The 1,153,433-nt window shown below is 40.3% G+C and overlaps 5 protein-coding genes, 2 non-coding genes and 1 pseudogene across 36 annotated transcripts; 3 read left to right on the plus strand and 5 right to left on the minus strand.

The window, feature by feature from the left end:
* Positions 1 to 50,500: 50,500 nt before the first annotated feature.
* Positions 50,501 to 462,772, minus strand: FTO (FTO alpha-ketoglutarate dependent dioxygenase). Of its 9 annotated transcripts, none has more exons than XM_023555597.2 (10): positions 462,500 to 462,762; positions 359,184 to 359,261; positions 340,610 to 341,237; positions 323,364 to 323,507; positions 293,392 to 293,471; positions 286,298 to 286,441; positions 277,115 to 277,234; positions 225,428 to 225,552; positions 113,541 to 113,590; positions 53,024 to 53,128 (listed from the first exon to the last, which is right to left on the minus strand). In XM_023555597.2, exons 1-9 carry the CDS (start codon positions 462,542 to 462,544, stop codon positions 113,587 to 113,589), a joined length of 1,368 nt encoding a protein of 455 aa, XP_023411365.2. In that variant the 5' UTR covers positions 462,545 to 462,762; the 3' UTR covers positions 53,024 to 53,128; positions 113,541 to 113,586. The 9 variants fall into 9 exon arrangements, 8 of the variants coding, with proteins under 8 accessions (XP_010594384.2, XP_023411365.2, XP_023411364.2 ...); XM_023555594.2 differs by lacking the exons at positions 53,024 to 53,128; positions 113,541 to 113,590 and adding exons at positions 176,102 to 214,315; positions 222,745 to 222,790 and having other exon boundaries at positions 462,500 to 462,763; XM_010596082.3 differs by lacking the exon at positions 113,541 to 113,590 and having other exon boundaries at positions 50,501 to 53,128; positions 462,500 to 462,765.
* Positions 400,168 to 400,240, plus strand: TRNAT-UGU (transfer RNA threonine (anticodon UGU)). Its single transcript has one exon. It is a non-coding gene; the product is annotated as a tRNA-Thr (tRNA).
* On the minus strand, positions 416,284 to 416,386 carry LOC111752353 (U6 spliceosomal RNA). The gene has a single exon (XR_002787321.1). It is a non-coding gene; the product is annotated as a U6 spliceosomal RNA (small nuclear RNA).
* On the plus strand, positions 462,561 to 587,926 carry RPGRIP1L (RPGRIP1 like). 6 transcript variants are annotated; one of them, XM_003416369.4, is made up of 26 exons: positions 462,565 to 462,920; positions 467,863 to 467,954; positions 477,573 to 477,717; positions 481,070 to 481,368; positions 485,128 to 485,230; positions 486,818 to 486,961; positions 496,831 to 496,936; positions 498,935 to 499,081; positions 500,406 to 500,479; positions 509,121 to 509,260; positions 514,772 to 514,878; positions 515,079 to 515,129; positions 515,857 to 516,036; positions 519,345 to 519,462; positions 524,004 to 524,456; positions 527,843 to 527,994; positions 530,577 to 530,955; positions 533,440 to 533,630; positions 533,759 to 533,842; positions 545,810 to 545,911; positions 546,364 to 546,526; positions 547,568 to 547,641; positions 570,759 to 570,942; positions 578,258 to 578,342; positions 584,959 to 585,092; positions 587,150 to 587,926. In XM_003416369.4, exons 2-26 carry the CDS (start codon positions 467,870 to 467,872, stop codon positions 587,260 to 587,262), a joined length of 3,813 nt encoding a protein of 1,270 aa, XP_003416417.2. In that variant the 5' UTR covers positions 462,565 to 462,920; positions 467,863 to 467,869; the 3' UTR covers positions 587,263 to 587,926. The 6 variants fall into 6 exon arrangements, with proteins under 6 accessions (XP_023411358.2, XP_064130098.1, XP_010594386.2 ...); XM_010596083.3 differs by having other exon boundaries at positions 533,440 to 533,612; XM_064274027.1 differs by lacking the exon at positions 462,565 to 462,920 and adding an exon at positions 462,928 to 465,518.
* On the minus strand, positions 518,050 to 518,615 carry LOC111752345 (large ribosomal subunit protein uL23-like; annotated as a pseudogene).
* Positions 587,927 to 667,312: 79,386 nt separating the features above from the next.
* RBL2 (RB transcriptional corepressor like 2) lies at positions 667,313 to 738,477 on the minus strand. 3 transcript variants are annotated; one of them, XM_064274041.1, is made up of 23 exons: positions 738,170 to 738,477; positions 733,463 to 733,593; positions 730,927 to 731,127; positions 727,980 to 728,044; positions 722,205 to 722,333; positions 720,573 to 720,733; positions 720,416 to 720,480; positions 719,675 to 719,861; positions 711,550 to 711,716; positions 709,775 to 709,884; positions 708,955 to 709,058; positions 707,104 to 707,241; positions 706,252 to 706,416; positions 705,624 to 705,735; positions 703,208 to 703,477; positions 702,720 to 703,000; positions 702,453 to 702,629; positions 694,837 to 694,908; positions 694,066 to 694,168; positions 693,288 to 693,493; positions 692,567 to 692,731; positions 684,544 to 684,715; positions 667,313 to 668,216 (listed from the first exon to the last, which is right to left on the minus strand). In XM_064274041.1, exons 1-22 carry the CDS (start codon positions 738,416 to 738,418, stop codon positions 684,545 to 684,547), a joined length of 3,429 nt encoding a protein of 1,142 aa, XP_064130111.1. In that variant the 5' UTR covers positions 738,419 to 738,477; the 3' UTR covers positions 667,313 to 668,216; position 684,544. The 3 variants fall into 3 exon arrangements, with proteins under 3 accessions (XP_064130111.1, XP_003416362.2, XP_064130112.1); XM_003416314.3 differs by lacking the exon at positions 667,313 to 668,216 and having other exon boundaries at positions 683,180 to 684,715; XM_064274042.1 differs by lacking the exons at positions 667,313 to 668,216; positions 733,463 to 733,593 and having other exon boundaries at positions 683,180 to 684,715; positions 738,170 to 738,270.
* On the plus strand, positions 673,118 to 689,361 carry AKTIP (AKT interacting protein). Of its 3 annotated transcripts, none has more exons than XM_064274044.1 (10): positions 673,118 to 673,225; positions 676,395 to 676,506; positions 677,684 to 677,889; positions 680,129 to 680,193; positions 680,279 to 680,379; positions 680,829 to 680,917; positions 680,993 to 681,091; positions 681,187 to 681,294; positions 682,107 to 682,167; positions 682,333 to 689,361. In XM_064274044.1, the coding sequence occupies exons 2-10, from the start codon at positions 676,465 to 676,467 to the stop codon at positions 682,441 to 682,443; spliced, it is 882 nt and encodes a 293-aa protein (XP_064130114.1). In that variant the 5' UTR covers positions 673,118 to 673,225; positions 676,395 to 676,464; the 3' UTR covers positions 682,444 to 689,361. The 3 variants fall into 3 exon arrangements, with proteins under 3 accessions (XP_064130114.1, XP_064130116.1, XP_064130115.1); XM_064274046.1 differs by having other exon boundaries at positions 682,336 to 689,361; XM_064274045.1 differs by lacking the exon at positions 673,118 to 673,225 and adding an exon at positions 673,563 to 673,671.
* Positions 738,478 to 748,274: 9,797 nt separating the features above from the next.
* CHD9 (chromodomain helicase DNA binding protein 9) lies at positions 748,275 to 978,309 on the minus strand. Of its 13 annotated transcripts, none has more exons than XM_064274032.1 (39): positions 915,909 to 916,039; positions 895,236 to 896,857; positions 861,991 to 862,322; positions 845,927 to 846,038; positions 841,581 to 841,727; positions 840,605 to 840,673; positions 840,467 to 840,522; positions 839,301 to 839,418; positions 836,331 to 836,417; positions 835,966 to 836,103; positions 824,017 to 824,138; positions 820,242 to 820,485; positions 815,955 to 816,131; positions 814,488 to 814,631; positions 814,136 to 814,391; positions 812,795 to 813,005; positions 810,709 to 810,904; positions 806,733 to 806,900; positions 805,858 to 806,037; positions 802,126 to 802,236; positions 798,944 to 799,140; positions 798,048 to 798,247; positions 796,863 to 797,022; positions 796,403 to 796,492; positions 795,409 to 795,512; positions 794,764 to 794,881; positions 794,068 to 794,125; positions 790,396 to 790,438; positions 784,453 to 784,672; positions 783,154 to 783,356; positions 779,372 to 780,280; positions 778,192 to 778,355; positions 776,302 to 776,526; positions 775,333 to 775,501; positions 771,187 to 771,326; positions 770,675 to 770,896; positions 766,582 to 766,710; positions 757,531 to 757,635; positions 748,780 to 754,755 (listed from the first exon to the last, which is right to left on the minus strand). In XM_064274032.1, the coding sequence occupies exons 2-39, from the start codon at positions 896,694 to 896,696 to the stop codon at positions 753,874 to 753,876; spliced, it is 8,667 nt and encodes a 2,888-aa protein (XP_064130102.1). In that variant the 5' UTR covers positions 896,697 to 896,857; positions 915,909 to 916,039; the 3' UTR covers positions 748,780 to 753,873. The 13 variants fall into 13 exon arrangements, with proteins under 13 accessions (XP_064130110.1, XP_064130108.1, XP_064130107.1 ...); XM_064274030.1 differs by lacking the exon at positions 915,909 to 916,039 and adding an exon at positions 978,229 to 978,309 and having other exon boundaries at positions 748,782 to 754,755; positions 776,254 to 776,526; XM_064274029.1 differs by having other exon boundaries at positions 748,782 to 754,755; positions 776,254 to 776,526.
* Positions 978,310 to 1,153,433: the final 175,124 nt, after the last annotated feature.

The raw sequence follows: 1,153,433 nt of genomic DNA on the forward strand, positions 1-1,153,433 counted from the left end.
TGTAGGCAAGCCTACCCCAAGATGATAAATTAAGTCAGGTATGTGAAAAGAAAGGAAGAAAAAGTAACCACGACTAGTTGAGCACCTACTAGTGGCAAACTTATTACCTTCTCACTTGATCACCATCACAGACTCATTTTCCAGATGAAGAACTGAGGCTTCTTGTCCAAGAAGACACAGCTGGTAATTGGCATTTTGCGCTTTGCCAACTTAGCCACACTGCCTGCCTCACGTGCAATTCTGTGTTCTAGGTGCTTGAAATTTGGGATGTCCTTAGCGATCACTTGGAGAAGAAGAATGAGAATTGAAAAGATCTCAGTTAAAAAGACACAACCATGTAATCATTCCTGATCATTGAATTCATGGCCTCCTAACCGGGGCTGCTCTCTCTTGCTTGGTCTCATTTACCTCTTTCTCTTCTGCATTTTCTCCTACGATCACTCCTTTCTCGTTGACTTCTTGTTGTCATGTACCATCAGGCGATTCCGACGCAAAGTCGAACTGCCCCATAGGGTTTCCTAGGCTGTGATTTCTACAGGAGCAGATCGCCAGGTCTTTTCTCCTGCGAATCTGCTAGTGGATTTGATGTGCTGACTTTTGGATTAGCAGCTGAACTCTTAGCCATTGCACTGCTGGTGCTCCTTCCTTATGGACTTGCTCTACATTGAATGTCAGAGCTTCTCAGGGCTCCATCCTAGACTCTTCTCATTCTGCGTTCTCTGTAGATCAGGATTGCCTCAACTTGGGCACCGCTGACATTTTGGGCCAGAAGATCCTCTGTTGTGAAGGGCTTTCCTGTACATAGCAGGATGTATCCCTGGCCTCTGCTCACCAGTAGCAATGCCCCTGCCTCTGGTCTTGACAACCAAAAAGGCCTCCAGATGTTGTCAAATGTCCCCTGGGTGAGGGACAAAATCGTTCCCCAGTTGAGAACCACTTCTCTAGATGATTTTATCAATTTCTATTTATTTAATTACCAACCACACATCTGACCATCTTCTAAATCTGCTTGTCTGACCAACCCTCTCTCCCAAGTTCAAACTTATTTACTGTCACTTAAAATTGGACCTTGGCGATCTTACAAACCCCTCAAATTCAGCACATTTCAAACTGAACACATCATCACCCCTGACCCCCAGACCTGCTCCTCTTCCAGATTCCCTATCCCAGAAAACAGCACCAGAAACCTAGGAGATGCCCATCATTGCTCCATTTCTTCCATCCTCTCCCCCCTCCATAAGCACACATTTCTAATCCATTACTAAGTCCTATTGGTTCTGTCTTCTCACTTTCTCCTGCATCCATGCATCCAATTGCTTCTCCCCATTTCCACTGCTGCCATCCTGTTCAAACCACCAGCCTCTCATGCTAGAACAACTGTACTGGACAAACCGGCTGACCTGCTGTGTCCTGCTCCTCTCCAATCCATTTGTGCACAACATCCATCGTGATACATGTGCAGTCATCGGATCAGAGTTACTTCCCCACTTACAACGTTCTGGTGGTTTCTCATTGCTCTTGGGATGAAGTCCAAATGTCCATCATGGCTAGTGATCTGTGTGATCTCAAGCCAGTCTCCCCAGGCTATGCCATTTGATCAAATGTGGCCAGCAGCCCCTCACGCATGCAGTTCTGCCTGCTACGAATGCTCGGTCACTTCACTCAACTGACCTTCTTTCATCCTTAAGTACCCAACTTAATTTTACCCTAAATTAGGTCCCTCTGCCATGCTGGGTGTCACCACCATGTTAATGCTCAGTGTGTTATTTTGTCCCCTTGTGCAGTTGTTGGTCTTCTTTGCTAGGCTCTAAGCCCTGGGAGGGCAGGGACAATGATCATCTTGTTCATTATACTCTGGCCCTGTGCTGTTCAATATGGTAGCCGCTAGCCACAGGTGACTCTTGAGCACTTGAAATGAGGCAAATGTGAATTAGAAACCCTATAGAGCAGTTCTACCCTATCCTATACGTTTGCTAGGAGTCGGATTCGACTCGACAGCAATGGGTTTGGTTTGGTTTTGGTAAGCACAGAATACTCACTGGATTTCAAAGACTTAGAACAATAAAAGGAAAGTAAAATGCATCACGCAATTTCGGACTTACTGGGTTAAATAAAATATACTAAGTATTTTATTTTTATTTTTTTAATGTGGCCACTAGAAAAGCTGGAGTCCCTGAGTGGTGCAAACAGTTAATGTGCTCAGCTGCTAACTGAAAGGTTGTTGGTTTGAGTCTACCCAGAAGTACCTTGGAAGAAAGGCCTGCTGATCTACTTCTGAAAAATCGGCCATTGAAAACCCTGTGGAGCACAGTTCTACTCTGTCACACACGACTGGTAGGGAGGTACGCTGCTAAACCAAACCTGTTGCTGTTGAGTTGATTCTGACTCATAGCAACCTTATAGGACAGAGTAAAGCTTCCCCATATGGTTTCCAAGGAGGGGCTGGTGGATTCGAATTGCCAACCTTTTGGTTAGCAGCCAAGTTCTTAACCACTGTGCTGCCAGGGCTCCAGGTAGGCTACTAGCGAATTTAAAATTGCATAGGCGGCTTGCATTATGTTTCTATTGGACAGACCACCCTGGACTCAGCGCAACACCTGGCCTATAAAACAAAAACCAAACCTGTTGCCATCAAGTCAATTCTGACTCATAGCACCCTATAGGACAGAGTAGAACTGCCCCATAGTGTTTCCAAGGAGTGACTGGTGGATTCAAACTGCCAACTTTTTGGTTAACAGCCGACCACTTAACCTCTGCACCACCAGCGAATGAGTTCATCCTCCATGCAGGTGACCTAAAATGCAAATCATATCTTGTTGGTTTACTGCTTAAAATCCTTCAGGAGCTTCGAGAAGATATCCAAGCTCCTCATTATGGTCTGCAAGGTCCTCCCTGACCTAGTACCTGGCGGCCACTCCAGCCTCAGGCCTTGCACAGTGGGGCACAAGCTCTACACACCAGGCACACAGGAGCACTGGCAGTTCCCAGCTATGCCATGGCCCCTGTACCTTAGCATCTTTGCACAAGCTGTTCCTTCTGGCTGGGCCTGCCATTCCACCACCTCTCTGCCCAACTTTCTCTGACTTCCCTTCAAGACCATCTCCAGGAAGCTATCCTTGAGTCTCATGGGATGGAATAAAGGGTCTCACTGTTTTACAATTCTTTCATTCATTCACTGTGTTCTCTGCTGGGGATCCAGTAGTGAGCAAAATCGGAGGTGCTTCCTGCCCTCCAGGAGCTGACAGGCTTCCCCATTGGACTCTGGGCTCCTGGTAGGGCCCACGTCTTTCACCTCAAAGCCCCATCCCTAGCATGGAGCCTGGTATATGGTACATGCTCGAAACGTGTTTTTATGGATAAAAAGTATTGGACAACAGGTCTCACAAGGAAGTGTTCACCAGCAGGTGTGCTCTTTCCTGGGGCTGAGACCTCCTAGTTCCTGTTCGAGCTTCAGCCTGGAGTGCTGGGCTCACCTGGCCCCTTCCTGACTCAGCCCCTGGGGAAAGGGGCTGGCTCAGCCATAGAGTTACCAGTTAGGCCAGGCATTTGCTCAGGGATTACTGGACCCCTTCCAGGAGAGGATTGCCTTGTGTCCAAAACCCACCAGGCACGGAAACAGCCCTCCAAATATTTGCTGAGGGTTCCTGACCTTTACCTTCTGTCCCACAGCCCCACGGGGCCCTCGCTAAGAAGGGCCTCTGCAGCTGAGTGACAACTCAGGGCTCCTCCCTCCTCCCAGCCCAGCTCCTGCCGGTGTCTCTTTGGTATTCAGACCAGGCCTGGCTGGAAGGGCAGTGCTGCTGCTTAGTCACTCTTAATATTAAACAGGGAATGCACGATGCCGTCCATGTTGACTCTGCTAAGACCATTAATGCTCTTGGTGGCATCACTTTAATTTGTGCTCTTGAAGGCAAACTGCTGTCGTCGGAGCCCCGGCTGGAAGGATATTGCTTATATTAAAGATCAGGATGAAGAGGAAAACCAGCCCTGACCTGCAGCAATGCAGCTGGAGACGATCGTCTGGAGCCCGGTGCTCCAGAAAAGACAGGCCCATTATTGAACATCTGGAAGGAGATCCAGGATGTGGAGGGAGGACCTGTGGCTTCTGGAAGCTCAGAGTTCCCCTCTGGTCCCCCACACCAAGATGAGCCATTCGACTAGTCCCAAAGAGTTGTCAGCAATGTTGGGGTTCTCCCTGGAGGCAAAGCCCAGGGGACTGGGCAGCACAAAGAGTCTCAGGCAGTCTCTCCACACTATCCAGGCTGCAGGCTGGACTTAGCGACATGGAGGTCATTGGGTTGTTGATGTGAGAAGCTTCAACGGATTGGCCTAGTGTGGAGTGGATTTAGGAGGAATGGGAGGAGAGAAACTGTACGGACAACAATCTATCCAATTCTGAATGGTGAGTTACACACTCTCCTAATTTACCATCTTATGATCATGCGTGTCTTGTCTCCCTTGGAGAGGGTGAGCTGCTCGGGGGCAGGAATTCTCTCTTACTTCTTTTTCCTCCCCCACAGCACACAGAAGGAACCCAGTTAGTACTTGTCAATATCATGGACTCTATAACCATCATGAGAGAGCCACACATAGTGTGCAGCTGTTGTCCAGTTTTCTGGAGGTGACATTATGGTGGGAGCCAGGCCTCCCTCACACCCTGCATGTTGCAGCCCTGTCTTACTCCATGGTCACCTCATTTCAGCTGCTAGGAAGTGCCATGCTCCTTCCTGCTGCAGACCTTCATACATTCTAGTGGATGGATGCTGTGATGCGCCACCCCGATCCCTCTCAGAACTGAGGACTTACTCCCCAGCTGCTGGCTGTGCTGGTGGCAGACCACTCTTGGCTGTCAACCCTCTTCAAGAATTGCCTCAGTAAAGAGAGCTGCCTTGCTCAAGGGCCCCCTCCATCCCTGAAGTAGCCTGCATCCAGTGTTTAGTCACTGCTGGGGTAAAAATGCCAGCACCCTCGTCCCAACTCAGGACAAGTCCGAAGGCCATTCCAGCTTCACAGCTCCCTGTGGGGATGGCTGAAGCCTTCATTGAAACTGCGTTGCAGCCCATCTTCTCCCTCTGCCTTGTGCTGCTTCCTGCCCTCCCCTTCCCTCCCCTTCCTTCCTCTTCCCTTCCTCTCCCCTCCACAGGCTGTGATCTCAAGTGCACCGCTGTACTGACAACTGTCTGAGTCTGCTCCTGGGGACTCCAACCTGCCACACAAATGCTGATCCCTCCACCTGGAATGCTCTCCTCCACCCCTCCCATCACCTGTTAACTCCCATTCATGTCCCAATTCACTCAGTGCTTCCTCAAGGGAGCCCCCCACCCCGAGGCAGGGTCCTGCCATTATTGGCTTCCCTAGGACTCCAGTCCTCCCCGTGGAACGGATCTCAGCTTGCGATTGCACATCCATGACCTGGTTAGTGCCGGTATCTTGCGTTAGGCACGGGCACAGGGACACTACCCAGTTTTGTTCACCCCATTTATCTCCAAGGCCATCGTGTGCCTGGCACGCAGTAGGTGATCAGAAGACATGTGTTTCATAAACAAGACCCCAGTAGTGACAGGGGTCCAGGCTCTGGCCTGGGTTGTGTTTCCTGCCCGGTGAAGGCCTAGCCTAGACTATTGCACTGAGGCTGAATTCTCCCCTGCGGTGAAGACCACTCTTCGAAGATGAGCTTTTCTTTCTCGCTGAAGAGCAGCAGGCTGTTTTTCTGATTTTCCTCCCCACCGCAGCCAGGTGCCATCATGTCAGCCACGACTCGTGGAGACCTCACGTGTGTCAGACAGAGTAGAACTGTGCTCCATAGGCTTTTCAATGGCTGATTTTTCAGAAGTAGATCACCAGGCCTTTCTTCCTAGGTGCCTCTGGGTGGACTTGAACTTCCAACCTCTCAGTTAGCAGCCGAGCATGTTAACCTTTTACCATCACAGGGACTCCATCTATCTCCCCACCCTCTACAAACAACCGGCCAGGAGTCCTGAGTCCAGGTACACCGACGCCTCCTTGTCTGGCCACCCCCCCCCATTACACCCTGCCCTGGGCTCTGGTCCTGACTTAGTGCCAAGTTTTTCCTCCTTTATACACAGGTTACTGGGAGGGCTGGAAGCTGGTGGCCCCACCAGGGCCGAGGGCTCAGCGCCTCTCATAATGGGAGGTCAAACGAAATAAAAATCCACCTCCCTTGCCCCATCATCTGAATTCCTACATTGGCTATGACATGGCTAAGGGGGAAATATTGGATTTATCTTTATGAGTTAGTCATAACCCTAAGGCCTCGAAGAGGAGGCGTACGAAGTGAATCCATTCAGAAGGTCAGGAAGGTCACAGCTAACTTGTAAAAATAAATCCAATATTTTTCACTCTGTCTTATTAGATTTATATGATGCAGACATTCGAGGGAGGTTTGTTTAAAAAAAAAGTCATTTTCCAGCGTTATTTAAAGTATTTGTTCCTAGCCTCAACCAGACACCCGTCCTACCTCCAGTTCCCTCGTGATCATCTGGCCCTGTGCCATTTTTGTGATTTTATTTTATTTTTTTGGAATTTTAAAGAGGGACCTGGGAATCTTCATGTGCCCCTTCCATCAGTTCATCTCCCCTGGAATCAACACCTGTGTTTTTGCACTCCAACCTGGAGGTTGGAAATTAAAAACAAAACAAAACAAAACATTTGATGGAGGTGCTACTGGCAAGTTCAAAAATTCACTTTTCATCTAAAAAAAAAATATGTCAGTAGTTTAGGATCAGATGAGGCCATTGTCATCACTCAAGAAAGGAGCCCTTCTGTCTTGAGTTCTCTGGGCTGGCTCTTTCTCAGTCAGCGTCTCTCAAAGAGGACTAGTCCATTGGTCGCATGAGGAATTGTGGAGGAAAGTTGCTAAGCAGGTGAAAATCTATGCCCAGGTCAGGTCTTCCCTCCCCTCGCCCATTTGCCACTCCCTCTAGAAACACTTCAACACGGTGACCCTTGTTTTCTGCACCTGGATCCATTCTCTCCTCCCAGGCTGGACACTAACCTTTCCAATGAAAAGGAGTCTGTCTTCAAGTGGCCTTCATGCTCCTCAAAGCCCTGCATGCTGCCAAGTGCAGAACGAAGTACAGAACCAGTCAACTCCAGCTCATGGTGATCCCACGTGTGTCAGAGCAGAACTGTGCACCATAGGGTTTTCAATGGCTGATTTTTCCAAACTAGATCACCAGGACTGTCGTCCAAGGCATCACTGGGTGAACATGAACCTTCATCCTTTCAGTTAGAGCCAAGTGTGATAACCGTTTGCATCACCCAGAGACTCCACAAAGGGCAGAAGGGGCTCCAAAAGACTTGTAGGGTTAAGTCTTCACAAGAAGAGGGCAATGCTATTTGAATTATCTTCAAGACAGGATCATAACTAGCCATCACTCTTGTTATTTAGTAGTGCATGACATATTTTATTTGTGTGCACACACCCACATATGTTACCTTCTCCCAGATCACCTCGCTTTAACTACAAAGCCACTTTGACAAAAAAAGAAGTAACAGGGTAGGCTGATTTCAATCTGCCAATTATGAACAGTGGGAATATTGATAGTCCCCATGGTTCATGGTGTTCTGACCTTTCTTGAAGCTGAGATTTCAAATTATTACACGTTCTCAGGAGAAAAGCTACTGGTCTCTGCTCTGAATTTCCAAGGCCACTGTCCAGCCTGTAATACCCAAAGCTAGCCAGATGGATCCCAGCTATTCTCTCCAGGTGGGTGTGCCTCAGCTCACCTGGAAAGAACAGGAGCAGCAATGTCATCACATACCTGCCTTGCCTGCCAATCTGGTCTGCTCAGTCCCTTCTGGTGGGTTCAATGGAGAGAACAAAGCCCACTGGTTAGGCTAGGTGGCTTGGAAGGAAGTAGGTTTTGGTAGTCCTACAACATACATCATCTGATGTTTTAAATTCTATTATATATAACATCTATTACAACATCACAAACTTCATCTTTCTAAGGGCCGGGACTGTATGTAACCAAGGAAGAGACTGTCTGAATGGGCACTGAAAGGCCCTCTTGCCCCCAGAGTATCAACTTTATGAGATATTCCTGTGCCTCCAAATTCCACCACTAAAGCCATTCCTTTGATTTAATGAAGCTTTTCTCCAAGTGTGTCCCATGGAGCACTACCAACCAACCAACCTGTTGCCAAGTCAATTCCAACTAATGGCTATGCCAGTGTAGAACTGTGCTCCATAGGGTTTTCTTTCTTTTCTTTTTTTTTTTAATTGTGCTTTAGGAATTTACAGAGCAAATTGGTTTCTCATTCAAAAGTTTATACACAAACTGCTTGGTGACATTGGTCACAATTCCCACAATGTGTCAATACTCTCCCCCTTTCTACCCCAGGTTCCCCATGTCCATTCATCCAATTTTCCTGTTCCTTCCTGCCTTCTTATCTCTGCTTTGGGGCAAGCGTTGCCTGTTTGATTGCTCTAAGAAGCACGTTCCTCACGTGTGTTACTGTTTGTTTTACAGGTCTGTCTAATCTTTAGCTGAAAGGTGAACTTCGGGAGTGGCTTCGGTTCTGAGTTGGAAGGTTGTCTGGGGGCCATAGTCTCAGGGGTTCTTCCAGTCTCTGTCAGACCAGTGAGTTTGCTCTTTTTTGTGAATCTAAGTTTTGTTCTACATTTTTCTCCCGCTTTGCCCGGGACCCTCTATTATGATGCCTGTCAGAGAGGTTGGTGGTGGTAGCCGGGCACTATCTAGTTCTTCTGGGTTCAGGCTGGTGGAGGCTGTGGTTCATGTGGTCAGTTAGTCCTTTAAACTAATATTTTCCTTGTACCTTTGGTTTTCTTCATTCTCTTTTGCTCCGGATGGGATGGGACCAATAGATGTATCTCAGATGGCTTTTTGAAAGCTTTTAAGATGCCAGACACTACTCACCAAAGTAGGATGTAGAACATTTTCTTTATAAACTATGTTATGCCATCTGACCTAGATGTCCTCCAAAACCATGGTCCCCAGCTCTCAGACCCAATAACTCAGTCCCTAGAGGTGTTTGCATGTGTCTAGGAAGACCCTCAACAAGGTGGATTGACACAGTGGCTGTAACAACAGGCTCAAACGTAGCAATGATTGTGAGGATGGTGCAGGGCCAGGCAGTGTTTCTTTCTGTTGTACAAAGGTTGGCTATGAGTCAGAACCAACTTGGTGGCACCCAATAACAACAGGAAGCTTCTACAACTGTGCCCCCTTTCCACTCTATTATATATATCAATATACATGTTGTACATACAAATATGTATGTAAAAATATTCACAGCCTAACCTATATATGTACATGGGTATACTCTTTCCTATACACCCTCCTTCCGCTATCCAGCTTCTGTATCTTCATGTGTAGTTGCCTGTAAGTTATTATTTGTTTTTACTGTTGTATGGTTGTATATGGTATAGTATTTACTGTGGCTGCTGCTTTTTTTTTTCCTTGTGGTCCTCTAAATATCTTCCTTTGCCTTGGTCAAGTTGTGCTGACTCCCCTGTATTTGTGTTGTCTTTTCCTTTACCAAAGTTAACAAGTGCCTACTATCTCGTTAATGGTTTCTACTCTCTACCCTTCCCCTTCCTTGTGACCATCAAAGATTGTTTCTTTCTGTGTGGGAATCTTTTCCTGAATTTTGATAATATTGTAATTTATAACAGTTTGTCCTTTTGTGATTGACGTATTTGACTCAGAAGAGTGCCCTGCAGATTCACCCATGTTGTAAGATGTATCCCAGATTCATCATTGTTCTTTATTGCTGTGTACCATAATTTGTTCATCCATTCATCTGTTGATAAGCACGTAGGTTTTTTCCAGCTTTTTCTATTGTGAATAATGCTGTAATTAACATGGGTGTGCATATTCTATTCATGTGACGGCTCTTATTTCTCTAGGATATATTCCTAGGAGTGGAATTGCTGGATCATACGGTATTTCTACTTCTCGCTTTTTAAGGAAGGGTGGTTGCACCATTTTACATTCTCACCAGCAGTGTTCCAATCTCCCTACAACCTTGCTGGCAGTTATTGTTTTCTGAATTTTTGATCAGTGCCATTCTTGCACGGGAGAGATGGTATCTTATTATGGTTTTGATTTGCATCTCTCTAATGGCGTAGCGGTTAAGTGCTACGGCTGCTAACCAAAAGGTCGGCAGTTCAAATCCGCCAGGCGCTCCTTGGAAACTCTATGGTGCAGTTCTACTCTGTCCTGTAGGGTCGCTATGAGTTGGAATCGACTTGATGGCAATGGGTTGTGGGCTTAATGGCTAATGATTGTGAGCATCTTTTCACGTATTTGTTGGCCATCTTTGTGTCCACATGTCCTCTTTGGTGAAGTGTCTGCTCATGTCCTTTGCCCATTTTGTGATTGGGTTGCTTGTCTTTTTATTATTGAGTTGAAGTTTTCTGTATATTTTAGAGATTAAATTTTATCAGATATGTTGTTGCCAAAGATTTCTTTTTCCAGTCTGTAGTTTCTCTTTTTACTCTTGGGAAAGTCTTTTGATAAGCAGAAATATTTAATTTTTAGGAGGTCCCAGTTATCTGGTTTATCTTCTGGAGTTTGTGCATTTTTAGTTAAGCTTTATATTCTATTTATGCCACAAATTAGTGCCCCTAGCATTGTCCCTGTGTTTTCTTTCATGAACTTTATAGCTTTAGGTTTTACATTTAAGTCTTTGATCCATTTTGAGTTAGTTTTTGTGTATGGGGTGAGGTATCAGTCCTGCTTCATTTTTCTGCATAGTGCCCTCCACATTCATTCATGTTGTGAGATGGATAACCAGATTTTCCAGCACCGTTTTTTGAAGAGACTATCTCTTGCCCATTTATCGGACTTTGATCAGGCATCCATAGGTGGATGGATTTATTTCTGGGTTCTCAATTCTGTTCCATTGGTCTATGTGTGTGTTGTCATACAAGTACCAGGCTGTTTTGACTACTGTAGCTGTATAGTAAGTTCTGAAACCAGGTAAAGTGAGGCCTCCTAATTTGTCCTTCTCTTTCAATAATGTTTTACTTATCCAAGGGCTCTTTCCTTTCTATATAAAAGTTGGTGATCAGTTTTTCCATCTCATTGGAGAATGTTGTTGCAATTTGAATCAGGATTACATTGTATCTATAGATCGCTTTGGGTAGTATTGACGTTATCACAATGTTAAGTCTTCCTATCCATTAGCATGGCATGTTTTTCCATTGTGAAGGTCTGTTTTTGTTTCTCGCAGCAGTGTTTTGTAGTTTTCTTTGTGTAAGTTTTTCCACGTCCCTAGTTAGGTTTATTCCTAAGTATCTTATCTTTTGGGGAGCTATTATAAATAGTATTGTTTTCCTGATTTCCTTTCCAGGTTTCTCTTTGTTAGCATAGAGGAATCCATCTGCTTTTTGTCTTTGATCTTGTACCTTGCCACTTTGCTGAACCTTTCTATGAGTTCCAGTAGCTTTCTTGGGGGTTCTCTGGGATTTTCTATGTATTGAATCCTATCTTTGAATAGGGATAGTTTTACTTCTTCCTTACTAATCTGGGTGCTCTTTATTTCCTTTTCTTGTCTTATTGCTCTAGGTAGTCTCTTTCCATTTGAGAATAATATTGGCTGTTGGTTTTGTGTATATGACCTTAATTATGTTGAGGAATTTCCCTTCTATTCCTATTTTGGTAAGAGTTTTTTTTTTTTTTTAAATCAGGACTAGGTGTTGGACTTATCAAATGCCTTTTCTGCATCAGTCAAGATGATTGTGTGATTCTTTTCCTTTATTTATGTAGTGGATTACGCTGATTAATTATCTAATGTTGAACCATCCCACTTGGTTATGATACTTTTTTTTTGATATGTTGTTGGATTCTATTGGCTAGAACTTTGTTGAGAATTTTTGTGTCAATGTTCATGAGGGATATTGGTCTGTAATTTTCTTTTTTGGTGGTGTCTTTGTCTGGCTTTGGTATCACGGTTATGCAAGCTTCATAGAATGAATTAGGGAGTATTCCTTCCTTTTCCGTGTTCTGAAATAGTTTGAGCAGTATTGATGTCAACTCTTCTCTCAATGTTTGGAAGAATTCTCCAGTGAAACTCTCTGGGCCAGGGTTTTTTTTTTGTTGTTGTTGTTGGTAGGTTTTTTTTTTTTTAATGACTTCTTCAATTTCTTATTTTGTTATGGGTCTGTTCAGATTTTCTACCTCAGTTTGTGTTAGTTTAGGTAGGTAGTATGTTTCTAGGAATTTTTCAGTTTTCTTTAGGTTTTCAAATTTGTTGAAGTATAATTTTTCATAGTAATCTGTTATGATTCTTACTATATCAGTTGGTTCTGTTGTGGTGTCACCCATCTCATGTCTTATTTGAGCTATTTGCATCTTCTCCTTTTTTTCTTTTGTCATTTGGGCCAGTGGTTTGTCAATTTTATCGATCCTTTCAAAGAACCAGCCTCTAGCCTTGTTGACTGTTTCGATTGTTTTGTTGTTGGTTTCTGTTTCATTTATTTCTGCTCTAATCTTTATTATGTCTTTTCTTCTGGTGTCTGTGGGCTTCTTTTGCTGCTTTTTTTTTTTTCTATTTGCTCGAGTTGTAGGGTTAAGGTATTGAATTTGGCCCTTCCTTCTTTTTCTATAGGATTTCCTATGGCTGTGATCTTTTGGAAGTAAATCACCAGGCCTTTCTTCTGAGGTGCCTCTGGGTGGAATCAAACCACCAACTTTTCAGCTAGTACCTGAGTGATTAACATTTTGCGCCAGGGAACATTAAACCAAAACCAGAACCAAACCTGTTGCCACCAAGTTGATTCCAACTCATAGTGACCTTATAGGACAGAGTAGAACTGTCCCATACAGTTTCCAAGGCTGTAGAGCCATGCAAATCAGTATCATGAGAAGAGAGTTCTATAAGGGAAAGGATAGACCACATCTTTCTTTTACACATTGTTTTTTAGAACCTAGCATGAGGCTGCCACATGGCATATTCAATAAATCTATGTAGAATGCTTCATTAAATGATAAAATAAGTTTGTGAAACACCAAGTGAAAGACAAAATTCAATGTGTTTCCTTGCTTTGGGCCTTCTCAGACCTTTCGTAAATGGATGTACCTTAGGAAATGCCAAGAGAGGGAGCTGCTCTGCAAACATATTTATTTGGATCTAATATCCCAAAATGCATTTAACCACCAGACTGAGCTATTCTTGTCCTATGGTAGAGCGGTTTTACAGATTTAAGAACTAAGTCTTCGTAGCTGTGCTGAAAAAGTGCACTGAAGGGGAAGTGAAAGGGTATAAACCTGGTAAAGGGCCTTTGGGGTGGCTTGAGAAGCAATCACCTGGACCTGGAGGTTTTTGAAACTTGGAGGCCTCCAAAGCACATTTCGGGGAAATGCTGATTTAAGACACTATCTCTAGAAGGTACCTGATTCAATATGCTTTGGTTGCGTTGGGAGTGAGGAGAGTACAGAGACAGAGGCCCCTCAGACTTTGGATGCATTTGTCACCAGGTCACCAGCAGGGTGGCAAATGTCTGTTGTTGTTGTTGTGCGCCGTCAAGTTGATTCCAACTCATAGTGACTCCATAGGACAGAGTAGAACTCCCTCACAGGATTTCCAAGGCTGTAGTCTTTACAGACGCAGATTGCCACACCTTTCTCTCCCAGGGCAGCTGACTGCTCACCTTTCCCTTAGCAACCGAGCACTTAACTGTTGTGCCTCCAGGGCTCCTTGGCAAATGTCTAGGGTAGGTAAATCTTTATGGGGATGGGATGTCTCCAGGGATGGAGAAGGGCAAGGAAGGTAGGGAGCCAGTAAAACAGAGCCTTGCAGCCTGGCAGAGCCACAGAAATGGGCAGGAAATGAAGAGCTGAAACCCTAAAGAACACTGAAGATAGGAGGTGTTGCCTATTTCACAGTTAAGGAGGCTTGGTGACGCAGTGGTTAAGCATTTGGCTGCTAACCAAAAGGTAAGTGGTTTGTGCCCACCCAGTGGCTCCGCGGGGAAAAAAAAAAAAACCTAGCAATCTGCTCCCTTAAAGATTACAGCCTAGGAAACCCTACGGGACAGTTCTATCCTAGGTTGCTAGGAGTTGGAATCCACTCAACGGACACACAACAACAACAACAACAACAACAACATTCCACAGTTATGCCCAAGCCAGACCCTGCTCCCCATCACCACCAAATAAACACCATCACATTATCAAGGAGCTAAGACCATTCTTCTCATTCTGGATAAAGGGAGCGAGACAGAAAGACAGACAGAACGGCTCTTATTTCTCAGGGCTTCAATCTAGCTTTCCCTTTGATGAGCTGCTGCCACGAAGCACACAAAATGAGTGCAATTTAAAAATCAGGAACTCTGCTTTCAATAATTCCCTGCTAGGTTTCCGTCTGTGGAGGAGTAAATAACCCAACTGCTACAAACGCTGGGAGCAAAGTCTCCAATCACGGCTGCGTGCTTAGGATAACTTTCCCAATTTTCTGCAGTCTCCAGCGCTTCTCTCTTGACTTGGGTCTCTATCAGATTTTTTTTTTTTCTTTATTGAACATCTGCCTGGGGAGCCACTGTCACAAAAAGTAATAAACACATCAATCCAAAAGAAACAGAGAGAACCGTGCGGTCCAGACTACTTAACCAATCAAATCGGCAGCTGGTGGGATGAAACGGAGGCGTGAGAGCTGAGAGACCCACTTTCCAGAGAACGTTTCTGACCATGGTAAGCACCCGCGGCAAAAGATGTACCCAAACTGCACACCGCTTCCTAATAAGTTAATTACAGTTTCTAACACTAATTACAAATTTCCACCTTGGTTGAGATTTCAAGCCCTGGGATTAATTTGTCAGTCTTTCACTCAGCCAAAACTTGACAGCTATTTCTTTGCCTTTGTCTCCCCCAAAATAGAAGGGAACAGACAAGAAGATCTGTCTTGGACTAAGCAACTCCTTTCCTTTAAAAAAAATCCAAACAATAAAAATGCCTTCTCAACTTATTACCCGTGGACTCAGCAATCGTGTACTGGAGCTGGCAATTATGATGTTCACTGTCCCTGAAGGTTGCCACCCCCCTCCCCAATAACAACAACAAAAAATTATGCCTGAAAGGAAAACAAAAGCAATTTATGTTTTCCAGTTATCGTCCCAGAAATAGCCAGAGATTACTTGCATACCGAGCAGAGGAAATCAAATCTTTCACTACTGCTTAAAAAAAAAAAAAATCCTATTACAAATTACATTTAACTCAGATGTGTATAGTTTGCCCGTTCTTATCCAATTGTAAATTAGACCAGGGCTGCCTGTTGGGAGGGAAAAGTGGCTTTTGAAACATGTCTTATTGACTGGGTATAAATTACCTGCAGCAGATTTGTGAAGCAAATTTGAAGCAGGAGATGCCTCTAGGCAACATTGTATTGATTGTAGGTTGATATTTGGCTGATTTTTAAGGTGAAAAATAAATACTGTTTTAGCAGCAATTTAATTACCAAATCATTGCACAAATGGTGAGAATATTGTGTTGTCTAATACAGGTATATAAGTTGTTTGTGACTATTTTTTGTTTCGTTTTGTTTACAATTATCTGATAAATGCTTACTTTCACATGTAGACTAATTGTCTTATCACTCTAAGCTTCTCTGGGTAGCCGCATAAAGCCAACTAACGGTTATGGACACCCTGCTCATTTTTCTCTATGCTCTTGTAGTGAGGTTTTCCCTCTGCCTAAATGAGATAAACTTCTATCTACAACTGCTAACCAAAAGTTCGGCAGTTCGAATCCACCAGGCGTTCCTTGGAAACTCTATGGGGCAGCTCTACTCTGTCCTATAGGGTTGCTAGGAGTCCGAATTGAGGAACAGGTTTTCAGCACTGGCAAGAATTGAGTTGTGCTGTTTTTAGCACAGTCCTGGTGGGACAATTGGAAGCCAGAGTGAGCCGGAGGCCTGGTTGTCAAACCAGAGCCATCACAAGCTGCTGTGTGACCTTGGGTGGGTGACTTCACTTCTCCCAGCCCCAGTCTTTGTGGATTAGATCACCCCTAAAACAGTGGCGTGCTGTGGAGGGGGGAGCTGTGATTTCCAGCATTTGCCAATTTCCATGGTGTAAATATTCCCACCTTAGCTGATTTCAAGCTACCAATTTGACGTTACTGAACACATAGTTGAGTGGTGCGCTCCAGCTCACCACTGCCCCTACCTAATGTCCCTTCCGGTTCACGAATTCCATGGGTTTACAAATGTAAGGTATATAAATGGCTCACAAGTTTTTAGAGCATTAAATTCAACAAAATTTAAATGCACATACACAGGAAATAATTACACTTTTTTTTTTTTTTTTGGATGGTTCAGCAGATATTTCTGAATTGTTCAGTGTAGCAGGATTATAATGATGAATATCAACATGATTTCTGGTTACTAGCATGTCCAGGAACCCTAGTTTTTTGTTTTTTTCATTCTTCTTATTTTGTTCTTTTAGAGGGAGGGAAAAAAGGCAAAATAGTAGCAAAAACCATCTAATAAGGAGATAATGTCTATAAGTGTTTTCTGAAATCCTCCAAGGAACTGATCTTTTTTTTTATCCTTTTTTCCCTTAACATAAAGGTACTAAAAAAGTGTACGTTAAAGAGAACGAAGACGAATTCAGGAAAGTGAAAGGAATAAAACATTTCCTTAGCTTTATAATTATCTCTTCCAGAGATTAACACATTGGTGTGTTGTTATCCAGTTATCTCTCTCTCTGTCTCTTTCTCTTTCATATTCCTGCACTATTTGTAATCAAGATTTAATCAATCGATCCTTTATTGTTGGACCTCTGGGTGGTTTCCAGTTAATGTGAGACAACTGTGTATTCACCATCATGGGGGTGACTCCTTCTACACAGCTGTAATTATTACTAATGAATCAATCCCAAGAACAGGTGTTGCTGCATCTACTAAAATACTTTTTTAAAAAAGATAAAGTTTGTCACCAAAAGAAACCAGTTATTGTTATCTCTATATAAGATCAAAGAATACCTATGGCCCAACATTGATTGACATTATATGGTTTAATTTTGTTTCTCCCAAAAGGCAACAAAAAGCCAGAAAGAGTTGGTCACTGTCAGCCTATCAATCAAAGAACCACTGGCCTTCACCAGGATGACCCTTAGACATGGGGGAAGAGACAAAGGAGACCAGCTCTCGATCCTTCTTCCGATTTCAGGGCAGCATACTCAGGAAGTAAGTGGAGGAGGTTTGACAACCCCACAGAGCTGACCTTCCTTGGAGGGGAGACAGCAGGAGTAGCCAGACCTCCCGCTAGGTGGACAGAGTGGGCTTCACACACATAGGGACTTCTGTGGGTCTAAGGAAAGCAGGCTGCCCAAAGGCAACAGAAAACACTCTGCTGCCTGATACACTTACTGCAAGAAAGAGATGGCTTTAGGGCATTTCGGATTTGCCTTTTCGCGTTATTCAAGAGGACATGGAATCCAGAAACCAGAGCCAGCAGTTGTGAGAGGAACAATCTGAGGTAAGGAGAAAGTGAACGAGGGGAAAACACAGTCGGTTAATTAACAACTATCGCGTGAACAGCGGGTTGGATACTGCAGAAAATCAATGTAATGAACGGAAAGACAAATTCAAGGCATTTTCCATTGTACACATGGGAAAGTTTGATAGACACCAACGTGTAGTGATAGAGAAAAATATCAGATCCATTTGAAAACCTAAAAGTTTGCCACTACAGAAAAATGGGGTATGTCCTTCTAAAGGAGCCCTGGTGGCACAGTGGTTAAAGGCTCAGCTGCTAACCAAAAGGTCAGCAGTTCAAATCCACCAAACACTCCTTGGAAACCATATGGGGTAGTTCTACTCTCTCCTATAGGGTCGCTATGAGTCAGAATCAACTTGAAGGCAACGGGTTTTTTTTTTGTTGTTGTTGTTCTACATGATTTTTTTAAAGGATGAAAGTAAACATAATTTGAATAGAAAAAAAAAAAAGGAGGGAAGGGAAATCAAAGGAGCCTACAAAATAAAACGAAATAATAGATCAAGTATTACTGTTATATATGGGTTAACTCTATTAAATATAAACCCATATAAAGGAGTCGATCCTATTATATTCAGATTCTTAGAATAAAAGAAACACTGCTATTTAAGTAGACCCCCCTAAAACAAAAGGACTCAGGAGTATTAATGACAGTAATTAGTAATATTTTAGTAACAAAGATACAGAGCATTTGAATAAGATAATTAATAAGAGTGCTTTAATATATACATATAAAATTGTATTCCCTACAAAGGAAGACTATATTCTTTTAAAATTTCCATAGAACATTTACAAAAATGTTATCTTCTAGGTTCCAAGGATGACTTTAATAAATTCAAAAAGAAATCACACAGCTCTGGAGAGGTGGTTTTAAGATGGAGAATTGGGCCCAACATTTATCTCTTCCCATTTTCAAAATTCCGTAGAAATTATTGAAGACATCTAAGAATCACAATCTGTAGCTCTTAGAAAACTGGGAAGAATGCAACCAATGGACCCCAAATCATAAAATACTTCTGGAATCTAAAAAAACAGAAGCGAAAAATAATCCAAGGAGTTAGAAAGAGCCCATGTTCAACATCAGCCATGGAGGAACCCTGAGAAGGTGCCGGATATGACTCAAGGGCGTAGGAGAATCCTCAACACAAGAAGGTAGGCTAAGGTAGGCAGGCTGTGGGGCAGCCAGCTGGGTTGCTTAGGAAGAGCCCTATTTGGCTTTTAGCCTGGGATCTTCCTGACAATAGATCAGCCACTACCAACGGATGGAAATGTCAGCTGGGTGAAACCATGTCCCCTTTGCAGTCCACAGTGCTCCCTGTGGCCCCTGGGCACTGGACCCTTGCCCTCTGGATGGTGCATTATTGAGCATCAGAAAGCGTTGGCCTAGTCTCAGCCCAGTACTATAAAAATTATTGTACAGTGAAGACCCACAGAAAAGTTATCATTGTAGAAGGATATTTTTCCAAAGTATGAATTTGCTACAGTCTCTGTTTGAAAACGCAACATATTCTCAGATTCCAAAATGCTGAGTTTTAGAGATTAAAAAAAAAAGGTTGAGGTGTTAAACAGGAAACCAAGCCATATCTCCATTTGGAAAGCCAGCCCAGTATTCTCATTTCCTTCCCCCCTCCCCCCACCATGAAAAAATAATATCTAGGAATATTTTTTTAGCTGTTTTCCCAAATAGTATCTGGGAATACTTTTAAGCTGTTTCTTAAATTCAAAATGAAAGTAAAATACATGGTAATATTCTACAAAGTGCTTTGAGACATAACAATTTCATTTGATCCTCACATGAGGCCTTTTAATTAGCTAGCACAGGCATTATTACACCCATTCAACAGATGACAGATGAGAAAATGAGGCCAGTGAAATCAAATGGCTTGCCCAGAATCACAGAGTGGTAAAGCTGACTCTTGAGTCCAGAACCTCTGACTCTCAGTGCAGTGATCTTTGCCCTTCCCCAAGGACCATAAAACCTTGACCTGATTAATGAACTGTTTGAAGGAAGAGCCTTGGCCACATACATGAGAGCTGAGATGGTTCTCAAAGCCTGAACATAACTAATAGGAGCAGCTATTACACATGAACTTTTCTGTTGAGAGCTCACCCTGATCTTTGACTCATTCTTCTCTTTAATTAAATCAGAGCTTCGAGAACCCCTGTCTAGTCCCTTCCCCAGTGAACCTGCCCCCCTAGCCACTCATGTGAGCCGATGGGGGATACGACACAGCAGTCTATCACTCAAAAAGAGGCAGCCTCGGTGACTTCACTACCGCAGGGCAGAGTGGGCAGGGGCCACAGGGAGGGGAGGGTGTCTGCCCTCCTAATGCAGATTAGGCTCAAAACCTTTTCCATACGACTTGCCTATGGCTGAGGACAAGGCTCTCTGAACTATGGAGTTAGTTAGCTTTTTAGTCCAAGGCTTGGCACCAAGATTTATGTTCCTAGTGTGACCATACTCACCATCCATCACGATTAGTTACAATAAAATCTCTCTTCGTGTTTTTAAAAGCCCTTCGAGTTACATTCCATTATGCAGTTAACATATCGCAGATGGTTGGGCCATTGTTCAACCAGGGAACCATTTTTTGATCTCTGAAAAGGAAGGCAGGGAACCAGCAACTGACCTTCCCAGAGGCCCTTGAGACCCTGTGCCTGGAGGAGAGAAGAAAGAACAAAGACGGGGGGCCCTGGTTCGCCCCTAAGAACTCGGTGGTCAGACTGAAATGAGCTGGAGGAACAAAGCAGAAAGGCTTGGGTTACCGGCCATTTTCTTAGGGAAAGTTAACCTGGATGCCCTACGGTCTCTCTAATACCCAGCCTGTCTTCTCTGAAACATTTGAACCACACAGGACTACTGTCTCAGAGGCACACTCCCAGGCTGGTCTGTGTCCAACGTGTTCAATTAACATTTGATCGAAGCACCTGCTGGGAACTCAGGTGGCAAGAGGTGAAGGAACAATTACTGATGTTGTCCCCCCCAAAAACTGCTGCTCTATTCTTCCTCCCCCCACTCTCCATCCCATTCTTTACCATCTCAATAAATGGCACTACCATTCACCTAGGTCCCTGGGTGGTGCAAATGCTTTGCCCTGGGCTGCTAACTGAAAGATTAGCAGTTTGAATCCATCCAGCAGCACCGCAGAAGAAAGGCCTGGTAATTTACTTCTGTAAAGATTACAGCCGTGAGAAACCCTATGGAGCAGTTTTACTCTGAAACATATGGGGTCACCATGCACTGAAGTCCACTTGATGGCAATGTTTTGTTTTGTTTTTACTGTTTACCTGAAAGCCCAGAGCCTGTGGTAGATTTTGTCACTGGTCTCAAATATTCACCCCCCTTCTTGTGGAAAGGAGCCCTGGTGGTGCAGTGGTTAAGTGCTCGGCTGCTCACGGAAAAGTAGGTTGTTCGAACCCGCTCCTCGGGAGAAAGATGTGGCAGTCTGCTTCCTTCAAGATTACAGCCTTGGAAACCCTATGGCGCAGTTCTACTCTGTCCTATAGGGTCGCTCTGAGTCAGAATTGACTTTACCTCAACGGGTTTGGGTTTTTTGTTTTGGGGGGTGGGTTTCTTGTGGAAGATTCTACATCCCTGCTCACGCTCTCTGACTTGCAGTGCTGCCTGTGGGAGGCATATACCACCCTGCTCCTGAAGTTGGGCTTGCTTGAACCAATGGCGTGTGAGTGGACATGATGTGGGCAGACTTTAAGGGCTGTTGCATGTTTCTGTTAATTCTTTTTTTTCCTCAGTCCATCCAAAATAGGGGTTGTTCCTTCAAGCTGGCTCCTGGAATGAGAAAGGCCCGTGAAGCAGACCCCACAAGCAACCCACAGTGACCCACAGCTGACGTGTGACTTAAGTGAGGAATAAACTTTGCTTTGTCAGCTCCTGAGAGTCTGGGGTTATTTGTTATGTGGCATAACCTAGTAAAAGATGAAGAATTCAGGCCCCAAACTGAGGTGTCAACCTTGACAACTCTCTTTCCCGAAGCTTCCACATCAACCTATGCCAAGGCCTGTCATCTCTACTATCAAACTCTGTCTTGAGCCCATCTACTTTTCTCCATCTTGGCAGCCCACTATAACCCACAGCTGATATGTGACATAAGTGAGCAATCAGCTTTGCTTTGTTGATCCACTCGTCTCTGGTCACTCTAGTCTTCTTCTCCCAGTTTGTATTTTGCTTCTCTCCAATCCATTCTGCCCTCAGCAGCTAGACTGTCTATCAAACAGGGAAAATGAGATGATGCCATTCTCATGCTTACACCCCTTTCTAAGACTTCCTGTCTTAGTACCCACAAGTTGAATGGCTTAGAAGGACAGAAATTTATTGTCTCAAAGTTCTGGAGGCTGGGAGTCTGGAATCAGGGTGTCAGCCATGTTGATTTCTTCTGAGGCTTTGAGGGAGAATCTGTTCAATGACTCTCTCCTAGATTCTGGTGACAGCCAGTGGTCCATGGCGTTTCTTGGCTTGCAGCTCCAATGTCTGCCTTCATCATTACGTAGTCGTCTTTCCTCTGTATGTATCTCTGTGTCATTGTTCCTTTTTTATGGGGACATCGGTCATATGGGATTGGGAAACACCCTAGTCCAATATGACCTCATGTTAACTAATAACATCTTCAAAGACCCTATTTATTTTGTCATGTTCACAGGTACCAGGGGTTAGGAATTTAACATATTTTTTTGGGAGGGGGCACAATTCAATTCATAACACTCCCCATAGTTTTCACAAGAAAATCTAAACTCCTTGTCCCCCTGACAAGACTCCCCAGGACCAAGCTCTTTATACCTCTCTACTCCAGCTCAAACTATTGTCTACCATGTTCACTAGCATCTGCCACCCTGACTACCTTTCTCTTCTGCAAACATACTACGTCCTTTGCCACCCCCAGATCTCTTCCTGGGATGTTCTTCTCTAGATCTGACCACTTTTCCAGGAATTGGTGCAAATGTCATGTCCTTGGAGATGCCTTCCCTGACCACCTGCCCCCAACTCTCATTTTCAGCACAGAGGTAGTCCTTATCCTCATTTGTAATTGCCTTGTTGGTTGGCCGGTTTGCTTTCTGTCTGCCACCTACACCCCAGACCAGAAGGTAAAGCCCATGGAGAAGGGACCTGGCCCACGGGTACTTGATAAATATTTGCTGATAAATGTCTAAATAAATGGATAGACCCTAGTCAACCCTCTCATCTTATGGATGAAAAAACCTATTAGTTAGCTAGTGGCAGAGCCTAGAGGAGAAACCAGATCTCCCAACCCCATTCAACACTCTCCTCTACTACATCACACCCCCTCTCATCCCTCTAAAGACCTTTAGTCTCCTTTCTTTATGTATTCCTGTTTTTAACATGCAGCGATATCAGAAAATTCTTCCCTATGTGTAATATAGAGCCACCAAGCATCCGCTTATATCCCCATGAACTAAACCACCAACCTATTAGGAATCTGCCTAAGGAAATGACCATGACTCCACTCCTCGCCCTGAAAAAGGATCACACTAATAACTAACATTCATTCAGTGTTTGCATGTATTAGCTCATTTAGTCTTCACAGCAGCCTATGAGGTAGGTAGGTACAATCATGGTCTCCATTTTATAAATGAGGAACTGGAGGCACGGAAGGATTATCTAACTCACCCAAGGTCTCACAGCTGGGGAGTGGTGGACATGGGATTTGAACCCAGGCAGCTGGGCTCTAGAGCCTGAGCACTTAACCACTGTGTATCCTGACCAGATCAATGGGCTAGTTGATGGAGCTCTCATGAGTCACACTCAACCAGAGAAAACAGCATTAGTCAGTGCAACTTCCAAGAAAATATACACATTTTTCAAAGTCCAACCACACTTCTTCCTTTCTGTCTCAAGGTCCCTATGATATTATGAAAAGAACTAGGACTCTGGACAGACCTGGGTCTACACCTTAGCTGTCATTTATTGAGTAGAGACTATGTGTCAGACATGGGGCCAAGGACTTAGCAAGTGTTATATCATTTAATCCTTGACATAAGTAGCCTCGTTTAAGAGATGGGGAAACTGAGTCTTAGGCAGGTAGAGTAGGATGTATAAGCTCACAAGCAAAGGGAGTATTCCAGTTCGGGCAGCTTGACTCTATGACTGCCGTCCAGATACTTAATCCCTCTCAATCTCAGCTGCCTCACCTACAAAAGGATAAAAATGAATAATACAAACTCAGAAAACATCAGCACATACTAGGTCCTAAAGCGGTAGCTACAATTAGCAAGGTGGCTTCCCCATTGTTGCACACAATTGCTCATTAGAAATAACTGCCCGTCTTTCAAGGGGCCATCTAAGATACATCTGTTGGTCCCATCCTGTCCAGAGCAAAAGAGAATGAAGGAAACAAAAGACACAAGGAAAATATTAGTCCAAAGGACTAATGGGCCACATGAACCACAGCCTCCACCAGCCTGAGCCCAGAAGAACTAGATGGTGCCCGGCTACCACCACCCACTGTTCTGACTGGGATCATAATAGAGGGTCCCAGGTAGAGTGGGAGAAAAATGTAGAACAAAACCAAATTCACAAAAAGAAGACCAGATTTACTAGTCTGACAGAGACTGGAGGAACCCCTGAGACTATGGCCTCCAGATACCCTTCTAACTCATAACCGAAGCCACTCCTGAAGTTCACCTTTCGGGCAAAGATTAGACAGGTCTATAAAACAAACAATAACACGCGGGAGGAATGTGCTTCTTAGAGCAATCAAATGGGCAACACCTGCCCAGAAGCAAAGATGAGAAGGCAGGAAGGGACAGGAAAACTGGATGAATGGACATGAGGAACCTGGGGAGGAAAGGGTGAGTGCTGACACATTGTGGGGATTACAATCAATGTCATGAAACAACGTGTGTGTAAATTTTTGAATGAGAAACTAATTTGCTCTAGAAGCTTTCACCTAAAGCACAATAAAAAGAGAAGAAGAAGAAAGAAAAAGAAATAACTACCCAGGCTCAACTATCAAGCAGCCAGGGATTTCAGGGACTCCTAAGAAAAGTATTGATCCACCAACGACCCGCCTAAATCACTAGAAAGCCATCTGCAAACAAAACACCCTTGAGAAATCATCAGTTGTCATTAGCTCCTTAACCTTCACAGCCTATCCAGTCAGACGGCAAACTTCATTTCCTAGTGTTCTGGTGCCCTCGCCTTCCTGGGCCTCCGAGTTTGCTGGTTAACTGCTTTGGGGACAGGATACTAACGTTTCCAGACCCTCCACCTTGCAAATAAAAGGAAATCAAGCCCAAAGCCGACTCCATAGAGCTTCCAATCAGATCCATTTTCTCTAAGTCCTAATAAGCGAGAAGGAGGCAGGGGGGTTTCATCTCCCTCTTATCAACTGCATGACCCATTAATATGGCCACGATGCTGGGAGCATGGCAAACCCATCTCATTGGGTGGTGAATGCATTGTATCTCCCATCTCCATTCTAGGTGCCTTCTCATCCAGCCCCCACCCTGCTTCCCTCTAACTAATACCTACTCAATAGCACAGCTATTGGCCAAGCCACAAAGTCTTGAAAAACACTAGGGCTTTCTTCTTTGAAGACCTTACTTCATTTATTTCCATATAAATCTAGAACTCAGACTGTGCCTAGAATGCTGGTAGGAAGCTAGTGGAGAAAAAAAAAAAGAGAGGTAGGTGAAATGGGGAGAGAAAGCAAGATGGAGGAGAGCAAAACTCTGACTTTAAACCTCACACCTTAGTTTTCTGGAATCTTAGTAAAATGGACCATAACACATTATAGATAACATTCTGAAGAATGGGAATTTCAAGACACTTAATTGTGCTCATGTGGAACCTGTACATAAACCAAGAGGCAGTCATTGGAACAGAACAAGGGAATACTGCCTGGCTTAAAGTCAGGAAGGCTGTGTGTCAGGGCAGTATCCTTTCATCAATCTTATTCAATCTGTATGAAGGGAAATAATCTGAGAAGATGGACTAGATGAAGAAGAAAGTGGCATCAGGATTGGAGGAAGACTCATTAATATCCTGCATTATGCAGACGACACAACTTTGCTTGCTGAAAGCGAAGAGGGCTTGAAGCACTTACTGATGAAGATCAAAGATTACAGCCTTCAGTATGGATTACACCTCAACATAAAGAAAACAAAAATCCTCACAACTGGACCAATGAGCAACATCATGATAAACGAAGAAAAGATCGAAGTTGTCAGGGATTTCATTTTACTTGGATCCACAATCAACACCCATGGAAACAGCAATCAGGAAATCAAAGGACACATTGCACTGAGCAGATCTGCTGCAAAAGACCTCTTTAAAGTGTTATAAAGCAAAGATGTCACTGTAGGGACTAAGGTGCACTTGACCCAAGCCATGGTGTTTTCAATCGCCTCGTATGCATACGAAAGCTGGACAATGAATAAAGAAGACCGAAGAAGAATTGATGCCTTTGAATTATAGTATTGGCAAAGAATATTGACTATACCATGGACTGCCAGAAGAACAAATAAATGTGTTTTGGAAGAAGGATAGCCAGAAGACTCCTTAGAAACAAGGATGGCAAGACTTCTCATGTATTTTGGACATATTGACAAGAGAGCCCAGTCCCTGCAGAAGGACATCATGCTTGGTAAAGTAGAGGGCTAGCGAAAAAGGAGAAGACCCTCTATAAGATGGGTTGACACAGTGGCTGCAACAATGGGCTCAAGTATAACAATTGTGATGGTGCAGGACCGAGCAGTATTTCATTCTGTTGTACATCGGGTCACTATGAGTTGGAACCGACTCGACTGCACCAACTACTCTCAGATCAAGAGAAGAAGACGATCTCCCTGAACAGACTAGACAAATTCTTCAAATTCCAGAGCCAAGATCTACCTAGGACTCCTGTTGGGTCCTTCCTGTCCTTAGATTTCCCTAAGAAGCCCTGGTGGCACAATGGTTAAGCACTCAGCTGCTAAGTGAAATGTTGCTTCTGTAAAGATTATAGCCAAAAAACCCCATGGGGCAGTTCTACTGTGTCATATGGGTCGATAGGAGTTGGAATCAATGCAAGGGTACCCAACAACAACAAGGATCCTAGGAGAACTCCAGTTGTCCTGTGAGTGAGTTCTACGCAGGGCCCAGAATCAGGCTTTGTCAGAATCATGAACTTTTGGAGAGCAAAAGCTATAACTGGTCACACAAAGAGACAAGTGCTGCTGTGTCAGAGTGTCTGCCCTGCAGAAAACAGGACAGACGGGACACCCCTGAGCTGCCAAGATCAGCTGAGTCCACCACAGAACTGGATTTAAGTGCCAAATAAGGAGGGCTTTTTGCTACCCAAAACCTGCTGTCCATGAAGGAGAAAACGGTCACTTGGTCAAACCTTGACTGAAAGCCAAGAGAAGAGCAAAAGATTGGGAAAAGCTCACATAAGAGAGCTCAATACAGGACTCTATCTTCCCCCCTCCCTCCTTTCCTTTCATTTATCTATTTGTCTACCTGTCTGTCTGCCTGTCCACCCAGTCAGCCAGCCAACCATCTACCTATCTACATATCTTTTACATTTAAAAGAAAATATGAACTACTTGCTTCTCCTATAAGAGGTAAAAGAGATGTTATTGGATAGGGCTCTGGCCCATAGTTTCTTCCTTTAAGAGTTAATAAAGGAGTCAGAATACCTTCCCACTATAAGCCTTGGAAGCAGTTGCCCAGCTTTGCCTACAGAGCAAAACCCTCCATGTCCTACCTTAAGACCATTTTGGGAATTCTGGCCAACTCAAATAGAACAAGATCTCTCCTTAAGGCAGAGATTTTCATTACCATCTCAGAGTTGCTCAATATCGTCTTGGACAGGAAATAAAAGGGTCATTAGAAAGCTTTGAGAGATATAACACCGAAAGCACAAGCAACAACAAAAAATATGAATTGTTTCAAAGGACACCATCAAGAAAGTGAAGAGACTACCCACAGAATGGGAGAAAATATTTGCAAATTATATATTTGATAAAGGACTGGCGTCCACAATATATAAAGAACTTTTACAACTTAACAATAAAAAGACAAATAACTGAATTAAAACACAGATAAAGGGTTTGAATAGAAATTGCTCCAAAGAAGACATACAAATGGCCAATAAGCGCATGAAAGGATGCTTAACATCATTAGTCATTACCAGGACCTTAGTCATTAGGGAAATGCAAATCAAAACCACAATGAGATACAGCTTTACACTCATTAAAAAAAAAGAAAAAAATTTTTTTTTTTTGGATAGCTATAATTTTTTTTTTATAATAGAGAAAAGAAGGACAATAATGAGCACTGGTGAGGAAGTGGTGAAATTGCAATTCTCATAAACTTCTGGTGGGAATGTAAGATGGCGCAGTTACTTTGCAAAATAGTTTGGCAGTTCCTCAAAAAGTTAAACATAGAGTTACTACAGGACTCAGTAATTCCACTCCTAAGTATAGACCTAAGAGAACTGAAAACATGTCCACATAAAACTTGTATATGAATGTTGATAACATTATTTGTAATAGCCAAAAATCAAAACAACAAAACATCCATTAGTTGAAGAGCAGATAAAATGCAGTGTATCCATATAATGGAATATTATCCAGTCATTAAAAGGGATGAAGCACTGATACATGCTATACCATGAATGAACCTTGAAAACACTATGCTGAGTGAAAGAAGCCAGACAAAAAAGGCCACATATTGTATGATCCCATTTATATGAAAAGTCCAAAATAGGCAAATCCATAGAGAGAAAGTAGATTAGGGGGGCTGAGAGAAGTGAGGAATGCGTAGTGACTTCTAATGAGTATGAAGTTTCTTTTTGGGATGATAAGAATGTTCTTAAGTTAGATAATGGTGATACTTGTACAACTTTATAAACGTACTAAACATCATTGAATTGTACACATCAAAAGAGTGAATTTTATAGTACTAAATTATACTTCAATTGAAAACAAATTCCTTGACAGTGATTAAGGGGATCAATGTCAGTTAACACTGAACCTAGAGAAGGGTGCATCCACTAATTTTAGCAGATCCCAAGAACGTAGTGGGAGCCACTGTTAGAACTTGAAAGTGGGTGGGTATTGACCAGCCAGGGAGCGTGGAAGATGGCTGGTGGATTGAAGGGGAGAAATGGAGGGTGGCAGACAGGCCAGGCTGCTGACTCATTGGGTAGGTAGTCCAGTCATAAATGAGCTGGACCTGGGTAAGTTCCTTCTGCTTCAAGCTGACTTAAGCCCTCATGACCTCAAGGAAGATGGATCCTTCTGTGTCCTTTAAAGGCTCAGGCACTGATGAGTCCCCTGAGAGTATCCATTTTGCCCATGCCACACGCTAAGGACTGGAAGTCAGGAAACCTGGTGATAGGCCCAGTTTTGACTTAACTACCTGCATGGCCTTGGCCAAGTCACGTAACTGTTTTGGAGCTCAGCCTCCTTCTCCAAAATAAAGAATTTGGAACAGTTGAGCTCCAAGATCCTCTCAGCTATAGAGTTCCAGGATTCTGCTACAAATTCCCAGAACAAATACACTCTAAGACGTTGCTCAATGATGCTTTTCCTGTTAACTGGAGTCTCACTTTCTGAATCAGTCTTTAGTTATGAATCATATTGTCTTATTTCTGCAGTATTAACATTTTCCCCCTCAAGCTGGGCTGAAGGCTCATTCAGGCCAAACCAAAACTCAGTCTGTTGCTGTGAAGTCTCAGTTCCAAATTACGGTGACTCTATGTGTCGCAGAGCATAACTGCTCCATAAGGTTTTCTTAGCTGTAATCTTGATGGCAGAAGCAGATGACCAGGCCTTTCTTCCGTGGCACTGCTAGGTGGGCTCAAACTGCCAACCTTTAGGTAGTAGATGAGTGCAAACTATTTGCACCACCCGGGGATCTCTAGACCAGAGTCTTGAATTCCTCACAGGACTTAGCAGGCAGTGAAGCTCGGTAGGTGTTCCATGAATGCCTATTGGCAGTAGATTAAAATATTCTCCAGGGTCCAGCCCAGTGATCTGGCCTGAGCTTCCGCACAGCTGTGGAGGAGAACAGCTACTGCGTAGGTTGAAAAATAGGAGGGATAGCAGGGTTGTCTGAGATTGGACCTAAATATGTCTGAACTCCTACCAGCAACAAGGGTTGGTCTTAGGGGTAACTCCCACTTTGGAAAGGGCCATTTGGTGGGTATGTCATTCATGCTGAGGTTAGTTTAAGACATTCCCCGCTGTTGGAACCCTGGTGGCACAACAGGTAACCGCTCGGCGGCTAACAAAAAGGTTGGCAGTTCAAACCCACCCAGTTACTCCAAGGGAAGGGAGAAAGGCCTGGAGATCTACTTCTGTAAAGACTGCAACCAAAAAAACCCATGGGGCAGTTCTGTTCTGTCACATGCAGTCACTAAGAGTTGGAAATGACTTGAGCACACCTAATAATAACTCCCACTGTGCTCACTGTGCTGGGAAGTGAAGTCACCCTGAGACACTTGCTTCCAAAGAAACGCTAAGACTTTTGCTTCATCATGTCAAAGGTGGGCCTCATGGAGGACAGGGCATATCTCTGCAGAAACTATGATTTAAAAAAAAAAAAAAAACATTGCCGTCGAGTCGATTCTGACTTATAGTGATCCTACAGGACAGAATAGAACTTCCCCATAGGGTTTCCAAGGAGTACCTGGTGGGTTTGAACTGCCGACCTTTTGGTTAGCAGCTGAACTCTTAACCACTATGCCACCAGGGTTTCCAAAACTATGATAGGAATTGAATTTTAAAAAACTTTCTCTTAAAAGAGGTCAACAATGAGCCATTTGGACTGAGGACAAGGGAAGAGAGGACAAGAGAACTTCTTCTCTGGGGAGAAAAGCTAGCTCTTGCAATATGGTCATAAGCTCAAGCTAAAGAGAGGGGTGGTAGGCTTAGCTTCCCTTGTGAAGGGAAAGGAATGCTGGTTTCTAGGTAGGGACAATCCGGTGTTCAGAGCTAGGTTCCTCTTTTGAGTGTTGTAGGTTCCTGTAGTTACTATCAACCCTTCTTTCAACATTTGATAAGCATTGCAGCTCCGGTCTTGACTTTCCTATGGGGTACTATGGGATGGGCCCTTGTCTTTCTTTTTTGGGCAGGGACCTAAAGGAGGGTGTGTTTCTCTGTGATGGCTCTTCTTCATGACAAGAGAAAAGGGAGCCCTGGAGCCTCAGGAAGTGCCCAGGAGCAAAGTGAGAGGCATCCGAAGCAGAGTGGAGAGATGGGGGCCAGGCAACAGCAGGTTCCAGACAGCATGGCTCTTGCCTGCAAATATTCTAGAGGAAAAGGAGGAAGTGGCTATCCCGGGAGCTGAAAGCCGCTACAGATGTCAAGTCCATGCCATCCCCACTCCTTCGGCAGAGTTACCTTCTGTAACTGGCTTTCAAACAGGATGCAACCAGCAATCAGAGCTACTTATGATCAGAGAAATGACCAGAGCTGGAAAGTCTAACCTTTCTGGAGCCCATGTTACTGGCTGTGGGTGCATGCCCTGGACCTCCGGGTGGTGGCAGGAAGCAGCAGCCCCCAAGTGTCCATGTTCAAAGGCTCAGGAGCCATGATGCCACTTTGGTTGTCACTCTGGAGCGCTTCCAAAGCAAATGGATGTCACATTTGAAAACGGAATCTGACAAGGCCTGGCTGACCAGATACCCTCAACTAGGCCTCCATCATGACGCCTTATGCTCGTGGTGCCCAGATGGGTCCTCAGAGATCCTACCCAGAATGTTAGGACTCACTGTCAGGCCCTATTAAAGGTTTAGTCCCAATGAAGATGCTGAGCTTTAGAGTTGGGTGTCATGTGTTCTCAGGGAAACTTCTGGGCAAAGTCATGTCATTGTGCTGTCATGAAGCATATCCAAGAGGACCTGAACCCAAAGACAGTAGACAAGGTAGCAGCACAGTGAATTGATATAGCCCTAATTCAGGAGCTGCCTTATGGGAATGGGGCCTTCTTTACATGAGGCATTATTGTCCGTGGGATTTAACTTCAGGGGTACCCCACCCCCAGAACATTTTCCTCACTGAGTTTGGACTACTGTTATCAGCAATGCATTTCCTTGTGTGAAATCCTTCCTGTGTAAACAGCAAATACTCCCAGAGGTCTCACTGTCTTGTCAGTGGAAACGAGTGCTTTAGTGTGGAAGAGGAATGGTAAGAAGGGGCATTTGGAAAGCGGGTAAGACACAGGAAGAACAGGTATTGAAGACTGAATTCATCCATGTCATAATTTTGCCAAGGGCTGCTTTTATATTCAGAGCCAATCTGAATGCATTTCTCTGGGACAGTGACAATTATGGCTCTATTCCCTCTTAGAACAAAGAATGAACTGGTAGCTGAAATGTGGGCCCCTCTTTCTTCTAGGAATACACTTATAATCAGGTTGAGATTAGAACAGAAGATGTATAGGTTGGGATAGGTTAGGTTATGCTGGGTAACAAGTACCACTAGATATTCTGGCTCATGGTACATGTCCATCGTGGGTCTTTAGGGAGAAGTCTACTCAAAACAAACAAACAAAACCCATTGCCATCAAGTCTATTCTGACTCATAGCGACCCTAGAGGACAGAGTAGAACTACTTCCACAGGGTTTCCAAGGAGCAACTGGTAGATTCGAACTGCCGACATTTTGGTTAGCATCTGAACTCTTAACCACTATGCCACCAAGAATCCTACTCATTAAGGGACTCAGCTGGCAGAGCAGCACATGCCAGAGGGAAAAAGATGTCTGAGGGGTCATGTACCAGCAAGTAAATGCTTTGGCTCGGACATGATATGCGACACTTCTGCTCAAAACTCTTTAGCCAGAATTCATCCCATGGTCTCACTCAAGGCTGGGAAGTGCAATCTTACAATGTCCTCAGAAGAGGGAGGGCCAGAAATCTTTGGCAATATGCACTAATGATTACTGTACATGTAAGAATAGTCAAGGGGAAGTGATGTTCTCATTTCCTTTGAAATTAAAATGTCCTGCTCCTATCCAACCATTCATCCAAGCATCCAGGCATCTAATCACTCATTCATCCCACGCACCTTTTTTGAGGGCCTGTGATCTGGACAGGGCTTTCTTTGTGGGCCTGGTCACAGCTTGGCATCACGGATGGTTTCTGGTTCCACCGAGGAAAAGCTCAGTTTGTAAGTCACCAAGGCCTAATTCCAGGGAGGGGGTGTGTGGTCTTTGGTGGTAGCCAATTCTCTCCCCTCAACCACCCAGGCAAGGGCTTCTTCAGGGCTCTAATCACTTCTTGCCACCTAAGATACTCTCTGGCTGTTTCATGTGATGGCTGAGCAGGCCAAGCTCTGAGGATCCACTGGTAACCAGGGAAGGATGAGAGTTCTCAGAGCCAGCAAGTCCCCCACCTCCACACTGGAAGAGGTATTAGAACTCTCCCTAGAAGCATTTTACTTGGAATCTTGAGTAAAGGCTGAGTTGGGGCAACATGTTTCTAGCTCCCCAGGCTGCTGATTGCATCCGATCTTGTACATCCATCACACTTGAACATTGAGGCCATCCATGCCTCTCATCCTCTATTTCCTAGTCAATCTTCTCATCTCCACACTCCTTGTACTTCCTTCTCTCACCCTCTCTACTCTGACCTCTCTCTTAACTTGCTCTACTGTGTCATCTGGAAACTTCATTCATTTGGAAACAAGCTCCCCAACATTCATTCATTCTTCCAATTAGTACTTACTGAATACCTCCAATGTGCCAGGCACTTTATAGGTGCCAGAGATAAAGCAGTGAACAAAAAAGACAAAACCGCCTGCCTACATGGACCTATTTCAATAACCCACACAAGAAGATAGGGGCTTGAACTAGATTGGTGGCAACGGAGATGATAAGTGCTTGGATTATACATACATTGGACAAACTCCACCATTCTTCTGGACACCTTGTCTTAATCAAAACCTTCTCCATGATGAATTAGTTTCTACAGATGCCCTATTCTGTTGCTTCTCTCAGCAAAAAAAAAAAAAAATAGGTGCCTACTTCTTTACACAGAAACAGAGGCTTTCAGATGTAAAGTCTCCCAACTTCCTGCTGTCTCTCCGACATATGACATATTACTCATATGAATACCTGTCCTCACATTCTTCCCTCCAGCACCCCCCACCCCCGCCATTCAAGAAAACTATTATTCTCTGACCCAATTCCCTGCCATTGTTCAGAATCAAGATGTCTTCCAGCATTCCTTGAACCCTCCTGAATTCTTCAATCTCTTCCTATAGACTGGATCCTTCCTCCATATCTCTAAACATGCTCAAGATGATTCCCTTTTAAAAAATTTAAATTTAGAATATAAGAAAAGTGGATTTTAAAATCAATTTCAGAAGCATTGGCAACTGGTGCTAAGGCAATTGGTACATTTGGGGGAGTGGGGAAGAGCCAGAACCTTATCTCACTTCTTTGACCAAGTAAATGTGAAATGAATTAGAGATCTGAAGATAAAACTAAAAAGAGTAACAAGAAAAGAAGATAAAGCACAGAAATAAGAGGCAATAATGGAAAATATTAACAGATTAGACTGTATTAAAAATTCAAATGTGTATATATGATGAATGGTACCATTATATAAGACACCATAAACAACATTGAAGTACAAATGATATGCTAGAAGACAATATTTGTGATAAATACAACAGAGTGATAATATCCGAAATATATAAAGAGCTCCCACAATTTACAAAAAAGAATTTACTGTTGTTTTGAATGTCAAAGGATATGAACAGGCAATTCTCAAAAGAAGAAATTCAAATGCTAATATGCATATAAAATATGCTCAAAAATACCTTTCTTTAACCCTGCAGGCCCACATCCAAATTCCCACACCCTATCTTTTCTTACTCTCTAATACAGATTATTTGAACTAGTAAGGTCTGCTCACTGTGTTCGCTTTGTCTTCATTGCAATGAAGTCTCTACCCCAATACCGCCACTGAAACTGCTATAGACAAAGCACCAATGGAAGCTGTTTAGGGCCCTGAAAGGACCAGGTGTATTTGGAAAACGAGAAGTGCTTTGTGATTGGAACCAGGAGGGTTTGGTAGGGCTGGGGTTTGGGGAAGGCTGCAGAGATAAAGACATGAGATTAGAGGGATGGTTTGGGACCCTATGGGAGGTGTGGCAATCTGTTTACTTTATTTTTTAAGAATCTAATTCTGGCCTGGTGGCACTACGGTTAAGCACTTGGCTGCTAACTGAAAGGCTGGCAGTTCGAACCCATCCAGCAGCTCTATGGAGGAAAATCCTGGCGATCTGCTTCTGTAAAGATGACAGCCTAAGAAATGCTATGGGAAAGTTCTACTCTGTCACATTGGGGCACTATGAATTGGAGTCGTCTCAACGGCATCTAACAACAACAGCAATTCTGGCTACCACTATGGATAACAGACAAGCAGCGCCAAGGGTGGAGGCAGAAAGACCAGCTAGGAGGCTGTTGCCTTTGTTCCAGTGAAGATAATGAGGACTAGAAACAAGGAGTTGGTTAGTGGAGGAAGACTGGGATCCTGAGGCAGTAATGAGGAGGCTGACTCATTGAATGGTGGGATGGGCAGTGGGGGGAAGACCAAGAAGGAGCTGAGGTGAAGCCCCAAGCTGCTCTTCAGAGCAGTGTGGCTAAACCACAGTGAGAAAATTGCCCCAGGTCCGAACACACCTTCCAAAACCAAAACCACACCTGTTGCCATCAAGTTGATTTCGACTCATGGCAACCCCATGTGTTAGAGAGCGGAACTGCCCCATAGGATTTTCTTAGCTATAATCCTTACCGAAGCAGATGGCCAGTCTTTCCTCCTACAGCGCTGTTGGGTGGGTTTGAACTGCCAACCTTTCGGTTAATAGATGATCCCAAACCACTTGTGCCACCCAGGGACCTTTAAGAGATGCTTATTCCTTCACAAGGCCTTTGCACGAACACCCAGATTGTTTGTCTGTTTTTGAAATGCAACCAACATAAGAAAGAGTTATCACTAAGTAGTATGGTGTTTTCAAGGATATGCCTACTAATGTACTATGATTAATAGAAATTCAGATGCATAGAAAGTGTTATTTGGGGAGCTATCTACCTACAAAAACATCCAAATTCACCTTCTGATGTCCTGTAAAATCAGTCACTGAATATTTTATAGGATCCCTTTTCCCCCCAGTGCAATCTTTATACGCCAGGAGACAATCTTCTCTACGTCCTCGCCCTCTGTAGGAAGTGATTGACCCGATAACACGAAGTGTCTTCTCCGCAGCCTGAGTCCAGTTAATTGTGGATCTGATTCCAACGATATGGTGCCGGCAGAATGAGCCCGTCTTCCCAGCATTGATTCCTTCCCCCACCCCCTTACCAAGCTGGGAGCCCTCCAGAAAGAACAATAGATTTATAATATGAGCAAAACAAAGGAGTCGGGAATGAACAGCTCTTGGAAATAAGTAGGTCAAGACACAATCAATTTCCAAATTTAAAATTATGTTTGAAAAATAGATCTTTAATACAGGAGCCAGCCTCTTCCCTATGGGGGAAAGCATGTAAAGTTTCAAGTTCCTGAATGGCTGCTTTATCAAGTAGCCCGCAGTTTACCCTGGAGGTTAAACAATAAAATGGAAACAAAAATAATTGAACGGTTTTGCAGTTAGTTTAACCCAGCAACAGCTCCTTCAATGGCTTTCACCTTTCTGGAGTTTGCTGTGCTGGCAAAGCTACAAGATGCATTTCAAAGCTATGAATTTGCTAAATAGAACTTCATTTCCTCTTCTTATTAGAGGTAATTAAATTTATTAGACGTCAGTAAAAGCCTTGTAAACAGAAAATATGAAGGCTTATAAAAGTCTGCCCTCTCTTTTCAGCCTAATAATTAAGATGCAACGAGAAAGAAGCTCATAACAGCTCATAATTTATGAGGTGCCATTCAACCCCGAATCTGAGACGTATTGTGGTGGAATTAAACACTGAAATGAAAATAATACCCACTGAAACACATTATTTATTAAGTACAGAAGCACTCCGAGAAATAAACACATCACACAAAGAACGTGATATTTCTGATGGAAACAGTATATATATCATCTCCTGCTTCGGATATATTACCTAGCCAGTCAAATGCTTAAATCAAAGTCACAACTTGTTTAAATGCAAACTGCCTGTGGCGGCCCAGCAAGCCCCAAATTTCCAGGAGACCTTCACCTTGATATCAGTTTTCAAAGACTGAGTTACCGTGAAGGTGGTTTTTTTTCTTTTCTTTTCATTATTTTTGTTTTTACCATTCTGAAAAGAAACCCCCCAGCAAGCCTAAGAGAAGGAGAAATACAAGAGAAGAGAGGGAAAGAGTCTAAAAAGAATGGCAAAATGGCAATGAGAAATTAGGAAAAAATTTCTCACCCTCTAACACCCATGAAAGGAGCCCTGGTGGCACAGTGTTTAAGTGCTCTACTGCTGACCGACGGAAAGGTCAGCGGTTTGAACCTACCAGCCGCTCTGTGGGAGACTGATGTGGCAGCCTGCTTCTGTAAAGATTTCAGCCTTGGAAACAATATAGGGCAATTCAACTCTGTCCTATAGGGTCGCTATGAGTTGGAAATCTACTCGAAGGCAATGGGTTTGAATACCCATGAACTCTGAAGCAACTGTAGACCCAAATGTTTTCCCCCGTGACGTTATCTAACCCCAGGTGGAATTTCTTTTTAATGCAGTTTAAGGGTGAACTTTACCTCTGTATCAACAGTCCAGCTGAAACCTGTACTTTGAGCTCTTTCGAAGAAAATGACTATGAAAACCTTAGCTATATTTCATCAATTCAAAGATGTCTTTGATTATAGGTGTGCCATTATTTTATGTATCAGCAAGAAAACGCTACCAATTCAACTATGACATGCTATCATTGTAAGGTGTATCTCAATGTCAGAGAGGTTAAAACTGAAAGAAACATGCATTTTAGAATCCACGAAATATGGCCCATAAAATTAAATGAGGTAAAGAGAATAAGATCAATCTTAAAATTGTTATCTTGGTTATGGTATCTGAATTACATTTCAATAAAGCTGTTATTTAAAAATGTTATGTTGGACTTAATGTTGAAAATCTTAATGCTTGATTTTGTAGAGGGTGGTCAAGAAATGGTTCATTTTGAAAGTGACAGTGAGGGAGCAAGCTGTCTGGGTACCTGGGAGAAGAGAGCTCCTGGTAGAGCCAAGAGCAAGTGCAAAGGCCCTGAGGTGGACAGGTGCAGGGTGCAAGGGGGTGGCTGGTGCAGAGAGAGACAATGGGGGTAGAAGGTGGTGGAGAGGACCATAGGACAGAAAAAAATAAAAGTTTCCTCTAGTTTCCTGTGAAACTGAACAAAACATTCTAAACTATTCTTTTTAAAATTTGAGAATAGGGTGGGACTGTCAATTTCACTCCAAAACTCTACCCTGGCAGCATCGAGAATAGTTGAAGAATCCATTTGTCTTAGCACCTCTGCCATCCTTGCAGGTGACCCTCCCCAAGGTCTCGTTTCACACATAGACTTGATGCCTGAAAGCCATCCCCTTGTCTGTTTCCATCGCCCCCTTTGTTTCAGAGAGGACATGTTAACTAGACTGGCTGCAAGCTACAGAGGGCACAGATGACTTTCAAACAGCTGGACTCTTGAGAAGTTGCCTTGTTTTTCTTAGGGACCAAAAATTGCTCTCTTTTATACCATCCTGCTCATGCAGAAGCTGCCCCCGCCCCGCAAGTTACCACTCAACACCAAAAAAAAAAACGTAAAAGCCAGGTTTCTCACTCAACAATAGTAGTTAACATTTTTCAGCAATTACTATGAATCTTGCACTGTGCTAAGAGCTTTGTATGCTTTCTCCCTTTTAGCCCTCAAACAACTCTAGGTCACAGATGTTGTCTGTGACCACATTTTACAGAAGGGAAACTGGGGCACAGAGAGGTTAAACAATTTGCCTGTGGTCACACTGTTGCTGCTACTACTGCTGCTGTGGTATGTGTGTGTGTGCATGTGTGCGTAGCGGGAGCCTGCTGGGACTGGAATCTGGGTACCATTCACCCCAAAGCCCAGGTATCTAACCACTCTGCTACAGTGCATTGCTCTCAAGTGGCAGCAGCTGAAACTGTCTCTTGCCTCTATCAGATGTGGCATCTTCTATGTTTGGTGGAAACAATAATTGGATGGAATTAAAAATGTTGCCAAGGGCAAGCTGGGAGAGACAGAGGTTAAATGTTTAAGCTCTGAAGCCAGACTGCCTGGGTTTGAATTATAGCTCTGCCGGCTACTAGCTGACAAGTTATTTAGCCTTTCTGTGCTTAAGTTTCCTCACCTGGAAAATGGTGATAAAAATAGTATTTTTACCACTCAGGGTTGTTGTGAAAATTATGTGAGATAGTCTATGTGAAGCACTCAGAGCATTGCCTGGCGCAGAGAGTGCTCTAGGCATATAGTAGCTTATTGTTTCTACTTCTGGGTTTCAAGGGAGACTTACCTTTCAAAGCAAGGAGCATGGTCTAGGGCAGTCCCAGATATATTTGGTTAAAAGTCATTTCAGATGGCCAAAGGTCCCCGTGACCAACCACTCTACCTTGTCAGAAAGAGACTCACCCCAGTGAATGGGGAGATGGTCTCCTTCTGGCAGGATACACGATGATATGGCAGTAACGTCCAAGGCAAGCCAATTCACTCAGCTGGCACTGCCCTAAAGTACAAGCATGAGCAAGCAAGAGTCCCATTTATAAGGGGTCCATGCAAGAGATGGAAATCATGGACTGTGAAAATTACTCTTGTGAATCTCCTAGGGGGTTTCCATGCTGGAAGCCAACACATTGTCTTTTATTTTGTCCAGCCTAGACAGCTTTTCTTTTTTAACTTTTATATTGGAATAATTACAGATTCACAGGAAGTTGGAAAAAAAAAATACAGGGAGGTCTCGAATACTCTTCACCGAGGTCCCCCAGTGGTAACATCTTGCATAACTATAATACAATATTAAAACCAGGAAACTGATATTGGTACAATTCATGGAAGTTACACAGATTTCACCAGCTTTACATGTACTGGTGTGTGTGTGTAGTTCTACACAATTTTATTACATGTGTAGATTCGTGTAACCACCACCACAATCGAAATACAGAATTGTTCCATCATCACGAGGTTCCCTTATGTTATCTCTTTATAGCCACTCTCACCCCTCCTTCTCATCCCTAGCTCTAAACAACCACTAATCTGTTCTCTAGCTCTATAGTTTTATTTCAAGGATGTTAGATAAATGGAATCATACAGTATGGAACCGTTTGAGATTAATTTTCTTCACTCAGCATAATTCCCTCGAGATTCATCCAAGTTGTTGCGTGTATCAAGTTTTGTTCCCATTTCATTGCTGAGCAGAATTCCATGGTATGGATGAACCACTGTTTAACCATTCCCCATTGAAAGACATTTGGGTTATTTCCAGTTTGGGGTTATTATGGATAAAGTTGCTGTAAGTGTTGTATACATAGGTTTTCATTTCTCAGGGATAAATGCCCAAGATTTCAATTGCTGGGTCATATGGTAAGTGTATGTTTAGTTTTTTAAGAAACTGCCAAATTATTTTCCAGAGCAGTTGTACAATGTTATATTCCCACTAGCAATATATGAGCAATCCAGTGTCTCTACGTCCTCGCCAAAATTTGGTGCTATCGCTATTTTTTTAGCCATTCTGATAGATGTGTAGTGATATCTCATTGTGATTTTAATTTGCAATCCCCAGTGGTTAATGATGTTGAACATCTTTTCATCTGCTCATTTGCCATCTGTACCTACTCTTCGGTGAAAAGTGTGGCCAGTCTTTCCTTTAGAGCTGGAATGGATTGTTGTTTCTTCTAGTAGCACCAGGTGAAGTATTTGGCTTATGTTTAGAAGCCATGTGGGAACTTCCCAAACGAGAAAACAGAGATTCTTGTCTCCCACCTCACCACACTCCATGGTCTGAAAAGGAAGGCTTGGGAGGTGCAACTCTAGAGAGAAGCTGGGAATAGACTGCAAACACCCTCTTAAGCTACGGCCAGACAACCCAAGAGGAAGGAGGGACTACAGGAAGTTTTAAAGCAGGGTATGGTGATGATCACAGCAACACGTAAGCCACCACAGTATGAGAAATTGACAGACAAGTGGTGGCGTCAGGGTTGAAGGAAGACTAACGACCTGTGTTACACAGATGACACAACCTTGCTTGCTTAAAGTGAAGAGGACTTGAAGCACTTACTGATGAAGATCGAAGACTACAGACTTCAGTATGGATTACACATAAAGAAAACAAAAATCCTCACAACTGGACCAATAAGAAACATCATGATAAATGGAGAAAATATTGAAGTTGTCAAAGATTTCATTTCACTGGGATTCATAATCAATGCCCATGGAAGTAGCAGTCAAGAAATCAAACAATGCATTGCATTGGGCAAATCTGCTGCAAAAGACCTCTTTAAGGTGATAAAAAGCAAAGATGTCACTTTGAGGACTAAGGTGCACCTGACCAAAGCATAGTATTTTCAATCTCCTCATATGCATGTGAAAGCTGGACAATGAATAAGGAAGAATGAAGAAGAACTGATGCCTTTGAATTACGGTGTTGGCGAAGAATATTGAATATACCAGGGACTGCCAGAAGAACAAACAAATCTGTCTTAGAAGTACAAACAGAATGCTCCTTAGAAGCGAGGATGGTGAGACTGCATCTCAGGTACTTTGGGCATGTTATCAGGAGGGACCAGTCCCCGGAGAAGGACATCTTGCTAAAGGAGAGGGTCAGAGAAAAAGAGGAAGACCCTCAATGAGATGAATCTACACAGTGGCTGCAGCAATGGGCTCAGACATAGCAATGATTGTGAGAATGGCACAGGACTGGACAGTATTTTGTTCCGTTGTATACAGGGTCGATTGAATTGGAGCTGAGTGGACAGCATGTAATAATAGCATGGTCATGATAGGAGCCCTAGTGGCGCAGTGGTTAAGTACTTGGCTGCTAACTGGAAGGTCAGTGGTTTGAACCCACGAGCTGCTCTGTGAGAAAAAGATGTGGCAGTCTGTTTCTGCAAAGATTTACAGCCTTGGAAATCCTATGTGGCAGTTCTACTCTGTCCTGTAGGGTTGCTACGAGTTGGAATCGACTTGACAGATGGGGTTTGATGTTTGGTTTATGGTGATGAGCAGATTAATTTTGCTCTGGCAGTCAGCCAACAAATTCTTATTGAGCACCTATTATGTGTCAGATAAAAGTTAGCTGGATTGATAGCTAATAAATATTAAACAATTTGGGGATATTAAGTGCGATTCTGAGAACTGTGGAATGTAATAAAATGGAAATAAAGATTTGATCCTGTGAGTCCTGACCTCTAATAATTTATAATCCAATATGGAAACCAAATCTGACAAGTAAAATTGTATTCATAAATACTCTGGTAACAGAACAAATGGAAGTGATCAACATGGCACGACTCGCACATGGCCAGAAAGGCAGTTTGGAAGCAAAGGTCCAAGGCACTCCTGGAGAGCTTGGACAACAGAAGCAAACTGCAGAGGCTTTAAAGGGCCTCCAAGAACTGAGCCAGGTGTGCTGGTGGCACAGTGGTTAAATGCTTGGCTGCTAACTGAAAGGTCAGCGGTTTGAACCCATCAACCATTCTGCGGGAGAAAGATGTGGTAGTGTGCTTCCATAAAGATCTCTAGCCTTGGAACCCCTATGGCGCAGTTCTACTCTGTGCTACAGGGTCACTTTGAGCGGGCATCAACTCGATGGCAATGGGTTTGGTTTTGGTTTTAAGAACTGAGCAGCGTCCCACAGGATGGACAAGTGAGCTAGGCTCACTCCGCAACCATCTCCCTCTGGGATTCATAGTTACATTATAATGTCTGAACGAAAGTGAGCGATTTGGATCCCATTAATAGAATAACTAAGAGCCAGTGGCTGCTGGGTAATAAGTCAACCACAGAGTAAGACACAGCTACTTTTTACTGACCCTTTCTAATGGTGTATTAGTCAGCCCTGTGAGGTAGAAATCATAGACACCCACCCCTTAAAAAAAAAAAAAGAAGATGACGATCACAGACCAGATCACCACCTCTCCCAATGAGGCATTAGAGTAAACGTTAACACTGTTACCAAGACCAGACAGGCTCCTGAGCACTCCATTTAGTTCTACAGGGAAGATGGGTCTTCAGCCGGCTTCTCTCTAACCTGTTGTCCATTGGGAGTGGTATACAAGATGGCTATACCTGAAAACCTGTGGGCAGCTCTCCACCCTCTTGGGTTGGCTTCTTTTGGTCCCCTCACAAAGTAACTGAGGCTTAATTCAGAAAAGCCTTATTTAGGTTCTGCTCCTGATTCTATTTTGCTCCTTAATACTGTTGATCTTGAATGCTTTTTTTTCCCATGTTTCTCTATGGAGTGGTTTTGGCAGGAGTATTTAGGTTGAGATATCACTGATGATATTTATTATCATAATGATGTGTATATATTAAGTGACTACGTACTAGATATGATGTTAATCACTTAACACACATAAGCTCAGGTGATACAGCAATCCTCTGATCTAGGCTAGGGGTTGGTAAACCATTTCTGTAAAGGTCCAGTTAGAAAAGTTGTTAGGCTTTGCAGGCCTTAAGATCTCTGTCTCAGCTATTCAACTTGGCCATTGTAGTGCAAAAGCCATTGTACATAATATGTAAACAAATTAGTGTGGCTGTGTTCCAATAAAACTTTATTTTACTAAAGCAGGTGGTGGGCTGGATTTGGCCATGGGGCCCTATTTTGCTGACCCCCGCTCCAGATTTTACTACTGTGACATTTGCTTGACCTGTCACTGTTAGGAATGATGGATCTTGGCCTCATCAATTTGAATATTCCACACCATAAATTTCAATGGCTTGTTTGGGGAGTTAAAATCACCCAACTTTTGTAGACCTTTGTGGCCAAAGGAAAAAGAATTAATGACACACACACACTTTCCCAGGCTAATCAAATTTCTCTTTTCTGGACTGGAATTGGAGCGTAGGCTGTTGCCCTACTTGTAAGCAACCTGGAACCATCTTCCTCTTCAACAAGTTGTTGTCGTTAGGTGTCATCAACTCGATTTCAACTCACAGAGGCCTAACGTGACAGAGTAGAACTGCCTCGAGTATTTTCTAGGCTGTAATCTTTACAGATGCAGATCTCCAGGTCTTTCTCCCACAGAGCCCCTGGGTGGGTTTGAACTGCCAGCTTTCAGTTAGGAGCTGCGCACTTAACCACTGGGCCACTAGGGCTCCTCCTTTTTCAACATACTTTACGTTTATTTGGGAAAGGGAAATCAAGAATGTTTATATTTTCCCCAAATCTTAATGTATACCAGAAACTTGCAATCCAATTTCTAAACCTCACCTTAAATAACAACTTTTCCTAAATAGGCTTCAGTTGCCCCATCTATAAAACCAGTATGACATATGAAAACTTCTCTTTGAGGCATATGCCTTTTAAAATGTGGTAACTATCGCTGAGTCGGAATTGACTCGATGGCAGTGGGTTTTGGGTTTATTGCTTCTTTGGGCAAATTGTTTTCCTAATCTCAGGCTCTGTATTAAAATGAGCAAGGGGCTGAAACCAGAAATGCCAGTTACACACAGGACTTTGAGGATAAGATCCTTTTATCTCTAGTAGCACAGAGTCTGGTATTTAGGATGATTTTGGCTGAGGCTGAGGAGAAATGCAATACTACCAAGAGTTGGCAATATGGCAGCCAAAGGAGACTGGCCTATGGCCTTGGCTAACTTCCCCACCTGGCTCTTCCCAAGTAGCTTCTGCTCCGTAAGCTAGGCCCCAGTGAGGACACCCCTGATGTGGTCACACTCTTCTCCTGCTTTGTCCCGGGCAAAGAGTTCTGCTGGCCCAAGGCCGTCAAACTCACTTTGATTTGGGCTGTGGCTGGGCTTCATGCTTTCAGAAAAATTTCCCCCACTGTCTTTCACTTGAGGTCCTTGGCAGGGATGCCTCTCCCATTCTGCACGCACGGCTTACCTCATGGGCACCAAGAAATGGGAGAAAGCGCAGGAAAAAAAAAATAACAACCCGGCCCAGTCTAAACCTTGGGAAATCTAACAGGGTCTGCATGTCTTTAAAAACTATACACAGACATTTCTGGGTGAAGTGAAACCATGCTTCTCACAGAGGACTGGAGACAGCGAATGGAGGCTTAGTCATACACAGTTAGTTTCAAACTTATATTGCTGCTCGCAGGGAGAAATCAATGTACTGTATATTAAAAACAATCACTGCGGCCCTTAAATGATCCAATAGTTTAGCTTTGAATGCATTCAAGCCAATGGGGGCTTTAATGGCTTCTGACAGATCATTCCATTGATCAAGAGGCATGTATGCAATGCGCTGCCTACTAAACTCTGTTTTGATTTGGAGAAAAGAAAACTAAACGTCCATGGTAAACAGGGCTTGATTGTTCACATGCTCACCGAGATCTCGCTCTGCCTGACCCTGGCCAGCAGCAGAGGAGCGGAGGACAACTGGAATTCTATATACCTGGTTTGCTTCTTTCCCGGCTCTAATCAAGGCGTAATCAGCTAGAAATGTCTGTCTGAAGAGTTGAGGGCGGGGGGTGGGGACCAAGAAGGTCCAGCTTTCTGTGCTGGATGGATTACGAGTGGTAGCTCTAGCTGCGCTGTGAAATTGATTCATCCCTTGCGGGGTTCAGGGTTGGTAGGTTAGCTCTGCTTCCTCCAAAGTGAAAACCTGAACTCACTCTTTACAAGGATAAGCAGGATTTTCACTTGGGGATGGCAGTTTTGCAAAGGAACAAATGAAAGCGTGCTTCCTCCATCCACATGTCCTGTGGCTCCAAGGTTATTTTACAAAGTGCTGAACATACCTCTAACTCAGGTGTGGGACTTTTCCCAGGGTGCATGGAGTCTGAAAGATTTAAAAAGGGGGCTTCAGTATTAGTCTTCGAGACTATTGTGCAAGAGACGTGTATGTTCTGTCATTCTCTGGCTGCTTGTTGTGCCTTCAGATGTGTGCCCCATGGTGATCCTGTGTCAGATTGACCTTGCCTGATCAGAAGGGATAAACACGTGTGAAAATTCTCCCATCACTCCCCAAAGTTGAACTGGTTTCATGAAACAAACAGTAAATGTTAATCCCCCTCCCTTGGGTGTGCAAAGGGCTTTAGTGTTTATAAGGTCCCTGGGTATGCAAATGGCTTGTCCACTAACCTAAAGGTTGGTGGTTTGAACCTACCCAGTGGTGCTGCGGAAGAAAGCCCTGGCAATCTGCTTCCTTAAAGATTACAGCCAAGAAAACCCTACGGGGCACAGTTCTACTTTGTAACGCATGGGGTCACCACGAGTCAGAGTCGGCTTGACAACAACAGGCTTGGTTTTACTTTTTAGTGTTTACAAAGCCCTTCTAAATGTTATCTCCATCAGTAAAGGTGCTGGCTTTGCAGTGTGGGCGGGTTTCACCTATGGGGTGTGAGCCGGCTTGCAGACCCTCTCCTCTTAGAAGCTGGAGAGCCTTTGAAATTGACCCTGCTAAGGGAGGATCACCTGTGGTCTCTACTTGTCTTTAACACCAAGGGAGACTGTAAAGGAGCTGGATGGCACCCGTTACTAACCAAAACCAAAATGAAACCAAACAAAGAAAACACATTGCCGTCGAGTCAACTGCTACTCCTAGTGACCCTGTAGGACAGAGTGGAACCGCCCCATAAGATTTCCAAGGCTGTAAATGTTTACAGAAGCAGATTGCCACATCTTTCTCCTGCAGAGCAGCTGGTGGGTTCCAACCACCAACCTTTTGGTTAGTAATTAAGCATTTTAACCACTGTGCCACCAGGGTTCCTGTTACTAACTAAGCAGTCACAGGTTTCTGTTACTAACCAGAATTGCTCTGAGCACACAGGGCCCAGAACCACCGTGCTTTCCCTAAACTTCCTGAAGAATGGCCTTGACCTTTCTGTCCCCATCTGTGGGGCAGAGTGCTGTCCTAGGCCAGCACTTCCCACCTCTGAGCAGGAAGCCGCCTCACTTACCAGCTTAAAAACAATGGGAAACCCCGCATGCTAGAAGCACTTCATTTGTATGGGGGCCATGTGTAGTCAGTAGCTTCTGTAAAATTGATGAATTTTGTCTAAAGGCAAGTGCAGACAGGCAAACAGATCTGTATCTCCTGTTATCCATTTGCCTTGACGCATGTGTGTGGATGGACTATTTTACCTCCATTCTTTCAGGACTGATGAAAAGTAAATGCAGGCAGAGTCATGAACTGTATCATTGGAAAAGAATCACTGACCCGACTGCTGGAACTTAATTAATGCCTCCCTCCCCTGGAAACAGACTGACCCCAGTACCGAGACATTGGGCGTCAATAAACAATGGTTGTACACAGAACATCCATTAGAAGGTGACGACGGCAAGACTGTTTTTAAAGCAAATCTAAAATTGCAGTGAGTGACCTAATCCTGTTGGAATAATGGAGTACTAAAGCATCATTTTTCATAGTATCTCATTTATAAAGAGTACTGTGCCATCTCCCTAGGAAAATTGGATGCAATGAGGGGCAAATAGGATAATACGGGATGGCAATGTACAATTCTTCTTAGAACAGACCAGAGCTGTTTAGCCTCTTTCTTTGGTGATTCTTGAATGTTCTGGTTAAGATACTGCTGGTAATATTTCTCAGCCTAATAATTTACAAGCACTAAGTAACTGCTAAGTTCCAGGTCTGATGCTAATCACATCATAATAGGCATGATGGCAGGTGATACAGCAATCCAATGAGCTAGGCATTACTACCCTCCTCGTTACATAAATGAAGACTTTCCAGCACTGAGGCTGTGATGTCCCAAGTTACATACCTACAACCGTTATCACAGGAAACTGGGATGATGATGATGATGATACTAAGAACAATAATAGCAGCCAGCACCTTGCTGAGTACCTGGACGTGCCAGGCACCGCTGGAAGGACTTTATATGCACATTATCTTATTTAATCTCTACAACAACGGTAGGTAGTAGATAAATTACTGTCATTCCTATTTTGTATGAAGAAAACAAGTTTGAAAGGGTGTGTAGTCTTAGGGTCACACACAGTGACAGGACTCAAACCCAAGAGGGCTACAGCCAGAGGCCTCTATGGCTTCTAGGAATCAGAAGATTCTGAAAAGGCGGTGGCTGTTAACAGCATGGAAGGGGCCCTCATGGCACAGCAGTTAAGAGCTCGGCTGCTAACCAAAAGGTAGACAGTTCGAATCCACCAGCCACTCCTTGGAAACACTATGGGGCAGTTCTACTCTGTCCTATAGGGTCGCTACGAGTCAGAATGGACTCAACCGCAATAGGTTATGGAACAGCATAGATAAAACAATGGGTGCAGAGGCTACTAGTTTTCAATCCTAGGAGGAGGGTTTAGCAAGACATCAGGAAGAACTTCTTGCCTCTAAAAGGTTCTGAGTGGGAACTGGAACCCTCCCATGAGAATGGGGAATCCTGGTGGCGCAGTGGTTAAGAACTCGGCTGCTAACCAAAAGGTTGGCAGTTTGAATCCATCAGCTACTCCTTGGAAACCCTATGGGGCAGTTCTACCCTGCCCTATAGGGTTGCTGTGAGTCGGAATCGACTTGACAGTAACGGGTTTGGTTTTTTGGTTTGTGAAAATGGGGCCAATAGCATGAAGAATTATGGGGACAGCATTCCTTGGGAGCCCTGGTGACGCAAATGGTGAAGGCTTTTGGCTACTAACCAAAGGGTTGGCAGTTTGAACCCATCCAGTGTCTCTGCAGGAGAAAGGCCTGTCGATCTGCTGCCATAAAGATTATACCCTAGAAAACCCTAGGAGGCAGTTCTACTCTGTCACGTGGGGCTGCTGTGAGTTGGAATTGACTGGACAGCACACAACAGCTACAGTAACATGGGGAACACAGCAGGAGAGAAAGCTGGCCCTTCCAGGCTGCCATTCAAGGAGGGGCTCTTAGGCTTTCCCTGTTAATAAGGGAGAAATGAGAAGCCTATCCTTCAGATGCTCTTCCTGGAGTTCCTAGCCAGCTCTGGAATATATGAGGGTCTCTCTGGTGAGCTAGAGAACCAGGTGTGTTCCTTTTCCTGCTCCCAAGCAGCAGCCGCCATGGGTGCCCTTGCTGTCTTGCCGGAAGTCATTATTTGCCAGCTCTCCCCCCCTCCCCTTCCCCACCATGTCCTCTTCAAGATGCCCAGCTTTCCCGACAGCCCCAATGGTTACAACACTGCTGCGCCTTCTCTCTCCCTTTATGGTTGTCAAATTGATTTAGCCACTGCGATACCTATGGCTCCCAATGAAACTTAATTAAAAATACCATTTAATCACAAAGGAACAAAGGCGAACTGGATAAACAGCATTACCACTTCAGCGTGTTTTAATCCACCGCTGCTTCTCTCCATCTGAATCGGCTTGGATGAGAATTGCCTTTTCAAATCAGAATCCCTTGTCTTCCATGGGCTTGCCTCTGACAGATCTCCAGAATAAACAGTATTTAGCATGGCATGGATCCAAATGTATGCAATTTGCCCAGTGGTAAAATCAGCCTGAACCAGAGCACGGGGGGAAAAAAAGGCCCATTCAAGAACACCTTCCTTGGAAACACCCCAAAAATCTTCTACTGAATGTGTGGTACCCATTAGATAAAAAACCAAAACCAAACCCGTTGCTGTCAAGTCGATTCTGACTCATAGCGACCTTACAGGACAGAGTTGGACTGCCCCATAGGGTTTCCAAGGAGCAGCTGGGGGATTCAAATTGCGGACCTTTGGTTAGCAGCCAAGCTCTTAACCACTTGCAGGGCCTATGGAATCTCATTTCTAGCATCCCTCCACTCAGTTACTGATGGATTTAGAAGCTTGTTACTAAAATTGTGTCACTAACTATGCCACGACCCTGCTCTTTTCCTTTATGTCTAGAAAACTCTCCCGGGCTGGAGGCGGCCAGCGAAAGCAGGAGAAACTGATGCTGTTGTAAGTCTAGAGGGTGGCTGGTGGGGAAGCTGCAAACAGGACCAGGTGGCTGCTCAGTGCAATAGGAGGGTTTGTCCAGCCTCTCCCCAATTTGAACCCATCAGACACAGCATGGGAGAAAGAGTGGCAGTCTGCTTCCACGGATATTATAGCCTAGGAAGCCCTGTGGGGCAGTTCTACTCTGTCCTATAGGGTCACTATGAGTTGGAATCAACTCAATGGCACACGAAAACATCACCCTCCTTCCCCGACCTGCTGATCTAAACGGCCCTTCATCAGTTGCCAGTTAGGCTCTGTCCCCTTACTCAGTTGGCCCCTTTCCAGCACTTAGCCAATCTGGATTACCGTCTGTCTCCCCACCACATGGAAGCCCCTATTTTGGTCAGCCATATCCCCAGCACCCAGCACAGGGGCCGGCACAGGAGGGGCCCTCAGGCAGAGAACTGCCCTGGGATCCCCAGGGCTCACCACCCTCCTGGCTGTGACAGGCATTTAAGAAAGGTCTGTGGGAGGGAGGGAGAGTCAGCAGTATCTTAGGGCAGAGAGATCTCTTAAGACGACTTTTCTCAAGATGGCTGGGGCCAGATACTAGGAAAGCCCAGCAGGAAGGCAGGTGGAATTGCTGCCTGCAGCTGGTCCCAGGGGCAAACCTGTCCTGCTCCCTCAGTCACACGAATGGGTGTGGGGGTTTGGGAAGCTCTGGGTCTGTTTTCCCAGGAAAGCCCTTCGCTAGTTCACAGGGAGAAACAGGTCTCCCTTGGGCCTGCAGGAAATGACTTGGTTGTCAGTGCTCCCACTGGTTCCTTTCTGATGGTCTCTTGCCGCCCCTCCTTCCACTCACCTGAAATGTCCCTAGAAAGCACGTGCAATCCTCAGACACACCAAGCTCATGCTCACTGAAAGCCATCAGGTCTTCGGAGAACGTTTCCTCTCACCTTTCAGATTCACTGAAGGCAGTGGTTCCCCCAAGCCTGGCTGTACATCACCTAGTATGCACCAGGCCAATGTTGACGGCCAACCCACTGGCGTGCAAGAAGAAAATGGTAGAACCTCTTTATTTTGTATCTCATCCTTTTAATATTTTTATTGTTTATGAATGTTTTACGGTGTACATGACGTATTAGCACAAGCAGTCCATGAATAAAATTCAATAGGGTATATATATATATTGGGGCCAGCACTACACATTAGTATTTTTTTACTATAAGGGTGCAAGCAAACAGGTATGGAGAGGACTGACATAAAGGGGTACAACAGGTCAAGTTTACAATAAATGATAATGGGGACCAGTAGGGACGAGGGCAAACCATAGCGGGGTCATGCCTCACCTACTAGAGGTAGACACTACTTAGCTTGTTACCATGCCAGAATGGAGGCCCAGGGCTGCCAGGTGTTCTGAATTTTAAAGAGAATGCAGCCACCTGTATTTATGTGAAATCTCCCAATTTTAAAATATTGGCACCTAATGAAATACATGTATATCTATAAAAACAGCATTGTGAGAGCAAAATCAAACAGTGGGCTACATGGCCCTGAAGGTACTCAATCTGTGACTTCCATGTGCCTCACACCTTGCACGCATTATTCCATTTAATCTCTACAACAATCCATTGAGGTAGCGTCTGCATGTCCCTTTTACTGATGAGGAAACCGACACTCAGAGACATCTGGAAATTAATCCAAGATCTGAAGACTCAAGTCTCAAGATGATGCAAACCTGGCTGCTTTGTGCAACATGACTGTCCTGTGGTTATTAGCTTGGTGGGAATGAACGCATACCTTGAACCAATGTGATCCTGACGGCAAGGAGAGGTTTGGTTCTTGCTGTGCCTCTCAACAGGGCAAAGCTCTTTAGCTTCCAAACTACTATGAACAACTTCAAGAGAAGGCAAATGGGTTTGGGAGAGGGGCGAACTATTCTCCCAGTTTCTGGGGACACCAAAGGGCAGGAGCCAGACCAGAAAGGGAGAGATGAGTTGATGGCATCATGAAACAAAACTGGCACAGGGATCGAGGACGGAGAGAGAAACGTCTGCATCTGCTTACTGACCATATACTGATGCTAATATTTATTGGTTATTTAATGATGCTAACACTTACTGGGTAATTAACGATATGCCAGGAAGTGTTCTAAGTCTGCAGTTGAATTATTTCACTTAAGCCTCACCATGTGCCTTCAGTGGATTCACTGTAGATATGAGGAAACTGAGGCACAGTACTGTGGCAAAGGTCACAGAGCTACTGGGGGTTGTAATGCATACTCTGAAACCACAGCCTAGTTTTGAACCTCTGCTTTCCACTGTCTCTGGATATGTCACTGTCATCAGGATGGGGCAGTGGGGGTCCTCAAGCCCCAGTTCCACCTGTCATTACACAGGAATAGGGGAGTTATAGAAAAAACTGTACTGTGCTGGCTAAGTCCACCAAGCAACCTAAATAGGGCTGCTTCTCTCTCTTTCATTAGATGAGGGAAATGTCCTAAGGACTGGATGTCAACTTTATTTTTTAATACTTCCTCATCTCTGTGCAGAGTATAGGACTCGAGACTTTTACTTAGGTTGTCTTAGAGAAGAGAATGAGGCTGCTTTTCAGTGAGTCGTTTCTCCCTTACTCTCTTTCTCCTATGGGCACAGCTGCTAAAGAGAACTAGAGAAGAGACTCTCCTGCTATCACACTCTTTAAAGCGCATTGTCTGACAGGACTGTTTACAATGATAAAAAACGTTCTGTATCTGTGCTGTCCAATATAGTAGCCACTAGTCACATGTGGTTATTAAACCCGTACCAAACCAAACCCACTGCTGTTGACTCGATTCCAACTCACAGTGACCCTATAGGACAGAGTAGAGCTGCCCCATAGGGTTTCCAGGGGTAGCTGGTAGATTCAAACTGCTGACTTTTGGTTAGCAGCCTGAGCTCTCAACCACTGTGCCACCAATGCGCCATGTGGATATTCAGCACTTGAAACAGAGCTAGTGCAACTGAGGAACTAAATTTTTGATTAAAATTAATGTAGCCACATCTAGTTAGTGACTGCCATATTGGACAGCACAGCTTTTATAGGGTGTGGTGAGAAAATTGGGATGAACGTATCTGAATTTTGTTGTCCTCCAGATGACTGGGTCCACTCTAGTGTCTCTGAAAAGGCTTGGGGAGGATGAAGTAGGTTAGGCTTTGTCACAGGCTGGGCTCACTGCTATAGATCCCTTGGCCCTTGCTTGGGGGCTGAATGGCTCATATCAAAAGTCCAGTTGGAAAGTTTTTGCATTTTGTGGGGGGGGATGGGGGGAGTAGGTTCTTGTTTAACACAAAATCAGACTATAACACTGTCTCATTTTAAAACTTTTTCATAGTCGTGAACTCCATTTCCTGGCTGTTTCCATCTAGGACCCAGGTTCTACAATCTAATGGCCAAGAGAAGTCTACCCACACTGCCCTTGCCCATGCCCATGCGAGAGTCGGAGGAGAAGTGCCAAAAGTATCTTCTCCTCCCCCACCTAAGGCTTGTGCTCTTTCTAGGGTTTTGCTTCCAGAAGTTGACCTCTGAGCTCTGAAACGATGTCTGTGAGATCGAATGGTAGAGGCATTGAAGGGTCATCCTTTTCCCAATATGGATAACATTCTGGTTTCTGATCCACTGATAAAGTTCGGGCAATTCGGGACTGGCACCTAGAAGAATAAGAATAGGCAATTAATTCATGGGAGGAAATTCCTAGAAGACCCAAACCCACAAGAGGCTTAGAGTAGCACTGGAAAATGCTCCACAAACAATCTTCCATGATATTGGTGGTGGTGGTGGCGATAAGGAGGAGGAGGAAGAATGAGTTTGTGAGGCAGAACACAGGGGTTTATAAGAAGGAGGAACTGTTCTTTATGGTGTTCTGGAACTTCTTTTATTTCAATTCCCAGATTTGTGTTATCTCCAGTGGCTTCCTAGAAGCCAACCATCAGGGAAATTCAGTTGCTCTGCCTTTAAAACGGTGAATTATTTTTTCATTATCTCAACTGTTATTTAAAGTGTGTGATTAAGCCATTATCAGATTTAAATGTTTGTGGGATTTCAATGTATTACTAGATTACTGGGAAAGATTAAATTGAATTTACTGCATTAAAACGTCCAAGAATAGATTAAACAATATTACAGACCAGGATTGACTTTGGAGATCCTGGGGATTTACAAGTGTCCCAGCTTGCCGTGTGCAGAAAAAGGCACTCCAAGGAGAGACCGATTCATAAGGATATATGCAAATAGGGGTTAATAATCATTTCCACTGATGAATAGGTGGAGAAAACTTCCACAAAATTAAATTAAGAGGCTAGCAAGAGTTAGTCCCTAAGGAAAACACTTAAATCACAGTTTTTATTAAATGGATTATTCATCAATAGTAGAGAAATTAATTATCATATGCAACTGAATTAGAGCCTTGTAGGAAGAAAGTTGGGACGACAACATCACACTTTGGCGGGCATCTGTTTCTCCGAGAGACCAGCTTATTTAAAATGAGCCTGGGAAAAGCTTAGTGGCTTTAGCTTTATTTATCTGAAAAAACGGCGATCAGAGAGAAGGCAACACAAACTGCAATAAAGAATCTCTCCATCCTCTTGAAGCTTGCGGAAATGAAAGTGTGAGGACTGAAAAGGCAAACGATGAGTACGTCTGGGAGAGTCCCTGCCTCCCGCCCCCCGCTTTCTCTCCATCCTTCTCTAAATCAATGTAAGAAGTGGTCATACCCAGTATTTGTCATCTGACTGCATCGGACTATGAAGAGATGGCAGAATGGAAGATCCTGTCCATTTCCCAGCCAGATGGTGGAGAAGGTTCCTAACTAAAGGATGTCTCCTTCTCTGGGGAGTTATTAATGGTGAGGGTATCCCCACGGGAAAACATACTTCAACTTTACACCTATTTTCGCGTGTGGTTAATTGCTCTACCGGCATCCTGCGCACTCAATCCGTCGTCCATTACCCGTAACGTTCCCATCTATCTTCAGCTCTCTGCGTCAGGCCCTGATAATAGCGTCTGTTAACATGCACCAAGCACTATTATGTAGCACATCACTTCATAAATAATAAGATTAGCTGACCTCGGGGCCCCAAGAAGAGTAATGTGTTTAAATGTTCTCATTATTTATTTAAAACAAGAATTAAAGCCACAGAAGCTGCTTTTGACAATCCTCTTAGCATAAATATTAAACTGTTTGCACTGATAAGCCCCGCACCGCACTGAAGAACAGAGGGTGTGTTCTGCCACTACTCCGTAATAGGTGCAGTGGTTCTGAGGGTGTGTCTCTCTGTCCTAGAGACAGCCGCTAAATCACATGAAAGGGCTGAGGGGAAAATTAATATTCAAGGGAAGCTGCAGCTAATTACAAAGGCCCTCGGCAAAGCTTTTTAAACGGTGCTTTCTCGGTGCCTCGGAATCAGAGAGTAATGGTGAATTTAGTGCGTAAGGAAAGTTATTCCAGATTGAGCATTTCAGCCGCACAGTGGATAAATCATCTATGCACATGTTATCCTGGCTGGCAGATTAAAGGGCTATGATAAGTGTCGCTCCACCTCAATAGATATGCCTTTTCACCTGTCACATGGGTTTTGCCCCCTCACTTTGGGAAAGTATTGGAAATATTAAAACCTGCTGCAGAGCCTTCCTTATGCCACGTTGTAAAAGCTTCCCAAGGCCACTCACTGGCTTTTCCTCTGTGCAGGAAAAGTTGCTACACAGCTTTGTGCCATTGTTCTCATCACAGGCCCGGCTGGTGTGGGAGCCACCTCCTCTCCACGCAGGCCCTGATAGGCCAGGAGTGGTACCTAGCTACTGACGGCATCTAGGCAAGGACTAGAACCCTGCTGGGCTTCTTCAGGACCTCAATTCAGAACTTTCTATATCCCTTTAAAACTCTGAATGCCCAGCACTCCTTGCCAATTTCCAGATGACAGGGATTAGGCCCAGCAGAGGGCCTGTTGTTAGAGGTGATGTGTTTACCTATGAGAGAGAATACAGGTATCCCAACTTAAATAATATTGTCTCATTCAGCATCATGCCAGACTGTGGAACTGAAAAAGAAAGGGTTGAGACTTGAAGCCATGTTCTCCTGTGGGCTTTAATTCCTTTTGCCCACTTCACTCATTCTCTCTCCTGTGCTATTTTCATACGATGGGGCTATAAAACTATTGCGGCACCAAGGGTGTGCCCTCAGTACTGCCACTGCACTTCCCGGAGGCATGACACCTTGGGCAGGGTCCTTAACTTTGCTGAGTCTCAGCTTCTTGCCTGTCAAATGGGGATGATGATCATCACAATAATATCTTTCTTATGGGGCTGCTGTGAAGATTAAATGAACTAATACATGCCAAGTGCTTAGTAATTGCCTGGCACATACTAAGTGCTGAATAAGTACTAAACATTATCATCACTATCAGTACTTGGGGGCCCTGGTGGTGCAGTGGTCAAAAGCTTGCCTGTTAACCAAAAGGTCAGTAGTCCGAATCCAGCAGCCACTCCTTGAAAATCCTGTGGGGCAGTTCTACTCTGTCCTGTAGAGTAGCTATGAGTCGGAATTGACTCGACGGCAGTGGGTGACGGGTATGGTTACTTGTACTGCTACTACTAACTATTGTGACAGGTGAGAGATGCCAATGACAGTGCTGCTGGGTGTACCTGTGGCAATTCCCCCACATTAACTGGGTGGGCAGCCTCTGGATTGGCATTTTCTAGGGGAAGCTCTGGCGATACAGGAGCAGCTCTTTCTGGCTTGAATCAGATTGAGTCCGTGGCTGAATCCCAGCAAAATGTGACATTCTGAAACACTGAGGCTTATATGTTCATGCTGCTACAACCTTCTGGTGACAGGCTAAGACATTCAGATTCAGAAAGACTCAGCAGTTGGTCCTGAAGACCTAGAATTCATAAAAGGCACCAACGTCAGACTTTTTAAGTAGTGGTTATATAAGACTGATTTGGCACTTACAGGAAGCAAAGCTGGATTGTCTCTTAGCATACATACTCTATGGATTTGAACTGCCAACCTTTTGGTTAACAGCTGAGCTCTTAACCACTGCGCCACCAGAGCTCCACATACTCTACAATCCCTTGCAAAATAAAGGGGCCCCAAGTTGTCTTAAGAAATGTTTTAGGAACACTGACTGTGGTGGACATTTGTTGTCTAGTATCCATTCCCACCTTCCCCACCAACAGGATTCTAATTTTCCTGTGGGGACACCAACCCTTCCCTGTGCTTAGTCATGGAGTTTGTGTGGGATTGACTCCACCTCTATGGTCAGGGGATCCAATCTGGGGCAATAGAGAGAGAGAGAGAAAATCAGAGGACAGGTATGAGAGCTGAAGAAAGAGACTTTCTCCTCTCCTGGACTGTGAACTGTAAGGATGTGCTACCTGGAACTGCCATAGTCATTTGCTACCATGCAGAATACTGAATATACCATGGATAGCCAGAAACCGAACAAATCTGTCTTGGAAGAAGTACAGCCAGAATGCTCCTGACAAGCAAGGATAGCGAAACTTTGTCTCATGTACTTTGGACATGTTATTGGGAGGGACCAATCCCTGGAGAAGGACATCATGCTTGGTAAAGTAGAGGGTCAGCGAAAAAGAGGAAGATCCTCAATGAGATGGATTGACACAGTGGCTGCAACAATGAGCTTAAACATACCTACTTTATCATGAGGATGGTGGAGGCCAGGGCAACGTTTCCTTCTGTTATACGTGAGGTCGATATGTGTGGAGCTGACTCAATGGTACCTAACAGCAACAGCAAGGGGCTGGGTCCTGGGTGATACTGTGTGAGTAGCTGGATCAAGCCTCATTTGAAGATAGTTGCACTTAGACTTTTTAGTTTCATGAGTTAGGTTTTCTGTCACTTGCAACCCGAAGAGTGCTGGCTGATGTGCTGGCCATACTCTTACCTCTCAGTCACTTCTGCCTTTTACCACAACCACCACCACGGCCCTGCCTACCAAGTGGCTGCTGACAGTCCTCTCTGCGAGCTGAGAGTTGCTGCTGATGCAGTGGAGTGTGTGTGGAGACTGCCTGGGTACAAAAGCATGAAACGCCGGCCTTTGTTTTTCGTTCAAATAATATTTCTATTTGGGATAAATTTCTACCTGGAAGGCCAGGGAGTGCTAGATGTAATCCAAACTAGCTTTTGCATGAAAGTAAACCCGTTTTCCTAACTATAGCGCCATGATCTTTCTGAAGAAAGTTTCAAAAATTTTCTGTAAAGTCAATGTTCCCAAGAACAGCGGGCCATTCTCAATTCCTACTGAACCCAGCTACACAGTAAAGAGGTTACAGTTTTCCCTTTCGACCTTGTTGTCTCTACTCCTCTCCTAAAGAAAAGCCCTACCTTTAAATGCTTCTTGGGTTGTAAAATAAAAGTAGATCTACTTGTATTTTTTTTCCTACTAAGGAAATATTGCCCCTTCCATGAGGCATTTCAAAGGGAGCAAAAGAATGTAATATACGCTCCATCTCTCTCCTCTCCTAAATTCATGTTATTTAGAATATAAGGACTCGATTAGATTCCAAAGGACTGATTCTCTCCAAGTGACTAGTCACATACAGGAAGCAGCTGAAAGGTGTCTCGCTGGCCGGCCCCTTCTTAGCTGACCCCCCGCAGGTGTAACTCACACAGGCCCCATCGCCCACTGACTTCCCCCAGGGCGGCACTTATATTTGGAGGATCGGGGTGGCAGCTACATTAGTGAACGCTGGTCACCATGCTAAAATTAACCACTTTAGCTAAAGTGTGTGTTAATTATGGGTATGCAAGCAGTCAATAAAAGGTTAATGCAAAAGTCAAAGGATAAATTTCCTCCCTTATTGCATCACTTCACAGACTAAATGACTAACATTACACTTTGTGTTTTTAATCAATAGGTTTTACAGTAATGTGTTGGCCATTGATTTTTAAGAAAACATACACGGTCCTCTTCCTTGTCCCTAAACTTTGCAACAAATAAGGAAAGACAGGTAACATTTCCATTACTCTTGATGAAATGATAAAAGAAATGGAGAAATGCTTTCTGCTAAAAGACTGAGAATCAGGATAAACAAATTAAAAAGCAAAACCAAACCAAAACAACAAAAACTAGAACTTCATGGAGAAATACTACAAGCATGGCGTTGGTAATTAAGAGAGACAAGAAAAAACAAACTCCTCAAAGAGAGAATTCTTTAATGGGAAAGAAGAGAGTAACTCCTGTTTAAAATAACAATTATATTTTGTACATTATTCAAAGGTCCCAAAGAATTTCAATACACAGCATTGTTTCACTCAATTTTCACAATAGCCTGAGAGAGATGAGGAGAGAGTGATATGGATCCCCCTTGGTAAGTGAGGCTGCCTTACTCAAGGTAATCCCATGGTAAGTGGAAAGCAGGGCTGGGCCACACTCCAGACATCTAGCTGGCTGCCCTTTCCACTACATCCCTCCTTTTTCTGTTTGGACTGAGGTGGACCCCGTCCCCTTACTACTTAGCTCTTCTTTCCAAATTTAGACATTCAAGGGATCCCAAGGTATTTGAGGGGAAATAAAGGAGCAAAATGCTTTTCTAGTTTCCAGAAGGACTATTATTATGGCAAAGGACTGATGTAACTTTTTTCTTCTTTTCATTCTATGACTTTGAGGTTCTTATAGCACAAGTACCTATATTCTATGGAAATAAAAGATACATGTTCACCTTTTGAAGGCATAAACTATCTCTGATCATTTTCCTATATGACCTTGGAAAGGTCCCTAGGTGTTGCTTTGTGCTCGCCTGCTAACCTAAACGGTTGGCAGTTCAAACCCACCCAGCGGTACCAAGGAAGAAAAAGCCTGGTGATCTGCCTCCATTAAGATTACAGCCAAGAAAACCCTTTGGAGCAGTTCTACTCCGTAACACATGGGTTTGCCCCGGGTTGGAATCAACTTGATGGCAACTAAGAAAAACAAAATGACGTCGAGAAAAATTTCTCTCTCAAACTCTTAGTTTCCTCAACCGTTACATGAAGTAAATGCTTCCCTGCTTCACAGGGTTACCCAAAAACCAGTGCCGTCGAGTCGATTCCGACTCATAGTGACCCTACAGGACAGCGTAGAACTGCCCCATAGAGTTTCCGAGGAGCACCTGGCGGATTCGAACTGCTGACCCTTTGGTTAGCAGCTGTAGCACTTAACCACTACGCCACCAGGGTTTCCTTCACAGGGTTAGGTGAAGATAAAATCAAATCATATATATAAAAATCTTTTAAAATATGTAAAGTACCATGTGTGTATAAATGTATAATTACACCTCAATTCCCCTCTTCCTATATACAGGTTCTATTTTTAAAAACACAGCTAATTATGCAATGTTGACCAGAGAGGTTTGTAATGCTCATAAAAAAATATGAAAGAAATCATACTGTAAAGATTAGAGCAGTTTAAACTATCAACTTCATCAGAAAAATATTCAATGACTAAGAAAGTACACTCTTCTTCAAGTCAGAGTTTTTCTCTGGAACTTTAATTTACAATGAGGAGTTGACAGTCATCGTGGTTCATGTTAAAGAAGAGTCTGTTTTAGGACATTAGCCACATCAGAATGTTTTCCCTCAAACAATAAAAGCCAGACTTCAAGGCTTAAAAGGCTTCACGCAGAGCCCCTAGTGTTGTCCATGTTTTTTCTTCCATGATCTTTACAGTTTTAGGTTTTCCATTCAGGCCTTTGATCCGTTTTGGGTTGGTTTCGTGTATGGTGTGAGGTATGGATCTTGTTTCATATTCATACAGATGGATACCCAGTTTTGCCAGCACCATTTGTTAAAGAGACTTTCATTTCCCCGTTTAATGGACTTCAACCCTCTGTCGAAGATCATCTGTCCATAAAAAAACAAACCAAATCTGTGGTCGCTGAGTCAATTCTGTCTGACTCATAGCAACCCTATAGAACAGAGAAGAACTGCTCTGCAGAGTTTCCAAGGAGTGGCTGGTGGAGTCAAACTGCCAACTTTTTTTTTTTTCCAACTGCCAACTTTGTGATAAGCAACTGAACTCTTAATCACTGCGCCACAAAGGCTCCCATCTGTCCAGAGGTGGATGGATTTACTTCTGGGTTCTGAATCTGGTTCCATTGGTCTATATGCCTATTGTTGTACTAGTACCAGGCTGGGTCCTGATAGACAATATAAATAGTGTACCAAACACAACTAAAAATGTACAAACACCAGAAGATAAACTAGATAACTGGGACCTCCTAAAAAATTAAACACTTATGTTCATCAAAAGAACCTACAGACCGGGAAAAAAATTTTGGCTATGACATATTTGACAAGTGGCTAACCTCTAAAATTTATAGAAAACTTCAACACTTCAACAACAACAAGACAAACAATCCAATTAAAAAATGGGCAAAGGACATGAACAGACACTTCACCAAAGAAGACGGTCAGGCAGCTAACAAACACATGAAGAGATGCTCACGATCATTAGCCATTAGAAAGATGCATATCAAAACTACAATGAAATATCACCTTTACCCCAGCAATAATGGCGCTGATCAAAAAAACAGAAAGCAAATGCTAGTGAGGTTGTGGGGTGACTGGAACTCTTATACACTGTTGGTAGGAATGTAAAATGGTATAACTACTATGGAAAAGACTATGGAACCTTCTTAAAAAGCTAGAAATGGAAATGCCGCATGATCAGGCAAGGCCACTACTAGGTATATACCCAGGAGGAATAAGAGCTGTAACATGAATAGATGTCTGCACACCCATGTTCACTGCAGCCCTATTTACAAAAGCAAAATGACAGAAACAACCTAAATGCCCACAACAGATGAACAGATACACAAAACATAATGAAATATTACACAACACTAAAGAATAATGATGAATTCACAAAACACCTCACACAACATGGATGAATCTGGAAGGCGTTATAATGAATGAAATAAATCAGTCACAGAAGGACAAATATTGTATGAGATCACTATTATAAAACATCAAGAAGAGGTTTACACAGAAACATTCTTTGATGATTCCTCTCCTTTCGGCTCACTCCTCTTTTTCATATCTCAAAAGAGATTGACTCTTTTGGCACAACATAATCCTGTAGATTGTGTCCTCCTTCATTAACATAACTGCCTCTAATCCTGCCTCATTAACATCACAGAGGTTAGGATTTACAACACATAGGGTAATTACATCAGATCACAAAATGGTAGACAACTGCACAATACTGGGAACCACAGCCTAGCCAAGTTGACACACATTTTTGGGTAACACAATTCAATCCCTAACAACAATCAATAATTTGGAAGTAGATGCATGGGCTAATATGTATGCTAAAGAGGTGAGGGGGGTCATACAGGAGTACATCTGTGTATACATACAGGTATGGTTGTGGATATTTCTATATACATATTTGTAAATGCTACATGTATAGTCATATATATATAATAGAGTATATTAGGGGGCGCAGTTATAGAAAGTACTTAGACATCGGGACTGAACTACTGGACACGAAGGCTAAAGACCATAGTCTTGGGGGACACCTAGGTCAACTGGCACAACACAGTTCACAAAGACAATGTTCAACATCCTAGCCTGGTGACTAGCATCTGGGAACTTAAAAGCTTATGAGTGCCCTTCTAAGAAGCAACTATTGGTCTCTTCCCACCAGAGGCAAAGGAGAACAAAGAAAACCAAAGACCCATTGAAGCAATTAATCCAGAGGACTAATGGCCCACATGAACCAGAGCCTCCTCTAACCTGAGACCAGAAGAGCTAGATGGTGCCTGGCTACCACTACTGACCACTTTGTCCAGGATTACAATAGAAGGCCTGAGTATAAGGGGTAAAAAAATGTAGAACAAAATTCAACTTCAAAATAAATAAAAAGACCAGACTTAACTGGTCTGAAAGAGGCTGGAGGAATCCCCAGGCTATTGCCCTAAGACAACCCTCTAACTTGAAACTATAGACGTTCCCAGAGGCCACTTTTCAGCCACATAATAGATGGGGCTATAAAATCAACAATAACATGCGTGAAGAATGTGCTCCTTAGAACAATGGACTATACAAGACCAAAAGGGCAACATTTGCCCAAAACCAAAGATGAGAGAGGGAGGGACAGGGAAAGCTGACTAATGGACACAGGGAACCCAGGGAGGGAATGGGGACAGTGCTGACACATTGCAGGGATTGCAACCAAGATCATGAAACAATTTGTGTAAGAATCACTGATGGAAAAATTAATTTGCTATGTAAACTTCCACCAAAAACACAACAAAATGTTTAAAAAAAAAAAAAAGGTTTCATGTAGAAAACACTGAAACATGAAATCTATATTCAACTTGCAAAACACAACTGCCAGGGACAGCAGGAAATAACAATGTAAAGAGGGACAAAATTTCCCTCAATGGCCTTATACTCTAGAGCAAACATGAGGCCAATATGGGACCAGAGTTCTCTGAGTCTCAGTCTCCATGAGCCCGTCAGAGTTGGAGGATCTTGCCACACAGAGTGCGACTGTAGTGTTTAAAGGTAAGTAAATATGGAAAATAAAAAAATTTTTATTTTCCATATTACATGGATCTAAATCCCTGATCATACTTTATGCACAATTTGAGGGATTTTCATATATAATTTTGAATTTATAGGATTCTTACGTTAAATACTACATTGAGTCAGAGGCTACTCTATTGTATGTTGCTTTTCATGGTCTCGCTATGCTTCTCCACCAAATAACCTGTGTCAATCTGTGAGGAGAAGAGTCTGCAGTCCAGTTTATAATAACCTTAAACCCTTGACATTCTAAATCCTCTGAAAAGATAAGTATGAGTTCATGAATTTACAACTTGTCTTCTTGGACTTTTTATTCTTGTTATCACGGAACTGTGGACCACTCTGCAAATAAATAGTCGATTTTACATCTGTCATAATGATCTACTTGGTCAAAGTACAAAGCAGCTTGCTAAACATGCATAACTCAGTTTACCTATTTTGAAACCACTAAGCAAAACCAATTTCTAAACCTTGAGTTTCAACAAAGGACACATTCACTTTCTCTCTGAAAGGCTTTTAGCCTTCTTTCCTCTGAGCCACACATTAATGTTTCTAGATCAGTAAAGTCAACATACATCAGAGTGAGGAAAAGCCAAAGTTTTGCCCATGGGTCTGCTTTGTTTTCAGTCAATATACCTTTTTAGCAAGTAGCATTTTTCAACCACGGCCACTTGAGAAGCTGGGCTTGACTTGTAGTTGTATACAAACCTACTTCTGGGCGTCATACTTCAGGGAAGAAGTGAGAAACCCAATACAAGATGGCCTGTTTAGGTGCTTCAAAAATGCTCTGAGCATCAAATGTAACCAAAGTGCTTCTGAATACCAAGCTGATACCCTTGAGCCACATGTACGATATCCAGCCATTTTTCAAAATGTTGTTAAGCTATTCATCACGGATACTGCTGCTGCCTGGATCACAGCCAAACAAGCCGCATATTTGTGAAGTGCCTACTGTGTGTCCATATTGTCCTTCTACTCATTGAGAGAAGAACAGAATAGTACAGGCAATGCCCAGCTGCTACAAATGGTTCGTGTTCATGTTTGTTCAGAACTCAAAAGGCATTTTCCTTATAAACAAAGGTTTTCATGGTTCTCAATTCTTCTCCTCAACACTTGGCTATAATGTCTCTCAAATATAACATTAATAATACTATCTAGGCTAATAAAGGAAACCCTGGTGGTATAGCGATTAAGTGCTACGGCTGCTAACCAAAGGGTTGGCAGTTTGAATCCGCCAGGCGCTCCTTGGCAACTCTATGGGGCAGTTCTACTCCGTCCTATAGGGTCGCTATGAGTCGGAATCGACTCTACGGTACTGGGTTTTGGGTTTAGGCTAATAAATGTAAATATCATATATTTTTTTTTTTAAATGAAAAAAACATTTGGAGTTCCATCTTAAGATTCTGAGAAGAAATTTCCCTTGATGAGGGTTTTCCTCCTCTTGGACCTCTTCCCATTCCAAGTTACTGCTGAGTTCCCCTGGCCTGTGGCAAAGGTTCCCCTTAAGAAGAGAGGACCCTGGGGTGTGGAATGAAGGTACTCAGATGGTTTCTGCAGGAGGCCAGGAGACGAAGAGGCAAAAGACACAAGAGCTTTTGTTGGTATAAAAGTCAGGGACACACCTTGTCACCGAAGAGCTGAAAGGCATCTCGATTCTTTCTTTTGAGGTCCAGTGGAATCCTGTGCCCTCTTCCCTTCTACTACTGGCACCTGCTGTTTCCACCATGGCCTCTTCCCAACCCACATGATTTCCATACTCTGGTCCCTCTGAAACTGCCCCTGTAAGTTTTTCAGGCATTTGTTGATATGGGAGATACTACACAGAAATTGTATCTCATGCCAATTCTCCTCCAATGACATCTCTCAGACCAAAGAGATGGTAACATTGCTAATGAAAACATTCATAATAACCTATAATAAATAGTGAGGGCCTGGTACTGTAAACTTCTTCTATTTAAATGCTTATCCTCAAAACAATCCTATGAGAAAGGCACTATTCTCATTCTCATTTTACAGATGAGAGAAACCGAGGCCCAGGTTAATTAACCTGTCCAAGATTTCACAGCCAAAAAAGGGAGAGGGTCAGGCTCTTTGCACTATTCTAAAACACAGACACCAAAAGCATCACTTTGGGCACTTGTTAAAAATAGAGATTCCCCAAAGCACCTCGCCCCAAGTCAGACTCTCCAGAGGCGGGCCTTGGGAATCTTAATTTACACACGTACCCCTGGTGGCTCTTAGGATTAGGCCAGTTTGTGAAAACACTGTACCACGTTAAACTGCCACAAGGACCACAAAGATGCTGAAGGTAGAATGGGGTGGGGTAGGGTGGGGGGCATGTGAGGTCCGTAAAGAGTTCACATTAGATTCATCTCCATTTCCGAGGAAACCATACTCAGGGTTGGCTCTTGTAGGCCTGCCACTTGAACACCCCCATCCCAACCCCAAGCAGGCAACGGTGATTTCCCAGGGCCCATCACACAGTACAGGTCTCCTGGAGTCTTTCCTCCTACTTAGGGGATTCTGGTAGGCACTTGGAACCACTTAACACGTGAGACTGCTTGGCCCACCACTGGGGTGTAGGCCCAGGCAGTAGAGGGTTGAGAATAATTTTATCCTCAGGTTCATTTGTCAGCTTGTGAGTTACATAATGATAGTGATGAATGGGCTACCTTGACAGCGGAACATTTAGGAGCTGCTGACCTTTGATCTCTGGTCACATGATAGGGTCACCTGAAACTTGCATGACTTCTGCTTGCCCAAGGTTAACAATATAAAGGTCAAATGGGCTGGACAATTATATGTATCAAGTCTGAGGCAGCTTGGTTAGAAGCTTTAAGAGAGGCCGGGTTGGGTTCCCCAGCACACAAAGCTATGGAAGCGCTGCAGAAATGTGCTAAACAAAAGATATACAATTTCAAAGCAGTCTAGAGTAACTTTCCTTGCAAGGGAATAGAATGAACTCATTATTTTTAAAGGGCAACAATGAAAACAAACACTTTGGAAGAAAATGTATTCTGCCAGTGACTCTGCCATTGGGGGGGAAAGCATACACGCGTACAACTTAATGAGTGACATTAATGCTATACCTTCAACATGGCAGAAGGTCCAATTTGATGCAATTACTGGAACAGAATCCCCACTGGGTAGTATCAAGCCCTCCTTTCAGCCACAGAATACGGTCTCTGCTATCTTCTGTCAGCACAGTACCCCATGAAGGAGCATGATTGACAAAAGATAACCTTTCCAAATTTCATGGCTTCCCAAATTGCTTGAAATTTAAATAAAGTTTGCATGGTACAGTTTCAAACTTCAGAAAGATTCCAGAATAACTCATAGTCAGAAATTCAAGGCCACTGTTGATTTTTAGATACACTATAACTTTTTTTTTTTTAATTTCTTTTTCCATATCTGAAGATTTTGCTTTCTTAAATTTGGTTAAATTCTATTTACTGAGAATCAGATAATGGCATCTCATAGAGGTTATGAAAAAAAAGCTAAAAGGCCAATGACATTGACTTCCAGCATGTAGAAACGTCATAACCCACGGAAGCAGCAGACATTACAGAGAAATCTGATTTATACAAAGAGTCTGTTTTCTACAAAGGATTTTCCCTGAAAAGACAAAGACTGACAGACAGACCGCCAGTGGAGCATAATCCACTCACACTCCTGAGAGAGAAGCAAAGCAAAGGACAGTGGCCTACAGAATAAAAGGCCAGCTGTTCTGACTTTGGAATGCTCATTTGAGTTGTAAGCTGTAAGATAAATTTGAGTTGATGGTCCCTCCATCTGCTCACCTGTCAGTCTATTTCCACAGTATTGCTGTTTTTAGAAATACTTCCATGTAACCTGCTTAATTGGTTTCTGGATGCCAAGAAACATCTCTCGAGTTTATTTTAACCTTTTTTCAGAACATGAGGCAACTGGGCCCTTGTTTCTCTTCTCTTCGTTAAGAACATTCACTAACAGGTCAAGAGCAATTAAGGTGGAAAACTCAATGGTGTCCAACACCACCAAGGTGAGGTAGTTCAAACTCCTCACTATTAGAGCTAAAATGGCAGGCAAAAGTAAAAATGCTAAGTTTCTCAAGAACTTACCAGTATTCTGATGAATTTATGCTTTGCATTGATTCAAAAGTCAAGTAAAGGTCACAATTCTTACAATGGTCTCTCTGCAAGGTCCTACATGATCTACCCCTTGCCACCCGATTCTTTGATCCTCCTCTCCGTTCACTTGTTCCATTGCTCACACTTTGCTGCAGTCATACTGGCTTATCTGCTCTTCCTTAACAGGCCAAGCGCACTCCAGGTATTAGTGCCTGCTCTTCCTTCTACCTTGAAATGCTTCGTAGATATCAATGCGACTTGCTGCTCTATTCCTTTAGGTCATTGGTTTAACATAATCCAATTAGTGAGGCCTTCCCTGACCACCCTATTTAAAATAGAAACATCTCTATCTCCAACATCTGTCCCCGTTCCCACCAACCCCAATGCTCCCCATCCTCCTTTCCTGCCCTATTTTTTTCCACAATGCCTGACACCATCTGACGTGCGTGTGCGTGTGTATGTGTGTGTGAGAGAGAGAGAGAGTGTGGGTGTGGGGGGGGCACCCCAAAGTAAGCTCCCTGAGGGCAGAGATCTCTGTCTGTTTACTCATCGTTACATCCTCAACGCCTAGAGCAGAGGCTGGCACATAGCAGCCACAAGAAATAGTGCAGAACGCACAAATGACTGAAAGCACTTCATATAGGAACTGTACCACCTTAAAATGGAACTAATTTCTCTGCTACAAAGCAATTTATTAATAATGATAAGTAAAAATATAAGGCACAAAAGAGGTCTAATAATATCATCATCAGTCAGAATTAGGTAATAGCGATAGCATGATATAACAGAAAAAACATTGGTCTGGGAATTTAAGACTCAGCTCTGCCACTATCTTATCCTGTGACCTTGGGCAAGACCTTGACTTTATGAGCATCAATACTCAGATCTGTCATATGAGGAGCTGGGTGAGACAATTCCTAAAGTTATTCTCATTTCTAAAAAATTGGGATTTTACATATAATATTGGTTTATCTCCACATACGTTATCTTATTAATGTATCTCCACATACATTACTTATATTATCAACACCTTACTACTAAGGCAGGAACGAGAGGTGCTATCCCAGTTTGGGAGATGAAGCTGAGACTCATACAGGTTACGCAACTTGCTTGAGGTCACACAGCTAGGAAGTCACATAGGGCTGGAACTCAGGTCATTTGCTAGTCTAGCACTTTTCTACTAAACTATACTTTCTCTTTTGGTAAAATTGGAAGTTCCACCAGCCACTGTTACTCTGATTCAAAAGCTACTTTTGCAGGTAAATTCTAATCCCCTCAGAGGTAACACATGTATATCATGAACGCCACTTCCTGGGCACTATTCTACTCTAGCCAAAGAATCCCTGGATTTTTATCTGCCATTTTACTCAAAGGCAAGAGGTAATAAACTGCTCCATTTCTCTACAGACGTACAAGATGGGGAAAGAGTGACATTTCGGTAGCTCTTCTGCAAAAGTGGAGGAAGTCTAAGAAACTGTAGAATCAAGGCCATTGTGCTAACTAGCAAGCCCACTTGATCAGGTCCTTCAAAGATGTCAGAAACATCCTAGTCTTAACCCCAAAGCATATCTGTATTTTATACTCCTAGGAATGGAATGACACTGTTTCTGCAGCTACCATTTGGAAGTTAAAATTGTTTTTGTCCCCATGAATATCTATGCTACTGAGTTTAGTGATCAAGAAGGACGACAGCTCAATGCAGCTTACTAAGTGCTTGCCTACTGGTGAAGCCAGGGCTTAGGCCAGAGGGGTCTGTATTTAATATTAATTAACTCACTATTTAACAAATATTTACTAGGTACTGGGATCTAGAGATACCGTAGTGAACTAGATAAAACCCCAGGCTTCACGCAGCTTACATTCTGCTGGGGGAAGACAGACAATAAACATGTGTGTCAGTTATAAACTGCATTCAGCTGCTAGTAACTATGACTAGAAACAACAATGGTTGAAGATGGAAATTTATTTTTTGCTCAAATTAAAGAAGATGTGAAAGTAGTCCAAGGCTATAGGGACCCAGGCTGCTCTATCTACCTTTTTGCTCTGCCAATCTTAGCAGGTGGCTTCCATCCCTGGGGTCACCTAATAGTTCAGGATGGTCCAGCTACTATATTTAAGTCCCAGGCAGGGAGAAGGAGACAGGGCATATGATAGTTAACTTTATGTCAACTTGACTAGGCTAGGGCACCTAGCTGCTTGGTCAAACACTAGTCCAGAGGCTGTCATGAAGTAGTTACACGTGATTAAATCAGTCGGCTTTAAGTAAAGCAAATCACCCTCCACAATGTGTGTGGGGCTCATCAATCAGTTGTAAGGCCTTGAGAACAAAAATGGAGTTTTCCCTAGGGTACAGTCTGCCTCCAGACTAAATGGACATCTTGCCAGAACTCCTACTACACTCTTTTCTTTCTGTCGACTGACCTACTGATTTTGGCACCCAAGACTGCAGGAATCTCTTCCCTGTCACTTGACCTATGGATTTGGGAAATAAAACTGACAGAATATAACCTACAGATTTTAGACTTAACAGCCCTCACAACTGCACAAGCCAATTCCTTAAAACTTCTCTCTCTCCAAAAAAACCCATTGCCATCTAGTTGATTCTGACTCACAGCAACCCTATAGGACAGAGCAGAACTGCCCCATAGGGTTTCCAAGGAGTGGCTGGTAGACTAGGCTAGCAGTTGAGCTCTTAACCACTGCACCACTAGGGATCCTATATATATGTATATCTATACACACACACACACACACACACATACATATATCTAGTTACGTTTTTCTAGAGAAAGTTAAGACAGGCGAGATGGGTAAAATATGCCCTTTCTACCTACCTGTCCTTTTTTTAAGGGGGTATCCAACCAACCTCCACCCATATCTCACTTAATTTAGTCACTGGGCTGCAAAGGAGACGGGAAGTCTAGGTTTTTAGCTGGACATACTGTCCCTTTCTTTCTCCCATCAAAACTTAGATTCTATATTGCAAAAGGAGAAAAAAAAAGGGGACTGGATGAAAAACCAGAATTCTCTGCCACAAGACATAAGCCAAAAAAAAAAAAAAAAATTAAGATAAGTCCTGCTGGAAATAAATACTCTGGAGCAAATCAAACGGGGAAATGAAGGAGAGAGAGAATGGAAAGGCTGGGAAAAGGACTTTGGCCAGGGTGGTCGCAGAAGGAGTCTGTCTGGGGTGAAACGAGTTAGGCGTGTTCAAGGGACAGCAAGGAGGCCACTGTGGCTGGAGGAGGGTGATGAGGGGAGGAGATGGGATCAGAGATGGAACCAGGTCCCTGGAAGCCACTGTGAAGACTGAATTTTATTCTCAGATGGAAAACTATGGGAGAGTTTTAAGGAGGTGAGTGCTATGCTCTGTGTCACAGTACCCTGCAGAGAGCCTCCAGATTCCTTTAGGAATTGGGTGATTTTGTGAGTAAATGTCTATGCTCAACCTACACACAGCATTTGGTTGAGGAAGCAGAATAGATAGCTTCCTTAAGACTCTTCCCTGGTTTGAGAGGTCACCCCCTACTCTGGGGCTGGAGGGGAGGGAGGGCTGTGAGCTTTATCGTTCAGTGGCTTTGATGCATTGTTCCCCTTTGCATGGGAATAGAAAAGAAACAAGGCCAAAGCCTCCTTGTATTCCCAAGTCTACTTGATGTCTATCTTCCAAACTCAACTCACATCCAGTCTACGCTGTTCTTTTTCTTCTTGGGGCAGTGGATTCAGGCTGAGGAAGAAGGGTAATTCTATATGCTGAGAGCCATGGAAGACTGAACAGGCTTTCTGAGTCAGCGCTGGGTTTGCTTCTAAAATGACTTGGTTTGAAAGGAGTTGTTTTGTTTTAAATCGTGCTTCAATAGACAACAGTCCAAATTCTGAAATCCTACGACTGAAGTTTCTGCTGTGCGGCTAGCGATGCCACCATCGGACAAAGCCCCTCGGAGCTCAGGAAGGAAGGATGAGGACTTGCCAAAGAGACTGCCTTAGGGTGGCAGCACAGCCTCCAATCTCCAGGTTAACTGGGCAGATTCATTAATTAATCATCAAGTCCACAACATTCCCATTTGGGGCACTGGCATCTTTGAGGAGGAAGACTGCAGAAAAACAAGCCATTATCTATTTATTTCTTACCGTCTCATGCTCCCTGATCTTCAATGGGCTGATGCAAAGCCTCACTTCAGATCTCTGAAAGCGTGGGTCTGTGGTTTCTACCCTGGTTAGGGGTGATCTCATTCTCCCACCACCAGTGTTTGCATGCGGGGTGACCTTAGGAAGGGCATTTAAGCATTATTTTCTCATCTGTCAAGTTGAGACAACCGCAGGGACCTGGAGTCCTGTCTGGTAAATACCAAGTGTAGAACGGTACTGGCCACTTCATCTCAAAGCCCCTGGCCCCGGGAAGAAGGCTATTTTCCAACAGGGAAAATGAACAAGGCCACGTCCCTGCCACATGCTTGGTGTGGGTGGAGGGTGGAGGGTGGAGGATGAGAGTGGCTCTTTGTGGGAAAGACACCCTTAGGCCCTCACTGAAGATCCCAGGCACTTTCTCATTTGCCAAAACTCAGAAGGTCATAAGGAATCAAAGAACGACATCTGCTTGTGCAGAATGTCATTATAGAGGAGTCTGGGAACAAGAGGCCTATTACAAGTCACCTTTCCAGCTCCTGAAAACAGGCGATTAACGGAGCAGCCTGGCTCCTCACAGAGCCTTACAGGAGAGGGGTCAGCTGGGAGCTGGCCAGGGCTCGGCGGTGAGGCAGGACAGCACAGCACGGACCTGATTAGCTGCTATAACCTCCTGCCCCACGTCTGGCCTGCGAGGGAGCCAGGCTTCACTGCTGACTGCTAAGTTAGAATTTGCACTTTTTGGAAGAACAGTTCCGCAGTGAAGACCACCTGGGAGATGGCCCAGAATACCTTACCAAGGAGCCATCATGCTTTCTCTGCAGTGCTAGCTGATAGGTTAGCATGGGCAGGACTGCAAGACCTCAGAAAACTTGCTGTTCCTAATTTAAATAGCTCTTTCTAACCGGAGACTGGCTTACAAAGGTCCCGGTACCCAAAGGCCCCAGTAAGTTATAAAGCCAGGCTCGCTGTCTAAGTGCCATGAGCAGTTGCCTAGGCGGTGTCTTGCAGAGAGAGGTACCAGGACAGCATTCTGGCCTTCAACCAATGGCAGAAAGCCTACCATTAATTCATCTTTTCAAGTATATGGGGAAAAAAGAGGGAGCAGCCTTTGCTAATGCAACTACTCGAAAAGGAGGGTAACCTTTGAAGTCATCTCGCCGCTAGGTTGTGTGGCTATCTGGTGTGCTGGAGGACCCTGTGAACTCTGCAGTCCTCAGGGGGAGGGGAAGAGGCGAGGGTCTCCAAAGCCCAATTTTACCTTCTTTCCAGTTTCACCGAGGCCTGGCTACGTGGACAGTCTTCTGGGAGAGATTCGTTCAGGAGGCCAGCAAATACAGACTCGAAGCAATTTAACTGGTTCCAAGTTAATGTCCTTTTCCAGTCGGTCTCATGTAAGCACCTGGGAGTTATGGTCACTAACTTAAAATGATTTATCAAGTTCTTTTCCAGGAGATGGGTCTTTGGGCAGGCAGCGAGTCTGTGAATTATGTCTCCGTCGTGGGTACAGTGTGGGGATGAAGGGACAGGTTAAACTGTAAAGAATCTGAAGCGCTCTCCTCAAAGGGAGAGAAGTCTCATTTTTCAGCATGGCAATTTTTGACAGCCTCAGCTGGCTCTTCTACACTTCAAACTTGACAGAATTTCGGCTCTTAGGAGCGGAACTTATCCACCCTCTGTTTAAAGGTGAGGTCAACATGCTTGCCCAGCACATTCGTGGCAGAGCCAAGACTAGAATCTGTGTCTTGGGATCCTTAGTTCACTGTTTGATTGCTTGTTTCATTTTTAATGTCGTAATTGTTAACAGCTAACATTTTTTGAGGAATGACCATGTGCCAGATGGCATTCCAGGTGCTTTACATATTTAACTCATGTGATTCTAATAATTTGATGAGTTTAGAACGATTACTAGCCCCATTTTACAGATGGCAACGCGGATGCCCTGAGCAGTTATGCACCTTGCCAAGGTCACACAGTTTGTGAGTGATGTGGTCAGATATGAACCAAAATAGTCTGGCCCCAGAGCCCAAACTCAAAAACCTAGTATCTCAAAATGTTACTGAAACAATGCACATAAAAAAAAAAGAAAGAAAAAGTGCTATCAAGTCGTTTCCGACTCATAGCGACCCTATTAAACACCCCATAGGGTTTCCGAGGAGCACCTGGCGGACTTCAACTACAGTGTTAAATCTAATGGCACAGAAGGGTTTATAATCAAAACCAAGAGTTTCCCAGCCTTGTCCGTGCCATCCCCAGATTTGTTTCTTAAGGTGGTTACTTTCTGTGTTTCTAACAATTTTAGGTATCATCCGTTGGCTTCCTGTAATACTACATGAGAATTTAGCTCCCCCCTTATTCCATATAGAAGCCCTGGTGGCGCAGTGGTTAAGAGCTACGGCTGCTAACCAAAAGGTCAACAGTTTGAATTCACCTTGGAAACCCTATGGGGTGGTTCTACTCTGCTCTATAGGGTCACTTTGAGTCAGAATCGACTCAACGGAAATGGATTTTTTACTTCTTTTTTTTTAATTCTGTATAAGGAGTACCTGGTATGCAGTGGTTAAAGCACTCGGATGCTATCCAAAAGGTTGGAGGTTTGAACCCACCTGCGTTAGTGGGAGAAGGATGTGGCAGTCTGCTTCCATAGAGATTTAAAAAGAGCCTTGGAAATCCTGTGGGGTCACTATGAGTTGGAATCAACCCAATGGCAGTGTGTTTAAGTAGGGAGTTATTCTGTATATGTGGGAATGGTGTTTGTGGTAATAAACCTCCAAACATGGCCCTGATAAACCATGCCTCCTACACTGAGTCCTGGCTGGTCCTCCCTGTGACTTGCCTTAAACGATAACTTTCACAAATGCCTAAGATCTGACTGTGTATGTGTCTTATTTATTCCATTAGCCCAGAGGGAACTGGTGAGTATCTCCATACCTATCCAATTCTAGTCCAGAGGAATGACAGCATCTTAGATCCCTAGAGAAAAACTTCTCAAGGGATTCACCTTTCAAACCTTCTGGCAAAATATTCTGGTTCTTTAGAAGAATTTCCTGCCATCTCCTACTGGATTTGTAAGAGACTCTGAGCAATGCTTATTAAGGCCATGTGTGCATATCCTGACTGGAAAACTCTCCTTTACATGGTGAATAATACCCCTTTACAGCAGGGGTGTAGAAAACAAGGCAAATGGTGATCCCAATACCACGTAGAATGGTATCACAAGGATTATCCCAATATGAAGTTGTAGCATGGGGGACATAGTTTGTTTTTCTGTATAACCGAAGCTGTGTAACAAGAAACTTGTAATAATGATGTTTTCCTTGCATAACAAGCTTTACTTGGGCATTTCTGACAGCAGATTATCATTTTTTCCCTATCCAAAACATCTAATTCACTGCCGTGTTTGGAAAGTCTATTTATTTGTAGGGCACTTAGGATACTAAATGTCTCATAATTGTTTTTGTCCTTACCATCAGAAAGGAAGTGTGGCTTGAAAGAAAACAGAAAAAAAAAAATTTTTTTTTATAACTATCAAATCAGTATACACATTCTTGAAACTGTATTTGCAAAACCTAGCACACTCTTAAGACAATTCTAGGAACTATCTCAGTTCCAAATAGATAATGATACTTTGCAGAATTGCTTAAAACCTGAAAAACTGAAAGCAACCTAACGTCTATTATTGCAGGAACGATACTAAACTATGATATGGGCATACTATGAACCTCTCTGTGGTAAATAAATAGAATAAAATAGATTTGTATATTCTAACATGGAAAGATTTCCAGCCACAAGACATCGAGTAAAAAAAAAAATCAAGTTGTGTATTGATTTGTTTAGCATAATTACCATTTATGTAAAACAAAAACCAAAACATGTATTTTTCTATGGGTACATCTATATGTACATAAATGCGTGGAAACATATTGGAAAGGGCAAGAAGGTCTGAGACTGGGAGTAGTGGTCAAAGAGGACTTTAGCCTTATCTATGAAGTCTTCATTATTTATAAGTGAGTATATTTGTGTATTACTTGTGTAATTAAAAATAGACAACAATGCTAACAGTGGTGGCAAATAAAACTAAATACCTCAGCTAGGGATATGACTCAGTTATTACAGAATATTAAAGAATTAGAACCATCTTCACTTCTAATTTCAGCTCTACCAGTCAAAATTCTGGGAATTCAGCAAGAATCAGTAAATTCTTGGCTTGGTCAATACAGAGGTTTGAAGTCAAGGAGGCAAAACAATTCTTTTGCATCTTGAGGGAGAATTTGCCTACAGCATTCTCTGATGTTTTACTAAAGGCACGGTCATTGAGGACTGGAGTAGAAGAAGGGAGTTCTTTTGATTGTCTCTCTCACCTTTTTCAAACTTCTGCCATCCAACTGAAACTGAAGCTTTGGAAGGGAAGGAATAAAAATAAAGGACCCATTACTCTCCTTATTTTAAACACCTAAGCTTTCTAAGAGTTCTTTCATCTACATGTCTGTTAAGAAAACTGTCAGAGCAACAAAGATGCAAAGTGAAAACAGATGTTTTTCCACCCAAAGTGCTCTTGGGGATGGTTTTGGATATTCGTGTTTGTTTTCTCAGTAATGGTACCAACCTACGTTTCCTGCCTACCACTCTAGCCTCCGGCATGTTTCTTGGGCCAACCCTCCGGGCATACACACTCAGACAGAGCTTGGCCAGGCTGCCTAGGTTTCCTGCAAGCCCTGAAGATGCTGGATAAGGCCTGGGGCTCTTGGTCTCAACTCTGCGTCAGAGCCCCCGGAACAACAGGCCTGAGAGCACATGCTTAGCACAGCCGGGAGAGTGCAAAGGCACTTTATTCTCTAGATGATTTTGTTTTTCCCTTTTCGGGAAGGGCAGCCTACCCCGACTCCTTTGTGATGTGGAGGGAGACTTGGGAACACAAGCTGTCTCCTCAGTTCACGACCTCCCGCCCCAAGACTTTGCTTTTAGGCACCTTAGTTGCTAACGGCATTTAACTTTAATTCCATGTGACTTCAATTGTGTCCAAATTACTGTAAAAAGGAAGAAGACAACAAGCTGTAAATATGAAGAGAGACAGAAAATCATTGCGAATCTTGCCTTTATGAATATTTGATGAAGAAAGGTTAGATCCATAGCTGGTAAATTATAAGAAATTATGTCCATCATGTGACTCTGTCAGCAAAGGTTAATACAAATGGGTTGGGACTTAGTTGGGATGACAACGCAGATTAAAAAAGATTTGTCCTGTTCTCATTGCAATTAGTTTTTGCCCTATTATTAGTGTAATAGAGTTGATCATTAGGATTATGGCAACAGGATGACTGCTCAGCGAAATTATTTTGTTTTCCGGACCGTCATCGCCATTTTCACAATAAATTTTTCATCTCTACTAATCTTGCCCTTAATTGTGTGGTTACTGTGGGCAGGATCCAATTATTAACTCTTTTGATGCTATAATGCCTTTGCCATCGAGTCGCTGATTATACGCAGACTGAAGGGGCAATCCTATGCTCTTCTACAGCTGGATACATGGATCTTGTGGTTCATTTAATGCAAGCAGAAAAGTGGTTACTTTTGCTCAAATAACAGCTCCAGTCAAGTGTGAAATTGTATGTAATTGTGTTATAGGATTCTGCCCAGGTTAAAGGGTTTTTCGGGGCTTCCATTATGAACCTCATTTCTCAGGTATTTATGATTGGTTTTCCACTTAAAAAAAAAAATCTGAATCAGGTGCTTAACGTGCTTGGCCTGGAGGCATTGTTGTTACCATTATTATCATTACTTTGCAAAGGGGATTAAAGTATTCATCCTGCACACTTTGTACCAAGGAGGAGAATGTAATTGATGTCAAGCAGAGTAAGCTGTGATGTTGAACAAATGGCACCATGGACCCCAACAGCTGAAGGCATCATTTGTCCAAGGGGCAGTTTGGATTTCCAAGGGTACCTTTACGCCCTTTCAACACGTCCTCCCTTCCACCAGAAAAGCTGAAGAGCTTGGAGACTGAAGCCAGAGAGAGGGTGAGGTGAATAACCAGTGACTGAAGAAAGTGGCAGTCAGAGGGTATTTCTGTTTCCAGCTCTTCCATACCAGGTCCTAAGTAAACAACTTGCAAACAAACTTCAATGACATGGCACTCACTAGCTTATTACCATCACTATGTGCCTGTGGAAAACTCCATTGCCCTGGCCTGGGGTCACCCTTTTTGCTGATAACTACATCACGAATTATATGCCTTTCACCATCCACTTTTTAAATGAGGAGCATGGCTGGTGGAATGTTTAGAGACGGGTCTAGGATGAGGAGAAAGGCAAATGTAATTTCTGCCATGGAGGGCACGTGAAGGAGGAAGAGATAAAGAGAACGGAGTATGCTCACAACAGAACCAAAACCCATTGCCATTAATTCTGGCTCCTAGTGACCCTAGAGGATGGAGTAGAGCTGCCCCATAGAGTTTCCAAAGAGAGCCTCGTGGATTCAAACTGCTGACCTTTTGGTTAGCAGCCATAGCACTTAACCACCACGCCACCAGGGTTTCCTCATAACAGAAAGGCAAAGAAAAAATGAAAATCTAAGCACACAAATATAATATCTGCTAATAAATAAAGAGAGCCTAGAAGCTCAATGCAGAAGACATTGTTTTTCCTAATCTCAAGGAAGGCTAGAGAAAGAGGCAACTTGGGGGAAAATGTCCTAGGAAGGGTTAAATGTGACAGCCAAAAGAATAATTGGAACTGTCATGCCTGCAGCATCTCAGCAAGGTCCACTGAGAGCTCCCCCAACAGAAGCACACACCCTGCCCACACTTACAGTCATCCAAAGGTAGGAAATTTAACACATCAGGGAGCCTGCTGGATTATCAGATCAACTAATCAATAGCATTGACAATATTTCTGGCTAAAAGCATAAGGGAGCAGTAAGTAAAGCACCAAAGCAGACAGGATCTTTGCCAATACATTACCTTGGACCTTTGACTTCTGCCAAGGGCCCAAGAGGCACAGTGACTTTGCTTCCCAAGACGTGGGATTTTCTGCCTAAGTGACTTTGACCTGCTTGAGTTGAGTCAATTGCATCCTTCATCAGGAATTGGTACAGGGTACGTATGCAAATGGCACAGGCCTGGTCTCCCCGGCATCTGAAGCAGCATGTTGGGTCATGCCATTACCCTCTTCCGGGTAGTACCTCCCTCCCGACACCGTAAATCTCAGTCGTGTGTGTGCAACATCACTGGGCTCAGTGGGATACAAATGGCTTCTCTGTGTATCTGGATGACTCCTGAGATTTCAGCAACCTGAAGAGTTCTGTCCCCTCTGTGTGACCTACACCTGGCAGCTCTGAAAAGGCATTTTGGCCACTCTTAACTCACTGAATTTAATGCTCCAGAAAGCAACCGGATTTCATCACTGAGGTTGAAGCTAACTCAGAGCGACAAAGAGAATACACTGTTTACGTCCCCAAGACTATAAAAGAGCATTTGGGCCAATACAGAACTCAACTCATCAAATCTACCACCAAATATGCTCTGTGGAGGTGACCACCTCCCCAAACTGCACAGTAGCCCACCCCCCAAATATCAGGATGAATCCCATCTCTAGAAACACATGCGTGGTAGGCAAAAACTAGAATGTGACTATCAAGAGGGCTAACATTTGTTAAGCACCTGCTATGGACTATGGTCTATAAGGTTGCTATGAGTCAGAATCAACTGGACAGCAAAGAGTTTGGTTGGGTTTTTGGTTTATGGACTAGTCGCAGCTCTAGTGGTGTAGTGGTTAAGAGCTACGGCCGCTAACCAAAAGGTCGGTGGTTCAAACCCACCAGCCGCTTCATGGGAGAAAGATGTGGCAGTCTGCTTCCGTAGAGATTTCATCCCTGGAAAACCTATGGGATAGTCCTACTCCGCCTCATAAGGTTGCTATGAGTCAGAATCAACTTGATGGCAATGCGTTTGGTTTTTTGGTATGGACTAGTTGCTTTATTTCTTTTACCTCATTTCATTCTCTTAACCCTATGATAATTCATAATTTACTGCTCAGGAAACTGATGTTCAGAAAGGCTAGACAACTTGGCCAAGGCCACAGAGCCAGTCCAAGGAAAGACTGGGATTCAGGTCCAGGCCTGCCAGCCTCCAAAACCACTACCCTAAACTCTACGTACCACCCAATGTTGCCTCACTTCTCTCAGGAGAATTAAAGATGGTTTACCAAATGGAATAAAGGCAGACAGAAAAAATGCCAAACCCTCCAAAGCTTCCAGAATCTCAGAGAATAAGATGGCTAGGGAGTGGCAACCTTTGGAAGGAGCCTTGGTGTTGGCGCTTTTCCTGCTCTCTGACAGGATATAATGGGGGTGTCATAATGGAACCTGAAGAGGTAAAATGCAGGACTTATTTAGAAACGGATTTCTTGTGGTCCACATCTGTGCCAGTCCTTGGCTCTCTAACCATGAAAAAGGTAAGGTTTTCTAAAACTGGCATATCATTGTAGTCTGCCTGGCTGTAGTGTAACTATTTCAAGGACTATTAAATTAAACCCTAGAGACGGTTTCCCTTAAGATAAAGAGCATGCTTTTTATTGTGCCATCAAAGGAGACCAGAAAACCTGAATCTCTCAGCTTTAAAGACAACATAATGAGATCAGAGATTTTGCTTGCAAAGAAATTAACTCTCAGTTAATTAACGAAAGTAACCTTAAACAGCGGGCGTGTTGCCAACAAGCAGGACACTATAATAAACGGGGGTAGGGAGCAGGGTAGGGGGATAATGGACTGCTTTCAAGGGGCCAGGGCTCAGCAGCCCAGAAAAGAAATTTGATGAGGATGCTGCTTGTAAATTTGATCTCAAATTCTTAAGATGAACAAATAATGGTCTTATCTGTAATAAAGTCGGCTACAAATGCTTTCTTTTCCCTCATAATTTTCTGTTCAATTTAGATAGAAGATTTAATTAGATGTCGGTGAAACACCAGTTATTTAATAAAACCCTTAATAAAAATCTAATCTATGGTACATAGAAGCCACTGCAATATAATCACAATTAAAAAAAATACATTTTAGAGTATTTATTTTTTACAATTAAGAAGATACATGTATGTGATGTATTCTGCTTTCCACTCAAGAGAAGGGCCAAGAAGGCAAACCCAGTTTAAAAAAGCGCCCCAACTGCAACCCTTTCCCCCTTCTCATAAAGTTTTCTTTTAAAGGTTTTGTCAGCTGCAAACCAAAGGGGTCCTTGAACCTGAATGAAAGGATTGAAAAATGATCCCTCCCATTTCATAGTTTCTACACTAAAATTGCCATCATAAGGGACTGACTTTGAAAGATTTCTAAAGTTATATGAGAAACAATATGGGCCCCTACATTTGATAAATCTAACCACAATTTCACCATTACAGACTATCAGCAAATCCTGAGGTAGAGATAAGGGCTCCCCCCCGACGAGATATCCTCAGTCTATGGCAGTATGTAAATTCCAAAAGGGCATGATAAATTTATGGAGCTTGAGTGACCAACAGTACATATTAAGGAGATATTAGGGATGTTTTGAGTATACCCCTAATCTTCTAATACCTTATCCAAAGGCATAACTCTGGGCTGCACATCCTGAGTCCCAAGTTTCACTCAACATGGTAATTCTTAGGGGCCCTACATAAACTTTCAGTATTGGTAGAGATGTTGGTTTCTATGTGAGGTTGCTCCTGAGTTTTCAGCCTTGGGAGCAAGATTCAAGTAGAATTGGGATTCGAACTCTTAAAAACATCTGGTGGTCTGTTTTTTACAGGCTGATTGGAAGGAGCTGAACAGCTTGGAGTAAGGCAGTCCTTGATTCAATAGCTCAAGTTGTGTTTCCTAAAAGTCATGTCCCTTTATGTCACATCATATAGTTCTCATGCTCTTTCAATATTTAGGCAGAAAAATCTGATTGAAGTAAATTCTCAGATAAACAGGGGGCAGGAAAGTGGAATCTAAAGTAGGAAAGCAAAACTCTCCTGGTCTGAAGGGATATGTAGACATTGGTGGAAATCAGTCTATTTTTCTGCAGTACCTCCACTGACCTAGCACCCGGTATAAAATGCCTATAAACTAACTCTGTGTGTCCTTGGCAGGGCCACGTGGCATCTCTGCCCATGTCTGATTCGAGAAGGTCACTGCTTAATGCATCTGGATGTTGTGATCATCCAGATTTAATCATCAGGATGGAGTTCCACAGGCTTCCACTGTATATAAATTTAAATAATGGCCCCTCCTCTCAAGAAGGAAGGGAAGTCCACAGACTTTGCCCATCTGTTCCGAGAGGCTGTTCATTTTGAGTTTCTGATTAGATGCCTCCTGCTATTCCTATGCATGCCATAACCTAAAAACAATGCCAAGGTGTTTGGGGGGCATTTAATGATGCATAGTGCTGGTTATTTTCTGTTCAAATCTGATTCCTCCTTGGCTACTGACACAAGGACTTGGCATGGATTGAACATGGCCAGGGTTTATTTACATGCACCGTGCCCCAGAGGCAGCCAGCGAAGGCCCATCAGGCACTCAGGCCACACAACTGCTCAAGAATGCGCCCTGATTGGGTGTCAGATTGGATTTCACTTCTGTGAAGTGCCATGTCACTACCTGCATGGCTGGCTCAGCCACTTACACAAGCCTAACCCCAGACTGGGCTAGAGGACAAGAGAAATTGAGGATCTGCCACAGAGCTCCTGGAAAATGGAACAAGGACACACTAAGAAAAACTATCTAAAACAATATTTAACTGCCTCCTCTGGGGAGGGGATGGGACCGCACCACAAACCCCGGTCTTGTATCTCTTTCCCATGGGTACTGACTTCAGTCAGTCACCTCCCCTCCCTTCCTCTACAAGTCAGCTTCACCTTCTTTGCAGCCTTACCATACTCAGGGACAAGAAACACATTCTTTTGTTCGGGAGGAAAAAAAATGTTGATGCACTTTCAGGTCCAAAAAGCAAAAGAGAGAGAGAGAAAAAAAAAATCCCACCCTTTTTTGGTATAAAGCATAGAGGCAGCTTCTGAAGCTTTCTTAAATATTAACGTTATAATTACGAGACATGTGGTTTTGCTCCGCTTGTGGTTTTCGCACAACATCCTGCCTTAACAGGATCCTTTGGAGCTTGTGACGCCTCCAAGCACGAGCTGTCCTTCCAGAGGGATGTTGACTTCCGTGGTCTACTAAGCAAGCAACGCGTAAGTCAAAGTGTACCCTTCCAGGAGCAGAACGCTGACGCAAGGGCTTCAGGTCAAAGTGCACGTTAAGTCAATGCCTTCTCTCATGGGCTTTGTTAAAGACAATTTTCCATAACAGGACAACGTTAACGACAAACTTTGGTGTTTAAACAGCTTTACCGACCAGGTGACAAAAACCACCTAACGAGTCTGTTCATCTTTGTGTTGCCGGGCAAGCCGCCAAGGCTGTTGGGGGATAGGTCAAAACCTAAGAGAAAACCTGATGAACTGCTTCAGAGGAGTATTCAAGGCAACCAGCTTCTTCGTGTAGCTAACAGAGTCCCCCTAACTCTGAGCAGCTAAACATTGGTGGTTGAGAACCTGAGTTTTGAAGTCCAAGAGAGGTTTGGGTTTGAGTTCTGATTTTGTAACTCCAAAACCTTGCTATATTTCTTTATCTGAAAATGGGGATAAATATACCCATTTCATAGAGTTCCTGTGAGGATTCAGTGAGATCATGAATGTTAAGTGCATATCACAATGCCTGGAATATGGTAATTAGCTCAATCAACGGTAACTATTAGTATAACATCTTCCCTGGTAGTTGGTGACTGTAGCCTGTGACTGTTTTGTGACAGCCATGCTATCACTGTCTTTAACATACAGGAATGTGTCCACTCTTCTATGAAGTATGATTATTAGCCCTCTTCAGCATTCTAAAGCGTGAATACCATCTATGGTTAGTACTAAGGGCCGGCCACCTGGAACTGTTTAAGGCTCTGGCTCCTTGCTGTTGTTAGGTGTGTGGAGTCGCTTCTGACTCGTGGCAACCCTGTGTACAACAGAACAAAACACTGCCCGGTCCTGGGCCATCCTCATAATCCTTGCTATGCTTGAGCCCACAGCTGCTGCCGTTATGTAAATCCATCTCATTGAGGGTCTTCCTCTCTTTCACTGGCCCTCTACTTTACCAAGCATCTGTCCTTCTCTAGGGACTGAACCCTCCAAATAACATGTCCAAAGTATGTGAGAAGAAGTTTCGCCATCCTTGCTTCTAAGGAGCATTCTGGCTGTACTTCTTCCAAAACAGATTTGTTCATTCTTTTGACAGTCTATGGTATATTCAATATTTTTCACCAACACCATAATTCAAAAGCATCAACTCTTCTTCAGTGTTCCTTATTCATTGTCCAGCTTTCCCGTGCATATGAGGTGACTGAAAATACCATGCTTGGGTCAGGTGCGCCTTAGTCCTCAAAGTGACATCTTTGTTTTCTAACCCTTTAAAGAGGTCTTTTGCAGCAGATTTGCCCAATGCAATATGTCGTTTGATTTCTTGACTGCTACTTCCATGGGTGTTAATTGTGGATCCAAGTAAATGAAATCCTTGAAAACTTCAATCTTTTCTCCGTTTATCATGATATTGCTTATTGGTCCCGTTGTAAGGGTTTTTGTTTTCTTTATGTTGAGGTGTAATACACACCGAAGGCTGTAATCTTTGATCTCCATTAGTAAGTGCTTCAAGTCCTCTCTGCTTTCAGTAAGCAAGGCTGTGTCATCTACGTATCACAGGTTCTTAAAGAGTCTTCCTCTAATCCTGATGCCATATTCTTCCTTATGCAGTCCAGCCTCTCCGATTACATGCACAGCATACAGTCTAAGTAAGTATGGTGAAAGGATACAATCCCAACACAAACCTTTCCTGATTTTAAACCATGAAGTATCCCCTTGTTCTGTTCAAACAACTGCCTCTTGGTCCACATACAGGTTCCACATGAGCACAATTAAGTGTTCTGGAATTCCCATTCTTCACAACGTTATCCATAATTTGTTATGATCCACACAGTCGAATGCCTTTGTATAGTCAACAAAACATAGGTCAACATCCTTCTGGTATTCTCTGCTTTCAGCGAGGATCCATCTGACATCAGCAATGGTATCCCCGGTTCCATGTCCTCTTCTGAATCCGGCTTGAATTTCTGACAGTTCCCTGTCCATGAGCTGCTGAAACAACTTCTGAAACTTGCTTTTGAACATAAAGCAGCTAAAGCTAATGGAAGAAATGATGAAGCAAAAGAGCTGAACAGAAGATTTCAAAGGGCAGCTCGAGAACACAAAGTAGAGTATTTTATGTAATATGTGCAAAGACCTGGAGTTAGAAAACCAAAAGGGAAGGACATGCTCAGTATTTCTCAAGTTGAAAGAACTGAAGAAAAAATTCAAGCCTCAAGCTGCAATATTGAAGGATTTTAAGGGCAAAATATTGAATGATGCAGGAAGCATCAAAAGAAGATAGGATGGATTCACAGAGTCACTGTACTGAAAAGAATTGGTTGATGTTCAACCATTTCAGAAGGCAGCATATGAACAAGAACCAATGGTACTGAAGGAAGAAGTCCAAGCTGCACTGAAGGCACTGGTGAAAAACAAGACTAAGAATTAACAGAATACCAATTGAAATGTTTCAACAACCAGGTGCAGCACTGAAGGTGCTCACTTGTCTATGCCAAGAAATCTGGAAGACAGCTTCCTGGCCAACCGACTGGAGGAGATCCATATTTGTGCCCATTTCAAAGAAAGGTGATCCAACAGAGTGTGGGAATTATGAAGCAATATTATTAACATCGGGGAAACCCTGGTGGCGTAGTGGTTAAGTGCTACGGCTGTTAACCAAAGAGTCAGCAGTTCGAATCTGCCAGGAGCTCCTTGGAAACTCTGGGGCAGTTCTACTCTGTCCTATAGGGTCACTATGAGTCAGAATCAAATCGATGGCACTGGGTTTGGGTTTTATCAATACCACATGAAAGTAAAATTTTGCTGAAGATCATTCAAAAAGTTCTGGCTCAAAGATGCCAAAATGGTGACTCAGGGACCATATTAAGCCAACAGACATTTACTATAGTCCAAATAGTATGGTTCCTGCAAGCTTAATTAGTTAAAGTACAAAGAAAAGAAAAAGAAATCCCAGGATTTCACTCATAAAGTCAGATTTAGGCATTACTTGAAAACTTGGAAGGCCTGGTTATCTGGGCCAATATTCCCTCATGGCTATCACTGGACAGAGCTGTAGATAAGACACACACTCTTCAGTTTAAAATAAATCCCACCTTTCTGTATTTGGCCTGCTTCATTCATCTGTTACCAGGTTCTGCTCCAAGTCATTGGGCTATAAAAGAGCCAGGTCATTTAGTGTTGCCATTAGCCATCCATTATTCACAGCTCCACCATTTTTCTTCCTAGATTTGTAGCTTAGGATGGCCTTGGAGTTGCTTTAGCATGGTCTGATACGTTGCCTCATCCCATAGCAATTACTTGGGTGGCATCTACATGCTTTTCCCAGAGTGGCCATCAACAATTAGTCTATCCACCATTTGCTTTGTTCTCTAATTCTAGTGAAATTTATTTACATATTTCCTTCAGTTGTTCAGTCCTGCCTTCACTTTGAGGCCAGTTCAGACACAGAAATCTGCAGGGAGATACCAGTTCATATAACTCAGAATCAATGTTCATTCTTGGCCTTTGCCATCCTATGCTTATATTACCTTATTTCTACTGATTAGCTCATGAGGCGCTGTATTCATTAGGCACTCCATAAACACTATCCCATCTCCAGGGACGTATCTAGCATATTTGACACCTGAAGCTGATCAGTTTTTACAGCCCTCTCCTCTACCCAACAGAACTATTTCCAATAATAATCATATAATAATCCGTAAAAATAATTATTTTCTCCGTTTATTCTTTAGTTTAAAAATAATTAAGAATTGAAGAAATTTCCATTTAAAAATTTTGTTCAAATTCAGTCAAATATTTCATGTAGAAAATTAAGTGAAAAACATTACACCAAGTAGTTAATATACTGTTTCATGGTTTTAAATATTAAGCAAAAATTAAAACTTCAAGTGGTCACATGGTATGATGGAGTTGAGGTACCTTGCTGTTGCTTCTTCCTCTTAACAATCACTGTTGATCACTGTTTATTTTGAATCTACTGTTTAAACGCTGACCCATGTGGTGCCCTAGGGTTAGGAGACACAAACTACGCCTGAAGTGAGCTCAAAACAATTTCAAATGGTACTGAACTTACACTCTTGAAATGATTAAGTACAGAGTCTGCATGTGTAAGCGGATGACTACATAACTGAGAATTCTCTGAATTTAAGTCCATGCAGAATACAATGTTTATTAAGGAATATGCTAAACAAATGTGCTAATTTGAAGCCTAAAGAAGTATTAGTAAAATTTAGGAGTAACTTCAGAAATTGTTTAGAACTTAGACCAACAAAAGAATTTTTTAGGAAGGGGTATTTTATCACTGAAGGAGCCCTGGTGGTGGAGTGGTTAAACACTCAGCTGCTAAATGAAAGGCCAGCAGTTCAAATCCATCAGCTGCTCCTTGGGACAAAGATGTGGTAGTCTGCTTCCATAAAGATTACAGCTTTGGAAATCCTATAGAGCAGTTCTACTCTGCTCTGTATGGTTTCTATGAGTTAGAATTGTCTTGATGGCAGTGGGTTTGAGTTTGGTTTTATTTTATCACTGCCATTGTTTAAAATTGCTGGTGAATGGTGATAATACAAAGTGTACCGACTCTTATTTTTGTTTTGAAATTTTTTATAAACAATGCACCCCCCCTTATTGCCAGCATGGGGTGGGAAAGGAAACTTATTGTTGGTTGCAGACCACTCCCACTGCCTCATCCTTGGTACCCCACTGCCCATCTCTTAACTAGTTTTCTGCTTTTTACTGTTAAGACCTTCTGGCCTGGGTTCTTGATCCCTCTTGGCCCAGAACTTTGGTCTGAGTCTTTGATCTTCTCTTCCCAAATCCACTAATCTGGATTCTTGATCCAACTGCCTGCCATTCTGGCCTCCAGTCTTACTTGCCTCTTCCTTCTGATTCAGTTTCCTGCACCCATCTGTGCCCTTGAAATCTGCTTTTTTCGGCTCACCATTCTTTCCTCTCTGCCTTTGATGGTTTCTCTGAACATCTGCCTGCCTGAGAAGATGCAACCAGCTTTCTTTCCTGTCTAGCTGAACTTTTAACACAAATTCCACATTGTCCGAATGCTGCCTAAATCTGTGACAATCATATGATAAGCATATATTGATGTTGGTAGCTTGGTGGGGAAGTTGGCTAGGAATTGGAGATCCTGGCTGAATACCTTATGTGTGACTCACATAAGGAGCCCTGGTGGAGCAAAGGTTCAAGCACTCAGCTGCTAATTGAGAGGTTGGTGTTTTGAACTCGTTTAGCAGGTCCACAGGAGAGAGACCTGGAGATCTTCTGTGAAGATTACAGCCTAGAAAACCTTATGGGGTAGCTCTACTCCATCACATGGTATCACTATGAGTTGAAATTGACCGGACAGCACCTAATAACAACAACAAATGTGACTTGCAGGTGATGCTAATCAGATGTTCAAGGGGAATGGATGTGTTACAAATGGCAGCCAAGGCTTACCAAAACTTAGAAGAGTACAAGAGAGGGAAACTCTGTAGGTACTGGGCTTGGTCTGGGGTTTAATGCTTCATCTGACTTCTCATTGCATTTACTGGGTTTCCACAGACAGCTTTGGCATTCACTATGTCCATTCCTTACCACAATATACTGCCATTTCTTAGGACAGTCCATATTGCCCAATAGCAGAATTTATGGTCTTAATTCTGAGCTGTCAATAAAATCACAGGCCACGTGAGGGCTTTCTCTAGTACAATCCAATATAGAACGCTTATCTTGTTCAGGCACAACATCGGCTTTTAATATCCCACTGACTCTGCAAACCAATCTGAGATTTTTAGGATTTCCGTGAGAATAGTCTTAGGCAGCCTGGAGCTCCTTTATATATGGAGATGATGATGATGCTCATTAACTTTGTCAGTTAATCACATATGTCAATAATCACACGTATCAGTTAACCTAAATTGTTTTCCTCTGGCTTTGCTTAAAAATTTGACCTATTATTAGAAGAAACAAGAGCCTTCATAAAAGGGTGGTGGCTGTGCCTCATTATTCTGGAAAACCAAAACAGAGGTTCAATATTTAATTCTAAATCCTAAGCATCCATACTAACACATCTGCCGTCACTCATTTGCAGTAAGGAGTAACAACTCTGGCTTTCCTTTCCCTTTTAAATGAAATAATACCAGGGAAGCATTTGATAGGCTGGGATAACGATTCCATCCCCTGTATTTAGCCCCTAAAATCTAATAAAATATCAGTATCCAATCACACATGCTGCTTAACTCCATATAATAATTTATATACACATACATACATATATATACACGCATATGCATAAACACACACACGTGTATATAAAATGCATAGGACTATCTGACAAGGTTTCCTGTCATAGACAGTTTCAATGTGGAGTATATCAGTGTGTCTGAAGAACAGTATTCAAATGATTTTCTGATATTATTTTCCATACACACTTACTTTGTGGAATTCAAATGTTGCCTGATTCTGTATAGCTATTATTGTTTCTAGGACGCTGCTTTGAAAAATATGGGCTACTTTGAGAAATTTTATAAAGTGAACTCCTTTCTCCTCACGAAAAGCAGAAAGGCAGGCTAACTGTCTATTGACTCCTCCGTCTTATTACTGGTATAAAGCTCTGGCTTTGCCAAACTTCCTCTTTTGTAGTTACCTAACAAACATACATCACCAGGAGGTGCAGATAAAGATCGAAAGATTAAGCTTTGTCACTCAAATGATAATTAAAAAGAGTATTTTAAACACACTGTAAATAGACACAAGACATCATAAAATCATCAAACCTCTGCCAGAGCTCACCGCCCTCCAGAGTACATAGATTATCAGGGAGAGGGATATTGACGTTAAGTCCTGCTTGTCTTGGAAGACTGTCATTAGCTGTCCCAACCCTGCACTCTGCCAGCCACCTGAGCTGGGGGAAGAAAGGGACTCTAGCTTCACACATTCTAGTGGCAGATTAGTGGGGCTTGAGGTGAGCACTTCAGCATGCACTTAATAGTGTTCCTTTTCCATTCAACTCTCAGGTTCCTTAAAAAATATTATTCTAAGTACTGTAAATAGAAACAACAGAAATAAAGATTCCGTTGTCCTGCTTTTACGAAAAAACTCAAGGACGGGCAAGATTTAGGGAAGCAGGTTGATTATACAAAGATTCCATTTATAACATGTCATAAAAAGACACATGAGCCCACATATATTAGAAGCATGCAGCAACATTACCTTTCATAAAACAGAAAAGCTTGTCATCACAATCTTATTAGGATGTCATGCACTGTTAAACGAGTAAAACATTTCTGTATATTCCAATTAGTACAACCATTTACTGGCACAGACATTACAGTCAAAACTATCTTCTTTAAAAAAAAAAAAAAAAAAGTCCTTTCCACAGGGAACTAATCTTTTGTTTGACAATTCAGAGAACGTTATTTAGAGAATTTTAATTGCTCCGTTGATCTGTGGCTGGATCTCAATAATCAAAACAATAAAATTGTTGGGTTTTTTTTTTTAAACAACTGTAATAAAATGTTGGTAGTGTCCTGGGATAGTCAGCTTGAGCTGGATTGACACTGTCAGATGGTTTTTCATATATCTTTCTTATCAAAGGGAAACCAACCATTTTTAAAAAGTTAAAAGGGTATTAATAACATCGCCATTATCAACAGATATTCCAAATGTAACTTAATCTCTACTTGACAAATCCAATCTGATTACCTGTAACAATCTAATCTGTGAAAGGCCACAATTCTTAATTGAAAAAAAAATTCTTTAAATCAATTAGAAAAAGCCAAACATGCCAATAAATATGAGCAAAATGTATGGACAAATATTTCACCAAAGAAGAATTATATATAGTCATTAAATATAAGAAAATACTTCCACCTTATTAGTAATCAAAATAAATCAAATCAACAAGACATCATTTTTCTAATCTATCAGACTGAAACAGCTTACACATGTGCGCACACACATGCAATCACTGAAAAGAGATTTCAGCACAAACACTATAATATTCTCAGTGGTTACCTCAGGTGGAGGGATTACAGACTTCCCTGCTTTGCATTTTCAAAAAGTGTTTTTAATTAGCACAGATTACATGTTAATGTAAAACATGTTAATTTAAAAAGCAAACCCCGAAACATGTAGCTTTAAAAGATGTTTTCCTACCATATTTTCTAAATAAATTGGCTAATGGAAAGTAGACTTAGATCTAAATAGGATTCTTCCTTTTTTAGAGAAGAGTATGTGGTGTCTTCACAATGACAAATCTCACAAAAATATGGAGACAGGCATTTTTGAAAGTATTTAGGGTGGAGCTGACAGAACATTATATAAGAACTGTTCCTTATGGAATGTTAATCCACTGGACAGAGTAGGACACCCCAAAATGGACATTTTGGTGCCAAGAGCATTTGGTATGGTGCAAACAATTGGCTATTAACAGCAGCCCACAGGCCAAACGGAAGTCAGATCCAACTTTGTACTCTATTTTGATTCTAAAACTCTATAAATGACAAAATTCTTATTTTAACCACTCATGTTAAAAAGGAGAACTCCTCTCAGCAACCACTAGCCTTCCCACTTCCAGCTTCTCAACCCCAAAACACACATGGAGGGATTTTCTGCAACTTCCTTTCTCAGGGACTATGAAAAAGCCACTGGGCATGGACTCAGGGACCACACACGTTGTTTGCGGCCTACTGAAAACCCAGGCCGAAGCCTGACCGTCAGGAGGAAGGCCGTTAAGACCTTGCTTCTGTGAGATGTTTCAAAGTCTTGGGATTTTTCACTCTGAGAATTAAACTTAACTAACGCCCTTACTGAAGAGTAAGGTCAGAGAGATATCATATTCTCCAACTTCACACGCCTCTTGCCCAGTATCCCTGCTTCTAAATTTTCTCTTTTCTATTGAATTCCTGCTGGGAAGAGAGTGTCCCAAACCTTGAGAAGGCTATATACTCTGGTCTATTTCGAGGATGAGAAGGCAGAGAATGCATGGGGGATGCAACAGGACATGTATGTGAGGAAGAAAAATGATGGGGCGGGGGGTCAACACTTACTGGTTAATTGGTTGAGTACCCACTATGTGCATTATCTCATTTGATTTCATATTATCCCAGAATACCAAACCCCAGCTTTATAAAGTCCTTTCTTCCTCAAATTCCCACCAGAATAATTCCTGGTAGCTGTCAATATTAAGGAATGACTCAAAACACAAAGCATAAGAACTTATCTAGCCATAGGCTCATTCGTTTTTAAGAACAGGGGATTAGCTCCATGTCCAGTGGCAGACGTTATAAAGGTGGCCAGCTCTTCTTTCTGAAGTAGTCAGAGGGAAGCTCCTCTAAAACAGGAAGCCCACTGTGGCACTTCCTGTAGCCAGTCTAGTGAGGAGGCCGATAGGATTGGGGCAGCACAAAGCTACAGCTGAGGAAAAGGAAGATGAACAGTCTGCCTCTGAACCATGCCTCGTGAACCTGGATATGTGATTTAGCTTTTGTTTGAAAACTCAAGATTTCCAAATTCAAATGCAGAGTAGAATCCTTCTTCTTCCCCCACTTAAGACTGCCAAGACCCCTATACTGCTCCCTAAGCACTGCTGTATAAATAATAGGAAGGAATGCTTTAGGCTTGGCCACCCCTCCAGCAAGAGACAACTGGCTTTCTCGGTGGTGTTCAGCGAGCCACCGTGGACGCCTCATTAGAACGCAAGACACTCCTGCCAGCCCTGGGCGCTGGCTGTCGGCTGCCTGTGGTCTGCATCTGCAGTCGTGACAGATGGCTGAGACTGCTGCCTTCCACTGAAGACCAAGTACATGATCCACTGCAGTTAATCAATAGGATAATGGAATGAATCAATAGGAAAGATTTTTAGAAGGTCTTAATTAAAGAAACACTTGCAGATACAAATGATGTCTTCAATCTATTGATAGTGCCAAGGTGAAGGGTTAAACACAAACAAAACCATCAACTTTATTTTGCCGGCATGCCTTCCACAAGAGAACAACCCAGCAGCCTCCTGGCCCCAGGGTCGGCCCATTAATCAGTCCCTTGTCAATTCCGCAGCCACACTGTATGGGAAAATTAGTCTATGATCAAAAATTTTAATTACTAAACAGCAGCTCAAAACAACGATGAAAAATAGATGTGAGCACCCTGTCTGGCCTTCTTTGCCCTGAAAGTAGGGGTAGCAACCCCCATGAAAACCAGTTCTGCAGACAAACCCCCCTTCGAATGTGATACACAGAATTAGAATAATTAAAGAAAGCCTAAATTGATGGATCCCATTTAGGAAGGGGAATTCTCCAGTGGGCCTTCTGCTCAAACACGTTACATCAATATTTTTGATTCCCTGGACGGTCCTGCACTAGGTACTGGTTTAAAGAGACATCAATCTGTGATGTCAGCATTTATCTAATGAACCTTCAAAAATCAATGTCCAGGACGGCCGTTACATGCAGGCACCCAATTGGCCACTCTCCTAGCCTTGCTGGCTAAACCTAAGGCCATAATGACAGTAAACATTGGACTCAACTGGTCAGGCCGATGCTTAGACCAGAAGAAGCTGAGATAATATAAGCAATTTCAATACAACCCATTGCCGATGAGTTGACTCCAACTCATAGCGACCTTACAGAACAGAGCGGTACTGCCCCACAGGGTTTCCATGGCTTTAATCTTTAGGGAAGCGGATTGCCACATCTCTCTCCCATGGAGTGGCTAGTGGGTTCAAACTGCTGACCTTCTGGTAAGTCGCTGAGTGCTTAACCACTGTGACACCAGGGCCCCCTAATTTCAACCCATAAAACTCAAATGGCACAGGAAAAAAATCAGGAAGCCAAGGTGCCCTTCTAAACTTTCCATGTGCTCCCTGACATGCATATCCTGAAACAACTGCTTCTGAACATCATTCCCCCTCAAAAGTCACCTTTCCCCCACCTTGCTCCCATTCCCATTATTGTGACCTGACAGAGTTTTGGTCCCATTCCTGACAGCTGTGGTAATTCCCTGCTTTTTGGGTTTCTTGGCTGGGATTCCCATTTAGCTCCACTCAACAGGAGGCCCGTGCTTAGCTCTCTCTCGTTAGTGTTTATGCTTAACTCATCCCTGCGCTTCTGTGAAGAGGACCCCTTGACACTGATATCCTGACACCCTAACAGGCAGAGGAGAAGGGCTAAGTTTGTTTCACTTCTTTTTGCCTTTTTAAAATAAATTGGCCTGTACTGGCTGCCATGAGACTGAGCTATTTATTTCAAGTGCATAACATGGGGTGACAGGTATGCCATTCACAGTGCCTGTATTTGGTCTGCCTTATCATCTCTTCTTTTATTTGCTGCAGTGCTCTCTCTCTTGACCGAAAGAGTCAGCCTTCGGAGCAGTGTGGAGCTTGGACAGTTCGTTGTAAGATGTGTTGTGTGGGCTGAATTAGTTGTTGTAGGATTCCTGTCTGTCTTCCCTGGAATACAGCTTTCGCGGCCCCTCGTGCCAAGTTTGAGTCCAATTAAACTACAATGAAAGGTACCATGATTTCATTTGCTTGGATTGTCACATTTCAGAAGTTCAGTAGCCTGCAAAATGTTCACTGTCTCTCATTAAGCCGGTTTCAGCAACTGTGTAAAGTCTCTAATTTAGCTGCTTTTTATACTCTGCTTTCAGCCCTGAAGATGGCTGCCTGCGGGGAAGGATCCCATGTCATCCATGGTATTAGAAAGTGTTTCTGACCCTACAAGTGGAAAATGCTTGAGAATAGCAAACGGACTCTATGACAAAAAGAGGTGATATTCTAAGGATTCCTGTTTGTTTTATACCGTTTCTCTGGAATAATTCTTATTTTGGGGAGGAGGGTCTGTGTGGGTGTGTGTTTGTGTATCTGGGAGAGGGGCACATTCTGTGCTAAAGAACTATCCGTAAAGTGACCATACTTTCAGAACCATAAATAGAGACCTGTAAGTTTTTTCTCCTGATACATACATACATTTAAAAATTCCTATAAAAATATAAACATAAAATTCTAGTTTAGATACATATTTAGGAATGAATTGCCTTTAATCAAAGTGGGCTATGTGAAATCAGGTTTGTCCCAGAATATCTGATATGTATGAGACACTGGCTAGAACCCAACTGATTCTCACTTGGGCTGAAGGAGAAAATAACAGTCCCTTCTGTGGGTTGTGTGTATGCTCATTCCGATTATGGTTCTGGCTTGATTAGGAAATTGCTATACAAACGTCAATAATGACAACTGGCATTTATTGATTGCTGCCTGGATGACAGGCACTTTTTAAGAGTTTAGATATAATGATCTTATTTACTCCTCTCTCTAACCATTTTCCTGATGAGGAGATCAGGCACAGAGAAATTAAGTGACTCTCTCAAAGTCACAGCTGGCAGGAGAAAGAACCAAGAATCAAATCCAGCCTGCCTGCCTGATTCTGAAGCCCTTCCTCCTAACCACTTTACCCTTCTGTCTCAGTGGCAAAGGCTAGTGCAATCCACAATGGAGTCTGTATTAATTTCCCAGGGCTACTGTAACAAAGTACCATAAGCTGAGTGGCTTAAAACAACCGAAATATATTCTCTCACAGTTCAGAAGGCCAGAAGTGCAAAATCAAGGTGCCAGCTGGACCATACTCCCTCTGAAGGCTCTAGAGAAGAATCCTTTCTGGTCTCTTTCAGCTTCTGGTGGCCCCAATTGATCCCTGGCTCTGAAAGTGCATCACTCCAATCTCTGCCTCTCTTGTCACATGGCCTTCTCCCTGCATCTCCTCTGTGTCTCTGTGTGCAAACTTCTCTCTTCTTATAAGGGCACCAGAGCCCTGGTGGAGCAGTGGTTAAGAACTCAGCTGCTAACTAAAAGGTTGGCAGTTTGAATCCACCAGGCACTCCTTGAAAACCTTATAGGGCAGTTCTACTCTCTCCTATAGGGTCACTATGAGTCGGAATCAACTCAGCATCAACAGATTTTATATGGACACCAGTCACTGGACTGACCTCATCTTAAACTTGACTCTATCTGCAAGACTCTATTTCTAAATCAGATCTCATTCACAGGTACTTGGGGCTAGAACTTCAACACATCTTTTTGGGAGGACAAATTCAACCCACAACAGGTTCACAAAATAAAATCTGGCAGGTGCTGGGTGATAGGAGTGCTGTCTGCCCCCTTCCCCAGAGCCAGAGATCAGCATGGCCTGTGAGACAATTTCCACCCCGGCTAACGCATTCACTTTGGTAGGCAGGGATCTTCTGGAGTGCCCATCCTTCTACCAACCTTCTTACTTTTCAAAGCACTTTTGAGTAGGAGTCTGTCTTCTAGTTACAAAAAAAAAAAAAAAAGAAACTGTAGAAATGCCCAAAGAACAAATAACCTGCAATTCCACCATGCAGAGATAACCATTCTTGGTACAGATTCTCTTCTGCCTTTTTTTTTTTTTTGCCTATAAGACACCTGATATCCAGTACTCTTTGCACAATATTTGGTGTTTTTCTCAATAAACATACAAATCCCCCCAAACTATGTGTCCTCACCATGGGCAGATGTGGTTATACTCACTGTGTTAGGTAGGACACTCAGAAAGCACTCCCTAAAGGTTGAAGCCCTGGTTCTTTTCAACACCCTGCTGTCTCAACTGACTCCAACGAGGCAAAAGATGGAACTTTTTTAAGCCCAGGTGGTGAGAATACCCCAGCTGGCTGAGAACCCAAGGTCAAAGAGACCCACGGTCTGGCTAAGCGTGCCAAACCCTGAATCCCAGAAGCTTAAAATGTAATCAGAGTTCCTCCTGCCAGTTCAGGGATGCACAGGTCTTCTAGCATTCCTTAAAAAAAAATTACAGGGCAAGCCCGACATAAAACTGAGGAGATCAGTTTAATCGTGTATGCGTAAAAAAATAATCAAGATCAAAAAAACGTGTTCATTACCTTGGGTTTTTTTTTTGAAACATATATGGTTGATAGTCTGGCTTGGAAGCTGGAAATGATACCTCAGTTTGCAGCAGTCAAGGGTTTACAGAACTGGGGCTCTGCTCTTTGCCTGGCCCCGGGAAGGGCGTGATGAACACAATCTGAAATCAATACCAGGGAACAGTTACTGCATCTCAATATTATTTGCCGAGACGGGCTGCTGGAAGAGGAGTGGGGGAAGAGAGATATATGTCAATAGCTTTAACGAAGCACTCCACAGCCATGCACAAAGGGAGGTCAAATAACTATCGGCCGACCAATCCCCATTGTAAGTAGTAAAAATGATAAAATCAATATTATTAAATAAAAAGTTAGCACTGCTATTGAACTCTCTCATGATCTTAGCAGTACCTGGCTGAGAATGAAGGAGGCTATTTTCCAATCTATTTGGGGGCAAATGTTGAAGATCATAAACGTTTGCAAAATGTCGGGGCAGAGAGGTATTTTTCACACATAACCTCAGCAGTGGGGAGAAGCTGAACAATAGAGCCAGGTAACTGTCACCTTGCTAGAAAACAACAATCCTTCCCACCCCTGGGTGAGCATATATTCTGAGGGCCACTGAAGGCTACAGCTTTGAGAGCTGAGCTTTAGCCCTCTGTCCTTCAGGGTGACAGGGGCTGGGCAGGCTCAGGGCTTGCAAGGAAAAGGAAAAGGTCCTTTCAAACCTAAAGATTTGGAAATAAACCAAAAATAATCATGGTGGAGGAAAGAAAAGAAGAAGAAAAGGAAGAAAACGACAACAAGGGCATTTCAACAGCAGAGGGTTGACCTGTTCTTGTTGTCAGCCCAGAGGACTGTGGGGAAACTGCTGCAAGCCAAAGATGTGTTCTTTGCTGCTGGCGTCAGGTGGTTAATTGTGCAAGCTGAAGGTAGCGTGCAGCCAGGTACTGGAAAGGATAAATTTAGAATAAAGATAGTCCAGCCAAAATTTCCTGTGAAAGCGGCAAGCTCCAGTTACATCCAGAAGAAGAAGGGGGGAAAAAAGGAGAAGACAGAGAGAAAGAGAGAAATACGTAAAACTGAGCGACAGCCCACCGGCAAAATCGCATTTGCTGCTCTGACCTGCATTTAAACACTGAGCTGCTTAGCCTTTAGAACACCTAAAGTTCGCTCCCTTGTTTGCATTTCATAGAAACTACTATGGAAAGTAAACAAGAACGTTTGGTGAATTATTTAGCATACAAATAAGCCAGCAAAGAAGGCTAAGTAGGCCTATATGAACTAACTGGATTGAAATATTCATCTGTAAATAACCCTCCAATCTGGTGCTTTCACGCACAAATACTACATGGAACATTAGACACAACTAGCTTCTAGGGATATTTAGGCTCACTAGAGAGCAATTTTTATGTCTACTGGCATCTGTGGATAGTGATATGGACTGACTGTTAATATAACTAACATAAAATTTATGTGAACGCTCACTGAAATAGCAACACACTGTCAGACAGCTGGTGGCTGATGCAGAGCACATGCGGATTTTATATGCACTGCGTAAACTAACCTTTGCAATAAAGATTTAGCAGGTTTATTAGTTTAGGAAATCGCTATAATTAAGGATAATTCATAATGGCCGCTTATCCACTCTCCGGCAATAGCTAGCTTAATTTAGGCTCCATTTCTTTGAGCCATAAATAAGTGAGCTGCTATCTTCTGCACAGATGTGGCATTCAACCTGTTCATGTTGGCTGGTTTTTGCTTGTGCTTTAATCAAAAGCATTAGTAGATAAGACTATAAAAAGCACAGGGTTTGAAATAAATTAGCGAGAAATGCATAGGCAAAGTTTTTTTTTTTCCTTAACTTCTCGAAAACAAAAAAGTAACCTCTTCCCCTCCAAAGGTAAAACAATTAAAAAAAAAAGTTTCAAATGTACAAAAGGAATTTTCATTTAGAAACCCAAGGAGAGAGAAAGTGACAGAGCAATAACATTAATGAAGGCCAAAGAAATACGAGTGTGACCTCTCTACAGTGTTTCCATTTAACTGCGCATATAATTAAAGCGTGACCTTTGCAAACGCAGCACGCTCTGACGTACGGTAATCTTCCCTGGGATCTAAGCAGGGGCTGCCGAGACGGGAGGTTTCCATGGCGCAGCCTCTGGCCTTCCATGTCTGCGGGGAGGAGGGACTGCTGCTTTTGCTGTCTGTCCCCACTGACGGGGATGCCTTTCCTGCTGGTCCTCAGCTACACCTGATACTCTTCTTCCATACAGCCATCTCTGTGTTACTGCCCACGCACTGCAAATGCTCAGGTAGGAGTCAGCAAGAGACAAGCAGTGCAGGAATCCATGCCAAGCCCCGGGAAGCATGCACGAGGTGCGGGGCGCTCCGCTAAGCCTTCCCTGGCCTGGTCTGAACATCAGCCAAAGGTGACTTTCCCCTTGCTACATCTCCCTTGGGAGTTTCGACTTGATTGACATGGGAATTTGGGATCATATTAAGAGTAAAGCTATACAGAGACTTAAGGGTAGCTTTGTTCTTGAGATTTTCCTGATTGTGGAGTTAATCCCGGTGTAATGGAAAGGGCGTTGGTCTGAGAGCAGGAAGGTCTGGGATGCGTTCCCAGCTGTGTCACCTGTCAGCTGCCATGTCCCCGAGGCAGTCAGTCAGCCTTCCTCGGCTTCAGGCTCCCCATGTGCAAACTGGGACACCACCACCTACTGCACCGACCACTGCGAGGGCCCAGGGAAACAATACCCACAAAGGTCTCCTAGGACAGCCTGATCACTTAGTAGTGGGAACTCTCCTAGTCTCCCCATTGTAAATCAGGGCCAAGAGTATCTGCCTTACTCATCTTACCGTGTTATGAGAATCAAGAGAAATAATGCGTGCAAAAGTGATCAGTAAACCTTAACGAGCTTTACTGTGTGAGATATTTTAAGCAGGTATTAGCCCATGGGTTCCAAACACACTAAACTTCCTCAAAGTCACTAAGACCAGAGAAGGGTGGTGAAGAGAACCTGGAAGAGTCTAAAGTAACCCGAAGTGCTGATGGAAACGAGGCATTGACCCCTAAGAATGGGCTGGGCATATCCATTTTTTTTTTTAATCTACTATAATTATATATCTAATTAGATTTTATTACCAAAATAATTTTTCCATTCCTGGAAAACCACACAGGTGTCTCAGTGTTGTCTGTGAACAGCTCTACCTGGGGAAGACAGGGGGAGCTGGCGAGTGGGTGAATTAAACTCTCCAGAATAAATCTCTCTCCCAAAGAACTCTCATCGAGAGGCTGGATTCAGAGCTAGAATGGAAGATATTAGCATCATTTGAGGCTTTTTATTGACAAATTCTGGTAGTCAGTGTCCTGACTCCAAAGTTGGCATATATACAGAAGAACAGCAGACAAACAGGCAATACAAAGAGCAGTTGTGGGAACTGTTAGTCCAACTTGGCTGTCCTGGCTTCAGTGCCCCTTGCTGTGGTCCCCCACTGACAGTGGCCACCGTGGTCAGGAAACCCTGGTGGCGTAGTGGTTAAGTGCTACAGCTGCTAACCAAAAGGTTGGCAGTTCAAATCCACTAAGTGCTCCCTGGAAACCCTACAGGGCAGTTCTACTCTGTCCTAATGGGTAGCTATGAGTTGGAATCGACTCGAAGGCAACGGGTTCATGAGACAAGGTGGGTAGGAACCAGACAACTTCAAGAGAATCCTTGCAAATCAAAGTGAGGAGATCCCCAGCCAGAGAAAGGCCAGTGGCTTCCATTTTATTGCCAAGATCTTAGCTCTGGAGTTACTGAAAACAGCCACAAAGTTCCCTTCAGTCTACCGTGCTCTGGTTACTTGGCCTGATTACCTGTAACCTCGCCATGGCAAGTGGCTCACCTTTTTTTTTTTTTTTTTTTAATTCACATGCAGCCCTATTTAATCAGGTATACACTGGGAGATTTATATCCCATTACAGGAGTGATCCTGGCAAAATAAAAATCTAATGCTGCAGGTTGTAAAATAGTACTGGATCACAGAATAAAGGAGCAAGTGGGGTCAAGCAGTGGCCTGGCCTTGCCCCATTCAAGCACTCAAACTGAAAATATTAGCCCCAAATGAGGAACATATTTATCAGGAAAATCTTTTATTTATTTTTTTTAAATAGAGTTTCCTTTAGGAGTCAAAGTTCACAGGAACGTTTACCATTCTGGTGCACAAATTGACATCGTTAATAAAGCTTCTGGAAATTCAGGATTTAAATCATGGTTAGAATGCTAGAGTCCAAACAGTCAAACTAAGAACCTAGGGTCAAAAAAAAAAAAAAAGTTTTCATTACAGCCTGATTTCTTTAAAATATTCTTAGGCTCTAAAAATTATTAACAAAAATAAAGAATCATAAAAATAACAAATAGGATCCAGGGTTTTCTAAAAAAAATACCTGGTTACCAGGATGTGCCTAGGCAGGAGAATAAATGTTTTAAGTAATAACAGTAACAGCAGAAGAAGTAGCAGTTAAGCTACACATAACCATTTTTGAGAAACCAGTAAGGAGCCTGTGTTAAGCTCCTAGAAATAAAATTAGCAGGGTGAGAATCACTGAGATCAAAGGCATTTCCCCTGATGATAAAGGTAGGTGGCAAAAATGATAGCAAAGGAACAGGGAAAGAGGACTTATTTTTAAAAATAGCTTATTACTGTGATTTTTTTTTTAATTACTACATTAAAAACTGTAAGAACAAGGATTTGGTAAGTGGCTCAGTACCTTCCACATCTTATTAACACTGGCAATCCTGATCACTGCTATAGAAAATAGATGCTTAAATACTGGTTTGCTTCCATTCCTGCCTCCTGCTAAACTGAACAGGACATAGGACCCATCCCACTCGAAACCTCTGGGTCCCTAACATAGTAATGCTTATCTCTGGGGTCGAACTATTCTTCCCACGTAAAAGAAAGAAAAGAGCCCTCATTGGCTACACAAACCCTCCAGGCTTCTGTCCAAATCCCTGACAGTGACCCAACGAGGTTTTTCTCCTATCACTTATGTTTATTTTTCACCTCAAATCGATTGCATAATTGTCCAGGAAGATTATAGGGCACGGCTCGGCATCCATGGCCTCAAGAATAATTAAAACGAAGACGGTTATAGTCTGCCTAGTAACAATGGATTTCAAAACTGTAAACCTCAAGCCAAGTGGGAAAGAGCTGTTCCAGCAGACAGCCTGTTTTTTCAAACTATTTCCTCAGAATTTCTTTCACTGAAGAAAAGCAGATCCTCAACCAGAAATAACAAACTTTTTCCAGCACAAAAGATAAATATGAGGCCCCCTGCTTCCGCCTGCCCTTTGCCTGGTGCCACCGACACCAGCCGCTTAGCAGTAATATTTTGCTAACTATCATAACTTGGATTAGTTTGATTTGCAGATGGGGACCCCTATTGGTATGAAAAAAATCCCAGGGAAAACAGAAAGTAAACATAACCTTCTGAACCAAATCTCTCTGAACTTACCATTAAAAAGACACAACGTCCAGGGTTTCATCTCACAAAGCAAAACAGTGTTGAAATCCTCTCCTCCCGCCCCCACAACACACCCCTCTCTCCAGAAAGCCTCACCCCTCCCAGGCAAGGCTCTGAAATGAACCTTCCGGCGCGCCCCTGCAGGCCGTGTGCGCGTGCACACTCACTTTACTCCAGCTGCCTGTGTCACCAGGTTGCAGTCCATCTCTTTGCTGACAGATCTCCGTGTTGGGCAGGATTTCCAATCCTTCATGACTATCTATTTGTCACTGCAGTGAGTGGTGGCACTCAGCCTGATCCCCAGCCACTTTCACAGTTACTTATCTGTCTTTATGGATTCATCCTGTGTGTCAAGCCAGCGCATAACAGCATTACTGTCAGGGTGACAAAACTGTCCCCAGAGTGCCACAAATGATTCTCTGTCCTTATGGCTGCTAGCAGGGGGAAGCACAGCGACACACCGCCTTGCTTCCCTCATCTTTCCAGCCCCAGCCTGCTGCAGCACCTCCTCCTGCAGGTACAGCTAGCTAATGGTGGGCTCCAAAAAAAGCAGCTTCCGGAGGGTTCTCAAAATCATAAGGAGCAAAGAGGCAATGCTGGTGCTGACTGCAGGGAGCTAACTTCACTGCCGCCCACACTCTTGTCACCTGCTCTTAGGTGAGACACTCAAGTGTTTAGATATCTATCACTGAGGAAGCCAGAGTGTGGGCTCCCCCTGCTCTTCAGCCCCTCAGGCCTGTCAGTTTCCCACCCACTCAGCACACATACAATAAACAGTGAAGGGGGCTTACTCCGAGAGGCTGTTCACCGCTAAGCCCCCATGTCTGAACTGCTCTGGCAAGCCGAGGTGTGAACGTTGTCATTGGTAGAGCAGAAATATTAACTGGAACTAATAATAAATGAGAATTGCAAGGGCGCTCTCTACTTGCCAAATGATTTGTAATCATTTCCAGGAGTTGACTGTTTCAGAAATAACATCTCATTTCTCTTCTGTTTTCAAATGAAGCCCCAGTTCCATTTCCTTCCACCGGCTTTCTTTACAATGTAATTTTGACAGCGACGTGCTGCCTGTGGCCATGCTACTTGGAAGGAAGGTTTCTGCTACCCCTTTATTTTAATCCACAACAGCATGCCAAAATTAACGCATCAAGTGAAATACTGAATTTTATTGCTGCCAGAAACTTGCTGGAGGACCCCACATTAAGACATGCTCGTCCTGAATCAAGTCCACAATCATTTCACTGGCCTGCCTAGAGTGGCTTTCTAATGGCACTCAATAGTTTCACAGATCCCTCCAAAATCAGTGTCAGAGGAGCATCACTTTGCTCGCCGGGGCAGTCACACTGTATCTGGGGGCTTCAGTAAGAGTTAGAAAAAGAGATAGTCAAGAAGGCACTCTACTCACCAGGTGGGGTCGGGGATGAAGTCTGGTTGGAAGGCTTTGCTTTCCCTTAGAAAGGTCAACTGAAATACAAGTGCTCTTGCGTGCGCACACACGCATGCACGCACACACACCAGTTCAGGCGTGCCTGTGCCTCAAACTCGGCTTTGTTCTTATCCTGATGAGCACTCACTGTCTGAGTTTTTCTAAATAGGTTCAATCTGATTTCTGACACTGGAAAAACAAACCTAAAAGCAATTTAGAAAACACCTGCCCGTGAAGTCAGATGGCAAAATATCTAAAGCTTCTCTCGAAATCTGTGACCTCAGAGGCTGACATGGTTTGATGGGAAATTTAATGTAATAGGCTGGGAAAGCCAAGAGGCCTGTTGTCAGCAATGAAGTCTGAAAGTTAGCAGAATTAATAACACTGTACAATGGAAGAGCCCTCAAGGGACAAGGCTGCAGAACCAGGGCAGTGGGGAAAAATGACTTTTGAAGTCATTTCACTCTGACATTTTGTCATCACTGCTAAACGGAAATAAAAAATCATCCGAATCACCACATGTTTCTTTGTGTGTCCTTCCCTTATCTAATATAAAGTAATAACACCCCACCCAGGCTGGGAACCATCCGAATCACCACATGTTTCTTTGTGTGTCCTTCCCTTATCTAATATAAAGTAATAACACCCCACCCAGGCTGGGAACGGACCCTCGAGGGATTCCAAGGGCTCCATTTTGAATCACTAAATGCAATAAGAATAAATGCAAGTGGGAGTCTGTTTAGCAGAGAGTGATGCCTGGTCTGTTGCCCATCGAAAGCCAATAAATCTCAATGCTTCAACAAGAGATGAAAATGGTTATCTCATCATTGCAGTGCCAGGGCGAAATTTTCTCCGAGCCAGAGTATTTTTATAGATGATTTATGTCTGGGAAGGATAGTTATTTAGCAAAATGGCAGATAATGATGAATAGAAAGTAAATATGAATAGCGGCAAGGGAGTGGTGCTTTGCTGCCGCAACAGACCCAACAAAATACCTCCATAAAATACATGCCACAGATAATTGCCATTACATTGAAACTACCATCCCTGTATAACTGGGAGTGAAATACAAATGAGCCAATCTGACTTAGTAAGTGATTGCTTTTTGTTCCTCTAGAATACATGCCCCAGGAGTCTGCTAATTTTCCTTGAAAGCATACTTTGTGGCTATAGAGTACCAGTGAAGAGTGCAGGCTCTGAGCTACAGCGACTGGATTCAAATCTCGGGACAACTTCCTAGTTGTTACACCTTGGAGAAGTTACTTAGCCTTTCTAATCCTTAGTTTCCCCATCTGTAAAATGGAGAGGTAGATGGTATCTATCTCTTAGGTATGTTGGGAAGATTAAATGAGGTGATCTGTATAAAGAGTTTACCATGATTCTGGGCCCAAAGTTGATGACACATAAATATTAGCTATTTACTATTATCTAGGGATCAGCCACCTGGGGAACTATTTATTACTCTGAATTTTACCCAGTGTTCTTCACTGACTGAATCTTCCACTGAACAGGAGCAATATTTGAAAAGAGGAGAATCACACGTGGAGAATGAATAGGCAGAGGTCAGCACTCCACCATCACTACCCTTAATTCTCAAGGCACATGAAATGGCCACATTGTCATGGTTGGAAGAAAAGGCAGGAACAAAAGAAATTATTCAGGGATTTACATGAAATCTATTTTAAAAATAAACAGAACTGAGTTTTTGGAGCCTTTGAATAAAAGATAAATTGTACATAGAATGTCACAATGGAAGGAAGGAAAGCATCTTTTCTTAAATCCTTTTTTGGGGGGAGGGGGGAGCTGAAGTACTGTGTAGGGGAAGAAAAACAAAAAACAAAAAAACTAATTATAGTTTTAAATGTCCAAAACACCATGTCCACCAAAAGCCCGATGCTCATTAGTACTAGTAATTAACTTTACAACTGTCAACACAAACAGCACACAGGCTGACAGATAGAGAGGAGCTCTGAGGCTGCTAATAAATCCGGAAATAACAACTTGACACACAGATGCACAAAAGGATGCAGGTGATAAAGAAATGTTGACATCAAATCTAATTATCTTCGCAACGGCCAACTACAGCACGAGCCACAGTAATGCAGTGTTATTGCTAGTGATGAGCCCCACTGGAACGGTGCTTAACCACTGCCTACAATCCAGCTTTTACAGCCCCTTGTCAGAGCTGCTGAGGACAACATCAACCAGGAAATTACGAGTGCCATGACCCCTCCCGGTCGAAACTCCAGCCAGGAATATGGGCTCAGCAAGGCATAGCAGATTACCCCCTCACGAGTTCTAAAGCTGGGATGATATATGACATTTTTATCAGGCACTTTCTCAAGAATGTCACCAAGAGGGAAAATAAAGGCCCTGCAAAGAGACGACTAGGTGAATTATGCAACTGTAATTGCCGATCATAACCTGATATGAGTTGAAATTGCTCTGTTTTCATATTGAGATAGCATAAAATTGTCGGCAAATGCAATGGCTCCTTAATGTGGGCTAGATGAGTCTAATATTCTGATCATTTTTCACTCGGCTGCAAGGTAAATCGAGCTTCTTTAACACAGCCACTGTGGCCCAGGGCAATCGAGGGGCCCAATTTTACACTTGAATTGAGCAAATATGTGTAAACTACGATTTTTCATATTTTCTGCATGCATAAGAAGATGAAACATCTTTATCATCTGTATTGTCTGGCTGAGCTTATACAAAATATTAGTTTATCTCTCCTACTTTGGTTCATTCCATAAGCGAGACACATAGATCTGAAGGACAGGCAATATTCCATATATAAAACAAGTCCATCTTTTATGCAGTCTCATTTCACAAGTTCTCCTATTTAAAACAACACTACCACAACAAAAAATAGACACAGCAGCAGCATAACAAAGGAAGATTTTTTTTTTTTTTTTAAGGGAAGAGAGAGAGAAAAAAGCAAATAAAAATCCTAACTACCACCAATTACTCCATCCTTCTCCTGTTCACGCACAGGAGGTGGGGAAAAGCCCAATGGTCTGTGGTCTTTCCCAGACTGTCCCCTTTCCCCACTGAAACCAGCTACACTGCAGGAGGATGGTATCAGCATTTTATTGCTTTCCCACCACTGCCTGAGGCAAAAGGAAAAACAATGTGTAGGCTTTCTTCCTCCTTGGAGTCATCGCCAAACTTGGGAGCAGATTGACAGTATTGTTGGGGTTCTCTGGTGCCTGTTCCTGATCTTTCTTGTTCCTGAGCCTCACCCCTTCGAGGATGGAGGGCTCAGGCCCAGCAGAGCTGTTTCTTTACTGCAAGGCGAGTTTTCCCTCTACAACTCGTCATTCATCCTCTGCGTCTAGGTCAGCCACATAACACCATCAGTGTACAGGGTATACTCTGTTTAGCCCAGAGGCCAAGGTCCTGGCCATGGGACTACTGGGGAATCAGCCCAATAAGGGCCACCATGGAAGGGTCTCTAAAGAGATATGTTCCTATCATTATGATTTATTACTGACCATCAATATATTAGGGGTTTATTGGCTGATGTCTTTATTGTCATGACATTCTTTAGAAGTATCCTATTGGTGGATGGAGCTGGATCCAGGGCAGGACTCATATTCTTCTGCCATGTTCAGCCTCAAGCCACAGGGAAACTTATATTTCCACACCCAGCAAACACACAAAGCATTGAAATAATCTCATGTGTTTTTCGTCCTTTTGAAAATAACCAAACCATTTGGCTCTAATCAAAAGACCCTGAGATAATAGGGTGTTAATGACAGAGAGACCAGGGAGTAGTAAAGAAAACTGACAGACTAGCAAGAGCTGCTCAAACTGAGTCAAGTTCAACATGAGATGCTCATACCCAAGGAATAAGAATATGTAAATATAGTGGAAGATCTATGTCGAAGTTCAGTAACATGACTGTTGGCTCATGGCCTCCGTTTCTTGCCATGAGGGATTCTCCAAGGGCTGCTCACAACATGGCAGCTGGCTGCCCCGAGAGTGAGTGAGTGGTTCAAGAGAGAAGAGAACACAAGTGCAAAGCCACACTGCCTTTTATGACCCAGTTTCCCCCACTTATTCTATTGTTAGAAGTGAGTCACTAAGTCTAGCCCACATTGAAAGGGAGGGAATTACACAAGGCTGTGTGAACACCAGGAGATGGAGATCATTAGGGACCATCCTGGAGGCTGGCTAACACTGCCAGATTCTCAGATAACAATTCAATTCAGCCAATATTTCTTTAGGGTCCTCTATGTGCCAGACCCCATGCTGGGTACTGGGAATCAGGAGTGGATTAACCAGTAAGCACAGTATGCACCCACCTGCATTGAGCAAGGTGCTCAAGGCTTAATTGTATTTACTTGCTAATCTGTGGTGGGCAATTTCACGTGGGTTTCAGCACATCTTTGAGGTGATGGGGGACAGTGGAATTGTGCACAATAGATTGGTGGGAAGGCACAACTGGAGCCATGTGGACCTTGCTTATTGGGTAATCATCCGTATGTATGAGTGTTACCTAAAGGAGAGGGATGGGCATGGGGGTGGGAACGTAGGAGCACAGAGCACCTATACAGCTTAGGATACTGAAACTAGAACCGTAAGCCATTAGACAGCTTGTGTTATTATGCATGTTATTATTATGCACTAGCCATTATTTTGTCTTCTTCCCAAATAATTATACACTGTCCTGAAAATACAGCACTCTCCGGTAAGTGAAGGAAACCCTGGTGGCGTAGTGGTTAAGAGCAGGGGCTGCTAACCAAAAGGTCGGGAGTTTGAATTCACTAGGCGCTCCTTGGAAACCATATGGGGCAGTTTTACTCCGTCCTATGAGTCAGAACCGACTTGATGGCAGTGGGTTTGGATTTATTGTAAGAGTGAAGGTGAGCCCTTTATAGGTACTAGGCAACACTCAGAGATGGTTATCAGCTTTCTCTTTCCAGTCAGGAGCCTCCAGGCCAGAAGGGCAAAGATTTTCTCAGTTGCACAGTAAGAATTTTATATCAAAACACCTTCATTCTTTGGATAGAAAACAAGTCATAGGTGGAGATAAAGTCTGCTTTCTGAGCTCTAAAGGAAACTTTCTAATCACCAGATAATGGGAGACTGAACTGTGCCCAAAATCACCTGTACCAAGCAAAACTTTCCTGTGTAATTTACTTTCTAATTTGTATTTCCTTCATCTATTTTTAAGGTAGTAGAAAGAAGTGAGCATCAATTCTTTTCTTTTCGGTTTTGTTTTTTTAATCCGAGAATCGACTTCTTCCTTCCCAGGGAATCTTTATTGAGTTGCAACACACTCGATATTATTAAGAATTCCGATCAGAGGTAAACATGCAAAACACTCAGCCAAAGGGATTAAGACTCTTTGTTAGTGTTTACGTTATCTGTTTTTAATTCCTATATATCCTTTCTTTATCTCAGTGTTTCAACACTAATTGCAAAACAGCCCTCACTAACAGTAATGAGCCCCTGGACCTTTGCAGACCTCCAGACATAGCTCGTTGAGTAGATAAGGCGGCCCCTTAACAAAGCTCAGTATCTGGATCAAGGTCTTTTACCGCTTTTCCACTTTCCTCTGCTCATCTGGCCTTCCAGAGGCTAAACCAGCTCACTAAATCATGTAGTTCAGGGTGATATCTTAGTCTGCTCAGAGTCTCCAAACTTCGCTAAGTCTAATGAAACGAATATGCTGTTCCTTGGCTTCTTCAAGACACTCCCCTATTTTAAATGGAGCGAGACTAAACACCAGTGTACTAGAGCACCAATTCCACCTGGTACCACAGCAGGGCTGAATCAAAACCCTGCCCCTCAATTAATCCTAGGTCACTGGTATAAACTGACTGATGCTAAGGGTTTCAAGAGAGCGTAATTTGATTCTCCATCTCTTCCTTCCGTGAATTTTCATGCTGCACTTTGGGTAAATGACGCTTCCTGAGTTCTGCTGGCATCAGAGTCACAGTAAAGTGTCAGAAAAGAGGATGAGCGCTTACATCACCGTGCGTGTTCAGCTGCCATTTATTTACTTAGCAAGAGAGGAACTGCGTTCTGCCTTCCCTTAGCCCCAAATTTCCACTCAGTCATCTCTATGATTATGGATAGCTTTTTCTCTTTTTTCATAACCGACTCACCTATACACTGAAATGGTCCCTATTTCATTTTCCTGTCTTGTCTCTTCCTGTATGCCCCTTCCAGAGACTTAATTCAGGGAACGTTGCTAAGCAACTCTACATCGTAGCAGCCAGTCACCAATTACTAATTGTCCTCAGCACTTTAGCCTCACAAATCTGGACTGCCTGCGACAATGGCAAGTAGTTCCGATGGCCAAAAACACACCCATAGGTTTCTTAGCTCGAGGAAAACAGAGGCGCTGATGACAAGGTACGACCATCACGGCAGTAACAAAGACTTTCAGTCCCATACCTACCGAATCGCACAGCGATAAACCCATCAGCTTGGCACAGTCCTCTCCTTTCTGCTCAGGAAATAAACTGAAGGTAGGGCTGGGGTATCTGAACACATGCTGGATGTGGATGCCGACATTTCCCAAGCATTCACCTTCCTCCCCACTGGTACTCCCCGATTTCTACAGTTGCGAGGTGGACTAAGGATCTATTAGTAATCAAATTTCAGCCTCAATTTTATGGTTAGTGTAATGGAGTTAATTTTTCTAATGCTAGCAGTTCATGGAAGGGGTCTCTGGTGGCAGCGCAGACCTGGGATTCGCGGCAGCTGTCAGAGATGCCGCTAAGGAATTCCTTATTAGCTAAGATGCAACCAGGCAGAAAACTCATTACACAGTGCTAAATATACTTAATCACATCTATTAGAGAAAAATGAACTTGATAATTACAACAAATAACTAAACTGCAGAAAGTGTTCAAGGAAAAAAAAAAGCCTACACCAGAATCTAAGAATACCACGAATCTGAGATGCACAGAGGAACAGGAGGCTAGGAATGCAGCTTTGTGCTGAGGGAGACACCAGTCTCAAGGTAGGTGGAGCTGATTTAAGTTGCCAACGAAAACGACAAATTTACATTTCAAAAGTGCCCTTGCTTATTCGGTATACGTAAAATTTTAATTAGGAGGAAATCCTCAGAGGATAGACGCTTTGTAGCCAGGTTCTTGGCGTGGGCAGTGGGGCGGGGTGTCGGGGTGGATCTAAGGGGGCCCACAGTAAACACTCACTTTGACAAATAGAGATTTGAAATAGCTCAGTGGCACACACAGCTCCTCTGGAACCTAACTCATGTTGAGAGTCAATTTTGTCTTTATCTCTGGCACAAAAATTGATGTTCCCCGGGGACCTTTACCACCTCTGATTGGGGGATGCTCACGGGGAGCCCCTGAGTGAATGCTGCCTATCAATTCTTCTAGTGCCTGGCCTCGGTCAGAAAAGGAGTCCCCACCACCAGAGGTGTCCGACCAGTGTAGCTTCCAGCAACTCGGCCACAGAATCCAGTTAACTTTGGCCGAGACCTGGCAGGAGATGATCTTTGGGAAGTGGTCACAGTTAATTGTGAAAGAGTTATGGGACTTCTGGGAGACAGAAAATTAGGGCGGATGGAGATAAGGACCAGAATAAAAGCTGAAAGCAGGTGCTGTCTCATCTTAGCATTAAGGAGAGCTGCAAGGACACAAAGGAACCAGGCCGAAGCTGGCCCGATCCTAGAGGAGTGTGACTCTGGCAACTTCTCTCTTCAGAAAGGGGAGATGCACGTGGTGTTTGAGCACAGAAGCACAGGCTGGTTTCATTTCCCTTAAGTCTATGGAACAGTTCTTACCCTTGGCCACTGATGACAGCAAGAGAAGAGGCCCATCCACTCCAAACACTGGGGAAATCAAAAGTCAAGCCCATAAATCTGTGCTGCATAAAAATTTCAAAGCTTCTTAAGGAGAATGAAAATGGAAGCGATGAATGTGCTTCACCTAAAACCTGGGCACTCAATTTGCTGATCAAAGAGTTCCACTTCCCAGCCCCCCTGTTTTGGTGGAATGACCTTTGGCATAGATAAAGGATATTCCTTCTTTTTGTCACCCTGTAAACATCTAACATGTCCTAGTTTCCCTCCAAAAAACCTTCCCCAGCTCTTAGTCCAAGGGTTTCTAGTGTAGTTGACTCTACCCTTGGCATTTTCCCTTTCCCCTGGCTAGGATAAAGGCAAATGGGCACCTCTGTTGGGAATGCAAGGACAGACCTCTCATTCCTTCCCCCACTGAATGTGAACATGGAAGACGTAGCCATGAGAGAGGCTGGCAACCACCTTGTGACCAAGAGAGGAGAGTCTGACTGAAGGAAGACGCAACACCAAGAAAGTAGAATGTTGTTGTTAGGTGCTGTTGAGTTGGTTCTGGCTCATAGCAACTCTATGTACAAGAGAAGGAAACACTGCTTGGTCCTGCACCACCCTCATAATTGTTATGCTTCAGCCCATTTTTGCAGCCACTGTGTCAGTCCATCTTATTGAGGGTCTTCCTCTTTTTCATTGACCCTCTACTTTACCAAGCATGATGTCCTATAGAGCTAAATAACACAGGTCATAGACACCTCATTTAAGCCTGAGATCACACTGTACTAAAGTCAGTTACTTTTGACCTTTTCAGACAAAGGAGTCAATAAATCATCTCCCTCACCCCCCAAGTAGATTTTTCCCTCCTATTTTCAACTGAAAGAATCCTAACTGATTGAGCATCACATGCCCACTATCAACCATAATGCTTCACAGGGACTCAGCTTGCCCTTGAGCAGGAATGGTTAAGAGCACAACGTGACTCAAGAGGAAAGACCTAAGCCAGGCGACCACTGACTTTGTGCTTGGCACCTGCATTCTGCAGTCCAGATGCCCGGGGAATGGGCATTTCAGAACCTGGGCGACAGTATGGCAGATCACCCTGCACTGGCCCTGAGAGCTGGGTGGGGAGAACAGAGGACATGGGAGTAACAGCCCAAACCAACCACCCAGCTGTACTGTGTTTCATCACTTATCAATTTTTACTGAAAAGAAAACCATACAAATTTAATCAGCTCTTCATATGGAAATATTTAACTTTGTTCCTCTGGAGTTGTTTGATATTATTTTAAGAGTCAGGATTAAAAAATCAAGATGTGTGATAGTGGTGGACACAGAAAAGCATCCATTTCTGGCAAGAATGAAAGTCCTATTTCCAGTAGACTCAAGTCTTAACTGCCTTGGCGTCTCTGTCAATCGCCTGGCTCAAAGAAGAGCATATTACATGCCCATAGCCATGAAGTACAAGACAAGAATGACTCATCTTGCACACCCTCATCCACGTTCAAGGCAGGAGGCTATTATCAGTGAGAATAATATGATCTCAGAAAAGCTCCTGATGCTCTCAAGTTTAGGGAGTGTTCTGCTCTGACATCCAAAGCTCTGATGCTCTGAAGTTTCCATTTTCTCCTTCACCCTTCAGAGATGTTATCAGACAACCCTGTTTCAGAACTTTTAATCTCTAAAAATTTATAATGTGTAACTTTCTTACATATATACCTATTAAAGAACTATGTTCTCTCTCAGTAGTCATAAAATGTAAAACACCTCTTAAAAGAGACTTCCTTTGTTTTCCAGCCAAGGGCACATAAGACAATAGACTCTGCCTTTTAAATAAAATGTAAAAAAAACTATATGAGTACTGATGTACAGGGTGATTTAAAAATGAGGAATGCTTTTGAGATCATGGGCTTTTTAAGTGCAAAAGGAAGCTGTAGGCCAAAGCCCAGAATTTTCCATCCCAGATATGGGTCATTAGACACTTAAGCCAACTGGTTATAGTTGGGTGGATTCCAACTCACGGAGACCCTACAGGACAGAGAACTGCCCCATAGGGTTTCCAAGGCTGTAAACCTTTATGGAAGCAGACTGCCGCATCTTTCCCCCGTGGAGCGGCTGGTGGGTTTGAACCACCAATCGTTCAGTTGGCAGCCGCATGCTTTACCCACTGCGCCACTAGGGCTCCTTATTAGAAACTTAGGGATGGGGAGAATATAGTGCATTGTCACCAACTACATTGGGAGGACACAGAAATTCGAAGACCACATCCCCTATGCTAGTTGCAAGGAGGGCAGGTCAACAGCAACGTCTGGCTCAGGGCCAGACAGGACAACTGTCCTTAACCACCCCCAAGCATGGTCTCCAATCCTTAGAAGCCCTGAGATACTTGCAAAGCAATAACGTGCGTTGGCTATGCAGCTATTAGCACTATTTTGTTTTATGGTGAGGGACTTGTTTACTAAATGCCACAGTATGTGCCAGGTAGACGGAGTTAATCTTCCCGCACCTGAAGATTTCTCCTGGCCTTCCTCATGTCAGCAACATTGACCTTGTCAACTGCAAGAGAAGAAATGGTAGAAACTGTTAGCAACTGAAAAGATATCGGTCCATCCTTGAGGCAAGGCCTTTTTGGAACCAGAGCACAGAAAGCTTTATGTCAATGTTCTGGATAATGTGTTTTTAAAGGAAAAAGAAATCCCATTTCTATTATGCAATCCGGAAACTGAAGATGTCTATCTCCACATAACCAGCTGCTCGTGGTGCCATTTCAGTTGGGAAACTTTCATGTAGAATGTTTTCAGACTGTCTGTTCTGCTGTTTCTGTCACTTCACATTGACTTTTGCTCTGTGTAGCAAATAAATCAGAAAGCTAATAGTTCTGTTGATTTGTTGGAGTTTTTCTTTTTTTCCCCCTCTTTAAAAAAAGAAAAGAATAGCTTTAAAGGGGGAAAAACTGATTCCGGTGTGTTAACAACTCCATTGCGGTTTCAGGCTGCAGTCATGCCAACTGTCTAGTAAAAGGAGAAATTCCACTGTAGCAGGAGTAATAAAATCTTCTTTTAAAGCCCAAATGCCATGCAGGGAGGAACTGTAAACCCAGTATTAGGACAAGGGAGATGGGGGGGTGAGGTAAAATATGGACTGGAGTACTGGGGATTCCTGGGTACCACACTGCTTTGAATAATCTTTCACCAAAAGCAGCTGTTTCCATGACCCAGAACCTTCTCTTCCTCTTAATCCATCACCCAGAGGATTTTAGAAAGATGCAAGTTATTATCTGAAGCTATCTTCATTGTTATTCACATGACGAACTATTTATCACCCACTATTCTTTCAAAGAAGCTGATCTCTGAGATGGATGGATAGAAGATTCTCGTCAGCATGGCAGCATGCTTATGGCACGCCAGGGTCAGCTGCTCGGGGAGAGAAGGGTAGATATGGAGAGGACACTTCCATATCTTCAAGTTCACTAACACTACCCATCCCTAAACCAGAGACCCAGGCACTAGCATCTGTGGGTCTCATATCTGGATTTCTAGGACTCATAATTGACAAATAATGGACTTTCCTTAAATCAGGGTCAAAGCTCCCCAAATTACCACCCCTGGTGATGAACACACTGGGCCGACTGTTCCCCAGGCAGCCAGGAGGAATCCTGTCTGTCCCACAGGCCCCACTCAGTTACTCCAACAAAAGGTAGCAGTTGAATGCAGAGAAAAGTCAAGTGAAAAGAGCTGGGATCCTGTGACACCATGCATTCAACAGCCAGATTGTTTTCACACAATCACTCAATATCTCTGAAGATGGCCAGACTGGGAAGGGGGATCCATTTGCCAGGTAATGCTTTGACACTGAGAGCTGGCGAGCTGGAAGCAGAATGGAAAGTCAAATTCCTGTTGCTTAACTCAGGCTCTTCATAAAACATCCACTACCCTGACCCACAGCAGAATTTTGGGAAAAGAGCCCCTGAAGCAACAGGGCAGGGCCCCTCTGGATGGATGTCTTTGAGTTTCCACCTCCTGATTTGCTCTCTTTCTCCTCTTTTCTTCCAATGGGGGCGGGGGGGGGGTGGAGCCCAGCTGCTGGGGAGGCAAACTGCAGTAGCAGCAGCAGCCTGGGCCACCACCTTAACACTTGAATGAGTTAAATGCAAAGATACAAAGACCTGTATTTCATTTCACCTGGTATTTCCTCAAGCCCTCCCACCACATTAGCTGTATGTAAACATTACAATTTCCCCCCCTCACCACATTGGATTTAATTGTATTCCTAATTGAAAATGAAAATTAATTTGCTTTTGATCAATTCCAGGTGGCAGATCGGCCTGAAATGAGAGCAGAGCGTTCTTCTCAGGGAGTGACCACACGCACGCACGTGCCCGTGAACAGCGGCATGTGCTACTGGCTTAAGCAGGCAGCTGCCTCTTTTTGCACGTGGTCTTCTAATGTCTCTATCTCTTCCCCTGGCTGATTGGCACCGTTCAATTTTTAATAAAAGATTTACAAAAGTGACGATACTTGTGGAAGTAAACTGCTGACAGGCTTGCTGAGTTAAGTGAGCAATTAAGACTGTGCACGTACAGATGTTGAACAATGGTGGCTTACACCAAGATGTATGCGGTGGTACCACAAATAACCCAGCATCTGGTTTCTTTATCTAAGTACCTTTCTTACGGTTTGGATCTTAATTTTTTACAGTTGACAGCAGTGTTATTTGAGCCAGTCAGTGGCATCTGGCTGCTGGGGGAAAAAAAAGAGGAAAAAAAAAAAAAAAACTCTATGCACTTTAATTAATTGTGGAGAAATTACATGGTCCTTCAACCGTGTAGTTTGTCATCAGTGCATATTACAGATTTATATTAGATGTTTCTCCACAGTGTCAGGAATAATTAAAAGGGGGTAGGAAATGAAGCCAACCAGCAATGCTTTGCATCAGTGGTGAAAGTTTTATGTTTATTACAGCCAAACAATTTTAGAAGAAGATGTCAACTCAGAGGCTTGACTGTGCATGGAATACGTATCAGGCTGGCAAGAAAGCCAATGTTCTATGGCTGCCGAAGTAATGAGAGTGGGCTCATGTTTAATCTATCAGGCTGACCAGAATTGGTGTGGCGTGCCAGAGTTATTAACGACGCGGCACCCCCTTTTCTCATAAAAAACATGCAGCCAACACAATAAGTAACATATGCTTTTTTCTTTTCCTGAATTGATCTCCATCCAGTTGCTCTTTCTGATCCTAATAAGACCAGAAGTGCCAAATGTATGCGAATCACTTTTTTTTTGGCTCAATTAATTTGTGCCACACTTATGGCTCGGGCAGCACTGGCGGGATTATTTAGTAAGAAGAAATCAAAATGACTTTTGCCTGCAATGAACACATGATTATGGCCTCCCCGCTAGGGCCTTCCAGGGAAGGAGTCACACGCAGACAGCAGCCAACGTGAATGGTAAACGCCAACCCCATCCTGCAACCCACGCCAGGTGAAACACTCAAATCTTAACGTCTTTATTCCTAATCCAGCCGTGGGACAAACCTGGAACATGTACCTTTGTCTTTTCCAGAGATCAGAGTCGGGGACTACATTTAGACACGAAAGGTTGCAAAAAAATTTCTTCGGAACATCCCAGTGATCCATGTCAAAGGCAACAGTCATCCACAGGACATCGATCTTCTCATCTGCTCTTCGAATAGAGCAGATTTCCTTTCGTATCATCGGCCCATCAGGCAGCACATTTCAGGGGGATTATTAGATGCCCTCAACCTTCAGTGTGTGTCTTGCGGGAGAGGCAGTGCCCACAATAATCCACTAATATGCGATGCCTGTCACTTCTTGTTTATTAGCTTCTTGCCCTGGATATTTTCATAATTTCCATTTAGCTAGTGTGGCCCCAGAAGTGGAGACATCCTGGGAATCACCACCTCAGGAGAGCCTCACCTTTGCCCTCATGGACTCATATGACAGCAGGGCAGTCAACAGGGATTCTCTCCTCAGGGGCTGCGGGTCTAAACGGTGGGATCTTCCTTCCTTAGGCTTTCACAAGATACAGGAAATGGCATTAGAATCCACACAGCGATGTACTGCTCAGGAAACTCCCGGTGGATCTAATAGGGAGAGTTTACTTATGCTTAAGGCTGATTCTTCTAGAATAAAATACTAATACCCTCAATTATGTTAAAAACTTTAATAAAAATATTCATGAATTTAGAGTGCTTTAAAATTTTCAAAGCACTTTTATAAATAATATTTCCTTTCACTAATACTTGTGAAACTCAAGGTGGTTTCTGTTAGTTGCCATTGAGTCAGTTCCCCACGTCTGCAGAGTTGAACTGCTCCATAGGGTTTTCAAGGCTGTGATCTTTCAGAAGCAGATCACCAGATCTGTCTCCTGAGGGGCCTCTGGGCAGGTTTGAACCACCAACCTTTTGGTTAGTGCTCCTATTTCCTGGCTCTGAAATTATTTATGTATTTGTTTAAATATAGGTCTCTCCCACTGGAATTTGAGGTGTAAGAGAACTTGGGAATAGTACAACTGTAGGGTGGATTTCTCTATGTGCTTAAAAGTAACCTGTTTACAATTAGTTTCAAATATTTGATGTGTCAAATTTGTCTTTAATTCAGCAAAAGTCTTTCCCTAGTTAGTGTAACTGATGTTTTACCATATGAATGATTTTTCTTCCTCTCATCTGGATTTCAAAGCCACTGATGAACCTCTCTTTTGGAGTGATCTTAATGGAACTAACCAAATTTAAAGAGATGTTGACTTAAAATTATTATTATTGGAAAGAAAAGGCCAAACCACTGTATCTTGTGTCCCTAAAAGGATTATTTTAAAGTCATTTTCTCCACTGCTAGTATTAAAACAGTTGACTCCACCAGTAGCTATGTCTGGACTCTGAATTGACCTTTGCAGTAGTGCAAACAAATTCCTGCTAAATCCAGCTTCAGAGGGGAGCAGCTAAGAATCCTTAGCTTGCAACACTCCAGCCTGGGACAGCAGGTACCAATAGGAATCCCGCACACTGAAGGTTGGCCAGGGCCAGATGGAAGGATGTCTAATTTAGAAGAGGCAGATTTGAAACCAATATGAGCAATAAAGTCCTACAGGAAGTGAGAGACCTGACAGGTGACTAGAGAAATGGTCTGGAGAGACTGAGAGCAAGATAAATCCTCTCTGATACTTGTCTTTCTTGAAGATTGTGTAGGGTACACTTACGTAGCTCCTCCTAGTACCTAACACATACTAAGCACTCCAGACACATGTGGTGGACAGAGCTTGAGCTGGTGTGGAGGACAGGCCTAACTTGTAGGCTCCCTGAGGGCAGGGCATGTCCTTCTGGTTCTCCGCTGTAGGCTCCATACTTGGCACAATGGGACATGTTGAGTAAACATTTGTTGAATGAAAAAAACAAATGAATAAATCAGTCATTGAATGAGTGAGGCACATTAGCTCTGTAGGCCTAAGATCTCTGATAAGCCTAAAGAGGTGAAAATCCTACCTCCACCCCCGTGTTTCTCCCTTGAGCCCTATAGTGTCTTTCTAGAAAGCAGAGTGTCTTCCTGTCTCCTCCTCCTTCCTCTGTTCCTCTGTATCAACCCTGAAACAAAGACTCCTACTTTTGGAGAATCAGAAGTGCCTCTGAGGTCGCTCTGACAACCCTCTCCTCCTCATCAGAATTCATTAAACATTACCTTCATTAAGCCACTACCACATAGCGCTCTGCTATGTGCTGTATAAAGAGCTACAAAGAGCAGGTTCCCGGGGTCTGGAAGCTAAGAGTTTAAAGGCACCTGACAGGCGGGGCACGTGTAATGTCAGCTCTGCTCCGGTCCCTTCCCTCCAATTCTCCTCCTTCTCGAAAATCCTGTTTGCCCTTTTCAAGGAGAGGCAAAGCAGCAGTGTAACCAGAAAGCCCCCCTTTCCAAGGTAAAAGCCTCCTGCCCTCACAAGCCCTGCTGGCTGCTCTTATCGCCCCTGGCTGCTCTACAGGAGGGCTGTGGGGGTCGGGGGGCAGATTAGAAATCAGACGGTATCTAAGAGACTGGATTTTCTACCCCAGTTTTGCAATCAGGAGTAGACAGTGGGGCTTCTGGGGGAGCACGTGGGGACAGAGGCCTAATTGGGGGGTTTGGGTGGGGTGGGATGGGGTGCATGTAGGGTGGGGCAAGTAGGGTGCGTGCCCTGGGCACCGCTTGAGTCAATGCGCCAATTAGTTTCTACTGGCCATCACTGCTAACCGAAAGGAGCCCTGGTGGCTCAGTGTTTAGGAGCTCAGGCTACTAAACAAAGGTCAGCAGTTCAAATCCAGCAGCCACTCCTTGGAAACCCTATGAAGCACTTCTACTCTGTCCTATAGGGTTGCTATGAGTCCAAATCGAGTTGATGGCAACGTGGTGTTTTTTTTGTTTTTAAATAAATACCTTATAATTAAAAAGCTTCTAAATACTAGGAAAAAATAACATCTGAAATAGATGCAGCTGTGACATGGCAGAAGAAAAGTGAATAAAGGATATATTAGACGATGCTCTTAACTAACAAGATGATCATTGAGCACTATTAATTAGCTTTAGGACCTCTAGAAAGTTAATCGCTTTACTTTTGCCTTAGTTTGTTCAATGTGACATGAAGAACAGGATTTAGTGAACTTTAAAATACCTTTTTACTCTGAAATTTTATGCTCATTCTTTAAAGCAACTTTCTTCTAAGGAGTAAAAACAGCTCTGAGTACTTTTACTCCTTAAAGGAACAGCAAAGTAAAAATCTATTGGGTTGTATCCCTTGTTCCCCCTTTTCAGGAACCAACCCCCCCAACATGCCTAGGGTTCAGCAGCAGGTTTCTGGCAGCCATGTGTGTTCCGTGTGGCCTCACCCGCTAGCCAGAGTTTGTTGGTCTGGCAGTGGGCACCTAACCCAGGCCGAAATAATCAGAATTCCTTTTCTAGGGACCTGAAATTGAGATCCTTAGGAGATTCTGTCTCTACCCAGGTTGCTGGACCCGAGACATGAAAACTGGCAGCCATCTTTTCAGCCATGTGGACCAGAGATACAGCAGAAGCTGGTGTAGAGAAAGACGGGAGAAAGCGGACATGCAGTGGAGGTATAGAAATGAAAACGGACAACTTCCCAATCTGAAGTCAGGTTTAATGATGAATCCTGTATCCATATAGAATTCTATCAAAACAATCACGTCCCTCATTTCGTTGGTATAGCTCACCTAACAAGAAAGACTCATAGTTAACAAGTCTTCCTGAAGTGTCCTCTATGTTACTACACATCTATACCCCTTGGTAAGAGAGAGATGAAGCCGTATTGTTACCTCCATCTGTGGAGGAGGAACTGAGGCGATGAGCTTGTAAAAACTCAACTAACAGAGATGCACTGGCTGAGCTAGAACTCAAACCATGGGCTCTTGTTCAGCACAAAGGTTGTCTTTATTTGTTAACTATTTCTGACCCTACAGCTTAACTTCTATTTTATGATGTGAGAAACCAGGAGAAGGAGCTAGAGCTCCCTAGACTTCAGCGTTTTCAGAAATGAACTAATTTCTGAATGACAATGGAGCTCTGGGCCCTAAGACAAAAAAAGGCTCAATTTTTTTTAGTTTTGACCCTTCCATCTATCTTAATGACTCAGAGGGATCCTCTCAATTCATTCTGCTGGGGCCTGGGATTTCTAGCCACAAGAAATACCGCCTGGCCTTTTGGTGGTTTTCCCTCAACCCAGCCCTAATGGATACCCCCTTCTGCATGCAGAGATGTTAACAGAGACAGGCAACATGGAAGCTGGGAACTGAGTCCAGCCAAAACGTTTTAAACATAAAAGAACTAAATATTAGATTAGGACTAACTTGGTAAATTCAGAATACTGAGGGGCAATAAAAAACAAAATAGGAACATTAAAATAGGACAGCTGAAAACATGAGCTTTGTGTGTGTGTGTGTGTGCATATGTGTGTGCGTGCGCACGCTTTGCCTTGATCCACCAACCTATCTGAAGGTTTAGTCTATCAGGTATTTCACCATATACCAGAGATATTTCCTTCACTCCCTGGGGGAAGAAGGCAAGGAGGGATTGTTTCCATATGAAACAATGTGATCTCTATTACATTTCTAAATTAAAGCTTTGCAGGCCCTGGATGTGGTAATTGTGTTTGTTCATCACACCATTTCTACCACTACCACTATCACCAACAAAAAAAAATCCCCAACCCCAAAACAAAGAAATTAGAAAGGGGAAAAAAAAAACGTATTCAACGTATATCTAGCAGCCAGGCGTCTGTGTACAACTGAGGTTTGATTTAAAGATGAAGGGGGTGAGAAGATACAAAAACCTCTGAAAATTCCAGTTATTTAAAAAGAACAAACCTAAAGAATGTTCTTGGGCCTGTCTGCATCAAAATTTTCCCAAAGTTTCCCGTAAGTGGCAGGAAGCTGCTTTGTCAAAGACCCTGAAAAGGTCTTGCAACATGTGGGGACAATGCTCTACAATGACGTGTTCTCCAGCGCGTCTCAGCAGGACAAACATAATGGCCCCAAAGGCGCCCTTAACCTATCATGTCAATGAGCCTCAGAAAGCACAGGAATTTAGAGTTATGGATAAGACCTTTCAACCCTTCTCCGCCCTTCAAAATACCTCAAAGACCCTTCCCTCCCAGGGGAGGAGTGTTCTAATCAGTGTCTGGCTAAGAGATCTTTGTGAAGTCACATTCAGCCATGGTTACAAGGCAACAAATGAAGACTCTGCATTCAGTTGAGATACTTCTCAGGCTGCCATAAGCCCGACTGAGGGGCCAAAGCCACAGTGACCTCAAAAATGAGACCTCTGAGGGGGTCTCATTTCATTTCTGAATGTGAATAGCTATGTGGCCTTCAAAATGATATATATATTTTTTTATGCTTTAATTTTTGTATCTGTAAAGTGCCAATGTGGCCTCTTACCTTGCAAGTTTGTATTAAGAACTACCCTAAAAGTAGAGTAGTTAACTAAAGAGAATATCTGCTTTAAACCAAAAATAACAAACCAGATCCTGTTCAGTCAATAAGACATTTCCTTGCTGAACATCAAAGAGCTCAGGTGGCACAGTGGTTAAGCACTCAATTGCTAACCGCGATGTTGGAGGTTCGAACCCATCAGTCGCTCCATGGGAGAAAGATGTGAAAGTCTGCTTCTGTAAAGACTTACAGCCTTGGGAACCCTATGGGGCGGTTCTACTCTGTCCTATAGGGTTGCCATGAGTTGGAATCAACTTGACAGCAATGGGTTTTGCTGAACATCAGTTACTTTGAGAGATAAATGAATTCCTTCCAATCACAAGGAAAGGGTTGGAACCAACTCTCCATTTCCTGAGTGGAACGGTTACAGTAACACAAAGATGATATCAAAATGGATAATCCCAAAGCAGACCATATACTATTATCTTGGAAGGGATTCGCTTTTCCAACTCTGTTTTGCATGTGACTCAATGTGCTTATTCCCTAAGCACATATTGCCAGTGGGGGTCGATAATCTAACAAACACCAGCTTAATATTTAAAATTCATTCAAGCTAATTTACGTGCAAATGTGAAACACGACTGTAGGAAACTATAGCTGCTAAACATCAAAGATACTTCAGTGGCTTGAAAACATTAATGATCCTTTTCAAGACCCTAAAACTAGTAGGAGAACAGCACAGTTACCTGGTCTTAAGTTTGCTCCATCCGACTGGTATTAAAAGCTCAGTTCATTCCCTACCCGTGGATGAACAAGTTCCAGGGCACAGTATAGCACACAGCATTTGGGGAACTCTTTGGCTAATGACTGCAACAGAACAGGCAATCATTAGTTCCTAATAAAAGCTTCCTCCTTCCAACGAACTCATGCCAATAAGCTATGGTGAGGAGCCAAAGCAAGGCACATTCTTCTTGCGAAAATATTCTATCACTCTTCCTTTTCCTTGTATAGCAAGGGATTTCTTTTCATTTTAAAATCATAAAACTCTTAAACTCAGGTTTTGAGATGGAAAAGTAACTTGGTCTTTTATGAGAAAAGTGCAGCTGAGAGCAGCTTTGTTTCCTAGTTACACAAACATCTGCCTTCTCCAAGAGAGGAAAGTCAGTGTTTATTGTAGAGTCTATTAAAAAAGGTGAAAGCAAGACTTCACATATACTATTCAGTAATGGGGAAAATAACCACCTTTAATTGTTACTTTCAGATTTTTAAGTGGTTTTAAACTTGGCGAGCACTGCTATGCCCTTACAAAGTGGCAGTGGGCCCTCGCAGCAGACCACTCAGAAGTGATTTTGGGATTGCTGAAATGCAGGCAAGGCCATACAATGTCAGACACACTGTACATTAGAGACCTGAAAAGGTGGGGCAAGGACATTAAAGGTGGGGTGCCCATAAAAATGTTTGGACTCAGCTCTTTCTGACCAAAGTAGAACTTTTTCGATTCCCTGGAAAGGGAGGAGTCTGAGTTTTAAACAGTTTTATACTGGACAACTATATACCCTCAACTCCTTCTTAAAGCTGGGCAAAGGGCTTGGCAAAAGGTACAGGGTTTTTCTGTTCTATTTCTCTTCAGACTTGTAGGCGTTGCCCCAGAGATTTCCCAGTTCCACAGCCTCAAGGACACTGTTCCCTGTCAGCTGGATTGCCTTGCCACGACTTCATTTCTCCGGTAGAGAAAAAGTGGCCAGTTCTTCAAGTGTTATATAGGCTTAGTCGCATCAATGAAGAAAATCACTAGTTCCTAAGGGACAACAGTATCTCTTTAAGTAGGTGAAAAGTCAGTCCAGATTGCCCTGGTGGCACAATGGGTAAGCCCCGGCTGCTAACCTAAAGGTCGGCAGTTCAAACCCACCAGGTGTTCGCTCTTCGGGAGAAAGATGTGGCAGTCTGCTTCCATAAAGATTACAGCCATGGAAACCCTACGGGGCCGTTCTACCCTGTCCTATAGGGTCACCATGAGTTGGAATCAACTTGACGGTAATGGGTTTGGTTTTTGGCAATTTACCAGTTTCTGAAAACCAAGGTGATGTGAAAACTTTTTAATCTAAATAGGGATGAAGAGGGAATTGGGCCAGCAAATGATAACTGAACTACAAAGCCTGCAAGAAAACAGTCAAGACAATTATTAGCTTGCAACGAAATACCAAATTCAACATTTGGGAATTTTCATTTTTCTTTTCATTACTAGCTTAGTACTTTATCAGTACACATCAGGTTACTCAGTTAATACGAAGGTTAAAGTAGTACTTTGAGGCATAATCTCCTAATTTTGGAAAGAGAACGTCAAGGCTGTACTTTGTTCCTTGTACCTTAGGTCTTGCCAATAGCTACTTATATGGCTGTAGCCATAAAACTCCCCATACTCAAACGAGGGCTGGAACACACAACCCCTTTTCCATATGTCCGCTTATTTCCAAGTCTGAAATCAGAGAATCACCCTTGACCCTTTCCTCTTCTTCATCCCCACAAGCAATTGGTTATGAAATTCTCTCACATCAGAAATTCCTCTGAAGTTCAGACTTCACTTATCGCTGCTTCTACCTAGCACATGCCCACTTTACCTCATTTGAAGGCTTCTCAGAACTTCGCCATCTTTTAGAGCCTCCCACATATTTGGTCTAAGTTTCCTGATCTTTCTGTCTCAGCCAATTAGCCTAACACATGAACCTGGTTTATACTATCCTATTCTCACACTCATACCATTCTACCTGGCTTGGATGACCTCTCTCCATCCAAATGTTTACATCTTAAAACAAAATCTGTTACTATACAGTCCATTCTGACTCCTAGAGACCCTATAAACAAACAACCCCAAACACATTGCTATTGAGTTGATTATGACTCATAGCGACCTTACAGGACAGAGTAGAAACGCCCCGTAGGTTTTCAAAGGCTGTAATCTTTACAGAAGCAGAATGTGTAGCAGCTGGTGGGTGCAAACCGCCGACCTTTCAGTTAGCAGACAAACATTTTAACCATGGCACCACCAGGGCTCCTGAGTGACCCTACACCCATCACCCATTGCCGTTTTTCATGATGTTGCTAATGGTCCAGTTGTGAGGATTTTTGTTTTCTTAAGGTGTAATCCATTTTGGCGACAATCTAAAATAATGAGTTTATCAGTTACATAGACCAGATTTCTCATTTGCATTGAAATTTCTAAAATGAAAGGCATTTTTATAGAATACTTCAGTTTCTTAATGCTTGAAGGATTCAGAATTAGTGTCTATAAGCCCCTACTACTGGAACGGTTCAAAAGCATTTTTTTCTTCTAAAAGAATTTCTTAAATACACATACCAATCACATATTGTCTTATGACATATCTCCCCTAGTGTTGTCTTGAACTGTTTTTTTAATATTCCTTATTAGCATTTACTTTCCATGTTTTTATGTCTTATTTCCCAAATAGATGGTAAACTCTCTGTCTTAGACTTCTTTGGATTCGTGATGCACCAATCATAATCTTGCAAAAAAAAAGCAACTGCTTGGTCAAAATTGGTTGCTCTGGCTTTGACTATGAAGGCCTGATCTGGTCTTCATTGGATGCTAGGGAAAAAAAAACAATGATGGCAGAGTTGCACTAGATATTAAAGTGAAAACTATGGAAAGGGAGCTCAAACCGTCGTCCAATGACCCTCCTCTGTCCAAATGTCCCTCATCTTTCAGAGTCCTTCCCTCCACAGTCCCAAGTGGTCCCGGATAATGCTTTTTATACAATAGGTCTTTATTATTCCTTCCTTCCCATAAGACAAGAAAAATCAAGACTGTTTATTAGCACTATGCAATAAAACTGAAGCATGTCTTTCTCATGCTGGTTGAGAGGTTCCAGAAAAAAATGGTTGGTGACTCCAAACTGCTAAGTCTGACTATTCTTCATGTTTCTGAGAAGTCCTTGATCTGTGTTAATCTCATGCTATTGTACAGAAAGTCTAGAACTATGATTCATCTCCCGTATGAACAAGGTGATCCTGTGTGTCACTCTAACTTTATTAGGCAAAATGAAGTCACAGGGAGATGACAGGAGAGATGATTAGCAGGAGAACCTCAAAATGGAATTCTCCCACTTGAGCTGGGAGAGGGCAGGAAAATTAATTGGCCACTATCCATACACAGTGCTCCACTGGTTACCTGAAATCTTTTCTCATGCAAATGTGTAGAGTTGACTTACATGGATTTACAAAGCTTACTTTATTTGGGTGGCAAGGGAGAGCAGAGGCCAGCACAGATAAAGCCATGGACTAATTTACTAAAAGGGAGAATATTCTTTAACTAGTGTCTTTCTCATTGTTGTTACCTACAGACAGGAATGGGATCGACCGGGGAGCATGGAACAAGACTGTTGAAGGGATATTAGTGAACACCTTTCTCTTCTTCACCACAGAAAGAACCCTGTGGAGTTTCATGTAGAGCAAAAAATCAGGGATGGGAATTGCTTGAATTTTACCAACCAGCAACAGATAAATAAACACACATTTTATTTTGTAAAGACAGTTCCAAAGAATATGCTAGGATTATGGAAAGTAGGAAGAGAATGATAGGAACGAATGATGAACTTCTTGCAAAACAGCTTGCTCTTAGGCCTCCTGCCTCAACCAAAAGAAAAGGGGTGGGTGGGTGGTACCTTTAGAAAGATAATAACTAATGCTAACGCTACAGGCAAAGTGAGAACGGTTTTCTTCCACCATGAACCATCTTTGTTCTGGTGCTACTGCGTGTTCAGCATGAAAGCTAATTAACACACTGCACGCTGTTGCCTGGAACGCCTTGCATAATTACACCTGGAGTCTAATTAGGTAACTCTCCACTATCTCTTGTCTAAATCATCCAAGCTGCAAATCTCTCAAACTGCGGCTGGCATTCATTTAGTGAGGCTTGCGACATGCCTGTGAAACTGAAAAGATGTCACTTCCAACATACGGCATGCGCTAAACAGCTTAAATGAATTTTCTCATATGTGTTTTATGCAGAGAGTGAAACCCTGAGAGAAGTAGGATCTTTGTGTGTTCTTTGGGATTCTCTTCTGGTGTTCTACAGACTCCAGAAGGGCATGGCACATCGAATCAGACTTTATTGATTACACTGTCAAGTAATCACTCACTGAGGTATTTGTGTTTTTACTTATTTATTTTTAATAGGATGACATAATGTTACTATTGATTAACTCAGAGTTGATGGGATTATGTGAAATTTAAATTTTTTTCTTCAGACATTTCTAGAATTTTCTAAGCTTTCTATAATAAGGAAATATCTTTATACTAAGATTAATAAATGTAGAAAGATAAAGAAAAATTGGTAAAAGACTCCACCATAAAGTGATTTCCCACAGTAATGTACTGATGACTATCACACGGTATAAACAGTATAACTTATTATTTCAGGATTTTATATCAGAACTTTAAACACTGTTTACAAGAAAATATCAATCTACAACAAAAACATTCATTTATCTGATCAAACTGAACAAATATGCAAACTATGCTATAAATCACCCACAAGAATGTATTGTTAAGTGCCATTGAGCTGGTTCTGACTCATACTTACCCTACGTACAACAGAATGAAACACTACTCAGCTCTGCACCATCCTCACAGTTCTTGCTATGTTTGAGCCCACTGTTGCAGCCGCTGTGTCAAGCCATCTCATTGAGGTCTTCCTCTTTTTCACTGACCCTCTGCTTTACCAAGCATGAGGTCCTACTCCAGGGACTGGTCCCCCCAATAACACGTCCAAAGTACCTGAGACGAAGTCTCGCCATCCTTGCTTCTAAAGAGCATATGGCTGTACTTCTTCCAAGACAGATTTGTTTGTTCTTTTGGCCCTCCACAGTATATTCAGTATTCTTCATCAACATCATAATTCAAAGGCATGAGTTCTTCTTCGGTCTTCCTTATTCATTGTCCAGCTTTTGCATACATATGAGGTGAGTGAAAATACCATGACTTCAGTCAGATGCACCTTAGTCCTTAAAGTGAGATCTTTGCTTTTTAACACTTTAAAGAGGTCTTTTGCAGATTTACCCAATGCAATACATCATTTGATTTCTTGACTGCTGCTTCTATGGGCGTTGATTGTGGATCCAAGTAAAATGAAATCCTTGTCAACTTCAATCTTTTCTCCATTTATCGTGATGTTGCTTATTGGTCCAGTTGTGAGGATTTTTGTTTTATTTATACTGAGGTGTAATCCATACTGAAGGCTGTAGCCTTTGATCTTCATCAGTAAGTACTTCAAGTCCTCTTCATTTTCAGCAAGCAAGGTTGTGTCCTCTGTATATTACAAGCTGTTAACAAGTCTTCCTCCAATCCTGATGCCCCGTTCTTATTCATATAGTCCAGCTTCTGTGATTATTTGCTGAGCATACAGATTGAGTAAGTATTATGAAAGGATACAACCCTGATACACACCTTCCCTGATGTTAAACCACGCAGTATCTCCTTGTTCTGTTCAAACAAATGCCTCGCGGTCTATGTACAGGTTCCTCGTCAGCATATACGTGTTCTGGAATTCCCATTCTTCTCAGTGTTATCCATAATTTCTTATGATTCACACAGTCAAATGCCTTAGCACAGTCAATAAACAGGTAAACATCTTTCTGGTATTCTCTGCTTTCAGCCAAGATCCATCTGACATCAGTTATGATATCCTCTTCTGAATTCAGTTTGAATTCCTGGAATTCTCCTGTCAATGTACTATTGAAGCCACTTTTGAGTGATCTTCAGCAAAATTTTATTTGTGTGTGATATTAACATTGCTCGATGATTTCTGCATTCACCTTTCTTTGGAATAGGCATAAATATGGGTCTCTTTTAGTCAGTTGATCTTCCAAATTTCTTGGCATAGATGAGTGAGCACTTCTAGCACTGCATCCATTTGTTAAAACATCTCAATTGATAGTCCGTCAACTCCTGGATCCTTGCTTTTCGCCAGTGCCTTCAGTGTAGCTTGGACCTCTTCCTTCAGTATCTTCAGCTCCTGATCATATGCTACCTCCTGAAATGGTTGAACATCAACCAATTCTTTGTGGTAAAGTGACTCTGTGTATTCCTTCCACCTTCTTTTGATGCTTCCTGTGTCATTTAATATTTTGTGCACAGAATCCTTCAATATTGCAACTCGAGGCCTGAATTTTTTCTTCAGTTCTTTCAGCTTCAGAAATGCGGAGCGTGTTCTTCCCTTCTAGTTTTCTAACTTCAGGTCTTTGCATATTTCATTATAATAATTTACTTTGTCTTCTCCAGCTACCCTTTGAAATATTCTGTCCAGCTCTTTTTACTTCATCATTTCTTCCATTCACTTTAGTCATTCCACATTCAAGAGCAAGTTCTAGAGTCTCTCTGACATCTTTTTTTTTTTTCCTGTCTTTTTAATGACCTTTTTCTTTACTTATGTATGATGTCCTTGATGTCATTCTACAACTCATCTGGTTTTTGGTTGTTAGTGTTCAATGTGTCAAATCTATTCTTGAGATGGTCTCTAAATACAGGTGAGATATACTCAAGGTCGTATTTTGGCTCTCACGGATTTGTTCTATTTTTCTTCAGCTTCAATTTGAACTTGCATAGGAGCAACTGATGGTCTGTTCCACAGTCAGCTCCTGGTCTTGCTCTGACTGATGATATTGAGCTTCTCCATCATCTCCATCCACAGATGTAGTTGATTTGATTCCTGTGTATTCCATCTGGCTAGGTCCACATGTATACTCTCCGCTTATGCTGTTGAAAAACGGTATTTCCAATGGATAAGTCAAGAAGACTGCAGAAGACGGTAAAAATCTTCAGTCTCTTCATCCTTGGCATTAGTGGTTGGTGCGTAAATTTGAGTAACAGTGATATTAACTGGTCTTCCTTAAAGGCGTATGGATATTATCCTATCACTGACAGCGTTGTACTTCAGAATAGGTCTTGAAATGTTCTTTTTGATGATGAATACGACACCATTCCTCTTCAATTTGTCATTCCTGGCATAACGGACCACAGGATTGCCCGAACCAAAATGGCTGATACCAGTCCATTTCAGATCACTAATGCCTAGGATATCGATCTTCAAGCATTCCATTTCATTTCTGACAATTTTCAATTTTCCTTGATTCATACTTCCTACATTCCACATGCCGGTTATTAACAGATGTCTGCCACTGTTTCTTCTCATTTTGAGTCCTGAAAGCTTGACTCCATCCACATTATTAAAGTCAACTCTACTTTGAGGAGGCAGCTCTTTCCCATTCTATTTTGAATGCCTTCCATCCACCTGAGGGGCTCACTTCCCAGCAGTATATCAGACAATGCTCCACTGCTATCCATAAGGCTTTCTTTCATTGGCCAGTTTTTTCAGAAGTAGATCGCCTGGTCCTTCTTCCCAGTCTGTCTTAGTCTGGAAGCTCCACTGAAACCTGCCCACCACGGGTGACCCTGCTGGTATTTGAAATCCTGGTGGCATAGTTTCCAACATCAGAGCAACACACAAGCCACCACAGTACAGCAAACTCAGACGAGTGGTAGTACAAATTTTAGTGCCATGTGATGTGACAAAGAGTAACATTTAACAATATACTAAGTTTTTTTCTCTAACCACTATTTCTAAGTGATACCATAAATCATACTTGAGATTTGTCACTTGCCTTGGCACACCATTGTTATCAGGTGAAAATGACAAGGGGAGCACCCCATGTTCCCACACCTATTGCTCACTTGGGTAGGTTCATAAGAGCTGAACTTCACCGAACCTATTCTGAGAATTGGTGGAAGGGGGAGAGAGGGCTAGGGAGGGTGAGAAATAGAACTTAATTAGTCACAAGCCTGGTCCACTGCTACAATCAGTGATGCTACCCAACTGGTAGACCAAGCCAAAGGGATCAGAAACAAGTCTACCATTGCCAAGTTCGTACTTTGCCCACAGCCACTGTCAACTAATGATAGATTAGACAAATCTGATTGCTCTATCAAAACATGCATCTCAAATCTTGATTAGTAAACCTATTGAATTATGATTAATTCACAAGGGTGCTGCTGACAGATAAGACACTTTATCTGACAATGTGTACTAGTTGCTTTGCCTGAAGCTAAAAAAAAGCAAAAAACCTCCTGAAGTTGCTAGTAAAATAAACAGTACCAAGTATAGCACATTGAGAAGGCTAATGAAGATACATGTAACTTTTCATTTAATAAAGAGGTTGTTTGTAAGAACTCAGCCTTAATACAAAAAACCAGAGGTACTTAGGGAGAGAAATATACTGAAAACAAACAAAAAAACCAAAACAAGCCTGCTGCCATCGACTCAATTCTGACTCACAGCTACCCTATACTGAGAACAATACACTGTAAACAAAGAGAAAATCAGGGCGCCCTCTTGTCTTCTTCAGTAAGGAGCGTCCAAGAGACATTAATTTGGGATTGCCTTAAGAAGCGTCATCCTTCGTTTGACACAGTAGGCTCACACAGTGGCTGCAACAATGGGCTCAAGTGTAACAATGACTGTGAGGGTGGCACAGGACCACATATTGTTTTATTCTGTTGTACACCAGGTTGCTATGAGTTAGAATCGACTCAAAGGCACCTAACAACCACAACAGCATCATCCTCAGTTTTGGTGACATTCCAGTTACTCAGGCCAGAGGCAGAGCAGAACTTGCATGCTTTTTTCAACGTTACCATCCAGTTACTCTTCTTGTCTGTTGTATGAAGACATCTATCTGTGCATAGAAACATCCAGCAGACCTAAACTCTTGGGATTTTCAGAGGGCAGATTTTTTTCTCTTTAGGGAGTGAAGTGATGGGGAGGAGAGAAGGGAGTAGTTCTTTTATGTTCTGTTTTCTTCAGGAAAGGCATAAAAATGAGGGTTTTTAATATCTTTCTTTCTTTTATCTTTGTCTGAAACATTTAATAGAATATATGCTAAAGTTGTAGTTTAAGGAGCCCTGGTGGTGCAGTGATTAAGGCATTCGGCTGCTAACCAAAAAGGTCTGTGGTCTGAACCCACCAGCCGCTCTGCGGTAGAAAGATGTGGCATTCTGCTTCTGTAAAGATTCCAGCCTTGGAGGCCCTATGGGGCAGCTCCATTCTGTCCTATAGGTACTCAATGTGCTGGAATCGACTCGATGGCAGTCGGTTTTGGTTTACAGTTGTAGTTTAGTATGCCTCTAATACTAAAAAAAAATACTAAAATATGACCCTACATTCCTTTAACAAGCCAGTTTATCAGTCCTGGGCCTAACTGAACACATTAGGCCATGTCCATTCCCAGCTTTGCCAATCCCTCAAATTTAGGTATGGCTGTTAGGAAGCAGGAGGTTGGGGAAGGCACAGTCATGGAATGCCAAGTAGTACTCAAAATCCTGCGTACGTTTTCATGGTATCGTTTTCTTATCCCAATCTTACAATTTTACAAAAAGCCTAATGTCCCATAATCATGTTTCTCTTTAGCTAGTATTAACCTTTCGGTGACTTCTCTCTCTCTCTCTGCTCTCACTTCTCTCTCTCATAACTATTCTCTGTTAATCAATTGTGCACTGCAGATGAGGTCAAGGAAACCTACTTCCTCCTTTGATAGCCTCCAATGTTTCTACTCTTGGGGATAAAAGTGCTTTAAATGGAGTTATATTCCAGAAAAATCAATATATGATTACTGCAAAGATTTGTATTGATTGTCCTGTTGCATTGCAAAAAGGCTAAAGAAAAATGGCATGGCACATTTTCCTTCAATTCCTACTCCACAGAGTTTGCTGTGAATGTTTTGGGCAAGAAGAAAATGTTGGAACTTTATTTAATGGCCTGGTTTTCATCATTCAATCCACTTCACTCTCTACTCTAGAAAGCGCTTCGTTATTAGTTTCCTGGCTTCTGGTCTATAATATGATGGACATAGTGGGCCGCAGGGAGGGTTCACTGAGCTGGAGACTGTCTACTTCAAACAAGGAGGCTGTGCCAGAAACTGCTGGTTGCCTTCCTAATATCCCTTCTCCCTTCCCTACAGAATCCTGATTTTGTTGGAAGCAGCAATGTGCTCATCTAAAAAACATTTCTTAGTTTTCCCTTGATAGGTGTGACTAAGTGACTAAGTTTCAGCCAGTTGAATCTAGACAGAGATTGTTGGGTAGGGCTTCTGGGAAAGTTCCTTAAAAAGGAGTAGAGGGTTGACCCAACTGGCAGGCACAGTTTGCTCTTTCCTACCTTTCTTCCTTCTTCCTGCCTGTAATGTAGATGAGATATTAGGGGCTATGGCAGTTCCCTTGTGACCATGAGGGGAACCTGAAGATAAAAGCCATGTCAAAGCATGGCAGGAGCAGAAAGACCGAAGGAGCTGTGAACATTGGTGATGTTGTGGGGTCACATGAAAGAAAAACAAACCTCCTTGTGGCTTAAGCCACTGCCTCTCAGGTCTCTGATATTTGCAGCCAAATATGAGATACTCGTCTTGCCAAGTGCCGATTATGTGGGTCATCAATGTCATACAGACTAATTAAAAAAAGATAACATTTATGTCTAAGGCTAACGTCATGGGCAATGACCACCGGGTGGTCCAAATACTTCATAGTGTCTGTGACTATTTTTTTATATTCCTAATCAATAGTGTCGAGGAAGTTACTGTAGTAATACAGTCTCTAAAAAGTTCAGCCTACCTTTGTTATTTTTAGCTGTCCAGCCTCCATTTTCCCTTCTTATAGTAACAGGACCCCAATTTTCTTTGGGGTAACTTCTTCCCCCCATAGAGTGCAGTTTTAGTGGAATTGTCATCAAAGTGCTCTGGCCTCCCCTCACTGAGCAGCAGGCAGAAGATCCAAGGTCGGCCCCATTTGACTTTGATTCGTGAGTGGAGTGTCTCAAGGATGGAAGAAGGTTTGGAGCCCATTCCTTTCAACAGCAGTACCCTGATGAGCGCCTACTCATTCCTGATGCCTGGGTCCTTGGTGCTGCACTGCTTCCTGTCCTGTCTATTTTTATGGGTACCCTTTCAAAAAAGAACCTCTGTGTTTGCTTAAGTTAACCAGCATTTGTTTCTGTTGCTTGCAACCAAAGAACTCTAACTCGGGGAACTGTAAGGCATCTACATTCCTTTTGTCTAAAAAAAGGTGTCAAGAAAGTAATTTCCAGACTGTGCCTTGGGTAACTAATGCCCAGCTGAGGGCAGAGTTTGACCAGGGCCTCTGTGATCACCCAGGGAAAACTGCTTTAGAAAGTGCTATTATCAAGTTTCAGTAAGATACAGCAGATGTATCTCATCAGAGTCATCCCATGGAATAATAAAATTAATTATGGTTTTTCTTTGAGAAACAACATATTTGAAAAAAATTTTCCAAAATTAAAGGACTCAGAAAATCAGTGCTTTGTCTTACTTAAATATCAGCAGCTACCTGATACTGCTATTCAACGCTGAGCAACCCAAGACCCAAAAGGAGGGAACCTGGGTTCTCACTGAATATGAGAATCACAGAATCATCGCATCACAGCCCTAACACTTCAAGGCCCATCGAGATCATTCTAGGATCAGTTATTTTGCTGTTATAAATTAAGAGAAAGTGCTTCCAAAAGTCTTTACCTTACAGGCAGAATACTCATTACTGTGAAGTTCTTCCTAGTGGGTGAATCTACCCCCTGCCTAAGTGATTTAAATTTTTTACTGAATAGCAAGTTGCTGACTATGAATTCTACTGACTACCTAGATTCAGTGGCTTACTACAGCATTTGATCTAAAAGCTGAAGCTTAAATGGAAGGTGATATTAATTAGTAGAAAAGTTAAATTTTGGTATAATAGCAACATTGAGTGCTTCCTTTGTGCTAGGCACTATTCCAAAAACTTTACATATATATATATATATTAATATAACACTCATGACAACCTATGAAGTAAGCATTCTTATTATTCCATTTATACAGATGAGAAAACTGAGGCAGAGAGGTTAGTGACTTAGCTTGCCTAATATTTAGTTTGTAAGTGGAAGAGCAGGATAAATCCCAAAGCTACTGTGATAAACATATACTCATACATTGCTGATGGCAATATAAACTACTATAAATAGTTCATACATTTGGTAATGTGAGGCAAGAATCACACAGATGTTTACACCATTAACTTAATAACACTATTTCTAATAACATATTCCAGAGAAACAATCTAAATAAAGAAAACACCTACAGAGATTTTTATTACAGCATTATTCATAGCAGTGAAACTATGTGGAAGTAACCTAACTTTTCAATAATTGAGAATAATTAGATAAAACATAGTATAGGAACTTAATGGAATATTATCCAGTTATTAAAATGCATAATTAATGAATAATTAAAAGCATAAAAGTGGTTTCAAGAAAGGAAGAAAAAAGGCACAAAGTTTCTACTGCCCCAGGATGTTTCTGGGTCTTGAATGGGAGAGCCTATTGTCCCCCCGCCCCCCGCCCCCTTCACTGCAGATTAACCAGACTACTACAGGGAAGGGCAGTTTAGCAATGGGAAGCTCTTTATCCAGTCAAGGTAAATGAAGTTCGGCTGGTCAGGGGAGTAAATAAGATTAGTTATGGGCTTCAGGTCATCCACTCATGGAGGTCAGCAAGTATGAGATTATTATCCTTGGTAGAAGAGCAGCAAAATAGCATTAAGGAATAAATTAATGAAAAAGGTAGGAGATCATTTGAACTAAAGCCTTAATCAGTTTAGAGATTTCACTCAACTGCTCTACTGGCCATCAGTCAAGCTCACAAAACAAATACGCTTGTTTTCTTAAGTAATAACAGGAGATCTCCCTTTCTGGCTTCAAAGACATCCAATCTAAGGAAAGTCATGAATAAAGTTACCCCAGTTTGCTGTTACACTCCATACAAAACCCGCTGAAGCTTTAAGGTGCATGCAACTAAAACAGTAGGCCCTTAGAAAGCAGACTCTTTACACTAGAGGCATAATTGCTGCTCCGGTTTGGCCTTTGATTCCAAATAGAACATCATTCCATATCCATTCAGAAACAACGAATTCACCAACGTGCAAACTGCATATTTTATTAAATAAACACAAACCAGGAGATAATGACATACATTTGTTTTCATTACAAGTAGTAATGCAATATTTCTCCGAGGCTTACTGCATTAGCATTTCTCTCCACGATTCAAGTGCCTTTGAACTTTCTGAAAAGCTACATCTGTTCCCTCCCATGTATACAGCAGAAAGTTACCAAGTGAATTAAGTTTTAATATAAATTGCTTTGTTCACTATTAAGATTGATGTCGGACACACTGTACTGTAAGTTGCAAACTGCAATTACAATTCGTTGCAATTATCTTTGGTTGTTAATAGCACAAGATAGCATGTCACTTTCTACCAAGTATATAATTTATCATTTGTGTTTTTTTTTTTCCTGTGAACTCTTGTGGTATTCCAAACGTATAATCTTGTTGTATTTATTTCCCAGTGGTCCAACAAAATGCACAGCAAGTGCTGACTGGAACAAACCTAAAAAGCACTGCTATTGACAAGCCGTCACTCGAGCAGTAATGAACATTCTGCCTCCACTTTCACCTCAACAAACCAGCAGCTTTAATTTATGATAAAGCAAAGGAGAGGCAACCTCCAGGTTTATTATACCCTCAGTGCTGTTTCAAATAAAGTAATTAGAAGGTCAAGAGACAGGTCTGGAAAGCCAAATATAAATGCAACCCTTCTGTACCGACATTAAAAAAAAAAAAAGACTCGTGTGTTCAAAGAGCATTTTATCCATCTTTCTTCTCCAAAGCAGGGCAAGTTGGTTTTTTTTTTTTGTAAATACCACCGTAACCAATCAGAAACAGTGGCATTTCCATTCTTTCACTCTCTAATTTGCTCCATATGGACTATGTGCAGCTCACCTAAGAGATACCAGCCTTAGGAGAACCTGACTGACTAGTCAAAAAGCCCACTCTGAACTGCAAATTTAGGGCAGGTGACTAGGATTTTTCTTCTTTAAATAAAGAAAAAAAAAAATAAGTGAGATGATGCAAAGGCTCTGGTGAAATACAGTAACCCACAAATAACTCAGAAACTCATTGCTGTCGAGTCGATTCCGACTCATAGCAACCCTACAGGACAGAGGAGAGCTGCCCCATAGAATTTCCAAGGAGCGCCTGGTGGATTCAAACTGCCGACCTTTTGGTTAGCAGCCATAACACTCAACCACTATGTCACCAGGGTTTCCAACCCACAAATAAACATCTTAAAACATCTATTTAAAAACATGTTGGTTTAGAAATGTTCTAGAGAAAAAACCCAAGGAAAGGGGATTGACTAGGAGATACATTACTCTTTCAATGTATCTCGTTTTCTGTGGCAGGAAGAAACAATTATAATAAATTAGCATGTTGTTTCTAAGGAAATACCTGTAGTATCACACTTTGTTTTAAGGGCTCCTAATTTTGTATAAGGAAACCCTGGTGGCACAGTGGTTAAGAGCTATTGCCTGCTAACCAAAAAAAAGGCAGGCAGCTTGAACCCACCAGGCACTCCTTGGAAACCGTACGGGGCAGCTCTACTCTGTCCTATAGGGTTGCTAAGGTTGGAATCTACTCGACGGCAACGGGTTTTTTGTTTTTTTGTAATTTTGTCTAGGGGCCCTGCTGGCACAGTGGTTAGGTGCTCAGCTGCTAACTGAAAGGTCGGTGGTCCGAACCCACTAGCTGCTCTGCCAGAGAAAGATCTAACAGTCTGCTTCCTTAAAGATTTCAGCCTCGGAAACCCTATGTGGCAGTTACACTCTCTCTATAGGGTCGCTACGAGTCGGAATCAACTTGACAGCAATGGGAAATTCTGTGTACATTCCAGTCTGGCGTTGATTTTCCTCTTCAGTCTTTTGTCTCCCATATAACAGTGATACCACACTGAAGATTCTCCTAAAGGTCACAAAACCCAATAGACCTTCACTTGCTACCCAGACTACCCTCTGAGGAGTAAGCTAGACAATTTTAAAGACCATGGTAACTCTTCTAAGCCAGCCACCCTCAAACATTTTGATCCATGGATCACTTTAGTGGGAAATACTGTCCCATGAATCTGCTCCATTCCTCCCCACTAGTCTGCAGTTTCAAACCCTTCTCCCAGCCCCTAATAGGATAGAAGGGGTAGCAAGGAGAAAGGACAGTTGGAAAAAGAAGTGAGGATGGAAGCGCAAAGGGAATGAGATGGGAAGGTGAGGGGAAGGAGACAAAGTCAGGACAATTTTTGTGCACAGGTAGCTAGGTTGTATAGCATTAGTTGAAAAGCATTTTTAAAAGGATGAATCTTCCAACACGACACCAGTCATTCTTGGTGCCATAACCCACGAAAACTCTCATAGTCACTTAAAGGATATTATATCCATTCTGATCCACCTCTTTTGGGGGTCTGTGGAGCATATACTTCAAATGTTTTCTGAAATAGCATTCAGTTGTGCAATTTTTGCTTCAAGTAATTTTTACTATTGTCTGTTCAAGTAGTCACTGTAATTACACCTGATTATATAAGTGGTGGAAATATATGTAATCTCATAATTGGAACATGTAATTATGTTGTAAAAATCCTTATGAAACTATAAAATGAAAAATGCAGGAGTACAGTAGGTGAGGTTGGTTTTTTTTTTTTTTTTCCCTAGCTCCACCCAGGAAAGTAACTGAAGCAATGACTCCATCACGGTATGGGAAGAAATGGGAATATCTTGGGCCCTCAGCTGCCTGGGTGAAGGAATGAGCAGCTTTGTTCCAAGATTGTCTTGCTATCCCTGGTGCCAAATAATACTTGCCACTTAGGCATTAGTAAAGAGACAATATCCCTATCCTATAACCCAGCTGTGTATGTAAAACCCATAACAGTCCTGAATTTCTCAGGCATACAGTATCCAGGCTGGTGTCCTTGATTCAGGAACATGTTTTCTGCTGCCACTGCCATTTTTGTTTTACTTATTAATTTTACTCTAAAATCTAATACTGCTAATAATTTGTCAAGGAGTCCTGGTGGTACAATGGTGAAATGCTTGGCTGCTAACCTAAACGTTGGTGGTTCGAATCCACCAGCCCCTCTGTGGCAGAGAAGACATGCTGATCAGCTCCCATAAAGATTATGGCCTAGGAAACCCTATGGTCCAGTTCAACTGTCATATAGGGTCACTATGAGTCGGGATCAACTCCATGGCACACAACAGCACAGTAATTTAATTAGTGGGAAAATAAGTGTAGAAATAAACTAGATAGTTTTCTAAATACCTTTTGAGGCAATAATTTCAGCCATTTCTCCCAATTAGAGAAAACAAGATATATTTGACTGATCTAAGTTCCTCAATTCTGCCTTCTTTTCCGGTCTTTCCCTGGAGGTGCTGGTGAGCAGTGAAATGCCCAAAATGCTGGGCTGGCAGTGGAAGAAGAGGCACAGAGCTGAGTCATCCAGAGGCTGCAAAGCCAGACCTGTTCCATCTCTGCAGAAGCCCTGCCAGTGGTGCCACTAGGTGTTAAGTCTCTACCAAACAGGAAGTCCTCCAAGAGGAGAAACAGTTCTCCAATTTCTTTCCTGCAGCAGGTCTGCATATGCCAGGCACGATGGAATAGAGCAGTTTCCGGTTTCTATCTCAGGGGCCCAGCACCGAATAGGCTTTTAGGAAAATGAAAGAGATATAAGGAGCATGGTCCCTGTGCACAAGGACCTCATAAGCTGGGCAAGGCCCAGTACACAGAGGATCTGCCAGCAACTGGTATATATCCACCATTACTGAAGAATATGAACTGGCTATAAGACTGTGCCAGAGGCTGAAGAAAGAAAATCATGGTGCCTGAAGGAGACACTGTTGTTTGCCTCCCAACAACTACTGCTTCCATCTTCCTTGCTAACCCCACATACCCACTGCTGTCGACTCAGAATTTTATTCAGGTATTCAACACTCATAGGACGTTGACCCCACTGCCAGCTCAGGAGTAAATCTTATCTGATAAGCCAGCCGTTGTGTTTCCATGTCCCTTGACAGTACTTGGTTTAGGGGTGGATATGTGACCCAGAGCTGAGCAATGAGACTGAAGAGGAGGTCACCTGGGAACTTCTAGGAAGAATTTCCTCACTTTTTTTTATGAAGGAGACACTAGAAAAGTTGATCTCTTTTCACCTCTGTTGTTTCTACACCTGCATGTGATGCCTGGAGCTGCTTGAAGCATGAAGGAAGACAGCATAAGAGTAAAGATAATGATAGCAGAGCTTGAAAGAGAAGACTCCTGGTCTTCAATGACATCCTTGAGCCTAGGATCATATCACACCTACAGCTGTCCTATTTCTGTCTGAACTTCTTGTAATGTGAGATGGTAACTGTCCTTGTTTAAGCCAATTTGAGTCAGGACCCAGTTTGATACTGTGCCCGTTTGTCCATTGTGGAGGGGTGACACTGATATTTTTAGCTTAGCTATGAGCATGCCAATCCATCTGAATTGAGATCTCCCTCACTAAAACGAAACTGGTATTTGCATATGTTACTGTTTTTTTTAAGTTGGTACAATTCTTTCGGAAAGTGGTTTGGCAATACGTATCAAGAGTTATAAACAGGCTTATAAATTTTGACTTAGTGTACCATGGACTGCCAGAAGAACGAACAAATCTGTCTTAGAAGAAGGACAGCCAGAATGCTCCTTAAAAGTGAGGATGGTCCACTTTGAAATGTGGCATCTGGGGTCTTAAATGCTAACAAGCGGTCATCTAAGATGCATCAATTGGTCTCAAACCACCTGGATCAAAGGAGAATGAAGAACACCAAGATCACACGACAACTATGAGCCCAAGAGACAGAAAGGGCCACATGAACCAGAGACTTACATCATCCTGAGACCAGAAGAACTAGATGGTGCCCGGCCACAACCCATGACTGCCCTGACAGGGAGCACAACAGAGAACCCCTGAAGGAGCAGGAGATCAGTGGGACGCAGACCCCAAATTCTCATAAAAAGAGCAGACTTAATGGTCTGACTGAGACTAGAAGAATCTCGGCAGTCATGGTCCCCAAACCTTCTGTTGGCCCAGGACAGGAACCATTCCCGAAGACAACTCATCAGACATGGAAGGGACTGGACAATGGGTTGGAGAGAGATGCTGACGAAGACTGAGCTACTTGTATCAGGTGGACACTTGAGACTGTGTTGGCATCTCCTGTCTGGAGGGGAGATAGGAGGGCAGAGAGGGTTAGAAACTGGCAAAATTGTCATGAAAGGAGAGACTGGAAGAAGGGAGCGGGCTGACTCATTAGGGGGAGAATAAGTGGGAGTATGGAATAAGGTGTATATAAGCTTATATGTGACAGACTGACTTGATTTGTAAACTTTCACTTAAAGCACAATAAAAATTATTAAAAAAAAAAAAGTGAGGATGGTGAGATTTCATCTCACATACTTTAGACATGTTATCAGCAGGGACCAGTCCCTGGAGAAGGATACCATGCTTGGTAAAGTAGAGGGTCAGCAAAAAAGAGGAAGACCCTCAACAAGATGGACTGACACAGTGGCTGCAACAATGGGCTCAAGCATAACAATGACTGTGAGCATGGTGCAGGACAGGCAGTATTTTGTTCTGTTGTACATGGGGTCGCTATGAGTCAGAACTGACTTGACAGCAGCTAACGATACTTTACTTTGGGCAATCTATCCCAGGGAAACAATCCAAAACAAGTGGAAAAGATATGGGCATAGAGATGTTCACAGCAGTGTTTTATTGTGGGGGCTGAAAAAGAGGTAAGCAACCTAAATGCCCCCAAATGGGGGAATTACTAAATGAATTACATTCTCTGTATTTGATAGAGTATTATGCATCCATTAAAAATGATCAAAACTGTTAGTAAAGTGAAGAAATTATTATTATTACGTGAAAAAAGAATACCTGGATAATAATGACCACAACAACACAACAACAAAACTCACTATGTTTAAACTCTTAGAAACAGTGTATGTGAGAGCTCAGAAGAAAATCTACCAAAACGCTTACACAGGTGGTGTCATATATAAACATATATAAATACATATATATATGTATACACACAGACACACACACACACACATTTGAAATTTCCACCTTGCATTATTCAGCTGCTTAGTACAATTTGTAGACAAGGCTGATTGAAAATGTCTAGAGAGGAAGACTGGGCTAGCCTGGGGAAAAGACCTGAGGCAGATGCAGAAAGCTCATTAGCACCAGGATTTCTTTACAGTTAGTTGGATTTTTCTTTTAAATTCTGACTTTTCTTTTGAGAAAAGAGAGAGAGAAAGAGACGATTATTCCATGACTTGGGAGGGTGAGCAGAAATAGTTAACAAGTATAAAATGGAGAGCTAACACACCATCACTGAGAGAAGCCCACTGAGGAAAATTCCTATTTCTAAATAAGAAAAAGAAAATGCCTTCTGCTTTGATTTGAGGGTTCTGCATGAGAATAAATTTGTGCATAAGGGTGCAAGGTGGGGGCTGGGAGGCATTAGTAGTGCATCCTTTTAAATAAGAGTTGGGGGCATAGATGTTTCTCCCAAGTAAGCCAACAAGGGCACCATTGACAGAGTCCTGAAGACGCTTCCGATATTCCACATAATTAAGAGGGATTGTTGGCATCAAAAGGACCAGATATGTTCTGCAGATTAACTGCTTGCTTCATTGCTAATGACTGCCCGATTTCTTTAGACTAATTGGTGCAATCTACATTTCTGCAGCAAAGATGAAGTATCAACTTGATTTGGTGTCGATAAAAAATTGATGGATGCTTCTGACGGCTACTTCTCAACAATACACTGATTATTACTACTATAATTATCATAAATGACAAAACATGAGCAAGTGGTGATTACAAGTCTAATTCTATCTTGAGGTTTTAATGGCATAAACCACTCAGACTTTACACTCATGATTTACTGCATCATCAAAATCCCTGAAAGGATTACTCTTGGGTGAATGCCACTCATTATCTTACCAGTAATGCATTGGTTTGGCCGAACATGGAACAAATAATCAAGACTGGGTTCTTAGAAAAGCCCTTTTTAAATATAAAAATCTCTAGTTTGAGGAGGCGGCACGTATGTGCTGATTATCTCTTTCTTCATTTCTGGATGTTAGAGTTGTATTTTGCTCTGACGGGTACAGAGGCTGGGTATCTGAATGCCACAGGATAGTCCACCAAGCTGGAGGCCAAAGCCTGAGATACTGGTCCAACCAAGCACTACCAGACTGCCATCAGCCAGCAACAGGGATAAAGGTTAGAAACCTCATCTGTTCCCACCTGCTTAGATGGAGATCCTCCACCTGCAGAGTTGCCCTTCTTTGAGGGGCGCCAAGTCAAGGGGAAAAGGTCCAGTTATTTTCTGGGAAAGCTTTTAGAGAGCATAAAACAGCTTGAGCTACGATGAAACACACAAAACAGACAGACACTGAGGCTGCAGCAGAGGCAGCTCCAGGACTAGGGAGACCCCAGACTAGGAAATAAAATGCCTCCAAAATCCAGGTGGGCAACCAAAAAGTAAAGCAGCCCAAGTGGGGGTAAGTGGACAGGGGGTGCATCCTTTACAATGAGCAGCTCCCCATAGCTGCCAAAGGATTGTTGGCAGGTGGAAGAATGGGACAAGTGTTGTCTGATCTTGTTTTTTAAGAGAAGCCAGACATCTTCATTCTGTGAAATACCTAGGTTTTAAAACGCTAGTAAACAATTCCATTTTTAGTGATTATTAAAAGAGTGGCCTCTGGGGCCAGGCTACCTGGATTTGACTGTTAGCTCTGCACCTATTGATTGTCTGATCTGGGACAAGTTATTTAACCTCTCTGAGTCTCAGTTTGCTCATAACCCAAAAACCACCAAATCCACTGCCGTCGAGTCGATTCTGATTCATCGCGACCCTGTGGGACAGAGTAGAACTGCCCCATAGAGTTTCCAAGCAGCGCCTGGCAGGTTTGAACCCACCCACCAAATCTGTGGGAGAAAAGACCTGGCGTTCTGCTTCTGTGACGATTACAGCCTAGAAAACCCTATGAGGATGTTCTGCTCTGTCATATGAAGCCACGGTAAGTCGGAATCCACTCGATGGCACCTAAAAACAACAGATTTGGACTGCTGACTCTTAGTTTGTGACCCCTGCTGTAGACAGAAACGATATGTAATGGCAGGATAGCAAAATGGCTACGTGCAACAGCTCTGAGGCCAACTGTGGGGTCGAATCCGTCTCTCCTACTTGTTGGAGACTGTCTGACCTTGGGTAAGTCACTTTCCACTTCTAAAGCCTCAGTTTCCTTATCTGTCAGTAAAGATAACAAAGTATCTGCTCCAGGGAGTATTGTGAGGAGGAAATGGGACATTCTATGTAAAGCATGCAACACACTGTTTGGCACGTGGTACACACTCAGCAAGCACTAGTAGTCGTTATTCAGGGTACTAAGTTGCATTTTCCCAGTCTGTGGGTCTTAAATCTTTTTTAAAAAAGCTGGTCCAAGTTTTCTGCCCTAGCTCCATTCCCTCCTGGCATGGACATTTTTTGCCATGGGCTCAGCTTTATAACTGTATTATTAGTTATTAACCACAGGGAATTCACTTTTGAAAACCAATCCATGCTGCTTCTTAACGTGCTACTTCAGCTACTACAACTGTCACCAAGTGCCAGAAGTTGTTGAAAACAAACAACTCTTGTGTGCAAACCCTGCAGGTGACACATATTCTTCCTGCGAAGGTCGCTAGGATCACCTTGGAGGTGATGTCACGTAGACATTTAATACTTCACATAAATCGTAACTGATTTTATAATATGCAAATATCTGATAACATTCAGTTCACAGGTATCTTCAGCTGAAATGTCCAGGACTTGTCTCTCCATTAAAAAGTGACTGAATATCCATACCTGTTTTATTGCACCAACTCCAGAAAAGCTAGACTGGTACGAATGACGTGAGGGCACCATTCTCCGGTTGGGCTGAGAGGGCGATTACTTGGTACAGTTGACCAAAATTTGCGCACATGTGAGACTTCAGTAGGTGTCTCCATGTGCCTCACAGTGCAGCTCACACAGGGGGGTGAGGTGGAGGGGAGGAGGTCTCCAAGTTTCTTCTCGAAAACAGATGGAGAGAGCTTTCACCGATGCACTACAGCCTCCTGAGAACCAAAGCTCATATATCGCTGGCAAAGGAAAACGCATTTCCCTTAAAAATCCTTGTGAGAATGGATGCAGATTATACTACAAGTATCAACAGGGACACCCTGCTGCAAGTGGACATGCTTCAAGTCACCAGAGGTCCTCTATCACTTACTTTTCAATGTGACTTTCAAATACCCTTCTTAGCGCATGGAGAATCTTATATGTTACAGCTATTTGGGAAAATAAATTACGGATATGATCTGGTATTCTGAGAACCACCAGACTGTCCGGTATAGGCTCCTGCTTCCTAATATCCAGTTTTGCCCTGTGACTCACCAGGCAAATCTCTGGGCCTCTGCAGGTCTCACATCATAAAAGTACAAAAGAACTGGCCTTGCAACTGAAAGTTATCAGAAATTTTCCAAAAGAACTCTCTCCTATGGACAAGACTCTGCATAGCACAGCTTCTTGTTTTATATTCCTAGTCATGCATATTACAAGTGGATGTAAATTAACTTTATTTTCATTGAGATTAACTGTGTATCATTTAGATATTAAAAAGAGTAATACTCATAATGGCACCCTCAATTACTTCAGCGGTGTCACCTTATGAATGCAGAGATCATCTGAAACACAAGAGTCAGAGGTGGGTGAGATTAAAGTGTGATGATCCCTCTGGAAATATTCTAATGTAATCCTCCCCACCCCTTCCTCTCCCCTCAACTCACAATTGTAAAATACCCAAATCCAATAAGAGACATCTTTTACTGTCGGGGATGTACATACCAGAGGAAGTTCTGGGGATAAAGGAAATCTGGGAATCAGAGAAAGATGTTGGTATGCAAGATTGAAGATAGACCAGCTGGCCCCCTGCTTCAGCTGGTTTCCAGAGGCCAGGAAGAAATTAGTCTCACAGTTCAGTTGAAAGAACACCTGGCCATTCACCCAGGGGCACAAATTCACTGTAGAACAGGGTTATCTTTGTTTCCATACCAAACACACCTAGGAATTAAGCTATTTAAAATCCTGTGACTCGCACTGTCCAAAATCCCCTGCCTTCATAAAAATCAGGAGGTGGGGGAGAGTCGTGAAGGATTGGTTGCAAAAAATATAGGTGACAACAGGACCAGTTTTAAATGCTACGATGGTCGGCCCCTGACTATTAACAACTGGGTCAGAGCATGTCATACTCATTTCCCACGTATATTCTACTGAAGATTGACAAGTGTGAATAGCTAGGAAGGAAGGAATTACGCATTGTATTAAAGCTAAAGAGTTAGCATTATACCCACAACCAAAAAGTCCTATTAGAGCTACTGAAAAACCCACCTTAGTAAAATGGCTACATTGGCTCAATGGCCCCTATCTTTGTCTGCACAAAGCTCATAGTGACAATCAAAAATGGACTTGCGTTCCTCGTTGCCATGCAAGTTTAAGAGTGTGGGAAATGTCATTTTCCAGATGAACCTTCAACTCTGACAGTAATTCCTCTCTATCCAAAGAAGAATCAAGTTGAGTCTTGCCAGGAGGCACTGAGGAGTGTGGTGGGGTGGGGTGAGTCATATAGGAAGCTGCATGATCGTGGAGATTACTGCGCTGGATTCAAAGCAGAAAGGCCAGATGTGAGTCTTTGAGGCAGGTGGGACAGGGTGGTGGTAGAGAAGCCAGCAACTTGTAAAGGCAGAATGTGCTGGCAAATATCACTGGCACAAGGCTTGGTGGGAGGCCTGGGCAGACCCAGTCTGGAATGCTACCTGGTAGCTGGGCTCTTGCGAGACACCATTTTGGAACCAGTATTAGGCACTGATCTTTGGGAAAATCCCAACATGCTGATTCTGTTGCTCATTTGTTCTTCCTGCCAGTAAACTCTCATTCCCTTTTTTGGACCTAACTGTTTATGAACATTTCTCCATTTTTCTTTTTTGTGCCTACCTCTTAGGCTTGCCAACCCTTGCAATATGTTTTTTAATGACTTTCCTGAGGTATTGGGGCCCTGGTGGTACAGTGGTTAAGATCTCAGGCTGCTAACTAAAAGGTTGGCAGTTTGAATCCACCCGGTTACTCCTTGGAAACCCTATGAGGGCAGTTTTGCTCAGTCCTATAAGGTCACTATGAGTCAGAATTAATTTGACGGCAACAGGTTTGGTTTGGTTGGTTTTACTGAGGTACAGTTTTCACATTTTAAGAGTTTGAGGAATTTTTTTTTTTTTTTAATTTGGAAATAATTTTAAACTTGCAGAAAAGTTACAGGAACACTCTTAAAAACTGCTCATACACACTTTATCCAGATTCATCTACTGGTAACATCTCCTGCAATATTTTTTGCTGGGGCCATGTGCTGCTCAGCTAAACCAGAGCTCATAGCATTTGATGTGCATTTACTGAACACCCACTGAATAAGGACCCTGTGCTGGGTGCCAAGCAGAATACAAGGATGATAGGGCCTTTCCTCACAGAATTTATAATTCATTTGTTAGGTACCAGCAACACTGCCGGTGCCACACTCAAGTTGCTAGACCCCTTGAAAATAAAGTCTGAGCCTCGGAGATACCTTCATCTGTGGATGCAGGGTGGGGAAGACACTGAAATAAACTATCACTCTTAGTGGCACATGGTTAACCACGCAACTGCTAACGAATGGTTGGTGGTTCAAACTCACCCAGCGGCTCCATGGAAGAATGACCTGGCAATCTACTCCCATGAAGATTAGAGCCAAGAAAACTCTGTCACATGGGGTTGCTTTGAGTTGGAATTGACCTGATGCCACCTAACAACAACAATAGTCCTCAGCACTAAGGAATCTGACCATCCAGTATTTTCCCTAATGGGTTAAACAATACCAGTAATTCAGCATATTAAGATGCATTAAGTAAGAAAAAAAGGGGAGGGCAGTGCTTGGTCAAATATATTTGAGAAACATTTGTTTAGACAATGTTTATCAAGTACTTTTTTAAACTGCAGTTTTTTCCTCAGAGCCTTTAACAGGTTCTGCTAGCAAATCTCCAAGAAAGGGGGGAAGGTATATATCATACAGCCTATTTCCCAAACAACGCTTGATCAGCTCATGGAATTAGTGTTCCACTGAATACCCTTTGGAAGTGTAAAGGAATTTCATCTTTTCACAGAAAAAAAACAGAAAAATTTATGAAGGACCATGCAAACAATTGCAAAACATTGCAGTCCAGGTTCATAAGTACTGAAAAAAGAGGTGATATCAAATAAAGAGTTAGGATGACTAATCAGAGGAAAAGCAGGAAACTCACATGTAAGGGGAATGGAACCTTAGTAGAGTATTTCTGTGACATTGTTGGCTGGTTCATTAGTTTTTAATTACATCACTATTACCACTCAAGAAGAAGGGCCTGAGTGATGCGAACAGTTAAGTGCTCGGCTAATAACTGAAAGATTGACAGTTCAAATCCACCCAGAGGCACCGCAGAAGAGAGGTCTGGAGATCAACTTCTGAAAGATCAGTCATTGAAGACCCTGTGGAATGGAGTTCTATTCTGAAACACGTGGGGTTGCCAGGAGTCAGAATGGACATGACGGCAACTGCTTTGGTTTTTTGACTTATGACTCAGAAATCTAAATTAGCTCCCAAATACTCACTGAGTCAGGTCTAGGCTCATTAAAGGTAATTGGAGGAGCTGGGAACTTACATGCATTAAGTGTCATTAAGCGCCAGCTATTACTGTCCAAAAATCCTGTGAACTAAGTATTTGGGTTCCTCAGTTCGTCTTGCTCTCTACCATACCCTTAAAAAGAAAAAAAAAAAAAATTTTTTTTTTTTAGCACAGTAGAAACTCAACAAGTATTTCTTGAATCAAAACGAATCCCTGTTTGACAATATGACAAGAAATTAATTGGATAGATTCCCAATAGCTACATTCAACTGAGTTTCATTATTAGACCAAAGAGATCATTCATTCATGGCCCTTACCCTGCAGATAGTGTTTTTCATTTGGCTTGTAGAGTATTTTTTAAAATAAAGTAACAACATTTAAAAGTGAGAGATTTTCAACACAATCCAGATGTCCAGCTCCTTCTGAAACATCAGAAGATCTGGCAATACTGGACCAGCATTTCCATAAGGCAACAATCAGTACAGAGTGAAGTCGTGGCTGCAGCTGAAGGACTATCTTTCACTGTCCCTCCCACTCTCTATTGTCTCCCCACTACTGGGGCCATGTCTCTGTTGCTAGTGATCACTGCGCTGGTACTCCTGGACTCTGTAGGCATTTGAGCTTGTGACTTCTGACCTACAAGAAGAATAACTAACTTATATGGTGATTACTATGTGGCAGCTACTGTCCTAAGCATGTTTATATCTATTAACTCACAGTTAATAGAAGCAGGTACTATTATTATCTCCGTTTTACAGATGAAGATTCAAGCAAAGAAGGGGTAAATAGCTTGCTCCAGGTCTCACAGCCAGTAAGTGGCAGGGCAAGTTTTGAACTCAGGCCATCTTCACAACCATGCTCTGCTGCCTCTGTTACCCAGCTATATTTTATACTCTAATTGTTCACGTACGTACAAATTGTATCCCCCAAAACCATCTTGGACTCGATGGCAGGAAATGCATCGTATTTCTTTTGTACTTTACTTCAGCAGATTTTATTTTCAAATGCCTTTTGATTTCACCTGATCAGACAGTCTGTATAAGTAAACACGTTTCATAATTCCCCTAACCTCCATCAGGAAGCCAGCCAAAATCTGGCTCCCCCAAAGCAAGCTCAATATTGACGCAAGCTGCCACAGGCTGGCAGCCCCACACAGTGGAGAATGGAAGCCTGCTTTGACACTTCTCACAATGACAAACATCACTGGCTGGCGTTACACATACTTTAGGGCGGATGACTGGAATACACACATATTAAGTTTCATCAGTCTCCCATTTGGTTCAGTGTGGGTTTACCAAACAGCTGGCTTGGAGCCTATCCTTTCACTTAAATTAGTTCTAGTTCTCTACAGTTTTGATTTACTGACAAAACACTCTTTATCTACTAGTGGCATAAGCTTTTGTCTGGGCAGAAGCTGTGGTGGGTATAACTGGCCCAGTTGGGTCACTGAACGTTTCCATGTGGGGCAATGACTACAGAGAAAGGTATTTTAATTCCCAATTAGTCCATACCAGCAAATGAAATGCATTTTCCATTATTTCTTTACTGTGGATTCTGCTTCACAAAATCTCTTAAGGAAAACATATTTTACATTACCGAGCCTTTGATTTCTCGGGGAAATTAATAAATAATCAACAAAAATATGATTAAAGACTGCTTGAACTATCATCCAGAAAGGAACTCTAGCTGTCAAAGAATCTTTCTGATGCCAATCTTTTTATTCCTAAAAACAGAATTCTTACTTAGCCTTTCAAAAGCCTGACGAAGGCTGCAGATAAGTTTTGACATAAGATTTTCGGATTCAAAATATCTGTTGAAATAAAGGGAGAAGGGATGTGGATCTGGAAACTGCATGAGTTTGAAATAGAGCTTAGTAAGCTAGAAAGGGAAATCACTTCTCTGTAATTGGAATTCTCTTCTAAAAAATCCCTTTGAAATCCTGCTCAGCGACTTTCCCATTACGTGTCCCAGAGAAGCTAGCTTTAACCCTTTCTGAAACTATCCATCACAAAGATTATTACCTATTTTATAAATTATACAAATGGTCTTATTTTTGCAATAAAAAATTAGGGCCATGAGAGGACAGAGGCTATTGTTCCCTGTTTCAGAATACTACTGCTTAACGCTACGTGTCCCAGAGAAGCTAGCTTTAACCCTTTCTGGAACTATCCATCACAAAGATTATTACGTATTTTATAAATTATACAAATGGTCTTATTTTTGCAATAAAAAATTAGGGCCATGAGAGGACAGAGGCTATTGTTCCCTGTTTCAGAATACTACTGCTTAACGCTACCACAGAGATTGTATTTATTGTTAGAAAGGAACAACATTAAACATGGCACCCACTAAAGAGATGCCTCACCATCTTTTCGAAGAATGAATATAAATTGTAAAATGACTTAAGATAATTTTTAATAGCAATGCTATCAACTATATGTCATATATGTGTGGGGAAAACATATAATCCTCCTTTTTAAAACCTGAACTATTTCTATAATATTTTCTCCTTTCCTCGGACAGTGTCTTCACAGAAAATTCAACATGGCGATGTAGGCCAAAGGACTATAACACCAGGAAAGCCAACATAAATTTCATTTCTCTATTACATACTTAGTGGTAAATGGGTGACATGTAATGTCAATAAATTAACTTGTCTGTTTAAATATATTAAGAGATGTTGGCTGGAGTCTCTGTTCTTCCCACAAATCCAAATCTAGGACCTCGAGATCCCACTTGGGGCTCATACCAACAAGCCTTTGAGGAGGCCTTCTCTCACAAATGTCTACTCCCTGGCATCAGAAGTCTGTCAGCAACTCCTGAGGGCAGCCAGTCCCAAGGCCCCAGAGTCTCCCCTGCCATCCAGATTTGGTAAAAGGCAGCAAAGAGTACTGTTATCTCTTTAGTTCTTCTCAGAATTCCATAAGGGGTCACCACTAGGAAGCTTGATCCAGCAGTTCTGAGAAAGGAGAAACATCTATCTCATAGTACTTCCATTTTCTCCTAGGCCCCAGCACAAGGCTGCATGAAGAATGGAGGGACAGCTGGCTTTCTATACCAGAGCCACCACCTAAGGGAGGGCTCGCCAAAGCGAGCCCACCTGCTTCCTGTGTAAAGTCAACACAAGCCCCGCCCCCCGGCTTTTCTCACAGGTTTCTCCACTTCCCTAGCAGGCCAGGTGGTATACAGGTAACCTCCAAACACACCATAACACCACTGAGATTAACAGAAAGGGCAACTACTCTGTAGAGTAAAATAAGCATGAAGGTCCCCAGAATGAGACTCTCTAAAATCTAACTTAGCACCTTGGTATCAGAGTCATCTGAGTTTTTACAAATGAGATTCAAGAGTGTATGCTCATGAGACATATGACACTGTACATGTTTTGAGGACACTGGGCAAGCAATAATCACCTTTACTATCTTCAAGGAGCTTTCATGAGAATGTTATACAGAAAGAGCAAATGAAGTCACCAAACTACAACGTGTAATTTCAAAAGTGTAAGAGGGGGAAGAGTTTCTGAGACTAAATGGATGGAAAAGAGGAAATTGAATCATGAACAGTATTTTGCAAACTCCCAACTGAATCGTAATTTCAAGGTCCATTAGTTTTTTTTCCACGCCTCTGGGTCCCCTCTGGCAAATACGAACGCTACACCTCAGCCTTCCCTAAATCTTAGAGTATTACAAAGAAAGGAAATAAAGGTGCCCAGGTGAAAGGCTTTGAGCAATTCCCAATGCAAAGTACCACTGTACCAAAACCGGGATATCCACTCCCAGCTGACGAGCAGAGCACACTGTAAAGCTCATTCGTTCATCTAACACACAGGTAGCGAATCCACATGCGTCAGGCACTGAGCCAAGCCCTGGAGCTACAACTGTTGATAAGACAGACATAGTCCCTGCTCCCATGAAGCTTCGTTTTAGTGGGGGAGACACAGGATAAACCAGTAAACAAGCCAAGACAAATTTCAGATGGAGTTCAGTGCTCTGAAGGAAAAGGGACAGGATGGTGTGATTGACTGTGTAGGGGATGGGGAGGCAACTTTACCAGGGCTGTCAGGGAAGCCCTCTCTAAGGACGTGACATTTGACTGACAAAAATATGAAGATCAGAGGGGCAGAGCATTTTAGGCCGAGAGAACAGCAAGTGCAAAAGCCCGGAGACAGAAACACACTTGATGTGTTGAAGGAAGACAAAGGAGACCTGTGTGGCACGATGAATGACAGGTGCACAGGCAGAGTGGCAGGCTGGGCCAGATCCTGGTAAGGAGACTGACTTCTCTTTTAGGTGTGACAGATGGAAACGACATGGCCTGACATAATTTTTTTTTAATTAAAAAAATTTTTTTTTGGTAACAGCTTCATTGAGGTATCTGCCGTACAAGCCGTACAATTCACCCATGTAAAGAATACACTTCAGTGGTTTTCAGTATACTCCTCCCTTCCCAAATTCTAGCCCCTGACAACTACTAATCTACTTCCTGCTGCTACAGATTTGCCTATTCTGGGTATTTCATATAAATGAAATCATACAATAGGTGGTGTTATGTGACTTGCTTCTTTCATTTGGCGTAATGTTTTCAAAGTTCACTCATGTTGTAGCCTATATCATTACTTCAATCATTTTTTATTGCTGAATAATATTCCATAGTCTGGAAGGGCCACATTTTTATTTTCTATTTATCATTTGATGGACATTTGAGTGGTTTTTCTACTTTTTGGCTATTATGAACAATGCTGTAATGAATATTCATGTACAAGTTTTTGTTTGGACATAAATTTTCATTCCTTTTGGTTATAGACCTAGGAGTAGAACCGCTGGATTACATGGTAACTCTGTGTTTAACCTTTCAAGAATTTTCTAGGCTGTTTTCCAAAGTGGCTGCACCATTTTACATTATCACCAACAACGTATGAGAGTTCTAATTTTTCCCCATCCTTGCCAACACTTGTTATTGTCTGCCTTTCTGATGACATAGTTTTTAAATTATCACTTAATTTTTATAAAATATCACTGCTTTAAACAAAAAACTGTAAAACATCACTGTTTATTAACAGCTTTGAAAATCTGAAGTGTTTCTGAAATTCGAAAGGATAATGTGTTACCAAGAAAAGTAGGAATCTTTTTTCATGAAACTGCCACCAAGTGAAAAATAAGAACAAAGAGGTTAAGTGGAATATATATCGTTGCTTAGAATTTGATAAAAATGCATTTAGCTTTATAACCAGATAAAGAGACTCTAGGACATCTGTTGGCCTCTTCTCCTAGTCTCCTTCCATAGTTTGTTTCAGGTGATAAAAACTATGGAAAATTGTCTCTTTCCTGAAGTGTCTGAAACACAATGTCACCAATCATCTGCCCCAAAGGAGGCCTTTTCTGAGGTCTCCCAGAGTTTGGAGGCTCAGCACAAAGCTAGTGGCTTGCATGTTTTCTAGAACTACAAGCTGGTGATGACATGCTGGGAAAGAATGAGTCTTAGGAAGACCAGTTCCACAGCCTTAAAGCCATGAAGGACCAACAGAGCTAGGTGTTCTTCTTCCATTGGAATATATTTGTTCAGTTAAGAACCAAATGAAGTAGTTGCCCTATATTTAGGGGACATGTTGTTTGGGGTCGGGGGGGGACCTTTCAACTGTAAAATCACACTCAGAACAGATAGATATTTACCCACTGAGATGCATGCATAAATTCCTGATTCCCATCTCATACTTACCCTAGGGCAAATGGTCATGGAATGGAATGGCGGGGGAAAAAAACAAAAAACTACCGAAATCACTCTTGCTATTTCTCTTTCTCTCTTGAGTGTAATATCAGCTTGTTAAAAATATGTATGATACAACTTACTGAAATCAGTCTCAGACACCCAACGTTTAGTCAACAGTCATCTTTGCCACAGATTATAAAGGAAGAGAGAGACTCAACTGCTAGAAACTTAAGATCACAGAATTCAGTAACAAAACTGAAGAGACTAGAAAAGGCCTTGGAGCAGTCAAACTTAGAAGTGCAAGGCCCTTTAGATATTATCTAGTTTAAATCCTTTGTTTTATAGTTGAGGAAAATGGGATCCAAAGAAATTAAGTGACTTATTCAGTCACAGGGCTGATGAGTGGCAGAGCCCAGCTCCAAGTACAGACTTCCCAACTCCTATTTTATGTTGTTGGAAATTCTGATGAATCAAAGCTCAAAGGTAAAAGTATACCTAGTGGTTCCAATTTTACTATTCATCACACATTACACCAATTAAAATGCAATATATGGGTGACTATTGCTGTACTTTAATCATATTGTTTTCTAAGACATGCTGATGGACATGTGTTTTGGAAAATCAAATAAAACCACAGGGGTGGTTGTCACTGGCTCTATTTCTTTAATTTACATAGTCTCAGCTTGCCTTTGGGGAATTTCTAGACCAAAGCAAACCTGTCGTCTAGAGACCCCAAGGAAACAGCTCTTCAAGCCGAGTCACTCTCTTTGTTATAGTCACTTATGATCAGAGAAAGCAGAATGTTAGCATGATTCCATAGAAGTACATGGCAACTTGAGCTGGACCAGAATCTCTCCCCCATAGCAGCCCCAGGAATCATCAGTAGCTGAGAAAAATAGCCACAAATCCAGGTTCTGACTTAGGTCCAGGAACCAAGAGGGCTTTTCCCCTCACAAAATATCTGTTCTCCATTCTCCACCCTAGCTCCCTCCTTATCTTTGAAACTTGAGTACAACTTCTACGCCTGGTGACCTGTTGGAATATACTGCCTTGTTTGCTCTCTCCTATGTTTTTCTCAATGCAATAACTTGAAATGTCAACATGAGGTGACAAGCAAATCCTCAGTCAAGATAAGTTTGCAACCAAACAGAAGGAGGAAAAGAAAATCCATGCAACGAGCCGGCTGTGGAAGCTGTTGAATGGCAGCCAAATCCATCGCCAAAGCACTAATAGAGCACAAGCGTGTATCACCATATAAGATCATCCCGGTTCTCTTATTCAGCAGGCTGCACGCTGGGTCCCTTCCTTTGGGAGTCACCATATGCCCTGACTTTATTGCAACAAGTAGGTAGAGAGATCGTGTCACACTGTTTGGATTCTGATTCTACTGACATTTCTCAAAGTCAGAGGCACCTATACGAGAATGTTAGTCAATCCAGAGAAAAAAACAAGGGTGTTGGTTTTTAAAATTTCCCTGTGTCGAGAAAACTTAGCAAATTAATGATGTTCTCTGTGGTGTGGGAATGGAGAGACTCCAGACCTTCCCATTCTGACCTACCACATACTTTGGGAGAATCCAGCTGATTTAATGACACAGTCTGTACTAGAGGAGAAATGAAGGTCAATGAGGTTGTAAAGGAAACCCTGGTGGCATAGTGGTTAAGTGCTATAGCTGCTAACCAAAAGGTTGGCTGTTCGAATCCACCAGGCGCTCCTTGGAAACTCTAACAGGGCAGTTCTACTCCATCCTATAGGGTTACTATGAGTCGGAATTGACTTGATGGCAACAGGTTTGGCTTTTTTTTTTTTGGTTTTGAGGTTGTAAATGGCAGAGGGGGGGCAAGGCCTACCAGCCAGTGACTAGCTGCTTTCATGGGGTCTTTAACAACTCAGGGACTATTAACGGTCCTCAAAGCAAAAATGTGCACGTCACACATTACCAAACGTCACCATTTTAAGCGGTTTCCATACTTTCGCCATAAATTCTACCCCTTTCTTCCTCAGTTTGGTTGTGTTGACTCCATGGCAGCTTGTCTCCACAGGACCTAAGCTGAGAAGGATGAGTTACAAACCCAAATCCTGGTGTTTGTTAAGGGGATTTATGCATTAGGTTCTCTGAAACTTTACCCAGAAAGTCTTCCCCATTCCTCTGCTGGGTTTCCGGAAAAGAGAAATCTCCTTTGCAGATCTGCATTTGACACGATGTTGGATGCAAGCACGTATAAATCCTGCTAATGACTTCTGCCTGTGGCTGACAGGTTCTGGTCTTGGGTGGAAGCTGGGTTCCCCAAAATTGCTTTTTGTTTATTTCCAAAGAGGATTTATTGCATGACTTCCTCGGTTTGCATCAGTGTTCCCCATGACGGCTGTCAACGCCCTTCACTTACTTGGGTGCTTCCGAATGGAGGGATCTAATTCATGCTGTCGGATCTGGGACCTTACATTTCCCGACATTTAGGGTAAAATCTGAGGGTTATGTTATGGGAATTTCCTCGTTTGGTGGGGGATGGGTACTTAACATTCCTTACTCTTGAGATACAACACTCAGTTTTCCTTGGAGGATTCCTAAAACTTGGGTGTGGATTTAGAAGTAGGAGGTGGGAGTGGGTGGGTCCTGATCAATAGAAGCAAATCAGCACATGCTATATCTCCTGTTCATAGGAATTGGTTCAAGGATAAGGCACATAACTGAATCGGACTAAAAAAGCTCGGTAAGAAGCCGAATCTTCTGAGAAGTATTTCTTCTTTTACGGGATTTGTGGTTTGATGGTAGATGTGAAGTCTGGAGCTGCAACCATCTTGCAACTATAAGAAAAGACCTTAAAGTTGCCAGGAACCATGAGGAACCTGAGAATGGAACCAACCAAGAAGAAACAGAACAGTGAAATGGGTCCTGGTGATATGATTAATCCCTGAATGTGGTGATGGCCCTTCTAGCCGTAGTCTTTGTGACTCACACACAATGATTTGAGTGGGACTATGCAAAAAAGGGATATGGAACCTGTGATGGTTGCGGTTGTATGTTGGCTTGGCTGGGCCATCATTCCCAGTATTGTGTGGCTGTTCTCCATTTTACGATCTGAAGTAATTATCCTCCACTTTATGTTTTATAAATCCTAACTTTTATATGTTAATGAGGCAGGATTAACGTGGGGTGTATCTTGAGTCACAGCCTTGCAGGAAGGTATGACTTGAATCCCACTCTTACTCAAGTCATGCCCTTCCCTGGGGTATGGCCTGTATCCAACATCTATGTGTAGATGCTCTGGCAGGGCTCTTTCTCTCCGCATCTGGATCCTGCGTTGTTTTGTCACTAGCTGCCCTCCATTTCTTGGGACTTGAGCCAGCACCCTGCAGTCTGACCTGCCGATTCGAGGGTTTGCCAGCTTCTGCCACCCCATGGGCCTACCGTCTGACCTGATTCACCAGCTTATGCAGCCTTGTGAGCCAGCAACCTGTCTTCTGGCTTGCTGATGTGGGTTCGTCAGCCTCTGCAGCCACGTGAGTCAGGAGAAGCCTACGCCTGATTCATGGATTTGGGACTTGCCAGCCTCCACAACAGCATCAGCCATTTCCTTGATACGGTTTGTGAATTCTGTGAGATGTTGCAATGAATTACGGAACCTGAAGATAGGAGGGGGAGTGCTGAAGCAAGGAGGAGTAATGGATGTTAGAGATGATGGAGTGGTACAGCAATTTGGAAAAGCTGGACATTTGGGATATCTTTAACTTCTGCCTCATAGGGACCACTTTGTGCTGATCCTTATAAAAGAAATTATTTCATTCACTGGATCAAGCTAGGCCTGAAGCTAGCTAACCATGTACCTCTCAGTTATATGAGCCAATAAACTCTTTTCACTTACATCCATTTGAATAGGGTTTTCTGATTTTTGCTTCAGGAAGAATACTGACAGACATAAATTCAGTCAGTAAACTCTGGTAAATTCAATAAGTCTCTGACCTTGGGTCCTACCTTCTCCTGCAACACTGAAATGCAATGTAACAGTGATCCTGACATCTTCAACAGAGATTCTAGCAGAAGTCCTAAAGGGATATTTCATCCCTCTTGTAACCTCAAGCACCTTGCTTGCCCTATCAATTATCCTCCCCTGCTCCTGTGTCTTCAACCTACTTCTTGCCCTTGACATATAAACATGTCCTCGATTCTCTCATCTTATGAAATAGCTCCCTTTACACATAACCCATTCTAGTTGCCACACTGTAACTATACTTTCCTTCTCCATCAAGCTTTCAGAAGTAGTCTATACCAACCCTTCCCAATGCCTCAGTTTTGCAGTTAGTTACGTAAAAAAGGGTGTACGTCAAATATATTTTAGGAACTGCTCCAGGTAGTAGCCTCCTCTTGGAGAGTAACAGTGAACATGAGAATATCAAAGATTCTGGGAACTCTTGCAGTAAAAAAACTATCAAATTTTATTTAACCCAATGCTCACAAAACTTATATGACCATGGAAGCCCCCTCTTTTATTCTGTTTAACTAATTCAGCATCCTATGGACTTAGTGTTCTGAGGAAAGAACATTGGAAAATGATCTTTAATACACCTACTGCTCACTTATCAACTATCGTGTTAGCCAACATTCTGCACTTATGACAACAGTAAAAAATCTACTATCTGACTATTTTGTGCATTAAAAACGTACGTCTGGCAGTAATCCTCTCCTGACCAGTGGGGCATAGAGCCCACCTACATTTTCCACCTCTTAGGTGTCCCACATAATATTTTGTCATCTGATGTGGTCATCCTCTGTTTTCACTAACACTAATTTTCGCAAAATGACCTGGTCTTTGGAACCCAGCCATGTTGATAAGTGAGGAGTGGGTGTACTCATTGCCTTCATCTCTCACCTTCTATTTATTCACTTACTGAAAGGATATAATGAACACATTTGTACCTACTATCAACTTTTGCCAAATCTTGATAAAAAAGAAAAATATCTGAATGAAATATGGCAAGATATTAAGATTTACAATTTTCAAATGTTCTGTTTCTTTCATGCCTCTTTCTTAGCACATGCTCTCTCTGCCTTGAATACCTTCTCTCTTTCCCCATCTTTTTTTTGCCTGGTGAAACCCTATTCCTTCTTCAAGACTCAGCTCAGCTATTACTTTCTTCAAAAAACCTTCCCTGCTTTCTCCTATCCCCCAAACTGTCAGGGTTCCATGGTCCTCCTCTGAATTCCCATAGTACCCTGAATATACTATGAAAAGAACAATTATCATAGTTTTGGTAATTGTCTGCTTACTCAGAGTTTTCCTTGCTAAACTCTAAGTTGCTTAAGGATAGAAACTGTGTTTCATTTCTGTATACTAAGCATACTATAAAAAAAAAAAATTTTTTTTAGCATACTATACAGTGCCAGAAATACCAGAGATAATAATTTAATGTTTCTTGCATGATGAATGTTCTAGACCTATTCAGTAGGACTTCCTTACACCTAAAAGGAGAATACAGGTCAGCCACAAATTTCTTAAATGCTATGTTGTAATAAAATCAAAAAACAAACCCACTGCTGTCGAGTCAATTCCAACTCAGAGTAGAGCTGCCCCATAGTGTTTCCAAGGTTGTAATCTTTATGGAGGCAGACTGCCACATCTTTCTCCTGCAGAGCGCCTGGTAGGTTAGCAGCCAAGCACTTAACCACTGTACCACCAGGGCTCCTTATGTTGTCATGACTTCAGTGTATTTAACCCTGTCACCATCTTTCTTCTCAGGACGCTGCCTCCATTTTTACCTTTGCCTCTAAAAGCAACTGAATCAGTTAGGATATGTTCTGCTTCAAGTAGCAGAAAACCAACTATTAAAACTTTAAACCGTCAGGACATTTATAATTTATTTAACAAGAAGTCTGAAGGAGGGAGGTTTCAAGGTTGGTCATCACGGTTCCAGGCTCTTTCCATCTTTCTGTTCTATCAACATTAGTAATAAATAGCTAATTTGTTGCTATTTATATGAACTAGGCAGGGTAGGAATGGAGAACTGACTGTTGGATGGGCCATAAAGTATGCCTGCTAGAATAACACTGGTACGGTTGCCAGGGTACCTGGCTGTGAAACCAAAATATCAAGTTTCTAGGCCCAGGTTTCTCACTAACCAAACGTAGGTTCTTAGCCAGCTCCTGATGGTCTCTGGGTTAAATGTTCACTAGCTCCAACATGAGGTTTCCTCAACAGTGGCTGACTAATGACTTTTAAAACAGCAAAATGGCTTCTATTCACTCAATTTCTTATGTTAACCATCTCTTAACATTTCTTAAGGCAAGAATACATGTGTTCATGCATTCATCTGACAGCTTCTGTGGATCTCCCATGTGGCAGTTTGGGGTACAGAAACAGGTAAGACAACCTCTGCCCTCAAGAGGCTCACCTGTCCAGTGAACAGAAAAAACACGCACAAGTAACTAAGCTTAACATCATAAGTGCAATAATAAAGGTATGTAGAAAATATGGACCAGAGGGGCAGGCCAATTTGCTGGGCAGAGGAGGGGTCCTGCCAGGGCCACTGCATAGGGTTCTACAGGCTGCCTTTTGCACGTCTTGTATAGGTGTCCACAGAAGCCCTGGATACTGAGTCCAAAAGGCCTCTTACAGAAGATCTGCACTGAATGCAAAGGAAGAGTGTCATTTCTGAGGGTAGGAAAAAGTAAAGAAAACAACATGAGCAGAAGGAAAGGGGCCTAAAAGCATGCCATTTGGAAAATTTGGGAAACTGTAAATACTTTGGAGACCTACCATTCAGGGAAGCGGGGCGAGGTGGGAGGGTGTAGGCAGGTTAGCTGAGAAAATAGGAGAGGAGGCTGGAAAAACATGTAAGGCTTTTTAAAAGTTGGACTTTATCCTGTAATAGGCAATTGAGATGCAATGAAAGTTTTAAGGCATTAAAAATAACTCTTTTCTTCAAAGGTTAGGGAGGCCGATCTCATTTGCAAATCAAATAATGCCTAAATTGCTGCACTCCTAAATTATTACAAACCAACTTTATAAACACAAAGAAGTGGTTGTAATGTTAGAGAAATAATTGTCAACTGCATTTACAGGTTTTTAAGGAACCATGATAAATCACATACCTGTATTCTGTCCCCCCATAAAACTGAAGAGGTTAGGGATCTATCCTGTAATTAAAGCATAAGGCGTAGCTTTACTGTGTTATCACTTTTAAATAACACCTCACCAGATTCTGCTTCCTAAAACCACTTTGGGGAAAAATGCTTTCCTAAGTGACATCACACCATTTTCCATATAAAATGGAAAAAAAAAAAAGGCTCATATTCAGAAGTGGCAGACTACAAAAGGAGTCTGCTATGGAACCCTCTACTACCCTGAAAGAAACAAAGAAATAAATTAAAAATCTAAAAACCCCCAAATACACATAGTTGGGCTTAAAAGAGGTGGGGTGGTTTTCCCCAAATCCATTAATAAAATAAATCACTGTATTTCATATTCACAGTCATCTCTGAATGTTCTCCTAATTGCTCCGTGGCATCACGTTTTATTTTAGTAAAGTTCAGCTTTTATTGCCAGGGACTAATGGGTATAGAGTCCCTGAAGAACTTGTTTTAAAACATTGACCAGTCAACCATAAAAGGGATATTAAAACAGCTACAGAGGCTAAATAAGAATTAAAAAGTAGAGCCCCTTGTTTTTAAAGTAGAATCCTCTTTCATATTTAGGAATATAATAAAACGTGTCATAAACTTTCTACTTTCATGCCAAAGTATTGTTGTAAGAATCGACAGTAATGCAGAAACAATCCTTCAAGGTTTAAGCAGTACCCATTAAAATCAAGTGCTGTTTTTAAGCATTATTAGAGGCATTTTAATAAATGATCACAATGTCATAAAAACCCTCTGAGAAGCAGAAAAAGTGAAATAGGGGAAAATCTAACGAATAAGGCTGTTAATAAACATATACCATCAACGGATCAAAATTCACAAGCTAAGTGGGGTTAAGTCCTAGTACAGATATAGACAAAACTTTAAGTTCAACCAAACAAACAAACAAAAAAACAAACCCGTTGCCTTCGAGTCAATTTCAACTCATAGCGATCCTACAGGACAGAGTAGAACTGCCCCATAGGGTTTCCAAGGAGTGGCTGGTGGATCGGAACTGCTGACCTTTTGGCTAGCAGCCCAGCTCTTACCCATTGTGCAACAGGAGTCTATAAAACGTGTTCAGATGACATCTGTGTGGATCACTTTTGAATTATTTTGTGTCTTCCCTTACGGGGGAGATTGTAGTCTTAAACCTTTTTCATGAACATATATTACTTACTTTACCAGTATATCATGTTCTTTATAAGAGTTTGGTATGATTAGTGAAGTAGCCTCATTCATAAGAGGGAAACTTTGTTGTAGTTGTTGGTACTGTCAAGTCAATTTCTGACTCATAGGGACTCCACATAAGAGAGCAGAACTACCCCCATAGGACTGTAATCTTTACAGGAACTTATCTTTCTCCTGTGGAGCCGCTGGGTGGGTTTGAACCATCAATCTTTCAGTTAGCAGCCAAGCGCTTAACCACTGCACCACCAATACTCCTAAGTGGGAAACTGTTGTTGTGTGCCATTGAGTTGGTTCCGACTCATAGGGGCCCTATACGACAGGGACGAACAGCCCCACAGGATTTCCTAGGTTGTAATCTTTATGGGAATAGATTGCCGTTTTTTTTTCTCCCTCAGAAAAGCTGATGGGTTCGAACTGCCAACCTTTCAGTTAGCAACTGAGTGCTTAACCATTGGGTGATCAGGGCTCCTTCTCCAAGGAGGCTACCCTCACTGAATCCGAGGAGACTGTCCACCCCTGAACCTTCATCAGCCTCCTAATGAAGAAAAGGGAGAAAACACAAGTGGGAAACTAAAACCTGTTGCCATCAAGGTGATTATAACTCAGCGACCCTATGGAGTAGAACTGCCCCATGGGGTTTCCAAGGAGTGGCTGGTGGATTCCAACTGCTGACCTTTTGGTTAGCAGCCAAACTTTTAACCTCTGTGCCACCAGGGCTCCAGTAGGAAACTAGCCCAGGTGGAAATAAATCTCCTCACCTTGCCTCAAAGGCAACCCAGGAGGGCCCTCAGATCCCCAAAACTCTATAAATAATGGGTCACAGTCCCTCTGTTTATCTGGTGGCCAAGAGCAGGGTAGGATTTGTTCACCCAAGAGGGAACACCCACTCTGATAAGCTGTGCTGGGCCCAATCACACACAGAATGTGGAAATGACTTTCAGGCTTCCTTCTGAAATAGGACACCAGGCACAGAGAGAAAGAAGATGGCTTTTCCTGACAGAAGCATTATCTAAGCCAAATAGGACAGACACAGGATGTTCAGCAGAAAAGCACCATCTTTCAGTAAACATGATCTCTGAAAAGACCCGAAACAGAGATCTCAGCAGAAATCAGGTTGGTGACAGAAACAAAAAGGCCGCAAGCTTGGGAGCAGGATGGAGAGGCCCACATGCCACCTGATTTCTAATTCTGCAGCATCTTCCGTTCCCCGAAACAGTTTTAAATAAAAGCATCTTGAACTGGTTTAGATCAGTCCCCACCAGGCACATTTGTAAATTTAAAAAGAACATGGCTGTTTCCCTTCCTCCTGAAGGGGGCTGGGAGAAGAGAACAGGAATGTTCAGTCTGCTCTTAGGGAGGAGAGAAAAGAAGAGTCACGCACGTTCTTATGTCCACATTTAAAAACAACCAGGCCAGGTCACTCTGAAACGCCTAACTCTCCAAGTTGTCCTTCTTTTAATCCTTCCTGGTCAGAAGCAAGGTGGGTAGGTGGAGGTGGGGAGAAGTATGTTGTTTTTCCCCGTCCTGTACTTCCTGGCAGCAAATAACCTGTGTAAACATTCAGTAGCCCATCTGAACCCTATTTTAGAACAAAACAATTTCAGTTTTAAAGTGTTTGAATCGCTTTCACTAAATCTGAGGATTTGCCTATTGAATCTGGAGCTGTTCCCTTTCAACTCTGAATGAAGGAAGAATTATGAGACTGGACTTATTCAATGAGAGCTATCCATCCTGGCACTCAATCAAAGGGATTAGGATTTGGAAAGAAAAGCCTACAGGTGATCCTCCAGGAAGCATACCAAGCAGTTATCAAAAACATACAAGTTCAAAGCAGCTCAATTTTCATATGTTAAATGTACTTGGATGCAGCCCCAGGCTCCTTTCTAGGTAAAAAATTGTGTTAAAGCTGTTTGTACTTGCATACTTAGCAGACAAGGGAATAAAAAAGCTTGTGGCCCAGTGGTGCTAGATCTACCTCACCCTGGTACAGCACAATAAATCCATCCTGTTCTCTTAGTTAAACATGATCTGATCCTGTGTCCGGGCTTCCAAGACTCATCCTGACTCCTGCCATCACAGCAGACGCTCATTTACCTCGTCAATGCAAAAGAGTTGTCACCACACAAATGCCAAGAGGTCAGACACCCAGCACCAGCAGCTTAATGACGAACAGAATGAGTACTCGTTGCAGTCTTGGGTGTTGTTTTCTCAAGCACCATGATTGGGATTTAACAGCGTATTACCTACTTAATAGCTTAACTTGGGCACGTTGAAAAAGGAGGAAGAAAAGGACATGCTGAGATTTACGTTACAGAAGAGGGGACATTTTGGGTGGCCTTCCTGTAGTGGCAAGTCATCAAGAAATACAATTTATATTGCCATGATGATGCTGGCCAGGCACACACAAAAGGATACAACTGCCTCTGGAGTGCCCGAAAGGACTCTGGAAAAATAAGTGTCTAATTTATAGAAAGTAAGTAAAGGGAGCAAAATAAAACCTCCATTTAGTCATTAGAAGTGTATACAAAGCATGTGATAGTATGCCAACAAACATGTGCTCAATACACGACCACAGAGGGTAAGAGACGGTACCTGCCTCTGCTACGTCCAGGCACTACAGAGGGAAGGTCAAAGCAACAGCACCACAGACTCTGAGCCCAACCCCTTCACTAGGTGATGTGCAAGTACCACGAGCACTATGCCTTACTTTTCTTACTGCTGCACTCAGAGCTTCTAAAAGTGGTTTTTTGAACTGGAAAGGAAAGAGGACAAGTGAGGGGGAATATCTGAAGATTCTTTCCAGGTCAAAGATACTTGATTCAGATGACAAAACAAAAACCTTACTATTTTATGAGGTATAGAGAAGTACTGTTGGTAAAATTCTAGGTTTTAGAGCCAGATTGTCAAGGTTAAAATCTTAACCGGACCATTTAATAATTACACAACATTGGGAATGATTCTTAACCTATCTGGGTTTCATTTTCACCACCCGTAGAATAGAAAATAACAACAGTACCTGCCTAACGTGTTTGCTGTAAAGGACTAAATAAGATCATACGTGAAGCGTTCAGAATAGCACTTAGCACATAGTAAGTGCTCACTGAACAGTAGATGCATCATTACATGGTAGAATATGTCTTTGTCTTGCCACTTACAATACTAATTTCTTTAAACGGGTATGAAAGAGAAGAAAGCACTACAGTCCATGCTCCTTCTTTCAGAATCAGAAATGAAAAACCCCTAGAAAGTTGGGTATTGCAAACCCTGTTAGATTTTTTTTTCCACAGCTCAGCTTGAGGCCCCAGTGGAAAAAGAGCAATGCCATAAAGCCGGCTCCTCCTGGCTTCTTATCGTCCTGGCACTGAAAAATCAATTTGAAAGTACATTAAGTTATTTAACAGGTCACCAAGTAGCAGAAAGCTAAAAGTTTAACCATATTTACAAGAAGAATTATATGAAAATATTTTTATTGATGTTATAAAAAACCACCATTAAAAATGACTGCATTGAAAAGCTGAACATGTATGGAACAAATGGGCAACTCTTAAAATGTTACCTGGTTCCAGACAGTCCAAATTTTGTGTCTCGTTAGCAAGTAAGATAAATGACTTTGTCTGAAATGATGTTTTATAAATCCTATTAGCAGGCTATATAACGGAGGCAATAGCTCCCAAAGCGGGAGAATTAATTCCTGAGTTCAACTGCCATTTATGCACAAAAATGTGGGCGGAACAAGGGGGCTTACTGGTCATGCTGTTTGGAGACCAGTAAGTAATAACACTCTTTAACAATTACATTTTATGCTTTTCAAAGTACCTGTACATCCATTATCACAAAAAGCCAATGAGACAGGTTGGACAAATATGATTACTCCTTGCTTTTTGTTGGTTTTGCTTTCAATAAGAGAAGGGTCAAGTGGCTCCAGCGCAGTTGGTTTAAAGCTGAGCTAGGCTCAAGTCCCGGCTGTTCCTTGACTCCACTGCACACGGAGTCATACAACGAAGTGTTTATGACGTGGAGACAGATGCATCTCGGCCTGCTCGAACCCACATAACGGGGTAAGGTTCACTGTCATTTTAAACACAGAATCCAGATAAATTATAAGGCAGTCATTTGGGTTTTTTTTTGGATTTTTTTTTTTTTTACTTTTTCCCCCACTTCTCAAAAAATAGAAGTGCTGTACTCTCACCATCACATAAATAATGGCACAGTGCTTTATATATACTATTTTTTTGTATTTTAAGAAGGAGACATACTGCAATGATTGGTGCAATTTTGTTTTTTTCCTTTTCTTGCCAAAAAGAAAATATGGCTTCAATAGAAGTTTACATCTGCGTGGTATTACATGCATGTAAAACAGATGTAACCTAATTACATTTTCATTTAAATTGCTAAATAGCTACTTAAGTAAAAAAGCTAAAATAACATACAAACAACAGTTACTATAATAACAAGTGTACTTAGAATTAAATGAAAAGGATCAAAGCTGCAGCATACAGAATTCGAGTTGGTCTTTCAAAAAGACATAGTGACATAACAACGCTGCCTTCATTTACTCAGTAATTTAATGTCTCTACAGCTCAGCCTGAAGACACAGCTCCGCTCAGCCTAGACACATGGAAGAAAATCCATAGAGTTTATATAAAGACTCTGGGTTTCATGAAGATTAGACACACTCTACTAGAGATTATATAGCAAAACCCTAAATTGGAAATTAGAATTCCAGGGCAATACAATCAGCTTGATTATAGTTTTAAGCAGATCCGTCTAGGCTGGAATCAGAAATCGGCTCCCGACTCTGAGATCAGAGCACCCCTTCTGTATTTTTAGCAGAAGGCAACGTTACTTGTCAGTGATTGCATATTCATGGCCCATCCCTTCCTGTGTGCTACACACAGACTCCTCAGAAGGCTCCAGAGCACTTGGGATGATATCTAGCTTTGGTGCCCGGTAAAAGGAACACATGGTTACTCTCCACAAAGAAGCAGGGGAGACACCATGTTGCCGGTCTGACACGGCTGAATGGGAAGCTGAAATCCTACACAGGGTGTTCTGGAAAAAATCAAAAGTTTAACCTAGATTTGCTGGGTAACGTCCACTCCTAGCTTTTCCTCTTCCATTTCAATCTTTTTTTTTTTTTTTTTTAAACTAAAGTGGACTTCAGGTGTTTGGTGGTAGTGGTTGTTATTTTAAACAGAATGAGAAGAAAACTGAACTTTCAGACAGTTAGAACAGCATATATTTATTTCAAAATTAGCACTACGGAAAGTAAAGGGATGGAGAGCACCTAGGTATGCCTGAGGAAAACACTTCTACGTTAGCTTTATTCTCTAAACTAGACCAGCCAACTTTTTTTCTGAATTTTGCTCAGGAGTGCAGAAAATAAAGGACTTAGATCCAGTCAGCCGCTTTTGATCATGGGTCTGAAATGTTTGAGAAGGATTTTAAAAATCAGAACTAAACAAACATCTCTGCTAAAACCGAGAGTTACACTCCTCAAGCTAGGAACTTCCTTATCAAAGACATGGACGCATTCTTTCAAAAATTAATTTCTAATAATACCTCAACATACCTGACCTAAAAAAAATAAATTAGCTTCTGCCTCCCCTTTCCATTTTATTCAGCGAATGGCCTCTCACTAGAGGTGGAAAAGGATGGAAAGACCAACGGTTAGAGGTGAGAAACTGAAAGGGGATTGGGAACAGAAAGACCATCTAGGGCCCACATTTGGTGTGAACCTTGGCGTTTATGTCCTCAGTGCCACCACACATGGTATATTAACGGGAGAGGGGGCGGCTGCCGAGTACCACTGCCTCCCAGTTACTGTTCTTTCATTAACAGTACTGTGCCTGAACCTTAGCAGGACCAAAGGGCCTCTCATGCATTTAAAATTTAGTGGAGTAGGGTTTCTTTGTTTCTTTTTTTTTTTTTGTATCTAGGTGTCCTACAATAAAAATTGTGGTGACTCCCTGTCCAAGACTGCCTCTGGATCCAAAACAACAGTGAGGTTTATTTGTGAAGAGAATGGAAGACAGACTTTAAGAATCTTCTATCCCATCACTATTCCCAAGTGCTTTGGTTTGGTCTCTTCAACCTGGCTGCTCCTCACTTTCCGCAAAGGGTGCTCATAAAGTTTCACAATGTGTTGAAAACAAGTTTGTAAAATACAAGTGAAGGCTTGTCATGATTTTGTAACCAATTAGTTCATTCGTACTTTATAAAAAAATTGGTCATAAATGCCATTGACTAATTGCTACTCTTCCCAATAGCCTTCTCCCCCTCCCCCGCCCCCTCAACACTGGGACAAACAGGCACTCTTGTACCACTCTTGCCAGAGGCCAGGAATTAATAGCAGGTCTTAAACTAAACTTCACCTATGTGGAAGGACATCAATGACAGCCTAGGACATACTGCAATTGTTCTACTTCCCGCTACTCCTCTCAACCCTGAAAAGCAAACACACTTCCATCAGTACACTCTCTGCCCAGGAAACTCAGATGCCAGGAGAAAAGGGACAGCTAGACAACCAAAAAGAAACCAAAAGAAACAACATTCAAATAGCCATATTATGATATCACAGACTTAGTCAAGGTCTCCTCTTGTCTAACTGATCATTACTAAACCAGCCATTACGCAGTCAAAATCACATATTAGCTGGTGATTTATCTGCGGTGCGGACACTATCTTCTGTTGATGCGTAGTAGCTCTGGGAAAGGAAATGTAAATAACGTCTGGCCTCAGAATGCACTATAAGGGATAACCACTGCAAAGGCTGATGGGGGAAGAGAAGGAGACGCAGTAATTACTTTGGGGTAAAAGTCAGTAGGAAAAAAGAGCTGAGGGTAGTTCTGCCCTATCAACTTTTCTGGAACTCTACTCCTGTAAGTCTGCTCTGACGAAGGATCTATGTCACTAAAAAGAAATGACATAAACGTGGACAGGCTGCCCTCAATTCCACAGTAATTCTGCATTCTTCACAAGAGGGTTTTAAGCCACAGAACTGTATCTGTTCAGAATGCACCAGACTATAAACACCCGACCCTGGGAGAGTGAGAAGGTTCTACCGTTTGCAATTTTTGAAGGGTGAAGTCACAAACTCGTGGCTGGGAAGATGAATGTAGCCCTCAACTATGTTTTCACACAGTTTTTTTTAAATTAGTTGCCAAGATACTCATATTGGGACAATTTGTATAAAATTTGAAATTTCTGGCTTCTTTTTTTTTTTTTAGGGGGAATAACCTGAAGGGCCCATAGTATTGGGCCCACACTCCATCAAAGCAATAATTGGCCAGAGCAAACCACTGGCTGTCCCCTCTCTAGACTGTAGGGCATGCTTCCTAGGTCTGCCTTGTCCTCACAACTTCCTATTGTACCACACCTAGCCTGCCTCATTCCTGTACATTACCTGCCAGCTGCTGTAGGCGCTGAGCCATTTCTGGTATCTTTTGGTAACTAACTAAATGATTGGCCAGAAAATAATTACCATCCCTACTTAAAGGAAGAGAGAAAAGGATTTCAGTAGCTTTAAGTTCCGTCTTGTAATTCTAACCAAACCAAAAAACCAAACTTGTTGCGGTCGCATTGGTTCCAATTCATAGCAACCCTGCAGGACAGAGCAGAACTGCCCCATAGGGTTTCCAAGGAGCGGCTGGTGGCAATTCCGACAGTGATCAAAATTCTCCTCCACTGAGACAGTTCGTGTTTGATTTTGAGAACAATGTATGCCACACATCCTTAAGCTTGCCTGAAGACATCCGGGGCCCCAATTCACTCGGACTGGCTGACCAACAGGTCGGCATTCCCTCTAAAAATTAGCCAATACCCTAGGGGTCTGTTGCAGGTTTTAAAAGCAAAATATGAAAATGAACTAACTCTAAAGGAAAATACATCCTCTAAAGGAAAAATACACCCTATCCTGATTTATTACTGCAAAATTAAGCTTGTTAAAAGATGAACTATCAGATATGCATCTTTGGCTTGACTCCTTTCACAGTTACTATGGAGAAAAACATCATTCCTCATGACATATATATATATTTTTTTAATAATGAGAACCACAAAAAACATAGAAATCTCAGGATCTTTGCAAATAAAAATGAATACATATTTTGCACTAGCTAGCAGTAATTATCTTACCATGTGAGGCTCAGGGTAGGTAGTAACGTATAATACCTTTGAACTTGGAGCTATCCCAAAAAACAAACAAAAAACCTGACCTCTCACCCTGTTTTGAAGCATCACTACCTGCTCCGGTAGTGTTTGCATGCTGAAATATTTATTTCATTCATGAAAAAATCTATCTGAATATCCAATCTCTCAGCAGTAAAGAGCCTTCTTTCCATGTTAGCAGAAGCCCTTAAGTAATTTGGGGCTATGATCTAAACACTCTAAGCTTTACCCACTTACAACTTTGCCAGCTTTGAGCTGCATATTTTTCTCACCAGCTCCTCATTTGCAAAACATGGTAGAGATTTGGGTGAAAGGTGATGAAGTTTCAACAGCTGCGGAGCCCAGTTAGAAGACGGCATTGTTTGGGCATAGGTTCCAAGAGAGCAGTGTTTCTCAGCATTCTGTCACTTGAAGACATGAATTTGTACAGGCGAGGATGAACAAGTCTTCCCGAGCAGGTATAATGGTAACTTCTGGATCTGATGTGGGAGAGGAGGACGTCTTGCTTAACCTCAAAGGCAATCTATTTCCCAGAAACACCTCTGATTAGAGCACAAGATATCAAGTTTCTCTTCATTTGTTCATTGGTGGCGGTATTTAAACAAGATGCCTAATAAAATTACTTAATATTTAATTTACAGCAAGGAAAAGAAAAATCTAAACCTCACAAAAACCATTCTCCTACATCATATTCAAGAACGTGGGCAGACAAAAGAAAGGAGGTGGCCCTGAGGTGTGCAGGCCCTTTCAGAAGTGCATGGCCCTCCGCCTTCACCCGCAATGAGGCTGCAATGAACCCCGACACCATCTCCATACTGCTTTCTCCTAAGAGAGAGTGGTGGGGTGAGCTGTGGCTGAATTTTTCTCTGAGGTCCAGGACCAGAATATTAAAATTAAGCTTGGAATGGCTCTTAAAAAGCAGAAATTCTTCATATATCTATTTTCATTATTTAGAAGGGAAATGGGTTTGCTGTTTTGGTGCAATGATCAGGGGTTGCAAAGGAACATGCGCATTGTCAGATGCCATTAGAATATCACCCTCAAATTTATGGACAACTTGCGAGGCCAGAAACGATCTGAAGAACTTGTGCTGCTTCTCCTGTGAGGAGCACCGGCTACCCTCAGACTAGACTTGTGTTCAACTTGAATCTGTGAGAATTCAGATTTTATAATTCCAAGATGTATCAGTAAGTGCTGTTTTTACATCTAATCCTGTATTCATTATGGATGCTTCAGGGAAAAAAACAATGTTGCAATAAAAAAATAAACCAGTTGTACATTGAGCCATTTAAATACAGCAGCTTCCCCACATAGGAAGTTTCAGTTTAGGCTTACTGATTAAGAACAAACCTAAATACTAAAGTAAAAGTGTGTCCCCAACAGATTGTCTTGCCAGTGGCTGCTCAGTGCCACTTTGGGTTTACAAACAAACAGCTTTTTGGATCCCAAACTGATGGTATGGATCCAGGAGCTTCTGTAAATTGTACATGCTGTTGATCAGGGTCTCAGCTAGCCTTTTAAGGGTCTTTAGGCAAATTAGAAAAAGGTGGCACAGTGGTTGAAGTGATCAACTGCCAATCGAAAGGTCGGTGGTTCGAAACCACCAGCAGCTCTGCAGGAGAAAGATGTGGCAGTTTGCTTCCACAGAGATTCACGGCCTTGGGAGCCCTATGGGGGAGTTGGAATTGACAGCAGTGGGTTTGGTTTTGGTTAAAGAGCTGACAAAGTCTTCCCAGTTTGGAGAGGGAAGTGTTCGCAGGATTTTAGTCCCTCTCTCCTCCCATGAAGGAGCCCTGGTGGCTCAGTAGTTAAGCGCTTGGCTGCTAACCTAAAGGTCAGCAGTTCGAGACCACCAGACAGTTCTTGGGAAAAAGATGTGGCAGTCTGCTTCCATAAAGATTTACAGCCTTGGAAACCCTGTGGCGCAGTTCTACTCTATCCTACACGGTCGCTGTGAGTCAGAATTGACTTGATGGTAATTAGTCTTTTTTTTTTCCTCCTCCCACGCCAGATTCCCCTAACTAGGAACTCAGTACAGGGTCTAACCTGTTTGCCTAGTAATGAACATTGAAAATGTATAAAACAGTTCTTTTTCAGGCACTTTGGTTTCCAAGGGGTATCAGTCTATCAAACAATTTTACCAGAAAGCAGAGGTCAATGACTGACTTCACAGTGGTTTGGTTAAAAAATTCCAATAGCATCAAGTTAGAAAAAAAGAATGAAGAATAAATCAAGAACTCCAGTCAGGAAAATAAATAAATAAATAAAATTAGGAGACCCAGTAGGAAGGGGCAAAGTCACAGGGGTTTCATTTCATGGCTGACCATTGCTTCTCGACTTAAGGGTAGGACTGTGTCTATCTTCTTCATTTTTCAACTCATAAAGGATACAGAGAGCTGAGATCCGCAGGTTTTGTTCTTGTGGATGAAAATCCATGGGCAGAGTTCTACTGGTGAGCATCATAAATTAGGAAGCCAGGTTTTAAGGTCCAGAGATCAGATTTAATGAGCCAACATGCTTTGGCTAATGGCTTCCTGTAGAAGCAAATAAGCTCCTGGGGAAAAGGCAAACTGACAGCCTCCATGGAAGGTCCCAAGTACAGAAGGAGCTTCAAAAACAGCCATGAGTTGGCTAGAAGACTAGTACTTCATACACAATGTAATTCAGGAAAGCGGTTAGTGAAAATAAAGTCAGGTCAGATGTACAGAGACCTTTTAGTTCTCTTCTTGGGCTCCAAGTTGGGATTTTTCTATCAGTTGCAAAAATTGTAAATTAATAATGAAGAGTACAAAGCCATTGCCAGTATTAACAATTACCATGCTTACCTCAAACAGAAGGAGAAAATCGGCAGAAAACTCAGAAAATTCACACATACACACCCCAAAAAACACACACACACTTTGGCCAGTAAACATGAAAAATGTTTAGGCATATTAATAACAAAGAAATGAAATGAGATATTACTTTTTCCCATAAGATTGGCAAAGTTTTTTTTCTTTTTTAATGGTAACATTCCATGCTACTAAACATGAGAAGGGAGAGGCATTCTCAAACACTGTTAATGAAATCGTAAACTGTTACATCTTTCTAAAAATCAGATTGACAATGTATTATTCAAAATTCCTTGCACACATACTTACCAAGTACCTGTTATTTGTAAGGGTCTTAAAATGTATATTTCCTTTTACCTATTAATTCTCTACCTAGGAATCTGTTGAGAAAGGGTCAAAGATTCTTACAAAAGGATGTTTACTGTAATATTTAAAATAGTGAAAAACAAAAGAGATATAGCTAAATAAATTATATTCTGAGTGAAATTGTTTTTGAAGAAAATGTAATGAATGTGAAAATGATAACATAATATTCTGTGAAAAGATGGGATACAAAAATTTTACAGAAATATTTCTACTCATATGCCAAACCTTAGCAGTTCTGCATGCTATGGGTAATTTTTATTTTCTTCCTGTGCCTTTCTATGTTTCACAAATTTTCTATAAGTGTTTATTAATTTAAAAATTATAAAAAAGTGGTTAAGAATTCTGGGAAGATAATGGCTTAAACAAGCCACTGTTCTGACCCTCCCCATATAAATACAACAAGAAATACAACAAGGGAACAGTGTTTGGCTTTGAGGGATTCTGAATTCGGGAGCAGAGGAAAGCAGTGGAGAACCGCAGACAGGCAAGAATCAACAAATCGACAAGTCGTACGCAGTAGGAAAATTGCTTTTCCCACCATCCCTGCCCCTCCTCCAGCCATGCAGGCCACCAGCTGCTGTGAACTGAGGTAGTAGCCCCAGAAAGAGCCTGCTTCCTCAACCACCATAGCTTCTGCCTGGACAAACGGACAAGACCCTAAACTTCTGCCCTAAAATCAACGAAGCAGACCTCCCTGGAGGCCCATTCAGAGTGTGTCAGCACCTCCCCTACCCAGACACTGTCAGATGCAAGCCAAGAAGGCTCATGTAGCGGCGTCTGCTCCCACAGTCAACACTCTACCTGCCTTCTTGCACACCCCACAGCTAAGGTCTCTGAAACCAACAAGACAGACATCCCAGGGAGTCAGTTCTGGTCTGTCTACACCCCTGTCAGATAGTGCTGAAGACTGCTGACCGAGGCTGCTGTGTGCTAAAAATCAGGCATCTTTAGTGGAAGCTACACCCATAGCCAACATACTCCAGGCAAGCCCTGAGAGCAAAAGGCCGAGCTCTCTGGGGGTCCGCTTTGAGTGTACAAGCACTTCCCCTACCCGGACACTGTAGAATGCAAGCCGACTGTGAATTGCAACAGAAGGCCTGTGCAGTGGAGTCTGCCCCCATAGTCAACACTCCACTGGCTTCCCTGTGTACCTCATAGCTCACAACTCTGAAACCAACAGGACAGATCTTCCAGGGACTCGGTTCAGGTCTGTCTGCTACTCCTGTCAGTGCTGAGGACTTCTAACTGAGGTTGCTGTGTGCTAAGAAGCAGGAATCTTTAGTGGAAGCTACACCCACAGTCAACATACTAGAAGGCATGACCAAGTGGAATTTATTCCAGGAATTCAGGGAAGGCTCAGCATTAGAAAATCAATCAATATAACACACCACATCAACAGAACAAAGGAAAAGAACCACATGATCCTCTCTATGGATGAAGAAAAACATTTGATCAAATCCAACACCCTTTCTCTTGGGCTAATATTTTCCTTGCGTTTTTGGTGTTCTTCATAACTGATTCTTTTTGGTACGGTGGCTCTGTGTATTTCTTTCATCTTCTTTTGATGTTTCCTGTGTCATTCAACATTTTGTCCATACAATCTTTAACTATTGCAACTCAAGGCTTGGGTTTTCTTCAGTTCTTTCAGCTTGAGAAATGCCTATCGTGTTCTTCCCTTCTGGTTTTCTAGTGCCAGGTTTTTGCACATGGCATTGTAATACTTTACTTTGAACATTTTGATCAAAGTTTCCATAAAGATTCCTGGTCAAAAAGGGGAAAATGCAGGATGGAATTTCAAATTCTCATGTACTCTAGGCTTTCTGGAGCCATGGAGGGTATATGAACCCATGAAACTATTACCCTGAGATAATCTCTAAACCTTAAACCAAAAACATCCACTGAAGTCATCTTAAAACGGAACAACAGTTTAGCTTAACTAATAAAAAAGGTCTGCCTTGAGCATTAAGCTCTTTTAAGAACTATCTATACAGAATCAAGGACACAATGGTGGCACAGTGGTTAAGAGCTACGGCTGCTAACCAAAAGGTCAGCAGTTTAAATCCACCAGGAGCTCCTTGGAAACTCTGTGGGGCAGTTCCACTCTGTCCTATATGGTTGCTATGAGTTGGAATCGACTAAATAGTTTTTTTTTTTTTTTTTTTTTTTAACGGGGTCAAACTGACAACAGCAACTCCAAAGATTAAACGGGAACCTTACAGGGCAGTGAGTTTATGTATGATGGAGGAACAACTCAGAAAAGGAAGGGGAGAATGGTTGCACAACTCAAAGAATGTAATCAGTGTCACTGAATTGTACATGTTGAAATTGTTGAATTGGTATATTTTTTTGTGTGTATATTCTCAGCAACAACAAAATAATAAAATTCAGAAAAATTTTAGAAAAAGTATTGTACAAATTAGAATATCAAAAATATGTAATTGAACAAGAAAATAGTAAAATGGTGATATGAAAATAACAAATGCACAGTGTAAGGGAGATTTACAAAACCAGAAAATATATAAATCTTGGTGCCTGAAACAACATTGTGGGAGCATGTGTAAAGAGAAAACATTCACGACAGAAGATCCACGAGCAATCACCTAGTTTAATCTCCTCCTTGTATAACTGTGAAAACTAAGATTGGGTACTGAAATGACTTCATCTCACAGTGCAAGCTGGGAGTTGAAAGCCTAGGACTCCTGGCTCCCAAGCTATACTGGTACAAACAGGAACCCTTGTAGCCCAATCATTAAGCGCTCGGCTGCTAACCAAAAGGTTGGAAGTTAGAACCCACCCAGCAGCTCCACAGAGAAGAGACCTGGCCATTTGCTCTGGTAAAGATTATAGCCTAGGAAATGTTATGGAGCAGTTCTACTCTGCTTTACGGTGTCGCCACGAGTGGGAATCAACTCGATGCCATACAACAACAAAAGGACCTGCAAAATAGATTCAGTCTAAGTTGCAAGTTCCAATCCACCGGTAGAAGCTGTCTGAAATGCTGTGTTGAGAAGGGGGAATACAAACTCAGGATGAAAACCTGCGTTAAGATAACACCTGCCAGCGGCACGAGAAGGGGAGTGGTGCTATGCATGCCATGTATCTGACATTCCTGCTTAACTCTACATAAGACTGTCTTCTCCAAACCAGGTGTTTCTCACTGTAAAATAGTAAATAACTATTTCTAGGGAAACATTTGATACAAATTATGACTAAATAAGGCTATAATTTCAATGAGCAAAGAACTAATAAAAAGAAAAATTGCTCCTTTCCAGCTGAAAGGGGCAGTTACAGGTTTTATAATGGTGCAGCATCACGTTTCAATGAAATATTTACCCTAACTGCTTTTCATTTCTTTCCATAAAGAAGCTGGGAGGCAAGATCAAAAAAGTTGAAAATGCAAACTCTTGCCTTTTCTCTGGAAAGCTATAAATAGAAATAAAGTTCAAAGATTTGAAGGAAGTTACATGCAAAAGCCCTGATGCTAAAATGGCCAAAAGCCAATCAAGCCGTGGACAAACTTCAAAAGGGTCAACCTCACAGGAAAGTTAGGAATGAATGAGTCCTACTGAGATTTGCTGAGAAGGAGCAGAGCACCAGAGAAGATCTTTTTAGGGAAATCTCACCTATGTATTTGGATATAAAAATTGTAAATAAAATACTAGCAAATCAAATCCATCATTACATCAGGATCAAGAAAGGTTTATCCCAGGAATGCAAGGATGGTTCAACAGTATAAAATCTAATAACACCATAAACCACATTAACAGATTAAAGGAGAAAATCCATCTGATCATCTCAGTAGACACCCACTGCTGTCTTCCCCCACTCCCCTCCAAAACAGAATCTCATTAAATTCAATACTCATTACTGGATGGAAACTAAAAATTCCTTTATTTAATAAAGGGTATTTACTAGAAATCTCAGCAAACCTTAAATTTAATTGTAAAACATTAGTACTATTCCAATTAACATCAGGAAAAATATATACATTACCCCTATGACTATGCAACATTATTCTGGAAATCACAGCTAAGAGAGTAAGAAAGAGAAATTTTAAAAGTACATATATTACATAGAAAAAAGCAACATCACTGTTATTTTAGATTATGTAATTCCTTACCTAGAAATTCTAAGGGAATCAACCGAAAAACTACTAGAACTAATAAAAGCTTTAGTAAGTTAACTAGATAAACATGAAACATCAGCAGCTCTTCTATATACCTACAATTCCATTTCAGTAGCAAGAAACACTACAGAATGTCTAGAAATGAACTTAGTAAGATGTGATGAAAAATTCTAAACTCTACTTAAGGACACAAAAGATGATATAAATAAAGAAAGAGATAATCATGTTAAAGAACGGGGAAACTTAATTTTTTTTAAAGCTCTCCAACACATAAATCTATAAATTCAATATATTCATAATAAAAATGTCAACAAGATACTTATAATGAAATCTGACTATCTGATTCTAAAATTAAACTGGAAGAAAAAGGTGTAAGAATAGTTAACAGTTTTTAAAAAGAAAATGGGAGGGGGTGGGCCCTATTACGAGGAGCCTGGACGGCACAATTGGTATTTATGACTGGCTGCTAATCTAAAGGTTGGTGGTTCAAACCCCCCCGGTGGTTCCACTGAAGAAAAGCCTGGTGAACTGTTCCTGAAAAGCCAAGAAAACCCTATGGAGCAGTTCTATTCTGTAACACAAGGGGTCGCCATGAGATAAGGACCAACTCAATGGCAGCTAACAACAACTGGCCTTATATCAAAACATAAAATATGGGTAATTAGATAAAAAATATAAATCAAATAGAATTGGTAGTATAGAAACTGACGCATCAATTTATGGGAATTTAGTATATGGTAAATCTGTCCTTTCAAATCAATGGAAGTGAGGACACTTTACTCGATAAATGTTGTTCTGCCAACTGGCTATCCACTTAGAAAAAAAAAAAATAAAGTTAATCTCTACCTAGTGACCCATCTCAAAGGTGAAGTTCAGGTGGATTAAAGTAGACATTAAAAATAAAACTACAAAAGCATCAGAATACAAGTGTATTTATTTTCACATGGCATAAGAAAAGTGGCCTTAAAAAAGATACAATATGGAAACACTATAAAGGAAAAAAACATAATTGACTACATAAATATTAACACATTTGTAAGATAAAAGAAATCAAAATGAAATTTAAATAACAACTGACAGACTGAGAGCATATCTGTATAATAATAGTACAGATTAATAACAAAAACATAAAAACCAAAAAACCAAACCCACTGCTGTCGAGTCAATTCCCACTCATAACGACCCTACAGGACAGAGTAGAACTGTCCCACAGGGTTTCTAAGGACCGCCTGGTGAATTCGAACTGCAGATCTTTTTGTTAGCAGCTGTAGCTCTTAACCACTATGCCACCAGCGTTTCCTTATAAATCGATAGGAGAAAGATAAACAATCTAACAGAAAAACACGTATAAGATATGAACAGACAATTCAAGATGAATTTAAAATGTCCAGTAATAATGTGAAAAGATGGTCGACCTCACTGGTGATCTGGGAAATGCATATTAAAACAAGATAGACTTTGTCACCTATCAAAATGGCAAAAATAAAATAAACAAGAATGATAAATTGACATCAACATTTCACACAAAGTTGATAGGAATAGAAATTGGCACAGCTTTTTTAGAGAGCTACCTGACAGTTACCAAGATTTTAAGCGTGCCCACACTTTAACTATTAATGCCATTTCTTGAGATCTATGATCAAGAGGTATGAAAAAGAGTGATCACTGCAATATGGTTTGTAATGGTAAAAAAAAAAAAAAGAGAGGGAAGACAAAAAAATTAAATGTCATCAACAGCAAAATAGTTAAATAAAGTTTTTATACCATCCATATTTGGAGCCCTGGTGGCAGAGTGGTTAAGAGCTTGGCTGCTAACCAAAAGGTCAGCAGTTCGAATCAACCGGCTGCTCTTTGGAAACCCTATGGGGCAGTTCACTTCTGTCCTATATGATGGCTTTGAGTCAGAATCAACTTGACAGCAATGGTTTATAGGGTTACTATGAGCTGGAATCAACTGGATGGCAACTGGTTTGGTTTTGGATTTTATCATCCATGTTATAGAATATGAAACAGCAGTAAAAATAACGAATTAGATTTTTACATATTAAGATGAATAGTTTTCTAAGTCGGATTACAATAAGGAAAAAAAAAAAAGCAAGTTGTGGAACTATATAGACCATACCAATTTCATAAAAAAGAAAGAGGGAAAGAAGTAATGAATGAACAAGGGAAAAAAATGAAGATAGGACATTGTATGGGAAAGAATGAAAAGAATAAAATAATACTGTACATTTTCTATTGGTATGTATATAAACGTATGTATTATGCACATAAGTGGAAGATGTGAAAGGATATACACCAAACTGATTACATTAACTTTTGCAACAGAGAGCAATACGCATGGTGGGGGGAGCCAAAGGAAGTTTGCTTTTTTCAGAGAGGCAGCACAGAGCAGTAATTACAGGCACAGGCTCTGGAACTAGGCTGACTGGCTCTGACAGTTACTTAGTCAACCTGTGCCTCAGTTTTTCATCTGGAAGTTGGGGGTAATAATGGTACCAATGTCAAAGGGTGGGGGTCCCTGGGTAGCGCAAACAGTTTATGAGTTTATGTGCTCACCTGTTAACCAGAAGTTTGGCAGTTCAAGTCCACCCAGAGGAGCCTTGAAAGAAAGGACTGGTGATCTACTTAGGAAAAATCAATGGCTGAAAACCCTTTGAAGCACAGTTCTCCTCTGACACACATGAGGTCGCCTTGAGGTGGTTGGTTATGTCATAGGACTGGTGTAGTCAGTAAGTGAATTAATGCATGTCAAGCACAATGTAAGTGTTACTGGTAGGGTGAGCCATATGAAGTTGCTGACGTGTAACTGTTTTTGATGTACAAAAATGGCAGTTTTGTATGGCTCGACCTAATATGATCATTTATATTGTTTTTATTTATTTTTTAGCCCATATCACGTGCCCCTTTTTTAATAGAATGTAGAGTAGGGAGGATGGGGTAGGATAAAGGGGTTTGAAGGAGCCACTCTGGTATAGACATAGTGAATATTTTCAATTTCAGGGTGTCTAGAAAGATCTTATCTTTAGGGAAGGCCAATATTTAGAATAGAGTTGCCAAATAAAACATAAGACATGCTTGGAAGCATGTCTAGTTTATGCATATTTCCGTACAAATCCACAGAAGCAAATCTTGATGCAAATGACTAAATTCTGTGTTAATAGTAATACTTCTATTAAGCCTGGCATTACAAAGAATTAACAAAGATGAAAAATGTAGCTTAGCATAAAATAAACAATGAAATTTCTTTTGGCAGAGTATTAAATACTACTTCATACTATATAAACAGCATGTCTTAAATCTGTTATAACACCCACTGACTATTTAACACAAACCTGTAACACCAAAAAAAAAAGAATATTATAATATTTGAAGCCAAATTAAGTGAATCTTTATATTTTAAAAAATGTCAGACTGGCCTTAGTTTTAGTTTTTAAATGCTAACATTATCAACTTTTAAATGTGCTCTATCTAAAAACTAAAGTAAAACATCCTCAGCTGAAGTCAATTTAGAAAAGAGAAAAATGTACAAATATAAAAACAAATCTCTAGTATTAGACACACGAAAACTCAAGGAGAGTCGAGATTCCCAGGAAATGTTTCTATAAATAGTGTGACATTATTGCAGTCTTCTCTGCGTATCTCGTAATGGAAACATTGCTATGGGTGATTTACAAAATAAGCAGCTCTGACATTTCTAGATGTAAGTTGAGGAGATTATTTCATCATAAAGGATTGGGAGAGAATATACTAACCAACAACTCAATATCAAAACTCTCCTTGCAACTCTAAAACAGTGCCGAATGACATTTAAGATAATCCAGTTATCACCCTCCAATACTGGCTGCTTGCTCACAAAATGTCAGTGACAAGGCTGGGAGACCCCGATGCCTAGGCAGTGAGTGCATGTGACAAGGTATCTTTAATATAGCACCCACTTCATTTCCCTGCATTCCAGCTCCCAGAACTCCTGTATTTCTATACAAAGGAAACGCCTTCCCTTCTTGCCACACACAACAGAAGCACTCTCCTCCAAGGATAATGAAAAGTCGGCATGGTCACTCACAGGCAAGCAATTTACTCATGGTGAACAGCTAAGGTTTTTTACTGGCCATCTTTTAAAAGCTTGGTGATTTAATTCTGAACAACAGCAACTCACACTCTAAATAACTCTTTATAAGAATAACAATGATAAAAAATAATAAAAGTAATAGTAACTTGCACTTACGTTACTATTTATACAATATACATACACCATATACACAATAACATACACAAATGTTATTTATTTGTGTCCCAAAGTGCTTTTGCACAAGGTAATTCATGTGCTCTTCACCAGGTCTCTGTAAGATATTGAGAGCACAGAACCTCCTAAGTTGTGGCTCTTGTTACTTGCTACGAGGCGGATTTTGACTCGTGTGCAGACTCCGTAGGTTTAGAGTAGATCTGCGCTCTAACGTTTTCAAGGCTGTGACCTTTCAGAAGCAGACTGCCAGGCCTGTTCTTCTGAGGCACCTCTGGGTTGCTTTGAACCATCAACCTTTTGGCCAACAGCTGAGCACTTAACCCTTTGTGCCACGCAGGGACCTTACATCCCTGTAAGAGGAGTCATGCATTATCAACATTTTAGAGATAAGGAAGATTGAAGAGTAGACAAGTTTAATTTTTTCGTTCAAGGTCTCATAGTAAACCAGAATCATTCAATGCTGGAGCTGAAATGACTCCCAGGGTAAAATTAAGAAGCCCCTCGTCCAGAAATCACAAACGGGTATTCTGTTTGACTAAAAAGAACCCACAAAACTACATATCCCAAGATTTCATATAAATATATCTCGATTTCAGGTTTTTCTTGGAAATGTAGCAACACTGGGCCACATTCTGAACTGGCTAGAGCTCATTGCTGTACTTTACACTTGTTTTAGAGACAGTAAAACGTAAAGGTCTGAAGTATGAGTTCAGTGAGTTTTGAAAAATGTCTATGCCCCTGTCACCATCACCCAAATCAAGATACACACTTCCACCCCTGTCCAAAAGTTCCCTCGTGCTCCTTCCCAGTTAACTACCAGCCCCTCCTCATTTTTGTTATCTGCCCAGTAGCATCTGAATTGAAATCCTTGACCCAGTCTAAATCCCTTCACTTTACAGAAAACCCTAGGGAGAGGCAGAGCCAGAAGGAGAATCCACGTTTCCAAACCTCTGTGTCTAATCCCGTCCTAGAAACTGTGCCTTTTCAACCTGTGGCCTGGGGGTTGACCTCAAAGAAAATACCAAGATACCATCATTGCAGGCTTCAGAGAGACACCCAGGATGGGTGACAACTACAGTTGTTACTTCTCTCTGAATGAATCTAACTGGGAAGCAACAATTAAGTAGCAAACAGGAGTAAGTTTAGATACTTTTCTGTGAGTGTGGCTGTGACCTACGTTTGATCAAGCTGACAGCCAGCCGAGGAGGTGGGACTGTGCCATCCCTACCAAGGGGAGAGCTTCTGGGGTCAGCCTCCTGCGGTGCAGCCTTGCCACTGCTAAACTCTGAGATGGTGGGAGCCCAGCAGCAAAAATAACCTCTGCTCTCTGTGCCAGGACACCTGCACCTCGTCTATGGCTGATGATCTTTAGGTAGGAGGCTAAGTGCCATATGGGGTCCTGAATCCCTACTTTTAAAAAAACAAAACACAAGAACCAATACGTATGAAATTAAGCCTGAACGCATTTTCTGTGCGGAGCTGACTTGGTGCCTTGCTTTCTCCGTCAGCCACTTTGGTTAATTAAGTTCCCACCTGAGGATGAGGTAACAGAAATAAAGAACATTCCCCTTTCTATATGTAAGAGGTGACAATATCCTCAGAGCCAAAGTAAGCAGTTCCAGATGGTGCTAAAGTGGCCAGTGGACGCTGGTATCTTAACCGCCCATTCATGTGAGTTTCCCTGTGCCTTTCTGCACACAGGAGAGTGAAATCCCTCCTTCCTAAAAGTTTCCACTTCTTCCCAAGAAGCATGGCTCAGAGGGACAGTTGTACCTGGAAGGCTGTGACTGTGTGTGCGGTACGCACAGCCCCTGGGAACCACACAGGCTTTGTTCACCAAGATTTGAGCCTGTGAAAATGAGGAAATGTTATAGTTGAAAGTAACCAATCAATATAACCTGATTCAATACCTACATTTTATGGATGAAGAAGCTGAAGGTCAGAGAGGCAAACTAGTTAGCAACAATCTATTGTATGTGCTGAACTTCAATACTCAACGCAACTTAATATACACATGACATCATTTTAGTTCCAGGCCATTGCTATGAGATAAAGAGAAGCAATTCCATTTTGCAGACGGGGAAACTGAGATCCAGAGAGGTGAAAACTCCATTTTAGCTCAGACAGACCAAGTGTGATATAGGACAAGCATTTCATCTTTCTGAGCCTGAGTTTCCTCACCTATATGGGGATAATAATAGTGCCTGCCTCATAGGATTGTTGGGAAGATTCAACGACATATGAAAAATGCTAAAAAGCATTTCAGAACTCGATAATTATTTGTTACTGTTGTTAAGCCATTATTGAACAAAGGGCAGAGCCAAAAATGGAAGCCCAGTCTTTATACTACTGGCTCAGTGCCCCTTCCATTAGACTACGCTACAAAAAACTCAGATAATATATCACTTGTCATTAGAATATGCACCGAAGCGGGCTGGTGAAGGAGGGAACAGGCAGGGTGATGGACAACAACTGTCTAAGACATGGAGATTAGCTGTTACCAAAAAATGGCATCAGGTAACTATCATCCAATTTTGTGACTATGTTTCACAGAACAGGGCAAAACGGGATTTTATCAGATATCTCTGCCAAAAACATATTGGCAGATACAGCCCTGAGCTTGTGGTTCGCCAGACACACGAGAGCCCCATTTCAGGAGGGGATCCTGCTTGGGCCCTGGCCCACCTCCAAGTTAACGCACAGTTAAAAGTAGCAGCTGCACCAATGCTGCAATAGAGGGTCCCCCAGAGAAGGGGCTTGCCAAGGAGCTCTTCCCACATTACTTATCAACTGTTAACAGAGAACTTATTTGGGGAAAAAAAAAACAATTCAACAAAAATTCACTTCAGAAAATACAGATGTTATATGGGAAAACCTCAAACAAGTAGGCACTCAAACTATAATGAAGTCCCATGTTCATTTACCTACAAATTTAGCGGAAAGCTCTCTAAAATATAATAATGCTGGCAAGGATATAGCAGAAACTCATATACTCATATTTTGCTGATTGCAGTGTAAAATGGTACAACATTTTCGGAAACCAATTTGGCAATACGTACCAAAGCCCATAAAAAATTGCTACCTTTTGATTTTGTAATCCTCCTTTCAGAGTCTAAGGAAATAATCCAAAATAAGGAAAAAACAATATGAGCAAACGTGTAATTACAACATTACTTATAATGTTAAATCAAAAGCAATTTAAATGTCCAACAGAGGAATGACTTTGCATATTGAGCTACACTCTCCTGATGGAATGCCCTGCAGCCATTATAAAGTATCTATGGAAACCGCCTATAACATGCATTTTGTAAGTGAAAAAACACAAGCTCCTATGATTACAGCTACTTCAAAACGTGTATATAAAATGCCTATGCAGTAAACAAAATACTCAAAGGGAAATATACCAGAACACTAACAGTTGTTTAGGGCTGAGTTTCCCTCTATTCTTTGAAATGCTTCCACACTGCCAGCTTATTATTTGGTATATCCCCACTTGGGTAATGTTACTGCATTTTGTGCACCAGTGTGTGCAAACCAGCAGGCCATAAAGTACATCCTACTTGAGAGGAGTCTTATCTGGCCTGCACTGCTGTAAAACAGTGAATTATCTGCTAACACCCAAAATGCAAAGATTTCACATTCACAGCTTCTACTGAAAAATCTAAGGATTTGCAGCCTTGGGCCCACAGCCCCCCACCCCCCAACAAGGTAAACACTGGCTGGAGTTAAGATGCAACTGTCCTCTGTAGACAGTGTAAGTGCTCACCTCTTCACCGCAGTCCCACCACTCCTGAGTCTTTCCATCCAACCCTACACCACTCTTCTATGTTGCCTACCAGGTTTCTAGTCTGTATGACAACGAAAAGTCCCTGGGTGGTGCAAACGGTTAATATGCAAGAGGTGGGAGGTTCGAGTCCACCCAGAGGTGCCTCAGAAGAAAAACCTGGACACCTACACCCAAAAAAGCAACCACTAAAAACCCTAGGAAGCGCAGTCCTACTCTGACACATATGGAGTTACCATGAGTTGAAATCGCCTCGCTGGCGGCTTTTTTTTTTTTTTTTTATGATTAAGAAGAAGAAGAAGAAAGATGATGGAGGATTAGATCTAATTTGAATTCCCTTTAAAAGTGAATCACATACGACACTTGAGCCTTAGTTTAGACTGTTACGTTGCCAGAAAATCAGTCCGCTCTTTTATTCTCCTCACTAGGGCACGGGCAGCTCGACAGCTAGACCCACCTCTTCTCCTCCGCCTGGACATGGTCCTCAGCCAATAGGATCTGGGGGTACCACCTTCTCACTTGCTCCTCAGAGCTAGTCTCTCACCACCTTCCTTCTCAGGACTACAGAGGCTAACATGCTTTTCGATCACAGTTCACAGCCACACGGCCCCAGCTGCTTTCCTGTATCACGAATCCAAATTATGTTCTGAGCTTCAAGAGACAGAGATCCAGCAGGTTAAGGGAGACCGTTTCTTTCTCCCTGTCCATACGCTAGCTGTGATTTGGCACAACTCTGGCTCTGCACGTGGCAGGCGGTAGGGGCAGTTTTTTCTTTTCCCAGGGGCATGGGGTATAGAAATAAAGACTGCATAGTAGCAAAGTGGAGGGGTGGCATTGGGGGATATAGGTGCTGTTGGGTCTATTGCACAAAGATGCATGGTGATGGGAATGCCTGGCAACTTGCTATTTTTGAATCTGCCCACACACACAAACACACAAGTCACAAAATACCATTAACAATATATGTTCTACTCATTTCTATAAGTCTTTACAAAAGGCCATAATCCTGGTAGGTAAATGAACTAGACAACAAGCAATGACAACAAAAAGACTACTTCCTTACTCCACATGCCTAATCAAATGAAAGCTGAAGGATAGATTCTGGTCTGAGAACCTTTAGTAAACATCAGGACTCTGGGAAGAATGTCCTTAACTGTTTCCTAAGGCTCAGGAAACTGTTCTCCAGGCAAGAGAGAAGATTTATTTCAGATAAAGGACAAATGCTGTCCTTTAATTAACAGCATCTATCTCTGGGACAAGCACATCAGGTATACGATGCAGAAGATTCCTTTAATATAAGGGACAGATGGCAACTTCACTCCTGGGGTTTTCAAGGCTGCCCCAGAAAAACACACAATTTTAAAACGCTTTGAGAATCCTCGAAGGAGGGCCAGTCAGGGGACAAGAAGGCTTCATGGCCCCATTTACAAAGTAAACCAGAAAGGTGCTCAGAACCATTCCAAGACACTTGCAGAAGTGTCAGACAAACCTGAGAGAGAGGAGACTAATGTTTGCCTCGCTGTCTAGTTGTGAGTATTGTGACAGTTTCCTTTGCCCTAAGCATGAATGGCACTCGATGAAAAGGAGTGTTAACGTGAAGTACTGACTAACACGTTGGGCTCCACGCTCAGGGAACAAGAGAGCACAACAAAACGTTCAAACATCCTCTTTATGCTAATACTGGAATCTTCCAAACCAGGACATTTCCACCCAGCCGAGCACTAGGTTTGCTTGGTTAAAGGAGGACTGAATTGAGGCCCCAGCTTGAGTGGAATGTCTCTCCTTTTATGGTTCTCATTAATCTGTCTCAACACACACACACGTGTTGGTACAAGATTCCTACAGCATGTGTTATACCTGCCTAACTGGGTGCTAACATTATAAACCACACATCAACACTTCTTGCAGGAGTGTTAATGTCTATTAATGTCCTGCTGGGGAACAGTCTCTTAGAGCCAGCTTGGAGCCACAATTCAAGGCTGCCTGTGACAAGTTCTCATCTTGGCGAGATGATTTTAGATGGAGGATTTCATTACCAGATTTGTGGAGAAGGAAGGTATTACAGAGTATTACTTGGTTTCTCGTCACTGAGATTATCTTCACGTAAGAGGCTAAAAAAGCCACATAAATCTAAAGAAATTTAGGGCTGGAGAATTAACCCTATGGAGTTTGGCTACTGATACCAGATACCAAAGTCACTTTTTTCTGCTACATTTTGATGTTCTATAATACAGTGATATGGGAAGGAAACGGGCTTACCAAGGTCATGGTAAGTCTCCTTGTCTGTACATCTACTATACAGCCTTTGAAGTGGTACACATTATCCTCAAATTGTACTTACCAACTTCCCAGGTGTACATACAATGTGCTGGTATATGTAGTGTGTATCTATGTGTGCCCCAGGGAGTGGAATAAAGAATATATTATAGATGTATTTTATACAACAGATGAAGAATGTATAATACTACATGAATACATACACAAACACATTAAAACAAAATACTAAAATGATAATTTCACAAATTTTGTGGCATTTCCTCAAGCTCTGCTTGGCACCACACAAAGTGCATATTTAAACCACACAACTCCATTCCCACACACACACACACACAAAAAGACATATACACAAGCACAACCGTCAAAACCGGATTTGCCCTTCTCTAAATTAATCCAATTATTCAAATGTCAGTTATATCTGTCACAGCCTGGCTCTTTGGGCCAAACCAAACTGTTAAAAATTAAAACTGTTTTACTTCGTTTAGTCTTTCTGCCTTTTTACTGCAAAATCCAGGGTCTCGACAAAAAGTTGTGGGATTTGACACCCAGTGCAACACAACCCTATTGCTGTCATCCATGCATAATTCACTTTGGAAATATGCACTTGCTTTAAAATATTACTAAAATATACATGTAACATATGCTAATTTCACTGCGTTGTCTTGTAGGCTCTAGCCACTAGGTTACATATAAACTTCGCCAAGTGCACACACTGTACATAAAGGGATTATAAATGAAAGGAAATATCTCTGTCCCTAGCTCTCTGTCTCCAGTCTTGGCCAAACTGACAGCCCCAAATCCCAGCAACATCTAACATGCCCTTCCCGTGGAGAAGACAGCCTGTTCTCAGAGTCTTAATTACATCCCAGCTGACTGCCCAGTGTTGCCAAAATGAGGCAACAAACGCTGGCCCTTCACTCACAATATGGTCTGTTAAACAGACTCCCGGTCACACACAAAGAAACTTTCACAATGTGGAGAAATAAAAGGACAAGCAGGAGATCAAGAGAGAGCACAAATAGTAACCTAGGGGACGTAAGAGAGGAACAATTCACCCCCACCATTCAAAAGGAGGAAAAAAAAAGGGGGACAGGGAGAAAAAACTTCTCCACCCAGAATCCTTGTGGAAACCCGGTGGCATAGTGGTTAAGTGCTACGGCTGCTAACCAAAGGGTCGGCAGTTCGAATACACCAGGCGCCCCTTGGAAACCCTATGGGGCAGTTCTACTCTGTCCTATAGGGTCGCTATGAGTCGGAATCGACTTGACGGCACTGGCTTTGGTTTTTTTTTTTTTTTTTTTTTGGTTTTACCCAGAACCTTAGGCACCACTGAGCAGCAGTGTTTAATAAAGCTATCCTTATTACGATGAAATCAAAGCCCTACTCATCCAGCCAGATACTGCTGCTCCTCAAGATGGGCCGTTGAAACTAAGACTCAATAGATTAATGATTGTTAAGCAAAACTCACCTGCCCCACATGGATCCGACCATTATAACTACAGAAGAACAGCATGCAACATTCTATCATTGCAAATGGTATCATATGTTTTCCCGGCTGGCTTTTTGGGAAGGGTTTAGCTCATTTGACATGGGCAGAAGGTACTAGAGCCTTACATTCACAGCCACCTGTCCCTCGAATTCACATACTGTACATAAAATTAAGTTTCTTTCTGTTTGTGACTGTATCACATGTAAACGACTGCAAGGACGGTCATCACATTTGGATGCTATGCTTGGCTTGGTCCAGTTCTAAATACGAGCTAACGGCAAATACATAATATACTTTAGGGAGCTTTGGAAGGCAGCTGTCCTCCAGAGTAACTAACACCAAGACTCAACAAAAGGTTAGAAAGAGTACTGGTAGAGACAGACCTGTCCAATGTATTAAAATGCTGTAGACTGAGAAAACAAACACTAGTTTCAAATATGAGCCCTAAAATTGAAAGTTACAAAGGCAGCTACTTGGAACTTTACTGGGTTTTAGTACTGATTTTGGGTTTTCGGGGGTGCCATTCACTCAACACAATGTGGATGGTTCCCCCCGGCATTCTGCCGTACGGTGACCCTGGCTGCTTTGCAATGAAGCTGCTTCTCACATGGGCAACTCCACGTGACATGCTCCAGGGTGCACAGCAGCATGGATTTAGTTATCGTAATGATGGTAAAGGGTTCTTCTGAACAAGACAGGGCCAGACGGCTAGTTGAACAGTAAAAATAACTCGAACATGAGAATACAATTTACAAAGCACTCAAACATACATCCTCGTTAAGTCTCAAAATTATTGTATAATATAAAGTTTGCCTGATTCTTCTGATTTCACAGGAGAGGAAAACAGAAGGTCAAGGAAGTTAAACGGCTCATCCAAATAATGTAGGTTTGGATTGTGAAACACATGCTCTTTCCATGGCCCCGTCTCATTGTTCTAGATGACACAGAGGAAAGGCAGAATGAGGGTGAATATCTCACACACCCTGAAAAGCCACCAAACCTGTTGCCCTCGAGTCAATTGCAACTCACAGTGACCTGACAGGACAGAGGAGAACTGCCTCACAGGGTTTCCAGGGCTGTAGCCTTTATGGATGTAGACTGTCACATCCTTCTCCAGTACAGCAGCTGGTAGGTTCGAACCACCGACCTTTTGGTTAGCAGCCAAGCGCTTAACTACCCCACCACCTTTCACACGTACACTGTTGTATAAACCAAGAGAACCCAGGTACCCTTCTTTACAGTAGGTCTAGGGGTCGGGTCACTAAGGCATTCACTTCAGGCAGGTCACAGGGAGGCTGAGATGTTGAAAATGCCAGGCCTGCTGACGCCACTCCTCCTTCCCCAACACAGCTGCCCTTGGGTGCGGAAGGTGCGAACACCACTGATGCCTTTATCAGAGGGTTTAAAGGGAAAGGCTGGCTGCCCAAACATGCCACCCAGTCAAACAATACTTCTGCTACCACCAGCACCGTTACTAACGCTGTTTTTCTGAAAGATGCTGATGCTACTACTAATCCTTATTATTAGGTGACAACATGATGGGATTTTTATAAAAATAGGCCATTACCACAGGAATAAAATAGCAAGGAAACTATTTAAATTGTTAGAGCAAATGATTCCTGGACTCCGAATCCTACGAGAAAATGCTTACTAGTGGAAAAAACTGCTGCGTTATAATCTGAGTTTACCATGGCTTAGCTACAAAATCATAATCTAATGCCTCATATAGAGCTCTAAAATAAAGACCTTCATGCTATTTCATCCTTGGAGCTGATACAGAGCTACAGGAAAACAAAGGATTCCGTATATCTTAACAGTGCTGAGTAACAGGCATTTCAACGATCCATTATTTTCTATAGAACTTAAATAATGAAGATTTGGGATCCTGTTTCAATTATAGAAGCAGACTACATTCAAATTGCATCTTGAGAGTTGATACCAAACATCCTTTGGGGATAAATTCACTGCAATTTGAAGTCTGGGAAAGCAACCAAGACATTTAATGGAATGAACATGAACACATTTTAACATGTGCTTAAATAAAAGATTTTTATTTAAAAAGAAAGAAACAACAACAACAAAAATCTCATAACTTTAAAATCTCAAACCAAAGAAAAAACCAAGCACACTGTTGTCGAGTCGATTGCGACTCAAAGCGACCCTGTAGCAACCCTACAGGGCAGAGTAGAGCTGCCCCATAGAGTTTTCAAGTCTGTAAGTCTTTACAGAAGCAGACTGCCACACCTTTCTCCGGCAAGCAGTTTGTGGGTTCGAACCTCTGACCTTTCAGTTAGCAGCCGAGTGGTTTAACCACTGAGCCACCAGGGCTTCTGCTAAAGAAAAGGGCTTCAAATTATGCTAAGAGAACATCTTTCTCACCAGCAATCTATACAAACTAATAAATTAAAGAAGAATAAAACATTTGTTGTGTTCTGATTCCCTTAAACGTAGCCCTTCCTCATGGTCTAGGCCAGGGGCTGGCATACTGAGGCCTGAAGGCCAAGTCCTGCTACCTGTTTTAGTAAATAAAGTTTTATTGGAATACAGCCATACTCATTTCTTTGTGTACCGTTTACGGCTGTTTTTGCATCACAATAGCAGAGTAGAGCAGCTGTAACAGGCTGTATGATTCACAAAGCCTAAAATATTTCCTACCTGGCCCCTTTACGTACTACTCTTGCTTCTTCAGAACATTTGCCATCTTAAGGGTCTTTTTACCTTAGTGATCCCTCTATACGGGTTTGAATTCTTGGTACCAAGAGAAGGGTCTGTGTTTTCCTTTAATTTTGCCTCTTGAGAGCCTAAAATTCTGTCATCTTCTCTGCTGTCTCCATTTCAGGAATCTTCAAAATTCTCTTATTTTAAATACACTGTTGTAATAACCAGCTCCCAAACAACCTCTCATACAGGCTTATTTGCTAAGTCTCCACCATGTCCATGCAATCCACACAAAACCGAGGTCAAATAATCTGTGCCCTAACAGTAACTCAAAACACACAGAACTCTAAATCCAGGTAACATCTGAAGGCAGGAGCTTACTGCTCATCCTGGAGAGATACAGAGAGAGAAGAATGGAGAAGAATCAGTTCTGGGTCTGCATTTCACAGACATTTATTACAGAGCAACTTTTAGTTGTGTGATTATGGTATCATTTAGAATCCTCAAATACCAAAGACAAGAATGAAGGCACATCTGAAAGACCCCTGGGAGCAAGTCAATGTTTGCCCATGAATATATTGTTTTAAAATACCTAAAACTGTTGTACATTTGATAATTTAAGAAAACACAACAAAAGATTATCCTTAGTTTGCTTTTGATCAAAATGTCAGTTTTTCCTATTGGACTTGAGGGTGAGAAAATAAATTTCCTAGTATTCTGAAAACATATTCTATAAGACTAATACTTCTTTCATTTTCTCAGTGGGGAAGGAAAATACATTTTTCTCATGTTGAGCTTCCCTGTAAATTACAGTAACCCAATTTCAGCACATTTGAGCTTTCAAAACAGCTTCTTTAAACAAAGCTTAGCATATGTGAAATAATGCAGACTACCACACATGCAGTATGTTTAAGGGCCCACAGACTGTATGGACTACAGCCAGCAATACGAATCCTCCACTGTAGACAGTCCCACACGAGCCAGCAGCATTCAAAGGGCAGACGTCCATGCCAGGTGAGGAAGCACCTGAACAGGGCTTTCTGGTGACTTCTTATGAGCTTCCCAGGTATCCTTTTATCAGGGGACCCATGAACTAGTATGCAGACTGCCCATAGGTATCGGAGTAGAATGATGCTGCAGACATAAGAGAGGCACAGGGCGCACAGCCCTATGTCTATCTTGCATCACTCTGATGTCTGAGCTTCTCATGCTTCCCTCTAATCAAACTATGGAGTGGAGCCTGCCTACAGCTTCCCAGTGGGGAGAGTGATACAGTCTTGAGATTCTAAAAATGTAAATATATCCCTGTAGTTGACGGGGGCCCTGCTATGTCTGTCAGATGCAGCCTTCAGGTAGAACTGGGTTCACTTGCTTAAAAGAAGAAAAATTAAAGTAACATTATGATACTTAGGAAACCCTGGTGGTGTAGCGGTTAAGTGCTACGGCTGCTAACCAAAGGGTCGGCAGTTCGAATCCTCCAGGCACTCCTTGGAAACTCTATGGGATAGTTCTACTCTGTCCTATAGGGTAGCTATGAGTCGGAATTGACTTGACGCCACTGGGTTGGGTTTTTTTTAATGACACTTAGGGTCACCGCCCCCCCCCCCAAAAAATCAGTAACAAACATTAACTTAAGGGCAAACATAATACTTGTACCACTAACCAGACTGATCAGCCCAAAGGAAAAGGATCTGAAGTCTCCTCTGGGTCCTACCTAGAGCTTTTACCGCCAGCTCTGACCACACACTACACATACGAGTAAATGGTACAGAAGGAATGGTTTCCCATGCTATCTCCTGCAGAAAGGGAGGCCTTTCAGACTGCCCTGAACTCTAAACATGGTCTACATGCTGATATTATGGAACGTCTACAAACGATTTCCTCTAATTCTAGGAAGAGACCTGATGAACGAGGTTAATGGAAATTAGGAGACAGTGAACATTCATAGGCCGTGAGGAGCAGTGTCAGATGCTTTGGGAGACTGAGAGACATTATAAAGCATCGTACAGGCACCATACTTGTTCCAATGAGTTGTCATTGTGGTGGTACTACCTGAGGTGCTCATGGACTCCCAGCTAGAGCTATGGATTCCAGTGGTGCCCAGTGGGAAGCCTTATTTCACATTGCCCATTTACCTAAGCATATACAATGCAAGAGACTTACAGATAACCACCATGTACGTGTCATGGATCGACCAGACTAGTGCAAATCCCTGTCGATGTTGGTTATCCTAACTGGATTCCCTAGGGCAGGTTCCGACATATGCTGACTGAATTAGTAGCAAAGTGGACTTTAAAACAGATTTCAGGTAAAGCTGATAAATGCCTGACCAGACCTCAAACTGAAATGTCTCTGATAATAATGAAACACAAGCCGGTGCATTTGCCTGGCAAATTCCGGCTTCCCCAGCCTTCAGCAAAAGTCAGGATCTACCTTGGAAGAATGCACAATAGAACTCCCGTGAATCAGCTCAAAGAACTTAATACCTGTTGCAATTTTCTCCAATTTAGTGTATGAAATAATAACACGGAGAGCAATTACCATAAAGAAAAACTTCAGGTGCAACAGCATTAGTTCAACAGCTAGGATCAAATGTCAGCCCAGAATAACAAATTTCATTCATTTTATCTCCAGCACTGGAGACATGCTGCTACTAGCTTTAATAGTCAGGAATGTCTGTGGGCTAAATGACTCTGCAGAGCTAGTCAAGTGAGGGCAGCCTGCGACAGTTTAATTGGCTGCTCACTATAACTCTATCTGGGGGCTATAAGCAGTGGACTATAAACAAGTGGAAAGCTGCAGTCAGTGCTGAGCCCAGCAGCCTGCAGGAGGTGGGGGAGGGAGAAGGAGAGCTTCTGATGGCAGGAGCTCGCATTTACACTGGCGTCAGGTTGGCTACAGGTGAACCGGAGCAATGTAGCCGCTGCAGCAGAAGAAACGTGGGGTTAAGAGAGCAATCATTTATCTTGTATTGATTTCTGGACACTGTGTCCTAGATCCACTCCAAGATAGCATGGCAGTTTTTGGATTTGTGCTTGCAAGAGACAAAAATGGCTTGCACCAGTCCCACTGTTTTCTGATCATATTTCCTTTAGAAACACACCACCCATAGATTTTTTTTTTTTCAGACAGGGAAATCCAAACAAGTTTATCACTGAAAAAGAAGGTTAGGGGCTGGCTAATCAGCCATTTGTCTTTGCTGCTCTGGATCTGGGAGTCAAGGGGTCAGAACCAAGCACAATTGGGCCTTTTGGTTTTATCGCAGGTAACCCCCACCTCTGGTAATTGAACCCATTCCTTGTGGTCAGAGTTCCCGTCACTCATATTCAACGTCTGTCATTACTGGGAAACGCTTCATGTCATATTACACTGACAGAACCGCTACAGCAAGGCTAGCAAGATCCCCCCAGCACCAGAGGTAAGACAATGGGAGGCTCTTCCAGACCAGTGATGTTTAACATTTCATGTGCTGACACTGTGTCTGTAAGCAGGATATAATGAAAGTCTAGTAAATGGGAGATAAAAATTCATACTTTCCCTCCTTCAGGGGCTGCCAGGCGATATCAGAAATAAAACAAGTTGGCAGCTCTGACGGTACCATTGCACCAGTGTCATGGCAGGCATTTTCTAAGTGCGGTCCATGGGTTTAGACACGGCCACACTCACAGACATGTGGCTTGAGTAGGAAACTCACTTTTCCCCTGGCAGGGCATGGGTCACTGTCGCAGGGCTGCTGACTGTGGAAATCAAACTCTTCTCTGAACATACTCCCTGATAAAGAATGACTCTGTCACTCTGCTCGGAAGGGGAAGAAGCTGTCCCAACCAGGTGCTCAAAAGCTCAAAATCCAGTCTTGAGCATCATCAATGGCTCCTCATTTTCAAGGTCTTCAGCCTACTCTTCCAACTTAACCTTCTGTCATTTCTTTCCACGCGGTTTACAAAGAAGTCTCCATGTCATTCATTCCCTATCACATCTTACACTTTCATGCCCCTGGGCCTTTGCACACATACATTCCACTCGGATGCTTTCCCTCCTTCAGGGCAATCCTCCACAGACCGGACTCAGGTGCCCCTCAGCTGTTCACTGTTCTCTTAGTGGCTAAGAGCTCAGACTCGAATTGGATGGGGAGAGTCAATCCTTGTTCTGTCACTTAGGCAAGTTTCTAAATTGTTTGTGTCTCAGTTTCCTCAACAGTAAAACGGGGTTAATAACAGTGTCTACGTCACATGGTGGTTGTGAGGATTAAATGAGATAGCCCGTAGTAACAGTTTTAATGGTTACACGGTTACCGTTATACAGGTGATGGTTACATGGTTACAAAACAGTGTTCTGAACAAAGCAAACAATAAATGCCAGCTTTAACGACGATAAGTGATATTACTGCTATTGGTGTTCTCAAAGCACTCTGTTTATATTAGTAATATGATATTTCACTTTTCCTTGCTTTCTAGTAGCTGTTTTCCACTGCTCCCTTCCACTTAGCACAGAGCCGTGAGCATCAGCATCACTTGGGAATTTGTGATATAAACGCTCAGGCCCCACACAGGAAAGGCCAGCAATCTGTATTAACAAGCCCTCCAAGAGATTCTGCTGCTAAAGTTTGAGAACCACTGGCATAGGCTTGGGAACCAGATTTCCTGCTTTGGAATCCCAGGTCCTTTGCTCCCTAGCCCTGTGCCCTTGGGAATGTTACTTGACTTCTTTTTGCCTCCGTTTTCTCTACTTAAAAATAAGGATAATAAAATACCTACCACTGTAATAGCTGATTTAACTTACATAAAGCACTTAAAAAGTGACAGGCACAGAGAACCAATCAATAGGGGCGACTGTTGTTGCTGAGAGCCATCAAGTCAATTCTGACTCACAGCGACCCCATGTGACAGAGCACAACCGCCCCATAGGGTTTTCTAGGCTGTAATCTTTATGGAAGCAGATCGCCAGGTCTTTTCTCCTGCAGAGCTGCTGAGTGTGTTCAAATCTTTTAGTTAGCAGCTGAGCACTTAACCGCTGCGCCTTCAGACTAAGGGTTAACCAATAAAATTATTTAGAGTTAATAATGCACGTAAAACACTTGGACACTTTAGTAAGTGTTCAATAAGACTTATTATTATTGTTACTCAACTGATTTCAAACCTCCTGAGGGCAAAGATCTCTCAACTCATCTCTAACCCCTTGGAGTTTAGCCCTGGCTTTGCTTTTTTTTTTTTTGCATTAAGCAAGCACTTTGAACAAGGTTTGCTGCCTGGACCTTGCAGCGAACCTGGAGGCCTAGGGGCCAGGCTGCGTATTTATTTGGGGTTAGGGCTCTGTTGGCTGGAAGACAGAAACAAAACAATTCACTTTGGCTTTGGCAGCTTTCCCGAGGTCACCAGCCAGTGCGCCAAACGTCTTTTGCACAGATCTCTCCACCCCGGTTCCGAGGCTGCTTTCACGAAAGCCTAGTAACTTTGGATTTAAAAATCATCTTGACTTGATATTTTACAGGGAACACGGCAGGCTTAGTGAGTTTAATCTCTCTCTCTTTTATACACTGGGGGTGGGACACCTTTTAACCTATCTGACAAAGCTTTAAAACAAGCCTCTGCTCAGAAACTGACTGAGCCTGAAAAAAAAGCAGAACGTAAAAGTAGGCAGCTAGTTTCCACGCTGGAGGGGGTGATCCTACAAAGAGTCACAGTTGCTCGGCACTCAGCTAGCATAAACCAAACTGTATTCACAAGTCCGTCTCCCTTTATACTCCTCACGGACAAAATCCAAATCTGGGAGGAAAAGAAAGGGCCATCTAGGCAGTGGCTGGGCCTCTCTGAACAATCGCCAGGTGTATACAATACCACGGGCATGGAAAGCTTGATCCTGCAGCCAAGGAACAAACTAACCTACTTGGGAACTGTTCCCGTTTTAGACAAGTGCCAGGACCATCACAGTCAATAAATGGTACATGTTATTTTATTAGATGAAAGAAAACACGCTGCTACACTTAATATAAATAAGACTCACATAGCTCGTCACCAGTCAAAACTATAAATAGTAAGTCCACAAGTGTCTACTATTTATCCAATTAAAGACAAGATTCTCCCAAACACAGAATCCTAAGTTACCAACCACCAGCAGTTAGCAGGAGGTGGGCTCTATGTCTAAACAGGCAACCCTAAGCACCCTGACAGCAAAGGGGATGCATGCACTACCTATTTCCTAAAATAGCATTCAAATCTAATAAATAAATTAACAAACCCTAATAGCATAAGGAAGGCACTGTTTGTTTTTTTTACTACTACATTGAAATCTAATGAATAAACAAACAAATTCCATGTTTTGGTGACCATTTCTGCTGTCATTCCCCGTAACAGCAGGTTACTATTGATTTTAGTTTTTTCCTAACTTTTGGTAGCAGAAATTTAGGTGACAACAAAACTGAGAATAAGCTATGTTTTGCACCATGGGCGCAACATCAGGTAAAGCCAGGTAACAGGGAGTGAGGCTGAAATTACAGTGATATAACAATAATTCAAGTTTTTCTCCAAATGCATTATCACCATCAAATTGGACAAATCATATGTCAAATGCAGGACCAGCATTTGGGCCAGAAACTATTCCCACTAGTACTCTCGAGCAGTCCTTAGCTGGAGCCTCAGATATCGCCCAGATCCCCACACAGTCCAGTGGTAACCATTTTCTGGGGCCCCACGATGAACCAAGAGGGAATTCAGACAGGACAGTTCCAGGTCTCAAAGCTCTGCACTCTGAAGAGCAAAAATGAATGATACTCACAAAGCCAAGTGGGGAAACAGCATTGCAAAGATATTTCTAACGCTGAAATACTACATTGCCAAATGCTCCTGTCAAACCATGGTTTAATTGCCTGGGCCCCCATGCCTCGTATAATCACCTGTCATTAGCGACAATGCTCACATCTGTTTACACGTCTGTCAGAAGTGCCAGCCCAGCTGAAGCCAGAGGATAAGACAAATTTTACTGGGATATGGCCTTGGGGGAAAAACAGGTCACCTTAAAGTTGACCTATCTACACCCAGGGCCATCCTTCAAAAGACAATCTAAGGAAAGGATCTCTGAAGCAAATATCTAAATATTACAGAAACAAATTTTGAAAAGAGTTATTTAGGGACCAAAAGACCAAAGAGGACAATGTTGGTATTTCCTGGCTGTATGATGCCTCCTCTTATGGCGTTTCTGCTTGTCTCCATGCAACACACGTGTAATGATGTGAAATGCATTCCAGTGTCTTCAGGGTCTTGTCACCCAGATACCCTCCTCAAATGTGCAAGGTCACACCTGGCACCTACTTCTTTGATGAATTCTCCTTTCTACCTTGCAGCTGACTCCAGAGACTAGTCTGCCTTTCCTGCCATACAGGAGCTGCCAATACCTACTCCATTCGAGGGAATTTTCTCCCAAAGACTCGTTTCATAATAGACCACTATCTCCCTAGAGTCCCCTTTCTTCCCCATATCCCTAAAAACAAACACACAGATCTCTTTTGTTTTGACCCTTTAGCACATTGACAGCAAGATATAGAATATATCATAGGAATATTCAAAAACCTAAAACATTTTTAGCTAGTGGTCAGTGATTTTTACGTTTTGATTCCCATCCAAGATGTTAGATGGGTCTGAGCTGATGTGTTGCCAATAACTATCTTTACTTAACTTCCTGTGAATTCAGTTTTATCATCTGTAAAATGGGGTCACTCACACTAACCTTCCTATAATTACTGTAAGGAATAAACAGGAAATTACATATGAAGCGTCAACATATAGCAGATGCTCAATCTATTCTGAGCTCCATTTTGATTCCCTCTTTCCTTCCATAAAAACTTTCCCAACTCATAATGACTACTTATTTTAAAAAGCTTATAAATTACTAATGGCATTTATCTCACCATCAATTATGTCCATTTTCCAATAACAAAAATATAACCTTGATTAAAAGGACTGTATTTTCCACAGCACCTAACACAGCACTGGTCACACAGTAGAAACTTTTGAAATATTCTGTAAACAGAATTTGGATTCAGTTTTTATACTGAGTCAGCAAATACCATGATGAATAAAATCTTGACCCCACCCCTAAGATCTATCCCCCCTTGCCCCTCTTACTCCATCTCACTCCACTTTCCCCTCGGTCACTAAGCAATGGCTGGTTCCTTTTCCTCTTCTCCCTTTAGCTCAAATGGCGCTTCCCTGGAAATCCCTTCAGTGGCTTGCCTAAAAAACTCCATGCCCCTCCCCAGTTACCAACCTGTTTGCTTTTCTCAGTTGTGCTTACTCATTACAGGAATCCAGGTGTTGCAAAGGTTAAGTGTTCGGCTGCTAACCACAAGGGTGGCAGTTTGAATCCACCCAGAAGCTCTACGGGAGAAAGACCCGGTGATCTCCTCTTGTAAAGATGACCACCTAGAAAACTCTATGGGGCAGTTTTACTCTGTCACATAGGGTCACTATGAGTTGAAATCAACTCAACAGCACCTAGCAACAACAACTTAACCATTATCTGACATTATCTTATTTCTTTATTTGTTCTTATTCTGTCTCTCGACACTAGGCTATATATAAGCTCCCAGAGCACAAGAAATAGGCCATGTTTTTTGTTCACCTTTGTATCCCCAGTGCCAGGCACACTAAGTGTTCAATAAATATTTGCTGAGTGAATACCACTTTGCTTTCTTCTTAACTATCCATCTTCACTGTTATTGGATAGTTAGACAAAAACTAAGGGCCCAAATGACTAATGCCTGACTCTGTTTCCAACTGCACTAATGTTTAAAGAGATACTTCATAGCACAAAACGACCAAGAGTTAGTCAAATACTAACAGAAACATGAGACACTTTTTGACTAGTCCTATTTTTTTTATTAGAGAAGTAACAACTTGGGTGAAGTTTTTTTGCCCTAAAAAAGAGGCCTACCAAAGACTCAGAATGAATCAGGTCTTCACAAAGCATTTCTTCTTTCACCAAGCCTATCTCTGTTACCCTAAATCAGGCTCTCACTCTCGTTTCTGCTGATCAAGTTTTCTCAGCTCTACTTATTGTTTTGTTGTCATCAGGTGCCATCGAGTGAGTTCCGACTCAAAGCGACCCTATGTACCACAGAATGGAACACTGCAGATGTAGAGACAGAACAGCTGTGTGCCATGCTCACAATCATTGTTATGCCTGAGCCCATAGTTCCAGCCACTGTGTCAATCCATCCGTTGAGGGTCTTCCTCTTTTCCAGTGACCCTGTACTCTGCCAAGCATGAAGTCCTTCTCCAGGGGCTGATCCCTCCTGACAACATGTCCAAAGTATGTAAGATACAGTCTTGCCATCCTTGCTCCTAAGGAGCATTCTGGTTGTACTTCTCCCAAGACAGATTTGTTCGTTTTTTTGGCAGTCCGTGGTATATTCAATATTCTTCGCCAACACCACAATTCGAAGGCATCAATTCTTCAATCTTCCTTATTCATTGTCCAACTTTCACATGCACATGATGCCACTGAAAAGACCATAGCTTGGGTCAGGTGCACCTTAGTCTTCAAGGTGACATCTTTGCAACACTTTAAAGAGGTCCTTTGCAGCAGATTTACCCAATGCAATGTGTCTCTTGATTTCTTGACTGCTGCTTCCGTGGGTGCTGACTGTGGATCCAAGTAAAATGAAATCCTTGACAACTTCAATCTTTTGTCCATTTATCATGATGTTGCTTATTGGTCCAGTTGTGAGGATTTCTGTTTTCTTTATGTTGAGGTGTAATCCATACTGAAGGATGTGGTCTTTGATCTTCATTAGTAAGTGCTTCAAGTCTTCACTTTCAGCAAGCCAAGCTGTGTCATCTGCATATTGCAGATGGTTAATGAGTCTTCCACCAATCCCGATGCCCCGTTCTTCTTCATATAGTCTAGCTTCTCAGATTAATTGCTCAACATACAGATTGAATAGGTATAATGAAAGGATACAACCCTGATGCACACCCTTCCTGACTTTAAACCGCTCAGTATACCCTTGTTCTGTCCAAACAACTGCCTCTTGATCTACGTACAGGTTCCTCATGAGGACAATTAAGTGTTCTGGAATTCCCATTATTCATAAAGTTGTCCATAATTTGTTATGATCCACACAGCCAAACACCTTTGCATAGTCAATAAAACACAGCCCTACTTGGGCTCCTTAAATATTGTTGTTGTTAGGTGCCGTGTAGTTGGTTCTGACTCATAGCGACCTTATGTATAACACAACTAAACACTGCGTGGTCCTGGGCCATCCTCACAATTGTTGCTATGTTTGAGCCTGTTGTTGCAGCCACTGTGTCAATCCATCTCATTGAGGGTCTTCCTGTTCTTAGCTGACCCTCTAATTTACCAGGAAACCCTGGTGGCGTAGTGGCTAAGTGCTACAGCTGCTAACCAAAAGGCCGGCAGTTCAAGTCCGCCAGGTGCTCCTTGGAAACTCTATGGGGCAGTTCTACTCTGTCTTATAGGGTCGCTATGAGTCAGAATTGACTCGACGGCAACGGGTTTAGTTTTTTGTTTTTGGTTTTCTACTTTACCAAGCACTTTAAACATTAACCTCCATCTTCTCCCTGGGTCCCCTAACACTGTGAAGCTTGCTTAACTGACACCCCTGGTGCCATCTTTCCTGGCTCTATAATGAAGGCTGAAGAGAGGCCAAGGTAAGAACCAAACCCAGCTAAAACACTTCATTTTACTCCAAGCTCATAAATGTTGAGGATTTTACCCATGTCTACCCTGATCCAAAGCAGGCCCTTCGTGAATGCACACCCTCTCTAGAACTCTGCGCTTATTTTTTAGGTCAGCCTATTTCCCTGACCTAAGCATTCAGCTGCTAACCAAAAAGTCAGCAGTAGGAATCCACCAGTCACTCCTTGGAAACCCTGTGGGGCAGCTCTACTCTGTCCTGTAGGGTTGCTATGAGTCAGAATCGACTCAACGGCAATGGGTTTGGTTTGAGCTTTACTTCCCTTTCACTTTTTTTTTTTTTCCTTTGACTTTAACCTTTATCAGTGATAGTTATCTCATTAACCCAAGTTTCAGGGCTGGTCAAGGTATATCACCTTACCTGAACCAACAAGGTAATACTGGTGTTTCTGTTCTAGGAAAATGATTCAGAGCCCTCTGAGGTAGGTAGGTTTAGGTGAAAACATCACATCTCCTTTCAAATGAAAGAGCCGTCCACAGGGTGGCATGTTTCTAATATGTCCTTTAAAATAAGATTTTTTTTTTTTGTCCCACCAGAGAAATCAGAGAGAACACTGAATCTCCCTTGGTGGTGATTTTAACAATTCTACTTGCTAACTCCTCATTCTTAAAACATGGTTAAGTAGGTCCATTTTCCCCGTATCTACTTTTGTCTCTTTTACATTTCAAAATGAGTAGGAGAGAAAACCGTGACCTTTCTTCACGTGTGCCAACAATCTATGGACATCCATTCCTTGCCAAGCACAAGAGCCAGTTCCTGGGCACTGCACTTCCAGGTGCACCTGGCCTTTGTTATTAAGTTGGAAGATGTGGCTGAAGAAAAAAAAAAATGCAGTTGTTTTACAAATGCCCGTTGGGGGCAGCTACTAAATGGCATTTTACTAGTTCGATACGGTAAAAGAAATCAGCCATAGCTGGCACCACCACACATTGTTTCAGAAAAATGCACTGTGGAGAGCTGACACTGTACCCATAATTTTAAAAGATTTGCTCATTGAAACCAACTGGCAGCATTTTATGCCACATAATGGAGAAAGTCACAGGATGCTGGGCCCCCTCATGGCTTCTGTGGCTATAAAAGCCCCTTTATGTTGGATTTTTTATATTTGGTAAATTAATAGTTTACTATTCCAAGATTCCTATGTGTTTATATTATTGCTTTTGTGACATAAAAGTTTGCAGTTGTTATGGAAACATATGGTAACATTTGCTGCTAAATTTTAAATGCATTTTCTACCCCCGTTACACACCTGAAATGAAGCCAAAAACTCTCTTTGCTTTACATTAGAGTGAAATTCAAACTGGTCTGGGTGACTATAAACAGTTACTGTTTGTCTTGGCTCCTACCTGTATCAGATTTAGACTGAGGAATCTTAGGGAAGAAATTACATGGGATAAAATGGATATTTCTAAATTACAAGGCCTGCAATCCTAGTGGCTCCAAATATCAGCTTTCTGTTTCATCTCGGCTTGCCAGAAAGAAAATGGTGGGGCTGGACAATAAAAGATCGACACACTTTATTCTCCAGAGCCAACTGCTTCTTGTTTTGATTATACTGGAGGAGGCTGCAGATCCTGATCAGTTAAGTCTTGTTAGCAAATTAAATGCTTGTAGATTACAGTGGTGCAAGACATGAGTTTTAGCCCCTGGCTTCAAATCGAAATGATAAAAGTATAAATTCTATCAACCCCTCTCGTTCTGCAATTTCCCTCTTAGAGCACCTCATGATTCTCAAGTAACTGTTCATGATGACCCGGGACCCATGGGGAGGTTGGCCTGGAAGCCTTCACTGGAAGGGTTTTCTAAGTGCCCAAATTACCCATGTCTCCATACTTTAATACCTCACCCAAGTCAAGTTTCCTTATGCAACGTAACTTGTCATAAGTAATACTTAAGAAAGCTAGGCACTTTGCGTCAGAAAAACATCAGATAAGAAAGACAGTATGAGAATCTTCGCTTGTTCGAGCATTTTCTTGGGGCTTTAAATCCAGATAAACCAAGTCACAGAAGAATTTCAAATGTGTGCATTTGGTTCTTGTTCTGGGATCTGGAGCCCTGGTGGCACAGTGGTTAAGACCTTGGCTGCTAGCCAAAAGGTCAGCGGTTCGAATCCACCAGTTGCTCCTTGGAAACCCTATGGGGTAGCTCTACTCCGTCCCTATAGGGTCAAGGAGATCTAATTCCCCCCTACATTTCAGTCCCATGGGTTGTGTTCTTCCATTCATTTCAGCAAATTTGTTAAGAGTCAAGATTAATTTCCATAGGTTAGCTCTCTGTCTTTTCTCCCTGAAAATATAACCACACTATTTGCTAGAGGTTTACTTCAAATTTTCTTAAGTGACTGTTGTTGTCGTGAGGTTTACTTCAAATTTTCTTAAGAAGTGAGTGTTGTTTTGTTGTTGTTAGCTGCCATTGAGTTAGCCCCTGACTCATGGTGACCCCATGTACAAGGGGATCGGATTGTTGTGATCCACAGGGTTTTCAGTGGCTGATTTTTGGAAGGAGATCACCAGGCCTTTCTTCCTAGTCTATCCTAGTCTGGAAGCTCCAATGAAATCTGTTCAGCATTACAACATTCAAACCTTCACTGACAGACGAGCAGTAGCTTCACTTGAGGTGCTCTGGCTGGGAATTGAACCCATCTCCTACATGGAAGGCAAGAATTCTACCACTGAACCACGACTGCCTCTAGAAGTAGAAGGGTTACTTATTCCCTAATAGACAGTGCTATGGCAGTCACTGAAAAAATAAAGTAACCCTCTCCCTCTGCTCCCCCTCCCCCTTTTTTCCCATTAATTCAAATAAAGAACTTCAAGTTGTAAGGCATCTGTTCAAGTGTATATCCAGGATGTTATCTAAAGAAGCCAAGGGCTCAGAATACAGTCACGGCAGGGCCCAATCAGCAGCCTAGGTTAGAGACTTCACAAAACAGGATGATCACTACATTATTTTATGCAGTGTTCCATGTTTCCGTGTTTCTCCACCATTGCTCTTCTTCAGACAGAGGGTAATATTTCTGAATCTATCAAGACGCAGATAATGCAGTGATTAAAAAGAAGATACCAGAACCTTGCTGCCTGGGCTTAAATCCTGGTTTAGATACTTATAACCTATGTTATCTTGAGTAAATTCCCTAATCTTTCTGGGACTCAGTTACCTTAACCATAAAATGAAGATAAAAGCAGTACTTCTTTCATTGGGTTGGTGTAAGGATTAAATAAGGAAATACTGGAAACTTAGAACAGCGACTGGCATGATGACTCAGTAGAAGTTAGCTGCTATTATTAATTATGATGATCATCATCATCTTCAAAATCAGCAGCACGATTATTATTGAGATGTGTGTTCCTGGCCCTTTCAGTTTATAAGGCCAGTGTTGCCTCAATTTTGGTGACGTGGGCCACCATCCTGATTTTAGCCATATCCATGAACCACCTACATTATATTTCTAGCATTTGGTTTTGAATCAACTTAAAAATAATATTAAAGGCTGACTGTAGCCTTGCCCTCAACAATATTATTTCAGAAATGCTGATGATGTTTTCCTTATGCACACACTAAAGTATACGTAACTTTTAAAATAAAAAGACTCATCAGTGCTTTACAGAATCCTCTGCTGTGACACCAGCAGTAAGTGTATTATGCTTGAGAAGCCTCTGAGCTAAGCCTTGGCACATTTCAGAGGGCTGACCTGTAGACGTGCAAACGCTGGTGGTGTAGTGGCTCAGTGCTACGGCTGCTAACCAAAACTTCAGCAGTTCGAATCCACCAGGCATTCCTGGAAATTCCACGGGGCAGTTCTACTCTGTCCTGTAGGGTCGCTATGAGTCAGAATCAACTCCATGGCGACGCGTTTACTTACACATGAAGGAGCCCTGGTGGCGCAGTAGTTAAAGCAATCAGCTGCTAACGGAAAGATCAGTGGTTTGAAATCGCCAGCCACTCCATGGGAGAAAGATGTGGCAGTCCGCTTCCATAGAGATTTATAGCCTTGGGAACCCTATGGGGTCACTACGAGTCGGAACTGACTTGATGGCAGTAGGTTTTGGTTACCTATATATGAACTGGGAGCCATTTTAGATTCGGCAGAAATCTACCACCACAATTACCCACGTGGGCAATACACAACCTCGCCAAGGGCCTGAACATGGATGACTGTCACTAAGCTGACTTCACTTAGCACATACTGAGGTCTGAATTCTGTCTCATTGCTAAAGGACTGAAAACAGTTTCCTTTCATTAGCCTAAATTCCTAGTAATCTGAGCACCGTGCTGGTGGGTAGGCTGCAGGCAGAGTGAGGCCCTTTAGAATGAAAAAAACAATACTATAATCGGAGGTCTCATCCAATCTCTGCAGGCTGGATTAAATGCAGTTTGACCCTTGTGCTAACCTATTTCCATGTGATACATCTGGTACAAGAAGAGATTAACTAGTTAAGAAAAACAAGCTAACATCTCTACAGCAAATATATTATCGCTATGTAGAGCCAGACATAAAGGTTTGCACTTGCGTCATTAGCTCAGCTATAATAAATGAGATGCTCTATGTGATGTATAATATGGAAAAGAAAACACAGCTGTTTGCTTCTGTAGGCAAGTGCATAGGTGCACTGCACCTGAGTCTGCAACCACTTAATAAGCCCGCAACAACAAAGCAGCATCACTCAGAATGGCGATGGCTGAAAACCATTATCCATGGATAATTAACTATGTCAGGACACTGAGGTCCTAACATGAGGTCCTCATAATTCCCCACTAAGGGAAAGACAGTAAAACATTATTATAATGTATTACTAAAATTGAATAAGAAGACTGTTCTATTTGTGTGTTATTAATGCAAGCTGTAAGTTACAGCAGCACTTGAATTATCATTAGTTCTGCGGGCACTCTATCACTTGAAGGGCAAAGCAACCCTCTGAGCTTAAGAACCATGAAGAAATGTTTCCGTTTGGGATTAAAATTTTCAAAATGTATTTGCAATTTGTTCTGTTCATTTTCCCCCCACATGCACGAACGTATACATGGCAGACATTGATCACTGGAAAAGTCATTGCTAAGACTGCCATTATTAAGGAAGTCCAAAGCTATGAGCCTGTAAAACATTTCTACTGTACTCATTCGCTCTTTAGAGGAGCCCAGCATTTTGCTTTCTCCAAGAGTCTTGGTCATTTTGAGACTCTCCCCTATAATGCCAAGTATTTAAATTTCTCAATAACAAGGCTTTTTGACTTGAAGACAAAAAGCTCCACTCCATTTAATAAGACGACTTCCTACTGTGTGGGGCTGTTCTTTACCTCATAATTAAAATAGCACCTGAACAGGACCATCTGTGAGTGCGGATTAAGTTTTTTACAAAATGTGAATATCCTTTCATTTTTTTTCCCTACCCTCTAAACATTCATATTTTCTGTGACACGCACACAAGCTTAATTAAATAAACTTTTGCTAAAAAAAGAAAAAAAAAAAAACAGAAGCATAAAGTAGTTGGGTAAATGTTTCGCTCTTCGCTGCAGTCTTCAATGCATCAATAAATAAATGTGCAGCTCTGTAATTTGCTCAACAAATAAATGAACTGTCAGTCTTGACTTTCTGTTTCTAGGGTTTTGTCAGTTTATGGCAACCCAGAGACACCGTTTGCCACTTAATTTTCCTCTTCCTTTTTCAAATACACTCATTTTGGAAAAGACATTATTTATCCAAAAGGCTGCCAAGACATTGGGTTAGGATGGGTTTGGATATACAGTGTACAGACTATTTCACAAGCTAGTCTTATTTAACCAAGATACGGTCTCTTTGGGAGTTTTTTGCACAAACTGCAAATCCATAAATGTAGAGATTATAAACATTGATACAGACATTTCTTCCAGAGGGTTTTCTGACCTTATGTTAACTTTACCATGGAAATTCATGTTACTCTGCCAATGCTGGCTTATTTACTGAAACGGTCCCTTTGGTGCAGTTGGGGCTGTGATGTCAACGTGGCTCCATTCTAATAACCCTTATGAAATATTTACAATGAAATTTAACCACACATGTGTAACAGCTGACTTTAGCGGCAGCCAAGGTTTAGGCTTACCCTTTTCTTTTTATTAAAGAAAAAAACAACACAAAACCAGTTTTTATATTTTCCTCTACTCCAGACGATCAAACCCACATGAATTTAACAACTTCCCAAACGACATCTCTGTGGAACAGTGAGACTCAAGATTATACTCACCAAACGGTGTCTTTGTGCTAGCTTTGCTTAGGCCCTGAAATGACAGTTGGCTTCCTCCATGGAGGAGCTGAGGGGTAAGGCAGAAACTTTAGGGTGTAACAGGAAAAACAGGATTTTGCAAGAACAAAGTCCTGCTCTTCTTTTCTGAGAATCAAACTCTTCATCAGATTCAAGACTGCCGATAATTCTGTGGACTCCCTTTTTATGGTGACAATGAGCACCATTTACATCTCGCTCCCTTTTGAGAACTCATATACTTTCTCTGCAAAAGGAAAGAAACTGCCAAGTTTAAGCAAAAAAATGCACACAAATGTTTTTGCCAAGCGAGAACCCATATAGAATAGAACAATGTCACAAGGTGACAGAAGACCATACCAAGACTGCAGGGTCACTGCCTCTGTCCTTGAGAAGACTGAGGAGATTTCTGATTCAAATCAGTCAAGACTTAACATTTTATATCTGAATCCTATCCACAGCCTCTTGTCTACAGACATGTTTCAATTAGCTTGAATAACAGTTACAAACAACAGAATTAGTTGCTAACGTTTAAATAGTGGGGAGCCTCCATAAACAAACACACACACACACACACAAGTGTGCACACATGTGATCTGAATTTTCTACTTGTCTTGAAAAATGGAAGACCTAGTAACAGGGATCCAGCTGCAAGCACCTGCCCTCTTCACACAGGGTGTGAACTCCCCTCCTCAATGGCTTCATTCATCTCCGTTATCTGCCAGGCCCTGTAAGTATTTGAGTTTGCAACCCCTAATCTGAATTCACTAGAATCGATTCTGACTCACTGCGACCCTACAGAACAGAGGAGAACTACCCCATAGAGTTTCCAAGGAGCGCGTGGCGGATTTGAACTGCCAGCCTTTTGGCAAGCAGTCTGAGTTCTTAACCACTGTGTCACCAGAGTTCCCTCAAAAATTCACAAATATCCAAATATTATGCCCCTACTGGAAACCCTGGTAGCATAGTGGTTAAGAGCTCTCACCAAAAGGCTGCTAACCAACAGGTCGGCAGTTCGAATCCACCAGGTACTCCTTGGAAACTCTATGGGGCAGTTCTACTCTGTCCTATAGGGTCGCGATGAGCCGGAATCAACTCGAGGACAATGGGTTTTGTTGTTGTTATCAAGTGCCCAGAACACTTAAGAAAGCCCAGTGCCTCTTTCGACGTGATTTTACCAATTCCACGGGCCCTCCTAAGCCCTCCAAACCAGTTCTGGTTCCCTAGTTACATAGCCCAGCTGTAGTGATCTTAGGTACTCTGGGTACAAAAGCTAACACATACGTGAATACAATAAAAATGCCCAGAAAGACAGAGGGAGAAATCACCAGCTCTGAGAATGGGCTAGGTTACTCAACAATACAGTCGTGCTCAAGCTGCCACCCAGGCCGGCACTGTTTGTGTATGCTTCACTCAAGCTCGCACTTGGATTTATACATGCAGGCGTCCTTTCTCAACACACTCTCTCTGACTTTCCTGCCACATCCTGTTTCCAGTGCTCTAGAAGATGCTAGCTCCCAATTCTCCCAGGCCCTCACAAAGCTTTTAAAGCTAGCATAACATGCAGAATTTCAAATGAAGACCCAACAGCAGAAAGATCATTTACAGTAACTATACAAACAAGCTAAATGAAAGACTTGTGTTCAGTCATTAAAAATAATAATGCTAAAGCCCTGAGGGCTGAAATGTAAAGCTTAGACTCGGTGTGAGGAAGCAGAAAAGGAGTGTGTTTATTTTCCCAATAAGAGGGCCTGCTAATTTATTTAGTAGACAATTTTAGAGTACATTTGTTCACAGTGATATCTCACTTTTTCAGAGTATATGAAAAATAGTCACCACAGATAAAATGCTCATTCAAGCCAAAGACTTCTGCAAGATAGAAATCCCCAGGTGGGAGATGAGCAAGGGGGCTGCTGGCAAGTACTGCCACTAATAACTTCCACCCCTCTGCCTTCCAACTCCCCTGGACCAAGCCCAGAGTTAGTTATAGAGTTCTCTCTCTCACACTTTGCAGATGATGCCTAACATCATGACAACAGAGTAGAGAAAAGGTCTCTGGACTGCCTACCTACAACAAGTTTCTGTAAAGTAATGAATACGGACAGCTCGGGGACCATCCATCCACCTGCGCCGCCTGCCTCTTCCTGCCTGCAAAGTGAAGCCACCAGGGATCGGCAGAAGGTACCTGTCTGACAGGGCCAGGCCAGCCTTTCTCCTCAGTGACAGCCCGGGTCTACCCTCTTCAACCTGACCCACCATAACTCCTTCACCATGCAGCAGCAAGGCAGCTGACAGTAGCAGCTGCAGCTCCTAAGCGAGATGGATGGAATTTTCATAACTAGTTCCCCAAGTTACATTTTACCTTCAAGATAATTTATGAGCTGTTCTGGAGCCTTGAAGAGACAATATGCTTGCCATAAAATTAACTGTAACAGTCTTGTAGGTTATAATTAACACTGGGAGGGTAGCACCAACTGGATGAAACACATGGCATAATTGATGGTGAAACTGGAAATGAAGCGAGCTAACAATATCATTACTGTGCACGCTGCCTTAGCAAAACCTCTGCTTTCCAAGGGTTAATTACAATTGCCTTCCAGGGCCCATATTCTAGTAGGGAAGAGGCCAGCGCTGGGCAAAGAGGTGGAGGTTTTTCTGGCAAGGCCATGGAGCACCTGGACGGATACAAAGGCTGTCAACGGTCTGAAAAGAGAGGCATGCTGAACCAAGGGCCATGGCAGAGCATCTGGCAACGTGCTTCCTGTAGTACAGGCCAATCCCTCCATAAGCCTTCCTTGTAGACGTGACTTCATTTTCTCATGAAAAAGCATCTTTTCGAGGGAAGAAAATAAAGAGAAAAGAACGCAAACTCCCAAAATGCCCTTCAAAGATCTGGTATTTAGAATACAGCAGAACTGATGCATTTCAATTTAACATGTGCATATCTTAGCAAAAAATTAAGATGGTTGATTAAGCTTAAAAATAACCCTCCTGAACACCCTGTCCAGGGGAGACTATGGAAAGAAAGTTATAAGCTGGTGAATTAGACATGTCATGTCAACCACTACCATCTTGAAAAGAAACACTAAACTCTTTTCTTTCGTGCATGGGTACTAAGCAGTCTGAACAATACTCAAGAAATATCAAATCTTCTAAACACAATGGAACCATTCAAATAATTTCACTGAGGTATGGTAAGGTGACTGACCTATTTTTTGTTTTGTTTTGTTGTCTTGGGACAATACACTGGAAATCACTGATAAATGATACAACAGTGTCCCCTACAGGCCAACAGAGCTGCTCCTTAACCCTCCCCCCCACAACTGAAAGCCAGAGTTACACTTTTATCTCTAACCTGGAATGCACATTGCAGAGTAAATTTGTAAAATACACTGGGGAAACCCCTGAGACAGAATAAAATTACTATTCTTAACGCGCAGTAAATTGTTTCATAGATACAAACATACTGTACAGCTGGTGATTAACCCATTATGGAGTAGATAAATTGCTACCCTTTCACCTTAAGGGCACCAACTCAAATCAACCTTGACTAACCCAGCCCCCAAATTACTTGACTTAGAGGATTTACAGATTCTTGGAGGCTAAACTTTGATGTTCTCATCTTTGCCCCTACTCTCCCACCTTCTAAAAGATTGTAACTAATATAAAAGAAATGACATAGCTATAAAGGTAATAACTTTCCTTTAAAAGATTTATGGTGGGGGAGGGATTTATAAAGCATAAGCTGGAAACAACTTCCTTATTATACAAAGAGATGCACCCACAACAACAAAAAAAGTGTAAAATATGCTTAGGTACTAGAAAAAATAAATATTTACAGATATACACCGTGGCCCTCTCCATACTGGGAAGGATCCTGGAAGATCTCTAAGCCTATATTGTGTGACCCAAGTCAACGTACTCCATGAAGCTGTGAGTGCTCCACCAAGAGTAAAACTGTTATTACTCTGGTAGCACCCATATAGCATGGTGGTCTCAGCTGGGCTGTCTGGGCTTAAATTCTATCTCCACTACTCACTAGCTGAAGCCCTGGTGGCAGTGTGATTAAGAGCATGGCTGCTAACCAAAAGGTCAGTAGTTCAAATCCACCAGCCGCTCCCTGGAAATGCTACTCTGTTCTACACTGTTCTACAGGGTCTGTACAACAGCAATGGGTTTTGTTTCACTCACTAGCTAAGTTGCCTAGGGCAAGTTTCTCACCATATAAAGCATTTAAAACTCTGTTTGGCACTTCGTAGGTTCTCAATAAACGTTACCTGCTGTTATTGTTAAAAATCATACAACTAAAGGCTTCAAGGAAGGTGGAGGTAGCAAGGGTAAAAGCAACCAGGAATCTCGCCTACCTTTGGCTGTTCCCTGGAATCTAACTTACAGAGTCATCCTGGTCAGAGCTGGATTACGCCACTTCCTTTTTAGATGAAGTTGCTAAGGTCCAGAGAGCCTGTGACATGCCCAGAGTTCTACAGCCGGCTGGAGACAGGATTCCAGCTGGAGTCTAGCCTCTCTCCATCAGTTCTCTGTGAGAGTGCATACTTAGCGCACGGCCTGGCATAGAATGATCTCCAGTGCAGTGTTCCTCCCTACACCGATTCAGCAACACCAGCACCTACCTTGAGGTTAGGGTTGTCACGTAGGAGACTCTCTCAAAGGAGAAGCCAGAGTGGATGAGTGTTGCTGGGTTTGTTCTTGACTTTCTTGCTTTGGTCTGAAGAAGATGATGATCATTAAGTTTTACTGAATACCTTAGTATGTTACAGGTACTTGCTTTAGGTGTTTTACTTGGAATTGCCCCATCAACCTTCTGAAATAGGTTATATTATTATCCCGAGGCAAGATACAAATGAGAAAATTGAGGCTCAGAGGGGTTAAGTAACTTGCCTAGTTACAATCTATAACTGTAACTCAGTCAGTGTTTTTGAAGTGGGCCCAAGATTCAAACCCAGGTAATCTACACTCCAAACCATTATGCTATATTAATAAAATTTTACTCCTGAGGAAAACAAAATTTTTTTTTTCGCATTCAACATTGAGAACTAGGTCCTTCTAGAGAAAGAGTCACACAAATGCTGTCCAAAGACCCATAATCACATATAGATTTCTCCCCTATCTCCCATGCATATTTGGAGACAAAATGCTGCCATCATAGTCAACACAATTTGGCAATGGTGCATATTCAATGGTATTCCCCACAGTGCCTGGACATGCAGTGAGGGTCACACAAGAACACTTAGACTTAATGGAGAACCTGACTCTGTCTGCCCTGAAACAAGGGTTCCCATGACATTGACTCATCCTCTTTCAGAGCATTTATTATACTACATTGTTTGACACATTTCCTCGAATCGAGTGTTACTCATCTCTATAACCTCAGGGCCTAGGATAGTGTCTTGTACCGGATAGGCACTAGATAAATATTTGTGGAATCAATGCATAACTGACGGATCACTCGCACAAAAATCACTACCATTTCTTGAGAGCTTGAGTGCACGATCGCATGTGAAGCCCTACTGTGAGATAGGTGCAGCATCTCCCTTAAGAGATCTTTGTGAATATAACATGGCCTGATTTTGAGCCTTCCTTTAAAGTGAAGACCATTAAAGTGACACATTTCTTGGAAAAAGAAGTAGGTACCAGGGTGCAGATAATCTAAGGAGACAGTCAGGCTGTGGAGGCCCAAGAAAGGCGAGGTTTTTTTTTTTTTTCAGTTTCTCTAAATTATTTTTAAATTCCTTTAAAATAAAATAAAATCCTATCATCTTGCCTATATTTCGATCTTACAGAAAGCAGATTATTTTTGGAGATTTTTTCCCTTGATATTTTATTTTTTTTAATTGTACTTTAGATGAAGGTTTACAGAACAAACTAGCTTCTCATTCAACAATTAGTACACATTGTTTCGTGACACTGGTTGCCAACCCCACAACATGTCAACACTCTCCCCTTCTCAACTGTGGGTTCTTTGACCAACTTTCCTGTCCCCTCCTGCCTTCTAGTCCTTGCCCTTGGGCTGGTGTGCCCATTTAGTCTTGTTTTGTTTTCTGGGCCTGTCTAATCTTTGGTTGAGGGGTGACCCTCAGGAGTGATTTCATTACTGAGCTAAAAGGGTGTCTGAGGGGCCATACTCTTGGGGTTTCTCCAGTCTCTGTCAGATCAGTAAGTCTGTTTTGTGTGTGCATGTGAGCTGGAATTTTGTTCTACATTTTTCTCCAGCTCTGTCTGGGACCCTCTACTGTGATCCCTGTCAGAGCAGTCAGTGGTGGTAGCTGGGCACCATCTAGTTGTGCTGGACTCAGTCTGGTGGAGGCTGTAGTACTTGTAGCCCATTAGTCCTTCAAACTAGTCTTTCCTTTGTGTCTTTGGTTTTTCTCCATTCTCCCTTGTTGCAGATGAGGTAAGACCAGTAGAGTATCTTAGATGGCTACTCACAAGCCTTTAAGATCCTAGATGCTACTCACCAACATAGAATATAGAACATTTTCTTTATAAACTAAGTTATGCCAGTTTAGCTAGATATTCCCCGAGACCATGGTCCCCACAGCCCTCAGCCCAGCAATTTGGTCCCTCAGGGAGTTTGGATGTGTCTACGGAGAGAAAGGCACTTCTTAACCAAGTTCCTCAGAACATCCGTATTCCCTGAATCTCTCACAAAGAGAAGCCACGAGAACTAGAAATGCGAGTTTTATAACAAGTGACCATTTTACAACGGTGATCAGGAAGGAAAAGCTAATATTTTTAACTCAGCTGAATGACTTTATTTTGATTCTGTTGAGTGTTACTGACTATGCAGATGTGGCAACTATACACTAACAGGAATGTGCAGAGTCCCACACAGGGAACCAGTTCTTGTCTGTCATTCCACTAGAATATAAGCTCCATGAGAGAAGAATTCTTGTCAGTTTTATTCACTGCTGTATTCCTAGCACCTGAACCAGTGCTTGGCAAATAGTATGCACTCATTAAATATTTATTGAATAAATAAATGCATGAATCAATGTTTTCTCAAAAAGTTTAAGAAGCCCTACCCCGTAAGAAGCAGCCGGCAACTAACCACAGTCACAAACCTGCCACTTGTTCCACTGGAGCAAAGCTCATACTGAAGCCTGTGTGTTGATTTTATAAATAAGATGCGCAGAAGTCAATTGGCTTTTGTCCCTCATAAAACTGTTCAAATAATGACAGTAACAAGGCTAATAACATTAACAACACTTGCCTCCTTAAGATAAGTTGCTGTATCTTGGAAAGAAAGGTAGCCCTATCTCTAGACACATTTAATCCTTGCTCTGAATTTATACAATGTTTCAATTCCTACACCTTTATGAGGGGGTTTTATGGAGTTATTGGGTTTTATGGAGTAATCTGGTTCAGAGACACAAAGGACATTCTTCTGCTAAGGGCAACAGAAAGCAGAGACTACAATCACAAAAGGAGAAGGGACAGATGCATTAAAAAAAAGAAAGACAGTTAATGACGACGAGCCGACCAGGGCTTCCCTCTGTCTCTCTCTAATCTGCTTCATTTATTCCTCCTCCCTACCCACAACATCACAAAAATTCAGCTAGTTGCAATGAAAAGCTGCTGAACTGTAGACCCTGCAACTTCTCACTCCTAACTCTGCCAGAATAAACAGCCACTGTCTCTTAGCGGCAGATGCAGTCAAATGGCCCAGTCACATGTTGTCTCAGCAGATAACTGCATCACCTTACCATCCTGAGCCCATCCTCAAGTCTAGTAGTTCCACTTTTTGTGACCACAACTCCCTAGGGCAGAAAATAAATTCTGACCCAAACATCAGGGGACTAGGGCCCATGCATATCACTGTACCAATATCATGGCACATCATGACATTAGCAGGTAACCAAGAAAGAGCAGCAGATGAAATACAGACCTGAAGCCACACTTCACCTCAGTGTTGCCCCCTACTGAACTGAAACCCATCTCTTTATTCAGAAGCATGCTTCCAGAGATGCCTTTACAGATTTCTTCTTAAACCATCCCTCCCCCCTGAATTCTTCCTTTCCTCACCCAGCTCCATTTCACTTTCAGGAATGGCAGGGAATCAGGAATGGCTGGCTCAGGGCTGTAAATTATTTCAAAGTTGAGACAGTTTCATGCTCATCTTGATACTTCCCACCGCATCTAGCACAGTCACTTGTATACAGTAAGCACTAAATAAATAATAGCTGACTGTTAAATTGGATGGGGCAGTACAATTCAGGCTGGCCAGGAGGCAAAAGGAGAGACCAGATAGCCACAGAGGAAGCCTCACGCACTGGTCTCAGCACCACAGCTGATCCAGTGCAAGTAACTTACACAAATCGTTCTTCTGTTGCACTCGATCAGAGGCCAAGATGATTAGCTTAGCAAAGGAAATCCAACTTATTACAAGTTCTAGGTTATCAGAACTAGATTTTTGAACCCTAACAATGCTGTCCAGAATGGATCCATCCTGGGGGTAGGTGCTGATGATGGTTGGGTTCCTGGGGTTCAGGGAGATAGTCAAATAACCAGATGGTTGTTCTACTTGTCCAGGAAAAAAAAAAAGCTAACTTGGCAGTTTTTTGAGCTGCCAAAGCCCGAGGAGGCTGGAGGTAAGAAGTTCTAAAAGCCTTTCTAAGAAACTGCCATAACATTTGTTTAGGTTCTCAGCACCATTTTAAGGCTCCTTGGCCTCAAATGAAGCTATCACCTGTACTTTGGGGGCACACTTAAATCCTATTTGACCTATATAAGTGGACCAAGTTTCCATTTAATCAGACTACGTTCCTATCCAGTGTGCAATGCTCAGAGATGCTGTAATAAAAGAAACTAAGAGAATGACAGAAGAAATACGGAGGGACTCTCCGAAAGGAAATAAGTTGGGCCACATGCAAATAAATGATGCGCCAGGCTAACCCAGGACAATGTAAAAATGAGCGCAGCCGTGATCTCACGATGGCTTGGTTGGAGTCCCATCCCTTCAAGAAGCCAAATGTCCTTAACAAGCTTGTAGCCTCTTTACCACTGACAAGAGGGATGAGTCCTTAAGTCTGCCATGTCTTAAAATCTCCTATTAAAAAAACTAATGGCCTTCAATAAGCACATGAAAAGATGCTCAACATAGTCACTAGGGAAATACAAATCAAAACCACAATGAAACATCACTAAAAACCCATAAAAAACCCATAGCCATTCAAATGATTCCAACTCATAGCTATGACATATCACTAGGACGGTTTTAATTTAAAAAAAAAAAAAAAAAGGTGGAAAATAACAAGTGTTGGTGAGGATGTGAAGAAATCCTTGCTGGTGGGTATATAAAATGGTGCACCCACTGTGGAAAACAGTCTGGTAGTTCCTCAAACAGTCAGACATTGATTTAACACACGATCCGCATTCCATTTCTAGGTATATACTCAAGAGAACTGAAAACATGTGTTCACTCAAAAACACACAAATGTTCATATCAGCATTATTCATAATAGCCAAAAGTGAAGCAACCTAAATGTCCATCAACTGATGAATGGATAAGCAAAATGTGGTATAAAAATGGTGCAGGGGTGTGTGACCTCCTCTAACTTCAAAAGAGGGAAGGAGAATCAAGGTCAACAGTCCAAGGCTGATTCCTATGAGGCAGAGGTGAGACATACCTCCTCTCTCCAACCTTTTTACCAATTCTGACCCCAGCCTTCCTTCCCATGGCACTCTCTACTTCTTTGCTGGGTTTGATAATTCACTACAACAGCCACACACAACTCACAGATAAGACTCACGATTATGGGGTTTATAAGGGAAGTAACACCTTGGAAACTCTATGGGGCAGTTCTACTCTGTCCTATAGGGTCGCTACAAGTCGGAATTGACTCGACGGCACTGGGGCTTAAGGAAAGTAACAGGCTACAGTTCAGGATCAGAAATGACTGAGGATATAATTCTTCTATCAGGGAAGCTTTCTCACAGCCATGTCTGCAGGCAGGCCTCTCTCTAGCCCTAGGTCTCTGGGCCCCCGCACCGCTTGGGAAAGAGTTACAAAACTCTATAACTCCATCAGTAAGTGCCCAGGGGTACCCCACTCCACTGGTAAGCTTCAGGCCGAAGGCACTCAGTTTTCTTGCTCCATGGGCCCGTAAGCCTAGCTCCGCCAAGTACCCAGAGGCATGCCGCTCCACCAGTGAACCTCCTGCCCAAAGGTGCTCAGTTCTCTCCCTCCGTGGATTGGCACACCCACTACAGGCGCCTCACCCTGTAGGCTGGCAAGCCCAACGGTAGTCTCACACTGGTCTCTGGGTTCTGCTGCTGCTGTTTCTCTGCTGTTACTTCTCACTGCCTCTTGCCATCTCCCATGTTACAGCTCTGTCTCCTGAGTCTAGGGGCTTCTCAGCGCAAGGACCTCGGGTTCAAAAGATACGCTCCGCTCCTGGTTCTTCTTCTTGGTGGTAGAGAGGTCCCCTCTTTTTGCCTCTGGGATGGCTCATTTTAAGCCTGGCAAGATGGCAAAACTGACCAATTTCCTTGTTAGGGTTCCATATACCTTATTTGCATAACCCCACCCCTACAAGGGTGCCATGAACCTTATTCGCATTATCAGCAAGCTATCTAATCCTGCTGGTGGGCCACAAGCACCTTATTTGCATAGTCCCACCCAGTCATTTGGTGGGAGTTACAAGACCATGGCAAGAAGGACCATATAAAAGTGATCCATCACACCACATGTGCTATATCCACCCAAAGGAATATTATTCAGTGATAAAAAATGAATGAAGTACTGATACATGCTATAACATAGATGAACCTTGACAGCATTATGCTAAGTGAAAGAGGCCAGCCACAAGAGGCTCCATGTATATGATTCCATGTATATGATATGTCCAGAATAGGCAAATTCATAGAGACAAAAAGTAAACTAGCAGTTACGGAGATTGTGGGGGAATTGAGAGTGACTGCTAATAGGGTAGAGGGTTTCTTTTTGGGATGATGAAAATATTCTAGAATTGGATGGTGTGATGGTTGTCCAAGCTTGTGAATATACTAAAAATCACCTAGGTGTACACATCGAAATGGCGAATTTTATGTTATGTGAGTTATATCTCAATTTTTTTTTAAGTCTAATGGCCTTGCTTTTGTTTTCTTTTTTGTATTTGAAATTAACTTAGCAGAAATTTAAAGGCACAGCTTTAAAGTGAAAAAGTACAGTTAATTCTCAAAGCATTTCTCATCTCCCCGAATTATCCTTTACCTAGCTCTCTGCTCACTCTAAATCCCCACGGACAGACATACAAAGTCAAGTCAAAACCTAAGATGAAAAACATGTTAATTTGGGATAATGTTTAAAAGCTTTTTATTTCTATTTTCTAATATAATTATTGACTGGGTGAGACTTACATAATGTAGATAATGTGGTTCAATATAAGGGGTTCTCTGTATTACAACAATTCTAATCTTTGAAGGGAGCCCTGGTTGGCAGTTCGAATTCACCAGCTCATCCTTGGAAACCCTATGGGGGGGGGGGCTTTACTCATTTCTGAAGGGTCGCTATGAGTCAGAATTGACTTGATGGCAATGGGTTAGTCTTTTAAGACACCTACTTACTTCCCTTAAAGAGTAAGAGCAACTTCCCACTCTGCTGTGGTAGCAATGACCACACTGCCTTGGTCACTGCTTCCACAGCCTCTTTCTAGGCACCTCCTGAATTCTCACTGCCAGATATCCTTAAGCCAGCTGCCTACCATGCTATATTATGCACAGCACCTTATGCAATATTTTGTACAGAGCAGGTATACAAAATATACACAAACATTATGTTTATTGAATAAAATCACTCTTGTTTCAGCAAGGACAATCATGGGACATGCCAGCCATCTCTGCAGAAAAACACAGTGCTTCATGGTCTCCAGTGTCACTGCTCTGAAACCAGGATTCTTCATCTCTACAGGAAACTGGGGGGAGGGCTTTAAATAGATTTTCCTTATCAATCAGCAGTAAGTGAATATACAGCTTGGAACCTATTCACTGTTGGCACTGATTAGCATGCTGGCATTTTTTTTTTTTTAAAGGAATAAAGAAGGGAGCAGATATATACGCAGTTAACAAATATTATGTACTTTCTTACTTGTACAGAAAAACTGCCAAGTTATAGTAGAAATAAAATAAGTGTTCGGGGGGGGCAGGGTGGTGATTCACCAGCTGGCTTCATCTGATGCCCCCTTGGATTTGTACCTGGGGGCAAATGCTCCCTCCTAACCCTCCCCTCTTTATGCCTCAGTTCAGGAGTCACACACATATTCAGTATCAAAAACCGCATAATGGTCAGTGGTCAGATGCTGAAATGGGCACCAAGTTCTTTGCGAAGTGTTTTCTCTAACACTTGATTTCCCTGAGCTACGCAAACTGAGCAAAGACGCAGAAACAAAATGTCTGATTCTCATTCTGACATGTTCAAAGAAAAAGGAGACCCTTTCCTTTCCTTAAGCTGACTACAAATAATTATCCCATAATAAACAAAGACTGCAAAGTTTTCAGCAATCTAGGGAAGATGCTGAGGCTCTGTATAAAATAAACAGGCACTGATTTTTATTGTATTTTATTTAGAAAAACAAGTCAGGCATGGACACTGAACTGTACCTTCTCTTGGGTGTACTTTTCAAATGATAATTTCTTCCACTGTCACCATTAAATCTTAATCCATTCCAGCTCCTCGCATGGGTCATTGAGTCTATATGTATCGCTGTTATTTTAAAATGTATCCCCTTGGTAGGGAAAGGGGGAGAGAAGATGTTGAGAGCCAGATGGGCCTCTTCACAGTTCATTTATCAAACCTAATACGTTGGGCTCCACCCTCCTCTCACTCACTACTGCAGTTAAACTTCCATATAATTTGGTAATCATTTTCATTATCAGAGAGTGACCCTAAAGCAGCCTATCCTGGGACGCCCAGCCCTTGCAGCTGCTCCTTTCCTGCCTTTTCCTACAGTAGACCCTAAGAACCTCAGAGTTTATTAGCTGCAGACTGACCTTTGGGCCGCAGAGGTCAAGAAGGGGTCAGATCAGAGGGCTTGCCCGGTTCTTTAAAAGCTATAACAAGCTGTCCATCAGGCAGAGTGGACTGTATAAACAAAGCCAAATCTTCAGAAATTCTGTACCACTTCTGTTAACACTTACCCTGCATTCACACAGCTTCTCCTCACGTACTTTGGATCATTCAACTCTGGGGAAGTGAATAGACAGCCCTAATGAGCCTATTTGGAGAGGGTTGTTTATGGGATTACCGGGCTTGGGGAAGGAAACCCACAGCACTCAGATGTGCCTCTACAATTGCAGAATTGTGTGACACTGTGACAAACTCGGTTACTCCATCTCATGCAGAATTGACACTTTCCTCCCAAAGCTAAATTACAGGGCACATGTGCTTTCAGTTTAAGAAACTTCAGTGAACCCCAAACAACGGCTCAGCTCCTGGCCTAAGAGAGAGATACAAATACTTTATAACCAAGAGACAAGTTTCACTGTAAAAAATTCTAACATCATTATCGCAAATGAACCTGCCGAGAAGGGGAAAAAGCCCTGTATTCCAGTAGACTTATCCTAAAGTTACTGCCAGCTGTGGAATCTCAGCTGACCTAAATTTCTTGAAGCTGTACTATCCATAACGCATTCTCTAATGTGCAATATAAGGTAATTAGAGTCATCTGTATTTAACTTTCAGAGGAAAAAAATTTCTATTATCTAATCTAACTGATCCCCTGATAGCTTTGATGAAAGTAAAATACTGTAACCTACTGCTTGGCCTTTGGTGAGTGCTAATTATTTTCTGTCAAAGCACATTTTTCCTTGTGTAATTCCAAAGTACACAACAGGCCAATCTCGCCAACACAGGCAGCTCAGGAAGCATGGCGGCGGATGCTTTATAACTTTCACCACCACGCGCTTGATGGCTACTCAAGGCCATGCCCGATTGCAGACGGCCGATGAAGCTTTGATGAAGAGAAGGAGGGGGTATGGTAACAGTCTGTTTATACAGATCATATGGATGAGTCTTTTAGATTGGTCACCAGGATGGGAAACATCAAATGGGGGGAGGGAAGGGGTGGGGGAAGGATTATGGTTATTTAAGACTCTAAGGACACTTTTCCCTCTGAGCTCTCAGGACATCACCCTCTTGAAATTTTCTTTCAGGTGTTTAGTTTTAAGGAGGTCTGCATAGTGTCAGCTGCTGAGCTCTTTCTTTTCTCCTCCCCTACCACAAAAGACTTGAGAATTTTTGCTTCAGATGCTAGACTACATCAACTTCAACACTGGCTCCAGCTCCTGATTAAATTGTTAGCAGTAAGGGCCAGAAATGCCGAAACAAGACTCCTTTTAAACGGGCCATTTTGGCCATGCCTGTCTGATGATTTGGTGTATTAGGAAATTATTGTTAACAAACCAAACACACTATACAAAAGACATCATTCTCAACACTTGGTCTCTCTCTGTGCTGTGCTGTCGATGGGGGGTGGGGGGCGGGGGAGGGCTGACAGGGGAATTGTCCCTTTCTCCTTTTCCTATTTAATAAGAATCACCAGGAGGAAAAATATAAAAGGTCAAACAGAGAGAGAGAAGAGAGAGAACCCTCTTAGATGTCCCCACACTGATATTCCATTAGTTGATAAAATATGCCTACTTTTATGACTATACATACGTAGACTGTAATACGAAGAAAATTTAAAAATTAATTATTAGAAGTTAAATTGGAAATCATTTAATTACTCTAGGTGAAACCGCCTCTCATCTACCCCGACCACACGACTAAAAAGGGGCAGGGGGTGTCACTGGGCATTTTTCAAGTATTATTTGAATGTGAATCTGAACTTAGAGCTAATATACATATTTGAAAAAGCAGCTTCCTAATACCCAATCAAAATCAATAGTGCATACACTTTACTGACTTCTTTCTTGGAACGGCTCATCTTCAGCCTTGTTCGGAGGAATCTATTTTTATGATAATTGTACTAGTGAAGCTATCAATTCTTGTAGATTCTGTTGCATGAACTCATTTGGAGAATATTACAGCTATCAATAAATGCCCTTGACTCCCAGACACATAGAATTTTTAAGCATCAAATAAGATTCCGGGACAAAATATAGCATAATCTTCCTGATTCCTCTCCCTCTTGCTTTGAGACCCATCATAATTCAACATGTTTTACAAACTACAGACCTAAAGGATAGCCCTAACATTTTGAGGAGCTGGTTTCCAGCCTTCCACAGATCAGATCAGCTGTTTTTCAAATAAGAGCAGGATAACGTGATATTTACTATGCAAGCACCATTTCTGGAAAAACCGACTATCTGTAGAAGCTTTCCACCAGTAATAGCCTCCCAACCACAGATAAGTCCATGTGCAAAGAAACTAGGTTGAAGCAAAAATAATCCCTACTTGGTCAATTCTAAGAACAGGGTTGATAAATGGACCACTTCAGGCAATCCACCCCTCATCTAGTGACATAAGGGCACTATGCGGATTTTCCAACCTCTGTCCTAACTAAACGCTGGTCCTTTAGACTGCTGATTAAAAGGGTTCTTCAGCACCAGGTACTTATATTACGCTCAAGATGCAAACATGTGCGCTCAACGTTACACTCAGGGATAAAACATATACAACAGATGACGTCATGGAGTCGTACCATTAAGTGTTGGTACTGGGTGCAGGAAAGCTAACTCTGGCTGAAGGCATCTTAAACTTGCTTATTTCTCACAGGCTCACAAGTGAGAGGGATGAGACCAAGCAAACTGAAAGGTTTAGCTAAATACAGCTCTTGTTTTGAGGGGGGGACAACAAATCCCGTTCCACGGCAGTACTAACCTGGCCTGCCATTCCCGCCTCAGGTTCTGCCGGGTGGTGAGCGAGGCCAGGATGGCAGTCAAGATTTCCTTCCTTTGTTTCACAGGGAGCCCTTCTTTTCTAACTTCACGAAGCATAGCATTTGTCTAGAAGAAATGATCCAAAAAAGAGAAAGAAAAAGGGAAAAATTAATAATAAAAAAAAAGCCCATAAGCAAATAAGGACAGTAAATCAATGCCTTTTTTATTACAGTTCCACTGCTAACAAATCAATACAGTAAATGATGGCCCAAAATGGCCGGCATATATTTTGTATTTAATCAATGTACATGGCACATAAGGTAAACTCAAAAGCTCCATTGCCTTAAGTAACACATCAAGATACTATGCGTTCTCACTCTAATTTTCTCAGTGCACCAACGATTTTTTCCCTGTGAACTGCTTACCATGAGCTATTATTAGAAATGATTTTCACGTACACTTCACTGTGAGTTGTTTTGCCTTTTTAAAAAAGAGCAGTCTCTGGCTTTCCCTCTCTCCGCTTCCTGACGCCCAGCTGAGGCTTTCTGCTCTGCCTCTCTCATTTGAATCATTAATTTCTATTTCCAGCCATGCCGGCAAGTCTTTTTTGTGGGGGAGGTGGGGGGAGGCTCACTCCTTTTGCTTGCTTGTGGAAAATCAAGATCTTGCAAAGAAAGAAACAACAAGACCACAAAAATTTTACAAAGCATGACATATCAACGAACATTTTCCCAGCTCTGAAAATCCACTGCACACAATTATATTTCAGATGAGTTTCAGGGACTCTTACATGTAGGAGACTAGCCATTTGGGGAAGAACCATTTATTCTATGGCCATGAGAAGAGTTCTTAAAAGAAACTAGGCTCACAAAAAAAAAAAAAATCAGCTGTGGTGGCGTCAATTCCAACTCACAGGGACCCTACAGGACAGGACAGAACAGAACTGTCCCATTGGGTTTCCAGAGATCTCCTAGTGGATTTGAACTACCTACCTTTTGGTTAGCAGCTGTAGTTCTTAACCACTATGGCATCAGGGTTTCCAGGCTTACAGGTTAAGTATGAAAACACTCAAGTCTCTACGTAGCCTTGGGAAATGTCAGATACTGCTTTTAAAAGCAGCTGAGGCTCAAGGACATCACATTTTGTTTAATGAAGAGAATTAAGTAAAAACTCAGCTTTGAAATCGTAGTTTCAATTTTTACCTCCAACACACCCCTTTACGCTCTTTTTGTATACAGGTATTTTAAACACTTAAATTTACGTAACATTATAAAAATAATTAAAGACACAACGAAAAGTATTAAATTGGTACTTGAAATTTGAGCAACCTCTTTCCAAGGTTTAACCATAGAACTTTTCATCCCATGTTGTATCTTCATAGAACTGGAGTAGAAACCTGCAGGATTCATAAATGTTTTTAATTTAAATTTAGTGCAGCTTCCTTGGAGATTTTATAACCATGGCTATTCCTAGAAGAAGTGAAATGGTCACTCTTTGTGTTCTAGTCACTCAATATATTCCTTATCTAAGAGATGCCAATACATTTGCTTACTTAAAGGGCACCTACATACTTTGGTTCTCACGTAACTTGAAAGACTACGTCCTTATTCTGTATTACATTTTCTGTTTTGTTGTTGTTGTTAGGTGCCATCAAGTTACTTCTGACTCATGTGACCCTATGCACAACAGAATGAAATACTGCCCAGTCCTGTGCCATCCTCAATTGTTGCTAGGCTTGAGCCCATTGTTGCACCCACTGTGTCAATCCATCTCATTGAGGGTCTTCCTCTTCTCTGACCCTCTACTTTACAAAGCATGATGTTCTTCTCCAGGGACTGATCCCTCCTGATAACATGTCCAAAGTATGTGAGACATAGTTTCACCATTCTTGCTTCTAAGGAGCACTCTGGTTGTACTTCTTCCAAGACAGATTTGTTAGTTCTTTTGGCACTCCATGGTATATTCAATACTCTTCTCCGACACCTAAATTCAAAGGCATCAATTCTTCGGTCTTCCTTATTCATTGTCCAGCTTTTGCATGCATACGAGGCAAATGAAAACACCATGGCTTGGGTCAGGTGCACCTTAGTCCTCAAGGTGTTATCTTTGCTTTTTAACACTTTAAAGAGGTCTCTTGCAGCCAATTTGCCCAGTGCTATGCATCTGTTGATTTCTTGATTGCTGTTTCTATGGGTATTGATTGTGGACCCAAGTAAAATGAAATCCTTGACAACCTCAAACTTTTCTCCATTTACCATGATGTTGCTTATTGGTCCAGTTGTGAGGATTTTTGTTTTATGTTGAGGTGTAATCCATAGTGAAGGCTGTAGTCGTTGATCTTCATCAGTAAGTGCTTCAAGTTCTCTTCACTTTCACCAAGCAAGGTTGTGTCATCTGATAATGCAGGTTGTTAATGAGTCTTCCTCCAATCCTGATGCCCTGTTCTTCATATAGTCCAATTTCTGGGGGTATCTGCTCAGCATACAGACCGAATACGTATGGTGAAAGGATACAACCCTGACACACACCTTTCCTGACTTTAAACCATCCAGTATCCCCTTGTTCTGTTGAAATGACTGCCTCTTGATCCATGTACAGATTTCTCATGAGCAACATTATCCATAACTTATTATGATCCACACAGTCAAATACCTTTGCACAGTTAATAAAACACAGGTAAACAATTTTCTGGTATTCTCTGCTTTCAGCCAGGATCCGTCTGACATCAGCAATGATATCCTGGTTCCAAACCCTCTTCTAAATCTCGCTTGAATTTCTGGCAGTTTCCTGTCAATATACTGCTGCAGCCACTTTTGAATGATCTTCAGCAAAAATTTGCTTGCAAGCGATATTAATGATATTGTTCAATAATTTCTGCATTCAGTTGAATTGCCTTTCTTGGGAATAGGCATAAATACTGATCTCTTCCAGTTGACTGGCCAGGTAGCTGTCTTCCAAATTTCTTGGCATAGACGAGTGAACACTTCCAGAGCTGCATCCCTTTGTTGAAATATCTCAATTGGAATGCTGTCAATTCCTGCAGCCTTGTTTTGGCCAGTGCCTTCTGCACAGCTTGGACTTCTTCCTTCAGTACCATCGGTTCCTGATCATATGTTACCTCTTTAAATGGTTGAATGTCGACCAATGCTTTTCGGTATAGTGACTCCGTGTATTCCTTCCATCTTCTTTTGACGCTTCCTGCATTGTTTAACATTTTCCCCGTAGAATTCTTCAGTATTGCAACTCAAGGCTTGAATTTTTTCTTCAGTTCTTTCAGCTTGAGAAACGCTGAACATGTTCTTCCCATGCTCAGCATTACATTTCCTACTACTGCACACTGAATATCCTCATGGCAACTCTGAGAAGAGTAGTGAACAAGAATTTCTTGTTTTTGTTGCTCACCATCCCTACCTGTCCCCTCTTCCTTTGGTAACAGCACTTAGATCTCCTCTTAGGGAATTCCTTTCTTCTGTTTCAAACAAAGAGATTCCTGGGTGCCTAAAACAGTTTGCACTTGGCTGTTAATCAAAAGGTTGGCTGTTTGAGCCCACCAAGAGACTTTGCAGGAGAAAGTCCTGGCAATATGTTCACTAAGGATTCTACTCAAGAAAACTCTATGGATCTCAGTTCTCTGAAACACATGGGGTTGCCATGAGTCGGAATCTACTCAACAGCAACAGGTTTGGTTTTTGGTTTACTGTGTGCAGTACTGGAGGGATTGTCAATCAAGGTGCTCAGCCCACCTTTATCAAGGATGTGGGCCAGGCCAACTTGAATCTCTTTTCTAGGACTTTAGACTCTTCAAAGGAGTAACAAAAAAAGGGAAAATATTTGGAAGCAATTTATCAATTTTCTTAGTTTCTACCACCCATAGTCCTCAGAGTATTCCTGGTTTCCTGAACTTTCTGAGTCTAAATCACTCTTTTCCTTTGATACTATGAATTATCCAAAACTCTTTCAATGAAGTTCCACTTTGCCTAAATTCACCAGAATTCATTTCTGTTGCTTACAATCAAGAACCCTAACTGATATAAGCAGCTAAGACAGGAAATACTGTCTCTAATGTGAAAGATCTAAGATGACCTGAGTAGCGCTAGCCAAGAAAAGGACCCTGACTCTGCCTCCTAGGTCGAGTATTACATCTACTGTACTGAGATATATACCCAATTGGACTCTCCTCAGTTTCCACGGCAACGTTTTCAGTCCACCAGCACAGGGAGGAATGCTAAGCCTCTCTAGGCAATTTCCCTGCATGAAGCCCAGGGGGGTGCAAATTTAAATACTCACTGGGGCCAGGCAGGTAACAGGAATGAGTTAAGCAGAGGTTACCCCTAAAAAGCCATTCAGAAAGGCTGGCTCAATGATGCCAGATTCTCTGAATTTCCAAAGTAAATAGGAAAGAAAAATTAATGCGAACACTTAGGTTTTAAATGTTGGAAACTAATTTTTTAATATAATTAAAATATCAGGTGTGCCAAGCTGAACAGAACCCCGGTGACTGCCAATTTGTGACCTCTGGTAGCAGAGTGGTTAAGAGCTCAGCTGCTAACTAAAAGGTCCACCAGCCACTCCTTGGAAACCCTGTGGGGCAGTTCTACTCTGTCCTATAGGGTCAGTATGAGAATCGATGTGACGGCAGTGGGTTAACTTAAAAGACGTCTAATTTCAGAGAGGCCCTGGCATCAATGAGCATTCTAACAAAATACTGCTCCTTGGCTGTGAAACCCTACTGCATGTACTTAAAGTTGGAAGGGATCTCAAAAAGTCATGTAGTCTATCACGATGTCTGCAGGTACATGATATTTTACCCAAATGCAAAAATGTGTCAAATAGAAAAGTGCACACCTAGATGGCGCCAAGGTGGTGTCACACAAAATCATTTCTCCCCTTAAATCTATTACAATATTAAAAAAGAAAAGAAGTCATTGCGCTCTTCCTTGCCTTTCATATTATTTAAATTTTATCAGGGGTCCCATTTTTCCGTGGAAGGATTTAAGACAGTAATTTAGAGAGGGCATGCATTTTGTCTTTTTAGTTCACCACTGTATCCCCAGTGTCCCGCCTAATGACTTTTAGTAAATATATGTCAAATCAGTGAATAAAGACAGGATCTGAAAAACAAGTACTGTAGAAACAAAGAACAATGGGACACTGTCTTCTTTTAAGAAATTACTCATAAATTGATAACTTCATCAAAGAGATTAATTAAGAAACAATGTGTGCTTTACCAAGGAGCACTTCACTTCACAAAAGAATTCGCTTCAAGGTCTCTTTAACCAGATCCTTTAGTTTACAATTTCCAAAACTTCAGTCATTTGAGTATTCATAATTCTTGCCATATTTGTGTACAAGCTATGCAATATCTAATATTTCTTGAAATTGATACATTTTTTGAAATATCTTCAATTTAAAAGAAAAAATGGAAAACCAGTATGCTTGTCATAAATAAGATAACCATAAAAATAAATGCGTATATTTTTAAAAGTTGTATGTTATTTAATTCTAGATCGATATTACTGCTTGCTGAAAGTCCTGAGACTGAAGTCTCAGAAGCTCTTTATACAAGGCCATTTAACAAGACTTAGAGAATGTTAAAGACTTCAGATCTAAGTGAAGCCTTCCTTGACATAATCACATGACTGAGAGCTCCTGGGGCTCCACATCCTTACCAGCATATGGCATTGTCAGGGTTTTGTATTTTAGGTGTGTAGTACTATCTCCCACCAGCCACTCCTTGGAAACCGTACGGGGCAGTTCTACTCTGTCCTATAGGGTTGCTATGAATCGGAACCAACTTGACGGCAACAGGTGTTTTGGTTTAGTGCTATCTTGGAGCCCTGGTAGCGCAGTGGTTAAGAGCTCAGCTGCTAACCAAAACCAGCTGCTCCTTGGAAACCCAATGGCGCAGTCCTACTCTGTCCTACAGGGTTGCTATGAGTCAGAATCAACTCAAGGGCAACAGGTTAGTGCTATCTCATTGCTGTTTTAATGTGCAATTTCCTACTGACATATGATGTTGAATATCTTTTCATATGTTTATTTGCCATCTATACATCTCCTTTGATGAGGTATCTTATTCAGATATTTTGCGTATATTTTAATTGGCTTGTTAGTTTTTCTCACTGTTGAGTTTTAAGAGTTCTTTGTATATTTTTATATATTTTGGATACAAGTCCTTTATCAGATACGTGTTTTGCAAATATTTTCTTCTAGTCTGTGGCTTGTCTTTTCATTCTCTTAACAGTCTCTTTTTCAGAGTAGAAGTTCTTAATTTTAATGAAGTCCAATTTGTCATGTTTTTCTTTCATGGACAGTGCTTTCTGTGTTCTGCTAAAAACTCACTGCCAAACCCAAGGTCGCCTAGATTTTTCCCTATGTTGTCTTCTAGAAGTTATACAGTTTTGCATTTTACATTTAGATCTATGATCCATTTTGTGTTAATTTCCTTGCATTTTCAGGGCAAGAAAGAATATAAAAAACAAGTCTATCAGTGATCAAACACAACCAATGATAAGTAGTTAGTAAAAATATAGAGAAATACATCTGGATGATGAAAACAATTCTGTTACAGCAAAAATAAGTAAATAAAATTAAATTTAAAAATAACTTAAAAAAAGAAAGGTGAACTTCAGCATTCAGACCCTAAAATATAGTATTTCGTAAAATTTAGGGTGAAAAGAAGCTGCTGTACAAAAGGAAATTTCAGAGTTCAAATGAGTATTCCTTTTTTTTTTACAGGACAATTAATAATCTTTTTCCCAGAGTGCTGGCTGTAAACTGTAAACGCTTTCCACAGCTGCAAAATGGAGATGAAAATAGAACCTACTTCACAGGTTCTTATGAGGAATAAATGAGTTAATTAATCTATATAAAGCTCTTAGACCAGTTGCATAGTACGTGACTACGATTATTATTAAAAAAAAAAAACGATTATTATTATTTATTGATTATTATCTTAAACTTGGCTAATACACCTTACGCTAGGTTGTGCAGGAAACCCTGGTGGTGTAGTGGTTAGTAGCTACAGTTGCTAGCCAAAAGGTTGTCAGTTCGAATCCACCAGGTGCTCCGTGGAAACCCTATGGGGCAGTTCTACCCTGTCCTATAGAGCTACCATGAGTCAGAATTGACTCAATGACAACGGGTTTTGGTTTTTGGTAGGTTGTAGTGTTTTAACGAAACGATTCCTGCAAGTGTCTATTACTTAAAATAAAAAAATTCGAAAGTAAATCAGGCAAGCACTAAAGGATTGCAACCATAAAACTTCCATATATGCTGGGAGCCAGAGGCATAGTCTTTTGCATATCCCCAGGGGTAGAAAATCTTTACCCTTTGAAGAAAGAGAAAAAAAACTTTTTTTTTTAAGGTGGGTTTTATTGTAGAATCAGTCCTGATTTCGCCTGATCTCTCCCCTAGGTCCTGCCCCACACTTCAGCCTATCTTTCTTAGTCTCCCCTGTAGGTTCCTCATCCTGAGACCCTCAATTGTTGTTATCCCAGAGTTATGTGTTCCCTTGGTTCTTTTCTCATCTCTTCCACCTACTCGCTGTGTGGTTGATCTCCCGCTCCAATGGCTTTGTGTCCCCTGTAGACAAATGACATCTATACTTCTACCTTCAAGCAGACCTTCCCTCTGAGCTCTTGCCCCTTATAGCCAATTACTAGCTATTTCTCCTTAAACATGCCACCTCAAACATGGCATCTCAACCTCACCTTGTCCAAATTTGAACTGATCATCTCTGCTTACCAATCTCTTTCTCCTGCATTTCCCTAGCGTGGTGACCAGCTCCACTATCAAAGCAATCACCCAAACCAGAAGCCTAGGAAGCATCTCAACCTCCTCCTTGTCCCATCCCCACACTCCCAACAGCTCAACACTAAATCCTGCCAATTCTTTCAATATGACTCAACCGTATCCCTTCCCCACTGCCATAGGCCTAGTTCTGGCCTATCTGTCATCTGGTCCCGCAACAATATCCAAACTAGTCTGTGTCAATCTCACCCCTTTCCTGCATTTTCCTGCTGCAAGCGTGATTTTTCAAAACTGTCAGAACACATTACTTCCTTGCAATATAATTCAGCATTATCCACAGCAGTGGTTTTTAAGCTTTCTTCATGAAGCCCTGGAATTTCTAGGAAGTATCTCGGGGTCACCAAGGAGACAAGGACCTTCAACCTCCAAAAACCCACCGAAACCAGAGCAGTTCTGATATGCTTCAGTTATTGGCATTTGGGGATACCAAAACTTAAAACAAAGAGCCCAAATTCCTTAACATGGCAAAAAAGTCCTTCCTGATACAGGTCCTACTTAGTTTTCAAACTTTGTCTTCTGCCATCTTCTACGCCATACCAAACTAAATGCAGTCCCAGAAACCGCACAGTTGTCCTATGCCATACATTCATCTGTACTTCTGTTTTATAGGAAACCCTGGTGGCGTAGTAGTTAAGAGCTACAGCTGCTAACCAAAAGGTCATTAGTTCAAATCCACCAGGTGCTCCTTGGAAGCCCTACTGGGCTTTTCTACCCTGTCCTGTAGGGTTGCTATGAATTGGAATTGACTCAACGGCAACAGGTTTGGTTTTTTTGTTTTGTTTTGTTTTATAGCTGGCCAGTAACTACTCATTCTTCAAGAAACATCTCAAATAATACTTCTTCTGTGAAGTCTTCCTTGAACCACTCCCTTATATAAACCAAACGAAGTAGAGTTGATCACTGCTCTTTTTGTACCACCTCTGAGCATCTCAGGAACCACAATGACACTCTGCCATACTTATTTATTCATTAGACGTCTCCTCCTCCAGAACATGAGCTCTGTTAGAACAGACAGAGTCTACACACATTTCTTAATATCCTCCCAGGCACCTAGTATGGCCCCTTATTGTGAAAGTAGACTCCTGATAGCTGCTTTTTGAATAAATGAAGCTAAGTGACATGCAGGAGCATGTCTAGTGAATAAGGCAAAGCATCAAGCTAAAGAGTACTATTCAAGGTCAAAAAAAGTATGTGAAACAAGCTTTGCTTTGAATCAAACTATTTCTGAAGTTGTAAAAACTATTTTTAAGCAGCAGCATCAAGAAAAATAGTATATGCCCTCCCTAGGCGACTACTCAGACGGATGGATGTGTCTAAAAATACCTAGTTTCACTACACTATGATCATACTTCATCTATGTATACCCTCCTAACACACCAAAGAAAGAAGTCTCACTTTTTCCATTTCAGGAAAGAAAAGCTACTTTAAACTCTGGCAACCCATACCGTCTTCAGGACCCCGAGAATTCCCTAGTGCCTTTCATTTCTCCTGGTTCAAAACTCTGAACATAAAACTAAAGTGAGAGAGTGCGTAAGCAAGAGAGATTTAAAAAAAGAAAAGTAAAGAAAAATCAAAACTTGAAGAAGCCACAACTTTAGGCTTTCTTGGAAAAAGCCTCCAAAGTCTGGATTTGCTGCATCTGATGCATCAATTACAACTGAGCAATTCATCTAATTCTTGTTGGGTACATGGTCCCGTTCGGTAACGGGCTGTGTGTCCTGATGCTGGTGTACGGTAAGGAAAGTGCGTGTGGGCGTACATGCAACAAAAATTTTGTTCCAGGTAAGGTTTTCAGAGAGGAATCACTGAGATTTCAAAAGAGAATCACAGCACTCACTGCTTACTAATAATTCTAGATAAATCTTTACTTCTTTTGGTCTCTCTCTGATATTGAGTAAAAGTTTCCTGTAACTCCAAATCTCAGATTTAATCCACCCTTCTTACAAATCAGAGAACTTTGTCTAAGGAAATGCATGAAAACAGGATGGTATTCTGCAAATACGGCCGGTAATCCCACCGCTTAGTACATAAACAACAAAAACTTCTGCCACCATTCTTCCAATTTCAAAAGACATAAATGCCAGGATCCCAGAATTGCATACTTTTCCCATCTTCCCATCCCCCTACTCTCACCACCACCAAAAAAAAACCTAATACTGTCATTATGGGGAAAACGCTGTTCTTAACACTTTTTATATACATAGCTGTCTCATGTTAGGGCTCTATTTCCCTTTTCCCTTCTGCTCACACAAATTACAAAGCTATGCTCTGACTGATAATGAGGGCTAAAGGTTCAACTTGTGAAGAAACTTGGTTTAAGATGTTATCAGCTGGGAAAGCTATTTCCTCACATCAACATTGCCAGGGGCTGTCAAAAACCCAACCAGGGCATCTCTTCAAAAGTCCAGAAACACTTTTTTTTTTTCTTTCTTTCTTTCCTTTTTTTTTTTTTTTTGAAAAGAAGAAAGGCCCAGAACCCACTGAGATAGCCTTAGTCCCATCAAAGAAAGGTCGATCTCAGGTCTTCCTTCATTTACTGACTGTCAGTTTAAGGTGGCTGTTTTGTGAGGCCTGTGTAGCTCAATGCTGAGTGATGCCTTCACATTTTCTAAACTGGACTGGGCACCACCAAAGATTTCCAGCATGCTTGGATCCACAGCCCAGCAGAACAAATAAACATTCCTCCCAGCTCTTCTGCCTACCTTATCTCCCTCTCCGGGAGCAGGAGGTTTTGGGGGTGCTAATGTTTACACAATGTTAAAACTTTCTTTCCCCTGTTTCCTGAATTTGAGAAAACACATCCTGGATGACCTCGGCCAAAAGATAACACAAGTCACCACTGGATGCCTCGTCTACGGGATCACTTAAGGCTGCTGTCTTCATCCCTCCCCTCCCCAGCCACCACCCACCCCCATAGTCTACTCATCCAGGAAAGCACAAGATAAGCAAGACTGTCTTGAAAGGAAGGTACAAAGGCAGAAGTCTTCAAGATGCCGCCAACAAAGCAGGCTTTTATTTCCACGTAAAGGTACACTTGGTTCAGTTCATTTCAAAGACCCACTTTATTTGAATGAACATCTCGGCAGAGTTTACCAAATGAGTCCCCAAAACTGTCCCAGTAAGACATATTTTACCGTTTTTCCATTATGTTCTACTGGGTTAAGAGAGCGAACTGAGAATAATTAAGAACATTTGTGGCAAAAGAATTCAGGGAAAATGTTTCTTTGATCAGTTTCCTCATCTGTAAAGGGGCGCAGGTAATAGCACCTAATTTGTAAAGCTGTTATGAAGGTTAAATGATACAATTCAAATAAAACACTTAGCACTATGCTCGGCACATATAAAATGCTCAATAAACGTCATAAATTATTATTCTTATTATAAAATATTTGGGGGGAAAAGATCCCAGAAGAAATGATATGTCTACTGATTAGAAAACACAAAATCCTAACATGCCGCAGCCATAAAATCAAATCACTTAATCTGTTTTTTCCAAAGCACTTTCATAGTATCTCCTATTTTTCTCCTTCTACCGGGACAAAAGTCATTCTACTTCATCTGTTTTACTAAAAGCCACTGAGCCACCCACGGCAGCCCGCTCAGGCACAGTCGTGTGGCTAACCACTGGTGCACCCAAGCTGCTGGAGGGAAAGATGGCCTGCCCTGTGTGTGTAACCCGGCCTCCGGACGGAGAAGCGAACGCGGATGCAGGCCTCAGAGCTTCAGCTGGCAACTTTGGTGTTTCAGATGACGGTGAAAAACAGCCCACATGCTTGTCAAGGAAAGCAGAAAAAAGAAAGAAAGAAAGGTGAAGAGGAAAAAAAAGTGTTGTTTATAGAAGCCAGCTGCTTGGGCCTTGGCGCCAGCAGCCCCTCATCCTGCTATTTTACGCCTGCAACCCCGCTGCCCCCACTGGCACAGGTACAACCAAATGTTGACTTCAATGCTTCGGAGAGCACTCGACTGATTTTGTACATGATTAATTGCCAAAGACATGGCTGGCCATATGGAACAGAGAAAGCATCAAGTAATTCATACTTCTGTATGTGATCACTTGGCCCCTGTTGTTTTAATGTACAGGAAAGAGCTAGTAGAGCACAGCCCTGGTGTCTTGCCCCTGACAGCCCATTAAGAAATCTCAAAGCACCTAGTCGAAGTTATGCTGTGGGCTTTTCAATAGCAGCCTAATAAAACAGAAGCAAAGGTTTCCAACTAGTCTTAAATCTTTCACATACAGTACATTAACTACTGCAGCTAAAACAACGGGCTTCTTATGATAGGAAATGGGATTTGATTTCTAGTCTCTGCTTACTTACTGAAAGCCTGTTTTTGACCTTTATGGAGTTTACAGAGTCATTGTTCTTTTCTCCCTCTGTTATCCAAGTAGCCTAATAGATTCATTTGTTTCAGTAGCGTCAACTCTTAGTTACCGTTCCATGCAGCCTGCAGAATAATGACTGATTCACAGAGAGGTGAAGGAAACAGCGTAATTATTCTTACCAAGAGAGCCCAGGAATCATTCTAGCTTCTGAAGCGTTCACTTCCTTTAATAAGAAGGAAAAACAGAACGCATACACTGGGGGGAAGCCTCACAAACACACTCTTATTACTCCCACCTCCTTCCCATCACTCTTGGAAATGAATCCAGCTGGGTGGGAAAGAATATCAATTAATTTTCCAGCTGTTCTACTGTTGGTTCTGGGTCCCATTCTACTCCATGCTGAAGAGGAAGGTGCCACCTCAGGTGCAGTTCTATCCCAAGGTGCTTTACCCACTCCTGAAATCTTTGCAGATTGTTACTTTCTGCGGGGAATATATACATTGCTACAATGTTTTCAAGGACTGTCAAATGACAGCACTAAAAACTGTAATACCTTCACAGTGGTTTCCTTCATCAGTTCTGACACGGTGTTGGTGGGGATGACTTCGTTGGTACTTTTCGTTAGAAAATATTTATATAGTATTTTCCTGCCTGTAGATTTTTAGGTGTGGAAATTATCCTCACATGAGAAGATACCACAGAAGGGAAATACCACCTGACTGCCCACTTATTAGCAATGTTGTAATTGTCTCTACTCCGAAATAAGCTAACAACTCATTGAGAGCTCTCAGCCAGTGGGAAATTCCCTGCCTCCCTGCTGCCTCTCCCTCCTAGGAATACGCTGGTGCTTGCCAGGATGAGCAATCAACTATAAGCAATATCATGAAACACGGAACACAAGCAAGACTTTTAGAAGAAAAAAAGAAACATGAGTGTTGAAACTGAATTACGTGGAAATCAGGACACTAACTAAGATTTCTATAAAGACAAGGGAGGTGTTTTCACCGGCCATTACATATAAAACAGTTACTTGATTTTAACATGGTAAACACTGTAAGGTATGATGATAATATATTTCCCACTTTGCAGATGGGAAAACTGAGATTGGGAGGGTGAAATGGACAGAAGCAATGCAAATCAGTGGCAGAAGCATTAGTGTGCTAAATCCTTTAATCTCTAACTCACTGTTCAGGGCAATTGCAGCTCTGGCCGATTATACATAAAAGCAAGCCTCTTTAGAGAGCCTCATCCACAGAAATAAACACAACCACGCCTACGGAACCTTCAACAAAGAAAACAAAAATTTTAAACTGTAGCCATGGCACACAGCAATACTGTCTGGATCTAGAATTAAGTATGGACATACATACATATTCCGCAAAACAAATATTAGAACGGCAGCTGACTTCTCTCCAATTATTTCAGCAGTGCCTTATCTTTGTGTATTCATCGAGAACTATTCGCTCTACAAATAAAATCAAGAACTCCCCCAGCCCCACCCCAACACACACATGTTCCCGATTCCCAGCCGCCACTTCTAAGAATCTTACTGCACTAATCCATTTGTTGGCCTGTGAACTGAAGGTGAAGAATGGCTAGCTACACCAAGCACTAAATCACTGAGCCACTGCTGACGCTTGGCCTAAAAGTGGCTTCGCATCGTCTGATCCTCAGGCAAGTGAAAAGTTACCCCAGCTCTCCATCTGATCGGCTCCCTCCTTCCACAAAGGCTGAAGTGGTCTGTCATGCACACTGGATTATATGAAGTGTAAAACATTGGGGGAGAGCGGAAAGGGGGAAGGCCTTTGAAAGAGAACGGGAAAAAGAAATCACACTTGCCCGAGGATCCAGCTGACAGCTCAGTCCCTAACAAGTGAGACAAGTGAATATGTTGGGAAACATTGTGAATGCAGGAAGAGCGCGGGCCTTTTGTCTGCGGCCCTACAGTGTGTCTTTAACCCAACTGCTGCCTGCATCACTGAACATATGTTTTCTGCGCAAGAACTGAAGCAGAAAAGGCTCTTTGTTATAATTCACCCTTTTGTATACCGCCCCCCGCCCCCCGCCACCCTTTCTTTCAGGAGCATCCAAACCAAAGCCCTAGCAGAAATTTCAACTGCTTGGTATCAGGATAGGGAAGCCAGAATGCCCAGCTGAGACCCCACTACTGCCCCCAGGCCTAGAGAACTGCCCCTCAAAGTGGCAACAATAGCAAGACCTACATTTATTTAGCACTTTTTTTACTGGATGCCAGGCACTGCCACAAACATTTTATCGATATTATCTCATTTATTCCAGCAATAACTGGATATGAAGCATCTTGAGTTTAAAGATCAGGACGCTGAGGCAGAGAGAGAGTGAATAATTCCCCAAAGGCGGGCGGGAAGGAAGGGTGCCCTCAGTTTTAGATATGTGATTTGAGGTGCTTGTGGGGCATTTAGCAGATAGAGGTTTGGAGCACAGAGAAAGGTTTATCAGGAAATTAATAATTTGGGAAAATGACACCCACACACACACACATCAACCTGCATGTAAGTATCACTGCATCTGAGCTGGGATCCAGACGGTACAGAACTCAGATTTAAGCAAAGTTGGCGGAGCGGGTTTCTCAGCTCTTGGCTGTACTGGAGAGAAAATTATGGCTGGCAAATCACAATGTTTCACTTTTCCTTGCAGACTTGAGCGTGGTGATGAGTAACAGGAAAACTCAGGCTCTGGAGTCTGAGTGCAGTTAGTGGATGAACTGGCCAGGGGCAAGTTAGTTATCCTCTCTGTGCTTCAGTTTCCTCCTCTGTAAAATGAGGATTTTCATAGCACCTACTTCACAGGATTGACAGGATTCAATTTTTACACATAAAACTCTAAGACAAGCAGTTAATAAATGTCAGCTATTTTTTCCCCTAGAATTTTACTACTGAGATTCAGGATAAATTTAGAGTCCTGGCCATTTGCAGCCACGTGTTGCTGTTGTTAGTGGCCGTCAAGTCAATTCCAATACATGCCGATCCCATGTGTACAGTGCAGAACTCTGCTCCATAGGGTTTTCAAGGCTGTGACGTTTGGGGAGCTGATAGCCAGGCCTGTCTTATAAGGCACCTCTAAGTGGGCTTGAAGTGCCAGCCTTTTGGCTAACAGTTGAGCACTTAACCATTTGTGCCATCCAGAGCCGCATATAGCTACTAAAACCAGTAATCATTTTTTATACTACCTGTAGCCTTCATCTCCCGCCCCTCTTCCCCTGGTTTAGGGTTGATGGTGTATCTGTACCAGGGAAGCCAATATCTCTTAGCCTGGATGCCTTCTGATGAATGATAACGATAACAGTAATTGATGACAACGATGATGATACAGCAGCGAACGCTACTGAGTGCTTTCCACATGCCAGGCACTATAAAGCTGCTTGCATGCATCATATTGCACAATCCTAACAATAACTCTGTGAGATAGGTATTATCTCTATTTTTCAGATGAAAAAACGGAGACAGAAAAGGTTAGGTAATTTACCAAACTTTACACCATTAGTAAGCAATAAGAGAGGAACCTAACCCAGGCATCAGACTCCAGTGTCCAAAGCCAAAATATGTGTAAACTAATTTATACTTTACAAAGTGTGTTCATGAACATTATCTCATTTGATCCTCATAAAAACCACATGAGTTAGGCAGCATTTGGATTAAGACACACTGTGGAGATGCCTTGGTGGCCCAGTGGATAAGCACTCGGCTGCTAACTAAAAGGCTGGCAGTTGGAACTCACCTCCACTTCATCGGAGAAAGATGTAGCAGTCTGCTTCCATAAAGATTATGGAAACCCCATGGGGGCAGTTCTACTTTGCCCTGTAGGGTCGCTATGAGTCAGAATCAACTCAATGGCAATGGGTTTTTTTTTTGGTTTAAAGAGCTTCAGACAGAAGTATTATTGGCTATATTTGAACAGATAAGGAAACTGAGGTTCAGTTAAATTAAATAATTTGTTCAATTTCAAAATTAGTAAATAAACAGAGCTAAGATTAGGAATCCGGTGTTCTAACTCGAGGCCCAGTGTGTTTTACACTGAACACACACAGTACTGAGCACACAAAATAGGGGAAGCCTTGGTGGTACAGTGGTTAAGCGCCTGGCTGTTAAACAAAAGGTTGGCAGTTGGGACCACCCAGCCACTCTGTGGCAGGAAGATGTGGCAGTCTACTTCTGTAAAGATCTACGGCATTGGGAACACCATGGGACAGTTCTGCTCTGTCCTACAGAGTTGCTATGAGTCAGAATTGACTTGAAGGCAGTGGGTTTTGTTTTGTTTTGGTACACAGAATAAAAATGTATCAAATGCAAATTCCCATGTGATAAATCAATCGATGATCTATTCAACAGATATCCTCAAGGGTACAGTTATCTGGCCACTAGGAGCTTACAATCTAGGTAGTGAAATTAAAGACATACATGGGGTGAAGAGTAACTATGGCGGATACATGAATTTACTGTCCAATTTAATTAAGCTCTTGGAATTGATTCTGATTTATGAAATGGTTAATTACTATCCTCTACTACAATGTCCTGTTTGTTGCCTATCATACTCTTAATGTTTAACACCTACACCTGCTAAGTACTTTCATCCTGTTCATTATGAGGCAATGAAAACTAAAATGTAGACTATAAGAACAAAGAAATAACTAAGAAATTTTACCACATATACTCAGCCCATGCTTAAAAATCTTATTTTTCTTAAGATTCGTGAGATCAGAGCTACTTCTGACTGTAATAAAGTAGCTTATACTACTGACAATGTGACCATTAAAACTCTAAATGAAATAAGAACCTGCTAGGAAAGATAATTCAGTGAAAATCACATGGGCAGAGTTGCTGCGCTTGTCCTTAGATAGCATCTACCCAAGACAACTGCTGTCCCTGCCTAGGCCGCTCTCTGTTAGCACCACTATCTAAAGAGTCCTCAGTGTCAGCATTATCTGCTACTTGGCAAATATTTATCCAGAGGAGACAGACAGACACTAACACACACACACAAAAATGCCCATTACTGTTGATTTGATTCTGACTCATTGTGACCCCATGTGTTACAGAGTGGAACTGCTCCATAGAGTTTTCTTGGCTATGATCTTTATGGAAGCTGATCACCAGGCCTTTCTTTCACAGTGCCACTGGATGGGTTCAGCTCACCAACTTACAGGTTAGTATACAATCACAAATTATACTTGTGCCACCCACATGTATAATTTTGGGTATAATTCTCAAACAGGTATTCAGGACCTTTTAACCAGTAATTTAAGCATTAATATTAGCTATGGGAAGAAAAACATATCATAGTGGTCTTATAAAACACATAATTGGACATGTCTTAACAACAAAAACAACAGCAGTAATAATTATCACTGATTGAACATTTACCATGTGCCAAGCCCTATTCTAGTCACTTCTGATGTATTCCTCATTAAATCCTCATAACAATTCAGTATAATCGGTTATTATTATCCTAGTTCATAGATAAAAAAATCAAGGCACAGAGATATTAAGTAACTTGCCTCAGATCACACAGCTCGTAATCTGGGGCAGGATTCAAACTCAGGCAGTCTGGTAGCAGCATTCACTCCGTTAACCACCAGCTATGTAATGACTTAGTGTAAAGTGGCCTACCCTCTGTGAGGTAGGGATGCAGCATTTTGTTTAATCCTTCCAACAATCCAACAACGCTGGGTGCTATCGTGATCAAACTCATTTCACAGGTGAAGGAACCACGCAGTGTTTAGTAGTTGGCCAGAGTCTTACTGCTAGTGACAGGAAGAGTAAAGGATGCTTAGCAGAGCTGGGGTAAGAAATGATAAGCTCTTGACAATGGCTGCAGTAAAGACCAGGGTTTCCGTGAAGGGTCTCTACTTAGAGAAGAAACAGTGGTTCACTCCCTAATTGTCTGGAGTCCTGCTTGGACCCACGGACAAAAGACCTGAGGTCACAGTAAATAACATCTTTTAATATAGAAGACAAAACCGTTGTTGAGGCTCAGGTTTAACAAACTATCTTTCTGTCTAGCTCTACTCCAAATATCTCAGAGCCTGCCTAGCTATCATGTTCCCAAGTCCAGGACAAAAATGATAATATCTTTGAGAATTTTTTTTACTCTCTCCCCACATTTATGAATATTACATATGAAAGGAACATGAGTGTCAGATGGAAACACTACCTTCTGAAGGCCAGGATGATACAGAGGCTTTAAAAGTTCTCGTTTGGCAGATGTCTGTCTACACATTTACTGCCACTGAAAGCAGCCATCACTGGATCTCAAGTGTGGCTTAAGCAGGAGAAATGCAGCCGCGCTTCTTTCTGGTTAGGAATACAGCCAATATTTACATGAGCAATTAGTGTAAAAACATAACCCAGAATCTGAAAATGATTGATAGGACAAATTTTATGTTGTGTATATCTTACCACAGTAAAAAAAAAAAAAAAAGAAATGTTCCATAAAACATGGCTGAAGGAGTATCCATAAAATTTATCAGAATCTATATCTGAAGTTTATGGGAACAAGATTTTCAACTCCAGACTGCTCACGAATTTGTAAGAGAGAACTTAATGCTACAAGTCATTCTTTTTTAAAAATAATTCCAACAGTGGTTTGGAACAAAAATACGACCATGGATGGCTCTGCGTGATCAAGAGGCACCTGATGCATGAATGGGATAAAGGTACCTGTCATAGTGAGGAGGAGTTGAGACTTGGCCAGTATTCTGCCTTTGCCTTTTAAGTCATTGTAATGCCTACCAGCTAGGGTACCCAGAGGTTTAGCGTTTTAAGCTACATTTCCTTCATTTTTAGGGAAAGAAAACAATTACTCGAATCTCTATTATTAATCCCTTTTAAAAGCTGTACCATCAATGAAACACCTTGAGATACACAGGTAAGGCCTGTGAGGAGTTTAACCTTGGCTTTTGAAAGTGAAAGTGGTCATTACAAAATTGTTTTGAGAGCCCCATGGACATCAAAAGCCATACTTCTGTCTTGATTAATACGATCTAAAACCTGCAACATGCTATTGCTGTTGGCATGGATCCCTACTTAACTCTAACTTGCCACGTTCAGAACAGTTTTATGCTTTGATAAGCAGTGATCGGCTCATCTTATAGAGATAATTGCGTCTTCTGCCTGGTTTAGTGGTTATAAATTCCATACCCACAGATTAAGCCGTTGTAGAAAACCAGGGTTGCTAACAGTTCTTTCATGCTGAAACTGTGTCCATGAGAACGAGCAGGAACACTTTAACTTTGGGGTTTAGACAATGGGTATTCTGAAAGGATTAGAAAAACGGACAACAAGTGGACCTCCTCCTTCCTCCTGGGTTTGAGTCTACCACCTGCTGTGGTATTTTTGTTTCAGTAACAAAGAAGCCTTCACGTTTGAAGCTCATATTTAATGTTTGCTGAACTGGTCCCTTTAGTTTTGGTTAACTCTGAAGAAGCAAAGAAAGAAACATTTCTTGCCTGGCCAACAAGTTAACTACACCAGCATACTTTACAAACTGGCCCCCACAGATAGATACGTGTATCTATGAACATCCGTGTTCTCTGCCTGCTTACCTTTATACACCACCCGGGAGTCCAGGGGGTACTCTATGTTTACTGAAGTACTACGGTCAGTAAGAGCTGCTTAACATCTGTGACGTCACGGCTCGCTACAGTCACAGGCACTGTGGTAAACAGGGAATGTCAAGGGTTAAAAGGAAAGGGGGGCATCACTTCAGAGACATTAAACAGCTTTAAACACTGACAGCAGAAAGGGAAAATTTTTAAGCAATTTGGTCGGGTCAGTAAAAAGCAACACAGGTCAAAGGAACAAAATGGAAGCGAAAACTTGTGCCTGTTGATAAATGAGCACTGTCTTGTGGTTGGGTGCACAAGGCAAAGGCGAAACAACTGCTGTATGGAAACAAAAATATGCTCTCTTTGTGGCACTTTTACAATAAGTTACTTCAGCTTGGTGAACGCTTGAGGCCCCCATTCTCCCCATAGATGCAGCTTGCGTGCACATTAATAAAAACAAAAGGGTCCATTTTCATTGTAACCATGCAGAGGGGTTAAGCATTTGACCTTCAAGTATGGTGTGCTTGTGCTCAGTGGAAAAGTTCTTGACAATATAAACAAGAATTACTGCTGTTAGAGAAAGGGGACACAATTAAAAACAATCTCAGATGCTTGTTGTACAGCTGTTCAAGTTTCAGCTCTGTCTGACCTCTAAGGGTGCTACATGCTTAAAGGAGACAATTTAAGATATTTTAGTGAGCCCCTTGGCCATTCACCAGGCTTCCACTTGGGAATACCTATCCATAAACGCACAGCACTTTTCCAGTAACGAGATCTGACACTGCGAGGTTCACCCTTAAAGCCGTATGCCTTCCCAATATGTCCCCGGCTTGCTGTCTGGCCACCCTGAGAAGCAGCCAATGGCCAGGCCTTATAGGGACCTGGCAGGAGGAAAGAATCTTTGACTTTGGAGAGCACAGTTCCTTTAAAATAGTTTTAGCTGAAAAGCAAAATCTTATCATACCTCACTTTCCAAAAAGGATGTTGTTGAAGGAAACCTTTTTCTCTGTTAAACATAATTTATCTGAAAAGTATTTTTTTCTTTATTTGAACAAAAATACAGTTGCTTATTTTTGATCTGCAGAAGAGAAATCACTGAGACATCCTGAACGCAGTTAGAAACAAGCAAAAAACCCAAACCAAACCAGCAGCAACAAAAAGGCATTTCTTCTGAGCAAGCACAGAGGGTGGTTTTAAATGAAACAGAAGCTCCAAGGAAAAAGACTAAATCCGAGGGGAAACAACTCTCTTCCTCTTGTTTGATCTTCTTACTGTCAGCAAAAGGCTCTGAAACTCTTCTACCTTAAGAGGGTCCTTGGGGATGGGACCGTGAGAAGGCGTTGTCCTCCACTGGGGAAGGACAATGGTGGAAAGATGAGGGACTGCTGACTAGGCCTACAAGCAGCTTAAAAGGAACAAATTATCACAGCTTCCTCTAGGTTTGAGGAGGTGATACTTCCCATTTCTCGGAAAGGAAGGAAGTCACGGAGCCCTGGTGGTGCAGTGGTTAAGTGTTTGGCTGCTAACTGCAAGGTCAGCAGTTTGAATCCATCAGCCCCTCCTTGGAAACTATGTGGCAGTTCTACTCTATGGTATAGTTTCCCTATGAATCGGAATCGACTCAATAGCAACAGGTTTGAAGGAAGTCATACCGAAGGGAAACGGAGAGGCCAAATTTCACGAAAAGCAGGGAACAGAGGAAGTTGTGCTTGTCAAATACACTTTAATCTCTGAAGTCACTGGGCTTTGATGTTGCCCCAAACAGAAAGCCTACATGGTTTGCAAGAGCTACAGCATTTCTAGCAGGAACGGTTTCACGCTCCAGGGTTTTTCCTTCGGAGATTAAGGTTATTTTATTCCTGATGTTCAACATGTCTGACTTTAAGAGCCTCATCAGAGACAAGGACTTTTCTCTGCCCTCTCTGACTCACCAAATACACCAAACTTGTACTCATCAAATCAAGTTCGTTTTTTCAGGGAACAAAGCTGCTAGAGATGTTCCAAACTGTGGGGTAATCACTATAATTCACTGACGAGACAGAAGGGTTTCTTTACAAAGAGTCAGATCCAAAGGGAGATCACAAGAAGCAACGTCAGGGTGGCTGTACTAATTTCTCTCCTATAAAGGACCACATGATTCATTCAAGTGGAAATGAGGAGAAGCAAAATAAATGGGTGAAGAAAGAAACAAACTGCCACCTCTGTGCACACATCAAGGACTAACCACCACAAACTCAGGTAGTCAAATAACTATAAGTCACATAGAACAGAAGCAGTATAAAAGGGTCACATAGAGGCCCAACTTACTGGGATAAGCTCTTAGCATTTCCATGAACCCTCCTTTCTCTTAGCTAGATCTTATTCTTCTGACCTCAAAGTAAGACTTGATCTGTAAGGAAGCTCTGGGTGGTGGAAAGAGTTAACGTGCTCGGCAGGGAACCAACAAGCTCAAGGGCTGTGCTGCCCAGAGGTTCCTTGGAAGAAACACCTGGGGATCTGTTTCTGAAAAAATCAGCCACTGAAAACCCTATGGAGCACAGTTCTACTCTGACACACATGGGCTTGTCAAGGGTGTTGGGACTGATCCAATGGCAATTGGTTTAACGCGGTCTGTTGTAGATGATTTGTTTGCCATGGCAAGCAGGAATCATTCCAGCCTTTGCGAAAACAAAAGGCAAAAATAAACAAATGAAAATAAAAACAAGAAAACACTTCCTCACACTCTCCTCTAAAAGTGTGGGTTTAACGGCACAGAAGTGTATTTCTACTTCTAGAATGAAAAACGCAAACTAGACTCTTGGGTGTCTTACTCATAATGATGCTAATGGAAGACACTCCTTTTTCACTCACTTATGTCAAGGGATCTCTGAAGTACTAACACAGAAAACCACCAATACAGCAGGGGTGATCAGCAGAGGCTACAGTGTAACCCTGTATAGGGGCTTCTGACTGCATATCCCTGCAGAGATTACTCCTTGAGGCTGCCTTAGGACACACAACCCTTGGTGAGGTTTTACTCTAAATTGCAACCATTTGATCCTTCTCCTAGTACCCCCAGCTACACTATATTTATACCCACCCGTTTTCCTCTGCTTTGCCACAAAAGACACACACTGGTGAAATAATGGAGGTGTGTTTCTCCCTTTGGGGGTCAGTTTTCTTCCGTGCAATTTGCAACAAAACGCACCTTGGATTTTAAGAGCGCTATCCAGCAGGTTATGATATTGATTTTTCATCTTGATCCACAAATGTCACCACAACTTTATAATTGGTATGCAGCATTAACAGTTTCCTTGGCCTTAGTGACCAAATTAATCACCAAATCAACAACCTGTTTTTGTGCTACAGAGTTCAATTTTACTTTTCAACACGAACTGCAAAGCCACAGCTAGCGCCCAATGCAATTTTGGAGATGCACTGCGAAACTGCCTTCCATTTGTGATTTCATACAACAACGGTCTTGCAAATTAAAATGTTTATGGCCCTAGGTCAGCCTTTATTTGGCCAGCTACCAGGCAACTGAATGTCTACAGGCTGATTTCTTCAAGGACTCAGAATAATGCTAGCTGGAATACCCCATCAGGCTAAAATGATGTGTTTCTTTCTCAGGCACCTCAGGTTGACTGTAAACATTAAAGGCAGGCAAAACTGCTCAGAGAAACGTCCCTCAGATCTCTTCATTTACAAAAATGTATATGAAGATTCACCCGTCTTCTCCTACCCTGGCCTTCTGCCCTCCCCATTCTGGTGAAACTCTTCCCATGCTGAATCCAACAGTCAGAACAGTCTTGACCAGGCTGAATTTTCTGTAGGGGTTGACACTATTTATTCCCCTGCCTATTTTGAAAGTCTCTCCTCCTCTCAATTCTACCATCCACTCCTGGTTTTCTTCCAACCTGTCTGCCTCTTCAGGTTGTGTGGCTCTCTTGCACATGTCCTTTATACTTCCTCCCAGACTCTGCCTGTGAGGCCCTTTATCCTTTCATCTTCGCTCTCTATCAGTCACTCTAGTTACTTCAGCTTTGCCTCTATGTAGATGAATAGCATGCATGAGGTGCTTTCAAACACAGGTTAACCCATGAGAAGACGTTGCCTGGGACCTGATAAGTACATCAGGAATACCTGCTACAGACATGAATCAAACACCCAGATCTACACTTGGCTCTGTCTGCCCTCACTACTAAGCTCCAAACCAGTGTTCCCAGCTCTTCTTAGATGCTCTACTGGCTTCTCAAACTCAGTATGCTCCTAAACTTACCACTCCTCTATGCTTCTTAGCTTAGTAAATCATATCATTCATCTAACAACTGAGACTAGAAAGCTGGTAAAACTCCCTATGACTCTTCCTCTCTCTCATCCCTAACATCCAAATGACTGTGAATTCTATGTACTTCTTCATAAAACAAAAAAAGAAAAAATCCTCTGTAATTCATCCCTCCTTTTAATTCCCTCCACTGCCACCCTGGTTCAGAACCTCGTTATTTCTCCCAGAATTTTTATAACAGGTCTCTGTGCCTCCAGCCTCTCCACAAACTATCCACTATGATGCCTCTGGTTATAATTTTGAAAGATGGATCTGACTATACCATTCTGCTATTCAAATATCTTTGACTCAAGCTCCCACCACTGTCTCTGGAATAAAGTCCAACTAGGCATGTCATTCAAGGCTCTTCAGAAGTGGGCCCCATTCTCCCCTTTCCACAAGTTCTCTAGTTACTAGGTAATGTCCCTTCTTCTTCCCCTCCACCCCAACCAGATCCCTTAAACACTGGTTACAAGGCACCAATTGTATTTCTGCAAATACGTCCTATTAGTCTTAAATGCCATGACCTTGGGCCTAGCGTCTACACTGCATAACGTGAGCCCTATCTCTCTTTCTGGCTCACCAAATCTCTGCCTGTTAAAATTCAGTTCGTCCTTCAAGGTTGAACTGAAATTCACAGCACCTCCTCTTCCACGAAGTCTCCCCCAGTTTCCTCAACCTAACCTTTATTCTCCAGGCACTCTAATAACATTTTGTTTCTCCCTCTCATTTGCCATGCCGCATCTTGCCTTACGTAGGTGGGTGTCTGTTTCCTCAACACCCAGAGATCCTCCGCAGGAGCAGCAACTCTGGGTTTTCTCCAACGCTTGACACATTAAACCTTAAAAAAAAAAAAAAATTCAATAACTGCTGGATTGAACTGAGGCCCTACCTAGACTTTGTGACCCTCTAGAAGATGCCAGCGGAAAATAAACTGTACTTTGTCAAAAAGACAAGTATCAAATCTCTGCTGTATAGTCTCCAGCAGAAGAGGATGGAACAATTAAGAAATGGCAATCTGGGCACTGTCCCAGGCACGCTGGTAAAAGCAAGTGGGACGTGGGACTCTCAGAGAAGGATGCTAAGTTATCTTAATTTCAGTCCATAGAGAAAACAAATGGACATTCTCTGGGGGATCCAAAGGTTATCACATTTCTCCCTCGTGCACAAGACATGTTTATAAACAAAGAAGGCTATAATAAAACTCATGTGGGAGACAAAACTCAACTTCAGCAAGTGTTTACATTGTAATCAGGACAACAAATCACTTCTCACCAGGAAGTTCCAACTCAGTCAACATAAAGATTCTTGTTCATTTGCCAAGGGCACCCTGGGCCAGAAAACTGCCTGGTCCCTTCAAGCTGGATGGAGATTTGGAGCACAAGTACAAGAAGAGTAAGAAAAGAATGGCATCTAAATGACACTTCTGAAACCACTGTCCGGATTCTTCATGGCTCCTAAGTACCAAAATATACAGGCCTTTAATATTTCCTGATTTGCCACATGACTCTCAATCTAGACAAGCATAGGGAAGCATCAGGAATGATGCCTCCAGACCTTCCTGACAGGAAAAGGCCGTCAAAGCTCCCGGGGCTGCCTACATTTGATGAGGAAGAAAAATGCGACTGTTCCCAGGAACTCTGGCCTTTCTTTAAGTCTGAGGTGAATGACATTTGGAAGACACTAAAATTAGGGATGGAGCATTACAAGGCATAACTGAGGGTCCACCAGAGGCATCTTATTTCCAAAGCGCAATTCTGGTCAATTCACTCATGTGCTCATGATTTGCTAAGGACTGGACAACGGCTTCACCATAATGCTTGAGTAGAATGGTTGCATATTTTAGACTTGTCCCTTACAAACAAAATCTGATGGCATCTGCCTCATTGCAGATTGTTGTTATTGTTGTTAGGTGCTGTCGAGTTGGTTTCGACTCATAGCGAACCCACGTACAACAGAATGAAACACTGCCTGGTCCTGCACCATTCTTGAGCCCATTGTTCCAGCCACTGTGTCAATCCATCTCCTTGAGGGTCTTCCTTCTTTTGTTAACCCTCTACTTTACCAGACATGATGTCCTTCTCCAGGGACTGATTCCTCCTGATAACATGTCCAAAGTATGTGAGATGTAGTCTTGCCATCCCTGCTTCTAAGGAGCATTCTACCTGAACTTCTTCCAAGACAAGTTTGTTCATTCTTTTGGCAGTCCACAGTATATTCAATATTGTTCGCCAACACCACAATTCAACGGCGTCAATTCTTCAGTCTTCCTTATTCATTGTCCAGCTTTCGCACGCATACGACGCGACTGCAGATTAACAGTATCCAAATGAATACTGTGGTACTGGCTTGTATTCTAAGGATTGAGAGAAATTTGTACAAAGAAACTGCATGGCCATCTACATTCTACTACAGTATGATCAATAATCCTCAGTTCTTCGTCAAGGGACAGTTCATGAATTCACAAATTAACTACCTAAATTTACCTCAGCTATTTTAATGTCGCCAAAAGCACTGGATCTTCATGAGACAGATATGTGCTTGCAAATTCTAGCTGCCATAGATACTCAATGCCTTCAGAATAAAGCTTAATCTCCTGGGTATGCTTTCATAAGGGAAATGGGAAAAGTATAGCACAGCAATCTGACCTAGTCTGATAAGTCAAGGAGTATTTTCTACGGATGTGACAATTGAGCCAAGATCTGAAAAATTAGTAGAAATGATTAAAGTATATGTGTGTTTGGTGATAGGCAGACACCCTAGGAAGAGAAAACAACATATACAAAGGGCTTGAAGAGCAAGGGGACACAAGCATTGGATTCACTGAGAATAGGCCAGTGTGGCCAAAGGATAGGAATGAAGAGGTTAGGGTGAAGGCAAGGGTGGAGAGGTGGGCTCAGGATAAAATATAGTATTCTTTATCCTAAAAGCAACTGTAACCCATTAATGAGTTTCACAGAGAGGGGTATGACTAAATCTGCATTTGTTAGCATTATTCTGGCTGCTATGTGAATACACCTGGTGGCGTAGTGGCTAAGTGCTATGGCTAGGGTCGCTATGAGTCGGAATCGACTCGTCGGCAATGGGTTTTTTGTTTTATTATGTGAAAACAGGCTGCTATGCGAGTAGCAGACAGTAAGCTACTGCAATAGCTCAGGGGACTGATGGTGATGCCTTGGATTAGGCTAGTAGCAGCAGAGATGAAAAGAAATAGACTCAAGAGGTATTTCAGAGGTAAAAATTCTCAGATTGGACATGTAGAGTGGGGGAAGGAAGTTTCAAGGATGATTCCTCAGCTTCTAGTATGAAGAACTGGGCAGGTAGTGGTATCATTGCTTAAGCTAGAAACTCTACAAGGGGACTAGTTTTGGGGAACTATCAGCCACTGGGCCACTTTAGGACTCCTGAATATAGCCTGCATTTCCCTGACTCTACCACTACACGTGCTACTCCCTCTACAGGAAATGTCTAGTCTCTTTCTACCCTCATCTTCACCTGTCAAAATTCTACCCATTCTATAAGACTCAACTCAAAAGTACCCACGACCCATTTTTGTTGTGCTCTCACCCCTCCAGTTGTCTCTTTCCATCCTTGCCTTTATTAGAAAATAGAATTCTAAACACTCCCCAATCATCTCAATTGCCCCCAAAGTCTTCTTGAAATAAAGTCTTTTCTAGGAACAATGTGTACCGGGTAAAGGCTTCAACCCCAAGGTCTGTGGCCAAGGAGGAAAAGGTTCAGTACAGAGAATGAGTCAGTAGTTAAATGAACCTAATGAAGACTGACAGGTGGAGGAGGAATGAAGGCGAGCAGGAAAGGCCAAGGAGGCTCATCACAGAAACGTGACAACTGAAACTCAAGACCTGAACAGAATCCAACAGGAGCGTAACTTTAAACAGAAAATCAGGCAAAATGCCATGTTTCCAGAGGCAAGGAGCCCTCCCTACACCTTCCATCAACAAAAACAGCTACAGCACAGAGTCCTAGGTCTCGGCAGAGTAAAAGACCACCAAGATCCGGTATGGAACTCAGTTCCACCATATAATAACATCACAGGATGCCAGGGTAACCCCAGTAGACTGACTCAGCTGATCCGGCACACAGCTCCATGGTGAAGGAGGACAAGTTTCCCACATTTACCACCCAAGGATATGTGAGTGTTCCTTGCTACAACCTCCATTATCTATCAGGATTATTTGGCTGCAAGTAACAGAACAAAGCTTTGGCTAAGACTTATCATAGTGGTAAGACTTCCCGTTTCCAGTCCAGCATGTAAGGAGCTTGGAAGTCATTCCTCCCATCCCCACAACAAGAAAAAATCTGAAAGTTAACAATTCTTCTTAGATATATCAGAGTATTGAGGTCACAGAGCAAACCACTGCTCTGCAAGCTGGAGAGACAAACAGACACTTAGAGAATCACCACTTATCAAGAGCAGGGACTCCACTGCAGCTGCCAGCACAGTACCCAGCATCAGGTGGGAATCCTTACAGAAAAATCGACAAATTGCTAGAGTCTGAGTATGGAGGAGTTTGAGAGACAAAAACTCTCCTGAGTTTCAGCTCCAGAAGCTCCACCAGGTTTTCACTGTGAAGCTCAGAAAAATTCCCTTCAGTGAGCTTCTGGCAAGGGAAGGAGAAAAATAATTATTTTGAAAAAGCACTCTGCTCCCCTTGACAATGGTCTGCTCTCAAAAGAAACTGCTTTACCAGAGTCTGGTCAAGGCAGATTTTATTAGAGCCTAACCAGTTTGGAGGAGGGGAAATATCCAGCTCCAGCATCATCAACGCATTCCACATGGGCAAGGAGGTTGCCATGAGTCCTAATCAACTCTATGACAGCTAACAACAGCATGACTAGTAAGCATAGGGCTCTAATAGAAAAAAGTAGACAACATGCAAGAATTAGATGGGTAATATAAACAAAAAGAATGAAACTCTAAAAAATACTCAAGAGGAAATGCAAGAAATAAAAAACACTGTAACAAAAATGAAGAATGCCATTGAAGGGCTCCTTAACAGATTGGATACAACCAAAGAAACAGTCAATGAGCTTGAAGACATGTCAGTAGAAACTTCCTAAACTGAAAAGTAAAAAGACTGAAGAAGAAGAAAAAAAAAAATCCAAGAACTGTGGGACAATTACAAAAGGTGCAACACATGCATAATGGGAACACTAGAAGAAAAAGAAAGACAGACGGGATTAGAAAAAATATTTGAAGAAATGATGGCTGAGAATTTTGAAAAAATTGTTGACAGACACATCACAGACCCAAGAAGCCCAGAGAACCCCAAGCAGGATAAATGCAAAGAAATCTGTACCTAAGCATATCATATTCAAACCGCAAAAAATCAAAGGCAGAGAAAATCTTGAAAGAAGACAGAGGAAAAAGACACCTTATCTATAAAGGAACAAGGATAAGAACAAGGACTTCTCTTCAGAAGCCATGCAAGCAAGAAGAGAGTAGAATGAAATATATAAAGTGTTGAAAAAATTCTGGAATTCTGTACCCAGCTAAATTATCCTTCAAAAATGAATGAGAAATAAAGTATTTTTCAGACAAAAAAAATTGAAGGAATTTCTCACCATTAAATACATTTTGTAAGCAATGTTAAAATATTATTATAGCAGTGAAGAAAGTGAACTCTGGAGCCAGACTGCCTCTGCCTAACTGCAAAACCCAGCTCTGCCACTCACTACTTTTGCGACATTAGTTAAGTCACTTAGCTTCTCTGTGCCTCAGTTTCTTCATTTGCAGAAACTGAGAGAATACGGAATGAGAGAATACAAATGAAAACTCTGAAATGCCATTTTTCACCTATCATATTTATAAATGGTGAGAATATGGGGAAACAGGCACCTTGTCACATCACTGAAGGGAGACTATTACAAACTCCATCTATGGAAGACAATTTGACCATCTCTCTTAAAATTAAAAACACACCTACCCTTTGAACTGCCAATTCTACTCCAAGGTAGCACCACAGATCTCACATGGGAAAACGTTATGTGTTAGGATATCCACCACAGCATTATCTGTACAAGCAGAAGACTGAAGACAGTAGGAGGCTGGTTAAACAAATTCCGAAACCATATAATGAAAAGCTATGCAGTCATTAAAGAGAAAGTACAAATATGGAGAGAAATCTAAGAGTTTTAAATTTTAAAAAAAAGCAAGATGTATGAAAATATGTGTAATATGCTACTGTTCATGTGAAAGACAATATATAAATGTTGTGAAGTATATAGAATATCTCTGGAAACTGTAGAAGAAACATCTAATAGAAATAGGTGGCAGGAGACTGAGTGGGGAGAAAGACTTACTTCCACTGTACATGCTTTTAAACCTTTTAAATTCTGTACCATGTGGGTGTGCAGGCAGAGAGTCCTGGGAGAGCTCATCTGAAAGCCTTAGCTCAGGTCACATGCTCCTGGAGTGGCCAAACTAAGGCCATGCAGCTCACACTGTAGCCAATGAAGGCAGAGTTCCACCACAAGGCAACATCAGGATGCTGTTACAGAAGAAGGGGGAATGAATGCTGAATGAACAAAAACAACTGTCCACCTCAACATCGAACAGGCTAATTTTGGTATGTCAGGCCCAAAGGGCAGAAAAAAGTTTCAGAGAAACATTTAGTTTATCATATTTCTTTACTAGCATCCAACGGAAAGTTGGTAGAAACACCAGAGAGGACAGAGCCACTGAGTGATTTTTGGGAATAGTGGAAAACACTGAACAGGGAATTGAAAATTCTGGAGTCTATGTCCATCATTATCTGGCTCTACACCCTTGGACAAGCCTCTATACCCTTCTGAGCTCTTCCTTTTTAAAAAAGAAGGGAATAAGATGATCATTTCTACGGCCCCTCCCAGCTCTGACATTCCAGGACTCCATGGCAGTGGGACCTCAGCTTGTCTTGAGTCTAGCAGTTTGGGTATCACCAGCGTAGTCAATAAATAAGGCACAGAAGACACATGCTCCAGGCACTGGAAGAAACTAAGCAACACCAAATATGACTACATCTCTGCTACCTGTTCCTCTGGCATTGTGAGGAATAAAGAGATATCAAAAGCAAAGACATTCAAAAAACATAAAATATTGTTTAAAAATGTTTCACAAAAGCCCACTTGTTCACTAGTGAACCGCAAGTCAGGTGTGACCCCTGTAAGGTTCCCTGGTAAAATGAAACAGCAGCCCCCTAATATCTCCTTCTATCTCACTAACATGAAAAAAGAAAGGTGGCCTCTACATTAACCCACAGACCTTGGATCCTGAAACAACCATAGTAAAGGCAATCCTGCAGAAGCCCAAGTCTGAAGAATAAACTAACAAGAGTTATTAATCACTCAAGGGTTAACACTCTGTGCCTTATGTAATAAAACCGGCCACTGGGAAAGTTTAGCATTTTTTTCAAGAGCATCTAGCACAAATCTACCTATAAAGGTGGGAGAGACCAGAATGAACAACCACCATTTACATTCTGAACATTCACTCAGCCTTTCTGGTGGAGAGACTGACACGCCCAAGTGCAATGGCATACACAGGACAGCCTGGAGGGCACAATCACTAACGGGGAGCTATCAGCCAAAGGACAGGGAGAGATGCGCGGGAAAGGAACCACTCTTCCTCAGCGGTGGAAACGACGAACTGCTACCACATCTGCTACCCTGAACCAAGTCAAATAAAACGTGAGTGACACTTTGGTTGCGTTTCAAAATACTTTTCTGTAAGTATTTAAGTCCTCAAGGCCGTCTCCTGGACAAGACGTGGTGGAGATGTCATTTCCTCCAAACCACAATTCCGGTATCCAAAAGATGAAATGAAATAGGTCTAAGGTTCCGAAAGAAGGAAGAGAATCGTGAGTGATTCACACTGGGAATCCTGCCTTCTGATCAAAGGTCAAAATGATTAGCCTGACATTAAATTCAGAGGAAGAAAACATAAAAAGATCACACTAAGAAAAATACTTAGCTTATTTATAATTCCCATTCTGAAAACATGCTGTGTAGCTTGTTTGCTACATTCAGAATGCAGACAGGTCTTGATATTAGTGCAGATAATTTGACTTTTCTCCCAAGTAAAACCTTTACAAATACAAGAAAACACTTCTCATTTTATTTTAGCTGTACATTTTTACTACCTTGCTTTATATGACTTGGATCTGAAGGCAGTTATTAAGGGGTGAAAGCAGGGTACCTTGCAAAGAAATGCATTCGAAAAAGAAGGTCTTTGCTAATCTTCCTAATCTCATCTCTCACTACTCCACACAAACCAAACTCCATCCAGTCTCATCAAGTTTGTGAGCCAACCTTGTGTGTTCCCATTTGAGTGTCTTCACTTCTGCCATCTTTGAATATCCTCCACCCATCCACATCCATCAAAAACCTACGTATTCCCAAAGGCCTAGGTCAGAGTCTGCTCTTCTTTGATTGTTCTTCCTCTGAATTACTTACTGCCTTGTGACTTACCGGCCTGGGAGACATAAGTCCCAGCTCTTTGTGTGACTTCATGCATATCGGCACAAAGTGGAGCACATGAATGATTAAATGGCTAAAACGAAGCAAGAACATTTGCTGCTGCTGCTGTATGAAAATAAGTTTCAAATATAATCATTGCCAAATTTTTAAGTTACCTTTCATAACAATATCTCAGTAGCATGGAATCATAAAAACTTTATATGCAAAAGGAAGAGGATTCTGAATTTTCAGATTTAAAGGACAGAAGTCAAGGGTCATACACATTGCATTTTTTATGAGAATATTCTATTTCTAGGTTTTTCAGGCTGCTCAATATTTTTTCAATAAAAAAAGTCAAGTTATTCCGAGCTTTATCTACCCCCTAAAATGTAATCAAGGCCAAGGCGGAGCCAAGATGGCGGAATACACAGACGCTTCCATCGAGCCCTCTTTACAGCAAAGACCCGAAAAAACAAGTGAAACGAGTATATTTCTGACAAGCTGGGAGCTCTGAGCATCAAACGCAAGCTTAGACAATGAACTGAGGGGCAGGGGAAGGAAGAGACCATTCAGAAGTGGAGAGGAGTTACTGGACCTGAATCGCGGGGAGCCCTCAGGCACCATTCCCGGAGCTGCGGCAGTGGCGGCAGTGGGCTTGTACTAGCGTTGGGCCGCAGTTTCCTCAGGGAGAAGCAGCCAGCCACCCAGCCCACTCACACCTCTGGGACCTGAGGAGAAGGCCGCTCTTGACAAAAGCTAAGTACTTGCGTATATTTTACTGCACCCCCCCCACCCCCAACCCAGCTTCAGCAGCTCAATCCCTAGGCCTGAGATAGACCCTGGTGAGCACCTGAAGCCATCCTCCCAGTCTTGGGGAAGGAAAATATTTGCAACTGGGGGGAAAAGATAATTTGCTAGCTCCATTAACTGGGGAAGCTCAGGACAGAAGTGGCTCCTGTTCAGGCATAAACCGTCCGTGGACCTTCAGCACATTTCCCTTCTGCATGGACCTGTATGGGCCTATATCACGGGAATAGGCCCTTGTTGGCAAACTCCAGCCATTTCAGTGGTGCGATGGAGAGGTGGGTGTTTGACGATTGACATTGCTTTGCCTATTAAACAAGGTCCTCACCTACCCACAACAGGGCCGTAAGAACTGTTGGCTCCACTTGGGTCGCCCAGCCACCCGTGACAGGGGTCCAAGGATAACTGGTACCTCCCAGTCCTTACAACAAAAACTTTGGGTGCCCATGGTCCCTCTGCAGAGCCCACCCATGAGTATGCTCTAGGGAACAGAGAAGTGTTTTCCTCAGAGACACTTGGGGGTCAGTTCTCAGCTCCCTGTCTTATTCAGGGCATGACCCCCTGCTGCAATTAGATACCGGTATATACGCCAATCACCCCTGCCCCTCTAAGACTGTAGGTCAGAGCCTGTACCACACACTTGGTATCAGGTACCTGGAAACCTGAGCTGAATTCATACAAGAAAACCGAACGGACTCCTAGACTGATATACCTGATAACAGCTCTAGCCTGCTGGGGACAGGACATCAGAGCTCCAAAGGTGAAAATAATCCAGCTCGCTCACTCAAGCAACCCATAGGGGCATACCAAAACAAAACAAAGCAAGCAGCTACGACACAGTAAGCGAGCATAAACTAATACAGTAACTTATAAATGGCCTGGAGACAACAGTCAATATCAAGTCACATAAAGAAACAGGCCATGATCACCTCAACAGGCTCTCAAAACAAAGAATCCAGGGATCTTTTAGATGAAAGTGCATTCCTGGAATTACCAGATGCAGAATACAAAAGTTTAATATACAGAACCCTTGAAGACATCAGGAAGGAAATGAGGCAATACACAGAACAAGCCAAGGAACACACAGATAAAGCAACTGAAGAAATCAGAAAGATTATTCAGGAACATAATGAAAAGTTTAATAAGCCGGAAAAATCCATAGACAGACAGCAATCAGAAATTCAGAAGATTAACAACAAAATTACCAAATTAGATAACTCAATAGGAAGTCAGAGGAGCAGAATTGAGCAAGTCGAAGCTAGAATTTCTGAACTCAAAGATAAATCACTTGGTACTAATATATTTGAAGAAAAATCAGATAAAAGAATTTAAAAAAATGAAGAAAACTTAAGAATCATGTGAGACTATATCAAGAGAAATAACCTACGAGTGATTGGAGTACCAGAACAGGGAGGAATAATAAAAAATACAGAGAAAATTGTTGAACATTTGTTGGCAGAAAACTTCCCTGATATCGTGAAAGATGAGAAGATATCTATCCAAGATGCTCATCGAACTCCACGTAAGGTAGATGTTAAAAGAAAGTCACCAAGACATATTATAATCAAGCTTGCCAAAACCAAAGATAAAGAGAGAACTATAAGAGCAGCGAGGGATAAAAGAAAAGTCACCTACAAAGGGGAGCCAATAAGAATAACCTCGGACTACTCGGCAGAAACCATGCAGGCAAGAAGGCAATGGGATGACATATTTAAAAAATTGAAGGAAAAAAATTGCCTGCCAAGAATCATATATCCAGCAAAACCGTCTCTTAAATATGAAGGCAAAGTTAAGACATTTCCAGATAAACACAAGTTTAGGGAATTCATAAAAACCAAACCAAAACTACAAGAAATACTAAAGGGAGTTCTTTGGTTAGAAAATCAATAATATCACGTATCAACCCAAGATTAGAACACTGGGCAGAGCAACCAGAAGTCAACCCAGACAGGGAAATCCAAAAAAAAAAAAAAAAAAAGGCCCAACACAGGGTAATGGCGATGTTATTATATAAAAGAAGACAACATTAAAATAATAAACAGAAACTAAGAAATGTAATCATATACCTTCCATATGGACAGGAAGATACGGCGATACAAAGCAATAAAAGTTAGTCCCAAATTTAGAAAAATAGGGGTAAATAATAAGGTAACCACAAAGGAGACAAACTATCCTACTTATCAGAATAAAATACAAGGGAAAAATACAGACTCAGCAGAAACAAAATCAACAACAACAAATATGAGGAAAGGACAATATACAAAGAAAATCTACTCCGCACATAAAATCAAGTGGGAAAAAGAAGCTGTCAACACACAAAAAAAGACATCAAAATGATACCACTAAATTCATACCTATCCATAATTACCATGAATGTAAATGAACTAAATGCACCAATTCAGAGACAGAGAGTGGCAGAATGGATTAAAAAACAAGATCCATCTATATGCTGCCTACAAGAGACACACCTTAGACTTAGAGACACAAACAAACTAAAACTCAAAGGATGGAAAAAAAATATATCAAGCAAACACCAATCAAAAAAGAGCAGGAGTGGCAATATAAATTTCTGACAAAATAGACTTTAAAGTTAAATCCATCAGAAAGGATAAGGAAGGACGCTATATAATGATTAAAGGAACAATACACCAAGAAGATATAACCATATTAAATATTTATGCACCCAATGACAGGGCTGCAAGATACATAAAACAAACTCTATCAGCATTGAAAAGTGAGATAGACGGCTCCACGATAATAGTAGGAGACTTCAACATACCACTTTCGGTGAAGGACAGGACATCCAGAAAGAAGCTCAATAAAGACACACAAGATCTAAATGCCACAATCAACCAACTTGACCTCGTAGACATATACAGAACACTCCACCCAACAGCAACCAACTATACTTTCTTTTCTAGTGCACATGGAACATTCTCTAGAATAGACCACATATTAGGTCAGAAAGCAAGCCTTAGCAGAATCCAAAACATTGAAATATTACAAAGCATCTTCTCTGACCATAAGGCCACAAAGGTGGAAATCAATAACAAGAACAGCAGGAAAAGAAATCAAACACCTGGAAACTGAACAATACCCTTCTCAAAAAAGACTGGATTATAGAAAACACTAATGATGGAATAAAGAAATTCATAGAATCCAATGAGAAGGAAAACACTTCCTATCAGAACCTTTGGGACACAGCAAAAGCAGTGCTCAGAGGCCAATTTATATCAATAAATGCACACATCCAAAAAGAAGAAAGGGCCAAAATCAAAGAATTATCCCTTCAACTGGAACAAACAGAAAGAGCGCAACAAAAGAAACCCACAGGCACCAGAAGAAAACAAATAATAAAAATTAAAGCTGAACTAAATGAAAAAAAAAAATGAAATAGAAAACAGAAAAACAATTGAAAGAATTAACAAGACCAAAAGCTGGTTTGTTGAAAAACAAAAAAATTGATAAACCACTTGCCAAACTGACAAAAGAAAAACAGGAGAGGAAGCAAATAACCCGAATAAGAAATGAGATGGGTGATATTACAACAGACCAAACTGAAATTAAAAGAATCGTATCAGATTACTATGAAAAACTTTACTCAAACAAATTTGCAAACATAGAAGAAATGGATGAATTCCTAGAAACACACTACCTACCTAAACTAACAGAAACAGAGGTAGAATAACTAAACAGACCCATAACAAAAGAAGAGATTGAAAAGGTAATCAAAAAACTCCCAACAAAAAAAAAGCCCTAGTCCAGACAGCTTCACTGCAGAGTTCTACTAAACTTTCAGAGAAAAGTTCACACCACTACTACTAAAGGTATTTCAGAGCATAGAAAAGGATGGAATACTACCAAACTCATTCTATGAAGCCAGCATATCCCTGATACCAAAATCAGGTAAAGACACCACAAGAAAATTATAGACCTATATCCCTCATGAATGTAGATGCGAAAATCTTCAACAAAATTCTAGCCAATAGAATTCAGCAACATATCAAAAAAATAATTCACCATGACGAAGTGGGAGGGATGGTTCAACATTAGAAAAACAATTAATGTAATCCACCACATAAATAAAACAAAACACAAGAATCACACGATTTTATCAATTGATGCAGAAAAGGCATTTGACAAAGTTCAACACTCATTCACGATAAAAACTCTCAGCAAAATAGGAATAGAAGAAAAATTTCTCAACATAATAAAGGGCATTTATACAAAGCCAACAGCCAACATCACCCTGAATGGAGAGAGCCTGAAAACATTCCCACTGAGATTGGGAACCAGACAAGGATGCCCTTTATCACCACTCTTATTCAACATTGTGCTAGAAGTCCTAGCCAGAGCAATTCGGCTAGATAAAGAAATAAAGGGCATCCAGATTGGCAAGGAAGAAGTCAAAGTATCTCTGTTTGCAGATGACATGATCTTATACACAGAAAACCCTAAGGAATCCTCCAGAAAACTACTGAAACTAATAGAAGAGTTCAGCAGAGTATCAGGATACAAGATAAACATACAAAAATCAGTTAGATTCCTCTACACCAACAAAAAGAACATCGAAGAGGAGATCACCAAATCAATGCCATTTACAGTAGCCCCCAAGAAGATAAAATACTTAGGAATAAATCTTACCAGAGATGTAAAAGACTTATACAAACGAAACTACAGTACACTTCTGCAAGAAACCAAAAGAGACTTATGTAAGTGGAAGAACATACCTTGCTCATGGATAAGAAGACTTAACATTATAAAAATGTCTATTCTACCAAAAGCGATCTATACATTTAATGCAATTCGGATCCAAATCCCAAGGACACTCTTTAATGAGATGGAGAAACAAATCACCAATTTTATACGGAAGGGAAAGAGGCCCCAGATAAATAAGGCATTACTGAAAAAGAAGAACAAAGTGGGAGGTCTTACTTTACCTGATTTTAGAAACTATTATACCGCCACAGTAGTCAAAACAGCCTGGTGCTGGTACAACAACAGATACATGGACCAATGGAACAGAATTGAGAATCCAGACATAAATCCATCCACATATGAGCAGTTGATATTTGATAAAGGCCCCCAAAACAGTTAAATGGAGAAAAGACAGCCTTTTTAACAAATGGTGCTGGCATAACTGGATATCCATCTGCAAAAAAATGAAGCAAGACCCATACCTCACTCCATGCACAAAAACTAACTCAAAATGGATCAAGGACCTAAATATAAAATCTAAAACGACAAAGATCATGGAAGAAAAAACAGGGACAACTTTAGGAGCCCTAATACCTGGCATAAACAGTATAGGAAACATTATAAAGAACGTAGAAGAAAAACTAGATAACTGGCAGCTCCTAAAAATCAAACACTTATGCTCATGGAAAGACTTCACCAAAAGAGTAAAAAGACTACCTACAGACTGGGAAAAAGTTTTTAGTTATGACATTTCTGATCAGCGCCCCAACCCAGTGCCCGATCTCTAAAATCTACACGATACGGCAAAAACTCAACTGCAAAAAGACAAATAACCCAATCAAAAAATGGGCAAAAGATATGAATAGACACTTCACTAAAGAAGACATTCAGGTAGCTAACAGATATATGAGGAAATGTTCACGATCACTAGCCATTAGAGAAATGCAGATTAAAACTACAATGAGATTGCATCTCACTCCAACAAGGCTGGCATTAATCCAAAAAACACAAAATAATAAATGTTGGAGAGGCTGTGGAGAGACTGGAACACTTATACACTGCTGGTGGGAATGTCAAATGGTACAACCACTTTGGAAATTGATTTGGCGCTTCCTTAAAAAGTTAGAAGTAGAACTACCATATGATCTAGCAATCCCACTCCTCGGGATATGTCCTAGAGAAATAAGAGCCTTTACACGAACGGATATATGCACACTCATGTTTACTGCAGCACTGTTTACAATAGCAAAAACATGGAAGCAACCAAGGTGCCCCTCAACGGATGAATGGATAAATTATGGTATATTCACACAATGGAATACTACTCATCGATAAAGAACAGTGAAGAATCTGTGAAACATTTCATAACATGGAGGAACCTGGAAGGCATTATGCTGAGTGAAATTAAAAAAGTCAGAGGCAAAAGGACAAATACTGTATAAGACCACTATTATAAGAACTTGAGAAATAGTTTAAACCAAGAAGAAAACATTTTTTTGTGGTTACGAGAGGGGGAAGGGAGGGAGGGTGAGAGAGGGGTATTCACTAATTAGATAGTAGATAAGAACTAGTTTAGGTGAAGGGAAAGACAGCACACAATACAGGGGAGGTCAGCACAATTGGACTAAACCAGAAGCAAAGAAGTTTCCTGAATAAACTGAATGCTTCAAAGGCCAACGTAGCAGGGGCAGGGGTCTGGGGACCATGGTTTCAAGGGACATCGAACTCAATTGGCATAATAAAATATATTAAGGAAACATTTTCTGCATCCCACTTTGAAGAGTGGTGTCTGGGGTCTTAAACGCTAGCAAGGAGCCATCTAAGATGCATCAGTTGGTCTCAACCCATCTGGATCAAAGGAGAATGAAGAACACCAAGGACACAAGGTGGTTATGAGCCCAAGAGACAGAAAGGGCCACATGAACCAGCGACTATATCATCCTGAGACCAGAAGAACTAGATGGTGCCCAGCTACAACTGATGACTGCCCTGACAGGGAACACAACAAAGAACCCCTGAGGGAGCAGGAGAGCAGTGGGATGAGACACCAAATTCTCATAACACCAGACTTCATGGTCTGACTGAGACTGGAAGGACCCCGGTGGTCATGGCCCCCAGACCTTCTGTTGGCCCAGAACAGGAACCATTCCCGAAGCCAACTCTTCAGACATGGATTGGGCTGGGCAATGGGTTGGAGAGGGATGCTCGTGAGGAGTGAGCTTCTTGGATAAGGTGGACACTTGAGACTATGTTGGCATCTCCTGCCTGGAGGGAAGATGAGAGAGTGGACGGGGTTAGAAGCTGGCAAAATGGACACGAAAAAAGAGAAGGGAGGGAGAGAGCAGGCTGTCTCATTACGGGGAGAGTAATTGGGAGTGTGTAGCAAGGTGTATATGGGTTTTTGTGTAAGAGACTGACTTGATTAGTAAACTTTCACTTGAAGCACAATAAAAATTATTTTAAAAAATATATAATCAAGGCCATTTCAATCTAATACAAAACAACACTGCTTAATTGACTAAACTAAGCAAGATTCTTTCTCCATTAAAGGGAAAAAAAAAATATTTAAAAGACAAGTCCCAAGACCTGGTGTTACTCATGCCTCGCTATGCGGATACTATATACATACACTTTGTCTCTGGGGAAGAGAGAGATGGAGTTCCCTGGAACCAGACAGAAGACCCAGACATCAGCTGGAAACGTTATGATTTCTCCCCTTCTTCCTTAACAAGGATCTTCAGCCTCCAGTGGTGCTCACACCATTCGACTGCCTGACTCTACTCAAGGAGTCATGTCTGCTTCATGTACTCAGGCAACAACAACAGTTCAGCTACTTATAAAATTACATCCAAACTTTTCCCTTTGTCCTAGCAAAACACTTCCTGTGAGAAAGCAATAATCCTTTAAAGCTTTCTAGTCTGGAAGGTCTCTCCTAGTTCGTATTCCCTTCATTCCAGCCCCCAAAGGGAAACCTCAACCACATCCTAACACATTTCTTGGTTCTAAGCATTATTGGGTCTCCGGGACTCATGGCGAGAAAAGAAACTGGTCATTTGTACACCCTTTCCTGGGATCTGTCTGAAGTGTAGACAAGCAGCAAAGATGAATATTAACATGCCCTCTATCATCAAAGGGTACTGCATACCCAAACGATGAGAAACATTTAAATCCTCAGGGATTTCCCTACTTCCATGCCCACAATTTGTCCAGTAAATGCTGCATTCCACATGCAACTTTGGAAATTAGTAACCAAAAGTCGAAGCTTCCTTGGAGAACTAACCCAATTTTGTGACTCAATTTCACTCTACTCAAGTTTATCACAAATAGAGAAATCTAAAGTGTGAAGGATGGCAACAAATGAGAAAAAACACCAGGATTCTAAGTTTCAGCAGTACTGCTACTGAGGGAAACAACTGACTTGCTCCTCTCACTTAAAGAAATGTTTTTCCACATTTGCATAAATTGTTCAACAGCGATTGCTCAATCTTCTCAGCTGTAAATGCCAAAGGCATAAAACAGGACACCCTCATGCATCCTCTGTTCCCTAAATATGACTCAAAATAAATCAATAAATCAAGTCAAGACGCTTTGGAGCATTGTCATTAAAAATAAAACTAACCCCAAAATACACCTGCTAACCAAAAAAAACAAACCAAACCCACTGCCTTTGAGTTGATTCTGACACGTGGTAACCCTACAGGACAGAGTAAAACTGCCCCACTGGGTATCGAAGGATCGGCTAGTGGATCTGAACTGCCCACCTTTTGGTTAGCAGCCGAGCTCTCAACCACTGTACCACCAGGGCTCCATTCCTGTTAAGCAATCACTGATATTTTAGGAAAATGTGCAGAGTTTAACAGAACTTATTAAAGATGATGCTGATTAACACTGTTACTTTAACAAATGTGTGGAGCGCTCATTATGCATCAGACATTATTCTAGGAGCTGGGGAAACAACTGTGGATGAAACAAAGGCCCTGTCCTCAACAGATTATATTAGGTAAAGGTAGACAATAAACAAATATATCATGTAATGGCAGGTGGACAGCGATATGAAGTCAAGTGGGGCAGGGGAAGAGGCTCTCTAGAATGAGAATTGGGTCTGGGAAACTCTCCAAGGAAGTGACATGAGCAGAGAGACCAGAATGAAGTGAGGAAGTAAGCTATGGAAGTAACAGGGAAGAATATTCCAGACAGAAGCAACAGCCAATACAAAGGCTCCCATGCAGAGGTGAGCTGGGCATTCTAGGCATAGTAAGGAGGCTGGTGGGGAGGGAGGAGGAAGAGGTGGTATGTGGCCAGATTTTGAAGGACACTAGGCCATTGTAAGGAAGTTGGATTTCTGAATGTGATGGTAGGCCACTGGAAGGTTTGAACCAGGGCAGTGAAATGGCCTGATCTGTATCTTAAAGGGGCGCTCTGGCTGGGGTGGAGGTGGGTGGTAAAAGCACAGAGGCTGGTTAGGAGGCTATTTCTACAAAAGGTGGTGGTTCTCACCAAGGTGGTTAACAGAGGAGGTAGTCAAGGATGGTCAGATTATGGATTTATTTGAAAAGCGGAACTAAATGAATTTGCTGATGCTTTGGATGTGAGGTGTGAGAAAGAGCGAAGTCAACAGGACCCCAAGGTTTTAGGCTGGGCAACTGGATAGTGACAATTACTGAACTCTGAAACACTGGGTAAAAGGGTTGGTGAATCATGGGAATCAAGAATTTGGTTTTGGACATGTTAAGTTTGAGATATCTATTACTGGATGGCTGAATATTAGCCACCTGTCCCAACTACTGTTCAGGTGGCCCAGGATACGAGATGCCAGTACCAAAAAAATACTAATTCATTTTAGGCACAAGTGTATTCCACCGTGTCCATTCTTTAAAAAATTCACTGTTTGACTACCTGAAAAGTTTGTAACATTTAAAAAAGTGCAAAACTTCTTAACCTCCCTACATCGGTGAAAGAACATCTGAGGCAAAATCCTGGGTACTTTCTAATTGTTAGTTTAAATTAATAACATTCAAGTAAGAAAACCATGTATTATCAAGTGACCACCTACTCCAATTCTTTATAACCAAAACACACGTCTAAAATTGGAGCTTAACTTTGAACAGCGCCCCATTGCGGTTGAGTCAATTCTGACTTACAGTGACCCTACAGGACAGAATAGAACTGCCCCATAAGGTTTCCAAGGAGCAGCTGGTGAATTCGAACCACCAAGCTTTTGGTTAGCAGCTGAGCTGTTAATCACTGGGCCACCAGGGCTCCTAATTTATATTATCCCAATACTCCAGATTTTTATATGAAGGCTAAGTTTATCAATCAAAAACAAGCAGGAGATTATCTGCCTGAGATTGTTTATATACATCAAGAAAGAATTTACAATTCAGATTGTCACAGGTGGTTCCATATAGGCCGAGGCCATACAGAGAAAATTCAAAAAAGTCAATCGTAATTTACTTGTTTGGAAAAAGATGGTATTAAAAATATCATCTACAAATTATAAAGATACTTTTAGGAATACTGAAAAGGCAACATATCACACACAGTTTCCTTTGGTTTAAAAAAGGGGTCATTATTTTGCAGATATCAACAAGGAGGGAGCAGGATGACGGCTATGTTATCCTTAATGCATGAAAGAGCTGACTTAATGTGTTCCCAGACCTCTTTGGTAAGTCCACTTTGGGCACTTAAAGCACATTTCTCCATAGAGATATTTTTGCAAAATATGGAAAGATTCCCAGCCCAGCCTCCAGAATTATTTAACCCACAGTGGAGTAGAAACATTACACGAGTAACACCGAGCTCCAAATCTTTCTGAGTCCCTTTAGCTCCAGGATTGAATCCCAATTCTAGAGGAAGAGAGTTCCAAAACGGGAGGGACACTGTCACTACAGCAGGCTGTGTCAGACGACCTGTAAGCAAGGGTTCCAAAGTTGAGGCCTATTCACACTTCCTTCTAAAATCACTTCTAGTGATGCCTTGCTTGTGTATAGTATTTTATATGTTATAAACTTTGTCATTTGGTCATCACACCCATTTTCATCAGAATAGTTTTAGGGAACATTCTTTATTCATCTTGGGAAAAAAGATCCTAAAATCTTGATAATACGTATTTCCGGTAACTGTAGGCCTTTTTTTTTTTTTTAACACTACTGAATTCTTCAAGAATAAGAGTCTTCTAGAATATTCCAAAGGTATTCATAATAAGGTAAATGATAGATTACAGCTGAATTTAATCACCCCTGCCCCTCCAAAAAAAAAGAAAACAAGGTATACATTTGTTTTATACTGTATCTTTACCCAGGAAAAATGGACATTTCTAACACCTCCTTCTGGCACCAGGATGTCTGGGCTTGTATCTAAAATGCTATGATGGTCTGCTAGTCAAAACCCACTGCCGTCGAGTTGATCCCAACTCATAGCAACCCTACAGGACAGAGCAGAACTGCCCCATAGAGTTTCCAAGGAGCACCTGGTGGATTCGAACTGCAGACCTCTTGGTTAGCAGCCATAGCACTCAAACACTGCTGTTCAAAGCAATGCCAAATAAATTCCAGCAGCCAAGGCTACAACGGCACCCACTTTTACATCAATGTGAATTTCAGTACAGTTAAAATTATTTAAACAATGGAATTCATCATACATACACACCTACATAAATATACACATACATAGATATAATGTACGAAATACTTATATCTAGGTACATAACACAAAGCAAAGGCTGACAAATTTTAGCCAAAGCCTGTGAAACTATGGCTCAAACAGGAACCGCTTTCCATTCTGGTTTTGCTCTCCACATACTAACAAGAGTTAAGAGAGATGGCAAGGCTTTCACCTGGCATTTCCTAGCTGCTGTCACTTTGTCTCACCATCTCCAGCTTTTTTTAGCCTCGTTCCTACGTGCAGAGCAGAGGCCATGGGGGAAAGGGTCCTCTTAGCATTCCTAGCACGCAACAGGCACATCCTAGTACCCGGTACCACTAAAGCTGCTGTAAGGGTTAAAAACCGCAAGTCCTACCCACTGGCTTGCTCTGATGTTCCTGGAGATACTGTCACTGGATGTACCCTCAGGAGACTTCTATTCAACACCTCTGTCTTTAAGTACAAAGCTGTAGGCTGTAGCAGCTTTAAGAAACATAAGTACCCCTTTTTTCTGCGGCACAGTATCTGTGCAGGAAATTCTCTAAAGGGGTTTAAGTATTTACCCTGAACACTATCAGACAGTTTCTAAAATTTTCCTTATCCAGTTGCAAAAACGCTTCAAACAGAATCATAAACACAGGCCTTTGTGCTTTCGATGCACATTCTGTTTTTGAGGCTCATGCCTGAATTCTCTTGGAATTGTAAATTTTTTTTCCCAAAAAGATAAGATACACACTTTTCTAAAAAATTCATTACTAAGTATACAGCAACTAAGAAGAAAAAAAAAATGAAAAATTTGAGTTGGAGAAGTTCAGAAGACAGGACATGAAACAGCAATCAAACCTCTTAGAAATTCATTGCTAAATCGCGTGCACAGTTTCCCCAGATATTTTATTCTTAATAGAACTTCGCAGCTGTGGGGCCCCAAAGAGCAGGGCCTAAGTACCTGTGCCAGCACTCAGGGTACTGGGTCCTCATGACTGTTTACCTGCCTCTGATCTGTGCTCATCCTGAACTAGTCAGCATCGTTCCAATCAAAAGAGGGAGAGGGGAACTGAAACTTTAAAGTCACTAGCCAAATCACACCAAATTCTAAGTTACTGTAATATATTCTGCTCCTAAGTCAGAAATGCAAACCCTGGAAAATGGGAGAAATGGTTATGTTAGCAGATGTAACTTAGTCTGCGCACTGACACAAACGGGGCAGGGGACATACATACACGTACATACATCACATATACACACACTCACATACATATACATATACATACATGTGCGTGGGCATGTATGTCTATATATACGAAAGAAACTGGTGGCTTAACCACTAATATGAACCAGAAATTAGTATTTATATCACTTTCCTCCTCCCATCCCCCAAAATCTCTAAATTTCTAATCCTGGAAGAAAGTTTAAAATGAATTTAGCGAACTGAACTGTGATATATAATAGCAAACACCAGTGGGCTGAGTAAATATTTCAGTGTATGAAAAAGCAGCCTTGCTCCTCTATTCAGTTAAAAGGAACGTAATCTAAAGCACTGTGATAAGAGCTTCATTAATCTCTCCAAAAACAAACAAACTGCTAATCAGTACCATCTACACGGCTTCCTACAACTGTGTAACCTCTACTAAGGAGGACTCAGCTCTGCACCAGTGGACAGACTCCCGATTGAGGCAGGCCAAAATGACAGGGAAAGTAAACTATTCCAACTGGCTTGTAAAGGACAACCTTTTCATCCTTAAGTACATTTCTCTATTAAACCATTAACAAGAAGAAAATGGGACTGGTATTAAATAAAGCACCTACTCGTTTTCCACATTTCTCTGCTCTCCCGTGCCAAATTTTAACATAAATGGGTGAAATTAAATGTAGCCTATAGCTTACCTAACATAATTATATGTTATGTTTTACACTTTTTCAAAACGGATACATTAAAATAATCCAGACTTGGCTCCTACCCACTAAAGTCAATAAAGGTTATTAAGGCCAACTGCCATATGAACACACAGCTACCCCAGCACAACCAACTGTCAAGACAGGAACTGCAATTCAAAATGTTCACAATGATCAGGATCTACTCTTTCTCTTCTAAAAGGAAAAAACCAACAAAAGAAGCATGGAGAAATTTCTCTCCAGTATACAAGTCATCAGTATTTTTAAAAATGTTTACTCTGTAAATGATTCTAGAATATTTCCATTGGATTATACCAAATTGACTTTTCTTTAAGGTCAAAAGGAAATGAATAAATGTCATCAATTTAGAGGATATCACGCCTTCCAGTCTTTTCTGTATCACTGTGAATTTGATAGTGTTAAAACATTTTTATAGGTAAAATAAATGTCAGTTTTGTGAAGCGCGATACCAGACCCTGAGAGACAAATGGCCTATCCGCTGAATCTCTGGCTACAGCAAGACTTCCTCACCTCACGGGAGATTTCGGCTTTTCATATTTCTCTTTACCCAGAAAGCAAAGCTTGTACAGTTTCTTTCAAATGGTAACTCTCTCTTACCCTGAAGAGTCTCTTCATAATATGCTAATCTTGGATGAGGGATAGTGGGTTGGCTTAAAAAAAAAAAAATACAACACAACGTTTTAATGGTGTTCTAGTGTTTTTTTTTTTTTTTTTTTAGTGTTTTAGGACTTTCCTGAATAAGGAGCAAAGAGGGGAGGAAGGGCTAGGCTAAATTCCTGGGTTATAAGAAAGGGTTATGTTGCTTTGGGCTTAATGCCTCATAAATTCATGAGGTAATATTCAGGGAAAATGTGATATTTTATCAGAATGTCATTCAAATATAAGGTTTAACATTTACATCACAAGAGCATGCACAGAGTAAAACTATCCTCCGGGAGAAAAATGGCAAAAATAAACAGCGTGATAAAAACGGTGCCTGCTAGAACAGAGGATGTGAAGTAGAGGCTGGGGGAGTCATACAGACAGCTGACTAAACTTTTTGAAATATGTGACTGGTGATGACATGTGAAGCAATTACCATTAATGGAAGAAAAGTGATTTCAAAGCTCTTTTTCCATTTTTCTCCTAGCTCCTACCTGAGACTACCCCTTCCAACCACAAAGTGAAAAAAAAAACACAAAGACTGAGAGAAATTACAACCCAAGTCTCTTCTCTAGCACTAGGGCTGCTGCCAAAGGTTGCTTTCCTCATAAGCAAAAGGTGAAAAGTAATGCACGTATTGCCTGAGGTTTTTTGTCTTATTTTCTCACCAAAACAGATCGATGCCGTGTTGCAGAAAAGACAAAATGCATGTATTAGAGCAGTCTTTGCACAACACACATGTGATTTTACAATTCAAGCAAAGCAGAAAGATAAGGAAAAATCATTTGTCTAAAATGATAATAATTTGGGTAACACAGTACCTGGAAGCCAAGTGAGTACATTCAGAAATGTCTTTTAGATTAGCCTAAATCCAAATGTGCACCAAACACTGTACTTTTTATGTTAAATTGCTGTTGAATTTGTTAACCCACAACTGATTTCCTGTGCTGTGGAATCTTGGCGATTACAGCTAACTTGAAGCAACAGGGATAATTCTTGACAGTTAATGGTACATTTGTATGCATTTTCTTGAAAGCCTAGAATCTTGCAGCCTCAAACTGGTAGCTCAACATTGCCCCCTACCGCTAGCAACTGAAAAAATATGAGACGGGCTGCTAAAAACACATCGCCCTCAAGTCGATTGCAACTCACAGTAACCCTATAAAAATAAAAAATAAAAAAAACCCTAAAGGACACAGCAAAAGTGCTTCAGAGGGTTTCCAAGGCTGTAATCTTTAAGGAAGCAAACCGCCACATTTTTCTCCCATGGAGCGGACGGTGGGTTCGAACCATCGAGCTTTTGGTTAAGTAGCTGAGTGCTTAAACACTGTGCGACCAGGGCTCCTTGGCAGGCTGCTACGGAGTACAAATCTTATAGTCAGGACACAAATAACCAGGTGGAACTGTGCCAAAAGAGCCACGAAGTCTAGGCCTTTCCAGTGCTTGTTCTCTTCTGTCTCTTCCAATAAAAAAAAAAAAACTAAATTATTATGAATTTGTCATTTAAAAAGGCTTGAAGCAATTCTGTAATTTAGAAGTACCATTCCTTTTATCTTGGCCCAAACCCTCACTCTGTTGATAATGATCATCCTGAGGCTTGCTGAGGAGAGACACTGAGACCATTGATTTCACTCAGAGCACGCGGTGATGCCACACCAACTGCAAGAAAACCAACTTCGGAAAATTCCCGAGATCGCAGCTCTTTTCAGTATTTTTCACACAAGAAAAAATAAACAGAAGACATTCCCTCTAACTAACGTGCCACTGCCACCAAATAAAAACATACCTCACTCTATTCCATTAATTCATAATGAACATCACTGGTAAGCTCACAATACCAAAAATTTCACTGACAAAACAAAATAACCCTTGAACAAAAGCAATTTTATTTCATTTTTTTACAAAACCAGTAAGAGTTCCCTTCTTGACTTGCTTGTCAATCCTAATCCACAGCATTGTCAAATTACCATCCCAAAGTCAAGCTGACCTCCTAGAGTTAAGAAATGGACAAAGCCAGAATTACACACATGGCAAAATAAATAAATGAATTAAAAGTTTCTCTGAAACTGAAGTTGCCTTTATACATGTATCCCAAGAAAATGGAGTACACTCTGCCCAGGCTGAGTTTAGAAACAGAACTAACTAAGGAGATTTAGGCACGGACTTACACTAGATCCAACTGAGTTTTACAATGCTCAGTTTTGCATTGATTCAGGACTTAAGAGAAATTCACTTTAGTGATACTATGAATACACTAAAAGAAAGATTATAACATATGTCCATGAAAAGGCATGGTTTGAGGAGATGCCTGGAAAGCATGGACTTCTGAATTCAGACCCAGACTTTCAACCTGAAGCCTTCAAGGATTTTCACTGGATATTCCCATTATTATAAAATAGGCATTAGCAATAGCTGCCCATTTTTGCAGATGAGTTCATTGTTTCCAGGGCATTCCAAATCCTGTCACTGGTGTTATTTCCAGGGTATAGCAGGTTTTTCTCACTTTCCCACAACATTCCAAATTCAACTGTTTGGAGACAGAACGGCGAGGTGGTAAAAGGTAAGGACCTGAGAGCTAACCTTCCTGAGTTCAGATCCCAGCTCCCTCACCTACTAGCCGTATGACCTTGAGAAAGTTACATAAACATTTTGTGCTTCAATTTCCTCGTTTGTAAAATGAGGAAAAAATAATATCTGCTTTATAGGGTTGTCATAAAAGTCAAACAAGTTATATAAAAAACACTTAGAATAATGCTTTAGAATAGCTACTTAATAAGTATCATGAAAGTGTTTGCTGTGACTAATATTATTTAAATTAAAACTTAATCAAGACCTCCAAGTGGCCTTAACTTGCCTTCTATCTACATCCCTACTATATGGCTTCCCCTACTCACACTGCAAGGAGCGCTGGGTGGTGCAATGGTTAAGCACTTAGCTGCTAACAGAAAGGTTGGCAGTTTGAAACCACCAGCTGCTCCATGGGAGATGAGACCTGGAAATCTGCTCCTGTAAAAATTAACCCATTGCCATCGAGTCAATGAGGACGCACAGTGACCCTACAGGACAGAGCAGAATTGCACCACAGGTTTCCAAGGCTGTAAATCTTTATGGACGCAAACTGTCACATCTTTCTTCCGCAGAGTGGCTGGTGGGTTCTAACCACCAATCTTTTGGTTAGCAGCTAAGCACTTAACCACTGCACTACCAGGGCTCCCTGTAAAAATTACAGACTCAGAAACCATATGGGGCAGTTCTACCCTGTCCTATAGGGCCACTGTGCATTGGAATTTACTCCACGGCACACAAGAAGAAGTCACGCTGGACTTCCACACTTCTGAGCTTGTATTTTACAGTTTCTGGAGCCCAATGTTCCTTTCGAATGTCCTGTTCCACCTGACCCCTCCCTATCCAAAGTCCCTAAAAGCCACCTGTAACATTTCACAACAGTCCCAGTTCCAGTGGTCTGAATTTCATACTCCCTCTTCTTAATACCTTTAATTCAAGATTTCCTTTCAGCTAATGTATTACCCAGCTATATTCATGTCTCTCTCCTTGGTTTTTTTTATTACCCAGCTATATTCATGTCTCTCTCCTTGGTAAGCTGTTTGAAAGTAGTGGTTAGGAGTATAAGCTCAGAAGTTAGACTGCCTGGGTTTAAATCTTGCTCTGTCAGTTACCATGGCACCATGGAGAGGCACTTAAAATTTCTCGGTGCCTCAGTTGTCATATCTATAAATTAGGGCTCATGACAGCTCTACAGCTCATAGGAATATTGTAAGGATTTTAAAAGTTAATACAGGGAAGACCCTTAGAATAGCACCTATTGCACGTTGTTATTAGATACCATCGAGTAGTTTCTGACTCATGGTGGCCCCGAGTGTGCGGAGTAGAAAGGCTTCATAGGGCTTCCAAAGCTGTGAGCTTTTGAAAGCAGATCGCCAGGGCTGTCTTCCGAGGCACTTCTGCCAAACTGCCAGTCTTTCAGTTAATAGCCCAGTCTACTACCAAGGAATTCGTGCCTACTGCACCTATAGAAATGCAAATGGATTTTAGATATTATCATTGTATTCTCCCCTCATCACCACTTTTCAGTGTATGTCTAGCACAGTGCCTTATACATAGGCAATATTCAATAAATGTTCACTGACTTGAACTGAGGTTGTGCTGACAAAATCTTGGCCCTTCACATTGCTTACCAAGAATAACCTCATTTAACAATACAGAATAAATAATTTTGCATTTACCTATGCAAAATAAGCAGTACAGAATTTGTATAGCACACCAAAAAAAAAAAAAAAAAAAAAAAAAACCTGTTGCCATCAAGTCTATTCCAACTTATAGCAACTCTATAGGACAGAGTAGAACTGCCCCATACGGTTTCCAAGCAGCAGCTGGTGGATTTGAACTGTCGACCGTTTGCTTAGCAGTCAAGCTCTTAGCCACTGTGCTACCAGTGCTCAAGCACATAGTGTAGCATACCAGAAAATACGGTTCCCAGACCCCATGTACTCACCACACCTTCCATCTTCTTCCACAGTCCTTCCAGTTGAGTCATGGGTTGACACCACCAATCGGTGCACTTTTTATATCGACTGCCTTGAAACCAAAACTGTCTCAGCCACTCAAACTCTACCTGTGGACCGTAAAGAGAAGGCAGTGGTTATAACGTCCTTGTGATAGACAAGCAAGGACAATGACTTCGTCACTCAATTTTCCTCCAAGAACTTAGTAGTCAGAGGGTGAGGAAAGGTGAGAAAAACACAGCCTAATGGGCTCCCAATATAACTTTGAGTCTCCAGAGCATTTCTGCAAAGCCAAGCAAAGAGGAGCCTTAAAGCTGCAGTCCTTAGTAAGACAACCCAGCTCAGCTTGATAGGGGTTTTCAACTACCTTCATTAGTCAGATATGAGGAAACTATAAGTAATAAACAACAAATACTGAGATACTAGAGTAGACACAGCCTGCACCATGTATGCTGGGAAGGATAAAATCAAACAGCAGATTTTCTTTATGAAATGTGTTATTAAAGACTGGTATTAAAAGCAAAATACAGATACATATAATAGGAAATACCAATTTTAAATTTCTTAGATCTAAATTAAATAATTTACCCATGGGCCACAAAGACTTGGTGATGATTTCAGGTCATATAACTAAATAATATAAAATTCATTATATTGGCACACATTAAACCTACAGAGTCATCCAAATTGTCACTTTGCAGCCCAGACAGGGTAAACAACAATAGCCATAAAGAGTAGCAAAGATGTTAATAATTTATTTCCCTTCCTATGAACCTACTGTAGTAAACTTTGATTGTCCGCCTTCTTAGCATTCTTTTTTCTGCTAGCAATAATACCCCAGCTATTCATTTGGTAACTGTCTCACATTATCTAGGGCTGCTATAACAGAAATACCACAAGTGAATGGCTTTAACAAAGAGAAATTTATTCTCTCGGAGTCTAGGGGGCTAGAAGTCCCGTTTCAGGGTGCCAGTCCAGGGGAAGTCTTTCTCTCTCTGTCAGCTCTGGGAGAAAGTCCTTGTCATCAATCTTCCCAGGTCTAGGAGTTTCTCAGCACAGAGACCCCAGTTCAAAGGATGTGCTCTGCTCCTGGCACTTCTTTCTTAATGGTCTGAGGTCCCTCTCCTCTCTGTTCAATTCTCTTTTTTGTATCTCAAAAGAGATTTACTCAAGATACAACCTAATCCTATAGATTGAGTCCTGCCTTATTAACATAACTGCCTCAGATCCTACCTTATTAACACCACAAAACCAAAAACCAAACCCTATGCTGTCCAGTTGATTCAGCCTATAGGACCCCATAAGACAGAGTGGAACTGCCCCATAGGGTTTCCAAGGAGCGGTTGGTGAATTCGAACTGCCGGCGTTTTGGTTCACAGCTGTGGCTCTTAACCACTGTGCCATCAGGGTTCCATTAGCATCATAGAGGTTAGGATTTACAACACATAGGATAATCACATCAGATCACAATATGGTGGACAACCACACAATACTGGGAATCATGGCCTAGCCAAGTTGACACATATTTTTGGAGGACACAATTTAACCCATGACAGTAACCAATCCCTTCCCCCGTCTCAGTCCACTTGGATAAGCCAAGAAGTGGAATGTGTGACCCAGCTCTAAGCCAATCTAGGCCACCACATTTTTCTGGTCACAGAACTAGGTAAGGGGAGAGTAGGCATATGTTCAATCACAAAATATCTCAAAACTTTATCAGGGGTACAGGAAGAAGATTCTGCAGCCATTTTGCCAACAAAAAGGGAAGACAGTCAACACAGTAGGAATTAGCTAAAAGATGAAAAAATAAAAACCAGATCCTGGTGACATCAACTGACCCTTCATCAAGCTTAAGCCAATTCAAGTTGAGTTTTCTGTCCCTTGCAACTGAAAATAACCCCAACATATTTAGATGAGTGGCTGAGTAAAGCTTTAGAAAGACGTGGCTTCCTGTCTATTTTCCAAGTCTTCTATCACTCATCTTCAACTTGAAAATTAGATTTTACCATCAAAGTACAACTCCAGCTCAAAAACTCTTTCACGTCTACCCTCTAGAGAAATGTAGAGCTCCCACAGATTAATGCTGGGTCATCTGGCTTTACTAAGGTAATCACGTTCCATGTACAGAATCAGGGCTATTATAATCATCACCTGTTACCACAAAGAATTTTTTTGTTTGTTTATCCATATTGAACTTTCATGAGGCAAACAAAAGCAACTTGTGAAGATTTAACAATGGTGAAAATGCCTCATATAAGTAACCTGAGAACACCAAGTCATATGAAAGGGTTTTAGTTCACATTAACTAAATGTTTGTTGGAAATGTAGGATTTCAGTTAAAGCTGTTTAAACAAAAAAAAAAAAAAAAAGGAATATAGACAATATTAAGACAACAGTTGCTAAACCTTATCTGTGGTATTAAAAGACAGTGGTTAACAGAAGTAAACGAGTGCTTTGAAATGAGAATGAATACAACTGTGGATCAACTTTTGTGAAAATACAGGTTTGACAACATCTTTATCACCAAGAAAAGAAAAAAAAGAGTCACTTTTAATGGACTTCACATGAAATTTGTTCACACTATAGGTAAAGACTGTCAACACAGCATCAAGCGCTATGTTAGGAAAAGCTGAAAAGATTTTAAAAGGTTTTCCTATATTTAGGCTGATTATTTCCATTGAAGAAGACAAAATACATAAGCCATGACAAGGATATCTCAGGAAATAAAACAGATTACCATATGTAATCACAGGTAGTCCCCGACTCATGACAGATTTCCATTCCAATGACTTCGTCATAAGTTGTTCTGACGTAAGTCGAATATATCATTTTTTTTTTAAGTTTTCATTATCATTGCCTTTTATTATCAGTATCTTTTTAAATCCAAACTTTGTCTTTGAGGGTTGGAAATATTACATATAAACATCTGCAAGTGAACATTTGAGGGTGATAACATCAGCAAATTATACATGGCAACACTGTATATAGTAAAAAATGGACAGTCGTAAGTGCAGTTTGTCATAACTCAAATACGTCCCAAGTCAGTCAGGTACTACCTCTAATTCATTCAACCTTTCAGGGTACACTTCAGTCTGGATTTCAGTAAATGAAACTCAGGAGCAAGGAGAGGAGCATACTGGGAACTTTGCTGTAGACAAGAGACCAAAGAAACAGTCCTGGCCATTTTAATAAATAATGACTTCATTTTATTCTCAGATAGTCAACTATCTTCTGAGGCATGGTTAAGAATAAGGGCCCTGGAATCAGTTAAAAAGTGGGCTCCACCACTGAATAACTGAGTCACCTATAAAATGAGGACAACCACATAGGTTAGTGGTAATGATTAAATTGGTTAATACAGAGAAGCACTTGGAACAGTGCCTGATAAACAGCAGTCAATAATATTAGTAATTAATTATTATTTTTATTACAGGGTTCTTACTTTCTCAATTGAAACATTTTTAACTTAAAGTATATGTGTGTGTATAAGCTTAGTACATAGTAGTTGTGTATGTGTGTCTATATATATATTTACACACACATACATACAAACACAAACCCTGCTATACGCTAAATTAAATGTTGGAGATACAAACTGAACAAGGCCTAGAATTTACTGTCCATAAGGACATCACAATCTTCAGAAATCTTCTGAGGGAGAAAAGTTTTAACATTCATGTCAATTCATGCCCATCCCCCTTCCATTAAAGCCAGTCAGAAAGCACAACACCGAGGACCTACTCCCAACAGAGCCTTATTCACGAGTTGATTGTTGTCCATGAGACAATCTTTGTGGGAATCAAATTCATTGACCTGCATTTTATTCAACTCCATTGCCTGGCTTTTTCATTTCAATGTTGTGGGTAAAAAATATTACAGAATTTTAATTAAATGCCACCCTCACCAGTTCCCCCATTGCCAAGAAAAGAAGTAGACACCTTTCTTAAAAGTAATCAAAGAAACAAAACGTATTTCCAACTTCTTGATTCAAAGTATGAATTTTTAAAAAATTCTTGTTGTTTTTCCTAAATTCTGGGGATTAGGAGGGAAAGCTGCAGGGTGAACACTGCACAAAAACCAAAGAACCAGGACTCACAATAGAACGGAAGCCATATTACTTCAGGCCTAAAAAAAAAAATCAAAGCCTAACCATACTGCCTGATTGATGAAGTTCTAACCATGACAGGGGTAGGGTCTTCATCCCTGCTCCAGAGCATAGTCCCTTGAAGGAGGCTCACAGCTAACAGAGCAGAAATAAGAGACAAGCCACCAGGAGGGCGGTAGCCGACTTGAGGCCAAGGAATACTCTACGGGTGATGCGGATTTCCTGAAGACCTGAGCAGCAGGGAGACAACATATGGTAGCTCGTCCTAGGTTCCCTCAGAGTTTTAGTTATGCTTATAAACCAAACTCCCTGATTTTAGACATGCACTTAATGAAAATTCACTATTACCCAATCATTTAAGCAGTTACAATATAAGGGTAATTTATGCCCATGGGCCTCAGAAGGCATAATAACGGCCTAAAGGATCTGTAGGATCTTCTGCTTCAAACGGGCCTTCTGAATCATCAGAGAAGATAAAAACATGCTCATGATGGTTTTAGTTTCATAGCTGTGATCCAGAAAGCCATCTCTATCGCCCTCTTAACTGCACCTTCCTTCTCCACAGACTACTGAAAAATGAGATCAATCAATAAAAGCATTTTGGAAGATGGCAGCATAAATAAACCATTGTTCTGACCCTCCCCCACAAATGCAACAGGAAATACAAGGAAACAGTGCTCATCTTTGAAGGATTCTGAATCAAGGAAAAAAGAAAAGCAGCGGGAACCTACAGACTGGTAAGAATCAACAAATCAACAATGAGTCACAAGGAAAATCACTTCTCCCACCATCTCTGCCCATCCGCCAGCTATGCGGGCAGCCAGCTGCTGTGAAGTTGGGTAGTGGCCCCAGAAAAAAGAGCCCATTTCCCTAACCACCACAGCCTCTGCCTGTACAGAGACAGGACCCAAAGCTTCGGCTCTAAAATCAATAAGGAAAACTTCCCCAGGGGTCAGTTTGGAATGTGCCAGCACCTCCCCCACCCAGACACTATCAGCTACAATCCTAGTGTGAATTGCCACGGAAGGCCCATGTGGTGAAGTCTGCTTCCTTAGTCAACATTCTACCTGTGCACCCCATAGCTCAGGTCTCTGGAACCAACAGGGCAGGCCTCCAGGGGAGTCAGTTCCAGTCTTTCTGCTCCCCTTTCAGTCAGTGCTAAGGACTACTAAGGTTTCTGTGTGCTAAGAAGCAGGTATCTTTTGTGGAGGCTATTAAAAAAAAAAAAAATTTTTTTTTTTTTATACCCACAGCCAACATACTCCAGGCAGGGCTTCTGACAGCAACAAGGCAGGCCTCCCTGAGGGTCTATTTGGAGTGTGCCAGCACTTCCCCCACCCCACCTGGACACTGTCGGCTCCAAGCCTACTGCTATGCTATAGAAGGCCTGTGCAGTGGAGTCTGCCTGAAAAACACATGCTCACAGAAAGAAAAAGACTCAACATTGTGAAAACGTCAATCCTATCCAAAGCGATCTACAGATACAATGCAATTCCAATCCAAATACCAACAGCATTCTTTAACAACATGGAAAAACGACTCGCTAACTTTATATGAAGAGGAAAGCGGTCCCAGATAAGAAAAGCATTAAAAAAAAAAAAAAAAAAACTGAAGAAAAAGAACAAAGTAGGAAGCCTCATATTTACCTACTCTTAGAACCTACTATACAGTCACAGTAGTCAAAATAGCCTGGTACTAGTACAATGATGGGCACATATACCAATGGAACAGAATCAGGAACCCAGATGTAAATCCATCCACCTATGGTCACATGATCTTTAACAAAGGATCAAAGTCCATTAAATGGGGAAAAGACAGTCTTTTTCAACAAATGGTGCTGGCAAAACTGGATGTCCATCTATAAAAAAAAAAAAAACAGGACTCATACTTCACACCATACACAAAAATTAACTCAAAATGGATCAAATTTTAATATAAAACCTAAAACAATAAACACCATGGAAGTAAAAACAGGGACAACACTAGGGGCCCTAATATACTGCATAAAGAGAATACAAACCATAACAACGCCCAAACACCAGAAGATAAACTAGGTAACCGGGAGCTCCTAAAAATTAGACACTTGATGCTCATCCAAAGACTTCGCCAAAACAGGAAAAAGAGTACCTACAGACTGGGAAAATTTTTTTGACTAAGACATCCGATAAGGGCCGAATCTCTAAAATCTATAGAATATTTCAATTCTTCAATAAAAAATGACAAATAATCCAATTTAAAGAATGGGCAAAGTACACGAACAGACACTTCACCAAAGAAGACACTCAGGCGGCTAAGAGACACAAGAGGAAATGCTCGCAGCCATTAGTTATTAGAGAAATACGAATCAAAACTACAATGAGATACCATCTCACCCCAACATCACAAATCAAAAAACAGAAAATGACAAATGTTGGAGAGTTTGTGGGGAGATTGGAACTCCTATGCACTGCTGGTGGGAATGTAAAATGGTATAACCACTATGCAAAACAATATGGCACCTCCTTAAAAAGTTAGAAATACTGTAAGTCCAGCAATCCCACTCCTAGGACTATATCCTAGAGCAACAAGAGCCGTCACACAAATAGACATATGCACATCCATGTTCACTGCAGCACTATTCACAATAGCAAAAAGGTGGAGGCAAGCTAAGTGCCCATCAACAGGTGAATGGATAAACAAATTATGGTATATGCACACAACAGAATACATCACAACAATAAAGAATGATGAACCGTGAAACATCTCACAACATCGATGAATCTGGAGGGCGTCATGCTAAGTGAAATGAGTCGATCACAAAAGGACAAATATTGTATGAAACCACTATTATAAACCCCAAGAAAAGGTTTACACACAGAAAAAAACAATCTTTGATGGTTACAAGGGGAGGGTGGGGTGGAAATCACTAACTAGATAGTAGACAAGTGTTAACTTTGGTGAAGAGAAAGGGAACACACGATATAGGTGAAGTCAGCATAACCTGATGAAGGCAAAGCCACAGAAGTTTCCTGGACTCATCCAAGCACCCTGAAGTACTGACTTCACTGGTGCCGAGGGCTGGGGACCATGGTCTCAGGGGACATCTAGGTCAACTGGCATAACACAGTTCATAAAGAAAATGTTCTACATCCTACTTTGGTCAGTCTTAAAAGCTTGCAAGTGTCCATCTGAGATACATCTGTTGGTCTCATCACGTTCAGAGCAAAACAAAGGAGAATGAAAAAAACCAAAGGCACAAGGAAAATATTAGTTCAAAGGACTAATAATTCACGGCTTCCACCAGCCTGAGTCCAGAAGAACTAGATGGTGCCCAGCTACTACCATCTACCGCTCAGACAGGGATCACAATAGAGGGCCCCTGACAGGGTGGGAGAAAAATGTAGAACAAAATTCAAATTCACACACACACACACACAAAAAGACCTATTTCTCTCAGAATAAAAAGGGAAGTCTCTGACTTTACAGACACCTCCAGGGACTACATAATCTGCTCCTCCCTAGCCCCCAGCACCATCTTTGAGAGCTCATCTTCTACAGTTTTTAGGCCTTGCTCCCTCCACTCCAACCACACTGGCTATCCCATGAACCCCAGGCATTCTCCCACCTCACGGCCTTCAAAGTGGCTCTGCCTGAAACACTCTTCCCCAGACATCCACATGACCCACTCCCTGACCTCCTTCAAGGCTCTGTTTATAAGACATTTTCTCAATGGGGGTGCTCTCTAACTATTGCAATCTCCATTACCTTGCTCTGTTTATTTTCGGGAGTACTCAATTTCTAACACACCATATGATTTACTGATGTATTACATTTATTATTTATTGTCACCTTCCTCCACTAGAATGTCTATTTTATTTACTGTCATATCCTAAGAACCTAGAACAGTGCCTAGCACATGCTTGGTAATAATTTATTGAAAGAATGAATGAGAACATTTTTCTATTTCAAATTCTTCATGAATCCTTCTGGTTATAGGAAAAAGAAAGTCTCAGGTTGTTGATGACCTTCAATGATTCTTTACCACTTGCTAGTCTCTTATTTTTTCTTTTAGCCATTTTTTTGAGGTATAATTTAACACCCATAAAAATTCACCTATTATTAAGTGCAGAATTCAATAATTTTTTAGTAAATTCATGAAGTAATGCAACCATCACACTAACCTCCCTTTTAAACATGAAGAAAGCAGAATTTAGGTTTAGAGCTTTCTGCAGGCAAGGGTATCTGCTTGAATGTAATAATATTCCTATTTTCAGTGTATATGTTTTTGTGGTTTCTTTCTCTTTTGCCTAGTAACACTGGCTTTCCACTTATAGTGATGACGTAAATTTTTCTTTTTCAAAAAAATTATCTAAGTAAAAAATGAGTTGATTTGAAGAAAAACGTTAAGTGCATAATAGATACAGCCAAAAGATAGATAAAAAATTGAGAGTATTAATGAGAATAGTAAAGTATGAGAAACATTGACTCATAGGACCCAGAGACTGCGGAATGGCAAATAATTTCATAAGTGAAAAGCAAGGCACCGACTCACACACCCAGGACCCACCCTGAATTCCCATCAGTCCTTTTTGGGAGACTATTTTTCATGGGTCTCTCATATTTCTGCCTGTCTGGCAAGCAAGGCACTGAGTGTCCTTTGTTCCAAACTATCTTTGCAATATTTGTATAGTGAACAGCCATGGAAAATTGAGACAGTGCCTCCCTCCAGAAGAAAGCGCAGGTTTGCTTACAGTCTTAGAAGACAAAGATAGTGTTTTGATATGGAGCAAAGAGCAGGCATGGTTACTGCCCATTATAAAAGACTCAGATTCCCTAAGGTCAAGGTTTCTCTCGTATGCTGCAACCCCTCCATGTGCATGGGTTATCTGGCCCACTTAGGGTTGCCCTGTGGAAACAGAAGATTGGGAAACTGGCACAAAAATGCAGATACTCTGGCTACTGCTACTGTGCCTCACTTCTGACCTAGGAGTCTTACATCTTATACCAGCATGAAACTGTGGCAGCTTAATTTGTTAGCTTTCAAGAAGGACAGAATCTCATTTCCTTTCCAGTTCTTGAAAGTCCTTACCTCATTGTGGATTTCTTCTCCTTGTTTCAAAACTGTAGGCTCCAGGGATTTCAAGGAGACGTCACCATCATCCACCGCATCACGCAAATTCTGCAGAGCCAACTGGCACCGCTGAAAGATATAATCCAAGGTGCCTGTGGAGCACTGCAAAGACAGAAGCAGCAATCAGAACTGGAGCAAAATCCACATTTATCGCACCACTCTTCCCAGGACTGCTCACAGTTGCCCCTTCCTCTGCATTACCCTGCTGTGCCCATAGCTCAGTCTATACTCCCCAAATCGAGAACTGCTGCTGTGGCCTGCTCACTGGGTTCCAGGCTGCCAGCTTGGCCTTATCCGGGCCACTCATCTTGCACGTGTCCTTTTTTTTATGTGGGGCTCACATCTCTAACTAAACACTAGGCAATCTGAAGGCCAACATCCTATTTTTATATCATTTTTCCAGATATACCACAGCACCTAGAATTGAGTCCTATATGTAAAAGATGGAATAAATAATTATTGGATGACTGACTGATTAACCAAGATGTCAGGGACCCTGACTTTATCTCAAGTGCTCTGGCCCTAACAGTGGGAAAGGACGGTAACCAGACTGTAGAACCAGTTCACAAGTACACCCAACAGAACAATAATGGGGGGGGGGGGGCGGTGGTTATAAACACAAGGCAGAGAACTCATTTCCCTTTTCTACAAAGGTATTCACTAGGCAGATGCAGTCCCTGGCAGAACATTCTTCAAATAATGGAGATGTGGCTCATGCCCTCAAGCACTTGCAATGGCATAACTCAGCACCTAGGTATTAGCGAGGGCACAGAAAACTACTTCACCTCCCTCTGAATCTGCGGAAGCAAAACAGGGGTCAAATGGACAAAGCCCTTCTTTGCATGACTGTGTATCAGAAAAGAAGAGGATGCAGATGGAGTAGGCACTCGTTTGTTTTGATAATGACATGATTTCCTAGAATGATAAAAAGCAAGCTATAAATATTCTTTTGACCCAAACAGGGAAATGCATCCCTATAATATTTTTATTTTAATATTTGTCATTTAAACTGAACCCTTGGAAATAACCTCGAAGGCTAACCCTCTGGTACAAATATTCTTTGCACGGTTTTTGCCATTTTATACAACGTGACATTGACAAGCCTCGGAAAAACAAAGTTTCTGTGCCAAAAACAGAGCCTTAACTAATATGACTTTTAATATGAAGATCCCAGAGTGCTGGGAGCACAGAAGCAGACAGCTGCAGACAAAAAACAAAGGGTGGAGGTGAACAGCCACTCACTTTTGTTCCCACGGTTACTCCCTAAAACTTCTTAAATGACCTTCTGTCTAGGAATTTCATTTACTAGCACCTTCACTTTCCCCAGTACAGAATGACTACATAAGAGGTTGTTAGATGTAACACCACTTATTATTGCAAAAGGCTGGAAACAACTTAAATTTCCCATTATTTAAGGAACTTGTTAAATGAACTATGGTGGAGCCATACTGTATAGCTGGCCCAACAAAGGGAACTTTTTTTTTTTTTTTACAGCTATAGAGTTTTATTTGATGTAAAGAACTTATGATCAGGCCTAATATATAAATGACAAAAAATACATACATATATATATATAGTAACAGCTTTGCTGAGATATTACTGACCATAAAATTCACCCATTTAAAGTGTACAATTCCATGGTTTTTAGTATATATCACAGAGTAGTACAACGGCCACCACAATCAATTTTAGAACATTTTCATCATCCCAAAAGGAAATCTTTAGAGTCACTCTGTAGCAGGCAGCCCCCACTCACTACCCCCAACCTCCCCTGCACTGTTAGGTTGCTGTTAGGTGTCACTGAATCAATTCCAACTCATAGCGACCCCATGTGACAGAGTAGAACGGCCCTATAGGGTTTTCTAGGATGTAATCTTTACAGAGCAGATCAGCAGGTGTTTCTACTGTGCAGCCGCTGGGTGAGTTCGAACCACCAACCTTTTGGTTAGCAGTTGAGTGCTTAACCGTTTGCATCACCGGGGCTCCTTCCCCTGCACTAGGCAACCATTAATCCACTTGATGTGTCTATAGATTTGCCTGTTCTGGCCATTTCATATAAGTGAAATCAAACAACACGTTATCTTTAATGACTGGCTTCTTTTATTTGGCATGATGTTTTCAAGATTCATCCATGTTGTAACATGTATCGGTATTACATTCCCTTTTATTGCCAAATAATATTTCACTGAACAAATATGCTACATTTTGTTTATCCATTCATCAGTAGATGGATATATACATATGTGTGTGTGTATGTATGTATGAATGTATTGTTTCCACTTTTGGGCTATTATGAAATCAAGCTGCTGTGAAAATTCATGTACAAGTTTTATTTCTCTTAAACATATACCTAGGTGTAAATTTGCTGAGTAACTTTGCTAACACTATGTTTAACCTTTTAACCAAATGCCAGACTATTTTCCAAAGTGGCTGAGCCGTCTGATACTCCCACTAGTAGTATGTGAACATCCCAATTTCTCTACATTCTCCCCAACGCTTGTTATTACCTGTCTTTCTGATTACAGCCACCCCAGTGGGTATGAAGTGGTGACTCACTGTGGTTTTGATTTGCTTCATTTACCTGGTGACTAAGGATGTTCAGCATCCTTGCATGAGCTTACAGGTTATTTATATATCTTCTTTGGAAACATGTTTATTCAGATCCTTTGCCGTTTTTAAAAATTATAATATTTATCTTTTTCATTATTGAGTTGTAAGAGTTCTTACACTTTCCAGATACAAATCCCTTATGAGATATGTGATTTGCAATTATTTTCTACCATTCTGTAACTGTCTTTTCACTTTCCTGAAGGTGCCCTTGAAACACAAAAGCTTTTCATTTTGATGACGTCAAAGTTACCTCTTCTTCCCTTGGCTGCTTGTGCTTTTGGCGTCACAGCTAAGAAACCACTGCCTACGCCAAGCTAAGAATTATATGTTGATATGTAATTCTCTCCAAAATTTACTGTAAAAATATTATGTACAAATGTTTTATGAAAGATACACAGGTATTCACATATATATATATATAAAATATCTCTGAAAGAGTTATAAGAATCTGATAACCTTGGTGGCCTCTGGGGAAAGACGGCTGGTTGGCTTGTGGAGAAAGACTTTGTCTACTTATACATTCCCTTTGGTACTTTTTGAATTTTGACCTATTTGAATAATCACCTATTTAAAAAATTATATAAAACTTAAAAAATGGACATTCTGAGTTGAATTTCAAGAATGTTCTGTCACAATCAGAAAAACCTAGTATCAAAAAAAGGTCGAGAGCCTTCAGACTTAATCTAGTCATATGAAACAAAACAAAAAGGAATAGATCTCTCCGCTGATTAACTAAAATGAATTTCAGAACATCATTTCCTTAAGACAATCTGTTTCCTACATATTATGAAAAGGCAAAAAATAGCAAATCATTTTGTGTGGCACAGATAAGACATGTAATATTAATTGAATATGAAGGAGAGGACATTTGTAGAATAAGTGAAGGCTATAAAGTTGTATAAATTTTTTTCCCTCTTCTATTGAGGGAAACAATAATGTAACTTTATCACTGGGGAAAAAATGTTTTCCCTCTTCTACCATTGAAAGCAATAATATAAGACGAATTAAAAGTTTTCAAATACAATAAAAACATAATCCCACCACCTTAATCTATTTTCCTTTTTTTAACTGTACATGAGTATTTGTTCACTAATCAATGTATATGTATCAATATGTGTATGAACCGGAATTGTCCCGACAGCAGCGGGTTTCGGTTTATGCTGTTTTTTTACATGTTTGTACACTGTATTCACAACTACCGTTTTCAATGTTTGCTCTAAAACTCCACTGATGTTAAAAAATTTATTAACTGGTCATATAATACAAAGGCATTGAGGTTCTGTTTAACCTTTCACTACTATTGATCATCCTGGATAAACGCTGTTTTATATATATATATTATATAATATATATAATTATTTCCTAAGTTTGAGTTCCAAATATGTCATGATATCAAAGACCTAAGTATTCTCATATAGCTTTCCATGAAGTTTACCGATTAGAGAAACTACCAGATGCATAATAACGTCCCAGTTTCACTGTAACTTTACCAGCACTGAATATTATCGTTTTTTAATTCTGGTAAAAATAAAAACTTACCTTAAAACTCATTTTTCTAAAAATTACTTTAACTCTAAGGTGATTTTTAAAACCTTGTTCATACAGTATCACATATAACAGAGACCAGCAAACTTTTTCCTAAAAGGGCCAGACAATAAATATTTTAGGCTTAAAGTATTAATAAGATCTATGTCACAACCTGTCGGCTCAGGCACTGTAGCACCAAAGCAGCTATAAACAATATGAAAGTGAAGTAAAGGGAAAATAAAAAACACAGATTTGGGATTATGTTTTTCTCCCAAGAGAGTTACTATACATTTCCCTCTTTTTTAAAAGTGAATTAACGCTCAAAATTTGAACTAAAAATTAAAAGATACAACTATGATCATCTGAGCAGAAAAAGCTAAGCCTCAGGAGAGTTTGCAAGCACTGCTACTCTAATGATAGTACGAAACTGGTCCACTGGAAAAATGGAAACAAAACCAGAGGGCTGCTTTTCAAGCGATACTCCAAAGGGCTCCTTTTGGCGGGTGTGTGTGTGTGTGTGCGCGCGTGCGTGCATGCACGTGTGTGTGTGTGTATGTCACTGCAGGGAGTGGAGGAGGAGACGTCTCCTGATCTCACAAGTTCTAGTCCTACATTCTCATTTGTCTGTTAGACATGGCAGCCCCAGCTCAGCATGTTCAACATTGAACTCACTACTGTTTTACTCTAATGAACCCTCTGTTACTACTGATGGTAATGCCATTCCCTGAATCATCCAAAATCATCCTAGAGCCTGACAGATGGAAAGCATTCAACAAACAATTAATTCATTTATCACTGCATTCCTTCTTCCTCTTCAGTCAGTCAGTGGCCATGTCGGACACTATGCCGCCTATTCATGGTATTTTTTTTTTTTTTCCTGCTGCTACTACCTTGGTTTAGATCCTGCTAGGGTTAAGTAATGTTCCTATCAGTTTCACTTTCCTAAAGGTACCTCCAATATGCCACTACCAATACAAAGTATAACCAATAGCCCATACCAGCCAACCAACTTTAGTTCAAACACCTTATCTGATATCCAAAATTCTTCATAATGTGCCCCCATGCAGGAATCTTATCTGTCAGCACTCCCTTTCTGAAACCCTGGGATCAAGTCAAAATATAGCCACTCAATATTCCTGTACAAACTGTATCCCTCCCTAATCCAATCCCAAGATTTCCACCTGGGTCCTAGCTCCCAAGTCTGCGCATTTAACCACTATTGTATATTTTTCCAAGCACTTTATTCATCATTTTGTACCAGTCCTCTGAACACAGCACTAACGAGTTCATCTACTCTTCCAGAGCACACCAGCAAAGACACAAGAAGAACACACTTAAGTTGTCACACACTCATATAATCCACAAGAAAAGGGCTCTTTCCACGTTCCTCACTGGCCTTTGTACTGTTTGACAGAAAAATCTTCAGCAACAGCTTCAGGTAGAGCCAATGTCAAATACAATCTACAGCACTGAACATTACAGATCACGGCCCTTATAAAGGGAATTGTTCCTGGGGCTATGTCCAAGGCTAAAGGGTTAAAGCTAGAAAGACAGATACCTATAGCACAAGAAACAAAGTATTTTTATATAACACTAGGAACGTGTTGGATGCTTTATAAATGCTTGCTTGCTTTTTCCTTTCCTCTCTCTTCCGTCTTTCCTCCCTTTCTCCCTTCCTTCCTTCCTTCCTTAACTCTTTCCATCCTCCCTCCCTCTTTCCCTTTCTCACTCCCCTCCCTGCCTTCCCTCCCTTCTTCCCTAGAAGACTTACTGTTAGGTCTCTAAGATAATTATTTGGTGTTTATTTGTTTAATGTTTACCTCCCCAAGTGAGATCTAAGTTCCACAAAGGAAGGGGCCACAGTTGCCCTGGCAATGGCTCTATCTCCTGGGCCTGCAGTGCTGGACACACATCAGGCACTCAGGTATCTGAATGAGTGAAAGGAAGAAAGGGGGAGAGATGGAGAATGAGAGGAAGGAATGCTTACGGGCTTCCTGGCCACTAGTCTTAAGTAGTGACTCAGGACCTCTCTGCCACATACCGACACGGCCAGGCCACCAGTGAAACTACTTAATTTCCGACAGATATGACACCTGACTCACAGAATCACATAGTCTCGGGATGGAAAAGGCCTTGTTCTTGTGCCTTCCTGCCATTTTGCTGTGTCACGTCTGCCACCTTTCTTATATTTGTCACCTTGTGATACCATGGAGAGTTAAACTATAAAGCAGAGCTAAGTAGCCAGACAAAGCTCTGATAACAAGCTTGGGCAGGGGGAAAAGTTGTGATCCATTCTGAATCCCTTCTTAGTGAGCACACAGCACCTCTGAGTGACTACCACGGGTTTTTCTCACCGGAACTAGTCTGATCAGCTGAACTTCAGCCTCTGCAAGTCGTGGCACAGTTAATCAATACAGTCTGGGCTACAAACATAACTGTGGAGCTCAGAAATCCTTGGCACCACTCTTTCTCCTTCATTTACACTCCCATGCCCAGAAACCTGACCAAAAAGTTAAGGGAAATGTAAATTCTCAGCCATCTGAGCCCAGACACAACTGAAACATGCACAAGCACATGACTCAATCCATTTCCTTTTGGCCATCTCCTGTCCTTGACCTTGACAGATACAACCCCCCCTTAGAAAACCTCTAATTAGCCACACCTGCCAATGGTATTTACCCACCCAAAAACCAAATAAGCAGAATATTCTTAATCCAAATGCTATACATATTTTTTAACTGTAGCCAACACAACCCAATGATTTTTTAAAAAAGCAAGTAAATAAAGGCTAAAGTCAAGTTAGATGGAAGCAATTTTCCTATCAAATACCCTTCTAAAGCTCCATGATAAATTGCTCATTCAACCACTTCTGTCACATCCAATTAGATCTGCATCACATTTTTATTTACACTTACCTCTGCCACTCGGTGGGTCGAACTGAACCGAGGCTGTGAACCAGCCAAAACACAATGCTGGTGGGTGGCATTGAGATCATCTGTAGGAAAAATGGCAAACTTTAAAAACAAAGAAAAACACATTTACTAGTCACTATAACTGTTTAACTAAAACACATATCCATCAAGAGGAACAACAACAACCAAAGAATTAACATTTACCTGGTGGTCTTTAAAATATTCCTTACAAGTAAGATCACTATATATATCATTACACAAACTAAAACACTTTTTGTTTCCTTTTTTATTGTGGTAAAAAATATATATACAACAAAACACTTACCAATTCAACAATTTTTACATGTATAATTCCACGATATTATGTTCGTCATATTGTGCAACTATTACCACTATCCATTTTTCAAATGATCCCACCACCATGAACAGAAACTGAATGTCCTCTAAGCAGTGACTCCCCCTCTTCCCTCCCTGTCACCCCTGGTAGCCACTAATAAGCTTTGGTCTCTACACATTTCACTACTTCGTATAAGCAGCAACATACAGTATTTGTCCTTTTGTTACTGATTTACCTCACTCAGCATAATGTTTTCAAGGCTTATTCACGTGTAGCACCCACCCAGACTTCATTTCTCTTTATGACTGAGTAATATTCCATTGTGTGTATACATTACATTTTGTTTATTCACTCATCTGTTGATGGACATTTTGGTTGTTCCCACCTTGGCCTATTATGAAAAGTGCTCCAATAAATATTGGAGTACAGGCTTCTGTTTGTGTTCCTGCTTTCAATTCACCTGGGTATATACCTAGGATTGGGATTGCAGGGCCATATGGTAGTTCTATGTTTAACTTTTTGAGGAACTCCCAAACTGTTTTCCACAGTGGCTGTACCATTTTGCACTTCCACCAGCAATAGATGAGGGTTCCAGTTTCTCTACATCCTTGCCAATGCCTGTTCTTTTTCTTTTCTTTTTTTAATCATAGCCATTCTAGCGGGGGTGAGGTGGTATCTCACTGTAGTTTTGATTTGCATCTCCCTAATGATTACAGAGGATCCCTGGTGGCACAATGGTTAGGAGCTTGGCTACTAACCAAAAGGTCAGCAGTTCGAAACCACTAGCTGCTCCTTGGAAACCCTATGGGACAGTTCTGTTTTGCCCTATAGGGTCACTATGAGTTGGAATCAACTAGACAGCAAAGGGTAATGATTAAAGATATTGAGCCCTTTCTTGTATGTTTGTTGACTGTTTGAATATCCTCTTTGGTGAAATTTCTATTCAAGTCCCTTGTCTATTTTTCAATTGGATTTTATCTTTTTGTTGTTGTCAGAGCTCTTTACATATTCTGGATATTAAACCCTTATCAGATATATGGTTCCCAAAAATTTTTGCCTCAATCTGTAGGTTGTCTCTCCACTTTGTTGATAAAGTCCTTCGGTGAACAAAAGTAAAGCTAGTACACTTTCAAAAGTGAACGGGGATGCTATTAATCATTATTCCAAGACAACAGGAATAAACTAGGACTGCCTTTTGGCAAGCTGGATATATGCTTACTCTACTAAAGTGGTCTTTCGATAGTCACCCAACACAAAGTTTACTATTTGTAGACTGACCGTCTTTCTCTTTCTCATGGTATATCTACTCCTATCTATGTCTTTAGAATAATCCAGGATTCTTTATATTATTTGAAGGTGAAAACTTTCATTTGAGAGCCTGTTTTTCTCTTCCCAATCCAAATATTGGTTTTGCCCTACAATTTTCCAGGCAACAAACCAACCAGCTCAGCACGTCACAAGGCTTTGGGTCTCAGAACAGAATCCAAACCTGCAGTGCGATGGATCGTTTTTGTGTGGCCTTTCTCGTCATGGTTTTATAACTTCCACCAAATGACTGGGTGAGACCATGCTAAAAAGGTATATGGAACACTAAAGAGGGGACTGGTCATTTTCGCCATCCTATTAGGCTTTTTTTTTTTTTTTTTAGGCTTAAAATGAGCCATCCCAGAGATGGAAAGGAGAGGATCTCACCACCACCAAGGAAGAATGGCCAAGAGGGGAACATGTCCTTTGGACCCAGGACCCCTGCGTTGAGAAGCTCCTGGAACCAGGGGACAGAGAGAGAGAGAGCTGTAATAGTGAAGATGACAAGAAGCAGTGGCACAGAAACAACAGGTGGAGAAACCAGCAGGAGCCAGTACAGTGGGCTTCCCGGCTCACAGTGTGAAAAAGCAGAGCACCTTTGGACAGGAGCCTTGCTGGAGAAACAGGGTGCCTCTGGGCACTTGGTGAAGCTGCATGTGCTTCCCCATGGAGCCAGAGCTGACAGCCTTCAGGCCAAGGCATACTGGCAGAGTAGGGTGCCTTTGGTCACTTATCAGCAGAGTTGAAAGAGTTTTCTAATGCTTGCCCAAGCAGCCAGAGGCCAAGGGGTCAGCTGAAAAGAGGCTGTCCTGAATGGAAGAACTGTATCCTGAGTATTCCTGAATCTTAATTGTAACCTGTTACTTCCCTAAGGAACCCCATAATTATGAATATTGTCTGTGATTTCTGTGGGGGGGGGGGTCACTACAATGAATTATCAAACCCGGCAGAGAAGTACAGAATGCCATGGGAGCGACAGATGGTGTCAGAATTGGTAAAGATGGTGGAGAAAGGAGGCATGTCTGACCTCTGCCTCACAGGAATCAGCCTTGAGTTGTTGATCTTAATTCTCCTTCACCCTTGTGAAGTTAGAGGAGGTGGGATGCCACCCCCATGCCATTTTATAAAAACCTATGGATTCACGACCCAAGAATGGAGGAAATGGTAACCTTATCAGCTGAAGTATACTCCAAAAGCCACACACACCATGAGAATAAATCAATAGCCAAGTTGTAGTGTATTCTAAGAAATGATGCCACATGTCAGGAAAAATCTGTATTATCTCTCCTTAGGACATCATTTCCCCTATAATAAAGAAGAGAGTTGAACAGTACTGTTTCCCAGCAACGCATGATTTCCTATGTTAGTTACAGGCTTCTTAACAAGATACCAAGAAACAAGGACTTAAACTATGAGGCCAAGAACACCACACTCCTCATGTGTCAGCAAACCAACATACAATACCACCACTAAATGTAGAAGAGGAAATGCAAAATGAAGGACTTTCACTTCTGGACATTATGAGTAACAGTGACCAGATTTACCCTCCTGCCTTAAACACTATAAAAACAGACAAAAAATATGAAACGAAGGTTTCTGACACTGGAGAATGGAGGAAGAAATGATCCCATAGATGAGAGAAACACAACAGGAGAGCCCTGCACCTAGCATACTGCCTGGAAACAGATTCAAAGCCACAGAGTAGCGAGGGGAAAGTCAAACAGAATCCAGAGTTCTCCATTTTCATTCTTGCTGAGTTGGGAAGACAGAGTGATCAGATTTCAGGGAGGCCAAGGCAACTAGGGAAGCCCTGGTGGTGTAGTGGTTAATTGCTATAGCTGCTAACCAAAAGGTGCACAATTTGAATCCACTAGGTGTTCCTTGGAAAACCGTATGGGGCAGTTCTACCTTGTCCTATAGGGCCGCTATGAATCAGAATCAACTCAGTTTGGTTTGTGTTTTTAAGGTAACTAGGATTTGCAAGGCAGAATACTGATATAGAGAATCTACATAGAGAGAAGCAAGCAGAGATTGGCAAAAGGTTCCTTCAAGTCTGTAACTGATTACTGATCTGTGCATAAGTGAAAGAAAACTACCCAAGGCCAGGAAAAAAAAACAACAGAAAACAGTAGACTGAACTAATTTCAGACCTCACACAGGGCCAGGAATACTTTGTGTCCCCAGAAAAAAGAATGAAAAGACTTAAGCTATTGGGTAGAGACCTCAGAAAAGAATCACCTTAGGAGTAGGCCATTGGTCCTAGACTAAAGGTGTTCTAGACCCACCTAACAAAGTGTAGAAGTAACAAAGCAAGCCTCAAAAGTTTACAAACTATTCCAAATAGTGACTCTTTAGAGCAAAGGTCAACATTATTTAAAAGAATACAACATCATCAGGAGCCCCAGTAGAATTTTCAATGCCCAGCATCCAATCAAAAAGTAAGAGAGGAGAGAAAATCATGTATGATTTTATATACAGCCACTCCTCACATACTGACACGGTTAGGTTCCAAAGACCAGATCTTTACGCAAAAATTAGCATAAGGTGAAAACAGAGATGACCACATTCTATGAGTAGGAATCGACTTGATTGTAACCGTCTTAAAGCAAAATAACAAAATACTGAAAGGTTTATAATGCACATAGAAGTAAATGTATGAAAACAGAACAAAGGAGGGAAGGAAACAAATAAATGTATGCTATGATTCTTAACACTATATGAAAGGTGGGATAAAAATATTTGGAGTTATGCTTTGGTAAATTAAAGATGTATTTTGCAAACCCAGAGCAATAATTCTCAATCTGGGGTAATTTTGTTCCCTCCCTCCAGGGGCTATCTGGCAATGTCTGGACACATTTCTGGTTGTGACAACAGGGGAGAGGGGATGCTATTGGCATGTAGTGGGTACACGTTAGAGATCTAAACATCCTATACTGCACAGGACAGCCTCCACGACAAAGAACTATCCATCCCAAATGTCAACGGTGCCAAGGTTGAGAAACCACACCCTAAGAAAAACACAACAAAAAAATTAAAGAGGTATAGTAATAAACCAAAAGTGGAAATAAAGTGGAACAAAAAAAATTTTAATTAACCCAAAAGAATCAAAAGGGAAAATAAGGATATGTGACAACAAAAAAAAATAAACAGCAAGATGATCTAGCCTTCTAGTTTAAAAAACTAGAAACAAAAGGATAAATCTAACCTGAAGGAAATAAATAATTAAGAGCAGAAACAAAAAGCAAACAAAAACTAAATAACATGTTGTCGTTAGGTATCTTCGAGTCGGTTACAACTCACAGCAACCCCACGCACAACAAAAGGAAACACTGCCTGGTCCTGTGCCATGCTCACAATTGTTCCAATGACTGAGTCCACTGTTGCAGCCACTGTGTCAGTCCATCTCATTGAGGGTCTTCCTCTGCTGCCACTCTACTTTACCAAGTATGATGTCCTTGTCGAGGAGGACACGTCCAAAGTACGTGAAACAAAATTTCACTTTCCTCACGTTGAAGGAGCCTTCTGGCTGTACTTCTTCCAAGACAAACTTGTTCATTCTTCCGGCAGTTCATGGTACATTCAGTATGCCTTGCCAACACCATAATTCAAAGGTATCAATTCTTCTTTAGTCTTCCTTATTCACTGTCCACCTTTCATATGAATATGAGGAAACTGAAAATACTATGGCTGGCAACAGGCACACCTTAGTCCTCAAGGTGACATCTATGCTTTTGAACATTTTAAAGAGGTCTTTTGCAGCAGATTTGACTAACACAATGCATCCTTTGATTTCTTGACTGTTGCTTCCATGGGTGTTGATTGTGGATGCAAGTAAAATGAAATCCACGACAACTTCACACTTTTCTCCATTTATCGTGATGTTGCTTATTGGTCCAGCTGTGCGGATTTTTGTTTCCTTTATGTTGAGGTGTAATCCATACTGAAGGCTGTAGTCTTTGATCTTCACCAGTGTAATGGTTAAGTTTGTGTGCCAACTTGGCTAGGCCATGATTCTCAGTGTTTATATGTGACCACTCCCATGATGCAATCTGCTGTGAATAGCCAATCAGCTGAAGGGGAATTTCCTTGGGGGTGTGGCCTGCACCTGAATATAAGCAGATGTTCAGGCTTTTTGCTCGCTCTGTATCTTGCGGCTAGCGGCTGCCTCCTGTTCATCTGACCTCCAGGTTTGGGGACTTGAGCTATCAGCTTATCTGCTGATCTTGGGATTTGTCGATCTTCACAGCCTGTAAGCGGGAGCCCTGGCCTCCACCCTGCCAATCTTGGATTCGCCATTCCCTGCAGCTAAGTGAATCAGGAGAAGCCTTGTGATCTTCCTGCCAATCTTGGGATTCATCGGTCTTCGCAGCCCATGAGCAAGAGCCCTGCTTTTCGGCCTGCTGATCTTAGGTTCGCCAGCCCCTACGGCTACGTGAATCGAGAGAAGCCTCTATCCTGATCCAAGGACTTGGGACGGTCCAGCCTCTACAATCATGTGTGCCATTTCCTTGACATAAATCTCTCTCTGTGTATATATTTATATGCTTTACTGATTTTGCTTCTCTAGAGAACCCAGTTTAAGACATTTGGTACACAGAGTGGGGTGCTGCTCTAACAGATACCTAAAATATGGAAGTGGTTTTGACACTTTGAATGGATCACAGACTCAGAAGGAAGCGAGGAGAATAATTAACATCTGAGAGGGCACAGATGGTGAGAAACAGCAGCAGGGGGCCAGCAGCAGCAGAGAATCGGCAGCAGTAGAACCAGGAGTCTAGCATGGCATTGCACTGGCCCATGAAGCAAGAGATCTGAGTGCCTGTGCACAGGAGGCTTCCTGGCGAAGTGGGGTGCCTCTGGGCACTGATCAGTAGAGCTAGGCTTGCTGACCCACGGAGCAAGAGAACTAAGTGCCTTTCAGCCAAGGTTTACTGGTAGAGTGGGGTGCCTTCAGGCACTTATCGGTGGAGCTACAGAGCTTTCAAACACTTGCCCCAGCAAGGCAGATGCAGGCATGAGGAACCAAGAAGCAGAATCTGAAGGGACAAAAGACACGGGAAGCCAAGGTGCCTCAGTCTCAAAAGGTATGGCCTTGACCTCTGCAGTTTCAAAGGGTGCAGCCATGGCCTATGGTGTTTCTAAGGGTGGAGTTGCCTTCAGATGGACTGAGACAATGGTGCGCCTAAAACCAAGGGAGCAGAGTTACTGTCCCAGTGAGCCTGCAAGGTGGAGCTGAAGCCCAGGGCCAAGGGGCCTCCACTCAGAATCCAGAGAGTGTGGCCAATACCTAAAGCCTGGAGGGCAGGGCTATTTTATAAATGGTCTCTGAGAACAGAGGATTATTTTCAAACCTTAAAGGCTAATGTAATGTGTTCTGCCAACTTGCTTGGTACCTGTTATGCCTTCTTTCCCTTCAATTTCTCCTATTTGTAACGGGAATATTTAACTTGTGGCTGCTGCACCATTGTACCTTGGAAGAAGATAACCTGTACTCTAGATTTCATAGATGAAGAGGAATTTTTGGATTTTGGACTTGGAGTTGATTTAAGACTTTTGCTTTGATATGATGGGGTGAATATGTTTTACACGCGGCAAGGACACGAATTTTTGGGGGCCAAAAGTTGGAATGTCATGGATTGAATTGTGTCCCCCAAGGGTGTCTGTTGGCTTGGCTGGATCATGACTCCCAGTGTTGTGTGATGGTCTACCATTCTGTCACCTGATGTGATTTCGCTATGTGTTGTAAGTCCTGCCACTATGATGTAATGGAATGGACTGGCAGCAGTTATATTGACGAGATCTTTAGGGCTGGATAGTGTCTTGGGCCAATCTCTTTTGAGATATGGGAGAGAGTGGTGAGCAAAGAGACAGAGGGACCTCATACCACCAAGAAAGCAGTGCTAAGAGCAGAGTGCATCCTTTCGACCAGAGGTTCCTGTGCTAAGATGCTCCCAGGCCAAGGGAAGACTGATGACAAGGACCTTTCCCCAGAGCCGACAGATGAAGAAGGCCTTCCCCTGGAGCTGATGCCCTGAATTTGGACTTGTGGCCTACTAGATTGAGAAAGAATAAATTTCTCTTTGTTGAAGCCATCCACTTGTGGTACTTATGTTATAGCAGCACTAGGTGACCAAGACAACCAGTAACGCTTCAAGTCCTATTTCCTTTCAGCAAGCAAGGTTGTGACATCTGCATATCACAGGTTGTTAACAAGTCTTCCTCCAATCCTGATGTTGCGTTCTTCTTCACATAGTCTAGGCTCTGAGATTATTTGTTAGGCATACATATTGAACAAGTATGGTCCAACCCAAAACCCAGTGCCGTCAAGTCAATTCCGACTGATAGCGACCCTATAGGACAGAGTAGAACTGCCCTGTGGAATTTCCAAGGAGCGCCTGGCGGATCTGAACTGCCAGCCTTTTGGTTAGCAGACACAGCACTTAACCACTATACCACCAGGGTTTCCGAATAAATACGGTAAGAGCATACAATTCTGATGCACACCTTTCCTGATTTAAACCACGCAGTATCCTCTTGTTCTTTTCGAATGACTGCCTCTTGGTCTAAATACGGGTTCTGCATAAGCACAATTATGAGTTCTGTAATTCCCATTCTTCACAATTTTATCCATAATTTGTTATGATCCACACAGTTCAGTGTTGTTTTTATCACTACGGCCATATTTTCCAACTATTGATCCTTCTTCTTTGTTTCCAACATTTGCATTCCAATCACCATTAATTATCAATGCATCTTGATCACGTTTGATCAATTTCAGACTGTAGAAGTTGGTAAAATCTTCAATATCTTCATCTTTGTTATTAGTGGTTAGTAAGTAAATTTGAATAAAAGTCATATTAACTGGTCTTCCTTGTAGGTATATGGATATTTTCCTATCAGTGACAACACTGTACTTCATGACAGATCCTGAAGTGTTCTTTTTGACGATGAATGTGACGCTGTTCCTCTTCAATTTGTCATTCCCAGCATAGTAGAGCACATGACTGTCTGACTCAAAATGATCAATACCAGTCCATTTCAGCTCACGAACACCTAAGACACAGATCCTCAAGCATTCCATTTCCTTTTTCACAACTTCCAATTTTCCTATTTTCTTACTTCGTATATTCCACATTTCACTTATTAATGGATGTTTGCAGCTATTTCTTCTCATTTTGGGTCATGACACATCAGCAAATGAAGGTTCTGAAAGCTTGACTCCATCCACATCATCAAGGCCAACTCTACTTTGAAGAGGCAACTCTTCCCCAGTCGTATTTTAAGTACCTTCCAACCTGAGGGGCTCATCTTTCAGCACTATTATCAGACAATGTCCTGTTGCTGTTTATAAGGTTTTCGCTGACCAATTTTTTTAGAAATAGATCGCCAGGTCTTTCTTCCTAGCATGTCTTAGGCTGGAAGCTTCACTGAAACCTATCCACCATGGGTGACCCTGCTGGCATTTGAAATACCACTGTCATAGCTTCCAGTATCACAGCACTATGCAATGCACCACAGTACGACAAACTGACAAATGAGTGGTGGAAGAAAAAAAAACAGAGAAAATCAATTAAATCAAAGCTAGTTTTTGGAGAAGATCATTAAAACTGATAAACTTCTAGCTTGATGGATCAGGGAAAAGGAGAGAAGACCTAAATTACCAATTTCAGGAATGAAGAAAAAATCATTGCTATAGTTCCTACAGACATTAAAAAGGACAATAAGGGAATAGTATGAACAATTTTATGATAATAAATTCAACAACTTAAATGAAATAGACAAATGCCTTGAAAGACACAATCTACCAAATTTCACTTAAAATAAATAAATAATCTGAAGAGCTCTATATCCTATCCTATAAACCAAATTTGTAGTTAAAAATCTTCCCACACTGTTGATCAAAAGACTTTATCAAAAGGTGAAAAGACAACCTACAGATCAGAAGGAAATTTTTGGTTGAAACCTTAATCCAAAATACATAATAAAATTAAAAAAATAACTCCTTCAACTTAACAAAAAGAAGACAACCCCATAAAAAAATGGGCAAAGGATCTGAACTGAGAATTCATCAAAAAGGATATTCAAAGCACACGAAAAGACGCTCAACATCTCTGATCATTAGGGAGATGCAAATCAAAACCCCAATGAGATACCACCTCAACCCATGAGAACAGCAATGATCAAAAAAAAAAAAAAAAAAACCCAGAAAACAACAAGTATTGGCAAAACGTGGGGAAACTAGAACCCTCATCCACTGCAGTGGGAATGCAAAATGGCAAAATAGTTCGGGAGTTCCTTAAAAAAATGAACATAGAACTACCATATGATCCAGCAACCCCAATCCTAGGTATATACCCAGAAGTGAAGGCGGAAATGAAAACAGAAACTCCTACACCAATGTTCATTGCAGCACTTTTTACAATAACCAAAATGTGGAAACAAACGAAATGTCCACCAACAGATGAATGGATAAACAAAATGTAGCATATACATACGGTGTAATATTGCTGTTGTTGTTGCTGTCGTTAGGTGCCGTTCAATCTGTTCCTACTCATAGCAACCCTACGTAAAAAAGAACGAAACACTGCCCAGTCCTGTGCCATCCTCACAAACCTTGTTATGCTTGAGTCCATTGTTGCAGCCACTGTGTAAATCCATCTCATTGAGGGTCTTCCTCTTTATTACTGACCCTCTACCAAGATGATGTCCTTCTCCAGGGACTGATCCCTCCTGAGAACATGTCCAAATTATGAGATGAAGTCTCACCATTCTCGCTTCTAATGAGCATTCTGGCTGTACTTCTTCCCAGAGAGGTTTGTTCGTTCTTCTGGTATATTCAGTATTCTTCACCAACACCATAATTCGAAGGCATCAATTCTTCTTCAGTCTTCCTTATTCATTGTCCGGCTTTCTCATGCATATGAGGCAATTGAAAACACCAAGGCTTGGGTCAGGTGCACCTTAGTCCTTAAAATGATATCTTTGCTTTTTAACACTTTAAAGAGATCTTTTGCAGCAAATTTGCCCAATGCAATGTGTCCTTTGATTTCCTGACTGCTGCTTCTATGAGCATTGACTGTGGATCCAAGTAAAATGAAACTTTTTAATATTTTCTCTGTCTATCATGATTTGCTTATTGGTCCAACTGTGAGAATTTTTGTGTTCTTTAAGTTGAGGTGTAATCCATACTGAAGGCTATGGTCTTTGATCTTCATCAGTAAGTGCTTCAAGTCCTCTTTACTTTCAGCAAGCAAGGTTGTGTCATCTGCACGTTGCAGGTTGTTCATGAGCCTTCCTCCAATCCTGATGCCCCATTCTTCTTCATATAATCCAGTTTCTTGGATGCTTTACTCAGCATACAGATTGAATAAGTATGGTGACAGGATACAATGCTGACACACATATTTTCTGACTTTAAAACATGCAGGATCCCCTTGTTCAAACGACTGCCTCTTGATCTAAATACAGGTTCCTCATGAGCACAATTAAGTGTTCTAGAATATTACTGAATCATAAAAATGAAGTCTTGATGCATGCCACAATATGGATAAACTTTGAGAACATGCTGAATGAAATCAGTCAGTCTCAAAAGGACAAATATTATTTGATCTTACTTTGTTCCAAAAGGGATGGGATGAAGAATTTTTGAAATAGGGTTGATGGTTGCACAACACTGTGAATGTAACTAATGCATTTGTACACTTTAGATGGTTAAAATGGCAAAATTTATTTTTTACATGTATTGAAATAAGCAAAGATATAGAAACCAAAGATTATTAGTGGTTATCAGGGGTGTCAAGGAGGGAAAAAGAGTGAGTTTTTGCTTAGGGGACACTGAGTTTTTGTCAATGGTGGGATAATTTGGAAAAGGATAGCAAGAATGGTTGCGTAACTTGGACAGTCTAATCGATGTCACTGAATTACAAACACAGAAATTGGTGAACTGGCGTATGTTTTGTTGTGTATCTTTTCATCACAACAAAAAATAGTTTTTATTTTAAAAAAATTTTTCCCACAAAAAAATCTTAAGTCCCAGATGGCTTCACTGGTGAATTTTACCAAGCACTCAAGGAAGAAATAATACCAATTCTAACCTAACCCTTCTATTTTATAAGGCCAGAATTGTCTTGTTAACTCAAAATTGATCAAAGATTTAATTATAAGAGCCAAAATCATGAAACTTCTAGAAGAAAATATGTTGTGACTACGTATTAAAAGATTCCGTTGAAATGATATTCTAGAAAAGGCAATACTATTGTGGCAGAAGGCAGATCAGTGATAGCAGGGGCTGAGGGTCAGGGGAAGGGATTGACTACAAAGGGGCACAAGGGAATTTTCTGGGGGTGACAGACATTTTCCACGTCATTACTGGAGTGGTGGTTACATGGCTGTATATCTCTTTCAAAACTAATCAAGTTATACAGTTTAAATAAATGTGAATTATACCATTTAAATATGTGAATTATCACATTATACCTCAAAAAAGCCAATTAAAAAATTATCAACTGAAAATTCTCTGGAAAAACTTTTAACAGCATCTTGAGACCGATAATACGTAGTTATATAACCAAATAAAGTTATTTTCTCAGAAGTGTTCTCATAGCAAAGTGAAACGGTCAGTGCATGCCTTGATCCAATGTACATTTACTGATCGGATACTAGATGCCAGGCATCTTAAGGCAGAGAGAACAAGACAAAGCCCCTGCTCTCACGTAACCTCCGTGAGAGAAGAGATACAATAAACAAATAAATGAGAAATTCAGATGAGAAGTGCTATGGAGAAAATAAAGTAGGATAATTTCACTGCTTACAAATTAGTGGGGGTATAAGAGAAGAGGGCACTACTTTATATAGAACCGTCACTTGAGGCAAATAAGCTGAGATCTGAACAAAGAGAAGAAGCCAGCTATGCCTAGATCCGGGATGTCAGGAATGCGGGCAGAGGAAATAGCCTGTGGCAAGGCACTGAGGCGGAAGAAGCTTCCTGGATCTGAGAAGGAAGGCAGTGTGACTACGGCATGGTGAGCCCAGTGGAGAGAGTGCTACAAGGGGAAGCTGGGCAGATTATGGAGGTCTCATTGGTGACGGTAAGAAGTTTGGGCTTTATCCTAGATACAACAGGAGGCCTTTAGAAAATTTTAAGCAGAAAAATAATGTGATCTGATTTTGAACAGACCACTCTGGCAGCTGTAGAGAAAAGAGGAAGGTGCCAAGGGGAACAAACGTTCAAGCAGGAAAGAAGTCAGGAAGCAGCTGCAGTAGTCCAGGCAAGGGTGGACAGTGACCGGGGACTACAGTGACAGCAGGGGAGACAGCAGGACCTGCGACTGGACTGAATAAGTGAAGTGAATGAAAGAGAGGAACCAAGAACAACACTTAGGGTTTTCATATGAGCAAATGATGGGCAGGTGAATAAAATCAGAACATATTAAGACATTCTGTAAACAATATTATAAAATGCAATGAATGGTGAGGACAAAAACATCCCTGACATGTGCAGAGTTTTAAATGCAAATATAAACACAACAAGGTAGCTAATATAGAGAAGATCAAAGCAGGTCCAGCCCCTGCAGACTGGGGCTCAAAAGTGTGGCTTTAAGGCCTGACAGTAGCTGAATGACCATTCTTTCTTCCAGTTCGCCCTCTCAGGGCACCTGAGTTAAGGACACACCTAAAGCATTTCTGGCTGATCCTGACTATCTTGCCTATCAGAGTCAAGTAGAAAAAATGGGAGCGAGGGCTGTCCTTTCACAGGCCAGTTTTCCATAAAGGATTAAAACAATTCCTAGGAAATACATAAATGCCAGTCTCATTTACCCCGATTATTCCTTATTCCTATGCTATCAATACTAAGATCCACTGACATCATTAGGGGAAACCATCTTAATGAACAGATCTGTTAAGTGCTTGTGCTCCACTGAGGGGCAATTAATCTGATGCAGGCCAAGTGGCAAACACAACATACGAAGCAATACTTTGGGACCTGTGCCTTTACGTAAATCCTTGGCAACTCTGTAATTAAGCAACTCTTTTTTGAAATTGCTTCCAACTGTCTCTAATCCTTTATGACTTTTTAGAAAGAACCCTGTAATTTTCATTTAAGAGCTTCTAATTTATCCAAACTCTATAAAAGAGGCTGAAGCTTCCTGGATTATGAGACATTTCCAGCTTTAAAAGATTATTCCTAATGACTTTTAGGAAGACAGCAGAGATACCTCAGAATAGAGCTGGAATCAGCATTTGCAGAATTTATTCAACAAACAGAAAAGGGGTCACAGTCCTCGCTGGCTAATTACTGTGCACCCCAGAAGTAGGTGAGAGAGCTCTGGACATTCACTGTGGTATGAGATGTCATCTCACATGAAAGGCCACAAATGAAAAGGCCTAGGTTACACTCAGGTGATGAATTCACGCCCAGGACTTCCCTGGTTTTACCACTGGGAATCATCCCGGGTCCTGGACAAACCGAGATAAATTTATTCAGCACTTATATCCTTGGTTTTGTTGTACAGTGTGTCACCAGAGCTACTGGATCCCAAATTTGTTAAAGTAACAATCAGGAGCTTTGCTAAAGGTTCTTTTGAGCTTAAATAAGCCCAATAGTGAAATCCAATCTCCCTAGCTTCACACAATCACTGAAGCTTTTCGTTCTTACTCACCTGTCCATTCTCATTCCTCAATCTTAATACTTATGACCTTATTTTTCCTAGATGTGGGGACACCCATGACTAAGAACACTTTCAGAATTTAATAGCCAACGAAGGGGTAGGGGAAGCTCCCTGGCAAGACATTGGCATAAACTCAGGTCTCTATCTACCCCATTTCTAGATTTCCAATGAGATGATCGATGGAATATAAAAACAGATGAAAGCCTCTTCCAGCATTAGACATCTGGGAAAGGTGCACAACATGCCAGAAGCTACGAGAAATTGTGCTGGATATAGTGTAGGTGGGATTAGATTAAAAAAGGGCAAAGAAGGCAGACATATGATCGCCTACTCTAAAAGAGCAGCACGCCAAATGGCTGCATTGAGGACATCCCGAGAGAAGTGTTCATCCTCCTAGCTCAGAAGGTGGAGGGCAGGAGAGCAAGGAGGCTACGGGACACCCAGTGGCAGCCCTCTTGCCTCTGCAGGGCAGCACTATATGCACACCACCTGTGGTATACTCAGGCCCCAGCATGTGTTGCTAGTACAAGCTGCCACTCTGACCAGAGAACCGGGCATTGCTGAGGAACTGGAGCAAGTGGCAGTACCAGGGGTGGTCCTAAAGCTTAAAAACAAGTTATTCAGCACACATCCATGTATCAAATCTCTAATCTGGCTGTGTAAAGCTACATTTTCTTCCATCCATTTTCAATTAAAGAATTTCACCAGGGTTCCATACTAATCTCTTACAAGACCAACCTGAACACCTACTTGCCTATGAGCCAGTAGTAGTTCTCTTTCTTTAAGGGTAAACAGGGAGAAATCACCAGACCTACGCAAAGCTATTACGGTCCAAAGGAAACAAATAACTTTTAGAAAAGATCAAAACTATCTCTTCTAAAAAAGTTTATTCAAACTGATGGGAAAACATTTGAAAATTCCCAATTTTTCAAAAAGACCCTTGGTTCAAGAAGGCACTGTGTCTGTGAGAATGGGGCATGCAGACAGGAAGATGGAACAGTAGGAAGTATTGCTTGGAACAGTTTTTTGTTTTTTTTTTTAAATATTATTGCTTTGTTTAAAATGACAGACAAAAATGAAGAGCATAATGCATCCTACAGAAAGTCCAGTTGTTGAAGTGGGTGATTAAACTCAAGAAATTCTCCCAGAACTCAGATGGAAAATGAAAAATTGTGACAGAAAAAATAAGACATGAGAGACAGATTCTGTAGGCCAACATATGTATAACAGGAATCCCAGAAAAACAAAGCAGAAAACAGAGAGAGAAAAGAAAAACAAAGAAATAATGGAGTAGTTTCCAAAGTTGCAAAAAGGCCTGAGTCTGTACTACAAAGTGGCTGACCAAGTACCTAAACATACTCTGGTCAAATTTTAAATTCCAAAAAATAAATGTAAAATATTACAAATGTCCAAAAAGAAAACATAGGCCACCACAACACAACCAAAATAAGGATGACCTCAGACACCTCCCTAACATCAAATGTCAGAAGTCATGGGAATAGTATCTATAAAGTTTTAAGGGAAAAGTACTGTATGTTACCCCAGAATCCTATAGCCATTTAAGGTGACCCTGACATGCAAAGATGTTAAAAGTATATGCGACTATAAAAAATAACACTTGAAAGTAAACATGCTTCACCTAAAAAATAATACACTAAAAATCTAAGTCAAAAATCCAAGATAACATATTTAAAAATACCTGGGAAGTGGGCAGAATGTTAAAGAAAACACTAACATCTTAACAGAAAAAATGGGCAAAAGCTGATTCACCAATGAATAATAGAAAAAAGTACAGTTTTCCACCATTACCCAAAAGTCAAGTGTCCCTATGAAACCTTCCATAAGCAAAAATGGCATAAAGCGAAGAAGTAATTACATTAATTTATATGGGAAAAATTATTAAGCGTTCCCAAACCCAAAAACTAACCTACCACATGATACCTAAAATAACACTAATATATAGTAAATGCAGGAACACTGAGTGTAGTTCCCAGGGAAGAAGTTTGGCAATGACATTCTGGATGCTCGGGGTATGCCATTACTTTTTAATAGCTTGCTGCAAAACAAATACTGAACGCTATTTCTGCTTTTCACCTTTTTGCATAAAAGCAAAAATCCTCTTCTGATTTAGTTAGCAAAAAAAGTACTAAAGCAGGTCTTTCATAAAAGCAAAGTGGCATAAAATGAACTTTCGAAAAGCAGGAGATACCTGTACACAAATGGCCGCCAAACAAGGGAAAAGCTCAACCTCGTCAATAAATCAAAAAATGAAACTTAAAACAACAGAATGCTATTTTCACCTATCAAATAGGACAAATATTTTTAAATTGTAATACCTAGCATTGTCTAGGGTGAGGTGAGGTAGGCAGAAGTATAAATCAATAACCACAATTGTAGTAGCAATGTAAATTAAAAACAACCCTTCTGAATGATTCTGACAACATAATATGTAATATGTACCATCAAAAAAAAAAAAAAAAAACCCACTGCCATTAAGTCGATTCCGAGTCATAGCGATGCTACAGGACAGAGTAGAACTGCCCCATAGAGTTTCCAAGGAGCGCCTGGTAGATTCGAACTGTTGACCTTTTGGTTAGCAGCTGTGGCTCTTAACCACTATGCTACCAGGTTTTCCAATATGTACCACGAGTTTTAAAATATTCACACTCTCTGACACAGGCATTCTACTTCTAGTAATTTTTCCTAAAGAAATAATCAGAGACGTAGACAAAGATATATGTACAAGGATGTTCACTGTAGCAACAGTTATGAAATAAAATTTAAAAAGACATGAATTAAGTGTGTGAAAATAGGGGATTTGTTTTTAAACCAGTTTTTTAAAAACACATTTTCAAGGAATATTTAATAAGGAAAAATGCTGAAGATAGAAAAGTATTAAAAAGAAAAAATAACACATGAGATCTAATGTACTAATTTTCTAAAAACAAAAAAAAAATGAACCATATATTCTGAAATACAGAAGCAACACTAAAGGAATTAGACAAAAAACGCTATAAATGTTATTTCTGTGTGGTGATATTATGATGGATTTTTATTCTCTTCTTTACACTCTCCTCTAGTTTGTAAGGACCCCTGGTGGTACTGTGATTAAGAGTGTGGTTACTAACCAAAGGGTCAGCAGTTCAAATCCATCAGCTGCTCCTTGGAAACCCTATGGGGGCAGTTCTACTCTGTCCTACAGTGTTACAATGAGTTGGAATCAACGTGATGGCAATGGGTTTGGTTTGGTTTTATAATTTGTAAATTCTCTACCATGAGCATGTACCATATTTTATCAATTCTAAGGTACACAATTTTACATATTTAACATCTCTGAAATTGGAATGCATCTTAAAATTTATGATATTTGGATAGTATATATTATCGCTTTTGTACTTATTAATAAAAAATAAAACAATTTAGGTATGATTATTTTTTAAGGTCCAAAGGGAAACATTCAATGAAGAGACCCTTAGAAAAAAGGTATTCACCAAATAAAAAGGAAAAGATCTAATGCAGGGTGTCTTTTACAGCACACAGTCAACAGTGAAGGCAGTAATAGCTTTGGGTAGTTTTGTAAATCATCCCCGAGATATAACTTTCCATGGGAGTGAAAACTCTTTTATAAAAATAACTGCCCAGGTGAAGATGACCTCGAGGTACACAGCTTTCCTTTCCTGCTTTTTTAAATTAACTTTTATGGAATGCTTAGTTTGTTTGGGGGTTTTGAAGAGAACTAGATTCTTGAGGTTAATAATTCATTTTTGCTTTCTAAATATGCAAAAACAACTTTAATCCCACTTTGGCAAGGGCTGCCTTCCCCTTTTACTTTTCCAGGCTGAAACTGTAAATAATCTTCCCAAGAAACCTGAGGGCAAAAGGGGGTGGGGGAAAAGGAAGGATGAGAAGAGATGGGTTAGGCTGACAGGAGAGTTGTAAGCAGCAGTTTTCTTCTTTACTCCCTCTGTATACGCACGGCCATCACTTCTACCCACTGCTCCAGTGAACTGTGGGGACCAGGACTTCCGAAATAAAGTTAGTGAACAAAACCGATGCAACCGCTTAAGACCTCTAATTTCTCTTCTTTCATATACCTCCTGACCTCCCTCTTCATTCACTCCTATCTCACGTCCAATTTTCCACTGGCAACTGAGGAAGAAGGAAGGTGCATATTGTCTCTACATACAGACATGTGCCACATAATGTCCATTTGGGCAACGTCCAACTGCATACACATCCGTGGTCCCATAAGGCTATATATATCAGACTTCAGAAATCCCAAATGGAAGTGGTGAACACAACAGCTTCCCATACGCAACACGTGTATTTCATGTCTCTTGTATACAAAGCGACTGCACTGTCATGTGTATTGCAGTACAGTCCATATATAACCTATAATACATATGTCTTGATAGTCATCGTAAATGCCTATGTTACTGGCTTTTGTATGTACTGTACTTTCTATCATTATTTTAATGTGAACTTTCCCTACCTAAAAATAAAAGTTTACTGTATAACAGTGTTTGCTTCTACTTAGAGACAGCTGCATCTAATCTTTAGTATCGCACATCTCTTGACCGCTATAGCATTATCTGTTTAATTTTCTTTTGAAAATATTACTGTGAAGTGCATCAGGGCTCCCAAATGCAGGCAAACCAGTGCCAGTGATGGCAACAGCAAGAAGCAAAGGAGAAGTGTCAATTTGGAAGTGAAACAAAAGGTTATTAAGCAACACAAAGGTGGAAAATCTGTGAATGCTATTGCTCACAATTTAGGGATGTCGCACTGGACCATCAACGATCCCCCAAAACAAAGAAAGAGCTCTCCAAGCAGTTAAAGGATCGGCTCCACCAAAAGCTCCGAGGCCAACGAACATGCAAGAGGAGCCTATACCAGATATGAAGAAATCGCTAATGACATGAATTGAGGGCCACACACAAAAGCAAATCCCTCTGAGCAGAGGTGACGATCACTGTTAAGGCATGAAGCTTGTTCTAGATGCTTAAAGAAAAAGGAGGACCAGACTACAATACCAAGTTAGCGCTAGCTCTGGGTGATTCAAGCAACTCAAACATTTTTCGCTGCATAACGTGAAAGTGATTGGTGAGTCTGCGAGCACTGACGCGGAGGCAGCAGAATACTTTGTTGAAACCTTAGATGAACTAATCGGAGTGGGAAATTATGTGTCCCAGCAAATATAAATACAAACAAAACCTCCTTACTAAGGAAGTGAATGCCTGAAAGGACCTTCATCCATAAGGAGGCCAAGTCAATACCAGGCTTTAAGGCTTTTCAAGACAGAGTGACAGTGTTGTTAGGAGGCAATGTTGTACATAATGCAATGTTCACACAAGGTCCAAATCACATAACGTCCTGTTTCGAAGAACGTATCATGGACGTTAAGCAACATATGACTGTATGTGGTGGTTTCTACTCAGTGTGATGCACCAAGTGCTGTGTGTAGTACAAAAATATATATAATATAGTACTGGCTCTCAAAAAGCTCAGCAGCAGTAGGTGAGATAAGACATCCATACCAATAACTACAGAGCAGAAAGAAAAAGTGCCGGCATGCACGCTGATTGGTTAGTACCCCTGCCATTCTAGGCATTAAGTACTTTTTAATATCATCCCTGAATAGGTGAGTTATGCATATGTCTAGATGAGGGGAAAACATGCCAAGGTGGAGGGAACAGTATGAACAAAGTTAAGGAAATAGGTTTGTGCCAGGACTAACATTAGAACAGACTACAAAGCCACTAAAGTCAATTAATCAAAGCCTAACATTAATATTTTGAAATAAAAGTTAAGATGTTTGTTGGGCCTAGAAGAATTACCTACCACAGGACGACATAATGAATCTTCCATCATGGGATATATAGTCTGATCCTGAAATCTGCTGTAGGTACTGAGTGAATTAGGAAAGTCAAGTTCATTCCTGGTCTAGCCCTAAGTCCAAAACCTCGGCAAGAATCAATAAAAAGAAAATGGTTTTGTTCATAGTCATTCTTCCACTGCCTATAGAAGGGCAAAAAGAATACACAGAGGATATGCAACCTAATTAAAAGCCCAAAAATTGCTTTGCCATAGCTCATGCTTTTAGGAGTTATGCTACATAAACAGAGAGCAAAGGAGGGCATATGAAGACTGTCAGCCAATGGAAAAAATCCCCACCACCCAACCCAGATGTAGAATTACCCCAATATGGCATGACTCTGACTGAATGAAACATGAGAGAACAAGAAGATGTCACAATTCACAGTAACACATCTGTCCCCAGATTCAAAGAAACCAACACAAGATTTTTACCTTTGGTAGTTTTCTCATAAAAAGCTTTGGAATAAAAGGCACAGGTTGATTCTGACACTGTGTCCATTTTGAAAATTCTGTGATGTCACATGGTTATGTCGACCACATATAGGGAAGTAAAGCACAGGTCACTGCATAAAGGAATAGGCTGCCATGGAAGATTCTAAAAAGCTGTCTCTGGAGATTCCCAAGCATTATGTGGACGACCATCTGTTTGGGGAGGGACTTCAAGGCCTTTTCCAGCCAGGAACTTTCATGGACAAGCTGTATGGCCTGTTATGTTTGTATCGCTAAGCCATAAAACAGAAGAAAAGCCAATCCTTGGTTCATTCACTTACTCATTAATTCAATAATTATTTATTAAGCACCTCCTGTGTTCAAAGTACTGTGTTAGGTGCTATAGAGGATACGAACCTAAAACGGTCCTTGCCTTTAGGAATAGAGAATAGTAGAGAGAAAGCATTTTTAGAAAATTTCCAAGAAAGAAAAAGACATGGAATTGAAGAAAAATGGATTTAACAAAGGAGTATAATGAGAAGAAATCCCAGTATGGTAACTGTGCTAGATGGGGCTTGAAGAAGCCAGAATTTACTAAAGCATTAGGCAAGTAAGAGCTCTGCTGCCAACTCAAGGTCAGCAGTTTGAATCCACCAGTTGCTTCTTGGAAACCCTATAAGGTCAGTTCTACCCTGTCCTATAGGGTCACTATGAGATGGAATCAACTTGACGGCAAAGAGGTTTATAACAAAACAGCTAGTGACAAAGAGCTACCACTATAACATGATTCTTCTATCAATAAGAATAAAGAAAGGCAATTATAAATTCCCAGGGAGAGGGAGAACTACCTGAGAAAGTCATGGTTCAAATACAAAGCAAACAAAAACGTGCCACAATTCTGAGTCTTGGGTGAAGGATAAAACCTTGACCTGACATTTGTAACATTACCCTTCAACTGACACAGGTTCAGTGACTACTACAGAGGATTACATATTCTATTTATGGATCCAGTCACTCTTATTTGTTTCTTCAGTAAATAATATATACAGAGCTTCATTATGTACTGGCTTTCAAACTTTAGAATCAACCTACAGAGAAAGCATGCTAGTCTTAGCAAAACTACAAACCAGAATGTGAATTGTTATAAACCTTGATAATGTGAAAATAACAATATAGCTAAAAGAGAAGAACTTTAAGTCCCTATCTTACATACTAAGATATCGAGAGCATCTATAAATTGGTTATAAAGGTAACCAATTAAGAAAAAAAGCTTCCATTAAATGTTAACTAACAAACTTAACAGGAATAAGACACTACAGAGTGTTAAAAGAGCTAATTCCTCATTTTTCTTAATGGAGAAATGACTGATGGCACTTAAAGCTGTTAGATGAAGAAAGAGAAGTATAAGCATACGTTTAAGAGTTATAAGAATGGGTGCATGTTTCATTGTGTATTTTTCACCAAAATAAAAGACAAAAATAAAAAAAGGTTATGCAGGTAAGCAGTTAAAGAATAAAAACCAAATGCAGTTATAAAATAGTTACCTCTAAGAAATGGGTCATGAGGATAGGTGGTAAGGAGTTTTTCACTTTCCACTTCAGGTCTTCCCCAGCTGTTTAAATTTTCATTTCATAATATATGTATGGAGCCCTGGTGGTGCAGTAGTTAAGAGTTTGGCTGCTAAGCACAACTGGACTAAACCAAAAGCAAAGAGGTTCCCTGAATAAACTGACTGCTTCGAAGGCCAGTGTAGTAGGGGCAGGGTTTTGGGGACCATCTAGGTCAACTGGCATAATAAAATCTATTAAAACATTCTGCAACCCATTTTGGAAAGCAGCATCTGGGGTCTTAAACACTAGCAAGCGGCCATCTAAGATGCAACAATTGGTCTCAACCCACCTGGATCAAAGGAGAATGAAGAATACCAAAGACACAAGGTAAGTATGAGCCCAAGAGTCAGAATGGGCCACATAAATGAGAGACTACAACAGCCTGAGACCAGAAGAACTAGATTGTGCCCTGCTACAACTGATGACTGCCATGACAGGGAACATGACAGAGAATCCCTGAAGGAGCAGGAGAACAGTGAGATGCAGACCTCAAATTCTCCTTACCACCTATCCTCATGACCCATTTCTTAGAGGTAACTATTTTATAACTGCATTTGGTTTTCGTTCTTTAACTGCTCACCTGCATAACCTTTTTTTATTTTTGTCTTTTATTTTGGTGAAAAATACACAATGAAACATGTACCCGTCCTTATAACTCTTAAACGTATGCTTATACTTCTCTTTCTTCAACAATTGGTCTCAACCCACCTGAATCAAAGGAGAATGAAGAATACCAAAGACACAAGGTAAGTATGAGCCCAAGAGTCAGAATGGGCCACATAAATGAGAGACTACAACAGCCTGAGACCAGAAGAACTAGATGGTGCCCTGCTACAACTGATGACTGCCATGACAGGGAACACGACAGAGAATCCCTGAAGGAGCAGGAGAGCACTGAGATGCAGACCTCAAATTCTCATAAAAAGACCAGACTTAATGGTTTGACTGAGACTGGAGGGACCCCAGAGGTCATGGTCCCCAGACCTTCTGTTAGCCCAAGACCGGAACCATTCCCGAAGCCAACTCTTCAGACAGGGATTGGACTGGACTATAAGACAGAAAATGAGAGTAGTGAGGAGCGGACTTCTTGGATCAAGCAGACACATGAGACTATGTGTGCAGCTCCCATCTGGAGGGAAGATGTGAAGGCCGAGGGGGTTAGAAGCTGGCTGAATGGACACGGAAATACAGGGTGGAGAGGAGTGTGCTGCCTCATTAGGGGGAGAGCAACTCTAGGAGTATATATCAAGGTGTATATAAGGTTTTGTACGTGAGACTGACTTGATTTGTAAACTTTCACTTAAAGCACAATAAAAATATTTTTTAAAAAAGAGTTTGGCTTGATTTGCAATACTGAAAGATGCTACGGGGAAAATATTAAACAACGCAGGAAGCATCAAAAGAAGATGAAGGAATATACAGAAAAAGAACTGGTCAACATTCAACCATGATCAGGAAGGAAGAAGTCCAGGCTTTATTGCTCCATTGAAGGCACTGACAAAAAAAAAAGTTCCAGGAATTGATGGAACACCAATTGAGATGTTTCAACAAACAGATGCAGTGTTGGAAGTGCCCGCTCATCTATGCCAAGAAATCTGAAAGGCAGCTACCTGGCCAACTGACTAGAAGAGATCCATATTTACAATCTAGATCTATATCTATTCCTAAGAAAGATGATCCAACTGAATGCAGATATGATGAGCAAGTTTAAGAGATGGAACAGATTCTCTCAAGATAGTACCCCGGAACACACTCAGGTCTGTCTCCTCAGAGCATATTCCACAAGCCACGACCCTCTTCCTATAGCTACTGAAAGCAAAAAACAAAATCAGGTATCAAATCAAATAGCACAAGTTTGAAAAGGTCAGCATTTGGGGCCATATTTTAGGGTAAAAGTTTTGGAAGGAGCGATACATCCTTGGCCCTGTAAAAAGGGACTAGCAAGACGTAAACCCTGCAGTTACCAAGAAGGTAGGAAGAACACCATAAGCTCATATTGGACAAGCAGTTGAAACTGTACTGTCATGTTTCTACTTTTCAAAGTGAAAATAAACATGACAGGTGCTCATTTGGCTGTTCAAGCACTTTCCACTTAAATGGCAATTCCTCAAGCTTACCGACTGCGGCCTGAAGTTATAATTTATGACTGTTTCTGTATTATTCCCTTGCCTCGGCAGAAAGCAGAATGTAGCACCTACATTTCAAGACACAGGAGAGGTAATAAAGCATAATTATTTTGAATTTATGATTAAGCCATAAATTATATGTACTTTTTACTTCAGTTGGTCAGTCAGAGGTTGGGGGAGGAAGGAAATGGGGTCAGAGAAAGAAATAACAAAAGCCTTTTGCTTTGAGTAAAATGTCTAAATTGGGGCAGGATTGAGGGCCACCTGGAGGATTTATGAAGATACCACAGTCTCCAAGTTAAGTCCCAGGGGAGCCCTAGTTAAAAGCCTTTAAACTCCTGGAGGCCTCTGATCTTCCCACTCCTGGGGCCACAGACTCCAAGTACAGTGTCCACATTGATGCCAAAAATTGAAGCATGGCATATTTTCAGGTTATACCACATCAAGCATTCACAGTGCTCTGGGTCCTCCTGCCTGCCTGTCAGCCACAGCTATGTCAAGGAAGGTGAACCTAATCTGTAAGAAACTACTGGCCAGGCTCCGTAAGTAAACTGAGCTTTAACCGGGGGAAGACCGTGATTACCACAGAACTCTGATTCAACGATGGCTAGATGTTAACGCTCCTCACCCTCAAGGATCAGTTGGTGAGATTTCCCTTTCTTGTAGCTCCTTTATGTGGCTACAGAAAATACAAATGGAGCAATTAGGCGCAAAGCTTGCAAAACTCAGGGCATAAAGCAGATGAGAACACAGCATCCAGCACTCTTCTACCATGTACTCGTCTTGTTGGGTCTCCAATATACCATAGCCCAGATCCCAGTCTTCCTAATAATTCCCTACATTTGAACTATAGCTTGCAAAGCACTTCCCCATACATTTTCCAACTGGGACCTCACAAGAACTCTGGGAATCAGGTACCACTAAGTACCCGTCTTACAGTAGAGGCAGAGACAAAGGGAAGTACTAAGAAGTACAGCCAACAGATAATGCAGTAAACCTGGATCCTGGTCACATGATAGTAAATCCAATGGCCTTTCATTATTCTACACTAAACCCTTGATAAGGTAAAGAAAATTTAAATTAAAAAAAAAAAATTGTGCGTTTAAATTTACATTATTTTTTTTCTTTTCTTTTCTTTCCCCTTTTTTGCAGTGGAATTTTTACTAAGCAATTGAAGTTTTGAAATTATTGATTAGTATCGTTGGAACTGATCATTCAAAATGAGATTTAATTGGGTTTAAAGAAACAAAAAAAAACTACACAGAATAGAGTTATGAATGTTGTTATTGTCATTAAGTGCCTTCGAATCAGTTCTGACTCATAGCGGCCCTATGTATAACAGACCAAAACACTGCCTGGTCCTGCGTTGTTATGTTTTAGTCCATTGTTGGAACCACTGTGTCAGTCCATCTGCTTGATGGTCCTTCTCTTTTTCACTGATGCTCTACTTTACCAAGCATAATGCCCTTCTCTAGCGACTGATCTCTCCTGATAACATATCCAAAGTACATGAGAAGAAGTCTCGCCATCCTTGCTTCCAAGGAGCATCCTGGCTGTACTTCTGAGACAGATTTATTCATTTTTCTGGCAGTCCATGGTATGTATACACATTCTTCTTTGCCAACATCATGATTCAAAGGCATCAATTCTTCTTTGGTCTTCCTTATTCACTGTCCAGCTTTCGCATGCATATGAGGTGACGGAAAGTACCAACAAACGCACCTTATTTCTCAAGTTGACATCTTTGCTTCTTAACACTTTAAAGAGGACTTTTGCAGCTGATTTGCCCAATGCAATGCATGGCATGTAAAAATAATTAATTAATTGGAGGGAGGGGAAGTGGTTTGCTCCAAATGTTTACCTAGCCCTTACCTTTGTCCTGAAACAGCCTACCCCCACATTCAGCTTCTGGTTAATGAACACAATTGCAGTTGATGTCCCTTGAACTGTATAATCTGTTCCACAGAAAACAAACCCAGTTTGTCTCCTAGCCACTGTTAAGTCCTTAACTCCTCAGTTACATTCAGTCTATAGAAAACATCTGTGGCAAAGTAAATCATCCTAGTCTGAAAAAGACCAGAGCCTGTTTGTTTTGTTTTGTTTTTTGTTTTGTTTTCTAAGTATGTTTTAAAGTCCTAGTTGGAAAATCAGTGAAAACTGTAAATCTGTTTGCAAATCCGGTCATGTCTAACTCTGAGATTAGGGTAAAGATTCCAATTTAAAAGAAAAACCATGACAACCCCAGTTAAGCGTGTCCTCAGGCACTGCCAGCAGGGCCTTCACTCACTTCCACGGGCAGTGGATTTATTACAGGCACCCGCCACATTCTCCATCAGACGCCCCTGGAGGATTTACTTGAGACAGCAGGGTTCAGTCTGCACTTCCTCTGCAGACCAATATATTATTATAAATTGAGCTAAACTGTTTCCTTTTCAAAAGTGCTATGAAGTTCAGATTTCAGATATCAGCTCAGTACTGAGGTCCCTCCATGGGGCTCCTTGTGCTGTGTGGACTTAAAAAATAACCAGAAAAGGCAGCACTGCAACAATGGGCTCAAGCATGGCAACGACTGTGAGGATGGCGCAACACTAGGGGTGTTTCATTCTGTTGCATGTAGGGTCGCTATGAGTCGGAACCATCTCGACAGCACCTAACAACAGGTTACCTTTAGTTTTGTTCTGTTTAAAAGGAGATGGACGAAGAGTTATTCTAGAAATCGAATGTGAAATCTTAACAAGAAAATATATTCTAAATGCAGGCTTTGGGTCCACTGTGCTGGGCTTGGCACAGTTCAGCAGGACACCAGCTATTTCCCTGTATCTGAAGGCAGTAATACTCATTTCCTCTGTTTACTACCTGCAATAGCTAAACAAACTGAATGCGTATTTTTAAATGAATGCTTATTATAGGTTAAAAGGAGAGTGTAATTTTTAAATATTTTCATTATTAATCTGTCTGAGGCAAGAAAAACATAATTTCGGAAAGAAATGAAAACAAATGGAGTCTCTTCATCTTCCTTTCTTTTCTTCCTGAACAACTTAGTCCTGAAACCATTAGGTGAAGCAGAGAGAGGCAATTACGCAGGGTACTGTGTGTGGAAGGGCAAAAGGCTGAGTGGGGTGAGGAGGGCACCCATAGGCGTGTAAGGGTAGACAGGCAATGGGGTGTCAGAGCCTGAGTGGGGTAAAGTAACAAGTGCTAATTCAGGCTTCTTACTAGTTGTGTAACCATGACTAAGTAACTTCAACTAACCTTGATTTCTTCTTTTGCAATATAGCTAACATCAGTTTTTCCAGATTACTGAGAAGATTAAAGAAATGTTTGACTGGTCATCAGTCTCCAACAAATGTGGTAGTTATTTATATTACTACTACTATTACATTCATATATATTTATACAAAAAAAGACTAGAAAGGAATACACTAAATCAAGCATGAATACTGATTTTTATGTTCTTTCATTTTATTCTTTTCAAAATTTTTTTTCTCTACAATGAGCATGTATTGCTTTAATTGAAAAAGAACAATAAGATACTGTTAAATGTAATTTGCTCTGTAAACTTTCACCTAAATCACAATAAAAAAGGATACTGTTGAATAAGTGGCAGGTAGCAGAACGTTTACATTGAGTACTTATTACTATTATATCCAGAAAAAAATAATAAAGCTATTAAAAATGGCACCATTCTGACCCTCATTTCTTTTAAAGATACAAGTTGCTAATAGAGACTCCTGAACAAAGTAACCAAAGGAAAATTTTGATCTTCCTTATTGGGAAATTAATACCCATTTAGTCTTAAGCCAAATCATAATATTTGAAAGTAACTCCCTATATAATGATCTTCCAATCCTCCCGCTAACATTAAAAAAAAGTCTCAGATTGGTGCCATAATATGGTTAACAACTCTCTAACAGTTCCTGGGAAACCCTGGCGGCATAGTGGTTAAGAGCTACTGCTGCTAACCAAAAGGTTGGCAGTTCAAACCCCCCAGGTGCTCACTGGAAGCCCTATGGGGCAGTTCTGTTCTACAGGGTCGCTACGAGTTGGAATCGACTCGACAGCAATGGGCTAGGCTTTTTTTTTGGAACAGTTCCTAATCTCCTTTTTAACAAAGACAGAACAGGACTCAGACTCAGGATCTTCATCAAACAAAAGTAAGAGACACTCAATAATATTGTTTTAGTTTCTCTATATTTATAAAACCCATCTAATTTTTTTTTTAATTATGCCATGTGTATGTAACTAGAAAGTGGCTACTTCTTAGTTTTCCTTTAAAGTAGTCATAGAAAATCTCCTTTTAAAATAAATTCATTTCAGTAAAAGAAAAAAAGTGAGATCAGGTAGAGAGAAATAGTATGTTAACAGTAGTATAGAGAGCACATGGATATGGCAGCCACCACGAGGCTGATCTGCGAATGACTAAAATTTGGAAAACACCTAAACGGCACTGAAGTCCCAGGATGCAAGGACCATATTGATTCATCTCCATGTTTCCCCCAGAATCTTTTTTTTTTTTTTTCCGAGACCAGTGACTGGGTGTACCTGAATGTTGTTAAAGTGAGTAGCGGTGGGCAGCTAATGGAGGCCCAGGTGGGGTAACTCCTGGGACAGAGGAGAGCTTGTCCTTGCGTCTACCCCCATGTCTGGGCCTGCATAAAATATGGGCAAGTTGCTGCTATTGCTTTCAATGGGCTTGTGCTGGAGGAAGAGGGGCCTTCATGTGTGTGGGAGTCATTGCCTAGAAAACAAACCCTGTCCCCAGCTAACAGGTACGCAGTCCTTGGGGAGCCTCCACTGGGGACAGGGCCAGGTTTCACATTGACCCTGAGGACACTATGAATTTTTCCTGCAGGAGAAGGCATTGAACTTTTTCAACTGTATCAGTAGCACAGTAATTTTGTATGAAAAGTGGGAGACTTCTGAACAGTAAATTCATTTAAGTGTTAACATTTTAAAATAAAAGAGTAAACAAAAACAGTACCAGGGACAACTGCCCAATTAATTAGAACTTAATTCTTATCATAAATACTATACTTGAGCCCTGGTGCTTTCTGGTTCCAAAACCAACACATGAGTAGATCCCCCAGGCAGGTAGGAATGAGATAAATGCTGAAAAATCAGGAGCTAGAAACCAGGAGAGAATAAGCCCTAAGAAGATTTGTGAGTAAAAACAGGTGCTGCCTGCACACTGTGCACCAGAAAACTAGTAGGAAGTCTAAAACAAAACAAAGTACCTAAGAGCAAAGAAATAAAAATAAAGCCTGTAAAACTCCACAGCTTCATAATGCCTAACTGCAGCTGAAATACAGCTTTCCCAGAGAACTAATGACAAGTGGAGAGAAAGGCCGTGTTGTTAGGTCAGCTGTTCCCGAGAAGAAATTACATTCAAAACTAGAAAAAAAAAAAAAAACTCTCTTACTACTAGGAACTTGTATACACAGTAAAATACTTAAGAAACTTCACACTGGTAAATTAGTATATATCTCAATAAAACTAGTTACACGTTCTTATAAAGAAGCGTCATTATTACTAAAAAATGCTTGAAAAGACATATTCAAAATATGCACCCAATAATCGAAACTTGGACACTAGAACATCAATATAATTTTGATCCTAAGATTACCAAGCATAAAGTAGCAGTCTCCTTGGTGAAGGGGTATTGCCAAGCCAGGTGTTTCTATGTCCCAAGAGATCTTAAAGCCAACATGCCAAGTATCAGGATCTCTGCCTTCAAGGTCAGGATCATCCTCACTTTCCTCTTCAGAGCCTGTCAAAAGAGAAAAAAGTGATCAGAAAGGAAATGTCTTATCTAAACTTCTAGGTTGTACAACAGTTATTTTAGAAATAATTGAAATTTTAATTAAATATTGATGATAAGTATATCCTGCTTTTGTGTCATATTTTTTTAAAAACATACTTTAGAATATTTTTAACATGTCATGTATTTTTTCATGTACATTTCATAAAATACAATGGTATAAATAAAGAAAATAGAGAAGAAATAACCACTGATACCTTGGAAGATAAAAGATTATTTTGCTCATTTCCAAGCAAATAAGTTAGAAAATATGAATTAAATGGATAATATTTAAGGAATATGTTAACTACCAAAGTTTACCCCAGAAGAGGTAGAAAACCTAAACAAACCATAGAAGGAATAGAGGAAGTTGTCAAAGAACTATCTCCCAGCAAAATATAGGCCCAGAGAATTTCAAAAATGGAATTCTACCAAAAATTAAGGAATAGTCATTTCAACACTTTAAACTGTTTAAGAGCATTGAAATTTTAAAATTTCCAAAATATTTTTCATGAAGACAGAATAAAATGTATCATAAAAAAAATGAAAGAACACACATATAATGACCAATCTCTCATGTGAAAATCAATGCAAAATTCCTAAACATAGGGAAACAGAATCCAAATTAGGCAACATATTAAAAGAATACTGTTCCATGAACAAGTAGAATTTATTCCAGGAATACAAGGATAGTTTAATAGGCAAAAATCCTATACAGGTAGTCCCTGACTTACAATGTATTCAAGTTACGAAGAACGGCACTTAAGACCACCTGCTTTTTGGTTGGTGTTTTTTTGTTTTTGTTTTTGTTTTGTACATCTTATTATTAGTAATATGTACTACATACAATGCTGCAGTGTGTAATTTGCTGATGTTATAATTCTCAGATGTTCACCTGCAAATATTTATAAAGATACTGATAACAAAAAGCAGTAATAATGAAAACTAAAAAAAAAAAGAGGTACTAGACTTACGTCAGAACCAACTTACAACAGAGTCTCTGGAATGGAGCTCTGTCATAAGTCAGGGGCCACCTGCACTTAAAATTCATGATAATAGATCAAAATAAAAAAATCATATGAATCACCAGAGATACAAAGAAGTACATGATAAAACACAACATAATAAAAATACATCATTATATAAACCTACATAAAATAAAAATAGGTGGCTACCTCCTTCACAGGAGAAAGTATAGAACTGTCTCAACACCAAAGTCAGCATCATACTTTATAGGGAAACATCCCCAAAGTTAAGAATTAGAAAATGATGTCCTTCATTACCATAATGACTTCTCATCATTCTGGATGATATGGCCAAAGAAATGGTACCCTCTGGAGTTGGGTTATCAAAGCAGTTCTAATCAGACAAATAAAATATGAGGTGTAAAATTTTCAAAATACAAAAAACAATTTTTTGCAGATGATATGATTATTTATATGCAAATAAACCATGAAAAATACATCCCAAGCAATAGGCAAATTAAGAAAATGCTAGCTACAAAATCACAAAAATTAATATCTTACAAACACAGAAACAAACAAAAATCCAATTTATTAAAATATCTAGGAAGATTCTTATATATGTGTTGTCTATGCGAAGAGAAAGAAGCCCTGGTAACGAAACAGTGGCTCTGCGGAAGGAAAATCTGGCAATGTGCTTCCATAAAGATAACAGCCAAGAAAACCCCATTGGGCAGTTCTCCTGTGTCAGCTGGGGTCACTGTGAGTCGGAACTGACTCAAGGAAATGCAATAACAACACCACCATATGAAGAGAACTTTAAAATGTTATTACATGACACAAAAGAAAATTTAAACATGTAAAAGACCTATTATGTTCACGGAAAATGAGACTTAACATCATGGAAATGTCAGTTCTTCCTAAATTGATTTATAAATTAGATTCAATCAAAATAAAAACACCAACAAGGTTGTTCTTTAGGTAAGTAGGATGGGTAACTAGACAAGCTGGCTCTATAATTCACCTGGAAATAATAAACAAACAAGATTAGTCAGGGAATGGTTTTCCTGACATAGGAAGAGCTCCTATATAGCAATAAGATAAAGATCAATAACCAATTAGAAAAAAAGGACAAAAGTTATGAAGACAAAACATACAACAGAAATAAAAGATGTTCTAACGTATTCATATGAGAGGAATTCAAATTAAAGTCATAATAAACCAAGAAAACAAAACCTATTGCTGTTGAGTTGATTATGACTCATAGTGACCCTGTAAGACAGAGTAGAACTCTGTAGGACAGAGCAGAACCCTTTAAGACAGAGCAGAACACCCCATAGGGTTTCCAAGGAGCAGCCAGTGGACTTGAACTAGCAACCGTTTGGTTAGTAGCCTGAGCTCTTAACCACTGCGCTACCAGGGCTCCAAAGCCCTAACATCATTTTTTATCTATTAGATCAGACAAGGTCAAAAACTTTGGTAAAATACAGTGTGTTAGTAAGGGTGCAACAAAATGGCACACTCATACTCTCTATAGAGACCAATTTGACAATAAAAATACTTATCAAAATTACAAATGCATAAGCCCTTTGACCCTTACAGGAATTCCACAGTTCCACTTCTAGGAAACCCTGGTGGCGTAGTGGTTAAGTGCTATGGCTGCCAACCAAAGGGTCGGCAGTTTGAATCCGCCAGGCGCTCTTTGAAAACTCTATGGGGCAGTTCTACTCTGTCCTATAGGGTCGCTATGAGTTGGAATCGACTCAACGGCACTGGGTTTTTGGTTTTTACTTATAGGAATGTATACTAAAATTCCTGCTTCTTGCTGTTGTTAGCTGCTGTGAAGTTAGCCCATAAGTCATAGTGACCCCAACGAAACACTACCTTCCCCATGACTGGTTAGGGATCAGACTGTTGTGGCTTTCATTGGCTGGTTTTCAGAAGTAGACTGGAAGTCCTTTCTTCCCAGTCCATCTTAGTCTGGAAGGTTTGCTGAACTTTATTCAGCACCATAGCAACGCGCAACGCACCACTGGCAGATGGGTGGTGGCTGTGCATGAGAGTCACTGGCTGGGAATAGAACCCAGGTCTCCCACGTAGAAACCAAGAATTCTACCACTGAACCACCAATGTCTCATTTCCTACTTCATACACTACAAAGTGACTGCTGAACAAGCATATTTATTATGGTATTATATATAAGAGCAAAAGGTCAGAAACAATCTATACATGCATCAATAGGTTACTACTGGTTAAATAAATTACAATATATCCAAATAATAAAATACTATGTAGCCACTAAAAATAATATGACTATGTACCAATATGGAATTACTGGATATATTTTTTAGAGAAAAAAAAACTGTATATGTGGGTATAATGCTTGGAAGGATATCCAAGACTGGTTTTCCTTTGAGAGGACTTGGTGGCTAGGGTGCAGGGGTGGAAGACACATCAAAGAACCGGAAGGTACACACTAAGTAAGAGTTAGTGTTAGTGTTAGTGTCCTACACTTACAATACTAAAGGAATGGACCTATATAAAAGCTTTTGAAAGTTCTTTTAACCCTTACTGTATACTCAGCACCATCCCAGGCACTTGGGATGTGTCAGTAAATAAAACAAAGAGCTTTGGCCCAGTGGAGGTCTCCTTCTGTGGAGCTGTAAATACCCGTCACTGATTACTATTACGGGGGGACTCCAGAGCAACTAGTTTGTTTTTTTTTCTGGCAGGGTAGGGGAGGGGGTTTACATTCCATCAGACTTTAAACTACCCTCCGAGACCCTGGTCTTCAAGGGCAGGGTCTGTGTGTTCATTTCATTCACACTTAGACCTCTGCTGTCAGGCACAGAGAAGGTACTCCATGAACATCTGTTGCACTCAACTGTTTGCTTAAAAGCAAAATGTTCTTTCAGTTCCTACCATTCAAATCCTCACTGTGCAAGATGGCAAAGAAAGATAATGTTAATTTGGAAGGTAAGACAAAAGCACCTCAAATTAAATTTAAGAACATAACAAAGCAGGACATTACTACTAAATTCATGCGGTCCTTAACACTAAAGAAGTTCCGAGAAGAGAGGGCCAATTAGGGTTGAAATGCTTAGAGCAGACTTCTTAGGGTAGGTCAAACTCAAAAGCCAAGTTAGCATTCAGACTGGCAGAGGGCACAGCAGGAAGTTAGCAGGGAAGTCAAAAGAGACAAAGTTTTATGTGATCAAAATCGACAATAGAAGATGATTTACTTGGGCTGCATCATGTATAGATCACACGCACAATCCCAAAGTACATCCATCCCAGGTGACGCATACCCATAAACCGAATTCCTAAATTCTGAACTCTGTGATAACTGGGCACGAGGGGCAAAGGCAGTAAAAGAAAGTGAGAAAAAGGAACTCCCTTTTATAACTAATCATTCACTTTACTATGTACGACATATGGTAAAAAAGAAGAGACCATAAATCTAATAGAATTCATGGTCTCTGCAAGGTAGAAATACTTACTAAATGAACTTTAAGGACATATCCAACTTCCAACCCCAGATACTTTTCAATTCCCTAAGCTTAAATCTAAAATCTGATACTATCATATGAACAGAATTGACTAAAGAGTATTTCAGAAAACACATCAGAAAGAACAAATATTTTTTAGAAAGTAGGAGCATATATTTAATTAGACTTCTCTAAGAATAAAGTCATATAATTAAAAATCCAAAGCTATTTTCTAAAAACATTTTCAAGAGAATTCCCTGGGACAGAGATGACAAATACTTTGGACATCAGGGGGTACAACTGACTTGGTGATTGCAATTTTTTGAGCCCTGGTGGAGAAGGGCTCTCTGAAGCCTTCTCCGGGCTGAGTGGGAAAGAGTGGTTTGACCAATTACCGATGTCTGTCACAGGCACTGTAAGGGTTGGTGGCAGCACCTGCACCAGATACTTGCTATCCATGTCTAATTACATTTGGCAGGCAGTTCTTATTTATACATAATACACACACAAAAAAAAAACCAAACCCAGTGCACCTGAAAATACCAAAACTTGCAAAACTAGAGGACCATGAAGCAAAAAAGAACCCACAAAAGTACTGACCTGTACTATATTTCCTTAGCAAATCTAAATTACTTGCCAAATGAAAACAAGTCAGATGACTTTGCATGAAAATTCAAATTTCCAGCTACTCCTGAATTTCAAGATCTAGTATCACTGAGCCAGTCACAGGTGGCTGTGGGTGAGAAGTAACTGCCCGTTTTAGACAAGGCATGTGCTCTCTGCTAGAGACAGTCCCCAGACAGCCACTTCACTCATTTTGTGGTACCTGCTTGGCCCCTACAGGCACTTGAGTCTGTGAACCTTGATCTAGAGCAGAACACAGACCATCATTTGGCTTTGTAAACTAAGTTTAAATGGAACACAGCCACCCCCATTCACTGACACACTGTCCAGGGCTGCTTTCGGACATGACAGCAAGACTGAGTAGTGCCATACAGGCTACAAGGTCCCCAAAACATTTACTATATGGCTCTGTTAAGGACTGAATTGTGTCCAACAAAAATGTGTGTCAGCTTCCTAGGCCATGATTCCCAGTACTGTGTGACTGCCCACCATTTTGTGATCTGATGTGATTATCCTATGTCCTGTAAATCCTAACCTCTACGATGTTAATGAGACAGGATTAGAGGCAGTTATGTTAATTAGGCAGGACTCAATCTACAGGACGAGGTTGTATGTTGAGTCAATTCTCTTTTGAGATGTAAAAGAGAAAATCCAGCAGAGAAGGACCTCATGCCACCAAGAAAGAAGCACTGGAAGCAGAGCACGCCCTTGGGACCCGGGGTTCCTGTGCTGAGAAGATCCTAGACGAGGGGAAGATTGACGATAGGGACCTTCTTCCACAGTCGAGAGAGAGAGAAAGCCTTCCCTTGGAGCTGGCACCCTGAATTCAGGCTTCTAACCTCCTAGACTATGAGAGAATAAATTGCTGTTTGTTATAGCCATCCACTTACGGTATTTCTGTTACAGCAGCACTGGGTAACTAAGACAGCTTCTTTATAGAAATCATTTGCCAGCCCCTGCTCAAGAGTCTTGTGATATGATAGAGATGTCCACTGCACATATTAGTGAGGAAGCTGAGACTGAACAAAATAATAATGATGTAATGCAATTAATACCTAATGACATAAAATGACTAAAATTAATGCGAGATGATTTGATATCCAGATACATTTAGAAACACAATACTGATATGAGAAATTGTGTGCTTATATTTGTGATGCCCCAAGGCTTCAGCCTGTTTTCGTTTCAGGGGCCCTACTGATAACAGATGTAGTAAATGGTACAAGAAAAAAGAATGGAAATATTTTTAAAAGATTTTTCATATGTCTTTTTTTGGTCAAATCAATTATAACTTAAGTTCTAGTAAAATAATGATTTTGAAACTGCAAACACAATGGTTTTTAGGCAGTTTTAAAACCTCTGATTCTGGGTGTTCTCACCAGTGGTCATCTTTATAGGCTAAAAGGTTGGCTGACTACTTTCCCCTCCAACTTTCATCCCGGCACTCTTCTCAATATGGCACCAATAAAGTCCTGGAGGACGCAACAATTTCAATCAGTGTTTCTTGATGTCTCCCATATATCCAGCACCTCTGAAATGTGCTCATTAAAATAATGTTTGGTTGAGGGTTTCCTCCCCCTTGGGCTGGAAAGGGAGAGGGGACATTGTATGTCTGATAAATTTTTTATTGCTGAAGTATAGTGTGGCTCCCAAACTCACTATGCCAATGAAATCAACTTATCATTATCTACAGCAACTGCAACTGGGTGTTCTTGCTTGTGTTATTTTGGAAGAACAGAGGCAATGGGCTCCTTCTTGCCTTTAAGCCTCAGTGTGTTTGGTACATTCCCAGCTCCCATTAACCAAACTGCTGAAGAAGTAAAAAAAAATGTTCATCTCTCTAATACCTGATTATGTATTTATCATTTTCACACATTAGAAAATAGCCCTATTTCCTATTGTTTATTCCATTAGCCAAGGGCTAAGATTTTCAGAACTCCCACCCTTGCAATTATTTTCTCTGTTCCCTTGACCTCACATCTAGAGGAGCTTTGCAGGCCCCTTCTACCCACGTCATAGGCAAGAAAAAGCCAGAAGTTGCAGATGGGCAGTGATACATGGAGCCTAACAATGCCTTATTTGTCCAGTGCTGATACACCACATTCTAGCGTCTAGGACCAGAAATCCATTTTTAAAAACGGAGGGAGACAAAAAGTGAAAGTAGAAGGCATGAGGTTGAGACGACACACTTGAGAGAAGTAGCATGTGTGTGCAAGAACACAAGCAAGAGCATCACAGGAATGACGTTAATTTGCAAGCGAACGGACTGGAGAGGTGGGCAGAGGCCAGGTCACAGAGGGCTTTGTTAACCACGGGAAGGACGGAGCCACTGAAGACTTTTTCATAGGTAAGATTTGTATTTCAGAATGATCCTTCTGGAAGGTACAATGTTTCTGGACAGGTTGTCAAAGTAATGGCAAATAGGTACTGCTTAACCCAGAGAACATTTGGGAAACACTATGGAAGGATTCTCCCTGTGAAAGGAAGGTTAGCCAAGGAGAAGCCTCTGTGCCAGAATCTACAATTTAGAAATGCTTTCCTTGGTTTGTTGTGAAAAACAAGGAGTCAAATCTGCTGCTGACACAGAGCACACGCCTCCTCTGCCACTGAGGAATGAATGGTCTAACGAAATGGAGAATCCAGAAAAGTCTGAAGGGTGGGAAAAAAAAGACTAATCCATCCCATTTCAGAATCTGTAACAAGAAGCTGCTCTCAGGTGCCTCAAGACAAGTTATTCAGGACAAGCATAGTCCCTTGCCACAGATAAGCTGTAAAATTAATTATGTGTTCTAGGATTTCAGGAGAAATACTGAAAATTCTTTACAGAAAAATCTAAAACCCTTCAACATGACATCTGGCTCTGCAAGCTTTCAGATTAAACTTTTGGAAAAAAAATTTAAGGTATAAATATTCACATATATAGGAGAACCTCATTACATCATGCTTCATGGACTTGGAGGAAAAAAAGGAAAATGGGGAAAGGAGAGGAAAACTGCTTTTGGGGTCCTCGGCTAAAGCTTCAAAACCACTACCTTATCTAAGGAAAATATGAAATGAGGACAGGAAACAAGATACTTCTCAAACAATACATTCTCCAAACCAGAGCTTCCGACAATATAGGCTGCAATTCCTAGGGCAACTTACAACATTGCAAAGAGAGTGATGAAGTCTTACAGGAAATCTTTATGTTGTAAATAACACAGAAGACCAGAACCAAACTGTGTTAATCCAAAGAAGATAATTATTTGTTCATCTAGCTTCAGGCAAAGCTTTATCCAGTGTTCAAAGTACACATCCAAGACCCAGTTTCCCTTTTTCCCAATGTTCATGAAAAAGAAAGAGGGTGGCCACGAAAACTGGGGGCAGCCATTTGGGAGCCACAAGAAGTTCGCCTGTCTCAATAGAGGAAAGCAGACCCAATCGAAAAGAAGCCAGAAGACAGAGGAGAAGGAACTGGAAACTGATCACACCATTACTGTTGAAACAAGGTTCCCTTGAAGCCAGTCAGACTTCTGGTCTTTGTATTAAGTGAGACCACTGCCTCCCTTTTTAACTGAGCCTGTTTAGGTCAGGTATCTGCTACTTGTAATTGAAAGAATCCTAATACCAGAGATTGCAGTCGCAGAGATCAAAAAGTTATTGGACAGTGGCCACGAAGCACTGCAGTAGCACAAACTCCCCAAGAATAACAAACTGACTGATTTTTCATTATATGCAGATGCAAAGGAGGATCAAGACACAAATCATGCCCACAGAACTTACAATTCTAACTGAAATATGTGCAAAACTAATCTACGGACTCAGGAGTGAGGACAGTGGTTACTGTTGGAAGTAGACACCAGAAGGGAGCATTTCTGGGACGCTGGTAACGTGCTATTTCTTGATCCGGTTAATGGTTACACAAATGTGTTTACTTTGTGACAATTCAATAAGCTGTATGTTTATAATGTATGCTGTATTTCAATTAAAAAAAAAAAAAGATTAGAAAATGAAGCAAAGGAAATCTCCCAGAGAGTAGATTAAAAAACACAAAAAGATCAAAAAATATGAGAATAAACAAGAAAACTACAGAAACAGTCCATAAGGTTCAACAACCAAATGATACGGATTCCAGAGAGAAGAGAAAATTGAAGAGGAGAAAATAATTAACAAAGTAATTTATAAAAATTTTCTGCAATTGAAGTTCATGAGCTTTCAGATTGAAAGGACCCATCGAATGCCAATATAATGGATAAAAAATCTCACTGTGACATTACAAAACATACACAAAGGACAAAGTCACATGCAAAGGACAAAGAAAAAAATCAGAATCCTCAGCATAAACACTGGAAGATAAGACAGTGGTGTAATGCTCTCAAAATTCTGAAGAAAAATTATTTCCTACCAAGATTTCCATACTTAAATATCAATACTTGTCAAGGTAGAACAAAGACAATTTAAGACATTTGAGATCTCAAAATTTCACTTCCCAAATACTCTTTCTTAATGACCTTTTGGAGGATATGCTCCATCAAAATGAAGAAGTAAATTAGTAAAAACAGAGACACGGGATCCAAGAATACTGACATCCAAAGGAAAGAAATGAAGGAGGGAATCTACTGGATTATGATGAAGAGGTATCACAAAATGGGACAGGTATGCATTAGGCATAGAATGCAACCAGCCCAGACTGGAGTAGATCAGAACATCTGGGAGATATTTCTCTAAGAAAATGAAACTGACAGAATCTGTGATGGTTCTGAAAGTCTTGATAAGAGATTTAGACTACCAGAAGACAGTATGGGGTTCAATTAGTAATAACTACATACTCTGTAAACAAACGGAAACCCTGGTGCATAGTGGTTAAGTGCTATGGCTGCTAACCAAAGGGTCGGCAGCTTGAAACCGCCAGTCGCTTCTCGGCAACTCCACGGGGCAGCTCTACTCTATCCTGTAGGGTCGTTATGAGTCAGAATCAACTCGACTGGACGGGGTTTGGTTTTGGTTTTTTATGTAAACAAACAAAACAAGAACAACACTACTAACACAGGAAAAAATCAAAGTTGTAAAGTTTTCCTTAAACTGATCACAGTTTATGACAAGGCTCTGAAGATAATGATAACTGTGTGGCTAGTAACTATACTGGCTGAATATTGACATAACCAAAATTACAATATATCTATGATGAGAGAATCAGAAAAGAGTGCATGTGGAGGCTGACAGGGAGAGAAAAGAGTAAGTAAATTCAAGTAAATCTTCATCTTCCATACCAGGAAGCCAATAGATGATGCCCAAACACAATATAAGGATGCTATTTCCTACCAAAAGAATTAACTAAAAGAATAGAAATTATTGCCTCTGGGGAAGTGAAAAGGGGGCAGATAAGCTGTTTGCTTTCTTAACAAACCTTACAGAAATATTTGACTTTTTAAAATTAGATGAATGCCTAATTTTAATAAAAACTAAAAATAAAAACATATTGAATATATATATGTGTTAAACACTGTTCTTAGCACTTCACCTGTATCCAATCTTCCCAGTCCTGAAGTGGGTACTGTTCCTATCACCATTTAATAGATTAGAAAACTGAGCCACAAAGAATTTAATGAACATAAGATCTCACAATTAATATCAATAGGAATGATGTCATTTAATAACACAGGATTAAAGTACCAATTAATTTTATAGACAGTGAAGTCTGCTCCACTCTAATTTGTCCTCTTATCCCCTGCTCATCATATTAATACATCATTAAAAATTCAGTCATTCTGAGATTAGAAGGACCCCAGAGGTCATGGTCCCCAGACCTTCTGTTAGCACAAGACTGGAACCATTCCCAAAGCCAACTCTTCAGACAGCGATTGGGCTGGGCTATAGGACAGAAAATGGTACTGGTGAGGAGTGAGCTTCTTGGATCAAATAGATACATGGGACGATGTGGGCAGCTCCTGTCTGGAGGGGAGATGAGAAGGCAGAGGGGGACAGAAGCTGACAGAATGGACGCGAAACTAGAGGGTGGAGAGGAGTGTGCTGTCTCATTAGGGGAGAGCAACTACAAGTACATAGCAAGGTGTATATAAATTTTGGTATGACAGACTGATTTCATCTGTAAACTTTCACTTAAAGCACAATAAAAATTAAAAGAGAAAAAAATTCAGTCATTCTCTCCTTCAGCACTGTGCTCTTTTAAAGAACTGTCTATCTGGGATCAAACTGACAACAGCAACTCAAAAGAATAGGAAGCTTTAGGGGCAGTGAGTTTATGTGAACGGTGGAGGAATAATTCAGAAGAGGATGAGAATGGTTGCACAACTTGAAGAATGTAACCAATGTCACTGAATTGTACCTGTAGAAATTATTGAATTGGTGTTTGTGTTTTGCTACGTATATTTTTAACAACAAAAATATACAAAATTATTTTTTAAAAAATCCAGTCATTCTTGTTGGCCTAGCCTTCTCTTGACAAATGGGAGATGGCACTGGGGTCTTCCTTCCTCACAGGCACTGAAACATTGCCACTCTCTTTTTGGTAAAAATATATGGGACTATATACTTTTCTCAGCACCTCGGCCTCTTTGAAGCTGCTCCATCACCTCTAGTCCGCATCACTGCAATTGCCCCTTTCAGGCTGCCTGCTTACAGTGTTACCCCCTTCTTCTACTCAAAACCCTGTAATGGCACCCCATCTCATTCAAAGAAAAAGCCTGTAGTCACTTATAAGACCCTATCTTCTGGACATCCCCTTTTCTTCCCCATTGCTTCTGTTGTCTTCACTTCTGTTACTTTTCCTCTTCTCTCACTCTGTTCCATCCATACTGTTGCTTCTAAAACACCCGAATCATGTTCCATCTCTGGACCTTTGCACTTGATATTCCCTCGACCTAAACTGTTCTCCCCTTCAAATTTCTGAGTGACTCACTCTCTCCTTCAAATGTTTGCTAAAATGTTACCTTCTAAATGAGGCCTTCCTTCACCTTCCTATTTAAAATTGTAAGCCTGTCCCTAGCCTTTATGACACAATCCACTCATTTATTAATTTTCTGTCTCCTCTTGCCAGAATGGAAGCTACACAAGGGCAGGGATTTTTTGTCAGTTTTGTTCACTGTTGTATCCCAACATCTAGAAGAGTACCTGGGCAAATAGCCAATGCTCATAAACTGTTTGTTAAGTAGATAAATAACTGCATGGGGCAAAAAAAAAGTGACTTATGAGACCAAACAAGTTTTACTGAGCACCAAAAGTGACTTCAAAAATAACTGTCAGGACATGGCATGACACAATGAAAAAAGGCAGAAAGCAAACGAGATGAGGATATTGGGAGGCTAAGAAAAACATTAAATGCCATGGCTTTTTTAAAAATTATGAATGCTGCAAAACTCCAAGCTGAAATTACAACCTAGCTTTTCATGCTCTCAAAAATGAGCTAAGAAATATAGAGCCACTCATTTCAAAATAGAGATTCAAGAACTATGGGAGAAAATTTCCATCCTTAAGTGGATTCAAATTTTCCCCAAAGACATGAATGGCTATTCTAAAGTTCTAAGAAAATTACCGTGAAATCCATACTTTGTAACCTATCACATATTCAACAAGAAACACGGATTGGCCTCTCTTCCTTTTCTGAGTATACTTGGCCCTCCACGGGTGATCTGGAAACTAACACCCCAGAATCTACAATACATGGAAGTAGTTAAAAATCTTAAGAATTGTTCTTTTTTCTCTAAAGGCAATGTCCTAGAAAACAAAAACTGTAACCAAGAGTTATCTTAAATGATCTTTTCACAGGTATTCCAGCCAAAGAACAAGGTGTTGGACCATATTAACAATGGGTTTTTAATGTGTTCCCTGCTAAAATTCATTTTTTATACATAGAGGTAACAAGCAATTGCCAGTAAATCTAGAATAGGAAAATCAAATACTCTGCCTATTTACATATGGTCCCCTGAAGCCATTCCTTATTAAAAATTATACCATTTCAGCCTTCCTACTGAAGGTATCTATTAAATAGAACTGCATGTGAAAGTCAATAAAGTTAGTATAAAAGAGCACATATCCTATACAAATTACTACTCGGTGACCTCTACCCATGGAAATAAACCAAAGTAGATTGATCGGCTCATCATAAATCTATGTGAAGATTTCATCGGGAGAAGGTATTGAGGGAAAAGACCTGAAGAGATGCTAAGCTTCAATTTATTTTCAAAAGGAAGTAATCACTTCTGTATCTTAACTCCCAATGCATTTTACCTGAACCTCTCCTGTGGCACTAAACACTCTCCAACTCACATCCCTTTCTTGTCACAAACTATGTAACCTTCAGCAGGTCACCTCCGTTCTCTCCAGATCAGTGTTTTGATCTGTAAAATGAAAAGGCTGTACTAGGTAATTTCAAATGCTGCTTCCAAATCTAACATTTCATCATTTAAAATTATAGCCACAAGTGCACACCTTACCTCACCTACTCTCTCTAGGCAAAGAGGGCATTTGATTTACCTTTGGAGTTCCCATACTGTCTAGAACCAGCTCAGTGACCTTTCCTTAGCAATTGCACAACGAATACATTCAGGGACACAAAAACAGTACAGTCATCTGAAATTTCCATTCTCTCTGTCCCCCTTTTAAGCCCTTCCCAACCAACAATCATTTTAACCCAAATGGCTCTCTTCAAGTCCACTCCTACCATAGCTCAGGCAGGACTATGAGAAGGCCAGAGAACTAAACATATCACTTACCACTTGGAAGAAACACACCCACCAGAAGTTCCAAGGTGTATGTTTTGCAAAACATCTGACTCAAAATCACACACATAGCCAGAGACCTAGAAGAAGGTTCCATTTCAAAGAATAAGCTAGGCTGATACATTCCAGTCATCTGAAAGTGTGTGCTAGAAAGCTCCAGCAGATGTTGTGGGGGAAGAGAAGTGGACTGTGTGTGTATGCAAGTGAGGAGTTGGGGGGTGTCAGGACATGCAAGGAAGAGTAAATAGGGCATTCCTTTGACCTTTCCAGTAGGTGGATACCCTTAAAAAAAAAAATCCCAGAGGCAGCTATACTGCTGATATAGAAAATACCTGTTCCTAAGGTGCACAGCCTAGGTGTTAAGGACTTGAGAGCCAAAATGACTGGATTCAAACCCTAGCTCTGTTAACTACTAGACACATACAACCTTGTGGAAGTTAATCATGCTTCCGTGGCCTCAGTTTCCTCATCTATAAAATGAGGGTGACCACAGCACCCTGCTCATAGGTCTGCAGTGAAGATAAAAGATGTCCATCAGGTAAGATCCTCTAACATTGCCTGGCACACAGCAAGTGCTCAGGAAGTGAGAGGGCACAGTATTGCCATTACTGCTAGAAAGAGTTCTGGGGGAAAGAGAACAAGGACATCACACTGCTTACACAGATTTAAGTTCTATTGCCTCTTCCTGGTGATCATTTAAAGGATTCCATCAGCAGTTTGGAAGCCCTGGCGGTGCAGTGCTTAAGAGCTCCGCTGCTAACCAAAAGGTTGGCAGTAGGATTCCACTACCCACTCCTTGGAAGCCCTACGGGGCAGTTCTACTCTCTCCTATAGGGCTGCTATAAGTTGGAAACAACTCGAGGGCAACAGGTTTTTGTTTTATCAGCAACCTGAGAAAGCCCTGGTGGCACAGTGGTTAAGGCAGTCAGCTGCTAACTGGAAAGTCAGAGGTTCAAACCCAAAAGCTGCTCCGAGAGAGAAAGAAGTAGCAGTCTGCTTCCTTAAAGATTTACAGCCTTGGAAACTCTATGGGGCAGTTCTGCTCTGTCCTACGGGGTTGCTATGAGTCAGAATCCACTCACTCGTTGGCAATGGGTTTCGGATCAGCAATTTAAGGAACCCTGGTGGTGCAAAGGTTAAGTGCTCAGCTGATAACCCAAAGGTCAGTGGTTCGAACCCAAAAGCCATTCCAAGGGAGAAAGATGTGGCAACCTGCTTCCATAAAGATTTACAGCCTTAGAAACCCTAAGGGGCAGTTCTACTCTGTCCTACCGAGTCACTACAAGTCAGAGGGGCTCGACAGCAACGGGTTTGGGATTTTTTGTTTCGTTTTGTCAGCAATTTATACTTCTGTATTTTATCAGTCTTAACTCCTCCCAGCCATAGAAACTATTCATCAAAAATTTCAATTCCTTTCTGAAAGATATTCTAGGTTTCAAAAACTACTTGATCACCCATGCTCTGGAAGTACAATAGGACCATTAAACTGGAGGGCAGAGAGTAAGAAGGAGCACAAAGACACCTTTGTAGCAGTTTGCGCTATCGCATACCACCACTTGGGTTTCTGAGTGTTGCCTCCTTAAGAAGGAAACTAACAAACTCCATTGTTCGTTCACATCAGAGTTCTTGGACGTGATAGTTCTTAAGTCCCTGGCAAGGCCTTATTAAAGATCAGAGGATCTCAGTTCTTTCCATTAAGACAGCATCGAATCCCTTCAAGTGATTTTCTTAGGTCAGTATCATTATTTGAGATGCCAGAGAGGCTGGTGAAATTTCCAACCACTAAGCCTGATCTTTGTTTGGGGCTGAAGACGTAAGGTAAAGTTAGAAAAGACATTAGTTATATCCTGTGGAAATTTCTGAAACTAGATGATGGTAAGACATTTAAAGAGAACCATGAGGTTTGGTTTTAAGTCCTTTTTCCAAAATAGCCATTTTAGTAAGTAAACAAAAAACGAATGGAAAAAAGAACGACAACGAAAAAACTCCAATTAAATAACTAGAGTTATCAGAAAACCCACCCACTGCCGTCAACTAGATTCCAACTCATAGCAAGCTTAGAGGGCAGAGTAGAACTGCCCTACAGGGTTTCCAAGGCTGCAAATCTTTAAGGAAGCAAACTGCCACATCTTTCTCCCTCAGAGTGGCTGCTGGGTTTGAACCACTGACCTTTCCAGTTAGCAGGCGAGCACTTAAGCACTGCGCCACCAGGGCTCCTTATTAGAAAACGATGACCCCTAAAAGTTTCAGTTCAGTCCCAGATGGGGCATCTAGAATTCTGGTTTTCCAAATATTTTTCCATAAACAAGTAGAATTGCTGAAAAGGCAAAAGAACTAATACTATGTAAATCTTGAACTCCTTTGTCAAATAATCAGGCAAAAAAGAGTAAGCAATGGTCAGGCTGTCCTCAATATGTTCATCTAAATACCTGTTTGTAGTCCTGTTCTGAAAAACAATGGGAACCCTGTTGTTGTTGTTGTTGTTGTTGTTGTTGTTGTGAGCCATTTCCAAATCACAGAGACCCTATAGGTCAGAGTAGACCCTAAACACCCAGAAACTGAACAATAAAAGAAGGAAAATGTGGGTAGGCCACTAAAAGGTAGACTTAGCACCTGTGCCCCTGATCTTGGTTCCAAGGGAACCAGATTTCAGAAAATGCAAGAACACGTTAATTCGCCACAACAACCCTAACAGGTCCAAAACTGCCAAACTGGGTAAGGGGCTAGAGTTTCACGAAAATAGAGGACTGCCTGTTTACAAAACCCACCACAAATGCTTCTGGCAAGAAACAGCAGTAGTAAAAACTGCATGAAGACAAGAACAAGTCCGTATTTGACAAACCACTCCCATAAAGACAGTGATGTCAACTGTAATAAAATATTTTGGCAAGACTGGAAATGTGCACCTGTGGGAACCGGAGAGATTTGACAGATTTTTGTTTTCCAGGCCCTTTATCAGCAAGTTAATTATAGCAACTGTACAGTCTACTCTGAGCTTAGAGAAAGGTAGTTAGCTGTATGAAACCAAGATGCTGCTCTCCCAGGCACGGGAAAGACAGGGTGACAGTAGTGCTTACGCACAAAAATATTCCATGTCTATGTACAGTGTAACGATGAGCCAGACAGCACAGCTAAGTGAGAAACAGGTATGTTCTGCAGATGTAGGAGTGTACCAAGACTAGGAAGGACACAGGACACATACACACACACACACACACACACAGGTACATATATCTCCAGGCAATCAACAACTCTGGTCATCTTCCCAGAGCAGACTGTACCTTCACAGCTATAATTGTATACTGCCACCGCTGACCTTTCCACCAGATTCTCATCATGATGCCAGCTCACCGCCATTTTTCCCATCCCAAAATAGGGCTCCTCTTTCAGGTATGACATTTTCTGGGGATCCATGAAATTCAATAAAGTTACGTTGTATGCTGCTCTGCTCTTAACATCCACTTCATCCTGTCGATCAAAGGATGACCCGATACCAATTCTGGGGAAATCTGGAGCTATATACACTGGTAGAGCCTCATCACTAGATTTCTCTTTGGAAGCCAGTTCTTCCAAAGCCTGGATAGTCTCAGTCTGCAGATAGTCATTCAGCTTGAGGAAGGTTTGACAAGCAGCACCAATTTCATCCTCAGTATATTTTATGGTGGAACCTTTCGTTGGCCAGGGTACCGTAAAGAGCCTGGTGTTCAGGTACTTGTAGGTGCAGCCTGGATTACCAATGAGGATGCGAGATACTGGAGTAAGCAAATCTTTGCCTTGGATCCTAACCAGGTCCTGAAATAAGCAGCCATGCTTGTGCAATGTGAGAAAAGCTTCTTGAACCTCTTTATGGAGCTCCTCAGGTACACGGTCAGCTTCTCGAAGAATGAGTTTAGGATATTTCAGATGCCACTAAAATAAAACCAAAACAAAAATACATATTTATGGAGAGCTAAAACTTTACTATTATTCCCTAAGGTATATTTCTTTATAAGCATTAGAAATAAAAAATAAAAAAACTGTAAGGTGGCATTTCTAAACAGGAAAAAACAGAATGAAACCAATGTCACCGAATTCTCCAGCCAAGCTGTTCAAACCCCAGCACACACTACCAATAATCTTCAGGATAAACAAAACAATCATAATAATCTAGGCTCTGCTCTCCCAGGCTCCCTGTGTCACACTTTTTCCCCACCCCTCAATGTCTTCCAGCCTCTGGCCTAGAAAACACACTTAATTAATTGCTTACCATTAATTTACTAAGTGCTTACTATTAAGAAACAGTTTTAATTCTCCTGGAATCCAGATTTCTGGTGTCCATGGAGTTGGGATAACCTGCCAAGGCCACTGTCTATTAAATGTCCTTTTGAATCTTGAGCCTTGAAGAAACTGGTTTCTAGAAGTCACCTTTGAGTCAAACAACGGTCTAGATAAACTAACATTTTGCTTTGGGTATTATGTTCTGTTGAAGAATCCAGTCAGTTTCAGGAAACAAGACTCCAAGGGTCAGACTGGAGCTGTGTTTAAAGGCAAATCAGTAATTATTTTAATTGTTCTTCAAAACAATGTGGTATGAAATCCTCCCTGACCACAAAGTGTTTATCAGTTCTGTTCCAACCCTTCATCCATGGCAGTGCTGATAAGACTGGGCATAAAAGTCTTTGGGAGTTCTCTCATCTTTGAAACATTATTTGACACTCTAATTGAAATGTTACCCCAATGTACAAATCATATATTAAATAAACTTCAATCAATTGCTATTATCCGCTTAGTATGGTTTTTGTTTTAACACTATGCACCGAGCACTATTCTAAATGATTTATATGCACCAACTCATTTAATTCTCACAACAGCTTTACGAGGTAGTACTGTTATCTCCAGTATACAGATGCGAACACTGAAGCACAGAGACCTTTAAAACTTGCCCAAAGTCACACAGTTGATAAATATTGGAACTGGAATTTGAACCCTCTGGGTTCCAGAGTCTGGCTCCAGAACCTGAGTTCTTAACCACTCGACTGGACTTCTCAGTAAATAACAGCTTATATCTGCTTCAACACTTTCACTGAAAGGGAACTCACTTCTCTTTGGAAGTTAGATACTAAATTCCATGAATGAAAAAAAAAAAAAATTTTTTTTTTCCACGAGCTGTAACAATTTTGTCACTACTATAATACTAGTGCCCAGAATGTACTCATTAAATGCTGAACAAATGAATAAATGAGGTATTCGATGGCAATTCCACAAAGCTGTAACAATTTTACTGGTGTCACAGTAGAATACTATAAAAAAAACTCCCTCCTGGTGGCATAGTGGTTAAGCGCTTGGTTAGCAGCTGGAATCCACCAGGAGCCTGCAGGAGAAAGATGTGGCAGCCCGCTTCCATTTACAAGCCCTGGAAACCCTATGGGGATAGTTCTACTTTGTCCTATAGGTTTACTAAGAGTTGGAATCGACTCAACGGCAGTGGGTTTGGTTTGGTTTAATATAGAAATACTTGGCTTACTGGCCTGCCAGAGACTGGAGAAACCCTTAGAGTATGGATCCTGACACCCTTTTAGCTCAGTAATGAAATCATTCCTGAGGTTCACCATTCAGCCAAAGATCAGACAGGCCCATAAAACAAAACGACATTAAAGGGGCACACCAGCCTAAGGGTAAGGACTAGAAGGCAAGAGAGGACATGAAAGCTGGTGACAGGGAACCTAAGGTTGAGAAGGGGAGAGTGTTGACATGTTGTGGGGTTGGTAACCAATGTCACAAAACAATATGTGTACTATTTAATGAGAAGCTAGTTTGTTCTGTAAACCTTCACCTAAAAAAAAAAGAAAAGAAACACTTGGATTTATTGACGCAGTTTAAGACTGCCTAAGTGTTTCAGCCACCACTTTTGGCTCCCAGGACTTAACGTATAAATTGATGTCAAGCGACAGTCTCCTGATTCTGTACAATGCAACCAGTTTTTTGTTAAACCTAAACACAGGATTTTACATTTACCCCTATAAAGTTGAATCTGATTTGTTTCCTCTCACTGTTTTAGGGTGAGTCCTGAAGGAAGGAACCAGACACGATCAACATGGAACATGTCCTCTTAGTTTTGTGCTGCCCACCATTTTCACACGGAAACCGTGGTGGCATAGTAGTTAAAGAGTTCAGCTGCTAGCCAAAAGGTCAGCAGTTCGAATCCACCAGGAGCTCCTTGGAAATCCTACGGGGCAGTTCTACTCTGTCCTATAGGGTCGCTGTGAGTCGGAATCAACTGCAGGGAAATGGGTAATTGGGTAATAACCATTTTAACACACCTCCCCCTTCTATGCTGCAGGGCTTCAAAACAGTTCAGATCAGTTCTGTTATGGTCAACAAAGCAAAACAGGAACTGACCTAAAGACTGACAACTGGGCGATTCTGCGCGGTATCCAGAACAGGCGGAATTACAGGTCAAAGTCCTGGAATGGGAGACTCAGAAGAGGCATAATAAGCCCTTTTAAGAGCCTGATGCATGAGACTGGATTGTTGGCAGAACTGTGGTGAGGAACATACACTCAGAGTGGTGTGGCTGGCCACCACCTTTGAACGGAGTATTCAAAGGACTCTCTAAGGAGATAGCATTCAAGCTGAGATCCTCAGGAAAGGAAGTCACCAGCATGTGACAAGCTAGGAAAGAGATTCCCAGGAAGAGAAACCAAAAAATTCAAAGACAATGAGGAAAGTGACTATCCTATTCTAGGGGCAAAAAGAAGGTAAGTTTTACTAGAGCATAAAAACCAAAGGCAGAGAAGTCACAGTAAGGAATTGGGATTTGATTCTAAGTGCACTGGAGGATTTCAAAGGGAGAAGGATAATGTGATTTACATTTTATAAAAATCACTCTATTCATAATATCAGGCATAGATTGGAAAGAGGCAAACATAAAAGTGGAAAATCCTATTAGGTGCTATTACAACTGTCAAGGAGAAAAGTGATGACAGTCAGGATTGGGACAGAAACACAGATAAATGGCCAGATAAAACACATATTTTGTAGGCAGAGCCAAAGAACACGTTTATGGGTTAGATGTAAGGTATGAGGAAAGGAAAGAAGTTAAAGATGACTTCCAGATTTCTGGATCTAATAACTAAATAAACAATTGGCTATTTTTTGAAATAAGGAAGACTAGGGTGAAACAAGTATGGTAGGAAGAAGAATAGGGACAAATGAAGAGTTCTATTTTGGAGCTGGAGCTGTTAAGGTATCTATGAAATATCCATCTAAGTGAAAACAGTAAGGAGACAACTAGATACACACTTCTGGAGCTCAGAGAAAGTCAGGATAGGGAAATAAATGTGCGAATTGTCAGCACACAGCTGGTTTTTAAAAGCCTAGAAATGAATGGGATCACCTTAGGGCAACAGCACAAACGAAACAGGGACCAAAGTCATTTCCTGAGTCACAAAGGAAGGCTCAGCAAAGGAGACTAGGTAGAAAATCAAGACAGTATGGAAATGCAGACACTAAAAGGAAAGAGCATTTCAAGAAGGATGTACTATTGTCAACTGCCAGGAAGAGGTCAAGTGAGATGAGGACTGAGATTACCCACTACTTTTGGCAGCATGGAAATCATTGATGGAAATGACCACAGCAATTTCAGTAGAGGGGTGGGAAGGAAGTCAGATTAGAGTAGGCTGGAGATGGAATGCAAGATGAGGAAGTGGAGATGGCAATGTATAGAAGTCTCTCTGATTTTGCTATGACGGGGAACAGAATAATGGAGTTGTCAGGGAAGGGGAATGCTAGATCAAGGAATGATCTTTAACAATGGAAAATACTAGAATGCATGAGAGTTTGTAATGATGACAGTGATACAAGAAAGAGGAAGAGGTTGAAGGCAAATACCCAAAGGAGCAAGTTCTGGATGTCTAGAGCAATAGTCTCCCAAGCAGGGTATACACACTCTGTGGGAGGTGTAAGCAATGTGAGAGAGAGAGAGAGTGTGTGTATGTAGTGTGTGTGTGGTGGGGAGGATGGTAGAACTGTTTTCTGGGGTTTTTTTTAATCTAAAAAAAATCAAACTGTACTATAATACACATGCATCCATGAGCACACACACATGCATATATACACCTACACGTGCATTTAACATGACAATCATAATGTGTCTATTTTATAAACAACTACCAGTGACACGGAGTCAGTTTGTACTCAAGAAAGCTCATTGTGTACATCTCTTCCCAACTCCATGTTCAGTGACGTCGCGATGGTAAACTGTCCACCAGTATTATTTACTCCATGGAAATCAGAAAACACTAAAAATCAAGCATTTCTTTTTCCCCCTAGAAAGCCAAGTGATAAGCATTTAGTAGCACATCTGGTACACGCTCGGCATTTGTTACTGATAGGAGTATGTGATCAAAAACATTTGGCTAGGAGAACAGATACTTCCTGTATTGGAATAGGCTACAAACAAAAACCCAGTGCCGTCGAGTCGATTCTGAGTCGATTCCGACTCATAGTATAGGAATAGTACAGCAATACGCTAGTAGGATAAATAAGATATAAATTCAGTTAGAACTATAAATTTGAAAATGGGAGATGGGGAGTTTTGGGGGTGGTTTTTGCCAGGTAGAGGCTTCAATTTTCTCTTAGTCATAAGCTAAGAATGTGGGCTGGTCATTATTTGCCAAATATTCTGGATCCTCTACCCCCATCCCATTCTTCAGGCCCTATGCTGATTACACTTTCTGTTACCCTCATGTTAAATAAAACACAGGACTACTTCTGTCATGAGAAATAGTGACTATCAGTTCTAGCTTGGAGCATTTTGTTGCCAGTGGGAGACTCTCTTTTTCCCTTTGGCACAGTAAACAGCTGGTGGCCGTCTGGATCCCTGAGTTACTTCAATGGTTAGTGACTCTGCCAACCCACAAGTCAGATTTAAAATGAACAAGAAATACTGTTGTGTGAAGCCACTGAGATTTGCAGGTTGTCTGTTACTACAGCATACCTAGCCTATTCTGGCTGATCCAGAATGAAAGAGATCAAAGTTTGAGGAGAAAGAGGAAAAAGGAAATAGTCAGGTCTGAATGTGGGAAATGCCTTTACTGGGTAAGCACAGTAGGTTTGTCCCCCTTCTCACAGTGCCTATCTGAGATATGTCATCATGAATTTAAAGTGACAAAGGTCAAAGTCATGGAGCATCCCACTGTGGACTGTCTTTGAAATTTTAAGGGATCTATTCAGGAGCTATGAGTCAGAATCGACTCGATGGCAACGGGTTTTTTTTTTTTTTTTTTTTTTTTCGTTTACACCTCAATTATCCCAATTGGAAAACAGAATCAGTGCTTTCATACATCTCATTTACAAAGTTCATGAGGAGAGCAAGGCAAATCAATAAGCAGAAGACTGAACATTCTGGAGCCATGGGCAGTGATTTTCATTTTATCACTAAACTAATGTTATCCTCTGAGCTAGTCTCTGAGGCCTCAGTGTACTCTAACTGAAGCACACCTGACCAGCAGCAGTGATAAGGGAGAAAATTCCTTAACTCCTGTGTTCTTTAAAGGGCTCTTAGTATAAAACATTAAAGGAAAGTCAGATAATTCCCAAGAACTCTGATTTTTGAATATACTACCTCTGGGACTAAGGCGGGAAGAAGATTGGGTATGACGCAGAGACATGATTTCACAGGTACGTGATCATTCTTGCTGCTATCATGCAATACACGCTGGGGTTTAACTACAGGAGATATACTTAACAAGGGAAATCATAACTCTAAGGATCGCAGAAATCACATAACTATATGAATATCATATAAATACCTTGACACTAATAAAATTCTTTTTTTTTTTAATAATGACATGGAAAAGTATGCAAAATATATTTTTTCACTGGTATCTTGACATTCCTCTCCTCTCTGCCCACAACTGCTTCCTTTCTATTCTTGAAGAGCCCAGCACTTCAGCCCCTTTCCTCTCAAGGCACAATCTTTCCCCTGGCTGGACTACACCTGGCTGGACTAACTCCTTATTCACCAGGTCACTTTGTCAAAGAGAGTGATACTTTCTCAAGAAACCTTCCTTGTCAAACAGGTATCCCCCTTTATCATTTGTCACACACTTTACTAATCCTTTATGTTGTTGTTGTTAGGTTCCAACTCATAGTGATCCTATGTACAACAGACCAAAACAAAGCCCAGTCCTATGCCATCCTTACAATTGTTATGCTTGAGCTCATTGTTGCAGCCACTGTGTCAATCCATCTCGTTGAGGGTCTTCCTCTTTTTCCCTGACCCTCTACTTTACCAAGCATGACATCCTTCTTCAGGGACTGATCCCCCCTGATAACATGTCCAAAGTATGTGAGATGAAGTCTTGCCATTCTTGTTTCTAAGAAGCATTCTGGCTGTACCTCTTCCATTGTAGATTTGCTCATTCTTCTGGCAGTCCATGGTACATTCTATATTCTTAGCCAACACCATAATTTAAAGGCATTAATTCTTCTTCAGTCTTCCTTATTCAGGATCCAGCCTTCACATGCATATTAAACTAAACCAGAAAAACAAACCTGTTGCCATTGAGTCGATTTCGACTCACGGTGACCCTATAGGACAGAGTAGAACTGCCCTGTAGAGTTTCCAAGGAGCGCCTGGTGGATTTGAACTGCCAACCTTTTGATTAGCAGCCACAGCACTTAACCACCACGCCACCAGGGTTTCTGCATGCATATGAGGCGACTGAAAACACCATGGCTTGGGTCAGATGTACCTTAATCCTTAAAGTGACATCTTTGCTTTTCAACACTTTAAAGAGGTCTGTTGCAGCATATTTACCCAGTGCAATGTGTCCTTTGATTTCCTGACTACTGCTTCCATGGGCATTGATCGTGGATCCAAGTAAAATGAAATCCTTGACAACTTCAGTCTTTTCTCTGTTTGTCATGATGATGCTTATCGGCCCAGTTGTAAGGATTTTTGTTTTCTTTATGTTGAGGTGTAATCCATACTGAAGGCTGTAGCCTTTGATCTTCATCAACAAGTGCTTTAAGTCCTCTTCACTTTCAGCAAGCAAGGTTGTGTCATCTGCACAATGCAGGTTGTTTTATTATTTTTTTATTTATTGTGTTTTAAGTGAAAGTTTACAATTCAAGTCAGTCTCTCATACAAAAAGTTATACACATCTTTCTATATAACCCTAGGTGCTCTCCCCCTAATGTGGCAGCACACTCCTCCTTCTCCACCCTGTATTCCCCATGCACATCGCAGGCTTCAATCCTGATGCCACATACCTCTTCACATAGTTCAGCTTCTCAGATTATTTGCTCAGCATACAGAGTGAATAAGCATAGTGAAAGGATATAACCCTGATACACACCTTTCTTGATTTTAAACCACGCAGTAGCCTCCTGTTCTGTTCAAATGACTGTCTCTTGGTGTATGTATGTACAGGTTCCTCATGGGCACAATTATTAAATGTTCTGAAATTTCCATTGTTCATAATGTTATCTATAATTTCTTATGATCCACATAGTTGAATGCCTTTGCATAGTCAATAAAACAGAGGTAGACATCTTTCTGGTATTCTCTACTTTCAGGCAGAATCCATTTGACATCAGCAATGACATCTCTCGTTCCACATCCTCTTCTGAATCCAGCTTGAATTTCCGGCAGTTCCCTGTCGACATACTGCCACAACCACTTTTGAATGCTCTTCAGCAAAACTTCACTTGTGTTCAATATTAATGATATTGTTCAATAATTTCTGCATCCCGTTGGATCACCTTTCTTTGGAATGGGCACAAATATGAATCTCTTCCAGTTGGTTGCCCAGGTACTTGTCTTCCATTTCTCTGTATAGACAAGCGAGCACCTTCAGTGCCGCATCATTTGTTGAAACATCTCAACTGGTCTTCCGTCAATTCCTGAAGCCTTGTTCTTCACCAATGCCTTCAGTGCAGCTTGGACTACTTCCTTCAGTATCATCAGTTCTTGATGATATGCAACCTCCTGAAATGGTTGAACATCAACCAATTCTTTTGTTGGTACAGGGACTCTGTGTATTCCTTCCATCTTCTTTTAATACTTTTTTGTTGTTTAATATTTTCCCCGTGGAGTCCTTGAATATTGCAAATCGAAGCTTGAATTTTCTCTTCAGTACTTTCAGCTCCAGAAATGATGAGCATGTTCTCCCCTTTTGGTTTTCTAACTCTAGCTCTTACACATTTCATTATAATACTTTAGTTTGTCTTCTGGAGCTACACTTTGAAATCTGTTCAGCTTTTTTACTTCATCATCCATTCGCTTCAGCTACTCTACATTCAAGAGCAAGTTTTAGAGTCTCTTCTGACATCCATTTTGGTCTTTCTTTCCAGTCTTTTTAATGACTTCCTGCTTTCTTCATGGATGATGTCCTTGATATCATTCTACAACTCGTCTGGTCTTCGATCATTAGTATTCAATGCGTCCAATCTATTCTCGCGATGGTCTCTGAATTCAGGTAGGATATACTCAAGGTCATACTTTGGCTCTCGTGGACTTGTTCTAATTTTCTTCGGTTTCAACTTGAACTTGCATATGAGCAATTGATGGTCTGTTCCACAGTTGGCCCCTGCCCTTGTTCTGACTGATGATGTTGAGCTTTTCTATTGAGCTTTTCTTTCCACAGATATAGTCAATTTGATTCCTGTGTATTCCATTTGGCAAGGTCCACGTGTATTGTCGCCATTTATGTTGATGAAAAAAGGTGTTTGCAGTGACAAAGCTGTTGGTCTTGCAAAATTCTATCATGAGATCTCCAGTGTTTTTTTTTTATCAGCGAGGCCATATTTTCCAACTATTGTTCCTTCTTCATTTCCAACTTCTGCATTCCAATCACCAGTAATTATCAATGTATCTTGACTGCATGTTTGATCAATTTCAAACTGTACAAACTGATTAAAAAAAAGTTCAATTTCCTCATCTTTGGCATTAGTTGTTCGTACATAAATTTGAATAATAGTCGTATTACCAGGTCTTCCTTGTAGGTGTATGGATATTATTCTATTGTTGACAGCTTTGTACATTAGGATAGATCTTGAAATGTCCTTTTTGACGATGAATGCAACGCCATTCCTCTTCAAGTTGTCATTCCTGGTATAGTAGACCATATGACTGTCCGATTCAAAATGGCCAACGCCAGTCCATTTCAGCTCACTGATGCCTAGGATACTGATGTTTATGGGTTCCATTTCATTTTTGATGACTTCCAGTTTTCCTAGGCTCATACTTCTTACATTCCTCATTCCCATTATTAATGGATGTCTGCAGCTATTTCTTCTCATTTTGAGTTGTGCCACATCAGCCAATGAAGGTCCCAAAAGCTTGACTCCATCCAAATCATTAAGGTCGACTCTACTTTGAGGAGGCAGCAGCTCTTCCTCAGTCGTCTTCTGAGTGCCTTCCAACCTGAGGGGCTCATCTTCTGGCATTATATCAGACAACGTTCCGCTGCTTTTCCTAAGGTTTTCACTGACTAATTTTTTCAGAAGTAGACCGCCATATCATTTTTCCTAGTCTGTCTTAGTCTGGAAGCTCAGCTGAAACCTACCCACCATCCTGCTGGTATCTGAATTACTGGTGGTATAGTTTCTAGCATCACAGAAACAGGCAAGCCACCACAGTATGACAAACTAGCAGAAGTCTTCCATAGGACTTATCAATTAGTAACTATATATTTATTTGAACAATTACTTGTTTAATAATTTGTCCCACAAAACTGCAAGTCCAAGGAAGAAACAGGAGCAAGTTTATTCTCCATCATATCCCCAGTACTTAGCTCAACATAAATGCTCAGAGTTATTTCTAAGAACAAAACTGTGAAGACTGATAGAAAACAGATCAGTGGTTTTCTGGGCTTAGGGTGGCAAAGAAGACTTACTGCAAATAGGCATGAGGGATCCTTTTGTGGGGATGGAAATGTTCTAAAAGTATAAGGGTTGCACAACTTGTAAATTTACCAAAATTCATTGAATTGTGCAACTTAAAAAGGTCTTCAAGCAAGGTCTTTAATGAGGAGTAGATGTTCAACAGACAGCAAAGGGGAGGAGGACACTGCAGATTCAAGGAACGGTAGGCACAAAGGTGATGACAGAGCATAGCAGGGTCAGGATGTAGCAGCACTTTGTTTGACAGGAATTAAAGGTTGTACATAGTCTAAGGAATGAGTAGAGATGAGACAAGAGACACAGTCTGGGGTTATGTCAGGCTCTCTGGTCAATGGCCTTATAGGATATGCTAAAGAGTTTGAACTTCAACTTGGAGGCAAGAGAGGCCCAGCAAAATTTATAAAGCAAGGAGTAACAAATCAGACATTTCCAGGAAGATCATTCTAATGGCACTCAGGGAGGGAATAAGGAATACCCATTAAAGTTAAAAAATGTATAAATGGAAGGTGATGAAAGAGGGCCTGAACTAACATCATGTCCGTGGGAGTGGAAAAGAAGAAACAACTTTAAAGACTCTAGAAAGGCAGAACTGCTAGGGGCCAGTGACTCACTGAGGGATGGAAGCATGGGGAGAAGTTGAGGACAGCGAGCTTTATAATTTTAAGAATAGGAAAAGGGAGATGCCAGCATAGAAGTGAATGAACAGTACCCTTGTAAAAAGGATCCTTACAAAAATGCAAGTCAGATCCTGTCACACTTGTACTCCAAATCCTCTCACATCTTCTCATCTTGCCTAGAGTAAGACAATGTTCTTACAATAGTGGGCAAGTTCCTGTATAACACGGCCTGTTACTCTTTCCTTTCATCTCCTTCTGTCCTCCCAACTCTGCCACTCTGCTCCAGGTATGTGAGCCTCAGAGCCTTCATACTTACTGTTCCTCATGCCCAGAACATTCTTCTCCCAAGTTTCTACATGGTTTGCACCTATATCTCCAAAAAAACTTTCTTCAAATGTCACTTTCTCAAGAAGGCCATCTGTAGCCACCCTATTTAAATTGGCAATCCCCCACCAAAGGGACTGGGGTTTCCTATCCCCTTCACCTGCTTTGGAAACCCTGGTGGCATAGTGGTTAAAAGCTATGGCTGCTAACCAAACGGTCAGCAGTTTGAATCCACCAGGCACTCCTTGAAAACTCTATGGGTTTTTTAACGTGATGGAGAAACAAATCACCAACTTCATATGGAAGGGAAAGAAGTCTCGGATAAGTAAAGCATTACTGAAAAAGAAGAAGAAAGTGGGAGGCCTCACTCTACCTGATTTTAGAACATATTATACAGCCACAGTAGTCAAAACAGCCTGGTACTGGTACAACAGGCACATAGACCAATGGAACAGAATTGAGAACCCAGACATAGATCCATCCACGTATGAGCAGCTGATATTTGACAAAGGCCCAGTGTCAGTTAACTGGGGAAAAGATAGTCTTTTTAACAAATGGTGCTGGCATAACTGGATATCCGTTTCCAAAAAAATGAAACAGGACCCATACCTCACACCATGCACAAAAACTAACTCCAAGTGGATCAAAGACCTAAACATAAAGACTAAAACAATAAAGATCATGAAAGAAAAAATAGGGACAACGTTAGAAGCCCTAATACAAGGCATAAACAGAATACAAAACATTGCCAAAAATGACGAAGAGAAACCAGATAACTGGGGGCTCCTAAAAATCAAACACCTATGCTATCTAAAGACTTCACCAAAAAAGTAAAAAGACCACCTACACATTGGGAAAGAATTTTCAGCTATGACATCTCAGACCAGGGCCTGATCTCTAAAATCTATATGATTCTGTTAAAACTCAACCACAAAAAGACAAACAACCCTATCAAGAAGTGGGCAAAGGATATGAACACGAGCTTCACTAAAGAAGATATTCAGGCAGCTAACAGATACATGAGAAAATGCTCTCGATCATTAGCCATTAGAGAAATGCAAATTAAAACTACGATGAGATTCCATCTCACTCCAACAAGGCTGGCATTCATCCAAAAAACACAAAATAATAAATGTTGGAGAGGCTGCAGAGAGATTGGAACTCTTATACACTGCTGGTGGGAATGTAAAATGGTACAACCACTTTGGAAATCTATCTGGCGTTTTCTTAAGAAGTTAGCAATAGAACTACCATACAACCCAGAAATCCTGCTCCTCGGAATATACCCTAGAGAAATAAGACCCTTTACACGAACAGATATATGCACACCCATGTTTATTGCAGCACTGTTTACAATAGCAAAAAGCTGGAAGCAACCAAGGTGTCCATCAATGGATGAATGGTTAAATAAATTGTGGTATATTCACACAATGGAATACTACGCATCGATAAAGATCAGTGACGAATCTGTGGAACATTTCATAACATGGAGGAACCTGGAAGGCATTATGCTGAGTGAAATTAGAGGCAAAAGGGCAAATATTGTATAAGACCACTATTATAAGATCTTGAGAAACAGTATAAACTGAGAAGAACACATACTTTTGTGGTTACGAGGTGGGGAGGGAGGGAGGGTGGGAGAGGGTTATTTACTGATTAGTTAGTAGATAAGAACTACTTTAGGTGAAGGGAAGGACAATACTCAATACACGGAAGGTCAGCTCAACTGGACTGGACCAAAAGCAAAGAAGTTTCCGGAATAAACTGAATGCTTCAAAGGTCAGCGGAGCAAGGGCGGGGGTTTGGGGACTATGGTTTAAGGCGACTTCTAAGTCAATTGGCAAAATAATTCTACTGTGAAAACATTCTGCATCCCACTTTGAAATGTGGCATCTGGGGTCTTAAATGCTAACAAGCGGCCATCTAAGATGCATCAATTGGTCTCAACCCACCTGGATCAAAGGAGAATGAAGAACACCAAGGTCACACGATAACTATGAGCCCAAGAGACAGAAAGGGCCACATGAACCAGAGACTTACATCATCCTGAGACCAGAAGAACTAGATGGTGCCCGGCCACAACCGATGACCGCCCTCACAGGGAGCACAACAGAGAACCCCTGAAGGAGCAGGAGATCAGTGGGATGCAGACCCCAAATTCTCATAAAAAGACCAGACTTAGTGGTCTGACTGAGACTAGAGGAATCCCAGTGGTCACGTTCCCCAAAACTTCTGTTGGCCCAGGACAGGAACCATTCCCGAAGACAACTCATCAGACATGGAAGGGACTGGACAATGGGTTGGAGAGAGATGCTGACGAAGACTGAGCTACTTGTATCGGGTGGACATTTGAGACTGTGTTGGCATCTCCTGTCTGGAGGGGAGATAGGAGGGCAGAGAGGGTTAGAAACTGGCAAAATTGTCACGAAAGGAGAGACTGGAAGAAGGGAGAGGGCTGACTCATTAGGGGGAGAGTAAGTGGGAGTATGGAGTAAGGTGTATATAAGCTTATATGTGACAGACTGACTTGATTTGTAAACATTCACTTAAAGCTCAATAAAAATTATTTAAAAAAAAAAAAAAACTCTATGTGGCAGTTCTACTTTGTCCTATAGGGTTGCTATGAGTTGGAATTGACTCAGCAGCAACGGGTTTTTTGTTTTGTTTTGTTTTACCTGCTTTACTTATCTCCATACCAGTTTTCCTTCTGACATATTCATGTTTTAGTTATGTCATTGTTTATTTCTCTCCACCACCACCCCTGCCCTACAGGAAATAAGCTGAAAGAAGGCAGGGATCTTTGTCAATTTTCACAACTTCATCTCTAATGCCAACAACACTGCCTGGCAAAAAGTGGGAGCTAAACTGTGAGCAGCCACCTAGGATAGTCCACTGGTCTCATCCCTTCGGGAGCAAGGAATAATGAAGAAAACTAAAGATACAAGGGAAAGAATAGTTCAAAGGACTAATGGACCACGTCTACCACGGCCTCCCCCAGACTGAGTCCAGCACAACTAGATGGTGCCCGGCTACCACCACTGACTGCTCCAACAGGGATCACAACGGAGAGCCTCGGACAGAGCTGGAGAAAAATGCAGAACACAGTTCTAACTCAAAAACAAAGACCAGGCTTGCTGGCCTGACAGAGACTGGAGAAACCCTGAGAGTATGGCCCCTGGATACCCTTTCGGCTCAGTAATGAAGTCATTCCTGGGGTTCACCCTTCAGCCAAAGATCAGACAGGCCCATAAAATGAAATGAGACTAAAGGGGCACACTAGCCCAGCGGCAAGGACTAGAAGGCAGGAGGGAACAGGAAAGGTGGTATTAGGGAACCCAAGGTTGAGAAGGGAGAGTGTGGACATGTTGTGGGGTTGTTAACCAATGTCATAAAACAACATGTGTACTAACTGTTTAATGAGAATCCATCAGGGGCTTCCTAACTCACTTATCGGAGTTGCAGAGCTGGAGTTCGGATCCATATTTGTCTGTCTCTAAAGGCCCTTGCCTTTTCTTTTACACTATACGCCCCTCAGTACGTCTTGTTAAATTCAGAACACCATCAGAGAAGGTTTGCAGTTTCTTCTGTGAAGACCGTAGAGAAAACAACCACCACCATAACAAAAACTCAAAGCAGAAAAGCAGACAGCCTCTATTGGCTCACCAGGGACCACAAAGAAATGAGGAATTAAAGTATTAGAAAATGAACTCTGGCTCCCATATCTGTGAATGCTGCCCTTTTATCCAGAGAAAATGCTACGCTCCCCCTTGCTGTCATCTGTTGTACGCATTCCATGTACTGATAAGTGACTTATTGTTATTGTTGTTAGTTGCCATCAAGGTGATTGACTCATAGCGACCACATGTGTTACAGAGTAGGACTGCTCCATTGGGTTTTCTTGGCTATAATCTTAACAGAAGCAGATCGCCAGGCCTTTCTTCCATGGTACCACTGGCTGGGCTCAAACCACCACCCTTTAGATTAGCAGTCAAGCACAAATCATTTGTACCACCTAGGGACCTTAACTTAGTCTTACTGATTTCTAAAACAGAAATGATGATCACTCCTCAAACCCCTGGCACCACTGCCTGAAGTAGAATAGATACTCAATACATAAATGTGGAATAAGTGAATGAGGTTGTTGTGGGGATTTCATCAAACATTTGGCACAGTCCCTGGCACACTGCAGGAATCAATAAACAATAGATGATCCAGACTCAGTAAGGAAGCTGCAGAAAGTCTTGTGTTTTTATGACTGGCAGTGGACTGGCATTCCTGCGGCCAGGAACTATTTAAGGGACCTAATGTCAGGTCTGAACTTTCTATTTACTCATGTCATTAAAAAGTGTTTTCACTTCATCTTTTAGGAGAACAGATTTACTTTTACTAAGGCTTTGTTGAAGCACAGAACCTTGTTATAAGGTGCACTTAAAGTGATTAGATATTGGTATCGGGGTTTGCTGTGGGTCTTGGAACCGTGAAAGAGAAGCTTTGATAGTTGTTCTATTTGCATTTGGGTTTCCTTTTATCCCCCAGTGTATGGCTGGTTCAGAGCAAGGTGGGCTGATAACCTTTTGTGTTTGATTCTTCATGTACTACTTTCACGATACAAAAGCTGAAACAGCTCAGCAGTTGCTTTACAACAATGCGTGTAATCATGTACCATGAGGCTTATATCTGTGAAAATATTAGTTAAGAATTTAAGAACTGATTGCATTTTGTGGGATCACCTATCTTAAGGGTACTTTAATTTTTTTTTTTTTTTTCCTGATTGCAAAAGAATACATGTTCATTACAGATCATTTGAAAACCAGAAAAGCTCAAAGGAGAAAGCCCCATCACCCTGGGATATAACATTTCTGTATATATCCTTGAGACCTTTCGCCATGCTCCCTCCCACGGGAGGTGTGACTGTGTATAAACACAAAATTCACATCATACTAAACTTATATAACTTGCTTTTTAAACTAATTCGTATATGCATTCATTCATTCAAACAAATTAATTAAGCACTTGCTAGGTACCAGGCACTACACAAGGCACAGAGGATGAGGACCATAAATATACACAGAGATGATTACAATAAACTAAGATAAGTGCTGATAAAGGGACAGATAAAGTGCTACAGGACCACATAAGAGGGAACAGAGACAACTCTCTAGGCTGTAGAGGTGTCAGGAGAGCTTCACATGAGAGATGACAACTGAGCTGCTCCAACCAGGTAACACTGAAGTTCACCAGGGAAGAAGAGACCAGTAAGGAGAAGGAGGCATGTCAGTAGAGGATACAGCAAGAAGTCCTCCAAATATGAAACCACATAGCTAATGTGAGATACTGCAAAAATCCAGCGTAGGTAAAATGGTGGAAGAGTGGAGGAGATGATGCTAGAAATGCCGGAGCCAGGTAATACACAGCCATTGCAGGATCTGAAGCAGGGTAGACAGGCTCAGGTTGACGTCTTGGTTATAAAGTATGCTGCATTAAGAATGGGAGGATTAAGAAAGAGAGCCAAAGAAGAAAACTAAGCACACCCATAAGAGGGCTGATCAGGTGAAAGACTGTAGATTTAATGAGAATGCAGGTGAGAGACACTGGATGCCAAGAGACCTGGAATCTAGATGGGTGAACTTTCATCTCCTTCCACAGTTACTGAGAGTATGCTACATACAAATGCATACTAAGTGCCGGAGATACAAAGATGTTATGTCCCAATTCCTACACCCCAAGGAGCTTACATTCCAGTAGGAAAGAATAGGTAAAGATGTATTGGTTTTGCTGGTCCAGCTTGTATTCCTCTCTGTCTTTGGTAACAGTACTCCATCTTCCTTTGGAGAAACCATCTATCTCTGACTTGCAGTCCATGTAGTTGGGGTGGGAATCTCCCTATTGCAACCTCACTCTAAGAGTGAGTACATGAAATAAGTCAAGTGAACAAGAGCATCACAGCCCTCTGGATACAATGACTGGTTAGGGGAGGGGCACATGACTCTAACCAGGCCAACATATCATTCCCCACAGAATCTGATGGAACCAGGGAAAAGGAAATCACCATCACCTTCTAAGACCCCAGATGCTAAAGACCACATATCCCTTGGGCTGGCAGAGTCATCTTACGCTGTCAGGTGAGAGCCCATTCAGTATGAAGTCACACAGAGGAAAACCAACCCAAGAAACAGAGAAAAACTGATCATATAACATCTTTTGAGAAACTGGATTTAGCCATGACACAACCTAGACATCTAAGTAACAAATGTCCTTTTTTTGCCACGAGGAGTTTGATTTGGACTTTTGTCATGTGTAATTTAAAGGTGTTGTTGTTAGCTGCCATCCAGTCAATTCCGGCTCATGGCGACCCCATGTGTGGGAGATAGAACTGCCCCATAAGGTCTTCAAGGCTGTGACCTTTCAGAAGCAGATCGCTAGGCCTGTTATCCAAGGCACCTCTGGGTGGGTTCAAACCACCAACCTTTTGGCTAGTAGTTGAGCACTTAACCATTTGCACCACCTGAGAACTAACTGAGGAGGACAGATACAGAATCCTATAAATGTAATACAACATGATAGATGGTACAATGAGGTGTTTACAAGGTACAAGTGGCACAGAAGGTTAGGTCAGTTGGGGAAGTTTTCGCAAAGGAGGTGACGTTAGGTGAAGTCTTGCAGAATTAGCCATCTGGTAACAGGATAAGGGGCAAAAGGATATTCTAGGCAAAACAAACAACATAGCAGAGGCAAGGAAATGGGAAACTGCATGGAACACCTGAGGAACTAAAGACAGTCCACTATGCTAAAGCACGAAGTTCACAGCAGAAGGCAGACTGTGAGTTTATGTGCTTTCTAGGTGATGAGAAGTCCTGGATGGATAATCGGATCAGGTCATTTCACCTCTCACTGAACCTCTTTCGATCACAGTTTCCTCACAGATAAAATCAGGGATCGGACTAGATTACCTCTGGGGTTCACTATCTCAGTATCTCTGCTAAGTGTATCACTACAGATTGATAAAAATATTAAAATAGCTTACCTGCTGATAGAATTCATCATCTTTGGGGGTCAGATAAGGAAGCCATGTGTCTTCAAGTTCTTCAAGAAGCCTCAGTTTCTGTTTAAAAATAATATTTACATATGACTGAATATAAATAAAGTAACCCAAAATGTTTAAGACATCCCCTTACCTTTTCAATGGAGGAAATACCAAAATAACTTAGTCAACTCGAATATATACTTTTAGACATACAAATTAGTCAAAAGCCAATTATAATACATATTAATTACACACATCTTAAATTACATATTATGTGAAACATTAATTTAGAAATACTGATTTTATTCACTCTCATTTCATGAGATAATTTGACGTAAACTCTTGACATGTATCTTTGACCTCACGATCTTTTTCATCACTAGTGTCACCGTTTAAGTCATCTAATAGTTTTCCAGAGCAAATCTTCCAGTCTATATAAGCAGTTTGAGACACAGTAGTTTTTGAATCCTTCTATGATGCTATCACTGGAAATACCAACCCAAGCCACAAGTACCCACTTGTATGACATTAGGATGTTTGAAAGTTTTCCTCATCCTGTAAACATTCACTGGAGATCATATTCACTTACAGTATTGCTTTTTTAAAGCAATCTTTGATCTCTAGGATAATTATTAAATCTGTATTAAACATCTTTGCTTCTTTTCTAATTCTACCAAGAAACCACTGTAAGCATCCACAGCTTCTGTGAGGCCATCTCAGACTTCTATGGCTTCCCCAAATAGGTCTGTAATGTTCAAACAAAGTAACTATGTTATATAGTATTTTATAAGGAATCAAATGCATATAAGGTGACTCCCTCCTTCCGAGGGATTTTTTTCAAAGACTTGTAATGGTAACTATAATTCACACACCATTAGTTCAGACAATTAATTGGTTAACTGGATTATCTGTTTTCAGCATTAGCCGTTATTTGGGGCACAGAAAGAACGAATGCTATGTCTAGGCACACATGTGCACGTTTATACACCTCCATGACTACTGCAGTCAAAATCTAAACCTCAATTTTCCCTTCAAGCTCAGTGAAGCCTTCTTTTTCCTATGAATCTTTTACTTGTTCTCCATCCTTTCTATAGGCACAAAGCACCAGAAAATTTGTAAATGCAAAAGAAAAAAAAAAATTTTTAAGTCATCCTTAAAAGCAGTGATGTCTCCAACCTTGAAATGGCTCCACCTTATAAAGATCACCTTTAGATCTCTTCATGAGAATCCACCGACAAAGCTAACCTGTGCATAAGGAGGTGCCAGAGGGATGGATTCCGGAAAGGAATTATATACTCCACCCAAGTCAGATTAAACAGCAACTGATCTGTCCCAAAGGTCAACAGATACCAATGAAGGCAGGAACTCTGCTTATAATTAATGCTTCAGCTAAATTATTGCAAAAACAACCTCTTAGCATCTCAGTTCAGGCCCGGAGCATCAAACGGTATACAACACTGTAACTTAGAAGGCTATATCAAAAGAATAAAGTTCTGTAAGAATGTTCTACTATAGAGCAAGCAGGATATAAATAATCTGTCTCCACTGAAAATTTTTCATTTTAATATTGTGAACATCATTATATCCATGTGACAGGAGAAAAACACAGGTTGAAAAAGTATCCAACTTAAGACCACAAAGCTGAACCAAGCCTGGTGTGTACATCAACATTCACTACTTGCAATTTACCAATTAAATGACAAGACAAATTGCAAATTATTAACTTAAAAAGAAGTTTTAGTCATGTTTACCTTGGTGAAGCCAATCAAGAATCAATATTCAATTACATTGGATATGAAAATCAAAATTTGAAAAATTGGCTATAAATTGCTTTTATAAAGCAATTAAAATAGCTTAAAATTGCTTGATAAAAAGGCAAAGTCATTCCTGGCAAAACGATGGGGAAACAGGCCCTCTCATACTTTGCTGTCAGGACTGCAAAACAGTACAATCCCTATGGAGGGCAACTGGCAATTCCTATCAAAATTCACTTTGACCCAGCAATCCCACTTCTGAAGCTTTCTCCTACAGATATACTGGCACCATGTTCAAAGGAATATATGCACAAGGTTACTCAGTGCATCGCTATTTGTAGAACAAAAGCCTGGACACACTGAAAACCACTGAATTGTATACTTTTAAGGGTGGATTTCATGATACATGAATTTTAGTTCAATAAACAAAAAAAGAAGGGGAACAACACAGGTGTCCACCCACAGGGGAAATGAAAAAAACTGCGTTACAGCCACACAGTGAAACACAACGCAACAGCGACAGTCAACAAGGATGAGGAACCTGTTAATGAAATAAAAGGCCCTCCATCCAGGATACATGGGCAAGTGAAAAAGTAAAGAATAAGAGGGAAAAGTAACACAGATATTCACAGCTGCTTCCATCTGCACAGAGAGACAGAAGGGGCAAGTGACACAGTAACAAAGTAGTTCTCTGCCAGGGATGGAGCTGGAAAAGGAACAGATGGAGACAAGGATGGGAGCAAAACGACTCCAAACATTCCATTTTATATTGTTTTGATGTTTGCACTACATAAACATATTACATATTCAGAATTTTTAGTTTTTTATAAAAAGAATCTAAGCAGAACAGCTTTAAAGAAAAAAACAAAGTCAAGGCTATTAATCTTTATTTTATATTGTTTTGATTTAGGAACTATGCAAACATAATACCTAGTCACAATTTTTAATTTAGCTTTCTTATAAAAAGAATCTAAGCGGAACGGCAATTTTTACGGCAAAGTCAAGGCTATTAATCCTTAACATGGAATTCAGTATAAGGTTGAAGAGCATATAATTTTTGGTTTGGGTCTGGAAAATGCACACTTTTGTTCATGTACAATGAACCATTTATTTGAGAGAATATCACAGACTAGCACACTACAGAGTAAAGGGGTAGGGCAACAGCTCTGACAATTTCTTTGTCTATGTCAAATGCCAAGCAGTTGGTAAACACACACAACATTAAAATGCACTGTGGAGTGGAAGTTGAAGGAGCTAGCGTTTGACTGTCAGAGCTGGCTAACTGCTGCTCCTCGGCCTGACATACTGATAAATCCACACAGCTGGGCCCTGCAGCACGCTGCTCTGCTCAGGCGCTTCTTTGCTGTCACAGTCATGTCAAATACATCAAGCTGCTCACGAATGCCACAGAGAAAGCCAGAGAGAGAGCTCAAAACCTTGGCTCTCCCCCCTGGCAGGAGGAGCATTTGAAGACCCATCCACGTGGGCTGCCGCCCACTGCCACAGCTTCCAACAAGGAAAAGGGGTGTAAGACCTTCCCCAAAGCACTGTGTAATTCCAAACCATAAAGTTTGTAACTGGATGTCAGAAAATTTACTCTAACCCTACGCCTCTGCCTCACTATGAAAAGTTAAGCTGTATCTGAGCTTGCATAGCTTGTCAAAGAGAGATTTGGCTTGAGAGTCGTAGGGTAAATGCATGACAACATCAAACTGGCGACGACTCACAACGTGAACTCACAATGTGAAGGTGTATCTCACCTACAAATGAGGTGCTGTATTTCTCCTCCCACTCTGTCTCTTCAGGCTTGTGCTACTAACTGCTCTTATTCTTACCCCTTTGTCATTTTCCACACAATGCTTTTTAAACTATACATCATGTTTAGTCAGTTTCAATACACATTTAATTTCGCTGAGTCTTTTCAAAACACAATCACAAATAAAGGCTAATGAGTTTTCAGGGTAAATATAATTATGTGATCTTGTGAAGACTTCAAATACTAAGTCGAGAAATTGACCTAGTCCTTTAGCAAGGCATGAGTGGTAAAGCAGGCCTCACTAAGGAAGACACAAATATTTCATATATACTTATATTTCCTTTAAATAAAAAGAAAAAAAACAATCACTTCAACCATTTCAACCAGCTCAGCATTCCCTCTCCTATTCTCACTGAGAATATGACATGGTAAAGATAAATACACAGTTATTACCAAAAAAATGAAAACTAACAAGTGTTTGCAACGATATGGAGAAATCAGAACCCTTACACATTGCTGTTAGGAATGTCAAGTGGTACAGCACTATGGAAAATAGTTTGGTGGTTCCTCAAAAAGTTAGAAATAGAATTACCATATGACACAGCAATTCTACTCCTAGGTATATACCCCAAAGACTTGAAAGCAGAGACTCAGTACTTGTAAACCAGTGTTCACTGCAGCATCATTCACAACAGACAAAAGGTGCAAAACTCGTAAAAACCACTGCTGTCCAGTCGATTCTGACTCATAGCGACCCTATAGGACAGAGCAGAACTGTTCTATAGAATTTCCAAGGAGTTCTATGGTAGACTCAAACTGCTGACATTTTGGTTAGCAGCCATAGCACTTAACCACTACACCACCAGGGTTTCCTAAAAGGTGCAAGCCACCTAAATGTTCATCAACATACGAATGGATAAACAAAACATGGTAAATACATACAATGGAGTATTATTCAACCAGAAAGGGAAATTAAATTCTAACACATGATACAACATGTATGAACCTCGAAAACATTATGCTGACTGAAATAAGTCATACACAAAAGGACAAATATTGTACAATTCCACTTATATGAAATGTCTAACCCAGTAAAATACCTAAAATATCTAGAATGTTCTATCTAGGATCTACCTAGAATAAAGAATAGATTCTAGAATCTATCTGGAATAAAAAATATCTAGAATATCTAGAATAGGCAAATGTATGGAGACAAATATCAGTTATTAACAGGGGCTACGGGGAGAAGGGACTGGGGAAGCGTTAACTGAAGGGGAACTGAGTTTCTGTTTGTGGTGATGTAAAACTTTTGGCAACGGAGAGTGGTGATGGTATCACAACGTGCCGAATGTAACCAACTATACACTTATAATCATTAAAACGGCAAACTTTTTGTTATGTATATTTTACTACAATAAAACTTTTTAAAAGGGGTGAGAGAGAAGGTGAGAATTACCTGTTTGTTATAAAAAGGTCTGCTGTCTTTTGGGGGACAGACTTGATTATCATTCAGTTGATTTCATTGCTTTCTTCAGATTTCTATTCCTTCTTGAAGCAATTAAGTAATTTATGTTTCTAGAAATACATCCATTTCACCTAAGTTCTCAAATGTATCACATTTTCTTATTATTTTTAGAAATCCATAGTCAGTAGTATGTCCCTTTTTCTGTGTCCCTAATACTGGATCAGAAACCCTGGTGACGTAGTGGTTAAGTGCTACGGCTGCTAACCAAAGGCTCGGAAGTTCAAATCCACCAGGCACTCTTTGGGAACTCTATGGGGCAGTTCTACCCTGTCCTATAGGGTTGCTATGAGTTGGAATCGACTCGACAGCACTGGGTTTGGTTTTTTGGTTTAATACTGGATCACACAAGTTTTATGTCTTCCTTTCCTGCATTCTCCTCATTGATTACTGTTATCTAGAGTTTAGCTTTATATTTATTTTAAAACAAAAAATTAGTATTTTTAATCAATGGTAATGTGAGTTTTCCCAACATTTTATCAATTTCCGTACTCAACCTTGTTTCTTCTATTAAAAACCTTCCATCTGGATTCACTTTTCCTTTTGACAATCCCAGTAAGGTTTCATGGATGGTAACTCTCCTAGTATTTTTACGTCTGAAAATATATTTTTCTCACTAAGGAATCAAAGATTACTTGAGTTTAAAATTCCATATTAACCATAATTTTCCCTCAGCAGTTTTAAGTTATTTTTCTGTTGTCTCCTAGCATCTGTTATTGCTAATAAGAATCTTTCTTTTGTAGGTGATCTGCATTCTTTGTCATGTCTATTAAGATTTCTTTTAGAATGAATACAATTAAAAAGAGAAATGGTGAATTAGAAGAAGTTCTGAGGAATTCATCCAGATTGCAGCATAAAGACATGTAAGATTTAAAAGAAATAGAGAGCAGTTAGGAGAGTTGGAGGATAGACTGAGAGGCTCCAACATATATCTAATAGGAGTACCAGAAAAAGAGAATAAAGGTCATGATGGAGAAGCAATATTTGAAGAGCTAAGAATTGAGATGCAATGGGTTTGATGGGTTAAGAATTAAGAGTTTTCCTTATTTGAAAAAGATGAGTTCTCAGATACTGTGAGTAGTATCATGATAAGCCCTCAGATACTGTGAGTAGTATCATGATGAGTCCTCAGATACTCTTAGTACCATGATGATACTACTCAAAGTATCTGAAGGCACATATCTTTTTCAAATAAAGAAAATTCTCAATTCGTAGCTCTTCAAATATTGCTTCTCCATCATTACCTTATTCTCTTTTTCTGAAACTCCTGTTAGACATATGCTGGAACCTCTAAATCTATTCTCTAACTGTCCTAACTGCTCTTTATTTCTTTTAAATATTTCATCTCTTTATGTTACAGTCTGGATGAATTCCTCAGAACTCTCTTCCAATTCACCAATTCTCTTCAACTGTATTCATTTTGAAGTTCACTCATCTATATTATGACTCAATATGACTACATTTTGCATGTCCAAAATTTGTAACTTGTTCTTTTTCATGTTCCATTTTGGCATGTTTTGTTTTGTTTAAAATGTCATTTTTATCAATATGATGCTTTCATTTAACCTTCTGAGTATTTTGAGCATGCCTACTTTAGTCTTTGACTGACTTGTCTATAAAATTAATCTCGTCTGGAATGTATTCATGTTCTCATTGTTGATTTTGTTAGCTACCTTTCTCAAAATTTATGTTGATTTTGTTAGCTACCTTTCTCAAAATTTATTTTCTTCAATTATTTTGGTATTGTGCTTTGAAGGCTAATTCTGAGTGAAAGGTTTTTTCTGTCTTTCTTTTGGCTTTTTCCCACCTCTCCTTCCATCTGTGCTCACCTTTCTCACCGGTCCAAGGCCAAGTCTCACATAATGGTGATCTGGGGCATCACATTCTCTCCCCATTAAATTCTGCAAGCAAGCAGCCTGATTCAATTTCTATTCTTGAAGTTGTATTTGTCTTCTCCTGCCTCTCAAAACTCACAACTTCATAAAAGTGATAGCCCCACATGGTAGCCTTTTTCAGTTTCCTTTTATGAAGTGTAGAGCTTTACCCCCGCTGCTGGTTTCAAGCAGTGAGACTAGTAATAGCCCCATCTCCAGTGGTAAACTTTTAGTCCCTATCACCACACAGGAACTAAACTCAGAATTGCCACTTTTGTTTCCACACCTGGAGCTCTTACAGAACCATGGCTTCAACCCAGTTTATCCTTTTATGTTTACTTTTCTTTCTGGTCCACAACAATATGCTATTTGTGAGCCCAGCTATGTCTTTTTTCTTTTCTTTTAATGTGTTATCTCTCATTGCTATGTGTTTGAATCAGAAGGCATTCACAAATGTGAGCCCACTGCACCATCTTGACAAAAAGATGCAGATGATTTCTTTAGAAAAACAATTCTTAGCAGGGGATTCACTGGGTCAAAAGGTATACTCTTTAAGACTTTTGATTCATATTGCAAAATTGCCCTCCAGAAAAATGGTATCAATTTATATGCCCATCAATAAACAACACCCATTTCTTCACATACTCAAACACTAGTTATTATCTAACTTTTACATCTTTGGCAAGCTGATAAATAAAAAAAAAAAAAAAAGGATCTCACACTTTAATTTACATTTCTTCAGTTCTTAATCAGGTTGAGTAACTTTTCAGGTTTATTGGCATTTTCAATAGTTCTTTTATGAAATGCCAGTTCACATCTGTTCTCTCGTTTCCTGGGGTAGTTATCTTTTCCTTAAAGACAATGGATCTAGGTTTTATGCAAGTTGATTGGTTAGAATCCTCTTCATTCATCCCCTTATTTGAGCACCTTTGCAACTACTTGGTCACTAGTGGAATTTCTCTCTCTTGCATGAAGCTCTAACACTACATTTTCCAGCACTTTTAAAATGCCCTTCTGAAGACAGCACATTCTCTCCCTTTTACCATAACTCATACTTTCCCAGTATTTCACATAACTAGCTATAGCATTCTTTGATCTTTTAAAGGAATTTTTTAAAAATAAATAAAATCCTCAGGTACAAAATACATACTTTAGCTCTTCAGATAATTATTTGAACATTATTATCTATTTGTCTCAGCAACTTGGTCTTAAACTCCCACTTACAGTCATAAATTTTAAGAATGCAGTCCGAGTTTCAAAGGGAGAAAGATTTCCCGAAAAAAAAAATTCCTGTGATGCAAAGAACCAAAAAACAAAGGTTGGGGAGTGATTATGAAAAGGACTGGAATATTGGGGGGAAGGGCAATTTACGCATCTGAAGAATATAACATTAATATTAAAACAATAAGTACCTTTAACAGAAAATAAATGCTGGATCCTTTACTCAGGCTAATGACTCAGACAGAACAATTCTAACTCTTTTGACCTCATCAGGAATAACGGTCTTTTAAACTATAATTTCCTGAAAACAGAGAAAACCACTTATCCAAGATCTTCCTTCACAATCAAAATACTGTCCACGATACTGTAAGCAACTACAAGAAGAGGGCAACGCTATTCCCAATCAGAAATGAAACATAACAGAGTTAATGAAAACTCCTTCGTTGCCATTGTACCTACATTTTCCAAGGTCCTAATAACATACCCCTTGACATTTCCAGGAGGAGAAAACCCCTCCTCTTGGCTACACCTGTTCAGATGAAAAAGCCAAATTCTCTCAATCATATTTCAATCTTCAGGGAACTTTCCACCTTGAAATTTTATACCTTGAGAGTCTGCTCAAAAGTCACAACACAGGGCTCAGTGAGTTTCACCAAGTGTTTTACCCAGTTTAGAATTGGTCCAGCCGTAAATAATAACACTTGGACCAGTATGAAGTCTGATTTCTTAGTAATTTTGCAAAGCTTTAACCATTAAACCATGATCAAACAATCTTCCATGGAAAAGAAGAGGCACATGATGTTGCAGTAAAGACATCAGTAAGTGATCCCAATGACTGTCCCTTTAATAATCTTTTGCTCTCTATTGTCCGTCTCTGGCTCTCTGCTGTTGCCACAGGGAATGCTGCATAGTCAGACATTAAATACTTCCCCTCATGTAGCCACAAATGAATTACACAAGACATGATACATTACTTTAATGGACAAAGAAAATCTCATGGCCGCTACAAACAGTTATGCCAATTATTAGTTTTGCCTTGCAGTGAAAAAAAAAAAAAAACCTTTAAAATAAGTTACTTAGCAATTATTTTATTTTTTAAAGCAAAAAAAAAAAGTTTTATTATCAGTAAACCATATCTTAAAACAATTACAATTCTGAGTACTCCGATAACCCTAACAACCATCATAGAATCTAAGTGATAGGTATACAGGTATTCACAGAACAGTTTTTTCCACTTTTCTGTATGTTTTAAAATATTTTTTTCTTTATTCTGCTTTAGATGGAAGATCACAGCTCAAGTTAATCTGTCATATAAAACTTTATACACGTATTGCTTTGTGACATTAGTTGCAATCTCCACAATGTGTCAGCATTTTGAGACTGACTTATTTCATTCAGCATAATGTCTTCAAGCCCTCTCCATAGTATAGCATGTATCAAGACTTCATTTCTCCTACTGGCTGAACAGTATTCCATTGTATGTATGTATCATATTTTGTTTATCCATTCATCTGTTCTGTTGGATCACCTTTCAACAGAACAGATGAATGGATCTTGCTGAAACGTGATCCAACAAAATGAGGAAACTATCAAACAATATTATTAATATCACACACAAGTAAAATTTTGCTGAAGATCATTCAAAAGCAGCTGCAGCAGTACATCAACACCTTTTTTTAAACAATATGAATGGCAACTATACACACAGTACTCGCCAAGTGGAATACACAGGAATCAGGTCGACTACATCTGTGGAAAGAGACAAAGGAAAAACTCAATATTACCAGTCAGAACAAGTCCAGGGGCTGACTGTGGAACAGACCATCAATTGCTCGTATGCAAGTTCAAGTTGAAGCTGAAGAAAATTAGAACAAGTCCACAAGAGCCAAAGTATGACCTTGAGTATACCCCACCTGAATTTAGAGACCATCTCAAAAATAGATTCGACATGTTGAACACTAATCACTGAAGACCAGACGAGTTGTGGAATGACATCAGGGACATCACACATGAAGAAAGCAAGATTTCATTAAAATGACAGAAAAGAAAGATGAGACCAAAATGGATGTCAGAAGAAACTCTGAAACTTGCTCTTGAACGCTGAGTAGCTAAAGTGAATGGAAGAAATGATGACATCAAAGACCTGAATGGAAGATTTCAAAGGGCAGCTCGAGAAGACAAGTAAGGTATTATAATGACGTATACAAAGACCTGGAGTTAGAAAACCAAAAGGGAAGAGCATGCTTGGCATTTCTCAAGCTGAAAGAACTGAAAAAATTCAAGCCTCAAGTTGCAACAGTAAAGGATGCTATGGGGAAATTATCCAACAATGCAGGAAGCATCAAAAGATGGAAGGAATACACAGTCACTGTACCAAAAAGAATTGGTTGACCTTCAGCCACTTCAGGAGGTAGCAGATGATCAGGAACCAATGGCGTTGAAGGAGGAAGTTCAAGCTACACTGAAGACATTGGCTAAAAACAAGGCTCCAGGAACAGACAGAATACCAATTGAGATGTTTCAACAAACGGATGCAGCGCTGGAAGTGCTCACTTGTCTATGCCAGGAAATCTGGAAGACACCTACCCGACCAACCAACTGGAAAAGATCCATGTTTATGCCTGTTCCAAAGAAAGGTGATCCAACTGAATGCAGAAATTATCGAACAATACCATTAATACCACAAGTAAGTAAAATTTTGCTGAAGATCATTCAAAAGCAGCTGCAGCAGTACATTGACAGGGAACTGCCAGAAATTCAAGCCCGGTTCAGAAGAGGTCACGGAACAAGGGATATCATTGCTGATGTCAGATGGATCCTGGCTGAAAGCAGAGAGTAACAGAAAGCTGTTCACCTGTTTTTACAGCCATCCTAGTCAGGGTGAAATGGTGTCTCACAGTGGTTTTGACTTGCATCTCTCTGATGGCTAATGATATTGGGCATCATTTCATGTGTCTGGTAGCCATTTGAATGTCCTCTTTGGTGAAATGTCTACTCACGTCTTTTGCCCATTTTATGATTGGGTTATTTGTCTTTTTGCTGTTAAAGTGTCAAGGTTTTATATATGTTGGTTATTAGATTCTTATTGGATATATGGTTTCCGAAGATATTCTCCCAGTTGGTAGCTTGTCTTTTCACTTTTTTGGTAAAGTCTTTTGATGAACAAATTTTTTAATTTTTATGAGGTCCCATTTATTTATTTTGTCTTTTGCTGCTTATGCTTTTGTTATTATAGTAGATATTCCATTCTTAAAAGCTAGGCCTGGCAGCACTGCCCCTGCATTTTCTTCTAAGAATTTTTTGGTTTCAGTTTGCACATTTAGGTCCTTAATCCATTTTGAATTTGTTTTGTATATCGTGTGAGGCATGGATCCTGTTTCATCTTCTGCATGTGTTTTCTCTTGTGTTTTTTTATCTTAAGGTGATGCCATCACCAGCAAGACTAAAAATGTTGGCGTTCCATTCCACTGTTCCTTCTCCCACATCTCATTAATACTTCTTTATTATATCCGGCACTTTTATCTATGCTAACTCTTTTAACCTTTAGAAAAACCTTATGATGACAAGGCAGGTAGCATTATCCCCATTTTACAGAAGTGAAAATCAAGACTAAGACAGAGAAAATAACTGACTCAGGATCACAAAGCTGTTAAATGCCAGAGGTGTGATTTTAATTCACATGTTTTGTCTGCCAAGCCCAGGCTGCTCATTACAATACACTGGGAATGTTTATTTAAACCTAAAGATCCACACTCCAGCCCCTGCTTCTATTGAGATCCATGACCCATGAAGACAATAGCCCCGTTGCCGTCGAGTCAATTCCAAATCACAGCGACCCTTTAGGACAGGGTAGAACCACTTAATAGAGTTTCCAAGGAGCACCTGGTGGATTCAAATTGCTGACCTTTTGGTTAGCAGCCATAGCGCTTAACCACTTTGCCACCAGGGTTTCCATGAAGACAATAGTGATCAAAACAGATGTGGTTCCTGCCTTCATGGAACTCAATACATAGACGTGTCAGACAATTAAACAAGCAAATTATAATCAAACATAGGAAGTTAGTTCCATGACACAGGAAGCAAAGAGTAGTACTGCAGCACCTAACTTAAAAGGCAGAATAGGGAGCTCTCAAAGAAAGCTTTCTAGAAGAAGTTATATGTGAGCTGAGAACTAAAACTCAGTAGGTGTCATCCAAGCAAAGGGAAAGATGGGCAAAAATATTCCAGATACTATGAATAATATGTGCAAAGATCAGAAAGAGAAAAAAAAAAAGGACGTGGCAAATTTGAGGCAATCAAAAAGTTCAGGGAGGCTGGGGAAAAAAAAAAAAAAAGACCAAAAACACATATATACAGTTGACATGATTTCTAAACTAGATATGATCTTAAATGTCTGAGGCCACATACTGTTCTCCAAATAGGGCAACCGTGTATGATTTCTTGGCATTGTGGAATTAGACCAGGAAAATGTTAACAACTGCTTAATCAGAAATGAGAGCTTTTCCTAGCTTCAAAGTTATGAAACTTTCATCAAATTCCAAGAGTACTGTAAAGTTTTTCTAGAAGAGGGTACAGAGGAACCCTACTCACATTAACTGTAAACCACAAAGGGCCTTACAGCTCCATGACAGCTCTCTGAAAAGACAAGTAGTGCTTGCTGCTTTGGGAGAACCACCTAGCTCATGAGGGGGAAAAAAAATGCTTTTGCCTACGTTCCCTGAAGTATTTTACAGATCTTAAGCTCATGTTGCGGTTCACTACAGGTCTGTCTGCTAGTCAGACTACACACAAGGTCATGCCCATGGTTCCATCTGCAGGCTCTCTCTCATCTAGAAAATTCAACCCAGGCTGAAATCTGGCACACAAAGCACTTCAGAGAATATGTTTGTACACACGCATACACATATATACACACATATCATCTATGTATACATACAGACACATACACAAAACAGAGGCAATAATTAACAATTTTAAAGTTTAAACCTTTCAAACAAAAGATTTTAAGAAAGCTTTTATCACTGCAATATATTACAGCTCTGAAAATATATTATAATCTTAAGATAAAATATTTAACTTCCAAAATGAAATTTGGCATGTGATTAATTTACACGTGTACCTGGTTCTTATACGATATGTTTGAAAGGGAAACTACAATGTCTTTGCACACTTAGTGACAGAGCATAGTGTATGTACAAGTGAGAGACACTTCCTCAAAGTCTCCCTACTCGCCAGCAGGCAACTGCCCCCTGAGACTAAAGAAAATGAAGCAGAGGTGTCGGTCCCAAACATAATCCAAAAAGACACGGAAATGGTCATAGAGGTTCAGCATAAATACAGTCAATTTTGTATCTAAAGTAGAAGAGTACATGGCCAAGGAGGTGGAAAGAAGAACAGGAGGTTAGGAAACCCTGGTAGCATAGTGGTTAAGAGCTATGGCTGCTAACCAAACGGTCGGCGGTTCGAATCCACCAGACGCTCATTGGAAACCATATGAGGCAGTTCTACTCTGTCCTATAGGGTTGCTATGAGTCGGAATCGACTTGATGGCAGCAGGTTTGGGTTTTTGGGTTTTAGTTAGGGCTTGAATTTGAAGAAGATCCATCACATAATTTCCTAAACTCAGAAATATCTTCTTTTTATTCCTAATTCAGGGCAAATATTACATAAATGCTGATAAAACATCACTTGCTAGGAGAGAATATAGCCCATTTTGCTTTTTTCTTATTGATCTTCATACCAATCTTGCTACTCTTAAACAAAAGCATGGTCTTTCTAAATATCTGCAATATGGCAGCTAAGTGAAGGACGGAGACTGACTTCAGTAGGACAGGAAGCAAGGGGCCAGCCCTGGAATTGTGCAATCACATGGACTCACTGTAACACATTTCTGGTTTTACTCTTCTGTAAAGCAGCAACAACGAATACTTCAGAGTTCTTGATTTGTCAGAACTTCCACCACTCACCATGGAGTCTAGACTCATTTTCCTTATCTCTGAAATTATATTTATTGGCTTGATTTAACTATAATTTCATTTGACCCACCTTTTTTTACTCTGGTAGGGCATACTATACAGTCCAAGATGAAAGGTGTTTATTTGAGTAGGTAAATGTATTAGACTTGAGGATGAAATTTTAAAAAGTGAAAAAAAAACTTGGAAGCTTAGAAAAAAATTTCACCTGCTAACATGACCTTAATCTCATCCGTTCTTAGCAACGTCATGCCCCATTCTGTTCAACACTAGGTCTCAAATTTAATCAGCTGAAACTATGAGTTAGTCTGAGGTGAACAATCAGGTTTCCTACCGAAAACTATTCCTCTGAAACCTAACCAAAAGAAATCAAGTGTTTTTTGGTTTGTTTGTTTGTTTGTTTTAATTCCAGTTGCCCCATTTAACTTGGGCCAACCGGTACATCTATGCTTAGTGTTTGAAGTCAGACAAACCCTTAGTTTTCTTATCTGCAAAATGAGTGGAAGTAGATGACCTCTACCTAGAGTCCCTCTCAGGGTTATTTTATGCCTACCAAAATAAGCTAACAAACACTGGTTGCATTTTCCATTAAGAGGAACTTCATTGCTTTGCCTCATCCAACGTTTGAGCCATTTTCACCTGACTTTTCCCTTTGGTCCTTAAGGTGATGGTACAAACCGCAAGCTCCCCCAACAAAGGCACTCAGGTTGAAAAGCAAACGCTGCTGCCCTGGAAGCTAAAGGTGTGTGCTTTTTAAAGGGTGATGTTTCTAAAGAACCAATGCTTAAATTACACTTCTGGCCCCTCTGCTAGCTTACGGTCCAACATTACGGCAGGAGTAATCAGCTTCAAGTGAATCGTTCCAGAGTACCAGCTATTAGCATTTCAGTTTGCTTTTATGTTCTTCCACTCCATTTCTGACTGTTAACTATTAAAACTTCACGGTAACAGAGACTATCCAAGTGGATCACGGAATTCACAGCAGTCAAAAGAATCCAGAATAATAAATCAGACACTCTAAATGCATAACTGAGGTTTGTGCTTATAAGAAAGTACATTATCTCATAAACTAGATTTGAGATCATCTCTTCTGAATCCTATTTCATTCAAAGGCCAGAGCTGAATTTTCTGATTTTATTTTCATTATGCTCTGATCTGCCAAAAGATGCAGAGTGTGTTTTGCCATTCTGTCTGGAAGCCATGCTGTCAAACGTCTGGAACCAGAGCAGCGCCACCCTGAGCAGCACAGAGCTCACTCTCTCCTCTCCTACTCGCTGTAGTTTAAAAAGAGGCGTTTTCTTATTCATGGACAAGAATCTCATAATCCAACGAACATTTTTAAAGAAGGTTCATCATGAAAAAAGTATGTGTGTATCAACTTCTTTCTCATAAAAGCCTCTGAGACTATTAACAATTTTCTCTATTCCAAAATACATTCAAAATCCATCCACTTCTCTCCATGTCCACTGTTACCCTCTTGGAGCGGCTATCACCATTTCTCACCTACCATGCTCCAGTAGCCTCCTCCTGGTCTTCTTCGTGTCTCCTACCTAAGCTATGTTCTCTACAGCAGCCAGAGCAACCTCTTTAAAAAGGAAATCAGCTTAAAGTCTTCAGCCTTCTTAATGGCTCCCTCTGCATGTAGCAGAAGATCTAAACTCTTATCATGATCTAGCCCCAGCCTACTTTTCCAGCTTCATCTCAGAGCAAGTCTCCTTCTCATTTGCCATTCTCCAGTCGCACAGGCCTCTTTCTATGCCTTAAACATACTTTTCCTCCCAGCTTTGCATGACTATCTCTTTATCATCAATCCATTCCCAAACTGGCCCAATCCTGGATATCCCATCAGAAGCAGCATCCCTACCCCAGTAACTGTCTGACATTCTCTTTATGTATTTTTACTTATTTTTGGTCTCTCTCACTAGAATGTAAGCTCCATGCCATCGGGTCGATTCTGACTCATAGTGACCCTATAAGACAGAGTAGAACTGCCCCATAGAGTTCCCAAGGAGCACCTGGTGGATTTGAACTGCTGACCTTTGGTTAGCAGCCATAGCTCTTAATTACTATGCCACCAGGGTTTCCCTGTTGTTGTTAGCCGCCATCAAGTTGCCCCCTCCGGCTCATGGTGGCCTCATGCACAATGCTGTTGTGACTCACAGGGTTTTCATTGACTGGTTTTTGGAAGTAGACTGCCAGGACTTCTACCTAGTCTGTCTTAGCCTTGAAGCTCTGCTGAAACCAGTTCATCATCATAGTAACACAGAGGCTTCCACTGAGAGACCAGTGGCAGCCGTGCGAGAGGTGAATTGGCCAAGAATCAAACCCAGGTCTCCCGCATAAAAAAAAAAAATAGAGGGCGAGAATTCTACCACTGAACCACTACTGCCCACGTAAATAACATATCAAAAAAAAACCAAACCCAGTGCCGTCGAGTCGATTCCGACTCACAGCGGCCCTAGAGAACAAAGTAGAACTGCCCCATAGAGTTTCCAAGGAGCGCCTGGCGGATTCGAACTGCCGACCCTTTGATTAGCAGCCGTAGCACTTAACTACTATGCCACCAGGGTTTCCAAATAACATATAGGCTATGATAATGTCAAAAATCTCAGCCCTAACACAGGTAGTTATGGTTACTTAAGATTCACGACTCTTATAAGAAAAAAATTAGTTTATCAATCCTAATCCCTTTTCTAGTTTCTCATGAACCACAGTCCCTCCCAGCTTCTCCTCCCTCGCTGCTCCCACACACCTTCCGCCTCCCTGACGGAAGTGACTGAGCTGAGCTAACTGATACGCTGGAACAGTTTTGATATATGTAACCACATCTGTAATATCTGAACCCTAACTCCAAATAGATCCTTTTTCTTTCTTTCTTTCTTTAGTTTGGCTTTGTTTTCTAACATAAGGAACGTCATTTATCTATTCAATGTCTGGTAATGAAGCCTACTTGGCAATTACCTGTTAGATCCGTCACACTCCATTTAGCACTTGGAGCAATTATAATAAGTAAAGCTTGAATGTGAAATCATTTAAGCCTAGTGTCTTTTTCGCTGGTAGGACGCCCTGAGTTCCACCCAGAGGAGCCTATCACTGCCAACACCTTGACAGCTCACCTATTTTCAGGCCTGCTAAGATATCCCTGGTCATCTTTCAGCCAAATCAGGAAAAAGAAATCCTGGAAAACCACAAATCCATCTCTCTTGTTCCACAAAAAAAGTATTCACTCTTGAAAATCACCATGAAACCAATCCATACTCATTTTATATGCTGAATCCAGTTAAAGAGCTAACCCACACACAAGGAAAGCCAAATGGGAATACTACCAGAGTAATACCAAAAAAGTATTATTTGTTGATGTTCAGCATTCATTTGTCCACATGATTTCAAGAAATTTTCAGAGTGTAAGAGTACAGAGAGCAAGCACCCTATTTAACTTTGCAGAGCCCTATGCAACAGAGCTATTTACTGAAAAGACTATAGAAATCTTTGAGGAGATGAAGATTCTATTACTACAGAAACCAAATATTGATGCTCAACACTCACCCATCCAGCCAGACCTGACTGCTCATTACGCCTGCCTGGGGAGGTACCGCTTTTCGGTACAGTTCCCAATGTCCCACCCTGGCCGTAGGGATTCAGAATCTCCACGGGTAAGGTCTGCATGGCTGTGTGCAAATGTTTCTGAAGCTCCCAAGGTGAAGCAATGATCAATCAGGTTGAAAAACCACTGATCATAAAGAACCTGAATCCTGAACTCAAATGCCATCAGAATGCAGACAGTTGAATGAACAAAGCAAGTGGGTAAAAGACATAGGAAGTAATGGAACATGTATTCATATTAAATTTTAGAAATATATATTGTGCGCCAAGTTCCGTCTACAAGCCTTCATTTTATTTATTTATTTTTTATTTAGACTATGACTCCTTGAAGCTGAGCACCACATCTCATTCATTTCTGTGCCTGGAATAGTATCCGAGATATGATAGGTTCAATTGATGTTTTCTGAAGTACTGATAAAAATTGGGTGAAATTCCAACTCCTTTAACACTCTTAGGAAAACTGCCAGGGAAATTCTTCCCCATGTATTTATTCAACTGAAATTTATTACATACATATTACGTACCAGCTCTAAATATACTGTCTCAGTTATCTAGTGCCGCTAAAACAGAAATACCACAAGTGGATGGCTTTAACTAACAGAAATTTATTCTCCCACAGTTTAGGAGGCTAGAAGTCCGAATTCAGGGCGCCAGCTCCAGAGGAAGTCTTTCTCTCTGTTGGTCCTAGAGAAAGGTCCTTGTCATCAATCTTCCACTGGTCTAGGAGCTTCTCAGCACTGGGACCGTGGGTCAAAAGGACACTTTCCACTCCCAGTTCTTTTTTCTTGGTTGTATGAGGTCCCTCTCCTCTCTGTTTGTTTCTCTCTTTTGTATCTCAAAAGAGATTGACTCAAGATACAATCTAATCTTATAGACCGAGTTCTGCCTCTAATCCTGCCTCATTAATATCATAGAGGTTAGGGTTTACAACACATTAAGATAATCATGTCAGATCACAAAATGGTAGACAATCACACAATTCTGGGAGTCATGGCCTAGCCAAGTTGACACACATTTTGGGGGGATACAATTCAATCTAACACATACTAAGTTCAATAAGACAGACAAGAGTACTGTCCTTGAGGGGTTTACATTTCGAGAGGATGAAGGAAGAGACAAGGAATAGACATCCATAAATAAATAAGCCAAGTTTAGGCAATAATGAGTGTCATTCAGCATTAAAATGGCTGCATTTGTCTCAAGGTTTTTAAGCTGCATAGAAGTCAGTAGAAGTTACTGGCTTTCGTGGAACTGAAGAATACTCACTTGACGTGGGAGGAACCATAGGTTGAGAGTTACATGCCCCGAGATCCGTTACTAAACCAGATTGAGTGGCCTTGGACAAATCACTTAACCGAACTGGAGGAATTCAATTAAATGATCTCTAAGACTTTCTAACTCTAAGATGCTTTATATTCTATTAGGAAAGATGCATAATCAAAATTTCACACACTGTGAAGTTCATGCCCAATTGCCAGTGCCCAATACTTTGAGATGTCATTCCTCAATGGATGGCTCTTGACACTTGCATGTTATTATAAACCGAAAATATTTTCCAAACATTTCATGAGTCCACCTCTGCAGTTAACTAAGGCAAAACCACAGGTTCAGATAGTTATTGCCACAGTGCAATGGCTACTGGCGTGCCCAGACTAGGCTGTGAAGTTGGCACTGCTGCAGGTCCTCGGGCAAAGGAAACCACATGTCAAGCTCAAGGTGATTAAGGAATCCAGAAATTAGTCCAATTCCCTCACTCAACAAACAGTACTAAAAGACTGCAGTAACCCAAGCACTGACGGCGCTGGGTGGGTAAGCATTAGCCTCGATGTCAGGAGAGAAAAAAATACAGGCTCTTCCCATGAGGACACTGGTCCAGTGCAAGTGCTCTTATCTGGGTTTCTAAGGCTCCGTGAGCTCCATGAAACTGAATGCAAAGTTTTGGGTATATGGGCACTTTTCTGGGGAGAAGAGCCACAGCTTTCCTTAGAATCTCAGAAGGTCAATGACTCAAAATGGAGACACTACACAAGACGCTTTAGACAAGCTTTCTCTTTTAATTGCCATACAAATTTCCATAACATAAACAAGGAAACTGAGGTTCAGAGAAGTTAAGAAACGTGCTACGACACAGCCAAGAAGTAGCGCTGCAGACATTCAAACTCCAATCTACTTGCCTCCAAAGCCTGTACCTCTTCCTCTGTGCCACGCTCTCTTACAGTGTTTTCATGGCTTATCAAAAAAAAAAAAAAAAAAATGTGGGGGCGGGGGGTGCTGTTCAAAAAAATCAGTCAGTGAAGCCCCCAAGAACCAAGGACTGTAATCAGTGGAAAAGGCAGACTCAAGCCTACTATTTTCTAGAGGCTACAGGAGCCAACATCTCAACTCATCAACTTCTGCCTCCACCCCACTAGAATACAATGACTTTAGAGATCCTTTCCACCAGAAGTCAGAGCACATGAATTTCCTGGGGCAGCCAATTCCCAAGGTCATCAGTCCCAAGGTCACCAACCAGCTCACCCCAAGGCAGGGTAACTTTGATTCCAGCCCTCAGTTTTGGTGGTTTGCCTAGAACTCACTTTCCTAACTTGCCTCTGGACCTAACTCTTGGCCCTGACTGCACGTATTTGCACAAACGACTGTTTCCATTTCACAAGTCATATTGAGATTTACATAAAAATGCTAAAAACCATGTCAAACATGGCAGAGTTTGAAGTAAAAAAATATCTACTATGTACTGTGTTGTAAAGGAAAGATCATGGTCTTTGGGATCAGAATTCAGTCTAAATCCCAGTACTGCCATTTAGTATCTTTGTAACCTTGGGTAAGTTACCCTGATTACCCCATTTGTAAAATAAGAATAATTACATTTCAGTTTTTAATAATAAACAGATTTAGTGAGTACCTACTACATGCTGGGCACCATTCTAGGCTCTAAAGATACAGTTGTGAATGTGATGAATGAGGTTCTTTCCCTCACAAAGCTTGTATTTTAGATGGAAGAGACAAATAGCCAAATAAATAATCAAGACAATATAAAATAATTTTAATAACACTAATACATTAAAATGATAATAGCTAACAATTCTTGGACATGCACTACGTGTCAAAAACTATGACAAGAGATTCTAAGTATTAATTTGTCTGATTTTTACAATTGGGGGACACAATGTTATTTCCATTTTATAGAGGAACAAACTAAAGCTCTGAAAGGTTATATAATTCACCCACTGCCACACAGCCAGTAAGTGGCAGAGCCAAAATTTCAACCCAACCTGAGAGAAGAGCCACACTCTACACTGCACTGAGCAATTTAATCAAAATAAACTCTAGTGATGCGAACAAGAGGCTGCTATAACTTGGGGGCTTAAGGGAACTACGCTGAGCAGCTATCACTTCAGGTAAGACACAAATCACAAGAAGAAGCCAGGCCAAGAGCAAGGATCTGGGGAAAGAGTGTTTCAGACAGGAAAAACACCTAGTACAAAGGCCCTGAGGAAGAACCAGCCTGGTGGCTTTCAGAGACTGAAAGAAGGCCAGCAAGCCAGGAAGACAGTGGACAAGCCAGGGGAGTGTGGTGGGTGAGTTCTCAGAGACAAGAAGCAGCCAGGTTGTGTTGGAACTTGTCAGCCATATGAGGAGGATTTCATTCTGTGTGCAATGCAGAGCCACTGAAGAGGTTTAAGTAAGGAGGTGACATAATTTGATTTATATTTTTAAAATGTGAGTCTAACGCATGGCAAATGGATTATAAGGGTGGAGAGGCTGTGAAAAGTTGAAGTAGGGTGACCGATCCAAGGATGCAAAAGTCCAGGTAAGACATGATGGTGACTTGAACTAAGGTGGTATAACAGAGGTGGAGAAAAATGCTCAAGTTCGAGAAGTATCAGACAGTCACCACGAGGATTAAGTGAGGATGTGTAAAATACACCTGGTAGAGCATCTAGCACATGGCAGGCCCTCAGCAACGTTCCTTACCTTCCCCATGTTCAAGAGGCTTGGGATAAAACTGCAAACCCTACCCAAAACGGCTTAACCTTTTCAACACCCTGCCCAATTTCTCCAAAGATGCCCATGGCTTAGAGAGTAAACTGGGAGTGTACCAAACTCAAAACACAATAGAGAATTGATCTATTAAAGAAGCTGGACAGTTAAATTAAAACCGTTTTGGTGTGCCAAGTTGAAACACAAAGGGATCAGTCTTCTTTAACAATGAGGACCAGTTAAGAGGAGACTCCAGTTACACAATCTCCTCGTCTTCACTGTAAGGCACTTAGATGGAATTTTCTTTTAATAGAAAAGATAAACTCTAGAGTAAATGTGATAATTGTTTCAATAATGTACCCCAGCCACCCAAGAAGCAAAAAAAAAAAAAGAAAGAAAGAAAGAAACTGGTGGAAGATTGGAATTCTCCTATTACATGATAAGTTAATTACTGCCTCAGGTCCAGGCTATATTCACACCACCGAAAGGATGATAACATTTGGGAGATCTGTCATTGATTCAAGAATCAAAAAATTACCTTCTAAAAATAAACAAGTAAGCAAAGAAACAAAACAAAGTCTCATAAATGAGGCTAACTGCTGAAATGAATTTTCACGTTGACCCAAAAATAGGTTATTTTTAGAGAAGGCTTTCTTCACAAATGTCCTAAACAGATGGTGCTATGGTGGTCACAGTTATCCCACAACCCATCTATGTGGCATCCATCATTATTTTTCTACCAAAAAAAAAAAGGAAACATTGCACCCCCCCCCAAAAAAAAAAACACCATCACATTGATCTAAGTTAAACATTAATTATCGCCAAAGGCAGGTAAAGAATCTCCCTGCATTTCTTAGCTCAAAAAAATCAAGCCATAAGAATTTCAACCCTTAGCTAAGAGCAAACCCAGAATAGGAGAAAATTTTCTCTTCAGGATTCCCTCATTCAATCAGAGTTCCAGGGTAAAGAGGAAACTGGCCTTAAAGAAATAAACAATAAAACTATCCTTTCAACTCTTTGACTTTTTAACTATTCAAATTTTCCTAACTGGCCTAGTGCAGTGGTTCAGCAAGAGATACTCAAGATCAAGTGCTTCAAGATAACACAATTCTTTGCTTTTTTCCCTGTCTTGATGGTTCAAAAGGAATAGTGGGTAAAACTGCAGGTGCCTTGGCACAAGCCAAGCCTGTGGCACCAAACTACCAAAAACTAAAAAAAAAGTGGTCACTATATTCTTCACCATCACACACTCACAGGAAAAAGAAAAAGAACAATGGTTTCGCTTAAGAATGTCCGTGATGAAGCAATAAAAATTTGAGATTTAATTTTATTAAATCTCAAATCTTAAGTAGCTGTCTTGAATATCCTGTGTGATTAAATGGGAAGTATATATAAGGCACTTCTGCTACACAACGTAAAAAGGTTGTCTCAAAGAAAAAGCATTTGTGCAACTTTTTGAGCTGTGGACTGAACTAGCCACTGTTTTCATGGAACACCATTTTCACTTTAAAAAGTCGCTAGCAGGCAAACTATGGTTAGTCAGACTTGTTTTTCTGGCAGACATTTTCTCAAAAATCAGTGAAGGGAGGCTGTCACTTCAAGGAAAACAACTTACTATACTTGCTGCCAACGATAAAATTCATGTTTTCAAGCAAAAATTAGAAATTTGGAAAATCTGTATTTGCCACCTTAAGCATGACAGTTTCTCAATACTTAACGACTTTTCTGCTAAGATCGGTGGTGATATCAATGCATGTGATTTTTTCATATTGTACAATGAAATGTGTGAACATTTGAGAGATCTGTATAACTTAACTCCAAATGATTCAATAATGATGTTACAAAAGAGATCTATTCCAAGTGCAAGACAGATTAGATTTTAACATAACAGAGTAGAAAAGTACAATGATACAGTTTCATATTCCATGCTGCAACTAATGTTTAATATCGCTTGTTGAGTTTTAGTGTAATATCAAAGAAGAATATCCCTAAGTACCTGAAGAAGCTATTAAAATACCTCATTTCCATTAAACGTCTGGGTGAGGCTGGATATTCTTCACATGCTTCAACCAAAACAACATGTTGCAACAGATTAAATACAGAGGCAGATATGAGAATCTAGCTCGACATTAGAGATCTGCAAAATGTAAAGCAACGAATGCCACTCTTCTTGCTAATTTTTTATATTGGAAAATAGTTATTTTCATAAAAATATGTTATTTATATTAACATGTAATGGACTTGTTTTGCCATTTTTTTACTGAATTATTTTTAAATCCCTCAGTTTGGGTTTCTAATATGGTAAATATTGATAGATATAACCCCTATAAACCAAAGCTTTTTAGGGTCCTCAATAATTTGAGGAGTATAAAAGGGTAGTAGAGCCAGAAAGTTTGAGAACCTCTGGCCTAAAACAAATACATAGTTGTTGCCTTCTCACACACACCCTCCAAAAAAATTGAAAAGCAGAAGGAAGACAAACTGAATTTCTTTGGACTCTACTGTGTAACATATTTAAGGCCCATGGGCCTCGCTAATTTGCATGTCTGATTTACTCAGAATACTTTCTTCTTTCTCATCTCTGGCAAGAAACCACAAGCAAATTCCATTGCTATTTCACAACCCACACTTAAGCAAACTGCAATGCAGTGGTATAGACATAGAGCTCATCCAGCCTGGCAAACAGGGATAAGGAGCTCAAATCTAGGGTCTTCCATTCAAGGGCCTTTTTCAAATATTAAATCCACAAAATACAAGCATTAGTTTGCTCAAAGCAAATAGTTAATTTATCCTTTAAGTAAAAATCAAAAGGACAAAATCAGACAGCTAGAGTATGGCCTCATCCCCCACCCCTGCCCTCCGCTATCTCCCTTTTTCCAAGCAAGTGGATGTCTGAAGCATAAAGGATCAACAAATCAATCAATCTTTAACAAATATTTATACTGTCTACATGGAAACAAAAAGAGGATATGTACTCATAAAAAAAAAAAAAACTAACAATACAGGTAATATTAAAAAAAAAAAAAAAAAGCCTGAGTAAACAGTGCTATAAAAGTGTGGAAAAATTAAGAAAAACTATGTGCTAACATGATCAGGGTATGAATAAATGGGAAGAAGAAAGTAGAAGATTAAATGCAGGTAACAAGGGTAGTAAAACAGAAGACACTCTCAGATGTCAAACCTTTTGGCTAAAAATTCAGTTTCAGCTGGGGGAAAAATGGAAAATAAAGCTAAAACGGTAGATTGTACCCTGATTGTGGAGGGCCTGAAAGTCAAGCTAAGCAGTCTGGCTTCTATCCTGGATGTAAGGAAGAGCCACAAAAGGTTTTTGAGAAGGACAGGAACATAATGGAAGCATTTTTTTTTTTAACTTGTTTTATTTCTTTAAAGAACTCTAATCTATTAACAGTAAGGTTGAGTTAAAGAAGCCAAGACTAGAGGCTAGGGGGCCAGATAGGCAGGCTACTGAACAAGCCCAGCCAGATGTGGGCAGGGCTTCAACAAGGTGATGGCATGAGAATGAAAATGAACAGTGAGCTACAGGGAGGGAGACAGATCTGAGATCTAATACGTTGCCAAGACAAGATGACCGGGAGAAAGGTGGGGTCATACACAGAAATAACGAGGTCAATGTCATTAACAACTGTTTTATTGAAGGCTGTCTTAGTCATTTAGTGCTGCTATAACAGAAATACTGCAAGTGGATAGTTTTAACAAAGAGAAATTTATTCTCTCACAGTCTAGTAGGCTAGAAGTCCAAATTCAGGTTGTCAGCTCCAGGGGACCTCTTTCTCCTTCTGTTGGCTCTAGAGGAAGGTCCTTGTCATCAATCTTCCCCTGGACTAGGAGCTTCTCTGCGTGGGAACCCTGGGTCCAAAAGATGCACTCTGCTCCTGGCACTGCTTTCTTGGTGGTATAAGATCACCATGTCTCTTGCCCAATTCTCTCTTTTATATCTCAAAAGAGATTGACTTAAGTCAAAATCTAATCTTGTAGACCTCATCAACATAACTGCCGCTAATCCATCTCATTAACATCTTGGTGACAGGATTCACAACACACAGGAAAATCATATCAGATGACAAAATGGTGGAAATCAACAATACCGGGAATCATGGCCTAGCCAAATTGATACACATATTTTTGGGAGACACAATTCAATCCATGACAAAGGCCTGCTAAGCTAGTTGCTGTGCTGGGGAGTAAACGAAATACTGATTTGAAGGTAACGATGTGTAATTTTAAACATACTGGTGTTGAAGGGTGGATATGATGGATTAGACTAAGCATCCTATCCAACCTCCAATTATTGAGCCTACCTATGCTACAGAGGATGGAAAGCTAAAAACTTTATTTCCCTGAACCCTCTGCAGGTAGGGCTCTGGATGAGAATTAAGTTCTACCTATTAAATGGCCCCACGTGAGATTTAGAAGGCAAAAATAAGACGGAGACCATCTTGCTGTTTGGACATTTTCCACAGGTAACACAGTCATTGAGGGTTTTCTGCAGTAACATTCCAGCCATTAGCTTTGTAGGTTATCAAAAGACAGTTATAATGATGCTGCCTTCATGATCCCTGAATTGCAGGAACAGTGGTATGTTCTTAAAAATCAACAGTTCTAGTAATGGCTTCCTAATTCCTGGTCCACCTGAGTGTCACAGATTAGCAGCTCACCTGGCAAGCCAGTTCTTCAATATTGTTTCAGAAGCCACCTCTAGAGGTTCAGGCTAGAGTTCATTTCTCCAGTCCTCCCAACAATTTTATAAGAAACCTATTTCCTGTCTTGATGGTTTCTGTTTCCTACAACTAAATCCAGACATATACAATGCGTTTTAATGGAGGCAGAACAACCTAGTGAAGGTATCTGATACATAGTAAGAAACCGTTTTAATTCTCCTGGAATCCAGATTTTTGGATCCATGGAACTGGGATGACCAACCCAGGCCATTTGCCCTTGGGTGTCCTTTTGAACCTTGGAGAAACTCGTTCCTGGGAATCACCTTTGAGTCAAACAATGATCTAGGTAAACTAATAAGACCGTTTTGCCTTGGGCATTGTTCTCTTTTGAAGAATTCAGTCAATATGGGGGAAAAGACTCCAAAGGTCAGACTGGGAATTATGTTTAAAGTAAACTGGTGATTATTTTAATTATTCTTCAAAACAATGCTGTATGAAAATCCTTCCTGACCACGAATTTGTTCATCAGTTCTGTTCCAACCCTTTTTTCCACAGCAGCGTCGATAAGAATTGGTCTAAAATGTTTCAAGTTCTCTCATCCTTGGAACATTTTTGACTCTCTCGTTGAAATGATACCCCAATTTGCAAATCATATATTAAACTTCAATCAATTCATATTATTGGCTTAATATGATTTTTGTTTTAACAACAGTTAAAAGAATGGAACTAAAACTCAGAAACAAAGCCAGGCCCGAGCACATGAATACAGGTATTACTTGCACAGATGCAAAAGTCAGAGACCTAAGACTGTATTAATCCATTCACTAAAATTTCCACAGCTCATCTTGGAATGAACAAAGGAAAAACTTTTCAACTTTCTTAAGGAATTATAGCAACATTTTACATTTATATCTGGAACTCTGAATATGAGCAAGAGTATTTTAAAGAGTTTTCACTTCATTTTTACCTAGTCTAAGAGACTAAAAAGGTGGGTATTATAATTTCGATTTTAAGAAAGGAGAGAACCAAAGCACAGAGAAGGTAAACAGTTTGCCTAAGGTCATAAAGGGTGAGTTAGTGGTCTAACTAAAGTATTTCCTGCTTTAAACCTATTTCCTCCTGTTTGGACTTCTGTCAGTTAACTCTGACCGTGTTCTAAAGTAAATGCTAAAATTGTTGGTGTAGAAATATTAGGAGCCTAAGAGGACTTGTAAAACCACAAAGAATTAAATGGGGCCTGACTTACTAGCATGGAAAAAATAAAAATTCCATGTGCAATTTTCTTCTCCAATTTTAACCTAAAATGTGGTGCCTGTGGCAGGCCTGCTGTTCCCATGACAAGCTTCCAACACACACATTTCTGAGTAGCGAGTGTCATCCAATTATTTCGTCAGCTATTCATTTATTTTTCTATCATTCTAAGAGTTGAAAAATTAACAGTGTTGTGTTTACAAACCTTCACTAGCCCATTACATAAAAGCTCAAATATGTTTACATTACACACTACTCCGGTTTGAAGAGGCTCGAAAGCAAGTTAATATAAACCTGTTCTGGACAAATGTGCAGAAAGTAGCCCTGTTAGACAGAGGTTAAGCTGTGACCTTCCCAGCTTTTTCCACGGAATGTACAATCCATCACGTACAAAAACACAGCGAAGATGTGAGGTGTTGGTAAGTACCCCTGTTAGCGAGAAATTCTGCTAATTATTACACCCAATAAGCATAGTGAACAGGCCATGGCCACCAGAGGGGCATGTTTCAGGACGTTAAATAGCTGCCTAGGGTGGCGATGAATATATTACACTATGCCCTTTGCCAATAAAACAATTTCCCTGACACCTAGCCATCCAGTCAGCCAGGGTGAGATAGCAACATTATTCTAAGTCTCTCCTGTGCGGAGAATGATATTTCAGTGCCACCTAGTGACTTGCACTTTTCAACTTCCAGGGTTCAGGGCAACTGCGGTGATCTTCAACCCAACCTTAGAAGTAGGAAAAGGCAACAAGGGGTAGAAAAAATCAGATTTTGAGGGCTCCGCAAACTAAATGCTTGCTTTTCAAAGCATACATATATTTTTTCTTTCTTCTTCCCCATCTCAGCCTTCCTAAACAAGCACCAAGTAGGTCGGTCTCAACATGAATCCCCCCCCAACCAAGTCATAGGTCCAAAGAAATCAGATGCCTTCTAAAAATACCATATTAACTATAATATTAAATACTATTTACATTATATTAAACCTTAAGAAAGTCTCAGGGGAGAAAAGGACAGCTGAGATGCGGTAAATTAAGACTAAAATTGAGAGGTGGTAGATTTCCACCAGACATATAAGAAAATGAGTAGACTTTTCACATAATATTAGCATAACACAAAATGTTTAAAAAGCAGCAGAATTTGCCAATCTACAGCAAGGAGGTATCTGACAATAAAGGATTATTTAACCTCAAAGAAATTCCACTGTACTTTTAAACCAAAATTTCTCTTCCCATAGACTGCTCCCAGGCTGCTAAGTTTTAATGCAGCCTCAGATACACTGAACATTCCACACGAATGCAGTGTATTCCCAGAAAGCACCAACGTCACACAAATCCATGTCTTACTCATGCTGACGGTCTAGTTAAAGGAGATCCAGCCTAGACTGCAGCAGATACAGTAACGAACAAAGCAAAGTCACTGACCCGTGGAGTTTACATTTTAATGGATGGAGACAGACAAATAACAAACAAAACATATGGTATATCAGACGATGGCAAGTGACAGAGAAAAACAAAACGAGGTACAAAACATAGGGAATAGAGAATATCACCAGGCAATGAGATGAGAAGTGCTATTTTAGGGCGATCAGCGAAAGCTCCCTGAGAATGTGATGTTTAAATAGAAACCTAAAGGATGTGAGGGAACCAGCCATGTAGATAATCTAGGGAAAGAAACTTCTAAGAAGAGAGAACAGGAGGTACAAAGGCCCTGAGGCTGGAAGCACTTGCCCCCAGTGAGGAAGAGAACGGAGGTCAGTCAGTGTGAGTAGGTAAGAGAGGATGCGTGGGGCCAGATTAGCTGGGAAGCTGAAAGAGGTTTTGTGTTTTGTTTTGTTTTTCAATAACAGCTTCACTGAGTTATAATTCATATACCATACAATTCACCCTTTTAAAGTATACAATTAAGTGTTTTTTTTAGTATAGTCACAGAGTTATACAACCATCACCATTATTTAATTCCAGCACATTTTCGTCACCCCCAAAAAGAAAACCCCACACCCAGCCCCAGGCAAACACTCATCTCCTTTCTGTTTCTATCGATTTGCCTATTCTGGGCAAAGAATCACGAAACATGTAGTGTTTTTTTTAGTGGCTTCTTCCACATTGTAGCACATATCAGTACTTCATTCCTCTTTATTGCTGAATAATATTCCATTGTACGGATATCTCAGATTTTATTTATCCATTCATATCAGTTGATGGACATTCGGATTGTTTTCAGTTTTTGGCTATTATGAATACTGCTGTCATAAATATTTCTGTACTGGTTTTGGTGTGGGCACAGGTTTTCAATTCTCTTGGGTATATACCTAGAAGTGGAATTGCTAGGTCAGATGATAACTCTCTGTTTAACATTTTGAGGAATCAGAGGATTTTTTTTAAGCAGAGGAGTAACCTGAGAGAATTTTTTTAAAGACTCATTTTAGTTACAGTGTAGAGAGGCCAGGAAAGAGGCAAGGCAAGTGAGGAAGAAACAGAAATCAATCGGGAGATGAATGCTAATGGAGAAGAACAGAAGATGCAGGGGTGGTGAGAAGTGGTTGGATTCTGAATATATTTTGAAGGTAGACGTGAAAGAATTTGCTGGGCAATGAGATGTGGAATATGAAAGAGAGTCAAGGGTGTCTCTAAAATATATGACCTGAGCCAATTGGAAGGACAAAGGTGACATGTACTGAGATAGAAATGACTGTAGGAGAAACAATAAACAGTAGTTCCCTCCCTATCCTCTCTGGACTGGACTATTAGGGATTCCTGCAATACTTAATCATCACAAGCAATTGCTATATTTCTTATTTTGCCTGTCCCATTCCAGAAAGCCCTCTATCATAGCCCCAACCTGTACCAAAGTCCCTTCAGAGGTGTTAGGAGTACTTTCCTTTTGTGATCAAAAAATCAAATTCCAATTGACAGGACTCTTGCTAAATGCAAAAAAAGAGAAGAATCAAAAGCTACTGTAATGAAGTAACACTTCACAAGATGCATCACAAGAGGTGGTTTCTGAAACCACACCCACCAAATGCCTGCTCAGACGTACCTTACTGTAGAAGGACAGGGGGATTTAGGAAAAGAAGTCCGAGAGGCCAGGGCTGACTCCGAAGGAAGACCAGGGAAACTCCAGCCTTGAAACACGGCAGGAGAGAGGAGAGGGTACTTTTCCTCTCCCACATTTGCATCTACAAGACCATGCGCCTGGGTTACTGAATGTGGTGTAATGCAAGTTCTTGATATCATAGTAGCAAATACCTTATTAGAAACTAAAAGAGGAAGCGGAAAAAAAGAGGTGCTTAAGAAGAAAAATATCTGAGGTCAAGATGCAACATTGTTTAGTCACTCTCATCACGTACTTTTTCTAGGCAACCAAACGTGTCTGCACAGACTGGAATCAACAAGACAGGTTGAAGACCTTTGTAAACCATGATCACTGCTACTTTTGAAGGCCCCACTTCCATCAAAATAAACATATTAATCTGTACAAACATTTCACATTAAAAGGTTTCTTTACGATAAAAATAAGTTTGCGAAGATTTTTTTTTTTAATTTTGCATTTAAATTTATTTAGCTTTGAGAAACTCATTTATGAACGGCAGAGTTCTCAGCAATCACTCCGCATACCCAGGGATTTTGAGAAATTAGAAAATTCACTTTACAAATTATTTTCAAATGTAATAACATTGTATGCATTCTAAATGTAACAACTTATAAAGCTTATATAAGGCTCCATTTTATAAACATTTAATTAAATGCCCATTCATTTCGATTCTGCAATTTCATGATTGGAGTTTGTAGTCAATATATTTTTTTCAGGTCATGAACATTTTCACAGACTCCTGAAAAACACTGTGGCCAAGACTGGTAGCTGCTGCTTTCCTTCCTTTTCCTGCTGAGTTTTGGCCAATGGAATGTGAACAGAAATGATGACGGCCACTTCCAGGTCTGGCCCATAAAAAACCCTCCTAAACATATTTCTACATGCTCTTTTCCGTTTTAGGCTAGCTGGAATGGAGACGACCTTAGGTGACCTTGGAAGCCATGTACTGAAGATGGCAGAGCTCCCTTCAGCTTGTATCCCTAAATGAATACATGGAGAATGCCATTCCACCAGTGTGTTTAACAGCTCATTAGTGTTACATAAGCAAGAAAGAAATTTCTGTTCTGTTCAAGCCATTATACAGTGTTTTGATGTGATTTTTGTTACACAAGAAACCTACCCCAACTAATATAAAGCCATGGGGCAAGACACAATGCCTAAGACCTACGTGGCCCTTATTAATAATTTACACCTCGTCTTTTTTATTTGGGCAACTACTAATTGCTAATAAAAATAATAGCTAACCCTTATATAGAACTTACTATGTACTGGGTCCTGTTCTAAATGTTTTACATAAATTAACTCACTTAACTCCTAACAACCCTGGGCGGTAGTGACTGTAATTATCCCTACTTTACAGATAATGAAATAGGTACAGAGAAAGTAAATTACCTGCCCAAGTTTACACAACTGCAAAGTACAGGCACCAGGACTCGAACCCAAGCAATCTGGCTCTGACATCATGTTTTAATCAGTATGCTATGAAGGTGGAGAAAAGAGGTAAAAACTTGAATTCCAAAGTAGCTTAATTTTTTTCTCTCTCTGCCTCTCTGTGTCCCTCACCCGTAAGAAGGCAAGATAAATGGACATGATAGAATATTCAGCACTGCTGCCTCACGGTGTCATATACATGTTCATTATTAACCTTAAAGAAAACTTCAGATAACTCAGGGCAGTTACGAGTTAGACTGAATCTTAACTTCAAAAAGAAAGGCAGCCACCCAGTGCATATGGAGGTCGATGGGTCCAAAAGTCAACTATATACTTATTTTCATGAAAATGCAAATGTCTCTGAAAACAACTAATGAGTAAATCTGTACTTTTCCAAAGAAGCAGGGATTAACTTCGTTGTGGGTTAAATTAGCTGAGCATCAGGAAAGGACATCCAAAATAAACAGTCATGTACTGGTGGTAGCCAGGGGTGATGTGACCAAATGCACACTTGAGGAGGAATTCCAAATGTGGTTGTGAACATTTTCCTGATTCAAAGTAAACAAAGAAACAAGGCAAGTTTTGACATGGACAAGACATTTGAGATCATAAAAAAGCAGCAGTCTCACCAGCAGGCCACAAGTCTAGATTAAATGCATATTTCAGATGACTCATAAACCACCCCAAAATGACTGTGCTCAGGAGCCAAACAGAGGCCATTTCTCCATTTATGAAGCTGCCTATCCATTCCACCAAGGCCCTCTCTGCATAGTTGCCCCTTTGTCCATTATCAGGACAATTTAAAACACATATTGGATCCCCTTGGTATCAAAAATAACTACTTCAGAGGCAGAGCCAAGATGGCGGCTTAGTCACACGCACCATAACGTTCCCCTGCACCAAACGCACAAAAAAAAAAAAATATGCAAAACAGAAGGAGATAATAATCTAGAAACCCTGAACATCAAAAAAAAAGGTCTAAGAACTGAACCAAACACTGACTTGAAGGAAAAAGTGAGTGAAAGCAGTGAAAGAGGAGTAACACAGAACAGAGGAGTTCAGCTAGCCCACATGGCCATCTTAGGACAAAGCCAACAGCAACCCCAGGAGAAGAAAACAGCAAGGCAACTTCACGACTTTCCCAAAAGAGACAGAGAAACTCTACAGACATAGAGAAAGAAGCAGAAGCTGGAAGGGAGCCAGGATACAGAACTGAAGACACTCAGGAGCAGGAGCCCCTGACCTCAGGGGTGTGTTGCATGAATGTGGCAGTGGACCAATGGGCTGTCGGCAGGACATCTCTCACACACCCAGTCCCCAGGAGACCCTCCTTCCTCGCACTCGAGAGAGGACAGATCCCAATTACTGGCTGCAATGGATGAGATGTGCCCAGCACCTGAATATCCTAGCCAGAGGGATGCATCCTCATCCCATCCTCCTGATCAGAGGTAGCAGAGGGTCCCATACTCTGACCGCCTCGGCTGTCTGGGGGACCACAACATGAACCTATTCTCTTACCCCCATCTCACCCAACCTGTCCACTACCTACCCTTGCCCATGTGGTGAATGAGACTAGACATGCCCCCTTGCACACACACACCCACCACCTATACCCCTCCAAGGGTCCAGTTGGGAGACAGCCATCTGCAAGAAACACACCTAGTCACAAAGGCATACATAAACTAAAACTTAGAGGGTGGAAAAAGATATATCAAGCTAACAACAAAAAAGAGCAAGAGTGACAATATTAATCTCTGATAAAACAGACACTAAAGCAAAATCCACTCTAAAAGACAAGTAAGGACATTATAAAATGACTAAAGGGTCAATCCACCAAGAATACATAAAAATAATAAATATATATGCACCAAAATGCATTAAAAAAAAACTGTAACAGCATAGAGAAAATACATAGACATTTCCACAATAATACTAGGAAACTTTAACACACCACTCTCCGTGAAAGACAGAACAACAAGAAAGAAATTCAAAAGCGACACAGAAGATCTGAATACCACAATGAACCAACACAACCTCATGGACATACACAGAACATCCACCCAACAGCGGCAAAGTATACATTCTTCTCCAATGCTCATGGGTCACTCTCCAAAACAGGCCACAAGGCAAGCCTCAACAGATTCAAAAACATCTAAATAATAGAAAGCATCTTCTCTGATCACAATGCTATAAAACTAGAAATTAATAACAGGAGGAGCAAAAAAAAAATCTAACACATGGAAACTAAGTAACACTCAGCTTAAAAACTCCTGGGTAATAGAAGAAAACAAAGATGTAATTAAAAAATTCCTACAATAAAACGAGAATGAAGACACAGCATACCGAAACCTTTGAGACACAGTAGAAGTAGTGCTCAGAGGTCAATTTATAGTAATAAACACATACATCAAAAAAGAAGGGCAAAAATCAAAACATTAACCCTACAACTCAAATAATTAGAAAGACAGCAGCAAAGGAAGCCCACAATTGCCAGGGAAACTGAAATAATAAAAATTAGAGCAGAAATAAGTGAAACAGAGAACAGAAAGAATAAACAAGACTAAAAGCTTATTCCTTTAAAGAATCAATAAAACCGACAAACCACTGCCCAAATCAACAAAAGAAAACTAGGATAAGATACAAACAACCTGAAGAAGAAACACGATGGATGGCATTACAACAGAACCAAATGAAATAAAAGGATCATAAGAGAATACTACAAAAAACCGTACTCCAACAAATTTGAAAACCTGGTACAAATTTCTAGAAAGCTACTATCTTCCTAAGCTAACAAAAGCTGAGGTAGAAAGTCTGAACAGACCCATAACAAAAGGAGAAACTGAAAGGACCATAAAAAAAAAAAAAACTCCCCCCAGAAAATAAGCATCAGCCCAGACAGCTTCACTGGGAAATTCTACCAAACATTCAGAAAAGGCATGACATCAATTCTACTCAAACTATTCCAGAATATAGAAAAGGAAGGAATACTCCTGAATTCATTCTTTGAAGGCAGCATAACCCTGATACCAAAGCCAGGCAAAAGCATCACTAAAAAAAGAAAACTGAAGACCAATAAAAAAAAAACCCAAAGACCAATATCCCTCATGAATTCAGATGCAAAAATTCTCAACAAACTTCTAGCCAACACAGCTAACAGATACATGAGGAAATGCTCACGATCATTAGTCATTAGAAAAACGCAAATAAACACTACAATCAGATACCATCTCACACCAACAAGGCCAACATTAATCCAAAAAACACAAAATAATAAATGCTGGAGAAGTTGTGGAGAGACTGGGACACTTATACACTGCTGCTGGGAATGTAAAATGGTACAACCACTTTGGAAATTGATTTGGCACTTCTTTAAAAAGCTGAAATAGAACTACCATATAATCCAACAATCCCGCCCCTTGGAATATATCCCACAGAAATAAGAGCCATCGCACCAACAGATATATGCACACCCATGTTCACTGTAGCACTGTTCACAACAGCAAAAAGATGCAAACAACTCAGGTGCCCATCAACGGGCGAATGGATAAACAAATTTTGGTATATTCACACAATGGAATACTATGCAATGATAAAGAACAATGATGACTCCATGAAACATCTCATAACATGGATGAATCTGAAAGGCATTATGCTGAGTGAAATCCGTCAGTCTCAAAAAGACAAATATTGTATGAGACCACTATTATAAGAACTTAAGAAAAGGTTAAAACACAGAAGAAAACATTCTTCAATGGTTACAAGGGTGGGGAGGCAAAGAGAGGGGTATTCACTAACTAGAAGTAGACAAGAATTATCTTAGGTGAAGGGAAGGACAACACACAATACAGGAGAAGTCAGCACAACTGGACTAAACCAAAAGCTAAGAAGTTTCCTGAACACAACCAAACTCTTCAAGGGACAGAATAGCTGTGATGGGGGCCTGTGGACCATGGTTTCGGGGGACATGTAGGTCAGTTGGCATAACAAAGTTTATTAAGAAAATGTTCTACATCCCACATTTGTGAGTGGCGTCTGGGGTCTTAACAGCTAGCAAACGGCCACCTAAGAGGCATCAATTGGTCCCAACCCGCCTGGAGCAAAGGAGAATGAAAAATACCAAAGACACAAGGAATGTATTAGCCCAAGAGACAGAAAGGGCCACGTAAACCAGAGACTCCATCACCCTGAGACCAGAAGAACTAGACAGTGCCTGGCTACCACCAATGACCACCCTGACAGGGAACCCAACAGGGAGTCCCTGACAGCGCAGGAGAACAGTGGGGTGCAGAACTCAAATTCTAGTAAAAAGACCAGACTCAATCGTCTGGAGAAACCCTGGAAGACATGGCCCTGGGACTCTCTATTAACAAAGAACTAAAATCATCCCCAAAGTCAACTCTTCAGACAAAGATTAGACTGTCAGAATATATATATGAGACTAAATGGACAGCTCCTGTCCGGAGGCGAGATGAGAAGGCAGAAAGTGACAGGAGCTGGTTGAATGGACACGGGAAATCCGGAGTGGGAAGGAGGAGTGTGCTGTCACATTATAGAGAGAGAAACTAGGGTCACATAACAATGTGTGTATAAATTTTTCTGTGAGAAACTGACTTGAGCTGTAAAATTTGACTTAAACACAATTTAAAAAAATTAAAAATTCTAGCCAACAGAAGTCAACATCAAAAAAAAAAAATACATCACAACCAAGTAGGATTCATACCAGGCAGCAAGGATGGCTCAGCATTAGAAAATCAATCAATGTAACCCATCACATATATTTAAAAAAAAAAGGAAAAGAATCATATGACCATATCAATTGACAATGAAAAGGCATTCGATACAGTTCAACACCCATTCCTAATAAAAAAAACTCTCAGCAAAATAGAAACAGAAGGGAAGTTCACCAACATAATAAAGGGAATTTATACAAAACCTACAGCCAACACTATCCTTAAAGGAGAGAGTCCGAAAGCATTCTCTTTGAGAATGAGAACCAAACAAGGATGCCCTTAATCACTATTATCAACACTGTATTGGAAGTCCTAGTGAGAGAATAAGGCAAGAAAAAGAAATACAGGGCATCCAAATCAGTAAGGAAAAGGTAAAACTAACCCTATTTACAGATGACCCTGTACACAGAAAATCCTAACGATTACACAAGAAAGCTACTGGAACTAATAGAAGGATTCAGCAAAGTGGCAGGGGTATAAGATCAACATAAAAAAACTAGTTGGATTCCTCTACATCAACAAAGAGAACTTTGAAAAGGAAATCAAGAAAACAATACCATTTACAATAGCCCCCCAAAAGATAAAACACTTAGGAATAAATCTAACCAGGTATGTAAAAAGCTTATATAAAAACTACAAAACACTACTGCAAGAAACCAAAAGAGTCCTACATAAATGTGAAAACATTCCATGCTTTTAGATAGGAAGATTTAACATTGTGAAAATATCAATACAACCCAAAGCGACATATAGATATAATGCAATCTGGATCCAAATTCCAACCTCACTCTTCAAAGAGACAGAAAAAATTCCAACAGCACTCTTCAAAGAGACGGAAAAACTAATCACTAGCCTTAAACGGAAGGGAAATAGGCTCCAAATAAGTAACGCTTTACTAAAGAAGAACAACAAAGTAGGAGGCCTCACACTACCTGATCTCAGAACCTACTATATAGCCACAGTAGTCAAAACAGCCTGGTACTAGTACAACAACAGACACATAGACCAATGGAACAGAACTAAGAACCCAAATATAAAGCCACCCACCTATGGACAGCTGATCTTAGACAATGGACCAAAGACTATTAAACGGGAAAGAGACAGTCCCTTCAACAAATGGTGCTCGCAAAACTGGATGTCTACCTGTAGAAAAATGAAACAGGACCAATACCTCACACTATACACAAAAACTAACTCAAAATGGTTCAAAGACCTAAAACCTAAAACCATAAAGATCATGGAGGAAAAAATAGACACAACATAGGGGCATAAACAGAATCCTAAACATAACTAAAAATGCGCACACAGGAAGATGAACTAGATAAATTGGACTGCCTAAAAATTAAACACGTATGCACAACAAAAGACTTCTCCAAAAGAGTAAAAAGAGAACCTACAGATTGGGAAAAAATTTTTGGCTACAACATATCCATCAAGGGTCTAATCTCTAACATTTATAGAAAACTTCAACACCTCAACAACAACAAAAATACAATCCAATTAAAAAATGGGCAAAGGATACGAACAGGAAAGAAGACATTCAGGCTGCTAACAAACATACAAATAAATGCTAATGATCATTAGCAATTAGAGAGATCCAAATCAAAACTACAATGAGATACCATCTCACCCCAACATTACTAGTGCTAATAAAAAAATAATAAAATAACAAATGTTGGCAAGGTTGTAGGGAAACCAGAACTCTTACACACTGCTGGTGGGGAGGTAACCACTATGGAAAACGGCATGGTGCTTCCCCAAAAAGGTAGAAATAGAAATATCATATGATTCAGCAATTCCACTCCTAGGTATATATATCCTGAAGAAATAAGAGATGTGACACAAATAGGCATATGCACACCCATGTTCACTGCAGCATTATTCACAACAGCGAAAAGGTGGAAACAATGTAAGTACCCATCAACAGATGAATGGATTACCAACTGTGGTATACATACACAATGGAATCTTATGGAACGATAAAGAAAAATGACAAATCCAAAAAACATCTCACAACATGGATGAATTTGGAGGACATTATGCTGAGTGTAATAAGCCAATCACAAAAAGACAAATATTGTATTAGACCAATATTATAAACAACAAAAAATTTACACACAGGAAAAGAAAAAAACTCTTTGATGCTTATCACGGATCCCTGAGAGGGGGACGGAGGGAAAATTACCGAATAGATAGAAGGCTTGTGCTAATATTGGTGAAGGGAAAGGCAATACATAATACGGGAGAGATCAGCCCAACATGATCAAGCCAAGAAAAGACACTGAGAGGAACATAAGAATAAAGGGCAGCTTAAAAAAAAAATTTTTTTTTTTTTTTTCTTTTATGGTAACTATTATAGCATAGAGCCCTGGTAGTGCAGTGGCTGAGAGATCTGCTAACCAAAAGGTCGGCAGTTTGTATCCATCAGCCACTCCTTGGAAACCCTATGGGGCAGTTCTACTCTGTCTTATAGGGTCGTTATGAATCGGAATCGGCTCGAAGGCAATGGGTTTGGGTTTGGTACGGCAACTACTATAGCATAGACAATCCTGCAACAATAGTATTAACAATAATTTATGAATGGAAACACAGACAGATAGATATGCCAAGAGGTATGGGAAGGTGAAAGGGAGCACGCCCACTGGCAGATACAGATTTGGTGGTGGATATTTCTACGTATATGACTGTAGATGCTCCTCATATGTTAATATAGCCAATAGAGCACACACGTGGCACAGTCGGGGAAACCTCTTAGACATAACCAAACAGCTTGCTGGATAAAGTTCCTAGGCTTGAAGGCAAAGGACCATAGGCTTGGTGGACATCTAAGTCAATTAGCCCAACATAGTTCAAAAAGACAATGCTCTACATCCTACTTTGGTGAATAGCATCTGGAGTCTCAAAAGCTTACAAGTGATCATCTAAGATACAACTGTTGGTCTCTTCCAGCCTGGAACAAGGGAGAGTAAAAAAAATCAAAGACAAGGGAGCAATTAGTCCAAAGGGCTAATGGACCACATGAACCACAGCCTACACAACCCCAAGACTAGAAGAACTATATGGTGTCTGGCTGCCACTACCCACCACTCTGACTGGGATCACGACAGAGTCCTGGACACAGTGGGAGAAAAACATTAAAAAAAAAAATCAAATTCACAAAAATGACCAGATAACTGGTCTGACAGAGACTGGAGGAATCCCTGAGACTATGGCCCTAAGATACCCTTCTGACCTGGAAATGAAGCCATTCCCAGAGACCACTTCCAGCCAAACAATAGACAAGCCCATAAAATAAACAATGACACCCGAGTGTTCTGAAGTGTTCCTTAGAACAATTATACACGATCAAGAGAGCAACATTTGCCCAAAATCAAAGATGAGAAGGCAGGAAGGTGTAGAAAATCAGGACAAAAGGAAATGAGGAACCCAGGGCAGAATGGGGAGAGTGCTGACACATTGTGGGAAATGAAGCCAAGGCTATGAAACACTTTATCTACAAACTATCGAATAGGGAACCTAATTTGCTCTGTAAAATTTCACTCAAAGCACAAGAAACAATAAAAAAAAAAAAAAAAACTATTTCACCTCTACCTACCTCAAAAGGAGGCACAACCCCACTCCCCAGCATTGTCTCCCTGAAGGCTGCACTGACCAACAGTCGTGATTCTGAGTCAAATGGCTTTTAGCTATTCTGTGCCAGGCACTGAACTAGGAATGTTAACATTTATTATCCCTTTTAACTGCAAAGGATTTAAAACCTGAGTCCTATCTGGTAGCTAACAAAGAAAACAGGCAGATACGGAAACCATCAAAACTCATGCAGACCCTTTTGAGAGTAACTCTGTGAACAATCAAAGGATGCCAGGTGCTTAGAACATTTTAGAAATGACATAAAATAACCTGTGATTTCCAAGTGTGGAAGGAAATCCTAAATGTTGGAGACATCAGTCACTGGTATCACACTGTGTGCCTAGGCCTGCGCTGGGTATGACAGAAGATGCAAAGGGAGTTTGCAGCTAACATCACCATCACTGCAGTAGCTAATAAAAAAATAATAATAAAAAAAAGCTAACATCAATTGAGCATTTACCATGTGCCATGCACTAAGTATGGTTGAGGGCTCCATCGCTCAGGGGTTAGAGCACCGGTCTTGTAAACCAGGGGTCACAAGTTCAAATCTTGCTGGGGCCTAGCCTTGGCTTTTGGAAACCCCGGTGGTGTACTAATTAAAAGCTGGTCAGCAGTTCCAATCCACCAGGCGCTCCTTGGAAACCCTGTGGGGCAGTTTTACTCTGTCCTATAGGGTCACTATGAGTCAGAATCTACTCGGTGGCGCACGGAGGTTTTATGCACTAAGTATGGACATAGTGCCAGACTAAGTGCTTTAGCCTGTATTAACTGATTTAATCCTCACATTAACCCCGTCAACAATCCAGCCAGAATTTCCAGACACAGGGGAAAAATATGTGAATGTTATTACAGTAGAAAGCCAAAACTTTTCATAAGAAGCTGTAATTTTTGGATGATTTCTGGAGGCTATCTATATACTTTTGGCCAGTGAACAATTTAATCCCTTGATTGGTCAAAATATCCCCAGAGCCTGATCTATAAATCTTATAAAACAATGGAGTATGGTGAATGCAGCAGATCACAATAGCCACAAGGAAATTCCTTTCCATGATGCAACATTAAAATTGAAGAGTCCCAAGGGCTTAATAATGGTACCATTAATACAGGTACCTTCCCCTGTTTAATTAAAAAAAAAAAAATGCATAAAGTGAGCCTTACCCCAAAGTAGCTTTTGGGGGGGGGGGTGGCAGAGAGGAATTCAGATTGTGGAATTTTAACAGGAAGTTTCACATGAAAAGATTCAACACAAAATCCACTGCTACTGATTAGAAAATAATTCAAAACGGTGTCAAAATTAGTCTTCATATTTACAAAGAACAAGTGGGTTAGGTTCCCATTTTGAAGGTCAGATTAAGGTAAGAGACAAGCTGGATTGAGCCATCCATCAGGTAAAATAAATGCTTCTGGACAGTGCCTAGACTAAACAGGGCCAAGAAAAACACCACTTATAACAGTGGAGGTCAGCACAGAGGCCTGGCCCAGTGGAGAGATGCCCTGTAGCAGTAGGTCTAGAAGGCGACCCTGCAAATTCTCATCAGACGCTTAATCAATATCATGCCTTAGGACCTGAACTGCTACTATAAAATCAATATTACCTTTATTTTAAGTAGGTGGAAGAACAATGAGATTATCTTGTTTCTTACAAGTCTGTCACGGAAAATCTGGCTCATGGTATTTGTCATCTTCTGCATTTGCCTTCAAGGAATGCGTTTGTTGGTCTGAAGCAATGCAACCCAGAGAAAGGAAAAGGTGAAGGAACACTTTAGTTCAAGAAAGCTGGGGCCTAACATTTAATTACAACCTAAGGAACAACAATTTGTAAAGAGAAGAGTTCTGTGGCTTAACTCCATCAGCCATATGCTAATAACTCCTAAAATTTATAACCCTGACCTCCAGATTCCAATATCCACCAGCCTATTTGACAGCCTCTTGGATGTCAAATAGGCACCCAACACGTGACTGTCCGAACCCTGATTTCACCCCCAGGCCAGCTCCTTCCCCAGTCTTCTGATCTCAGGAAATAGTCACAATCCATAGTTGCTTCAGCTAAAAAAACCTAGACATTATCCTTGATTCTTCTTTTCTTTCAAACCTCCTCATCCAGTCTATCAGCAAATTTTGTCAACTCTGCCTCCAAAATGTACCTTCAAGTCCTTCCCTTCTCTCCACTTGGGCCAAAGGCATCAGCATATCTCTCCTCCTCATTTTTCTCCCTAAGTCTACTCTGGCCTTCCAATAGCAGTCAGAGTGATCTTTACAAAACACAAATCAGATCAGGTCAACGCCCCCCACCCCCCACCCCAGAACTCCCCACCTTAAAACCCTCCAATGGTTTCCCACTGGGCTTGGAATAAAAACTCAAGTCTTTACCACTTTTTAAAGGTTGACTTGGCTCATTCCTTCTCCTTTTGGTCCGTTTTTGCTTAAATTCTGGCCACTTACCACTTCTGTTCTTCCTACATGCAAAGTCTGTCAGTACCTCAGAGCCTTGTCCCTGTGGCTGTAATGAACATCCTTGTCATTCTTCAGCTCTCACCCCCAAAGTCACCTCAGACTACTCTGTCTGAAGTAGCCCCTCACCTCAGTCATTCTAATATTATACTGCTTATCACTATTAAACATGCTCTTATTTATTTATAACCTTAAATATAATTGATTTATTTTCTGCCTTTCTTCCCCTAACAGAATGTTAACCTCCAAGAGAGGAGGGACTTTGGTCTGTCTGTCACCATTGAATCCCCATAGTACAGCACTGGGCATATAATAGGCCTCAGTTAATATTTGCTAAATTAATATGAGGTAGCACCTGGAAATCTGGTATTCATATCATGATAAAGTATCAACAGACACAAAGCCACAATTCACTTCTCTCTCAATGTATTAGGGTCAGAGACAGAATATAAGGGCAGACAAACCTTTGATTTGCCCTTTATTGGGTGAAACAATAACACTTTGCACTTAAAAAGAGTAAATGAGATGGTCAAGAAGAGGTGAGGAAGAAATAAATTCTCAACTTGGCATAGTCTCTCTACTCCAAATGTGAGGCAAATAATAACAGTAGAACTTCAGAGGATGTGTTATCCCCAAACTACCAATATCACTTTTGCTTCTGCAAGTCAGTGAATTCAGTCTATCTTCCCCCCACTGCCTGTCCTTCTGTCCATCCACAGTCTCCCTCTCCAGGACACATATATACATACCACTTCTCACCTCTCACATGGTTGCCGCAGGCCTCAAGTGTCCTTCTTCTGGTTCACTGAGTCCCTCTCTCCCTCCACCAATCAAGAGCTTCCAAAAATCTCACCTCCCAGATAATAACTTTTTGGTTTAACTGAAGGGGAAGGGGGAAGGAGGTAATTTTTACCGAGTGCCTCCCACATGCTGGGTACTGTGCCCAACACAGACATTTTAACAAACCCAAGAAGTATATTATCATTAGCCCCATTTTTAGAGACAAGAAAACTGAGTCTTAGGTCAGTGACTTGCCACATGTCAAACAGCAAGTAGATGGCTGAGGCAGGATTGAAATCCACATCAACTGAACTCTAAAATCCCATTTCTTTCCAGGGTACCATCTTGGCAACAAAAATAATAATATAATAGTATTATTTCACTTCTGCTATTTCAATTTTGGAATTAAAACATCCTTTCACAAACAGATCCATGTCACATTTCACTGTGACATGATAATGTCTCCTTAGACTATAAGCTTGTTTGTAGGCAATGAGTTCCTACATTACAAACAGTCAACTCATTGAAAAGTTCCTTTACTTAAAATCTACAGACAAAATATTACAGTTACAAAAGAAAGTCTCACCAAAGTTTCCCTTCCAATATTACTGGTTTCACCTTACAAGTGATAGAAACTCGCCACCCTAAGTCAATGTGATCACAGGAACAAAAAACCTAGTTTAGCATAACATATATCAAACATCCAGGGAGCTCATTACGGACACCAAAGCCCCTAAAGCTAAATGATCCCCTTGAAAGGCCATCTAAGGTCAACCTGAGCTTCCTAACTGATACATGATTCAATTGTTTCTACCAAAAAAAAAAAAACCCCAAACCCACTGCCGTCAAGTCAATTTTGACTCACAGTGACCTTATAGGACAAAGAAGAACTGTTCCATAGGGTTTCCAAGGCTGCAATCTTTACAGATGCAGACTGTCACATCTTTCTCCCATGGAGCAGCTGGTGGGTTCAAACCGTCAATCTTATGGTTAGCAGCCGAACATTTTAACCACTGTGCCACGGACCTCCTTCAGTTCTTTCTACCACCCGTAAAAATCAAAAACAGAAAAGATTCAGACTGTCACATCTTTCTCCCATGGAGCAGCTGGTGGGTCCAAACCGTCAATCTTATGGTTAGCAGCCGAACATTTTAACCACTGTGCCACGGAGCTCCTTCAGTTCTTTCTACCACCCGTAAAAATCAAAAACAGAACTACTACGCTAAAATACTTCCCAAACGCAATCTGCGTTGTTTTTTTGTAGATAAATCACGAGTGAAATTAAATAAAGCACATTATTCCTTGTCAGCCTTTCTTTCATCATTAACAATAACTGTTTTTAATAATATTATGTAACACCAGGAAATGAAAAAGGTTTATCACTATAAGAAAAACTGTACATAATACTGGTCAGGAGGACAAAACCAATTGGTCTGGCATAAATTTTTTTAGCCCTTTTCTATACTGAAAGGTATGAGGAATTCTCTCATTCTCAGTTTATCTTCCAAACTTTTCCTAAGTAATCCTGACACGTCTTCCATTATGTTCATTTTCTCTGTAGATCAGTATGGAATAAATTGATCACAAGCCTATTTAAAATGACATTACATGAAAAAAATTGCATACTTTTTTTTTGAAGGTAAGAACATACTAGCCCATTCTGTTCTTTGCTATTCAAGTCTATATCCCTGTAGAAAACGAGGGCTTTTAATCATGTTACATCATGAGACGTTGATTAATATCTTACAGAAACAAGAAATCATTCTCTCTTAAGGACTGAATACAAGTTGACTCTTACTAGGGCTACCGTCTACAAAAGGAGGCTTGCTTTTGTGGTAAGATACTGCAAACAAGAAAATATCCAAATAAATACTCTTCTTTCCTTCTTTATTTTCCTTTTCTCCTCTTAATCTCTCTCTCCCTTCCCTCTCTCTCCCAATCTATCTGTCTCTCTCTGTCTCTGTCTCTTGCTTTTAAGACCACAGAGTGCTGGGTTGTACGGCATCAGGTTCAACCCAAACGATAAAAACCCACACACTCTCCTCCTCACCCTAGTATGCTCTCTGGGTGTAAATATTTCATGGCATCACCATCATTCACTCGGTGCTTATATTGTCTGATCAAGCCTCTATTTCTGTCTGTTAGAGACTCTGGAGGATAGCGTTTTTTCATGTCTGCTGCTCAGTCACATAAAGCCCCTGCTTCTCAAAGGTTCTTCAAAGTTCAATAATTTATTAAACACTGTGCTGGAGTCGGCAGCACTCACAGAAATGCATAACTACAGAATGTGTGAAGCTATTAAAGAATTTCTTTAATAAAAAAGGTGACTTTAGAGAAAATGACAGCATTGGTACTTATATGAGAGGCATATTTTGAACATGTGAAGCTATCCTGCACTAAGAGGTAAGCTTAAAATAAACAGGAGTACCTGCTTACAGGTAACTGTCATTAGGCCAACCCACTGTGAAACAGGCTATTCTACCCAAGTCTGAAATCAGAAATTAAATTCTAGATTTTCCCCTCCTCAGTATAATGACTAGTCAAATCTCCTTTTCTCCTCTTCCTAAATACAACTGAAAATTTGCAATTTCAGTAAAATACTTTTAAAGCTGTAGACCAAGGATATTGTCAACTTAACGATGCTACCCCAAAGTCTACTTGTTATACCTATTCCTTCCTACTGATCTCTCAGCAATAGGCTAAGGGGACGTTAAAATGGAATCACATATAACCTATTGTCATTGAGTCAATTTCGACTCATGGTGACCACAGAAGACAGAGGAGGTTTCCAAGGAGCAGCTAGTGGATTCGAACTGCTGACCTTTTGGTTAGTAGCCAAATGTTTAACCACTGTGCCACCAGAGTTCTACCAAAATCACATGTGACACATATAAAAACAAAGTAAGAGAACGTGAGTAGTGTACTTTTCATCAGAAAGTTATTTACTCAACTCAGATTCATCAGGAGCCATAAGGAAAACATGAGCAGACTAGGACATCACCCTATGCTCCTGGAGGCTACAAAATCCGGTTGGGTAATTGAAGCGTACTCCAAATGCTCAGAATAAGACCAAATACAGTACAGAATTTACTGCTAAACTGAGCAGGTGTCTTCGAGTGCCACACTGTTTTACGGAAGGCAAAAACAAACCAACCTGACCTGTAGGAGACGAAGACTGTAAGAAGGAGAAAACTACTTTCTATATATTAAATCTTGTTTTCTTATGTTAATTTGATTTTCAAATAAACCTTAGAAAAAGAAACTCTGATATCCAAATTAATGATTAACACAACTAATTAACTTCCATTTAAACATGGCAGATTCAAAACATGCACTTAGCCCCTTCCCAAAACCTCAATGAAATGGACGTAAAAAAAAAAATTTTTTTTTTTTATATCTGAATCTTCGAGGAAAAAGAGAATGGGAGAGAAGATGACAGCAGATAAGAGATGTCAACCACATTTTAGAAGATGAAAAGGGGTGAGTAGTAACTAATGTTAAATAAAGAACAGAAAAGCCTAACTGGCAGTGCAGAGGTTGAGGGAGAAGAGGGGTGGCCAATGAGAAGTGCCACTATCTCCAGAAAGGCTCAGGAATTACAAGAACCAGGTACTTCTGAGGACAGGTATGTTTCAGAGGTAGGGCTGAATACAAGAAGACTGCTTGGAAGTCTACAAGGAGAGGTTAGAGCCCAGATCCTCTCAGTCTCAATAGCCAACCAACTGCCACATCTCTGACCAAGCAAAAGATGGGATTACTGGCTGGAATGGTTGGATCAGGAGTCCCAGCACCCTAGAGTACCCAGCCCAGCTGAGGGCAGGAATGAGATGTTGCTTGTCAGCTCTTAGGACCTTCTCTTTTTCAGTGGGCTCATTTTTCATCCCTTGTGCTGGGCACTCGCTGGGTACTTTTGATCTGGAAACTCATGTCCTTTACTTCAAGTAAATTATCTTCTTTATTTATTTGATAATTTCTTTCCTGCTGATATTTTGGTTCTCATTCTAGAACTTCTAGAATTAGATACTAAACCATTTGGACTGATCCTTTAATTTCGTATCTTTTTTCTCTTATTTTCCATTGCTTTTTTTTAGCCTTTTTTGTTCTACTTTCTGAGAAAATGTCTTCAACTTTATTTTCTAATCCTTCTACTGAAATTTTTATGTCTGCTATCATACTTTTAATCTACTCTTTCTTGCTCTCTAAATGTTCCTCTTTTTTAATGTTTTACAATAGAAAATCAGAAGCACAAATTCAGAGAGAATTGTATAATTATAAATCCCCATGTACACATTATACAAGCTTCAATAATCATCAATATTTTGCCAATCTTATTTCATCTATCTCCCCACCCTACCTTTTTTCCTGGGTTATTTCAAAGTAAACCTCAGATATCACAATATTTCAGTGGTAATTCTTTAGTATGTAACTCTAATACACAAGGACATTTTTTTAATATACATTATCACAATTAACAAAATTAACATGTTCCTTTTTGTCAGCATCTTGTTTTCGTTTCATGTATGTAGCATCTACTCTTGTCTACGACTATTGATTAAAACTTGTTTACTTTGAAGTTTTGAACTTGTCTTCTGCTCCCCACACTGCCTTGTTCCCCTGGGTTCCTTTTCTTCTGTTTGGTTGTTTTGTATTCTGTCACTCCTTTGAAGGCCTTCCTCCAATGTCTGATGATCCCTGCCTATCCATAATTCTGAGTGAGGCAATACAAACGTGATTGGCAGCTGTATGTGCAAACGATGAGTTTTTCAACTGGTGGGTCTTGCTACAGGGTAACAGGATAGAAATCTGGCCTTTTCTTTAGATATTCCCAAATGCCAGCCTGTATATTTTTCTCTGGGCTTCTCAGCTTTCCTGAAGAGGAATCCTCATGTCTCTTTCTCTGGTCACAATGTTTATGCAACATCCCTAAATAACAGAGGTCACAAAAGGCGTGCCCTCAGCTGTTTCCAGCCTGTAGATATGGTATATTTGGACCATAGAGGTTTTAAATTTCAATTAGTAAATTGCTCTTTAAAACCAAGAGCTTTCAAATAAAAACCCACATTTTCAGCTTCTTTTGAAAAACCAGAATATCTGCACACACTGGACCCACATCTCACATAGAAGCCGAGTAACAACTGGGTCCCTTTAGACAGTACATATACTTCTTATTTGGCCACTGGCACCACGAGTCTCTGTTGTCTCCTCTAAACTGAGACAGAGCTTCGCCTTTCATTAAGCACCTTATACCTATCTGGCCCCTGCGGCAGGCAGACTTTGAGACTTCTGCTGTATAATGAGATGTAACTACTTAAAAAGAAAATACATTTGCAAAATATACTTTGATTTGTTTTATGTTTGCTACCCTGGAAAAAGACTGAAAAATCTGGATGAGACAAAACACATCCTAGCACTCTGCAACAGGAGACAAGTGTGTATTTCACCTCCCAAACAATAAACAGAACTCTAACACCTGGGCACCCTCATCACAACCAGCTCTTCTCAAAAGGCTATATGCCAAAAACCCAGGTTTCAGCTATATAAGATGTCACAAGGGAGAAAGAAAGAGAGATAGAGAGAGAAAGGAATTGAGATTTGTTCTCGTAAAAAGACCAGACTTAATGGTCTAAGACTAGAAGGATCCCAGAGGTCATGGACCCCAGACCTTCTGTTGGCCCAAAACTGGAACCATTCCCAAAGCCAACTCTTCAGACAGCGATTAGACTGGACTATGGAACAGGAAATGATACAGGTGAGGAGTGAGCTTCTTGGCTCAAGTAGACACATGAGACTATGTGGGTAGCTCCTGTCCTGGGGGGGGCGGAGATGAGAATGCAGAGCGGGACAGAAGCTAGCTGAATGGACAGAGGGAATACAGGGTGGAGAGGGGGAGTGTGCTATCTCATTACGGGGAGCACAACTAGGAGTAAATAGCAAGGTGTACACAAATTTTTGTATGAGAGACTGACTTGATTTGTAAACTTTCACTTGAGAAACAATCAAAAAAAAAAAAAAGAAATTGAGATTTGTTCTTTGCATTCCTATAGGGAAAGAAAATTCCCAAGGACCCTATTTTTCCATCAAAGGGCAGTCCAATCGTAACACTTTACAGGGGGTGCAGATGGATCAAGTTCTGAAACCAGAGACTTAGAAAAGCCCCAAAGGCTCTTTTCTTAGATAATATACTTGGATGTATATGTGTGTGGGGGTGTGTGTGTGTGTGTATACACACACACACACACAGTAATGATTGGCAAATGCCTAGGGGAAATTTCTGGAAGTTTCTAAAGGCAGTTTAGACATGTCCAAATGATCTTTTAAAACAGAAAATGATCAGCCACTGAAAATATCCAGTGACATCACTTTTTTTTACTAGTTGAAAACACAGACTTTACTCAGCTTTAGACTTAAAAGTCATCTCTGTGACTCCTGGCTGTATACTTATTAGCTAAAAACAACAATGCTACAAAACTTGCTTTCAGATTAACAGCCCTGTCATTTATCCTTTAAGTGTTTATCTCCTTTGGTCACAATTTTATTATGGTTAAACAGCAACTAGTGTGTGACCAAAAGCACTCAAACACTCAGAGCACACAATGAGCACACTGTGCTGGTTTCCAGCTGAATGGGCTTTCACGAGTGTGAACAAAAGACAAGATCCTGCTATTCTTCAAATTAAAAGGCAAGAAACAGCAAGGAAAAACACTGCCCAGAAAACCTTCACTTTACAAATGATAATGAAGACAGGGAGCCAAAGGTTTGCTTTCCTCTTTCGAAAGTTTTAAAAATTATGGAAAAATGTCAGTAAGAAGTACACAAGAACAAGGGATATTTTTGATAAATGCTGTAACATAAACAATCTTGCAACAACCAAAAAACATTAAAGTGTGGTTACATATGTAGCTATATGTGCATGTATGTGTACAGATAGGTACATGTGTGTATACATGTGTGCATGTATAGGTGTACCTATATGCATATGTACATAAATGTATGTGTATACATGCATATATATTTATATATATAATAAAGCACACAAGGGGCTCAGATATGGATACTTCTTAGACATAACCAAACACCTCGCAGGAGTGGTTTACTGAGTTTGAAGGCTTAGGACCATAGTCTCATGAAACAATTGGTCAATTGGCATAATAAAGTTCATAAAGTCTGTGTTCTACATCCTAATATGGCGAGTAGTGTCCGGCATCTTAAAAGCTTGCGAGCGGCCATCTAAGATACAACTGTTGGTCTCTACTCATTCAGAGCAAAGGAGAAAGAAGGAAACCAAAGACTCAGAGAAGAAACTAGTCTATAGAACTACTAGCCTACACAAACCATGGCCTCATCTACCCTGAAACAAGAAGAACTAGATGGTGCCCAGCTACCACTACCAACTATTCTGATCAGGGCCACAATAGGTAGATCCTGATATAATGGAAGAAAAAATGTAGAAGAGAACTCAAGTTCTTAAAAAGTCGAGACTTACTGGACCGATTAAGACTAGAGGACCCTCAAGACTATTGCCCTGAGACACCCTTTAAACGTTGAACTGGAACTACTCCCAGAGGTCACCTTTCAGCTAAGTAATGGAATGGCTCATAAAATAAAGAATATCATCCATGAATACTGTGCTTCTTTAAAAAATCAGATAATTTTTTAATTAGATATGAGAGCAAACAGACAATATTTATGCTAAAGCAAAGATGACAAGGTAAGGGGCAGGGCAACTACATTACTAGAAACAGAAATAATGAGAATGCTGATGTACTGTAAAAAATGTAACCAATGTCACTGAACAATTTGTATACAAACTGTTAAATGGGAACCTAATTTGCAATGTAAACTTTCATTGAAGACACAATGAAATATTATTTTAAAGAAAGAAAGCAATATGGCCCTGCTGACGTCTTGATTTTAGGTCAGTGAGACTCATATAAAGCTCCTAACCTACCCAAAAAAAAAAAAATCATGAAAAAGAATTGCACATCTCAGCAATTCTTTTAAAGGGTTGTGTTAATAATTTGCAATCCACCATAGATAATATAAGGAGCCCTGGTGGCACAGTCATTAAAGAACTCGCTAACTGAAAGGTCGGTGGTTTGGACCCACCAGCCACTCCACAGGAAAAAGATGTGGCAGTGTGCTTCCATAAAGATTTACAGCCTTGGAAACACTACAGGGCGGAATAAACTCGACGGCAATGGGTATAGATAATACAGTGCATATTATCCAACACAGATATTATTAGGAGAAAGGCTGCCGCATGCGAACATTCTAACCAGTAAGAATGTTCAAGAAAAATATAAACAGCAGTAACATGCAAGGAGTCTGACATCACTGAATAAAGATTTGACATTTTAAACCCGAACTCTAAAAAAGCTCCCAAAGGCTTTAAGGAGACAGATGAAGGTGAATCCTTAAGAATCTCATAATCTAAGAAAAGATTATTGCCACCAACACTGGAAGGCGGTGAGGGCTCCCTGACCTAACTCTTGCAGAAGGCCATTAAGGCCAGTCCTAATTATCATTTTCATAATGAGTTATTTTCTTGTTCAGTGTCCTCACTAATCTGTCTCTCATATGTCTCTCATACTAATATATGTCTCATATCTTTAGCGCCTAAATAAATTAGCACATTGCCTTTTTTGTGAGTTGTTTTAATTTGTACGAGTTGAAAGAAGGGTGAAGAACCTTGTTTCAATTTTGATGTTAATATTTAAAATGGGAGAAGGAAATCTAAGCACTTGGAATTCATTTTCCTCTTCTGCAGTGTGTGGAAATGGTGTGTTGTCTAGGATTAGGTTCAGCTGCAAGTGACAGAAAATCCAAAATAAAAGTGGCTGAACCAGGCTGGTATGGTGGCTCTTACGACTCTCAAGTCCTGAGAGACTCAGGCCCCTTCCAGTTTATGCCTTTCCTACCTCTAAGATTTGGCCTTCATGACTGAGACTAGAAGGACTCCAGAAGTCATGGTCCCCAGACGTTCTGTTAGCCCAAGACTGGAACCATTCCCAAAACCGACTCTTCAGACAGGAATTGGACTCGATTATAAGACAGAAAATGATACTGGTGAGGAGTGAGCTTCTTGGCTCAAGTAGACACATGAGACTATGTGGGTAGCTCCCGTCTGGAGGCGAGATGAGAAGGCAAAGGGGGACAGAAGCTGGCTGAAGGGACACAGGGAACACAAGGTGCAGAGAAGAAGTATGCTGTCTGATCAAGGGGAGAGCAACTAGGAGTACATAGCAAGGTATATACAAATTTTTGTATGAGAGACTGACTTGATTTGTAAACTTTCACTTAAAACACGATAAAAAATTTTTAAAAAAACTAAATTAAAAAAAAAAAAGATTTGGCCTTCACCTTCAAGATCCAAAAGTAGCATTTATATTTCAAACAATAAGATAAAAGGAAGAGCCTGAAAAGAAGAAAAAGGTCTAAGGGCACATAGTAACTTTCTCTTAGGAACCATCCCAGAAACTATCATGGGATACATCCTCCTAGTCACATAGCCACACCTAGCTGCAAGGGAGGCTGAGAAAGGCAGCTATATGACCTGAAAAGTCCCTGATAGAAGGAAGCAAGAAAAGATTTAGGAGTTAATGCATAGTCTCTACCACAAGATTTCCAAGTTTTATAACAGTAGAAGTAGTTGATAATTTCAGTGAAAAAATTCCTCTTCAGAGTAAGAAACCTGCAATTGCTCTAAGTAGAAGACCAAGACCCAGTGCTGTCGAATCGATTCCAATTCATAGCGACCCTGTAAGACAGAGTAGAACTGTCCCATAGAGTTTCCAAGGAGCGCCTGGCGGATTCGAACTGCCAACCCTTTGGTTAGCAGCCGTAGCACTTAACCACTATGCCACCACGGTTTCCCCGAGTAGAAGAGCCACTGAAATCTATGGACTTGACAACAGAGCCCTTGAACTACTCCCTACAATTCCTCAAGTACACCTCCATGATCTGGATCAGATAGCTGAATGTTCTCATGTTCTTTCTTCCTGAGAAGTGAGTGTCCTATTCCTGTGACTCCTGCAGACCTGGAGGGACTCTCCTCTGGGTCGTGTCAATTGTCCAAGTTCCTCAGCCTGCAGCCCAATCACCTCTCGTCATTAAGAAAGAGAGGCCTTTCATATCCAAGGGGCAAATCTCATATAAGTGACATTTGGCTGATACCCAAAGGTGACAAGGATGAGAGCAGGATAAATAAAGAATAATGTAGAAGCCAGTTGGGGCAGCCTTTCATTATAGCCCCTTCAAGAGCTATTAATCTTGGTCATAGTCAGTCAGCTAAAAATAATTACTTCTTCTAACAGATGTTATACACACAACCAGCAATTGTAACAGGTCAGCCCTTTCACCTAGGAAAGACATGGCTTCTGGCTTGCCTATAGCCATCTGAAATAATGTTTGTACCGTTGTTCTAGCCCACGTTCCTTTTCAGTCCTGTGTTGTGTGCCTTTACCTAACATTAATGTGAAAAGGAAGAGTCATACCAGCAATAATGTCATATTCTCAGTAAGTTGTTGTAGAGTTCTCTGAAAGAATATTTAAAAGCTATTAGAAATAAATTAAAAGGTTTGTTATTTCCTCTGACTATAATGATGGTAAGCAAAATTTTAAATATTTCAGCACTATTTTTTTTTCCAAAGTACTTCATCGCTGAGGTATTTTAATAGACTACCTAGCTACGTATCACTCAGTTCCTAATTCACCATTAATTTATAGAATCCACTTAAATTCAAAGAATCTTTGAGCTTTTAAGTCAGGTTAGTTTATGGAAAAAACTCTAGACCTAGAATTCTAAATTACAGGCTCAGCTCTGTAATTAAGTATCTGTGTAAGCTTCAGGAAGACACCAGACTCTGTGGACCTCAGAGTGCGTCAAGTGTACTACGGAAAGGTTTGACTCCAAAACGTCACGTGGTCCTTGACAGCTTTAACAGCACAAATGGATGGGCTCGTGTCAACAAGAGTGGTAACAGCAATAATCATAAACCACCTAAACTCACACATTTCATAAATAGGGGCCTGGTTGAGGGACAGATTATAAAAGGATTCACAGCGGGGTTTACTTAGGATACGGACACCCCTAAACCCAATCCTCTGACTTTACGTGCAAGATATAAAAATTAAACGAAGACCTGAGTTGCAGAAAGCAAGGTGCCCTGTAATGCAAATGGAGAAGCTGCCGCAGGAGCAGCTCCTGGCTGTGGGTCAGTAGGGAGCAGGCAGCAGGAACATGAAGAAAGTGGAATACCTTTAAATGAAAACACAGCCCCTGTGAGCAGTCAGATCTCCTGCAGCTGGAAAGAGAGCATGGAAATCCTGGCTTCAAGTGTGACAGCAGGAAGCACGGGATATAGGGAGCCAGGGAGCTGTTTCTACAACCCTACACTTCCCAGCTATGGAAATTGTGGGATTTAGGCCCATGAGCTCTCTTCCAAAGAGACATCTAAAGTACAGTAGTAGGCACTGTGTCAAATACTGGGAACACAATCACTCTGAAGGTGGCAGTCTTACCGAGTAAACACACCTGCGGGCTGAAGGCTTTAAAATAATTAGGAAAGACACAAATCAACAGTGACACCAAATACTAAAAAACAGGAGTTACAGTCAAATTATGGGTCCTTCTGGAACCAAGACAAATTACAGGAAATACTGTGTAAGTTACAAGAGAAGAACTGTTTCAGCGAGATCAACAACAAAAAAGTCCAAGTTCCTAGAGGGGCAGCTAGAAATCTCATATTTTCATACTTTACTCATTCTTATCAAGTTTGATCAAATAAGTGCCCACATTTTTCCCTGGTTTAAAAGGAAAAAAAACAAAAGATCTCGATGAAGGATTCTGAGAAACAGGGTCACATTTGACTATGTGGATTTTACTTGAATGCTCTTTGTACCTTAGGGGCTTGGGTTTACTTTTATTCTAACCGTAAACTTCATTTATCAATTCACAGAAGGCATTCAAATACTTGTGGGCAGTCCAACACTATCCCTGGCAAGCCACATTTCTGCTCTGCAGACACACCACTACCACACCGCTGGGTTAGAAGACAGTGTTAAAATAACCGCGGAATCACAGAATGGCTGCATCATTAGTGGCTGGGGGTGGGGGGAGTGGATGAGTCCTACAACAAATTGCTCCACGCTGATCAAAAAGGGGTATCAACAAACAGATGCAACATTGTTTGCTGAGCTGCAGTTCAGAAATAAACTTTAAAAAAAAATTAATATTTAAATATTAACTACCCTCTTGAATTAAGATTCCTGAAAACAAAACTGATTCATATTTAAATCCCTTTTGATCCAGCTACTCCATACATGAATGTATAGATATACCGGAAACCCTGGCGGCGTAGTAGTTAAGTGCTACAGCTGCTAATCAAGAGGTCGCAGTTTGAATCCGCCAGGTGCTCCTTGGAAAATCTATGGGGCAGTTCTACTCTGACCTATAGGGTCGCTATGAGTTGGAATTGACTTGACGGCAGTGGGTTTTGGGGATAGATATACCACATTGTCCTTATTCATTCATCAGTTGATGGACATTTGGGTTGTTTCTACTTTTTGGCTATTATGAATAATGGTGATATGAACACACAAAAAAAAGTGTACCAAAAAAAGGCTGACTCTCTCTCATTGCCTGACTCACATTTTCCCTCCCACAGAGGTAACTACTGTTAAATATTTCCAGAGATAAACTACCTATATACATAAATACTAATACAAGTATTCTCGCTCCTTGTTTTTTTGACTTAAATACCTTGCAGACTGGCTCATATTGGTACATGATGTCAGGCTACAAGTCTCAATTTATTTAACATGTCTCCTACCAATGGACATTTAGGTTGTTCCTTATGTTTTGCCACTATTAATAACGCCGCGATGAATATTCTGCACATGTGTCTTTGTGCACATGTCCGCACATAAATGGAATAAATTTATGTAAGTAGAGAAGTCAGGTCAAAGGGGATTTGAATGTAAATCAATTTTGTTTTCAGGAGCTCTTAATTCAAGAACGGAAAATAGAAGAGATTCAAATGCTCACTGCTGCTTGAATAAGAGGGTGTATAATCAGCAACATTGCTAGAAAACAGGCAACCCATTGCATAATTACTGCTTTTTATTATTGTACTTTAGATGAACATTTACAGAACAAATTAGCTTCTCATTAAACGATTAGTACACACGTTGTTTTGTGACACTGGTTACCAGCCCCATGACATGTCAACACTCCCCCTTCTCAACCTTGGGTTCCCAATTACCAACTTTCCTGTCCCCTCCTGCCTTCTAGTCCTTGCCCCTGGGTTGTTGTGCTTCTTTAGTCTTGTTTTGTTTTATGGACCTGTCTAATCTTCGGCTGAAGGGTGAACCTCAAAAATATGGAATGCTTCATGAATTTGTGTGTCATCCTTGCACAGGGGCCATGCTAATCTTCTCTGTATCCAGTTTTAGTATATGTGCTGCTGAAACGAGCACTGCATAATTATTTCTGTTAATATCTTTGAAATTCAATTCACATACCGTAAAATTCACCCACTCAACAGTACACAATTCAATGGTTTTTAGTACATTCAGAATGTGCAACCATCACCACAATCTAAGTTTAGAATCTTTTCATCATCCCAAGAGAAACTCCGTATCCATTGGTCATCACTCCTTATTCTCACCTGTCCTGGTTATCTAGTGCTATAACAGAAATACAAGTGGATGCCTTTACCAAACAGAAATTTATTCTCTCACAGTTTAGAAGACTGGAAGTGCAAATTCACAGTGTCGGCTGCACGGGAAGGCTTTCTCCCTCTGTTGGTTCTGGGGGAAGGTCCTTGTCATCAATCTTCCCCTGGTCTAGAAGCTTCAAAGCTCAGGGACCCCAGGTCCAAAGGACGTGCTCCCCTCCTGGTTCTTCATTCTCCGAGGTAGGAGGTACCTATGTCTCTCTGCTCGCTTCTCTCTTTTATATCTCAAAAGAGACTGACTCAAGGTACAACCTACTCCTGTAGATTCAGTCTTGCCTCATTAACATAACGGCCTCTAGTCCTGCCTCATTAATATCATAGAGGTTAGGATTTACAACACGTAGGATTACCTGATCACAAACTGGAGGACAACCATACAATACTGGAAATCATGGCCTAGCCAAGTTGACACATTTTGGGGGGACACAATTCAATCCATAACACCACCCTACCCTACTTCCAGCCTTATGCAGTCAATTTATATATATATATATATATATATATATATATATATAAAACACCTTTGGGTTCCCATTCTCAAGGAACTCAGACTCTATTGAGTATGATACTTGTCGACAATAGTGTGTAGAGATTTTGAGGGTATAAACCAGGGGTTAGCAAACTTTCTGTAAAGGTCCAGATAGCCAATATTTTAGGTTTCGTGGGCCACATACAGTTCCTATAGAATATTCTTGTTCTTTTTTGTTTGTTTGTTTTTAACAATCTTTTAAAAATGTAAAAACCATTCTAGCTCAAGGGCCATACAAAAACAGGCCACCGCAATTGAATTTGTCAATCTCTGGAATAAACTATAATCAAAGAGAAAAATTATAGGTTCAAAATCTTACCACCTAAACATGCCAGACGCAATTTAAAATTCATTAAGATGAGTCACACCAGCCATTAACTCAACTCTGGCCCTTCTTACTAATTATTCTCTCATTTCCACAACTCTGTTAGTATCAGTGCTATTTCTCCCACAGGTCCCTTGGTAATTAATGAAGCACAATTTTCTTCTGCCCCTATATTGGGTCTACCCTTCAGTTCCCAATTAAAACTACATTCTGGAAGGTAGCTGAAATCCTGTTGAATAACAGATCCTAGATAACACAAACACAACTTTTCCTTCGCTAAACCAAAACCAAATCCGTTGCTGTCGAGTCAACCCCAACTCATAGCGACACTATTAGGACAGAGTAGAACCACCTCATAGAGTTTCCAAGGAGTGCCTGGGGGACTGGAACTGCTGACCTTTTGGTTAGCAGCCATAGCACCTAACCACTATGCCACCAGTGTTTCCTTTCCTGCACTGGTCCATCTGTATTAGTGAGAACAGTCCAGGCTAAGCTATAGAAACAAACCAACCTCAAAATCTCAGGGGCTTAATTAAAAAACAGACAAAGGATATGAACAGGCACTTCACCAAAGAAGACACGTGGGCAGCTAACAGATATGTGAGGAAATGCTCACAATCATTAGCCATTAGAGAAATGCAAGTCTAAACTACAATAAGATACTATCTCATCCCAACGAAGCTGGCACTAATCCAAAAATCACAAAATAATAAATGCTGGAGAGGTTGTGGAGAGACTAGAACACTTATACACTGCTGGTAGGAATGTAAAATGGTACAACCACTTTGGAAATCGATTTGGCACTTCCTTTAAAAGCTGGAAATAGAGGTACCATATGATCCAGCAATCTCATTCCTTGGAACATATCCTCAAGAAATACGAGCTGCCACATGAACAGATATATGCACACCCATATTCACTGCAGCACTGTTCACAACAGCAAAAAGATGGAAACAACCAAGGTGCCCATCAACAGATGAATGGATAAACAAATTATGGTATATATTCACACAATGGAACACTATGCAACGATAAGGAACAAGGACGAATTCGCAAAATATCTCATAACATGGATACACCTGGAAAGCATTATGCTAGGTGAAATTAGTCAATCGCAAAAGGACAAATACTGTATGAGATCACTATTATAAGAACTGAAGAAAATGTTTAAACACAGCAGAAAACATCCTTTGATGGTTACAAAGGTGAGGAGGGAGGGAGAGGGGAATTCACTAACTAGACAGTAGACAAGAATTATCTTAGGTGAAGGGAAGGACAACACACAATACAGGGGAAGTCAGCACAAATGGACTAAACCAAAAGCTAAGAAGTTTCCTGAACACAACCAAACACTTTGAGGGACAGAGTAGCAGGGGCGGGGTCTAGGGTTTCAGGGGACATCTAGATCAATTGGCATAACAAAGTTGATTAAGTTTATTAAGAAAATGTTCCGCATCCCACTTTGGTGAGTGGGTGTCTAGGGTCTTAAGAGCTAGCAAGTGGCCATCTAAGAAGCATCAATTGGTCCCACTCACCTGAAGCAAAGAAGAATGAAGAACACCAAAGACACAAGGAAAATATTAGCCCAAGAGACAAAAAGGGCCACATAAACCAGAGACTCCATCGACCTGAGACCAGAAGAACTAGATGGAGCCCAGCTACCACCAATGACTACCCTAATGGAGAGCACAACAGAGAGAGCCCCCGATGGAGCAGGAGAAAAGTAGGGAGTACAACTCAAATTCTAGTAAAAAGACCAGACTTAATGGTCTGAGACTGGAGTAACCCCAGAAGATATGGCCCCCGGACTCTCTGTTAACCCAGAACTGAAACCATTCCCAAAGCCAACTCTTCAAAGAATAAATGGAACTATAACACATAAAATGATACTCATGAAGAGTGTGCTCCTTCAAGTAGATACACGAGACTAAACGGGTAGCTCCTGTCCGGAGACGAGATGAGAAGGCAGAGAGGGACAGAAGTTGGCTGAAAAGACACAGGAAATTTGAGGTGGAAAGGAGGAATGTACAGTCACATTACAGGGATATGAACTAGGGTCACGTAACAATGTGTGTATAAATTTTTGTATGAGAAACTAACTTGAGCTGTAAACTTTCACCTAAAGTACAATTAAAAAATCTCAGGCTAAATACAACAAAGGTCTTTTCCTTACTCAAGTTACCTTTCCAATATGGGTCCATGTCAGGGCAGGGCTCTACTCTACCGTCACCCCACCTAATGGAGACCCCACCACCTGGAACACATGGCCCCCAAGGCCACTAGAGTAGGAGAAAGGGAAACATGCAAAAGGTACACCAGCTCTTAAATGTCTTGACCAGGAAGTGATACCTATCACTTCCACTTACATTTCATTGTCTAGAACTGATCACATGATCCCACCTAACTGCAAGGAAGCTGGGAATTGTAATCTCCTAGCATAATCAGAAAGGGGAAAAGCACATACAAGTGACCACTAGAAGCTGAACAGAAAAAGCTGAAGCACATACAAGCCCACCAGAGGCAAGCTCAGCATGGCTAGGTGCACCTCACTGATATCAGAGTTATATAATGTGCAGTATGATGCATGGTATATAGAACACTCAAGCATAAGTAAAATCCATATTCACCATTTCTAGACGTTTAGATTTCAGGCTCTTGACCATCCTTAGATCTGGCTGGTATGGCCAGGTCATATCACATTCCTGACCTCAGTGCAGCAGAAACAAACAAAATTTACTGACCCAGGCTCTGGGATCATATTATAAAGCTTATCCTGTAGCAGTTCCAAGATTAATCTAATTTTAGGCTTATCTAAAGCAATATAAAGGAGACCTGGTAGAGCAGTGGTTAAGTACTTAGCTGCTAATCAAAAGGTCGGCAGTTCCAGCCTGCCAGCTGCTCTTCAGTAGAAAGATGTGGCAGTCTGCTTCCGTAAAGATTACAGCCTTAGAAACCCTATGGGGCAGTTCTACTCTGTCCTATACGGTTGCTATGAGTCAGAATTACCTGGATGGCAAAGGGTTAAAGCACTATAACCCTAACTCAACATAACCAACAGCATATATGTATTGAAATGTCAATTCTTCTACCTGGGAACATGGTGAGAAATGGTAACTGATCACAGAAAGGCTCCAAGCATCCACTCCAGGACCCCATGCCTCTCTTATATCCCCTACACTCTCTTTGAGGCTAGCACATAACATCTATGTCTGTATGCCCACAATGTCTACTCAGCACTTTGTACTTAATAAGCTACTCAATTAAGAGCTACAGCTGCTAACCAAAAGGTCAGCAGTTCAAATCCACCAGCCGCTCCTTGGAAACCCTATGGGACAGTTCTACTCTGTCCTATAGGGTGGTTATGAGTCAGAATCGACCCAACAGCAATATGCTTTTTTTTTTTTTAAGGTGCTTAATTTTTTTTTTTTTAATAAACATTTCTTTATTTGAATGAAACAATGAAGGAACTGAATCAATGAAATCAGTATTGCTGAATCTGGTTATAGCATTGCCTCTTTCATAGCAGCATTATAAGGCTAAAAAGCTGGACACAGAGCCTCCATGCTTCCCAAAAGAATTGGAAAAGGTATGTGGAGTGGGAAGCCAAGTTGGGCTTTGGCTCGCAGTGCCCCAAGGACACTGACAAATAGCCCAATAATAACCCATCTGAGTCTCAGATGTCACTCCTTAGAGCTGCTCTATAAAAGCCAAAGGGAATTATTCATCAGCAAGTGTGAGTAACACTAGACACCACCAGCAGATTGTGTTTGGCTTTGCTGAATTATTCATTAGCATTTGTGAGAAATGTACAATCCGAAGGGTGTTAAACCAATCCAGATTGTTCGGCAATATTTGTTTTCCTTTAAAAAGGAAAAAAAAAAAATCACCTCCAAGCTACAGTTCTTCTATTCAGGACCTCTTAAAAATCTGGCTAAACCAGTAGGTAAAGAAGAGAAAGTCAAATAAGGAAGGGATATGGGCGATCTTATTTAAAATTCATCGTTATAATGACAGGCAGTAGACTGAACCAATGTTTGTTTACCTGTCCACATCTTGTCTTTTTTAGATGCTGTATGGTCAAAGACATTAGGAGTTCTACAATGAGATTCATATGTGAAGGAGGAAGAAAACTCCTTTGAGTCCTGTCACAGAGCAGATGCAAATTTAATTACTGTGCATTAAGCCTTCCATCTTGTCTAGGTGTCCTTGGAAAGCAACTGTAAATAAGAAGCACTCAGCAATCAAGTGTCAGGGGCTCATTTTATCTGCTAGGAAATATGTCACAAATCACTGGCAGGAAGTGAGTCAGGAAGGGGAACAAAGAGAAAGCGCTGACAGTGTTGGGGCCAGCTCTGGTGGGTGTGCCCGTGAGTGCAGGGGACTGCTTCCACTCTCAGTCCCCACTTCCCAGAGCAAGTGCTCCCTGCCTGACAACACTGTCTCATCTCACATTTGTTCTACATTTTCCTATGGTCTGCAGAAATCACTGCCACACCTGGGACTCAACTGGAGAGATAACTAAGCAGGATTAAATTATTCAAAACGAAAGAAAACCTAGCATGAGCAGATTTACTTTTCTAAGTCAATTGGAGAAGTCGGAAAATTGATGCACAGAATCTGAATTCAGGTAAAAGAGAACGTATCAGCCAGCAATCTCAAAGAAGACCCTCAGCCTCTCTGCCTCCCCATCTTTTTAATGTGCCTCTAATTGAATAAGGAAGAATGTTGCATTCTATGAAGCTCCAGGCTGGAACCTGAACTGGCAGATGCCCCGCAGGTCCTCTGATAACGGGTGCTGCATTTGTCACCGAGTGAAAGGAAGTGATTCCTGAGTGTACAGTTTGTCATTCTGCAAAGAGTCTGTAGCCTTCCTGAAGGGAGCCCACATCCAGAGCACACTGCTCACTTCTACAAGACAACTGCAGAAAATGAATGTCACACTCACAACTAACCTAGGGTTCCAGAAGAACTTCCTGCTGCATTATTTTATGAGAATTTAAAAACATATTGACTTAAGTCAACCTCTCCCAACCACTTGCATGAAATAACGACTACCAAATGGATGGTGGAATCTGAAAATACTCAAACTACTAAACTCTGATCAAATTGCCTCATCTCTAAAATCAGGTGGAAAATGGTAACTATGTAAGGTTCCTGGGAGGATTACAGGACATAATTCGTGTAAGCTGCAGCCAGTTATCATTATACCAAAGAAAAGGGAATTTAATATTAACAGTAATAACACAAACATTCCCATAATAAAAATGTATTAAAGCTGTACCTAAAATTCTCTGCAAATGTGTTACAATTATTCTATTACCTAACATATCTTGAGCACAGAAGTTTTTTCCCCCACTTCTCCACTTTTATAAATGAGAAGGAGATCAATAACTCATCTAAAAAAAAAAAGTTCCAGGGAATTGATCTATTACCTAAATGTCAGCCAGTAAGCAGAAGAAGAGGGAGCCCTGGTGGCACAGTGGTTAAAGTGCTTAGCTGCTGACTGAAAGGTCGGTAGTTCGAACCCACCAGCTGCTCTGCAGGAGAAAGATATGGCAGTCGGCTTCCCTAAAGATTACAGACGTGGAACTATGGGGCAGTTCTACTCTGTCCTACAGGGTCGCTGTGAGTCGGAATCCATTTGACAGCGGTGGGTTTGGCTGGTTTGAAGCAGAAGAGGAACGGACGTGGAGAGTGAAGGACAAAAAGAAGGCAACTGAAATCAGCAGACGCACATCCCATTCATTTTCGAATGTCCTTGTTTAATCTTCCCTAAAAGTGTGCAGGCATAACGACAGAACCAAAAGGAGACACCTAGTGGCCAAGTAAGTTTCCACTCAGACTGCAGTTAAACAGCAAAGAATCTTAACTTAAATAACTTTATAATCCAAGAGAAAAAAAAATCTCTTTTTGAACGTGCGATACGTCTATTAAAAAGTGGAGAAAAGTAGAGCTATAAAAGAAATACAATACGTTATGTATAAAATGCACCAGCAATTTATTTTTTTTTTAGACTAACTAAAATTCACTACTACAAACATAAAAAGAGCAACTCAAGAGTTTTCACATTTTAATTCAATGGAATAAACAAAAAAAGAACTGAACAGAAGTTAACGGTGTCAATAAAAAGGGTAGATTATAAAAGCACCCAGGAGGACCCCATTGCTTAAAAAGTAAACACACGCACATACACAAATGCACGGGGGGAAAAAAAGGGCTTGAAGGTTACAGCCCAAACCAAACCAAACTCCTTGCCATCAAGCCAATTCTGACTCAAAGCGACCCTAAAGGACAGAGTAGAACTGCCTCATAGGGTTTCCAGGGAGCACCTGGTAGATTTGAACTGCTGACCTTTTTGGTTAGCAGCCAAACTCTTAATCACTATGCTACCAAGGTTTCCTATAGACCATAAGGCAGTGAGATATATATATATACTTTTTTTTTTTTTTAAAGGCCAGAAAATAAATACTTCAGGCTTTGGTGACCCTCAGTCTGTCCCAATTACTCCATTATGCCTCTCAACAAGAAAGCAGCCAAATACAAACAAATGAGTGGGGCTATGTTCTAATAAAGCTTTATTTATGGAAACTAAAATTTGAATCTCTCATGATTTTCACATCATGAGATATTATTTTTCTTTTGATTTTTTCAACCATTTAAAACTGTAATATACTTTTAGCTTATGGGCCATATAAAAACAGGCAGCAAGCAGGATTTGGCCCATAAGCCACAGTTTACTAATCCCTGTTATAGACCCAAAGGAGCCCTCGTGGTATAGTGTTGAACCACTCAACTGCCAGCCAAAAGGTTGGCAGTTTGAAGCCACCAGCCACTCCGCAAGAGCAAGATGTGGCTGTCTGTTTCCGTAAAGATTTACAGCCTTGGAAACCCTATGGGGAAGTTCTACTCTGTCCTATAAGGGTCACTATAAGTCGAAATCAACTTGACGGTACCAGGCTTGGTTATAGACCCAAATGTCCAGAGTGATTATTATGTCTGGGAAGTGAGATTAAGATTCCTTAAATCTTTCAGCGTTGTTCTGAATTTATGATTCTGTATTTTATAATTAGAATACACAATGAAGCTTTCTTCATTTAGGGTGGCCAGGGAAGAGAGGGAGAAGTTTCGTGTGAGATGCTGGGTCTTTGAAATATTTTGGAAAGGCAACAGAACTGGTTCCCATCAGATCAGCAATAAAAACTGTCAACTAAGCCAGAGATAACATTTTGAGTGACCCTAAATGATTCTCCAAGTGGATAGAAACCATGTAGCTATTTGAAAGCAAGCCTTATGAGATGGAAAACAGAGACTGAGAGAAAACCTACTGTAAAATGTGCATGTTTTCCAAAAAAAAAATAAAATTATGCCACACTGAGTAGAAAGGCAAGAAAGATCTAAAGATATTACATAAACCACCTCTCCAATCCTATGTGCACACTAGAAGTTTCATATTTTCAGAAAACATTTCACTCACTTATTGGAAATATAACATGGTGATTTGTTGTTGCTAGCTGCCGTCGAATCAGCTCCCCCTCATGGTGACACCATGCACAACAGAAGGAAACTGCCCAGTCCTATGCCATCTTCACAATCCTTGGTATGCTTGAGTCCACTGTTGCAGCCACTACGTATTTTGTGTGCCTTACAACCTAGGGGGCTTATACACACTATATGGGACAATATTGTGTTGTGATCCACAGGATTTTCATTGGTTAATTTTTGTAATCATACCATGGACTGCCAAAAAAACGAACAAATCTGTCTTGGAAGGAGTATGGCCTCAAAGCTCCTTAGAAGCAAGGATGGCAAGACTTCGTCTCACATACTTTGCACATGTTATCAGGAGGGGTCAGTCCCTGGAGAAAGACGTCATGCTTGGTAAAGTACAGGGTCAGCAAAAAAGAGGAAGACCCTCAGCGAGAAGGAATAACACAGTGGCTGCAAGAATGGGCTCAAGCACAATTGTGAGGATGGCACAGGACCAGGCAGTGTTTTGTTCTGTGGTACACAGGGTCGCTATGAGTCAGAACTGACTTGACAGCACCTAACAATTGTCAGAGGTAGATCACCAGGCCGTTCTTCCTAGCCTGTTTTGGTCTGGATGCTCTGCTGAAACCTGTCCACCATGGGCGACCCTGCTAGTATTTGAAACACTAACAGCATAGCTTCCGGCATCATAGCAACACATACGCCACCAGGGTACGACAAACTGCGGATAGGTGCTGGAACATGAACTCAGAATTTACTAGAAAAACATAATTTTCTTTTTTTTTTTTCCAACTTATACTTAAATTTCTTCAGGGCTATAAAACAGATGTAACTCATCACCTTCAGTCACTATGGCCAGCTCTTTAAAAAATACACTCTATACCTACCCAGGTAACTACACATGTAATATTCAGCTTTGTCGGCACAATGTCACAAGCCATCCTAGCTGTCAGCATTCTTGTCGAAAAACAATAGGACAGGGAAAATACAAGTTCCGGTGTTTCTTGTTAACATTTACCGTCTGATCCCAGGGTTAGAGATGACACTGCTAAATATTCATGCCAGAATAACAAGGCAGGCACAGCCTTCTAATTTTGAAAACAGCTATACCTAAAAGATGGAGGAAATTGTCAACATAGTCATCTTAATTACTTCGAAGCAAGTGACTTTTGGCTTGCCTCTGGCCCTTATGTTCCTGCTACCTCTGTAGATTTATGATGATTCCCTGGAAGATAAACTATATTTCTCCCTTTTTTTTTTCTTTTACGAGTATTTTAAGTGTATACAAATATTTTTAAAGAGAATATAATTATTAGAAACACTAAGAAAGAGGCATGATCAAGAGCAGTCACCTCACACGCTTTAAAATGGTTAATTTTAAATGGGGACATGTTTTGCTCTGTATATTTTCACCAAGAATAAAATTTTTCGATAGTTAATTTTATTTTATGTGAATTACACCTCAGTAATAAATAAAGGCAAAAAAATACAATCATAGTAATAAAAAAAAAAGTGAAGGTGGGAAATATGATAAGTATCTGATAAAACTTTTAAGTTACTTTCGGATGACTTGTTTTGAACTATCCATGACACTTCTTCCCCTCTATTCACACACAGATGAAGCATCTCCATTTAAGCACCCTGTTGGCTTGGAATTTTCGTCTATAAAATAACAGCAAGAATATGTTTCTTTGGTTAACTCACAGGATTATGAGAATTAAATGAAAGAGGCAAGAAATGGGCAATTAACAAGCGTTGGTGAGAAGGCAGAGAAACTACAACCCTCGTACGTTGCTAGTGGGAATGGGATATGGTACAGTTGCTTTGGAAAACAGTTCCTCAAAAAGTTAAACATAGCCCACAGAGTTACCATATGACCCAGCAATTCCAGTCCAAGTTTATACCCAAGAGAAATGGAAACATACGTCCACACAAAAGCCTGTTTAGAAATGCTTATAACAGCATTATTCCCAACAGCCAAAACGCCAGAGAAACTCAAATGTCCATCAACTGATGAATGGATAAATAAAATGTTGTTAATCCACATAACAGAATATTATTCAGCCATAAAAAATGAAGTAATTATACAATGAGTCTGGAAAATATTACGCTAAAAGAAATAAGTCAGTCACAAAAGATGATATATTCTATTATTCTACCTATAAGAAATGTCTAAAATAGGCAAACCTATGAAACTAGAAAGTAGGCCGGTGGCTGGTTGGGGCTGGGGATGAACGGTGGCTGGGAGGGAATCAGCAGTGACAGCTAATGGAGAGGGTGAAAATGTTCTAAAATGAGACTGTGGTGATGACTATACAACCCTGTGAATATTCAAAAAAAAAACATTAAATTATACACTTTAAATGGGTATGTAAATAATATCGCAATAAAGCTGTTTTTAAAAAAAGTCATCTCTATGTGGGAAGTTTGGGGAGGAAGAAGGTGGAGGCTGCTATTTTCCACTGTATTCCTCCTGGGTAATATGGTTACTTTTAACACATGAATGGTATTAATGTCATGAAAAAATTAAAAGTAATTATTGGAAAAAGTACAGGTAAAACTACACAGACATCATAGAGTACACAGTCTTTTCTCATAAAGTCAACCTGAGACAACCAGTATTTGTATCACAAGAGTGCGCTAGACAAGCAAAATAAACGATGGCTCATACTGCTACTGCATACACACATATACACGTACATATACATCAATCGTAATACAGGGAAATAATAAAATTGTAACCATCATGTAAAAACATATTCTCAGGACTCACTCAGCCCTTCCATAAGTATCGTGACAGGCCTTATGTTTGGAATAACAACACTGTGTGCTCTAGAAACAGGGGTAGGGCTCCTGCCCTCCAAGAGCTCACCATTAGGGACACCAAGTATATCAATGCAAGGGCCAAGTACAAAGACACCAGAAGCTGAAGAGATAAATGCGCACAATGGAAGGGAAGGGTCTGCAGAGACAGAAACTTTAGAGCTGAATCTTGAGGAAGTTGGACTGCCCCCAGATGAAGTGGGGGGGTGGTTGGAGTGCTGAAGGGGAAGTTAAAGGGGTTATCCCTGACAAAATAAAAAATAAATAGACGGGTCAAGAAGGGGGCAGGTAGGGAGGAGCAGAGCTGGAGAAGAAGAGGCTGGTTAAGTTAGACAGTGGCCTGGAAATAAAAGGACACCTATGTATCTGTGGCACTTAGACTTTACCCTAAAGGCACCAGGGAAGGATTCACCAACATTTAATTAAGACCAGAGTCGAATAATAAGAAAAACCACCTTGTCAGCAAAGCGGAAGATGGATTCGCAAAAGGAGAGGATGGTGGAGAGGAGGGGAGAACAGAGGCAAGAAAACCAGCTAGGAGGCTAACCTAAACTAAAGCAGAGACAATGAGAATGAGAAGAAGGGATCAGATTGTAGAGCTGCTGACATACTGAAAGAAAGACCAGGTCAATGATTGAAGAGAGAAAGGAAGGATGCCGCTAAGATTTCCAGAGAGGACTCTGAATATTGACTTGGGAGAGGGCAGAAACTACTAACTGATGGTGGAGCATTTGAAATGCACTAAGCTACACGTTTCACCTGGTTTATTCCGATATAGTAGAGTACAGAAAAGCACAGCCAGCTTACCTTACTATGATGCAGAGCTGTCTCAGTACAATGTAGAGCACAGATTCTAGAGCCAGAGAGCCTGTGTTCAAACCCCAGCTCCACCAGCTACTAGCTGGAGAACTCTGGGCACGCTATTCAACCTCTCTGCCCCCAGTTTCTTCATCTGTAAAATGAAGATACCGGTATGACCTATTCCATAGGGTTACCAAGTATATTAAATGAGATAACACATACAAAGTGCTTAGAAATGCCTTGCACATAGTAAGTGCCATATCAGTGTTTGCTATTTCTACTACAGCATCTCCACAATGATATATTACCTCCATTTCACAGAACAGGAAACTGAGGCTCAAAGAAACTGTTTCTTATGCAGCTAGTTAGGGGTAGAAACCTCATCTGTCTGGCTTCAGAAGTGATGTTGTTTTACACTGTGCTAGGCAGTTTCCTGGAGCCCTGGTGGCACAGTGGTTAAGAGCTGCTCCTTGGAAACCCTACGGGGCAGTTCTACTCTGTCCTATACGGTCACTATGAGTCGAAATCAACTCAACAGCAACAAGTTTTGTTTGTTTGTTTATGCAGCTTTCTGAAGGAGTCCCTGGTGGCAAAAATGGTTACGTACTCAGCTTAGTTCACATCTACCCAAAGGTGCCTCAGAAGGAAGGCCTGGAAACCGACTCCTGAAAGAACACAGCCACTGAGAACCCTATGTGCACAGTCCTACTCTGAAACACATGGGGTCACTGTGAGTTGGAATCAACTCAACGCCAACTGGTTTGCTTTGGTTTTGAGCTGGTGATTCAATTCCCCACTCCATGAAGTACGTGGAATTCTCAAATTGCCACTGTTTCCACATGAAGAGCATGCTTTATTGCCTTGATTTCCAAAAGTATTTCCAAAAGGAGCTTGGTCAATTCATCATTTTCTGAATGAGCTGAGTCCTATCTCAGGACTCTGCAAGGATGTGCCTTTCTCCAAGAGGCGTTCCCTAGCCCTGAGTCTGTGTAAGCGGATTTCTGCGTACTGCACGGCACACTGTGCCTTCCCGTTCCAAGCAGTCATCCCACACTTTTGAAACCACCTGTTTCCTGATCTCTCTGTCCTGTGAGACTATAAACACTATGTGTTCAGGGGCCGTCCATCTGCAATACTCCCAGCCTCTAGCAATGACCTGCAATATTTAAGTGCTAATTAAACGTGTTGAAATGATGTTGCATGGGTGATTCAAAGTCCCAGTCCTGGATTCTACTCCACGGTAACAGTGGCCACAGCCCTTGGCCATTCTGGAGTAACAGATAAAATCCCGTGCTCAGTCATACACTACTTGTGTTGCAGAAACCGCAGGCTGTCTATTCACAGCTATTCCTCCTCCTTCCCTGCTCAGAGAGCCAGCCGTGGATCATAAGCTCTTTTTGCACATGGGAATCTCATTCCCCTTTGCTAGATACTGGTTTTTCCAGCCTCCTTGCAACTAGTAATCCAGTAATCTAGATCTGGCCAATGGGACACAATGAGGAGTGGGTTTATGGGAAAGATTTTCCTAATATTAAACTCTCTTTTTTCTGCCCACCTTCATCAACCTGCCTTGAACACAGTTACATGAGGACATGATTCTGGATGCTGTGGCTACCACTTTGTGATCACGAGATTACTAGCCAAAGGATCAAAAAACCCACATGCTAAAAAGATGGAGAGCAGAAAACTAGAAAGTGCCAGGGTCCTTGATTACTTCATTAAGCCAGTGTTCCAGATGAACTTCCTTCCTCCAGACATGTTAAGATTTGAGAAAATCATCTTTACTGTTTAACTGGGAACCCTGTTACCTGCAGCCAACATGAATTGCGCAAAGGCACAAAACAGGTTACTGCTCATCTACTCTAATGCGATACTGCCCATCCAACCTGAGTTGTAGAGATCTGGGATCTGCAATCAAGTGAATACTAATGCTTTTCTATTTCAGGGGAAAAGAACTGTCACTCTGGAAATGTCTCTTATTAGATAAATCCTTACATCACCATAGCACGTCTGTTCCTCTCAAATTTCATAAGGAGGATTCATAACATGTAAAACAGAATAGACAGTGCTTGGAATATATCTTACTTTAAAAAAAAAAAAAAGAGATTGAATCTCTTATGCATAAAAAACCTAAATAATAGGCCAGAAATCCAGAATCTTAATCTGTGGTATTATCCAACTTTTTCACCACGTCCCAATTATGTTCACAAGCACAAAAGTTCCCATTTTAATGGAGAAAGAAAAGGCCTAGGAACGAACTTCGTTTTTAGACGTGACCTGGCACTACCACTAAACCAAAAAACGCTTTCTTAGTATTTTTTCATTCTGAATACTTTTTTTTAAGTGTGTGTGTGTGTTTTAAGTTTTCATGAGCAGATTCAAACAAGGGAGTTTAACAAATTTCAAAAAATACCCTTCAATTTGTAGCATTTGTACATTTTTATGTGGCTTAAGTACTGTTTTTGTGGGTTTGTTGTTGCTGTTGTTACTGCTGTTGTTTATTTTTTAACCTTCTTTGCCATCAGTTTTCCATTAAAACAAAAACCTTATTCTGGCTAAAGTTAAGTAACAGTTTAAGGTTTTAAAATTCTTGAGGAAATCTTTATATAAAACTCTTTATAATAACTTAAGACTGTTGCCATGGTACACGAGACAAACTCAAACCTTTTCTGAGATACTTATTAGTGTTACTTTTTTTTTATGCTGTCTTCATATAATTCATATTTCAAGATGACAAGTTAATCCACACAATTACCATCTAAAAAAAAAAAGCCTTAAATTGCCCCAAACAGCTCAAAATAACTACAACATTTTCCAAGAGTTTTCAGGCTCTGTCCTTAAAGTCAAGTAAGTGAATACATTTAGCTGAGGAGAAAATCCTTCTTCTTGCAAGAGCAGGTAATTATCTAATTTCCACAACAGCATCTTCTCAGAGACCACCAGCTCTATAGGTAGCCCTGTATTTAGTTCACCTTTAGAGGAGTCAGCCAAACCATGTCAGAGACTAGGCTCCAAACAAATGTGGGTTATATAAAAAACACTGAAAGAGGAAGCCCACCCCCACCCCCACCCCAAGAGTTTGAAGTCTTGGGGCTCTGCCAGTAGGCTGTTACAGAAGGAGGAGTTAAGTCCCTTCATGTCCTCGTATGAAGCTAGGCTCCTTTTTCTCTTCCTTACTCATTCCTCCCCCTGCAAGGACTCTCCCTCCTCCCCTGTGCCCAGCGCATTTCATCAGGAGCCAAAAATGTCAAACATTTCCATGGGTAAACTGAAATCTGCTGGATTTCTTTTTTTTTCAATGCCTGCTGTTGTTATGAGAGGTGACAATATAATCTGCCTCAGGCATTTCTCTCTCCATCCATGCCAGGCAGGTCATTTTCCTTTTATCAAAAAAGGAGAGTAGGTCATCACATTTTAGTGCATGTTGACACCACTGCTAATAAAAGCAAGATAAGAAGTCACTGCCTTAAGGTGCCTTAACCTCTACTTTGCCTAAAGCAGGTGTCTTCACAGTGCCTACACTAGTTAGAGCCGGGAGGTGATCTGACACCACACTGCCTTAACCACATGGATCTCAGCCAGGTAACAGGGTATGTGTAAAGCGCAAAAGGGATGCCTAACCCAGGTGGGGTTACTCGTCTCTCATCTAGGCTAGTAAGATGGTTCCTTTAAGGAGGCAACAGTGAACTAGGGTACTGACTTCTCAAATAGTCATGAACAAGACAATTCCATGTAAATCACATGTGTGAAAATGGTAGTGGAGAGCTTTCCCACCCCATCGCACTGCCATCGAGTCATTCATTCTGACTCAGTGACCCTACAGGACAGAGGTAAACTGCCCCAGATGGTTTCCAAGGCTGTGATCTTTATGGAAGGAGCCCTGGTGGCATAGTAGTTAAGCACTCGGCTGTTAACAAAAAGGTTGGTGGCTCGAACTCATCAGCCACTCCACGGGAGAAAGATGTAGTAGTCTGCTTCCTTGGAAACCCTGTGGGGCAGTTCTACTCTGACCTATAGGGTTGCTATGAGCTGGAATCAACTCGATGGCAACAGGTTTTAATCTTTATGGAAGCAGACAGCCAAATCTTTCTCCCACGGAGCAACCGGTGGGTTCAAACTGCTGACCTTTCAGTTAGCAGCTGAGCACTTAACCACTGCGCCAACTTAGGGACCTACTAATCAGTGGCTTTCAAAAAGTTTTGAACTCTTAGTTTGAAAGAAATCTTACCCAAAAGCATAAACAAATAAAACACATGAACAGAAGTAGAGCTATCCTCAGGCCCCCACCTCCTGCAGCAGACCCCTTGGGGCACCCAGGAACACAGTTTGAAAACCACTGCACCAGAAACTACATACCATTTGAGTAGTTCAAAATTTGAGATTTTATTGTTCTTTCTTTCTCTCTTTCTTTCTTCTTCTCTTGATACCCATTACTAAATTCTCCCCTAGATCAACTCTCACATTTGAAATCCCCAATTATATTCCAAATGTATTCACAGGTAACCTAAAGAAAACAACACTCTAAAACAAGAAATCTGTCCTCTTAAAGGTTTATACATCTTTTTCAGAAGGTATTTTGGCAATATGTCTTAAAAAAAAAATCGTTATCTTTTGATCTAGTTGTTACATTTCTAGGAATTCACTCATAAAAAAATTAAAAAATAGTGCACATAAAGATGCTGATTCAACAAAGTTATTTACGTTAACAAAAATAAATGAAACGAGTGAGATGTTCAACAATATGAAACTGTCAAAATAAATGGTTACATCCACATGATGTGTATACTAGGGTTTGACATTAAAATGCTTCTGATACAACGAAAAATGCAAAAATTTAGGACTCAACTTTATACACTATAATTTCAAAAAAGTAAAGATAAATGGATGACTAGATAAATTATAAAATTTACTTACTGTAAGAGAATACTACATTTTGCACTCTCCTTCCTGGCCAAAGACACATAATGTGTTAAGATTATTAAAAAAAGGCAACATAAAAGTTGACTGGAGTTAACTCCTTCACTGACATTACACTCTGGTGTTATTCTAATTATTGGGAAGTTAATTTATGTTAAAATAATATTTCTATTTTCAAATGTTTTCATACATTATCTTCCTTTCTTTTCTTTTTTCCCCCTTTTCTTTTAATATGATGTTGATTATTTGAGTTAGGCCTGAGGGAAGAAGTCTAACTAACAATAATGAAATATTTTGACTGAAGAGCTCTTCAAAAGGCATAAGCTACATGATAAATATGTTCCTAAATATTTCTGTAGAAACTTATGCCACATTTCCTGTCAAACAGTGACAGCTTTTTTTTTTAAATCTATTGTGCCTCAAGTGAAAGTTTACAAATCAAGTCAATCTCTCATACAAAAACTTATATACACCTTGCTATGTACTCCTAGCTGCTCTCCCCCTAATGAGACAGCACACTCCTCCTTCTCCACCCTGTATTCCCGTGTCCATTCAACCAGCTCCTGTCCCCCTCTGCCTTCTCATCTCGCCTCCAGACAGGAGCTGCCCACATAGTCTCATGTGTCTACTTGAGTCAAGAAGCTCACTCTAAGACAGGGAGCAAAGGCCCTGAGATCGAAGGGTGCCTGTCTGAGGAACAGCAAAGAGACCTAGTGTTGGTTAGAGGAGAAACAAGAAAAGAAAGATAGGCTATACTATCAGGAAGGTAATAGGGGGTTAGGTGTGGAACTGAAGGACTTACTAATAAGACAGAGAACAGAGAGCCCCCCCAAATCTGCAAATAAAGTAACAAGAAATGGGCCAGGGTGCAGAAACAAAGCCATTCCCCAAAACAATGGGGAAAATAGCCCACAAACTTCTCTAAAGTTGCCTTTCAGAAGCAGCTGGAGAAAACCAGCCGCAGGGACATGTGCAGAACATCCACCTGTGACCGCCGTGTGACCTTCCACCAGGGGCATGAGGGGCTACAGCCCCAGCCAGGGAATCAAACACAGGCAGCGAGAGGCTGTGCAGGCACAACACCCCATAATAAGTCCTGCTACGAATCCCAGAGGCCTTCGGGACAGGAGCCATCTTGGAAAGCTGCTGCGCACGCACCTTAGTTAACATATCCCCACCTGTGTCCATGAAAAAACATGAATCTTTTCCCGCCCAAGAACTTTTAAAAACTGAGGCCGTCTTTTGTACTGTGAGACGAGGGTAAGCGTTGCTCTAGGCCCTCCTCGTCTCTGCTTGCAAGCCTCTTCAATAAAGCTTTGCTCATGTGGAAAACTCTACTTGTCTTACCTGATCATTCTTGACCAGTGAGAGGCAAGAACCTTATTCCAGTAACAACTCCTCGTCAGTAACATTTTCTGTCTTACAGTCCAGTCCAACTCCTGTCTGAAGAGTTGGCTTTGGGAATGGTTCCTGCCTTGGGCTAACAGAAGGTCTGGGGACCATGACCTCCAGGGTCCCTCTAGTCTCAGTCAGACCATTAAGTCTGGTCTTTTCACAAGAATTCGAAGTCTGCATCCCAATGTTCTCCTGTGTGTTCTCTGCTGTGTTCCCTGCTAGGGCAGTCATAGGTTGTGGCTGGGCGTCGTCTACTTCTTCCGGTCTCAGACTGATGTAGTCTCTGGTTTATGTGTCTCTTGGGCTCATATTGGCCCTGTGGTCTTTGGTGTTCTTCATTCTCCTTTGCTCCAGGTGGGTTCAGACGAACTGATGCATCTTAGACGGTGCCTTGCTAGCATTTAAGACTCCAGACACCACTCACCAAAGTGGGATGCAGAATGTTTTCTGGATACATTTGGTTATGCCAGTTAACCTACATGGCCCCTGAAACCATGGTCCCCAGGCCCCCGTCCCTGTTACTCTGGCCTTCGAACCGTTCGGCTGTATTCAGGAAACTTCTTTTGCTTTTGGTTTAGTCCAGTTCTGCTGATCTCCCCTGTATCGTGTGTTGTCTTTCTCTTCATCTAAAACAGGTCTTGACGTGACAGCCTGTTTTGTGCCAGACACTATGCCAGATATTGAGAATATAAGGGATGGGTAAAAACACAGTCTTTATTTTCAATGAGCTTATTTACTAATCAAATAAACAGAAACACAACGTTAAAAAGAAGAAAAAGCTAAGGAAGTATATACGACACTGAGGATGGCCTAATCAGAGACATCCTCTCAAAAGAGGTTGCATCTGAGCAAATTGCTGAAACAAATGTAGTTGTCTGGGCACCAGTGCGGGGGAGAACAGGCTGGGCAGAGACCTTCTTACCTAAAAGCACAGAGACATACGTGTGTTCAGGGTACCACTTTCCTACAGGTGTAAAGCTGTGGAGGAGAGGAGGTGAGGGGGAGGTGATCAGCCACAGATAATTAACGAGGCTGAAATAATACGAACCTCATATGGCAAGTCCATATGAAGTTCCTACTATTGAGGGGTCTGAACTGTGACATGTGGCCAGTGGCAAACCTCTGAGAAATTGTGAACAGTAGAGTGACACGGCCACTTTACATTTTTTTAAATGGCAAGGAAGAACTTGATGAAAGGTGGAGAACCTAGGGAAATAAATAAAAATGGCGTGAACATAGCAGTGGCATGAGGATGAAGAGCGATGGCACTAGTACATAAGCCAGAGCTTGGTGACAACTGGGTGAGGGGCAGCAGAGAGAAGCTCTGTTCCCTTAATTGTAAGTCCCTTTTCTGCCATCTTTCCAGGGCTCTCTCCCTCTCTCAGTCAGTTCTATGCTCAAAAAAATCCTCCACTGAGAGCTCTTCACTGACCACCGAAATAACTTCTTTTCCCTTATCCTACTTTAATTTTTGTCGTGGCATTTAAAACTACCCAAAAGCATATATTTATCGGTTTACTTGTCTCCCCCTCTAGACTATGAGCTCCACAAAGGCAGTGGCTGCTGTCTGGCTCACAGCTATACTCCAGAATTTACAACAGAACCTGGCCCATAGTAGGAGCTCAATAAATATTTGTTGAGTTAATGAATAAAGGAATGGGAAGAAAGGATAAAGAACAGGAAGAAGGCAGGCAGGCAATTCTGATTTGTCACTTGAGTGCTTGAGTAAAACGTGATGTCATTAACTAAAACTGGTAATACGGGAGAAAAAAAAGAGCTGAAGCACAAAAATAAACTGTATGGAGCATTTTTTTCCAGCCCAAGTATTGCTCTTTGATATTTAAATCTCTCCTGTTAACGCTGGATATAAAAGGAAAGACCAAAAGTACATCAGGGAGCGCCCACTGAGGGCCTACGTAACTTCACAAAGGCAAGTACTTCACAAACAGTATCTCCTTTCACCCTCATCACAACATTTCAAGGTACCAAGTAATACTACCCCTATTTTTGCCCGAGAGGCTCAGGGGTTAACTGACTTGCCCAAGGTGGCACAGCTAGAAAACGAGAGAAGCAAAACTCAGGTCTCCTAACAGCCACGCTATCCACTACATAATGCTAGAAGCCAAATCCAGTTTAGTTAACCAGAATTTGTCACTTATGTGAAGAATATTTTTAGACTTTTCCTCATCCTTATCCTTTTCGGGATGCTTTTCAATACAGAGTTTCAAAATTATAAGAATAGATGGCTTTCACTGTCATATTTTTCTACATTCAAAGAATGTATTGCTTAAGACGGACCTCTCAAGTTTCTAAGACTTGATCACAGCCAATTTAATGTCCTGTGTTTGAACTGCTTTCCCATGAGGAAAAAAAAGTCTTAAATGAGGTAATAGTCATATACTCCCAACACTCCCCTTCATTATTTATTTTAAATTTCAACTCCTGCTTCACAAATCACAGAAACAGACTCCCTTCCCTTTGTAACATTAAATAAAGACCAAAGTAAACGTTTCATCCTGTCAGCTAGCGCCTTACACCAATGCCTGAAAGCAGAAAGAATATGCAAGACAAGTCTGAGAGTTTAACTGGCAGAGTGGCTCAGATCTAAACTGTGCTATTTGAAACTTAGACCACAGGAGACTACAGTTCACTTTTTTCACCGAGCCAACACACTCAACCTCTTGGCCCTGTGAATGTCAGTGGAATATATTTAACCAGAAGAAGAATGGAAAGAAGGAAAAAAAAAGAACAAAAACAAGGGGAAAACTTCCTATCTCCTGATTGAAGATATATTCGGCACTCCGATTTTTTATGCACATTTGATCACCCTGTTGACAGCCTTGGAAGTTAAGCAATATGGACTGTTGCACAGAGGTTTCAAACCTTGATGGAAACCAATGGCAGGCTCCTTTTGACAGTCAAATAATGACAAGCACGTTGCAGGCCAATGCCCGTCATCACGAACATTTCCAACCTGCTCCAACCGCTGCACAGCGACTAAGTGGAGGGTCAGAGGTTAAGCTCCAAGAAGCCAGCAATGAAGGGCAACTGTCATGCACCACTGCCTATTGCGAAGCAGCAAGGAGTGGCTGTCTCCTCGAGAACATGCAAAACGCTCTCATTCTGTCCAGGCAAAGACACATCTGAAGGTCCTAAATGAGACCACTGCCAATTCATAACGCTCCAAACTGACAGCGTGCCATTCAAGCTGTCTCAGACTTGACTTTTTTTTCTATTCCAAATCATAAATGCATGCAAAGTATACAGTTAAGCATAACTCTTCAGCCATGGTTTCAAGCATGCTACGCTTTTAGACACAGACATAGCCTCAGACACATACAGATCCTCAGATCCTAAAAAAGGAAAGAAAACACAAAATTTGGCGAGTCTCTAATAAAGTATGAAATTCAAAATGGCACAGAAAAACCCAGGTGTCAGTATTCTAGGAAAGAGTGTCCACAAAAGAAAGTACTAAAAAGGAATCATTTCATCACAATACTATCATACTACGATAAGAGCATATTAATACTTGCAATTGTATATATGTAGTTTTACTTAATGAAAGTAATATAATTTTAATTAGGTCCCTGGGTGGCGCAAATGGTTAAGTGTTCAACTACTAGCCATAAGGTTGGCATTTCGAACCCACTCAGAGTTGTCTTGGACGTCGCCTGGCGATCTGCTTCCGAAAGGCTGCGGTCTTAAAAACCCTATGGAACAGTTCTACTCTACAAACATGGGGTCGCCGTGAGTAAGAATCAAATTGACAGCAACTAACAACAACGATACAGTTTTAAGCACATGGTAACTCAACAATACATTTTATAATTTATTTTAGAATCTGTTTATAACAATGTAGTCCACAAATGATTCAGAGTTCAGCATATGACACAAATACACCCTTATACAATCCTAAATTAGGCTTCTTACTGCTTTTCATGCAGTGGAATTATATGATCTCACTCAGATGTGCATGTATGAACATACAGACTGCAAAGAGGTTTCTTCTTTATCCAGTACTGAATAAAAAGTAATGTCTCATTTTATTTAGAAGCCATTTGACTGTCACTGTGGAGCCCTGGTGACGCAGTGGTTAAGAGCTCAGCTGCTAACCAAAAGGTCGGCAGTTTGAATCCACCAGCTGCTCCTTGGAAACCCTATGTGTTGTTCCACCTTGTCCTACAGGGTCGCTATAGGATCCCTATGAGTTGCAATCAACTTGATGACAATGGGTTTGGTTTTTTGGTTAAAAGTGACTGGTTTGACCAAGAATTATGTTGGACAGGTCTTCTTATACCTTCTTCACCAATGATAGGATTTCTATTCTCAAACAGAGCCCTAAGTGATGCTCAGGAGGCAGCCTTCAGTGATTATGAATTTGAAAAGGAACTTTATCTAAAGGTACTGGCCTATACCAATTGCAGCAATAGAGTCTACTCCTCAAATCCCTGATCACTATCACTCGCCTTTCCTTAAGTGAACCTGGGGAGAGGAGATAACCCATCATCTATAGGGAACAAAGCCAAGACATGACATTAAAGTTTATACGGACAGAGGTGAACTGACTGCCCTGTGCTCTAGCAAAAAAAGTATGCCTACTTACTAACATATAGATGTAGATAACCAATGTAAGTTACTTCAAGTAATTTATGAGCACGTATCAACCTCCCGGAAACCCTGGTGGTGTAGTGGTTAAGTGCCACAGCTGCTAACCAAAGGGCTGGCAGTTCGAATCCACCAGGCGCTCCTTGGAAACTCTATGGGGCAGTTCTACTCTATCCTGTAGGGTCGCTATGAGTCGGAATCAACTCGAGGGCACTGGGTTTGGTTTTTTTTTTTTTTAATCAACCTCCCACTCTTGAGCAAAACCAGAAATTATGGTACATCAAGCCAGATTACTCTCTGTAGTTCTGATGAACAGAAATACCCCAAGACACAAGTAGCCATTCATGTACTAGTGGACAGCTAATTAAACAACTTTGGTATTCAAAATAAAGTAACTAGGTGAGAAATCTGCAATATGAGAGACTTGATAAGGGTTTGAATATGAAGTAGCTTCTCTTTTCTGAGGGATAACTTGAGAGTAGGAAAATTCTTATCTAATATTCAGGCATATATTTTATACAAAATCACAGAGACTTAATTCAGAGACAGAAACTTCTTCCCCGAACCCTTGTATTTTAGACCTGGGTTGCATACCTCAAAGCTTAATGTGAGCTGATACAAGACAAATAAAAGGCAGTACACCAGAGTCAGACACCAGAGTCAACTAACAGCACTTATATTCTGAAGGGATAATACAGAACAAAAATAAAAACAGCTTCAAAAAAGATTTAGCTCATTAAGCAGTCACAGATCCACAATGGGTTACAAAAGCAAACTGAAAATTTAGGAGAGGCAGATCTCTGAGAAGGCCCCCAAGAAACACTTTACATAGATAAGTCCAATACTCGAATTATTAAAATTTCAACAAGGCCTATACTGTAAGAGATAGAGAGCATGGTAACCTGAATCTGCTGTTCTCAACCCCAGATAGAGAAAACCAGGCTAAATTCCCCCCTCTAGCCTTCATGCTCTGTGATTTCACAAGAAGGGCTTCATCCTTTCATGCAGATAACATATATGAGGAAGAAAGGTTGTCCAGACCTCAACCTGTGGCCATAAAACCCCATTGCTGTAGAGTCAATTCCAACCCATGGAAACCCCATGTATTACAGAGTAGGACTGCTCCACTGGGTTTTCTTGCCTGTAAAGTTTATAGAAGCAGATCACCAGGCCTGTCTTCTACGGTGTTGCTGGGTGAATTCGAACCACCAACATCCAGGTTAGTAAAAAAAAAAAATACAAACCCATTGCCATCGAGTCGATTCCGACTCACAGCAACCCTATAGGACAGAGCAGAACTGCCTGGTAGGGTTTCCAAGAAGCGCCTGGTGGATTGGAACTACTGAGCTTTTGGTTAGCAGCTGCAACTCTTAACCACTACGCCACCAGAGTAGTCAAGTGCAAACCATTCGCACCACTCAGGGACCTGTGGTTATCTAACTCATCCTTTGTTTCCCCTCTTCCAATATGTTTGGGGTGGGGAAATAATGGCAGATGGTAAGAATGAGGCAATAGAGACATACTTTGGGTTTGATAAAGCAAAGTCTACATGTTTAGAACTCAAATAATTTTAGAAACATTTGCTGCATGCTCATGGCAGGCGAAAGTGAGGAGATAAAGCTATGTAGGAATACTGCTCAGCTCTTTATCTGCTTCTGTAAGGTGAGATGCTTCAGTGAAGCACCAGAGTGCTTCGAGATCATTAGTTTAGAAGTCTGAGCTAACCCAAGCTGACGCCCTGCTTTCCTCCTTTCAGCTGAACAAAAGCCAGGCACAGTCATTTTACCATATTCATTGTGCGCTGAAATGCTTGGTGCAAGGAGTAGCAGTTCCCTCCAGGTCATGAAATAATACTAAAAACTTTATAATCATTCATTGATTTAGTTTTCAGCATACTATATCATTTGAATCCAATGGGAGCATAAAGAGCTATTTGTGAGGTCAACCACGGTACAGACAGATGCTGACATGCTATTGATGGCAAGGTGGAAAGAAATTGCTAAATACAGCAGATCAATACCTCGTTTCACTGTTACAGCCTTCTGCAGGCATAAAGTATATATCTTTACAGCTACAAAAATAATAATGAAAGTGGGAGATAAATGCTTCCCTCAAGGTAAACTACTTGATTAGCTAAGGGCAAAGGTGACAGCAGCCGTTATACTAAAGTAACTTTACAGTGTTAAATAAAAACAGGAGGAAGAGCAGTAGATGAAATGGCAAAGTGAATCGGGACACATAGCTGGTGCAGATGTAACTCTTTTTAAAAACACAGTGATAGGTAAAGGGCCACCAAAATCTAAGAGGTTCCTGAGGTCTGCAAATATAGGTTCTTGAGATGTATTCTATCACATGGTTTTCCACAAAGCATTTTCTGAACAAAATATCTTCTACTGTTGGTGAAGAACAAATCAAGAATTGTGGATAAACACTCCATAAGATTAAAAAAAAAACTCAACTTCAATTCTGTATATGCTTCCATTTGACAAGAAATGTTGAGAACCAACCATATCTTTAGCACCTTGCTAGATATACATGCTCTACCAGAAGCCACAATGCTGAAATGTCAGTAGTTATGTGAAGTCCTTCAGTGAACAATATTCTATAAGAAAACACTTAACGCCTGTAGAGAAAAATACTATCACTCTGCATTAGGACAGTGTTTAGCATTTTAACAACAATCTGTCAATCTAAAACTGACCCATCAGATGGCACCCATCTCCCCAAAGAACAGGAAAGCTCACTAGTAATTAAAAGCGAGAGAGAGATAATACGGATGATTGCAGTAATACTTTGATGATCCCCGTTGCACAATAACCCTCCATTTGCCGCTTTTTTTTTTTTTTTTTTGTCTATAGCACCCCTTCAGAGAACAAATATATTTAAAATAACAATAAATCTTGGTGCCAGGAGAGCAATGAAATTGAAATAAAGAGAAGGAAGAATCATATATTTATGTTTCCTCTAAGTAAGACTAAAAATGCTGCTCTAAGACTTACAAAAGTGGAAAAGAATTTCTATCAATTTTATCACTTTTATTAATGTATAGAAATTACACTAGTTTATTAGACTGTATTTTAGAAAGAGTATAAGGTCTCCAGCTTTCTTCTGCAGAGGAAACGGGACTGAACCGAGGGGTTTAAGTCCTCAAGCTATGCACAAAAAAAAAAAAAAAATTATGCACATGCATCTCCTAATTGCCTGTTGCTGCAGCTCTCTGGGTCGTCCCGATGTAAACCAAGAGCAGCTCCATGGCTGGGCACCGTGCTCTATCACGGTACTCTTAAGGAACGCTACTAATGAGCAAGTGAAAAGTGAGTTTCAAAAGACATTCAATCAACAAATAATTACTACACATACACCATCAGGAAAGAAGCCCTGGTGGCAAAACAGTTAAGCGATAGCTAACTCAAAAGGTTGGGGGTTCAAACCCATGCAGCCACTCCCCAAGAGAAAGACCTGGCAATCTGCTGCCATAAAGATTACAGGCAGGAAAGCCCTATGGGGCAGTTCTACTCTGTCAAAACGGGGTTGTCATGAATTGGAACTGACTCCACGGCACCCAACACAACCACACTGTCAGGAAGGTTTTTTGCTAGATATGGCAGAGGAAATGAGATTTTTTTTTTTTTTTAAATAGATATTGCTCAAAAGAACTTGATAATTTCTACATGGATGGGGAAGAATAGAGGCCAGGGGAGTGATAAATAAGACAAAAATACTAAAACCCTTCTATTTTAAATCGTATGTCTATCTATATAACACTTGCAGGGTCCAGAGTTCTTTTACATTAACTTATTAACAACAGCGAGATGAAGCAGAGAAGGGAGTTGATAATCACCCCCATTTTACAGATGGGGAAAATCATAGAGATTGGAGGACTGACACAAGGTAATGTTAACAAGGTAATGGCAGAACTGAGACTAGAAGTTTAGCCTCGTTACTCCCAATGAAGTGCTTCATCCACTACTTCACACTACTAAACGAAGTATAGATACTAAAGAACCATAGCAGTCTACACACTAGAGTTAAAGGTTTGGACCTAGTTACTTCCAGTGTGGTGTGGCGTGGCGTGGCGTGGCTGGCGTGGCGTGGCGTGGTCTGCGGCTGGGGTAGGAGGGTGAAGGGGCTCATTCATTCATAAAACATTTGTTTAGTGCCTATTGTGCTCAAGACTCTGCATGCACTGGGATGCAAAAATAGAATATAAACCAAAACCAAACTTGTTGCCATCAAGTCGAGGCTATACGAAAGAGAAGAACTGTCCATGGGGTTTCCAGGAAGTGGCTGGTGGATTCAAACTGCCGACCTTTTGCTTAACATCCATAGCTCTTAATCACTGTGCCACCAGGAATTAACAAGGGGAGAGGTTGAAAAAAATAATTATAATACTGAGTAATATGTGCTATAAAAACATGTACAAATTGCTACAGGAATTTAAAGAGAAAATTATTTTTAAGAATTTGAAATGCTTTACATATTAAGCAATAAAGAATGAAAATAAATGAATTAAGTACTCATCTCAAGAAGTTAGTAAAACAACAACAAAAGAAGGTTAAGGAAAGCAGAAAGAAGGAAGCAATAAAGATTAAGGTAGAAATTACTGAATTAGAGAGCAGAAGAACAGATTAGATAAACAAGTTCAACAGAGCTAACTTAAAGAAAATAAAAAGACTATGGGGGGACAAATATACTCAATTTCTGAAGATAAGATCTGAATACATAAATCTAAAAAGTAGATATAAAAAGTGAATATGTAATTTTTTTAATTATAAAACTATGCACAACTCCATCCTAGTAAACCAGAGACTGCTATGTTCAATCCCATGCCAACGAATTTGAAAATTCCCATTTCTGTGAAAATATGCTGACTAAATTTCACTCAGGAAGAAGAAAATCAAATAGGGCAATAACTAGAGAAAATATTGGGAAAGTTGTCCAAAAACTGTCTTCCCCAACATCCCATAAAAAGTTTTCCAAGTAACTTAGTCCAAACTTCCAAGAGACAAGTAATTCTGATGATTTGTAAACTGCTCCAGAGCAAAGAAGAACAAAAAGGCTGATTAGTATAACTACGGTAATAAAACTTGACAAAATTTGAAAGCACAAAAAAAGGAATGTTTCTCAATATTTTTACCCATTTCACTTCCTCTACTGCTAGCTTATCCCAAAAGAGCTTAATTATGTTTTACAAACTGTGGTTTGAATTATGATCACAATATGTTTGTTAAATATGTCTCATCCAAAGATTCTGATGAAACCTTTAGGGGTACCACCCTCTAGCTTACAAGGGAATCAGCACTGCAGAGTCATCTTACTCTCCTAATTGAAATACTAATACGTTGAATTCAGCAGTGTGTTAAAAGATCAATATAATATGATCAAATAATCCAGGAAACAATTATTAGAAAGTCTATCATATTGTATTAGCAGAAGAAGTAAAGGCATTACCATCTAAATAGATGTCAAAAAAGCAATAAATTCAACCTCACTCCCTGAAAACAAACAAAAAAAAAGTAAATTAGAATAAAAATTATTGTCCAAAACTACCACTACACTTAATAATAGAATCCCAAAACCTAACTATTAAAGGATGGCTATCCGCTGTCACCACTATTTCTTAGAGGTTCTAAGCAATGCAATAACATAAGAAAAAAAGGTGAAGAGAGAAAAATTACTAAAAGAGGGAGGACTGAATTCCATTTGCAGATGGTAAGATTAGCTTCCTAGAAAACCAAAGAGAAGCAACTAAAAGATTTTAGAATAATAAGGATGCATTCTGTACTGTTGCCAATTACAAAAACAGCAGACACAAAAAAAGCATTCTTAATGCGTAAGTTAAAAACATACAACATTTAAATATTTCATTTGCAATAGTAGTCAAAATATAAAATGCCCAGGAAAAACCCAAAAAGTAATAAAATAATATCTAACTGAATAAAATTACAAAACTTTCCTGAAGGTCATAAAAGAAAACTTAAACAAATCGAAAAACAGACAAGCAGTGAGCAGCTAGTGAGATCCACCCGCTGACCTTTCTGTTAGCAGCTGATTGCTTAACCACTGCACCACCAGGGCTCCTTATAAGTACACGCAAGTGACTATTAACCTGATATCAGGGTAGAAAAGTTTTCCTATACATAAATGAAGAGAAACTTTCGAATAACAAAAATACAGAAGTAGAGCAGGCAATAAACTGGGAAAAATACTTCCATCACACAATCAACAAAAGATAATATCCTTTCCATCACGTGATTAACAAAAGATAATACAATCAGCCCTCCATATCCACAGGTTCCGGATCCAGGGATTCAACCAACCAAGGGTCAAAAATATGCGGGAAACAAAAATGGTGAGTTGTTCCTCAAGTGTACTACAGTAGTTAGGCCTACTACATAGTTAAGCCTACGATGGTTTTGTCTGTACTGAACAAGTACCAATTTTTTTTTCTTGTCATCATTCATCATTCCCTAAACAATAAAGAATAACAACAACTTACACAGCATTTACATTGTGTTAAGTATTATAAGCAATCTAGAGATAATTTAAAGTATACAGGAGGATGTGCATAGGTTATAGGCAAACATTACGCCATTTTATATAGGAGTCTTGAGCATTCACAGATTTTGGTAGTGACACGGGGTCCTGGAACCAATCCCCCATGGATACAGAGGGACGACTGTATTCCTATGTATGATATGTTTTTACAGATCAGTAAGAACCACACAAACACACATTAGCAAAATGAACAGAGGAGATGAATAAGCAAATCACAAAAGAACTATATTTGACCAATAAAAATGGTAGGAAGGAATTCAACCATATACTTAGTTATTAAAGAAATAAAAATTCATTCTGCAATGAGCTCCTATGACTTCTCTCTCAACCTAACAAATGTCTTCGTTTTAGGATAATTCCCAGTGTTGGGCATTGCTTGGTAGATGGAAACTGGCATCACCACTCTGAATGGTAATTTGACAGTGAGAACCAGAAATCTTAAAATGTTAGCCCAACAATTCCCCTTCTTTTAATCTGCCCTATGGAAATTACCAGAGATATGCACAGAGATTTATGTGCGAGAATGTTCACTGAAAAGTAATTTCTAATAGCAGGAAAAAAATGTGACAAAATACTAATTTTTTAAATCTTGTTATAAAATAACTTTAATGACGTGAAAAAATATCGAGAATATATTGCTAAGTGAAAAAGGTAAAGTATAACATACGCACATCATGATTCCAATTTTTGTTTAAAAATATATCCTGTACAACAATGTAACAAATATATTCTGAAATTATTGTCCAAAACTACCACTACACTTAATAATAGAATCCCAAAACCTAACTATTAAAGGATGGCTATCCGCTATCACCACTATTTCTTAGAGGTTCTAGGCAATGCAATAACATAAGAAAAAAAGGTGAAGACAGAAAAATTACTAAAAGAGGGAGGACTGAATTCCATTATACATATTATACATATAGTAGACATAATAAAAATATTCTAAGAAATACATGAATATAGTAAGTAACCATGGTCATTTCTAGAGGATTATCGGAGACTTTTTTTTATATTATAGGTATTTTTGTGTATTTTTTTAATTTTTCTAAGATAACAAATTAGTATGTAATTGGAAAGAAATAGGATTTTTCTTAAATGTGTCACAATCTTTTATGTCATAGGTATTGTGGTTAGACATTTACAAAGCTGACCTTCATAAGCCACACATGAAAAATTATGTCATCACTTTATAGTCACATCCATAGTAGTAATAATAGCTAACAATTACAGGAGCCCTGGCGGTGCAGCAGTTAAAGCACTTACATATGCCTATCACTAGATGCTTTATATATATCACATTGTTTAATACTCTCAACCATTATCCCCATTTTACAGATGACGACTAAGGCTTACAGAGATTAGATTACTTATCTAAGATCACTCAGCTAGTAAGCAGGGAAGCTAGGGGAAAAATGGAGGCAGCCTAGCTACAAAATACATGCTTTTTACTATCACAGGCTACTGTTCCTCCTGATAAGCTTCCCTCTAAAGCAACAAGACCAATTTGTAATATAAATGCCAGAACATAAACAATAAAATAAGCGCTATCCTCTTTAAAGTAGTCTCCTTGGGAAGCTCTATACATATCCAAGCATGTGGTCATTGATCAAAACATTTTTGGAAAGCCTTCCTTTGCCTCTTCCCAGGGGGTGGTAAACATGCCTCCTGTAAGGAAAGATGAGATTTCTTTCAAACAGCTAGGAGTCTTTCCAAATCCAGTTTTAGAGTATGATTAAACTGTAGAACTCTGCTCTTGGTAACACCACAAGGCTAGGTGATGAAGCTGATTTTTCTACTGTACCCAGAACTAGCACCCACTCCCGAGAACTATATGCACAAGTGGATTTTAGCATTTATTATCCTGCATTATTGCAATTATTTGTTTACATGCCTATCTCCCAACTGAACTGAGATCCTCAATGGCAAAGACCATACCTTATTCATTCTTGAACCTCTAACCCCTAACAATTCCTGGTACACTACGGGTATTAATTACTTCTGAATGAACTCTGCTGAGTATGCTACACAACTGCTTTGAGTAATGACAGTATATTAGAATAAAAATATTGCCAAGGGGGCATGGCATCTGAGTCTGTGTACAAATAAATATATAATACACGTGGAAAGAATCTATAATTTAAAAAAAAAAAAAAACTATGCTAGACAAGAGAGTAAAGATCAGTCCAGAATAAAAACGGAAATTTTATGGAGGAATTCCTAAAATTCTAAATATTAAAGAGGAGAAGAATCAGTTAACAGGTCTTCTTATAATAAAGCAATGCCTAGCTGTAGTCATTTCTCACAAAACACAAGGAGGCAGTGGATATGCCTCATTGTCTAAAAAGCAATCTGCTGAACCAAGGATGCAGAAATAACCATAAACTTCCTCAGACAATGATGCAAAAACACATCTGCTACACAGAACACACAGGATGCACTCTGCCTATGGGTTCAATCGACAAAGCACAACCTGATGCCTGAGATATAAATCAAAGCACCTTACATCCCTGGTATTTATCGACGTTTGCTACCTGCAAATTTCTAATATGTGCAAGATGGGCCTATTTTTATTTACGGCACAAACCACAGACTGGATGTAAAACAAGATGCTTAATAAATCCAGAGGCACATAAAACACCAGCATAACTCAGACAGCAAGACAGACACTCACTCCTTAATTAAGTGGGTGATGTTCTGTTTAAAACAAAAAGACAACCCTGGGCTATAGCTAAGATTAAGCACTCAGTGTGGCGAGGGAAACGCCAACCGTTTTCAGGGCAATGGCTTTAAATCATGAAAAATAAACCATCTAATAGTCTGTATTCAATAGTAAGTAGACAGTCAGGACACAGACTGATTTGGATTAACACATTTTCAGTTATAACAAGTAATTTTACAGAGGATTAGTATCTTGATGGTCTGATCAATATGAGGCACCACTGCTATTACAGATGAAGAGAAAATTGCCCCTCTGGTAATAAAGTGTGCGTGTCTTCGTTCTCCTTCATTTGCCGACTCCATTACAGTGATGGTTCCAGCATTAACAGCTGGGGCAATTTAAGCAGCAGGGGTCTGATGAATTTAAAAGCTGGCAACACTGGCTACTCATCCTTCCTGCAGCTTCAGTCTGCATATGCAACTCCTCCGCCTGCCTGGTTCCAATACAAGGATCATGTTTTATGAGAACAATGACTACTATTTCCCAATTATTGTCTCATTAATACTGTTACCAGCCAATAACGTGACTAAAACAAAAATTGCTCGCAGCATATCGGCTGCTGATTCAGCGAAAAATTGCACATTATTTACCTAAATAACAAGATTGACATGACAACAGGCTAGAGTCCACGTAAACTGTAATCTTTGCATTCATTTGCCTGGGTGCTATTCTCAAGCAAAAAAAAAAAAAAGGCAACGTTGGTGCTGACAGGGGAAAAAGAAAATTCATCAGCAAAATTTTCCATCTCTGTTTTCAAAAAATGGCAGACTGGAAAACATTGAGATAATAGACTGCCACGCATGGAAATGGAAAATCCATATTAATGCAGCTCTGAGACTTTAATCATGGCCAATTCAGCAGAGTGAGTTCACGCTGCAACAACAGCCCACTTCATATTATTACTGGAGAAATGCTAGCCCTTGAGGCTCAGCCTTGAATGATCCGTCATTAAATGAAGGTGCCAAAGGGCAGACTTAGGGCCAATGTGAGAATGAGAGCTCTGAATTTTTCTGATCACAGTTAGGAGAAAACACTCATTCACTGGCAAGACATCTTCTCTTCAGACCAGATGCAACAGAATTTGGTCTTTCAAGCTGAGTTTTCAACTTGGCTTCTATCAACTGTAAAAGTCTTAATTGGCCCTTCTCCGTATGGCAGTTCTTTAACATGAGGAAGGCATGGTCACTTTGCAAGAAAGTCATTTCCAAAACTATGGAGCAAATAATCGGCATGGCAAGTGGCATGGACAAAAGCACAGGCCTCTAGCACCTACTCAAGGTTCAGCTCTCAAACATGCACTGGCCTCGCAGAGAAGTATTACGCCAAGGGCAAACGGCTAGAAACAAGTCCTTATTGACGCGTATGTTAATCTCCTAAACATGTCCTGGCCCAACCCAACAGTTTCCAAGATTCCTCCAAGCTTATACTGTGAAATCAACCAGTGAGACCATTTTGTAAAATAACACAAAATCAGTTTAATAACAGAAAATTAAGTGAATGAGCTTTTAGCAGAATTGTAAATTCACCTTTTCTAAACTGTGCCTTGGAAACCCCGGTGGCATAGCGGTTAAGCATTACGGCTGCTGCCCAAAAGGTCAGCGGTTCGTATCCGCCAGGGGCTCCTTGGAAACTCTATCAGGCAGTTCTACTCCGTCCTATAGGGTCGCTATGAGTCAGAATCGATTCGACGGCAGTGGGTTTGGTTTAGTGGGTAAACTGTGCCTTTGACGGTTCCAAAAGTACCATCTTAACTACAGTTATTTTCTTCTAGAAATTAGGAAGTCACACTTAAAATATAACTTTATCAAGAAATCTACCACAATAAACGAACAGCAACAACAAATACACTTAAGTTGGGAGGGTAAACTGGCATTTTAAATTTGAAGGAGAATGCCAGAAAACAGCTGACAGTTGTTAAAGCATGAGTTGAAGAGTCTTGTTTTTCAAAATTAATACCTATGTCTATGGTATGTTAAGTAATTTAAATTACATAAAGGGTACAACCATTTTTCATTATTTCTTCTCTGGTTCCAGTTCCACTTCTCATTATTAGAAAGCCTAAGGACCAATAGGAAACCCTGGTGGGGTAGTGGTTAAGGGCTACGGCTGCTAACCAAAAGGTCGGCAGTTCGAATCCACCAGGCATTCCTTAGAAACTCTAAGGGGCAGCTCAAATCTGTCCTATAGGGTTATTATGAGTCGAAATCGACTCGACAGCAATGGGTACCAGGTAAGGACCAATAACAAGCAGTGACGTTGGGAATTTATTCATTCATTTGATAAGTATTTATGGAATATCTACTAACTGCCTGGCACACAGTTAAGTGTTAGATATACAATAGTGAATGAAAAAACTAAAAAGACATGGCCTCTACTTTCAGGGTGCATATAGTCTAAATGCCAGAACCTGCATTGCTAAACTCGGCCACAATAAACCGAATCAACAGCCTGAGAGCCAGCAGTATAGTTACTAAGGGTCACACGTAACATATCAAGGGCTGGAGGCTCTCAATCCATTCATTCTCTCGTCAGCAAATATTCATTAATGTCTCTTATGTACAAGACATTCTGCTAGGAGAGATGCAAGGATGAATGAGACGCGATCTTGTCCTCAAGGAAGCTAATGGTCGTTCAAAGTGGCTGAGACATTTTTTTCTTAATTTTATTGTGGTAAAATGTATTTAACAAAAATTTTGCCATTTTAACCAATTTTAAGTATACAACTTAGTGACATTCGTTATATTCACCACGTTATCCGACCATCACCACTATCTACCAAAAGTTCTCCATCACCCCAAACAGAAATTTAATACATGGGGCGGACTGTTATGACCCACAGGGTTTTCACTGGCTGACTTTTCAGAAGTAGATTGTCTCCGTCCAAAAGCTCTGCTGAAACCTGTTCAGCATCGTAGCAACACACAAGCCTCCACGGACAGACAGCTGGTGGCCGCACATGAGGTACACTGGCTGGGAATCAAACCCAGGTTTCCTGCATGGAAGGCAAGAATTCTACCACTGAGCCACCACTGCCCCCTTCCCTTAAACAGTAATTCCCCACCTCACCCTCCCCTTACTCCCTGGTAACCACTAATGCTTGTCTCGATGCCTTTGCCTATTCTAGATATTTCATCTAAGTAGGATCATGCACTATTTGTCCTTTTGTGTCTGACTTTTTTCACCTAGCATAATGTTGTCAAGGTTCATCCATGGCACAGCATGTCAGAACTTCATTTCTCTTTATGGCTAAATAATATTCCATTTTATGGATACAGCACATTTTGTTTATCAATTCATCTGTTGCTGGACATTTAAGTTGTCTCCATTTTCTGGCTACCGTGAATAATGCTGAAATGAACACTGGTGTACAAGGACCGGTTTGAGTTCCTGCTTTCAAGTCTTTTGGGTATATACCTAGGTCATTAGGTACTGGGTTATATGGTTTCTCTAAGTTTTTGAGGAACTGCCAAACTGTTTTCCACAGTGGCTGCACCATTTGACATTTATCACCAGCAATGCAGCAGGGTTCCAACTTGTCAGCATCCTCACCAACACTTATTATTTTCCAGTTTTTGTTTTGTTTTGCTTTGTTTCTGATAATAGCCATCCTAGTGAGCCTAGTGAGCCCTGGTGGTACAGTAGTTAAGCCCTCGGCTACCAACTGAAAGATTGGCAGTTCACACCCACCAGCCAGTCCACAGGAGAAAGATGTGGTAGCCTGCTCCTGTAAAGATTACAGCCTCAGAAACCTTACGGGGCAGTTCTACTCTGTCCTATAGGCTCACTATGAGTTGGAATCCACTCAACAGCAACAGGTTTAGTTTTCGATTTAATGACTAATGATGTTGGGCATCTTTTCATTTATATTAGCCATCAGTATAACTTCTTTGGAGAAATATCTATTCAAGTCCTTTGATCATTTTTTCATTGTTTTGTCCTCCTATCATTGAGTTGTAGGAGTTCTGGCTAAGGCTTTTTTTGAATGGTAAATATAGTTTGCAAAATCAACACTAGGAATGGTTAAGAAACAGATCTGGAAATAATAGAAAGTAACAAGAACTCACTGTTACTCATTGGCTTGGCCAGTTTATTTTCAAGGAGGGTATTTAAAGCGGTTTGATATTATGAACAAATAAACTACCCCTTCTACCTACAGAAGGCAATGAAATTATGATCACAAGCTGAGCCCTACATGGGAGGATAGATTAAGCAAATGATAGATTTCAGAAAAACAAAAATAAAAAGTAGAATCTGTTACACAAAATTTTAATTTTTTAAGACGATTTGTCATTGGTCCACCACAAAAAATGCCCTATACTTAATTCCCTAAATAGCCATCAGAAAAACTGGTGGTATAACCTAGGATGACCCATCGTGAACAAAGGGGCCAGGAAAATCTTCTCAGGACCTCACTAAAATGTAAAACTGCAAAAAAATAAAATAAATAGGTAAAAAGATCCAGGAGGCACAAACACAAATAACAAACTTCCTTTAATTGAGTTATTATCATAAAAAAAAGCCTAATTTAAAAAACTAAAAAGTAAAATTTTGCTGAAGATCATTCAAAAGTGGTTGCAGCAGTGCATTGGCAGGGAACTGGCAGAAGTTCAAAACAGATTCAGAAGAGGACATGGAACGAGGGATATCATTGCTGATGTCAGATGGATCCTGACTGAAAGCAGAGAATACCAAAAGGATGTTTACTTATGTTTTATTGACCATGCAAAGGCATTCGACTGTGTGGGTCATAATGAATTATGGATAACATTTCAAAGAATGGGAATTTCAGAACACTTAATTATGCTCACGAGGAACCTGTACATTGACCAAGAGGCAGTCATTCAAACAGAACAAGGGGATACTGTGTGGAAGACAGGAAAGGTATGTGTCAGGGTTTTATCCTTTCACCATGCTTATGCAATCTGTATGCTGAGCAAATAATCTGAGAAGCTGGACTATATGAAGAAGAATGGGGCATCAGGATTGGAAAAAGACTCATTAACACCCTGCAATATGTAGATGACACAACCTTGCTTGCTGAAAGTGAAGAAGACTTGAAGCACTTACCAATGAAGATCAAAGACTGCAGCCATCAGTATGGACTGTGCTTCAACACAAAGAAAATAAAAATCCTCACAACTGGACTAATAAGCAACATCATGATAAACGGAGAAAAGACTGAAGCAGTTAAGGATTTCATTTTACTTGGATCCACAATCAATGTCCATGGGAGCAGCAGTCAAGAAATCAAACAACGCATTGCACTGGGCAAATCTGCTGCAAAAGACCTCTTTTAAAGTGTTAAAAAGCAAAGATGTCACCTTGAAGACTAAGATGCACCTGACCCAACCCTCGGTGTTTTCAATCGTCTTATATACATGTAAAAGCTGGCCAATGAATAATGAAGATCGAAGAACTGACACTTTGAATTAGGGTGTTGGTGAATAATATTGAATATACCACAGACTGTCAGAAGAACAAACAAATCTGTCTTGAAAGAAGTATAGCCAGAATGCTCCTCAGAAGCAAAGATAGCGAGACTTCATCTCCAACATTTTGGACATGGTATCAGGAGGGATCAGTCCCTGGAGAAGGACATCATGCTTTGTGAAGTAGAGGGTCAGTGAAAAGGAGGAAGGATTGGCACAGCTGCTGCAACAATCAGCTCAAACATAGCAACACAGCAACAATTGCAAGGTTGGCACGGGACTGAGCAGTGTTTCATTCTGTCGTACACAGGGTCACCAAGAGTCAGAACCAACTTGATGGCACCGAACAGCAACAACCTAATGTGATGTTTATCTTAATAAATGACATTAAGAAACTGTCATCAAAAACAAATGACTGTTTTAATGATTTTACTTAAAACAAGAAGTTTATTCTGGATATTTCCTTCACTGATAAAAATGTACATCATTTAAACAAAATTCTCAAATGTTTTTATTATATGTATAACCATTTTGGCAGTGAACTATTTCTATTTTCAATATTTTTTAAGAAGATGATCTCTCCCAAGCCAGCATAAGAACTTTTGACACTAACTTGGAATTCAATATCCACATCTTTTTATACCATGAAAAAAAAATTCTACTTTTTCCGAAAAAACCCCTAAAGGGGTTCCAGGCCTTCATGAGGATACACCTTTAAACAGATCTTCCCAGGAAGGAATTCCATGACCCTCAAACCACGTGAGGTCCTCCTTGCTACTATGCCCTGGCTCCATGATAAAATTCACCACTCTACTGTCAGTATTTGCTTAATTATCTACCTTTCTTGGACAGACAGCAAGTTCTTTGGGACCATATCCTCCATGATTTACCCATGTGTCCCCAGTGCAAAATGCACTGCTTACTCTTAACCAGGTTCCTCCACTGAACCACAAAACACAGAAAATGGCTTGAGTGACTATTTTCTTAATTCTCCCAAGGATGGTACACACCCGTTGCCATCGAGTGAATTCTGACTCACAGCAACTGCCCCATAGGGTTTCCGAGGAGCAGCTGGTAGATTTAAACTGCCAACCCCAGGGTTTGCAGCTGAGCTCTAAACCAGCAGACCATCAGGTTTCCAGGATGGTACATAAGTAGTACCACTGTGGATGCACGAGCTAGAAGTTAATGTATCACATCCAATGACTGTCTTAGGACATTAGGGCTTCATTCTCTTGGAGCCCCAGTTGAGAAAGGCTGCCTGAGCAGACACTCAATTTATGTTTACACAAAGGATGTCCTGAATACTGGGGCCGGACTGGTGGTGATGATTATGATGACAGTGAGATGATGTTGATAATAAAAATTTTTATTTTTACTATGTGCCAGGAATGTTCTACATAGTTTATATATATCTCACTTAACCCCCTCCACAACCATAAATTTCACCGTAATTTTACAGATGAGGAAACTGAAGATCAGAAAAGTTAAGTTGCTTGCCCAAGAAAGTGATGGAGTAGAATTCAATTCCAGGAATCTATATCTAAAGAGCAAAATTCAATTGCAGGAGTCAACTTCTACAGCCCAATACTTTTATCCACTATCCTATGATTGACAGGGCAAAACTGGACAGTGGCAAACTGGAAAACACACTTCCCATCTAAAGGGGTAGCCACTATTTAGCTCTTGTTGGGGGACTGCATGCCCAGTATTTCCAAATAATCTAGTTTTTCAAGAAAACCAGATACCCAGATTTTCACGTGAAATCTCCCAACTTTAAAATGTTAGAAAATAATCCGAAAATTTCCACAGTTCCTTTGAGCCAAACAAAACATATCTACAGGCAGGATGATATTTTCAATAGCCTCATATGCATGCGAAAGCTGGACAATGAATAAGGAAGGCAGAAGAATTGATCCCTTTGAATTATGGTGTTGGCTAAGAATACTGAATATACCATGGACTGCCAAAAGAACAAACCTGTCTTAGAAGAAATACAGCCAGAGTGCTCCTTGGAAGCAAGGATGATGAGACTTCATCTCACATACTTTGGACATGTTATCAGGAGGGATTAGTCCCTGGAGAAGGACACCTTGCTTGGTAGTGTAGAGGGTCAGTGAAAAAGAGGAAGACCCTCAATGAGATGGACTGACACAGTGGCTCCAACAGTGGGTTCAAACATAACAATTGTCAGGATGGTACAGACTGGGGCAGTGTTTCATTCTGTTGCACCTAGTGTCACTATAAGTCGGAAGTGACTTGACAGTGCCTCACAACAAGTAGCCTATATCTTTCCTCAAAAAATATACATGCCAAAAATGCACAATCTGAATCTAATCATGAGAACACATCAAACAAAAATACAGAGACACTGTACAAAACAAATTGCCTGTTCTCATCCAAATGTCAATGTCTTAAAAGACAAAAAAAAAAGTGTGAGGAACCAATTTAAAGGAGATGAAAGGAGACCAGATTAAAGGAAACCAAAGAGACCTAACAACTAATGTATGATCCTGGCTTGGAACAGAGGCCAGTAAAAAAAAAAAAAAAAATTCCTATAAAAGACATTATTAAGATAACTGGCAAAATCTGAATATGGATTTGGGATTAAATAATAGTATTATATCAATGTCAACTTTTCTGAAATTGATCACTGTGCTGTGTTTATATATAAAAAGGTGTCCCTGTTCTTAGAAAACACATCCTGAAGTATTTAGTGGTAAAGGGGATTGAGGTCTACAATTTACCCTGATATGGTTCATTAAAAAAAAAAAATGGCTTGTGTGTGTATATGTATATACATGGAGAGAGAGAGACAGCAAACGTAGCAAGATGCAAACAACTTGTGAATCTGGATGACAGGTATAGGAGGACCCTTTATTCTACTCTTGCAGCTCTTCTGTAAGTTTTAAATCATTTCAAAATAATAAATTATGTCATCTGGGGGACAAAATGCATCGCTCTAGGGCAACCAATCTCCAACAAGGCCATGACCACTCTGCCCTGGCATAGTAGCCAAACCTAATCATACTGGGCCCTTACAGCAACCTACGGAGGCAGCTGTTCTTGACCCCAATTTCTGGCTGGAGACCTGAGGCTCAGAGTGCCTCACGCTCATCCCCCAACAAGGAAATGGTAGAGGCCACGGTTCAACTCAGGTCATCTAATACTAATCTGGACTGTTTCATTTATATGCCTAACAAGAAAAATTCATTTTAAAAGTGCAAGAATATGCCGTGGTGCTCTCCTATGCTTTAACACAATTAAACAAATGTGATCACGGAAAGCTAGATAATATTTAGTCTAACCTTCTTATCCACCCTCCAGACTTGGAGACTGTATATGTCTGTAGCATCAGCAATCACAAGGAAGAAAATACAATTAAGCTATTTTAAAGGGAAAAGGGAAACCAAGAATTACCCATTATGGGGATAACCTGTTGCTATCAAGTCAATTCAACTCATAAAGACCCTAGAGGACAGAGGAGAACTGCCCCATAGGGTTTCCAAGGCTGTGATCTTTATGGAAGCAGATCACCGTATCTTTCTCCTGAGGAGCAGCTGTGGGTTCAAACCATCAACCTTTCAGGTAGCAGCTGAGCACTTAAACACTGCACCACCAGGACTCCTCTATTACGTTTGCTTTTTAAATAACATATAATTTAAAAAGAAACAAGAAATCTTTGCAACTTTGGAATAGGTAAAGATTTCAAAAACATGCACAAAAGCATGAATCATAAAAAGAAAAATCAACATATTGAAATTTAATCAAACTAAATAATTTCGCTCTTCAAAAGACACCATTAAGTAAAAAAAAAAAAAAAAAGATAATGTTTGCAAATATATAGCTGACTAAGGACTTACAGCACAAAATACAAACAACTCATAAAACTTAACAATAAAAACAGAAACAAACTCCTCCAAAAAAAATAGACAAAAGGTATTGAATAGACACTTCACAAAAGAAGGCACACAGCAGGCTAGTCAGCAGATGAAATGATGCTCAGCATCGTCAGCCATTAGGGAAACGCAAATCAAAAGCACGATGAGATACTACTCCATGCCTACTAGGCGGTCTGTAATCAAAGACAATAACAAGTGTTTCAAGGATGTGAGGAACCTGAAATCCTCAAAAACTGCTGGTAGGACTGTAAAATGGCACAGTTTGGAAAACATTTTGGCAGCTTCTTGAAATGTTAAACATAGATTTACCATGTGACCCAGCAATTTTACTCCAAGGTATCCACCCGAGAGAAAAAAGATTCCACACAAAAACTAGTACTCGAATGTTCATAGAAGTTATTATTCATAATAGACAAAAAGTGAAAACATCCCAAATCTCCATCAACTGATGAATGGATGAAAAATGTGGTATATCCATACAATATTATAGCATTCAGCAATAAAAAGGATAGATGAACCTCAAAAACATTACATTAAGTGAAAGGAACCAAACATGAAAGACCACGTATTATGATTCCATTTGTATGAAATGTCAAAAAAAAAAAAATTTTTTTTTTTCTAGATTTGTAGGGTAAATCCAGAAAGGCAAGAGGCAGAGTAGCTTATCAGCTACATAGCAATGAGGATGGAAATAGGGCATAACTGCAAATGAACAGGAGGTCTCTGTTCAGAACAATGGAAATATTCTAAAATAAGATTGTGGTGAGGGTAGCATAACTCTATAAATGTGCTATCAATCACTGAATTGTACATTAAAAAATAGGTAAATTTTATGGTATACAAATTAATATCTCAGTAGCACCTTTAAAAAAAGACACTGAACCTCATTAGTCATCATGGAAATGCCAATTAAAACCACAATGAGATACTATCATATGTCCAATAAAATGACTAAAATTAAAATGGCTGACAATATCAAGTGTTGACAAGGCTGTGGAGCAACTAGAACTCTCATACAATGCTGGTGGAAAGTTTAAATAATGTAGTGGGTTGAATAGTGTCCCCCAGAAAATGCATGCCCAAGTTCTAACCTTTAGTACCTGTAAATGTCATCTTATTTGGAAAGAGTCTTTGCAGATGTAACGAAGTTAAGGATCTGGAGATGAGATCACCCTGCATTTAGTGTGGACCCTAAATCCAATGATTAGTGTCATTGTAAGTGAAAGAAAAAAGAGATTTGAAACACAGAGATACAGAGCCTTGTAAGGACAAAGGCAAAGATCAGAACTATACTGCCACAAGCCAAGGGATACCAGAAGCCACCAGATGCTGGAAGCAGCAAGGAAGGATTCTCCCTTAGAGCCTTCAGAGGAAGCATGCCTGAATGACACCTTGGTTTTGGATTTCCAGCCCCCAGAACTGAGACAGAATAAATTTCTGTTGTTTTAAGCCACCAAGTTTGAGGTAATTTGTTGTGGCAGCCCCAGTAAACTAGCAAAAATGGTAAGTTTACTTTCAAAAATTAGCAGTTTCTTATAAGGTTAAACAGAGAATTGCCATTAGGCTCAGCCATTCCACAGTGGGTATTTACCCAAGATAAACGAGAACATAGAGACTTACACATGAATGGTCAGATCTAGCAGCTTTTTTCATAATAGCCCAAAACCAGAAAAAAATCCAAATGTCCAGCAGCAGGTGAATGAGTTTAAACAATATGTGCTATACCCACACAATGGACTATTACTCAACAATAAAAGGAACAAACTATCGATAAACACAATAATGTGGCTAAATCACAAAAATCATCATGCTGAGTGAAAGAAAACAGGCCCAAAAGAGTATATACAGCATGCTTCCATTTATATGAAATCCTAGAAAACACAGACTCATCTTCAGTGAGAGAAAACATATCAGCGGTTGCTTGGGGGCCAAGGTGGAGGGATGGACTGATTGCAAATGAGCAAGAGAAAACTTTTGGAAGGGACAGAAATGTTCTGTATCTCAGCTGTGGTTTTGGTTTTGCAGGTGTGTAAAACCAAAAACTGAATCCCTTGTCACTGAGTCAATTCCGCATGGCAACCTCATATGTTACAAAACAGAACTGTTCCAAAGGGTTTTCTCAGCTGTAATCTTTACAAAATCAGGCTGCCAGGCCTTTCTTCCATAGCGCCATTGAGTGGGTTCAAGCTGCCAACCTTTAGGTTAATAATGGAAAAAAAAAAAAACATTTGCATGACCCCAGGACCTCTTGGAAGTGTATATATCTTATCAAAATCATTAAATTGTACACTATGAAGTAATGAAAATTATTATATGTGGATTATACTGCAATAAAATTGATTAGGAAAAGAAAAATAATTGGACATTTTCTATTTAAGATTTAACACTCAGCTGCCTATACTTTGTTTTCAAAGTATAAATTTACTAAATTTATTAGTAAATAAATCTTTTTTTAAAAGATCAACAAAATGTTTTAAAGCAAGCAGGAAGATAACTTGCTCTACCAATCCAATATGTTTCATCAACAGGAAATTTAAAAAAGCTTTGAAAACTGGAGTCAAAAGACCTGGTTCTGAGCCCTGGTTCCACTTAGCAACCAAGTAGAAATGGGCAAATCACAACTTCTACTAGCCTCAGTTTCCACATCTATAGAATGAGAATGATATTCCTAACTACCTCATAGGCAATAGTTATGGTTTCAAAGGAAGAAGAGCTCCCCTGCGGGGGGGTGGGGGGGGGGGTGGGGGGATATATTTTAGCCAAAATTATAATCCCAGTGTCTGGTGAATAACAGCTGCTCAATAAATCTTTATAGGCTAAATGAGTAACTTTAAAAGTAACCCTGAAAGGTGAGACATCATGCACAATGCCAATGTGTGACTACATTTTTGTTTCTTTGCCCTTTTGTAAACTAATGCAGAAGGGTCTTCTACCTTGTTTCCATCTTTAGCCCATATCGGATGCAGGCTCAAGCATGGAAACCTCAAGACCTTGGTGAAACTTGCAGTAACTTAGGCCATTGTATAGCAGATTTTATTATATATTTTAAATTCATTGGGGTATTGCCCTAACACACTCACTTACAGGATTCTAAATTCCATGAGAGCAAGAAGCGTGTCTCTATTTTATCTACCGCTGGTTCCTCACTGCCAACATTTGCCTGACATAGAGCAGCACCAAATAGCATGTGCAAAGGCTCTGTGACCAGGGGAAGCACAAGGATGGAGGAACTGTTAAGAACAAAGTAGCAGACCGGCACGGAGCAGGGAAAGTGTCCTGTCTGATGAGGCTGTAGAACGAGATAATGCCCAAACCAAACAGGACCTTGAAGGCCATATGAAGTTTTATCTTTATCCCAAGAACAGAAGGCCATGGAAGATTTTTAAACAGGTGGCTGGCAGGGTAGGGAGGTAGGAAAGAGACATGATTTGATTTGCATTTTTAAAAAAAAAAATTCTCTACAGTGTGGAGAAGAGACTGGTGGTGTAGGGGGAGGCAGGCAGAGGAATTTGGGTGAAGAGCAAGTTATAATAAGGAAGCTATTGCAACAGTCCATTAAAGAGATAATGGCAGCTTGGTCCAAGATGGTGGAGACGGGAAAAGGTGGACAGGTTTCCAAGGTATTTACGCAATTCAACAGAACTTCATTTTGGAAGTGAGGAAAACACTCGATTATTCTGAGTTGCAATGCTTCACCTGTAAAATTGGACTGCTGATACTTCATTTGTAAAATATCTACCTTGTAATCTGCTATGGTGTATATATAATGCATCAAAGGCAGGCAGTGCCTGGTGGGCAATTAAGTAATTAAAAAAAAATTCGTATTGCATTATTATTGTCATCTCATGCAATGGCAACCACCAAAGGCTGTAAAAGGTAGAGAATAGCAACATAAAGATTCATATCCACTGTGCTGAAGACAGAATGTATCAGCCGGCCACGGAGACAACGTTCCAGATAAACACATCTGATCTCACAGCTATTTCATCTAATCCGATCTCAGTCCTCAGGGACCATTACTGATGAGAAAGCACAGGTGGTTATGCACACGGTCGTCACAGGGCCCGGGAAACTGAGGCACAAAGGTGGCCATAATTTTAACCAACGAAGCGGGGGCAAAGACAGGACAAAAAATGAGTGTCTTCGTCCTCATTGTTGAGCTAGTCCCACAGGACTCGGCCTGCACCCTGACCAGCAAGAATTTATAACCCCCATGTCTCCAGCTCCCTTGCTGACAAGGCCCTGCCATCCCTTGGCTTAAGACGATGCGTCCGCTCGCCATCAAACTCTGCCCTTCCAATTCTCTGCTCCTATCTCCAAAAGCACCAAGGACCCCTGTTCCTGCGGAGCCCTGCATACCTTAGCTTCTCGCTCTCGCTCCTCGGCGGTCTGGGTTCGCTTCATGCTGCCGCTACAGCCGCCTTCGCCACCACGAGCCGCGTATATCCTTCGCCCTGGACCCCGCCTCCTGCATGTAGTTCTCTCAATGTCCAGTTCCCGCCCGACGCCATTCTCTCTCGGAGCCTCGAAAACTAGCACTCCCAGGATGCACCGCGGCGACTCCCAAGCGTGCACTGGGTTTCGAGCAGGAGGATTTACCAGGTTCGACAGCTGGACGAGCGTAGTCCGCTACCCAGCGAGCAGGCGGGCTGGGGCCGGAGGAGAACTACATTTCCCAGGTGGCAACGGGGCTCTGTCATGTTTTCCCGTGCTCCTCTCGCCCAGCCTTACACGCCATCGGCGCTATAGCAACGGTAGCTAGCAGCCGGAGAGAGTGGCGGTGAGTACTCTGGGGGGCGGAGGGGGCGAGAAGAGGAAAGCTGGCAGACCCAAACCCCGGCAGCGTGGGATAGGGTTCTGGGGTCTGCTGTGCGACCTGAAGAAGGTTCTGGAGTTCTGCTCGCGTGACAAACAGCCTAGTCCAAGACACCACCGCATCCCCAGGCCTGAGTCATAGCCCGTCCTATATCCCCACGCCTAGGACCACTTTGAAATTTTATATTCTAGCTCTAAACCCTAGGTGATGAGGGTTGATGCAGCTAATTGCCGTCCCTATCCAAATCCTTCTTCAGTGAAAGGTCACATAAACAGTTCCCTTGGGTTAGGAGTTAGTTGGCAGACCCTAAACCGCCTCAGTGACCTATTGTTTGCCTAATTACTTATTGTCTGAGTACCACTATATCCCCGTAAAGCCGGGGACCTTGTTTACTATTTTGGTGTCAGCACCTAGTGTTCATTTATTCATTCCCTAAATATTAATGTTGACACCGTCCATGTGTCAGGCTCTGATTTTGGCCATCTGTGAACAAGACTAATTCCCATCTCAAGATGCTTATACTTTCGTAGTGGAGACAAACAATGAGCTAGTAAACAAATAAGATAATTTATTTGTTAGGTAACCGTGACAACTATATGTAAAAGAAATGAAGTGATGCAGTCTAGAGGAAGACTAAGGTAAACTGATCAGGGAGGGATGGCCTCTCTCAGGAAGTGACCTTTGAGCTCAGCCCTAAAGAAGGAGGAGCCAGCAAAGGCCTTGAGCAAGACAGGGGTTTGGTGGATTTGAGGAACGTAAAGGTGACCAGTGTAAGTTCCCCCTAGAAAGCAAGCGGGTTTAGTATGAGATGGTGTTGGAAGAACTCTTCAAGTTCTTAGGAGGCACCATCATCTTTTATTGTCTAATATTTCATTCATTGAAATTATCTGACCCCTGATCTGCATGGGTTCTTGAAGGCCATGATATAGGCCATCTAATTCATGTAAGCAGAGCACTTAGAACAATGCCTGGCAGATAGTAAGTATTTAATAAATGTTATCATCATTACACTTACCTCTCACCAACTATCTCGATATCTGACATTTCCCATTCATAGGAATATTAAAAATCTGTCAGACTATTTTGTGTATTAATGATATATATCTGGCAGTAACGAACACCAAGGTGTGAGGTGAGAGTAATGCTGGCTGTGATGGTTAAGGTTGTGTGTCTCTTTGACTGGGTCACGATTCTCAGTGGTTTGGCAGTTCTGTAACCACGTAATTTGACAGTTGTATAATAATGTAGTCATCCTCCATTTTCATAAAACACCAATTTTCACATAACGATGTGGTCTTTGGAACCTAACCAAGTTGATAAGTGAGGAGTGGGTGTATTGATATTATAAAAGCTGCCTTAATTCTATCATGGAAAAATAATCATTCTCACAGATGGACTCTGTTTAAGCTTCTTGATAATTTGGTTCCTACAATTCAGTCTCAAAAAACTTGACCTTTTCTGTAGCAGTGTATTGTTAACTGTATGAATTGTGTCCACCAGAAATACGTGTTGAAATCCTAACCCCTGTACCTATAGATATGATCCTGTTTGGAGATAGGGGTTTTCTTTTGAACTCATACCAGTGTTGGGCAGATCCTGAACTTAATCACTTTTGAGTTATAAAGAGACCAGAATAGGCACATAGATACACATGGGGGAAGACATACACTAAATGAGGATCATCTATAATCCAAGGAATGCCAAGGAACTAAGGAAAAGCTAGAGCTACCAACAGGGAGGGAATCAACATGGACAAGACCCTGACTTGGACTTTTAGCCTCCAGAACTATGAGAAAATTAATTGCTTCTCTTTAAAGCCCTTCACGTATAGTATTTGTGTTAAAGCAGCACTAGGTGATTAAGACACAGTGTTTCCAAAAGAAGTAGATGATATCTCAACCATACCTGTTAGCTGTGTCTGTTACAGCAAAATACGGTGGTTTTCACCCTTTTGTGAATTGTAATAGAAATTATGAACTCTCTCCCTAAAAGACATTGCATATACACATTGTATTGGTTTTCTTGGGGTACTGTAACAAAAGACCACAAATTGAGTGGGTTACAAGAACACAAATTTATTGTATCATAGTTCTAGGAGCTAGAAGTCCAAATCAGGGTATTGACTGTGTTGACTAGCTCTGAGAGAGAAAACGATTCTATGCCTCACTCCTAGCTTCCGGTAGCACTAGGCATTCCTTGGCTAGCAGCTGCAGCATCACGTAGTGTCCTTCCTGTCTCTCTGTCTCTGTGTATCTTTCTTATTAGCACACCAGTTGTACCAGATTAGGACTCACTGGACTCCAGTATAACCTCATGTTAACCTAACTAACAACATCTTCAAAGACCCCGTTTCCAAGCAAGGTCATTTTCACATGTACCAGGGGTTAGGAATTCAACATATCTTTTTGGAGGATACAATTCAATCCATATCACACATATGCATACAAAATTTTGTAAACCATTTCTGGTTTCACAGATCCTAAAGCCCCATGGACTCCTTTCATTGAGCGAAAGTCTACCATGTGCCAAGCAAGCTTTGTGCCAGCCTCTAAGAATACAAAGGTGAACAGAACAAATAAGCTCGTTGCTGTCTTAGGCTTTACATTCTAGATCAACATTCTCAAGGTTGAGAATCTCTTCCTTAGGGCATGTTCATTAGCAGTTTGTATTCTGTTTTCTGGGTACACAGAAACAAAAATTAACTTTTTTTTTTTTTTTGGCATGATAGACACTGTATGAACCACACACATCCATGTGCAAGATAAACTTACTGTATTGCATCTCTGTAGAGAATAGAAACTTTAAAAATACCAAAATTAGCTAGGTAGCTTGTATGTTGAGGTAGAAAGCCCTGGGACCTAAGGCCTTGTGGCAAGAAACAGAACACAACAAAACAAACTCAGTTGGTGAATTTATGAAACTCTTTCACTAAACTTGGGACTACCCACTCATTTGTACCTTGAACATAAAATTATTCTTCCAGTAATTGTTTAATATTTTTATTTTTGGTGAAAATAAACACAGCAAAACCGACTCCCTCTGCACAGTTTCTAGACATAATGATCAGTGACATTGGTTACATTCTTCATATTGTATCAATATCCTCCTTATTTCTGTTCTATTTGTTCCACTTCCGTTTACTTAGTAAACTCCGTTGCCTCCAACCTTCTCATCTAAAGCTCTTTAAAATAGCTGTTGACTCTTTGGTCTTATGTAGATTTTTTTTGCGGGGGGGGAACACAGACTGAAGGGTGACAATCTTTACACTTTGGGCTAAACTGTTACTTAGTTTAAAGGTGACTTCAGATGATTTCAATTCAGGGTTGGAAGAGCAACTCTGGCCTAGTCTCGGGGACTCCTTCGGCCTCAATAGATCCACTAAGTCTAGAGTCTTTAGGAATTTGAAGCTCTGTTCCACATTTTTTTACTTTTTTATCAGGATGCACCTATTATATCCCTGATCAGAACGTTCAGTAGGGGTAACCAGGTACCATCTAGTTTTTTTGGTCTCAAGGTAGAGGAGGCAGTGGTTCATGGAGACAGCCCTGTAGTCCAGTTCCTTCTCTGATTGTTGGGTTTCCTTCTTTCTCTTTTGTTCCAGATAAATAAAGACCAATCTTTGTATCCTAGATGGCCACTCAGTAAGTTTTTAAGACCCTAGACACTACTCACCATACTGGGAGGTAGCACATAAACTTTAAGAACTATATTATGGCAGTTGACTGGCTTGACCCAGGAGACTGATCCCGTGAGGTAATTGTTTATATCTAATTAGTATTAGTATCCCCACCTGTAGCCTCTTCCCCTTTTTTGTTGTTGCTGTTGGAAAACCATGCACAACCTAACATTTGCCCATTCATCCCTTTTCCCTACATACAGTTTATTGACATCGATTACATCAGTTATGCTATGCAAACTTCACCCACATTTGGTGCCAATTGTCCCATTACTATAAACAGAAAGGGCCTTCTACCTAAGGAGTCCTCCCTCTCCATCACCTCCACCACCCCTAGTAACCACTAATGAGCTAATTTCTGTATACTTACTTTTTCATGTCATTTCATAAAGGTGAGAAAGAACACACAGTGTTTATTTCTTTGCGATTGACTTATTTCAGTCAGTATAATGCCCTCCAGGTTCATCCACATTGTAAGATGTTTCAGGAACTCATTTTTCTTTATCACTGAGTAGTATTACGTCATATGTGTGTACCACATTTTGCTTATGGTCATCTGTTGATGGGCACGTAGATTGTTTCCATCTTTTTGCTATTGTGAATAGTGCTGCAGTGAACATAGGTTTGCATATGTCTGTTCATGCCCTTTCTATTAGATCCCAGTATTCAAGTAATATTGACATCTCAGGCAATGTGCTAAGTGCTTTTAATTTACCATCTCTCTTACCCTTAGAACAACTCTTTGAGGGGTTGTTTTCCCCATTTTTGAATTAAGGAACTGAGACTCAAGTTAGGTGACACAGCCTACTAGTAAGTGCTAATAAGTTCAACCTTTTTGAACTCAAGTTCCTAACTTGAGTTTTGTTGAGATACCTGCTTTCTCTTTTTGGGGAGGAGAGGAGGCAGGGGATGGAGAGGAGATGTTTCTTAAATGTGGGAGAGTTTGTTTTTATATCAGATAGAAGAACAAGAAAAAGAGAGAAGGAAGAATGAATCTTATTTCATTTCCTAAACAAACTATAGGAAATATAGTGTTGAAAGGAACATTGTTTCCATGATTTAATGTAGTCTTAATTTTAGAATAGAAGCTTTTCGCTTCTTCCAGCAGCACATGTGGGCAATAAGATGTCCGTTAAAGTTCTAGTTCCGGATTCATTTTATCTGGCTCATTCCATAGCATAGTTAATGTTATAACTTCAGAAGATTTTATTTGCATTTTCTTTTCCACAGATAGGCCATGTCTGGCCCAACTGATGAGACTGCAGGAGACCTGCCTGTGAAGGATACAGGTCTAAACCACTTTGGAATGGGAGGGTTACAAGGTTTGGCCAGCTGTTATTTATTATATTTATGAACTTTGATCAGTGACTTAATTTAAAGTTTTTCTGATATTCATACACACCAAGCCATTTAAGTAACTATATAATTCTTGATTGAACTAAATAAGAAGTTAGAGAGTTTAGAACAACATGTGGTATTTTATTGTGTGCATCAATTATCAACAGCTCATAGAAAATGTAAAATCCTCTGTTCTGATAAAGAACTGTTATAAGTCATCTTTTTAAAATTCCACACATCAGTAGAACTATGAAGAGTATATCAAGCCTCAAAATTGAATTGCCTGGTTTAAATCACATTCACCATTAAAATCTTTATGTTTAAAGTTTATATGGGAGGAAATGCCATAATTTAAAGTTTTTGCCTTTCAAGTAGAGTATCTCAAAATGGCTTGTTATTCCAAGTAATAGTGACTTTTTAATGAAATTAATATAAGTTAAAGGTTTTCTTTGTCCTTTTATCACTTAGTGGTTGCTTTAGAGCTAAAAATCACTTTTTAAATTGAGAAAGGAAAGGACTGCCTTAAAGAATACTTTAGACTGTAGAGCTTTTTGTTTTTGTTTCTGTGTACAAAGTGTCTGCCATGCTGTCGTGCCACTACATCTGTTATTGAGAAGAGTAATGATATAAAATATATTGCACTAAGGAGTCTTCTTATACCTTTTAATTAGAGCATCTAGTCACCTTGAATTACCTCAGAAAGGAGGTCAGTGTATTGTCATTTTAAAAGTATGTATAAGCTTTGTTTAGATCTTTGAAGGAGTATCAGGGATTGAAATGCAAATAAATTTTCAGCATGAAAAGCTATTTACTGAAATTTTACCCACTGCCCTCAAAGTTGATTCTGACTCGAACTGCTGAACTCTTGGTTAGCATCTGTAGCACTAAACCACTACTCCACCAGGGTTTCCCTTACTGAATTTTACCCACCACGCACCCAGTGTTAAATTCAATTCTTACACTCAGTAACTCACTGTAGGGCTTTAATCTCTGTCCATTTGTTCTTTGTTTCTTTTGGGGGATTCTTGTTAATTGACTTACTTCACAATGACATGAGAAACAGCAAATTTAAGCGTAACTAAAGAGATAGCATATACACAGATCAAGGGTATAAAAGTTCTTATAAAATATATAAGGTAGCTTATAGAGGAAAGAGTCGGAATTGACTCGATGGCAACGGGGTATAGAGGTAATATTTGCAAAACTCTTAAACAACAATGTTTTAAATGTTGAAGAGTTTTTGTTTTGTTTTGCTCTTGCAAATTTTATAGTTTATTTTCTATAACCTAACACCAATAAAAAAAAAAAAAAAAAACACCAATAGCTTAGAAAAATACCTTAATCATATTGTGTTCACCAAATTATTATTATACCCTTGGTTTGTAAAAAATAATAATGATACTTTCAGATACTCTGACTTTTAATTTTTTTCCCCAACTTTCAGCAAATAAATTTAAAAGTCTATATTAAATCAGAGCTTTGCCTTATGTTCTTTTTTTTTTTTTTTAATTGTGCTTTAGGTGAAAGTTTACAGCTCAAGTTAATTCTCGTACAAAAATTTATACACATATTGTTAGGTGACACTAGTTGCAATCCCTATAATGTGACAGCACGCTCCCCTTCCACCCTGGCTTTCCCGTGTCCGTTTAATCGGCTCCTGCCCCTTTCTGCCTTTTCACTGTGCCTCAGACAGGAGCTGCCCGTTTAGTCTCATGTATCTACTTGAACTAAGATGCACACTCTTCATGAGTATTTTATGTTTTATAGTCCAGTCTAATCTTTGAAGAATTGGCTTCAGGAATGATTTTAGCTCTGGGTCAACAAGGAGCCTGGGGGCCGTGTCTTCGAGGGTTCCTGTAGTCTCAGTCCCACCGTTAATCCTGGTCTTTTTATGTGAATTTGAGTTCTGCACCACACTTTTCTCCTGCTCTGTCTGTTGTGTTCCCTGTCAGGGTGGTCATTGGTGGCAGCTGGGTACCATCAAGTTCTTCTGGTCTCAGGCTGCTGGAGTCTCTGGTTTATGTGGCGCATTTGTCTCTTGGGCTGATATTCTCCCGTGCCTTCATTCTCCTTTGCTCCAGTTGGGTTGGGACCAATTGATGCATCTTAGATGGCTGCTCGCTAGCTTTTAAGACCCCAGATGCCTCCCACCAAAGTGGGATGCAACACACTTTCTTAATAAACTTTGTTGTGCCAGCTGACCTAGATGTCTCCTAAAACCATGGTCCCCAGATCCCTGTCCCTGCTAGTCTGTCCCTTGAAGTATTTGATTGTGTTTAGGAAACTTCTTAGCTTTTGGTTTAGTCTGTTTGTGCTGACTTCCCCTGTATTGTGTGTTGTTCTTCCCTTCACCTAAGATAATTCTTGTGTGCTATCTAGATAGAGGAAACCCTGGTGGTGTAGTGGTTAAATGCTATGGCTGCTAACCAAGAGGTCAGCAGTTCAAATCCGCCAGGTGCTCCTTGGAAATTCTATGGGGCAGCTCTACTCTATCCTATAGGGTGGCTATGAGTCAGAATTGACTCAACAGCAGTGGGTTTGGTTTTTGGGTTGTATCTAGATAGTGGATTCCCCCCTCCCTCCTTCCCCACCCTCACAGCCATCAAAGAATGTTTTCTTCTGTGTTTAAACCTTTTCTTGAGTTCATATAATAGTGGTCTTGTTTAATATTTGTCCTTTTGTGATTCACTGATTTCACTCAGCATAATGCCTTCCAGTTCATCCATGTTATGTTTCGCAGGTTCATCATTGTTCCTTATCATTGCATAGTATTCCATTGTGTGAATATATCATAATTTGTCTGTTGATGGGCACCTAGTTTGTTTCCATCTTTTTGCTATCGTGAACAGTGCTGCAGTGAACATGGGTGTGCATGTATCTATTCATGTGATGGCTCTCATTTCTCTAGGATATATTCCAAGAAGTGGGATTGCTGGATGGTACAGTACTTTTATTTCTAGCTTTTTAAGGAAGCACCAAATCGGTTTCCAAAGTGGTTGTACCATTTTACATTCCCACCAGCAGTGTATAAGTGTTCCAGTGTCTCCACAACCTCTACAACGTTTATTATTTTGTTTTTTGGATTAGTGCTAACCTTGTTGTTGTGAGATGGTACCTCCATGTAGTTTTGATTTGCACTTCTCTAATGACTAGTGATCGTGAGCATTTCATCATGTATCTGTTAGTCACCCAGATGTCTTTCTTTGATGAAGTGTCTTTTACCCATTTTTTCAATTCAGGTATCTGCTTTTCATTGTTGAGGTTTTGCAGTATCTTGTAGATTTCAGAGATTAGACCCTGATTGGATATGTTGTAGCCAAAAATTTTTTCCCAGTCTGTAGTTTATCTTTTTATTCTTTTGGTGAAGTCTTTTTGATGAGTATAAGTGTTTGATTTTTAGGAGCTCCCAGTTATCTAGTTTCTCTTCTGGTGTTTGTACGTTGTCAGTTATGTTTTGTATTCTGTTTATGCTATGTGTTAGGGCTCTTAGCATCGTCCCTGTTTTTTCTTCTCTGATCTTTATCGTTTTAGATTTTATATTTAGGTCTTTGATCCATTGTCAGTCAGTTTTTATACATGGTGTGAAGTATGGGTCTTGTTTCCCTTTTTTCCAGGTGAATATCCAGTTACGCCAGCACCATTTGTTGAAGAGACTGTCTTTTCCTCATTTAATGGACTTTGGGCCATTGTCACATGTCAGCTACTCATAGGTGGATGAATTTACACTTGGATTTTCAATTCTGTTCCGTTGATCTATGTGTCTGTTGTTGTACCAGTACCAGGCTGTTTTGACTACTATGGCAATATAATTGGTTCTAAAATCAGGTAGTGTGAGGCCTCCCACTTTGTTCTTCTTCTTCAGTAATGCTTTACTTATCCAGGGCCTCTTCCCTTTCCATATGAAGTTGATGATTTGTTTTTCCATCTCATTAACAAATGTTGGAATTTGGATCAAGATTGCATTGTATCTGTACATGGCTTTGGGTAGAATTGACATTTTCACAATGTTGAGTCTTCCTATCCATGAGCAAGGTATGTTTTTCCACTTATTGTAGGTCTCTTTTGGTGTCTTGCAGTAGTGTCTTGTAATTTTCTTTATATAGGTCTTTTACATCTCTCTTTTTATTTTGGTTAGATTTATTCCTAAGTATTTTATCTTCTTGGGGGCTATTGTAAATGGTATTGATTAGGTGATTTCCCCTTCAAAGTTCTCTTTGTTGGTGTAGAGGAATCCAAGTGATTTGTGTATGTTTATCTTGTATCCTGATACTTTGCTGAAATCTCCTATTAGTTCCAGTAGTTTTCTTGTGGAATCTTTGGGGTTTTCTGTTTATAAGATCATATCATCTGCAAATAGAAACACTTTTACTTCCTCCTTAACAATTCAGATGCCATTTATTTCTTTTTCTTGCTTTATTGCTCTGGCCAGGACTTACAGCAGCGTTCAATAAGAGTAGCGATAACGGGCATCCTTGTCTGGTTCCGGTTCCCAAGGAGAAAGCTTTCAGACTCTCTCCATTTACGATAATGTTGACTGTTGGCTTTGTATAAATGCCCTTTACTGTGCTGAGGAATTTCCCTTCTATTCCTGTTTTGCTAAGAGTTTTCATCATGAATGGGTGTTGGACTTTGCCAAATTCCTTTTCTGTATCAGTTGGTAAGATCATGCGGTTCTTGTCTTTTATTTATGTGATGGATTGCACTGATTGTTTTTCTGATGTTGAACCATCCCTGCATACCTTGTATGAATTCCACTTGGTCATGGTGAATTTTTTTTTGATATGTTGTTGAATTCTATTGGCCAGAATTTTGTTAAGGATTTTTAAATATGTGTTCATGAGGGATATTGGTCTGTAATTTTTTGTGTGTGTGTGTGGTGTCTTTACCTGGCTTTGGTATCAGGATTATGCTGGCTTCATAGAATGAGTTTGAGAGTATTGCATCCTTTTCTATGCTCTGAAATACCTTTAGTAGTAGTGGTGTTAACTCTTCTCTGAAAGTTTGGTAGAATTCTCCAGTGAAGCTGTCAAGGCCCAGGCTTTTTTGTTGTTGTTGGGAGTTTTTTAATTACTTCTTCAATCTCTTCTTTTATAGGTTTATTTAGTTGTTCTACCTCTGTGTTAGTTTAGGTAGCTAGTATGTTTCTACAAATTGGTCCATTTCCTCTAGGTTTTCAAATTTGTTGGAGTACAATTTTTCATAGTGTTTTATTATGATTCTTTTAATTTCAGTTTGGTCTGTTGTGATACCACCTCTCTCATTTGTTATCAGGGTTATTTGCTTCGCCTTCTGTTTTTCTTTTATCAGTTTGGCCAGTGGTTTGTCAATTTTGTTGATCTTTTCAAAGAACCAGCTTTTGGTCTTGTTAAATTTTTCAGTTCTCCTATTCTCTATTTCATTTATTTCTGCTCTAATTTTTATTATTTCCTTTCTTTTGCTGCACGAGGGCTTCTTTCACTGCGCTTGTTTTTGTTCGAGTTGTAGGGTTAATGTTTTGATTTTGGTCCTTCTTTTTGAATGTGTGCATTTATTGCTATAAATTGACCTTTGAGCACTGCTTTTGTTGTATCCCAAAAGCTCTGGTAGGATGTTTTCATTCTCATTTAATTCTGTGATTTTCTTTATCCCATTCTTGATTTCATCTATAACCCAGTAGTTTTTGAGCAAGGTGTTGTTCAGTTTCCATGTATTTGATTTTTTTTTTCCTTGCTTTTTCTGTTATTGATTTCTACTCCTATGGCTTTGTGTTCAGAAAAGATGCTTTGTAATATTTTGATGTTTTGGATTCCGTTAAGGCTTACTTCGTGGCCTAATATGTGGTCTATTCTGGAGAATGTTCCATGTCCATTGGAAAAGAAAGTATAGTTAGCTTCTCTTGGATGGAGTGTTCTGTATATGTCAATGAGGTCAAGTTGGTTGACTGTAGCATTTAGATCGTCCATGTCTTTATTGAGCTTGTTTCTGGATGTTCCATCCTTCACCCAAAGGGGTGTATTGAAGTCTCCTACTATTATTGTGGAGCTGTCTATTTCTCTTTTCAATGCTGTTAGAGTTTCTTTTCTATATTTTGGAGCCCTGTCATTGAATACTTAAAGTTTTCCTATGGTTATGTCCTACTGGTGTATTGACATTTTAATCATTTTATAGTGTCCTTCCTTATCCTTTGCGGCAGATTTTGCTTTAAAGTCTATTTTGTCAGAGATTAATATTGCCACTCCTGCTCCTTTTGATTGTTGTTTGCTTGATGTATTTTTTTCCATCCCTTTGAGTTTTAGTTTGTGTGTGTGTTCGAGTCTAAGGTGTGTCTCTTGTAGGCAGCATATAGATGGATCATGTTTTTTCAATCCATTCTGCCACTGTTTCTTTATTGGTTCATTTAGTCCATTTATGGTCAGCGTAACTATTGATAGGTATGAGTTTAGTGCTGCCATTTTGATGTATTTTTTTTGTGTTGTTGCCAGTTTCTTTGTTCCACTTAATTTTCTGTGCTGAGTCATTTTTCTTTATATATTTTCTTTTCATCATTTTCATTGTTGATTTTGTATTTGCCGAGTCTATATGTTTTTCTCTTTTTATTTTGATGTATAGGTTTGGTTAGTTTCCTTAAAATTTACCTCTGTTTTTCTGAGTTTAAACCAATCTTTTATTTCTTGATATCACCTGGACTTCCTCTCCATATGAAAGCTCTATGTCTACATTATTTAGTCCCTCTTTTTCATTTCAATGCTGTCATCTTTTACATATTGACATCTCCTTTTCCCTATTTTCAGTGTTTTATCTTTGGCTTATTTTTGTGACTTCTCTATCTGGGGTGGTATCTGGTTGTTCTGTCCTGTGTTCTAGTCTTGGCTCGCTTTCTGATATTACAGTTCTCTAAATGGAGTACTCTTTAGGATTTCGTGTAATTTTGGTTTGGTGTTTACAAATTCCCTTAACTTCTTTTTATCTGGAAATGCCTTAACTTTGCCATCATATTTGAGAGACAGTTTTGCTGAATATATAATTCTTGGCTGGCAGTTTTTTTTCCTTCAAGGCTTTATATGTGTCATCCCATTGCCTTCTTGCCTGTATGGTTTCTGCTGAGTAATCAGAGCTTGGTCGCATTGACTCTCCTTTGTAGATGACTTTTCGTTTATGCCTAGCCACCCTTAAAATTCTCTATCTTTGGTTTTGGCAAGTTTGATTATAATATGTCTTGGTGACTTTCTTTTGGGATCTTCCCTGCATGGGGTTCAGTGAGCTTCTTGGAGAGATATCTTCTCGTATTTCACAATATCAGGGAAGTTTTCTGCCAACAAATATTCAACAATTCTCCTGTATTTTCGTTATCCCCCTGCCTCACTCTGGTACTGCAGTCACTCGTAGGTTATTCTTCCTGATGGAGTCCCACATAATTCTTAGGGTTTCTTCATTTTTTTTCATATTCTTTTATCTGATTTTTCCTCAAGTAAATTGATGTCAAGTGCTTTATCTTCAGTCTCACTAATTCAGACTTCCATTGCCTCAGTTCTACTCCTGTGACTTTCTATTGAGTTGTCTAGTTCTGAAATTTTATTGTTAATCTTTTGGATTTCTATTTGCTATCTCTTTGTGGATTCTTGCAGTTTCTTAAATTTGTCATTATGCTCTTGTATAACCTTAAGTTCCTCTGTTGCTTTGTCTGTGTGTTCCTTGGCTTGGTCTGCATTTTGCCTGATCTCCTTCCTAATCTCTTAAAAACCTCTGTATGTCAATCTTTTGAATTCTACCTCCAATAATTCCAAGACCTTATCTTCCTCTGGGAGGTTTCCTGGTTCTTTGTTTTGGTCACTTGCTGAAGCCATCATGGTCTGCCTCGTTATGTGATTTGATGTTGACTGTCACTATGAGTTGGAATTGACTCAACGGCACTGGGTTTGGTTTTTTGGTTTGGTTGTCTCCAGGCCATCAACAAGTTATTATGCTTATTTATTTTATGTTTCCTTACTGTGTCCCAGCTTCTTGTTTTGTTTTGATATGCCCAAATAGGCTGATCATGTGAGCTACATTGATTATTGGTATCTTTGAGGTTCTCGTGTCCTGTCACCAGGTGGTTAGAGCTGCTACTAGGTATGTGAGCGCAGGAGTCCATTTACTTTTCTTGTGTGGATTCAGCTCAGGTGTCCAGGTCATCAGTCACTGAGTGTGTGGTACAGGCTCTCACCTTCAGTCCGCAATGGGCAGGTCTACATGGTGGTAATGGGAGCAGGCACAGGTATCTGGATGCAATAGGAGTTTATGTGCTGAGCAAGGTATGGGGCTGATAGCAGCTACCGAGTGCATGGGTGGAAAATGTGTCCCTGTTCCCTAAAGCACGTCGGTGGGTGGGTGGGTTTTGCAGCCAGATTTTGGCACACAGTGCTGTTGGCTATAAGGACTGGGAGGCACCACTTATTCTCGGACCCCTGTCGTGGGTGGCTAGGTGGAGTGGGTGGAGCCACCAGTCCTCAGACCTCTGATGTGGGTAGGTGAGGACCCTGTTTAATGGGCAGGGCAGTATCACATGTCACAAGTCTGCCACTGCCCCTTAGCTGTTGCAGTTGAAAACAGACTTCAGGTGTATACCCTGTTGCACTATGCTTATGAGGGTCTTTGCTGTTGAAATAGGCCCACACAGGTCTAGGTGGACGTGAAAGGCATTCAGAGTCCATAGACACTTTATGCCTGTCCCTAGGCAAAGGGGCTGTGCCTGCCCTGAGGTCCCAGTTTAGCAGAGCTGGTGGATTATTTTATCCTGTTTGTTATTTATTTGTTAATTTGTTCCCTCTCCAAAGCTGAGAGAATGGCTCAGGGCACATGACAGGTTCCACTTCTGGCCCAGGGGGCGCAGCAGTTACTGAAGTGGACCGGACCAGACCGCAGCAGAGTGGGGAGGGGACAGATGAATGGGAAAGAAGTACTTCCCAGAGGGAGAAGGGTATTTTGATCCCATGCAGTATGTTAGACACTTGCACTTAACTTTCACAGATCCAGCGCTGCTTTCCCCTGGTTCTGGAGGGTTGTGGAAACTCTCTGCTGCTCAGTTTCTCCCAGTGTGGAAAATGACACCCATGTACTACTGCTTGCCTCAGCCCATGCATGCCAGCTGATCCAGCCTGCAGGGTATGGGCCATGTCAGGTCTGGCAAATCCTTGCTGCTTCTAAACTGTCTCTCCCTCCCACTGCCACTCAGTCTGACTCCTTAACTTTGCCTTTGATGTTCAGGGCTCCTAGATTGTCATTTGTAATCGATTCACTTGTTTTTTCAGGTCTTCGTTGTAACGGGGATCACAGGAAGCATCTGACTACTCCTCCATCTTGGTCCCGCCTCCCTTATATTCTTAAAGAATGGTTATTTGACTACATTTTTAATGTTGCTCAAATCTTTAATACCACATATAAAGTACTAAGAGCAAAGATTTTTATTCCTACCTCAGATCAATGGTATGAGCAATGCTATAACATTTTCTAAAACAATTTTTATTGTAGTTCACAAAGTAAAAAATCTAAGATGAGTGCATCGAGATTATATTACTCTAAACAGTTATCATCTTTACAGACTATTTTAAGTAATCTCACAATTAATTACCTTGGAATTTTTGCAGAAACTTCAACAACTCGGACAATGAAGTCTCGCCAGGCAATGTCACGTGTCAGTCGTGAGGAACTGGAAGACAGATTTTTGCGTTTGCATGATGAAAACATTGTACTTAAACAACATGCCCGGAAGCAAGAGGATAAAATTAAAAGGTTATGATAAAAAGCTTTTAGATTTTTTTTCTTGACTCAGTAAAGTTTGGAGGATATGCTTTTTTATAAACTTAATTGAAAGCTTTACCTTGAATCTTTTTTGGAACAAGGTGGGTCGTAAATAAATGCAATTTTTAAAAATGGAAAATCTTGCAAACTAGAATAATAAACGAAAAGGGTTATGAGTATTTATTATAGCTGAAGTTGCTATTTGAAAGAAAAGAGCTAATAGTTAAGAGTGCCATGAGTGTATCATATCTATAAATAACTTTTGATTTAATATTTATGGTTTCCTAAGCAAATGGCCAAAGCATCTGTTTTTTAAATGTCTTTTTGATTTTAAAATGAAAGCTTAAAGAGGTAATCATTCTGACTTGTTCGAACGAATGTTTTCTTAAGATTTGAAGTTTATTAATGAAAACATCCCTTCCATCTCTGGAACATATTTAACTTTGCTTGGGTTGCTCTAGATTCCGTATTTATTTCAAAGAGACTCTACTGTTTCTGGAGAAACACTGTCACTTCTGATTTGTGTATAGGAAAAGTTGCAAGAATGATGTAAGAGTAGACATTCTATCATTTCTTCTTGTTCCCAAACACTATGACCACCTTCTCAATGTATGGCGTTAGAAGCGAGAATGCCATGACATGTCCAAGCATGAACAGATCTGTATTCATAGTCATGTTCTAGGTTCACTGAAAAGGTGGGACAGCCATTGAAGCAAGCAAGATGATAGGACTTTTTTCTGCTTAGAATTCACCCTGAAGGGATCATTCTATTTCAGTTTCTACTCTGTGGATTTTTTTAAAAAAAAAAAAAAAAACAACCCACTGACCTGCTGTGTGCAAGGCTTTTACTTTGAGTTGGTTTTTGAGTCATGATGGTGGCTTTTTCGAGACATCTGACTCACTTTCCTGATTCACTTTCTGACCAGTAGCACACATATGTTGTCCAGTCAGAATGAGGCATGTACTCTGTGACCACTGAGCAATTTTTTTTCTTTGTAAGCCTAATTGGTCAGTAAAAGAATTGAAATCACAACCTTGACCTCATTAGTAATTTGTCCTAGCAGAAAATATAAAAACAACTTAATAATGAGCCATGTAGTTTAATGGAAAAAGGACTGGGCTAGGAGTCAAGCCGTATACACGTGTTCTGTTATCTCTCTGCTGCTAGCCTATGGTATGTTCAAGCCATTTAACCTTCTTGGATTTTATTTTACTCGGCCATAATAATAGTGATACAGTGATCACTGTGACCCAAAGCTCTAAATTCTTTCTCAGTATCACCCCAATGACACTGTCCTAGATAAAAAAATACATAGGTAGAATTGCCTTTAAATTTATCCTCAAGGTGTAATTAGTATCACTTTCTTTAGTATAAGTATGGATTTGATGAACTGCCTTTTTGAATAAGTGCTCAAACTTTACCAGATCTCTAATGATTCGTTGGTATCATAAGATAATTGAATCGAATGAGTGAAAGCATTGCTATTACTGGACAAGCAGATACAATCTTTGCTTCTTGACAAAATTTGCTTGAACATCTTGGAAGGTAAACCAAAGAAAACCAAACCCAGGGCCACCGAGTCAACTCCAACTCATAGCGACCCTATAGGACAGAGTAGAACTGCCCCCATAGAGTTTCCAAGGAGCGCCTGGCAGATTTGAACTGCCAACCTTTGGGTTAGCAGCTGTAGCACTTAACCACTACACCACCAGGGTTTCCACTCTTTGAAGGTAGCGATGTGCTTTTCTTGCCTTAAAAATTAGGGTCATTTATTTTTCTCTAAATGTGGACTGTTTCTTTGCATTAAACCTCTTTTTAAATGTAATCTACATCTGTATATGAAAGTCTCTTTGTAACAGAAGATTTACTTATTTAGGTTGACATCTCATTTGCACAGCTACCATATTTCGATGCGTAGGTCATTGGGTAGGGCTCAGGACCCTAAACTCATTAAAAGGCTAGGTAGAGTGTGTAGTTCTGTTGGGCTGTGATACCTGGCCAGATTTCCCAGTGATATATCATTCTCTGGAGTAGGTGGAAAAGGAACTAATCCATTGATTATCTTACTAGGGTGTTTGTGGTCCCCTTGGATCTTGGTTTCTATTAGCCTGTATCCCTTATAAAGCATGCATAATGGATGTGCCTCAAGGGAAAAAGAAAACAATCTTCACTGATTATGTTCGGCATAGCTCTCCCTGATGCCACATGCTGTAGGCTGCACAGCCAAAAGTGTAGATAGACGTGTATTACTACTGCATTTACAGAGGACTCTGCTTAGGGCAAAAAAAAAAGGTGGTTCTATGACATCCCAAAGCTATTAAGGATTTTTTTATTTCACTTTTGTTCTCTTAAGTAAAAGCTTCTGTCCATAACCATGCTAAAATAAAGCAAACCCCATTTAAAGAAAAATGAAGTGTTTTTATTTTCAATCTCCTGTCTGGGCCCTTGTAAAAATAGATCCACTGTAAACGAGAATCAGCTATTGAAGATGTGCGACCAATTTTGTAAAGTCTTGAACTTGTGTCTCTCATCAAAGCCACCTTTTCTTTCTTGTCCTGCCAAGATTTTTCCATTCACTGTCAGGCATGTTTTCCGTACGTGTATATTACATCACCCCCATGTGCCCTTTCTGTCTTTTGTTCTGTCTAACCAGTTTTTATCAAAACTTAAAAGAATCAAAGGTATAAACTCATGACATGTCAAAAGCACAATTTATGCCTAAATTTAAGATACCGTGTCTTGCATCTGAATATTTTCTGCCTTTAAACAAACATGTTCCTTGAGCACTAAGTAACATTTCATGACGCATTGTGGTTTCTTTTGAATTTTTTATTAGGTTTTATATGTGCACGTTGGTGCATTTGAACATTTTTATATTTCTGATATATCTTAATCCTAGAGAAACTGAAAACAATATATCACTTAACGGTGCATAGTCTTAACACACTTTTCAAAAGTTTTAACTTACTGTGGATTGCAGCTATAACCCGCCACATCCACAATCTGTAGCTACGTTTAAGTGCATCCAGCATTCCTATATAAGGTCATGCGTTAAAAATTGTATTTGAGGCACATATGGAGTAAATATGTGTCCTCTCTTTACTAACCTTAAATGATAAGCCTTAGGAAACTGTTATTTGTCAGTGCTATAAAGCAGATTGTTGCCCAGTGGTTTCAATTATCATCAAAGGATTCTTCACAGGCAGTAATAGTTACATCAAAACCTGAAATTTATTATTCAGGTTCTGCACTGAAGTCTTCACAGTGATTATGTTCCTTTCAACAGAATGCATTTTATGCTGACTTCTCACATTCCTTTTCATCTTTTTATTATTTCCCCAGAATGGCCACCAAGTTAATACGGCTCGTTAATGACAAGAAAAGATATGAGCAGGTTGGTGGCGGCCCCAAGCGGCTGGGACGGGATGTAGAAATGGAAGAAATGATTGAGCGGCTGCAAGAGAAAGTTCACGAGCTTGAAAGACAAAATGAAGTCCTCAAAAACAGACTAATTTCTACCAAACAGCAACTTCAAATTCAGGGCTACAGGCAAACTCCATACAATTACGTGCAATCACGTATTAACTCTGGGCGTAGAAAAGCAAATGAAAATGGAGGCATACAGGAATGCCCCAGAAAAGGTAAAATAAAGTCCTAAGTCTTTTACTAGATTGTTTGACACATACACACACACACACACTGTTTTATTGCTGTATTATTTGTGTTTTTAAGTGTCTTTAGAATAGTTTTTTAATTTGCTTTTTCATAAAGTCATATTAGTATTTCCGTGAAGATCATTTTATTTAAGAATCACTAGATCACTCTCAAATTTGTTTAGTAAAACGTTCAACATTAGATCACTCTCAAATTTGTTTAGTAAAACATTCAACATAACTATTCATCCTAACTGGTAAGAAACATGTATGAAACTAAGTAATGTTTTAGTTTAGTTTGATTTGGTTTTTTATTTTATATTATGGATGGCAATCACATTGACTCAGGCCAGTGGGGAAACCAGCTAGTTTGTTTATATATGATCACCCTTAACTGTTTTGAATGAAGCATTCTAAGTTCTCCATCCAAAGATCTTTTATAAAATTCTAAAATTATTTAAGTCTTCCTCATTGCATGAGGGCAGCATGATGGTGAAATCTGTACATAACTAAAGGTTTAAAAAGTTGAGTTCTTGCTCTCGTGACCTTGGACAAGTTACCTAATCATTTTGAACTTGAGTTGTCTTTATATATAAAATAAAAGGATTAAAGCAAGTGATCTCTTCCATCTGCAAAAATTATTATAGGTCGGTCTCTCTCCCCGTTTTTAAAAGGAATGATCTGAATCTACCCAGGCTACGAGGCATTTCAGTTCCGTAGACAAGATTCAATATACAGCCCAAGTATTCTGAAATTCCCAATTCTCTAAACCTGCAGACAAAATTTATTTATACTGAAACTAAAAATCAATCAATATTTTAAGTAACTTTTTTATTTCAACTATTAGGGGAGGAAATAAAATTTTAACTCAAATTATTCCTCTTTTGGAATATACTTCACATAGAGTGAAGATCAGACATTTTTTAGGGACATAAAAAATAATGTAAAACTTTAGTTTCAGTTCATCGAGGAAGAAAAAAACACCATATGAACAGAAAGGGAGAAAAAATGGTTCTAGTTTTCTCTCCAACCCAAAATGTCAACACTGTCTGCTCCTAGGTAGAGTTCCTTTGAAGTCTACAAGACCTGTACATAGACAGCCACCATAGGCAGCTACAAGATGAAAGGGCTTGGCCACTCCTAGCTATATGAGATTGGCAATAGACTCTGAATATACCCAATATGATCATCATAAGTTAGAAAATACATTCAGCCACTGTTAACTTTTTTACCTGGAAGAAAGCACTTGACCTCTCAGAGCCTCATTTTACCTATCTGTAAAATGGAGTGATAACACTAGATTACAGAAGAGATTACATGATAGCTCCATAATAATTTGCCTCCCAAAAGTCACGTATCCTCCCTAAGCCTTAGTTTTGTCATCTGTGAATGCAGGCAGGCTGCAAGATCTTTTATACTAAATAAAAACCAAAAAAAAAGCCTGTTGCCCTCAATTCCAACTTATAGCAACCCTATAGGACAGAATAGAATTTTCAAGGAGCACCTGGTAGATTTGAACTGCTGACCTTTTTGGTTAGCAGCTGTAGAACTTAACCAGGGTTTCAAATAAAAACAGTGTTCAAATTTTAGATTAAAGTAACAAATTAATTTAGTGCTATGAATTGCTATTTAAACAGAAAAGTTTGATAGAAATGTCTCTGTTAAAAGACAGAGAGAAGACAGAGCAGCAGTCTTTTAAAAACTGTGATGGCATAGTTGAAATTTCTCATTTGTTTGCATACTGTTAGTGATTCAGACCTTGGTCACGGTTTGATACAGAGCCCAGGACGTAGAAGTTACAGAAAGTGTTAAATAATGACAAATACCTTAACCACTACCTTTCTGAGTAAACTCGAGGCATCATTACCAAAGTCAATACCTTGGTAACCCTAATAGACTCTTCAGGACTACCTTTGAGGCTCAGAGTTAGGCCAGAGTTGTCAGAAATATATCTTAGTCAGGGATGACTAGATGAGAAACCCAGGTGCTCTCTCCCCACAAGCCTTTACCCAGCCTACTGTACAAATATAATCATTTTGTATTTGTGCCTTGTTGGAGAAAAGGATGGGAAGTGCTAGCCTAAGGTGTGATCGATGTAATGAAGAAATAATTCTTATTGTGAAGAACCGGTGAAAACAAAGATTTTCCTACAGTATGTACATTTTAAAATATAACCACTGGCAGATTATATCACCATAAGACCATAAGTTTTAAGGTGTATTTTGAGTATAGTTTGTTTTTTTGTTTCCACTAGTGTTGAACTTTTTCATGATTGTGTAGGAAAAGCTTATGAATTAGCATTGCTGCTAAATTAGTATAATTGGCAATTTCTAACACAGTAAACTGTTTTAACGTTTTAGGCAGTACCTTTACATTCTGAGATACAGCAGTAGGTGTTGAAAGTTTTAGAAAAAGCAAATAATAGTCCCATTACTCTCATTAAAATTCTGATTTAAAAAAAAATTAAGCTGAACTACTAACTGAAAGGTTGAAGGTTTGAACGTACCCAGAGGCACCTTGGAAGAAAGCCTGGCCATCTTCTTCGGAAAGGTCACAGCCTTGAAAACCTTATGCCACACAAGTTCTGCCCTGCACACATGGGGTCGCCGTGAGTCAGAATCAGCTCATTCAACAGCAGACGGTTTGCTTTTGGTTATTCTTTATCTACTTTGCTGTGGTTATATGCTGTGGAGCCAACTCCGACTCAAAGTGACTCCTAGTGACAGAGTAGAACTGCCCCATAGGATTTTCTTGGCTGTAATCTTTATGGAGGAAATCCTGGTGGCATAGTGGTTAAGTGCTACAGCTGCTAACTAAAGGGTTAGCAGTTCGAATCTGCCAGGAGCTCCCTGGAAACTCTGGGGTAGTTCTGCTCTGTAGTATAGGGTCGCTATGAGTCGGAATCGACTCGATGGCACTGGGTTTTTTGTTTTAATCTTTATGGAGGTAGGTCACCAGGTCCTTCTCTCACAGAGCCATTGGGTATGTTCAAACTGCCAACCTTTTGGTTAGCAGCCGAGCACTGTACAAACAGGGCTCCTCTTAACTACCTTAAATTCTAATAATTTAACTGTTATGTAAATGCATAGTACACATTTAAAATGTGTCTCATTTTTAACAATGCAACTATCCCTGTAAAATTGTGTGTGACCATTTTTATAAGAAAATTATATTTAAAGTACATCAAGGAAATGTTTTATTTAAAGAAATCTATTGACCCATTCTCAAGTTACCTTTGGCTTAAGTATGGATTTTCTAATTCATGTGAAATAAACCAAAGTACAGGAAACATTTTACTTAAACCTGTGAGGTCAAGGGATGTGAATTGCTGCCAAAAAAACTTTATCAGAAATACTAAAAAACAAAGTCAAATTTTTGAGACTTTTTTACGTCATGCTTCAGTTTATATTGTAAAAACCTGAACTGAAGATCTTGATTCTTTCAGAAATTACTGCAAGCGTTCTGAACCTAAATTGGATCAAATTATTTCTAGGTAATTTGGTTTCTGTAGTAGAAGCTGATAAATGGGCAATACTTGCTGCTGTGTTTTATTTAATGCCTGATGGTGGCTGAGATCTAATAGTCCCTCTGGTGGTATATTTCTAATTCTCTGTACTATAGAGCATTTATCTCCTTAATATTTAATAAAATATTGTATTATATTATAAATATTCTTCTAATAGTAAATCAAGGGTGTTTCTTTTCTAGCTTCACTTCTATAATCAAATTTTATTAATTTATTTTTAGGCATAAGATTCCAAGATGTAGATGTAGCAGAAACTCTACAACCCATGCTTACAAAACACGGCAGCAGTTTACTTGAAGAAGCCAGAGGAGAGATTAGAAATTTGTACGTATTCTTTTCCATCATCATTTTAGAACTTTATTGTGTCTTTTTTGATCCCTCCCTATCCTTTATTTTATACAAAATTAGGTTATGTATAAATAATTTTCTCCACTAAAATACAGCCAATTCTGTGGGGTAAAAAGAGATATCGTATAGCATGTTTTTAGTAAAATGAAGAATATTAACAACCTACACCACTGCATTGATGGAAGAGTTTATAGAATCGTTGTCTTTATTAGAAACCCTCACCCCAGAAGGAATAGCCTAAAACCCAGTCATTTACAATAGTAAAAGCTTTAGAGGCAATATTCTCATTCCCAGGAAAATTACAGGTAATTTTTTTTTTTTTTAATTATGTCCTGAATTCATTAGCTCTTTTCGTGGTTAAAAAAAAAGTTACTGAGAGGAGTGGCCTAAAAGTATGGGGCTATCTGATACATACGGATTTCAGATTTTGTTTCTCTGTGATTCTCTGGTACTGCATTCTTCATCATACCATGATTTCACAAAAGTTACTTTAGCCGCATTTAATTTTCAGTTAGTCAAAGCCTCATGGTATCAGTGTCTCTGAGTCAAAGATGAAGGTGAGGTTCTACCTTATCTTGTAGGTAAGGATCACCCAAAAGAACCTGGATCATCAAAAAGAACCACCTCTATCTGTTTCCAAATTTTTTCCAACACGATAAACATAATTTCACTGGATCATACATGTAAAAACTGCTGAAATGGCAAATGTTTTGTTATGTATATATTTACAACAATAAAAGAAAAAAATTACAACACTGAATGAGGATTAAAAAAACCTACAAAGACAAAATATGATGCTTTAGATTGTTGCTTAAGAATAATATGGACTTAAAATTATCTCTTTTGGATATTTTAAATATCAGTTACAGTAATGATTAGGCTGTGAAAGGATAAAACAATGAAAGACTCGACGTCGTCTTGCTACCTGATAATCAGATGAAAAGCCAGAGTTTATAGCAGTTCTCTGACGCTCGCTATCCTGGGTTGCTGCTAGACATGGAGGAGATAAAAGCATGCCAGGGACCACTAAGTTGCGTTTAGTGTCTCATTTCCCTTGTTTGGATGGTGTAGGCAGATGTACATATGAAAACACAAAGGCATATACATAATCTGAGGATGAAAAGATTGTGCAGTACATAGTAGGTGGACAGTAAACACTTAAGTAACTGAATTTGGAGCCCTGGTGGCGCAGTGGCTAAGAACTTGACTGCTAACCAAAAGGCTGGCGGTTCAAATCCACCAGCTGCTCCTTGGAAACCCCATGGAGGAGTTCTGCTCTATCCTGTGTCGCAGTCAACTCGATGGCAACAGGTTTCTAACTGAATTAAACCAAAGTCCAGTCCGTTGCGTAGGACATTATCTTGTAAAAAGTATTATCTTGAATTGTTCCATATGTATTTCTAAATACTCACATTTAATCTAATGTTTTACTATGTGCAGAGGCACTTAAGCTAAAAGTCTTAACTTACTTGCTGTTTATATGGAGAACTTTCTTTGCCCTGATCTTAAATACTGTAAATTTTTCCTCAAACTACAAATTCTTGTAAAGGCTCTTTATTTCAGAGAAAATATTATTCAGACTCAAAGAGGCCAGATAGAAGAATTAGAGCACTTGGCCGAGATCCTGAAAACTCAGTTGAGGAGAAAAGAAAATGAAATTGAGTTATCTCTTCTTCAACTTCGAGAACAGCAAGCTACAGATCAAAGGTATGTTAAAAGCAGAAATAACACTTGGATAAGGTCAAAATTAGTTTAAAATATTTTGCCATGTACCCAAAAGGACAATTTTATCTAGTCTATTTTAAAATCATGTTTTTATTTAACATTCTTCGTAAATGCTTACTCTAGCCCTCTAACTGCTCTCAACAACTCTAGCTTCAGGGACATTTTCCCTCACCTGCTCTGCTGTTGTAGCAGCTTCAGATGAGTGCAAATCACCCTCATCTTGTTTCCTCCACTCTTTTGCCCCTCTTGCCAAGATTGCAGGAAGTTCTGGTACCATTTGATGGTGGCTACCCCTTTACTGGGCTTGGGGTACCATTAGAAGTATAGATGACAAGGGCTCAGCAGTTAGCTTACCTTGTGTATAACTCCAGGTTTATTTAATTTTTTTGCAGCCTACCAAGATTTTATTTTATTTTATTTTACCAGGATAGTATATTCCATACTATGGCGTCTGTTTGTGATCCCAAAAAAGATGCTACCCTTCCTAATAGTCCACGTTTGCATCACACTCTGTTGACTGTTATTGATGATAGTACTCTCCTTGCTGCCTCTTCATTTTTGACATTTTATATAATACATAATTCTTTTTTTTCCTATTCTCCTTTGGCATATTTTGGTTCCTAATACTTGTTACTATTTTTTATGCTTTCACATTGTACTTTCAACAAGACTTTATCTTTTTATGTTTTTTTAATTATTTTCTTCCTTTTATGGTGTTTTTCTCTGATTTTTTTTTTTTTTTTTTTGGACCAAGCATACCTAAAAGTAAAAAGAGTAAGCATAATGAACCCCATCTATCCATCACCCAGCTTTAGTAATTATCTCCATTTATCAGTTTTATTTCATCTATCCCCTCACCTTCTTTATCCTTCAGTTAATTAGCCCCAGATATCATGTTTTCTTACCCTAAATAGTTTAGTATATATCTCTAATAAGACATTCATTTTTGTTTTTCTTTTTTACATAACCACCATGCCAGTATTACACCTAACAAAATTAACAGCAATTCCTTAATATCATCTAATAACCAGTCCATATTTAAACTTTTCTGAAGATGTCTTTCTAGTGTGCATTTGAATTAGAATCCAAAAAAGATTTACACGTTGCATTTGGTTGTTATATCTCTTATGTCTTTTATTTCTTTCTTAATGTCTTTTTTTAAAACCAGACTAATCCCTCTATTTATTTTTCCCCTTTCCAATGCATGTCATATGCTTATGTGACGAGATTCTTATTTATAAAAACCGAGTACAGATACTTAGTTTTTCATTTCAGATTCAGAGTTTGTCCTCTTTTAACAAACTAACCTTACATGATAATATATGAAGAAGCTAAGAAAAGATGAGTATTTTCAGACTTGTTAAAAAAAATAGTAAAGTGGGCTAAAAAATATATGAATAACTGTATAGTTCAGAGATTTCAAACACTAGAATTTATTATCCCTAATCATTTCTGTTCCTAAAAAGTTATATGTAACATTAAATTATGTAATGAAATTCTGTGTATCTACTGACATTTACATACCCTTCTAAGTGCAGGACAAAAGAAACATTAATATTTTTGAGAAAAATATTTAAATTAGGGGATGTAATCTGAACCCTGGCTTTGAGGCAGCTTAAATACCTAGGAGTTATACATGTTCCCCTAGGAGGAAAAACTGATTTAGACTCAGCCTTCTTAGAAAATCAAGGAATGATTCCTTATGAGAAACAGTGCTGAAGGACCAGACCCCAGCACTGGGTATGGTGATCTTTGTAAATTCCCAAGAGCCGTATCTAAGACGGTATATGAATATAAAAATAATACACTTCAACCAAGCTCGAGCTTGGAACCCATCCATATCAGCTTTACTCAACTGTGAGCACAAGCCAGGGACTGCTTTCCCTGTTATATTTCTCAAATTCCCAGAGAGAAAAATGGACACTGTGTTGGCTGTTCCCTCTTCCAAAGGGACGTGATTACCTAGGAGCTAAACACCAAGAGATACCAGCATACACACATAGAGGAGTTTACCTTGGAAACAAAACCAACTGTGGCCCTCCTAAGGTAGCTGTATCACCCACTCAGTAGCAGAATGTTTGTTGTCACGTCAATATCTAGAAGCAGAGGCAAAATGAATATTACAGGTAAAGGAACTTTTGTTGCAGAGGCCAAAGAAATAAATCAGTTTATACCTTATTGTGCTGATTTTATAAAATTGAAAATTTATGTATTATTTGCTTAGAAGAAAAGATACCTGTAGTGAACAGTGTATTGTTTCTTGAAATAAAATTGTTGAAAACCAAAGAAGTAACTTAAAATAAGGAATTTCAGGGCTTTTTTTTCTGTTTACACATAGCTCAGTATTTTATGTGTAACAGCATTTTTTTTTTTTTTTTTTTTTTTGAGACTAATAGAAAACTGTTGAAAAATGTTGGGGAGAATATAAAACTTGGTATAATTTACTGTAGAGAAAAATCACAAAATGGAAAACATATTTAAGCTTCTCTTTCACGGATACATTATTTCAGATTTGAAATTCTAGAAGTCTGATCTGGATGTTGTACTCCTTGTTCTAAACACGAACCTAACGTAGTTGTAATCTTCAGAGCGACGGTGCTCAATATTTACGGCAAAGAGCCTTTTCATAGAATATTACAGAAACTCTTCGTAGTATGTGTTTAATGGACCAGTTTGGTTTGGCATCAGCTTGACATAAACTCTTGGTTATCCAAAGCCCTTAATTGCTTTGAAGTAAAAACCCAGTGCTGCTCTTTTTTATTAAAATCATGTTTTTTCCTGTTGTTGTGGTCTGTTTGGGAAGACTGAGTTGTGATTTTTGCATATGTTCTACATAATGCCTCATTAGCAAAAAATCTTGTATCATTTACAAGTAGCCTGAATGTCTGTGTTGTTTTGAACAAAAATCCATATTAAAATTTAAACAATATAAAAATGCACATTTTCTGCTTATTAAAAAGGAGGTCTTAAATGCAAAGCAGTAACCAGTGAACACATGTACATAAACATTAAAATCGGAATGATTTTTACCTTTTATTGACTTTTTCAGCTCCAGAAATATTTATATGCTCACCAAATATGTAACCAGTTTGTACTAAATGTTTTGTTTTTTTTAAATAAACGTTAGAGTGTTTACTTTGTTAATTAAAAATCATGGAAGTGCTGTACTGTCCCAATGGCAGAAATTTAACCCATAAATGTTTCAGGCAGTCTAACTTGCCCTCTCCCCTCGGGTGGACAGCAGACTGTCAAGTCTTCTGGTAACGGAGAGGCCTTCTGCAGCTGTGTAGAATAAGAAACATTTGACTTTCGAGGCTCTTCTTTCCGCTCTGTGCACAGATACAGAATTACTTTCTAGCACCCTAAGTTCTTCCCTAACTTTCTAGTTTGAGAATTGCAAAGCTACAGAAAAATTGTAATAGTAAAATGAACACTCACATACCTTTCGTCCCTTTGCATATTTGTGCTTGCACAACAAGCCTGGTTCTGCATGCTTATGCACAAGCAGGAGCTCTGGTGGTGCAGTGGTTAAGTGCTCGGCTGCTTAAGGTCAGCAGTTCAAACCCACCGGCCACTCCGAGGGAGAAAGATGTGGCAGTATGCTTCGGTAAAGATTACAGCCTTGAAAACAGTATGGGGCAGCTCCACTGTGTCCTAATGAGTCACTATGAGTTGAAATCAACTCCACAGCAATGGGAACGCACAAGCAAGCTCTTTTTCTATAAACCACTGAAGTTGCCGCAATTTTATACATAAGTGTGTAGGGAAAGTTAAAATTTAGGAACATTTCAGAGGAAGGAAACAGAATAGTAGGAAGAATTCACTTCTTCAGAACTGAATTTGAGCCCTGGCTCCATCATTTAAGGACTCTGGCCAAATTCTTTGCTCCTCTGAGCCTCAGCTACCTCAACTATAAAATGAGGAGATTGAAATGGATAAGTAGTTCCCTACCTTTTAAACAGCAGCCACTTTTCTCCCTGTAGATTTGTTTTTGAAAGACTGTGTCTACCAAATAAGTGGTGTTTATTGATCAATTTATTTATTTTGTATTCATCAAAGATTTATATCATGTCAATCATTCTCTTGATGATTATGAAATAACTCACGCTGTTACACTGAATTGGTATAATTCTGTCAGAAAAATAAAAACAAAACAAAACCTTTAGTTCACTTTTCCAACTTAATTGCTGTTAAATCAGCAGTTCCCTTTGAGCTTTGTGAAATATTGAATACAAGTCCCAGATTGCTGTTACTACCATTGTAAATTCATCTAAAAATGATACCCTTAAGATGAGCCAGGTTGAGCTCTTCCTGTCCCTAACCAGTCCTTGAGAGTGCTCCCTGCATTCTCATCTGAGTGTGATAATATGCATGTATACAGCTTGTCATAGCTATCCCCCTCCATTCCTTGTGCGTGGTGGTGGTGTTTAGTTGCCGTCAAATCTGTTCCAATTCATGGCAACCTTTGTGTCCAGAATGCAACTACTTCATAGGGTTTTCAAGGCTGTGACCTTTCAGAAGCAGATTACCAGGCCTGTCTTCCAAGGTGCCTCTAGTTGGGTTCAAACGGCCGGCCTTTCAGCAAGTAGTCAATCATTCAGGGTGAGAGGATACTGACCTCTAGTTTATGTTTTGACCGAACACCACACGAAAGTTATCATCCAGAAGCAAATAAACATGCACAATTTTTTTTTCTTTATGCAATCTTAAATCAGGAAGCACTATTTTTCACCTGTGATCTCAGGTAGCCATTTTGAGCAAAACCGTTACCTTTCAGATAGGCTTTCCTTAGCTACCTCAGTAAAGCTTATCCCATTCAGTTTACTAGCAGCATTCTGTAGTCCTATTCAGAAGTGCCGCCCTTTCTAGTGATTATTATCTGTGTCCCTCTAGTAAGGACTGTGAATGACCTGTATTTCTTTCAATAATGCATACACAGAATGACTGCTGCTGTTTAAAAACAAACACTTATGAGTTTTTTTAACAGTAAGATTGTTTTCAAGCATATCCCCCAAATTTAGTCAGCCTAAAACTCTTACACACAAAAAAGTCTGCATTCTATCTCACAAATATTTGACCTAGCTACTTCCCAGAATTACATAGCCTAGTTTCTGTGTGCTAAAGCCTTCTAAATGGTGTTAAATACTATATTATAACATGTTAGTCTCAAAAACCAAGAGGCTTTTTAAATTTCACGGTCCTTACTGTAGCAAAGAGTGACTTGCCGGCAGGGGTGTTGGGCCTGGGGAATGAAGTATATGAAACTTTCACTGGAGCAAAGATTTTTGCTTCTTAAGCTTTCACATTAGACTATACATTACATAGCCCCACTGAAAGTTTTTCCTTCTCCAGTGTATCTGAGGTTTTAAGTTTCTGGATTTATTATGGCACCCAGTAGCAAAGCTGTAGTCAAGTGTTTTTCAAGGCTTCTATTAGAAATTCCTTTTTCAGAGTTTATTACTTGACTGTTTCAAATTATATGAGAGAAACTTGGCACACAGGTTGTTGAGCTGGATTACTTTTTTCAACATGAAATCTAATTTATTTCAGTTTGTTTTTAATCTAGAGATGAGCCAACTCTTCTCATAGTTTTAGAAAATTTGATCATAATTCTAAATCATATATGTGATATATGTGTTTTCTTTATAAAATAGAAAAGAAATTGCAGTTTCTAACTTAATTGTTCATACTGTTTTCAAAATCCTTGTTGAAAATTTGAGAAATTTTTTTTTCCAAAGCACTTAATTAGCGTGCTTGATATCTGTTTGCAAGTCATTTCACCATGTGTGATGTAGCATGCGTGAACTGATGCATGACTGTCTCAGAGTTCATCTGAGTGTTGCACCGTGCATTCTTCTCTCTGTGAAAATGCCATCATCCTGAAGATAGATGTTTTTGCCATACTGCTGTGGAGCAGGGCAAGAAAATCTTATGCAGAGGTCATTAAAATACTGCTCGTAAAATTAGCCCTGTATCTGTTCTTAAAAGGAAACCAACCTGGGGCCTTGCTCCACGTGCATAGAAATCGAGGAGTGGCCACTTAGCAATGACTCTAGCACCATCTTCCCTCCAACAGCCTTCTCACATTCCTTGTCATCTATTTATGGCATTTCCTTCCCTCTTTTCTTTCTCAATCCCACCCTTTTTCTTTTATGACATTTTATCTGTGTAAAAATATTGTATTAATTGTCAGGTTTGAGTTGATTTGCATTGTACACTTTCAACTGATTTTTGACAAAGGTGCTAAGTCCATTCGATGGGGAAAGAAGAATCTCTTCAATAAATGGTGTAAGTTCGAAATGGATTAAGGACTTAAATATGCAAACCGAAATCATAATATTCTTAGAACAACAACCAGGGGCAATGCTGTCAGGCCTAGCTTTTAACAGTGGATTAGCTAATATAATAACAAAAGCACAAATAGCCAAAGACAAAATAAATAAATGGGACCTCATAAAAATTGAAAACTTGTTCATCAAGACTTTACCAAAAAAGTGAAAAGACAAGCTACCAACTGGAAGGATATCTTCAGAAACCATATATCCAATAATCTAATAACCAAAAGATATATAAAACTTTGACAACTTAACAGCAAAAAGACAACCCAACTTGAGTAGGCATTTCACCAAAGAGGACATTCAAATGGCCACCAAACACATGAAAAGATGCTCAGCGTCATTAGCCATCAGAGAGATGCAAATCGAAACCGTAATGAGATACCATTTCACTCCCACTAGCATGGCTTAGGTAAATGTTAGTGAGGATGTGGGGAAATTAGAACTTTTATCCATTGCTGGTGGGAATGCAAATTGGTACAGCCATTGTAGAAAACAGTGGCAGTTCCTCAAAAAATAGAATTACCATACCAAAAAGAAAAAAACCAACCCGTTGCCTTTGAGTCAATTCTGACTCATAACGATCCTGTAGGACAGAGTAGAACTGCCCCATACTGTTTCTCAGGAGTGCCTGTTAGATTCAATCTGTCTACCTTTTGGTTAGCAGCCGTAGCTCTTAACCACCATGCCACCAGGGTTCCCAGAACTACCATATGACTCAACAATTCCACTCCTAGGTATATACCCAAAAGACTTGAAATAAGAGACTTTAAAAGATACTTGTTCACCCGTGTTCATTGCAGCACTATTCACAAGAGCCAAAAGATGGAAACAACCTAAATGCCTATCAACAGATGAATGGATAAATAAAGTGTGGTACATACATATAATGGAATACTTACTCAGCCAGTGGGAGAGATTAAGTCTTGATACATGCTACAATATGGATGGAGCTTGAAGACATTATGCTTAGTGAAATAAGCCAATCACAAAAGGATAAATATTGTATGACCTCACCTATATAAAAAGACAAGAAAACGCAAATGTACAGAGACCAGCATTTATTAGTGGTTACCAGGGATGGGAGGGAGGGGGAAAAAGGGAGGCGAAGTGTGATGGGAAAATCGCATTATTAGGGGTGGGGTTGCGCAGCCAATTGTAATTGCTATCGATAAATTGTACACTGAAGAACGTTGAATTGGATATACAGAAACTTGTATGTGTTTTGCTGTGTATATTCTCAATAACATCAAAATAATTTTAGGACAAAAAAATTATAATAAAGACGTGCAGGTTTTGCATTATCCGAAAATAGGCATACGGTATAGTGCACTGACTTTATTTATGAGTACCATATTGTTATCATTTTCAAAAGACTACTTATGTTGCACATATACCCACTTTTGGGAAATTATTAGTATAAAATGCTGTTATTGTCAATATTTTAATCATTTTAAACTCCAAGGAGCTTTGGAAAATATTCACGAAAGCATCTACCAATTAAGCTTACTGGCCTTCTGTCTTAACAAAGAATAAAACTTGATTTTATCTTTTTTATGACCATATGTGACTGAGGGTGTAGTGGTTAAGAGCCCAGGCTGCTAGCCAAAAGGTCAGCAGTTTCAGTCCACAAGCCACTCCTTGGAAACCCTGTGGGGCAGTTCTGCCCTGTCCTGTAGGGTCACTATGAGTTGAAACCGATTTGATAGCAATGAGTTTAGTTGTTTTTTCGTATGTGACTGAGTGGGCTATTGGGCCTTAATTCTTTGTTACTATCACTAAATAATAGTTATTACTTCAAATATATCTGAATCTTCTTGAAAATACTAACATATTTAAAAGCAAGAATATAAAATTCCAGGGACAACTGAAAATAGAAGAAAAGATTTAAAATTATTTAAATCGTATTCTTTCCTCCCATGCCAGTAAATGTCATTTACTGAGTGGTCAAGCTGAGTATTCTGGGGAAAACAGGTAAATTATATTTTGACTGCTAAATCTGGGAGAAAAAAAAAATAGATTTCTTTTATACTTTATTTAAAATACGTCTTTCTTCATGTTACAGTTTTTTTTTTTTTTTCAGGGAAGCAAAGGTAGTACTTAAGGTAACGATAGTGAATGTACTGTTGACGATATGCTCAGATCTACTAGATAAAATGTTTTAAACACATAATTATTTTAACATTGTGTTAAGACTGTGTTAGTTGTCCTCACACGGAAGATAAACAAGTACAATATCCTGGGCAAGATCCAGGTTCTTGTACTTGTTTATCTTCTGTGTGAGGACAGCTAACTGGCCAATGCCAAAACACAATGAACTTTCAAATATCAAAGAGGGAAATTAAGTATTTCAAGTCCTCAGCTGGTATACAGATGTGTGAGCTTTGTAGTCCATTTTCTGGTTCCAGTAGGGCATCGTGACAATCTTTCCAATATGTGTGCACCAGATAAGTTTCGGAAGTGAAATCTCTTACTTTAAATAGTGAAGTAATTTTCTGAATTTAAATTTTTTACGTGATTTTTCTTTAAAAATCAGGTCTAAAACCGAGCTTCACAATTTTTTTTTTAATTTTTAATGTAAAACATGTTTAATTAGGGAACTTTGTCAGGGAAAGAAATGTGCTTTGAAAAAAGGTATTCATTTAGTTCTCTGATTAACCTTTAACAAGATCTTCCTGTTAAATTCTACGTTTGCTTTAATCTCAGTAGGAAAAATACAAACTAGTATTGCAGCATATAGGGTTTCTTTGTGCCCCGTGGACGTCAAATGATCTCTTACAGCTAAAGGCACATCTGCAGCATATTTAAATGCCGGCTTTGGGCATTATTAGTATAAAATGCTAAGTCACTTTTTTGGGGAAATATTTTCAAAAGTTTAAACTCCAAGAGGAAACTCCAATAAATGGTAATCCTATGATACCATCTGCTTCAAGAGAGTAGTGGGAGGATGAGTGGCTGTGTTGCATATTTTTCATTTAGGGAAAAGTGGTCTGATTGTCCTTAAAATAAGTCTTAGGTTTGGTGTGGAATCATTGCTGTGCTAGAGACCTATGTACTTTCATGCCATCTTTCAGGACGCTGTAAAATGATTTTAAATTCATATTATCAATCTTGGAGAGGTGACACAGTCATCAAGTTTGGGGGCTCGCTTCGAACTGAAAGTATGAGTTTTTGAAAGTTCAGAAATGATTCTTGATTGGTTTAAAATAATAAATCTGTCCTAAGAGCTTCTGGCTGCTAACCAAAAGGTTGGTAGTTCAGATCTACCAACTGTTCCTTGGAAAGCCCTAAGGGGCAGTTCTACTCTGACCTACAGGGTCACTATGAATCAGAATTGACTGGACAGCAATGGGTTTTGTTTGGTTGGTAAGTATATAATAAGCTAAAAGTCTTGTCAACTGATGTGCAAGTCTAAATATTTTCTAGATAGCATTAAGTGAAAAACTGTGATTCCACCATTGATTTTTTTTTTTTTCCTTGCCTTTTTGCCACTATCTCTTAAACACAACTTTGAAGGTCAAACATTCGGGACAACGTAGAAATGATTAAGCTTCATAAGCAACTAGTGGAGAAAAGCAATGCTCTCTCAGTAATGGAAGGAAAATTTATTCAGCTTCAAGAGGTACTGGGATTATTTATTTTATTATGATGATGTGTAGATAGAAAGAATCCAAAACTAATATTTGTTGGTTGTTTTTAAAAAGTAGAATTGTCATAACACGAAAGCATAATTTTATGATTGCTCTTTTTATCCTTGAGTTTATATAATTTGCCTTCATTTATTGTTGGTTATTTATAGTTTAATAACTAAAGAAGTAACCGTTTGCTTGGACTTTTGTGACTATCTGTGTCATCTTAAAAAATGAGCACATTTATCATAAATCATCTCATGCTAAGAAAATTTATTTTTAACTCCTTTTATCTGAATTCATCATCTGTACATAGTGTTGAAGGTCTCGCGGCTGTATTTGCATGTATCTTCAATTTTAAACGTTTGTGAAGCATCTAAAGTAGGCCAAAGTTTTGAATAGGTCAAAAATAGGTTCTGTTTACTCTTTCCTTTTGGGGGGTTTGTTGTGGGGTTTTGTCTTGTTTTTTGTAGTTTTGTTTGTTTCATCACTACCATTATTAGAAAATAATTGCTTATCTATAATGTCAGCTATTGATGTATTAACTTTAAACATTAACAATTCATGTTGACAGTACTTGAAACTCTTCTTCCCCGTGGTGGTTTTAACGAGGACTGTGGCCCCACAGGAATGTGCCATCAGAGGACTCCTATTTATTGGCACTGCATAATTAACATGAGTTCTGGAATTAATGAACTCCGAAACATTCCAGATGAGCAGAATGCATATAAAGCAGTACTTCTTTGAAGTACTGAGACAAGGCGAGCAGTAAATTGATGCAAAGCATAGGGTCATCTGAAGACTAAGCTCTCTATTGAGTTAGATAGTTAAATACTTTTAAAGCAGACACTGGGTAGAATTTTTCATGCCGCAGGAACCTCCTTAAATGCCAAGTAATAACTACCTTCCGTATAAATGTCAGAGTTTGTAGGTGAGAGAGGAATGAAAGCACTCACTGCAGATAGATAGAAGAGGGGAATTGAAAAATACCTGTATTTGAAAGCCATGTCTAAAATGAGGAATTAAGAAAGCCCGCGAAAATTGATTTTACATTCTCTTAACACTTTAACCATTTTAATTTCCATTTACCAGTGATTCTAGGTATTTGTTTAAATACTGTTATTAACAAGTGTCTCTCTTTTGGGGATTAACATTGGGTACAGATTTGAGAACTTCAGGCCAACAGCCTGAATGAAGTCAGAAGCCCAGGGAAAGGTGGCTAAAGGTAGTAGTCATAGCAATACCAAAATTAAAGAAAATTGTCCTAAAGTAGCTCAACAACCATTTTTCTTTTAAATGAGTAAACAAGAGCCTCAGGAGAACTTTAGTTATTTTGCCGGTGAGGCATAACATATTATAGTCATATAGCCATTATGAAGAAAATTTAATGCAATCAACTTCAAAAAATTTATGAAAGAAGCATGTAGTATTTAAGTATATAAAACTGAATTCAGAGCATGGTCATAAACAGGCCATTTTAAAAGTTAAGAGTTTAACTATTTTACTGAATTGAGAAATTTAATTATATTAAAATTAAAAGCTAACCATCCAAGGCTGTTTATGTGGTGTGGTGGCAGATCCTTTCGGTTTGAATATCTGTGGTCAGCATTTATTTTTGACCCATGCTGAAGCATTTTTAGACAGCATGTCTAACCACTGAAGCCACAGCAAACAGAAAAAAAATTAATTGCTGAAGTTAATTTACTTACTGGTCACTATCAACAAGTCAGAACTAGGAAGAAAGAAAATAAAAGCCAAAAACTTTTTGCATTATGTGGGCTCTGCTAAGATAACTCTGTAGTTTCTTCCTCGTGTTACACATAGATCAAGAGCGTCTCTTATGGACAGGTAGCCCATATGCATTGTTAGTGATGTAAAGAATAAATTGTATCGTGTGTACTTCAACAGTAAATGTATTCTTAGAACTGTAATCATTTATTCAAAGTATAATCCAGAAATAGTTCTTAAACCATTTTCTTTTCGTTTTATAGAAGCAAAGAGCTCTCAGGATCAGCCATGATGCCTTGATGGCAAATGGGGATGAGCTAAGTACACAGCTTAAAGAGCAGCGTTTAAAATGCTGCAATCTTGAGAAACAATTACATTCCATGACGTTTTCTGAAAAAAGAATAGAAGAGGTAAGCTCCCAAAGAGTTTAGCCATCTGTTGCATTAAAACTTCTCTGTGGCTGATTTGAAAAAAGAAAATAGAGACATTTTAAATATGTATATTTTAGAATTATAAGCTTTGTATATGACTTGTTGAGCACAATACAATTTGGTTGTTAATATGGTATGTGAGTGGCAAATCAGCACTTAAAAATACTTGCTAATGTCTTGAGATCCACTCTTTACCTGAGAGATTAAGGGCTTTTGAGTAAAAAGAAAACCTTATGAAACTGATGCAGGTTACATATGGAACTTAATTTTCTCAACTAGAACAGCTTATTCATCGTTGCAGATACCAAAACAAAATTATGGCAATGTATCTGTGACTGAGGAGAAGGATACAAGTGCTGCAACATCAGCAGTTTTGTGCAATTAGCTTGTTTTTTTTTCTTCAGAAGTTGTTTGAAACTCATCTTCTTACTGTTGCTGCCCATGTCCCCTGCTCGCACCATCTTTTTCTGTAGTCTCTACAAAGTATCTCCGTTTAAGGAAAATGGGAGTCAAATAAGATGCTGCCATTCTGTTCTGACCTTGGGAGAATCTTTTCTCTTACTATTGTGTCTCTTACTATCATCAGAAGAGAATTTTGGGAATGGAGATGAATTTTAAGAATATTCTGATTCACGGGAAAAGATTGTAGCTACAAAATAGACTTGTGAATAAAACTTAAATTCTAGAGTATGGACATCTACATTTTAGTCATAAGATGCAATTATTTTCCTAAGTTTATTTCTAAAAATATTATTCAGTGGGATAAAATAAGGTGTATAATTTTATTAATTTTTTTCATTTATTCCTAAGGTGTGCTATCGGCTGTTTGTAAATTCTAAGTTAACATGAGAAATTGTCTTCAGAGTAAATAGCGATTGACACAATCTGTTTACACCATGAAGCCCCAAATAGTCCTTTTCTTTCTTTATGGACCAATTAGAAATTAATATAAAATGAATATAATGAGGGAATTCATAGGGATAGGAGGAGTGAAAAGTATTATGTTGCCACGGACTTAACAGCAACCTTTTATACATTCTTTACTGTGTTCTGACACATGTTGCCATAATGCAGGACATACGCTTCTACTGAATTAAAACCAGGAATATTAATTTCATGTTTATTTAACAACTTGGAAAAATCAATGCTGAATTAAATGCAGACAATGTAAGCAACCTACTTAGCAGCTACAATTTAGAAATCAGGATTAAAACCTGCTAGCCTCCTCTCTTCTATTTTTTTTTTTACCCCTATGTGGTTTTATGTAATAATCACCTAACATGTAATTTTCTCTTCATTTTAGCTGCAGGATAGAATTAATGACTTAGAAAAGGAACGAGAACTTTTAAAGGAAAATTATGATAAACTCTATAACAGGTAAATCACGGTTCCATGTGTTCCCTCGTTGTCTCGTTTGAGCTCTGTTTATGTGTGTGTATACATATATATATATATATACTTGGTAAAGTAAAGGGTCAGTGAAAAAGAAGACAACCTTCAACGAGATGGACTGACACAGTGGCTGAACAATGGGCTCAAGCATAACAACAATCGCGAGCATAGCATAGGACCAGGCAGCGTTTCGCTCTGTGGTACATAGGGTCATTATGAGTTGGAACTGACTCAACAGAGCCTAACAACAACAACATATGTATATGTATATGTATGTATACGTATATGTATATATACACACATATATTATAACAGAAAAATATGCTCTTTTTTTTTAATAATTTTTATTGAGCTTTAAGTGAACGTTTACAAATCAAGTCAGTCTGTCACATATAAGCTTATATACACCTTACTCTTTTTTTTTTTTCCATACTCCCACTTAATCTCCCCCTAATGAGTCAGCCCTTCCAGTCTCTCCTTTCGTGACAATTTTGCCAGTTTCTAACCCTCTCTACCCTCCTATCTCCCCTCCAGACAGGAGATGCCAACACAGAAATACGCTCTTTTTAGGCTTTCATAATAAGTCCTTTAACCTGAGCAGTATTCTGTCACTACTAAGAAAGCCATGTCACTTTGTTGCCTATAACAACTGCTTTCATTTATTGTACATAAACCATAGGCTAGCAGACACTGTGCTAGATACTCTGTGTCCAGTGTTATAAATTCCTCACAACAACCTTGAAATGTAGATAGTATAAATGCCCATTTTACAGACAAGGAAGATAAAATGGGATTAAGTAACCTGCCTGAAGTCTTAAAACTATGATATAACAGGGCCTCTTTCAGTCTCTCCAAGCCGGTCTTCCTTCCACTGAGCCACCCTGCCTGTCAGCAGAGAGTAATTTTGTTGGGTGAAAGCAAAGGTGTTCGTTCACAGTTTTCTCTGGTCATTATAAAGAGAAACACAAGCATGTTTATATCAAGATAAATTTTATAAAGAGCTGCTTCCGTTTTTTGTTTGTTTCTTAATTTGCTTAATAATTATGGTATTTTAGAAATTGGTCTCTCCTGGTAATGTTTGAAATGAAATTCTCTTCCAAAGCTAACTTTGATGCAGATATCTATATGTATTGTTAAGTCTTTGCAGCATATGATTAGTACATGTTTATATGAAAACAGATTTTAAATATATTAAAATATATGTTGTATTCAACATTCAATAGTTGTTTCTATTGGTCAGATGCTAGAACATCAGAAAATAGCCATCTGAGCTAAAGATGTATCTTTAATCTTATTATGGTATTTTTTCACATTCTAATTTAAATAAGCCATACCCAAAAAATGTGGGGATAGGCTTTTATTTTGTCGCCTAAGTTAATGATAAACATTATCCCCGTGTGCTATATCATCTGTGTTGTTTACCTGCTGGTATTAACCATCTTTGCGCAGTGGCTCATTATATTAAGGGCTACCGAGTGCAAGTTCCAGTGCCAGCTAAAATAATACTGTGAATCCTCTAGCAAAAGTGGACAAACTAAAATATTTATGTGGAATTGGTCTTGGACCCTGTTACAGATCATTCAACCTCCAGTGTCTTATATTGGTTCCCCCTCTCTCATCAGCCCTGATTAATTTTATCTAAAGTATTTCTTACTCATTACTAGTGTCTCCTGTTTTAGATTTCAGCCTCTGTGGAATAATGTGTCAATTTATATTGGCATATACTTAAATATTTAATAATTATGGATTGGAAAAAGTAAATGTTAGTATACTGATCACACAGCACCCTATTTTATCCTCATATTTTATAGATGAGGGAACTGAGACGCAGAAAAATTAAGAAGTCACATAGCATTGCTGAGACTTTAGTACAGAACTAGAACCCAATTCTCCTGATTCCAGAACTTGAATTTTTTTTTCCCCTATGCTTTACTTGGAGCACTGGTAGCCCATTAGTTAAGAGTTCAGCTGCTGATCATAAAGGTTGGCAGTTTGAATCCACCAACTGCTCTTTGGAAACCCTATGGGGCAGTCCCACTCAATCCTATAGGGTCGCTATGAGTCGGAATTGACTTGACGGCAACAGGTTCGGTTTTTTGTTGTTGTTGTTGTTTATGCTCTACTACTCTCATTTAAGTGTCTTAGAAAATTGTGTCAAAGGGGAACATTCATGGAATAATGGGATAGTCAGGAATTTTTTTGTTTTATATTTATCCTCAACAGCTTGTAATTTCAGATAATTTAACACTCTAAATACAAGAAAATATGTGCCATTTGACCATTACTTCTTAATTTTCTACTCCCTCCCATTTTGAGAATTTACTGAACGTATCTTCTTGGAATAAAAAGCATCAAACCTACCTGGGAGTAATGCCTAAATGGAATTTTGAGAGAGACATATTTTATTCATGTTTACCTTATCATCATAAAAACTTTATCTTTCCGTATTGGAAAATGACCTAAGAGTATAAATCTGACTATGAAGGTTTTTTATTTGTTTTATGCTTAAGCTACATTTTTTTTTTTCTGTCACATTAAAAGCAGGCTTCGTTATGCTGCTTACATTTAACTTTGTGTGAGGTGTATGGAAGTAAATATGTGCAATGAGTGTCAAAACATTTAATGTCACTGAAATTCAAGACCTAGCAAGTACACATGATAACAAATTGTTGTTAGGTGCCATCGAGTTGGTTCCAACTCATAGCGACCCTGTATGTAACAGAACAAAACAGTGACCAGGCCTGCACCATCCTCACAATCATTGCTGTGCTTGAACACATCGTTGCAAGTATAAAAATCCGTAATATAATTTTTAAAATATATGTATGTATATATATACACACACACACATTTGTAGCATATTTTCACAACCATCGAAGAAACTTGACAAAAATCAACATCATTCCTTAAGAGACTTTACGGCTCTTGTGTCTCATGGCACTGTTATTCATCATTGCCAACAATTAATGTTCATCAGACACTGTGTATACTTCCTGTTTGGTTAGTCAGAATGACAGGATGTTGTAAAAAGGAGAGCATTTGTTTGTTATTATAAATTGGCTAGTTTTCAGGAGAAAAAATATGATTTGCAGATTGCATTCTCATCTTCCTTTTTCAAATGAAATTTTGAATGTGTTTATTACTTGAAATATGACATATTAGAGAATCATCTAGTAAGATAAAACCCTCCTGTTAGTACAGTCGTTGCTCACATAATGTCCTCTCGGGCAACATTCAACCACATATATGCCCGTGTTCCTACAGGGTTATAATAGAGTTACAGTATTAACCTACTTAACCTATATATTCCCTTGCCAGATACATTAGTTGACGTACAGTACTATATGTGTAGGATAGGAGCCCTGGTGTCACAGTGGTTAAAGCACTTGTCTGCTAACCAGAAGATTGGTGGTTCAAACCCACCAGCCACTCCAAGGCAGAAAGATATGGCAGTCTGCTTCCATAAAGATTACAGCCTTCGAAACCCTATGGGGCAGTTCTACTCTGTCCTGCAGGGTCACTATGAGTCAGAATCAACTGAACAGCAGTGGGTTTGGTTTTTTTGTTTGTTTATGTGTACAGTATCTAGGCTATTTAGTCAATACAGGTACACTACAGTATCCCATATAGCTTTGCTAAGTACAGGCAGTCCCCGGGTTACGAGCACCTGCCTCGCATACAACTCATAGTTATGAACCAGTCCCCATAAAGCCTAACGTATTAAAATTTTGAGGTACATACAATGGTTCGTAATAACAAACAGGTGCTACTTTACGGTGCGTATCAAAACATTATTATTATTATTACTACTATATTATTATGTTAAAGATGTTTTAGTGTATCTGGAAGTGTTTCTTTAATCTTCTTTATGCATAAAAAGGTACAGTATATACTAAGACACACATTTGACTAATGTTAGATACAAGCCATACCTAACTGTTATGACTTACATAAAATTACACTTAAAGACAGACTTAGGAATGGAGCTCGTTCATAATCTAGGGACTGCTTCTGTGTAATATGGTGTTCACGCAATGTCCAAATCACATAATGTCCTGTTTCACAGTATGTATCATGGACGTTAAGCGATACATGACTATTTTGGGCTTGAGCTGTTTTTAATATGCTAAAGCATTTTAATACAAGGCCACGAAATAAGTGTAGCTATTTAAGAAATGTTTAATTTAAAAGTTCAGAATAGATTTTTGCAACTAAATCTTTCTATTTGCTCAGAGAGAAACTTTATAATACAGTATAGTATACCTCTGTCCCCTTTTTTAAGTTAGTATAGTTTTAGGGTCATGTAATTGTCGAATACAGTGATCCTTCAGCTATAATGTATAAGAGTAACCTGAAATTTTTATCAAAGTACAGGTTTCATTATCCTACCATTCAGTTCTGATTAAGTCAGTTTGAGTTTGGGTTCAGAAAAATCTTCTGAAGGTGGTGTTAAACTGTTAACTTTTCTTGAGAAACACTGATCTAATGCCTATAAGAAATAAGCATTCATCTCATTTTGTTTGTTGTTTTTTTTGTGGTTTGTGTGTGTGTGTGTGTGCGCGCGTACATTCTTTAGATGGTTTACAGGGCAAACTAGTTTCTCATTAAACAATTAATTTGCATATTGTTTTGTGGCATTGGTTGCCAACCCCATGACATGTCAACACTCTCCCCTTCTCAGCCTTGGGTTCCCCATGACCAGCTTTCCTGTCCCCTCCTACCTTCTCGTCCTTGCCCCTGGCTTGGTTTGCCCATTTAGTCTTGTTTTATTTTATGAGCCTGTCTGATCTTTGAATGGAGGGTGAACCTGAGGAGTGACTTCATTACCGAGCTAAAAGGGTGTCCAAGGGCCATGCCCTTGGGGTTTCTCCAGTCTCTGTCAGACCGGTAAATCTGGTCTTTTTTTGTGAGTTAGAATTTTGTTCTACGTTTATCTCCAGCTGTATCTGTGACCCTCTATTGTGATCCCTGTCAGAGCAGTCAGTGGTGGTAGCCGGGTACCATCTAGTTGTACTGGACTCAGTCTGGTAGAAGCTGTGGTAGTTGTGGCGTATTAGTCCTTTGGACTAATCTTTCCCTTGTGTCTTTGCTCCAGACGGGATGGGACAAGTAGAGTGTCTTAGATGGCTGCTCACAAGCTTTCAAGACCCTAGATGCTACTCATCAAAGTAGGATATAGAACATTTTCTTTATAAACTATATTCTGCCAACGAACTACATGTCTCCCAAGAGTGTTGGTCTCATTTTTTAAGATATTAATCCTTTTAAAAATTGGCTGAGTCAATGAAGGAAATCAAAGACACAAGGGGAAGATTAGTCCAAAGGAATCGACTCGACGGCACTGGGTTTTGTTTTGTTTTGTTTTAGGCCCTAATTAACCAAACCAATTAAACCCACTGCCATTGAGTCAATTCCGACTATTAGCGACCACATAGGGTTTCCAAGGCTGTAAATCTCTACAGAAGCAAACTGCCACATCTTTCTCCTGCGGAGTCGCTGGTGGTTTCGAACTGCCAACCTTTTGGTTAGCAGTTGATCGCTGTAACCGCTGTGCCACCCGGGCTCCTTAGGTCCTAACTAAAAAACCTATGAATTTCTTTGTGGATGATTTAGAGGTTATTCTTCCCAAGCCCCTGTGACGCATTGGTTAAGTGCTTAGCTGCTAACTGAAAGGTTGGTGGTTCGAACCCACCTGGTGGCTCCACGGGAGAAGAGACCTGACAATCTGCCCCTGTAAAGATTACAGCCTAGGAAACCCTATGGGGAAGTCCTGCTCTTCCCTATAGGGTCTCTAGCAGTCGGAATTGCCTGAATGGCACCTAACAACGGCACTTGTTCAGATTAGGATACCCTTGAACATTGAAATAAATGGAATTTCTTCTGTAAGAAAAAAGTCTTAGGATGATGAATTCTTCAGGCTTTTTTTTCCCCCCGTCTTACCATGTTGTTCATCAGGGATGTTTTTTACGGTATGCTGACCCCTAGCTGCAAGTGGGCATGCCAGTGACCACAGGCGTCAATGGGCATTTTACTGCAGACTGACGTTTTATCACTCCTGCGACATAATGGAACAATGAAATGTGCACAAAGACCAACTGTGATCCCCCCCTCAGTTGTCACTGTAGGCAATATATAAAAACATTTTCATGAATAAAAGGTTCTCAAAGACTGTTCTCATATGCAGATCTAATCATGTACACAGCCCTTGCAGAGAAAATGGAGCCAGATGTGGTTCACCATTTATAGTTACACAGATGGCTCCGAGCATAGAGGAATACAGTAAATTCAAAAAGAATTCCTCATGAAACTGTAGTGGAATGTAATCCTAAATTTAGAGGGAAGATAGCAGTGGGCTAAATTCAGATTGACTTATGCTGATTTACACTAGTATTTTGTGGGTTTGGAAAAACCAGGCTGCTAAATTGTTCTTAATTTAAACACATACAGCTTCTGATGTTTCTGCCAGATTAGCTGTTGGTGATCTTTTTGCTGGTACTAATGCTATTGGAACACTACTGTTTCTAATTTTTGGCATCTGATATAACGTATATATAAAAAAAATAGTTGTGCCTATTTCATCATGCTAATTTTTTTCCGAGTGGTACATGTTTTCAATAATACAAACACACACACACACACATACACACACACATGCACTCGTACGTATCCATGTACACCTCTATGTTTGGTGTGTATAATTTGGCCAGACACAGAAATTATATTTGTTCTTTATTAAGAATGAAAGGAATCTTCTTTCTTTAGTATTTAGAGTATATATTTTATTTGTATTTCATTTAAGCCTAGGTAATTGTACCTTTGATAAAATTAACTTAAAATATTGTTATATCAGATCCATGTCCTTTTTAAGGTTGCATATGTGAAATGAGAACGTTGATAGAAGAAAGAGCTGTTTTATTTAGCGAAGCTTCTAGAATCCCACTTATTTTCAAGATCACATTATTTTAAATTCAATAAAAATATTCAAAATGTAAAAGGAATATACAGTTTTGCTATCTTGAAAGCTCTGCCCACCAGAAAAGTGTGAATTTTCTAAATAATATCTCTTTTTGGAATAAAAATCTTGAGACTAGCTGGGAGCAACAGTAAGTAGAGTTTTCAGTAATACATTTCTCTCACATTTATTTCATCATTATAAAAGCATACTTTATAAATTTTTGTTTCCTTTACTGGGTTTCAGATAAGCAGAAGGGTCAAAGCTGCTGCTAATTATTCAGTTATATCAAGCATCACAGCTAATGATTGCTATGGATAGAATTGTGTCGCCGAAAAATATGTGTTGTAAATTCTAACCTCTGTGGTTATGATCCCATTTGGGAACGCGTTGTCTTTGTTGCCTTAATGAGGCAGAATTATTGTAGAGTATATCTTGAGTCAGTCTCTTTTGAGATGTAAAAGAGATGAAACACAAGCTAGCAAAGAGAGACAGGGGAAGAGTGATGCCAAACACATGAAAATTGCCCAGGAGCAGAAGCTCAGAAGAGACAAGTACCTTCCTTCATAGCTGACAGAGAGAAGAAAAAAGCCTTGCCTTAGAGCTGACACCCTGCATTTGGACTGCTAGCCTCCTAAACTGTGAGAAAATAAATTTCTGTTTGTTAAAGCTATCCTTTTGTGGTATTTCTGTTACAGCAGCAGTAGATAACTAAGACAGTGGTTTTCTGCCAAAATATAGATCAAGGTTAAGTTTTTCCAAAACCTGGCTATCACCTGGGGGCTTTATAAAACTATGAAATCCTGGGCCTTGGGGTCTGCATTTTTGAATCTCCCTTAGGAGATTATTGCAGCTGGTCTAGCATTAGTGTTTAGAACAGCACTTGGGAAACACTGGCCTAAAAGAATGTTTATTTTATGCTTTCTGCATACCATTTAATTATTTTTTTTTTACTGATTCTTTGTTCCAATATGCTGGGTCACGCATTAGTAGATTTTAACCCTAGTTTAAACTGCAGTACGTTTTTTTAAGAATACTAATTCTGTCGTTGTCATTCTTATCAGGCACAGAACATTGGTTTTCATCCCAACCATGTGTTACAAGTAAAATCATTTTTGTTTTTTGAGACAAAAACTACATTATCGGTACTTCTTAATATCAGAATTACTGTGTTGTAGTTCAATATGCTATCATTTTGTGGCCAGGATTTTATAAATGTTCTTACTATCACAGACACTTAAAAAGTTTCATAGATTCTAAAATTAAAGACCAGGTGGAGAGTGATTTTTCTCTGTATTCAGATGACTCGTATGTGGGAGAGAATGGTTTTGTGCGTTGTCTATTGCTGAGGTTTGGGATTGTGGATTCCTCTGGAGCATGTACAGTATCTGAATTCCTTTACTAGTCCCACAAAAGCTCCACACTGCCAACTTCTCTGACTTTAGAGCTCTAAATTAAGGCCAGTTCCTTTACTCATCCCACAAACTCTTTCATGTTCTCTAACCGCAGCCTGAGAAAGGCGCCTTGGTTTCAACAGCAGCAGACCAGCATATGTTTACTTAATTCCTAAGACATGATGACAGTGGTCTCTGTGCCACTAAAAGCTTTTCTCTTTATTATTTTCGGTTGAAGCTGATTTCCAAGCTTGCCTTGCATGTCACGTGTGTTTTGCAGTGCCTTCAGTGCTGCTCATGAAGAGCAATGGAAGTTCAAGGAACAGCAGCTGAAAGTACAGATTGCACAGCTCGAGATGGCCTTAAAATCTGACTTAACAGACAAAGCTGAAATCCTTGACAGATTAAAAACGGAAAAAGGTACATAAAAGTAACCACTGACTTATTCACTTCAGACATCTGATGCTTATTCCCTGAACCAGTCAGTATTTATTGTGGTGCCTGTTGTTTGTCAGGCACCTTGCTATGTGTTACGGACATAGCCTGTGTTAACAGCCATCCTGTTTCATGAATTTGTTGGTGCTCAAAATTTCCCTTCAGGCAGCCTAGACTATATATATCAAAGGAATTATTTTTTTCTCAAGGTTAACTCTTATTCAGGTTGTCTTTAATTTGTTTCATTTTCCTGAATTCTGAGCCTTTCTTTATTCAACAGTCAACAAGTGTTTATTGAGCACCAGCATATGCTAGACACTGTTCTAAGTTCTGGGGCTACAGCAATGAATAAAACAGACCTTGCCCTCATTCAGCATTCATTTGACAGGGAGAAATCGACAACAGGTAAATAAATATGTCCTGTGTCAGGTGGTGGTAAGTAAAATGGAAAAAGAAAAAAAAGCCATGTGAGACAATGGAGAGTGGTAGAAGTGGTTACTTGCTGTTTTTGATTTCTTAAACAGGGAAGATCTCTCTCTTCTGATAATGAGATGTTGAATTCTACTCTGTGATTTAAAAAAAAAAAAAAAAAAACAACCCGAACCCGTTGCTGTCGGGTCAATTCCAAGTCATAGCAGACCTATAGGGCAAAATAGAACTGCCCGATAGGGTTTCCAGGGAGCAGCCGGTGGATTCAAACTGCCAACCTTTTGGATAGCAGCCAAGCTTTTAGCTACCGTGCCACCAGGGCTCTGTGATAGAGAACCTAGATACCAAGAAGCCTTGTCAAGGTGTCCCTGTTAAAATAATGGTCATAAATGAGCCTCATATCATTAATCACAGATCTCAACCTTCTTGCCTCATAGAAGTAAAACAATGTGTAGCTAAAGTAGATGTCAGAATTGCTGTAGTACACACATACGTACTCACACAAATACACAAGGGAAATGAATTATTTGCTTCAAGTGTTGAATCTGTTCATCTGCCAGAGAAACTAAGTGCTGTGACACTGAAGTATCTCCTTTTGTACGTTTGCAATTCAGTTGCATGAGAAGATTTGAAAGTTTAATGCAGGCTCAGTAAAAAAAAAAAAAAATACCTGTCTAGTTAGTACTTTTGTATATTGATGTAGATCACAAATGCCATATTTCATTGGCTGCAAGGAGCATTTCTTTTTACATTTTAACATCTCTGAAACCAGGATGCATATTGGTAGTGATTGCATTTTAAAAGTGCAGTCTGCAATTTTTTTTTCACATTTTAACAAATCTGAATTTGGAGTACATCTTATAATTGATGGAATCTTAATTTCCGTGAAATACGTTACTATAATATTTATTCACTGAGTGATTGAATCTGATGAGATTATATTTGCATTTTCCAGTAGAAGATTGTGAGTAGAATAAAATATTGACGTGGCTTTGGATCTGGTGGCCGTTTAAAAGTTGTGATGTCAAAGATACGTAGCTCTCGATTTTAACGTTCTTTATCAAATACTTAACAGAATGCTTTCTCTTAGTAGTTGCTCAATAAATTCTTGTTCACAGAGGGAAGTAGAAGTGCTCTGTATTCCCTCCCTCTTTTTCAAAAACAGATCTAAATCGCTAATTCTTGGAAAAGAAAGGGAAATTAAATAACCCTTTGTTATTTCTGCTCTCTGTTACCCTAGATATCAAGAAACTTTACCTGTGTCGTCATGTAATTCCAAAACTTACCTTTTAGACAACTGAATTCATCTCTGAAAAGCAACTCTTCTTAAGGCGAAAGAATCTCCATGTTTCTTTCCTTTTTTTTTTTTTTACCTATTTATTATTGTTGAATTAATTCTGAGGGTTCCGCTTAATTATTAAATACTGCAATTGCTGAGTTATTTTAATTCGATGAGTCCTTTCCTCGTTTTTTTTACTGGTTCTTTTTTATTTTCATATAAAATGCAAATATCTTTTTTGTATGTTTTTGGGTAATAAAAATAACGCATAGCCGTTGCCATCGAGTCGATTCCGACTTGTAGCGACCCTATAGGACAGAGTAGAAATGCCCCATAGAGTTTCCAAGGAGCGCCTGGTGGATTTGAACTGCTGACCTTTTTATGGTTAGCAGCCATAGCACTTAACCACTACGCCACCAGGGTTTCCTAAAAATAATGCATGTGTCCTAGAAAAAAAAATCCAGCAAGCAATAAAAAGTTCCTAAAAAAATCACTCAGTCCCCAGCTTCTGAGATAATCACTATTAATGTTTTGATGTTTGTCCTTTCAGAGTTGTTTCTGTACGTACGGATACAGCTCCATAGTGTGCTTTTCTCTTTATTGTGAAATCAGTCCTTGAGTATAAACACGGGCCTACAGCAGCATCATTGACAATACCTGTTAGAGTGTTCCAGTGCGTAGATGTGCCGTAGAATATTTAACAGTTTTCTACTGATGAAGATTGAAGTAGCTTCAGTTTTTAAATACCATAAAGAGTTGTTTATACACAAATCTTTACACGTGTATCTACTTATTCTCTTAGGAAAAATTGCCACAACTGAAATTGTATTTAATGCAGCTTTTATTTTTCTAACTTATTTCTGTTTGAATAACCTGAAATTTGCCAGTCTGTGGGTTTAAGTTTTCACTTCTTTGTGAACATGTTGCAATAGGTTATAGGATGAATACTGCAGCCTTTACTTCCTTTTTCCAGGGAAACGCTAAGCAAGAAAATTGAAATTGTCTATTCAAGGAAATCTTTTATTTAGAAAGTTCGTTTTTGTGTTACCGATTTTGAGATTGTTTAGTGTTACTTCGAAGTCCCTTCACACATTTACATTTTCATGGACCAAGAAGGTGTTTCCTTGGCTTCTTGTAGTCATTCATCTAACTGGCAAATTATTTTTAGAGACTACTCACCTCTTTATTCAAGGTACAAATTAGTTTCAGATTGTGTAAATACGTGGGGGAAGGATATGTAAATGCAGTTTGCATTTGGTTAATGCTTAAATTAACTGCATGTGTTTAAGGGTCTGCTTTTGAAAGTTCCTTTCTATCTTTAGTTGAAATGCATAATTCAGCATAATGCATATGGTTATATTGATCACAGCTGAAGATATTAGCACAAAGGAGCTCTGCAAATTGTTTAGTTGAATTGTACGCTGCACTCTGCTTATTAATGGTATGCTGGAAGAACATAATTTTAAAAGAATGAAATGTTATCTCGTTTGAATAAAATGCTGTTTACCTTAACCTGCTTTTTGTCAAATCATAAGGTAAGGAGGTTATTTTTCATCTTGCACAGGGTGCTTTGATTTTTCATATTATAATTCAGCAAGTCTGTTTCCTCTTTGAACTAGAGCGTCTCAATATAGTTCAGGACCCAGGAGTTATATCCCCAATAAACAGTTGGAGAAAGAAAAAAAAATATCTATATACTGGATAGTTCTACATAAAATTCAGTAGAGAGAAACTTACTGGTATTCAGGAACACCTAAAGTTATATTCCCACTGATAACATCCTGGTTTTAAAAATGTCAGTGAAACAGGGACATCGCTATTGAAATAGAAATCAGTAAAGGACAGAAACATTTGAATAACTTTATGCCTGTTAGCTTATCATTCTTAGGAACCCTGCTCTGAAAATTGGAGAGGATAGAAAAACTGAGTGTAAAAATAATCAAAATACCATATGTCTGGATGAAGATGGAGCAGTCGTGTCCTTTACACTTTAGCTCAAGGTTACCAAAAACCCTTTGCTGTCGAATCGATTTCGACTCATAGCAACCCTACAGGACAGAGTAGAACCGCCTCATAGCGTTTCCAAGGCTGTAATCTTTACAGAGGAGCCCTGGTGGTACAGTGGTTAAGAGCTCAGCTGCTGACCTAAAGGTCAGCAGTTCAAACCCACCAGCTGCTCCCTGGAACCCCTATGGGCCACTTCTGTTCTGTCCTATAGGGTCGCTACGAGTCGGAGTCAACTCGACGGCAACAGGTTTGAGTCATGTGTGTGGGTGGGTGTACCCTAGGATCACAAATTATTTTACTTTTTATAGTTTGCCAGGAAATATGTGATATTAAAAACATCCAAATTTAATCCATCTTTTTCTTAACTGTGTAATTTTAACGTTTTTACTTGTATGTAGTATTTATAGCTTGGGAACACAATGCATTATAAAAGTCAGAAACATTTTTGTATAAAATGCGGTCAGTGTGCAAATGTATTTATGTAAAAGAATTCTTGGCAAATGTGTTGATTTATTTTAGTTTTTTAAGAAAAGGAAACAAAAATGTACAACTCGGATTGAGAACTTATGATAAACATAAATCTTTAAGAGTAGGATGAAATTAGCGGAGACACTTCGGATGACATGGTTTAGAGTTGGTCCCCAGGGAGCTAGCAAAGGATACTTGACCACCACAATGAACTCCAGTGAAGAGTACACTTAAGAACATGAGACTAAAGAATGCAGTAGATTTGTTAGCTAGCTGTCATGCTTTTTTATAAAAGGTAGACATATTTGATACTCATTAAACTGGTTGCCGTCGAGTCGATTCCAACTTGCAGCCACCCTATAGGACAGGTAAAACTGCCCCATAGGTTTGCCAAGGAGTGGTTGGTTACCTCATACTGCCAACCTCTTGGTTAGCAGCCAAACTCTTAACCACTGTGCCACCAACCAAAAACCAAACTGTTTGCCATCAAGTCAATTCCGACTCATAGCAACCCTATAGGACAGAGAAGAACTGCCCCATAGGGTTCCCAAGGAGCAGCTGGTGGATTCAAACTGTCAACCTTTTAGATAATGGTCTATTTTTGGATTTGCTGTCTTCCATACTCCACACTCCTGTTAATTGGTCATGACAAGTGAGTGCCTAGGTCATTGTAGCCCATCTTCATTCCTTAGTAATAGCTCTAAGTCCATGTCCTACTAATTAATAGCACGAACTCAGTGATTAAAGAACACACGTGAATTATTTCCAACATGCGCTGGTCCAGAATCCATGTCTTTTTGCCTGTCATAACAGATTGGTTAAAAGTGTAGTTGATTGAAATTATGGCATCAGCGTTTAATTAGCAGAGCCATGATCTTGTTTTAACGCAAAGACTTCATGCTAAATTGAGAAAATTCAAGGAAGGTAATTAGAAAACTAAAAGACAAAATTTTTCTTTGCATGCCTTTCAGGACCCTTAATAAGTAAGTAAAAATCATAGATTTAGAAACATATTTTCTTAGATATTTTAAATAGAATCTTCCTTTGAAGTCCCAGAAGCCACAATTTCCTTATATTAAGACAATGAATTTAAGTCTTAAGTTTTTGCTAAGCAAGTGGATCATCTGGTAGACACATGATAGTGTTCATTCATTTCTCATTCCCCTGCTGCCTTTGTCTAGGTGCTAGCTCAGTTTCCTTTCTGATGAGAACAACACTAGATCAACTGTGGGGTGTGTCAGGAATTAATTCAAAATGTGCCCTTACACCTAATTCTCACTTACCTTTCTAAATGTGTTGACTTTGTTTTTAAGACCAAAATGAAAAACTCATTCAAGAAAATAGAGAACTACAGTTACAATACCTGGAACAAAAGCAACAACTTGATGAACTTAAAAACCGTGTGAAGTTTTTCAACAAGGTAAACTCTTCTTAGGAAATAAACGCAAAATTTTGATCTAAATATTTTAGAAAACAATGTACTACAAAGCAAAAGAATACAAATAATGTTACTTAGATTATTAATTTATGGTATCAGGCAGCTTATATTCTGAATAGTTGGAATCTCTCTGGTACTTTCCATTAACATCTGTGAGCTTTTACTTACTGTCTTTATTGCAGGAGAGTGATATTAATGCTGATGAATTGAGTGAAGCTCTCCTGCTTATAAAGGTAACTTTCTGAACTTCACCATGAATTTCATGTCTGCATATAACTGTTGCAGTGTAATGAGGACTCTTATCTTTAATCCTTACACTTGGAGAGAGTATTATTTGTGCATCTTCTGAAATTTAGTGCATCTTTATATGCACGTGTGTCACTTTCAACTCTACTAGGACTCAGGAAAGTGGTCAGGTGACATTCAGTTACAGCATATACATATTTCATGATGACATCAAAATTACATTAAAACAGACCTCAAAACCCTTATGTAGAGCGCTTTCTGTAACCGTAATAAACATTTTACTTTTATGTGCCTCACTATAAAACTAATCAGCCATTTTCTGCACCCTATTATCTTAAGTAAAATATTGAATTATAAATGTAACAAGAAGAAACCTTCCAGATCCAGGATAGTCTATTATTTATAAGAAGACACACACACACACAAAATACATTTCTTTCCTTTCGGATCATTGCACTATAGATTTTAATCAAATAAAGAAATAGAAATAACTGTAGGCTCTTTTTACATGTCATGAAATAATTTTTTTTTCTGCAATAGTTCCAAATGTCTATCCAAATATATTTTCCTTATCAGGACTGCTTTATTCTTTATGAAAAAAACGGAAATAAATCTGTTTTCAATTAATGGTTTTTCCTTGCTATATCTATATTAATTCACATGATTGCATTTTAGAAACTCGTGTTTCGGTGATAAAATATATTTTTGTTTTAGGCTCAAAAAGAGCAAAAAAATGGAGACCTTTCATTTTTAGAGAAATTAGACAATAAAAGTAATAAAGATCTAGAACGTTCCATGAGAGAGCTGCAAGCAACTCACGTGGAAACAGTACAAGAACTTGAAAAGACAAGAAACATGCTAATTATGCAACATAAAATTAATAAGGATTATCAGGTAATGTAATACACTAAATCAGGAAAGTAGGTCTCTTAATAGTCTACCAATGGTTTACTTTTCTGAGAAGTATCATGTATTGTCATTTAGTAGAGCGTCTGTTACCAGATGCCTGGGATTTAGCCTTGTAACAAGATACTTAGAATAAATAGTTTAAAAAGAAATGTTTTTTGTTTTTACTCTCTGATCGTAGGGAACTAAGAGTGGCAATGAACTCATCTTTACTAGTATTAGCCCGTTCTGCACATGGGTTGCAGTTATCTTAAAGTTCTGACACAACTGTACATTATATTCATTTTTGTTGGGGTTTTTTTTTTTTTTAATTGTGTTTTAGGTGAAAGCTTACAATGTAAATTAATTTCTCATTCAAAAATTTATACACAAATTGTTTTGTGACATTGGTTGCAGTCCCCGCAATATGTCAGCACTGTCCTCCTTTCCCTTTCTGCCCTGGGTTCTCCGTGTTCAGCCCTCCAGTTTTCCTGTCCCTTCCTGCCTTCTCATCTTTGTTTTTGGGCAGGTGTCACTGACTTGGTCTCATATACTTGATAGAAATAAGAAGTACATTCCTCACATGTATTATTGTTTGTTTTATAGGCCCGTCTAATCTTTGTCTAGAAGGTGGACTTTGGGAGTGGCTTCAGTTCTGAGAAGCAGGGTGTCCAGGGTCCATAGTCTCAGGGGTTCTTCCAGTCTCTTTCAGACCATTAAGTCCAGTCTTTTTTTTGTGAATTTTGTTCTACGTTCACCTGCTCTGTATAGCACCATCTATTATGATTCCTGTCAGAGTGGTTAGTGGTGGTAGCCGGACACCATCTAGTTTTTCTGGGCTCAGGTAGTGGAGGCTGTGGCTCGTGTAGTCCATTAGTCCTTTGGACTAATATTTTCCCTTGTCTTTGGTTTTCTATATTCTCCATTGCTCCAAATGTGATGGTACCGATAGATGTGTTTTAGATGGCCACTCACAAGCTTTTAAGACCCCAGATGCTACTCAGCAAAGTAGAATGTAGAACATTTTCTTTATGAACTGTGTTCTGCCAGTTGACGTAGATATCCCCCAAGACCGTGGTCCTCAGCCTTCAACCCCAGTAACTCAGTCGCTCAAGGTGTTCAGATGTGTCTAGGAAGCTTCTGTAGCTTTGCCTTGGTCGAGTTGTACTGACTTCTCCTATGTGGTGTATTGTCCTTCCCTTCACCAAAGTTAATACTTGTCTACTGTCTAGTTAGCGATTTCCCCACCGTTGTAACCCCTCCATTGTAACCATCAAAGATTTTTTTTTTTCTGTGTATATACGTTTTCTTGGGGTTTTATAATGGTTGTCTCATACAATATTTATCCATTTGTGATTGACTTATTTCACTGAGCATAATGCCCCCCACATTCATACGTGTTGTGAGATGTTTCAAGGATTCATCGTTGTTCTTTATTGTTACGTAATATTCATTGTGTGTATGTACCATAATTTGTTTATTCATTCACCTGTTGATGGGCACTTGGGTTATTTCCATCTTTTTGCGATTATAAATAATGCTGCAGTGAACATGGATGTGCATGTGTCTATTTTTGTGACGGCTCTTATTTCCTTAGGATATATTCCTAGGAGTGAGATTGCTGGAATTTATGGTATTTTTATTTCTAGCTTTTTAAGGAGGAACCACATCATTTTCCATAGTAGTTGTACCATTTGACATTTCCACTAACAGTCTATAAGAGTTCCAGTCTCCCTGCAAGCTCCCCAACACTTGTTATTTTCTGTTTTTTGAGTCATGCCAGTAATGTAGGGGTGAGATGGTATCTCATTGTAGTTTGATTTGCATTTCTCTAATGGTTGGTGATCCTGAGCATTTGCTAGCTGCCTGAATATCTTCTTTGGTAAAATGTCTGTTCATATCCTTTGCCTATTTTTTAATTGGTTTGTTGTCTCTTTGTTACTGAGGTATTGAAATATTCTATAGATTTTAGAGATTAGACCCTTGCCGGGTATGTCGTAGCCAAAAATTTTTTCCCAGCCTGTAGATTCTTTTTGCTCTTTTGGTGAAGTTTTTTTTTTTTTTTTTTTTTTTTTTGGTGAAAAAATTTATATTTAGAATTAGCCAGCTGGACTCAGTTTATATGATCCCAATTTTGTTGGCAACATCCAAAGCATCATAGTCAGGAGCCAGTCGAACATACGCCTTCTTCTCTCCATCGGGTCTAATCAAGGTGTTGACCTTGGCCACATCAATGTCATAGAGCTTCTTCACAGCCTGTTTGATCTGGTGCTTGTTGGCCTTGACGTCCACAATGAACACAGTGTGTTGTTATCTTCTGTCTTCTTCATGGCTGACTCAGTGGTCAGAGGGAACTTGATGATGGCATAGTGGTCAAGCTTGTTTCTCCTGGGGGCGCTCTTCCGAGGATATTTGGGCTGCCTTCACAGCCTCGGTGTCTTGGGACACCGCAAGGTGGGGGAAGTGCAGATCTTCTTTTTTTTGTGGCTATGGACGCCTTTCAGCACTGCGTTCTTCGCCTTCAATGCCTTTGCTTTGGCTTCAGTTTTGGGAGGGGCAGGGGTTTCCTTCTTAGCTTTCGGCGCCATCTTCGTAAAAAGGCTGGTGTTTAATTTTTAAGGGCTCTTAGTTGTCTAGTTTATCTTCTGGTGTTTGTGGATTGTTAGTTATGGTTTGTATTCTATTTATGCCATATATAAGGGCCTCTAGCATTTCCCTGTTTTTTCTTACATGTTCTTTATCATTTTAGGTTGTATATTTTTTAGGTCTTTGATCCATTAGGAATTAGTTTTTGTGTATGGTGTGAGGTATGGGCCCTGTTTCTTTTTTTTGCAGATGGACATCCAGTTTTGTCAGCACAATTTGTTAAAGAGACTTTCTTTTCCCCTATTTAATGGATTTTGGTCCTTTGTCAAAGAGCAGCTGACCGTAGGTGGATGGATTTATGTCTGGGTTCTCAATTCTGTTCCGTTGGTCTGTGTGTCTGTCATTGAACCAGTACCAGACTGTTTTGACTAACTTGGCTGTGTAGTAGGTTCTGTGATAATATATTAAAAAATATATATTAGCTCTTAATAAAAGGAAAAGTCATCTTCATAAAAAAAAAGTTGTTGCTTTTTTAGAATTTTTTTTTTTACTTGATTTACGAACATTGACAAGCATAATTTTCTTAACTGAAAGCTGTTTGAGGTCAGGAAACCATAGTTTACAGCTCTTGGTATCCCCAGGATCTAGAAAATGCTTGAATCATATTAGCTTTGAAAAATGAAGATGAATCAAGTCATAGGTACTGAAATTTGTTGTCTCTTATTTTTTAGATGGAAGTTGATGTAGTGACCCAGAAAATGGAAAATATGCAGCAAGATTATGAACTCAAGGTGGAACAGTATGTTCATCTTCTTGATATCAGGGCAGCACGGATCCAGAAACTAGAAGGTACAATATGCTCAGCTCTTTGTCCACAGTAACCAAAGCACTGGATTTTATAACGGTTAAAAATATCAGCCAAATCTACACTCACAACTTCTTTTTGCTCTATTTTTTTTTCCCCCCAATTCATGGCTATAATAATAATCTACCAGAAAGATTGTTTTTTTTTTTTTTCCTCCTTCTTTTCTACTTAAGAATTTTTAGTAATTGCCTACTGCTTTTTTAATTCAGTGTTGCAGGCATGATTTCAGAGTACTTTATAAAGTACCACAGACCCAAATTTACCACCTCATTTCTGATTTCACTTCTAAGCAACATATGCATCTCGGCCAAGCTGATAGGCTTACTCTTTGTCAGATTCATCTTGCTTGGTCCCACTGCCATGCCTTTGTTCACACTGTTTGCTCCACCTGGACCTCCTTTTTCCCCTGACTACTAAGATATACCTTTCTCTCCTTCGAAATCTAACTCAACACACCAGCCCCAGGAAGTTGGCTCTGAGTACTCCTAGCCATTCCTCTGCTTGAAATGCCCTTTCAGTGATTTTCAGACTTTAGCAAGTATGAAGATCACCTGGGGAATTTGCTGAACGTGTAGCACCCTGGGTCCTACCCCTAGAGATCCTGGGGCTGTGATTCTGTATATTGAACAGTACCACCAAGTAATCAGGGTGCATGTTCAAGACTATACTGTGAAAAATCTATCATTCAGAATTTATCCTCTCATATTGAGTAAATATATGTTTGAGGATTATATTATATAAGTGCTCTTCACCTATTGGAGTTTTACCTGTTGTCTGTGACTACAGTATAAGTTCCACAATGATGAGTACATTGTCTCTCATTACCCTGCCATACAATACTTAATTCAGTGATCTGTGCCAGCAGTAATTTTGTACTCTTGAAAGTTATTGAGGACTCCAAAAAGCTTTTGTTTATATCATTTATACTGATTGATATTTATCGTATTAGAAATTGGAACTGAGAAATTTTTTAAAAACCTATTTTAATTCATATGAAAATAATAATAATAAATCTACCATAAGTTAATATGCCAAACCAAAAACCAAACCCATTGCCACTGAGTCAATTCCTACTCAAAGCAACCCTATAGGACAGAGTAGAACTGCCCCATAGGGTTTCCAAGGAGTGGCTGGTGGATTCAAACTGCTGACCTTTTTGTTAGCAGCCAGGATCTTAACCACTGCACCACTAGAGCTCCACAAGTTAACATAAGTAACAGAATTTATGAAAAATAAGTATATTTTCAAAAAAAATAGAGGAGTGGCATTGTTTCATAATTTTGCAAAATTTTTTAGTGTCTAGTTTATAAAAGACAGTTAAATTTTTATACCTGCTTCATTCAGCCTGTTGTGATATCACACATCATGTAGTCTCTGGAAAACTCCGTTGAACATTTGTAAGAGAATAAGAGTAAAAGGTCAGATAATGTCTTACTATTATTAGGAAAATAGTTTTGACCTCACAGACCTCCAAAAGGGTTTCAAGAACCCTCAAGGAACCCCAGACCACGCTTTGAGAACCACTGCTGTATGTAAAAGGGCTCTATAAATATCTTTACCTGACTGAACAGGGTTTTCCAAAAACCAAGGAGCAGTGTGGCATTTCATTCAAAGTAGTACTCAATAAAAATTTGCTGAGTGGAATTTTCTTGAATAAAAAAGAGGTTATAGCGTTAGAATTTTCATTCCTTTCTTTACTAATATATTTTATCTGTCCCCTAAATTCAATGATTCATTCCACAAACATGATCAAGTTCCTACTGTGTCCTAAGCAGAGTGCTAGGTACTGAGTATACAAATAAGAACAAAGCTGAGGCACCACAGTCAAGGAACTTCAATCTAGTACCTGATGTGGACAAGTGGAAAGTTAATTACACTTTACTGTGAAGAGTGTGAAGTTAGGAAAATGCAAAAGCTATCAAGGAAACATTGAGAGAATGCCTATTTATACCTGAAGATTCAGGAAGACTTCACACGGTAAGTGTAGGGTCTTTAAAGATGGCAGAATTCACCAGTAAGTAAAAGTAATAAAAGACATTCCAGGGAGTAAATGAGGTATGTAGAAATGCCTGAGTGTGAAGTATTGTGGTACAGTTGAAAAACTGCGTGTGAGTCCATCTGATTGGAACTCAGGATTGGTAAAGACAGGAAAGCCTGGAGATAAGGCTGGAAAGAACCAGATCATGAAGCCCCAGTGGGCCACCTTGAAGATTATAAACCTTATTAACCTGGAGATCCACTGAGGGATTTTTAAGGTATGGAATGATAAGCCCAAAATTGCTATTTAGATTATGTTACTGGTTTTGTGACAAATGGGTAAGATTTGAAGGAAGGGAGAAGATTGAGTTCCGTGATAATCTAGGTAATAAACACTGGGGGTATAAATGAGGTGGCATCAGTGGAAATAGAGAAGACAGAGACAGATCTGATAAAGACAGCAAATAGTGTTGAATAGGAGTGACTCATAGATTTGTGGAGAATAAAAGCAAAAGGGGAATCTAAGATGACTCTCTGGTATCTAGCTTGGGCAACTAGATGAATAGCAATACTATCACTTGAGATTCAAAGTACAGAAATAACTAGAAGACTAAAATGATGTATTCTATTTTGGTTATGTCAAGTTTGGCTTGCCTAGCAGGTATCTGGAGCCCTGGTGGCGCAGTGGTTAAGAGCTCAGACTGCTAACCAAAAGATTGGCAGTTCAGATTTATCAGCCTCTCCTTGGAAACCCTATGGGGCAATTCTACTCTACTTTAGAATCTCTGTGAGTCGGGTTTGGTTTTTGTTTGTTTGTTTTTTAGGGGATATCTAGATAGAGGTGTTCAGCAAACTGTTAGACATATGGGTCTGGGATTAAGGAAAAAATATGAATTAAGAGTAGAAATATGGGACCATATGAACCACAACTTCCACCAGACTGAGCCCAGAAGAACTAGATGGCACCTGGCTACCACCACCAACCCCTCTGACAAGGGTCACAATAGTGGGTCCCAGACAGAGCAGGAGAAATATGTAGAACAAAATTCAGTTTGACAGAAAAAATACCAGACTTACTGGTCTGACAGACACGAGAAGAACCCCTAAGACTGTGGACCCTGGTCACCCTGCTACTCAGAACTGAAGCCACTCCCAAAGTCCACTTTTCAGCCAAAGATTAGACAAGCCTATAAAACAAACAATAACGCACATGAGGAATGTGCATCTTATTTCAATCATGTATACAAAACCAAATGGGCAACACCTGCCCAAAAGGAACGATGAGAATGCAGGAAGGGACAGGAAAACCAGACAAATGGACACAGAGAACCCAGGATGAAAAGGGAAAGGGGGAGAGTGCTGACACATTGCAGGGATTGCAACCAATGTCACAAAACAATTTGTGTATAAATTTTTGAATGAGAAACTAATTTGCGCTGTAAACTTCCACTTGAAACACAATAAAATTTTTAAAAAATACGGAAGTCTTCAGCATATTGATAGTAGCAGAAGTCATAGAAGTGGATGAGGTCACCCATGAGAATATGTAGACTAAGAAGAGGATTAAAAACAGCCCAGCAAACTAGCACAGAAAGAGAAACCCTGACAGGATAAAAAAAAGAGATAGGGGGAGATGAGGCCACAGAAGCCAAGGTAGAATAGAAGTTTACAAAAGGGAAAGTAGTCATCGGTGTCAAATAAAGCAAAGAAAGTCCGTTGGATCTAGCAGTCAACTGGTTATTGTGGGCCCTTTCCGGAGTAGTTTCACAGAAAGGGTAAGACAGGTGCTGTTTGCAGGTGCCTGAAGCGTGTCTGTTAAATGAGGAGTCAGAGATACAAGAATACGTTACTCTTTCTAGAAATTTGGGTCTGACATGAGAGGGAATAAATGTATCTAGAAAGGGAATTATCCTTTATTTGAAAAAGCTTTGTAGAGGTAGACTTAACATTCTTTTAGTTGCACATGTTTAAACTATAATTTCATCAGTTTTGGCTTATGTATACACTTGTGAAACAGCTCAGCTGCTAAGCAAAAGGTTGGCAGTTCAAATCCACCAGCCACTCCTTGGAAGCACTATGGGGCACTTCTACCCTGTCCTGTAGAGTCGCTATTAGATAGAACCAATTTGACAGCACCTAACAACAATATCACCCCCCAAATTAGAAAAGGATATATCTTCATATGGTGAAGGATAGGAGCCACTGGAAAGAGAACGTGAGTATAGGAGAGAAGATAATGAAAATAACAGAGGCTGAGGAATAAGTAAATATCCAAATATTTACCTCAGCTATTCACTCAAAGGCCTTTTTTCTTTTTCCTTAGTTTAGGAGTATATTACCACTTACACTGTTAAATAATGTAAAAATAAATGGTAGGTTTCTACATAGTACTGTATTGTGTACAGAAAAGTAGTGTGTGGTCAAAGAAGTTAAGATTGAGACTATTCACAAAAAGCACTCTTGCAGACTTCCTACCACTTCAAAAGCCAGTTTGTGTCTTCATATGTCAATATTTAAAAATCTCTGAACTGTGTATCTTCTCTTGCAGCCCAATTAAAGGATATTGCCTATGGCACCAAGCAGTACAAATTTAAACCAGAAATCATGCCAGATGACTCTGTCGATGAATTTGATGAAACCATCCACTTAGAACGAGGTGAAAATCTATTTGAAATCCATATCAACAAAGTAACCTTTTCTTCTGAAGTTTTCCAGGCATCTGGAGATAAAGAACCAGTCACTTTCTGTACCTATGCTTTCTATGATTTTGAACTACAGACAACTCCCATAGTACAAGGCCTTCACCCAGAATATAACTTCACTTCTCAGTATCTTGTCCATGTGAATGACTTATTTTTGCAATACATTCAGAAGAATACTATCACTCTTGAGGTCCACCAAGCTTACAGCACAGATTATGAAACAATTGCAGCATGTCAATTGAGATTCCATGAAATTCTAGAAAAAAGCAGTCGAATATGTTGCACAGCAAGTTTGGTTGGTAAGTACAATCCTATAAAATTTTTACATATGAATTTCTAATTTGACTTATGCATTAATATGGTTCTACATTAGTGTCTTCTCTTAGAAATTAATACATTAGTGTCTTCTCTTAGAAATTAAAAGTGTCTGTAGGGAAACCCTGGTGGCGTAGTGGTTAAGTGCTACGGCTGCTAACCAAGAGGTTGGCAGTTCAAATCCTCCAGGTGCCCCTTGGAAACTCTATGGGGCAGTTCTGCCCTGTCCTATACGGTCACTATGAGCCAGAATCGACTCGACGGCAGTGTGTTTTTTTATTTTGTGTGTGTGTGTGTGTGTGTGTGTGTGTGTAGGGTAAGGAGAGCATTCCTTAATTTAGCTGCCGAGAGTTGACTGGGTTCTCTTAAATGTCATTGATGATGTCAGTACAATGGCTTTTTTTTTTTCAATTGTGATAAAACATAACAAAAAACTGCCATTTTAATCATTTTTTAAGTGTTCAATTCAGTTGTGTAAATTATATTCCCCATTCTGGGCAACTATCACCACTATCTATTTCCAAAAATTTTCCATCACCCCAAACAAAAACTCAGTACCTTTTGCAATAACTGCCCCTTTCCCCCTCTCCTTTGTCCCTGGTAACCGCTAAAAAACTTTTGTCTCTATGCAATTGTCTATTTAGATATTTTATATAAGTGGGATCGTGCACTTTTGTGTCTGACATAACTTTACTTAGCATGTTTTCACCAAAAAAAAAAAAAAAAAAATTTTACATTGTAGCATATATCAGAATTTCATTTATCTTTATAGCTGAGTAATATTCCATTGTATGGATTTGCCACATTTTGTTTATCCATTGCATCTGTTGAGAGACACGGGTTATTTCTGCTTTTTGGTAAGACATGGGTTATTTCTGCTTTTTGGCTATTGTGAAAAATGCTGCAGCAAACACTGGTGTACAACCATCTGTTTCAGCCCCTACTTTCAAGTCTTTTGTGTATATACCTAGGAGTAGAATTTCTGTATCATATAGTAGTTCTGTGTTTAAGTTTTTGAGGAACTGCCAAACTGTTTTCCACAGTGGCTGCACCATTTTAAAATCCCACCAGCAGTGGAAGAGCATTCCAGTTTCTCCACATCCTTGCCAACACTTATTTTCACTTCTTCTGATAATAGCCACCCTACTGGTGGTGAAGTGGCATCTCATTGTGGTTTTGATTTGTATTTTCCTAATGGCTAATGACGTTGAGCATCTTTTCATGTGCCCATTGTCCATTTGTATATCTTCTTTAGAGAAATGTCTATTCAAGTCTTTTGCCTTTTTTTAATTGGATTGTTTATCTTTTTGTTGTAGAGTTATAGAAGTTTTTTATTTACTTTGTATATTAGACCCTTATCAGATATACGGTTCCCAAATATTCTCTCACATTCTGTGGGTTCTCACTTTAATTTCTTGATTTCAAAACCTACTGATGCACACAGGTTTTATTTTGATGAAATCTAATTTATCTATTTTTTTTCTTTTGTTGCTCATGCCTTTGGTGTCATAAAAGCTGTTTTTTTTAACGTATAACTGCCAATGTTTATTTACCAAATTGGTACCCTTGTCTGATTGAACATTAATTTTAGTATACTCACCAAATATTTTTTGAGAGGTTATCATGTTACTAGGCACTGGAAAAACAGGCGTACTTAAATTAGACAAAGCCCCTGCCCTTGTGGAACTTACCTTCTAGAGGGGAAGATAGGCAATAAAACAAATTGTGTGTGTGTGTATGAAAAAATTAATCAAGACAAGAGTCTACAGAGAGAGAGGAAAAATTGCTAATTCAGATAAGGGCTTCCCTGTGAGAGTGACATTGGTAAAGGCCTGAATGAGGACCCATGCCAGGATCCAGTGGAAGAATGTTTCATGCAGAGGAAACAACAAATACAGAGACCTGAGGGCAGAACCAACTTGACGTGTTGGAGGAATACCAGGTGGCTAGAGCAGAGATCAAAGCAATAGGCAGGGACCCATTCATACTATAGAGCCTCGTAGGTCATGGTAAGGAGCTTGGATTTTTTTTTTTTTTTTCCAAAACGATCAAAGTTAATGGAGGGTTTTGAGCAGAGAAGTGACATGATTGCACATAGATGTTAGAAACATCACTCTGGGTCCTGTAGGAAGAATACTGTCTAGGGGGCAAGAGGGAAAACAGGAGCATTATCAGGCTGTTGCATTAATCTGTGGGAAGATGGGGGTGGCTTGGATTAAAATGGTAGTGAAAGAGAAAAGGAGAAGCGGTCATGTTCAGTACATATTTTCTTAACTCTTCCTTTAAGACTTGCTTATCATTTGAATGTGGGGTAACAAGGGAAGAGAGGAGGCAAGAATTTTTGACATGAGCAACCAGGAGAATGGTGATACCATCTATTGAGCTGGGGAAGACTGGGAGAGGAACAAGTCTGAGGAAGACAATCACGAATTCTGTTTAGACAAGTTAAGATTGGCCTGCCTATTAGACATCCAAATGGAGATGTGAGGTTGTTGTTGTTGTTGATGATGGATTTGACTCATGGCGACCCCACATGACAGAGTAGAACTGCCCCATAGGGTTTTCTTGGCTGTAATCTTTACGGGAGCAGATCACCATATCTTCCTCCTGTAGAGCTGCTGGGTAAGTTTGAACCACCGACCCTTAGATTAGCAGCGGAGGTAAGCAATTGTATATACAAGTCCGACAGCCGTGAATGGAGATGTACAAGGGGAAGTCATTGGCATATGTAATATATTTTAAGCCTTGGGCCTAGATAATATCACATAGAGAGTGAGAAGAGAAGGTGGCCAAGAACTGAGACTTGGTATGTAGGGCAAACAACATGCCAGGGTATATTGCATACCGTATGTATTTGGCATAGCTGTGGCATTTTTTCTTCTACTTGTGGTACAGTAGAGAAGTGGGAAAGTGCCAAAGATTTATTGAAAGTTGAATTAGAATATGGAATGTCCTATTTACAATTTGGGGGTTTCATATTATATCTGTCAGACTACATTGAGTGAAACTTGGTGAAAAAAAAAAAAGAAAAAAGTACCGCCACATCAAAAGAATCTGTGGAGTATTTGATAAAATGTTTAGATTCTTCCTCATACTCCAGAAGGCTGGAAATAGTATAAATTGGAATATCTCAAATATAGCTTGACATAGGTAATATAATATTTAACATACAGTGCAACTCATACTTGCAGAAGTAACTTTATTTCCTTCATCTCTGTTATTTGCCAGTCACACATCATTTGTGCAAGTCACATATTTTACTCAGTATAAAAATTTTAGTTTTAATGCTTAATACCATTGATGTCTTTTTATTAGTATATATTTTAACTTATGGGATGGTTTTAACATTGGGTTATGTATTGATTTGTAGGAACTAAAGGAGACATCCCAAATTTTGGCACAGTGGAATACTGGTTCCGCTTAAGAGTTCCCATGGATCAAGCGATTCGACTTTATCGAGAACGAGCAAAAGCTCTGGGATATATAACATCCAATTTTAAGGGACCAGAGAAAATGCAATGGGTAAGCTTGTTTGACTTTAAGACCCTTTTATGACACAAAAAATTTTATATTTATATATCATGCTTTAAATTGAAACCATTCTCTTCCACAGCCACCATATGGGGTTTTTTCAAAACTTTTTTAAGTTTTTATTTTGAAATAATTATAGATTGACGGGAAGTCGCAAAAATAGTACAGAGAGGTCCCCTGTACCATCCTTTCAGTTGTAACATCTTACATAACTATAGTTCAATATCAAAACCAGGAAACTGACATTGTTACAACACTATTAACTAGACTACAGACTTTATTCAGATTTCACCATCTTCACAAACAAACGTGTGTGTGTGTGTGTGTAGTTCCGTGCAGTTATATCACGTGTATCAATTCGTGTAACCATGTAACCACCACCACAATCAAGTACAGAGCTGTTCTGTCACCACAAAGGAACTCCCTTGTACTACCCAGGATACTTAAAAATATAGTTGCAATATACACATCAAACGACTTTTGTTATAATTCCTGCTGCTAAGGAAATAAATAGTTATTATTGGAGTATCAGTTATTGTCCTTTCAGTTTCTTCATTTTAGGTTTCTGAAATCCAAAGTAGAATATAAAATGGAAAAAAAAATCCTCTTGCTAAGAACTGAGAGTTTAAATACAACTCCTAAGGACAGCGTTTTCCAAACTATGCTCCATGGTGTCTTTAATGGCCATTATTTCCAAAAGAATTCCATGATCCATTGACTGCAGAGAGCACTGAATTGAGCAAAGATAAATAGGATTCTTGACTTCAGGACTTCTCATGTATAATGTGAATCTCAAAAGGAAGCGTAAACTATGCACTTAAGTTGAGTGACAGGGATAGAATATAGTAGAAACATTTTGGAATGTTTACTCAAGTCATAATTATCTTACCCTCTTTCTTTGGAACTTTCCCACCTAGTCATACCTAATCATTCAGGAATATCCATCTGACCCCAGTTGGGCCAATCAGATTCTGCCCTCTCTTGGATCAAGAGCAAGCAAGATTTCTGGTTGCCTGAACATGTAAAATTGGGAGCTTTGGGTTAGCCATTTTCTACTATGTTAACAACCAAAGGAAATAAAATGGGTCTGGAGAGAGGATAATGAGCAAGCATATAGAAAGAAATAGACACCAGAGTGTAAATTTCTGATGGTTTTCCAGTCGCACTACCTTTCTAAAACCCAACCACATTCCTCCTTCACAGTTCCATGAACTATCCCTATAGCCTTATATTAAAGTCACTTTTTTGTTTTTTATTCTAGATAGAGTTGGTTTCTATAACTTTCAATTAAAGAACCTTGACTAAAAGGAGCCCTGGTGGTACAGTGGTTAAAGTGCTCAGCTGCTAACTGAAAGGTCAGCAGTTCGAACCCACTAGCTGCTCCATGAGAGATAAATGTGGCATTCTGCTTCTGTAAAGATTTATAGCCTCGGAAACACTATGGGGACAGTTCTCCTTTGTCCTGTACGATTGCTATGAGTCGGAATCGACTTGACAGCAGTGGTTTGGTTTGGTTTTTTTGGCTAATACAACACCGATTCCCAAACTTAAGAAACAATGGCACCCTTTTCCCAGAGACCATCTTTCAGGACTGGTATTCTTCGGAACACACTTTGGGAAGTGAGCATTAAAAATTGAAAGACCAGATTATTTATTTAGTTTTGTAGTTTAAAGGTTTTCAGACTCCCAGTTTCTGGCTTGATTGAGTCATTTATTGGTGGAATTTCAGCTTCTGTGGTTAAATTTAAGGGGCGAAGAGGAGGGGGTACTTTATATAGCTTTCCCCTCCAAGGTTTATCTCAAACTCTCTTCTCTTGTTCTGGTAGCATTTGGACTTTGGTATACAGCCTAAGGAAACCCTGGTAGCATGGAGGGTAAGAGCTATGGGTGCTAACCAAAAGTTCGGCAGTTCAAATCTACCAGGCGCTCCTTGGAAACCATATGGGACAGTTCTGCTCGGTCCTATATGGTGGCTATGACTTGGAATCGACTCAGTGGCAGTGGGTTTGGTTTTTTTGGTTTTATACAGCCTAAGCTTGGCACCTCGGGTATCTGCTTTTCTAAAACCCCAGCAGTTCAGAATGATGGCCAACCCAGGTCTAACAAAATCATCGGTCTGGGTGGCCCTCACCAAATTCATTGGATTCTCACTTAAGAATGGGATATGATCAGAATCACTGAAAGGATTAGCTCATGATAAAATTGTAAACTAGAGGACATTTATCTTTGGACCCATCTGTTCACTTTACTCTTTAGTTATTGGATAAAATTTTTAAAAATCAGGATTTTTTTCTTGGTTTGTGTTTTTGTTGTTGTTGTTGTTATAGCACCAAACTCCAAATGTAGGCTGTCTTTCATGTTTGTTCCTACTAGCACAGAATCATTTGTTCACAGATGTTCTGAAGAACATTGATTTCGAATAAAAATCAAGAGTCTTTGTTACTGAGAGATGCAATATGAAGTGAAAATATTCAACTTCGTACACTTACAAAATTATTTTTGCTTGGGGGGTTGGCACTGCTGTTTATTTTTTAATTGTATTATTACTGTGATTTAAATATGTCTTTTTCCAGTTAAGTCAGCAAGCACCTAAAACTGCTCAGCTCAGTTCTACAGATTCCACAGATGGCAACTTAAATGAACTTCACATTACAATAAGATGTTGCAACCACCTGCAGTCCCGAACAAGCCACCTGCAGCCATACCCGTATGTTGTGTACAAGTTTTTTGATTTTGCAGACCATGATACAGCCATCATTCCCAGTACCAACGACCCACAGTTTGATGATCATATGTGTTTCCCAGTGCCGATGAATGTGGATTTGGACCGATACCTTAAATCAGAGTCTCTGAGTTTTTATGTGTTTGATGATAGTGATACTCAGGAGAATATTTACATAGGAAAAGTCAGTGTGCCTTTAATTTCACTGGCACATGACAGGTGTATCTCAGGTAAGCCTCTGTTCTTGAATCTATAATCTTGAAAAAACCAAAATTGTACCTCCATGTTGTGAAAATGATTTGTTTGTTTCTAATCTTCCTAACTGTCCCAGATAATCTTGTAACTTTGGCCCGAAGGTAGTACATTTTTTGAGTTATAGTTGTAGGGATTACAGTATGCATCTTAATTTATCACAGTCTACTTAAAATTAATACTAAATATAGAAATTCTGCTCAAATAGAATTCCATTTTCTCCTCCTCCTCCTCTGTGCTGTTATTGTCATATGTATGTCTGTAGTATGCCGATATATATTATAAACCCAGCAGTACAGTGTTGTAATAATTGCTTTTATAAATCTTAGTGATTTTTTTTTTATTTCAGTAACTGTACTTTTCAGCTCCAGAAGTTCTATTTCATTCTTTTTTATAATTTCTATCTGTATTTGATAGTTTTTGATAAGTTATTGTCATCATACTTTCCTTTAATTCTTTAAGCATGGTTTCTTTTAGTTCTTTGAATATATTTGTAATAGCTGCTCTTAGGTCTTTGTCAATAAGTTTAACATCTAGGCCTCCCTCAGAGAGTTTCTGTTGACTCGTTTTATGAGTATGTGTATATCACATTTTCCTGTTTCTTTGCATGTCTCATAATTTTTTTGTTGTTGAAAATTGGATATTTTGTTTTATTTTCATTTTTAATTTTAAGCCTCGGTCAGCATAATTTAGTGGTCAGCCAATGATTGGTCAAAGGTTGTACCTAACCATCTTGAGCCTATAGGCTTCCACTTTTGCCAGTTGGTCTGTGTGTGCCTTGGGGAATGTGTTCAAAGTTCAGTCTCAGCTTTTACTTTCTGCAGTCACAAGGTTTCTTCAGCCAGCTACAAGCAGCTTACTAGGGTCCTCTTCGGTCCCTTCTAAGCATGCACACAGCTTTGTGCATGCTCATAGCCTCCCAGACCAGCATTACGTAGAACAGACTCTTTATCAAGGCCCACTTTGAATTTCTCGTCCCTGGATCTCCTTGTTAAATTTTTGAGTACCGTTCTAATCTTTTGCTTCCCCCAACCAGCGTTGAGACCTCAGGATGGCTGCGATCTTAGTCTTTCCAGATTTTTTACCACTGAAATTGCTATTGTTTTTAACGATGCTTCTGGCCTTGAAACTATTTGCTCTGTGCTCCAAATAAAGTCAGCCTCCTCCAGCAGAGGTCGCCAGTCTTCATAGCCTACTTCACCCTGATACAACTTCTGCACCATGGAGCTGGGGGAGAGAAGAAAGGATGAGAGCAGTCCCGTAGATTTCCACTGTTCTTACTGAGATTCAGACTTTCTTAAATGTTCTCAATTTGTTGTACACCTTTCATCAATTTGCGAAGTACTTAAATGGCTGTTTTGGACGATTTTTTTGCAGTTTTATCTTTGCACTTTACGGAAAAGATTTGCCAAGCTTCTCACTCAGCCATACTGAAAGTCCTCCTATGACTGTAATAGATGCTTATCACCTCTCCATATTCCAACTATGAAAACCCTGGTGGCGTAGCGGTTAAGTACTACAGCTGCTAACCAAAGGGTCGGCAGTTCGAATCCTCCAGGCACTCCTTGGAAACTCTGTGGGGCAGTTCTACTCTGTCCTGTAGGGTCACTATGAGTCGGAATCGACCCGACGGCACTGGATTTGGTTTTTGGTTTATATTCCAACTATATCCGTTTGTTCTGCTTAAAGTCTGGAATTTTATTTTCAGTTAGCCATTCAAAAAAGTATCAAGCGCCCCAGTACCAAGTAAAGGATACTTCTAAGCAAAAGTTACACTTGACATATAGGTTTCTGTTATTTTTTTAGTCAGGGATTGTTTATACCTAAAAATCTAGTACAGTGATTATATTTTGTGACTCAATAATGTAAATTCAGCTAGGTGATAGCTTTTGTTACTGCTGCGTGTTTTCAGTAGTTTATTTTATGAAAACTTTTGCCATACCACTATGAATTTGGAGTAATTTAACCAATCCTAGTAAAATATATTTATTATAATAGAATTATACAGAAATATAAAGACTCCTTCAGATATACAAATCATTTGAAATTTTGAAATTTAATGTGTTTTTCTTTAGAGAAGTATCTTACAAGAATATTAAAGTCAAAATGAAGGTTGATACTTGAGTTATAACTGAAATAATGTCTTAAAGGGAGGCTAAGAATTCTGAATAATCTCTGAATTTAATTTCAGTGAATTAAAATATTTATAAATTAATTTTCTCATCATTGAGTCAGTATTACCTTTGAGGCCTTAACTTCTGAAAGCAGTCTGCTTGAGAGATGAACCTATCACAGATTCTTTTGTCTTTATTTTATTCTCTTAGTCATTTGAGTTGTGGCTAAAAGCCAAAATTATCTTAAAAGTTGGGGTAGGAGAGGTCAGTTGTCTTTGTTCCTCTTTAATTCTTATGGTAAGAAAACTTCAGTCTGGTATTAATTAAGATTATTTTTTAATTTGACAGGAATATTTGAGTTAACAGATCATAAAAAACATCCTGCAGGCACCATCCACGTTGTATTAAAATGGAAATTTGCCTACCTTCCTCCAAGTGGATCAGTAACAACTGAAGACTTAGGAAATTTCATTCTCAGTGAAGAGCCAGAAGTTGTTCAAGGACTACCTCCAGCATCTTCTGTTAGTACATTAGTTGTAGTAAGTAACAGTGACTTTCAGTTCCCTGTAAAATTTAGAAAATACTCCTCCCCCCTAGAAAAATAGCTGATGCATTATTTAAAATTTCATAGTCATCATACTCAGTTTGACCTATTGGTTTATCTTAGGCTCCAACACCTAAACCACGACGGCGTATAACACCTGTAGATAAGAAGGTGTCTTTTGTGGATCTGTTGCCACGTCAGAGTTCTGTAAGTAGTAAAAACTGAAATAATGACTTTTTTTTTCTGTAACAAATATTTAAAATTATATTGGTATAGTGTACTCTCTCCGATTTAAATAGAAATGCGTGAGTAAAGTGCGTGTTTTCCCTTTAAAATGTTAGCTTTGTAATTTGGTACTTTGATCTAAACCACCCCTTGGTGCCATCTCTCTCCTCAGCCACTGTCCTGTGTCTCTCCCCAGCTTTTGTCCCAATATTCTGCTCCCGTTTACCTCAGAAAAGTTATTTAAATTGTCTCCCGTTCCTTACACTGTTTCTTTCCTGAACTCATTCTGTCAAGCTTTTATCCTCATTAAAACCACCTTGCTATTATTGTGAAAAGACCAGACTTAATGGTCTGACTGAGACTAGAAGGACCCCAGAGGTCACGGTCCCCAGACCTTGTGGTAGCCCAAGACAGGAACCATTCCCAAAGCCAACTCCTCAGACAGGGATTGGACTGGACTATGGGATAGAAAATGATATTGGTGAAGAGTGAGCTTCTTGGATCAAGTAGACACATGAGAGAATGTGGGCAGCTCCTGTCTGGAGGGGCGATGAGACGGCAGAGGGGGTCAGAAGCTGGCCAAATGGACATGAAAATAGAGAGTGGAGAGAAGGAGCGTGCTGTCTCATTAGAGGAAGAGCAATAGGAGTATAGAGCAAGGTGTATATAAATTTTTGTATGAGAGACTGACTTGATTTGTACACTTTCACTTAAAGCATAATAAAAAAATTTTTTTTAAATCACCCTTGTTAAGGCCACAATGACTTTCCTTTTGCCATATCTAGCAGCTGATTCTCAGTCCCCATCTGTTCTCCCAGTAGCATTTGACACAGTTAAGTACTTGCTCCCTCTTTTCTTGGTTTTCCTCCTGATTTATCCTTCTTCTCACTGTCCTGGACCATTCTCTAAATGTTGAAGTGCCTCAACAGTCAATCCTCAGACGACTCTTCCTCTTTAGCGATATCTACATAAGAGATTTTATCCAGTCCTGTGGCATTAAAGGAAACCCTGGTGGCATAGTGGTTAAGCGCTACAGCTGCTACTCAAAAAGTCAGTAGTTCAAATCCACCAGGTGCCCCTTGGAAACCCTGTGGGGTAGTTCTGCTCTGTCCTGTAGGGTCACTATGAGTCAGAATTGACTCGATAGCAGAGGGGTTTTGTTTTTTTTTTTTTTTTTGGTGGCATTAAAAAGCATCTATGGGAGGGCGGAGCCAAGATGGCGGACTAGGCAGACGTTACCTCGGATCCCTCTTACAACAAAGACACGGAAAAACAAGTGAATCGATCACATACATAACAATCTACGAACCGTGAACAACAAACACAGATTTAGAGACGGAGAACGAACTAATACAGGGAAGCAGCGATAGTTTCCAGAGCCTGGAGCCAGCGTACCAGTCAGGTACGGCACAAGCACAGAGACCTGCTCCACCCCCCTGAACTAACCCCGGGAGGGGGACCAGCCGGTTCCACGGGCGGCGTGGGACGCAGCCGGTAGGAGAAGTCCCCGGGAGGCAGTGACTGATCTTGGAGCAGAAAGAGCAGCATCCGAGCCGGGGAACCGTCCCGCAGGGATTTGGACTGCTCGCAGGTACGCCATAAACACGGAGAGTTGCTCCACCCCCTGAACTAACCCCGGGAAGGGGACCAGCCGGGTCGCGCGGGCGGCGTGGGACGCAGCCGGTAGGAGAAGTCCCCGGGAGGCAGCGACTGGTATTGGAGTGGGGAGAACAGCGTTCCAGCCGGGACACTTGGTCGTGGCACAAGCACGGGGAGCTACTCCACCCATCTGAACTAACCCTGGGAGGGGGCCCACCTGGTTCACGGGGGCGGCACGGCCACGCGGCTGGAGGGACGAGAAGTCCCCGGGAGGCAGCGACTGATTTTGGAGTTGAGAGTGTACCGTCCCAGTAGGGGAGCCTTGACGCTGGGCGTGGGGCTGGAAGCGGAGGATCTGACCGTGACTCCAGCGGGCCAGACCCCCTGGGGGCAATCTCCACACAGCCAGCACACATAGGCGACTCGCCCGCGGGAATCTCAGATATAACAGTCATTCCAAGCAAGACAAGCAACTCTGGCTATATTCTGAGGTGCTACTCTCCTATCTCTCTGTTCCCTCCCCCACCCTCCCCAGGCGGCTTCATTAACATCTGAATAGCCTGAGCCAGAGGGAGAACTCTGATAGGGATCTGACTGCAGTTTTTTTTTAGCGGATTTTCTGGAAAAACTAGTTTCCCAGTGATGGCTCGGAGACAACAATCCATATCAAACCACTTAAAGAAGCAGACCATGACAGCTTCTCCAACCCCCCAAACAAAAGAATCAAAATCTTTCCCAAATGAAGATACAATTTTGGAATTATCAGATACAGAATATAAAAAACTAATTTACAGAATGCTTAATGATATCACAAATGAAATTAGGATATCTGCAGAAAAAGCCAAGGAACACACTGATAAAACTGTTGAGGAACTCAAAAAGATTATTCAAGAACATACTGGAAAAATTAATAAGTTGCAAGAATCCATAGAGAGACAACATGTAGAAATCCAAAAGATTAACAATAAAATAACAGAATTAGACAACACACTAGGAAGTCAGAGGAGCAGACTTGAGCAATTAGAATGCAGACTGGGACATCTGGAGGACCAGGGAATCAACACCAACATAGCTGAAAAAAAATCAGATAAAAGAATTAAAAAAAATGAAGAAACCCTAAGAATTATGTGGGACTCTATCAAGAAGGATAACCTGCGGATGATTGGAGTCCCAGAACAGGGAGGGGGGACAGAAAACACAGAGAAAATAGTTGAAGAACTTCTGACAGAAAACTTCCCTGACATCATGAAAGACGAAAGGATATCTATCCAAGATGCTCATCGAACCCCATTTAAGATTGATACAAAAAGAAAAACACCAAGACATATTATCATCAAACTCACCAAAACCAAAGATAAACAGAAAATTTTAAAAGCAGCCAGGGAGAAAAGAAAGGTTTCCTTCAAGGGAGAATCAATAAGAATATGTTCTGACTACTCAGCAGAAACCATGCAGGCAAGAAGGGAATGGGACGACATATACAGAACACTGAAGGAGAAAAACTGCCAACCAAGGATCATATATCCAGCAAAACTCTCTCTGAAATATGAAGGCGAAATTAAGATATTTACAGACAAACACAAGTTTAGAGAATTTGCAAAAACCAAACCAAAGCTACAAGAAATACTAAAGGATATTGTTTGGTCACAGAACCAATAATATCAGATATCGGCACAACACAAGGTCACAAAACAGAACGTCCTGATATCAACTCAAATAGGGAAATCACAAAAACAAACAAATTAAGATTAATTAAAAAAAAAATACACATAACAGGGAATCATGGAAGTCAATAGGTAAAAGATCACAATAATCAAAAAGAGGGACTAAATACAGGAGGCATTGAACTGCCATATGGAGAGTGATACAAGGCGATATAGAACAATACAAGTTAGGTTTTTACTTAGAAAAATAGGGGTATATAATGAGGTAACCACAAAAAGGCATAACAACTCTATAACTCAAGACAAAAACCAAGAAAAACGTAACAACTCAACTAACATAAAGTCAAACACTATGAAAATGAGGATCTCACAATTTACTAAGAAAAACGCCTCAGCACAAAAAAGTGTGTGGAAAAATTATCAACAACACACATAAAAAGGCATCAAAATGACAGCACTAAAAACTTATTTATCTATAATTACCCTGAATGTAAATGGACTAAATGCACCAATAAAGAGACAGAGAGTCACAGACTGGATAAAGAAACACGATCCATCTATATGCTGCCTACAAGAGACACACCTTAGACTTAGAGACACAAACAAACTAAAACTCAAAGGATGGAAAAAAGTATATCAAGCAAACAATAAGCAAAAAAGAAGAGGAGTAGCAATATTAATTTCTGACAAAATAGACTTTAGACTTAAATCCACCACAAAGGATAAAGAAGGACACTATATAATGATAAAAGGGACAATTGATCAGGAAGACATAACCATATTAAATATTTATGCACCCAATGACAGGGCTGCAAGATACATAAATCAAATTTTAACAGAACTGAAAAGCGAGATAGATACCTCCACAATTATAGTAGGAGACTTCAACACACCACTTTCGGAGAAGGACAGGACATCCAGTAAGAAGCTCAACAGAGACACGGAAGATCTAATTACAACAATCAACCAACTTGACCTCGTTGACTTATACAGAACTCTCCACCCAACTGCTGCAAAATATACTTTTTTTTCCAGCGCACATGGAACATTCTCTAGAATAGACCACATATTAGGTCATAAAACAAACCTTTGCAGAGTCCAAAACATCGAAATATTACAAAGCATCTTCTCAGACCACAAGGCAATAAAACTAGAGATCAATAACAGAAAAACGAGGGAAAAGAAATCAAATACTTGGAAAATGAACAATACCCTCCTGAAAAAAGACTGGGTTATAGAAGACATCAAGGAGGGAATAAGGAAATTCATAGAAAGCAACGAGAATGAAAATACTTCCTATCAAAACCTCTGGGACACAGCAAAAGCAGTGCTCAGAGGCCAATTTATATCGATAAATGCACACATACAAAAAGAAGAAAGAGCCAAAATCAGAGAACTGTCCCTACAACTTGAACAAATAGAAACTGAGCAACAAAAGAATCCATCAGGCACCAGAAGAAAACAAATAATAAAAATTAGAGCTGAACTAAATGAATTAGAGAACAGAAAAACAATCGAAAGAATTAACAAAGCCAAAAGCTGGTTCTTTGAAAAAATTAACAAAATTGATAAACCATTGGCTAGACTGACTAAAGAAATACAGGAAAGGAAACAAATAACCCAAATAAGAAATGAGAAGGACCACATCACAACAGAACCAAATGAAATTAAAAGAATCATTTCAGATTATTATGAAAAATTGTACTCTAACAAATTTGAAAACCTAGAATAAATGGATGAATTCCTGGAAAAACACTACCTACCTAAACTAACACATTCAGAAGTAGAACAACTAAATAGACCCATAACAAAAAAAGAGATTGAAACGGTAATCAAAAAACTCTCAACAAAAAAAAGTCCTGGCCCGGACGGCTTCACTGCAGAGTTCTACCAAATTTTCAGAGAAGAGTTAACACCACTACTACTAAAGGTATTCCAAAGCATAGAAAATGACGGAATACTACCCAACTCATTCTATGAAGCCACCATCTCCCTGATACCAAAACCAGGTAAAGACATTACAAAAAAAGAAAATTATAGACCTATATCCCTCATGAACATTGATGCAAAAATCCTCAACAAAATTCTAGCCAATAGAATCCAACGACACATCAAAAAAATAATTCACCCTGATCAAGTGGGATTTATACCAGGTATGCAAGGCTGGTTTAATATCAGAAAAACCATTAATGTAATCCATCACATAAATAAAACAAAAGACAAAAACCACATGATCTTATCAATTGATGCAGAAAAGGCATTTGACAAAGTCCAACACCCATTCATGATAAAAACTCTTACCAAAATAGGAATTGAAGGAAAATTCCTCAACATAATAAAGGGCATCTATGCAAAGCCAACAGCCAATATCACTCTAAATGGAGAGAACCTGAAAGCATTTCCCTTGAGAACGGGAACCAGACAAGGATGCCCTTTATCACCACTCTTATTCAACATCGTGTTGGAAGTCTTAGCCAGGGCAATCAGGCTAGACAAAGAAATAAAAGGTATCCGGATTGGCAAGGAAGAAGTAAAGTTATCACTATTTGCAGATGACATGATTATATACACAGAAAACCCTAAGGAATCCTCCAGAAAACTACTGAAACTAATAGAAGAGTTTGGCAGAGTCTCAGGTTATAAAATAAACATACAAAAATCACTTGGATTCCTCTACATCAACAAAAAGAACACCGAAGAGGAAATAACCAAATCAATACCATTCACAGTAGCCCCCAAGAAGATAAGATACTTAGGAATAAATCTTACCAAGGATGTAAAAGACCTATACAAAGAAAACTACAAAGCTCTACTACAAGAAATTCAAAAGGACATACTTAAGTGGAAAAACATACCTTGCTCATGGATAGGAAGACTTAACATAGTAAAAACGTCTATTCTACCAAAAGCCATCTATACATTTAACGCACTTCCGATCCAAATTCCAATGTCATATTTTAAGGGGATAGAGAAACAAATCACCAATTTCATATGGAAGGGAAAGAAGCCCCGGATAAGCAAAGCACTACTGAAAAAGAAGAAGAAAGTGGGAGGCCTCACCTTACCTGACTTCAGAACCTATTATACAGCCACAGTAGTCAAAACAGCCTGGTATTGGTACAACAACAGACACATAGACCAATGGAACAGAATTGAGAACCCAGACATAGATCCATCCACGTATGAGCAGCTGATATTTGACAAAGGACCAGTGTCAATTAACTGGGGAAAAGACAGCCTTTTTAACAAATGGTGCTGGCATAACTGGATATCCATTTGCAAAAAAATGAAACAGGACCCATACCTCACACCATGCACAAAAACTAACTCCAAGTGGATCAAAGACCTAAACATAAAGACTAAAACGATAAAGATCATGGAAGAAAAAATTGGGACAACCCTAGGAGCCCTAATACAAGGTATAAACAGAATACAAAACATTACCAAAAATGATGAAGAGAAACCCGATAACTGGGAGCTCCTAAAAATCAAACACCTATGCTCATCTAAAGACTTCACCAAAAGAGTAAAAAGACCACCTACAGATTGGGAAAGAATTTTCAGCTATGACATCTCCGACCAGCGCCTGATCTCTAAAATCTACATGATTCTGTCAAAACTCAACCACAAAAAGACAAACAACCCAATCAAGAAGTGGGCAAAGGATATGAACACACATTTCTCTAAAGAAGATATTCAGGCAGCCAACAGATACATGAGAAAATGCTCTCGATCATTAGCCATTAGAGAAATGCAAATTAAAACTACGATGAGATTCCATCTCACACCAGCAAGGCTGGCATTAATCCAAAAAACACAAAATAATAAATGTTGGAGAGGCTGCGGAGAGATTGGAACTCTCATACACTGCTGGTGGGAATGTAAAATGGTACAACCACTTTGGAAATCTATCTGGCGTTATCTTAAACAGTTAGAAATAGAACTACCATACAAGCCAGAAATCCCACTCCTAGGAATATACCCTAGAGATACAAGAGCCTTCATACAAACAGATATATGCACACCCATGTTTATTGCAGCTCTGTTTACAATAGCAAAAAGTTGGAAGCAACCAAGGTGTCCATCAACGGATGAATGGTTAAATAAATTGTGGTATATTCACACAATGGAATACTACGCATCGATAAAGAACAGTGACGAATCTCTGAAACATTTCATAACATGGAGGAACCTGGAAGGCATTATGCTGAGCGAAATTAGTCAGAGGCAAAAGGACAAATATTGTATAAGACCACTATTATAAGATCTTGAGAAATAGTAAACCTGAGAAGAACACATACTTTTGTGGTTACGAGGGGGGGAGGGAGGGAGGGTGGGAGAGGGTTTTTTTATTGATTAATCAGTAGATAAGAACTGCTTTAGGTGAAGGGAAAGACAACACTCAATACATGGAAGGTCAGCTCAATTGGACTGGACCAAAAGCAAAGAAGTTTCCGGGATAAAATGAATGCTTCAAAGGTCAGCGGAGCAAGCGCGGGGGTCTGGGGAGCATGGTTTGCGGGGACTTCTAAGTCAATTGGCAATATAATTCTATTATGAAATCATTCTGCATCCCGCTTTGAAATGTGGCGTCTGGGGTCTTAAATGCTAACAAGCAGCCATCTAAGATGCAGCAATTGGTCTCAACCCACCTGGAGCAAAGGAAAATGAAGAACACCAAGCCCACATGACAACTAAGAGCCCAAGAGACAGAAAGGGCCACATGAACCAGAGACCTACATCATCCTGAGACCAGAAGAACTAGTTGGTGCCCGGCCACAATTGATGACTGCCCTGACAGGGAGCTCAGCAGAGGACCCCTGAGGGAGCAGGAGATCAGTGGGATGCAGACCCCAAATTCTCATAAGAAGACCAAACTTAATGGTCTGACTGAGACTGGAGGAATCCCGGCGGCCTTGCTCCCCAGACCTTCAGTTGACACAGGACAGGAACCATCCCCGAAGACAACTCATCAGAAATGAAAGGGACTGGTCAGCGGGTGGGAGAGAGATGCTGATGAAGAGTGAGCTGATTATATCAGGTGGACACTTGAGATTGTGTTGGCAACTCTTGTCTGGAGGGGGGATGGGAGGATGGAGAGAGAGGGAAGCCGGCAGGATTGTCAAGAAAGGAGAGACTGAAAGGGCTGACTCAAGACGGGGAGAGTAAGTGGGAGTAGGGAGTGAGATGTATGTAAACTTATATGTGACAGACTGATTGGATTTGTAAACGTTCACTTGAAGCTTAATAAAAGTTATTATAAAAAAAAAAAAAGCATCTATGTATGTTGGCACTGTCACATTTATACCTCTACTCTCAACTTTGCTGCTGATTTTTACTTTTTTTTTTTTCCTTACTGCCTATTTCTTATCCACTAGATATCTAATGTTGTTGTGTTGTTGTTAGGTGCCGTCGAGTCGGTTCCGACTCATAGTGACCCTGTGCACAACAGAACAAAACACTGCCCAGGCCTGCACCATCCTCAAAATCGTTGTTATGCTTGAGCCCATTGTTACAGCCACTGTGTCAATCCACCTTGTTGAGGGTCTTCCTCTTTTCCGCTGACCCTGTACTCTGCCAAGCATGATGTCCTTCTCCAGGGACTCATCCCTCCTGACAACATGTCCAAAGTATGTAAGACACAGTCTCGCCATCCTTGCCTCTAAGGAGCATTCTGGCTGCACTTCTTCCAAGACAGATTTGTTCGTTCTTTTGGCAGTCCATGGTATATTCAATATTCTTCGCCAACACCTCAATTCAAAGGTGTCAACTCTTCGGTCTTCTTTATTCATTGTCCAGCTTTCACATGCATGTGATGTGATTGAAAATACCATGCCTTGCGTTAGGTGCACCTTAGTCTTCAGGGTGACATCTTTGCTCTTCAACACTTTGAAGAGGTTCTTTGCAGCAGATTTGCCCAATGCAGTGCGTCTTTTGATTTCTTGACTGCTGCTTCCATGGCTGTTGATTGTGGATCCAAGTAAAATGAAATCCTTGACAACTTCAGTCTTTTCTCCATTTGTCATGGTGTTGCTCCTTGGTCTAGTTGCGAGGATTTTTGTTTTCTTTATGTTGAGGTGCAATCCATACTGAAGGCTGTGGTCGTTGATCTTCATTAGTAAGTGCTTCAAGTCCTCTTCACCTTCAGCAAGCAGGGTTGTGTCATCTGCATAACACAGGTTGTTAATGAGTCTTCCTCCAATCCTGATGCCCCATTCTTCATATAGTCCAGCTTCTCGGATTATTTGCTCAGCATACAGATTAAATAGGTATGGTGAAAGAATACAGCCCTGACGCACACCTTTCCTGACTTTAAACCAACCAGTATCCCCTTGTTCTGTCCGAACAACTGCCTCTTGATCTATGTAAAGGTTCCTCATGAGCACAATTAAGTGTTCGGAATTCCCGTTCTTCACAGTGTTATCCATAGTTTTTTATGATCCACACAGTCGAATGCCTTTGCACAGTCAATAAAACACAGGTAAACATCCTTCTGGTATTGTCTGCTTTTAGCCAGGATCCATCTGACATCAGCAATGATATCCCTGGTTCCATGTCCTCTTCTGAAACTGGCCTGATAGAAATTCAGCCATTCAGTAGATATTGAAATTTAACATGTCCAAATCCAAACTCCTGGTTACATCAACCCTCTTCCACAATTTTTGCCTCTTTCAGTGTTTCCCATTCTCAGTAAATGACATAATCATCTCAGTAAATGACCCAGTTCTGCAAGCCTGAAATTTTGGAGACACAAGGGTGTCTCCTCTCTTTTTCTCACACCCGTATGCAGGCCGTCCACAAAACCTGTCACCTGTACTTTCAGAAGATATCCTTGATTCAAACCCTCCACCTCACTTCTAGTGCTGCCACTCCAGCCACCATCATCTCTCATGTGGACCTATTAAAAATGTATTTTCTTTGTAATTGATCTATAACTCCTCATATATAGTAAAGGACACATCTCAAGCATACAGCTCAATGAATTTTCACATATGTATACACCTGTGTAACTACCACCCAGAAATAATACTGTCTCCCCAAAGCTTAGGATAATATCTAGAATATACAGAACACTTAATATATATATGCTAAATAAATTTGGTAATTATAATTCTAGAGTTACAAAAAAAAAAAAACTAACATTTATTGAGGGCTAATTATGTTCCAGGCACTGAACTAAACACTTTGTATACATTGCACTTATTTAATCCTTAAAACAATTCTATATATAGTTCATACTAGAGTTACTGTCATTCAAAGATGGGGACAATGATGTGATGTTTAAAGAGGCTAAGTAACTTACTCAAGGTCAAAGTGGTAGAGCTGGTACTTGAACATATGTAGCCTGATTTTTAAGTAAGTGATCGTTAACATAAAACATATACATATAGATGCATGTTGCAGTGTTAGTCATAGTAGCTAAAAATTGTTGACTCAAAGTAGTAAAAATGACTCATGAAATCATGATACAGCCATTCAGTGCAATATTCTATTGTCATTTTAAATATTTTCCCAAAATTTCCTATCAGGAGAAAATGTTTAATGTTGACTTTTTTTTAATGCAACAGGACATAATTGTATTCACAATACAGATACCACTGTGTAACAAAATTTTTTTATTCATATTGAAAATTAATTATAAAGAAATCTAACAAATTATTAAAAGATAATATCATTGGGTAGCAGGAATATGGATTTTTATGATTTTCTTTTATATTTTCTTCTTTGTTTTTATATTTTCTATATTGTGCATGTTTACTTTTGAAATAGTAAAAATGATAAACTGTATTTTAAAAACAGTTTATGAATCCTGGAAAAATAGTTGACTATAAATTGATATTTGATACAGTAAAGAGATAATCCTGATTATAGAGAGCACATACCTATTCTAGCATACGCCAGTGTTTTCATACATAAATCATTATAGAAAAACCCATCTCATTGCTGTCGAGTCAACTCCGACTCATAGCAATCCTATAGGACAGAATAGAACTGCCCCGTAAGGTTTCCAAGGAGCAGCTGGTGGATTCGAAATGCCGACCTTTTTGATTAGCAGCCAAGCTCTCAACTACTACGCCACAAGGGCTGCATAGAAATGTTAGAAAATACAAATAAATGGAAAAAAAAGGGGGAAGGGAATAAATTTAAATTTTCCTAAATCTGTATCACAGAAATAGAATCTTGGTGAACAGCCTGTCATACTTTTCCTGTGCAAATATACACACGTGTGTGTGTGTGTTTGTTTAACAAAACAACTATATGTATTGTTCTCTGACCAGCTTTTTTACTCAACGCTATATTATATAGTTTCTTTAATGGCAGTAAATACAGATCTACATCATTATTTTCATGGCTACATAGAACTCAGCTGTTTGCATGTCCTGTATTTTATTTAACTAACACACTATCATGGAACATTTGTGTTGTGTTCAGTTTTTCTTTGCTGTTATAAACAGTGCTTCAGTGACCTACACTTGCCAGCCTTAAATTGCATGTACATAACATGAGGAATGTCAACCATTTTACTGAAATACACTAACTAAATTGTGTCATATGAGTAGCTTTTATTTGCTCCCAGTTTTTATTAGCGCATTAATATGTAAACATATGTAAAAGGCTTTAAATGATTGGGGATTTAGTAATAAATACAAAATGTCATACATGCTTGCCTTCACATTAATATAAGGAGACTTCTAGTCCTCCCGAAGATCAGAAGGAAATGTCACCAGAAGTGGAACCTACACCAGAAATAGAAGTCAACGTGACAACTGCTTCATGTACTCCAGAGGTATGTATTTGTATTAAAATTATTTTGAAAGTTTTAGTTTGTTCTTAAAGACCTTTACTTGTGAGTATTGACATGGTTCAGGAAATCATAGCATTGATCCTATTTTTGTATATGACTTTCTTGGAATAGAAAGATTAAAAATATGACAAGGGTAACAGCCACGGTTATATTGATATTGATAAGAAGGAAATAGATATGTGAGTTAAAGTCTTATGTCACGTTCATTTTGAGATTAATGAATTTTTCATTCTTACTCGATAATCAGATTTTCATTTATCGTATTTTCATTTGCACAGTTCAAGTGATTGTTTTCTAATGTGTCATATATATGTTATCTATCTGTATATCTCAGTCTCAAGTTTACATGTTTTATTATTCACATTCTTCAGCAAGAACGTTATAAATGAGATCTAAGCAATAATAAATCTATCACCGTGCCTCCGTTTCCTCAGATTTCACAAGAAGGCCGTGTAGATAAAGTAAAAGAGAATACTGAGAAAACGCAGCAAGAAAAAGACAACGACGTGTCTTTATTATCGGAGGGTCAGCTTGCAGAACAAAGCTTGGCTTCTTCTGAAGATGAAACAGAAATAACTGAGGAATTGGAAGCAGAAGGTGATTTTCTTTTTTTAAATTAATGTTATTTACTGAACTCTTTGCTTTGTTTAGCCATTGTTCGAGTTTACCTCACTGAACATTTTCATTTTAGTAGTAGGAGCTACTTCATGATACCAGTTTCCTAAGAGACATGATGGGATATAGTTCAGTCTAGTCAGATCAGGTGAAATTACCGCATCGCTTCTTATTTCAACCAGAAGCGCCACAGAAGAATGCAAGTATGGTTGCTGACCAGGTTCCCAATTTAGGTCAGGTTCCCAATTTATATTTTAAATGGCTTTATGTTTTCCTTGGGCTTAGTATTGTTCTCTGGATTATTTTAGAGGTCTTCACATTTTTAAAATGAAAACTAAGAAGCCAGGCCAAAAAAAGAGAACTTAACTGTATGATTCCAGTTATATAAAAATCTAGAAAAAGCAAACTAACCTGTAGTGACGAAAAGCAGGTTAAGTGTTTGCCTGGGAAAGGAAGAGTGAGGGCAGGGAGGGGCAGAAGGGAGAGAGAGCACAGGGGAGTGAGGAGACCTGGGATTGGCGCGTCCACCCACTGTGCTCACTGTAGTGTTTTCATGGGCTTCTATGTACGTCAAAACACCACATTTTGCACTTGAAGAGTGTGCAGTTTATTGTGTGTCAGTTTCACTTCAATAAAGCTGTAAAAAAATTTTAACTTTTTAAGTAATAACGTTGGTTTTTACACAGTATTACTGGTTTGGGATCTTTCTCTTTAATTTCATACTATAACAAACTTTTTTTATGCCCTTTGTTTCTGCCATAAATTAAACTTGGAATTTTCAATCATTTTTCTCTCTTTCTGAAAACATAATGTAAATATAAACATCTTTGCTGCTAAAAAAAAAAAAGATCTAGACTTGATTATTATATTCTTTTTTTCAATGTTTTTTTTTTCTTTTTGCATTGTTTTTTATATTGTTCTTTTAAGATGGTCCTGCAATGTATGCTTGTTTCTCTCTGCTTCACAAGGCACAAATATAAATTGATATAACTTGTATAAATGTTACTTTTTTTTTTTAAACAGGTGATGAGGACAGATCAGCTTCTGACAGTGACGATTGTATTATTCCAAATTCTGTCTCCAAGAATATCAAACAGGTCAGTAACTTGATCTAAATGAGAAATGTTCTGAAGTAAAGCTGCCTTTCATGTCATAGTACATCAGTCTTCTTATAGGAAGATCTTAAGACAAAGTATTTCTGAAAATTTTTTAATGTATTATCAAAATCTTAACCAAGTAATTGTCTAGAGCAAGAACGTTTTATTTACAGTTTTGTTATGTAATGGTCCATACACATACATGGAAGTGTTGTTTTTGCCAAAAGCACCTAACATCAGTAGCTTTAGCAGTTAGACTTGATAAAACCAGTTGAGTTCTCCGACTCCTTTTCAGGACCAGTGTACAAAGCTGTACTGAATCAGACCTGAACTTTAAAGAATTCAATTTGTGAGGCTGCATGTAAAACTATAGTGTCTCGCCTACGTGAATTCACAGACTAGTCTTATCTAAATATGTCTGCTGATAAACTGTTACTTAATTTCTGCCAAAAAATTAAATCTTCATAACCCAAAACCAAACCCATAGCCATTGAGTCGATTCCAACTCATAGCAACCCTATAGCACAGAGTAGAACTGCCCCACAGGGTTTCCAAAGAGCGCCTGGTGGATTTGAACTGCTGACCTTTTGGTTAGCAACCATAGCTCTTAACCACCATGCCACCAGGGTTTCCTAAACCTTCACAGAAGGTAATTAATCTTGTGCATATATACTTTGCTTGTTTTGTAGTAGATTGTTGAAAAGTAGTACATAAATTGAAATTTTGAAAAGAGAATTATACTTTAAATATTATATGGAAAATGTACCACTTACCAGAACATTTTTATTGTAAGAGTGAAAAAAGTTCTCATAAAGTAAACATAAGTAAGAAGCCCTATCATGTTCTGTTAATCTACATTAATTTTCCTGAAATTGAATATGTTCTTTTTTTTAGAATTTCTACTTTATTCGTGAGAATTGTAATACTCCTTTGAACTTTTAAAGTCTCCCACATTCTTAGCTTAATCTCTCTGCAAAAGAAAACCACAGGACATTTCAATTGTTGCCATAGATGTCCCCATGAAATAGAAAAATCCATTGTCTATGCTTAATAAATACAAAAAGAATAGTTCATCTGTCCAAAGTAAATTACTATTATATAGTTATTAATTACGATAACATCACCTAACATGTGGCAACCTGATATATAGATTCTTCATTGTTCAAAATTAGTAAATTAAGGAGAAATCTTGCCTATGGTTGTGTAAAGGCTTTAGTCACTGCATTCCATTTAATTGTATTTATTATTTTGCTTTATCAAATCTGAAATTTTAAAATTAAATTATCAAACCAATGAATGGAAATTCTCCACCCTCTTTTAGGACAGTTTGATAATGGGTATCAATGAGAAAATGGGTCCCTTCCCTGAGCTTTAGCTTTATAGCCATCTTATAAGAACCCGCCATTTGTCATATCAAGAATAGTTAATGGTTAAGCACTTGGCTGCTAACCAAAAGGTCACCAGTTCAAACCCACCAGCCACTCCGCAAGAGAAAGATGTGACAGTCTGCTCTGTAAAGATTATACCCTAGGAAACCCCGTGGGGTGGTTCTACTCAGTCCTGTAGGGTCACTGTGAGTCAGAATCGACTCGGGCACTCAATAAGAAGAAGCCAGCATGTTTGACTCAGACGTTCCTTTCTCATGTATCAATAGTGCAAGACTACCTACTTAATCAGGTTTTTTTAGATAACTATATGATGTAGTCTTTTGAACATAAAAGTATAAGAAATGAGCTACTGAATCAGTCCTGGGATCGATGAAGACAGGTGTCAAGAGATGTATTTGTCTAGTCAACCTATGAACAGTTCTCTTACCTCTTGTTATAATGCGGTGATTCCCCAGGGATTCGCTGCCTGATCACTCCTCGTAAAGAAGTAAATATAGTGTTCTGGCCCTCCCCTCAGGGAACATCTACATTAGTTGGGAAGATTCGTGCTCAGGAAAAGTCAAGTAGTAATTCAACAGTTAAATTACAATATAAAACAATGTCAGGAGACCGTACCAATAATTCATATCATAGTCATACAGTTAAGCTAAAAAATACTTAGAAATTTTCTGGACCATTCTTCTTTTCCACATGAGTAAACAGATATAGAGAGATGAAGTGACTTACTCACAATCATGCCACTAATTAAGAAAGTTCAGAGGAAGGAAAAATTTAGAGTGATTTTTTAATAGATTTCATGTAGGTTGTACCCGTTAAAGAATAGGTACAATTCAAATAGGTGCAGTAAATGAAGGAAGGGGTAAAGGGCCCATATCACCCTGCTGCCCTCGTGTGCTACAGGGTTTTAGGGATCATTTGGTTCTAAATGAACTCCCCACCCAAATTGGCTTAAGCATGAAAAGGGGATTTGGAAGGAAAGTGCAAAGATACCTCCATTGTAAGTAGTGACAGCATAGCCGTGCCTTACAAGAGCCTGGAATCGTGACCTGGAAAGTACTTAGGAGCCCTGTTCAGAATTGCGCATGTTCTTGTTCACGCTCTATTTCACTCTTCCTCCCTCTCTGCCGTTAGCAGCTTTTCCTCCCCCTTTCTCTCGTGCTGCAAGTCTGTGTCTTCTCATTGTAAGTTGAATTTCTCTGCTTCATTTGCTTTTAGCCCAAAGATGGTCACACAAAATGTTTCCCCAGCCCCAAGGAGAGAGATCTGATTGGCCAAGCCTGACTTCTGGGCTGGGCCCATTTTTATCACGTGTGTACCCTTGATCCATTCAGCCTGGCCAGTCACTCAATAAGGGGTGTCCTGCTGTAACTGTGACATTTCAAAGACCGAGACTGGGCAGCAGGGAAAAATTGGTGTGTGTTTCTAGTACAGGGAGGTATGCACGTTATGTGTTTCAGAAGTCAAGAACACACTAACTGGGGCAGACTCTGTGCAAAGAAAGAAAATGATAGAAGTCCTCAGTTACAATCCAAATTGCTGTACATTTTGTATTTTATCCTATAAATACTAGAAGGATAATTCAGTAATTAACCCTATTTTCTAAATATTTTGTCCATCATCTGAAAGTAACTTTCAACATATGGGAAAATGTTACCTAAATTATACCATCTTAGACCAGTGATTCTCAACTGGGGACAGTTTTGTCCCCCAGGGGACATTTGGCAATGTCTGGAGACATTTTGGTTGTCACACTTGGAGGTACTGCCAGTAGCATCTAGTCAGGGTTGCTGCTAAACATTCTGCAATGCACCGGACCCACGATAAAGAATTATCTGACCCAAAATGTCCAAAGTGCCAAGATTGAGAAACACTGTCTCAGACTTACAACAGAACCATCAGTTATACTGGCAACGTCACTGGCATCTCAGTGGAGTTGTGTCCTGCACTTAACTAAGAAAAAATAAAGAGATTTGATTTAAAGAAGTTTGGTGTAAGAAAGACCTGTTTCTCTAAAATATTTGTCTAGTTCTAATGTACACGTACTTTTTTTTCCTTTGGAATAAACTGGGTTTTTGTTTTTGTTTTTTGCTTGTTACTTCAGGGAAAGTAGTTTTTGTTATTCTGCTACAACCTAATACATCCTTCACTACCATTCCAAAATGTGATTTCCTATAATGGTTTTAGAGGCTACCTCAAATGTGTGAGCATCAGTTAAAGCAAGCAGCTGCTCTAAGCAGTGCTTCACGCCTCAGTAGCCATTAATCAGCCCCAAGTGCTTCTAGAAATTCTACTTTTAGTAAAAGGTACTGACAAGTATCTTATGTTAATGGAAGAAATTTAGTTTTATTAAATTGTATACCAAATCAAGTAAAATGGTATAATCTGTAACCATGGGAACACAACTCAAGAGGTCATTACAATGGCGAAATACAGGAAATCTCCGAGTTTCGAACAAGATCTCTTCCTAAATGTGTTTAAGTCGAATTCGTAGGGAAGTCACAGCAGGTGCAAACAGTTCTTACTCAGCCTTACTTAAAAAAAAAAAAAAATTTTTTTTTTTTTTTTTTTTGGTGCGGGAAAAGGCTCAAAGCCTTTTCAGTGATTCAAAAGCTGCATGTATAGCAAGTGCAGATGATTGTGATGAAGAATTTGCTGTGAGTAGGGGCTGGTTCACTCGTTTCAGACTGAGGGCGGATGTACATAACATTAAAGGGCAAGTGTGAGTGTCCGTAAGTTGGACATTTGTAGCCCAGGAGCTGCCTGTATTGCATTTTCTAGTGATTGTACCAAGTTTTCTTATGTACTACTCTAGCAAATCATTTAATACGAATCATGGAGCCTTTTTCTTGAAAGGCTGCAGAAGTTGTAAAAAGAACTGTGTACCCTTTACCGAGATTCACCAGTTACTAATGTTTTCCCACATTTGTTTTGTCATTTTTATTTTGTGAACGTATGAATATATGTACTTATTTATATGCACACATTCTTTACATATAGTTCTTATGAATCATTTGAAAGTTGTGCAAATCATGCCCCTTCACCCCTAAATACTTCAAAATAATACTATTATCTCATCTAGAGACCTCATTAAAATGTTGACAACTGTCCCAGTAATGTCATTTGTAGCATTTTATTAATCAATCAAGGATCCACAGCAATTCATCATTGTTTAGTATCTACTGGGTGTGAGGCAGACATAAAAGAAGCAATCCCTGCCCTGAAAGACTTCATAGTCTGGGGGAAACACAATTACGATGCATGGCGGCGAGTGCTGGGAGAATGGAATGCACATGGTACTGTGGGAGCACTCAGGAGGGTGTCCAACTCAGCATGACAGGCCCTTCATCAAGGATGACGTCCTAGAGTCAGTTAAGCTTGAGCAAGTGGTGAAGACCATTAGGAGGTGGTGAAAGGGAGCAGTGGGGGCATGGGGGGTGGGAATCACTGGGCCAAAGGAACAAAAAAGCTTGACCGTTTGAGAGACTGTGGATCATGGTTCTGGAATTTGGAGTAGTTTCAAGGTAGAGTAAGCCTAGTGTGTTCATATGCAGAGCCTAAGAAGAATAGACTGGAAAGATAAGTGTGGTCCACATCTTTGAGGCCTCAGTGTACCAGCTCAGAGTCTGAAGTCAACCCTGAAGTTCTGTGAGCAGCCAGTGAAGAGTTTTTTAAGGGACACATGATGCAAATTATTTACTTATTAAACAGATATTTTGTGAGCGTTTACTATGGGCCAGGCCTTATTTTGGGCCTAGGAATATGCCAGTGAATGAGAGAAGCAAGACTCCTGTTTTTATGGAGTTTATGCTCTGTTACTGCATTCTAAATATCACTCTGTCAATAACGTGAAGCACAGAGACTAGTTAGAAAGTAATTAGATAACCTTATTCCATGGTTATCACCACTTTATAGATTTTTTTTAATTGGCTGTACCCTATAATGTCACATAATTAGAACTAGAAGTAGTGTCCTAGATAAATATCATTTGTGCCAATTACACTGTGAATTTGAATTATCTAATACACTGTGTAAGCAATGTAAGATCATTCCAATCCTTTCTCTTTTTTATGTTACAGAATCTGACAGCTCCTAATTATTTCCTAGTACTGATGGTCCTTAAAAGGAATCTAACAGATTTCCCAGGACTTAGACATACTACTTGGTTCTTTCTCTTTCCTTCGTGTCTGTGATGTATAATTAATCATAGATTACTTCATTTTGTTTCATTTCATTTACAACATTTATGAGCTTCACTTTGTCGATATGAAATGCTTGTCCCCTCTTTTCCTTTCCAAAGTGGCGTAATTAGTGTTAGCATCTTTTTTAACAGGCTACATAAAGTTTAGTGGCTAGATTAAATCAAGTCATTAACATAATGTGCTACCCAATTTGCCCCTATCTCTCTCCGTTTCCAGGACATCAAAGTGCCACAGAGTGCCAGTGTAATTGGGCCTTGCTGGCCTGTCATATTCTGTCAGCCTGATGACTGCCGCTTTTTCTCAAAAGCTCCTAGGCATGATAATTAACGGGGGGCTGGAGTGGGGGGAGTCTGAGAAATGTAGAACTTGGGACATTTCTCTATGAATATTTTATTAATTTGAATAATCAGAAGTTAACAGTATCAATTTGATGTATAATACATTGATTAAAAGCCTTGTTTCAGGTTCTCAAAATAGACATCAAAATCAAGAATCTGCATCTGCCACGGAACTCAGTAAAAAAGGGTTAGCAGTCCTCCTTTTACATGATTTCTCATTTTATGACTTAAGAGGTAATGGCAGCTTTCAGTTTTCACAACAAAATGTGTTTCCGTCAGCTCACAGATTTCTTGAAGTGTGCCCACGGGTGAGAGTGGGAATTCAGAAGCTGAAAGAGCCACGGACTCCTGTGCAGTGTGTATTCACAGCTTTCTCTTTTCCTTTGCTACTAACAGCAGTTTTGTAAAAGCTGCCGTATACTAACAGCAGTTTTGTAAAAGCTGCCATATTTATTAGGACTAAATTGCAGTTCCACCTAGAAACTAGGTTCTCTTGAACAAGGAGCTGCCCTTCCCAGGTGACTGCACTAATGGTCTGCAGCAAGCTATTTTTTAAAGCTTTGGAAGGAAAAATGCACAAAGCAATTCATGGTTTTTAGAATTCTTCTATTAAAAATTAGGAAGTCACTTTAGAATCAAGTACAGGGGTGGATAAACCCAATAAGCAAGGCATGCATGGGCTTACCTGTGCATACTTACTAATCTGTCCTGAACAGTTTCACATGGGTTTCATGTAATTAGGATTAGTAGGTAAGCACAAGTAAGCCCCTGAGTACTTGCTTACTGGGTCATCTGTCCCTGTCACGGACTGTAAATTTGAAAAAAGGCTTTGATTCTGTAGGAAGATGCTGTGGGGTTGGGAGAGAGACAGATGCCAGCCATACCTAGAAGCAGAATCTTCGATGTGGTGAAAACTGTAAAATTGCTCATTGCAGAAGATTTGGTAAGCAAGGTAAGCACCATGCTTACCTTGCCTATTGGATAATCTGCCCCTGATCAAATATGATACCCTATCGGTGAGTAAAAATAAGTGCCCCACCCAGCCTCTTACATATGGAACCTTAAGCCACATATTGTGGATTTTAAAATATATGTTTTATAAAACCGTAAGTGTGGAATTGCTCTCCTAATAATAATTGCTTTTAAAACTACTTTTATGTTTTGCAACTTAACTGTCTCTTACTGGTATACCGTGGACATCTTTCCATAGCAGTATACTGCATTTCTGTTAACATGTGCACAATAGCTATGGTATGGCTATATCATATTTATTTAAATAAGCCCCCTTTGGCCCACCCTTAGGTGTCTTCCAGTTTTTGCTAATACAAACATTTCTAGATAAAATAAACATTTTTATATATAACGGTGTGTGAAAATTCCTGTTTCCTCACATCACACCCTTTTACAGACTAATGGATAAGAAATTATACTTCACTGTTGATTCCATAAGAAGCCCCCATAGCACAGCGGTTAAAGCACTCAGCTACTGACCAAAAAGGTTGTGATGGTTCAAACCCACCAGCTACTCCAGGGGAGAAAGGTGTGATAGTCTGCTCCCGTAAAAGTTACAACCTTGGAAACCCTGTGGGGCAGTTCTACCCTGTCCTATGGGGTCACTATGAGTCAGAATCGACTTGGTAGCAAACAAACAGAAAGGTGTATTCATTTGTATGTATGCGTATTTTTTTATACACACATACAGACATAACATTTAGGTTTATGTAAGCAAAGAAAATGATTGGAAAGATATACAGCAAACACTTAGCAGTGTCTCTGGGGCATCCGTTAGTATGGGGGTCAGGAAACCATGACCCAAGTGGCAATTCTGCCTCTTTGCCTGTTTTTGTAAATAAAGTTTTATGGGAACACAGCCACGCCCTGTGGCTCTGACAGCTGTCTCTCTACAAGGGCACAACTGGCTAGTTGCTGCAGAGACCGCATAACCTACAATGCCAAAAATATTTACTATCTGGCTCTTAACAGAAAAAGTTTGCCAACCTGAGTTAGAAGAAGTTATAAGTTAGAACTTATATTGTTGGATATTTTTTTAATGATCAGCATAGATTGCTTTTAAAAGGAAATAATTTATTAGTAATTCTATACTGTCTTAGTTATTTAGCACTGCTATAACCACAAGTATTTGTTTAACAAATTTATATGCTCACAGTTTTGGAAGTCTGAAAGTCCATATTCAGAGTGCCAGCTCTAGGGGAAGGCTTTCTGTCTCTGTTAGCTCTAGAGGAAGATCCTTGTCTCTTCTGAGCTTTTACTCCCGGGCAGTCTTCAGGTAGCTTTGCATCTCTTCCCCCAACTCTGCTTCTGTTAGCTTATTTAATCTCTTTTATGTCTCAGAAGAGATTGACTCAAACTTAAACCCTGGTGGCATAGTGGTTAAGTGCTATGGCTGCTAACCAAAAGGTTGGCAGTTCAAATCCGCCAGGTGCTCCTTGGAAACTCTATGGGGCAGTTCTACCCTGTCCTATAGGGTCGCTATGAGTCAGAATCGACTCGATGGCACTGGGTTTGGTTTTTGGTCATACCCTACACTAATCCTGTCTTATTAACATAACAAAGACAGTCCATTCCCAAAAGGGGTTATAACCACAGGCATGCTGTCGTCCTCGTCGTCGTTAGGTGTCATCAAGTTGGTTCCAACTTCCAAACCCACTGCCGTCAAGTTGATTCCAACTCACAACAACCCTTTAGGACAGAGTAGAACTGCCCCATAGAGTTTCCAAGGAGCACCTGGTGGATTTGAACTGCCAACCTTTTGGTTAGCAGCCATAGCTCTTAACCACTACACCACCAGGGTTTCCTTCCAACTCCTAGACTGATTCCTCCTGTTAACATGTCCAGAGTATGTGAGATGAAGTCTCAGCATCCTCGCTTCTAAGGAGCATTCTGACTGTACTTCTTCCAAGACAGATTTGTTTGTTCTTTTGGCAGTCCATGGTACATTCAGTGTTCTTTGCCAACGCCATAATTCAAAGGCATCAATTCTTCAGTCTTCCTTATTCATTGCCCAGCTTTCACACGGATGTGAGGCAATTGAAAACACCATGGATTGGGTTAGGTGCACCTTAGTCCCCAAAGTGACATCTTTGCTTTTGAACACTTTAAAGAGATCTCTTGCAGCTGATATATCCAATGCAATGCATCTTTTGATTTCTTGACTGCTGTTTCCATGGGTATTGATTGTGGATCCAAGTAAAATGAAGTCCTTGACAGCTTCAATCTTGTCTCCGTTTATCATGATGTTGCCTGTTTGTCCAATTGTGAGGATTTTTGTTTTCTTTATGTTGAACTGTAATCCACACTGAAAGTTGTAGTCTTTGATCTTCATCAGTAAGTACTCTAAGTCCTCTTCACTTTCACCAAGCAAGGTTGTGCTGTCTACATAACGCTGGTTAGTGAGTCTTCCTCCAATCCTGATGCCACATTCTTCTTCATGCAGTCCAGCCTCTTGGATTATTTGCTCAGAATACAGATTGAATAAGTATGGTGAAAGAACACAACCCTGACACACACCTTTCCTGACTTTAGACCATGCAGTATCCCCTCATTCTGTTCAAACGACTGCTTCTTGGTCTATGTACAGGTTGCTCATGAACACAATTAAGTTGCTCTGGAATTCCCATTCTTCGCAGTGTTATCCATAATTTGTTATGATCCACACAGTTGAATGCCTTTACATAGTCAATAAAATACAAGTCAGCATCTTTTGGTATTCTCTGCTTTCAGCCAGGATCCATCTGACGTCAGCAGTGTTATCCTTCGTTCCACTTCCGACTTCAATTTCTTGCAGTTTCCTGTTGATGTACTGCTGCAACCACTTTTGAATGATCTTTAGCAAAATTTTACTTGTGTGTGATATTAATGATATTTTCAATAATTTTCACATTCAGTTGGATCACTTTCTTTGAAATAGGTATAAATATGGATCTCTTCCAGTTGGTTGGCCAGGTAGCTGTCTTCCAAACTTCTTGGCATAAATGAGTGAGCGCTTCCAGAGCTGCATCCATTTGTTGAAATATTTCAATTGGTGTTCTGTCAATTCCTGGAGCCTTGTTTTTCACCAGTATCTTCAGCGCAGCTTGGACTTCTTCCTTCAGTACCATCAGCTCTCGATCATATGCTGCCTCCTGAAATGGTTGAATGTCAATCAGTTTTTTTTGATACAGTGACTCTGTGTATTCCTTCCATCTTCTTTTGATGCTTCCTGCGTCGTTCATTACTTTGCCCATAGAATCCTTCAGCATTGCAACTTGTGGCTTGAATTTTTTCTTCAGTTCTTTCAGCTTGAGAAATGTCAAGCATGTTCTTCCCTTTTGGTTTCTATCTCCAGGTCTTTGCACATGTCATTATAATACTTTACTTTGTATTCTCGAGCCTTGAAATCTTCCATTCAGCTCTTTTAGTTCATCATTTCTTCTGTTCGCTTTAGCTACTCAACATTCAAGAGCAAGTTTCAGGGTCTCTTCTGACATCCATTTTGGTCTTTTCTTTCTTTCCTGTCTTTTTAATGACCTGTTGCTTTCTTCATGTATGGTGTCCTTGATGTCATTCCAAAGCTCATCTGGTCTTTGGTCATTAGTGTTCAACGCATCAAATCTGTTTTTAAATGGTGTCTAAATTCAGGTGGGATATACTCAAGGTTGTACTTTGGCTCTCATGGGCTTGTTTCCATTTTCTTCAGCTTCACCTTGAACTTACATATGGGCAATTGATGGTCTGTCCCACAGTCGGCCCCTGGCCTTGTTTTGACTGATGATATTGAGCTTTTCCATCCTCTCTTTCCACAGATGTAGTCAATTTGATTCATGTGTATTCCATCTGGCAAGGTCCGCGTGTGTATTCGCCATTTACGTTGTTCAAAAAAGGTATTTGTAACGAAGAAGTTGTTGGTCTTGCAAAATTCTATAATGTGATCTCTGGCATCATGTCTATCACCAAGGCCACAAGCATAGAGGTTAGGATTTACAACACATATTTTATTGGAGGACACAGTTCAATCCATAACATATACTAAAATATTAAATAGTAACTAAAAAACAGTTAGAAACCCTGGTGGCATAGTGGTTAAGAGTTCAGGTGCTAATCAAAAGGCTGGCAGTTCAAATCCAGCAGGCACTCCTTGGAAACCCTATGGGGGCAGCTCTGCTCTGTCCTGTAGGGTCGCTATGAGTCAGAAGTGACTCGATGGCACTGGGTTCAGTTCAAACAGTTTAGTTCTGTACTATCTTGGAAGAGTCAGTAGATGTAAGATGAGTCATTTTTTACTTAAAGCAGTGGTTCTCCAAGTGTGATCCCCACACCAGCAGCCTGAGCATCAGCTGAAAGTTTGCTAGAGATGCAAATTCTTGGGCCCCACCCCTGACCTAACAAATCACTCTTAAAGGTAGAGCCCAGCAACCTGAGGTTGATCACAACTTTCAGGTGATTCTGATAAATACTAAAGTTTGAGAACCACAGCTTTAGGGAAAAGCAGTACTTCTCATGCTTGGCTGAATATTAGAATCACCTAGGGAGCATTTTAAAATGCCAGTGCTGGGCTCCACCCAGATCGGTGAAATCAGAATTTTGTTTAAAACTCCATTGGTGATTCTAATGTGCAGCCAAAGTTGAGACCCATCATACTACAACATCTGTTCTCAATGATGATGAAGTGGAATAGCATATCAAAATCACCTGAAATTGAGGGTAATTTTAACAATTCTTCCTTCACATTACTGCCATCGTAAGCCACAGTTAATGATGGAAATGTGTCATATCCCTCAGGTGTATTAAGACAGGAAAAAATATTCCAACCCACTGCTTTAGAACATGTGGTAACAAACTTCTATAATTTGCTGGCCATTATAGGGACAGTAATTTAGATGGTGTATAAGGGAGTCCATGACAATGTTTGATAAATAAGCATTCTTAACCCTACCACCATTTTGATCCCCATCACTGAAGTTTTCGACATTATATTATTTGTTCAAGGTAGTGCATTTAAATAGAACATATTAGAAAAGACAGGTTACTGCCACTGATGAAAACTGGGTTTGTTTTGTTTGTTTAAAACACTATTACCTTGACAGCTTGAATTTCTGGAATATCACCTTTCTATTTACTCTTATTTCCCCCTAAGAGCTACTATCTGGAAAACCTAAAACTTTTCTATCAAAACTTACATGAAGAGTGGATGTGATTTCTGATAAGAGGACACTTTGGAGCCCAGTGTAGGATGGAGAGGAAGACTCTGCATGGGGCGGGACTTCTGTTGAGTTTTTGATGATTCTGCCCACCCCCAGCCTGAAGAAGGGAAGGTGTATGAACCACCATTAATCAGCATGCATCCTCGCACTGGAAGGAGCCCTGGTGGTGCAATGGTCAAGCTGTCAGCTGCTAACCAAAAAGTCTACATTTTGAACCCACCGGCCATTCCACGGAAGAAAAGAGCTGGTGATCTGCTCCCCAAAAGATTTCAGCCTAGGAAACCCTATGGGGCAGTTTTATTCTGTCCTAAAGGTCAGTATGAGTTGCAGTTGACTCACTGGCACTCAACAACAGCATCCCCACTCTACTTACATATGGCTCCATCAATACCAATAGTGAGTTTGATTATTTGAACCAACTATTTTGAACTTAGAGCTCACATCAATTAGAAGATGAATTCTTACAGGGTATAGACTTTGTTTTTTTTTTTAGCTCATCAACTTCCATTTCCATTTTGAATATAGTTTTATTACAGAGTACCAAGTTTTATGTACAGTGCTTCCTGATACCAAAACCAAACCTGTTGCCATGGAGTCGATTCTGACTCATAGTGACCTTATAGAACAGATTAATACTGCCCCGTAGGTTTTCCAAGGACCGGCTGATAGATTGGAATTGCCGACCTTTTGGTTAGCACCTGAGCTCTTTAACCACTCTGCCACCAGGGCTCCATGGTTCCTGATAGGTTGGCTTTATTTCTATTTATTTGTACACACACACACATATATAAAACATTATTATAGTGATAAAAGTAATATCAAGGAAAATTGGTTTAACCATCTGGAATTAATTTGGCCATCAAATTAAAATTGAATTTCTCATACTCTATAACCCAGCAGTTCTACTCCTAAGAGAATCACACACATATACAAGAAAACATAAAAGGATATTCAAGGCAACATTGTTTGTAATAGAAAAAAAATTGTAAACAGCCTAATTGTTAATCAGTAGGGGAATGAATAAAGGGACTATAAATTATATATGTAGTATAAATGGAATTCTATACAACAGTTGATATGAATCAATCAGATTTTAATTGTAAACAAATAAATCTTAAAAACAGGATGTAAAGCACAAAAACACAAGTTACAAAATGTTTAATAAAGAGTATGGTGTTGTTGTTCTTAGGTGCCCTTGAGGCTGTTCAGCCTCAGCAACCCTATGTGTAACAGAATAAAACACTGCCCAGTCCTGCACCATCCTCAAAATCGTTGCTGCGTTTGGCCCATTGTTGCAGCCACTGTGTCAGCCCATCTCTTGAGGGTCTTCTTCTTTTTCAGTGACCCTCTACCAAGCATGATGTCCTTCTCCAGGGACTGATCTCCTGATAGCATGTTCGAATTATGTGCGACCCAGTCTTGCCATCCTCACCCTAAGGAACATTCTGGCTGTACTTCTTCCAAGACAGATTTGTTTGTTCTTCTGGCATTCCGTCAATTCTTGGAGCCTTGTTTTTCACCAGTGCCTTCAGTGCAGCTTGGACTTGTCCTTCAGCACCATCAGGTCTTGATCATATAGTACCTTCTGAAATGGTTGAACATCAACTAATTCTTTTTGGTACAGTGACTGTGTATTCCTTCCATCTTCTTTTCGTAACTTGCTGAGTCGTTCAATATTTTGCCCATAAAAATCCTGTTGTAAGAGAGCCAGTTTTGTCTTATAGCAACCCTATAGAACACAGTAGAACTGTCCCATAGGGTATCCAAGGAACAACTGGTGGATTTGAACTGCCGACCTTTTGGTTAGCAGCCATAACTCTTAACCACTGTGCCACCAGGGCTCCATAGACTCCTTCACTATTGCAACTTGAGGCTTGAATTTTTCCTTCAGTTCTTTCAGCTTGAGAAATGCCAAGTGTGTTCTTCCCTTTCAGTTTTCTAACTCCAGGTCTTTGTATATTTCATTGTAATTCTTTATTTTGTCTTCTCGAGCCATCCTTTGAAATCTTCTGTTCAGCTTTTCTACTTCATCATTTCTTCCCTTCAGTTTAGTTACTCTACGTTCAAGAGTAAGTTTCAGAGTCTTTTTTTAGTATCCATTCTGGTCTTTTCTTTCTTTCCTGTCTTTTTAATAATCTTTTTGTTTCTTCATGTATGATGTCCTTGATGTTATTCCACAATTCACCTGGTCTTCAGTCATTAGTGTTCAGTGTGTCAGATCTGTTCTTGAGATTGTCTCTAAATTTAGATGGGTTATACTCAAGGTCATATTTTGGCTCTCGTGGACTTGTTTTAATTTTCTTCAGCTTCAACTTGAACTCCTATATGAGCAATTGATTACCTGTTCTGCAGTCGGCCCCTGGCCTTGTTCTAACTGATGATATTGAGCTTTTCCATCATCTGTTTCCACAGATGTAGTCAATTTGATTCCTGTGTATTCCATCCAGCAAGGTCCACATGTCTAGTTGCCATTTATGTTGGTGAAAAAAGATATTTGCAATGAAGAAATCGATGGTCATGTAAAATTCTATCCTGCAATCTCCAGAGTCGTTTCTATCACCAAGGCCATATTTTCTAACTACCGATCCTTCTTTGTTTCTAACTTTCACATTCCAATTACCAGTAATTATCAATGCATCTTCATTGCATGTTTGATCAATTGCAGACTGCGGAAGTTGGTAAAAATCTTCAGTTTCTTCATCTTTGGCATTAGAGGTTTGTGTGTAAATTTGAATAATAGTCATATTAACTGGTCTTCCTTGTAGATGCATGGATATTATCCCATCACTGACAACATTGTATCTTGAAGTGTTCTTTTTTTGACAACGAATGTGATGCCATTTCTCTCCAATTTGCCTTTTTTGGCATAGTAGACCATGTAATTGTCTGATTCAAAATGGCCAGTACGAGTCTGTTTCAGCTCACTGATGCCTAGGATATCAATCTTTATGTGTCCCATTTGATTTTTGACGGCTTCCAATTTTCCTATTCATACTTCGTACATTCCATGTTTCAGTTATTAATGGATGTTTACAGCTGTTCCTTTGCATTTGGAGTCATGCCACAGCAGCAAAGGAAGGTCCCAAAAGCTTTACTCCATCCACGTCATTAAGGTCGAGTCTACTTTGAGAAGTCAGCTCTTCCCTAGTAGTATTTTGAGTGCCTTTCAACCTGAGGGGCTCATCTTCCGGCACTGTATCAGACAGTGTTCCACTGCTGTTCATAAGGTTTTCACTGGCCAGTATTTTCAGAAGTTGACCACTAGGTCCTTCTTCCTAGTCTGTGTTAGTCTGGAAGCTCTGCTGAAACCTGTCCAGCGTGAGTGACTCTACTGGCATTTGAAATACCAGTGGCATAGCTTTCAGCATCACAGCAGCAACACAGAAGCCACCACAGTGCAACAAACTGACAAACAAGTGGTGTTAGAGTATGATACCACTTTATAAAATCAGAAAACAATACTAAATGTTGTTTATGGACTCACAGATATGTAGTAAAAAATATGAAAGTGTATTTGAGAATAATATATACCAACTTCAGAGTAGTGGCTACCTCTGGGGAATGACAAAGAAGGAGAAAGGAATTGGGAGGTCGGGGCTTTAGCTATATCTGTAATATTTTATTTCTTCAACAACAACAAAAAGTTTTGAATCAGATATGTCAAAATGGTAACACCTGTTTAAGATGATGAGTACTTGAGTACCAAATTATTTCCTGTACTTTTCTGTTTGAAATGTTTTAAAATTAAAGAAATGCTTATTCACTGTGGAAAACACAATATAAAGAAGGATTTAGAATGAAATAAAACTCACCTGTAATGTCACCATAGTTAGATTTAAATCTAACTGACTTAAACAAGTTTCAAAAACTGTATTATAGGCCATTCTCTTTTAAGCAACGCTGTTTAAGGGCTGTCAGGTTGAATTAGTTTTTAGAAGCCTAACACTCCCACTCCAGTGTGGCTGCTATGATGATTGAAACCAGAGGAAGAATGAGCAGGATCCTCTGAAGTGAAACATGAAAAGCTTGAGCATGCCAGTAATAAGCCCAAGTAAATACTGTTTAAAGATACATATACACATATATATGCATGTGTATAGTATGTATGTGTGCATATACATATATAGGTACATATCCTAAAATGTGTATTAGCCTCAGTCACAAAGCAGTAGTGGTATTGTGCCAAAATCATGAGAGGTATGATTCCGTTTTCTCTGAGAGTAATACAACTTGTCATCATATTTCTAGATCATTTAATCACATAACATGTAGTGTCCATCTAAAAACATGTTGCACGCAGTTCTTATTTGAATGACTTTTATTACTTCTGTCCACCACAATCAAAATTTATAAATGCCTTTTTTGCATGCTGATGTTGACATTTTGCTAACTAGGGAATCCAGTAGGGCAATTGGCAAATGAAATAAAAGTACTAAGTAGCACCTTACCTAGTAACAAAGGTTCATACACATTGAGAGGAAGCACTTACTGTTGAAAATCAAAGACTACAGCCTTCAGTGTGGATTACACCTCAACATGACAAAAATCTTCACAACTGGACCGAAAAACAACATCACGATAAACGGAGAAAAGATCGAAGTGGTCAGGGATTTCATTTTACTTGGATACACAATCATTGCCCATAGAAGCAGCATTCAAGAAATCAAACAACATATTGCATTGGGCAAACATGCTGCAAAAGACCTCTTTAAGCAAAGATGTCACTTTTTAAGGACTAAGGTGCACCTGACCCAAGCCGTGGTGTTTTCAGTTGCCTCATAGACATGTGAAAGCTGGACAGTGAATAAGGAAGACCAAAGAAGAATTTATGCCTTTGAATTATGGTGTTGGTGAAGAATATTGACTATACCGTGGACTGCCAGAAGAACAAACAAATTTATTTTGGAAGAAGTACAACCAGAACGCTCCTTAGAAGTAAGGATGGCAAGACTCCGTCTCACATACTTTGTACATGTTATCAGGAGGAACCAGTACCTGGACAAGGACATCATGCTTGGTAAAGTAGAGACCGATCAGAAAAGAGGAAAACCCTCAATGAAGTGGATTGACACAGTGGGTGCAACAGTGGGCTCAAATAGCAATTATTATGAGGAGGGCACAGGTCCAGGCAGTGTTTCCTTCTGTTGTACATGGTGTGGCAGTTACTATACATCAGAACCAACTCGATGGTATCTAACAACAAGTAGCACCTTGCCTAGTAACAAAGGTTCATACACATAGACAGGAAACAAAACAGGAAAAGCCTAAAGGTTGCTCTGCCTGGCCAAGTTACTATATTGGAAGGATACTGATACTCTACAGAGGTACGACCTGTCAGGTTGCTCTAGTAATTCTGAACAGACATTAGTATGCATTTATCTGAAAAGGCTTTGCTTAGATCACTGTCATTTGAATCAGTATATTGTTCTCCCCTTCTAATTCTCCTAATTGAATAAAGTTTTTCCCCTATTTTTTAATATGAAAAAAATTCAAATATACAGAAGAGTTGAAAGAATAGTACCCTGTCACCTAGATGCAGTGATATTGGTGTGTCATTGAGATAGAAAAAATAAAAAAACAGCCCCACTGCTGTCAAGTCTATTCTAAATCATAGTGACCTAATGGGACAGAGTAGAACTGCCATATAGGGTTTCCAAGGCTGTAAGTCCTAACAGAAGCAGACTGTCACATCTTTCTTCCGTGGAGTGGTTGATGGGTTCGAACAGCCAACCTTTTGGTTAGCAGCTGAGTGCTTTAACCACTGCACCACCAGGGCTCCTGTCCTTGAGATAGTCTTCAACTAGAATCTAGAACGGCAATATGTCTACATATTTTGCAACAGTTACTAATAACGAACTTCCCGAGACATACTTTTTTTCTTTTGATTTTTTTTTAATTGTAGTAAAAGAATACATAACAAAACATTTGCTAATTCAACAGTTTTTACATGTATAAATTCAGTGACATTGATTACATTCCTCATGTGCAATAATTATTCCTATTCCTTTCCAAATTTTCCCATAAACCATGGGATAAAGCTGTGTTTGCCAAGATGTGGTCACCACGTTTGGGACTGGGGTGGGAAGAGTGAGGCATCCACTTTCAGAACAAAATTTAAGGTGACATCATTAACATAGATAGTATTTTAATGCAATATTTTTTAAAAAAATCAAAAGTGAGGCCAAAAAAATCCGTGATGAACAAAATATCAACATTATAAATAAAGAACCTGCAGGGTTGGAACTAGGGTGAGACGAATAAGGTGAGTTGGGAAAATGTGGAGATAGATTCTTTCTTTACAGATTTGACATCCTGTTCATCATGGACTTTTTTGCATTCTTTTTTTAAACTGAGGTCAAATTTACATAACATAAAACGAATCATTTTAAAGCGTACAATTCAGTGGTACTTAGTACATTCACAATGTTGTGCAACCATCACCACTGTCTAGTTCTAGAATAGTCTCATTGCTTCAAAAGGAGGTGCAGTTCCATTAAGCAGTCACGCCCCATTTCTTCCTCCCACCAGTCCCTAGGCAACTACTAATCTACTTTCCATCTCTATGGATTTACCTGTTCTGGACATTTCATATAAATGGAATCATACAGTTGTGGCCTTGGTGTCTGTCTTCTTTCAATTAAGCTTTTTTTTTCTCTCATTTAATCCATGATTTTTTTTTAAGTTTTTTTTTTTTTTGTATTGTGCTTTAAGTAGAAGTTTACAAATCAAGTCAGCCAAGACATACTTCTTCTTGTTATGTGCCATCAAGTCAATTCTGACTCATAGCAACCCTTAAGACAGGGTAGAAATGCCCCCATAGAGTTTCCTAGGCTGTAATCTTTATGGGAGCAGATCACCAAGTCTTTTCTCCAGCAGATCCACTGGGTGGGTTCAAACCACCTGCCAAACTTTTGGTTAGCAGCCAAATGCTTAACTGTTGCGCTCTCCGGGTTCCTTCAAAACATACTAGCTGCACAGTAGATATTCGCCAAGTGAAAACACACTAATAACTACAGCTTCTGGTAGCTCTGATAATACATAAAAGATATTCTGAATATGTAAAAGATATTCAGGGTCTCTTGACTCTATTTCATTCAGCATTTATTGAGTCTGCTAGGTGCCATGTGCTGGCAAGAATGTTAAATAGGAGAAGATGAATACAATACAATCCTGCCTTCCAGGAGCTCACTGTATACAGAGGCAGATGTATAAATAAATCCACGTATTACAATGTGACCGAGGAGCGCAACTCACTCTTTTAGAGAAGCAATGCTCTCGCAAAGGAGAGCATGTGCGTTCAGGACCTCAGAGAAGTGGCTTTTGATGAGATTTTCAGACAGAATAAACGAGATGCAAAAGTCGAGCAATATATAAATAGCACATCACAAGTTGGGAGGAATGGCTAGAGTATAGGGTAATAGAAAGATTTTCAAGCAGAAAGATGATACCTGCTTTGTTTTTAGGTAGAGAATTCTGCCACAGTATGGAGAATGATTGGAATTGGGGGTGAGGGTTTAGAGGCAAGGGTACCTCCGCTCTCTGACAGTCGTGAGTACCAGCTGCTGTTGAGTACATCCCAACTCATGGCGACCCCATGGGTATCACAGTAAAACTATCCTCCATTAGGTTTTCAATAGGTGATTTTTCAGAAGTAGATCACCAGTCCTTTCTTTCAAGACAGCTTTGAGTGGACTGGAACTTCCAGCGTTTCGGTTAGCAGCCAAGCATGTTAACTGTTTGCGCCACTCAGGGACTCTGTCATAAGAGTAGATCCACTCATTTAACAGATTTTTATTGAGGGTAAACTGTGTACCACAATGGAAATAAGATGAATAAGATAATGTCCCTACTATTATTCAGCTTATAATCTCGTACTATCTGTCTGCTTACACTTCTACCAACCAGTTTTCTTTTATGCTAATCCCCTCTATTTTCTCGATCTTTATTCTTTCAGATTTCTACTGTGTAATAACAAGGAAGCTGTTGTATTCATTGCCCCTCAAATCAGATGAGAACCTAAAGAAATTTCTCTAGGGATAGAAAGGAGGAAACCGTATCTTTTCTGTCTTTATATCTCCGACAGCTGACACAGTGTCTGAAATATTACAGGCTTTCAACAATTCAATGAATCGTTGAGATACTTAGGAAGTAAAATTAACAGGAATAGGTAAACTATAGGACATGTTGGGTATGAAAAAAAAATGGAGGTGGCAAAAATTGCTCCAAGGTCTCCTGGTTATAGATGATGAGATGGATGATCATGTCATCAGCTGAGGCAGGAAATAAGGCTGGGAGAAAGGAGAGCTGGAGAGGAGAGATAATAGCAAATTCATTTCTGACGTGTTGCGTTAGAGATGTCTATTAGGCAGTTGATGTGGTTCTTAAGCTTCAAAAATCTTCATATATACGTAATCTAGTTGAACTTTTGGTTCACAAGGGTTTGAACACAACTAGAATTGTTGCAATGTTGAAAAATAATTTTGGTAGCAGCACTAGCCAAAATGTATAATGTTTGGAAAGTTCTTTATTCAGAGCTGCTTCCCTAGATATATACTAGATATATACTATGTGAGATTAGTCTTTTTTATTTAAGTTGAAACATATAGCATCAAATGAACAACAAATGATAACTAATTAACTTCTGTCAGTAGTCTTGGTCAGAGAATTAAAAAGGACATATGAGAATGTAATGAGGGTAGGGAAAGATACTCGAAAAAAACTGAACCAGAAAAAAAGATAGATGTCATAAAAAGAATTTTAAAGCTCTTTAGCTCTTTGGATAATATGGTGGGGTGGGAGGTTGTGTTCTGTTTTGTTTTTGTTGTCTTTCTTTTTTGGCTGTGAGCCAAGTATATACTTTCATCTAGAATTATATTTTAAACTTTAAAGAGTTGCTTATAGTTTTATTTGGCAGCCTAACTTAGTTCTTACAAGAATGCAAGTTTTCATACTGGGATTGTATAGTTAATATATTATTAATAAAATAAGCATTTAAATAACTTGATTCCCCTGCTATTTAGAAGTTTGTCTTTTCATTGGATTCTGTGATAATTCTAAATCCCTGTCTTCACAGGATAGAAATAAATGTTTATACCTCCTTTGCCTTTTTATAGCTATTTTCCTGTAATTCTCTTATGCAGAAGCATGAATGTTTTATATTATTATTATAGCAATTATAAGTTTGTCAAATTCCAGGTTATGTAAAAGACTTAATTATACGTTGTAATCCATCGGAACCAGAATCATAAAATACGTGTGTGCAATATTTTGACAACCACAATACATTTTAAAGAAAAATATCACTTAGAATATTTTCTTTACCCTGTCTTCAGCAAGCAGAGAAGGTTTTTCTGAAGTGAGATTAGACAATAGAGCCAACTTCATTTTTTATGCACGTGAACGAAGAGGGCTTGAGGTTATTAGTTGAAACCGAGTAACCTTTCTGTGCTTTCATCTCTTTCTTTTCAAATTTGAATATGAAAAGCATATTCAAGTCAAAGACCATCACTTTAATGACATTTGGCAGTCATTTGATTTATTAGGTTTTAGAAAAAATTTTCCTTTAAATATTTCATCATACTATGCTAATCCTAGTAATATTGCCAGCTGCAGCCTTGTACCTGTATTAGTGGAGACAGAATGGTGTGGAATTTTCTCTGTCATCCTAGTAAAATTTCCATGAATCTACTGAATAATAAAATAACCTTATTGAAATATTCAGATTTGAGTTTTTAGTTAAAGTATCTTAGAATACATAATAAAAGAAAATGTGTTTTGAAAGAAGGGGGTAAAATTACTTCATCAAATATTGAGGGAGTTTGACAGCAATGGAAATTGTTCTTCATGGAGATATTTTTACAATAGGATACTTATGCTTTTCAGTTAATTAATTATATGCTTTGAAATATCTAAATAATCACTGCGGTGAATTTGACCTCAGATTTGTATTTAACAATGCATTCCTAAAAGCTGATCATATAAAAAAAAAAAAAGCTGATCATATAAACAGGTCTTATTTTCAGGCTTTTCTAATTTCTGTTTGAAGTTGTATAATTTATAATAACATGCCTCTGAATTTGGTAAAGAGGGATTTTGACAATGAAGAACAGCTTCAAAACTGTAATTAAAAATAATAACTGAGAGATACCTTGGTGTGATCTAGTTTTAAATCATACTCTATTAATTATTTGAAATCATTACTCAAGGAAACATTTGTGACTACCATAATAATGTCCATGACACCAAAATCTTTTAAACAAGGATTGAAGTAAAAAATAAAACAAGCAAACAACATCTACTTTAGTTGCTAATCCTATAAAAATGAAATGGAAAATAAATTACAAGAAAGTCCATACGTGTTAAATTAGATATAGAATTGGATTTCTCTTGTGTTTGAAAACGTATTACTTATTGAATGAAATGTGTTTTGGCAGAATATATGAGAGACTGAACTGCAGCTTCTGCTCTAGTTAATATGGATTTATATAGCTAAATATATTAACATAATAGCTATAAAGTATTCAACAGGCTTTGATCTCTGAATAACTGAAACTTTCTCAGATACTGTCAATTAAATAAAAGCAGTAATAAACATGTACTTCGTTACATAGTTTGAAACAAAGCCAACTGATACTTGTCATTCTGAAAGCAATTGGTGATGAAGATCTCATAATCTTCACTCCTGATAGACTACTAAAAAAAACTAGTGGGGTATTTATAGCCTCAAATGTAAATCGGGAGACTATTGCCATGACATTGTTAACTTCAGACCCTGGGGCATTAGAATCTAATTCTCTCCATTCTGTCGTGAATAATCTATCATGTGTAACTATACAGTAGTGTACAATGCTTTCCAAAAAAGAAACCCATTGGCCTTCATCCTTTATTTAAAATTGATGGTAAAAGAGAAGAAAGTATTTGGGATTGGTTTTCTGTATGGTAATTTGTTTTTTAGGTTTTTAATTTTTGTTGGTGGTTCTTTTCTTTAAACAGCCGTCAGAAAAAATTCGAATTGAGATCTTAGCTCTTAGCCTTAATGATTCTCGAGTAACCAGAGATGACACTATTCAACGGCTGTTTGTTGAGTGCCGATTCTACAGTCTTCCTGCTGAAGAGACACCTGTGTCACTTCCAAAACCCGAGAGTGGGCAATGGGTTTACTATAACTATAGCAATGGTATGTATGATTCATTTGTAATAAAGACTTTTTTTGTCTTTTTTATCTATGAAGGAAGCTGAAAGAACAAGGAGAAAGTTTAATTCTTTAGCGTTCACATAAACTCATGGAAGTCTTGTCAGAGTAGATGGATAAAAGTTGAACCTGTAGCACAGGATTAGCAAAATGAATTTCAGGTATTACTAGAGTTAAGAGAAGACAAGAAGAGTAGAAAAGCAATGTTTCTAGTTGTTCCTGCTGTATAATAGTATCAACAGAAAATACCACCTGGCCTGTAATTGAGTTAGTAGAAAAATAAGGTATTTCAAGGGAAAAAAGTGCTAGTTTTGTTATGATTCAAAACCATTTAATGGCACAATTTTTTTCCACCTTTCTATTCAATGTCATATCACATTCCTGTGTTTCAAATATGTATCTATCTCTCCTAGCATCCAAGATGCTCAGGATTTTAATTGAATGAAGCATTAGTTCTTACAATGCCTTTTATCATTTAGCCCACACACCTATTCGTAGCAGTAGGCAGGTTTTCCCTTTTAAGGGCTTGCTACCAGCCAGTTGACATGCAAGTCCACTTGGCCAACACAGACCCAGTAGGCACTTTGAAAATTCTTAGGTGAGTCCACTTTAAGGAGTTTTTAAGAATAGTATGTGATCATCAGCGTATGGTTAGAGAAAAATTTTATATCATATTAAACCCTCATGACCCTAAGTTAAAACTATTTAGTAAGCTCTCTTAAATCTTTGTATTAAAATAAGATGGAGTATTATGTTCTCTTTAACAAAGCAGGTCAGTTCATGCTAGTTGAATGCTAGTATTTTTTTCTCACCAGTATTATAGATTGCATTATAATCAGCGTATATAATCATGCTGTTGTCTCAGCAGGACTGCAAACGCTCATCATTCCTTTTTTTTTTTGCAAGTGACAGTTTTAGAAATGTGTCTGTTATTAGAAGAGCAATCTTAACTCTCCAGAGATATAGTCTAGTTCTGCCTATATCCATGATTCTTACTAGTTGTGTGAACTTTGGCAAATTGCACGATTCCTGCATTTCTTATCTATAAAGTGTGGAGTTCTCTAAGATCCCTTCCAACTCACATTCTATAATTCTGTAATGACAGGTGGGTTGAGAAACCACATGGGAAATAAGTAGTGAGGTCTGGACAGGAACCTAATTCTTCCTTCCTTTCCTTCACTTAATAGGAACATTTCCAAAACTATATTCTTTAGCTTGTTGGAGGTCCTCAGCTGCAAAGTACCAGGAGCGTAAAACACACCAAAATATTATCAGTAATGAGAGAATTGTTTAGTCAATTAATTTTAATGAAGAAACCCCAAGAAAAGAGACAGAGAACCTCCTCTGGTTTTTATGCTATTCTTCATAAGGGTCAACAGTAAAATGTTTCATTGAACTGGCAACGAAATTGTTTTTAATGTTTTAGAATTTGATTGTACACTGAGGAACTTGGTCATGAAGCGGAACGGATGTTTCCATTTGCTTAAAGAAATGCAAACCCTTCTTTGGAGTCAACCTTTGATACTTGCTCAAGTCCTGAATTTTGTTCATTCTCACATGGTTATACCTAGATTTGTTTGGGGAGGCGGGGGGGTTATTGTTTGGTTGATTGGTTGGTTTTTAATTTTATTCTCTTTAGTGCAAGGTACCGTACTATCTGGCATTTTAAAAAGTGCTTATATTTCCAGTGAATTAGCCACTTAATAGCAAGAAAGCAATAATCTCTTAGAAATTAATTCAGTAGAAGTATTCACTGTAGCTTTCTTCAGCTTCTATTTATACCTAATGACATTTGTCTGTGTAGACTCTTCAGCATTAATTGAAAAGAATTTTAAGATGTTCCTAGAAACAGGGGAGAAGAAATGTACTTAATGTTTAGAAGCAAAGTATTGCTGTTTTATACCTACTATATATGAAAAAATTGACATCCTAGATCATAAGCAGATTTGAAAAATAATGTTATTAACCTTGTGGAAGATTTTATTATTTTATTTTTCACTTACAGTATGACGTAATAAAAATGTTTACTTTGAAATTATTTGCATCTCCTTCATTGCAGGGGGATCCCCTTGAATCTTTAGTTAATAAGTAACTATCTCATCTAATCATTGCAATGATTTGTCATTCGCTTGTTACTTGATATAGAAGGTCAGTATTATGTAGCCTTACATCTTCCAAACCTCATTAAATGTTAATGAAAGTAGTTTTATTTCCAAACCGACTTTGTAATTCCAATGGAAAATTTAGAAGACAATTACTGCATGCTCCCTGCTGTTTGAACACCATACCAGTGGAGATGTTAACCGAACCAGCAGTGGGTTTACCCTGCAATATTACTTGGATCTATACAAAGGGACTTGTATGCTGAGATCTCAGTTGGGTACATTTATGAGGTACATTTCTGATGGGTTTAGTCTAGTGATCCCCAGGATCATTCACAGCCTAATTCGGTCTTTATTAATAGTTGTTAATACCAGTTTCACTTACACCAAAAAAAAAAAAAAAAATCTATAGAGAGAGAGAGATCAAAAAAAAAAAAAACCCAAATCCACTGCTGTCAAGTTGATTCCAACACATAGTGACACTATAGGACAGAGTAGAACAGCCCTATAGGGTTTCCAAGGCTGTAATCTTTACAGAATCAGACTGCCACATCCTTCTCCCACAGAGTGGCTGGTTAGGTTCAAACTGGCAACCTTTGGGTTAGCAGCTGAGCACTTTTAAAAAAGAGCAGCTGCACTGTCAGGGCTCCCATATATATATATATATATATATATATATATATATATATATATATATATATATATATATATATATGTGTGTATATGTATATGTATATGTATATGTATATGTATATGTATATGTATATGTATATGTATATGTATATGTATATGTATATGTATATGATATATATGTATCTCCTCAGGGCTACCGTCAGTGAAAAAAACTAAAGTTGAATTCACTTGCTAGGCATTGGTAGCAAACACAAAACATTTTTATTTTATTGGGCTTGAAAATATCACTCAGAGAATGCTGAGAAAGCAAGAAAATAGTTTGGAAAAAAAAAAGATTAATGGTAGGTCTGAAGAATGTTGTCTGGGCTGAATAAAGCCTTCTAGGGAATTGACAATGGGAAGAAAAAAGATTAATGAAATCGTCCAAAGTTTTTATGAGACTTACACAGATCTGGGCCCTTAGTCTCTGAGGATTGAGCGGTCTGGTTTTTGGAACAATTAAAGTTTAATTCAGATAATGAAGAAGGTACAGAACTTCAGATTTTTGTTACTAATGGGAGGAGAAATTTGGCTAATATAAGAATTATAAAGAGATAATACCTTAATGTAGAAGTTATCTGAGATTCAAGGTTAGTGACCCTTTATAATTAAACCATCTGCATTTCTTATTTCTACCATTATGACATTGATCAGGAATATAAGGATTTCTCCACCCTACAGAAGCAAGGGATGTGCTTTTATTGGTAGACAACTCAAAATCAACTCAAGTATATGGACTACTGGTTTGTTTGTTCGTTTTTGAGACATATGCTTTGAGTAAGTTTATAGCAAAATCTAGCAAGTCCTAAACAAATGTGTCCTCTGATAAGAATGATAGGTAAATAGCTTGACTTTTTGAGAGTTCTAGTAATTTTCAGAATCAGTAGAACAACTTTTTGAAAGGTGTATTTGAAGTTTTGAAATTGTAGCATTTTTTGTTTTCTTTTCTTTGGTTTTATTTAACCATCTAGAGTTTTAGACAGGGCTTTTAACCAGTTTAGTCAAGACCAATGAAGCAAAACTGGAAGAGACCGAATTTTTTAAATCCGGGTGATCCGAAACCATAACCAGAATGGGAGAAATTATAGGCCGAAGCCCTGGAATGAGAGACTCAGAAGAGGAGTAGAGAACCCTTTCAGGAGCCTGGTGCATGAGATTGGATTATCGCCAGGACCAAAGAGAGTGACATACAGAGCTTGGTTGGCCGCCATCGTTGAGCCAGGCACCACTGTTTCCAACTCTGTGCAGAATCCCACAGGCAAGAGATTTGGTTGCTGTGCAGCACATACACTGCCCTTGTTTTTCTACAAGTTTGTAGCAGGGCTTCATAATTTTTCCCATTCCAGCTATGGTTTCGGGTCACCCAAATTTTAAAAATTTGAGTCTGTTCCAGTGTCACCTTCTTGGTCATGAATGAACTGGGAAGAACCAGTTCAAAGCCCTGGTTTTAAAACATCAAATGAATGTCCTCAGGGCCATGGTTTAGTTGGAGGTGACCAAAATGTCCTTATTTCCCATAAGGCCTAATGGACAACACAAAAGCATTCACTAGTTTCTGATCGCATTTAAAAATTGGGCAAAGAAATACATTTCTCAGTGGTTCTAAATGTGTGGTATCCTATTCAGCAGCATCAGCATTATCTTAGAACATGCTAGAAATGCAAATTCCCAGGCCCTATCCCAGACCTGCCGAATCAGAAACGGGAAGCGAGCTCAATAATACATGTTTTAACAAGTCCTCCAGGGGATGCTGATGCACATTAAAGACTGAGAACCATTGGGCTAGATAGATTAGATAGATATCCAGTCTCAGCCTTCTTTTGGCAAGCCAGAGAGCCTAAGTTTGGTACACCTTTACAGAACTAAATTTATTGTTAAATAGTTGAGTTTTTTCAAAAAGGAACTTTTAAAAGTTTTCAGCCAAGGGAGTTGATTTAAGGCATCTGAACTAGATGTATATAAGCAATCTCTGTTTTTGAAAGAGTAAAAGAAAAATGAGGTGGTTTCTCTCGATATACCGTGTGGGACCATTTCTCAAACCCCCGACACCTTGCACTAACAGAGTGCAGCTTACACAGCAGGTATGGTTTAGCTTCATACAGAAGAAAGAGGAATTACAGCATGGGGATTAAAAGGCAGACTTCTGGAGGGACACACTGCAGGATTCAAATTCTGGCTCTCTGGCTTTCTAACTAGGTGACCTTGGGCAAATTACTTTTCTAAGTCTGTTTCATCATCTGTAAAATGTGAGGCAGCAGAGTTTTTAACCCATTGATTGCAGTGAGAAATGTATTGAGTATAGTGACTTATACAGAAACATCACTTAACAAATGGTGGCTATCACTATTTTGATGTTTGTTAAGAGAATAGGAAATACAATCTACTGGCCAACCGGATGAAGTGGAAATAGAAGGCATTTCCAACTAAACCAATTTTTTACCAATTTTAATGGTAAATTTTTTTTTTTTTTTAGAGCCATTGAGATTAATCAGAACTGGTCTAGGCTCAACTGAAAAACCCATTATTTGATGCTGGACTTTGGAATTCATGGTCTTTTTTTTTTTTTTTTTTAAGAGCCATTGCAATTCATCAGAACTAGTCTAGGTTTAATTGAAAAAACAGTTATTTAATGCTGGACTTTGGGATTCATGGCCTTTTTTTTTTTTTTTTTTTAACAATCACTGAGATTACCCTTGTCTTCAAACGATATCTTGAATTGGTAAAAATTAGCAGCAAAAACAAAAAATTCCCATTTGGAAAAAAAAAGTTCCCATTTGACTTAGTATACTGGTGTCCACTAAAAAATGAGGTACTAAAAAAAAAACCCATTGCCATCAAGTCGATTCTGACTCATAGCATTTCGAGCCCACCAGCTGCTCCACGGGAGAAAGACATGGAAGTCTGCTTCTATAAAGATTTACAGCTTTGGAAACCCTATAGGGCAGTTCCATCTGTCTTATAGGGTCCCTGTGAGTTGGAATTGACTCCACAGCAGTGAGTTTTGGTTTTTATCTCCCAGCAATTGTGGAACACATCTATTAGCATGGTATTTTAGCACTGATAAGTAAAATACTATATTTACAAAATACCCTGAACCGTTTGTGCTGGTCTGTTAATCTCAGTAACCTATATAATTACCCATTGCTATCAAGTCGATTCCGACTCATAGCAACCCTATAGGACAGAGTAGAACTGCCCCGTAGGATTTCCAAGGAGAAGCTCATGGATTCGAACTGCTGACCTTAACCACTACGTCACCAGGGTTCCACCTATATAATTAGTCACATTTATTAATGTAGTATTGTACAGACAACGGTAAGCTGGGAGTCAGTGTTTGACCTTGGTTATCCAAAGCATCTTCAATGATTTTTACATTGTATTGTCTTTGCTTAAGCCGCTATCCCACCCCTACGTAAATATCTTTGTGTCCCCTACCCCACGTGCCTAAATCAGTGCCGAGTACTTCTTTGGCACTCAGTATTTGCTCAACTGAGCCAATCAAATGAGCTGATAGCGTCATAATTTGGGATTGAACTGAAACTGTCCAGGGAAACCTTCTCAGTATGAAATATGTTTGTTCCTGGCGGAGCCCGAGGAGAACTGGCTTTCGAATTGTCATGGTATCTTTCATCCTTTGTGTACTTTTGATCAGGGATAATCTCTTAAGTTGAGATCTGGTCACAGGGGAGCCTTTACCTCCAAAATGGCATCAGAAAAAGAAATATCTTCAGAAGCTAAGGCATGGCTGAAAGTCTCCCAAGCTGAGAAAAATTATCAGGATGAAAATTGGAGTGTTCACACTCTGAGATGGTGTTTTCCCAAAGTGTAGATGCTTAACAATTTCAAGCGTCTCCTTCCCAGCAGGATAGCAGATCAGTTCTCTAATTCAGTATTTTAGCCAAGTGAAGTCTGGCCACATTCCTGCATGCCAACATGTACCTTTAAAAACCAAAGACAAACTCCACACCTGAAAAATCCCCTCTGTACCTTCTTCCGCATTTCTCTCCTGTACTCCCACCCAAGCACCAACAAACGTCAGCCTGTGGATTTCCTCAACCCAATACACTAGATGCCTCTTTTATTGCATGTTGTGGCAGGAGAGAAGGATTAAATTACCGAGGCTGTCAGGAAGGACAAGCACTCTGCCATACATTATCATTATCACTCGCTCCGTGGGTGAAAGAAAATGCAGTAAATCCCTCAAATACAAAGCAATAAAGACCACTGGCTTTTACCGTCATGACTGCCAGTGCCATTAACAGGTAGTGACAGCAATGTGGCACTCTCAGATGTTGCTTGTATCTTTTTTGACAGTGTGCACATAAACCTGCCATTGACATGACATTAGATCACATGACTATTCAGATTTGATTCTGATTTCCAGAGCTGCTTCCTTTTCCCAGGCATACAAGTGAGTTAGCATGACTTGCATCTTTAAAAACAGGTATTTATAAACATACAGAACGGTACTTATCGTGAGCATACTCCTGAGCGCCTTCCTTTTGTGAATTTTTTTTTTCATCTAGTGATCTACGTGGATAAAGAAAACAACCAAGCAAAGAGAGAAGTCTTAAAGGCTATACTGCAAAAACAAGAGATGCCTAATAAAAGGTACATTTTAAGCATTCTCAATTATTTAGTGGTTTGTATAAAGTGGATCTTACTCTGTGGCATGGTGCAGCGAAAAACCACAAGATGAGAAATCAGAGCACTGGGGTTCTCCAGCTCGATCTGCAACCTTGAATGATATATAACGTCTCTGGGTGTCTTTCCTCCTGGAAATATAGTGGTCTTGCCTGCCTTACAGAGTAACCGTAGGCATACTATAAAAACCTGTTGTGGTTGAGTCAATTCCAACTCATAGCAACCCAATAGGACAGAGAAGAACTGCCCCATACGGTTTCTAAGGAGCAGTAGTGGATTCAAACTCCCAATCTTTTGGTTAGCAGCCATAGCTCTTAACCACTGCACCACCAGGGCTCCAAGCATCCTGTAGTGCTTTAAAAACCGAAAAACTGTACACCGTATCATAGTGCCATTCAGGTGTACTGTAAGAAGTAGAACAGTGGTTGAAAGGAGTATGCACCCGGGAGTGAGAGGGCTTGGGTGTAAATTCTTGTTCCATCACTTACTAGCTGTCTGATCTTGGACAAGTAACTTGACATCTCTATGCCTCATTTTCTCCATCTGTAAAATGGAGATAATAATACCACAGAGGATTGTTTCGAGGATTAAATGAGTTAATGCATGTAACATGGTTACATTCCATTAACACAGTTACGTGATATATAGTGTTTAATAAGTGTTCATTGCAATCATTATAAATAGTAGTAATATTAATGTTATTATTTATGATAGCTCATCAGCCTTTCAGACCAATTTTTATCTTAATATCACTGTTTTATAATTCATCATTTTGTATGATTTTTAATGCCTTTTTATTTTTGCAAATTTGTATAGTTTGGTTCAGAAGAGCAAACATGCCCTTTTGAGAAGACAAGAAAAATTTTGGTGCTTTCACGAGCGCTCCCCTCTGTGCAGTTTGAGACGTTATCTAAGTGCTGCTCATTAAGCCCTGAGCTAGGTTTCTCCAACACCCCTGGGCTGGCTCTCCTCTTGGCTTGGGCAGACGCTTTATCTCTCCATTGCCCTCTTCTCCTGGACTCTGTGGTCTGTAATGACACAGCTCTCACTGCCTCCAAATTGGAGCTCCCCCTGCCACTTCAGAAAGAGACTCAGGCTCTTTCCTTTCCTAGAGGTCATGAGGTGAATTTTAAAGATATTATATTTCTCAAATGAGCTTCCAAACTACCATTTTTATCTTCTGTTTCAAGAAGGGAGACTGACATTCTTAGCTCTTGGGATCTGATAGTGGCTTTTTCATTAACTCCTTAAAATATGCATATCATATCTTTGCATCTCAGTTTTTACGTTCTGGGGAAGGACTGGTGGTTGTTGTCAGCCGCCATCAAGTCAGCCCCAGCTCATGGTGACCCCACACACAACAGAACAAAGTCCTGCCTGGCCTTGCACTATCCCCATAATTGGTTGTGGATCAGACCTTTGTGATTCGTAGGATTTATATACATACAACAAAAACATACAGTATTTCATCAGTTTTTACATGTACACTTCAGTGACATTGATTACATTTTTTAAGTTGTATAACCATTCTTGCTGTCATTTTCCAGATTATCCCACCACAACTAACATACATTGGAGCCCTGGTAGTGTAGTGGTTAAGAGCTTGGCTGCTAATCACAAGGTCGGCAGTTTAAATCCGCCAGCCGCTCCTTGGAAACCCAGTGGAGCAGTTCTATTCTATCCTATAGGGTCGCTATGAGTCAGAAGCAACTTGACAGCAAGGGGTTTTTTATTAACATACATTAAATGCATTCTAGGCAGAAAACCTCCACTCTTCCGCCTCTCTCCTGCCCCTGGTAACCACTGATTACATACTTAAGGTTTCTATATAGTTGCTTATTTCATATAAGTGAGATCATAGAGTATTTATGCTTTTGCAACTAACTTACTTTGCGCAGCATGATGTTTTCATGGTTCATCCATGCTGTGACGTGAATCAAGACCTCATTCCTCTTTATGGCTGAGTAGTATCCCATTGTATGCGTGTACCACATTCATTTACCCGTTCATCATTTCATGCATATTTCAATTGTTTCTACTTTTTGGATATCGTGAGTAGTGCTGCAGTGAACACGGGTGTATATGTGTCTGTTCAGGTTGCTGTTTCCAGGTCTTTTGGGTATATGCCTAATACTGGGATGTGTGGTATTTGTTCAGCTTCTTGAGAAACCACCAAACTGTTCTCTACAATGGCTATACCAATTTACAGTCCCACCACCAATGGATAAAGGTTCCTGTTTTTTTGCAGCCTCGCCATACCTGAACCATAGGATTTTCAGAAATAGATTGCCAGGCCTTTCTTCCTAGTCCATCTTAGTCTGGAAGCTCTACTGAAACCTGTTTAGCATCATAGCCACACACAAGCCTCCCCTGAAAGACAAATGGTGGCTGCATATGAATGAGTATTAAAACCCTATTAATGCCTGAGGTTCTGTTTTTCCCAGGAGGGTAGATTATCACTCAAGTTTTATTTATTTGTGTATTTCAGCTTTTTTCAAACACCACTGGTCCCCGGGGTTAGTGGCTAAACAGAATTGGCCACGTCATCCCATCTGCTCCTTTGCAGTCATCAAGCTGGGCCATCATTGTCCATCCAGGACTGAGCTCTGTTCCCATGGGCAAGCACTGGGCCAGGACTCGTCAGTCTATCTAGTCTTACTTGTCTATCTCTCCACACTTTTAGAATGTACTCTGAGTAGAAGTCCTCGTTGAAAAAGAGCGATTTTGTTCTCAGAAGTTTTTTTTTTTTTTTAATTATTCTCTGCTTTAATTTTACACCTGCCTTTCCTTCAAGACCTACTTATTTGTACCAAAGTAGTTTGTTTGTTTGTTTTTTTTGACAAATCCTTGGTAACTGTAATGACTCCCACTCCCCCATCATTTTTCTCTAAAGAGCTCCAGACGCCCCACAGAGATACAAGTATTTGTATCATTTTGGAGAAAAACTGAGGGTGGCTTTGCCAGTGCAGAGTGACTGGCATCTGGCTGACGTGACAGCTGAGTGCATGCTGAGCCTGTGTACTCCGCTGGCCCCCCACCCTGGGAGAGGATGGCTTGTCCCTCCCTGTTCCCTTGATGGTCTGGCTTTCTTAAGGAAAAAAAGGAGTTCACTTGAGTGAATGTTCTCACCTTATTGAACTACTCAGAGGTCACATGACTTCAGGCACCTCCTAGTTTATGAGAATTTATTTTCCCAGACAGGAAACCTCTGGAACATTGATGACGCCACAGTTAGAGAAGTGGGGCCGGTCTTCCCTGACATGTGTAAAGTTACATACATTGTATAATGAATTGTATGCACTGCCTTTGCACCCTGTACCATGCTGTATTTGCAAATATACAAGTGTCACTAAACAAGGCAGACACACATTAAAGTGGCACTTTGAAATTTATATATTTGAAGTCATGGGTTTGACACTAACTCAGAGTTCCTTTTTAGTTTCTTCTGTTAGCAGTGTTGTATTGAACAGATCTAACACAGCCAGCAGCGTGCACTGTGTGAGACATGGTCCTGCTTTATATAAAAATGGGTTTGTCCAGAATGAGGAAAGAAGTGAAAGTCGTGCTAAAGGATTTCAGGAGTTTTAGTACCTTCTACTTTCCTAAATAACAGCAAGTAATGTTTGAGATCTGAATCTTAAGGCACAGCCCAAGGTCACCCTTCTCTAGGAAACCTTCCCCAACTGTACCAGCCTTCAACAAAGGCTCTTATTTTGCAGCTCACAAAGTAATTCAACAAATATTTATTGATCCCCTACAAAGCATCAGGAGTAAAATGGTGAACAAGGCAAATTCTCTGCCCTCGTGGAGTTTATATCCTAATGAGGAAGATAAACAATAACAAGTAAATAAACCAATTACATATTTCATAAGTATTAGGAGAAAACTAAACAAGGTGCTAAAATATAAAATAACAAGGAAGGCAAATCTTGAGGAGGTGACATTTAAGCTGGTTAGTGAAGGATAAGAGGGCCCAGTCACGTCCCAAGGTACCCAGGAAGATCCTGGTGCAGAGGGAGTTCCAGGCCTGGAGGAATATACAGAGGCGTGTTCTAGGCCCTGACGGGGAGGCTAGCAAGGCTGGAGCTGGAGCAGTGGAGGGATGCAGGATGGGGAGGTGGGATCAGGAGGCAGGAGCAACGGAGGTAGCACTTTCTGTATTTATCTCTGCTTAGCTACTTGGCACCTACTTCACATGTAGGTCCTGGTCCTCAGACTAGACTAACATTCTTGAGGACATGCAACATGTTTTGGCAGGTTGACAGGTAAGATATAAGGGAGGGAGGCTGTGTGTGTGTGTGTGTGTGTGGGTGGGTGGGTGTGGATTTTAAAATATTTGAGTGTTCTCTCTTCTTAGCTTTATGGTTTCTAAATTTGGTCTTTGTGATCTCATTTTGCTCTCTATAGAATTTAAAATGAGATTTTTTTTTTTTCTAGCCCTCTCTCTGACATTTAGAAGGTTTTTTTTTTTTTAACCTCAGAATTTTCACACATTCAGTGGAGTAATAGCCTGCATTTGTAAATTGATGTGTACATGATTCTTAGATACCAAAAAAAAAAAAACTAAACCCATTGCTGTTGAGTCAATTCTGACTCATGTGAGGCACTGTATAAGGATAACACTTAACATCATTATTACAATCTGTGTAGCCTCTGTCTTTTCTGTAAGTCTCTTGATATAAAATGTGCATCGAAATACCATTTTTAACATGATGAAAGTAATTAATGTCACTGAATTATATATATAAAAAAAGTTGAAATGGCAAAATGTTGTTATATGTGTACTCACCACGAAATAAAATAATGTAAAAATATATCACTTTTATTTGCCATTTTTCTAAGCATATTCATTTTAGGGTAATTTTTTTCACCATCATTCGTGTTTAATTGAGTGATAAAGTGAGTGTATAATTTGGGAATCTGGGTTTTAAGTTGAACCAAGCTTTTCCCATGGCTTCTTTTTCTTTCCCCTTAGAAATAAGCTTAAGCAGTTCTACCAATACTAGAAAATGGTAATATAATAAAAATAGCAAACGTTTACTCAGTGCTGACTATGTTTCAGGCACTGTTTATATGTATCATCTCATTTGGTCCTCACGTTAGCCCTATGTGGTAGGTATAATTATCCCCATTCCACAGGTAAGAAAACTGAAACCAGAGAGGTTTAGTAATTTGCTCAAAGTCACAAAGCTAATAAGTAGAAAAGCAGAAATTTGAACCCAGAATGGATGCTCTTAACTACTTCATCTTAATCCTTCTGTCTTATGCATCTTAGCCACTTACAGGAGCCCTGGTGGCACAGTGGTTAAAGCGCTTGGCAGCTAACTGAAAGGTCAGTGGTTTGAACCCACCACCCACTCTGCGGGAGGAAGATATGGCAGTCTGCTTCTGCAAAGACTTCCGCCTTGGAAGCCTTAGGGGGCTGTTCTGCTGTGTTCTGTGAGGTCGCTGTGAGTGGAATCAACCCGACAGCAATGGGTTGGGTTTGGCTATCCACTTACAGGCCAGGACCTACACTGTTCATAAATCTTTATCGTGTAAATAAGTGTCAACTTTGATTTCAACTTAGGAATGTCTATTTTCTAATCGAAATGTATTGCTAACTAAAAGCAGAAACTTAGTAAAAGGATGGAATGTTGAACATTTATTTTCAGCAAATTAGTTAAAAATATCGTGTTGTTTACCTCAAAGAATTTTGAAAGGATTTTACTGTTGATTATTTTTCAAGGCCTGATCTCTCAGAGACTTAGATTTTTATGTTTCTCTTTTTGTTTCTGGTTTGGAATGGATACATTTTGCAAAGTTTAAAATTATAAAGTTTACAAGCATGCATGGTTTAAGCGATCCTGCCAAGACATATCAAAAGAGTTCTCAACAGTAAATTCCTGTCATTTGGTCAATCCAAGTGTGTTTGGCCCCAACACAAGCCACTAATTCAAATCAGTTCCATCAGAGCCCTACAATTATGTGTTTAAAAGTAAAATAAAACTTGGACGTGATGATTGAAAGTTAAAAAGATTGCTGAAGTAATACAAACATTCAATATAGCTGTTGGGCAGAGCTACAACATTTATCTAACATGATTCAGAATGCTACCCAGGGAGCGTAGTAATCCGTGCGTTTTGTAGAATACACACTCTTGGTTTAATTGCTTAGTAGCAACTCCAAAGTTGTACTAAACCTTGTTGCATTTCGACAGAAAATGCTGACCCTACCTCCAAGGTCTTTATTTACTTCATCCTTTTAGCATTAAAAGTAAATGTGTCAGAATGTGATCAGATAGTATGTAATCGACTGAACATTGTGGCCCTTGTCTTTGCCTAGTAATTTTCTGTGATTCTAGAGATAAATGTTAATCAGTTCTTAGAAAAGTGAATTAATGTTCATCTGAAGGTTGGGTGTCCTGTGATAATTCTAATAGTTCACATAATAACTTACTAAACGAGTATCACTTTCTTTTTCTTGGGCTAATTGGAAACTTAGAGGTTTCACACTTGGTGATAAACGCTCATGTGGGAGTTTTGCTTGGTGGTGGTGTGCTCTTACTTTGCGGTGACTCTCGGTGTTCATTCTGTGTCCTCAGTCTTCGCTTCACCGTGGTCAGCGACCCCCCAGAGGAGGAGCAGGATCTGGAGTGTGAGGACATCGGCATTGCCAACATCCACCTAACTGACATGTTTCTGGAAGGGAGAGACATCGTCGAGCAAGATATCGACGGTACAGGAGGACATATTGTTCAATTTGTACAACCAGCACTTGCCAGAATCCCAGCTCTTTATTAAAACCTTCTTTTCACTGGCTGCAAGGACATCAAGTCACACATGAGTTGAATCCTTTGCAAGCTCAAGCTGGCTTTTCGTTGAAGCCAGAAGCCTCTCCCCACATCCCTCCCCCACCCTCCCTTCTGCCTTCCTTTGAAATAACAGAAATTTTACAAATTAATTGAGCTTTCACAAGGAACTTTTTAGTGTTGGTAGAGGGTGTGATAAAAATTTGGCCGTTTGTGTTTGAATGTTGTTCGTGGAAGCCTCATGCTGTCAAGCCTTATTTCCAGTTAAAGCAACTTTAGCTTTAGCAGGTTATTCTGAGGGACAATTACAGTGTCTTTCTTAAGGCTTCTCTTCAATCCAGTGTTAAAATCCAGTGATGTAGTCACTGCAAATAACTCTAAATAGCTTCGGTCACTGGTTTGCCATCAGAATTCAGGGTGTAGTAAAAGATTCCTGACAAAACGTATTCCCCTGGATTTTCACCTCACCAGGTGTGATTCCCAACAGTGCCTTACTTTCCACCCCTTTTTATATATGTAGAACATGCTGAAGGAATTGTACTTTATGAATCAGATTTTTTTTTTTTAACCATGATCAGGGATGCCGGGGCTATGTGCGATAAAGAGAGGAAGGAGGCTGATTCCTAGTCTCATTTGTAAACTTGAAAAAACCTTCGGGAAAGCGTACATATCTCTAACCACACAGCATTTGGTCACAACTTTGTTTGACAGGTGCAGAAGAAAAAGATGAGAGGATTAAAATATTAACCGAAACCCTATTAAAGATACCAGGACCAAGAGAGTCTGGCAGAAATATCCCAAATGATTTCTGCTTTATGTTCTTAATCTTTTTTCCAGTCAGTTCTGTTTAGTTACCCATCTATCATTCCGTGAGGCCACATATGACCACACTGATGTGACATACATTGCTGTACAAAGCTTGTGTCTTTGTTTTGGGAAAGAGTCAAAAGATGAGGCATTGGTCAGCTCAGAATTTTATTGCTTTGACCTGTGCCAGGCACAGAAGTGAGAAGTCCCAGAGAAGAGGTGAAAACTTTGGAGAAGTGAGTTAAGGAGCCGTGTGTGTTACTGCAGTCTCCCTGACTGCTCATTTCTTCACCTAAGGCTTATATAGCAAGTTCTGTTGGAAGGTTTCCTTATAAATTTTCTTGCAATTGAAACATACACATATTAAAGTCCAAGGAAAGCCACAAGGAATAGAAACAGGAAACTCTCAAGTGCTTTTAAACTTACGAAGTCCAGGGTTCTGGCCTTTAGTCTCTAGCAAGTATCATTGTCCACAGAGGGATGGGGTCTCCGTTATTGCGTCTGCATCCCATCTAGCCACCACCCCTGGGCTCAGTGTAGGTCCAAAGCTTCAGTCAAAAGTTTTACCTTCGGAGCATCACTGAAAGCTGTGGCCCTTCCAAGAAAAGCCAACGTACCTTCAAAAGTTTACATCCACTTTGCAGCAGCATCAGTTCATGGAACCTCAGGGCCCATCCACAGACCTTCAGATGCCTGCATCTGCCATCTTAGCTTTTTCCAGTTTCACATAAGATTTATTTTAAACAGAATGTTTTTCTTAGAAAGATAAATAACCATTCCAAATTATGATCATGCCCAGCAGCTTGCCTTTCTGAAATTTGTTATTAACACTATATGTTAGAACCAAGTATCCTGATCCCTTTTAGACTTTTTATTTCTTACTAGCTCAAAAATTATGATTCTATGTGGGAATCACTGTCCCTTTTCACTAGGTAAATGTCAGGACTAGATTATTAGTTTTTCAGCACCACAAACAGTGTGGACATGTTTATGCAATACATTTTAAATGTGTCTCTTCATGCACACATGACAAGCTTTGTTTTTGAGATTTCTGAGAGGGCAGTGACTTCGGACTTTTGAAGAGCTATTTTCATTTTTTTAACTACTGTTTCAGCTAGCCTATCTGAAGAACAATCTATTGAACAATATTAACACGTACTGCTCTTTTTCTCCTCAGTTTTGGATGCCCGAGCAGATGGTGAAACTATCGGTAAGCTGAGGATAACAGTCGAAGCACTGTATGCCCTCCGGTCTGTCTACGAGGAATACAGAGAGGACTTGGAGACCTGAAGGAAACTGCTCCAGAGACTTCTCCCACTCCTGAGTAAATGCGCGCTTGAAAGCTCCGCCATGAGATTTTTGTAATTACACTGGCATGTGTAATCTATAATTCATGGGAAACTGGGAGGGAGGGCCTGGCTTCGAAGTGCTTAAGTTCTGTATACTTTTTCATTTGTTTATTTTTCTGTTCCCTACTTCCCATGACTGCCAACCATCAGGATTTAAGTTCTCCACAATGGCCAACACCTTCTCAATAATTTATACCTACATGATAGCCTGAGAAAGTCTATTTGCATTTTCAACATTTTCTTATGAAGAACTGCAATGCAATTCCCATTTTATTTTTAATAAGCAAAAAGCGTAAATCTTAGAAAAATCTATGAAAAAGAAATACTTTTATGTGATCCCTAATCATCCCACTAAATGGGATGCCTGTGATTAGCCTCATTAAGAGTTTTACACTGTGAAGATTTTATTAGAAGCAATATATGAAAATTACTTGGATTAATGTGTTAATCTTCCTCTTTAAAATGCTAATATCCATTTTATGCACATTAAAGCTCAGTATGCATTTTCTTTGATGCACGCAATTCCTATCAATTAAATGTAAAGAATGAGATGTGGCACCAACTTATTAAATTACCGCAGATTTTCTGTTCTTCTCTCTTAAAAATTACAGTTCTTCCTACTCGTATTATTTTATTTGTAATGGTGATATGGGATCCAGGGGTGTGTGTATATAAAGAGATATATAGATACAGATATATATACACACGTATAATTTACATTTTGAAAACTTAGTTTATGACATAGAAAGAAATTATTAAAAATGCGACTCAAATTCTGATATGCTTAGTTAGACCCGAAAGAAGTATCTTTTTATCATTTTTTTAAAATTTACATCAAGCTTGTACAATGCTTGGGTGTATCTGGATAACCAGATCCTCGAAAAGTAGCTCAGAAAGTTCATTTTCTAGCTTTTACCCAATCTCACTGAAGGATTTAATTGATATTTTTAATGGAGCCGTGAATCAGTGCTGCGAAGGAATTGTCTCTAGAGGGCTAGGATATAATGCATTTCATTTTTTAATTTACTTTTTTATTTGTCATTTTCTTCAAAGGATTTTTATAGGCTGTGGGTTTTCACTGTTTGCAAACAGGCTATGTTCCTTCTTAAGCATATGTAAAGTATTCAGGGAGATAAGTAATTTATTAAAATCTACCTAATTTGCCGTGATATATTAAATCTCTGCTTCAGTGATCACAGACCATTTCATTTAGAGAATTAGGCATTCCCTCTTTGTGTGATTAAAGCTCTGGAAAATGAGTTCTTTGCTCCTATTTGTGAACATTCAAAGCCTGCTAATGGCAAGAAGATGGAATAGATTATGAGACAATTCATTACAGTTCAACAGGAAAAAAAAAAGCAGCTATAATGCAAAAATGCAAGTATGAATATCTGCATATAGTTTGAACCATCTGTGCTCTAATGGCTTCAATAATGACTCTCGTCTTTAGGAGGCTTTGAAATGACATCCGTACAATATTAATTTGTTGATGTACATTGTGGGACCAGTAGAGTATGATCTGACCACAGAAATCTATAAATTCTGTCTGTACCATTGGGCCTCGCTGTCCTGGGGCCTGCCATCTCCAAGGAGAATCTTGCTCTCATCAAACTCTGCAAACCTTCATAACAACTCATTCCTCTGGAACCTTCTAGAGACCACAAACATCTGCAGACTAAACCTCTCCAATCCTAGTAAACAGCCACATGTTTGTTGTCACTTTGGCTGGCTCTGAGCTCATCTTTTTGGCCTCTCTTTCTAGCTTTCTTTGGCTTTATGCAGCTATGGTGTCATTAAGGCCCTTAATATTCCCTGCAGTAATTTAAAACAGCCAGATTATACCCTGAGATTAACTGAGTGGTTTTTGAGACATTTATTGTGGTATTCTCCCAGGAGGTTTGTATTATTGTTTTAAAACATTACATCCCAAACTAAATACCCTTTCTGCAGGGAGAAGAACCAGATTGCGCTAACTTCTTAGGATCTTTACGTAGAAGGAGGAAGTTTGTATTAGAAAACTTCTGGGATCTAGTCAACTGTATGGAACGTATACCTCAGATAAGATCAGAAATTTAGCCATGTCTCTGTCATGTTCGTGTTTACTGTAATATAATATTAAAGATCACTTTTCTGGTTTTAAAATATTCCTCTTCAAACAATTGTAAATTTTCATACCACTCATTTTCATAAGTAATCAAATACCGCCAACACATCTTGAAGTGAATTAGTGGTGTTGAACACAATCCTATGGATACATCAGTTGTGTATCATAATTTGGCAGAGGATATTATTTTGGCTTGTTTTAACCAGAGTGCGTTGAAAAGTTCCCACTTCCTAGATTACAGCGCAGTGATTTTCTCTGGGTGAGCTAACCCTGATCCAGTAAGTGTGGCTTGGGGGCAAAAGGACACCTGGAGTGGCCTTGGTTACACAGATAAGCCAGTTTAAGGTAATGTTGGTGTGACTTTTCAGCTCTTGGTGTCAGTGTACACAGTACATCCAGCACTTTTAGCTGTAATGCTTTTAGTGTGGATGTATAGAGATGTGATGTGGTGTGTGGGAGGGTGTCCCTTCCATGCTTTTTGCCTACTGTAGTAGAAATGTGAAGTTCCCAGCCACCGTCATGAGAAGCAGTTGACAAAAATAAGTTTTATGGTTTACAGTGTGGTTTATGTAGAGAACATTTCTCTTCACTCTCAATTTCAACATGTTTTCTAAATTATCATGGTTTATTGCTGCTTAGCTTAAAGTAGTTTTTTTTTTTTGAGAATAAATAGAGAATATGTTTAATCGAATAAAGAAAGGTCATGTTGAAATTCTGCTGTTCCTGCCACTCATTCATTACCACAAAATACAAATAATTTCTAAGTGTTATGAAAAAGTGTGGGCTGAGAGGTGGTCATGTGACTTGGGAGGTTTTGCAGGCACCCACATTCCCACAACAAAACATAAATTATTTTAGTAATCTGACATCAAGAGCTGTGACAATGAAAACCAGTTCTTACACATGTTCTAACAAGAATCTGATTAACATTTTTGTGGATATGGAAAATAACTTTTTTTTTTTTTTTTTTTTAGTTAAACTGGCACTTTTGCTGAATTTAGAATGATTTCCTTATGCCGTAGACAACAGAATGCGAATCATGTCTGCAAACAAGCCTGAGTAAAGTGTCATCTTTGTGCAATACAAAACAACCAAGGGAGAGCTTTGGGGATTCAAAATTATCAAGCAATTGACAATATCAGGATAATTCATCCCCAACTCTGAGAGTACGTTGTAATAACTCACTCATGCCTGAAGGCCTCTGACTACCTTCACAAAGAAAACCTAAGCCCATGATTTATTATAGATAGGCCAACATGCCTAATGAGATCCACGAATGGGAGCAAACACAGCTTTAAGTCTCCTTTGTTCAGAACATAAACAACCTCCAGGGTCAACCAGAAAGCTAAAAGATATCAAAGCCATACAGACAAGTGTTTTTAAAACCAAAAATGTCCAATTAGAAAACATCTCATCTTAATCTGTTTTATCTTGCAAGATGGAATTTTCACTTCTATTTCGAAGTGTTGCTAACAGACTGAACCCTATAGCCTAACTCCTGGAAAATAGGGCCCAGGTTTCGGCTGTTGTTACACCTTTTGTTCTTCCTTTTTTATTTTCCATATAAAACCAGAAAAAAAAAAAAAAAACCCATTGCCATCAAGTCAATTCTGACTCATAGCAACCCAATAGGACAGTGTAGAACTGGTTCATAGGGTTTCCAAGAAGCAGCTGGTGTATTCAAACTGCCGACCTTTTTGGTTAGCAGCCACGTTCTTAACCATTGCACCACCAGGGCTCATTGATTAACATGGCCTCTTTTGTGCTAGACACCTTGTGGCCTTTCTTCTGCTTTTTGCCCCTTTTCAAGAATTACCGAGATTCACCTTTTTCATCCCTGTAAGAGCATCACCTCTGTCTTCACTCTAAACACCATTTGTTTTTTTTAATCAGATTTAGCATCTTGATCTTTTAATTCTGTCATCTATTCTGTTCACGGAAACCCTGGTAGTGTAGTAGTTAAGTGCTACGGCTGCTAACCAAAAGGTCAGCAGTTTGAATCCACCAGACGCTCCTTGGAAACTCTATGGGGCAGTTCTACTCTGTCCTATAGAGTCCCTATGAGTCGGAATCAACTCGACGGCAACAGGTTAGGTTGTTTTTTTTGGTTATTCTGTTCACATTGATACTCACCTGAGCATCTCCTACATGTCAATCTCCTACTCATTTTTAGTTCGCCAGAGTACGTTTCCTTCGTTCCTGTTTATTATCTTGGTGCTACAATAACTTCTTTAGATACCAGCTCCAGTGACCTTCCCAAAACATTCTTTTGTGTTAAGACTTTTCTTAATTTAACATGACAGTGGCACACCAAGTCAGCCATTATGAAAGCTGAGGAAACAGTAAGCTAATTTTTATATCTTTGCTTCTTTTGCCTTTTCCAGTGAAGTAACTATAGCATGTATCAAGACTTCACTTCTCCTACAGGCTGAGTTGTATTCTAGTGTATGTACGTTTCATATTTTGTTTATGCATTCATCTGTTGATGGGCGTTTAGGTTGTTTCTACCTTTTTTCTTTTTTAATTGTGCTTTAGGTGAAAGTTTACGGCACAAATTAATTTTTCATTCAAAAATTTATACACAAATTGTTTCATGACATTGGTTGCAAGCCGCACAATGTGTCAGCACTCTCCCCCTTTCCACCCCTGGTTCCCCGTGTGCATTCGTCCAGGTTTCCTGGCTTTTAGTGCCATTTCGTCTTTGTTTTGGGGCAGGTGTTGCCCGTTTGGTCTCGTATACTTGATTGAACTGAGAAGCATGTTACTTGTGTATTATTGTTTCTTTTATGGGTCTGCCTAATCTTTGGCTGAAAGATGGATTTCAGGAGTGGCTTTGTTCCGACTTACTTGGGTGTCAGGGGGCCATAGTCTCAGGGGTTCCTCCACTCTCTGTCAGACCATTAAGCCTGGTCTTTTTTGCGTGAATTTGAATTTTGTTTTACATTTTTCTCCAGCTCTGTCCAGGACCTTCTATTGTGATCCCTGTCAGAGTGGTTGGTGGTGGTAGCTCGGCACCATCTAGTTGTTCTGGGCTCAGGCTGGTGGAGGCTGTGGTTCATGTGGTCCTTTAGTCCTTTGGATTAATATTTTCCTTGTGTCTTTGGCTTTTATCATCCTCCTCTGTGCAAGATGAGATGGGACCAATAGATGTATCTTAGATGGCTGCTCGCAAGCTTTTAAGACCTGAGACGCTACTCACCAGAATAGGATGTAGAACATTTTCTTATGAACCATGTTATGCCAATTGACTTAGATGTCCCCCAAGATTATGGTCCCCAGCCCTCAGCCCCAGTAACTGAGTCCCTCAAGTTGTTTGCATGTGTCTAAGAAGCTTCTGTGACTTTGCCTTGATCAAGTTGTGCTGACTTGTGTATTTATTGTCTTTCTCTTCAACCCTGGTGGCATAGTGGTTTAGTGCTACGGCTGCTAACCAAGAGGTCAGCAGCTCAAATCCACCAGGAGCTCCTTGGAAACTCTATCAGGCAGTTCTACTCTGTCCTGTAGGGTTACGAAGAGTCAGAATCAACTCAACAGCAGTGGGTTTGGTTTGGTTTTTTTTGGGTCCCTTCACCAAAGTTAACACGTCTACTGTCTAGTTAGTGATTTCCCCTCCCACCCCTCCACTCCTTCGTAACCACCAAAGATTGCTTTTTCCTGTGTGTAAACCTTTTGTTGAGTATTTATGACAGTGGTCTCATGCAATATTTTTTCTTTTGTGATTGACTTATTTCACTCAACATAATGCCCTCCAGATTCATCCATGTTGTGAGATGTCTCGTGGATTCATCACTGTTCTTTAATGTTGCACAGTATTCCATTCTGTGTATGTACCATAATTTGTTTATCCATTTATCTGTTGATAGGCACTTAGGTTATTTACACCTTTTTGCCATGGCGAATCCTAGGAGTGGAATTGCTGGATCGTATGGCATTTCTATTGTTCCCACCTCTTGGCTTCTGTGAAGAATGCTACAATAAATTGTACAAGTCTCTGTTTGAGTCTGTGCTTTCAGGTCTTTTGTGTGTATTCCTAGGAGTGGAGTTGCTGGATCATATGGTAGTTCTATTTTTACGTTTTTGAGAAAACGCCACACTGTTTTCCCCAATGGCTGCACCATTTTGCATTCCCACCAGCAATGGATTAGCATTTAAGTTTCCGTTCATCCTTGCCAACATTTGTTATTTTCTGGTTTTTATTGTTTTGTTTTATCTTAACCATCTGTCTTAGGCTGGGTTCTCTAGAGAATCAAAACCGATGAAGCATATGTGTATATATATAAACACAGAGAGAAATTTATCTCAAGGAAATGGATCACATGATTGTAGAGGCTGGCAAGTCCCACCTCCATGGATCAGGCATCAGGCTGGAGGCTTCTGACTCATGTAGCTACAGGGGATGACAAAATCAACATTGGCAGGTTAGACAGCAGGCCACTGGCTCATGGGCTGCTGAGGCTGACAAATCCAAGATTAGCAGGTAAGATGGCAAGGTGCTGGCTCACAAGCTGTGGAGGCTGAAGAATCCCAAGATCTGCAAGCAGTACAGCAGGCAGCTGGCTCAAGAACCAAAGGTCAGATGATAACAAGCCAGGGTCAGGATCCAGAGCAAGCAAGTGAGCTTTGCCAGAACATCCATATAGATACTTGAGGCAGGCCACACCCCTGAGGAAATGCCCCTTAAAACTGATTGGCCAGTCACTTCAGATCACATTATGGAGGATGACTACATCATTACATAACTGACAAACTGCATCATTACATAACTACCAAATAACTGAGAATCATGGCCCACCCGTGTTTACACACAACCTTAACCATCACAGTCCACCCCTTGTCAACTTGGCACCTGTACACATCACATTAAACCTTACACAATCTCTAAATAAAGACAATTACAAAGTCATACTTGAACCTGACGTGATACAACTAACACATGTATAACCGAAAACATACTAGCCCCATTTACATCTTATGTTTTATAAGTGAAAAAAACAAAAATATCGCATGCACATATACAAGGAAGAAATACTCATAACAATTACAGTCCTTGTTTCTGCAGCTGGTCACGTGGTCAAAACTGGTATTTAGAAATACCCTCTCCCACCACCCATTCCGTATTCCCACTACACTCACCAAGTACCTCAACTGGTTGTGGTTCTTTGCCTAGTGGAGTAACCCAGCCTTTGTTTCTGAAGGGTCTGGCCGTTGCTAGTCATGTCAGAGTCAGGTTGCTGTAGTTTTCCATTGTCTTTAATCACAGTGCATGATAGTACTAAAAGACACCCAAGTGGTCTCCTGTATTCCAGACATAGTCTTTTTTTACCTCCATTATGCAACATCGATCCAATTTCCCCTTGGTAGTCAGGGTCAATCACACCAGCCAATATGGTAACTCTCTTCTTTGCCTGTTGATCCAGAGTCACAAGGAGCGCAAAGTGGCCTGGTGGCATTCTTAACTTCCAGTTCAATGAAATCTGTGTTGTGTCTCCAAGTGGAAGCATTCTTCCCTTTAGAAATAAGACCTCTGGACCCACAGAGCATAGAGTTGCAGGGGCAGGAAGCAAAAATTTTGCAAGTGGGTCACTAGGGATAATAGTGAGTGATACATACCACTCCCATTTCCACCCCTTGATTCCTGGAACCATGAATCCTGGCTATAGGAGGAACAGCACCATATATTGGATGCTGGTTTAGTGCATATACAGCCTCCTGGAGAACATTGCCTCAACCCTGCAAAGTTTTGCCACCTAGCTGGTGCCATAAATGTGTCTTTAGAAGGCCATTCCATGGTTCTATCAAGCCAGCAACTTCAGGATCGTGAGAAACATGGTAAAACCAGTGAATTCAGTGAACATGGGTCCATTGCTTTACTTATGTGCTGTGCAGAGTCCCTTGATCCAAGGCAATCCTGTGGGGGATACTGATGGTGGATAAGGCATTCTGTGAATCCATAGATGGTAGTTTTGGCAGAGGCATTGTACGTAGGGAAGGCAAATCTGTATATAGAGTAAGTGTCTATCTCAGTAAAAATGAAATGCTGCCCTTTCCATGATGGAGGGGGTCCAATGAAATCAACCTGTCACCAGTTTGCTGGCTGATCGCCTCCAGGAGTGGAGCCATATCAGATACTCAGTGTTGGTTGCTGCTGGCAAATTAGGTATTCAGCAGTGGCTGTAGCCAAGTCGGCCTTAACTGAGTGGAAGTCCACGTTGCTGAGCCCGTGCATAATATCTCCATTCCTGCCACCATGGCCGCTTTGTTCATGAGCCCATTAGGCAATGACAGGAGTGGCTAGGGAAAGAGAGTAACTGGTTTCCACAGAACACATCATGCTATCCACTTGATTGTTAAAATCCTCCTCTGCTGAGTTCATCCTTTGGTAAGTATTCACATGAGACACAGATATCTTCACTTCTTTGGCCCATTCAGAGACAACTATCCACATACTTTTCCCCATACCTCCCTGTCAACAATTTTCCAATCATGTTCCTTCCAAGTCCCTGACCATCCAGCCAAACCATTGGTCACAGACCGTGAATCAGTATATAATCACACATCTAGCCATTTCTCCTTCCAAGCAAAGTGAACAACCACGTGCACTGCTCGAAGTTCTGCCCATTGGGAGTATTTCCCTTCACCAGTGTCCTTCAGGGAGGTTCCAGAAAGGAACTGCAGTGCTGCTTCTGTCCACTTTTAAGTGGTACCTGCATATCATGCAGAACCATCTGTAAACCAAGCACGAGTTTTCCCTTTCTCAGCTGATCATAAGGAACTCCTCATGAGGCCCTAAATGTAGACTGGAAGAGGGCAGGTAATGTGACAGGAATGAAGGCCATGGGCATTTGGGCCACTTCCTTATGCAAGTGTCTTCAGATCCTGTTCAAGCCCAATCTCATACATAGCACTACCATTTAATGCTGGAGTGCTACTGTGCACATCTGACTTTATGACTCTGTGAGTCAGACGATACCCAGCTTATGATGGGCAGCTCAGGCCACATGGTCACTTGGTAGCCCATGGTTAAGGGTTCAATCTCTACTAAGGCCCAGTAACAAACTAAAAGCTGTTTCTCAAAAGGATAGTAGTTATCTGCAAAGGACGTCAGGGATTTCCTCAAAAATCCTGAGCCTGTGGTTCACCAATACCTGCCTGCCAAAGACTCCAAACAGCATCTATGTCTTCCATTGACACTTCAGGCGCCATTGGATCAGCTGAATCATATGTCCCAAGTGGCAAAGCTGCTTGCATGGCAGCCTGAACCAGTTGCAGAGCCTTCTCTTCCTCTGGGCCCCACTCAAAACTAGCAGCTTTTCAAGATACTTGATAAATAGGTCAGAGTGGCACACCGGCATGAGGGATGTGTTGCCTCCAAAATCCAAAGAGGCCCACCAGGCATTGTGCCTTCTTTTTAGTTGTAGGAGGGGCTAGATATAACAGCTTATCCTTTACTTTAGGTGGGATATCTCAACATGCCCCACACCACTGGACTCCTAGGAATTTTACTAAGGTGGAAAGTACCTGAATTTTTCTCGGATTAATTTCCTACCCTCTAACATGCAAATGTTTTACCAATAAGTCTACAGTCATTTGACAGTTCTTCCTTACGAGATCCAATCAGTATAATGTCATGGATATAATGGACCAGTGTGAAGTCTCGCAGACAGGAAAGGCGATGAAGCTCCCTGTGGACTAAATTATGACGTAGGGCTGGAGTGTTAATGTCCTCCTGAGGTTGGACAGTGAAGAAGTATTGCTGGCTTTGCCAGCTGAAGGCAAACTTCTGGTGTTTCTTCAAAACTGGAGTCAAGAAAAAGACATTGGTCAAAACAATAGCTGCATACCAGGTAACAGGTATTAATTTGCGAAGGCAATGAAACCATACCTGAAACAGCAACAGCAATTGGAATTACCACCCGGTAAAGTTTTCAGTAATCCACTGTCATTTCCCAAGATTCATCTGTTTTTTGCAGAGGCCAAATAGGTGTGTTGAATGGGGATGTGGTGAGAACCACCACCCCTGCATCCCTCAAGTCCTTGATGGTGGCAGTAATCTCTGCAATCCCTCCAGAAATGTGGTATTGCTTTTGGTTTACTATTTTTCTAGATAGGGGACAGTTCTAATGGCTTCCACTTGGCTTTTCCTACCATTATAGTCCTTACCCCAATGTCAAGGATTCAATGTAGGGGTTCTGCCAGATGCTGAATATATCTATTCCAACTATGCATGCTGGAACTGGGAAAATCACTACAAGATGGTCTTGGGACCCGCTGGAGCCACAGTAAGACAAACCTGAACTAAGACTCCATTAATAGCCTGAGCTCCATACACACACACTGTGACTGGTGAGCCACAGTGACATTTTGGAATTAGCATTGGAATTCCTGGAATTAGCATCAGTTCAGAACCAGTATCCAGTAATCCCCAAAAAGTCTAATTATTTCCTTTTCCCCTGAACAATCACTCTCGTAAAAGGCCATAGATCCCTTTGGGGAAGGCTGAGATAAACATTAACAGTATTGTAGTGGGGTCCTTCTTCAACGGGATCCACCCTTCCCTTCAATTAAGGGGTGGTGGGTCTGTAAACTGGCTCAAGGCTGGGAATTGATTTTTGTGACTCTATTCTGACAATTCAAGTTAGACTGCTGTTCACTTGACCTAGAATTCTTCTGCTTATACAAATCAAGTAAATATTAATTAGATTTCCCATCTTTTACTGCTAGGGACACCATGACTAAGTAACCAACGTCATAAGTCCATATAAGTCAGATTATCCTGATTACTGCTTTGACAGTAACCACACCCACCTTGTCTTTGTCAAGTGAGTGCCCACACTTGGCCCCTAACACCATGAGGTCCAATCAGCCCCATTGTAGTTAGATGTCTTAATTCAGTTAGAGCAGTTCCCACCGTCAAATCTGACTTACATAAAATAGCAATCATAGCAGTCTTGAAGAATGCTGGGGCTGCCTTCACAAATTTGCTCCTCACTGTTGTAAAATTTGTGTCGTCTGGGCACTCCATGTGTGGATCTGTGGTTCTAACCTTATAAATCCACTCTAACATGCCAATTTTCCTAAGCCTTTGGATACCTTCTTCTACAGTATACTAACGTGTGTACTTCAGCTTGATTTACTGTAGGCCACCATGTAATCCATGCTTCAGCAAACCAACCAAATAAACTATTAGATACTTTCCTAACCTCTTGAGCTGAAACATTGAATGAAGAATCTGTGCTTAGTGGGCCTGATAAACTCAGGCTGATCCAACTTTATGTTCTTTGCACCATTATCCTATACCCTTAAAAGCCATTCCCACACATATTCCCTAGGTTTCTGTTTGTACATATTAGAAAAGTCAAGATCTTTTGGAGTGTAGCGTACCTCCTCCTGGGCCACACTTTGTACTTCACCTTTTGGGGTTCACTTGGACTTAAGTCTAGATGTAGGTCTAGAAGCAAAAATGAATGGTGGAGGTGGGTCTTGGGAACATTCAGCAATGTCTTGTAAGGCATCTACCTCAGATGATGCCCCAGGCAATGCCCCAGGTGTCATCGCAGGTGATATCTCAGACAAAAACTCTTCAGGCACTTGCTGAGTTCATCGCATCAGAAGGGGGTGGAAGAGATAATGGGTGGCTTAGCTGACAAAGATAGAGTGATCTCAATGGAATTTAGATCAGGAGTGACTCAATGGAATTTAGGGGCTCAATGTCCCCTGATTATCTGCCCATATGTCCCCTTCCCAAGTTTCATGATTCCATTTCTTCCCAATCAGTACCCTCACTTTAACTTCAGACACCATTCAAGGTTGAGAATTCAACTGCATTGTAATTCGGTCACTGTTATGGTAAGATTCTGGTTTTGTCTTTTGGCAATATCAGCTCTGTTACTACAAGAAATAAGGCTTTCTTTCAGGGCACAGCTAGCAACTTTGAGGTCTTTCGTGCAGCACTTGAGCTATGACTCTGAAGCCCTGAGCTCATCTCTTTCTTTCACCACTTTGTCTAGTGAAAGTTGGACCAACCAACCAGCTTCCCTATACTTCTCATTCTGACAAAATTGTAGAAAAGTATCAAACATGCAATCACTCAGAGCCTCACTTCTCACCAATAGTTGATCTATTGGTGCTGATGTTTTGCATATTAATATTGCCACCTCATGCCATGAATTAGAAGCTCTCTCTTTACTACTGGAGGCAGAGCCATCAACGCCTTTAAAACTAGTCAGACTTGTGAACCAATTTAGAAAACTCATCCTTATGATTTTGCTTCTCTAGAACCATTCTTAGTACCAAATGTCTTAGGCTGGGTTCTGAAGAGAAGCAAAACTGGTGAAGTATATAGAAAGACAGAGAGGGATTTATCTCAAGGAAATGGCTCACACGGTGGTAGAGGCTGGCAAGTCGCAAGCCTGTGGGGTCAGACATAAGGCTGGAAGCTTCTCCTAACTTATGTAGCTGCAGGGGATGACAAACCCAAAATTGGTAGGTCAGAAGGCAGGCCACTGGCTCACAGGATATGGACGCTGATGAATCCCAAGATTGGCAGGCAATATGGCAGGCAGCTGGCTCAAGTCCTGGAGGTCAGATGATGATGAGCTGGATGCAAGATCCAGAGCAAGTGAGCTTTGCCAGAATACCCATATAGATATTGGATGCAGCCCACACCCCCAAGGAAACTGCCCTTATAACTGCATGGCTGATCACATTGTGGAAGATGACTACATCATTACATAACTGCCAAATTACACGATGACATGACTGCCAAACTACATCATTAGCATAACTGCCAAACCACTGAGAATCATGGCCCTGCCAAGTTGACACACAACCTGAGCCATCACACCATCCTAGTAGGAGTAAAATGGTGTCTCATTGTGGTTTCGATTTGTATTTCTAATGGCTAATGATGTTGAGCATCTTTTCATGCACTTGGTGACCATTTGAAGGTCCTCTTTGGTGAAATGTCTATTCAGATCCCAAACATATCTATCACTCCAAAATAAATTCCTGTAATTAAAGTTACTCCTCGTTCCTCCCTTCCACAGCCCCTGGCAACCACCAATGTACCTACTCTGGATATTTCTTATAAATGGAATCATACAATATGTGACCTTTTGGGCTTCTTTTCACTTAGCATAATGCTTTCACGATTCATCCATGTTGTTGAATGTATAGGTCCTTCATTCCTTTTTCTGGCTGAATAATATTCCATTGTACTGATATACCACATTTTGTTTACTCATTCATCAGTTGATGGGCTTTTGAGTTGTTTCCACTTTTTGGCTATTGTGAATAGTGCAGCTATGAACATTCAGGTACAAGCATTTGTTGAATACCTGTTTTCAGTTATTTTGGAATTACTGAGTCAGTGGTAATTCTATGTTTAATTTTTTGAGGAACCACCAAACTGATTTCTACAGAGGCTGCACCATTTTACACTCCCAACAGCAATGTATGAAGGTTCCAGTTGCTCTACATCCTTGTCAACACTTGTTATTTTCCTTTTATTATTATTATTATTATAGCCATTCTTGTGGGTAGGAAGCAATACCTCATTGTGGTTTTGATTTACATTTCCCTTATAACAAATGATGCTGAGCATCTTTTCATATGCTCGTTTATAGAAAACAATTTTAAACATGCAAAAATTCATGGAATATTGTTCTCATAAGTCCTTCCTGAGGAATCTACTAGAAGATGACCTTCATCCAACTAAGAGATGATTAAGGAAATTGTAAAAGAACTGGAGGTGAGCACCAAATATTTTTAACTAAAGATCTTAGACAAACCAAACGTGAAGAAAACAGTGGAAGAAAAGTATGTAGATGTCATATGTTCTGACAAAGTGGAAATAACATGTCTTTAAATGAGAGTAAAATGGAAAAAATTCTCACCTGTAGGTGACAGTCAAAGGTATTATTTAAAGCAGACAAACCAGGTATTAAAAGCCGAAGTAAAGAAAAGCAGTTATTATATAAAAATATCAAGGCGTTCTTGTAGCACAAAGGTTAAGTGCTCGGCTGCTAACCAGAAGGTTGGCAATTTGAACCCATCCAGCAGCTCCGCAGGAGAAAGGCCTGGCAATCTGCTCTGTCTTAGTCACACCTAGTGCTGCTATAACAGAAATACCACAAGTGGAAAGCTTCAACAAAGAGAAATTTATTCTCTCACAGTCTAGTAGGCTAGAAGGCCAATTCAGGGTGTCAGCTTCAGAGGACGGCTTTCTCTGTCGGCTCCGGAGGACAGTCCTCGTCATCAGCCTTCCCTGTACTAGGAGCTCCTCCATGCAGGAGCCCCAGGTCCAAAGAACACGCTATGCTTCCAGCAAAGCTTTCGTGGTGGTATAAGTTTCCCCCTTCTCTGCTTGCTTCCGTTTCCTTTTATCTCTTGTAAGATAAAGGTGGTGCAGGCCACATTCCAAGGAAACTCCCTTAGTAAGGGTGTTACAATCCCACCCTAATCCTCTTTAACATAAAATTACAATTGCAAAATGGAGGACAACCACACATTACGGGAATCAAGGCCTAACCAAGTTGACACATATGGTGGGGGGACACAATCCAATCTATGACATGCTTCCTTAAAGATTACAGCCCAGGAAACCCTATGGGGCAGTTCTACTCTGTCATATTGGGCCCCTATGAGTGGAAATTGACTCAATGGCATCTAAAAGCAGCAACAATGTAAAGATATTACTCCAAAGATAACTGCTAAAACAAAAACAAAAATCATTCTAATAAGGAGCTGTGGCGGTGTGCAGTAATGAAGCGCTCAGCTGCTAATCCAAAAGTCAGCAGTTCAAACCTACCAGCTGCACAGTGGGAGAAGATGTGGTAGTCTGCTTCCGTTTTTTAAATTAAAAGAAGCAAAGAAAACATACCATGTAGCAAAAACACATGATAAATATAATATGAACAGTAAATATAAAATAATATGAAGGAACTAAAATGGAGCATTTCAGTTGTAGCAGTAAACATAAATGATCTTAGCTAGCTTTTGAAAACTAGCTCAAAACTCTATTCTGTAAGAGACACTCCTAAAACAATGTACAATAAAAGTAAAAGAATGGGTAAAACTACACCAGGCAAACTCACGTCAAGAAAGGATGGACTGGCCTGAGACCAGAAGAATTAGTTGGTGCCCGGCCACAACCCATGACTGCCCTGACAGGGAGCACAACAGAGATCCCCTGAGGGAGCAGGAAATCAGTGGGATGCAGACCCCAAATTCTCACAAAAAGACCATACTTAATGGTCTGACTGAGACTAGAGGAATCCTGGTGGTCATGGTCCCCAAACCTTTTGTTGGCCCAGAACAGGAACCATTCCTGAAGACAACTCATCAGACATGGAAGGGACTGGACAGTGGGTAGGAAAGAGATGCTGATGAAGAGTGAGCTATTTGTATCAGGTGGACACTTGAGACTATGTTGGCATCTCCTGTCTGGAGGGGAGATAGGAGGGTAGAGAGGGTTGGAAGCTGGCAAAATTGTCACGAAAGGAGAGACTGGAAGGGCTGACTCATTAGGGGGAGAGCATGTGGGAGTATGGAGTAAGGTGTATATAAACTTATATGTGACAGTCTGACTTGATTTGTAAACGTTCACTTGAAGCTCAATAAAAGTTAAAAAAAAAAAAAAGAAAGGATGGACTGGGAACTTGATATCTGACAAGATGGAATTGGGGTTGGGGTACTTAATGAGACAACAAAAAAAGACACTCTGTCATGCCAACAGCCATAATTCACAGTAAAGATATAAAAGTTATTCACGACTATGCACCAGATAGCGCAGCAGTAAACTTCATAAAGCATAAATACAAGAGATATGAAGAGAACTATATGGAAGCACATTAATTAAAGGAGGCTGTGCAAGACAGGGCAAATGGCCCAAAGATAAAAATAGAGAAAACCTAAAACAAATAATGGATACACATTGAACTCCTCTCTCTTATTAAAGAGAATATATCTTTTCAAATGTGCATGGAACATTCATGAAAATTGACCATATATGAGGTCACCAAGAAAACTTCAAGTTTTATGAACTGGAAACACTGCAAACAATGCTGTCTTATCACAATGAAATACAGCTGGACATAAAATAATAAAGCAAAAGGTCTTTTCCATCTGGAACTTTAAAAATTACTAAACAACTCTTCAATCAAGGGGAAATTTTAAATTGAAATTGCACAATTTCTTTTAAAAATAATGACTCTGAAAACACTATGAATAAAAATCTTTGCGATATTATTAAAGCAAAAGTTAAAGGAAAATTTATAGCTTAAATATTTATATGAATAAAAACAAAAAAGTCATAATGAATAAATAAGCTCAAAAAATTGGAAATGAAACAAAAAGTAAATCTGATGAAAGCAGAGGTAAGGCAACAATAAAGATAAAAGAAGAAATCAGTTAGAAACCAAATAGTAGAACTGACAGTTCTTTGAAATAACAAAATAGATCTAATCATTATAAAAGAGGGAAAGCATAATTTGAAACATGACAACAAATATGACAACAGGGGATTAACCATTGAATCAGGATATTCTAAAGTATCACAAAAGTCTAAGTTGTACAACTTCATGGAAATACATTTGAAAGCGTGGATGTAATGGATAATATTCTAGAAAATACAGCTTACCAAACTGACCCTGGTAGAGACAGAATGTTTAAAAGGTTCATTTCCATAGAAGAAATAAAGTTATCAAAGACCTAACTCCAAAAAAGCCATCAGGCCCAAATGGTCTCATAAGGCATTCTCACAGGCCTTCAAAGACTAGATAATATTAATGCTATTCAAACTGTTTCAGAGTGATAAAAAGAAGGAAAACTTCCATAATATTTTAATGAAGCAAATATATCATGGATATGTAAACCCAATAAAGACTGCAAGTACTTTCACACACAAAAAAACTACAGACTAATCTCACTTGTGAATAAACCAAAAAAACCAAACCCATTGCCATCAAGTCAATTCCGACTCACAGCAACCCTATAGAACAGAGTAGAACTGCCCCATAGGGTTTCTAAAGAGCGCCTGGTGGATTTGAACTGCCGACCTTTTGGCTAGCAGCTGTAGCTCTTAACCACTACTCCACCAGAGTTTCCCACTTATGAATATTGGAGCAAAAATTCTAAATAAAATATTAGCAAATGTAATTGAATATCACATTAAAAATATAATACATCATGACCAAGAGGAGTTTATTCCAAGAATGCAAACAGTGTGGCTTAGATCTAGGGACAGATCCAAATATGTACAACAACTTGGCATATCAAAGGTGGCACATCAAATTAGTGGGAGGTAAGTAAACTATTATAAATAATGTTTATAGCAGCATTATTTATAATAGTCAAAAGATGGGAACAACCCAAATTCCATCAATGGATAAACGGATGAACAAATTATGGTATATACATACAATGGAATATTATTCACCCATGAAAAGGAATGAAGTTCTGATACATGCTACGACTTGGATGACCCTTCAAAACATGCTAAATGAAAAAAGCCAGACACAAAAAGTCACATATTATATGATTCCTTTTATGTGAAATATCCAGAATAGGCAAATCCACAGAGATAGAAGGCAGATTAGTGGTTGCCAGGGGATGGGGGGAGGAGGGAATGGGGAGTGTTCTAAATGGATACAGGATATTCTTCCGAGTTTGTGAAAAATTTTGAATCTGAGTGGTGGTTACACAACATTGTGAATGCACTGATGCCACTGAATTGTACACTTTAAAATGGTTGATTGTATGTTAAGCAAATTTATATACACAGACGTACACTCACAACAAGGAGCCCTGGTGGCGCCGCGGCTAGTCACTTAGCTGCTAACCAAAAAGTCGGTGGTTTGAGCTCACACACGTGCCCAAAGGCCCGGAGGCACTGTAGAAAGCTCCGAAGAGGCATGAACTAGAGAAAGAGTGAGCCTCTCTCGTACATACACTCACACACAGCTTTTTGCCTGAGGGTTGGTGTCAGTCACCCACCACGCAGATGGCAAAATTCAAATAGAGAACTTCAGTCTAAGAGGTAAGAATAACCAAGAGTTTATAGTGACCACAGACGCTGGGAAGCTGGGGGAATCCTGAAAAAAAAAAAAAAAAAGATCCAGAGAGGGGTTAGCTCTAAATTCAGAGTATTAACTCTGCTGAAATCTCTCACTGCCCCCTGACCTACACATACAAAGAGCAGAGATCAAGCATTCCAACTAAAGATACCCAATTAAAGATAAAAGAACTGAATTTGAGATTTTAATTGCTTTTCACTACAGAGGAGACAAAATTTGGGGTTTGAATTCACCGAGGTTGCCCAGCCCAGTGCCGTCGAGTCCCCGAGGTTAAGTGCCCATTAAACAAATGAACAAAAAATTAGTAATCTTTAGAGGATTATAGTGAATCCAGAGTCTCTACAATATACTGTCCAAAATATCAAGGATACTATCCAAATTTATTTGATATACAAATACATAGGAAAATGTGAGCCATACTGAAGAGAAAAGGTAACCAATGGAGACTGACTCCAAGATGACACAGATGTTGTAATTAGCAAAGAAGTCTCTGGATGGTGTACATGGCTTGTGCTTGTCTACTAAGCTAAAACTTGGCTGTTCCCACCCACCCAGCGGCACTGCAGAAGAAAGGCTTGGCAATTTGCTTCTGTAAAGATTACAGCCAAGAAAACCCTATGGAACAGTCCAGTTCTGTAATCTGCAGGGTTGCCATGAGTCAGAATCGACTCAATAACAAAGGGTTTGGTTTGGTTTTATTATGACTATGCCCAAGAATATAAAGAAAAATATGAACAAATAGGAAATTTCAGCACAGACATTAAAAAAGAAAATCTTGCCACCAAGAAATGAAGACAGTTAAAAAGAACCAAGTGGAAACTGTAAAACAAAAAAAGTAAATCATCTGAAATAGAAATAGACACAGATGAGACCAGAAGAACTGGATGGTGCGTGGCTACAACCGATGACTGCCCTGACAGGGAACACAACAGAGAACCCCTGAGGGAGCAGGAGAGCAGTGGGATGCAGTCCTCAAATTCTTGTAAAAAAGGCCAGACTTAATGGTCTGACTGAGACTAGAAGGACCCTGGTGGTCATGGTTCCCAGACCTTCTGTTACCCCAAGAGATCTAACACAGAGAAAAAAGGATTTTAAAAATGAACAATGCTTCAGTAATCCGTGGGACAATATCAAAAGTTCTAATACATGGAACTGGAATCCCAGAAAGAAAAGAGAGACAAAACGGAGCCTTAAAAACTATTTGAAGTAACCTAAATAGGATAATTACAAAGAAAACCATATATAGACATATCACAATCAAATTGCTGAAAACCAGTGGTGAAGAGAAAATCTTTTTTAAATAACATTTTATTGTGTTTGAAGTGAAAGTTTACACAGCAAATTAGTTTCCCATTTAACAGTTTCTACACAAATTATTCAGTGATATCGGTTACATTTGTCACAAAGTATCATCGTTCTCATTCATTCCGTTCTGGTTGTGCAGTTCCCAGTATTTTCATTTCCCTGCCCCCTTGCCTTCTCATCTTTGCTTTAGAGTAATTTTTGACAACTTGCTCTCATATAAATGGTTTTTTAAAGGAGCTCATTGCTCATGGTGATATTCTTGCGCAGCGATAGAGAAGTAATACATTACATACAGAGGAATAACGCTACAAGTGACCCCTGGTTTATCATTAGAAAAATTAGAGACCAAAAGACAGTAGAACCACATTTTTTAAAAGCTGAAAGAAAAAACTGTTAACTCATAATTCTAGAGCTAGCAAGAATATCCTCCAAGAATGAGGCAAAATGGAAACACTGGCTGTAAATAAAAGGTCAGAGAATCTGCAGCCAGCAGAGCTGCCCTACGAGGAATGTTAAAGGAAGTTCTTCAGTCTGAAGGGAAACAAAAGTGGATGGAAACTCTCCATTAAACCTGCCATTAATGTGTCAGAGAGGTAGGACAGAACATCCCAACGCTAGGCAGGACAAAAGGATGTCAGTCTGCTTCCATCTTTGTTGTTAAAAGTGTGTACTTGAATGTGTACACGTGTATACAAAACGTCCAGAAATATATACTCCAAAATGTCAACAGTTAGCTACCTCTTGGATTGTGGATGATTTCTTTTTTGTCCCCCTCATCTGTATTTCTTGATTCTCCAAAAACAAATGCATATTATTTGTGAACTAAAGTTTTATCTTGCCTTACCGCTCTAGCTAGAACTTCCAGCACGAAAATAGGAGTGGTGATAAAGGGTATCCTTGTCTTGTTCCCAAGGGGGATGTTTTCAGCCTCTCTCCACTAAGAATGATGTTGGCTGTTGCTTTGTATAGATGCCCTTCATTATGTTGAGGAATTTCCCTTCTCAACCTGTTTTATTGAGAGTTTTTATTGATTGATTGATAGTGCTTTAGGTGATAGTTTACAAATCAAGTCAGTCTATCACACAAAAAGTTATACACACCTTGCTGTGCACTCCCAGCTGTTCTCCTGCTGATGAGGCAGCACATTCCTCCTCTCCACCCTGTATTCCCCATGTCCATTCAACCAGCTCCTGTCCCCCTCTTCCTTCTCTCCTTGCCCCCAGACAGGAGTTGCCCACATAGAAGCAAGTGTCCCCTTGAGCCAAGAAGCTCACTCATCACCAGTATCATTGTCTCTCTTACAGTCCAGTCCAATCCCTGTCTGTAGAGCTGGCTTCAGGAATGGTTCCAATCTTGGGCTAACAAAGGGTCCTGGGACCATGACTGTCAGGTTCCTCCAGTCTCACTCAGACCAGTAAGCCTGGTCTTTTTATGAGAATTTGAGATCGGCATCCCACTGTTCTCCTCCTCCATCAGGGATTCTCTTCCATGTTCCCTGTCAGGGCAGTGATCAGTGGTAGCCAGGCACCATCTAGTTCTCCCAGTCTCAGGCTGGTGGAGTCTCTGGTTTATGTGCCCTTTCTGTCTCTTGGGCTCATCTTTACCATATGTCTTTGGTGTTCTTCATTCTCCTTTGCTGCAGGTAGGTTGAGACCAATTGATGCATCTTAGATGGCCACTTGCTAATGTTTAAGACCCCAGGCGCCTCTCACCAAAGTGGGATGCAGAACGTTTTCTTAATATATTTTGTTATGCCAATTGACCTAGATGTCCCCTGAAATCATGGTCCCCAGACTCCCATCCTTGCTACTCTAGCCTTTGAAGCATTTGGTTGTATTCAGGAAACTTCTTTGCTTTTGGTTTAGTCCAGTTGTACTGACTTACCCTGTGTTGTGTGTTGCCCTTCCCTCCACCTAAAATAATACTTTACTATCTAGTTAGTGAATATCCCTCTCCCTCCCTCCCCGCCCTCTTAACCATCAAAGGATATTTTCTTCTGTGTTTAAACTTTATCTAGCGTTCTTATAATAGTGGTCTTGTACAATATTTGTCCTTTTGCAACTGACTAATTTCACTCAGCATGTCTTCCAGATTCCTCCATGTTAAATGAAATGTTTCACAGATTCATCATTGTTCTTAATTGTTGCATAGTATTCCATTTTGTGAATATACCATAATTTATTTATCCATACATCCGTTGATAGGCACCTTGGTTGCTTCCATCTTTTTGCTATTGTAAACAGTGCTGCAGTGAGCATGGGCATGCATATATCTGTTCATGTGAAAGTTCTTATTTCTTTAGGGTATATTACAAGGGGTGGAATTGCTGGGTCCTATGGTAGTTCTGTTTCTAGCTTTTAAGGAAGCACCAAATTGATTTCCAAAGTGGTTGTACTATTTACATGCCCACCAGCAGTGTATAAGTGTTCCAGTCTCTCCACAACCTCTTTACTGAGAGTTTTTCTTGGGAATGGGTGTTGGACTTTGTCAAATGCCTTTTCTGCGTCACTTGAGATGATCATGTGATTCTTTTATTTATGTGGTGGATTACGTTGATGGATTTCCTAATGTGAACCATCCTTGCATACCTGGTATGAATCCTACTTAGTCGTGTTGTATTGTTTTTTTTATATGATGCTGAATTCTACTGGCTAGAATTTTGTTGACAGCGAACTGAAGTTTTAAAAGCAAAACAAACAAACACAACAGCAACAACAATAAGAAAGAGGGGAGGAGGAGAAGAACAAGTCTGGAAATTCAGGAATCAAATGAACCCTAACTAGGAAAAAGGCACAAGGCCAGCATTATACTGAATCACCTAGTGGAAACTGAAGCTCTCCTCTCAGAGCATGGGAGAACCCTGAAAGAATACCAAAAAAAGCAAACCAAACTCCTTGCTGAAGAGTCGATTCTGACTCATAGTGACCCTGTAGGAAGAGTAGAACTGCCCCATAGGGTTTCCAAGGCAGCAGTCTTTACAGAAGCAGATTGCCACATCTTTCTTCCAAGGAGTGACCATTGGGTTCGAACCACTGACCTTTTTTGGTTAGCAGCCTAGTGCTTAACTGCTATGCCACCAAGGCTCCTTTAGAAGAATACAGGTAAGGTTTTCTCCTTTTCTAGTGCTGTGTATTTACCACTTGAAGAATAATGTGTTATTGTAAAAGGAAGCTGTTGAGCATGAAACTTTAAGATCCAACCATGTTCAAGATAAATACTTCTGGAGCCCCAAATACATAGAATGAAAGATCCTGTCCTACTTTCTGTTGCCCTTTAACAGCATGCAGCACACGCTTAGCTGCTAACGGGAAGGTTAGAGGTTTGAGTCCACCCTGAGACCCCTTGGAAGAAAGGCCTGGTGATCTACTTCCAAAAAATCAGTCACTGAAAACCCTGTGGAGCACAGTTCCACTCTGATGCATAAGGAATTGCCATAAGTCTGAACTGACTTGAAGGCAACTGGTTTTTATTGACAATCATCATTAGCAAAAACTACGGTTCTTATTAGGCCCCTTCCAGGCATCTGTACGAATTTCAAGTGCAATTCTAATTTGAGAGAGTCAATCTTTTGATGGAAACAAAGATTTAAGCGCTCTTTGGTATTTTATGTGTGATTCTCAAAGCCAGGTGTACTATACAGTCTATCAAGTAATAAAGTTGTTCTTTTATGCAGTACTTTATGAAAAATTTAAAAAGAAAGAATGGCTAGAATTCTAGGTCTTGAATCTTCTGCCAATGCATCTCATTGAAAATGATCCAATTCCAATTCCACCACCAGCCAATTGTACGATCCTGGCTGAAATCCTTTACCTTCTCAGTCTCCTTTTCTTCACAGTACAATGGAGAGGGTGCAGGGTTGGTTGGCCAGGGTTGGATCATAGTGTTGGACTAGTCAAACTCCAAGAGCCCGTCCAGCTCCAGTGTTCTGTAAGTTCAGGATTCTAGGGAGTTCACATATCTCGCTTAACTCCCAAATCCTGGCGATTCTATTTCGTGGTTTGCTGGCTGAATAGAGGTTTAGAAAATCTCTAATAAATGAGAGTTCAAATATAAGCTTCAATAATTAAATAATGGGGAGAAGCTAGTGTTGACCAAGATGCAAAACCAAATCCATTTAAAAAGAAATAGGCCAGCTCAAAGAAACAAATCATCTTCCTGCTAAAACTCTGCCTGCTGCACTTTCCCTCTAAGCTTTATTATTCACTTTTCTCGCCATCAATAAATAAGAACTGCTTGTTACATATGTAATAACTTAGTGTTTTCCTTCAGAACTATCGTATACTGTAGTTAAGGGGTACATATTCTTTCCACCTGTTCTGATTGCCATTGGTGTTATTAAAGGGGGGGAGAAAAGCCTTCCCACTTGGGTTTATTCAGAGAGAGTTAGCATCTGATTTAACATGGAAATCTTCAAAAGAAAAAGAACAACATGGCTGCAGCACTTCTAGCATATGGTGTGGAAGTATTTGATGTCCTGGTGCTTGTTCATAAAAGAATGTTGTTTTGAAATGTGCAGTGAAGTCAGGGAAAGAGATCCAAAGAAAGTTCCCATTGATACTAAATCAAATCAACCCACCGCCCCACCCCCAACCTAAACACTTCCCTCTTGAACCAGTGGGCACGTTGGCTCTGTGCCCACCATCTGGACCCTAGATCCCAGCGAGGCCCCAGCATTGCTGCCAGCAGTGATGTGTGAACATGGGGCTTGTCCCCAGTCAGGGGCATTAATGGGCTGGGGAGAGACTTTGTCAATGGTGAACCAGAGCCTCGGAAGCTATTCTGCAAGAGTGTGTATCATCCGGACATCCGCCCTTCCCCATGAAACCACAGGCTCACGGATTACTCTTTCTTTACAGCTGAATAAAAAGTCTCGAGCTCCCATGCAGGGAAGGGACTAGGGTGAGGTGAGTCAGTGAGGCACTCGCCTCAGGCACAAAATTTAAGAAGATGGTGACAAAAGGAGCCCTGGTGATGCAGTGGTTAAGAGCTCGGTTTCTAATCCAAACGTGTCTAAAGTTCCAATCCACCAGCCACTCCTTGGAAACCCTATGGGGCAGTTCTACTTTGTCCTATAGAGTGGCTATGAGTCGGAGTCAACTGGATGGCAACAGGTTTGGTGTCTGATTTTGTTGCCAAAAAACTCAACAACCAAGATAAACAATATTTTAAGTGACGCATTTTTAAACCTCTTCCAACTAAGTCATTCTTCTGGGGCATCACACTTTTCTTATTCACACAGGCCCTTTAAAGAGGTCTCAACAAACACAGTTCGTGTTCTCCCTCTGTGTGGATTTCTGCCACCAAGGCCAACTGGCTCCAACTGCAGCAACTTTTACACCAACCCATGGTTTGATTTGGTTGGGGGGGGGGTGGATGAGGAAGCTTCTGGAATGGCTTTTCTGTAATAGAACTTGATGGCTCTTTCTTGTCTTCAGTGACTGCCTTTGGCAGATACAGGCTCTGGAATCTGTTGGAAAGCTGGTTGTGTTCACATAAGAAGTAATCCATGAAAATGTTTTGACAGTGCTCCTTCTAGTTCATTTCTTACTCCTGATGCTCTGATGGGGCACTGAGGTTTAGCTCTAGGTTTACATAAACTCCTTCACTCCTCATCCAAGCAAGGGGTACTTGGAACCCAAGGTTGGAATTTGTATTTCCTTCTCAATTAAACTTCTCTGCTTCAACAGATTTCATGTTAATGGTAGCTATAGCTGCCAACTGGAGCTGTTCATATACATGCTACGGATTGTGGTGGGGACAGGAGTTTACACTTTGATCTCAGCAAAAAGAATAAGTAGCATTTTTCATCCCCCCACGTGGAGGAAGTGGGAGCTGGTTTCCTGCCTTAATCACAGAACTCTGTGGAATCTACTTGTCTGGAATGGAAAGTCCTGGACTTTTGGCTGGAGTTTCATGTCTCTCAGTGGGCGATACAGAAAGACTGTGAACTGGAGAAGTAACCAAGTGTGTGCTTTGGAAAGCCACCTCTCCCAGGAGGTTCAGTGGAGACTGGGCACGGCGAAGGCTACCTGGACTCCGGTTGGAGCTCTGCCTCTCACTCATTTCCTCTTGGGCCCTTGGCTCCTTCAAAAGTTAAGATGTTGGACCTCATTAGATAACTTCTAAGGGTCTTTCCGGCTTTAGGATTCTAGGATTGAGAAAAAAATCTTGAACAACAGCCACCAACTACTTATACAGTATTCATCTCTGGGAGGTGAGATTATTGAAGACTAACTTTCCAGGTCAAATATTTTTTATAATTTTGGATTTTATACAACGAAATATATTCATTTCTTTAGAGTGATCCTATTGTTTCTCTTTCTCAGAAAAAAAAAACAAAAAAAACCTTTCTATGATGGAAAATTTCAAACATAATCCAAAGTAGAGCACATGGGAAAATGAACCCGCTGTATCCCTCACTCAGCTTCAACAATTATGGCTCATGGCCAATCTTTCGTCACCTGTGTCACTTACTCCCCCACCTTCTATATTATTTTAAAGCAAATCCTAGACATCACACCACTTCATCCACATATATTCAGTAAAACATGTATTCATTTTGTAATTAGAAATAGAAAGAATCGCCTGACTTATTCTGAAACTAACAGTCCATAGTTCCCTGTAGAAACACCAGAATAGGTTGGAAATAAAATGTAACATAGTCTTTGGGGGATTTGGAAGAAATGTGTTTCCTATCCATGGTTGTTAACAATGTTTAACCCAAAGAAAATGATTGTTAACAGTGGAATTTCAGAAATCTATGGGAAGGGCTGTATTTTGGGGCAAGGAATAGAAAAAAAGGCCGGCTATTGCATTGTGCGGTTCCGGTGTTGGTGGGTAAATTGCTGTTCATTATCTATCCTTGGGTCCCTGGGTGGTTCAAGCTGTTTGCGATCAGCTGCTAACCTAAAGGTTGTCAGTTCAAACTTACCCAGCAACACCGAGAAAGGCCCAGCAATCTGTTTCTGCAAAGATTAAAAACCAAACCCGTTACCACTGAGTCAATTCTGACTCATAGTGACTCAATAGGACAGGGTAGATCTGCCCTGTGGGGTTTCCAAGGCTGTAATCTTTATGGAAGCACACTGCCACATCTTTCTCCTGTGGAGTGGCTGGTGGGTTTAAACCACTGACCTTTCCATTAGCAGCTGAGCGTTTAATCACTATGCCACAAGGACTCCTTCTGTAAAGGTTACAGCCAAGAAAATCCTATGGAGCAGTTCTACTCAGTGACACAGGGGGTAGCCATGAGTTGGAATTGACAGCAATGGGTTTGGTTTTTTGGATCAGCCCTTACCCTTCTCTGGAAACCCTGGTGGCGTAGCGGTTAAGTGCCACAGCTGCTAACCAAAAGGTGGGCAGTTTGAATCCACCAAGTGCTCCTTGGAAACCCTATGGGGCAGTTCTACTCTGTCCTATAGGATTGCTATGGGTCGGAATCAACTTTACCACAACGGGGTTGGTTTTTTGTTTGTTTTTTGTTTTTTTTCCCGTTTTACCTTTCTCACACTTCACTTAGTAAGTACTGAGGAAATTATTTTGAATTATGCTTAGGTGTTCACCAGCCTTTCTGTCCTTACCAAACAAGAGGAAGTTTTAGAATTGCTGCAGGTACAGAATGCCATTGCCCTCATCAAACTGTGCTTATTAAATGTCTGTTGGACTCACAGCCCTGGCTGTTGCCTACTGCGATCTCTCCTTGACGTAATTCCAAGGGTGAGCTGCTCTTGGGCCCTGTTCATTTGGGTTAGAAACCCCCATGGTGTTCCACTGAGCTTCAATTTTTCCTTTTCTTTTTTGGGACAATCAAAATGGTTCTAAAGGATTCTGGACTGCATTAGATGCCCATTTTCAATTGTCATATAAAACATATGGAGAGACTTACCTCCATTTAGAGCTTATTCCCCAAGATTAACCCACTCCGACCACTACTACATGGAAGCGTCCTTCCACGCAGTCAGGCCGAAGCACATTCCCACCTGTGTCCTGCATGAGCTCAGCTCAGGTCAACACGCACAGCAACGTTGGACCTTGACTGATGCTCTGAGCTGTGGAGACTTTCAGTCCAGGGGTGCCCCTGCTCACCAAGCCTGGAGGCTGTGGCTCATGCTGCAGGAAGTAAGTAAGAACTCTGCAACATGAGATTGGACCCAAGCTTGGGAGTGGAGTGGGGTAGGGTGAGGCTGCACAGGTGTTTCTTTTTTGTTTGTTTGTTTTCTTTGGCAAAGTGAGAAAGGCCAGTGGGATTTGTTGCCATTTGGCTGTGAGGCTTCCTTTTTGTCTACTTGAATTAATGGAGAAAATCCATAGAAGGCTTGTCTACTTAGGTATGTTATGTTTTCCTTGCAAATAAAAATGTAAATTATTCCAGCATAGAGGGTTTTAGTGGCTGAGTAAATGTTTGGCCTTCAATAAGCTTCCAAAATTGAGGTGTTTGGGTCTTTTTTGCATCATTTACAAAGCATATGCTTGCACATAACAAGGGGTGGTGGAAATACAGACAAGATTATTCAGGGAAAAGGGGAGTAATGAGGTGAGAGCTGGAAAGCCCTGTGTCTGCCTTCAGGGCTCATGAGCCTTTTGATATGGGTATTAAGATTAGCTGCAGAAGAAGGCTGCAGTAGGGAGATTTTACAGAAAGGATTCTTTGGGTGGAAAGCAAGATTGGATCTATGGAAGGAGATCCTGCTCCCCAGCAAGGTGAGGTGGGAGATTTGGGGAGCGTAGAGAGAGAAGAAAGGGGAAGCTTAAGGTTGCCTTGGTGTGTGGGGGCTGGGGGAGAAGGGCGAGGGGGAGAGGGAGATGGAGGATTGACCGTTAGGAAGTTTTGCTGTGGATATGCCTGGAATCTTTTGCGTGTTCTTCCATAACCAGTTTCTGTTGCATTGACTTCCACGCATGGAGACCCCACGTGTGTCAGAGTAGAATTGTGCTCCATAGGGTTTTCTATGTTGGTTTTTCAGAAGTAGATCACCAGGCCTTTCTTCCAAGGTGCCTCTGGGTAGATTTGAACTTCCAACAATTCAGTTAGCAGCCAAGGATGTTAACCATTTGCACTACCCAGGGATTCTGTTCTCCCATAGACTACAGTTAAGACTTTGCTTTCTTCTCAATTGCTCTTGGTGTAATACTGATCGGCTAGGATACGGATGGAAGCCTGGACCCTGGGGTGATCCAGATATATTTGGGTTATAGAAGTTCTGAAGACAGGCCTTTCAGGAAAAGAATGGGAAAAAAACAAAGTGTTGAGAGACTATGGAACAGTTTTCACTAAGAAATGAACAGTGGCTTTTGGCTGGAAAAGAGCAGACTCCTCTTTCTTCTTTGATGAGGAGCAGGTCGTGAGATGGCTGCCTCCTGCCCCTTGGATCCAGGATCATCCAGAGTGTTCCCAGCAATGTGAGGAGGAAGGGCATGGCAGGAAACCACTGATCCATCAGAGCTGGTTTTCCCAGCCTTGTGTTAGGAGTCTCATGGATTCCGCTTGCAGTACTGAGGCAGGGAGGGGCTGGAGGGGGTAGGGCAATGAAGGACAAAGGCATGTGTCAGCAACTCCTCCATTCCTCAGTCCTGGGGACTTGGCGGGCCAGCCAGAGTTTCCTGGCACTTGGTTCTAAAGTAGGTAAGGCCAGCTGGCTTCGGAGAGTTTTGTAATGTTTGTGTCAGATTGCGGCTTGGGGTCTTGTTTGCTGCCTGGGAGGTGATGGTGCTGGCTGGCTCTGTCCCAGTGTTTCCTTTGGGGCCCACGTGGAGGCTCTGGCCATTGATGGGATCTTTCAAGCCAGTGAAGGATGGGAGATGGGAAGGCTGGGCTGGGGATGGAACACAGGGTGGGTCTACCAGCCAGAGCTGGTCTCCGGGGCTTAAGCAAGTTCTCATCCGTTGCAGAAGAGAATTCGTACTGACCTAGGGGACAGACAGGGAGAATTCCTCTTTCCTTTCTACTGTGAGGTGTTCACATGAACTACAGGCCCTGCCTGGAGGGGCTCCTCCATATGGGGTATGAGGCATGCTTTGGAAAGGCAGTCATGACCTGGTGCACCCACAAAGGTTTCTCCTCTGGAAACAAAAAATGCTCTAAAGCCCAAGTATTAAGCAAACACTTAGGAAGGCAGTTTTTCTGCCTCTTTGCATTACTATCACTCGGACGCGCTCCATTCCAGGCCCAGCCTGGGAGAGGGGTGGGGAATTTGGGGTTTGCTTCTGAAGCCAGGGATCTGTTTCAAGTGTTGTGTGTGCATACTTGATTCCATCGCTCAGGCCTTAAGGTCAATTTGCAATTGAGGTTTCTCCTTCTTGAAGCAAAGGGCTCTTTTTCCAGGGGCCTCCCAATCCCTCTAAAAGTACCAAGAATCAAAAACACCTAAAAAGCCAGATCTGTGGCTGTCAAGCAGATTCTGACTCGTAGCGACCCTATAGGACCGGACAGAACTCCCCCATAGGGTTTCCAAAGCTGTAAACCTTTAAGGAAGCAGACTGCCACATCTTTTTCCCACAAAGCAGCTGGTGGGTTTGAACTTCCAACCTCCCAGTTAGCAGCTGAACTCTTTAACCACTGTGCCACCAGGACTCCTTCAAAGCCACCTACAACCCCCTAAAGCTACTTCCAGATAAATAGCCATCTCTCCCCACTTGAAAGCCAGAAAGAGCCTACAACTTTCTCATTCAGCCATATGTAATGACAATTTTGTTGTTTTAACCATTTTTAAGTGTACGATTCAGTGACATGAATTAACATTTACCATGTTGTACAACCAACACCACTATTTGTAAAAGTTGTTCATCATCCCAAGCCAAAACTCAGTGCCCCTTAAGCATTAACTCCCCATTCCCCTCCCCCCGAGCCCGTTAACCACTAATCTCCTTTCGCCCCCTATACATTTGCCTATTCTAGATATTTCATGTTAAGTGGGATCACGTGATATTTGTCCTTTTGTGTCTGACTTATTTCACTCAGCGTGATGTTTTCAAGGTTCATCCATGTGGCCCCATATATCAGGACTTCCTTTCTCTTTGTGGCTGAGTGATATTCCATTGAATGGATATACCACAATTTTGTTTACATCCCTATTCTTTTTTTTTTTTAGTAATTTTTATTGAGCTTTAAGTGACCGTTTACAAATCAAGTCAGTCTGTCACATATAAGCTTATATACACCTTACTCCATACTCCCACATGCTCTCCCCCTAATGAGTCAGCCCTTCCAGTCTCTCCTTTCATGACAATTTTGCCAGTTTCTAACCCTCTCTACCCTCCTATCTCCCCTCCAGACAGGAGATGCCAACACTGTCTCAAGTGTCCACCTGATACGAGTAGCTCACTCTTTGTCAGCATCTCTCTCCAACCCATTGTCCAGTCCCTTCCATGTCTGATGAGTTGTCTTTGGGAATGGTTCCTGTCCTGGGCCAACAGAAGGTTTGGGGACCATGACCGCCGGGATTCCTCTAGTCTCAGTCAGACCATTAAGTCTGGTCTTTTTATGAGAATTTGGGGTCTGCATCCCACGGATCTCCTGCTCCCTCAGGGGTTCTCTGTTGTGCTCCCTGTCAGGGCAGTCATGGGTTGTGGCTGGGCACCATCCAGTTCTTCTGGTCTCAGGATGATGTAAGTCTCTGGTTCATGTGGCCCTTTCTGTCTCTTGGGCTCATAGTTATCGTGTGACCTTGGTGTTCTTCATTCTCCTTTGATCCAGGTGGGTTGAGACCAATTGAGGCATCTTAGATGGCCGCTTGTTAGCATTTAAGACCCCAGACGCCACATTTCAAAGTGGGTACATCCTTATTCTTAACAAGCCAGACTGATAGGGAGTTCTCCACCTCTGACCTAAATGCTTTGTAGGATTGACAGAAGCAGAAAGAACATTTCTACAGAGCTTGCATTTCTAAGTTTTAATCGAAGTTGCCAAAAATAACAGCCCTCACTGGCCCTAAAGGCCTGTGTATTCATTTCCTAATCACGAACATGCTGGCTTAAAATAATACAGATTTATTAGCTCACATTTCTGTAGGTCAGTAGTCCAGATGGGCTCAACCGGCTCCTCTGCTCAGAGCTGGCAAGGCCAAAGTCAAGGTGTCGGCTGCCCACGCTCTTATCTAGAAGGTCTGGGAAGAATCTGCTTCCAGGCTTATTCAAGTTATTGGCAAGATCCACTTCCTTGTAGTTAGAAGACTAAGGTTCCCATAGTTTCCTTCCTGGCTGTCATCTGAGGGTTACTTTCGCCTTCTTAAGGTCACCCATATTCCTTGTCACATGGCCCCATCCACCTTCAAAGCACCAATGGCATGTCCTACTCATGCTTTGAGTCTTTCTGACGTTTCCATCTGCCATATCTCTCTGCCACCAGCCAGAGAAAGTTCTCTGCTTTGAAGGGATTGTGTAATTAGATTTGGCTTTCCTGGATAATCCAGGATAATCTATTTTGAGATCTATAACCTTAATTATATCTGCAAGGTCCTTTTTGCCAAATGACGTAACATATTCATAGATTCTGGAAACAACTTTGGGGCCATTTTGCCTGTGACACCTGCTTTTGGGGGAGGTCTGTTACAGGGGTCGCCAGTCCCTGCTTTGAGGGACACCAGCTCAGTACTCCCACTGGGCGTCACTGGTCCCACCTGAGGGCAGAGGGAAGCCAGTGGCAGTGAATTTGGTTCCATGAGCCTCTCTTACAGGAGGTACTGGGATACAGAAGGCCAAGGCTGAATAAGTCCCACACCGTGCCTTCGAGCAGCTTACAACAGAGAGGAAAGCAGGTGAAGACAGACACAGATGAAGGAGGGAGAATAATGGCCCGCCTTCTTTGCTGGCCTTCAATGGGAATGTCTTTTTCGCTCCAGTGTAAGGGCTTCCTCATGGTTTCCTATTGCGTCATGCTTGGTTCCTTTCTAAAAGCCTCCTTTGGGTTTATATTAGTTTGGGTCCCCCCAGAATTAGACCTTGAGATAGTTTCCTTTGAGGGCATCTCAAAAGCCAGTAGGGAAGTGGTAGAGTGAGGCAGGGAAGAGCAAGAAGCTAAAAAAGGAGTTCAGGCAGTCCCTGGGTTACAAACGAACAAATGAGAGGTCTGTTCCTGAGTGTGCCTCTTAAGAAGTTGTAGGTAAATCAGAACAGGTGCATATAGTTGTTATTTAGCCTTGCTTTAGCGTGAGAGAGGAGCCCCGATGGCGCAGTGGTTAAAGACCTCACTGCTAACTGAAAGACGGGCAGTTCAAACTCACCAGCTGCTCTTTGGTAGAAAGATGTGGCAGTCTGGTTCCATAAAGATTATTTACAGGCTTGGAAACCCTATGGGGCAGTTCTACTCTGTCCTGGAGGGTCGCTATGAGCTGGAATTGACTTGACAGTGGCGGGTATGGTTTGGTTTTAGTGCAAGAAAAGGCTTAAAGCCTTTTCAATGATTTAGAAGCTGCACAGGCAACATGTGAAGGTGGTTCTGATGAAGAATCTGTTTCGAGTAGGGGTTGGTTCAGTCATTTCAAAGTGAGGGCAAATCTACATAACACCAAAGGGCAGGTACAGTTTGTAACATGGGACTGCCTATATTACCCAGCAAGTCACCTTGTGGGCAACTGGGCTTAATCTCACTGGGGAGCTTTGAAAAACAGTGTAGCGTGCACACACACAGACACATGTCAGAGTTATCCCACATGAGGGGCAATGGAGCTGGGGTATTTACATACCAACCCCCATCAGTCATTAGGTGGGGGTGCTGGGAGGCCAGGGGTGCATCATTAAATCCCCAGCACTTCTGGCCTGCCATGTGAGTGGACAGCAGTCTGGCAACCAGAGAAATCCCTCTGACAAAGAGAAGTAGGTGCTGGTAGAAGGTAGGACCCCAGGGCCATGGTGGAGGGAGGGGGCACCCACTGCTTCTGCTGCAGGGCCTGACTCTGTGTGCCCTTGAGTCCCTCCCGTGCTGTGTGGGAGACCGGAGACTCTGCAAGGCTAAGGCCTTTTCTACCTGGGCCCATTCTGTTGCTGCTTGGTTGCCTCTAGGCTCTGCTTTCTCTCCAAGCTCTACCCAGGAAGTGAGCCTCAGGGACCCTCTGCCTTGAGATCCCATCAAGTTGTCTGGGGATTGGAGGTTTCCCAACCCATTGCCCCTAGGGCCAGGTCTATGGGCCAGGGCATGGCCTCTTCTCAAGTAGCCACCAGCATCTATGCTCCTATCCTCTTTAGCTCTCCCTGTGCCTAACCCCTCCCAGCCTGTGGACCTGACATCCCACCTCACGGATGGGAAACCTTCCTCTTTCACCAGCACATAGTTGCCTAAAGCTACTGATTTTGTCAGAGACTACTCCATCCCCAGCAGGACCTGGGACTTCCCTCTGGAAGCTCAAAAGCCCAGGAAGAGAGCCCTTTGTCTCTGGCTATACTCCTCCCACTTCTGCTACAATAAGCCTACCACAGCATACAAGGAAATCAGGGAAACCCTTCAAATTATTATCTCATTACACAGATGTGCACCCAAGTAGCCAGAATCCAGGACAGATGTAGTATGTGCCATGATCAAGTCCCCAAGGGAGCCCTTCCACAAGAGAAATAAATGCCCACTGGAGGCCAGTAAAGGAGGCAAGGACATTTGACCTGGGCCTTGAAGGCTAAGTAAAATCTCAACCAGTGAAGGGAGGAAGCACCGAGGTGGCCTAAGCTTAGGGCAGTGGGGCAGCAGAGAAGAAGGGAGGTCTCTACCCTGAGAACATCAGTTAAGGTGGTTGGATTGCCCTCAGATTGATAGCAGGCAGAAGCCATGGACTTTCAGAGGAAAGAAGTGGCATGATCGAATATAGCAAGTTAGTGGGAAGACACAGCTAGATGAACGCGGAGATGGCCTTTGTTTCAAGGCTCTGGCTTCAAGGATACATATGTGTAAAGAGAAAGAGGAAAGGGGGTGTAGAGAGAAGAGAGGGAGATAGAGAAAAGGGGGTATGGAAGGGAGTAGAGAGTAAGGAAGGAATAGACAGGGAGGAGAAAAAATGGGGCTAGAGAAGACAGAAGTTAGAAGAGAAAGACAAGTTAGAGACCAGCCAAGTCAGGGAGGTGTTTGAAGCCAGACCATTTTCCTCCATTAGTTAAGTTTAGGCCTTTACACAGGAAAGGGGCCATTGCCCTCACCCAGCTCACTGAGCCCCCTGTCTGTGGGTCTGAAAGCACAACATGAGCTTTGCACTGGCCAAGAGGGCCAGGTGGGTCCTGGGCTCCTCATCTGTGGGCGGTTCTTGTGAAAAGAAGGGCTACCAAAAGAAGGTGAGCTCTAGAAGGCAGAGTCAATTGGGACCTGATTTTCTAAATGAATTCACCAGCCCAGCGGAGACTGACAGCCCTGGGATGCCCTGGAGCAGAGAGATTGTCATAGAAGAAGGTGAAAGCAGGTGATAATTGCTGGGAGAATGAAAGCTGAATCCACCCCAGCGAGTCTTTTGGCTTCTACCGGCCCCTCAGCTTCTGAGGAAATAAGGAGGTCTGAGTTTTCTGGTTGTTCACACTCAGGGACTAAAGCCGAGTTCTTGTATCCCAGAAAAAACTCCCAAACATCTGGCTCTTACAGCACAAAACCCCCAACTCTGGTGCACGGATAATATTTAGCAATGCTATGGCTCCATCTACAGCCTGAAGGAGGATCATCTTTGCTAGATTTCTCCAGGAGCTTCTCGAACTCATTGCAATTAATGCTAATAAAGCCCTTTATCTGCAATGTTTATTCAAAGCAGACTTGGAACTACTGCTGCAAGTTAGTTGTTCCAGACTTTGTCTACAACAGCAGCTGGTCAGAATATACTGGTATCCTTTTGGCCAAAACTGGCTTGGAGTTTCTATTTTAAACCACTGTTGCAAATTAAGTGAGTTAATTTCCCCTCTCCCCTTTTTTTCTATTCCAACGACGAAACAAATAGAAGCCCTTAAGATAACATAATTGCATTTCTTTCATTCATCCAACAAACATTTCATTAGTACCTACTATGTTATGTGTCAGGCTCTGTGTTAAGCACAAAAAGTCAGATCTGAAGACATCCCATAATTTAGTCATCAGAGAGTATTTTGGCTACTTCCTGGTGTTGACGGAGCATTTCCACATGGGTTAAGAGGCAGGAGGAAGACCAAGGCAACCAGTGACTACAGAGGTTGAGCCAACTTGAAGACTCAGTGAACGTAGCATCCTTTGAGTCATGACAAAATGGAAGCTGGAAGTCTCTTCCATAAGGATCTGTAAGAATTTTGTCCCTGTTATTTTTTTTCTCAGAAGTGTAATATAATAAGCCTTTTCCTAATTACAAAAGTAACACAAAAATAGTAATTATTTGCTTTGTGCAGAAAACTTGGAAAACAATGAAAGGCAAGCAAAAGGAATAGAAAATCTAAGTCATTCATAATCCTAGCAACCAAAGATGACCACTGATAACCATTTAACGTGGCCCTGATGTAATTTTGTCTTCATGTAAATGATTTTATAACCACACTAATACAAGATGTTAATAGCAGGAAAAACACTGTGAGGTAAAGAGAGGGCTTATGGGAGCTTTCTGTGCTTTTGCACAATTTTTCTATAAAACTAAAACTGCTTTTAAAAATAAAGTCTATTGAAATTTTTTAATGGTATTGTATTTCCACTTACTCATAGAAACGAGCATTTTCTATGTTACTACATATTCTTCAAGGAGTCCTGGTAGTGCAATTGTCAAGCACTCAGCTGTTAACTGAATGGTTGGCATTTTGAACCCACCCAGTAGCTCCATGGAAGACCTAGTGATCTGCTCCCATAAAGATCACAGCCTAGGAAACCCTATAGGACAATTCTACTCTGTCACACAGGATTGCTATGATTCAGAATCAACTCAAGGGCACCTCACGGCAACATGTACTCTTCTACATGGTTGTGAATGGCTGAGGAGTATTCTTTCTTACGAACATGCCATCATTCATGTACTCCATACATGATTCCCAGTTTTCACAGTGATAAGCTTTGTTCAGATGACATTCCTTAAGAAAAGAAAGCCCTTAGCCATGGACCTTTTGGATCAAAGAGGGTATGTACCTTTATGGCCTCTGAGACATACAGGGCCACCTCCTAGAATTTCACACGATATCTGAGCCAAAATCTAACTTCAGGAGCCCTGAGTATTCACAGATCCAGAAAGACCTCCAAGCCATGGTAAGTGGTGTGCTCAGTGTCAAAAGGAGCTTTGCAGAGCCTCAGAGTTGGCAGTGGCGAGAGTGAACACTGGGGAGTGGGCTGCTCAGAGTGTTTCTTGATAAATTCTTACCTCCTAGGTGATCTAGACTTGGATGCCTCTGGGAAAAGAGGCAGCAAGACATGTTTTGACTTGGTAAGCATTTAGTCAATAAAGCGTTTATCAAGGGCTCCGTAGATTAAGAAAGATCGGATCATTGTCCCCCTCTTCAATGCCCGAACCCTGCACTTGCCTTGATTAATTTCACCCCTGCTTTGTTTTTTCTTCTCCCACATCCTGCCCTCAGTTCGTTCCCACAGATACTTTGCTCTGACCTTCTGTTTTATAGATGTGAGTGTGGTTCCTCTGGGGGCCCCAGAACAATGTAAGAGGCAACTATATTTGTTAGGCCTTAAAAAAAAAAAAGAAAAATCCCAGATCCCCTCCAATGAGAGGTGTTCAAGATGCACCAACACATTGGGCTAGGGAAGAATTGGAGATCTTTCTTCCATAGAATAGAAACATTTTCCATATTATCTTTCAAGTCCTTGGGTTCATATGGAGTGGAAACAACTCAAGGCATAGTCAAAAGGAGATCTTACAAGAGTAGGAGTGCATAGCAGAAGTCATTTTGAGTTAATTTTGGAAAGAAAATGGGCAAAAATAACCCACTTCAAGTGAAAAGGAGAAAATATATTGTTTCTTGTATTTTACTGTTAGCTACCATCGTGTCTGCCTTCAACTCATGGCAACCTCATGCACAAAGGAACATTGTGATCCACAGGGTTTTCGTTGGCTGATTTTAAGAAGTAGGTCACAGGCCTTTCTTCCTAGTCCATCTTAGTCTGGAAGCTCTGCTGAAACCTGTTCAGCATCATAGCAACAACAAACCTCCACTGAGAGACAGGCGGTGGCCGCGCTTGAAGTGCAATGTCCAGGAACTGAACCCAGATGTTGGACATGGAAGGTGAGAATTCCACCAGCGAACTACCACTGCCTTCTTTGTTTCTTTCTTTCTTTTATCTTAGTGTGTGCCTCGTTGATTATTTCTCGTGAGTCACCAAAAAAAGTGAATGTAGCAGAAAATTCCCAAATTCTAGCGCCAAAAGTCACCTGAGGAGAAGCTCAGGCAGAGACCAGGCTTGCCCAAGGTCACATGGCTGGAGGTGGAGGTAGAGACCTGCCTCTCTTACTCCTGGTCCAGGGATCCTTTCGTGTTTACCCACAAGAGGATGATTTTACTGTGTAAGTAAAATGTGGCTGCCTTGGTTGTTGGGGAGCAAGAAGACATCCAAAAGGAGAGGTGAAAAGGGGAACCCAGTCCCCATATCTAGAGTCTGGAGCCTCTGGTGAAGGGATGATTTTCTGCCATGTTTTCCCCTGCCTGTTTGGCTAGGGTGATGCGAAACTGCAGAGAATGACAATGGACCTCACTCTTGTATTCAAATTTCTGCAGGTGAACCCCTTTTAGGAGGAGGAGATGAATGACTGGCTTCAAACCCAGAGCTCCTGCCTGAGCAGTAACTGTACAGAGCAGAGAGGGGTGGGGTAGGCAAGTAACCCAAGGCCTTCTCTGTTTTTCTTAAATGTTCTCATTACCTTGACCTCCTTCCCAATGCCCTTCAAGGTTCCCTTAAATGCACAGATGCTGTGCTGAGAGTTCAAATGACTATCTAGTGGGCATGGCTCCAGTTCATGCTGAAATCAGTGTTTTCCTACCCCGTTTCCTGCCCGCACTGTGTTGGTCAACATCTTCATGTGTCTCAGGGGCCCTACGGGTGTGCGGTGGAGCAGGGGCTGAAGTGGACTCTGGAAGGCAGAGCTGTTCACAGGCAGGCTCCCTCCGCCATGCTCATATTGGGGTATACCCCAATGGATGGAACGTATCACAGGCTTTTGGTTCCTCTCTTTCATTCTTTGTCCCAGTGGTAAAATCACGGGCAAGGCTTGAGACAGGGAGAATCTCCTTATGACAGATGAAGAATCTCCTTATTACAAGGCACAGGTGATCAATACTCTATAATTTGTAGCTTATGGGGGCTCTCCAGCATGCCAGACCAAACATCAAAGAGCTTTGCCACTGCTAGAAATAACATACGTGGCCAGGTACCTTCGACCAGTCCACCATTAAACCATACAAGCTTTTACTTTAAGCAGCATTGCATAAACCATTTTGAGGCTGACATTTCAGCAGGTCCAAGATTCTGAATGGAATCCCTGCGTGATGCAAATGGTTAATGATCTCAGCTGTTAACTGAAAGGTTGGAGGTTTGAGTGCACCCACAGGTGCCTCAGAAGAAAAGTCTGGTGAGCTACTTCTGAAAACCCTATAGAGCCCAGTTCTACTCTAGAACATGTGGGGTCACTATGAGTCCGAAGCGACTCAATGGCAACAGGTGTTTAAGATCCTGAATAAAGCCAAGCATGATTCTTTTCTGGGCCATAATTTCCTCAGCTGAAAGGAAGGTTAATAACCTTGCCTCACGTCCCATACATACTCCATCACCACCTCCTTCTCAGGGACATAGTGATGATAAAAGAGGCATTTGCGGTGTTTCCCAAATTGCCCACTACCAAGAGTCACCTGGGAAACTTTTAAAAATCACAGAATCCCAGCCCACACCCTGGACTTACTGAGTCAGCAGTTCCAGGATGGGCCTGGGCATCTGTGTTTTTTATAAGTTCCCAGCTGATTCTTGTGATCGAGTTTTTGAACAAGTCTGAGAAATGTTGAGATGCAGTAATAGCCATGAGCTCTGAACACTCAAAGAAGCATTTATTTTCAATATTCTTCTTATTATTAAAATGGAAGCCTGTTGTTGTTAGGTGCCGTTGAATTGGTGCCAACCCATAGCAACCCTCTGTACAATGGAATGAAACACTGCTGAGTCCTGAACTATCCTCACAATCGTTGTGCTTGAGCCCATTGTTGCAGCCACTGTGTCAATCCACATTTTTCACTGACACTTTACTTTACCAAGAATGATATTCTTCTCCAGGGACTGGTCCCTCCTGGTAACATGTCCAAGCACTTGAGACATAGTCTCACCACCCTTGCTTCCAAGGAGTGTTCTGGCTGTGCTTCTTCCAAGGGAGGTTTGTTTGTTCTTCTGGCTGCCCATGTTATATTCAATATTCTTCACCAACACCATAATTCAAAGGCATCAATTCTTCAATCTTCCTTATTCACTGTCCAGCTTTCACAGTCATATGAGGCGACTGAAAATACCATGGCTTGAGTCAGGTGTACCCTAGTCCTCAAAATGACATCTTTGTTTTTTAACACTTTAAAGAGATCTTTTACAACAGATTTGCCCAATGCAATATGTTGTTTGGTTTTTTGACTGCTGCTTCCATGGGCATTAATTTTGTATTCAAGTAAAATGAAATCCTTGAAAATTTCAATCTGAAATGCAAGCCTTGAGTTGCAATATTGAACGATTCTATGGGTAAAATATTGAGTGATGCAGGAAGCATCAAAAGAAGATGGAAGGAATACAAAGAGTTATCGTACCAAAAAGAATTGATCAGCATTCAACCACTTCAGGAAGTAGCATATGCTCAAGAACAGATGGTATTAAAGCCAGAAGTCCAAGCTGCACTGAAGGCATTGGTGAAAAACAAGGCTTTAGGAATTGTCAAAATACCTACTGAAATGTTTCAACAAATGGGTGCAGTTCTGGAAGTGCTCAGTCATGTATGCCAAGAAATTTAGAAGACAGCCACCTAGCGAACCGACTGGAAGAAATCCATATTTGTACCCATTCCATAGAAAGGTGATCCAACAGAATGTAGAAATTATTAAACAATATCATTAATATCACACATAAGTAAAATTTTGCTGAAGGTCATTCAAAAATGGTTACAGCAGTACATCGACTAGGATCTGCCAGAAATTCAAGCTAGATTGAGAAGAGGACATGGAACGAAGAATATCATTGCTGATGTCAGGTAGGTCATGGCTGAAATCAGAGAATACCAGAAAGATGTTTACCTGTGTTTTTTTTGACTATGCAAAGGCATTCAACTGTGAGGATCATAACAAATTATGGGTAATATTGCAAAGAATGGGAATTCCAGAACACTTGATAGTATTCATGAGGAACCTGGACATAGACCAAGGCGCAGTCATTCAAACAGAACAAGGGGATACTGGGTGGTTTAAAATCTGGAACGGTGTGTGTCAGGGTTGTATCTTTTCACCATACTTATTCAATCTGTATACTGAGCAAATAATCCAAGAAGCTGGACTATATGAAGAAGAACAGAGCATTGGGATTAGAGGAAGACTCATTAATGACCTGTGATATGCAGACGACAAAACTTTGCTTGCTGAAGTGAGGAGGACTTGAAGCACTTACTTATGAAGATAAAAGACTACAGCCTTCAGTGGGAATTACAACTCAATGTAAAGAAAACAAAAATCCTCACAACTGGACCAATATGCAACATCATCATGACAAAAGGAGAAAAGACTGAGATTGTTAAGGATTTCATTTTACTTGGATCCACAATCAACACCCATGGAAGCAGCAGTCAAGAAATCAACTGATGGTATTGCATTGAGCAAATCTGCTGCAAAAGACCTCTTTAAAGTGCTGAAAAGCAAAAAATGTCACATCGAGGACTAAGGTGCCCCTGACTCAAGACATCGTGTTTTTAGTCATCTCATATGCATGCAAAAACTAGACAATGAGTACAGAAGACCAAAGAAGAATTGATGCCTTTGAATTATGGTGTTGGCAAAGAATATTAAATATAACATGGACTGCCAGAAGAATGAACAAATCTGCCTTAGAGGACGTACAGCCAGAATGCTTCTTAGAAGCGTGGGTGGTGAGGCTTCATGTCACGTACTTTGGGCATGTTGTCAGGAGGACCAGTCCCCGGAGAAGAACATCATGCTTGGTAAAGTAGGGGTTCAGTGAAAAAAGGACCCTCAACAAGATGGATTGACGCACCATCTGTAACAATGGCCTCAAACATAACAACGATTGTGAGGATGGCGCAGGACCAAGCAGTGTTTCATTCTGTTGTGTGTAGGTTGCTGAGTCGGAACTGACTCAATGGCACCTAACAACAACATTATTATTGCAAACTAGGTTTACCAGGTTTAACAAATAAAAATACAGCGTGTCCAGTTAAATTTGAATTTCAGATAAACTAGCAGTGGTTTTTATCATAAGTATATCCCATACAATATTTGGGATATACTTACACTAAAAATCTATTCCTTGTTTATCTGGAATTCAAATTTAACTGGGCATCATGCATTTTAACTGGCAACCCTGCCAGATGCCATGAACCCCATTCATTTCATCATATGAAGAAGGTAAGGCGAAATCTTATAATTTAAAAAAGAAAATATGTCAATGATGGAAGAGTGTCCATGTGAAATTCCTTTCTGTGCCCCACTCCTGCTTAATAGAAAGAAGAAGCCTTGGTTCATCATTCTGACCAAAAAAAAGCTACCATCACCGAAGAAGAGAAAGAAGCCTCTTTAAAAGATAAAACACGGAGGTTTTAAAGCATAACATAGCATTTTGTTTGTTCATGACTAAGGAGACAATGAAGCAGGTAAGTATGTTATGCCTCTTACTTCTTAATGTGTTAATTTCAAAATAATTTAAGCATTTCCAAGCTCTGTTCAGGAGTCCCTGGGTGGTACAAACAGGTGCTCAATTATAGGTGAAAGGTTGGTGGTTCAAGTCCATCGAGGGGTACCTTGGAAGACACCCCTGGTAATCTGCTTCCGAAAGGTTACAGCCATTGAGAACCCTGTGGGGCAGTTCTGCTCTGCACACACGGGTCACCGTAAGTTGGGATCAACAGGACAACTAACAACAACAACAAGCTGTGTGCATTTTTCCTCTGACAAAATATCCCAGCCCCATCTTTTCCACACTTTCTTTGACAAATGACACCTGATACCTGGTTGAAGGTTCCTCCCAACACAGGTAGATTACCTACTTGCCTCTCAACTGGAAGAGTTTACAATAGTAGCAATTTGGGAATCCTATCATCAGTTATAAAACAGACCTCCCTGAGGTGAGAGGAGGAGAGAAAATGTAGGGATGAATATGAAAATCCAAAGGACAGTGTGGTCTAAGAATGAAATGTTTTCTAAATCACATTAAGCTACACAGTGGAAATTGAGGAGAAAGTCCTTAAGGTGACTTTTAAATGAAAATGAAATGTCTGTTAGTAAGTTACAGGGGTGCAATGATACCAAGTGGCAGTCTTGTGTCTCATTAATTTCAAACATAGATTTTTATGTGAGGCTATTTGATTATAATTTGATTATCTGACCCTGTAATTAAAGTTTATTGCCAATTTGGAAGCTTATATGTAAAATGAGCTGGTTTTCTTCAAAGCAATATACAATCCTTTGGACTCATTGACTTCTGGTTTTGCATTTAAATGGAAAAGTCAGTTAGAATGTGACAAACAGGTTGGGGTTTTGATCATTAATCCTGCTAAAGTAATATTCATAAATTCAATTCCGAATCAGTTGGAATACTTTTCTTTTATTAGTTTCTGTATTATTAAATGAGATTGTTTCTGACTAATATATTTCTGGACTCAAACTGTAGCTCCGAGCTGTTATTCAAATCAAATAACATGCCCCTTACTTGTGCCTAGAACTAATAAATGCCAACTTGTGATACATTTGCAAGAGACTGTCAGCGATATTAAAGGAGGCAATAATGCCACGGAGGTCTCCAAGTGAGCTGATTTTTCTAAGGGCTGATATCCGTCATTTTTCTTTAAAAAACCCAACAACAACAGATACTCAAATCTTTCAGTCTTAAAGCCAAATGCATGCTGTGAGTCACATAAACATAATTTGTTAGCATTTAAATGACCAAGACGCTGGAATTAGAAAACTCCTAACTTTGGGGTCAGAAGTAGGAGAAACCAATTTCAGAGCGGGATCAGTGTTACAATGAGAAGGAGAAAGTGCTGCTTAATTTGGGAAAGGGGTAGGTCTTTCTTTCAAATCCTCTCATGGGAAGGAGATGCCGCTCTGCTTTTGAAATTAGAAAAACTGTTCACAAATCACCATTGGGTTCACAGAGCAAAGATAGGTCTTGGAGACCCTCTTTCCCAGCTCCATTTTACAGATGAGGAAACTGAGGTCCAGAGAGAAGTAGTGGGTCAGAGTTACACAGCGAGTGGGGTGGCAAATCCTGAATGGAAACCCTTCCCTATTACTCCCTGTAATTATTCCCCACGCTTTTCCCACCACCCATGACGAAATGTTCATGACTATCTGGGGAAACTTCACAGGGGCTGCAACGAGGCCCAGCTCCATCCCTCTGGCTGTTTGGCCTCCAACAAATCACTTACTTGATCCCTCAGGTGCGGGTGACACCTGCCCTTTCTCCATTTTGAGAAGTAAATGAGACCTACATGTAAACTACAAGTGTCAAGTGGCTTATAATGACTTTTTTTTTTTCTCCAAATGCTGTATTGTAGCATTGGGATACAACTAATGGTGCCTGTTTAAATTATATTTAAATTAATCATAATAACATTGACTTCTTCATTGTTTTGGGCAAATTTTAGCTGGATACTTGTATTTGGGCCTCAGAGATTACCCTCTGGACTGAAATTTTGGGAGGTTCTTCTCTTCTTTACAGGCATCCCAGACGTTCACATTGCTGCTATAGTTAGCATATTTTCCATCAACGTTCCTTTGATGGTTCGGATTGGGCGTTGCTGGGTTTACGACTTATCACACCCTCATTATGGGCAGGGAGTGTCTCTCCTGCCCCAGAGGGAATTTGTTCAATCTCATTTCTCGAATTCCAGAACCTCAAAGAGACTTTAGAACCCACCCTCGGCTGACACCTCCCCTCTTCCCTCCAAAAAACTCAGCTGCTCTGGAGTTGATTCTGACTCATGTGTGTCAAAGTAGAACTGTGTTACATAGGGTTTTCAGTGGCTGACTTTTTGTAAATAGATTACCAGGCCTTTCTTCCAAGGAGCCTCTGGGTGGACTTGAACTGCCAACCTTTTGGTTAACAGCCAAGTGTACTAACAATCTGTATCACCCAGGGACTCACCTCTTCCTTCAACACCTGCCAAATCCTTGAGTCTCCCCCCACCTGCCGGCCCCACATGGTGCCCCAGCTTGCTCAATAAAGCCTCCTCCTGACCTTGGCTTAGATATGCTCATGGATCCCAGGCTTGTAGGGGAGGAAGGTATCCTCTGAGTCACCCAGGTGGGAAATACTGCCCAGTGCTGTGCCCATCAGCTGCCAGGTGTGGCCATACTGACCAAGCAAACACTGACCAAGAGAGCGGCCAAAGGCCCTTCCGAAGCAGCACTGCAGTAAGGTAATAAATAGAAACAGGTGCCACTTCTTGAGCGGTTTACTCAGTGCCCAGCCCTCACCTAGGTGATTTGCATCATCTCATTTCCTCCTCCCAACAGTCCTTCGAGGTCAGTGTTACTACCCCCTGGCAAAAGGTAAGGAAAATGAGGCTGGGTGAGCTGGTTTGTAGCCGATATTCACCCATCCCTTTGTCCTCCAGGGTAAGCCAAAGTGAAGAGAGCTTCCGGGAGAGAGACAACCCAAAAGTAGGAGCCGGTATGTGTGAAGGGGACAGGGCAGAGGAATGATGGACTTTGGGATGTTAGTCTATTTCAGTGTGAGCCCCCCACCTGCTAGAGGGCTTGTCTTGGATTTTGCCCCCCAAAGGTCCAGACCCCACCCTTTCCACTCAGTCCATGGGTAAAGAGCTAGATCTTGCTGACCCCACGCTGTAGTGGAAACAGCAACAAGCAAGAAATGGTTGGCCCTACGGCTGTGGTAGAGATGGCTGCAGGGAGGAGATGGTTGGCCTTAAGGCTGTGGTGGAGATGGCTGCAGGGAGGAGATGTTTGGCCCTAAGGCTGTGGTGGAGATGGCTCCAGGGAAGAGATGGTTGCCCCTAAGGCTGTGGTGGAGATGGCTCTAGGGAGATGGTTGGCCCTAAGGCTGTGTGGTAGAGATGGCCCAGGCAGGAGATGGTTGTCCTTGGAAATGGGTCGCCTGGCAGGCAGGTGTCGATGCCTCCATGACTGCTGATGTTCTGGCCTCCTTGCTGCCTGGTTTGAACTCTGGCTCAAGGCTGACCATGTTCCCAGCCAACTGCTTCTGTGGAGGTTATTGTCCCCGCAGGTGGCTGAACAGGTATGATGTCTTTAGTGCTGGGCTTGGAGGTCAAGCCACCACTTCAGAGGAGGTATTCACAGGTATTTGGGGATGCTGAGTTCATGCAACAGCTTCTCATGACCCTGAGAGAACAGGCTAACTGGAGTCTCAGTGCTGGCTGCTCATTAACACCACCTGGGGGGCGCTTAAACTATCAGCACTCAACCCTTCCTCTGCTGTGAGAAAATAGGCCCTGAGCTTGGCAGCCATTACTTTGCTGCTTGGCAAATATGTGTAACCTACACTCAATTGTGTATACCATTATGGAAAACGTCATATAATGTACACACTGCCCTCTCCCTTTTTTTTTTTTTTGAGATATAACTCACATACCATAAAGTATCTGTTTCAGTGGTTTTTCAGTACACTCACAAGGTTGTGCAGCCATCCTCACTATCTGTTTCCAGAACATTTCAACGCCATCACAGCACAGCCTGCCTTTTGGATGGGGGAGTCTCTGGGTGGTTAGCTCTGCTGCTGCTAACCAAAAGATTGGAGGTTCGAGTCCACCCAGAGATGCTTGGGAGAAAGTTCCATTCTGACATAAATGGGGTTGCCATGAGTCAGGAGCAACACCATGGAATTGAGTTGGTTTGGTCTTTTTTTTTAATGGAGAGGGACGATGGTGGTGGTACCAGTAGCTGTCATTGAGTGCTTACTAAATACCAGCCAATGTGCTGACTGTTTACGTATTTAATCTGCACCACACTCAAACAGGTGGACAATGTTATCTTCGTTTTATTGATGAGGGACCCAAGGTACAGGTTGAGGGAGCAGCCCAATCTGCAGAACTTGATTCCAGATGGCACAGGGGTTTTTCCCTCCCTGCTTCTAAAGGGTCTGCTCTTTGTAGATCAGAATGCATCTTCCTCAGCCTGGAGAGGCCCGGTGTCCTTGGCTTGTTTTTAGATGTCTCAGAAATAGAGAAAAGGTGCATGTGTTGGGGCACAGGGAGTTCCCGACAAAGAGGGCCGATCTGGTAAGGAGCAAAGGCATTTGATCTGGGTAGATCAAATGGCAAATTTTCTGAACCCATGTCCTCAGCCTTGACTGTCCCATCAGAATCACCTAGGGGGCCTTTCAAGCCACAGAGGCCAGCAAGGTAGCCATGTGGGAGGGGCCAGCGGTGGTAGTTTCTAAACCCCCCACATTATCCACATGTGGGCTCTAAGTAAACATTGTGGGGTGTATCAGCACCCAAACTGCAGGACAGCTGGTTTGCAAAGCTGTGTTCAAGAGTGTTCATACTTTTTTTTTGGGGTGGGGTGGGCAGTGTGGGGTAACAGCTTTATTGAGATAATTCACATATTATACAATTCACCCTTTTAAATATTCCATTTAGTGATGTTTTAGTATGTATACAGACTTGTGCTACCATCACAGTCAATTTTAATGTATTCTTATCACGCCAAAAAGAAACCCCATACCCTTTGTCGTCAACCCCCAGTCCTTCCTCTTCCCCTCCAGCCCATGGCAGCCACTAATTTGCTTTCTGTCTCTATGGATTTGCCTAATCTGGACCTTTCATAAGGAGCCCTGGTGGCGAAGTGGTTATTAAGCACTCAGCTGCCAATCAAAAGGTCAGCAGTTCGAACCCACCAGCTGCTCAGGTGAAAAGATATGGCAGTCTGTTTCTATAAAGATTTACAGCCTTGGAAACTGTGGGGCAGTTCTACTCTTCCTGTAGGGTAGCAATGAGTTGGAACTGATGGCAATGGATTTGGTTCTGGTTTTTGGTGGACATTTCATATTAAATGGAATCCTACAATATGTCATCTTTTGTGGCTGACTGACTTCACTTAGCATATTGTTTTCAAGGTTCATGCATGGAATAGCATATATCAGTACTCCATTCCTTTTTATGGATGAATGTTCCATTGTGTGGTTATACCACATTTTATTTATCCATTCACTGGTTCATAGATGTTTGGGTTGTTTCCACTTTTTGGCGATTGTGAATCATGCTGCAATGAACAACTGCATACAATATACTGAGGGCACCTTCCAGCCTTGAAGGGACCAATTTACTTGATTCTGTCCCATTATAGGAGACTCAGCTCTAATTTTTTATTATAAGTGATTTATTTACAAAGATCAAGAAATGCAGTATGTATCTCAACACCCATCCATTAGGGTTGTGGTTATTGTTTTGGGGTGTCATCGAGTCAATTCTAACTCATAATGACCCAACGTAACAAAGTAGAATCGTCTCATAGGGTTTTCTGGGCTGTAATCTTTACGAAAACAGATCACTGACACTTTCCCCTATGGAGCCACTGGATGGGTTCGAACTGATAACCTTTCAGTTAGCAACTGAGCACTTAACCATTGTGCCACCAGGGCTCCTTTCAGCTCTAATTTTTCATGAAAAAAAATTGAAAACCAAACCCCACGTTCTTTCTTTCAAAAAAAACAATATTCTCCAAAATGTTCATTGCTTTTAAGTGTTCTGTATAGCTATTGTTTTGTAGTCTTAAACCCACTTGGATTCAAAATATCTCTGAAAATCATCTCAAGACAGTACCTTAATTTAGGCCCACCTCTTCCTCTGGCATGCTCCTTTGTCCCTTCTTTAAAACATAGGAGAAATTTCGTTAATTTAGCGACAGCAGTAAACTGGGCATAACATGCCACCTTTGTTGCTAATGTTAACTGTCCTCATTCTCTTGCTGGCTCTTTTCCCACTTTTTAGGGCATGACCTCTGCCAGAGACCAGGAGGCCTCTGGTAAAGGATGCAGAGATGAGTAAGTCATAACCCACCTTTCCCTAGGAGCTCAGTCAAGGGGAGCAGGAGGAAACTCCTAAATAAATTGCAATGCTTGCTAGGTTGGCAGTTCGAAATCACCCAGCAGCCCCTTGGGAGAAGGACCTGGCAATCTGCTTCCATAAAGATTCCTATTGTTGTTGAGTGGATTCACATTTATAGCAACCCTATAGGATGGAGCGGAACTGCCCCATAGAGTTTCCAAGGAACTGTTGGTGGATTTGAACTGCCAACATTTGGTTAACAGCCGAGCTCTTAACCACTATGCCACCAGGGCTCCCCCGTGAAGATTACAGCCTAGAAAACCTTATGAGGCAGTTCTACTCTATGAATCAAAATCAACCAAACGGCACCTAACAACAAAAACAACAACATGCTAAATTTGGCATTTCCCAAAGGGTGGGAGGAAAATGGTCCTAGGTAACTTATAGGCACTGCATTAAATAACATCGAATCAAGAAAGAACAAAATTATTCCCTTTTCAATTATCTTTTGCAAGCCTTCAGATAAGGCAAGGAGAACATCTCAGTTTGGTGCTAAATAGGCCTTTAGCACTTCTCTTCAGTCATATTGTGGGTGTTAGCTTCCCCAACTCATGGAGATCTGGTGAATAATCAATTGAAATGCTGCCCCCGGTCCTGCACCATCCCCATGATCAGTTGTGGATCAGATTATTGTGATCCACAGGGTTTTTGTTTAAGATAATATTTTATTGTGTTTTCAGTGAAGGTTTACACAGCAGTTTAGGTTACGATTCAACAATTTCTACCAAATTGTTCAGTGACATTGGTTACAGTCTTCATGATGTGTGAAAATTCTGTTTCTGTTCTGGTCGTTCCCATTTCCATTAATCTAGTTTCCTTGTCCTCCTACCTTCTCATCATTGTTTTAAAGTAATTATTGATTGTTTGGTCTCATACAAGTGATTTTTTTGTTTTTAAAGGAGCATAGTACTCACAGGTGATATTCTTTATTTTGTGAGAGAATCTGTTACTTAGCTAAAAGATGTACTCAGGGGCTAGTTCAAGATATAAAGAGTATCTCACGGCAATAGTCTCAGGGAGCCCTCCAGTCTCAACTGGTTCAGTAAGTCATTATTTTTTAAGAATTTGAGGTTCTGTTCCACATTTTTCTTCCATTCTATCAGGATCCATCTGTTGTGGCCCTGATCAGAACAGTCGGTAATGGTAGCCAGGCACCGTCTAGTTCTTCTGGTCTTAGGGTAGATGAGGCAGTGGTTTATGTAGACTATTAGTCCAGTAGACTAGTTTCTTCTTTGAGACTTTTGTTTCCTTCTTTCTCTTTTGCTCCGGATGAGTAGAGACCAATAGTTGTATCTTAGATGGCCGTTCACAAGCTTTTAAGACCCTAGACACTACTCACTAAACTAAGATGTAGAGCATAAACTTTATGAACTATATTATGCTAGTTGACTGAGTTGTCTCACGAGACTCTTGTCCTAAGACTTCAAATCCAGAAAACCAATCCCATGAGGTGTTTAGTTATGTCTAAGAAGTATCTGTAACTGTGCCCCCATGTGCTTTATTATATATACAAATATATATGCATACACACACATACACACATATACATATGCATACACCTATGTATACAGACATATATACTTACATATACATTTTTTTATACATACCTATACACATAAAAAAAAAAAAAAACATACCTAAAAACCTTCAAAAACCCATTGCCATGGCATCAATTCTGACTCATAACGACCCCATAGGACAGAGCAGAACTGCCCCATAGGGTTCCCAAGGCTGTAATCTTTACAGAAGCAGACTGCAACATCTCTCTTCTGTAGAGCCGCTGCTGGAATTGAACTGCTGATCTTTCTGTTAGTAGCCGAGCACTTAACCACTGTGCCACCAAGGCTCCTTACATGTATGTCTAGATACATACATATACTCCTGCACATATATTTTTTGGTGACTGTTGCTGTTGTTGTGAAATGACATATGCCACAGCAATTACCAAAATGTCCTTTTTTCTTACATATGTCATAATGACATCATTTATCTTCGTCAACCTGTGCACCCTTCACCTTCATTTCAGGTTACCATTCCCATCACCAAAGATAACAAGCGTCTACTATTGTGACTCCCCCCTCTCCATCCCTGGTAGCCACTAATGAATACTTGTTTCTGTATATTTACCTATTCATGTCATTTCATACAAGTGAGAACATACAATATTTTTTTGTGATGGATTTATTTTGCTCAACATAATGTCCTCCAGGTTCATTCACGTTGTAAAATGGTTTGAGAACTCATTTTTTCTTCATCACTAGTAGTATTCCATTGTATGGATCTGTAGGATTTTCACTGGCTGATTTTCAGAAGTGGATCACCAGGCCTTTTTCCTAGTCTTAGTCTGGAACCTCTGTTGAAACCTGTTCAGCAACACACAAGTCTCCAATGACAGACAGGCAGTGCCTTCACGTGAGGTGCATTGGCTGGAAATCAAACATAGACCTCCCTTGTAGAAGGTGAGAATTCTACCACTGAACCATCACAGCCGCCTCTTCAATCGTTGTTGTTGTTAGGTGCTGCTGAGTTGGTCCCAGCTCACAACAACTCTATGAACAACAAAACAAAACACTTACCAGTCCTGTGCCATCCTCACAAATCACGCTGTGTTTGAGCCCACTGGTTCTGTCTCTACCACTTTGCAAAACTCTAAAGATGAGGCTTGCTTATCAAGGACAGTAGAACTTTGTTCTCCCTTTCTCTCTAGAAGTAAGACAGCAACATCGCTGTGACTTCTGTAATTGGCTGTTGTGCTATTTAGCAATTATTTCCAGTTTCCTTCCAGGTACGTGGTAGGATTGTACTTTTCTGTCCTTGCCAGATTTGGGGATATTTGTTAATGCAGCATCAGGTGACTAATACAGAGTCTGGCTTTTTTCACTTGCCGTAAGACAGTTGAGATTTATTCACGTTGTTGTATGGATCAGTGACAAAAACCAATTGCTGCCCAGTTGATTCCAATTCATGGTGATCCCACATATCAGTAGTTGGTTCCTTTTTGTTGCAGAGTAGTATGCCATTGTATGCCTATATCCCAGTTTATCTATTCAACGGTTGATGAATATTTGCTTTTTTCTCCTATTTTGGTACAGTTATGAATAAAGCCATTACAGAATGATTTCTGACTTCAAATTGTTCTTAATGTGAAATCAGTAGTTCTCACTGTATCCACAAGGCCGTGTATGAGCCGGTTCTGCTCACTGACCATCTCTTCTCAGGCCACAGCCTCCTCCCTTAACTGTTCTGTGAATATGCCAAGTGCTTCTCTCCCAAGCGCTTCGCACCTCTGTCCTCTCAGCTCTTACCTGAGCCTTCCCAGAGCTGGCTTCTGGTTCAATGCCACCTCCACAGGGGCCTCCCCTGAGGTCTCTCTCTAAAGTCCTCACGTACACTCCCCCTCCCCCCACCATTGGGTCCTCTCTATCCCCTGTTGTTGTTGTTATAGTTGCTGTTGAGTCACCTCCAACTCACGGCAACCTTACGTATACCAGAAGGAATGGTTGCTCGGTCTTGCGTCATCTTCGTGAGCTTCGGTATGCTTGAGTCCATGGTTGTGGCTATTGTATAATGCCTTCCAACCTGGTAAGTTCATCTTTCCACGCTGTATCAGACAATATTCCTCTGTCCTCTAGCCCTGTATATTTTCTTCATAGTATCTATTAATGTAAATACAGATTTACATTATCATTCCCCCCTCCCACTGCCATCAAGTCTATTCCAACTCATAATAACCCTATCGGAAAAAATAGAACTGCCCTATAGGGTTTCCAAGGCTGTAATCTTTACAGAAGCAGACTGCCACATCTTTCTTTTTGGAGCAGCTGGTGGGTTCGAACCGCCGACTTTTGGTTAGCAGCCGAATGCTTTAACCACTGTGCCACCGGAGCTCCTTCGTTTCTCTCCCGTGGAATGTAAATTTTAGGACGGTAGAAGCCTTGCCTGTCTTGCCAAGGTCTTAACGCATATTCTGGTACTTCATAGGTATTTTCTGATGGAACAAACAGATGAATGAGAAAATAAGATTGGGAAAGTAGCTTAGGTTCAGTTATACAAACCTAGAGTGCCAGGTTACAAAATTTGCACTTTATGTAAGCAATGGGAAAATATTGTTGAAAACAGTATTTTGGTGAAATGTTCTGCTCTTTTCAAAATAAAGTTTTGGTTACAGTAGGCCATAAAGAAAGCAAGGATTAGGGTGAGCATACTTTATAGACATCAAATATACCACAGTTGTAGTTTCCGATTCTGTTGACAGAACACAGGGAAATAGCAGTTAACATTTAAGATACATCTGGCTGATTTTATCCCTTGAGATTTCTTACAATTTAAAGACCTATTATTCCTAAGGAGCCCTGGTGGTGGTATGGTTAAGAGCTCAGCTGCTAACCAAAATGTCATCAGTTCGAATCCACCAGGTGTTCCTTGGAAACTATACGGGGCAGTTCTGCTCTGTCCTATAGGGTCGCTATAAGTCAGAATCAACTCGACAGCAACAAGTTTGGGTTATTCCAAAAAATATATATAGCCTTGTTTGTTTTTTTCCCTCAAGCGAGTATTCAAAATTAAATAGGGAATGATATTATCGTTGTGTGTATTCTTGAACAGAAGGGCTTAAAATGTATTGATGGGTGTGTATCTCACTTTTACTAGCAATAAACTATACTTGTAATGACGTGAACAGGAATATGCAATACTCCGGTTTTTTGCACTGTAAGCTATAAACTTATTTTAAATGACAGACTTTTAAAATAGATGCTTCCAGAACAATAACAACAAACCAAAATAACTTTTTTTCTAAATTTTATTTAGTTGTCGTTTTTGAGAATATACACAGCAAAACATACACCAATTCAACAGCTTCTACATGTATAATTCAGTTACATTGATTACATTCTCTGAGTCAAAATGATAACAATTTGTTAATTTGTCTCTCAGGTTTCTGCTTGTTAGAAAAGTCATAAAAGAATACACAAAAAGTGTTTTTGACTCATTTAATGTAATGATTTGACATGGTTGGGTACCAAATTTAAGATTATTCACTGGAATCCAATACAGAGATAATTCAAAGGAATATGGGACATTGGCACTTGGCCCACATAACTTCAGATTAATCTCACGTCACTTTATTGAGCACCTACTATATGCTCTGGTACCCTGCTAGGACTAGGGATGCACCAGAAGAGGCCAACCATTCTCCACCCTCCCAAAGCTGTCTAGACGGGAGGTCAGGCAGGGAAAAGCAGTCACAAGGACAGCCCCACCCTCGCGTGGCATGGGGACCTCCAAGTTCAAATAATTTGGCTTGGCTTTTTCGTAGTCTCATGTTGATTTGCTCATCAAAGCCCAGAGTGGCTCACACAGGCATCAGCAACCAGGATGGGTGATAGAGGCTTCTCAGCAGCTATCAACTGAACTCTGAGAAAGCAGGTAACTCAGTGCCCATCGCTGTCAATGGAGGATGTGGGGCTCAACAAAACAACCTCTTAGACAATTGGCGGGCAGCAGGATGAGTATTTTTCAAATATAGCTCACAGTGCAAATACAGTAGGCTGGCTGGGGCAGTGGAGGCAGATAACAATTGTTTCCAGAAGGAAAGCGAAGAGAAGAGAGTTATGCTCAGTTTTGGACACTCAAAATTGAGTTTTGTGTGTCAAGGCAGACTTAGGAAGATTTTCTAAATCATTTTATCTCCTGACTTTGCATATCAAGGGCCAAGCTTGAAAGACTCAGTGCTTGGAGATCTCCCAGTGTAGAGAAAATATCCCTGTCTCTCCCAGGATATGTGGATTGTTGCTCTGTGGAAGGAGACTATTATAGAATAAGATAAAGAACAGTGGCTTTCAAACATGTTTTCCATGACCCACTGTAAGAAATGCATTTCTTATTTTAACACACACTATATATACACACACACAATATGTATCTATATATGTATATATATGAAGCAAACATGTCAGAAAACAATTCTTAGCCTTATGTATGTTTTTCCTTTTAAAAATTCTCTTGTATTTTTTTTAATGCTTGTCATGATTCAATTTAATTCAGCTTCATCAAGGGCTCATGGCTAAAGTTTGAAAAACACTGATGTAGAGGACATGATCTTGGCAGATGTGGGAGGATGAATTAGGAAAGACAGAGGTAGAAACAGAAGCAGTCAGATGTCCTGGTTCTCTGTTCACCTTGGCCTGGAGTGACATAAAGGAATGGGGAGGCCAAAGGAAGACGTACATCTGACCCAGCTCCCACCAAGACATTGGAAACAGACCAACTGCCTTCATATCCACCTGCAGATGTGGCCACATCAAACCAAAGGGAGTAGTATGTGGTTGGGCAGAGGAGAAGCACAGCTCTCCTGAGCTGCCTTCTATTCCATTATAGTATAGATACAACCTGAGTTTCCCCAGCTCCAGGAGTGGGCGAGGAGACTCCAGAGCAGAAGATGAGAGAGATCTACCCAGGCCAGACGGCTCCACAGAGGACGATGGAACAGAGGCTAGGGTGTGGGGGAGGAGAACGAGGGTCCCTACCTGCCAGAGGCAACCCAGGTGTGGTTGAGGCATTAGGAACAGTGACTAGGCTGAGGGAGACCAGGTCATGAATTCTACCACATAGAATAGCAGCAAGGCAAGCAGTGGCCAGTGGGCAAGGGGCATCTTCAGAGAGACCCAGGTACACCCAACACACTCTGCCATACCCACCCCATTCACTCAAGGGCTACCTTGGACTTTGGAGAGGAGCTGGCTGGGCAGGTGGGAGACTGAAAAATCAGTGGTACTAAATCCTTTTTTTCAAAAGAGGTAGAAATTTACCTTGAGAAGTTGTTAGAATTACTGTATCAGGTTGGACTGAATCTAGTCTTTTTTTTTTTTTTTGCCTCTTGCTTTGCACTAAATAGAGGTTCATGAAGAAGACTAGATCAGTTTTAGACAAAAACAGGTTTCTATGACCACACGAGACAATACCAGGAAACATTACAACCCAGCTGCTTGGTGCAAATGAAGTCTCTACCGCATGTTGCCCTGAGTCAGCCAGTGGAGTGCTGGTAAATGTTTAAACACAGGGCTGGAGTAGCTCTGATTTATACTGTCTGCCAATGGCCATGGTGTAAATACGCCCACCATAGCCTAGCTACGAGCGAGATCACTGAACTAGGAGCTGAATGTGGCCTTGGGAGACCAGGCCCACAGTGCACTCTGAGGAGCCTGTACCAGGTGGCTCTAGCATGCCAGGCTCTCTGTCCACCTGGTCTAAGCTGACCAGTGTTAGGAATCTGGCAAGTGATCACGAGCCAGGTAAACTTCCCAGCAGTAAAAATCCCCTCCTCGGGACCCTCTGGTTTAACTTTATGGAAGTGACTCTCCACCTTGGGTAGAAAGCACTCAGTGTTAGCAGGCCTCCCTTGTTCACATTTGCTTCTCTTAACCTTGTCTTCCAGGCAAACTTCAGGGTCTTCGCCCACCCACGACACTTTTGTTTGAGACAGTCTGGCTGACAGAATCAGAGCAAACTACCCCCTGAAGGGAGCTCCTGAGGTCATGGTGGCCAGCCCCCTGCCTCCAGGTAGGCTCCCCTTAAATGGTCCTAGACCGAGCCTTCCTGGTGCTGGGCCGTGGGCTCCGAGCGCCTGCAGCAGCCTAGTAAAGTTTAGTGCTGACTCGGTGGAGCCCTGTCGGCAGCGCGCGCTCCGCGCTCTCATGAGGGAATCATTAGTGAAGCGCAGCGGAGTATGAAGGCCCGAAGGCCTGTGGCAACTAATCGAGGTTCCTCACTCAGCAGCACCAGCTGTCTCCCATGCAGCCATCCTCCAGGTAACCCTTTAATTGTCCCCAGAGAATGCAGGTGGGTGAGGGGCCACCTGAGCCAACCCTAGACGCCCATCCTCCAAAAAAATAAAAAAAATTGTTTTTAAAGAATATTCAAATCTCTCTCACATACTTCCTAGAGTGTTATTGGTATAAAGGTTGAAGCTCAGGCAGCTTAACTGTTATGTGGAATGACCTTTACTTTTAATATTAATATATTATCGTGAAGTCTATGCGAATCATGAATGCAATTTTGGTATTCATATAAAATGCCATGTGCTGAGCTCATTGCAACTTTTTTTCCCCCCCTCTCTCGTCCTCCAGTAGGGCTGCAAACTGGTGAATTAATATGCATCGTATTGCTCACCCCTTTATTTACTTAGAGAGGGTGCCAGGCAACTTTATCAAGAGTAACATTACCAAGAGCTTTCCTGAGAGCTTCTTTATCATATTCACATCCGCGTCCGCTCGACACTTGTCAGTGTCAATCAAATCGCAATAATACGCAGATGATTTGCTCATTTGGTTTAATAAAATCTTTCAGCTTATTTGCGCTGCCGCCATTACACCGCATAATTGCCGTGCCGCGGAGGTGAAAGGCAGCCAGTTGCCTGGGGGATAAGAGGAGACTATTGCTATATGAAGGATTTGTTTCCTTGCCTCTGTCTCTCCCCAGTCACTCATATTCCTAAAATTAATATTGTATTTGAATCCAGCTCTGCTATTCTTATGCAGGCTAACATTGTTATTACTTATTATTTCGATGTGAAGTCATTTATTTTTAGTTTTATGTCCAAGCTGTCAAGCTAAATTTCATTGTGAACTGCCACATAAAATTTTTAACTGCCATTTAAAACGAGATTCAAACTCTAAATTATGGAGTGAGCTTGTTCAAAGGACCGGCCTGACAGGAAGTGCAGCTAGAAGCCCTGATTTCCCTGGAAATCAGAGGGGCTCCCGGTTATTATTTTTGTGGCAAGGGAGGCACAGAGCCTTAGTACTCGGTAGTCACCTTGATGATGGCTGGACACCCAGCTTGGCGCACAGAGGGAGAGGGGCTTGGAGGCAGGCGAGGAGCCAGGGGCTGTGCTCAGCATCCACTGGGTGTCTGCGCTGCAGTGTACGCTGCTCCTTGGGGAGAGCTGACCATCTTCAAGGCAGGTGCAGGAGCCGAGGACCCTGTGTGAACAACTAAGGCAAGCAGAAAGGGCTGCTCGTAGCCATAATAAACAGAAGCAGTTGCTGCAGAGTCTATTCCAACTTGCGGTGACCCCATGTGTGAACAGCAGAACTGTAGTTTTTTTTCCCTAGTAGATGATTTTTCAGAAGTTGATTGCCAGACCTTTCTACAGAGATGCCTCTGGGTGGACTTGAACTTCTAACCTTTCAGTTAGCAGCTGAGCATATTAACTATTTGCACCACCGAGGGCCTCCTGGTTGAAGCCATGAGAATGACTTTATGTTGAGCCTGGAGGCTGCTGCGTGGCCCCCTGGGAGGCAGAGCTCTGCCAGGCTGTGGCTGTAGAGAAACCACGTAAGTTTTAAAGGTGTTGATAGTTATGCTTTGGTGTTCCTGCAAGGAATACTGTTTTCGTAGAGTGTAAACAAGCATTCAGAAGCATGGAATATCACCTGAGACTTTGTCTTGCAGACTGAGCAAGAGCCTGGTCATTGGGTGGTAATGGACCCATGGACCACTGCCCCCTCCACCACCTATTCACACCGCGGGCATAACAATTAGGTGGGAACAAACTTCCAACCTATAGCATCTACTTGGTGGGGGTTCGGATGCAAACTGAAAAATTGGAGGTTCAAGTCCACCCAGAGGTGCTGCTGAAGAAAGACCTAGTGATCTACTTCCAAAAAATTAGCCATCGAAAACTATATGGAGCACAGCTCTACCCTGATGCACATGAGGTGCCATGAGTCAATTTAAGAGGCAACTAGTTGTTTGTTTGGTTTTTTTTTGATAGCAACTCCACAAAGGCAACTATTTATGAAGCCCCTATGTTTGGCATGTTACATGAATTAGCTCACCATCTGGGATAAGGAACGTGATTGTTCTGCTAATGAGAAGTGAAGATGCTGAAAGCAGCCATTTAAGATGTATCAGTTGGTCTCAACCCACCTGGAGCAAAGGAGAATGAAGAACACCAAAGACACAAGGGAAATATGAGCCCAAGAGACAAAAAGAGCCACATAAACCAGAGATTTGATTCCTTGGTTTGGAGGTTTAGGGTCATGGTTTCATGGGACATCCCAGTTAGTTGGCCTAATAACATGCTTAGTGTTTCTGTTCTACCTCCTAGTTCATTGTGTAGTGCCTGAAGTCTTAAAAGCTTGTAAGTGGCCATCTAAGGTACAATTGGTCTCTATTCTCCTGGAGCAACAAAGGAAGAAGGAGAGTCAGGAATAGAAGAAGGATATGCAATGTGTGGGCAACTGCTTCCATGAACAACTGCCTCCTTTGCCATGAGACCAGAAGACCTGGATGGTGCCCAGCTACTATTTCTGAATATTTTGATCAAAGATTCCATAGAAAGAAAATGTGGAACAAAATTCTAACTCACAAAAAAAGGCCAGACTTAACTGGTCTAACAGAGAGTATGGCCCCCGGACACACTTTTAGCTCAGTAATGAAGTCGCTTCTGAGGTTCACCCTTCAGCCAAAGATTAGACAGGCCCATAAAACAAAAGGAGACTAAAGGGGCACACCAGTGCAGGGGCAAGGACTAGAAGGCAGGAGGGGACAGGAAAGCTGGTAAAAGGAAACCAAGGTCGAGAAGGGAGAGTGCCGACATGCTGTGGGGTTGTTAACCAATGTCATAAAACATTATGTGTACTAACTGTTTAATGAGAAACTAGTTTGTTCTGTAAACCTTCATCTAAAATGCAATAAAAAAAAAAAAAGATTCTATAGAAGAATCCTGAGCAAAAGGGGAAAGATGCAGAATTTCAAATTCTCATGGACTCCAGACTTTCTGGAGCCATGGAGGCTGGATAAACTCCTGAAACTACTGCCCTGCAGTAGTCTTTAAACTTTAAACCATAAAAATCCCCTGAAGTCTCAAAACCAAACAATAGTTTAGTTTAAGTAGTAAAGAATGTCTGTCTTGAGCAGTATGTTCTTTCAAGATCTATCTATAGGAGATCAAAGTTACAACAGCAATTCGAAAGATAAACTTAGAGGGCGGTGAGTTTCTGTTAAACAGGGAGGAACAACTCAGAAAAGGAGAGTGAGAAAGGTTGCACAACGGGAATGTCACTGGATTGTGCACGTAGAAACTGTTGGTGTATGTTTTTGCTATGTATATTCTCAAGAACAAAAAAAGGCACTTGGCATAATACTGACAGTGGGGCGGGGGGGGAAGGTGCCAGTGCTTAGAAATGGACACAGAGGATCCCTGACTCCCACTTTCCTCTCCCCATGACCCCCACTAAGCTGGACTACCCTAGACAGACCCACAGCTTCGTGGGCTGCTCTGACACCAGGTCCCGGGTTTCAAGTCACACCAAAGGGCAAGGAAGAGGGAGCATTTGATTTTCGCCTCCTTCTCTTCTCAGTTGATTCCGCACCCCCCGCACCCCGCCAATCTCTAGTAATAAAAGGGCCTAAATTCTTAGTGCACACACTTTGTCTTGGGTGCTGACTTGAGTTTATGAAAACACAGCACATCCCCTGGGGCTCTAGCTGCCACAGTTTCTGAGGAAGGCTGAGCAGGGTCTTCCCTGGTAGTTCTAGGGGCACAGGGTATTAACAACTTCTCTGACCTCTAGCCTCTTCCTTGCTTTGACATTGAAAAGAGGCTGGTGGTCTTTTCACTGATCCCAGATTTCTTGAGTTGGTGGAGTATTTAAGGGAGCTTCTAGACCAACCCCCTGTAAACCAGTCCCTCCCCCCACACCTGAGCATGGCTTGGGTGGGATTTTCGGTGGATGAGCGGGCCACCAAATTTGTTTTTAAACAGCTTTATCTAGGTGTAATTTATATACCATACAATTCACCCATTTAAAGTGTAGTATTCAACAGTTTTTAGCATATTCATAGAGTTGTGCATCCATCACTACAGTCCATTTTAGAACATATTCCTCACCTCAGAGAGAAACCCCGTATACTTCAGTTATGACTCTAAACCATATCTTCCCAGCTCCTGGCAACCACCAATCTATTTTCTGTTTCGGTGGATTTGCCTATTCTAAACAATTCGTACAAATGAAATCATGGAATATATGGTCTTTTTGGCTGACTACTTTCAACAGCATAATGTTTTCAAGGTTTATCTATGTTGTAGCATGTATCGATACTTCATTCCTTTTTTTAAATTGTAGTTTAGATGACGGTTTACAGAACAAACTAGCTTCTCATTAAACACTTAGCATACATATTGTTTTATGACACAACCCGACGACAAGTTAACACTCTCCCTTCTCGACCTCGGGTTCCCTATTACCAGATTTCCTGTCCCCTCCTGCCTTCTAGTCCTTGTCCCTGGGCTGGTGTGTTCCCTTAGTCTTGTTTTGTTTTATGGGCCTGTCTAATCTTTGGCTGAAGGGTGAACCTCAGGAGCGACTTCATTACTGAGCTAAAAGGGTGTCCGGGGGCCATACTCTCAAGGTTTCTCCAGTCTCTGTCAGGCCAGTAAATCTGGACTTTTTTTGTGAGTTAGAATTTTGTTCTACACTTTTCTCCAGCTCTGTCCGGGACCCTCTATTGTGAACCCTGTCAGAGGAGTCAGTGGTGGTAGCCGGGCACTGGACTTAGTCTGGTGGAGGCCATGGTAGATGTGGTCTGTTAGTCCTTTGGACTAATCTTTCCCTTGTGTCTTTAGTTTTCTTCATTCTCCTTTGCTCCTGAAGGGGTGAGACCATTGGAGTATCTTAGATGGCCGTTCACAGGTTTTTGACACCCCAGACACTACTCAACAAAGTTGAATGTAGAACATTTTCTTTGTAAACTATGTTATGCCAATTAAGCTAGATGTTTCCCAAGACCATAGTTCCCACAGCCCTCAAATCAGTAATTCCGTCCCTCAGGGAGTCTGGATGTGTCTGTGGAGCTTCCATGACCTTGCCTTGTACAAGCTGTGCTGAATTCCCCAGTATTGTGTACTGTCTTACCCTTTACCAAAGTTACCACTTATCTATTTAGTGTTTTTCCATCCCCACCCTTTCCCTCCCTCGTAACCATCAAAGATTGTTTCTTTTTGTGTGTAAACCTTTTCATGAGTTTTTATACTAGTGGTCTCACCCAATATTTTGTGCCTTTGTGATTGACTTATTTCACTCATCATAAGGCCCTCCAGATTCATTCATATTGTGAGATACTTCACAGATTCATCATTGTTCTTTATCGTTGCATAGTACTCCATTGTGTGTAAGTACCATAGTTTGTTTATCCATTCATCTGTTGATGGGCATCTAGGTTGTTCCCATTTTTTTGCTATTGTGAACAATGCTGCAATGAACATGGGTATGCATATGTCTATTTATGTGATGGCTCTTATTTCTCTAGGATATATTGCTAGGAGGGGATTGCTGGATCATATGGTATTTCTATTTCTAGCTTTCTAATGAAGTGCTGTATCGTTTTCCAAAATGGTTGTACCATTCTGCATTCCCATTAGCGGTGCATATGAGTTCCAGCCTCCCTGCAGCCTCTCCAGCATTTGTTATTTTGGGGTTTTTTGATTCCTGACAGTAATGCTGGGGTGAGATGGTATCTCATTATGGTTTTGATTTGCAGTTAGCTCTCTAATGGCTAGTGATCTTTAGCATTTCTTTGTGTGTCTGTTAGCCACTTGAATGTCTTCTTTGGTGAAGTATCTGTTCATTTCCTTTGCCCATTTTTTAATTGAATTATTTGTGTTTTTGTTGTAGAGGTGTTGGATTTTCCTGTAGATTTGAGAGATTAGACCTTTGTCAGATTTGGAATACCAATTTTTTTTTACCCAGTCTGTGGGTTCTCATTCCTTTGGTGAAGTCTTTTGATGAGCATAGAAGACCCCAGTTATCTAGCTTATCTTCTACAGTTCATGTGTTGTAAGTTATGGCTTGTATCCTGTTAATGCCATGTGTTAGGGCCTCTAGTGTTGACCCTATTTTTTTCTTCTATGATTTTTATAGTGTTTGATTTAATATTTAGGTCTTTCATCCATCTTGAATTAATTTTTGTGTATGGTGTGAGGTATGGGTCCTGTTTTCATTTTTTTTGCAGATGGACATCCAGTTTTGCCAGCACCATTTGTTAAAAAGACTGTCTTTTCCCCATTTGATAGACTTTGGGCCCTTGTTGAAGATCAGGTGACCGTAGGTGGATGGATTTACATCTGGGTTCTCGATTCTGTTCCGTTTGTCAATGTTCCTGTCGTTGTACCAGTACCAGACTGTTCTGTCTACCGTAGCTGTATAGTAGGTTCTGAGGTCAGGTAATGCCAGTCCTCCTACTTTATTCTTCTTCCTCAGCAGTGCTTTACTTATCTGGGGCCTCTTTCATTTTCATATAAAGTTAACGATTCGTTTTTCCATCTCTTTAAAGAATGTTGTTGGTATCTGGATCAGAATTGCATTGTATTTGTAGATGGTGAGGGGTAGAATTGACATTTTCGCAATGTTGAGTCTACCTATCCATGAACATGGTAAGTTTTTTTCATTTATGTAGATCTTTTTTGGTTTCTTGCAGTAGTGTTTTGTAATTTTCTTTGTATAGGAATTTTACATCCCTGCTTAGATTTATTCCTAAGTATTTTATTTTTGGGGGGCTATTACAAATGGTATTGTTTTCCTGATTTCCTTTTCATTGTTCTCTTTATTGGTGTGTAGGAATCCAACTGATTTTTGTTTTTTTTAATCTTGTATACAGCTCCTCTGCTGAACCTTGCTCTTAGTTCCAGTAGTTTTCTTGTGGAGTCTTTTGGGTTTTCTATGCATAGTATCATATCATTCACAAATAGGGACAGTTTTACTTCTTCATTGCCAGTATGTATGCCCTTTATTTCTTTTTCTTGCCTTATTGCTCTAGCTAGGTCTTCCAGCACAATGTTAAATAGGAGTGGTGATAAAGCACATCCTTGTCTTGTCCCTGTTCTCAAGGGAAATGTTTTCAGCTTCTCTCCATTAAGAATGATGTTGGCTGTTGGTTTTGTATAGATGCCCTTTATTATGTTGAGAAATTTCCCTTCTACACCTGTTTTATTGAGAGTTTTTATTAGAAATGGGTGTTGGACTTCTGCATCAATTGAGATGATTTTTTGATTCTTTTATTTATGTGGTGGATTACATTGATTTTCTAGTGTTGAACCGTCCTTGCACACCTGGTATGAATCCTACTCGGTTGTGGTGTATTATTTTTTTTGATATGATGCTGAATTCTATTGGCTAGAATTTTGTTGAGGATTTTTGCATCTATATTCATGAGAGATATTGGTCTGCAATTTTCTTTTTGTGTGGTGTTTTTGCCTGGTTTTGGTATCAAGGTTATGCTGGCTTCATAGGATGAACTTGTAAGTATGCTTTCCTTTTCTATGTTCTGAAATAGTTTGAGCAGTATTGGTGTAAGCTCTTCTCTGAATGTTTGGCAGAATTCTCCAGTGAAGCCATCTAGGCCAGGGCTTTGTTTTTGTTGGAATTTTTTTTTTATTATTACCTTTTCAGTCTCTCCTCTTGTTACGGGTCTATTCAGATTTTCAACATCATTTTGTGTTAGTTTGGGTAGGTAGTGTGTTTCTAGAAATTGGCCCATTTCTCTAGGTTCTCAAAGTTGTTGGAGTATAGTTTTTCATAATACTCTGTTATAATTCTATTTATTTCAGTCAAGTCTGTTGTAATGTCCCCCGTTTCATTTCTTACTTGGGTTATTTGCATCCTCTCTTGTTTTTCTTTTGTCAGTTTGGCCAGTGGTTTGCCAATTTTGTTGATCCTTTGAAAGAACCAACTTTTGGTTTTGTTGATTCTTTCTATTCTCTATTTTGTTTCTGCTCTGACCTTTATTATTTCTTTTCTTCTGATGGCTGTGGGCTTTCTTTGCTGTTTTCTTTCTATTTGTTCAAGTTGTGTAGCTAATGTTTTGATTTTGTCCCTTTCTTCTTTTTTGATGTGTACATCTATTGCTATAAATTGATCTCTGAGGACTGCCTTTGCTGTGTCCCAAAGGTTTTCGTATGATGTGTTTTCATTCTCATTTGATTCTAGGAATTTTTCTATTCCATCTTTTGAGTTCTTCTATTGCTCAGTGGTTTTTAAGCAGGGTGTTATTCAGTTTCCATGTAACTGATTTTTTCTCTTGCTCTTTCTGTTAATTTCTACTTTGATGGTGGTGTGATCAGAGAAGATACTTTGTACTATCTCAGTGTTTTTGAATTTTGTTAAAGGTTGCTTTGTGTCCTAAGATGTGGTCTGTTCTGGAGAATATTCCATGTACATTGGAAAAGAATGTGTACTTTTGTAGCTGTTGAATAGAGTATTCAATATGTCTATGAGTTTGAGTTGGCTGATTGTAGCCTTTAGATCTTCTGTATCTTTGTTGAGTTTCTTTCTAGATGTAGTTGATATAGTTGAAGGCAGGGCTGCGTCAGATTTGCTGACAGTTAAACATGGAGTGTGAGTGAAGATAATTCCAAGGTTACGGACATGAGCACCTGGAAAGGGACAGATCCATTACAAAATGGGAAGCCTGTGGCAGACTAGTTGTCTGGCGGAGAGGGAAATGTTGAGTTTGAGATGACCATTTGCTGTCCATGTGAAGACACTGAGTAGGTAGTTGAATACATGAGTCTGGAGTTCAGGAGGGAGGTACAGGCTGCAGACACAGACTGGGAGGCCCCTGAGCGTGAGGGAAGGAGGTCGCCAAGGGAGTGAGTATAGACAGAAAAGAGTATAGTGTGGTGTGTGTGTAGACAGAAAAGAGAGGAGGTCCAAGGGCTGAGCTGGGGCTCTCCAGCAGTTAGAGACCAGGGACATGTGGGGAAACAAGCAAACAGAACAGCAGGTCAGTTGCACCAGGGGTCAGAAGTTATTCCCCATCCACCTTTTATGGAAAACAGAATTGGATAAAAATGGTCTGCTGAAAAATGTGGAATGGAACCTCAAATTCCTAAAAAAAGAAAAAGAAAAAAATCAGACATATGAACTGTTTGAGACTGGAAGACTCCCCGAGACTATTGCCCTGAGATAGTCTTCAAACCTTGAACTGAAACCAACCCCTGAGGTCACCTTGTAGCTAAATAACAGATTGGCTTACAAAATAATGAATATCACCAGGGAGCACTGTGCTTCTTTAAAAAATCACCTATATGAGACCAAATGGTCAACAATTACTTTAAAACAAAGATGCTAATGTAAGAGGGCTGGGAAACTGGATTAATGGAAATGGGACAACCATTGTAAAGAATGTGATCAATGTCACTGAACAATTTGTGTAGAAATTGTGTTTTGTTGTTTGTTTTGTTTTATTGTGCTTTAGGTGAACGTTCACAGAGCAAATTAGTTTCTCATTGTTTTAGACATTGGTTGCCAACCCCACGATGTGTCAGCACTCTCTCCTTTTCCACCCCATGTTCTGTGTTTCCATTCATCCAGTTTTCCTGCCCCTTCCTGCCTTCTTGTCTTTGCTTTTGGGCTGGTGTGCCCATTTATCTCCTGTGCATGAATTGAACTACGAAGCTCGTTCCTCACGTGGGTTATTGTTGGACTATAAAACCAACCAAAACCAAACCCGTTGCTGTCGAGTCAATTCTAGCTCATAGAGACCCTATAGACCTGTCTAATCTTTGGCTGAAGGGTGAACCTCAGGAGTGACTTCACTACTGAGTTAAAAGTGTGTCCAGGGTCCATATTCTCGGGATTTCTCCAGTCTCTGTCAGACCAGCAAGACTGGTCTCTCTCTCTCTTTTTTTTTTTTTTGTCAATTTGAATTTTTTTCTACATTTTTCTCCCACTTTGTCTATATTTTTCTGCCATTCTATCTGGGGCCCTCTATTGTGATCCCTGACAGAGCAGTCAGTGGTGGTAACCAGGATCATCTAGTTCTTCTGGGTTCAGTCTGGTAGAGGTTATAGTAGTTGCTGTTCATTAGGCCCTTTGGACTAATCTTTCTCTTGTGTCTTTGGTTGTGTAGAAATTGTTGAATTGGAACCTAAACTGCTGTGTAAACCTTTACAAGAAGCACAATGATATATATATATATATCTTTTTTTTTTTTTTTTAAAGTGGTATGCTAACTTATTTACCCAACTGGCATAAAATACAGCATTTTCTATCTCAACTGCTCTGGTGCCAATTTATAGCTTAAAATTTTGCAATTTAATTTTTGGGTGTATTATGTTATACTCCGGAAACACTGGCAGCGTAGTGGTTAAGTGCTACAGCTGCTAGCCAAAAGGACAGCAGTTCAAATCCACCAGGTGCTCCTTGGAAACTCTGTGGGGCAGTTCTACCCTGTCCTATAGGGTTGCTATGAGTCAGAATCAACTCGACAGCAACAGGTTTGGCTTTTTGGTTTTGGTATGTTATACCCCAAACCAAGATCTCTGGTTTCTTACATATCTTTCCAGAGGTGTCCTAGCATATACAAGCACGGGTGTGAGTGTGTACGCGTGTGCTCGTGCATACAGTGTTCTCCTTTGCCTGTTTTTATACAGATGGTTAGTGTGTGCCTACTGTTCTGAATCCTGATTTTTTATTGAGCACATTTTGAACATCATTCACTATTAGGACATAAAGAACTTGCTCATTCCCTTTTTTTTCCTGTAGTATTTTATTTTATGGGTATACTGTAATTTGCTTTACCAGCCCCCCTACCAAGAGGCTTTTAAGTTGTTTACATCTTTTGTGGCAATTAATAACCTTACACACTTGTAATTTTGCATGTTGCAGCATCCATCAGGACCTGACTTCCCTTTATGGCTGAGTAACATTCCATTGTGTGTACGTACCACTTTCTGCTTATGCATTCATCTGTTGATGGACATTGTCTTAGTTATGTAGTGCTGCTATCATAGAAATACCTCAAGTGGGTGGCTTTAACAAAGAAGAATTTCATTCTCTCACAGTCTAGGAGGTTAGAAGTCCAAATTTAGGATGCCAGCTCCAGGGGAAGTCTTTCTTTCTCTGTCAACCCTGGGGGAAGATCCTGGTCATCAACCTTCCCTTGGGTCTAGTAGTTTCTCAGTGAAGGGACCCCGGGTCCAAAGGATGCTCTTTTTCCTGGCTCTTCTTTCTTGGTGGTATGAGGTTCCTCTCTTCTCTGCTCACTTCTCTCTCTTTTATCTCAAAAGAGATTGACTCAAGATACAACCTAATTCTCTAGATTGAGTCCTACCTCATTAACATAGCTGCCTCTAATCCTGCCTCATCAACGTCATAGAGGTAGGATTTACAACACATAGGATAGTGATGTCAGATCACAAAAAGGAGGACAACCACACAATACTGGGAATCATGGCCTAGCCGAGTTGATACACATTTTGGGGAGGGGGGGCACAATTCAATCCATGACAGACATTTTGGTTGTTTCCATCTTTTGGCTATTGTGACAAAGTGCTGCAATGAACACTGGTGTACAGCTTTCTGTTTGTGTTCCTGCTTTCACTTCTTCTGCGTATATGCCTAGGATAGGATGGCTGGGTCATACGTTCAATCCATGTTTATATCTCTCTTTTGTCATATGTGTGGATATCGGTTCTGTATAGCATGGTGTGGGATCCTGCCCTTCCCTGCCCTTCACTCCTGAAGTCAGACGCTGGGGAAACTGCCCTTCTCTAGTTATTAGCTAGTTGCTCTGTGCTTGAAGTAGCACACATGAGATGGAGACACCCATTTCTTTTTCATTTCTATGTAGTTTCCGTGTCTAATTTAAGGAGGGAATGAAAAGTGTAAACAATTTTATGATGTCTTGCCTTCCTTAAAATTCTGAAATTACTTCGGTCTTTGTTGGTCATCAAATAAATTAATTTTCACTTGAAGAAACATCATTTTTAATGCCTGTCATTCTGGCCTGGCCTCATCCCATGGTCCAATTACTGAGGTAACTATCGCCAGCGAGGATACCGTGGGAGCCATACAACAGAAACTGTTTACCAGACTTGCAGGCATCGATTTATTCAAGCTATCTGACACAGTTGATCATATTTTATTTTCCCAAATCTTCTCTCTCAAATTGATTTTTCAGAAAGTTTTTAGTACAGGCTTATTCACCTGGCTAATCCATTTATCTTCAGTTCCACCTGTGAAGCCAAGAAAATCTCTGGAGTCTTCTGTGAAAGGAAAGAGACATTCTCTCCGTGCCTCTCCCCGTCCTTTCTGACCTGCTTGACCTCTCCCCATACACATACACACACACATCACCCCACTCCATCCCCACCACACCACTCCCACACACACCCCACACCACCCCCACCCCTCACAACACACTCCCTCACATCCCTCTCCCACACCTCCCATTCCCAACACACACACCCCATTCCAATGCCCTCTACCTCCCACTCACATCCCCACAAAAACCCCACCCCCCACATATCCCATATCCCCCACACCCCATCACACACTGCACCTCCCACATACCCCACACCACCCAGGCCCACCACCCAGACCTGCCCCCACACCCCCCAGACCTGCCCAAACAAGATACACAGGCAAGCAGTGAAAGCTTTGCCTTCCTAGGCCTCCATTCTGCAAAATTGGGAGAATTGCACTGTTCTATCTTTAAAGTCCCTTCTAACTTTAGATCTTTAGAATCAACGTTTAGAGCTGGAAGAAATGAGGGTATCAAGACCAGTCCCCTCATGTCACAGTTTGGGAAGCTGAGAGCCTGCCCACACATCAGTGCACCCAAGTCCCAGCTGACAGTGGTAACCAGGCAGGACAGGAATTGGGGCCAGGCTGTTTGACCACCCCCCTCCCAGTCTCCCTTTCCTGGGTTCTTTTCTTCCACTTTTCTCAAGAACAGAAAGACTTGAATTTGTCAAAAGAACTGGAGGACTCATGCAATGGGCTGGGTGGAGAGCCACTGAGAAACAATACAAAGGACACGTGGAGGGTGCTGCGGCTGTGTGTGCTCTCATGAAGGGCGTTGTCATCAAAGGATCATAATACCACCCCAGCTCCTCCTGGCTCATGAAGGTGTTAGGTGTGCCCAGGAAGTAGGCTATGTGTTATGAAAACGTGGCGGAGCTGCCGTTCCAGGGTAACCTATTGATTGGTGTGCATCTGCATCTCACTTCTGTGCCACCTTCAGTAGGTCCAAGCTGTAAAGTTAGTCAGATAATTTGTGACCTGACCCAACCTGAATTAGGCAAAAATCACCCAGGACTCTTATACCCGTGGGTCTCTGGAACCCAAATGTGTGTGTGATCTTTAAGGATCTTATTGCAGGTAGGGTAATCCTTTGGCACCAGTCTGCCTTTTCCTCGATACTTGGCAGGACTTCTTGGGTGTGTAGTCTGCAAACGGGAGGGGACGAGCAGAAGTTGTTGTCACAGGAGATTCTTCACATTGTCCCTGTGGCTGTCAAACCCAACCCAACCCAACATCATCAACCACAGATGGCTTTGTGCTGAAATCCTTCTCATGCTTGCTCCGTTTTCACAGCACGTAGTCCTAGTTCTCATTTGTAAGCAACACTGGGTGGTGCAAACAGTCAGTGCTTGGCTGCTAATCGAAAGGTTGGCAGTTTGAACCCACCCAGAGGTGCCTTGGAAGAAAGTTCTGGCAATCTACTTCCAAAAAAATCAGCCATTAAAAGCCACATGGAGTATAGTTCTACTCTGGCACACATGGGGTCACCACAAGTCAGAGTTAACTCATCAGCAACTATATTCTGGTTTTTTTTGATGGTTATTGTTGCTATGATTACTTCTACTTCTGCTAGCTTGGGTAGAGTGGCCTTTATGGCCCCTCCTGGTTATAGGGTTTCTGTTTCAAAGTGTGGTCACACCGAGATACTCTTCAAATCTTGAACTGAATCTAACCCCTGAGGTCACCTTGTAACTAAATCACCAGTTGGCTCCAAAAAACACTGCATTTCACCCGTAAGTTCTATGCTCCTTCAAAAACTCACCTCTAGGAGACTAAGCAGTCAACAATCACTTTAAAACAAAGATGGGAATGTAAGCGGGCAGGGAAACTAGATTAATGGAAATGGAACCACCAGAATGAAAATGATGAGAATGTTCATGCATTGTGAAGAACGTAACCCATGTCGCTGAACAACTTGCATAGCAAATGGTGAATGGGAATTGTTAACTGCTATGTAAACCACCAAAAACACTATATTATTTTCCTTAAAAAAAGAAAATCTAAGAAAAAAAATGTGGCCAGAGCACTCCAATAGGAGAAAGCAACAAACCCTGCTGACCCAGCTGCTACAGGTCATTGGGTAAAGAGTCTTTAGAAGCACCTTGGTACGATTATCTGATAGCCTCCAGTGTGACTGGTCCACATTGCAATTTAGAGTTTGGGGTAGCCTTAGTCAGGCTACTTTCCCTGGGGCCAACATACTCCAGGAGTGAGGGCATGCTCATTTCAACCACTGGCAAACCAGTGAGGCCAGGCCCAGTGGTGGAGGAATCAACAGATCAGGTCTTCCAAAGACGTTCAGACAGTCAACAAATACTTAAGTACCTGCTCTGTGCCACATTTCTTTTCTTTTTTTTTTTTTTTTAGGAGTAAGGGCTGTAGACGTGACCAAAAACAGAAAAGAAATCTCTGCCTTTGCTAGCTTACATGGAGGGGCATGGGGGAAATACACCATAAACAGACACAAATACTCATATGTTTGATGGTAAAAAACGCTACGGAGAAAAATAAAGCAGGTGCTAGAGGCCGGGGAAGGAGCTGCTGTTGTAGATGAGGTGGTCAAGGAAGACTTCAGCGATCAGGGGGCATTAAGACAGAAAAAGCGAAGGGGTTGAGGGAATGAACTATGCAGATACTTGGGGGAAGAGCATTCCAGGCAAGAGGGAGCAGCAAGTGCAAAGGCCCTGAGGCAGGAGCGGACCTGGAATGTTCCAGGAACAGTAGAGTCCAGTGAGGCTGGAGGGGAAGTGTGCTAGGGGATGAGGTCAGAGAAGGGGAAGTGCAGGACAGGTAAATTAGGTGGGACCCCCTAGGCCTTTACTCTGCATGAGATGGAAGACCATTGGAAGGGTCGGAGCAGAGAATGACATGACCTGACAAGGTTGAACATGATCCTTCTGTCTGCTCTGTTGAGAACAAACCAAAAGGAGGCCAGGGAGGCTCATGCCATCAACCAGACGGGAAATCATGGTGGCTTGGAGCAGGTGGTTCAGTGGCGGTATATAAATGGCATATAATTCTTTAATCACAAACTGAGTGGCATATAATTCATATAAAAGGCATATAAATGTTAACAGGCTATCTGTCTTGCAGAGCAATCTCTTCCCGTGCTTCCTCTCCATCTGTGTGACCTTGCGTTTTACGCTGAGTGATATTTCTGGTCAGGAAGCAATAGCTACACACCCTCTAATCAGTCCACATTTCCTGAATGGCTGCGTCTGGCACCATGGCCCAGTGTTGAGGGATTGTGGCTTTCCAGGGGGTTGAGGAGCAGAAGATCAAGCCCCGGAAGACCCTCACAGGTGTGGTCCCGCACCCCCTGGTGCGTGATTCAAGGTAGACAAGGATTAATACTACCAGTTGGCATTGAGTGCCCACATGTCCTCATACCATTTCCTTTGGAGGGTGGAATTCGTTACTATGCTGTAAGCCAATGCTGGAAATTCCACCATTGGTGCTTCACCTCTTTTATTTAGGGTCATGAACCCTGGTCCGTGAGAAGGGGATAAACTGTCATTAAACCTATTACCCTGTGTGGTGAAAGGACACCTATTACCCTGGTGTCCTATTCTGACTCACGGAGCTCCCATGTGTGTTACAGAGTAGAGCTGCTCCATAGGGTTTTCTTGGCCGTAATCTTAACAGAAGCAAATCACCGGGCCTTTCTTCCGTGGTACCCCTGGGAGGGTTTGTACTGCCAACCTTTAACAGTCAAGCACAAATCATTTGCACCACCTAAAGACATTCAAGCTGTCATTAGTCATTTCTGTTTTAGGGAATGAAGATCCCAAAGTCTGGGTTTGATGGGAAGGAATGTAGTTATAGACAGGTAAAGCCAAAGGTGAGAAAAATACCAAAGGGAAAACTTGGGCGGCAATATTCTTAGGTGCTGTTGTCTCGGTTCCAACTCATAGTGGCCCCATGCACAACAGAGTGAAACACCACCTGGTTCTGCACCATCCTCACAATTGTTGCTGTGTTTGAGCCCATTGTTGCGACCACTCTGTCGACCCATCCTGTTGAGGGTCGTCTTCTTTTTTGCTGACCCTCTACTTTACCAAGTGTGATGTCTTTCTCCAGGGTCTGGTCCCTCTTGATAACATGTCCGAATGCTTCTGAGGAACATTCTGGCTGTATTTCTTCCAAGACAGGTATGTTTCCTCTTCTGGCAGTCCACAGTATGTTCAGTATGCTTCACCAACACTATAATTCAAAGGCATCAGTTCTTCTGTCTTCCTTATTCATTGTCTGACTTTTGTGTGCATATGAGATGATTAAAAATACTATGGCTTGGGTCAGATGCACCTTAGTTCTCAAGGTGACATATTTGCTTTTTAACACTTTAAAGAGGTCTTTTGCAGCAGATTCGCCCAATGCAATATGTCATTTGGTTTCTTGTCTGCCACTTCCATGGGTGTTGATTGTGGATCCAAGTAAAATGAAATCCTGGACAACTTCAATCTTTTCTCCATTTATCATGATGTTGCTTATTGGTTCAGTTGTGAGGATTTTTGTTTTCTTTATTTTGAGGTGTAATCCATACTGAAGGCTGTGGTCTTTGATCTTCATTAGTAAGTGCTTCAAGTCCTCTTCACTTTCAGCAAGCAAGGTTGTGTCATCTGCATGTTGCAGGTTATTAATGAGTCTTCCTCCAATCCTGATGCTGCATTTTTCTTCATATAGCTCAGTTTCTTGGAATATTTGCTCAGCATACAGATGGAGTAAGTATGGTGAAAGGATACAACCCTGACACACACCTTTCTTGACTTTAAACCATGCAGTATCCCCTTGTTCTGTTAGAACGACTGCCTCTTGGTCTATGTACAGGTTTCTCATGAGTACAATTAAATGTTCTGGAATTCCCATTCTTTGCAGTGTTATCCATAATTTGTTATGGTCCACACAGTCAAATGCCTTTGCATAGTCAATAAAACACAAGTAAACATCTTTTTGGTATTCTCTGCTTTCAGCCAGATCCATCTGAAATCAGCAATGATATCCCTTATTCCACGTCCTCTTCTGAATCCAGCTTGACTTTCTGGCAGTTCTTTGTTGATGTACTGCTGCAACCACTTTTGAATGATCTTTAGCAAAATTTTACTTCTGTGGGATATTAATGATATTGTTTGATAATTTCCACTTTCTGTTGGATCCCCTCCTTGGGAATGGGTACAAATGGATCTTTTCCAGCCAGTTGTCCAGGTAGCTCTCTTCCAAATTTCTTGGCATAGATGAGTGAGCACTTCAGCCCTGCATCCATTTGTTGAAACATCTCAGTTGGTATTCCATCAATTTCTGGAGCCTTGTTTTTCACCAATGCCTTCAGTACAGCTTGAACCTGTTCCTTCAATACCATCCGTCCTTGATCATATGCTACATCCTGAGATGGGTGAATATCGACCAATTCTTTTTGGTGGTGCCACTTTTTTATCCCATCTTCTTTCGATGCTTCCTGTGTCATTTAATATTTTCCCCATAGAATCCTTCAATATTGCAACTCGAGGCTTGAATTTTTTCATTAGTTCTTTCAGCTCGAGAAATGCTGAGCATGTTCTTCCCTTTTGGCTTTCCATCTCCAGGTCTTTGCACATGTCATTATGATACTTTGTCTTCTCAAGCTGCCCTTTGAAATTATCTCTTCAGCTCTTTTACTTCATCATTTCCTCCTTTATCTTTTGTACTCTACATTCAAAAGCAACTTTCAGAGTCTCTTCTGACATCCATTTTGATCTTTTCTTTCTTTCTTGTCTTCTTAATGACCTCTTGATCTCATTCCACAACTCCGCTAGTTTTGGCTTGTTAGTGTTCAATGCAGCAAATCTGTTCTTGAGGTGGTCTCAATTCAGGTGGGATATACTCAAGGTCATAGTTTGTCTCCTGTGGACTTGTTCTAATTTTTTTCAACTTCAACTTGAACTTGCATATGAGCAATTGATGGTCTGTTCCACAGTTGACCCCTGCTCTTGTACTGACTAATGATATTGAGCTTTTTCATCATCTCTTTCTACAGATGTAGTCGAATTGATTCCTGTGTATTCCATCCGGCAAGGTCCACATGTATGTGGCAGTTTATGTTGTTGAGAAAAGAAGTTGTTGGTCTTGCTAAATTTCTATTCCATTATGTGATCTCCAGTGTCATTTGTATCACCAAGGCCGTATTTTCCAACTACCAATCCTTCTTTTTTGTTTCTAACTTTCACATTCCAATCGCCAGTAATTATCAATGTATCTTAATTGTACGTTTGATCAATTTCAGGCTCTCCCTTCCCCTGGTAACCACTAATAGACTTTGGTCTCTATACATTTGCCTTTTCACAAAAACTACAATATTTTTCCTTTTGTGATTAGGTTATTTCACTCAGCGTAATATCTTCAGGCTCCATCTGTACTGTAGCATGTATCAAGACTTCATTGTTCCTACTGTTTGAGTAGTATTCTAGTGTATGTATGTGCCACAATTTGTTTATCCATTCATCTGTTGATGGGTATTTAGGCTGTTTCCACCTTTTGGCTATCGTGCACAGTGCTGCAATGAACATTGGTGGTGTACACGTCTCTTTTTGAATTGCGCTTTCAAGTCTTTTGGGCATATAAAAAAAAGCATATACTTAGGAGGAATTAGGATTGCTATGAGTCGGAATCAACTCAACAGCAACAGGTTGGTTTTGGTATGGTAGTTCCAGTTTTAGTTTTTTGGGGAGCTGCTACACTGCTTTCTACAATGGTTACACCATTTTGCATTCCCACCAGCAATGGATTTCCATGCATGCTTGCTGACATTCGTTATTTTCTTTTTTTATCTTAGCCATCCTAGGGGGAGTAAAATGGTTTCTCATTGTGGTTTTGATTTGCATCTCTCTGATGGCTAATGACACTGAGTATCTTTTCACGTGTTTGGTGGCCATTTGAAGGTCCTATTTGGTGAAATGTCTATTCAAGTCCTTTGTCATTTTATGATTGGGTTATTTGTCTTTTTGTTGTTGTTGAAGTTTTGTATATATTTGGTTATTAGATTCTTGTCAGATACATGGTTTCTGAAGATATTCTCCCAGTTGGTAGTTTGTCTTTAGACTTTTTTGGTAAACCTTGTGATGAATAAATGTTTTTAATTTTTATGAGGTCCCATTTATTTTATCTTTTGCTTTTTGTACTTTTGTTATTAGATAATCCATTGTTGACAGCTAGGCCTGACAGCGTTGTCCCTGCTTGTTCTTCTAAGTATTATGGTTTTAGTTTGCATATTTAGGTTCTTATCCCATTTTTAATTTGTTTTTGTGTATGGTGTAAGGCTTGGATCCTGTTCCATTTTTCTGCATGTGAAATCCAATTTACTTGTTTATTGAAGAGACTTTTCTTTTTCGATTAAATGGACTTTACTTTGCACATTTCTGCTTTGTCTTCCCAAGCGCCAAGCCACCCTTTGAAATCTTCTGTTCAGCTCTTTCACTTCGTTTCTTCCTTTCACGTTAGCTACTCTGTGTTCAAAAGGACTTTTCAGAGTCTCTTCTGACATCCATCTTGGTCATTTGTTTCTTTTTAATGACCTCTTACTGTCTTCATGTATGATGTCCTTGATGTCATCCCACAATTCATCTGGACTTCAGTCATCAGTGTTCAATGCATCTAATTCATTCTTGAGATGGTTTCTAAATTCAGGTGAGATACACTCAAGGTTGTACTTTGGCTCTTGTGGTCTTGTTTTAATTTTTTTGAGCTGTTCCACAGTCAGCCCCTGGCCTTGTTCTGATTGATGATATTGAGCTTTTCTATCATCTCCTTCCACAGACGTAGTCGATTTGATTCCGTTATATTCCACCTGGCAAGGACCACATGTATGGTCACCATTTCTGTTGTTGAAAAAAGATATTTGCAATGAATAAGTCATTGATCTTGCTAAACTCTATTATGCGATCTCCAGCATCGTTTTCTATCACCAAGGGCATATTTGCCATCTTCTTTTTTTTCCAACTTTTGCATTCCAATCACCAGTAATTATCAATGCATTTTGATTACATATTTGATCAATTTCAGACCGTAGAAGTTAGTTAAAACCTTCAGTTTCTTCGTTTTGGCATTAGTGGTTTGTTTGTAAATTTGAATAATACTCGTATTACCTGGTCTTTCTTGTACGCATATGGATATTAAACTACCACTGACAGCGTTGTGCTTCAGGATGGATCTTGAAATGCTCTTTTTGACAATGAATATGCCATTCCTCGTCAATTTGTCATTCCTGGCATAGTAGACCATATGATTGTCCGATTCAAAATGGCCGATACCAGTCCATTTCAGCTCACTAATGCCTAGGATATCGATCTTTATGCATACCACTTCATTTTTGACAACTCATTTTCCTAGATTCATACTTTGTACATGCCATCTTCTGATTATTAATGGATGTTTGCAGCTGTTTTTCTTCTCATTTTGAGTTGTGACACATCAGCAAATGAAGGTCCCGAAACCTTGACTCCATCCACATCATAAGGTTGAGTACTTTGAGGAGGCAGCTCTTCCCCAGTCTATTTTGAGTGCCTTCCAACTTGAGGGGCTCATCTTCTGGCACTATATCAGACAATGTTCCACTGCTATCCATAAGGTTTTCACCGGCCATTTTTTTCAGATGTAATTGCCAGGTCCTTCTTCCCAGTCTGTCTTAGTCTAGAAGCTCTGCTGAAATCTGTCCACCATGGGTGACACTGCTCCTATTTGAAACACCAGAGTCAAATCTTCCAGCATCACAACAACACGCAAGCCTCCACAGTACAACAAATGGACAGGTGAATGGTGGCTCCGGGGGTGAAAAGTATGAATTTACCTGTGTGGGGCAACTCTGAGTAATACACACAGGGTGTTTAAGGCATCTTAGATGAACCCATAACCCATTGCCGTCGAATCGATTCCGACTCATAGTGACCCTGTAGGACAGAGTAGAACTGCCCCAAAGGGTTTCCAAGGAGTACCTTAACCACTGCGCCACCGGGATTTCCTCTTAGATGAAAGGCTCAGTAAAAATGTTTCTTTTGAATCCACCCTTCACCTCCATGTGCTTAAACTGTAGGTGAGGGTATTACCCTGTTTGAGACCACTAAGTACCCTGTTCAGGGGGCATTGGTGGCTCAGTGGTAGAATTCTCGCCTTCCATGTGGGAGACCCAATTTGATTCCCGACCAGTGTACCTCATACACAGCCACCATCGTCCCTCAGTGTGGCTGTGATGCTGAGCAGTTTTAAACAGAGCTTCCAGACTAAAATGGACTAGGAAGAAAGGCCTGCAACCTTCTTCCAAAAATCACCCAGTGAAAAGCCTTTAAATCACCCAAGGTCCGATCCCATTTTGCATGGTGTCCCCATGAGTAAAGAACCAATTCCACAGCAGCTAACAATAACAGCACCTTGTTTAAGGGAAATAAAACTCTTCTAGGCATGAGTTTTTTTCAGGAATGCAAATATAGGATTCTTTTAAGGGCATAGATTTGTTTAAAAAGTCTTCATAATATTCTCTATGAGAAACACCTAAGTGAATTGTTTTCGCTGCTTGCATTCTTCCTTATGTCCATCAGAGGGCACTCCACCACTTACCACGAGGAGTTCAAGTCCACACCCCTGGGTTTTATATATGTTTATATAAACTTGCACAATGCCTTCCTTCCCAGGCAGGCTTGGAGCCAGCAGTAGACTTGGTAGAGGAAAATTTGACCGCGTGTCAACTGGAAGGGGAAGAGCCAAGTAAATGACGTCAGGAGAGGCTGCTGCCTGTTTCTGGGGAAAGTACATTCATATGAACCTGTTAGGATGTGCAGCAGTGGTCTCTCTGCTGTCACCTTTGTGTAGATTCATATTCAAGAAAGCAAGCGATGGCATGTTTCGTTTTAATATTCCTACAAGCAATCTTTATTCCCTTCTCTCCACACTCGGGCACGTTAGGGAACATTTTGTACCGCGTCCCATCAAAGAACAGGGGAAAAAATTAACGTTCTTGAGAGAGTGGACAGCGTACTTGTTATTAGACACCTACGGCCTTCGGCTCCATCTGTTCCCAGATTTCCCACAATAAGGCTTACTGCATGTAGGATGCAGCAGATATTTAAGCGTAAACTGCACCAACACCGTCTCGAAGATCCCACTGCTTCCCTCACCAACATTCACTGGGACAACAAGCACTGCTCGCCACCTAGTGTCCTCTGAGCCACATTCAGTTTCTTTTTAGTTTGGCTTCAACTTGACTAGCCTGAAGTATCCAGCAAGTGGCCCAAAGAACAAGTCTGGACTCACTGATATTTATGAGAACAAAGCCATTGATAGCAATTCAGTATTAAAGGAAGAACACGGGAATGGCCAAAATAACTGAGAACTTCAAAATTTAATATATGCAGCGCCAGATATTCAAGTATTTGGCATTAGTGCAGAGCACACTTTTGTTTTAAATTGTTGGTTCCAGCATGACCATTGGGATTCAGTTCTACGAAAGCAGTCGTTCAAAGAGTCATCATAACTCTTCATCCATTAAGTCCTCCTGCCCAAAATGCCAAATCTAAGCAGAACTTCAGACCTCACAGTTTGTAAGAAATAACAGGGGTAGAAGATTAAGTTAAACAACATCACAAGGAAAAAGTCAGCCAAACACAGAATATGGAATATCTTGGTCTGTTTAAAAAAAAAAAAAAAAGATGGGAGGACTGTTCTAGAATAAAGAGATTAAAGAGACATAAGGACCAAATGCAATGAATGAATCTTGATGGGATCCTGGTTTAGAAAAATCATAAATATAAAAGTTGATTTTCAACTTTTTATTGAAGTGAAATTCAAATCACATAAAATCAATTAAGTGACATTCAGTTCGTTACAGTGTTGTCCAGTCATGACCACTATCTCATTTCAGATTATCTTCATCACATCAGAAGAAAACCCCATACCCACTAAGCACTCGCTCCACATTGCCGGCTACCCACAGCCTCTGGCAACTACCACTTTGCTTTCTGTCTCTATGGATTCGTCTGTTCTGGACGTGTCATAAGAACGCAATCATGCAGTATGATTCCAGCTTTCGCTTAGCATGATGTCTGTTTATTTATTCATTCATTCATTTTTCTAGCTGCTTTCACTTAGCATAATATTTATCTACTTATTTATTCAATCATTTTTCTAGCTTTCATTTAGCATAATGTTGATTTATTTATCTAACTACTTCTTTATTCATTTATTTATTAACTTTTTTAAATTAATATTTTATTATGTTGAAGGTAAAAATTTACCCAGCAAATTAAGTTCCCATTTAACAATTTCTACACAAATTATTCAGTGATGTTGGTTAAATTTTTCACAATGTGTCATCATTCTCCTTCATTCCGTTCTGGTTGTACTACTTCCAGTATTCTAGTTTCCTTGCCCTCCTTACCTTCTCATCTTTGCTTTAGAGTCATTTTCGGGCATTTGGTCTCCTATAGGTGATTTTTCTTAAACAAGCTCGTTACTCATGGGTGATATTCTTTATGAGTCAGTCTGTTATCTGGCTAAAAGGAGGCCTCAAGGGATAATTTCTGTTTAAGGTTTAAAGCGTATCTCAGATAGTTGTTGTTGTTAGTTGCCTTTGAGTCAATTTTGACTCATGGTGACCCCGTGGTGCAGCGTAGAACTGCTCTTTAGGCTTTTCAAGGCTGTGACCTTTGAGAAACAGATCGCCAGGCCTGACTTGTGAGGCTTCTCTAGGTGGGCTTGAACTGCCAACCTTTCAGTTAGTAGAACAGTGCCTGACCATCTGCACCACCAGGGAGGGACTCCTGTATGAAAACTGGGGCAATTTAAATAGGCCTGGCATAGAAGGAGGCTAGGGACTTACAGTGAATTTTCTCAGGATGATTATAGCTCTGTATTTCTGCAGAATGCCCGTGCTCTTAGGAGACACACTGAGGCACTTAGGGTTAAAGGTCATAACGACTGCAGGGAAAAAAAAGAACTTTGATGTTGGTTGCCATCGAGTGTTGTTGTTGGTTGCCGTCGAGATAATTCTGATTCATGGCGGCCTCATGTGTTACAGAGTAAAACTGCTCCATAGGGTCGTCTTGGCTGTAATCTTAACGGAAGCAGATCGCCAGGCCTTTTCTTCCGTGATATTGATGAATGGGTTCAAACTATCACCTAAGGACCTAAAAAGACAAAGAGAAAAAAAAAAAGATAGAAAAAGGAAATTAGGCAAAATTAAGGATGCTTGCTGTACTTCTCTATATGACCGAAGGTTTTCATGAGAAAAAGTTGGAGTAAATGATAGTGATAATGTCATTTGATTTGGGGAGGAGCTCTGAAAATTACTGAGACTGTCTTTAACAAATCACTACTTCCTGTTTAAGTTAGGAAGGTATCCCTGGCTGGCATAGTGCCCTGCCCACAGCAAACCCAGAATTATTTGTCAACAAATGAATATCGCTTTCTCTCTCTTTGGTTTTCTTTTTCTGGATCTGCTGGTCTAGTGAAAATCAACATGTAGCCTTTATCATTGTTCCAAATGCTTTGAAACCACAGAGTGAGGTGGTTTTCCAAAGATAACGTCCATCAAAGAGAAGATTGCTCTTGTGGCTTGTGGTAGAGTCAGCAGCATGCTAAGAGCCGGTGGTTATTCGTATTGCCATGCCATGTTCAAAGCACTGCTTGATCATGAAAGGAAATCAATTCCCTTCCAGGCCCTGTATAAGCAGTAACGTTTATTTGTTGCTTTCCCTTAGGCATAAATATTTAGTGGTCCATCAGCTACTCTGATTTTGTTTTGACATGTGGTCTGCCTGTAACATTCATCCTTCCCTCCACGCCTCCATCCATCTACCCACCCACTCAACAGCTGAGAATTATGGGGAAGAGGACAGGAAAGAAAACGTGATGCAACCAAAAAGTAGGAACACATTCGTGATGTTGTGAGCCAGAACCGTGATGATCAGTGAGGATGTAGAAAGGACAAAGAGCACATTCTCCTTCTGTAGCAGTGTTTCTCAAACTTCACCAATTCTAAAGAATTCCATTTGTCTGCCATACCTGAGGATCATTATTAGTGAATGGACTGTTAACTATTTAATATTTTTTCTTAAATCCATTTGCTTAGAAAACAAACGAACAAACTTAAATGCCTGCTTTGGTCTCAAACATTAAACCCATTGCCGTCTAGTCAGTTTCAACTCATAGTGACCCTACAGGACAAGTAGAACTGCCCCATAGGGTTTCCGAGGCTGTAGTCATTACAGAAGCAGATGGCAATGTCTTTTCTCCCATGGAGAAATATTACTGGCCATAAAAACCATGGTTTTGATGTGCTGATTATATTTTTTCTATGACATATTAACATAAATGCTTGGCTAGATAATCAGCTTGTTATCCTGAGTGATAATTGTAATCAATGTACCACACTGTATAGGAATCTACCTTTCAGAAAAGGATTTAAGGATGGATTGACCTGAAAGCATTGACTCATATGCACACACACACACTTCAACTAAGCATTATTTTGCCCCTTTGGTCTTTTAAGGCCTTTAGCAGTAGTGAGTGATTTAAATTGTTTTATAGAATTGATTTTCCAGGCCCCAAAGGGAGAATGAATACTTTGAGTATTTTGCTGGCTAGAACATGAGCAGGAATCCTGAAAACTCATAGATCACATACCTAGTAAGTCCTGATGAAAAATGAATGACTCTTTTGACACAAATATGGTATCTGATATGCTTCTAAAATTTAGAGTAACAAATGTAATGTGAAGTTATGGAAAATGTTTTATAGTTAAGGTTTAGGGTCAGTTGGGTTTTTTGTCAGTACTTTATAATCTAGTCTTAAAGAAATAGTACCTTGAGGCTGTCTCCTTTTTTCCCTTTGAATAAATCATCCTGATTTGCATGATGAGCTAATTTCTTGATGCGCAACTGCGGGTGTACAGGTTGGTAGGCATTTTAAATATAGTCACTCTATCCTTCACCTGGAGCCTTGGTGGCGCAGTGGTTAAGAGCTCGGCTGTCGACCAAAAGGTTGGCAATTCACCAGCCACTCCTTGGAAACACTATGGGGCAGTTCTACTCAGTCCTATAGGGTCTCTATGAGTTGGAATTGATGCGATGGCAATTGGTTTGGTTTGGGTATCCTTCGTTTGTCAAATATTTATTGCATACCTATTATTATAGCCAGGTGTTGGGCTGGATGTGGGGAGGCAATGGAGAACAGACAGACATGGTGCCTGACTCATGGAGCTTACAGTCTAGATGATGTCACGTCATCTCCGAGATCAACAGAAAATTGGCCTGAGGAAGTGTTTGAGCTGAGATTTGCTCACCTAGAACAGGGAAAGAGAAGGGAACATCCAACACGAAGGCACCATCCTGTGGTGGCAAACAAAGTAAGGGAGCATAAATCCTGCAAGGAACTGAAGAAATGCCTGAGTGGCTGGACCCTAGGGCCTGGTGGGCCTGGACAGCTGTTGGCCCTGCCATTCTGGGCCCATAGCCATTGTAAGGAGCTGGGACTTTGCCTAAGAGCAATGGGGAGCCATCAAAGGGCTAGAACTCCTCACCAAAATTGAGGCTCTATCAGCAATGAAGAAGTGGAAATGGGTAACAGGTACATTGGCAACATTGCTTGCAGAAACATCCCAAGCATGACCTAGCCAAGACAGAACTCATTATTTACTCATTCCCTTCATTCTCAAACTTGCTTATGGTCCACTGTTTTCTCATCTCAGTGAATGGCGTCATCATCTAGCCAGTAGCTCAAGCCAAAAATCTAAGCATCATCGGTGATAACCTCCTTGTTCTTCTTCCTCCCATATTGCAATCCATGGCCAAGCCCTGTCCATTCCACCTCCTCGGTATCTCTGGAACTCATGCACTTCTCCATCTCCGCACCAAATTCATGCAGTCATCTCTTACTTGAACTATTGCAATGGTTTTCCAACTCCTCTCCTACTCCATGGTACAATCTGTTCTCCACTAGCCACTGTCTTTTTTATATTGGTTGAGACTGATATTAAGGGGATTATAACATCCCTAAGTATATTCAGACCAGACAAAAGGAAGTGGCTCAGGGGTGTTTTCAGCTGGGGGAAGAAGCCGGATTTCAGAAACAACCCTTGGGATTAACATCAGGAAAGTTTGGCTTCTTACCATTTTACCAAGTAGATCATTGCCAGAATCTCAGAGGCAACCAATAATAAATCATCTGGTCAGAGAATATTTCCCCTTTTCTGAGGGTAAGATGCTGTATTAGAAGGTGTGGCAGAGAGCAAAAAGTCAGTGCCATGAATGTCCATGAGAAAGGGTAGAAAACTTTTGGGGGGCAGGGTTTTTCATGGGTATTTAGAATTCCAATGTCAGAGGCTGGAGGGACTTCTCAAGAGGAGGCACCCCTGACAGGGAACACAGCAGAGAGTCCCTGATGGGACAGGAGAAAAGTAGGGTGCCAAACTCAAATTCTAGTAAAAAGACCAGATTTACTGGTCTGTCTGAGACTGGAGTGAACCCAGAAGACAAGGTCCCCAGGCTTATCTGTGAGCCCAAAAGTAAAACCATTTCGGAAGCCAACTCTTGAGACAAAGATTAGACTGGACTATAAGACATGAAATGATATCTGTGAAGAGAGTGCTTGTTAGCTCAAGTAGATACGTGACACTAGGCGGGCAGCTCCTGTCCCGGAGGCGAGATGAGAAGGCAAAAAGGGACAGGAGCTAGGTGAACAGACACAGGAAATCTGGGGTGGAAAGGAGTGTGCTGTCACATTATAGGGAGAGCAACTAGGATCACGTAACAATGTGTGTGTACATTTTTATATGAGAAACTTGAACTATAAACTTTTGCTTAAAGCACAATAGAAAAAATTTATATATATATATATATACACACACACACACACACGAAGCAGGCACGATTATGAGAACAGGCCTGGAGGTGTGAATGCCGATGGCAGCCGTCACAGAATTGGTCTGGAGTCAGGCGTGCAGAGTGACGAGGTCCTAGGGAATTCGGTCTGAACAGGGTGTGCCTTAATGGCTGGACTGAGTTTAGATTTTATTCAGTATGAAATGGCCCCCGTTGAAGGCTTCTGAGCAGTGAAAAGTTATTCGTGGTAAGGGTGTTTCAGGTCAAAGTGAAGGCTGATAGGTTTTTTAAAAAAAGACCAGGGGCAACGTTGCCATGCGGGAGGTTCTCAAACTTTGGTGCGCACCAGAATCGCACTGTTAAAATGGGAACTGGTTTTTAAAAATGTAGATTTTTGGTACTCGCTGCCCCCCAGATTTGGATTCTAGACGTTTGGACCGACGTGTACGTTTTTTAAAACCTCCCCTGGCAGCGACAGGAGATGACTGGAAGTTTGGCTCTCATCACCCATCTCCAGTAGCCCGTCCTGCTTTGCTAAGGAAAACGGACGTGTCAACTTCGTGTGAAGCGCTCTTCCACTTCCAACCTGACAACCTCCCCTCGGACCCGCCCCTTCCAGGCCCGCCTGGGACCCCCGAGGAGTCAACGTGGCGGTGCCACCCGGAACCATAGAACGCAATGTTCCGAAGGTCCCGGGGCCAGGTGGCCGTCAGGCGTCGCCCTTGCCGTAACCAGTGGCCCAACATTTGACCGTCTGGTCCCCAAAGCCCCTCTTGGGGACAGCAGCCCAGAGCCGGGCCGTACCCGGCCCAGGCTGAAAAAGCCCGCAGTCACAGGCTCCCTGAATGGCTGGAAAGCCTGTCCGCATAAGCTGCTAGGCGGGGCTCCGCAGTGATTGACGGGCGCCGTGGCCAATTATGTCCGAGCGCTTGTTTGTCCCCCTCCTCCAACTGCCCAGACAGGCCGATACTTCCGTGATGGCGAGGTAGCCCCGAGCGCTGTCATATAAGGGGGAGGGTCAAGTGCGGCCCCACCCGAGCGGAGCGGATTGGATTGGCAGAACGGAGTGCCACCGGCCAAGGCCCCCGGAAGAACGCTCTTGACGGGCAGGTGCGGGAGCCACTTGGCACCAGGAGGCTGGGGCGGAAGCGGCGAGGCCGGGGGCGGAGCCCGACGCCAAGGGAAGGGCGGGGCGGGGAGCGGGCAGGGGCCGGGCAGGCGCTGCGGCTGGAGATGCTGTCGGGCTGCGACCGCGCTCGGCCGCCAAGCGCGTTGCGTTGAAGGCAACCGGGAGAGGCGCGCTGCCAGGCCGTCCGGTAGGTACGCGAGGGCTAAGGAGGCCTTAAACCCTGGCTCTTGGCGTTGGGCTCGGCACTTGTCTGGCCTACCGAGCACTCCCGACTCCACAGCGACGGCGGCCGCGCATGGACACGGGGACTGGCCGGGCACCTGTCCGCGTTTGCAGGCACCTGCTGCGCGCTGGTGGCTGCCCAGGCCTGGCCCTGGGGACTGCGGCGGGAGCTGGGCCAGGCTGGCTTGGAGGCGGGCCTGTCTGCTCGCCCCGTCTGGGGCCCGTCCTCTCCAGCCCAGTCCCTGTGTCCTCACTGAAGGGGGCCGTCGCCGAGCTCCGAGGCCCTCAGCCGCCGCCGGTGGGCCTCGCCGGCCCGGGTCGGCTTCGTGGGCCCGGGTCGGCCTCGAGCCCTCGTCTTGAGATCGCAGCGAGGCCAGGACGTGGCCTCTGCCATGCAGCACCTCGAGACAGGTTTGTCCAGATTCTCTGTGTGCGTGAAGATGAGTTTCCGCCCTGGGCGAGGGTGCCTGTCCGAGGCCAGCTACCTGTCCGGGAGCTGATGCCCATCTGGGACTGGGTCGTTTTTGTCTTTGTCCCTGCACCGTCGCCTAACTTGGAATTTATTAAGCGTCTTTCAGGATGGTATTAAGTTAATGCCTATGGGGCACCGGGGCGCATAGGAGAAACAGCAGTCATCTCCAGTTTGGGCTCATGCCATGTATGGGTCTCAGCTGTATAAAAGAAAACAATCATGTTTTGTTCCTATGGCCAAAGGAGCAGAAATTCTAAAATTGTTCCCAGTGACTAGGACATATTCCTTGTATCTTCCTTCCATCTATGGCGCTACTGTTGGAAAATACCCGAAAAGTAGACTATGATTTCTCTTGGTGCTTGCGTGGCTGCTGGAAACGTTTGATTTAAAAATCTATCACAAGGGTAGGCAGTAGTAGACAAAACCTTCTGCTTAAAGATAGGAGGAACTGGGGGCAAGACTCAAAGAGTCTTCTTCAAGGCCCAGTCATGCAGTCATAATCAAACAGGGCACTGGGGCCCAAGGAGTGGGAGTCCTGCTAAATCAGGTCTGTCCAAGTCAATAGTGTGATGTTGTATAGTACTGCTGGATCTGAAAACCTGTATTGTTTTCATTTGGGCCAAACGTGAATATGCCCGCACACATTTTTGATGTCCACCTATTTTCATCTGTGTCATAAACCCAATGGTGTTGAGTCAGTTTGGACTCATAGCAACCATCTGCATCATAGTCACCTTGAAAGAGAGATTTGCAGAGAGCTGTTGCTGCTTTTTGGATCTAAGTCAACAGGTGAGTGGAAGAACCGGGTTCTTCATTCCTCTGATGTCATTACTGGGTGGCCTCATCTCTTGGAAAGCCAAACAGCAGGCACAGGTACCGGTGGAGTATGGGAGACCTGGTACCCACCCCAGGAAGTCAGGCTAGGCAGAGAGAGAACATTATTGGTGATTAGAGATGTTTGGTACATGGCTCTCTGCTGATTGGCTTATGAATTTAGTAAAATGTTGCTAAATTTTGACCCTTTCACCTTACACCCTTTTTATTGGTGTAAGTAGGAATTCAGAGAAGGAGCTCTGTTTTAAATCTTAACAGCCTGGGAAGAAGTCACCAGAGCAGAGAAGTTGCTGTTCTTACTGCTCAGCTGGCTTCTTTTCCTTTGCCTCTTCTTTGTATTTTTAGTAAATGACCTACTGACTTTGTGACCTTTGAGACATGTTGTCTGATCTACTGCTTGAATCTTGTTGTGGCAGATTTGTGCTTGTAAAATGTCTTTTTTATTTACACTCCTCTGTTGCATCTGTATGTACTGATTGGCAGTTCCTTAAATGCCTAATCCTGCAGTTTTCCATATTTTTAGCAGCTGAAAAAGGCAGTTTTATCCGAATGATTGGACAGAACAGTTAGCCGTGACTGCCTATCAAGATATGCGTGCTGTACCCTCCCTCTCTGCTCTTATTTCTTTGGCTACTAGTTTCCTTGGAGTCATTCTGTCCTCAAGACAAGTAATTTAAGATACTTTTAAGTCAGCCACCTTGGAATGTCGTCATTTGTTCCCAACACCCTAGGAACAGTAATACAGCTTTGGTGTATGTGGGTACAGTGCCTTCTGAACCTGTCTTTTCCAAGAGTTAAAGGCCTGGATACTATGCTAGTAGCAAGTGTCGTAGTCCACATCTTCTGAATTTTTCGCACCAAAGCCAAACTACCGCTGGATATTCTGATCTGTGGACAGGGACCCAGTTCACAGACTCCTGCAGGTATCTATAGTAGGGGAAGGGAGTGGAGCCAGAAGAGGAGGCAATATTGAAAGAAACAATTTCTGAAGATATCAGAAGACTTCCCCCCATCTAGGTTTATAACTATATATTATATACTGTTTTATTGTTATCTCTATTTAGACTTTTTTTATGAACTCTTTTTTTTCTGGTGCTTTAAGTGAAAGTTTACAGTTCGTTTCTCATACAAAGGCTTATACACACATTGTTATGTGATGTTAGTTATCTCCCTATAATGTGACAGGACACTCCCCCTTTCCACCTCGGATTTCCTGTGTCCATTCAACCAGCTCCTGTCCCTTTCTGCCTTCTCAGCTTGCGTCCAGACAGGAGTTGCCCACTTAGTCTCATGTACCTACTTGAGCTAAGAAGCACTGTCTTCACGAGTATCATGTTATGCCTTATAGTCCAGTCTAATCTTTGTCTCAAGAGTTAGCTTCAGGAATGGTTTTAGTTTTGGGCTAACAGAGTCTGGAGGCCCTGTCTTCCGGGGTCCCTCCAGTCTCAGTCAGAACATTAAGTCTGGTCTTTTCACTAGAATTTGAGTTCTGCATTCCACTTTTCTCCTGCTGTGTTGGGGACTCTCTGTTGTGTTCCCTGTCAGGGTGGTCACTGGTGGTTAAAAAAAAAAAAACATTGCTGTTGAGTCCGTTTCGACTCACAGTGACCCTATATGACAGAGGAGAACTGCCCCATAGGGTTTCCAAGGAACGCTTGGTGGATTCAAACTGCCAACCTTTTGGTTAGCAGCCGTAGCACTTAACTACTATGCCATCAGGGCTTCTAGTTAGAGACTATTTAGAGTGTCAGATTTCGTTCACAAGCATTTCAGAATTCTTAACTGTTGGTGGTGTTATGTTTTTATGTTTTCCCCATCTTTTTTTAAGGTAAAGTGAATGCTAAGGACCAGAATTTGATGACTCAGACCACTGAATTTCTTTGTTCGGAAGACACGTTATGAACCCTTTCTGGAGCATGTCTACAAGCTCTGTACGCAAAGTAGGTACAGTCGAGAGATTTAGTGAGGAAACCCATTTGCTTCTTGGTTAGGAAAAAGGGCCATAATAGAGGCCAAAATAACTCATACCAAAGTTGCTTATAATTTTTATGGAATTACCTGGTTTTTCTGGTTTAGGTTTACTATTGAGAAATAATAATTTTGTCAGCTAAAGTTGGTTTCTGACACTGAGATTGTGTCTCCAGTAGAAATCTTTCTGGTAATCCCAGTGCTGAGATTCAGTTTATGGGTACACACATGAGATCTGTGACACATCACTGTAGTAGGTTTTGTACTAAACTAAAAGTTAGATCCCCTGTTTAGAGAAGACTTGGAAACGGCCAGTCCAATGTGGTCAAGTCAGACTGGAAGACACTAGGTGAATTTTTCTAAATAAAATATTTATTTTTTTTATTGCAAAAATAATACATTTTCACTTTAGGAAAGCTTAAAACATGCAGATAAGCAAAAAGAAAATAACCCATAATTCTCTAAGAGAACACTGCTGTTAAACATCTTTTTTTCTATACATTTTCTACGCAGCTACTTAAAAAACCCTTTGGTTGTACGTGAGCCAAGGAAGCACCTCTGAGATGGCAGTCTGGCCTCTGACTTATTAGATCTTTGTCATGGCAGTTTATGCTGGTGGTATTCCAAATATGGGAACACAGCCTTTAGGAACAAGATCAGGATCAGACCCAAGTAAACAAGGGGCCAGCTGCTTGGTTCGTTTCTAACCCAGGTGTTAACATCATCAGGTAGTACCTAATTTTAGTCGTCCATACTCTTGACTTTATGTTGAACTTCTTAGCACCTGACTGTCTACAGTACCAGGGTGCAAGGGGACTTTTCTAGGTCTTCTACAGCGTTTAATGCTGGGGAAACCCGTTCCCCTCTTTTGGGGGGAGGGGCATCAGGGGAAGCCATGTCTTTCTCTGGTTCAGTTAATCCTGGAAATCCTGGCTTTATTGCCTGTAGAGGATACAGCTGTGGAAAAAGTTTTCCGAAGATTTTACTCTTGCTTTAGCTTTGTTCTGCTCTTTGTAGGGCCTGCCTGCTCTCGATCATGGTGTGACAATGTCCTTGTAAAAGAGTAATTCCAGCTTTTAGGTCATGAAGTTAAGATTATACTCTGGTGATTTAAGAATCAGCCTAACAAACATTCTTTGTCTTGAATAGCGATCTGATGGTGAGGAGAAGACATTAACAGGGGACGTGAAAAGCAGTCCTCCACGCACCGCCCCCAAGAAACAGCTGCCTTCTATACCCAAAAACGCTTTGCCCATAACTAAGCCTACATCTCCCGCCCAAGCAGCACAGTCAACAAATGGCACACATGCTTCTTACGGACCCTTCTACCTGGAATACTCTCTTCTTGCAGAATTGTAAGTTCTCAACAAGTTATTTAATTTCGAATGATCCTTAAGGCAATGTATGTCATTTATTCTGATGGCTTCAGTAAATGGCAGTCATTAATTTCAAAGCTCGGTTCACCCCGCCCCCCATTATGAGCTTTAATGTATGGAAACTGTGGAGGTGATTGCTTGTGGTGTATGTGTCTTAACCAAGACCTAGGTAGTTACGTAAGTATCCTCTCTTCAATATAACGATTCATACTTGGTGCTTGGGTAAATAAGATTTAAAACCAGACGTGTGCCTTAATTTCCACAGCTGTTTTGGAGAGAAAGAGGAAGAAGAATCTAAGATTTATGAACCTACGGTAGGCCAGGACCTTAATAACTTCAGTTTGGTCTTCCTTTTGAACTTTATATGAAGTGAGGAATTCACCTCCTGAAGAGGCTTTTGTAGGGGGCAGGCCAGTGGAAGGGTGGCATCTGTTATTTCTTTGGTCAGACTTACCACCTTGTGGGAGGCATCTGGACAGGCTGACCACCACCTGAGATGGTGGTCCCAGGAGGGAGAGGTCAGGAAGCCAGACCTTAGATAGAGGTCGGCAGTTGGAGGAGCTGGAGACACTGGCTTGGAGATGAGAAGATGTAGCACGTACTTACTAAAACCATCCTCATCTTGAAAGTCTGGTATTAGAAAGGTGATTTGACTTATTCTGTATGACCCCCGAGGGCAGAACCGGGTAATTACAGGGAAGTTAGATTTGGGCTCCATGTTAAGAACCTGACTAGTCACGGAATTCCAAAATTGGACTAAAAGTTGCACAGATCTGTAGCGAGTAAGGAAGTAGGCACTTGTACAGAGGGGCTTAGTAGTGACTCACAGTACCTGGCACGTTACAGGGGCTCAAAATCAAGTGACTTTAGATGGCGTTTGCCTTGATCATTTGTTAGAAGGATAGAAAATTTGGAGAATTCTCAGTAGCCATCATTGTAAAGTTCCTTTGTATATGAAGTTATTTTAAAAGCATTGTGTACCCATCCCTGTCTGTGTATGTGTGTTGCAGAGGGTCTGAGGCTGCAGTGTAATTGACTGGCTGTGATTTGGTAGCAGCGGCCCCTTCAGCTTTACAGTCAAGGCCTTGTGCTTGAGCCTGGGCAGGGAGTTGGGGCAGGCTTCTATCGTAGTGATTAAATCTGCTCTCTGTAGCAGACCACAAAATTGCTTTTTCTGGCAGATCAGACTAGTAGATAATCTGCCAGCCACTGCTGCTGCTGAATTTTAGCAATCTAAAAGCGGAACAGATAACTACTTTTAAAAGGTTAAAAGTAAGCAAGTACCATGGCCAATAGGTAGTAAAAACAATTGACAATGGCCCAATAAGCTACTTCTGGATAAAATTCAAGATTGGCGGGTTAATGTGTTTTCAGGCTCTAGGAAAGCATTGTTCTTCTCAAGGTCTGGTCAGAGCCTTACTTATGTAGGCTCACAGCTGCAGGGACCAGAGCAGAGTGGCTGTCAGTGGGTAACCAAGTTCCAGAAAAGCCAGTGGGCCCTTCCTGGCAGTGCTCCTGTCTTCCACACTCCCCATTACCCCACCCCCGTGGGGCCCGCAGAGTGCGTGGGTCGGAGTTTTGGGGGCGACTTGGGAGCAGAGTACAGCACGAGAGCCCCACATTGATGCCTGCCTTTACCAAATAACACTGCAAATCAAAAACTGCCCTCCGCTGCACGATCTGCTGATTCAAACTCGAAATGACACCTGAGTGACAGCAGTGCCGTGGAATTTTTATTGGATTACCTAAAATGGCATTTTAAAATGACTTCTGAATGTGTGTGTGAAATCTGGCCATCTCCAGTCACACAAGCAATAACAATTTTACAAATACTCTCATTTATTTAAATCAGGCTGCACTACTCAGAATTACCTAAGACTGGTTTCCAAGGTGATGTTTTGGGGAAGCTGTGGTTTCTGGAGGAAAACCTGGTCCTTGCGTGTCCTTTTTGGCTTTACTTTCTCAATCTGGGGCCCTTTTTTGGCTCGTGTCTCTCCTGTGAGATCGTGTTAGGAAGCCAGTACCTGGGCAGCAGCCAGGCCGGTGCTCACTCAGCGTGCCCAGCGACAGATTATGGCAACTGGGCGTGTGTGCCTGGGACATCGGCTACCTCTGGCGGGACCATCCCTTGCCCCCAGAAATGATCATGGGGTGGTTTGCTCTCTAAGCATGTCATTTACATCCAGACAAGTTAATTATTCTGCTGCTTCTCTTCTAGTACCTTGGTTGTGAAGCAGAAGTTACCAGGAGTCTATGTGCAGCCATCTTACCGCTCTGCGCTAAGTAAGACGAAGAGTCACTCTTATAGCCTATTTATGGTTTCTCTGACACACACATAAACCTTAACCATTTTTATTTTTTCCTACAGTGTGGTTTGGAGTCATATTCATACGGCACGGACTGTATCAGGATGGTGTATTTAAGTTTACAGTTTATATCCCTGATAACTACCCGGATGGGGACTGTCCAGTAAGTAGAGATAGGCTGGCTTAAAGAGCTTAGAGATTTCCTAATAGTTCAATGATTTCAGTTTTCCAGAATGCTTGTCTGCCCCCTAGTCGTTGAGGGGATTTTTTGCTTTGCAGCCCCTTCTGTCGGGCTGTCCTCTGCCTATAGCTTTGTTTCTCTGCCCAAGGTGTGCAAGTGAGGCTGGAAGCTGCACCCCAGCACTTACTGTGTGAATGGTGGTCATGGTGCTTTAGGGGAGGAGAGTGACTGTTGTTTTCATTGCAAAATTCATTTTACAGGAAAATGGTCAAAGCAGTTAAGTATCCCTCTTGAGGCAGCTTTTTGACTTTTAATGTATGTGACTGCCTTGTTCCCTTGAAGCTCCCTTGACGACTGTCTCTCTGGGTCTAATAAGCTGTGGGTTTTCCTCCACTGCTTCCATTAAAGGATATGTCTCTTTTTAAATACAGCGCTTGGTGTTTGATATTCCCGTCTTTCACCCGCTTGTTGACCCCACCTCAGGTGAACTGGATGTGAAGAGAGCGTTTGCAAAATGGAGGTTAGTAACTAAGTGTTTCTTCTAATGACGTCAGACCGCAGTGGGGGCCTCAGTAATGGTGCACTTTCCGTTCAGGCGGAACCACAACCACATCTGGCAAGTGCTGATGTATGCAAGGCGAGTTTTCTACAAGATCGATACGGCCAGCCCCCTAAACCCAGAGGCTGCAGTACTGTATGTCACTTTTGCTCTGTCATTTCAGAAAAATTGGAAAATGCAACTAAGTAGATTAAATTGGTAACTTTTTTATTATTTAAACTGTAACACAGGTACGAAAAAGATGTTCAGCTTTTTAAAAGTAAAGTGGTTGACAGTGTTAAGGTGTGCACGGCTCATCTGTTTGACCAGCCTAAAATAGAGGACCCCTATGCAATCAGGTAGGTGCAGTGTCCTCTGATAAACTGCACCTTTGCAGTGCTGTGTCCCCATTTCCCAGGAGTCTTAGGATGGTGGTTTGAAAGGGATATGTATAATTTGTTACCTACAACCCTGATAACATGGTGTCACCTTGATTTCTGAGGCCTGCTGGACTCTTAAACAAGAACTTGACTTTGTCTGACACATTGTGCCAATAGCAAGTCCTATGGTGCTTTTGGTTTCCTAAGGGTCCCTGTAACGTGCTCATCCATTCACATCTGGACTTTTCAGTTGGCAGTTTTGGCTGGAGCCCCTCTTGAGCTGCCACACTGACATTCAGACATGGTGAAAGGACGGAGATGGAACAGTGTATGAGGTGGGGGGTTCCTCCCGCACTGATATTCACTGTTGGGGACAAGTGTCTGGGAGAACACCGACATCTGACGGACTGGTGATTTAGCTCTTTGGCAGCGCTGGCACTGTGGACAGGCAGCATAGTTCAGAGCACGGGCTCTGCTGATAGACTGGCATTTAGCTTTGGTGACACAGTAGTGACTAAATTTTACTGTCTCTCACTTTCTTCATCTTTAAATAGTACTAGGGATCGTTGTGAGGCTTAAATGAGATAACCCATGTAAAGTGCTCTATAAGGGATAGATACATGAGAAAATCATTTGGATGTCTAAAATTACATGTTGACAACTGATTATTAAAAGATCACTTTTTAAAAAGTATTCCTTAAGTTTTATTTGTTAGGGGTACTGGCTTAATTATTGAAAAACTGACGCTGAGTTAGCCAAAAGCAGTTTTCAATATTTTTCTCTCCCTTCAGCTTTTCTCCATGGAATCCTTCTGTACATGATGAAGCCAGAGAGAAGATGCTGACTCAGAAGGTAAGTGGATAACCATTTCTGAGATGGTTAACTCACTGTTTCTTTTCTACAATGTCTTACTAGGAGACCACTCGTTATATACAAACAACTTTTTGGGCAACCAGTCTGTACAGTGCTGAACTTCCCTCAGTGTGTTTTTTAATGCCTGTTTTTGATTGTGCCTAGAAGAAGCCTGAAGAGCAGCACAATAAAAGTGTTCATGTTGCTGGCCTGTCCTGGGTAAAGCCTGGCTCAGTACAACCTTTCAGTAAAGAAGAGAAAACAGTAGCAACCTAAGAGGTGGTGAATCGGGTGCACCGTGCACTTTCCTGCTGGACTCTGGCCTAGTTAAAGCTGACCAATGGCAAAGGACTGCCTGAAGAGTAAAACTGTGTGGACAATGACAGAGATCAGTGTTTTCCATGCACGCTTAGGTTCGAACAGCAGGGTTTGGAAACCTCTCTTTAAGTAATGCATTACTTCTGTCAGAAGTGTCTTTAGGGTGGTTATCTAGTTCAGTACTCCAAATTGTTGGGGACCTTGAGACTTAAATATTTTTCTGAACATAATGCTAAAGGTAAGTTGCGTTCATTTAAGCTGATGCTAGAGTAGGAAGAGTTCAACACTACAACTGGCTTTTAAATCGGTGGTTTCAGGTGTACATATGTTAGCATGTGGGGATAAGAGAGCAAGTCCCATGGCTCAGCACCTTTAAGCAGAAGAGCCTTTGAAATGCAGTCCCAGCCTGCTGTCTTACTGATTGATAAACTGCTGTCACTGGGGTACATAGTAGTTGAGTGAGAGGAAACCAGACACTTATTCATAGTGGTTTGTTTGTTTTTTTTTAGCAAATGACTTATTGTATTTTTATGGCAGGAGGGAGAAAAAGTGTTAAAACGGTTTCTAATGAAGTCAGATATTTAAATGATGAATGACTAATGTGTTTAGTAGAGACAAAATAAACTAATAAATGATTGTTCTTTGTCATTTATGCAGGAAACTAAAGACCTTTCCCTCAATATAACTAAACAGATCAGTTTATAAATGGCTTTATTGAAAAATACACTTATTTTCATATAAAATTACAGTAGCAGTAAGTATCTTAAGAGCTTTTATAAATATTTCTGTAGAACACTATTCTCATTGAACAGTGGAAGGTCCGTATTTCTTTTGGAGCAATATGAAGTTACCTAGTAACTCTTTATACTGATTTCAATTTACAATTGAATTTTCTCCCTAATAAGATTATTAATTCAACTTTAAAACTGCCGGGAATAGGAATGATTAATAAAGGTATAGATCGATAATTCAATAGCTGTTAAATAACATTTTCTAATTTGTATAAACGGTACTATGTACTAATGAAAACCTAAATTCTCCAGTCTTTTTAAACTACCAGGAACATACCCAAAGATACCATAAAATACATCACCTTAATAGACAGGTCTTCTGGATAACTACCTCCTAAAGGAAGAGTCATAATTTTTCACATTAATACCCTTAATTCAACTTGATTTAAAATCTTAGCCAGCTGATCCCTATATAACAGCAACAGAAACTGGAGAATTTAAAATTACATGCCCAAAAGGCGGCTACTGGGGCTTTAGCATTCAGTTTTCTTAAAAAGTAGAAAATGATAAAAGAAGGTAATGGATATTTAGCCTAGAAGTTCAGTACTTAATAAAATTTGCATTGTAGAAAGTGCCATGGCAAATATACAGCAGAATCTGAGTTAAAAAAAAATCATGCTTTTTACAGCCCTAAAGTGCCACTTGTGTACAAGTTCACTCACACATTGCACAGCTAAACAACCAAGCACTTTCCACACTGCACCACACCTACTGGGAGAGCACTAGACACAGGGAACGAGGGCTGATGACCAAGCACTGCCGAATCTGGGTTCTCCCCTGTTCTGTTTCAGGAATGTAAAAAATCTCACACTCCTACAAAGTGATGGAGGACAAAATACCTAGTTTTTTTTGTTTTTTGTTTTTCGCTTTGCATGAGGACCAGAGGTGACCACAAAACAGGTAGGAATGAATCTGAAATACAGTTCCTCTGTTGGAGCATGTCAACAGAAATTTCTAATACACATATTTGAACTTGCTTTGTTCTTTGCAATATTTGTGAAAGCTTTGCCCAATAGTTAAAAATCCAGGTTTGGATTCTAAGCAGCCTTGATGGTAAGCATTGAATGGTAGACAAAAAGACAGTTGGGATAAATAAAAGTATTGTGAGGATACTGGAAGGAATAAGTTCAAAATCTCACAGAAACTTCTCTTCATCCTTCTGACACGCACTAGTTGATAGGCTGGGTTAAGGAAGAGAGCCCCTAGTGTGCATCAAAGGCTGCTAACCAGAGTTGGTGAAAAGACAGTTCCAATGCAAAAGACTAACCTCAGTGGGAACCTCGATCATTAGCTACATCTTGCAGGCGGCGTAATAAGGCAGAATGGTTTTCTGGGCACATTCTTTTTGCAGGTGATTCACTTCCATCTTCCAAAAGAATCCCTCTCTTTTTGGTTGGAGTTTCCCCTGTCCGTATCATACTGTTAATTTCTCTCAGTCTCTATAGTGGGGAAAACAGTAGATAAAAAAAAAAAAAACTTTAAAATGCTAACGCACATTAAATCAGATCATCTCAAATGAGTCAAACAGTTTACCTTGAAGAGCATGGACACCTTGTACAGAGAACAGAACCACTAAGATTCACTTTGCTAATGTCACTTAACTGGCAGGACTGACTAACTGTGGGGGCAGAATATTTCTATCTTTAAAAAGCTCCATAGGTGATTTTGAGCTACACGTTTCTACAATGTGGACGAGTTCACAAATTTGTGATTTTTAAAACAGTTACAGAGCATGTTACTGTGCCATATTTCATCACTCCCTTTTAAGTCCATAGTGCTTTTAAAATAGAAAGCATTCAGCATAAAGCACAGAGCAGTACTCCCCTCCCCTTTTTCAGTCTAGTGTGACTCCATTTTTAGCAGCCATCCTCAGCTGGGATTTCAGAGAAGTAAGCCTTCATTCCCTAAGGCGTCCATGATCAAGAGTGGTACTAATTAGCATGATCTAGAATGGTACAAGTTATATCATTCTTGGGAGAAGTGAAAAAAGATTTATGCAGCTTCGTTCTGTGGTTGAGATAAGGAGCCCCGATGGAGAAAGGCACTGCTGAAGTGCAGGGAGACTGACCCTTTTACAGTGCCTTCAGGCTTACATTTCTCCAAAGCCCCAAAAGTCAGTTATCCTATTAGTTTCTGGTAGCTTACTGGTTTAAAGTATTTTTTTAATGTGATGCTTCACGTTCCATGTTTCCTTATGGAAAGTATAATAAGCACATTCACATATATTCATTGTAGAGAACAGCAAATATACCAAAGTAGAAGGAGGAGTTGTGAATCCCCACATACCCATCACCCCACAGTTTCCCACTCTTGTTGGCTTATTTGACCTATAATCTCATTCATTTTTTAGTGTATTCTGCATGTTTTGACTAATAGATAGTCATTTAACAATCACACTACAGTTCCTTCACTCCAAAAAATCCCTTCATGTCCCCTTACAGTTAGCTCACCCCCGAGCAACCACTGATGGTTCTTGTCCCTATAGTGGCGCCTCTTCCAGAACGTCACAGAAATGGAATCATAGTTAGTAGCAGCCTGTTGAATCTAGTGTCTCTCACTTCAGCATTAATGCATTTGAGATTTATTTATGTTGTTCAGCGTATCGGTGTTGTTAGGTGCTGCGGAGTCGATTCCAATTCATAGCAACCCTGTGTGATAAGAGTAGAACTGCTGTATAGTGTTTTCTAAGCTGTAATCTTTATGGGAGCAGATTGCTAGGCTTTTCTCCCGTGGAGCCATTGGGTGGGTTCCAACGGCCGACCTTTCGGTTAGCAGCCAAGTGCTTAACTGTTGCACCACCAGGGCTCCTTTAGTGTATCAGTAATTCTTTTTTATTGCTAACTAGTCCACTGTCTGGATGTACCACAGGTTTGCTTATTCATTCATTTGTTGAAAGATATTTAGGTTGTTTTCCACTTACTGGCAATTAGGAATAAAGCCGCAGTAACGTTCACGTACGTGTTTCTGTGTGAACATGTTACAGTTGACCTGGCTGTGAAAACCTAGGAGTGAGATTACTGGTTTGTATAGTAAGGGTATGTTTAACTTCATGAGAAACTGCCAAACCGTTGTCCAGAGAGAGTGGCTATGCCATTTTGCATTCCCACCAGCAATGTATAAAAGTTCCAGTTGCTCCACATTGTTGGCAGAACTTGTTACTGTCATTCAAAAAATTGTTAGCTAGGCTAATAAGGATGTAATATGTCAAGTGTGTTCAAATCTTTTGCCCTTTTTAAATTTGGTTATCTTCTTACTGAGTTTCGATAATTATACATTCTAGAAACAAATCCTTTATCTGATATAGGATTTGCAAACACTTATCTCAGTGACTTGTCTTTATTCTCTCATAGTGTCTTTTGAAGAGCAAAATTCTTACTTTTGATAAAATCCAACTTTTTAATCATCTTACATGAATCCTCTTACTGCTGTATTCTAAAATCCTTCCATAACCCATGATCACAAAGATTTCCTCCCATGTGTTCTTCTAAAAGTTTTGTAGTTTTAGGTTTTATTTTACATTTAGTTCTGTAATCCATCAGAGTTAATTTCTGTATATGGTATAGGGTATAAGTGTTCGTTTCTAAGATAACCAAAGTAAGGGACCCTTTGTCCTTGGCTCTGGAGAAATAGGGATGCTTTTGTCTGAGAATTCGTGCCGGCCGCACCTGAGAGAGAATTCGTGCCGGCCGCACCTGAGAGAGAATTCGTGCCGGCCGCACCTGAGAGAGAATTCGTGCCGGCCGCACCTGAGAGAGAATTCGTGCCGGCCGCACCTGAGAGAGAATTCGTGCCGGCCGCACCTGAGAGAGAATTCGTGCCGGCCGCACCTGAGAGAGAATTCGTGCCAGCAAGTCAGAGCCGGCCAGAACAGAAAAGACTCAGGTGAGAGGCCGATGTCAGCTAGCCTCAGGAGGCATGATTTAGCCTATTAAGCAGGACTGGCCAACAAAAACCCTGATCACAGAGGCTCAGAAAGCTTCTTGGTTGACAAGAATTTCTGCTCTTAGAAGGGTAGGGCATCCCCTGCGACACAGAAGTTCGGTGTTGGGAACCCTCCCAGACCTCACCTTATGCGCCTCTTCTTAGCTATAATAAATCTGTAGTCATAAGTATGGTATTAAAAAAAAAAACAATGCCACCAAGTTGATTCTGACTCATACTAACCCTATAGGACAGTACAACTGCCCCATAGGGTTTCCAAGGGTGTAATGTTTATGGAAGCAGACTGCCACATCCTTCTCCCATCGAGCGGCTGGTGGGTTCCAACCACTGACCTTTTGGTTAGCAGCCAAGCCCTTAACCACTGCACCAGCAGGGCTACTCAACTGAATTCTGTGAGTTGTTCCAGTGACTTACTAAGCCTAACGGTGTAGTGGGAGCCGGCAGGTCAGAAAATAATGGTCGAGCTTGTGGCTGGCATCCTGAAGGGTTAAGCATCTGCCCATCTGGCAGTCTGTAGGACAGTGTCCTTTTAACTTGTGAGCTCTGACCTAGTTTTGGGTGGCCAGGGCCAGACAAAGTGCAGTGGGGGTAGCTGGTGATGGGAATGGAGAAGTAGGAATGGATCAATCTCCACATTTTGGGATTGGATTCAAGCCAGTCCTTACCATGCAACATCTAATTGTTGCCATGCCGTATGCTGAAAGAGCTATTTTTTTCCCCACTAAATTGCCTTTGCACCTTTGTCAAAAATCAGTTGCCCATATACAGGTGAGGAGCCTATTTCTGGCCTCAGTTCTGTTCTGCTGATCTATGTGTTTATCCTTTTGCCAGTGCCACACCGTCTTAATTATTGTAGTTTTCTTTGTCGTAAATCTTGAAATCACTGAGTCCTCCAAGTTTGTTCTTTTTCAAAAGTGTTTTGGCTATTGTAGTTCCTTTGCTTTTCCATATAAATTTTAGAAGCTGAATGCATCAACCACTCGTGCCACGCGGGGACTTCTTTTCATTCCATGGACATTGGTATTTGTCTCCATTTTCTCAGTCTTTAATTTCTCTCACCAATGTTGTATAGTTTTTCACAATACAGGCCTTGCACATCTTTTGTCATATTTATCCCTAAGTAATTTTTTTATGCTATTGTAAATAATGCTTTTAAGATTTTACTTCTGACCGCTCGTTGCTAGTATGCAGAAATAACATCTGACTTTTGTAGGTATTTTGTCTTTTTACCTGGCTAAACTTATGTAAGTTACAAACATTACAGATTCTTTGATTTTTCTGTGTAGAAAAATCATGTCATCTGTGAAGAAGAGAGTTTTATTTCTTCCTTTCTATTCTGTATGTCTTCTTAACCTTGCCTTATTGTGCATGCTAGGCCTCCAGTACAGGAGTGGTGAGGGCAGACATCCTTGTCTTGTTCCTTAGGCATTTGTCATCTTTCACCATCAAGTATGATGTTAGTTGTAGATTTTTTTTTTAAACATCCTTTTTGTCAGATCGAAGTTCCCTAAGAGTTTATTATGAATGATTGTTAGACCTTTTCATCAGATGCTTTTCTTCATCTATCAAGATGATTTATCATCTTCAATTTTTGGAAGTTTATATAGAGATGGTTTTATTTCTTCCTTAAATGTTTGGTAGGATTCACCATTGAAGCCATCCAGGCCTGCAGTTTTCTTTGTTGCAAAGTTTATGAACTACAAATTCAATTTCTGTAATAGATACAGGGCTACTATTTCTGGATAGTGTTTTGGTAGTTTATTATGTCTTTTAATCATTGAATTTATGGGCATAGACTTATTATTAATCTTTTATTATCCTTTTAATGTATGTAGGACCTGTAGTGACATCCCTTTTTTCCTGATAAGTCTGCCTACAGCTTTATTTTGTCATCTTTAAAAATAAAAATCCAGCTTTTGATTGCCTTGAATTTCTTCGCTGTTTTTCAGTTTTCTATTTGGCCGATTCCTACATTTTTTCTAGTTTAAGGTGAAATCTTAGGTCACTAATTTGGGACATTAAAAATAAAAATCCAGCTTTTGACTGCCTTGAATTTCTTCGCTGTTTTTCAGTTTTCTATTTGGCCGATTCCTACATTTTTTCTAGTTTAAGGTGAAATCTTAGGTCACTAATTTGGGACATTTTCTAACATAGGTGTTTAGTACTATACATTTCCCTCTTAGCACTGCTTCAGCTGCATATGTTGGGCTTACATTTTCATTCAGTTCAAAAATACTTCATAATTTTTTCTTTGACCCATAGAAGTATGCTATTTAGTTTCCCAAAAATTGGGTATGTCTAAATATTTTTGTTACTCATTTCTGATTTAATTCCAATGTGGTGGTCTCTCTTTGGTAAATGTTCCATGTGTAACTTGGTACTCTTGCAGTGTTTTATAAATAACAAGTTGGTTGATGATAATATTCAAATATTGTATATCCTTACTGAATTTCTCTACTTGTTCTACTCGTTCAGTGTTGAATCTCTGGCTGTAAGTTGTAGATTTGTTTATTTAGGATTATTTCTTCTCTATCATTAGGATATAACCCTCTTTATCACTGATAATATTCTGTGCTATGAAATCTACTTTCTGTAATACTAATTTAGCCACTTCAGCTTTCTTTTAATTGGTGTTAGCATGGAATAGTTTTTCCATCCTTTGATGCCTAATTCATACACATACAATTAACCCATTTAAAGTGTAGAAATTCACGACTTTTAGTATATTACCATACTCAATTTTAGGACTCTTTCATCACCCAAAAAAGAAACTCCATACACATTTAAGCAGTCAGTCCCATTCCCCCCAATTCTAGGCAACCACTTTCTGTCTGTGTTGTTGTTAGTTGCTGTTGAGTCATTTCAGGCTCAGGGCTACCCCACGTGTGTCAGAGTAGAACTGTGCTCCATAGAGTTTTTCAGAGGCAGATCACCAGGCCTTTCTTCCAAGGCATGTCTTGGTGAACTGCTAAACTTTTGGTTAGCTGCTGAGCACGTTAACAGTATGTACCACCCAGGGACTGCTATTAAGAAAAACAGTAATGATGAGCAGACACTGCCTCAAGTGATTTCCATGTTATCTCATTTCAGTCTCAGGATGGGCCTCTGACATAGATGCTATTTAAAATTCCATTTCACACATAAAGGTACATGCACAGATAGGTTATATAACTTGCCCATGGAGGCTAGAACTTCCATTATAGAAAAACTCATCTTTTTCTAGTTCCTCAAGGTACAAAGTTATTGATTTGAGATCTTTCTTTTGAATGGAAGCATCTACAGTTTTAAATTTCCCTCTGGGCATTGTTTTCACTGTAGCCATAAATTTTGTGCTTTCATTTGTTTCTAATTTCCCTTGTGATTTCTTCTTTGACCCACTGATGGTTTAAATCCTTTTAAAGTATATGCACCTTTATATTTAAAATGCGTTATTTGTAAGCAGCATATAGTTAGGGTCTGCTTTTTTTTTTCCCCCAAGTTTCTTCCTTTTAACTAGTGTGTTTAGACCATTTACATTTAATATGATTATTGATATGGTGGGCTTTAATATAAATATACCATTTTGGCATATTTTCTACTCTTCCCTATGTTATTACCTTATTCCTTTTACTTTTTTGCTGCCTTTTGAATTATCTTTATGAATTCAATTAATCTCCTTTATTACCTATATTACCAGTTTTTATACTTAGTCTTTCTTCAGAATCAAACTAGCAGCAATGCATATTATCTTCTAGTTTAATAACTCATTTTTCCATTTAATGGTTTAATCCTTTGGAATTTATTTAGTTACATAATGAGAATCTAATTTTAGAAAAATTGTCAAGTCATTCAACTCTAGTTGCTTTTTTGTCTCTTAATGCACATTTATGTCAGTTCATCATTATGTTTTAGAAGCAGTCCCAGTGGAGTTAGATTAAACCTATATAATGATTGGAAAAAATTATATAATAGCTTTCATATTCAGCAACATGAGTATCTGTTTATTCCAGTTTATTTTCAGATTTGTTCTAAGGCATGCGATACTTTCTATTACTATGTAGGATAAGTTGTTCCATTTTTTATTACACTTTCTAATAAGTTTTTGATGCCTTTTGTTTTCCTTACTCTTTCTGTAAAAGAATAGTACACTGAACACCCATACATTAGTGTTTTGCCATATTTGCTTTCTATACGTATATACTTTTTTTTCCTTTAAGCTGAACCATTTGACGTTGGGACGTTTTAACTCTGAATAACCAAAACCAAAAGACCAAACCCAGTGCCCTCGAGTCGATTCCGACTCATAGCGACCCTAGAGGACAGAGTAGAACTGCCCTGTAGAGTTTCCAAGGGGTGCCTGGTGGATTCAAACTGCCGATCTTTTGGTTAGCAGCTGTAGCACTTAACCACTACACCACCAGGGTTTCCTTAACTCTGAATACTTTCTGCATATTCTCCTACATAATACAATACCAAGGAAATTTAATATGTTAGGTAACATTAGAATTGAAGTCCACATTCAGATTTTCCCAGTTGTCCCCACATTTCCTCTAGAGCTGTGTTTTTCTGAGGCTGCATCTAGAGATCATGCATTGCATTTAGTCGCATATGTTAGTTTCCTTTAACCTAGAACGGTATCCTCTTCTGCCATATTTTCATGATACTGACATTTTTTATTTGAAGAAACCAGACCATCTGTTAGGTAAGTATGTGTTTATTTTTCCACCAATCTTTATACTTTACAAATCCTATCATGTAAAGGCCTGAAGATCAGAATCTACTCCTTAACACAGCATACGATTCTCTAGCGTTATTGCCTGAAGGACGTCATTTTCTTTTCACATTATCTGCGTCCTCCTGGATGTTCTTCCCATGTCTTATTAATTTTTCATCCATTAACCTGGCCCAAGCATCCCTCCCCACCTCATACTGAGGCAGGTATTACCACACAAACCTGTGCTAGTAGTACTTTTTTATCCTACTGCACTGTACAAAATGTCCGTTTCTCCCCTTGACAGAGTCTGAGCACAGACAGTGCCTGTTCCAGAAACAGGCACTTAGTAATCTGTTGAGGGATCCAAATTTTCTTTCCCTAACAGAAATTTGTAAGATTAAAATGACTACAAATGGAATAATAACCTCCAGACTTAGAAATGTTAAAAACACACAAATAGAATAAAAATGAATCCAAATCCTTTACCCTGTTTCCAACCCTAAAGTTCTATTCTAAATGATGTAAAATTGTTTGCCTTTTTTTTTATAGCAGTCCTATCACTCCGAGCTAGTGCCCCCCATTTAGTGTAAATTCTGTCTCTAGTGTCGTCGTCAACATGCTGGGATAGTAGGGCCGCTGATGTACGTAGACTCACCTTGGAGGGACTGTTGCTGAAGTAGTAGAAGATCTTCTCTCGCGGAGTAAGCAGTGGTTCATTCTTACGCGGGGAAACGTAGATGTGGTGGTTTTGAGAGAGCTGCACCCGGCGGGGGGAGCCTGTCCTTATACAGGGGTAAGGCGAGAGCGGGGGGGCGTCCGTCTGTGAGAGAAAAAGTTAGTTCTCAGAAAGGCAAACAAACGTCTCCAACCAGGTATTTTTATTGAAAATGGTCACTTTTGTTCAGAGTAAAGAGGTATAACAAACCGTTACAAATAGTAAACATTATATATTTGCAACAATTAAACCTGAAGAAAATTAACAGAATCAATACTAAGAGCATTAACACTTCTAAGTGCTTATTACTTTGTGCCAGATGCTATTTTAAGCATTTTATATATTTTAATATTAGACATACTCTGTGCCATTTATTTCTCACAACAACTTTATAAACTAGGAACTACTGTTTCCATCTGATACATGAGGAAACACGAGTCACAGAGAAAGTTCAGCAGTTTGCAAGGTTACCACTGCTGGTAACTGTCGGGCCATGTGGACTCATGCCTCATGGCAACAGGAGTTGTTAGGCGAATTAATTCTGTTAGAGACTTCCTCAGTTTTAGTTAACAACTAGTTTATAAATGGGATAGCGTAAACATAAATGATGCCTTATCCCTCATTGATAAAGTAAGTATAAAATAATCCCCATCAAACTTACTGTGTTTGCCTGTGAGTACTTAATAGCAAATGTTTTAATTTGTTTTATGTAGATGCTGTTGTAGAACTGAATGAGGTCTCCCCTCTCCTCCTCTTCCATGTCACTGTTGGCACCTGTGAGCCGAGTAGGCGTGGGAGGGGCACTGCTAGGCTGTGGAACTGGCAAGGTGCTGCTTGACCTCATGACAGGACTGGAGTCTCTGCTGGCTGCAGCAGTAGAAAAAAGGGTGTTAACCACAAAAAATGCTAGTGCGTGGGATTGTGTTAAAGAAAATCCAGTAGGGAAAAGTGAGCAATGACCTGCACTTTGATGACAGTAAATGGGGTACTCCATTATTCATACTTATTCATACCAGAGGAGCAAAGCACATATAGATGAATACTTTTAGCCCCATGCCGTAAACACAGCAGAGGTAAGTAGTTAATAAAGTTACACCAGGTTTTCGAGCCCTGCACTGAGTGGTTCAAGCCAGAAATCAGGACTGGTATTTCTGTCACAGGGTTCCAGTTGATATGCCAGACCTTTCTGGAACTCAGACCGGCGGACGCCTGTCTCAAATCTTCTCTCATTCTCCTGGAGAAAAATGTTATGAATGATGTACCTCAGAGCCATGGGATGAAGGACAACTATTCCACTAAATTTAGAATTTGGTTGTTTCAACAATTCCTTGGCCAAGGAAACATTTTCATAGTTTAATAATCTTTGGTGCTTCTCTCATTTCTTAGGAGGCCTAGAAGACTCATTTTGTTCTGTAAGAGTTCATAAACATTGCACTTACTTCTGTCTTTGTTTAATTCTGTTGGAGAATTCTGATGGCTTCTGCTATCACTGCTTCCAGAATTCCTCCTTCTTTTCCCTTTTATCAGAACACTTCTGTACACCTTTAGTGACACAGTGAGAAAGGGACAGAAATTAATACATTTATTAAGCATAGACTAGATTTCAGAGCCTTGACACTACTACCCAGGGGAGGTTAAGATATGTATGGGGCCATGATCATACACCCATTAAATACCAGGTCCAGGATTTAAGTCAGGGGCCTGTCCAACTTCAGATTCCAATTATGGCCTATAATTACACAGCAGTAATAGTTTAAAAACTGCCATCAGGTCGACTCCAACTCCTGGCAACCCCACGCATGACAGAGAAGAACTGCTCTATGTCGTTTTCTTGGCTGTATTTTTTTCCAGTGCCACTGGGCTGGGTAGTTTCAAACTGCCAACCTTTAGGTTAGTAGCTGAGTACAAACCATTTGTCCCACACCTCTGCAGTAACTGTACCCAACCGTAAAATCAGGTCAGACTGAAAACTTTATAATTCATGCCGTTAAGATGGCAATCAAATATCACACATGGATACCTTTCAAGGAAAGATGACAAAGTAATCAACGTGAGGTGGTTTCTCAATGACTAAAGCAGAGACTTCCCTTAAGGAAGAGTCTTAGTACCTTACCCTGGGTAAAGAACCATACAGTCAACGGTGACTAATTTTTAAAATTCATTACAGATTTGTAAGCTTTATTTTCAGTCCTGACAGAAAACGTACTTACCTGACTCCGGGCCTGTGGCTGAGTCCTGTAACAACGCATAATATGCTGGAAGGACCGGTCATCTTTTGTGACCTGGCAAAGAATGACAGTGTTTTCAGAGGCTGATTTCCAGCAAAACAGCAGGAGGAGCTCTGTGGACCCCTTCCCAGTGAGACTGGTGAAAATTATTTTTTAAAAACTAAACCATTTAATATCTCTGTAATGGCTCTAAGAGTATACAGCAAATGAAGAAATACCTAGTCAAGAAAATCTACTAAAATCTGGCCAGAACAGTGCAAGACTGCTCCCTATCTACAAGACAGAAATTTCAGTCCAGGCTGTATAGCCAAGAACAGGGCTCCTTCTCCCCCCAGCTCCCACTTGGAGGGCTTTCTTCCTGGAGGACGTATTTCTCATCCTGCCCCAACATTTAAGGAAGGAGGCTCTACCTTGGGCACAGTACCACTGAGAATACTGTGGCACTGAACAACCGTGCCCCAGCTCATCAAGTGGTGTGCTTCCACACCAAGACAGGCAAGCCAAGAAAGCCTAGGAACTGTCCCCTCCCCTCCCACCTAGCACTCAGCTCCTAAAGTGGGGGTGTCATGCAGAGAGAAGTACACCACCCCCAGCATCTTGGCTCAGAGATTTTTGCCTGGGGGAGAAGCATGCTATACACAACAGGGCTCCTAATCTCTTCCCAAAGAAACTGCCTTCATTTACAGCAGAGCTTGGAAAAGTTCAAACCTAAACGTGCTCTCAAAAACGGTGGTGTTTGTGATGAAAGGAAATTGGTAAATTCATTGGCAATATAGATACAAGTTTGCAGGAGACAATCAGGAAGAGAAACAGCTAGGAGGAGCCATGGGGTCATAACAAACCTCAAACAGTGACCTCAGCTATCCCTTCAAAGGAAACAAGCTTGATTAGTCTGTAGAGCAAAGAGCCTGCAATTAGTGAGGTTTAACAGCTGGGCATGGTCAAAGAGACAAAGATGAGCCCCTGCCCCAAACCACTAGCATTCCAGAGTAGCGTGGACATACTTGAGGCTGTGCCCCAGGAGGACCAATGTTGGGGACTTAACACTGCAGGAAGGGAGTGGGGAGTAGATGCAATACACAATGTATTATCCAAGATGCACGGTTCCCAACAAAAAATTAGACTAACAGGAAAGTATGACCAATACATTGAGAAAAAAGCAGTTAACAGAAACTGCCTGTCAGAGTAACCAAATGTTGGCTTTAACAGACAAGTAGCCATTATAAATATGCTCAAGCAATCTATAAAGGCAGGTATAATGACAACATTGCATCAAGTACAGAATATTAATAAAGATATACAAGTTATTAAAAAAACCAAGTGGAAATTCTGGAGTTGGAAATTACAATAACAGAAATAGAAAATTACTAGAAGGTCTCAACATTAGATCTGAACTGGCAGAAGAAAAAACAAACTTGACATTGATAGAGACTGTACAGTCCAAAGATCAGAGGAGAAAAAAGAAAAACGGCCAGCGCCTCAGATAAATGTGGTCCACCACTAAGCACGACAATAAACACGTAATGGGGAGAGTACTAGAAGGAGAGGAAAAAAAAGGCAGAAAACTTCCCAAATTTATTAGAAAACATTAATTTACACATCCAAGAAGCTCAACAAACTCCAAGTAGGATAAACTCAGATACATACAAATAGTCCCAACATAATAAAATGCTGAAAGCTAAAGACAAGGTGAGTATTTTCAAAGCAGCAGGAGCAAAACAACTTATCACTTACAAGGAACCACAATAAGAAACATTGTCTCCATTTCTGAGAAGTCCAGAAGACAGTGGGATGACTTACTCAAAGTTCTCAAAAATGTCAACCAAGAATCCAATATCCACCAAAAACTATCTATCTTTCAAAAATGAAAGCGAAATAAAGACATAGCCAGTTTTTGTTAAGACATAGCCAGATAAAACAAAAACAGAAAATTTGTTGCCAGTAGACCCACTTTATCACAAATCTAAACAAAGTTTTTCAGACTGAAAGCAAGTGACCCCAGATAGTAATCTGAATCTACCCGACAAAACAAAGAGCAATGTCGGGGTAATTATGTAATTATAAAAGATAGTATAAATGCGTATCTCCTCCATTAACTGATTTAAACAGCAGTTATGTACAAGAATGTGTATATAATGTATTTAGCCTACAGTACATAGAAATGTGATATATTTGCCAATAACAGCACAAAGGATGTGGACAGGAACAAGTCTGTGGGCTAAGGCAATGACTCCAAGTGGCAACTCAGATTCACAGAACACATGTAAAAGAACCAGAGGTGATTAACAACAAAAGACAAAATGATGGAAGTAATTATGACACCGTATCTGTTGGGTTTGTAATATTTATAGATGTAACATGTGTAGCAATAACACCACAAAAAGGGGGACAAGAGAATAGAGCTATTAAAGATTAAGGTTTCTGTATATCGCTGGAATTAAGCTCTGAAGCTGATTCTGAGAAGCTAAGACGTACACAGTGAGCCCACCATCCACCAGGGGTGTAACAGAAAACAGAAAATCAGTGAGGAAGTTAAAATGTGACATTACAAAATATTCACTTATTGCAAAAGAAAGCAGTAAGAGAGGAATACAGGAACAAAAAAAAAAGACACATAGAAAACTAAAAGTAAAATGGCAAACTCAAACCCACCTATAAATCAAATCAAAAGGCAGAGATTGTCATCAAACCCACCTATATATTAATATTAAATAGGAAGAGATTAAACAGCCAAATCAAAAGGCAGAGATTGTCAGATTGAACAGAAAACAAAATCCAACTACGTGCTGTCTACAGGTGTACTTAAGTTCAAAACACAAAATAGTTTTAAAGGATAGAAAAAGACAAATCATGCAAATGGGAGTCCCAAGAAAGCTGAAGTAGCTATACTACTATCAAACAAAATACACTTTAAAACAAAAAGTTGCTAGAAATAGAGGGGCATTTTATAATGATGAAAGGGTCAATCCATCAAGATGATATAACAATTATAAACATGGGTGGTGCAAATGGTTAATGAACTCTGCTGCTAACTGAAAGGTTGGAGGTTTGAGCCCACCCAGAGGCACCTCAGAAACAAAGGCCTGGCAATTTATTTTCAAAAAATCAGCCACTGACACACGTGGGGTTACCATCAGTTGGAATTGACTTAAAAGCAACTGGTTTTCTGCACCTAATTAAAAAAAAACCTGTTGCTGTCGAGTCATTTCTGACTTATAGCGAACCTACAGGACAGAGCAGAATTTCCCCTTAGAGTTTCCAAGGGGCGCCTGGTGGCTTCAAACTGCCAGCCTTTTGGTTAGCAGCCGTAGCTCTTAACCACTACACCACCAGGGTTTCCTAGTAACAGAAAACCAAAATACATGAAGCAAAAACTGATAGAAATGGAGAGAGATGCATTTCAACAATGACAGCTGGAGACTTCAACACCCCACTTTCAATATTAGAAGAACTGGGCAGAAGGTCAATAAGGTAATAGAAGACATAAACAACACTATGAAACAGCTAGACCTGAAAGACATCTATTCGGCACCTAACAGCAGCAGAATATATGGTCTTCTCAAGTGTACCTGGAACGTTGTCAGGGCAGTACATATGCTAGGCCATAATACAAACCTTGATTTAAAAAAACTGAAATAATACAAAGTATGTTCTCCCAACAACAATGGAATGAGAGATTGGAAATCAGTAACAAATACGGGAAACTCACAAATATGTGATTAGACAACACACTCCTAAATGGTCAATGAATCAAAGAAGAAAACACAAGGGAAATTAGAAAATACTTCTTGAGATGAATGAAACTGAAGATACAACATACTAGAATATGGGGGGTAACAGTGCTTAGAGAGGCAAATTTATAGCAGTTAATACCTCTATTAAAAAGATCTCAAATCACTAGCCTAACCTTCCACCTTAAGACACTGGAAAAAAAGCAAAATAAACCTAAAACAATCAGAAGTAAAGAAATAATAAAAAATGAGGGCATATATTAATGACGTAGAATAGAAAAACAATAAAGTGAAACCATAAGTTGGTTCTTAAAAAAAATTTTTTAAAATTGACAAGCCTTTAGCTAGATTGGTCAAGAAAAAAAGACTCAAGTTGCTAGAATCAGAAATGAAAGCAGGAACATTACTCTCAAGCTTACAGAAATAAAAAGGGTAAGAGAACATTAGGAACAGCTGTGCCAACAAGCTGGATAACCTAGACTGTACAAATTCCTAGAAAGACAGACTACCAAAAGTGGCCGAAGAAATGTCAGTTGCCATGGATTCGATTCAGACTCATGGCGACCCGCACGTATGCAGAGCAGAACTGCTCCATAGGGTTTTCAAGGCTGTGAGTTCTTAGAAGCAGATTGCCAGGCCTGCCTCTGGGTGAGTTCAAATCGCCAACCTTTCAGCTAGTAATCGAGCATTTATGAGGAAACAGACCATCTGAATAGACTCATAGCAAGTAAAGAGACTGAATTACCCATCAGTAAACTACTCATCAGTAAACTATCCACAAAGAAGAGCTCAGGCCTAGATGGCTTCACACCTGAATTCCAACCAGGTGCAGATGACCAAATAAAGCAGGCACAGGCTTACTTGTCCTTACAGTGAAATCCATGTGGAATTGTTCACTACAGATGAGTAAGCAAACACAAGTAAACCCTTGCTTACTGGGCCATCTGCCCATCAGGGACTGTAAATTTGAAAAGAGGCTTGGATTCTGTAGGAAGGTGCTGTGGGGTTAGGAGACAGATGGCAGCCATACATAGAAACAATCTTTGGTGTGGTGAAAAAATTCACAGCACCTGATGGGGCAGATGACCCAGTAAGCAAGGATTTTACTTGCGCTTACTATCCTGTAGAGAACGGTATACTCTGCTTACCTTGCTACTGGATAATCTGCCCGATTCTAACATTTTAAAAAGAATACTAATTCTGCACAAACTTTTAAAAGTCAGGAAAGGAGGGAATGCTTCTCAACTCATTCTGAGACCAGTGTTACCCTGAATGCAAAACCAGAGACATCACAAGGAAACAGACCAAGATCTCTTATAAATATGAATGCAAAAATCTTCAAAACATTAGCAAACTGAATATAGCATTATATAGAAAGAATTACAGGACATAATTGATGTCATTGAATTTTACATGTAAAAAATGTTGAAATGGCAAATGTTATAATATCTATTTACCACCTGTTGTCGTCAGGTTGATTCAAACTCACAGTGACCCAATAAGAGAGTAGAACTGCTCTATGGTGTACCCAAGGAACACCTGGTGGATTTGAGCTGCTGACCTTTTGGTTGGCGGCCTGAGCTCTTAACCAGTGTGCCACCAGGGCTCCTCGATTTACCACAATAAATTTATGTATTTTTAAATTATACCACACCATGACTAAGTGGTGACTCCAGTAATGCAAGACTGGTTTAACATCAGAAAATTAATGCAATGTATCAATAGAAAAAAAAAAATCCATGTGATCATCTCAATAAATGCAGAAAATCCAACTTGAAAAAACTCTTAACAACACCCTTTCATGATTAAAATACTCAATAAGGAACCCACAGCTAATGTTGTACTTAATGGTGAAAGACTGGTTGCTTTCGCCCTAACATCAGAAACCAAGACAGCGATGTTGGCTCTTGCCATTTATATTCAACTTTGTACTGGAGATTCTATCCAGAAAAATAAGGCAAGAAAAATAAAAGGCATTCAGATTGGAAAGCAAGAAGTTAAAACTATCTCATTAGCAGATGACATGACCTTGAATACAGAATATCCAAAGGAGTCCAGTAAACCTCGCAGCATTACCAAGATTGCAGGATACCAGAGGAGATCAGTATACGAATATCAATTGTATTTTGATATGCTTGCAATGAGCCAATCAAAAATGAAATTAAGAAAACATTTCCATTTACGACAGGATCAAAATGAATAAATTAGGAGTAAATTTAACAAAAGTGTGAAACATACTCTGAAAACTACAAAATATATCTGAAAACATTAAAGATCTAAATAAATGGAAAAACATCCCATGTTCATGACTTAATATTGTTAAGATGGCAACATGCCCCAAGTTGATCTATAAATTCAGTCCAATTTCTATCAGAATCCCAGCTGCTGCTTTGTAGAAACTGACAGCCCAATTCTTAAATTCATACAGAATTGCAATGGACCTAGAATAGCAAAAACAATCTTGAAAAGAACAAAATTGGACTACACACACTTCCCAAATTCAAAACTTACTACAATGATCATAGGAACCAAAATATTGCCCAAGGGTAGACATGCAGATTAACAAATATAATTGAGAATCCAGAAACACTTTTGTGTCTGGTCAACCATACAGTGGGAAAAGAACAGTCTTTTCAATAAATGGTGCTGAGACAGACAACTGGAGAGACACATATGAGAGAATGAAATTGAACCACTACTTTACAACATATACAGAAATTAAAATAGATCAAAGATCTAAATATAAGAACTAAAACTATCAAACTCTTAGAAGAAAACACAGGTGTAAATCTTCATGACCTCAAATATGGCAACGGATTCTTAGACTTGACACCCAAAGCACAAGCAACAAAAGAAAAAATAAATTGGACTTCACCAAACTTAAAAACTTTTGTGCTTTAAAGGATACCATCAAGAAAGTGAAAAGAATGCACAGAAAGGGAGAAAATGTTTGCAAGTCATAGTTCTGTTAGGGGACATGGATGTAAAGTATATAAATCCCACAACTTAATAATAAAAAGATGGGCCAAAGAACTGAACAGACATTTCTCCAAAGATAATATGCAAATGACCAATCAGCATGTAAAACAATGTTCAACATAATTGGTGATCAGGGAAGCACAAATCAAAACCACAGTGAGACACCACTTTGTACCCAGTATCACAAAGTCAGGTAATAAGTGTCGAAGAGGACATGGAGAAATCAGAACCCTTATACTCTGCTAGTGGGAATGCAAAATGGTGCAGCCACTTTGGAAAATAGTCTGGCATTTCCTTAAGTGGTCAACATAAAGGGTAATTAAAATATAGGTACACACAAAAACTTGTAAGTGACTGTTAATAGCAGCACTGCTCACAACAGCCAAAAGGTGGAAACAACCCAAATGTTCATGAAGGAATGAACAGATAAAATGTGGTAGAGCCATACAACGGAAAATTTTTCGGCTATAAAAATGAAGTACTGATACACGCATGAACTTGGAAAAGATTATACTAAGTGAAAGAAACCAGTCACAAAAAGCTACATATTGTATGATTCCATTTATACGAAATGTCTAGATTAAGCAAATCTACAGAGACAGAAAGTAGATTAGCAGTTGCTTGCAGGGAATGTGGGATGGTGTGAGAGACAGAGTGACAGCTAAAGGGTATGGGTATCTTTTTGAGGTGATAAAAGTATCCTAAAATTAACTGTGTTGGTGGTTGTACGTACCCGTAAACATAAAACATACTTAAAAACCAGAGTTGTGCACTTTAAGTGAGTAAATTATATGGTATATGAATTATATCTCAATAAAGCTGTTAAAAAAAAGTATTCTAAAGAGTATCAAAGTAGCATCTTTGTTTCCTTTTCAGTTCCATACTCACCTTTGCCATCACATAAATGGCACACATTAACAGCTGGTCCAGATGTCTGTCCATCATAAGTTCAGGACACTGAATTATGGAGAATTCAAAGCAGGTCCAGATTTTTTTCCTCAGTTCATTGGAAATATCTAATTTAGCACAAAGATCCCGAAGGCGGACACCTGCTAAGTGGTAGACCTGGGAGATAAGCAAAAACATTTCAAACTTTATCTAACACTTATATTCCCCCCAAGCTCATGCCCTGGTAATGGTATGTGAAAAAATTACCTTTCTAAAGAAAAGTGATAAAGAGCTGGTCTTCCTGGGTCTAATACTGCTGCTGTTTGAAGGTTGGCCTTGTTGCTGCTGTTGTCCACCTGGGGAAATCTGTTGAATGGCCACCTGACCTGGGACCTGCAAGGTTGTTCCTGTCCCCTGCTGAGAGCTCAGACTCCCAGCCAGGGCCTGAGCACTGAGGGGCTGGATTGAGCCAGTCACAGCTTGGGCCTGTCCCCCAACATTGACTTGGACTGGGAAGAATGTTATCCCTCCATTTTCATTGGCAATACCTAAAGTTTGTTACAGAAAGAGAGAGGGGGAAAAAAAAAAGCACAAAGAAAATGCTGGTAATACAGGGTTCTCTAGGTAGAGGTTTCCAATCTCCACCCTCACAGCCTCCCAATCACCATTCCTCGGACGCATATGATCACTCCTGTCACTTCTTTTCAGTAAATGTCACAGAGAAGAAACTCAATATCCAACTCTACAAACCTTACCTTGCACAGGAATGGTCACCGTTTGTCCATTGTTGGCTGTGACAGTGGCTGTTGCCATGGTGACCAGTGTCTGTCCAGGAACTGGTGTGACAGAAACAGCCTCCCCAGACACATTCTGCACCGGGACAGCATTGACTAAGGGCTGTGGGGGAATGCGCCCAGGTGTTCCTCCATCAGAGGGGCTATCATTCTCAACAAATAGCCGCCTTCTGGTAGTGCTGGCTGTAGGGGAGCTGTACCTATCATATAATGTGGCTGGCGAGGTCATGCCTAAGGGCAAAACAAGAAATCAAACCATTTAACTCAAGGAGAGAGATCTGACTTCCATCCAAACTGTTATGGTTAATTTAAAAAACAAAAATTATAGACTATATTAAACTATACCTACTCCTCACTCTCTCATCATCCGACATTTCACATTTATGACAAAAGCAAAAAAATCTGACTATTCTGCGCATTAACAATATAAACGTTTGGCAGTAACAAACATCGAACTGTGAGGTGAGAGTAACACTGGCTGGGTGGTTAAGGTTATGCGACAACTTGGCTGGGCCATGATTCTCAGTGGTTTGGCAATTATGTAATGATGTAATTTGGCAGTTAAATAATGATGCAGTCATCCTCCATTTTTGTACAATGCTGACTTTCACATAACGACCTGGTCTTTGGAAACTAACTATGTCAATAAGTGAGGAGTGGGTGTAATGAAAATTCAACTGAACACGAAAGAACAAAATTAACAAATAGAATTTTTTTGTTTGTACTTCTGTACTCCATTCTCCATCCCACCTTTGCCTAAATCACCTCAGCTTTGGCTTCAACTACTTAAGGGCCTTGATGATTTAGGGGAAATTTAAGGAATTGTTCTATTTTTCTGTAATATTTTTTACAGTTTTACCTACAACTCACATATTCAGTGATTTCACTGACAAGTCACTACTTGATAAAGGGATGTGATGGTACTATATGGATCATCTGGGAGCATTTCTCCCCAGTCTTATGAATATTCATCTTTGTCATTTCCCACATATAGAAAATTACTAAAATTCAATAATATTCTTCAGCAAGGTCACACATACATGGGTTTTGATTCAATTAAGCTTAGCCTATGTTTAAGTGTTCGCACCAATGTCTGCATTTTTTTGAAAAGTAAGCATTTATTTCCTTTAACATGTCCATCTGTGAAAACTAGGTATCAGTAGGTATTTTCAATTTAAATATTTATGTAGGAGGGTCTTAAGAGGTATTGACAGGAATAGGTCCTGACGTACCACGGCTTAACATTTCAATTTCCTGATGATGTAAAAGCTAGTAAACTCACTAGATTTGTAGTTGACACAAAGCTGTAGTCAGAAGAATGTGTTATGACCATTATCCTGCAAGGTATTAAAAGACCTCAGGAAAATGGAGAAGTGATATATATAAAGAAAATGAAGCATAAAATCAAGTACTAATCAGTAGATTTGAGAAGAAAAAACTCTACAGAAATAGAACTAAGACTAGCTTTCAGATCTATGGGTCTGAGTAGATAATAGGTAGAAAATTAGTTAAGCCATTGTGACTCCTCTTTCAAAAATGAGGACACGTTCATTAGATCATCCATTTTTATTGACCATACAATCGCTTTGAGTGACACCTGATTTTAAAACTGATCTTTCTCTTATACTCAGTGCTTATCAATTACATTTAAAAAAACTAATACAGAAACAAGAATACCCTTCTAATGGCATCCTAGTATTCAGAAGTCTCTGGATTTACAGAATTATTGTTTAAAAACTAGTTATATCTCAAGTATAATCTAAAACCTCATACTTGGCAATCTTCTAAGGAGCTGCCTCAAATGTAGACCAGATGCATGACAAAGTTTCCCTTTTCCGTACTTCTTGGGCCAGCATTGTTGTCACTTCAACCAAGGTAGCACAGCTCAACTGAGAGTCAAAGCTGAACATGTTCAGGCCATAGAGTTCTCTTAACTGGCCTGTCTGTACCCAATTGAACTATGCAGCTTTATCTTTAAAAAGGTTTTCTATTTCTTCTGATTTTAAAAGTAGTATCTATTGGTCTTTAAAAATGTACAGAGATAACCAGGAATATTATCACCCAATAATCATCATTGTTAACAGTTTGGTTTTTCCATTTCAGCCTTTTAGTATGTTTATAAATTTTTTTTAAAAAGGCACTTAAAAAATAGGGAGCACATTAAAAATGTAGTATTCTACCTTTTTTATAAAACACTTGTTAAATCATACCTTTTCCTAGGTTCTGAAATATTTCTTAAAAGCGTTATTTTTAAGTGACCCATGTGGTGTTATAATGCACAGAATAATTCTTCTATATTAACTTCACCTGCACGTTTAGATGAACTTAAATCCCTAGATATCATCTCCAAAACACCCCCCTTGTATTTTAAACTTACTTCTTCCATGTCCTCCAGCATCAGCACGAATTTCACTCACTCTTCGGGGAGTCAAAGGGGAGCCAGCAACACAAACTTCATCTGCTCTTTCCAGGTTCTGAGGTGGCATAACCTATAAAGGATTGTTTACAAAGAATGCTAATATTTGAAAAAGCATTTAATTAGAAATACACTAATAACCTAAGGCAGAAGAAAAAAATTTTGGCTCATCCGTTATTCCACCTCAATAAAATCAGCTGATTTTTCACTTTCACGCTATAGTTAAAATATTTCTGAAGTCTTAAAAAATTCAAAACCTGATAATTGGATATTAAATATGAATTAACCTTCATTACTGACTTGGAGAATTAGAATATCAGCCACTTTATGGTACAAAAACTTGGTTGGGAAATCAAGACAATATACTGAATTTTTAATGTCGCTGACACCCTGGGGCACCCACAAAGTATTTCTGTGACTCTTGTTTCCTCTTTGGTACAGAGTGATTATACCATAATACAGCCAGCTGCCACCCTTCCATCCTCAGAAAAAGAGGTAAGCTTTGTTGTTCCCTGTGAAAGGGGATTATGAGTAGTCTAAATACTGATGTACTTTTCTTATAGAAAAATATGCAGAAATTGTCACAAACCTCTTCACATGTAGGAACTCTGTTGTCATTGTCTCTAATTCTGTCCCACAGCGGGGACCCTGGTTTCCATGCCAAATGGTCTAAGATCTGTTCTTCAATCTGATTCAGGTGTTTTACCACCTCTCTGCAAAGCCCCTCTTCTGCTCTAACAAATACTTCTATCACCTGAAATAAAGAAAAATACGCAGTTTGTTTAATACTTATTTCAATCGTACATAAAAATTACATACAAACTTTTGTATCATGATATATTTCAAAGTTTTTTAAAAATAAAAAAATGCCTTTTATAGAGGCTGAAAAATATTATTAAAATTTCGTATTAAAAAACTAAACATTCAAATCTATCTCACTATAAAAATTAGTTTTGCCTATTGTATGAAAGTTAAAATATGCTCATATAATAAATCAATATCCAGAATGAAACCACCAAATCAATGCTATAATTCTGTGCCTCCGTATAATATGTGAAAAAGAACTTTTTTTCTGAAGGACACTTTCAATGTTATTTAATACGAGTCGACAGCAACTACTCTGTAAGAGAAGCTAGTGATGTGCTTGCTAGTTTTTTTTTCAGCCTTCTTAGCTCATAAAATCACAGAATTCTAAAAGCCTTTATCAGATAAAGGGAGGAATGCAATGAAGTTTTTAACCATACTATCTTAAGAATATTGATACAGTGCTTAATTAAGACTGTCCTATTTCTTCTCTGCTCCCCAAATAGATGAGAGATTATTAAATCCGTAATTAAATATAGAAGGGATGTACTTAGATTCTAACATGAACTAAATGATGAACAACAGGAAGTCTGTCTCCTTTACAATTTCCTCACCAGTATCAGATTTTTAAAAATACCTTATAAAAGTGATAAAGTGGCACATCAAATATTTCAGTAATAAATGGAAAATTCCCTGGAGGCCTATAAGAAAAAGTGACAACTTCAAGGCAGCAGGCCAAGAGCGATTTATGGAATGCATCCTGCTCCAGAATAACCTGTAAAACAAGGTGGTCAACATTTAGAAACATCAGCCCACTCTAAAGACACTTCACACCCAGTCGAGCTCAATAAAAATACCACAGGAAGTCATATTTTCTGAGTGTGTGCTCATTTTCTTACAAAAATTTTCTTAGCTTTATAAATAACCCCATTTTTTATCAAAATATATATTACAGGAATTTATAAGAACTTTTAAAACTCTTAAATATTGGGAAATATAGACAATAAAAAAGATTAAATCCCCAAAACAAAGAAAAAAACTGATGCTTGGGAGAATTCTGATGTGGAAAGATGTTACAAAAGTGTTTACATTAAAAACCACTATCATAAAAAGATAACTGGAAGGACGGCAAGCAGGCACATGACTGGCTAGCTGTACCAAAAGTCAACATGTTTATGTCAGGGTGGCATAATCTTAGATGATTTTTATTATTGTTTTTACTTATTTTCCAAAATTTTATTTAACATTGTTTTTTAACTGAAGTTACTTAGGTGAGCATACAGGTGTTCACTTGTTGTTAGCCCCTAGATTATAGATATGTTTTAAATACCATTTTGTATGTAAGCTTCACAGTAAAAAAATTTAAGTCATTTAAATTCATATAACCAATCTTTCTATATATACAAAAAAATGTAAAGTTACCAGGATTTAGAACAATTATTGGTGAATTTTATAATTTTGTTTTAAATGTTATTGAAAAATTATTTTTATTGATGTTATTAAAAGTAAATACCATTTGTTTAAAAATCAATTTATATTTCTTAATTAGTAAAACTGAAGTGGAGTCTAGGAAAAATAATTATCTTAGCCAAAGAGGAATGGTTGAATATTTATGTTAAAGTGCGTTCTACTCAATTTATTCTTGCTATATAGGTTTGGGGAAACTCTGGTGGCGTAGTGGTTAAAAGCTATGGCTGCTAACCAAAACGTTAAAAAACCAAAAACCAAACCCACTGCCATCAAGTCGATTCCAACTCATAGCGCCCTTACAGGACAGAGTAGAACTGACCCATAGGGTTTTCCAGAAGCGCCTGGTGGATTCAAACTGCCAGCCTCTTGGTTAGCAGCCATAGTACTTAACCACTACACCGCCAGGGTTTCCACCAAAAGGTCAGCAATTCAAATTCACCAGGAGCTTCTGGGAAACCCTATGGGGCAGTTCTACTCTGTCCTGTAGGGTCGCTATGAATCAGAATCAACCCGACAACAACAGGTTTGATATAGATTTGGAGCCCTGGTGGCGCAGTCATTAAGAGCTCAGCTGCTAACCCAAAGGGCAGCAGTCTGAATCCACCAGCTACACCTTGGAAACCCTATGGGGCAGCTGTACTCTGTTGCATAGGGTCAATGTGTGTCGGAATCAACTCGACGCCAGTAAGTTTGGTTTGGTTTTATATAAGGTTTGAATAAAATATCTAAGTTATTTAAAAACTCAATGAAATTTAAGCCTGAATGTCCCTTAATCCCTGACCACAGAGTCTGCCTACCCACAGAGGTTGTAAGTTATATAATACATGGCCTGTTTTACTGAGAAACACTAGAGGGGGACTGAAGGTGAAAGGGCTCAGAAGTCATTTCCTTAGATGCCAGTCTTATTCCCTCAAAGCCATACATTATTTCTTCAGGAATAGCTTTTCTGTGGGTGGGTAGGACAGAAAGTAAACTACATTTTTACTGTGCTGATCGACGCATTGGCTATTTTACTCACAGATAAATCTGTGTCTCCCAATCTTTTCTGTTCCTGCTCAATAACAGTTTCCAGTACTTTATAGTAAAGCATCTCTGCAAAACGGAAATGTCTGCTGGCAATTTCTGTAGAAATAATAAAAACACAAAAATCACATGTAAAGAAAAATAAATATCGTGGGAGATGAGGGCTCACCCCCATCCCCATACACATGCAAAATAAAAAAAACCAACCCAGTATTTCAGATACATGCACTGCCTATGGTTACTGTTTCAACCACCCTTGTTATTAGTCACCCTTAGGAGTCCTTCATGGTAACATTCACATTTTTTTTTTTTATTGTAAAAAGAAATTTGCATAGAAAGAACTATATCATTCCATTAAGAGTCATACCATTTTTTTCCTGTATGTTTGAACAAAGCAGCTTTATGCCAGGAGATATGGAATTGGTCTACTATTCTACATATTTGGTTCCAATTCATGATATCAAACAACTCCTGGGCCAACTTTGGACATGTAATAGCTATATCTTCTGTGTTCTTAATAAGCTGAAGGGTCACTATACTTCCATTTAATTTCCATCTTAACAAATGAAAACCAAAGACTTTGTAAGTAAAAAAGTACTAGAAGTCTGACATACCAAGGATATCAGTCTAAAATTTATCTCTTACTAAGAAGGTCCTAGAAACCACTTGGTTAACAGAAAAATTGAAAAGCCATATTCTAGACTTTAGTCTAAAGTCATAAATCTTTTCCCAATATGTCTGACTCAGTTACCAAGAAGAGTCCATGTAGTTCAACTCTGAAGTTGAGACCAGTATAGACGATATTAAAACCTTACCTTTAGAACAATTACTGAAATCCTCATCTGGCTGGAAATGCTGAGAATATATTTCATACATTTCTTTCAATCTATTAGCAATAGCCTGGGTGGGATCTCTGGAACATGTCCTAAGAAAGTAATAGGAAATTATCTAATTTAAAGCCTAGCCAAGTCACAGAGATAAACTATTTTAAAATTCTGTACTTCACTAACATGGAAATATAAAATATTTTGAATAGAAACTTTGCAAGTTAATCCCAGGGATCTCATACTTCTTTCTCAAAGGTAGTGCTATTAGCATTTCAAGTGGAAAAGTGTCTCTTGTGTGGGGCTGTACTGCACTGCAGGAAGCTGAGCAGCCTTGGCCCCTGCCTACTTGATGTCCATGACCAGGCCCCACCCTACACATCCTCAATCACCGATCACAACAATAAGTGATTGCAGATGTTTCCCTAGAGGGCAGAGCAATTCTCCCAGACAACTCCTAGGAGAAAATGGAATGAAGGGGTACTCGAACTGTTATTAGCATTCTACATTTTCCCCAAAAAGACATTTATTTCATTGATTTTCTTATTAGAGAGGCAACATATGTTCAATGCAGAACCATTATATAAATTATCGTCACGTGGGCTTTTGTAACAACTGTTTTTTCCTTGATCATAAACATACATACTCATATTGAAAGTGCAAGTTAAAAAAATTATAAATAAGAAATTATAATCCTACTAGAGGTAAGAATTGAATATCATAAGCAAGAAGTCTGTCATTTATGAACACATACATACATGCACCTTTCTAAAAAAAACAGGACCCTTGGTTTTACCTCATACCTATTGGCAATATTTAATCCCACTAACTGCCTGATTAGAGACTGTGAAAAGATCCGGAAGATACAGAGATTAAGACAAGCTTAAAATGTATTTATGTTTCTGAATTCAAGGAGAACAAGGTCCACCTGGGAAACATGACTTAGGAAGAGGCCATATAGACATAGCTTGTTGAGTGTTAATCACAATCAAGCTTATAAGAAAAGCAGACTCCATGAAAATGTAAAGAAAAATTAGTTAGCCTGGGCATTTGATAAACCTAGCTATGAGTGGAAAATTACTAATATATATGTACACTGAGCCTTCTTGATACCATACCAACAGAAGTGAAATGGGCTCCTATGAGGTTTTATGTCATCGAATCATAAACTTTCAGGGCTAGGAGGGGCTCTGAAGTAAAGTTTTCAAATCAACTTGCCAAAGGTTATGCAGGAGGTAATGCGAGTCAGTTGACTGTGCTTTACACTGAAGTTCACTGATATTCCTACCAGTCTCGGGCAGATCAAAGGAACCAAAGGCAGTGGACTTCCTTTGCAGGCTCAGTGTGATTTATAGAGCTCAGAAGACTTGCTTTTGAACATCAAAGGTGGTGGGATTCCTCTCTACCTTTTCAAATCTGACCCACCATTATGAACTTTGCTTAGGTCCAATCTTCTTCATGAAGTCCTTTGACCCCTCCCTTCCCTGAAATCTTATGATAAAACAATTGGTGATACAGAGTTTGGTGCTTTATGCTATAGTGTCTAGTGTTGTCTCCTGTACTATACTAAAGACACCTGAGGAAAGGTGATCTTCTAGTCATATATCTTATATTGCTATGTCTATACAGTAAAAACAGGACTAAGCATGCACTTGATAAAAGTATTTTAAATAAAATTGTTAATAGGTGACTTAAGACACTAATAGTAGAAACTTGGAAAATTCTCAACAACCAATTCTTGGAAGGCAGACAGGGCTCAAACTAACCTTAGAATCCGTTCCAGTTTCTCACTTGGTACATTCCGGAGACCTGTTAGCATGGTGTGAAGACGACTCAGGCTATGTGTAGCTGTGGAAACTGGGGTCACACAAGGGCTGCTCTCTTTAATGGGCCTTACCCCCGAAAGTGGTGTGGAGACCTTAAGTGCTTTAGACTAAAAGAGAAAAATTAAGTGGGAGAAAAAAAGAACATTATTTTAGGTCAGAAATACTTTCAATCACTTTACAAATGAGAGCACAAGTTAACTAAACTTCATCTTTACAATGTCAGTAAATTTCAGTGATTCACAAATCACCGTTCTTGGAGTTTAAACATAACAACACTAACAGCTGCCACTATCCATCCACGTGACGATGTTTGAAGGGACAATTTGTATTTTAGCCAACTAAAAGGTTATCTCTTAAAAGTTAGATCTTTAAAATAAGGTGTAACTCCCTACTATCCCATCCCCAAAATTAAAAGCTCGAAGGCAAGGGTGAGCGTTACATTCACTTTAAAAAATTAAGAAACATTATTCTCATCCCTGAGAAACAATTTCACAGCTCCCATCTACCTCTATTTTTGCAAATACACAAATATTTATAAAAGAAAGCTGTGAATTAAATTGTTCCCAAATAAATCCACGATTTAGCAAAAGTTCATCAAAATCATCAATCTGCTTCAGAGAGAAAGAGAGGAGAAAACATACACACGTCTAACGAAGAGTAGCTGGCATCGGGCTCCTTGGCCCTACTCGACCTTTAGTTACTAAAATCTATCACAGTCTTTTTTCTCCTCAAGTGGACAAATCCTTAGAGAAATAAGTTAAAGTTAACATTTTTTAATATAATCATGAAAAAGATATGGCTTGGTGTCAAAGAATTTTAAGTATGAGTACATAATGCTAATAGAACATCTTATTTTTCTAAACAAACCCTGAAAGGTTAGGATAGCATTAAAAAAAAAACAAAAACAGTTGCCATCGAGTGGATTCCTACTCCTGACGACTCCATGTGTGTCGGAATAGAACGATGTTCCACAGGGTTTTTGATGGTTGATTTTCCGGAAGGAGATCACCAGGCCTTCCTTCCCAGGTGCTTCTGGGTAAACTTGAACTTCCAACATTTTGGTTAACAGTTGAGTGCATTATAACTGTTTGCATCACCCAGGGAACAGTGCCTTTTAATTTTCTAAATAAACCACATCTCCCTGTGTAATAAATAGACTTATTCTAGGGGTAGCTTTAGAAACAAATTTTTTACCTGGCAACAGATTATTCAAGTTTCATGAGATAGAGAAAAGAACAGAAATTCACCATATAGAAATAAATCTATATGCTTTTTCTGTTACTTAAGCAGGAGTAGGATCAAGACCTCCATTTTGTTTCAAAAAAATCACGCTATAATTTTAAGTCAGTAAGATGATCTGGGCATATTACCTTTATTCCGAAGGTTGCTCCCTGCTCTGGACAGCTTTTCTTGCAGCCAATTTCTCCCCTAGAATATGAACTGTGGCCTGTGCTGGCAGGGGAAACAGCTTTTACATTCACAGGAGAAGCAGCAGCAGCAGCCAGCAGCATATGACCCCACCACGCACAGGCAGTGGTTTCACAGAGGAAACTAGGCATAACAACCACACACAGCTTCCTGCCCAGAGTCTCAAGGTCGGCATGGAGCTTCCTGGTAACACTGTTATCACCTTAAAATCTTCCTGTGCATTTTGGTCAAGAGGAACCTTTCATTAACTCAAGTATACGAATTAGCTGATATGTAAAAGATATTAGAACGTTCCTTCTCCAAGTGAGGACTTTTAAACTTGGAGTGCCTCAGCACTCTGTTCTTGGACTGCCTTTCTTCTCTATAAACTCATACCCTTACATAATCTCTCTTCATTCCCTGGCTATAAAAGCCATCGTATCTTGATGACTCCTGAACATACATACTCATCCCTAACCTCTGCTGTGAATCCCTGCCTAGTGTATCTAAACTTATACTCAACTGCTCTACTTGGATGATGATAAGACATCTCAAATTTTAACATTCTCATAACCCTAACCTGATTTTTCCCTTCAGATTTGCTCTTCCCTGGATTAAAAACCAAGCCAAACCCGTTGCTGTTGAGTCAATTCCGACTTATAGCGACCCTATAGGACAGAGTAGAATTGCCCCATAGGGTTTCCAAGGAGCGCCTGGTGGATTCCAACTCCTGACCTTTTGGTTATCAGCCATAACTCTTAACCACTACACCACCAGGGTTTCCCTTCCCTGGATTACCCCTCGATAAACGGTAATAACAGATACTCATAGAATACTAGTGCTCCCAAGCACTACTCATAGCCCTCACGAAGCTTATATTCTAATGCGAGGAGACTAACAATAAACATCTTTCTCTCAACTTACCACTTACTGTTATTCATTTCTGTCAACAGTGGTAAATGCTAAGAGAAACACTAAAAGCAGAATAAGAGGAAAGGAAGTCCTGAGAGTTGGTGAGGATATTGGTGGTTGTTTTATATAGTAGTCAGGTTACTAGAGACCTGAATGAAGTGAGGAAATAAGCCACACGAATATCCTGAAGAAACATTCTAGGCAGAGGAAACAGCAAGGGCAAAGGCTTTGAGCTGGGGGTATGCTTGGCCTATATGAAGAACACAGGAGGTTTAGTGCAGCCTGAGTGGAATGAGTGCAGAGGAGAGTGGTCAGAAATGAACTCAGAGAGAGGGCAGAGCCTTACAGGTATTTGTAAGGGTTTTAGCTCTTATATCATTCACCCAACTGGAATCATCATTGTTTTCCTTTCTCTCACACCTTAGATTTAAACCATCAGTAAATCCCATGGGCACTATCTCCAAAATACATCCCCAATAAAATCATTTCTCTGGTGCAAGCCACCATGAACTTAATCATCAGAATCACCCCAACAGCCTCTTAATTTCCTGCTTCCACTCCTGCCCTTTACAAGACCTTTAAAAACGTAAGTCAGATCGTGTCAGTCATTCTTCTCAGTAACAGCCTTCCATCTCACTCAGCAAAAGCCAAAGTCCTTCTTTCTGGAGCCACTGAGGCTGGATGACCCTCCGAAGCTATTACCCCGAGATAATCTTTAAACCTTAAACCAAAAATACCCCCTTACATCTTCTTTAAACCAAACAGTATTTTAGCTTAACTAGTAAAGAACGTCTGCCTTGAGCACTGTGCTCTTTTAAAGAACTATCTATATGGGACCAAATTGACAATAGCAACTCTGTAGGTTAGAAAGGAACCTTAGGGGGGCAGTGAGTTTATGTTAATGGAGGAGGAACAATTTGAAAAGGAGGGTGAGAATGATTACACAACTAGAAGAACGTAATCAATGTCACTAAATTGTACATGTAAAAATTGTTGAATTAGTATATGTTCTGCTGTGTTTATTTTCAAAACAAAAATAAACATATTTTTAAAAAAGCCAGAGGTCCTTACAAGGGCTTCCAAAGCCCTACATGATCCACCTGTCTTGCCACCCCCCACCCTTTCTACCACTTTTCCCCTCACACACACTACTCCCACCACATTGTCTTCCTCGATGTTCTTCAAACAAGCCTGTCACGTTCCTACCTCATGACTTTGTGTTTGATCTTCTCTTGGTCTGGTATAGATTTCTGCAGATATTCACATGGCTTGTGTCCTCACTTCCTTCAGATCTCTGCTAATATTACTTCCTCAGAGACACCTTGCCCAACCAAAGTATCCAAGTAGCACAGGGCCCTCCCTACTCTTTCTCTCCATCCCCCAACTACTTTCTGTTACTATTTTATTTTTTTTACAGCACTGTCATCATCTGATATACTATATATTTACTTGTTTGTTATGTATTGTTTATCTCCCTACACTAGAATATAAGCTTCTTTAAAGCAAGATATTCATTGCAATTTTGCTCTGTATGGTATCCTGTGTGTCCAGGACACAATCTGGCTTATCGAGCACATTCAGAATATTTGTTGAATGAATAAGCAGACCACTCTCAAGTCTGAAGTGGCTCACTTACAGGTACGTTACTCCCTTGAAATTACCTACACTATCTCTGGACAAAGGACCCTAGTGATGCAGCGGTTAAGTGCTCAGTTGCTAACCGAAAAATTGGTGGTTCCCACCCACAGAGAAAGATATGGCAGTCTGTTTCCGTAAAGATTACAACCTTGGAAACCCTACGAGGCAGTTCTACGCTGTCCTATAAGATTGTTCTGTGGTCACTGTGAGTCAGCATCGACTCAGTGGCAAGTTCTGGTTTGCCCTAGAGGCACTTGTCAGGTGTTGCATATATTCTGTGAACACCACACAAGAGAACGGCAACTATTATAGTCTCCATCATCCTAAGTGTGTGCTTGAAATAATACCACACAATCCTGTACTCAATGTAACAGAATTTTCCTACAGGGTGAGGGTTCTCAATTTCTCACAGTTCAGTCTCCTGGGTGAAGCCACGAATTCATGTCAATCACTGAATTTTCTAAATTTCTGCCATGTTCATTACATGTTGTTGTTGTTAGGGGCCGTTGAGTCAGTTCCAACTCATAGCGACCCTATGCACAACAGAACGAAACACTGCCCAGTCCTGCGCCATCCTTACAATCCTTATGCTTGAGCTCATTGTTGCAGCCACTGTGTCAATCCACCTTGTTGAGGGTCTTCCTCTTTTCCGCTGACCTGTACTTTGCCAAGCATGATATCCTTCTCCAGGGACTGATCCCTCCTGACAACATGTCCAAAGTATGTAAGACGCAGTCTTGCCATCCTTGCTTCTAAGGAGCATTCTGGTTGTACTTCTTCCAAGACAGGTTTGTTCGTTCTTTTGGCAGTCCATGGTATAGTCAATACTTTGCCAACATCACAATTCAAAGGTGTCAATTCTTCTTCAGTCTTCCTTATTCATTGTCCAGCTTTTACATGCTTATGATACAAGTGAAGATACCATGGCTTGTGTCAGGCACACATCTCTGCTTTTCAACACTTTAAAGAAGTCCTTTGCAGCAGATTTGACCCAATGCAATGCGTTGTTTGGTTTCTTGACTGATGCTTCCATGGCTATTGATTGTGGATCCAAGTAAAATGAAATCCTTGACAACTTCGATCTTTTCTCCGTTTATCATGATGTTGCTCATTGGTCCAATTGTGAGGATTTTAGTTTTCTTCAAGTTGAGGTGCAATCCACACTGAAGTCTGTAGTCTTTGATCTTCCTTAGTAAGTGCTTCAAGTCCTTTTCACTTTCGGCAAGCAAGGCTGTATCATCTGCATAATACAGGTTGTTAATGAATCTTCCCTCCAATCCTGATGCCCCGTTCTTCTTCATATAGTCCAACTTCTCAGATTATTTGCTCAGCATATAGGTATGGTCAAAGGATACAACCCTGACACACAACTTTCCTGACGTTAAACCAATCAGTATCCCCTTGTTCTGTCTGAACAACTGCCTCTTGATCTATGTAAAGGATCCTCATGAGCACAATTAAGTGTTCTGGAATTCCCATTCTTTGCAGTGTTATCCATAATTTGTTATGATCCACACAGCTGAATGCCTTTGCATAGTCAATAAAACACAGGTAAACATCCTTCTGGTATTCTTTGCTTTCAGCCAGGATCCGTCTGACATCAGCAATGACATCCCTGGTTCCACGTCCTTTTCTAAAACCAGCCTGAATTTCTGGTAGTTCCTGTCCATATACTCCTGCAGCCATTTTTGAATGATCTTCAGCAAAATTTTGTTTGCATGTGATAGTAATGATATTGTTATATAATTTCCACATTTGGCTAGATCACCTTTTTTGGGAATAGGCATTAATATGGATCTCTTTCAGTCAGTTGGCCAGGAAGCTGTCTTCCACATTTCTTGGCATAGACGAGTGAGCACCTCCAGTGCTGCATCTGTTTGTTGAAACATCTCAATTGATATTCCGTCAATTCCTGGAACCTTGTTTTTCGCCAATGCCTTCAGAGCAGCTTGGGCTTCTTCCTTCAGCACCATCCATTCCTGATCATATGCTATCTCTTGAAATGGTTGAACATCGACTAATTCTTTTTGGTATAATGACTCTGTATTCCTTCCATCTTCTTTTGATGCCTCCTGTGTCGCTTAATATTTTCCCCATAGAATCCTTCACTACTGCAACTCAAGGCTTGAATTTTTTCCACGGTTCTTTCAGCTTGAGAAAAGCAGAGTGTGTTCTTCCCTTTTGGTTTTCTATCTCCAGCTCTTTGGACATGTCATTATAATACTTTGTCTTCTCAAGCCACCCTTTCAAATCTTCTGTTCGGTTCTTTTACTTCATCATTTCTTCCTTCTGCTTTAGCTGCTCGACGTTCATGAGCAAGTTTCAGAGTCTCCTCTGATATCCATCTTGGTCTTTTCTTTTTTTCCTGTCTTTTCAATGACCTCCTGGTTTCTGCATGTATGAGGTCCTTGATGTCATTCCACAACTCGTTTGGTCTTCAGTCACTAGTGTTCAATGCGTCAAATCTACTCTTGAGATGGTCTCTAAATTCGGGCGAGATATACATCAAGGTCATATTTTGGCTCTCGTGGACTTGCTCTGATTTTCTTCCATTTCAGCTTGAACTTGCATATGAGCAATTGATGGTCTGTTCCACAGCCATCCCCTGACCTTGTTCTGACTGATGATATTGAGCTTTTCCATCGTCTCTTTCCACCGAAACCCACTGCCATCGAGTCGATTCCGACTCACAGTGACCCTATAAGACAGAATAGAACTGCCCCATAGAATCTGCCTGGCAGATTCAAACTGCCGACCTCTTGGTTAGCAGCTGTAGCACTTAACCACTATGCCACCTGGGTTTCTTTCCACAGATATAGTCAGTTTGATTCCTGTGTGTTCCATCTGGAAAGGTCCATGTGTATAAGTTGCAGTTTATGTTGGTGAAAGAAAGTATTTGCAATGAAGAAGTCTTGCAAAATTCTATCATTCGATCTCCAGCATTGTTTCTGTCACCAAGGCCATATTTTCCAACTACCGATCCTTCTTCTTTGTTTTCAACTTTCGCATTCCAATCACCAGTAATTGTCAACGCATCCTGATTGTATGTTCGATCAATTTCAGACTGCAGCGCTGATAAAAATCTTCTATTTCTTCACCTTTGGCCTTGGTGGTTGGTGCATAAATTTGAACGATAGTCATATTAACTGGTTTTCCTTGTATGCGTATGGCTATTATGGCTGTTATCACTGACAGTGTTGTACTTCAGGATAGATCTTGAAATGTTCTTTATGATGATGAATGGAACAACATTCCTCTTCAAGATGTCATTCTAGCATAGTAGACTATATGACTGTCCAATTCAAAATGACCAATACCAGTACATTTCAGCTCACCGATGCCTAGGATATTGATGTTTACATGTTCCATTTCATTTTTGACAATTTCCCATTTTCCTAGATTCATACTTCGTACATTCCAGGTTCCGATTATTAATGTATGTTTACAGCTGTTTCTTCTCATTTTGAGTTGTGCCACATCAGCAAATGAAGGTCTTGAAAGCTTTATTCCATCCATGTCATTAAGGTTGACTCTACTTTGAGGAGGCAGCTCTTCCCCAGTTGTGTTTTGAGTGCCTTCCAACCTGGGGGGCTCATCTTCCAGCACTATATCAGACAATGTTCCACTGCTATTCATAGGGTTTTCACTGGCTAGTGTTTTTCAGAAGTAGACTCCCGGGTCCTTCTTCCTCATCTGTCTTAGTCTGGAAGCTCAGCTGAAATCTGTCCTCCATGGGTGACCCTGCTGGTATCTGAATACCGATGGCACAGCTTCCAGCATCACAGCAACAGGCAAGCAGCCCCCACAGTACAACAAACTGACAGACATTATCATTACATATAAGCCTATATATTACTGGTTCATCTTTTCAAAACCAACTGCATGGTATAGTCTTTTACATTTATATTAAATTTGCCTTTTCTCAGACCTAACCTAAAACTTTGAAAGCTGATGTTAACAAAAATTAAATCAAAAAATATAATCTTTTCAAATAAGTATGATGGAAAAAAAATTTTTTTTTCCATATTGGAGGCAAGTAAAACACACAAAACAAAAATAAAATAGCACCTCCAGCATGTCTGGTCTTTTATTCCCATTCTCAACTCACCTTGTCAAAGTGCTGCTGCAAGATATTTTTCACCTGCACCCTCTCAGCAGTCTCTGTTCCTGAAGCAGTATTCAGACACCTCGAGAGAGTCCCAATTTCCTCCTCAGCATCCTCTCCAAGAAATATCCGCTCGTCTAAATTTCCGACAGATAAGACATACTCCTCATAGGCCTTACTGATGGCTTTACTATGGAAAAAAAGAAAAAAAAATACAGACAAGAAGTACACTGTCACAAAACTGCCATTTAAGTAAATGTTTTAGGCCATTTTCATCCTTTTATTTACTAAAAGTTCTAAAACTTTTTTTTTTACGTTAAATTATAGTGGAATCACTGTAAAGCATAAAATTCAAGAGTATAAAATGTAAGCTGCCACATTATGATTGCCCATAACACAGTGTAAGTACATTTTGCTGACACTGTTTTAGGGTGGGTACCCTGTACCAAGCTGCTTCAGAAGACCTCGGTACCTTCCTCACCATCGTTTTTCACCTCTATAGCTTCAAAAGAATTGGTTTATTTAAAAAAATTATAATCTGGATGCTTAAAAGAAGCTTTAAAGAGCACAAAATTCACTAAGTTTATAAACTCAGTGCCTGTGGCAGCAGCAGAATATTTGTCACCCCCATGCTGTCCCATAGATCACAGTCTACATTCTTAGGGAGAAAAGTAACTACAGTGAACTCCAAGGTTGAGGATATAATTTAAATAATTAGAAACTTTTCATAACAGAAGTACTCACAAAGTGTCTCCAAAGTTCCCAGGCTCTAGAAACCCAGTAAGATTTTCTTCTTTTCCCTTAAGGAGCTAGGATAAAAGAAGAGATCCGTAAGTCATCATGGTAAATCAAATTTTTCCTCAGGAAATACTTTCACATTACTTCTTTGTTGTTTACAAACCTTTTTCTCATAAAGTTTCCTAATATAGGGCTTCCAGAAATGTTCCTTTATTCCCTTTGCTTCCAAAACTAGGCCATCATGTAAGGAGCACAGTTTTTCAATGACACAAGGTGGGTCTGAGGAAGGTTTAGAATCCTTACCATGAAAATCTTCAGAGAAGCCTATAATGTATGCAGAATTAAAACAGATATATTAGTTAGCAGTCATTAAACCAAACTGCTAATAAACCAAAACAAATAACAGAGAGTCTTATCAGTACTTAGCATATGAACCTATTAGGAAGTAGTACACATGGGCCCAATTTTTTGACTCTTTAAATATACCTCACAAATAGCAAATAAGGTAACGTGTATCACTATTCAAACAATTTCAATTATTCACTTATACATCTAGAGATGGTTAAGAGAGAAAAACTAAAATAATAATAATATATTGCCATAAGATCTAAAAAGCACGAAAATAAAACACAACTTTGTCTCACATTCAAACGAAAAACACAGCTGTGGAAAATAATTACATTGTTCAATCAAAGATTGCATACTCTCAATTATACTAGATGTACTTATCATAATAATTTACAGCTTCTTCTTGCCCTAAATTCAGAGCAAGAAAAAAAATCCAGGAAAAATGAAAGAACAGAAAAGAGAAGGGAAGCAACTATACAGAAATAGAAAAGGCAGTCAGGGAGAGAATTAGAGAAAGGACAGAAAATAATACAAGGAACATTCATTCACCAAACAAGGAGCAAGTGAAGTAACTAACTTTAAAAATCTACTTGACAGTCAGGGAAGCTACAATTCTAATTAGAACTTCCCCCAAACTGACAACCCCCTAGAATCCTACCATGGTGATTATTCAAATAACAGCAGTATTAAATAACTAGCTCAATAAATATCTGAACATTTGCTTCGTAAATCATACTTTGGGCTGCTACAGTATATCATTCATAGGAATCCCATCCTTCAAAGCCTTCTAAATGCACTACCAAAATAATGATCATTTCCATTCATCTGTTAGTTTAGAAGATGAAAATTCATTTTACTTATTTTACAGCCATAACTACTCCTCTTCTGTAGCAAAAATCTGAAATGAAGATTCCTTCAATAAGTCCTATTTGGCCTCTAACTGTAGGTCAGGCTAGAAGCTTGGTAATGTAGAAAAATACTTTCGGCTTTAATGTCATTGTTTTTGCTTTTCGAGGTTTCTTAATGCCATCTCCTTATAAGTATGTATTTCAGAAACTTCTAAAATTGTTATCAAAGATTTTAAAGTTTGTTATATTTGCAATTGCTTTTTCCAAAAATGTTTTTATAGAGAACTTGACTCCTAGCTATCCCATGTTTTTACACAAATAACATGCATGTTATACAGTTTTTTGCCAAGAGCACACCCTCCCCGACCCTGCTATTTTCAGAAGTGTGCTATGTTGCACATTACGCATGGGCACGTTATTTACACGGATGTGTTATTTGCCAAAAATACAGTAAGTACTTGGGTAATTATGACAACAGAAGCTTTTCAAAAAACTTATGTTCTCTGATGCTGGGAAACCTGTCCTATATATACAACTCCCCAGAGTAAACATAATGTAGATATGTGAGTTGTCCAGTAATCTTTGATATACAAACTTACCTTTAAAATTAGGGTTCACAAGTTCCTTACGGTTGGGACACTGAAGGGCATTTCCATAAACTAAGTCCAAAGCACACAGCAGAAGATGATAGGAATTGACCAAATCATCACTAATCATGGGGAAATTACCTACAGGATTAGAAACATCTTACAGTTAAATCTGCATCAACTTTACAATATTTCAAAATAATTTCCTTTATAATGACGTTATGCAACATTATACAAAATTGATTCAAAATCTACAGTAAACATTTTGTCAATTCTTTTTTTTTTTTAAGCATCTTAGTTTATTTCAACCTCTAAGCCAAACATAAAAATAACTGGCAGTGGGTTACAAGTAGCCCTTTCCAGCTCTGGTCATTACCCCAAAATTATAGCAAAAGCTAGGTGATTAGCTCTGTGTGTGTGTGTGTGCATGTATGTGGTTAGATATATTTAAATACTTTAAATACAAAGGTAATTTTGCATATATATTTTTTATGTATTGTGTTAAAAATATACATGCCAAAACATTTGCCAATTTTACATTTTTGCATGTACAATTCAGTGGACACCAGTTACATTCATTATGTGATGCAATCACTCATTTACATTTTGAAATATTACTCATAGTTTAATAAGCTTCTAAGAGTTTAGTGTAAACTAAAACTACTCAAAATGTCATTGATTAATTCACTCAATGCTCATTTAATAAGTATTTATTAAATGCCTAGTAGCTGACCAAAACTTTATTATCACTGGTCTTTTCTTCCAAAATTCTCAACACAACTTCCTCCCAAATCTCAAAGAGTAAGAAATTATTTTGCAAGAAAACATACTTTTCTATAATAAAAATTATTAGAAATACCAAGGCAGGACAGCTGAAAAAATGATTCACATAATTATTTTTCTCATTTATGTGCTTATAAAAGACTAGAAAAGCTAGAATCAGAGTTCTTGACGGTAACACCTTTAATGCAATTGGAGCGCAGTTAAAGATATTTAAGTTCTGGAGCGAATATCCCAGAAAGAATTGTTGGTAACAAAGAAATAAACCAACACCTAAACCTACAGAAACATGTTGTTTTGCAGTACTGGTTTAAGTCTACCACTGAAAGCAGTTTTTACATACAGTTAAATAGTTTTATTATTCTCAGGACTTAAATACTTCTAGATTTTTTTATAACTTCAAGCATATCCCTTTTTGGATATGTGTTTCATATTTATTTTACATTCTTATAATGTCAGTTGCACTGAATTTAAATAGCTAATGTACATCTGAATGATCGAGATGATCCGGGCAAGACAATTCTTGGCATTTTCACAGTGCCTACTAAACGCACGTGTACACACACACACATTATGTTTCAGTTTTTTCTCTCTGCCTTCCTCCAGAGACTTCCACTTACCTCAGTATATGAGGATAAACAATTCTTTTTTGTAGAAATGAAAATGTTCAACATATCGACTTAAGTGAATTAAAGATAAAAAATATTTTTTCTGTTGCCATAAACGCAAATGAAAATTAGTAAATTCTGCACTTAAGCAACCAAACTAACTAGCTTGCTTCCACTATGAGCGAGTTTAATATTAAAATATACTTCTATGCGCAACAGGAAGTGGGACCTACTGGTTTCAAGTTACAAAGCCCAACACACTGACAAGCCTAAACTCCTATTGGTGTGTGCTTGTCAGAGAAGGCAAAAACTACGTGCACTTAGACTCAGTCACTTCTAACCCAGAGCTGAGATGCCCCAAAAGACCAGAATTTAAGGTCAGCTCCAGGGTGTCCCAACATGACATGCTTTCTGTTTCAGATTCTGACCTTTTTCACTTTGTGAGCTGTTTTTATGTTCCAATGAACAAAAATAACAGGTAAATGGGAGCTTGTGTAACATCCAAAGAGTTGGCTCATTTATTAGAAAGAAGATGACTTGGGATCTCAGGACAGACAGAAAGTGATACCTATTGGTTTTCAGGCCACAAAGCCTTTCCCACTGACAAAGTTCAAAGATGTCACTGGTGTGAGCTTGACAAAAACAGGTCAACAAAGATAACAAAGAGATGGCTTATTCAACAGGATTGACGATAATCTGGCATGCTTATATGCTGCAGAGAAAGTCATAAGAAAAATGGGTATAGAAGAGTAGATTTCTTCAAACTAAATAGTTTAACTTAACTAGGAAAGAACACCTCCCTCAAGCATTGTGCTCTTTTAAAGAATTATCTGTACGTGATCAAACGACAACAGCAACTTGAAAGGTTAGCTGCTTAGGGACAGTGAGTGTACGTTAATGGAGGTGGAATAATTCGGCAAAGAATGACAAGAACGGTTGCACAACCTGAAGAATGTAATCAATGTCACTGAACTGTACATGGAGAAACTGTTGAATCGATGTGTTTTATTGTATATGTTTTCACCAAATAAAATTAGAAAATATACATATCATTATTTTTACACAACTAACACATATCTTCTATGTCTGTTTGCTAATCGTGACCTCCCTCCACAAGTTACTTCCATAAGCACCCTATGCTATTCTTTTTTTACAGTATGTAAAAAAAAAAAAAGGCATGGTGGTGCCTATGAAAATACCTCATGAAGGGAAGGCACAGCTGGCAAACTTAGGAGGCATACATTATTTGTGTAAAAATACAGCAGACCTACCCTAAAAATAAATCAACCAAAAACTGAATAAAATTCATGAAGCTACTTTATCAGGAAAAAACCACAGTAGGGCATGCTGGATTGTGACAGGATAAAGGCTTTTCAAATGAAATGATTATAGACTAAATTAAAATGGAATTCAAACACTGAGTTAATTGCAGGGACAAAAATATACCATTCCCATTGATCAGATGAGACCAAAATCTAAATAATGATAATGAATTTGTTTTTTATAGTTTATATAGCACCAAACACATTTACTCCTAAACACACATACACTATAAAAGATATAAAGAAAACAGATAAAAATTCTACAAGTCAGATATACCTGCCCAATACAATCATATGAGAAGGTTAATATCATGTATAATACGAGCTATAGCAAGCGAAGACTTCTTGCAGCCGTAACAAAAAGTTTATATGCTCCTAAACCTTAGAAAAAAAAAAAAAAACCTTACGATGTACAAAACAGGCTTTTCTTCATTCCATGCTACTGATTACGTCACCTTTGTGACCACTGAAGAAATATGCTAGTGGGATGGTAACCACAATGACTAAAATGGGGTGCATTTGGCAGAAGAAAGATTTTTCTTTTCAATGAAGCATTCAGCTCAGGGAAAGATGAATTCTCACTTGCAAGAAAGGACGAGCTATAATCATACACAACAGACTTGGAGAACAACGGAGTAACTCATTTTTTGCCAGAGTGCCTTCATATCAACATGAAACCAAAAGCCAGGAGATCTCAGTTCAAATCCCAACTCTGCTCCTAGCACCTAGTTCTGGGGCTTCAGTTACTTCATAGGTAAAGTGAATCAAGTTGAGCTAGTTGATCTAACATTAAGAGTCCCTTATATTTGATTTATGAAACTCCTAGCTCTCTGATTCTTTAATTTTAGCTTCACATTTTATTGGGATATTTCAGTGGCAAGGGCATGCCACATGTTCTACAGTAAAAAGCTACATAACTAATGTAACTGTCTTTTATTTTATTCTTTAGATTACTACAAAATTATTTCTACACAGAAACACACAGAGGACAAAATGTAATAAGGGATGTAGTTAACTGAATGCAGGCCGTGGGCAGGTTAAGTATAATCAGATGAGAAGGAAGGGAAAACAAATTGCATCTAAAGCCCATCCATCTGAATGAGACGCAGTGCAAAAAGTAACCTGAACTACTCCGAGGGTGACTAATCTTGGACTTTATGACAGCCAGAGTCTTACTCAACCCAGGAAGATATAACCTTCAAAAAATACACCTAAAATAATAAGCACATCCAGAATGATGTGTATTTTCAATCCAGAGAAGAATAAGTTAGAGGGAAAAAGATATAAGAACGAAATTAAAGGATTTTCCATTTATAAGGTTTAAATATTACAAAAAATTTAAAGACCATTTTATGAAATGGCAATATTTACATATTTACAACTCACCAAAAGACAAAAAAATCTAATCAAAAATGAACAGAACAAGGTGATTATGAGCCCAAGAAACAGAAAGGGCCACACAAACCAGAGACTACATCAGCCTGAGACCAGAAGAACTAGATGGTGCCCAGCTACAACCGATGACTGCCCTGATAGGGAACACAACAGAGAAGCCCTGAGGGTGCAGGAGAGCAGTGGGATGCAGACCCCAAATTCTCATAAAAAGACCAGACTTAATGGTCTGACTGAGACTAGAAGGACCCCGGTGGTCATGACCCCCAGGCCTTCTGTTACTCCAAGACAGGAACCACTCCCAAAGCCAAGTCTTCAGACAGGGATTGGTCTGGATAACGGGATAGAAAATGATGCTGGCGAAGAATGAGCTTCTTGTATCAAGTAGACACATGAGACTATGTTTGGCTTCTCCTATCTGGAGGGGAGATGAGAGGGCAGAGGGGGTCAGAAGCTGGCAGAATGGACACAAAAAAAGAGAGTGGAGGAAAGGGGTGTGCTATCTCATTGGGGGAGAGCAATTAGGAGTATATAGCAAGGTGTATATAAATTTTTATATGAGAGTCTGACTTGATTTGTAAACTTTCACTTAAAGCACAATAAAAATTAAAATGAACAGACATGTCTCCAAAGAAGATATACAAATGACAAGTAAATACATGAAAAGATGTCCAATGTCATCAGTCGTTAGAGAAACAGAAATTAAAACCACAATAAGATACCACTTCACAATCATTAGGATGTCTGCTCAAAAAAAAAACAAAATAACAAGCGTTGGGAAACTGGAATGTTCTCACATTGCTGGTGAGACTGTAAAATGGTACAGCTGCTGTCGAAAACATTTTGGCAGTTCCTCAAAAAGTTAAAAATAGAATTACCATATGATCCAGCAATTCCATTCCTAGGTGTACACCCAAAAGAATTTAAAGCAGGGACTCAAACAGATACTGCTGTTCCCTGCATTATTATTCACAATAACCAAAAAGTGTAAACAACCCAAGTGTCCATCAACAGATGAACAGATAAACAAAATGTGGAATATATGTACAATGGAATACTATTTTGCCAAAAAAGAAAATTTTAATACATACATACCGTGATATTAATGAACCTTGAAAACGTTATGCTAAGTGAACTAAAAGAGGCACAAGAGGGCAAATATTGGATAATCCTCAAACCCACTGCCACTGAGTCAATTCTGACTCATAGCGACCCTGTAGGACAGAGAAGCACTGCCCCACAGAGTTTCCAAGGAGCGCCTGGTGGATCTGAACTGCTGACCTTTTGGTTAGCAGCCTTAGCTCTTAGCCACTACACCACCAGGTTTTCCTGGATAATCCCATTTCCATGAAATCTCTAGAACAGACAAACGTACAGAGACAGAAAGACTGGTGGTTACCTTGTGCTGGGGAAAGGACAGGAGTTGCTGCTGAATGAGTTTCTGCTCATTAAGTTGTTAGACGGATGAACAATATTGTGAGTGTGATTAAAGCTACTGGATTGTATGGCAAATTTTATGTTGTGTATATGTTTCCACAATTTAGAAAGAAAACTGTCTGGGATATTAAAACTCTTGAGAAACTTGCCAGTAAAAATCTTTTCTCCATATACGAGTTGACAAAGTTAATATACAACTATTTGAAATAATCTAATTAACATCTGAATATGTATTACTATTTTCTTACCTTTTGCGTATATAAAAAGCACCCAACAAAACTGGAAAACTTCAGACACAGTACAAGGCTGTCGCCTAAGGGGGAGAAAAAAAGTTACAAGACATAGAAAAATTAGAGAAATGCATCCCAAATGATTTTAAATTAGATGAGAAACAAAATCCACAGGTAGAGGAAGTGATGCCAGGTTAAGTTTCACATTGAAAACATACAAGAAGTTCTGTCCCAGCCAAGCACTGGTAGGAAATAGCTGGAAGTCAGAAAAAGCTCATTTTAGAAAGAGAATTCTGAGAAATTTTAAAAGCTTTTCAAAGTCAAGATGGGTAAGGTGGAAAAAAAATGAGTAACAATGGTTCTGCTGATAACATCTGGGAGGCTAATGCTACTTAAGACCAGTGTATGCAGCCAGATACTTACCCATTCTTTTCTCTATCCCAGCTGATAAACTTACTCTCCTCCCCAAAGATAGTACAGACCATCTCAAGTCAGGAAAGGTCTACTTAAGATAAACTCTAGGGTTCCTATAATCCCTTATACTGTTGTATCTTGCCAAGTTGACTGCTAATGGGCATTTCAGACCTGCTTTAAGCTTGGCTTTTCTATCAAAACCTCTGCCAATGTTTAGAGAAGACATCTGTAGTTTTCACATCCCAGTAGCCTTACACTAACAAAGTGCCTTGAAGAGCAAAGTACCCTGGAGAAGAGTCTGAAGACTCAGTTTAGTTCCAGCACTGCCATTAGTACACCTGCTCTCCCAGTGCCTTAGTTTCTTCTTCTGTCAAAGTTATTGTCTTCCCAATTTATTCCTGGTTTGTTACCTCTCTGTCTTTATTCTTGCATTTCCTCTGCATAGAAGGTTCTGCTATACCTCCAAATTTATCTAGCAAAACCCTACCCACCTTTCACGACCCAGTTCTACATTTTCTCTGAAATCTTACCTGACTGACTTATCCAGAATTGATTTATTTTTGCCACAGAACTCCTAAATTTCTGTTATGTATTTCATTCATGTGACTTTTATCATACGTTACACTCCACAAACTGGAATCTTTATGTATTTCTTTCCTCAAACACTGTATAAGCCCTCAGAAGAAAAGACTGTCAGGTTTTCTTTGTTTTTTAAATACTTATGCCCTGCATAATACTAATATAGTACTTGACACAGTATTCAATAAAAACTTAGTAACTTTCAAAGAATACTGTATGTGAGAGACAGTACAGATTCTGGGTGACGCATAAGGGTTCGGTCAGACTACCTGAGTCTCCATACTTGCTAGCTGTGTGACCTTGGCCAATTTACTTACCCTCTCAGGGGCTCATTTTCCCTATCTGTAACAACAGGATCAACTTCACGAGTTTATCATAGGGATTAATTCAGGTAATATACATTTACGTTAAGAATTCTCAGGAAGTGCTATACATTATATTATTAGCAAAAAATGCTAATAAAAATTACAGAGTGATATCTGTGTATAATTTTCAAATAATCTCAAAATTTTCTTAATTAGAATGAAGAAAATATAATTATAAAAAATTGTAATTATACACACTGATAAATGTCATATTTAAAGTCATTATCTACAATGCTCCAAAGAAAGAAGACGCTCTATATTTTTCTCTAAAGAGTCACATTGCCCTCACCCAGAAAAAAGCTTCTACCCAATTTTTAGGATACTTAACTATAGACAGTCAATTGCCCTTTCCTAACTGCAAGCAAATGGGACAAGCTATTTCTATATCTGTGGGGTCAACTATATAAAATGTAATGGTTTGTTTTATTTAAATCCTGCTCACTTACTGTACACATAAAAAAAAATTTTTTTAGAAAACTTTTATACATGAAAAGGAAATGAACATTATTTATTCTATTCAAATAAATATTTACAAAAAAGACTATGGCTGCTAACCAAAAGGTCAGCTGCTCAAATCCACCAGCCGCTCCTTGGAAACCCTTCTCTGTCCTGTAGGGTTGCTATGAGTCAGAATCGACTGGACGGCAATGGCTTTTTTTTTACCAAGTAGTCAACACTGACTCATGGCAATCCCACATGTGCCAGAGTAGAACTTGCTCCATAGGGTTTTCAATGGCTGATTTTTTTTCAGAAGATTGCCAGGTCTTTCTTCTGAGGTGCCTCCGGGTAGACTTGAACCTCCAACCTTCCAGTTAGCAGCCAAGTGTGTTAACCATTTGTACTGCTCAGGGACTCCTAAACAATTGTAACGACTCCTTTTCTCCCCTCTTGTCAACTTTTTTCTAGTTCTATTTTAAGAACAAATTTACATTTTTTGCATGTTTTGCATTTATAAACAAAACTTTTGTAATAAAGGTACATAATTTGCATCTCATAATTGTTCTTATGTATCGGTAAAGGTAAAAAACACTGAGCTAGAGTTAGTTTACAGACTTTGCAGACCTTTCCAGAAAGCATAAACTCATAGTTTCAGATCCCCAATCCGGTTTCTCTACTTCTGACTGGTTGTAAACACCCAACTATGTAAAGACGGCATTTAATTACGAAGGAGGATTGTTTACTACTCGGTTTGACACACGCTCCATAACAGAAAATACAGTGGCCAAATTTCGTACCTAGGAGAGCTACCTGGTGAAAATTTCTGAGGTTTGACTTTTCCAGTCTGCATTTTTAATTGTTTAAATAAAAAGGGAAAGTTTAAATAAACAAAGACCCCATACATTTTGCAATATAAAAGAACTTGTCCAACTCTTCATGGTTAACACACAATGAAAAGCAAAGGACTGGTATCAAGAGAAAACCTCTGTAATAAAGGTAGAGAATTTGTATCTCATAATTGTTCTTGTCTATCTGGGCAAAAAGGATTGTTAATGAAATCAATTATTTTTTAAAGACGAACAAAATAAACAGAGGGACACAAATTTAGGGATCAAAACTGAGCATAAGTGCATAATATTCCCAACTAACAAATATAAGTAAACGCATACCTCTGTTTTCTTCCTCTTTGCTGACGAGGTTGCTCCTCTTGAGGATATTTAAAAATGTCCCGAAAAATGGGTTCGTATTTCTTAAAAATTACAGCAGAAACAGTGAAGTTTCTTTCTAATCTCTCAGTACGTTCTCGGAAATGTGGGGGTAGGTTTGCCATGTCTTCCCACTTCTTCATCTTGTTAAAAAACTCAATTAAGCTGATATTTAAGATAAAAAAAGACATTTTCATAATTAACATGAAGGAAAAGCGTACAAATATAAATAAAGGTAAAACAAAATTACCTCATTATATTATTACTTTTAGACAGTAATAGAAAATCATAACTCATGCCTCTGGCTAGCTTAATATCTATTCACCTGAACCTCCTAATTTTTTTTCTGAGACTACCTGACTTTGTTTTTAATTAATATTTTAAAAATACAAATTAATTAACAAGAGTAAGATTTAACAAATGTTAACGTTTGATGAATTTTGCCGTATTTGCCTCAGATGTTTTAAGAACTAAAAACACCACAGAAATACCCAAAATTCCAGGTTCCCATTTGTACTCTTCCCAATCCCATTCCTCACCCTCTTCGCCTAGGATAACCCATTCAAAAGTTAGCCTGAATGCTTCCCAGGAACGTTTTATACTTTGTCTACATGAAACAACAAGTACTATCTTTTTATGTGTATTTTTACATTTTATAATAAATGGTATATTTATCACTCTGCAACTTGCTTTTTCACTGTTTCATAAATTCATTAATGTTGATACATATATAAAAAAATAGCTTTATCTAATTCATTCATTTTAATAGCTCAAAACATTCCCTCATATGAAGACATCACAATTTTTTTGTATCTACTCCACAGTCAGTGGAAATTTAGGTTGTTTCTAAATTTTCAAGACCAAAAGTGCTGTAATGAACATATCTTTGTATGTGTAGATTTTACTTTTTTGGTGAAAATATTTAAATTTTAATTTATTACATACTTGTATGGGAAAAGTTTCTTCAGGGGCTTATCCCAAGAAATGGAATCGCTGAGTCAGAGAATGCTCAGATTCAATTTTATTAGATACTGCCAAACTTCCCACCAAAGCAGTTGTCGATTTAGACACTCACCTCCGTACACCAACAGTATAATGAGTTCCTGTTTTCATTACACACTGACCACACTTGGTGTTGTCAGGCTTTAAATTTCCCTAATCTGATGAGAATGAAATATTATTTTATTTTTACTTTGAATTTCCTTGATTACTAGTGACAGTGAGCATATTTTCCTCTATTCTTTAGCTATGTGGGTTTCAGCCTTTGTGAAGTCATATTCTTTTATCCATTTTTTAGTGGGTATTTGTCTATTACTTAACCATTTGTTAGTAATTCTACTTCTTTGTCAGTTATATGCACTGTAAATATCTTCTCCCAATCTGCTCTTTTTAATCCAGTGAGTCCACTATGGCAGAAAAGTATTAATTTGAACCTATATGTAAAAAATTAAAGATAAAAACTGAAGGCTTTGAAATGGAAATAAAACTTTAATATGCTTGCATTTAAGTGATAGATAAGTTTGTCACTACAGTTTATTACGATGACCCCATAATTTGATCTTTGCCTCTGAAGTTCCTTCTCTTACACTTAATTGGATTACTCTGCCTTTATTTTTCTTACTAGTAAATGATTATGCTGTTGAATCTCACTTAAACATAGATTTACAGCCCAGTGTTCAACTATCTATGCACTGTCTCTTGTTCTTAGGCCTAAATATAACTCTGGATGGAGTTCATGGTTAATAAATAGGCTACAACTAAAACATTACATTCCTTGTTAATTATTTTAATATTAAGTAATTTTTTAAATCACTAAGACCATAAATTTTGACAGAGGTATTCCCAGCCCATCCCCTCCCTCCAGTGCCAAACATCCTTTTCCATCAATCTTACTGAGCCAGAAAGGGAAATTGACCCAGAAAACACAAAAAATAAATGGAAACAATTCAGTTGCACAATAGATAGAAAAAGCAACTTCTGCCTCTTCTTTTAAACATTAATTTTGACCCTCTCTATAATTGATTATAATAGTGTTACTAATCCCCAAACAGCAAGTCAATATATATTTACACATTCCATATATATCAAGATACAAGTCCTACGTATGTAGCTCTAAGTATAATACCATATAATCAGTACTGTATTTACCTTTTCAACATAAAGCATCTCCTATGTTAAAAAGGTAAACACAAAGTTTCTCCATGTCCTTATTTAGAATCCTCCCAGTATTACCATAATAATGAGTCACACCTTCAAGAGTAAACTCTCCCATGTAAGTACCTAATACATTAAAATTTAAATATTTTTCAGCAAAAAATTAAAATATAGTGGATGCTGACCTGGATGTAGTAAAGGAAAACCATAACCTAGCTTCTAAATTCAGCACTCCACGGGTACAAACGCTTGGAAAATAATGAGGAGAGAGAATTCTTACTTACGACTAAGATTTATGAGCTTTTTTATTAGTCACATTCTACTCTTCAAATTCTAACATAGTTACCTCTGCTCTGAACATCGCAGGATTCTAGTTAAAGATACATAGTTTCCTTCAACTGTTCCTTTGCTTACAGTTGGAACACATTTTCTGCAAGCCACATATAAGGCACATGCTAACCAATGAAGATCATTTCCCTGTAAAAGAAAAGTGAATTTTAGCTAATGTGCTATATATACCTCAATATAAAAGAATTCTTACGTTCAAATCAAAAGTATTGTTTATATATCTGTGGCAAACAATTTTCCAATGATGGCCCTATCCTATATGCTCTTTTTATAATGTGATAATGACATTCTCCCACTAAGAGGTAGGAATCTGAGCCTGGGCAGACTTTTTTTTTGGCTCCATAATATCACATTTATTTAAACTGAAATACATATTATTATGTTGTAAAATAACACGGATGATTGATGATGTAGGACAAAAGGCCACGTGGGTTCTCATTCACCTGGGAACATTTTCCAGTATTGGGCAGACTTTTTTAACTGCTTCAACCAACAGCATAGGTAGAAGCGATGCTATGTAGCTTCCAAGATCATAAAGGGCAATAGAGATTCCACCTGGCTCACTATCTCTCTGGACATGTGCCTTGGGAAATCTGGCCAACCAACACTGAAGAAGTCTGGCTGTCTTGAATCACGCCATGCTAGAGAGACCACATGCACAGGCCACTCACATATACAGAGAGATACCCACAGAACCCCAGCTGTGCCAGCCCCTGTTCAAGTCTTCCAGGTGTAAGACACCAGGCTTTGTCAAGCAGAAACACGACTTCTCTACTGTGCCCTGTCTGAATTCCTGACCCAGAGAATTTGTGGGCATAATAAATTGTTTTATGCCACTACGTTTTATGGTAATTTGTCACAGAGCCATAATAACTGGAACAATATTATTGTTTATATAGTTTTTATCTTACTCAAAATCCAGAGAGTGAAAGAAATAAATGAAAAATTAAGCTTTAATATATATTCAACCACTAATTTTATACCTGATCAAACTGTACACACAAATACAGATACATAAAACTTCTTTCTGTAACCACAGGGGCTACTGTGGATCCACTTCTGAACAGCATCCACAGAAATCATTTTTAGGGCATCATTTCTAAAAGATCATCTTCAGCATTATTTCTTTTCAAGATGTGACACACTTTACTCTCCCTATCAGGCCTTTAGTTACACTATAGCCAATGCTGATCTAAATGAAAATGAGAGGAACTGGAAATTCTCTATTTTTCAGGTTACCACATAAACTTGCTTAAAAACCAATTACAATTATTACGACATAGCCACACACACACAAAGATCTGTGTATTAAACATATCTCTGGGAGATTCCTGATTTATCAGATTGCAAAGTAAATTCAGCTTTATAATTAATGAATTTCTCTACTATATCCAGATTTCTTACTAAAAGAGATAAAGTTAAGCAAGTCACACAATTATCCTGTGTTTTAATGAAAGGTTAGTAGATTATCTATAACGGTCCATGTTGGTCCTAGGGAATTCACACCTATATAATACCTACAAAGAGGAAAAAAAACTAGGCTTACATATAAAATTCCATAGTGCTTAAAGAACAAAGCAGAGTGGGGAAGCTCTTTGTAATCTATGCTAAATAGGCCACAGACAACATTAGAGAAGGCTCTGCCTGGTTTATCTTGGTCCTAAAATATATTTGTTAAAAAAGTGCCTGATGCAAAAAATAAGATAGCAGCCATCCTCAAAATTAACAGCCCATAGTCATATACCTATGGGTTTAAACGGATCTGGGTTTGAATTAAGGGTGTGCCATATATTAACTGGAGCCCTGGTGGTACAGTGGTTAAGAACATGGCTGCTAACCAAAAGGTCAGCAGTTCAAATCCACCAGCCACTCCTTGGACACCCTATGGTGCAGTTCTACTCTGTCCTATACAGTCACTATGAGTCAGAATCTACTAGATGGCAACATATTTTTTGGGGGGGGGGGGGGGCAAACTACTTAACAGCTCCAGAGGCTCAGTTTTCTTATCCGAGGACTATGAGAATTAAATGAGTTAACAACTGTAAAGCACAGAAAATACAAGAAATCAAACGGTTAAATTCTTCAACCAGTATTCTGTTCTAAGTATTATATGGGGTGAGCTTTATACTCCATTGTACAGCTCCACGAGACTAACATCCCATGTTATCTCACATTATATATAAATATAAGCTCCATGTGGGTAGAGATTTTTTATCTGTTTTGTTCACTGCTCTAGCCCCAGCACCTGTAACAATGTTTGGGAAATCATTTGCCAATGGAAACCCCGGTGGCGTAGTAGTTAAGTGCTATGGATGCTAACCATAAAGGTCAGCAGTTCAAATCCACCAGGCGGTCCTTGGAAACTCTATGGGGCAGTTTTACTCCATCCTATAACCCTGGTGGCCTAGTGGTAAAGTGCTACTGCTGCTAACCAAGAGGTCGGCAGTTCAAATCCGCCAGGTGCTCCTTGGAAACTCCATTGGGCAGTTCTACTCTGTCCTATAGGGTCGCTATGAGTGGGTTTGGTTTTGTGTTTTTTTGTAGGGTCATTATGAGTCAGAATCGACTAGACGGCAACAGGGGGAAGGGGCAAGAAATATTTGACCAAGGAGTGAACATTCATTTACTAGGTAAACTGGGCTAAGAAACTGAGACTAAAGTTTTAAAAAAATATCAGGTAATCAAACATGAGTTTTCAAAAATAATTCACTTACCATCTACTATGTGTCACTTATGTTTAACACTGGACTTATAAAACTTAACCTCCATGAGTTGAAACACTTTAACTACATGGTGATAACGCTTGTTCTACTTAACGTACAGGATTATACTGAAGGTAAAATAAGAGCTTGTTTAGTGGTGCTTATGCCCTTGACAAAAACCAAACCTAGTGCTGTGGAGTCGATTCCGACTCATAGCAACCCTATAGGACAGAGTAGAACTGCCTGGAGGATTTGAACTGCTGACCTCTTGGTTAGCAGCTGTAGTACTTAGCCACTATGCCACCAGGGTTTCCTATAGCGACCCTATAGGACAGAGTAGAACTCCCCTGTACAGTTTCCAAGGAGCGCCTGGCGGATTCGAACTGCCGAACCTTTGGTTAGCAGCCGTAGCACTTAACCAGTACGCCATCAGGGTTTCCTACAGGGTCGCTATGAATCGGGATTGACTCCACGGCACTGGCTTCTGGGTTATGCCCTTGCCAAAAAAGGGTCCTCCTCTTTGCCTGACCACAGGGAGCATGAGGGATAAACAGGAACATGGCCTATCCAGTTAGATCACCCGAGTATGTGAAAAAGCTTTGTAAACTCTAAAGCGCTGTCAGCACGAGTGTCTACTATGAACCACGAACTACACATTACCTTGTTTAACCTTCAGAACAGCTCTGTGAGGCAGGTACACACATCTTCACTTTAAAAAAAAAACACATCTTCACTTTACATACCAAAAAACTGAGGCTTGGAGTGGTTAAGTAAGTTGTCCAAAGCCACCTAGAGGGGTCAGGTTCTAAGGCCACTATACTACTTTTTTTTTCCTGTAGATATAACAAAGGGGCGTGGGAATTAGCAATTGAATTAGAAGTCTATTAACGCCAGAAGAGCAAAAAATGACTTTACTCAGCAGGGTGACACCTGGGCAAGAACACTCTATTAAGACAGTAAGACCTCGGTTAGGCCTTTGCATCCTGAACATTTTTGCCCGACTCCTTCCACAGATTGTAAACGAAACGACTTCAGAAAACCAAGTGGACTCGTGTTTAAATGCCGCACACACTGGCAGTCGAACAGCTGACAAGCCATCGGACTTCCGTGTCACTCCCCATTGGCCCGGGAAGGGGAGGTGCCCGAGGCGTTGACGGTCACTGGCTAGACTGCCCGTTTTTCTCATCTGCAGCCCGGTGCGAAGAAAAGAACAGAACGTGCCCGGGTCCCGGAGACTGTAAGAGCCCCCTCGGCGACGTCTGGGGTGGTCCCAATCCTGACCTCCTAGTGACAGGTGGGGGCGTGGGTCTCTGACCGGGTAGTCACTTGGCCCGGGGGAGACTCGTCGTAAAAAATAAACACACCCCAAAATTCAGCAGCGCGTGCACTTAAACGGACGCAATGCCTGCACGAAGGCGCCTAGAGACGGGCTGCACGCCGGGGTCTGGCAACGCGGGCACTGCCCCCTGGCTCCCCACGGGCTAGCGGCGCCGGTGCGATCCCTGGCAGTCGGCCCGCGGGCCGGGCAGGGGGCCGGAGGGGTCACGCCGACCCATCTCTGAACCGGCGACCCCAGCACGACCTCGGCCAGGCTGTCACACGCCGAGAAGAGCAGCGAGAGCCGGCTGGCGTTCGCTCGGCGCCGCTAAGACGGCTCTGCAGGCGCGGCGTCCAGGCTACGGCGCGGAGAGCGCGTCCCCGCCTCCCCGGCTGCGCTCCGCGGGTCCGAGCGCTGCCCGGCACCGACCCCGGGCAACAAGGGCCCCGGGAGACAGGGCCCCCGGCGACAAGGGCCCCGGGCGACAAGGGCCCCGGGCGACAACGCCCCCCCGGCGATAAGGCCCCCGGCGACAAGGCCCCCGGGCGACAAGGGCCCCGGGCGACAACGCCCCCCCCGGCGACAAGGCCCCCGGCGACAAGGCCCCCGGCGACAAGGCCCCCGGCGACAAGGCCCCCGGGCGGGGCGCACTAGGCCGGCCCGGCCCCAGCCCCGGCCGGCTCACCTCCAGCGTGTAGCTCTCGCTCATGCGCCGGTAGCTCTCCCAGGCCTCGGCCCGCGCCGTCTCGTCCATGTTGAGGCGGCCGCACAGCTCCTCGAACCGCAGCTGGGTCTGAGCGACCGGCGACAGAGCCGCCTGCGCGGAGTCCTCCGCCTCGCCTTCGCCCTCCTCCTCCTCCTCCGAGGCCGCCGCGGGCGGCGGGGGCGGCGGGGGCGGCGGGGGCGGCGGCGACTGGTCGCTTCCCGACGGCATAGCGCACTCTGGGCGGCAGGTCCTCAGACGAGCCGAGGGCCAGGGCCCGGAGCCATTCAAACCGCGAAGCGCCCGCCTGTCGGCCGTCCTCGCCGGACTGCGCCGCCTCCAACGGCGCCGCACCTCAAATAGGCACCCGTAGTTCTGGGCGTGGCCTGCCGGGAAATGTAGTCCGGGCCGGGTGCCCGCGGGGGCCAAACGCAGGACCGACAACCACGTCCGGGGCAGTGGGTGGGCGTCTCCCTGCGACCGAGCTGGAAGGGCACCTCTGCAGTATACGTACCTCTCGGTCGTGAGGGGGGCCGTCGTGGCTGTACTGCCTAAAAACCTAGCCTAGTGCCGTGCTGTACTGACATCCAAGAAACATGGATGGATACACGAAGGCTTATTGTCCAAGCTGTTCCCAGAAATCATACTTGCTCGTTATCTGAGTTACTTTAGCTAAAAAAAAGAAAAATAGCAAGGGGCTAATTTGCCTAAATTCAAGTCACAGCGCCATTCCTAATTTCGAGTTTTTCCTATGTTTTAAGTTTATGTGACCTTTTAAAGTAATTATTGTTTTTTTTTTTTAAATCTTTCTTTAATGCAATAATTCAATTTTTCCAGTGGGCAAATTTGCATTCTCTATAAGTGACATTGGAAACCCTGGTGGTAGAGTGGCCAAGAGCTACGGCTGCAAATCAAAAGCAGCAGTTCGAATCCACCAGGCGCTCCTTGGGAAGTACCAGGCAGTTCTGCTCTGTCCTATAGAGTCGCTGTGAGTCGGAATCGACTCGACGGCAATGAGTTTGGTTTTTGGTTTTATGAGAGAGAGACATAAAGCCCTGGTGGCGTAGTAGTTAAAAGCTATGGCTGTTAACCAAAAGGTTGGAACCTGGAATCCACGCTATGGGGCACTTCTACTCTGTCCTATAGGGTCGCTGTGAGTCGGATTGATGGCAACAGGTTTGATTTTTGGTTTTCATAAGGGACATATTTGCACTATCATCAACTACCTACCCAGTTGGCTTAACTTTATTCCCTTTTTTATGTTTTTACTTGTTCTTTTCATATGTGTAGTAGACTTGAGTCACTTTAATTCCAGTTCTGTTTGTTTTTAGGGAGCCCTCGTTGCACAGTAATTAAGAGCTGGGCTGCTAACCAAAAGGTCACAGCTCAAATCCACCAGCTGCACCTTGGAAGACCTGTGGAGCAGTTCTGGTCTGTTCTACAGGGTCCCTATAAGTTGAACTCACCCACGACAGGTTTGGTTTGGTTTTTGATTCCTGCCTGAGGAATTGTAAGACATTGCTGTTATTTTTATTTTGCTCAGTGGGTTATCTAAACTGAGGAAAAGAACCCAAGTGCTAGGCCAAAAGAAGGAATTTTTGGAAGCTATATTTTTTATAATGTATAGGAAGGAGAGACCTGGGGTAAGAAAAGGAACTAAAGCAAGTAACAGGATGTTTTAGGAACAATTTTTATTCTATTGTTGTTGAAAGTATACACAGCAAAACACAGACCAACAGTTTCTGCAGGTACAATTCAGAGGCATTGATTGCATTCTTTCAGTTGTGCAAACATTCTTGTCCTCCTTTCCCAAATTGTTGCTCCACCATTAACATAAACTCACTGCCCTCTAAATTTCGTATCTAATCATTTGAGTTGCTGTTGTCACTTTAACCCCATGTACACAGTTCTTAAAAGAGCACAATACTCAAGGCGGGCATTCCTTACTTCACAGTTCTTAAAAGAGCACGATGCTCAAGGCGGGCATTCTTTACCTCACAGTTCTTAAAAGAGCACAATGCTCAAGGCGGGCATTCTTTACTCATTAAGCTAAACGATTGTTTGGTTGAAAGAAGACTGTAGGGGATATTTTTGGTTTAAGGTTCAAAGATTATCTCAGGGCATTTAGTTTTGGGTTAGGAACAATTTGAGACAATGAAACCCTCTCCCTGAAACCTTCATTAAAATTCATGTTAATTAGTATGCTTTTCGATTTGGATTTGCTAAGTGCTGAGTCTCAAGGTGACTATGGGGCAAGAACAGAGGCCCAATATGAATGGTTTATAAATATATATATATATATATATATTTTTTTTAATTTATAAAAAATTCTAGTACTTTCCTTACATTTAGGCTGAGGACACTAAACTTAAAAATAATGATATTGTTTATTTTGGGTACCATTATCAATACTGTACTAGAGGAAAAACTTGAATTGTTTACTGAGGTAAAATTACCTTTGCCATATTTAGTAGAGTTATTTTTATTACCATCAAATATGTATTTTATTAAAATAATATTTGCTTGTCAATATCAATATTTTCAAGTCCTTCTGTGGTGGATTGTCCCTAAAATGGCTACAATGGTATTTCTAGTCTCACATGCTCTTCTAGAACTTGCCATTGAAACCTGAGGGTGAGGGGAGGGGGCTCTTGAGATAACGTGATTTCTGAGGCTTGCTCATAAAATACAATACAGCTTTCATCTCCTGCTGCACCCTGCCCCCCCCCAGCCCCCAGATGTTCACGCTTTCAACCCAGCCACGACACTGAGGAAGCCTGGATCACATGGAGGAGCCCATGGCCCTCAGCCCTAGCCATGTTCAGTGAGCCAGCTTGGAAGCAGATCTTTCAGCCTTCGGTTCGTTGTCCCAGCTGGTTGACCCAGCTGACACCACAAGAAGCAGGGAGTTGATTCGGAGTCATAGCGACCCTATAGGGCAGAGTAGAACTGCTCCATTGGTTTCCAAGCCTGTGATCTTTATGGATGCAGACTGCCACATCTTTCTCCTGCAGAGCAGCTGATGGGTTCAAACCTCTGAACTTTTGATTAGCAGCCTAGCCTTAACCACTGAACCACCAGGGCTCCTTAAACTTGCTATAAAAAAACAAAACTTGCTACACAACCCAGCAATACGACTTCTAGGTATTTACTCAAGAGTAATGAAAACTTAGGAGCTGGTCCATGAGAGAAAGATGTGGCAGTCTGTTTCTGTAAAGATTTACAAGCATGGAAACCCTATGGAGCAGTTCTACTCTGTTCTGTGGGGTCGCTGTGAGTCGGAATTGACTCGATGGCAATGGATATAGTAAGATTATATTAAATGTCATGAGAAATGGCCAGACTTTATAATGGCTATACCATTTTTCATTCCCTCTCACAATGAAATTAAAATTTTTTTTTCCTTTGATCATAAGGCTCAAAGTGTTAAAAAAAAAAAAATTCCTTCTGAATTGAGTTATTAGAACCATGACTTCAACTGTGTTTGTGATTTGTTTCCCATAGGTATTAAAAAAAAAAATGTGTTGCTATCAGTAAGAGCTGTTTGTTGGTTGGTTCAGTTTCCAATTGAGGGTGCTAATTTATATTTCACCTGATATGTGGAGTCTCTTGTTGATACCTGAGTTAATTCACACCTTAATTCTGGTTTATTCAGTCAGGTATTCGTGTCCTTAGGGACTGATACTGTTGAGAGAGGGTCATGCTAGAACCCTTTTGTTAACCATCTGATGTTCTCTTCTCCCAAGAATTGTGTGCCTCGCTAAGAGCCACAAAAACTGTTTAGAATCAGGCTTGACCGGTCCCAGCACCCTCTTGGTGACCTATAGAACATTAAGTGCCTCATGCTTATTAACTCCTCTGCCCCTAGGTGGAGTATAGCTGCCATTTTTTGAATATGTGACCTATGTAACAGTATGTAGGCCCCACTACACCTGTGTAATATGACCAAGAATGTTGTTAATGTGAGTTACACAATCTCTTTGGATGTCAGCCTTATAAAAATAACTGTCCACTACCCCTCGCCAAGCAGGAGGCACTACCCGCAACTGTTCCTTTCCTTGTGAAACGAAATAAAGGTGCCTTTCTGATCTCTCACCTCGGCCTCTTGGTTATTGGCTATGACAATTTGTGCCAAGCAAAACCTGGGGTTTCCCACCTGACAACGCTCTGGGCTCAGTAAGTCTGCCCCTTAGACCAGCTTTGGGTATTGTGAATGAGAATTTGTGGGCTAAAAATTCAATCTACAGTGTAAACTATGAACAATTAACTAGATTTAATACACAGGGAAACCTTGGCACTCCAGGTTAAACACATCCTGTCCTTTTGGCCCATTCTGCTTTTATGAACAGCTATTGCCCACAAGGCTCATTGACGTGGGCTTTGCTCTACCTCCTCTCAACTGAAGGAGCTCTAGTGACACAAAGATAAAGCTCTCACCTGCTAACTGAAAGGTCTGCAGTTTGAACCCATGAGCAGTTCTGCAGGAGGAAAGACCTAGGGATCTACTCCACGATCTGCTCTTCTAAAGATTTCGGCCTAGGAAACCTTGAGAGACAGTTCTGCTCTGTCATATATGGTGTTATGGATTGAATTGTGTCCCTCAAAAATGTGTGTCAGTTTGGCTAGGCCATGAGTCCCAGTATTGTGTCATTTTGTCATCTGATGTGCTTTTCCTATGTGTTGTAAATCCTACCTCTATGATGTTAGTGGAGTGGGATTAGTGGCAGTTATGTTCATGAAGAAGAACTCAGTCTACAAGATTAGGTTGTGTTTTAAGTCAATCTCTTTTGGGATATAAAAGAAGCGAGCAAAGAGACATGGGGACCTCATACCACCAAGAAACAAGAGCCAGGAGAATAGCATATCCTTTGAACCTGGGGTTCCTGCACTGAGAAGCTCCTCAACCAGGGAAGATTAATAACAAGGATTTTCCCCCAGAGCCTATATAGAGAGATAGCCTTCCCCTGGAACTGGTGCCCTGAATTTGGACTTCTGGCCTACTAGACTGTGAGAGAATAAGTTTCTCTTTGTTGAAGCCCATCTACTTGTGGTGTTTCTGTTATAGCAGCACTAGATGACTAAAACAGAATTTGGTATCGGAGTGGGGTGCTGCTCTAACAGATAGCTAAAATGTGGAAGCAGTTTTGAAACTGTGAATGGGTAGAAGCTGGAAGAGTTTTAAGTGCCTTGAGGAGACTGCTGATGGAATTAGGGATGTAAGACAATTCTGGTGAAGGCTCAGAAGGAAGTGAGGGGAGCTGTTACACTGGCGACAGCACAGATAGAAAGAAGCACCATAAGAGAAACAGCAACAGAGAACTGGCAGTGGCAGAACCAGGAGACCAGTATGAGGTGGCACTGGAGCTGACCTACAGAGCAAGAGAGCTGAGTGCCTTCTGGCTGAAGTTTACTGGTGGAGTAGGGTGCCTCCAAGCGCTTAGCGGAAGAGCTACAGAGTTTTGGAACACTTGCCCCAGCAGGGCAGATGCAGGTGGTGAGGCCTGAGGGGCCAAGAGGCCAAGGAACCAGGGAGCAGAGCTGCCTCAATCTCAAAGGGTGGAATCACCACTCAGATGAACTCGGAGAATGGGGTTGCCCAAATTCAAGAGAGCAGAGTTGCCATTCCAGTGGGCCTGGAAGGTGGAGCTGAAGCTTAGAGCCAAGGGGCCTCCGCTGAGAATCCGGACAATGTGGCCAACACCTAGAGTCTGGAGGGCAGGGCCATTGTCTAAACATTTTTAGAGAAGAGAGGATTATTTTCAAGCCTTGAGGGCTAATGTAATGTGTTCTGCCCACTTGCTTGGTGCCTTTTATGCCTTCTTTCCCTCCAGTTTCTCCTATTTGTAATGGAAACGTCTAGCTTGTGCCTGTTCCGCCATTGTACTTTGGAAGCAGATAACTCGTGTTGTAGATTTCACAGATGTAGAGGAATTTAGATTTTGGACTTGGAGTTGATTTAAGACTTTGCTATGATATGATGGGGTAAATGTGTTTTACATGTATCAAGGACATGAATTTTGGGAGGCCAAAGGATGGAATGTTATGGATTGAATTGTGTCCCCCCAAGAATGTGTGTCAACTTGGCCAGGCCGTGATTCCCAGTATTGTGTGATTATCCACTATTTTGTTGTCTGATGTGATTTTCCTGTAAATTCTACCTCTGTGATGTTAATGGAGTGGGATTAGTGGCAGTTATGTTCATGAAGGACTCAATCTACAAGATTAGGTTGTGTTTTAAGTCAATCTGTTTTGAGATACAAAAGAAGTGAGCAGAGAGACATGGGGACCTCATACCACCAAGAAATAAGAGCCAGCAGAATAGCACATCCTTGGAACCCAGGGACCCTGCACTGAGAAGCTCCTCGACTGGAGAAGATTAATAACAAGGACCTTCCCCCAGAGCTGACACAGAGATGAAGCCTTCCCCTAGAGCTGACACCCTGAATTTGTACTTCTAGCCTCCTAGAGTATGAGAGAATAAATTTCTCTTTGTCGAAGCCATCCACTTGTGGTGTTTCTAGTGGCAGCACTAGATGACTAAGACGTATGATCACCATGAGTCTGAATTGACTCTATGATGCACACACAAACACACAGACATCCTCAACTGCTTTGTACTGCTGTGTTTTTGAACACTTTCTATATCTATTTTTGTCTTCTTTCTTTCATTCATGCTGTTTCTTTTCCCTGCTGTCACCGCATCACCCATTTTCTTCTTTTATTGGGGGAGATGGAGATTTGCAAACTAAGTAACTGGGGTGACTGGGATTGTGTGCTAAGAATCAATAGGCCATGAGCAAGGGCCTTGCCTTGAGCAGAAGGCATGGAAATGAATGATTGGGTTTAGGGAGTCAATCTTGGTTATTCAGAGGTTTAGCTCTTGGGTTCTGATTATTCATTCACTCATTCATTAATTTAGCTGGAGATCCTGCTATCCACCCATTCAAATATTCAGCAAGTGTCTACTAAATGTCAAGTACTTTATGAAGCAATGAGACTATAGTAGTGAGTAAGACAAACATGGTCTCTGTCCTCAGGAAACTTGTAATCTCTTGGGAAAAACATATGTGGGACAAGTCTGTTAATTGTCAAGTGTGAGTATATTAGGAAGTAGAGATTCAGGGAGCTATAGGACATTAACCTCTTATGTGTGTCTGTGTTGGGGGAGGTGGGCAAAAAGGCTAGGATCCTTTCTTCCCCCTTTACTTCATTGAGGAGGAACTTGGAAGTCATAGCTAGAGAAAGGTAGAAGGATTCCTTGTAGGCAGAGGAAAGAACTTGTGAAAAGACCCTGGATCAGGATAGCATGGGTGGTTCAAGGTGTTGAAGGAATGTGAACGTGCTTTAAGTGTAAAAAGCGAAAGGGAATAGGCATGAAGTGAAAATACACAGGAAGTCCAAGGCCTGGAAAACATTCTGGACTTGATTCTAAAAGTTATTGGGAACCACTTAAGGTTTTAGGTTAAGGAGGGTGGGTGATGTTCCTCTATCCCCAGAACTTAGAACAGTGTTTGGGACATAATAAGCGTCCGACAAATATTTATTAGCTAAACCTTGGTTTGCCTTCTGTCATGGATTGAATTGTGTCCCCCCAAAATGTGTATCAGTTTAGCTAGGCCATAATTCCCAGTACTGTGTGATTATCCATCATTTTGTCACCTGATATGATTATCCTATGTGTTGTAAATCCTACCTCTATGATGTTAATGAGGCAGGATTAGAGGCAGTTAATGAGGCAGGGCTCAATCTACAAGATTAGGTTGTATCTTAAGCCAATTCTCTTGAGATATAAAAGGGAGACGTGAGCAGAGACAAGGGGACCTCATACCACCAAGAAACAAGAGCCAGAAGAATAGCATATCTTTTGGACCCGAGGTTCCTGCCCTGAGAAGCTCCTACACTAGGGGAAGATTGATGACAAGGACTTTCGTCCATAGACAACAAAGAGAGAAAGCCTTCCCCTGGAACCAGCACCCTGAATTCAGACTTCTTGCCTACTGGACTGTGAGAAAATAAATTCCTCTTTGTTAAAGCCATCCACTTGTGGTATTCTGTTAAAGCAGCACTAGGTAATTAAGATACCTTCCAAACCACAGCTGGATTGTGTGGGGCCCAGTGCTCTTGAAACTAAATATACCATGGTTATATCACATGGTTATATTGGTTATCATCCAGAATGAAAGCCCTTCCAGTCATTTCTCTCTCCCAATTTTCTTAGGATGAAATTTTCCTCTCCATCCCTATCACCCAAATCTTTTCATTGTGTTCTCTGGGAACCCCCAGCTCATTTCCTCATGTCCCTTATGCTTCAAGGCCAGGGAGGGCCTGTGTCCTCCCCATTGCCCACTGTGCTCAGCAGACCCTCATTCCTCTATCCTCTTGAATAAAAATTCTTCGTGGAAGTTTTTGCCCCAAGCCCGATTTCCTCACCTGTCTTCCCTGTCAGGGAATGGTAATATTATTTTTCCAATTGATCAGGCCAAAGCTTTACTTCCTACATTTAGTTCGTCTGCAATTTGTCAGATCAGTCTTCAAACTATTTAAAAATATGAACAATTTTCATCTCCTCCATTGTTAATCATTTCATCCAAGCTACCGTCATCTCTCACCAGAACCACTGCGTTTTCCCCCATCTGGTCTCTCTGCTACCCTTTCTCCTACTAGTTTCTTCTCAACTTATTAGCTAAGGTTACTTTCAAAAACATAACTCACATCCCATCTCTCCTCTACTCAAAACACTTCAATGCTTCCCATCTGATTCAGAGTAAAAGCCAAAAATCAAGAAGATGGCCTTCTAAGAACCTTCAGGATCTGCCACATTACCCACCTCAAAGGCACATCTCCTCCTCTTCTATATCTTTGCCACTCGTCTATATAAGTAAAAATAGACAAATTTGAGATTCGTCAGCATGCAGATGGTGTTTTCAAAGTCACAGGATAGTGGTGCAATCAGCAAGGTAGTGAGTGCAGAAGAGAAGAGACTAAAGGTTGACTCCAATGTTAAGAGGTCTGAGAGAAGGGGAGTTAAAGTCAAGGTGAATTATGGGGACCAAATAATGACCAATAAAGTAGGAGCACCAAGACAGCATAGTGTCTTGGAAGCTAAGTAAGGGAAGGGTATCAAGAGAAGGGAGTTACGTACCTGTATCCAATGATATTAATGGGTCAAATAAAATGACTAGGAAATGAATACTGGACTTAGTAACACTGAGATCTTCCACGGAAGAGCGGTTTTGGCAGAAGGGTGAGAAGGAAATGGACTGAGATGGGCTTAAAAGGGATTTGGAGAAGTGATAAAATATAGATAATTCTTGTGAGTTTTACTGCAAAAGGGAGCAGAAAAATAGTGTGGGAGCTAAAGAGGGAATATGAGGTCAAGAGAGTTGTTTTGGTGGTTGCTTAGTAGTAGTATTGTTGTATGAAGATGGGAGAAACAGGGCATGTTTGGTGTTGATAGAAATGATTCAGATCCACAAATCCCTGGTTCTTTCTGCTTCCTGTCCCCTTAAAGCAGAAGATGAATCCACTGCCCCGTTCTCTGGATCTCTTCCCCTCCCACCCTCTCAGAAATCTTCTGCATTTGATTATACCCTCATTCAACATGCTCCATTGTAGAATCCAAAGCCTGTATTTCAGATTCCTTTTGAGAGCCCAGGGTATAGGGTGGATTGGCTATGAAAGAAATTAGTTGCCTAACCTTGCTCTCATTTCTTGTTTCCCAGTACAACTCTTGACACTAATCTACATGCTCCTTGTACTGCTCCACAAGTAACTTTGTCTCTAAATCCAGTGGTTATGTTTCTATCTTCCTTATATTTTTCTCAGCAGCATCTAACACTAACATTGTTTTGCACTAAAACTCTTCACTTTTCTTTTGGCCTCCATGAAACCACTCTCATTTCTCTGGTATCTCCTTTTTTTTTTTTGGCTCTTCCAGGACTCTGCCCCGGATCTTTTCTTTTCACCCTACTTTCTCTCCCTAGGCAATCTTGACCATTCCCTTGGCTTTGTTCACCATTATCTACATGACTCCTAAATTCACCTCCAGGTGAGACCTGCCTTCTGAGCTCCCAAGTGCCTACCCAACATCTCTACTGGCATGCCTCATAAAAACAAACAACAAAAAAAAACCCATTGCTGTCGAGTCGATTCTGACTCATAGTGACCCTATACAACAGAGTGGAGCTGCCCCCTAGGGTTTTCAAGGAGCAGCTGGTGGATTCTGACATCCTCTTGGTTAGCGGCCGAGCTCTTAACCACTCTGTCAGCATGCCTCATAGACACTTCAGAATAAGCATGTCCAAAAGACTCATGATCTTTCTTCCGAAATCTGCTTTGTCTCTAGCCTCATCAAGTCTCGTTACTGGAACTGCCACCGCTGACCCAGTTGCTCAAGCTGGAGACCTGAGAGCCATTCTTCTGTTTCTCATCCACTGAATCACCAAATCCTGTCAAGGCCCCTGCATAAACAGGCAATAACAAGTCTTACTTAATGGTCAACAAGCATAGACTCTGAGTGAGACTGCCTGTGGGTTACTCTTAGCTCCACGGCTGTGGGCAAGCGACTTAACCTTCCAGCATTTGTTTCTTTATCCGTCATATGGGGTCTCCATGAGTCAGAATCGACTAAATGGCAACCAACAAAAAATGAGTTGAAAATATGTATGTCTACATAAAAACCTGGACACAAATGTCTATAGCAGCTTTATTCATAATTGCCCAAAATTGGAAGCAATCAAGATGCCCTTCAATAGACGAATGAATAAACAAACTGAGGCACATCTGGACAATAGAGAATTATTCAGGAATAAAAAGAAATGAGCTATCAAACAACCAAAAACAAAACCAGGGAGGAACCTTAAATGTATATTGTTAACTGAAGCATTTTTAGGACATTGAAACTAACCTCCATGACGACATGCATTTGTCAAAACCCATAGGACCCTACAACAGAGTGAGACCTAATGTAAACTATGGACTTCACTTATTTTAATAATAATATATCAATATTGGTTTATCAATTGTAACAAATGTACCACACAAATGCACGACGTTAACAGGGGAAACAGTCTGCGTGGCGGAGAGGGGCAAATGGGAGCTCTATGTATATCTGCTGCAAAAGACAAAATCTATTAAACACACACACACACACACACACAAGCAAAATTAACAGAAAAACTGGGGTTAATATTTACCACTTGTATAACAGGTCTCAAAAAACATAGTTTATCCCCAGCTGAAGAAATATAAATGGCCTTATGAAAAGATCTGTATTTCTAATAGCCAAATATAAGTTAAAATAAGAACCTATTTTTTAAGCTATCAAATTGACAAAGATTAAAAAAATGATAATGTCCAGTGTTGGCAAGATTTAAGGAGGCAATTTCATGATCTGCTGTTGGGGTATAAAATTGTACAATCTTACTGGTCTTAAAATTTGAACACAACAGTTTTACATCTAGGAATTTATTCTAGCTGAAGAATCATAAATAGGTGCAAAGTTTTAACTACAAGCATTATTGCTTAAATAGCCCCAAACTGTAAAAAATTTAAAATGCTGAATAATAGGGTATTAAGTAAAATATCATGTACCTATATAATGGGATATTAGAAAACCTTTAAAAATAATGCAGATTTTTTAAAGACATGGAAAGATAATCACAATATGGTAAGTGAATAAAGTTACAAAGTGGTATGTACAGAAAAACTCCATTCTTACTAAAATAGTTGTATTAATACGTATATGCAAAGAAAGTGACCAAAAGGTTAACAATTATCTGCATCTCAGCATTGTGGGGGATTTTTATTTTGTTGCTCCTCTCCCCTTGGATATCCTTAATATGCATTAGCTTTTAGAAAAAAGATCAATAGGTTAATTTTAAAGATCAAGATGTTATTTTTGATTAGTTTGGCAAAGATTATTTAAAAGGACAATGCACAGTATTGGTAAAAATTTGTGGTAAGGCAGCATGCACAGAATCTATGCTGCTGATGGTCATATGAATCGCCACTTAAATTCTTTAAGAAAAACAAATTTCTATGTATGGACGCTAAAATGCATAAACCCAAAGAAGAACTTTTAAGCAAATGGCTAAATAAATTACACATGTATGAGCCAATAGCATGTATTACAAACCATATTGCAGGGTATCTGATTTAGGGCTGTATATTAAGGGCAGCACACTAAGTATTATGCCTCACATGTAACTGATTATATATAAAATGTATATAACATATATAAAAAAAACCTGACATATCCACAGTGTGTATCTCTGGACTGATATATATACATGATTTAAATACTTTTCCTTGGTGTTTTCAGCATTTCTTATAAATAGCTTATGTACTGGAGTTGCATTTATGTAGAGATTAAGTTATAAAATTATTGCATAAAGTATTACGTGTAGTCTCTCAGGAACATCCAACACACCAGTTCTTTCTCCTGCACTGGAACAGATTACCATTTCCCTGGGCAAAGCACTAGATGAAGCAGTTGGCTTGTTTACATGCTATATTGTACAAAAAGAAAAAAAACGGCTTTCCAAGCATGAGAGTATAATTGAATGTGTACAAGTGAAATGACTGTATGATGAGACTCCACTACTTTACTTTTGTAATGAAAAGGAAAACAGTTTTCTTTAAAGTTTACAAAAAATGTTATCAAAAATGGCAGGAAAATCTCTTAAGACCAGGAGAAAAATATTTCCAAAATGGATGTCTAAAAGAGGTAGGTGTATCTCCAAATATCTCTAGCATTATTTTAAAGGTGTAGGGAAAGAAATCTTGAGGAAATAATATATGCTGGACATGGGGTAGGGATTAGGCTGCATAACTGAGTTTAACAATTAAGATTTCAAAAAGTTTTTTTTTTTTTTCTGGAACAACCATTGGTATCAATGGGTCAGCAATCAAATCAAATTGAAAAAATTAACACCATTTGTAATATTGTGGATATAATTATAGCCAATTCCTGTGTTTTAAATTTTTTCAGTGTATACTTTCTTTTTAAAGATTTATAACTGGTTTCTGTCATAACCGGTATAACATAAATTATACATAAAATTCAATTAAAAAAAATTATTGTCATGTACAGAGGCTGACATCATGGGTAGTCAAAGAATATGTTTAATAAAAAATAATTAAACTTCCATTTGCTCTATAGAACATCATAGAAAGTAATTTAATAAATTACAAATGACTTTTAAGACGTTTGCTCAACTACAGAAAGCAAATTCGGACTACACAGAACACAACTGGTAAATATTGCAAATGTCCAAAAGAAAACTTGGACTAAGACTTGGGAGCATGAAACCTGAAACAAGGGCTATAAACACAAGGCAATAACAGCTATAATTTTTTTTAGTAACTACGAACACATACTTGGATACCTTTCAACTGTAACTTTAGTATTATGTAATTCTATTGATTTTTTTTCTCCTTATAACCCTTAACTTTACACAACCATACTTGCATTTTTTTTAAGCTGATAGCTGGACTTTCCCCCAGTGAATACTAAATAGAAGTGTCTTGAAACCCAAGAGAATGTTTAAAGTTATTATTAACCATAATGCTTTGAAAACTGTAATTGCCTTATTACATAGAATCACTAGGATGTTAACCAAATTCACTTGACCATAATTAGGAAAATACTTTATCTCATAAATTTGATATAAATTAGATTTTAGTGACAAGATCTAGGGCTTTTTTTTTCCTTTCCTTTTTATTTTTTTAAATTGGGGAAAAAAAGGAATAAAGACTATTGTGGGTAGATCTAGAGGGAGAGAAGGGAAGAATGGATGGTGTTGAAATACTCCACTGGCAAACTAAGTTAACTGTGAAAAACTTTGGCTATTTCATAGGTGTACTCTAGTTAAACAAAAGTGCAATACTGCAAAGGGAAGATACTAAATATGTAATATATCATTTTCATGATGAAGAGTTACTACCCACCTCTGGGTGGGCATTATAATGACTATTGCTAAGACACTGCATAAAAGACCATCGATTAAAAGTACTGTTTTGGGAAAATACAAAAATCAATACAATCCCAATGGAACTTATATAATTTTGTAAATACATATAACACTGTTTCTCTAATAATGGGGTTAGTATTTTACATACAGAAACATAATTTACTGGTACAGGTCTTGGTAAAGCCGAATGCAATTGCTGAATTCATGGTAAAGCAACAAGAGTTCCGTCAAAAACGTCTGTTTTCTGTGGGAGAGAACTGGGATAACTTTAACCCCTAAATTTATCCCCTTGCAAACTTTATCGCTGACTTGAGTACCAGAAAAATGCTGACATTTACCTCTCCTTAGAATGTAAATAACATTTTTAAGTCCAATTTAGTTCTAATTGTTTTAAATGTACACGAAGGTAAACCTGGACCTCTACCTTGTCGGAATAATAGCAGCTTATGCAGGAGAAACTGTATCACAAATCAAATACCAGACAAATTTTACATGGCAAAGGGTTCTAAGAAATTGAACAGAAGCCTCTGGCTTCGTTTTTGTGGCTTACAGGTATAACTTGTTTATCTTTTTGAGATTATTCAAAGTGCATTTTCAAAACGGTCAACTCAGCATATTTAATATAAACTGATAACCCAACACTGATTCTGGGCAATGTTTTATCTGCTTACACCTAGAAACTCAAATGAATTTAGACAGTCTGCATATTAGTTTTCCACTATTTGTTAATTTTGGAAGATTTCCATGACATAAAACACAAAGAAAGCAAACAAACGACTTCTTGTACATGAAGTATGCTGTGTTGAAAGTTCTTTACGGTGGCATTCGTGAGTTTGCCTTTTCTGAACCCTGGAAACAGACACTAGTCAATCAGAGACATAATTATTTCTAATAGGAGGCCAAACTTTGAAAAGTTAAAAATAAGTATGTCTATAGGGTGCCAAAGTCACATGACACAAGATTATTTTACGACTTACTTTCACTGATATCAGAGTTAAGCTCAGCAAAAAAAGCAAGTCATATTTCTTGCCAGATTAGCATGATATATAGGATGTGTTTAAAAAACCCCTGAAAACAAGTATAGAATTAGAAACGAATGTAAACTTCCTAAACTAACTCAGCTGAGGTAACAGGTAGCCAGTTAAATTGGCTGATTGGGAAACTTATTTCTTCTTTAAAACACACTTGTACCTGAATTGGAAACATCAGCAGTGCATCACAACACTAGAGCATTTTCATGTAATTAAAGCAATGGATGGTGATGTAGATTCTACAGCTTTCATGACATTCATTAGCTGCCCAAATTATTGCTGAGTTTTGATCTGTAAATTATAGGTGTCAAGGAGGCTGTAAAACTATATTCAAATTAAATCAGTAATATGCATAAAGTATTCTGTGTTCACTGCAAATATATTAAATATACAACTCTTATTGAGCATAATTTTCATAAAATTAACCCCCAACAAAATTATAATGCCTTTTGTTGTAATTTTACACCTTTATGTATTTGATAGTACATACGAGTTCGGAAACTTATGAATCTTAAGAAATATTACATGCAAAATGTCTCTGAAAGCAGTTTGCACTTCTAAACAAATAACTGAAATGTTCGGTCAGTAAGTTATTGATGCACTCAACACTGGGATATTTACAATTAATAATTAAAGAATAAGAACCCAAATTCAGTTCATAATTTAAGTGCAGAGTTAGGAATCAGTCTTCATTACTAGAATCTGAGTCCTCGGAGGATGATGACGTACTATCAGATCCAGATGAAGCGTCGGCTTTCTCTGAACCCTCATCTGTGCTGTTTTCATTGAGAGGACTCAGCTCAGTTCCCCCTTTGTCTTCCTGATCTCTGCCTCTGGAATCTTCTTCCTTTACTTCTACAGACTTTGACGAGCCTAAGTCATTGTTTTTGTTTTTCTGTACATCAAAAGTATTGGACTGGGACAAAGTTGGAATATGAAGATTAAGGCCTGGAGTGAGAAGCATCCCTGGATAAAGTATATTAGATAGTAACAGTGGGTTAATAGCTAATGGGTTGGCAGCTGCAGCTGTATTTAATGCAGCAGAAGAGGACGTAGAAGGAGAACCTGACACTGAGTTTTCTCCACCATTCTCTGAATTTTGGCTCTCTGTCCTTTCTTTTTTTCCTTCTAGCTCCTTAGAGTCATTTCCCTTTTTCTCTTCTGTCCCAGATTCCGCAGGCTTTGTCAGGAGTCCTCCCATGCCCAGCAGATTTGGTAATCCAGCCATTCCTGACAGCAGCATGGGGAACATGGTGGCCATGTTTTTAGCTTCTCCTCCAGAAGACAGGCTAGCAGGCATTCCCATCAGCCCTGCAGTTACTTGTAGTGACTGCAAATTTTGCAGGTTTTGTTGTAAGGCCTGAAGAGTTGTCAGATCCACACCTGGAAGTAATCCATTGGCTAACAAAGGACTGCCTGAAACACTTGTCACGTTTGCAGCTGCTGCCGCCGCTGCAGCAGCCTTGGAAATCCCACTTTTAGGCCGTCTTCCTCGCCTGCTTACTTCCTCTCTTACGACAGGACCAGTGAGAATACGTTCATACATACTTTCTGGAAGAAATCCCTGAAATAAATACATATATATATTTGTTAGTAACAGCTATGTAAAAAATAAAATCAGTAGCTATTAGCTGGCCATACAAATAACATACTAATAACAGGTAATTCATAAACTCATTCTGTATTGATACAAAATAATCGATCATAAAAGAGATAGCCTATTTCATTTTATCCTAAGTAGTGGCTTGAAAAAGCTTGTCTACTTCTCGTTCTGCTGTACAGTAAGGCCAGAAAGAGGCTTTTGGCTCTTCCCTCCACAACATGAGGCATGAGTCTGTACAAGAGTTCTAGAAAATCTAAGATCCAGAGACACTTTTTCATTTTTCCATAAACCTTACATGTTTCAGGAAACTCTGGTGGCGTAGTGGTTAAGAGCTATGGCTGCTAACAAAAACATCAGCAGTTTGAATCCACCAGGTGCTCCTTGGAAATTCTATGGGGCAGTTCTGCTCTGCCCTATAGGGTCGCTATGAGTTGGAATCGGCTCAATGGCAATGGGTTTGGTTTTTGGTGTTATATGTTTCATATCACTGCTTGCTCTAGAAGCCTGAATGAGTGGCCGGCCCCCTTCTAATCTGGAAGAGCAATAAGGAAAACAGGGAGAAGTAAGGGAAAAGTTAAGGCTAAAACAAGATGCTTCACATGAATCTTCTGATTGTAACTTTGGGAATAAGGGAGTTAGAGCCAAGCTGAACAATATTACTCAAGGGGGGAAAAAGTCACCTGGCTCAAGAACAGCAGTAACACCTGCAGACTGGGAGCCATCGAGCCCAGGATAAGATAGAACAATCTGTGCTATATTTCTTGCAATTTTCCCATGATTTTTCTGGGGCTCAAAACTCCTAGATGTTTTAGGAGTTGAGAACCTCTAGACTAGTATTGTCCAACAGAAATACAATGCAAGCTACATATGTGATTTTAAATTTTCTAGTAGCCACACTAAAAAAAGTTAAAAAGAAAGAAAAAAAAAAAAGGTGACATTAATTGTAGTAACATAGACTAAAACAACACAAGAATATCATTTTAATTTGTAATACGTAATATGTATTTTTGAACCACCATTTTTTGAGCTAAGACTGAAATATAAATCCAGTGTGTATTTTACACTTAAAACACACCTCAATTCAGACTAGACACATTTCAGGTACTCAATAGCCACATGTGCGTAAAACAACCAAAACCAAACCTGATGCCAAAGAGTTGATTCCGACTCTTAGTGACCCTACAGGACAGAGTAGAACTGCCCCACAGGGTTTCCAGGGAGTGCCTGGTGGATTTGAATTGGTGACTTTTTGGTTAGCAGCTGAGCTCATAACCACTGTGCCACCAGGGCTCCTGTGCCTAGTGGCTACCAATTGCTGTGGTGCTGCTCTGGATAGCAGTTTAAAGAATCTCATGGAAATACTTTTTTTTTCTTTAGTTTGAATTAACCAACTTATTTGTTCTGTTAAAAGAAAGTATTAATGCTCATTGTAGAAAACATAAAAAACAAAAAATAATACAAAGAAAATCATCTAAAATCTCATTATTCCGATATAATTATTGCTAACACTCCAGGATGTGGTCTTCCACTTTTTTCCTGTGCATATATATACATTACACAATTCTCCCCCACCTCTTTCTAAACTAAAACAAATGGGAATCATACTGAAGCCTGCCTTTTTCATCCAGATATCTGTAAAAATAATAGCTATTATTTATTTAGCACTTACCACACAGTTAGGCTTCACTATTCCAAGAGCTTAGCTACTTTCCCATTTGATATATTGTGAATTCCTTCTCCTTTGCCGTTAAGTGTTTTTCTAAAATATAATTTTTTTAAATAGTTGTATAATATATTAGTTTATCTCCAATTTCTCACTGCCTTCCCGATGAACACTGGTCTCTGGGTGACGAACAATTTGCCCTTGACTACTAATGTGATTCAAACCCACCCAGCAGCACTGTGAAGGAAAGGCTTGGAGGTTGGCTTCCATAAAGATTACGCTAAGAAAACCCCATGGAGCAGTTCTACACTGTAACACATGGGGTCGCCGTGAGTTGGAATCAATTCAATGGCAACGAGTGTGTGTGTGTGTATGTATATATATATATATATATATATATATGTGTGTGTGTGTGTGTATATGTATATATATATAATTTATACCATGAAGAATATCGTTACATGTATTTCTTCGCCAACATCTTTGATTATTCTTTGCAGTATTGTTCAAAAAGTATCTTAGAGGCTAAAATAATAACAAATCAGTACACAGTAGATTCCCCCTTACCTACAGGGGATATGTTCCAAGACCCTCAGTGGATGCCTGAAACTGCTGATAGTACAGAACCCTATATATACTATCATTTTCCTAGACATACATATCTATGATGAAGTTTAGTTTGTAAATCAGGCAAAGTAAGAGATTAACAATAACAATAAAATAGAACAGTTATAACAACATACTGCAATAAAAGTTACGTGAATGTGGTCTCTCTCAAAATATTTTATTGTACTATATTTTGGACTGTAGTCAACTGTGGGTAACTGAAACCAAGGAAAGCAAAACCACGGATAAGGAGGGACACTACTGTATACTGATGCTATATTCTAATTGAATGAGCAACTGAGAAGTTTGCAACCTGCTCTGTAAAATAAAAGTTAGGAACTAAAAAACACTGGCATATGTTCTTAAAATAGTTTGTTAATTTTTAACTTAAAGTTCAGTCTAAGATATAATTAAGTGGCACCTGATTTTTAAAATGATGACTGAGTTAATATTTGCAAAATACTCACAGATTGCTTAACCACATCTCCCCATTCAGGAGCTACTCCATATTCTGAATTTTCTTTCAGGAATCGACATAAATCTTTCAGTGGGGGAGCAAATGCACCTCCAACCTATAAATGAAAAACAAAGACAAAACAATGTTAGATACCTGAAACACTACTAAATACGGAAATATTTCTTCAAAACATGGGTACTCTTTGAACCACTTTCAATAATTTTTATGATTTTGTTAAAAAGGACCACCACAACCCACAGACTATTGATATACTATATACACCTACAGTAATGTAACTTTTAAGTATTTAAGTTCATTAATGAATAACTTACATTTATTGTACACTTACTATGTTGGATACACAGTATAGCCTAGTTAAGAGTATATACCCTTTGGTGTCAGAATTATCAGCTATGTGAACTTGAGTAAATCAGTAAATCTCTTTGAGCTTCATTCTCCTGATCTGTAAGATGGGATAACAGTAATACTTCCCTCACAGGGTTTTATTAAGATAAAATGAGGTAATTTGAGGGCCTCAGCACAGTGCCTGGCACACAATAAATTTAAGTTATTACTATATGCCAACAGGACCAGTGAGAATCTGTTCATACATGCTTTCTAGAATGTGTTATGCCAAGTATTGTTATGCTGCAATATATGCCCAGTATTGTGCAAATGACTTTAAATATATAGTTTCTTTTAGGTTTCACTTCATTCTTATGAGACAGTATTACTTCTATTTTTCAAATGAAGGAACTGAGCCTCAGATGAGTTATATAATTTGCCTAAAGTCAGGATCCAGATTCAACCCCAGGTGTCAAAAGTTCATGCTCAGCCGCTGACTTCAGGATCAATGGTATGAACCCACCAGCTGTTTAAGGGAGAAAGACGTGGCATTCTGCCTCAGCCAAGATTACAGCCTTGGAAACCCTGGGGGGCAGCTCTAACGTCTGCCATTGAAACATCTGTAAGGTTACAGTTCAGGGACTTTACACTCACCAAACATCGCCACTATCCATTTCCAAAAGTTCTCACCACCCCAAACAGAAACTTAGTGTATCTTGAGCAATAAATCCCAATTCCCTCCTCCCCCAAGCCCATAACCATTAATAAATTGGTCTCTGGGCTTTTGTCTATTCTAGATATGTCGTATGAGTGGGCTCATACAATATTTGTCCTTTTGTGGCTGATTTATTTCACTTAGTATAATGTTTTCAAGGTTCTTCATGTTGTAGCATTTATCAGAACTTTATGACTGAATAATCTTCCGCTGTATGGATATACCACATTCTGTTTAGACATTCATCTGTTGATGGATAAATGGGTTGTTTTCACTCTGGGGCTATTGTGAACAACGCTTTAATTAACATTAGTGTACAAACAGCACCATTTTTTTTGAAACACTATTGTTTGTCAATAAATCCCAAGAAGCCAATTGATACTATAGCTCATACCATTCCTATATAACCAAAAGGTTCTTTTTTTCCTGAATAGTATGTGATAATATGAGAGAGTATTCCAAAGCCTGGAAGAATTAGAATGTAGACTTCGGGGTGTCCGAAGAATCAGAATAGGTGTTGGTGTAGAACTGGGTCTCCTCCTCCTGCCAGGTCGAAAAAAGTGGTGTTAAGGTTGCGGTTAGTTAATAGTACGGTGATACCTGCTGCTAGAACAGGAAGGGATAAGAGAAGAGGAGCAGCTGTTACTAAGATGGACCATACGAATAAAGGTGTATGATACTTGGATATAGCTGGAGGTTTCATATTAATAATAGTAGTAATAAAGTTAATTGCACTTAGAATAGAGAATACTTCTGCAAGACGTAGTGAAAAGATTGTTAGATCTACAGAGGCTCCTAAATGGGCTAGATTTCCTGCTAAGGGGGGATAAACATTTCAGCCAATACCCGCCCCGGCTTCTACTATAGAGGAAGCTAGAAGTAGAGGGAAGGATGGAGGTAGTAATCAGAAGCTTATATTATTTATTTGAGGGAAAGCTATATCAGGTGCCCGAATTATAAGGCGAACTAATCAGTTTCCGAATCCTCCGATTATGATTGGTATTACTATGAAGAAAATTATTACGAAGGCCTGTGCTATAACAATGACGTTATAAATCTGGTCATCTCCAAGAAGAGAATCTGGTTGACCCAATTCCGCCCGAATTAGGATGCTAAGGGCACTTCCTACTACTCCAGCTCGAGCACCAAATAATAGGTAGAGTGTTCCAATATCTTTGTGATTTGTTGAATATAGTCAATGATTAGTGAACATAGGTAAAATGGCTGAGTAAGCATTAGACTGTAATCTAAACACAGAGGGTAATTCTCTTTTTGCCAGGCTTTGACGTATAAACATGTCAAACTGCAAATTTGAAGAAGCAGCTTCAATTCTGCCTGGGCTTCTCCTCGCCTTTTTCTTTTTTAAGGCTGGAGAAGTAGATTGAAGCCAGTTGTCTAGGGTGTTTAGCTGTTAACTGAAGTTTTCATGGGATGAGAGCCCTCCAATCTAGGAGGGCTTAGCTTAGTTAAAGCGTCTGATTTGCATTCAGTTGATGTAAGGTGGTTATCTTGCAGTCCTTATTTCAGGGGTTAAGTAGGATATACTTACTTAGGGCTTTGAAGGCTCTTGGTCTTTTTAACCTAAACTCCTATTCTAGTACTGAAATAATTGGGGTTGGGGGAGTAGTATGTTGGAGAGGACAATTAGGACAGGTAGTGTTATTATATGTTTAGTATTAATGAATCGTCTATTTTTGTATTGTTTGTGGACGGAAGGATTGTGAGTGATGAGGAGTAAATTAATCGTACATAGAAGTATGTGTTTAGTAGTGGTAGTGGCATGATAATACTGTTGTTTTTAGTTAATTCATGGATAATAAGTCATTTGGGTATAAATCCTGATAGTGGTGGTAGTCCTCCTAAGGATAGTAGGGTAATCATGAGTAGGATGGTTATTTTGGGTGTTTTATCTCATAGGAGGGTTAGGGATGATATTGAGGTTGTGAAAGTGTTTGCTAGAATTATAAAAATGGATAGTGTTAACATGATATAAATGATTAGGTTTAGAAGGGTAACAGTGGGATTAAAAGTTAGGATAATAAGTATTCAGCCCATGTGGGAAATGGATGAGTAGGCTAAGATTTTTCATAGTTGTATTTGATTTAGACCTCCTCATCCTCCGATTAGGATTGAGAGTAGGCCAGAAAGAAAAATTAAATTAGTGCTAATATAGGTAGTTATTTGATATAATAGTGATAGTGGTGCTAGTTTTTGTCAGGTCAGCAGAATTATTCCTGATGTTAGTTCAACTCCTTGTGTTACTTCTGGAACTCAAAAGTGAAATGGAGCTGAGCCTAATTTAATTATTAGGGCCATTAGTGCTATATTTGATGCTATAGGGTTGGTTATTTTTATGATTGATCATTGTCGTGAATATATTAAGTTAATTGTCAGGGCTATTATGAGTATTATAGATGCTGTGGCTTGGGTTATGAAGTATTTTGTAGCAGCTTTTGTGGATCGTGGGTTGGTTGTTTTTGTTCGGATTGGGATCATAGTGAGTATATTTATTTCTAGTCCTATTCAGGCTATTAATCAGTGAGAACTAAGTGTGGTCATTAGTGTTCCTATAAGTAGGGTTGTTAAGATCATACAGAAGATTAGTGGGTTTATTAGTACAGGAAGGGTATAAACCAACATTTTCAGGGTATGGGCCCAATAGCTTAATTTAGCTGACCTTACTAGTAGAATGTAGTGTACTTGGTAGCACGGAGATTTTTGAGTTCTTAGGTTTAGGTTCAATTCCTATAATTCTAGAAATAAGAGGATTAAAACCTCTATAATTTACTCTATCAAAGTAATTCTTTTGTCGGACATATTTCTATATCTGTGGTGGGATACACACTAGCGCAATTAAAATTGAGGTTATGTCGTATACATAGGTCTATCGTTAGTGGGAGAAAATTTTTTCAGAGGAGATGCATAAGTTGGTCATATCGGAATCGTGGATAGGATGCTCGTACTCACAGAAAGCAAATAGTTAAGATAATAGTTTTTATAACAAAGTTGATAGTGCAAATCTCTGGTATTTGTGGATTATGAAGGGTTTCCAAGAATAGAATAGCAGTGAGAGCATTTATTCTAATAATATTGGCGTATTCAGCTATTAAAAATAGGGCAAAAGGGCCAGCGCGATATTCAATGTTGAAGCCAGAGACTAGTTCTGATTCTTCTTCAGTTAAGTCGAATGGAGCTCAATTGGTTTCTGCTAGAGTTGATGTAAATCATATCATTGCTAGTGGTCATATGGGAAAAATTAGTCATAGATGTTCTTGTGCTGTGGCAAGGGTAGTTAATGTAAAGGATCCATTTATTAGTATTATTGATAAGATAACGGTCGCTAGGGAGACTTCGTGGTTTGGTCTGGGGTACTGCTCGTAAAGCTCCGATGAGCGCGTATTTGGAATTTGATGCTCTACCTGATCATAGGATGGAGTAGACAGCTAGACTTGACACTGTGAGAATAAATAGTATGCTTAGGTTTAGATTAATTAGAGGGTACGGTATTGGAAGAGGAGCTCATATAGTTAGGGCTAGTGTTAAGGCCAGAATTGGGGCGATGATAAATACAAATTTTGAGGAAGTTTGGGGGTAGAGGGGTTCTTTGGTAAATAGTTTGATTGCGTCTGCAATAGGTTGAAGAAGGCCACAAGGTCCTACTACATCAGGGCCTTTGCCTAGTTGTATATAACCTAGGACTTTTTGTTCAACTAGGGTAAGAAAAGCTACTGCTAATAGAATTGGTATGGTCATTATTAAGAGATTAATTAAGAACATGGTTAAGAAGAGGAATTGAACCTCTGTGAATAAAGACTTAAGTTCTACGCAGTTACAAGGCTCTGTCATCTTAACAAATCCTAGTCTTGGATTGGGTAGACTGGCTTATCTAAATTGAGACTGGTTCATAAATTTAGCTGAAGGTGCCTTGGTAAGGTTGGCCTTATTTCTCCTGTCCTTTCGTACTGGGAGAAATTGTTTATAGATAGACACCGACCTGGATTGCTCCGGTCTGAACTCAGATCACGTAGGACTTTAATCGTTGAACAAATGAACCCTTGATAGCAGCTGCACCAATAAATCAATTAGCCTTAAATGCATGGATTTATCACAGGACTGTCAATTCTAATCCATTGGTCCTTATGCCAGTACCATACAGTTGTCATTACTGTGGCTTTGTAATAAGTGTTGAAATTGGGAAGTGTGAGTTCTCCAATTTTGTTTTATTTTTCAAGATTGTGTTAGCTTTTTGGGAGCCCTGGTGGCTAAGTGCTCAACTTAACTTGGCTATGGTTAAAGGCTAAGTGCTCGGCTGCTAACCGAAAGGTCAGCGGTTTGAACACCAGCAACTCTGCAGGAGAGTGATGTGGCAGTCTGCTTCCATAAAGATTTACAGCCTTGGAAACCCTATGGGGCAATTCTACTCTGTACTATACGGTTGCCATGAGTCGGAATTTGACTTGACTGCAATGGGTTTGATTTTTTTTTTCCAGTTCTGTATGAATTTGAGGATGGGCTTTCCCACTTCTTCAAAAAAAGGCTGTTGGAATTTTATAGGAATTGTGTTGAACCCGCAGATCACTTTGGATACTACTTCCACCTTAACAATACTAAGTGTTCCAACACAGGATGCCTTTCCATTTATTTCAGCAATGTTTTGAAGTTTTTGGTGTTTAAAGTCTTTTACCTTCTTGGTTAAATCCATTCCTTGGTAATTTATTCTTTTGATGACATTTAAAGGAAATAGTTTTCTTAATTTCCTTTCCAGGTTGTTCACTGCTGCTGTATAGAAATACAGCTGATTTTTGAGTGTTGATCTTGTACTTTGCAACTCTGATAAATTTATTAGCTCTAGTCACTCTCTTGTGAATTGTTTTGGATTTTGGATATAGAAAATCATGTCACCTGTGAATAAAGGTAGTTTTACTTTTTCCTTTCCAACTTGGATGTTTTTTATTTCTTTTTTCTTGCCTAACTGTTGAAAGCAAACATCCTTGTCTTGTTCTGGATCTTAGAGGGAATACATTCAGCCTTCTCACTGAGTCTGAAGTTACCTGTGGGTTTTTCATAAATTCCTTTTATCATCTTGAGGAAGCTCCCTTCTATTCCTAGTTTTCTGAGTGTTTTTATCATGAAAGGATGTGGCACTTTGTCAAGTGCTTTTTCTGCACCAAGATAACCATGTGTTTTTTTCTCTCCTTCATTTCACTACTGTGGTGTGTTACGCTGATTGATTTTCTTATGTTGAACTACCCTTGCACTCCTGGGATAAATCTCACTTGGTCATTACCTTAGTTATCTACTGCTGCTATAACAGAAATACCACAGGTGGATGGCTTTTTAACAGAGAAATTTATTCTCTCATAGTCTAGGAAGCTAGAAGTTCAAATTCAGTGTGCTACCTCTAGGACAAGGCTTTCTCTCTCTGTTGGCTCTGGGGGAAAGGTCCTTGTCGTCAATCTTCCCCAGTCGAGCAGTTTCTCAGCACAGGTGCCCCAAGTTCAAAGGACACTTTTCTTGGTGGCATGAAGCTGCACTGTCTCTGCTGGCTCCTTTCTTTTATATCTCAAAAGTGACTGACTTAAGACACAACCCGGTTCGGGATTCAGTCCTGCCTCATTAACATAACTGCCTCTAATCCTGCCTCATTAACATCACAGAGGTAGGATTTACAACCACATAGGAAAATCACACTGCATGACAAAATGGTGGACAATCACACAATACTGGGAGTTATGGCCTAGCCAAGTTGACAGATATTTCTGGGGGACACAATTCAATCCATGATAGTCATGGTGTAAAATGTTTTAATACACTGTTGGATTCAGCTAACAAGTATTTTGCTTAAGATTTTAACAACTATTCATAACAGATACTGGTTTGTAATTCTCTTTTCTTGTGATGTCTTTATCTGGTTTTGGCATTAGGATAATGCTGGCCTCATAGAATAAGTAAGGAAGTATCCCTCCTCTTCTATTTTTTTGGGAGAGTTGAAAAACATTTGTGTTAATTCTTCAAATGTTTTGTGGAATTCACCCGTGAAGCCATCTGGTCCTGAAGTTTTCTTTGATGGGAGGATTTTGATTACTGATGCAATCTCTTTAGTTGTCACAGGTCTCTTCAGATTGTCTACTTCTTTTTGGGTCAGTTTAAGTAATTTGCCTGTTTCTAGGAATTTGCCCATTTCATATAGGGTATCTAACTTGTTGGCATAATTGTTTATGGCTTCCTCATAATCCTGGTTACATTACAACAAAAGAAACATAACAACAACCTAACTTTATACCTTGAGAACCTAAAAAAAGAAGAGTAAACTCAGCTCAAAGTTTAGAGAAGGAAAATATATTAAGGATTAGAGATAAGTGAAATACAACAGAAAAACACTAGAATCAATGAAAGCAAAAGTTCGTTCTTTGAAAATTTCTAAACCTTTAGCTAGACTGAGAAAAAAGGTGAGAAGACACAAACAACTAAAATTAGAAATGAAGGTGGGGCCATTACTACCAACCTTACACAAATAAAAAGGTGTCTTAGGCTCTGATCAGTTTTCTTTATTCTTTTTGTTCTTCAAATTTGATAATTTCAATTATCTTATATTCTGGTTCTCTGATTCTTTCTTCTGCCTGTTTAAATCCATTGTTGAACCCCTCTAGCAAATTTTTCATTTCATTTACTGTACTCCTCAGCTCCAGAGTTTGTTTGGTTCCTTTTTGTAATTTCTATCTCATTATTGATATTTTTACTTTGTTCATATATCATTTTCCTGGTGCTTATGTATTTCTATCCCAGCAGTAAGGGCATTTAATAGAGAGCAAAACAGAATCAGGGAATTAACATGACTTATGTAAGGTAATTTAGTTTGTGAATGACAGAACTTGACAAATTTGCTCTTCTTACTCTAATGTCATTTTTTTTCTTTATTATTTACTTCATTGCCTGCTTATCAGAATAAACAGGGTGTCAAAGTGATAAATTTACAAATGGGTGCCACAAGTCCTCTATCATTTACTGTGAGATAAAAAGGACCGAGACCCGCTCCTCACTTATCGACATGGTTAGTTTCCAAAGACCTGGTGGTTACGTAACCTATCACAGCCATCATTAGTCTCACTTCGCACCTTGGCATTTGTTACTGCCAGATATGCATCATTAATGCATAAAACATTTTGACAGATTTTTTCTACTATTGTTGTAAATGTGAATGTCAGATAACAAGATAGTCAGTAAGTGGGGAGTAGGTATACAGCAATCCAAACATAAAGCAGAAGCAATTTGGCGAAACAAATGTTAAGGCATATTTGCTTCAGAAATACGCTTTTGGAAAAACTTCAATTTTTACCACTCATCAATCAATAGAAGAAGATAAGTGTATTACCTGTAAGTCTACAAGGTACCTTCATGCAAATTGAAGGTATTCTTTCCTTAAAATATTTTTCTTCTATCAGATAATTATGATGATATTGATAGAAGAGACCTGTCATCTCACAGAAAACTGCAGTGATGAATATATAAATTCACAATGGCTAAGATGTGAGTAGTGTCCCCTTCGGTCAAGGTTTCTCAACCGTGGCACTACTGACGTTTTGGACTATGTTGTGGGGACCGTCCTATGCACTGTTTAACAGCATCCTTGGGTTCGACCCACTAGATGCCAATATTACCCCCCTCCATGCCAAACTGTGACATCCCAAAACGTCTCCAGATATTGCTACATGTTCATGGAAGGTAAAAGCGTCCCTGTGCAGGGCACAACCATATGTAACGGCACTGCACTGCTCAGGCACGGATATGTTAAGTGACATGCTTATTTCATTCAATAGCTTAATCAAAGATGTGCGATTTGAGATTAGGCTGCCTGAAATTACAGTCCATGTCTTTCCCCACAAATCTGCTTGGTTCAACTCATTTCCAGTTCTGCTGGAAAATACTGTATAATACTGCATAATGTTCTAGAGATTTTTTATATTGAACCAATATAAAAATCAACTACAAACATACAAATACCTTTCTAGCATTTCTTCTGTTAATCAGCTGAACACGTTCTTCTCCAGTGAGACTATTAACATCTAATTTATTGGGGTTTCTGCAACGGTGCCTTTTCTGTTTCGGCCTTCCTTCATGAAGCTGCATTCTCTAAAACAGACACACAGAGAAATAGCTTTAAGATCTTCACCTACACAAAACACTGGAAACACTGTAAGTCAGCTGGCACAAGTGAGCCGATCCCACGTCCTACGTAATGCGGATGCATTTACCACTTAGTTACTCACACATAAAAAATTCATTAAAATGCACTACCTGATTCTCTTCCTCAAACTGTACATTTAAAAAACTATTCAAAGTCATCATAATGACCACAATTATGGTTCTATGTGAAAGCAGGGTGCTTTGGCTAGCTCCTGGAATGAGAAGAACTTTTGTTAGTTCTTAAAGACCACAATCTCCCTGGAGGGCGATACTTGAAGGGGCAGTTCCCTCTAAGTTGTATGGTTCTTTACTTTTTCTCCTGTTTCTTAAACTTATCGGATTTTCTGTTCTACTTATGGTTTTTATTATCTTGTCTCATGTAAATCTCACAATAATACCAAGAGCTTTTATTCTTGTTTTACAAGGGGAAACCAGTACTCAGAAAGGTTATCTTCCTCAAGATCATACATGTAGTAAGTGGCACAGCCAGATTAAGGACTCATATCCGATAATACAAACAAAAACTCCATCATACTATTCCGCTTGCTACTCCAACTGTTAACAAAGCAGGGCTTGATGTTTATAGCTATTTTCAACCAATCAAAACATTACAGGAGACTAACACTCAAACTCTTCAGCATGGTATATCGGTCCCATCATTGCTTAGATCTAATTCAGTTTTTCCATTCAGTACTATTACTCCAATCATTTCCCCCCACACACTCTAGAATATCAGACTTTATTGTTGTTGTTAGTGTCTGTCAAGTCGATTTCGACTCATGGCGACCCCACGTGTGCACAGTAGAACTGCTCCATAGGGTTTTTGAGGCTGTGACTTTTCGGAAGCAGATCGTCAGGTCTGTCTCTCAAGGCGCCTCTGGGTAGGTTTGAACCACCAATCTTTCAGCTAAACTAGTCAAGCACTTAATCATTTCTGCCACACAGGGACTCCTGCATATCAGACTGTTGTTGTGTGTCGTTGAGTTGATTTTGACTCTGAGAGCCTATCCTCAGTCTAGTTGCTGTTTTATGAATATGCCCAGAGTTGTATCCTCTTCTAGCTGTCTTCATGTTGTCTATAATGTCTAGAACATACTTCTCCTCTTGTGTTAACCTAGTCAATGCCTATTTATTCTTCGTTCATCTCCCAGTAAATGTCAGCTCTACTTTCTTTCTGCCTTTCCCTACTGTATTTTGCCCAGGCAGAATTAAATGTTATTTTATCTTTTCTTATGGCACTTCAAACACACCTCTGTTATAGTACATACTACATCATATTGTGATTACTTAGCTATAGAGAACCACAATGGACCATTAATATAAAGTACACTTGGAAAAGCATACAAATTATTATCTTGCATTCTTTACTGCAACAAACACTGCTTTTAAATATAAAATTTTTTGTTTTTTTTAAATGAGGTAATATGGTTTGACTAAAGGGACCTTCTAAACAATGGAAGGAGTGATAGAACCTCTTAGGATTAATAAAAATAATAATGATCCCGAAATAGAAAACTTTCTAATTTTTTTCCCCTTCTCTCTTGGCTGCCACCAAAAACTTCAGCCAAGAGATGATTTGTGCAAAGTAACTGGTCTGACTTCTTTGGAAAAGAATACACATTTAGAGGGCCTGGGGAGCCGAGAAGGAGACACAGGAAGGAACTGGTTTATAGAATTCTAAGTGCGACATTTGGAGGTACAGGAAAGCATTAATGCAAGTTTCTGTAGGGTTCTGATACAAAGGCTTCATACAGAGGATGGGAATTTGGGTAATGCCTTTGGCATCAGATGTCTTATGGGTCAATCAAATTATCTACATAGAAATTAATTTGATCATTCATTCATTCACTCACTCGCCCATTCATTAATCCATCCCTCCTCTGGAGGACACATCTCACACAGCTATGGTTTAGGAGAACATGTTTTAAAATCTTAATAATAAAGCCTTATATAAAGTATCATGGTAAAAGGCTTATCTGCAGTGAAAATAATGAATGGCTATACAAGTTAACAAAAAAATTAATATTGTTTTGCAGTGACAAGAGAAAAGCTTGTGAATCATTCAGAAATAAGGGCAAGAACTTTTTATCTTGTTCACTGTTACATCCTCAATCCCTTAAAATAGTAACTGACACACCATAGTCATTCTACAAAAATTTGTTGAATAAGTGAATGTTACTTTGTTAACATGTTAATAAGAAGCTACAGAGTTAAACTAGCGATTCCCATTATGTTTAAAAATTTACAATATTCATTCTGTAATTGTCCATCCATTTTATCTAGTGAAAACTCTTCCCACTACACTTACAAGAGACTATCTGCCAAGTTTTTAAAAAAAAAAAAAGAAGAATTAAACAAATGCTATTTTAGAACATGACACATCCTCTGAGAAAACTAGAGATACGAAAAGCATCTAAAAGCCAAGATGGAGGTTTTCTGTTTCTGACTGGCAGGTTGTTTCCTGGTGACAACAGCAGCAATGTGAAATACTAGACCTAATTATCACAAAGATCATTCTAGGAGCTACACCTTTCATGGTTCTTTTTCATGAACCTCCCCCCACCAAATAAAAAAGAAATTAATTTTTTTTGCTAATAACGTAAGAACCATTTTTCCTTTATATAGTGCTTTGCAGTTTTCAAAGGATTTTCATGTTTTAATCATCTACTCTGTAAATATTTATGGGGTACTAGACACTATGCTGTACATGAGGAATTATGTGTTAGGTCCTGAGGATACAAAGATGAACAGGACACAGTCCTTAGGAAGCGCAGAGGATAGTATAGAGCTTTACTTGGGTTATCTATTCAATCTTCAAAATAGTGGTAGACAGGACAGGCCTGCTAGGTTCACTGTATAGAGGATATGCTTTACTTTTTTACCTTATGAAGTACACAGAATATCAGAGGTTGCTGACACAAAATCTGGTACATCAGCATCTGACAGTAAAGTATTGCAAAATCAAATATAGATTTCTATGTGTAAGAAAGGGTGCATATGCCCAGAAGAAAATGATAAGTAAACAGCATTTCAGAGAATAAGCAGAATACAAACTAATTATAATGATTCTCATCTTTGATTAATGGTAACTCACTGTGTATTCCTATAGCTTGAAGATGAAAAAGAGTTTAAAATTAATTAAACACTGAGATTATAGGTCTAGAGTTGGACTCTGGAGTTTAAACTGACTAGCTGTGTGGCCTTGGACTATTTACTTAAAGTCTCTGTGTTCCAATTTCTTCATCTAAAAATGGTTATAATGATGCCACCCTTATAGGATTGTTGTGTTAAACGGCAGAGCAAATTGCTAAGTATAACGCCAGACAAATATCACAATAAATGTTCACTATGATCAATTATTATAACTTTAAAATAAACTTCCTGAGGGAAAGAATTAGATATTTTATTCCTTTGTGACCTTTACTAAGCCTGATATTAAAAAAAAAAAAAAAAAAAAATGCTGTCGAGTTGATTCTGACTTCTGACTCATAGCGACCCTAAAGGACAGAGTAGAAGACCCCATAGGGTTTCCAAGGCTGTGATCTTTTACGGAAGCAGACTGCCACACCTCTCTTCCACGGCACGGTTTGTGGGTTTGAACTCCAGACCTTTTGGTTAGGAGCTGAATGCTTAACCACTGTACTACCAGGACTCCCCCAGAGCCTAACATAGTACTCTGTGTATCAGAGGTGATGTTTATTACTAAATACATATAGCGTTTGGAATGGAAAACCAGAAAATGATGCTGTATTGTAACAAAGGGGAGATGGTAACTTATTTTTTCTGTAAGTTTCCTAAATCTAGACCAGGAGACATATTTAGCACAAGCAGATGAGAATTCAAGTTTCATCATCATACTCTGACAAATCATACAAATAAATACACCAAGATTTTCAAGGTTATCACCTACAGGAATAAATGCTCCTAAATCTTCCACATAACCCGGGTGCTCCTTAAGCCATTTTTCCAAATCTTTTCTCTTCGGTGCATCATCACCTGCAAGTCTCGTCCCATCTTTAAGGTTAATAACTGGAACTGGACTCTCCGTATCAGGTATTCCTTGAGGTTGAGTATAGGAAAGAGCTGGACTTATCCCTGTAGAAACCTGTGAGGTGGTTATGCCTATAGTAACCTGTACAAAAATACCACATGAAAATTTTATTTACAAGCTTTCTCATTCGAATTTTGATCCCAATGAAAGATTTTGAAGTAAAAAAATTCTGCTAAATTTTTCAAATCTAAAATTTTCATGAACCTTGGCCAGTGTCAGATTCTACTGATATACTATCTAAAACTATATAGTACATTTCCAATTTCCTTATTATTTTAGAAAACATTCACAAAACAGTCCGAAGTATGTTTATTACATTGATTGATTTCCAAATTCAAGAGTCAGTAGTTTTTAATTATTGCTTTACTTACGTGATTAGGTGGTTTGTTTCTGTTAAAAAAGAGGATGTCAACACCTTCTACATTCCTCCTCCTTCCTCGCCTTTTTTTGACTATAGGCTGGTTGTCTAGTATCACTCCATTGGCACCAAGAGCTGATTGAATGGAAGTACCTAATCAAATAAAAAAGGTAAATTAATGATAAAAATCTACTTCTTAAAAAAAATTAAAAGTAATCCTAATTCTATGGAAATGTTAGTTTTTATTTTACACATCTTAAATTAAGCAATTGTTAGACTAAACACATCCCCTCCAATTCTCATTTAAAAATTTGGAGAACTATAATCCAGGCCTCTTTCCACTTCATTTTTTAATGTATGACGTAATATTTTAATGTATAGGCCTAGTTAATCAGCTGAAAGGAAGAGACAGTGTCTATTTCTTTACTTTCCCTTTAGTGCTATCCCAGTGCTATATAAAAAAGAAGAGCACTTATAAATATCTACGGAATAAATTACTAGAAGAATAGCTGCCTACACACCAGAGTATACATTTATAAGTACCTCAGTTTGGCCATTCTCTGTTTAAATCATACTACTAGAGAGTGATTTTCCCTAAATATTACTGATTCATTTTAGCTAGAATCCAAAACGGAAAATTTAGCCTACTTTATAAAGTCCATGTCTTTATCTTAGGATCTAACTATAACAATATTAGAAATAGCTTCCTTTTACTAAATGCCTAGGGGTTCCTGGCATTTAGTTAAGTGCTTGACTACTAGCCAAAAAGTTGGTGGTTTTAACCCACCCAGGAAGTCTCAAAAGATAGGCCTTTCACTCTGCACCCGAGAGGTCAGAGCCTTGAAAACCCTATAGAACACTTCTACTCTACACACATGGGGTCGAATGAGTCAGAAGCGACTCGACACCAACTAACAACAAAATCACACTCAGTGGTGAAAGGCTAAGAGTTTTTTTTCCCTAAGATCTGAAACAACAAGGATACCTGCTTTCCCCTACTGCTATTCAACATTGTACTGGAAGTTCTAGCCAGAGCAGTTAGGCACCAATGCTGAATGCCTATTAGGTGCCAGACACTAGACTAGACTTCATAAGTGCTACCCTTTTTTTTTTTAACTTATTGTATTTTTTGTTGCTGAGGATACACACAAGACATACACCAATTCATCAGTTTCTACATGTACAATTCAGTGACACTGGTTACATTCTTCAAGTTGTGCAACCATTTTTAATTGCCTTTTTTAAACTATGCCTCATCCACTAAGGTAAACTCACTGTTCCCTAAGTTTCCATCTAATCTTACAAGCTGCTGTTGTCAATTTGACCCCATATAAATAGTTCTTAAAAAAGGACAATGCTCAGAGTAGACATTCGTTAGTAGTTAAGCTAAACTACTGTTTGGTTTAAAAAACACTTCAGGGGAGATTTTTGGTTTAAGGTTTAAAGGTCATCTCAGGGCAATAGTTTTGGGGGTTCATCCAGACTCAATGACTCCAGAAAGATAAATGCTATCTTTAATTACAACAGAAACAAAAACAGAGGTATTATTAAGCAGATTTTTAAAGCAAGATAGGAAGTATCAAGTTACTGGCCCAATGTCATAATGGCTAGTAAATAACAGAATTCAAACCCAGATGCTTAGCTTTATAATCTTTTCTCCAGTATTCCAGACAATTTATGGAATGGGCTCTTCAGTTTTGTTCTCTTGTTATATTCTCTGGTATTTTACTCTTTCATTAACTAGTTTTACATCTTGTATCTTTACTAGAGCTTTCAGATAAAATTCGAGGGGTATGCAAAAAAAAAAAAAGCCACTGCTGTCAAGTCAATTCCAACTCACAGTGAGCCTACAGGACAGAGCAGAACTGCTTCAAAGGGCTTCCAAGGAGTGGCTGGTGGATTCAAACTGCTGACTTTTTGGTTAGAAGCCATAGCTCGTAACCACTGTGCCACCAGGGCTCCTCAGGGAATATACCAAGATGAAAATAAAAAGGGCTTCGACTTTGAGAGATAAAGAATGTCAATAATAGTATCTATTCAGTATTTAATTCTAAAATCTATCTAATTTTAACATTTGTCCAGCATCCAATTATGCGCTAAACTCTCTACTAGCCATAGCCACTTTATACCTACTGTTTTATTTAATCCAGCAACCACTCCTCCATCCTGCACTATCCCATTTCACAAACAAGGAAATTAAGCCTCAAAAAATGTTAATAAATTTGCCAAACATCATGCAGTAAGACAGATCTAGATTTCATATCTGTAATTATTAAAACAAGTCAAATATAATAATCTTCAGTTGCAATAGCAATAAAATGTAAAGATTATAGTGGAATTATCAGAGTACATGTAGCTGTATTATTGAGCCCCTTGTTCAAATCCGACAGGCACTCCTTGGAAACTCTACGGGACAGTTCTACTCTGTCCTATAGGGTTGCTATGAGTCGGAATCAACTCGACGGCACTAGGCTAGGACTAGGTATGATGGGCAAAAGAGCCCGCTGCTTACCTTCCCCATCTGTTCCCATTTTCTAGTGAAAAAAGAGTTGCCTAACAAACTATAGGGTTGCGTTAAGTCGGAATCGACTTGACAGCAACAGGTTTGTTTTTTTTTTTTTGGTAACAAACTGTCATTGTAAAGGATATTTTGTGGGTTTATAATTTAGTTATAAAAGGCTGGTTCATATTTGAACTCCAATGTAAACATGTCCGAAAGTCGAGCAACTGGAAAATTACACTGATGATTAATGAATGCACAAGAAACAAATTGATACCGAACTAACTAAATTATAATTAAAATTGGCGGTAATAGCAGCAATTGGAAACAGAAATCAATTTAAAATGACGCTTATTAATAAAGCATTGTTTTCCCAACTGTAGGAATTCCACATAGTGTGCACACGCACAGTAGGAGCTTTGAAATGTTTCCCAGTGTTGCACCGCAGCCAGACTTACTGGAATACTGAAATAGAGTCTTTAGGCCTTACGTGAAAGGAGGATATAAAGAAAACTAAAGCTCTTCATCGGCTTTAAACTTGCATTTGGGGGATTAGTATGCTGTGGTCCACACCGAGCCTCAGTTAATCTTGAGCATCATTCTCAATTCTAGATACAAAACTTTAAAAGGGACACAGACAACTGAAACTACCAAGTAGACCAAGATTAAAAACAAAACAGAAAAACTTTTGATATATTCCTGAATGCCTACATAGCACATAACACTAATCAAGTATTTAATAAATATTTTTTGACTCAAGTTGTCAAAAGGTTAAAAGAAACAGTCCCAAAGAGAGATTTAGCAACTGCTTTCGAAATGCGAAGATTTATCATGTAGACATAGGAATAGATTAATTCTGCGCTGCCTTTGAAGATAGAAATCCAGTCATTGAGAAAAATGTATAGCAGGCAAATTCTGCTTCCAACTAAGAAGACATTTTCTGACAATTACATCTGTACAACAATAACCAGGGCTGTTTAACCTAGTGAGATCCCTGTCCTAGCAAGTACCCCATAATCTCTCAGGGATTAGTCATAAACAATTCCTCTATCCTGTAGATGCCTGGACTATATCATCTCTAAAGTTTTTCTAAAACTTCTCATTTTAAGTTCCTCTACCAAAGACGATTAATTTGTAATTTAAGTGTTTGTTTTTTAAATTTCCAATATGCTTTTGTATTGAAATGTTGTTTGAACTTTTATCTATATAAAGCTACTTTACAAAATGACATTTCTACCCACATATTCAAGCCCCCCCAACTAAGTTTCTTTCCATGCTTTTAAATGTCTTAGTACAAGTTCCAATACATATTTATATTTATTAAGACTTAAAAGCTAGAACAAAATATACTGATTACAGACTTAAGAGAAAGTCCTAACATTAAGAGGTAAATGCGTTCTTACCACGGGAATCTATATAAAAAGAGGATCTGGAAATAATGGGGAATGTTACACACTAAGGAAACACTGGTGGTGTACTGGTTAAGAGCTATGGCTGCTAACCAAAAAAGGTCAATAGTTCAAATCCACCAGGTGCTCCCTGGAAACTCTATGGGGTATTTCTACTCTGTTCTATAGGGCTGCTATGAGTCGGCATTGACTCGACGGCAACGGGTTTGATTTTGTTACACACTAAAACTATTTTTACTTGGATATTCACCTGATACTGGTGGGCATCTTGGAAAATTGACAAGGCTGGTCTCTGATGCGCTTTGAAGCTCCCGAAGGCGTGTGAGGTACTGTTGCTGCCCCAGAGCACCATCTTCAGTATCAAATGATCTCTTCTGAGCAAGTCCTTGCTTCTGAAATGTCAATTTCAAACCACCTTCCTGTTCAATAAATACCATTATTAAGAAAGACAAGAGTTAAATCTCATTGCAGGATATTAAGAGAATTTTTTTTTACTTTGAAAGAGTGATGTAAAAACCCTGAAACACTAATCGAATTCTCTTGTACACAAATCAACTGAAGGAAATATTTTCATTAATTTCTAAAAAGAATATTAAATGCCCTGTATTAAATGAGGGAAAAAAAAAAAAAAAATCCAGTCACTACATATACACTTTCCTGAACAAAATAGTTTTTCGTGTGACTAATACATTGTCACACTGTCAGCTTTAGACATACATCTCTCTGTACATTATTCATATTGTCTTTTACAGGACATTACTCATATTCTAGATACAGAGTAATTAATCCAGCTTCAAAAGCTGTTTTCAAAACTGAAGTGCTATTGGCAACAGTGCATGCTAAATGTTTAAAACAGACGAATGCATGGACGAACCATTTAAATATGATACAGAAGGACCAACGTGGTTAGAAATTGTCAGACCGTTTAAGAAAGCATCTTGACCAGCAGAAGTACTACTTTCAGAAGTATAGGGAAAGAAACTTATTTAATGATGATACCTCTAGTAGAATAATCAGGTTTAATAACCTGGATAACAAAAAGAAACCAATCCAGATACCAAAAAACAAGTCTGTGAAGGAAGTAAGAGTAAGAGCAGGCAGCCATTTGCAGGAAAAGCATGCTGCACACCGCAATCGCAATCAGGTCCTAGGGCAATAAAAATAAACATACGTCTTTGATTTTCACTGTAAACTCCTTTTCTCGTACATGCTTCTTCACCTTTGACATCTGTGGTGACTGATCATGTTCTTCTTTAACACCTGCACCTGGGGGAGTGGGTACACTGGGCTCGCTATATTCTGTAGCTGCTCCAGGGCTGTCCAGCAGTTTTGTGGTATAGAAAGAGGCCACTGTATTAGCATCATAACTTCTTCTAGCTGAAGGCCACTTCCCTTTCAGAACTGTTTGACAAATACTGTCCAACCGGTTGATCATCACGCGATCCTAAAAAACATGCAACATCAAAGTGTAATTTAATAATTGTGCCAGGCCTTTGGGGACTAAGCAGTCCAAGATTTTTAATAGATTTAAACTGGTACTACATATGTATATGTGGTATGTATACATAATCTCGTACACATATTACAGTTCTTAAGAAATTATTCAAGTACAAATTACCTTTGGTGAGGTTCAAAAATATTTTATCAGAAAGATAGCTTCTATCAACCTTTTTTTTTTTCTTCAATCTATTTATCATGCTTTCGGTGAAAATTTACAGAGCAAATTAGTTTCTCATTAGACAGTGCACAAATTGTTTCGTGACACTGGTTGCCAACCCCACGATGTGTCAACATTCTCCCCTTCTCGACCTCAGGTTCCCCATTTCCACTCATTCAGTTTTCCTATCCCTTCCTGCCTTCTCATCTTTGCTTTTGGGCTGGTGTGCCCATTTAGTCTCCTATACATGGCTGAACTACATGTATTATCATTTGTTTTATAGGCCTGTCTAATCTTTGACTAAAAAGTGAACTTTATGAGTGACTTCAGTACTGAGTTATAAGGATGTCTAGGGGCCATACTCTTGGGGTAGCTTTTATTTTTATAATTACAAAACTACTACAGCTTCCATGTAAAAAAAATTAAAAAAAAACTCTGAAGTCTATTAAAGAGTAAAGAATCTTCCATTTTCCCATTTCTCAACTTCACTCGAGGAGATACACACTGATAACAATGTGGTATGTAGTCTTCTAAAATCTTTTCTTTACATCTATTCATAAACATATCTACTCTAAAACATACAAACAACTCCCACATTGTTTTCTCTTTCATAAAAAATCAAATTGCACTATATATATTCTTGTAAAATATACTTCTAAAATTTTATTTATCACAGACACTTTTCCATATGATTGTAAAATTTTAAATTACTATTCTTTGCTAATCTCATGGGAAAACTGTAGCTTCTTATTGTCTAATTCACATTTCATTGATTATTAGTGAAGTTCAGCATCTTCCTTTGGCCATTTGTATTTTTATGTGAATTAAAGAGGCAATTTCAAAAATCTACTAGCTCACAAGCATGAATTCTAAGCTTTAAAGCACATTTGTCCTAAATTTTAATATAAAACATTTACATTTTACGTGCTCTACTTTGCACATTTTATATATTAATAGCAATTACACTACTTGGTATATAGGCAAAACAAATGCTAAGAATCTTGAAAGTTCTCTGGTTCAGAGGCAGCACTATGTTAACACAGAACCTGTACTACTCTAGTCACATACTGGAAGAAGGATTGCATTAATCCAATCTTAACTTCTTCTATCACTAAATATACATGTTCTTAAAATTAACTTTTCTTCCTAGGTCACAACTGCCTAAATTAAACTTCTTCAAGGAGACTCAGTTGGAATTATCTCTTCATAAAGAAGCACTTGAATATTAACTTGTCTGTGACATGAACATTTGTTATAATTTCTTCTAAACATTTTAAGGTTATGTTGAGAAACACACACATATTAAGCAGACCTAACGTACTTGGCAGTAATGAAATGTCATTCTACATTTTCCAATGACCTATTTTTCTACATAATAAGAATATCACACCATTAAAGCAATAAAGAATACTCAGAAAAATGGCCTATCCCAACAAGAAATTACTAATTTACCTTTGGCCAATACGATGCTGCCAGCATATAGCCACCTTGTAAGATGTAAGCAGACTCTGGTGTCCCATTGTTCATCTGGAAACTATCCTGAGTCTCATCCTGCGTAGTGCTCAGTGATGCAACACTTTCTTCATCATAGGCTTTCATGTGAGGGGTACCTTCTGCTAAGAACAATTATCATTTACACAAGACTGCATCAAACAATTTTATTATTTTTTTCAAATCTTATGATTATTCAAACATATTGAAAAATAAAAACAAATAATAAACTCACCTAAAAAAATAAAGGACTTATTATTTTTAAAATTAGCACTAAAGCAAAATAAGTTGTGGTTAAGTAGGGCAAAGTTTAACAAAACAATTTCTCTTCTGCCTGAAAACCTGACCCTCAGGTCTGTGTCCTTGGAAACAGATAAGGATGGTATATGACAATTATGTTACAGGCAATACTGCTGATGATAAAAATAACTCCTTATTGGGTGCCTGCATCTGGACTAGGACTATAAATACCTGCTGGAGACAACACAGTGCCCTAAATGACTTGTAATGGGGCGTGTCCCTGTGGCAATTCTGGAAGCTATGCCTAGGGAGCTGTTACAGGAGATTCTGGCTCCCGTGGCGTATGAGACTCTGTGAGCCAGAGTGGTTCCTGTAGCCACCTGATGTGGCCTCTCTTCTCTGCACCTGCACTGCTGGATTGCTACAAAGACACCTGCAGAACAGGGCCACCTAATACTTCTCTGTTGACAAGCTGTAGTTCCTGTCTTCTTGCCTTCTGAGTAGATGAGTGCTGAGTATGGCCTCTGATATTCTTGTGAGTCTGAATTTCTTTTTAATCTAAGAAAACTGCTGGTGGGTGTTACAAAATATTATCTTTTATATGTTCACTAATCAACCTGTTCCAGGGAAAAATAAAATACTGAATTTGAGGCCACCAAAGAAAAAATTATTATGTAAAACCTCTAATTCCTGTGGCTGGCTAATCCATTTGGCAAGGCCTGGAATCCTTCTGAATAGGAAATGTGTTTACCAGTAATTCTAGTTTCCTTTTCAATAGTACATCTCTAAAAAATTGGGTACATAGAAATTTTAAGTTAACAATTTTAAAACATGCTCATCTAATTTTCATTCTCGCTTGAAGTTTTGTCTTAAAAAGGGTAAAATCAATTTATGCATATACCTCGCTTTTGGATTTCCTCTTCTTCACTGTCACTCTCTTCGGACGAAGATGAAGAGGATGATGAGGAGGAGGAGGAAGAGGAAGAAGAAGATGATGCCGAAGAACAAGATGAGGATGAAGAAGAACTAGAACCTGATCGAGAGTGGGAACAAGAAGAGGAGGAGGAGGAAGAAGAGGAAGATGACCTGGAAGAACAAGATGACCTCTCGGAATCAGAGTCAGAATCAGAACTAGATTCTGACCCTCGTTTGTGGACTCGCTGTTTCTTAGAAGCTGGGTTTGGAGTTAGGGGTTCTGTTCTGGCTGCAACCATGCGTCTGTCTGTTTCTCCTTTTCCACCAGATTTCTGGTCTCCAGTAGCCTGTGGTAAAACACCATTCTTTGGACTGACAGGCTCAGACTTTATTAGTGTCCTGGTTTCCTCAGAAGACATAGATTCTTCTTCAGAAGACTGAGGCTCCTCTTTAAGGTTTTCATTTTTAACTTTCATATCCTCTAGAATTATACCTTTAGCATCTAGGACTCTAGGTAGAGAGGTGAGAGAAGAAGCAGAAAGTGCTACTTGATATTGCTGTAAAAGTGGGGTAGAAGTCCTGCAATGAGCCATCTTACTTTGACTGTAGTTCCTTTGAGCTGCCATAAATGAGAGTTCAGGATCACGAAGAATGTGATAGTCTGTTCGGCTCACTCCATGTTTAGCAGCTCCAACAAGTAAATCCCTATCATGAGGGCCACATTCCCACCAGATGGGTAAGTCTGGATTTGGATGGCAAAGCTTTAAGCGTTCAAATAACTGTGGATGTCGGAGAGCCTGTTCCCGTACTTTTCTTAGAAGTTCAATGCGATACAAAGTCCTAGAAGCACGTTCTTCTGTGATAGGCTGGATAAAAATATTTGGATCCACCAATTCTATATTGAAACAAGAATAAAAATATTAACTTCAAAAATAAGTCATTTTAGACGTAAAACAAATAATACTTCTATATTTACTTCTACTTAATATCACTGTATAGTTTCTAGCATTTCCCTAATATTCTTAAATGAGGAGAAAAAAAACATTTTAAAAACAAGTAGTACTAGAAATCATGTAACGTACATTTAACATTGGCTCTTCTGAAAGTGAGTAAAACACGAGACTATTTTGGAAGTACGTTAATATAACTACGAATTTATTTTTAAGAAATTCCCTATGAGCTATGCCTTTGGAAACAGTTGTCTTTATCAAAAAGAATTTGTTCAAACTCATGAATACAAATTAATATTGTTAAATGATACTTCAATAATAAATATAAGTCTGCATTTCCCAAACTGCACTGAGGTAACTCAAGGCATTGCAGTGAAAAATGGGAACCAAAGGTTTCTTAAGTGTCTGAGGGGAACACAGTAGCATGTGCACAAACTACTAGCTTGAGGTACGGTACTTCAATGTCAACATTAGATCATGTTACATTCCTTTCAAAGTAATATCTTTGTGAAGCTGGATCACTGGCATCTGGGAAGTACTTAAAAAAAGATAGGGCTGTTGAAAAAAGGAGCCCTGGTGGTGCAGTAGGTAAGAGCTCCGCTGCTAACCAAAAGGTCTGCAGTTTGAATCCACCAGCTGCTCCTTGGAAACTCTATGGGGCAGTTCTACTCTGTCCTGTAGGGTTGCTATGAGTCAGAATTGACTCAATAGTAATAGGTTTCTTCAAAGAATGGAGGGACCAACCTACAGGAGCCCTCAATGGTTAAACTGGAACAATTCGAGCAACAAAATAAGTGACAGTCTTGGATTATAACCTCTGGAATAAAATAAGTATCCACGAGACCATACTGACATAAATAAATGATTAAGCAGACAGGTGGGGTAGAAGGGAGAGTTCTTCCTTGCACTGGAGTTCCCCAGTAGTAACTGTTGTAAACAAGACCTATTGATGGATACTGAAATTGATGGTTTAAAAGTTTGAGGGGATACACGATTTCCACAGTTTCAAAGTAGGGGAGATGACAGTAATTTCACAGTGTAAAACCGAGATAAACTACCTTAACCAAGTGATCAAGACCAGCCTCATCTGTAATAACACACAGTGACATCACGAACCACATGACACATCATTTCTGTGGTGTTCTTACTCAAACTGCATAACCTCAACTCAATCACGTGAAAACAGAAGCCAAACCCAAACTGAGGGGCATGTGGCAAAATAACTAATCAATATTTTTCAAAGGCATCAAGGTCATGAAAGACAAAGGAAGACTGAGGACCTGTTCAAGACTGCAGGAAGCTAAGGGCAATAACACACACAATGTGGGATCCTGAAACAAAAAAGACATTAGTGGAAAACTGGCAAAATTCAAATAAGTATTTAGTTAATGGTACTGTACTTATGTTAATTTTCTGGTTCCAATAATTATACTATAGTCACTCATGTAAGATTTTAACATTAGGGATGGCAGGGTGAGGGACATATGGAAATTTCCTGTAAGATTTTTTGTAACCTTTCTATAATGGTAAAAGTACTTCAAAATAAACAGTAACAAAACAAAACCAAAACAAAACAAATCAACACGGAAAGGGAAACGAGGGTGGTGGTGTCTAATTTGATTCCAACATCCGAGAAGCCGCACAGTGCTTGACAGGTGCACACGTCCCACTAGTAAGTCAATGTGGTTATTTAAGAAATGTAAGTAGCATTTTTTTCCTTTCAATTTATGTTATGTTTTCAAACAATTACTGGATTGTTAGGACATAAATACTTATTAAGTTGTCCGGACCTAATTACACTTTAAATAGACTGTTTGGGAGTTCTTTTGGCCTAGGATACTGCAGGAAAAAACTACTCAGACCTCAAAGAGCACTGTAAACTAAGAAAGTCTGGGAAACCCTCTGGTCTACGTAAAACTTCACTCACATATCTAACAAGGAATCCTTACTTTTTCAATCATTATTTAATAATTAAGCCCCCACCACTTTAAAAAAATAGAATCAAATGTGATAAATTCATCCGTATCACTTTATATTGCTGATGGGGACTAAGAAGATGGGGACTAAGAAAAGAAAAAAAGAATGTGGGCTTCTTGGCAACCATAAAGAATAAATAAAAGGCACAATACTTTGTCTTTTTGAACCTATTATGGTCTACCAACAGACTTTAGACTGAAACCTACCCCCAAACTACCTGGTATTTGGGTAATGAAGTGATTGGCTACTTTATTTAGTGGACTGACAAGAAAATTGTCAGGTCAGGAAACACAATACCAAAACAGCCAAACAAAAAAAACCCAAACGTAATAGAAGTCCTTTTCACCCCAGAACAGTTCCTTAGCTGAGCATTAGAACCTCTGAGTAGCTTTTTTTTTTCTTTCTTAAAGAAGGCCGTGGGTAGAGATCTTTTCACACCAAAATTCTTTAAAATGTCTTTTGAGTGGGAGCCTCATCCCTTGTAAAATTATTCATGTATATAAGCCCTCTAGTCCAGTTCTTATAAAATGGTCTCAAAATATAGGTTAGTGTGCTTATCAAAAGCTATCCTTTATCTTCCACCTCCCTTTAATCATAGAGCCCACAATAAACACTGGCTATTTTCTTAAAACTCAATGTGTACCTTAATTCTCCTTAGATCTCATTTTAAGAGTGGGTCCTTCAGCACAGCTTACTTACAGTTTTGAAAAATTGCTGACATGATGAATTAGATGGTACTGAAATCTCCCATAAGAGATAAATTGAAAATTTCTGAATTTTTGTGGTTTTGTTACTTTGACCAAAACAAGAAAAAAAAAAAAAAAGGAATCTTTATACATACCTTCTTTGGAAGGAAGACGGCAAACCCTTCGACACATAGACATGAATGCATACAAATACTTCTCCAAACTATCATCAGTTTTCTTATGCAGCCGAGCCATAGCTCGAAATTTTGTCCAATCAAACTGGCCTCTGTCAGGATCAAATACCACTCCGAATGTAGATACAACTCTATAAAAGTCAGCTTCTTCTCTCCTTGTCCATCTAGTTTGAAGTTTAAAAAAAAAAATTAACCCCATATAGGTCATTAAAATAAATAATAATACTGAATACAATGTCTAGAAGAAAAACCTAAAACATTTCTAGTACCTAAACATTTTAATGGATTAAATCCAGGATTACTGCCTTGTAAATATACTTTTAAATGCTACTTGACTTTTCCATCCAACCGTGTTTCCTTTGGTATGTACGCTGTTCCTTCAGACAACAATAGTTTATTACACAGTTACCATGTGAGACAATCTGCACCGGCTACACAATTATATAATACAAGGTGGCTCTGCGTTCAAGGGGAAGAGAAAACATTTTCAAACATATTTATAACATAAAACAGTATTTCTCATTTAGACGACAACCAAAGCAGAAATCGACTTGTCTTCTATAAGTTCTTATCTTTCATAAATGTTTTCACGTAAAATAAAAACATATTTCATTACATTATTTTACGTGAAAACATTTATGAAAGATAAGAAAGTACTAATTTAAACTTCTCTCCAATTGATAATTCAATTCTTGAGTTTGCTTTTTCCTTTTTTTTAGTATCTCAGTGTTCATAAACATGACAAAAGAATGATAACATATGAAGTATGGCTAGTAACTATAAGATAAAATTATCTTTATTAATTTTACCTTATTTCTGTATGTTATGTGTGTGAGTACGTGTGTACACAGGTAGTCCCTGACTTAGGAAGGGGTTCTGTTCTGACGAATCTGTCTTAAGTCAATCCTGATGTAAGTCAAATACCTCTGATTTTAGTTTTTGTTATTATTGCCTTTTATTATTAGTATCTTCAGAAATCTGATCTTGAACATCTGAGAATGATAACATCAGCAAATTATGCACTGCAACATTGTATGTAGTACATATTTCTAATGATAAGATGTACAAAAAGGAATAAAACAGGTTATAAATGCAATTCTTCCTAACTTGAATACGTCATAAGTTGGGAACTACCTGTATACGCATAAAGCACTTTGTGTTGACCAGTTTCTCTACCTATACATGTTTTTCACAAAGGGGGATAATCACACCTGGACAGCCTTCAAAATGAACACCTATATATTAAAAATTCAGTCCTACCTCTGCTGTCTTTCTATTTTGGCTGCCATTTTAGGGTTAAGAGTGGCTTCTTCGTAAAGAGGCTGCATGACACTGGCAGGCATTGGGAAGGCTGGCGGCATCTGCTGGATCTGTCTGTTTTTATTGGTACGTTGATATGCAGTGATGAGACGCCTCAGCCGCGTGGTTAAAGCTGACTGAGTTGGCCAATAAACTTTATCACCCTCCATCAGTTGACCATCTGTATTTAGAAAAAATCTTGTCAATAATGAAGGAAAAAAAAAAAAAAAAAACCTAAACAAGATACTGGAACAAGCTCACAAAAGTAGCAAGATTTCATTACCAAGTCTCTCATCATGAAGAGTGACCCAACAGAATACAGTAGAACTGCCCCATAGGTGTTTCTGAGGAGCAGCTGGTAGATTCAAACTATCAACCTTTTGCTAAGCTTTTAACCACTGCATCACAAGGACTCTTTCAACTACAGCTCCAAAAAAACATTAAAATGAACTTTAAGAACAGTTATGGCAAACTTCAAGAACAGCTCAAAGTAAAAAGGCCACTGCAACATGAAGAACCACAATGTTATCTATTTAAAAGGAACGTTACTTTCACAGAAAATGCAACCCGGGTATTTCCAAGTATAATACATATTACTTCAACGCCTTAACTTAAATGGAAACTCTGGTGGCATACTGGTTAAGAGCTATGCCTGCTAACCAAAAGTTTGGCAGTTTAAATCTACCAGGTGCTCCATGGAAACCCTATGGGGCAGCTCTACTCTGTCCTACAGTGTTGCAGAGAGTCTGAATTACTTGAAGGCAATGGGTTTTAACGTAAATAAATCAAAACCAAGCTGAAATTCTTGAGAAGCTGAATACTGTAAACTCTTCTAATTGAAGCCTTCTGTTTTAAATTTATTTCAATTTAATTAGAATCAAAACATTTTAAGTCACTAAATACAAACATGCATTTTTAATAAAATTTAGTATTACAATGCTGTGTCCTTTAAATTTTTTCACCTAATAAAAACTAATAAAGTGAAGGTATCCTATTATAACTATATACATTATAATCAAGCTGTAACCATTCATCCCAAGCAAAAACTACGCCCTCATTCCTAGCTGAACAATGGGAAGGTGAGGCACTGTCCCCTTGGGTACCAGCAGGGAATGAGTGACACTTTTTTTTTTTTTTTAATTTTTATTGTGCTTTAAGTGAGAGTTTACAAATCAAGTCAGTCTCTCATACAAAAATTTATACACACCTTGCTATATACTCCTAATATACAGGAGTATATATTAGGTCTCCCACTAATGAGACAGAACACTCCTTCCCTCTACTCTCTTTCATGTCCATTCGGGCAGCTTCTGAACCCCTCCGCACTCCCATCTCCCCTACAGACAGGTGTCTGCTTGACCCAATAAGCTTACTCTTCACCAGTATCATTTTCTAACCCATTGTCCAGACCAATCCATGTCTGAAGAGTTGGCTTTGGGAATGGCTCCTGTCTTGGTCTGACAGAAGGTCTGGGGACCATGGGGTCCTTCTAGTCTCAGTCAGACCACTAAGTCTGGTCTTATGAGAATTTGGGGTCTGCATCCCACTGCTCTCCTGCTCCCTCAGGGGTTCTCCTCAGGGCAGTCATCGGTTGTAGCCAGGAACCATCTAGTTCTTCTGGTTTCAGGTTGATGTACTCTCTGGTTTATGTGGCCCTTTCTGTCTCTTGGGCTCAAAATTACCTTGTGTCTTTGATGTTCTTCATTCTACTTTGCTCCAGGTAGGGTGAGATCAATTGATGCATCTTAGGTTACTAGTGTTTAGAGACCCCAGATGCCACTCTCCAAAGTGGGATGCAGAATGTTTTCTTAATAGATTTTATTATGCCAATTGACTTAAATGTCCCCTGAAACCATGGCCCCCAAACCCCTGCTCCTCCAACGGGGGCCTTCTAAGCATTCAGTTTATTCAGGAGACTTCTTTGCTTTTAGTTTAGTCCATTTGTGCTGACCTAACCTGTACTGTGTGTTATCTTTCCCTTCATCTAAAATAGCTCTTATCTACTATCTAATTAGTAAAAACCCCTCTCCCTCCCCCCTTGTAACCATCAAAGAATATTTCCTTCTCTGTTTAAACTATTTCTCAAGTTCTTAAAATAGTGGTCTTATACAATATTTGTCCTTTTGCAACTGACTAACTTCACTCAGCATAATGCCTTCCAGATTCCTCCATGTTATGTTTCGTGGATTTGTCCTTGTTCTTCTTCGATGCGTAGTATTCCATTGTGTGAATATACCATAATTTATCCTTTCATCTGTTGATGGGCACTTTGGTTGCTTCCATCTTTTTGCTATTGTAAACAGTGCTGCAATTTCTCTAGGATACAGTCAGAGGAGTGGGATTTCTAGCTTTCTAAGGAAATACCAAATCAATTTCCAAAGTGGTTGTATCATTTTACATTCCCACCAGCAGTGTGTAAATGTTCCAATCTCTCCACAGCCTCTCCAAGAGTTATTATTTTGTGTTTTTTGGATTAATGCCAGCCTTGTTGGAGTGAGATGAAATCTCATTGTAGTTTTGATCTGCATTTCTCTAATGGCTAATGATCGTGAACATTTCCTCATATATCTGTTAGCTATCTGAATATCTTCTTTAGTGAAGTGTCTATTCATATCTTTTACCCCATTTTTTAATTGGGTTATTTGTTTGGTTTTTACTAATTCCCTCAACTTGTGTTTATCTGGAAATGTCTTAATTTCACCTTCATATTTAAGAGACAGTTTTGATGGATATATGATTCTTGGCAGGCAATTTTTTAAATATGTCATCCCATTGCCTTCTTGCCTGCATGGTTTCTGCCGAGTAGTCTGAGCTTATTCTTATTGGTTCTCCTTTGTAGGTAACTTTTTGTTTACCCTTCGCTGCTCTTATAATTCTCTATCTTTGGTTTCGGCAAGTTTGATTATAATATGTCTTGGTGACTTTCTTTTAAAATCTACCTTATGTGGAGTTTGATGAACTTTTGGATAGATATCTTCTTGTCTTTCACAATATCAGGCAACTTTTCTGCCAACAAATCTTCAACAATTTTCTCTGTATTTTCTGTTATCCCTCCCTTTGTGGTACTGTAATCACCTGTAGGTTCTCTTGACAGAGTCCCACATGATTCTTAAGTTTTCTTCATTTTTTAAAATTCTTTTACCTGATTTTTCTTCAAATATATTGCCAACTGACTTATCTTCGAGTTCTGAAATTCTAGCTTCTACTTGCTCAGTTTTGCTCCTCTGACTTTCCACTGAGTTGTCTAATTCTGTAAATTTTATTGTTAATCTTCTGAATTTTTTATTGCTGTCTATGGATTTTTCCAGCTAATCAAACTTTTCATTATGTTCCTGAACAATCTTTCTCATTTCTTCAGTTGCTTTATCTGTGTGTTCCTTGGCTTGTTCTGCGTATTGCCTCATTTCCTTCCTGATGTCCTGAAGGGTTCTGTATATTAAACTTTTGTATTCTGCATCTGGTAATTCCAGGAAGGGACTTTCATCTAGAAGATCCCTGGATTCTTTGTTTTGAGTGCCTGTTGAGGTGATCATGGTCTATTTCTTTATGTAATTTGATACTGATTGTTGTCTCTGAGCCATCTATAAGTTATTGTATTAGTTTATGCTTGCATACTGTGTCGTAGCCGCTTGCTCTGTTTTGTTTTGGTATACCCCTATGGGTTGCTTGAGTGAGCTAGCTTGATTATTTTCACCTTTTGGACCTCTGGTGTCCTGTCTCCAGCTGGCTAGAGCGGTTATCACGTATATCAGTCTAGGAGTCCATTCAGTTTTCTTGTGTGAATTCAGCTCAGGTTTCCAGGTAGCTGATATCAAGTGTGTGGTACAGGCTCTGTCCTACAGCCTTAGAGGGGCAGGGGTGATTGGCGTATATACCGGTATCTGATTGCAGCAGGGGGTCACACTCTGAACAAGGCAGGGGGCTGAGAACCGACCTCAAGTGTCTCTGTGGAAAACGCGTCTCTGTTCCCTAGAGCGTGCTGGCAGGTGGGTTCTGCAGAGGGACCATGGGCACCCAAAGTTTTTGCTGTAAGGACTGGGAGGTACCGGTTACCTTTGGACCCGTCGCGGGTGACTGGGTGACCTGAGTGGAGCTACCAGTCCTTAGGTCCCTGACATGGGTAGGTGAGGACCTTGTTTAATAGGCAAAGGAATGTCAAACGTCAAACACCCACCTCTCCACCACACAGCTGAAATGGTTGGAGTCTGCTAACCAGGGCCTATTGTCCTGAAATAGCCCCACACAGGTCTACGCAGAAGGGAAAGTTGCTCAAGGTCCACGGATGGTTTATGCCTGGAAAGGAGGTGCTTCTGTCCTGAGCTCCTCCGGTTAATGGAGCTAGCAAATTATCTTTTCCCCCCAGTTGCAAATTTCTTCCTTCCCCAAGACTGGGAGGGTGGCTCTAGGTGCTCACCGGCATCTATCTTAGGCACAGGGATTCAGCCGCTGAAGCCGGCTTGGGGACAGGGGCACAGTAAATGATACGCAAGTACTTAGCTTTTGCTGAGAGCGCTCTTCTCCTGAGGTTCCAGAGATGTGAGTGGGCTGTGTCGTTGGCTGCTTCTCCCTGAGGAAACTGTGGCCAAATGCTAGGACCTGCCTGCCGCCAACACCACCACAGCTCCAGGAATGGTGCCTGAGGGCTCCCCGCGATTCAGGTCCGGTAACTCCTCTCAGCTTCTGAATGGTCTCTTCCTTCCCCTGCCCCTCAGTTCGTTGTCTAAGCTTGCCTTTGATGCTCCGAGCTCCTAGCTTGTCACAAATATACTCGTTTCATTTGTTTTTTTTTTTTGGACTTTTTTGTAAAGAGGGCTCGATGGAAGCCTCTGTCTATTCCGCCATCCTAGTGTTGTCTCTATTTTTTCTTCCATGATCTTTATTGTTTTAGTTTTATATTTAGGTCTTTGATCCATTTTGAGTTGACACTGTTTTTATCTTGATATCTGGGTCTTTAAGCTGAAACCAAACTTTCGTTCAGAGGGAAGGAAAAGCAAAGTCCTATAAAGAAGAGCTCTGGAGAAACTGGGTGATAGGGAATGGCTCCTGATGTGCATATGGAACTAGTAAGAAGCTGAATGTATTACTGAGTTAACACTTAAATAATGAAATCTCACACAGAGTTTTAAAATCAAACCATAAAGCCATCAAAGCCCCTATTCTATAAAATCTCAGTGAATCACTGTATATTTGTAGTAACTAAAAATACCGTTAAGTTCCCCAGTCAACTAGTATGTTCTATAATGATTACAACTAACATATTAAATGAGGGTGGCACTACTTCAGTGCAGAATTCTGGCTGTCCATGCGGGTCTACCAAGGTTTCATTCCTGCCCAACGCACCCCAAATGCAGCCACCATTCATCTGTCAGTGGAGGCTTCAGTATTGCTGTGATACTGAATAGGTTTCAATGAGGTTTCCAGACTAAGACATACTAGGAAGAAAGATCTGGCAATCTATCTGCAAAAATCAGCCAACAAAAACCCTACCAATTACAATGGTCCAATCCTGTTGTGCATGAGGTCACCATGATCTGGGGACTGACTCAGTGCCAGCTAAGAACAATGTCTCCAATAAAAATTTCATATATATTGTTGTTGTTAGGTGCCGTTAAATTGGTTCTGACTCACAGTAACCCTACATAAAGCAGAATGAAACACTGCCCAGTCCTGTGCCATCCTCACAATCGTTGTTAATGCTTGAGCCCACTGTCGCAGCCACTGGGTCAATCCATCTGGTTGAGCGTCCCCCTCTTTTTCCCTGATCCTCCACTTTATTAAGCATGATGACCTTCTCTAGGGACTGATCCCTCCATATACATGATAAAGATGTCATTATTGACTTCACAGTATCAAGAACAATGTGCATTTACAACAATACTAAGTTCTGAAATAAATGCAACTTACCGCCATCTGCTATAACAAGGTCGCCTGGTGAAGAAACATCATCCTATGAAAAAAAAAATGGAAATTTGTAACAGGGTAATCAGATCAAGACACATAAGAACAAAAGAGAATCAAACCTTTTTACATTATAGAACATTTTTATAAGAAGATTTTTAATGATTAACTTAGCAAAACAATTTTTAATTCCTTGTTCTCAAGTTTTATCCTTTCCCATTTCCCTGATTTCTTCCACATTGTAGACCAGTCATTATTTACTAAAATCATTACCTTTTCTGTGATTATTTCTAGGCCAGTTTCCTTTCCTCCCATCTTCTAACTGCGAGTATGCCCTAGTTTTTAGTATCGGCCAACCACCTTTTTTTTTTTTCTCTCCCTGTGTGCCAACTCACAGAGACTGAATATTCTCTTATTTGGTTATTACTGCAAACTGCAAGTCTTTTCTTCTTCAGCGCTGAAAATACCTGCTTGTGCTGTAGACCCAATTTTTATCTGTCAAGAGAACACCTCTAATCGTAACATTACCTTAAATTTTGGTGATTTTATTCCAATGGCTCCTAGTTTCTATTGTTTTAGAACAGCCCGGTGTTAAAATACTGTCATTCCTTTGGAGGTAGGTCTATTCTCTCTGGTTGCTTTTAACATCTTCTCTATGTTCGGTTTATTTGCCATTTCACCACGACATGGCTTGTAGTGGATTTAGGTTTATTTATCCTGCCAAGATTCACTTTACTTCTTTAATCTGAGGATACACGTCTTTAAACAAATCTGAAAATGTGCATCGGGTAGCTCTTCAAATTGTACTTCTCCCTATTCTCCCTAGCCTGTCCTTCTGGAACACCTAGTAGATATATACCAGACATTATAATTCTATTCTCCTTGTCTCTAAAATTTTTTCATATATTCCATTGTGCTGGTTGTTGACTTATTGCCTCTCAGCTCCAAACTTATTGGTGTTCTATCATAAGGAATCTGGGCTCTTTAAATATTTGTTCCTCTACAAGCCAGTACAATCTAAACTTTGTCAGTAGAGGGAGGTGTAGAGGCACTGCAGGAGGAAGTGTTTTACTTCCTCTGCTCCAGTAAGCTCCCCTACAGCCTCTGCAGCATGGATAGCTTGCCCCAGGCCCAGCTGATGCACAGCAGGCAGCTATTCAAGGCTCAGTGGACAGTAGTGCCCAGTAGCACCCAGCAGTTTCCACTAGTACTCTAGGCTTCACTGGGGGGTGGGGTTTAGCTGAGTGCCTCTAGTGACGTATCTCCCCAGAAAAAGCTTTCCTTGGCACCCTAACCAAAAACAAAAAACAAAAAAAAGCTGTTGCTGTCGAGTTGATTGCAACTCATGGCGACCCTACAGGACAGAGCAGGACTGCTCCATAAGGTTTACTAAGGAGCCGCTGATGGATTCCAACTGCTGACCTTTTGGTCAGCAGCTGAGCTCTTAACCACTGTACCATTAGGACTCTAGAGGGTGGATTTCCATGAAGTTGCAACGTTGTGGCAGCACAGCAAACTTTATGCCATCCAGTGAGCCACGGCCATGCCTCCCAACACGGTCTGGATTTCAGCAAGGGGTAGGGGGCAGGACGAAGGGGACTCTTCCTTGGGTGCTTATCTCATCCCTAGCGGGTGGTAACTCTATGTATCTGCTATTCCTAGATAGTTTTTTTTTTTTCCTTCCTTTTTGAACTTTTTATTGTTGTTCAGGTAAAAGCTTACAGAGCAAATTAGTTTCTCCTTCAACAATTTATACACAGCTTGTTTCGTGACACTGGTTTATTCCTATATTCTCTAGAGTTTTCTTTACTGCATACTAGCCAATCCCTTGCCACCCTACTCAACCATGTTCCAGTTAAGAATCCTATGTTCCAATTACCAGATGGTTTCCCTTTCTTGATTGGCTCAGGTTGATATATCCATTACACTATGAACGCAACATTTTGGTAATTTTCTCCTATCTATCTTCCAGATCATTTCTTCTCTCACGAGCTGTTTCTAACCTGTTTCTCCAGTAGAATGCTTAGCCTATTTGTTGAATTAAAAAATTTCAGTATCTGTACTTTCCACTTCTAATGTTATACATAGTTCTTTCTTGTATTGCCATTGTCTTTTTGGATCACAGACTACCCTTTTTTCTTTTGTTCCTCATTCTTTTATAATCATTTAAAAATGCATTATTTTCTATTTCATTGATTTATTATCTGAGGTTCTTAGGGGTTCATCTTGCTCTTAGCTGTATATGCTAACATTCAATCATGGTCAACTGTTCCTTATATATTTTATTTTTTACTTACCCCCCCCGCCAAAAAAATTTCTTTGTTGTCACTGAATATATACAGCAAAACATACACCCATTCAACAGTTACCATGTGTACCATTTAGTGACATTAATTACATTCTTTGAGTTGTGCAGCCATTCTCGCTCTCCTTTTCTGAGTCGTTCCTCCTCCATTAACATAAACACACCGCCCCCTGAAATTCCTAGTTAATAATCTTTTTAGCTGTTGTTGTCTATTTGGTCCTTATAGGTAGTTCTTAAAAGAGCACAATGATCAAGACAGATCATTTTTACTAGTTATGCTAAACTATTGTTTGGTTTTAAGATTTCAGGGGATATTTTTGGTTTAAGGTTTAAAGATTATCTCAAAGCTGTTCCTGATATATTTTTAAATATTGGGATTTTGGGCTCATTTAAGGAGGGCTTTATCTCCAGGACTCAAGTATAGTCTGGATTGAAGTTGTTTCATCCAGAGTTCTTTTTCTTTTTTCTCTTTTTTGCATTTTCCCCAGGGGTATTACCAGCCTGGGATGCCTCTTTATATTACATTTTTGACTTGAGGGTTCCTGGACCATGTAGATGAAGTATAAGAATAAAATCATAAACCCATGAGAAGACAGGCTGATAGTTACGAATCCTCAGTGGAGACAATTTTTATTTTCCTACTCAAAGGCCATGCTGAAATAAATTTTTCATTTCCCTGTTTGACAGAAGATACTGCCCTTTGAGGGTCTTGGCTTTGTAAAGGATTTTAGTTCTAACTGCCTACATACTCACCTAAGCCTCACCTCTTGTCCTCATATAAGCACCAATATTCAAGTCCCGTGGCCACCAAAACCAGCAAACCCTAACTGACTGCTGTTGCATCGTCAAGGCTTTTACCATACGCTCAGAAACATTACAGAAATTTCTCATCTCCTTTCCACCCTTTCACAGATTATTTTCTAAATTATCATCCAACTCTTTTTTCCCCCTCTGACGTTCTGTAAGTAGAGCACGTGGAAATATGCTTTAGCACCTCAGAGAATTCCTCGAAGCTCCACCCTCTAGGTCAAACCTCTTTATGTAGGAAGTTTCCATCTGTTGCTGTGTACCTGTAGTATCTACTTCTTATTCTGCTAAGAGTCTCTGGGATTTTGCCCCCACGATACTGTATTCCTTAGTTCCGAATCAGTGCTACACACGAGTAAGTCCCATTCCATCCACATATCCAAACCAGGCTCTAGCTTTGAGGCAAATTCTGAAGGTTTATTTGGGCTGCTTCTCAACCCAAGTTGATCATTTACTTAGCTAATCTTTGGAGGAACAGAAAAATTATTATAATGAAAACAAACAAAGGAAAATGCAAACAAAGAAACAACAATAACTGAGGGTTTGAAAGATGACACAAAGCATACCTCTATATCATCTTTAAAGACAGCTGGGGCAGGTTTGTATTCCGGATCTTCCCCATCCCTGTTAAAACACCAACAAATGCCCTAAGTATTGTGACGGACTTAAGGTTTCTCCTGACAGGACAAACAAATAGAGTCCTGATGGAGGGATTTTTCAGTTTGTTTTAAAGGCTAGACCAAAGTCCCCGTTCTGTAGCCAGAGAAGCCCAAACCACAATATGAAAACTGTTACATGGCAGGTAAGACTAAAGCAGTTCAAGTTCACTTTTAAATATGGTATTAATAACATTAACATAATCTCTTACGGTGACAAAAAGACAATAAAGGCCTTAGAACAGCATCACATTTATCTGTATGTGTAATATCCTTGCCTTTCTTTTTCCCTTTTGTGCCCCTAGAACGTTATAGCCTTAATAGCCATGACATACTTGCTACAGTGAGAAAATGAGGGGTTTATCAAAAGAAAGGGTGTCCCCAGGGCAGCTCCATCTGCTTGCTGGTTGATCATACTCTGCGAGACTAGTGCTAACTTAAAAAAAAAAACAAACAACTTACTAAGGTATAATTAGCTCTTTTAAATTTAAACTCCATTTCTCTTACTATCATATTACTTCAAGATAACCATCACTGATACAGAACGTGCTGATGTTGAGAAGAAGTTAGAGATACACAGAGTCCAGGACTCTGAAATGCACATACCCATCCATGTAATCATTTGCTCTCTGTTCAGCGGCAACTGCTTTCTCATCAGGTTTCCCCACTCTTTCCAAGAAGCACAATGCTGGGTCTGCTCGAATAGTGTTATATTTTTCATAACCTGGAAGGATCGCCAATTACAAAAGTAAAAAGGATAAAAAGAAAAACGATGTATCAATATTAAAAAAAATACCAAACCCGCTGCTGTCGACTTGATTCCAATTCATAGCAACCCTATAAGCATTCCTCAAATATATGGTGGATGATATTCCTGGACTAATGGAGTCATATGTTAAAATGATATAGGTTAAATGTGTTTTCAAGAAATAATCACAAACGTTATATAATCTAGAAATGTGTGTATTTTAAAATCAGATTAAATTTACAAGTTAATATTAAAAAATAGCAAAAGCTGAATATATACTCCAGGTAGGAAAGGGTAACTTATGTGACTACTTATATCCTGGAGGGACAGGTCACGTACCCTGCCCTCTCAGGAGGAAATGCAGTGGCAGTGTATGCTTTTAACACAGATATAACACCACGAGCGCTACCGGAACACAGCTCTAAGCAGGAGTCACTAAACTGAGAACTACTTGAATTATACTGCACACAGAAGGAATCTTACCTACCTCACTTCTTACTTACCGTGTTTAAAAACTCCAATAAGGAGTGATTTATCAGCATCAAAATCCCACCACTCAGCAGGAACTTCTGAGTGGTCTGGCTCTGGGACCCAAACATCAATGTCACTTAAAAAAATAAAATCATGATATGTCATTATGAATTATTATAAAAAAGTAAAAGAGGGCATAAAATTCTACCTAGCTTCTAAAGCTCTATGATTTTTTAGAAAAGGAGGTTAAGGCTTTATTTTCATATTTTGGTATTATTTTCCACAATTACCACGATTTAAAATTATAAAATTGTACAGTATGAGCACAAGACACCATAAAATGTACTAATAAATATACTGAAGCTCGACAGAAGAAGTAAGTTTCAACAAGGTTTACTGTGTAATTTTCTTAAGGGAATCATATTCTTTCTAGTGATTTTCTTTAGAAATAGAAAACGGTTCTATTTCAAAGTAGGATCTTACATCAGCAAAAAACTAGGTAAAAATGACCTGGTTCAAAAACTTCATTTTGTATGTGAGGGAACTGAAGCCCTAAAAGGGGAACTGAGTTGCTTTACGATACAAGGCAAGTTATGGCTTTTTATTGCTAAGAATATCACACTGAAAAATTAAACATCACCTTAAGTAAAGGGAAACAGCAAGTTTCTCATTCGTAATTTAAACATTCAAAATGCTATTTTAACACTGTATGTAAGTAATGTCATTCTCAGACAACCACAAAATGAAAATGTAATAAAGTACTAAAAAGTATCATATTAAATCCATAATGCTTTGGTAATATGGCTGTTTTCATAGTATGAGATAGCTCTAGCACCTGTAATTTTGTAATTTGGCAAGGATTAATTCCCTAAGTTTGGTGAACTTTGCTGCTTCTGAATTTCACTGACTTGAACTTTGCTTCTTCTAAATTTCACTAAGGAGCCATCTCATATGCAATTTTATGATTATATAATTTTGTTTCATCGTGTTACTGAAAAAGATACACAAACATGTTATTTAATTTACCTTGCATCAACGCCATCAAATACTTTTTGACACTCATTTCCAATGACTTCTTGCTTTAGATAATACAGCATTCTCACACGAAGCAAAACCCTGAAAATGAAGGAAAATAAAAGGCACAGAGACATGAACCCTTAGGAAAAAAATTCACCCATAGCGTTAAAATTAGGGTGTAAATTGTATACAGAATTTTTATAACAACAGTAATTACTTCTGATGAAATCAATCTCGTTACTACCATACATTTAAAGCAAGTTTCTCTAAAATCCTCACAATCATTGTTTTATTTCTCTAGGACACAAGGGGTACGATGATTTGCTTTAGGACACCCTGTAAGGTTAAGATTAGAACTGGTTCTAGACTATGCTGTGTCTGTACTCAAAATTGGCATGCTTTAACATTGTTAATAAATTCAGAAAAGTAAACTTTTATAGAACTGTATTAAAAATACCCTACTACCTACTTATTACAATGGTGTTTTATATGTTTTTTATAGCCTTCATCTTGAAGTAGCTGCTCAGGATTATATTTTCGAAGCCATTCTGCTTTTTGTATATCAAATGAGCTTGTTTGAGTTTTCACCTTCTTCCCTTTACGACCTCTGGGTACCGGAGCTGACAGGCCTGTTAAAATGAGAAGGACACTTGAAATCAGGAATAATTTGTGGAAAGAACTACAATTTGAAATACTTTATAGGCCTTTGATAGGATGCTAGATTCGTATAGCCACTTTTAACAGCAAATTAAAGTTTTTATGAAAATTTAAAATGTATACCTGTTTCTTAAACTTTAATATGCATACTAATCACTGGTAGAGACTTGTTCAAATGCAGATCCTGAATCAGTAAGTCTGCATTTCTAAGCAGCTTCCATATGTTGCTGTTGCTGATCCACAGACCCCACAGACCATACTTTATACAGTGAGGATGCATATATTCTGTAACTCCACAATTCATTTCTTGATATTGACATTAGTGAAACATTTACTTACGTGTACAAGGAGGGATGTACTAGGTTCTTCACCTCTACCTGTTTTTTAATTGTCTAAAGTTGGAAACTACCTTAAAAAAAAAACAACCAAACCTTTTGCAACCAAGCTGATTCTGACACTTAGTGACTCTACAGGACAGAGTAGAACTGCCCCATAGGTTCTCCAAGGCTGTAATCTTTACAGAAGCAGACTGCCACATCTTTCTACTGCACAATGGCTGATGGGTTCAAACTGTCAACCTTACGGTTAGCAGCAGAGCACTTAACCACTGTGCCACGAGGGTTCCTTGTGGAAACGACCTAAATGCCCATTATTAAAGGACATGTTAAATATATTATGGCGTAGCCATACTATAGAATACTAAGCAGGATATTAAAAAAATGAGACAAATTTTACAAGTGTTTTACAGATTCCTTTGTTTCCTTAAACACAGATAGAAGGACGTCTAAGACATACTATTGGGTCAATAGCTTGCAAACCAATGTATTTAGTCAGTAACAAATACGTAAAGCCCACCAAACCAGTAACACGGGTATTTTCTGAAGCTGGAATGTGAATTGGGAGGTGGAAGTTAACATTATCTGTAATGCTTTAATTTTTTTTTGAGAATATGTTAAATACTACCTATACAAACTTTAAAAGAAAACAGTGTTCCTACCTAGATGATTCTGCAGCTCCCTTGTTTGGCCATCTTCAGTTGGAGTAATGAGATCCCATATGAACCCTTTAATTTTCTCATCTCCTCGGTAGTGAACAAGGCAATATGCCAAGAGGGCTCGGCAAATTATCTCAACATCATGCTCATTCAGCTGCCTTTTAAAACGACCGTGAGAGAGAATCTCTCTCCATCGGCCCCACCTAGTTAAAAAAAAAAAAAAAAGATATATGCACACTAATACAGAGTTGAGTTCTGAAGAAAAATATAACTCATGGATAAAACCCCTGAAAAACGGCAAAAACACATTTTGTCATTAATATGATTTGCCTAATGAAGCTTTTTCCCCTCAAGAGTAAAATGCAAAGCCATAGCACAGTAATTTCCAGTATATTTTATTCAGTAACATTCTCCACTTTGTATTACTAAACATGCAAATATGAGAACAACTAGGCATTGACTTCGGGGATACATTTCTAATTTAAACTCTTAAGGATATCCCAGCATTCTGCTATGAAATTTAAACAGAAATTTAGACTACTCTTAAGTAGATGTTATTCATCAGAAACAAAATAAAAATATACTAGAAAACAGTATAGGTTTTCTGAGACTTTAGATATCAGACTACTATAGTATACTGAACATAATACTGAAAATACCATGGCCTGGCAAAAGAATCAACAAATCTGTCTTGGAAGAAGTACAACCAGAATGCTCCTTAGAAGCACGCATGGCAAGACTACATCTCACATACTTTGGACATGTTATCAGGAGGGATGAGTCCCTGGAGAAGGACATCATGCTTGGTAAAGTAGAAAGAGGGTCAGCAAAAAAAGAGGAAGACCCTAAATGAGATGTTTTGACACAGTGGCTTCAACAATAGGCTCAAGCATAGTTACCCATAAACTAGCAGATTTTTCTCTACTCTAAAGCATTCAGTTCTTCCATAGCCATTGGAACGGTCACATGGTCTCCGGAGTTTGGGCTTCTCATCTCCTTCACTTTCAGCTTCAGATAACTCAGCCAATTCATCTTTTGTGGCACTAAAGGGTCTTGTTTGCTTCCTAATTCTTGGAGTGTCAATAACCAAGCTGTTCTGTAAAATATAACAGCTATTACATGAAGATTCTTTTATGATTTTACCTATAACAATGTTTTATATTTTTCCTTTTGAAACTGCACAAATAAAATAATTACAGACAGCCAGAAGAAGAGAAATTTCTAACAGTTCTGCCAACTCACCAAACCAACTGAAAAATGTGTATGCTTCTAACAAATCTTAGTATAATACATGTGTAATTTTACAACTTTACAGGCATAGGATAAATATCTGGTATTTTGCCTTATTATTAATATAAAACTTGCTATAATGCCACAATAAACATATTTAAAACTGAATTTATGCAAGTAACTGTCCTTAACTAATTAATTTATAATTTACTTTGTTTCCAAATTTTAAAATAAATGTTTGTGATCTAAGTCTATTCTAAAGATAAAGCCCAAAGAAGGAAAACATCCAGAAATGGAAATACTGGCCAAAGGGCATGAATATTTTTTAGACCTAGAAGCATGTAGTTTCAGTGCTTTCCAAAAGAGTTATGCTAAACATAAACTGATTTTCTTCTATTTTTATACTTCAATTTAAATAAAGAAATTAAAAAAATTTTTATCACAAATTGGAGTTTACTTGGCTTAGAGTACCTTATTACAAGATGTGGCTCTATTGCTTCTCCGGGTACTAACCCAATATCTTAATAACCATTTACTAAATAACCCTCCTTCTCTAATACTATTTTCATATTAAAGTCTTATTTTTTCTGTTCTTCCCACTCTACTCTTTGCTCTTCATCTTTCATTACCATTAGTTAACTCATACTTGGGTTATAGCTTTCAGTATCACTACAGAAATTATACTGTTTCCTTATATTTTAATATTTTAAACATATAGTAAGTAATGCTAGCCTGTCTTCATCATACTTTATTTTCAGAAAATTCTTTATTATTTTTCACAATGCATGTATTTAAAAAAACATAATTGCACAAGTATTAAATCACTATATGTTTATTTATAAAATCCTTACCTCTTTAAGATAACCTACAAGGGCCTATGGATTTGATTCTTGTCTATGTTCTCTGACCTTACCTATGACCACTCTCACTAACTCCTGACATCCTGCCACAATACCTTGTTTGTTTCTGGAATACACTAAGCTCATTTCCCCTCGAAGACTTTTGTACTTCTTGTTTCCTCTGCCTGGTAAGCTTTTCCCTATGTCTTTATATTTCTGGTTTCTCATCATTCAAGTCTTAGCACAAATGTCACCTCAGAGTGACTTCCGTTGACCACTTTATCTAATGCTATATCCACTCCTGCAGGCGTTCTCTGCCATCTCACTCTTAATTTCTTCACTATCTGAAAGTTGCATACATATTTACTTACTGCTTATTATCTGTCTTACCCATCAGGATATAAGTTCTATAAAAGCAGGGATTTGTCTGGTTTGTTCATCATTTAGCCCTAATACAAGAATGGTCTGGCTTATAGTGTGCTCTTGTTGGATCCACACACACACAAATGTATATTAGTGTGTGTGTTACCAATATATACTTTAGAAAAATCGTAAGTATTATTTGGCATCTCCCTCTCTCTTAAATTTTCATTAACTACATGTCTTGGAGCTCACTGTGCATCAGTACATAAGTGTCTACATCATTATTTCTAATTACTGCACCAGACAGCATGATGTGCCATTTCTCCACCGCAGAGGATTTAGTTTCTGGATTTTTGCTAGCGCAATGCTGCAATGAATGTCATTATGCAACGTATCACAGCAAATTTTAGAAATATTTTGCCCATTTATATGAAAAAAATTATTAATATTTTGATTTGGGTTGCTTTAAATCTACAAAGCTTCTGCTATAGACTAACTTGGTTACAATGTTCAAATTATGTGGGTTTTTCTTTCTCACTGACAAATCTCCCAATTAAATCTGGAATTTCACTTTATTAACGTCCTATACATCTCTCTTTGGAGCCCTGGTAGTGCAGTGGTTAAGAGCTCGGCTGTTAACCAAAAGGTTGGCAGTTTGAATCCATCAGCTGCTCCTTGGAAACCCTATGAGGCTACTATGAGTCAGAATCAACTTGACGGAAATGGGTTTTTTTTTTCCAAACATCTTTCTACAGATATATTCTTAAATTTCCTTCACCTTTTTCCTACTGAAGTAGACCTCCTCTTGCATTATATTTTCTACCTCTTTTATTACCTATATTTAAGGGAGGCTAGAAAATATATTTATCTTCTATCCAATTCATTTACTAAACTCACTTATGAATTTTAACTGTTTTGCAGATTCCTGTGCCTTTTTAGACACATAAACGTATCTTTTAACAAATACTGTTTTTAGAACTACCTTTTCAAATTTACTTGCTTCATACAGAATTACATATGTTTCTAAAATATATCAAATAACGATTAAAGATGACAGTGGTTTTATTCCTGCCAAATGTAAAGCTTTACATTTTTAAAGGCCATGTATCAAAACATGGGATGCAACAGTGCTTAATAGAACACTGCTTTAATCATTTAGCTGTGATTTTGATAGTGGGTAAAGCTCACAAGGCTGGATTCCCACACAATTATTAGACAGGTGTCCTAGAAGATGAATAGTTATATTATCATGATGACTTTCATGAATTCAATTTTAGCTCCCCAATCCCTTTTTTCTTTAGATCTAAGGGAAGTCTTAAAGGAAGTACCTTAAAATTCACTTTCTTAACTGCTTTTTCTTCCTTTTGTATTTGCCTAATGGGATCTGACACTGAATACCTGATACCAAGAAAACAAAGCAAAAGAGCCAAAAGTATATAACCCATGATCTTGAAGACATTTTTAAAAACTAAAAAAGCAACTCTATGAGAGTAGTATTAAATTGAAGCAGTGCCTGATCACTCTACTACTCCAAAATGTTCTTATGCAGACATTTATTTCATTAACTGATAACTAAACACTTTTAAATATTACCAAAGCATACTCCCTAAAAGATAATATTTTTTTTTTAAAGGAAAAGAAATACTTACTCTGCCACTGATGGCATCTATATCTATTTCTGCCTTTTTAGCCCATTTCTGCCAGAAGTTGGGATCATCTAAGGAAATATCTGTCCGGTTCCCAGAGGCCACAAAACTTGCCTGAAATACATAAAGTAATTTTCAAGAAGTTTTGAAGCTTAGAGGAAAAAAATCTATCAAAGCTTATTTCAGAGGCAATCCTCTCACACTGACCGTGGAATAGCATACATACATACATTCAAAGGCTACTTCGAGAGCAAGGGTTTGAAACAAAGCACTGCACCTTTTAAGGCAAACAGCTTAGTATCAACACAGGCTAGGAGGATAGAAATAGAGCTAAGTCAGTCATTACTATTGGCTAACTCTCAAACTTTTGGTAAGCAAGGATCAAGCCTCCTTATTGGCCAGAAAATGACACAGGACAGAGATATGCTTTCTAAAGATACCAGATGAATACTGAGGTATTAGGTTAAAATAAGAATTTAAAAATCTTTCTGTACTATACAGTTCCATTTTCTGGTATACTTGTCTTTTATTTCCATCACCTTTAAACAGATACATCTCCTTAAGAAAATGCAATGTAGGATACAGTAAATGAAGAAAAATAAATCCCTGTCTTTAAAATAAAAACAGCAAAAAACACTTTTTTCAAATATACTGCATAATTATTTTAAGAGAATATAGGGAAGCAAAAGAAGAAAAGAGAAATACTTTTTTTCTTAAATCCTGTAGAAATTATAAAAATTTTAGTTAGAAGAAACTTTAGGTCAGGTAGTTCAAAACTATAATTTGTGAGCTAATAACCATTATTTTTAATGTGAAGTTCCTGAAAGTAGATACACTAAGTTAAAGTGCTTTATACAAACGAAAGAAGCAGTGAAAACACAAATGCTTTCACAGAAAAAAAAAGTGCTCAGAACATGCATGCCAAATCTCGTACCAATGAATGGAATATGGTTAAATAAAATGATTTTCAGAGAAGAACATAACTGGTAAATGATTTTAAGACAATGCCTAGTGACTTTCATTAAATTTTTTTCTTAGGGGAATTTAAAAATGCAGAAAATTACACATTTTAAAAGATACTAAAATTATTCAAAGAAAACAGGGCATTTATGACATTCATAATACTTGGAAGCTTGAATACTGGGTAACTGATGACATTAAAGAATTGCTGTTAATTTTACTTTTAAGTGTGACATATTATGGTTATGCTTAAACACATTTTTATCTTTAGCGATACACAGGAAAACAGTACATAATGATATATAGATGATATGATATATAGACAATATGATATCTGAGATGTGCTTCAAAATAATATGAAAGATGAGTGGGGTAATGATTAAAGAAGTCTAGCATGAGTTGATAGTTCAAGCTGGTTTCAGTATCTATTTGGTCTGCATTTATATTTTGCAAATTATGAAACTTCTAAACAATGGCTAAGAACAATATTAAAATCCTAAATTCCTCTTGCTGAGCGTTAAGATTCTGGTCATGATATTGCTTATTAAATAGTAAGTACATTCATTCCATCTAGCATTCTTCTGAGGGTGGTTTATGAAAATATTTTTATATAGCAAGTGTTTAAATATTATAAGTGAATAAAAATATGAATTATGCTAGTATATTTATAAAACAGAAGAAGTAACATAAACAAAGGCTTTAATGAAATGAATTTAAATTCTTCTGGGGGGTTTGCTCTAAATAGCTTAATACTACTAAACTACTTAGATTTAACAATTTTTAAATTTCTCCTAAATGATGAGTGTGGTAAATTGAATAATGGTTCCCAAAGATATCCAGGTCCCAATCCCTGGAACCTTGTGAATGTTTCTTTATATGACAAAAGAGACTACGAGACTTTGCAGATGTGAGTAAATGAAGGACAATGAAATGGGGAGATTATCCTGGATTACCTATGGGGGCCCTAAATGTATTCACAAGTGTCCTTATACAAGGCGGAGGGAGATCTGACTACAGAAGGAAAAAGGCCACGTGATGACAAAAGCAGAAATTGGAGTAATATGGCCACAAGCCAAAGAATGCAGGCAGCCTTAGAAGCTGGAAGAGACTAGGAAGGGATTTTCCCCTGGAAGCTCCAGAAGGGGCCCGTTCTGCCAGCACCTTGACTTGAGTCCTGTAAGGCTCATTTCGGATTTCTGACCTCTAGAACAGGTAGGAGGACAAACCTGTGTTGTTTTAAATCACTCAGTTTGCAGTGATTTGTTAGAGAGACAAAAGGAAACTAATAAGACTCATCTTATGATAAACCACATATAAAAATTCATTGCTACCTTGAAGAAGCAAAGTTTGATAAAATAAAAACTAGACAGCCATCATCATTTGAATAAAAGTAAGTATATTATGACAACTCATGTTCATATGAATGCGTATCTATGAGAGAGAGACAACTGTGAGGCCAAAGTGATCCTTTAATTATGAGGGGCCTTCATCTTGTTAACTTAGAAATGGATTTCTCATAACTGAGGGTATACAAAAACCTCACTTTTAAATCTTTTTCAGTATAAACTCAACAATTTTCAGGAACAGTAAAAAGTTCACCAAATTAAGTTCATAAGGTTTTTTATTTTGTATTGTGGTTTCAATGGTACATACCTCTCAAGATTTAACAACCTAGAGAATGAGCTTCACAAAAATTGAAGAACATTTAAAATGAAAAGCCATTAAACAGAAAAAAAGGTAACTTGTTATTTGAAATACCTTCCCTGCCATGAACTAAGCTTCATGATTAGCTTTTGTTACGTTTGTTATAAATTTATTTTCCAACTAAAAACTTTTTAAAATTCTAAATAATTTAAGACACAGTTATTAACTGACAAATAATCTATTTTCAAGATGAATGGCACAATTCTCTAGGATTGTGACAACAGATAAAATCCTACGAAAATAAAATACCTGTTGTGAAAGAGAGCACCAAATGTAGGGTTACTGACTGTTTCCAAATGTTAAATTCTAATATCCTAGCTCTCCCCAAAAATCTTCTTTCTCAAAATGTAGCCCTCCTTTTATTATTTTCAAGAGAAGACTTTTAAATGGTGAAATCCATCTTCCTACAACAGAAAGTAGCAAATGTAGAAGGAGGAAAACGTAGAAAGGAAGCAAAGTAGAAAAACCTCGATGAATCAGTACACAACACCGAAATTAAAAAAAACAAAAACAAAAAAAAATCTTCAGATGAATGCAAGATACAGATTTACCATTAAAAAAGGAATATAAAGTCAGTAAACTTTTTACGTTTTCTCCAAAGAGGGTAGATGAGGAGGACAGACATTTATTAATGCTTCCTCTTAGGACCCTAATTTATTCCCCCAAATTAGATTTTAATACTAACTGAAATAAGAAATTCATTCTTTTCTTTTAGTACTTTAAATTACTACAAGTTAATGTAAGATGACAACCTTCTACATAATTACTTATGTTTTTCTCTGACTTGGGCATCCATGTTCTTTTGATTTCAAATCTACTCTGGTTAATATTTACAACTATTTCTAGTTATTACCCTTATTCCATTTCACTAGGATGTGAAGGGTACACATGAAATTTGGTATCAGAGATCAGGAAAAGAGTGTTATCTACAACTTTTGAGTTAATTCAGTATATTTGAACATTAAGTAGAAGTTTCTGCAAATTATGAGTAGATTAAGAGACAGCTAAATTTGATCAGCAGTGAAGATGTGAACATTGATGGCATATTTGTACAACAGCACTCACTGATACCTTGGCAAATGTTGACCCCCGTCCTTCTGATTCAATTGTAATAGTTTTTGTACGACGTTGTAAAATCTGATCAATATCCTCTTCACAGAATTTAGAGCCTTCATCTTCTTCCTCCATAATGGCACCATACGCACCTCTTCGCAGCAGGTCTTCTATTTCTTTTTTAGAAAGCTGTTGAATCTGAAAACAAAATTATTTTGGTAACAATCATTTTTTAAAAAGTTCATAAAATGAGAAAATATCAGTAAAAAATGTCAAGGGACCAAAGAGGTAATGCTTAAACTGCACTTGGGATTTGGGATGCAAATAAAATTCTCTGAAAGAATAAGAGGTGACATTGTTCACTCTTCTTCACTGAGTCTTTAAGAATTACTCATATGCCTAAAATGGCTTCATTAAAACAAAGCCTACGGGGCCAGAAACCTACCCAGATTGTTTTTAGTAATAGGATTCAAATACCGTAGCAATAACAAGATATAAGAATCTTGACGGAAAAAAATGTCAAAAGAAAAAAAAACCCATCATTTATAATAAGAAAAAGCCAATGCTAATAGTTTTGGTACTAAAAAATAATTTATGGAAATAATGCAAAAAATTACACAAGTTTTGTTTTATTTTATTATGCCATAATACATGTCTTAAAAAGAATGCAAAGAATTTCTATTTTTTAAACACATTCTTAGAACTCACAAGCATGGAGCTGGACAGACAGGACATGTTTTAAAAGTAGTAAGCACAGCTCTATTTAGAAATTGCTTCCTATCATAAAAAAGTATTATTCAGTGTGGTACAAAATTAAATGACACACTTCCCAAGGTAAAATTAAATGTACAGGAAAAAAAAAATACTCCAAGTGAAAAAGAAAATATACATACACCACCGCCATTGCTTTCTCTTCCACTCATGCTCTGTAACACAGCTTTATCCAGACCCAGTTTCAAGCTGGCTCGGTCAAACATCTCTCTCTCATATGAATTACGAGTTACCAGTCGGTAGACTTTAACTGCTTTGTTCTGACCAATTCTGTGGCAACGAGCTTGGGCCTGTTATAAAAATGAAAAGTTATACATTAAGTTTATTTCACAAAAGTCATTTAATAGTAAACTATCCCAAAGGAATACAAAAGTATTTAAGAATTTTTAGATATTCTTGCTTTTAAACTAGATTCAAAAGTTTTCTAGAAATTAAGGTAGGATTTCCTGGAATGAGGGGGAAAAAAATTTTTTTTTTTTTTTTGAAGGATTCCACAATTTGAAGTTAAAAATTTAAGCTTATATTTCAGAGAGTATAAAGTCACAAACAGGTTTTTAAAGGGGGTGCTGTCAGTATAATTCCAGAAAGGCACATGAATTCAAAGAACAGATTTTTAGCTGATAGCAACTCAAGGTACGAAGACTTAAAATCCAACCCTAAAATGCCTTTTTTTACTATATTATCAATAATAATCTGCCAGGCGCTCCTTGGAAACTCTATGGGGCAGTTCTACTCTGCCCTATGGGGTCGCTATGAGTCAGAATCGACTCCACAGCAGCAGGTCAGGGTTAAGATCAATAATCTCTTCTACATATTTGAGGAAACCCTGGTGGCACAGTGGTTAAGTGCTACAGCTGCTAAAAGGTCCGCAGTTGGAATCCGCCAGGCGCTCCTTGGAAACTATGGGGCAGTTCCACTCTGTCCTGCAGAGCGGCTATGAGTCGAAATCGGCTCAATGGCAGTGGGTTGGATTTGGTTTTTTGGTTATATATTTTAGTTAATCTGGATAATTTTGAGAGAAGGCAAACAAACTAAAAAACCTAAGGTGACTAACTCTGGAGACGTAAATTTATTTAAACAGAGAAAGAACTAATTCTTTAATATTTAGAAATGTTGGAGGTGGCGATTTCAGAGACTACATAAAAGCTACATATTATATACTGAGTTCCCACTAAACATAAAATTAGTATGATAAATCTTGACTTGAAATGCTATGAAGACTCTACAGTCATTCACCAAATTATTAACCATCCTTGTATTACCTTTATAAAGATTAAATCATGAACTGTGGCTTTAAAATCTACAAGGAGCATTAACTCTATGCCCTCTGTTGACATATTTCGTCTATCCATATCTACTTTGTGCTCCTCGGAACCCAGAATCTTGAATGAACAATGCTCTAGGACTAGAAAGCATAAGAGGCCAAAATTTTTGTTCGTCTATAGAAGCTTGTTGTTGTTAGGTGCTGTTGACTTGGTTCTGACTCACAGTGACTTTATATACAACAGAACAAAACACTGGCCGGTCCTGTGCCACCCTCACAATCATTGTTATGCTTGAGCCTGTTGTTGAAGCCACTGTGTCATTCAATCTCATTGAGGGTCTTCCTTTTTTTCTGCAACACTCTACTGAGCATGATGTCCTCCTCCAGGGACTGGTCCCTCCTGATGATGTGTTTAAAGTACGTATGACGAAGTCTTGCCATCTTTGCTTCTAAGGAACATTCTAGCTGTATTTCTCCTAAGACAGATTTGTTCATTCTTCTTGCAGTCCATGGTACAGTCAATATTCTTTGCCAACATCATAATTCAAAGGCATCAATTCTCTGGTCTTCCTTATTCAGTGTATTGCTTTGACATGCACATGAGGTGACTGAAAATACCATGGCTTGGGCCAAGTGCCCCTTAGTCCGCAAAGTGACATTTTTGCTATTTTAACCCTTTATAGGCATCTTTATAAAGACTAACAGTTGGAAAAACCAACAGACAGAGAAGTGGGAAAGAGAAATCGGGGGATCCAGTAGTTTTTCCACTTCCTCCTCAGGTTCGAACAATGTGATTTTATTTTAATTGAACTTTTGGAATATTACATCCCTATGATCATTTATAAGAATAAACACACATTCCAAAGTTTTAACCTAGGGATTGGCAAACTAAGGCCTATGGGCCAAATCTACCCTGCCAACTAAGAATGGTCTTTATATTTGAAGAATGAATTTACATTTATATAAAAATGGCTTTTGAAAATTAGATCGTAGAAACAAATAAAGATGTGTTACAGAGGGCATACATGGCCCACAAATGCTAAAGTATTTTGTATCTGACTGTCTACAGAAAGAGCTTATCCCTGGTTTCTATTATTGTTATTATTTTTTTTTTTTTCATTTTTATTGTGCATCAGGTCAAAGTTTACAAAGCAAATTAGTTTTACGTTTCATAGTTTGTACATAAAATGTTTCGTAGCATTGGTTTCATTCCCCACAATGTGCCAGCACTCTACCCGTTTCTGTCCTAGGTTCCCCATTTCCTTTTGTACTGATTTTCTATCCCTTCCTGCCTTCTATCTTTGCTTTTGGGTAAATGTTGCCTTTAGATCTCGTATAATTGACTGTTCTACGGAGCAAGTTACTCTCGGGTATTACTGTTTACTTTATGAGCCTGTCTATGGTTTGGCTGAAAGGTGGTCTCCAGGAATGGCTTCAGTTCCAGTTCAGAAGTGTGTCATAGTCTCATGGGTTTCTCCAGTCTCTGTCAGACTAGTAAGTCTGGTGTTTTTTGTGAATTTGATTTTTTTGTTCTGTAAGTTTTCTCCTGCTCTATCTGGCACCCTCAGTTGTGATCCAAGTCAGTGTCACCTGTAGTGGTAGCTGGGCACCATCTAGTTCTTCTGGTCATTGGGTCATGTAGACTGTGCTTCATGTGGTCCATTGGCCCTTTGGACTACTTGTTCCCTTTAATCTTTGGTTTTCTTCACTCTCCTTTGCTCCAGATGGTACAAGACAAATAGATAAATCTTACATGACCATTCCTAAGCTTTTAAGACAAACAGATGTAACTTAGATAGCTGCTCCTAAGCTTTTAAAACCCCAGGCACTACTCATCAAAGTAGGATACAGAATTTTATCTTTATGAACTATATTGTGCTAATTGATGTAGATGATCCTCAAGTCTATTATGGTCCTTTGCCTTCAAGCCTAGGAACTTCGTCCCGTGAAGTGTTTGATTATGTCCAAGAAGTTGCCCTGACTGTGGCCTTTGTGTGCTCTATTGTCTATATTAATATATAAGCAGCACCTATTGGTATGTACGTAGAAATATCCACCACCAAACCTGCAGCTGTAGGTGGGTGTTAACCTATTAATTTTAAGTAAACCTTTGATATTCTGAAATAGATTACACATAAGTTACACAAGTGAGCAGTTTAAAAATTTACCTATTATTAAGCCAGGTATATTCTCAATTACAATTTACTTTTGGTGTTATAGCTATTTAAAATGCATAAATTATACTACAGTTAACACGAACAACAGTTTCTCTTATAACTTGTTCTTTTCATAGTCCTCTTAGGTGCTCATCTTCTGTAAACTTTTACCCTATCTTTCTAATTAATACCCGTATGTGTCTGTGAAGTCCAAATACAGTCTTAAATTATATGCATGCCTTAACATTCTACAGTATTTTGTAAAAAGGCATGCTATATTACACTTCTGTTCTATGCATACTATACATGTGACAATTAAGAAGATGAAATTAGGAAAAGTAATTATTTTTGAGCAATTAATATTCTAAAAGATTTACTTATTACAAATAAGTTATTCTTACAGCGTAAGCTTCTAAAAAATTTATGTAATATTCTTTATTAAAATACTGTACTCAACTAGGTATATTCTGTATTTCAGCCCATCTTTTCTTTTTTAGAAGTCACTAAAATACAGGTTATAAATAAGTATATTTTGTTATAGTTTACTCTCATTAAATTAATTTCACCATTTCATTTGGCATACATATTTTTTAGGGAAGCATACAATTAAGATAAAATTAAGATGTGGATCACCAATATGTGTTTTTAAAAGTTTTCATAGCCCAAGAATTTATTTACCTGAAGATCATTTTGAGGATTCCAATCAGAATCAAAAATAATACATGTATCAGCTGCAGTTAGGTTGATGCCTAACCCACCAGCTCGGGTACACAGAAGAAAAACAAATCGATCCGAATCAGGTTTGCTAAATCGGTCTATAGCAGCTTGTCGCAGATTCCCTCTGACTCTTCCATCAATCCGCTCGTATAAATATCTATCAAATGAAAACACAATAAACTCAGATAGATGAATACAATGAAGATACATTCTACCACATGGGAAGCCAGCTCTTCTACATAATTGTTTACTGTAAAATTCAGAAGCAATATCATCCCAGTAGTCTCTATAACTTTATACTTCTTGGTATTGGTGCTAAGGGGAAAACACAAAAGTAACATAAGCATAAAAAAAACTCCGCATTCCTGAATACAATGGTGAGTTGTTTTAGATGTACAGGTAAAGTATTATAATGAGTATCATTTTCAGCAGGTGGAATAACAACAGATCACATTTCCACCTCCAGAAAAATAGTACCCGTTTGTTGATCTCATTATAATAAACACCACACAAGACTTTATATACATACACAAACGTTCTTTTCCATTCTCAATCCATGTTACTCTCAGCTGATATGCTTGTATGCTATCATCAAATGAGGGCAAACTGGAATATGGATGAATTCTTGTAATTACTACTTGTCTATCAATTATTTTTTAACTTATTTTCTTTCCCTATTTAACAAAAACAAAACTCGGAAATTTCAAGAAATCAACAAAAACAAAATGCATAAAAATTCAGGAGCTAAAGAGAAATGTAAGTGGTACACTTGTAACACTGGCCACAACTCTTTTGGATCAAGATGTTTGATCGGTTAGAGTTTCAGCAGGAGCTTCACTGATATCACTAGTACCTGTGAAACAGGTGTGACTTCTAACAATGTTACTTGTAACAATAAATACACTTTTTTTCCCATGAAATTCATCATAATTGAAATTTACATGTATAAACTGCTTTAAGAGTTCTCTGTGTGAGATCAAGAAAATTTTAGAATGACTATTTTTAGGAATATTGCAGTTAATCTTCCTTCCACTTAAATGGTAAGAATATAACATAGATTTTGCAATGAGGCTAAAAAAGGTGAAGCACTAACACTAAAATGGAACTAGAAATAACAATGAAAAATAAAAATGAGCCACACAATCTCTATAATACAAGCTGGTATAGACCTTTATGTATCTATAAGGGTTAATAGCCATTAACTAAAATCTATAGCTGAATCTTCAGTTTCCCTTTTGTATCAATATGCTGACAATTGACTGGGCCATTAACACTCTAATAAAAGAAACACAATACTGTAAAAGAATCATATCCTATTTACATAAATACTAATTAGATGGTGAAACAGACTATCTTGCTGTTATGTACACACATAACAACCATATTAAACAAATCAAAAAAGATTAAAGCATGCACAAATTTCATATAGTTTATGATAATGGCCAAAGTGCAATGAGTTACAGTTCTACCTGTAACAATGAAATAGATCCAAAAAAGACCATAAATCACTCTTTATTTTTGAAGACGGCTATGTTAAACACAAGTCCACCTAAAGTGACATAATTACCAGAAAGTTTACAAATCATGTAAAATGTACACTGATAAACCCACTTCCCTAGGTCAACAAATAGTTGGCAACTTGCAAAGTTTTCTCAATCAGTCTCCTTAGCACATCCCTACTATAACAACGTATGTATGTTAAGAAAACACATAACATACAATGCTAAGCAAGATGTGAGTTAAGTGAAGTTACAGAACCCCCACTGCTGTCAAGTCAGTTCCAACTCATAGTGACTTAATAGGACAGAGCAAAACTGCCCCAAAGGGTTTCCAAGGCCGAGTTGTTTACGGAAGCAGACTACCTACCATATCTTTCTCCTGCTGAGTGGCTGGTGGGTTCAAACCATCGAACTTTGGGTTAATAGCCAAGCGCGAAACCTCTGTGCCACAAGGGCTTCTTGGTTACAGAACAAATTGCAAAAACCTTAACAACATATACTTAACATAATTCATAATATAATTCAATGGATTATATAGCATGTCTTACCTTTTATGTATAAGATAGTCCTCCAGGATGTCAAGGCACCGTACCATCTGAGAGAAGATGAGCACTTTATGACCCCCTGCTTTCATTTTGGGGAGCAGCTTATCTATAAGGACCAATTTACCAGCGGACTGGATCATTGCTTGAAGATGAAAATCAGAAGCAGCTGGATTATACGTATCTCTAAATTCTCCAAGTATTTTCTCCTCAGCACCTGTCAAGATAACATCAATACACAAATGCAGGCAACTCCTGGTTGCTTTCTTTTTTAGTCAGAATAGTGTTCCTTTGTGCTTCTGTAATGTAATTTTCTGATGGTAATTACATTACTTTTATTAGAATTATTTATATTTGTGGCTAAATCTCTACTAATACCAGACCGTAACTCCACTGAGGCTAGGAAAATGCCCTAAGCATCTCCTAATAACCCCAGGCACCTGTCATAATGCTTCCTATAAATTTACGCTCACTAAGTATTTAATGAATGCTATTTATTAAGGAAACGATGAAAGGAACTGTCGTCCCAACCCAGATAAGTAAACACATTTATTCCTAAACATGTACCTAATATTTAAACACTAATCATAATAGTGATCATTACTCAAGGGTGATCATAGTTAATCTGGATGTGTCTAAGGGTATCCAGTTGGCCGTTACAATAAGGAAACGAGAAAAAACTAAAGGAGAAGTCTTGTTACAGATCCTTCATACGTATTTCCTCCAGAGAGTCTAGACCAGCATTAAAGAGACTCTCAGCCTTTCCTTAGTCTGTTCAGCTACAATTAAGTACCAGAAATGCAAGAAGAGACTTCAGTTACTGGGCTAAGAAACACACTGTCTGAGATTTAGTAAGTAAATCAGGAGTATATTCCTAGAAATTAAGTGAAAAGACCCAAATACTGTGCAAAGAGAATGCTGGCAGAGAACAGAGAAGACCTTAAGAAGCAACATTAAGAATTACTAAAGCACAAAAATTGAGAGACAGACAGTAACCCCCGTAACTGGGCGGGGGTGTCTAACGGGAAAGGAAACGGGGGAGGGGAATAAATAAATCCAGAGGTTCACAAGGAAGATTAAATCAGAGGAGGATTAACAAGTCCAAATTAAACTGAAAACAACTTCTGCTATTGTAAACTACTGTGCTGCCATGGGACACTGCAGTAAGGCAGTTCTCACTGCTTGCGGCTTTAAAACACCTGTTGTCCCTCAGAAATTCACCATCGAGGAGTTACAGCATCACGGCCTTTCCTTATAAAAGCCACTACAGCTACGGTGGTAGTTTGTTTACTCAGGATTGTTTGTTAACAGAATAGAGTGCATTTGTCTGTAATGCTGTCTAGCTACCTTTAATAAGGTATGGATGGTTACAGCACTTTCTGAGCTCCATCATGGTGTTCACCAAGTTAGGTACGTTAGTCTGTCCTGCTCCTTTGGACAAAAACGAAAAGTTCTTCTCCAAAATAGCCCGGTAGTATTTCTTTTGAATGTTAGTAAGTTCTACTTCAATGATGGTTTCTTCCTTAGGTGCCAACTTTTTTTCCACATCTTCTTTCAATCGTCTCAACATCATTGGTTTCAGGATAGCTTGAAGTTTCTGTACCTGTATAAAAAATGATAAGGAGATATTTAACACGTGCACACACAATTACACATACAAATTACAATGATAAAAAATTAAAAAAGGGCCATAGGACACCTGTTCTTCTGTTTTCAGATCCCCAAATTCTTGCATAAATGTTGATTCAGAGGGAAACCTTAAGGGTTCAAGAAAATGAAGAAGACTGAATAGTTCTTCAACTGTATTTTGGAGAGGCGTGCCAGTCAAAAGCACCTTGTGTTCCTACAAAAGACAAGAATAATTCACATTAAATGCCAAAGTAACAAAATTATATAAAAGCTGATTTAGGGTCTTAGCTTTTGAAAAGGAAATATTTTTCTCAGCACAATTTTCAAGAATCAACTCAAAATATACCTCTACCCAAAAGTCAAACATAGCAGTAATCAAAAAACAAACAAAAAAACCGAACCCATTGCCGTTGATTCCAACTCATAATGACCCTGTAAGATAGAGTAGAACTACCCCATAGGATTTCCAAGGAGTGGCTAGTGGATTTGAACTGCTGAGCTCTTAACCATTATACTACCAGGACTCCATAGCAGTAGCAGAAGTAAATAAACACAGGAAATTTTTTAATAGTTGGTGCTACAAGTTAATATAATTTAAAATTCAACTTGAAAACAATAAATATTTGTATATCTTCATATATATGTAAATGCTAGTAAGTAATATAGAAAGATACACGCCAAATTGTAAATATGGAGAAGAGGAGTTGACTGGGGAGTGATGCAGATGGAGAAGGGCTAAAAAAGGGGGCTTCAAATTTTTACTGTACATAATTTTGTATATTTGAGTTATTTGCTCAAGTGTTCATATACTAATATGTGACTTTATTAAAAACCAAAATATAAAAGGAAATCTTTATTTGAAAGCAGCAAACACATAAACAAGAAGATGATTTTTAAAAATCCTACTTATTTTTTAGTTATAATCAATACGTTACAAAAAAAAAAAAAAAAAAAAACTAAGCCTGTTGCCATCTGATCGATTCTGACTCATAGCAACCCAGTAAGACAGGGCAGAACTGCCCTCTAGGGTTTCCAAGGAGTGGCTTGTAGATCTGAATTCCTGACCTTTTGGTTAGCAGCCACAGCTTGCTGTAGCTCTTGAACACATCTTCTTTCAATCAGGGCTCCTAATATATGTTAGGCTAGTAGAATTGGGTAGGTACTTTATCTGTCATAAATCGACTGAATAGTATTATAACCCTGACAGATAAATGGACTTTAAATTAAGGAATTTATGGCATAAAATTTATAGTCTTATTTTCTTTTCAATGGTAGAGAGGTTTCTCTTTTTTAAATTCTAGAAATTATTTTAGCATTTGGAGAAAAGCCAAAAAAAAAAAAAAATTAAGCCTGAGATAAGGATTTTCCTTAGTAATTAAAGCGAGAAATGTTAATTATCACAGATAGTATTCAGATATACTTATATTTTAAAATAAAAAAAGTAAGTTTTTAGCATTAGCTCTATGGCTTTCTGTGACATTTTATCATATAGGGAAGAAACTGAAATAAGTCATAATAATAGCATTAAATTACTTACCAGATTCATGAGTTTCAGACCTTCCAGGAGTTTACAATTTTTATTTTTTAACCTATGTGCTTCATCAATAATCACACATCGCCATTCAATTGCATTAAGTTCTCCACAGCCTCCAAGAATCATTTCAAAAGTAGTGATGATGGCTTGGAATCTGTAAGCTCCTCGAATGATACGCCCCTAGAAATTTATTATCAGATACAATAACTTGTCAGATTGACTCAGTTAACTGCATTTTAAAATTCATGTCAAATAGCATAAAAGTACATCTAGTGACATCTGCTGTAACACATTTTCCACTGACATTTTAACATACGCGCAGATGCTCCAAAGAACTAGGGGTTTGTAATTAAAACTGTATTAGACTGCTGTGTTTTCAAGAATGTTGTTAAAAATGTCAACACACTTACATAATTTATAATGGTATCGCAACAAGCTTTCCCTGGTAAAGTGTTTTACATAATTTTTGAGAGCTGTGTTAACAATTTTAGGTGAAAAAAAGGAAACGATCATTACAAAATCTGGTGAGATTTTAACGTGAATGTTTGTTAATTACAAACGTAAGTTCAAACATATAATAGCCAATAAGTAGCTAATAGCAAACTTAGCCATCCAAATTATTTGTTCAGCAAATATTTATTGAATGCCTATGTGCCAGACCTTGTTCCAGTTCCTAGAGATACAGCAATAAACAAAAGAGACAAACATAATTACCCAAGTAGAACTCACACCCAATAATTCTAATGCAGGACTCAGTCATTAAGAAAACAAACAAAAAGCAACAACAGTAAGTTAAAAGATGATAAGGGCTGTGGAATAAAATCAAACACAGATGTGGAAAAGGTAATATACGGATAAAGGTGATCACTGCAATTGTATATATAGGGTGGTCGGGAAGACATTACTGAGAAGTGACATTCGGGCAAAGACCTGAAGGTGAGGGAGAAAGTCATGTTCATGTCCAGAGAAGAAGGCATTAGTGGCAGAAGGAGCAAGTGTGAAGGCCCTAAGGTGGGAGTATCTTTGGGAGTATTCCAATAGCAAAGAAGCCACAGTGGTTGACAGAAAGTGAGTAAGGCGGGGACGAGGCAGGCTGTACAGGGGCTTGAAAGTTGTTGTAAGCACAGGCTCTTCCTCTGAACAAAAAGCTATTGGAGGATTTTAAGACCAGAACTGTCATTAGCTGACATACATTTTAAAAGAGTCACTGTGACTGCTGTGATGAAAACAGCATGGAAGAGGTCAAGGACAGGATCATGGAGACCAGTTAAGAAGCTGTCATTATAATCCAAGCAGGAGATCATCATTGGAGGCCAGGAGAAGTGTCCGTTCTGGATATATTTTGAAGGCAGAGCCAACAGAGTTTGCTAACGGACATGTGTGGCATGACATAAAGAGAGGATTCAAGTTTGACTCTAAGATTTTCAAATTGAGCAATTGGAAAATGGTGCTGTTACTTACAAAAATGAGAAAGTTCAGGATTTTGTGTTTGAACATGTTACGTTTGAGATGTCTATTAGACAGTAAAGTTGTAAGGCATTTAGATATGACTCTGTTTAGAAAAGACGTTAGTGATATAAAGTTGGCAGTTTCCAGCAGTATAGATGGCATTTAAAGTTGTGAGACAAGATGAAATCTCTCAGTGAATGAGTATAGATAGAAAAGAGCCTGAAGACTGAGTCCTGGGTTACCACAAAGTTTAGAGATAGTGAAAATGAGAAGGAACCAGTAAGGAGGCTTGAGAATAGATAGTGATGTAGGGGTGTATGAAGTCCTAGAATCCAAGTGAAGAAAGTGTTTAAATGCACTTGAAAATTATAACTGCTAGGGATTAAGAGAAAGAAAAGGTTACGAAAGATTGTGTATTCTGATTTAGATTAATTCATATTATCTTAATTACCATGTTGGTGAAAATAACATGTGCCTTCTATGTTTGCTTGCCAATAGTACCCCCCGCCTTGCTGCGAGTTATTTTTATAAGCACATTATGCTACTTTTTTTTTTTTTTACAACATGTAAAGAAAAACTGGCACAGTGGTGCTTATGAAAATACTTCACAAGGCCGGGCGGGGGAGAGGTAGTGGCAAACAAACGTAAAAGGCACGTATTATTTGGATAAACATACACAGACTAATTTTAGATTGTGTACACTTGCCACTAAGTGTCTATTAGGTTGAAAAATAACTCCATTAGAATATCATTAAAATAAGTTTAAAGTATAAATCTACGGTATTTATTCAGTTCTAAAAAAAACTGGGATAAGACATATTCACCTAAATTGATACCACAGTGTTTAAGAAGAGGGCTCTTGATTGCCCTTTGTTTACAACTCCCACTTTTTCTCTGTGATTTTGGGGAAACTATATAACTTCTTTATGCCTCAGTCTCATTTCAAAAATGGAGACAGTATTAGCTATTTTACAAAGTTAGTATTGTAAAAATTAAGTGAACTAATACATGTAAGCTGTTTGGCATAATGTCTGGCAATGTTAACAACTCCATAAATGTTTGTGGTATTAGTGTTACCATCTCAGTTACTTTTCTAGAGAAATTTACAAACTGTTGGCATAGTTTTACAACAATTGTGATTTCAAGCTATTTAATAACCAAAAAAGAGCAGAGGTTAAATTTTCTAAATGATTTATATTAAAATATATTTGAAAAAGCTAACTCTAAAAGTTATTTTTATTATTTAAATTACAGATCTATTTATCTCATTACATGACACATTTTTATCTTCCGAAATTTATAACCTCTTCAGATAATATTCTTGCAGAATCTTTAACATTTACCATAAAATATAATATTCAATATATATTATTCAGTTTATCACATATCACGAATCTTTTAGCTTTTTGCTATTTATATTCAACTCATGAGACATATATTAAAGTAAATTGACCCGGTTAACAATCTCTTAAATTACCAAGATTTTAGTTGCACTATTATAAAAATGAGAAGGCTGAACTAAATCATTTTTATGATACCATACAGCTCTAAAAGTCTACAAACATATGATCAAGAAAAAAAAGAAAAAAAAACACCATAAAGGAAATTAGACTATAACCTAAAATGTCACATACTCCTAAGATATAAAGATGGCAGTATTTGGTAGACTGAGAATAATTAAAGGATTATATATATATATTTTTATAGATCCTTAATTTCCTAAAAATGTAACTGTTTCAACCATGAAATTAGGGGGTGAAAAATAGGTTAGAGGAACAAAATCTGTTAATTCATCCGTTTTCAGCTTGAAATAGGTAGGAAGTCAGGTACAATTGAAAGGCAAAAGTAAAGGCTAGCTAGGTACATTACATTATTTCAACCTCTATCACATCACATGACCTGGTTATTTGTTAACATGATCCTTATAGGACAGAAGAATTAGTGAAAGATAAAAAAGTATTACCGAAGTAGAGTGCTAGGTGATAAAACTTTCCCAATTAAAAAGTAAAATTTGGTGGGAATTGTATCTTTTACTGATTTTCTTCCTTCTTTCTTAATAAGATCCCATTCAAGACTAACGTGGCACTTCATGCTTTCTAACTTTAACTTAATAGCTAGAAAATTCTTTCTTATGCCGTCATCTCTTAATTTTACGACTGTGTATTTAGGAGAAAAATAGGAAATCCCTTAAAGAGTAAGAGGCCAAAGTAAAAGTGCGTCTTTAAGACAAAGGAAAGAGAAAAAACTTCGAATCACTACCATCAAATCACTATTTAGAATATCGAAAAGATCAATCCAAAGAGGAAAAAGAATGAAGGAATGTTCGTACCAGTACAAATACAACACACCAAATGTCTAAAATCAAGATCCACGGAACACAAAAGAGAACCTATGTTGTCACCTCAATGGGCATTTAAATGTATGGGCTTCACTAGAAATTTGAGTTAAATTTTAAAAACAGAAGGAAAAAGGGGAAGAAGATCAAAAGTGAAAGTCATTACTCTAAAAATAAATTTAATGTGTACTCAAACACCATTAGCACAATCAGTACTCTGGTTTGAAAAAATTTAAGGCATACAATTAAATTTGTACATTTGTATAAATCAGTATACACCTTTGGAGTTAACTAGAGTATGAAAACTGACTTGTCATTATTCTCTTAAGCCACTAAAGTAATTGCAATATAAATATGATAAAGAGCTTAAACTAAGATCCAAGAAGGCAATTCAAATCTCTTGTCAATTTGAAAGTAGTTGGTATATAACGCTTGTTTTTTTCCACCCTGATCTTTCAAACTAGTTATAAGATGAAACAACAAATAAAATGATCAAAAAAACACACCTGGGAGTCCCTGAAGTACATCTCATACTGCTGTATCATTTGTCTGCTAACCAGGCTCCCGTGATAAACCACCACATTAATATCAGTCCATGTACGAAACTCTCTCTCCCAGTTTGCAATAGTGGAAAGTGGAGCGATAATCAGGAAAGGTCCTCGTATACCGGTCAGGAGGATTTCGTAGAGGAATGTAATTGACTGAATGGTTTTGCCAAGACCCATTTCATCTGCTAAAATGCAGTTTCGTCTGAAACAAACAAATATATTAGCCATGAATACGCTAGGTTTTTCTGTATACGTTTTTAAAGATCAATATACAAAAATAATCGAAGAGCAGATGAAAAATACTTGCATTTATTAAAACATAAAAGGTGCTGAAGTGCAGAGTAGGTTCAAGATTACAATTTCAATAAATCCTGCAAAGATAAACTATAGATTTTTGTAGCTCCAAAATAAAGATACCACTTACAAAATGTTTGCTTTTTTAAAAGAGTGAAATGGAAAGAGCAAGGCAAGCTAAACGCAGTATTCATTCAGGAAGTATTTACTAAATACCTTCTATGTCTCAGGGACAGTACGAGAAGATGGGATACAAAAGAAATAGAACATGTTCTCTGCCTTCCAGGGGCTCGTATCTATTAGAGAAGCAGACATGCAAATAAATAAATGAATAGTCACATAATATACTATCATAGAAGCTCAAATAAAGCACTGGTTTCCAACCCTGGCTGTGCATTAGAGGAGCCTGCAAAGCTTGAAAAAAAGATTCAGACACCAGGTCCCTCCCCTGTGATTCTAATTCACTGTGTATGAAGTAGAGTCAAGGCAGCTGACATTCTTTAAAGAGCTCTGCCAGTGATTACGATGTGTGACTGGTTAATAATCAGTATTTACTATGGAAGCTCAGAGGGTAAGTGCCAAAATCTGGCTAGAAGAGATGAGAGAAGGATTCAGAAACAAAGTCAGTAAAGTGTAGGATTTTGCCAGAGGTACAGCAAAGGAGCAGAGGTATATAAAATACTATCATCTGGAGACCACAAGATTAATATGATTTGAGGGAAGAGTGAAGGGAGGTGAGATTATTAAGATAAGCCAGGGTCATATATAAAGGAAGTGAGATATCATTCTATTATTTTAAAAGAAACCTGATGAGACTGGACTTGTATTTCAAAGTTTACTCTGTTGGTATTGTGGACGTTAGAGGGTGAGGTGGGTGGAAGCTGGGACACTAATCATGAAAGATCTGTAATTGTACAGGGAAGAAAGGGTGGGATTAGAACTAAGGGAGGGGGGCTAAAAGGAGAGAACTGATTCAAGAGTTAATTTTGAGTTAGCATGAATCGGATCTAGCGACCAACTAGATATAAAGGGTGTAGGATGAAAGCCAGATTTCTGGTCTGAACGACTAAGTGAATTGTGTTATTATCAACTGACATGCAAAATACGGAGCAAGAACAAATTTAATATGGAGGAAAAAGGAAATGATATGGTTAATATTTGGATCTGTTGTGTTTAAAAAATCACTGTAACAGACATTCAGGAAGCAATAGACAAACAAATACAGGCCTGCAACTCAAATTTATGCCTTAGAGATGGAGTATGGACCACTAGAATATAATTGGTAAATGAAGGCATATAGGTGGTGTATGGAGGATGTATTATGTTTAGAGGGCTAAAGAGAGAAACTTGGGCAAGAAAAAAACAAGGTTTAAAGAACAAGCAGAAGAAGAGGAACCAGCAAAGACTACTGAAGGGAATGGCCACAGGAGTATGAGAGCGCTAAGACAGAACCACACTGTGGAAGTCAGCAGGGAGGGTAAGTTTAAAGAAAGGAGTAATCCAACAGAGATAAACAACAAAAAAAAAAACATTGATAAATACTCTGTGGATTGAAAAATCAAGTCTTTCAGGGCAGTGACAGCATCAAAATCCAGACCAGAATACCGAAAAGAGAATTGGAAGTGAAGAAACGGAGGAAGCTTGCCCAGACGACTCTTCTTAAAATTTTGGCTGGAAGTTACGAAGACAACTCGAGCTAGAATGACAACTGGAGCCAAGAGAAGTTTTATCTTTTTCCTTTTTAGACAGGTTGAACCAATCTTGTTCACAGACTGAAGGGATAACACTAGTCTTCAGGGACAGCTTTAAGATGTAAGAGAGAAGGCTGGTAACTGACTACAGTGAGGTTCTGAGAAGACCGAATGAGACAGCATACAAGAGTTGAGGTGGAAGTACTAGTCTTGGTCCTGGAAGAGGATCTTTTAATTGTGATACATGAGAATATCGGTAAGAATGGCCATGGATGGAGGTATAATTTGCTTAAGACTGAGTATGAGCGCAGGCAAGAAGTTGGAACGAGTTCACTTGCTGGGCCTGGGCTTCTCAACGAAGCAATCCTATACAGAGAGTGAAAGGGATAAAAGGCTCCAGGAAAATGATGACAGTTTAAAAGAAGCAATGTAGGAAATGGGAAAGGGAGCTAATGAGGGAGAAAAAAGTGGAAAAAAAAATTTTTTTTGCTAACTATTTTACCTGAATAGTTCTCTTAGAATAAATGATCAATACATAGAAAATATAAACCAGGACAAAGAGTTCTCTACATATAATTAAACAAACAAACAAAAAAAAAAACCAAACCCCTTGCCGCTGAGTTCATTCCGACTCTCAGTGACGCTACAGGACAGAGTAGAACTGTCCCATAGGGTTTCCAGGGAACAGCTGGTGGATTTGAAGTGCCAACCTTTTGGTTAGTAGCCGAGCTCTTAACCACTATAACACCTGGGCTCCTCTACATATAATGGGTCACCTTAATTTCATCAGACTGAGTCTCATGACTCACCATTACTAAGTTTAATAATCAGAAAAATCACGTGAGAAGTAAAAACACAGAAACATGATCGTGAATAAAGGTGTCATACTGCTAATAATAGTGCCTTCATTTGTCCTTTTTTACACACCAATGTACTTTTTCCTTAATCATGGTACCATGTTTTACTTCTGTTGCAACTGTCTTTCCATCTCAATAGGGAACATGATGCCAAGTTCTATAAATCCTTTTCAACAACAGAGAAAAGAAATAATTAACAAGAATGGGGTAATTCATTATTTCTTGTTTTTAGATGCCGTCGAGTCAATTGACTCATGAGAACCCTATGTGTGCAGAGTAGAACCACTCCACAGGGTTTTCAAAGCTGTGACCTTTTGGAAGCAGAATGCAGAGAGGGTGGATTTGAACAGCCAAACTTTCAGTTAGAAGTTGAGTGCTTAACTGTTTGTGCCACCACCCAGGACTCCTAATTAATTTATCACTAGCTTTCTATATTTTATATTCTATTATTAAATGATCACTTGCTAATATTCTACTTCTTTAAAGTCTTACATTAAAAAATAGTGTTTCCCACAGGAATAAACAGCTGACAACTCAATGACTAAATCTAATCAGCAGACAGTAGTATCAGTTAATAAATATTTAGTATAAAAAATTCTGTTAACACAGCAGACATTTTAGTACTCTAAAAAAGGTATTTCAAATTTGATTATTAATCATCATATCAACATTCCTCTATTCTGAGTGGTCAAATTTAAAGGATGCAACTGTAGTTAAAACCCTACATTGTAATTCACATATCTTCCTGCAGTAAACTGACTTTACATAATAAAGACTCCATGGCAGTAACAGTACAGCAACAACAGTACATGTTTTACTTAACATATTTTAGCACACATATAAAAAAGAGAACAACACAATAAAATTTTTCGGTTAAGGTATACTACTTACCTATTGTACCAATTGAACAACAGCCAGTTGAGTCCTTCTAGTTGATATTCCCTGAGTTGGTTGCCATTTTTGTAGTCCCTGGATTGATCTATTTTTTTCCAAATATTAGAAGGCGGACGATCCTTTGTGGAAAAACAAAGAATGAATGATGAATATTATATTTTTTCTCATACATTTCAAATCTCCAATATATCTAATTCACGGTAAAAAGTATTGCTTTTAAAATAATCCTGAAAGTAAAACACAGTATGATGTTATAATAAATTCTACTAAATATTTAAGAACCAAATTAATTCTACACAAACTCTTCCAGAAAACTGAAGATGAAGGAATACTTCCCAACTCATTCTCTGAGGCCAATATTGCCCTGATACCAAAATTAGACAAAAACATCACAAGAAAACTATAGATCAATATTCCTCATGAACATAGATGCAAAAATTCTTAACAAAATTGTAACATGGAATATAATTACTGTATAGAAAGGTTAATGTATCCTGACCAAATGGGATCCTCCTCAAGCAGGGAAGGTTGGTTTAAATTTAAAAATTAATCAGTGTTTATCAATAGATTTAAAAAAATATTATAATCTCAATAGATATAGAAAATAAAACAGCGATTCCTGATAAAAACTCTCATCAAACTATGAATAGAAGGAAATTTAATCTGATAAAAATGCATCTACAAAAATCCCACAGTTAATATCATCCATAATGGAAAAAGGTAAGAATATCCACCGACACCACTTCTACTCGACACTGTATTGGAGGTTCTAGCCAGTGCAATCAAGCAAGAAAAAGAAATACAAGTCATCAAGATTGGGAAGGAAAAAGTAAAACTGTTTTTATTCATAGAAGGTATGATTTTCTATGTAGAAAATCCTATGTAATCTATAAAAAAGCTACTAGAACTAGTAAGCAATATTAGCAAGGTTGTGATAAACATACAAAGGTCAATTGCAATCTATATTCTAGTAACAATCATTTAAAACAATACCATTTTATAACAGCATCCAGCATATGAAATATTTTGGAATAAATCCTGTAAAAGATGTGCACGACCTATACATTTAAAACTACAAAACCCTGTTGAGAGAAATTAAAGAAGACCTAAATAAATGGAGAGACTGACCATGTTCACAGATTGGAAGACTCAACATTGTTAAGAAATTCTTCCCAAATTGAACAGATTCAACACAATCCCAAACTAAATCCCACCAAGGCTTTTCTGGAAACTGATAAGCTATTTCTAAAATCATATGAAAACGCAAAATACCTAAAATAGCAAAAACAACTGGAAAAAAAATGGGCTGACTTAACACTGAATGATTTAAAGACTTGTTATAAAAGTTACAGTATAATCTATATAAAGATAGAAAAACAGATCAGTGAAACACAACAGAGGTTCTGAAATAGGCCCAAATGTATATGGACAATTTATTTTTGAAAAAGTTGCAAATACAATTCAGGGAAGAAAAAATAGTTTTTCAACTAATGGTGTGGGAAGAATTGGATATCCATGCACAAAATATGATCTTTAACACATACAATGTACTATATAACAAAAATTAAACAAAAATAGAGGATAGATCTAATTGTAACTAAAATTTCTAACAGACAAAGGAGAAAAACTTTGTGATCTCTGGGGATGCAAAGATTTCTTAGATGGGATAAGAAAAGTGTAATCCAGAAAGAAAGGCAGATAAACGGGAATTCATCAAAATTTGCAACATTTGTTCTTCAAAAACATTGTTAAGATAATGAAATGACAAGCCATGGACTGGGAAAAAATACCTGCAAATCATATACCATATTTTTATGCAAATAACATGCACCTTCTACATTTGCCAATCATACTTTTCCCCCAGCAAGGTATTTTCTAAAGCTGCTATCCTGAACTTTTTTTTTACATGTTGCTCTAAAAAAAATTAGCATAGCACGGTTATGAAAACACCTTGTGTGGGAGGGTGCTGTTGGCAAACAAATGTAGAACACATGTTATTTGCATAAAAATATGGTATCTGATAATAGACCTTTATCCAGAATATGTAAATAATCCGCATAACTTAATTATAAAAAAACAAGCCAATAAAAAACAGGCAATATATTTGAACACTTTATCAAAGAGGACATATTAATGGCAAAAAAAAGTATAAGAGATGCTCAATATTATTAATCATTAGGAAAATGCAAATTAAAACCACAATGAGGTGCCACTACAGGTCCATTAGAATGGCTAAGATAAAAAAGACCGACTATACCAAGAGCTGTCAAAGACTTGAAGCAACTAAAACTCCCATAGGCTGCTAGTGGGAATATGACCACTTAGAAACAGTTTGGCAATTAAAAAAAAACTTAAACATATACTGACTATATGACCCAGCCATTTTATTCCTAGGTATTTACCCAAGAAAATAAATACACGTTTGTACAAAGACTTGTATACTATGTTCATAGCAGCTTTATTTTTAATAGTCAAAAACTAGAATCAACACAAAGCTTTATCAATAGGAGAATGGATTAACAAATTGTGGAATACTACATTACAACAGCATACTAAACCAAAACCCATTGCCATTGAGTTGATTCTTACTTATAGCAACCCTAATAAAAACGACTGAAATGATACATACAATGTGGATAAATCTCAACATAATTGTGCTTCATCACAGAAGCCACACAGCAAAAAATACACACTGCCTCTAGTATTTATATAAAACCCTAGAAAATGGGGGGAAAAAAAAGGGAAAATGACATAAAGAGATCAGTAGTTGCCTGGGATGAGTATGGAGTAGGCAGGTGACTATGATTACAAACAGGTATATGAAAACTTTGGGAAGTGATAAATATATTCATTATCTTGATGGAGGTGATGTTTTCATATGTCAAAAGTTAACAACACATATATTTAAATATGTAGAGTTTCGTGTATGTCACTTCAACCTCAGTAAAGCAATTTTTGAAAAGAGTGAATGGAGGTGGGGCCAAGATGGCGGAGCAGTCAGATGCTTCCAGTGAACCCTCTTATAACAAGGAACCAAAATAGAAGTGAAAAGATTACATTTACGACAAGATAGAAGCCCTGTACATCAAACACAAAATTAGAAAACGGACTGAGCAGGAGGAGGAAGGAGAGATGGTTCACAAGCAGAGAGGAGTTGCCGGAACGGAATCGCTGGGAACCCTCAGGCACAGTTCCCGGGAGTGGCTGCAGCGGGCTGGTGGTATCATCTGGCTGCAGTTTCCTCAGGGAGAAACATCCAGTTGCACAGCCTACTCACAACTCTAGAACCAGAGAAAAGCAGCACTCTCCGCAACGGCTAATTACTTGTGTATATTTTACCGAGCCCCCCCCACCCTGAAGCCTGCTTCAGTGGCTGTCGATTTCCCTGGGCCTGAGATAGGTCCTGTTGCACCATCTGAGCCATTCTCCAGGACATGGAAAAGGAATAAATTCACAATTGGGGAAAAGATAATCTGCCAGCTCCACTAACCTAGGGAGCTCAGGACAGAAGCAGCTCCTGTCCAGGCATAAACGGTCTGTGGACGTTGAATACTTTTCCCCCCTGCATGGACCTGTGCGGGCCTATTTCAGGAGAATAGGCCCTTGTTGGCAGACTACAACGGTTTCAGCTGTGCGGTGGAGAGGTGGGTGTTTGACGTTTGACATTGCTTTGCCTGATAAACAGCGTCCTTACCTACACACATCAGGGGCCGAATGACTGGTGGGTCCACTCAGGTCACCCAGCCACCACAACTGGGGTCCAAGGAAAACTGGTAACTCCTAGTCCTTACAACCAAAAGCACTGGGTGCCCAAGGTCCCTCTGCAGAACCTATCCACCTGTGTGCTCTAGGGAACAGGGACACGCTTTCCTCACAGACACTTGGGAGACGGCTGTCCGCCCCCTGCCTTGTTTAGAGCATGACTCCCTGCTGCAACCAGATACCAGTACCTACACCAATCACCCCTGCCCCCCAAGACTGTAGGAGAGAGCCTGTACCACACACTTGACGATCAACTACCTGGACACCTGAGCTGAATTCATACAAGAAAAATGAATGGACTCCTAGGCTCATATACCTGATAACAGCTCTAGCCATCTAGAGACAGGACATAAGAACTTCACAGGCAAAAATAATCAAGCTAGCTCACTCAAGCAACCTATTTGGGCATATCAAAACAAAACAAAGAAAGGAGCTAGGATACAGTGAGCAAACATAAAAAAAACTAATACAATGACTTATAGATGGCTCAGAGACAACAGTCAATATCAAATCATATAAAGAAACAGATCATGATCGTTTCAATAAACTCTCAAAACAGTGAATTGAAGGATCGTCTGGATGAAGGTGCCTTCCTGGAACTACCGGATGCTGAATACGAAAGATTAAAATACAGAACTCTTCAAGACATCAGGAAGGAGATCAAGCAACATGCAGAACAAGCCAAGGAACACACAGATAAAGCAGCTGAAAAAATTAAAAAGATTAAAGAACATAATGAAAAATTTATTAAGTTTCAAGAATCCATAGAGAGGCAGCAACCAGAAAGTCAGAAGATTAACAATACAATTAAAGAATTAGATAACAGAAAGTCAAAGATGCAAAACTGAGGAAGTGAAAAGCAGAATTTGTGAGACTGAAAATAAAGCACTTGCCACCAATATACTTGAACAAAAATCAGATAAAAAATTAAAAAAAAAAATGAAGAAACCTTAAGAATCATGTGGGACTCTATCAAGAGAAATAACCTATGAGTGATTGGAGTACCAGGACAGGGAGGGATAATAAAATACAGAGAGAATTGTTGGAATATTTGTTGGCAGAAAATTCCCAATATCGTGAAAGATGAGAAGGTATCTATCCAACATGCTTATCGAACTCCACCTGACGTAGATCTTAAAAAAAGGTCACCAAGACATATTATGATCAAACTTGCCAAAACCAAAGATAAACAGAGAATTTTATGAGTGGCTAGGGATAAACGAAAAGTATCCTACAAAGGAGAGTCAATAAGAATGAGCTCGGACTACTTGGCAGAAACCACGCAAGCAAGAAGGCAGTGGGATAACTTATATTAAGCATTGAAGTAAAAAAAATTGCCAGCTAAGAATCATATATCCAGCAAAACTGTCTCTCAAAAATAAAGGCAAAATTAGAACATTTCCAGATAAACAGAAGTTTAGGAAATTCATAAAAACCAAATTAAAACTACAAAAAATACTGAAGAGAGTTCTCTGGTTAGAAAATCAATAATATCAGACAACGACCCAAGACTAGAACACTGTACAGAGCAATCGGATGTCAACCCAGATAGAGAAATCACAAAAATAAATCAAGACTAAAAAAAAAATTCAAAACAGGGAAACAGTGATATTATGTAAAAGAAGACAATATTAAAACAATAAAGAGGGACTAAGAAATGTAGTCATAGATCTTTCATAAGGAGAGGAAAACAAGGCGATAAAAAAAAATAAAGGATAGGTTTAAACTTAGAAAAATAGGGATAAATATTAAGGTAACCACAAAGGAGACTAACAGTCCTGCTCACCAAAATAAAATACAAAAAAAAAAAATAGAGACGCAGCAGAAACAAAATCAATTACAATGAATAAGAAGAAAAGACAATATGTAAAAGATGAGCTACTCAGCATAAAAAATTAACTGCGAAAAAGAAACTGTCAACAACACACACAAAAAACACATCAAAATGACAGCACTGAACTCATACCTATCCATAACTATGCTGAATGTAAATACAGGAGGTCAGCACAACTGGACTAAACCAAAAGCAAAGAAGTTTCCTGAATAAACAGAACGCTTCGAAGGCCAGTGTAGCAGGGGCGGGATTTTGGGGACTATGGTTTTAGGGGACATCTAAGGCAACTGGCATAGTAAAATCTATTAAGAAAACATTCTGCATCCCACTTTGGAGAGTGGCATCTGGGGTCTTAAATGCGAGCAAGTGGCCATCTAAGATGCATCAATTGGTCTTAATCCACAGGAGAATGAAGGAGCACAGGAGAGTGAAGAACACCGAAGAGACAAGGTAATTATGAGCCCAAGAGACAGAAAGGGCCACATAAACCAGAGACTACATCATACATCAGCCTCAGACGAGAAGAACTAGATGGTGCCTGGCTACAACTGATGACTACCCTGACAAGGAACAGAACAGAGAACCCCTGAGGGAGCAGAGAGAAGTGGGATATAGACCTCAAATTCGTAAAAAGGTCAGACTTAATAGTCTGACTTAGACTAGAAGGACCCCAGAGGTCATGGTCCCCAGACCTGTTAGCCCAAGACAGGAACCATTCCCAAAGCCAACTCTTCAGAGAGGGATTGGACTTCACTATGGGATAGAAAATGATACTGGTTAAGAGTGAGCTCCTCGGATCAAGTAGACACATGAGACTATATAGGCAGCTCCTGTCTGGAGAAGAGATGAGAGGGTAGAGGCGGGGCAGAAGCTGGCCGAATGGACATGAAAATACAGAGTGGAAGGATGGAGTTTGCTGTTAATTAGAGCAGAGAAACTAGGAGTATGTAGCAAGATGCATGGAAGTTTTCGTATGAGAGACTGACTCGGATTGTAAACTTTCAAGTAACGCACAATAAAAAAAAAAAAGCGAATGTAGTATATCACATTTTTTCTCATTTTTAATCTACCATACACCTCTACAATACTTTTAATATTCACGGTATAAAGCATTTCTTTCTGATTGTTTGTTTAGAAGTATTTATTGGTCAAATACCATTGTTGTAGGCAGGAGCCAGGCAGACAAATGGCAACAAGGAATAAAAAAAAATTGTTACAAAGCATTCCTTTTAAAAGAAACCTGGAGGCACACAAACATAGCACTACATATATAAGCATTCATTTATATAGAGAGTTATATTTAAATTTTCTTCCTCAGCAATAAAAAACTTTCGACAGCTAGGAGATAAATTTTCAGAATAACATTAACCTAGACCCAAATTAATAGGGAGTAGGGTCTAGGTCTTAGTAAGACAAAATGTTTTTAGAGAAGTAAGCAAAAGGTTACCTATTGTCTTCTGCTTTAAAATTATTTAAAATTACACTATACTGAGTTGGAACTGACTCAAGTGTAATGGGTTTGGGTTTTTTTCAGTTACGACTCAGCAAAATTATGCTTCTAAAAATTATCAAGATGATCAGAGTAAATGTAGGTAAATAAAAAATAAAATAGTCTATAAAAAACAGAACAGGCTAAATAAAAAAAACATATTGGAAACAACTGGTTATTCAACTTCTGTAGGTAGCCAATGAATTTTAAAATAACAGTATTTCTCAAATTACTGCTTAAAATAAGTTCCACATTAAATCACATTCAGAGTGTTTTCTTAGCAATCCAATCACTATTAGTATTTCATTAGCTTGGGTCTGGGACAAATTTCATTTTAGAAACTCCAAAAATATTCTACATGATCTATATGCTACTTAATTTAAAAATGAGGGAGGAGCATTTTTTGTCAAATCGATTTTACATTCATCACAGGGGTTTAATGCCATTGGCCAAATCCCAATTAACAAGGACTATACCACATTTTTTTTTTTTTTATACCACATACCACATATATGAGGCAGTGGTTTTCCCTGGCATGGGCCTCCAAATTGCACATGTTTGGGTTCCACTCTCAGAGATTCTGATTCTTCAGTCATCTGTGAATATTTAAAAAGATCGAAAAGTGATTCTGATGTGCACCGCTGGCTGAGAACCACTATCTAAAGAAATGGCTTACCCAATAAGGCTGAACACTAGGTTATCATTAAGACATAGTCCCCACGCCAAAAAGAAAATCTTTCCCTTCCACAACATCCTTTGACTCACTCCTCTCTGAACTAGCTGTGGCTTCTGTTCCCTGGTTCAAGGAAAGGCATTTGGAAATAAAAAGGAATTGAGGTGACCTGCTATGCAACTGGTAAAGATCTATGGGCATTACTGGAAGAAAAAGTAAGCAAACCGGAAAAAAATTATTATAAATACAGTATTATCTCTTCCATGGAACATTTAATTCATTTCCTTCTCTTACTTCACTACTCTACAAATATTTCTCATGGCAGCCTTTCTCACTCTGGCTAATCCAAAAGTGATCTGCTCCTGTCTTTTCAAATATAAACTCCCTTTTTAGTGAAGAAATTTCAATGACCAAATTATATTTAAAAGAACAGGTCAAAATTTTTGATGAAATCATAGTATGTCTCCTTGATGTGAATTTCTTTTGGTTGGCTGACGTTAATGAATTCATATGGCAACAATCTTGTTTTGAAAAAACGAAAGTAAAAACTTTAAATTAGCAATATCACAACTTACTGTAGCCTTCTATATTTTTTGTAGTAGAAAAATAAAAAACCTACTCAAGTTTTTTTTTTTTTTGTAGGGAAAGGAGAGAGCTATGCATGCAGTCAATAAAAAAATCTGTGTACCTAATTTTAACAACATTATGTATGGAAGTTTCTTCTAAAAATAAAGCTACTAAGAAAGTAGAGGTGTAATCCATACTAAAGACTGTAGTCTTTGATCTTCATCAGTAACTGTTTCAAGTCCTCTTCGTTTTCAGCAAGCAAGGTTATGTCATTTGCACATTGCAAGCTGTTAATGAGTCCTCCTCTAATCCTGATGTCGTGTTCTTTTTATTATCTAGCTTCTTGGATTATTTGCTCAGCATACAGATTAAACATGGTGAAAGGATACAACCCTGAAGCACACCTTTCCTGACTTTAAACCATGCAGTATCCCCTTGCTCTGTTCGAATGAATGCCTCTTGGTCTATGTAGTTTCCCTATGAGCACAATTAAATGTTCTAGAATTCCCATTCTTCCAGTGTTATCCATAATTTGCTATGATCCACAGTTGAATTCCTTTGCATAGTCAATAAAACACAAGTAAACATCTTTCTGGTATTCTTGGATTTCTGCCAAGATCCATCTGACTTGAGAACTATATCCCTCGGTCTATGTCCTCTTCTGAATTTGGCTTGAATTTTGACAATTCCTTGTCAATATACTCCTACAACCAGTTTTTAATTATCTTCAGCAAAACTTTACGTGCATGTGATATTGATATTGTTCAATAATTTCTGCATTCCACTGCATCACTTTTCTTTGGAATTGTTACAAATATGGATCTCTTCCAGTCAATTTGCCAGGTAGCTGTTTTCTAAATTTCTTGAAATAGATGAGTGGGCGCTTCCAGCGTTGCATCCGTTTGTTCAAACATCTTGATTGGTATTCTGTCAATTCCTGGAGCCTTGTTTTTCGCAGATGCCCTTGGATTTCTTCCTTCAATACCATCAGTTCTCGAACATATGCTACCTCCTGAAATGCTTGAACATGGACCATTTCTTTTTTGTACAGTGACTCTGTGTATCCCTTTAGTCTTTTTTTGATGCTTCCTGCTCCGTTCACTATTTTCCCTGTAGAATCCCTCAATACTGTAACTTGAGGCTGTGTTCTTCCTTCTGGTTTTCAGGTCTTTTACGTCATAATTTCTTCTGTTCGCTTTAGTTACTCTATGTTCAAAAGCAATGTTTCGAAGTCTTCTCTTCTGACATCCATTTTAGTCTTTCCTTTCTTTTTCATGACCTTTTGCTTTCTTCATGTATGATGTCCTTGAAGTCATCCCACAACTTGTCTGGTCTCCAGTCATTAGTGTTCAATGTGTTAAATCTATTTTGAGACGGTCTCTCAATTCAAGCAGAATATACACATGGTCGTACTTTGGCTCTCATGGACTTGTTCTAATTTTCTTTAACTTCAACTTGAACTTAAATAAGACTAATTGATAGTCTGTTCTGCAGTCAGCCCCTGGCCTTGTTCTGACCAATGGTATTTGGCTTCTCCATGGTATCTTTCCACAGATGTAGTTGATCTGATTTCTGTGTATCCCATATGGCAAGGTCCACATGTATCACCATTTACGTTGCTGAAAAAGTTATTCGCAATGAATAAATCGTCAGTCTGCAAAATTCTATCATGTGATCTCCAGCATCATTCCTACCACCAAAGCCATATTTTCCAGCTACTGATCCTTCTTCATTTCCACTTTTCCCATTCCAATCATTAGTAATTATCAATACATCTTAATTACATGTTTAATCAATTTCAGATTGCAGAAGTTGGTAAGAATCTTCAATTTCTTCATCTTTGGAATTAGTGGTTTCTGTGTAAATTTGAGTAATAGTTCTATTAACTGATCTTCCTTGTAGGTGTATGGATACTGTCCTGTCACTTTCAGTGTTGTGCTTTAGGACAGAGCTTGAGATGTTCTTTTTGACAATGAATGTCCTGCCGTTCTTCTTTAATTAGTCATTCCTGGCACAGTATACCCTATGATTGTCTGATTCAAAATGGCCAATACTAGTTCACTTCAGCTCATTAATGCCTAGGATATCGATCTTCAAGCATTCCATTACATTTTTGACAACTTCCAATTTTCCTGGATTCATACTTCGTACATTCCACATTCTGGTTACTAATGGATGTTTGCAGGTGTTTCTTCTCTTTTTGAGTAGTGCCACATCAGTAACTGATGGACCCGAAAGCTTTACTCCATCGACATCATTAAGGTTGACTGTACTTTGAGCTGGCAGCTCTTCCCCACTCATATTTTGCATGTTTTCTAACCAATGGGCTCAACTTCTGGCAGTATATTAGACAATGTTCTGCTGATATCCATAAGGTCTTCACTGCTCAATTTTTTTCAGAAGGAGATCACCAGGTACTTCTTCCTGGTCTGTCTTAGTCTGGAAGCTACGCTGAAACCTGTCCACCAATAAACAACATCATGAGAAATGAAGAAGATACTGAAGTTGTCAAGGATTTCAGTTTACTTGGACCCACGATCAATGCCCATGGAAGCAGTACTCAAAAAATTAAACAACATATTGCATTGGGTTAATCTGCTGCAAAAGACCTCTTTAAAGTGTTAAAAAGCAAGGTACTAAGGTACACCTGACCCAACCCATGGTATTTCTAATTGTGTCATATGCCTGCAAAATCTGGACAATGAATAAGGAAGACCGAAGAAGAAATGATGAATTATGGCATTGGCAAAGAATGTTGAATACACCACGGATTGCCAGAAAAATGAGTAAATCTGTCTTGGAAGAAGTACACCTAGAACACTTCTTAGAAGCAAGAATGGTGAGACTTCGCACATGCTTTTAGGAGGAAACAGATGCTAGGGAAAAGCATCACGATTTGTAAAGTAGAGGTTCAGCGAAAATGATGAAGATCCTCAACAAGATGGAGTGACACGGTGGCTGCAACTATGGGCTAAAACTTAACAATTTTAAGGATGATGCAAGACTGGGCAGCGTTTCATTCTGCTGTGTGGCTAAGAGCTGGAATTGACTCAATGGCACCTGACAACAACAACAACAAAGAAAGTAGATGAAATGTATCGCTATGGACAAATAACTGGATGGGAGAAAGGAAGGAAAAGTGAACATATATAGAATTTTCTTTGAATAGTAAATTGATAACTGTAGATGAGGGCCGGAAATGATGTTATTGATATTTACATATATGACCTGAGAGAAGAGTAGTAGAAAACTTTGAAATTCAGAGATCAGGTAGAAACGTTAACTGGAGTAACTTCTGGAGGGAAATTGGGAAGTTAATACTCATAAAAATTTTAAATGCATATACCCTCTGGCCAAGCAATTACATTTGAAATTTATCTAACAGATAAATTTACAAAAGGGCTCGAGAATGCTCAATACAGCATTGTTTATAACAGCAAAAAAACTGGAATATTCGCTAATGGAGAAATAGGTAACATACATAAAATACTATGTAATAATTAAAAAGAATAAAGTATTAATTGTATAGCAGGAACTAAATTCAAATTTCAAAACTGACATTAAACCTGCTACATAAAGAAATGCTAAGATTTTATCCAGCTGTCTAAGACATACTCTTACCAAGCGTCTTGTGTCAGGCCTTGAAGCTTGCAATTGTTCAAACTCTTCTATTTTTGCAAGATCTACATCTTCTTTTAGTTCCCAAGTACTATCTTCATATGGCAATGAGCACCACTTTACTAAGTAGTAAATAACAGGCTGTAAACAAAAATTTTATTTTTTCATTTAACCCTTGTGAAATAACCCGTGTGAAAGTAAGAGACAGCTTAAACAGGAATTAGTTTAAATATACTAAACTATGTCAATAAAAAACAATGAAACATTTCTTACGGTTTTTTAGGTCATTAGCTTTTAAGAAGCACTGCTTTACTATTTAGACAGTTCTAGGTTTTTCTTCGTTAAAAACATTTTTCTGAAATATTTACCTCACCAGTATCCTTATCTTCACAAAATGAAACTTCCAATACTCTGTCTACTTCAACATAGTCTGGGTTAAATGGTTCTTCTTCCATCTAAAATTAAAAAGGAACTTAATTGGTATGTGCAAAACCACTATAAAGATCAACATGAAATAAAGACAAAATTACTAGCTGTCCACCTATAGGAGAAACACATGAGGTTGATTTCTATTAAATTTTCAATTTATAGAATTCTTTCATTCAATTTCCAAAGAATATGTGGGATACCGGCATATATTATGAATCACCATGTTAAATGAACCAAATAACACTAAGAAATAAGGTACTCCAGAGAAGTAAATTGCTATAAAAGCTATATTCTTTAAAAATGTCCTTAAAAAAAAAAAAAAGGTAATGAACTGTCTTAGTATCCACTTCTTACTAATTTTACAGCTTCAGTAAGTTATTTTCCAGATTCCCGGTATTCTCATCCATAAAATGGGGCTAGTCATTCATGCACCTCAGAAATCTTTTTAACAATTTAAGAAATATGTACCAAAAAAAAAAAAAAAGTCCTAAAATCAGTCTCTGTATTTTTCCTTTGTTACTTTCCTTCTTTGCTTGATACCAATCACCCTACCTCCCTTCTACCTGTGGGTATATTTCTTAGCGTTATCCAACACTCTCATCTACTGATGGTGCGTGTGCTGAAGATCCATTTATCTAGACAAATGCAAAGATCTCTACCTAAGCTACCTCAAACTCAACTGCACTCCTTAACTCTTCAGCCCATACCTACTCCCAGTTGTACAAGCCAGAAATGGAGGCATAATCCTAGACTCCTCTTTCTTTACCTCCCACATCTACTCAGTCACCAATTCCTACAGATTCCTCAAATTGGTTCCTGTATTCATTCTCACCACCTCATCATTTCTTACTTGGAACTTTACAAATAACCTCCTAATTAGTCCCAACTCATGTTGTACCTCCCTCTAATTCATTTTTCACATTGTCCCCAGAGTGATCATTCTCAGACGTAAAGCTTCCCATGTTGCCCCTTGCTTAAAATCCTTCACTTGCTCTGTTTGGATTATCAGGTCCAATACTGGAGCCCCCTTCTTTGTACTGTACTTTAGGAGAACGTTTACAGCAAATTAGTTTCTTATTCTACAATTTATTCACAAATCATTTTGTGACACCACAGTGGTTTTAAGGGAGTGAACAGATTTCTGCCTTTTCTTCTAGCCTCATCTCTTACTCATGCTCCAGAAGTATACGACTAAAAGTTTTCAAACACCACGCTCTGTTTTAGGAAAAAACCTCTCTGCTTTAAATGCATTCTTCTTTCTTCTCAGTAGGCTGTCACTCCTCCTCTTACCTACTTGGTAATTCCCACTCATCCTTGAAAGCCTTACTTTCAACAGCTCATCTCAGCTTCTTTTGCTGCTCCTCTCCTTTTGCATACCTCCTAAGTGATGTTAATACTCTATGGCTCTGCCTTCAGTTATCTTCACTGTCTTAAATCTCATGTTTTTCTACAGGATATATTACCTAACACAGGAACGGTAACGTGGCACTTTAAGAAAATCTGCATAGCTCCTATTTATGTTGTTTCTGGGACAGGCTAGAAAGAGTAGTCTTCGTGAAAAATTAAAATATCATTAGCTAAGTACTTTAAAAATCTTAAGCCCATTAGGAACTTCTGTATATCAGAGTGTGGAGTTAAGGTATTTTTGAGGAGCTGGGAGAACCTCCTAGTATCCATAAACTGATATGTTGTTAGAATCACCAAAATTTTGAACTGGATTTAATAATTCCAAAGGAATAACAGAAACTTCATGGTGGAGAAATCTAGCAGTGACCACCTTAATCTCATGATCAAAGTTATCACCATCAGTCATGGGGTAAACAGGTTTTATGTGCTTCCTGATATGATTCACCGAGAAAGAGGCTGCTTCACTTCTTGATCTAATCATGAGGAAATATCAGACAATCCCAAACTGAGGGACAATTTATAAAATATACAACTGTACTCTTAATAAAACGTCCAGGTTATGAAAGACAAAGGAAAAAGGAGCAACTTTCTAGATTAAAAGGGACATGACAACTAAATGCAACATGTGGTCCTGGATTGTAATCTGGACAAGAATAAACGCAAACACAATCTTTTCCTATAAAAGACACTAGTGGAAAACTGAGTGAAATGTGAACAAGGTCACTAGATAACAGCACTACATAAATGTTAATTTTATCATCATATAAAAGTTTTTTTTCTTTTTTTTAAGGAAATAAACATTGAAGTATTTACAACCTACTTTCAAATGGTTCAGACAAAAATATGTGTGTGGGAGCAAGACAGTGACAGAGACAGAATTGAGAAAGAATGAATAAAAACGATAAAACAAACATGGCAAAATGTTAACTGGGGAATCTGGGTGAAGTATATTGGATTTCTTTATACTAGTTTTACAAATTTCTGTTAAAAATAATAAAATTTTTTGAAAATAAAAAGTTTAAAAATAATTCAGAGCTAAAAAGGACATCAAACGTTTAGTGAGGCCTAGAGAGATGAATAAATTTTTCCAATCCAGTTCTGTTCACACGCATAAACACACACCCACACAATACTGGGTATATATTTCATGTATGGAAAAATCTTATTTTCTACTTGTTTGCTACATTATCACTCTTCTTAAATAACTTTCCTGATAAATACTCTGTGATATTTAACAGACCTGTCAAATATAAGTATTCAAATGCATGCTAACATAGAAATCCAACAGTTACCCACTACTCTGAATTATCAGTGCTCCTGTTTCAGGTATTGTTTCCAAGCAGAATTTGGAGAGAGGCAAAAACCATACATACGTATGTAGTATGAATACATTTGTACTCAAAAAATATATTATTTGGGAGCCTAAGAATATGAATAATACTTAAATTTTTGGTAAGTAATATAGTCTAACACATAATAGTCTCATGTATTTTTTTTCTTACATCTGAGAAGAAATGTGCTCTTTGTGCTTGTCTCAATTTAAATCGTTTGATTTTCTGCTGGATCCTTTTATCTTTCAAAAGCTGTTCTTCTGTAGCCCATTCACAGTGAAGATAGGAGCTATAAATTTTATAAAAACAGGTTATTAGAATGACATAGAAAACCATGCTATGATTTTTGAGATTTAATTTAATCACAACATCCAATACAAAATATTATCTTCAGCTTTACAAAGAGGTAGTTCATGATTACGTTGTTTAATAAGACTTCCATATAATTTTAAAAATATAATCATTAAGATCACTATATCCTGAAGAGGCTGTAGTATAAAGGTCTGCAATTTGCCATGTAGAAAGAGAAGGGTAACAGCAAGCTGAGATCTATTGTTTCTTTACTGTAAGAGTTTTGTTGTGATCAGAAAACTTGCTTTGAAGCCAATGTAATTTTATTTCAAACACTTTAACTGAAATATATTGAAAAAAGTTGGAAAACATAAAAAAGAGTAAAGAATTATGCCACAATTAGGAACACCTATTTTTTTTGTGTGAGTTAATTCACCTATGTCAAAGAATAAAATTTTAGTCAAATCATCATGATACAATAACCTAAAAGATCAAAAAGAATTTTTTTTTACAAACAATATAATTTGAAAAGCCCAACAATACAAATAAAACAAATAGTATCCATAATTGTAAAAGATTTTATGAAAAAACTCATTGCATTCTGAGGTTAATAATTAATACTTTCTGAAATAAAAATCATTTAAATTTTGACAGGAAAAGTTTTCAGTCTTTTCACTTTAATTTTTGAGCTCATCATTTTACATAATACAAACAAGTGGAAAATCATAATTAGTTGGAATCGACTCGACAGCACTGGGTTGGGTTTTTAGGGGTACTTTATATTTAAAGGTGCTCTGGTGGCACAGTGGGTGAAGTACTCGGCTGCTAATAAAAAGGTTGGCAGTTTGAGCCCAGAAGCTGCCCACAAGAGAAAGATGTGGCAATCTGCTCTGTAAAGATTTACAGCCTGGGAAACTCTATGGGGCCCTTCTACTCTGTCCTACAGGATGGCTATGAGTCAGAATCAACTCGATGGCAGTGGGTTTGGGTTTTTTATATTTAAATCAACATCCTTCTATTATTTGTTTTCTAACTTGTATACTTACTAATTCTTGTATTTTACAAAAAATTCTTCTATATCAATCATCACTCCAGGGGACATCTAAGAAAATAAAATTAATAATTATGACTCTTTAAACAAGGCCATGGAATGTAAATGTAACATGTAATGTAACATTACTTACTTCCTTTTTCACAATTCTAGAAGATAATATTTTGTCCACAATTGCAGCATCTTCTTCACTGGGATTCTCCTATGAGGGAAGGGGAAAAAAAACATGATGGAACACATCCTCAAAAAATTTTTAATTGTCATGTTGTATATTTATGACTATACTAAAATTCAAAAACATTTATTTAGTGTATGTGCAAGGCAGTCTGTTAAATGACAGGATACAAATATGGAGAAAGACATCATGCTGTTATCGTCCCCATCACCATTTGTATTATCATCATGGGAAACACTGTGCTTTTTTATGTGCCAAGCACTTTACAAATATTAAGTAATTTAATCCTTGTAGCAACACCATGAGGTAGATACTATTATCATCTCCACTGTACCAATGAGGAAACTCAGGGTAGAGAACATCAGTACTTGCCCAAGGTCTTGCTATTAAGTCACAGATGAGTGGTCAGTTCACAATGCAGTGAAGGTGGATTAAAAGAATTTTAGAAAGAAGGAAATGCATATGCTTACCATAGAAGTGGCAAAATAGGGTATTCAGGCTTCCATTTTCGTAAAGATAGGGAACTGAGTGCTTTTAGAGAAGTCAGAGAAATAAGGGCTTTATAAACTGTGCTAACCCCCAAAAAACTCTGCTAAGGTAGCATTATTTTTTTTAAGACTTAGAAAATTATTAGGAGTTTTCAGTAAAGTAGTATGATCAGACCTATAATTTACAAATGTGCAGAAAGGATAGAGAGGCTGGAAGAATTTCAAGAATATTGATTTATGAGGTAGAAAATATGATGACAAATTAGATGAAGAAAAAGGAAAAAGAGGAAGGGATGAATCCTACCTAGGTTTCTGATTTGGAAGACTATTCTATTCTATTACCTACAATATGGAATTCAGGTTTCAGGAGGGAAGACAATGAGAGAATTTTCAAGAATTTATGATAGCTTAAATGTTTTATAGTCACAATCCTAAATGTATCTTACCACAAATAATTGTAAGGGCTGTTCACCAAGTAAGGGAGCTGAATTTCTTTTTATTTTCATAGAACCTTTAACTGCTTCTTCACATTGCTTCCCTTCTGCTTCTTCTGCATATTTTTTTCTTTTAATTTGTCGATTTGATCTTCTTTTCTGTAATGAACCATAAGGATCAGATTTATATAATTTATTTCAAAGGAAAAAATTTTAAAATAATTACCCCTAAAGTTAGCAATTTTGTACAGCAAACTTTGAAAATTATATTCAACATTCATCCTTTTTTTTTGTCTTAACGAATGGAAGATTATAATTTGTCCTTTGCCACAACAGGCTTACAATCTTCCTAGAAGTTTATTTCCTAAAATTTTAAACAACAAAGGTTAGTAATGCCTTTATACTTTCCAAAAAAACTGTTAAGAGTAAAAAGGTCTGTTACGTTGTACTGCACAGTTTGAGCAGAAACAGACTTTATTAGTATTATCTTTATTGCTCTACCACATTTCCTTAGAAAGTATTGTTAAGAGTAAAAAGGTATCTATTTTATTTAACTATTTCATACCTTGGACAACATATATTTTAAATTATTAATACTTTCACAGTTTATGTCTGAAATCCAAAAGTACATTAGATGAATACTAGTTAAAATAATTAACTGGGAGCATAAACCTAGAAGAATAAATTAAATAATACTTGTCATGAAACTGTGTTTAAAACAAACTAAAACAATACAAAATGTTTTAAAAGATATAAATTAAATCTACCAAATAATTAAATTTGAATGAAGGAGGAAACAGTGTTTTACTAATCTTACTAGCTTTCCTTAAAAATAAATAACATCACCATCATAAAAATAGAAGTAAACCTTTTAAAAATATTGTATGTAGTAACATTTAAAAATAATCTAAGTAATTTTAAGTCAGGTATCAAATACACATGGCTTTACTTACCTCCCTATCTAATTTTTTTTTCAGATATTTTATATTTCAAGGAGAATTAAAAAAAAAAGTAGTTATCTTTTGATGTTCCCACCAAAACCCCCAAAATCTCAGGTTGGCTTTAAAGTCCCAAAGGGCTCAGATTTACTTTTTTTCCCCTCTCTCAAATCTCTTGGGTTGAGGCATCATAGCCAACTATTCTCAGTATTTGTAACTATTTTCAATATTCGGTAAATCTATTCTTTCTTCCTTTTTTTCCCCCCTGTCTTCTGTGTGTTCAGTACTCTCCCCATCACCCCCAAAAATGGAATGGAGGAAATAACCCTACTGCTCTCCTTTTGGTTTCTGCCAATGATTCCTATACAGGCGGTCTGTTGTTTACTTCCATAGCCATGACAAAAGAGGCTGAGTGATCACAGCAGTGTGGGGACAAGCTGTTATTTGCAACCAATCAGGTTGCTGTGGCCTTTAACATCCTGCTTCTGCTCCTTTCTCTTACAAGTGGGATACTGGGAGAAGGAAAGGCACTAATATGGTTCAGCCAAATGCACTAGATGACTCCATGCCTCACTTAGGATGCCCATTCACAGGTTCACCATCTCTTGGCTGTGATAACATCTATATTTTCAAAACTCTTGGTAAAACTTTTGTTAATATGGGAGACAGGAAGGTAACAGTATAAAAATTATAAGAAAAGGACTCTTATTAATCCAATTTTACCACATCCGATTTTGAGAATAAACCAACCAAACCAAACCCATTGCTATTGGGTCAATTTCGACTCATAGTGACCCTATAGGACAGAGTAGAACTGCCCCACAGAGTTTCCAAGGAGGGCCTAAATGATTGGAACTGCCGACCTTTTGGTTAACAGCCACAGCACTTAACCACTATGCAACCAGGGTTTCCATTTTGAGAACAGATATGAAATATTCATTGTTCCGGTGGGGGGGATCTTATGAATCTCTAAATTAACACTAGGCTAAAAGAATATTTAGAATTTTGTCATGAGTATCATATAGATCTAATGTTCAGGAATAGTTTAAATTAACAACCAGTTTATTATTCTACCAATAACACAGATTCTCAATATAATGTCTCACTAGTCGTAATCCTTCTAAATGATAAAAACAAAACAAAAAGCCCAAATCCATTGCCATTGAGTCGATTCCCATTCATAGTGACCCTACAGGACACAGTAGAACTACTCTGAAGGGTTTCCAAGGAGTGGCTGATGGAGTCAAACTGCTGACTTTTGGTTAGGGGCTGAGCTCTTAACCACTGTGCAACCACGGTTGTTTAGGAATAATCCAGTATATTTTTAGAAGATATTGTTAGATGTTTTCAGCATTATAGATTAAGGTTACTTAGGCATCTATGAGTACTCTGAAATGCCTAACTTACACTTTAATAGGTAGTAAATGAGTCTAGAAGACTTCTTTGAACTCATAAAAGCACACACTCAGATAATTCTTCACAACTTAGAATAAGGGTCACATATTGTAAACTCCCTCATTCTATGAAGACTTTATCAGTCTAATTGATTAATTAAACTCTATGAGTCATGGTGGAGCAGTGGTTTCGAGCTTGGCTGCCAACCAAAAGGTAAGCAGTTTGAATCCACCAGCCGCTCTTTGGAAGCCCTACTGGGCAGTTCTACTTGACGGCAACAGGTTTGGTTTTTTGGCTTTGTGAATCATGAAGCTATAGCTGATTTCACCATAACCTATATTCCGCTAGAGTATATAGTCACACATTGGGTAAGGCCACAAACAGTGTCACTTTGAACAATTATCCTTTTCTGTCATGTAGCATCTCTACCGGTTTAAAATATAAAAAGTAATTTGATGCCCATAATTTTGGCCAATGCACTTTTTTTCTAGCTCATTTTCTTTATAATGTTGTTGAAAGCACAATTTAAGATAGTGACAAATTCTCCCTTCTAATTTCTTACGGCTAGTTTTTTCCTTTTTCTGCCTTACAGGCTTTATAAGATCAGACCACAGGACTTTACCTAAGAGGTTAGAAGCATTATGCTTTTAGATGACTAAGACTTCGTTATGATAGCATATCACTTGTTTCTTATAATGATCCTAATATAATCTGCTGCAGGGGCATTTTCATTAAATTTATATCTCTCAAAACAGACTGCTAAAAAATTCTCTATTAAGGTTAAAGTAACAATATTAAATACCATATTCACATTTCTACATTTCTATCTGATTCCAAACCTTAAAACTTGATTTGTTTTCAAGCCTTCAAATCTTGAGAAGCCACTGTTGCTGTTGAAAGCTACATGGCCCTCTCTACCATTTATAATAACAATGCATTTAAATATATCAATAATATGGTTTTATAACTGATTACTAGAAAATATTTTGTTCCTTCACAATTTAATTTTTTGTGTGTTAAAGCAACACACAGGTCACAGCAACCTAATACTATACTGAAAAAGCATGGAAAAAATGTGCATGTTAACCTATTCTACCATTTCATTGTTTGGAAATTACATAATGGAAAAATGGCCAGCAGTATTCTAGTAAAAATTAAACTAAATTTTGTCATGTTGAATAAGTTAAATATAAGTTTGCCTAAGTTAAGGATAACATATGAAGAAAAAGCCAGGCCATATAATATTAGGAGCTTTGGTCACTGCCCTTACCTCAACTCTTGCAGCAGCCCAGGAGCCTTGAGCCACTACTCTCCCATTGGACAAGAAGCTGCATAAGGAAGAAGAAAGGCCATTCAGGGGCTTTCTGGCCCCATAATCCAACAACTGCCACCACCCCTACGGCCTACAGTAGTAATTTAATTATTAGAGAGCAGAGGGTGGCCTGATTTATTATGACCTTCACTATATAGTTTTTTCTAACTTCACAGGGTTATTTTGAAAATCCACCTATTCAAAAAAAAAAAAAAAGCAAAATGCATAGAATTTATGTCTAGCTTAGGGAATTTTGAGTATAACTGGTTGTCTTTTATTCAACACAAGCAGATCAAAGTAATTATTTCTAGGAACGATTCAATCCATTTGCTTTATCATTTATATGTGATTTAGAAAATTAGTATCTCCATCATTAAGTTCAATCGAAAGCACACTGCAAGTGCAGGATAATATCAGCAGATACTTGGCCATGCTAAAAGCCATGAGGGACTCTGGACTGTTACTTAAACTCTCTGGGTTTCAGCTTCATTATCTGAAAAATGAGGGAACTGGAGAAGATAGTTAAGTTTCCTCTTAGGTCTAACATTCCATGGTAATACTAAGAGTATATTGTAATAATGCTGTCATATAAGTTTTACTACAAAATGCCTTTTTAATACTAAACTGGAGTATAAGTAAGTATTCATAAGGCAATATTATCCTACCTAAATAATTCTAACAGTGCTTCATTTCTACAAAAACTTAATACTCACTTGAGAGTCCTCATCTTTCAATGCATGCTGTGTCATCTGCTCTGTATCAGACGTTTCATCTGAAGACTCATTCTTTCTTTTTTGTTTCTTACCCAATGTAATAATGAGTTTCCTGTTTCAAGAGGGAAAGAGTAAACAGTAAGAACTCTTTGCAATTTTCCATTTTTTGGTCAAACTAAAACGGCCATGATAAACTTTCTTCCACTTTATATTACTTGAATGTTCAACCAAAGATGATAATTCATAATATTTTTAAAACACAAACTCTACTCTAATGGAATGAACATAAACTAATACTGCAGTTAATGTATTTCTAAGAACAGAAAGACAGTCAAGTCATGCCACTTGTTACTTACGATCAAGATTACTTTTTGCCTTCAGAAGACATCTAGGTCAAGCGGCATCACATAGTTCATAAAGAAAATGTTTTACATCTTACTTTGCTGAGTAGTGTCTGGGGTCTTAAAAGCTTGTGAGTTGCCACCTAAGACATATCTATTTGTCCCATCCTGTCTGGAGCAGAGGAGAATGAAGAAAACCAAAGACAAAAGGAAAATAGTCCAAAGGACTAATGGACCACATTAACTGGAGCCTCCACCAGACAGCACCCAAAAGAACCAGATGGTGACTGGCTACCACTACTGATTGCTCTGACAGGGATCACAATAGAGGATCCTAGACAGAGAGGGAGAAAAATGTAGAACATAATTCAAATTCAAACGCACACACACACACACACACAAAAAGACCAGACTTTCTAGTCCAACAAAGACTGGAAGAACTGCTGAGGGTATAGCCCTTAGACACCTTGCTAACTCGGAACTGAAGCCACTCCAGAAGTCCACCTTTTAGCCAGAGTTTAGATAAGCCTATAAAACAAACAATAACACATGTGAGCAACATGCCTCTTAGTTCAGTCAAGTATACAAGACTAAATGGGCAACACTTGCTCGAAAGCAAAGATGAGAAGGCAAGAAGGGTTAGGAAAACTGGACAAATGGACAGAGAGAACCCAGGGTAGAAAAGGAAAGGGGAAGAGGGCTGACAGATTGTGAGTATTGCAATCAATGTCATAAAAAAATCTGTACAAATTTTTGAATGAGAAACTAATTTGTACTATAAACTTTCACCTAAAGCATAATAAAATAACAAAAACCTTACCCTTAAAAAAAGATTACTTTTTGTGAGGAAAATGCCAGGTGATAGAACTATATTTAATCATAAAAATAGTTCATTAATTTTATTATCTTATAGATTTGGAATAAGGGATCTTTCTTCCTTCTACTTCTTATTAAATCCAAATTTCTCTTATTGTTCTTGAATCACTCCTATTCCCTGAAGGCTTCTACTTCTGTCTACCCTACAGCAATTTCTCCCTTACTTAAAACAATCTAGCAATTAATTGCTCTTTAATTATTTTAGTTAAGACTTACCTAATCTATATATTTCTGAAGCATAAGAATTATATGTTTATATTTCCCACAGTATGTAGATATGTCAGTATATATTTATATTTGTATACATATACATATATATCAATATACATCAAATACAAATATCCAAAATGAAAATGTTTTTGTTTTTCTTCCTCATCAGAGGTACAAGTACAGAGCTCACACATTTCTTTATCAGCTATGACAGATGTGGCAAATGATTTTTAAGCACCATACTAATCACAAACCATGGTAATTACTAATCAGCAAAATTCTATTTTAGATATCTACATTCCAAAAATAGAAAACTCCCCAAATATTTTCTGTGTCAGGTATTCATTCATTCTTTCAACTATTAACTATGAGGGAGAACCTGGAGGTTAGTAGCATGCACTCTGAAATCGCTGGGTCAACGATTTAAATCCTGGCTCTACCATTTACCTATCTGTGACACTGGGCAAATTACTTGACCTCATCTTTTAGCCTTAGTTTCCTTGTCTTGAAGATGATATTTTAATAGCTATCTCCATTGTTTTTGACAATTAAAATTAAGTGAGATAGTATATGTTAGCTTTTAGTGCAGGCCTGAGCGGGAGTAATTTCTTATTAATGGTTGTTGTTGTTAGCTGCAGTCAAGTCATACCCCGACTCGTGGGGACCCCATGTACAAAGCACCAAATTCATAGGGTTTTCTTTCACTGGCTGATTTTTGGAAAGAGATAGCCAGGCCTTTTGTCCTAATCTGTCTTAGCCTGGAAGCTCTGCTGAAACCTGTTCGGTATCACCGCAGAACGCAAGCCCCTGCTGACAGACAGGTGGTAGCTGCATATGAGATGCAATGGCTGGGAATCTCTGGCATGGAAGGTGAGAATTCTACCACTGAACCACCAGTGCCCTCTTCAACTAGTGGTAACTATTTCTAATTATTATATATAAGGCACTTTCATAGGATCTGGGATTTGAAAAAAGTAACACAGTTCCTAACCTGAAAGCATTGCAGTTATTACTGTTGTAATGTTATTACAGCCAAAATGCTAAAGTGGATGGTAGGACAGGCTATAATGTGGACATAAAGGAAGAAGTGCTGAAGTCTACTGAGCTGAGTAAAAGGCTTTACAGAAAAGGTAAAATTTGAGATAGGACTTGAACGATGAGCATGTTAACAGCTAGTCAAAGAGGGAAGGGCTACATTCAGGTAGGATGTACCACAGAAAAGTGAGGAGAATATGGAGTGACAACAGCATGGCAGGAACACACAGAGGACTGCAGGAGGAGAAAACCAAGAGCTGGATGGTAGGTAGGGTCAACGTCACCGAAAGCAGCGTCTGACATACTAAACAGTTAACATTTTATTTTAAGGCCAGCTTTTAAGCTATACAGGGAAGGAATTTAAAATGTGTCATTACTGGCCACAAATGTTTAATGAATGGGCACTGAGATACTCTTGAAAGTATGGAAAAAAGAAGGCAACGGGAAGACAAAAATTTTGAACAAGGGAAAAATATGACCGGACGAAGTAAAACGCAAGGCAGGGAAGCCAGTTATAAAACCACCACCCACTCAGGTGAGAGACAGAGTGTAATTTAGGGCCACGGCAATAACACATGAAGAGGTGAAAAAAGGCACAATTTTCTTATGTTGGAAGCAGGGCCAATAGGACTTGATTACTGGCTAGATGACTGGATATGAGATGGGATAAAATAATTCTAGAATGATTTATTTCTAGAATATTTTTGTCTTGGTATGATTACCATGTTCAAAAGGATAATGATAATTTTTACTTGCTATCTTCCTTGCTTGTCAAGTTCTGAGTATGTAAACAAAGTAAAAAGATAACTTACGTTAAAAGCAGGGAATCAGGAAATACCAAAAGATATTCTGAAACAACATTAAGGAAACAACCAAAGTTACACCCTATTCTCTCTCACCACTTTCACTGGTCATTTCCCTTTTCTTCTGGTCTCCCATCCTAAAACAAAAATCTCCCTTGAGGTCAAATCTACTGTTAGATACCACATGATCTTTTTTTTCAATCCTTCTCATCGCAGTTCTCCAAAAAAATAAAAAGTTGTCTATACTGTTTCATTTTCACTCCTCAACTGAAAAGACATACGTACTTTTCTGAATTTACATTATATAAAAATATTAGTAGACTATTATACTATAAGGCTTAGGGAAAAGGAGGGATTGGACCTGGGGGTATTCTGAGACTGAGATACCTAAATGGAACATTTATTTTCATATGTCTGTCATGGATTGAATTATGTCCCCCCCAAAATGTGTGTATCCACTTGGTTAGACCATGATTCCCAGTATTGTGTGGCTGCCCTCCATTTTGTGATTGTAATTTTATGTTGAGAGGATTAGGGTGGGATTGTAACACCACCCTTGCTCAGGTCACCTGCCTGATCCAAGGTAAAGGGAGTTTCCCTGGGGTGTGGCCTGTACCACCTTTTATCTCTCAAGAGATAAAAGGAAAGGGAAGCAAGTGGAGAGTTGGGGACCTTATACCACCAAAAAACCAGCACCAGAAGCAGAGCACGTCATTTGGACCTGGGGTCCCTGTGCCTGAGAAGCTCCTCGACCATGGGATGATTGAGGACGAGGACCTCCCTCCAGAGGTGACAGAGACAGAAAACCTTCCCCTGGAGCTAAGGACTTGAATTTGGACTTTTAACCTACTAGGCTGTGAGAAAATAAATTTCTATTGGTTAAAGCCATCCACTTGTGGTATTTCTGTTATGGCAGCACTAGATAACAAAGACAATGTCTAATAAGTAGTTGGTTATAATAAAAACACTTGAAACTACTTTTCATATTCATGTTGTTGTTAGTTGTCAGCGAGTCAGCTGTGACTCACGGTGACTGTAACAGAATGCAGTGTTCCCCTGTCCTACATTACCTCCATGACCTTTTTTATGTTTGAGCCCATTGTTGAGGCTATTGTGTCAATCCATCTCACTGAAGGTTTTCCTTGTTTTCACTGACCCCTGTACTTTACCAAACATGATGTCCTTTCCTAGCCATTGGTCTTTCCTGATGACATGTCCAAAATAAGCAAGATGTAAGAAGCATTTGGTTTTATTCCTTCTAAAACTGATTTTTTGTTCTTCTGGAAGTCCACGGTATATTCAATATTCTTCACCAACACCACAATCCCAGTGTATCAATTCTTTTGTCTTCTTTATTCATTGCCCACTTTTGCATGTATATGAGGCAATTGGAAAGATCATGGCTTGGGTTGGATTAAGAGGTGAAGAAAGATGCAATTTTCTTATCTTGGAAGCGGAATCAATATGACTTGGTGCACCCTACTCATCAAAGTTGTATCTTTGCTTTTTAAAAACTCCAAAGAGGTCTTTTGCAGCAGATTTCCCCTACACAATTTGTCGTTTGATTTCTTGGCTGCTGCTTCCACGGGCACTGATTGCCGATCCAAAAAGAACAAAATCCTGGACAACTTCAGCTTTTTCTAATTGAGATGTTTCAACAAACAGCTGCAACATTGGAAGTGCTCACTCATCTGTGCCAAGAAATCTGGAAGACAGCTACCTAACAACCAGATGGAAGAGATCCACATCTGTGCTCATTCCAAAGAATGGTGATCAAACTGAATGGGGAAATTATCAAATATCATTAACCCTGCATACTAGCAAAATTTTGCTGAAGGTAATTAAAAAATGACTATAGCCATACACTGACAGGGAACTGCCAGAAATTCAAGACTGATTCAGAAGTGTAAGTAGAATGAAGGGTATCAGTACTGATGTCAGATGGCTCTTGGCCAATTACAGAAAGATGTTAACCAAATTGATTTCAACTCATGGTGACCCCATGTGTGTGAGAGTAGAACTGTGTGCCATAGGATTTTCAATGGTTGGTTTCTGGGAAGTAGATCACCAGGCCTTTCTTCCAAGGTGCCTCTGGGTGAACTCAAACTGCCAACCTTTTAGTTAGCAACTGAGCATATTAACTGTTTGCACCACTCCAACACATAACTGATCACTTTTTCTTTTTTGTACACTTGGCTCCATAACACAATTGTCTCCTGGTTCTCATTAAACCTCTTTGGCTATTCTTCCTACATCCATTCCTCGAATGCTGATATTCAAGAGGATTCAGTCTTTGACAACTCTTTTCTGCTAGTCTCTTTAACACTGATGTTTCTCAAAGTTCTGTCTTCAGCCTCTCTATATATACCGTCCCTAGGAGACTTGATCTATTCTCATCTACCACTTAAAAAGGTGAAGATTCTCAAATCTCAATCTCTAGCTTAGATCTTTTCCCAAGATTTAGGCTCATACAACCAACTGCTTATTAAGCTTATCTATATAGATGTCCCATAGGTATTTCCATCTCAAAATACCTCCAATTAGGGTGGGATTGTAACACCCTTACTCAGGTCACATTCCTGATCCAAAGTTAAGGGAGTTTCCCTGGGGTGGAGCCTGCACCACCTTCTCTCTCTCAAGAAATAATAAGGAAAGGGAAACAAGCAGAAAGTTGGGGACCTCATACCATCAAGAAAGCAGCATCAGGAGCAGAGCGCATCCTTTGGACCTGAGGTGCCTGTGCTTCAGAAGCTGCTCCGCCAGGGGAAGATCAATGACAAGGAATCTTCCTCTAGAGCAGACAGACAGAAAAAGCTGTCCCCTGGAGTTGACACCCTGAATTTGGACTTGTAACCTACTAGACTGTGAGAGAATAAATTTCTCTTTGTTAAAGCCAAAAAAAAAAAAAAAAAAACAACTTGCAGAAACAATGCCTCATTTTCCCTAAGCCCAATAGGGTAACAGCCTACTAGCATTGACATACAATGTAAATTTAAAAACAAACAAAAAACACAACTCTTATGAGTACAGCTTGATGAATTTTCTTAAACTAAACACACTTGTGTAACCAGCTTCTAAATCAAAAAACAAAACACTAATAGTTTCCCAGAAACCCCTCTCATGGTTGCTCTTCCAGTAACTAGCTCCTCCTAAGGATAACTATTACCCTGGCCGTGACTATTTGATATAGCTTCAAGTTAAATGCTTATTTTAGACTAGTTTGTAGAAGAAAACAATACTAGTGAAAGGAAGTTTAGTTACATAAATAAGTTTCTTACGAAATGCAAAAGGAGGCTTGCTAAGATCCTTCCTATTGTTTAAAAAGGCATTTTCTGTGTTTGGTAAGCTATATTATGTGAAATAAACATCTGATGTGCTATTTAAACAGTTGCATAAAGACTAAAATTCCACTGAATAAAAAGTCCAATGAAATGAGAAATCAAAGATATATAGTTATAAGTGAATATAAATACAACCAGAACGCTCCTTAGAAGCAAGGATGGTGAGATTACATTTCATATACTTTGGACATGTTATCAAGAGGGATCAATCCCTGGAGAAGCACACCATACTTGGCAAAGTAGAAGGTCAGCGAAAAAGAGGCGGACACTCAGAGAGATTAACTGACTCCGTGGCTGCAACAATGGGCTCAAGCATAACAACTGTGAGGATGGCACAGGAGTGGGCAGCGTTTCGTTCTGTTGTATATAGGGTCGCTATGAGTTGGAACTGACTCGATGGCACCCAACAACAACATTTAGAAGCGTAAGATAATTAAATGGACATCTTTAAGCACAAATGACTAAGCTGCTTAAACATAATTTTAGAGGTAAATATTGCCTGTTTTTCGAAAAAATAAATACTAATAAGTGCTACCAAATCAATCTTTAAACATCTACTCCTTTTGGGGCTGGGGGCAGGTTAGGTAAAAATGTTTCCAATAACACTGTAGATAAGCCTTCATCATATGATTTTACTTAAAAATAAAAACAGACCTTTTATTCTATTTTCTATAAATTTGGTATTTTTCTCCCAATATCGTTTCTATAGGCCTAGAAGAACATCTTACTTCATAAACTCATCAACCACTAACAACAATCCGCGCAAAATCCTTTTCAAATTCTAACTCTATAATATAGGGATATTTCAGATACAGTTGTTTCCTACTAAACCTTTTTAAGTCCAAAATATCTACATATGCCCTTTCTGCTCAAAAGGGCATATTTCCATGACAGGAAAAACCGAGCCAAAAATTTGAAGGCATTCTTGACTGACATAATCCTAAGTAGTGTTTTGTTTCTAAGACTGAAAAACTAGAGTTACTTAAATGGAACTCTGATTCTTGGAAACCAAGAAGTCATATCAGTTTACCATAATCATTAAAATGGTATCTAGATGATATTACAAAGGAGAACAATTAAGTTAGTATTAGATCAGTCCTTCCTAAATGTGTCCAAGCTTTATTAGAAGGCTGTCTGTTACAAATAGAGATTCTTCATGAGGAAAACTTCCGACAGACCCAAATTGAGATACAGTCTACAAAATGACAATAAGAACATTTTTCAAAAGTAAAAAGGTCATAAAAGACAGACTGAGGAATGATCATAAATTGATGGAGACTAAGGAGATGTGACAACAAAATGAAGTGTGGGACCCTGAACTGGATCTGGGCCAAAACCGTAGAACAACTGGCACAATCCGCATGAGGTCTGTAGATCACTTCATAGGATTGTATCAGCATTAATTTCCAGGTTTTCATAACTGCATTGTGGTTATGTAAGATGTTAACATTTGAGAAAACTGGGTAAAAAATAGCTGAACTCTTTTTCCAACTTTTTTGTTAAGTCTGAAATAATTTCAAAATAAAAAGTAAAAAGAAGACAGATTTGTAGGTTTCAAGCCCAGGATTATGATGCTGGGGTAACAGAACTCCAATTTGACTTTTTAAAAGTCCCTTTAGAGATTCTGATTCTCTACCAGGCTTGGAAACCACTGGCTTAAAGTATGGTAACTAGCGTAGAAAACTCTAAGAATATTCCAGATAATAAAACTATCTTGTATTTACAGAAAACTTACAATTTCAAAGTGTCTTTGCCTACAACATCTCAGTTAATCCCGAGAACAACTCTGTGATATGCAAGGTGAATACTAATCCCACTACAGATAGGGAAACCTCAGCTCCAAAGATGAAACAAACTGCCAAAGACAGGAGTCTGGTAAATACAATAAAGTTCTCTTTATTCCCAGTCTACTCTTTCTAATGTATCGTACTGATTTTAAAATAAAACGACAAGTACATGTTTTTCAACCAGTCAACAGATATTTAACGTCAATAAACAAGGCTTAGCGAATAGGGAGACTCGTGAGCAACCTATGATATGCAGATGACACAAACCTGCCTGCTGAAAGCAAAGAGGACTTGAAGCATTTACTGATTAAGATCAAAGACTATAACCTTCAGTATACGTTACACCTCAACATAAAGAAAACAAAAATCCTCACAACTGGAGCAGTAAGCAGGTATCATGATAAACGGGGAAAAGCTTTCAAGGATTTCATTCTACTTGGATCCACAATCAACGCCCACAGAAGCATACCAAACCAAACCAAAACTGGTTGCTGTTGAGTTGATTCCGATTCATAGCAACCCTACAGGACAAAGCAGAACTGCCCCATAGGGTTTCCAAGGAGCACCTGGTGGATTTCAACTGCCGACCTTTTGGTTACCAGCTGTATCACTTAACCACTAGGCTATCATGGTTTCCCACAGAAGCACAGGGGTCAAGAAATCAAATGACATATTACATTGGGTAAATCTGCTGCAAAAGACCGCTTTAAAGTGTTAAAAAGCAAAGCTGTCACTTTGAGGACTAAGGTGTGCCCGCCCCAAGGATGGTATTTTCAAACACCTCATATGCACGTGAAAGGTGGACATTGATTAAAGAAGATCAAAGAACTGTGCATTTGAATTAGAATGCTGACAAAGAATACTGAATATGTATACCATGGACTGCCAGAAGAACTAACAAATCTGTCTTGGAAGTATAGATAGAATGCTCCTTAGAAGCAAGGATGGTGAGACTTTGTCTCACGTACTTTGGACATGTTATCAAGAGGGACCAGTCCCTACAGAAGGACATCACGCCTGGTAAAGTAGAGGGTCAGCAAAAAAGAGGAAGACCCTCAATGAGATGGACTGACACAGTGGATCCAAGAATGCGCTCAAACACAGCAGTGAGGGTGAAGATGGTACAGGACCAGGCAGTGTTTTGTTTCGTTGTACACAGGCTCACTATGAGTCAGAACTGACTCAATGGTACCTAACAACAATGAAATTATTATCTTTAGTAAATTATCAAGGCTATAGTTTATCTGACTTTCAAACAACCAGGAATCTTTACAGCCTATACAATGACAACTGATAGCCTTAAATGTTATCTGAAGGAAATCAGATAATCCTAAAATCTAAAAAAAAAAAATTTTAATCAATTAAACAAAATATCCAGTTATCACAAAGCATTCCTTTCTTCCATCATGGATTACAGTTATCATATTGATTCTAAAATAAAATCTCATTATAAAGGAAATTAAAATCTCATTATAAAGACATTCTTGAAATAAATTGATTGTTAACCTAAAGAGAAATATCACCAGAGAGAAGCAGCTAAGTAATACAAAACAGATTAATAATAAAGGTTTCCTGCAAGTTTGGTTTTTTTTAAAGCATTACAGGGATCTGTTATCAACATTAGCAAATTGCAGCACCAGATATTTAAGCAACTAAAATCAAAACATGGGTTGTTTCAGGCAGCAAAGGGCAATTTTAAAGTAAGGTTTGAATGTGAAACGTTAATTCATTTGCTAAGTCTAGGTACTAGAAAACTGCAGTGTTTACACTTGACATGTGTATAATTGATTCTCAGGTGTAATTTATCCACTCTAAATCCTGCCCACACGTTATTAGAAGATGCTGTGCAACAAGATGCATTCTGCACTGTGTCAATCTGTAATTGCCCCCTGTTGATTCTTTCATTGCAATCATTGGACTAACAATGGACCTTACTCAATTAGCCCATTTGTTATAATTAATATAGCCAATTCATCATAAGTGAAGGAAATACAGGCAAAATACTATTTCATATTATAATTTTTTCTTTGCAAGCCAAGGGAAAGGCACTAGGGCTATTTTAAAGTCACTGGATATAAATTTTTCTTTTTCACAAAAACGCATTTAACTCCATGAAATGACTCCAGTTTAAAGTTCAACTTAAGAACCTGGCTTAAATTCATCTGGGAAAAACAAGCAAGTTTCAAAGGGGTTCTTTATTTTAGTTAAAACTGTAATCTTTAAATATGTGAAAGTAACATCGTATTGTAAGCTTTTGGTGACCATTACTTCCCGATTAAGGTTTGGTATCATTTTTTTCCCCCCAAAAAGTTAAATTAACCGAGTTGTTTCATATAATTACTAATGATGCAAATATTAGCTAAATATTAATCAGAGTCACTGTATTTATCAGCATAGTTTTCTTTTAATTCTTAAAAACTTAGTATTTCTCCTTTTAAATAGAAGAAAATGGTGTTTATGCTTAAAAATATCAATGAAATACAAATATTAAATCCAGATATTTTCCTTTAGTGATTCTAAGGTATATGGAAACCCTAGTGGTGTAGTGGTTAAGAGCTACAGCTGCTCACCAAAAGGTCGGCAGTTCAAATCCACCAGGCACTCCTTGTAAACTCTATGAGGCAGTCCTACTTTGTCCTATAGGGTCGCTAGGAGTCGGAACCGGCTCAACGGCATTGAGTTTGGTTTTTGGTTTTTTAAGGTGTATGTTTTCTTCACATATTATTTCTGAAATCTAGATTCTTCTAACAATCAGAGCAACAGTTTTAATTTGCAAAGTTATTTTTTTTCCTTAGAGGCACATAAAATAATGGTACATCCTATAATAATGACATCTTAGAATCAATGAAATAACAGCACATCTTTTTGCTAATAATTAAACCTACGAGTAAAATGAAACTGTAAATTTTAGTTGAAATTAATAATATTAAATAATGTATTTATTGACTTTTTCTACAGATGGTAATATTTCAGATTTCCACTGGGTTTTATAATTTAGCCATAAGCAGTGAAATCAGTAACACTTTTCATCTACTTACCTTAAAAAAAAACTATAGAACTTACACAGATATGATAAACAAAAAATGCAACTGTAAAATCGCCTGGTATAAATTTATGTATTTTTATTATTAAAGAAATAATCAATAAATACTTTTATATTTTATTCAAGCAGATACTGAATTTCTATTATTTGGAAAACCCGCGTTAGGGCTCACTTGTCTTTTTACTGTTATGAACTATGAAGTGATAATTCCTATTTTCTGACCATTCAGTTCATTTTCCCCACAGATTTTGTTCATGCATCTTATTTTTTGCTTTAGATTATATTAAATAGAGACGTATGTAAAAAAAAAAAAAAAAATAGATGTAAGGACACATTTATCATAGTTTTGTTTTTAAAAATTCATATATATGTACACATGCATCCAAAACCAAAAACCAAACCCATTGCCTTCGAGTTGATTTTGACTCGTAGCGACCCTGTAGGACAGAGAAGAACTGCCTCCTACCTAGGGTTTCCAAGGAGGGCCTGGTGGATTCGAACTGCCGACCTTTTGGTTAGCAGCCATAGCGCTTAACCACTATGCCACCAGGGTTTTCAAGGTGATAAATACTAGTTACTTTACTTTTTCTTTCTGGGGGTTCAAAAAGACAAGAGCAAACAAAAGGCAAAATACAATTTCTAGATCTAATTTAATGTTTTGTTTATAACATGAGTTATACTTAATTTCTACTCGAGTTTGACAGATGTCTCATAATTTAGATGATGTGTGCTTTGACTGAAGAGAAAAGCTACTTCTAGCACAAGATAACTAGTATTCTTGTAACAAATAGAATAATGAATACATAATACACAATGAAAAGAGTTTATGTTTAATAATTAAGTGCTATTACTGACTAAATTTTTTCTGCCAAAAGAATATTTTCAAATATCAAAACCATTCTTGGTATGTCAGTCATAGATACTCTATAACATAAAGAAGTGAATTAAAAAAAAATTTTGTAAACACTTCAGTCAATTCATGTGAAATCTTATTACATATTCTAAAATCTAATAGAGCCATAAGAAAATTCTACTGGAGGTTCTAGGATGAATTTTACTAGTTTATTTTAGAATCTAACTACCTAATATTACTAAAACATTAGTTTATGTCCCTGTGGTTTTACAAAGGATTACCTTACCATTTCTGTTATCTATTTAACAAATCAAATTAAACCATTTGGTGTCATTTAATATTTAATCTTTTCATTCATTCATTCCATAAAATATTCACGGTGCATCTAATACATAGTATTATTGAAGAGATATCTGTATTCTACTTTAAAGGCAGTGTTTCAGAACCTGATTGCTAAGACTATGAAAAATGTCAAAGTAGAAAAAGGTTTGCCTTCCGGTCCTAGTTCACCCTTTATTTTGCACCTGCCATTTCCACTTGAACTTACTCCCTTCTCTATAACCATGGAAAGCCCCATCAAACTCCAAGCATATTTTTAACAAAATTTACCTGTCCTTAATGTTGCTCTAGCTAATCTGATAAGCAGAAGCATACCCATGTGAAAACAGCAATTAATAAGTTAACCTAAATCCCTTTAGGAAACCCTGGTGGTGTAGTGGTTAAGAGCTAACCAAAAAAAGGTCCGCATTTGAATCCACCAGGTACTCCCTGGAAACTCTATGAGGCAGTTCTACTCTGTCCTATATAGGGTTGCTATGAGTTGAAATCGACTCAACGCAATGGATTTGGTTTTTTTTTTTTATTACCCTTTAACAAGTATCAACTATTTTTTTTGGGGGGGGGGGGTTTGCTTGTTTAACCTGTCCTATTTAGGAGTAATGTCTTCATGGAAAAAGAACTTAGGCAGCTGAAAGAAAACTGAGGCTTACAGGAAGAGGCCTGGTTCCTGGCCTTGTTGTTTTTCCTTAAATAGCCACATGCTGTAATCTTTTATGTTGTTTTAGAAAACAGTAATGGCTAACATTTACTGAGCATTAAATATTTCAGGCACTTTATGTGGTTTCCAGGTACTATGTGTTTTAAGTATTATTAGCTCATTTCATCCTCAAAACAACACTACATGGCAAATACTACTGGTATCCCAATTTTACAGATGAAGAAACTCAATCTTAGAGAGGTTAAGTATTTTCTCAAGATCACACTGCTTGTAAGTGATAAAACTGGGCCTTGAACAAATGTGACTGGCTCCAGGGCCAAAGAACTTTAACCACATTATCATATTGCATGCCCAGTCTAACTCACAGCAATTGAGATTATATATGAAGCAGCTCTGAAAAGGACACTGTATTCCTTGTATTTTTTACAACATCAATCTATACGTAAACTTTCACCAAAAACACAATAAATTTCATTTTTAAAAAAAATCAATCTAAAAGTGACATAAATAATGAAAAAGTTCCCAGCACACCAGCAAGCAGAGACAATATTATTTTTCTTCAGATTATATTCTTCCTAGTTTGTGTTAAATCTATGGGTAAAACAGATACCCACCCTGAGTATAAATAATCATAAATTACTGCTTACAAATTAAATTACTTCTTAAATTTTTATTTCACACTGCTGGTGATTAAGTTCCAATGTACATTCCTTTCAAAATTATCTGATATCAGTAATTTGATATTAGCGAAACCTCAATTCTTCTGAAATTGACAGAAAATAAATTTGTTAAGAAAATGTATACTACATCATAAAATGCTGGTAGTTAAAATGATGAAACTGAACTAACTATTTAATCGATAACTTTTATGTGACTTGCTGGTAGGCAGGGAATAAGATATTTAAGTTGGCTAATATTGGAGCTCTGGATTGATTATTTATGAACTTCATTTATTCCAACTATGGCTCTTCCTCCAACATGAATGATAATCTTTGCTTTTGATTCATAAAGATGCTCAAGAAATTACTGCCTTACTCCAAAAGCTTATTAACAAATAGTAAGCTTCAATTTTACTTGCCTACCTACTACGACTTATAAACTTCTCTATCAAAAAGGCTTGTAGTCCCAAGAAATTTTCTTATATCCTTATGTCACCATATATTTAGCCAAAATAGAAAAAATATAATTTCAAGAACTTTCACCTATTTTCTGATTTTTAGAAAAGGCTACCTCTTAAAAAAAAAAAAAAAAAAAGATACTAAATCAATGAATACCATGCAATATTAAAATAGTTTGTAAATAATCTACCTATGTCTAAAATATAAATTATTCCTAGTTTTCCCTTACGTACACTGTTTTATCTTGAACCAGATTCACTTCTGGTATCTTTTGCCTCTAGCCGGTCTACCCACAGTTTAAAGCAAATAAGAGTTACTTTAACTTTTAAAGCTTTTATGATGATTTTCTCCTGTTTTATACATTATTTCTCAAAATGTTACTTTTCCAAAGAGTACGCTAGTTTTGCCTGTATCTCTAAACAAGTTAAAATCGAGAAACTTTAGTTCCGTTAACTTTTAACATGGTAAAGGATTAAATGTGGGGTTTCCTAAACTAAAACTGGGCAAACTTTCCGCAAAGTTTAAGATATTTTCACACCGAAAACCTTTAGAAAATAAAGGGAGTAGAAATTTAATTTTAAAATGTCATTAGCTATCTGCAAATAAAATGCAAAAATTAATACCATTTATTGATCTATTACAGTAAGAGAATACAGGTTATTTAATGGTTTGAATGAACAGCATCATCAGCAAACAAATAATTCAGTTTGCTTGTTGTAACATAATTTATAAAAATGTGCTGGTTCTAAATATCCACATAATGTATTAATAATTTTCTAGGCAAATGAAGATTTTCATAGCATGGAACTATTTTTTTATTGTGTATTTTTTGTGAAAAGGAGAAAACTTAGATGAAACGGCATCTAAAATTCCATTAAAAAACCTCCAAAAATGACCAAATAGTCCTGCAAAAAAAAAATTCTACACTGTATCTGCCTTGGGTTATTTTTACTCTTGCATGCAAACTAAACATACATATAAAGCCCAATAATAACTCTCACTATATTGTATTTTTAAAAAATGCATTAGAGAGCAAACGAAAATACCCAGGATTAATGCATTATCCTAGAGCAATTCTTTGTCCTTATAGTTCTCTTGGAGCATTAATCCTCACCTGACCTCTTTCATACGTAAGGTAAATCACAAGGGCTGTATGGGAGAAAATCAGTAAGAGCCTGCTGCTCACTATTGACTTAAATGGTCTTGGTTTTCTTGCAGTCTCATATAGTCCAAAGTTGTGGTTTTTAAGAAAATAGTATTTCTTGTTTCCTAATTGTAAGGTGCCGACTGAGGTACCATTATGACTAAGAGGTAAGGAAATCTCAAAGAAATTCAATGACATTCGGTAAAGAAAGTGAATTTCGCACTGGCACTGCAATATGGGTGTAATTTTACTTGCTTTTTTCCTTTTTCTGTTTCATATACTAAAACATTTTCCTATTTTAAGTTTTACTGATATTAATGTGTAAAAATCTACGTTCACAGAACAGTACAACTTAAGATAGTTTGGAATATTACCCGACTCATTCAAAAAGGAAATATGGTACATACGATACCTAGCAATTTAAAAACCCAAGGTGGGAACAAATCAAAAGTAGGTTAGGCAGTTTGCGCTTTAACAAAAAAAAAATAAAAGGAATTTGATTTTTAACAGACTTACCCAATTTTTGTTTTCTCTTTTAATCTGGAACAAGTTTTTGTTTTTTTGCTCTCTTTGTCCTTGGGCTTGGATTTCATCCTTCTGCCTTTTTTTTCCTCTTTTCCTTCAACTGAAGCACTAGGAAAGTTTTCAGGGCTCATTACTCGTGGAATATTGCGCTCCCCACGCTCCTTTGCTTTTGCTATGGCCTCTGATATTATACGATTAGCCTTTTCTTGCTTGCTTTCTGATTCCATCTTTTTTCTTTGCTTCTTCTCAGACATGACCCTCACCTGGGTATTCTGCAACTTAGTATATGTCCCAGAACCATCACTCTTCTTGGAAGATGGAGGCTAGAGAAACCAAAACATTTTTTATAGAATATACCAATGTACATCTAGAACAATTGACATAAACATCTGAAAATTTTAAATTAGGCTTAAATGGGGAAGTAAAACAAGCAAGGATGTAAGTGCTATAAACAAATTTAAAATTAAAATATTCTTCTCTGGAAATTAGTTAGGCATAAAACAAACAGCTCAACTGCTCCTTTTTAAAATGGAGGCTAAAATAGGATAATAGAGATTCACTAATATTTTCACAGCATTCTTGGTCACTTAGTTGATTCAAATTTTGTCCTATAAATATTATGTACATTTGTTATAAAAGTCTATTCTTTCCTCTTCTTTTCAGAACTCCGAAAATTATTAATAATTTTAAAATGACAATTTAATTTAGAATGACTATTCCTCACAGTTCATTAGGATTTTTAGAAGAGAAAAAAAAAAAAAAGCCTCTCGTTTTACAAGAGACTGGAATATGAAATCATTAAACCATTTTAATGTGCAATAGATGCAGCAACACAGCTATAGTTAGTAAACAGGCATTCCCATACTTAATATTAGAGAAAGTTTTAGTTTTTCCATGAAAGAGTTAAACTGTGGGGTTTCCCCCCCTCTTTCTATATCATAATTATTTTGCTCAAGCAATTCTGGGAAAAAACAAGTTTTACATTAAAATTATTAATATTTTAGCAATCTCACAGGAAGCAGATCAACAACATTTTTCAAAGAATTTTCTCTTCAAACATACATTCATCCACATATACTTAGATCACAGTTTTGTTATGTTCTTACCCGTAAACATGCCTCTGACTATAGCAAAGGAAAAAAACACCAGGAATTTCCAAACACATTTTCATGCCGATTCCAGTGTACTTCACTGGATACCTTTCCTACACCCGCCTCATCAAAGGTTTCATAGCAGTGCTCCAGCACTGAGAAAGGAAGAGGGGTTTAGAATTGCTCACTAAAATGCCACCTTAAGGCCTACAGGCTATAACAAATAACCAAGACTCCAGAAAACAGCAACAAGCTCAAGATGGCGATGCAGTACGACTCCCGTAGCAGCAGCCAGTAATAAGGAAGGTTATTCAATCCCATTAGCCTTTTAGCCCAAAGAACCCCTCCTCCTCCCACTCATTCAGGCTTTCACTTACCCTTCCTCTTGGCCTCTTCACTGAAGACATTTTTGGCGTCAGACAAAGGCTTGCCCTCTGCTTTTTCACCACCCCAGGCAGTGCTCAAGAAAAAAGCATTGAAAGAAGATTCCTAAATGGCCTATTTAGCAAGCTGCAACCAAGAGATGCACAACCCTCCACAAATACACATTGTGATTTATCAACACATTTCTGCCCTGGCAAGTTTATATCCACTGTTCATCCTATTCAGGTATGAAAAAGGCTGTAAACCCCTCCTAAAAAGCTGAGTTTCCTCAATAGCTGTAAGCAGATAGCCAGATTCCAACAAAGCACAGAAAGAAATGAATGCACAAAGCATCAAAATGCATCAGCATGAATATTAGAGATGTCGTTAAAAATACTGACTCCTTCTGCGGAAGTAGGCCAGCAGATGGTGCTACCAGTTATTATTCCATTAGACTCTGCAATTTAACCCCCAATGGACTGTTCTGCCCTCCATGTACACATTAACTCTCACTCAGCCATTTCCTGCAGTAAAGTTTTTTAAAAATATGCAAAAGAAACCTGATTTAAAGAAACCATCTAAAAACTAAAACTGTGATGAAATGGCTTTATGCGGCTATCAGTATTAAAAAGAAAACCTAATGCAATTTCTTTAGGAGAAAAAAAATACTTTTCTCAGTAATACTCTAAAATGTGAAAATAGCTGGAGCTGATCAAACCAAAGGGTTAAAGAGCAGGTCATGCAAATGAACACTTAACAGTGACTTCTCTTTAACAAATTAAATAAGGTCTCTTATGATTCGTCTAACAAAAAGCTAAAGCAGGGAAATGGAGCTACTTTCATTTAAATTCTAAAAAGAGGCTTGAGATTTTTAAATGAACAAAAGAGAGCTATCTATAAAGAATCACTAATCCCATTTAAACTTTCTACTTATCTTAACTTCAATGAACATAAACTTATCTTCCTATCATAAAAAAAATTGATAAAACCTTCCTGACCTTTGCCCCTTACATCCTATTTTAACCAAACTGTTGAATTTTTTTTGTTTGTTTTTTTGTTGTTGAATTTCTCAGATAAAACTTTAGGATTAGTCCCTTGCTAAAAGTAAGTGAAGAGCAAGTCTACCAGAATTTAATCATTGGTACAACTTTTCCTTCTATAAAAAGTTAGGATTATTAGCAGAGACTACATCAGCCTGTGACCAGAAGAACTACATGGTGCCTGGCTACAACTCATGACTGTCCTGACAGGGAACACAACAGAGAACCCCTGAGGGAGCAGGAGAGCAGTGGGATGCAGACCCCAAATTCACATAAAAAGACCAGACTTAATGGTCTGACTGGTCCTTCTAGTCCCTGGTAGTCATGGTCCCCAGACCTTCTGTTAGCCCAAGACAGGAACCATTCCCAAAGCCAGCTCTTCAGACAGGGATTGGACTGGACAATGGGATAGAAAATGATACTGGTGAGAAATGAGCTTCCTGGATCAAGTAGACACATGAGACTATGTTGGCATCTCCTGTCTGGAGGGGAGATGAGAGGGCAGTGGGGGTCAGAAGGTGGCCAAATGGACATGAAGAGAGAGAGTGGAGGGAAGGAGTGTGCTGTCTCATTAGGGGGAGAGCAATTAGGAGTATATATCCAAGTGTATATAAATTTTTGTAGGAGAAACTCACTTGATTTGTAAACTTTTACTTAAAGCACAATTTTAAAAAATTAAGCCAAAAAAAAAAAAAAAAAAGTTAGGATTATTTTAGCAAGCAAAGCCCTTAAATAACCAACAAAATTTACCAATTCAGATTTCATTCAAGTTTACCTCATCAATACCATCATCTGAAGTCTCTGCCAAAGAACCCTGGTTTTTTTTCCCCCTTATGGGTAGGCACCAAAAATCTCAAAAGAGACAAGCTACATTATCTGAACAGTGTCCTAGAAAGACCAATTTGGACAGCAGGAGGGGAGATGAAAAGCAGAGGACCACTAAAAGCAAGGAAAAGATGGGACTGATCTGAGAGGTCATCAAGATAAAAACCATAATAACAATAATGAGAGTTAACATTCACTGAGAGTTTACTAAGTATGCGCCAGGCAATATTGGAAGCACTTTACAAGTAATAACTTATTTAATCCTGAGCGATAATAGCAAAATTACAGTGGCAAATGCTAAAGACACTACTGCAGCAACATTACAAAGTAATAGAAGGGATGTGAGAGGGGAACACTTACAAAATGATAATAAGAGTTAACACTTGTTTAATGTTTACTATGTACCAGAAACTGCCCCTAACATTTTATATATATTAATTCATTTTCAGAACCCTGTGAGATATGCATTGTTACTATCCTCATTTTATAGATGAGGATACTGAGGCATAGAGAAATGCCTTGCCCAAGATCACACAGTTCCTGAATGATGGCGGAGGGACTAAAAGACAGGAGGCCTCATTACAGAGACCACGCTCTTAACCACTATATTGTATCACATTTATTTCAAACATCAGAATTTACAGAGAATAAGTTGAAGACAAAAGAAAGTAAGTGACATTCTCAAAGTCTCCGTTACTAGTAATAAAGCTCGTACGAAATTTAGGTTTTTGGCTGGTGCCCTTTCCAAGATATAGAAATCAACTAGATATGGGTGGAGGGTGGCTCAGAAGCAGGAAGAGCCAGTATTTGGATTCTAGACTAAGTACTTGAACAAAAGAAGGTAAAGGAAATTAGTTCAGAAGAGAGGGGGAGAGGGGTGGGTGGGTGGGTAGGTGGGTGGGTGTGTGGGTGTGTGGGTGTGTGTGTGTGTGTGTGTGTGTGTGTGTTAAGTTAAATTCTTTTCATGCTGAGTTGGAGATGGAGAGCTCTATCAGCTGGAAATTTGGTACTGGATCCTCAGAGAGAGGTCAGGGCTGAAATCTAAGACGTGGATACTCTGGATGCTTTCTTTCATTACACTTAACTCACTAATGCTCTCTATTTGCAGATCCCAGGGTGATTTCCGAAATATCTCACGAGACTCCTATGCCTTAAATAAGTTTTTCTTTCGATTCTATTACCTGACTCAAAAATCCAAATTGTTTAACCATAAATCTTAACAGTATACAATAGCGAACTTGTGATCAAATATTTCTTTGGCTATTAAGATATTTGAAAACTATACTCCACAGAACATCAACCTTGGAGTGTTAAGCAACTAAATTTATTTTAAAATGTTGGTCATTTCCCAATTCACACATACAAGCAAACACAAAAAAGTAACTGACAACCTCGTCTCAATGTTAAGGTTTTTCTACCCCTTTTCCCCCTAAGTAGCCATCAAATTCTGGCAGATCTACTTAATCGTATTTTACTTTGTTTGCCTCCTTCACAACTACTGCTGTACTAATTTTCCATTTGTTATGGTTACATTGTGGTTATGCAGGATAATGTCCTTATCTATACAAAATACATAATAAAGTCTTTGGGGGTGGTCTGCAACCTACTCTGGAAGAGGGAATGATAAAAGAATTTCTTTGCAGTATATTTGCAACTTTTTTGTAGTTGAGAAAACTGTGATAGTTTCAAAATAATCATGTTAATGAAAAATGATACATAAAAGGTGCATATATTAATTATTATATCCAAATATTCATAAGATGAAAAATTAGAGCAAAACATAAAGATGATATGTAATACATTTAATTATGTTAATAGCAACTAAGAGGAGATCTAGGAGATTCTGGGTATCATATTTAAGTATTGGGGAGACTCAAGGATTTATGACCTAAGTGTTTTTCAAACCACAGGTCATCATGACCAAATAGGAAGTCCAGCAATAATGTAGTGGCGTCAGAGTAAACTACTACTAAAAAAAAAAAAAAAAAAAGACTAAATAGGACAGAAGGACATCTAGTACTTATGGATGCACTTAACACCTCTTAGGAAATTAAAGTTCTCACACGACTTGTTACTCCCCTTTTTCCTTCACGAGGGACACAAAAATAGTTGGGCAAGAAATCAGAGGTTTTAAATTCAAAGTAGGGACTCAGGTCTCTTCCCTCTCAGTGAAATAATTTCCCTACCTACTCATTCACCGACATTGGTGAATTCATCCATTTCAAATATTTTAGTTGTACACAATAAGTACAATTATTTCAACAATATAAAGCTACCTTGTAGCTAAAAATATTCCAGCTCAGGAGAGGGGAGGACTCTGGGGTTTCTGGCCTTGGGGACTGGGTAGATGGAGTGGAATGGAATATAAAACAGCATATAGAGACAGCAAGGCTTGAGCAAGAATGGGTCTGACTGCTAGAGAGACAATGTACAATGACAGAAGATCAACAACGAAACAAACAAAAAACACCAAGTTTAAGGGGCTAGCAGATGAAGAGGAGCTAATGAAGGAAAACAAAAAGAAACCGCAAGAATGGTAAAATGAGTGTCAGGAGAGAAAGGTATCATGAAGCCAAGAGAGAAGAAGTTAAAATCTCTGCAGTTAAAAGCAAAGTGGATATCTGAAATAAATATTTCCTAGTAATTTGGTATTATAAAGATGATTTATAAAAGGCATTTTGGTTATCTTAAATTGCTTATGTTAAGCCAGCGTGCTAGTTCTTAATCCCTTTATGTTAAAAAATAGAGGCATAGCATTTATTTATTTAAGTATTTAGGTTAAATCAACCTTCTAAAAACAATGAATTTGTTGTTAATTTTGGTAATACGTGCCAAAAATTAGTATGGTGATTTCTTCATTATTTATTGCACATAACATTTTTTCCCAAGGTACCAATAAACATTTGCTTTTAAAAGAGAAAAGGGTTAGAGAAAACAAAAACAAAAATTCAAGAGCAAATGATAATCCATCAAGTATTTTTCTGAGTTTATCCTTAGATTTGTTTTCAGTTTTTAAAGGAAGTGAAGCAGTTATTTCATTTCACTTTCCTCAATCTGTCAATGATCACATTCACAAATTAAAAGATTTTCATCTTGTAACTTATAATAGTATCCAGTCTTCTACTTTTAACTAACCCTAACATTCTTTTTTTTATTAAAGTGTTATAATCTTCATTTTTACATTGATAAAGTTAACACTGGAAGTATTACCTTTAGTTTAATCATTCATATAGAAACAGTCTTGGCAAATTATAGACATTCATAAAGTGTTTTTAGTTTTTGTTTTTAAGTAAAAAGTTGTATTTTGACTTACAGGAAATACAGGGGAGAAAGGAACATGTTAATGGATACCATCGGGATGCAATCACCAAAATTCAGGATGTGGGAAGCTCTATAGGTCAAATGACTCAATTTCTTTTTTTTTGCTTTCTTCTAAATTTTATTTATTTTGTTGTTTTTGTTGAGAATATACACAGCAAAGCATATACCAATTCAACAATTTCTGCATGTACAATTTAGTGACACTGATTACATTTTTGGAGTTGTGCAGCCATTCTAACCCTCCTTTTCTGAATTGTTCCTCCCTCATTAACATAATCTCACTATCCCCTTAAGTTCCTATCTTTTGAGTTGCTCTTGTCCATTTGATCCCATATAGATAGTTCTTAAAAAGGGTGTGTAATGCTCAAGGCAGAACTTTTTTACTAGTTAAGCTAAACTACTGTTTGGTTTTAAGATGACTTCAGGGGGTATTTTCAGTTTAAGGTTTAAAGATTATCTCAGGGCAATAGTTTCTGCAGTTCACCCACTTTCCATGGCTCCAGAAAGAGAAATAACTCAATTTCTTCAACAAAGAAATTGCAAGAAACAAAGACAGAGAACCATAGATTAAAAGAGACTTAAGACTAATCGGAATGCCAAAATGAAAAAGAAGAAAAAAAGTAAAAAATGAGAGACTTAATCTGAGACATAGCAAACAAATACAATGTGTGGGACTTGTATGGATACTGACCTGGGCAAGACAACTGTAAAAATACACTAATTAAACTGGGAACCTTCAACTCTGACCGCTACTTAATTATGAAGAAACTATAGTTATTTTTTTTACGTGTGGAATAGTTTGAAGTCGTGTCTGAAGAACAAAAAAATATTTTCCTTTTAGATATATAAATTGAAATATTTACAGAGGGAGTAACATGACTGAGAGGTGCTATAAAATGATTCATGGGGGGGGAGGGTGCATATGTTAGTTGGAGGGAGATATAGATGAAACAGTGGCCATAAATTGATGGCTACTGTACCTGGGTGATAGGTATTCTACTTTTGTGTACACTTGAAATGTTACAGGGGGAAAAAAAAAAAGCTTGGAACAGTTATATTCTGGGAATAACAAGTACTAGTTTGGGCATAACAAGAAATCTGAGTGCATGTGGGAAAATAACAGGCAATAAGGACTGAAAGGTAACTGGGGTTAGATTATCAAGACTGTTATAGGTTGTGCTAAAATTTCGATTTTATGCTGAGGAAATTAGGGAATCAATAAATGATTATATAGACAGAAGTAGCCAGATGGTATTCTTAGAGTTGCTAAGTGGTTTCAATAAAAATACCAGAATACTTGACAAAAATTTTTTGCTTTAAATAAAAGCCATGGGTAATACGAAAACAAGTAATATTTTACCTTCTATTTTACATTAGTGTCATTTTTTCAATGTTTTATTGTTTAAAAGCTCATCTTTTGCTTCCAATAAGTCAAAAGTATATTTTTAAAACACCAAACCACAAAACCTTACAAAGTTCACTACTTACTGACAACATGAAATATGTTGAATTCATCAGTTCATAAATTACTCATAACACTAAAAGCTATTCTCAGCATAATGTTGTGATTACAAGAACGGGATTTTGGAATCAGCCAGCACTAGGATCTAGTCCCAGTTTCATCATTTCCTAGATATGCGACCTTGGGCTAGTTACCTAAGCCCTAACTTCCTCATCTGTAAAATGAAGATAAAAATAGTATCCACATTATAGGGTTGCTGTAAGAACTAAGAGATAATGCTTGTAAAGTGTTTAGCATGGTGTCTAGCGCACAGAGATTTTAGATATTATTATTGATACTGCTGTTTTCTTAATAATATTTGCGTTAAAACAATATACAACCAGTTTTAACAAGTTTGGAAGCAGCAACTTCTGTATTGGGAAAGCATTTTTCACATATTAAGGGATATTACTCCTTTAGCAGAGGGAATATTAAGTTATCAAGGTACAAATTTCCACAAAGAAAATTGGAAGGCACTTTTTTCCCATGGTGAAATATCTATAATTGAACTACATTATCAGAAAAAGAGATGATGGAAAGGCTCAATATCATCAGTCAGAAAAAGGCTAGGGGCCAACTGAGGAACAGACCATTAATTGTTCATATTTTTCAAGTTGAACCTGAAGAAAATTAGAACAAATCCACAAGAGCCAAAATGTGACCTTGAGTATATCCTACCTAAATTTAGAGACCAACTCAAGAATAGATTTGATACGTGGACCACTAATGACCAAAAACCACACGAGTTGTGGAATGACATGAAGGGCATCATACCTGAAGAAAGCAAGAGGTTATTAAAAAGACAAGAAAGAAAGAAGAGACCAAAATGTCAGAAGAGACTCTGAAACGTTGCTCTTGAACATCGAGTAGCTAAAATCAAAGGACGAAATGAAGAAAAAGAGCTGAACAGAAGATTTCAAACGGCAGCTCGAGAAGACAAAGTATAATGAAATGTGCAAAGAGCTGGAGTTAGAAAACTAAAATGGAAGAACACACTTGGCATTTCTTGAGCTGAAAGAACTGAAGAAGAAATTCAGCCTCAAGTTGCAATTTTGAAGGATTCTACTATGGGGAAAATACTAAACGATGCAGGAAGCATCAAAAGGAAATGGAAGGAATAAAGAGTCACTATACCAAAAATTGATCAATATTCAACCATTTCTGGAGGTCGTATATGGTCATGAACTGATGGTACTGAAGGAAGAAGTCCACGCTGCACTGAAGACAATGGCAAAAAACAAGACCCCAGGAATTGACGGAATACCAATTGAGATGTTTCAACAAATGGATGCAGAGGTGGAAGTGCTCACTTGTCTTTGCCAAGAAATTTGGAAGACAGCTACCTGGCCAACTGACTGAATGAGATCCATATTTATGCCTATTCCCAAGAAAGGTGATCCAACCGAATGTAGAAATTATCAAACAATATCATTAATATCACACATAAGTAAAATTTTGCTGAAGATCACTCAAAAGCGGCTGCAGTAGTGTATTGACAGGCAACTGCCAGAAATTCAACTTGGATTGAGAAGAGGATGTGGAACCAGGAATATCACTGCTGATGTCAGATGGATCCTGGCTGAAAGCAGAGAATTCCAGAAAGATATTTATCTGTGTTTCACTGAGTATGCAAAGGCATTTGATTGTATGGATTATAACAAATTATGGATAACATTGCGAAGAATGGGAATTTCAGAACACTTAATTGTGCTCATGAGGAACCTGTACATAGATCAAGAGGTAGTCAGTCTCTTGAACGAACAAGGGGATACCGCTTGGTCTAAAGTCAGAAAAGATGTGTGTCACCATACTTATTCAATCTGTACGCTGAGCAAATAATCCGAGAAGCTGAACTATATGGAGAATGGGGTGTCAGGGTTGGAGGAAGACTTGTTAACACCCTGTGTTACACAGATGACACAACCTTGCTTGCTGAAAGCAAAGATGACTTGAAGCACTTACTGATGAAGATCAAATACCACAGTCTCCAGTGCACATTACACCTCAACATAAAGAATACAAAAATCTTCACAAGTGGATCAATAAGCAACATCACGATAAACGGAGAAAAGACTTAAGTTGTAAAGGACTTCATTTTACTTGGATCCACAACCAACCCCCATGGGAGCAGCAGTCAAGAAATCAGATGTATTGCATTGGGCAAATCTGATGCAAAAGATTTCTCTGAAGTATTAAAAAGAGGTCATTTTGAGGACTACGGTGTGCCTGACCCAGGCCATGGTATTTTCAATTGCCTCATATGCATGTAAAAGCTGGACAATGAATAAGAAAAACCAAAGAAGAATGGACGTCTTTGAATTATGGTGTTGGTGAAGAATATTGAATATATAACGGGCTGCCAGAAGAACAAACTAATCTGCTTTGGGAAACATATAGCCAGACTATTCCTTAGAAGCAAGGATGGCAAGACTGCATCTTACGTACTTTGGACTTGTCAGGAGGGATCAGTCCCTGGAGAAGAAAATCATGCTTGGTAAAGTACAGGGTCAGCAATAAGGAGAAGACCCTCAACAAGATGGACTGACACAGCGGTTGCAACAATGGGTCAAGCATAACAACGACTGCGAGGATGGCACAGAACCCAGTAGCTTTTTGTTCTGTTGTACACAGACAGGGTCGCCATGAGTCAGAAATAACCTGATGGGATCTAACAACAACATCAGAAAAAAAAAAAAGAAAGTTTCTCAGTGAGTGCTTTCTACAAGCATCCAAAACATTTATGGTAAAATTTCGGAAGAAAATAACATCTTTAGTTATTTTTAGGATCTTGTACAGGCATTTGATACTTCACAGGTAAATTTACTGACCATGTAGTACAAATCTAACTTTTATTCTTAAAAACTTACCAATTTTTGTCAAAGAATTTAAAACTAAACAAATAGTTTTGAATTACTGAGTTAAGATGGCCAGAAATTTTTATAAAGCTGAGTAATATTCCTTACTTTAAAAGAGAGGTGGAAGATATGATATAGATGGAAGTGAGATAAAGAAAAACAGCTATCATTTATTGATTATTCACTAAGTTTCAGGCACTGTGCTGTGTTAATAAGCACTTAATCCTCACAGTTACCCTCTGAAGTGGAAATATTATCCTCATTTTATAGATGAGAAAAACGAGACACAAAGAAGTAACTTACCTCTGCTAGCAGGACTGGAATTAGGGTGAGGCAAGCAAGGTGTCTGTGGTGTGAAATTTAAGGTGCCACTGATGCAAATGCCTCCTTAAATTTCATAGCCTAGGGTCTTCACTGTGCCACTTTAGTCCCTGCTCTGTGCTCTAAACTAAAGAGCTAGAAAGTGGCAGAACGCAGGCCCTTCTGAATCTAGAGCTCATACTTTCAACCAGCATATACTTCACTGCTGACAACCGTGCCTTAGTAAGGTGTGGTGAGAAGAAAACAAGGCAAAAATCCACAGTTGCATACTGTTTGTCCAATGGTCAGAACGTGAATTTAGAACCATGTCTACCTATCCCTGTGCTCTGGGTAAAGACAGGCTGTAAAGACTTTGTGTCATACCCAAGCAACGAATTGTCACAGTTATGTGCAACTCATGCCTAAAAAGTAAGAATACTGTATTAGAAATGCATTTTTTATTCCCAAGCTGAGATCAGGAGTCCTGGTGGTGCAGTGGTTAAAGTGACTGACTGTGAACCGGAAAGTCGCTGGTTCAAAACCACCAGTGGCTCCACAGGACAAAGATGTGGCAGTCTGCTTCCGTGAAGATTTATAGCCTCGGAAACCCTATAGGGTTGCTATGAGTTGGAAGTGACTCGACGGCAGTGGGCAGATAAGCAGAGGTCACAAGTAATAGACTGCTCGATTGAAAACCTGATATCTAGAAACGATATTTTTAAAAATCACTCTGGCAACAATGAGAAAGATGTATTAAAGGCAAGTGAAGATGGATAAAGAGATCCAGTCAGCAGATCATTTTAATAGTTCAGGAAGGAAATGGTAAGAATGTGAACTAGTACAGAACTAGTAAGGATGATGAGAAAGCACAGATCCCACTGGTCTTACACTGAGGTCAATAAGATAAAGAGTGTAGGGTCCAGTGATTTTTCCACTAGGTAACTGTTACTGGCCTCTGTAGCAATAATTTTGTTTTGATAGCTTATAACTTTTTATTGTTTGGAGATCATTTTACACTCAAGAGTTCCCGTATGTCCTTCGCCCAGCTTTCCCTAATGTTCACATCTTAATAATCAGAGTACAATGATCAAAACTAAGAAGTTAATACTGATACAAAACTATTCACCGAACTATTGACTTACTTGAATTTTGCCTGTTTTCCCACTAATTTTTTCTTTTTTCTAGTCCAAGACCAAATTAAGAACCTCACATTGCTTTTAGCTGTCATGCCACTTGAATGTCATCTAATTTGTGGTAGTTCTTCAGTTTTTATCTTTCATGACTCTGACTTTTGAAGAGTGCTGGTCACTCATTTGTAGAACATTCCCCAGTTTGGTCTTGTCTACGGGGTTCTGTGGAAGACAAGGCCTGGTGATTTGCTTCCGATAAGATTATAGCCAAGAAACCCCTATAGAGCAGTTCTACTCTGTGACACATGGGGCCATTGTAAGTCATTATTGACTCAATGGCATCTAACAATGTTTTCTCATAATGAGATTAAGATTATACATCTTTGGCAAAAATACCACAGAAGTGATGTGTCTTTTTCAGTGCATATTTTTTTTATCATATAAGGGGTACATGATAACGTTAACTTTGATCACATTGGTTAAAGCAGCATCTACCAGGATTCTCCACTGTAAAGTTACTATTTATCCTTCTGTAATTAATTTTAACTTCCATTATGGTTCTTGCAAACAATTATTACCATGGTGTTTGCTTGATGGTAATTTTCTACTTCAGTTAGTCCTACATTTTCAGTTGGAATTCTACTATAAAAAGCTGTTTCTTCTTTCCTACGTATGTATGTCTTCATTCATTCGATTATTTATTTCTATCAGTATAGACTCATGGATATTTATTTTATATGGGTTATCATCCAGTACTATAACTATTTATTTGTTGCCCAAATTGTTCCAGCTTTGGCCACTAGGAGCGCCTTCAAGTTTCCTCTTCGTATATGCCCGTCCTATTTTGAAGACATTCTTCTTATTTTCTGGCAGCACAAGATATTCCACGCTCGTGGTAAGAATAGTTTAATGGTTGCAGCACTGGTTACAATAGCAAAAACATGGAAGCAACCAAGGTGCCCCTCAACAGATGAATGGATAAATAAATTATGGTATATCCACACAATGGAATACTACACATCGATAAGGAACAGTGAGGAATCTGTGAAACATTTCATAACATGAAGGAACCTGGAAGGCATTATGCTGAGTGAAATTAGTTGCAAAAGGACAAATATTGTATAAGACTGCTATTGTAAGAATTTGAGAAATAGTTTAAACTGAGAAGAAAACATTCTTTTGTGGTTATGAGGGGGGGAGGGAGGGTGGGAGAGGGACATTCACTAATTAGATAGTAGATAAGAACTACTTTAGGTGAACGGAAAGACAGCACACAATACAGGGGAGGGCCAGCACAACTGGACTAAACCAAAAGCAAAGAAGTTTCCTGAATAAACTGAATGCTTCGAAGGTCAACATCTAAGTCAATTGGCATAATAAAATCTATTAAGAAAATATTCTGCATCCCACTTTGAAGAGTGGCGTCTGGGGTCTTAAATGCTAGCAAGCAGCCATCTAAGATGCATCAATTGGTCTCAACCCACCTGGATCAAAGGAGAATGAAGAACACCAAGGACACAAGGCAATTACGAGCCCAAGAGACAGAAAGGGCCACATGAACCAGAGACTACATCATCCGGAGACCAGAAGAACAAGATGGTGCCTGGCTACAACCGATGACTGCCCTGACAGGGAACACAACAGTGAACCCCTGAGGGACCAGGAGAGCAGCGGGATGCAGATCCCAAATTCTCATAATACCAGACTTAATGGTCTGACTGAGACTAGAAGGACGCTGGTGGTCATGGTCCCCAGACCTTCTGTTGGCCCAGGACAGGAACCATTCCTGAAGCCAACTCTTCAGACATGGATTGGACTGGACAATGGGTTGGAGAGATCCAGATGCTGGTGAGGAGTGAGCTTCTTGGATCAGGTGGACACTTGAGACTATGTTGGCATCTCCTGCCTGGAGGGGAGATGAGAGGGTGGAGGGGGTTAGAAGCTGGCGAAAAGGACACGAAAAGAGAGAGTGGAGGGAGACAGGAGACTGTCTCATTAGGGGGAGAGTAACTGGGAGTGTGTCGCAAGGTGTATATGGGTTTTTGTGTGAGAGACTGACTTGATTTGTAAACTTTCACTTAAAGCACAATTTATATACAAAAAAAAAGAATAGTTTAATGGAGTGGTTTAGGTGGAAGCCATACCACAGTAGGATAAACAAAAAAAATAATATAGTAATTGCCAAATACTCTTCCGAAATCAATGAAGAAAATTGGTAGGTACTTGGGTATGTTTACCGGCCGTGGAAAAGTAGCCAGTCGAGTGGTTGAAAATATGAGAGACAGAAAGGTTAAGAGAGAAGCAGAAAAAGAGAAAGAAAAATTAGAGTGAGTTTTAAAATTGGAGTAGAAAATTTAAAACGCTTTCCATACAAAAATTCAAAATATCGTATCACCAATAAAAAAACAAAGTGTGAGATGAAAATTATTTTATATTTTCAAAATTATTCTATACATAAATATTGTTCTGATAAATTATATGAACATTTCACAGTACACTTTCTAAAAGGCTTCTTGGGGGAAAAAGCAAACAAACACTAAAGACTTCATGGTTCTCAACAAAATAACAGCTACCACGAATTGAACATGTGGAGTCCGTGGGTTACACAAATGATTACATGCTCAACTACTAGCCAAAAGGTTGGCTGTTCCAAACCACTTAGACGTGCCTGGGAAGACAGGCCTGGCAATCTGCTTCTGAAAGATCACGGCCTTGAGAACTTTATGAAGCAGTTCTACTCCGTACATATGGAGGTCGTCACGAGTCAGAATCATCATCAACAGCAACAGTGAACACCTACTCCACACCAGGCATTATGATTTGTTTGTGTAATGGGTACTATCCTCCCCATTTTACAGACAAGGAAGCTGAGAGGCGGTATCGCATAAGGGAAGGAGCATGGCTTTGGGATCCAACAGAGCTGGCTTCCAATTACAACTCAGTGTCTCTCTACCTGCATGACTTTGAACAGTTCAATAAAGTATCACCTGTAAATTGGGAAACATAATTCCTACCTTTAGGACTATTTTAAGGGAGTTAAAAAAGAAAACAGATTTGAAGGTATATCATAACTACTTAATAAATTATATTGTGTTCCCATAAGGAGCTGCCTGGCGCTCCTTGGAAACTCTATGGGGCAATTCTACCCTGTCCTATATGGTCGCTATGAGTCGGAATCGACTCGACGGCACTGGGTCTGGGTTCCCATAACTCTCATTGGATAAGCTAAATCTCGTAGGATAATGGTTTCCCAGAATTTATGAAAAATATCCACCATATGCTTGTCGGAGGATTTAAAAAAAAATTCTGATTAGCAAAACAAAACTCTTGAATATGCTGATTCACAAACCACCTCCCCCAAAGTTTCCACAATTTGTTATATTTTCTTATTTGATTTTACATCATTCTTATGTACTAAGAAAAGAGGGAAAAAAAAGAATTAAGTATTCCTTGTTTTGCAAAGAATTCAGGAACAGACAAGTACTTGTCTATCACCGTGAATTAATAGTAGAGGACCAATTTAAGAAAAAAAAAATCATTTTGCTAAATATTGTCATCTCTTACTACTCCCATCTGACTTATGATCCAAAGTTTACAAAGAATTATATTTACGACGCCCTATAAGGAATCAGTAACCTTTACAAAGAGGTAAACCAAATGGCCATCACCTACTCCTTCCTAGACTCAGAGAGAGCTATTAGAGTGTGTGGTGGTGGTGATGGCAGTCTGACAAAGCCCACAGATAAATACCTGTTACAGCTTTAATAGGTCCTGAGACAGTAGGTAAGAAACTTGGCTGCTAACCAAAAGGTCGACAGTTCAAATCTACCATCCGCTCCTTAGAAAACCTATTGGGCAGTTCTACCCCATCCTTACAGGGTTGCTGTGAGTTGGAATTGACTCCAAGACAACAGGTTGGGCTTGAGAAAGTGAAAGTGCCATAGTGTAAGCAAATAAACCAAGTAGTTGCATAACTGGCTTGATTACTCTGTCCTACAGGCTTGCGTAATGTTTAAAAGCTCAGCTGCTAACCAAAAGGTCGACAGTTCGAATCTACCTGCCACTCCTTGGAAACCCTACAGGGGCAGTTCTACTCTGTCCTACAGGGTCACTATGAATCAACTTAAATGCAAGGAGTTAGATTTTTGGTTTGGTACAGAGTTGTTATGAGTCGGAATCCACTCAAAGGCAATGGGTTTGTTTTTTTTTATTTTTATAGGGTCGCTATGAGTTGGAATTGATCCGATGGCACTGGGTTAATCAGTTGACTAAAGAGCCCTGGTGGCGCAGTGGTTAAGTGCTTGGCTGTGAACAGAAGGTCGGCAGTTTGAATCCACCAGCAGCTCTTCAGGAAAAAGATGTGGTAATCTGCTTCATAAAGATGTATGGCCTTGGAAACCTGATGGGGCAGTTCGACTCTGTCCTGTGGAGTCACTATGAGTCAAAATCAACTTGATGACAACAGGTTTTTTTTTTTTTTAATCACTTGACTTTGGCTGATTCAATGAGATTATTTTAATCAAGACCGACCTAATCAGGTGAACATATACTACATGATTCCATTGGTATAACTTTCTTAAAATGATAAAATTATATAGAGAAAAGATTTGTGTTTGCCAAGGGTTAGGGATGGGGCAAAGGGAGGGAGAGAGCCAGATGTAGTTATAAAAGAATACCACCAGAGATCTTTGTGTTCTGTATTTTGACTATGGTGGTAGATGCCTACACACATGATAAAATCTCATATAACTAAATGCGAACACACACAGAGAACACATGAAGAACTGGGGAAATCTGAATAAGATCAGTGGATAACTATATCAATTTGATTTCCTGACTGTGATATTGTACTACAGTTTTGCAAGATGCTACTTATTGCAGGAAACTGGATGAAGGATACACAGGACCTCTCAGTATTATTTATTACAACTGCAGGTGAATCTGCAATTCCTGTATCTAAAAACAAAGAGTTTAATTTAAAAAATGAGGCAATTAAAAATTTTTTAAATAAAAAAATTAAAAAGAGAGCTTAGGTCTTCCTTGTTCATTTCTGATTTGTGTAACTTTCTGCATGTATATTGTATCCCAATAAAATTTACATTAAAAAAATTTAACTCTCAAAGTGAAGAAAATTATCTGATCTTATTATCATTAATCTGAGAAAACAAAAATTCATTAATGTTGTGGTATTTAAGAAAAAGACTAACTGTTCTCCCAATTCAGTTTGATATTCAAATTATTTTTCTTTATTATAACAGCGTATTTCAAATTTTTCATTCAGAAAGAAACCAGTAAAATAGAAATATAATGTTGCATATTTCATCTAGGACCAGGAAAAAAACTACAAGATGCTGAATGAGGCATGAGAGTTGCGTAAGCCAGTGTTATTACTGATGGGAAGAGACAGGTGGGAAGGAAAGGAAGTTTTTTAAACTCATAATCAAATGTGAAGGATAGAAAAGGTTAGAAAACTGAAACAATGTTTAAGTCTACTCATTTTAATGCTTTATGTCTAAACAGCATGGGCACTGTCTCTCTCTCCAGATACATCTCCAATTCTCCAACGCCTTTTTTACCTCACATTCCAGCAGTACTAAACTACTTTTAATTTCTTAGGCATATTATGCCCAGAACTTAAATTTCAGTTCTAGTTGTCTAGAATGCCCTTTCTTCAAAGGATAGCCTAGCAAACATCTCTTCAAAATCCAGTTGAGATATTACTTCCCTTCATTTACTATATATATATATAAAAAAAAAAAATTTTTTTTATACCGTTATAATTACCATGTTGTTGTTGTTGTCAGGTGCCACTGAAGAGGTTCCAACTCACAGTGACCCTACAGGACACAGCTGAACTGCCTCACCTGGTGAATTTTCAAGGGGAACCTGGTGAATTCAAACTGCTGACCTTTTGGTTAGCAGCAGTAGCTCTTAACCACTAAGCCACCAGGATTTCCATAATTACCATAAAAAAAACCAAACCAAACCCACTGCCTAGTCAGGTGGATTCCGACTCATAGTGACCCTATAGGACAGAGTAGAACTGCCCGTACAGTTTCCAAGGAGCGCCTGGCAGATTTGAACTGCCGACCTTTTGGTTAGCAGCCGTAGCACTTAACCACTACGCCACCAGGGTTTCTACAGTAATTACCATAGTATATTCTAATTATTCGTAAGCCCAGATGATACCCAAATGTGTTTATTTCTAAAACCTATCCAGTATTTGGCAGTTTCATCATCTGTACAATATAGATAACAATCATAGTACCTAACCTAATATGGTTGTTATGAGGATTAAATGAAATAATTTAAAAACCTGACAGTACCCCATGTGTATGAGTACTTGGTAAATGTTAGTGTTAATTACTGTCATTAAGATTAATATTACGCATGTAAAGAAGACTCCAAACTCAATAATGTGAAAACAAATAATCCAATTTAAAAAATGGGCAAACGATTTGGACACTTCACCAAAGAAGACAAATGAATGATAAACACATGCAAAGATATGCAATATAATTAGACATCATTATTGTTGTTAGGTGCTGTCGAGTCGATTTTCGACTCATAGTGATTCCATGTGACAGACTAGGCTGTCATCTTTACAAAAGCAGATTGCCAGGTCTTTCTCCTGTGGAGCCAGTGAGTGGGTTCAGACCAGAGCTTTGAGTCAGTTTGAACTAGTTCATTCATGGCCAACAAAGTGAAATCGGAACAGACCCGAACTTTTACAATACAACAGGAACCGGAAAAATTATGGGTCAAAACCCTGGAATGGGAGACTTGGAAGAGGCATAGTGATCCCCGTCAGGAGCCTGATGCATGAGACTGGATTACTGGCAGGACTGTGGAGAGAAACACACATTCAAAGCAACACAGTCGGCTACCATCATTGTGCAGGACACCACTGTTTGGTTGCTATACAACAAGTATACTGCCCTTGTTTTCTAAGAGGAACATTAGGTTTCTAGCAGGCCTTCAACTGTAATTTTTCCTGTTCTGGTTATCATTCTGGTTCACCCAGATTTTAGAAATTTGAGTCTGTTCCAGTTTTGCTTCCTCAGCCATGAGTAAACTGGGAAGAACCAGTCTGAAGCCCTGGTTCTAACCACCAACCTTTCAATCAGCAGCCAAGTGCTTAACTTTAACTGTTGTGTAGCAGGGGTCCTTCATTAGACATTAAACCAAACTCACTGCCGTCGTGTCGATTCTGACTCATAGCAACCCTATAGGACAGAGTAGAACTGTCCCACAGGGTTTCCAAGGGGTGGCTGGTGGATTTGAACTGCTGACCTTAACCACTGCGCCAGCAGGGTTCCTATTAGACATTAGAGATATGCAAATTCAAACTACAATGCGATACCACTACATTAGGATGGTTAAAAAATATTAACAATACCAAGTACTGACGTGGATATGGAGCTACTGGAACTCTCATACACTGCTGGTGGGAATGCAAAGTGATAATACCATTTTGAATAACCGTTTGAGAGCCTCTTATATAGTTAAACGTACACTCAACAACCCCACTCCCATATATTTACCCAAAAGAAATGGAAACATGTTAACACAAAAACCTGGACACAAATGTTTATAGAGGATTTATTCATAATTGCCAAAACCTGAAAACAAACCAAATCTCCTTTAAGTAATGAACAGATAAACAATCTGTGATATACTTATATAATGAAATCCCACTCAGTAACATGAACAAAATACTAATAATACACACAACAAATATACTATATCAAGTAGAAGAAGCCAGACTGTACTAAAACTACAGGGACAGAAAGTTAATCATTGGTTGCCAGGGTCTAGGACTGGGGGAAATGGCTGAGACAAGGAGCATGAGGAATTTTATTGGAATGATGGTAATATTTTATATCTCATTGTGGTGTGGTTACAAAACTGTGCACATTCGTCAAAAGTTACATAAGTATACATTTTTAAAAAAGGGAATTTTACTTGATATAAATTATATCTCAATAAACCTGTCTTAAAAAAAAAAAAAAAGATTAGTTCTTCAGACCTCAATCCTTATACTGAAAAGCTAATATCACTAGACCTCTAAGTCTAGGTGAATGCCTTGGTAGTCCTTCCTCATAATGCCAGTAGCTGTCATTGACATCCTGTCCTATGTCTCTAAATGGTGCCTACTCCTAGATTTCTAGGTGCTATTGTCTCACTCATCTGCTTTCAGGACCCTTGCTATATGTGGCTGGACCTCCCTAATACCACATAACTGCTATAAGCCGCTGCTGGGCTTTGCAACTCCCACCTCATTCTTCCTACCCACTGCCAAACACAACACTATGTAAAGATAAACACACAAATATGGCAAGTACATACTTCTTTTCCAGGTCTCAGCCTTGTCAGTGACATTATCTCTTCCATGCCTGACTGTATGAAAGATTTGAAAAGATGCTTAACAAAGAAGACATGCATTTTTGGCTAATAAGCCCATGAAAAGATGCTCAATGTTATTATTCATAAAAAAATTAGAACTGTAACATTACCAATACATATCTGTTCAAATGGCTAAAATTAAATACACTGATAACACCAAGGGTTGAAGAGGAGGGAGCACCTGGAACATACATTACTGGTTGGAATGAAAATGGTACAACCGCTTTGGAAATAGTCTGGCAATTTGTCATGAAGTTAAAAATACACTTAACATATGACAGAGCAACCCCATTCCCACATATTCAACCCAGAGAAATGAAAACATATTCATACAAGAAGACTGAATGTGAATGTTCACAGACTTTACTCTTTATAGCCATAAACTGGAAACGACTCAAATGTCCATCAAGAGATAAATGGATACATAAGGGCAGCTTGAAGACATAAAGTGGAACAAAGCTCTAATTCATAAATAAGATTAGACTGTCTGGTCTGATAGAGACTGGAGGAACCCCTGAAACTATAGCCCTAAGATCCCCTTCTAACCTGGAACTGAAGCCCCTCCCAGAGGTCACCTTTCAGCCAAATACAGACTGGCCTATAAAATAAACAGTAACACCTGTAAGGAATGTGCTCCTTAAAGCCATCAACTATAGGAGGAGACCAAAAGTGCAACATTTGCCCAAAAACAAAGACGAGAAGGCAAAGAAGGGCAGGGAAACTGGACAAATGGAAATGGAAAAGCCAGGATGAGAATGGGAAGAGTGCTGACATACTGTAGAAACTGCAACCAATGTCATGGAAAATCTGTACATGAATTATTGAATGGGAAATTAATTTCCTGTGTAACTTTTACTTAACACACGATAAAATATTTTTTAAAAAAAGAGATAGAGAGAACAGGCAAATGTAAGAGACCAAAGCTTATTTGTGGTTACCAGGGGTGGATGGGGAGGGAAAGGGGGTTATTGCTTATGGGGCACTGAGTTTCTATTTAGGGTGATAGAAAATTCATACTGAGTATGGGTAAGGACTACACAGCCAATTAACGTAATTCATGTCAGTAAGTTGTATATCTGTAAAAAGCTGAATTGGCAAATGTTGTGTGATATCTCTATATATACATATATAGATATGCACACACACACAAACAACAACAACAAAAACAGCAAATGCTGAGGCTGCTTATATACAACCAAACACTTCATGGGATTTGGCTTCTTGGTTTGAAGATTTTGGGTCATATTTTCATGGGACATCCCAATTAATTGGCCTAATGTCATGTTTTAGGAGGTAATAATATATTGTACTTCTGTTCTACCTCCTAGTTTGTTGGGTAGTGCCTACAGACTTAAATGCTTGCAAGAGGCTATCGAAGGTATAACAATTGGTCTCCATTTGCCCGGACCAACAGAGGAAGAAGAAGAGTAATGAAGAGGAGGAAGAAATGGAAGTGCGGCTAATTGCCTCCATGAGACCAGAAGAACTGGAAAGTTAGTGCTTGGCTACAATTACTAAGTGTTCTGATCAAAGATCCAACAGGAGAATCATGATCAAAAGGGGGGAAATGCAGGATAGAATTTCAAATTCTCATGGAATCCAGACTTTCTGGAGTCACTGAGGCTGGATGAACTCCCAAAACTATTGCCCTGAGAATAATCTTTAAACCTTTAACCAAAAATATCCCCTGAAGTCTTCTTTAAACCAAATACTAGTTTAGCTTAATTAAAAAAGAATGTCTGCCTTGAGCATTGTGCCCTTTTAAAGAACTATCTATATGGACCAAACTGACAACAGCAACTTGAAAGGTTGGAGCCCTGGTGGCACAAAGGTTAAGGGATAGGGCTGCTAACCAAAAGGCTGGCAGTTCAAATCTACCTGCCACTCCTTGGAAACCCTATGGGGCAGTTCTACTCTGTCCTCTAGGGTCGCTATGTGATCAAATTGACAACAGCAACTTGAAAAGTTAGATAGGAAGCTTAGGGGAAGTAAGATTAGGTTAATGGGGGAGAATCAATTCCAAAAAGGAGGGTGAAAATGGTTGCACAGGTTGAAAAATGTAATCAATGTCACTGAATTCTACATGTGAAAATTGTCGAACTGGTATATTTTCTGCTGTGTATATTTTCAACAATAACAGTAAAAATAAAATAATTTTTAAAAAGGAGGTAAATGGATAAACAAATTGTGGTATACCCATAATTTGGAATGCAAATCAGTAATAAAAAGGAATAAACTACCTATTTATGCAACAACATGGTTAAATCTCAAATGCATTATGCTAAGCGAAAGAAGCCTGACTCAAACGGTTACATATTATATGATTTCATTTATATGATACGCTAAAATACAGCTAAATAACAGGGGCAGAAAATCACTTATCTCCAGATGCTGCTGGCTGGAGAAAGAGTTGACTACAAAACGGTATGAGGGAATTTTGGGGAGTGATAGAACTATTTTATATCTTGATTAGAGGTGGTAGTTACTCAACTGGATACGTCTGTCTAAACTGTACATTCAAAAAACACTATCTTTATACCATAAATTATACTTGAATTTAAAAAAAAGAAATGAACTACTACTGATAAATGAAATAAGATAGGTAAATCTCAAAAACACTTGGTTAGTGCAAAAAAAAAAAACAGACACAAAAAGTGTACATAAAAAAGACTGATTAATTATATTTACATAAAATCTAAAACAGGAGTAACTAACCATAGTGACACAAAGTAAACCAGTGACTGCCTGGATCTGGGGATGAGAAAATGACTGTCTACAAAGGAGCATAAGGAAAATTTTGGGGTTATAAAATGTTCTGTATCTTGATTGTGGTAACGGTTAGCGGGCGCACACATTTGACAAAAACTTATCAAATTACACTCAAAATGGGTACATTTTATTTTATCTAAATTATGCCTCAATAAAACTGATTTTTAAATGTACTTACTAGGTGAATATAAAGATAACAGGAATAATTGTTTAAATAGGACTTATATTTATCTATTTTAATAATTTCCGTTCTTTTATCAGTTTTATTATTTCACTCCAAACTGAATTTAAGATTACATTATCCTAATTTCTATAATTTATGGTGTAAAAAAAAAATTTTTTTTTTTTTTTTTTTTTATTGCTTAGCGCGAGACAAACAATTTAGTATTTGCTAAAAACATACTACATATGCAACGACGCACTCTCTGGGGAACAGAAGAAAGAATATGAGATTGAATACTGCCCATAAAAAAGCTGATAGCCTTATATAAAGATAAAATATATATTTAATGTTTAATATATGAGAAAAGAAAGCAAAGCAGTAAATGACGAGGTGTTTAGGGGAAACAACTAAATCACTATGAACCAGAGAGGACAAGGAACAAGGAATTTGTTAATTTTATTACAAAAAGATAATGACAGGTATTCAGGGAAGAGAGACAAGCATGAGCAAAAGAATAACAAGTCAAACGAGATTTGTATAGAGCAGAATTTCCCAAGCTGTATTCTTAGACACTGTGTGATATTAAAACATTTATAGTCATATAAAATCATGAGATGCTGCCTTGTATTTCCCCCTTCTTGTGGCACCATGATAAAGTTTAACATATTAAATGCATAATCTGAGAAGTCCAGAGAGAACTGGTAGAAAATGAGCTTGAATAAATTAGAGCAAAATTATGAAAAACCTTTGACTGTCAGGGTAGACAAAAACACTCTTCTGTATCTTTTCAAAGCCATTTAGTTTCTTTCAAAGTACAAAATGTTTCTTAAAAATTAAAAAAGAAATTAGGTTTGTCCCCACCCATCCCCACTTCCCAGATAGAAAGCCATAGTGTAAACTGATATATTTCTAGAAGCAAGAGGGGTTTAATCGTAATTCATCCTTCAATGTAGAAAGAAGACCTTGAGAATGAGGTGGGGAACCAATGTGTACCAGAAGTTTGTTGGTTCTGTTCTAATTTGTGTGTTTACGGCGGAAGAGGTGAGAAGAAACCACAGTTCAATGTGGCACTTTTAGAATAGGCAATAGAGTATTATTAAGTAAGAGGATGAGTTAATGAAAAATTTAATAGTAAAGTATATCCCTGGAACACACACACACAAAAAAGTCCCGGACCTAGGTCACAATAAACTGATAACATTAAACTTAATCTATTTTATTGCCCCTAAGTATTTAAGGAAAAATTACTTGATCTTCATTTACATCTCTCCTACCCATTACCAGGTAAGACAAAGAAAAAAGCTGCAAAATGAAAAACACTACATTTTGACAAAAGGCTGTAAACATATTTTGCTAATTGAGTGCTCAGTTTAAATGTAATCATTCCAGATAACCTATAAAAACCAGAAAACACTAGTATGGATAACGTATTTAAACTAAAGACCAATGCCTCTTATGACTATAAACACAGATATCCTCAACAAAAATCAGAGCAAATCAAATCCAGCCATACATAAAGAGGATTGTCTATCATGACCAAGTGGGATTTATCCCAGGAATATAAGGTTAATTTAACATCTGAAATCACTTAACGTAATGCAACGTATCAACAGAATAACGGATAAAAACACATGATCATTTCAATAGATGCAGGGAAAGATCTGACAAAATTCAATGCCCCTTCATGATAAAAACACTTAACAAATTAGGAAGAGAAGGGAACTTCCTCAACCTGATTAAAAAAACAAAACAAAAAAACCTGTTGCTATAGAGTCGATTCCAACTCATAGCGACCCTATAGGACAGAGTAAGATTGCTCCACTGGGTTTTCAAGGAGTAGCTGGTAGATTCAAACTGCCAACCTTTTGGTTAGCAGCTGAGCCCTTAAGCACTGCGCCACCAAGGCTGCTGACCTAATAAAAGGGCATCTAAAAAAACCCACAGCTAACATCATACTTACTGTTGAAAGCTCCAATGCTTTCCGCTTAATATCAGGAATAAGACAAGGATGTTCACCCTTACCACTTCTATTCAACACGGTACTAGAGATTCTAGCCAGGGAAAGGAAGAAGTAAAACTATCTGTATTGGCAGATGATATGATTTGTATATAAAAACCCCTAAAGAATCTGCTAAAAAACTATTAGAACTAATAAAACAAGTTCAGCAAGATTTTAGAATAATCAATTACATTTCTATTTGCTAGCAATGAACAAATTGAAAATGAAATTATGAAAATAATTCCATTTACAATAACATTCAAAAGAATAAAATACATAGGAACAAATTTAACAAAATAAGTGTAAAATTTATACTTTGAAAACTGCAAGGCATTGTTGAAAGAAATTAAAGATCGACAGTATGGGGTTTTTTAAAAAATAAATGAAAAAATATCCAATGTTCATAGATAGATGCCCAAGTTGATCAACAGATTTAATGCAATCTACATAAAAAATCTCAGATGGTTTCTTTCCAGAAATTGATGAGCCGGACAGATACACAGATCAATGAAATAGAGCTGGAGGTCCAGAAATAAACCCATGAGTCTTTCAACAAATGGTATTGGGACAACTGGATACGCACATGCAAAAGAATGATGTTAAACTCCTAGCTCACACCACATCAAAAATTCAAAATTAATTTTTAAATTTAATAGCTAAAACTATAAAACTCTTAGAAGAAAAAATAAGGGAAAATCTTTATGACCTTCGATTAGGCAATGGAGTCTTAGATATGATACCAAAAGAACGAGGATCAAAAGGAAACTAAATTAACTAGACATCATCAATTTAAAAATTTTTGTGCTTCAATGGATACCATTAAGAAAGTGAAAACTCAATCCACAGAACAGGAAAAAAAGTCTTGCAAATTATGTATGAGATAAGGGACTTGTATCTAGAATATGTTAAGAATTTCTACAACTGAATAATAAAGACAACTCAATTTAAAAAAATGGGCAAAGACCTAAATATAATAAATCTTCTCCAAAGAAGATACTCAAATGGCCAATAAGCGTATGAAAAGATATTCAACATCAATGCAATGCAAATCAAAACCACAACGAAATACCACTTCATACCCACTAGGATAGTATAATAAAAAAGACAGATAATAACAAGGGCTAGAAAGAAACTGGAACCCTCACACATTGCTGGTGGGAATGTAAAATGATGCAGCTGCTTTGGATAACAGTACAGAATTTACTCTAAAGGTTAAAAATAAAGTTACCATATGACCCAGCAGTTTCATTCCTGGAAATATACCAAAGCAGTATGAAAACTTGTCCTGGAATGTTCACAGCAGCATTATTCACAATAACCAAAAAGTTGGAGACAACCCAAATGTCCATCAAATGATTAATCCATAAACAAATTGTGGTATATCCATACAACAGAATGCTATTTGGCAATAAGAAAGAAATGAAGTACTGATACCATGCTACATGTATGAACCATAAAAACATTATGCTATGTGAAAGAAGCCTATCACAAAAGACCACATATTGTATGATTCAGTTTATATGAAGGGTCTAGAACAGGCAAATCCAGAGGCAGAAAGTAGCCTAGTGGTTGCCTGGGTGTGATTTAAGTAAACTACTACTGATAAATCTCAATTTGTAAATCTGATCCCTTAGGCAATAAAATTTATACTTCACGAGATTGCCAGTACATATAATTTCATTGATGCATTTGTTCATTCAGTTGTACATTCATTCATCCATTCAACAAAATTTATTTATACTACTGTTACGGAAACAACTTTGAATAAGTCAGACAGGTTCCTGCTCCCAAAGGGCTAATGTTCTAACGGTGAAGAGATTAAAAAAAAAAAAAGTGCATATACGGAGAGAGAGAAAATCAAATAATTATAGATTGCCACAAAACCATGAAATAAACAGCTGAACTAGAAACCCAAAGGAACACTTATTTTAAATAGAATGGATCAGGGAAATTAATTTTTTGTGTTTAAATCACTCATTAAAATCACACAGCTGGAGGGCTAAGGGAAAGTGGTAGAAACCACTGTCAACTGAAAATGAATCAGAAATTAATAGAACACCTCTGAAATTATAATACAGATCAATGGGAAAGTATTTTGAGTTTATGTTCTTATAAGGCAAGGATCATATCTTACTCATCTTTGTAACCTCAGTGCCCAGCAGAAACTCTTAAAATGGTAGACATAGAATAAAAGCAGTAAAACTGCAAAATTTCCAAAACAAGGATGTTCCATAAAATTGTCACTGACAATCTACACAATGTATACCTACATTTCAGAAGCTACAATAAGGGTACATTTTTAACATTAAAAACATAGTTAAAAAAAAACTTAAGACATATTAAAAGTTACATACATAAAAAAACTTTAAAACTATTTCTCAATAATTTAAGACACCCAATTATAACTGTATTTTACTAAACACCACATTTAAATATGTTTTTGACCTTAATGTGCTATTACTCATTTTTGACCATCCTTAAATACTAGAGTTTAACCTTTTATAAAAGGAATCTGCTAACTAGTTATGTGACAGCAAGCAACTCATGACCTCTCTAAGCCTTTTTTTTTTTTTTAAGCTAATTCAGAATTATTTTTAAGCCTGTTTTTCCTTTTTGTATATGATAGAATAAAATTGCTCAGCTCTAAAATGCTATGATTCCATGAAATGGTCAATGTAAACTTGTACTATTTTCAGGTATACAAAAATACTTAGGAAAAAATCTCAGAGATTTTCACCCTTTCATAATGTATAAGGCATTACTCACATATTCAATGTGGAAGGTTTTATTTGCACAGTTGAGCATAGCAAATTACCAGATTTTATTTAACTGAAAACGGCAGTCCATGCTTCCTATGTGCTCACTATTTCTTTCCATATGTTATCCACACCATATTGTATTAAAATATTTCCATAATTTGAAATTATTTCAGTTCAATTATCCAGCATCCAATAAAGAAACGTGGTCACCCATATTTAAATATTCCGAAACAGCTTTGTACCTGGCGTTATCATAATAGTATGAAGTTTGGTAGTGCTGTAGTTTCTAATTCTCACATTATTTTCCAATTTCAGACACTAATACTGACAACTAAAGGTATCTGAGAGTAAACTTCACCAACAAAATTAAATACAACAAAGAATTTTGTTAAATCTACTTTGCAGTCTGGCTTCAATCTCACATGCTCTTCCTGTACTGCACTAATCCACAAATTTCTCACCAACTGCTACCTCTTCCCTATCCTTAGAATTCACTTCCTGTTCACCTCTCACCCTTAAGCGTGCATGCTGGAGGCCAATTGTCTTAGAGCTCCTGTTAACAACTAGGGTGTCTGTTACTCAGCCTCCTGGCAGACAGTACAGAGCTCAACACTTCTACAATATGGTACCTCGCTTAATAATTAAGATTATTTCATAACTAACATTCCACAAATTTCCCAGTTAAAATAGAACATCTTAATCTAGAAGATTTGATAGAAATGTTAAAACCAAACACTAGTCCAGTTTAACTGAAACAAAGCATCTAAAAGGGAAATTCCTGGAGAGTATTTCTACTCTGTGCTTTGGCTTAGTCAGACAATTAAAAACTTTAAAACTACTTATCAGGAATACCACGCCAAATGCATAAAGATTTAAACAAATTCTGATTTGTCCTAAACACAGGGATGGTAACTTCATAAAAAATTTAATTACTCAATGGGACAATCTAATCATTACTTAGGTAGTTTTTCCTCTCCTTTTTGTCTAGGACGTAAGTGGTGAGAAAAGTTTCTTTTTATTGTACGCATATCTGCTATTTTTTGACTCAAGAAAAGTTCCTACTGTTCAAAAAAAAAAAAAAAGAAAGGATAGTAAAGAGCTTGGGATCTTCTCAGCTCAATGGGTATGACCAAAGTACAGCAAATCCATTGCTCTAGTTTTACATAGGTTTCCTTACATACAAAATTAGCTATGTGCGTACTTAAGAAAATTTTTAAATATCTAACGTGTTCTAACAGATTCTTAAGAGAAGATAACTCGCTATAAAAAATCTGGACATATAAGACCTCAGTGATGGGTATTTTTATGTACCTACTAAAAAAAAATTTTTTTTTTAACTTGGCTAGGCTATTAAAAAAAAAAACACCTAAAACCAAACCCATTGCCATCAAGTCGATTCCAACTCATAGTGACCCAATTATTTAATCAGACACTAATCTAGGTCCCTGGGTGGCAGAAACAGTTAATGCACTCAGCTACTGGCCAAAAGGTTGGAGGTTCTAATCTACCCTGAAGTACCTCAAACAAAGTCCCAGCGATCTACTTCTGAAAAATCAACCACTGAAAACCCTACGGAGCATAGTTCTACTCTGACACACATGGAGTCACCGTGAGTCAGAATCCATTCGATAGGAATATTAGGGGGCAGTAAATGTATATTAATGGAAGAAAAACTCAAAAAAGAAGGGTAAGAATGGTTGCACGACTCAAAGAATATGCAATCAATGTCACTGAAATGTACATCCATAAACTGCTAAATTGGTGTATGTTTTGCTATGTATATTCTCAACAAAATTAATTTCTTAAAAATAATCATAATTCAGGGGAAGACACAGGCTAAAGTACTCAGGATAAAATGTTACCATGTCTGCAAACTATTTTTGGATCATCTGGCAAAAGATGTATGTGTGGGAGACAGAGAGAGATGAAAGAGATTTGACTAGTGTGGAAAGGATAACAATAGTTAGTGACAGGGGTATACACATGTCCATTTTATTGTTCTTTCAACTTTCCTGGGGGTTTGAAATTTTTCAAAATTAAAAAAAATATATATATATAGCTATTCACAGTACCCATGACTTTGCACCAACGTAAAAGATCACATAAGAGCTGTAGCAGATATCACAAAATATTGTTTACATACATCATCTTTAAATTATGTTAGTTACTAGATTTTGTTATTCACTCACTGTATTAATAAAGAAGCACATGAATTATCATATAAAAAAGAAATAATAGTTAACTTGAGGACAGACTTTCAATAAGTCAAGAAGTATCCAAAACTGACTGGCCTTTTATCAGTTTTTGGACATGTAACAAAAGTAGCATTCTGTAAGCAAAACACCTTGAAGCAAAAGGGTGAGTAGACTTAAAAACTTATTAATTTATCAATGTAGAGTAAGATAACTTACGAAATGTTGCTTATGTTGGTTCTGAAAGAAACTCCTCTCAGATGGAATGCTACCTCTAAGTTGTTGTTGTGTGCCATCAAGTTGATTCCAACTCATAGTGACCCAATGTGCCAAAGTAGAACTGCCCCATAGGATTTCCCAGCCTGTAATCTTTACAGGAGCAGATGCCCAGGTCCTTTCTCCTGCTGAGCAGCTGGTAGGTTTGAACCACTGACCTTTCAGTCAGCAGCCAAGTGCTTAACCATTGCATTACCAGTGCTCCTAGGGACTACTTTAAAAAAACTACTTTAGTACTTAATAATTTCCCTCCATTTACTCCAAATCTATAAAGTGAGGGAAATATGTTTAGAAAAACATGAATTAAAAAAAAAAAAAACCCACAAGTTAAAATGACAAAACCTTAGAAAAATAAAATTACGAAGTTAACAAACCACAGGCTCCATAACTTCAATTATACTTTGGCCAAGGTGGTTAGTCAAACTACATACAATGTGGACAGATAACCTTAGATTCAACCAGTGGACATTTTCCCTGGAGTCCTTCTGACTAAGACGCTTGTCCCTGCTCCAGTAGAGGGTGCAGAATCATGACACTCAACTCATGCCACACAAAAAAGCAGGGGGAGAGTTTACAGGTGCCTTTTTTATCTCTACATCTAATTAGTGAGTTCAAAAATGTACTAAAAATACCATTTTAAAAAATACTAAAATCAACCCAATGGAAAAGATAAAATTTTTATCTTTGTCAAATACTTCAAGACTCTAAAATGAAAACTGGTCCCAAAATACTTAATTTCAAGAACACGGGTATATTTTACTGTCTACGAAATCTCACAGGTAACCAGGACACTGAAGCACTTCATGAATCCTTAATTTAACACCAGGATTTCAGAAACATGTCATATTACATTAAGCAGTTTTTTCTTTATAAAAATAATATACTCACAAGACAAAAATTGTAGAAAGTAAAGTGTAACTGCACTGCACTAAAACAACCTATTTCCTTCCAGTGCTTTTTCATATGAATATCTTCATATTGCTACAGAAAAACGTATAATTATAAAAACATTTATTGAGTACTTACTATATACTAGGCAGGAGTCCTGGTGGCGCAGTGATTAAGAGTTATGGTTGCTAACCAAAAGGTTGGCAATTCAAATCCACCAGCTACTCTTTGGAAACCTTGCGGGACAATTCTACTCTGTCTCGTATGGTCGCTATGAGTTGGAATCAACTTGACAGCAACAAGTTTGGTTTTTTGTTTTATATACTAGCTCTAAGCACTTTTTCATGTTGTAACTCATTTAATCTTCACCAAAGCCCTATTAACCAGTAACCAGCTGCCACTGAGTCTACTTTAACTCATGGCAACCCTATGTGTGTCAGAGCAGAACTGTGATCCACAGGGTTTCCAATGGATGACTTTTTGGGAAGTAGACTGCCAGGCCTTTCTTCTGAGACCCCTCCAGATGGACTCGAACCTCCAACCTTTTAGTCAGCAGCCTATGCATTAACATCACCCAGGGACTCCAAAATCCTATTACATAGATCTTATTATTATCCCCCATTTTAAAAAAGAGGAAAATGAAACAAAGAGAAGTTATATAACTAGCCCAAAGTCACACAAGCTAGTAAGTAACAGGAGTCAAGATTCTAGTCCAAGAAGTCTGGTGCCAGACTCTGCATTCTTAGTAATTTTACTTTACTATGATCTTAATTTTAAATTACGCTTTTCCTCATTATTAACATTTTTTCAGTGTTAGTCTTCAAAGTCTTTTTAATGCCTATAATAGGCATTATGGATATGTAATATGGATATGATCATAAACCATGCTGATTCTAGTTGTCCCTTATAAATATACTAAGAAAAAAGCATCCTTGTGCATATTACTTTTGTGATGTTTAGATTAATGTAATGAAGTATTTTTATTCTCTTAAATATACCACCAAATTGCTTTCCAAAATATTTCTGTCAATTAACAAAGCCATGGAAATACCAATTTCACCACACATTTTCGATAAAATATCTTTCTAATAATGGCACTTATAATTAATTAAAAGTTCCAAGGTCTTAAAACCTTAGGATTTTCTAAATGTAAAAATTAGTCCACTGCTTTGAGCACATCAATGCATCACTTTCAGATGCAAGACTGTTAAAGCAATACAAATCTATGTCAAAACATGCATATACACTTAACAACTTGCCGAGTTTCAGAAATCTTGACTATTTCTCATGTACAATTAACTCAATAATTAAAGAACGCCCTACCCCCATCACCAAAATAATGGCAAAGAGCTACGCACCTGTCGCTGTAAACACAGGCGGTTTCTGTCCTGTAAGTGCTGCTGATGAACAAGCGAGGAATGCCAGCTACGGGCCTGACTCTGCAGCTGAGCTTGAGCCACATCCGAAGGCCGTGTTACAAGATGTGAAGTAAACTGCTGATCAAGGTCGTGATCTAAGACATGACTTGAACTATCTTGCCCAAATGCTGACTCATCATATTGGGTAAGGAGACCCTCCTGAAGAAGGTCCTCTGGGTCAAGTCCTGTGAACGGCTCGGTTTGAGACTCCACTTGATGAAGTAAATTCTCTTCTAAAGACGAAAAGCCATTAGTTTCTACATGATCATTGAAATGGCCCATTTGAGTTCCTGAGTCAACAGGATCTGGGAAGTTCATGTGCACAGGAGATAATTTTGAATTGCTATAATTACCCTGAGGATGTGACGGATGCAACATTTGGAAATTATTAGAATTCAACGATGATGTACTGGGGTTTAGGATATGCGGAGTGGATTCTTGCTTGATTCCCCTGTGAGGTGAAAAGGAATTACTTCCAGTAAAATCAGATAAAGTCTGATTTGTATGATTAGAAGCAAGAACTGCAGAGGACTGAAGAAGACTGTTTGATGAGATATGATTACTGGAAAAGGAATAATGTGAAGAAAACTGCTGTGAATTACTGACAGAACAAGAAGTCAGATTTGGAGAAGGTCCGTTAAAATTTCCTTCTTGATGATTACTACACTTGAGGAAGTGTACTGAAGGGTTTGACGTCTGAGAAAACTGCTGCATCGAAAGAGACTGTTGTGAAGCAGATGCATTAGTAATTTGTGGTGGGTGGTTAACACTGACTCTGTGTGGACCAGAAACATTAACATCCATAAAATTTTTAGACTGGCTAAGAGAATTTTGCCCTGGGTTAAGATTATTTCTGTTTTGTTGTGAGCGTAGTGATGTACACTGTGTCGGTTGTTCATTGGCCTGAAATAAGGTAAAGTCATGGTGTGCCACAAAGCTTTTATTTTGATGCATAGAGTGTGAATGTCCTCGTTGGTGAAAAGGAGACCCATTTTGATTTGAGATGCTAGTAGCTGTCTGATGGCCCCACATTGGACTGCCATCTCCTACATCTGGAAACAAACCATTGGATTGGTTTTGCGGGTGGATCGGAGAGCAATTAAACTGAGAGTGTGGAGACAACACATGTTCAGCTGGGCTACCAAAAGACTGATTAACTTGATGAAATTTTAGTGAATCAAACTGATTTAACTGTTCGAAATCAGCCATCTTCTGATGTGTTGGAGTACCCTGAACATGGTTCAGTGAGTCTATGTGCAAAGGTTCAAATTCTGCACCCAAGTTCAATTCATCAACTAGTGAGACAGGTCCTGGTTGTACAAATGCGTCATCTGACAAACCTTCTAAGGTCTCACCAAAAAGATTGGCATCATCGAAAAAGTCCATCATTGGGTCTGTCATCTTGAAACTTCAGTAACAATCTGGGCTGTTCACTCCAAATGGATTATACTCGGCTTCTCCACAGCAGATACTGGATCATTTCCAAAGGTCATCAACTAATCCAAAACAGGTCAACGTTCATTATTGCTCTAGAGAATGACATGGCACGAAGTGTCAAAGTTCTACAAAAATAAGACAAAAAAAGGGCAATTTAAATAATGCATACTCATTAAAATTCAATATCCAAAGTTTATATATGGTTTATGGCCTAAAAAATATAAATCTTAGTGTCCAGTATTTTTATGCTGTAGAACTTATTGTAAATAGTTCATTAACGTTCCCTACAGGGAAAAAAAATACTGCTCCTGCAGGACATAACTACATGCATTTAGAAATAATAACTCACGTTACTTCCTTTTCAAGTTCATACATTATGATAAAAGAATGTAAAGTAAACCTGGGACTAGTAGTCAGACTCAGCCTTACCATGAAATGCCCATCACTCCACAGCAGCTCTAGTCAATGTATTACACTTCAAAGTCATGTCTTGTTAAGAGAGCTGACATCTGACCCTCTTAGATTAGTACATTCACTGGGATCGTTAGTGCTAGACCTCTCGAGCAGACAAACCTAATATTTCATACAGTGTGTGTAGAAATCCCTCAAAAGGAGCAATGAATTGCATGAGGTCGTGATAAACTGGCCCTGGATAAGATAAGCACCACAGACGTGTAGTATGTTGGTGTATAACTCTTTCATGGTCTTCTTGCTCATGGAAGATCATCCTTCCTGACCATCAACTGATTTGGACATCTATGAGGCAAAAGCAAGCACCTTCCTGTTAACATTTGTATTCATTTCTCTGCCCCTGAATTCCCTCTGCTAAATGATTCAGAATACAAAATTTGGCTTACTATATTTACTACACTTTTCAAAATAAATGTGTCCTGAGAATAAAAACTGAAACAAAAACCACCAGTAGCGTGAGCTAAGCAAAACACTGGTCTTTTGATAGTTTTTAGAGGAAAAATTACATTTATGTGTATGTGTGTATATAAAGGAAGTAATAGGTTACTTGCTAATATGAAATAAACCAAAAACCAAACCCACTGCCATCGAGTCGATTCCGACTCATAGCGACCGTATAGGACAGAGTAGAACTGCCCCATAGAGTTTCAAAGGAGCGCCTGGTAGATTTGAACTGCTGAGCTGTTGGTTAGCAGCCGCACCACTTAACCTCTACACTACCAGGGTCTAGCTGACCATTATTGTTAGTTAGGGGCTGGTATTGTCCCAAATATTTCTAACAAAGGTCATTTGTGGTTCTTGGTCCAATGCACAGACAACCGCAAATGGAGGTACTTGCCTTTCTACATATTAGTTTATCTAAAGATTTAGCAAAGGCCTTTGAAATGTTCACAAAACTTCTAGTTTGGAAGGTCCATGTTAGAAATATAAATTTCATAAATGAAATGTCTGCTTACAATTTAAATGTGCAAATTCATTTTTTTTTTTTAATTCTGAGAAGTAAAAACTGTCAAGATCTACCTTCACCTAGAGACTTACTATCAATGATAACAGCACCTAAGTGCTTTAATATATGGGACTTTAGACTTTAGTATTAATAAAACGTAAAAGACAAGAAACTATTTTTTCAGAATTACTTTACAATTTTGAGTCCAAGCATATAGAGAGCTATACAGTCTGTATTGAACAAAGAATTAGCCAACAAATAAGGTAGGTTAAGTAACTTCTCTGGAATATACCTTATATTCAGCTTCAGACTAAGGAACATCTATGTATACCTAAGCCATTAATCGAGAAAGCAATGTCTTATATTTTTATATGGCTATATCATTATCAAGTGGAACATTAAAAAAAAAAATACAATCAAGTTACCAAATCTAATGTCATCAATTATAAGTTACGTCATAGCTGACATAACACGAAGAAACAATGTTGCAAATTAAACTATGAAACTACACCACTTAGAATTTTCATTTTATAATTAATGAAATAACTTTCAAAAAATGTATTTAGACTGAGAATTATCCCGAGGGATTTTAAAATTTCTTCTAATTTCTTCTATCTTGAGGTACTTTGTTTGGTCCATAAAACGTCTGATTGCTGCTTTGTAAAAAAAAAAAGGGGAATTGCTGTCATTTCTTTGACAACAAATATTTGCTTCACTGATACTAGTATTATTATTATTATTATTATTATTTTTATTATTCACTGATACTAGTATTATTATTATTATACTAGTATCAGTGAAGCAAATATTTGTTGTCGAAGAAATGACAGCAATTCCCCATTTTTTTTTTTTTTTACAAAGCAGCAATCAGGCGTTTTATGGACCAAGCAAAGTGCCTCAAGATAGAGGTCTCCATGAGTCGGAATCGACTGGATGGCACTGGGTAATACCAAATTTTTGTTTTGCTGTTCTGTTTCTCTGCCTTTCTGCATACTGAATAGCTTTTCGGTTAAATGCTGAATAACAGTGTAATCTTTTCAAAGACATTTTAAATGGCAATTACACGTGTGTAGTACCAACAATGTACATTGCTCAACTGAAGTGACAGAAATATAAATAGCTAAGAATAAATCTGGGTACACATAGGCAATAACAACTGCTCCGTGAAAGCCACCTGGTAGACAGTGACTAAGACACATCTCAATTTCAGACATACTAAAAGTGAAAAAATATGCATCTTGGAATTGATTTAAGTCATTTCTTGAGTATTTAGAATGTTTAAGAGTTCCAAACCCTGAACTATAGAAATCCACTGCCCAACTGAATGTTGAAAGCAGATAATCTGAATGATACGACATTAGTTCATACATTCCTACTTATTCTTATTGTGATAGGAGCGAACTGAAAATGGAACTATAAAACATTTTATTCTGAATTTATACTGATTTATTATAGCCTTCTATATTTGTCTTATTCTCAAAAAGTAGCTACAGAATTTTTAAAACACTGCCCTGGAAACAAGTTTTCTACATTCCAGAAGCAAGAATATCTCACACAGAAAAGAACTGATATGCTCTTTAAATTTTGTACATTTTTGTAGATTATGCTAGAAGAGAGTTTTTCTAAATTTATATAACACTAGGAAAAGTAGAAATTTTGATGAAGAAAACAGTTGTGCCATTCACTCGTTCAGTCATTCATCCAATATTTATTGATAGGCAACTTCTAAGCACTAAAATGATGAATAATAACTGACATCTGAAAAAGGGTACAGACAACAGAGCATTACTAACATATATTATTTGTGGTTTGATAAAGGTAAGCATAATGGTGAAGAAAATAAATACAGATACCAATACTAGTATTAAGATGACACATATTTCATATATGTGAAGACAGTAAACCAAAAACCAAACCTGTTGCCCATCGAGTCGATTCCGACTCATAGCAACCCTATAGGACAGAGCAGAACTGCCCCACAGAGTTTCCAAAGAGCACCTGGTGGATTCGAACTGCCGACTCTTTGGTTAGCAGCCGTAGCACTTAACCACTATGCCACCAGGGTTTCCAAATATTGCCAGTTTATTCAAATGTGAAAAATTATATTCAAAGTAGATAAAATAAAAGGTTAAATGTTTAAAGTCTCAGCTACTGGCCTGAAATTACTCAATTCCTGAGGGTTCCTACAAGGTTTCTAAGTACAGGGCTAGTAGATAGTACAGCATTTGACGAGGTTTACTAGCTTCATGCTGATAAAATTATGTGACAATATATTAGTAACTAATTGAACTACCATGTCCAAATAGTACTACAGTAAAAACAGCAAAAGCCTGAACCTGTCTATGGTGGAAACCTGTCAGAGAAGGAAATCCCAAATATTTTCCACTAAAATGCATGATAGAAAACTGATAAGACTACACCCTATCAAAGGCTGAAAACCTCCAAGACTCAGAAAAACACGGCAGTCCCATCGAGTTCCGCTCTCACAGGTTTCACTGTAATTAATTTTTTACTGGTGTAATGCAGAATTTCTGTCCTCAGCCTGTCCTGTTCAATCTCAGACTTATATGAAGGTATAGGAAGTTTAACAGGTGATTTTAAGTTGGAAAGGGAAAAGAACACAATCCTTAACAGAATCAAGATAGAAAACAATTGCAAGAGGATGATACAACGGATCAAATCTAATTATCTGTAACTATGAAGTCCTGTTTTTAGTACAGATAACCAACTCTACCAAGCACATTTGGGTTGCAAATTCTACAGAGACCAGGCAGGTTAACAAACATGAGAGAAGTAACCGAGAAACTGTAGCTAGCTAAAAAATACAAGCTTCACCTAAAGGGGGCAGCCAACAGTCACCTTCAGTTGATTGTTGCTTCTAATTTTCAAAAAGGAGCTGGAAATGCAGGCTTTTATGAGAATTTTCCTGATTTTTAAATGTTGGCAACTAATTGAGGTTCATTATATGCCATATTCTTGAAAAGAAAACTCTCCTTAAGTTAATTTGTGAAATTAATGTGGGCTCAATGAAAATTCAAACAGTTTATTTTAGAGCTGCACAAGGTGATTCTATAGTTAATACAGAAAAATAAACAAAAAGACAATGGCATAAAAGATCCGAAAGAGAAGAAAAACAGGGACAGACTAACACTGCCAAATGCTGAAGCATTACAAAATCTCATTCACCAAAACACTGTGGTAGCGGCATGTGAGAAACCAGAAAAACAGGACAAAAGACAAAGTCTAAAAACAGACCTAAACATATGCAGTAAATTTTTAAAATACTCTCATCATTAAAAATAACCCACCAAAAAAATCCCTTGGAAAGTATGCTATTGTGTTAATTTTATCAATCAAAATTTAAAATGATCCCTACTGACTCTGTTACAGGTGATTAAGAAACTCTAGGAGATGCTTCATCTTAGCCAGAGTTCCTTATTATTACTAAAAAAAAAAAAAAAAAATTTTTTTTTTTTATTACTAGAGACCTAAAAAACTGAAAAAGCAAAGACTTACCCAAAAACCCTCTGCCTATTTTATATGTCTGATACGACTAAGTGATACAATGCGTATTAAAATGCTTTCTATATAAATGCAAGATGTTTTATTATCATTAATGACAGTAAGTGATGTCAGACTTGGGAACAGTTTGCTTTAGAACGTCACAAGAATTCAGGAAATGTTAGCAGAGTAACAGTGAAAGTTGGGTTTTGAACATCAGTGCTAGGGTGTCCAGAATTTGATTTTATTTTTTAAGGTAGGAAGCTGAGAGACTTTTAGACAGCAAATTTTAATCGGAGTGTAAATATTAAATTAATATGGACTCAACATTGTCCCTTTAAAAGGTTACAAGGATCAAGGAATCCTGTATTTAATAAGGATTAAAGTAGACAAGCATCTGTGCTCCTCCCACCCAGGTTTTTATATTTACTTCTAAATTGGTTTTTCTGTCCTCTCCTGGGGACCTTACTTGCTAGCATACAGATACTCGCATCCTAGAATAACTGAGTTTCCTACTTTGACTTGTGAGTCAAAGTACTTTTGAACAACTTCCCTAAACCACATCACAAATAAATCTGGAAATTATAGAGACCATTACTTTTTTTCTCATTTCCTCCTACTGTTTTAGAGTTTTTTTAAGTTACAAAATGTTTGCTTTTTATAACAAAACAAGCAGTAAAATGTTAATAATCTCTTTCCCCTGCCTTCCTTCTCTACTCCCACCTACTCAAGGACATTGATCCAGTAACTTTTGCCTCTTTCCTGAGTCTCCTGATTTTTCTCATTCTTAGATCATTCCCATAGGCATAAAAGTTTCTTTCTCCTATCTTAAAAAAATCTCCTCTTGACCCAATTTCTCACTCCAACTTCCTCCTCACTTTTTTCTTCCTCTTTACAACAAAACTTGAAAAAGTTGTTTACATTTGCTGTCCTCAATTTATTTCCTGCCATTCTCTCTTGAAAGCAAGTTCTACTGCCAGCATACCTCACCAAACCACTCTGATCAAGGACACAGTGACCTCCACATCACTAAATCCAAGGGTCATTTTTTTTTTTATCTATCATCTACCATTACCTATCAGCAGTATTTGACACTGTTATCACACACTCCTCCTGGAAACACTTAACCTCACTTGGTTTACAGACATTACAGAAACACTAGTTTCTCCACTACTTTTTCAACTGTTCATTCTCTTTTACAGATTCCAATCTCTAAATGCTGGAGTGCTCCAAACTCTTCTTTTCCATCTATATTCACTTCCAACGTGATATTATTTATGGCTTTAAATACCTGTACGTTGGCACTCCCAAATTTATATCTATGTCTAGGCTTCTCCTTTAACTCCAGAGTCGTGTATACCTAACTACTTGAGTTGGATACCTAACAGGCAACTCTCTGCTACTGACTTTGCCCTACTTCAGCGCAGCAGCCAGTGAGATTTTATTAAAATGCAAGCCATTTCAGGTTGTTTGTCACCTCACTTACATTAAAAGCTAAAATCCTTATTACGACTTGTAAATTCCTATACTACAGCCCTTCACATCCACCTCAACAGCTCTCTGACGTCATCCTCTTCCTCCCTGCTTCAGCCACAAAGGTCTCTCCAGGTCCCTCAAAAATCCAGGCATGCTTTTACCCCCAAGGTCTTTGTGGCTCCCTCTGCTGTATGTGCTCTTCCCTCAAAAGGTTAGTTCCCTCATTTCATTCAGTTTTTTTCCCTCAAAAGTAACTTTCTCAGTAGGCCTTTCCTAACCATCTTACCTAAAATGTCATCATTTCCCCTCCAAAACTTCACATTCCTCTTCCCTGCTTTTTCTCCCATGTTGTTGTTGTCCTTGAGTCAGTTCCAACTCATAGTGACCCTACGTACTACAGAACAAAACACTGCATGATCCTGTGCCATCTTCACAATGTTCCTATGCTTGAGCCCACTGTTGCAGCCACTGTGTCGTCCATCTCTTTGAAGATCTTCCTCTTTTTCACTGACCCTCTACTTTACTAAGTATGATGTCCTTCTCCAGGGACTGGTCCCTACTGATAACATATTCCAAGTATGTGAGACTAAGTCTCACCATCTTTGCTTCTAAGGAGCATTCTGGCTGTATTTCTTCCAAGACAGATTTGTTCATTCTTCTGGCTGTCCACGGTATAGTCAACATTCTTTGCCAACACCATAATTCAAAGGCATCAATTCTTTTTCGGTCTTCCTTTTTCATTGTCCAGCTTTCACGGGCATATGAGGCAAGTGAAAATACCATTGGCTTGGGTCTGGAGAATCTTAGTCCTTAAAGGGGCATCTTTGCTTTTTAACACTTTAAAGAGATCTTCTGCAGCAGATTTACCTGATGCAACGTACCATGTGATTGACTGTGGATCCAAGTAAAATGAAATCCTTGACAACTTCAATCTTTTCTCGGTTTATTATGATGTTGCTTATTGGTCCAGCTGTGAGGATTTTTGTTTATGTTCAGCTGTAATCCATACTGAAGGCTGTAGTCTTTGATACGTCACCAGTAAGTGCTTCAAGTCCTCTTCATTCTAGGCAACCAAGGTTGTGTGGCCTGCATATCGCAGGTTGTTAATGAGTCTTCCTCCAATCTTGACGCCTTATTCTTCTTCATACAGTCCATCCTCTTGGATCATTTGCTCAGCATACAGACTAAGTAAGTATGGTGAAAGGGTACAACCGTGACACACAGCTTTCCTGACTTTAAACCACATTGTAACACCTTGATATGTTAGAACGACTGCCTCTTGGTCTATGAACAGGTTCCCCATGAGCACAATTGTTCTGGAATTCCCATTCTTGGCAATGTTACTCTTAATTTGTTATGATCCTCACAGTCAAATGCCTTTGCATAGTCAATAAAACACAAGTAAACATCTTTCTGGTATTCTCCACTTTCAGCCAAGATCCACCTGACATCAGCAATGATATCCCTTGGTTCCACATCCTCTTCTGAGTCTGGCTTGAATTTCTGGCAGTTTCCTGTTGATGTGCTGCTGCAACCACTTTTGAATGATCTTCAGCAAAATTTTACTTGTGTGTGACATTAGAACTAGCTAATATTCTATATAACCAAAACCAAACTCATTGCCATCGAGTTGATTCTGACTCATAGCAACCCTACAGGACAGAGTAGAACTGCCCCATAGGGAATCCAAGGAGCGGCTGGTGGATTCAAACTGGTGACCTTTTGGTTAGCAGATGCAGCTCTTAACTACTGCACCACCAGGACTCCAATACTCTATACAGTTTACTTATTTATCTTGTTTAAAGCCCGTGTCCCCAGTAAAACAGAAGTTCTAGGAGGTCTGAAATTTTCATTTGATATATCCCATTGTTATGTGCCATCGAGCCGATTCTGACTCCTAGTGACCCTATAGGAGTGAATTATGGTATTGACAAAGAATACTGAATATACCACGGACTGTCAGAAGAACAAACCAATCTGTCTTGGAAGAAGTACAGCCGGAATGCTTCTTAGAAGCAAGGATGGTGAGATTTCATCTCACATACTTTGGATGTGTTTGGTGAAGCCATCATGTGTTATTTATATATTCAACAGTATATTATTTATACATTCAACTATTTCATTTGAAAATAAATGAGATTCACCAATCAATTACAAAGTATCTGGCAAATATAAAACAGTCATAGCACAGCTGAAGGGGTTGAGGTGTGGGTTCAAATTCTAACAGCAATCTCTTGGCTCTGTAACCTTGAGTGTTTCTTGGAACCTCTCAGAGCCTGTTTCTTCATCTAACCATCTACATCGCAGGGGTGTTGCAGAGTTTAGAAAGAACATATTCAAAATCCTAAAACACAGTAAGAACTCAATAAATATACATATCCTTCTCACTGCAGAACTAGGAACATGGATCAAGATTCTTGGTGTGCTTAAAAATTATCAATATCCAAGCTTACTATATCTGATTGTACTTATTTTTCAACTTTTTAAAACTGTTATACTAATCAACAGTATCATTATATGCCTAAATTTATCTCTGCCCTTCCAACATATACACTTGCTTATTTTATTTCCTTTCTAAAGATATCAATGCCCCTTTAGCCTTACTTCCTTTTTCCTTCTATTCCCCCATAGGTAGGAAACACTGGTGGCGTAGTGGTTAAGTGCTACGGCTGCCAACCTAAAAGCTGGCAGTTCAACTCTGTCCTATAGGGTTACTATGAATCGGAATCGACTCGACGGCAATGGGGTTTTCCCCATAGGTAATCTATGCTTCAACCACATTGATATGTTGCCTGTATTCACCAAACTTTCTCAAACCTCCATTAATGAGTACAGGTAAGTTCTTTAAGCCTGTAACCTTGTCCCCCTCCAGTCTTCCTCCACTGGACAAAGCAATGCTCAGGTGCAACCACCTCTAGGAAGCCTTGACACACACACACACACACACACACACACACACACTTTTTGTATTCCATACCTTTCGAGACTGGTTCTTATTCATCTTAGTATCCCTAACATCTACTAGCATATACCCAGACCCAACCCAGTGTGTCGCAAATAATAAACGCTTTCAGGATTTCAATAATGCCATAACATAAAACATAACAAAACTCCTCAATCTTTAATAGTTATTCCGAAAGCTGAGATTCAGAAGGATTCTTTTAAGCAATTCTGTAAGCAATCATTTTGATATGTATTTTTTATTTCATTTTTTTAATGACTAATGATGCGATTTGAAGTATAATTCTCAGCTATCTCTCAATGAAAGAAACCTGCTTTCATTGATAAGTGATTCTATAAGCAACCCTGCAACGCAGTGGTTAAAAGCATGAGTTTAGAAACAGACTGGCAAGGTTGGAATATTGGCTTCATCACTTATTAGCTCTATGATCCTAGGTAAGTCACTTAATCACAATGAGCCTCCGTTTCATCATCGTAAAGTGGGGATGGTAACATTACTAGTGTCACAGAACTACTGTTAAAATAATCCATATAAAGCACTGTGTAAGCACTCGGTAGGAACCCTGGTTGCCCCATGGTTAAGTTCTGGGCTGTTAACCAAAAGGTCAGTGGTTGGAACTTACCAGCTACTCTGAGGGAGAAAGATGTGGCAGTCTGCTTCCGTAAAGATTACAGCCTTGGAAACCCTATGCAGCAGTTCTACTCTGAGTCGGAATTGACTCAACAGCAATGGGTTTGAGTTTTTTTTTTGGAAGCCCTCAGTGTTTTCAAACTGTGCTCCTTAGAGTTCTACTCTGAGTCGGAATTGACTCAACAGCAATGGGTTTGAGTTTTTTTTTTGGAAGCCCTCAGTGTTTTCAAACTGTGCTCCTTAGAGTTCTACTCTGAGTAGGAATTGACTCAACAGCAATGGGTTTGAGTTTTTTTTTGGAAGCCCTCAGTGTTTTCAAACTGTGCTCCTTAAGAGTGCTGGAAACTCTTTAGCCACTGAAAAACAGAACCTTAGGCCTCTTCTGGCGCCCCCCCCATCAAAGATTTCACCCTGAATATTCTTTTATTTATTTTGCAAATTGAACTTTCAAGTAGGATATTTTAAAAAACAAAGGATTCCTTGGTCTAAAAGAATAGCACTCATCCAATGCTTGTTATTAACATCTCCCTCTGCAGAGAGTCATTTACTAAATTCAATTACTTTGCTGGCATTCACAGTTAATTTAGTCTTACTCTGTATCTCACAGAAAGGGAAATGTTTACAACACAATCATCTCATGGTAAAAACTGAGGATACAGAATTTTTGGCTGATGCTGAAAACAGATGTTTCTTCAGGTGAGGTACATTAATTTGTCTACACTGAAGTAGTCTTGAATATCAACCCTACCAATAACCAAATTAAGTACAAATATATATTCTATAGTTAATAATTTTCAATTATTTCAATATTTAAAAACAGGAAATTGATATAAAAATAAAACAATTATTTCAATATTTAAAAGCAGAAAATTTATATAAATATCGAATTTTCAAACATTTGAAATATACTAAAATGAGACCCAGGTTGATCATCACCATATTCCTTGCAGGACTGTTGCAAAGTTTGTCAAGAATACATTCAAAGTTCCTAAAATATAGTAGAAGCTTAATAAATACAGCTTTCCTTCATCTCCATCACCTCTATTCTGTCATCCAAAGAGCCTACCTCCCATCCCCTTCAATACCCTTGTGATCTTTTCACTCACTCAACCAACCATGTTGCATTTCTCTCACTACATTACTTTTGTCTCCAGGCCTCAGTCCAATTCAACTTAATTAACATTTGGGAATATTTTTTATATTTATATTCATTATATGCCTGGCACCTTATTGGAGCCCTAGTGGTGCACATAGGGTCGCTAAGGGTCAGAATCGACTCAAAGGCAGTGGGTTAGTGGGTTTGTGGGTTAGTGGTGCACTGGTTAAAAGTTTGGCTGCTAACCAAAAGGTCAGCAGTCCGAATCCATCAGCGGCTCCTTGGAAGCCCTATGCGACAGTTCTATGCTGCTGCCCTCAGGGTCACTGTGAGTCAAAATCAACTCAAGGGCAATGGATTTGGTTCTTTTGTTTTTGGCACCTTATTAATATAAGGTTAATACTAATTTATATACTTTACATACGATGTGGCCCTTGCCTCTGCTTACAAACTGCTTAGAAACTGTTAAATTCATCCGTGTATGATTCTAGGCTGATACCTCTTTGTAGTTATATTTTCTCAAGTCTTCAATCCTAACTCCCCCATTCTCACTCAAGAACAATCTTATCTCTTACACTTCCGAGGTTTTCCAGGTAAAATTCACCAACCATCCTTTCAGAAGCATGTATCTGTCTTTGCATTTATCCTTTTTTTCTCGTCTTCTCAGAAGAGGAAGTATGACTCTTCTCCAAAGATTAATCTTTCACTTCTTAATACCATTCCATCTAGCCTTCCAAAGGGACTTACACCCACACACATGCCATCTCTCTCTAGGGTCTTTAATTATCCCCTTACAAATGCCTGTTTCTCTTCTAATTTGGAGCATCATCAGTTTGCCTTTGCTTAAACAAAAATGTACAAGTCAAATATATTATTTTGATCTTAGTGTATCTAATTATCATCCTGTTTCTAGCCTTCTCAATATCAAAGATCAAAAACTAAGTGATCTACTCCCATGGCCTCCATTTTCTAAATACCCATTGGCCTGTTTGTTAACCTCTAGTACTTTAGTTTCTGCCCCACAAAATTACTGCAACTCTGGTGGTGTCGTGGTTAAGAGCTATGGCTGCTAACCAAAAACCTGGCAGTCTGAATCCCCAAGGTGCCCCTCGGAAACTGGATGGGGCAGTTCTACTCTGTCCTATAGGGTCACTATGAGTCAGAATTGACTCGATGGCAGTGGGTTTAATGGGATACTTTCTAAGGTGACCCATAATCTCCTAGACAAATCCAGTGCTCTCTAAAGCCTTGTCTTTGACCACTAAAAAAACACTTGCTGTCACTAACCACTGTGACAACAGAGGCTAAACACAAATGTTATCTTCTACGTGAAACCTCCAATTGTCTATGACTTCCCATTGATAATACGCTACTTAGGCTTTGAGTGCTTTAAGGACAGAGATTATGATTTCTTCATGTCAGGTACCAGCTACTACTCTGCTTAGCCCACAGGAAAACCTGTTCAAATGTTTGCTGAAATCAGTTCAATTAACCCCTGGGCTTTCTGGCAATTCTGTTCGTTTCTATGACACTACACTATCTTAGATTTTCTTTCCTAGCATTTCTGATTGATGTAGTCTCTATGAAGTGATTTCAGTCCTACCAAATGCATTTACTTAACATTTCAAATTCAGTCAAATCTTGACACATCTTCCTTAACATATCCTCTAAGATGTGATTTCACATTTAAATCCTTGAAAAATTCAGTTAATTTTCTTAAAATATTGTAAATTATTGTTTAAAAACTTTTTTTTTAACTACTTGTATAAAATAAAGATATAAAACCCAATTTTGCACTACCATAGAGCATATCAGTGTCCTCCTTGAAGTCTCTGACCTAAAGTATACTAAGAAAACAATAACTTGGGTCCCTATTTATACCATGTTTATCCCTATCAGTAGAACTGGGAACTGTGGTCATTTCTGACAAACGTCTATTCATCTCAGAGATAACACAGATCTTTGTAACACATTTCTCCCCTATTTCCAGGGATCTTATTTCAAAGTATACTGCACACTTCACCTAACAGCTTTCAAATTCACCTAGCTCCTTCAAAATTTCTTTGATTAAACTATATATATATGCATTTTTTTCATTTTTCACAAACCATATCCCTAAAGTGATTTTTAAGAATCAAAAAAAGGCAGTGTCAACTGTCATTCAACTATAACTTCGAGAACATAAAACTGTGTTCTGCCTGAAATAATCTGCTGCAATCCAAAACCAATCTGAACTAGAAATTTTTATATTTGTTATTTCATATTCCTTTGTATCTCATTTAGGTGGGCAGAGCTATTCTGCATCAAATTTTGCCTTTGAAGACAAAAATATCACAAATATTTTTCAAAAAGTCGTATTTTAATCTAACTGCATATATGAATATGGAGTAACTAGCACACTCATACTGCTAACAGAAGCATAAACCGACTAAACAAATTTGGCAAATCACATGACAGTATTGCTAAAACTGAACATACGTACACCTATGACCACCTATGCCACTCCTAGGAATATTCAACAGAGATGTGTGTACAAAACCAAAAAACCAAACCCTATAGAACAGAGTAGAACCACCCCATGGAGTTTCCAAGGAGTGCCTGGTGGATTTGAACTGCTGGCCTTTTGGTTAGCAGCCACAGCACTTAACCACTACGCCATCGGCGTTTCCAGCATGTACACATGCACCAAAAGACACACACAGAAATGTTCACATCACCACTATTCATAATAGCTCAGAGCTGAAAACAACCAAAATGTCTGTCAATAGTACTATATTCATGTATTGGAATCGACAACAATGAGAACTAATGAACTACTACTGCATGGAACAACACACACTAGTCTCAGAGACTTGTGTCATAAGAGAACAAATACTATTTCATCCCACTTACATTGAGTTCAAAAAACTGGCAAAACTAATCTATGGTTTCAGAAGGCAGGTCAATGGTTACCTCTGGGAGATTGGAAAACCAACCAAACCAAACTTGTTGCTGTTGAGTCGATTCCGACTCATGGTGACCCTATAGGACAGAGTAGAACTGCCCCATAGTTTCCAAGGAGCACCTGGTGGATTCAAACTGCCGACCTTTTGGTTAGCAGCCACAGCACTTAACCACTATGCCATCAGGATTTCCGGGAGGTTAGAAAGGGAGTGGTAATTGGAGGAAGCATGAGGGGAGCTTCTGGGGGTGCTGATAACATTCTATTTCTTGACCTGGGTGGTAGTTTCAGAGGCCTGTTTATATTTTGTTAAAACAGAAAAAACAACCCTTAAGAGTAAATGCCACTCCCCGCCCCCCTCCCCCGCCAAAGGCAAGCACCTTATGAACTTAGGGTCTCTGAAAGAAATCCAGTAACTCTAATTTCAACACAGACATTAAGGAGAACTAACAATGTATTCATATATTTGGATATATAGTAAATTAACTAAACCATAGAACCTCTGAAGTATTCTCTAATACTATGAAACCTCAGGCTACTGAGTTTTCCTGTACCTTGGTTTCTTCACCTGTAAAACAGACTAAATAAATGCTCCAAACCTATAATCCTAAATTCCTAGATTTGTCTTAGATAAAGTTAGTCAATCCCTTGAATCGAAGAAATTTTTTTAATGAATAAATATTCAATGGCATTTTTGTAGATAATCATCGTAAAGGTAAAATCGTAACAGGAAAAAACATAGAGAAATATATTGAATTACTGTCAGCTAATTCTATGAAAAACAGAATTTTTAATTTAATCTGTGATAAAACACAAAATCTTATGATGAACATTATACAGTATATTTGAAAATTTGACTTCTTTCCCCTTTGTTATAAAAGAACAAGATTAGCAGTTATCTTTCAGAAGCACAGCCATCAATTTCCAATAGAATAAAATTTAATACACTTTCAACTGCTGTTGCTTAGTCAGATGAACTAAACTGAAATGACAGAAAACATATTTTCCCTTAAGTTTCAAATTACATCCCTCTGTAGCAATAACAATGTTTAAGACTACTGATTCACAATATTTTAAAGTATAGCAGAAAACAGTATTTGCTTGATTAACTTCACTTAATAATGCCAATTATAACAATCACCATTACTGGACAGCTATTTGATAAATAGTTACTGAGAACCAGAAGCCTCATTAAGATAAGTTTAATACCAGGTTGCCTACAAGCTAATACTGAAGAGTGCTCCTGCCCTGAGAATATCAAGACTAGAAGATTTTTGTATTCTGCACCACCACCAAAAATTAAGCATTTAATGCTATATTAGAGTTGTTTTTCTCAAATCTTTGTATTTACTGTAATCTGAAAATATTCACAAATAAACTTTCAAACACTGAAGGGCATTGTTAAAAAGTAACATCACTTCAGCGACCAGTTTTCTCCATTACAAAACTTAACATAAATATGAAGCTTACTCCTTCCTCTCAAAACACACACTATAAAGTATGTCATCATATGGTGTCCTGATGGAGGCACCTAGCACTCAGATAAAAGCAGTCCCTACTTTGTGAAGCGTTTGTCTAGGTATAGTGTGCAAAACTTGATTTCTGGACTTCTTCCCCTCATCTTCCTTATCTCAGGGAATCACAACACAACCACCTCCCTCTTCAATCTAGGACACCTGGAGTTCATTTTTTACATCTTTCTTCTTCCCCTCCTCCTCCCACCCATTATGAGCTGCCAATTTATTTGTATAAATTCCTTCTAATGGCTACCATCATGTCTTACCGGGTAAACTGCAATATCACAATACCTGTTTCCACTCATGCTTTTCTTCAATTCATTCTCAAAGTGGTGTTTTTAAAATTTGAATTAATGCCTATTACAACTCTGCTTCAAACTTTTCAGTGACTTTGCTATTTTCCTACTAAAACTCCAAACTTTTTAACTAACCTGTCCTCTGCCTACCTCTCTGATTTCATCTTGCATGGTTTTCCTCTTTATCAGTAAGTTCCTGCCCCCCTGGACTTTTTCCATTTCTTCCAACATATTAAGTTCTTGCCTCAGCCTTCACTTTTCTCTCTTCCAGGAAACTCTGCCACCCTACCTGTCTGGTTCCTTATTCTTTAGGTTTGAACTACCCGAAATTGGTCTTCTCTGACCACATAGTCTACAATACTTCCCATTTTTCTCATGTAGCACTCTGTGCTTTTCCTTCATTTTACATTTGTTCATTTACTTGGTCATTATCTGTCTCCAGTACCAGACTGCAGGTTCCATGAAGGCAGGGATGATGGATAGTATGCACTTAATAAACCTGTTTAATGAACGAATGAACGTGAATGAACTGGAGTCCAGACAATAAATTACAACTCAAAGTAGCTCTCCCTTCTCTGTACCTCCCATTGCCACTTAATCGGCTTTGCAACTCTGCTTCTAAATGGAAAAGCAAAAATGTTCCTGAAAATTTAAAGGCGATGGAATACAATAAAGGGAACATCAGGAAGTTGCACATATGTCAAACAAGGAAGACAAATAATAATGCTATTATCTCAAGGGAAGGAGAAATCCCTGAGGACTACAATGACAAGAGACCATTTTCTTCACAGGCGTTCTTCAGTGTACTCAGTTGCATTAGACAAAGGTTTGAATAGTTCCTAACAATACTTTCAAGTTAAAATTCTATGATTTCATTAATCTTGTCTTGTCATGGGCTTCTTCTATTTACAGCACTGCATTCTTACTGTTGATTCACACCTGCCCGCTTGAGGTTCTACTTCTAAAAATGCTCCTTTCACATAAGGCCAGCTATTTCACTATTTGTCCTAAAGTTTCTGCTTCCTTACTCTCAAAAAACAAATATAATTTTTGTATTTCACAGTATAAATACCTTCTCATGGGTCACTTAGAATCACAAAATTATAAATCTGCATGAAACTTTCAAAGTAGAAAACTAAGGCTCACAGAGGTTAAGAAACTTGGCGATAGTTACACAGGTGGTTAAGGGACAAAGTCCTGATTCTCTGCAGCCTACACAGCCCTTCCATTCTAGAAGACTTCTCAAGGAGCCTCCACCACCGCCTCAGGGTATTCTATTTTTCCTCTCTCTTAACTACTAATTCTTAACAAGTCAGAAGATGGTAGTAATACACCAGCAGTGTTCATCTCTAAGGCTATTTCCTATGCCCTTCGGACATCGCCTTCTCCTGTTGATCAATCAATCACAAGACTTTTGTTTTTAGTTTATTTTTTCCACTCTACAATATCTGCTTTTTCCTTGAAACGTTCAGGGATGACAAGATACCTTAACCAAATCTGGAAAGCAACTACTTTTCTTTCCAGTGCATCTTCATGTCTCTATTATACGGTTTATAGTTTACAGGAAACTCTCTGAGGATTGAAACCTGTCAATACTTTGTAGTACACAGTACTTAATGCAAATTGTTAAACAGAAGCAGAAATAGAAAAATCTTGAAAGAGAACATGTTACAGGGTTAACTTGCTTGGAGCAATAGATGTTTTTCATTTAACAAGTATTTATCAAATACATTTCTATCATACGTAAGGTTCTGTGCTGCCTGCTGTTGGCAAGGAGTTGCATTTAAAATGAATTTCTGTAAATACCACAAAAGGGAAGAAACACCATAATCAACTTTGCCATAGGAAAAGTAAAAAAAAATGTGGAATCACCCAGTAAATTCACCTTCTGTGTACACGCAAGTGTGTGTAGATTCAACGATTCTTTTAAAAGTACCTGTACGATTATATACAGAGTTATACAGAGGGCAACATTACACAAGATAACCCCTCTTCTGTTAAAGATCATGGTTCATTCAGTATAACTACAGAGTTTAGAATCGGAAAAAAGGAAAGGTGGAAAGCAGCATGCAAAACTGAGAAACTAAATTGTGATAGTGGTTTTATTAATAAAGATAAAACTTTATTTCATAGGGAGAATTTTGAGGCATAAGTATTTCACATAAATGGATAGAACTCATAACAGTGTCAAATCCCCAGGCTTTCAGGAAAGCTAACTGTGTAGCATTGTTTAATATCACAATATAGAAAAAAAAAATCCTTGCCTACTTTGTTCTGAAAGTTTTATTTAAAAAAAAAAAAAAAGGCAAAACAACCACCCTCCCCCCTTCCCCTCCCCCGCCAAAACACCACCAACAGAAACCACCCAGAACTGCCGGCTACCACAGGCCAGTGAGACACCAGCTTTCTGGGCCCTGCTTGGCTTTGGGATGGATGTCGGCGGAGAGAGCCCCGGAACCACCCATTGCGTCCCACACCCAGAGGCAGCCGGACACGGACGGGGGCTGGGGGGTCCGGGCCCGCTGCAGACTGGGAGGCCCTGGGGGCGGGGGATCACGGGGCAGACAGCGCGGTCGAAAACCCCAGAGGCAGGGCCTGGGAAAGCGCCGGAGGAGTCCCGGGCTCGGGGGCACCAGGCGCTCGCGCGGGACGCCCTGTCATGAGTCACGGAGGCGAGAACGCCGGGGGCGGCCGGGGGACACGCTGCAGGATGGAGGGAAGCCCGACCCCGGTGGCGGCCGAGCAGAGGGGAGGCCCCGCGCTGACGCGGGGCGGGGAAAGGGGCGCAGCCCACGGCCCCTCGGACCGCCTCACCCACGGCCTGCCCACCCTGCCCTCGCCCCCTCCGACGCAACAGGCGCGGCGGCCGGGTCCCGACCCGGGGTCTGCGGGATAGGGGGCGGGGGCAGCGGCCCGCAGCCATGACAGGCGCGGGGCGGGCCAAGGGCTGGCTGGGCCGCACGTGCGGGCGGCGCCCCCTCTCCGGCCTCCCCGCGCGCCCGCCGTCCCCGGGCCCCTCACCTCAGGCGGCCGCGCGGCCCGGCTGGCCCCGACCCCCTCCCTCCCACCGAGCGGCGGCGGCGGCGGCGGCACGTACTCACCGCCGCTCGCTGGCTCTCGGGCTTCGCCATGACTGAGGCGCCCCCGCCGCCCCCCGCCTCGACCGAGACTGACACGCGCGGCTGGCCGGGTGGGGGCGGCCTGAGGCGACCACCCGGCTGACAGACCCGCCCCGCCCCTCCCCACCAGTTGAGCAGCGGCCGCTGCCCCGCGGCGCCCCCGGGCTTCCTCCCCACGCCTGGGGCGGCGGGTGGCAGCGGCGGGCGGCGGCGGCACTTACCGGCGGCGCGGCCAGGCCCCCCTGTCAGCGCGGGGTCGGGAGGGAGAGGAGGGAGGAGTGCAGGGGCACCGCCTCCCCGCGCCGCCACGCACCCGCCTGATTGGCCCAGTTCACTCCCCCAGCGCGACCCCACCAGCCCCTGCGAGCGGCACTCCGGCAGCACCGGCGTTGCATTTGCATATTTGTGCCCGCGCCGCTGATTGGCCCGGGAGCGGAGGGGCGGCTGTGGCCGCTGCAGCTCCCGCCGCCGCTCCTGTCGCGTCGGGCCACCGGAGAGGGAGGATCCCCCACGCCGCTCCCCTTCCCTCCCGGCCCGGCCCGACCCAGGGCGGAGAGCGGAGGAGGGCGGGGCCACCACCCTGCTCCAACATGGCCCCGCCGCGCTGCGACCCAATCGCTGGTGCGGTTACTTCTGGAGCCCGGGGCGGCCTCGGGGCGGGGAAGGGCTGGGACCGGGCGCCCTCTGGCCGGAGCGCGAGGCAGTGCAGTGTCCCGGGCTCCCCTGGCCGCGCCGCGGCGGCCGCCACGTCAGACCGCGCCCTCCGGCGGCCTCTCCCCTCCGCCCTCCCCGCGGCCCCGCCGCCACGTCAGGCCCCGCAGGCACGCCCGGCAGGCACGCCCGGCCGCCGGCTGACCAGCGGCGGGGTCGACGCCGAGGTCACTCACACGCGGGGCATCTCCGGGTCCGCTGAGGGGCGACCACGGCTTCTAGAGCCTCCCTCCTCAAACGACCGTGGGTTCGGACCTACGTTCTCCTTCCGCACGGAGACCCGAGCGACACGCGCCTGTGCGGGAGAGCCGGGAGCCAGGAGAGCCCGGGCGCGACGATGCAGCGACTCAGGCCAGGTGCTGAGCACGCTGAGGACCTGCTGTGGCGGAGGCGCAGGCTGCGGAGACCGGGCCCGATCCGGATCCGGAGCGGGCGCGCACCTCCAGCGGGACGGGGAGAGCCGAGGCTGAGACTTAGTCTTCCCGACCTTCAGCCCAAGATCTAAATCACTGCACACTTAGGCAGGGAGGGCAATTACAAACGGAAAGGGGGAGAGGGCGACACTGGCCTGAGAGGGGGTGCATGGGAAAACCACTGGCCTGCGAAGGCGTCGGGACACCTGGGTCCCTCTCATTCTGTCACTAATTAACCGAATGACCTACAGTAAATCATTCTGTATCCCTGGGTTTCCTTATCCCTTCTGTAAAATGAAGTGGCTGAGCACGTTTTCTAAGAGCTTTCCAGTCCTAAACTTCTATGGGTCTCTCAGGCCCTGAGCTGGCTTTATACCTAATAATGAAAAATCCGTATTAAAATGTGAGATAGACAAAATAACGGAATATATGCATTTCAATCAGCCTACCTTGTACATGTTCAGAACTCTGACCTTATCGAATCCAGTGTGAATGATATTTAGTATTCAACTTACAGCGGTCAGATATCTCTCAAATTTTTGTTTCCCCCAAAGAGTACAGAGCCAGTCTTCCCGTTTTTTGCCTGACACTGGAATGGCGGTATACCTAGTGCCAGCTGCCAACTGATTTCCTTCTTTATATTCCCCATGAAGGCCCTCCGGAGTAGCTCGACACAGCTCTCTTTAGCTGAGACACTGAAGGGGCTGAAAGAAAACTCCCACAGAAAAAGAAGTTAGAATTACTGCTTGATTCTCCTCAAGGATACTTAATAACAACCACAGTCCAGGATAAGAATGCACAGAAATAGTTAAATCTTTGAGCTCCCTACACTATTTATTTGAATACTGTTTTAGTTTGCAAATTCAACCTGTTGAGTTGAATTTAAGGCCATGACATCTCATTTTATCTGGCATCGTAGGAAAATAAGATATCCCCATATAAATAAGAATTTTACCTAAATTACAGAACTTTTCAACCCTCAGCATATAAGATGGAAAACTCATGTTTTCTTGAACACAGCCCTCTGAAAATTAGACATTTATTGGCGATTCCAAAACGAACCAAACTCATTGCTGAAGAGTCCATTCCGACTCATAGCAACCCTGTAGAACTGCCCCGTAGGGTTTCCAAGGAGGGAGGGACTGGTGGATTCAAACTGCTGACCTTCTGGTTAGCAGCCGAGTTCTTAATCACTGTGCCACCAGGGCTCCTATTGGTGATAAGGGGCATCAAAAGTATACAGATCTATATAGATCTGAATTAAATGCCCTCTGAATGCTGTTTTTAATTTTTTTTAATTTATGTCTGTTTTGTATGTCTCCCTCCTCACTACCAGGCAGATGCTTCTCCATTCTTTTATATAACACCTTTCTTCCCTACTTTTTTGATGGTTCTATTCTATTACAAATTAAGACACAGATAAACTTTTATTAGTTTAGACTCAGGTTTTAGAGTAAAGAGTTTCTTGGTGTTCTCCTGTGAGCTGAGTACGTATGTTGTTGTGACATCTATTTTTTGAGTGTTCAATGACTGGTTTTTACTTATTTCTTAGATCTTGGTGGTGTTCTGGGTCACTGAGATTTCTGGATATGCAGACTCTGGAAAAGTTACTGCAGAGGATAGCTGTGAGTCCCAGAATTTAGGGGTAAGATCAGTAAATATCACCCTCCACAACTGAAGTTAGCGAGAATCAACATCAAAATCTGGTAACTCTGGCCCAGCATTCCTATCGGGCAATAGAGAATGTCCAGGACCAAGTATTGGCCATGTTCTTCAGGTCCCCTGATCCAATTCTGGAGTTAGAATGGCTCCATTCCTACTCAACATCTTTCAAAGGAAAAGGGCTTTGTATCTGTGGACACAATGATTCAGGTCACCAAAAAAATATGTGCTATGGCAGAGAGCAGCTCTCCTAAGCCTGAATGAAAAATCCTACCAGAGTATCCAATAGGTACCAATTACCGAAAGTTTACTAGTCTCAGGTACTGTGTTAGCCGTTTGTATTTGTTATTTCATTTTACCTCCGCAACCACCCTAAGAGGAAGGGGTTATTATTACCATTTTATAGATAAAAAGGGTCCAAAACGTTGCCTTGGTTACGCAGCCATTGAGTGGCTGAAATAGGATTCACACCTAGTGTTCTCTGGCCCTTCCCAAAACCAGCAGCTCTTAACTGTTACGCTATATTCCCTCTCTTCAGCCTTAGTTCCAATTCCATGTTTATTAAGCAATCTTTTAATAACTAATTTGGCACCTTGGAAGGGGGAATTCCCTGCCTAAGCATTTTTGTTCAGGTCTCTAAAAAGGAATATCTTACAACATACACATCAAACTTGGCATTTCTTCCAAGTCTGAGGGGTATAGGTCAATGCCGTAGTCTCTGTTCACTTTGGGGGAAACGGATACAGTCAAGATTCTAAAACTGTAAAACTGAGGATTTAGACTATGACCCAGGAAGACCTGGAAAAGGGATGCTCATAGACTAGTCAAAACAATCTTGCAAAAGAACAAAGTTGGAGGACTACTACTTCCCAACTTAAAAACTTACTGCAAAGATACAGTAATCAAGACAGTGTGTTACTGGCATCAGGATAGATAATACGGATCAACAGAATAGAATTAAGAGTCCAGAAATAAGCTTTTACACATTTATGGTCAACTGATTTTTGACAAGGGTGCCAAAGCATTTGTCAGGAAAGAATGATTTTTTTCAACAAATTGTGTGAGGATAACTGACTATACACATGCAAGAGAATAAAGTTGCACACCTACCTCACATCATACATACACACAGACACGACAAACTCAAAAGGGATCATAAACCTAAATGTAAGAGCTAAAAATATAAAACTCTTATAAGAAATCTATGACCTTGGATTTGGCAATGGTTTGTTAGTTATGACACTACAAAACATAAGCAACAAAAGAAAAAATAAGCAAATTAGACTTCATTAAAGTTAAAAACTTTTGCAGAAGCAACCAAAGTAAAAAGTAGACACACCAGGTTTCATTGAACAAAAACACTTTTTGTGCTTCAAAGGACACCATCAAGGAAATGAAAAAATAACCCACGGAGAGAAAATATCCATAAATCATATATTTGGGTTTAGTATCCAGAATATACAAAGAATTCTTACAACTCAACAATAAAAATACAAATAACCAATTTAAAAACAGGCAAAGTATCTGAAGACATTTCTCCATAGAAGGTATACAAATGGCCAAGATGGACATAAAAAGATACTAAACATCATTCATCATTAGGAAAATGCCAATCAATACCACACTAGGATGGCTATAATCAAAAAAAGGACAATAACAACTGTTGGCAAGGATGTGGAGAAATTGGACCCTCATTACTGGTGGGAACTAAAATGTTGCAGCTGTACTGGAAAACAGTTTGGCAGTTGTTCAAAAAGTTAAATGCAGTTAATATATGATCCAGCAATTCTACTCTTAGGTATATACTCCAAGAGAAAAGAAAACATATGTCCACGCAAGAACCTGCACATGCATGTTCATAGCAGTATCATTCATAATACCCAAAAAGTAGAAACAACCCAAATATCCATCAACTGATGAATGGGTAAACAAAAGTGGTCTATCCATAAAATGGAATGTTATTCAGCCACAAAAAGATTAAATGCTGATACACAGATGAACCTTGAACACATAATGCTGAATGAAAGAGGCCAGTTACAAAAGGCCACAATTACATGACTTCTTTCATTTTACTTGGATCCACAATCAACACCCATGGAAGCAGCAGTCAAGAAATCAAAAGACATTGCATTGGGCAAAACAGCTGCAAGAGATCTCTTTAAAGTGTTAAAAAGCAAAGATGTCACCTTGAGGACTAAGGTGTGCCTGACCCAAGCCATGGTGTTTTCAATTTCCTGAGGCATGTGAAAGCTGGACAATGAATAAGAAAGACCCAAGAAGAATTGATACCTTTGAATTGTGGCGTTAGTGAAGAATATTGAACATATCATGGACTGCCAAAGAATGAACAAAGCTGTCTTGGAAGAAGTACAACCAGAATGCTCCTTGGAAGCAAGAATGGCGAGACCATGTCTCACATACTTTGGACGTGTTGTCAGGAGGGATCAGTCCCTGGAGAAGGACATCATGTTTAGTGAAGAAGAGGGTTAGCGAAAAAGAGGAAGACCCTCAACGAGATGGATTGACACAGTGGCTGCAACAATGGGTACCAAGCATAGCAACTATTGTGTGGATGGCACAGGACCGGGCAATGTTTTGTTCTGTTGTCCATAGGGTCGTTATGAGTCAGAACCAACTTGATGGTACCTAACAACAACAACATTTCTAGGAAATAACCAGAACAGGCACACCTATCAGGACAAAGTAGATTAGTGGTTGCCTAGAGCTGGAGTGGTGGTGGTGGTGAAGAATGGGTACGGGGTTTCTTTCTGGGGTGATGAAAATGTATTAAAATTAGACTGTGGCTGTGGTGATGGTTGCATAACTCTGAATACACTGAAAACCACAGAAATGTACACTTTTTGCGCATTTGTACAAAACGAATTTTGTACGTACATAAAAGTGGTGAATTTTTATGGAATGTGAATTATATTTCAATAAAGCTGTTGAAAAAAAGTGATGCCCAGCCTCTTCCAATTTATAGTATTATATACATGAAAACCAAACATATATGTATGATCACATGTTAAGACAAACAGAACAGATATATTTCAGTTATATTTATAAAATCAACTAAGCAGCAAGTTTTGTTTTTTTTTAATCCAAAGATAGTTATATTGGCTCTGTCATTTCCCATATTGGGCTCACTGGTTTTGTACTTTGGTATAATTTACCATTAAATTACGTCCACTTAAATAGCTATACCATGTATGTGTACTAGGCTGGGTACTGTGTCGCCTACAGAAGGAGCAATCATTATTCCCATATAAATAATAATCAATACATGGTATAATATGGAACAAATACATCACTACAAATATATGTAGTGAAGTATATACATACATATACATGAAATATCTTCTCACTCATCTTTATTTCCGTTCATTCACAGGTTGAGGCACTAAAGAAAATACCCTTTCACAGATCAACGATAAGTACAGATAAATGTTAATGTATGCTTTTTTAATCTTTTACACATTTTATGTAGACTCATAATTTGAGTGTTTTATGGCCTATTATATTATAAAAATATTATAGCATATAACATGATTTCCATCTTCCTGCAGTAATGAATAGTAGCTTGAAGAGCTCAGACACTTCTCCACTCTAGAAAAAGAACATGGAAGGAACTTCAGTTGGTTCAGCAGTGAGTACAAACTAACTTCACGTTAGCCCCTGGGAACTGTGAAATTTCCTTAACTCAGGGAAGAACACAGGTTCTTTTTCAAACAGGAGTGAAAGATACCCTAGAAAGCTCTTTAGCCTTAACAGGGTCTTGCTCAGGTAAATAGAAAAGAGGACTAGGTAGGCAGTCAGCTGTAGTTTAAAGAACCTCAAAGATCATTTAAGCACATGCTCAGTACTGTTTTCAAATCTAGAGGCTGCTGATAACAACAACATCCAAAGGATACAAACAGCCAGGCAGCTGTTCTTCAGACAGCTTCTGTTATTAAAAAAAAAACAAAAACAAAAACATTGCCTTCGAGTCTATTCTGACTCATAGCAACCCTACAGGACAGGGTAGAACCGCCCCATACGGTTTCCAAGGAGCGTCTGGTGGATTCAAACTGCCGATCTTTTGGTTAGCAGTCATAGCTCTTAACCACTAGGCTGCCAGGGTTTCCAGACTCTAAGGCCCATTTAATTAGGGGCAGATCTTACAGCCTCTAAGTTTTGTCTAGTTTATGCCCTGCTTTTTTGGGTAGGAATATACTTCAAAGCACAACCCGACTTAACAGTTCAAACATTCCACTGTTCTGCTTTTATAAATGGTTGCTTGTCCTAATCTTGAAAGGTCTTCAGGAAAAAAATGTTGTTTTTCTTGATAAGACGTCACGAGCATCTCATTCCCTCTTTGGGCATCTCCTTCACTCTGGGGAATATAAGCACTCTTGGAGAAGCTGCATCTAAATCAAGTTTGGAGGGATCAGATGCATAAAATGTGGCTGCTATTTAAAAAAACGAATTCATTCGGCAAAGACTTAATAGTCTGTGATGTGTCAGGCACAGTACTAGGTGCCAGGAAAATGAGTGAACGAGACAGACATGGTCCTTCGGCCTCCCGGCAAAGTATTTTGTGAAGTGAATAAATAAATAAGCCCAAACAGTTGCTGTTAAGTCAATTCTGGCTCATATGGCAACCCTGTGTGTGTATCAGAGTAGAACTGCGCACCATAGGGTCTTCAATGGTTGACTTTTTGGAAGTAGATTGCAAGGCCTTTCTTCTTAGATGCCGCTGGGTAGACTTGAACATCCAACCTCTTAGTTGGCAGCTGAGTGTGTTATCCATTTGTCCCACCCAAGGACTTTGAAGTAAATAAATGCCCACTCATTAATTAATTTTATTAATCTTGGTAATACTTAACTAATGTTAAGTATTATGATGGGTGGGCTTTGAAAAGCATATATGATATAGGACACTTAGCCAACGGGCTGATAGAAACTATAAACATACATTTTTCTAATCAACTGGTTTGCTTTATAGGCATTATAGGCATCTTATTTCAAGAAAAAGCCCATCCTGGTGCAAATTAAATTCATCTTGTCTTGTTTAAGCTTCAAAAGAAAGGAAAAAGCACTAGGTTTCCTTTGAATACTTCCTGATTTGTTTTTTTCTCATACATTTTATTACAGCCATGACTATAATTTGGTTCCCATTTTTCTATGATCCCACTGAACCGGTTTCGCACCCCTACACAGGTCTTGGGAAGAGTTTACAAAGCTCATATATCACTGTTAGGAATGAAACAAATCTTTTCCTTGGACAATTACCACAGTCTTGTACTTTCTGTAACTAGCTGAGTTTTTTCTGGCCTCATATGGATTTCTTAAGAACGTCCACCTTTCTTATTAAGATCAGGTTTTGAAGCACTCCTATTTCATCAAGACATCACTATCATAAAAACATTTAGGGATTATTTGAATTCTTGGGTGAGCATGCACGCTAACTAGAGTTGCTTTCTTTGCACTGAATTCTATGGTTTGTTTTATAGAGGATGAGTAACCACATGCCAGCCATGAAAATTAATTCTAGGTTATGTAATAGGGAAGTTTTTTTTAATTTACGAGCAGGGGGACCTTAGAAATTTTTTCGGAAGATATTTTAGTACAGTTTTTTGTCTACTTACCAATAAACCTTCTCACTTATCAACTATCTCATTAGCCAACATTTCACATTTACGACGATAGTGAAAAACCTACTAATCAACTATTTTGCACATTAACAATGTATGTCTGGCAGTAACAAATACTGAGGTGCGAGGCGACAGTAACACTGGCTTTGATGGTTAAGGTTATGTGTCAGCTTGGCTGGGCTATGATTCTCAGTGGGGTTGGCAGTTATGTAATGTAATTTGGCAGTTGTGTAATGATGTAGTCATCACCATTTTGTGATCTAACATGGTCATCCTCCATTTTCAATAGCACCAATTTCGCATAAAGACTTGGCCTTTGGAACCTAACCATGTCAGTGAGGAGAGGGTGTAGATGTTAAGCAGTCATTAGCCTTACATAATTTAAGTAGAAGTCTTGTGTGGAAACAATGAAGGGGGCTAGGTCTGTGTTTCTTAAAATAAGAAATTCATAAGAAATATTTAGGCCTTACACAGGTACATATTTGATGTCTTCAACATTAATAATACCTGACAAACATTCCACCTTCCAGAAAGTTTGGTTAGGTAGAGACCTCAATAGTGTGTCAGAGAACTGAATATCTTCTAAAATGGGGCCAGTTCTGTCACACTGATAATCCAGATAAAGCCTATAGTCAAGTGATGGTTGGTTGTTGTTAGGTGCCATCAAGTCGGTTCTGGCTCATAGTGACCCTATGTACAACAGAATGAAACACTGCCCAGTTCTGTGCCATCCTCAAAATTGTTGCTATGTTTGAGCCCATTTTTATAGCCCACTGTGGAAATCCATCTTGTTGAGGGTCTTTCTCTTTTAACTGACCTTCTACTTTATCAAGCATGATGTCCTTCTCCAGGGACTAGTCCCTCCTGAAAACGTGTCCAAAGAATTTAAGACAAAGTCTCGCCATCCTCACTTCCAAGGAACATTCTAGCTATATTTTTCCAAGACAGATTAGTTCATTCTTCTGGCAGTCCATGGTATATCCAATATTCTTCACCAACACCATAATTCAAAGACATACATTCTTCTTTGGTCTTCCTTATTCATCGTCCAGCTTTCACATGCATATGAGGCAATCGAAAATACTATGGCTTAAGTCAACCGCACCTTAGTCCTCAAAGTGACATCTTTGCTTTTTAATACTTTAAAGAGGTCTTTTGCAGAAGATTTTCCCAACATAATACATTGTTTGATTTCTTGACTGCTGCTCCTGTGGTTGTTGATTGTGGATCCAAGTAAAATGAAGTCCTTTACAACTTCAATCTTTTCTCTGTTTATCATGATGTTGCTTACTGGTCCAGTTGCGAGGATTTTATGTTGAGGTGTAATCCATACTGCAGGCTGTGGTCTTTGATCTTTACCAGTGTTTCATGTCCTTTTTGCTTTTAGCAGGCAAGGTTGTGTCATCTGCATAACGCAGGGTTGTTAATGAGTCTTGCTCCAGTCTTGATGCCACTTCTTTTTCATATAGACTGGCTTCTTGGATTATGCACTCAACGTCTAGATTGAATAAGTATCGTGAAAGGATACAATCCTGATGCACACCTTTTCTGATTTTAAACCATGCACTATCCCCTTGTTCTGTTAGAATGACTGCCTCTTGGTCTATGTACAGGTCCCTCATGAGCACGATTAAGAGTTCTGGAATTTCCATTCTTTGCAATGTTATCCATAATTTGTTATGATCCATACAGTTGAATGCCTTTGCATAGTCAATAAAACACAAGTAAACATCTTTCTGGTATTCTTTGCTTTCAGCAATGATATCCCTTCTTCCACATCCTCTTCTAAATCCAGGTTGAATTTTTGGCAGTTCCCTGTCAATGTACTGTTGCAACTGTTTTTGAATTATCTTCAGCAAAGTTTTACTTGCGTGTGATTTTAATGATATTGTTTGATAATTTCCACATTTGGTTGGATCACCTTTCTTGGTAACAGGCATAAATATGGATCTCTTCCAGTCAGTTGGCCAGGAAGCTGTCTTCCACACTTCTTGGCATAGAGGAGTAAGCACCTCCAGCACTGCATCCGTTTGTTGATACATTTCAATTGGTATTCTGTCAGTTCCTGGAGACTTGTTTTTTTCCCAATGCCTTCAGTGCAGCTTAGACTTCTTCCTTCAGTACCACCGGTTCTTGATCATATGCTACCTCCTGAAATGGTTGGATGTCGACCGAGTGATGGTTAGCCACAGGATGAAAGACTAAAGAATTAGGCTAAATCCTCTGGATATCAACATGCAATTGATAGAATTTTTTCCTCTTTATTATTTATCTCAGTATCACTAAGGTTACTTAACTGTTTTTCCTCATTGTTATACCATTCTTAGCAATATTTGGCTAATGACATGGACTCCTATTTGTCTTAGCACATAGTACCCTTGAGGATGCTTCTCTTTGTGTTTCTTTGCTGAGTGTAAATTATAAGAAATGTCAGGCTGATGTGTGCTCACTGTCTGCCACTCCTCTTTCTAGGTAATTGAAAATGACTGGAGTCTTTTCTGTTCCCCCAAAACACCACCCTTCTTGTCTCAGGGCCTTTTCACTTGCTATTCCCTCTGCCTTATCATTGGCTCTTGGTACAGCTGCTCCTTCTCTTCCTTCACGGCTTGCAAAAGTGGCTCCACAGAACTTTCTGGAGCCATTGAGGCCAATGACCACCTGAAACTATTACCCTGAGGAAATCATTAAACTTCAAATGGAAACTATCCCCTGAAGTCATCTTTGAACCAAATAATAGTTAAGCCTAATTAGAAAAGAAAGTTTGCATATTATACTTTTTAAAAGAATTATCTATTTGTGTTCTGATTGACAAGAGCAACTCGAAAAGATAGATGAGAAGCTTATGAAGCAGTGAGTTTTTATTAATGATGGTGAAATACTTCAGAAAAAGTTACCGAGAAAGGTGGCACGACGTGTCACTGCATTATACATGGAGAAACTGCTGAAGTGGTGTATGTTTTGTTGTGTATATTTTTATATATACAAATAATAACAACGAATAAGTGAATGGCTCCTCAGAAAGGCCTTTCTTGACCCCTAATCAGCCAGTGTGTTTCTTTCTTAACACTTATGGACAGTCCTGTTTGTGTATTTGTTTCCACTCACTAGAAAGGAAGCATCTTGAGGCAGAAACAGACTTGGTCTTGTTCCTTGGCATTTTCCCAGCACCTAGAACACAGGTGTTCAATAAATGTGTGTTTTATGCTGAATGAACTGTTCACCTAACATACATGTAACGTCCTGGCAAAGAGTTGCTGTCATTTGGGGTTATCCTATCTGATTTTGAACAAGACACTGGAAGCCTCCATCTGAGGGTCTACAACTTGACCGCACATTAGAATCACCTGAGAAACTTAAACGTTACCTTTGCCCAGTCCCTGCTCAGACCTAGGGGTGGATCTCAGGAATCAGTATTTTTTAAAGCTCTTCATGTGACTGACTGTGCAGCCAAAGTGGAACAGTACTGCTCTAGGTGACAAAGAACTGAATCATCACCCGACTACCAAGTTCTTATCCTCCAGGTAAGTCTTTCCTATGTCACCCAGGTCTAGGGTACCCCTGTTCTTCAGACCACTCTCGTGGCTTCTAGATACCTGGCTTATTATTACAAAGGCGCAGAACTAGGAACAAACTAGATAAAAAATCAGCCTCTCAGGAAAGAGAAAAGGGATCCAAGGAACTTAGGATCACCTGTTAATACCTGCCCTGAAAACCTCAATCTAAAGAGGAAAGTTCCAGCACACTTTTCTTTCCCTTCTTAAAAGAAAACCCATTGCCGTCTGGTTGATTTCGACTCATAGCAGCCCTACAGGACAGAGTAGAACTGCCCCATAGGGTTTCCAAGGAGTGGCTGGTTAGCAGCTGAGATCTCAACCACTGTGCCACCAGGGCTCCTCTTAAAAGAAAGCCATCAACAAATCCCTTTATTTGGCCGTAGACGTCAGAGGCAAGAATAATAATGATGGTGATGATAAATAATGCACTTGAGCAACAAAGCAAACAAAAATAATGCACAGAAAAAAGTGTCCAAATTCCATCTTCCCTGCAAGAAACAGAGACCAAGTTGTGGAGGCTTCAGAAACTCTTGTTCATTTTTTCTGTTATGGCAAAGTCTAAACTTAAAGACATTATTTATAACTGGGACCTCTAATTTTCTCTTAAGGAAAAACAATGTTTTCCTCAAGCAATGCAATTAGTAAACGGTTTTTTTTCAAAATCACCATCGGAAACGCTAACAAAAACCAGACTCATGCTAAAAGTCAACCAGAACCCATTTTTCTCCTTCCACTTAGAAAAGCCAAATGACTATAGTAAAATGGAGAGGACACAGGATTAGAAGGGGAAGTATCCACGTTGCAGTCCAGGTTCTCTACCCCTTGCCAACTGAACGATCAGCAATTTTTCTTGCCTACTGAAATGAGAATCATAACCCCTATGCTGCCCGTCTCATGTCAGCTGTTTCTTATAGATAATATTTACAAACATTCTCTGAAAATGGTACACCATGCAAATGTAAACTATGGGTCTCTATAACCAACTTCAGTGGTTACAGTGGTTAGAAATATTGACCTAGGATATGCTATGTGCCAAGCAAAGCGCTGAACAAAGAAACTGTCCACAATCAATACCTGCGTTGTGCCATACTATCACTCTCAGCGTATACCCACCGCTAGGGAAACTGAGGCCATCAGACTACAAAAGTATTGCTGGTGGGGTTATAAAATGGCACAGCCACTGTGGAAAACACTTTAGAGGTTTCTCAGAAAGTCACACACAGAATTACCATATGATCTGGCAATTCCACTCCTAGGTCTATACCTAACGGAATTGAAAACAGGAATGCAAACTGATAACTTGTACACCAATGTTCACTGTTCACTGCAGCACTATTCACAACAGCCAAAAAGTGGGAACAGCCTAAATGTGCATCCACAGGTGAATGAATAAACAAAATGGGGTACATACATACAATGGAATACCACTCAGACATCAAGAGAAATGAAGTCCTGATGCATGCTTCAACATGGATGAACCTTGAAAACATTGTGCAGAGTGAAGTCAGTCAATCACAAATGGATATATATCGTATGATCCCACTTACACGAAATATCTAGAATAGGCAAGTGTATAGAGACCAAAGTTCATCAGTGGTTGCCAGGGGTGGGAAAGAAGGACTCAATACTTACGGGACACTGAGCTTCTGTTAAGGGTGATGGTATAATTTGGGAAGGGCTAAGGGTGATGGCTGAGTAACACGATGAACATAATGTCACTAAACGATACATGGGGAGATTGTTTTTGAAATGCCAAATGTTTTGTTATATATGTATTTACCGCAATTGAAAAACAAAACAGAGAAAATAATTTCCTTTGCAGCATGAGAAACCCAGCTCAGCCAAATGCAGAAATAACATTTACAAACCACTTATTCACCCCAAAGTTCATCTCCACACCCAGATCTAAAGTTCTTTCATTTTCCACCAAAGATGTCCAAGCCATCCAAACCCAAAATTCAAACCCACTGCCACTGAGTCAGTTCTGATTCATAGCGACCCTACAGGACAGAGTAGAACTGCCCCACATGGTTTTCAAGGTTGTAAATCTTTACAGAAGCAGACTGCCTCATCTTACTCCTGAGGAGCCGCTGGTGGGTTCAAGCCACTGACCTTTCGGTTAGCAGTCAAGGGCTTAACCACCGCGCCACCAGGGCTGGACTATTAAATTCAGAAACCTTATCAGTTAAGATGAAAGTAACACACTTGAACAGCTGTGAGTGAACAAGCTTCAGTTTAAGGTTTCCAGTAGATAAGAGGATCTGGAAAGTTGAAAGCAGTTTTGCAGGTGATCCCAGGACAGCTTAAAACTGGAACTTCTGCCTCCTGTCTTCTAAGGCTTAGAGGTAACTTTAGAGACTGTCTGGTTGACAGGAAATACGCTGGGGCAGCAATGAGCTGGAATCCTGTGTGGTTGAGGCAAGTCTTCAACCTCACCCAGACTTAGTGTGTTTTTTTTGTTTTTAAATCCATTAGTAAAACAAAGACAAAAATATCTCCTTTGCTAGGTGAATAATTTGAAGCTTAGACATGATATACATAAAGTCTGTGCATATTTAAGTTATCAATAAATTACAGCTAATTTTTAAAAGCCAGTTCATTGATTTTCAGACTTAAGTGGCAGAGCACCTGGGAGTTGCAGATCACTGTGAAATATCAATATATTTTATCCAATATGAACCAAGAAAGGTTTTTTTTTTTTAGTAGCAAATATGACTACATTGCACATGACAAATATATCACAAATAAGAACACATCTGTTCACCAGGAAAAAAAAAAAGGGAATTCCCCCCAAACAAGCTATTGAACTGGGTAATGTGTCACAGTCTTCCTATATTTTTTGGCTACCTGTTCATTTGATTTATGTCTTTGGATGGGAGTAGGGGAAATGGTAAGCAGACACACAGCAATAACAGGCCAATGGAGAAAAGAGTTACCATTTAGTTTAGCTGCAGGCTTCACTGAGTTTGCAAACCTCTGCTAATAACCCATTATGTAGAGCTGATCAACGAATCCAGTGGTTTTCAAACTTTTCTGAAAGCAGGAAAAACCTTTCTTCAAAAAGATTTTTTTTTTTTTCCGCAGAAGCCCAAGATGTAAAACAGAAAAACAGAAGTCCCAAATAGAAAACAGAACAAAGGCTGAGCTGCCCATCTGCAAGCCCTGGGGTCCCCCACCCTTGCAGGCACTCTGAAGACTTCTGGGCACATTTTGAAAACCCTTGAGTCCACAGCCTTCATTCTTCAGGTTCAAGAATTCAAGTTCAGACATGCTGAGGGATTTACCCAAGGTCGCACAGTGAATTTGTGGTGGAAGAATCAAGACTAGAACCCAGACCTGTCAACTGTCAGTTCACCATTTCCCCTCTGCTCCACCAATACTATTCAGACACCACTAGTTTCTCCAAAAATAAACTATTGGTTAAATAGGTGAGGCACAACCTTGGCAAAGAGGTCAACTTGGCAGGGGTCAACTCCCTTAAAAACCGTCTCAAACTGTCAACTTGACTGGATGTCCCTCCTTTGCCTATCTTATGTTCCACACTGTACCAAAATTTCTTGTTTATGTCAGAGATATAAATTGGCCTGTACATTGTAATTAACCGTCTGAATTAGTTGCTAACCTTTAAAAATCAGATTTTGCCTAAAAATTTGGATTCTGTGCTTCTATTGAAAAATGAGACATTGCAGCAACGCTGAACCATCATACCCAACTGATAACAATCAGCAGGAGTTGAGCAGAGGTACGTACTCTCCAGTTTGTCACAGTCGCCGCCAGCCTCTATTGCCTTACACCTGATTATCCATAATTGTGACTCCCAGTCTAAAGCTTACGTTTATAGAAGCATTTTAGGGAACTGAACTTGTAGGATCAAAGGTAAACCCAGGCGGGAGATACAGATACAGCCTAATTTCAAAAGGTGAACCAAATGCCATCATAAATAATGCTGCTTTCCTCCACTGATTAAGGAGGAAATTTTCAGGGCCGCCTTCCTGACGCATTTATTTTCTGAGGGTTATTAGATTAACCGTAGACTAATAGAGCTACAATGGGGGCATTGAGAGGTCAGTGGTAGAATTCTCACCTTCCACGCAGGAGACCTGGGTTCAATACCCAGCCTAATGCACCTCTCCTGTATAGCCACCACCCATCTGTTAGTGGAGGCTTGCAAGTTGCTATGATGCTGAACAGGTTTCAGTGGAGCTTCTAGATTACAGTGCATGAGGAAGAAAGGGCTGCTGATCTACTTCCAAAATCAGCCAATGAAAACTCTATGGATGACAACAGTCCAATTTGCCCTTGATTGTGGAGATGGTGCAGAACTGGGTAGCATTTTGTTCCGTTGTGCATGGGGTCGCCATGAGTTGGGAGCTGACTTGATGGCAGCTATTTTTAACAACACACTTTTGCAGTTAACACGCACATTTCCTTTCTTAAATATTTTCAAGGATGAGATACATTCTTCCTCTTTTGGAAAAAATCTAGAATGGATGTAGGGGAGCCCATCTGGGAAGCAGGATGCCGAACGGGATGACTTTTTTGTTTTTCCAAAATGTTACAGAATAACTGTACCATGCATATGGTGTGGGGTGTGGGGTGTGTGTGTTTCATCTCTAACTAGATTCTGAACCCTTCTTTTCCTCTGAGCTAACAATGATAGTGTTCAGTTCTTTATCTGAAACGTGTCCTAGTAAATACCTGTATTAAATCCTAATTTGAAAAAAGCAGACGATGTTCCTGGCTACTTAACTCTGCAGCACTGCCTTCCAGCTGCCTTCTGGGAAACAGCTGTTTATGGTTCTTTTGTTGGTATTTATGCCTTCTTACCATGCTTCTTTGAATTCCCCAGATGGCACACTTGGGAAACTCTTCATTTCCCAAATACAAACGTCATGAAGTCTGAACTCTGCGTTCAGGTGTTCTAACCTGGCACCAAGGTCAGAGCCCAAATTGACTGACGAGTCCCAGCCCAGTTTAGAGTCATAGTCGCAATACATGTGCCATCTCTGTCGAACAGTCTGGACACCGTGCTGAGCAGAGATGAGGTACTGGAGAACAGTGAGAACCAGACCATTTCAGCACAAGAAAATAACTTATCACTCTTGTGAACAGAGAGAGCTCACCAGGGAAAATTTAAGACCCAGGGCATGTAAGATTAGGTTACCAACCCACAGATCAAAAGAGCGTAGAACAGAGACAAAGAATGACCCTTCTTCTAAATATTTGCACTTATGAAATTTCCCAGACATAGTCTCATAGTAGATCCACAATTCCAGTCGTTAAAAGTTGCAAACTATCCTATAGAATACCACAAGTTCAAGGTTATTCGTTGCAGTACTGTTAATAATAACGAAAGTTAGGAAACAATCTAAAGTGACCATCTTAGGAGGCTGATTAACCAAATTATGGAACATTCATACAATGGAATACAGTGAAATCATTTTTAAAAAGAGACACACTTTCGTGAACTGAATGAGAATAGTCTTCAAATGGTAAAAACAAAATGTGGAATAATAGAGCATGTTACTATTTAAAAAAAAAAAGGCAAAAGAAGAATACATAGAACTATATTTTCTTGTATGCACTTGAACTGCCTCTGGAAAAGGATATAAGAAACTGACATCTCTGGCTTCTTCTGGAAAGGGGCACTGAGTGATTGGGACATGGGCTCAGGGAGGTTCTTCACTAGGCATCCTTTCGAACTTTGAACCAGATAAACGTATTGCCTACTCAATACATTTTACAAGAAATAATACGGCATTAAAGAAACCAATCAAGCACTTCTTCATCTAGGAGGTATACAGAAGGCAGTTCACTGTAACGTTCTTGTACCATTTCTGGGTGTAAAAAAAGAAGCTCTGCACTAGGGTAATGAGCTGGGTGCTTCCAGTGAGAGGTTGTCCAGGAAGGGCAAGTGCCAAACATAATTTGCTAGTTTCAGAGGTGTACTTACATTGGCCTGGGAGCTGAGGGCAGAGTGGAAATCCCTTCTTGGCTGCCATGGTGAAATGGGTTTCCGATGTTGGCAACGCAGTTTCTGACTGTGCCATCAGAATCTAACACACAACCTTCACTAACTGCGAGTGGCACCTCTCCCCTGTGTCGGCCAAAACTACGGGGGCGGATTGTCACACTTCACCCTTTTCCTTCATGTTTGGTAACAGAACAGATAGAATGCCAAACATTTAGGAAAGCAGGGAAATGTGGTCAAAGCTTAGATTTTCGAAAAAATTCCCTTGGCCCATCCCTTGAAGGGGGGCAGCCCCTTGAGGTCTCATAGCAGAGACGTATTGCCTCAGTGCAGGCCTAGTCACGTACAACGAGGAGGTTTCCGATGCAGCGGCACTTTGGTTCGGCTGCAGGGGCGTGGAGCAGGAATCGACACATTTGCATTTCCATCTTGACTCTATATCCGTGCTTGTCATATGACCTTAACTTCGTAAGCCTGAATAGCTTCCTCTATAAAATGGAGTCATAATAGCTGCCTCACCTCCCTTCCTGGACCATCCTGAGAATAAAAAGATAAAAATGGATACAAAAGCATTTTAAAAACTGTAAGGCATTAGAGGTGAATGTTAGGCTCGTAAATACAAGGACACACCTTTTTGATGATAATTTTGAAGGTATGAGTCAAAGGAACAAACATGGTCTTTAGGGTAAGACAGATCAGAACTTAACTTCTAGCCCTACCCTCTCATCTGCTGTGTGACCTACAACAAGTACCTTAGCCTCTCTGAGCCTTGGTTTCCTCACCCCAAAGCAGGGTTTATGCTACCTGCTTAACAAGATGGCTATGAGAATTAAGTGAGGTAACTTTATATATATATGTATATATGTATATGTATATGTATATATGTATACATGTATATATGTATATATGTATATATGTATATATATACACACACACATACACACACAGACACATACATACATACACACACACACATATATATCTAAAAACAAACCCGCTGCTTTCGAATCGATATTGACTCATAGTGACCCTACTGGACAGAGTAGAACTGCCCCATAAGGTTTCCGAGGAGCAGCTGTTGGATCTGAACTGCCTACCTTTTGATCAGCAGCCATAGCTCTTAACCACTACGCTACCAGGGCCCCATATATATATATATATAAACCACCACATATATATGTATATAAACCAAACCGGTTGCTGTCAATTCTGACACTACAGGACAGGGTAGAACTACCCCATAGGGTTTCCAAGGAGCAGCTAGGGGATTCGAACTGCCTATCTTTTGGTTAGCAGCCAAGCTCTTAACCACTGACTACCAGGGCTCCGTTTTATATGCGTGTGTGTGTGTGCTGGGCACGTAGCGAGCTCTCGAGTTCCCTTCCCACATCCCTTGGGTAATAAAACATGGTCTCATTGATTCACTCATTCATCAAACTCTATGTACTACCTGCTCAATTTCTGTGTAAATCTAAAACTGTTCTAAAAAAGAGTCTCTTAATAAATTACATTTATTTTTATTGAGGATGTAGAGTATAGTGGTTAAGAAGGGGGCCTCTGGAGCCAGACTGCTTGGGTTGGAATCCTGGCTCTGGGATTTATTAGCTGGGTGACGTGGGGAAATCTACGTAACAACCCTGTACTTCAGTTTACTCACCTATAAGCAAATTCATAAAGTAAATTTTTGCTGTTAATAATAATAATAATATGCCACAGTGGTTAAGCACTTGGCTGCTAACTGAAAAGCTGACGGTTCAAACCCAACAGCTGCTCCACGGGAGAAAGATGTGGCAGTCTGCTTCCATAAAGATTCACAGCTTTGGAAACCCTATGGGGCAGTTCTCCTGTGTCTTATACAGTTACTAGGAGTCGGAATTGACTCAACTTGATGGCAATGGGTTTTTGTTGTTGTTATTACTACTCAACATTGTACTCAACAATGGGAATACAGTCATGAGGAAGGCAGTTTTGGTCCCTGCTCGCTGAAGCTTAAGCAAGGAAAAAAAAAAAAAAGCAAGGGGCTCTGAAATCACTACCACTTATCCCAATGTAGAGAAATTTATGCCCCCAAAAGGTGAAGAGCCTCTACTGAGGTCACACAGCTAGTTAGTGAGACAGGAGCAGTGAAGACCAGCCAGGACTAGGGAGAAACTTCCTGATTGCCAGAGACTATATCTCCACTGCCCCATGCAGTTCAACCAGCGTCATCCAGATTCAAATTTTCTGAAAACTGAAGAGCCCTGGAAGTGCCAGGGTAGATTCCAGAAGACAACTGGGATTGGCCCAGCAATTCTGCACATTCCTGACCTTCACCCTCTTTCCATATCTCATTCCTTACGGTGCTGTCCTTGCCTGGCCTACATGTGGATCTTTCTGCAGATTCAGGATTTGGAGTGAATGGTGGATACCACTTAGAAATGCCACATCCCATCTACCGCTTGCATCTTTGTGCTTGCTAATCTTAAAAAAGATAAAGGTTTGATGGGGCCCAAATGGGGTACACAATATTGCGAGCACTCTTTACATAATGATGAATATAAAAGTAGGTTCAAAGCCTCAGAAGGGACACATGTAAGTGAAGGGCCCTAAAGCTTAGAAAAGCATAATTAGTTTCCTGCTAAATCCAGTTCTGCTATGTTTCCTAATTTCCTGTCTCCCTTCCTCCCTCACCTCCTTCTTCCCTTCTTTACTTCCATCCATCCTACCATCCAGCACCCCCTCTGTGCCAGGCAGTAACTTCATAATCCTGATTTTAAAAGTGGACTTTACGCTAATCTGCAGAATTTTATCCAAATTATGATGAACACACAGCTTTCCTTGATATAAAGGAACAAAACGACGCACAGCTAACCTGTGGGTGGTGTGTTGTGCATGCTGTGTGCTACTGCCTGTTGGATGGTAGACCATAATATAGCCAGAGGCTGCAGCTTTCTGTTTACATTTGCAAACACACCCCAAGGCAGGCTTTTCTATGATGGGCACATTTTACAAACAAAATAATCCTCCCACGGGAGGGGGAGTGATTTAATAATCTAGAGAAAATAATACTACATAATTATGTATAATTAGATGTCCCTGTGTGGTGAGAACAGTTAAACGCTCAACTACTAGCCAAAAGGTTGTCAATTCAAACCCACCCAGAGGGGCCTCGGAGGTCAGGCCTGGCGATCTGTTTCTGAAAGGTCACAGCCTTGAAACCCTATGGAGCACAGCTCTACTCTGACACACATGGGGTCACCATGAGTCGGAATCAACTCCACGGCTGCTAACAGCAACATGTATAATTAACGTATTTCTATACACATCACCTGATTTAATGCTGACACCATCTGACATACTATGGCTTTATCAAAGTCCCCATATTACAGATTGGAGACTGAGGCCTATCGTGACTTGCTGAGGTCACAGAACTGCTAACTGCTAAAGCTAAATTCAGAGCCCCTTCTAATTCAAGTGGGACTGAGAGCTTCAGTTAATACCACTTTTTTACAGGCTTGATGCCCAAGGACAAGACTTAAAGTTTGAGTCTGAACACTTCCCTTTCAATTTGCTTTCCCACAGCACAGCCACCCCAGCCCTCCTCATATTCGAGGACACAAAGCCAGCACAGGGAGCAAGTGCACAAAGAGCCCATAGATGAAATCAGTAGAGGCCATTTTGTGGGTAATTTGGGGTGGGAACTTGCTCCTTGCAGGAGGGAAAGTTTCCTTGGCTTGGATGATCCTGATGAGTCATCTAGGTTTATATCCCATATTTGCATGGTTTCTCACATCTTCCTCTCCCCTGGACAGTAAAATCACCCAGCCACAAGCAGGGCTGCCTAAAGGCCCGGCTCCAATCTGCCCCCACACTCCCTCCCCAGCAGCCTGCTCAGCCGGTGCAGACAAGAGACTGGGGAGGGGAGGGGAAGGGAGGGGAGGGGAAGGGAGAGGAGGACCCAGTGGCTGTCAGATTTCCCAGCTGACTCAACTCGCCACTGCTCCTCCCCCGCCCCACACACAGACTCCTAACTTTCCATTTTCAGGCCTCTCTGCTTTCAGGGTGGGAGGACCCCTCCCGCCGACCAGGCACGGCGTCTGGAGTCTGGGGCTGCCAGCAGCGCAGAAGGCCGGGCACTGTGCCCGCTGGCCTGGTGGGCCCTCTCTGAGGACAATCAGAATTGGCTGTAATGGAGAGCTCATAATATAGGTCAAGGTGCTCTCCGGCGGGCCCAACGGAGGATCACCTGACTGGGAAGTGTGTGACTTGGTGGGAAGGGACACGGGATACGAGCAAGAATCTCCTGGCCCACAGGGCTGGGGGAAGTCAAGTCCTCTCCTCTGGCTGACTGTCAAGGGAGGAGGAAGAGGCTGCAGGAAGCAGCGGGAAGGATAAAGTGGCCTCTGGTGACCTATCTGGAGCCCTGGTGGCACAGTGGTTAAGAGCTCAGCTGCTAACCAAAAGGTCAGCAGTTCAAATCCCCCGGCTGTTCCTTGGAAACCCTATGGGGCAGTTCTACTCTGTCCTAGAGGGTCCCTATGAGTCGGAATCGACTTGATGACGAGCTTGGTTTGTTTTTTTGGTGACCTATCTATGGTGGAATCTGAAGCCATGCCAGAGCTAGCTATCGCCTTTGGTGTAGCTGAAGCCACTCCCAGGGCCACCCATCTCTGGGGCTGCCAAGACCTAATTAGCTGCCTCCCCTGCCAAAGTGAGAAACCAAATTCACAAAACGCTCATCACTCCAGAATCCACCGCCGCAGCCCCAAAAGAAAGAAACCAGAGCCGGTGGCCTATCATACAAAGGCAGCCATCCCTATTAGAGGCAATTAGATTTTCTTCCCCCAATTAATTTTGAATATGAAAATGACTAACCCATATTATTTTACATCTCCACACAGCAGGGCCCTCCTTTCTGGGTGCGGCAGTGGCTGCTGCTGTGGGCCAGCAGCTGCTCCGTCGGAGCCTCACTTCCTCTGGCTCCAGCTGCAGGTTCCTCCCAGCCAAGCAGGGAGTTTCCTCATTAATGGGGCTTTCGACCTAGGCCTTGCTTGCTGGCCACCCTCACCTCCTGCCCCCCAGCTGCTCACCACCCTCTGTGGGTAGCACTCTGGGACTCCCTGGTTCCATGAGTCAGAGCCAGGCTGGAGACAGACAGCAGGCTTCCTTTATTCAATCAGACTTCTACCCTGTACACAGCAGAAGGAAGCTATAATTACCCCTTGGCCCAGCTCTGAGGACTGAGTCACAAACGCTTGAGTAGGAGGGATGGTTCCTGATCCTTGCATTTACCCAGTGCACCCCAGCTTAGAAATAAGAATAACAGCCAGGGGTGAAGGGCCTATTATATGAATGTCAGATATGTTTGCATGTGGAATGGAGTGCGCTGGGCCTGGACACCAAGTGTAAATAGCAGCAGGGAAACATTACTATACAGAAGGTTCCAGGAGGTTTTTGTTTGTTTTTAATGCCTCCTGACTCATTGCTAGGAGCCCTGGTGGTGCAGTGGTTAAAGTGCTAACCAAAATGCCGGTGGTTGGAACCCATCAGCCTCTCCGTGGCAGAGAGGTGGCAGTCTGCTTCCGTAAAGATTTACAGCCTTGGAAACCCTATGGGGCAGTTCTACCCTGTCCTATAGGGTCACTATGAGTCAGAATCAACTCAGCAGCAGTGGGTTTTGGTTTGCCTCATTGCTGGAGTCACATTGCAGCCAGGCTGCTCATTGTTGATGTTGGTTTTTTCAGCGAGAAAGGAAAAGGCAATACAATGTTGTTTTGGGTCTTGAAGTCAGGATTCTTTTTTATCTCTTAGAATTACCAAAAAAAAAAAAAAAACACTCATTGCCATCGAGTCAATTCCAACTCATAGTGACCCTACAGGACAGAGTAGAACTGCCCCATAGAGTTTCTAAGGAGTGCCTGGTGGACTCAAACTGCTAACCTTTTGGTTAGCAGCTGTAACTCTTAACCACTATGGCACCAGGGTTTCCTGTTAGGAACTAGAGACACAAAATCTGAGGCCTCCCAGCTTTTCAATGGCCTACAGAAATGTTTGAAAACTGAAAAAATAATTGACTCCAAAATAAAAAAATAAAACCACAAAATCAAAATAATATAGTCAAACTTCATTAACTGCTCAATGCAGTATTCATGCGTTTGTTTGATCATTGATTCACTCTTGCAAGCAAGCATTTATTCCATTCATACAACAAACATTTGTTGAGCCACTTCTCTGTGCCAAACATGGTTATAGACACTTGGGATATATAAGAACTAAACCAACCAAAAATACACAGACAAATATGCCTGCCCTTGTGGATCAATAATACACAACAATAAGTAAATTACATGGTACGTTAGAGATGATAAGTATGATGGATAAAAGAAAAATAGAACCAGGGTTAGGGGAATTGTTGGTGAGGGAGGAATTCATAAACATTTCATGACAACAGAGAACAGATTTGTAGGTTCAATCTCTCTCACAGTGAAAGAGTTCTCAAGCATGCATGACGTCTGCCTAGAAATCATAAATTAAATGAGTTACATGTGACTAGAGTAAAATAATAAAAATTCATTAAGTTGTGTTTGTAACCAAAAATGTGTTTTAAATATATTTGATAAGAGATAAAAAGTAAAAGTGCCATGACATTTGACCCTGCCACTGGTTATAAGGAAACCATGGTGGAGTAGTGGTTAAGAGTTCAGCTGCTAATCAAAAGGTCGGCAGTTCGAATCCACCAGGCGCTCCTTGGAATCCCTATGGGGCAGTTCTACTCTGTCCTCTAGGGTAGCTATGAGTTGGAATTGACTCAGCGGCAATGGGTTTGGTTTTTGGTTTTGGTTCTGTTATAGGTAGGTAAAGGTACTTCATTCAAATATTCATTGGCTACCTATAATATGGTATTAGAGCAGTGGTTAAGAGCTCGGCTGCTAACCAAAAGCTTGGCAGTTCAAATCCACCAGCCACTTCTACTCTGTCCTAAAGAGGACAACTAGGAGTTGGAATTGACATGATGCCACCTAACAACAACAACATAATATAGGAGGAGTCCTTGGGTGGCGCAAACGGATAACACATTTGGTTGCTAACCCAAAGGTTGGAGGTTTAAGCCTACCCAGAGGTACCTTGGAATAAAGGTCTGGTGATTTACTTCCAAAAAACCAGCCATTGAAAATCCTATGGGGCCTATTTCTACTCTGACACACATGGGGTCTCCGTGAATACAGCTGACTTGGCAGCAATTGGTGGGGTGGAGGATAATATGGTGGTTAAGGGCTTTTGCATCATGTGTCAGGGTTCAGATCCTAGTTTCATCATTTACCACTTGTATGATTCTGGAGAAGATACTTAATTTCAGTTCCCCATCTATAAAATGGAGTAACCTACCTCAAAGGATTTCTATAGTTAAATAAGCTGACAAAGATAAAAGTGTTAGCCCAGCCCCTGGCATTCAGTAAGCACTCAATAAATGTTATCTATTATTATTATTGTTTTTATGATGATGACAATGATGATAATGACTAAGTACCAGATGGAAACCCTGGTGGGGGAGTGGTTAAGAGCTACGGCTGCTCACCAAAAGGTCGACAGTTCAAATCCACCAGGCGCTCCTTGGAAACTCTATGGGGCAGTTCTGCTCTGTCCTATAGGGTCGCTATGAGTTGAAATCGACTCGACGGCAACGGGTTTGGTTTTTTGGTTTAAGTACCAGGCACTGTGCTGGCTATTAAGAACCCAGAAGTGAACAAAATAATGACACGGTCCTAACTGAGACAGGGTTTGTAAACATACTGTACTTCATTAAATCTTCATGGTCCCCTAGTAAGCTGACCTCTATTATACCACTGACCATTGTAAACTATACTTGGACAGTCAATAAACACATGACAAGACCACAATGAGATACCATTTAACACCCTTTCAATTGGAATAAAAATTAAGAGGTCTGATAATACCAAGTGTTGGAGAGGATATGGATCCATAAAACCAAAAAACCAAACCCCTTGCCATCGAGTCGATTCCGACTCATAGTGACCCTATAGGACAGAGTAGAACTGCCCCATAGAGTTTCCAAGGAGCACCTGGTGGATTCGAACTGCTGGCCTTTGGGTTAGCAGCCATAGCACTTAACCACTAAGCCACCAGGGTTTCCACAGATCAATAAAATATATTCACTGTTGGTGGGATTAAAATTGGTACAACCACAGTATCGACCAGAAGACATGTGTAAAAATGTTCAGCTCAGCATGTTCAAAGTAGTATAAAAGTGGCAACAACCCAAGTGGCCACTGACAAGAGGACAAATAAACAAACACATTATAGGATATAGTAGAAAGGACTATAAGACACTGGAGGCCCTGGGTGGTGCAAATGGTTAACAGGCTTAGCTGCTAACTGAAGGGTTGGAAGTTCAAGTCCACCCAGAGGTACCTTGGATAAAAGGCCTGGCAAGCTACTTCCGAAAACCCTATGGAGCACAGTTATGCTCTAACACATATGGAGTCTTCCTGAGTCAGAGTTGACTAGATGGCCCTGGTAATAGGGTACCAGTGAAACCGAAGGAACCATAACTATGTGCTACAGCGTGGATGACTTGGATAAATCTTAGCAATATACTATTATGAGAAAAAGGCTACATGTGGCATGCTATTATATAAAGAAAAATACAACTATTTTTTAGAAAAGCGAAATGGTAAGCTCAAGATTCAAGATGGGGTGGGGCAGGCAATGTGAAGGGTAAGGGCAGGAACACAAAGGAGGAACTAGCTGATGGTTCACAGGTGTTTACCACATTGAAAATAAACACTCAGATGAACAACAAATAACCAAATGTAGGTTATGCAAGGTGCAATGAATGATGAAAGAATGTCATGAATCACAGATCTTGAATAGCCTAGTTCTGTGCACTTAGATTCAATGAGAAGCCCTGGTGGCACAATGGTTAAGTGCTTACTTGGCAGTTCAAACCCACCCAGCGGCTCCATGGGAGCCTGCTCCCATAAAGATTACAACCTAGGAAACTCTATGGGGCAGTTCTACTGTGTCACGTGGCGCTGTTATGAATCGGAATCAACTTGACAGCACAAAATAGCAACAGATTCAATGAAAAAAAAAAAACCTACTGTTGGAGGCTGGTATGAAATACATCTATAAGGGGTACAGGCATGTGGGTAAAGGACACTGAAGAAGGGTAGGGTGTGTGCATTTCCATGAAGGTAGGCGGAGTTGACTAAGAGGTTCTGGAGGTGGGAACCCCTTGGCCCTTTATCAGTCACAGGCTGCTGGGCAGGTTCAGAATTGTTATCTAGGGTCAGAGGTGAACTGGGGGTGAGCTGTCACCATCATGAGGTTGGAGACACGCCCCAGGCTGAGCTGTGTTCAGGTCATCGGTATCCCTGTGCAGTGGCTGGCCCTCAGTGACCTCCCCATTTCTGCCAGTTCTCCCAGGACAGACTCCTTTGCCACTTCCCTCAGGACCGACTCCAGTTCCTGTGTGTGGCGTTCTCAGACAGGACAGTCCTACCCCGCCCAGCCTGACTGGTGGGGGGAAGCTGGGTGTGTGCTGTGAACCCCACCCCAGCTGGAGTTCCAGGCCCCACCCAGGGAAGATGCAGTTTGGTTACCCAGCCCACAGTGTTAGCCATCAGAAAAACACGCTGCTCTGTAGGAACCCAGGAGGCAATGCTCTCAGACAGTGGAGCCACCTGCTGTCACGGCCAGGTCCCACGGGCCACAGGCTGCAGTGAGTGCTTTTGTGTTAAGAAAGTCTCCCGCCTGGAGGCCCAGAGGCTAGCACCAGGCAGAGGACACTGTTAGGCCCAGCTGATGGGCTTCATGGACAGAAGAACAGGGGCTTTCAGTGGTCCCCTGGCTCTCTCTCGTGCCCCTGCTGGTGGGGTTAGGGCTTACAGGGCTCTGGGAATGGCTTACATGCACCACCCCCCACCCCCCGCCCCACACTTCAGGCAACCATCAGTGCCCCTCACAAGACAGCACTGAAACTGGAGTCAGAAAGACCCCAGATCAAGTTATCCCTAGTCAGTTTCTAGCTGTCTCCATTAGCTTCATTCTCTCAGCACTCTATCTGTAAAATGGGGACAATCATACTGCCTTTGCCTGATTTAGGAAAATCTGGTGGTGTAGTGGTTAACAGCTACGGCTGCTAACCAAAAGAGTGGCAGTTCAAATCCACCAGTTGCTCCTTGGAAACCATACGGGGCAGTTCTACCCTGTCCTATAAGGTGACTATGAGTCGGAATCGACTCAATGGCAGTGGGTTTGGTTTCTTTTGATTTGCCTGACTTAAAAGGCATTTTCGAGGAACACATAACATAATAGAGATCAAAGTGCTGATAAAACAGAAAGGTGTAACACACCTATATTAGAATATAAGCCCCTTGAGGGCAGGAACCTTGTCGGACTCATTGCTATACTCCTAAGGTCAAGGATGGTGCCTGGCACATAGTAGGTATTCAATAAATAGGTGTTGAATGAATGAATGGGATTATTACAGATTAAATTAAAAATGATGATGATGATTACTAATATTAATTGCATCTTAACTATGTCCCAGGCATAGTGTAAAGGCTTTATGTAAATAATCTTATTTAAGCTTCACAATAACCCCATTAGGGCAGCACTATGATTACTCCCATTCTACAGATGAGTTAATGTGATTCAGAGAAGCTAGTGATTTTCCCAAGGCCACGAAGCTAGACAAAGTTACCCAAGTGATACCAATTACCAGTCTTGAGTGAAAGAGAGAGGTCACCAGGAGAGTGACTGGATTTTCATACCTTTTCACTCTGCAAGACTAATCTCTTCAAGTGCAGACGCCACTGGAAATGATTAAGCTTAAATTTCTAATCAGGGAATAACCTGGTGTATCTGCCTGCTTTCTCACTAAGTGTGGACCAAATAAATGGAACCAGTTGCCATGGAGTTGACTCCAACTCACGATGACCCCGTGTGTGTGTCAGAGTAGAACTGTGCTCTACAGGGTTTTCAGTAGATAATTTTTCAAAAACAGATCATCAGGTCTCTCTTCCGAGGTGCCTCTGGGTGGACTCAGACCTCCACCCTTTCGGTTAGCAGCTGATTGTGTTAACTTTTTGCATCACCCAAGGTCTCCGAAGGCTCTTTTATAGGGGTGGGAGGTGCCTGGGTGGTTGTGGGGAGAGGAAGGTAGGTTACACATGGCAGAAAGAGGGGTTCGCTAGGAAGGAGCTGAGAAGGTGGCCAAAATAAATGCTGACAATTTTGTTAAGATGGACAAAAGGGAGTCTGGGGCCCCAAATCACCTGCATGGGACAGCTGTCACTGAGCAGTCCAAGGACCCAGGAAGGGCCAGAGCTATACAATGACGGTGGTTATCTCAGCAAGGGGTAGCAGTATTGGAGCATTGTCAAAGGGGCTTTCTTTTATGTGTGACTATTTTACGATAAAATATGTATGCACATATTACTTGTGTGGTTTAAAATATATTCAAATGAATGAAAACCTAAATGTACTCGGGGGTGGGGGAAGGTTTAGAACAGGTTATGGGTTGTACTCTCCAAAGCCACAGAGCTTCTAGGACTGCACGGCCTGTGCCAGGCTGCAGCTCTCCAGGGCCTGGCTGATTTACTGCAGCCCCCAGCCTTCCCAGGGTGTTGTAGCCAATGAGCCTGATCCACAGCTGGGGGGAAGTATTTGCCTTTGCAGTTGGCAGCATCTCCCTGCCTTGGGGCCCTCCTCATGAGAGAATCATTATGCAGTTTGGTCACATGCCCTGTGCATTTTAATGAATGAGTCAGGGGACAGACTCAATTTGAAAGAGGAATCGCTGCTCTAGGCTGGGTGAAGGGCTCTCAAGGGATGTTCTTACAGCTTGTATGAAAAGCAAGAAAGAAGCTCCTTCCATTTAGACAGAAGAAAGGAAGGGCTGAAGGAGGAAGGTCAAAAGGAAGGAAGGAAAAAAGGTCAGAAGGAATAAAAGAAATGAGGAAAGGAAAGAAAGACAGAAAGAAAAAAGGAAAATCACAAAGAAAGGACAGAAGGAAGGAAAGAAGCAAAGAAAGAAGGCCAAAAGAAAGAATAAAGGAAGGAAGGGATGGAGGGAGAAGGGGTGGGGAGAGGAAGGAAGGTCAGCAGGAAAACAAAAAAAGAAGAAATGGTAAGAAAGAAGAACAGAAAGGAAAACTAGAAAGGAAGGGTGGGAAGGAGGAGGAAAAGAAAGAAGGAAGAAAAGGAGGGAGGGAGGGAATAAGGAAGGAACAGAGGGAAGGAGTGAGGGAGGAAGGAAGGCAAGAAGGTAGAGAAACAGGAAGGGGCAGACAGACCAGCTAGATTTCAGATACCAGTCTTGGAACAGGTACTGCCCACCAGGTACTCCGTTGGTCCTTTACCCTCCACTTATTTACTCCAGACATTGAGTGTTTTTTGTGTGTCAGGCACCACACTGGGTATAGCAGTTACAAGACAAATAACACAGAGTCCTTGCCCAAGAAGTCTGCATAAAACCAAATCCATCCAGTCATGTCAGAGAAACTGTGATACGGGTCCAATTTGGGGGATGGGGCGGGCAGAAGGAGATGGTGACCTCCTCCTGTGAGGGCACCCACAGGAAAAGTAGACGGTCCCTGACTGACTGACAGACTGACTGTCAAGAGCCCCACACACTTCCTTCCCAGGTGCCTGATGCCGGAGGGCGGTGATTGTTCCACAGTATCTCAGTCAATGCTCACAATAACCCCATTAGGTAGATCCTGTTGCTGTCGCATTGTTTTACAGATGAGGAAACTAAAGCAGAGAGAGCAGCTTGCCCAAGGTGAGCCAGGGATTTGAACTCAGGTCTGCCTGACTCCAGAGCTCCTGGCAGCTCAGTTCTATGCTGTCAGCCAACCACTGGATGGGGAATGCTGGGGAAGGCCTTTCCCTTCATAGGCTTCCTTCCAAGAACACTCTGAACACCCAGGAGGAAGAGGTTGGTGTGAATCCAGATGTAGTCAGCGCCAAGTGGCCTGGGAGCGGATCTGAAACCTCCCTGAGTGGGGCTGTGTGAGTGGCTGAGAGCCCAAGGGCAGCAGGGAGAGAGGAAGGAAGCGCAGCCTCACCGCGGTCAGTTGGGGCAGCATGCCTGTTCCCAGTCTCCACACCACAAAACACAGGGCAACAGCTGCTCAGCAAATGGGTGTGTGGGAGTGAATCTTACCCTTCGATGGCGGGTGGGCGGGCAGTGTCACCAAATTACTCAACAAAGCCACCTCAGCTTTGAACTTTGAGCCAGGCTCTGCTGGAACAGGGCAGCAGAGGGGGTGGCACTCACCACTGTGAAGAGGATGTCTGCCACCCCCAGGCCCCAAGAGGGAGAACACAGCCTGGGAAGACGCCAGGAACCGAGAGGCTGCTGCACACCCACAATCGCATGAATTTTTACAGCTGGAGAGAAACAGAGATACACAAGCCCAGCAGGACTCTGGAGCCCTGGGCTTCATGCCGGAGAGAAAAGCAAGGCCACCTGCCATGAACCTGGACGGACTGTACACAACAACAGTCAGCATTTACTGAGTGATTACTGTCTGCCAGGGCTATCACACACATTCTTCCATCGAATCCTCACGGCATTCTTGTGAGGCTGTTGCTGTTAGCTGCTGTCAAGTTGGCCCTTGACTCATGACGACCCCACGCACAACGGGGTAAAATCCTGCCCAGTCCTGTGCCATCTCCATGCATGATGGGATTGGACCGCTGTGATCCATAGGGTTTCCACTGGCTGATTTTCCAGAAGCAGATAGCCAGGCCTTTCTTCCTAATCTGCCTTAGTCTAGAAGCTCTGCTGAAACTTGTTCAACATCATAGCAACACACAAGCCTGCAGTGACAGACGAGTAGTAGCTGCGGTTGAGGTCACTGATCAGAAATCGAACCTGGGTCTCCTACATGGAAGGCGAGAATTCTGCCACTGAACCACTGACGCTCTCTCCTTGTGAGGCAGGAAAGGCTATCGCCCTTATTTTACAGAAGCAGAAACTGATGCACAGAGAGGTTAACAGCTTGCCAAAGTCACACATTTTCCTTGATTCTGGTTCCCATGGGAAGGCATTTTCCCTAAATACATGTTTTGTTTTTACTCTCACTGCCCTGTGACAGTGGAATGACTTTTCAGATTGGAAAACTTGGGACGGCCCTCCAGAACGATCCATTCAGCTCCATCCTTCTTCCACGTTCGGTTAGGAAGCCAATTTTGTTCTCACACTAAACTACCTCCTCCATGCTGGCTTTAGTGGTGATTAAAGTGATACTGGCTCTCTGCCATTCCTTTGTCTTAGTCCTCAATTTGTTCAGAATCTGGATGCAGAAGAGGGGTGCTGTTTTGGGGGGAAGACTCTTTGGAGACCCTAATAACACTTAGGAGGATGCTGAGGTGGCAGAAGCGCTCTGGCCAAAACCCCAGTTGATTGGGGGACCCTGCTCTCCTACCACAGCCTAGCAAAAGAAGCTCTTGGCTCTGGAACCAATTCCCCTTGTGGGAGGTCAGCCTTGCAACCAGTACCAGCTCTCTCTGTTTTGGGAACCCCAGTTCTTTTCTGGGACAAGACAAACCAAGTCCTGTACCCAGGTGCTCAATGTAAAGGGAAGCAGTCATTAGAAGGTATTTCTGGGGTGGCAGTATTTTGGTCTACGTATAAGCTCTTTCCCTTGTCATCTACCACAGCATCTACAATGGGTCCTTGACACACTCAGACTGCCACCAGTCCCGGCTCCTACTGGTCCAGGTTGCTTATTTAGGAATAAACCCCGGCAGCGGATCCAAACCCCATGTTGTTTTTGTTAGTTGCTGTCCAGTCAGCTCTGACTCATGGCAACCCCATGTACAACATAACAAAACGCTGTCCAGTCCTGTGCCATCTTCATGACCATCGGCATATCTGAGTACGTTGTTGCAGCCATTGTATAGCGCCTTCCAACCTAGGGGTCTCATCTTCCAGCACCATATCAGACAATATTCTGTTGTAATTTACAAGGTTTTCAATGGTTAATTTCTGGGAGCCGATCACCAGGCCTTTCTTCCTAGTCTGATTTAATCTGAAGCTCTGCTGAAACCCATCTGCCATGGGTGACCCTGCTGATATTTGAAATACCTGTAGCATAGCTTCCAGCATCACAGCAACATGCAAGCCACCAGAGTAGGACAAACTGACAGATAGGGGGTAGAAACTCCATGTTAGCCCTGACTAACCTGTATATCCCAGTGTCCAGCCCCAGTAGATCTCCCAGGGAACTCAGATCCAGTTATGACTTCGTGTGACTATGGGCAAAGTCCACACTACCTTGCTGTGTGATCATGGGCAAAGTCTTCACCTGCTCCATGCTATGACTGGAAGAAGTACAGCCAGAGTGCTCCTTGGAAGTAAGACTTTGGGCACATTAACAGGAGGAGCCAGTCCCTGGAGAAGGACATCATGCCTGGTAAGGCAGAGGATCAGCGAAAAAGAGGAAGACCCTCAATGAGATGGACTGACAGTGGCTGCAACAATGGGCTCAAACATAGCAACGATTGTGAGGATAGCACAGGACCAGGCAGTGTTTTGTTCTATTGTACATCGGGTCGTGATGAGTTGGAACCGACTTGACAGCACCTAACAACAAAAACAACAACAAGCTCTGGTTTGCTCATCAGTAAAATGGGACAATAATACTTATTATCCTGTTAAGAAGCTCAAATGAGATCAAATATGTAGAACTTCTTTGACAAGGAATAAAAAACGCTCTGTGAGATAGGAGAAGTGAACTCTCATTTTCTGAGCGTTGGTGGTGTACTAGACGACTCAGTAAGGATTCACAGTGGATACCTGCAGTTTTGCCACCATTATCTTTTCAGATTCATTTTGGTAACCAGGCTTCCTCCCTGCAATATCCCTCTAAGGAACCATCCTTTCCCCACCTCCCTAGTCCATGTAGATCTAATGACACTGACCTAGGCCAGTATGTGCATCCTTGGCCATAGTGATTGCTGCAGGGATGTTATGGGACCCAGTCAGGATCATTGAAATTTTTGCTAGGATTTTTTAAAAAGAGACCCTCTCTGGACCTGAAACCTAGAAGGATACAGGGGCTAGAATGGATGCTGCCATCTTGCTACCATATTAAATCCAAAAAAAAAAAAACAAAAAAAAACCCATTGCCGTCGAGTCAATTCAGACTCATGGTGACCCCATGTGTTACAGAGTAGACCACTCCATAGGGTTTTCTTGGCTGTAATCTTTATGGAAGTCAACTGCCAGGCCTTTCTTCCATAGTGCCACTGGGTGGGTTTAAACTGCCTACCTTTAGGTTAGCAGCCAATCATTAACAGCTTGCACCACCCAGTGACCTACATTAACCCAAGACTAAAGTTAAAACACAAAAGATGGCACCAAGAAGTAGGGAGAAACCAAGCCCTGATCTTAACATTTGAACCCTGAATCCAGCTAAGTCCACCCTTGGATTTTTCAGCTTAAGGTGAGTTCCCACATTCCCTTTTGGCTCAAAAGCATCTGGGATTGGATCCTCAGTCACTTGCTACCAAAAGAATCCTAGTGGATACGGCATCAGCTCATTTAATCCTTTCGACAACTGTGAGGTAAGTATGGTAACCCCCACTGTGTAGGTAAGGAAGAGAAACTGAGGTGCAGAGAAGTTATGTGATGTGAGTCGAGGAGGCAGGATTTGAACCAGGTCTCCTGGTCTCTGGAGCCTACACCCTCTCCACTGCACAAGGACTTTGGGAGCTCTGATGGTAAATGAGTGCTCAGAGTTTCCTGCGGCCAGCGGCTGAGAGAGGATGTAACTGGTGTTCTCTGCCACATGTGTCCTCTCCCTGGAAAAAAACTACCAACAGGAGCAAGAGGAGGGCCTTAGTCAATTCCTGTGGGGCTTCTGCTTGATGTCAAGAGCTTGGAGGGTTCTCACTGGTCCATAACAGCTCCTTCCTCCTCCGGGGGCTTGATGCTTCAGTATCCACCTGTTAGAGCTTCACTCTTCTATCTGAAGACACTGGGTCTGTTAAAATGCAAATACATCTTGGGCCTCCCAGGGCTCACAATTTGAGGGGCCATCAGTCATGACGCTTTTTAGGAATAAAGGATCTGAGAGGGGGTTTAGGACACCAGGTGCATAGTGGGGATAGGCGATGGGCACTCTGGAAGGGTCAAAGGGTGCAGAAAGGGAGACCTGCAGATTGGGTAAGCTTCAGTTGGCTAGGGGAGCAAGTCAGCCACATTAAGTTCGATAATGGCATGAAACAATACGATAGCTAGTATCTGCTTCAAAATAAAGGATGGGGAAGGTGGATGGAGACATAGATGAAATAAGATTTGCCGTGAGTTGATCATTATTGAACCTGGGGTATGAGTGCATGGGTTTATTGTGTCTACTTGAGCACATGTTGAAATTTTCCATAATAATTTTTGAAGGTATGTTGTAATTGTTGTAACTTGCCATTCATTTGGCCCCTGACTCATGGCGACCCCACGCACAACAGAATGGAGTGCTGCCAGATCCTGTTGCACTCCTGTGAGCGATTACACATCAGACCTTGTGATCCATAGGGTTTTCACGGGCTGATTTTTAGAAGCAGATCACCAGGCCTTTCTTCCTAGTCCACCTTAGTCTGGAAGCCTATTCAGCATCATCACAGGTGTAATCCACCACGGACAGATGGGTGGTGGCTGTGCATGAAGCACCTGGGCTGGGAAGCAAACCTGGGTGTCCTCCATGGAATGTGCGAATTCCACCACTGAACCACCAATGCCTCAAAGTATCATAGTGAATGATGCAAAAAAAGGACACGTGTTTTGTGCTTTATTCTTTGCAGAACGTTTTTGCACAAATCTTGGATGCAGCTCACAAATGCTTTTCCCCAACTTAAAGGGAGTAAGGAAACCCTGGTAGCATAGTGGTTAAGAGCTACAGCTGCTAACCTAAAGGTCGGCAGTTCGAATCCACCAGGCACTCCTTGGAAACCGTATGGGGCAGTTCTATTCTGTCCTATACGGTCGCTATGAGGTGGAATCGACTCAACGGCAGTGGGTTTTTTTTTTTTTTTGGGGGGTGAAGGGAGTAAAGCTGAGGCTCCGAGAGGCTAAGCAATTTGGGCCAGGTGGAGCTGAGGAACTTTCGACTCCTGCATTCCAAGGTTAGTCTAGTGCAGGGGGCAGCAGAGGGAGGTTGGGCACCCCCTGTTTGATAGGGGTAGGCAGGCAGGGAGGGGTCTCAGCCCCGACTACTTCCAAGTCTTGTCAGAAGGCAGCCCAGCCTGTGTTTAACTGGTGTGGCAGAGACCTCCTCCCCTCCTTGCAGCGCCCCAGGGAGTCATTGAGTACAGGGTGGAAAGCTCCCAGCCACGGATTTTACATGCTCCTTGGTAGTTAAGAAAACACTGAGTCTAGCCCAGCAGGCTCTGGGCCTTTCATCGGCATCTTGAGAACTGTTGCCTGAGCATCTGGGTCTGATGAAGGGAGACCCACGTGGGCTTCCCTGCCTCCCTTCCCATAACTATTTCCGCACGGACCCTTGAAGTTCCATGCGTGTGGCTGGTCTTTTCTCTTTCCCAAACATATGGCTTCCCAGCTCCTATTTCAAACTCCAGTGGTCCCCTGCTATAAACGTCCCAAAGCTCTCCATTTCCTTTTTCCATTGCTCACTCTTTCCTAAAGCACATGAAAAAGCCTTGCTTAGCTCTGGTCCAGTTTCCTTGTTTATGAAAGAAGAGCAAGGAGAACAGTGATTTCAGTGATCAAGGTTAAGCAAGGCCTGATTCCTTCCTTAGGAAAACACACCTCACTCACCTGGAAGACCGAAGCTTACCAGGTAGGAAGGACACATGACAGGAAAGCCCTCACTCCCCCCACATAGTCATCCTACAGAAAGCCTGACACAGTGCCATCTGCTCCCTTTATCTGGCTGACACGTCCTCTTTCAAAGTCACTAATGGAAGAGAAAAAAGAAAAGTCACGGGCATGATTCCCAGAAGGTTACTGCTGCAATGGGAGTGTGTTCTCTGGGAAGGGAGGCACAAGTCCTTGCCTGCTCCTTAGCCTGTAGCTTTGTATTCCTTCATGATGATGGCAACCCCATGGGTACAGAGTGGAACTGCTCTACAGGGTTTTCAAGGCTATGACCTTTCAGAAGCAGATCACGAAGCCTGTCTTCCGAGGGACCTCTGGGTGTGTTCGAACTACCAATCTTTCGGCTAGCAGTGCTTAACCATCTGTTCCACACTGAAATACTGGACGAACAGGCATCCATGGGGGCAGGAAGGAAAGGTAGTTTAACTTAGCATCAAGGGCGTAGGGAATGGAAGGTCCTCACCCAGGCAGAGGTCACAAAACCTCGGGTGCCTTCAGGGGCCAAGCAGGCAACATAAATTGCCTGGGGTGGAAGGATGAAATGATAAAAGGCAGCTGACACTGGTCTCAGCATGGAGGAGCAATAGAGAGTGGTGGGGAGTGGCAACAGCGAGTCCTGTCTGAAAGCGACAGCGACAGCAGCAACTCACCTCTGGCTGACTCTATTTGGGGAAGAATGTGAACCACTTATTGCCGTATCTTCCACTTTTCTAAAAGCAATAGACATCTGAATTTTACATGAAGTCTCCCAATGCTGGGAATGGAGTTAAATGAAAAAATATTGCAAAGGCCAACATTACAAGCCAAACAAAACCTGTTCTGAGTTCAGGAGAACACCCCCAGGTTGCAACCTTGACCTACACCTGCGGCATGGCAGGGAGCGCAGGACGAGGCGTGCTGCAGCCACACCACAAAGGGCCCCGACAGGCACACTAAGGGAAGGCTGCTTCTTGTTTCCAGAGCTCTGAAACACATTCAGGCTTCTGTGATTGTATCACGTTGCATCCTCTGCCAGCTGGATCCTTACCAACAACCCTCCTCCCTTCCCTTTCAGAAATTTTCCTCCTCTCCGAGGCTAGTTCATGGGGCCAGGTCAGAACTCCTTCTCTGAGTAGGGCAAGTTGTCACTTCACCCTCTGACCACAATCGAGTCAACCTGAAACACTTACCTGACCACAGAAGAATCAAGTGACACCTTCCTCTCATATTCAACAGGATCATGAGCACGCACTCTGCCTGTTTAAGGAGCTCAGAGGTCCCTGGGTGGGGCAAACAATTTGTACTCGACCACTAACCTAAAGGTCTGCAGTTTGAAACTCACCCAGTGATGCCTTAAAAGGCCTGGCAATCTGCTTACAGAAGGTCAAAGCCAAGAAAACCCTGTGGAGCTCAATTCTACTGTGTAACAAACACATGGGGTCACCATGAGTTGGAAACAACTCGATGGCAATGGGTTTAATTTTTGGTTGTTTTCTTCCAAAAGAACACAGTGTACCTCAAGGACGACTCCTATTCCTCATCTCTGTGAGACAGAAAAGGGGGAAACTGAGGCTCAAAGTAGGTGAGCTATTTGCCAAAAGTCCAAGGAGTTGGCAGAACCATGCACGAGGCTATTTTTAAAAGGTCAGGGGTGTTTCTGAATTGTACATGTTATGGAATGAATTGTGTCCCCCAAAAATATGTAATTCCTAACCTCTATGCCTGTGGTTATAATCCCATTTGGGAATGTGCTGTCTTTGTCACGTTAATGAGGCAGGATTAGTGTACCATAAATCTTGAGTCAATCTCTTATGAGATATAAAAGAGATTAAGCAAGTTAGTTAGCCAAGAAGAGAGAGGGTAAGATAGATATCAAGACACATGGAGATCTCCAAGGAACCAGGAAGCAGAAGCTGAAGAGACAAGGATCTTCCTTCCTCCTGAACCAAAAGAGAGAGAAAGCCTTCCCTTAGAGCCAGTACTCTGAATTCGGACTTCTAGCCTCCTAAACTGTGAGAAAATAAATTTCTGTTTGTTAAAGTCACCCACTTGTGGTATTTGTTATAGTGGCACTAGATAACTAAGACAGTACATAACAAAGATAAACAGAATTTCCTTGCAGTAGAATGGTCCAGGAATCTGGAGTAGAGAAAAAGATGAGCAAAGATCTTAGGCAGAGGTATGATGCTCTCTCATCTCTCTCCCTGGCATTACCTTTTTGCTGCCAGTTAGGTTCTTTTAGTCTTGCAATTCCCTACATACAGGGAATGAGAAAGATGAAGGGGAGGAGATGACAAGAGGCATTTTGGAGCAAAGGGAAGTGTGCTGCACCAGCGATTGCCTGCAGCAGGGTGTGTGCATGTATGTCTGGGTGCGTACATGCATACATGTCTGAGTGTGTACATGCATGCATGCTTGCATGCTTATATATGCACGCCATTTTGGTGGAAGGAGGAGTTTGATTATCATACTTCAATAAATACAGTGACCTCCTAAGAGAACCTTCATGTCTCCGGTCTCCCTCTCTCCTATCTCCCCAATACACTGCTGTCACTCATTTTACATATATCTATGTGTGTGTATATATATATATATATATATTTAAATTTTTGATGAAAATATATGCAGCAAAACATACACCAATTCAACAATTTCTACATGTACAATTCAGTAACATTGATTACATTCTGAGTCTGCAAACCATTCTCACTCTCCTTTTCCAAATTACTTCACTACCATTAACATAAACTTGCTGCCTCCCAAGCTTCTCATCTAACCTTTTGAGATGCTGTTGTCACTTTGATCACACATAGATAATTCTTTAAAACAGCATAATGCTCAAGGCAAACATTCTTTCCTCATTAAGCTGAACTATTGTTTTCAGTGATACATATTTACTGAGCACCTTTTCAGTGCCTGGAAACCCTGGTGGCACAGTGGGTTAAGAGTTCGGCAGCTAATCAAAAGGTTGGCAGTTCAGATCTAGCAAGCACTCCTTGGAAAATCTTGGGGCAGTTCTACTCTGCCCTATAGGGTTGCTATGAGTGGGAATCGACTCAACGGCAATGGGTTTTTTTCTTAGTGTCTGGCACTGTGATATGCACAGGGGGCTACATCAATGAACAAGGAAGACGCAGTCCGAGTTCTCAGGGAGCCCACAGTTTAAAGGGGATGCAGACAAATGAATGGGAAGCTACAAGTCTGTGGGGTAAGCACTCTGGTAGGGGAAGTATAAAGGGCATGGAGGAGGAAGTGTGACCTGAAAAGCAAAGCCAAAGAGTTAGGGAAGACATCCTGGAAGAAGTAAGGTCTAAGCTGAGATCTGAAGGATGAGTTGGCATTGGACAGATAAAAATGAGGGAGAGTATTTCAGGCAGAGGAAGCAGCGTGAGCGAAGGTCTGGAGGTCAGACTACCCCTAGCAGTTGAGGGAGATCTCTTGTTTGAGCCAAGGCAAGCCGCTTCCTGGGAACGGTTTTAGTGGCATTCTGGAGCCAAATATGGGACCGATGTGGCCTAGCCATAAGGCAAAGCTCAGAACCTTAAAAATCTTTGTCCTCATGATCATTAGCCATTAGAGAAATGCAGATCAAAACTACAGTGAGATTTTATCTCACTCCAACAAGGCTGGCATTAATCCAAAAAACACAAAATAATAAATGTTGGAGAGGCTGTGGAGAGATTGGAACAATTTATACACTGCTGGTGGGAATATCAAATGGTACAACCACTTTGGAAATCTATTTGGCACTTCCTTAAAAAGCTAGAAATAGAACTACCATACGATCCAGCAATCCCACTCCTTGGAATATATCCTAGAGAAATAAGACCCTTTACACGAACAGATGTATGCACACCTATTTACTGCAGCACTGTTTACAATAGCAAAAAGATGGAAGCAACCAAGGTGCCCATCAATGGATGAATGGATAAATAAATTATGGTATATTCACACAATGGAATACTACGCATCGATAAAGAACAGTGAGGAATCTGTGAAACATTTCATAACATGGAGGAACCTGGAAGGCATTATGCTGAGTGAAATTACTCAGCTGCAAAATGACAAATATTGTATAAGACCACTATTATAAGAACTTGAGAAATAGTTTAAACTGAGAAGAAAACACTCTTTCATGGTTACGAGAGGGGGGAGGGGGAGGGAGGGAGGGAGGGGGCATTCACTAATTAGATAGTAGATAAGAACTACTTTAGGTGAAGGGAAAGACAGCACACAATACAGGGGAGGTCAGCACAACTGGACTAAACCAAAAGCAAAGAAGTTTCCTGAATAAACTGAAAGCTTTGAAGGCCAGCATAGTAGGGGCAGAAGTCTGGGAACCATGGTTTCAGGGGACATCTAAGTCAATTGGCATAATAAAATCTATTAAGAAAATATTCTGCATCCCACTTTGAAGAGTGGCGTCTGGGGTCTTAAATGCTAGCAAGCAGCCATCTAAGATGCATCAATTGGTCTCAACCCACCTGGATCAAAGGAGAATGAAGAACACCAAGGACAAAAGGCGATTACAAGCCCAAGAGACAGAAAGGGTCACAGGAACCAGCGACTACATCATCCGGAGACCAGAAGAACAAGATGGTGCCTGGCTACAACCGATGACTGCCCTGACAGGGAACACAACAGAGAACCCCTGAGGGACCAGGAGAGCAGCGGGATGCAGATCCCAAATTCTCATAATACCAGACTTAATGGTCTGACTGAGTCTAGGAGGACCCTGGTGGTCATGGCCCCCAGACCTTCTGTTGGCCCAGGACAGGAACCATTCCCGAAGCCAACTCTTCAGACATGGATTGGACTGGACAATGGGTTGGAGAGGGATGCTGGTGAGGAGTGAGCTTCTCGGATCAGGTGGACACCTGAGACTATGTTGGCATCTCCTGCCTGGAAGGGAGATGAGAGGGTGGAGGGGGTTCGAAGCTGGAGAAATGGACACAAAAAGAGAGAGGGGAGGGAGAGAGCGGGCTGTCTCATGAGGGGGACAGTAATTGGGAGTGTGTAGCAAGGTGTATATGGGTTTTTGTGTGAGAGACTGACTCAATTTGTAAACTTTTACTTAAAGCACAATAAAAAATACTAAAAAAAAAATCTTTGTCTTCAGATTCAAACTGCTCAGGTAAAAGCATTTAAAATGCTCTCCTGTTCTTGGGGTACTCAGAATATTGGATGGAGAACTAAGAGCTCAAGGGACACTCTGGAATACAGTCCCTCCTCCCAAAAGGAACACAAACACTAAGGGTAAAGCATAGGGCCTGGGGCAAATGGACTTTTAAATTCCAATTTATAGAGGACAAAGCTCTTTCATTCATTTTGTCCCCCCTCTTATATACATGCATACACCCTGACCCAGTGAGCTAGGCAGGGTACATGTTAGATTTTACACATCATGTTTTTATAGATGAGGAAACTGAGGCTCCAAGTGGAAAAGTATCTCAGGTTATTGGTTCATTCATTGAGTCTCTGATTCAACAAACATTAACTGAGCACCTGCTGTTGGCAGGATTGTGCCAGGCACTGTGGATAGAGTAGTAAATAAGACAGATACTTCCTGTTCATGGGAGCCAGGGTTTAAGCCCATGGCTTCAGATTCAGCACACTTTCTAATACACTGCACTCTCGGTTTGGTATCTTGTTTCTAGTAGCAGTGCTCTAATGGCTTGGGTGGGTAATATACTGCCCCCCAGAGTCCTCATCAGCACTGTTGTTGTTAGCTGCCTTCAAGGCGGCCCCCAACTCACAACAACCCCATGCACCACAGAACTAAATGCTTCCCAGTCCTGCATCATTGCCATGATTGGGTGCAGAGGGGGCCATTGTGATCCATAGCATTTTCATTGGTTCATTTTCAAAAGGAGATTGCCAGGCCTTTCTTCCTATTCTTAGTCTGGAAGCTCTGCTGAAACCTGTTTAGCATCTTAGCAACACATGAGGCTCTATTGACAGAAAGGTGGTGGCTGTGCATAAGGTGGATTGGGGCCTGAACATCAAACATGGGTCTCCTAGAAATGGAGAATTCTACCACTGAGACACCCCTGCCCCTTTCATCAGCACTGTCACCCCAAAAACATACAATCAAAGAAAAAAAACAGCAGAGTTGTTATGTACATGTATCTTCAAGGTAAATAAATCCTTTATGGATTGAATTATGCCCCCCAAATATATTTGTTGTAAATCCTAACCTCTATGTCTGGGTTGTCTTTGTTATGTTACTAACACAGGGTTACTGTAGGGTGTATCTTGAGTCAATCTCTTTTGAGGTATAAAAGAGATTAAACAAGCAAGTGAAAAGTAGAGATGGGGGAAGAGAGATGCCAAGCCACATGAAGACTGCCAAAGAGCAAGAGCTCAGAAGAGACAAGGACCTTCCTCCAGAGCTGAAAGAGACAGAAAACCTTCCCCTAGAGCTGTCACCCTGAATTTGAACTTCTAGCCTCCTGAACTGGCTCAGTGGTTAAGAGCCCAGCTGCTAATCAAAAGGCTGGTAGTTCGGATCCACCAGTCGCTCCTTGGAAACTCTATGGGACAGTTCTACTTTGTCCTCTAGGGTCGCTCTGAATTGGAATTGACTCACTGGCAACGAGTTTAAACTGAGAAAATAAGTTTCTGTTTGTTAAAGCCACCCATTTCTGGTATTTCTGTCAGAGGTATTCCTGCTTTTCAAAGGTCTGCTTTATACCACTTTGCTTCTACGAAAAGCCTACATTAGTACCTGTTTTTGCTACCCGAAAGAAATCTGAAGAGGATTTTACTTTTATGAAAAGAGGCGAAAAGCGGATCTGGCGTTTAGCATTCGTTTTGCAGTACGCGCCCTGTTTGCACAGCTGCTTGACAGAACCAACGCTGCTGCTGCTGTCACCAGTACACAGGCTTCTCTCCACTGCTCATGGCTCCTCCTCGCTGGAAGCCACTCTGCCTGCTCCACCCCTTCCCCCTGCCTCATGCCTCACTTTCACACACTTGGCTGGCACCCCCGGCTCTCCCTGGGTGCCACTGGAGCTCCAGCTGGCCTCGCTGGAGCCTGAGGACGGGCCTTCCCCTCTGGCCTGTGCTGGGCGTGCTTCTGTAGGATACAGGCGGCTCTCTGGGCGTGCCATTGCTGAGCTTGCTCTCCTTCTTGGGCGGTCTCGTGCCTGCTAGAGGGCACTCCCCTGCCCCTTTCCCTGGCAGCCTCACTCTCACTGTGGCTGTCCTTGGAAGGGGACATGTCTGTGCTAGCTGGCGCGGGTGTGGATGATGAAGAAGAGCTAGAGTAAGAATAGACCTTGGACTTGTTCCGTGGGGTTATGATTTCTCGCAGGCAAACTGGTTTCTCAGAAAGTGGTGGAAATGCTTCAGAGTACATTTCCACCTGATCCTTTTTCATAGAGGACAGGTCTGCCTCTGGAGAGGGAGACCCCTCCAACTTTTTGTGACTCTCCTCTCTTGTTCACTCTGCAGGTCTTTCAGCCTGCAGCAGAGCTCCCCTACTGAAGTCTCGGTGTCTGAGCTCTGGTCAGACGCAGATCGGAGACCCTGGACGGCAGCCTGTTCTCCATTTCTTCCAGACTTAGGTCTGAAGACTTTTTCCTACTCTTTCCCCATTTCTTGTGAGCTCCTTTCTCCCAGCCCAGGAAAATGTCGCTCTCCTGTTCCTGCAGGTCATAGCTGTCATGGAGCAGCAGACTGAGGAGTAACGAGTCTAAGCCATGGCATCGATGCCGTGGGCCTCAGGGCCTTCTGGAAAAGGGTAGCACCCCAGGTCTCCAACTAGACCTCCCTGCCTGATGACCCCCACCTTCCCTCCAGCACACACATTCCCCATCGCGCTTCTTTTGCCTGCCCCCTTTCTCTCCAAGATCTCAATGGGGAATGATTCACAGTCTTTAGCCTTCCAGAGAATCTGGGCAGATGGGCTGTGGGCTGGTCTCTGGGCCGTCCCCCAGGAGAAGGAGCCTGCCATGGGAACGCTCCCAAGCCAAGGCCAATCTCCCCCTCAACCAGTGGGTGCTTCTCTCCACTGGCCCTGACACCAGGCGCTAGTGAGGATGGGGGAGCAGCTGATTTGGCCCCTCCTTCCTGGCTTCCTCCTTTGCCTTTCCCCCCCTCTACCATCCCTGGGCTGCAGGCGTAGCTCCCAGTTCCTCCAGAAGGCTGAGATACCGGACACTCTCGGACTTCAAGCCATGGAGGGCAGTGAGCCGGGGGTGGCAGCCCTAACCAGTGAAGGGGGTGGTCCTCAGGGCCTGTGTCCCAGTTAGGGGATGTCTCTGTCCTGGCCAAGCTCCTTCTCTGGGAACCATACACAGCATCTCAGCATCAAGCCGCCATAGCTCTCCATGGTATCTGTGAGCATCTATACTTTATCTTGATTTATTTTATCATATCATTTCAGCTTTTACTATAAGCTAGTGTTATTTTTAGTGTTATTTTAGGTTTTATGTGTTATTTGGTATGATCTGCCATTTTGCTGTTGCCGTCGAGTCAATTCCAACTCACAGCGACCCCATAGGAGACAGAAGAACTGCCTCATAGGTTTTCCAAGGAATGGCTGGTGGATTCAAACTGCCAACGTTTTCATTAGCAGCCAAGCTCTTAACCACTGCGCCACCAGGGCTCCAGTATGATTTGGTAGGTTATTTTTTAGGTCTGGGAACGCTCAAAATATTTTCCCATATACACAGCCTCATCAGACTGAGTCCAGCAAAACTAGATAGTGCCCAGCTATGACCATCAACTGCTCTGTCAGGGATCACATTAGAGGATCCTGGACAGAGTCAAACTCACAAAAAAGACCAGACTTACTGGTCTGACAGAGACTGCAGAAACCCCAAGAGTATGGCCCCCCAGACACCCTTTTACCTCCACACTGAAGTCACTCCTGAGGTTCACCCTTCAACTAAAGATTAGACAGACCCAAGAAACAAACAATAATACACATAGCTCAACCATGTATATGAGGTGAAATGGGCACACCAGCCCAGGGGCAAGGACAAGAAGGCAGGAGGGGACAGGAAAGCTGGATGAATGGACATGGGGAACCCAAGGTTGAGAAGGAGAAAAAGCTGATGTGTCTCGGGGTTGTTGTGGGGTTGGCAACAGCCTTAGTCATCTAGTGCTGCTATAACAGAAATACCGTAAGTGGATGGCTTGTTAAAACAAAGAGACATTTATTCTTTCACAGTCTAGGAGGCTGGAAGTCCAAATTTAGGATGCCAGCTTCAGGGGAAGCTCTCTGTCAGCTCTGGAGGAAGGTCCTTGTCTTCAATCTTCTCTTGGTTTAGTAGGTTCTCCACCCAGGAACCCTGGGTCCAAAGGATGCGCTCTGCTCCCAGTGCTGCTTTCTTGGTGGTATAAGGTCCCCTTGTCTCTCTACTCTTTTCTTTCTTTTATATCTCAAAAGAGATTGATTTAAGATAAAATTCAACCCTGTAGATTGAGTCCTGCCTCACTAACATAACTACCCCTAATCCCACCTCATTAACATCACAGAAGTAGGATTTACAACACATAGGAAAATCACATCAGATGACAAAATGGTGGACAATCACACAATACTGGAAATCATGGACTAGCCAAGTTGACACATATTTTGGGGGGACACAATTCAATCTATGACAGTAACCAACATCATAAAACAATGTGTATTAATTCTCCAATGAGAAACTAATTTGCTCTGTAAACCATCACCTAAAGTACAATTAAAAAAAAAATTTTTTTTCCCATATAAATCAATGCTTCTTTGCTTTACGCCATTCTGGCTTATGAAAGTTTCCATAGGAACACTTTACTTTCAGGTAATGGGGGAAACCTACACAGCAGCACTAGATAACTATGGTAAAGTCCCTCCCATGTATATATCCTATATCCACTAAAGGTTATCTGTGATAATCTGGTTGGCTTTGAGAGTCATTGGGAAGTTACCCCATTCTGTACTAGCCTAGATCTACGGGTTTTTAAATCTCATCTTTTGAAAATCTTTCCTATAAACATGATCTTATGGAGGTAGAAGAGGTGGGATACAGGGAAGAGGAGACATCAGACTTGACTTTGCCAGCTACACAATTTTGCTGCAGTCAACTCTGGCCAAGGTCAGAGATGACGGGAAACTCAAACAGACATTTGGAGGTTTAGGGTCATGGTTTCATGGGATATTCCAGTTAACTGGCCTAATAATATGTTTAGTGCTTCTGTTTTACCTCCTAGTTCATCGTGCAGTGCCTGGGGTCTTAAAAGCTTACCAACAGCCATCCAAGGCACAACAATTGGTCTCTATTCACCTGGAGCAACAGAGGAAGAAGGAGAGTCAGGAATAGGAGGAGGATACGGAACGTGTGGCTAATTACCTCCATGAACAACTGCTCCCTTTTCCATGAGACCAGAAGAACTGGATGGTGCCCGGCTACCATTACTGAACATTTTGATCAAAAATTGCATAGAAGAATCCTGGTCAAAAGAGGGAAAAAGTAGAAAAGAATTTCAAAATCTCATGGATTCTAGACTTTCTGGAGCCATGGAAGCTGGATGAACCCCTGAAACTGCTGCCCTGAGATAATCTTTAAACCTTAAGCCAAAAATAACCCCTGATGTCTTCTTAAAACAAACAATAGTTTAGCCTAACTAGTGAAAAAAGGTCTGCCTTGAGCATTATGATCTTTTAAGAACTATCTATATGGAATCAGGAAACCCTGGTAGTGCAGTGGTTAAGTGCTACAGCTGCAAACCAAAAGGTCAGCAGTTTGAATCCACCAGGAACTCCTTGGAAACTCTATGGGGCAGTTTTACTCTGTTCTATAGGGTCGCTATGAGTCAGAATTGACTGGACAGCAAGGGTTTTTTTAAAAATATGGAATCAAATTGACAACAGCAACTTGAAAAACTAGATAGGAACCTAAGAGGGCAGTGAGTTTATGTTAATGAGGAAAGAACAACTCAGAAAAGGAGGGTGAGAATGGCTGTACAACTCAAATAACGTAAGCAGTGTCACTAAATTGTACATGTAGAAACTGTTGAATTGGCATATGTTTTGCTACGTATATTCTCAACAACAACAAAATAAAATTTGGGAAAAAACCAACCAGACCCAACCCACTGCTGTCGAGTCGATTCTGACTCATCGTGACCCTATAGGACAGAGTAGAACTGGCCCAGAGTTTCCAAGGGGTGCCTGGTGGATTCCAACTGCCCTTTCGGTAAGCAGCTGTAGCTCTTAAGCACTACGCCACCAGCGTTTCCAGCAACCCTACAGGGCAGAGTAAAACTGCCCCATAGAGTTTCCAAGGAGCAGCTGGTGGATTCGAACTGCCGACCTTTTGGTTAGCAGTCAAGTTCTTAGTCACTGCACCACCAACCAGACAGATACCTCTAAAAGACCCTTGGGAGAGGCTGGTGTATCTCCCCAGAGACTGGGCAATGTTATTTCCTGGGGCAATGCTAGTCACAGAGGATGAAAGCTGATGACTGAATGTCTGGGGCAGGGTGAGAGGCTTTGCCAGGAGGTGGGGGGCGGGGGGTGGAAAGGGAGGAGGGGTGGAGACTTGGCTGGTTTTACACAGACAAATCTCTTCATTTTTCCAGACTGGAAAAAGCTGTTTGGGCTGTGCGCATTTGCAGAGAGTCACGGTATTTACTATGCTTCCTGGCTCAACAGATTTCTTTTTGTCATTCAGTCAAATGCAGCTTGTATTTTTCATAGCCAGAGCTGAACAGACCGTGGGGGCTCTTCCCCCGCTTTGTGTTCAAAAAACACATCACCAGTGACTCACAAAAACCAGCTCGCTTGGGCAGCAGGGGTGAATAGAGGTAGCATGCTGTGCAGAGAAAGGTTCGAGTTTGGATAAACAGTGTCCCCCTTCCCCCTCCTTTGGAAATGTTTACTGACAATCCTTATTTTCCAGCACACATTTTTTCAAGCAACCATAAGAACTGCTGAACTACAACTGGATTCCTACACTTTGTGTGTGACTCAGTTATCCATGTGGTTGGAGATACTGGTAATGTGCAGGGAAGTGGATGATCCAAAAAATGTGATTAATTAGAAAAAAAAAAAAAATCTCTTCTTCCCTATCCAGAGTTCAGTTGCAGAAGTATTTTTCTGGCCAGATGTCAAATTATGAAGTCATTTGCTAAACCAGTTTATGTTCAGATGTTAATTCAATCTAACAAATGTTAATTGAGCACTTACTATGTAGAAGGGGTGGGATTGTCCAAGGGAACCACAGTTTAACATGCACTTTGCATTTTAAGAGAAACAAGGTGTGTGAGCCCAGTGGAATGCCTAGCCAATGGTAAAATTTAGGCACCAGGGAGGTAAGAAAATTCTTTGTGGGAGGTGGAAGAGGAGCTTTCCCAGCCCCCTTCAAATCATACTGCCAATAGTTAAGCTCAATAGTTAAGCTCTTGGCTAGCTGAAAGGTTGGCAGCTCGAACCTGCCCCACTTTGCAGGAGAAAGACCTGGCAATCTGCTTCTGTAAAGATTACAGCTTAGAAAGCCCTATGGGGCAGCTCTACTGTGTCACATGGGGTCGCTATGAGTTGAAAATCAACTCAATTGGCATCTACCAACCAGGACAGACTCCCACAGATGGAAAGCAGCCAAACAACCACATTGGGAGTATAGTCCTCAAATCTTGCTCAGACAACCGTAGGAGTCACGCCAGAGTTGAAGAGTGAGATCCTCATCTTTAGAGGTGACGTAATGACACACGCAGACAGCCTCTGATCTGTCCAGCCAGGGGGAGAGGAAATAAACAGACACCCTTGGTGACGCAGTTAGCATCACCTGATGCAATCCAAGAGTCCCTAACCTTCTCCTCTTTTCTGTGCTGGCAAAGCACAAAGTCATCTTGCATTGATTTAAAGAGAAAGGACCCAAACAGGCTTCTCTTCAAACCTGTGTTGGGGCCAGGTACCCCAGGGAATTAAGAGGAGGAAAGCCAGGCAGGGCACATAGATGAGGATCTTTAGGGGACCAGAGGAGTTGGGGTGCTAGGAGTTCAGCAGAGTCCCAAGTGGAGAATGCCAGATGTGGCTCGATAGACATATTTTTTTCTTTTAAAAAACTGTTATGGGTTTCTTTTCCAAAGTGAAAATGCAGGGATGGAAAAATGAGTTTCAGTTGCTATGGAAATAGGAGTTGGCTGGGACCTGCAGAAGCAGCAGCTGGAGTGGAACAAGTGGCTGGGAGCCTGGCCCTGTGACAGAGGGGGCTTCCGGCGAGGGATAAGACAACAGGCTTTGGGGCGGGGGGGCGGGGGGAGAGAAAGGGAGACAGAGGCTGTGTCTCCAGACACAGAGGCCTATGAATTCTGCAGACTTTTGGAATGGTACCAAATGGGGGGGGGGGGGTGCGTCTGTGTTGCATGTGTGTGCCCACAGGCCAAAAGAAACAAGAAGCAAATAAATTCAGTGCCTTAAAAAAAAACCCAGAGTTTCAGCAGCTATCCTAAGGGCAAAAAGCCCCAAGACAGCTGACTGACAGAAGAGCAGACAGGCCTTTCTGGGGGCTGGGAGGAAAGCCCAGAGCAGGGACTGTGCTCCCTCACCTTTAGTGTCCCAGTACAGCTCTGCAGAACGAAACTGATGTGGACTAGAAACACAGCCAACAAAAGCCCCAGTTAGCAAGACTGTAAGGGTGGGAAAGCTGGCTGTTCTCTTTCCTCTGCATCTGATGACTGTTGTTACTTCAGGTGGAAAGTCTCCGCAACCCTGGGGCTCTGGGTTTTCTAGGGGATCTGAAGGCTCTCAGCATCCTGTTCTGAGGAGATGCCTTGGTTAGGCCTTTGATGACTACAGTCCTTTTCTGGGTCCCTCAGTAGGGCCCACCTGAGGGAATATTGTGCTCTTCCTAATCATACCCCAAGAAGAGGAAACACCCAGGGCCTATGCCCCCATCACAGTGGGAACGGGTGGGCAGGAGGACGTTACATTCATGAAGGGGCACAACGTTCAGCTTTTGACACTAGATAACCCTAGTGTCTGTACACACTGCCTCTGAGCCACATGGCCAGAATCAGACAGTTTAAGTCAACCACTATTTCGGTACTCTGCTTTGCATTTCTTCATTTTTTAACACATCAGGAACCTCAAAAAGTGGAAGTGACCCAGGGACAGCCTCTCGACCTCTGAGAAGTCCTTCCCTGGCAGTCTGCCCAGACAGGTTTCGTCAGCCCCCAGGATACAGCCTTCCCCCTACTTCCTTTGTCTTGTCAAAATTTCCACAGGTACAAACTAGACCACAGACATGTACGGGGAACCCAGTGCGTGCAGGCGGAATAAGAGATGCACAGAGATGAGGACAGAGAAGGAGGACAGTGTGAGCAGCACTCTACTTTAGCACAGGGTCTACAGTGAGAAGGAACGGTAGGCTAACATGGGCTTGGCACTCTGGTGGTCCAGTGGAGGAGAGGGGCCTCCTTGCTTGGCTCCTGTGAGGTGTCCAGGGGAAGTGGTGTTCAAGGCAGGCTTGAGGGAATGAGGATGTGTCACTGTGTGTGTTGGTAGAGGACACTGTGGGCAGGTCATTTGTTTGGCTGAAGTGTGGTTTGGCTGAGGCAGAAGTGTGGAGAATGCTGGACCGGCAGGGGAGAAGAGGTGACCAGAAGGAAGGTGACACAATGCAGGAACCTCTCTACACAAGCCTATCATCTTGGAAGGTAAGTGTCAGAAAGGCACACTTGACCTTGATTTATAACCTTCTGGAGCCAGATTCTGAATAAATTTGAATGCCAGACTAACAATAATGACAGCTTCTATTTATAGAGGACTTGCTATGCATACCTTATTCAATAGCCCTAAGAAGGACGTGGAAACCCTGGTAGCATAGCGGTTAAGAGTTTGGCTGCTTACCAAAAGGTTGGCAGTTCGAATCCACCAGCCACTCCTTGGAAACCCTATGGGGAAGTTCTACTCTGTCTTACAGGGTTGCTATGAGTCAGAATCAACTCAACAGCAACAGGTTTGGTTTTGGGTTTTAAGAAGGAGGTAAGGAGTCCTGGTGGTGCAACAGTTAAGCACTCAGCTGCTAACCAAAAGGTTGTCAGTTCAAACCCAGCCAGCAGCTCTGGGGGAGAAAGACCTCAATCTGTGTCCATAAAGACTACAGCTTAGAAAACCCTATGGGGCAGTTCTATTGTGTCATGTAGGCTCACTATGAGTCAAAAATCAACTTGAAGGTACTCAGCAACAAGAGTGAGATAGCAATTAGCTCCAATTTTCAGCTAAGAAACTGAGGCTCAAAATTAAGCAACTTGCTCAGGGGCACACACAGCCAGTAAGCGGTGCAGCTGGAATACGAACCCAGGCCCATACGGATCTCCTACTTTACTATGTAAAAGAAATGCTTCCAGAGCTGAAAACCCAAATTCTGCTTCCAATGGGCAGATTGGAACAACGTGAGCGACGAGACAAATGAAGTAGTACTGGGTCACAACCCAAAGTATAAAACAAATATCCGTGAGTCCATTCTGACGTAAATAAAAAGAGAAAAGAATAGAAGAGACAAATCCCCCATGCAGAAGAATTCCGATTAATTTATGAAGATAGTCTACCCTGAAGAAGGGGGAGTATAACTCCCCACTGAAGTCTGAACTGCACATAGCAATTTATTTCCATAAGGTAGAGTATGGAAAGAGGAAGAAAAACAGATACTTTTTAGTGGAGAAATCTGACAAGCCCTGCTTCAGCTAGGTGATCAAGGTCAACATCAACAGTCATCAATTATGTCGATAGGACATAACCTTGAGGTAATGCGACAAAGGTGGCACTTTACCTGTGTGGTCTTTCTCGCCCCAAATTAGACAAACCTCAATCTAATCCTGAGAAAAATATCAGACAGAGACCCGCAGAGAGGCCTCCCACAAAAAAATATCTGACCAGTCCTCTTTAGAACTGTCAAAGTTCTCAAAAATAAAGTCTGAGAAAGTGTCACAGCCAAGAGGAGCCAAAGGAGACAAGGCCATTGTGATACGGGATCCTGGAACAGAAAAACGGCATTAGGTAAAAACTAAGAAAATTTAAATCAAATATGGGTTGTTCCCAGTTTCTGATGATAAGTAGAGCTGCTCCAAGCTATGTGGAACCCTGGGTGGCGCAAGCAGTTAACGCGCTTGCCTGCTAACGCAAAGGATGGAGGTTCGAGTTCACCTAGAGGCACCTCAGAAGAAAGGCCTGGCAATCTACTTCTGAAAAATCACCCATTGAAAACCCTGTGAAGCCCAGTTCTACTCTGACCCACATGAGGACTCAATGGCAACCGGTCTTGGTGGTGGTTAGTTAATAACATGTCAAAATCGGTTTGTTAATTTTAACAAATATACCTTAGTAAAGGTAAGATGTTAACACCAGGGGAAACTGGGTGTACACGGGAACTTTCTGTACTATCGGCTTCATTTTTCAATAAATCTAAAAGTCTGTGAAAAAAAAAAAGCTCCTGGGCCACACCCTCAGCAATCCTGGGCTTCTAAGACGCATCTGCGCAGTGCAATGAGCTGTGAGTGAAGAGGGCCCCATTCCAAGTTTGCGTACTGACTGAGGAGGGGCAGCAGTGGAGACAGGGATCTCTGCAGCGAGGGGGCGTTGTTCCTGCAAAGGAAATCGTGTGCCTCTCCTCCATCAGACTCTCCGAGGTTTGAGATTGGGCTCTCTTGTTAGACGGGCAGCCTTCCTGGTGGGGTGGGAACTGGCTCTCTCCTGTTAGACTTGCTGTCCCTGAGAGCAGGGGCTACCTTTCTTCTTAAAGAGCTCAAGGATGCCTCCCTCTGTGGCCCCAGGGGCCAGAGATTCTCAATGTGTATTTTATTTTTCCTTCAGATATATCAAGGTCTCCATATGAGTGCAAAGAGAGGCCACGTACATAGTGTAAAAACTTTTAAGGCCTGCAAAAGGTCTGCTTGCTCCAAAATAATAAGACTCCTAACTCTTCAGTTAAGCACATCAATGTTCATAAACAGCAAACTCAGTGCTTTGTGGGGTTTAGTGCCTTCTAGGCTTCCTGCCCTGCCTCACGGCTCTCCAACACCCTTTGTTCCCCAGTCCCTAGCCACAGACAAGCAATAACAGCAGCAACAGCTGTAAATTGTGATGCTGCTGATTCTGTAATGGGACAAAACCCAACAGCCCAGCAAACTGCATCTTGGTTGCGAGAAGTTGTTACCGCGTACACAATAAGAACGTGGGGAGACTGTATCAGTGGAATGTACACATAATATCTGTGACTGTTGGTCTGCAAAAGTCCTTAAAGACAGGACAGGATGTGTCTCTGGACAAAGCAGGAAGAGCAAGGCCTGGAAATCAAATCAAGACTTGACATTGAAAATAAAAAAGGCCAAATTGTATTAACATAAGCTGGAGGGAAAATAACCAGTTGAGGTCAAGTTGATTCCGACTCATGGTGACCCCGTGTATGTCAGAGTAGAACTGTGCTCCACAGGGTTTTCAATGGCTGATTTCTCAGATGTAGGTCGCCAGGCCTTTCTTCTGAGGTGCCTCTATGTAGACACAAACCTCTAATTTTTCCACTAGCAACCAAGCACATTAACTGTTTGTACCACCTAGGGACTCCCATGGTGGTATGTGAGGAGCATGGAAAACCAGCATCAAAGGGTAAGTCTTTGAGAGTCTATCTTGTTTCCCACATTGTTTAGAGTGGTGGGAGCTCTGAAAATCTCCTTGAGGGGCTCAGCAGTCTGGCCAGAGCTTCTTGGAATACCCTCTTGACAAGGATCTTAAGGTTGGTCAGAGAACAGTAGGAAGGAAAGACCACGGTAATTGATTACTCATGCTTATCCTGAGCACAGCAGTGGGAGATTGTAACAGCGATGCTGTCATTCTGGACTCCTGTATCCCTCAGAGGGTAGAAATACCTCAGGCTTTCCTGGCTATTAAAATCATTCATCTTGCTCACCTTGCTTTGATTCCAGGAATACCAACCTTCCAGTTAGAATCTGGCTTTCCATGTGGACTTTCCTTCAGGGGAAAGAATGTGCTGACAAGAGAGATGACATAAAGGATTCCGGCTGCTTCTTAGTTCCTTGTCCCACTGTGATTTAATACATCTGTGGTCTGGCTTCCTCACCAGTCTCCTATGAATTGGGTTAGCCCGTCCCTCACAGCCTGCTTAGCTCCAAGTACGCTACAGAAGCTCCATCTCTGGCTCACAGAGGAGGATGCCCAGGCTCTAGTCCTTGTGATGAGGAGTCCTCAGCCGCTAACTGAAAGTCAGCAGTTCAAAATCACCAGCCACTCTGCCGGAGAAAGACGCAGCAGTCTGCTGCTGTAAAGGCTGCAGGCTTGGAAACCCTACGGGGCAGCTCTACTCTGATCTGTAGGGTCGTTATGAGTCAGAACCCACTCGACGACAGTGGATTCAGTCCTTGCTTTTATGACTCTGAGCAGTTCTTCCTGACGGACCAGCTTGTCTTTCTTCTTTTTTTTTTTTTATTGCTGTTGAAAATATACACAGCAAAACATACAATTCAACAACTTCTTCATGTACAATTCAGTGACTTTGATTACATTCTTTGAGGTTTACAACCATTCTCACCTTCCTTTTCCAAATTGTTCCTCCCCCATTAACAGAAACTCACTGCCCCCAAGCTTCCTATCTACTCTTTTGAGTTGCTGTTGTCCATTTGATCCCATATAGATAGTTCTTTAAGAGAGCACAGTGCTCAAGGCAGACATTCTTTACTAATTAAGGTAAACTACTGTTAGGTTAAAAGAAGACTTCAGGGGATATTTTTGGTTTAAGGTTTAAAGATTATCTCTAGGCAATAGTTTCAGGAACTCATCCAGCCTCAATGGCTCCAGAAAGTCTAGAGCCCATGAAAATTTGAAATTCTGTTCTGCATTTTCCCCCTTTTTGATCAGGATTCTTCTACAGAATCTTTGACCAAAATGTTCAATAACGTTAGCCAGGCACCATCCAGCTCTGGTCTCATGGCATCACTCTCGAGCAGCCCTTTGCCACATCATCTACCCTGAGCCCGGAGCAAGCTGTGGGAGGCCTGCAAAAAAAGTGTGACAGCAACAAAAATAACTTTATAAGTTCTACTGAATGAAAAATGAATAAGAGCGAGGTCCTGTGCTTCGGAGAAGATGTCAAGAGCACACAACAAAAAATAAGCAGAAGGAACTGGCAATGTTTAATCTAGAGCATAGAAGATTTGGGAGGGCCAACCAGCTCCCTGTCTTCAAATATCTCAAGGGCTGCAGTGATGAAAAAGGGACAGATTTGTTCTCTGGGGCTCCAAAGGAAACAACAACCAAGTGGTGGAAGATACAGGGTGACAGATTTCGGCTTGATAAAAAAGGAACCTTTTAAAACAGCTTTCCTCTAACTTCAGCATCCAAATTTCTCCTTTGCATTTTCTTTGGTTAAATTTGTGAGAAGCAGTATAATATTGTGATTAAGAGGCATAAACTCTGGAGCAGGACCACCTATCTGGGTTCATATTTCAGCTCTGTTAAGTAGTAGTTTATACAACTTTGGGCAGTTACTTAACTTCCCTAAGCCTGTTTCCTTAGCTGTAAAATGGGGTTAATAATAGTTGTTGTTGTATGCCATTGGGTCAATTTTGACTCATAGAAACTCCAAGTGACAGGATTTTCTAGGCTGTAATCTTTATGGGAGCAGATCACCAGGTCTATCTCCTGCACAGCCGCTGGGTGGGTTCAAACCGCCAACCTTTCAGTTAGTAGCCAAGTGCTTAACCGTTGTGCCAACAGGGCTCCTCCTAACAGTAGTATCTACACCAAATAGTATTTAACCCCTATGGTTGGGTGAGGATTGAGTTATACATGTAAAGTGCTTGACTAGCACCTAGCACACAGTAAGTGCTCAATAAGTGGTGGTTATTATTCTTTTTATTCTAGGTTCAAACTGTCTATACTATTATTTAATATTTCTCTTAAATAGACACATTGTTTATATACATTTATTTTAAAGGAAACTTTATATTACTCCTGTGCAAAACCAGTAACACTAGAAACTGTAAAAATAAAAATAAAACAAAACAATGTTCTCAAAATTTACCTAGCAACTACTGCCTGATAACCAATTGCCATTGAGTTGATTCAACTCATGGCGACCCCATGTGTCTCCAAGTAGAAATGTGTTCTATGGGTTTTCAAGGCTGTGACCTTGCAGAAGCAGATCACCGAGCCCTTCTTCCAAGGTGTGTCTGGGTGGGTTCGAATCGCCAACATTTTGGTGATTAGTCAAGCACTTGACCAGCTGTACTACCTAGTGACTCCAGATGAATGCCCTGAATTTGAGGCCTGCCCTCTTTTCAACAAAAAGGGAGGCAAGGAAATATAACAAAAACATTCTAGTGCTTCACTGAGACTTCTGTCGCCCATAGTCAGAAGGAAAAGAGCCTAGTAAGTTCAGGGAACTGAAAGGCTGGTGTGGCTGGGGGCCTCATCTGGGGACAGAAAGCAGCATGCTGGGTGCCAGAGGGGTAGGCAGGGCAGGATCAAAGAGACAGTTAAAAAAAGGGAGTAGCTTTCCTCTCATGAGACTTCACGTTCTTTAGCACTATGTCTCTCTGCCTCACCAAATCATCTTGCAAGCTCCCAATGGTATGAGTAGCACTTCAGAAAACAAAAGCAGATGCTGTTGGGGCCCCACCCACACTCCTCAGCCCACCCGAGGTAACCTGAAGATAGCTTCCAGATGTACTGGCTGCTGCTTGCTTCTTTTCTGCCTGAAGTCATTTTCTGCCCACAGAGTACGCACAGCCCACAGTGAGGGGACCAGACAGAAGTGCCAGGGCCTGAAGGGCATGGGAGCCACCCTCAAAACGATGAGAGGCATGAGTTGAGGATAAATCCCCCAGTTTCCTGCCCCTGGGTGGGACACTTCTGAGATAGGATCCGAAGTCTCTCCAAGGGTCCCAACCAGGACTAAGCCTCAGCCGCCCCCAGCAGTAAGTCATTATTAACACATTCCTTATTGGCTTTCCTCCTTTCCCTGGCTCACTTCACTTTCTCACTGGGCTGCCTGGAATCACCTCCAAAACACACTCCTGGCACCCAAATCTTTGTCTCATGATGTGCTTTTGGGGAAGCCCAAACTATGTTTCACCAGTGAGACAGTAAGCTCCATTTTATCGGGCCACTCAAGAAATAGCTGATCTCTGGGACATCTAGGTCAAATGGCATAATGCAGTTCATAAAGACAATGTTCTACATTCTACCTGGGTGAGTAAGTGAATGGGGTCTTAAAAGCTTGCACGCAGCCATCTAAGATACAATTATTTGTCTCTTTCCATCCAGAGCAAAGGAGAGTGAAGAAAACCAAAGACTCAAGGAAGCAATTAGCCCAAAGGACTACTGGACTACAGGAACCACAGCCTTCACTAACTTGAGACCAGAAGAACTAGATGGTGCCCAGCTACCACCACTGACTGCTTTGACTGGGATCACAATACAAGATCCCAATTAGAGTGAGAAAAAAATATAGAATAAAATTCAAATTCATAAAACAAGACCAGGTTTAACTGGTCTGAGAGAGACTGGAGGAACCTCTGAGACTATGGCCCTCAGACACTTCTCCAGCCTGGAAATGAAGCCACTCCCAGGGATCGCCTTTCAGCCATATAATACACAGGCCTATAAAATGAACAATACTCATGAAGAAAATACATCTTAGAACAATTATCTATATAAGACCAAAAGGGCAACATCAGGGCAAAAGCAAAGATTAAAAGGCAGGAAGAGGCAGGAAAACTGGACAAATGGAAATGGGGAACTCAGGGCAGTAAGGAGGAGAGTGCTGACACAATACATATATATATATTCAAATCTCAGGGTCCATTAATAAAGTTTTATTGAAACAAAGCTGCACATATTCATTTACGTGTTATCTATGGCTGTTTTTGTACTACAAAGGCAGAGTTGAGCGGTTGTGACAGGAACCCTTTGATCTACAAAGACCAAAATAGTTACTGTCAGGAGCCTTGGTGGCACAGTGGTTAAAGTGCTCAGCTGCTAACCAAAAGGTTGGCATTTCGAATACACCAGCCGTTCCGCAGGAGAAAGATGTGGCTGTCTGCTTCTGTAAAGATTTACAGCCTTGGAAACCCTATGGGGCAGCTCTGTTCTGTCCTGTAGGGTTGCTATGAGTCTTAAGTCCAAGACCATTATTATCCCTTTGGGACAAGAGGCAGATTGAGGCCTGTTACTCTGCGTATGGGGAGCCCAGCACTGCACCTAGTATGTAGGGGCAGTTTGTGCTAAACCTTTAGAGGTCCTTTTTCTACGTCTTGTGACCGCTTTCACTGTTCCTTTTGCCCTGTGTGGGTTCCTAGGACTCACTCGTCGAGGCACTAATGTCTCCATGCCAGGATATTTTCATTTTTAAAAGGATCATGAGGTGGTAGGATAATTTAGAAAAGGACAGTGTACTGTCAGCACAACCTGAAGACAGTAACCAATGTCACTGAATTACGTAAGCAAAACTTGTTGAATTGGCAATGTTTTGTGATATATATTTTTAACACACACACACAAGGACCATGGAATCTTTTGTTCTCCACACCATGCCCACTCTCCCAGGTAATTTCATCCACGCTTGATACCAACAATTAGATAGTGATCCTTCCCCAGTCAAACCACACCTAGAGTCCCAGGACCACATCTTGAGGTCTCTGACTAAACTCCCAAATGCCTGCTCAACTTTGGATTAAGATGAGGCTGGGCTTTGCAGTTTACCAGCAGTGTAATTTAGGGCAAGTCATTACCTTCTTGGGGCATCAATTCTTTTATCTATCAAAAGGGAAAATCGATTCTGCCCAGCCTTTCAGGATCCTTGCACTAATCGGATGAAATGAGAGCTGTCCACAAAACGCAATACCACCGGGCCCCAGCCTCTCTCTAGCGTATTACCGCACCTCTGCTCTCTTTGGAGTCCCTGGGTATGTGGCACAAACGGTTAAGTGCACAGCTATTAGCCAAAGGGTTGGTGGTTCCAACTCCCCTAGAGGTGCCTCAGAAGGCAGGCCTGGCGATCTGCTTCCAAAACTTCACAGCCTTGAAAACCCTACAGAGCAATTCTACTCTGCACACATGGGGTTGCCACGAGTCAGAATCAACTCAATGGCAACTAAGAACAACTGCTCCCTTTGACCACTGGTCTCTTTGAGTTCCCTGACTTTGCCAAGCTCTTGGCTGCCTCCAGGCCTTTCCACATGCTACTCTTTCTATCTAAAACATTTTTTCTCATCTTACCCCCTGCAGTGCTGCTTCTCAGCCTTCCCACTTTCAAGCCAAGGCAGGCCCTTTCTGTGCTTGATTGCACATGGGGTGATGTGAATCTTTTCTCTGGTTTTTCTCATTCATTAGATAGTGAGCTCCTTGAACACTGGTCTACTTCTATTTTACTCACCATTTTATCTAGAGCATCTGGAAAATTGCCTGGCACATAATGAGACCAGAAGAACTGGATGGTGCCTGGCTACCATTACTGAACATTTTGTTCAAAGATTCTATAGAAAAATCCTGATTAAAAAGGGAGGAAATGCAGAGCAGAATTTTAAATTCTCATGGAATCCAAACTTTCTGGAGTCATTGATACTGGATGAACCCCTGAAACTACTGCCCTGATATAATCTTTAAACCGTACACCAGAAATATCCCCTGAAGTCTTCTTTTAACGAAACAATAGCTTAATTAGTAAAGAATGTTTGCCTTGAGTATTGCACTCTTTTAAAGAACTGTCTATATGGAATTAAATGGGCAAAAATAACTCGTAAGTGTAGACAGGCAGTTTGAGGGCAGTGAGTTTATGCTAATGGGGGAAGAACAATTTGGTAAAAGAGGGTGAGAACGACCACACAACTTGAAGAAAGTAATCAAAGTCACTGAATTGTACATGCAGAAATGATAGAATTGCTGCATGCTCTGCTGTGCATATTTTCAACAATAAAAAAGGAATCATCTTTCAAAAGGAAAACGCTTAAGCATACACACATACACAAACTGCCTGGCACATAGTAGGCTCACAATAATAAGTACTTTTTGAATGATTCAATTCCACGAAAGCACACTGTTCACAGCAATGATGGCTAGTTTTCATGGAGCCTGCGTCACGTACCTGCCACTGTGGTATGTGCTTTCTCTACAGTCTCTCAGCCAACAACGGAGACAGCCACGTGGGCACTGGAGTCAATTCTGACTTACAGTGACCCTCTAGGACAGAGCAGAACTGCCCCATAGGGTTTCCAGGGCTGTAATCTTTACAGAAGCAGGCTGCCACATCTTTCTACAATGCAGTAGCTGGTGATTTTGAACCCTGACCAGAATCAGACTGCCTGGGTTCAAATCCTGAATCTGCCCTTCATTAATTGTATGTTGTTGTTAGTTGCCGTCTCGGAGTCGATTCCGACTCATAGCTACCCCACGTGGGCAGAGTAGCTCGTTCCATAGGGTTTTCAGGGTTGCGACCTTTCTGAAGCAGATTACCAGGCCTGTCTCCCAAGGCGCCTCTGGGTCAGTGCAAACCACCAACCTTACAGCTCGTAGTCGAGCACTTAACCGTTTATGCCACTCAGGGACTCCATTGATTATATAACCCTGAGCAAATTCTTCAGCCTTTCTGAACCTCGGCTTCCTCATCCATCAAGCAGGGTAATCATTGTACTACCCCATGGTAAGGAGCCAATGTGGCAACACACAGAAAGCGTTTCACACTGGGTCTGGCACGAGCAAGCCCTTAACAAACATTAACTTTCAGTGTTACTAATTCCCACAACCATCCCAGGAGTCTTATACCATCATACCAGTTTCACAGATGAGGAACCTGAGGTGCAGGCTGCTTAGGTGGGTTGTCGAGAGTCACACGTAAGGAAGGGGTGGCTTTGGGGCCCCCACGCCCAGGCTGGTACCACTTTGCTCTTGTATAAGGGGTCATTTTTATTAGTTATGGGGATCTTACTCTGCCTGCTCGGCTACATTCACGGAGATGATGACGGTGGCTCCTGACAGTTCCCCGAGCTTCTCTGACTTCAGGGAGGAAGAACCCTCAGGCGGAATCTTCTCTCAGATTCCATATCTGTCTCTCCGTTCCCTGCCCACTTTCCCGTTCAACCCTTTCAGAACCAGCGCGACTCGGGGGATTTGGTTTGTGATCTTGGGTTTGATAGCTCAAAGGAAGAGGTATTTCCTGCCAGAAAGGCACATTTAAAAAAAAAAAAAAAGAGAGAGAGAGAGGAAGCCGCATCCTGGGCTGTAACAAACTACTCAGCTCTTCTCCAGCCCTTTAGCTCAAGGTTCCTCAGAGTCTTGGCTGCACGCTGGCCTGGGGAGCTTTTAAATATCTGGATGCCCAGGCCCCAACCCAGACCAATGACATCGGAGTTTCCGAGGGTGGGGCCGGGGCATCGGCATTTTTTAATGCTCCTCAAGTGATTCGAATGTGCTGCCAAGTTTGAGAAGTGGTGCCTTGGATCTTACCAGCTCCCCCACTGAAGTCGTTCTGAGCAACAGTAACGCCTCTCTCCTTTCCGGACTTGCTGTTTGGGTATCCGGGCATGCCTTCCAGATGCACCCAATACTGGGGACGTTTGTATGTGCGCGTCCCGGCTGTTCTGCTCGACCCCCACCCCCCAGGCCCGGCTTGGAGACTGCGGGTCTCCGGGACCCCTAGACCACAACACGTGTGGCTGCTCCGACTTTACTGGTTAACTCTGCAAACCGCCAGCGGGGCTTGGCAGCCGCCACGCTACCCACCCTAACCACAGAGGTTCGTAGAAAACGCCCGGGGCGCAGGAATCCTACCTTGACCGCCGGCGCTGCCCTCCGGTGCCCGGAGTCCTGGGACCTGGGCTGGAGCAGTCGCTGGGCTCCGCGGCGCTTTCGCCTGCCCCTGCCAGGAGCGCATTAGAGCGCAGGCGCCACCTAGTGGGCGCGGGAGTGGCCGGCGGGACCAGCGCTGGGAGGTGGGAGTGCAGTCTGGGCGGAAATGCAGTCTAGGGCTTCCCACGTGGGCGGTGTTCCACCACGCTAGGAGCCCCGAGCGCAGATCCGGACTGCGTGGGACCACCTTCACCTGCCAGAGGGCAGGGGGACCCCAACTTCATCAACTTCCCCTTGGCATGAAGGGGGCTGCCCCTGGCTGTGATCCATCCTAGGATTTTCCTCCTGGGTTTAGGGATCTTTCATTAAACACTTTCAATACACCCAATTTGGCATTGTCTGTCTTTTAATATGCTGGGAGCATCAAAAGATTTCTCTCAAGCTCTGGAAAGCCTTCCCTATCAGCAACCCCTTCTTCTTGCCGCCCCCATCCCCCTACCTTGTACGCGTTCCGTTCTCTTTGATTGAACTTTATTCAACATCCAGTCCGTGTCAGTCACTGTGTGGGGCCGGGAAGACACAGTCAGGTCCCTCAAAAGTTGGAAACCCAGGTAGCGTTTCTCAGCAAGGTTACAATGGCATTTTTGGGGGAGTGGGGCTGCCACCTCGTTGCCCAAAAGGTCATGCACTTGACTACTATCCAAAAGGTTGGTGGTTCAAACCCACCCAGAGGTACCTCGGAAGAAAGGCCTGGCTACCTATATAGGAAAAGTCACAGCAATTTGAAAACCTTTTGGAGTGCACGTCTGTCCTGAAACACATGGGGTCCCCATGAATTGGAATTGACTAGATGGCAACAGGTTTCTGGTTTGTCCTGGTACTGCAGGACATTAAGCATCCCTGACTCCCAGGCACTAAATGTCAGTAGCCACCTCTGGTCACTGTGACAACCACCACCAGTTGTCTCTCCAGGGCCGGGTTAGAACTACTCAAGGCTGAGAACCTATTAGCTGATAATTAAGATCAGGTGACATTTGAGTGAACCACAATGTCCAGACTAGTCTCATTTGCCAGGTTTTTTCAGAGCCATGGAGACCCTCAGCCACTTCCTTTTCCTGAGGCTTCTAATAGGTACATTAGACTTTGCCCAAATAACCTGTTACTAAAATACCCGTTGCTGTTAAGCCGATTTCGACTCATAGTGACCCTATAGGACAGACTAGAACTGCCCCATAGGGTTTCCAGGAAGCACCTGGTAGATTCGAACTGCCGACCCTTGGTTAGCAGCCAAACTCTTAACCACCGGCACCAGGGTTTCCATTAACAAAATAGTGGACTATTTAAAGTGTTTATGGTTCATTAATTTCTTCATTCTACAAATGTTAGCTGAGCACCTACTATGTGCCAGGCACTTTTCTACAAATAAGGGATACAGCCAAGAACAACACACAGAAAAACCTCTGCTCTTGTGGAGCTCACATTTAATGTAACACGTTAACACCTTTTAACACACATATAAATGCAGTACAGTGTAACTGGGCTCTTCCCAGGATAAGTAAAGTATCAACTTACTGGGCACCGAAGGCCTGGCCGTGTCTGTGTGGTGGAGTTAACGCATTCAGTTGCTAACTGCAGGTTTGGAGTTTTGAGCCTGGCCATCTTCTGAAAAATCAGCCATTGAAAACCCCACGGGGAGTGCAGTTCTATTCTGACACACGTGGGGTCGCTGTGAGTTGGAATCAACTCCATGTGGCACCTGGTTTGGTTTTGGTGTTTTGAAGACAGAGTGGTCTGGTAATGGATACAAGTTTTATAAAGTTATATGGGGAAAGTGTTCTTTGAATCCTGGCAGTTTATTTCTGTGATTATATTTGGGGATAGAGTCACCAGTTGAGATTTAAGGCTCTTTGTGAAAGGGAGACCTGGCCAAATGCCCTCCTCCCTGTTTCGTGGTTGTCCTAGCACACGGAGTGTGTGTGTGCCTTTTAATCTTTGGCCTCTCTGCCCTGGTGTAATTTGGTCAAAGAGAACAGCAAGGGCAGAGGAGGAGGAGGTGTTGCCCAGGAGCAGTGCCTGGAAGGGCAAGGGGTGGGGGTGTCATTGACAGGGGCCAGCCCCAGCCTCTTCACTGCAGGCTGGCGCCCTGGTGAAGGGGACACCCTGGTGAAGGTGATCAGAGAAATGCTGACAGGCCATGGCGAGCACCAGCTGGCAGGGACACTTTCTATTCTGCCACTTTAATGTGTCTCTGAGTCACTTCTAGATCACTCTTGCCCCAATCCTTGCAATAGCTTTCCTCTCACCTTCTCCTCGTGCTGCACCCCAATGCATGCCCGGGCAAAGTCCTCGATTACAACCTCTGGGATTCTGACGTCTGGTATCACCTGATGAGGTTAAAGGCTTCCTACTGACTCTCTCCGAATTCTCCTAGGCTTTTTCTTATTCCACTAATCACAGGGCTTTGGAAACTGCCGTTTTCAACAAGCCTGTCCTCCTCATTGGTTGTGATCTCCTTGAGAGCAGCACAGTGCTTCACAGGTAGAAATAATGTTAATCATAATACTAATATTTAACATTTATTAAAAAAAAAAAAACATTTATTAGTCACTAAGAATTCTACAGGAGACCTGGAGGCACAACGGTGAAGCACTTGAACCCACCCAGTGGCTCTGTGGGAGAAAAAACCTGGTGATCTGCTCCCATAAAGATTATTACTTAGAAAACCCTGTGTGGTAGTTCTACTCTGTGACACGGGGTCGCTACAAGTCAAAATCGACTCAATGACATCTAACAACAGTGATAATTTTAGAGTGTCTGCTTAGCTTAATTCTTATAATAACTTATGAAATAGGTGTTACTCTTACTTTCCCCCATTTTATTGATGAAGAAACAGACTCAGAGTGTTTAAGGAGGGTAACCTGCCATAGTTGGAAGAGTTAGCAAATGATGTGGCCAGAACTTCAAACTGGATTGCTTGACTCCAGAGCACATGGCCTGGAGCACTTTACTACTGTTTACTGAGCACCTAGTATGTATTGAAGACACACCAGTGCTGGATGGTACCAGGACCCTGGCAAAAGGAGGAACAGAGAAGGAAGCAAGCATGCCAGGAGACTAAAGGGAAAGGGTGCCCATCCCAGGCAGGACACTTGGTCCCATGAGGCTGGCCCTGTGGACTGAGTGGCAACTCGACCAGAACATCTTTTGGGGTCACAGTGTGTCTGTGATTGGCAGGAGTAAGATTGGGTACTTTCTGGCCATGGTTGTACCTGCACACCGCACCAGATGTTATGGGGCATAATAATGGTATGACACACATATTGTCTCGTTGACTCTTCTTAAAAGTCCCAGGAAGCAGTTATTATTTGATGCATCTTACAGGTGATGAAACCGAAAGTCAGAGAGCTTAAGCAATTGCTGAAGGTCACATAGCATGAACACTGTACAGTTGATTTTCAAGTGCAGGTTCTTCTCGTACTGAAACTGGTGCTTCTAACCCTGACAAATGTATTCATTTGGCCATGAGGTCCTTCCCTTCTCCACCAGCTAATATTCTGTTGAGGTAGACCACAACTGGCGATCTGCTCCGGTAAAGATTTCGGCCTGGAAATCCCTATGGGGCAGTTCTACTGTCAGAATCAACTCAGTGGCACACAACAATGACAACGTTTTTTGTAGGTAGTAATATCTAAGGAAGAGCCCTAATGGCACAGCGGTTAAGAGCTCAGCTGCTGACCAAAAGGTTGGCAGTTTGACTCCACCACCTGCTCCTTGGAAATCCAATGAGGCAGTTCCACTCTGTCCTGTAGGGTCACTTTGAGTCAGAATCGACCTGGACAGCAATGGGTTTGGTTTTGGTTTAATATCTAAAGAAGTCGTTTAAAACTGAAAATATTTTGAATGTGGACTACTCAGGGCCATCCATCTTTGAGTTGTCCATATTTCCTTTCTCCTTTCTTCTCCTGGCCTCATTCTGTCCCCAGGACAGTGTGGATCTGGCAAACAACAGTTCTCATCAGAGGCAAATCCATCTGAAGAATCAAGGAGGATGTTAGGTGCTGATAAGCCAGCTTCATGGGACCAGTGCTTGTTTTAATATTCTGCTGTCACTCTCTTGAAATTCTTAATGATTTTTGAACAAGGACCCCACATTTTTTTTTTCACTGGGTACCACAAGTTATGTAGCCAGCTGTGGGTGTGTTAGGCGGGGTTGGCGGTCATGGAGCAGGACAAGGCTTCTTCTCACCAGGCTTACTTACCCCATTCCTGGCCTCCTGGGGACAGGACTTTGGCAATCTCTCCCTCTACCTCTTCCTGCCAACCATGCCTCTAAACTGACCCAAGCCCAATCTGAGGGGCTCTCACCTGGCTCCTGGCCGTTCCTGCTGCTCTTCTCTGGGACTGCCATGATGGTTGGCCCAGGTTCCCAACATCTTAATAAGGATTTGTCTCAATGAAGGAGTCTTAACTAGAAGGCAAATGTAATCTCCCTTCTCCGCCCTGACACCTCCAACTTGTCTGTACTTTGGGGTTTTTATATGGGAGAGGTACACGACAGAATCATAAAATCTTCTAATAGTCACTCTGCCAGGCCCAGGTAGCAAGAATTTCATTCAAAGAAAGGTGATTGATTTATAAGCAGGGCTTCCAATTGGTTCGTTCTGATAATTTGCATTTCTAACAAGTCCCCAGGTGATGATAGTGATGTTGGTCAGGGAGTAACAAAGGAAAAAAACCTGTGCTAGGAGTCAGGAGGCCTGAGTTCTAAACCTCCTCACTTGCTATTAATTTGTCAGTTTTCTTACCCCTAAATAGTAGTAAAAATACCTGCTTTGACTACCCTTATAGAAACTTCCTGCATTTCCACCTCAGATGTACTGAGTCACAATCTATATTTTAACAAGACCCTGAGGTGATTCTTATGTCTAATAAATTTTGAGAACTACTGCTCACCTGGAGCCCTGGTGGTGCACTGGTTAAGAGCTTGGCTGCTAACTAAAAGGTCGGCAGTTAGAATTCACCTACTGCTCCTTGGAAACCTTCTGGAGCAGTTCTGCTCTGTCCTATAGGGTTGCTGGGAGTCAAAATGGATTTGACAGCAAGGGGTTTGGTTTTTCGTTTACTGCTCTACTTGTGGTTCTCAGAACTGGTCCCTACCCCCTAACTGGCAATATTAGCATTGCCTGGAGACTTGTTTAGAAATGCAAATTCTCAGCAGGAGTTTGGATGGGTTTGTTTAGAAGCCCTGTTTATAAGGAAGTTTTACCACATTATTGCTGGCCATTGAATACCTTGGGCTGCTGACCTAACCACACTGAAGCTCAACTTTTTCAATTCTACAGTGGGATTGATGACACTTCCTCTTAGGACTGTGTGATTGTGAGGTGTAAATGAATAGACTTGGGCAGCGTCTCTGGCTGGAAGGTACCTGCCCTCCATAGGTGGGCCAGAGGTGAGGTCAGATTTTTGACTGCTTTGTGCTTCTCTGAAGAGATCTGTTGGATCTTCCTTCCAGCTGCTTCAGGATTATTAGGCTCTTCTTAGAGATGTGGCACAGCAGTTAAAAGCTACGGCTGCTAACCAAAAGGTCAGCAGTACGAATCCACCAGGCGCTCCTTGGAAACCCTATGGGGCTGTTCTACTCTGTCATTTAGGGTCACTGAGTTGGAATCGACTCAGCGGCAATGGATTTGGTTTGGGGTTTACTAGAATGTTATATTGTTGGTGGCTGTCGTGGTGTTGGCCCCTGGCTTATGGGGACACCATGCACAGTGGAACAAAATTGGTTGGGGATCAGACCTTTGTCGTCTGTAGGGTTTTCATTGACTGATGTTCAGAAGCAGTTCGCCAGGCCTTTCTTCCTAGTTAGTCTGGAAGCTCTGTTGAATCCTGTTCAGCATCGTAGCAACACACAGCCACCACTGAACAGATGCATGGTGGCTATGCTTGAGGTGCGTTGGTAGGAGTTGAACCAGGTCTCCCCATAAAAAGGCAAGAATTCTACCACTGAACCACCACTGCCCCCCATCCCATTACAGATAGGGAAAGGAACACTAGGTGAGTGTCAGAAGTTAATATAGAGGTTGCATATAGAACACAGGCATTCCTGACCCCAATTCTGGAGCGTGTAAGACTTTCAGACCAGAGATTCTTTACGGCTTTGACAAACCTTTACCTGCGTAGCCCAGATTAAGAGAGCAATTACAGGTCTACCGAATTGATAACACCTGTGATGGTGTGCAGAGGCCCAGTGGCACAGAGGTTAAGAGTTCAGCTGCTAACCAAAAGGTCAGCAGTTCGAATCCACCAGCTGCAACTTGGAAACCTTATGGGGCAGTTCTACTCTGTCCTATAGGGTTGTTATGAGCTGGAATTGACTCTTCGGCAATGGGTTTTATGATGGTGTGCAAATGAAAGCAAAAAAAGCTACTATCAAACAAGACCTCTTCCTCCTGTCCACTATCATCAAGACCCTGAGCACTGCGTGTAACTCAGTTTTTGCCTTAAGCCAGCCAAAACCAGTCAAAATCAGTTTCCAAAACCCATTGCCATCAAGGTGATTCTGACTCATAGTGACCCTATAGTAAGTACAGAGTGGAACTGCCCCATAGGGTTTCTGAGGAGCAGCTGGTGGATTCGAACTGCCAGCCTTCTGGTTGCAGCCCTAGCTCTTAACCACTGCGACACCAAGTATCCTAAAGTAACCTAAGACTCATTAAGATCTAATTGAATATTAAAATCTCTGCCATTTTCTGTATATACTCAGGGGAAAAAAATGCAATTTGTCTTACCATGCCTGCGTGCCACGATAACCTATTTAGTTCTTCCTTGGGAAGGAACGTATAAAAGGTTCTGCCTCCCTTCACTTGGGGAGCTTGAATTGAGGTTTTCAACCTCCTTGCACCTTGCCTGCTCGCTTGCAATAAACTCTGTTCCTCCCTACTCACCTCTGTGTGTATTTATTGATGAGAAGGGCCTACTTCAAGTAACATGAAGATGGTCTGGTCTGGTCTTTAAAATAACCACACCAAACCCACTGTCGTCGAGTCTATTCTGACTCAGAACAACCCCAAAACCCAAACCAAATCCACTGCCGTAGAGTTGATTCCAACTCATAGCGACCCTATAGGATGGAGTACAACTGCCCCATAGAGTTTCCAAGGAGCGCCTGGCGGATTTGAACTGCTGACCTCTTGGTTAGCAGCCATAGTGCTTAACCACTAAGCCTCCAGGGTTTCCAGAGCAACCCCACAGAGCTGTAAATCTCTATAGAAGCAGACTGCCACATCTTTCTCCCTCGGAGCCGCTGGTGGTTTCGAACTGCTGACCTTTCAGTTAGCAGTTGAAAGTTTTAACTACTGCGCCACCAGGGCTCCTTGGTCTTTAAAATAGCTAAGATTAACCCTTTGCCTGTTGCTATGGAGTTGATTCTGACTCACAGCGACCCAGTGTGACAGAGTAGAACTGCCCCATAGGATTTCTTGACCCGTAATCTTTACAGGCAGATTACTGGTGGCCACAGTGGTTAAGCACTCGCTCGGCTGCTAACCAAAAGTTCAGTGGTTCAAACCCACCAGCGGCTCCAGAGGAGAAAGATGTAGCAGTCTGTTTCTGTAAATATTTACAGCCTTAGAAAACCTATGGGGTGGTTCTACTCTGTCCTATAGGGTCACTGTGAGGAGGAATCGACTCGACGGCAATGGTTTTTTATTTAAATCTTTACGGGAGCAGGTAGCCAGGTCTTTTCTCCCACAGAGTGGCTGGTGGGTTCGGACCACTAAACTTTCTGTTAGTAGCAGAGTGCTTAACCATTGTGCCACCAAGGCTCCTTAGCTAAGATTCCTGTCCTGTTGCCATTGAATCGATACTGACTCATAGTGACCTTACAGGACAGAGTAGAAATGCCCCATTGGGTTTCCAAGGAGAGGCTGGTGGATTCGAACTGCTGACCTTTTGGTTAGCAGCCTGAACTCTTAACCACTGCGCTACCAGGGCCCTGGAGTGATAAAGAGGGTGGGGGAAACCCTGGTGGTGTAGTGGTTAAGTGCTACAGCTGCTAACCAAAAGGTCAGCAGTTCAAATCCACCAGGTGCTCCTTGGAAGCTCCATGAGGCGGTTCTCCTCTGTCCTATAAGGTTGCTATGAGTCATAATTGACTTGATGGCAACGGGTTTGGTTTTTTGGTTTTTAAAGAGGGTGGAAGCCAGATGACTTTGATAAATTAGTCAATCTCTCTGTGCCTCAGTGTCACCATCTGTCAAAGGAGGCTTAAATAATAAGACCTACCTCACAGAAGAGCCCTGGTGGCACAGTGATTAAGCTACTTGGGTGCTAACCAAAAAGTCAGCACCAGCTGCTCCATGGGAGAAAGAAGTGGCAGTCTGCTTCCACAAAGATTTCGGCCTTGGAAACTTTATGGAGCAGTTCTATTCTGTTCTATAGGGTTGCTGAGTCAGAGTTGACTGGGCAGCAATGGGTTTGGTTTTTGGTTACCTCACAGAGTTGCTGTGATGATTAAACAGGATGACGGACATAAGCAAAGTAGCACTCAGTGGGCATTAGTTTTGTGTTTGGGTAACTCCTGGAGCCTGTGCTCTTAGAACTCCCTATTCTTCTAATCTGGGTGGAGTTGGCCTTCTAGGGTGTGGGATGGCCTCTAAGCAGTGTGTTTGCCTGAACTGAACTGAATGTGGCTCCGGGGCCTGGAGGTAGACCACAACTGGTTGCCTAGTAATAGGGCTTTCTTTGCATGTGAAGATAGGGGCTGGTGTTTAAGGGTAACTAGGTGTGGAGAGATAATCTTTAGAGAAATTAAAGGTTAAACAAAAGGGAATTCTTCAGGTAGAATGTTCGAATGGCCTCAATGCTTAGAACAAGCCAGTTAGCAGGAAGGGCTGCCTTCTAGGCCCTGCCCACGCCACAGGGGTGCCTCATTATGCAGACTGAACTTGGCGTCTTTCTGTGGCCATAGAAACTGAACCAGCTCTCTTTACAACCAGGCTCTGAAGAAGGCTTATTTAAGTCTGGCAGCCAGCATCAGCCCCACAGACCCGCCTCTCCTCAGAAAGTCCAAAGGTGCTTGGCCCCCAGGATCCAGCTAAAGATGGGGTGCCACTCCAGCAAGAGCATCCAGGTGGTGGGTGAGCCCCAGAAGCCTGGAGAAGAGCCTGTGGGAGAAGGGCCAGATCAGGAGGCTGACACTAAGGTGGCAGATGGCAAGGACACCCCATTGAAAGACGGAGCCCCTGAGCTGAAGAGCTGAGGTGCTTTTCTCTAGAGTCAGGCTCTCACCTCATTTCTGGAACTGCCTTTGGCCAATGAGACATGAGACAATCCCCATCCTGATAAGCTCCAAATACAGTAAGGAGAGAGAAAGCCCCGCTTCTGGGATTCGGGCTTTAGAAGTTACTTCAGCATCCTTTGTTCCTTGGAGTTGTGGGGAGGACAAAGCCGTGAGGAATCCTACTTTCCCAGCTCTTTGGTAGAGAGGACAAAAGAAGTCTTCACACATCACGAGAGACTTTTCCACAGCTTCAGGAATTGGATGAGCCTGCTCGCCGACTGTTCAGGTTCCAGTGAAGTTGGCTGCTGAGATGTGAATGCCCCGTGACTCCCACCTGCCTTACTTGCCTGAACTGTGACCATGACATTGGTCGGGGTGTGTGTGGCTTTCTGTTTACCCTCTCTCTCTTTCTGTCTCCTTTTTTTCAGTAACTGGCTGAATGGCAACATCCCTGACAGGAAGGTCTTGCATTTGGCTCACTTCACACTGTATGAATAATTTAACATCTAACTTGGAGAATTCCTAATGAATTATGGGAACAATCAGAAAAAGACTGTGATCACATAAATGGAGGGCAACAAGGCCTTGATCACCTAGTAAGTGGAGAAGTGAGCCCTGGTGGGAAGGAACAGGAGGGATTCACATTCCTGGATTTTCTAATCCCCAGAAAAATGTCCTTATGCTAATATTCGTGTGTCTCCTCAGATCAGAAGTCTGTCAGTTTGAACTCTTTATAGCATCTGAGCTATCTGTATTCAGCCTTCAAAAATATTTCACTGTTTATTAACATGTCTGTCAGGCTTTAAAAAAAAAAATCTGTGTTTTGTTTTTAATTTGACTCGAAAACATTTTATATTAGAAATCAAGTAGACATATTTGCAAATAAATGATGACACACACACTTGAAGGACAGAGCTGGGGATCAGACGGGAGGATCAGCGGGGAAGGTGGGGTGTGATTCTGCAGGACGGAAGTGAGGAGTGCTGAAGTGCCTTTTCTATGTGCCAGGCATCACTCAGAGGACTTTACACAGATGGTTTAATCGAACCTCCACAACCATCTCCATTTTAGAGATGAGGAAATTGAGGTACCAAGAGGTTAAGTAAGTTGCCTGGGTGTAGCCCGCTAGGAAGGAGCAGAATTCAGATTTGAACCCCAGCTGCGTGGCTCCTGAGCTCATGCTGTTGACCACTGCAGAGCCCTGCTTCCTGTGAGGGGTTTCTTCTGTGAATAGACTGAAATCCAAGGCCCCTTACAGCCTGGGCATAATGGGGCTGCTTCCCTTATTCCTTTGCACCTGTTTGCTTGTGGACAATAGGCAGCTGGTCAGCTTACAGCCACCTCACTTCAGGTTGGTGCACTGAGGGCCTTTTATATTTACCCTAAAGGAGCCCTGGTGGTGCAGCGGTTAAATGCTTGGCTGCTCAGTAAAAGGTTAGCAGTTCGAACCCACCAGCTGCTCCACAGGAGAAAGATGTGGCAGGCAGTCTGCTTCTGTAAAGATTAGAGCCTTGGAAACCCAATGGGGCAGTTCTACCCTGCCCTATGGGGTCGCTATGAGTCAGAATCAACTCGACAGCAAAGGTTTTTTTTTTTTTTTTTTAATTTACTCTGGTGGTGGTAAAGGGGGAAAAAAAAAAAGCAAGCTACTGGGACCAGTACCAGTTGCAGTCAAGTCGATTCAGACTCATGGGTGACCTCCTGTGTCAGAGCAGAACTGTGCTCCATAGAGTTTTCAATGGCTGATTTTTTGGAAGTAAATCACCAGGCCTTTCTTCTGAGGCACCATTGGGTAGACTCAAACCTCCAACTCTGCGGTTAGCAGCTGAGTACCTTAACAGTTTGCACCACTCAGGGACTCCAAGCTCCTGGAAAGAAGCAGTCTTTTTTTGGCCACAAAAACTTGAGAAACTGGAATAGGATTCTTTTGAGACTGTCAGGCAACTGGGGTAAAGAGAAGGAGGGAAGGAGGAACAAGAAGGAAGCCATTCAGCCTGAAACTCGACTCCAAAAGCTTCCTCTGCTTCAGCAGAGCCTGATGTCTTCCGAGAAAGGAGCAGAAGTGATGGGGCCTCCTCAGCTGGCCCTGCGCCCTGCTCTGTCCCTGGGGGTGATGAACTTTCTACAGGCCAGGAAACAGGCCTGGGCTTGCAGCTGGGGATCAGGAAGTTAGAGGCCTCTTTCTACAGCATACTGGGGATAGGCCAAGCTCTGCTAACTGCGTTTAATTTTTTTAGATAATTGTGTTTTTCTCCCTCCTCCCTCCTAGTGGAAATTCACTGCAAGCAGGGCTGTGTTTGGTACAAACGGCTGCTCACAATTTCTACAGTTAGGACTTGTGGAAAGAGCTCTCAGCTGGTTGGGGAGTCTTTGAGTCAGGGGGTGCTTACTTCACAAGCTCCTGATGGGGGGAACTCACTCAGCTTCTCACCAAATCCAATGAAAAAGGCTCCAGGTCCTTCCACATTCAGAAACAGGGTGGTGTGTTTTGCTTCTTTCTGGGACGAGGCTTAAGATGTTCATTTAATTAAATTCGAGGTCTCTGAAGGCTTTTAAAAACCGGATTCTACATCTACCCCCAGCTGTGGCGGGCATGCCACAATTTGCCAGGAAGTCAATCTGGAACAGGAAAAAGCACCCAGTTTCTTTTTAAGGACATTCCAGTTGTTTCCCTGGGGCCAAGCTTCACTCATCTGTCTCCCTCTGAGGCCCATGAATGGCCCAAGTGCCTGGTGAAAGAGGTCAGGATTACATCTAATCAAACCCAGCTTTAACCTCTGGAAAGACAGGTCTATGCAGGCTCTGTCCATGTTTTGAAGACCATTGTTCTGGTCTATTTCCTGGACTGCTGTAAGAGGAGGATTTTCTTTTATTAGTTCACTTATCTATCCAACCATCCATTTGTTTATTTATATATTCAGCTCTTCTCCTGGATTTTTCAGTTCAAATGAATTTCTTCTTTTAAACCAGTTTATTTATTCAACAAACACTTCTTGGGTTTCCAGTCTCATCTATCACTCATTCCTTCATTCATCCAAAAAACAACCAAACCCATTGCCGTGGAGTAGATTCTGACTCATAAGCAACCCTATATAGGACAGAATAGGACTGCTCATAGGGTTTCCAAAGAGCAGCTGGTGGATTTAAACTGCCAACCTTTTGGTTAGAAGCCAAGCTTTTAACCACTGCACCACCATGGCTCCTTTATTTACCCAATAATCCATTAATTCAGCCATTACTGGGTGATCAGTCAATGCCAAACTCCTCAATGTTAATAAAATGTTGAACTACATTCTTTGTGGGAGTACAGCCTGGAACGGGGTGGTCCAGAGGAATCGTTCCAATCTAGGTGAGACCAGAGTTGAGCCTTTAAGAGTAAGTAGGAATCAGCCAGCAGAATAGGATGAGTCTTTCAGAAGAAGGGGAATGCCAGACCCAAGGCTAGAGGCAAGAAGCTGCACGGCCCATGTATGGAGAGTGATGTGTAGCACTGCTGGAGCTAGAAGTGCATGCCACACAACCACAGGGAGGTGAGGATGGACCATTAAGCAGGGTCAGATCATGGAGGGCCTTGTATTTTATACTAGGAAGCTGGGAATTCCTCCTAATGGTGATGGGGACAGCACTGGAGGCCAGAAGAGTATGCCAGGGCATCTGTTGTTTTTGTCTGCCTGGTATCCTATCTTCTGGTAACAAATCCCATCTCCCTAGGGAAACACTTGTCCTACTCACTTACCCACATGATTGGGTGAGGCCAGTTCCACTCTCAGTCTCCAGGATGAGTACCACATGTCCCTTATCAAAGTAATTGGCTCAAGGAAGGGCATCTGACCCAAACTAGGCCAGTGAGTGTCTTCCCTGGGACTTTAATTGAACAGTTATGAAAGTAATGTTCCCTTTCTCTTGGAGTTGATAACATTGTAGGATTTAAGCCTAGGACCTCTTCGTGACAATTTTCCCACCACTGGGGAGGGCTTGCTTGAGAAGAAAGCCACAGAGAGGAGTGGAGCTGAGAGGAGAGAAACATTCCTGATGACCTTGTTCAGTTAACTAGCTCCAACCATGCCGGAAGCTAATACTAGTCCTGGATTACTTATGCTGCCAATAAATTCCCCCACCTTTTTTTGGCTTAAAGTAGTTTGAATTCGGTTTAGGGCATTTTACAAGAGTTCTGAATAAATCAAGTGATAGGCTCAGATTTACACATTAGGTAGTAGAACATGCTGGTAGCTGTTTGTAGGTTGGGTTTGAAAGGGATAAGACTAGAAGCAGGAATACCAATTAGGAGGCAATTGCCTGATCTGGGAAGGAAAGGTTCATCAGTTAGCTCTTACTATTTATTGTTATTTTGAAAATCTCAGCAACACACAGAATAAGTTTTTTTCCTGGCTCATGTGTCTGTGGGTCACTGTGGTTCAGGTGATCCCGGAGACCTGAGGTGTGTTCTCATGGTGAACGGCAGGAATGCGAAAGACCGAGTCCAACCACACAACCACAGTCATATTGCCCAGAGCAAGTCACATGACCAAACCCAACATCTGCAAGACCAGAAGCACCCTCCTCTTGTGGGGAGTGAAGAGGTGAATATTTGCTTAACAAAAATCTACCACAAAAGCGGTAGAGAGAAGACGAGAAATTCAAGATATATTTGGGAGGTGACACCAACAGGTTTGGGTGATTGTTTTTACTTAGGAGTTGAGGGAGAGAGAGGAGGTGAGTTTCTACTTTAGTGTCAGGGCTGATGATGGTGCTACCCCATGAGAAAGAGACTCTGGGAAGATGAGGAGTTGAGTTTGGAAGGGTTGAGTTTGAGACGCTAATGGGACAAAATAAAAACAATAATAGCGAACACATCACTTAAATATATCCAGGCACTTCTCCAAGTGCTTTGTCTATAAAACCAAAAAAACAAACCCATTGCTGTCGAGTTGATTCTGACTCGTGGTGACCCCATGTGTTACAGAGTAGAACTGAGCTCCACAGTATTTTCTTGGCTGTAATCTTTATAGAAGCAGATCACCAGGCCTTTCTTTCATGGTGCCACTGGGTGGGTTTGAACTGCCAGCCTCTTGGTTTGTAGCCTAGAGCAAACCATTTGTGCCGCCCAGGGACCTTGCTTTGCATATAAAACCAAAAAACCAAACCTGTTGCCACGGAGTGGATTCCGGCTTATAGCAACTGCTTGCATATACCCACTAAATCAAACTCGCTGCTGTCGAGTTGTTAAGACTCATAGGGACCCTATAGGACAGAGTAGGACTGCCCCATAGAGTTTCCAAGGATCGCCTAGTGGATTCGAAATGCCGACCTTTTGGTTGGTAGCCGTAGCTCTTAACCACTATGCCAATAGGACTGATTTAACTCTTACTTACAACCACCCAAATTTCATTTTACAGATTAAGACCCAGGGAGATTAAGTAATTTACCCAAGGTCTTACACCTCACAAGGACAGTTCTGTTACCAGAAGAAAGGATACCAGGCAGACAAAAACCAGGTAGTTTGGTTGCAGAGACTGAAACTTGAGGAGTTCCTATGGGAATCATCATTACATCCTGGCAGTTAAAGCCTTAAGGTAGGTTAGCTTCTGGAGCCTGCTCCTCATACTCATATACAGAAGGGAGGGGCTGCCTGCAGCAGAAAAGCACGGGTCAGGAACAGAACCCCGAAAAACCAATGTTTAAGGGAGAGGTGGGGCAGAAAAGCCAAAAAAGAGCCAGAGAAGGACAAGGGATCAGACAGATGGGAGCTAGTAACTGTCATGGATTTAACTGTGTCCTCCCAAAGTATGTGTCAACTTGGTTAGGCTATAATTCTCAGTATTGTGTGGTTGTCCTCCATTTTGTGATTTCCATATAAGTTGTAAATTCTATCATTTTGATGTTAATAAGATGGATTAGTGGCAGTTATATTGATGAGATCTACAAGATTAGATTTTGTCTTAAGCCCATCTCTTCTGAGATATAAAACAGAGAAGCAAGCAGAGAGATAGAGGGACCTTATACCACTAAGAAAGCAATGTCAGGAGCAGAATGTGTTCTTTGGAACTGAGATTCCTACACAGAGAGGCTCCTAGTCCAGGGGAAGATTGATGACAAGGACTGTCCTCCAGAGCTGACAGAGAGAGAAAGCCTTCCCCTGGAGCCGATGCCCTGAATTTGGACTTCTAGCCTACTAGACTGTGAGAAAATAAATTTCTTTTTGTTAAAGGTATCCACTTGTGGTATTTCTGTTATAGCAGCACTAGATGACCAGGACAGTGACCAATGGCTAGATAGCTTCTGTATAAAAAATATGGAGCTTCTAAATGCTTTGTAAACATTATCTAATTTGACCCTCACGATAGCTCAAGGGGCAGGTAAAATCCACACATTATGGGTGATGAGGAACAGTTCTAATTCTCCCAGAATCCAGATTTCTGGATCCATGGAGTTGGGGTGACCCACTCAGGCCATCTGCCCTTGGCTGTCTTTTTGAACCTTGAGCCTTTAAGGAACTGTTTCCCTAAAGTCACCTTCAAGTCAGACAATAGTTTAAAGAAGATTGTTTTGCCTTAGGCGTTGGACTCTTTTACAGAATTATCTAAGTACAACCAGTTTCCAGGAGCAGGAACCCCAGGATAATGTATGCCATGTCAGTAGGGACTCTGTTTCTACAACAGGTTGACCCTGGATCCAGGTACCTGTTCTGATATCTCCCGAGAAATTAACATGACAATGATTTGTATAACCCATTTTTACTAAACCCTCTTTGGAAAGCCTTCCTGATAGTTTCCTGGTTAACACCACGCGATTCAGGTCGTATCTCCTCACTGTAAATATATTGTTACATTAATTTTTGGTGTTTATTTGAGCACTTAGGTTTTTGGCAGTGAGACAACACATTTGTAAAGGTTGGTAAATTGTACCAGGTCACAAAGAACAAGAATACGAGCTGCAAAGGCCATGGTTTTTACCACTTTAGTGGCCTGGATAGTATCCGCTCTCAAATTCGTATCCATTGGAATCTCAGAATGTGACCTTATTTGGAAATAGGTCAGGTTAAGTTGTGATCAGGTTAAGATGAGGTCACTTGTGGGATGGGTCCTACATCCAACAGCTGGTGTTTTTATAAGAGAAAGGGAGAGGGAGATTTCAGACACAGAGACATAGGCGAAGAAGGCCCTGTGTAGATGGAGGCAGAGAATGGAGTTGTACTAAAGTCACAGAATGACTGGGGCCACTGGAAGCTGAGAGGAGCAAGGAAAGATTTTTCCCTAGAGTCTTCAGAGGGAGCTCCCTCCTTCAGAGGGAGCAGGTTTCAGATTTCTAGCCCCCAGAACTATGAGAGAGTAAGTTTTTGTGGTTTTATGTCCCCCAGTTTGTGATACTTTGTTACTTCAGCCCTAGGAAAGTAATACAATCACTAAGCTATCACAGTCTTTCTTAGAGGAGAAGGATCAGAAGAGAGTGACATCGGAGAATTCCATATGCTCAATACCTTTAGTCATTAGGGAAGTGCCAATCAAAACCATGATGAAATACCACATCACACTCACGAGAATGGCTATTATCAGAAAAATGGAACATAACAAGTGTTGGTGAGGATATGAAGAAATTGGGACCCTGTCCATTGCTGGTGGGATTGTAAAATGGTGCAGCTGCTGTGGAACACAATTTTGTGGTTCCTGAAAAAGTTACTCTTAGAATTACCATATGACTCAGCAATTCTACTCCTAGATATATACTGAAAGATTTAAAAGCAGGAACTCAAGAGATACTTGTATACCCAATGTCCACTTTAGTACTATTTGCAATAGCCAAAAGGTAGAAACAACCCATCAACAGATAAATGGATAAACAAAGTGTGTTATATATACACAATGGAATATTATTCAGTCATGAAGAGAAATGAACTTCTGATACACGCTGAAACATTGATGAATTCTGGAAATATTTTGCTAGATGAAAGAAGTTAGGCACAAAACAAAAGGAACAGGCAAATTCATAGAGACCAAAGTTTATTAGAAGTTGTGGATTGAATTGTGTCCTCCAAAAATATGTGTCAGATTGGCTAAACCATGATTCCCAGTATTGGGTGGTTGTCCTCCATTTCATGATCTGATGTAGTTATCCAGTGTGTTCTAAATCCTAACCTCTGTGATGTTAAGGAGGCAAGATTAGAGGCAGTCATGTTAATGAGGTAGGACACAATCTACAGGATTAGGTTGTGTCTTGAGTCAATCTCTTCTGATATACAAAAGAGAGAGTGAGCGAAGAGGAGAGGCACCTATGCTGAGAAGTTCCTAGACCAGGGGAAGATAGATGACAAGGACCTTACCCCAGGGCCGATGGAGAGAGAAAGCCTTTCTCTGGAGCTAGCACCCTGAATTCAGACTTCTAGCCTCCTAAACTGTGGGCAAATAAATTTCTCTTTGTTAAAGCCATTCACTTGTATTTCTGTTATAGCAGCACTAGATAACTAAGACAGTGGTGTTAATAGAAAGTGTCAAGAAAACATTAATTTTTGTTTGAACTCATTGGCTTTATTTAGACTTTTATGAGTTGGGCAGCATCTAGTTTGAAAGTCAAACTAGAGCTCTGAAGAGTGGTACAAAGTAGAGGGGTTTTATAGGCAACAGACACACAGGAACAAGGAAGGTATACTGGGCGATTTTGGATTGACTGGTGGGCATTTTCTACTGGGCAATTGCAGATTGGTTGACTTGGGTTTTGGCTTCTGGGAAGGTCAGGCGTTTACAGGAAAGAAAAAATTAATTATGTTTCAGTTTGCTGACATGGGGCTTATCATAAATGACTCCATTTTGGGCCTAGTATAGTCAGATTGACAGTGGTTACCAGGAACTGGAGGGAGGAGGCTTGGAGAGTTATTGCTTAAGGGGTACTAAGTTTCTGTTTGGGGAGGTAAAGATCTTTTGGAAATAGAAAGTGGTTAATGGTTGTACAACACAGTGAATGTAATTAATATCGTGCAGTTGTACACTTAAAAATGATTAAAACGGCAAAATTTTTGTTGTTGTTAGGTACCCGATGCATTGCATCTGTTGATTTCTTTAGTGCTGCTTCCATGGGTATTGATTGTGGATCCAAGTAAAATGAAATCCTTGACAACTTCAATCTTTTCTCTGTTTATCATGACGTTGCTTTTTGGTCTAGTTGTGAGGATTTTTGTTTTCTTTGTGTTCTGGTATAATCCATATTGAGGGCTGTGGTCTTTGATTTTCATCAATAAGTGCTTCATTCAGGTCCTCTTCACTTTCAGCAAGCAAGGTTGTGTCATCTGCATATTGCAGGTTGTCAGTGAGTCTTCCTCCAATCCTGATGCTGCGTTCTTCATATAGTCCAGCTACTCCGATTATTTCCTCAGATTGAATAGGTATGATGAAAGGATATGACTGTGACACACAGGTTTCCTGACTTAAACCAGGCAGTATCATCTTGTTCTGTTCCAATGATTGTCTCTTGATCTATGTACAGGTTCCTCAACAGCACAATTAAGTGTTCTGGAATTCCCATTCTTCGCAATGTTATCCATAATTTGTTATGATCTACACAGTTGAATGCCTTTGCAAGTCAATAAAACACAGGCAAAAAACTTTCTGGCATTTTCTGCTTTCAGTCAGGATCCATCTGATATTAGCAATGATTTTTACCCTTGGTTCCATGTCCTCTTCTGAATCCAGCTTGAATTTCTGGCAGTTCCCTGCTGATATACCACTGCAGCTGGTTTTGAATGATCTTCAGCAAAATTTACTTGGATGTGACATTAATAATATTGTTCGATAATTTCTGCATTTGGTTGGATCACCTTTCTTGGGGATAGGCATAAATATGGCTCTCTCCCAGTTGGTTGGCCAGGTAGCTGTCCTCCAAATTTCTTGGCATAGATGAGTGAGCATTTCCAGTGCTATATCAGTTCATTGAAATATCTCAGTTGGTATTCCGTCAATGTTTTACCACAATAAAAACAAAACAACTGAACTGGAACTTCGAAAAAAAAAAAAATGTACTGACTTAAAAAATTACATAATCCTTCCTAACCCTTTTTCCATGCTTTTCCTTTGGATCTCAACCTCACCTACACCTCCCCCACCCAGGGCAAAGAACACAAAGGCAAACACTCTCTTTGTGCAGATGAAAAGCCGAGATGCCTCATGATTGCAGGAACTAAATTTTTTTTCTCATTAAAAGTAATACATGCTCATTACAGAGAGAATTTAGAAAAAAAAATAAGCAAAGAAGGCAAAAATAAAGCCATCCAAAATCCCACCATTTAATGACAGTCATTTAAAATATTTTGATGTTTATTCTTTCAGGTTCTAGAATGTATTTTTTTTTAATGTCCTAGATAAATGTCCATTTGCAATAGATACAGGGCTTGACAACAGAGGAAAACCAAAACCAAACAAAACTCATTGCTGGTGAGTCAATTTTGACTCATAGTGACCCTATAGGACGGGGTAGAACTGCCCCATAGGGTTTCCAAGGCTGAAATCTTTATGGAACTAGACTGCCACATTTTTCTCCCACAGGGCAGCTGGTAGATTTGAACGGCTAGTTAGGAGCCAAGTGTTTAGCCACTGAGCCACGAAGTCTCTTCTAAAATCCTTCTAAATTCCACAGTCTCAGAGGCCCAGTCTTAGCAGTGTCCTGTTTAAAGAACCTCCATCTGCTGTTGTTGTTAGGTGCCACTGAGTCGGTTCTGACTCGTAGTGACTCTATGTACAACAGAACGAAACACTGCCCAGCTGCACCATCCTCACGATCACCGGTATGTTTGTGTTGCAGCCACTGTGTTAATCCATCTTATTGAGGGTCCCCCTCTTTTTCATTGACCCTCTACTTTGGTTTTTTTTGGTTTTCTACTTTACCAAGCTTGATGGCCTTCTCCGGGGACTGGTCCCTCTACCTACTAACCAAAATTAATTAAAAAGAAATTTCAGTCTTTACTGCCTCTCTTGAAGAACACTAAAAGTTATTCATTTTAAAACCCACAGCAACAAGTATTTTTTTTTTTAACCCCGGAGCTGCCTTTGACTTTCTACTCAAATTCTCTCAAACTCTTCCCCAGCTTCCAGGCCCCCTGTTGCTTTTCTGTCTAGATCCTTTCCACCTTCCTCCATGTTCTTTACTATGTAGATCAATTTAGGCTCCCCACTTGTTTTTTTTAAGTTTCTTTTCTGCTCGGCTCATTACCTAATTCTTCATAACAAAGACAAGCCCAGGAATTAAACCGTAAAACTGCCTGCTCCTTCCTGCCCTCTCCCGCAGAATGATTTTCGTGACTCTCTTGTATTACAAAAACCCAGGAACCAGTCTGGCAAACAAAGAAGCCTCCAGGGGGGAAGACCTGGAAGGCACACACTGTGGTAAACTAGTTCCTGTTACACAATTAATTTCTCTCTGTTTCGAGATGTCCTTTTTTTGGTTTGAATTGCTGAGCATCAAATACATTTGTATACAATTATTCAAAAATCCATGTAAACACACACGTCGTGTGTACAATTTCTCATTTTCTCTCTCTCTGGTCCCCCAGTGATTAAAAAAAAATTCATTTTTTTGTGTCCTTATGGAATTTAGGGGAACTTTCAAGACAGTGTGAGTTAGACAAAATTTTTAGAAGACCTAATTCAAGCCCCAGTTTACACACCGACTCCAGTCCATTGCTAAAGAAGTCATAGTTCTTTGGTTATCTTTTTGAAGACAGACGTAATAGCTGTTACATTCGTATGAAAATACATCAGACTTAGTCTATATCATCCCTGAGGTGAAAACCAGAAATAATAAGTTGAATTACATACAGGCGTATTTCAATTCAATATAAAGAACTTTCTAAATATTTAAAGATATTCAATAACAAAATGCGTTGTTTTGAGAGATGGTGAGTTTCTTGTCCCTGGAGGTATTTGAGAAGTGATGGGAGAATTCTTTGCCATGATGTTACGAGAATGTTCAAGCACTGGATAGGATTTGGACTAGTTTGGAAGCAGGGTAGAGCCACGGTAAGAGACTACGTTCAAAGCGTGACTTGGCCACTTACCAGATGTGTCCTTTGGAGAAGTTATTTATCCATTCTGGACCTTAATTTTCTCATCTATTACAAGTTATGGAAACCCTGGTTGCCTAGTGGTTAACAGTTTGGCTGCTAACCAAAAACTCAGCAGTTTGAACCTGGAAACCCTATGGAGCAGTTCTACTCTGTCCTATAGGGACACAATGAGTTGGAATCGACTCAACGGTGACAGGTTTGGTTTTTTGTTTTATTACAAGCTATAATTTTATTTTTATATAATACTATACTATGTATGAGTCCCTGGGTAGTATGAACAGTTAATGCACATGGCTGCTAACTGAAAGTTTGGAGGCCTGAGTCTACCCAGAGACACCTTGCAAAAAAGACCTGGTGATCTACTTCTGATAAAATCAGTCATTGAAAACCCTATGGAGTGCGGTTCTACTTTGACATGTATGGGTTGCTGTGAATTGGAATTGACTCCATGGCAAACAAAGAATTCTCCAGTGGGGCAAGGAGGTTGGAAGTACTTACAGGTTGGTAAACTTGCACCCTGAAATCTGATCCTCTACCAATGTTCCCTATCACAGAAAATGACCCACTATCCATCCTGTTACTCAAGCCAGAATCCTAAGTCATTCTTGATGTGTCCCTGTCTTTCGGGATCCTCCACCAAGCCCACTTACCTTCTAGGTACCCCCTGACTCCATCTGCTTTTTTCCACTTCTGCCACCACCAGCCTAGACCGAGTCACTATCCTCTCTCACCTGGGCTCTATTACTGGACTTTGCGCTAGTCTCCTTGCTTCTGTCGTGGTCCACTTCAGTCCATCTTCTACCCGGCAACCAGCCGAATCTTTTCAAAACACAAGTCTGGTTATCTACACCTCCCACCTGAAAAACCAAACCCATTGCTGACTCATGGCGACCCTATAGAACAGAGTAGAACTGCCCCATAGGGTTTCCAAGTCACAGCTGGTGGATTTCAACTGCTGACCTTTTGGTTAACAGCCAAACACTTAACCACTGTGCCAGCAGGGCTCCATCTGACCCCTTCGCCTCCCCCCGCAAAAGAACCCCAAACCAAAACAAAAGAAAGTATTCAACAGTTTTAATGAGAACCAAAATTCTTATGTGGTCATCTAGGCCAGGTTTGGAGTGTCCCTCAGTTATCCCTCTAGCCTGTTCTCCCACCGTGAGCAGACTCCTAGTTTTTACATTCCATCCACACAGGCCCTCTTTCACTTCTTCCAAGGTATCCCACTCCCTCTGTACAAGGAGGCTTGCACTTGCTATTCCCCTGGCCGATTTGACAATGTAACTCTGACCCTTCCTATTTCAGTCTGTTTTTCAGGGAAGCAGTCCTTGACTTCCCTGCCAGGTTGATTCCCCACGTACCAGTCCTTGGCAGCACTGTCACAGTTGTCACTTCACATTTATTTATGGGATCTATTGCCAGTCTCCCCAGTTAGTTCTCCATGAGGGCAAGAACTGGTTTCCATTCCCTACAAGAGGGCCTATCCCATGGTAGGCACTTAACAAATATTTGATAGATGGACAGGCTTTTACAATACTTTTAATTGAAGTTTAATATACATTCAGAAAAATGAACATATCATACATACAGAATCATTAAGTGTACAGCTTAATGATTTTCCAAGACGTGCTGGAAAGATTTGTAAGAACTTTCTTTCCAGATTTGGAATCTACTTAACTTCAGTACTGAAAGAAAAACGCCGTCTAAAGGTAATTATAGGAATTGAGCATCAGAGGGCAGCAGAGGCAAAGGAATGAACAGGCAGCTCCATCAGTCAATGGTCCAGGAGAGGCGAATGCCTTGTGAAGTTTCTCAGGGGTGCAGAGGATTCTGGGAAGCTCCGCGTGGCCATCCTGACATTTTTCTGGAGGCAGAGACCAAAACAGCTCTGCTGCTCATGTCTTTTCAGGTGCAAGATTTCAGGTGCCTAGATTATTTTGGGAGGTTTATTTTTGGGATACCCAGAGGTAAGGAGAGAGAAATTTGCCCAGTAGTTGCACAACTCGGTGTCAGAGAACTGGAGTGAGTTCAGGATACAACAACAGCACTAAGTAACCTAGCCATCTTGTTGCTTCCTTTTTTTTCTTTCTTTTTAATTTTTACTTAAAATCTTTCCTTATTTCTGGCTATGTATGTAAGTGATATATATAAACTCTTGAAAAATAGGACAACATGGAATAGTGTAAAGATGAAAATGAAAATCACCTACAATCTCACCAACCTGAGATCATTACTGAAGCATTTTCCTATATTTCTTTCCAATAATTTTATGCGCACATAGGTTTTTTCTTGGTAAAAGTAGGATCATGTCATATATAATTGTATAGCTTTTCTATTAAATTGTAGAATGGACTTTTTTATGTAAAAGTTTTTGGTTTAGAGAAAAGTTAAGCAGATGACACAGAGGGTTCCCATATATTCCCTCTCCCTTCTACACAGTTTTCCCTGTAATTAGCCTCTTGCATTTGTATGAGATAGTTGTTACAACTGATGAACCAGTATTGATATGTTATCATTAACTTAAGTGTACAGTTACATTTGGAAAACACCTCAACAAAAAGAAAACAAAAATTCTCATAACCGGACCAATGAGCCACATCATGATAAATGGAGAAAAGATTGAAGTTATCAAGGATTTCATTTTACTTGGATCCACAAGCAACACTCACGGAAGCAGTGGTCAAGAAATCAAAAGACACATTGCATTGAGTAAATCCGCTGCAACAGGCCTCTTTAAAGTGTTGAAAAGCAAAGACGTCACTTTGAGGACTAAGGTGTGCCTCACCTAAGCCATGGTGTTTTCAGTCACGTCATGTGCATGTGAAAGCTGGATGATGGATAAAGAAGACGGAAGAAGAATGGATGCCTTTGAATTGTGGTGTTGGTGAAGAACATTGAATATACCATGAACTGCCAAAAGAATGAACAAATCTGTCTTGGAAGAAGTGCAACCAGAATGCTCCTTGGAAGCAAAGATGGTGAGACTATGTCTCACATACTTTGGATGTTGTCAGGAGGGATCAATACCTGGAGAAAGACATCATGGTTGGTAAAGTAGAGGGTCAGTGAAAAAGAGGAAGACCCTCAACGAGATGGATTGACACAGTGGCTTCAACAACGGGCTTAAGCATAATGATTGTAAGGATGGCACAGGCCCAGCCAGTGTACCGTTCTCTTGTACATAGGTCGCTGTGAGTCGGAACCGACTCAACGGCACCTAAAAACAACAACATAGTTACATTAGAGTTCACTATTTGTGTTGTACAGGGCCACGGGTTTTTAAAAATACATAATATCATATACACACCATTGCAGTATCAGACAGAATAGTTTCACCACCCTAAAAACCTCCTTGCACTAAGACACATTATAATCAAATTTGCCAAAACCAAAGATAAAGAGAGAATTATAAGAGCAGCGAGGGATAAAAGAAAAGTCACCTACAAAGGAGCGCCAGTAAGAGTAAGCTCGGACTTTGCGGCAGAAACCATGCAGGCAAGAAGGCAATGGAATGACATATTTAAAAAATTGAAGGAAAAAAATTGCCTGCCAAGAATCATATATCCATCAAAACTGTCTCTTAAATATGAAGGTAAAAATAAGACATTTCCAGATAAACACAAGTTGAGGGAATTCGTAAAAATCAAACCAAAACTATAAGAAATACTAAAGGGAGTTCTTTGGGTAGAAAACCAACAATATCAGGTATCAACCCAAGACTAGAACACTGGGCAGAGCAACCAGAAGTCAACCCAGACAGGGAAATCCAAAAAGACAAAGCAAGAATTAAAAAAAAAAAACTCCTTGCACTTCACTTATTCATCCCTCCCTCCTCCCTACTCCAAACCCCTCATTACCACTGATCTTTTTATTGTCTCTGTAGTTTTGCCTTTTCCAGAATGTCATGTAGTTGACTTGATATCATAAGTATTTATCCTTTTTTAGACTGGTTTTTTTCACTTAGAAATATGCATTTAAGGTCACTCCATGTCTTTTCATAGCTTGATATCTCTTTTCCTTTTGTCACTGAATAATATCCTATTGTATAGGTGTAACGCAGTTAGATTATCGAATTTCCTCCTGAGGAGCATCTTGGTTGCTTCCAGTTTTTGGCAATTACGAATAAGGTGTTATAAAAACTGCTAAAATATCTTCCAAAACGACTGTATCATTTGGATTCCCATAAACGAGAGTCCCTGTTTCTCCACGTTCATGTCAACATTTGGTATCATGAGTTTTATTTTTTAATTTTAGCTATTCTAATAGTTGTGTGCAGTCCCTTGTTGGTGCAAATGGCTAACACACTCGGCTGCTAAACAAAAGGCTGGAGGTTCGAGTTCACCCAGCTGCACCTCTGAAGAAAGGCCTGGTGATGTACTTTTGAAAAATAAGCCATTGAAAACCCAATGAAGCACACTTCTCTGACAGACGTGGACTTGGCTAGATGGCAACTCACGGTGGTGGTGGGACAGTTGTGTAGTGGTATCTCATTGTCATTTTAATTTGTAATTTCCCTAATGACATGTGACATTGAGCATCTTTTCAAATGCTTGTTTGCCATCTGTGTACCTTCTTTATGAGGTGTCTTTTCAGATATTTTGCCCATTTTGTAACTGAGTTGTTTGTTTTCTCATTGTTGAGTTTTAAGAGTTCCTTGTACATACAGGATAAAAAAGGCCTTTATTGGATATGTGTTTTGGAAATATTTTCTCCCAGGCTGTGGCTTGTCCTTTCATTCTCTTCACAGTGTCTTTTACAGAACAGAAGTTTTTAATTTTAATGAAGTCCAACAGATCAATTTTATCCTTCACGAATGCTGCTTTTGGTGTATCTAAAAACTCATCTGCAAACCCAGGGTCACCTAGATTTTCTCCTATGTTATCTTCGAAAAGTTTTATAGTTTCCCATTTTACATTTAGGTTATGATTTTTTTTTTCTTTCTTAAAATGTATTCCAAATCCAACAAGGTCTTTCCATTTTTTAAAAAATAATTCTCATAGTTTTCTTAATAACCAATTAATTTTTTTATTGTAGAACAAATAAATATTTGCCATGTGAACATTTTTTATGTGTACAATTTGATTACATTAATTACATTTGTCATGCCGTGCAACCATCATCATTACCTGTTTCCAAAATTTTTCCGTCACCCTTTACAGAAACCTGGTGCCCCCTAGGTAAGGATTCCCCCTTCTCCCCACCTTCCGCCCCTGGTAATCGCTAACAAATTTTGGTCTCTATACATTTGCCTATCCTAGGTATTTCATATAAGTGGGATCATACGATATTTGTCCATTTGGTCTGACTTATTTCACTCAGCATGTTTTCAAGATTCATCCATGTTGTGGCATGTATCAGACCTTCATTTCTGTTTAGGACTGAGTAGTATTCCATCATATGTATAGTCCACATTTTGTTTATTCATTCATCTGTGGGTGGGCATTTAGGTTGTTTCCACCTTTTGGCTATTGTGAATAGTGCAGCAATGGACATTTCTGTACAAGTATCTGTGGTCCTGCTTTCAATTCTTTGGGTATATACCAAGGAGTGGAGTTACTGGGTCATATGCTAATTCTACGTTTCATTTTTTAAGGAACTTGTTGCCTTTGAAGAGTGAGCCTCTACTACTTTATAATCTTGTGGATGCTGTTATGTATAAGACTTTTTTCTGCCTCTTTTTCAATAGCTTTCCTTCTACGTTTGACTCCCACCTATTATCTCTTCTTCTGCCCTTCCCTGGTCCTCCGCCACCAGATAATACTTGGCACTAAAGTCTCTGTTTTGACCTGCTGATTGGTAGTGACCATACTCATCATCCACCATCCATCTGGTTGTAAGAGACCACTTTAGAAACCATTCGCTTGCCTGATGTCCAGCTTGGTACAATTGGCAGTGCTAACCTGACTGTACTAGGCCCAAGATGGAGTCACTTATGCTAAGTCCCACATCAGCAAACTGAAACCTAGCTAGTTTCTATTTTCTGTTAATTATGCCTACCTTCCCAAGAGCTGAAACCTAAGTCAACCAATCCTCAATTGCTGCCTCTGCTACAGTATGTGATCTGGCTATAAGAGTTCCCAATATACTATATAAGGAAAGTAACCTAGAATTAACCAATCACTCTCTGCCCAGCGTTACTTCCTCGTTCTTACACGACTTTGCCTTTGTAACTCTGGTCTCTTCCGCTTATCCTTCCGAGCTCTTGTCTGACTTCCAGACCAGATGCCCCCCTAATTCATGAACTGCAATAAAGCTTATGAGTTTATACATAAATTCAATCTGGTGGCAATTTTATTTTTAACAGGACTGTGCACAGGGTAGCCAGGGCACGTAACAACTAATCACAGCGACATTATGTGACTTCTTCCTCAGAAACACTGGATTTCTCTAGAAATACTAAGAAATAAGGAAAAAGCACTACCTCTAATCATCATTCTTTCTTTATGCCCTTCATTCATTCTGGACTAAAGGACTTTGAGCCTGGGCCCTTTGAGTTTAGATTAGGTCGCTTATAAACTGTATGTCCTTGGGCAAATGGCTTAATCTCTCTGAGCCTCAGTTGCCAAATCTATGCAATTGGGTGATTACATATTTTTTACCGTTAGGACTCCTTTCAACCAAAACCAAACCCATTGCCATCTAGTAGATTCCGACTCATAGCAACCCTATAGGACAGAGTAGACCTGCCCCATAGGGTTTCCAAGGAGCGGCTAGTGGATTCAAATGGCTGACCTTTTGATTAGCAGCCAAGCTCTTAATCATTGTGCCACCAAGCCTTTAGCATTTTGTAAATTGTACAGCCGTGCTTCAGAGGCTCTCAACCTCAGCTGTGCATCAGAGCTACCATGTGCTTTAAAACATCCAGATGCCCAGTGCCTAGCCCTGGAAATGCTGATTCCTCAGGTCTCATTGGGGACTTGGGCTGCATGTTTGAAATGCTCCATAAGTGGTTCCCCTGCACATGCTGAGTGAGGAAACTCTGTACTTCACCAAAGCGAGGTGGTGTTTTATTATGCTGGATGGCCAATGAGAAGCTATTTGCAGAGCTGATGCCCACTCCTGGTCATCATTCTTGGCAGAAATCAGCACGTATTAAAGTACTCAGCTATGTCAGGGCCTTTGCTCTGGAGCACACAGACAAAGTCTTCCTGGACAGGACATAGTCAGGAGCAGGGTCTATGGGTGACAGGAGGGACATACACACCTGAGGCCAGGCATTTACATCTGAGGTGGACTGAGATTTAAGTTCAGGACATACCTTAAAAAAAAAAAAAACAGAACCCATTGCCATTGCGTTGATTCTGGCTCATAGCGACCCTATAGGAGAGAGTAGAACTGCCCCATAGGGTTTCCAAGGAGCTGCTGGTGGATTTGAATGGCAACCTTCTGGTGAGCAGCCATAGCTCTTAACAACTGCACCACCAGAGCTCCAGGACATACATATAGAGGGGACAAGGACCCTAGGGAAAGTCATTTAGGATGAAAGCAAGTTCTGGCCCTCCACCTTTGGAAAGAGGAATTCCAACATCCCAAAGGCCCACCTGCTTGTCATTTCTAACAAGCTGGCTCAGAAAAACCGGATTTCTGCCCGTGAAAACACAGATTAAACAAAAATCAATTCCAATTTAAATGCATTCCACTCTTTTCGCATTATAGTTGTAGAGCTAATTGCTCCTTATTGTCATATGCTGTAGGGCAGAAAGTCACCATTAAAGCACTCAAAATTCTTCCCATGAAATGGATTTGTGCCAGACAGAGAAGGCCACTGATGAGTTCTTTTTAAGTGGGTTGTTAGAGGTGAATTTTCTTTCTTTCCTTCCTTCCTTCCTTCCTTCCTTCCTTCCTTCCTTCCTTCCTTCCTTCCTTCCTTCCTTCCTTCCTTCCTTCCTTCCTTCCTTCCTTCCTTCCTTCCTTCCTTCCTTCCTTCCTTCCTTCCTTCCTTCCTTCCTTCCTTCCTTCCTTCCTTCCTTCCTTCCTTCCTTCCTTCCTTCCTTCCTTCCTTCCTTCTTTCTTTTTTGTGAATCTTTGAGAAAACTCTTAAATTTGTAAGAGGGGACACTTTCAGGGAGCCTACATAAGCTATTAAAAATCAGTGATTGCAGGGGTCAGTGGCTTTGGAAGTTTCATTTAATCTATCCATTCATTCACTGAATCCTTTTTTTAAAATAATTGACATGTTCCACTGGTCCCACCCTGTCTGGAGCAAGGGAGAATGAAGAAAACCAAAGACACAAGGGAGGAACTAATGGATCACAAGTACCACAGCCTCCTCTAGACTGAGTCCAACACAACTAGATGGTGCCCAGCTACCACCACCGACTGCTCTGACAGGCATCACAATAGAGGGCCCTGGACAGAGCTGGAGAAAATGTAGAACAAAACTGTAACTTAAAAAAAAGAAAAAGACCATACTTACTGGTCTGACAGAGACTGGAGAAAACCTGAGAGTATGCCCCCCAGACACCCTTTTAACTCAGTAATGATGTCACTTCTGAGGTTCACTTTTCAGCCATAGACAGGCCCATAAAGCAAAACGAGACTAAACGGACACACCAGCCCAGGGACAAGGATGAGGAGGTAGGAGAGGACAGGGAACACAAGTTTGAGAAGGGGAGAGTGTTGCCATGTTGTGGGGTTAGCAGCCAATGTCACAAAACAATATGTATATTAATCGTTTGATGAGAAGCTAATTTGCTCTGAAAACCTTCATCTAAAGCACCAAAAAAAAAAAAAAATTGACCAATGTTGAATGCTTACCGTATGCCAGGCTTTGTGGGACCGTGAGGATTCAGTGTCAACAAAAGGACACATAGCCTCATTCTTTAAATAAATAAATGTGGAACTCCGCTTGTGACAAATGCTTTGGAACAAATAATGGGGGAATTTGACTTCAGGATGTCAGGGAAGTTTTCCTGAGGACAGCTTTATGTGAGATGAGGTCTCAAGGATGGGTGGGTATTAACCAAGTTGAGAAGTCAGCGTGTGCAAAGGCCCTGTGGTAGAAGGACTTTTGACTACTGGGAGGAACAGAAGGACAGCGTGCCTGGAGCTCAAAGAGAGACAGGCATGGGTTCAAGATGAGGCTGGAGAGGTAGTCAGAGGCAACACCACATTGGACCTTTAAAGCCCTCAGTTAATATGCTGGTCTTTATCTTGAGAGAAGTGAGGATTGTCTGAAAAGCTTTAATTAGTGTGGGGTGGGAGGCAGGGGGATGCGAACACTCTGGCTACCATGATGAGGCGAGGCCAGTTAGGAGGCTATGGCTGTCCCTGGTGTACAGTCAAATACAAATGAAAAGGAATGAGTTTTTTTTTTTTTAATTTAATTTTATTTTTGGCAAGGATATACACAACAAAGTGTATATTCTTTCAACGAATTCTACATATACAATTCAGTGACATTGTTTACATTCTTCAAGTTGTATAACCTTTGTGAAATTATCCCACCACCGTTAATGTCAAGTCACTGGCCCCTAGTTGTCTCTGCTGAAAATAAGGGAAGAGGCTCTTCTTCCCCGCTGTTCTTTCAGAGTTCATTTTTAGATAAATTGTAATTGTAAACTCTTTCTCTGTCTCTTTGAAAAGTATATAAATCAAGGATGTTTCCTCAAGCACCTGGGAGCCACTTCTTCTCAAATGTAATCACAGAGGAAGATCACACCCCGTCTCCCATTTTCCAGGAGGGAGATAAGCATAACTTCAGGTCTCTGGCCATAAAGATATTAGAACATTAGCAATTTTACCTTCAACAAAATTTTATTGTGTGTTTTCGGTGAAAGTTTACAAAGTAAATGAAGTTCCCATTTGACAATTTCTATGCAATTTGTTCAGTGACATGAGTTACATTTTTCAGGATAAGTCTACGTTCCCTTTCATCGTGTTCTCTTTGTTCTGTTTTTGGTACTTTAGCTTCCCTGTCCGCTATCTTATCTTTACTTTAGAGTGATTATTGATTTTGTTCTCATATAGATTCTTTCTCTTGTAATAGAGCACTGTACTCATTACTCATGGGTAATAGCCTTTATTTTGTGTGCTCTATTATTTTGCTAAAAGGTGGTCTCAGGGAATAGTTTTGGCTCAGAGTTTAAAGAGTATCTCAGGGCAATAGTCTCAGGGAGGTCTCTGGTCTCAGTTGGTCCAGCAAGTCTGGACTTCTTAAGAATTTGAGTTCTGTTCCGTGTTTTTCTCCCATTCTATCTGGCTTCGTCTATTGTGGCCCTGATGAGAAGGGCCAGTAGTGGTAGCTGGGCACCATCTAGTTCTTCTGGTCTCAGGGTAGATGAGGCTGTGGCTCGTTTCGGCTCTTAGCCCTGTAGATGAGTTTCTTCTCTGAGACTTTGGTTTCCGTCCTTCTCTTTTGCTCCTGATGAGTAGAGACCAATAGCTGTATCTTGGAGGGTTGTTCACAAACCTTTAAGACCCTAGACACTGCTCACCTCACTAGGATGCAGAACACGAACTTTGTGAACTATATTAGCAGTTTTATCTTACACGTGAATGCAGTGAGTTGTATCTTCTCAGTTATCTAAAGGGTAAGATTTCTTTATGCCTTTGCAGTCTCTTTAGCATCACATTCTGATTTAATGCTTATTCAGTACTAAAACTTTTCTTTCCCTTCTGTTTTTGTGGAGAGGTTTTTTGGGTTGGGAATAGATGTTGTTTTTAGTAATTTTCTCTCATCGGAGTAAACCAGGTCCTTCCCTCAGGCAAGTGTGTCGGCAGCTCCTCCAGGAGCTGGGCCTACAGCCTCTGAACAACATCTCTTCCTTGCCTCAACTGTCTCCACCAGATCTTAGGAACTGGACAGCGGTTCTTCACCAGTTCTTCCCTTCACACGAAGGAATGAGAGGAGGATGTGCTTTGTACAATTTTGTTTGCTTTGTGGTTTAAGAATTTTATTTGAAGTTTCTGAGAATATCCTCAGTGGTGTCACATAGAGTTGGTGTCACCCAGTACAGTAACTCACGGTGTTAACCGCCTTTCCCCATGCTCATTACCACAATATTATAGCTAAAACACCAGAAAATCTGGCAAGATCAGTGACTATAAAAAATACCAGCAGCAATGAAAACAACAGTGTGTGCTTGTAGTGCATACAGAAGAAACCAGGTGATTCAAAACGTCACTGTGATCGGGTAATAATGACAGCTCTGGCTGGCAGTGCGTGAGAAGGTTCAAAAGGTAAATTAGCATAGAGTTTTAGCCTTGGAGTGATATTGATACAGGTAAGCTGGGCTTATGTCTTCGTTTGTTAAGCTAAGTTTAGCTATTGTTTGGTATAAAGAAGACTTCAGGGGATATTTTTGGTTTAAGGTTTAAAAATGATCTCATGGCAATGGTTTTGGGGGTTCAACCAGCTTCAATGGCTCCTGAAAGTCTGGATTCCATGAGAATTTGAAATTTTGTTCCATATTTTCCCCCTTTTGAACAGGACTACAGAGTTGTTGGTTTTTATTTTTTTCTAAGTGTGTGTGTTGTTCATTTATTAAAAATCATCTACTGAGAGATATACAAAATAAGGAAAATTATGTGATTGACTATATTTTAATCTACTTTAGGTTCTTTTGTTTATATCCTTTTATTCATTTTATAACAGCTTTACAGAGATATAATTCACATACCATAAATTTCAGCCTTTTAAAGTGTATGGTTTGGTAGTTTTCAGTGTATTCGCAGAGTTGTGCATACATCCACTGCTGCAGTTTCAAATAGTGCTATTTTTTTTCTTCTGAATATTTAAAAAAACTTTCTACTATAGAAACATTCAAACTTATACAGAAGTTGAGAGACTAGTATCATGAAGTTTTTGTACTCAACACCCAGCTCCAGCAATATGAACACATGGCCAGTTTTGTATAATCCCGTCCCTGGATTATATTGAAACAATCTGAGATACCATGTCATTTCAACTGCAAATACTTCAGTATGACTCTTTTGTTTAAGAAAATAAATGGCATATTACCATCAACCAAAGCATATGAACAATATTTTATGATCAAATATCCAATGAACCTTCCCTGATTGAGTTTTTTCCTTTCTTCTTTCCTCCCTCTGCTTTTTTTTTTTTTTTAACAATTGGTTTGTTTGAATCAGAATCCAAACAAGGTCCATATATTGCATTTGATCGACATGTCTCTCTCTCTCTCTCTTTTTTTTTTTTTAACATTTTATTAAGGTTTGGGTGAAAGTTTACAGAGCAAATCAGTTTCCCATTCCGCAATTTACAAACATTTTTTTTTAATGACATTAGTTGTAATGTGATAGCACTTTACACACTTCCTTTCTGGGGTCCTGTTTCCATTTGCCCATCTTTCCTTCCCCTTCCTACCTTCTGAACTTTGTTTTTGGGCAAATGGCCCCCTTTCGGTCTTTTATAGTTGATTGTTCTGAGAAGCACGTTCCTCATGGGTGTTATTGTTCACTTTATAGGCCTGTCTATTGTTTGGCTGAAGGGTGACCTCTGGGAATGGGTTCAGTTCCAGGCTTGAAGAGTGTCTAAGGGCCATAGTCTCAGGGGTTCCACCAGTCTCTCTCAGACCAGTAAGTCTGGTCCTCTTTATGAATTTAAATTTTGTTCTATATTTTTCTCCCACTCTGTCCAGGACCTTTTATTGTGATCCCAATCAGAGGGGTCGGTAGCGGTACCCAGCCACCATCTAGTTCTTCTGGTCTCAGCTAGTGGAGGCTGTGGTTCAGTAGTCCTTTGGACTAATTATTTCCTTTAGTCTTTGATTTTCTTTACTCTTTTTTGCTCTGGAAGGGAAGAGACCAATAGTTATATCTTAGACAGCTATCACAAGCTTTTAAGACCCTGGTTGCTACTCACTTAAGTAGGATGTAGAAAATTGTCTTTATGGATTACATTATGTCAATTGACCTAGACGTCCCCTGAGACTATAGTCCTAAGCCCTCAAGCTCAGAGACTCAGTCACTCAAGGTGTTTGGTTATGCCTAAGGAGTTTTCATAACTTTGTCTTCTGTGTGCTCTACTATATACATGGCTACCTTGCAGCACATACTAATACACACGTAGAAATATCCTCTGCCAAACCTATATATGCTCGTGGGTTTACTCGCATATGCCATCCCACACCTGTTCAGCCTGTGTATCTACCTATGCATCCACTCATAAATTATTGTTTGTTATCACTGTTATTGCAGGACTGTGCACGTAATAACATTTACCCTTGGTGCATTTTAATCTTGCGTACCTCCCAGTGTCTTCCTTTGCCTTGCTGAAGTTGTGCTGACGTCCCCCTTATTGTGTACGGCCTTTCCCTTGATATATCTCTTAAAGCATTGAAAACCAGTTGTCTTTAAGTCGACCCTGATTCATGGCGACCCCATGTGTGTCAAAGTAGAACTGTGCTCCGTGGAGTTTTCAATGGATGATTTTTCAGAAGTAAATCTCCAAGCCTTTCTCTCGAGGCACCTCTAGGTGGGCTTGAATCTCCAACATTTTCGTTAGCAGCTGAGCAAACGATGTCTCTTAAGTCTCTTTTAATTTACAGGCTCCTGGCCACCAGACGCCCAACTAACTCAGAACTGAAGCCACTCCAGAAGTCCATCTCTCAGCCAAAGATTAGATGGCCCTATAACACAAACAATAACACGCGTGAGGGATGTGCTTCTTAGTTCAATCAAGTATATGAGACCAAATGTACAATACCTGCCCAAAAGCAAAGATGAGAAGGCAGGAAGGGATAGGAAAACTAGATGAATGGATACAGAGAACCTAAGGTGGAAAGGGAAAGGGGGAGAGTGCTGACACATTGTGGGGATTGCAGCCAATGTCACAAAACAAGATGTGTATAAATTTTTCAATGAGAAACTAATTTGCACTGTAAACTTTCACCTAAAACACAATAAAATAGAAAAAAGAAAAAAATTACAGGTTCTTCCTCCCTTTTTTTCACACAATTTTTTTATGGAAAAAATTAAATTATTTGTCCTACAGAATTTCCCTAAAGTGTACAAAGCAATCCAAAGCAGGGAAGTAGAGTGGGGTGGTGGATAGCACAGACTTTGGAGAGTAATGTGGACCTGGATTCAAGTCCCAGCTCTGTCCCTTATTTGCTGTGTGGCCCTGGGAAAGCAACTCATCTCCCTCAAGTCTCAGTTTCCACCACTGTAAAATGGACATAGAAGTGGGATTATTTTGAAGACTAAGTCAGATAATTCATGGAAAGTTTGTGGCAAATAGAAGGTGCTCAATAAACCCTCATCCTCGTCTAACATTTATTTTTGTAAGTATTTTAAATTATTATTTCCAATCTGAGAGAGAACTCAGTTGTCACCCATTGCTGGTCTTGACCATCAAGGATCCAAAGGATTGGTGGACAATCATTCTTTGAGAGTTTATAGGGCAAAAAGGAGCTGAGTGGGAGTATAACTAGAAACAGTGTCCTCTGCAGAGCTGAGGAACTTTTCTTCATCACTGCCACTCCCTGAACCCTTTTCCTATCCTTTTATCATGTTTTTGCTCCTATGCCCGTTGTTATGTGGCCTGCAGTTTCCTGGTACATGGAAAGGCAGGTGATGAACTAGTCCATGTGACAGTGTTAGCCACTGTTATGGATTGAAATTTTCCCCCCAGAAATATGTGTCCACTTGGCTGGGCTGTGATTCCGAGCATTGTGTGGTTGTCCTCCATTTAATGATCTGATGTAATTATCCAATGTGTTGTAAATTTTAACCTCTATGATGTTAATGGAGCCCCGGTAGCAGAGTGGTTAAGAACTTGGCTGATAACCAAAAGGTCAGCAGTTGAAATCCTCCAGCTGCTCTTTGGAAACCCTATGGGGCAGTTCTACTCTGTCCTGTAGGGTTGCTATGAGTCGGTATTGACTCAAAGGCAACAGGTATGGGTATGATGTTAATGAGGAAGGATTAGAGGCAGTTAAATTAATGAGGCAAGGTACAATCCTCAGGATTAGGTTGTATCTTGAATTAGTCTTTTTTAAGTTGTAAAAGGAAGAAGTGAGCAGAGAGGAGAGGGACTTCCTACCACCAAGAAAGAAGAGCTGGGATGGGAGCACTTTCTTTGGGCCCAGGGTCCCTGAACTGAGAAACTTCTAGGCTTGGGGAAAGATTGATTACAAGGACTTTCTCCCAGAGCTGACAGAGAACAAGAAAGCCTTCCTCTGGAACTGGCACTCTGAATTCTGATTTATAGCCTGCTGAACTGTTTTTTTTTAAACTGTTTTGGGTATTTAAACTATGATTTGAGTTGGAATCCACTTGATGGCAGCGGGTTTTAATGGGTTTTAAACTGTGAGAGAGTAAATTTCTGTTAAAGTCATCCGCTTGAGGTATTTCTGTTACAGCAGTGCTAGATAACTAAGATAGCCACCCAAGTCTTTTCCCTTCAAGGTCCATTTCAAAGAAGAACCTAGAGGAGGGTAATATTTAATCTAGACAAAAACATCTAGGATTAATGGTGAATATTCAGGCACTGTGAGATTTGGAGTGAGGAAAATATTTCAGAAAGGTGATCTTTGCCTGAGAGGCTGAAATAGCTTTTCATTCATTCCTCTGCTAGCATTTATCTCCTGTGGTTAAACAGACAAAGCTTTTGCTTTCTGTTTTAAACTAAGTCTCATGCTGATGTGCCACCACCCGTCTGTCAGTTCATTGTACTGTGGTGGCAATGTGTTGCTACGATGCTGGAAGCTATGCCACTGGTATTTCAGATACCAGCAGATGACCCATGGTAAACAGACTACAGCGGAGTTACCAGGCTAAGACAGACTAGGAAGAAAGGCTTGGTGATCCACTTCTGAAAATTAGCCAGTGAAAACTCTACTGATCACAAAAGAATATTGTCCAATATAGTGCTGGAAAATGAGCCCTTAGGTTGGAAAACACTCGAAATACACATTAGCCATAACAATGGACTCCAGAATACCAACAATTGTGAAGATGGTACAGGACGAGGCAACATTTTGTTCTGATGTAGATAGGATTGCCATGAACTGGAGCCAAATCAACAGCAGTTAGCAACAACGACAACACTGATGTCGCCTCCTAACTCCACTCTACACCTCAGTTTGCCAGGAATCCCAGCCTAAATGTGAACCCAGTTACCTCCAGATGACAGAGAAGTGGGGTGATCCTGATCCCTCAACACCAGTCCTGGACTCTGAAATTTTTCATTACATGTTCAGAATATCACTTCCTTTCATGGCTGCTTAATTATTATGGCTCAGAAGACAACAGTACTAAATTAAAGTAAAATCTAATTGCTCTACCAGTTTTCACATCTGCCAGAATTCAACGGATAACAACAGGATTCCGTGAGCATCTCCAAGTACGAATTTGCTGTTGGCGACAGGGGAAAGACAGAAAAACTTTCCCCTCTACATGTGCCCGGCAGCCAAGCTGACACAGCAGAAATGGAAAACGATTGGCATGGGCATCAAGTTCAATGACAAAAGGAAATGTGTGAAATAGAAAAATGGATTTCTGGGGAGAAAAAAAAGTAACTTCCTCTGACAACACTGTTGAGGAAAAGAATTCAGAAATCCGAGGATATTAAGGTCATTAAGGTAGCAAGCTTTTTTTTTTTTTTTTGTAGAGGGGGAGGTCCTTACTACCCTACTTCTCCCCCAAACATTCTCCTTCAAAATCTACATTCAAGTTCATCATCAATTGGAGGCCAGAAACAATATTGGAAAATCATTCTTTTACAAATGGAAACTATTATAATTTAAAAGGGTGCAAATGAAACCATACATTTTCAGAAGGAGATCAATGAAAACCACTTTATTAGAAAATATAAATCATTTTTTAATTTCAGATGCAAGAAGAAAAGAACTCATTTTTTCAGTTTCATTGAAATTGATTGGTACACCTGCAGAGAAAAGCAGCTTTATCATCTCGTTATCAGCCAATTAATATGCAGGTCTAAATGTGAATACTACTCCAGTTAACTAGAAACGGATGATTTTATTGAAGTCTTAATAGACCAGGAAAAGCTGCCTTCCACCCTGCTAAATGAGGTCAAGGAAGGAAAAAAAAAGAAAAAAAAAATCATAAGTCTGTAACTGGGAATGGGTAGAATCTAAAATAATTTCTCTAGCTCTTTGGACCACAGAGAAATGGAAGGAAAGTGACATATTTGAAAGCAGAGGGACCTGTTAGATGGAAGAAAAATCAGAATATTGGATTTTCTTTTAAATGAAAAGGGGAACTATTTGAGTATGATTCTGGAGTCTGACACTCTCGCTATTCAACACCTGATAGTCCTTAGTCTCAATTCCATTTTATCACAGGGCAAACAAAACTGCAAAATGGGTGAAGTCTATTGTTTTTTGAAGATTTTTTTCCATTTATAAATACAGTGTATTATAGAAGTTTGGAAATCAGAGAAATGAAATAACATCATGTATAATCCTAATACCCCAACACAACGTGTCAAGCACCCAGCACACACCTGGCACACAATAGGAGCTCAAAAAATATTTGATAAATGAATGGATAAATGTATATTTCTTTTTCAAGATCCAGTGGGTGGTGAATCTTTGTCATGCAAGGGTAGCTTTCACTTTTAGAAATAGCCAATAGTCCTATTAAGTAAAATTTGTTTACATTTTGGGTTATCAAGATGCAGAATATATTCCTGAACATAAATGAAGTTTGACTATAAAACATAGGGGGCAAGTGGGGTGGAAATTAGAGTGTTTGGATTTTGGTCTCAGCTCTGACATTAACATGCTCTGTAATCTTCAGAAAGCCTTTTTGTTCCATCCATCCACCCATCCACCCATCCACCCGTCCACCCGTCCATCCGTCCATCTGTCCATCCACCCACCTATCATCCATCCAACCATCCAAAGAGCACAGACATAGTCCCTGTTCTTTTGGAGTTTATAGTCTAGTAAGAGAGCTGGATCGATTCTTCTATGGGGTTGGAGTGGGACTGAATGACCTCAGTTTCCCCATATGTAAACCAAGAGACTTGGGCCAGATGGTTTCAAAGAACCTGTCTAGCTCTGACATGGTATGACTGTGGTTTTATTGTTGTCCTTGCTCAGAACACACAAGAGGGGGAAGACACAAAACATGTGAAGATTGCCTATAAGCCAAGGAATGCCAAGGAACCAATGAACACCCAGGGATACCAACTCGGAAGGAATCAACGCAGACGAGTCCTGATTTGGACTTTTAGCCTCCAGAACAGTGAGAAAATGAATTTCTGTTCATCAAAGCCACCCGCTAGCGGTATTTGTGTTACGGCAGCGTTAGTGAACTAGGACTTACTAGATTCTCTTATTCCATGATCCTGTGGCTTGGGTCTATTTCTGAGGTGCTACCACTTAACAGTCTGAAACTGATGCTGGCTAAAAACTTGGATGGGAAAGGAGTTTTTATTAACCACAAACAATGAGATTTCAGTTTATCTGGGAATTTTAATCGTCCAGCCTTTCCTATCCTTCATGTCTACAGGTATGTGATAGGATGTGGTAATGAGGGAAGTGTTAAATGATAACAGATTGAGGCACATAGGGAAAACAATATGCACACGTTCTAGAAGGAACAGATGTTAATTTCTACCTGCATGTTTGAACTAACTGCCAGGTCCTGCATGCAATGTCACGCTAAAGACCCTTTAAATGCCTTGACTGAGCAATTTGGCTGTACCCCATTTTCCCATTTCAAAATGTTGCAGATTCTCTTTGCTCCGTGAAATGCATGAAAGCTGCTTTTGACCACAGAGACTAATGTGCTGTCTCTTTTATCTCCAAAACGGACTCCCAGTTGGTTCCAGGGAAAGTCATTTCCCCAAACCTGGCTGACAGCTGTAATTGGCTTGTATGTGACCCATCCATTTCCACATGCTTGTTACAGCTGGGTGCTTGGGGTCTCTTCAGTTCCTCCCAGGCAGCTAGACAGGGGCAGCAGACACTAGCAGGCACAGTGGTGGAACACGTGTGTTGGGTGGCCCAACCCATGCACTCCATGCCCTGGCGAAGGGAGCAGGCCCAGTTTGGAGACTGCCCTTGAAACCAGGCAGACACTGGTAAACATGGAGGAAAAAAGACCCCATCTTTCTTCTTCTCTTACCTCCCTCTTCCCCTTGTTTCCCTCTTCCTTCTGTCATAGTTCAGAGGCAGCAGTAATAAATCGTACAAACTAGAGCCAAGCTGATTGGCTTTGAACCTGGCTCTGCCACCTAATAGCTGTGTAACCTTGGGCAGGCTTCTTAGAATCTCACTGCCTCAGTCTCCTCACCTGAAAAACAGGGATAATAATAGTACCTCCTTCCTAGTGTTGATGTGAGGACTACACAGAATAATATAAGTAAAACTCTCAGAACAGTACCTGGAAAGTCACAAGGGCTATGTATGTTCATTAATATTTGATTCAAGGAACCCAAAGCCTATTGTGAGCTGAGCGTGGACTCCATCCTGGGTGCTGGGGACCTCTGGCCACAGCCCTTGAGAAGCTCAGTCAGCTGAACTCTAGTGAGAGTGTGATTGGCTTTTTCTTTTCTTCCCCTTTCTTCCTTTCTGTGTTTGTTTCCTATTGCTGTTGTAACAAAGCACAAACTTACTGGATTATAACACAATGCGTATTTATTACCTTACAGTTCTGTAGGTCAGAAATCTCACTGGGCTCAAAATCAAGGGTCTGTAGGCCTGGTTCCTTCTGAAGGCTCTAGGGGAGAATTTATTTCCTTGCCTTTTCTACCTTCTAGAGGCTACTTGGAACCCTGGTGGCACAAGTGGTTAAGCATTTGGCTGCTAACCAAAAGACTGGCAGTTCAAATCCACCAGCTCCTCCTTGGAAACCCTATGAGGCTGTTCTACTCTGTCCTATAGGGTTGCCAAGAGTCGGAATCGACTCAATGGCAGTGGTCATCGTCATCATCACAAGCTGCTTGCAATCCTTGGCTCGTGGCCCCCATTGACATCACTCTAGTCTCTGCTTCAGAACCCCCTTTGTATTCAAAATCTTCCTTTCTCTACTTATATCATCACATCTCCTTCTCTGACTCTCCTGCTTCCCTCTTTTCCCTTTAAGGACCATTGTGATTACATTGGGCCCACATGGATAATCCGGAACACTCTCCCCATCTCAAGATCCTTGACTTCATTACACCTGCGAAGTCCTTTTTACCAAGTAGGTTACATGTTCACAGGCTCCAGGGTTAGGACATGGACATCATTTGAAGGTGGTGGTGGTGGGGAAGGGCATTATGCTACCTACTGCACTTTCTTCTTCTTCCTTCCTTTTAAAAACATTTGTCTTGTTCATGAAGTTCCTTGAGCTAGTGTGGGCTTTAGGCGAGCTTGGTTCCAGGCCTGACTCTTCCACCAACTTGCTCCATGCATGACCTTGGGTAAGAACTAACCCATGTCTGTAACATGAAGGGGTGGATTCATCACATAGCATCCAACTTCAGATGTGAAAAAACACCACTTCTTGATTTTCCCTTTATCAATCTTATTCTGACGCTGTAGAATCCCCAACTTGCTGCTTGGTGGGAATTCATCCTGCTTGTTGGAGCTTTCCTTGTTCCTGATTGTTCAAAGCTTGTGATCTCAGAACACAAATGCATTAGGCCAGCTGCTCCAAGTTTCACACCATCCATCTCCAGCTCCACCAGTCACCTCTGAGATGCCCATTGTTCCAGCCTGTGGGTCCTTCTGGGTGCCATGCTTGCAGTTCTGGAGACTTTGGTGGCCTTGACTGCCCTCATGCCCACAGTCCAGTCTACTCGGATGCACCTCTCAACTCTTCCTCCTTGAGGCTTAACTACCTTAGGGGATAGACTCTGAGTCCCTGGTCCCCAGACCTCCATCACCTCTCATTCTGGGGAACTCTCTCCTCAGTCCTTACCTCCTACTACACTTGGCATGATCTTGACAAAGGGCTTTTATGAAAGCCAGGTAGAAAAGTATCTTGCAGGCAACATTTGCTTTGGATTTCCAGCATAATCTCCTTCTGAATCAAAAGAATCTATCTACCTGCTTGAAGATATCTCCAGGTAGTACGAATGGTTAAGTGTTCGACTACTAGCTGAAAGGCTGGTGGTTAGAACCCACGCAGAGGCTCTTTGGAGGGCGGGCCTGGTGATCTGTCTCAAAAGGTCACAGTGTCCTTGAAAATCCTATGGAGCAGATCTACTCTGCACACACGGGGTCGCCATGAGTTGGAATCAACTTGATGGTAACTAACAACGACCACATGCTTGAAATGCTTAAACAGGAGTGTTATAAATGAACAAACACAAGTTAATCGATTAATAATTTAACCTCAGAGAGGAGAGCCAATGGGTGGAGGTCTCATGCTGCCTCCCCCATCACGGCCAGATCAGTCTGCTCTGTTGTAGGTTTTATCTATTGAGGATTCTCCAAGGATTCTCCTTAAAGGAAGGATTCTATGGTTAAAAAATATTTGAAACCACTGAAGTAGATGATCTCCAGGGCCTCAGTTAGTTCTAAGGTGTGTAATTTTTATACTTTTCAGTCAACTCAGCAGCCTTATGAAGGAATCTATTATTTGGCTTTCTATTTAACCAGAATCCCTTGTTAATAAAAGACGTCTACAGGGTATATCCGCAGCACAGTAACTTGTGTTCATGGCAATGCACTGTATGACCTTGGAAAGCATAGAGCTTTGTCTGCATCTTTTATTTATTTTTTTTAGGTTATTTTCTAAGAATTATTTTATTAGAGAAGATGAACGCTTAAATATCATAGAATACATACATCTGCACACACATATATATACATATGTATACAATACATTGTTGTTGTTGTTAGGTGCCGTCGAGTCGGTTCTGACTCGTAGTGACTCTATGCACAACAGAACGAAACACTGCCCGGTCCTGCACCATCCTTACAATCGTTGTTATGCTTGAGCTCATTGTTGCAGCCACTGTGTCAATCCACCTTGTTGGGGGTCTTCCTCTTTTCCGGTGACCCTGTACTCTGCCAAGCATGATGTCCTTCTCCAGGGACTGATCCCTCCTGACAACATGTCCAAAGTATGTAAGATGCAGTCTCGCTATCCTCACCTCTAAGGAGCATTCTGGCCGTACTTTTTCCAAGACAGATTTGTTCGTTCTTTTGGCAGTCCGTGGTATATTCAATATTCTTTGCCAACACCACAATTCAAAGGCGTCAACTCTTCCTCAGTATTCCTTATTCATTGTCCAGCTTTCACATGCATATGATGTGATTGAAAATACAATGGCTTGGGTCAGGTGCACCTTAGTCTTCAGGGTGACATCTTTGCTCTTCAACACTTTGACGAGGTCCTTTGCAGCAGATTCGCCCAGTGCAATGCATCTTTTGATTCCTTGATTGCTGCTTCCATGGCTGTTGATTGTGGACCCAAATAAAATGAAATCCTTGACAACTTCAATCTTTTCTCCGTTTATCATGATGTTGCTCATTGGTCCAGTTGTGAGGCTTTTTGTTTTCTTTATGTTGAGGTGTAATCCATACTGAAGGCTGTGGTCTTTGATCTTCATTAGTCAGTGCTTCAAGTCCTCTTCACTTTCAGCAAGCAAGGTTGTGTCATCTGCATAACGCAGGTTGTTAATGAATGAGTCTTCCTTCAATCCTGATGCCCTATTCTTCTTCATATAGTCCAGCTTCTCGTATTATTTGTTCAGCATACAGATTAAATAGGTATGGTGAAAGAATACAACCCTGACACACACCTTTCCTGACTTTAAACCAATCAGTATCCCCTTGTTCTGTCTGAACAACTGCCTCTTGATCTATGTAAAGTTTCCTCGTGAGCACAATTAAGTGTTCTGGAATTCCCGCTCTTCACAGTGTTATCCATAGTTTTTTGTGATCCACACAGTCGAATGCGTTTGCATAGTCAATAAAACACAGATAAACACCCTTCTGGTATTCTCTGCTTTCAGCCAGGATCCATCTGACATCAGCAATGATATCCCTGGTTCCACGTCCTTTTCTGAAACCGGCCTGAATTTCTGGCAGTTCCCTGTTGATATACTGCTGCAGCCGCTTTTGAATGATCTTCAGCAAAATTTTGCTTGCATGTGATATTAATGATATTGTTCCATAATTTCCACATTTGGTTGGATCACCTTTCTTGGGAATAGGTATAAATATGGATCTCTTCCAGTCAGTTGGCCAGGAAGCTGTCTTCCATATTTCTTGGCATAGACAAGTGAGCACCTCCAGCGCTGCATCAGTTTGTTGAAACATCTCAATTGATATTCCATCAATTCCTGGAGCCTTGTTTTTCGCCAATGCCTTCAGAGCAACTTGGACTTCTTCCTTCAGTACCATCGGTTCCTGAACATATGCCACCTCTTGAAATGGTTGAATATCGACTAATTCTTTTTGGTATAATGAGTCTGTGTATTCCTTCCATCTCCTTTTGGTGCTTCCTGCGTCCTTTAATATCTTCCCCCATGGAATCCTTCACTATTGCAACCCGAGGCTTGAATTTTTTCTTCAGTTCTTTCAGCTTGAGAAACACCGAGCATGTTCTTCCCTTTTGTTTTTCCAACTCCAGCTCTTTGCACATGCCATTATAATACTTTACTTTGTCTTCTCAAGAGGCCCTTTGATATCTTCTGTTCAATTCTTTTACTTCATCAATTCTTCCTTTTGCTTTAGCTGCTCAACGCTCAAGAGCAAGTTTCAGAGTCCCTTCTGACATCCATCTTGGTCTTTTCTTTCTTTCCTGTCTTTTCAGTGACCTCTTGCTTTCTTCATGGATGATGTCCTTGACGTCATTCCACAACTCTTCTGGTCTGCGGTCACTAGTGTTCAATGCCTCAAATCTATTCTTGAGATGGTCTCTAAATTTGGGTGGGATATACTCAAGGTCATATTTTGGCTTTTGTGGACTTGCTCTGATTTTCTTCAGTTTCAGCTTGAACTTGCATATGACAATTGGTGGTCTGTTCCACAGTCGGCCCCTGGCCTTGTTCTGACTGATGATATTGAGCTTTTCCATCGTCTCTTTCCACAGATGTAGTTGATTTGATTCCTGTGTGTTTCATCTGGCGAGGTCCATGTGTATAGTCGCTGTTTATGTTGGTGAAAGAAGGTATTTGCAATGAAGAAGTTGTTGGTCTTGCAAAATTTTATCATTTGATCTCTGGCATTGTTTTTACCACCAAGGCCATATTTTCCAACTACTGATCCTTCTTCTTTGTTACCAACTTTTGCATTTCAATTGCCAGTAATTATCAATGAATCTTGATTGCATGTTCGATCAATCTCAGACTGTAGCAGCTGATAAAAATCTTCTATTTCTTCATCTTTGGCCCTAGTGGTTGGTGTGTAAATTTGAATAATAGTCGTATTAACTGGTCTTCCTTGTAGGCATATGGATATTATCCTATCACTGACAGCATTGTACTTCAGGAGAGATTTTGAAATGTTCTTTTTGACGATGAATGCAACACCATTCCTCTTCAAGTTGTCATTCCCAGCATAGTAGACTGATTCAAAACGGCCAATACCAGTCCATTTCAGTTCACTAATGCCTAGGATATTGATGTTTATGCATTCCATTTCATTTTTGACGATTTCCAGTTTTCCTAGATTCATGCTTCGTACATTCCAGGTTCCGATTATTAATGCACGTTTGCAGCTGTTTCTTCTCATTTTGAGTCGTGCCACATCAGCGAATGAAGGTCCCGAAAGCTTTACTCCATCCACGTCATTAAGGCCGACTCTACTTTGAGGAGGCAGCTCTTCCCCAGTCATCTATTGAGTGCCTTGCAACCTGGGGGGCTCATCTTCCAGCACTATATCAGAGAATGTTCCGCTGCTGTTCATAAGGTTTTCACGGGCTAATGCTTTTCAGAAGTAGACTGCCGGGTCCTTCTTCCTAGTCTGTCTTAGTCTGGAAGCTAAGCTGAAACCTGTCCTCCACAGGTGACCCTGTTGGTATCTGAATACCGGTGGCATAGCTTCCAGCATCACAGCAACACACAAGCCCCCACAGTACGACACACTGACAGACACGTGGGGGATAAAATACATAGTTGGGAGAAAACTTGGAAAATACAGAGAAATCTCAGAAGAAAATAGAGATCACTAATAATTCCAGATTGATCACTCTTAACATTTTCTGGTATTTTCTTATAATGTTTAAAAAAATTAACTGCATAATATGTACACAAATGATTAACACAAAATAGGCACCATGCAGTATTTGCAGCTTTTTAAAAATAATTTTTATTGTGCTTTAAGTGAAAGTTTACAAATCAAGTCAGTCTCTCACTCAAAAACCCATATACACCTTGCTACACACTCCCAATTACTCTCCCCCCAATGAGACAGCCCACCCTCTCCCTCCACTCTGTCTTTTTGTGTCCATTTCTCCAGCTTCTAACCCCCTCCACCCTCTCATCTCCCTTCCAGGCAGGAGATGCCAACATAGTCTCAAGCGACCACCTGATCCGAGAAGCTCACTCCTCACCAGCATCCCTCTCCAACCCATTGTCCAGTCCAATCCATGTTTGAAGAGTTGGCTTTGGGAATGATTCCTGTCCTGGGCCAACAGAAGGTCTGGGGGCCATGACCACCAGGGTCCTTCTAGTCTCAGTCAGACCATTAAGTCTAGTCTTATGAGAATTTGGCATCTGCATCCCACTGCTCTCCTGCTCCCTCAGGGGTTCTCGGTTGCATTCCCTGTCAGGGCAGCCATCGGTTGTAGCCGGGCACCATCTAGTTCTTCTGGTCTCAGGATGATTTAGTGTCTGGTTCATGTGGCCCTTCCTGTCTCTTGGGCTCGTAATCACCTTGTGTCCTTGGTGTTCTTCATTCTCTTTTGATCCAGGTGGGTTGAGACCAATTGATGCATCTTAGATGGCTGCTTGCTAGCGTTTAAGACCCCAGAGGCCACTCTTCAAAGTGGGATGCAGAATGTTTTCTTAATAGATTTTATTATGCCATTTGACTTAGATGTCCCCTGAAACTATGGTCCCCAGACCCCTGCCCCTGCTACACTGGCCTTTGAAGCATTCAGTTTATTCAGAAAACTTCTTTGCTTTTGGTTTAGTCCAATTGTGCTGACCTCCCCTGTATTGTGTGCTATCTTCCCCTTCACATAGAGTAGTTCTTATCTACTATTTAATTAGTGAATATCCCTCTCCCACCCTCCCTCCCTCCCCGCTCTCATAACCACAAAAGAATGTTTTCTTCTCAGTTTAAACTATTTCTCAAGTTCTTATAATAGTGGTCTTATAAAACATTTGTCCTTTTGCAACTAATTTCCTTCAGCATAATGCCTTCCAGGTTCCTCCATGTTATGAAATGTTTCACAGATTCCTCACTGTTCTTTATTGATGGATAGTATTCCATTGTGTGAATATACCATAATTTATATATCCATTCATCCATTGAGGGGCACCTTGGTTGCTTCCATGTTTTTGCTATTGTAAACAGTGCAGCAATAAACGTGGGTGTGCATATATCTGTTCATGTAAAGGCTCTTATTTCTCTAGGATATATTCCAGGGAGTGGGATTGCTGGGTCATATGGTAGTTCTATTTCTAGCTTTTTAAGGAAGTGCCAAATCGATTTCCAAAGTGGTTGTACCATTTGACATTCCCACCAGCAGTGTATAAGTGTTCCAATCTCTCCACAGCCTCTCCAACATTTATTATTTTGTGTTTTTTGGATTAATGCCAGCCTTGTTGGAGTGAGATGGAATCTCATTGTGGTTTTAATTTGCATTTCTCAAATGGCTAATGATCGAGAGCATTTTCTCATGTATCTGTTAGCTGCCTGAATATCTTCTTTAGTGAAGTGTGTGTTCATATCCTTTGCCCACTTCTTGATTGGGTTGTTTGTCTTTTTGTGGTTGAATTTTGACAGAATCGTATAGATTTTAGAGATCAGGCACTGGTTGGAGATGTCGTAGCTGAAAATTCTTTCCCAATCTGTAGGTGGTCTTTTTACTCTTTTGGTGAAGTCTTTAGATGAGCATAGGTGTTTGATTTTCAGGAGCTCCCAGTTATCTGGTTTCTCTTCGTCATTTTTGGTAATGTTTTGTATTCTGTTTATGCCTTGTATTAGGGCTCCTAAGGTTGTCCCTATTTTTTCTTCCATGATCTTTATCGTTTTAGTCTTTATGTTTAGGTCTTTGATCCACTTGGAGTTAGTTTTTGTGCATGGTGTGAGGTATGGGTCCTGTTTCATTTTTTTGAAAATGGATATCCAGTTATGCCAGCACCATTTGTTAAAAAGACTATCTTTTCCCCAATTAACTGACACTGGGCCTTTGTCAAATATCAGCTGCTCATATGTGGATGGATTTATATCTGGGTTCTCAATTCTGTTCCATTGGTCTATGTGTCTGTTGTTGTACCAGTACCAGGCTGTTTTGACTACTGTGGCTGTATAGTAGGTTCTGAAGTCAGGTAAGGTGAGGCCTCCCACTTTCTTCTTCTTTTTCAGTAATACTTTGCTTATCCGAGGCTTCTTTCCCTTCCATATGAAGTTGGTGATTTGTTTCTCTATCGCCTTAAAAAATGACATTGGAATTTGGATCGAAAGTGCATTGTATGTATAGATGGCTTTTGGTAGAATAGACATTTTTACTATGTTAAGTCTTTCTATCCATGAGCAAGGTATGTTTTTCCACTTAAGTATGTCCTTTTGAATTTCTTGTAGTAGAGCTTTGTAGTTTCCTTTGTGTGGGTCTTTTACATCCTTGGTAAGATTTATTCCTAAGTATTTTATCTTCTTGGGGGCTACTGTGAATGGTATTGATTTGGTTATTTCCTCTTCGATGTTCTTTTTGTTGATGTAGAGGAATCCAAGTGATTTTTGTATGTTTATCTTATAATCTGAGACTCTGCCAAACTCTTCTATTAGTTTCAGTAGTTTTCTGGAGGATTCGTTGGGGTTTTCTGTGTATAAAATCATGTCATCTGCAAATAGAGATAATTTTACTTCCTCTTTTCCAATCCGGATGCCCTTTATTTCTTTGTCTAGCCTAATTGCTCTGGCTAGGACTTCTAGCACAATGTTGAATAAGAGCGGTGATAAAGGGCATCCTTGTTTGGTTCCCGTTCTCAAGGGAAATGCTTTCAGGTTCTCTCCATTTAGAGTGATGTTGGCTGTTGGCTTTGCATAGATGCCCTTTATTATGTTGAGGAATTTTCCTTCAATTCCTATTTTGGTGAGAGTTTTTATCACGAATGGGTGTTGGACTTTGTCAAATGCCTTTTCTGCATCAATTGATAAGATCATGTGGTTTTTGTCTTTTGTTTTATTAATATGGTGGATTACATTAACGGTTTTTCTAATATTAAACCAGGCTTGCATGCCCGGTATAAATCCCACTTGGTCGTGGTGAATTATTTTTTTGATATGTTGTCGAATTCTATTGGCTAGAATTTTGTTGAAGATTTTTGCATCTATGTTCATGAGGGATATAGGTCTGTAATTTTCTTTTTTTGTGATGTCTTTACCTGGTTTTGGTATCAGGGAGATGGTGGCTTCATAGAATGAGTTGGGTAGTATTCCGTCATTTTCTATGCTTTGAAGTACCTTTAGTAGTAGTGGTGTCAACTCTTCTTTGAAAGTTTGGTAGAACTCTGCAGTGAAGCCGTCCGGGCCAGGGCTTTTTTTTTGTTGGGAGTTTTTTGATTACCGTTTCAATCTCTTTTTTTGTTATGGGTCTATTTAGTTGTTCTACTTCTGAATGTGTTAGTTTAGGTAGGTAGTGTTTTTCCAAGAATTCATCCGTTTCTTCTAGGTTTGCAAATTTGTTAGAGTACAATTTTTTTCGTAATAATCTGATATGATTCTTTTAATTTCAGTTGGGTCTGTTGTGATGTGGCCCTTCTCGTTTCTTATTTGGGTTATTTGTTTCCTTTTCTGTTTTTCTTTAGTCAGTCTAGCCAATGGTTTATCAATTTTGTTAATTTTTTCAAAGAACCAGCTTTTGGCTTTGTTAATTCTTTCAATTGTTTTTCTGTTCTCTAATTCATTTAGTTCAGCTCTAATTTTTATTATTTGTTTTCTTCTGGTGCCTGATGGATTCTTTTGTTGCTCACTTTCTATTTGTTCAAGTTGTAGGGACAGTTCTCTGATTTTGGCTCTTTCTTCTTTTTGTATGTGTGCATTTATCGATATAAATTGGCCTCTGAGCACTGCTTTTGCTGTGTTCCAGAGGTTTTGATAGGAAGTATTTTCATTCTCGTTGCATTCTATGAATTTCCTTATTCCCTCCTTGATGTCTTCTATAACCCAGTCTTTTTTCAGCAGGGTATTGTTCAATTTCCAAGTATTTGATTTCTTTTCCCTAGTTTTTCTGTTATTAATTTCTAGTTTTATTGCCTTGTGGTCTGAGAAGATGCTTTGTAATATTTTGATGTTTGGATTCTGCAAAGGTTTGTTTTATGACCTAATACGTGGTCTACTCTAGAGAATGTTCCATGTGCTCTAGAAAAAAAAGTATACTTTGCAGCAGTTGGGTGGAGAGTTCTGTATAAGTCAATGAGGTCAAGTTGGTTGACTGAAGTAATTAGGTCTTCCGTGTCTCTATTGAGCTTCTTACTGGATGTCCTGTCCTTCTCCGAAAGTGATGTGTTGAAGTCTCCTACTATAATTGTGGAGGTGTCTATCTCACTTTTCAGTTCTGTTAAAATTTGATTTATGTATCTTGCAGCCCTGTCATTGGGTGCATAAATATTTAATATGGTTATATCTTCCTGATCAATTGTCCCTTTTATCATTATGTAGTGTCCTTCTTTATCCTTTGTGGTGGATTTAAGTTTAAAGTCTATTTTGTCAGAAATTAATATTGCTACTCCTCTTCTTTTTTGCTTATTGTTTGCTTGATATATTTTTTTACCATCCTTTGAGTTTTAGTTTGTTTGTGTCTCTAAGTCTAAGGTGTGTCTCTTGTAGGCAGCATATAGACGGATAGTGTTTCTTTATCCAGTCCGAGACTCTCTGTCTCTTTATTGGTGCATTTAGTCCTTTTACATTCAGCGTAATTATAGATAAATAAGTGTTTAGTGTTGTCATTTTGATGCCTTTTTTTGTGTGTTGTTGACAATTTCATTTTTCCACTTTTTTGTGCTGAGATGTTTTTCTTTGTAAATTGTGAGATCCTCATTTTCATAGTATTTGACTTTATGTTTGTTGAGTCGTTACATTTTTCTTGGCTTTCATTTTGAGTTATGGAGTTGTTATACCTCTTTGTGGTTACCTTAATATTTACCCCTATTTTTCTAAGTAAAAACCTAACTTGTATTGTCCTATATCGCCTTGTATCACTCTCCATATGGCAGTTCTATGCCACCTGTATTTAGTACCTCTTTTTGATTATTGTGATCTTTTACGTATTAAGTTCAATGATTCCCTGTTATGAGCTTTTTTTTTTTTTAATTAATCTTAATTTGTTTTTGTGATTTCCCTATTTGAGTTGATATCACGATGTTCTGTTTTGTGACCTTGTGTTGTGCTGGTATCTGATATTATTGGTTTTCTGACCAAACAATTTCCTTTAGTATTTCTTGTAGCTTTGGTTTGGTTTTTGCAAATTCTCTAAGCTTGTGTTTATCTGTAAATATCTTAATTTCACCTTCATATTTCAGAGAGAGTTTTGCTGGATATATGATCCTTGGCTGGCAGTTTTTCTCCTTCAGTGCTCTGTATATGTCATCCCATTGCCTTCTCGCCTGCATGGTTTCTGCTGAGTAGTCTGAACTTATTCTTATTGATTCTTCCTTGAAGGAGACCTTTCTTTTCTCCCTGGCTGCTTTTAAAATTTTGTCTTTATCTTTGGTTTTGGCAAGTTTGATGATAATACGTCTTGGTGTTTTTCTTTTTGGATCAATCTTAAATGGGGTTCGATGAGCATCTTGGATAGATATCCTTTCGTCTTTCATGATGTCAGGGAAGTTTTCTGTCAGCAGATCTTCAACTATTTTCTCTGTGTTTTCTGTCCTCCCTCCCTGTTCTGGGACTCCAATCACACGCAAGTTATCCTTCTTGATAGAGTCCCACATGATTCTTAGGGTTTCTTCATTTTTTTAAATTCTGTTATCTGATTTTTTTTCAGCTATGTTGGTGTTAATTCCCTGGTCCTGCAGATTTCCCAGTCTGCATTCTAATTGCTCGAGTCTGCTCCTCTGACTTCCTATTGCGTTGTCTAATTCTGTAATTTTATTGTTAATCTTTTGGATTTCTGCGTGCTGTCTCTCTATGGATTCTTGCAACTTATTAATTTTTCCACTATGTTCTTGAATAATCTTTTTGAGTTCTTCAACTGTTTCATCAGTGTGTTCCTTGGCTTTTTCTGCGGTTTGACTTATTTCATTTTTGAGGTCATCCCTGATGTCTTGAAGCATTCTGTAAATTAGTTTTTTATATTCTGTATCTGATAATTCCAGGATTGTATCTTCATTTGGGAAAGATTTTAATTCTTTTGTTTGGGGGTTTGTAGAAGCTGTCATGGTCTGCTTCTTTATGTGGTTTGATATCGACTGCTGTCTCCGAGCCATCACTAAGATATAAAAAAAAAAATTTTTTTTTTAGTGGTTTATTCTATAATTGCTCACTGAGTCTTATCTTGTTTTGTTTTCTTTTAATATACATGGATGTGCTACTAGATTGTGCTGTCTTGTTTGTTGTAGCCCTTGACTTACTTTTGACCTATTACCAGCTGGTTTGGGCTGTTGCCAGATATATATGCCTGAGTCTATTCACTATTCTTGAGTAGAATCTGATTTTGGGTCATCAAGTGTGTGCTGCACCCTAACACCTATCCACCTCGAGAAGTAGTGGTGATAGTTGTGTGCACCAGATTCTATTAGCAGCTGGGGTTCACACGCCAGGGGGGCAGGATGCTGACAGGCTTCCCCCAAGTGTCAGGGAGGTAGGTGTGTCTCTATTCCTATAGCACCTTGGTGGGAGGGCACTGCAGCTGTACCTTAGGCCTCCAATGTAAGTACCTCTACTGATTGGTAGGTGTCACCCTCCTTAGACCCCTAAGGCAAGAGGCTAGGTGGTCTGGGGGGAGCTTCAGCCCTCAGTTCCCTGTTGTGGGTCAGTTAGGGCTCTGTTGAATAAGCAGAGATATCAGACCTGGGAAACTTGTTTTTCCAGTAAATCCGCTAAAAAAAAATGCAGTCAGATCCCTATCAGAACTGCCTTTGGATTATAACCGCCACCTTGTTCCCTGTAAGGATGAAAGCCCGAGATTTGGATCATATATGCTTGGCTGGAGCTGGTTCTGTGTTTTTAGTTCAATTAGGGAAGGATTTTTGGTCTCTGGGTTTTTTGTGGTTGCTTCTCTCAGGCTGGAAGAATGAGTTAGGAAAAGACCAAAAAAAAAAAAAAAAAAGGAAAAGAAAAGCCGTCGCGGAGCCGGAACCATTCTCCCTCTGGCTCAGGAAATTCCAATGTTAATGAAGCCACCTGGGAAGGGGAGGGGGGATCCAGGAAAACAGGAGAGCAGCACCCCGGAACATAGCCAAAGTTGCTTATCTTGCTTGGGATGACTATTTTGTCTGTCGCCTATGTGTGCTGGCTGTGTGGAGATTGCCCCCAAGGGTCTGGCCCGCTAAAGCTGCGGTCAGATCCTCCGCTGCCTATCCAAAGCCCAGTGTCAAGGTTCCCCTGCTGGGACGCTGCACTCCCGGCTCCAAAACCAGTCACTGCCTCCCGGGGACTTCTCGTCCCGCCAGCCGCGTCAAGTCGCCGCGCTGCCCCCGCGGACCGGCTGGGCCCCCTTCCGGGGTCAGTTCAGGGGGGTAGGGCTGTGCCCCTTGTTTGCACCGTCACAAGATGTTGTGTTCAGCTCTCCTGGGCCCAGTCCTAAGCCCGGCGCCAAGGTTACCTGACTGGGACGCTGGCTTCAGGCTCTGAAAACAGTCGCTGCTTCCCCGTTTATTTGTTCGTTCTCTGTCTCTGTCATTCAGGTCAACTCTTTAAATCTGTGTTGTTGTTCAGGGTTCGTAGATTGTTATGTATGTGATCGATTCACTTGTTTTTCCGAGTCTTTGTTGCAAGAGGGATCCGAGGTAGCGTCTACCTAGTCAGCCATCTTCCCGTCTTTATTATTTTAATGTTGTCTTCTTTTATATAATAACATCTCCATTACCCTGTGTTGGGCTTTTTTTTTTTTTTATCTTGCTTTCTTTTTTTGGATTTCCCTCTTTGGGTTGACTTCTGTTTGCTCTGCTCAGTGTTCTAGTCTTGGGTTGATACCTGATATTATTGATTTTCTAACCAAAGAACTCCCTTTAGTATTTCTTGTAGTTTTGGTTTGGTTTTTACGAATCCCTCAACTTGTGTTTATCTGGAAATGTCTTAATTTCACCAGTATATTTAAGAGACACTTTTGATGGGTATATGATTCTTGGCGGGCAATTTTTTTCCTTCAATTTTTAAAATATGTCTTCCCATTGCCTTCTTACCTGCATGGTTTCTGCCACAAAGTCCGAGCTTATTCTTATTGGCTATCCTTTGTAGGTGACTTTTCTTTTATCTCTCGCTGCTCTTATAATTGTCTCTTTATCTTTGGTTTTGGCAAGCTTGATTATAACATGTCTTGGTGACTTTCTTTTAAGATCTACCTTATGTGGTGTTCGATGAGCATCTTGGATAGGTATCTTCTCATCTTTCACAATAACAGGGAAGTTTTCTGCCAACAAATCTTCAACAATTTTCTTTGTATTTTCTGTTATCCCTCCCTCTTCTGGTACTCCAATTACTCGTAGGTTATTTCTCTTGATAGAGTCCCACATGATTCTTAAGGTTTCTTCATTTTTTAAATTCTTTTATCTGATTTTTCTTCAAATATATTAATGCCAAATGATTTATCTTTGAGTTCTGAAATTCTAGCTTCTACTTGCTCAATTCTGCTCCTCTGATTTCTATTGAGTTTTCTAATTCTGTAATTTTATTGTTAATCTTCTGAATTTCTGATTGCTGTCTGTCCATGGATTTTTCCAGCTTATTAAACTTTTCATCATATTCCTGAGTAATCTTTACGAGTTCTTCAGTTGCTTTGTCTGTGTGTTCCTTGGCTTGTTCTGCGTATTGCCGTTGGAAAAAAAAAAAGGTTCTGTATATTAAACTTTTGTATTCTGCATCTGGTAATTCCAGGAATGCACTTTTATCTAAAAGATCCCTGGATTCTTTGTTTTGAGAGCCTGTTGAGGTGATCATGGCCTCTTCCTTTATGTGACTTGATATTGACTGTTGTCTATGAGGCATCTATAAGTTATTCCATTAGTTTATGCTTGCTTACTGTGTCGTAGCTGCTTGCTTTGTTTTGGTATACCCCTATGGGTTGCTTGAGTGAGCTAGCTTGGTTATTTTCACCTTTGGAGCTCTGTTGTCCTGTCCCCAGCTGGCTAGAGCTGTTATCAGGTATATCAGTCTAGGAGTCCATTCAGTTTTCTTGTATGAATTCAGCTCAGGTTTCCAGGCAGCTGATCATCAAGTGTGTGGTGCAGGCTCTGTCCTACAGTCTTAGAGGGGTGGGGTGACAGGCGTATATACCAGTATCTGATTGCAGCAGGGGGTCACGTTCTGAACAAGGCAGGGGACTGAGATCTGACCCCCAAGTGTCTCTGAGGAAAACGCATCTCTGTTCCCTAGAGCATGCTGGTGGGTGGGTTCTGCAGAGGGACCACGGGCACCCAAAGTTTTTGGCTGTAAGGACTGGGAGGTACCAGTTATCTTTGGACCCCTGTTGCTGGTGGCTGGGTGATCTGAGTGGAGCTACCAGTCCTTAGGACCCTGACATGGGTAGGTGAGGACCTTGTTTAATAGGCAAAGCAATGTCAAACATCAAACACCCACCTCTCCACCACACAACTGAAATGGTTGGAGTTTGCCAACAAGGGCCTATTCTCCGGAAATCGGCCCACACAGGTCCATGCAAAAGGGAAAGTTGCTCAAGGTCCACAGATGGTTTATGCCTGGACAGGAGCCACTTCTGTCCTGAGCTCCCCCAGTTAATGGAGCTAGCAAATTATATTTTCCCCCCAATTGCAATTTTTTTCCTTCTCCAAGGCTGGGAGGATGGCTCTAGGTGATCACCAGGGTCTATCTCAGGCCCAGGGATTCAGCCCCTGAAGCTGGCTTGGGGGGGAGGGGAGGGCAGGGTAAAATATATGCAAGTACTTAGCTTTTGCTGAGAGCACCGTTCTCCTCAGGTTCTGGAGGTGAGTGGGCTGCGTGGCTGGCTGCTTCTCCCTGAGGAAACTGCTGCTGAACGCTAGTACCAGCCCGCCGCCACCGCTGCTGCTCTGGGAATGGTGCCTGAGGGCTCCCCGTGATTCAGGTCCGGTAACTCCTCTCCACTTCTGAACGGTCTCTTCCTCCCCCTGCTCCTCAGTTTGTTGTCTCAGCTTGCCCTTGATGCTCAGCGCTCCCAGCTTGTCGCAAATATACTCGTTTCACTTGTTTTTTTGGGTCTTTGTTGTAAAGAGGGCTCTCTGAAAGCATCTGTCTATTCCACCATCTTCAATATTTGCAGCTTTATAGGTTGGCTTCTTTCATATAACATTATCTCATGAACATTTTTCTCAATGCCTTTAATTAAAAAAAAAAAACCCAAAGAAAACACAGGATTTTAACGACTGCATATGATTCTATAATAAAATATACCATAATTTGTTTACCAAGTTCCCTATTTTTGGACATTTAGAAGTTTCTAATTTGTATTATAAGCTATTATAAAGAAGATTGTGAGAAACATGTCTGTAAACAAATCTTTGCTTACAGCTCTAAAGTTTCCCTCAGATGGAATCAAAGGCATGAATTTACTCAATGAAAGGATGTAAACATATTTTTCTCCCAAAAGCTCTTTTCTTCTTTTTTTAAAAAATTAAAAAAAATTATTGTACTTTAGCTGAAGGTTTACAGAACAAACTAGCTTCTCATTAAACAGTTAGTACTAGCTTCTCATTAAACAGTTAGTACACATTGTTTTGTGACATTGGTTCCTAACCTCAGGACTTGTCCTCACTCTCCCTTCTCTCTCTCCCCAAAGGCTCTTAATACACATTAGTCAAGTACCCTCCAAAATGTTCGTACCACTTCACACTTCTATCAGTCCTGTTGGAGTGTTGGTCTCACCAAATCCTTATAAAATGTCATTAACAATTTGCTAATTGTTACGTAAAATGTTAGTGTTTTAGTGACTCCAAGGCAAGTAACAACAACGAGAACATTTTAAATCACTATCCATCTGTCAGTTTGTCTTACTGTGGTGGCTTTTTTGCAGCTACGATGCTGGAAGCTATGCTGCCAGTGTTTCAAATATAAGCAGGGTCAAGCATGGTGGACAGGTTTCAGTGGCACTTCCAGACTAAACCAGACTAGGGAGAAAGGCCTGGAGATCTGCTTCCCAAAATTAGCCATTGAAAACTTTGTATATTGCTGGAAGATAAGTCCCCTAGGTTGGAAGGCACTACACAACAGTTGCAACAATGGACTCAAACATATTAATGACTGTGAAGATGATGAAGACTGGTGGCATTTTGTTTTGTTATACATAAGGTTGCCTGAGTCAGAGCCAACTTGATGGCAACTAAGAGCAACAATACTTTAAAATGTGACAATCCATCTAGCTTTCAAATTAATGGAATATCCCAGCATTTGCAACAATAATAATAATATAAAACAAAGCACAACAACTTGCCTGATAAATAAAGGATGCTGATATAAGAATAGGGCTAAAACAAGCCAGAGTGTTGATATGTAAAAATAGAAAAAGACAAGTAAAAAAAGGCCTTCTAGTCCTGATGTGACCCACTTTCCAGCTACCTCTGTTCTCTTAGTTTAATACACACTGGTTGTGGGCAGTGTTTGGGGTCTTCTACCCATCTAGTAGGGTTACTCTGTTTCGGAATGGACTCGACAGCAATGGGTTTGGTTTTTGGTTTTTACCGCCCCCCCCAAAAACTTCTTGAGTGGATTCCGACTCAGCGACCCTATAGGACAGACTAGAACTGCCCCACAGAGTTTCCAAGGAGCGCCTGGTGGATTTGAACTGCCAACCCTTTGATTAGGTTTTTACCCAGCTAGTAAAAATACCTGGTGGATGACGGTTAGGGTCTATGCTGTGACTTTTCTTATGCTAGCTCAAAAACTTAGATTATAAATCCACTGGGAAACGGCCTAGGAAACTGATCGCTGAAACTCGTACTCTTCCCTAAGTCCCATGGCAAGACGGCTCACTAGTGATGTCCCGTCTGCCCAGTTGAAAGAGGCCTGCCTGCATCTTTCCAGCCTTACATTAGTTCCTGGATCCCTCAGAAGGCTGCAGGGACCTCATATCCCAGGGATGGGAACGATGCCTGGGTGTCTGCTCTCTACCTGGTTTGTTCTGTGCTGTTAACAACGGGCGTTCTTCCTCCCGTCATGTTTCAGTGTCTGTAACTTCTTTCAAAACAAATGTGCCAGTTAACGTACCTGGAGGTCTGATAACATGTTATCAGCACTTGTAGTTTGGGGTAGACAGCTGCCGTTCTGTCACACAGAGCCAACTCCAGATAGAGGTGGCTGCCACAAGTCCTTCTAGCCTTTCTAGACCAAAAGCAAATGATTTTCTAATTAGCACATTGGTATCAAAAAGGGGTTCTTATTGACAAATCTGGGGACTGTTAATTAGCTTGATGAATGGTGGAGGTGAATTTCAGACATGCAGATTAGGCTAGAATATGTAGCTCAGGGACATTACCTTCCCTGGCCTGAAACTAGGAAGGTATGTAGCCTGTACCTGTAGGGCTGGTTCCTGAACTGGATCCTTAACCAGTCCTGGTGTAGCCATTGGTTCAGGGCGATTTCTTTTCCTTCTTTCTTTTGAATGAGTATTATATTTTTGTCTTTATATTATTTTTTTATATTTTTGAATTTTTATTGTGCTTCAAGTAAAAGTTTACAAATCAAGTCAGTCTCTCATACAAAAATTTATATACACAGTGCTATATACTCCTAATTGCTCTCCCCCTAATGAGACAACACACTTTCTCTCCACCCTCTATTTTTGTGTCCATTCAGCCAGCTTCTGACCCCCTCTGCCTTCTCATCTTACCTTCAGACAGGACCTGCCCACGTAGTCTTATGTATATTTATTATTAAAAAAAATATATTTTTTATTTTTGGTGGCAATCTACACAACCAAACATGAATTCATTTACAATTTATACATGAACCGTTTGATGATATTGGCTACGTACTTCACATTGTGTCACTGTCTACTCTACCCATATTGTCTCATCATCATTAATTTATGTTCTCATCTGTGCTTTAGAAGAACTGTTGTCAGTTTACACGCATATACATAATTCTTTGTGAGTGCACTACGCTCAAGGCAAACATTCTTTTTGTGTGTGTGCATGTTTAAGCCTTTTCTTGAATTCTTATAATAGTGGTCTCATACAATATTTGTCCTTTTGCGACCGACTAATTTCACTCAGCATGATGCCTTCCAGATTCATCCATGTTGTGAGATGTTTTGCAGATTCGTCATGGTTCTTTATCGTTGCCTAGTATTCCACTCTGTGTATGTACCATAATTTGTTCATCCATTTGTGTGTTGTTGGGCACTTCAGTTGTTTCCACCTTTTTGCTGTTGCGAACAGTGCTGCAATGGACATGGGTGTGCATGTATCTATTTGTGTGACAGCTCTTATTTCTCTAGGATATATTCCAAGAAGTGGAATTGCTGGATCATATGGTACTTCTATTTCTAGCTTTTTAAGGAAGCGCCAAATCGATTTCCAAAGTGGTTGTGCCGTTTTACATTCCCACCAGAAGTGCATAAGTGTTCCAGTCTCTCCGCAACCTCTCCAACGTTTATTATTTTATGTGTTTTGGATTAATGCCAGCCTTGTTGGGGTGAGATGGTATCCCGTGGTGGTTTTGATTTGCATTTCCCCAATGGCCAATGATCCTGAGCATTTCCTCATGTATCTGTTAGGGCAAACATTCTTCATTAATTGGGCTAAACTGTTGTTTAATTTAATGATGACATCATGGGCTAGTTTCAGTTCAAGATTTAAAGACTATTTTTAGACATTAGATTTGGGGGTTCCCCAGACTTAATGGATTCAGTAACTCTGGTTTGCGTATGAGTTTAAAGTTGTGTTTCATGCTTTTCCTCCTTTTGGTCAGGATCCATCTGTTGGGTCCAGTAATGGTAGCTGGGTGCCATTCCTTTTTCTTGTCTTATGCTAACGGAGGTAGTAGTTTATTAAAGCAATTAAACTTGCAGTCCATTTTCCTTTTAGATTCAGGGGGATTTCTGATTACATGATTCTAATCTGTGATCACAGATTCCTGCCCTGTATGTGCTTTGAGTAAACTTTTCATTCTGGAAGGTCAGCAAGCTGGGGCTTCACCAAGCCCAGAACTGGCTGTATGAACGGCTTAGGGCCTGCCTTCCTAATGAATATTTGTTGAATGAATGTTGGGATGTGTAACTGTGGAAACCTAGGTCAATGAGACAGAGCTCCAGCTTTTCTTCTGCTAATTCAGAGGCCACAGAGGAGTCAGCGGAGAGTTAGCTCCTGATGGACAATGTCTGTCCAGCCATCTCTCCTCTCCCAAACACGAGGACAAGCCAGCTGTCGACAATCAATATTTGATTTGACTTCCAAAAGGACCTATGGATCTTTAAACTTAAAAACAAAAAATGAGGTAGATAAAGATACAGATAAAGGCGTTGTTGTTGTTAGTTGCCATTGAGTCAACTCTGCCTCATGGCAATCTTGGGTGTAAAGGAGTGAACTGCTGCCCAGTCCTGTGGCATCTTCATGATTGTCGGTATGTTTGAGGCCATTGTTGTGGCCGTTGTGTCAATCCATCTTGCTGTGGGTTTTCCCCATTGTCATTTGCTCTCTACCAAACATGGTGTTCTTTTCTAGTGACTGGTCTTTCCTGATGACATGTCTAAAGTAAGTGAGTTGAAGCCTCACTGTCCTTGCTTCTAAGGAACATCTGGGTAGTATTTCTTTTAGAGTGACTTGTTTATTCTTTTGGCAGTCCACACTATATTCATTATTCTTTGCCAACACCACCATTTGAATGCATCGATTCTTCTTCTGCCTTCCTTCTGTGAAAAAAGAAGAGAGCGAGAGGAGAGAGAAGAGAAAGGGTTGACTACTGCTTTTTAGGCTTCTGTGTGTAATTTTAATTTTGACAGATGCCTTATCTCTTCAATGTTCGACATCCATAATGGATGTAATACGGCAAGGTAAACGATGAGAGCCTTTTCTGAAATGGCAAGGCACTTGGTCACTGGTGTGGCTAGGTCAAGTTACTAAAAGGCCATGCTGACTGTGACATTGAGCTCATCACTTGCATTTCTAACTGAAACCTCAGGGTGGTCTGCTGTATGAACAGGGAAGGTAGCTTCCTGAATGATATACCCAAGACCTTTTCCTGTCACCTCCCCCTGAGAAGATGTTAGGAAATTTTTCTAACTTGGTTGCTATCAAAGTCCAGATTAGAGTAACAAGCTTGAAAAATTCCACAATATTTCTTCAGTTAAATTGGTAAACTCAGTGTCTGGCCTGTAACGGGTTCCAACAAATGTTTGTTAAATGAATATATAAAATTTATTTTAGAGCTCAAGGTACTGGATCAAATTTATTCTTTTTTAATGAATTTAAAATATTTGTTTTCTTAAAGCCTAGAAAACACCTGACAGCATCCTGCATTTCTGTAATAATATAATGTTAACAATAACGATGGCAACAGCTAACATATATTGAACGTTTACTATGTGAACTTCATGTATATTAAAAAATTTAATCTTTGCAACAACTCAATTCTATTATTACCCTTAATTTTATTTATTTATTTTCATTTTTTTTATATAACAAATTAGTTTCTCAATCGGTAATTTGTACACAAAGTTTTCCATGGCATTGGTCCCATTCCCTACGATTTGCCTCCCCTCACCCCATTTCAGTCCTAGATTCCGTTTCCTTTTGTCCTGAATTGCTAAGCTTCCTGCCTTCTCATCTTTGCTTTTGGGCAAATATTGCCTTTGATCTTGTAACAATAGATTGTTCTAAGGAATATGTTCCTCTTTATGGACCTGTCTATGGTTTGGCTGATGGGTGGTCTCTAGTAATGGCTTCAGTTCCAGTTGAGGAGGGTGTCTTAGGGCCCTAGTCTTGGGGGGTTCTTCCAGTCTGTATCAGACCAGTATGTCTGGGCTTTTTTGTGAATTTGATTTTTTGTTCTGCAATTTTTCTCCTGCTTACTCCAGTACCCTCTGTTGTGATCCCAGTCAGAGCATTAGGTAGTGGTAGCCAGGCACCATCTAGTTCTTCCGGTCTCAGGGTTGTGTAGGCTGTGGTTCATGTGGTCCATTTGTTCTTTGTACTAATTGCTCCCTTGAATCTTTGGTTTTCTTCACTCTCTTATGTTCCAGATGGTAAGAGACCAATGGCTGTATCTTAGATGGCTACTCACAAGCTTTTAAGACACCAGATGCTACTCATCAAAGTAGAATGTGGAACTTTGTCTTTATGAACTGTGTTGTGCCAATTGATGTAGATGTCCCTCAAGTCTAAGGTCCTTTGCCTTCGAGCCTAGGAATTTTATCCTGAGAGGTGTTTGGTTATGTTGCCCTTACTGTGGCCCTTGTGTGCTCTATTGTTTACATTGATATATAAGCATCACTGCAGTCATGTATGTAGAAATACCCACCACTGTATCTGTATCTGCAGATAGATGTGTTCCCTTATGCCCTCTCATGCCTCTTGTCACATTTACCTAGCTATGTATCTATTTGTAAATTAGTGCCTGTTAATACTATTGTTGCAGGATTGTCTGTGCTACAGTAGTTACTGTTGTTGCCCTTTGTTCTTGTGTTCCTCTCAGTGCCCTCCCATGCCTTGGTCATATTTTGCTGACTTCCCCCATATTGTGTATTGCCTTTCCCTTCACCAAAATTAACATGTGTCTTCTATCCGGTAATTTTCTCCCACCATCCCTGGTAACCATCAAAGAAAGTATTTTTTTCCCATGTGTAAACGTTTTCTTGTTTATAATAGTGTTCTCATACAATATTTGTCCTTTTGTGATTGACTTATTTCACTCAGCATAATGTCCTCCAAATTCATTCATGTTGTGAGATGTTTTGCAGATTTGTCATTATTTTTCATCCTTGCATAGTATTCCATTGGTAACCCTCACAAACAACTTTGTCAAACTAGTTCTTCAGATGAGGAAACTGAGGCTCTGCTTTGGGTCTCATAGTTTATCAGTAGGAAAACCGGGCTTTAAACATAGGTCTGTGAGATGTGCCAGTCCCTGTTCCTTCTGTTTCGCATGGTGCCCAGACCTATTTGCGGTGATAATACAGCATCAGTATGGGCTTCCACGTGAGTTTCCTCTAAGAAGCTCCTTTGTAGGGCTTTCTACGGAACACCCAGTCCAATCTGACAGACTGTCTTGGTCTGACTGGAAGCGGGTCAGACATTCACTATGGACCTGCCTGGACTAGTTGTTTGAACCCTGACTGGCTGAATTTGTGCTAACCCAGAAAATCCCACATTTAGCAGAAGGATGGCCCAGCTTAGCCTCCATTGGGGCTGGGAGGACCCTGTCTATGCTCACCCTAACTCGGAGTAGTACTCTTATCAGTACTAAAAAATTATTTCCTAGCACTTAGCTAATTGGGGTAAGAAATGTGACACCAAAGTCAGAAATATACCTAATGAAGCCCATTAAGTAATTTAATGATTACATAATCTCGTTCATTTAAAATGCAGGAATTGATTACTCTCAAATTAATTTCACCATCTCTGTACCTTTTTGAGCACATTTATTTTGGAGAAAATGAAGGGTTAGTTTCATTTCTGATGGGCACTCTGCCATTACTAATCGTGCCCCATTACAATGAGAAAATGTTGTGTTTTGAATAAGTTCATGTGCCCACATGTTTCCAGATAACAGAAAGCTTGTTCAGTGAAGAGATTAAAGCTATTGAAAGGGTTCAACAATTAGAATCACAAAGTGAATAAGTGGAGGATTGGCATGATTGGCCAGCAGAAATGGGGATGGTAAAATCTGGTGTAACTCAGTTAATTAGGAACGGGGTCAGGGTGTTCTGGAAGCACCAAACCAGTGGTCCAGACAGGCATATGGGATAGGAAGGGCTCAAATTTAAAGGTATTAGAGTGCATGCTTGCTAAGTGCCTTTTCAGCAACTTTTCCTTCCTCTTTTCCAGCAGCCCCTAATTTCTATTTGGGAATCCCCGTCATTTTGAGGTAAAAGACTCCATCCTGGGGCTCCAGGGATACAGAATAGATGAAGCCAAACACTACATTTCATCCTTCTAGCCACTGTGATTGGTATAGAAGTGGGCATGTGACCTAAGGCCGTCCAATCAGATGGAAGCTCAGGAGCTTTTCAGTGGATCCTGGGACAAGATTCATTTTTCCTTTGGATATGAATGAAGAAACAGGCCGGCAGCCATTTGGGACCCACCAGGTAAGCCAGCTTTAGGATGAAATTGAACTGAAGAGAGCAGACTGGAGAGAGAAAAAAAGAAACAAGATTTTGGTGACATTATTGAGCCCCAGAACAAAGCCGCTCCTGCATCTACCTGTAGGCCTTTTCATTAAAAACCCAAAATAGGAGCCAATAAATTCTTTGTACTGTTGAAGCCTTTGTGCTCACAATTGAAAACATCCTGGGTGAGGCAGGATTTAATAGTTCACAGGATTTTTCTTAACAACTTTACACTTTATGGCAATAGAATCATAGGATTTCAGGCCAGTGAGAAACTTTCAGGCCCACCAATTCCAATGGAGGTGCCATTTAATGATCTGAGAAGTTGACTTGTGGTCTAATATGGGTGTCTTGCATCTGCAGAGTGTTTTATATTTTTTCCAGACTGTTTTCAGTATGCTTTGGATACTTACGACAAAGGTTCTCTTTTTTTTCCCCATGTTCCATGGTTAAGATGGGTTGTTTACAGAAATTGCTTCAGGCGGAGACCTTTTGGAAGCCAATCACCAGGCCTGTCTTTGGATGCACCTTCGGGTGAGTTTGAACCACCAATCTTTTGGCTAGTAGTCGAGTGCTTAACTGTTTGCACCACCCAGGGACTCCCTCAAAGGTTTTTTTTTTAAGGGAGGCAAGGCAGGGGTCTTCAAGCTCTGAGAGAGGGAGTGCTGGGTAGTGAGGAAAGATACTGTTTGTAGTCAGATCTGAGTTTAAGTACCAGCTTTTCTACTATGAAAGTGTAAGTTGTTACTGTATCTGTAAACCAAACCAAACCAAACCTTGTTGCCCTCAAGCTGATTCTGACTCATAAAACCAAAACCCAAACCAAACCCGTTGCCATCGAGTCAATTCTGACTCAAAATGACCCTACAGGACAGAGCAGATCCGCCCCATAGGGTTTCCAAGGAGCGGCTGGTGGATTCAAACTGCTGACCTTTTGGTTAGCAGCCAAGTTCTTAACCACTATGGCACCAGGGTTCCCCTGACTCATAAAAAAACCCATTGCCGTCGAGTCAATTCTATAAAATAACTACTTAATATGTGAAAATGGAAATGAAGTATGTTCAGAAAAGGGCGTGGCGTATAGTGTATAGCAGTGCGGAATCCCGGTGAAGTTTATCTTTTCTCTTGAAACCAGGAAGGTCTTGATGTGCCGAATGTTCTTTCCCCACTCTTTGTCTTCAATTAAACCAACAGAGACTCAGACTTGATTTTTGTGAGAAGGTAAACATCTCTGGAGGATCTATTGGTCCTTTACAACTTGGTGAAGATTTTAAATTGTTAGCAGTAATTTATTTGTTACTGTCAACAAGAGATAGAAAAACTGACTTTGATTAGGGGTGAGAAGTTCCTGAATTAAGCCAAAAAGGAAATATATTTGCTTACATACCTGAAAACTCCATGGAATTACCGACTTCAGTTATGGCTGGATCCAGGTGCTCAGTATCATCAGGGACTGTCTCTCACCATCTCTGGTTTTCTTGATGTTGGCTTCATTTTCAAACAGGATGTCTGTCCCCAAATGGTAGCAAAGATGACTACCAGCACTCCTAGGATTACCAGTTTAGCTAGCTGTTTTTATACACATGATCTCCCATTCTCAATGCAAACTTGCCATACATTATTATCCCCCTTCTACAGATGAAGTAACTGAGTCTCAGAGAAATTTAATGGCCTCTCCCATAGGTCAACTATCAGGTAAAGACAGGGCCCATATTTCAATTCAGATCTGCCTGATGCCTACCCCACATGGCTCCACATCAGAGGGGGCGATGTGCATGTTAACGGTGAGGTTTCTAAGATGGATTTTCTCTTCGTGCCCAGTGAGCTTTTCCGTACTGAAAAATAAAATATTTCTCTGGATGGGACTCTGCAAGGGCTTTTTGCTTCCATAGGCATCTAGAGAAGATGAGCTTTATCTACAGGCAGCTGCCCTTGAAAAAATCCAAACAATCTGGTTTTCAAGAAGGAAACCCATCATCTTGTTGCTGGTTAATTAGTGATTATAATTGACAGAACATTTTAATTTGTTAAATTAAAGTTACACATGTATACCAGGATGACAGCACTTGGTGGCCCTGACAAGGAAGAGCATTTATTTCTGCTTTCATGGGTAACCTAAAGACACACTTTGAGCAGCCTAACTTTGGGTGGAGGAGGGAGGGGTGGAGAATCCCACATCTCCCAGAAACTGTCAGGATCAATTAAGTCAATTTATTACCAATTCTGCTTCTCTCTGGTCCACTGCAGTTCTAACACCAGCTGCCCATGCAGCACTTCTTCCTCTGGCCCTAAACACCTGGAGCTAGGTCAGACCTCACAAGGTAAAGGACGCAGTCCTCTAGACACCAGTCTACCCAACACTTCACACACCAGCCACAGGCTTGGGAGTCCCAATGACACCCTCACTTCTGCCTGCAGACTACAAATCTGGGGCTTGCCCTCTACACCATCAAGATACCAGCTATAAGCTCAGGGGTCCCCAAGGCCCCCCAACTTCTCACCTGGTGGCTACCACTACTCCCTGGAGTTTGATAATTTGCTAGAATGACTTGCAGAACTCATGGAAAGAGGTATACTTAAGATTATAGTTTTATCATAGCGAGAAGTATATAAATGAAGAGACACAGAGGGTGAGGTCTGGAGGGTTCCCAGTGCAGAGCTTCCCTGTTCTCAAAAGGGATGCACTATCCTCCCACAGGCATCAATGTCTATCACCAACCAGGAAGTCCATGGAGCTTCAGTGTCCAGAGCTTTTACTGGGGTCTAATTATTTAACTCAAACTCTAGCTGCCCTTCCCTGAGGTCAGCTGATATCGCGAAGTGGGTCTTTCTGGCCTGGCCAGCTCCCACTCAAGAGTCATCTCATTAGCATAACCTGTTGGGTTAGGTGTAGTCTGGAGCCCTCACCGAAGCACTTATGATTATTGGGAAATTCCAAGGCTTTAGACGTTATGTCTCAGGAACCAAGGACAAAAACCAAATTCTTTGGGTAAAGTTAACCCCACACTATTCTCCTCCACATTCTTGTCACATATTATGATTGTTGTTGTGGTTAGTTGTCACTGCTCAGCTCTGACTCTTAGTGACTTTGTGTATAACAGAACAAGATGTTGCTTGGTGCTACACCATCTTCATAATCGTTGGTGTGTTTGAGTCCATTGTTCTGGCTGTTGTGTCAGTCTGTCTCGTTGATGGCTTCTCTTGTTTTTGTTGACCCTCTACTTTACCAACCATATATTTTTTTTCTAGGTATTGTTCTTTATTATGATGTGTCCAAAGTAAGCGAGCTGAAACATTATTAAAAAAAAAAAATTATTCACCCATTCCCTTAACAAATATATATGAAGTATTTCCTACAGTGTGAGTCCCAGTTCTTGAGGCTGCAGAGCAATGCTGTCTGATAGAAATATAGTGTGAGCTACAAATACAAGCTGCTTACATAATTTCAAGTTTTCTAGTAGGCACGTTAAACAAGTAAAAAGAAACAGATAAATTAATTTTACTAACAGATCTTATTTAAGCCAATCTATCAAAAGTATTTTTATTTCAACATGTAATCAATATAAGCCATTATTGTTGTTGTTTTGGGGTGCCATCAAGTCGATTCTGACCCCATATGACAGAGTAGAACTGCCTGTAGGGTTTTCTTGGCTGTAATCTTTATGGAAGTGAATTGCCAGGTCTTTCACCCATGGAGCTGCTGGATGGGCTCGAAACGCCAACCTTTTGGTTAGCTGTCAAGCGTTTAACCATTGTACCACCAGGGCTCTGATCATAAAGAGAAATGAAGTCCTGATAGATGCTACAACATAGATAAACCTTGAAATATTTTAGAAATAGTACTTAGTGGTCCATGAAATCTCCAAATCTGGGAATTACTGTTGAACTTTGCTGCTGGAATGACCTTATTAAACTTCAGCTGGGATTCTGTCCCACGATGTCTCTAAAGTTCCTCAAAATGGCTCTGATCTGGGAGCAGACCTAGGTTTTCTGGGACCTGAAGCTGATACAATTTTTAAGCCCTCTTGAAGATAAATAATAGAAAAGTAAGAGTAGAAAATAATGTTTGAAAGTGAATGTATGAGAAAAGAACTCACTAGAAATTACAAAAGTTAAAAAGCTAACAAATACCACGAACAACACACATTCCAGGAAAAACACATAATATCTTTATTAATGAACAGCCTGATACACCTCTGTCATATCTTTTCCAGCATTCTTTGTCTGCATCCTCTTTGATTGCCTTTCCACACGACAAGGATATTACAATATCATGTTTGATAGAGAGAATAGGAAGATAATTCAGTTTTCCCTCCAGGATGACTGTTTGAAATTTGTTTATTATTGATGGCATGTGACTTTACACACAGACTTGCTGTTTGCAGTACTGCTCCAGGTTTCTGCCCCTGTCTGATAAACTCTATTTCTTGAGATTCTATAACAAGGCTGCATTTATCACTGTCATCTCGGCATTCTTCAGTATATTTCCAACCATAGAGAGCTCCTATTTTGATTAGGTGTCAATGAGAATTGAAACTTTGGCTTATGAGTTTACGTGTCTGATGTTGGAAGAAGATTCTGAAGCTTAGCTTCTGGCTCTGTGTCTTTAACATCTTGTTGCTCTGCCATTTGTCACAGATTTCCAGGCAGGGCCCCACAGGGACACATTCACACTCCTGTTGAACCTCTGGACCTGCATCTTTAGGTCATCATGCTAGGTGATGGGCAGTGGGAGTGTTTCTGAAAGTCATAATTACACACGTTCAGTAGTCTTGAAAGTGACTCTGATCCATGTAACAATATCTTACTAAGCCCAAACAGGGACATTGGTGGTTCAGTGGTGCAATTCTTGCCTTCTGTATGGGATACCCGAGTCAGGTTCCAAGCCAGTGCACCTCAGGGATAGTCGCCATCTGTCTGTCATTGGAGGCTTGTGTGTTGCTATAATGCTGAACTGGTTTCAGTACAGTTTCCAGACTAAGACAGACAAGGAAGAAAGGCCTGGCGATCTACTTCCTAAATCAGCCAAAAAAACCCTATAGATCACAATGGTCCGATCCACAACTGATCATGGGGATGGTGAAGGACAAGGCGGCATTTTGTTCCATTGTACATGGGCTCGCCATGAGTCAGGGGCTGACATAATGAGAGCAAACATCAGAGAAGCCCAAACTGGATGTATCCCTAAGATATCATCCCCTTAGTTGGGATCCCCAAATACCTGCAGCTTCTCCAAAGATCCAGTATGAAGGGAAGTGCAATAGAGAAGTTAGAGTGGAGACAGCAATCTTAACGGATGGTGGTTAAAATATCTTACTTTTTTAGGTTAACCTGTGACTTTCTGGACGCACTGACAGAGCTTCATCAGCTTCATGGTAAATTGGGCCCTGCCCTTGACTGCCTCTCTGATCTTACCTCCCACAGCTTTCCCTTCATTTATTCTTTTCCAACCACGCTGACGTGCTTCCTGTTCCTCACGTATGCCAGTGATGCTCTGCCTCAGGGCCTTTACACTTGCTGTTCCTTCTGCCTTGAACACTTTCCTCAGATATCCACACATGGCTCACCCCTACCTTCCCTTCAGCTTTCTGCCCAAATGCCAGCTTCGGTAACACCCCGAGATCCCAATCCTCTGTACCCTGCTTTATTTTTCTCGGTAATGCTCATCACCTCTGACCGTATAAATTTCCTCATTTGTTTGTTGTACGTCTCTCTCTTATTAGAATGTAAGCTCATAGGAGCAGGAATATGTTTTTGTTCACAGCTGTACCTCCAGCATCTAGAGAAGTACTGGCCCAGAGTAATTACTCAATAAATATTTGTTGAATGAATAAAGTACAACTGGAAACCACAGAAGAATTTTAAGCAGGGAGAGATATGAGGCTTTGCCGGGTCTGCCAAAATTAATTAGTCTCTTGTTTACCTTTCTTCCACCACAAATGTATCTTTTTTTTCCTACAGCTTTCCTTGAATTATCATTGCCTGTCAGTCTAGTTTCCTCCACTAGATTGTAGAGGACAGGGACCCTGTCTAATTCATCAGCAGACACCCTAACACGTGTATTGCAAAATTAATGCTGGCAGAATTGAATGGAATTTGTTTCTTTGCACAAGACTTCTTTAACTGGCTGTGTTTGGTTTTCCCAACTAGATTATAAGCGGTTTCTGAGTAGGAGGACTTTCTCTGGCCATTTATACCCTCTCAGCACCTCTTAGCAACCAATACATTGTGCTTCTTAAGTAGGTGTTCAATCTTTACATGTTTTCATCTATACAATTTCTTTGACTTAGTGTTTCCAGGTTATCCGTTATAATGAATTCTCAAGTAAAATTCCTGTATCTATTGAGATACTTTCAGCTTCTGCTAATAAAAACCTAATTAAAAGCTGCTTAAACCAAAAAAAAAAAAAAAAAAAAAAACCAAAAACAAAAAAACCCTAAACCCATTGCTGTCAAGTTGATTCTGACTCTTAGTGACCCTTAGGACAGAGTAGAACTGCACCACAGGGTTTCCAAGGGGTGGCTGGTGGATTCGAACTGTTGACCTTTTGGTTAGCAGCCAAACGCTTAACCGCTGTGCCACCAGGGCTCCAGCTTAAACAAGTAGGGGTTTATTACCTCAGATGGCGGCAGTGTGGCTTCGAACCAAAGCCAAATGTGTTGCAGCAGAGTCGATTCTGATGGACAGTGACCTTCAGGGTTGTTTACTTCTGCGCCTTAACACCTTCATCTTTTGGGTCTGAATTCCCGTTTGTCCCGGCAGGGTCACAAGATGGCTGCAGGGGTTCCGAGAATCATGTTCTCACACAGTGACACCCAGAAGCAGAAGGAGCTGTTCCTTCTGAGACATCTCTTTTCAAAGCAAAGAACATCTTTACCTGGAGACCTTCGGTGTACTTCCCCTCACTTGCATCGGCAAGAACTGCATCACATACCCTTGCCTAAACCAGTCTGATCAGGGAAATGGAATTGTTTTAACTGGTTTGTGTAAATCGAGACTAACCAAGTCCCCTGGGACTAGGGTGAGGCAGTGGTGGCTCAGTGGTGGAATTCTCGCCTTCAATGCGGGAGACCGCGGTTCGATTCCCAGCCAATGTACCTCATGCACAGCCACCGCCCATCTGTCACTGGAGCCTTGCCTGTTGCTCTGACGCTGAACAGGGTTCAGTGGAGCTTCCAGACTAAGATGCACTAGGAAGAAAGACCTGGTGATTGACTTCCGAAAATCAGCCACTGTAAACCCTGTGGATCACAACGGTCCAATCTGCAACTGATCATGGGGATGGTTTAGGACCTGGCAGCGTTTTGTTCAGTTGTGAGTAGGATCACTGTGAGTCGGGGGCTGGCTTGATATGCAGCTAACAACAACAAAACAACTGGGACCCTTGTCTACAGCACAGAGTCACACAGAATGTGGGGAATGGGTTTGAGTTAGGAACCAAAAAGACCTGCTGTGTCTTCTGCATGCCAGCCTCCCAGCCTGGCCTGTTCAAAGGCCTGAAAATTGAAGGCCTATAGGTCCCTCTTCCCACCCAAAAACTCAGACCATGCTCTTTTTTTGAACTGATCTAAATTAAAAGCCGACCAACCAAACCAACTCACAAACAAACAAACCAACAAACAACTGAACTACTTACCAAGCATGTGATTTAATTTTAAAACAAAATGAAGCCAAGCCAATTAATTTGAATTAAAAGTGAACATTGAGCAAGTTGCTTATTCCCTCTGTGCCTCGGTTTCCTCATCTATAAAATGAGGATAATAATAGTACCTAACTTATAAGGTTAATGTAAGGATTAAATAAACTGTAATATTTAAAGTGCTTTAGATAACTTCTGTCACGTACAGTAGTCTCCCTTACCCTCGGGGGATACTTTCCAAACTGCCTGTGGATACCTGAAACTGAGGATAGTACTGAACTCTATATGCTATGTTTCATCTTATACATACATACTTATGATGAAGTTTAATTTATAAATTAGGCATGGGAAGAGTTTACCAACAAAAACCAATAATAGAGTAGAACAATTCTAACAACATACTGTAAAAGTTATGTGGGACGTCATGAGATACCATCATGCCACACACTTATTTAATATTTTCAGACTCTGGTTGACTGCAGGGGATTGAAACTACAGAAAGTGAAGCTGCAGATAAGGGGGGGCTACTGTACTAAGAACTAAATGAATGTTAGTTATAATGTCATCCCAATATAATGATAATATTATCTAAACTGGAATATTACTGGAAACTTACTGTATTCTCCAGTGATGTCCCTTTGATGACTAACGTGAGCCTGACCCAAGCCACGGTCTTTTCAATTGCCTCATATGCATGTGAAAGCCGGACAATGGAAAAGGAAGACCGAAGAAGAATCGACACATTTGAGTTACGGTGTTGGTGAAAAATATTGAATATGGACTGCTAGAAGAGCGAACAAATGTGTCTTTGAGGAAGTACAGCCAGAATGCTGCTTGGAAGTGAGGATGGTGAGACTTCGACTTTCTTACTTTGGACATGTTTTCAGGAGGGACCAATCCCTGCAGAAGGACATCACGCTTGTAAAGTGGAGGATCAGCCAAAAAGGAGGAGACCCTCAATGAGATGGATTGACACAGTGGCTGCAGCAATGGGTTCAGACGTACTATTGTGAGAATGGCACCAAAACAAAAAACCAAACCTGTTGTTGTTAATTCCGACTCATAGCAACCCTATAGAACAGAGTAGAATTCGCCCCATAGTGTTTCCAAGGCTGTAAATCTTTACAGAAACAGACTGCCACATCTTTCTCCTGTGGAGCAGCTGGTAGATTTGAACCACTGACCTTTTGGTTAGCAGCTGAGAGCTTAACCACTGTGCCACCAGGGCTCATCGTGGATGGTACAGGACCAGGCAATGTTTTGTTCTGTTACACGTGGGGCCGCTGTGAGTTGTAGTCACATGACTCAGTGGCACCTAACAACAACACCAACTGTATTCTCCAAAGTGAATATAAACTGAGTCTATATTTCATTCCATTTCATTTGAGTCCTGTCAAAGTAAACAAACAAACATAGAAACAACCACACACACAGCTGGCTTCATAGCCAAAGAGCTGGGAGCCAAAGGATCCAACCCTACTCAAATTCCACAAGGGTAACATGTGCAAACCTATGAAGGAAGAGAGACAAGAAGCGCTAAGCTTCAGAAGCTGCAGGGTCCCAATTCCATAGCAAGATCACTTCAGAAGGAGCAGGAGTGCTGTCCCCACTAACAAGACCCTTGGGCCAGGTCTGGTTTCTATTCCTTGCATCAGCACGACCCAGACCCAGCAGAAGCAGAGGGCTGCTCAGGCCCCAGCACCTGCGGAGGGAGGGCCGGTTAGGCTCGCTCCAACATCAGCTGAGGGCAGCATTTCCAGGCAGTCATTTTCATGCTCTCAACCTCTTTCCATTTCCCTGAGACCCAGGATGGGGAAATTAGTACTGAAGCTGTGTTTGAACTCCGCATTTATGGGAGTTGAAAACGGCCAAGGAAATTCCAAGCTGGGCTTTGGGGGAATGGGTGAATGATTCCATTACCCATACTCTTAGCTTTTAATATCACTATGAATCAACAGATTCCAAGCTATGTATAGAGCAGCCCACTGAAAGCCATTTAGGTTATAGGATAACAATGTCAAAATAATTTCAGTATAAGTCTTTGATCTCCTCATTATAATGCCATTACCACACCATTATTAGCTCAGATTACAATGACAAATCAATTTTAATTGAAGTCTTTGGAGATGCCATTTATAATGCTATTACCATGTGAATTTGCAATGGAAAAGTTACTTGAGCAAGCTTGTTGAAAGAGAACTATAATGCCACTATAACGGAAAATTTTGATGGTGAAATTATTCCAGGTCCCCAGGGACTGGTGATTATCATATAAAACTACCAACCATGAAAATGATGCCCCTCCCCAATAATAAATCGTGCCATGGATAGTGACTACTGAACAAAGAATATCTTTCTCATAGAATGAGTTCACAAAAATCAGGGCATCCTAAAGCAGATCGTCTCAGTTACTTAGTGCTGCTATAACAGAAATATCGGAAGTGGGTGGCTTTAACAAACAGAAATTTATTTTCCCACAGTTCAGGAGGTTAGAAGTCTGAATTCAGAGTGTCAGCTATAGAGGAAGGTTTTGTCTCTCCCCGGCTCTGGAGAAAGGTCCTTGTCTCTTCTGAGCTTCTGCTCCTGGGTGATCTTCACGTGGTTTGGCATCTCTCTTCCTCTGTATCTGCTTGATTTTTTTTTATCCCTTGTTAGAATTGACTCAAGACACACCCTATACTAATCCTGCCTCATTAACACAACAGAAAACTCATTCCTAAATAGGATTATAACCACAGGTATAGAGATTAGGATTTACAACACATATTTTTGGGGGGGCAAAATTCATCTACAACACAGACAAAAACTCCATTGCTGTCGAGTCAATTCTGACACATAGCAACTCTATAGGACAGAGTAGAACTGTTCCATAGGGTTTCCAATGCTGTAATCTTTATGGAAGCAGACTGCCACATCTTTCTTCCCCAGAGTGGCTGGTGGGTTCAAACCTATGATCTTTCAGTTAGCAACTGATCGCTTAATCATTACACCACCAGGGCTCCTTCTCTAACACAGATAAATGACCTTCATTTTATAAATGAGAAACTAGACATGCAGAGGGGTGACTTGACTTACCTAAGGTCATGGCAAGCAAATAGCAGAATTTGGACTCAACGTCAGGCCTGTTGGAACTGATTCCCAGACAAGGCTTCAGTGCTGTTATCTCCTGCAATGCCTTTGGAGGACAGGACTCCAGGAAAACAGACAGATGGTGAGGTTAGTGTTAGGTTAGAACCACAGGAACATTTCCAGATCACGGGGAGTTGTGAGGTACTCATTTTGAACTAGATGATTCTAGTAGAATTTTCGATGTCTGCTGAGTCTGTGGGAGCCCTGGTGGTGCAGTGGTTAAGAGCTTGGCTGCTAAGCAAAAGGTCAGCAGTTCCAATTTACCGGCTTCTCCTTGGAAACCCTATGGGGCAGTTCTACTCTGCCCTATAGGGTCACCATAAGTCGGAATCAACCTGATGGCAACGGGCTTTTTGGTGGTGAGTGTATGACCCCCATTGTCAGGAAGCTGGCCACACAGAAGATGGGACTTTATTCTGGCTCCATGGTTTTCTTCTGAGAGAAAGTTTCCTTCCTGGAAGAGAAATTTAAACTCTTCTATCTTGCCACACAAACACACACACGCACATGCACACACACACTCACACCACAAAGAAACCAAATCAAACCAGCTGCCGTTGAGTCGGTTGTGACTCATGATGATCCCACGTGTGTCAGAATAGCACTGTGCTCCATAGGGGTTTCAATGGCTGATCTTTCAGTAGTAGATCACCAGGCCTTCCTTTTGAGGCACCTCTGGGTGGCCTTGAATCTCCAACATTTTGGTTAGCAGCTGAGCATGTTAATTGTTTGTACCACCCAGGGACCCCAGGTAGATAAAGACAGAGAAGAAATACGCTTACAGTGTCCCAAGGAGTTGTTTAATTCAGGTAGCCAAGGACTCGATAAAAATAAAACAATCAGAACAGTAGTTTCGCTGAGGAGAGTATTGAGTTTAATCACCCTGGGAAACTATTGCTCCCAACTAGCTCCTCTTTAGAGGGTGTCTTTCATTTCCAGAGCAAGCTTTGTGTTGGTTGCCCTTCTTTATCTTAATTTGTTCAAAACACAGCCAGGCACCTCTTACTTGAAAAAGCTTCCTCTATTCCTAGTCACACCATCCCTTTCCTCTCATTTCCCTCTTCTGCTTTTCCCGCCCCTCCCCCCCTCCCCCCCGACACACAGACACACTTTACTGCCAGGTGCTGAACTGTGTGTAGGAAATATCTTCTTTCTCCCATGTGTGTTTCTTCCATGGGCCAGTCTTTCTGGTTCATTTGCTCTGAACTTGTCCATCCCTTAACAGCAAACGGTTACCCTTTGGGGAAGGAGCCATGGTGGTGCAATGGTTAAGTGCTCATCTGCTAACCCAAAGGTTGGTAGTTTGAACCCACCCAGTGACCTGCTCCTGTAAAGATTATAGCCTGGAAAAAACTATGGGGAAGCCCAGCTTTGCCACATGGGGTCTCTATGAGTTGGAATCAACTCAGCGGCACCTAACCATCACCACCACCCTTTTGGAGACCTTGCTATGTGCCAGGCACAGTGCTAATGATATTATTCAGCAAATCCTGCAGTAATTATTACAACATCTCAATCTGGAGCCTAGTGGAGCAATTTATTCAGGGTCATGTAGCTGGAATATGGACCTTGGTTTGTTGGATCCCAGAGCGTAATCTCTTAACCACTTAGTGTCACAGGGGCAGCTTAGCATAGTGGCTGAGTATAGACTTGAGCCCAGCGACCTGCACTTACATCTTGGCTCTGCTGCTTTTAAGCTGTGCTACATTGAGCAAGCTTCTTAACCTCAGTTTCCTCATTTGTAAAAACAAAGCTTTTAATAGTAACCTAGTTCAGTGGGTTAAATTATTAGATGCAAAACACTTAGAATAGTACCTACTGCACAGGTATGGTCTGTAAATGACCTAGGATGCCTTCAAAGAACAGGACCCCTTTTTTACTGCTGGTTTTCAACTACATGGCCAGGTTCTCCATATCCTGTGACTTCTGGGTGAGAGTATGAAAGGAGATGCGGTAAGCTGGTGATCTTACATGAATACACTATCCCGTGCTAAGTGTGGATGTATGCCTTTGGCTTGGGCGCACAGTTTAAGAGGGAAAGTTGGGCCTTCGGGGGAGGCTGCTAGCTGCTGCTAGAATGCAGATGCCAATTTTGAAGGGGCAGAATGTGAGAGGATGAACTCAGTGACTGTCCTAAGTTCAATAAAAATCAGTTTCGTAAAGTCGAGCCCAAAGGTGAGTGTGCATTACCCAGCTATGGGAGAAGTGTGTAACTAATTATCCTTGGAGGGGTGGCAGTCAGTTAAGCCTTAGACAGCCTCAATAAAACTCCTCAGGCCTATGTCCAGCAGGCCTCAGGCTGAACAATGGCTCAGGAATGACGGAATTCGGAGTTCTCACCCTAGCTCAGCTAGTGATCTCATCTGTGACTGGTGTCCCTTAATCCCCCCATGCCTCTGTTTCCCTGTCTGCCAAATGCCAGCCCGCTCCCTGGGTGATTCTGAGAGATAACCAATAAAAGGGATTAGGGATAAACACCACCATCCAAGTTGTTAATAAAAGTGGCATTTTGTACTCAATTATTTGCACCCAAACCCTTTATATTTTCTTTTTGGCACCCCACCCCCCGCCCACATCCTCTAGGCTCCTTATTCTTGGACTTTTCTCCCCACCCTCGATGGGCATATATGGTACAGTAACTTGCAGCAACATTACAATCTAGATGAAGGAGAATTGGCCACGTGGTGATATTTCAAGCAGTTGTTATTCAAGGAAGAAATTCACCTAAGGGATGCCCCCAGCCCAGCAAACAAAGAAGCAATAGAGAGACGGGCCATGTGTTGCTGTCTGCATTAGGCTGGCCAGTGTCTGAACAGAGGGAATCTGAAGATTCTGAATACTGAGGAAAGTAATAAAACTGTCAGTGTGCTGGAAATTCAAGTAACTCCACGGGCATAAATAATGAACACAGCGTTGATTGAAATAAATGATGTACTTTGCTTTAGAAATGTTATTTGAATAACTGATATTGTACTTTGTTGGGCTATGGTTTCACATGTATTCAATTATACATTTTAATGTTTTCCCCCAAACAGTCTTTCAAATCTGTATAAATTGCTGTACAGAGCAGGCCTGTCTTGATCTTTAGCTGCCATGACAACAGGATACAGAAAGAAATGCATTTTCATAACAATTGCTAGCAATGTTTAGTATCACTGTTACTTTGTGTCAGGGAACTGGCTGGCTCTAGGAAGAAAATAGTATTGTTTTCTCTACGATGAAAGCTTTTGTGGTAATAATTGAGAAAAATAGGTAGAAAAATTGTTGGTTAGGGGAAAAGTAGGTAGGTGGAATTTTAAAACCCAGAATGGGAAAAGACACACACAGACACAGACACAGACACACCCCCATGCACATACATGCACAGATAGGCAGACAGACAAACACACCCTGGAGAAGAGGCTTATATCAGTGTCAAGCTACCAAGAAAGTAATTGGGTAATAAGATCAGTAAATGAGGCAAATGATATGCTTTTAAGTGACCAGACTAGGAGAAATGTATGTGTATTTGCCTCCCCCGTCCACTTGTTTGGGAGCCATGGTGGTGCAGTGGTTAAGGCAACTGACTGCTAACTGAGAGGTTGGCGGTTAGAAGCCTCCAGTGTCTCTGCGGGACAAAGATGTGGCAGGCTGCTTCTGTAAAGATTTACGGCCTTGGAAAGCCTGTGGGGTTGCTATAGTTGGAATTGACTCAACAGCAGTGGGTATGGTGGTTTTTTGGCCCATTTGTTTCAAACCAAATCTTCTAAAATAGCATGGCCTGCAAGGCTGTTCGGGATCTGGCTCTTGCCTTCTTCTCTCTTTATTTTCTGCCATTCTCTTATTTTTCGGTCCAGCTTGATGGATAACTTGTAGACATTTTATCCTACTGTCTTGCCTTTGCACACTCGTCATCCATATTGCATTAGAAGCTGTGAGGAATACAGCTTATGAGGACAGGGACTGCTTTAATTATTTTAAAACAAGAAACAAAAAACCAAACCCATTGCTGTCAAGTCGATTCCAACTCTTAGTGACCCTATGGGACAGAGTAGAACTAACTATCCCACAGAGTTTCCAAGGAGCGCCTGGTGGATTTGAACTGCCAAATTTTTGGTTAGCAGCCGTTGCACTTAACCACTCTACCACCAGGGTTTCCACTTTTATTATAATCACTCATGGTTATTTCCCTGGTGCCTCATTAGTGGCTGGTACATGGTGAGTGCTCAGAAATATTTATCATATGCCTGTTATACGCCAAGCACTATGCCCTCTACCTGCATTATCTCATTTAAGTCTCACAACCACAGGTGATACTGTTATTATTCCAGTTTTGTAGATGAGGAAATTGGGGATTGGGGATTTGAACATTTTGTTCAAAGCTATACAGCTTGTAAGTGGCAGAGCCAGAAAGGAGGTCCAGAGCTGATTCTAGAGCCCACACTATTAAGACTGTCTTAGTTTCTTAGTGCTGCTGTAACAGAGAAAACACAACTGGGTGGCTTTAAAGAACAGAAATTTATTTTCTCACAGTTTAGGAGGCTAGAAGTCTGAATCCAGGGCGCTGGCTCTAGGGAGAAGGCTTTTTCTGTCTGCTCTGGGGGGAGGTCTTTGTCTCTTTTCAGCTTCGGTTCCTCGGTTCCTTGGTGATCTTCATGTGGCATGGTATCTATCTCCCCTCTCTGTGTTTGCTTATCTGGGTCTAATCTGTTCATTTTATACTCAAAAGTGATTGGCTTAAGACACACCCTGCAGTGATATGACCAAAAAAAAAAAAAAAAAAAAAAAGGCTGGTTGCTGTTGAGTCAGTTTCGGCTCATAGCGACCCTATAGATCAGAGTAGAATTGCCTCATAGGGTTTCCAAGAAGTGGCTGGTGGATTTGAACTGCCAACCTTTTTATTAGCAGCTGAGCTCTTCACCACTGTACCACCAGGGCTCTTTAACAGAGCAAAGAAAATCTTATTCCCAAAGGAGATTACCTCCCCAAGTATAGGGGTTAGGGTTCAGAACACATATTTTTGGAGGACACGATTCAATCCATAACAAAGACCTATGTTATACTGCCTCTAAGGAGTTCCTGGGAGGTGCAACGAGTTTCCGCTCTACTACTAACCTAAAGGTTGGTGGTTTGAACTGACCCAGTGGTGCCACGGAAGGAAGGCCTGGAGATTTGCTTCCATAAAAATTACAGCCAAGAAAACCCTATGGAACAGTTCTGCGCTGTAACACATGGAGTTGTCATGAGTAGGAGTCAACTTGACAGCAATTTTTTTTTTAGTGCTGCTTTTTTTTTTATCACATTGCTTACCTGTACCAGAAAGCATAGCAGGTGTTAATGGCTTCTATTACTGTGCTGTTTCTCACGGCCTACGCTTGTGTTGCCAACTAGAACGTGAGTCTGTGAGGGCAAGCACCGTGTCTTACACTTCCATATCCATGGGAGGCTGGAAAACTGGCTCAGGAAAGGGTAGAAGCCAAGGCAGTGCTAGATGCTGGGAACCGAGGCTTGCAGCAGGAACAGAATGACCAATAGACTCTCTGACAGCGATAAATGACCTCTAACCTTCTTCTCATCCTTGCCTAATGCTCTCAAGACTCAAAGTCCCAAGTGTGAGAGACAAAAAAACTGAGCTTAGATCATGTGCCTCTTCCTCTCCCTAGTCCCCACTCTACTAGGGTGTGGAGGGGAGGGAACTGGACCTTTTGGTGTAAGCAACCTCCAGGAATTACTCTCCCTCAAAGACTACACCCAATGGCAGAGAGGACCCTCCCCTCAAGGAAATTGCAGAGCTTTTAGGAAGATAGAAAAGATGCTGACAAACATCAATTATAGGCATTATTACTATTATATTTATAGTTAAGGGCTTGGCTGCTCACCAAAAGGTCGTCAGTTCGAATCCACCAGCTGCTCCTTGGAAACCCTCTGGGGCAATTCTACTCTGTCCTATAAGGTCGCTATGAGTTGGAATCGACTCAAAGGCAATGAGTTTGGTTTTCTGGCTTTGTATTATAAAAGAGCCCTAGTGGTGCAATGGTTAAGTGCTTGGCTGCTGACTGAAGGGTTGGTGGTTCAAACCCGCCCAGAGGCTCTGGTGGGAGAAAGACCTGGCGATCGGTTCCTGTAAAGATTACAGTGTAGAGAACCCTGTTGGGGCAGTCCTAGTCTGTCACATTGGGTCACTAAAAGTCAAATATTGGCTGAACGGCACCCCACAATACTATATCTATTCATGTAATTGTTAATGGCAGTTAACTATAAAATCCTATAGGCAAACAGGGAAGAAGGAACAATATCAGAACTAGAAAAAGGTAGAAAAGGCTTCATAGAGAAGATGTCAGTTGAGACCTGGGTCCTGAAGCATGGGCTGGGTTGGTACAGCAGAGAGAAGATGAAGTTGTTCTAGCATAGATGAATGCTGGATAAATATGGTCAGCAAGGACTTGGGGGACAAGGGAGAGTATGTCTGGTGGATTTCGGCCCAATGGCACATCCTATGCGCCTCTGTCTTCTCTTTTGGAGCCTCCTGAACACTCACAGAGGAAAAAAAAAAATTGAAATTAAAAAAAATAATAATTTATTTTATTTTTATTGTTGTTGAGAATATTCACAGCAGAACATACACCAATTCGACAATTTCTACATGTATAATTCAGTGACATTGATTACATTCTTCGAGTTGTGCAACAATTTGCACCTTCCTTTTCCCAGTTGTCCCTCCCCCATTAATATAAATTCACACCCCTCTAAGCTTCATCTGATCTTTTGAGTTGCTGTTGTCAATTTGATCCCATATACAGAAATGTTAAAAGAGCTCAATGCTCAAGGCAGATATCCTTTACTAGTTAAGCTAGAAATTCTTTACTAGTTAAGCTAAACTATCGTTTGGTTTTAAGAAGACTTCAGGGGATATTTTTGGTTTAAGGTTTAAAGATTATCTTAGGGCAATAGTTTCAGGGGTTCATCCACCCTCCATAGTGGTCAACGAAAAAGAGGAAGACCCTCAATGAGATGGATTGGCACAGTGGCTGCAACAATGAGCTCAAGCATAACAATGATGGTGAGGATGGCGAAGGACCGGGCAGTGTTTCGTTCTGTTGTATATAGGGTCGCTATGTGTTGGAACCGATTCGACAGCACCTAACGACAACAACAACATCCACCCTCTGTGGCTCCAGAAAGTCTAGAGTCCATGAGAATTTGAAATTATGTTCCACATTTTCCCTCTTTTGATCAAAGATTCTTCTTTAGAATTTTTGATCAAGATGTTCAGTAATAATAGCTGGGCTTAACCATTGTACCACCAGGGTTCTTTAATAATACAAAGGCAAAAACCAAACCCGTTGCTTTCGAGCTGATTCCAACTCATAGTAACCCTATAGGACACAGTAGAACTGCCCTATAGGGTTTCCCCTAAGGAGGGAATGGTGGTGTCAAACTGCTGCACTAGCCGAGCTAGCCATCACAGTGGAAGTGAAATGGTAAGGAAATCTCATTGTGGCTTTGATTTGCATCTCTCTGATGGATAAGGACCCTGAGCATCTTTTCCTGTGTTTGGTGACGATTTGAATGTTCTCTCTGGCGAAATGTCCATTCAAGCTCTTTGCTCATTTTGTGATTGGGTTATTTGACATTTTGCTGTTAAGTTGTGCAAATTTTATATGTATTTTATTAGATTTTTACTGGATATATTGTTTCTGAAGATATTTCTCCAGTCAGTAGCTTGTCTTTTCATTTTTTAGTTAAATTTTGGTGACTGAATTTTTTAATCGTTATGAGGTTTCGTTTATTTATTTTGTCTTTTGCTATTTCTGCTTTTGTTGTTGTGTTAGATAATCCATTGTTAAAAGCTAGGCTGGACAGCATTGCCCCTGCATTTTCTTCTAAGGATTTTATGGTTTTAGTTTTCACGTTTTGGTCTTTAATCCATTTTGAATTTGTTTTTAACTGTGAGTATTTGAAGTGCTTTTTTTCTCCCCTCCTTTCATTTTGCATATCTTCTAATGGCATTCAGACGGACAGAGAAATGAAAAAACGTGAAGGATTAAGGATGAAGCTTCTTTGCTATCAGGGGTTTTCAAAAATCAAAATGATAAGGGAAGAGAAAAATTTGAGCGATTGACCTGCCAGTCCTGATATTTTGGTTTCTATTTTCTCCACAAGAAAGTTGATCTAAAATTCTATGACATCCGGTTTTAGGTGACAAACGGATTTAGGAATCAAGCAGACACATACCCACTAACCTGAATCGCTTTTACAATGGGTTAACAGAGCATTGCTGCATTCTGGAACCATCCATAACATCAAGGGGAGAATTCTAGAAGGGCAGTGTGCTACATTAGGCCTAGAGTTTGCCAAAACCTAACTGTTTAAGAATAACTATCATGAGTTTTGCAATATTTGCATGCCACCTTTACTATTATTTCCTTAAAATATTTTTAAAATATCAACTAAATTTTTTACATTGGCAGTAAAATCCATCATGTTTCTTGATATGATTATGTATTTTTCTTTGTCTTAAAGTAAATGTTTAACTTTTATTTTATTCCTTGATCAATACACTTTATTGAACTATAACATGAATATTAAAAAAGTACACAAGTCCCAAGTGTTGACCTTGATGAATTTTTACAATGTGAACACGCCCATGGAGCCAGCCCCAGGGCAAGTCGTAGAACAGAACCAGCACCCCAGAGGTCTCCCTACACCCCCTCCAGTCCATATTCCCCTCTTAAAAAAAAACAACACTATTCTGAATTCTATCATGTTGATAAGTTTTGCGTATGTTTGAACTTTATGTGAATGGAATTATATAGTATGTACTCATTTAGGTCTGGTTTGTTTTATTCAGCATTATTATTATTTTGAAAATAGTTTATTTTTGTCCAGAATACACAGAGTGGAACATACATGTACAATTCAGTGACATTGATTACATTCTTCAGGTTGTGCAACCATTCTCACCTGAATTGTTCCTCCTCCATTAACAGAAACTCACTGACCCCTAAGTTTCCTATCACTCTTTTGAGTTGCTGTTGTCAATTTGATCCCGTATAAATGGTTCTTAAAAGAGCACAATGCTCAAGGCAGACATTCTTTACTAATTCAACTAAAAAAAAAAAAAAATTTTTTTTTTTTATTGTTTGGCTTTAAAAAGACATCAGGGGATATTTTTGGTTTAAGGTTTAAGGTTGAAAGACTATCTCAGAGCAATAGTTTCAGGCCTCCAGAAAGTCTGGATTCAGTGAGAATTTGAAATTCCGTTCTATGTTTTCCCCCATTTGATCTGGATTCTCCTATAGAGTCTTTCATCAAAATGTTCAGCAATGGTAGCTGGGCACCATCCAGTTCTGGTCTGAATGACAAAGGAGACGGTTTTTCAGAGGCAATTAGCCACGTGTTCCATTTCTTCCTCCTATTCTTGACTCTCCTTCTTCCTTGTGCGGCATTATTTTTAACCGTGTTGTCATTTAGCAGCTGTCTTTTTCTTTGCAGTGTGGTATTTGGACTGGACATGAAGATACACTGGCCAGATTCCTCTTGAAGGAAGAATTTTTTGCTCAAGCTGCTGGGAATCTGCCTGCAGACAACCTTTTGCTCTCAATTCCTTCAGGGCTTGCCTCAGCTGCAGAAAGTCTCTACACCCAGTGGCATGCCTTTCCTGAGGTGGCCAACATCCAATGACTGACGATGGTGGGGTATAAAGGCCCAGCCACGTTGGTCCACCATGGGATAATTGTGGCTGGCCATATGTGCAACGTATGTAGAGATGCCTGGGCTTTGCCAGGCCTGCATTGCAGCTCAACTTCTCCCACTGTCCTTTCTTACTTCCTCCCCTGCCCTTCTGCAGGGGTTGATTCCTGATTAATGCCCTGGATGACAGACTCTAAGGAGCCCTGGTAGCACAACAGTTAAGCCCATGGCTGCTAACTGAAAGGCTGGCAGTTTAAACCCACCCAGCGGCTCCAGGGGAAAAAGACCTGGTGAGCTACTCCTGCAAAGATTACAGCCTAGGAAACCCTATGCGGCAGTTCTACTCTGCTACATGGGGTTGCTATGAATCAGAATCAACTTGATGGCACCCAGTAACAATGACAAACTCTGTTTCAGCCTCTGTTTCCAGAGAACCCAACTTGTGACAGTTGGTACCGGGAGTAGTCCAAAAAAAAAGAACACCCTTGACGAGATGGATTGACACAGTGGCTACAATGGGCTGAAGCCTAACAACGATTGTGAGGATGGAGCAGGACTGGGCAGTGTTTCGTTCTGTTTTTCATAGGGCCGCTGTGAGTGCGAGCCGACTCAATGACACCTAACAACAACAACATGATGGGGGTCTGGGATCTGAATCCCTTGCTACCCACCTGACAATGAGGACTTTATCACTGGCGGTTGGTGAAAACCTGTGGTACAAGATGGTAAGGAGGATGTCTTTGGGTTCTGGAGGAAGCTTATTATTCTAAACCTGGGAATTCTGCTGTGACCCGTTTATTGGATGTCATAAAAGGCTGCCAGGTTTGAGTGGGGCCCACAGCAGAAAAGAGATCTGCAGCAAGTCCAGGATATGGTTCCAGCAGCCCTGTGACCATATGACCTGGCAAACAATATTGGTGGTAGGACAATATGACATGTGATGTTTATGGTGAGTCCTAGTGGGAGAATCACAACACAGGCCATGGTGGGGCTGGAGCAAGGCCGTGTCCTCTGTAATAAAGAATTGTGTGCCTTTTGAAAAACAGCATTGGCATGCTACTCTTGGTGCAACAGGACAAAAGCAGAGTTCCCGACCATGGAATACCAAGTGACGGTACACCTGCAACTATCCATCATACGCTGGCTTCTGTTAGACCCACCGAGATGTAAGATTGATCCGTCATGAGATAGATGTATCCATAAGAGAGCACGAGCAAGCCCAAACTCTCATGTCATCCTCCACGGTGCACAAGCGCATCTCCCTCATTCACACTTATGGACAGATGGGGGATTCCTTTACTATCGGCCAGAAGAGGAGGGAAAATCCTGAGCTTGGTTTATGGATGGGTTGGATCAATACGTGGCTGTAAGCTGAAAATGGAAAAAAGTTAAACTACAGCCTTACTCCAGAGTGGGCTAGAAAGACAATGGTGAAGGAAAATCAGATGATGCATCTGGTTAGACACTTTGTGTGGAAGAAGTGGTCTAAGGTTAGACTCTACATGGACTCACTATCGATGACCTTTTTTATGGTACAGTATCTCCAACAGGAATTATACATGGGTCTGGGAACAGGGGTGGAAGCAGGAGTCGCCCACTTACCATCACTTCCAATGACATAATAGGGGACTTTGTTCTTTCTATTCTTGCAACTCTGGTTCCACAGGATGAGAGATTCTGATCCCCCAAAAGGGAAACACTTCTATCAGGGGAAACAGAGAGAGTACCATTGGACTATGGGTATAGCTGCTAGCTGAGCACTTCAGGTTCCTGTGTTCCAGAGAATATGACAAGGAGAGGGGTCACCGTCTTGCCAGGGGTAGTTGACCCCAATGTCAGGAGGAGGTAAGGCTTCTGTTAGACAATGGAGGCAGAAAGGAATATATGTGTCACCCAGGTGACCTACCTGGACTCCTCCTGGCACTCCCTTGCTCAACTGTGAAGCCAAATGGACAAGTGCAGCAATCTTGGCCTGAGAAGCCACAGTGACCAGGGATCAGGCCCCTCAGGGATGAGGGTCTGAGTCCTGCCACCAGGTAAGCCAGAACAGGTGGTATCTGAGGATGAGGGTAATCTAAAATAGATATCTAAGGAAGGAGATGATAAATATCAGTTGTGGCTCCAAGACCAGTAGCAGCACTGTGGTCTGGAGTTCATTTACTAACCATCATCTTCCAAGCTTCCCCCTGGGAGGCTGACTAGGATCCTGGAGGAGAAGCTCCTTGAACATAATTGAAGAAATAGATCTGAGTGGTGCTAAGTGTGAACCGTGGTGAATACTGAGACTTGCCGCCCAGATCCTCCTTCAAAGGACTTGTTTCCCCTACTCCTGGGAGTTCTATCAGCTGTCAGCTCCTTCAGGGTTTTCCTCCGCTGCAGTGAGCCATCTTGGCCTTCCCAGGGCAGCCTGCATCTATTGACGTAACATGGATGGAGTATAAAGCCCGTACTCCAGAGTTCCCATGGTTGTTTGTTGGCTGAGGCTCTGATGGGCCTGTGTTGCAGTTCAGCCTTCCTTTCTGCCCAATCCTACTTCTGTCTTCTTCCCACAGATGTTGATCCCTGGGATTCTTTGATTGCAAGATACAGAAAGTCCCTGAGTATCTCACCATCCCTGATTCTTTCTTCTAGTGGGAAAATGTGGGTTTCTCAACCTGTGGCAAGACCGGCCTGGCCGCACAATCAATGTCCCCAGATTCCAGGGAACAATTATGAAGAAAAATTTCTCCTCGATGATTGAAGCCCATTTCCAGTGTAATTTTGGAGTAAGATCTGCTTATCAGGATTGGTGTCCCAACTGGGGTTTGTTCTTCTCAAAACCATGATATGGGAAAAATTTATCTCTAATGCATAATAGCCAATTTGGTTCTATTTCTCTTCTTGTGAACACACAGCTGGGGTAGAGGAAAGAAGGCAGGCTTTGGAGTCAGATGTGAGCTCAAGTCCTGGCTCCTTCATTGAGTCGCTGTGTGACTGGGCAAGTTACTTTAATTCTCCACTTCTGTTTCCTCCTTTGTGAAACGGGGCAAACAGAACCTTCCTTAATGAGTTGCAGGGTCCCTGAGTGGTATAAATTGTTAACACACTAGGCTGCTACTGAAAGGTTTGGAGGGTCAAATCCACCCAGAGGTGCCCGGAAGAAAGCCACGGTGATCTACTTCTGAAAATCAACCAGTAAAAACCCTGTGGAGCACAGTTCTCCTCTGACACACGCGAGGTTGTCGTGAGCTGGAATTGACTGGATGGCAACTTTTTTTTTTTTTTTTACTGATTTAAGGAGCTGCAGGAATTAGAGAGCCGCTCTGTGGCCCAGTGGTTAAGAGCTAAAGCTGCTAATTGAAGGTCAGCAATTTGAATCCACCAGCCGCTCTTTGGAAACCCTGTGGGGGAGTTCCACTATGTTCTATAGAGTCGTTATGAGTCAAAATGACTGGATGGCAATGAGTTTGTTTCTTTTTTTTTTTTGGAATTAGAGATAGTTCATAAAGCCCCTGTAGTACTGGTAAAAAATGAGTTCTCAATAAATTATAATTTAAAAAAAATATTTATTTTTAGTTTTTCCTTTCCTTTTTTATATGTCCAGCCTTTCCTTTCAGGAAAGAAAGCAATTTGATTAATGCGTGTTCATTAAGATGGTGTGGATTTAATGTATCATTCCTTCCCAGGGAAATTGCATTTAATAAAGAAAAAGGAGAAGCTGTGATGTCTGAATAAAGGAATAAAATGCTGATAGTGGGCATCTGGGGGACAGGGACCCTTAGATTACATTTTGTAAAGGACAATGTTCTTCATGTCTGGGTAAAGTTGACTCTCCCTGCTTTGGATCAAGAGTAAAGATAAAACTCCCATTTAAGGAGGACCCCCTCCCCTCCACCTACCCACGTGGAGAACAGTTTACCCACATCTTGCTTTTTCAAGTGGGACAACTGAAATATCTTCTAGCTATTTGTTCCAGTAGTTCAATATATATTCTTGGTTATATCAAATATTTGATATTTTAGAAAATCAGCCTTGTTAAATTAAAGTGGATAAGATGGCATTTTAAGGTCACCTTGGTATGATCAAACATGATGCTGACATTTACAATCCATTTCCATTGCTTCTCTCATGTTTCCTTGTCAGTTAAACCCAGACTCTTCAGGTTTAAAGGAGTTTCAGATATAATAATGCTATTATAAATACTGTCCCCGAATCACTAACTGCCCAGTGATTTCCATGCAAGTTACAAAATCTTCATATGTCCTTTCATCTCATTTTTTAAACAAGTATTTGTATTGGTTTTGCACAAAGTGGCAGTCATTTTATTGGAGAAGTATCTTTTCTGGGGAGAAACCCAGGGAATATTGGGTGAGGGACACACTCATCTTCAAAGGCACCTCAAAAGAGTAGAACTGCCCCATAGAGCTTCCAAGGAGTGCCTGGTGGTTTTGAACTACTGACCTTTTGGTTAGCAGCCATAGCACTTAACTGCTTACGCCACCAGGTTTCCAAAGGCACCTCAGAATTACAGTGTATCTTCTTTCAGACTGATCCTTTTCTTGAAGATGGTCTAGTTCCATCTGAGAAGGATTTAGGATAAGATGAATGCTTGATGTTTTGGAGCAGAGATCAACAGTGACCTGCATGGAACTTTGGTCTGTTTGTGACCCCCCAAAATGTACTTGAAGAGTTCACGTCCAGAATGGACACGGAATTTCTGAATAAAATGCTCCAAAGTGGGAATACAGAGGTGAACTAGGGAGTAGTTTATGGTTCCCAAGATTCTGCCCTCATCTGTCTGCCATTTTGCCAGAAACAAATCCTATCATTGGAGTAAATATTTCATGTATTTATTCATCCATTCAGTTTTGATCAAACACCTGTTATGTGCCAGACTTTGCACCTCAGTGAATGATGCCACCAATATCAGCCATTGAAAACCTTATGGTGCCCAGTTCTACTCTGATACACGTGGAGTTACCACCAGTCGAACTGACTTGACGGCAACTGGTTTGTTTTTTTGGTTTGGTATTGGGTGCTCACGGTGTGCTGGGTTAGAGAGTTCTTTACACTGAATCCTCATAGAAAGGCTATAAGGCAGGGACTATTACCCCATTTTATAGATCAGGAAACTGAGGCAACAGCCAAGAGAAATGAAGTAACTGATCTGCTAGAAAGTGGTGGAACTGGGACTTGTATCCAAATCTGCCTGACTCCAGAAGCTCTTGTTTTTATGAGTTTTCTTATAAATAATTGATTACACTTGTACAATAATTTTTTGGTTATGTGATTTTAGCCTTTCATTATCTTTAAACTATTCTATAATTCTGGGTAACTGATAGACATGTAAATTTCATCCTATCCAGTAGAGGTTTAATTGATTTCCTTTTACCCTTTTGGAAAAACCCATTTTGCCTCCATTTGCATATTTTCAACATTTTTCACTCCATACAAATTTGAGCTTTTTTTTTTTTTTTTTTTACTTTTTCTTGGACTGGTTCTAGCGCCTGCCTTGTTCTGTCATAGTGAGAAAAAATAAACTCTTGAAAAGGTGTTCATTTTTGTATCTGTGTGAAAATTATGATTTTACCTTTTTCTGAAAATCATCATTTAACACACAAGTAATACAGGTTTGTTTGTGAGAGGAAAAAAAATGTAAACAAAAAGAAAATCTCTCAGTATCCATCATGTAGAGAGAAACACTGTTAAATTTTTGATGAATATACAAACATATAAAAAAAAATAGATCAATACAAATATTCTTATAAAATGAGATCGTACTGTATGAGTGGTTGTAATGTGTTTTTTTTCACTTAAGGTATCATTAAGGTCTTTCTATTTCAATAAACAAACACCTGTGTCATTGTTGTCATGTAAACACCCACCACGTTCCTTTGCAGAACAGGCAGGTGGGCCTTAGAAGCAGCTGTGCTTTCCTCAGGTGGGTTTTTGGTTCTTCTTGAAGCACATTTGCCAATTGCTACCCTATGACCCTGAAGGTTACAGATTTCCCAAATCTAGTCGAATGAAAAGCACTAAAACTGAATTTTGTAGTTAATAACCTTTCATTGTTTCAACATTGCAAAGCTGATGATTTATGAAGTCCTTCAAGGGAATTTCTAGATCACACGTTATTGTTCAGTAGTATTTTCTCATTAAATATACAGCAGTGAATTGAAAAGTGAGGAATTTGGGTTTGGTAACATGTGGCTTCCTTCCTAGTCTACCTTAGTCTGTCTGGAAGCTCTGCAGAAACCTGTCCATCATGGATGATCCTGTAGGTATTTGAAATTCTGGTGGCATAGCTTCTAGCATCATAGCTACACACGAGCCACAGAATATGACAAATTGACAGATGGTGTTGGGCAGACTAAGACAGACGGTAAGAAAGGCCTGGAAGTCTACTTCTGAAAATTAGCCAGTGAAAACCCTGTGGATCACAACAGAATATTGTCCAGTATAGCACTGGAAGATGAGCTCCTAGGTTGGAAGACGCTCAAAATACAAAGTGGCCACAACAACGGACTCAAGCATACCAGCGATTGTGAAGATGGCATGGGACCAAGCAGCATTTCTTTCTGTTGTACATGGGATCGCCAACTTGACGGAGTCGGAGCCAACTTGACGGCAACTAACAATAACAAACGTGTGGCTCTTCCAGACTCTCAACTAAGCCAGATGACAAGACTGCTTATTGCTCAGGAAAAGGTACAACATTTCACAAGCCTTTGCATCTGCCCAGGTCTTCCCAGATGCTGTTCCTAACCACTGTACTACACTGCTGCTAAGGCCCTGCAGTGCAGGGAAGTGATTCTTAACCCTGGAGGGCATTAAAATCACCTAGGTAGTGTATATATATATACATTATATATATAAAACCTAGCCCTACTCCAAGCTGGAATGCAAAGCATCCTAATTGGACAGAGTGGATCAAAATCTCTGGAGTGGGTCCTGAGCATGTATTACTTTAAAAAACAAAAACACTCTTTAGAAATCTTCTAAAGTGCAATTATTATTAATATTACTGCACATTAGAAGATACCTAAAGCCCATTAGAAGATACCTAAAGAGTGTTTTTGTTCAATGTGCAGTTCAAGGAGCCCTTGTGGCACAGTGGTTAAAGTGCTTGGCTGCTAACAGAAGGGTCAGTGGTTTGAACCCACCAGCAGCTCCACAGGAGAAAGATGTGGCAGTCTGCTTTCATAAAGATTACAGCCTTGGCAACCCTATGGGGCAGTTCCACCCTGTCCTACAGGGTCGCTATGAATTGGAATTAACTTCAAAGAATAGGCCTGCAAAAGAGACAGAAGGCCTATGAAAGATGGAAGACAGAAAGAACCTGGATATTACTTATAGCCCATTGCTATCAAGTCGATGCTAACTCACAGCAACCCTACAAGATAGAGTAGAATTGCCCCATGGGGTTTTCTTTTTTTTTTTTTTCCATCTTTGCTGAAGCAGACTGCCACCCGTCTCCTGTGGAGTGGCTGGTGGGTTCGAATTGCCCACCTTTTGGTTAGGGGCCAGGTGCTTAATCACTGCGTCACCAGAGCGCCTTGATTATTTACTATTACTTATAGGCAGATTTAATCCTACGGTAAGGAAAACCTTCTCATAATCAGAGCAATGTAAACACAGGATATTCTGTTTTGGAAGGTAAAGAAAGCCTGGGCGACCATCTTTCAGTGCCAATGTAGAGAATATTTATTTACCAGGTAAAAATTATAATCAATACTGCAAAGAATATCCTTGCACAGGACTCCTGGGCACCTGTGTAAGAATTTCTCTGGGGGTAAACACCTAGAAGTGAAATTTCTGGTCTTGAACTTCACCAGGTTTTACTCTCCAGAGTGTATCAGTTTGCCTCATCCCCATCCCCGTGGATGAGTTCCTGGTTCCCTATATTCTTGGCAACATTTGATGTTATTAGACTTTTTGCAAACTGTTGGGTATGAAAATAATACCTTATTTTTGTTTTAATTTTCATTTGCCTGGTTACTACTGAGACTTGGCCATTTGAGTTTCTTTCTCTCTCTAAATTTCCTATTTATACCCATTGACTATTTTTCTCTTGGGTTGTCTTCTTATTGATTTATAGGCATTAATACACTTAGTTGATATTACTTACCGGTTATATTGATTTCTTTCCTTAAAAAAATATTTTGTTCTATTTTTGGTGGAAGTATACACAGCAAATCAGGCTCTCATCCAACAATTTCTGCACCTGATGTTCAATGACATTGGTTACATTCTTGGTATCATGTCAACATTCTCATTATTTCCATTCTAGTTGTCCCATTCCCATTAACTTAATCTCACTGCTCCCCATCTTCTCCTCTATGCTTTAGAGTCACTGTTGTCCATTTGGTCTCATATAAGTAATTTTTTTAAAGACTGCAATATTCAAAAGTGACATTCATTACTTTTTCAGCTAACCTGCTGTTTAGTTAAAAGGTGACTTCAGGGGATAGTTTTGGCTCAAGGTTTAAAGAGTAACTCAGGGCAATAGGCTAGGGAATTCCTCTAGTCTCAGTGGGTCCAGACCCTGATCAGAATGTTTGGTAGTGGTAGCTGGACACCATCTAGTTCTTCTGGTCTCAAGGTAGAGGAGGCTGTGCTTCATGGAGACAATTAGTCCTGTAGTCCAGTTCCTTCTTTGATTCCTGGGCTTCCTTTTTTTTCTTTTGTTCCAAGTAAGTAGAGACCAATAGCTGTGTCTTAGATGGTTACTCTCAAGCTTTTAAGACCCCAGACATTACTCACCAGACTAAGATGTAGAACATAAACTTTATGAATTATATTATGCCAAATTGACTGAATTGTCCCATGAGACTATGACCCTAAGCCTTGAAATCAAGAAAATTAATCCTGTGAGGTGACTGGTTATGTCTAAGAAGTATCAGTATCTGTAGCACTTATTTGTGTATGTATATATATATATATATATATATATACACACACACGTATATATACGCATATATGTATATTTGATTGTTGTTGCAAAATTATATATAACATAGCATTTACCAATGCATCCTTTTTCTTGTGTACAACTCAGTGGCATCAGCTACATTAGTCAAGCTGTTCATACTTCACCCACATCCGGTGCTACCTTTCCCATCACCATAAGTTTATATTGATTTCTTGTGTCTTATATTGGAAGCCCTAGTGGCATAGTGGTTAAGTGCTATAGCTGCTAACCAAAAGGTTGGCAGTTCGAATCCACCAGGCGCTCCTTGGAAACTCTATGGGGCAGTTCTACTCTGCCCTATAGGGTCGCTATGAGTCGGAATCGACTCGACGGCAGTGGGTTTGATTTTTTTTTTGGTTTATAATAGGAGTGGTACTTATTTTGGATATTGACTCTGTATCAAGTAGCCCTTGTGGAACTCTTTTAATAGTTCCAATAACTTGTGTAAGGAGCCCTGGTGGTGCAGTGGTTAAGCACTCATCTGTTAACTGAAAGATCAGTGGTTTGAACCCACCAGCCTCTCCTTGGGAGAAAGACGTGGCAGTCTGCTTTTGTAAGATTACAGCCTTGGAACCACTATGGAGCAGTTCTACTCTGTTCTATAGGGTCGCTGTCAGTTGGAATTGACTTGGCAACAACGGGTTTGGTTTCTTTTGTTTTAATAACTTCTGTATTCTCTTGGGATTTCTACATAGAAAATCATACTGTCTGTGAATAATGATAGTTTTGTTTGTTCATCTTCTATCTTTGTATTTTTAAATTTCTTTTCGTTCGTACTGCACTGTTTAAGGGGCTCTGTCCTATGTGTGCGTTGTGTTAATGTTAGATATGATGTTTACTGCAGGGTTTTGGCAGATACCTTTTACAATTTAAGGAAGTTCTCTTTCTAGTCTAAGTTTGCCAAAAGTTCTTTTTTCCCTGCACCTATTTATTCTGACTCATGGCAACCCTATAGGGCAGAGTAGAACTGCACCGTAGTGTTTCCAAAGAGTGGCTGGTGGATTTGAACTGCCAACTGAGCTCTTAACCACAGTGCCACCAGGGCTCCCTATTGAGATTATCATATATTTTTGTCTGTTAATGTGATGAATTACATTAGTGGATATTCTGGTGTTAAACCAATCTTGCGTTGTTGGGAAAAGGCCAGCCCTATTCGGCACTGGGTTGGGTTTTATTTGGTTATAGTAAATATTTTATGCATATGGTATTTGGCTTGTTAATATCTTATTTAGGATTTTTAAATCTATATTTATAAGTGAATTTGATCTATAATTTTTTCCTTGCGCTGTTCTTGTCTGGTTTTCAAAGCACCTGTTGATGTTGAGTTGATTCCAACTCATAGTGATCTTATAGCAAGGTTGTGTTAATCTCATGAAATGAGTTGGAATGCTTTCTACTTTTTGTTTTTCTATTCTAGTTGCTTATAACTGCTAGATCTAATCTCTTTTTTGTCTCAGGTTCCTAACATGAACAGAAATAATAATAGTTCTGCTCTCATAAGGATGTTTTGAGGGTTAAAAGGGTTAAAATAAGTAAAGGACATTGAACAGTGCCCATAACATAGCAAGCAACCTTTCAGTGTTAGCTATTATTGCCATTATTCTACTCCTTAAAGGTTTATATAGGAGAGGGATAATGTGTTCCCCTGAAGGTTTGGTAAAACTCAACTGCAAAACCATTTGAGATTTGTATTTTTGTGGGTATATTTTAACTATTTATTTAATTTCTTTAGTGTTTATAGGTCTACTCAGTTTTATATTTTTCTTCCTGAATTGCTCTTGGCAAGTTATATTTTTCTATTTCATCTAAATTTTTTAATTGATTGGTCTAATGTTTATAGTATTCTCTTATTAATTTTTACTTGTTCCTATATCTGTATTTATGACTCTTTGCTCATTTCTAAGATCATTTTTTTTTGGATTGGATGCTCACCTGATTAAATTACATATATATATGTATGTGTACATACAGATATATTTAAATTAATCAATTAATTCATTTTTGCTGTAATTATACTCTATACATCACGGTGATAGGTAGCATTTTTCATTTTCATTAAGTCTTAAGTGCTTTCTAGTTTCCATTGTAATTTCTTCTTTGACACATGAATTCGTTATGTTTATAAGTTAAAAAAAGTTTCCAAACACATAAACTTTCTATGGTTTTCTTTTTGTTTTTGAATTCTAGTTGTATCGTGCTATTATCAGAGACTGTGGTCTGTAATATCAGTCTTTTTCAATAGCCATAATACATATAACTATTTATTTACTGCCGATATTCCTCCACTGGAGTGTGGTTTTCATGAAGAAAGGCATTTACTGGGTTTTGTTCACTGTCATGTCCCCAGAGTCTAGGATGGTGTTTGGCCCACACTAGTAACTCACCATTTATTGAGCGGAAGATTAATTGATGCTAATGATAATGCTTGGCAATCAAAAGCCTATATCTTCTAGGTAGTCTTCCTGGGCTGCTGGGAGGGGGCTGCAAATGCCTGTAGACTCCAGTCCACACCAGTACACTTGGCTCCATGAGTCCTATCCATATGTGTCTGAAAAACATTTCCTGAGCATCAAAGAATTTGGAAGACTCAGTCTACTTCCCAAGTAATTGGATTCTGATCTACCCTCTCTCAGCACCCAGGCATTAATATGACCTCTGCTGCCCACAAATGGACGAGGTTGGCCATGGCAGCCTTGGGAATCCTCATAGAAAGTTTGTGTTTCTCCTGTTTAGTGTCCTTCTCCATAAAACAATATTCATGCATTCTGTCAAGCATTTTCAAAGTGGGGACAGCTGGCCATTACTCAGCATGGTGTATCAAATAGATATTTTATAAAATATACAAGCTTTGAAGATTTTCATTCTTTAGACACTTTGACTCTGAAAACTCTGTATTTCTTAAAGGCAGTTTCATAACGTCAGTAGTTTCTTGTGATTGATAGTCACAGCATGCTGAGCTCACGGAGACATTAAAAATGTGGCATAGGAAAAGAAAAAAAAGGAGTTTACAATATTGGATTTTGTAGCAGTAAGTAATCTGCTCTTGGCTCTCCTTCCTTTTACTGAGTTTTTTTTTTTCTCCTCTTCTGAAAGGTCTGTGTTTTATTGCATTCTAGCTTTGGACATACTAATAAAAAAATATATTTTTTTCTATGTTGGCCAGAATCCTATTTATCAACATAGACAGAATTTTTGGATAAAAAAAAAAATCAAACCCGTGGTCGTTGAGTTGATTATGACTCATAGTGACCCTATAGCACAGAGTAGAACTGCCCCATAGGGTTTCCAAGGCTGTAATCTTTATGAAAGCAGACTGCCACATCTTTCTCCGGTGGTGTGGCTGGTGAGTTTGAACTGCCGACATTTTGGTTAGCAGCTGAGCACTTAACCACTGTGCCACTAGGGCTGCTTTAGAATGCGGAAACCCCAAATTAAAAACAAAAACAATAATATTACCAATGAGTAGGGATACCAGGTAGAACGTTGACATTGGCTGGTCTTTCCTGGGGCAATGTGAATGATTGCCTGCTGCATTCTCAGAAGTGGTCTTCTCCCTTGCTGAGTGTGGTGGCTAGAAGGAAGAGCTGGGATGATATCTAGTAGCAATGAGCATGTGGATTATTTTGGGAGTCCCAGAGAGGTGATTCTTTCTGAATGTGGAAGGAAGCTATTATTTCCCTAACTAGAGTGTCCTGTGAATAAGTTATGGTAGGATAACTGCTATAACAAATGGACTCAAAAATGTCATCGTTTGTCGTAGTAGAAGCTTATTTTTTATCCAATGACAGTCTGGAGTAGGTGTTCATGCTGGCAGAGTGGCCCTCTTTCACTGGTTCATTCAGAAACCCAGGCTCCTTCCATCTTGTGGCTCTGCCACTCATTCCCTACAGCAAGGATTAGCAATTTTTTTTTTTTCAGTAAAGGGTCAGAGAGTAAATATTTTAGGCTTTGAAGGCCAGATGATCTCTATCTCAATAGGTAATGTGGCCATTGTACCCCCAAAGCATCCACAGACAATATGTAAATTAATGGGTGTTGCTGTTCCAATAAAACACTGTTTACAAAAAAGAGGTGGCAGGCTGGATTTGGCTCTTGGGACATAGTTTGCTGACTCCTACCCTTGAATCTGACTATTCTCATCTGTATCTAGCAGAGGAAGGGAAGAAGCAGGGAGGAGCAAGTGTGGGAGGTTCCCATGGGCCTGGCCCCAAAGTAAAACACTTAATTTCCACGTATGTCATTGAGTAGAAGTCAGTCACATGATGGCAGATAATTGCCATGGAGGTTGGGGAATGTAGTCTAGCTGTGTGCCAGAGGAAGAGGAAACAAATATTGGTGAAAGGCTGGGAGTCTTTGTCATATCATACACAATATAAAATTTGAAAATGGAATTTAAGTCCCATCTTAAACAATCCGTCCATACTGTCATACATAGGGGTCAAAAAGCTTGCCTTTATAGTCAGATGGACCTGACTTTGAACCCCAGTAGGGCTATATTTTTTAGCAATGTACCCTTGGGTAATTTGTTTAATCACTCTGTACCTCAGTTTCCTTACCGAGAAAACAAGGATGATTTTGGCTATTTTCTAGGGTCATTGTGAATGCTAAATAAAAGAGAAACTTCTGAGATGATTGGCTGTCACTTCATAAGTGTTCAGTTAAAGAAAACAAACCGTTGCCATTGAGTCGATTCCGAACCATAGCAACCTTAGAGGACAGAGTGGAACTGCCCTGTAGGGTTTCCAAGGAGCAGCTGGTGGATTTGAACAGCTGACCTTTTGGTTAGCAGCAACATCACTTAACCATTGTGCCACCAGGGCTCCATTCAATAAACAGTAGCTCTTATTATTGAGTCCTGGTGGTGCAGTGGTGAAGTGCTCAGCTGCTAACTGAAAGATCGGTGGTTTAAACCCACCAGCTACTCCATGGGAGAAAGATGTGGCAGCCTGCTTCTGTAAAGATTACAACCTTGGAAACCCTATGAGGCAGTTCTGTTCTGTGCTGTAGGGTCGCTATAAGTTGGAATCGACTCGACGGCAATGGGTTTGGTGTTTGGTTTTGGGTGGTTAATGTGCTTAGCAGTGAACTGAAAGGTCAGAGGTTTCAGTACACCCAAAGGTGCCTTGGAAGAAAGGCCTGGTGATTTACTTTGGAAAAATCAGATATTGAAAACCTTATGGAGCATAGTTTTACTCTGACAAATATGGGTTGCCATGAGTTGGAATCAACTAACTCCACGGCAACTGTTTTTTTCTTTTTAAATTTTCATTATTATTAAAAAACAATGACTCTCTCTACTTCCTCGTAGAGTATAATTTTATGCTATGCTTACTCAACCTCTTTGTGCCTTATTTCTTCATTTATAAAATTATGACAATAATAATTCCTATCTTCTAGGGCTGTTGTGATGATTAAATGATATAATACATGTGAAATCATAGGTGTCTAGATATACTACGTGCTCAAAAAATGGTATCTATAATTATTATTTTTATGCACTTATCCCTGGTGGTCCATCCATTCCATTCATTGCTGTTGAGAGGACTCCTACTCATAGCAACCCCATAGGACACAGTAAAACTGCCACATAGGGTTTCCAAGGAACACCTCGTGCTGAATTCAAACTGGTGACCTTTTCGTCAGTAGCCGAACTCTTAACCACTATGCAACCAGGTTTCCAAGGGGGTATTAATAACAATAAATTCATTATCAAGTAATACTCACACATTAATTCATTAAGCAAATATTATCGAGCATCTGTGAGTCAAATTCTGTGCTAGGATCTAGGGATATAAATGGTGAATAGGCTTAGCATGGTTTCTGCCTTCATGGAGTTTACAATTACCCATTAATCTGTTGCCATTGAGTTGATAGCGACTCAGAGTAACCCTATCAGAGCCCTGGTAGAGCAGTGTTTAAGAGCTATGGCTGCTAACCAAAAGGTTGGCAGTTGGAATCCACCAGGCGCTCCTGGGAAACCCTATGGGGCAGTTCTGCTCTGTCCTATAGGGTTGCCATGAGTTTGCTAATACAGTAGGTACATTTTCTTTTATTGAGCCGTCCCCCCATCCAGCACTTTTAACATGTTATTAAATTTTACCCTTTGCAGCAACTCTGAGTATGAGGCAATATTGCCACTATTTTATAGACAAGGTGACAGGTTTAGAGAACTGAAGTAATTTGAGCAAGGTCACAGAGCTGGTAAATGGTGGTGATGGTATTTGAAACTGTGTCTCTCAAAGTCCAATGCCTGTGTTCTCAACAATCCTGCTGGGCTGTCACATCTGGTCATATAAAAAGATTTGCCTGGCAAAGTGTATACTGTTTAACAGGAATGTGGGTTAGAAGCAGGAGGGGGGAGGGGCCTGTGATCGTGAGGGTGGCCTCTTGGCCTCGCTGGGAATTCAGTTCCATCACTGGACCATTTATGACAGCAAATACCCTCTCTACTTGGATGACTTCAAACATCCCCCAGGATTAGAAACACGTAATCTTATCAGCCAGGTTTTGGTTCCCTTCTGCAGGTGAGCCGGGCTTTTCAATTTAACCACTGGCTTAAAAAATGGGAAAGAAAAAATAATAACACAAAGAAATCTACTGTCTCTACCCTTCTTTAAAATGATGAATGCTTTTTTAAGGCAAATCCATCATTGGTCACTTGAGGGAGGAAATGTCAAGAAAAGTTATGGTTTGTTAGCTTTTACTTCTTGACATTATACAAGAAAGTAATTGAAGTACAACAAACGCCATGTTGTTTCACCCCATCTATTTATACAGCCATCTGACAAGATGAATACATATGTTACTGTGGATTTGGAAAAACAGTGATACAGGCTCTGTGATCCCGTCTATTGTCTTTTCGGTGCCAATCAAATGTGCCTTCCCGAAATCAAACACAGAGAGGAGGAATTGGGATCCTTTCATGCAGATTCCCGAATATAAAACAATGAAACTCATTTTGCCTCCTCAGCCCCATTAGCCTTCTTATCTCAAGTTCTTAGAGCTTGAACATGGATGTATAGTAAAACCTGCCCAAATCCAATTCAATACAACAAATATTGATTTAGCATTCACTGTGCTTGAGATACGACCACAAACGGAGATGCCATTAATTCACAATCTGTGATAATTCAAACAAGCCTGGGCTAAATGTTACCATTATACTATTTATGAAAAAAAAAAAAGACTCAGCAAGGCAAATCAGCAAGGTGTACTTTATTATACATTATGCTATGCGCCCGAAAACCCACACGTAAATCAGATTTTAAATGCACAAAGAGAGCTTGCTGTTCAAAGGATTTTATAATAATGTTTCTGGAGAATATATAATCAGTGACACATAAAGATTTTTAAGTTGGATTTTGAAAAGACGAATGACCACTTTATTGAGTGATATTATGTGACTAGTATTATGAAAAATCCCCAGGCTTGTTTCTATGACACCCGTGATCTCTTTGTGGCTGGGTAGTCTGGTTGTCAAGCAACAATAGAAGAGACATGTTAAATTATTTTTTCCTCCTGAAAGGTGCCAGCCACGAAACAAAGGTATAGAGCTGCTTATTCTGTGGTAAAGATCTCTTCAGTTCTTAACATAGATTGCTGAGGAAAGAAAGAGATACTACAACTATATTTAATAGGAAGAGGCAGGGACAGTTTTCAGTGTGTCTCAACCTTTTATTTTCCTGAAATTTCCTTAGAGAACCAGCTGGGACCTCAACTGACTTATCTGGGGTATAATATTAAGAATCATGAGACCATGTCTTCTGTGGAATTGGTAAGATGCTGTTCCTTTGTATTTTGCTTACTCTGTATTTTGTAGCTCTTCTGTAGAAACTGAGCCCTTTGCATATGGTCCTGTCAATATATAAATGGTGTTTTCAATCCCCTCACATGCATGCGAAAACTAGATAGTGAATGAGAAAGACTGAAGAAGAATTGACGTCTATCAATAATGATGTTGGCAAAAAGTGTTGAATACACCATGGACTGCCAGAAGAACGAACAGTTCTGTCTTGGAAGAGGTGCAGCCAGAATGCTGCTTAGAAGGGGGGATTGTGAAGCTTTGTCTCCCGTACTTTGGACATGTTACCAGGAGGGACCAGTCCCTGGAGAAGGACACCATGCTTGGTAAAGTAGAAGGTCAGTGAAAAAGAGGAAGACCCTCAACGAGATGGATTGACACAGTGGCTGCCACAATGGGCTCAAGCATGAGAACGACTGTGAGGATGGAGCAGGATCAGGCAGTGTTTCCTTCTGTTGTACACAGGGTTGCTATGAATCAGAACTGACTAGAAGGCATCTAACAATGGGAACAACATATATAAAATGGGTTAACAGATCTGAGTTCCGAGAGTTTGAATTAAGGATCATCACTTATTATCAGTACCAACTGAATGGGGGTGTTGTTGTATCCCCTTGTTCTGTTTGAATGACTGCCTCTTGAACTATGTGTACAGGTTCCCCATGAGCAAAATTAAGTGTTCTGGAATTCTCATTCTTTGCAAAGTGATCCATAATTTGTTATGACCCACAGAGTCAAATGCCTTTGTTTTCTCGATAAAACACAGGTAAACATCTTTCTGGTATTCTTTGCTTTCAGCCAGGATCCTCTGACATCAGCAATAGTATCCCTTTTTCCACATCCTCTTCTGAATCCAGCTTGAATTTCTGGTAGTTCTCTGTTGATGTACTGCTGCAACCACTTTTGAATGATCTTCAGCAAAATTTTACTTGTGTGTGATATTAATTATATTGTTCTATAATTTCTGTTGTATCACCTTTCTTTGGAATGGGCACAAATATGGATCTCTTCCAGCCGGTTGGCTGGGTAACTGTGTCCTAAATTCCTTGGCAGAGAGAGCGAGTGCTTCCAGTGCTGCATCTGTTTGTCGAAACATCTCAACTGGTATTCTCTCAATTCCTGGAGCCTTGTTTTTCACCAATGCCTTCAGTCATCTTGGACTTCTTCCTTCAATATCATTGGCTGTTGATTATATGCTAGCTCTTGAAATGGTTGAATGTTGACCAGTTCTTTTTGGTACAGTGACTCTGTGTATTCCTTCCATCTTCTTTTGATGCTTCCTGCATCAATCAATATTTAGCCCATGTAATCCTCCAGTATTGCAACTCGAGGCTTGAATTTTTTTCTTCAGTTCTTTCAGCTTAAGAAATGCTGAGTGTGTTCTTCCCTTTTGGTTTTCTAACTACAGGTTTTTGCACATTTCATTATAATACTCTACTTTGTCTTCTTGAGCTGTCCTTTGAAATCTTCTGTTCAGCTCTTTTAAGTCATCATTTCTTCCATTCTTTTTAGCTACTCTACACTCAAGAGCAAGTTTCAGAGTCTGTTCTAACATCCATTTTGGTGTTTTCTTTCTTTTCTGTCTTTGTAATGACCTCTTACTTTCTTCATGTATGATGTCCTTGATGTCATTCCACAACTCATCTGGTCTTCGGTCATTAGTGTTCAATGTGTCAAATCTATTCTTGAGATGGTCTCTAACTTCAGGTGAGATATACTCAAGGTCATACTTTGGCTCTCGGGGACTTGTTTTGATTTGTTTCAGCTTCAACTTGAACTTGCATATGAGCAATTGTTGGTCTGTTCCACACTGAGATTTACCCATCTGGAATTACATAGTCATTTTTTAAATCTATTGTTCTTTTATATGGCCCATCATTTTCTTGCTCATTAGAAAGAGTTCCTTGTATAGTTTAGATATTGGCATCGCAAATATCCCCTAATCAGTGTCCATTGATTAATTGTGTATGTGATGCCTTTTGTCCAACAGAAATCTTTAATTTTGGTTTGCGCTTCCCTACTCTAAATGGATGCAGCTCTGGAAGTGCTCACTCATCTATGCTGAGAAACTTGGAAGACAGCTACCTGGCCAACCAACTGAAAGAGATCCATATTTATGCCAATTCCAAAGAAAGGTGATCCAACTGATTGTGTAAATTACCAAACAATATCATTAATCTCATGTGCAAGTAAAATTTTGCTGAAGATCATTCAAAAGTGGCTGCAGCAGTGCATAGTCAGGAAACTGCCATAAATTTAAGCCAAGTTGACACACATTTTTGGGGGGGACACAATTCAATCCATAACAAAGACAGAAGAAGAAGTGACAGCTTTGAGTTATGGCGTTGGTGAAGAATATTGAATATATCATGGACTGCTAGAAGAATGAACAAACTTGTCTTGGAAGAAGTACAGCCAGAATGCTCCTTAGAAGAGAGGATGGCAAGGTTTTGTCTCGAATACTTTGGACATGTTATCACGAAGGACCAGTTCCTGGAGAAAGACATCATGCTTGGTAAAGTCAAGGGTCAGCAAAAATACGAAGACCTCAATGAGATGGATTGACATAGTGGCTGCAACAATGGGCTGAAACATAGCAATGATTGTGAGGATGGTGAAGGACCAGGCAGTATTTTGTTCTGTGGTACATAGGGTCACCGTGAGTCAGAACTGACTTGACGGCACCTAATAACAACAACAACAACGACAAATTCAGTGAGTAACAAACGTATGAAGAGATGATCAACCTCATTTGCAACCAGAGAAATGCAGATTACTGCAACAAGGAGATATCACTTTATACCCATAAGATGGTAAACATTCAAATGTATAATACCAAATGTTGGCAAGAATATGAAAAAATGGCAAATCTTATATGCTGTTCGTGATCGTTTAAATTGATTAGACATTCTTAAGCACAAATCAGCATATTTAGTGAAATTAAGCTTGCATATGACAAAATCCAGCAATCCCACTTGTGGGTAAAAACCTCAGAGATAATGATGTGCAGGTACACCACAGGGCATGCATTAGGATGCTTATCACAGTATTGTTTGTGGGTAGGAGGGAATCGGAAGCAACCTAGCTGTCCCTCTACTGGGGACTAGATTAAAAACACACGGTAGATGAAAAATTCCACTCATAAATAAAATCAATGTACATAAAACAATGTTATTTGTCTTTCAAAGGCACATAGGAATCTGAGCACATTTACCAAACGTAGGAGAGTGGAAGGAAATGGAAGAGGGGCTCGTGATGAAAGGCAAAACATACTGAAGTAAAATGAAACAAGATGGGGCTTTGCATGGACCTCTGATGATAGAGTGATACCAAGGAATATGATTAACTTAAAAAAGGAGTTGCGTTAAATCAGTGATCCCGATTTTTGCCATATTTGTAGAATACCTAGACAATACTTAATGATCTTCTTTAAGATCAGTGCAGTGAGTCGATTCCGACTCATAGAGACCCTATAGGACAGAGTAGAACTGCCCCACAGGGTTTCCGAGGAGTGACTGGAGGATTCAAACTGCCGACCTTTTGGTTACCAGTCAAGCTCTTAACCACTGTCTCATTTAAAATGTATTTTTTATTTATAAATAGGAAGTTTTACATCACGACTGTAAATGGAAAGCCAGCATAATTTCCTGTAAAATAGAAGGTCTATGTAAAAATAATTATGTGGAAACAAAATGATGCTTTGCAGTTCTCGCTGGTATAATACTGTGGCCTGCTGCAGACTGAGGTCTATTCTCTATTTGGTACAAAGGGAGATTAGCAAGTCTAGAGAGGCATTAAAAACACATTAACAGTGGCTGAAGACATTTTTTCTTCAGAGTGAAAGAAAATTGAGAAGGGAATAGAATATCTATACCCTGCGCTTCAGAAGTATTTAATTCCATGTCTATGTCTGTGCACTGCTTGAAATTATCTTGAGAACCACCAATGTTATGCGTCCCACACTTTGGGAAATACTAGAGTTGATGGTTTCAAAGGTCTTTTCCAGCCTTAACTTTCTGAAATTGCATGAAATTAAGAAAGGCAAAATCTTGTTGAGAATGAGGAAAAGACCTCCAGTGAAAGCAGTAGATAGCAGAATGGATTTTTAGGATTTTTAGATTGCTAAAAAGCTAATATACTGCTGCAGCAAAGATAAGCTTTGGAGAATTGAATAAAATCTTCAGAATGACTCCCATTTCACAGAACTTTGCAAATGTTTCCTAAGCTCTGGGGAACTCCAGGTGAAGTTCACTAGAATCAGGGGTTGGTTGATGAGGGTCTTTAATGACGTAGGTTCTGAGGTGTCAGTAGGCTTTGTTGCTGTGCTGTGGATGGTGTATAAAGCTTAACATACAGTAGAAAATTCAGGAAATTGTAGTTCTACTAGTCTGTGATTTATTTAGCAGTTTCCAGAATAAAAAATGATTCAAGAAGACACACTAAATGCTTCCTCTTGATTAATGGAAAGAATAGATATTATTTACAGTGGTTTCTTCCTGGCTGTTTAGGTTGCAAGTGACAGAAACCTAACAAACAAATAAGTGAAACAATGTGCCCAGGGCCAGTCCACTTTCCTCTCTTCAAACTACCTGTCTCCTCTTCATGGACGCCAGTGGCTTCAGGCTTACATCTTTCCTAGGAAGAAAGGCCTGGTGATCTGGCTCTGAAAAAAAATTCAGCTATTGAAAACTCTGTGGAGTACAATTCTAGTCTGACACACATGGGGTCACCTGGAGTGGAGGTCACCAGGAGTAGAGTTTCCATGAGTTGGATTAGAAGTGACGGCAACTGGTTACTAGTCTTAGAGATTTGAATAGGGGTTGGCAAGTTTTTTCTGTAAAAGACGAGATAGTAAATATTTCAGGCTTTGTGGGTCACAAACGGCCTTTGTCATATTTTTTCTGTGTGTGTGTGTATATTTTTTTTTACAACTCTTTAAAAATATAAAAATGATACTTAACTTCAGGATCATATGAAAATAGGCCGAGAGTTTGGTTTGGTCCGTGGTCTATAGTCTGTCCATCTTTGAGTTAAACTGACCCCTCTTCTGTGTCCCAGGATGATTTTGATAAGGTTTACTTCCCAAAATGCTTCGGCAGACACAAGTTCTAAACTAGAAACTCTACGAGATCAGGGCCTATGCCTTTTATTATTATTTGCCATGCCCTCTTTGCACCACTCTATAGCCAATGTCTAGCACAACGTCTGGTAATTGAAGGCACTCAATGAATGTATGTTGAGTAGATAAAATCTGCTTCTCAAAGCCACACTGACATGGCTTGTCCTCCCAGAGGCATGGAAGAAAAGAAAGATTGTTCCCTCTGTTGTTTCACTGAGCTGCAATGCTGGATGATTCCAGGAGGGTGAGCGGGGACAGGTAGTAGAGAAAAAATGTGTGAGGAGTCAGGAAACCTAAGTTTTAGTCCTGGCTTTGGATAGCTTTGCAACTTTGAACAAGTAATTTATCTTACTTGGGTCTTTCTGTTTCTTTACTTACAAAATAAGGGGTTGAGTTAGGAAGTGGTTGAGGTTTTCTATAGTTCAAGATTCAATGGTAGAACAAGGATGCCCTTTATTACCACTCTTATTCAACATTGTGCTGGAGGTCCTAGCCAGGGAAATAAGGCAAGAAAAAGAAATAAAGGACATCCAAACTGGTAAGGAAGAAGTAAGAGTATCCCTAGTCACAGATAATATGATGTTATACACAGAAAACTCTAAAGAATCCACAAGAAAACTACTGGAACTAATAGAAGATTTCAGCAAAGTATCAAGATACAAGGTACATAAAAATCAGTTGGATTCTTCTACGCCAACAAAGAAAACTTCGAAAAGGAAATCATCAAATCACTACCATTTACAATAGCCCCCAAGAAGATAAAGTACTTAGGAATAAATTAAACCAGAGACGTAAAAGACCTATACAAAGAAAACTACAAAACACTACTGTAAGAAACCAAAAGAGACCTATGTAAGTGGAAAAACATACCATGTTCATGGATAGGAAGACTCAACATTGTGAAAATGTCAATTCTACCCAAAGCAATCTACAGATACAATGCAATTCCAATCCAGATTTCAATGGCATTTTTTAAATGAGATGGAGAAACAAATCACCAACTTCATATGGAAAGGAAAGAAGCCCTGGATAAGTAGAGCATTACTGAAGAAGAAGAACAAAGTGGGAGGCCTCACATTACCTGATTTTAGAACCTATTATACCACCACGGTAGTCAAAACAGCCTGGTACTGGTACAACAACAGATATATAGACCAGTGGAACAGAATTGAGAATCCAGACATAAATCCATCCACCTATGAGCAGCTGATATTTGACAAAGGCCCAAAGTCTGTTTAATGGGGAAAAGACAGTCTCTTTAACAAACGATGTTGGCATAACTGGATGTCCATCTGCAACAAAATGAAACAGGACCCATACTATACCATACACAAACACCATACACAAAAACTAACTCAAAATGGATCAAAGGCTCAAACAAAAAATCTAAAATGATAAAGATCATGGAAGAAAAAATAAGGACAATGCTAGGAGTCTTAATACATGGCATAAATAGTATACAAACCATAACTAACAATGCACAAATACCAGAAGAGAAACTAAATAACTGGGAGCTCCTAAATATCAAACACTTATGCTAATCAAAAGACTTCACCAAAAGAGTAAAAAGACAAACTACAGACTGGGAAGAAATTTTTGGCTATGATATATCTAATCAGGACATATCTAATCAACACCTCAACAACAAAAAGACAAATAGTCCAGTTAAAAAATAGGCAAAGGATATGGACACTTCACCAAAGAAGACATTGAGGTGGGTAACAGATACATGAGGAAATGCACACAGTCATTAGCCATTACAGAAATGCAAATCAAAACTACAACGAGACACCATCTCACCCTAACAAGGTTGGCATTAATCCAAAAAATACAAAATAATAAATGCTGGAGAGGTTGTGGAGAGATTGAAACACTAAGGCACTCCTGGTGGCACTGTAAAATGGTACAACCACTTTGGAAAACAATTGAGTGCTTCCTTAAAAAGCTAGAAATAGAAATACCATATGATCCAGCGATCCCACTCCTAGGAATATATCCTAGAGAAATAAGAGCCGTCACATGAGTAGACTCATGCACACCCATGTTCATTGCAGCATTGTTCACAACAGCAAAAAGACAGAAACCACCTAGGTACCCAGCAACAGACGAATGTATAAACAAATTATGGTACATGCACACAATGAAATACTATGCAATGATAAAGAACAATGATGAATCCATGAAACATCTCACGACATGGATGAATCTGGAGGGCTTTATGCCGAGTGAAATTAGTCAATCACAAAAGGACAAATATTGTATGAGACCACCATTATAAGAACTCAAGAAAAGGTTTAAACACAGAAAAAAGCACTCTTTGATAGTTATGAGGGTGGGGAGGGAAATTCACTAACTAGATAGAAAACAAGGACGAAATTTGGTGAAGGGAGGGACAACACACAATACAGGGGATATCAGTACAACTGGACCAAAGCAAAAATTTAGACATTTCCTGAACACATCCAAACACTTTGAGGGACAGAGGAGCTGGGATTGGGGTCTGAAGAACATAGCTTCTGGGGACATTTAGGTCAATTGGCATAACAAAGTTTATTAATAAAATGTTTTGTATCCCGCTCTGGTGAGTGGCATCTGGGGTCTTAAAAGCAAGTGCTCATCTAAGATGCATCAGTTGGTCCCATCCCACTCGGAGCAAAGGAGAATGAAGAAAACCAAAGACAGAAGGAAAATATTAGCCCAAGAGACTAAAGGACCACATAAATCAGAGTTTCCACAAGCCTGAGACCTTGATTGTGCCCAGCTACTACCAATGACTGTCCTGACAAGGAACACAACAGAGAGCCCCAGATGGAGTGGGAGAGCAGACCTCAAATTCACATAAAAAGACCTGACTTAATGGTCTGACAGAGACTGGAGGAACCCCTGAACCTATGGCCCCCAGATGCTACGTTAATCCAGGACTGAAACCATTTCCGAAGCCCATTCTTCATACAAGGATTAGATACGACTATAAAACAAAAAATAATACACATGAGGAGTGTTTTTCTTAGTTAAAGCAGATACATGAGACCAAATGGGTGGCTTCTGTCCATAGGCAGGTCGAGAAGGCAGGAAGGGACAGGAACTGTTCGAATGGACACAGGGAACCTGGGATAGAAAAGGGGAGTATACTGTCACATTGTGGGGATTGCAACTAATGTCACAAAACAATATATACATAAATTTTTGTACGAAAAATTAACTTGAGCTGTAAACTTTCACCTAAAGCACACACACACACACACAAAAGAGAGAAAAGAAAAAGCACACCATTTGAAGAAGAGTTAGAAAACAAGGCATGTCCTTCGCCCCCTCCAAAAGAATGTGGAAGTTCTAGCCCTTGTGCCTGCAGATATGACCCTATTTGGAAATAGGAGTTTTCTTGTGTTATGTTAATGAGGTCATACCAGTGTAGGTGGGTCCTAAACCTAATCAATTCTGAGTGATGTCTTATAAAAAAAGCAGAATACACAAAGAGGCACACACAGGGGAAAGAGAGACACCATGTGAGGATCTGTCTACAAGCCAAGGAACACCAAGAAACTCCCGGGGCTACCAAAAAGGAGGGACCTTCCCCTAGAGTCAATGCCATGATTTGGACACCCAGCCTCCAAAACTGTGAGACGATAAATTTCTGTTCTTTAAAGCCAAAGACGGGGGGTAGGGGTGGGGTGTGAGGAGAGGAGATTTAATGGTAGAAAGTGAAAACATTGTGTAATCGTCATAAGGGTAGGGAGAAAAAAGAAAATTGTGCTTATATTGTAGGGTGTCTTTGGAAATAGATTTTGAGGAGTTTTGGCAAGAAGCTTTCCCAAAAATTGCTAATGACTAGAACAGACATGTAAACACAGTCATTATGGAAGGAGGGTTTGTCAGTTCATCATCTTTAAAAGGAATTTAAAACGTTCCTTTTAAATGTAGGAAGGAGTATTTCTAACTCTTTTTTCAAAGGAGAGTGCTTCAAGACATGTTAAGGAGCTTACCTTTTGCTGCACACATGGCAGACATTTGTAACTGGAGAAATTATTCTCTATGTAAATATTGTCCAGTAGATTAATCAAACATCTACTGAGCACTGATTAAATGTCAGGTTCTTAGATGCTTCAGAGATGGAGAACAGATGGTTCCTTCCTTGGGGGAGTTTTAATCTGGAGATGTTGAACGGAGACTCATTTAGGTCTAACCAGGAAAACAGGAACAGCTCTAAGTATTTAAAATGAAAGAAATTTAATGCAGAAATGGTTACATAGATGACAAAATTGTTGAAAGGCCAACAGGGGATGATGAGGTAACCCAAGATATGGTGCATAACTGTTACTAGGATGATGTTTAGAAGTATGGAAAAAGCAATGGCCCAGGCTAAGTGAGGTGGAAATCCAGTTTCTATGGAAGATGGTGGAAGCAGGGATTAAAGGCTCATAGTAAGTTCAGAAAACCCACCAGATGATTATGTGTCACAGAAACCCTCTGAGGATATATCATTTGGCCAGGAAGTAAGAAATGCACTGGTGAGAGGGACACCAGCATCACTTAGAAGTTTGGTGGTGGCTCCTCAGCAGGTCAGAACTAAATGCAGGAGATGTCCTAATAGAACGGGCCTCACCAACAGCAACGAAGTAGATAGCACTCTGGGGTAATAGAGACCAGATGGTGATATTTAACCATCAGGTGGACACAATTCTTTTAATGAGTGGAAAGATCAGAGGGGTAGTCAGGAAAGCACTTTCTAAAGAGAGTTAGTTATGAAGACGGTTAATGGAAAATGGTACCTCCAGGGGCACAACAGATGAGCAGCCGACGAGAGTACTACTCAGTCCGTACAATCAAGAGAAATCAGGGATGAATGATCAGGAGGCTGAGAGAAATTTTCCTCAAGAAAAAGCCATGACCTCTTACCCATTTTTTTTTGAACCTAAGCCAATTTTCAGACCTGAAGCCCAGTGAGAGGTCAGGTCCCCAGGAAGAAGGACCCTACAACATCATGGCAAGTGGACATGGGAATGATTCCTCCAGGCTTTCCCCAAAGGGACCTGGGGTCATTTACTTGAGTAATTGTACACTGGGGCAAGGGGAATACCCAAATGCTTCAAGGACTGCTGGACACAGGATCCTGACTGACATTGCCACCTAGAGGTCCAAGCTGTCATCATGGCCCCCTGTTAGAGTTAGGTCTAGAAGGCCAAGTAATTAATGAAATCCTGCCCACAGTCCAGCTCACAATGGATCTGCAAGGTCTGTAGGCCCACTCAATCGTCGTGTCCTAGTTTGTCAAATGTATTATTGGAATAGAGATACTTCACCGTTTGTACAATCCACACATTTTGTCCTTGGCTTAGGGTAGGGGAGTAATCACAGTGGAGAAAGCCAAAAGGAAGCCTCTAAAATTGCCTTCTACTTCCCAGCCCTGGGAAAGATAGTCAATCGAAAACAATACTGCATAGCAATGGGGATGTCAGAAATTAAAGCCACTTCAAAAATTTAAAAAATGTGGGTGTGGTGGTCCCTGTCATATCTTCATTCAATTCATAAGCCTGGACCCTGCAAAAACCAGAAGAATTCTGGAGGATGACTGTGGAACTCTGCAACCTCAACCAAATGTAGTAGGCCCAAGTATAGCCAGAGGTGGTATCTTTGCTAGAGCAGGTTAACGAGGACATAGGTATATAGTATGTGGCCATTTATTTGGCAAAAGTATTCTTTTCATTTACTATCAGAAAAGAGGATCAGAGAGTCTGCATTCACATGGAATGGTCAATAATATACATGTACAGTTTTGCTCTTTGCTAACTCTCCACCTTCTATCATAATATAGTCAGAACGGATCTGGACTGTCTGAACATCCCACGACTATCATGTTGGCCTACTGTATCAATGACATCATGCTCGTCAGACTAGATAAGCAAGAAGTGGTTAGCATGTTGGAGGCCTTGTTATGACAAATGCACTCCAGAGGGTGAGAGATAAAAACCTATGAAGATCTAAGGCCTGTCATATCGCTACCATTTTTTAGGGGTTGAGTTGTCTGGGAGCAGGCTGGAATATCCCCTCCAAAGAAAAGGACATTATTGTATTTTGCACCTCCCATGTGGTAGGCTTCTTGGATTCTACCATGTACAGTTTTACATAGAAAATACTGCTCCAGCCCATATATTGTGTGACATGAAAGGCTGTTGGCTTTGAGGGGGCTCCAGAGTGGAAAAAGGCTCTGTAGCAGGTCCAGGCTGTGGTGCAAATAATGTTGCCACTTGGGCCCTATGGCCTGGAAGATCCTCTGATACTGGGGTAACACAGTGGGAAAACATGTTGTGTGGAGTACATGGGCAATCCCAATGGAAGATTCATAACCCCTAGATTTTGGAGCAAGTCATGCTATCTACAGTGGAGAATTACATACTTTTTGTAAAATTGCTTCCGGTGGGCTCCCGGGCCCTGGTAGAGAAGAATTTCCTGACTATAGGACACCAAGTGACTATAAGGCCAGAGCTGCTGGGTTCTGGCAGACCCACTAAACCATAAGGACAGTGGGTCAGCAGCAGCCCATCATATTGTTACATCTGGGATGGAGCACAGCAGACTAGAGGGATAAGGAAGTTACATGAACAGGGAGCCTAGATCCTCATGCCAGCTTCTACTGTTGTACCAGTCCCTCTCCCTTAGCTCTTATTTGACTGATCCTTTATGGCCAGCAGACAGAAGAGAAAAAACTCTGGGCTTGGTTCACTAATAGGTAGCTTTTTTATGTGATACAAGCTGAAAATAGATGGCCACTACACTACAGCACCACGCAGTGGTGGCCTTGGAGACAATGATGAAGGAATATCCTCCCTGTGGGCAGATTTTCAGGTGGTGAACGTGTTCATTCACCTTGGATGATTGGAGAAGTGGGCTGAGGTTAGAAGATTTACAAACCATGGGTAGTGGCAAGCGGCCTGGGTTTAGGGGCCTGGAAGGATAAATACTGGAAGATCAGAAACAACAGGTCTGGAGTAGAGGCACGTGAATGGATATATGAGAGTGTGTATGAAGTGTGAAGATCTTTGCACCACATATTAATGATCACCCGAAAACATCCAGCACACAAGAGGCAGTAAACAACATGGTAGACAAAATGATTCAGCCGGTTACAGCACCTCCCTATCTTCTCCATTGCCTACTCCTTACCCTCACCACCCCCCGCCCCCAGCTGAATGCTGTCAGGAGTGTGTTTTGTACCAGTCCATTGCTATTGAGTTAATACCAACTCATAGCAACTGTATAGGACAGAGTAGAACTGCCCTACTGTGTTCCCAAGTCTGTAATCTTTATGGAAGCTGACCGCCACATCTTCTCCCATGGAGCGGCTGGTGGGTTTGAACTGCTGACCTTTCCATCTTTTGGGTAGCAGCCACACTCTTTAACCATTGCACCACTAGGGCTTGGGTCACATGGTTTTGTACCATATGACTCAATTCCTTGTACCAAACTGATTGCACCAGGGTGAGTGTTCAATCCAAGGACAACTCGTCCATTGGCTGGCCAGTGATAAGTGATTTGAGTGGCCTGGTGGGAAAACCCAAACCAGGTTAATCAAATTCTCCATGTAGGAATTTGGAACAGGGAAACGGAAACTGAGCTGGTTAGTGATTATACTGAAAGTGATTGGGGCTGAAAGGGGTTGTAGGGTTAGTTTCAGAGTGGCCATTACGGACTCTTTGCAGGAAGACACAGCAGTAGGAGAGGAGGATAGAGCAGACGCGTTGAAAGAATCTGCGGTGAGGAGAGGGAGAGTTGAGGCTTAGAGAGAGCAGAGCCTCGACTTCTCCTAGCTTTTCCCTGTTCTACTTCCTGTGGGGCCTCAGTGTACTTTGGTTTTTGCCTTTGGGTTTCCCAAGATACCGCCAGGGATATTCCTCAGTTGTGCCAGGTTGAGTGGATCTTGCTTTCTTGTAATGAAAAGAATCTGCCTAGAATTGGAGTTTGAGGGGGATCGCTTCCTATTTGATTTGTCCTGTCATATTCTTTCTTGTATAATTCGACACATATGCACATGGGGTCCCCCTGAGTCGGAATCAACTCAACGGCAACTGGTTACTCTCTATGTATTGTTTTTATCTCCCGACATGAACAGTGAGCTTTTCAAGGTCAGTGTTCCGTATATTGTAGGGAAGGCTAATGATAATGGTAATAACAATAATATTAACATTTACTCACATTAATTCAGCTTTGACTCTGTGCCAGACACTGAGCTAGGTGCTTTACATGCATTACCTTGAAATGCCGAATTGTGAGTTGTTATCATTATCACTATTACTAATAATTATTTTAATCTGCTTACTCTGAGGATACAGCCAGAGGAAATTAACTTGCAATACAGCTGGAAGGAGGAAAGGAAGAACTCCCTCTTGGGGTATTATTATTATTTAAAGATATCTTTTTCTTCTCTACAAAAGTACACACGCTCATTAGAGAAAATTTGGAAAATAGCAGACAAACACCAAGAAAATAAAAATCATCCATTGATGCATATCCCTCTGGACACACACGCACACATTCCTTTTTGTCATTTTTCCTCACTATAAAAAAAAAAAGAATAATCATTAATTTTTTTATTATACAATCTAACCTCATAAGATTTTCCGCACGCCATTAAATATTCTTCTACAATATGATTTTTTAAAAGCCATGAAATACCCCTTAAAACGATGAGTGTCAGGGACTCCTGCCTCTCCTGATAGGTTCAGCTACACTTCCACCTGGAGCAGGAGGAAGGGCTGTCTGGCCTCTGGGTGGTGCTATTTTTCCAAAATTCCAAAAACAAGAAATCCTCACTTCTCCTTTTTATCTTCCTTTTGTTTCTTTCATCTCATGTTGCTTTTGAAAGTTTTTGCCCTCACTCACTGTCATGGATTGAACTGTGTACCCCCAAAGTAAGTGTCAACTTGGTTAGGCCATGATTCCCAGTATTGTGTGGTTGCCCTCCATTTTGTGATTGTAATTTTATGTCAAAGAGGGTTAGGGTGGGATTGTAACACCCTTACTAAGGTCACATCCCTGATCTAATGTAAACAGAGTTTCTCTGGAGTGAGGCCTACACCACCTTTTATCTTACAAGAGATAAAAGGAAAGGGAAGCAAGCAGAGAGTGAGGACCTCATACCACCAAGAAAGCAGCATGAGGAGCAGAGTGTGTCCTTTGGGCCTGGGGTCCCTAAGCTGGAGAAGCTCCTCGATCAGGGGAAGATTGAGTACAAGGACTTTGCTCCAGAGCTGACAGAGAAACCCTTCCCCTGGAGCTGATGCCCTGAATTTGGCCTTTTAGCCTACTTTACCGTGAGGAAATAAATTTCCCTTTGTTAAAGCCACCCACTTGTGGTATTTCTGTTACAGCAGCACTAGATAACTAAGATACCCACCTTGAGGCTTCTGAACATTTGTGCCTTGGGGTTGGTCTGCACCGGGTTTGGGTTCTGGGGCCAACAGACAGCCTGCCCTCCTGGACTGGCCTTTGAGGCCTCAGTTGAATCCTTAAAAGACCCAAACCAAACCCACTGACATTGAGTTGATTCTGATTCACAGCCACCCTATAGGACAGAATAGAACTGCCCCATAGGGTTTCCAAGGCTGTAAACCTTTAAGGAAGCAGACTGTCACATCTTTCTCCCGCGGAGAGGTTGGTGGGCTCAAGCTGCTCACCTTTTGGTTGGTAGCAGAGTGCTTTAACCACTGCACCACCAGGGCTCCTTGTTGAATCCTAAAAAAACCCCCAAAACTCCCAGTTTATTTCTCTGCACAATACCAGTATCTACCAGCAGATGGCGCTATGAGCAAGAGCGTCTGCCTAGGTGTGATTTACACAAGCCCTCATAGGCTTTAAATATTTATCCACAAAATTCAATAAAGCTGTTCATCAAATCTAATGCTTGGAATTTGGACAGCCCATGAAAATATTATAATATTTTGCCCGAGGTTCCAGAATCCTCTTCTGTATGGTGTGTGTGTGTGTGTGTGTACATGTATTCAGACTCCTGATACTTGTTTATCGTCAGCAGGAGGGAATTCATGTTTCATTTTGAAAGGTTTGCATGAGATCAGGCCTGGGAAATGTTCCTAAACATTTTCTCTAGATATTACAGGGATCGTGTGCTCCTTACCTGACTGAGACGTCCTTGAGGCCAGGTACTAGGTCTGATCCCTCTGTATCCTGGCACCCAGCAAGTGCTGACAGAAAGGAGGCACCTCATGGACAAATTAATTCAAGGAGGGGGCAGCTGCATAAGGTTTTTTAAATTTTTTATTTTGAAGGGGTGTGTGGGTGTGTGTGGTACCACCCCCCTCGCCGGGACATTTGGAATGCATCTGACTGTCACAATGATTGTGTGGGTGGGTGGAAGAGAAGGGGTCCCCACTGGCATTTAATGGGCAGGATTCAAGGATGCTCAACATGCAGGGGAAAATTCAGCATAGAGAATTGTCCTGTCCAAAATGCCATTTGATCCTCCTGGAAGAAAACCCATATGGGTTCTTTCTAGCTGGTGATGTTACATAAGCCACGCAACTTCTTTGAACTTCAGTTTTTCTCATGTAAAATGGGGATATAAAGATTCACCTTGATTGTTTTGGGTTTCAAATAAATAACATACATTAAAGCACTTTTTGCAAATTATAATACATTAGGTGACATAGATTCACCTTGATTGTTTTGGGTTTCAAATAAATAACATACATTAAAGCACTTTTTGCAAATTATAATACATTAGGTGACACAGCAACTCTCCTTGGTCCATAGGGAAGTTTCACCTACGAGCCTGGCCTCACAGGTAAGATGCAAACCTGTTTCTACCTGAGTTTCAATGTGTTAGTCAATAGCTCCACTCTCCTCTGCGTTGCTCAAACCCCAAACCAGACTCACCGTTGATTTCTCCTTTTCTTGCACCCTCAAAGTCCAGTCCCTCAGCAAACATATCAATTCTACCTTCGAAACTGAGCTCGAATCATCCCGTCCCTTCATCTTTCCTACTTCCACCCTATTCCAGCTGCGATCTTTGAGTGATCCACCACTGAGGCTTCTAACCTTGTCCCTCTACGTCAGTCTTCTGCACGGCAACTAGAGTGATCTCTTAAGATGTGCGTAGGATTGTGTGACTTCCCTGCTTAAAACTCTTCAATAACTTTCCATTTCACTTGGAATTAGAGCCACTCCTTACCTCAGCTTATAAAACCAGTTGTTGTCGAGTGATTCCGACTCATGGTGACCCCATGTGTGACAGAACAGAACTTCTCCATAGGGTTTTCAATGACTGTAATATTTTGGAAGTCAATTGCCAGGCCTATCTTCCAAGGCACCTCGGGGTGGGTTAGAACCACCAACCTTTTGGTTAGTAGCCGAGCGCTTAACCATTCATGCCACCCAGGGACTCCTCTTGCCTTATAAGACCTTGTATAATCTGGCGTTTCCTACAACCTTTTTGGACCTTATCACACAGCACTGTCTCTGTGCTAACCAAAGTGAACTGACCTCTTTCTTCTTCCCAAATTTCCAAGCTTGTTCCTGCCTTAGAGATTTTGCCCTTGTTGTCCCCTTTGCCCAGAATTCTCCTTCCCGGGTCTTTTATTTCCTCAGATCTCATTTCAGATGTCACCACTCAGAGAGACCTTTCCTGGCCTTCCCATGTCGAGCAGCCCTCTTTGTATTTTCTGTTCTATTATTCTGTTTAATTTCTTTTACAATGCTTGTCATTATCTGAAAGCACCCCATTTGCTTTCACCTGTATTATTTGCTCTATTAGGATGCTCTTGCCGCGGAATCAGGCACTTTCTCTGACTTGCTCACTGCTGTGTTCCTAGAATCTAGAGTACTGCCTAGTGCATACCTAGAACTTGATAAATGTTTGTTGATGAATGAAAGGGTGGTTCTGGCTCAGGGTTTCTTATGGAGCTACAGTCAAGTTGATGGCTGAGACCCACTCATCCGAAAGCTTGACCAAGTCTGAAGAATCTGCTTCCAAGGTGGTTCGCTCACATGGCTGTTGGCTTGAGGCCTCTCTATAGAGTTGCCTATGACATGGAAGTTAACTTCACCCCGAACGAGCAGTCTAAGACAGAGAAAGCAAGGGGGGAAGCCATGATGTGTTTATGACCTAGTCACACATTGTCACTTTTGCCATATTCTCTTTGTTAGAAGAGAGCTATTAAGCCCAGCCCACACTCAAGGGGAGGGTGATTAGACCCCACCTTTAGGAGGCAGGAGTGTTGAAGAATTTGCGGACATTTGAAAACCACCATACCAGGTCATCAGACACTAAGCCTAGTGTTCTTTCACTAAGTCACTGTGCCTCCTCACCGGGCTACATCTAATGTTTTAAAGTATATCGTTGATGACAAGGTGGTTAGAGGTGAGAATGTGGATGGCTAAACACAATCAGCCCTCAGCCTCTGAACCAAAGGAGACAGCCTACTGATAGGTAACATCCCCTTTGTCTCAGAAGAAGGGCCTGAAAAACATGCACTGTCTTGAGTTTTTTTTCTTCTTCCTACTGACTTCATCACCTGTTTCAACGTTGGTATCTGGTGGTGGGTGGCACAGATACATGCTTGGCCCTCAAGCTGCAAAGAATGAGGCACCAGTAGTAACAACAGAGAAAATCCAAAGCCAAGGGAAACTTGTCTCCCGGAATCCTTGCTAATTGAAGTAATTAAATCAGCAGGAAGCCATCTGAACAATCACCACACTACGAGGAAAAACTCATTTTAAGGCCTTAGAATAAACATTCTAGTAAATAGCTATTAGTTTATATTTGTAAATACCATCAGCCTATCAGGAAATTTGCTAATAGATTTTTAATTAAGGGCAACGGCACATTTCTAGTAGAGCTGTACTGCCTTGTGTTCGATATTCTTCCCTGGTTTAGATACGGAGCCTTGGACTCACTTAGAAAAATTGACTTGGTTTCTCTTAACCAAAGGGGTTACTGAGTTTTTGGATCGTAGACTAAGTTATTCCATGCGGAGCTGGCTCAGGGAAGTCCCTATGTCCCCACTAACAGAGGAACCCAAAGACATTACCATGAGAGGAACAAAAAGGCCCTTACAGAAATCTATTTGATATTGTTGCCAGAGAACTGAGTAGCAGGATACAGGAGTCTTGAATCAGAGTGGTGTACATGGGTGTATATGTGCATTTCTGCCCTTGAAAGCTGAAGATAATTTTTCTAGGAAACACTAATAGCCTCCTTTTTTTCTTTTTTTTTTTTTTAGGGGCTTATACTTTTTGAAATTCTTTCCAATACCTCATCTTAATGGTCCTTACCAAAACCTTGTGGGATACATACCTCAGATATGATTATCCCTATTACATGGATGAAGTAACTGGGCAAATGTGACCCAAATGTACCCACGAGTCAATGACAGAGTTAGGACTGGACCCAAGGTTTTCTAGCTAGGCCTGTCTCACTTCACCTTGATGTTTCCTGGTCTCCCTTTACTGCAGGGGTGCTTAACTATTTGAAGCTCACTGCTAAGAATCTGAAGATCTTTTCCAAGAAAAAAGCACATTTGTGCATACACAATTTTAAATACAAATTCAGGGAATTTGATCGCCCCCTGAAAGTCAATGGAGGACCTCTGAGTAGATCTTTATCCCAAGACAAGAACCTTGCCATTTACCCAGCATCAAGGCGTTATCTACCCAGCAGTTTAGACTTCATATGAGAACTGAAGATCGACCTTTTTTGGTTCAGAGTAGGTGTTCCCCAAATCCATCAGATCCCTTCAAATCTGCTCTTTGGCAATAATTATGGGGAAAGGGCACCAGGTTGGAGATATTTTCAGTGGGTTCATCCTCTTTGTTCCATTGTCAGAAGGTACCATTGTCAGCTTTTCTCTTAGTATCTACGTGATTTAAAGGTGTTGGAATCAGATACCCAAATATATTCTCTCTCCCTTTTCTCCAATTCAAGTCCCAAATGGAGGGTTTTGATTGGATTGAGCACTGACTGGCTCTGCTTTATGGGAACCCCATATTTCCCTGCTTCTTTGAAATATCAGTGGCAGAGTAATATGATAAAGTTCTTACTTGACACACTGAGTAGTCTGTAATATGCTAACATTTCTGTATCATGTTAGTATTGCATTAGGCTAATATGACACTAATTCAAGATGACGGGAAAAATGAGTAATACAATAAAACCTTCGTCTAGTTCCCTGGGGCTGCCACATGTGTCGAATTTAATTCACCTGAAACCTCCCATGTGTGGGCAGGTTTAAGGGGCAGTAGGACCATGGAAAGGGGGAAGTCCCAGAAAAACAATTGGATATTTCCTACCTGTCTCCTCTTATCCCCAGTCCTTACCATGTCCCAATTCCTGGGAGGAAGGATAAGGAGGAGTGGTCCAATAGTAGGAGTGGTTGAATACATAAAGTTTTGGAATAAGATAGACCTGCAGGCTTGGGTCCAGATCCAAACTCTGCCAATTATTGATCTTGGGCAAATTACTTAACTCCTTCAAGCTTTCATTTCCTAGAAAAAATAATACCTAGCCTCATGGGAGAGTTTTGAGGATTAAATAAGGTAACGCGTGTTATTGTTGTTGTTAGGTACCATCAAGTCAGTCCAAACTCATAGCAGGCAACCATATGTACAACAGAACGCAACACTGCCTGGTCCTGCACCACCTTCACAGTTGTTGTTGTGCTTGAGCCCATTGTTGCAGCCATTGTGTCAATCCATGTCATTGAAGTCATCTTCTTTTTTGCCGACCCTCTACTTGACCAAGCATGATGTCCTTCTCCAGGGACTGATCCCTCCTGAAAACATGTCCAAAGTATGTGAGATGTAGTCTTGCTATCTTTGCTTCTAAGGTAATGCATAAGTAGTAGGTATTCAAGAAATAATGGTGATGGTGATGATTGATAACGTTTTTCTTCACGATGATGGTATCTCCCTGGATTTAGAAACTGAGGGATTTACTTGGAAGGCTCTTGGATCTGGAGACTTACTTTGGTTTAATTTTTTGAACGGTGTTCAGTTTTCCAAAATAATATAGGTGCATGTTAAAAATTCACACTGCACAAGAGCATATATGGGAAAAATAAAGTTGCCTCCATACCTGACCTCCAGGCCCAAGCTCCCCTTCCCAGAATCTATAACCCTTGCTAGTTTCTAGTGAACCCTTCCAGAGATACGTTGTAGCAATGTAGTCCTTTTATGAACAAAAGAGAACATAGAACGCGTACTGTTTTGTACCTTGCTCTTTTTTCATTTAGCTCAGTGTATCTTAGAGATAGTTCTACGTCAGCATATCACGAAATACCTCATTCTTTGGAGAGTCTGCCTAGAATTCCACTATATGTGTCTATTGTTAATGGTTTTTAAACTCATTCCATAGTGAGAAACATTTCGGTTGTTTCCAGTTTTTGCTGTTACAAAGAATGCTCCAGTGGACATCTTTGTGCCTGTATCTTTGAGCCCATATGTGAACATACCCCTCAGATAAATTCTTGGATAAATTTCTACAATGGTAATTACTGGGTCAGATTATGTGCATGTCAATTTTTGGAAGATTTTGCCAAATTGTATACAGTGTGAACCAATTTACATGTCTGCTGATGGTATATGAGAATGCAGGTTTTCCCCTCATCACCAGCAGCATTTTAATTTTTGTCAATCAGATTGGTTAAAAAATGGCATACTATCAATGATCTAAATTGCATTTCCTTAGTTATGAGTGATGCTGAGTATATTTCAAAAAGGCACTTGTGGTTTTCCCCCCTTGGTGTGAATCACATGGTATATTTTATGCCCATTTGTTTATTGGGTTATTCAACTTTTCTCATTAATTTGTAAGAACATCTTAGATAAACTTAGCCTTTTGTCTTATGTATCACAAATGCCTTTTTCTCAGTTTTTTTTTTCTTTTCTGGTTGATTGATTTTTGACTTTGCTCATGGTGACCATTTTACTGTGCAGACATTTTACATTTTTATGGAATCATAGTTTCCTTTGTGACTTTTGGATTTCATGTCATGCTTACAGTGGTCTTTTTTTATTCCAGAATTAAAAAATAAATTATTCTGTTTTTGCTATTATATTTTTAGTATTTAAATGTTTGATCCAGTTAGCATTTATTTTGGGGTAAGATGTAAATTAGGGATCTCACTTTTTTTTTTTTTCCCAGATGGCTAGCTGGTTGTCCTAATACCTTTTACTGAAAATAATTTCTTTCTTCTCCACTGACTGAAATGCTACCTTTGTCACATAATAAGTCTTCATAGACATTTAGATCCATTTCTAGACTCTCTATTCCTTTGTCTGTTTTATGCACCTGAACCAAATTATTTTTATTACTCTAGTTTTATATTTTCCTAGAATGAACTTCATCATTCAAGAAACATCCTATTGATATATTATTGGGATTATGTAAAATTTATAGGTTGATTTAGGGTGAAGTGACATATTTACAATTCTCAACCCTCTTTATCTTTCCATTTATTCAAGTTCCCTTTTACGTCCCTCAAACATGCCTTCAAGTTTTCTTCTCATACATTTTGCACCTTTTAAAGTTTCTCATTTTTTTAAAAGAATTTTTTAAAAACTCCTGTTTATGAATGAAATTTTTTTCTTCCATTATGTTTTCTAATTGGGATATTTATATGTAAAAAAGTTACTGTCATCTGTATGTAAAATTGAAATACTTTACCGAGTTCTCTTTTTTTCCTAAAAGTTTTTAGTTGATCCTCTTGGGCTTCATAGGTAAGCAAACATATAACCCATACATAATCATCATTTTGTCTTCCGTTTTCCAATTTTAACTATCGCGTTTCTTTTTTTCACTAAAGCATCCAGAACAATGTTAAAGGTGGTAGTGGTGATGGGTTTCCTACTTTATTGCAGACTTCAATGGGAATGCTTTTGGTAATCCACTATAATACATGATGCTGACTTTTTATTTACATATGTATGTTTGAAAATCATATTAAAGATGTATCCTTTTCCTCATGTTTTAATAAAGAATTTTTTTTTCCTTTTTTTTTAAACCAAGAATGAATGCTGTGTTTCATTCAATACCTTCACCAGCATCTTTGGAGATGATCAGGTCGTTTTTCTCTGTTGACTTATAACTGTAGTGTGTCCCTAATGATGAACCATCTTTGCATTTTAAATCTTGGGATATTATTCTTTTAGTGTGCTGCCAGATTCTAATCGCTGATATTTTTTTCAGGAATTTTGTAATGAGATTTAGTCTGTGGGTTTTTTTTTTTTTTAAATTTTATAATATCTTTATCATATTTTGGTATCGAGGTTTTGTTGGCTCTGTAAAAAGAACTGGGAAATATTCTTTTAAGACTCTGAACAGCCCTGGTGGTACAGTGGTTAAAAGCTCAGGCTGCTAACCAAAATGTTGGCAGTTTGAATCCACCAGCTGCTTCTTGGAAGCTCTATGGGGCAGTTCTAGTCTGTCCTGTAGGGGTGCTATGAGTCAGAATCGAGTAGATGGCAATGAGTTTAATTAGTTTTTTTAGAGTTATATGTTCTGTGAAGATTTGGTAAATTTTCTTTGTGAAATCATCTGCATATTCGACATTTTGAGTGGCTAGCTCTTTGACTTCTTTCTGAATTACTTATAAAAATTAGTGTATTTAAACTCTTGCCTTTTCCTGGGTCAGCTTTGATCATATTTTCCTAGGAAATTATCTATTTTATCTTCAATCTTATTTACGTGAAATTAGCTAACGTGCTTTCTTTGGATTCTTTGAATTATCTCTTTTATATTTATTTCCCCAACATCATGTGATATTTTGATTACATTTTGTATACATTGTTTTCTCCTTTTTTTCTTTATTAGATTAACTAGTGGTATATCTATTTCAGTATTTTTAATAGCTTTTGGATTTATTTGTTGATAATAACTTGTATGCTTTAAATGACTAATTTCTGCTTTTATATCTACTTGTTCAACTTCTCTGGTGTTCTTGGATTTTTTTTATTGTGGCTTTTCTAACTTTTTGAAGTTTTTCGAACTTCAAAACTTACTGTTATTCTTCCCTGTTTAATAATATAAGTATTTTAAGCTTTGATTTCACCTTAAACATAGCTATTGCTTTCTCCTACAGGTTCTGAGACAATCTTTTTTATCATTGTTATTTTTGCTGTAGGAGTCCCTGGGTAGCGCAAATAGTTAGGTGCTTGACAACTAGCTGAAATGTTGGCAGTTCGAACCCACCCAGAGATGCCTCAGAAGATAGGCCTGACAATTTGTTTCTGAAAGGTCACAGCCTTGAAAACCCTATGGAGCACAGTTCTCCTCTGAACCCCATGGGGTCACCGTAATTCAGAATCAACCCTCTGGCAACTGGATTTTGGTTTTATTGTTCGTGAGGCACTTCACAGATGTTATTTCATTTTCTTCTTACTGTTAACCCTCCAAGGTAGGCAAGACAGAAGTTATAACCTTCATTTTAAAATGACTTTCTTGCTTTTATTTCTTATTACAAAAGTGATACATGTTTCATGTAGAAGCATTAAAACACAGGTAAATAAAAAGAAAAAAAATCTTATCATTCAGAGACTATTAACACGTGCATAATCTTCTAGCTCTTTGCCCATGTATATTGAGTATTCTTATTTTACAGGTGAAAACAATGAGGCTCAGGAAGAATGAGTGTTTATCTTTTTTTTCTTTATTCATATGATTATTTCTTTCTAATCAACTTCTGTACAAAAAGGATTTGAGATGTTGGGATAATACCACCAGGACCCATGCTGGGAATCAGGTCTTCAGATTCTTATTTTGAATTCGTGTGTTTTTTTCTACTTCTCTAGCCAATGAAACCTCATGAATAAGAATGTGTCTTCCTCTCCTAAAGAGGCCTGGCTTAAGAGCCAAGAGACCTGGGGATTGGCCCTGGAGAGTGTGGTAAGGGGGAGGAAGGCTGGGAGGAGGCAGGTTTTGGATGGGAAGCATAAGGAAGCCTAACAGAGCCCAGGACAGATGGACAGACTTTCTGATGCCACATTCTAATGCCCAGCCTAACAGATGACAATTAGCAGTCACCAGCTGTAAAGTGACTCTAAATGTTGTTTTGAATAAAATGAATCTGCTTTTTGTGTGTGTGTGTGTGTGTGTGTGTATGACACATTAGCAAAACATTTTAAAATCCAACAATGAATGCTTGTTGGCAGTCTAGAAGCTATGTGGAACCCAGGGAGAGGCTGGTTATTTGTCATGGATGAGGGCTTCTGGTGCTATATTCTCTCCAGCTAGAGGAAGAAGCTCTCATCTGGGAGGAGGGATGTGTCCTCATTTCTAGGCTCAGCTCTGCCACTTTCTTGCTGCTTGACTTTGAGTAAGTTCCCTTCATCCTCTTGGCCTTCAGTTTTCCGCTTGGGTAACTGGCCTTCCTGCTTCCATTCTTGCCTCTCTCTACCTCCCACCCGTTGTCCATTATCTACAAGTCTGTAGGAATGATCTTTAAAAGATGTAAATTAGTTTGAATCAATCCTCAGCTTAAAAATCCTCCTATGCCTGCCCAGCCCATAGCAACTGGAGTAAAGTTCTAGCTCCTTACCACACTGTAAGGTTCTAAGTGGTCTGCTGCTCACCACCTTCCCCAGCCCCATCTTGTATCACATCCTCCCTTTATTGCCAAGATGTAGCTATTCCTCCAACCAACCAAGCTTGTTTCCTGACTCAGGGCCTTTGCATTTTCTCTTTCCTCTGCTGGGAATGCTCTTTCCCTAGGAATGTGGGAGGCTCTTCATCACCCAGTCCACAGCTCAAGTGTTACCTTCTTTCCTGATTACCGCAGCAGAAGTGGGCTCCTAGGCCCGCATTCACTCTCTACTCCCTAACTCTATTTCATTTCTTTTTTTTTTTTCACTTATCACTATTGAATTTATGGTCTCTCCCATCCGAATCCCCCTACCCCCATGCCCTTACACATGCCTGGAATGTAAGCTCAAAGAGGGCAGACACTTTGTGATAAGGGAATGAGCTCTTCGGTAAATCAATATAACTTCATGTCCCATATCCTTTAAGTTAAAAATTGCAACTAACAAAGACAGCTTTAATGTTTTTCTTCCCTGGACAAACTCTGTTGTCCTTTGTAGAACCAAAATGTTCCAATCTGCTCCCTCTTTCAAATATATGTCTTAATACCAGGGTTAGACTGTATCAAAATGCCTGCATCCATATTTCTGGGCCAACAACCTGAAGGAAAGGGGAGGTACCAGTCTAAGGATTTTGTCATATAGTCCTTTCTATAACAAAACAGGATATTAAGATATAGTATTTTTATGCAAATATATGTTATACTTTGTTTTGCCAACTGTACAATGCTTTTGTGCATCATTTTTTTAGGTGTGCTATGCATGTTGTATGTGCGGGCGCGTTATTTACGTGGTCATGTTACTGATTGGTTGAAAGTCAGGAAAAGTGTGCATCAGGGTTGTATTCTTTCACCATACCTATTCAATATGTATGCTGAGCAAATAATATGAGAAGCTGGACTATATGAAGAAGAACGGGGCATCAGGATTGGAGGAAGATTCATCAACAATCTGCTTTATGCAGATGACACAACCTTGCTTGCTGAAAGTGAAGAGGACTTGAAGCACTGACTGATGAAGATCAAAGACCACAGCCTTCAGTATGGATTGCACCTCAACATGAAGAGAACAAAAATCCTCACAAATGGACCAATGAGCAACATCATGATAAATGGAGAAAAGATTGAAGTTGTCAAGGATTTCATTTTACTTGGATCCACAATCAACAGCCATGGAAGCAGCAGTCGAGAAATCTGGGTAAATCTGCCGCAAAGGACCTCTTCAAAGTGTTGAAGAGCAAAGATGTCACCCTGAAGACTTAGGTACACCTGACCCAAGCCATGGTATTTTCAATCGCATCATATGCATGTGAAAGCTGGACAATGAATAAGGAAGACCGAAGAAGAGTTGACGCCTTTGAGTTGTGGTGTTGGCGAAGAATATTGAATATACCATGGACTGCCAAAAGAACGAACAAATCTGTCTTGGAAGAAGTACGGCCAGGACGCTCCTTAGACGCAAGGGTGGCGAGACTGCATCTTATATACTTTGGACAAGTTGTCAGGAGGGATCAGTCCCTGGAGAAGGACATCATGCTTGGCAGAGTACAGGGTCAGCAGAAAAGAGGAAGACCCTCAATGAGGTGGGTTGACACAGTGACTGCAACAATGAGCGCAAGCATAACAAGGATTATAAGGATGGCGCAGGACCGGGCAGTGTTTCGTTCTGTTGTGCATAGGGTCACTATGAGCCAGAACTGACTCGACGGCATCTAACAACAACAACAACAGCATATTTGTTTAGATTGTCAAATTCTCATGGAATCCAGACTTTCTGGAGCCATTGAGGCTGGGTGAACCCCTGAACCATTGCCCTGAGATAATATTTAAACCTTAAAACGAAAATATCCCCTGAAGTCTTCTTTAGACCAAACCACAGTTAGCTTAATTAATGAAGAACCTTTGCTTTGAGGGTTGTGCTTTTTTAAAGAACTATCTGTATGGGATCGACTTGAAAACAGCAACTAGAAAGATTAGATAAGAACCTTAGGGGGCAGTGAGTTTATGTTACTGGTGGAGGAATAACTTGGAAATGGAGGATGAAAATGGTCGCACAACTTGAAGAATGTAATCAATGTCACTGAATTGTACACGAAGAAATAGTTGAATTGGTGTATATTTTACTGTGTATTTTTTCAGCAACAGCAAGAAGAGAAATCAATTATTAAAACTAAACAAATAAAAAGATACACGTGTTTATAGTGTAGCAGTTTCTACCCCACGTCCCCTCATCCTCGCCTCTTCAATCCATGCCAGCCTGACTTCCAACTGTCTTTATCTTCTATCAGACTTTCACTGGCCGGGACATGTGGCACACTGAAAATACCAGGAAATTAACACCTCCCTCACCAGAGCAGCTCTCACCCAATGACTGATGGGAGGAGGTGGACAAATATCCCAGGTCCCTCACCATTCTCGGGGGACAACTCTGAGGTGTGTTTTTTACTCTGCCTTATAACGTTTCTCAGCAGGGTTGAGCTCCATGTTTCCACAGTGGTAATGGACTCAATAACATCTTATATTGGCTGCCTTCACTTCCCCACTCCCCTACTGGTGTTTCCTGGGATCACCTTCCAAATAAATGACTTGACCTTAAATCTTTATCTCAGAGTTGGCTTCTAGGGGAATTTAAATAAGCTAGCATTATAATAGCTTGTGAAGCAGCGCTGGTAGCGCAAAGGTTAAGCGCTTGGCTGCTAACAAAAAGGTTGGCGGTTTGAACCTACCAGTCACTCCATTGTAGAAAAGACCTGGCTATCTGCTCCCATAAAGATTACAGCTTAGAAAACCCTATGGGACAGTTCTACTCTGTCCTATATGGTCACTATGAATCAGAATCGACTGGACAGCACACAACATCAACAACATAGTAGGGTATGTATGTGTGTATGGTGTCCATTACCAAAAAGTCATTATGCCATACCTGCTATTCTGTTGTGTGATTTGCTTTATTTTCACTCATCAATAACCGTGCCCGTACACACTGATCTACCCCGTTTCATGACAAGACTTAGCAATAAGATTCTCTTATTTCTCAGTAGCAAGGAGTTTTAAAATGACATATTATAATTTTCTTTCTGGTTTTCTCGGAACCTACAATGGCCCTGGTATTCCCTTCCTCTATGACCGGGCTTCTCAATCTTCAGCCGTATTGCTCTTTTGGACCGTATCATTCTTTGTTGCGGGCAGCTGTCCTGTGTATTGTAAGATGTTTAGTGGCATCCTTTTTTTGGTCTCTATTCACTAGATGCCAGTAGCACCCACAAGCTATGGCAACCAAAAATGTCTTTACACATTGCCAATTGACAATCACTGCTCTATCACACCCCATTTCTACAGAAATCTAGGCCTGTGTCCAATTTCAGTCGCACAGTCTTGGGTGTTAGTGTACATCTCGATTGAACAGTTGCACATTCGAAGACTATTCAGAAGAGTTCTGATGAAACCTGTTTTTGGTGTTCTGCTAATGATTATCCCCTGGGGATTTGTATCGTGTTGATTTAGCTAAGCTGAATCTACATTTCCCAGATTCCTTTCTTTGCATGGTCCTGGGTTAGTCTTGGCCACAGGAGAAATGTTTGTGAGATTTGGAAGGTGCAAGTGAAGTGGTAGCCTTAACTTGCTTGAAGATTGGTGTTAGGTCAGGTGCTGTTGCAGTTCATGCATGATGTCGTGGGTCAGTTGGCTGGCATTGTTGGTGTAGATCTGCAGTGGGGCCCATAGGTCTTCCTGCTGCCAATGGCTCCTCCTTCAGCTTCCCTCAATCCTGGACCAGGCTTTTGTGTGGCTCCATGTTGAAAGGCCCCAGTTTTCTTTCAGGTCACTGGTATCAACAGCGTTGGGGGCTTGGAGGTGGGAAGAGATCAATGTGGGTTCCCATGAGAGACAAACATGGCTTCTGGTTCACTCTCGTGGTGCCAGACTGTCCTCCCTGGTTCCAGTTTGACCTTTCTCTATGTAGCTTCATGCTTATCTTTCCTTCCAAAAAGCCTGCCCTGCTGGCTTCAGAACCAACACCAGACATAGGAACCACAGACCATCACAGAATACTTAATCAGCTCCCCCAATCACCTACAGCCTCAAACCTGCAACAAGCCTGTTATATCATCCATAGGGCTTCCACTTCTCTGATTGAACCTGTGATGGTTAAGGTTATGTGTAAACTTGGTGAAGCCATGATTCTCAGTGGTTTGGCAGATATTATGTAATCATCCTTCCTTTTGTGATCTGATGTGAGCAGCCAATCTGTTGAAAGGGGAGTTCCCTTGGGTATGTGGCCTGCATCCAATATATATGGATGTTCCGGCAATGTTTACACCCTCGTGATCCTGCATCCTACTCATCATCCTCTGACCTCTGATTCTTGGGACACGAGCCAGCAGTGTACTGTCTGACCTGCAGATTTTGAGATTTACCAGCTCCCTCAGCCCTGTGAGCCAGCAGCCTGCCATCTGATCTGCCAATTTTAGGTTCGTCAGCCCCTGCAACCGCACGAGTCAGGAGAAGCCTTCAATCTGACACCTGACCCATGGTTTTGAGTCTTGCCAGCCTCCACAACTGCACGAGCCGTTTCCTTGAAAGAAATCTTTCTCTCTCTGTATTTACCTACATATGCTTCATTGGTTTTACTCCTCTAGAGAACCCAGCCTAAGACATTGGGTACTGAGAGTGGTTCTAGAGGAACAAAATCATAAGAATGAGTTTTCTGAATTTGTTCTCAAGTCTGGCTAATCTTAAAGGTGCTGGTGACGCTGCCTCTGGTAGCAAAGAGGGTGCTGATAATCCATGGCATGGGGTGGCAATAGAAACAGGCAAAATATTACCACTAGTGGATCAAATATTTATGAGCGACAAGGCTCTGGGTGATTGCATATTTGATACTTTTCTACAATTTTGTCAGAATGAGAAGTATAAGGAAGCTGGTTGGCTGGTCCTACTTTTGCTAGACAAAGTGGTGAAAGAAAAGGATGAGGTTGAAGCTTCAGAGCCATAGCTCAAGTGCCCCATACAAGACCTGAAAGTTGCTACTTGTGCCCTGAAAGAAAGACTTATTTCCTATAATAACAGAGCTGATATTGCCAAAAACCAAATCTAGAGTCTTATTGTAAGACTGGCTGAATTACAATTCCAGTTGAATTCCCAACCTTGAATGGTATCTAAAGTTAAAGTGAGGGCATTGATTGGGAAGAAATAGGGTCCTGAAACTTGGGATGGGGACAGATGGGTAGATAATCAGGTAGCTGGGGACATTGAGCTCCTAAATTACATTGTATCACCCCTGCCAACAGAACTAGCCTTCTCATCTGAAGAGATTACTCCACCTTTGTCTGCTAAGCCACCCTCCCCAGTAAAGCCATTATCCATTCCACCGCTATATGATGGGATTAATCCAACTATGCCTGAAGGGTCTTTGTCTGAGATATCGCCTGGGACGGTGCCTGGGGTATCTCCTGGGGCATAGCCTGAGGCAGATGCCTTACAAGACATTGCTGTATGTCCCCAGGAACAAACTCTACTGCCCATTTTTGCCTCTAGAGCTATAACTACTCTTAAGTCCATCATGGAAAGGGCAACGTTTTATTCTTACTGGGATAGACAATTAACTGGATACAGATTTGCCTTGCCTGCATGCAATGCTCCTGCCAAAACTACCATCCATGGAGTTACAGAATACCTTATCCATTGTCATGTATCCCACAAAGCATTGTCTTGGATCAAGGAACTCACTTCACAGAAAATGAAGTACAATAATGGGCCCATGCTCATGGAACTCACTGGCCCTACCATGTTTCCTGCCATCCTGAAGCAGCTGGCTTGATAGAATGATGGAATCGCCTTCTAAAGACACAATTACAGTGCCAGATAGGTGGCAATACCTTTTGGGGTTTGCACAATGTTCTCCAGGAGGCTGCATATGCTCTAAACTAGCATCCAATATATGGTGCTGATTCTCCTATAGCCAGGATTTATGGGTCCAGGAATCAAGGGTTGGAAATGAGACTCGCACCACTCACTGTTACCCATAGCATCCTATTCACAAAATTTTTGCTTCCTGTCCCCATGACCCTATGCTCTGCAGGACTAGAGGTCTTAGTTCCAAAAGGAAGAATGCTCCCATGGGGAGGCACAACACTGATTCCATTGAACTGGAAGTTAAGAATGCCATCTGATCACTTTGGGCTCCTCATTACTCTGGGTTAACAGGCAAAGAAGGGAGTTACCATATTGGCTGATATGATTGATCCTGATTATCATGGGGAAATCGGATTGATATTACATAATGGAGGTAAAGAAAAGTATGTCTGGAATATAGGACATCTCTTAGTACTTTAATCACAAGGCATTGTGATTAAAGTCAATGGAAAACTACAGCAACCCAATTCCAACATGACTACTAATGCCCCAGACCCTTCAGCAACGAAAATTTGGATCACCCCACCAGGCAAAGAACCATGACCAACCGAGGTGCTTGCTGAGAGCAAACGGAATACAGACTGGATGGTTGAAGAAGGTGGTTCTAAATATCAGCTACAACCATGTGACTACTTGCAGAGACAAGGACTGTATTTTAGCATTTCTTTTTTGTTTTGTTATACATGTATATGTATGTATGTATATATATATATATATATATATTTATAACCACCCCCCCAAAAAAAAACCCAGTGCCGTCAAGTCGATTCTGACTCATAGCGACCCTGTAGGACAGAGTAGAACTGCCCCATAGAGTTTCCAAGGAGCGCCTGGTGGATTCAAACTGCCGACCCTTTGGTTAGCAGCCGTAGCACTTAACCACTACGCCACCATATATGGCAAATATCTTTGTTTTCTTCCTTCTCTTATTCCATTACTTATTATAAAACATAGGATGTAAATGGAGCTAGCGCTTTTTGGTTGGATGCATGTTAGTTGTATCATGTTAGGCTCAAGTATGACTTTTTAATTGTCTTTATTTAGAGATTATATAGAGTTTAAGGCGATATGTACAAGTGCCAAGATGACAAGGGGTGAAATGTGATAGTTAAGGTTATGTGTCAACTTGGCTAGGCCATGATTCTTAGCAGTTTGGCAGATATGTAATCATCCTCTGTTTTGTGATCTGATGTGTGCAGCCAATCAGTTGAAAGGGAATTTCCTTGAGGATGTGGCCTGCGTCCAATACATGGATGTACTGGCAAACTTGTCCTCTCTTGATCCTGCATCCGACTCGTCATCCTCTGATCTCTGGTTCTTGGGTGGTGAGCCAGTAGCCTACAGTCTGACCTGCTGATTTTGGGTTTGTCAGCCCTTGCAACCAGGTGAGTCAGAAGAAGCCTCCAGCCTGATGCTTGACCCACAGATTTAGGACTTGCCAACTTCCACAGCTATGTGAGCCATTTCCTTGAAATAAATCTCTCTCTACACATATTTTGGAGCCCTGGTGGCACAGTGATTAAGAGCTCGGCTGATAACCAAAAGGTTGGCCATTTGAATCCACCAGTTCCTCCTTAGAAACCCTGTGGGGCAGTACTGCTCTGTCCTACAGGGTCGCTATGAGTTGGAATCAACTTGACGGCAATAGGTTTGGTTTTTCTTTTGTTTGTTTATATATATGGTTATATATACGTGTTTCACTGGTTTTGGTCCTCTAGAGAACCCAGCCTAAGACAGAACCCTAACTGATAGATATAAGTTCTCTTGGTCTTAGGATGCATCCTAAGACCATCCTGAGTGAAAAATTACACATTCAAAAATTGCTCAGAGAGCTATGATGAAAAACGCATCTTTTAGTGTTTTGCTATTTGTTGTTCCCTGGACAATCAGTGGCAGGAAAACTGATTCTTTGCTCTTTCTGCTCTTTTTTTTTTTCCTCCTTTCTTTTCTTTTTAAAAATCTGCCACAGTCATTGCCCTGGGGCATCAGAAGCTCTTAATATTGACTCAACAGAATTACATGGTGGGCAAGTCTGGAGATGATTCATCACCTGGCAGGAGCTTTCTACTGAAACTCAGACCAAGTCTCTCAAAGCTCAACATTTGAAAGTGTCCATCTCATGTGAGGGTGTATCTCATGCCCTCTTCCCCTCCCCCAAATCTACTTGGTGTCATGTCTTCTTTCTCAGTCAGGCACCCTGTCATCTGGCACATGAGGGGTTAATTTACCTACCTGCCCGTGGACTCTGTGGGTTATTCTGTATTTATTTCAATTATATAAGTATACTGGGCCAGCGTATTTATTTTAAATCACATTATCTACAGCTTCCCAAGCATGTGTCAACAAAAAGAACGGTTTCAATTTAGTAGACTTTGAAATGGTGTGCAGTTTATCCTCACTTCAATTATACCCTCTACAGTAAGTCATGGGCAGCTCCCGGATTATTCAAGGCAAGGCAATGCTATCTGAAAGCATTGATTTTTTCCCTCCTCTTCAAGAACGGCTCACCGAAGGATGCACTGGAGTCGTCTTTAAAGAAACACAAAAATACATTTCTCAGGTGCAGCTTTGGAGAAATTTCAATCTTAGGGCCTCTGTCTGAGGCCGCTGGAGATGTTTATAATCTTTAAAGAAAGCACGGCAAAGTTGGTTCAAAGGAGTGATCATAGCAGGAATTTATGGCCCGAAGTGATAGGAAACGGATGGAATGATGGAGAAAATGTCAGAGAATTCTTGTATTCTATCTACTTTGTTGTCTATTGTTAAGTCATTCAACAAATATTTATTGAGCATCTACTATTTGCCCAGGAGCTGGGGATACAGTGGTGAACAACAAAGACCAGGACTGTGCTTAGAAGGCCCTGGGCTTCGTTTTAATAATTTTTGGACAAGAGTCTCTACATTTTCATTTTGCGCAAGACCCTACAAAATATGTAGCCAGTCCTGGTAAAGACACAGTTGTTTCTGCTTTCCTGGAACTTACAATTTACTGGGGGAGACAGATATGAACTAATTACAGAAGCTACAAATTCCAATTGTGATGAGGACTGTTAAGGGAAAGGTAAAGATGACAGCCTAGGAAACCCTATTGGGCGGTTCTACTCTGTCCTGTTGGGTCACTATGAGTCACAATCATCTCGACAGCACACAATTATAACAACATAGGGTGCTTAGAGGGTATGTAGCATGAAGACCCAGCCTAATCAGGAGTCGGTGAGCACATCCAGAAGAAGACATCTGAAAGGTAGGTTATGCAACCATGTGGCGTTCTCTGGGGAGAGCATTCAAGACAGAGGGAACTGCATGTACAAGCCCCCAGAAAATAAGGAACTTGGCCTTTTGGGATCAGAGCGGTGGCCAGCGTGACTAGCACACAGCGAGCAAGGCAGGAGGACAGGATTCGCTCTCTGGCAAGAGCACCAAGATACAGATGTACTGTGGTCAGATTTATAGATCTCCCCTGTTGGCAACATGAGGTGACCCATAGAATTTTTCCGTTGGTCCCCCATAATTGCTCTTTGATGTACAAATTCGGCTGTTGTTGTTGGGTGCTGCTGAATTGGTTTTTGACCCATAGTGATCCTATATGACAGGGTAGAACTGTTTCATAGGGTTTTCTCGGCTGCAATTTTTACAAGAGAATATAACCAGGTCTTTCTTCTGCAGAGCTGCTGAGTGAGTGGGTTCAAACGGCCAGCCTTTTGGTTAGCAGCCAAGCACTAAACCATTGCACCACTAGGGCTCCTTAGGAATTAATCTAGCCTCCCTCAAGATTTTTGTTTTTTTGTCCCTTAGTATTGCAGGCCTCTTGTGGGGAGGTGCCTCAGAAATATCTCAATCCCTCAAAACATTTATTCTAAGTTACTTAAATTCAAATAAAATATAAATAACATCTATTGTGCACTTACTCTGTGCCAGACACCATACAAATTGCTTTTTTTCCCCATGTATATTATCTTATCAATTCTCATAGCAGCAGTTGAGGTATGTGGTGGCATTGCCGTACTACAGACAAGGAGACTGAGGCTCAGAGAAGGGAAAGAACTTGTCTAAGTTCACACAGCTGATGACAGGCCCTATTCCCAGAGGCATCGCAGAAGAAGGTCCAGGTGATCTGCTTCCAAAAGGAGTGCAGTTCCACTCTGCAACACATGGGGTCGCCATGAGTCAGAATCAACTCAGTAACGACTGGAACTGGGAATGCTTGCCTAATAAGATTTTCATTAAGTGTTCCCTCAACTAGTCGGTCCTCAGGTTGTATCTATCTCTTCTTTCAAATTTCTGTTCTGTTTGTTCCTCTGCTGCCACTTGAGAACATTCTCTCATCCTTTCTTTCCCTGCCGAGTGGCCTGCTCAAATCCTACCGGAACTTCCCTTCCTGTCTATTCCTCATCTTTGGAATTGAGTCCAAACTCCTTAGCATGACACTGGAGGCTCTTTCCTCCTATTTTCCTATCCTCCCTACGTGTATCCTGTCACTTCTGCCCCTCGGAACCCCCAGCAGTGCCCTGGGCTCCAGCCATTTATTCCAAGTTACTGGCAGTTTCTCCTGCACACCAGGCCCTCTCCTGCTGCCATCTCCTTGTACATGATGCTTCTTTCTCCTGGAACGACCTTCCCCCTATTCCTTAGGTATTTTATCCTTCAAGACTGAGCTAAATTATCGACATGTTACCACTTCCAAAGTTTCTCTGCCCCACTGACCCTGGGTGACATTATCTCCCATCCATGACCCTAGACTCTATATCCTGCTGTCATAGCCCTTATAACATGTTTGCCTTCCCCCAAGAAGAACACACGGCCCAGGCCATAGTAGATGCTCAATAGGTATTTACTGCACACATGAATGAGTGCCCCCCTCTCCTTAAACCCTTCAATGGCTACCTTTTTCATTCTCCATCAATCTAACCTCTATTTGCCTTTCAAGGGGTCTATAGAGCCTATACATGGACAGCATGATTTCCCACCAACATACAACCATGGTCAGATTGGTCCACTCAATTTTTAGATCTTGATGTGAGAGAAACCTGGCTCCGTAACCTCCAGTCTGCAAGTTTCTCAAGCTATCTGAGCCTCAGTTTCCTCAGCAGTAAAAAGGGGATAATAATACTATCAGATTGGGTTATTGTGAGGGTTAAGTTAAAACTGCAGAAGATTGGTGCCAGTCATACAGAAAGTGCTCAATACACATCAGCTATTGACGATGGGGGGGACATTGGTGGTTCAGTAGTGGTGGAATTCCTGCCTTCCGTGTGGGAGACCCAGGTTTGATCCGTGGCCAACGCACCTCACCGCAGCCACCACCCGTCTGCCGGTGAAGGTTTGCGTATTGCTATAGTGATGTACGGACTTTAGTGGAACTTCCAGACTAAGACGGACTAGGAAGAAAGGCTTGGAGATAAACTTCTGATTATCGGCCGATGAAAACCCTGTGGATCACAACAGTTCGATCTGCAAGTGTTTCACCGTGCATGGGGTCGCCATGAGTTGGGGGCTGACTTGATGGCAGCTAACAACAACAATGATGATGATGACAACAATAATAATAACAACCACTCTCAACAACGTTGTCTACAAACCTACTCCAAAGCTCAGTAGTATTTACACATGTAGTCTGAGTGAACAATATCTGTAAATTCATTATACCATTGCATGTTAAGTAAACCATTTTATTCTTGTATGTTTTTTACCTGCTTCTTTGACACTTAAAAGCAGGAGTTCCCTAGACCTTGGTCTTCCGGACTGATGGAGGCTGTGATGTTACAGACTCTGTTACTCTTCCAGCCCTCCTTTTAAAGTTGGAGAGAACTGCTTTATTAAAGTCTCTTTAAAGGTGAGTGGGGAACTCCACGCTGTTTGCCATGGGGGGAAAAATCCATTGTACATTAGAAAGTTTACTTGGCTGAAACATTTTCAATTTGAAGTCTCGAGGAATAGTGAAATTGGAGGAGCTGGGGAGGAGAAAAAAGAACCTACAATGATGATACTTAAATAGCCCCATAAATCACATTTTAAAAGACTGTCCATATGTTTACTGAATCGATTTCTCTGGACAAATGAAAGAAAAATGTAAAATAAAAGAATAGAAAACTCTACAAATGGCCTTCATCTGGTGCTGTTTTTGCGGTGGTATTCTGTTGGTATCTCACTTTATGGCCTGGTTGGAAATTTCAAGCAGGACAGACTGGGAACCATTCACCTTAGAAATAACTCTGGGCTCAGTGACAGCAATAGGGGTTTTGCCTGGGAAAGAAATAGGCGTCCTTGCCCTTCGATGTGCGTTTTCTTGCTTTGGGGTTGATTTCTTATTGGTCAGAGGGGAGCGGTTTGGATTTGAGCCCAGTCTCTATCCCCAGTAAAAAAAAAATACCCCTGTCTAAATGGGAATACAGTCATCTTTGTCATTTGATGGGCTAGCACAGTGGTCGAAACTATGGTTTTGGAATCAGACAGTTGTGAGTTCAAATCTTGCTTCCCCCACTCACAAAGTAAGGGATTTTGGGCAAGCTTCTTTTTAATTAAAATTTTTTTTTACTTATTTTGTTGCTGTTGTTGAGAATATACACAGCAAGATATACACCAATTCAACAGTTTCTAAATATACCATTTAGTGACATTGATCACATTCTCCGAGTTGTACAACCATTCTCACCCTCCTTTTCTGACTTGTTCCTCCCCCATTAACATAAATTCACTGCCCACTAAGGTTCCTATCTAACCTTTCCAGTTGCTGTTGTGAATTTGATTCCATATAGATAGTCCTTAATAGAGTGTAATGCTCAAGGCAGACATTTTTTATTAGTCAAGCTAAACTATTGTTTGTTTTTTTTTTTTTAAATAATTTTTATCGAGCTTTAAGTGAACGTTTACAAATCAAGTCAGTCTGGCACATATAAGACTATTGTTTCGTTTTAAAAAGACTTCAGGGGTTATTTTTAGTTTGAGGTTTAAAGATTATCGCAGGGCAATAGTTTCAGGGGTTTATCCAACCTTCATGGCCCCAGGAAGTATGGAGTCCATAAGAATTTGAAATTCCGTTCTGCATTTTTCCCCTTTTGATCTGGATTATTCTGTGGAGTCTTTGACCAAAACCTATTTTTGACTCTTCCTTCTTCCTCTGTTGTTCCAGGTGAGAGAGATCAATTGTGCCTTGAATGACTGCTTGCAAGCTTTTAAGACCTCAGGCTCTATGCAACAAACTAGGAGGTAGAACAAAAGCACTAAATATGTTATTAGGTCAATTAACTGGGATGCCCCATGAAACCATGACCCTAAACCTCCAAACCAAAAAATCAAATCCCAGGAGGTTTTGGTTGTAAATAAGCACACTTATTAGCTACTCTTTTTTTTTTTTTTTGTCATTATTGTATATATTTCTATCACACAACTTTTGCCAATTCAACTTTTTGGGCAAGCTTCTTAAGCTCTCTGAGCCTTAGTTGCCTCATTTGTGGGAGGGAGGTTATAGGCCCACCTTGGTGGGTTACTATGAGGATTAAGTGTGGCAGTGTTTGGTGGGGGGAATTGGCGGTTCAGTGGTAGAATTTTTCTTTCCATATAAGAGACCTGGTTTCATTCTTGGCTAATGGACCTCGTGCACAGCCACTACCTGCCTGTCCGTGGAGGCTTGCTTGTTGCTCTGATGCTGAATGGGGTTTGGGCAAAGCGTCTAGACTAAAACAGACCAGGAAGAAATGCCCGGTGATCTACTTTCGACAGTCAGCCAGTGCAAACCCCACTGTTCACGATGGTCTGATCTGCAATCCTTCATGGGATAGTGCACGATAGGGCACTTCATTCTGTTGTGTTTGTGGTTGTCATGAGTTGGGGTCTGACTGAGTGTCAGCTAACAACAGTAACAACAGTCCTTGCTAATGTTTGAAAAGCCTTAGCTCAGCCATGGGTATGCTGAGAGCTCAACTGTGCAAAGAAAGCACTCAGTGAATAGTGCCTGCAGTTATTACCGATGAGAACCACCAAACACAGCTTTGTAGGGGGAGGGCCCTAGCCTTTTGACAGTCTCCTTACAATGTAGCAAGTAGTAACTTGCTGGAATAAGTGTCCTTAACTTAGGAAAAGACTGAGAGCCTTAGAACATCAAAGCTGGAAGGGAGCTTAGTGAGACCCCTGATTTCTGATCAAGGGCCTCACCTGGGGAATTCTACGATGCATATTCACGGCTCTCCTCCAGGCCTAAAAAAAAACTGAACACGAATTACTAAGGAGAGACTTGGAAATGTGAGTTTAAAAAATCTGGGATGAGTTTGAGAAGCTGTTATGATTGGGGACCAAGTCCTTGGGTTCCTGTCCTTCTCTCTCATTTTTTAAATAACCTAGATGGTTTGTGGAACCCTGGTGACACAGTGGTTAAGAGCTACAGCTGCTAACCAAAAGGTCAGCAGTTTAAATCTACCAACTGCTCGTTGGAAACCCTATGGGGCAGTTCTACTCTGCTCTGTAGGTTCTCTATGAGTTGGAATTGACTCGACGCACACAACACCAGATGGTTTGTAAACACCTGCGTATTTATGCATTGATTTAAGGCTTCTGTATAAACTGGCCCTTTGCTTTCTCTTGGTTTAAGAACTGTGGGGCTGAAAAAGGAATCATTTATATTTTAGAACACCACAGTTTTTGGAAAATGGAACTTTCCTCTCAAAATGTAATTATGGAAATTTTATAAAAAGGTGAAAGATTTTCAAGAAGAGTCAAACATAAAAATTAAGTTTTGCCTGACAGGAAACACAACAGAGAACCCCTGAGGGAGCAGGAGAGCAGTGGGATGCAGACCTCAAACTCTTGTAAAAAGAGCAGACTTAATGGTCCAAGACTAGAAGGACCTCGGAGGTCATGGTCCCCAGACCTCCCGTTAGCTCAAGACAGGAACCATTTTCAAATCCAGCTCTTCAGACAGGGATTGGACTGGACTATTGGATAGACAACGATACTGGTGAGAAGTGAGCTTCTTGGATCAAGTAGACACATGAGACTATGTGAGCAGCTCCTGTCTGGAGGGGAGGCAAGAGAGCAGAGAGGGTCAGAAGCTGGCCGAATGGACACCAAAATAGAGAGTGGAGAGAAGGAGCGTGCTGTCTCATTAGGGGAGAGCAACTAGGAGTATATGGCAAGGTGTATATAAATTTTTGTATGAGAGACTGACTTGATTTGTAAACTTTCACTTAAAGCACAATTAAAAAAAAAAGAAAAAAGTTTTACAAATTGTAATTGGAAAGAATTATTTTAATTGAAGTAGCTATTCCCAAACCTAAATCCTATACACTCATGTAACCTCAGTGACCAGGCATGGCATGGACTGGTAATGTGAAATTTGTCTCCAAAAATGAAGGATGCCAAGAGACAGAAGAAAGAGGTGGGCAACTCCAGTATGGCAGCAAAGGAGTATATTAGGAAGTCTTACACACTAGACAGCAGTCCTTGGTGGTTGAAAGACCAAAGCAGATCTCCGCACCCTGCAGTGGGAGGGCAGAGGTTTTATGGTGGTGGTGGACAATAGTGGCGACATGCTAGAGGCTTACCTAAGAATGCAAAGTGTAGTGAACTAGTGGACCACATGAGGACACCCACGTTCTGCCTTGTAAAGTCTATTTCCCCTTCAGTGCTGTTGGAGGACTGGTCTGCCTCTGTGCTTCCCACCCAGGCTTTTAAGTAAAGGACTTGGACCCAGAGCATTCTCTGATAAAGAGGCTGGGAATTGGGCCACCTTCTCTCTCTCAGCTCCTTCTCCTTATCAAAGAGGTCTTCCCCTGTTCTGGGAACACAGTAACTTTTTTCATCTCTTGCACGTGTGTGGCACCACACAGCACCTGGCCAACCCCACTTCTGTATCTGTTCCTGGCGGGGAAGAATGCATTCCTTCTGGTGTAAGAGGGGAAGTGGCACAAGAGAGATAATGTGCCAGGTTGTAAGAGCTGGCCTCACGGGGTAGACTGAAGGGGAAAGAGGCTTTTTTGAATTGTGTCCTCCAAAAAGATATGCTGAAGTCCTAGCCCCTGGTATTTGTGGGTCCTAATCCAATCACACTGGTGTCCTCATAAAAAGAAGAGAAGAGACAGAGAGAAAGAGAGACAGGTGAGGCAACTATGTGAAGATGCATCTGTGAGCCAAGGAATGCCTGGGGCTACCAGAGGCTGACAGAGACAGGAAAGGATCTTCTCCTTCAGAGAAAACCAGAAAATGTGGCCTTGCTGACACTCTGAATTCAGACTACTAGCCTCCAAAACTGTGAGACAATAAATTTCGGTTGTTTAAAGCCCCCTACTCTGTGGTGTTTTGTTATGGTAGCCCTAGGGAACTAAAACAATAATCATTGTCTGAGTAAAGTTGGGGTGACTTTTTCTACATGTAAAAAATAAATTTTCACCTGGGGAGGCAGTGATGGGAAGCCCCTTTGGGAGGCCATTGTAATAGCAACAGGCCCCTGAGAGTAGGAAGGGGACAATGAGCACAAAGAAGAGCATGTAATGGTATAAAGTTTTTGAAGCATTAACCATGTGTTTGAGATCCGCTGCTAACCTCAGGGCTGGTGGTTTGAAACCACCCAGTGTCTCTGTGGAAGAAAGGTCTGGTGAACTGCTTCCATAAAAATTACAACCAAGAAAACCCTATTGAGCAATTCTATTCTGTAACACTTGGGGTTACCATGAGTCAGGGGCTGACTCCATGGCAGCTAACGACAACAACAACCATGTGTTTTTAGTTTCTTGTATATCTTCCCCGCCTTTGATACTTTGCCATTCAGTCAGACACTCCATCTTCAGCAGAAATTCAGAGAAAGGAGTCTCTTCTGTGCGTTTGAGTTTCAAAAGCTTGGGCCTTGGAGGAATGGGAAGGATTTGAGTTGTGTAAGAGGAAAAAACTTCTGGCCCCTGACACTAGAAAAGACTTCCCAGGTATGCCAGCCATTGCCTGCTTGCTTGGAGACCCATTTCTCACCATTCCTCTGTTCAGCTTTGTATCTCTGGGGTGATCTGTGCAGACTCCATTCTCGCCCACCTGGCTTCTAAGTAGGTTTGTCCAATGCAAGGCACAGACGGTGTATCAGAGCGTAAGAAAGGGAGACATCAGGATATTCTTCTCTATTTTCTCTCTATTTCTGGTGGCGTCTTGTCAGTAGCTGCATCATCTTCATGGTTCCAGCTCCCAGCAGGCAGACCCCATCTCTGGTTCCTGCCTATAGGCTACATTCAGGCTTGGGGAATACCATGTCCTTTTGTCCTTTCTGCTCTAGGGTGGTAGCTGTTTCCAGCAGCTTTCCAGGTTGCCTCATTGTTCCAGTTCGCTCTTTCAAACATCTTTGTAACTGGTTCTTTACATTAAATGCTCTCTGTTTGGCCTAAAGTTCTGTTTTTCTAACTGGATGCTTATAGATACCCTGGGCTTATCAGGTGGGCTTATGAGAAAGCATCAAGATGGATGGGACCTGGCCTGGAGAAAACAGACCTGGAGGGCCTACCTAGATAGTCTGGACAGGAGTTCCTCCAAGTCACTGCCTGACCTCCATTTGAGGAGGAAGGTTAGATTATTCATTTGAGATCTTTCTTCTTTCTTAATACAGGTATTTGCAGCTATAAATTTTCCTCTAAGCACTGTTTTAGCTGCACCTCACAAGTTTTGGTATATTGTGTCTTCATTTTCATTCATCTAGAAATATTTTCTGCTTTCCCTTTTGATATCTTCTTTGACCCATTGGTTATTTGGGCATTGATTAATTTCCACAAATTTGTGTGAGTTTCTCAATTTTTCTGTTATCACTTTCTAATTTCATTTCATTGTGATTGGAGGACATGCTTTGTATTATTTCTGTATTTTAAATTTATTGAGATTTATTTTATGGCATAGCATGTGGTCTATCCTGGAGAATATTCCAGGTGCCCTTGAGAAGAATGCATATTCTGTTGTTGGGTGTCAGTTAGGTCTAGTTGTCTTATAGTGTTGTTTGTCTTACATTTTCTTGTTGATCTTGTGTCTAGTTGTTCCGTTCATTATTGAAAGCGAAGTATTAAAGTCTTTATTATTATGTTTTGGTGTTCTGTTATTAGGTATCTATACGTTTACAATTGTATCTTTCTGATGGATTGTCCCCTTTTATCATTATAAAATACCCTTCTTTATCTCTAGTAACATATTTTGTTTTAAAGTCTATTTTGTTTGATGTTAGTATTGCCACTCTAACTTTCTCATAGTTACTGTATATATCTTTTTTCGCCCTTTTACTTTCAATCTATTTGTGTCTTTGAATCTAAAATGTGTCTCCTGTAAACAGTATATAGCTGGATCAGGGTTTTTTTTTTTTTTTCTTTTTAATTTAGTCTGACAATTCCTGTCCTTTGATTGGATTATTTAAGCCACTCAAAATTTAATGTTATTGATACAGTTGAATCTATGCCTGACATTTTACTTTTTGTTTTCTATACATCTTATGTCTTTTTTAATTTTTTTATTCTGGCTTCTATTTGAGCACACATTCAAGCCAACACCATGGGCTACAGCATCTGTGGGAATCAGCTTCCTCAGACCATTAGCTGTTCTTAGTTCTGGCAATTGGCAGAGTCTCCTCTTTGCCAGCAGCTGCAGTGATGCTGTTCGTGCTCTCAAACTTTGCCTTACGTGGACAATCCCTTATTCAAGACTCCAAGACACTCCTAGGCCCCCAAGACAGACGATGGAGTCCTAGCCTCTAATACACTTCATAGCCCAGACACCTTAATGGTAAATTAAGAACATTTCCATCTCATTTTACTTTCTATTGAGGAATGGAGAAGGTTAAAACTGGAAGATTATCTTAGACAATCTAGTCCAAAGTCTTCATTTTACAGATAAGGATGCAAGGATCAGGGAAAAAAATTTGGGCAGCTCTAGAACTTCCTGCATTTCCTACTTTTGGGTAAATTTTTCTATCTTTTATGGAGAACTTCCACTCCTATCTTTCACACCCTGCATAATCACACATATTCTAAATTTTAAATTCCTATAAGGTGTTTAAAAGTTGAGAACATCTACTGAACAGAAGTCTACGTATGCCTGTATCTTTCTCTCTCTGTGCATATTTGGTAGTATAAAAATGTCAAAAATCTATTTTGGGGTTCTGCAAAAGAGAACTCTTTCTGGAATGACACTTGAACTGTTAAATATCATCTCAAATCTCATTTTGGGGCTATAACTGTCTAAAAGCCTGGCACAAAAGTGAAGTGGATTAAGGTTGAAATTTTCCAGAGGCTTTGTCTCAGATCAGTGGAGTACTTCTAATCACTTTCTATCATTATCAAAACCAGAACGGCTTCTGAATCTCATGGTCTACCGTCATTATTTACAAGAACTGCGTACCACAGTTGAGAGAAACATAGCTGACCAGAATTCCTGTTATCAAAACAAACTTAGAAGGTGGGGGGTTGGGGAGGGGGGACTATATCTTTGACTTTCTTAGACTTCTGGGTCATCTTTTTGAAGAAGGATATTGAGTTCTAATTTTGCTATCATTTCTCCCTTGAGTTTTCTAAAAGAAGGAATAAATTCAAAGTAGTTGGGGGTTTAAGGTTTTAGCTCTTTTGTGTTTAGGATCCCAAGCAATATGTCTGATTAGCTGGAAGACATATATATCTTGCAATATTCTTCCCTCCCCCAGGAATTATTTATTTCTAATTAGAGTGATTTGTCCAGGCCTGATGGCACAATAGTTAAGCAACTCAGCTGGTCACCAAAAGTTGGTGGTTCAAACGCACCAGCTGCTCCATGGGAGAAAGATGTGGCAGTCCGCTTCTGTAAAGATTACAGCCTTGGGAACCCCATAGGGCAATTCTACTCTGTCCTACAGGGTCGGTTGGAGTCGGAATCAACTCAACGGCAGTGGGTTTGGGTTTTTTTTTTTTTTTTTTTCGATCCAGGCCTAGGTAGATTATCTGTGAAATTATTTGGCAGGTAATGAGAAACGAAGATTGGCTGTATTTCATTCCTTGTGAAATTCCGAGAGGCATTACTGAGGACTCAGGCATAAAAGTTTAGAATCTGTGTCTTTGCATGAATTTAATCATCTCCATCAGAATCCTTAAGGAATTACAATAACGGTGATTCATTCATAATTCACAATTTCCATTATCTTCTTTCTACATCTAGTGTGGGGGGTAAAATTTATGGCTTCATTTACATTGTGTTCTATGAATAATAGAAGGAATACAGTAAAGACTCATGGAAATATTCCTACTGCAGATGCACTTTGGAACACATCTGCATCACAAAAGCCTCCCCCCTCCTTACAGTGTGCGATCTGCCGAGCTGGCAGCTGCAGAGGGAGCATTTCAAAGGGGCCATTCTCATTATACAGAGTCTTCTCTTCCTTTGAACTTCAAAGCTGAATGAGGAGACCTTAAATGATATGGGGGTAGGTAAGTGATGAAATTGTAACTCAGGTATAAAATATCTTCAGTTATGTGTATGGGGGAAACAGCCATTCAGTGGAGCAAAAATGTTTGCTCAGAATGTTATCTGGCTGGCGGGCAGGAACAAAATTAATCTTAAGATTTCTTTGAGCTGTTGAGGGCTTAGAGATAATCTAGCCAAAGCCTTCCTTTTGCAAAGGGGGAAACCAAGTCATAAAGACATGAAATGACTTACTCAAGGTCACATAGTGGAGGGAGGGACAGGAGGACAGTAAGACTCCTGGTCCAGTGCTCTTTCCAAGATACCATGCCACTTTTGTTTTAAATGCAAAGCACCTGGTTTTGTAACACTAGCAATAAAGCTAGCGGTAATCCTCTTGCCAAGGGATTTTCAAACATAGAGCAAAGACGTTCTGAAGGATTTTTCCCCCCTAAATAATAATCTCTCTCAATTGAAAATCTTCGGTGAAAAACATTTTGAGATTTGAAGAAAGAAATTTGTCATACTTCTGCGATTAAGTAAATCTCATTTTTCTTCTCCCAAGAAACGTCAATAAAGCTGATGAAAACCTTTCAACGTTCAGATTTCTCCCCCTGGTGTCTAGGAGTAGCCCAGTGCAATACTTTATTACTACTCAATCCACACAAGAATAAAAAACAGTCCATATACTTTAAAGAATGGTCTGTCCTTGCAATCAGTAGCTTTCCAGGAATCAGATGGAGCACGACCTAGCCAAATCAAACCTCTTCCACATAGCAGGGGCTCAAGGTATTTATGTTTTAATAAAATTATTATTTATTTATTTTTAAGCCTTTTCTTTCTTCCTTTTTCTAAATTGTGGTAAAAATATACACAGTGGTAAAAAACATACACCAATTCAGCAATTCCTGCATGTGTAATTCGGTGTCATTGATTACATTCTTCAAGTAGTACAACCATTCTCATTTTCCATATTATTCCACCACCATTAACATAAACTCACTGCCCCCTAAGCAAAAACTTCCCCTTTCTGCCAACCCCTGGTAATAACTATTAATTTTTGGTTCCTTCATGTATTTGCTTATTTGAAGCTCAGTGTAGTTTTGTTGAAAAGGTAAATAAGTTAAAAAAAAAAAAAGTGCTAATCAATAAAACATTAAAAAAAAAAAAGTCCTTTTACTTATAGTTTGTTGTGGGCTATGAAGAGTAGTTTCTAAAACTTATTATGTTAAATGTGTTCCTTCCTGGGCCATGTTTTCTACTTCCTCTTCCCTGGTCTTTTTCTACTTTGTTCCTGAAGAAAAAACAAACATGGAAGATTATTATACAGCAAGGCTTCGGGAAGGATCTTGTTTCTTAAGAAGACTCACATAGCATGCTCTGTCTCTAATTTGATTTAAGTAACTCAGATACCACGTTAGTAGGGAAGGCCGTTTGTAGCTGGAAAGGGCAACTGACATTATTAGTAGGCAAAACACACACAAATTCTCCAGCGCCATGATTCACGGATGCATATTCTCTGTGATCCAACATGTCTAATATATTTAGTCACGCACAATAAAAAACAAACAAAAGAATCCACCATCAGCCTTTCACTGTCCACTTCCCTCCACAAGCTTTCAGAATTCCTCCAGTTGTGCACATCAAAACTAAAATACTGTGTCTTTTTTCCTCCCCCTCAAGTGAGGAGTAAAATTCAAAGGGCATTTACTATAGATTTTGTTTTTCCTCCCCCTCAAGTGAGGAGTAAAATTCAAAGGGCATTTACTATAGATAGGGAAAAAGAAAAAAAAAAAGCAAATCACTTTGTTTACCTTCTTGGGCTAAGTGTTTGCACCGCCCTATTCCGGAAGTGTAATTTGGCCACAAGCTGATATCATTTTATAAGAAGAATTCTAGTGTGTGCCCACAGATAAGTGTCAAGGCAACAACAACAACAAACTTGTATTTCTACAGTTTACAAAGTCATCAAGATCCAATCTATTGCAGATTTCAAAAGTTGACCAGTTAAACTAAAACTAGCCTCATTAAGATACTCCTTGAGTGCCAGGGTAAAACCACACTGCCTGTCTAATTTTCTAGCGTCTTTGCTTTTTACATAGGTCCCTGGGTGGCGCAAATGGTTTGAGCCGAACTTCTAACCCACCCAGCTGTGCCATGGGAGAAAGCCTTCATGATCTTCGTAAAGATTATAACCAAGGGAATCCCATGGAACAGGTCTGCTTTGTACACACAGGGTTGCTATGAGTCAGAATTAACTTGATGGCAATGGGTTTGGTTCACTTTTTACACATTAGGCTGTTATTTTATTCAGTTACGAGATCTGCTTTTTAAGTTTAGGATGAAGACCAGGTATTTAGTTCTGACTTCTAAGAATCTCGAAGCTTCTAGGAACCCGATGGTCTACTGGATCTCTCTCTTTCTTATAAACCATTTTTTCCCTCCCTATCAACATGGAATGGGAGATTGGATTGGTGGGCAATTAAACTTATCATACTTTGTTTCTGGACCCTGGTTCTCTTTCATCTGGTCATACAGACTCAATTTTGCTGGTTTAATTCTATCTGGTAATTCTCTTCTGAAACAGACATGGATGTAAAACAAAGCTATTAACTTTCTTTTGTAGAGAGTGGAGAGAGATTCTTCTGCTCCGTGGGGGCAGGTTTTGAATTCAAATGCAAACTTTACTTTTCTCTGGGCAATTGCTTTTTATTTCACTTTATTTATGTATGTATTGATTTTGGGTGGTGTAGCTGTAACAGTGTCACCTGCAAGCAAGAACAACTTTGTAGTTGGTTCCTGAGAAAGTAGCCCATGCCAGATTGGCAAGTTGGTGGCCTTTGGGTAGATGTATGTGGAGTGCCCAGACGGAAAGCCTGCTCCTATAGGTTGCTGCTGTGTGCTGTTGAGTCAATTCTGACTCATAGTGATCCTGTATGACAGAGTAGAACTGCCCTATAGGGTTTTCTGGTCTGTAATATTTACAGGAGCAGATCGCCAGGTCTTCTTCCTGCAGAGCTGCTGGTGGGTTCCAGGACTGAGCTTCTTTAGTCTACAGAAGCAGAGGCTCAGGAATCACAGAAGTTTATTCTGTTACTTCCATGACGGAACTGTTCCTATATTGCTTTGGACGGCAGGCAACCCCATATCAATACCCGTCTTTGGTCTATGGGATAGTTCTCATCTAGGATGTGACCACCTCTCTTGACATTCTGTCATTCCTTGAACCCACTGGACTCAGCCTGGGAAATGGAGGGAGGGTGGGTGAGTCTGAGGGGCTACAATAAACCTTATTCCTTCTTGAATCCTGAGCTCCAAATGTACTGAGAGGAGTAGGAAGATGGAAAGCATTGTTCATTCACGCGTTCAATAGGTAGCTTTTGAGCTCTTACTATATGTAGCAGTGAACAGGAATAAACATCCCCGTCTTCATGGAACTTGCATCCTGGAATGCTGGTGTCTGAGAATGTGACTTAGGTGTGAGTCAACAACGGGCTTGTGCACTTACACACCAGTCACAGACAGGAGCAAAGATGTTTCCAGGGGATAGTCAGCATACAGAAAGGAAAGAGAGAGGAAAAGTGAGAGTTATGCATTTCCAATTCATTTTCCCAACTCCCTGTAACATCTGTGCTGAGTAACAGAAGAGCAGAGAGAAGCCAAGACTATTATGGTAAAGTAGATCCCTCTTAATGGGAGTCCCTGGGTGGCTCAAGCAGTAGAGCATTCGAATACTAGGCTAAAGGTTGGTGGTTTGAAATCACGCAGAGAAACTTTGGAAGACAGACTTGCCAGTCAGCTTCTGAAATGTCACAGTCTTAAAAATTCTATTGAGCAGTTCTACTCTGTGCACATGGAGTCACCATGAGTTGGAATTGACTTGATGGCAACCAACAACAACAACAACAATAGAAGAAAACATCACGAGCCTTCTCATGGAGGCTCAACATGAGCCTTCTCAGAATGCCAAGAGAGGTAGTTAACTCTTAGAGTTGCAACTCCTAGAAATGCCCTCAAGCATTTCATGTAAAACAAAGATGATCAGGAACTATGAGAGGAAATTTAATTTTTCATATTCACATCATAGTGTGGGTGTTAGGCCTGCCTTTTATTACCAGCTGAAGTATCTCTGATGATATTATTGCCCTTGAAGGAGCTCCAAGTCCAAAGTTTTTCCCTTCACTGTATAGTACTTTATTTAGAAGGTTGGCCGTTATGTTAGAATCCAATAAGTTGCCAGTTGAAATCTAAACTTTGAAACAACTGCTTGACTATCAAACTGCAAATAATTGTACAAAGCATTTTATCCAAATCCAGCCCAGTTTCCATAATTTCTGTTAGATTATAGGAAATTGCAGGTTATAGTGTCAAGAATCACATTCATGTGTGTTTTTTTATTACCTTTATTTTTATATAATTTATTTAATCACAAGTTTGTATAATTTAATTTTTTAATACATAATTTTATTTATTTTGTTGTTGTTGAGAATATACACAGCAAAACATACACTAATTCAACAGTTTCTACATGTACCATTTAGTGTCACTGATTACAGTCTTGGAGATGTGCAACCATTCTCATCCCTCTTTTCTGAGTTTTTCCTCCCTGATTACCATCAATTCACTGCCTTCTAACGTTCCTATTCACGTGTTTTCCTTATTAGGTATACATTATTTCTTTGCATTGAACATCAGAATTGTGATTAAAAATGAGACTCTAAAAGAGTTCTGGTGTTGGAACAGTTAAGCACTGGGCTGCTAACTGAAAGGTTGGTGGTTCGAAACCACCCAGCAGCTCTGTGGGAGAAAGACCTGCTGATCTGCTTCCGTAAAGATTTTAGCCAGGAAAATCCTATGGACAGTTCTACTCTGTCACATGGGGTTGCTATGAGTTGGAATCGCTTCAACAACAACAGCGACAACAACTGTGTGTGTACAAATAAAGTAAAATGAGGCTCTGGAGTTAGACCAGATTTTAAATACCAGTTATGCCTCCTATTAGTTTTGTGTCCTCAAATAAATTGATCTCTCTGAGGTTTGGTTTCTACATCTGCAAAATGGGGATGAGAATTGCACCTAGTCTAGAGGGGGGTTGCAAGGAGTAAAAGAAGTAATAAGCATAAAGTGTTTAGTGGGATATACTAGTAAAGATGGCCGCTGGAATCTATGCGTTTACTCATTTACTTTCATTCCTTCCTGAAAACTCTACTAACATCATATTAAAAGGAGGTGGGTTTTTTCTTTTCTTTTTTGAAAGAATGAATGGGAGAGGAGACAGCAGCAACAAATTTTTGGAAGCCATTGACAGGTAAATAGAATGGTAAGTGACTGAGCAGACTTGAGGAAATGGAATTCTAAGCCTGCAGTGTGGAAAGTAAAAAAAACAATACGATTTAAACCACAGTCCCAATGACTTGGAATTGGTAGCACAAGAGTGACTGAAGTAGGAAGGCCAGAGTCAGAAGGATTGGTTTTTAGCCTGTTCAAGAAGCAGTTTGAACCTCAGATCCCCTCAGCCACAACACACAACTGGAAAACTGCCCCTTGCTTATCCCAACAAAAGACTAGAAATTTTATTTTTTGGAGAGACTAAAACAGAAGCTCTCTGGATTGGGGGACCTTAATCATGCTTAAAGGTGGGGTTCCCTAATGAAACACAGAGAATAAAAATGAATGAATGCATTTTAGCTGCTAAAAGTCCCTAACTGTCCTTTCACTCAGCTCCTGGAATTGACATTCAGGCCTTTTTCCTTTCTTGGATCTTGAAAGTCTCCCCTTTGGGAACTCTGATCTAGTTTGTGAGGGTTTTTCAGGGAAACAGCCGAGCCAGATCATCTTCTGCTGAAGTTCACAGTCAATATGTCCCCATCAGAGCTTGCAATCTGTTAAATAAGGCATTAAATGGAAAACCAGACATATGAGGAAAGCTTCAAAAATGAAAGATAAATATAAACAGAAAAATGCAATTTGGTGGAAATGGAGACCATGCAGGGAAAGAAATTAAAAAGAAAACAAACAAACAAACAAAACTTTATCATTATCGTACCCATAAATCAAGAATAGTGTGCTTTAAAAAAAGAACATTTAGAAAACCAAATAGAACTCCCGATAATTAAAAATGAGAGCAGAAATGAAGAGCTCAATAGGAGAGTTAAAGGATTAAGCTGAGGAAAATATTAAGCTAAGAAAATCTTCTATAAAGTAAAGGAAAAGATGAAGTGAAAGAAAGTAAGAAAATTTAGAGGACCAGCCTGTGAAGTCCAATTTTGAACAATAGGAATTCCAGAAAGAGAGAACATGGTAGGAACAACAATTCAAAACCATTTCCTAGAACTGAAGGGTAAATTTCCAGATAGGGAGAGACGCTGAGTTAACAGCACAGTGGATGGAAATGGGAAGAGAGAGAGAGAGGGAGAGAGAAAGAAGAAACTAGTCGCATGAAGAGGGTCAAGAAAAGAATTAGAATGTTTTCACATTTCTCAGTAGCCATGCTGGATTGTGGAAGACAATGGAGAAATACTTTCAGAATTTGAAGAAAAATAATTCCCACTTGGATCTCTATACATAGTCAACCTATCAATCAAATATGAGGGAGAAACAAGATGTTTTCAGATAAGCAAGATTTCAACAATTTTATCTCCAGCATATTCTTTCTAGGAAAGCTACTGGAGGATGTTCTGTATTCACAAGAGAGAATAAACCAATGAGAAAACCTCAGGATTCTGGAAAGAGGAGATCCAATACAACGGAGAAGCAAAGGGAGCCCACAGGTAATTGTTGCAGGAACATCCCAGGATGGCAGCTGTGCTACAGACCTAAGGGACAACCAATTCAGGTTGGAGCACATCAGAAGCCTCCCAGAGCAATTGCTCCCAAAATAGGAAATCGATAGGATATCTGATCATCTAAATATCTTGAAGAGAGATTTAGACAAAATGCAGAGAGTTTGGAGTTGCATTAGTAATAAGTTCATAGAAAATGAAACATATGAGAAAACAAGATGATTATTTCTAGGGAAACTAAAATTCATATAGGAAAGAAGAATAATCCTTATCTTACTCTTAAGTCAGCTGCATACAGTGTTTACACAGTCCAAATGTCAATACCGAACATTAATCTAATACCATAGCAAAATAGGTATATTGGGAGGTTGGAATGGAAGGGGTACCTGTGTGTGGTGGAGGCAGAGGAATGAACAAAAGTTCCATTCTCATTATCCATAGAAGGAGATTGCTTCTGGGAAGACAGAAGTGGTGTGAGGAGTGGGAGTGCTGAGTTTTGTATAAACTTCTATAACTCTTTAACTCTAATTATGAGCATTTATGCCTTTGATAAACATAAAATTTAAAAAAAAAGTCTTAGCAGAGTGCCTGTTGTGCAATAAGTCCTCAATAATTAGCTCTTATCATAACTTTTATTATCTGCAGTGTGATAAATCCAGGGTAAATGTGAAAGGAAGCAAGGAGAACCTTCCCTGATGTGGTACAACTCAGTCTCCATGTTAGTTCTGGGAGCTATCTTCATGACAACCTAATTATTGAATTTCAGTGAAGATATGGGACCCTATAACATTGTGAGAAGCAAAAGGGAAGAAGTAAAATCATATTTGCTGAGTCCCAGCTCTGTGTCAGGGACGGTGCACCTCATACACACGGTTCCACTCACCCTTAAAAGTGCCCTATGCTCTAAGTGGAGCCCTGGTAGCACAGTGGTTAAGAGCTATAGCTGATAACCAAAAGGTTGGCAGTTCAAATCCACCAGCCACTCCTTGGAAACCCTGTGGGGCAGTTCTACTCTGTCCTATAGGGTCGTTGTCATGGATTGAATCGTGTCCCCCCAAAATATGTGCATCAATTTGGCTAGGCCATGATTCCCAGTATTGTGTGATTGTCCACCATTTTGTCATCTGATGTGATTTCCCTACGTGTTGTAAATCCTATCTCTATGATGTTAATGAGATGGAATTAGCAGCAGTTATGTTAATGAGGCAGGACTCAATCTACAAGATTAAGTTGTGTTTTAAGCCAATATCTTTTAAGATATAAAAGAGCGAAGTGAGCAGAGAGACAGGGGTACCTCATACCACCGAGAAACTAGAGCCAGGAGAATGGTGTGTCCTTTGGATCCGGGGTCCCTGCACTGAGAAGGTCCTCGGCTGGGGAAGTTTGATGACAAGGACCTTGATCCAGAGCCAACAGAGAGAGAAAGCCTTCCCCTGGAGCTGATTGCCTGAATTCAGACTTCTAGCCTGCTAGACTGTGAGAGAATAAACTTTTGTTTGTTAAAGCCATTCACTTGTGGTATGTCTGTTATAGCAGCATTAGATAACTAAGACAGTCACTGTGAGTCAGAATTGACTTGATGGCAATGAGTTTAGTTTTGGGTTTATGTTCACTTGACAGTTGAGGAAATTCAATTTATAAAGGTGAAGTAAAATTCCCTCTCATCACAGAGTAAGAGAAGAGTGGGTCCGGAAATTGAGCCCAGCTTTGAGGGTAAGTCTCTGCTCCTGCCACATCACCCCCATTCACAGCATCAGAAAGTATTTGGGTAAAATCTTGGATGACAGTTTGATAATAGATGAACGAAAGAAAGCTGGATGTTTGGAAGGCGGGTGTAATAAGCTAAGCTCCAAATACATCTGTGTTCTCTTGTAAAAACAGACCCCTGGGCTGAATGCCCTGGGAGCTGACCCAGCAGGCTGCCCTTCTGTTCTTGCAGTTTCCAGTGTGCCCAGTCTTGCCAACTCTAGACCCACAGAACCAGTCCGCTGCTAGTTTAATCTTTTAGATTCCTCCTGACAGGACAACTTGTTCTACTTTCCTCTTGGTGAGATAGAAGCAGATTTTTTTCCTTTTCTTGTTCAAAATGTAGAGATGCAGTTGAAGCCAGCAGCTTGAAGTAAAAGGGTAACAATGGACTAATTAAAGAACTGGAGCACTGGGAGGTGAGGTGAGACCCTGTACACAAGGGTCCCACACTGATTCTTCCAGCTTAATCCCAGTCTAAGTGGTCCAAATGGGTGCAATTGGAATTTTGGCCTGCCAGTCACTTTAGGTTGCTGTGAAGTTGCATAGGGATTGATGGTTATTGTAGAATTTTTGGAAAACACAGAAAAACACTTCATCAGTCAGAATACAAGCAGGAAAGATATGGCACATACCCAAAGGGTAAGAGAGGTGCATTTACTCTATGGACTTTTTTTTTTTTTTTTTTTTTACAAAGGAGTGGGTAGGGTTAAGGGAAACCAACAAAGAACGATGAAATACCCCAGGCAAACAACACTGAGGAGCTGTTACCCATTCCTAAGCCTGAAGGAGTTTCAGAAGAGAGAGGTCACTAGACTTTAGAGAAAGAGTTACAGGTGTAAGAGAAAGCTGTATGACAGAGCTGGGACCATAGATCGAGGGATACAGTTCCTTCCAACCTGTACTGGCAAAGAGGGAGCCAGCAAAGCCAGAAATTAACCCAATCTCTTTCTCCTGGGCTCTGATTGCCTGCTGGTGTCTATCTTTAGTTGAACCCAACTAGAGACCAGAGGGAAGGGGAGTGTGTTAGCCTCCCAGGACATAGAGCAGGGTGGAGACAGAGAGAGAGTGGGTCTGGAGGGAGCAGAAGGAAAGTACATCCAACACAAGTATAACAAATAAAACCAAGGTCACCCATGTTCCTTTGTCCCAGAGATAACAATGATTAACATGTTTTTCCTTCAGATGTATTATTTCCTTCTGACCTTTTTTACCTAATCGTAAAAAAAAAAAAAAAAAATCATATGTAGGTATAAATACATGCACATATATTTTTAAAAATTGAGATCATAAGTGTATGTAGTTTTGTACTTGGCTTTTTAAATTTCAATTTATTGATTCTACAAATCCTTGAATGCACGTTATTTGCCAAGAACTCTGTTAGGTTTTAAAAGTTTGGAAGTGAGAGACGAGATCTCTCTTCTCAAGGAGTTTAAATACTATTTTAAACTTGAATATTATTTTCCCTAGTTGGGGGAACAGACTGGAAGACTTGAGACAAGGAAAACAAGATAATTGCAAATAGTAATGACATTAGAATAGAAGATAAAAGAAGATGATGCGAGGAGAGACCTTCAGATGGAGTACCCGGGAAAGACCTCTATGAGGTGGTGACATTTGAGTTGAGATCCAGTTGATAAGATCTGAGAGTGAATTGTTCCAGGAAGAGGGAACAGAGGAACCTAAAATAATAATGTTGATAATAATGTTCACATTTCCTCATGACATTAAATATTCTTTGAGTTGTAATCATAGATCTGGGTTTCTCAGCAGCTTCAACAAAAATGGCGTAAACAGCTGTTGTGTCACGAGTGGAACAGCAGTTGAGTTCCTAGCAGGGGTGTCAGCAGGTAGTGAGAGTGAGATAAATGTGTATTGAATTAATAAGTGCATGAATGGTCAATGCAACAAATACTTATTAAGCACTGATTATATACAACCTCTACCTGTCTGTCAGTTTGTTGTGCTTTGGTGGTTTGATGTTGTTATGGTGTTGGAAGCTATGTCGCTGGTTTTTTAAATACCAGCAGGGTCATCCATAGTGGACAGGCTTCAGTGGAGCTTCCAGACTGAGACAGATTAGAAAGAAACACCTAGTGATCAACTTCTGGAAATTAGCCAGTGAAAACCCTATGGATTGCTGCAGAATATTATTCTATGTAGTGCAGGATGATAAGACCCCTAGGTTGGAGGCACTCAAAATACACAGTGGCTGCGACAATGGACTCAAGCATACCAACAATCATGAAGATCGCACAGGACTGGCAACATTTCATTCTGTTGTTCATGGGTTGGCCATGAGTCAGAGCTGACTTGACAACAACTAACAACAACAACAACAACATCCCCCTGCTAATCTATAAGCTCGTAAATAGCAGGGTGATGCTATCTTCTTTTTATTCTTCCTGCTATCATGTTGTCCAGAACAGCAGGACTCTAACATATGTTTAATAATGAACAAACCATGCTGGAGCCATCTTCTATCTCTCTGATTAATTTGCATAGAAGCCGAACTCTGTCTTGCCCTCTAGAGGCTTACATTCTAACGTTCCTGGCACCTTTGTTAGTTCATGCATCCTTGGTTCCCCAGACAAGAACTTAGAAACTCATGATTTCAGAATTTAAAGTCTCCATTCCCCCCTTACCTGATGCCATCCTCTTTTGATTTACAATTCCTTCCCTGGGCCAGAGAATCAGCTCACAGAGAAATACTGATGGAGGTCACAGTCTTCACAGGGAAGCTCCATTGAAATACCATGTTTGGAAGTACAGAGATCACTGGAGTTTAGCTTGAATCTGATTACCCCTTTTTTTGAAGCTTGTGAAGCCAGGACACTTTAGAATCAGAGTTAGAAGGGTTTTGAAAGAGTGACCCTGTGATCTTCTGGATAAGGAAACCCAGGCCCAGAAAAGACAAGTGTTTTTCCCAAGGAAATACATTTTGTCTATGACTGTCTGGTGATTTGTCTACTGCCTTCTAGGCTGGTGTGGTCGAGAAGGAGCTTAACTTTTAACTTACTTTGGATTTGTTAAGTGCTCTGCAGTTTTCAGAGTGCTTTAATTTATATTGTTTCATCTTCAGACCTGGGTTGTATATTTTTTGTCTTGACTTTGGCCTAAGTTAGAGTTACAATGATAGAAAATATTTGTTGATCGTTTTATGGGCCCATCAATATACTAAGCACTTTCTGTGATTATCTTGTTTAATTCTCATAATAACTCTTTGTATTATCACAGAAAACCAGTTGTCATTGACTTGATTCTGACTCATGGAGATCCTACGTGTGTTGGAGTAGAACCATGCTCCATAGGGTTTTCGATGGCTGTGATCTTTCGGAAGTAGATGGCTTTCTTCCTCTGGGTGATGCTCGGTAGACTCAAACCTCCAAACTTTTGGTTAGCAGCTGAAGATGTTATCATTTGCACCACCCAGGGTCTCCATATTATCATAGACACTATCATTATACCCATTGTAGAGGTGAGGTAACAAGGCCAAAAAAAGCTGTGTAACTTCCCCAGGTCACACCAGAAATGGATTACCCAATAAGCAAGGTAAGTACATGCGTAGGGCATGAACAAGACAGGGGCACCAGTTGTCCAAATCAAAGACCCAGAGATGCCAAGCAGACAGGACACAAGAAAAAGTGAGAGCTGCAGTGGAACGGAACTGGCAGGACGCTAAATGAAATTGATACCAGCTCTAGTGCATGAGAACGTGCCGGCTGGAAATAAAGTTCACTCAGGGTCAGAAGGATGCCCATGTGCCAGGGCCCTTACCACTTCAATACCTTAAGTTTAAACTGTGAGGCCCCCACCACTTCAACACCTTCATTGACACTTGTCACATTAAAAAAAAAAGTTCACACACACATATACATGTGTGCGTGTACATATATATACATACACACATATACATGCACACATGTATATGTATAACTAACATACCCCATTCCAATGCATGAGTAAGCAGAGTATGGGTCCCCACAGATTATCAGTGTTTAGGGCCCTCACCTGCCTTGATCTGGCCCTGGATCACACATAACTAGTAGTGCCAGGATTTGAGCCCAAATCATGTGTAACTTCAGGGCTTGTGAAACTTCAGTGCCTGCCCTCTTACCTGTGTCTTGGTGACGCTTTGGCTTTCTCCTCCATTTGTGTGTCTTTGCCACACTGTGGATTCAGTGCTCCAAACGCTGCCAGCTCTTCTCAAGGAGACGAGCACTCACAGCGAGTATATTTTTATTGGGAAGACATCTGCACCTTCTTGCCAGCCAAAAGTAACATATGGAAACGTTTCCCACATCTTCACCAGGGGGCACTCACTCCTTTCCCATGGATGGCTAGAAATGAGTTTTTGGAAGTATTTGCTGGCCAAAATAGAATCCTTTCTGTAGTCACAGTGAATGTTGGAATCGGCTCTGTCCTGAAGTAATTTCTGGCTAAACAATGTTTCTGTTTAAAATAATATGACTGGACTCTGAGTATGCTGTCTTGGAAAATGTTTAGTATCCAGCTTGCATGTTCCACTTGGAAAACACTTCGGCTCTAAACACTGCTTCATTCTTCTTCCCAAGAAGACGTAGAGAAGATAAGCTACACACTTAATTTGTAGGTGCACTTTTCAGAGCCAAAAGTCCAACAAATAGAAACAGGTGAGCATGTTCTTTCTTTGGGAACTGCCTTGTAACCTATCCTCATCATTCACCCTGATGGACAAATGGAGCCTTCCTGAGGGGAAATTGTTTTCACAAGTATAAATTCTCCCAAATGGAAGGACATTTGTTTGGTATCATATCAATCCTATTTAGCTATTAGGTATGAAAGTGACACACTCTGTCAAATATACCACGCAGACCGTTGAGTAAGGAAGCAATGTAAGAGAAGCAGGTGGGAGCCCTCAGACATATATTTCTAAGAATTTTCTTTAGAGTGTTGATTGTGTTAGGGATTTGATAAAAATGGTTACAGATTTCTGATTCATTTTAAACGAGCATTATGTTATAAGTATGTGAGCCCTAGTGGCACAATGGTTATGTTGGGTTCGAACCACCAACCTTTTGATTAAGAACAGAGAGCTTAACCACTGCATCACCAGAGCTCCTCCATGGAGAATGATCTCCTAGAACGCCCCATGAGGCTGTTCTAATGTGTCATGTGGAGTCTCTATGAGTCAGAATCGACTCGACGGCACCTAACAACAACATATTTTAAGTAAGAGGAAACAGAATGATACATTAAAATGTGTAGAATGGATAATGATGGGAAAAATTGGCTTCTATTTTTATTACCCTATCGGGGTCTTGTTATAGAGGCTATTTGGTCAATCATTCAATCAATCAATCAGTCAATCCATCGGAGGGGTAGATTCAAATTGTATTTTATTTCCTATGAAAAGGCTTATCCTTAAGTCTGGAGACTGCATGGTATAATGACGAAGAGTTAAAGTTCTGACACAAAATCAATCTGGATTTGAATCCCAGCTCCACCGTTTCTTATCTTTGCGCCCTTGGACAAGTGATTTAATCCCCTTGAGCCTTAGTTTCCTCTTATGAAATGGGGATAATTACGGTATCTATTTATTTAATAAGGTTAACGTTAAGATTAAGAAGACAACCCAAGTAAACTGGCACATAAAAACCCTCAGTAATTAATGGATATTATTATTATTATTTGTATGATAAAACAATCACATCAAAACATGTAGAGATAATACATAATAAAGAAACCATCATGTGGCTTGAAGTTATTCATTGCTGGGACTTTTTTTTTTTTCCAATTAACTTTAGTAGCCAGCTATGGTAGTGCTAATTAGTTATTTCAAAAACACCAGCTGTTTGAGTGAATTTACTGTCATAAAACATAGGATCCCAGAGCTGGGAGGACTAACAGATTTGTCTCATCCACAATTATTTTAAGATGAAGGGAATGCTTTTAAAAATCTTGAAAGTAAGGCTGGTTTGTCCACATAGCCGCAAATTGAAAGTGTGGGTAAATAATTGCAGTTGCTGCCTGATTCAGAAATTGTAATTTATGTTTCACAAATCAGTGCTTTCACCTGACTATAGGGAAGAGTGATTTTATTTTTCTGTATCCCAGGCGACAATTATGTTTACCTGCGTTGTTTTCTGTTGAATTTTGAAATATCCTTATCAGGTTCCAATGGGTAATTAAAAATGAAATTTGATTACAAAAATTTTCACGATGGGTGGGACAGGGCTATCTTGTAAAGAATAAGCTGAGAAGATTAAAGTCAGGTCAATCTGCTTAAATAGTGCTTACTCATTAGAACACAGTCTCGTCCTAAGGCATGTGTTGAGAAGAAGAGGGGTTCTCTGGGGTTTGCCCAATTCATGATCCTTGCTTTTGTGCACCTCTGCCTGGGTGGGCAACAGCAGAACTGGCCCAGATGGTCCCATCTTAAATAGATATGAATCCTGGAATAGTATTAGTAGAAGCAAAAAGAAAGCAATAGATTTTTTTTTTCTTTCAATATCACCTACTATGTCCAAGATTTCATATATTCTAGAGTTGCTTGATCTTCCAGTTTGGCTATCTTGCCATTATATTGTATCTAGGGATCTACTCATAGAAAATATGTTGACTATTTTCATTTGGCATCTGTTGTGCTAAATGTGAATAATGTATAGAGCCAGAATCTAGCATCATCTCACATCCCCTTCCAGATAATTTTCCCAGTTGAAGATAATCTCTCTTGTCTAAGAATCCACAGTACTCTGTTTGTTCAGTTTTACTCTTATGGTCTTTTTACTTTTCTACATCTGTTGTTTCAGTTTATTAATAAATATTGTCTTATAAGGTTACAGTAATAAAACATGCATATACTTTTGTCCTAAAACCTTCAACAATACGGATATAATTGGAGAAAACAGAGACGGTCTCCATTCCTATGGCTCTCCTTGTAGGTAGCCATTCTTAAGGCATGGAGCGTATTCTTTGTGCCTTTTTTCTACTTTTTACACTAAGGAATACAAACCCAACTGTATACAGAGGCCTAGCAGGTACCATGAATAAATGAGGGAGGCTGGGTTTAAAATGGTAGGGCCGAGTGGATACTGTGAAGAACTGAGGCGCATGTTCCATCTGAAGGGCGGCATCTGCCAAGCTTTTCCAGCCAGTTAATCCCACATGGGAAGGCAGGTCTAGTGTGGCAAAAACTTCCTATTTTTCAAAAGAAGCCTGAAATTCAGATTTTTGAAGTAAAAGTTCCTGGTTTTTACATGCTGACAACTAATTCAAATATTTTAAAGTCACCATTCAAGTCAAACAAAATACATCTGCAGGCTTTATGTGGCTAGATGACAGCTGATTTGTGCCCTTTGATTTATGCACACCATGCACTCATTTATTATGTTGTTGTTATGTGCCACCGAGTTTTTCCGACTCATCGCGACCCTATGCACAACAGAATGAAACACTGCCTGGTCTTGCGCCATCCTCACAATTGTTGTTGTTATTTGAGTGTATTGTTGTAGGCACTGTGTCAATCCACTTTGTTGAGGGTCTTCCTCTTTTTGGCTGATCCTGTAACTTATCAAACATGGTGTTCTTCTCCAGGCACTGGTCCCTCCTGATAACACGTCCAAAGTATGTGAGATGAAGTCTAGCTATCCTCGTTTTCAGGGAGCACTCTACTTCTTCCAAGACAGACTTATTTATTTTTCTGGCAGTCAATGGTATATTCAATATTCTTCGCCAACGTCATAATTTAAAGCCATCAGTTCTTTTCTGGTCTTCCTTATTAATTGCCCGACTTTTGCATACATATGAGAAGACCGAAGATATCATGGCTTGAGTCAGGTACACCTTAGTCTTCAAAGTGATGTCTTTGCTTTTCAACACTTTAAAGAAGTCTTCTGCAGCAGATTTGCTCAATGCAACGCATCGTGTGATTTCTTGACTGCTGCTTCATTGAACGTCGATTGTGAATTCAAGTAAAAGGAAATCCTTGACAACTTCAATATTTTCTCTGTTTATCATGATGTTGCTTATTGGTCCAGTGGTGAGAATTTTTGTTTTCTGCAGGTCATTAATGAGCCTTCACCAATCCTGATGCCCCATACTTCTTCATATAGTCCAGCTTCTCTGATATTTGCTCAGCATACAGATAGAATAAATTTGGTAAAAGGATACAACCCTGATGCACACCTTTCCTGATTTTAAACCATGCAGTATGCCCTTACTCTGTTCGAACAACTGCCTCTTGGTCTATGTACAGGTTCCTCATAAACTTGATTAAGTGCTCTGGAGTTCCCATTATTTGCAATGTTATCCTTAATTTGTTATGATCCTGCAGTGTAATGAATTACTTAATACGGTCTTTCTCACCATGGTCTTGTAACTCCCACCTAAGTGATTGGGTGGGATTGCATGATAGGGTAATTGTGGCCCACCTAGGAGATTGGCCAACTTTGCCATTCCTCTGGGCTTGGAATGAGCCACCCCAGAGGTGGGAAAATAGAATCCCACCACCACCAAGGAAGAACAATCAGGAGCTAGTGTGTCCTTTGGACCTGGGATCCCTGAGCTGAGAAGCTCCTGGACACAGGAGACGGAGAGCGAGCTGTAACCTTGAAGATGGCAAGAAGCAGTAGCAGAGAGCTGAAATCAGGAGATGGTGTGTTGGGCTTCCTGGTCCATGGAGAGAGAAATCTGAGTGCCTTTGGGCAGAGGCCTAGGACCAGAAAGAGTCATGCCTATGAACTCGGCTGGGAAGAGGCTGTCCTGATGGAAGAACCACATCCTTGAGTGTTTCTGAGCCTGAATTGTAACCTGTTACTTCCCTAATAACCCCATAATCATGTGTATGGTCTGTGAGTTCTGTGTGGCCACTGCAATAAATTATCGAACCTAGTAGAAAAGTAGAGAGTATTGTGGGAGGGATGGTTGGTGTCAGAATTGTAACGATGGAGGAGAGAGGATGCATGTCTGGTCGCCAACCTGTAGGAATCAACCATGGGCTGTTGATCTTGATTCTTCTTCCCCCTTGTGAAGTTAGGGGAGGTCAGACAGCACCCCCATGTAATTTTTACAGATCCACACACTTGAATGCCTTTGTGTAGTCAATTAAACACAGGTAAACATCTTTCTGGTATTCTCAGCTTTCAGACAAGATCCATCTAACATCAGCAATGACATCCCTCATTCCAGGTTCTCTTCTGAATCCAGCTTGAATTTCTAGCAGTTCCCTGTCGTTGTACTGCTACAACCGTTTATGAATGATCTTCATCAAAATTTTACTTGTAATATTAATGATGTTGTTCAATAATTTCTGCATTTGGTTGGGTTACCTTTTTTTGGAATGAGCATAAATATGCATCTCTTCCAGTTGGTTGACCGGGTAGCTGTCTTCCAAATTTCTTGGCATAGTTGAGTGAGCACCTCCCGTGCTGCATCCATTTGTTGAAACATCTCAATTGGTGTTGCGTCAATTCCTGGATCTTTGTTTTTAGCCAATGCCTTCAGTGCAGCCTGGATTTCTTCTTCCAATACCATCAGTTCTCGATCATATGCTGCTTCCTGAAATGACTGAACATCAATCAATTCTTTTTGGTATAGTGACTCTGTGTATTCCTTCCATCTTCTTTTGATGCTTCCTGAGTCATTCAATGTTTCGCCATAGAATCCTTCAAAATTGCAACTTGAGGCATGAATTTTTTCTTCAGTTCTTTCAGCTTCAGAAATGCCAACTGTGTTGCTCCGTTTTGGTTTTCTAACTCCAGGTCTTTGCACATTTCATTGTCTTCTCAAGCTGCCCTTTGAAATCTTCTGTTCAGCTCTTTTACTTCATCATTTCTTCTGTTTGCTTTAGCTACTCTACTTTCAAGAGCAAGTTTCAGAGTCTCTTCTGACATCCTTTTTGGTCTTTTCTTGTCTTTTTAATGACCTTTTGCTTTGTTCATGTATGATGTCCTTGATGTCACCCCATATCTTGTCTGGTCTTTTGTCATTAGTGTTCAACGTATCAAATCTATTCTTGAGATGGTCTCCAAATTCACGAGGGATATACTCAAGGTCATATTTTGGTTCTCGTGGACTTGGTCTAATTTTCTTTGATTTCAACTTAAACTTGCATGTGAGCAATTGATGGTCTTTTCCACAGTCGGGCCTTGGCCTTGTTCTGACTGATGATATTGAACTTTTCCATTGTCTCTTTTCACAGATGTAGTTGATTTGATTCCTGTGTTTTTCATCTGGTGAGGTCCACGTGTATAGTCACTATTTATGTTGTTGAAAAAAGATATTTGCAATGATTAAGTCATTGGTGTTACAAAATGTTATCATTCAATCTCTGGTGTCCTTACCATCGCTAAGGTCATATTTTCCAACTACTGATCCTTCTTTGTTTCCAACTTTCCCATTCCAATTGCCAGCAATTATCAAAGCATCTTGATTGCCTGTTTGATCAATTTCAGACTGCAGAAGTTGGTAAAAATCTTCAGTTTTCTCATCTCTGCCATTAGTGGTTGGTGCGTAAATTTCAATAACAGTCACTTTAACTGGTCTTCCTTGTAGGTGTATGGATGTTATCCTATTACTGACAGTGTCGTACTTCAGGATAGATCTTGAAATGGTCTTTTTGACCATGAATGCAATGCCATTTCTCTTCAATTTGTGATTCCCAGCATAGTAGGTGATATGATTGTCTGATTCAAAAAGGCCAATATCAGTTTATTTCAGCTCACTGTTGCCTATATTCATACTTTGTACCTTCCATGTTCCAATTATTAATGGATGCTTGCAGCTGTTTCTACTCATTTTGAGTGATACCACATTAGCAAATGAAGGTCCCAGAAAGTTTACCCTATTCATGTCATTAAGGTTGACTCTACTTTGAGGAGTCAACTCTTCCCTATTTGAATTTTGAGTGCCTCCTAACCTGAGGGGCTCATCTTCCAGCACTATACCAGATAATGTTCTGCTGCTATTCATATGGTTTTCACTGGACAGTTTTTTCAGAACTAGACTGTCAGGTTCTTCTTCCTAGTCTGTCTTAGTCTGGGAGCTCTGCTGAAACCTGCCTACCATAGGTGACCCTGTTGGTATTTGAAATACTGGTGGCATAGCTTCTAGCATCATAGCAACATGCAAGCCATCACAGTATGAGAAACTAACAGACACGTGGTGGATAACGTATATACTATTGCATTATCTGCACTGTTGAATATGCTATTTGCATTATCTTCCCAGGCTAAATATATATATTTTTTACGGTAAGACCCATTCCTTACTCGTTTTTGTATCCATTCCAGAGAATGCTAGTAGACAAACAATACATCCAACTTCAAATCTCAGTTTCTATCTATGCAATGTCCCCAAGATAATCCAACAAATAGAACAAAAAAAGCAAGAGCAAAACATAAACCCGAACAACAGGAACAAGAAACAAAACAACAAACAGCAACAACAGCAACCTAGAAAAGGTATAATTATTTGGTGGTTACATGATCCACGTAGGTGCACCGATACTGTAATATTGCTATGATTTTGTTTCCATCTCCTATTTCTCCATTTGAGCTGTCTGATTTCTTGCCACTTGATTGGCCTGTGTCTGGAATTGGTGGACAGGGTTGGGAAGGGACACTCAATGCTTATCCTCCAAACTTGGAGTTAGTCCTCTAAGAGTCAGAATGGACTCAACAGCATCAGGTTTATGAGAAATTGAAATGTTGGAAGGCAAAGGAAGTTAATTTGATGGTCCTTGTGAAAGGCACGGGGCCCTGGTGTTGCAGTGTTTAAGAGTTATGGCTGCTAACCTAAAGGTCCACCAGTAGCCACTCCTCAGAAACCCTATGGGGCAGTTCTACTGTCTTATAGGGTCGCTATAAGTTGGAATTGACTCGTTGGCAACAGGTTTACGAAAGACACAGGAGTCTAGGTGGTGCAAGTGGTTTGCAGTCATCTGCTAATTTAAACATTGGTGGTTTGAATCCACCCAACAGCTCTGTGGAAGAAAGGCCTGGTGAACTGCTTCTGTAAGGATTACAGCAAAGAAAACACTATGGAGCAGTTCTACTCCATACCACATGCGGTTGCCATAAGTAGGAATCGACTTGATGGCAATGAGTTTAGATCTTTTTTTTTTTAATGAAAGGCAAGCAGTTTGAGAATCATTTCATTTTGATATATACAGGGCAAAAGGGATGGAGATGAACCTGCCATGAGCTTTGAATTTCATGCAGGATATCTGTTTTCAGGAATTGGCTTATCTCTAATGACTTTGGCTTGGATATTGAGGAAATACACAGCAAAGGCTTTCTTATAAGGTTTCAAGTATACTCTGACCTCACCTTGATGCCCTCGGTAGGGCACATGCTGTGGGCAGGATTTGCATCAGGTGTGGGGAGTTGAGGGACAGGTCAGGCAGAAAGATATTTAGCCTTGTAATATTCCAACAACTTTTTAACTTGTCTCCCCTACTCCACTCTTGCACCTTCCCATTGGTTGTAGTGATTGTCTTAACTGAAAATCTATTTTATCCTTCCCTTTCTCAATCTGACCTAGGAGACACCACATTTTTGGGCTCTTGTTTGCCTCTCCAGACTCTACTCTGGGCCTTTCCACATACTGTTCCTTCTCCCTGTTTGCTGGCTAACTTATTCTCATCCTGTGGATCCCAGTTTGAATAATATTTCCCCTGGGACTTCATCCTTGACCCTCTAGAACAGAACTGTCCAATAGAAATATAATGTGCACCATGTATGCAATTTAAAATTTTCTAGTTGTTGTTAGTTGCCATCGAGACAGCTCTGACCCCATGTATAGCAGAATGACACATCGCTCAGTCCTGTGCCATCCTCATATTAGTAGGTATGTTTGAGTCCATTGTTGCCGCCACTGTACCCATCCATCTCATTGAGGGCTTTCCTCTTTTTCAGTGATCCTCTACTTTGTCAAGTATGATATCCTTCTCTAATGATTGGTCCCTCCTGATGACATGTCCAAAGTAAGAGCACCTAAGTCTTGGACAGTATGCTTGATCTATAGGGTATTTATTGGTTAATTTTTGGAAATAGGTTGTTGCCAGGCCTCTCTTTCTAGTCTGTCTTAGTCTAGAAGCTCTGCTGAAAGCTTTCCACCATGGATGTCCCTTCTGGTACTTATAATACCAGTAGGGTAGTTTCCAGCATCCTAATAACATTGAAGCTACCACATTAAGACAGAAAGATAGGTGGTAGAATTTTCTAGTAGCCACATTAAAAAAATAAAAAGAGAAATTAACTTTAGTAATATATTTTATTTAACCCAATACGTCTAAAATATTGTCATTTCAACATGAAATTGATATAAAAATTATTAATGAGACACTTTTATTTGTGCTGAGTCTTCAAAATTTGGTATGTATTTTGTGCTTACAGCATGTCTCAGTTAGGCCTAACCACGTTTCAAGTCTCAGTAGCCGTGCATGAGTAAGGGGCTACTGCTTTGGACAATGCAGGCGTAGAGTATTCACTTTCAGCAAGCAAGGTTGTGTCATCTGCATAATGGAGGTTGTTAATGAGTCTTCCTCCAATCCTGATACCCCCTTTCTGTCTGTCTGTCTCTGGGTCTTAAAAAAAAAAAAAAAATTTTTTTTTTTTTTCCAGGTTATTTCCCTGCCTGGAGCACTCTTCCTTAATCTTGCTGTATCTGGCTAGCTCCTGTGTAGCTTTCAGATTCAGCTTCCTCCAGAAAGCCTTCTGTGACTTCCAAAACCCAGGTTAGGTGTTCTCCCTATGTGTTCTCATGCGTTTTCTTGGAAACATCGTGACAAGTTTCCTGATGTATCACTAATGCCTGCTTACTTGTGCTTCGATTCCTCTGGACTGTGAGCTGTATGAAAGGGCTGTTGGTTTGCCTGACTCACTAGTCCAATGCTAGTACATACCAGATGCTCAAGCAAGCATTATTTCCTTTTTGACTTTTTTTGAAATTGTGTTTTAAGTGAAAGTTTACAAATCAAGTCAGTCTCTCGTACAAAAACTTAAACACACCTTGCTATGTAACCCTAGCTGTTCTCCCCTCTAATGAGACAGCACACCCCTCTTCTCCACCCTGTATTCCCCATGTCCATTCAACTAGCTCCTGTACCCCTCTGCCTTCTCATCTCGCCTCCAGATGGGAGCTGCCCACATAGTCAACAAGCAGTATTTTCTGATTAAAAACGAAACCAAAATCTTTTATACTCCCCTTTGCTGATTGAGTTAACACATGCAAGCAAATGTTTCAACTTTTTCAAAGTTAAAAACTTAAAATCTCATTGGTTTACTTCATAAAACCTGTTGACTTCTACTCCTTAGGCTATGCATGCCATTTCATCGGGAGACTTGGAGATATTATTTAAAAATAGACAATACAGCCTGAGTTAATAATATTGCGCCAGTGTCAATTTCCTGGTTTTGACAACCAACTATGGTTATGTAAGATATTATCATCAGGGGAAGCTGGGTAACTGGTACAAGGGAACACTCTACTATTTTTGCCACTTCTTGTGATGGTAAACTGTGTCAAAAAGTGTCATTTTAAAAAAGTACCTCCTCAAAGGGTGATGGGTGAACAACATGATAAACATAATTGTTTTTGTTAGGTGCTGTTGAGTCGGTTCTGAATTGTACATGTGAAGAATGTCGAAAAGGTGAGTGATTTGTTACGTGTATATTTACCACAATTAAAAAAAAAGTAATTTTCCTATCTTTCAATGTCTACATATATAAAAGAAAAAGAAAAAAGGTATCTCCTCAATTTAAACAATTCTAGGTAATCACAAAGTTGTGCAGCCCATAAATCTTTTTCATTCTGTTATTAAAATGCTGTTGCTTAAGGGAAAAACTTTACATTATAAAGCAACACATAGGAGCGGAAGAGGACTTAGATCAGTGGCTCTTAGGTTTTTTGGATTTATGGCACACTTTTGAATATTAGAAATTTTGGCAGCCCCCTTGCTTAAGAGATAGTTCTTTAAAAGAATACAATGCTCAAGACAGACATTCTTTCCTAATTAAGCTAAACTACTGATTGGTTTAAAGAAGACTTCAGGGGATATTTTTGGTTTAAGGTTTAAGATTACCTCAGGGCAACAGTTTTTGGGGTTCATTCAGCCTCAATGGCTCCATGAAGTCTGGATTTCATGAGAATTTTAAATTCTGTTCCATATTTTCCCCCTTTTGATCAGAGTTTGTCTATAGAATCTTTGATTAAAGTGTTCAGTAATGGTAGTCAGGCAGCATCTAGTTCTTCTGGTCTTATAGCAAAGGAGGCCATTGTTCATAGAGGCAATTAGCCACACATTTTGTTTACATTGGGAAAAATTTGTAAACCTGTGTTGGGCTCATGGTTCATTAGTATGTCACAGCTCAGTGGATGAGAACCACTGATCTAGATATAACAGATGGGAAATCTTCTATGTTCCTATTTATAGGAACTCAGTTACAGAGCTCAGTTAAAGACTTGTGTCCTTTTTCAAAGTTTGGACTCTGCTGATCTTCTTATCCCTCTCCTTTTCTCAATCGAGCCTGTACCATGTATCTAACATGTGATTTTTAAACTCTTGTGTCATTTTGTAATTCTTCTTTGAATGTATGTTTTCTCATTCTAGTAATTTGGCAGTTCCATGAAGATAAGAGGACCATCTGCTACTTCTGTTGTGTCATCCCTCCCTGGGCTCTTGAGTCAGTTGAATTCAATTCTACATGTAGATTCTAAAAAAATCATTAAGTTGATTTACCTAGATATAATGATTTAGACAAAGGCAAGAAAACTGTTTAAGCATGCCTATGTTGATATTAAAGGAGCCCTGGTGGTGCAGTGGTAAAGTGCTCAATTGCTAACCTAAAGGTCAGCAGTTCAAGCCCACTAGCTGCTCTGTGGGAGAAAGATGGGGCAGTCTGTTTCCATAAAAACTTACAACCTTGTACTGTGGGGACCATGGTCTCAGGGAACATCTAGCTCAATTGGCAAAACATAGTTTCAAAGAAAATGTTCTACATTTGACTTTGGCGCATAGCCTCTGGGGTCTTAAAATCTTGTGAGTGGCCGTCTAAGATACTCCACTGGTCTTACCCCTTTGGGAGCAAGGAAGAATGAAGAAAACTAAAGACACAGGGAAAGATCAGTCCATTAGGACCACAGCTACCACGGCTTCCACCAGACTGAGTCCAGCACAACTAGATGGTGCTCAGCTACCATCACCGACTGCTCTGACAGGGATCACAATAGAGGGTTCTGGAAAGAGCTGGAGGAAAATGTAGAACAAAATCCTAACTCACAAAAAAAGACCAGACTTACTGGCCTGACAGAGACTGGAGAAACCCAGAGAGTATGGCCCCTGGACACGCTTTCAGCTCAGTAATGAAATCAGTCCTGAGGTTCATCCTTCAGCCAAAGATTAGGTAGGCTCAGAAAACAAAATGAGACTAAAGGGGCACACCAGCCCAGCGGCAAGTACTAGGAGGCAGGGAGGGAAGAGCTCATAATAGGGAGCCCAAGGCCAAGAAGGGAGAGTGTTGACATGTCGTGAGGTTGTAACCAATGTCACAAAACAATATGTGTACTAATTGTTTAATGAGAAGCTAGCTTGTTCTGTAAACCTTCATCTAACATACGATTAAAAAAAAAAAGATTTACAGCCTTGGTAACCCTATGGGGCAGTTCTACTCTCCCCTATAGAGTTCCTGTAAGTTGGAATCAACTCAACAGCAACAGGTTTGATTTGATGATGATCTTGGGAATCCTCAGGTGGTGCAAACAGTTAGTGTACTCAGCTGCTCACAAAAAGGCTGAAGGTTTGAGTCCAGCCAGAGGAGCCTTGAAAGAAAGACCTGGTAATCTACTTCCAAAAAACCAACTGTTGAAAACCCTACAGAGTACAGTTTTTCTCTGATACAGTTGGGGTCACCATGAGTTGGGATTGACTCTCTGGCAACTGGTTTAAGTGAATAAACACACATACACACACACACACACACACACACACACACACCCCATGAAGCTTCTCTGGATGAGGCTTGGGGGAGAATCTAGAATCTCTGATTCCCCTCCAAGTTATTCTAGAACCGTGGCTGTCAAATTTTAGTATAGCTCAGAATCATCTGGAGAACTTGGTGAAAATACAGAAGCCCAGGCCTTATTCCACTTCTGTGGGCCTCTGTGTCATTTATTAGCTCCCGAAATGACTCTGATACACAGTGAAGTTTGTTAACCACAGCTCTACAGTTCTCTACAACACTTGGACAGCCATTGATCCACCTCATAATTTTTAATGGCTACATAAACTTCATAGAATGGATACACACTGATTTATTTAAGTACTCCAGTATTGATGGATATTTCGGTTGTTTCCCTTTTTTTTTTTCCAGTTGCCACAATTGCTGCAGTAAACGTTCTTGCATGTATAGACATATATCCTTCTGTACGTGTGTGAATATATCTGCTGGATAGATTTTTAGAAATGAAATTGCTGGGCCCAGAGTATGCATGCTTTAAACTTTGATAAATATTACTAAATTGCCCTCTGAAAGGTTATATCAATTTACTGTCCTGCCTACAGGGTTGAAAACAATACCTCTCCCCACTCTTGTCATTTTTTTCTTGACTCCGGTTTCAGTGCTGTTTATTTTAGGAAATCGACAAAATCCACGTCAGTGATAAACACGTCCTTAAGCCCCCAACTTATTACCTTTCACCAACAGGTTACACAACCCCACTGATACTTCCAAAATCATTGTCTTATCAGTGACTTTCCTACCATGCTGTCAAGGCTTCCACTAATACAGGTTTATCTCAGGCATATTAAAAAATATCAGAAATTGTGTGGCTTCTCTTGGTTTCAGGCTGACTTTTCCATTTTTGATGAAAGAGGTTATTATTTATAGTCAAGAAATTCTGAAGTCAAAAAATATAATTCTCCGCATTGTTGAGCCCCTGGATGCTTTCCTCCGATCAGGGCTGTATCTCTGAGTAACACATCATGGAGCTGACAGCTCTCTAGTGATTTAGGGACCTGCCACATCATTAGAACACTACCAAGGTAAGGATGTATTAGTGTAACTCATCATCAGCACGTTAACTCTGTGATTAATTGCTCCAAACCAGAGCAACGGCCTCAAGAAACTATGAATTCTTTTAGAATTAGAAATGATACCTTTTTTTTTTTTTTAAATAAGGAATAAATAAATATGCGTATTTTTCTTTCACAGCAGAGAGAGGCTTGAATCGTGTATCTGACTATGCATTGGCCATTGTCTAGTTTGAGCTAGAGTTGAGGCCTTCGGCCTGGATAGGTTGAAGGTTTTCTAGGTTAAAATTAATTACTTGTAGTGAGGGAAGATAGGTGTTTAGAAAAAAAGGGTCTTTTTCACTCTAATCCTCGTGATATGTTTCCCTCTAAGGTGGGGGGCGTTTGTGAATGGTTACTTTCGCGTTTGTGTGTTTGCTTTTAAATGCGAATTTTGTGAGAGCGGAGGCCATCTTTTCAGTAACTTGGCCTATCACCACTGTGCCTGGACAGAGTCTGTGGAATTCTTGGGAATGGAGAACCTGTATCTTCAAAGCTGGAAAGTCCCACCATTGGAGAGTCATTCCTTTGCATAATGACATTGCCTTTAGAACAGGCACGGTAAAGTAGAATTGTGTCAAGGTGAGAGGTGACGCACTAACCCCTCAACACTAGCAGGGGCAGGAAGGACCTAAAAGGGGAAGAACCAGAATGTGAGTGACCACTATCTGAGATTTTCACTAAAGTAAACAAATAACCTAACTAGTTGGCATAGAGTCGATTCTGACTGGTGGCAGCCCCATGTATTCCAGAGTAGAACTGCATGTAGGGATGTCAATGACTGTAACCTTTTGGAAGGAGATTCCCAGGCCTTTCTTCCAAGGCACCTCTGGGTGGATTTGAACCACCAACCATTTGGTTACTAGCTGAGTACTTAACTGTTTGCATCACCCAGGGACACTTAGATTTTCACTGAGGACTGGCTGAAAGCATGGGCTATGGAATGAGACTGACCTGGGTTTGAGTTCTCACTTGGCTGCTTCCTAGTTTGGATAAATTGCCTGACTTCTCCAAGTCAGTTTCCTCACCTGTAAAATGGGGATGCAGCTGGTACCTGCCTTACAGGGCTGTTGTGATAATTAAATGAGCCGTTGCATAGAAATGGCTCAGCAGAGTGCCTGACACGTACTAAGTGCCCTATATAAATGTTAGTGATCCTGGTGGTTGTAGTAGTTGTTATTATTGCTACTATTTTTACATTTAGCTGCCCATCAGAGAAAAAGCCTTGATGTTTTGATAGATCTGGCAGAACTGGGAGGCATGCTAATATTCTCAGGCCCATAGTATTTGTTCTCCAGGTTTCCTAGCCTATTATTTTATCTTCTCTGAATTAAGATGTTATAGCACTCATTTTAAGCAGCCCTGCTGGCACAAATTGTTAAGCGCTCAACTGCTAACTGAAAGGTTGCCGTTTTGAGCCCACCTAGCCGCTCGGTGGGAGAAAGACCTGGCAAGCTGTTCCTGTAAGTGTTACAGCCAAGAAAACCCTATGAGGCAGTTCTACTCGTCACACGGGGTTGCCATGAGTCATAATTGACTCCTTGGCAACAAACAGAGACAACAGACCTCATTTTAAAGGGGCAGTGGTGCTCTAGTGGTAGAATTCTTGCCTTCCATGTCAGAGACCTGGGTTCGGTT

This window comes from Loxodonta africana, chromosome 21, assembly GCF_030014295.1.
Source record: "Loxodonta africana isolate mLoxAfr1 chromosome 21, mLoxAfr1.hap2, whole genome shotgun sequence".
NCBI lineage: Eukaryota > Metazoa > Chordata > Mammalia > Proboscidea > Elephantidae > Loxodonta > Loxodonta africana.

Coding starts and splice junctions, on each gene's coding strand:
- FTO (XM_010596082.3), bottom strand. CDS start 462,544: ATGAAGCGAACCCAGACCGCCGAGGAGCGAGAGCGAGAAGCTAAG. Junction 359,262..462,499: donor AGCGAGAGCGAGAAGCTAAG/GTATGCAGGGCT, acceptor ATTTTTAAACAG/AAACTGAGGCTTCTTGAAGA. Junction 225,553..277,114: donor GGAAGAAGATGGAAGGTGTG/GTGAGTACATGG, acceptor CATTTCTTCTAG/ACAAATGCTATGCTTCGTGA.
- RPGRIP1L (XM_003416369.4), top strand. CDS start 467,870: ATGTCTGGCCCAACTGATGAGACTGCAGGAGACCTGCCTGTGAAGGAT. Junction 500,480..509,120: donor TATGATAAACTCTATAACAG/GTAAATCACGGT, acceptor TGTGTTTTGCAG/TGCCTTCAGTGCTGCTCATG. Junction 547,642..570,758: donor TCTCCAAGAATATCAAACAG/GTCAGTAACTTG, acceptor TTCTTTAAACAG/CCGTCAGAAAAAATTCGAAT.
- AKTIP (XM_064274044.1), top strand. CDS start 676,465: ATGAACCCTTTCTGGAGCATGTCTACAAGCTCTGTACGCAAA. Junction 680,918..680,992: donor AGAGCGTTTGCAAAATGGAG/GTTAGTAACTAA, acceptor CTTTCCGTTCAG/GCGGAACCACAACCACATCT. Junction 682,168..682,332: donor AGAAGATGCTGACTCAGAAG/GTAAGTGGATAA, acceptor GATTGTGCCTAG/AAGAAGCCTGAAGAGCAGCA.
- RBL2 (XM_064274041.1), bottom strand. CDS start 738,418: ATGCCGTCGGGAAGCGACCAGTCGCCGCCGCCCCCGCCGCCCCCGCCG. Junction 709,059..709,774: donor TTTCAGTAATTGTTCTAAAG/GTAAGGTTTTAA, acceptor TTATTTCTACAG/AAATTGCCAGCAGACATTTC. Junction 694,169..694,836: donor AGCCACAGGCCCGGAGTCAG/GTAAGTACGTTT, acceptor GTGTCACTAAAG/GTGTACAGAAGTGTTCTGAT.
- CHD9 (XM_064274030.1), bottom strand. CDS start 896,696: ATGACAGACCCAATGATGGACTTTTTCGATGATGCCAATCTTTTTGGT. Junction 784,673..790,395: donor CCTTGTTATAGCAGATGGCG/GTAAGTTGCATT, acceptor TTCTAAATACAG/ATGGTCAACTGATGGAGGGT. Junction 775,502..776,253: donor TTACAGTGAAAATCAAAGAC/GTATGTTTATTT, acceptor TTTATTGAACAG/GAAGGTGGTTTGAAATTGAC.